The sequence below is a fragment of the Schistocerca cancellata genome, chromosome 2 (genome assembly GCF_023864275.1).
Source record: "Schistocerca cancellata isolate TAMUIC-IGC-003103 chromosome 2, iqSchCanc2.1, whole genome shotgun sequence".
NCBI lineage: Eukaryota > Metazoa > Arthropoda > Insecta > Orthoptera > Acrididae > Schistocerca > Schistocerca cancellata.
Window position 1 is genome coordinate 847,567,246 of NC_064627.1, and position 860,591 is coordinate 848,427,836.

General features: G+C 44.0%; 1 protein-coding gene and 2 non-coding genes across 5 annotated transcripts; all 3 read right to left on the reverse strand.

The window, feature by feature from the left end:
- Positions 1-124,740: 124,740 nt before the first annotated feature.
- Positions 124,741-124,815, reverse strand: Trnap-cgg (transfer RNA proline (anticodon CGG)). The gene has a single exon. It is a non-coding gene; the product is annotated as a tRNA-Pro (tRNA).
- A 9,335-nt stretch (positions 124,816-134,150) lies between these two features.
- LOC126162769 (uncharacterized) lies at positions 134,151-627,324 on the reverse strand. Of its 3 annotated transcripts, none has more exons than XM_049919464.1 (2): positions 625,793-627,324; positions 134,151-134,315 (listed from the first exon to the last, which is right to left on the reverse strand). In XM_049919464.1, the coding sequence occupies exons 1-2, from the start codon at positions 626,114-626,116 to the stop codon at positions 134,289-134,291; spliced, it is 351 nt and encodes a 116-aa protein (XP_049775421.1). In that variant the 5' UTR covers positions 626,117-627,324; the 3' UTR covers positions 134,151-134,288. The 3 variants fall into 3 exon arrangements, with proteins under 3 accessions (XP_049775421.1, XP_049775419.1, XP_049775420.1); XM_049919462.1 differs by lacking the exon at positions 134,151-134,315 and adding an exon at positions 257,999-258,065; XM_049919463.1 differs by lacking the exon at positions 134,151-134,315 and adding an exon at positions 337,259-337,373.
- Trnas-uga (transfer RNA serine (anticodon UGA)) lies at positions 527,526-527,600 on the reverse strand. Its single transcript has one exon. It is a non-coding gene; the product is annotated as a tRNA-Ser (tRNA).
- Positions 627,325-860,591: the final 233,267 nt, after the last annotated feature.

An 860,591-nucleotide genomic window follows, 5' to 3' on the forward strand; every position in this document is an offset into this window, starting at 1 on the left:
TGCTTTGAAACGAGCTTCCAGCTTTATTGGAAGAGATCCCTTTGGCTACAAGAATGAGTACATTCTTTCAGCAGGTTCTAGTCGTCAGGTGACGCATCGACTAATCCTAACATTCCTTGAACGATGGATTAACAAAAGTAGTCGCATATCTTATCCATCAAGGTCCCATGGCCTTGCCAAAGTGGTGCTTGTACATATGGGGAACGTGGATCCCCAGAACATACACTTTTGCACTGTTACCAATACAGAACACACCAGACATCAATGCAGTACAAAAATGACCTGATACGGGCAATAAGAAGGTTCAAATGGCTCTGAGCACTATGGGACTTAACTTCTGAGGTCATCAGTCCCCTAGACTTAGAACTACTTAAACCTAACTAACCTAAGGACATCACACACATCCATGCCCGAGGCAGCATTCGAACCTGCGACCGTAGCAGTCTGGGGCCCATTAACAATGACTCGTATTGGAAGGGCAAGCTTCCATCTTCATATTCACAATATCGCAATAATAAGAACATCTCAACGAATAAAACTATACGTCAGTTCGTTAAAAATAGAAAAAAATATTTCAGACTAAATTTAGTAATTATTACCAACTCATTTGTGTTTTTATTCGTTGTAATTGTAGGTGGGTGGGTGGGTGGGCGGGCGGGCGAGTGGGTAGGTGGTGGTGGTGGTGGTGGTGGTGGTGACGTCTATGAATTACTAACTAACGTCTGTATATCTTTCTTTTCTTAATAAAAATGTTTAGTATGTAACCATATGAACAAATTAACTTGCGACGTGAGTGTAAAATGACTCGTTCCGCATCACTACGATGTATCGTGCAAAATTAACAATGGAACACGAAACTAACTAACTAGTGATGGCGTGAGTCTGAATATTTGAGCTTTTTCTCCAAAAAGGCGTTAGTTTTAATGTGATCAAGTATTATAAATGCGATGAGTCGAACTATTACGAGTGAAGTATTTCATGTAAAGAAAAACTACCTTTTTCGGAGTAGGTACGCTTCCCCGCAGAGGCTTGGTGGTCAGTAAGGACAGAGTTGGGGGACATTTTTCTTTTCTTTTTTTCTTTTTTCTTTTTGAGCGCCTTGTGAATGTAATCTGTCGTGTCGCTAAGTACCGCAGTGGCCATGTGGACCGTAATTACGGGACGGGCGGAGCGTTCCTCATCGCACAAGGTGATTAACAGCACGAAGCTTGTGTATGACTTCCTTTGCAGACAGCCGCACATTTGGCATTTCTCAGAAGTCTCCTGCGATCATTACTTGCAGAACGACAGGGTGAAACAAATGACACTAATTAGAACTGTCTAATGAAAAGTATACGCTGCTTCTAATACAAAAGAAAAATAAACAAAAAGAAAAATGTTGCATTAATCTGACCGAAGGTGCTTACTACAGATGGTCGAAGAGTTACGTCATTCGTTTTCGCCCGACATGTGAAACGTCTCCCAAACGCAGCATCTCTCACGAAGGCGGCTACTGTTCAGCACAGAATAAAAGGCACTGTGGAATTTGGCATTGTTCACAGTCAACTTGAGTCAGAATTATTTTTGCTGGTGACAGAAGATTAGTGTAAGGACACCAGCCACATGTTTGTATTGCTCTCGGGTGCAGTAGCTTACGAAATGTGATATGTTAACAGTACGTCCTGCCGTCATCTTCAGGTGATATCTGTAGACGTCTACAGATATCACCTGTAGATGGCAAGGTACGCTGTCGAAATACCGTGTTTCGTAAACACTTTGCAGACAACCAAGTGAGTTCAGCTGGAATAGAGGATAATCAGCATTCTGTGACGCAGGCTGTACAAGCTTGTGACAGCGACAAATGAGTTTTAAATTAAATGTCCCCAAATCAAAAATGACGGTACGTTATAGCCTGCTTGCTCATTCAGTAGTTCTGTAACAACAGATGGACAGAAACTGTCATTGTTTGAAATACGGAGATCAAATGGAATCACAAGTACATCCTGAACGGCTGCAGAATAAACAGACACTCAGCTCCTTCACGTTGCGAGAACTGACTGATGGCCCAATCGATTTTTGTTTTACTTCACGATAAACTGATTTTCCAATAATTTGCATTAGTGTTCTATGATTGTGAACGTACTGTTTTGTATCTTTAGAACTGGCTGTAAGAATTTGACAATTATAAACTTTTTGCTTCCTTTATGTTCGTACCAGCACTCAGAACACCATCCATACCATTAAAGCAATAGGTCAATAACCGAAAACCAAGATCGAAAGAGTAAATAATTAGTTAATCGAGTGGTAGGAAGTATGATCCTTTCTCTGTAGCCGTCTTTCACCTATTACCTACATGCAATACGAACGAATCTTTACTTGGTACGAATTCCGCTCGAAACGATCATCCTCATACAACATAAAATTTGTAACAACAGGATATATTTGCTGCCTCTCAAGAGACCAACCCCTCGTCCAAGTCGTGAGAGACGAGTAACGCTGCAGAGTTGCGGATGGCCTACAACGGTGAAGTACAGAGAGGACTTAAAAGAGTGCCCCAGGACTGATAGGGTAGCTATGAAGGCCCTGAAGGAACTCCGAAAACTGGTGGCTGACGGGGCTCTGGTGAAGCTCCGATAATCCAAGCTAGCCAACAGTGGATCAACAACCAGCTTCCAACAAGGGACCTAGGAAAGAACTGAAAGGAAGCAATGTACAGAATTTACTACATCCCAATATTGACCTATGCATTTAAAACATGGCTAATGAAGCAAATAGATGAAAGTATATTACCGGCATGTGAAATAGTTCCTTAGGATATGAGTAACATGGAGAGATAGGATGAGGAATGAAAGGGTAAGGATAATAGTGAAATATAAACCACTGCAGAGCAGGACAGAAACATCAATGCTAAGAAGGTGCCGGCACTCAAAGAGAATGGAAAACAAGAAGAGTCGCAAGAAGGTACATGAAATGGATACGCGAAGAAACGACCAAGTGGAAGACCAAGGGATAGAAAGCCGAAAGGTCTGGAGGATTGTGGTGAAAGAAGAGGCAAAGACTGGACCAGAGTGAACACAGAAAGGTGGTGTGAAAACAGGACTAACTCGTGAGGCTTACGTTCCAAATAGACCCAGCCTGGGCTGAAAACTGTTCGAGGTGATGATTATGAAGAAGAAGAAGAAGAGGATGATGATGATGATGATGATGAGCCTATGTTTGCTGCAGCGTCCATAAAAGTAAAATTATGGCTAGTGACCCTGGATCACTGTCGTCATGGCTAAAATCATTTATGCAATTGAGTAATCTCAGAGCACCTATGTTCGCTGCTGCTATGTGGAGTACGGAATTTTGTGCTACAAACTGCTATTTCGCATTTACCCTAATTGCTGAGTGAATGACAGACAGATGTGCTTACGGTCTGCGCGAATAACTACACTTTTCTTGATCTCAAAAAAATGGTTCAAATGGCTCTGAGCACTATGGGACTTAACTGCTGAGGTCATCAGTCCCATAGAACTTAGAACTACTTAAACCTAACTAATCTAACATCACACACATCCATGCCCGAGGCAGGATTCGAATCTGCGACCGTAGCGGTCGCGCAGTTGCAGACTGGAGCGCCTAGAACCGCTCGGCCACTGCGGCCGGCTTGATCTCAAAAGTCGATCATCTTGTGTATTTATTTCACTTGTATTTGGTTTGAAAGTAATAGATCTCCATTATTGTGAGACAAAGACCAAGCAAAGAAGTTCATGCTTATAAAGTCTAGAACATTCATTGAACCAGGGACTGTGATGTATTTGTACTAACTTCTGTCACGCGCTCGAAAGAATTCTGGCGCTATTTACAAAGAAAACTTAGTGAGATAAATCATTAGTTAAATTCTTAGGTCTCTATCGCTCTGTTGCCGCTCGGAAAATGCACTACAACCTACGATGGTTGCAATAATTTCGATTTCTATAATTCACTTAGCGACTGATACAACTAATATATTGTAGTTATGCAGAAGGGCAGCAACACAGCACCGTCACTGCACCAATGTTCACACACCTACTTCAGCAGCCACCTAGAATCTGGACTGTCACCACGTTCACGCTGTTACCTGCTGAAAGTACACACCACCGCGTTCTCCTGTCGTCGTCTTCGTCACAAACACCACCTACGTCACCAATAATTCTTTTCCCAAAGACGAAATAATATTTTTGAACTTTCAGTAAATCCTAGTAAAGTAAATCAAAGTCACGTTATCTTCCTTTTGTAAATGGCCAGGGTCGCAAACGAATATTAATGTGACACCTGTATTAGTCGTCAACCGAAACAAATTTGCTTTCGTAAAATTCGTCGTCGTTAGGTTATGCGCCAGTCTCCTGTGACAAATTCCAAACACCTGCAGGTGTCTCATAGAGAAATCACGTGGCACTGTAGGTTTTCATCACTACCAGGGCAACAACATAAAACACGACACTACAGTCTACACTCACTCGATACTAAATATATTAGCCACACGCAAGACGCAATGTGCATAGTGGGGGGTCAGCCAATGAAGGTGTACACTAGGCTATGAACCACACGAAATATATCTTCTTCCCTTGCTTTGATTCTCTTCCTTTTCTTCCTCTCCTTTTCTCCTTCTCCCTCAGTTTTCCCCTCACCTGCCACTCCTGTCCTCGCTCACCTGCGTCTACTTTTCTGTCTCATCTTTCTTTTCTCCCCTCAACTACTACTATTTGCATTCAGGTTCTCTTCCTCCTAACCTTGTACTCCTTTTCCTCCTCACCTAATACTTGTATTGTTCCTTAATTTCTAATCTTCTTCCTCATCTGCTCCTTTTATCCCTTATCTTTCTTGCTTTCCTTTCTTCTTAGTCTTTTTTTCTTGATGGGCTAAGGCATAATGCCTGTTCCAGTTTGTGACGTTCCTGTTACCGAACACTCCATCATTTCCCGAGGCTTCCCAGGTCTCTCTTCCCAGCATTTGCTTAGTGAATCTCAGAGGAATGTTTCCGTTTATATCTGTGCTACAAGCTCTCGTCTGCTACGTCGAACATCCTGCAAACTGACGCATTCTACACAAATACTGCGTACATACTAACGATCTATAGAATGTAAAATTTGTCAGCGGCAACAGATGGTACAGAAGCGACAAAGCAGCGGAAATACCAACTACTGTTGTTATTTATCAGTACAAGCACCGAAAGAGCCAGTGGACGCAGTTTCTCCCACACAGCAAGCCTGTATTCACACAGACTGGGGAGGGATGCCGCCGTGCGTTTCCCGCCAGTCTTCACGTGTGTCCACACGGAGAGCGGAGGAACCGGGTTGGTTCGCGGTCGGCCGCAGATGCAGCAGACGGCCCGGGGCGCTGCGACCGCAGCGTGCGGCCACGTGCTTGGTGCGTGTGCGTGTGCCCGCAGGAATGCGTGCCCGGCGGCTGCCCTCTGGGAAGCGTTGACGGCCACTGGAGCTGGAAGCTGGAGCTGGATGAGATGGGCATGGCTCCAGGCGAGGCGACGCCTATAAATAGATCGCATCTCGCCCGCTCTGCGCCTGCGCCGTGCCGCGTCGAGCAAACCAAGGACAGCGCCAGACGTGCCCCGAAAGCGAAAGCCGGCGGCCGCCATTAAGCTGTCGCCGCCCCCTCCCATATATACGTGGCCGAATTCCCTCTCCCGCACACGTAGGCGGGCATCACCCCTGGTATCTTTTATGAGCGCACCTCGGCGGAAAGGTGATGCGCTACGGGACGAACAATGACCAATGCGAGCGCTCGCTCCTATCTTACTGGAGAATGTTTCAATCCTTCAAAGGTGAGACGTGCGCAGCGTGCACCTACCGCGTGATAACTTTACGACGTGAGAAGATACACTGATAACGCATCTCAAGCAATTGTGCCCTTTCCTCCGAGGACAATCCTACCCATCACGTATCACGTCTCGAGGAATGATTGCCGTGCATTGGAAAAAGAATTGAGAAATTATAAACGGCAAGTGAAAGTGCAACTGAATTAGCACAACGTTGAGGCAGAGGAGGAGGCAGTAGGAAGGAGGGATTGAGGGAGGGAGGGAGAGAGAGAGAGAGAGAGAGAGAGAGAGAGAGAGAGAGAGAATTAGTTAGCGACAGAGAGGTAACGAAAGAGACAGAAGACAGAGGAGAGCGATAGATAAAGAGCAAGAGACACAAAAATAGAGAAAGAGAGGGAGCCGAGCTAAGCACGCTCAGAGAGAAAGGATGAGAAACAGGATGTTAGAAAAGATGGGGACTGGTGTGAAAGAGGATCTTCGAAAGACGTAACAAAACTATGATTGTTTTTTCTGGTTTGTTGACAAAACCTTTCTTATATGCGGGCAAGTGCTCTACCGACTGAGCTACCCAAGCACGACTCATGACCCATCCTCACAGCTTCAGCTCTGCCAGTACCTCGTCTCCCACCTTCCCCTTTCAAAGGCTGGTTGCTCTCTATCTCTCTCTCTCTCTCTCTCTCTCTCTCTCTCTCTCTCTCTCTCTCTCTCTCTCTCTCTCTCAAAAAAAAAAAAAAAAAAAAAAAACTGAGTGAAGAAGGAAGGGATCAACGGTGAGACGTCCCCCATGACTAATAAATCTCCCGCGAAAGGTAAAGGTTCCGATTTCGACTCTCGGCCTGGCACACAGTTTTATCTGTTAGGGTGTTTCATATCCGCGCACACTCCGCTCCAAAGTGAAAATTTCATTCTGGAAAATCTCAATTAATTTCAGTATTTCAAATTAGCTTATTTGTTTTTCAAGAGCTACACTAGTATTGATTTTAAATTTGAATAAACGTTTACTACTGCGATATCGACTTCCATTTATGAACCCTACTTCCTACAACTTCCCCCATGATTTGGCGACACTTATTTAACAAATATAATCAAGAATACCCTAAGGTGTTGTTCCAATGCGACAATGTTTCCGTTATGAACTCGGTCAAGTTATTACTGGAATGCTGCGTAACATGCAGAGCTGTTTACTGTGATGACAAGTAGGCAGCGTTCGATGGTTTTCATTGAGTGGGAGCTCTGAGCACTATGGGACGTAACATCTGAGGTAATCAGTCCCCTAGAACCTAGAACTACTTAAACTTAACTAACCTAAGGACATTACACACATCCATGCCCGAGGCAGGATTGGAACCTGCGACCGTAGCGGTTGCGCGGTTCCAGCCTGAAGCTCCTAAAACCGCTCGGCCACATCGGATGGCTGAGTGGGAGCATAAGTTCGTAGCGTTATTCTGTAGGTTTAATAAACACAACAGATACACAGTACAGAGACTTTAGTCATTCTCCTTCACTATTAACAACAGTCTGTCAACGCTGGGGAAACTTTTCGATTCCGCGACTTAGAAATCACGTGGTTCTGAGGCGAAGAAGTCGTCGATCCATGTTCAGGGCGATTTTCATCCGGAAACCTAATTCTTCGATAGCTACTCGATAGAGAGAGGAGCAGGTGAAAAGCTGACGACACAAGATCAGGTGAATAGGGTGGGTGCGGAATGACTTCCCAACCCATCTCCCGTACAGTGTTGGTTGTCAGTCTAGCAGAATGCTGGTCCGCGTTATCGTGGAGTAGTGTCACTTCAAGCAGTCTTCCTGGTCGGTGTTCTATGCGTCTCCTATCGTCTCAGTTGTTAACAATAATGTCAGCAGTGATGGTTACACCTTGAGGATGGAATTCGCAGTACGCCACACAGCCGCTGGTCCACCAGATGCATAACATTATCTTCTGTGGACGCGCAGAGGGCTTTGAACGGGGAGTGGGTGCTCCGTTTGGGTTCCACTATTCCTTTCTTTTCCTTATGTTTGCATAAAGACACCATTTCTCGTCACCAGAAACGATACAGGATAAGACAGGTCAGAACTGTTCCCGAACGAATGTATGACGAACAAGCAAAGATGCACATATGGCCACGCACTGATTATTATGATTTTCGCTTAGTGCATGCGGTACCCATACACCAGATTTGTTAACCTCGGCCGGAGTGGCCGAGCGGCTCTAGGCGCTTCAGTTTGGAACCGCGCGACCGCCACGGTCGCAGGTTCGAATCCTGCCTCGGGCATGGATGTATGTGATGTCCTTAGGTTAGTTAGGTTTAAGTAGTTCTAAGCTCTAGGGGAGTGATGACCTCAGATGTTAAGTCCCACAGTGCTCAGAGCCATTTGAACCATTTTTTTAACCTTCCCCATTGCACGCAGAAGTAGCACGATGGTGGAATGATCACAGCGCATCACATTTGCCAGTTTTAGATGCCACTTACGTGCATCATAGTGGATTAATGCGTTAGAACGACCTTCTTCAAACCCTGAAGATCTTCCTGAATGTGGAGAGCCACTAATGTCAAAACTATCCTCCTTAAAACAGAAAGCCATTTTCTTGCTGTGCAATGGCATTAAACCCATGTTTTTGTTGTTGCTGTGGTCTTCAGTCCTGGGACTGGTTTGATGCAGCTCTCCATGCTACTCTATCCTGTGCAAGCTGCTTCATCTCCCAGTACTTACTGCAACCTACATCCTTCTGAATCTGCTTAGTGTATTCATCTCTTGACCTCCCTCTAAGATTTTTACCCTCCACCCTGCCCTCCAATGCTAAACTTGTGATCCCTTGGTGCCTCAGAACATGTCCTACCAACCGGTCCCTTCTTCTTGTCAAGTTGTGCCACAAACTCCTCTTCTCCCCAATTCTATTCAATACCTCCTTATCAGTTATGTGATCTACCCATCTAATCTTCAGCATTCTTCTGTAGCACCACATTTCGAAAGCTTCCTCTTCTTGTCCAAACTATTTATCGTCCATGTTTCACTTCCATACATGGCTACACTCCATACAAATACTTTCAGAAACGACTTCCTGACACTTAGATCTATACTCGATGTTAACAAATTTCTCTTCTTCCGAAACGCTTTCCTTGCCATTGCCAGTCTACATTTTATATCCTCTCTACTTCGACCATCCTCAGCTATTTTAATCCCCAAATAGCAAAACTCCTTTACTGCTTTAAGCGTCTCATTTCCTGATCTCCAATCACTGTCTCCAAATGACAATGTGTAAACTCAAATAGTAACAGTGAACTACAAATAAAAAATGACAATTGATAAATGTACCGCCGGCCGGAGTGGCCATGCGGTTCTGCGCTCTACAGTCTGGAGCCGAGCGACCGCTACGGTCTCAGGTTCGAATCCTGCCTCGGGCATGGATGTGTGTGATGTCCTTAGGTTAGTTAGGTTTAATTAGTTCTAAGTTCTAGGCGACTGATGACCTCAGAAGTTAAGTCGCATAGTTCTCAGAGCCATTTCATAATTGTTCCCTTAGCAACCGGAAAGCTAACACGCAAAACAAAAACGTTACGAACTTATGCATCAAGCCAATAACTCGAAGCTCAAACCCTTACTAATGCAGATTAGTTTCGCTATTCTGCTCCACAGGCACTTTAACGTCGTCTACGATCTTCCTTCCATCCTTTTTAATTCTCCTCCTTAAACCTATCCACGTTCTAACTTTGCCAGAGATGTTCAGATTACTGTCTCAAAATTGAATGCCAAAGTCCTTTTGCTTTTCGGAAAACAACTTTGATTTGGTGATCAGCATAGCGCGTAAGTTCTGTCACACTGTGCTCCGCTCCGTTCACTTTTAAGAGACCTTCCGCATTGTACTGAGCCACCGGGCTATTTAGACTAACACAGTGATCACCGGGCGACGGGGAGCAGCAATTAACGCCGATCACCACAAAGCCCACTTACTACCAGTCCGGGGCGGTGGACAGAACACCGGCCGCAGACAGAACACAATTACCCGCGCATTTGTACCGACCATAAATTACCGTAGGAAAGAGCGGGGTTTAACAATTTTCTCGTTAGCTGGTGGAAAAAGAGGCCGAGAGGGAGAAAAAGCGCCTCTCGGCTCGGGCTAATAACTCCTGCCGCCCCGACATGAATCACGCGCATGCGGCGCGGTGGGCAGAGGCTGGTGTGTCCGGAGCAGCGCTAACGAACGCCACAATTAGTCTCCAGGGGAGCGGTATTAACGGCACGCACTCCAGTGACGGCGATCCACCCAAGTCCGGAAATCGGCGACAGGTAGGAGAGCCGACTGACGTCAAAGTTAGGAGTCCAGTTCTATCAAAATTTAACTCAATAACCTTGATACTGATGCCAACAGCCTCAGAGGAAGCAACAGTCTCTATCTAAAACTCTCACTAGAGGAGACCTACCACATAATAAAGCCGTGATACAAGGAAAGAAAATCTTTAATAAAAATACGACACAGTGGAACAAAACCCTGTTTTGAGCATCTAATGAATAACACAAAGATATTTCCCCATATAAAGCACAGGGTTCAAACATCCTCAAATACTCTGATGCTTAAGACGAAGAGTTGCCTCCAAACTTTTCAGTGATTTAACGAACGCAGGCATCACTTGCTGCGGACGTAGTAACCAATAGAAATTAATGCAAAGACAGATCGTCGCAGTTAATGTATTAATTGCTTTTTTATTACTAGTTTTGCTCTGCCAACAACAGAAACTTCAGATATTCGTCTCCTGATGGATGGACGTCAAATGTTTCGAACCATCCAGTAGTGAAGGTCTGACAATGCGTTTGAACATCCTGTTGAAGTTTTTTCTGTGTTCACAATTTTTTAAACTCCGATTTAAGCAAATCATAATGTTTTTCTTTTTTATTTACCCAGACACATCTTGTATGGGTGTCGATTTATTTCTGTAAAGTATTACAGAAAGCCGGCCGCTGTGACCGAGCGGTTCTATGCGTTTCAGCCTGGAACCGCGCGACCGCTACGGTCGCAGGCTCGAATCCTGCCTCGGGCATGGATATGTGTGATGTCCTTAGGTTAGTTAGGTTTAAGTAGTTCTAAGTTCTAGGGGACTGATGACCTCAGAAGTTAAGTCCCATAGTGCTCAGAGCCATGTGAACCATTTTTGAACCTTTCTCTACTAGAGTGGTCAGCATGTTCTCCAGACATGAACCCTATCGATCATGCCTCGGATGTATTGAAAAGGGCTGTTTATGGACGACGTGACCCACCAACCACTCTGAAGGATCTATGCCGAATCATCGTTGAGGAGTGGGATAATCTGCACCAACAGTGCCTTGATGAACTTGTGGATAGTATGCCATGACGAATACAGGCATGCATAAATGCAAGAGGACGTGCTACTGGGTATTAGAGGTACCGGTGTGTACATCAATCTGGACCACCACCTCTGAAGGTCTCGCTGTATGGTAGTACAACATGAAATGTGTGGTTTTTATGAGCAATACAAAGGGCGGAAATGATGTTGATCTCTATTCAGATTTTCTGTACAGGTTTCGGAACTCTCGGAACCGAGGTGATGCAAAACATTTTTTGACGTGTGTATTAACAACATGCAGGTGTGTACCCAAGTGGCCACGAGAGCAGGGAACATACAAGCCTTTGTCTACGATTAAACAGGAGGAAATACTGCACCCTGGCATCTGAAATCGTCCCTTGGATCATATGGGGTCGAAAACTTGTTCTCGCGTCAGTCACGGAGCTACAGCAGCAATACTTTTGCATGCTTCCAAAGCATTCAGCCGTTCTCAATGGGGAACCGCTAAATCACACAACGCCGACGTTTAAATATCAACTTCTTCTGGCTATGATTCACAGTCAGATGTAACAAGTTAATACAAAGAATGCACTGTGTTATTCAGCTGAACATCACCAACCGCCAACATTACTTCGTTATGTAAAATCGATGCCCAATAAGGGTCCTATAACCTCACAAAGATTAACAGGGAAGCTGCCAGACGAAACATTTCGCTTAAAGTATACTGGCATGTGGCAGAAAAAGCAGCTGGCTTTTAAGACTCCTTAAACAAAGATGGTGAGGTAATGAACAATGATGGCGATGTAATAAACAATCATCTATTAGAACTGAGGAGTAGGAAGACGGTACTGTACGAGGGGTAGCTGTAAGATTTTAATCATACCGAAAAAAAAATTATGTAATTTTTTCTGTATATAGGTGCACATCAGCAGTCGTAGTAGTCACTGAAATCCCCGACTGCTACAGCTGAGTCGATGTAAATTGGTTCCTGGGCGTGGCAGCTTTGAGCGCCTTTGTGGAAACGTCCCAATGTTGTCACAGCTCTATAGATTGCTACAGTATTCGACTGCAGGCGATAGCGCTTGGTAGTTGAAATATGGCAACGAAGCTGTGATCTGTCAGGATTCTTCTTACGCCATCTCGACTACGGTACCGTAACACGCAGCTAGAGGCGCTAAAACAAAATGGCGGTGGCCATCTCCTCTTTATGAATGAGCTGTGCCATTTTTGTCTTGGCTGCCCTATCGGCGTGCTACGATACTATGAATTTCAATGTGTGCCTGCTCAGTTGGCGGTACTTTCAATAACGAAAATTAATCGTGCAACTATATATATATATATATATATATATATATATATATATATATATATTTGAGGCAATAATGGTGTCTATACCTCTTAGGACTAATTGATGCTGCTACTTACCCAAAAGTTCCCTTCAAATTTCATGACCCGTTTTTCCGGTTCCACTCCAACCATTTCATGCAGACGGATGTACACACACACACACACACACACACACACACACACACACTTTTCGCTACCATACTTGTGGTTAAGTTAGGGCTCTTTTGAGGCGTTCTTAGCGCCGGTGTTTATTTTTTTTGTCGCACACATACGTAGCAATTAGCGCAGAGCACACTCGTGCTCACACTTGCAGCCTGCACATTACGAGCACGCCTAAGTATTCTGCCTGTACAAAGCAGTACACCCGAGAATATTCGCAAAGCACTGCAGTTAGTTGGCTTTAACGACCTGTCGGCCCTGAAACTTCTAGCCGCGGGGCATGCTTCTTAGTACACAGTCTTCTAACAGCATTTCTTTACTAATGCAGAAGAGAGGCTTGCAATGCGTATAAGGTATACTTAAAAAAGCTGAAATATGTAGCTTGGCAAGGAAATTTCGCAGAAAACTACAAAGACCTTCAGCAAAAATGCATAAGCACAATTAAATAGGAAAATCCTCGTAGATAAAAACTGTCTGCTGGGTCGGGACTCGAACCCGAAACCTTTTGCCTTCGCGAGCCATCCGTGCACGATCCGCCCTCACAGCTCCACTTCCGCCGGTAGTTCTCACCTACGTTGCAAACTTAAAAAGTTCTCCTGCATATCTTGCAGAATTACCACTCTTGGATGAAAGGTAAGATCTCCGTCCTCTCCCCTCTCCCTAAACAGAGCTAGGTAAGAGACGGAAAGCTTCCTGTGAACACCCTTCCCCCCCCCCCCTCCCTCCAATCCGGTATCTGTTTCTTTGAGTATTTAATGAAAATATTCAATCAAAATTACGGCAATCGGACGAGTGAAAGGGATTCGTTACATCGGATACGTTGGTGGGAACTGATTTGAACCGTGTGCCTAGATGACCCTGCACACTGCATCCTATACGCATTGTAGGATTCTGGAATGTATACTGTATTTGAACATTATGAACTACTCTAAGCAAAAGCTCCCGTAACCGTTGTCGCAGTCAGCATCACTTACGAACAACTTAAAACTGGAAAGGCGAACCAAAGACTGCGTTTTATTCACAGAACATTACGAGATGCAATACGAAATGCGACAAATCAACTAAAGAGGCCAAGTTTGCCTGCCTGCTGCAAGCACCACATCTCAAATGCTTCGATTGTCTTCTGTTCCGATTTTCTCACAGTCCATTTCTCACTACCACTACTGCTCCAGACGTACATCCTCAGAAATTTACCCCTCAAATTAAGGCCTATGTTTGATACTATCAGACTTCTCTTGACCAGGAATGCCTTTTTTTCCAGTGCTAGTCTGCTTTTGATGTCGTCCTTGCTCCGTCAGTGATTGGTTATTTTGCTGCCTAGGTAGCAGAATTCCTTACCTTCACGTACTTCGTGACCATAAATCCTGATGATAAGTTTCACGCTGTTCTCATTTCTGCTACTTCTCATTAGTTTCGTATTTCTTCGATTTATTCCCAGTCCATATTCTGTACTCATTAGACTGTTCATTCCACTCAGAAATCATGTAGTTCTTCACTTTCACTGAGAATAGCAATGTCATCGGCGAATCGTATCATTGATATCCTTTCACCTGGAATTTTAATCCCACTTCTGAACCTTTCTTTTATTTCCATCATTGCTTCATCGATGTTCGGACTGAACAGTAGGGGGGAAAGACTACATCCCTGTCTTACACCCTTTTTAGTCCGAGCGCTTCGTTCTCGGTCGTCCACTCTTCTTATTCCCTCTTGGCTCTTGCACACATTGTATATTATCCGTATCTCACTATAGCTTACCACTATTTTTCTCAGAATTTCGAACATCTTGCAGCATTTTACATTGTCGAAGGCTTTTTACAGACAGACAAACCCTACGAACGTGTCTTGATTTTTCTTTAGTCTTGCTTCCATTATCAACCGCAACGTCAGAATTGCCTCTCTCGCGCCTTTACCTTTCCTAAAGTCAAGCTGATCGTCATCTAACACATCCTCGATTTTTTCCGTTCTTATGTGTATTATTCTTGTCAGTAAACTGGACGCATGAACCGTTAAGCTGACTGTACGATAATCTTCTCACTTGCCAACTCTTGCAGTCTTCGGAAATGTGTGGATAATATTTTTCCGAAAGTCAGATGGTATGTCGTCAGGCTCATACGTTCTAAATACCAACGTGAAAAGTCGTTTTGTTGCCACGTCCCCCAATGCTTTTAGAAACTCTGATGAAATGTTGTCTATCTCTTCTGCCTTATTTGATCTTTAGTCCTCCAAAGCTCTCTTAAATTCTGATTGTAATACTGGATCCTCTTCTAAGTCGACTCATGTTTCTTCTTCTTCTAGCACCGGAAATAAGATGCCAATATCTATTTTTAGGAAGGATAACGATGATGGAATCTGTGGTGTCACCGCCAGACACCACACTTGCTAGGTGGTAGCTTTAAATCGGCCGCGGTCCATTAGTACAAGTCGGACCCGCGTGTCGCCACTGTCACTAATTGCAGACCGAGCGCCACCACACGGCAGGTCTTGAGAGACGTACTAGCACTCGTCCCATTTCTACGACGACTTTGCTAGCGACTACACTGACGAAGCCTTTCTCTCATTAGCCGAGAGATAGTTAGAATAGCCTTCAGCTAAGTCCATGGCTACGACCTAGCAAGGCGCCATTAACCATTTCAAAAGAGAGTCTCACTTGTGTCATCCAGAATGCTGTATACAAATGATGGATTAAAGTTAAGTATTCCAGCAGCTACGTACTTTTCTTTATAGCATTCATTACGTATCCTGTTTCAGACCTAGCGCCACCGGCGTGAATTAAACGCGTGCATTTCGGCCTCCTCTAACTACAAGGTGTTGGCACATCTGCCAACACATCAGAATCCTTACAACAGCTGATTCCTTTCCCCATCCCTCTGCATTTCTAGTAACTTCGTCGTCGATGGAACGTTAAACACAAATGCTCTTCGCCCACACCCTCTCCCTCCCCTCTCCTCGCAGCCTCTCCTCTCCCCCCCTGCACTCTCGTCGCCCTCCTCCCCCCCCCCCCCCCGCCTTCCTCTTCCGCCGCTAAGGAAATAGGTGAATACAGTCCAGAGAAAAGTGGAGGTGTAGTAACGGCGTGCAGTAATAGGAAAATATCTGCAGCAGTAGTTTACTCAGCGGCCAGACAGCAGACATCTCCCCTCTGATTTATGCCTTTAGTGTGGGAGGAACCCATTTCCCTTCCCGATAGTTGCTCTCCCTAGAGTGAATTAATAGCCGCAGGGCGTTTGCTTACCGGAGGAGAACCACACTGGACCCAGGATTTAATCGTTCTGTCGCGTTGATATTCAAAGCTGTCGGCCAGCGCGGGCTTTTCTGTAGCATTACAAAGGCGGGCAGAGTTGAGGCCCGTGGACTCCGTTCGCCGGGACCAGGTAGCAGTAATTCTCCGGGCCTTTGAAGCGTGCTAGCCTCCGGCGCCGTATCAACAGCCGCTTAACAATTCCCGTCCCACTCGCGCGCGCAACCGTTCAGTGGCGCGCTCTTCGCAGCATATAAATAAAAACGAGAAATTCGTTCCAGATGCCGCGCGCTGCGGTGTGGGGCGGCGTTGTTACATGGGTGCGCGCGCGGTGTGTGTGTGTGTGTGTGTGTGTGTGTGTGTGTGTGTGTGTGTGTGGAACGAGTTTCACCGGGGTAGGCGTAGCTGCGTGCGGCTGAGGACGCGTGCAGACGTACAAGTGGTCCCGAGATTACGCCGCACGGGAGGTCTGCACGCACCCTGGGCGTGGCGGCGACGTACGCACACGCGTGTAAACAGCGATCGCCCGGTCCGGCGCATACATTATCAGGGAGCGGTCGCGTTCTGTGCCGGAGCCGCGCCGGGATACCCTCGTCCGTTGTGTGGAAGCGCGCACTACCGCTGGTGCGGTAATAAGTCTGGAGATTAGCAGGTGTGCTGCCTGCGTTACGTCACGCCTCGCCTTTCCAACAGCTTAGCGGGCACACCTACCGGGCCTAGCCTGATGGAGGGGCCGCCGAGCGGCGCTCTGGGCGCGCCGCACGTGTGTACACACACACACACACACACACACACACACACACCTTAGTTTGTAGTCTTGTGGCTATTAGCAGAAGACTGCTCCTGGAAATCACGACACTGAACACAGCCCAATATCTTTAGACGTCGAAAGTCTATTTCCTCGTCGGTCGAAATTTCTCGAAGGGTCTAACAACCCTACCACAACAAAGGTCAAAATTTAATAATAATTGTGGTGTTGCTCACGCTGCTAAATACTGCATTTTCGGGCAACAACAAAGTTATTATGTGGCAGGTGTCATTAGAGCCTTTCTGGAGTTATAGCTCACCATGAACTGCATACAGAGCATAATAGAGGTAGGATTCGTTGTCATCTATACACAAGGACGTAGCACCTAATACAATATATACTATCCCGATCATGTCATACTACACTCATATTCGTCACTGTGTGTGAGACCTGGTGTACACACGATAAGCCTGCCGAAGTGGCCGAGCGGTTAAAGGCGCTACAGTCTGGAACCGCGCGACCGCTACAGTCGCAGGTTCGAATCCTGCCTCGGGCATGGATGTGTGTGATGTCCTTAGGTTAGCTAGGTTTAAGTAGTTCTAAGTTCTAGGGGACTGATGACCTCAGAAGTTAAGTCCCACAGTGCTCAGAGCCATTTGAACCACAGCTAATAAAAGTCATTTTACGTAATAATGAAAAAAACTAGGCACTCATCTTTTCGTGTTTCCCACGCTGGTCTCGTTGTAAAATCATGCCTCAATCGTCGAAAATCTAGGTGGTGATGATTCCAAGCTCGGATGCAAAGAGGCCTAGGTTTCATTCCGCTATATTCAAAAGTTTTATAGATGTGTTTCACAAACCATTCTTGAAGATTAAAACTTTCAAAGTTAGCACAATGGTGATGTAAAAAATAATCAGCACTCCGAATTTAAGTTACACTTCCTTTTTATTGCTTTTGTTGCAATATCACATAACACACAAAACATCACTTCACAATACAAAACGTACTTGAAAACATCTTCCTCACATTTTATAAGCTAACTATAATATGCGTCTTTCCAACATGACGTCCAAGACTTGACTTTTTCAAGGTCCGACTCTCTAGCAGCTAATTAATAATCGCTTACGCGCCCAAAAATCAGAGTTACAAGTACGTCAAAGATCATAGTGACAAAAGAAAGAATACACATAAGAATAATATCAATGCAACATTAACATATCGATGTATCAAAGTACCTCTACATTAATGAAATCAAATCTGAATGTTGCCTCAGAAACATGTTAACTACTTTACAGAAACACAGTAGAATATTACTGGTATCGAGAGGTTGAGTTGAGGTGCCGTAATGGTTACGTAATTCAAGTACCATTACAAGGGCCACCAGATTTAAATACCTATAACTACGAGATAATGCGTAAACAATGGTTGAGCCCACAACTAATAGGTCATGACTGTACGTGCTCGTCGAGCATTATTTATTCCTGTGATGTCGTAGTACCCGTGCAGGCGCATTCGCGTCATAGCTTTGTGTAAGACTATAAATGTCGGTAGCCTGAAAACGCGAGTACGCAGAACGTCGATTTGGGTGTCATTGTGAAGAACTTACGCAACACTGCTAGGACCCAAAGCGAAACAATAAAAATATTCACCCAAATTTAAGTCAAATCGGTATTAAATTAAAAATAACAAAATAAACATGTCGTCTCATATGAGGTGTAACAGTGCTCAGAATTACAGAAAACTTAAGTCAGAGGAAAGCTCGCATCGAAAGGAAGCCGAAAGCTGCAAAGTTCAGTGCCAAAAGAGTAAGACAGCTGCGGCAGAATCGAAAAAAAAAGAAAACAAAAAACGACGGCGCCAGCTGTTACGTAGCTGGCCCATCGGACATACCGCAGCTAGCGACTTCCCAAACTTGTGATTTATCTATCCTGTAACCACTATACTATTATAGTATACTGCGTAACCATTGCGTTAAAGAGTTTGATTATTAAATTACATATTAATAAGAAATGCTTGTTACGACTTTATCCCCACGTTTTCACGAAAAAAAAAAAACCAACGACACGGGCGCGAAATGTGCACACAGCAATTCTTGGCGTAGATTGAGCGTTAAATGAAATTATTCCTTGATGAAAGTACTCGGCTAGCATTAAAGATAGGCCGGTAGTGACACATGCCATTCCTTGAATGCATCGTGGTCATCAGCACCCGTACAAGTTCCAATATTTCCATTGTCTCCGCTACCCGAATGATGACGAGGACAACACAAATCCATAGTCCGCGGGCGGAGAAAATCCCCGACCTGGCCGGGAGTCGAACCCGGGACCCCGCGATCCAGAGGCAACTAAGCTAGCCACTAGACCACGAGCTGCGGACCTTCCTTGAACGAGAGGTGTCATGTCCTGAAATACATATGTCAGAAAAAATGATGTTCGTGACAGACTAGTCGGTAAGTGGTGAGCACCACACTGATGGAAGGTGTTTAAAGTCGTAGGTGCTGATACCACAGCTAACGAACCAGTGACTGTACGGTAGTGGGTAGCAGTCAGACAATCCCGCCTGCTGAGGTGAAGACAGGAGTTCCATTAAGCGGCCCGTGTGGGAGGAAGAGCTCCATGAAATCTAAGAAAGCGAAATGTCATAGATAATAAGTGTATTGTAATTATTAATTATCAAACTGAATATCAGATGTGTTGTGTACGTGGTACTGAGAAGCAGTATACGAGTATGTAGCTGTCCTCATCTATCATGTACTGAGTTGTAATTTTGAAGATAATATAAGAAGGTGAATTGAATCTCACTTCCTAAATGGTTCAAATGGCTCTGAGCACTATGGGACTTAACTTCTGAGGTCATCAGTCCCCTAGAACTTAGAACTACTTAAACCTAACTAACCTAAGGACATCACACACATCCATGCCCGAGACAGGATTAGAATCTGCTACCGTAGCAGCAGCGTTGGTTCCGGACTGAAGCACCGAAAACCACTCGGCTACAGCGGCCGGCATCACTTCCTATTTATGTGATGGAGTGAATGAGAAGGACAAATTAATCTTCAGCCACTTTATCTGCAGCCTGTAAGGAGGCGAAGTATAAGCCAAGTTGGAGGCAAAAGAAAAAAAAAATTTGGAAATTTGTGGTAAGATCTTATGGGACCAAACTGCTGAGGTTATCGGTCCCTAAGCTTACACATCACTTAATCTAACTTAAACTAACTTACGCTAAGGACAACACACATACCCATATCCGAGGCAGGACTCGAGCCTCCGTCGTGGGGAGCCACGCGAACCGTGACAGGACGCCTAAGACCGCGTGGCTACCCGTGCGGCGGAATAAGAAGGCACACCGAGTCGTAACTGGACATGACTAATAATACTTAACGGTGACCGAATATTCAGTAAGCAACATTCATTGTACATAAAAGGATTGTTCAGGTAGCAACTTATTTAAGCGATTGGTGCAGGAGGTGAAGCATAACAAACCACCAAGCAGCTCAAGCCAACCTGAAACACTTCAGGCGTGACGTTAAGAAATTTCGGAGAATGTATCTGCAGTATTACAAGATTTTGGAGGACCTGGAATGAAAAAGAGGTGTTCGAGATTGAACCGTTGCGTGACCGATGGCTCACGCCAGCTTTCCTGGTACACAGCCTTTGGCGGGAAGGGGGCGTGGCACGTTCGCCGCGAGTGTCTTGGAGGCGGGGATTCCGGGAGAGACGGTGTGCGAAGCAGCACGGACAGTGCAGGTCTGCTGGGCAAAGAGCCGGCTGTTTGTTCTACCGCCCGTGTCAATACCAAGTTGGTCTGGCTAAGCACCTTCCGGACACGTCGGAGCTGCACTGGAAACAACACTATAGACATTGAAACTTCCTGGCAGATTAAAACTGTGTGCCGGACCGAGACTCGAACTCGGGACCTTTGCCTTTTGCGGGCAAGTGCTCTGCCAACTGAGCTACCCAAGCACGACTCACGCCCCGTCCTCACAGCTTTACTTCTGCCAGTACCTCGTCTCCTACCTTCCAAACTTTACAGAAGCTCTCCTGCGAACCTTGCGGAACTAGCACTCCTGAAAGTCGAAACAAGTCCCCGGGAGTAGACAACAATCCATTAGAACTACTGACGGCCTTTGGAGAGCCAGTCCTGACAAAACTCTACCATCTGTGAGCAAGATGTATGAGACAGGCGAAATACCCTCAGACTTCAAGAAGAATATAATAATTCCAATCCCAAAGAAAGCAGGTGTTGACAGATGTGAAAATTACCGAACTATCAGTTTAATAAGCCACGGCTGCAAAATACTAACACGAATTCTTTACAGACGAATGAAAAAACTGGTAGAAGCCGACCTCGGGGAAGATCAGTTTGGATTCCGTAGAAATATTGGAACACGTGAGGCAATACAGACCTTACGACTTATCTTAGAAGGAAGATTAAGGAAAGGCAAACCTAAGTTTCTAGCATTTGTAGACTTCGAGAAAGCTTTTGACAATGTTGACTGGAATACTCTCTTTCAAATTCTAAAGGTGGCAGGGGTAAAATACAGGGAGCGAAAGGTTATTTACAATTTGTACAGAAACCAGATGGCAGTTATAAGAGTCGAGGGACATGAAAGGGAAGCAGTGGTTGGGAAGGGAGTAAGACAGGGTTGTAGCCTCTCCCCAATGTTATTCAATCTGTATATTGAGCAAGCACTAAAGGAAACAAAAGAAAAATTCGGAATAGGTATTAAAATCCATGGAGAAGAAATAAAATCTTTGAGGTTCGCCGATGACATTGTAATTCTGTCAGAGACAGCAAAGGACGTGGAAGAGCAGTTGAACGGAATGGACAGTGTCTTGAAAGGAGGATATAAGATGAACATCAACAAAAGCAAAACGAGGATAATGGAATGCAGTCGAATTAAATCGGGTGATGCTGAGGGAATTAGATTAGGAAATGAGACACTTAAAGTAGTAAAGGAGTGTTGCTATTTGGGGAGCAAAATAACTGATGATGGTCGAAGTAGAGAAGATATAAAATGTAGACTGGCAATGGCAAGGAAAGCGTTTCTGAAGAAGAGAAATTTGTTAACATCGAGTATAGATTTAAATGTCAGGAAGTCGTTTCTGAAAGTATTCGTATGGAGTGTAGCCTTGTATGGAAGTGAAACATAGACTATAAATCGTTTGGACAGGAAGAGAATAGAAGCTTTTGAAATGTGGTGCTACAGAAGAATGCTGAAGATTAGATGGGTAGATCACATAACTAATGAGGAGGTATTGAATAGAATTGGGGAGGAGTTTGTGGCACAGCTTGACCAGAAGAAGGGGCCGGTTGGTAGGACATGTTCTGAGACATCGAGGGATCACAAATTTAGTATTGGAGGGCAGCGTGGAGGGTAAAAATCGTAGAGGGAGACCAAGAGATGTATACAATAAGCAGATTCAGAAGGATGTAGGTTGCAGTAGGTACTGGGAGATGATGAAACTTGCACAGGATAGTGTAGCATGGAGAGCTGCATCAAACCAGTCTCAGGACTGAAGACCACAACAACAACAACAACGTATTTTTGGATAGGGTCCCAATTGTTGCACTGCCCGCCATGTTTGTTTTTACAGCTGATAAAGCAGTGAAACAGTTACAGTGACAGTGGCAACTCAATATATAGTGTTTGACACTGATGAAGATGATTAAGAGTAAAATGTAAGTGAAACATTATGTAAATAGGCACACGCTTGGAATTAAATAATTTCGGGCATAGAAATAACAAGTTTTCAAATCGTAATTTTGGCTTAAACAATTTGTCTACTTTAAGGTGTAAGTGGTTGCAGATGACAAACTGTGCAACAAACTGTCACTGTAGAAACACAACACATCGGAAAAAAGCTCACCATGTGGTAAAAAGGTATGAATTCGTAATTTGTGTGTTTTTTCAAATATCCGTAACAACGATTTAAAAATTAATAGCTACATGTATACAAACAACAAAGAACACTCTTTATCTTTAACAGATGGAAAATAAAAGCCCACTGAAGATGCCGCAACTACAGTGAAACATGATTGGGTTAAAAAACAAAATTGTGTTTTGCTAAAGGCGGACCCTATTCAAAAACATACGTGTTGTGCAAAGTCGCTGCGTCAGGGCGTTAGTGCATCTGTGGGGTTGGGGTTGGGTTGTTTGGGGGAGGAGACCAGATAGCGAGGTCATCGGTCTCATTGGATTAGGGAAGGACTGGGAAGGAAGTCGGCCGTGCCCTTTCAAAGGAACCATCCCGACATTTGGCTGGAGGGATTTAGGGAAATCACGGAAAACCCAAATCAGGATGGCCGGACACGGGATTGAACCGTCGTCCTCCCGAATGCGAGTCCAGTGTGTTAGCCACTGCGCCACCTCGCTCGGTTTAGTGCATCTGTCTAGTGAGCAACCCCGGGTGTGAACAAATTTGATTCGTCACTTCAGTCTACACGTAGATATGAAGCATTGGTTTTAATCTCGCTACTAGACCCCTGGTGCTACGCTTGTTTGCCTAGTGACGTCTACGGCCAAACCCACCGACAGACCGACCCCCCCCCCCCACACACACAGGCAAGTAATTTATTGCAAGTTAGTTAGCTGTTAATCACCACGCTTTCATGCTTCCCCAGACGAGGCTGTTATGATTAACATCGTCTCGACGTGAGAAGGTGTATCGACGCATGACGATGTTATGAACGGTAAGACGCCGGTAGCAGTTGGTGACCAGTGGAGCGGTGTGCCACGCCGACCCAATTTCCGGAGTGTGTGAGTAACGCCCCGTGATTGGGGACGACGAATGCGGCTGTCAGAGCGGGCTTCCCTTCCACCTGTTACAGCCGGCACGGCGCGCCACACGTGGCCCGTTTCTCCGGCGGCCGTCCTTGCCGCTGCTATCTACGGCCGGCATCTGGCTCTGGGATTTCAATAACGCGTCTCCAGCCCCGGGCGGCCGGCGGCGGGCCTCCGCTCGATTGTTCACGAGCCGAGGACGCGTCGCGCGACTTTCACTCCTTATATGTAATTAATCTCAGATTTAAAATTTAAAAAATAAAAGGGTCACCTGTGGACGTGTGCTCGCAGCGATCGGGTTAATTACAGGCTCTGTGAGCAGCACAGCACGGGCAACACAGACACACACACACACACACACACACACACACACACACACACACGAAGTCCAGCACATTCTGGTGGCGTAAAATCCAGCACGTGATAATTCACGACCTCCTCAGGCGACGAGCGACCGCAACAAATACGACCGATGCAGCTTCAGAGCGAGGTATCTACAGTAGTGGCCATTAAAATTGCTACACCACGAAGATGACGTGCTACAGACGCGAAATTTAACCGGCAGGAAGATGATGCTGTGATATGCAAATGATAACCTTTTCAGAGCATTCACATCACGTTGGCGCCGGCGGCGACACCTACAACGTGCTGACATGAAGAAAGTTTCCAACCGGTTTCACATACACAAACGAAATGCGTACCATCACGTTTCCGACTATGAGAAAGGTCGGATTGTAGCCTATCGCGATTGCGCTTGATCGAATCGCGACATTGTTGCTCGCTTTGGTCGATATCCACTTACTGTTGGCAGAATATGGAATCGGTGGGTTCAGGAGGGTAATACGGAACGCCGTGCTGGATCCCAACGGCCTCGTATCACTAGCAGTCGAGATGACAGGCATCTTATCCGCATGGTTGAGGCATCTTATTCGCATGGCTGTAACGGATCGTGCAGCCACGTCTCGAACCCTGAGTCAACAGATGGGGACGTTTGCAAGACGACAACCATCTGCACGAACAGTTCGACGACGTTTGCAGCGGCATGCACTATCAGCTCGGAGACCGTGGCTGCGGTTACCCTTGACGCTGCATCACACACAGGAGCGCCTGCGATGGTGTACTCAACGACGAAACTGGGTGCACGAATGGCAAAACGTAATTTTTTCCGATGAATCCAGGTTCTGTTTACAGCATCATGATGGTCGCATCCGTGTTTGGCGACATCGCGGAGAACGCACATTGGAAGCGTGTATTCGTCATTGCCATACTGGCGTATCACCCGGCGTGGATGGTATGGGGTGCCATTGGTTTCACGTCTCGGTCACCTCTTGCTCGCATTGACGGCATTTTGAACAGTGGACGTTACATTTCAGATGTGTTACGACCCGTAGCTCTACCCTTCATTCGATCCCTGCGAAACCCTACATTTCAACAAGATAATGCACGACCGCATGTTGCAGGTCCTGTACGGGCCTTTCTGGATACAGAAAATGTTCGACTGCTGCCCTGGCCAGCACATTCTCCAGATCTCTCACCACCTGAAAACGTCTGGTCAATGGTGGCCCAGCAACTGGCTCGTCACAATACGCCAGTCACTACTCTTGATGACCTGTGGTATCGCGTTGAAGCTGCATGGGCAGCTGTACCTGTACACGCCATCCAAGCTCTGTTTGACTCAATGCCCAAGCGTATCAATGCCGTCATTACGGCCAGAGGTGGTTGTTCTGGGTACTGATTTCTCAGTTTCTATGCTGCCAAATTGCGTGAAAATGAAATCACATGTCCGTTCTAGTATAATATATTTGTCCAATGAATACCACTTTATCATCTGCATTTCAGCTTTGTGTAGCAATTCTAATGGCCAGTAGTGTACAACGTCCCCTGTACACACTAGGTGATTACTTACCAGGAAGCGAAGATACACAAAACCGCTCAGTATACATACCAAAACCGTACACTGTATCTACAGGGTGTCCGAGAAATGATGCGAAAAACTTCAAGGGGTTGTAGAGGGTGTCTTTTGGAACAAATTGAGGACAGGAAGTCTTGTCCAGAAACGTCATCCAACGACACTATAGAGCGTCGAAGTTGTAGACATAACTGAATGCCACTAGGCCACCCCCTCGGCAGTAGACGCTGATATTGTACGCCGACGGAAAGTAGGAGAAACTTATCACAACGTTGTTTGTAATTCAGTGATCGTGATCGCCAGTCGAGAAGACTGACCTAGCAGCAAAAAAGAAAGGCCTGGTTTTTCTCTTGGAACCCTCTAAAACCTCCAATGTTTTTCGGTATACAGGAGAAAAATACCTTGCAAATGGAAACCTGTGTCCGAAACAGTCATCCTCTGGGACAACACGGCATAGAATTTATAACAGAGAAGGCCATCTACGCAGCAGATGGTTCCACCTTCTCCACTGGCGATCGTGGCAGTCAGTAGCGATCACTGAATAACAAACAGTGGGAGACGTTCCGCCTATGGTCCGTCAGCGTACAGAGTCACGTTTGCTGCGTAAGGGGTGGCCTAGTCCTAGGCGCCGGTGTCTGGAACTTCGACACACTGTAGCGTCTTTGTATGATCTTTCCGGACACGGGCTCCTGGCCTCGTTTTGTTCCTCAAGCCGCCCTCTACAGCCCCTAGAAGTTAGTCGAAACATTTCTAGGACACCCTAAATATTAACTTACAATTCGTAATTAAATTGGCCTTTTCTCGCACTGCACCTCTATAAAACTGGCAGTTTTTTTCAGATGCTTTAGATGTGAAATGTGTAAGAGCAAAATCAACATGATTCAAATGGCTTTGAGCACTATGGGACTTCACATCTGAGGTCATCAGTCCCTTAGAACTACTTAAACCTAACTAACCTAAGGACAGCCGGCCGGAGTGGCCGTGCGGTTCTGCACTCTACAGTCTGGAGCCGAGCGACCGCTATGGTCGCAGGTTCGAATCCTGCCTCGTGCATGGATGTGTGTGTTGTCCTTAGGTTAGTTAGGTTTAATTAGTTCTAAGTTCTAGGTGACTGATGACCTCAGAAGTTAAGTCGCATAGTGCTCAGAGCCACTTGAACCACTTAACCTAAGGACATCACACACATCCATGCCCAAGGCAGGATTCGAACCTGCGACCGTAGCAGTCGCGCGGCTACAGATTGAAGCGCCTAGAACCGCTCGGCCACATCGGCCGGCTGTGAGAGGAAAATGTATTCCAAAATTGGAAGTCATTCAGAACTCTTAGGTGAATTCAACTTAGAGCCACCGAAACATGTTGCTACAGCTTGTGAAACTTGATTTTAAGGATCCGGTGTCGAAACTAAGGCTCAGTTTATATCTGTATACATATTCCATAAGACACCACACGGTGCAAGGCGGAGGGTACATTGTACCACTGGTAGTCATTGCCTCTCCTGTTCCACTCGCAAATGGAGCCCTGATGCCTGTTGTCGTCTCGGTCGTTAGGGAGATGTGTGACTGTGGCAGTAGAATCTTTTTCCTGTCTGTCGCAAATACCGGTTCTCTACACTCTGTCAACAGTAGTTTGCTAAAAGGTGGTCTTATCCTCTCCAGGAATCCCATTTGAGTTGATGGGGAATTTTCAAAACACTCGCCTATTGACTGAACCTACCAGTAACAAATCTAGCAGCACACCTCTGAACTGCTTCGATTACTTCCTTTAATCCGACCTAGTGGGAGTCCCAGCCACTCAACCAATAGTCAAGAATAGGTCGCATAGGTGTTCTGTTACACGGCCTCCTTTATAGACAAACTACACTTTTGTAGAATTCTTCAAATAACCCGAAGTAGACCATTCGCTTTCCCTGCAACCGATCTAAGGAGCTAGTTCTATTTCATATCTCTTTGCAATGTTATGCCTAGATACGTAATAGATGTGACTGTGTCAAGCAACACACAACCAATGTTGTATTCGAATGTCATAAGATTGTTTTTCCTACTCGTCTGCATTAACCTGAATTCTTCCACTTAGCTGTCATTCATCACACCAAACAGATTTCTGTCCAAGTCATCTGGTTTTCTCCCACAGTCACTCAATGACATTTTTCCGCGTACTACATCCGTCAGATCGTTTATGTATATACAGAACAGTGCGGTCGTATCACACTTCACGGGGACACTTCTGATGATACCTTTGTCTCTCGTGAACATTCGCCGTCCAAGGCAACGTACTGGGTTGTATTTCTTAAAAAAGTCATCGACTAACATTTCTGAGTACTCGGACCTTCCTTAATATTATGCTGTGTGGAACTGTGTCAAACGCCTTTGGGAAATCCGGGAATAGCGAATCCGCCTGTTGCCTTTCATCCACGAGTCGCAAAATATCGTTTAAGAAAGGGAGAGCTGCTTTTCGCACGAGCGATGCTTTCTAAATCCGTGCTGATTTGTGGACAGAAGCTGTTCTCTCTGAAGGAATTTTATTATATTCCATCTTGATATATGCCCAAGAAATTTTGCGGCGAACCGACGTTAAGGTTATTGGTCTGTAATTTTGCGAGTCGCTGTTTTGCCCTTTTTATATACGGGAGATACCCGCATTTTTTTTTTCTCCAGCCGATTGGCGAGACATTCGCGATAAATGCGAGCTAAGGAAGGGTCAATGCCGAATTGGAATTCCACCTGGATCAACATTCATTATATTGAACAAAATAAAGCTCTGTCGGTGTTACAACTACTGACACAATCTTTCAGTTCTCCGAATAGTGAACAAGCGCTCAAGGCCAGCAGTTCTGAGACATACGTTCAAACAGCCTTGTAACTCTGCATTAGTCGCATAAACGTAATTTAAGCACATGTGAAAATTTAACTAGAGTCAAATAGTCTCGGGAGAAAAACTAGATCTCTTGATTTTTTATATGACTATTCCAACAAGTTCAGAAATCCCAAGAATGATAGTTTCGGTTTGCATCTGACATATAAACTGCCAACACCAGTTTCTAAATCCGACATAAATATCGGGGGATAGTTGCGCTGTATGCGGTGACTGTTGGACTAATGGAACCTGTCCTCGCAGACGGCACTAGCGATCACAACTTCTGCGTAGACGTTAACTCGTTTACGACGACAGGGCCGGTAGTGAATGGATCGTGGGACAATGGTGACCAGTTTTCTGGCCACATTAATCACGCTTCCTTTTGCTTCGCGGTATTGGTGGTCTTTTCGGGGCCACCTCGTGGTGGAACCTCCGTGATAATTCTTCTTGTTATCAAAGAAGCACCTTTCCAGTATGTCGGTCGTACAGCTACTCCGTTAAATCGAAAAACATGTACCACAGACAACTGCTACGAACTTACTTTGTATTTATCTTATAATTAAAGTTTCCCTGAAGTATTTAATTATTTATTATTTTGTATTCGTTTCAGTTATGGACCACAATATTTTACATCAGATATTTTAATTTTCGTCTGTGATGATCATCTTCAAGATCCGTACGATATTATAGTGCCTTTCGGTTCAGAAGTACGATGCAAACTTCTTTCGGATATGAATGCATGTTCGAAGGAACATTGCATGGTTCTTATTAACAACACAGGCACCTCAATGCCGTATTTATTCACCGACACCGGGCAAGCGATTTTCAATTAAAATGACTCCCCTGTGCGGGAATATACATGATGGATGTACGAGTACAGATGGTAGACACATGCTTGATGGCATATGGAAGTTTGCGTTTCGCCATGCTTTGATAGCCAAATGGTAAGGCGACAGCTCGCTTTAAGCGGAAATCCAGGTTCGAGTAGCGGTCCAGCACAAATTTTCATCGTCATCATTCAGTTATACAGCTGACATTATCCAGCAGATGAGAATACATTTCATGTATCTTCATGATCTGCGTACAATGAATATTTCAGTACATCGAACCAATATGTGTAAATATTATGCAATCGGACAGTTATAAGCGATAAAGGCTTTCTGGTTTTATGTAAAAATGTAAGTGGCACATACAGACTATTCGAACAGCATGGGCAGGCTTGTTGATTGTGTGCAACACCTTAACGGAGTACTAAGAAGTAAAGAGTTTACGGGAGTGAGCTGGTTTCCAACCAGAATGTAAGCAGAAACTTCCACGCCTGGTAAAACAACAGAAAGACAGAGTGAATGGAACGTCACCCGATGGTAATTAATATTCACTATCAGTAATTTCTGACGTTGGTCTTTTTGGTCTTGTGGCGTCAATTGGGATAGTGTGCCGGTCGCGGTGGCCATGCGGTTCTAGGCGCCGTAGTCCGGAACTGCGCGACTGCTACGGTCGCAGGTTCGAATCATGCCTCGGGCATGGATGTGTGTGATGTCCTCAGGTTAGTTAGGTTTAAGTAGTTCTAGGGGACTGATGACCTCAGATGTTAAGTCCCATAGTGCTCAGAGCCATTTGAACCATTTTTGGGATGTGTGTTTGTTTGTTTCGGGATCCCGAGGATTTAAATTTCCTTGCACAGCGCTTCATTTGTGCCCTGGAAATAACGAGGTGTGCACCTGTCAAAATATCGGCGGCAGTTGTCGAAGACGTCACCTGCCTACGTTCCCATAAGCCTTTTCAACATAAAATACGGCGGAAAAAACCCAAGTCTCAGATTGCTAAGAACTTGTATAAAACCACCCTATCTATTGGAATAGTTTATATCTGGTACTTCCAATTTTGCACTAAACTACGAAGCTTTTTTGGCTTTTTATTTTCTGACTGTACCATAGTTAAATACGCTGGATCGATGTGTGTGAAAAATTGTATTCAGGTTTTGAAGACGGTCATCATACCGAAAGTAATTATCTGGTGTAAAATATTGTGGTCCATAACTGAAATAAAAAAAAAAAATTAACTGAATCACTGATAAAAGCCTTTATTTTGGTACCAGTTTCCATTGTAGCTTATCACCACCACCACCACCACCACCACTACCAGACACAAGATGATTTTTAGATGTCTGGTTCAGACGTCTAACAATGACATTGTGCCAAAACTTTACAAGTTTCTGGAGGTCTGACGCGGTTTACTGTCATCTCCTTGGCAATATGGATATTCGAAAAACGTTTGAATGATACAGAGAGGTGACAAAAGTCATAGGATAGAGATATGTACATAAACAGATGTCGGTAGTATCGCGTACAGAAGGTATAAAAGGGCAGTGCAGTGGAGGAGCTGTGTGTTATACTCAGTTGATTACTGTGAAAAGGATTTCGACGTGATGATGTCCGCACTGCGGGAATTAGCAGACTCTGGACATGGGATGGTAGATGGAGCTAGACGCATGGGAAATGCCATTTCGGAAACCGTCAGGGAAATCAGTATTCAGAGATTCACAGTTTCAAGAGTGAGCCGAGAATACAATATTTCAGGCATTACCTCTCACCACGGACAACGGAGTGGGCGACAGCTTTCACTTAACGACCGAGAGCAGCAGCGTAGAATTGTCAAAACTAACAGGCAGGCAACGCTATGTGAAGAAACCGCAGATATCAATGCGGGACGTACGATGAACCTATCCGTTAGGACACTGCGGCGAAATTTGGCGTTAATGGTTCAAATGCCTCTGAGCACTATGGGACTTAACATCTGAGGTCATCAGTCCCTTAGAACTCAGAACTTCTTAAACATAACTAACCTAAGGACATCACACACATCCATGCCCGAGGCAGGATTCGAACCTGCGACCGAAGCGGTCGCGCGGTTCCAGACTGAAGCGCCTAGAACCGCTCAGTCACACCGGCCGGCTGGTGTTAATGGGCTATGCCAGCAGATGACCGACACTGGGCTTGTGACTACATTGGTTGAGGTCCCTGACCACTGGAAAACCGTGGACTCACCAAATGAGTCCCGATTTCAGTTGTTAAGAGCTGATGGTAGTGTTCGAGTGTGGCTCAGATCCCACGACGCCAGGGATACAAATTTTGAACAAAGCAGTGTGCAAGCTGGTGAGGGTTCCATAATGGTGTGGGCTGTGCCCAAGCAGAATGGACGGTTTCTCTGCTCCAAGTGGTCCGGTTATTGACTGGAAACGATTATGTTCAGCTACATGGAGGTTCAAATGGCTCTGAGCACTACGGGACTTGACTTCTGAGGTCATCAGACCCCCAGAACAGAGAACTACTTAAACCAAACTAACCTAAGGACATCACACACATCCATGCCCGAGGCAGGATTCGAACCTGCGACCGCAGCGGTTGCGAGTTTCCAGATTGTAGTGCCTAGAACCGCTCGGCCACTCCGGCTGGCTCAGCTACATGGAGACCATTTGCAGCCAATCATGGGTTTCGTTTTTTCGATGACAGTGCGCCAGTCACTGGTCCATAACTGTTTGCTATTGTTTTGAAAAACCTTTTGGACAATTCCAGCGAATGATCTGGCCACGCATATTGGCCGACATGAAACCCTTCGAACTTTCATGGGACATAATCAGAGGTCAGTTCGCACGCAAAATTGTGCATCCGCAATGCTTTCGCAATTATGGACAGCTATAGAGACAACATGGCCCAGTATTTCTGCAGGGGGTTCACAACGAGTTGTTGAGCACATTCCATGTTGAGCTGCAGCATTACGCCGATCAAAATTATGTCCGACACGATATTAGGAACATCCGATGACTTTCGTCACCTCATTGAATATGGATTGAGGTCTGTCATCCACTTCGTGATTTTGGTTTTATGTACAGTGGAAATGAACTCCATTTAAGAAAAACAAGGCAGTTATTTACGTCAGAATGCAGCGTAAGGCGTAAAGCAAAGTGCACCGAGATTATGCAGACTGCAACTTGCAGCCTATTTGCATTCACGTGAGTTGTGTGCAGCTGTTGTTGTCCCGTAAGGTAGTGTGGGTGATCTTCGGCAAATTCCACCAAGCTTTGCGAAGTGTATTCGTCCTGTCCCGCACACTGCAGCAGAGCAAACACACTTGGATCAGGAACGCGTCGTCGGTGCTCTAATCCACACAATATGTAACTGATACGTTGTGTGCTTATGATGATCAGTGACAATTAAATCTGGTAAAAATTTAAGTATTCATAGCAGCTGAAATTAGTACACCCTTTTTTATATTTGCAATCTGTGAGACGCGAACTATTGCAAATAATTGCATATTTTTGTTTGCTGATGGCACCCTCATTGGCATTGTATTGCCAGCTGCTCAAATGCTGATGTCACCAAGGCAGATTCCCCCCCCCTCACCCCCCGCATTGTCAACAGACTTAATATGGTGAACCTGAAATGACTATCTACTACCCGAATGCTGCTAGCATCAATGAAATTGAACATACTTTCGATGTTATGAAGTGCAATCTCACAATTCTGTAGCAACCAGCTGTTTAACTATAGGTATTACATGAGCTGTCCTTTGGTCACACAGGGAGGATTAGCCGACTCCATGCCAAAGCTAACTGCTCGGGAGATGCGCGGTCAGCGCAGCCAATTTTGGAAGGGGCCCGGGTTCAATTCACGGACAGGTCGGAGATTTTCTCCGCTTGGGGACTGGGTGTTATGCTGTCCTTACATTAATATCTTCGTAACTGACATGCCACTACTCAGATGGTGGTATCGGAACGTCCCAACAAAAAGTAAATGAAAAAAAGGCTAATTGCTGGCGATTGGCGTACCCATTGTGGAAGCTGGTCGTAATATACACGCCGACCACGGTTTCGCTGACACTACATCATCTGAAGATGCCGATTGTTTTAAACGTAGAAACCTTTTTCGTAAGTGCAGACAGCAGTTCGTGTGTATTCATTAAACTTTGTATTTTCCAATGAATAACCTCGCGTCAACAGTTATATAAATGAATATCGATGCGAAAATACTCACGAAAGACTGATCTCGTAATGAAAACAGCATCTCCGACAACTTACCTGCAAAACAAGAGAACAACTGTTAGTTATCAAAATAGTTTACATAATATAAATCAAGTTATTAGCTAAATATAAACATTACATGTCTCTCTCCAGTCAAATTATACCTCACTTTCAAAGAGATTCTCACTGATAAGTGCAACAAATGGAACAATGCTGAAAGACAGAAACATATTTGAAAAGAACGTAGAAACGTTCTGTGTGTGTGTGTGTGTGTGTGTGTGTGTGTGTGTGTGTGTGTGTGTGTCTGTGTGTGTGTGAGTGAGTGAGAGAGAGAGAGAGAGAAAATGACAGAACTAGAGATAAAATTTTGAGTAAATTGCTAATGTTTGCTTACATAATTTTGTTAACGCCAAGTTATGATGCCAGTGTAAAGCATTACTGTAAACACCCGGCACAATTAGAGGGAAGAATGAAGATAGGCCAGAATTAGATATATAAAGTTGGTGCATAAGTTTGCAGCGTTTTTGTTCTGCGTTTTAAAGAAGCTCGAAATTTGGGAAGGACTTCAGTGCGAGATGCTTATAACAGTTTCCACAGCGAAACTTTGTCTCGAAACCTGGCAGAAAATCCAAAGAGATTCTCGTCGTATGTGACGTATGTTAGCGGCAAAAAACAATCAATGCCCCCTCGGGCATGGGTGTATGTGTGTGTTGTCCTTAGCGTAAGTTAGTTTATGTTAGATTAAGTAGTATGTAAGCCTAGGGACCGATGACCTCAGCAGTTTGGTCCCATAGGATGTTACCACCAATTTCCAATTACAATCAGTGCCCTCTCTGCGTGATAGCAATGGAGATACTTCGGAAGACAGTGCTGCCAAAGCGGAGCTACTAAACACAGCCTTCCGAAATGCCTTCACAAAAAAGACGAAGTAAATATTCTAGGATTCGAATCAAGAACAGCTGTCAACATGAGTAACCTAGAAGTAAATATCCTCGGAGTAGTGAAGCAACTTAAATCACTTAATAAAATCAAGTCTTCTCACGAAATTCCAATCACCAACTTTCTCCTCCGAATGCGAAAATATTTTGTCGACGACACCGACCTAAATAGGGAGAAACGATCACCACGCTAAAATAATGGAAATCAGAGCTCGTACGGAAAGATATAGGTGTTCCTTCTTTCCACGCGCTGTACGAGATTGAAATAATAGCGAATTGTGAAGGTGATTCGATGAACGCCCTACCAGGCACTTAAATGTGTTTTGCAGAGCATCCACGTAGATGTAGATGAACATTCAAAGGCGCATCAAATGTTTCTCTAACGTAGTGTATTTCCTACTTTTAGGTAAATCACATCACAAAATATTTGACCGATTTTTCCAAAGATCTTTGTTGCATTCCAAGTTTTATTCCGAAAGCATGATCTTATTGATATCTCATTCGCTTTCCTAGCATTTTCTGTTCTCTAAATGTCCTGAATTTAGTACTAGATTCGAAAAAAGAAACCATTTTGATACTTAAATATCATATCAATCTAACTTTTATAAGCATAATAGCTAGGCCTTAAAGAGAGAGTTTTTGACACAGCATTTGCATAGCTAACAGCAGCTGTTCGTGAAATATTTCAATTTACTCTCAAGCCACTAACGAAGTTTTTTGGTGAGTACCGTGATAAGTTTCAAGGATTGCTTTTTGCCTTTTTTTTGTTGCAAAACTTAACCTCACGCTGATCAGCTTTATACCATATTTGTCCGTTTTCCCCCCTCTTTGTTTAGGTTTTAAAATTTGGAGAAAAACCCATTCTGTAATTTAAAGGGAGTGGTTGTTTTCGCTTCCCTCAAACATTTGAATAATAAGAACAAGTTGACAATGAAAAAATGGTTCAAATGGCTCTGAGCACTACGGGACTTAACTTCTGAGCTCATCAGTCCACTAGAACTGAGAACTACTTAAACCTAACTAACCTAAGGACATCACACACATCCATGCCCGAGGCAGGATTCGAACCTGCGACCGTAGCGGTCGGGCGGTTCCAGACTGTAGCGTCTAGAACCGTTCGGCCACCCCGGCCGGCAGTTGACAATGAGTTCAATACAATCAATGCAGGTCTAGACCAAGTGAAAAAAAATGGAGGACAACAGGTGGCCGAAGTCCTCTGGGAGGACGGCGCAACGGAACGTTTCAAGCTTCCTCAATCAGTTTATACACCACTGAAAACCAAGTGATGTAGTTGGCAGCAGAACGCAGATTATGGGCATCGTATCAGGAGTATCGGTAAGTTAGTGAAGCTGGTTCTCTGTCTCTCTCTCTCTCTCTCTCTCTCTCTCTCTCTCTCTCTCTTAGCTGTATATCGTCTTTATGGGCTGAACGATACAAAGCAAAAGGAAAGCAGAACTCGGCAGGGCGCGATAAGATCCCTCGCGAGCGGACAGACCACCCATAGCGCGTGCGCCGAGTCGCTGGCCGCGCACGTGTGGTGGCCCGTGTCCACGTGCGCCGGCGACCTCTCGGCGTCGCCGATTCACAGATGGCCGCAAATCCCGCGCGGAAGTGACGCGGCGTCATTGTCGTGCTGGAAGGACGTTACGGAACGCTGCCCACCGACGAGGGACGCGTCACATTGCTACGACCGCTTCCTGGAGCCGGCACACGCTTAACGATTCTGTTGCGACGACGTGACGCGTGAAATGGTAATGCGACGACAGCTATTTCTCAGTGCGACGAAGGCGACTCACCGGTGCTATGACGTCTGTCTCTGACTGCTGATGCGTATCGGAAGACATACTGAGGAATCGGCAGGTGATGGCTATGGTTGGAGAATGGCGCTTCAAATCCCCCTGCGGCTATATAAATTTAATTTTCAACTGTTTCTGTAAAACTAGTTTTGGCAAGTGGACTTCCTTATGGGCCTAAACCCCCCCCCCTCCCCGCTCCTCCTTCCCCCTCACCCCGAGACTATGCTCGATCTGTAGTGACCTCATAGTCGGAGCGACGTTAAACTTAATATTCCTTTCTATTGGAAGAAAAGGATGCTTTGTTTATTTGTCATTTCATAAAAGCCCTCTCTTATTGGAAATTAGGTAGGTCACCTAAAATTGTGCGACTATATGACCTCCGAAGACAGATGCTGCCAGTGCTGATCAGTGCTCATTTTCCACTACTGTTGTAGACACACACTCTCTCACTCTCTCTCTCTCTCTCTCTCTCTCTCTCTCTCTCTCTCTCTCTCTCTCTCTCCAACCCCTCCCCTCTCCACACACACACACACACACACACACACACACACACACACACACACACACGGGGAGGGGGGAGAGAGAGAGAGAGAGAGAGAGAGAGAGAGAGAGAGAGAGAGAGAGAGAGAGAGAGAGAGAGTGTGTGTGGTACCATATTTATTCTTCTTCTTCTTCTTCTTCTTCTTCTTCTTCTTCTTCTTCTAGGATGGATCACTTACGACCACACATAATCAATTGGCTTTCCTTTTCGCCCAGTATTCCTTCATACGCAACGAATGCGCTAGTTTTCGTTGCGCAGACCACGTACGTCGGTTAGTTTTTCTCTCTTGTTCCTCAAAACCCCGTGTGTTTGTGATTTTTCTGATTTCATTTCTGTCATGCAGATTTGCAGACAATGATTCTCTCAGGTATTTTTCCGTCTGTTTGTACGAGATCGGTCATGTAGTTTTGTTCTTTAAAAATGTATGGATTTTGTGTGTTAACCTGTTTCAGTCCATTCTTTCTAAATTCCCCATGAATTGGATTCTTCTCATGCGGACTGTGTCTTATTTTCGTGATATTTTTATATATTTCTGCATTTTGTTTTGGATAATGCACACCAGCTTTAGCTCTTGGTCCTAGGACTTTCCTCATTATTTTACGTTCTTTCACTTCTAATTCCCCTTTTAGTGTTCTGTGTTGAAGATTTTGTGCCTCAGATGTGTTGAGAGCTTCCGGTTTAATTACTGCTGTTTAGTGTCGTATTTTGCAGTTCCACGAGAGGCTCTTTCTGTTGCAAATGTTTTTTGTTATCTGAAACGCCGTCTCCATTTCCTGGACTCTTGATCTGACAGATTTCTTTTCATTACAATTTTCTGCAATCCATTCCCCTAAACATTTAAATTCTTTTACTCGAGAGATGTAGCTATTACCAATTTAGAGATCAGAAGGTGCATCTTTGATGTCAATCACAAATTTTGTTTTTTCAAATGAAATTTCTAATCCTATTTTTGCTGCCTGCTCTTGTAATAGTTCTAGCTGTTTCTGTGCATGTCTTGGGCGATCAGTGCCATATCGTCAGCAAATACGTTAGAAATCGCAAAAAATTATATACTCTTATTTTTTTCTCTCTCTCTTTTACTCCTGGTGACGGGCAGACTTCGCAGATACCGCTTAACGTTTCGCGACTGTCCAAACGAAAATAAAGTAGTAATAGTTCAGCCAAGATTTAGCTTTTCCATCTAACTAGTCATTGTCACAAGTTTCATAAAAATGACTCTGAGCACTATGGGACTTAACTTCTCAGGTCATCAGTCCCCTACTACTTAGAACTACTTAAACCTAAACCGAGCGAGGTGGCGCAGTGGTAGCACACTGGACTCGCACTCGGGAGGACGAAGGTTCAATCCCGCGTCCGGTCATCCTGATTTAGGTTTTCCGTGATTTCCCTAAATCGCTCCAGGCAAATGCCGGGATGGTTCCTTCGAAAGGGCACGGCCGACTTCCTTCCCCATCCTTCCCTAATCCGATGAGACCGATGACCTCGTTGTTTGGTCTCTTCCCCCAAACAACCCAACCAAACTACTTAAACGTAACTAACCTAAGGACATCACACACATCCATGCCAGAGGCAGGATTCGAGCCTGCGAGCGTAGCGGTCGCGCCGGCCGCGGTGGTCTCGCGGTACTAGGCGCACAATCCGGAAACGCGCGACTGCTACGGTCGCAGGTTCGAATCCTGCCTCGGGTATGGATGTGTGTGATGTCCTTAGGTTAGTTAGGTTTAAGTAGTTCTAAGTTCTAGGGGACTGATGACCACAGCTGTTAAGTCCCATAGTGCTCGGAGCCATTTTCGTAGCGTTCGCGCGGTTCCAGACTGAAGCGCCTAGAACCGATCGGTCACACCGGCCGGCACAAGTCTCGTAGATTTAGTTGCAGAGTTGACAAAAACTTGCAATACGTTTGAATTTATCAGTGAACATTGGCACACTTTGTGATGGTAAGCGAACACCCTCTGCGGTACCTTTGAAATTTCACACTGCCACTTACAACTGAAAGTGGCCACCATCATAGGCGACAACAGCGCAGACAATGGCGGTGAGCTGCCTGTCTTCCTCCGAGGGCAATAAAAGCGAACACATCAGACAACACAAAGCGGGACAAAGCCCCAACGGTACAAGGAGACGGACACCCTGTTTACTCAAACACTGGCCCACATCTGAATGCCTGCGTTTAGCCGAGTGTCTGGCGCTCTGGGAGACGTCTTCGCACCACGTACCGTAAATTCTCTAGCGACGAAACTTACTGCGTACGAAACACAAAGGTGTATGTGAAACACGACTTGTATCTGCTACAAGGCATCCTTATCATATACCAGAGTACACTAGGTTGTACATCGTAAAGATGGCGTGTAAAATTTCTTGTGCACTTTGATTTCCAATCGTGTTTTGCTGCTATTACTGCCGTCGGCGTTGTTGTCTTTAAACTGATGATTCCTTGATGCCTCAAGACCTCTCCTATCAAATGATCTCGTATTTTACTCAAGTTGCGAGATTAATTTATTTTTTGTTCACACTGATTCTTTATCGCCTAAGGAGTTACTCGATATGTCCATATAATCATCAGCATTATTCTGTAGTGTCATGTTTCGAAAGTTATTCTGTTCTTGTCTGAAATGTTTAGCGTCCGCGGTACACTTTCTTACATGACAAAATCCTTCAGAAAATTTATATTGATATTAATAAATTTCTCTTATCCAGAAACGATCTTCTTGGTACTGCCAATCTGCATGTTCAACCTCTCTACTTCAGTCACTGTCATTTATTTTGCTACTCAAATAGCAGAACTATCATCTACTACTTTTAGTGTCTCGTTTGCTGATCTAATTCCCTTAGTGTCGCCTGATTTAGCTCGACTACATCGCTTTACACTTGTTTTACTTTTGTTGTCATATATCTTACAGACCCGCATTCCAATATTTTTTACTATACTATATTGTCACGTATGCCTTAATAATGTTTAACAGATCTTTCAAATTTTGAACATTTTCACGTCCATTATAGTTGCACAGTCCTATATGTTGTGAGCAATCTCCATGAGCCATTAGTCAGTAGACAGCAAAAAATATATTAGACTAATAATTCAGCTGTCGCAAATTTATCTCCACTTGACATAACGTCAAGCTTTCTTTCCAAGACGTTACCTACTCCGTCCAAATGATCTTCTATGTCCTTTGCCGTCTTGATAGAATTACAACCTTAAAGGTTTTATTTCTTTTCCCTGACCTTTCCTTCCATTTTCAAATGCATCCTTGGCTTCCTTCACAACTTGCTCATTTTACAGAATGAGTTACAACAAACCACAAACCTGTCGCACTCCCTTCCCAAGTACTGCTCCCCTTTCTTGTGTTCCGACACACATAAAGAGTCAGGTTTTCGTACATGTTAGAAATAATGTCTTGCTCCCTGTATTTTATCTAATCACTGCGCTCTTTTTATTGAACAAACAAGTTATAAAATACCATTAAGAAACCCATACAATTACAAGTACATCACGTTTTCATGTGATACAAATTTTGGAAGAAAAGAAAAACATATTTGTGAAACTCGTCTTCGCTCTCATGTCTATATGTTAAGCCCGAATCAATGTTCAAATAACAGTTTTACCGTGCGTCAGATTTTTTTTTACGAATGGCGTCGCTTAATTAGCTTTTTCTATTTCATCAGCACTATCATGTGAGGCTACCAATGTTTTCAATTTCCTTACGTGTGTATTAGTCAACTCAAGAAGGGATTTAAAAATCTTAACCATGTCATTTGATTTTCTGCACCCCTCTAGCTCACATGCATTCTGGGAAAGAGTGTAAGTGACAGTACATTTAGCACTATAATGGTTCGGAGAATTAGAATGGGTGCAAGCACTTCGAATCAGTACATATTCATTCTTTTTCCTGTGCACAGAATTTTAAAATGTTATGTCACTAAGTACTGACTGTTTATGAGTGGCTAGGTCACTGAAAGAAGTCCGCATACTGTAGTAGCTACAGGATAATAATAACTTCTGAACAGTCTACGTTAGGACGCTCAAACTGCACGGTTGACCGCAGGGCATGACAGGAATTAGTATTCGCATGCGTAGTTTGGTTTAGCGTCGAAGCCCACTTTCATTTGGATGGGTTCGTCAATAAGCAAAATTGGCGCATTCAGGGGATTGAGAACCCGCATTTCGCGATCGAGAAGTCTTTCCAATTCAAATGGTTCAAATAGCTCTGAGCACCATGGGACTTAACATCTATGGTCATCAGTCCCGAAGTCTTTTCACCCTCGACGGGTTACTGTGTGGTGTGCAATGCCCAGTCACGTAATAATCGGTGCGATATTCCTTGATGGCAGTGTGACTACCGAACGGTACCTGAAGTTTCGGAAGATGATTTCTTCGCCATTAACCAAAGTGATCCTGATTCCGACAAGAAATGGTTCGTATAACACGAAGCTCGACACCATAGAAGCTGGAGAGTGTTTGATGTCCTGAAGGAGCACTCTGGGGACAGCATTCTGGCTCTGGGGTATCCAGAGGCCTCTGGCACGGGTCTCGATTGGCCGCCATTTTCTCCAAGTAACTTTTTGTGGGGCTATATTAAAGGAAAGTTGTACAGCAATAACCCCAAAACCATTGCTGAGCACGAAACTGCCAGTCAGGTGGTCATCGACACAAACGATGTTCCGACACTTCAGTGGGTGATGCAGAATTTCAACATGTTCGCCAAAGTTGGCAGGCATATCGAACATGTTATAACCTAAAACCAAATATCTGCGGTGAGGTTTACATGTTGAATAAAGTGTGTCCACGCCGCAGTTTGTAACTAATTCACATTTTTTTCATGTATTTCAATAACTGTTACCCTATATGCCGGATGTAGGGTTGTTGCAAGGCAGTTCGATTTATGCTAACTCAGCGAATATATCGACATTTATGTCTTTCTTTTCATTTATTACGGATAACATGTGTTTCTCGTCATTAAACGAAGGGAATGAGTAACTTCCTACGCAGTCTATTTCTTCTTTCCTCTCGTTCCCCATTAAATAACACCTGTACTAACTTACAGCGTACGTCTTAGAAAACAAGTTCGGTAACGATCTGACAATCCTGTCGCGCGGCAAACGCGGTGGAATGTTTCCTTATAGCCAATACTGTGGGAGACGAAATCTAGCAGAACGGATACCGAAATGTCTGCATGGATAACTAGAATCGGTTTCTAAAAACAAATCTACCGGAATACGGATTTCAAAGTGTGTGCGAACGCAGTAATAGAAGTGGCGAGCCGCGGTGTTGTAATAGAGATTTCGACTGCCAGCCATTCCATCTACGGCGGCAGATCGACGTCATTTCCCAGACTGCGTGATGATTCATCGGAAAACACAATAGCACACCATTCCTGTGGTGTATTACAACGTCCGGTGTTCCACTGCGAGGGGTCCGCGGCATGGCTCTAAGTTAAAGGTGGGCGGCGTAGGTACAAGTTGTACACTATCTGTGGTGTAAGAAAGGAAATTTACAACTTATCTTTGAAAACGACGCCGTTGTTCAGCTTTCAATTGTAAGTTGCTTGGATGTCATTCTCCTCGGGAGCTGGCCCCGTTCGAACCCTGGGTCGTAATTTTGTGTTTTTTAATTTATATGACGGACTACACACTCCTATCCTTGTTCAACTGTGAAAATTGCACTGATTTTAACTTGGTACTGTTTTAACTAATGGTGGCTGTATGGTGTTCGTCTGTTCCTGTTTTTATTTTACATCAAGTACTTATATTTGTACATGGAACTCTTTTTACACTTCCACAGGGGAAATTACAGTTATGTCACTATGACACTTTTTAACTACCCTTGGCTATCTACATCTACATTGTAGATGCACACTTAAGTGCCTGGCAGAGGGTTCATCGAACCATTTTCATACTACCTCTCTACCATTGCACTCTCGAATGGTGCGTGGGAAAAGGAACAGCTAAATCTTTCCGTTCGAGCTCTGATTTCTCTTATTTTATTATGATGGTCATTTCTCCCTACGTAGGTGGGTGTCAACAGAATATTTTCGCATTCGGAAGAGAAAGTTGGTGATTGAAATTTCTTAAATAGATCTCGCCACCAAGAAAACCGCCTCTGTTTCAGTGACTGCCACCCCAATTCACGTATCATATCAGTGACACTCTCACCCCTATTGCGCGATAACACTAAGCGAGCTGCCCTTCTTTGCACTTTTTCGATGTCCTCCGTCAATCCTACCTGATAAGGATCCCACACCGCGCAGCAGTATTCCAGCAGAGGACGGACAAGTGTAATGTAGGCTGTCTCTTTAGTGGGTTTGGCGCATCTTCTAAGTGTTCTGCCAACAAAGTGCAGTCTTTGTTTCGCCTTCCCCACAATATTGTCTATGTGGTATTTCCAATTTAAGTTGCTCGTAATTGTAATTCGTAGATATTTAGTCGAACTGACAGCCCTTAGATTTGTGCGATTTATCTTATATGCAAAATTTATCGGATTTCTTTTAGCACCCATGTGGATGACCTCGAACTTTTCTTTGTTTTTAGTGCCAATTGCCACTTTTCGCACATACAGAAATTCTCTCCAGATCATTTTGTAATTGGAATTGATCGTCTGATGATTTTACTAGACGGTAATTTACAGCGTCATCTGCAAACAATCTGAGGGGGCTGCTCAGATTATCACCTAGATCATTTATGTAAATCAGGAACAGCAGAGGGCCTATGACACTACCTTGTGTCCTACTCGATGATTTACCGTCTATCACTACGAACTGTGACCTCTCTGAGAGGAAATCACGAATCCAGGCACACAACTGAAACGATAATCCATATGCACGCAATTTGATTAATAGTCGCTTGTGAGGAACGGTATTTTTGCCTTCTGGAAATCGACAGCACTCATTTCTTCATGGGAATAAAGAGATAGCTGTGTTGCACAAGAACGATATTTTCTGAATCCGTGTTGGTTATGTATCAATAAGTCATTTTCTTCAAGGTGATTCATAATGTTCGAGTACAGTATATGCTCAAAAATCCTACTGTAATGTCTTTGGTAGGCAAAGCCGAAATGTATAAATAAAAATAAATAAATGAGAACGGAAAATAACTCTAAACATACCGCGTAGCACAATGAAATACCTTCTGCCTAACACTCTGTCTTGATTTAGCACGGTACAGATGCGGAGCACTCTAGTTTAGCATTGTATTATTTCATACGTCTCCATGTTCACCGGTAGTCCCAATACCATCGGGTGACGCAATTTTTTCATGTGCTTTCGCCCTCGCGGTCTGCAGCTACACATTTATATTTAAAGTGAGCCTATCAGCGACATGTTATACAGTTCCTCTACGAAAAACTTTAATTATGTCAGTAGCGCAGTCGACGGGTCTGCGTAAACAAATGGACAACCACACAATAAATCGATTAGGTAAGTCGATTAAAATTTTAAAAGCGTAACAGAAATGATTACTATGGCAACAAGTGTCTCTTAGACTCACACACTGTTGCTGGTCCCGGTCCACGGTGTCTACAGAGTCCTCAGCTCACGGGAAATCTTCCTTGTTCGCTACTTAATTCGTCCTAAGCATTTCTTACGCGATCGACTCCGTAATTAATTGAAGTAGGTTTTGCTTGTGTGACAAACGATCTCTGTTCGGTTTTCTGCTGTGTCACTTCCCGTTAATTCAATGGTAGCTAAGAGCTTAATATCCGGCGAGCTGTTTTTACAATTCGTTGACTTTGTGGTAAGACACTCTAAAAGCGTGAACGAGGCCCGTAAAAAAGCACAACATACTTATTTGTGTAAAATGCAGTTGAAAATGAAAAAAAAAGAAAATTTGTGTCTACATTTAAGCTAAGCCAGTAATTTTTACTTTCGAATAGAAGATTGTGAATGGTATTCCCACAGGCATTGTTCAGGATGTTTTTAAGAAACAAAAAGGACTTGTAGCATCTATTTAGATTATTCGTGCGTCGTTGTAGTCTCTCTCTCTTTTATATATTGGTGTTTGTGTGTGTGTGTGTGTGTGTGTGTGTGTGTGTGTGTGTGTGTACGAGGTGTGATCAAAGAAAAAAAATAGTGGTCTTTATACATCCGAGTTTCAAAATTTTTTAGCTTGGTGATACACATGTTCCTGATGTATGTTCGCATTTTCGTCTGTTTCGAATACCTTGTTTATTCTTGACAGTCGAAAAGGTTACACGTGTTTTTGAGTGTTCGGCGAAGTTTTACTTTCGGAAAATATGGGTCAAAGAATTTGCATTCAATTTTGTTTGAAAAATGGTGTAAAGTGCAGCACCGCATTCGAAGTGTTGACTGTAGCTTTTGGCGAATCTTCTATGAGTAAGACGTGAGTTTACGAGTGGTATAAACGTTTCAAAGAGGGTCGACAAGAGGTTGTAGACGACGTCAGTCCTGGACGCCCTAGCACATCAATTCATGGCGACAATGGGGAAGAAGTAAACAAAATGGTACTGGAAAACCGCATAATCACCATCAGAGAGGTTGCTGATGATGTCGGCATATCCTATGACTCATGCCAAGCAATTTTTTCGGAGGTTTTGGATTCAAAGCCTGCAGCAGAAAAGTTGTTTCCGAAACTGCTGAATTTCGAGCATAAACGACGTCCCGTACACATTGCACAGGAATTGCTGAATAAAGTTGACAAAGGTCCAGATATTCTAAAGAACGTTATACCAAGTGACGAAACATGGGTATACGGGTATGGCGCCGAAACCAAGGCCCAATCGTCCTAATGGAAACTGCCTGAAGAGCTAAGACCGAAAGAAATTCGACAGGTTCGATCACATGTGAAAGTTCTTCTCGTCGTTTTCTTCGATTATAATGGGACAGTGCGTCACGAGTTCCTGCCATATGGTTGTACGGTCAACGTATTCGCGAGACATGGCTCCTTGCGACTTCTTTCTGTTCCCGAGGCTGAAGGACGTCGTCTTGGCACCATTCCTGGGATAAAAACAGAATCGTTGAAGGAGCAGAGCACCGTAACGAAAAGTGAGTTCCAGAAGTGTTTCCAGGATAAGAGCGCTGGCTCGAGTGCGTTAAATCTGAGGGGATTACTTGACAAGGACAAAGTTGATGACAGTGAATGAAAACAAAAGTTACTTTTTTTTATTACACCGTGTATTTTAGATGTCATTCTCAAATGTTTCAAACACCGTTTGTTACATAGGTTGTGTTTCTGCTTACTTGATGGTGATGGCATTTCAGATCGTCTACTAGTACTTCTCTGGTGAGTTAGGCTACATAACCTGCTCGAATGAACACAGTTCCCTTGCTGTTGCCCGCCTCTCGTGCCGGTAGGTCGATATCTCCAAGCTTTCTCAGGGGGCCGGCTTGGTAACATACGGGCTAGATGCTCACACCATCACTTTCTGTACCCGCTCACTCCATCCGTTATCCTTAATCACGGGACCCATCTTTGGTCGCCCGTCCTCGTTAGTTTCTGGTCCTAGACTTCGGGTGAACATTACACGTACTCGCATGTTTTACTTTTAGCGCTCAGTTTTACTCACAGTATGCTAAGGGAAAATACTAGCTCGACAAAGAAACACCTCACCTATTAATGAAGAGCTCATTAGGGGGCGGGAAACATTTTCTTGAAAGGCGAAAGGATTATGAGAAACATCCGTGATGAAAGAAAAGTGGCGTCTAAGAGCGCTGGCAGGAAGACAATCTTCTAACACCACTTCTGTCTACAGCCCTAAATAGCGAATGGACTGAAAATGTAACAGAATGAGACGACATGTAATGCAGAGAGTGATACCTGACCAATCAGGAGAACCTGGTACTAGTTGCCATGTAGGTAAACACAATGAGCACATACTGTAACCATGCTAAGTGGCTGATTCAATTTTGTTTGCGTACTTTGAACGCAATAATGAAGATTTGCAATTTAAATGTAACGAAATATACGTTTTATCCAAAAATACATTCAACGGACATATATACTGAAACATACATTTATGAAGTTACTGCAGTAAAACCTATTAGTTATTTCCATTTAACGAAAAGACGCAGGAAACGTGTTAACAACAAAATCCAACCTGTAATTAAAACGTTATTTGATCTCTTAAATAATGTAATATTGTGAAACCACATTTCCTGTGTTTTGGCTATGCGAGCTGTTTTATTTCAAACTATTGGTTATCCCGTTTTCTTAATGTAAATTCTGTAATTTATTCATACAAATTCTGTAACTTTTAACTGAACTCACTGAAATTAACTTCTCAAACTTTTTTTGACTATGTGAGCTGTTTTATTTCAAACTATTGGTTATCCCGTTTTCTTAATGTAAATTCTGTAATTTATTTATACAAATTCTGTAACTTTTAACTAAACTCATTGAAATTAACTTTTCAAACAATGTTAACAACTAAATTCTGAATGTTAAAAGCTATACAAGGGGAGACTGCCAAAGACAAAAGTCGTCAGTGGTATGTTCAATTTCTATAACCTCAGTGTATTTGATAAACTTTTAAGTGGTATGAAATTGGCAAAAGAAAATGCAACATCATGGTTTAATGCAAATGGTCTACTATTAAATGAGGAAAAGACCCAGAATATGTGGTTCAGTCTATCAAAGATTACAAAAAATGAAAAACAAAAGGGAAAGTTTTTAGGTACTTGACAACAGTCTTACATGGAACTCTCATGTTGATCACAATCTGTTTTAAGGTATGGATTAATACTCAGGGGAAACAGCAGAAAAATAAGTGAAATTATAGTGATCCAGAAGAAAGCAATCAGAGTAATGGCTAAGGTAGATAATAGAACACATTGTAAACCATTGTTCATTAAATATAGAATTTTAACAGTTATTAATTTATATATTCTTGACAGTGTTAACTACATACTTGCTGAACTACATAATTTACGTGTAAAAAATCAAAGGCATGAATACTATACAACAACCTGTACTTCTCTGCTGTTGCCACAAAATAGATTAGCTAAAACTAACAATAGTCTTAAGTATATGGCAATTAAAATATGTAACAAATTGTCTAAGAATACGTCAATCAAGCCTGGCAAATTATATAAAGAAAATTTACGTAACTTCTTGTTAACTAATCCATTACATTCATTAGAAGAGTTTTTACAAATGCCCAATATCAGCTTAAATATGTAAAAATTTATTTTGTAAAATTAATAGGTTGAGTGAACTGACGAAGTCTATTGCATGTAATAATGCTGAATGACCAATAAAGAATCTGAATATGACTTCATTTGAGATGCAAATAAACACCTTTATTAGAAAATATAACGTTTCGGCTACAACATTTTTGTACAAGTTGACTAAGCACGGAAGAGAGAGCCTGAATATTACGGCAAGCCCAGGACCACATTTACAGGCGGAGCAGACTGCAACGACGAGATACTCACACATTTTCAACATCGAGAACTAAAAGCTAAGTATCATTTTATGTGACCCGTTTAAGTGGTTACGTTTTAGACTCATGTAGGGTTTCCCAAAACTTTGAAGGCAAAGTAAAGGGTCTTAACTGAGTGTTTTGAGCGAAAACCATTCAATGGAAAAAATTTTCACACTGCAGTGGAGTGTGCTCTGATGTGAAACTATTTGGCGGATGGAAGTCGAGTTTCGGACTGGATTCGAACCTTGGACATTCGTCTTTCGCGTGCAAGGTTCTACCGGCTGAGCTATCCAAACACGACACACTACACGTTCCCATAGATTCACTTCCGCCAGTAGCTCTCTCCTGCCTCCCGAACTCAACAGGAAGTTCTCCTGCTACGCCTTGGGAGACTGGCACTCCTGGAAGGTTTCCAACAGAAATTCTGTGAAGTCTGTAAGGCACTGGCGGAAATGAAGTTGTGGGACCGCGTCGGGAGTCGTGCTTGGGTAGTTAAGTCGATAGACACTTGCCCGCAAAAGATTTAAGTCCCAGTTTCAACTCTTGGCCAGACACAAAATTTCGATCTACCAAGAAGTTTCAAATAAGCAGTCATTGGCGGAAATGAATGTTCCACGTGCTCCTGATCTTGAATGAATAACGGTTTGTTACATTAACGGTGGTGGAGCTACCTTAGAACACAATGCCCAAGCGTGTGTGATGTGTGTATGAGTTTACCACTGATTACAAGTCTTGTCAGATTGTCGGTAAAGGAGCACTTAGAGGTTTCGAGCACTTGCAGGTATGCATAGGAAACAAATGCGGAAGGTTTGTCATCCTAATCACAGTACATATATCGCGTGTCAAGCAAAGAATAGGATACCCCAACTTTTATGCAACATGTTGAGCATGGTGGTCCAGGGTGCGCAATTTTAGTAACTACATGGGACAAATAACAGCACTAATTCCAATTTTATTTTCGTACAGCAGGACTGATTTTTCGAGTTGTTATGAACCACCACGACTGTCTGTGTAGTTTTACGACGATAGGCTCATAACCATTTGTAAAACCGGTCATGTTCTTGGGAAATAAAATTGCAGCTGGTGCTGTTATTTGTTTCCAAGGAATATGATACCACTGTTTCAGTCATACACAGGCACTTATCAAATTTTAAAGTCGACAATATGAAGTCTATGAACATAACTGAAAGAACCTGAGGATGTTGAGAGTTTTAAAGAGGGCGTTAGGTAACTGGCGATTGAAATACAGGTGAGGAACACAGTAGAAGTCTTGATAGATGAAATAGTAAAGGTAGCAAAGCGTCAAACAGACAGAGAGACAGGGAGCAGTGTCAATAGTGGACAACGTACGAGATATTCAATCTAATTGACGAAGGGAGAAAATCTTTTAAATTTCTCTTTGCTGTAGATGCACTGTGTATGACTGTACAGTTCACAAAAACTCATAGTGAAGACAATGGGCAAGAGGCACTACATTTGTAGTGTGTGGGCAAGTTCAGAATTTGGGTCTGACGGGAGACGTGATGGACTAGTTCCTGCAGCTGCATTGACCACTGTGTGCGGAAGGCTTAGGGTGAAGGCATCTGTCTAGTAAGCAGGAGACCAGGTTTCGAATCCCGGTCCGGCATCGCTTCCCAAGCCCGGGTTCCCGGGTTCGATTCCCGGCGGGGTCAGGGATTTTCTCTGTCTCGTGATGACTGGGTGTTGTGTGATGTCCTTAGGTTAGTTAGGTTTAAGTAGTTCTAAGTTCTAGGGGACTGAGTACCATAGCTGTTAAGTCCCATAGTGCTCAGAGCCATTTGAACCATTTTTGAACCGGTCCGGCACAAATTGTCAACTTTGCCCATTGATTTCAATCAATGCCCGCTCGCAGTCAAGGCCTGTAATTCCTCTGTATAGTAATTCATATAGGCTGCTGGATCAAAAATGGTATCTGTTCTTTCGGAAATGAATCCTTCATGTATGCTTCCATTTTTATAAATATTTTTGTTTTTGTTTCAAGCACCAAATAATTAATGGGGTGCAGCGTAGAAATTTTAAGAGCCATCTGGCGAAGAATTTTTATAACTCCGAAACCGGTAATGGTCAAATGCGAATAACTTTTTTGCCATATTTATTACTGGTTGATGTATGTAAGTTGTCATCCACGGGACACCGTGTAGCACCGTATGAGGTCGGGTTAGGTGCTGACCAGTTATGCTGACAGGTGGAGAAGCTAGCAGAGTGAGGGTAGGAGAAACGGTGTGGCGCCTACCAGGAATAGGTCCAGGTAGACAATGGAACGGCTGGTGGCAGCAAACTGGCCACTTCTGAATAAAGGGAAGTGTGCCGCCTGTGGCGATGGCGCCAGAGATAAGCGGTCTGGCGAGGGGCGAGGGAAGGGGAGGGACCCCTCAACCGTCTGCTGAGGTGCGGAGAGCCAAATATGAGACCGGGGCTTCATTCTCTGCAGGTGTGCACGGCCGCTCTTCGTTAAACATACCACACGTTTCCCTTTTATTCGCAAAATGTGGTATCATTGGGGGACTGCTATCTGTAGTTGTAGGATGGATAAATGTCAGGACTGAATTCTGGGTTAAAAACAGGGATCCTGTTGAAATTTATTTGGGATAAAGTATGGAGGGTTTTAGGTTCTAATTGGTATGTGGGAAAAGGGGTGGGTCGGAACCACGGGGGGGGGGGGGGGGGGGGGAGGTGGGAAGGGGAGGGGAGGGGAGGGGGCTGAGTGTTGGTATATGACATGCCAAGATAACAATACCTGCTTACGAACATCTGGGTACATAGCGGATCGCACAGATTAATTATTAATAGATCTGTGTTCGGTGTAGCCCATGATCTGGAATCGTACACTGGTACTAACCACACTCAAGTTGGCCGGCCGCGGTGGTCTACCGGTTCTAGGCGCTCACTCCGGAGCCGCGCGACTGCTACGGTCGCAGGTTCGAATCCTGCCTCGGGCATGGATGTGTGTGATGTCCTTAGGTTAGTTAGGTTTAAGTAGTTCTAAGTTCTATGGGACTGAAGACCATAGATGTTAAGTCCCATAGTGCTCAGAGCCATTTGAACCATTTGAACACTCAAGTTGTCATCATGTATACTGCCTAGCAGTTGTCTGCGTTACTTTTCCAGCGAAAGAAACTTGAGAAATAAACCTATGTAAATATCTTCATGACAACGTAATTAACATAATTTGTTAAAATCGTGCAATAGGACCAACTGATGCTACCGAGAGCTATTTAACCTGGTGATTATTGTAGTGAGTACATTCTCCCCCCCCCCCCCCCCGATAAATCGCAATCGAATGTGAAGCTTTTTTGCAAACGCCTAAATAACGATGAAATGAAAAAACTTGTGGTTGACAAAAGTATTTTACAGCAGTTACTTGCGAAACAGTAAAGTGCGTCAGTCTTGACTCAATCACATTACCGTGTCACGACTTACGAGCTGTTACGAAAATTAATTGGTCACAGCTATAAGAAAGGGGGGGGGGACATTACGGTGCAGTTTATATACCGTTACAACTGTCACGAGTCATTTTATCAGTAAAATGTCTACTACGAAAAAGAAGTAAGACATGTTGCTATAGAGAAAAAAAAGCCACGAAAATTACTTTCCATATTTCCTTACAAAGAGTAAACCAGTTATTAAAATCAAAACTCCAGAGATCTGTGTAAGGTACTCGTACTTACATTAATTTTTTTTTTATAAAAAGTTAGAACAGTTAGTTTGCTGCCGCAAGGGAACGTCAAAACAGATTTCCACAGTCTGACTTAAGTTATTTGGCCAAGTGCACCATTGTTGTGATAGATGCTAGAAAAAATAGTTTGTCTCCGACTTACGTCAAAGATTGGCTGACTTTTAAAGCGCGAAAACGAAACCGCAGCCTTAGGAAAGCAGTGTAATATGGTCCGGTTTACTGCAGAACGTAGGTTCCTTCCTTGAATAACCTACATATATCTCTTAACTACATTTACCTACAACCTCCACAAACGAGTTGACTGTGTGTCGTGGCGGTTGCTTCTTCTACCACGGTCTGATCTTTCCTTACCCGTTCCATTCGCGAATGGCGGCTGGGAAGAATGTATGTCAATAACCATCATATTAGCTCTAATTTCTCGGATGCTTTCCTTGTGATTATTTCGTGAAAAGAATGTCGCAGTAACATGTTGCCCGAATCTTTCAATAACGTACTTTCTCGGAACTTGAATAGTAAACCTCTATGTGACAAACAACACCTCTCCTGTACCGTCTGTCTATAAGTTATTATCTTGGCAACGCTCCCGCGCAGACTGAACGATCCCGTGACGAAATGCGGAGCACTTCGTTGGATACTGTCTTTCTGTTATGTTAATACAACCTTATAAGTGTCCCGGACTGATCAAGTAATACTCAAGAAATGGTCCAACATGTATTTTGTAAGCCACTTTCCTCATGGGCGAATTACGTTTCCTTAAAATTCTTCCTATCAGTTTCAGTCTGGCATCTGCTTTTCTTAAGGCCGGTATTACACTATCAAATTTCTTTGTCAAAGATTTGATCAAAGATGTGATCAAATATTCCATCAAATATATTTGACAAACATCTTTGACGTAGCGTTAGAAGGGGTACTACACTGTCATCAAATTTTTCGTCAAAGTTCAAGATGGCTGACAACAACTTGTTATTAACTGCAGCAGTTGTACGTACCCCAGTTGCATTGTGTGCACATGCGGAAAAGAAGTAGGGGAAAAAATGGAACCATACATACGACGTTGACAGTCTTAAAAGTCCTGGGATTACAACTTGATAATAAATTCAGTTGGGAGGAGCACATCCCAGAACTGCAGAAACGCCTTAACAAATCTGTTTGCAATTCGAGTGTTAGCAGACATAGGCAACATAAAAATGAAAAAGCTTGCATACTTTCATTCCATAATGTCATATAGTATAATATTTTGGGGTAAATCTTCAAGTCAAACAAAAGTTTTCAGAGTCCAAAAGTGTGTAATACGTATTATTTGTATTTTGGACAAAGATATTTGACAAAGAAATTTGAAAGTGTAATACCGGCCTAAGGCGTTTCTGCAGTTCTGGGATGTGCTCCTCCCAACTGAATTTATTATCAAGTTGTAATCCCAGGACTTTTAAGACTGTCAACCTCGTATGTATGGTTCTATTTTTTCCCCACTTCTTTTCCGCATGTGCACACAATGCAATTGGGGTACGTACAACTGCTGCGGTTAATAACAAGTTGTTGTCAGCCATCTTGAACTTTGACGAAAAATTTGATGACAGTGTAATACCCATTCTAACGCTACGTCAAAGATCTTTGTCAAATATATTTGACGGAATATTTGATCACATCTTTGATCAAATATTTGACAAAGAAATTTGATAGTGTAATACAGGCCTAATATATGTTTTACGTGGTTATGTTTCTTCAAGTCGTTCCTGACGATTTCGCTTAGAGTGTTTTATGGTAATTACTATTTATAGCGTTTTGCCATGAATAGTGCAATTGTAATTCGTCTGTTAAGCGCAATATGTTACGTTTAGTTACTGTAAAGATCAACCGCCATTCAATTCATGATTCATCATGCCTCCACCCCAACTAAACGCAGTCGTTTGTTTCTGTGATTTGAACGCTTACGATGAGTTATATGCGCAATGTCCTTGGGTTGTGGTGATTTACCCAATACATAGGGACTCGCCGGCCAGGGTGGCCGAGCGATTCTAGGCGCTACAGTCTGGAACCGCGCAACCGCTACGGTCGCTGGTTCGAATCTTGCCTCGGGCATGGATGTGTGTGATGTCCTAAGGTTAGTTAGGTTTAAGTAGTTCTAAGTTCTAGGGGACTGATGACCTGAGAAGTTAAGTCCCATAGTGCTCAGAGCCATTTGAACCATACGGACTCACATCGTCGTTTGTTACGTTTGAAGCGACTTCCCAGTCGCCCCATTAACCACCCGACTTCAGCAAATAGTCCGGAATACCGTAACAGTTCTCACGTGAGGCCATCTCTACACTTGTCAGTATGGTCCACGATCAAATTTCGAGAGTTGATGACAGCCAGTAAATCATTTTTGCATATCGTAGAAGTAGGGCACGATCATTCTTCCTACAGACGAACCCTGTGTTATGTTTGCACTTATTATTATTATTATAAATATTTTTCATCCAGTAGTAACTTTAATGTGATAACTAGAAAAAAATGTAAATCATTTAATTTGTAATCTAGGTGTCTGGAATACGAGGTGGTCAAAGGAACCGGGAAGGAAAGTACTGTGGTACAAAGTGAGGGAACGAGTCGATATTAAAGTTTATTCCATATTCAGACATAAACACAGGGTTAGGCGGCCCACTTACAGGTCTATTACGGTACACTCCAAAATCAGGTCACCCCTCCTTCTTCGATACAGAACACGACACTGCACTTAAGATGAACTCCTTATTTACAGTTACCTAGGGAACAGTTACAGCCCTCGCATATCATACACAGCTCGGACGTGCGAGATGGCAATCACCTGCATATGTATTCAGTTCGGGTTGACTGTACGGGACGACAGCTTTCACAATCTGGCGTAAGAGGACACTCCATTTAAATAATTTCTCCCTCTTTTTAGCTTTTTTTATAACCTGGTGTACCAACTTTGACTGGCGACTATCATGTGTACAGATAGACAGGACAGATTAACATTTTTTTTTTTTTTTTTTTTTTTAGGGTAGTGGTCATCAGTCTTCTGACTGGTTTGTTTGGCCGGCGACGAATTCCTCTCCAATGACAACTACTACATCTTACAAAAGCACATGCGTCAATCGTCCTCCATTATTTATTGGATATGTACCATGGAAGAGGTTTTTTTGGTGTCCTATTTCACCCTGTCCCTACTTCTCAATGTTTTCCACATGTTCCTCTCCTCCCCTATTCTGCACAGAACCTCATCATTACATATCTTCTCAGTCGACCTAATTTTAAATAGGATTCAGTCGCAGTGGGAACAGCTCGGCATAGGGTCCTCGTGCTGATCTTCCGGTGCTTACAGTCCGCACACTGACCACTGTTCTTCAGTTAACTTACCCCTGCTGCTGTGTATCACTGCCAGCACACAACTAACAAGGGACAGAGCCGGCCAGTACTGAAAGCAACATTGAGGACGAAATGTAAAGGGGGGCACCACTGTCGTCAAAAGCAAGAACCGTCAGCCAAACAAATGGTTTCCAAACAAGGCTCGCAGCGCACACCGCCGATAGCCACCCCACTGTGCAGATATTCTCGCAGTAACAATGATAATACAAAGGCAAACGGGGGCAGAAATCAAACGAAATGGAAATACTCATTAACAAATCACAAGAGTAAATGCGTCCCTTGACACAAAAATACTCAGAAAATATCCACAAAAAACCACCGAAATTTCATTTATGGAGTTCAGGTTCACCTTGTTCTTCCCCTTTTCCTTCTTATGTACATGAAGTATAAGACTTTTATCCGCTACGGTACCAATTGTTCCACGTCCTACCCATATTTTCTCGGCCTATCGGATTATAATTTCTGACTTCATAAGTTAAGCAAAATAAGGATAATGGAATGTAGTATAATTAAACCAAAAAGTGCTGAGGGAATTAGACTAGGAAACGAAGCAAAGTAGTAGACGAGTTTTGCTATTTGGGCAGCAAAATAGCTGTGTTGGCGTAAGTAGAGAGGATATAAAATGTAGATTGGCAATGGCAAGAAAAGCGTCTCTGAAAAAGAGAAATTTGTTAACATCGAATACAGATTTAAGGTTTGGGACGTATTTTCTGAAGGTATTTGTCATGAATGTGGCCTTGTATGGATGTGAAACATGGTCGATGAACAGTTCAGACAAGAAGAGAATAGAGGCTTTTGAAATGTTGAAGATTAGATGGGTAGCTCACGCAACTAATCAGGAGGTACTGAATAGAACTGGGGAGAAAAGGAATTTGTGACATAACCTAAATAGAAGAAGGGATCGGTTGGTACGACACATTCTTAGGCATAAAGGGCTCACCAATTTAGCACTGGAGGGAAGCGTGGGAGGTAAAAATCGTAGAGGGAGACCAAGAGATGAATACAGAAAACGGATTCAGGAAGGTGTAGGTTGCAGTAGTTACTCTGAGATGAAGACGCTTGCACAGGACGGAGTCGCACGGACAGAGCACAACGTACTTTCTCGCTATATTCGCTCCATTTTTTTCTGTTGTCTTCAATTTGTATATAAATATGTTTAGTTCCTTCGTAGTGTCACAGTTTCTTCACGTGTTTACTGTGGTACCGCCTTTCAAAAAAATGGCTCTAAGCACTATGGGACTTAGCATCTGAGGTCATCAGTCCCCTAGACTTAGAACTACTTAAACCTAACTAACCTAAGGACATCACACACGTCCATTCCCGAGGCAGGATTCGAACCTGGGACCGCAGCAGCAGCGCGGTTCCAGACTGAAGTGCCTAGAACCGCAGCGCGGTTCCGGACTGAAACGTCTAGAACCGCTCGTCCACAGTTCCATGTAAACGCATTTCAGCCGTCTAGATCTTACTTTCTTGTCGTTTGTAAATGACCCAGTTCTCACTTCTATAGTGTAGTTTGGTAACGGCCATTACATTATAAAACATCAATCATTTTATTTTTTGTGTCTTGTTTCTAAGGTAGCTGATTATTGTTCCAGACATGTTTCCAAATTTTGTGAGAGAAGAATGTAGGAAAGCACAGTACAGAATTTTCTGCAGTTCCGGAGAAATAAAGAGACACCCAAGGGATGGCGACAAACAGTGATACGTCCAGCATACAAGAAAGGAGAAACAAACAAATGTGAGAACTATAAGACTGTATCATTATTATGTAGCGCATATAAGGTCTTTGCTCACATTCTCTTAGTAAGGCTGTTATCATAACATACAGAGGAAACCCTGAAGAGCGCTAGGCTGGATTTCGGAAAGGCATGTCAATGGCGGACCAAATATTCATTCTCAGGTAAATAACGGAAAAATTTGCGAATGTCATAAGAAGGTATACTGGATATTTTTGGGCTTCAAGAGAGCTTAGTGATAGTGTGAACAGAGAAAGCATGTGGAAGATAATGGAAGAATTAGGGTACCTTAGAAACTGTTCAGGCTAATCAGAATGACACAGAGAAATCTGAACTGAGAGTTGAAGGCAGGGGGTGAGATGTTTTGCAGTCGACACAGGTGCCAAACAAGGAGACTACGTCTCCCGCATTGCGAATGACTCCAAAACGAGCGTCATCGACTAGAAGAAGTGTAAATGTTGGTGGCGAAGTGAAACTGTTAGCGGTTGCCGATTATAGTATCGTTCTAGCGGAGGAGGAAGATGAACCAATGAGAACAGCTGAAGCGCTAGTAGACGAGGCATAAAAAAAGGGGGTAAACAAAACAGAGTGAATGATTGTAACAAGAAACAATTAAGAGAAAACAAAGCGATCAACGACAACAGAAGACATCGAAATTAATACTAGATCTTTCAGATATCTAGTAAGTACTGTCAATGCGAACAATTTGGATGAGGAGAGAGGTGCCTACCCTCAATGGGCAAACTATTTAGCAGCGAACTACTAACAAGAATAATAAAAATTCCTCAATTACAAGACAATGTTCGACCGTTATTAATGTATAGGGCTGAAACATGAACACTACGCAGAGAGAAAAATTTTGGCATACGAAAACAAGGTGTTAAAAATAAATCTTTTGACCTGTGTCAGAAAACGGAATATTTAGAAGGAAAAATACAGAACTCCAAAAGCTGTTTTATGAACCAAATGTGACTGCTGTAATAAAAAGCAGAACAACTGAATGGCTGGGACATGTACTGAGAAGACAAGAAAGGATGGTCAAGGCAATATTAGTACGGAAGGCGGATGGGACGAGACTGATTGGTAGACTTGAACTGAGGTGACTGGATGGATAGATGGAGTTAAGAAAGAGCTAGAACCCTAAGAGCCCACGTGTGCGTGGTCAGCGACAGAGACAAAAGGAAGACGTAGTAACATGAAACACCTGCTGCCGTCGTTTTGATGTTATTTTATTATATTGCATACAATTACGGTGACGCAGTACACCATCTGCAGGCCTTAACTGACGCTGAGGAGGAGAACTCCAATCGTATACAGCCCCTCAGCGTCAATTAAATGGCTCAAATGGCTCTGAGCACCACGGGACTCAACATCTTAGGTCATAAGCCCCCTAGAACTTAGAACTACTTAAACCTAACTAACCTAAGGACTTCACACACACCCATGCCCGAGGCAGGATTCGGACCTGCGACCGTAGCAGTCGCGCGGTTCCGGACTGCAGCGCCAGAACCGCTAGACCACCGCGGCCGGCAGCGTCAATTAAAGCCTGCAGATGGTGTATTGCGTCACCCAAATTGTTTGCAATATAATAAAATAACATCAAAACGACGGCGGCAGGTGTTTCATTTTACGCAAGTGAACGGCCGAAGTTCCGCAGGCCGTCAATGACGAGGATGGATGTACAAAAACGCAAGGAAAAAGCTAAAAAGTGAGGAAATTAACCGATTTCGGTTCGTGTGGCCAACTTGGTAAGTAAGCACCTTTGCCTCACTCGTATGTGCTGTCACATCCCACGTAATTAAAATGACTGATCTACTGTTCACCCCGTAGACTGGTTAATTAGAGACCCTACTAAGCTTCTTAGGAGCACGATCGATGTTACTTTCTTTTCTGTTGAACATTGTCTTACTAAAAAATGGAAAGAGATGTATCCTTAAAACATGAGACACTTCTGTTAGCTTCCGGCCTCCTGACAGTGATTTCTGAAAGACATAGAGAGTGAGTCACGTATAACGTGAGCGTCGAGGGGCACGTACGTTTTTCTTTGGTTAATTTTTTTAACGTTGGTATCAACTGAGATAAGGAAGTACGTACGTTTTTTCTTAATGGAACCGTATACTTACTATAACTGCATTCAATAGCTCTTGAGAAGGCAGTTACAGTGGTGTAGCGTTTGTTAATGTTGACGTTGAAACCTGTGGTAAAAAAAATCGAGTAATGTTCTAGAATGTGAGAGCACGGTGGCCGGATGCGGCATTTGCGGTACAAACACTGCCAAGCAGGCGTATCGGACCAGGCTGCGTAGCTGTATACCGTAACGTGGGCCTTCGCTGCGAGAATAAAGCTTTATTTCCCCTTGAACCAACCTACGAGCTGGATGCAGGCTCACCTACGAGTGTTATACATCGAAATACGAGATAGGCTACAATCTAGTGCATCAAATAGAGCTTAGGAAAACTATTTCACATCTGTGTATCCTCCCAGATTTATGGGAGCTGGAACAGAGAAATCAACTGAGGTCTTGTGCGTTGCAAAAAGCAACTACTGTATTAAATATCTAAATTTTAGAAGGGAGATTTGACTTATCTTTTCTTCTGCGTGGCTGTGTGCTTCTTAGAGGTAAAATACAAGCTGTCGGACAACCGTCTCTGTCTACACTGCTCTAAATTATATTATATAGTATACATTCGTTGAACTGAACGTTTTATTAAAAATACTTTGGTAACCACCTGTTCACCGCAAAATAAATATTCTTCTTAGCAAAACGTCGTTTCATGCTGAACGTAAACGCGTAATGGCAGTTTTACCACCTACGTGCAATACACGCTGTCGACTTATTCTAGATTGCAGTGCACTTTCGTATACACGCAAATGAAACAAACAATTCAGTACCTATGATTTGGTAACCATCCAAATCACATAAATTTTGTCATCCAAAAAGGTAATTTAATCCTTTATTTAAGCATGTGTTCGAAAGAACGACGAACAGATGTAATTACACTGCATGATATGGTGGAGCATTCAGTGGCGATTCGACGACACACATCGTCTGGCGTAGTTGGGGTTTCGCCGTAGACTATATTTCTGAGTGCTCCCTAAAGAATGAATTCAAGAGGGGTCAAATAGGGGGACCTTGCAGGTCATTTGACAACAGTATTTCGTCCAGAAAAGTTCTCACTCAATATTTGCGTTGCAACAACGGACGGGTGTGCTGCCAAACCGTTATGTCTTCTAGAAGAACCGGCAGAATGTTTTTCACAACGTGTGCGTACGAATGTCCAATCAGAACGTCTGAAATGAAGTAAGGTGCCACAATGTAATTTCCTAGGAAGCCGTACCATACATTTACGCTCCACGGCCATTGATGTTCCACCTGACGAAGCCAGTGTGGATTTTCGGCTTCCCGGTGGTGCACGTTACGCAAATTTACATTAGCGTGGTTAGTAAACGTTGCTTCGTCGGTAAAGAGCACTCGCTGGAAAACCGTAGGGTCGTGCCTCAGCTGCTGAAGGGCAAACCGACGAAAAACTGTACGATAGTCGAAATCACGGTCGTCGAGTGCCTGATGTAGTGACAGATGATAGGGATGGAAATTCTGTCGATGCAGGATGCTAATGACATTCCTGGTTGGTTCCAAGTTCCTTGGCAATATGTCTCGTACCACTGTGTCAATTCATTAGAGTCGTGGCCAGATCATCATCGTCGTGTTCTGTCAGTTGCAGTCTTCTTTCTTGTACTCTTTCTGACGTTCAAGCAGCCTGTCCGCACTTGCGTCTTTATAATTCCTGCAATTGCCTGGCGCGTCCGACATTGGCGATCTGGACAGATAGCCATATACCGCTGTACTGTTTTGACGGCATTTTATTTACATTCATCATATAATATTAGGATATCCAACTTCTTCTCACTGGTGTACATGTCTGCGCGCAATGCATGTTGAAGCAGAAATGAATGCCTGCAGTGCAGATAAGTAAACAGGCAAATATGTTGACGTTCTGACGCAGCGTAGCACGAGAGCTCTGCTTGGCGGCTACCCCGCACGGCAATAAATACAGAGTTTTTCCGTAGGAACGTGCAAAAATTGACACGACGTAGACGATGCTTCACTGAACAATTTCAGGTAGGGAACCTGGGGAGGTAGAATCCAGCTTAAGGAAATAATAGGGATAAAATCATATTACTGTGCACTTTATTATTTACGTTAGTTAAATTTAACTGGAAATATCATCACACAATGAACGTACCATTTGTACTGTATCCTCCAAAGCGTGCTGAAACTGACGGCCATCAACCTCAATGCAAGCATGACATTCCAAGCAAGATTCTGACGCACCCTGACAAATATTCCTGGTGTGTTTCGAACCACATCACAGGCAGCTACAATTCTGGGAACTAATGCCATCTTCGTATCCACTGCGGTCTCATACACAAGTGACTTCAGATATCCTCAAAAGAAACAATCAAGGGGGTTCAGGCCAGGTGAGCTCGCAGGCCATGGAACAGGACCTCCCACTCCAATCCAGCGACCAGGAAATACAGCATTGAGATAGTTGCGGACTGAACTGAGGCGGTGCACCGTCATTTTGTTGATTCACAACGCGCTCTGTCATGGGACATTGTAAATATGACACAACAGAGCCACCTTCTGCAGAAGTAAAGTAAACAACCTTGTAGGAAATGAAGAATATACATGTAACTAAATAGTACAGTACGTGTGAACTTGTACGCATGTTATTTAAGCTGGAAAACAGTAATACTAGACAAAGCGGTAGACAAGTTTACTTCTATATCTCCTTAAGGTGGTTCCTCCGACCCCTGGTTCCCTGCCTCGGTAATTTCCAAGAATGATTGCCAATCGAAGTCGCGTGGTCCAAACGATACATATCGAACGTGCGATCGAATTCGATCATGCGACCCCGGTGGTGGGCGTTGTGATCGTCATTTTTATCTGTTTTCCGTCGTTCCCTTACTTGCTCTAATTACATACCTCCGCGAATTATTCGTTAGTTGCTAGGGAAACCCAGACGATTTATGTCTTCAGTGAGTGGGATGTCTGGTGTTCTTGACGTTTCTTCGGCAGATTCTCTCACATGGAAGAATCTAATTCCATGTTTATGCAGTGTGGAAAATTGTTCGACTTTTTGTAGCAAATATGGAGTACTACTGGATGAAGAAAGAAGGAACTGCGTAGACTGTGGTGATGCGAAATACGTAAAATTTTGTAAGAACAGTTTCGACGCTGAAATACCGTTACAATTTCATTGCGAACAGTGAGAAAAACGAACGAGTATCAGGAAGAATACATGGTTCGTCTCTTCCAAATTATCCATTCACACCATCGTAATGGACTTTCACATGACGACCACACCGACGACGAGTAAGGCAAGTCGTCTCCTTTGCAATTACAAGTATTTTTGTAACGCTCTTCTTTTGTCGTTGCTCTAGTGACCAACGTAAACATACTCATAACACCAGCCAGAGTCGCATGATCGATTTACGATCGCACGTTCGATACGTTTCGTTTGGACACCGCGACTTCGATAGTCAATCATTCTTGGAAATTACCCCTGCCTCAAATGGTTGAGTGAAGCATCGTCTACGTCGTGTTAATTTTTCACGTTCCTACGGAAACAGTCTGTATTTGTTGCCGCGCGGGGTAGCCGCACGGTCTCAGGCGCCTTGTCACGGTGCGTGCGGCTGCCCCCGTCGGAAGTTGGAGTCCTCCGTCGGGCATGGGTGTGTGTGTTTGTTGTCCATATCGTACCTTAGTTTAAATTAGATTAAGTAGTGTGTGGGCTTAGGGACCAATGACCTCAGTAGCTTGGTGGAGGATTCTCAATGTCCTGTTATATTTTTCCACGCTCTTACGGAAACACTTTGTATATTGATTCCTCATACGTATTCCTCTCGAAAAGACCATTAAGACAAAATCAGAGAGATTCGAGTCCACACGGACGCAATCGTTCTAATAGCGAACTATTAGAGACTGGAATGGGAAAGGGGAGAAGTGACATCGTAAGGTAGCTAGTGCAGCATCGATGTGGAAGACCTGGCCTTATGACATAAGGCAGCTACTGATATCGAATCTAGCAGTCCATTTTGCTTATCTTGACGTCCACGAGGGAGAGTGATGGTCCGTGTACGGAGGAGTAGCCTTTGATTGTTGCGTTGCCTAGAGGCGGAAATGACGGCCGGAAGCGGGCCTAAGGCGGGAACCTTGTCGGACGGGGCATCGGCCCAAAAAGCGTCCCCCGGCAGACGGTATTGTGTTCTACCTGCGGGGGCGGCGACGGTGCGTCCAGCCGCGAGCCGTGGCGGCGGACAGTCGGGCGCCGTCTGCAGAGGCGCCGGCCCTGCAGGGAGTGAGAGAGGGACGTCCTAAGGGCTCCGCTACGCTTCCCGGAAGGCGGCCATTGTCTCCGCTTCGCTTGCTATCACGCCCACGGAAGTGCGCCCGTGGGCAGCTGCACAGTCCAACGTCTCGCAGTCGCCAAGGTCACAGCGCGAGGGGACTCACTGCACCTCGCGGCGAACCGCTAAAGGGGCCCTCACACGTTCAAAAACATCCGTAAAGCGTCAATATGTTGACCGTAATCCACTAAATTACAGACCCATATCGTTAACGTCGATATGCAGCAGGATTTTAGAACATATAATGTGTTCGAACATTATGAATTACCATGAAGAAAACAGTTTATTGACACACAGTCAACATGGGTTTAGAAAACATCGTTCTTGTGAAACACAACTAGCTCTTTATTCGCATGAAGTGTTGAGTGCTATTGACAATGGATTTCAGATCGATTCCCTATTTCTGGGTTTCCGGAAGGCTTTTGACACTGTACCACACAAGCGTCTCGTAGTGAAATTTTGTGCTTATGGAATATCGTCTCAGTTATGTGACTGGTGATTTATGGTGTTCCACAAGGTAGTGTTGTAGGCCCTTTGCTGTTCCTTATCTATATAAACGATTTGGGAGACAATCTGAACAGCCGTCTTAGGTTGTTTGCAGATGATGGTATCGTTTATCGACTAATAAAGTCATCAGAAGATCAAAACAAATTGCAAAACGATTTAGAAAAGATATCTGAATGGCGCGAAAATTGGCAGTTGACCCTAAATAACAAAAAGTGTGAGGTCATCCACATGAGTGCTAAAAGGAATTTATTAAACTTCTGTTACACGATAAATCAGTCAAATGTAAAGGCCGTAAATTCAACTAAATACCTAGGAATTATGATTACGAACAACTTAAATTGGATGGAACAGATAGAAAATGTGGGGAAGGCTAACCAAAGACTACGTTCCATCGGTTGTTGTTGTTGTACTGATGATCCCAAAAACATTCTCTATACTGTCAATATGTACTGAGCGTTGTGGTAGAGTAGTGACAGTTTGTCAGTATTCTCTATTCATACGCTGACACAGCTTCATGAACCAGCGACTTTCGTGTGAACATTGATCTACTCCTGAGCGCGCGCGCACACACACACACACACACACACACACACACACTGCGAGAGAGAGAGAGAGAGAGAGAGAGAGAGAGAGAGAGAGAGATCAATGGAAATGTCAAGACTGCATCCATTAGAAGGGGAGTGAGACAAGGTGGCACATTATAACCGTACCTGTTCAATATGTTCAATATATTCATTGAGGAAGTCATAACTTAATTTGCGTAAAAGACTAAAGGCATATAGGCATGAGGTTTGCGTATGATACTGCATTGATTGCAAGAGGAACTCAGTGAATTCTGCGAGTTTTATATCCAACATTAAAGAAAGCAAAATTGAAACTGAACACATCAAAAACCAAAGTAATAATTTCTAAAATTTGTAGTCTGCGACGAAGAGACATAAACAAACATCCACATACGTGATCCTATACAACAATGGATTCAGCTTCTTAGGAATCACTGTCACTCAAGACAATATGTGCACCACGGAAGTCAGAAGAATTGTCCTCGCTGAACAGGCCTTCAGTAAGAAGAAAAAGCTTCTGACAAACAGGCACGTAAGCATTAAATCCAGAAAAGAATTCATCATCACATTTGTCTGGAGTGTTTACTTATATGGCTATGGAACACAGGTCTCAATGAAACAATCTACACACCTGGAAATGGAAAAAATAACACATTGACACCGGTGTGTCAGACCCACCATACTTGCTCCGGACACTGCGAGAGGGCTGTACAAGCAATGATCACACGCACGGCACAGCGGACACACCAGGAACCGCGGTGTTGGCCGTCGAATGGCGCAAGCTGCGCAGCATTTGTGCACCGCCGCCGTCAGTGTCAGCCAGTTTGCCGTGGCATACGGACCTCCATCGCAGTCTTTAACACTGGTAGCATGCCGCGACAGCGTGGACGTGAACCGTATGTGCAGTTGACGGACTTTGAGCGAGGGCGTATAGTGGGCATGCGGGAGGCCGGGTGGACGTACCGCCGAATTGCTCAACACGTGGGGCGTGAGGTCTCCACAGTACATCGATGTTGTCGTCAGTGGTCGGCGGAAGGTGCACGTGCCCGTCGACCTGGGACCGGACCGCAGCGACGCACGGATGGACGCCAAGACCGTAGGATCCTACGCAGTGCCGCACCGCCACTTCCCAGCAAATTAGGGACACTGTTGCTCCTGGGGTATCGGCGAGGACCATTCGCAACCGTCTCCATGAAGCTGGGCTACGGTCCCGCACACCGTTAGGCCGTCTTCCGCTCACGCCCCAACATCGTGCAGCCCGCCTCCAGTGGTGTCGCGACAGGCGTGAATGGAGGGACGAATGGAGACGTGTCGTCTTCAGCGATGAGAGTCGCTTCTGCCTTGGTGCCAATGATGGTCGTATGCGTATTTGGCGCCGTGCAGGTGAGCGCCACCATCAGGACTGCATACGACCGAGGCACACAGGGCCAACACCCGGCATCCTGGTGTGGGGAGCGATCTCCTACACTGGCCGTACACCACTGGTGATCGTCGAGGGGACACTGAATAGTGCACGGTACATCCAAACCGTCATCGAACCCATCGTTCTACCATTCCTAGACCGGCAAGGGAACGTGCTGTTCCAACAGGACAATGCACGTCCGCATGTATCCAGTGCCACCCAACGTGCTCTAGAAGGTGTAAGTCAACTACCCTGGCCAGCAAGATCTCCGGATCTGTCACCCATTGAGCATGTTTGGGAGTGGATGAAGCGTCGTCTCACGCGGTCTGCACGTCCAGCACGAACGCTGGTCCAACTGAGGCGCCAGGTGGAAATGGCGTGGCAAGCCGTTCTACAGGACTACATCCAGCATCTCTACGATCGTCTCCTTGGGAGAATAGCAGCCTGCATTGCTGCGAAAGGTGGATATACACTCTACTAGTGCCGACATTGTGCATGCTCTGTTGCCTGTGTCTATGTGCCTGTGGTTCTGTCAGTGTGATCATGTGATGTATCTGACCCCAGGAATGTGTCAATAAAGTTTCCCCTTCCTGGGACAATGAATTCACGGTGTTCTTATTTCAATTTCCAGGAGTGTATATACACAACGCCTGGAAACTATGGAAAAGTGGATATGGGGAATAATTTTGTAAAAGAGCTGGAGAGAGAAAAAGGGGAACAAGGTTGTGCTCAAGTAAGTGGACCAAACAAGGGAACTGATCACGACCATAGAAAAGAGTAAAACAAAATTCATTGGCCAAACGATACGTCACAACGACCTTTTGACCATCATATTGGCAGGCAAAGTTTCGGGGGAAAAAGGAAGATGAAGACCACAGAAGAATCATTTAGATTTCGTAATGGGTGGACTTAAATTCAAACAGTACCCTGAATGGAAGGCTCAGCAGAGGGAGAGAAGTATGGTTGTGTCGACAAGTCGTATGCTTTAGAAAATGGTGATGATGATTTTGCATATTATATCTAGATTCAATGTTCAAGTAGCCTTGTAGCAAAAACAATTTGAATAGGTCTATGCAATGGTGGTGTCTGTGTTTACAATTTTAGTGTGGTGTGAAAGGACGATTCAGTACATCATTGCTTTCTTTAATAGTCTGAAAACATTGCATGAGGCTGTTGAATTAAACGGCAGTGAGGAAAATGCTTCTACTTCGAAAAGTGCATCATATACAGCGTGTTCCAGGGGGAATGGTCAGTATTTGGGGATATGACAAGAACGATCATTCGAAGCAAGAAGTCTAGTAAACATTGGCTCTAATCCCTCCCCCTCCTACACACACACACACACACACACACACACACACACACACACACACAGACATTAGCCCACTCTCTCCGCTTTAGATCAAAAACGTCATGTAGGAATCAAAATGGATTCCGCACAGTGATCGTGTACAGTTGACCTTGTTCGTCCAAGAGACTCAGAAGGCATTAGATACTGGTGGTCAAGATGCTGTCGTCTTCCTTGAATTTCGGAAAGCGTTTGATATTATTTTCGGCCAATGAACAAAATGTAAGCGTTTGCGGAATATCATATTAACTGTGTGATTGGACGGAGGAGTTCCCAAGTGTGGCTGTCGTCCTTAACGGAGAGAAATCTCGCTTTTAGTGTGTCCTCCAAATGACTGTTATAGGATCAATAACGGTTCACAGTATACGTAAATGACCTAATCGATAACGTCGAAAGCTCCATGAGGCTTTTCGCCGATGATACTGTTGAATAAAGAGAAGTCGCGGGAGAAAACTGTAGCGAAATGCAGGAATACCTGCGAAGGATCGACGCGTCGTGTAGGAATTGACAGGTGACATGCAAGCAAATGTGTAGGGTCGGTCAGATGAAAATGAGACAGATGGAAAAAATGCAAGAAAACTGTTGTAATTCAAAAGGAATCGCCATAATTGTTAATACATTTATCACCCAGTGCCTTCGTGGAAAAGTGTTTGCGGTTGCCTATGGAACCATGAACGTGCCCAGGTGTGCACCTCTTCGCCCGCCCAAGTATGAACAAGGTTCCGTAGGGAATCGCAAACATTTTCATTGTTACCATTCCGAGAGCGAACGTTCCTAGAAGAGTCAACCAGCATATCACTTCGTCCCACACATGAAGAGTGGAAGCGGAAAACGTTCTAAGTGCCATTTTTTATCACAAAGCGCGTTTTCAGTGCTGTTGTGTTCTCACTACTCCGTTGCATGTACCTGCACTTGATACGGATCCCAAACCATGGGGCAAGTCTTTCACCCGTGCATTAGTAGATGGCGCTAGTCTTTGTGCCAGGCTCTGTACCGTCTGGAGTTCCAAACCATAAAAGATATGAGAAGTGGTTTTTGTTGAGTGAAGTCGCATCAGTTAAAAACTTAGCAGACGCTTTATATCTGTACCTGTTTTATTACACATAAGACGTAGTGCGTCCGTATTAATGGAACTTGTAAAAAAATACTCTCCTCCTGCAATTCTGCCGAAAACTAACATTTTTGAGACCGTGAATATGTACAAAATACATACTGATTCGTTCAAAGAAATCACAACCAGTAGAGGTTAATAATGCTGTTTATTTGCACAAATAGTGCCGTTGCCGGTTTCGAACAGACGTGTTATCTTCAGACTGCTGTTCACGTTTGTATTACGTTTTTTGTCTTTTATATAGTTGTTGGGAAAACCAGCCAACTAATGTAATGTAAACGTGAACAGCCGTCTGAATATAAACCTGTCGGTTCGAAACCGGTAACAGTGCTGTCTGTGTGAATAAATAGCATTATTGACTCTGGGTGGTTGCTGTTTTCTTCTTTGCAAGAATCACCTGGTAAAAGCTTTCTTATTGGCACTTTGAATGTTCCTATTAAAATATTTATTTTATAATTTGTCTCACTAGTTTTCATTGTGATGCGGTGAGTAGCATAATTCTATAATATCAGAACACCACCTCAATTTTTTGTATACTAATCAGTTAGGTACAAACAGAAATAATTACTTCCATTCTAACTGCTGTGAAATTTGGCACTTCGAAACTTTTCACTTTCCATGCTTTATATATCCTTCGAAGAGACCACTAAAATGAGATTCCGGCTCCTATAACGGTCTACCAACAGCCGTTATTCCGGACCAAATTTCACAAATGGAACTTGAAAGAAGGGAAGAGACAGTGAAAGATGAATTAATTTCCATCACACAACTTGCAGTGAAATGGAAGAAACATATGAGCAGAAAATGGCAAACGTATCTGAGAGGTTGGAAGTGGTTTTAACCTGTTAAACACTATGGACTTTCGCGTTACGTCAAAACGTGGTTTGATAAGAAAGGTGTTGTATAACTGGAAGAAGGCGCAGTTCTGGGAGATTTTCCAAACAGCAGCAGTCTTTGAGAAGAGTTTCCCTCTCTTTAGCAGGCGGGTTGGCTGCTTTCTGCTCGGAGAATGACGGGTAAGACGCTCCCTTGGCGGTCGCCGTCTGTTTACAGCTGCCGTTGTGAAAACAAGCACAGCGAGGCGCAGCTCGTCCCAGTCAGCTGCTGTGCGCTTTCTCCTCGCGCTTCTACGGAAACTTGACGTCTCGTCCCGTCGATAAAGTGCAGCTACTTAGGGCTTACACGGTACTACCGCACAAAAACACACGCCGGCCACGCGCCACTTTCGCTCCGCTGCGCCTTTAAAAATGGATACTTGAACCCTTCCGCAAAGCTACTCTCACAGTACAAGTAACAGTTCTTCCCTCCATTAACGTTGTATAGTAAAGATCCTATGCTCGTATGCGACACGACGGCGGTTACCAAATCCCGTCTGCTATTCACATTCAGGCGCTCTGTGATTTCCCTATACCGCTTACGTCGAATACCGGAATGGTTCCTTTCAAAGAGCACAGCCGACTTCTTCACCCATCTTGCCCCATCCAAAGTTGTGCTGAGTCAACGGGACGTTAAGTCCTAATCTTTCTTCCTTCAATCACACATTTGATACTGAGTGAAATTGTGCAGACGTGATTCTCGCCTTTGTTTCTACAGGCGAGAATTACTCGTCTTAGCCACATTAGGAGGACGTCAGCTCTGATCAACTTCTTTTCTTACGGCCTTTCATTCTTATACTTTGCCCTCTTCTTCGCTGTACTGTCCATGGTACTTTTTTGCGCTTTTTCTAACTCACACGTGTACAGTACATGAAATAAAAATGTAATTCATTTCTCTCATCGATGTTATTGTTTTCGTATCTGTCCATCAAATAGTTAGTTGTAACGTGTTGTCTGGCATTTTTAAATAACTGAATTATGCGTTTTTACCGACGACAGTTATTTTATTAATTTCCTGGCACGTTCGAGCCACTGCCCATCTTCAAAAGTCCTACGCAAAGAAAACAAAGTTTGTGTGTATAAACAGATTAGTTTCAAAGTGGCATGAGCAAAATCCATCAATATATCTTCTCGCATTTGCTAATAAAAGCCGGCCGCTGTGGCCGAGCGGTTCTAGACGCTGCAGTCTGGAACCACGCTGCTGCGACGGTCGCAGGTTCGAATCCTGCCTCGGGCATGGATGTGTGTGATGTCCTTATGTTAGTTAGGTTTAAGTAGTTCTAGGTCTAAGGGACTGATGACCTTAGATGTTAAGTCCCGTAGAGCTTAGAGCCATCTGAACCATTTTTGCTAATAAAACAGTAATGTAAACTGAAAGATGTATGGGGGAAGCGGCCATGGACTATTTTCGAGGGCTGTGTAAACGAGAGTAAAATAAAAAAATCCAGTTAATGTGTAGATAACGGTAACGTTACAAGATCTGACGCATAATGAAACAGATTGATACAATGTGTCTCATCAGTCTTGTTGTTACAAACCATAAGCACAAACCAGCGTAATAATGAATTAAAACAAGTTTTTAATTCATTATTACGCTAGTTTGTGCCAAGTTTTTAGGATAAGAGCGAAATTTTTTATTACTTATATTGAAAATCTTGCGTCAATTTATTAAAAAAATGATGTAATTGAAAACTAACACAGCTCTTATCCTAACAGCATGTTTCTTATGTCCAATTACTTTAAAGATACAGTTCCAACAAAGTAGCCCTTTTTCTTTTAATTTTAAATTTGAAGATGATAAACTTATCGTTTCGAAACCGATAACGGTGCTATTTGTTCTTAATACTCGTAAATAGCTTTATTAACATTGGCTGGTTACAGTTTTTACTTTATTGCCAGAATTCACCTCTAGAAGGAAGACTATTTTAAGAGGAATGCAGACGTCAAATATTTATTCATAGTACTAGTTTGTCAGACTTCCATTATATTGAAGCAGTCCCCACACGATCAGTAATACTGTCATTAGTAACGGGACTTTACTTACAAGGTTAAGATTTTGAACACCTACAAGAAAGTGAGTGTCGCGATTATATTAGTCACAGCTGGCAGAAAACAACAAAAAAGAGGATGTGGTTCCCAGAATGGCTGAAAAAAAGGGTACGGCTTACCGCATATCAAATGGCTCTGAGCACTATGGAACTTAACTTCTGAGGTCATCAGTCCCGTAGAACTTAGAACTACTTAAACCTAACTAACCTAAGGACATCACACACACCCATGCCCGAGGCAGGATTCGAACCTACGACCGTAGCGGTCGCGTGGTTCCAGACTGTATATCGCATATGATTTTACTGATTTACATCAGAACAATGAACCCGAAAGAGTGTACAGACTATTTCCGGATGAATCCTGTATCTACTACAAATTATTAATGTTGATACGACATAAAATAGAGTAGTAAATCGCCGGCCGCGGTGGCCGTGCGGTTCTGGCGCTGCAGTCCGGAACCGCGGGACTGCTAGGTCGCAGGTTCGAATCCTGCCTCGGGCATGGGTGTGTGTGATGTCCTTAGGTTAGTTAGGTTTAAGTAGTTCTAAGTTCTAGGGGACTTATGACCTAAGATGTTGAGTCCCATAGTGCTCAGAGCCATTTGAACCAAGTGTAGTAAATCAAAATACGTTAATGAGTCAGTAATCACAGTCGACAAGAGCGTAGGAATAGCTTCGTCTGGCCATTCGAAAGCTTGAAGTTCAGTGGTAACATCAGAAAACACAATTAGCAGAATGTTTATGGATCCTGTGACGCAATTACGAGTGCAGGGATATGCCACACCCAGGCAATTAACGTGAAAACTTTTTTTAGGTTCACTGATAAATTGGTGAGACTGATCATTTCGCAGACATCGTATTAGTAATTGCAGGCGCACCCTTTGTACGGTCAGTATTCGGGGATCCGACAGGCGCGATCATTCGAAGCAAAAACGTCCAGTAAACATGGTGTCTAGAATCCATACCTTAACACCTATGTGCGCTTGTTCATCTTTGCTGCTCTGAAACACTTCTACACAACAAATGCTCATAGATCATAAGGTAAGCACTCTAGCCCATGTTTAGTAGACATTTTTTGATGTCTTGGTTCATACTACCACCTCTCAAAATACAGAAACCAAAGAGCTTGCAGGAGAAAAGGCTTATTTCATAGTGGGGGAGTGTTCGTCGCTCTTTAGATGCATGTTATGTCAAAGAATGAAAGCAGTATTAACACCGACGGACACTGTTAAAGTGAATTAAGAAGCTGGAGTGAACCATGTATGTGACCCAGCCTCGTACAGTACCTCGTGGGAGCCTGTTCGGTTACTGTGGCGTGATGCTCGCGTTACCAACGCGCGCTGTCGTAACGTGTCAGTCAGGCAATTGCTAGGGGGGGCGATGATGATCCTGCATTCACAGTCGGAACGTGCTGCGCTTCGCGAATTCTTAGGTCGATGTCTGAGAAAATAAGAACAGAGCACTGTCAAGCTCCATGTTGTAACCCAGCTGTGGGATGCAAAGCAAATCAAACACTGCAGTGACGAAAAAAAAAGCCAAAACAGTGAAGTAGGTTGTTATGTAGTCATTCGCAATGTAGGTCACGCTTTACCACTTCCATCCACAGAAAATATGCATTTATTTTCTATTAAGAAAGTGTTCTGGTTCACGTTGAAACTTTATGTTTCAAGGAAGTTGCCGAAATTCTTTCGCTATATAAATTATAACACAATACAAATGTGGTCTCATTGTATGTGTCGCTAGATTTTTATTTGAAGACGGAAGAAATTCTGCATTTTTAAGGAAAGTATATTAAAATTCAGCATTCTGTCAGCGGCGAGAAAATTCCAAACTGAACACAACCTCGAAAAGATCAAGATTGTGGAAGGAGATCAACCTCACCTTTATTAAAGAAACTTAAGTGGATTCACTTTAATTAATTTACTGAAAGCAAAATCTGGATAGGTCCCACGTTCGAGTCCCGGGCCAGGACACAATTTTAATCTGCCAGGAATTTTTGAAGTTTTAAATAAGGTTAGCCGACCGGAGTGGCCGTGCGGTTCTAGGCGCTACAGTCTGGAGCCGAGCGACCGCTACGGTCGCAGGTTCGAATCCTGCCTCGGGCATGGATGTGTGTGATGTCCTTAGGTTAGTTAGGTTTAATTAGTTCTAAGTTCTAGGCGACTGATAACCTCAGAAGTTAAGTCGCATAGTGCTCAGAGCCATTTGAACCATTAAATATGGTTAGTCGGATGTTCCTAAACTTTAAATCCTGGTATCACTCAACAAATAAGGGTTGCGTAAAAGGAATGAATAAATGAAAGAATGAATAAATAGCATTTTTCTCTTGTAAAATTACTTCGTTATTTGCATGGGGAACCTGGAGATAGTCGAAAGATGATGCGAGTAAACACTCTAAGACCAAGATATTTTACTATTAGATGTTTTCCGACTCAGCGACGTACACTTCTTTCCAGTATACTGCCCTAAAAGATTTATTTTTTTTTACAGTCACCCTAGCTGCGCAGTTTCGGTTTTACTATGACTGAATTGCATCCGGTTTATTTCCCTGACAGCTATGTTCTTAACTGATGCCTTTGGCAAATGTGAGTTACCTACGATTTAGGCAATGTATTCTTGGGAATACTGACAAGTATCTGCCATTTCGGAATACTTAAAAAATTAGGTATAAATTCAGTTTTGTTTCAAATGAAATGGGAAATATCTATTTCATAAAAAGGTGATTACTGAAATAAAGTTTCGATAGGAACAAGCTATTTCATTTATGTAAGTCTGCAGGCTTTCGTGGCGGTTTTCACTGAAGTTAAAATCTTCTGAGTTGTTAGGCCGCGTCATATTTCTTCAAACAATCGATGTTTCGATCCCTCTGCTGTGATTGTCTTCAGGATCTTGCGGTGTCCCACGTCACTGACTCAAGGATTTCGATGTCACGAGTCCCTAAAGCAACAAAATACATTTTTTCAAAAGGGATCAGTTTTCGAATCCGATTTAATAACAGGTGCTCCCTAGAACACACTTTATTCTACATAAACTTACATATTGCACATGCCATAGTTAATTGTCACTCCATTAAAATGACACATGTATAGGAGAACTCGGTATCATAGTTGTTCATTCACGCGCCGCGGTGTTATATCAAGTACGTGCTACATCGACTGTCTCAGAAGATGAGAGCCGGCCGTGGTGGCCGAGTGGTTCTAGGCGCTTCAGTCCGGAACCGCGCGACTGCTACCGACTGCTACGGTCGCTGGTTCGAATCCTGCCTCGGGCATGGATGTGTGTGATGTCCTTATGTTAGTTATGTTTAAGTAGTTCTAAGCTCTAGGGGACTGATGGCCTCAGTCCGATAGTGCTCAGAGCCATTTGAACCATGTTTAGAAGATGAGAACCACTGATACCAGTTCATGGCTGTAGGGTAGGAGGCACAGTATCTCCTTAGCATTTGACGTCCACTGTAAGTGTGATGCAAAGAAACTTTTCTGAGAAGAAATAGGAAAAAGTGTTGGATGTGCCTTCAACTTTAAATCCAGAGCTTCTGGTTTCGATCCGTGGTCGATACACAGTTCATTTGTAGCTTTTCAGACAATACTGCTATTCGTGCATTTTCAACTTCTCGCGGCGTAAGGAATAGTCTATTAAATTTCGCGCGTGCAGCCGCGAAAAAAAAAGCTATCTTCAGTCTTTATCTTCCATTCGGCATTCTGCTTCGCTATTTTTTGTGAACAGGTTTAATACGTCTGTGCATACGGTTCAATATGAGTGTGTAGGTAGAAACGTTACGGGTATTAAACGCACGGAAATTTACTTTAAGTCTCACCTGCTAACAGTTGTGGAAAGCGAGTGAGTAGCTACGATAGCGATTCAGTTCTCTAAAATCACTTAAGACTAATGACGAGGAGTTTCCTGCAACCACGCCACACAGATTTACTCCACCATCCTGCGCGATTAGCTGATGCTACGTCTATAATTACTTCGCTGTAGACGGGTCGTTGGACTCTAACGTTCTCCGAATGAATATGACACTCGGCAACAGCCTACGGCGTGTTGTGAAAATTCATGATAGGTTAGAATTGTGTACCAGTACGGAAGTTGTGTACACGAGTGTTTCAGCGGCGTCTGTTAACTAGGAGAAGGTGCTATTTTGATAAGGAGAAGATTAGCAAAGAATACACTGAAGAGCAAATAGAACTGACGGACAAAATAGAAAAAAAGGCACGCGGCTCGACATGTAGAAGAACTGTAGCTCTACGCTGCAAAAAGAACGGAGTCAGACAGCTGTTAAATGAGCAAAATGAATTTGCTCTGTCTCCTACTTTAAGATGTGCAATGATCATTTTGGCTGAACCGGGTGCTGCTGTTTGCAGGTGGAGTTGGCTGGTGCCCGCGGTGAGGTGCTGAAATCCATCAACGCGGCCGTGCAAATGACCAGCAACGGAGACGTACTGCTGCCGGAATAAGTGCAAGCGCGCCATTGATGGACGACATAACGTTCTGCAACATGCTCTATTATATATTCATATTGCCCTTGTTCTCGTTGCTCCAACTTTTAAATCGTGTTTTTCCTGCTTTTATCCTCTGTCCTAATATGAAAAATAGTGTTTTACATTGTCACACGTTTTTTCCTTGTTATTAAAGTAATCTTACTGAAAACACACTTTTATGATGTCCAGTAACGTCCACTTCGCAATATCGACAGTGATTTGCAGAACTGTTTTTACAAAGACAGTTGTTGTCATGTCACATACAGAGGACGCGCCCTTCTAGCGGTAGGAGTGGGACGAGAAGATACGTACAGCTGGTCACCTATGCCAGTGCATTATACTGTGCTGCTGCTGCTGCTGCTGATGATGATATTTGGTTTGTGGGGCGCTCAACTGCGCGGTTATTAACGCCCGTACAAATTTTTGCTCAGTCCAGACTCGCCGCTTTCAAGAATGATGATGAAATGATGAGGACAACACAGACACCCAGTCATCTCGGGGCAGGAGAAAAATCCCTGACCCCGCCGGGAATCGAACCCGGGACCCCGGGCTCGGGGCGCGAGAACGCGACCGCGAGACCACGAGCTGAGGACTGCATAGTACTGACACGGTTAGCATGGTGAAACACCTTATTTACATTACACATACAACTGCTGATTCACGGGAATGGATCACATTTTATCTCATTTTTATATTAATATATGCTTTATCAAGTAATACGCTCGTCCATAAATCCGTAGCGTTTTTGTTTTGCATATCGGTATGGTTTTTTTTATCGATTATCAATCTTATTTGTAGTACACCGTCGTTATTTGGGTTTGCCTACTACCATTGTGTCATTTGGAGATAGTGAGTGGAGCTGTGAACAGTAGACAATGGAGTGTCAACTGGAGAAATCCGAACATTTCCGACATATTCTTGTGTTTGAGTTCAGTAGAGAGGTGACATCAGCAGAGGCAACCAGAATCATTTGCAACGTATATGGAGATAATGCCAGTGGATATGGTTTTCTCGTTTTAAGGAGGATCGTTTTGACTTTAGCGACTCCCCAAATTTGGGAAGATCTTGAGAGTTTGATGAAGATCGTTTAAACGCATTATCCACGATGATCCATTTTAGTGTACTCAAGAATTGGCAGATAAGATGAACTGCGATCATTCCGCGATTGTGCAACAATCGCATGCTGTCGGGAAGGTTAAAAGAATCTAATGTATAGGTAAAGCATACTATAAACCAAAATTTTAAAAAAATCAGCAGGTGGTCATATCTCCGTCTATGCTTGCTCGTCATCAATTCGTTCGTGAACAACACCTACCATACCTAGCCTGTATCGTTTCTGGTGACGAGAACTGGTGGCTTTATGCCAACATAAGGAAAAGAAAGGAATGGTTGAACTCAAACAAAGCGGCCACTACCGGTAGAAAGCCCTCTGCGCGTCCATAAAAGATAATGTTACTCATCTGCTGGAGCAGCGACTGTGTGGCGTACTGCGAATTCCTTCCCCACAATGTAACCATCACTGCTGACACTATTGTCAAAAACTGAGAAGTCTTGCAGATGCAATGCAAGAACACCGTCCAGGAAGAGATAGTATTCCACGATAACGCGGACCAGCATTCTACTAGACTGACAACAAACACTGCAAGGGAGGTGGATTGGGAAGTCATTCCGCACCCACCCTATTCACCTGATCTCGCGCTCCCACATTATCACCTTTCCCACTCTCTGGCGAACAGCCTTCGAGGAACTTCCTTTCAGGATGAAAATGTACTCCGAACGTGGCTCGACAAGTTCTTCGAATTTCTACAATCGCGGAATCGTAAACTTACCCCGGCGTTGGCAGGCAGCTGTAAACAATGAAGGAGAAAAAGCTATGCACTAACCCAATAGAAAAGATACGATTTTTAAATTTTGTGTTTGTAAATTGGTTTTTATATTTTGCAGTCAGTTTTAGCAGTTTTTTTTTATTACGTAAGGAAATAAACTATGATCACTCTCGATTGGAAGGAAGTTTGACGTTACAGTTCTTGTTGGAACACCTCAAATCTTATTCAGCGGCAGTTACCAAAAACCAACACTCTAACAAAGAGGCCACGGCTCTTCTACATGCTGGTATGTAACGGTGTTGGGACGGGCAGAGTAGTGGACCTTTGCTCAACCATTTCTGGGCACAAATTTCACTGGGAATATACACTCATGCTCCTAAATTAAGGATAATCCTGATACATGGTGAAACAACGCTCTGGTGGGCTGTTTGCGGGTTTAAATCACTTCGGGGTATGACCATGTTGTGCATTTGACCTGCGGTCGTCGGACGGTGGCGCTGACAGCAGTCGACATACGCAGAGGTGTGTTGGTGCATGTCAGAGCACAGTGTAGCGAGTAAGTGTGCAGACGTGCTAATGGTGACTGTTTTGAAAATGGCTCAAAGAACACATATTCATGACGTTATGATGGGTAGAATACTAGGGCGACTGGAGGCTGGTCAAACACAGCAGGTCGTACCAAGGGCCCTCCGTGTGCCACAAAGTGTGATCTCATCATTATGGCACCGATTCCAGCAGACAGTAAACGTGTCCAGGCGCTACAGTATGGGACGGGCAGTGTACAACACCACAAGAAGACCGATATCTCACCATCAGTACCCGCAGACGGCCACGGAGCACTGCAGGTAGCCTTGCTCGGGACCTTACCACAACGACTGGAACAGTTGTCTCCAGACACACAGCCTACAGACGACTGAACAGACATGGTTTATTCGCCCAGAGACCTGCAAGATGCATTCCACTGAGCCCTGGTCACAGGAGAGCCCATAAAGCCTGGTGTGAAGAACACAGTACATGGTCATTGGAACAGTTGTCCCAGGTTATGTTCACGGACCAGTCCAGGTATAATCTGAACAGTGATTCTCGCCGGGTTTTCATCTGGCGTGAACCAGGAACCAGATACCAACAACTTAATGTCCTTGAAAGAGACCTGTATGGAGGTCGTGTTTTCATGGCGTGGGGTGGGATTATGATTGGTGCACGTGCAGCCCTGCATGTCTTTGACAGAGGAACTGTAACAGGTCAGGTATATCGGGACGTCACTTTGCACCAGTATGTCCGGCTTTTCAGAGGTGCAGTGGGTCCCACCTTCCTCCTGGTGGATGATAACGCACGGCCCCACCGAGCTGCCATCGTGGTGGAGTACCTTGCAACAGAAGGAATCAGGCGAATGGAGTCGCCAGCCTGTTCTCCAGACGTAAACCCCATCGAGGACGTCAGGGATGCTCTCGGTCGACGTATCGCTGCACGTCTTCAAATCCCTACGACACTCCAAGAGCTCATACAGGCACTGGTGCAAGAATGGGAGGCTATACCCCAGCAGCTGCTCGACCACCTGATCCAGAGCATGCCAACCCGTTGTGCGGCCTGTGTACGTGTGCATGGTGATCATATCCCACATTGATGTCGGGGTACATGCGCAGGAAACAGTGGCGTTTTATAGCACATGTGTTTCGGGACGGTTTTCTCAACTTATCACCAATACCGTGGACTTACAGATATGTGTCGTGTGTGTTCCCTATGTGCCTATGCTATTAGCGCCAGTTTTGTCTAGTGCCACGTTGGGTGGCACCACATTCTGCAATTATCCTTAATTTATGAGCATGAGTGTACTTAACAGGGCGCATATTTCACTAGTCGCAGTTTACAGGACACTGGCGTGAAGCACGTCTTGAATCGTTCCTGCTTTCACGGAAAGCAGGGCCTTGGGTTTGAGTGCTGGACTGACAATTTCCGCCGAAATTTTCCTCGTTTCACATATTTGAAACGTTATTTCACTATCTTGCATCCTGTACTACTAGACACTACACGTGTTCAGGACGGCTGGAGGAACAGCCGCGATTGCGAAATGTGTGTCGCCGCAATGTTTGAGTTTATAAAAACCTTAGCGGCTCGTGAGATGTGAGAGAGATGGGCAGCGTCGGGAGCAGCGATAGGACAGACAGACAGACAGGCGGCCGCCTTGTCAGCGGCGCGGCAGTTCGAGTAGGCGACGTTGGCCAGACTGCTTGCCGCCAGCCACAACGAGCGCAGTCATTAGCCTAACAGAGCGTCACTGTGGCAGGGGGAGCCGAGGTGGCTGGCTGAACTGACTCACAGAGCCACAGGGCAGCCAGACTTCAAGCGACCGACTACATTCCTTCTACCTCATAACATCAGTTCAGGGTTTGTTTTGGAAGGAGGGAAAGTTTTTGGTGACTGTCGAGAAATCACTTCGTCCCTCCAGGTTCAATTTGGGGTCCATACATATTTCTCACATATGTAAATGACGCTCCAGTTAACATTCTGGATTAGCTTGATACAGTTCCAACATTTCTGCTGCTGTCGAAACCGAATTATGGCACGATACTCCATTTTACCAATGGGCAGTAACGTTTTGTTTTGTGTTCTCCAGCAGTATGCTGCGGTACCGTGGTACGGGCATTTCACTGTCCACTGACACCACAGACATGTACCCCCCAAAAAATGGCATTGAGCACTATGGGACTTAACTTCTTTGGTCATCAGTCCCCTAGAACTTAGAACTACTTAATCCTAACTAAGCTAAGGACATAACACACAGCCATGCCCGAGGCAGTATTCGAACCTGCGACCGTAGCGGTCGCACGGTTCCAGACTGTAGCGCCTAGAACCGCCGGCCACCCAGGCCGGCCATGTACTCCCAAACGAACAAAAAATTACGTGACTTTATCACTACGCTCTTCTAATTACGGTTGCCCTTGTTCAAAATCAGGGCCGTACCGAAGTGGTGGCGAGATAGACACTCCATGGCGAATTAGACGCTTGCCAAGGAAATTTTCCTATAGCTAACGTTTCTACCTGGTGTCAGAGAGGCTGAGAGAGACCTTCCTCTCGATCCGTGACTGCAACCGCAAGCTGTTGCTGCAGTGTCATTACTGCAGTGTTATTCAAATGGTTCAAATGGCTCTGAGCACTATGGGACTTAACTGCTGTGGTCATCAGTCCCCTAGAACTTAGAACTACTTAAACCTAACTAACCTATGGACATCACACACATCCATGCCCGAGGCAGGATTCGAACCTGCGACCGTAGCGGTCGCGCGGTTCCAGACTGTAGCGCCTAGAACCGCTCGGCCACACCGGCCGGCTGCAGTGTTATTACTGCAGTGTTATTTCGTCCAAATAGCATCATAATGCAACGACTAACATAGTACATGTGATAACAGTGCTCTTAGTTCACAGTTACCGCCAACACCAGGTCCTATTTAACAGTGGAGTTACTGCTGCTGCTTCGCTACGGTACTGTAAAATCTCAACCGGTCGACAACGAACTACTATTGAAAATACGTTATTTTTTGAAGAAAGGATTAAGATATACTTACGTAAATTTATGACAATCCCAATAACTGCAGCATCTTGTGAACACAGTTTCAGAAAGCGAAATATGTTAGAAAACTGTTTGAGGTCACGTTTGCGTGGAAACAGATTGTCAAAATTAGCCATCTTGCCGAAAGAAAACGCCGCAGCTGTTCGACTTCAGGTACATAACCACCGAGTTGGCTTACTCATGGCATATGATCCTGTTACAGACGTTAAATTTCTATGGAATATGTAGTTCAGCAGAAAGTATGGTTTAGTTCTTATTTAAGAAACAGAACGAAGAAGTTATCCTTGGCTATTCGAGTAATACAACGAGATACGTCACATTATCTGCAAATGGGAGAAATCAGAATGCAATTCCCACGGGTTTCCATGATTGACCCCTACTGTTCTTGGTCATGTTAATGATCTGTCATTTTATTTGAGTCAGGACGCTAAGTTAACCGTGTTTGTGGATAATACAAGCATTTCTGCGACAAGCATCAACGGAGAAAATAGTGAATGATGTTTTTGTGGAAGTTACTGAGGGGTTCTACACAAATGTGCTAGGTTTAAACTTTGGAAAAATGCAGTTCATCTAGTTTTGTAGTATCAAAATATCCCGCTCCAATTAACCTAGTGTACCGACAAAAACAATAAATAACGTAGAAAATTTTAAGTTCTTAGGTCTGCATATTGGTGATAAACTGGAAAAATCATGCAGAAGACTTGCTAAAACGTTTAGTTTCGGCTGCTTTTACCATAAGAACAACTGCGAACTTGTATTTTCATTCACTAATGTCTTACAGGATAATATTCTGGGGTAACTCCTCGCTTAGGCAAAACGCATTCATTGCACTTAAGAAAGTAATTAGAATTGTGTGTGGAGATCACACCCATGCATCTTAAGGTACCTCTTTAAGCAGCTGGGAATGTTAACCACAGACCTACAGTGTATTTATTCACTTATGAAATTTATTTTCCACATTCCATCTAAGCGTGAGAGTAACTACACAACAAGGAAAAATGATATGCATTACCCTTTAATGTATCTAGCTTTGGCACAGAAAACGTTCAAATATGCAGCTATAAAACCCTTAGACAATGTACCCACGGAAATAAAATGTCTGACAGATAACAGAAGAAATCTTTAGTGACTGTAATTAGTCATGTAAAAAAAAGATAAACCTGTAAATGGGCAGAATGCTATCATATAAATACTATTTTTATTTGGTTACATAAAAGTGTTTTATGTTTGTTCTGTTGATACGTTAGGCATCATAAGGTTTATCGTGAATTTGATCTGTGGAACAAATCACTCGGCATGTGAGCTCCCCTGACGTTACTCCTCTTGACAATTTCCTGTGGGTTTAACGTCCCTTGTGTATTCAACACCAGCGGCAACAACACCTGAACTTTTTGAACGCATCTGTACAGCGTTCGATACAATCAGAGGGGAGCGCGGAATCTTACAATCACACAAAAGATGATTCTATGAATGCGTAGCGTCTGTTCTTTCGTATAATCCATTCGCCTCGATGGGCAATGAATCTACAGCATTGAATGCGGATATATATCTACATTCGACTTCCGGCAAGCATCTAAAATTAGCAAACGTGGAGGAGACGGACAGGGACTGGGGATAGGTGGTGCTGGGTGTGAATGTCAGTCGGCTGGGGGGCGTACGACACAGTCAGCGCATTTGCGATAAACACTGTGGCTAACGCAGGAGGTTCGAGTCACGGTCCAGCAATATTTTCACTCTTTGCCGCTGACTCCGCATAAAGTCTCCACGCTGTTGATATCATTTGTTCCATCCCTTTCCCTTCTCCGCCCACCCCCTTCACCTTCAGTTTACGTAAAAGGTGATTGGTTGTTGCACATCACGTGACGAATTTGGTGGTTGTCACATTGAACATTTACAGTAGTGAAGCCGCAGATTCGATTTAAAGTATTTGATTGTGCTCTGCTGTCAATAAACGTTTTCCAAACAGTAGTATTCTGGTCTTTCATTTAGTCTACTTAGTGCGGAGAAAGAGAATAGCTGTATGTTCCGTATTTCACCCTCTATAGTCTCCCAAATTTTTGCCGGCCGCAGTGGTCTCGCGGTTCTAGGCGCTCAGTCCGGAACCGCGCGACTGCTACGGTCGCAGGTTCGAATCCTGCCTCGGGCATGGATGTGGGTGATGTCCTTAGGTTAGTTAGGTTTAAGTAGTTCTAAGTTCTAGGGGACTGATGACCACAGATGTTAAGTCCCATAGTGCTCAGAGCCATTTGAACCATTTCTCCCAAATTTTTAAAACGTCATTCTGTTACACACTGTAGATTTCCTTTTACTCATTTCCAGAATGGTGTGCATCAATAGGCAGGAACTTATTACGGTTCGATGAATACGTCTGAGTTGCACAGTATTTTTTTTTATTTATTTAAATGGCGACCACTTCCGGACCTTATCAAGCCATCCACGTAAGTGCTGCCTTACACTGGCGATATTGCTTGTGTTTGTGGTTAAGTGCAAGAGACTATTTGCATACGACAGCCCAGAGCTGCATGCCACTCGCACCAGCAATGTGGCCAGCGTACAGACGTTATGGTACCACTTATGTGGATGGCTTGATAAATGACTAAGGTCGGGAATTGGCCACCATTTGCGTAAAAAAAAAAAAAAACTTTTGTGCAACTTGACCGTTTCGTATTTTCATTGTGTTTCGTTTTACATTTAATGTCTCACAGAGTTTAAATAATTAGAATTTATGTGCTATGATGATACATTTAATTTGTTGCATGCCATATTTTCCCATCATCGTAATTCAATTAAGTGATGAAACTTCCTGGCAGATTAAAACTGTGTGCCGGACCGAGATTCGAAGTCGGGACCTCTACCCAAGCACGACTCACGTCCCGTCCTCTCAGCTTTACTTCTGCCAGCACCTCGTCTCCTACCTTCCAAACTTTACAGAAGCTCTCCTGCGAACCTTGCGGAACTAGAGCTCCTGAAAGAAAGGATATTGCGGAGACATGGCTTAGCCACAGCGTGGGGGATGTTTCCAGAATGAGATTTTCACTCTACAGCGGAGTGTGCGCTGATAGGTCCCGAGTTCGAATCTCGGTCCGGCACACTGTTTTAATCTGCCAGGAAGTTTCATATCAGCGGACACCCCGCTGCAGAGTGAAAATCTCATTCATTTAAGCGATATTTTTCAAAAATACTTCATTTTTATTCCACCTTCCTACAAAATTCGTTAAATCTGCTAAGAAAAAAGCGTAGAAGGTTGCTTTACGGGGAGGAGGGGAAGGAAGATCGCACTTGATTGCGGTTTGATCGAGATGAGTACCCTGAGGTTTTGACGTCACGAATTCAGCTTCAAAAGCGGTGCCCGCAGATTTGGCTGTTCAGTGCGTGTTCGGCGGCAAGCAGCTGACCGCAGCGTCAGAGACCGGTTAGCGCTGCGGCGACAGTAATCGGCACGCAAGCTCCAGAGGCGGCGCACACACGCAACGCACGCACACACACGCACACCTGAGTGCGTGTGGCAATCGGCGATACGCATACCTGCAGCGGCGGTGCGTTGACCGGCGCGCAGCTGAGCCGGCGGCCGCATTGCTGCGTCCGTGATCTTTGCGCTGCGTGCCGGTGCGGTGGTCGGCTTCGCAATCGCACGCTGCTACCGCGGAATCCAGATCGGGCATAAATCTGAGCGCGGCCGTCAATGTCGTTCCACTGATCTTTGTCCCGCGGTCAGTAAAAGTCGCAGATCTGTAAAAGCGGTCACTCTTGCGCCACAGCTAGGAAATTAACTTCACTGTCGAATGGGGGACGTTTATTTGCAACAGTCGGAAAACAAACATTCTCACGACAGAATGATCAATTCAAAGTGTTTAAATGTCATTCTTGAAGTTTTCTCGGTATGATGAATATTCCATGAGGTATCAGCGTAGCAGCCGGGTGACGTCCAGGTAGTGTTACGATATATTTCAGGCGACAGTTAGCCGATTCCTTCAACAGTTGAGTTATTACACTGGAGACTGCTGGAGTTCAGTTTATACAAAAAATCTGGCCAGGTGCGACTAGGACTCGAGCTCTGAGTGTTCCATACAAATTTCATTATGTATGTAGACATTTTTGGAATGCCGGCCGGAGTGGCCGATCGGTTCTAGGCGCTACTGTCTGGAACTGCGCGACCGCTACGGTCGCAGGTTCGAATCCTGCATCGGGCATGGATGTGTGTGATGTCCTTAGGTTAGTTAGGTTTAAGTAGTTCTAAATTCTGGGGGACTGATGACCTCAGATGTTAAGCCCCATAGTGCTCAGAGGCAAATTGAACCATTTTGAACCTTATTACGTGAGAAAAATTTCAACTTTACACGTCTATCCATGCCCGATAAAAAGGGGTCTTAACAGTCGGAGGGACGGACTGATGCTCGGATAACAAATGCCAAAAATATACTTTTGTGTGATACAGTTACAAATTAACAATTTTCGGATTTATTTTTGTAGTAGTAGCACTGTGAGACCTTGCCTCTTGTGAAATTTCATGATTCTGGTTTCAACAGTAAGTTCGTTATAGATTATGATGACAGAGTTTGAGTTTGCGATTACCAAAATGTGACATAAATGGCCGTATCTTCTGACTGCATGCATTGACTTAGAAGCTTCAATTTTTTACATCGCCAAGCGACCGTAGATGCTGATAGGTGACTTGACTTTCAACATGATTTGTCTAATCGTTTCTGAGGAAAAGGGTTTTCAATAGCCGGACAGGCAGACGACCAACGAAGTGATCCTGTAAGGAGGGGGAGGGGGTTGCGGAACGCCAAAAAGAAAAGTTGCAGTATTTGTAAACAATCGAAAAGATGCTACTCATCTAGACTGAGGTATGAGCACAAAGTAAATGTCTTTTTTCTTTACAGTGCAGTGGCATGCATGAAAAGGCAAAAAAGACTAGTTAACAAACATAAAGGGAGCAAACCTGGAAGCAATTGGTTAGCTACAATCCGCTCCTAATTGACGGCATCTTGCATAGGAAAGAAAAAAAACGAAAATTATGTCTTCTTCTTCTTCTTCAGTCCGAAGACTGGTTTGATGCAGTTATCCATACTACTGTATCCTGTGCAGGCCTCTTCATCTTCGCGTGACTACTGTGACATCCATCCATCTGTATTCGTCTTTTGTCCCCCTTTACTACTTTTAACCCCCCCCCCCCCCCTTTCGCACTCCCACCCACCGTGCGCGCGCATCGTGATCCCTCGATGTTTCACTGTGTGTCCTATCAACAGATCCCTTCTTGTTATCGGGTTGTGCCACAAATTTCTTTGCTCTGCCATTCTAATCAGTACCTCCTCGTTAACTCCGTGATCTTCCCATCTAATTTTCAGCATTCTTCTGTAGCATCAAATTTCAAAATCTTCTATTCTCATTTTGTCTAAACTGTTTTTCCTCCATGTTTCACTTCCACACATGGCTACACTCCATACAAATACTTTCAGACAAGACTTCGTGACACTTAAATCTAATGCTCGATATTAACAAATTTCTCTTCTTCAGAAAAGCTTTTCTTCCCATTGCCAGTCCACATTTTATATCCTCAGTAATTCGGCCATCATCAGTTATTTTGCTGGCCAAATAGCAAAACTCATCTACCACTTTAAGTGTCTCATTTGTTAGTCTAATTCCCTCAACATCATCTGAGTTAATTCGACTACATTCCATTACCGTCGTTTTGCTTGTGTTTACGTTCATCGCGTATCCTCCTTTCAAGACACGATCTATTCCGTGCTCTTCCAGGCCCTTTGCTGTCTGACAGAATTACAATGTCATAAGCAACGTCAAAATTTTTGTTTATTCTCCCTGGACTTTAATTCCATCACCAAATTTTTCTTTTGTTTCTGTGCGCTCTGCTGTTGCTTCCACTGCCTACAGTAAGTGTTGTACAATCACACACATAGGATGGGTATCACAGATAGTAGGAGAAACAGTAAATTCCTGCAACTATAGTACTTACTCTGTTTCTGTATTACTTTCGAAATGCAATACTTCTTCAGCAATTATTTAGTTCTCTTGTTAATTATAACTTTTATTTTAATATGACGATGATTATAGTAGTTTAATTTAAATTATTTAACAAAGGCACTGTAGTTTCGTGTTTAGTGTTAATTTTTTCCCGATTCGATTACTTATTTATTTACTGTTCAACTTTTTAACTTTTAACTTTTTACCTGCCTACGACTGCACCAAACAGAGACGATACTTACTCTGTGTTCGTGCCTTGGTCTATTTAAGTAACATCTTTCTCAATGTTGTTTGCAAATATTTCATGCTCTCTGACGACGACAATCAGTTAAACTCTGATGATAGACTTGTAAGATGGAAACCAAATGGTTCAAATGGCTCTGAGCACTATGCGACTTAACTGCTGAGGTCATCAGTCGCCTAGAACTTAGAACTAAGTAAACCTAACTAACCTAAGGACATCACACACATCCATGCCCGAGGCAAGATTCGAACCTGCGACCGTAGCGGTCACGCGGTTCCAAACTGAAGCGCTAGAACCGCAAGGCCACACCGGCCGGCAGATGGAAACCGTTTAAGTAAACGAATTAATCGTGTAAAACATTTATGTCTTTTATTCTGAAAAAAGAAGGGAAAGGGAGGGTCGGAGGGATGGAGAGAGAGAGAGAGAGAGAGAGAGAGAGAGAGAGAGAGAAGGCAGTGGGCTAGCATGCAGCCAGGTGCGGAGTGGCATCGAGGGGAGGAAGAAGCACGACTCATCCTTTGCCGCCCCCCCTCCCCAAAACAAAAGCCTTGTACTAATCACATACATCAACAAATTATTATATTAAAATATTTTGTATACTTCATGTTTATTATTATTGAAAGCATAGGCATGTGTGCTATGTTCAGCATAGCCATGTTATGGGGGGACGACGTTCATGAAAGTGGCTGAAAATGTCAATTTTCAATTTAATTTTTGTTTATTAGTAGAACTCCCAAAGTTCTATGATGAAATCGCATTCGAAGTGCCTGAAAAATAATTAAATGTGTGACGCGACCTTCCCAACACTTCAATATCTACAGGCCCAGAGGGGTAACAACCCCTGCATTCACAAGGAGAGGCTTCCAAAATGTATCCTCAGTGTTATCAAGCCCACTTAAAGGTTTCTGGCCGATCCTCAACTTCTAAAAAAGTGCGTTCTCTAAATTCACTCACATGGAAACGATGCTCTAAAACTACATTTTCTGGTACAGTTGTCACTTCTTGTATTTAAGAAAAAAGTGTTGGCTAGAACTTTAAACTGCGTTTCCCGAAAATTTTGTTTTTTAAAGTTTATATACCTTTTTCTCAGAATCTATGAAGGCTGGGGTTATGAAATTTTGTACACATATTTGTGTGAAGCCGATAAATGCTGTTTCAAGAGTAAATTTTGAAATTCTGAGTGTAGTGTGAGATATGGAGCGAAGTACTTGGAATACTGCAAAAATCTTACACTTACAAAATTATGATTGAAATATCAAAATTCTCTTTTTTCCATATATTCAAAAAAGCTCAGGAGTGAAGTTTACTATGCTCAAAGAGGAAATTTTGTAGAAACTCCTTTACTAGTTTCTGAGAAAGATTATTTCTTGAAATTTTTTTTTAAATTCCATAAAAAAGTTAAACAGCTTTAATCCATGGAAGTTAACAATAGACATGTTAATTTCACAATGTAATAATGTCGTGTGACTAGGTCCTCCCGTCGGGTAGACCGTTCACCGGGTGCAAGTCTTTCGAGTTGACGCCACTTCGACGACTTGCGCGTCGATGGGGATCAAATGATGATAATTAGAACAACACAACACCCGGTTCCTGAGCGGAGAAAATCTCCGACCCAGCCGGGAATCGAGCCCGGGTCTTTAGGATTGACATTCTGTCGTGCTGACCACTCAGCTACCGGGGGCGGACGTTAATTTCATGAAAAGCACGGTGCCAAATAAAATTTCATTGCCTTACCTTCAGAATTGTGGATTTGGTAAACCTTTTAAATAGTGTGTGTTTTCCATGAACGTCACCCCCCCCCCCCCCCAACTTGAGTGTGGGAGTGACGATATGTTATATTTTAAGAGGGGCAGATGGTTGTGGGTGAGAGTAAAGGGGTTTATTGGAAGAGGATTACTCAAGAAAGGAAGAGAACTGCGTCAGGTTCCCCATCCACTGCAGACTTTTTAACTCGTGTGGTAGATCAGCAACTGTGAACGCGCAACAAGTGCCTCCTGCCGAGCCGCCCAGTCTCTCGATTAAGCATCACGCATCGCACCTACAGACCACTGGGAGCTGTACCTGTCGCCGAGGCGGCCGCCTATTTTCGCCGGTTGACGCGGCAGCTCTCAGCAGCTGTGGAGGCGCGCCCCGGCGCTATAACGTGCGCAGAGCGTTCTCGGTGTCCGCCCACGGTGAAGAAGACGCGGCCGAGACAATGCGGCGCGCTCGCCCACGGCCGCTAATCGCCGGCCCGTCTGAATTACAAATCAGCCGCGGCCCCGCGTGCCGTGGGGCGTCGCTGCGCCAAACCCAGACCTAAAGCCGAAGCCAGAGCCGGACACAATGGCCGCGTCCTTCTCACGCAGCGCACCTCTCAATTACGCCGACGGGGGCTCAGCGAGAACAAACAGCCCGCCTCTGGCAGCCATCCGTCTTCCCTGAAGCAGCCGCCGAATGCAGATTAACTTCTGAAAATTTGTGCTCCCTGCAGGGTTCCGTCTAAAGGATTCACAACCAGTCACGATATTTGAAGATCATGTCACGTTAATTTCCTGGTGATCTGTTTCGACCCAGCTGCGCTGATCTTTGGGGATCAAGGCATAAAAACCCTTTGAATATGGCAATATTTATTCTCCTAATTCTGTTAGCTAGATTAGCGCAAGTTTGTTGACTTGGTAGGGTCTTCATGAGCACCGGTTAAAAATCACTAGGGGACAACATCTGAGGTCATCAGTCCCCTAGAACTTTAGAACCACCTAAACCTGACATCAACACATCTATGCCCGAGGCTGGATTCGAACCTGCGACCGAAGCGGTCGCGCGGTTCCATACTGTAGCGCCTAGAACCGCTCGGCCACTCCGGCTTCCTACACATAAAAATGTTGTTGCATAGCTTGCCAGAAACACCTTCTGCTACGTAAATGTTTTTCTGTGACACCATGCTGGTGCTTGTACATCGTATGTCTCGTAAGTACTAAGACACTGAAGCAGTTTAGATTAGATTTGCTTTCATTCCAATCGATCCGTAGTGAGGAGGTCCTCCACGATCTAGAACATGTCAGAAAGACCAATAATACATGACAAATACTTACAAATGAAACAAATAAGCAAATGTACCTTCCACAAAAATTAAACTGAAAATTGGAACACGTGAGGCAATACTGACCCTACGACTTATCTTAGAAGAAAGATTAAGGAAAGGCAAACCTACGTTTCTAGCATTTGTAGACTTAGAGAAAGCTTTTGACAATTGGAATACTCTCTTTCAAATTCTGAAGGTGGCAGGGGTAAAATACAGGGAGCGAAAGGCTATTTACAATTTGCACAGAAACCAGATGGCAGTTATAAGAGTCGATGGGCATGAAAGGGAAGCAGTGGTTGGGAGGGGAGTGAGACAGGGTTGTAGCCTCTCCCCGATGCTATTAAATCTGTATATTGAGCAAGCAGTAAAGGAAACAAAAGAAAAATTCGGATTAGGTACTGAAATCCACGGAGAAGAAGTAAAAACTTTGAGGTTCACCGATGACATTGTAATTCTGTCAAAGACAGCAAAGGACTTGGAAGAGCAGTTGAACGGAATGGACAGTGTCTTGAAAGGAGGGTATAAGACGAACATCAACAAAAGCAAAACAAGGATAATGGAATGTAGTCGAATTAAGTCGGGTGATGCTGAGGGAATTAGATTAGGAAATGAGATACTCGAAGTAGTAAAGGAGTTTTGCTATTTGGGGAGAAAAATAACTGATGATGGTCGAAGTAGAGAGGATATAAAATGTTGACTGCCAATGGCAAGGAAAGCGTTTCGGAAGAAGAGAAATTTGTTAACATCGAGTATCGATTTAAATGTCAGGAAGTCGTTTCTGAAAGTATTTGTATGGAGTGTAGCCATGTATGGAAGTGAAACATGAAAGATAAATAGTTTGGACAGGAAGAGAATAAAAGCTTTCGAAATGTGGTGATACAGAAGAATGCTGAAGACTAGATGGGTAGATCACATAACTAATGAGGAGGTATTGAATAGAATTGGGGAGAAGAGGAGCTTGTGGCACAACTTGACTAGAAGAAGGGATCGGTTGGTAGGACATGTTGTGAGACATCGAGGGATCACCAGTTTAGTACTGGAGGTCAGCGTGGAGGGTAAAAATTGCAGAGGGAGACCAAGCAGTGAATACATTAAGCAGATTCAGAAGGATGTAGGCTGCAGTAGGTACTGGGAGATGAAAAAGCTTGCACAGGATAGAGTAGCATGGAGAGCTGCATCAAACCAGTCTCAGGACTGAAGACAACAACAACAACAACAAATTCTGTTAGCTACATTAGCGCAAGTTTGTTGACTTGGCAGGGTCTTCATGAGGACCAGTTAAAAATCAAATGGCTCTGACCACTATGGGACTTAACATCTGAGGTCATCAGTCCCCTAGAACTTAGAACTACTTAAACCTAACTAACCTAAGGACGTCACACACATCCATGCCCGAGGTAGGATGCGAACCTGCGACCGAAGCTGTCGTGCGGTTCCAGACTGTAGCGTCTAGAACCGCTCGGCCACTAAGGCCGGCAGGACCAGTTAGTTCATATGCTTCCCTGCACAGAAATAAAATTGTAAAAAATGTTGTTGCATAGCTTGCCAGAAACAGCTTCTTCTGACACATAAATGTTTTTCTGTGAGACCATGCTTGTGCATCTACATCGTCTGTCTTATAAGTGCTAAGACACTGAACCAGTTTAGATTACATTAAATTTACTTTCATTCCAACTGATTCGTAGTGAGGAAGTCCTCCTTGATCTAGAACATGTCAGAAAAACAATAATACATGTCAAATATTTACAACTGAAACAGATAAGGAAATGTACCTCCCGCAAGTCCCAATTGGAATGATTTTTTTTTAATTAACACTATATGAAAGAATCATTTTACAAACACTAATGCACTGAATTTAAAATATTTTTATTTATTTATAAGGTAATAAACATGTAATAGAAATACTATAATACTTATTTACAATGAACACATTACTGCACTGAAATTGTGCAGAAGTTAGAGGCTAGATCGTTGCCGGCATGTTCGAAAAACACGTGTCACAGAGATGCTTCAGAAACTCAAATGGAGTCCCTGGAGGGAAGAAGACAGTCTTTTCGAGAAGCACTATCAAGAAAATTTAGAGAGCATTTGAAGCTGAGTGCAGAACGATTCTGCTGCATCCAACACACATTTCGTGTAAGGACCACGTAAGTAGGATATAAGAAATTAGGGCTCACACAGAGGCATATAGATAGTCATTTTTCGCGTCGCTCTATTTGCGAGTGGAACAGGACAGGACAAGACGAGTACCTGTAAATGGCACCCACCGACATGCAACGGACGGTGGCTTGCGGAGTATCTGTGTAGCTACAGATGTAGACTGATTTTATTCCTGGCGTATAAGCGACGTCTGTGCAGTTACTAAAATGGCAGCTTGAACTGATATGAAATGATCGTATAGCATTATTGGCCGGGAGACCCAGTCTGGGGTTGTTAAGGCGCTTAGAGCAAGCTTTTTTTCCCGCCACTTCAGAGAAGAGACAAGGATGCGCAACGTTTGCCCGGCACATGCTGATTCTCGATCAAAAACAACAATACGTAGACCACTGCCATGACTTGGTGCAAAACGCGGACCTTTATTTTCTGGATATCACCCCCAAGAGTGAGGAGACTTGGTGTTATCAAGATGAACCTACCACAAAACAACAAAGTGTGTCTGCATTTCTCATTCAGACACAAACAATGCATGTAGGGAATACTATTGTTCCAAATGTTCTCTGTTTTATGTTTTTGCATGAACAGGCCACTGCTTTCTTGGTATACGAAACATTCTCTTTTGTAGCTACGACGTTTTCCGCGACGAAATCCTTGGATAAAAAGTTATCGGTTTAGTTTCAGCGTCAAACTGGATAAAATCCCAAGCTTTCGACGATGATGGAAACAACCATCGAAACCTTGGGAGTTTATCCAAATTTGACGCGGCAAATATACCGAGAACATTTTATGCTCTCTCTTTTGTAGCCTATGCAACTCGAGAAGACTCTTTTCAACAGCTGCATATTTCATTGATTGTCCTTCGTTAATTGGAACACAGCTGCGTAAGGAGTCGGGCAAGCCACAACACTCTGAAGAAAATATCCAACTACAAGGCGAATAAAATTCGTAATTTGCCAACTAAATCCGCTGTCCCACGATGCCTGAAGACGGAACACGCACATTAATAGGGAAAAATGTGACGAGAAAATATCATCCTACACAGCAACGTAATTTGTGTAGGTTCCACACCTATTCTTACTCCAATATTCGTTCATTCTAGGAGGCTACGAAATAAATATATTTATAGCTGCGTAACACAGTCTCTAATGAAGGAAAATAGATGATATGTGACCTGCTCCGTCTAAAAGATGTTATTACCAGTGAACAGATGTACATGGCAGAAATGTATGGCAATTAATAATTCCACTTAGAGCACTCTGCAATATGGGGGGGAGTTTATGAGCTGACTGACAACTTTTTCTCTCTCCTCGTCTTCAGATGCAGGCATGAAGAACACTGAATGGGAGAGCGTTCTGCTATAGCTTTTAAGAGCTCCTGCCATGAAAATTCATATACATTACGGAATACAATATTTCTGCGGTTAAATAAAAAAAAAATCGTGTCTCGATGAGCAAAATCGATTCTTAAAAGAAAAATGAGTACGGGTATTTACGATTTTCCTCCTCCTTCGCTGCGTACATTTGGTTTTTAGAGAAAAAGAACTTTGTCCATGTCGGAACGAAATCTGCAATAAAGCTGTGAGTGCCGCCTTGTGAGAGACCGATAAGGCAGTCTCAAACTCGCGCGTCTGGTTCTGCGTGGCGTTTAATGCATTTCGGGGCCGTTAATGTTTCGTCGTTCGAACTGATCTCCTCGCGGCGTACAACGTTTATTGCTGGCCAGAGGTGGAAGAAATACGACGTATTAGCATAAACCTGCGAGCCCACTTCTGCCCGGAGCTGTTAATGAGATGGGGCCCTAGGATGCGGGTGCAACCCCTGCAGAGTGGCCTCGGGGGTGTCTCCTACCCACTGCTCCCACCAAAGAGCCACCCCATTCTTCCCCTAACTTAAAATACGAAACCGAGGCCATTTTTAACGAAATGTGTCGGTTTCAATCTCTGTAGACACGCCTGTGGCGCGAGATATGGTCCGTCTACGAGACCCACCGCATTGTGTTCCGTACCGAAAATAAAGTCTGCTGGCTGCGGTGCCTGGGGTCACATCACAGATATACGACCTAGCTTTTTCAAATGAGGAAAGCAGTTAGTTTCTTCGAAGGGACCATTCGGTCTGAGAGTGACCGTGTAATAAAGATATTTTCAGAATATTCGATACGAAAGCGGCAAAGTTACTGCTGAAGACGTATTTTCACGGGAACATTATTGCTAAGGATACCGTTTCACGAGCATCTTACCCATTGTACACCTTGGGAAATTATGCGGTTTGCCCCAACAGGAACGCGGACAGAACTGGCACAAAACGCCTTTTTGAAGCAAACCATTATTTCTCAACCTCAAAATTGTACGTTTTATTTGGAACACACCGATTGTAAAGTCAGTCTGAGCTGTGACGATTTTAAAATTCAAACGGAGAAAACTTTTATAGACAGTCCTTAGGAACAAAGCGGTAAAAATTAGACTTTGTGAGAACTCAAAAATATAAGCACTCAAAAAAGTCTAAGTACAGAGTGAATGGAGAAAATGTATCCGAAGACTACGTAGGACTTTTAACTTCTTCAGGAATAGGTCCAAAATCTCTTTAAAATTTAAACTGTTGAGAAGCCATCATATCCGCTTAAGGGATGTCATATTATTATTATTATTATTATTATTTCGAAAGAAAAACAGTCTTGGTTGGAGGGGAAACAATACTTTTACCGACATGTTTCGCCCTTCTGGAGCTTCATAAGAAAATTTTAATATAATGTAAAATTTGCATTCGTCACATCTGTGTGGAGCGTTGTGTCTTAAACAAACTGGTGTCAGTAGCAACACCAGTGTTGGCAGAGGACCACACTTACAAGTTTTCAAATCACGTGTTACAATCTGTGCACTAAGTAATACCTCGTTCCATTCAGACTTACAAGTTCGCATGCGAAGAGCAGATCTACAGTTTTGGGTAATATTCTTGAAGAAGAGCTGGCGGGCTTCCTCATATTGACTTTTGAAGGATGGTCGTACAATTGGCAGAGAGAAGTACCATTGAACACCCATTCAGAGACGAAATTTCTGGGAAAAATGAGTTACGTCTTTTCCTTGAGCGCCACATATAAAACTGTCAGAAATAAATTCTATAGGAACATACTATAACAGGGCCCTTAGGTTCAGCGAAGAAAACAAAAAAAATTCTACAATCTTCTGAAAGATGGTATGTTGTACCCACTGGATTATTTTTAAAAGAGGTCCGGTGGGGCAAATATTTTCGATCCCTCTAAGCGTACCGTTTTTGAAAAAAATTTTCATTATAACTTTTCATTATATTTACTATGTGTAAAATGAAAATGGTACATAACATTAGGAAGTAAATAGTACACTCAGGCGACAAAAGTCATGGGTTACCTCCTAACTTCCTTTTGCTCACCGTAGTGCAGCAACTCGACATGGCATGCACTCAAGAAGTCGTTACAAGTCCCCTGCACAAAAAACTGAGCCACGGAACCTCTATAGGCGTCCATAATTGCGAAAGTGTTGCCGGGTGCAGGTGTCTGTGCACAAACCGACTTCTTCTAGATTATGTCACATAAATGTTCGATTGGATTCACGTCGGGCGATCTGCGTTGCCAAATCATTTGCTCAAACTGTCCAGAATGTTCTTCAAACTAATCGCGAACAACAGTGGCCGAATGACATGGCGTATTGTCAGCCATTAAAAATTCCATCGTCGTTTGGGAACATGAAGTCAATGAATGGCTGCAAATGGTCTCCAAGTAGGCGAACATAATCGTTTCCAGCCAATGACCGGTTCTTTTGGACCAGAGGACCCATTCCATTCCATGTAAACACAGTCCACAAGGTGGTTGGCTGGTTGATTTGCGGTAGGGGACCAAACAGCGAGGTCATCGGGTCCATCGGATTAGGGAAGTATGGGGAATGACGACAGCCGCGCCCTTTCAAAGGAACCAGCCTGGCATTTGCCTGAAGCGATTTAGGGAAATCACAGTATGTCCGGATACGAGTTTCAACCATCCCGAAATTGTTCAAATGGCTCTAGGCACTATGGGACTTAATATCTGAGGTCATCAGTCTCCTAGACGTAGAACTACTTAAACCTAACTGACCTGAAGACTTCACACACATCCATGCCCGCGGTTCCAGACTGAAGCGCCTAGAACCGCTGGCCACAGCGGCCGGCCCGTCCTCCCGAATGCGAGTTCAGTGTACTAACCACTGCGCCACCTCGCTCAGTCCACAGCACACACCATTATCGAGGCACCACCAGCTTGCGAGCACATTGTTGACAACTTAGGTCCATGGCTTCGTGGGGTCTGCGCCACACTCAAACCCTGTATCAGCTCTTACCAACTGAAATCAGGAATAATCTGACCAGGGCACGGTTTTCCAGTCGTCTAGGGTCCAGCCGGTATGGATATGAGCCCAGGAGAGGCGCTGCAGACGACGTCATGCTGTCAGCAAATGCAGTCGCGTCGGTTGTATGCTACCATAACCCAATAACGCCAAACTTCGCCACACTGTCCTAATGGATACGTTCGTCGTGCGTTTCACACTGATTTCTGAGCTTATTTCACGCAATGTTGCTTGTCTGTCAGCACTGACAACACTACGCAAACGCTATTGCTCTCGGTCGTTAAGTGAAGGCCGTCGACCATTGCGTTGTCCGTGGTGAGAAGTAACGCATAAAATTTGGTATCCTCGGCACTCTAGTGAACTGTTGGTCTCAGAATATCCAATTCCCTAACGATTTCCGAACTGGGACGTCTCATGCGCTTAGCTCCATCTGCTTTCAAAGTCTGTTAATTCCCGTCATTCCTCCATAGTCACGTCGGAAACCTTTTCACATGAAGTACCTACAAATGACGCCCGCCCGGTCAGCCGTGCGATCTAACGCACGGCTTTCCGGATTGGGAAGGAGCGCCTGGTCTCCGTCATGAATCCACCAGGCGGATCGAAGTCCGGTGAGCCGGCCAGTCTGTGGATGGTGTTTAGGCGGTTTCCCATCTGCCTCGGCGAATGCCGTCTGGTTCCCCTTATTCCGCCTCAGCTACACTATGTTGGCGATTGCTGCGCAAACAAGTTCTCCACGTACGAGTACACCACGATTACTCTACCAGGGGCCGAACAACACAATAAGAATGGTTCGGTGTGGGGCGGTGAAGGGGTGAAGTGGACTGCGGTAGTCGTCGTGGAGTTGCGGACCACTGCGGCAGCGGCGGGGACGGAGCCTCTCCGTCGTTTCTAGGCCCCCGGTTAACATACAATACCTACAAGTGACTGTTCCCCCAAAGCACTACACTTTTATACTTTGTGTACGCGATATTACCGCCAACTGTACACGTGCATATCGCTGTCCTTTATTTACTATGTTACATATTCTTGAAACAAAAGAAAAAATACAAAGGGGGGTTACCGCTTTTTGCGCTTTCCTCTACTCACCTTCGTCGATAACGCACAGGTGGAAACGGGGAAGCAGTATTAAGCCTAAGCAAAAGATCATCCCACAGCTAAGCGTGTTGCAGTAGAGTTTCCTATTAGCACATGCGATGTGGTTCTCGGCCAAGTACCAGCGCGAGGGCGTATACATAGCGGCAGGTGAGCAAGTGCACAGCCGGCACGTCTGTCGTGAGCGGCGCCCCTGCACTATGTCGAGGGTCTTGTCTACAGCGCAGGTCACGATCGCACCGACTGTACCGTCTCTGGCGAGCAGAACAGCGGGACTACGCCGCTTATCTGATCTCTCTGTGTACAGTCGGCGGCTGACTGCATTGTCTCACGTCTCGCGCAATGATGCTCGTAGTTGGGTAGCGGTCAATGCTGCTATTTGAATCCAGGAAGTAGACGTGGCATTGATTATGAACAACGGGGAAATATGGTATGGGGAGCTATAGGACATGAAAACAGGACTGATCTGATAATCGCTGAAGGGCGGCCAAGTGTTCGCCATTAGGTAGCAAGAACAGTAAACTCCGTTGTCATGACAAACTTCAGCAGGATAATGCAAGACCCAAGTTGCATCTCACACTATAAAACACTGACCTAACTGATCCCCTGATTTTCAAATGCCTGGGATGCGGTGGGATGTGTGTTTTCATGTCTTCCTCCATATGCTAGTCTCCATGAAATGACACAGCATGTACACCGACGGAAAAAAGATCGCAACACCAAGGAGTTGTGCGACATAAACAAAGGTTACTAGGCACGTTTCTACATCTGAAATACGGTGTCTATTAAAATTTCGCACCATTCGCATAACAATACCGCCAGTAGCGCCACTATGACCAAGCAAATCAGGTTTGCCTTAAAAACACGCTGCAAAGGTCGTAAGCCTTAGCGAACTTTGAAATTGGGCGTGTTGATGTTGGTCAAGAATGCATTTAAGACAACGAAGACCCCATTATCAGCACCTCAGTATCCCAATGAATTTTAAATAGGTGGTATATCAGGGCTACGAGAAGCTGTTACTTCACAACAACTTGGCAGGAATGTGGCCGGAGTACACGAGAGCGGTTGTGACGAGAATGTACGTCGCAAGAAGACCGGGCTTCTGAAGACCATGTGGCACTATCGAGGGGGAAGACCACTGCGTTCGACGTTTGGCTCTGGCGCACCGTACTGCATCTGCAGCAGCAATCTGAGCAGCAGTTGGCAGCACAGTGACACAACCAAGTGTAAAGTCGGTTACTTCAGGGCAGCCTTGCAGCTTGCATTCCACTGATGCCAGACCACTGCCATTCCCGACCTTAGTGATGTCAAGCGAAAGCTCATTGGAGGGAATGATGGATGGTTTCAATATGCTCTGTGTGTTTATGAAACAAGGGACCGATGACCTTTGCAGTTTGGTCCCTTTAATCTTTAAACCAACCATGCAAATGGGCAACCACATAAGCACCAGAAAAATAAACCAGTAAAGAAGTAAAAATAGAGAATATAAACATTAGTTTTAATAGTAAAAGGAACACCTGTCTTCCAAACCGGAAATAAGTCTAGCCCCAACTTTTAGAACTTCCCGTTTTCCATCCTCGATCCCAAAAACCGATATTTTATGCAGCTAACCCTTGAAATGATTAAAACAAAAGTTGTTGTATTATCAAACGTAATAAATATTAATTTTATTAAACTAAGACATCCAATATCAATAACACTTTTTATTATTTTACAAACATTTCTCATTGGTTTGTAATAGACAGTTATTATCATATATATTTTATTTTTAACATTTTTGGTGGTATATTAGTTTTATTTATTTATATTACAAGGATTACATCATATGAAATATACCAACCGAAATCAGTTACCAAAATCTTTACTTTAATACTATAAGTCATCGTTATATTTACACTAACCACTATAGACATATTCATAATTTCTTTAAAAACACTCATCTGTAAACATTAATAACTCAATCAATTATCAAGAAATAATATCTTTAGAAAAACTATATAATAATCCAACATTTATTAATACAATAACAATAATAATTTATCTATTTCTAGAACAGTTAACAGTAGTCAAAATCATTACTATTAATCAAGGACCTATTCATAAAATAAGATAATTTTACTAATGAATAAAGCCTTACAACTAAGACATTATTTAATTAAAATTATTAATAGCTCCTTAACTGATATACCAACAATTATTTCATTTTGATGAAACTTTTGGATCTCTATTAGGGTTATGTTTAGTAATTCAAGTTGTAACTGGACTATTTTTAGGAATACATTATACCTCAAATATCGAAACAGCATTTAGTAGTGTACTTCATATCTGTTGAGATGTAAACAGTTGTTGAATTATTCCAACATTACACGGAAATGGAGCATCTGTATTTTTATTATTTGCATTTATCTACATGTGGGACGAGGACTTTATTACGGATCTTGTATGTACATATGTACCTAATTAATTGGGACATTAATTTTATTTTTAGTTATGGCGACTCCCTTTATAGGATATGTTTTACCTTGAAGTCAAATATCAGTCTGAGGTGCAACAGCAATTAGAAACCTGTTATGAGCAGTTCCATATTTAGGATATGTCCATCACTGCGTCGTACACAAAATACTTCACTTCCTTGTAGAAAAAGAAATCCATAGGTCAGTTACGTCAATAGAACAATATTCATCATGCGGCAATTTCAACACCGTCTCCGTCCACCAATAGAGTAAAACTTTCATAGAACAATAGTGAGGAAACGGTTCATCAGTGACATTATTGTCAAATAAAAATCATGTTTCTTTTAATCTTCTCCAAATACTCTAAAATTTTGTAGACGCGTTTTTTTTTACGTTTTACGTATGCCTGTTATTTAAGCGGACAATTACGACAGATTTAGAAATTAATACGGCATTCCTGAACGTTATTGCTGAAACATATTTTGTAATGATACTAACTGTATAATGAAAAAAGTAAAAAAAAATTAAAGAATTAGGTGCGAAATAAAATCTTACCAAAGCACCTGAAACATCATTTCGTGCAATTTCGTCAACATAGTCTTGCGTTTGACGCATTAGTGACGAAAGCGAAGGGACCTGAGTACTTTTAAATTGATGAACTTAATGGGCATCAATAAAGTCGTGACTAGCGATAGTATTCAGAGGGGAATACTCATGGGACAATGCCCTCGCAGCGTTATGTTGTTCAAGGCGAATGTATTCGATATGCAGTCTGCACAGACAAAAATTTTCCGAGGCCGTCGGCCTATCGCAGGCGACCAGGAAAAACGGAAATTACGTCGCCATTGGAAGCGAAGGTGATTTACAAACCGTTCGCTGGGACCTTGAACTCTTTTAATCATCGGTCAGTATATATTTGGCTCTCTTACGATGCGACAGAGTCGTCTCCGCCAGATAACTCTTAACGACAAGTTGCCTCACAACCGCTGATTTATCAGGGCTATTAGTGAATGAGTCAAAAACACATTTCACATCCGATTTCGAACGGGTGAAGGGGAATTTTTGGGAAAATAGAAAACGTCACATAACAGTGTGTGTGTGTGATATAAAACGTAGTGTTTGCTCATTAAATGAGCTGACAGTTATTACATCAGTCAGGCGAAAGATAAGACCCTTCACAGCAGATAATATATGCGAGAATAGAGTTCCGCGGATACTGTCATCTTCAATAAAACTTTTACGGGATCTTATCGTGTCTTTACGTAGTCTAACGTTTCGGGCACTGTTTAGAGTGGCTGTCATCAGGTTAGCATTTACACAATCCCGATGAAGCTCATTTACAATAGCAGCTAAAACACTGTTCTAAAAAAATTATGAGGACACGATTACATATTCCGAAAACCTTTAATGCACGCTAAATAATACCTTGGCCAATTATGTACTTTCTTGAAAAATGCTTCCGCATCTGTGCAAGTCGTGTTACAAACCGTAAAAGCCACGTCAATGGAAATCTATACCACTGAACGTCTTCCAGGGCAAAGAAAATAGGATTTTCAATATTTTCATTATTACAGACAGAATTTTAAATGCTATCATAATCTACTTGTTAGAAAGTATGATCTTATTTAAAGATTTAGTATAATAAGACAAGCATTATAGTTAGTAACTACGTGCACGTCCTGGAACAACTTAACTTTTGTATAAATTCCCCGGACTACATTCATCCAGTATTTGAGAATGAGAGTACTTTACGGCTTCCCAAAAAACTTTACATATTATTTCAAACCTTTTCGAGACTTTTTATGGCTGGCACACCCACGCCCCCCCCCCCCCACACACACACATAAAAAAATAACGGAAGGGAACAAGTTTGTTTTGTGCATAAAAAAACTTTCTCTTTCTGCACTCTATTTTATTTCTCCTAGACGCGTTTCGCCTTTTTCACTTTAAGGCGTCATCAGCAGGATTTAGAACGGTACAGTTTTGTTTTGATATGTGTTGTTTGTAGATTATAAAACAGTTCACGTCTGGTTTTTTTCCATTTAAATAAGTATTTGTTACAGTTCTTTGCCTTTTTTAGTTGCCATCTACGTTTCCTCACATCCGGTTACATCCTGGGGGTCGCACTACAGCTCTATTTACGAAACAGAAGCATGTTTTTACGTTCCGAACTTTTTTCTTCTCACTTTCCATCTTGTTTGCCCTTATTGTTGTGATGAACTATTAGTCGTCTATCACTAGTTACAGATAGTCGATCGAAAACTGTGATTTCAAGATGTAACTACTTTGAGTTCACTATGTGTCTAATCTTGTTTGGTTTGCTTACGTACATATTGCCACCGTAACGAAGCGTATGTTCAGAACTAACGTGTACTCATTTTTGTTATGTTTACAACTCTCTCTCTCTCTCTCTCTCTCTCTCTCTCTGTGTGTGTGTGTGTGTGTGTGTGTGTGTGAGAGAGAGAGAGAGAGAGAGAGAGAGAGAGAGAGAGAGAGAGAGAAAGAGAGAGCAGTGCGGCAAGAGCAGGCGGTTTTTTTATTTACAAAACAAATATATCTGTGCTTGCTGCGAAGGATGGCCACGCAAACAAACTCGTGAAACAAGTTTATTGCTCACTACATTTCTGCGCTGTTCATGTAGCAGAACTCCCGCATTAGCCATGACGTTGTAATTTATTACTTCTTTACTACTTTCGCAACACATTTCGCACACAGCATCCTTATATAGCACCGAATATACCAGCAAGATTGAATTCCTGTTCGGCACATAGCTCAGGAGATTGGCGTCATAAACATTTAGATGCGTGAGAAGGTAGCTTTTGCTTAGAACGGAGCGCAAATTACCCTGTGTTTGATAAATAGAGCACTTAGCGACCTGCAACAAAACTCTAAACATAAAATTCAGTCCTCTTCTAAACCGGTTCTCGCTCACTTGCGTAACATCAAATGTTTTAACACATTAACTCATTTTTAAAGTAAACAGACGTTTGAAGCTGTTCGTTTCTGTAAGGAATCGGAGGTTTACAGTTGAACTGCTGGTGTTTAGCAGCAGTCTCTTTTGTTACGATGTTGGACGTAGTATGGTGTGTTAAGGTGGCGCCAGCCGAAGTGGTAGAACGGTTCTAGGCGCTTCAGTCTGTAACCGCGCGGCCGCTGCGGTCGCAGGTTCTAAGCCTGCCTCGGGCATGGATATGTGTGATGTCCTTAGGTTAGTTAGGTTTCTGTAGTTCTAAGTGTAGGGGAATGATGACCTCAGATGTTACGTCCCATAGTGTTCAGAGCCATTTGTTAAGGTGGAAAATTTGCAGAGTAGGATAAGGTAAATAACTTTGAAAAAACTGCAAAATAGAAACCAGTTCCGCAACTGGTCCAAGACGAAAATCAGAGTGACTTGCATCTTTGACCAGTTGCTTAGCGGTCTTCGATTGATGAACGAAGGGATCGCGTTATTGAAACGAAAAGTCTGTGGATACCATTTACTTAAGTCTACCAAAAACAGGAAGTTCTGGTTTAACCCATTACCGTCGCACCAGAAAGTCCTCTCGAAGATTGGCGGTCGCCCTCGACATCAGCGAGTGAAAACTCATGTTGTGGCAACGTATCCGTTGACCACTGATGCACGTCTTCTCGCAACTGTGTGTGAATGACTGTTGAGGGTATGGAATCGGTAAAAGGGAAGAAGGGTGGTTTGTTAGCTGGTAGCCCTAGTCCACGGGTGCTCAATGTACAGACTAGAGATGGGGGATCCGCTCCTGAACTGATTCATATAGAGTTGAATCTTTCAAAGGAGTGAACAATCAGTGATTCAGAAAAAAAAAGAACAGCAGCTCCAAACTTTTCCCACAACAGAGAGAGAGAGAGAGAGAGAGAGAGAGAGAGAGTCGGAGCAGATCAGCGGGGCCTCTGCTGGTCAGAGCACACTGCACACCACACAACACAGCCAGCGCCGGCCTCTGCCTTGACTGCCTGCATTGTGCACAGCCCCATTGGATTTTGTGTTTCACATATGCCGTGCCATCTCTGTGCTTCCTCTGCCGCATGCAGTGTCTGGCGCACCTTAACTTAGTATCGCACTCTGGGCAGTTGATGCGAGCAACAGGACAGAGAGCCTCCTAGCGGAGAACATAAGAACTACTTGCAACAACCTGCTCGCAAGTGAACCGACGATTTGTTTCGGAGCAGGTGACTGGTGGCCGTTCACCACTCCCCCCACGCTCGGAACTCGCCCGCTCAACGCTCACCCCACCGTTCTTGACTCTAGCCAGAGCGTTGAGCAAAGCAACTCAGGTGTCACTCTGGTCTCACGCAGTAATACAGCTCGCGGCTCGACCTGCTTGACTCAGTGCCTCTGCATCGGAGTTCGTCTCTACTGGATATTGTTCTTCGTAGTAATACCGGTATGTATATTACATAATTATGTTATGTATACATCATTTGTTTTTATTTTATTTTTATTTGTTTAAACTGATCACATTAGGTTCCTGACGACTCCTCTTACTATAGAATTTTTTATTATGGACACTCGAATTTACGCTTTAATTACGAGCGAACTGATAAACGTATCACAAAATGTGATACACCAATATTTTTCTGGTTTTATTCTGCGTAAGGCTATATGCAACAGTTTGGTCTTACAGTCAAATTTATATATTTTTTTCTTATTGTAGTACCGATTTTGTGATTTTAGGTGTCTTCGGAAGGAAGGTTCAAAAATCAAGGATTTGCTGATGAGTTGACATTCCATGACTGCTACAAGAGTGTCATAGCAAAAATGAAATCACTGCTAGCTCAACAAGAAGAAACACATCAACGATCTGAACCAGTTACCACCGTAACAGGCGAGAGCTCTTCAATTTGGGAGGACTTCGATGAAACAATAAATCAGCTCCAAGGAAGTCATGACCCGGGATGTGCAGCAATTGTCAAACTAGACAAATATTTGGCTGAGGCATATTAGTGCAGAAACAGCGATCCCTTAAACTGGTGGGGCACTAGAAGGTTGCTGTACCCAACACTGTATGAACTAGTCCTGCAAATGTTATGCATCCCAGCTACATCACTTCCCTGTGAGTGTATCTTCTCAAAACCAGGACAAATATGCAACAACAGAAGGAACAGACTCACTTGGAGTAAAATTGAACAAATTTTATTTATAAACCAGAACATTGATTAGTTTTTCCTATAACATATACTCATTGTGTGTGTCGACTGTGCATACTAAAATATGTTTCTTGTATGTTACTTTTTATGCAATTAAAGTTTGTTTACATAATATTAATCAGTCTTATTTTCAAAATTTCCCTACCTGATAAAAATACTTAGAATTTTATTGTAATATTTTTATTTTTTCCACCAGATGAAATCTATAACTTTTCTATCTCAAAGTGACTCAGGATGTAATATAAACTGATCAGTGATTTTTCCTTCATTGCGGACTGCAGTCATACTGTACTTTATGAATGAAAATGCAACCATTTGATTAAGTTTCATTATTACTTCATTTCACACTATCACTATTTAGATGTGGAGGTTTGTTTGGCGGGGCACTCAAAAGTGTCATTATCAGCATGCTATTTTAGCTCTGTAGCCACTATCACGTGCAAAGGTGAAATATTTATTACATATCTGACATGTCTGAATGATTGTTGTCACAATATTACAATCATTCAGACATGTCAAATATTTTATGACTATTTCACCTTTGACCATGATAATGGCTACAAAGCCAAAACCACGATAGTGCAAAATAAACCAATAATCAAAAACTTTGTCATATCGTGGAAATTTCAATAAACAATACAAAATTCTTACTTATTATCTGAGTTACTTCAAAATAGGATCAAATTAGATCAAAATACAGGTATAGAAATGGAATAAACCAAGTTTACAGGGCAATGTGCCTTGCATTTATTTTCTATTGTGAATGAGTGGTGAGTCATGAAAAAGAGCTAGTTCATTTCAGGTAGTGAACAGTTCTGATCCGATCTCTGAAAAGAACAGTTTTGCTCATCTCTAGTACAGACTGAATAACACTGGAGGATAAGTTTCACGACCTTCTTAACTATTGCTTCCCTTTCATTTGCTCTGACACTCGTAATAGTTTTGTTTAGAACTCGTAGATCGACTTTCATTCATTCTATTCAATCCCTGCTGTCTTCAGAATTTCGAAGAATACATTCCAACGAACATTGGCAAAAACTAAATGCTATGGTTCGAGTTTCCCTTTCTTTAGCCTGTCTTCTAAGTCGCATATCTCCGAAACCAAAACTGTTCCCTGAGGTCAATTTCTACCAGCCATAGTATATCTGTGAATCTTGTCATATACAAAAAAAATCAACAATATTTGCAGGTATAGTACAAGTTTTAACAAAAATGTGCACATATTTTTCTTCAGTTACGTACATATTCGACCACAACTACTTAAACTGCAGTTAAGGACGCGCTGTAGCTCAGACAGGTAGTACATGTTGACGCCGCAGTGAAACTGCATAACTGAAGTCCTGATAATAAATCTCTGACTTCGAAATGTACAGTGGCACAGCATAAGCGCCATTACCAAAACAGTTGATGGATGTCATCATGAAATTTTCTTTTCATAAAAAAAAAAAATTCTTCATGCTTGGAAATTCTTCTTCATAATAGTTGGTTGGTTGGAACAAAAGAGGGGGGGGGGGGGGGGAAGGGACCAAACCACGAGGTCATCAGTCCCTTGTTCCGAATACAACAATGCCCCAAGTGTGATAATAAAACAAACGACACTGACAACTCAAAACGCAATGAAAGGGAAAATCACATGAACGATGAAGGGGAACAAACATGTAAATGGATAAAAGGGGACAATAAAACCACAGAAACGCCAGAAACGGAATGAAGAGGTTAAAACAACATAGCAGATTACCATGACTGGCTGACCATGAGAATAAAAAGGAGAAGCCAGCCGCTCTGCAACACATTAAAAAAATGGCTCTGAGCACTGTGGGACTTAACATCCGAGGTCATCAGTCCCTTATAACTTAGAACTATTTAAACCTAACTAACCTAAGGACATCACACGCACCCATGCCCGAGGCAGGATTCAAACCTGCGATCGTAGCGGTCGCGCGGTTCCAGACTGTAGCGCCTAGAACCGCTCGGCCACTCTGGTCGGCCAACACATTAAAACCTCCATCCTAGAAGAACTAGGGTGGAGGACACAGAGGGACAAAAGACATGCGCTAAAATTTAGATCAAATGATAAAACCCACCCTCACGAATAAAATGTAAAAGTAAATCAGACGATGAGACGTAGTCAGATAAAATTAGCGGCAGCGAGTCCGGTAACGGAAGATTTCGTCGCTGGGCAGTCGAAGTTGGAGAGCGTACCAGAATATGGGCCACTGTCAACCTGGCGCAGCACCGACAATCACGCGGGTCTTCACGGCGCAGGAGGTAACCATGGGTCGCCCAACCGTGGCCAATGCGAAGCCGGCAGAGGACAACTGATTCCCTGCGAGAGGCCCGCATGGAAGACTGCCACACATTCGTAGTCTCCTTAATGACACGCAGTTTGTTGTGTGTACTTTTAAGCCATTCCGTCTCCCAAAGCCGGAAAACCCTAGGCGTAAGTCAGAGCGCAGATGAGGTTCAGAGATGCCAATCTCCAGAAGCGGTTCCGCGTAGCCTGTTTGGTCAGCCTGTCGGCAAGTTCGTTGCCTGGGATGCCGACGTGTCCTGGGGTCCACACAAACACCACTGAACGACGGGACCGGTCCGGGGCATAGATGGACTCCTGGATGGTTCAAAATGGTTCAAAGGGCTCTGAGCACTATGAGACTTAACTTCTGAGGTCATCAGTCCCCTATAACTTAGAACTACTTAAACCTAACAAACCTAAGGACATCACACACACCCGTGCGCGAGGCAGGGTTCGAACCTGCGACTTTAGAGGTCGCACGGTTCCAGACTGTAGCGCCTAGAACCGCTCGGCCACTCCGGCCGGCAATTATCGTATATTTGATAAGTTCTATATTTAAAAGATGTACATGTTCGAAGTGAATAGAGAAGAAGGAAAGAAAAAAATGACTGAAACGGGACACGCAACACCGATTACCAGACTCTATCGCTACTGACAGACGAAATTACCCTACCTTTACTGAATTAAAGTCACTCGCAGAATTTTAAAGTCGATTTTGTCGAGAATTTTTGAGGGTATCAAGAAGAACTGCTTTGGGTGGGTGAAGAGGAAGAGAGATAGAGAGAGAGAGAGAGAGAGAGAGAGAGAGAGAGAGAGAGAGAGATAGAGATAGAGAGAGAGAGAGAGAGAGGGGGGGGAGGGGATTATGACTGCAATGACCATCTCATTTCCTCCTGCAGTCCACGGAAGTATGACCTAAGAGACTGACTGTCGCCACGCCACTTTCTCGGAAACAGCGTGAAGTGTCACCGCGCGCCGTGCGGAGATAATTGAGTGGGGAGTTATCTTGCAGCGAGAGGCCTTCGGCGTCATACGGTCAGCCGGCCGGTTACGGTGGCACGTAGTCCTCACCGGATAGCGAGCGACTTCCTCCAGATAAGCCGACGAGGATGGCCGGCGCTGAGGAGACTCGGCAGAGGCGATAGCGTGCGCGCGGGCACGCAGACTCGCTAATGGAGGCCCGGCGCGGGCCGGCCCGCCGCCTTGCCCCACTGAGATACCGGCGCCGCCAAACATGGGACGCACCGGCTTGGCGCCGCGGCAGGGTCACGCAGATAGCCGACCGCGTCTCCAGGAGGCTGTCGTTAGGAAACCGTGCGGACGATACAGCCGGAACCTAAGTGTCGAGGAGATCAAAACAATGCACCGGACCAGGGTTCAAACCCGGTACCTCGACCTCCTCGCGGGTGCCGGCTGAAGCATCCAGGCACACCTCACCCACCCTCACAAGAGGAGGAGGAGGAGGAGGAGGACGAGGAGATTCGTGTTTAAACGTCCCGTCGACAACGAGGTCATTAGAGACGGAGCACATATACTGTATAAATGACCTAGTAGATAGTGTCGGAAGTTCCATGCGGCTTTTCGCGGATGATGCTATAGCATACAGAGAAGTTGCAGCATCAGAAAATTGAAGCGAAATGAAGGAGGTTCTGCAGCGGATAGGCACTTGGTGCAGGGAGTGGCAACTGACCCTTAACATAGACAAATGTAATGTATTGCGAATACATAGAAAGAAGCATCCTTTATTGTATGATTATATGATAGCGGAACAAACACTGCGAGCAGTTACTTCTGTAAAATATCTGGGAGTATGCGTACGGAACGATTTGAAGTGGAATGATCATATAAAATTAATTGTTGGTAAGGCGGGTGCCAGGGTGAGATTCATTGGGAGAGTCCTTAGAAAACGTAGTCCATCAACAAAGGAGGTGGCTTCCAAAACGCTCGTTCGGCCTATACTTGAGTATTGCTCATCAGTGTGGGATCTGTACCAGGTCGGGTTGACAGAGGAGATAGAGAAGATCCAAAGAAGAGCGGTGCGTTTCGTCACAGCGTTATTTGGTAAGCGTGATAGCGTTACAGAGATGTTTAGCAAACTCAAGTGGCACACTCTTCAAGAGAGGCGCTCTGCATCGCGGTGTAGCTTGCTGTCCAGGTTTCGAGAGGGTGCGTTTCTGGATGAGGTATCGAATATATTGCTTCCCCCTACTTATACCTCCCGAGGAGATCACGAATGTAAAATTAGAGAGATTCGAGCGCGCACGGAGGCTTTCCGGCAGTCGTTCTTCCCGCGAACCATACGCGAGTGGAACAGGAAAGGGAGGTAATGACAGTGACACGTTACTGCCACACACTGTTGGGTGGCATGCGGAGTATAAATGTAGATGTAGATTAGGAAACGAAGGGGAAGGAGAGCAGCCGAGCCCTTTCTAAGGAACCATCCCGGCATTTGGCTTAAGTGGTTAAAGGAAATCACGGAAAACCTTAGTCAGGGTGGCCGTACATGTGTCTGAACCGTAGTCCTCCCGAATGCGAGTCCAGTGTGCTAAATACTGCGGTACCCATCACAGGATCTACGTGTACATCCGTTGCACACCACTGTGAAACGCATAGCACTGACTGATTGTACTACTAATTAAGGTTTCCTTACATTCCATTAACTTATGGAGGAGGGAAAATTGCTTACTTAAATATGTCTGAGCGTTCTGAAATTAGACTATTCTTAACTTCTAGGTCTTTACGGCTGTATTATATTCCTTGCGTTCTCACTTTTGCTAGTTTTTAAAATTTTGTACGTGGGGAGACTTGACGGCTGTCTTCAAGCGCCTGCCTGTTCAGATTTTCCAGTGTCATCCTCTCTCTCAGGGATGAAACCAACTTGTGACCACTCTTTGCAAAGCGTTATTCCGTGACGATGTTGCGAACTGTCAGGGATGATGGAGGAGGGCAAATGTACGTTGTACAAATTCTAAAATCTCGTATCAGGCTGAGGTAATGGATCGTGGTCCGGAAACGACCGTGTCTAACGTTGTAAGCGAAAATCATTATGATGCCTCTGACAGTGGAAGTAGCGTTGTTGGTAACATTGTAGAGTAGACAATTTTCAGAAGTGTCAGAATGGACCAAAACTAGAAGAAAGGCCTAGTAAACATGGGCTCTAAAATGCGTACCCTAAGAGCTATGAGCTACTGTGAAACACGGTCCCCAGTGCTGGCTCTATGGTTTCCATATTTTTGGACATTTAAGAGCCACAAGCACTTGTTCATGGATGCTGCTGTGAAACACCTCTACTGTATGAGTGCCTACAGCTCTTAAGGTACGAATCTTTGAGCCCATATTTCTTAGACTTTTTTGGTCCATACTGTCTCCTTCAAAAATATGCAAACCAAAGAGCTTGCAACGACAGAGACAGCATCCCTCTTTCTATTTAAAATTAGTTTTACTCCATAAAGGCATTCAGGTTTGGTTACAGTGCTGTAATGCCTAAAGCACATGTAACTACACATTTGTTTCTTGTTTCTGAGAATGTACGTTTGGATCACAGCATCGTATGGTAGAGTATCATGAATTGCGGGCGAATATGAGATTTAGCAGTTACAATCCTTCACTTTCCACTTTTCGCATGGAAAACTTTGACAAGAAGACGGGACGGGATGTGTTAAGACATATGGAAATAACTTCCGTAGTACTAGAGGGAGGTATAGAGATAAAAAAAATGGGGAGGACTGGGATAGGAATACATTTAGCAAATAATGGAGGACGTAGGTTGCAAGTGCTACTCTGAGTTAAAGGGATTGCCGCAAGAGAAGAATTCGTGGTGGACCACATCGAACCAGTCACAATACTAAAAAAAAAAAAAAAAGAAAAAAATCTACTGCTAGTAATATTTCGTAGGGGTGTCTTGTATTTGGTCAGTCTTCTAGGACGGGTTGCACGGGTGCTTTATAAGGAATCTCGTTTTTAGTATGACTAAATTTTCCGATTATGCTGTAAGTGAACCGAAGTCTACCACCTGCTTACATGCGCCTGGAATGTGTATCCGTTAGATGTCATATCGGTATAAATCGTTACATCCGAGACACACGACCGTATATGACGTCCAGTTTAATAAACACGCTAATGTTTCCTCAGTGAATATGGAGCTGAAAACTTCAGTAGTGGAGTTTACCTTTTTATCTATGATTCAATTGTTCATCTTATTTAGGGAGAATCAACACGTCACTTAATCTGGACGGTACATGCCATCGTGCTTCTCATCGAGTATTTGCGACGTGGAGGACTTCATGGTGTCTGTAAAACACTAACAAGAAGAAGAGACATAATGATAGGGCATGTGTTAAGACCTAAATAATTTTCATCATGATACTAGAGCAGTGGATCCCAATCTTTCTTGGACCATTACCCGTGAATGCAATCAGGTATTAGCTAGTACCGTCTGTTGCCATCCTCCCCCGCTCCCCGCCCCTTCCACCATATCATCACCAACTTAGCACCTAACTTAACAGTATTGTATTGTATTGCATTGTAAACCGGGGACCTAGAAACGACGGAGAGGCTCCGTCCCCGCCGCAGCCGCAATGGTCCACAACCCCACGACGACTACCGCAGTCCACTTCACCCCGCCGCCGCCCCACACCGAACCCAGGGTCATTGTGCGTTTCGGCCCCCGGTGGACGACTCCCCCCCCCCCCCCCCCCAGGGTACGAATCACACCAGACCAGTGTAACCACTATGTTTGCGTGGTAGAGTAATGGTGGCGTACGCATATGTGGAGAACTTTTTTTGCGCAGCAATCGCCGACATAGTAACTTAAAAGTAGAATGGAAGACTTTTCTTGGAACACTTTTAATTTTTAAGATGATGAAAGATGAATGATATTTAGTTTGTTATTGTACGTGTGTGTGTGGGGGTGGGGGGGAAGAAGGGTGTTAGAACGAATGACAAAGGAAATCGTGGAGCATCGCAAGTACTAGCTCCAAGTCCTTTCAGATAAGAAAGCTAAATATCCAAAGTGAGGGTAGACACTTGTCATAAAACATACTCCCCCTGCATTACTCCTCTCCATTGCAGCACTTGACCTGCACACAGCCACCCCATTTAAAATCGACCAAGTTAAAATGTGTGCACTATACTTACTGTTCGCACTCCGTGCTTCTCAACAGGTAGAAATTTGAAGACTTCAAGCTGATAATGCTTTGTGACTGACCTCAGTCGTAATAATACTGTGTACAGCACAACAGTAGCCCTTACATATTTACTTGTGTGTTGCGCTGCGAAGTAATTCATTTATCTCTTTTGAAGCAACTAATAAAGCAATTTCTGGACTACTGCAAGTAGTATCTACAACTCGGAGAAGACATTTTCTTGTGATACTTAGCATTTGTTACGTATACGTCTCACTTTTACCATCAGCGATGTACGGGACAAGGCACAAAGTATGTATATAGTGGGTGGACTAAGTGGGATGGCCGAGCGGTTCTAGGCGCTACAGTCTGGAAACACGCGACCGCTACGGTCGCAGGTTCGAATCCTGCCTCGGGCGTGGATGTGTGTGATGTCCTTAGGTTAGTTAGGCTTAAGTGGTTCTAAATTCTAGGGGACTGATGACCTCAGAAGTTAAGTCCCATAGTGCTCAGAGCCATTTGAACCAATGCTACTAATTGCGAAAAAGTAATTATTGGTAACTTATATAATCAATATTAGTCTCTCACATAATTGTGATAATAGTAATGATCTTTCGAAAATAATTTAGTTTTGTGACTGAAACGAAATCGAACGGTTTAGTTTTACCCTTCAGAAAGTTTCATTTTACCTCTCACGGAATAACAAGCCCCAGCTTGGGAACCACTGTACTAGAAGAAGAAAAAAATGTTCAGATGTGTGTGAAATCTTATGGGACTTAACTGCTAAGGTCATCAGTCCCTAAGCTTACACACTACTTAACCTAAATTATCCTAGGGACAAACACACACACACACACACACACACACACACACACACACACACACATGCCCGAGGGAGGACTCGAACCTCCGCCGGGACCAGTCGCACAGTCCATGACGGCAGCGCCTCAGACCGCTTAGCTAATCACGCAAGGCACTAGAAGAAGAAGCAGATGATAAAATCTGTGGGGGAATTCAGACGTTGTAATGCACCCGACAGATAAATAAGGACATAAGCTGCAAGCGCTACTCTGACAGGAGGGAGTTGGCACAAGAGAGGAATTCATAGCTGCCAACGGCGAACCAGTGAGAAGACTGAAAGCTTAAAAAAAAAGTGTTAATTAATATGAAAGTCGCATCGCTAGTCTAGTTTAAAATGTAGCCTATCTTTCAACCCGCTGGCTATGTTAGTTGATAAGTCCGAGAAAAGCAAGGACCTGCGTCCAAGCCGAACGAAGTAGTGTGACGTTCAAACCAGCCTTCGGACTCCGATAAGAGTTTTACAATTCAATAACGTAGTACATGCGCTGAAGACCCCAACGTGAAACCCACTCTACCTGTTGATTGTCATCGTTACCACTGTAGCGACTCGTTTCCAGCCTTCCGAGTCTCCGACGCCGTGTTGCACGCCTCGCCATAAGCGCGCGCGGCTCCGCGGAAGTGGATGGCCGCAGCCGCCGCTGCCGGTGACGCTGGGAGGAGCTAAGAGCGCAGGCACCCGCGTGACCATTGTTGTCGCCATTGTCAGCGGCGGCCGGCCGTAATGCCTGTGAAATTGCTGCTCACTGCAGGGGCCACGCCTGCTGAATGCGGCTGCGGGCACTGACTCCGCCATCAGGTGCCGGTGAACGCTCCGTCACGGGCCCGCAGCGGTTGATTGATATCGCAAAGCGGTCCCCAAACGACATCGTGAATGCGGTAACTGTCTCATCTCGGCTGAGTCTCGTCATAACCTTCTCCGTATCCGTTATACAACAGTTTGGGCTGCTGTTCAACTGTCTGGAATAATTTCTTTAAATTGCTGCCTCCGGACATTATCCACTGAGTCAGCTTCTCGTTCGACAGGTTCTACAAATTATATGGGCTGACTTCCCTTAGTAATGTTTCTTGTTAATGGGCTCTGAAAAGAACAGTTTCTGCTATTTAGTTGATATGTCATTGCCAGGAGATCCTATGGATAGTCTGGATGCCTGTAATCACTGTTGGCCGGCCGGGGTGGCCGAGCGGTTCTACGCGCTACAGTCTGGAACCGCGCGACCGCTACGGTCGCAGGTTCCAATCCTGCCTCGGGCATGGATGTATGTGCTGTCCTTAGGTTAGTTAGGTTTAAGTAGTTCTAAGTTCTAGGGGACTGATGACCTCAGAAGTTAAGTCCCATAGTGCTCAGAGCCATTTTTGTAATCACTGCTGCTCAATTAACACCACCACTTGTAGGGTGCCTCATCTACCTGACACTTCGTCCAGAAAATACTGCTATGCCGATGACCTGGCTCTAGCCGTACATCTACATCTACATTTATACTCCACAAGCCACCCAACGATGTGTGGCGGAGGGCACTTTACGTGCCACTGTCATTACTTCCCTTTCCTGTTCCAGTCGAGTGTGGTTCGCGGGAAGAACGACTGCCGGAAAGCCTCAGTGCGCGCTCGAATATCTCTAATTTTACATTCGTGATCTCCTCGTGAGGTATAAGTAGGAGGAAGCAATATATTCGTTACCTCATCCAGAAACGAACCTTCTCGAAACCTGGAAAGCAAGCTACACTGTGATGCAGAGCGCCTCTCTTGCAGAGTCTGCCACTTGAGTTTGATAAACATCTCCGTAACGCTATCACGCTATCACGCTGTGACGAAACGCGCCGCTCTTCTTTGGATCTTCTCTATCTCCTCTGTCAACCCGACCTGGTACGGATCCCACACTGATGAGCAATACTCAAGTTTAGGCCGAACGAGTGTTTTGTAAGCCACCTCCTTTGTTGATGGACTACATTTTCTAAGGACTCTTCCAATGAATCTCAACCTGGTACCCGCCTTACCAACAATTAATTTGTTATTATCATTCCACTTCAAATCGTTCCGTACACATACTCCCTGATATTATACAGAAGTAACTGCTACCAGTGTTTGTTCCGCTATCGTGTAATCATACAATAAAGGATCCTTCTTTCTATGTATTCGCAATACATTCCATTTGTCTATGTTAAGGGTCAGTTGCCACTCCCTGCATCAAGTGCCTATCCGCTGCAGATCTTCCTGCAATTTGCTGCAATTTTCTAATGCTGCAACTTCTCTGTATACTACAGCATCATCCGCGAAAAGCCGCATGGAACTTCCGACACCAGGAAATGAAGAAAACAGAAGAGATTCTATAGAATGGCCTGTCTACACTATATAATTACTTCAAAATTTGGAGACTCCAACCCAGTGTGAGTAAAACAGAAGCGTGTTGCTTCCATTTAAATATTCGGTTGGCGAACGTAAAACTGGAAGTAAGCTTCAGAGTCAGAATTCTTCGTCATAATTGGAACCCAAAATATCTTGGTGTCATCCTGGGCCGTACACTATGCCTCAGACAACACCTTCTTAACTTAGCTCAAAAGTTGAGGACTCGAAACAACATCCGCCATATGCTATCGAAACTACCTGGGAATCCTCAGGAACCACCATGCGATCTTCAGCTCTGGGCTCATGTACCCAAGTGCTGAGTATTGTGCACCTGTTTGGATGAAGAGTCATCACACAGGGCTTGTTGACACCCAGCTGAATACGACAATGCGCGTAATATCTGGAGCGTAACATCGAGCATAATATCGAGCGTGGTCGGCACTTGGATGGGTGACCATCCAGGCCGCCATGCGCCATTTCCCTTTTTCGGGGTGCACTCAGCCTCGTGATGCCAATTGAGGAGCTACTCGACCGAATAGTAGCGGCTTCGGTCATGAATACCATCATAACGACCAGGAGAGCGGTGTGCTGACCCCACGCCCCTTCTATCCGCATCCTCCTGTAAGGATGACACGGCGGTCGGATGGTCCCGGTAGGCCACTCGTGGCCTGAAGACGGAGCGCTTTATATGGGATACGAGTAAGGTTCGTAGTGGCGACATAACTTACCGTGGATGGCAGCTGACACTTCCATATTAAACCCGTAAGCATAATCACACAAGGCATACGAACTGAGCACAACGAAAGTTAAAAATAGTGATAAAGTAAACTGGTCAAACGTAAGTCCTTTGGGGTAGACAAGGACTCTCGGAGAGTAAGTCGGCTGTGATTTTGTGAGCAGGTAGGATCATTGGCCATATCTCAAAATACGAAATCTAAAAATTGGTTCAAATGGCTCTAAACACTATGGGACTTAACATCCGAGGTCATCAGTCCCCTAGAACTTAGAACTACTTAAACCTAACTAACCTAAGGACATTACACACATCCTGCGACCGTAGCAGCAGCGCGGTTCCGGACTAAAGCGCGTAGAACCGCTCTGCCACAACGTCCGGCATACGAAATCTAACGCAATTAATGAAGACTGGGGAATAAAGTCCAATCGACGTTATCGGGGTAGAAATACAACCTCGCACATGTGCGCCGCCACGTAACATGCCCTTAAATGTTGTGTGTTTGTGTTGATAAGCTGGCAGGACCTGCTAGGACAGCTAGCAGTTTACGCAGCTATGATTAGACGGCCCCGTCTATTTCGGCAGCTGTCTGCTGACGCAGTGGTTACGTGTGACGCGGCACGCCCGCTGTGGACGGCGCCGACCACGGGGGCAGAGCCGGCGCCATCCAGTAACGGGAAGTGGCGGTGTCTGTCTGCGGCTGTCCGCCGGCCGCATGCTGCCCGCCAAAGATGGTGAACCAGCGCGGACACAGCATGCATGCGCGGCAGAAATACGCCACAGGCAAAACTTCAGGTCAGAGTTCAACGTGTCGGCTCCGCTGGAGATAAGAATAAGCTAGTTAAGGGGGGCAGGCAAGGGCTAACGTCACAGCCGCGGATTTACCGTACGAACGATGCAGGTGACAGCCAGAATTTATTTACGAAAACCATCCTCGTGAAAAATAGGCAAGAGCTTGAGCTGCGCTCCTCAATTCGAAAGGGGGAAAAAAAATCTACACAACAGTATTTGTTATGAGACTGCAGTCCCACAGATTTTTTAAAAAAATGACAAGGTGTTCGCCAACAATTGCACTATTAATTATAATGTACACAACTACATTTCAACATTAAATCAGTTTCAAGTCTTTAATTACGAAACAGCTAAACCCGGCATCTAATTCCCGTTTGCCGGCCGGTGTGGCGGTGCGGTTCTAGGCGCTTCAGTCTGGAATCGCGTGACCACTACGGTCGCAGGTTCGAATCCTGCCTCGGGCATGGATGTGTGTGATGTCCTTAGGTTAGTTAGGTTTAAGTAGTTCTACGTTCTAGGGGACTGATGCCCACCGATGTTAAGTCATATACTAGTGCTCAGAGCCATTTGAACCTTTTTTTTTAATTCCCGTTGCAGGTTGCCTGTGCAACTGCCTCCAGGAGCAACAAAAATTTGATTTTCTGTATTTCATAATTATAGACCGAATTTAAAAAATTAATACACGACTGGCCATTAAAATTGCTACACCACGACGATGAATTGATACATACGCGAAATTTAACCGACAGGAAGAAGATGCTGTGACATGCAAATGATTAGCTTTACAGAGCATTTACACAAGGTTGGCGCCGGTGGCGACACCTACACCGTGCTGACAAGAGGAAATTTTCCAACCGATTTCTCATACACAAACAGCAGCTGACCGGCGTTGCCTGATGGAACGTTGTTGTGATGCCTCGTGTAAGGAGGAGAAATGCGTACCTTCACGTTTCTGACTGATACAGGTCGGATTGTAGACTATCGCGGTTGCGGTTTATCGTATCGCGACATTACTGCTCGCGTTGGTCGAGATCCAATGACTGACTGTTGGCAGAATATGGAATCGGTGGGTTCAGGAGGGTAATACGGAACGCCGTGCTGGATCCCAATGGCCTCGTTATCGCTAGCAGTCGAGATGACAGGCATCTTATCCGCATGGCTGTAACGGACCGTGCAGCCACGTCGCGATCCCTGAGTCAACAGATGGGGACAACAACCATCTGCACGAACAGTTCGACGACGTTTGCAGCAGCATGGACTAGCAGCTCGGAGACCGTGGCTGCGGTTATCCTCCACGATGCATCACAGACAGGAGCGCCTGCGATGGTGTACTCAACGACGAACCTGGGTGCACGAATGGCAAAACGTCATTTCTTCGGATGAATCCAGGTGCTGTTTACAGCATCATGATGGTCGCATCCGTGTTTGACGACATCGCGGTGAACGCACATTGGAAGCGTGTATTCGTCATCGCCATACTGGCGTATCACCCGGCGCGATGGTATGGGGTGCCATTGGTGCCGGCCGCGGTGGTCTAGCGGTTATAGGCGCTCAATCCGGAACCGCGCGACTACTACGGTCGCAGGTTCGAATCCTGCCTGGGGCATGGATGTGTGTGATGTCCTTAGGTTAGTTAGGTTTAAGTAGTTCTAGGGGACTGATGACCTCAGTTGGTAAGTCTCATAGTGCTCAGAGCCATTTGAACCATTTTTAGGACGCCTTCCGGGTAACTGCACAACTGATAAGCGTGTGATACTTTATCATGAAATAGTTCTCAATATTTAGGCCTATTCCAATTAATCGATTGAATCACGATAATGTCGTATTGGAGCCTAGGTAAATCTAGCGCAGAAGCTAGCTATCGTAGAAGCTATCACAGAAGTGAGTCTGTCGAAAAAGTAGGCTTCATAAAATGTCGGTTACGCCTTTTATACTTTCTACTAGGGAGAAGAACGAAAATGACTACGGCTTAGGTTTGAACTATGCGCGCAATTGTCTCTGAATCTAAATCGACAACAATGGTACTGCATAAAAATTACTCTAAGTAAAATTAGATGTTATGCAGTGTAGCCCATGACGCGTAAATTAGCCAGACTACATTCACCGATTGTTTGAGAATGACAGCACTTTGCGACTTCCTACAATCTATACACACAAAATCAAACCTTTGGAAACTTTTTCTCGCCAACATTCCACGTAAAATATAAAAGAAAACAGTTTATCAAGGCGTTTTTAATCTTCATGCATAATACTTCAGCTCTGATTGAATGTACTTACAAAATCATATCATTCGCAAGGTTAAGAGAAGCCACAATCTACACAAAATCAAATGAACGAACAAAAAAAATGGCTCTGAGCACTATGGGACTTAACTTCTGAAGTCATCAGTCCCCTAGAACTTAGAACTACTTAAACCTAACTAACCTAAGGACATCACACACATCCATGCCCGAGGCAGGAGTCGAACCTGCGACCGTAGCGGTCGCGCGGTTCCAGACTGTAGCGCCTACCACCGCTCGCCCAAACGAATAAAACAGAGTGCAGAGTGCGAAACAGGTGAAACTAAGAAATACAGCTAGGAAGACTATTTTGGGGAAGTTTTGCATAAGTGGCGGCAAGTGTAGAAAAAGCAGACGCAGTGAAACAAAACGTAGGTTCTTAAAAGACAAATAAATGCGAAGGGTAAACGGCAAACAAGTTTCTTCGAAACTTCTATAGCGCATGGAAACTGTGTCCCGGACCGGTACTCGAACGTGGAACGTTTGTCTTCTGCGGAGAAGTGCTCTACTGACTGAGGTACCCAAGAATCAGTCTCGACCCGTCCTCACAGCTTTACTTCCGCCTGTTCCTCATCTCCTATCTTCGAAATTCACAGAAGTTTCCGTGCGGAACTTACGGGACTAGCATTCGCAGAAGAAAGGACATTGCGCAGATGTGACTTAGCCACAGCCTGAGCTTTTTTTCCGAATGTAGCCTCGCTAACAACTGTGTGAAAAAACTGTTGCGTTCGAAACATGAAGAAAGAGGAATAAAAGCTGTAAGTGAATTTTGCGTCCAATTTTTAAAAAAATAGGTAAACGTGTAAAACCTAATATGTGTACTATGTTTAAGGAAAGACCTGTAGATACGACTTGTAAACAAATTCGATATGCGTTTGAGGAAAAAGCCACTTAAAATGCAGTAAGTTTAAGACGTAAAAAGAAAATAATAATTGATTAAGAAATGGAGAGTTGTGAGTACGGGATAGGTGATGGAGTGAAGTTAATCCCGGACGGCGATTACCCTATTACGCCGCTGGATGGCAAACGTCAGCGATGCTTGACGTACTCAGTATGAGCTGGCACGTGCAGAGCGCCTGTGGACCGGCAACCCGCCGGACGCCTGTGCGGCGTGACCTTGGCAGGAGTTCGCCTCTACGTTCGCCTGGCCCGGCTACACGCTCCAGCGGCCAGGACTCGTGTTCTGTCACTCTACCACGACCGGCATGCGTCTGCCACGGGCTTAGCAGCCGGCCGGCACTGATTAGTGGCGTACAAGGCCGCTCCCACCGATCGATCGTACAAGGCGCTAACGCTATGCACGACGGGAACATGGAAGAGTGGCGCCATCTGTCTTCATTCCGACATTCTGTCGAAATAGCTACACATTTTATCACTCTAAGATCGATTGCGACCTCTTGACCTGCAGGTAATCGATTGCTTCAGATGAAAACTATTTTGAATATAATAATCTAAAATTTAACTATTTCAAGTCTGAATTTTTTTAGAGGAAAGAAAATGTTTATTTATGTTGTAATGCTCTCAGATGATTTTTTATGATTTTAGATGCAAGATTTACACAAAAATATGTACCGGTTTTCATAACATACTTCGTTAACTTTGCTTCATTTTATGGATTAAAAATGATCATTCAATAATTACCACGCAAAATAACAATAGCAATATTAAATGTAGCGAACCAACCACATCCGTGTATTCTGGCGATGGGAAAAAATACTGCTGTTGCAGCTAAGATACAGTAAAACTTACTGTATACAATTTTAGTCAGACGGTCTGTAAGGGTTAAAGTAAAAAAAACTGGTTCTGGTGAAACATACGAGACTTTTGACCACTAAATCAAACTCTCCTCTTCATATCGATTGTTTTACTTGTGTCTATCAGCTTACTTCATCTGGTTGAAGTCTTCGCATTTGGTGTCTGTTTTAAAAATTATGTCAATCTTCACTAATACACTGAAGAGCCAAATTGTTTTGGGGGATCGCCGAATGACTGTTGAACAGATCGCCTCCAGAGTTGGCATTTCTGCGGGTTCTGTGCACACAATCCTGCATGACGACCTGAAAATGCGAAAAGTGTCATCCAGGCCAGGTGGGTGCCACGAATTCTGACGGACGACCACATGGCTGCCCGTGTGGCATGTTGCCAAGCAATGTTGACGCGCAACGACAGCATGAATGGTACTTTCTTTTCGTCGGTTGTGACAATGGATGAGACGTAGATGCCATTTTTCAATCCAGAAACAAAGCGCCAGTCAGCTCAATGGAAGCTCACAGATTCACCGCCACCAAAAAAATTCCGGGTAACCGCCAGTGCTGAAAAAATGATGGTGTCCATGTTCTGGGACAGCGAGGGCGTAATCCTTACCCATTGCGTTCCAAAGGGCATTACGGTAACAGGTGCATCTTACGAAAATGTTTTGAAGAACAAATTCCTTCCTGCACTGCAACAAAAACGTCCGGGAAGGACTGCGCCTGTGCTGTTTCACCGAGACAACGCACCCGCACATCGAGCTAACGTTACGCAACCGTTTCTTCGTAATAACTACTTTTGAAGTGATTCCTCATGCTCCCTACTCATCTGACCAGGCTCCTAGTGACTTTTGGCTTTTTCCAACAATGAAAGACACTCTCCGTGGCCGCACATTCACCAGCCGTGCTGCTATTGCCTCAGCGATTTTCCAGTGGTCAAAACAGACTCCTAAAGAAGCCTTCGCCGCTGCCATGGAATCATGGCGTCAGCGTTGTGAAAAATGTGTACGTCTGAAGGGCGATTACGTCGAGAAGTAACGCCAGTTTCATCGATTTCGGGTGAGTAGTTAATTAGAAAAAAAAATCGGAGGCCTTAGAACTTGAATGCACCTCGTACTATGAACTCTGGAGGATATATGCAAGTCGTCCTGTGCAATGCAAGCCAAGTGGCGTTGCTGGATACGCGGCTGACTCACCTTGCTTCTCTCTCAGAGTATTATAGTTTGAATCAAGCGTCCACGGAAACATAACACGCAAAGTAATATTAAGAACATATTCATCACACACGCGAGTCCTCAACTGATACCATGGACGAGTACTCCTCTTTATCCTTTGTCTCATACACAGATTGAGACTCACACAGTACTCACCACGTGGAAGTACTCGTCTCTAATTGCAAGTCCTGCACACGCCATTTCTTAAATATTTCCAACTTATAGTAGACACGCTAGTAATTCAGCTTAACTTAAGCACTCGGAAGTATTTCAACTTATTGCTACACGTGGTTTCATTGTGACCGTTGGTCACTTCCGAACATTACTACAATCCCTTTAATATTACCTGCCTGACATTTAATTCTCCCCACAAAAGTTCCTGAAATAGAGAAATTATTATTCCAAACTACTCTTAAGTATTTCACATGCATACCATGTCTCCACTCTTTTGTCTTTATGGAGCACACCTAAGACAGGTCTTACCAACACTAGATCCAGCGGCAGAGTGCTGAAACATGGCCATTCTTCAGGTCCTCTCGCACCTCTGCCGAAGTGGGGGAGCACTTTGCTACCGTATTGGTCAGCCACATTTCAGGCGCTCAAAGCTCCGGTAAATTTCATCTCTTTGGTTCCACCAAAGGTGGCCAAAGAATCGTCTCAAAGATGATCATATATTCACATTCACTATCTGTGGTTAGCAGACGACCATACATTCATTCATTTCACAGATCTCACCAAACTGGATGTAGGGATTTATTTTGTGGGAGTGCACATGTGATCAATTAAATAAATAAATTGTCATTCTTTCCCACACTGGTATCCGGCTTCGCTGTATTAATTGAAATTGAGTTATTATTAGAAAAAAATATGTTGTACTGACAAGAATAACGAAGAATGTTGTACCTATTTTCAATGTCGGGCGGTACTGTACCCTTTCAAAGGTACCGACAAGTGAGGATCTTCACTGCCAATGTCCTTGGAATTAATGAAGCTATTCAATATGCAGCGTATCAGTTGAACGACGATCTTACTGTTACGGATTCATGGAGTACATTGGTGGAAAACCTGGAAAAGTGAATAACAGGGCGCCAACACTAACCGCCATGTACTCTATGTAATTAAGTTACTCTATCTGTGTGAAACTCAACATAAACGTGTCCAGTTCTTATGGATCAAGGGACACAATGGTATCTCATGTAACGAAATGGCGGGCCACCTGACAAAACAAAGCGTGAGTGGAGGCCAACCTTACTGTATCTGCCTTCCACCTACAGATTTATGAAGAACAAGGTTCATCAAGAATGGTCACATATGTGGGATATATCACAACAGTCCTAAAGAAATCATGTCGCAATACAGCCGAATATTCCTCGAAAATATTCCGGAACCATATATTATTCACAGAAAAAAGTTTTTTTAAGGCTCTGCATCTTAATTTTAAGTCGTTTTTAATTTTTATTTTTAGAAAAGCCTTTTGAAACAATTGAGATATTTCAGTAGTCGAAGCACGAGAAGAAAACACCACATCACCAGCCTAGAGGGAGCCGTACGGAGTAAATTTGCAGGGAGGAAGAAAGATTAAAATACCCTCAGAAAATGATTCTGGATGTTGGGTATACATGCTACCCTGAGATGAAGAGACTTAAAAAGGAGAGGAAGCTGTTGCTGATCGCCCTTTTCCACGACAAGAAGGTTGTCAGAATGTTTGATCTGTTACTGAACTTTACTTTAACAGACGTTTCCAATTATGAGCAGTTGCCTGTTCTCTGGCGCCAGTCTTCTTCCAACACACCCCTCGTTTCCATGGCTTTGGCTATAGCTGCATTCACTATTCCTCGGCTCCTCTCCATGGCGGGAACCAGCTGAGCACACACTGGAGCCATCGTTGTTCCTCAATCTGTCTGACATGTTAGTACCATCTCAGTGCTCGAGTATCAATCTTATCAGTGATTGGCTCCATCGCATCCATCTCCATTCTTCCTTGTTCATTCCTCGGCCGATCGTGGCGGGTCGCTCTCACGTTTCGTCGTAAAACGTCCTTTTCGACAGCCTCAATTTCCCCCCACCCCCTTTGTCTTTCATCCACTGTCCAACACTGTAAGCCGTATGAAACTTCCTGGCAGATTAAAACTGTGTGCCGGACCGAGACTCGAACTCGGGACCTTTGCCTTCCGCGGGCAAGTGCTCTACCAACTGAGCTACCCAAGCACGACTCACGCCCCGTCCTCACAGCTTTACTTCTGCCAGTACCTCGTCTCCTACTTTCCAAACTTAACAGAAGCTCTCCTGCGAACCTTGCAGAACTAGCACTCCTGAAAGAAAGGATATTGCGGAGACATGGCTTAGCCACAGCCTGGGGGATGTTTCCAAAATGAGATTTTCACTCTGCAGCGGAGTGTGCGCTGATATGAAACTTCCTGGCAGATTAAAAGGTCCTGAGTTCGAGTCTCGGTCCGGCACACAGTTTTAATCTGCCAGGAAGTATCATATCAGCGCACACTCCGCTGCAGAGTGAAAATCTCATTCTGTAAGCCGTATGTCAGAATACTTTCAACCGCGGCACGTAGCAGTACTTTATTTGTCCGTCTGGATATGTGCCGACTTCAAAAGACGCTTTTTAATGGTACAGTGGCTGTGGGAAGGTGACAGTCCTACCAGATGGGGGAGCCGCAACGTGCAGAACGTTAATTAGGCTCGAGCAGTGCGCTGGTAATATGTGACTGCCGCACAGCGCGGTAATGGGCCAGGTGCAGAGGCTGCCGGGGAGACGAGCGCGCCATCAGTACGGCAGGCGCGGATAGGCGGAGCGCCGGCCTCCATACAGATGGGACCGGCATCGGGCTGGGATGGGACGCCACGGGACGGGGTAGGCGTGCATCACGCCGCAGGAATGTCGAGGACGCCGCCGCCTCTGGCGTCCACCGCTCAGCAGCGCAAACACACGGCCCCAATACTATACTCCGTCACCACTGGACTAGCAGCGCCTCCTAACACTTATGTCCTCATGTTGCTGTTCACTTTTCATGGAAAGACCATACGAGCAGTTCACAGGGAAGACGGCCAAAAATAATTTAATGGGACAACATTCATCTTCATCTCGTTTTTTCTGGTAAAACTATTTAACAATTTTACAGGACTAAGGGGGGCGGGGACCGAGAGAATATTTTACTACTTTCTCAGCTAACATTCGGATAATTCTCCAAAGTGGCGAGCAATTCTGGAAAACTGCAGTCTACACCTTCAACAGCGTTCCAAAGAGATTAGTGTACTTCTTCAATGGGCTGACTAATATGTTATAAGGTGAGCTTTTCATTTGCGATATATACAGGGTGCTCCGAGGATCGTGACCGGGCCAAATATCTCACGAAATAAGAATCAACCGAAAAAACTGCAAAGAAGGGAACTTGTGTAGCTTGAAGGGGGAAACCAGATGGCGCTATGGTTGGCCCGCTAGATGGCGCTGTCATAGGTCAAACGGATATAAACCGCGTATTTTAAAAAGGAACCTCCACTTTTTATTATATATTCGTGTAGTACATAAAGAAATATGAATGTTTTAGTTGCACCACTTTTTTCGCTTTGTGATAGATGGCGCTGTAATAGTCACAAACATATGGCTCACAGTTTCAAGCGAACAGTTGGTAACAGGTACGTTTTTTAAATTAAAATACAGAGCGTAGTTACGTTTGAGCATTTTATTTCGGTTGTTCCAATGTGATACATGTACCTTTGTAACAGCACGGGTAATGTATCACGAAGCAAATACCGTCCGCACTGGCGGAATGTTACATGACACCACGTACTTATACGTTTGTGACTATTACAGCGCCATCTATCACAGAGCGAAGAAAGTGGTCCAACTAAAACATTCATATTTCTTTACGTACTACACGAATATGTAATAAAAAATGGGGGTTCTTATTTTAAAAAAGGCAGTTGATATCCGTTTGACCTATGGCAGCGCCATCTAGCGGGGCAACCATAGCGCCATCTGGTTTCCCCCTTCAAGCTACACGAGTTTCGTTCTTTGTATTTTTTTTCGGTTGTGCCTTATTTCGTGAATATTTGGCCCGGTCACTTTCAATGGACCACCCTGTATACAGTCATTGGGCGAAAACGGGAAAACACCGCGAGAAATGATGATGCTAACCAAGCCTGCAGCTTGCATTGCTGTATTTGACCACGAATGGCACCAGTGCCATGTCCTCAACACGTTGCAAGCGTAAGTCGTGATGACAACAGTGTTCTGTGTAGTTAGTGCATTCATATGAGCTAAGTGAATTCGAACGTTGGCAAATTGTTGTGCTCTTCGGGTGGGTGCTTCCGTAACCAAGGGATGTGAAGTGTTTCGTGTTTCGAGAGAATCCGTATCGAAGGTTTGAACATAATACAGGGAACGCGGAAAAACATCAGCCCGCTATGTCACAAGGTCACATTGCGGGCGGAAGTGTATGTCGAGTGATCGTGGCGGACGGTCATTGAAGAGGATTGTGATAAGAAAAAGGACAACACCAAACCTAACACGAAGGAAGCTCCAGAGGCTGGGTATTTCACAGTGAGCTGGAATTACAAAAACAGACGTCAATTATGCAAGTACTCGTCACAGGAAAACTTGACGCCGAAGCCATAAAACCTGGACTATGGACCCATGGAAGAAAATCATTTGGTCGTATGAGTCTAGTTTCACAGCATTTCACCACACGGTTTCGACGCGCAAGTCGCCGAAGTGGCGTCAAATCGAAAGACTTGCACCTGGCGAGCGGTCTACCCGACGGGAGGCCCTAGTCACACGACATTTACCGCACAGTTCGCGCGGCTCCCCCCGTCTGAGGTTCGAATCCTCTGAGGTCATCAGTCCACTAGATCTTAGACCTACTTAAACCTAACTAACCTATGGACAGCACACACATCCATGGCCGAGGCAGGATTCCAACCTGCGACGTAGCGGTCGCGCGGTTCCAGACTGAAACGCCTAGAACCGCTCGGCCACTGCGGCCGGCTGTTCGTAATCTCTGTTGGTTCATTACAAGATGATAAATCCGACCTTTACGGATTCGACTGTCGCTGACTCCTAAAATTGCCAAACTGGAATGTAATTCGCAAAGCAAACCTCACCTACCTTTAGACTCCACGTCTCGAACGAACGCACATGTTACTAAAAAAAAAAAAAAACTGGAAAAATTGGAAATGTGCTCAAAGTGCTATGTGGATGTAAGGACAATTACCCTTTTAGTCCTAAATGAGGACATTGTATTCTGTTTGAAACATGTTAAAAGTAAATTGTTACGGCAGCGCCTTTCCTGTTTAATTAGCGTTTCTCGTAGCGTGCTGATGTCATGATAATGTGGTGAACACAAACAAGCCTCTCTGGTTTGGCATGTGTGTCATGGCGTGCGCCGAGACGCATTCGTATTGTCTGCTCGGAGGAGACTGTTGCGCAGGACATCCGTCCGTGCGCGTCAAGGCCAGTAATCTGAATTCCGATGGCAGAGTGCAAATAAGGACGTGCGGCTGCTTCACTAGGTAGCACTGTCAATCGTGTCCTGTGTGAGCAATCCTCAAGTCTGCAGCCACTCGAGAGAGTTGGGGAGGGAGGTTCTCTACCTGCATCTACCGATCACACCACACTCTGCACTCCAACAGGGAACTTGTTACTCTACTGACGAGGGGTAGGACAATCGTGTGAATACAATATCCGTAGCATACTGTGCCAATCAGTATAATAACATTTTTACTGAAAACTTACGAGATGCAACATATACCTACGCTACGCTTGTCCCTCCTTTTCTGGAGTACTGCTGCGCAGTAAGAAATACTTAATAAATAAGACACTCCTTTTTGTGTTATCGCTAAATAGGAAAGAGGTTTCCATGGGTATGATAACCGATTTGGGGTGTCATTCTTTAAAATAAAAACTTTTTGCGGTGAGACCTTTTTACGAAATTTCAATCAGCAGCTTTCTCCTTCGAATTGCTAAATATCACTTTGGACTTCCACCTTCGTAAGGGAAAATGACCATCGTGATGAAATAAAAGAATCTATAGCTCACACAGAAAGCTTCGGCTGCTCATTTTTTCCAAGCGCTGTTCGAGAATGGAACGGTAGAGAAACAGTCTGAAAGTGTTTCTATCAACCCTCTAACATATACTTAAACGCAGAGTAATAATGTTAATGTAGAAAATTTTTGTGTTCAGGTGCTCATTCCTTATCAGTCCACGTAATTTTCAGCTTCCTTCCGAAGCACCACATATCCAATGTTTCAGTTCCATTCCCATCCGGTTTTCCTAAAGTCCATGATTCTCCAACAAACAATGCTATGCTCCAGAAGTACCTTCTTAGAAATTTCTTCCTCAGATTAAGGTCAATGTTTGATGTAAGCAGACCTCTTTTGGCCAGAACTGTTCTCTTTCTCTGCAGTAGTCTGCTTTTCTATGCCCTTCTTGCTTCGTCCGTCACGTGTTACTTTGCTTCCAATCCAGCTGTACTCCTTCGCTCAATCTATTTTGTGGTCACCAAGTTTGATGTTAAGTTTATCACTAATCGGATTTCTGCAACCATTACTCTAGTGTTTCTTCAGTTGATCCTCTACCCAAATTCTGCATTCATTTAGACTAATTTCATTCAACAGGCCGTGTAATAATTCATAACTTTCAGTGAGGATAGAAATTTCATCAGCTGATCTGATCAGTGATATCATTCCACCTTGGATTTTAATCCCACTCTTGAACCTTTCTTTTATTTCCGTCGTTGCTTCTTGTATGTATAGACTGAGCAGAAGGGGCGAAAGACTGCATTCCGAACACTTCGCTCTTGGTCTTCATCTTATTGGTCCATCTTTGTTCTTGTACGTATTGCATAATACTTTACTACAGCTTAAACCCATTTTTATCTGGGAATTTTGTACATCTTGCACCATTTTTCACTGTCGAATCCTGTTTCTAGATCGATAAGATCTACGAACGCATCTTTATTTTTCTTAGGTTTTCCTTCCATTATATACAACTTCAGAACTGCCTGTTTGGTGCCTTTACTTTTCCGAAGTCAAGCTGATCGTCATGAAACAGATTCTCACGAAAGTATAAACTTTTCGTTTAGCGCAATTGTCAAGGTGCTACAGGAGCTGTGTTAAAATACCCGACCAGCTACACTTATTTAAATGGTCCACAGTTCACCTCCATCACGTTAGCCGAACGCCAGGATTGTTCCTCGAACAAATTCTAACGCTTTCAAATTCAGTCATAAGCGGTGATGGCCGAGTTGTTACATGATGCTGAGCTAATCCGTTATTTAAAGAGAAAATTGTCATGGATTGTTCAGATGTCAAATGGTAAAGGAATTTTTCTAGTTAAAAGAAGTGCAATAGATTTGGTTTTCAAGCTAACACACGGAGTAAATTTTACGGCTTCGTTTAGCGGTTGAGTAGCCACCGCCTGCGCGGCCCTCTCGATACTACACCGCAACACATCAACAGACGCCAACAAGACGCAATAGACGACGAAGCTCCGTATACCCAAGGCAAATTCACAAGGAGAAAGCAAAATTCGGAACTAACTACAACAATAAAACACAGTTTAACAATAGACATGAAGTTTAGAAGAATTAGATTTTCACTCTGCGGCGGAGTGTGCGCTGATATGAAACTTTCTGGCAGATTAAAACTGTGTGCCGGACCGAGACTCGAACTCGGGAGTGGTAGAGCACTTGCCCGCGAAAGGCAAGGGTTCCGAGTTGGAGTCTCGGTCCGGTACACAGTTTTAATCTGCCAGGAAGTTTTAGACATGTATTTTCCTTACATTTGTGAGAACAACAATCAATCAGTAGTGAATACCTAAACTTCACCGTGTTGTGAAACCGTTTTCATGGAACATCAAATGGTTCAAATGACTAAGCACTATGGGACTTAACATCTGAGGTCATCAGTCCCCTAGACTTAGAACTTCTTAAACCTAATTAACCTAAGGACATCACACACATCCATGCCCGATGCAGGATTCGAACCTACGACTGTAGCAGCAGCGCGGTTCCGGACTGAAGCGCCTATAACCGCTCGGCCACAGCGGCCGGCTTTTCATGGAGCTTCTGACATTTAATCCATGGCGCACAGAGGAGAGACAAAATGCTTCCAACGAATTTCCAGAAACTCAACTGACCTCACACACTTGTAACTAGTCAGAACATACTTTACTGCCGAGAGGAAAGTCGAAGAACTCTATGGCTGTTATTTTTCGCGCGAATAGCACGTGCTCATTTACTTCACAATTTAAGATTTTTTCTTGCCATTCTAGGGTCACCTTTTCAGTTATTAAAGTGAACAAGTCAGGTGACAGACCATTCCTTGTCTAGTACCTGTTCATACATCGAAAGATTCACATATCTCTCCTAAAAATTAACTTTAGATTTTTGTGGCTAGGTGAACTTTACCGGCATAGTATTTGATGATATTCATATCGGATCTCAAGCGTTGTGCAACACGTGAGATGTGACTGCACTGTAGGTCGCGCGGTGACTGCTGCGGTGGCACTGCCCTTTGCCATCGGGACTCAACAGATGGCGGCGGCACTTTTCCGACATTCCGGCTTCCCTCATCATCCCATTCCAGCGTCCGGTAAGTGATGGAGACAGGGTAATTACTGGCAGCACGCGGAACGCGGAAAGTGGGCAGTTCTCGGCCTGGCGTCGCCTGGAAAAACATTAGGCGCCTCTTCCTGGAACACCAAACTCCTGGAAAACTGTCAGCTCAAAGCGCCGTTTCTCGAGCCTGGAGACAAGTGCCACGCTCCAGCTGCAAGACAGTAGTGATGTGGAATGAAGTGACTATTGTAATTCGTGCCCCAGTAACTGGCAAGTTAAGCTACGGTAATATATGCTTAGCTCATTCCGAACGAATGATCCCTGCCTTCGCTGGAATATCACTTAGTTGAGGTAAGAAAATAATGGATAAATTACGTGATGTGTAGCTGACAAGACAATAGTTATACGGGTCCAGATACGATGCATTTCTCTTCTTCCAGAACGCTTTCCATACATTCCACACTTTCGCATAGTGTACAAAATACGAGCTTACGGAATTTCTGACTGTCCTACGTCATTCACGCGATCGGAAGACAAGTCCCTACGAGTTCTGATACCGTTTGCAACATCCTGCTTATTTGAGTTAACTTTTGCAGTACTGGAAACCTACAACACGAAATATAGAACGTGAATGAATATGGAGAAAGATGTGGGTCGCAGTTTTCAGTCTTATGTCGAGATTTGAAGAAGTGATGATGAAGAAGCAACAAGCTCATTCTTCCTACTGATTTTGTTGCAAGACTAAGATGTAATATCGTTAAAAGTTGCTTAAAATATGTTGTGTCAAAAATTAATAAAGATAAGTTTCCTTTAATTTACGTCTATGATCACAAACTTTCTGTTAACAGATTACCGGTTTCGGTCTTTAATGAGCATCATCAGATCTGTTTCATAAAAACAAAGTCCTAATGTACTGCAGCCACAGTGGCATCGGCTGCAGTACATTAGGACTTTGTTTTTATGAAACAGATCTGATGATGCTCATTAAAGACCGAAACCGGTAATCCGTTAACAGAAAGTTTGTGACCATAGACGTAAATTAAAGGAAACTTATTACATATGCGGGTCACTGTTTTTTCCGACGATGTCGCAGCTAGTGAAAATAATAAAGAAATCACCACTTATTTTCTTGTTTTCTCTATTTTTAACTTCAGTTTATTTACCCCATTTTTAGAGTCGGATGTCATACGCGAAAGGAGCCGGGATAGTTTATATTCAGGCAAAGGCAGTCGTTGACCTAAGACGTTTGATAACTACTTTTAGGTTAGGTTTAAAATTTTCTTTGTTACCTGTCAGACAATTTAGGTTATTGGCAAAACGATCCAAAAACGTTAATGATACATATTGAACTCCTTTTTGGGCAACTGAGAGCTTTAATAAAGGTCATTAAAGGTCATTTTTTCTTCTAGTATCGCAGGTAGTCGAATTAAATTGGGTGATACTGAGGGAATTAGATTAGGAAATGAGACGCTTAAAGTAGAAAATGAGTTTTGCTATTTACGGAGCAAAATTACTGATGATAGGTCGAAGTAGAGAGCATATAAAATGTCGACTGGCAATGGCAAGGAAAGCGTTACGGAAGAAGAGAAATTTGTTAACATCGAGTATAGATTTAAGTGTCAGGAAGTCGTTTCTGAAAGTATTTGTATGGAGTGTAGTCATGTATGGAAGTGAAACGTGGACGATAAATAGTTTATACAAGAAGAGAATAGAAGCTTTTGAAATGTGGTGCTACAGAAGAATGCTGAAGGTTAGATGGGTAGGTCACATAACTAATGAGGAGGTACTGAATAGAATTGGGGAGAAGAGAAATTTGTGACACAACTTGACTAGAAGAAGGGATTGGTTGGTAGGACATATTCTGAGGCATGAAGGGATCGCCAATTTAGTATTGGAGGGCGGCGTGGAGGTAAAAATTGTAGAGGGAGACCAAGAGATGAATACACTAAGCAGACTAAGAAGGATGTAGGTTGCAGTAGGTTCTGGGAGATGAAGAAGCCTGCACAGGATAGAGTAGCATGGAGAGCTGTATCAAACCAGTCTCTGGACTGAAGACCATAACAACAACAACAACAACAACAACAACAACAACATCGCAGGTATGCACACAACTGTTCTTCTCAAATTCTTGAATATTAGTGTACTCTTTCCTCCCGAATTCAGTGTTTAATAATCTTATCCCTGTTCATCGGAAAAAGTTAAACGTGCTAAATATTTCAATTAATTACTCAAATCTGGGCTCCTCCCATTGTTATCACTGTGGTAACGCTTTCCTTTCTTGTTGACTTGTATCCCCAAGATAAGCTATGATAAACCGATGTTCAAATTGACTGTATGAGTGACAGCCATAAGCAGGATCGACTCACGTGCTTCCGAAGCCTCACGGTAAGGCGTCACCTCCTTTGGTTTCCACTTGTTAGAGGAAGTGGTGAAGAGGCGAGATGTATCACCACAAGCGCTACCATAAATACCGTCCACCATGTACCGTAAGGTAACTTGCAGGGTATGGACGAACAAAAACAGTGCAAAAATAAAAGTCACCAAGCGGAGTTGGAGACCGGGGGTTTCTAAAGAAATCCATTGGAAGATGAAGTGACAAATGATGGCAGCGCTCGATTAAACCACCTAGAGCCGGCCGAAGTGGCCGTGCGGTTCTAGGCGCTGCAGTCTGGAACCGCGAGACCGCTACGGTCGCAGGTTCGAATCCTGCCTTGGGCATGGATGTTTGTGATGTCCTTAGCCTAGTTAGGTTTACCTAGTTCTAAGTTCTAGGGAACTAATGACCTCAGAAGTTGAGTCCCATAGTGCTCAGAGCCATTTGAACCATTTAAACCACCTAGACGCCACCTATGTAGTACTACCTGAGAGGAAGAGTTGGGTAGCACAGATCCCATTGGCCGCGCGCGGCTGGCATCTTAATGCCGTGGCCCCCGAGGTAATCCAGCAGACACAAGCCAGCAGGCTACGTACCATGTACTGGGCCAGGGCTCGCGTGGAATGTGACGCAGCGCGGTGTGAGGCGAGGAGGGCTATCAGCGGCCCGGCAGGGCACAGCAGGACAGATAAGGGCGGGAGACCCTTTGAGCCCGTCCTGTAATCCTCTGCCGTCTCTCAGAGGATTAGCGCGCGGCGACTTACCTGTGAACAAAAAGAGACACGGGAAATCACTCACTGCAAGTGGGGCCGGAGGTGGCGCAGCTGCGCCCAACTACCGATAACTATCGCGTTACGGTAAGTGCTACTTGCCCGTAATGCCACTTGGGAACAGGAATAAGAACTGTGCTTACAACCTATGTAATTTTTTAAATCAGTGGTCCAGACATAGTACTGCGCTCTTGAGATAATTCACTTCCAGGACAGTCCATAGGAGTACTGCCTGTTCTCACAAGGGAAACTCCCCATCACAACCCCCCCCCCCCCCCCCTCAGATTTAGTGGTGAAATGGCCCAGCGGATAGCCCGTCAAAACCTGAACACAGATCAAGCATGAAAACAGGACGAAGGTGCACTGAAGTGTGTAAGAAGCAGCAAAGTAGAAGCAGTGAATGCTCCAAGCTCAAGATGTTTAACGTCGAGTGCATTGCGAGAACCATAGCGTAGTGGTTGTGTGGTCACGGTGTTAGACTGCAAAGCGGGAGATCCGTATTCAAATGTGTGGTGTCACCGCCAGACACCACACTTGCTGAGTGGTAGCCTTTAAATCGGCCGCGGTCCTTTAGTATACGTCGGACCCGCGTGTCGCCACTATCAGTGATTGCAGACCGAGCGCCGCCACACGGCAGGTCTAGTCTAGAGACACTCCCTAGCACTCGCCCAGTTGTACAGCCGACTTTGCTAGCGATGGTTCACTGCCTACATACGCTCTCATTTGCAGAGACGACAGTTTAGCATAGCCTTCAGCTACGTCATTTACTACGACCTATCAAGGCGCCATATTCAGTTACTATTCTGAACAGATAATATTGTGAATCATGTACCGTCAAGAGCGACGTTCATCATTAATGGATTGAAGTTAAGTATCAAAGTAATTACGTCCGCTTCCTGAATTCTAATTCCTTGTCATGTTCCAGACCTCACGTCAGTATAGTCCTTCCCTTCTCACGCCAGCCTGCGTGCGCTAAAACGCGTGCATTTCGGCCTCCTCTAGTAACAAGGTGTTGACTCTTCAGCCAACACAACAAAATCTCCCTCACGCGTCTCTCTTCTCCCCCTCCCCCCCCCCCTCCCAGAATTACTAACTTTCCGTCCCGTCTCTGAAGTCTCTCTTCTCCTTCTGTAATCTTGGCAGTTGTCATACTATACATTGGTTACAGATCGTGAGTCATGTTGGAAGAATATATTACCGTTACAAGTAAATGTGATGAATAGTGAGAGCAAGCGGCATGCCCGGCTGTGAACGATGTTTCAATAAAGGAAGTCAAGAGTGAAAACTTCCAATATGGAACGCAAGAGTTATAACATCAGGTACTTGCGTAGAACAAATAGAACGTACGTATGTTTGGATGGCCCCTCCTCCCACCTCGCTGTTGGTAACGGACGTTACACAACGACACATAAACAATTTTGCGAAGAAAAAATGTGGGGCACGAGGGAGATTCGATCACGGATCTCTCCATTCGTAATCCAACATGTTAACACATAACCACGAAACCATGGCTGTCCACATTCGCTCCATGTTGCACGTCTTGAGCTTGGACAGTTCACTGTTTCTACTTTCCTTCTTTTTTCACAGTTCAGTATACGTTCTTCCTGTGTTCAAGCTTTGTCTGTGTTCAGTTTTTGACAGGATATCCATTGGGTCATCTTACCACTAAATCTGTGGAGGGTGAGATGGCGAGTTTCCCAATCAGTGTCCACCGGGCACAACATTTCGGTGAGAAAACGTGTTCCCTTCATCAGGTTTGTTCACCATATATTCACCTGATTGCCCTGCTAAATATTGTGTTGACACAGAGAATAACCGGTACTGCCTTAGACTAACAAATACGCCGGGAGAAGGTGAATAATCATAAGTCACTTCATACTCTCTCTTTCGGGCCAGAAAGATGATGGACTATTCGACTCGTCGCGTAAACTATGGGAAATACACTTCCACTTTTTTTTTTTTTTTTTTTTTAATACAGGGGTAAAACCTTCAACAGCCAAGATCGCTTATTATAATTTTACTTATGATGACCGGTTCCGGTAAATCTAAGTTGACATCATCAGATCTGTAAAGCACGTAGATCGAAAAATTACAACAATTAGTTCTGGGAACCGGGGTGATGCAAAACTTTTTTTGATATGGGTAGCTGAAATTGGGCACAGCTACTAAACTGTACTGACATCAAATAATACTAACTCTGTTTACTGAAACTGGTCATCGTAAATATAGGTTTTACAAATGCGATCCTGGCTTCGAAGTTCTCTTTCTTCAAGTTGAATAGTTAATGAATTTCTATACTTCTGGAGCAGAAAAACTCACTCTCACAGAAGTAAAGAGGATATAATCTGGGAGCTTCAAATGACGAGAAATGCGTTTATTCATAAGAGAAATATGTTAAGATCTAGGAAGTACTAAGTGTTGTGTATAGTGTAGCCTTGTACGGATGTGAAACGTGGACTACAAAAAAATACATTTATAAACAGATGCTTTCGAAATTTGGTGTGAAGGAGGAATGCTGACTTACAGATAGCTAGGTCGAGAGGCACTGAATACAATCCGGATCTGAGGCGCTACATTCTTAAAAGAAAGTATTAGCTTAATAGGACACACTCCGAGACATTGACGATTCTTCGATTTGGTTATGGAGGGAACTATGATGGTTGAAAGTGTTAGAGCGGGACCAAAGCTCAACCACAATAAGCAGGTTAAATGTGGGCTGCAGTTGTTGAACGGAGCAGAAGAGTCTTGCAGCATCAAACCAGTCTTCGTATTGAAGGCCGTAACAACAGAAACAGAAGGAAGGAAAGAAAGGAAGCTGGAATGTTAGTGTTTTAATACCCCGTCGAAGAAGAAGTCTTTGGAGGACTAGCTCGGGGTAGGTATACGAGGTAATCGGTCGTGTCGTTTTCACAGGAATCATCCCTATATTTGCCTTGAACGGCTTACAGAAACAAAGGGAAATCTGAGCTGGATGCGCATAGGAAGATCTGGACCTCGTGTTTGAAGTGTGCAAGTTCAGGACTCTCACTTCTGCACCACTCGTTTGGTTTTACGCGCCTAACTCGGTGCTGGAAATGTTATTACAATTCAGTCTCACTGTATTCTAAAGGAATTCCGGTCTTCGACCTGTCAACCCAACTACGGCTTTTCCGCGGTTTCCCTAAATAGCTTGTCGATTGCTGGACTGATTGCTTTTAGAAAATCACTGATTTATCGATCTGCTTCTGAGCTTCTCTAATGACATTCACCTCAACGACTCGTCCTTCATATTTGTATCAAATAACTCGGCACGTGGTCTATTTTCATGCTTGAACAGAAAATGTCAGCCATCCTTTGCACTAAATACTCATGGGTTTTTCGAAACACATTACAAATGGATATTGTTTGCCATTGCTCGCAGTTACGTCAGACACGCCAGATATTTCATCAGCCACTCAGTTAACGACAGCGAAAGGGACGTGAAAAATTCCCTAGTTTAGAGGAATGAAACTCGTAAAACTGAACGCCACGTCGAACGAAATCAAGGATATTGACTGAGCTATAGCGAAAATATGAGATGCACTGTGATTTGCTACGGGGAAGTCTGGCCCACATATTGTGGAAACAGGTGATAGTTGTAACACTCTTCCAGTTATGCTTTGTCAACGAAACATTTCGAACTCGTTTAAATCGCATCAGCCTTATCGCCTCACTAAAATAGGAGTATCGTTCCACGAAACGCCAGAGAGACTTAAATACAAAATAAAGATATGCAACATTCCAACACAGTTATGTAAGAATGTGTGTCGTTTCGTGCAATGAATCGTATTGTCCAATTGCATACATAAAAGCTATGTCAGAGAAGTTTGTTAAATGTGTACACGCACGCACGCACGCACGCACACGGAAAGCAATCTCACAGTCGATTGATACGAGACTGCTAATAATGTGTAAAAATTTACGTTAGAGAGATTGAACTGCTGAAGCAATTATATATAAACATTGTTTATCACTATATTCCGAAAGACACTGCACAGTTGGTGACGCACAATACGTTATTTGCATGAAAAACAGACGAGCGATGTAATCTCGCATTTATTACGCTTACGCGTATTATACGAAAGAGGTAACAGACTAGAATATTTGTGTATGTGGCATTCTGGTTTTCTACTTTTAATTACTAGATTTTCTGGGGTAGAGACTCGTTTTTCTCCTAACGAATCTATTTTAATGTCTGATCTGAGTACGCCGCCAAGTTTTTGCGTAGCATCCAGAGTTAGAGAGATGGAGAGGAGGGGGGAGAGAGGGAGAGAGAGGGGAGAGAGGGGGAAAGAGAGGGGAGAGGGGAGAGAGAGAGAGAGAGAGAGAGAGAGAGAGAGAGAGAGAGAGAGAGAGAGAGAGAGAGGGGGGGGGAGTTTTGACGCATTCGACATTCTTTTCTGTTGTGCGCTGTGAGAAATACCACAATTACAAATAGACTGCGCATACCGCAGGTGTGTGTGTGTGTGTGTGTGTGTGTGTGTGTGTGTGTTTTGGGATGCGGTGGTTACACCGATGAGGTAATTGTAGAAAATTTTAGTATTTGAAACAGGTATTTAGTATTTCGTATGTGAACATTTTCGACTTTCCTTGGTTCTGGATAATATTACATAAGTAGTTATCACACCAAACACAGAAGGTCTATGAAATTAGATTACTGAAAACTAAAATATGTGTTTTCCACGAGATCGGTATTTTGCTTGAAAATGACTACAGAGCCGAAGCGCCATTGTAGGCAAAATAAAAATAAAATTGATATAAACAACAGTCAGCGTAGGAAACTAACGTCTTTCAGGAAGTTTGATATTGGTTTAGGCGCTGCTGCTATTAAAAAATGTGTATTGTAAGGTAAACTCAGTCGCTGACAAGGTTTTCAGTTATTATTTTGTAAGTCAGAAAGAAACGCCCAACTTACTACACAACCTTTCCTAGCGTTCATACCGTCGTAGTGTCCGCTGATACCGTGACTTGGAAGTTTAACTTCCTGGCTGCAAAGCCTTCAAGTCGCCACTTAATATATGGGGTGTCTTGTGCGCCCTCTGTTTGAGAGTCGTGTAAAATTTGTTCTGTGCATTATTGTATTCGTGTATCGTAATTTCTGAGGCGGATACTGGGGACCACCTCAGCATTCGGGTAAATGAACATGGAAAGCCGCCTAAGAACAAGTACTGTCATGCTGGCTGGTGTACCAGACTAACGGCAGCTAATCCGCTACGTGGATTTTATCCGGAGATGGCTCACCTTCCTGTCTCGCAAGTCAGGGATTGTGGTTATCGCTGAAACTACCACTTTTCGGTTACACGGTTCTTTTCGTCTCCAACTTAACCCGTGTGTTAAAACAGCTCGAAATAACTATTTCACTTTCAGTGAAGGAGCAGATCATGATCATGGTTGAGGATGCGGCAGAATTCAGTCTCGCTGCCTCAACCAAAGTATACGGAATTGAAAGTGCTGGGCGTGGCGACAGGGGAAAGGGGGGGGGGGGGGAGGGGGGAGGATGTGAAAGGTCACAAGTTGATGACTTCGCTGCATTGCCACTTTTTCGCGATGAGGCAACCACAAAATTAAGGGGTCAGTTAGTAGCCCAAGTTTATAGCACTTCAATAAAATTAATCAAATTTACCTTCTCCTCCAAGGAACATTGTAGATGTTTTGTCCTGATATGACGTCGCTATTTTATTGTACCTTGTTTAGTTTTTATTCTTTTAAAGAAACTGGTGCATTTACTTCACTGCTACCCCATTTCGTAAAATAACCAAACTAGAGATGGCGCCATTCTGCTATCTAAGAGGACGACAGCCAGAAACTACTTTGCAAACCAGATGGAGGTAAGTTTTACACATTGCATGTGCAGACGTACCGTTTAATAGACCACCCTAACGGCAGCAGATTATTGTCTCTACAATACTGTACCGATTCTTGTCACGTGTTTGATGCTAGCTTATCTGCAGAGATAATTATTAAAACAGTGCACATCATTTTACCCAGTTTCTATAATATCCGAATCCTGTAACGCAATGGAAATTTTACGAATAAACATGATTGGTTTTTTTGCACTGCAGCTATGGACAATTGATATGCCTTTTTTATCCTGGTTATTAATAAAAATTGAACCTCCTGTATTGTATCCTGTCGCTCTAGTGGAACCAAACGATTACGTATGTGTAATGTCAGGAATAGCGCGGTATGACCTGAAAGTTTATTACAAGCAGAACTGTCCATGACAGATATTTTTCTTCTGTATTCCAGAATGTACACTGCAGTCGTACAAAATGGTTCAACTGGCCATAATCATTATGGGACTTAACATCTGAGGTCATCAGAACTTAGAACTACTTAAACCTAACTAACGTAAGGACAGCACACACATCCATGAAAGAAGCAGGATTCGAACCTGCGACCGTAGGAGCAGCAGCGCGGTTCCGGACTGAAGCGTCTAGAACCGCTCGGCCACAGCGGCCGGCTACTGCAGTCGTAAATATCTCGTAAGTAGCTGCGTCTCTCGCAGAAATTCATAGGTTACAAGCAGTACCAGGCCGTTAAATGGAATATTTTTAATACTAGTGGCTGTTTCGTTGCTCGTCGATATTTCTCGGTCCCGTGATGGATAGCCGCGGCTGGAGAAGGGGCTTACAAGGCCTGCTCCCGTGTACGTATTAATAGCGGGCTATCTGTTACAGGCAGGTGGTCCTACCTGTGATACGCGGCCGAGACCTTGAACAATTGCTGGCGTATGCGTGCTGCGTGCCGGAATTAATGGCGGCCTACGCGAGCCTTCAGTCTCCGTCAGCAGCGGCGATTACTCTGTGTGCGCCTGGCTGTGTTATCGGCGTGGTGGCCGCAGAGCGGCTACATCACAGGCGCGGCTTCCGGACTTATCGGCCACGCCCCGCTAGCCACCGTCACATGCGCACACGCCGGCCGGCCACAGATAACTGTCCAGGGTGCCGTGGCCTTTCATTTGCCCGCCTTGCGGCTCCTGCTGGCTTCTGAAGGCCCACATACTGACCAAGGCTCTTATTTGCGGGGTGTGGATGTCTCTTTGCGGGCCACCGCCTGTAGCATGGGCTTGTAGCAAGTAAGGAACAGGGAAAGATCGGTACCGTTAGTGGAGACTGGATGTAGCCCTGATATACTGTGCTACCCAGCCACGAATACGTGGAGGCAAAAGTAGCAGCTAGTCCAGCCCACTGGCAAAGGGAGAGTGTTGGAATAAAATTTGAAATGTTCATGTTGTTGTTGTTGTTGTGGTCTTCAGTCCTGAGACTGGTTTGATGCAGCTATCCATGCTACTCTATCCTGTGCAAGCTTCTTTATTTCCCAGTACCTACTGCAACCTACATCCTTCTGAATCTGCTTAGTGTATTCATCTCTTGGTCTCCCCCTACGATTTTTACCCTCCACGCTGCCCTCCAATACTAAATTGGTGATCCCTTGATGCCTCAGAACATGTCCTACCAACCGATCCCTTCTTCTGGTCAAGTTGTGCCACAAACTTCTCTTCTCCCCAATCCTATTCAATACTTCCTCATTAGTTACGTGATCTACCCATCTAATCTTCAGCATTCTTCTGTAGCACCACATTTTGAAAGCTTCTATTCTATTCTTGTCCAAATTATTTACCGTCCATGTTTCGCTTCCATACATGGCTACACTCCATACAAATACTTTCAGAAATGACTTCCTAACACTTAAATCTATACTCGATGTTAACAAATTTCTCTTCTTCAGAAACGCTTTCCTTGCCATTCCCAGTCTACATTTTATATCCTCTCTACTTCGACCATCAACAGTTATTTTGCTCCCCAAATAGCAAAACTCCTTTACTACTTTAAGTGTCTCATTTCCTAATCTAATACCCTCAACATCACCCAACTTAATTCGACTACATTCCATTATCCTCGTTTTGCTTTTGTTGATGTTCATCTTATATCCTCCCTTCAAGACACCATCCATTCCGTTCAACTGCTCTTCCAAGTCCTTTGCTGTCTCTGACAGAATTACAATGTCATCGGCGAACCTCAAAGTTTTTATTTCTTCTCCATGGATTTTAATACCTACTCCGAATTTTTCTTTTGTTTCCTTTACTGCTTGCTCAATATACAGATTGAATAACATCGGGGACAGGCTACACCCCTGTCTTACTCCCTTCCCAACCACTGCTTCCCTTTCATGCCCCTCGATTCTTATAATTGCCATCTGGTTTCTGTACAAATTGTAAATAGCCTTTCGCGCCCTGTATTTTTCCTCTGCCACCTTTAGAATTTGAAAGAGAGTATTCCAGCCAACATTGTCAAAAGCTTTCTCTAAGTCTACAAATGCTAGAAACGTAGGTTTGCCTTTCCTTAATCTTTCTTCTAAGATAAGTCGTAAGGTCAGTATTGCCTCACGTGTTCCAGTATTTCTACGGAATTCAAACTGATCTTCCCCGAGGTCGGCTTCTACTAGTTTTTCCATTCGTCTGTAAAGAATTCGTGTTAGTATTTTGCAGCTGTGGCTTATTAAACTGATTGTTCGGTAATTTTCACATCTGTCAACGCCTGCTTTCTTTGGGATTGGAATTATTATATTCTTCTTGAAGTCTGAGGGTATTCGCCTGTTTCATACATCTTGCTCACCAGATGGTAGAGTTTTGTCAGGACTGGCTCTCCCAAGGCCGTCAGTAGTTCCAATGGAAGAAATGTTCATATGTGTGTGAAATCTTATGGGACTTAACTGCTAAGGTCATCAGTCCCTAAGCTTACACACTACTTAACCTAAATTATCCTATGAACAAAAACTCACACCCATGCCCGAGGGAGGTCTCGAACCTCCGCCGGGACGAGCCGCACAGACCTCAATAAAATTTAATTAATACCTTTTATAGCAGATTTAGCTTCGTCTTTAGATTACGAGTCTACTTGTATAAACTGAAGCGCCAAAGAAACTGGTATAGGCATGTAATTCAAATACAGAGACACGTAAACAGGCAGAATACGGCGCTGCGGTCGGCAACGCCTATCTAGGACAACAAATGTCTGGAGCATCTGTTAGATCGATTACTGCTGCTACGAGGGAAAGTTATCAAGATTTAAGTGAGTTTGAACGTCGCGTTATAATTGGTGCACGAGCGATGGGACACAGCATCTCCGAGGTAGCGATGAAGTGGGGATTTTCCCGTAAGACCATTTCATGAGTTTACCGTGAATATCAGGAATCCGGTAAAACATCAAATCTCCCACATCCGTGCGGCCGGAAAAAGAACTTGCAAGAACGGGACCAGCGACGACTGAAGAGAATCGTTCAATGCGACGGAAGTGTAACCCTTCCTCAAATTGCTGCAGATTTCAATGCTGGGCAGTCAATAAGTGTCAGCGTGTAAGTAATTCAACGGAACATCAACAGTATGGGCTTTCGGAGCCGAAGGCCCACTCGTCTACCCTTGCTCAACACAAAACTTTACGTCTCGCCTGGGCTCATTAACGCCGACATTGGACTGTTGATGACTGGTAACATGTTGCCTGTTCGGACGAGTCCCGTTTCAAATTGTATGGAGCGGATGGGCGTGTACGGGTATGGAGACAACTTCATGACTCCATGGACCCCGCATGTCTGCAGGGGACTGTTCAAACTGGTGGAGGCTCTGCAAAAGTGTGGGCCGTGTGCAGTTGGAATTATATGGGACCCCTGATACGTCTAGATACGACTCTTAACAGGTGACGCGTACGTAAGCATCCTGTCTGATCACCTGCCTCCATCCATGCCCATTGTGCATTTCGACTGACTTGGCCAATTCTAGCATGACAGTGGACACCACACACGTCCAGAACTGATATAGAGTGGCTCCGGAAACATTATTCTGAGTTTAAACATTTCAGCTGGCCATAAAATTCCCCAGACATGAGCAGTATTGAGGATATCTGGGATGCTTTGCAACTAGCTGCTCAGAAGAGATCTCAATCTCCCACCCCCTCGTACTGTTACGGATTTATGGAGAGCCCTACAGGATTCATGGTATCAGTTCCCTCCAGCACAACTTTAGAGACTAGTCAAGTCCATGCCACATCCATTTGTGGCACTTCTACGTGCTCGTGGGGGCCCTACATATATTAGTCAGGTGTACCAGTTTCTCTGGCTCTTTAGTGTAAGTCAAGGGCTGGTCTGCCCAGTAGTTCTCACGTCGAGCTCATTAACTGCCGATAAACCATATCAAATTAATTTTCCCTGGGAATTAGGAATCCCCGTAGGCTTCCCTAACAACATGTCTACCGGTTCGTGAAGAGGCTATTTTTCTGTCGCCTGATGTAGTTAATATACACTCCTGGAAATGGAAAAAAGAACACATTGACACCGGTGTGTCAGACCCACCATACTTGCTCCGGACACTGCGAGAGGGCTGTACAAGCAATGATCACACGCACGGCACAGCGGACACACCAGGAACCGCGGTGCTGGCCGTCGAATGGCGCTAGCTGCGCAGCATTTGTGCGCCGCCGCCGTCAGTGTCAGCCAGTTTTCCGTGGCATACGGAGCTCCATCGCAGTCTTTAACACTGGTAGCATGCCGCGACAGCGTGGACGTGAACCGTATGTCCAGTTGACGGACTTTGAGCGAGGGCGTATAGTGGGCATGCGGGAGGCCGGGTGGACGTACCGCCGAATTGCTCAACACGTGGGGCGTGAGGTCTCCACAGTACATCGATGTTGTCGCCAGTGGTCGGCGGAAGGTGCACGTGCCCGTCGACCTGGGACTGGACCGCAGCGACGCACGGATGCACGCCAAGACCGTAGGATCCTACGCAGTGCCGTAGGGGACCGCACCGCCACTTCCCAGCAAATTAGGGACACTGTTGCTTCTGGGGTATCGGCGAGGACCATTCGCAACCGTCTCCATGAAGCTGGGCTACGGTCCCGCACACCGTTAGGCCGTCTTCCGCTCACGCCCCAACATCGTGCAGCCCGCCTCCAGTGGTGTCGCGACAGGCGTGAATGGAGGGACGAATGGAGACGTGACGTCTTCAGCGATGAGAGTCGCTTCTGCCTTGGTGCCAATGATGGTCGTATGCGTGTTTGGCGCCGTGCAGGTGAGCGCCACAATCAGGACTGCATACGACCGAGGCACACAGGGCCAACACCCGGCATCATGGTGTGGGGAGCGATCTCCTACACTGGCCGTACACCACTGGTGATCGTCGAGGGGACACTGAATAGTGCACGGTACATCCAAATCGTCATCGAACCCATCGTTCTACCATTCCTAGACCGGCAAGGGAACTTGCTGTTCCAACAGGACAATGCACGTCCGCATGTATCCCGTGCCACCCAACGTGCTCTAGAAGGTGTATGTCAACTACCCTGGCCAGCAAGATCTCCGGATCTGTCCCCCATTGAGCATGTTTGGGACTGGATGAAGCGTCGTCTCACGCGGTCTGCACGTCCAGCACGAACGCTGGTCCAACTGAGGCGCCAGGTGGAAATGGCATGGCAAGCCGTTCCACAGGACTACATCCAGCATCTCTACGATCGTCTCCATGGGAGAATAGCAGCCTGCATTGCTACGAAAGGTGGATATACACTGTACTAGTGCCGACATTGTGCATGCTCTGTTGCCTGAGTCTATGTGCCTGTGGTTCTGTCAGTGTGATCATGTGATGTATCTGACCCCAGGAATGTGTCAATAAAGTTTCCCCTTCCTGGGACAATGAATTCACGGTGTTCTTATTTCAATTTCCAGGAGTGTAGAATTGGTGCAATGTGGCGTATTGCTAGAAGGCCAAAGTAGCCTTTAGTTTAAATTTCAGTTCTTCTTTGTCGGCGGCGGAGAAGGGACACACGCCCCACCCACCGTTTTCGAGGAAGACCCGCTTTTCCAGGCGTCCCACCTGCGATGCTGCTATCTCTGCCGTCAAGGGCCGGAGCGGACGTGCGAGAGGCGCACCTACTAGGCTGATCACACACCTCTTTCTCCTGTCGGCGATGGTAGACAGTGTCTTAGAACTGGCGGCGCCCTCGACACCCCATTAGAAGCCACTGCTTTGTAGGTGGAGGTTCGTGAGCACGTCCGCGAGTGACTCGCCACCATTATGCACATATGTGCATGCCGCTTACAGCGATAGCAGCCTTTGATGAGCGACGCAACACAGTGTGGTCAGTAATCAGTTTAGGTGCGCTAATCGGTAGTAATTCCGATGCGACGCGATAATGTGTACGCTTACCGAAATCGATAGTGTGAGGACAAACAATTGTGTGATCGTAGTCTGAAATAAAAGAAACGTATTCTATACATCCTGGCTCACAGTTTTCATTCGCGACTATGCTGCAGTTTGTATTTCGTCTGTCTCGATACAGCTGTTTACCCTGTGAGCTATCAGACGCTAGGCGGATGGTCTCGGATGTTGGACGTGCCGGTGGCAGTGTGCTAGACGAGACACGGCGGCCTCGCCGGCACGTGGGGCTGTCTCTACTGCTACTGCTACCTGCTGCCACGGCGCTCAGCTATGCTACTGCGCAGCAGCCAGAGCTCGTCCTTGCCTGGGCGCCGGGCTGGAACGTCGCCTGCCGCGCCGCACCCCGCGTTACGCAATGCGTAACCTGCCGGCGCATCCTGCGGTCACGCACGGGATGATGTCCGCAGTGCGTGAGAGCGATCTGCTGCAGCTGCTGTAAGGGCGTGCGATAGTCGTTTCTATTCCTCGAGATACTAGCGTACCACTCTGTTTACACATCTACATCGATACTATGCAAATCACATTTAAGTGCCTGGCAGAGGTATCATTGAACCACCTTCACAATTCTCTATTATTCCAATCCCGTATAGCGCGCGGAAAGAATGAACACCTATATCTTTCCGTACGAGCTCTGATTTCCCTTATTTCCCTTATTTTATCAGTCCTATCCGGTAAGGATCCCACACCGCGCAGCAGCATTCTAAAAAAGGACAGACAAGCGTAGTGTAGGCAGTCTCCTTAATAGGTCTGCTACATTTTCTAAGTGCCCTGGCAATAAAACGCAGTCTTTGGTTAGCCTTCCCCACAACATTTTCTGTGTGAACCTTCCAATTGAAGTTGTTCGTAATTGTAATACCTAGTTATTTAGGTGAATTCACAGCTTTTAAGTTAGACTGATTTGTCGTGTAACCGAAGTTTTAAGAGTTCCTTTTAGAACTCATGTCGATGACCTCACACTTTCCGTTATTTAGAGTCAACTGCCACTTTACGCACCATTCAGATATTTTTTCTAACTCGTTTTGCAGTTCGTTTTGATCTTCTGATGACTTTATTAGTCGATAAACGACAGCGCCATCTGCAAACATCCGGAGACGGCTGCTCAGATTGTCTTCCAAATCGTTTACAGAGATAAGGAACAGCAAAGTGCCTATAACACTACCTTGGCGAACGCCAGAAATAGCTTCCGTTTTACTCGATGACTTTCCGTCAATTACTACCAACTGTGACCCCTCTGACAGGAAATCACAAATCGAGTCACATAACTGAGACGATATTCCATAAGCACGCAATTTCACTACGAGCCGCTTGTGTGGTACAGTGTCAAAAGCCTTCTGGAAATCCATAAATACGGAATCGATCTGAAATCCCTTGTCAATAGCACTCAACACTTCATGTGAATAAAGAGCTAGTTGTGTTTCACAGGAACGATGTTTCCTAAAAGCGTGTTGACTCTGTGTCAATAGGCCGTTTTCTTCGAGGTAATTCATAATGTTAGAACACAACATGTGTTCCAAAATCCTGCTGGATATCGACGTTAACGATATTGGAGCTGATGCATCAGCATACTCCAAAAAGAATGTGCCATCTCAGAAACTTCAGTACTGACCAGAACAACAGACTACGATGACGTCCACTGATGTTTCTCTACACCCCAACTATCCTGCACGAGGAACTGTTCGCCTCGAATTGCACATTTTACTTTCTGATTACCTCTTTAAAAGTATTTTTATTTAAAAATCAAATTATGAAGACACGCAGGCATTCTTGACAACAGCCTCCAACATCTCGATCATTGTATAATGACCGGATATTTTTGACTTACAGTAAGGTACTGTTTTGTATCTACTCACATGTTGGTTCAAAACGCTTAACAATTGTGTTTATGCTGCAGAAACATTTGAAAATGCCTAAAAAAAACAGCTGTGTTCCATTAGGTTCAGATACGACGCAAGTGATGGCAAAGATATTAACCTGAGTTGACTAACATGTTCCGCTAAAGACTCCATTATGCTTCTGGCCTTGTGACAGAGACAGTTATCCGCCTGGAAGATGCCATCACCGCCGGCCAGTGTGGCCGTTCGGTTCTAGGCGCTTCAGTCCGGAACCGAGCGACGGCTACGGTCGCAGCTTCGAATCCTGCCTCGGGCATGGATGTGTGTGATGTCCTCAGGTTAGTTAGGTTTAAGTAGTTCTAAGTTCTAGGGGACTGATGACCTCAGATGTTAAGTCCCATTGCGCTTAGAGTCATTTGAACCATTTTTTTGATGCCATCACGGTCGAGGTAGACGGAATGAATGCAACTGGTCCGCAATATTGTCCGCTTAGTGCACAACTGTAATGGTGCCTTCGATTACTACAACAGGTCCCATGGAAGCCCAGCTATTGTTTCCCGTAACGTAATAATTCGTACTACTCCCACCAGACTGCTTGCGTCGCAGGTGTATATATCAAGCGATCCTTCGCCTGAATGACAGCGTATACGGACAAGATCATCGACCTGGTGTTACAAGAAACGTAATTCATCTGGCCACCCAACACGTTTCCGTCAGTACCTGGTCCAATTTCAATCATTACGTGAACACTGTAATAGTAATTTACAATGTCATTGGTTCAGCTTGGAAATACGATGCAGTCACCTGCTGAAGGTCCCTATCTTGACCAAAGTGTGCTAAACGGTGTTGTCCGTAACACTTGCGCCTGCATCAGCACTGAATTTTGACGTTATATGTGGCAAACATCCTCGCCTATACCGCTTTACAGGGCTGAACATCCAACACCTTGTCGCCAGCTCGTGATTTCACCATCCTCCAAACTGTTTCCGTAGTTGGTCATGACAGTAGCACGCGAACAGGTCACTTGCTTCGCCGGTTCCAAATACTCCTTCGCAGTCTCTGGAACGTAACAGTCTGCCATGTTGCTCATGTAGTACTGTTAATGGGCAAGGCGTGGTACATTGCCACGTTATGTTGTGGCCGAGTGAGAAGGTTCTTCTTGCCGCCTCTTTACTTCTGGTGCGTGTCTTGCAGTCCCGTCCTGGCTGTTATCTTGATGAGGCGCCTTGAGAAGAGAGTTAATCTGAGTGGATTAACTTTGGCACACGACGTAGAAGGCTGTGAATACATTAATGTTAAATTTGTTGCTATCATCGCTTCGGATGTCACCCAAAATTAACACTGAACATTTTACTTTCCTGTTTGCAATGTTTAATATTTTACTGATGTGTTTATCAATATCATTTCATAGTATGAGCTAGGGCAGTTACCGATGTTTGCAGTTTACGCCTTATTTTCCTCTGGGTCGGTTGATATCTACGGTGTCCCGTATTTAATACGAGGGTGAGTCAAATGAAAACCTTAAATAATTTTTTCAATATTATTTATTGTGCAGAAGTGGTACGAAGCTGTATCACTTTTCAACATAATCTCCTCCACGCTCAATGCAAGTCCTCCAGTGCTTACAAAGTATATAAATTCCTTTAGAAAAAAATTCTTTTAGTAGTCCGCGCATCCAATCATGCACCGCGTGGCGTATCTCTTCATCAGAACGGAACTTCTTTCCTCTCATTGCGTCTTTGATTGGTCCAAACATATGGAAATCACTTGGTTATGAGGAATGGCGCCATTCCTTGCTCGCTCTCTTCGTTTCCGGCTGGTGGAAGTGAACCCAGGTTTCGTTCCCAGTAACGATTCTTGCAAGGAAGTCATCCATCACCTTCTCGTTCAAAGCACCGAAGAAATTCTTCACAAGCATCAACACGTCGTTCTCTCATTTCAGGAGTCAGCTGCCGTGGCACCCATCTTGCAGACACTTTGTGGAACTGGAGCACATCATGCACAATGTGGTGTGCTGACCCATGACTAATCTGTAAATTGGCTGCAGTGTCATTCAGTGTCACTCGGCGGTTTTCCTTCACTATGGCTTCGACTGCTGCAATGTTCTGTGGAGTCACAACTCGTTGTGCCTGACCTGGACGAGGAACATCTTCCACAGAAGTCACACCATTTGCGAACTTCCTACTCCATTCGTAGACTTCCTTCTGTGACAAACATACATCAACGTACTGAACCTTCATTCGTTGATGAATTTCAATAGGTTTCACACCTTCACTACGCAAAAACCGAATAACAGAACGCTGTTCTTCCCTGGTGCAAGTCGCAAGTGGGGCGGCCATCTTTATACTGATACTGCGACGGTATGTGTGCATCTGCTCTATGCTGCCACCTACAGACCATTCTGCACGCTGTTTGTAGCACGCTTACCAACTTACAGGATAACGGCGCGAAATTTCGATTTGTTATTACAAATTTAAGGTTATCATTTGACTCACCCTCGTATATTACTTCAGCGGGGGGCCTTTAATGGCTACTGTAATAATTAACAGAGTGACAAAGCAGAACATAGTTTTAGCAGCACCTAATTACAACTACCTTTTATTTATGTTTGCTGTAACGTTTTAAATGTTTTCAGTGCATATCTGCTTTCTGTTATTTAATAAAGCAAATTGGCACCTCACGTTTTTTATAGCCAAACCTTACTAGTTGTTTGTGCAAATTGTGCTTATTCATTATCTTGAACCTTACCACTTAGACCCACCAGCCTGCTACCTGTCAGTTTCCTCATTTCCGCTCAATATAGTCGCTAGAATGATTCCCCATTCTTCGCTGCATCGTTTACATAATTTCCTTGCCGCGTCACGTGACTGTAGCGGGCCCAAGTGACAAGTTCAAATGCGAGTGAAATCTTATGGGACTGCTGAGGTTATCAGTCCCTAAGCTTACACACTACTTAACCTGGACAAACACACACACCCCTGCCCGAGGGAGGACTCGAACCTCCGTCGGGACCAGCCGCACAGTCCATGACTGCAGCGCCTTAGACCGCTCGGACAATCAAGTTCACGGTGGACAATGGACATCTTGGCTCATCAGCCTAATATCGAGTTCTGGTAGTGGGCGAGTATCATAGCGATCGTACTCCGGTGTACTGTATAGGGCGTTACACAATGTGACGGAAGGACTGGACCGTACGAAGCGACAGAAACCACTCCAGACTGACTGCGGGCAGACAGTATACAGACCACGTGCAGGTCACGCTCGTGGCAGACACGACGTCATCAATACTGACCGACGCATGCCTATCCTGGGAGGTTGTTGACCGCGATATCTGCGGTACGCATCTGCGTGACGAATGGAAATCCCGCCCTCGCTATTAATAAGGCAGCGCGACAGCAGATGTGCCAGATTACAATTACGCCGACATTTGCATCGCCGTTTGGCGGCTGCGCGCTATTGTCCTCGGTAGGCGCGCGCCATTTTTCTCGTCGCGGTCTGCGATAGGCGATTGTTCTCGCAGCCGACGAGGTGTCTGGAGTAATGTCACACTCGGCGCGTAGCCATCAACTCGACACGCCGGCGTCTGCACGCGCCGCTGCCCGGAATAGCAACGCGGAGACAGCACGCCGACTTGGCGGATAATAAACAGGAAGCGAAGACGAGAGCTCGACGTGTATTCATCTGTCCGTAACCGGTCTAAAGCTTACGGCCATCTTCAGACGACAATGGAAGATGGAAGGAATATTAGGGTTTAAAGTCACGTCATCAGAGGCTAAGTACAAGCTTGGAAAGTTCTTATAAGGAGCAGTGCCCTTTCCAAAAGAAACATCCTGGCGTTGGCCTGGAGCGATTTACGGAAATCACGGATTTGAAACGGCGTTCCCCCTAATGCGAGCCCAGATGTAGCGTAACCAAATATGCAGACCCTGTCTCCTACCGTTCACTTTGCAGGTAATCATACGTTCATATGTTATATGTACTGTATGAGCACAACGTTAGATATTGAGTAAAATTATTGTCAGTGTTATTTGTAAACCTGGAATTGATTATTTAAATGGTGTCTTTGTATCCGTTTCATGTTGTGCGCAGTAACACGACAGTGGCATAATCTTCGGCGCAGCCGTCAAGCGTTTTCCACTGGCAGAACGCCATCGCGCTGTAGAAGATCCTGTCGGCGTGTGTTGTCGCTTAAACAAAAAAATGGAAGAGCAATGTTGTAAAGAAAATTTTATGGTAGGTAGTTCAGTTCTTATCTTGACTGCTTATGAGTCGTTCAAATAAACACATCGTTGAAAGTGGGGATGTGACTTATTTGTCAGTCTAGAAATCTGAAACGAATATTTGTCTGGAAGAAATCTGAGTTTCTTATAAGAAGACAGACTTTCCTTCCTGACTGAGTATTGCTAAAATGAATGCAATTATTGAATTCCGAAGCGAATCAGAAATCGATATTTAAAGGCAACAGCAAAGATAATATTCCTGTTGTCAACTTTTGAGAAGGCACAGAACTTTTATGAAACTAAAGTTACGCAAATGATCGAATTTTTGTCTCTCTCTACTTCCGAGCTTGAAGAAAGTTAACTAATTCAACGAAGCAATTCAAATTCGTTGTCGTTCCTAATATCCTATTCTTCAGTTGACCTTCAGAGCTGAACTCAAGTACGGGATACAAATTTTTTTATGTCGGTCTTTTGGCCTTCGATTGTACTAATATCAACTAAAAATATCGTTGTAGTACTAGTGTTAGTGGAAGTGAAACAAAACGACAACAGTAAAATTTGTATTCCGTACTGCAGTTGACGAACACTGCTTCGGTCTTCCAAATTCATACGGAACAGATAGTGCCATACCTATAAACGAAAATTAAAAAGTAAAAATTGTGCACAACGACAAAGAATTCTTCCAAAATATCTCAAACTTTCTAAGCATAAAAATAAGTACCGTATGAATTGGAACGAACAAATGATTTAAATTAATATAAGCGACAAAAATCGTACATGATGTCTAGACCTGTCTTTTAAAAACACATCCATTTATTTCAGTTTACAATTACGACGCTTCGCCACAGGAGATAACCGATTTATTATCTATGGCTCGAAAATAAAAATATTAATACTTATGAGCAAACTATGACGTCATTGGTCAAATCCGACGGGTTGTATAAACGTCGAAGTGCAGAAACTTACATAAAGGATCAACGCTTTGACGACATAACCGACAGTCAAGCTAATGTGATGAGCCAGTTGAAAACATCCCAAAGAAGTACTTGTCTGACAGATTCACCTGGTTGTATGAACGTTCTGTGCGTTGTCCTCAAGTGAGGGGAAGACTAGGTAGCACACTTGAAGCCCTGAAAGCACCGTCTTAACTGTAGTCTATTTTTTATTAAGCAGTCTCGAAACTTTTTGTAGTGGCGTAGTGTGTCGAAGGTTAGATCCCGCATGAACTTACGGCAACGAATTGTTGATCGTACCGGTTCAACGCAACAGAACACCCTAGAATAAATTAAGAGATGGACCAACAACGAGCAGGTGAAGTTTCTGCGACAAGTCTACGTGGGTTCCTCGTCGTCCAGGAACTGCTGCTGACCCAGTGTTAGCTGCGACGTAACTTACCAGGCACTCCGCGGCGATCGCAGAGCGCCTGACGAGAGAAGACAGTTTTCTGCAGCCCTGGCGTAAGCCGCCGGGTTCCGACACCGACGTAAACTGTACGGAAAGCCAGAGTCCGGGAGCGAACGCTAAAGTAGCCACTTTATTCGGCGGAGACCTGCTGTTCCCTTGCAACCCCACTGCGGCGCTATTTTTGGCCGAGTGGGGAACACGGCTTCTGTCAGCGCTCACGCCCGAAGACTGCGCTTTCGGCGGAAACAAATATACGGAAGGCGGCCCACAAAGCCCCAAAGTTGTTTGCTCCTGTCACCCTTACGACAGAAATATTAAATTATTTGCGCACCACTGCCCTCTGATTATTAACTCGCGGCCGAAAGTAGATATCTTTGATCCTCAGCCGATTGTATTCGGCGTGTCTTCCATTTCATTCATTTCCTTAGTAAATCAACTGCACAGTTGCAACGAGGAATTGTCTTGTACTCTCCGTCCTCCGAGGCGCGTGTTGGTGGCAGTAGAATCGTCCTGCAGTCTCTAGCAAATGTCAGTTCTCTAAACTTTCTGAATATGCTTCGCCAAAAGAACGGTATCTTACCTCCTGGGATTCCCATTTGAGTTGACGGAGCATTTCCCTAATTAAAATTGATCGAACCTACCGGAAATAAATGCAGAAGAACGGCCGGCCGCTGTGGCCGGGCGGTTCTAGGCGCTTCAGTCAGGAACTGCGCTGCTGCTACGGTCGCAGGGTCGAATCCTGCCTCGGGCATGGATGTGTGTGATGTCCCTAGGTTATTTAGGTTTAAGCAGATCTAAGTTCTAGGGGACTGATGACCTCAGATGTTAAGTCCCACAGTGCTTAGAGCCATTTGAACCAGAAGAACGTCTTTGAATTGCTTCCACGTCTTACTTTAATCTGCCGTAATGTGGGGTTCCAAATACTGCAACAGTGCTGAAGAATGAGTCGCAAGAGTGTTCTGTATGCACTCTCCTTTACATAGGGCGGGGCAAATAAAAGTGGCCCAAAGAACAGAGTTCCAGGTTGCAAAGACACACAGCAGAGGAAAGGAAATAAAGTACTAATCTGCCAATAACAGATGATGAAAGTGGCCATCATTCATCTTTTGGCACTTTTGGGCCCTGATCAGCAAGTTGCTGAAGGCGAATCGAAGCTGGACTGCTGGAATTGCTACTATATCATCCACTCATTTGCCCTTACCCTGTAGATGGGCTACACTGTACTAGATTTCTTCCAATAAATCGAAGGCGACCATCCGTCATCCCTACTACAAACCTTAAGTGCTCATTCCATGCCGATTTGCGACGTTACGCCTAGAAAATTAATCGATATGACTACATCAAGCAGCACACCACTATTACTGCAGCCCAACATCATAGGATAGTTATTCCTACTCATCACTGTTAACTTATATTTTTCCACTTTCAGAACAAACTTCCATTCAACATATCAAATAGAAACCCTGTCCAGGTCCTACACTCACGCAACGATGGAACTTTCCAGTGCACTATAGCTTCATCAACAAGCAATCGCAGATTGCTGCTCACCCTATTCGAGACGTAATGCATACAGAGAACAAAAGCGGGGCCGACCAGAGTGGCCGAGTGGTTCTAGGCGCTACAGTCTGGAACCGCGCGACTGCTACGGTCGCAGGTTCGAATCCTGCCTCGGGCATGGATGTGTGTGATGTCCTTAGGTTAGTTAGGTTTAAGTAGTTCTAAGTTCTAGGGGACTGATGACCTCAGATGTTAAGTCCCATAGTGCTCAGAGCCATTTGAACCATTTTTGAACAAAAGCGGACCCATCATAGTTTCCTGGGGCACTCCGACATTTCGATGGCTTGTATTGGAGAAGCATAAAGCAGAAAATCATTGGAAGCCTTTTCAAAAGCAACATTTCGGCATTCTCCTTCGATAGTTTAAGCAAGCCACTACGAGCTAAAGCTGGATGGCGAAAAAGAGAGATGAAATTTATTGTTCTTGGATGCCAGACTTGTGACTAAATCATAGCGCTACCTCGTTCGATGAAGAGTTTCGCTTTCTTGCTAGGACTGTTTGAGCAATGTTTCATCTGCAGAGTCTGTGTATGAAGTATAAGGGAATATTAACAAGTATCGACTGCTACCTCAGGCTCGACTGACAGGGAATATCCAATACATTCAAAAGGTCGCTTACGGTTCGTCAAGGGTTTGTTCATCTCAGGGAAGTAAGGTAAAGAATTAGTAGAAGCTTGGGGAGGAAGTACAAAATACTTGGAAGATCCAGTTACCAGTAAAAAAAAATCCAACGTAACAGTAAGGATCCCTTCTCTCATGACATATTCCCTTACTGTGATGTATCTGAAGATCAATTTCACTTGCCCGCATGAAACTTAACGCGTACTTTTCCCACTGTTCGACCCATGAACGAAATGAAGGCAACATCTGTAATTTCAGGGTTTTATTTTGTCGTAAATATACTGTGTTGGTACTCTATCTTAATATCGCCTAAATCGCACTTTTAACTTATGTAATTGCCTTTATTTGCTCGGTATACACTTATCAGGTACGAAGAAGATAATGTTCAGTACGTAGTCTAAAAAAAAAATAAATAAATAAATAAATAAATAAAAATAAAATTAAGAAAAAAAAGAAAGAGTTCAAATGTGTGTGAAATCTTACGGGACTTAACTGCTAAGGTCATCAGTCCCTAAGCTTACACACTACTTAACCTAAATTATGCTAAGGACAAACACACACACCAATGCCCGAGGGAGGATTAGAACCTCCGCCGGGACACAGTCTCAAGTCAAGACAGCACTATCTGTGACGTAAAAGAGCGTTTTCACATGAGACTACATATTGAACATTTCCATTGATTTGTGTCAAATGAGTGCTGTGTAACTGCAATTAAATAAGTTAAAGGTGCGGTGTATAAGGAAACTGAGAAATAGTTTAACATGTTTTAAGATGCATATGCGGGAGTTATTTCATTTGTTAACACTATACAGGTGGTGCTTAGAAGTTGCACGATTGTTCTCTCGATTGAGGCATCTACTGCATACTGTCATGGCACCCTTTATGTACGAGCGAGCCGGCCAGTGTGGCCACGCGGTTAAAGGCGCTTCAGTCTGGAACCGCGCGACCGCTACGGTCGCAGGTTCGAATCCTGCCTCGGGCATGGATGTGTGTGATGTCCTTAGGTTAGTTAGGTTTAAGTAGTTCTAAGTTATAGGGGACTGATGACCTCAGATGTTAAGTCCCATAGTGCTCAGAGTCATTCGAACCATTGTACGAGCGAGTGCACCTTACTGCTGGTCGTTTATTCGCTGTGGAGACACAATATATGCTAAGAGAACTTATTTCGTTGAAACGACAGTTTCCTCGTATTGGTTATTGACACACATACGCACCGGTAACGCACTGCCGCAACGGTGACGCAATATACAAACTATCACTTACAGCAGTATGTAAACAAAATTCGCTTTTCTGTATTCTCTTATCTTCTACTTCATCTTCCCCGTCAGTAATGGTCACGGCTGTTTCTCTAGCGCTACACACTAGAATCAATGAATTCTTCCTAAACCAATAATAAGTGCGCGCGTACACACACATACACACACACACACACACAGAATCACTTATCATTGGCCTATTTACTTCAGTTACGTCGTCACATTCTCACAAACGCAGCTGTTGACGGAAAGTGCGCGACACCGTACCAAGTTCAAAGGAAACTAACTGGCACGGTTCGAAGAAATGGGACCCTAGTAATCAGTTAGCGTCATAGGGAAACCACGGAAGCACGGTTGCTTCAGGAGAACTGCGCATAATAGGGATTTGAAGCTTCGTGCAAAGGCGTACCCAGCACAGTTTTATGCCCGCATCTCGGTAGCGTTCTCGCTTCCCACGCCCGGGTTCCCGGGTTCGATTCCCGGCGGGGTCAGGGATTTTCTCTGCCTCGTGATGGCTGGGTGTTGTGTGCTCTCCTTAGGTTAGTTAGGTTTAAATAGTTCTAAGTTCTAGGGGACTGATGACCATAGATGTTAAGTCCCATAGTGCTCAGAGCCATTTGAACCATTCCAGCACAGTTTTTCACAAACGTGCCTTTGTACCTCAAAGCGTTCTGATTGGTGTTATAGCACACTGACAAATTCTGCAGAGCTTCACAGTAAAACTGCTGTCAGTCCAATGATTGATTTGAACATCACAGTTTGATGGTGGTACGCCGTGACCTTTCTACGAACTTTGAACTTTGAAGTGACTTAACCAGCCAGTTGGAAGGGGACCTACTGTTTAGCGTTAATTCCAGACCACGGTAGAACTTCAGAAAAAAGTTATTCCTGAACGAATACGCGATGGACTTTCGTCGCGAGGTGTTTTCCGCATTGCAACCCAAAGCAGTAAAGACTTAAAGCTCCATTCGCTTTTAATATCCGATCCTGTTGACATCTAAGGCGTTGTGTTATTATCCCATTAAGAAAGGCAGCTATGGAAGGACTACGCAAAACCGTGGTGTGCTGATTATAGCCAGAGCCCTTAACGCTGTTGTCCTAGGATGGAAGAGGACATCTGTCGGGATTTCCAAAGGAACCATCCCAACGTTTGCATGAAGTCATCCAGATATTTCAGAAAATTTAAATTCACATGACCAAGGATTTGAAACCTGCTCTCTCAGCATACATGTACAGCACCAATTTGTTCGGTTCGGCTAATAGATAAGGAACAGCAGCGAGAGGAAAATATTTTGATCTGCTATTAGAAACTGTACTGCTGTGTCTTAGCTTTGTGGTAATCAGATCCCTACCTAGCGGTGAAAAAGACTGTTTCCACGACTGGTCGGATGAGGTCATTTTTGCTTTTTGAGAAATACGTGTGAAAGTTAATGAAATCAACTACATTTCGTGATTCTTTTATTGCTGAAACAGATGCATACGATGTAAGCATGGGTCGACGCCACTTACTGCTGTCACATCGTGCTTTTCCGCCTCTCTCTTGCACGATACCGTCTCATTACTTACACACGAGTCTACTTTAAACGTGGCAATAGTACGAGTTACAAGTGCAGTTTAACTTAGTTGTTTCAGATTTTTTTGTTGGGGGGGGGGGGGGTGGCAGTTTACCAGAGTCACCTGATTGGTTTAATGCTGCCCGCCACAAATTCATTTCCAGTGCCACCCTCTTCATGTAAGAGCAGGAACTACCCCAAACATTTACAATTATTTTTTGGAAATATTCGAGTCTCTGTCTTCCCCGAAAGTTCTCAACCTCGCAGTTCCTTTAAGTACCATGGAAGTTATCCCTGATGTCTGAAGACGTGGCCCATCCTACAGTCCATTCTTATTATCAAGGTTTTCCCATACGTTCCTTTATCTGTCCATTCTGCGGAGAACCACTTCGTTCTTATCTTAGCAGGCCGCTTAGCGCTTAACGCCCGTCTGTAACACATCTCAAACTCTTGATTTTATTACCGAATGAAGTGGCGCAATGGTTACCATACTGGACTGGTATTCGAGGGGGAGGGTGGGGGGTACGATAGTTAAAATCCGTATCCCCCGTCCGGCCATCCACATTTAATTTAGGTTTTGCGCTTCCGGTTCATGACGGGATGGTTCCTTTGAACGGACACGGCAGATTTCCTTCCCCATCCTTGCAACATTCCGAGTGGGTGCACAGTCTCTAATGACCTCGATCTCGATGGGACGTTAAACTCCAGCGTTCCCTTCCTTCCTTCCTTCCTTCCTTCCTTCCTTCCTTCCTTCCCTCGATTCTCTTCTTTTCCGTTTCTGAATGCTCATAGTTCATCTTTTCAATATAAATATTTTTAACGTTCACTGGACAAATTTGGGTCAATATTCTGTTCATGTGTCTTGTAACTCCCTGCCACACACCTGCATCGGACACGTAAACCGACGTCTAGAACAGTTGTGTGACGTTCAGATCGTGTAGTCAGCGTTGTTGTGCACGGTCAGATTGCTCCATGTCGGCGGCCGCTCGGCTAAGCGTGTGCAAACAGTCGGCCGTGCAGCCCCGAGAAGCCACTAAACTGGAACGCTGCAGCCCCTTACGTAACGTATAAACACAGCGCAGGCCACCCAACGGACAACGTCGGCCTGACGTCACGGTGATTCAGAAGGCAACACTCGTCCATCACACTTACTTGCCAAGCGGGCAAACGTTACTAATGCTACATGAAAGCCGTTCTTCCGATATGTACATATTACTTAATTAGTCCCCTGCCCCGTTTTCCTGGCTGGAAGTGAAGGTTAATCTCAGAAACTCCTCTAAGCGTTTTAATACGGTTTTCATCAATAGAATGACTCATGGGGAGGGTTTATACATGTAAATTATTAACGCTACGCCAGAGAAGTCATCCGACTGTAGATACTTAGTGCTACCCTTAGGAAGCCGGGGCATGTTGCTAGTGTTAAACAAATGAGTGGGTGTATCACGAAACATGAGTGCAATCAGTGTTGAAAACCCTCGATGACGTTACTAATGAAGATCCAGACACATTGTCCGTTAGCTTAGCTTCTTTTTTTTATTAGGAGGAGGTAAGTTTTTCCCAACGTTAAGTTGTAACACATACAAAGATCCGACGATAGACATGGCTTAATAATAGACGTCCGACTGTGAAGCTGAATAAAAATATGAAGTCGTCCTCAATCCAGTAGAGTTTTGTATGCGTAGGCCAAGTTCTTCCTCTGACCGACCCAGCAACTTATAGAGGATTCCGAACCGTGGTCTAACTTGACATTATTCACATTAACAAATGATTGCCGGAATAAGGAAGCAAACTTACAACATTCGGTGTGCAGATTATATGCAGTAGGCAGTCAATTTGAAAATATCCACCACTAGAAGTGAAGTTATGGCACACCATGGGGAAACATCCAGTCGGATCAAAAATTGTTGCTGGAGGCAAGTCATTGGAACGGGTCTTCACTTTCACATAACGTGTGAAACTATAAGTAAAACATTAAGAAGCAGACTAGGAGAGATACAAAATTACAGTTTTAGAAAACAACGGCTGTGCCTGTCTTGCTCTATTGAAGTGTACCTTGGATTGAAAAAAGAAAGGGGTAAATGGTTCATACAATCAGCTGAAATGAGATTTTTGAGATTTTTTAAGACATTTCAGGAGTTGCTCTCGGAGGATCTTACAATAAATAATGTACGAGAAGATTTAGGGAAACTGGAAGAAATAGGAAGAAATTGAGGTAACATCTTAAAAGTATGAAAGAAGACAGAATTCCAGTTATTGTAAACAAATAAAAGACGTCAAGAAAAAGAGACGTTGGAAGACGGAGAAAAAGATGGTCTTAAAATATGAGGTCGGATCAGACATGATGCCTAAAAGATGACGTGGAGAATAAGAAAAACAAGACGACAAAGAATATGACTGTCAGAGGCGAAAGCAGTAACACCTGGCAGAACATACCTTTAGATGGTATATATACTATATTAAACTGAGAGACCTTGAGGTACGAAACAGATATATGATAACTACAATTGTCATTAATACTCCTGTAGTCAAAAGATTCAAGCGATTGATGAGCTCAGACATTGCCTCCATTGTCTGTAACACGTACTGTATTTTCAAAAAAATCCTTATGCGTTACGAATAATGTGGTGCTGAATTGGTAACCTTCATATCAACAATAATTCTGCACTGACGGATCAGTGCGGTTTCCGGTGAGTATCACATACCGCCACTAGGTAAGACCACAATATTTCAGGTAATATACTTTATTACAATCAAAATGCGCGTAGATATCTAGCTAAAACGGTTTCGAGAGGATAATTCCTTTAAATAGTATGACTCTTGACACCATATTGGGTCGAGCGTCATCGTACATAGTAGGGCGCAAACAAAACACAATAGGCACTACAAAAGACTGTCCAGTCGTAACTACGATAGCCAAAATTACGCTAAAGTGTCTTTTTATTGCAAAATAAAGTGTACTCTTTGCCTAACATGGCAAACGAACAAAATATTTCTAAGCAGATCGTGCCTTTCACTAACTTATGCACACTGAAATATAAATATGTATTACACAATATTCATAGTAGCGACATCCGGAACGACAGAGCGAAAGAGTATTCATTTTTCAAGATTCTACTGCAAGAAAAATTATCTGCATGTAGAAGTACTATCTGACGTTCAGAGTATCACAAATAAGTGAAAGGCCGACGACATCGCATGATTCCTTGTTGTAAAATATCTGCCGATTTGGTGCAGTAGTCGTTATACGGTGCAGGCACATCCTAAGAAATCTTAAAGCTGTAAGTCCAAGTTACAGTAAGTTTTTAATGATTTGTTACCTGTCCAACGACTTTTGTAGGCAAACTTCAATCTTTATAAGAATCGTAATGTCATTCGATGGAGGCAATCTGATTTGAATTGAAGGTTCTATTTATCAAGTGAGAAATGCAAAAGTATTTCAGAGTTAGTTTGAAATCAGTAAGAAATGAACTAGCATGAGATTATTATTGTTTTTCGTGACCTTTTGCTTGTGCTATGTTTTATCTGAGGAAAGGCACAATATTTCGAAAATGGGCAGGTTAATCATCTGCGGCTCTGATAGTAGCACTGTCGGTAGTAACAAGAAACACTGCGATTGCATGTAATTTCAGGAAATAGAAACATATTTGCACCTCCTGTTACTCGCAACATCCCTGAAGCCTCAAATATGCATAGATCATTGTTAAAAAAAATGGTTCAAATGGCTCTGAGCACTATGGGACTTAACATCTATGGTCATCAGTCCCCTAGAACTTAGAACTACTTAAACCTAACTAACCTAAGGACAGCACACAACACCCAGCCATCACGAGACAGAGAAAATCCCTGACCCCGCCGGGAATCGAACCCGGGAACCCGGGCGTGGGAAGCGAGAACGCTACCGCACGACCACTAGATGCGGGCATAGATCATTGTCTCTGCTATATAAGTACCGCGAAGCGGGAGATTTGAAAGTGATCTGATCTTCAAATTTATTTTGCATCCAAATGATACATTTTCGGTTCTCAGTCAAACCTTATCAACTACGTCTCCTACACAACCCCTGGAAGCCTGTAGTAGGAATTGTGATCACCCAGTAATCTGTAAACAGCGAGTATTGTGTACTGCACCTCTTCCTTCGATTTTCCCCCTGAATTATTTGCTTCTGGGAGAATTTATCGTTTTAATAATGACATGTTTGCTTATAGAAGCTTCGCTAGCTTTGCATGTTGTTTAAAGTACAATATACACAACGTCCCTCTTTGCCTTACCGCGACAGATATTAGATTTACTGCTGTTGAAACAAGGCTTCCTTTCGCATGCTCTGATAAGCTTGCACAGCAATTTGCTACTGATTTTCTGCATGTCGTTTAACGTAAGACTGTTATGAAGACTGCCCCCACAACTGAAGTTCATTTGTACAGTCCTGCACAGTGTCGGTATGCACTTTGGTATGAATCAACAAGCTTGCAAGATTTAAAATCGACCAAGCTTCATACAGCCTGCACAGTCCTAATGCTTGAGCAACATTCAACTACAGACGGTCAAGCATGCTTGCACGAAGTGCCTTCTCCAGCATGCTTGCTAATCTTGGAGTTACGCGTGTGACTGCTTTTAATAAACAACGAAATATCCTATAAGATCCCCATCTCTATGCAAACCTTTGATATGACCTCCCATTTCACTCACTCACAAACTTTGTTTATGGTAAGTAACATGCTTATAAATCTTAAACTCAAACCCCAGGGCATGTAGCAGCCTGACTAGAAGGAAACACCACTCAGAAAACGAAATTATTAGAAGTATATTACGTTCATCATTAAATCATGTGAAGATGTGTACTGTAGTGAGTGGAAATCATTCACGCATGACTTAGGGATGCTACCCACCGGCGTCAGCCGAGAAGATATACCCCTGGAGAGTGACATCAAACAGGGCAGTTAGGGGACGAGAAGAAGCTGGGACCGCTGGCAAATGAGGTGAGGAAATAGTGAGATAATTAACAGCTTTGAGACAGAGTACTGAATACAACAAGTTTATTCAACTACAATATAGTGAAAACAAGTCGTGCAATATATAATGACAGTGTATGATTATGGCAACAATTGGTATCATACTACAATAGTGAAAATAATAAATGTTAATGGTTCAAATGGCTCTGAGCACTATGCGACTTAACTTCTGAGGTCATCAGTCCCCTAGAACTTATAAGTACTTAAACCTAACTAACCTAAGGACATCACACACATCCATGACCGAGGCAGGATTCGAACCTGCGACCGTAAATTAGTTTACTATGCCTACTTTCATTCACTGCTTTCGTATGGCATCATATTCTGGGGTAATTCATCGTTGAGTAGAAAAGTATTCATTGCTCAAAAACGTGTAACCAGAATAATTGCTGGAGCCCACCCACGGTCATCCTGCAGACATCTATTTAAGGATCTACGGATGCTTACAGTAACCTCACAGTATATATATTCACTTATGAAATTTGTTGTTAATAACCCAACCCAGTTCAAAAGTAATAGCAGTGTGCATAGCTATAACACCAGGAGAAAGGGTGATCTTCACTATGCAGGGTTAAATCCGACTTTGGCACAGAAAGGGGTAAATTATGCTGCCACAAAAGTCTTTGGTCACCTACCAAACAGCATCAAGAGCCTGACAGATAGCCAACCAACATTTAAAAATAAATTAAAAGAATTTCTAGATGACCACTCCTTCTACTCATTGGCTGAATTTTTAGATTTAAATTAGGGGAAAAAAACCAAGTTAAACATTAGTGTCATGCAATATTTTGTGTAATGTAATATCTTGTACAGACATCTTTTATTAACCTGACACGTTCCACATCATTACGAAGTGTCATATTCATGATCTATGGAACAAGTATTAACCTAATCTAATCTAATCTAGCGGTCGCGCGGTTCCCGACTGTAGCGCCTAGAGCCGCACGCCCACCCCGGCTGGCGTTAATTTACCTCAAGAAGGAAACGACACACTACGTTGAAGCTCAGCCGTATTAAGGTATGAAAGAACTGATTTTTGATGCAGGAATTGCACCATAATTCTTCTAACGGAGACGACGACCTGGAAACGTCAGAGTTGTTTGCATGTTGCAGACAATCTACGTTAACTTACCTTCCAGTCAGATTTCATTCATAAATGCATTCACATTTATTAACTGAGTATTAACGTTAACATTTAACATACAATTCGATCCGTGACAGGACATGAAAGCTTACGTTATATAGCCATCCCGTCGCCTTGTTTACGGGCAATTCTGACGCAATAGCAGTAAGCGGCCGGTTCGCTTGCTGATTGGTCGCTCTGGCGGCAGTAGCAGCAACAGGTGAGCGGGCGGGATTCTCTCGGGCGTCTTCACGGAAAGAGAGAGCGGGGTCACGGCCTCTGCACAAAAGCTCGTGATTACGCTTTAATTGCCACACAAAATATACGCTGACAACGGCTGTCTCCTCCCGCCCATTATGGATTCCGTCTTCGTCCTTCTCCGGCACTTATCGCCGCCTAGCCATTAAGATTCCGCAGCAGTTTGCTAGAATTAGAAGCCCGTAATTATGGCTGCCTCACCGGTCAAATTAACCAAGGAGAAAAAACTGAAGAAAATACCACACACAGACTAGCTGATAATAAGAAACTTCCAGTTAAATGAGGATTATTGATTTGCGGCCACTTCTCAAACATAACTACGTATCATTTCTTTGAGAAATTAGTTTACTATTATAAACAAAGTCACCGAGCGTGGTGCCACAGTGGTTATCACACTGGACTCACATTTGGGAGAACGGCACTTCAAATCCTCGTCCAGCTACCCAAAAGAGATTCTTTGGTTTCGCTAATTCGTTTAAGTCAAGTTAAAGGATTTCATCCTCCTCCATATATATCGAGCTAGTGTTGTGCTCCATCTCTCTCATGATCTCGTCGTCGACGGGACGTTAAACTTTAATCTTTCTTTTTCATTAACACGTACAAAGATTCTGTTCTGTTGCAGTTGTAACGTATCTGTGTTAATACGTGACGTGGAGAACATATGGCATCTGCACAGAAGGTTTTGATGTAAATTTTCTTGGCCAAGCCAACTTTTAACTAGGAAACGACGTTTTACATGTGAACCTATCCTACAAAGATGTTTTCGTTTCTTCAAATGTATTACAGCCGTGGACTGGCATTTAATTCAAAACACATCAGCAGTAGCTCTTTACACTACCAAAAAAGGACTTTTTCAAGTACTTCTTCTCGGCGGGGCAACATCTGCACAAAATCATTATTGTTTAAGCCACATGCTATGGTAAGTACTCTATCAATTCCTCTCAACGGACCTAAGACGCCCTTACACCACCCCAGAAGGGCTATGTCGTTTGCGACCTCTTCATTGCTATCTTCTCCCCTTGCATTTTCATTCGTCTTCCGGAAGTTTCTTTCACTTGGCGCATCACCTCTCGTACTTACAAGGTGAATAACAGTGTGATACCTACTTCCTGCCTTACACACATAGTATATAGTAATTATAATACCATGAAACATTAAAAAAACCGGTGTAAGTAAATGGCTAAACACTACGCAACAAATCATACAGTACGTGAATGACAATGTCTAAATATTTGCTGTGAACGTCGTTCCAACAAGTTTAGTTTGGAAAACCGCCGACAGGGGCGCCAACGACTCTAGTTGCTGAAAACGGCGGAGAACCAAGTAGAACAACCATTTATTGATTAGATTAAAGATTACTTTATCCTTTGCAACTGGTCGGCTGTTTTTAATCTAATTACGTGGAACCGTTGCTGTTACGCAGCTATGTTTAAAATAACCATTTATTGCGCTAGAATTTGCCCTCTGCCAATAGGTAGAGAGCGTGCAAAGAGCTTTCCGTGGCTATTCCAAGCGACACCACCAGTTTACAGGAGTATAGTGAAGTGGTAGCCGGCTGGGGTGGCCGAGCTGTTCTAGGCGCTACAGTCTGGAACCGCGCGACCGCTACGGTCGCAGGTTCGAATCCTGCCTCGGGCATGGGTGTATGTGATGTCCTTAGGTTAGTTAGGCTTAAGTAGTTCTAAGTTCTAGGGGACTGATGACCTCAGAAGTTAAGTCCCATAGTTCTCAGAGCCATTTGAACTATCTGATTTTGAAGTGGTACAAGAAATTCGAGGATTATGTTTGTGTGAAGCAAAACATTGGGCCCGAGAGGGCGTGGCAGAACAAGCAGTAGATCGTGAGAGGGACGTGATATCGTGAACTGCCACAAAGTCTACCTATCTATTTACTGTACTGCAGAACTGAACATCCCGCGCCGTGCGGTTCTAGGCGCTCTGGTCCGGAGCCGCGCTGTTGCTACGGTCGCAGGTTCGAATCCTGCCTCCGGCATGGGTGTATGTGATGTTCTTAGGTTAGTTAGGTTTAAGTAGTTCTAAGTTCTAGGGGACTCATGACCACAGCAGTTGAGTCCCATAGTGCTCAGAGCCATTTGAACATCCCGCAGTCAGTAGTGTGGAAAATAATTCGTGAGCGATTAAGAGTGAAACTATGTAAATTGCAGCTCATGCAATGACGACAAATGGACTTTATCACGTACATAACAAATGTCTCTTAGGAGGGACAAGTATATGACAGACAGGGGACAGCGAGAAAGTAGAATGGGAGTAAGGAAGGATGACATTGAAACTAAAATTTCGAGTGTCTTCGCTGCATTCTGATTGCATCATGACACTGCGCGCAACTGACCGCTGAAAGCGGCGCTCGCCTTTCCATTTCATTTCAGAGACAACGAACTCGGCTTGTTGACAGCAGATAGAGAGCAGCGTTGACCAAAGAGCGCCATCTGCAAACACTGAAGAGAGTACAGTTTACTCGGCCTGCATACCAGATAGCTGTAGGCACGTCCACCGACACTGCACGCAGTCTAATCCTTACTCTTAGCAAGGATATTATTATTTGGAATGTAGATTGTGGTGAGATGCTGATCTGTAGCGTACCCCGAGGCGCAGGTTAGGGCAAAGGTGGCAGTTCAGTTGTGTTGGCGACTCGGTTTCGCAGGCTTCAGTTAAACCACAGGAACATACTGTACTGAGAGAAAATCTAATGAACAAATACTAATAAATTAAAGTTAAGAAGACATTGATCAACATGCTAAAAGGATCAAAAACTAAAACACTGGATACCTAATTCGACGTAAATGAGTGACAAAGAAACATCTTAGAAAGAAAAGTTCTGGGAAAAAGATAAAGAGGCATGGAGTTACCAGTGAAATGGATTGAAGCACTGTAACCAAATGTTACAGATGGCGAGGATTACAGAGGGACGGCCACGTCAACGAGATATTACCTTTAGTGTTTGATTATGATGATGATTACGATGAGGAAGATTCACTTCCAAAGAGAACAGGGGCTTTTGCCTGTCGATCACCGGCCACGGGAGAACTGTTGCTCTTCGTTTTTCGCACTAACTGCGAACCTTTGTAATGTTTAATGTATCGCCAAATCCTGTTTCAGGTAATTCAGTATTTGGAAGACATGGAATAGGAAAGTTTCAAAAACGGTAATCGACAGCGGAAGAAATTCGTCACGTCACAAGTCAACCTATACATCAGCAACAGTTCAATGCGTGCAGTGGAACTATAAGTGGGTACAGGCAAAAAAGAGGCAATAGTATATCGTTAATGCATAATGGGGCGCCAATACATTTCAGTCACACAGCACGAAACGCCCCGGAAGATATTTACCGTAATTGTATATTACACCACAAGAGGATGCATGTGTGGAAGCAAACGAAGGGCATTCGCTACATTTTCGATTATGGAACTTTCTAAAATGTTCGTTCGCGAGTCAAAAGGGAGGGATTTTGTGACAATCATTTACATCAACTTTTTTCTTTGTTTTGGTGTGAGGAATCCACCCACTGTATCTGCAAAATTATTTCTGATCTACCAAGTGTGGATCTCCCACACATCACCAGGATACCAGTAAAGACATTAAAAAAGTTCCATGAGCACTCTCTTTCGTAGACATTAAACTAGAACTTTATTTTACTAATGAACGGAACCATCATATTCGCTTTACCTTAGTCTATGTCATAGTCTCATTTTATGTTCCACTGTACTGTCACTTTAAAGTATTAGTGTTGCTATGACAGGTTATGATCTACGAATCTAGGACTATTGTGTTTTTAAGTGTATTGATGGGCGAAGACAAATAGTACAGGATGATCGCATCATACACATCTAGGTAGCTTTCCAGGGTTGAGTAGAAATTCACTTCATTACCGGTCCTAATTGGCATCAAAAAGAGAGTTATTTCTCAAGGTAAATGATTCAGCAAGCACTATACTATCTTTAAAGGATCCAGTCTTGTACTAGGGATGAGCTAGGAGTTTCAGAGATTCATCCCCTTCTCAGATGATATAGCGGACTTAAATGAACTGTTTGTGCTATTTATCTAGTACTTATTTATTTTTGCATGTATTTCGCGTAACAAGAATAGAGCCTTTCAACCTCCTATACCCTTATTTGTCTGCTTGAGTGTCCTCTACTCGTTCCTTTAGTTTGTACCTGTAATAATGTATATTTTATTGGAGTTTGGCATTAACCAATAAGGCACAGAAATGAAAACTACAGATATGGTATATTTTTTGTCACATATACAGCATACACATTAGAAATTACGTTTATTCCAGGTAAACTTCACGGTACAGCCTGTACACTCACGCACTCAGCACATTTCATATATCGCAACTTCCTACGTTGGTACCTTTGAGTCTGGCTTATAACTGGACATCCGTTTCTTGCAGAAACTGGGCAACACTGACATAGTCCGTTGTGGTCAGCTGTCGAAAAAGGTTCGTCAGGGATGTAGGTTGAGGAATTACTGCTCTGATGAAGGCCTTAAGAAACTTGCGGCGTTGTCTCTCATAGCGTCAGCATCCTAGTATCACATGGCTGAGATCTGCAGTTTCAGTTGGTTTGACTTCGCAATATGGAGATGGCTGGACTTTCATCCTAGAAAGATGTGAAGCGTAACAGCCGTGACCCAGCCGGATGTGCGTTACGGTAGTTGTAGGACTTCTAGATGGCTTGATTTGGGAGAACCAAGTTTTTCGCTGAATATTCGGTTGTATTGCGACATGATGTCTTCTTTTGGACTGATGTGAGATCTCTCACGTAAGTGACCATTCTCGATGAACCTTTTTCTTCACGCCAGTAACAAACCTGTCTGTGGAAGGCAGGTACAGCAAGGCTGGTCACCAGTCACGCTTTACTTTGTAACGTGGTCCGCCATCTTGTTACATGAGATACCGGAGTCTCCCTCGATCCATAATAACTGGACAAGTTTAAATTGAGTTTTACACTGATAGAGTAACTTAATTACATCGAGTACATGGCGGTTAGTGTGGGAGCCCTATTTCTGCTTTTCCAGTGCACTCCTCGAATCCGTAACATTAAGGATTTCCCTGAACTGATCTGCCGCATATGGAAGGGGTTCTTTCATTGCAAAGACTTCTGCAGTGAAGATGCTTGCTTCCGTCGGTAGCTCCAACACAGCTCAAGATAGTGGATCTCCGCAGAAGCTGTAACAGTGTATGTAGTATGTTACTGTTTACGGATTTCACTCTTCGAGTTCATATTCCAGTGGTTCTACCACCCTCAATGTCCCTCGTTTCTTTTGAAAGCGTGCCCTGCACGAGCTCCACGCAGCTCATTTGAAGCTGCCTAGTCATAGCGTCCGCCTTCCCTCGTAATCACCAGTTTACACAGATAAGGGGGTGAAACATAGCCTGTAGAGGAATTAAATGGAGGGTGGAAGCCACACCCAATCCGGTAGACAATGTAAGAGTTACGCCCCGCGCTATCGCGCCGACTGACAGTGTTTCTGTTTGTGGAGGACTGCCGGGCAGGTACGTCCGCGGGCGTGGTAGTGAGTGGCGGAGGGTGGGAGGCGACGGCGGCGCTCCGATATCGCTATCGGCGCAGAGTGCCGGGTTTTAGGGGCCTCTCGTCTCTCTCCCCCCCCCCCCTCTCCCGCCCCCCCCCCCTTTCTCTCGCCTGGTGACCCGCGCCGGCTGTGGTATGCGCTCGCCGGCACGTACGCCACCACGGCCTTCAGGGGTCACGGCGCCGCCGATGTCGCCGCCGTAATAACCACACATCACTCCAAAGCCTCTTACCGGCCGACCGGCCGCCTTAATAAACCCATCCCCAGGCCTTTCGCCGTCCTTGCAGCCGAAAACACTTTTCCATCGCGCAATTGAACATCGGGATGTCGTAGTATCAACGCTCAGCTTCTTTCCGAAGAGGGGATCTTTAAGTCACGTAAGAATTACAGGGTGGACCACAAGAAACAACACACTTTCAGTTGGCCACCTTACTAAGATGTAGAGTAAGGTGAGGTAATTTTATAGGATTTTGTTACAAGACTACTGCGATAAACCATCCAATGCGCTGTTTCCTCTTTTCGGCAACAGATGTCACGGTAATGCCTTCTCGAGTTACGCTATACTTGCTCTCTTCCGCAGTCAGTGAAATGTATTGCCAAAACAGGCTAGTGTTCTGTGATGCACGTCATGGAAGCAGGGCTGTTTGTTCCTTTGTTGGCCGGCCGGGGTGGCCGAGCGGTTCTAGGCGCTACAGTGTGGAACCGCGCGACCGCTACGGTCGCAGGTTCGAATCCTGCCTCGGGCATGGATGTGTGTGATGTCCTTAGGTTAGTTAGGTTTAAGTAGTTCTCAGTTCTAGGGGACTGATGACCTCAGCAGTTAAGTCCCAAAGTGCTCAGAGCCATTTGAACCATTTTTTTTTTTTGTTCCTTTGTTGTTGTGGTCTTCAGTCCAGAGACTGGTTTGATGCAGCTCTCCATGCTACTCTCTCCCGAGCAAGCCTCTTCATCCCCCAGTACCTACTGCAACCTACATCCTTCTGAATCTGTTAAGTGTATTCATCTCTTGGTCTCCCTCTTCGATTTTTACCCTCCACGATGCCCTCCAGTACTAAATTAGTGATTCCTTGAGGCCTCAGAATATGTCCTACCAACCGATCCTCTTCTTCTAATCAAGTTGTGCCACAAATTTCTCTTCTCCCCAATTCTATTCAATACCTCCTCATTGGTTATGTGATCTACCCATCTAATCTTCAGCATTCTTCTGTAGTTTGTTCCTTAGTAGTTGTAAATCCATTGTACAGCTGCAAGAGGCAAGTGATATGCACTTCATTCATACGCAACAGTTATTACGATATCTATAGCAATATGTAAATAATTTAGTTTCATTACTTTGTGAAATATGTGACGATAGGACCTTAGAAGTCAATAATTGGGTTTACGATAGTCGGACCCATCTTGGGTCACTCAATTGGACGACTGTTGACGTTGCTCTTACATCAGTTCTACGCATATCCACAAGGCGTCTATTGTGAACATTACGGGAGGTTAGTGTTTCAGACACAGATCTACAAACAAATTTGAATTTCAGACTATTGGAGAATATTTAACGTAATGTTGTATGTTGTTTCTACAGTACCTCCCGCAACAAGAGGAGAACTATTTATTAAACGCACGTCCATTTAAAATGTAGTTTAAGGAGTTTTGCTGATGTATTATGTTTCCAACTTCTCAGGATTCAAACATAGCGCCATCTTGCAATATTAGGGAGTGCGAGGCTGCCGCTTGTAGCTGAATTGTAAAAATAATATGCCCACAAACGTCATTTTTATAGTTTTATATTTAGGCTAACAGTTTCGACGTCTCAAACTTCTTCAGTCTTCAGGCCCTGCCGCACAAACGGCAAAAAAGTATCCGGTCGTACATTTATTGTAACAGTGAAATAATATTTGCTCCTCGTTTCCGTAGAAAACTTTACGAGCTATGTGTGCTCTTCACACATGTGACGTCTTCTACGGAGACAAGGCGCTAATATTGGTTCCTGTTATAATAAATGTACTACCAGATGCTTTTTGTCGTTTACGCTTCAATTCCTGAAGATTCTACTGAGGAATCGAAACTGTTACCCTAAATAAAATGCTATAGAAAGAACGGCTATTGGGATATTATTTTTACAGTTATCAGGATTTGGTACAGCATGGTCCCCAAGAAGAAAGCTACAAATATGAAAATGTGACTATATGTAAAGCATCAAAACTGTGTCGTCTCTCCTACAATACCAACAAAAAGCTTTTGTAGGACAATGAAGATACTGAACACAAATGCAGATACGGGACGGGAGATAGGCATTACTAGCTGAAACAGAAATGGCTCTGAGAACTATGGGACTTAACATCTATCGTCATCAGTCCCCTAGAACTTAGAACTACTTAAACCTAACTAACCTAAGGACGTCATACAACACCCAGTCATCACGAGGCGAGAAAGCTGAAACAGAACATCGTGTTCTCAAGCACGTTGTTAAGATGTTGGAGACCACTGGATTCTGTATTAATCGTTTACAAGTCAGAAAACAAAACTTGCATACGATTTAGCTGCAACCCAAGGAAGAGACCACACATTTAGTGCAGCAAAACAGATGGCTAGTAACTGATTGTGGTCAAAATTAAAATTTCGCTTTCCAGATAAACTAACCGCGTATCAACAGCCAATAAGTATGTGATCAGGATCTATTTCACGAAGCAAAACAATAGGAGGAAAAATGATTCATTAGCCAAACGCCTGAACGTTGAAGAAAGCAACCGTGGTTCCAGTCCATCAACATCCAGTTCCACAGTTCCAGACGATGCCCCGAAATTTGCAACCAGTTCATCCAAACACAAACGTTCAGGGAACAGGAAAGGTGACGTTTGGAGCTGTTGTGTCTATTTGCAGATTTACTCACCAGATGTGAAGGTAAAACCGAAGCATAATGGACACGATGCTCCTTTGGTTTAACACCCTATCGTGACAGCTGCCAAAAACAACTGTGAAAGTTGTCCACGTGTGTGATAACTGTTATGAAAATTCCACTTCCAAAGATGAGAACTGATGTAGTAGAATGAATGAATTTCTGTACTGCGAAGTTACCTTCCCTGTACTACATAGTTACGTTAGCTACAGCAAAATTACTTTAATAGGTATGCTTAAGGTTTATCTATAATTATTAACACTAGCAACAAAAAGAAGAAAGTTCGTAAAATGTGGCTCACATATGTAGTCACTTAACAAAATTAGTTGCAACAATTGTTGCTGCTTCGCTGTAATAAAGCAATACTTCTTGTTGAAAATACTATCAGGTTATCTTACCTTACCGTAGATGTGTTCGCGACTCCTACTGGACCTAATCAGTCCCACATAATATGCAACTCAGTTCAATACGGAACGTTAGCTAGAGTAGGTTCGTCTTTATCAAGTGGATGAATTCTGACGTGTGCAAAGCGTTGCGACTGTCCAACGCGCAATGCGCCGGGAAGGAGACTACCACTTCCGTGTTCCAGACAGCATGGCAATAACCAACTGGATAAAATAATGGCATGATACGGGTTTTGTAACCAATGTGAAACGTAAGGGAACTAGAATGAAAGTTCTAACGCTAGAAAACGCCATTCTGTCCGTCTTTTGTCCCTCCGTCAGGTGACAAGGTACCTACGATGTGCGCCCTTGCGGAAATCTCCTCTGACAATCGTGCACTCACGTCAGGGACTTGCACTGTTCATCGTAAAAAGTCATAACCGAACAACAGCGTGCACCTGTGATGTGGCGCTATGCAGTTTCCCTACCACAGCGGTGACAGTATCGAAACGTAACGACATTGAGGTCACCTGTCACGCGGACTGTGTATTATGAAGGGTGTTCAGTTGTCATTTGACTGCCCGTTACAGGTTTACTTATGTTACTACAAATTTATTTAATATGTAGTAGCAATAGCGTGGGAATTGAAGATTCAAATGGCTCTGAGCACTATGGGACTTAATATCTGAGGTCATCAGTCACCTAGAACTTAGAACTACTTAAACCTAACTAACCGAAGGACATCACACACACCCATGCCCGAGGCAGGATTCGAACCTGCGAGCGTAGTGGTCGCGCGGTTCCAGACTGAAGCGCCTAGAACCGCTCGGCAACACCGGCCGGCAATTGAAGATTCAAATGGAGAGTAAGTGGAGGGGAGAACGTGGGGTGAATATGAGTCGAGTCAGTCAGGAGAATGTGGGGGAGACTATAGTGGGGAGAGCGAGAGAGGGAGAGGGGGAGAGAGGGAGAGGGGAGAGAGAGAGAGAGAGAGAGAGAGAGAGAGAGAGAGAGAGAGAGGGGGGGGGGGGCGGGGAGAGATGAATTGTTTTTTTCGATTTTTATTTTATGTGACGTGTTTAGTGGTTTTGCACAGTGTATGGTTTCCATTAGTTAGCTGGTCACAGAGTAGCTGTTTATTATAACTGGTTATTCAATATGTCATCATATAAGAGAGGACTACAGTGACTCATTAAGTAGTGATAATGATTGTAAAACTTCTCATTTTTTAACGACAGTTATTGTTAGAACTACGACACCTTTAACAAAGAATCGTAATTTTAATCGGCAGAAGAAATAAATAATGTCAAAAATTGCAAGGGAAAAACGCGACGGAAACTCAATAACTCACGATTTTGAACATTATGGAAAAGGTGCAGCAGAAGCGTCGAACAGGATTGTCACCATACCTAAACAAGACTGCGAAAAAATTTCTGTCTGGCCTAATGAATTGATAAATGCAAGAAAGCAATTAGTGGGTTCTCAAGCCCCCATGGCAGTGTGATAATCTACTGGATAATCTCGGAAGCTCCACGACGCTATTTTATATGAAGCCTGCAACGACAGAAGGCCATAGCAAAATTGTGGAATACTTGCGTAGGATCGGCAGTTGGTCTAAAGACTATCTAGCAATTGACTCAGATACGTACATACATGAAGTGAATTGCACAGCAGTAGGTAAAGATATCCATTACTGTTCGATTACGTTACTGGCGAAAAGTCACTGCAAACATCACCTACCCTAAAATATCTAGGAGTGACTGCCCTCAGCGACCTAAAGTGCAAGGAGCAGATAAAACAAGTAGTATGAAAAACAGCTACAAGATTGAGAATCTTAAGATGATGCAATTGAGTCACGAAGTAGTACAGAACAGTTGTTCGACCGGTTCGTGAGTATTACTCATCAGTCTGGGCTACGTTCCAGATAAGGTTAAAAGAAGAGCTAGACAAGAACCAGTGAAGAGTGGCACGCTTTGTCGCAGCTTCGTCTAGTAAACGCGAAAGCGTTACAGGCATTCAAAACAAACTCCAGCCGCAGACGCTACAGGAGAGCTGTGTAGAAAACAGATTCGTTGGAAGGACTTCGCGACTGCGCTTTGCGACTGCGCAGGGCAACTGCCAGAATAGTAAAAAGATGCCGGTCCGATGAATTCTACTCCGGCTGGAGTCCTTATCTAGTAGGCATGACAACAAAGAACGATCTAGATCTTAAGACATCATGTTAGCTACGTTTACCGAACTTTTATTCGAGGACGGATCATAAGAATAACATAAGAGAGATTAAGGAGAGTACAGACGCATGCAGATGTCAATACGCGAATGGAATATCACGGGGAGTGGCGCGCAGATGATGATGATGATGATATTTGGTTTGTGGGGCGCTCAGTTGCGTACATATTCCCAATCTTGTCACCGTCCAGTCTTGCCACTTTCCCGAATGATGATGAAACGATGAGGACAACACAAACATCCAGTACCCGGACGGAGAAAATCCCCGACCCGGCGGGGAATCGAAAATGGGAAAGAGTGATCCTGAGATAGCAACGTTAACCACTAGACCACGAGCTGCGGACGTGGTTTGCAGAGTATGAACTAGTATGTAGATGTGGATGTCTAAGACAGATACTGCATTATAGCGAACTTGTCAAATGCCGTGCTAACATTCGCCTCGAATCTTCACCTACGCAGAAAAAATGGAAGATACGCTTCCGCGTTGTGGATCAGTTTACAGTTTCACCATCTAACATGCTCTTTGTCATCGACGGACTATGAGGTAACACAGCCGCAGCTGATACCGCCCTGTGGGCGGCACCCGTTCCACTCATTACCTCCAGCACGAGGTCCTTCGCATTCCTCGCCTCTCCAGTTTTTACTGCGGTTTTATGCCGTCCAGGGCGACAGTGCGTTCCATTACTTGACCACGCACGCACTTGACCTCAGTGACCCCCACTGGCCAAGTGGCAGCTCGAGAGAGGGCAAGATTTAGGAACAGAAATTTCCTGCGTTCCCTTTAATTGCTCGAACGCTGTTCATTTCAAACTGTACGCTGCGTGTCGACCAGTACAGCCCCTACATTTCTTCACTATTTATTTATACTCGGCGTAATAGAAAGATCTCTAAAGTCTCTCTTCCGCATTACTCAGACGAGACAGGCAGTCCGTCTGTTAAATCACAGCACTCCTATTGCCACGGAGATCAGTTCAGATCCCCATGTGGCCAGCCCGATTTCTTCATCTACGTCTATATTCTGCAAGTCATCTTACAGTGTGAGGCGGATTGTACTTCGTGTACAACTGTTACCCCGACTTCTCCAAATGGTTCAAATGGCTCTGAGCACGATGGGACTCATCATCTGAAGTCATCAGTCCCCTAGAACTTAGAACTAATTAAACCTAACTAACCTAATGACATCACACACATCCATGCCCGAGGCAGAATTCGAACCTGCGACCGTAGCGGGCGCTCGGTTCCAGACAGTAGCGCCTAGAACCGCTCGGCCACTCCAGCCGGCCCGACTTCTCCATTTTCCTATTCCCGTCGTGACTTGTGTATCAGGAGGAGAGTTGTTGGTAGGATCCCGTGTTAGCTCAGATTTATCTAATTTTTACCTTCATGGTCTTTTCGCGAGACGTGAGATTCGAAGGAGAGAAGCAGTCGTTGAATAGAGAGTGAGACAGTGTTGCGGCCCCTCCTCGATGTTATTCAACCTGAACAATGAGCAGATTTTAAAGGAAAGAATTGAGAAATTTCGGAGGTGAATTCAAGTCCACGGCGAAGAAAATACAAACTTTGAAGTTTGCAGATGACATTGTAATTCTGTCGGAGACAGTAAAGACCTTGGAAGAGCTGCTGAATGGTACGAGTTGTATCTTTAAAAGAGGCTATAAAACTAACATAAACAAAAGCAAAACAAGCGTGATGTGGTGTTGTCGAATGAAATCAGGAAATGCCGAGGAAATTATTTAGTAGATTAGAAAATGGTTCAAATGGCTCTGAGCACTATGGGACTTAACATCTGAGGTCATCAGTCCCCTAGAACTTAGAACTACTTAAACCTAAATAACCTAAGGACATCACACAACACCCAGTCATCACGAGGCAGAGAAAATCCCTGACCCCGCCGGGAATCGAACCCGGGAACCCGTGCGCGGGAAGCGAGAACGCTACCGCACGACCACGAGTAGTAGATTAGAAAATGAGACACTAAACATGGTAGATGAGTTTTGTTATATGGCAGCAAAATAACTGATAATGGCTGAAGTAGAGACGACGTAGAGACAGACTGGCGATCGCAAGAAAAGCATTCCTAAAAAAGAGATAGTAGATACCACTGAATAGCTTATACAACTGAATGTAAGGAAGTCTCTCTCCGAAAATACTTATCTGGAGTGTACCCTTTCACAGAAGTAGAGCATGGACAACAAACAGTTCGGCTGAGACAAGAACAGAACAGAACAGAAACTTCTGCAATATGGCGCGACAAAATAATGTTGAAGACAATATAGGTAAATCAAATGAGGGAGTACTGAGCAGAATTTGGGAAAAATAAATTAATGGCATACCCTGAGTGATAGGACACTTCCCGACAAGTAATCTTCAGTTTGATAATGGTGGAAAGTGTGGGGAGAGGGGGGCGGGGCACAGTAACTGGAAATTAAAGGTTCGCATAAAGTAAGCAGCTCCAGGCGGTCGTAATTATGTAGACATGAAAAGACTTCGACAGGATATGTTAGCCTGGATAGAGCTGCATGAAACCAGTCTCCGGTCTGAAGATAATAGCACCACCACCACACATCGGAGGAAGCAACATAATGCTTGCCCCTTCTATGAACGTACGCTCCTGGAACTTCAGCAGTAAACCACATCGTGACGAATATCGACTCTTCTGTAACGTCTGCCACCAGAGTATGATGACCATTTAGGGGACCCTTTTGCTCTCAGTGACGACACGCATCTTTTCTTTGTAACTTCTATTTTTCATCTATCAGCTCCACCTGACAACCAGACTGTAAGTATCCGTAGTATGAGTGCTTTGTAAGCTACCGCCTTCGGGGATGGTGCTGCATGTTCGGTGCCCATCCTTTAAGAAATTTAAGTGCTGCATGATAGGACATCGCCTTTAATAAGACCGAAACCGACCTCCATCAAGTCGTCCTCTGATGACCTGGACGTCAACGGGGTGTTAAAGTATAATCCTTTATCCTTTTTATTGCTCAGTATGGTGCTTACATCCTCTACCGGTTAACGACACACGAATACCGTCCAATCTTGAGAAGATTTAAGCGGTCGTGCAAAGGTTAGAGAATAAGCATAATTTTAAATTTAACTTATCTGTTCCTGACACAGATTACTGAGACTGTGATTACATGGTGGATGATTTGTGTGAAAACTACGGCCAGTCACTTCATGTTTCAAAACCTCCCCTTGACCCATTATCATGCGTTCTTCGCCTTCGTCTTCATTTCGCATTTTCTCTCTTCTTAATGCTTTGTATTCCTCTACAAAAAATTTAAACGATTCCATCTCTCTTCGTCATGGTTTATTTTTGACTTCCATTTGATGCCGAGACAGAGCTATATGCTTTTTTCCCTTGAGTATTTTCTACTCAATGTGTATTTCGAACAATTCAAAGAGACCAATCGCGGTGTAGTAGACAGTCATCGGCCAGTCAGCGGTAGATAACGGTTGTGTCAACTGAAGCTTCTGGAATGCAGCATTTACTCAAGCAACTGAGAAGTATAGCAAATGAAAGGTCAGAAATGCATACGCCATTGACAATATTGCTGACGAAGGTTTGAAACACCGATGTGAGGCGCCGGTTAATTAAAAAATAACAAACATTTCTCTTGCTCGCTCTGCAATTCTGAATGTTGCTGCCAGTCATTTCGAGCTATTTGGGGGAAATGATGGTCTCCTTCGGCACAACACAGACACTTCCTATCTGCTTCCTCATACATAGCCGGCCTAATTATAGCACAAGAATCTGGGATCGGTAAATACAAACTGTTGTTCTCAGCGATAAAGGTGGGACTACAAAGTCTGTCATTGCGTGGAAACAGACTGGCTGGGAACCTCAGTGCTCCAACACATTCCTATTGGCGCCTATCAAGGCCGTGACATAGCTGTGCTGTGACTTTCAAAAACTCTGCAGATAACACCTTTGACTTTTCGTGCTACCTTAAGCCTCGCCGTTTATTAGCAGTCTGGCCGCGGTAAGAATGCAGCCTGCTCAGAATACGATATTACTGTACTCGATATTGCTTTATCCTTCATTTTTGCTCATCAGTATGTCTACTGGTTTCACAGAATTCTATAGCCCTTATCTATTTACATGTAACGGCCGATGCTTTTAACAGCTACAAGTTCCGCTCACTGTAATTTTCTGCTCTTTCACATCTACCCTCACCGTTCATTAGGAAACTGATCAGACCTATCAAGCAACTAAAATTATCTGTCTACTTTGTAACCATTTTCTTTAGGCTTGCTACCTCACAGACTCAACTGTCGCACCTTGTCCATCGGTAAAACTCTGTTTGTTGCAAAATTCAAGACACACAAGATTCGAGAAGGATCCTACGGATTGGTTCGATTTTCTGCGATTATAGTATGTCAGGCAAAATTTATTTTCAAACGCTACAGACCATGTTATTGTGCACCCACACCATCATTAATCTTCAGTTATCATTACCAGAACCACTTCGTATCACACATCCTGAATATCATAAAATTCCAGTGATAGGCTCTATATAAGAGGGACTGTACATCAGGGAAAGGTCTGCTGTTAAAATTTACAATTCCAAGACCATACGTTCCAAGAAGAATCAGGCAACATATTACTGCCTCGCACATGCGTCTCAGGAAACGTTCAGCAGAAAATCAGAGAAATTAGAGCTCATACGGAGGCTTCCCTAAAGTCGTTCTGTGCACTCAAGTTTCACTAACGGGACAGACGGCAGGAATACTTACAAGTACTGCCGGAAGTGACCCCCGACACACATCGCAAAGTGGCTTTCAGGGCATAGGTATAAACAAAAAATTTTAAAAACGTAAATTTATGAACAGGTCAATGTTTTATGAGTATCACCATTAAGCTGAGTGAATCTTTATTACTCTGCAACCAGCTTCGAGAATAGGAAATCTTATGGGACTTAACTGCTAAGGTCATCAGTCCCTAAGCTTACACACTACTTAACCTAAATTATCCTAAGGACAAACACACACACCCATGCCCAAGGGAGGACTCGAACCTCCGCCGGGAACAGCCGCACAGTCCATCACTGCAGCGCCTGAGACCGCTCGGCTAATCCCGCGCGGCGCTTCGAGAATAGCATCAACTGCAGGACTATAAGAAGTTTACAAGATCTGGAACTTAAATAGTGGCAACTACTTATTTACAACTTACACAAAATAAACTCATCTTCGAAGTAGTCACCATTATTGGGTGCAGCCACTTGCCAGTGTTGTGAAAGCAGTGCCACTTGTGTTGACAGAACGAGTGGAGCGGTCTGTTGCCCGACATATCTCCGTATCTCCCGAACAATTCTGAAGCGAATGCCATGAAGCGCTTCTTTCATCTTAGGAATCAAGCTGAAGTCACAACGGCTTCAGTCCAGGAATTGTGGTGAGTGATACAGCAGTTCAAAGCCCTATCGATCGAACAATTCAGTCACAACTTGCACCATTTCCGCCAGAGCATAGTCTTGCAAAGTGATGGACAGGTCCTGTAGAAAGGGTCTTTCTCTAAGGTGTTCACAACCTATGCTCGAAAAACCAACAGCTTAAACAAAGAAGCAATGATTCTTTCTGCAGGACCCCCAACCATTTTGCAGACAATCTGCCAGATGCTGATATACCGTACATTAGCAAATCTAGTTCCAGCATAATAAAGGATTTTAGCAGCTTATCTGCGGTGCACAAAATAAAAAAAAGCATCTTTCATCGAAGTTGTGGAGGATTTTATAGACAAGTGTTCTTCACCAGCGCAACGTTTGCTGCAAATTCGTTGAAAAGAAGATCACTGCGAATATTCGCAGCTCAGAAAAAGGTGGTCAGGCAGATGCGGAGTGCCTAGTTTGTGAACCTTGTATAGAGAGATGTTTGGGTATCTCTGAGCCATCCCTATACATATACTCCATCTTGATATTCGGCTGTCGACAATATTGGCTCCTTCACAAGGAAGGGCAACATTCGTTCTGTGAAGATTATATGGGAAAAAATTGTACACTTGGATAACATTTCGTTAAGCACTGTCCAGAAAGGTGTGCACTAAGCAGTAGATTTCATTTTCAGTTGGATTGCAGCAGAGCAGAAGAAACTGAGTAAATAGATCACATGTGTTCAAATCTAAGTTGAAAGGTTTTCTTGTTTTACACTCCTATTCTGTACACGAGTGTCTCGCAGTAGCTGAGAACTTTACTCTGTAATGTGTTACTTACTAGTACATGCTTTCAGAACTGTTTCTGATTTTTCAATTAGTTATTTGTTTTGATTATAAATTTTCCTATCAGAATGGAATGACAAAGGAAAATGAAGGTTTAGCATCCCATTGAGGTCAACATTATTAGAGACAGAACGTTGTGGTCAGACTGTTACAATGATGGAGAAGGAAATCCGCTGTGTGCTTTCAGAGGAACCATCCTGGTAATTGCCTGGAGCGATTTAGGGATTTCAGAGGATACCTAAATCTGAATGGCCAGGTATGGATTTGAAACTTTGTCCTCCTGAAAGTGAGTCCAATTTGATCATCACTGTGCTGCCTCATTTGGTTTTCTAATCAGCATTTCGTAATCCATATACTGACTCCTTCCATGATCAAATAGCTTTGTCTCACATGGTCCTACAGAATACGATAAAGAAGTCATAGACATATATAAAATGAATGTATTTACATCTTTGTTTATGTCCCACATCTCAACAAACATATTTGGTGCTCATACCACTTATCGTATGGGAGGATGTACTGTGACAGTAAGAATTACCTAGCTCCCACAGAGGTGGGGTTGGATGTGAAAAGTTTTGGTAGCCCCTAGCATCTAGGCTGCCCTGCACAACAGGTGTATCAGAATGCGTTCGGTTGCGGTAAACATGCGGATGGGCACGGCTGAGTAGTGATTTTTTTTGGGGGGGGGGGGAGGACATGGACAGAGAAAAGTCGGAGATGGACAGATAGAGAGGGAGGAGGAAATGGACGGAAAGACAGAGGGAAGAAGGAGATGGAAATAGAGAGGGAGTTGGTAGAGATGGACAGAGAGATGGAGGAGGAGGCGGCGTCAGAAATGCAAGTTCCGTACGTGTACGCTGGCGAAACAGCAGGTAAAAGGCTGATAGATAAATAAAATAAGTAGCATATCTAAGATGGTGCCGTGGCACAATAGGAGCTGTTGAAGTAGTCGCTTGCAGGAATCTCCACGCTCGTGGTGGACTGCCCTCCACACGAAGGAACGCAGACACGCGGCGCGCCGTTCTAGGCTTTACAACGCTTTTCTGTTGGCCAGAGCAGCCGTTAATTGACGGCCTGGCGCCATTCTCCGGCACACAGAGCCGTCTGCTATGCTCGGCTAACGATTCCGGTTAATTATGCGCCGCGCTGCCAGGACCTCATGTCGTCTCATAAAGACCATAATGAAGTATTCACCATCAAAGCCTGCTCCCGAGACATTAGAAAAAAAAGATGAAATACATTCTGATAGCAGTCTGGTATTAGTCTCGTTACGAAATAATTACGTACTTATTACATAAGAGCAATAGAAAAAAAAGGCGAAACAACCGAACAACGCAGATTTTTTTTTAATAGCTCGCCGCTATCTGCAGGGGAACTGAAGTTCATTCCACATTTCTACATATCCAAAAGGCTTCTGACTCCGTTCTTCAAAAGCGGCTTCTAATCAAATTGCGTGCCTGTAAATTATCGTCTCTGTTCTCAAGGTAGTGTTACAGGCCCTCTACTGTTCCTTACCTCCATAAACCATTTCGGAGACAATCTGAACTACCGTCTTAGGTTGTTTGCAGATGAAGCTGTTGTTTATCATCTAGTAAAGTCACCAGAAGATTAAAACCAATTTCAAATCGATGTAGGTAAGACCTGTACGTTGCGAAAATTGGCAATTGACCCTAAATAATGAAAAGTGTGAGGTTATCCATATGCGTTCCAGAAGGGGCAGCACGTTTTGTATTATCCAGAAATGGGGGGAAGGAGGGGGAGAGGGGGAAGAGAGAGAGAGACAGAGAGAGAGAGAGAGAGAGAGAGAGAGAGAGAGAGAGAGATTGTCGCTGACATGATACAGGTTCAAATGGCTCTGAGCGCTATGGAACTTAACTTCCGAGGTCATCGGTCCCCTAGAACTTAGAACTACTTAAACCTAACTAACCTAAGGACATCACACACATCCATGCCCGATGCAGCATTCGAACCTGCGACCGTAGCGGCCGCGCGGTTCCAGACTGTAGCGCCTAGAACCGCTCGGCCACTCTGACCGGCCATGATACAGGGTCTGGGGTGGAACTCATTAAAACATAAGCGTTTTTTGTTGCGGCGGAACCTTCTCACGAAATTTCAGTCACCAACTTTCTCCTGCGAAAGCGAAAATATTTTGTTGACACCGACCTACATAGGGAGAAACAAGCGTCGTAATAAAATATAGGAAATCGAGCTCGCACGGAAAGATATATGTCTTCTTTTTCTCCGTGCGCTGTTGGAGAGGGGAATAACAGAAGTAGTGTGAAGGTGGTTCGATGAACCCTCTGCCAGGCACTTAAATATGATTTGCAGAGCATCCACGTAGATGTAGATTTAACTCCCCAAGTTGATTCGTGATTTCGTGTGACAAAAGTTACGGGAATTGACGGGGTTGTCATCTTGTGAAACCAGAGTGATATCTGGGGTCCCGAAGGAACATCTAAGTACCTCTACTTGTCTTAATCTATACAAACGTTTAAGGACACAAGCAGAGCAGCCCTCTTAGATTCTTTGCAGATGATTCTGTCTTTTACCGTGTAGTAAAGCCGTTGGAAGATCAAAAGAACTGCAAAATGATTCAGGCAAGATATCTGCATGATGCTAAAAGTGTCTGTTGACCCTAAGAGTAAATAAGTGAGAAGTCCTCGACGTGAGTACTAAAAGGTGCGGTAAATTACACGATAAATTATAATAACTTAAATACGCTTATGCATTACGTACGTTTATTTAACCTGTGACTGACCATTCAGTATAAATACAGAAAACTGCAAACAGTCATATTTTTGAAATCGTTATTTATTACATAAACCTGTTTTAGAACCTTTCCAGGCCTATCTTCAGTTGCAACCTCCTGTGCATCACCTACCGATGAGACTGAAAATGTTCTAAAACCAGTTTTAGGAAAAATGGCTCTTTCAAAAATGTGACTGGTTGCAGTTTTCTGTATTTATATTACAGAAATTTTTTAGTTGTCGAATATTCAGCTAAGTACCCAGGTATTAAAATTACGAACAACGTAAATTGGAACCAGCACACTGAAAAATATTGTGAGGTGGACAAACCAGACACGGCGTTTTATCGCCAGGTAACAAATCTGCTTAAGAGGTTCCCTACACTACGTTTGTCCGTCCTCTTCTGGAGCACTGCTACGAGATATGGGATTCTTATTAGATAGCATTGAGGGAGGGCATCGAAAACGTTCAAATAAGAACGCTCGTTTTGTACTTTTAGTGGAACAGCGAAGAGAGTGTAACAGATATGGTAAGTGAGTTGGGAAGGCAATCATTGAGACGAAGGCGTTTCACATTGCGGCGAGATCTTTTCGTGAAATTTCACTTGTAGCTTTCTTAATTCAACTGATCGGCTAACATTAAAAATGGTCCACTCCCCACCATTCGAAGGTCCCGGAACACATCAGTGGGTCCATATGGCTGAGGGAAATTGATATTAATGTACACAATTGCCAGTTTAGTTTACCGGCATGTCAATTAACCATACAATAGATCCGAGATTACTATCTCTGTACAGTACTAATCCTTAACTGGAAACATGTTTATTACGGAATGAAAATCTACTTCTTTGTGAGGGACTGGATTGCTCAGCTACTGAGGCTGTGACACCTTACACTACGATTACAATAACAATGAGTTGCAGTGGGTACCAGTCAACTCATGTAATTGTCACAGTTTGTTCAGGTATGAGATGGATTTGAGATGTGACAGTTTATTTACGTGTATAAATATGGCGCGATCACATGTCGGGTAACGTCACTTAACGAACTATTTTGTTTTTCCCTCTTACATCAATTTTCTCTTACAACGCAGTTTTAGAATCTAGGACTTATTCCGGGCACGCTTGCCAATTGTTTCACAAAGCATGTATTCCTTTAAAAAAAGCGTGTGTGCGCGCCATATAGTGTTCGCAGACACTCGGACAGGCTCCCCCTTGAAAGAGTCAAAGCGGTTCGTTTCAAGGCGAGCGTATTTATAGAGCAGCCGTAGCCTTAATTACCCGCTTTGTGCCCCGCATTTCAATGGAAGCGCCGGCTAACGACGAGATCCGCTGTTCGCAACAGTTAAGAGCGACCCAGTTTCTTTTTGCTCCCCTTCCCCCCTCGTTAAGCATTCGCTTCACATTTGACGGCTGGAACAATACCGCGGCGGTGACTTTGTCGCCGCAGCCTACCTTCGCATTTCTTGTCGCCAAGCTTTCAGCGCCTTTATGCAGCCTCGCGTCTGCCTAAAGTTTATTACCGTCCTTTACGTGTGAGTGCCGTAATACGATACCACTCTGCAGCACGTACCCCAATTATTCACTGTTTGCCTTCTCAAGGCCTCTCTATCAGCGACCCTTGTACAATTTGAAACTAAATGAAATTTACGCGACCAGTCCACACCTGGACTTCCTCCTATCATCGTAAAGTCAGGGAGAAGAATGAGAACAGGAACATGAGGAAGCGCTGCATCAAAAGAATGAAGGATAAAAGTAGGAAGAAAAATGGGGAAAGGAGTAGGACAAGAGGAGAGAAATGAAAAGGAGAAGGCGAGGAGGAAGAGCAAGGATAGGCGAAAGGATAGAGAGAGATGCAAAGAGGGATGAGAAAGGAGATGGAAAAGCTGAAGCATGAAGAGGAGTTGTGAGAGGAGAAAGAGAGGAGTGATAGGGGCAGGATGAGAGAAATGAAAGGGATAAGACGAGGAAGAAGAGAAAGCAAAGGCAAAGGCAGAGGAGTTGTGAGAGGAGAAAGAGAGGAGTGATAGGGGCAGGATGAGAGAAATGAAAGGGATAAGACGAGGAAGAAGAGAAAGCAAAGGCAAAGGCACAGAGGAGCAAAAGCACATGGGAGGCAAAAAAACTGGATGGCAGTCAAGGGGAGGGAAATGGATAGCAGGGGGGAATGGGAGGCAAACAGACACAGTGGCTGAAGTTACTGATTGCCAAAGAGAGGAAGGGGGAAGGAGTAAGAGGGAGAGGCAGAGGCAGAGAAAGGGAGGGTGAGGGCAAGAGAGGGTGAGGGCAAGAGAGTGTGAGGGGAAGGGAGGGTGAGGGGAAGAGAGGGTGAGGGGAAGAGAGGGTGAGGGGAAGAGAGGGTGAGGGGAAGAGAGGGTGAGGGGAAGAGAGGGTGAGGGGAAGAGAGGGTGAGGGGAAGAGAGGGTGAGGGCAAGAGAGGGTGAGGGGAAGAGAGGGTGAGGGGAAGAGAGGGTGAGGGGAAGAGAGGGTGAGGGGAAGAGAGGGTGAGGGGAAGAGAGGGTGAGGGGAAGAGAGGGTGAGGGGAAGAGAGGGTGAGGGGAAGAGAGGGTGAGGGGAAGGGAAAGAGAGAGAGTTTTTTGGAACATTGTTTAGGAAATTTCAGCGGTCATAAAACATTATTAAAAATTTAATAGGAACAGTCCAGACAGCATGAAAAGTTTTATTTTAAAAAACAGTGACAAATTTCGATAAATGGCTGATCATCCTTAGACTGTTACATACTGCAGGCCAGGAGCTCCACCAGTTAGCACACGTCCGCCGCTCGTGGTCTCGCGGTAGCGTTCTCGCTTCCCGAGCACGGGGTCCCGGGTTCGATTCCCGGCGGGGTCAGGGATTTTCACCTGCCCCGAGATGACTGGGTGTTTGTGTTGTCCTCATCATTTCATCATCATCCAGGAAAGTGGCGAAATTGGACTGAGCAAAGATTGGATAATTGTACGGGCGCTGATAACCACGCAGTTGAGCGCCCCACAAACCAAACATCATCATCATCATCATCACCAGTTAGCACGGAGTAAGTAGTGGTCTCAGAATGATCAGCCACTGATCGAAAACAGTCACCATTTTTTTAAAATAAAATATTTTAGAAAAAGACTGCCTTATTATGTTTTAAGAGGGAAACAGCATTCGCACTGTGTATTATTGCATTGTCCAGAATGAAATGGCGATAGGTCTTTTCGTTATTCGTTAGTTCTCTGAAGACAGGTCGCAGTATTTTATTCACAATCATCTTAGTAGCTAGGGTCTTGTGGGAAAAGACAGGTCCAATAACTGAAACTGCACACCAAGCTCCTGTTTTCACATCATGCATGGTATGTTGGTATAACTGATTACGATTTTCAAAATGCCAGCGTCGACTGTTTCGCGAGTTACTTATCTTGATAAATGTAGATACACTTCATCAGAAATAAAGAGCATTTCAGGTCCAGTTTCTTCATTGTAGAAGACAGCAATAGTGCAGTTCTTGTACTGATATCGAGCAACAGAATCTGAATTGGTGAGACGATGGCATACCGTATATCGTATCAGTTTGGGCAGCTGCGTGGCAGATTAAAGCTGTATGCCAGACTTTGTTTCGAATCGGGACCCTCAGGTTTCAGGTGTACTGCGTTTACCGACTATACTACGCAGCCACGATAAATCCTCCCCCCGCTCCCCCCTCCCCCTTTTCAGCTTTACTTTTGCCAGTACTTAGTTCCTACTTCCGAAGCCTCATAGAAAGAAACAAGTACTTGCAAGGTCGGCTGGTGCACTGCCCGCGAAAGTCACGGATCCCAGTTCGGGTTCATCCGGTAAACAGTCTCGGTCTGGCAGGAAGTACATGAGTGCTCTCTCAGTTGCAGAGTGAAACATTCATCCTGGGTTGAGTTTGGACACAGGTCAGTCAGCTGATGCTCCAAACACACGTAACATGCAGTGCCTAATCGCTCCTTTTCGAGGCCACTTTTAACATGCCTAGTGCCACAATCCACAATCCGAGAAACAGGCAGGAGGGTATCGTCGATCGCAGCCAGAGTCCATTGCCGGACATAGTGCTTGCATCTTTCGTGAAACACTCTGTACTCACTCGTGGTAATCAGAAAGTAAAAGGAAAGCGTCGCGGCAAGTGCCGTGGAGGTAAGTGCCAGTGGCGGAAGGACAAAGCGCGAAGGCGCCACACACACAGTAGCCCACAGCGCGGCCGTCCTTGCGCAAACCGCCACTGAGATGCAATACGGCGATAGCGCCTGGTCCCGCGTGCGCGCAACAGTTAATCTCTCTGGCTGTGCTCTCCAGGGAGACTGCAGGCAAGGCGCTTGCGAAACGCGCCCACCCAGACTGCAGGTATCGGTTTCACATTCCAGACGCGCTGCGTAACCATTTCCCTAACGAGTCTAGCGCTTCCGACTGCTGTCGGCAGTTCTAGAACAAGGGTCACGCGTCACGCACTCAGTCGCGTGCGTTACCTGCCGCCTGCACATGACAGATGCACGACGGTGCGCTTTGCCTGGACACGGGGCTGCTGAGGCAATGCGAGAATTACGGCTGTAAAACGTTCCTTCGTATCGTCCTCGAAGATGCTATGGTGTCACGCCCACTCCCGACTGCGGTTGGAATCCACGCGCTCTCGGCATGCGAGATTGGCCGAACGACATATTGCATTCACCAGTGGACCGCTTTTACAAGGATACTGGCATTGCGATGATATTAAAGCTTTAAAAAACATCAGATACAGGGCTATTCTTATTAACGTTTAAAAGCCTCCGAAGCGACAAAGACGACAACGAGACAAGTAATATAATGTAAGACACATAGGGTCGTAAATGTCGGAAAGTATCCCAAAAGTGGATGACAAATGTAGAACACGTAACGTTACCAGATGACGTACGTCACAGCACATGCCAGTGAACGAGCCTATCAGTATGTCGCATCTGATCATCCCAACCCAAATCGAGTACTCGCGTCAGTGTGGCTCTGAACGAACGTGCACTGCAGTACTTCTTTCCATTGCGTTAGACAGCTGTGTGTTCACATTGAGGTACGATTCATTATCTGTTATTTAACAGTCTCCCGTCTCTGCTGGTTTATTGTAAAGCACAATGCAACAAAAGCATACCGTATTGCGTCACAAGTAGAGGAGTATAAGCTTCCGAATTCCGTCGTTACCAGTAAATGATCTAAGCTTTTCTTACTAAATAACGACTGTAAGCAGAAAAAGAAGGTATAAAGGAAAGAAACAACAAAATAAGAACAGCTTTTACTGGTTACAACGAGAACAATAATTTAGTAACATCTACGCTTGCAACAGATCACATTTTCAAAAGGTGTTCGAAACTGGCACCGTTTGTTAGACACTAGAAATCTACTCTGTAGGAATCAGCATGCGTTTCTAAAAAGACGATTGTGTGAAACTCAGCTTGCGCTATTCGTCCACGAGAATCAGAGGGCCATAGACACGAGTTCCCAGGTAGATGCCGCGTTTCTTGACTTCCGCAAAGCGTTCGATACACTTCCCCACAGTCGTTTAATGAACAAAGTAAGAGCATATGGACTATCAGTCCAATTGTGTGATTGGATTGAAGAGTTCCTAGATAACAGAACGCAGCATGTCATTGTCAATGGAGAGAAGTCTTCCGAAGTAAGAGTGATTTCAGGTGTGCCGCAGGGGAGTGTCGTAGGACCGTTACTATTCACAATATATGTAAATGACCTTGTGGATAACATCGGAAGTTCACTCAGGTTTTTTCCGGATGATGCTGTAGTATATCGAAAGGTTGTAACAATGGAAAATTGTACTGAAATGCAGGAGGATCTACGAATTGACGCATGGTGCAGGGAATGGCAATTAAATCACAATGTAGACAAGTGGGTAATGTGCTGCGAATACATAGAAACAAAGACCCTTTATCATTTAGCTACAATATAGCAGGTCAGCAGCTGGAAGCAGTGATTTAAAATGGAATGATCATATAAAGATGATCGTCGGTAAAGCAGATGCCAGACAGATTCATTGGAAGAATCCTAAGGAAATGCAATCCGAAAACAAAGGAAGTAGGTTACAGTACGCTTGTTCGCCCACTGCTTGAATACTGCTCAGCAGTGTGGGATCCGTACCAGATAGGGTTGATAAAAGAGAGATAGAAGATCCAACGGAGAGCAGCGCGCTTCGTTACAGGATCATTTAGTAATCGTGAAAGCGTTACAGAGATGATAGATAAACTCCAGTGGGAGACTCTGCAGGAAAGACGCTCAGTAGCTCGGTACGGGCTTTTGTTGAAATTTCGAGAACATACCTTCACCGAAGAGTCAAGCAGTATATTGCTCGCTCCTACGTATATCTCGCGAAGAGACCATGAGGATAAAATCAGATAGATTAGAGCCCACACAGAGGCATACCGACAATCTTTCTTTCCACGAACAATACTAGACTGGAATAGAAGGGAGAACCGATAGAGATACTCAAAGTACCCTCCGCCACACACCGTCAGGTGGGTTGCGGAGTATGGATGTAGATGTAGAATGCAAGTATTGCATCGTCCAGCTATCTCTTCACGCCCTATCCCGACCGCTGCACGTTCGGCGAGGTACGTCATCTGGTGACGACACACGTTCAATATTGCTCATTCATTTTTGGGGTATTTTCGAACATTTGAGACCCCATGCGTCTTATATTAAATTACTTGTTTCAGCGTCATCCACATCGCTTTAGGCTTTTTTAAACGTCAGTAACAATCACCCTGTATACAAGGATTTACGTACTACAGTCACATTAACACCGCCTATGTTCGACGTACGTCAATGTATAATAACCGATCACAGGCGGCAGGTGGCACCACTAGCAATGGAGGGAATTTAAATCGTGTCGGTGTCGGTGGGACGCAGGAAACAGTGCATTGATTTTGTAATGCGGAAACGGAGCGATTTATCTGACGTCTTAAAAGGCATGATTATAATTGTTTCCTGTTATTATTGATAAGCACGAAAGTTGTTTATGAATGATGATAATACGTTTTATATAATCTCGAGGATGTATTGAAGCGATGTGGGGAAATTTGTGGTAAGGTCTTATGGGACCAAACTGCTGAGGTCATCGGTCCCTAAGCTTACACTCTATTTAATTTAACTTAAAATAAATTACGCTAAGGACGACACACACACACACACACACACACACACACACACACACACACACACACACCCACACACACCCATGCCCGAGGGGGGACTCGAACCTCCGACGGGGGGAGCCGCGCGGACCGTGACAAGGCGCCTGAGACCGCACGGCTAGCGATATGTGATATGTTTTTGTATAGTCTAAAACGTTTTTCTTTCATTTTACCCCATTTTGAGGAAACTGCATTTCGCAGCGCTATATGGTAAGTTTCTCTTTTTTGTATTTCTGTTACAAGATTCCTCTGTTTTACATTACAAATCAACAACTTTCGAGTGAGACCTGACTTAAACACTGACAGTTTCAATTTTTCCCACAAATGCTGTTTATTTTTAAGTAACAGACCGGAGGACAACTGAGTAGAACAAAAAAAATTCTGAAACTTCCTGGCAGATTAAAACTGTGTGCCCGACCGAGACTCGAACTCGGGACCTTTACCTTTCGCAGGCAAGTGCTCTACCATCTGAGCTACCGAAGCACGACTCACGCCCGGTACTCACATCTTTACTTCTGCCAATACCTCGCCTCCTGCCTTCCAAACTTTACAGAAGCTCTTCTGCGAACCTTGCAGAACTAGCACTCCTGAAAGAAAGGATATTGCGGAGACATGGCTTAGCCACAGCCTGGGGGATGTTTCCAGAATGAGATTTTCACTCTGCAGCGGAGTGTGCGCTGATATGAAACTTCCTGGCAGATTAAAACTGACTCGAACTCGGGACCTTTGCCTTTCGCGGGCAAGTGCTCTACCATCTGCAAGGTTTGCAGGAGAGCTTCTGTAAAGTTTGGAAGGCAGGAGACGAGGTACCGGCAAAAGTAAAGCTGTGAGTACCGGCCGTGAGTCGTGCTTCGGTAGCTCAGATGGTAGAGCACTTGCCCGCGAAAGGCAAAGGTCCCGAGTTCGAGTCTCGGTCGGGCACACAGTTTTAATCTGCCAGGAAGTTTCACATCAGCGCACACTCCGCTGCAGAGTGAGAATATCATTCTGGAAAAAAAAATCTGTAGGTTATGCGGCTCTTTGTATACCTTCACTCAGGTTCTAGGTGGTTCACCGCCTCCCGTTTTCAGGGGAATCTGATAAGACACTGATCGCATATGCAAACAAAGGGATCGAAATGAGGCAACGCCTGATATGTATGCAACACACCTATCGTACAGGTAATGCAGTTACAATCTTAACTGCGAAGCTACTACAGTAATCTAAGCTTGCTTACGATAGTCGACACTAGCCTACGGTAGTTTCACAACTCTAGCTGTAGGACACATTGACTGCCTTTCCTGTCCACCTCATCACAGTTCTCAGCTGCCCTCAACAAACGGTGTACGTGCTTTTCTTCGTCTTCATCTTCTCTGTCTCGTGAGAGAGCATCACACAAGTGGCAGTGATAAGACACGCCATCGCCACAGCCAGTCTCCAGCAGAGTAAACAGCTGGACATGCGCTGTGGGACAGTGGGACAGAGTGCGGGGGCGGCAGGTTGTGCTGCGGCGGGTCCACACCAAACGGCCGTCCCCACGTCACGGCTCGAATCGGACCGGGGACACAGTCAGTATCTTGGCCGGCGCGGCGCGGTCCGGAGCCGTGGGAAAGTGGACGCCGCGGCCGATCCGTCAATATTTGGTCCTGTCAGCGATATCGCAGCGCCCTGCGCCTCCTCTGAGCTGGCAAGCTGGCTTCTCCCCCGCGGCTGTGAGCGACTGTCACACCACCTACACAGGGAGCGTCCGAAACAGTCCTAAAACCACACTCACACCTATATTTGTACACCTTGAGGCTACCTGTCCGTAATTGGAGGGGAGCGAGCGGGTACTACTACTCTCAGCGGCCCCCATCCCCGGGAATATACAGTACATAGTTTTCATTTACTGATTGGCGACTCCATGGAGTGTTCTGTGCACCACGACCAAATAGTGGATATAATTGAAAGGAGAATCAGCATTGGTCATATTTTTTTGTTTTATTATCCGCAAAATCGATTTTCAGTCACTTAGTGACCATCCTCAGTGCTAGAAGTTAAAAATTTTACATAACTATCAGAGAGTATAAAACAGAAAATCATACGCAGGTGTAGTTGTGATTTTCTGTTTTATACTCTCTGATCGTCATGTAAAATTTTTAACTTCTAGCACTGAGGATGGTCACTAAGTGACCGAAAATCGATTTTGCGGATAATAAAACAAAAAAATACGACCAATGCTGATTCTCGTTCCAATTAGTTTTCATTTATTGCACAATCTGCCAATAGCTCATATTGTCTGGATAACCACCCATTCTCTGAGATGTAATAAGTTTTTTGTGTCATCCCTAAAATTTAGTTCTTCTGACAGAATACGTCTCAAAACTCACCAACTCATTTATATCGAAAATGGTAATTTTAGAGTATATTTTTGAGTCACCCATAAAATTTAGTTCTTCTGGCAGAACCCGGCTCAAAACTAACCAACTCATTCATATCGAAAATGGTAATTTTAGAGCACTGTAAAAGAATCTGGGGACGGCTATGGAGGCAACCGTATCAGTCTCATTTTGCTCCCTCCAGTCCCATAAAAAAACGACCTCCCGATTGTATTCTACCGTTGTATTTTTATTGTCTTTGTGGGCATTTGGCCACTGCGATACAGCGGTCCAGCAAACATTGTATTCTTCAGTGGCCCTCAATCGAAGAGTACACGGTGCTGGAATATTACACGTCTGTAGACTCAAAAACCAACAAGTGCGAATATTATCACACAATCAGCTTAACAGCTCATGCATCCAAGTTGATGATGAGCAATAAAAGAAAGGTTCAAAGGTGGGGGGTAAAATTCAAGGTGAAAGGATACCGATGTTAAGATTTGCTGATGACATTATTGTCCTCAGTAAAAGTGAAGAAGAATTTCAAGACCTCTTGAATGGAATGAACAAGTCTAATGAGTACAAAATATGGTTTGAAAGTAAATCGAAGGAAGATGAAAGTAATGAGAAGCAGCAGGGAAGAGAACAGCAAGAAACGTATTATGACTGATGAGCACGAAGAGGATGAAGTTGAGGAATTCTCCTACTTAGGCAGCAAAGTATCCCGTCACGAACGGAGAAAGGACATAAGAAGTAGACTAGGACTGGCAAAAAGCGCATTCCGCGCCGAATCAGTCAGAAGAAGAAAAAAAATTAAGAACAGTCCCAGACGCACAGTCACTCTTTTCTTACATCACATTCTGTAAGCCATGGACCAGGTATTTCCGAGAAACATTTGACTGGGTACTACACCTACGCTGGATATTAAAAGTTGGAACGTTAAGGGTATCAAGCAAAATTTGTGATCAGGTTGACGATTTACTGGTAGTCGGGATGCAGCGTGGTATTCTGGGTGCAAAGTCGTCGATAGAAGTTCAAGAACTCCAGAGGTACAGAGGTACCCCGGGAACTGTGTTGCCACCTTTGTTGTTCGTGTTATATATTAATGAGCTGGGAGACAATCTGAACAACAAGCACGTACTTTTGGTAGATAGTGCAGTTATCTGTAGTGGAGTAGTGTGAGAAACAACCTACACAAATATTCAGTCGTATACTGATAAGATTTCGAAGAGGTGCAAAGACTGGAAACTTGCTTTAAATAAATTTTCACTAATGTAAAATTGTGCATTTCAGATAACGAAGAAACGTGTTATCCTATGAGCAAAGTTTCGATGAGTCGCAATACTGCTAGCAGCCAACTCATATAAAAACAGAGGTGTAACAATTTGTGGGGATATGAATTGAAACTATTAAATACACTCATTCGTAGGAAAAACAGTTGGCAGACAAGGTTCATTGGTAGAATACTAGGGAAATGCAATCAGTCTTCAAAGGAGCTTGCTTACAAAACACTCGTACGACCTATCTACCAGATAGGACTAACAGCGGGTATTGGATGCATACTGAGAAGAGCAAGCACAAATGGAGTATATAAACATAGGTTCTAAAACGCATACCTTAATAGCTATGAACACTTCTTCCCCTTCAATACAATGAAACAAATCTCTTCTACTGCAAGCTTCTTGCTTTCCACAATTTTAGAAGAGCTGGTTTGGAACAAAACAAAGAAAATCATCTAGTAAACATGGACTTTAAATGCATATTTTAGGAGCTATGTATGAACACTTGTTTAGTAGAAGGGATGTGTTTCACAGTAGCGAAGATGAACAAATGCTCATAGCTCTTACGGTATACGCCTTAGACCCATGTTTAATGGACTTTTTTTCTTGTTTTGGTCCATACTACCACCTCTCAAAACACGGAAAGCAAAGAAGTCGCAGTAGAAGAGATTTGTTTCATAGTACGTGATCACAGCTCTTATGATATGCATTTTAGGGCCCATATTTACTAGACTTCTATGCTTCGAATGGTCGTTCCTGTCATATCCCTGAATACTGCCCATTCTTCCTAGATTCCTCGTAGGACACCTTGCATAGGAGATTGCTTGCAAAACATCCTCGTAACCCGTCGTGGAATACTGCTCAAGTGTGTCGGACCCGTACGAAAATAGGCTACCTGGAGATATTGAATATTTATAGAGGACAAGCACAAATGGTGACAGGTTTCTCTGACGCATCTGAGAGTGTCACAGAGATGGCGAAGAAATTTAACTGGTAGTCACTTGAAGACAGAGTAAAGTATGTAGAGAAAGACTAGTTTAACAGTTTCAGTCACCAGCCTTAAATGGTGAATGTAGAAATATAGTACAACACCATTCGTACAGGATTACACTAATTACAGCGTGCACGGAGGAGTTCAAACAGCTATTCTTCCCGCGGTATATGGATGAATGAAACGGGAAGAATCCCTAATAACTGGTACAATGGAAAGTAGCCTCTGCCATACGCTACACAGTTGTTTGCAGATTGTGGATAAAGATACAAAATAAAACAAAGCAGTAACAGATTAAGATTCATTTCCGATAGAGAGACTACTGCTAATCATGTGGTGGAGTGCGTTACCCCTCTCAAGCGCTACGCCTGGTCGAAGTACCGCCTCATGCGTTTGCCCTAGTTCGCAGCTGCACCCTTACACGTGTCAGGTGTTTACCCTGGTAAGCGGAAGAGGAGACCAGACTCACGCATCGACCGTTTAATCTGGATTCAGCGCCGTGGGCCACCGCGAAACCTGACAAGTTCGCTGGAAACAGGATTTTACTTTACTCGTACGTTACCGCTGGGCCACGCTCTTTATGACCTAACTCTGTTACATTCTACGCTGAATCATAACCTTCAGCTGAATACTGTTTCTGAATATTCAAAAATCTGTCATCTAAATTGAAATGAACAATGTCATGAGACGACGCCAAACCTCTGCGTTTTGATATGAAATCCGTAACACCTCGCTCTTACCACAGTCTAGATTATCTGCACAAACACATTTCTATGATTTCACGCCGGTGAGTTAAACATAGGTCCTTCTAGTTGCTGTGTATCTATATAAATTGCCAGGAACAGACTCTGTACGTGTTTCCACAGCATCACGTTAGCTAGTGTACAGAGCTAAACATAGTCTGAAAGGTCTCTGTTAGATTCCTTTCATGTTAATTTCTTAAATCTGTTGTCATTTACGGCATAAATTCCTCTTCTAAATTTACTGTGGCGTTTCTGACTATCTGGGAGGAGACTGAGTAGTGGAACGTGTTACTTTTACACATAAACAAGAACGATCTGTCACACTACTACATTTTAAAACACAGTTTATATGTAATTCATGTCACACAGTCTCATACGGAACCTACATCCGCTTTCTTTTATATACTGTATATGATAAGATACTGTCAACCCCCTTCCCTTCTGTGTGAGAGGATGAATGAGCAAATGTATTTCTAGTTGCATGCCTCAGGGTAGCAGACAAGCCTGTCTGCTAGAGAACAGTAGGACCAACGTCGGAACAGGTAGCTACGCTTTCTAAAAGCAAAGAGGTTTCTATCCTTAGTATGGTCCTGTCCGTCGCTTGTCATGTTGGTATAGGAAGCTGCCCCTCTGGCCACTTCCGTTTGTATTTGTGAGCCCCCCTCAGGAAGGGACCAGGTCAGCCTGTCCGTGGCGAGCGTCTGAAGTGGTAAGATCTCCGGCTAAGCGCGTGTCTGCTAAGTCCGTAGGACAATGGATTTCTTAAGTTCAGCCTAACTGAAAATTTAATCACCTTTATTTCAGGTTTAGCTCTAAAATATCTAATGTTATCTTAAATTGCAGCGCAGTGTAATTCTCGTGTGAAGTTCAGAATATATTCCGGTAGTTGCTTTGTTACTACTTTGTGAGTAAAGTGGAACCACGTGTTGAAGATCCGTAACTCTAAGTTCATCAATGTTAAATGCGAATGTGCGTGAGATTATAACGTCTCGTCTTGACAATGATTTTCAATATAGCAACTTTTCTTTATGTTCAACCCACGTGGGGTGTACTTTGTGAAACCAGTACCACGTGCTTATACAATTGTTTGACCCATCAGGTTAATAGTAAGACGATAGTAACCAGTTCGAGGTTTTTCTTTTGTAAATTGCTTTTCGATCTAATTTATTTTAATTATCAAAATTATTGTGGAGTTACACGCTTTGTGTAAACCAAGTTGACCACGGGAAGCATGTGGTGTAATCAACAAAGTAGCCCTCAGCTATTCTTTTCGGGAATATTTCACAAAGAGTTAATATGAATTTAGTATACCAGTGTGTGGTAATTACATGACGGACAGGATTGTGCTACGAACGTAACTTCTTTGGGTGAAAATTGAATCGGTTGGTAGTGGTTAATTTCCTCTTGCATATGTTTCAACGTTCTTTGTGTGTTGTTTTATGAATGCAGTGTTGTATGCAGTCTCCCAATCTTGGCTCCATATTTGATGTGTTCCGTAAGATTACAAACTCACATTTTCACAGTCCTAAATAAGGCACCAGCTTAGTTATGACTCACGTTTAATATGCTGAAATTTCAATGATCAATGTTAAAATAAATTTACAAACATAAACTGATTTATTTCTTTTTATTTAAATTCTCTTATATATATATATATATATATATATATATATATATATATATATATATATATAATCACCGGTTGTCGTATGACCATTAAAAGATTATAATTAATGTTCGTCTGGTTGGGAATTTGGTAAGCTACACAGGATACCTGGTGAAACAGTTGCTCAGTAATGCAAGGTTAACTTCCCCAGACAGCTCATAGCTTTTAACCCGCTTTTATTGGCTATCAGTTCAGCTTACATAGCAAATTAAAGCAACAACGTTACAAGTCATCATGCTACAAAGTACAGTACATAGACAGGAACACGCATCAAGCCACGTTCCTGGCTCCATGAATGCGCGGGAGAAGTAATCAGGGCCAGAATCAACAACGAGACAAAGCAAGAATATGTTTTATGCCAATTAAAAACATTACACTACAGTAACGATTGTGAACGAATAAAATATTCAGCTACGAAAGTGCGCACACAAACGAAGTACGTGGACAACATTATTTGCACTGGTAGCAACAAACGCCATCATAAACAAATCATTTACAATTCCATATTAATATACACATGTTTTCTGGTTGATTTCTCTAAGCAGTGCCTCAAGATGAACTCCTAGAGATCGGCAGCCATGCCAAATGAATAAATTTAACAGAGGTTTTTTGTTATTGGTAGCGTGAAGATTGGTTAAAATATATTGAACTATTGACGCGTCTGCACGATAGAGTAGAGAACCAATGCTGTATTTGAAACGTACGAAAGTTGGTCTAAGTCACCGACACCTCACACTATAGGACCTGAGCACTCGGACACAGTTGCTAAACGTCATTCATGTACACTATGCTTTGTCACTGCCTCTGCTCTGTTGCCTATAGCATTACTTAAATAACCGCAGTAAATTTGTTATTCAAAACATTAAGAGCAGCCCAACGAAATCCTCACTTACGTGTCTAAAAATACATCACTCTTTTATATTAAGTCAAAAGGAAGTCTCTTCACAAAACACTATCACAAACCCACTTCTCATCTGGCGGTAATCTATGCCATGGAAACGATTGATGATGGGAGGAAATGCGGTGTGTTACACAAACTTTAAGTCATGCACCATGTTTTCTATGTTACTTAGCGTTATCGGATGGATTGGTGATATAACAAAAATTGGCCAGGTGTGAGTTGGACTGAAACTCCGAAGATTCTGGAAAACTAAATTATTTATACAGACATTTCTTGTATTCCAGGAACCGACAACTTCGACGTTTTTTTCTCTCTTATCCACATTCATAATGGCAAGATATCGGTCCCGTGAACAACGAATCAAGACAAAAATGGTTTAGGCCCAACAGAAACATTATATTACAGCAATGGTTGTGAACAGAATACAACATTCAGCTACGTGGGTGCGCACGTAAGACTTTGGAGAATATTTTAATGTTAAGTTTGAAGTCGGCTAACAAATGACAATAAAAATTTACTGTGATATGATTAAGAATCGCACTTTTTGGATTTTTTTAGTTTACTTGTGCTGTGAAACCTTGCTTACCACCGAATTAGGTCAACGCGAAGTATACTAAAGTTTTGATGAGTAAGTTCGCGGGTATCAAAATATGTGACATAAATAACCGTACCTTCTCACTGCATTTTTCTTAGAATCTTCAATGTTTTACACCGACAAGAGGCCGTAGACGTTAGGATGTGACATACTTTCTACTTCCTACGACTACCCGTTCCTGAGAAAAAGTATTTCTTAACTGCCGGACAGACAGCAAAGTGGTCCTGTAAGGGTTCTGTTCTTACCTATCGAGGTATAGAACCCTACAAATTAAAAAATTTGCTCGTCATGTCAAGAAACCTCGTTTGTAAATTCGACATCACATATATATGCATGTACAGGTAATTTCTCAGTGAAATATATGTAAATTTGAACAACAATAACGTACTTAAACATCGATACTTCTGTGTATCTAAGTAAAAATAACTTCAATATTTATAATAAAGTTGAACTACAAAGCCAACCTTCAAACTGAAAATTTATTAATGCGCTACTGTACATATGAAATTATAATGCTATTGGCGCTCGAACACTTTTGAAGATACTAATTTACGTTAATACATAGAGGAACATGTGCGATGGTTTGTTGGTATTTAAACTGTTCGGCGTCAGCGCCTTACAAATAGTATCACTTATTTTGTACACAACGTTTAGAGCGTCATGCCTCATTCATGATGACAAACGCGTTGAAATTGGGTAATAGCAACAAGTTTTGCATAAAATTGCAGCCATAAGCGAAAAAAAATCACAAGAAATTTCAAAGCTATGCTGGGTACACGTCGCTATTACACTACAGAAAAGGAGGTGAAGGTCAATAAAGAGCCGTAGAGCTTTGGATCGAAAAGCACAACGATCGCCAGAAACCTGAAATGCTACCTAGATGAGACCGCTTACCATCGGTATTCTGTGGCCTCGGCACGCGCGGTAGCACCTTGGATATTCTCTAAGATACGCCACGTACACCGTTAACACTATTAAGAAGTTTCCAAGTTTCGTAGGACACCATCGAGGACTAGGAGCAACTAACTACTTCGTCCTCAGAGGCAGCCTACAGCTGCTTAGGTACCGTCCGGCATCGCACTTTAATGTCCTCGGCGGTGACCTTGGAGAAGGGGGCGGCGGGTACCTGTTGCTGGGGGCGAGGCCGGCGCAGGGGCCTGCGCTGCTGGGGGCGGCGGTCCGACATGCACGGGGCTGCGACACACCGCCCTCGACGTCGCCCACTGGACGCACTACGGAGCAGCCGCGCGAAGCCCCGGCGCTGCGCTAAGGCAATAAGCCAAGCCGCCGCCAGCTGCACAAAGTACCACCGCCCCTAACCCGCTCGTCTCCTGCACGCGCTGTGTGCATCGAGGGTGGAGATTTCCACTCCCCGTCCTCACTACAGAGAGGGAGGTGGGAGAGGGCGCTACAACAATAAATGAGCAGGATGTATGAAACAGGCGAAATACCCTCAGACTTCACGAAGAATATAATAATTCCAATCCCAAAGAAAGCAGGTGTTGACAGATGTGAAAATGACCGAACTATCAGTTTAATAAGCCACAGCTGCAAAATACTAACACGAATTCTTTACAGACGAATGGAAAAACTAGTAGAAGCCGACCTTGGGGAAGATCAGTTTGGATTCCGTAGAAATACTGGAACACGTGAGGCAATTCTGACCTTACGACTTATCTTAGAAGAAAGATTAAGGAAAGGCAAACCTACGTTTCTAGCATTTGTAGACTTAGAGAAAGCTTTTGACAATGTTGACTGGAATACCTTCCTTAAAATTCTAAAGGTGGCAGGGGTAAAATACAGGGAGCGAAAGGCTATTTATAATTTGTACAGAAACCAGATGGCAGTTATAAGAGTCGAGGGACATGAAAGGGAAGCAGTTGTTGGGAAGGGAGTAAGACAGGGTTGTAGCCTCTCCCCGATGTTATTCAATCTGTATATTGAGCAAGCAGTAAAGGAAACAAAAGAAAAATTCGGAGTAGGTATTAAAATCCATGGAGAAGAAATAAACACTTTGAGGTTCGCCGATGACATTGTAATTCTGTCAGAGACAAAAAAATGGTTCAAATGGCTCTGAGCACTATGGGACTCAACTGCTGTGGTCATAAGTCCCCTAGAACTTAGAACTACTTAAACCTAACTAACCTAAGGACAGCACACAACACCCAGCCATCACGAGGCAGAGAAAATCCCTGACCCCGCCGGGAATCGAACCCGGGAACCCGGGCGTGGGAAGCGAGAACGCTACCGCACGACCACGAGATGCGGGCTGTCAGAGACAGCAAAGGACTTGGAAGAGCAGTTGAATGGAATGGATAGCATCTTGAAAGGAGGATAGAAGATGAAAATCAACAAAAGCAAAACGAGGATAATGGAATGTAGTAGAATTAAGTCGGGTGATGCTGAGGGAATTAGATTAGGAAATGAGACACTTAAAGTAGTAAAGGAGTTTTGCTATTTGGGGAGCAAAATAACTGATGATGGTCGAAGTAGAGAGGATATAAAATGTAGACTGGCAATGGCAAGGAAAGCGTTTCTGAAGAAGAGATATTTGTTAACATCGAGTAATGATTTAAGTGTCAGGAAGTCGTTTCTGAAAGTATTTATATGGAGTGTAGCCATGTATGGAAGTGAAACGTGGACGATAAATAGTTCGGACAAGAAGAGAATAGAAGCTTTCGAAATGTGGTGCTACAGAAGAATGCTGAAGATTAGATGGGTAGATCACATAACTAATGAGGAAGTACTGAATAGGATTGGGGAGAAGAGAAGTTTGTAGCACAACTTGACCAGAAGAAGGGATCGGTTGGTAGGACATGTTCTGAGGCATCAAGGGATCACCAATTTAGTATGGGAGGGCAGCGTGGAGGGTAAAAATCGTAGGGGGAGACCAAGAGATGAATACACTAAGGAGATTCAGAAGGATGTAGGTTGCAGTAGGTACTGGGAGATGAAGAAGCTTGCACAGGATAGAGTAGCATGGAGAGCTGCATCAAACCAGTCTCAGGACTGAAGACCACAACAACAACAACATGGAGCACTTACTTCGATATTTCTAAGGATGTTCAACATCGAAACCAGAAAATTAGAAAACTGATGTGTGCATCTGAGGCGTGGTATCACTACAGTACGCTGAAAGTGAAGCCCGTCTCACACAGAGCAAGATTCGCTGTTAAGTTCCCTTGGTGGCTCGCGCGACGGCTACCTTGCGGGCTCCGTCGTCTGCTAGTGGGCTACCTTGCTGGGAACCTTGTAAGATTTCCAGGATAGGACCGGTGCTATTTTTCTTGTAAGGTTCCCTGCGTGCTACCTGCGTTGGCCAATCGTGAGACGTTTCGTTTTTGTGACGTCAGACGCGGAAAGCTTGGGCGGGAAGCCTTTGTTGATAGTCGCTTTCCTGCTGTTGTGAGGTGCGGTAGGAAGTTCTTATAATTATTAAATAATGGCACCGCAGGGGTCCAAGGAAGCGATTGAATCATTGATATGTACTTATAGGGAAGAACAGTGTGTGTATGTCGTGAAAAGCGCAAACTATTATAATAATCACTTGCGGGCAGAAGCACTCGAAAGAGTTGCAAGTGCCGTGTGTCTTGTTCGACCATACACGACGAGCAAGGAGTGCTATAGCAAAATGCACAATTTACGTACTCAATTTAAAGTGGAGTACGCCGTAAGTGCCTGATGCATCACCGTGTCTTTCTTCTGAATCAGAGGCGAAACCATACAAAGCAGTTCTTCAAATACCAATACATCCATTCGTATAAAATTTGCAAAGCATGTACGATCTTCCATCCTATAAAATAAAGTCGTATATAAGAGTCATTATTGGTATATTTATAAAGTCAAACAGTAATGAAAAGGTGATGCTTTTCAAACAAATGTAGGTGTTATGCGAACTAACCTCAGCTCTTTATGGAGCATGGAGAGCACACCTTTTCCAGCGTTTCTCCTCTCAATCCAAGTTCTTCGTCCATTCTTTCTTTCTTCTTCTCTCATTAGCATGCATTTCTGCATCGTTTAGCACCAAAACAGCTAAAAACGCCAGTTTGCTCTGAACATCTGTACCTGAAACAGCCATCTTCGTTCGATACAACATGCAGCGCCGGCCGGAGTGGCCGTGCGGTTCTAGGCGCTACAGTCTGGAGCCGCGTGACCGCTACGGTCGCAGGTTCGAATCCTGCCTCGGGCATGGCTATGTGTGCTTTCCTTAGGTTAGTTAGGTTTAAGTAGTTCTAAGTTCTAGGGGACTGATGACCACAGCAGTTAAGTCCCATAGTGTTCAGAGCCATTTGAACCATTTTGAACAACACGCAGCCAATCACAACACAACCAGCTAAGATAGCCTGCTCCTTTCCCTGCAAGCCGGCAGGCATGCACGACATCTCGCAAACTTGCAGCGAACCTTGCTCCGTGTGAGACGGGCTTAATGGAGGAAAATAAATAAGGAAGTTCTTCGCAGAAGCCTTGCACTGAGTTGACAAAAATCATAGGACACCTCCTAATAACATGTCCAACTTTCTTTTGTCCAGCGTACTGCAGCATCTCGGCGTGCCATTGTCTCAAGCTGTTGGAAGTCCCCTGCAGAAACACTGAGCCATGCTGCCCCTGTGAAGGTGCTGCCGGTGTAGGATATTGTGCAGGAACTGACCTCTCGATTATGCCCCATAAATGTTCGATGGGATTCAAGTCGGACGATCTGGGTGGCCATACGATTCGTCGAACTGTCCAGAATGTTCTTCAAACCGATTGCTGCCCAGTGACATGGAGCATTGTGTGATGTCCCCTCTCCCCTTTTGTTGTCGCTGTTGATGTTGAGACGCTACTGCTACAGCTAGGCCGGTGGAACGGAGACGCGACGCGCAGTGATGGTTGTCTGTCCCCGTCGGATAACGTTGAACAGCACCTGAAAACCTCTAAAGAAATTTGTTCCTCGCGTAATGTATGAAAGTCCGTTTGCGAGTCCGCACAGTCTTCTCAGCGATGCGAACTGTTGATTTTAATTGTCTGTTATGGTTTTATAACGATTTGCTATGGCCGGTTAGTTAGTTATTGCAGTATTGAGTGAATCATTCATCACCGGCGTCGTTTCACACCACTGAAGCGAGGAAAAATTCATTTGCGGTTAAGTATCAGTAGTTGCTGGTACATTGCTAGGCAGAATTGTTCACTACGGCACGACGCAAATCCAGAGGTAATCTACAATGCTATTTTGCTTTCGTGCGTCGTAATATTATTCCGGCAAAACACTCCTTTCAATGCTCAATGTCTATCAAGTCACTCTTTCAATTAAAATGTTCACAGTTAATTTTGATAATCAACTACCACACAGTTCAATTAATAATAGAAAGAACACGTGAGATTTCCATCACTGACGAACAATTTTATTGTTCCTTCTTAGTAGCTGGCTTATAATCATCACACCACACGCACAGCGATGGATCAGATCAATTACGATTCTTTTCAATTCTGTGATCGTGACAATTACGACAACTTTGTATTATTTTCGTATGGTCGTATTAACGTTTCCTACTCAAGGCTAATCAGGTATTGTAGTCTTCGATACTATGTCCATTCTTCGTTGTAACTGTTCACTTTGATGAAGGTTGAGTCCAACAATAATATCTCCAATAATTAGAGTTAATTAACTCGTCGTACACTACCAGAATATCACTTCAAGTTCTCAAGTCAGAATAACTGAGAACGAAGTCCGCGCACCTCTATCACACAATATTACTTTTTTATTTTTATTTTTTGAAAAAGAAACAATCTCGTAGCGTTCCGTTTGTAGTACGATAACAAACGGTGCTCTTTTTCGACTTAATAGTAAGCAAGCTAGCAAGCGACTAACTTTTCCATGATCGAGCATTGTAGACGCATTGAATTTCCTTTTCGCCGCGTTTACAACTCTCTTTCACAATAAATGTTGTCTCTGACCGACATATTACTTTGGACTTAACTTTCGTCGTACTAATTTGCAGTTTTTACTGAGATTTTTGATAGCTAATTAAAAATAACCTTACTTTCTTTTCAGCTTTATATCACGACATACTCAATAATTATTGAAACTGGTGTTCATCAAAACTTTAAGGTGTTATATTATTGTAAAAGTTGTCGTACCTGTCAGGATAACACTGTTCCCTACTTTAATTTATCAAACATTCTCACTTGGGTTTTCGGGTTTCTTGGGGTGTTACAATTGCCATCCATAAAAATTCAATCGTTGTCTGGGAGCATACAGTCCATGAATGGCTACAAATGGTCTTCAGGCAGCCGAACATAACAATTTCCCGTCAATGATCGGTTCATTTGGATCAGACGACCCGGTCCAATCCATGTAAACACAGCCCACATCATTGTGGGGCCATCACCAGATTGCACAGTGTCTCGTTGACAACATGGCTCCATGGCTTCGTGGTGTCTGCGCCACACTCGAACGCTACCATCAGCTCTTATAAACTGCCGGCCGAAGTGGCCGTGCGGTTAAAGGCGCTGCAGTCTGGAACCGCAAGACCGCTACGGTCGCAGGTTCGAATCCTGCCTCGGGCATGGATGTTTGTGATGTCCTTTAGGTTTACCTAGTTCTAAGTTCTAGGGGACTAATGACCTCAGCAGTTGAGTCCCATAGTGCTCAGAGCCATCCAGCTCTTATAAACTGAAATCGAGACTCATCTGACCAGGTCACGGTTTTCCAGTCGTCTAGAGTCCAACCGATTTCGTCACGAGCCCAGAAGAAGCGTTGCAGGCAATGTCGTGCTGCTAGCAAAGGCACTCGCGTCGGTAGTCTGCCGTCATAGCCCATTAACGCCACATTTCACCGCACTGTCTTAACGGATATGGGTTGGGTTGTTTGGGGGAAGAGACCAAACAGCGAGGTCATCGGTCTCATCGGATCAGGGAAGGACGGGGAAGGAAGTCGGCCGTGCCCTTTGAAAGGAACCATCCCGGCATTTGCCTGGAGCGATTTAGGAAAATCACGGAAAACCTAAATCAGGATGGCCGGACGCGGGATTGAACCGTCGCCTTCCCGAATGCGAGTCCACCGTGCCAACCACTGCGCCACCTCGCTCGGTCTTAACGGATAAGTTCGTCAAACTTCTCACATTGATTTGTGCTGTTATTTCACGCAGCGTTACTTGTCTGTTAGCATTGTCAACTTTACGCAAACAATATTGCTCTCTGCCGTTAAGTGAAGGTTCAAATGGCTCTGAGCACTATGGGACTTAACTTCTGAAGTCATCAGTCCCCTAGAACTTAGAACTACTTAAACCTAACCAACCTAAGGACATCACACACATCCATGCCCGAGACAGGATCCGAACCTGCGACCGTAGCGGTTGCGCGGTTCCAGCCTGTAGCGCCTAGAACCGCTCGGCCACTCCGGCCGGCCGTTAAGTGAAGGCCGTCGGTTACTGCATTGTCCATGGTGAGAAGTAATGCATGTAATTTGGTATTCTCGGCACACTCTCCAAGCTAAGGATGGCGGAACGTTTAATTCCCTAAGGTTTTCCGATATGAAATGCCCCATGTGTCTGGCTCGAAATACCATCTCGCGTTAAAGTCTTAATTCCCGTCGTATGGCATAATCAGGTCGCAAATATTTCCCCATGAATCACCTGCGTACGAATGACAGTTTCGCCAATTCACTGCGCTTTGATATCTCTACCCCATGACTCACTGTAAGTAGTCAATGTTGAACTGTGGTCTGGAAACTGTGACTGTTTTTGACACAAAATATAAACTGAAACAATTACCTGTGTCAGCGATTTTTAATTTTCACTCACGACACGTTTCGAAGGCTTACCGCCTGAGCTCCATGTGCATCAGATTTTTGTTTGGATGCAGTCGGCTGTTTCGGTTTTGTCTCTACCACTAGGGCGTAATCAGCACTTGTTAAAAGTAATATGAAGAATTTTAAACAATAATAAAGCTACTTCAATGTGTCACCCTAGTGCCATATTACGTTAAGAAGTGAGGAGTGTCCCCGGAGCTAGAGCGTTACGGATATGCTTAACAAAAACCAGTAGCAGACACTACAAGAGAGGCGTTGTGCATCACGGAGCTTTTTTACGACTGAAATTTAGAGAGAGTACGCTCAGGGAAGGGCTGGTTAACACACTACTTTCTCCCTCATGAGTGTCGCAAAATAAAGTTTAGCAAAATACATTCTCGTCACGCGCCAATCGCAAATGGTACTAGGAAGGGGTTAAAATGATAGTGGTACCAGACGTGCCCTCTGCCACACACTGTAAGGTAGCTCACTGATTACATATGTAGAACAAAGGACTATCTGGAAAGCTAAATAGGGGAACCGACACAATGAAATCTGTTATCATGAAGTAACTTCCTTTGCTGTAGAGGCAGCCGTACAAGAGAAACGTTGTAGTGGAAGGCAGATTTGAAAATGAAAGTTTTATCCATTGTGGATGTGGAACATTACGACTAAGATTAATGAAGGTTCCCCGAAATAACTGCAACCTGTCACCATTTGCGATTCTTAAATTTTTATGTATCAGTGACCGGTTTCGAACCGCCTAGCGATTCGCCGACAGGTGGTACATATTTACGGAATGTTTGGAGCATTGTGGGGCAAGATATAAAAACGAAGCGTGTAAGCACTGAATGTGGCGGGAATCATTTACAGCATGAGATCTTGTTTAGTTAGAGGCATTGCTTACCGTTAGCTGCATTCGGTGGTTTATTCCTGGCGCACACACTGTTCTTCGCGTTAAATTTATTGCCAAAGAGCGTGACTATAGCTATGATCACAGAATTTACATTGTGGCAAAGACTTCGTTTGTTCAGCACACACATTGCATATTGTTGATAATAAGTGCATATATCGATTTATATTACATTCATTATTACGAACGCAACATGAATACAAATTGCAAAATTCATATGTGCAGTTTACAAAGGCTATCAGTCTAACAGTTTAGAATGATTTTTCGTCTACAGTTTTAATACTTTAGTACTGAAATTACATTTGACATGTTTCTTTTTGCTTGTTAAATATTGATTATTGCTTATGAATTAAACATCGGAGCTTAGCACGTGGGTTCATTTAACGAAATTTTAAGTTTTGTGGGAATTCCGGATAATAGTATACGGTGTGTGTGTGTGTGTGTGTGTGTGTGTGTGTGTGTGTGTAGTATTTGCTGGCGCCACAACAATGCGTGCACCAGGAATAAATTATCGGATGCTACTAACCGTAAGTAATGCCTTTAAATGGAATTCTCGCCACATTCAGTGCTTATTTGTTTCGTTCTTATATCTTTCCACAGCTACATAACCCCTTCAATACTCCAAATGTGTACCATCTGATGATGAATATCTAAGCGATTCGAAACTGGTGATCGTCAATACAAACTGAAGATTCGCGAAAGGCAAGTGGATGTAGTTATTTCTGGAAACCTACACCAATAAAAATGAATACCTAACTGAAGACGTTGGACGTTAGTGCTACTCTGAAATGATGTTAAAATAAGAGAGAAGATCGTTGCAGGCAGCAATGAACCAGGCATAAAAATAACAAAACTGCACACGATGGCCAAAAATATTTATGTAGTTTGCAATACAGATTCGAGCTTTCTGGAACATCTTTTAGCAGAAAAGCACCGATACGATGCGGACTGCGGCGTCTGATATACTGTTAACAAACCTTAAAGAGGGCATTACTGCAAATACCTGAAATCAACAAAGGTATCACACAGAATGACAGGTTAGTTTTAAGTGACGGAACACATATTTCTATCTCCCCCTCAAACTAAGGATTAATTAGACAAACATTAGATTACAATTATAAATTCAACTTTATTGTTCATCGTTTGCCACATGTAGTGAGTTCCATACAACTTAAAAAAACATATTTTTCAATTTTTTTATATTTAACGATCTTCATGTAACGTAAAAAATAATACTTCCCCTTCGTAAACACACTGTATCCCATAATTTTTAGTGCTTTTTTTACAGTAACGTCTTTGTAAGTTGCACATGATGTTACGCAGTTTTTTTTGTGACAACTGTCACCTGAGGATCGACCCGAAATGCCATTAGTGATCGTATAATATTTTGCAGAATGTCAAGAGAGTGTTTCCTATTTAATTTTTTTGCACAGTTCTGTGATTTAACGACGGAAAATTAAGTTAATAATAAGTAATACTGAATTCTTTTCTAGAGGCGTGGTTCAAAGTTATCCAAAACACTGATGCCACGTGACCATGCAACACATACGGACATCCCGCCGTTAACTAACAGTTTAGTAATGCACAAGTTTTGTGAAACTGGCAGAACATTAGTGTAGGGTTCGTAACTGACAGTTCAGGGCCGCTTTTGCCGACCGAACTATTCCTAATTCAAATACTATGTCTAGAGCAGGACAGACTAAGTGCACAGAACATCGAGCTACACCATGGAGAGAGAGAGAGAGAGAGAGAGAGAGAGAGAGAGAGAGAGAGAGAGAGACATGGGATGGGTTCAGAGTAGTGTTTGTGTGTGGAGCGGCCAGCTGTCCCGGCTGAGGGAAACCCACCGGCCCTCTAGAGGACTTCCCCAATCCTCCCTCGACTAATCCCGGCCTTGGGAAACACCGTTTCCTGCAGACACCCTGCCGCCGTCCGTACCTTAGCTTAGCTTAGCTCAGCTAACGGGCCCCGTAAGCCGCTTCAGCGATCCCACCTCAGCCAATTCCCACACGGTTACTTCTGAGCATTTTCCACCGAGCACAAGCGCATGCGTAGGGCTAAGTCGCGTATGAGCAGCGCCTTCTGCAGCTTCTGGCTACTTGTAGTGCGGCTTTTGGCTGTAGGAGATGTGTCAGCAAGTAGCCAGATGCTAAGCGGAAAAAATTTTCTGGCGCGCCTGAGCTACCAGTTTCGCGCATGCTCCGAGCAGTGTGAGTTATACAGGGTGATTCAAAAAGGATACCACGACTTTAAAAATGTGTATTTAATGAAAGAAACATAATATAACCTTCTGTTATACATCATTACAAAGAGTATTTAAAAAGGTTTTTTTCGCTCAAAAACAAGTTCAGAGATGTTCAATATGGCCCCCTCCAGACACTCGAGCAATATCAACCCGATACTCCAACTCGTTCCACACTCTCTGTAGCATATCAGGCGTAACAGTTTGGATAGCTGCTGTTATTTCTCGTTTCAAATCATCAATGGTGGCTGGGAGAGGTGGCCGAAACACCATATCCTTAACATACCCCCATAAGGAAAAATCGCAGGGGGTAAGATCAGGGCTTCTTGGAGGCCAGTGATGAAGTGCTCTGTCACGGGCTGCCTGGCGGCCGATCCATCGCCTCGGGTAGTTGACGTTCAGGTAGTTACGGACAGATAAGTGCCAATGTTGTGGCGCTCCATCCTGCTGAAATATGAATTGTTGTGCTTCTTGTTCGAGCTGAGGGAACAGCCAATTCTCTGACATCTCCAGATTCTGTAGTCCAGTTACAGTAGCACCTTTGAAGAAAAAGGGACCAAAAACTTTATTGGCTGAAATGGCACAGAAAACTTTCACCTTAGGCGAGTCACGTTCATACTGAGTTGTTTCCCGCGGATTCTCAGTGCCCCATATACAGACATTGTGACGGTTGACTTTCCCGTTAGTGTGGAAAGTTGCTTCATCACTAAACACAATCTTTGAAACGAAAGATTCTTCTGTTTCCATTTGAGCAAGGATAAAATCACAGAAATCGATTCTTTTAATCTTATCAGCTGCAGACAGTGATTGAACCAATTTCAGACGATAAGGTTTCATAACTAACCTTTTTCGTAGGACTCTCCATACAGTTGACTTTGGAATTTGCAGCTCTCTGCTAGCTCTGCGAGTCGATTTTCCTGGGCTGCGAACAAATGCTTGCTGGATGCGTGCTACGTTTTCATCACTCGTTCTCGGCCGTCCAGAACTTTTCCCTTTGCACAAACACCCATTCTCTGTAAACTGTTTATACCAACGTTTAATACACCACCTATCAGGAGGTTTAACACCATACTTCGTTCGAAATGCACGCTGAACAACTGTCGTCGATTCACTTCTGCCGTACTCAATAACACCAAAAGCTTTCTGTTGAGCGGTCGCCATCTTAGCATCAACTGACGCTGACGCCTAGTCAACAGCACCTCAAGCGAACAAATGTACAACTAAATGAAACTTTATAGCTCCCTTAATTCGCCGACAGATAGTGCTTAGCTCTGTCTTTTGTCGTTGCAGAGTTTTAAATTCCTAAAGTTGTGTATTCTTTTTGAATCACCCTGTACAATGGGAGTAGTAGCGACACCCCCGGGATAACAAGGCCGCCCAGCAGTGTTAGTGACGTCATACTAAGCGGCCCATAGCCGACGCAGCAGTCCACGGACACCTCCGTACAGACGCACCTGATGCTAACGATCTTCTGTCCGTCATACAGAAAGGAGCGAACTATAATTCGAACCAAAGACCAAATTATATATATTCTTGTAAACAGCATAAAGGTCCGTGGACTGCTGCGTCGGCTATGGGCCGCTTAGTGTGACGTCACTAACACTGCTGGGCGGCCTTGTTATCCCGGAGGTGTCGGTAGTAGTCTCCATGTGACCCGTATTTATGTTCTCTCTCTCTGTTAACAGCTCTCAATTCAACTGTAAATAAAGCACATTTATGTGGCTGCAAGCGATCAAGTGAATTAAAACATTCACATAAAGGGAGATTAAAATATGTTATTAGTTTAAGTTTTCTGATCTTATTTTCTGTCCAAGTTTTTAGCAATAAAGCATTAAACGTCTTGCAGAACAGTGCAGTTATTTTTGTCGGTCGTTAAAGATATTTTGCTTTTATTAATCTTTTCCGCAGAGGCAGTCAATTTATTTTAAACGAAGGGTTTCATCCCACGCTATTGCCTAGTTTCAACTGTTCGCTCAATTTCAAGTGCACAGTTTCATTTTCTGCCACTTACGGCATTATACCGTAATAAAAAACCAAATATGAGATAATAAAGTACTGGTACTCTAAGAAAAGTGACATTGCGAAAACCAAACTGAAAACATTAATACCAGGTTACTCGTTGTGAATCTGGAATGAGTACGTTACGACGAATTATGCATTGCAGTATAGTTTAAAAAATTCCGCTGCTCTTGGAATAGTCTATGATGTCCTGTCTCTTTTATGACACCATGTAAGCTCTGTTAACGCTATAAGCCTATATAATGTTCACGTGAAGATGACTAAGCAGGCAAATTTGCTCAGTAATATGGAATAAAATATTTTGTTTCAAATATATTTCCAACATTAGCAGAATTTTATTAATCTGCCTTCCGTGAAACACAATGGTTTCGATCACAAGAGATATTTCAACTGTTGTCTGGTGCCTCCTGTAGGCTTGACGATATTTCGTAAAATGTGTTGTTTGTGTCTTAAATTTACTGACTGCCACTCTTCGGTAAATTAAAGAGTGGCAGCATACTGTGTTTTATAATCTTAACTCCCCACATGAGTTTATTTTTATTCATAGAATATAAATTGCTAGTCGTACAGTTTCTTGACTTCACACATAACCTTGTTAATATTTTATACAATTTGCAGTTATTGTTTTAGAGGAATTTCTATTCCTTCTTATTAACTTTTTGCAGTGCTACGTAGAAACCGATTGGAAATGCTACATAACAGTATTGCAGAGTCCGTATAATAACAATGATAATAATAACAAAATATATATGTTGAAATGACCACATAGCAAAATATTAGGGTACTTTAAGCTGTAGACTCTAGTTCTGAAATGAATATAATGCCAAGAACTGCTTCCTTCTATTGCGTTTATTATCTGGACAGGATATGATAAAATAATTGCCCTGCACACAACTCCGAGTGTCCCCTCTGAACAACACGCCGCCGTGTTGCACATGGTCACAGGATGCTCCAATACCCACGAAATTCCAAACAGAAATGCAACGAAAAGATACGAGCTGGGCCTCCATACGTCATCGTTGCTGAACACGTGCAGTGAGGTCTGTTTTCTGACGCTCTCTGGCAACTGTTCAAACGAACCTTTTGATTCGTGACACCCAGACGTGCCGCAATCAAAAGAACAAATCACGCATGATGTATAATGTGGTAATCACGTCATCGATAGGTCGGGCACAATAAGACGAAGAAAAATAAAAGTTTGTTAATAGTGAATTGCACTTAACATTATTTTCGACATACATTATACACGGCCAGAAAAAAGTGCGACACTCTGGATACAAACATGCCCCACCGACTTACGTTGAAACAACTTCAGTCGTTTGAACGGTTTCGCTCTGCGAGTCTGCGGGGAGCTGGCTGCACTTATCCACAGAATGTTGTACATGTTGGGCACAATACATCAGTAACGTGTCGAAGGTTTCAGCAGCGGTCTGTGGAACGTTCCACACCTGTAGATCAGGTTCTGGAGTTCTGCGTAATACGAGCAGAAGCGGCCGACCGAACGCTATCCAGGGACGAAATTGTGGCACATGTTTTATCTGCCTTTTGAAGCTGTCTGCTTTGCAACAGAATTAACATCTCATGTGCCTCTGACCAGGCTAGCACTAACGTTACCACAGCGTCACACTAATCTAGTGTCGTGAAAGGGTTGACTGAACAATGAAATGGTGCTCTTTTGTCTTCAGTGACGATACCTAACTCCTGTCTATATGCGAGTGACGGACGTACGTGTGTATGGCGTAAACCTGGTGAACTGTGAACTATTTCACACAGATCTAGTCCAGACACACAGGTCCCATCGAAGGCTTCACTGTGTTGGGGACCATCAGTTACAGTTCGCTGTCAAATCAGGTGTTTCTGCAGGGTAAAGTAAGCAGTGACTGCTACAATGCACAGTCTGTTATCCTTGTACTACCGTCATTTCTTCGACGAGATGCTGATGTTACTTTTCATCAGGACAATAAACGTACACATACGGCTGCCCTTGTCAACAAGATCACCAGTTCTCTCGCCAATTGATTACGCATGGGGCACGATGAAGAAGGACCTTCATCGTCCTCCAGGGCCTGCAAGGACCATAGCAGAATTGCACCAAATAAAGCAAAACGCTTGAGACAGTCTGTAAAAAATTCCTTTCGGCACCGTTATGGTCGTTTGCATGGGAGAACAAATACCTTCATAGCCACCAGAGGGTTTGCGGGGAGAGGGATATTGATGTGACAATTTGGTCACCCTTTACTGTGACATGTGTGTTTCATTTGTTCTGAATTTGCGATCATACACTTCCCTGACTTCACTTGTCAATAAAATGAACTTGTACTTGGAGCTGCGGCCGGCCGATGTGGCCGAGCGGTTCTAGGCGCTTCAGTCTGGAACCTAGCAGGTTCGAATCCTGCCTCGAGCGTGGATGTGTGTGATGTCCTTAGGTTAGTAAGGTTTAAGTAGTTCTAAGTTATAGGTGGCTGATGACCCATAGTGCTCAGAGCCATTTGAACTTGGGGCTGCTGTAATCTCTTTTTCCGGTAGTCTACATTCAAGGTTTACACCCAGAATTTCTATCGATGAAGCTCAATTTGTCATGGATGAAATCTTCAATTTCAATGACATTTATCGTTGGACTGAAGATAAGAAAAGTACGAGTAAGCTGTAGGAAAAGACGGATAATATGCAGCATGCATGTGAACCCAGAGGGAACAATAAGAATGGAAGACCAAGAACGAAGTGCTCGGATCTAAAACGGTATATGACAGAGACGCAGTCTTTCCATACCATTCAATCTGTACATAGAAGAAGCAATGGAAGAAATATAGTAAAATGTTCAAGAACGGCATTAAAACTCAATGATACGATTCCCTGATGACATTGCTATCCTCACTGAAAGTGGACAGAATTACATTATGTGTTGTATGGCTCAAATGGCTCTGAGCACTATGGGACTCAACTGCTGTGGTCATAAGTCCCCTAGAACTTAGAACTACTTAAACCTGACCAACCTAAGGACACACACACATCCATGCCCGAGGCAGGATTCGAACCTGCTACCGTAGCGGTCGTGCGATTCCACACGTAGCGCCTTTAACCGCTCGGCCACTCGGACCGGCTGTTGTATGGAATGAGCAGTCTAAGGAGTACAGAATGTAAATTAATAGTAAACTGAAGAAAGACGAAAGTAATGAGAAGCAACAGAAATGGGATTAGCGACAAATTTAACATCACACTTTGGAGGAGGAGGAAGATATTAGTGTTTAACGTCCCGTCGACAACGAGGTCGTTAGAGACGGAGCGCAAGCTCGGGTGATGGAAGGATGGGGAAGGAAATCGGCCGTGCCCTTTCAAAGGAACCATCCCGGCATTTGCCTGAAGCGATTTAGGGAAATCACGGAAAACCTAAATCAGGATGGCCGGAGACGGGATTGAACCGTCTTCCTCCCGAATGAGAGTCCAGTGTGCTAACCACTGCGCCACCTCGCTCGGTCATCACACTTTGGGGACCAGGAAGTAGACGAAGGAATTGTGTACCTTGGAATCAAAATGACACATGGCGGGCGAAACAAGGTGGACATAGAAAGGTTAGTACGGGCAAAGAGGCGTTCCTGGCGGAGAGTAATCTTCTAGTATCAAACATCGTCCTTAATCTGAGAAAGGAATTTCTGAAAATGTAACTTTGACGCATAACATTTAGTGAATCATGGGCTATGAGAAAATGTGCACGCGCAACTCTGTAATAAAGAGGTTGACACAGGAGAGGCTTTCGTGGCTGGCCGTGTCGAACCAGTCATAAGACTGACGAATAAAAAAATAAATAAAAATAAATAATGAGGAGCTAGATCCTACATTTGAAACCTAACACCAGTAGCTTACACTAACTATTTATCCAGTTTAATGAAAGGCATGTTTGTACACACCATAAGCTGCGGTATAAACTTTATTGAAATGTGCTACCAATTTCTGTCTCTGTGGATATCTTCAGGCACTGGACAAAAAGTAGTTGCATCTTGCTTTCTGATACATCAGTCATATTTACTTTAATGTTGGCTTAAATGAGATAACATCTGAGTGCTATTCGTTTACGTTAACAGCAGTTTTACGCTTATAACTTAAGCTATCGCCAGCTCGGTTCGGACTGTGCTTCACGAGAGCAGAACAGAAGCGAGCGCTGCCGGTTTAAAACTTCGGCCGCTGGCATACCATCACGATACCGGGTGAGAGGCTTTTTCAATTTTGTCAACAGCGGCTTGCGAATTTTTCCGTAGAAAATATTTGGGCGGAAAGTAAAAATTAATTAGCAGCCGCGACTCTATTAAGCGTAGCGCGCTTTATCACGGCGGCCATCGAGCTCGTGCTTAATTGACAAACCGCCGCAGCATAAAAGCCGAGTCGGCAATCCACCTTTATGACTGCCGTTTAATCACCGGTGTTGGTGCGACCTTGCCGACGTTACGTGACACAACGTAACGGTCCCACGGGCGCGCGTCAAACCAGACGAGCGGAATCACGGTCGTCATCTTCTCTGCAGGGATGTCCTAGACTGTGATTTTCCGAAAACACTGATTCCTGTGAATGCTAATTTTCGGTAACGACGATCTGTAATTGCATTTCGTTACATTTTAGAATCGCAATTTGCGAATTGACAACATGTTTTCCTTCTCAACGTTATGATGTGATTTCTGCGATTTGTCGCAGTAGATGTTACACTATAATTAATGGAAAGTAGCGACTAACAGGCAGTGGCCAGATGAATGTCAAAGCAACGACGTGGTATGACCATTTCAACAGCATGTCACTGAAGTCATTATGCGATTTGAAAGGGACGATATGTAAATGTGAAATATACCGTGAGTAGTACTGAAAATTCCACTCTCCTTTGTGTGAAAGCCATCGCACACTCCTACATTTTGTGCCAAGTACTTACTGATACAGACCTTTTTTTTAAGGCTGATGATATGCAAGTGAAAAGATTGCGAAGTACAGATCTTCCAGTTAAAAATTGACATCGGTAATAAAAAGTTACGTCGTTGTGGACGCCTGTCGCATTTTTTGTGAACTTAGCACAAAAACACTCGTCGGAGCCTTGTCCATTATCTAAATTTTCTGAATTTATCTTTTAGTTTTATTTTTTTTGTGGTGGAAAGAGGATTAAATGTGTTTATGGCGCGAATATCAACATTTGGCTGCACGATAGGTCAATGTGTTCCCACAAACTTTATTTGGCATTGGGTTTGTTAACTTCAGCGACTCTGAATAGAATTGTCACCCTTCAACCTAACTTCAGACTTCGGGCTATGCTACACAACCAACATTTCAGGAGGGAGGGAGTAACCTACCTTACAGTCTAGCCAAAATCTCGGCCAGGACTATTCGTGCAGAAACGAGTGGCGACTGTGTTCTGGGATTAAGACGGGATGCTGCTGGAGGATTTGCTTCCTCAACAGTGATCGGTAGTGTAGTTCAAGGCACCAACTCCAGTGACACCGTCAACAATGTCGCCACGGATGGCGTTATGTTCCAACACGGCAATGCGCGACCGCACGATAGTCACCCGACCATTGCCACTGCGCGTGAACTAGGGTTTACTGTGCTGCCACATTCTCAATATTGGCCGAGTCTGCCTTCTACTGATTATATAAGGGGCAGAAAGTTCACCTCCAATGACAAACTTCATTTAGTTGTCTATGACAGGCGCTCTGATACTCCCCGAAGAGTGGTTTTCTGCGCAAATAAGGAAGCTGCCAGAACGATGGCAAAAGCGAATAGACATTGGCCAAGAATATCGGTAATGTAATACGTATCCGTTTGTTCAGTAAATGGTTCCTGTGGACACAAAAATTTGCAATGCTAATTAATTCTGAACGCCCTAAATAGAGCGAAGCACGAAAACCAATAGATGGCACAACTCGTTGAATGTTAAATGCTACATTTAGTTGCTAATTGCGACTTCTAGTTGAGATTTCCTTCTAGTGCGTGTATAAAATATGACGACATGGAAATAGGAAAAGCTGAGAGTGTAAAATTCTTGGGATTACAGCTTGATAATAAATTCAGTTGGGAGCGACATACTAACGAACTGCTAAAGCGCCTAAACAAGTCTTGTGTTTGCAATGGGAATGATGTCACACATAGGAGATGTAAATATAAAAAACTGGCATATTTTGTTTATTATCACTCCATTGTGTCATATGGTATCGTATTCTGAGGTAACTCCACAAACCGAGATAAAATTTTTAGAATACAGAAGCGTATAATAAGAGTAATGTGTAGTGTAAATCCAAGAACATCATGTCGAAACCTATTCAAAGAACTGGGCATACAAACCACAGCTTCTCAGTATATTTATTCCTTAATGAAGTTTGTTGTAAATAATACATATCTTTTTGAAACTAACTGATTAGTATACAGTATAAACACTAGGAATAAGAACAATATAAATAAAGATTTAAAATCACTTACTCTTGCACAGAAAGGAGTAGAGTTTTCAGCAACGCATATTTTCAATAAGTTACCAGCAACCATTAAGAGTTTAGTTTCAGACAAGACACAGTTCAAACATAATTTAAAAAACAATTTTGGTGGCCAACTCCTATTCCATCCATGAATTTCTCAACAAGTGCAGTAGACCATGTTAATGAAAATTTATTATACTTTAATTTTTGACAATATTTGGTTGTGACAGCTAAGTAACTACCTACTCTGTGAATGATGGATGTATGGAAAGCAGACGTAAGTCTTAAGTCCGTAAACAGTGGAAGTTTAGTTTTAAATCTTGTACATAATTTGACTGTTCTTAATTGAGGATCATTTAAATGAATAATTTGCTTTAATTTTTTACAATTCTTGGTTGTAATAGCCAATTAACTAGCTACTGTGTGAATGATGGATTTAATGAAAACAGATGTAAGTATTAAACCTGCAAATACTAGAAGTTTAATATTAAATCTTGTACATAATTTTACTGTTTATTGACTGAGGATAATTAAAATGCATGAAAGTCAAGATTTTCTAATTTCATTTTTTTAATGTGTTTGTCTGACATGTTCCACACCCAGGAGGATCCCCTCTTTTGTGAGTCCATGCAATGAATAATTAATCAAATCTAACCTCAAAACTGATATCGCAACCAGATTCTGTAAAGCTGTTATCGCGAAAATTGGCTTCGTAATCTGTGATTTGTAATAAATACGTGGTTTTTTGCCCCCCCCCCCCCCACTTACTCTGCAGATGCCGAAACGGTGGCCGTCTCCTGCTATCATTACGATCTCTGACGAGGGGCTCTCGATTAGTAGTAATGCCTGTATTAACTGTCAAAATCTTCGAAATGTCTTCCGTAAAAAAGTTACGACCGGACTCGGAAGTGGGAAACGGAAGAAATTATTCGCTTCTTGGCCACCTATGTTATACGTAAGTGTTTGTGAAATTTCAACGATGTTGACTAAGAAAGCCAGCAACATCGTGTTGCTGCACTTGAGACAGCTGAGGTCGCCTCAACATGATGGACTGACGATAACTGGGCTGAAGAATATAATTCATTCCATTAGAAAAATATCAAATACGAAAAATACCGGAAAGTATAACATTTGGCTGTGGAACATAGATCAACGGTAGAGACGAATACGAATCCTCACCTGCCGAAAAAACTCAATGTGATTTGTAATTTCAGACCTGGCGACAATGCTTCCCGTATTATATAGTACGTTTCTCCCTTGTCGCGACATTAACTCTATTAAGGTTGCAGGTGATGTCTGAAGTGATCGCTGTCTCCAAAATCTACGGATATCAGCCACGGAATGCTGGTTCCTATTTTGACTGTACCAAAGGTGGGGAGCTTCCTACACGTCGACGTATTGAATGAGTTTATAAGTGGCAGGAAGTTCAAGTGGCAGGAAGTTCACCCCAATGACGAACTTCATGCTTGAAGATGTGGTAATATATCTTTGAAACTGGTAGCCCAATAAAATAATTTACAAATTTTGACCGTTGAAAGGTGTTTGAGTTGACATTTTGTTCTCATGTGCTGTGTACTTGTATTTCTTTTCATCATATGATAACAAATAAGGACGTTCAAAAAGACATTAATTACTGTGGAGAAAGTTTAAAACGCAGGGGTTTAGAGAAGCTGCAGGTGATAATAGTACACTATTCTGGAATCTTGTGCGTTTTGAACTACGCCACCTTGATCAGACCTGTTAAAGGAGCACTGAAACTGAATACCATATCAACTTCGCAATTAGTAGAAAGAATATGTTAAAATATGAGCGGGTGGCTACGTCACGTTAAATATATGCAGCATTTAAACAAAACGTATGAATAGTGGAATGTGTTAATACATCAACAGAAACTCACTATTGAGTCATATTATTGGCCTTGTAGTGCCACAGAAAAACTTAGGCAACTGAAGACACACTTCACTCTTGGGAACGTGTAAAATAACCGTATAGCTAACAGATTATTCAGTAGCCTTGGAAACCGGTTGATCAACTACCTAGTGAAATTTTCATAACTGTAAGACGTTATTCGTTTTGAAATTAATAGTCTGTAAGACCTCCAACGCAGTAGGCGTGGTGACTAATAAATCGAATGATGTATACATCTAGTGTCTGTGTAGTTAATGAAAACAATCCTCGTTTAAAAAAAGGGGGGGCATTAATCCGGTTACTTAGCGGGCGATGTACGCTGTATTATGCTTGCTGATTGGCAGTGAGATTTCAAGTTACAATTCAAGTTAATGCGGACGCCAAGGATGTTCTGTTTGGTTACCGGAGCTCCGCAGCTTTAGCGGCAAATAATGACAATTGCCGCAGTTTGGTCCCGCGGGCGTGCGCCACGCGCAGCGCTGGCTGAATTCCTGTACAGAGGAATTTCGTGGCCAAGGTCTGGGCACGCCAGATACCCACCAGAGGCCACGCCGGTCACGACTTCTACAGCTGCCTCGCTCGGCGGCCGCCAGATGGCAGCACAAGACGTGCTGCCGGGGATCGTTACCCAGCGCGAGGACAGATGGCGTGGTCAGTGTCTACGTCTTCACGAAGCTTGCCGGGAAACTGGCGGCGGGAGAGGGGCATTCGAATTAATTGTTTACGGTCGTTCGTCAGAACAAAAGCAGCGATCTGGGTAATTGCCCTGCATGTCCCCAAGTACTAAATCAAAATAAAATCCAATTACGTGTAGATAAACTGATTGTTCACATCTACGGAAACCGAAAATAATATGAAGAAACAAAAATTTTCCACCGAACACATCACAGGTAGGCACACTCCACATTTCGATCAAGTCATGGATTTTACCATGCATATTCATTCATAAATATATTTTCACCCACACCATGAGCTCAGTTCTTGTATAGGACACCGTCGCAAAATTAAGACAGAGATACTATCAACCCATGCTTTCTGGCAAACACGCCTTGTATTTGATCGAAAAAAAAGACTACAATAGGTCATTCGTTACTGGACCACACGATTCTACTTAAATGTACCGTACACATAAACTCCCTTCCCATAGGTTAAAAAAAATCTTCTGCGAGACACAACAACATAAGAGGGCGTGCTGTTAAGTAATGCCTCCCAATTTTTTATGTTTTACTCTCAAGCTCTTTAAACAAAACAAACTTTATTAACAGTCTACGTATTTATTTTTCATGTCTACATATTTATTTCTCAAAGTAGTCACCCCAACGAGAGACCAGTTTGTTGGTATCGCCATTATAGAACGTTTGACTTTGTTGACGAAGGCACGATCTGAGCTCCGCTTGCACTGCTGCATCTCTATTAAAGTGAAGTCCTGGAAGGTGTTCTTTCAGTTTTGGAAACAGATGAAAATCAAACGGGGGCCAAGTCGGGACTGTATGGAGGATAATCGATGACAATGAACCCAAAGCGTAGGATTGTTGCCGATGTCGCAGCGCTCGTGTGTGGCGTTGCATTGTCGTGTTGAAGGAGAGGGTGTTCCATGTGTGGATGACCTCTTTGAATTTGTGCGTTCAGTTTTCTGAGGGGTCTCGTAATACCTTACAGAGTTTATAGTGGTGACTATAGGCATGAATTCCAATTGCAGCACACTTTGAACATCCCAGAACACTGTGAGGATGACTTTGCCTACTGATGGCATGATCAACCTTTTTGCCGTCGGTGATTCTCTGTGGCGGAATTCTTCTGATGCCCTCTTGTCTGAGGGGGTCAACACGGTGGACCAAGGTTTCAACTGTCACAATGTTGTTAAGTAACCCATCACACTTACGCTGAAAACGCAAAAGAGACGTCCAATTTCCTCGTTCAATGTCAAGAGTGAGCATTCGCGGCACCACCGTGCACACAGGACGCATTTTCGCGCACAGAGATACTTGCGTTACAACGCGCCATGTTACCCGCTACATTTCAGAGCCCTCTAGCGGCAGAGGGTTGGAACTTGCTTCAGCGAAGCGGGAAAGTCGATCGAATAATATGAATAACCTAACCGATAATGAGGCATTACTTTTTAGCACATTCTCGTTTGTACAAGAAAAGTCTATAATAAATTATATGGAAGCGATATCCACTTTATGGAGTTAGAGACAACAGAAGAAATGACTGTGCAACGTCCTAATAAAATAACTTAGATGATGTATTTGCAGATGATAATATAACACTATAGATATTGAAATGACACAATTTCAGATATTTAACTACTCACATACAGATATGATTTTCTGCATACAGACTTCATCACCGAGTTCGTGTGTGAGGGGGGAATTAAAAGTAGACTGGGACGGCAGTGAAAATTTGGATCGAGGAGGGAGGAGTGCCAGGATAATGTTGCAGTTGTGTGAACGGTTGTACCAAGATGGCTTAGTGGTTGCCGGCACGATAGCTCAGTGTGTTCGGTCAGAGCGTTAGCTGCCCTCTGTAATAAAAAACTGAGTTAATCGATCAACCACGAACTTGAACGGGTGTCTTACGACGTCCGCCCCGAGCAGATGCAACGAACAAAAGCGAACAAAACGAGATAAAAAAAAGTGGCTAACGCGCCTGCCTACGAAGCAGGAGACCCGGGTTCGATTCCCGGCCTTGGTACAAATTTTTACTTGCCACTTCATATGTACACAAAAACTATAGATAGTGATTAAAATAGAACTCGGCGGAAAAATATTTGTGAGACCGACGCGAAACTGACCATTGTTAACGAACAAATTTACTGTTTTGTACGAGTTATAGCGTCCAGACGCAGAAATTTTATTACAGGCGCTAAAAATCTTGCTGTCCTGCACCCACTACTCATAATCATCATCGTCATCATCATCATCATCATCATCAAGATTTGTGTTTGGTGCACTACATTTGGTGTCCGTATCGCAAGAAACTGCTAACGTTAACAAGAGAGTCCAGAAACTGTCTAATACGAACTGGATGAACTCACAGAAGACGAATGACTGTATGGATGTTTTCAGCAGGACGAAGCGACAGCACACACCACCTTGACCACCTTGTCACGAATGCGTGAGGTGTTCGGTGTGAAAGGCAGTGCAATCTCTCGGCCACCCCGATAATCTGATATCTCTCCCTCTGATTTTTACCTGTGGGACTGTGCCGCTACACGTGTCTCACAATGTGGTAAATGGAACACAGCTCTGAACGAACGTCACGTTTGTAGTACCGTGTATGATGTCCATTAACAAGCGGCAGTCCCGTGTCAGTATCTCTGTAAATATTTTCGGGGCCAAGTTATTTTGGACACACTGTACTAGCACGTAAGTCACTAACTGTAAATTATATTCTATAAAAGAGCATTCCGTAGAACACAAAAATGTTTTCAATAGCTAGAAGAAGATTCTGACAAAATTTGACGTGTCTCCTGGCACTGAAAATCGTGCTATTTCATGCTTAGTATAATGGGACAGTAAAATCCTATTGGTTACTAGTAAGAAATTTACTTCTGCCATTAGAAGCATGGAACAGTGAAGTGCACGTGAAGTTACTGATTTCGTAATAGATGAAAATCCTTAATAGGCGAGAATCTTTACCGAAGGTCTGACTTCGTACAGGTGAAGGTGCGAACGAAATTGATGTGCTTGCCTTTATAGCCGACTGTACTAACACACGGTTTTTTGTCTGAACGTTGCCTGTTACAATCCTGTTGGCAGAACTGGCCGCCAAGGCAGAAAGGTGGTGGTGTTAGGTTTCCAGGTCATTTTTCTTTTGGCTGTCATACTGATCCTCTTTCTAACTGTGTGGCAAAACGTGGATCTAGCATACCGATTAAATGTTGTTGTTGTTGTTGTTGTTGTTGTTGTTGTTGTTGTGGTCTTCAGTCCTGCGACTGGTTTGATGCAGCTACTCTATACTGTGCAAGCTTCTTCATCGCCCAGTACCTACTGCAGCCTACATCCTTCTGAATCTGCTTAGTGTATTCATCTCTTGGTCTCCCTCTACGATTTTTACTAAATTGGTGATCCCTTGATGCATCAGAACATGTCCTACCAACCGATCCCTTCTTCTAGTCAAGTTGTGCCACAAACTCCTCTTCTCCCCAATTCTATTCAATATCTCCTCATTAGTTACGTGATCTACCCATCTAATCTTCAGCATTCTTCTGTAGCACCACATTTCGAAAGCTTCTATTCTCGTCTTGTCCAAACTATTTTTCGTCCATGTTTCACTTCCATACATGGCTACACTCCATTCCAATACTTTCAGAAAAGACTTCCTGACAAATCAATATTCGATGTTAACAAATTTATGGAAATGGAAGAGGATGTAGATGAAGATGAAATGGGAGATACGATACTGCGTGAAGAGTTTGACAGAGCACTGAAAGACCTGAGTCGAAACAAGGCCCCCAGAGTAGACAACATTCCATTGGAACTACTGACGGCCTTGGGAGAGCCAGTCCTGACAAAACTCTACCATCTGGTGAGCAAGATGTATGAGACAGGTGAAATACCCTCGGACTTCAAGAAGAATATAATAATTCCAATCCCAAAGAAAGCAGGTGTTGACAGATGTGAAAATTACCGAACAATCAGTCTAATAAGCCACAACTGCAAAGTACTAACACGAATTCTTTACAGACGAATGGAAAAACTAGTAGAAGCCGACCTCGGGGAAGATCAGTTTGGATTCCGTAGAAATACTGGAACACGTGAGGCAATACTGACCTTACGACTTATCTTAGAAGAAAGATTAAGGAAAGGCAAACCTACGTTTCTAGCATTTGTAGACTTAGAGAAAGCTTTTGACAATGTTGACTGGAATACTCTCTTTCAAATTCTAAAGGTGGAAGGGGTAAAATACAGGGAGCGAAAGGCTATTTACAACTTGTACAGAATCCAGATGGCAGTTATAAGAGTTGAGGGACATGAAAGGGAAGCAGTGGTTGCGAAGGGAGTGAGACAGGGTTGTAGCCTCTCCCCTATGATATTCAGTCTCTATATTGAGCAAGCAGTAAAGGAAACAAAAGAAAAATTTGGAGTAGGTATTAAAATCCATGGAGAAGAAATAAAAACTTTGAGGTTCGCCGATGACATTGTAATTCTGTCAGAGACAGCAAAGGACTTGGAAGAGCAGTTGAACGGAATGGATGGTGTCTTGAAGGGAGGATATAAGATGAACATCAACAAAAGGAAAACGAGGATAATGGAATGTAGTGGAATTAAGTCTGGTGATGTTGAGGGTATTAGATTAAGAAATGAGACAAAGTAGTAAAGGAGTTTTGCTATTTGGGGAGCAAAATAGCTGATGATGGACGAAGTAGAGAGGATATAAAATGTGGACTGGCAATGGCAAGGTAAGCGTTTCTGAAGAAGAGAAGTTTGTTAACATCGAATATAGATTTAAGTGTCAGGAAGTCATTTCTGAAAGTATTTGTATGGAGTGTAGCCATGTATGGAAGTGAAACATGGACGGTAAACAGTTTGGACAAGAAGAGAATAGAAGCTTTTGAAATGTGGTGCTACAGAAGAATGCTGAAGATTAGATGGGTAGATCACATAACTAATGAGGAAGTATTGAATAGGATTGGGGAGAAGAGGAGTTTGTGGCACAACTTGACCAGAAGAAGGGATCGGTTGGTAGAACATGTTCTGAGGCATCAAGGGATCACCAATTTAGTATTGGAGGGCAGCGTGGAGGGTAAAAATCATAGGGGGAGACCAAGAGATGAATACACTAAGCAGATTCAGAAGGATGTAGGTTGCAGTAGGTACTGGGAGATGAAGAAGCTTGCACAGGATAGAGTAGCATGGAGAGCTGCATCAAACCAGTCTCAGGACTGAAGACCACAAAAACAACAACAACAACAACAACAACAAATTTCTCTTCTTCAGAAACGCTTTCGTTGCCGTTGACAGTCCACATTTTATATCCTCTCTACTTCTACCATCATCAGTTATTTTGATCCCGAAATAGCAAAACTCCTTTACTACTTTAAGTGTCTCATTTCCTAATCTAATTGCCTCAGCATCACCCGACTTAATGCGACTACATTCCATTATCCACGTTTTGTTTTTGTTGGTGTTCATCTTATACCCTCCTTTCAAGACACTGTCCATTCCGTTCAACTGCTCTTCCAAGTCCTTTGCCTTTAAATATGGCCACTTTAAAATAGGCCTAATCACATTTTATGATTCAGTACATGTCTGTAACATTACTTCCGATCATACAGAACATTCATATTACAACTCATCACTTAATACAGCGGGGTTCAGAAAAATATAGACACTCTTTGGTAGACAATGTTAGTGGAGCAAAATGACAAAATGTCACATTTCTTGCACGAGAGGGAAGGTTATTTTGTGTGTTCAAAGTGAACCCCACTAGGAGGTGAACTGTTGACAGAACTACTTCTGTCAGTGTTGCCGGTGTGGTAGCCGCACAGGACGCCTCGATGTTTTCTCGTGGCTCATTCATTGTAGCTGGCTTCTGTAAATAAACGTTTTTCAAGGTCCTCCATAGGTAGAAGAACTGTAAGGTCTGCAGACCATGGGGGGTACTCAACACTTCCACTTCAACCTAGGCACCTTGCACGTAGATTTTCATCCACGTAGGCTCTGGAACCTCTGTGGTAGTGAGGTGGAACGCCATCTTATTTTAGGTGAAATCTTTCATTCCCAAACACCTCTCGGATGGCAGGTAAAATCTATGTTTGCAGCATATGAAGATACACCTCAACAGTTACGGTACCTTGAAAGAAGAATGGGCCAGTCAAACTACGCGATAACAGACCACACCACACATCAACACCCAGTATATTAACGTGTTTGTCCACGTGAACATGAGAATTTTCAGGAGCCCAGTACACGCAACTATAGCTGTTTAGTACCTTTAATTTTGAACTGCGCCTCATCATACCAGATAACCTTTGAAACGTCTCCTTAGAAAAATTATTGAATTACTGTGCTGGTAAACCCCTTACGTTATTTGATTTTCAAACAGCTGTGCAAAACTGAATGTGCTCAATATTTTTGGTTATCATTTAATATAATCCATTATGGAGTCGAGGTAGCAGTTGTCGTTATACTGGTTATCACTGTTAGCATGCAACCGCGATTCTTATACATGTATTTTAACAACGCGTTTCAAGAGACAATGCTCCCATCATCAGGTTGTAAAATCTATGTCATGAAATTAAACGGACTAAAAAGACAAAATACCATCACAAATAGTTGGGAAGTCCATAGAGTAAAATAGAATTAAAAGTATATTGGACTGTGGGTCCTCGTCTTCCATTGAAGTTGTTGACACAAGCCGATGGCCGTCCCATAGCTACCAAATATGCTGTCGCACTGTGCCGGCTCGGGAGCTGTTGTGGACTGACGTGCCTAGGTGTTGTGGCGTGGTTACAGCCGTGTGCTTGGCGGTAACGCTATGCTATTGGGCGCCTGATTTCCTTATTGCATTGGTCTGCCATCGTTAGTCTCTCGTAGCTCCGTCAGTGACATGCTACAAGTTTAAAGTCGAATACCTACCCTAAAATAATTCTAAAAACCCGCTAAAAAATCTCATTTCTTTAAAATTATCTTGTGCATTTCGAATATTGCTTTGTTTCTTTTCATGGATAGCTATCTCGAATTCCTCTAGTAAATCAAGTTTCCTCCCTTTCTTTTCTACATGCAATATTTCTACGTTGTCTTCTATGCTATTAAGGGGATGGCCTGTTTCATATATATGGTTCGCAACAGCTGATTTGTCAATATTTTTAGCGCAACGCAATCTGACTTTTAATAATCCCTACAAAAGAATGACCCTGACTAACAATAACCTATACCTTTCATGAGTAACTTACCTCACAAAAATCTTCATTACTCGAACTACTGCAATACAGCGAGCGCCAATACTGCCAGCTAAATAAAAGATTCTAACTACTGAAGTCACTAACTACTGATAGGCATAGTTAGCAAATGAAAGATTTTGATGAAGAACAAACAATGTATTCACCTTAATAGTGTTCAAAAGTCATAATATATATATATCAGTTCATGACATCCAGTCTTACAAATTTACTGTCTCTGATGGACACACGTCCAGATCATCCGCTCTCAAAACTCCGCCATCTCTCCCCCACACCCACCACTGCTGGCGGCTCACCTCCAACTGCGCAACGCTACGCGCTGTTAACAGCCAACTGCCCGACACTACAATAGCAACTATTTCAACAATGCCCAACAGCCACGGACTGCACACAGCACAGCCAGTGATTTTCATACAGAGCGCTAGGTGACGTTACCAACATAAAAACCTAAACAGCCTACTTACACCTTCCCTGCAAACCGTTCATCCTCGCAAAGCGTGCCTTCTCTCGCGAAGCATGCCTTCAAACCACTCGCAGTACTCCATCCGTCGATCAAGGTCGTCCTCGTTCACAGCGTGCAGTGATCTTGGGATGCACACTTTCCACACATTTGCAGCCTTCAGATCGTGCGCTAGATCAGCCTACCCCGTTTTCAGGTGCACCCTGGTTCACAGGTTTTTGGAGTGACCTGGTAAAATGTTGCAACACAGCAACACTGGAAGCTGGACTTATTGATGATATCGGCCGTCGGCTTGTCGGCTTCAAATTTCAAATTTATCCCGAGTACAATAAATTATTGTATGTGTTGTTGGCTGTGTTCCGTACACATTACGCCACTGCCGTTCTACCTCAACTACGTTTCCGTACTTGCAGTACAACTTCAATACGGCCTCGCGTTGCTCAGACGAGTCTTACTTCATTCCTGGCTGCGCTGCCATCTGCTAGAAAACGCGAGAAAGGATCTGTTGAGAAAACGATGGACTGTGCTATCGCGCAAAACTGCAACGGTATACCATTTTGTTCCAAAGATTATCAAAGAGTGTCTACATTTTCCTGGACCGCTCTGTATACGTATAAGTGCATCCGAATTCTAGAACCTTGTGAGTTGATTGGAGGGCCGATGTGTATTTCGGAAACCCATAGAGATAAGATGCAACATTCACTTGTGTCTGTTCTAGGATGGTAATAGATGTGGCGCAGGATAAGTGGTTAAGAAATATGTCTCCGTCGGCCCTTCTATACTATGTTCCTTGGAGGCTTTAACTGCTAGCGACGTATTTACACTGATGAGCCAAAACATTACGACCATTATGTGGAACGCAATAAAGCAACGATCCTGGGTGGCATGGATTCGACAGGTTCTTGAGAGGTTCACGTAGGTAACTTGCAACAGAGGTTTAAGGGCGGGTGACGCGATCCCAGATTATGGCAGTGGCTGGTAACAGTCAAACGTTTTACGATCAAGTATTGCGTCAGAAAAGCTCAGTACTCGATTTTCTGATGCGCTAAATATTGAACGTGTAGAAAACATTGCGCAATATTATTGAGCGTGTAGGGATGAGATTGAGAGATTGCGCAGTAACACTGAGATCATCAAAACCTTTTGAAATACACTACGTTGCCCAGAAGTGTTGTGCTGCCTGTGGGCAGTATTGACAACGGCCTTGTCACATCCTTACGTGTTACACAGACCAAAGATGTCAGATTAGGTGGTTGTTGTTGTTGTTGCTGCTACAGTATTGAAAATGAGTTCTCGCACGCACGCGGTGACCTGCGGAGTAAGGATGTAGATTTAGAGGACGAGACAGAAAAGCATTATTAGTAGAGTGTCTAGAAATGTATAAATCATTGCTAGTATTGTGGGACGTCAGGGCAGATGAGTACAAAAATAGAGTGTTAATAATGATGAATCGTATGATTTGTCGCTTAGTAAATACAGAAAACAGCCACGAAGGAAGACTGCTATAAATATTAATTAATGCAAAGTAACGAATAAATGCACATATAGATGTTTGTCTATATGCATACATTACTTACTCGAAAATAATCCTTCATGTATTATTGCATGATACGTTTCCATAACTATGTCTCAAATACTATAAGGGGAAACTGCACTTGTAAATTCACATCTTAAGACGAACAGTCAGCGGTACCATAGCAGATAAGCACTGACTTTATGTAATTGGCTCTGAGCACTATGGGACTCAACAGCTTAGGTCATAAGTCCCCTAGAACTTAGAACTACTTAAACCTAACTAACCTAAGGACTACACACACACACCCATGCCCGAGGCAGGATTCGAACCTGCGACCGTAGCAGTCCCGCGGTTCCGGACTGCAGCGCCAGAACCGCTAGACCACCGCGGCCGGCTTTATGTAATTACGTTTCTCACTGTATTATTTTGTTTTTTGATCAATGGTATATGAAAGTATGCAGAAATATGTCCGAATGACTATGTATGAGGATTCCAATGAAAGAGGTGAAGCATTTCCTGTAGTGTACCAAATACTGGACCACAAAAAACAATTACGATAATCTAATTTTTCATTCAACCTCATTTCTCTCAACAAAGTTTCGCGAGTCATCTTTGACGCTTTTTGAACCAATTTTTCATCTACCTTTCTTTACTCCTTGCAACAGAGTAGATTAATTATCACAGCAGCGTCTTCATCGTCAAAAACTCCGAACCACAGTAATAAAAAAAATGGTTCAAATGGCACTGAGCACTATGGGACTTAACATCTGTGGTCATCAGTCCCCTAGAACTTAGAACTACTTAAACCTAACTAACCTAAGGACATCACACACATCCATGCCCGAGGTAGGATTCGAACCTGCGACCGTAGCAGTCGCGCGGTTCCGGACTGAGCGACTAGAACCGCTAGACCACCGCGGCCGGCAAACCAACCACAGTAATATTGCACCATATTACTGACAATATTAATGAGCACTGTAGGGAGAATGTCAACAACATTTCACAACATTTTTCTGCAGTAGTACTGAGCGTCTAGGGGCCGCTTCACAATCGGTAAGTATATCTTCTGATCTGAAAATAACTGCTAGCACCATAGAAATCGGTCGTATCATTTTATAAAAGCTCGCAGTATAGGCGAACAAAGTTTATATTAACTCTCTTCTTTCAAATTTCCTCCTTCAGTGCAATGAGAAATCAACGAAGATCGTCCACACATTTCATCTAAATCTACATTTATACTCCGAAAGCCACCCATCGGTGTGTGGCGGAGGGCACTTTACGTGCCACTGACATTACCCCCCTTTCCTGTTCCAGTCGCGTATGGTTCGCGGGAAGAACGACTGCTGGAAAGCCTCCGTGCGCGCTCGAATCTCTCTAACTTTACATTCGTGATCTCCTCGGGAGGTATAAGTAGGGGGAAGCAATATATTCGATACCTCATCCAGAAACGCACCCTCTCGAAACCTGGACAGCAAGCTACAACGCGATGCAGAGCGCCTCTCTTTCAGAGTCTGCCACTTGAGTTTGCTAAACGTCTCCGTGACGCTATCACGCTTACCAAATAACCCTGTGACGAAACGCGCCGCTCTTCTTTGGATTTTCTCTATCTCCTCTGTCTCCTCTGTCAACCCGACCTGGTACGGATCCCACACTGATGAGCAATACTCAAGTATAGGTCGAACGAGTGTTTTGTAAGCCACCTCATTTGTTGATGGACTACATTTTCTAAGGACTCTCCCAATGAATCTCAACCTGGCACCCGTCTTACCAACAATTAATTTTATATGAGCATTCCACTTCAAATCACTCATACTCTAAGATATTTTACAGAAGTAACTGCTACCAGTGTTTGTTCAACTAAGATATAATCATACAATAAAGGATCCTTCTTTCTATGTATTCGCAAAACATTATATTTGTTTATGTTAAAGGTCAGTTGCCACTCCCTGCACCAAGTGCCTATCCGCTGCAGGTCTTCCTGCATTTCGCTGCAATTTTATAATGCTGCACCTTGTATGTATACTACTTCATCATCAGCGAAAAGCCGCATGGAACTTCCAACACTATCTACTAGGTTATATATATATATATATAACATATATATACATATATAATGAAAAGCAATGGTCCCGTAACACTCCCCTGTGGCACGTCAGAGGTTACTTTAACGTCTGTAGACGTCTCTCCATTGAGAAAAACATGCTGTGTTCTGTTTGCTAAAAACTCTTCAGTCCAACCACACAGCTGGTCTGATATTCCGTAGGCTCTTACTTTATCAGGCGACAGTGTGGAACTGTATCGAACGCCTTCCGGAAGTCAAGGAAAATGGCATCTACCTGCGAGCCTGTATCTATTATTTTCTGTCTCTCATGAACAAATAAAGCGAGTTGGGTCTCACACGATCGCTGTTTCCATAATCCATGTTGATTGCTGCAGAGTAGATTTTGGGTTTCCAGAAATGACATGATACGCGAGCAAAAAACATGTTCTAAAATTCTACAACAGATCGATGTTAGATATCTAGGTCTATAGTTTTGCGCCTCTGCTCGACGACCCTTCTTGAAAACTGGAACTAACTATGCTCTTTTCCAATCATTTGGAACCTTCCGTCCCTCTAGAGACTTGCGGTACACGGCTGTTAGAAGGGGGGGGGGGGCAAGTTCTTTCACGTTTACGTACAAATCGAGACACTAAAATACTTCGTTACCTGCGACATTTTGCCTGCTTCGTCAAAAACAGCGCGCTGGCGATACAAAATAGTTCTCTGCAAATATCGTAGTTCTGCATAGTGACTTTGACTATAGTATCCAGAGCGATCAAACAAAACAGTAACGAATCGTTGTTAAGCTATATTCGTTACCCCGTGTTCTCTTCCTTTCCCTACAGGTTAAACGTTTGTTCGGATACAAACGAATTGTAGTGAACACTGGCGAATTGTCCGTGAATGCACATTCGCTCGTGTTCGCCTGCATTCGCACCCGTGTAAAGGATGCTTGAGACGCATCTCCCGCGCAGCGGCTTGTCTGTGGTAATGTCTGGCCGTGTTCCAGGAAGCACCCAGCCTGGTCCGCCACAATGGCGATGGAAGTTCGCCGATAGCCACCCCTGCGCCAGCGCCCGCCGAATCGCGCCGCATCGTCCGCGGCTGCGGCGGTATTGTTCAGCTGGCTGCGGGCGCGGGTTCGTGACCGGGCGGCGGTGGCCTTGGGGCTGCCGCTCTGCCGCTGACAACTCTCCTCTCTGCCCGAGCTCGCGGTTGTGGTGCCGGCCGAGATCTTAATCGAGACTGCACGCAGTTCATGATTTTGTTGTATTTAGTCCAGGGGCGCCCAACCTTTTAGCTTATCTAGGCCACATTGGAAGAAGGCGAGTACTTTTGGTTCAAAAGGCTCTGAGCACTACGGGACTTAACTTCTGAGGTCATCAGTCCCCTAGAACTTAGAACTACTTAAACCTAACTAACCTAAGAACATCACACACATCCATGCCCGAGGCAGGATTCGAACCTGCGACCGTAGCGGTCGCGCGGTTCCAGACTGTAGTGCCTAGAACCGCTCTGCCACTCAGGCCGGCCGAGTACTTCTGGGCAGCACATAATATACACAACTTCAGATTAACGGAATTTAATGGGTCTCTTTTCATCTGTCGTGTGAAAGATGCTTATCACATTACTACTTGTTTCGGGCCGCTTGAGGCCTGCAGGCTGGACACCCATGATTTGGCCTTGAGACGCGTAATCCAGCCGCATCATGCAGAGACAATTGGGGCAGACTGGGATGAAGTGGCAACGCTAAGAGAAATTTAATTTTCACCATCCGCGGTTTTTGGTAAAAGCTTACCGCTCACGTATTGCGAATCTATGCCCCTGGAAATGTCTTACAAATCAGAACCTGGTTTCTAAATCTGTCTTACTATTATATAATCTATCTGAAACCTGTCAGTATCACCAGGCTTCTTCCACGTATACAACCTTCTTTTATGATTCTTGCTATTTGGAGTTTTGCTACTGGGGAGAAAAATAACTGATGATGGTCGAAGAAGAGAGAATATAAAATGTAGACTGGCAGTGGTAAGGAAAGCTTTTCTGAAGAAGAGATATTTGTTAACATCGAGTATAGATTTAAGTGTCAGGAAGTCATTTCTGAAAGTATTTGTATGGAGTGTAGCCATGTATGGAAGTGAAACGTGGACGATAAATAGTTTAGACAAAAAGAGAATAGAAGCTTTCGAAATTTGGTGTTACAGAAGAATGCTGAAGATGAGATGGGTAGATCACATAACTGATGAGGAGGTATTGAATAGAATTGGTGAAAAGAGGAGTTTGTGGCACAACTTGACTAGAAGAAGGGACCGGTTGGTAGGACATGTTCTGAGGCATCAAGGGATCACAAATTTAGCATTGGAGGGCAGCGTGGAGGGTAAAAATTGTAGAGGGAGACCAAGAGATGAATACACTAAGCACATTCAGAAGGATGTAGGTTCCAGTATGTACTGGGAGATGAAGAAGCTTGCACAGGATAGGGTAGCATGGGGAGCTGCATCAAACCAGTCTCTGGACTGAAGACCACAACAACAACATATTATAAGGTATTACACTGTATAAATAAAAAAGAGATGCTGAACTGGACCTATAACCATTTTCATGAAGCTTTACATAACAGCCACTTTTTCTAACCTAACGGAGCAAAGTGGCCAGTGTAGTGATATTCTGAAACAGGACGGCAAGCCTCTTTTGGCTGAAGTAACGCCTCCGCCTTGGCGTATTTCTTTAAGCGCAAACACTTTACTGTTCTTGGACTGAACTGTCAATCATCTCAGTCACATTAATAATGTGATGAGATGGATGAAATTGTTTTTCTTGCACTATGCTAAGAGTATCAAAAAACCTGTCTGTGGTGAAGTAGTTAAGGGGTAGACCGATTGTCATCGAGGTAGGCTTCCTAAGACTGCGTCCTTGCCTGCTATTTCCGATGCGGTAAATCTACATCTGCATACAAACTCTGCAAGCCATCGTTCGGTGTATGGGAGAAGGTAACCTGTAACACTACTAGTCATTGCTTTTGCTGTTATACTCGCGAATAGTGCGAGGGAAAAACGACAATCTATGTGTCAACGTACGAGTCCTAATTTCTCTTCGTGTTTTCGTGCGAAATGTACGTTGGCGAAAGTAGAATCTTCCTGCAGTCAGCTCAAATGTTGGTTCTCCAAATTTCCTCAATAGTGTTCCTCGAACAGAACGTCTCCTTCCCTCCAATGAGTGCCGTTTGAGTTCCCCAAGCATCTGCGTGATAGTTGCCTTTTGTTCGAACCTACCGATAATAAGTCTTAACAACCCGCCTCTGAACTGCTTCAACGTCTTCCTTTAATCCGACCTGGTGCGAAACCCAAACACTGGAGTATTACTCAAGAATAGGTCGCGATAGTGTCCTACTTGCCGTCTCCTTTACAGATGAACCACACACTTTCCCAAAATTCTCTCAATAATCCAAAGTCGGCCGTTCGCCTTCCCTACCACAATCAACTCTTGCTCGTTCGATTTTATATCACTCTGCAACGTTACGCACAGATATTTAATATTTAAATGACGTGACCGTGTCGGGACACTACTGATGCCGTATCCGAACAGTACGCGTTTGTTTTTCCTACTCAGCAGCACCGACTTACATTTTTTCTACATTAAGAGCCAGCTGCCATTCATCACACCAACTAGAAATTCTTTCTAGGTTATGTTGTATCATCCTACAGTCGCTCAACTTTGACGCCTTCCTGTACACCACAACATCATCAGCGAACAACTGCAGATTGCTGCCCACCCTGTCTGCCAGATCATTTACGTATACAGAAAATAGCAACCGTCCTAGCACACTTCCCTGCGGTACGCCTGATGTTACCCCCGTCGAGGACAACATATTGGATTCTATTCCTTAAAAAGTCTTCGAGCCAGTCACGTATCTGGGAACCCATTCCGTGTGCACGTATCTTCGTTGACAGTCTGCTATGGTGCACTGTGTCAAACGCTTTTCGGAAATACAGAAATGTGGAATTCTCCTGTTACTGGTTCGTTGGATGTATGAAAAAAAAAAAAAAAAAAAAAAGCAAGCTGAGTTTAGGACCCTCGATGCTTTCTAAGATTTTGCTGATTCGTGGACAGAAGCTTTCCTCTCTCTTAGGGACGCTCTATCAGCCGGAATGCTAATCTCCGTAGATCCTTCACTGTAAATCTGGGGCCGATCCTGGCGGAGGTTCGAGTCCTCCCGCGGCTATGGGTGTGTGTGTTTGTCCTTAGGATAATTTAGGTTAAGTAGTGTGTAACCTTAGGGACTGATGACCTTAGCAGTTAAGTCCCATAAGATTTCACACACACTTGAACATCTCTTTTTGTAAATCTGGAAAATCGACTTTCCATTTCGAAAACATTGTCAATGACTTCTTCTTCTTCTTCTTCTTCTTCTTCTTCTTCTGTAATGAACTCACGCCATAAGCTTCCCATAATATTTTTGCCACTTATTACACCTCTTTTTCCCGTAGAACTCTTCTTTAATACATTATTTAAATATCGTCACAAAGTGATGAATAACAGAGGATACCTTCGTATGTAAAAATATACAGTAGTAAATCTGTAGCACAGTATGCGATATATAGAAGTTACTAACTACTATTTGGGCAGTTTCCCGATGAGCAATGTGGCCACTTCTCACGATCGGACGCCATGACGGCGTTAGTGGTCCATAAATGAAATCATCAAACCGAAAGAAATAACTAGGTACTACTATTTGTAGGCCAAAAGACTTTGGTTAAATATTTCTATTGTAAAATTACATTGCTTTACCTTTGCGACGAAACAAGAATAACACACTGTCGAATGTTATTAATTTGACCATCTCTCAGAAGCCTGAATAACTACCCTTTGCAGCGAGGTTCTGGAAGGGATGTGGAGCCATGCCGACTCCAGCCGCACTAGTGTTCTCGGTTGAGGATCCATGGCACGGACAGCCCGATCGAGACGGTCCCGCGGAGTACCGATGGGAAATGGCAAATAGCCAAGTCCTTCATTTTGTGAGAATGGATTTTGAAGTTATATTATTGTTTTATTGTTCGCTGAATGTGCTGTAGCGTAACAATTATATTATGAACAGGGTGTGGGCCAAAACATCGAAGCACCAAAAACAACACGTTACCCTGCCTGATAAGGTGTAGGAAAACCGGTGGCATTTAAAACAGCTTCCATTCGTCTCGGAATGTATGTATAAGGGTTCTGTGCGGTTTCTTAAGGAATCTTATGCCATTATTCCTGCAAAGTGACTGTTTCGCATTTCACTTGTGAGAGTCAGTTGCACGGAATACGTTACCGTTGTCACTTTGGGTGAGGCAGGATGAGAGGGCATTGTTTTAAGTAATGATTCCATTAAGATGTAAACCGCACTTAGAAATGAGGACGCATACCAGACAAAAGGTAGGGAAGAACGTTTGTTTCATGTTTACCTCCGTTTCGCAAACATCTGAGTGCTGCGCCCGAAGGAGTCTGGTGAATTTGCCATCCGACTTTAGAAAAAATACGCTTATTTTCAGGAGTTTTGATAGATATGCTATAATTCTACAGTTCCTTCTACATAATTTGAATTGTTCTGCAGAATTTCGCGAGAAAAAAATATGCTCGTAATTCTGATTGGTTCCCTAAGAGTTTTACAGCAAACCCTAATAATATTTTTATGCAGATAATAGTTCACGAGATGATTGCAATAAAGAGGGACCCATTTTCACTATATAAAATGTACAAATTCGCTGTAGAGGTGTGATGATACATCTGATGACAGTTATGAACAGCACCTCAAGAGCTCTACCAAAAACCTTAGTGTAATTTTTTTGTGAAGTTGATTGTTTATGAGATAATTGCAATTATGTGGGACACATTTCACTAACATTATTGGAGTTATCTGAGAAACTATTATCTGTGCAAAAGATGTCATTAGGGATTCCTGCAGAAATCTGACAGCTATTCAGAATTGCGTTCGTCATTCTTTTCTTGAAATTCTTCAGAACTATTCAAATTTTGTACACACATCTCTACAACTATAGCATGTCTACTTATTGGTTATAATTAAAGTGCAGCTACTCAATGTGGGCTGTAATTATCGCTTTGTAGCGAAACTTTGTAGATATGCTAGTGCGCTACTGGGGAACCGATTTACGCTGGGAAACGAATTAGTTGCAACTGTGGCCACCAGGTGAAAATGGGGCTCGGTGTACTGTTTGTGTGGCGGTGTGGCATGCATATTGTCATTTGACACGCCATAACGTAAATGAACAGGATGGCTATCGAGAAGAGAGAGCGTGCGCTGGTAGTGAAAATCGCCGACTGAAAGGTCTGAGGAGAGACCCGATGTCATGAAATGATTTAAAGATGACAGAAGTGAAATACGAAAACACAAGTCAGCTTGGTGTGGAACCTGGAAGAGGTAGGCGTACTATTCCGGTGGAGGTTGTTGACAAGGTTGCTATTCCAGTCTGAGATTTTCACTCTGCAGCGGAGTGTGCGCTGATATGAAACTTCCTGGCAGATTAAAACTCTGTGCCGGGCCGAGACTCGAACCCGGGAACTTTGCCTTTCGCGGGCAAGTGCTCTACCATCTGAGCTACCCAAGCACGACTCACGCCCCGTCCTCACAGCTTTACTTCTCGTGCTTGGGTAGCACTTGCCCGCGAAAGGCAAAGGTCGCGAGTTCGAGTCTCGCCCTGGCACACAGTTTTAATCTGCCAGGAAGTTTCAGGGTTGCTATTGCTGTAACTGACCAAGCAGCAAGCGTCCCGGATAGTGCTAGTGGTTGTGCAGCGTCACGAGAATTTTCCATTCTATTGTCAACAGTACGGGAAGTTTTGAGGTCTATTCTACGCTGGCACACCCACAAGATCCGGACGGAGCAGCAAATGAAACCTCATGATCCGCTGCGAAATTCTGAACTTGTTCTTCCGCTTCTGTCACGGATGGAAGTCGCTGAAATGCTGCCAGGCAGTATTTCGTGGAGTGACGAGGCACATTTTACTCTACAGGATGCAGTGAATACAAAGAACTGCCTTATTTGGGGAACTGTTAAACGAATACCCATTGCTCTCGCTGTAAATGACTGCGTGGTGTGGATCCGCAAGCACTTCTATTCTCGGTATGTTCCTCTTTGACGGGAATACACCCAGAGAGACTGTCAGGTCTACAGTGACGTCTGCGCGTTATCGAGACCTCCTTGTACAACTTGTGATCGTTGCTTTGGAAGAACACAGCTGTGTGGAAATGCCGACCTTTGTGGACGAGCGGTTCTAGGCGCTTCAGTCCAGAACCGCGCTGCTGCGTGGAATCCTGCTTCGGGCATGGATGTGTGTGATGCTCTTAGGGTTAGTTAGGTTTAGGTAGTTCTAAGTCTAGGGGACTGGTGACCTCAGATGTTAAGTCCAATAGTGCTTAGAGCCATTTGAACCTTTTTTTTGGGTGTGGAAATCACTGTTTCCATGCGAGATGGGGTAATACCTCATATAGCTCGCCCAGTGAAAGATGTGTTTAGTGCAACCTTCCACGAACGTGTTATCGTCAAGGTTTTCCAGATGCATGGCCTGCAATATCAGCTGATCTGAACAGATGTAACTTTTGGATGTTGGGATATTTAAAAGAACTCGTTTGCCAGGGAGTTTCGTCGTCTGTCTGACCTGAATGCCAATTTACGGAAACACGTTGTTCAGATTCGAATGGAACTGATGAGAGCATGTGTGTGCCACGTCGTTTTACAGATGCAGCAACTCGTCGACGTCTCCAGTGGTCACATTAAACAAAACTGTGTGAAGTTAATAATAAAATAAACATTACGCCTTTCTCACTCGTTTGACCTTTTCCACCCATGTCCCGTTCGAATTCCGTTACATACGGAAAAGTTTCTATACGTCTTTTTTGCGTTCACAGCGCCAGATTTGCACCTGGTGGCCACAATTGGAACTAATTTTTTCCTGCTTCAAGGGCTCCGGAACGCCCTATACTTGCAATGTTAAAATAACGCTTATAAATTACATCTTTCCTCACAAAGTATTTGAGGTAGGAAGTTGAACTTTTTACAGATTATTTATTGGAATATGGGCTACAACTTAACACAGGGATTTTACAAAATTTTAGTTCAGTTATTAAAGATGATTTTTTTTCAATTGTAATGAAAATTCACAACATTTGCTTGCAATTTTTTATTTATATATATAAAAATATACAGTTTTTTGGAAAAAGGCTGTGTAAAATTATGCAGAAGGTACTGTGTAACATTTACTGAAAAGTTTGAAACAAATATGTTTGGAAGATCCTTAGAAAACATGTAATTAGTATGAGAAAATAAAAGTTTGGGAATCGAGCGACAAAGATTGGATTAACTTTTCAGTGCATTCCAGGCCCATAGGATCGATTATCTTCATCCTCTGCAAACTCCTCCTCCAGCTTCCTCTTGTTCCTCCTCCTGTTTACTCTTGCTTGTATTTCTAGACTCTTTACAGCCCTGTCTGCAGCCCGAAGGCGTTCCTTGTCTAAAGCAAGCATCGCTCGTACCATGTTAGAATGTTATTATTTACAGTAATAACACATACCTTTGGCTTTCCAACATTTCTCCTTTTCCTAAAAGCCTTCAGAGGATTTCTAATAACTTTACTTTTACTCATTATTAGACTTCAACAAAACAGAACTCAAGAAACAGAATTAATTACGAATATTTTCGAGTAACGACAGAGTAAATAAACATGAAACAATCGACAATCACACCAGCGATATATATTGAACCATCACAGGTTAGCCACAACACATACTTTATCTCACATCACTAAAATGTACCTGATGAACACGGACGTTAATAATAACACCATTTGACAGCAGTTTAACAGAACCACAGTGGGTCACGCCCATGTAGAACACATTTCAAAAAAAATTTAAAAATAGTTGTAGTCTTCGGAATTGAATAAATTATATATCTATTAAAAGGTAATAGTCTGCAGATCCAGAAAACGCAAAAAAGTAAAAATTGAACTTTTCATGATTTTGAGCCTTTCCGGAGCCCCTTAAATCAGTTCCGCATTAACACATTAGCCTATCTAAAAGATTTCGCTGCCATACGATAATTACGGCCCACACTGACCTCTGCGAGTAGCTGCACTTTAATTATAACCACCCGGTATCGAGAACTCTGGGAAAAATTTTTTTTGGTCGAAAGTGAGGTGCCAACTTCACGTGAAAGCTGTAATGAAATACGGCGCTGCTGTGTCACGGATGAACCAGTGCTGTGGATGGGCGGATGGCTGGCTGGCTGGCTGTGAGGCGGCCAGATGGCGCCTCACGGAGCGTCCTTGGCACGGCGCGTCGGCAAGGACAGCCGGGGTAACGGAGCGCCGGCCGCCAGCTCGCCAGACCAGAGGTCGCGACCCGCCGCTGGCGCGCTCCGCTTCCGGGCAGGTGGCGAGCAGACGAGGCCGGGTCGCTACCTTCGACAGCGCGTGCGCGGAGAAACTGTAGCAGGTGCGATACTGGGGTAATGAGGAGAGAGGCATTTAAATCCTTCCGTGTGAGCTCCGATTTCTTTTATTTTATTATGACGATTATTTCTTCCTATGTAGATGGGCGCTAGCAAAATACACTACTGCCCATTAAAATTGCTACACCACGAACATGACGTGCTACAGACGTGAAATTTAACCGACAGCAAGAAGATGCTGTGATACGCAAATGATTAGCTTTTCAGAGCACTCAGACAAGGTTGGCGCCGGTGGCGACACCTACAACGTGCTGACACGAGGAAAGTTTCCTTTTTTTCTCATACACAAACAGCAGTTGACCGGCGTTGCCTGGTGATACGTTGTTGTGATGCCTCGTGTAAGGAGGAGAAATGCGTACCATCACGTTTCCGACTTTGATAAAGGTCGGGTTGTAGCCTATCGCGACATTGCTGCTCGCGCTGGTCGAGATTCAATGACTGTTAGCAGAATATGGAATCGGTGGGTTCAGGAGGGTAATCCGGAACGCCGTGCTGGATCCCAACGGCTCCGTATCACTAGCAGTCGAGATGACAGGCATCATATCCGCATGGCTGTAGCGGATCATGCAGCCATGTCTCGATCCCTGAGTCCACAGATGGGGACGTTTGCAAGACAACAACCATCTGCACGAACAATTCGACGACGTTTGCAGCAGCGCTAGACTATCAGCTCGGAGACCGTGGCTGCGGTTTCCCTTGATGCTGCATCACAGACAGGAGCGCCTGCGATGGTGTACTCGACGACGAAATTGGGTGCACGAATGGCAAAACGTCATTTTTTCGGATGAATCCAGGTTCTGTTTACAGCATCATGATGGTCGCATCCGTGTTTGGCTACATCGCGGTGAACGCACATTGGAAACGTGTATTCGTCATCGCCATACTGGCGTATCACCCGGCGTGATGGTATGGGGTGCCATTGGTTACACGTCTCGGTCACCTCTTGTTCGCATTGACGGGACTTTGAACAGTGGACGTTACATTTCAGATGTGTTACGACCCGTGGCTCTACCCTTCATTCGATCCCTGAGACACCCTACATTTCAGCACGATAATGCACGACCGCAAGTTTCAGGTCCTGTACGGGTTTTTCTGGATACAGAAAATGTTCGACTGCTGCCTTGGCAAGCACATCCTCCAGATCTCTCACCAACTGAAAACGTCTGGCCAATGGTGGCCAAGCAACTGGCTCGTCACAACACGCCAGTCACTACTCTTGATGAACTGCGGTATCGTGTTGAAGCTGGATGGGCAGCTGTACCTGTACACGCTATCCAAGCTCTGTTTGACTCAATGCCCAGGCGCATCAAGGCCGTTATTACGGCCAGAGGTGGTTGTTCTGGGTACTGATTTCTCAGGATCTATGCAACCAAATTGCGTGAAAATGTAATCACATGTCAGTTCTAGTATATTATATTTGTCCAATGAATACCCGGTTATCATTTGCATTTCTTCTTGGTGTAGCAATTTTAATGGCCAGTAGTGTATTTTCGCAGCATTCGGAGGAGTAATCACTTGGAAGTGCAGGGAGGCTAAAGCAAAATAGCTGCTGCAAAAATGTGAAGAAATCTAAAAAGAAACGGTCGTAGGACGGACTGAATCAGCAAGCAGAAAAGTCAAAGTCAAATGCAAAACAAAGGCCTCAACATTAACATTGCAATAGGAATTCCAATATTAAATACCAAGAGGAGATCGGATAGGTTCGTAGAGTATATTGAAAGCTTCTACGAGGGGAGGAAACTATCTCATACCTTGAAAAAAAAAATACATCTACATCGATACTCTGTAAATCCCATTTAGGTGCCTGGCATAGGGTTCATCGAACCACCTTCACAATTCTCTATTATTCCACTCTCGCATAGCGCGCGGAAAGAATGAACACCTATATCTTTCCGTACTCGGTCTGATTTCCCTTATTTTATCGTGGTGATCGTTCCTCCCTATGAAGGTAGGTGTCAACAAAATATTTTCGCATTCGGAACAGAAAGTTGGTGATTGGAATTTCGTGAGAAGATTCCGTCGCAACGAAAAACGCCTTTCTTTGAATGATTTCCAGCCCAAATCCTGTATCATTTCTGTGACTTTTTCGATGTACTCCGTTAGTCCTACCTGGTAATGATCCCACACCGAGCAGCAGTATTCTAAAAGAGGACGGACAAGCGTAGTGTAGCCAGTCTCCTTAGTAGGTCTGTTACATTTTCTAAGTGTCCTGCCAATAAAACGCAGACTTTGGTTAGCCTTCCCCACAACATTTTCTATGTGTTCTTTCCAACTGAAGTTGTACGTAATTGTAATACCTAGGTATTTAGTTGAATTTACGGTTTTTAGATTAGACTTATTTATCGTGTAACCTAAGTTTAACGAGTTCCTTTTAGTACTTATATGGATGACCTCACACTTTTCGTTATTCAGGGTCAACTGCCACTTTTCGCACCATTCAGATAATTTTTCTAAATAGTTTTGCAGTTTGTTTTGATCTTCTGATGACTTTATTAGTCGATAGACGACAGCGTCATCCGCAAACAACGGAAGACGGCTGCTCATATTGTCTCCCAAATCGTTTATATAGATAAGGAACTACCTTGGGGAACACCTGAAATCAATTCTGTTTTACTCTATGACTCGAATTAAAAAAAATTAATAAAATAAAATAAAAGAGAGATATGGAAAACAGAGTATCCAGTACTGGAGGCAGAATTTAAAAGAGCTTCAGAAGACTTGCGATCAAACAAGGCGAAAGGCGTAGCTGTAATTCTGTCAGAATCTCTACAATACTGGAGGAAATGACAAGCAAACAACTGTTCAAGTTGGTTTTTACACCGACTAGACATACCATCAGACTTTCGGGACAATATCATCCACACAATCGCGAAGACGGAAATGTTGGATAGTTAGAAAAACTGTGGTACACTCATTTGAACGGCTCAGGTATGAAAATAGCTGACAAGTACTGAGGATCTGTTAGATGATCAGTTTGGCTTCAGGAAAGGTACAGGCACCAGAGTAATAGTTCAGACGTTCCGGTTGGTAATGGAAGACAGACTTGAGAAAGAATCAAGAAATTCTCAAACGATTTTCGACCTAGATTAAGCGTTAGACGACGTACAAGGACGCATCATGTTCGGATTCTCAGGAAGTAACTATAAGCTATAGTGAAATGCGGGCAATATACGAGTACCAACGAAGAGGGAATAAGATGTGCCGAACACCAGATACGAGATGCTCGGATTAAAAAGGCTGTCCGGTACGAATGCAGACTCATATTATTAAATCCGTACAACGAAGAAGCGTCTATTTTTCGCCTCCTACATTGACGTAAGACACTGCGAAGCGCCTATCCATTAGCTGATCGCTACCACTTACCCCGTCCTCTTACGCAACGTCATTTAATCACAGATAATGCCGTTAAGATCGCTTAGCTATTACTTTTATTTACTAAATTATGCTATTTATCAAATTTCAGCTACAGCCATCATCAGACCCGAGCTTACACCTTACAAAGTAAAGTTCATTGTCAAGGCAGAGGTACTTCAGACTTAACGTATTGGCATTTTTTTCTTCAAAACGCTGAGTCCGATTTTCATTCGGATAAAATGTATTGCAGATACGTACTTGAAGACCGGAAAACCCGCGTCATTGTACATACATGCAACTATTTGCTTTCACCCACTCGCGTTTTATGTGCATAGAGACAACACAACGCGACCTGTCGAATGGTTCAAATGGTTCTAAGCACTATGGGACGTAACATCTGAGGTCATCAGTCACCTAGAACTTAGAACTACTTAAACCTAACTAACCTAAGGACATCACACACATCCATGCCCGAGCCAGGATTAGAACCTGTGATCGAAGCAGCAGCGCGGTTCCGGACTGAAGCGCCTAGAACCGCTCGGCCATAGCGGCCGGCGACATGTCGAGAATAGTAGATGTTCCCGATGAGGGATGGACGTCCCGTGCTGTAAGACATATTGCTTCCTCGTGGTACCGAGAGCAGAAACCATGACCTGAATAGGGCGAAGTTTCTATGCTCCCGAGTCTCTGACGTCTGAGTAACAGTATTTTGTTTCTGAATGACGACACCCTGCCGTAAGGGCTGTTGATAACTGGATGAAAATATTATTTTACTTTGGATTCTGCACTATTCCACATGTTGGCTGCGTAGCAGTTTGCAGAGTGCAGAATAACACGTCAAACGTACATATAAAGATTACAGTCGAAAGTTACGTCCAGTCGCACGTCGTTAACACCTAACGAGCCTGCCATATTATAGGGTTTTAAGGTTATCGATGTGACACCAAGTATACGAAAACTTCGACTGAAATCCAATTATGTCCATTTGGCGGATTTTGCACCTGAAAATGGGTTCACAGAACACACTGTGGAATGGTGGAGAATCTGAAGTAAAAGTATACTGTTAATCCAACTGATGATAGACAGTGAGGCAGACTGTGATCATTCAGAATTATTTTTTATTTATTTTTTTTTTTTTTTTGGCTACGGACCGAACAGCAATTAAAATATTGGGTATCAACAGTTCTCGCGGTGATCCTGTGTGGCTACCTTTCTGCGCAGTCCCTGTGAAAGAACTGCTGCCTACACTGCCGTATCCTTCTGGAAGGCTCCGACTACATACTTGCGCAGTTGTTTATTTCTCTCCGTTCCCTCCCCGCGCCCCGCCACGCCGCACAGAGCGGGTAACGGGGACCCGTGGTTGCGCAAACCGCTGGCGGCCGTCCAGGTCGAGCGAGGGTCTGCTACGATCGTGTCGTCACGACAAGGCGCGACCTCGCCGCAGTCGACAGGTGGCGCGTCCAGTCGAGCGTCGCGCAATGATAAGATTCGATTGTCGATTGCACCGCCGCGGTTCATCGATAGGTTGCAGCCAAATCTCTGGTGGCGCCGTTTCCGGGGCCGTGTCTGTAACGAGGCGCCAGCTAGTCATGAAGCGAGACGTTAAACAGCATAAAGAGGGTTCTCCAGTGCCGAGAATGAAATGCTATAACGATGCAGGTCCTCTGAGTTGAACAAGAAACAGCCTAACAACATTTATACAGGAAAGGGACAAAGAATCAATCTGACATTTGGCAGGAGAACCTTTTAGTTCTGGAAGTCGGTGTGCTGATGATAACTGACAAGGAACAGAAATACATCCACGGAATACTTTCGTTTAGGTTGTACAACAGCAAATCTCTAAACGACGCTACAGTAATTTTGTACTCACTAACGACAAACTAGACTGCTGTTGGAAAGGATGATGCACAGCGTGTTCTTTCGAATAAAACCATTTTGAAACTCAGGGAAATTAGTGTACCTAATACGAGTATGAGCGTCTTGATCGAACCGGTTGACATGAATGATATTTGTATCGATTTCTCATAAAACCAGCAGGCGGTAGTTCTATATATATTTCCACTCCTTCCCCAAAAAAGCTGTTTTTTTTCACATATAATTGCAGCTCATCAACCATATTTGAAAATGATCCCATAGATATCAGCACATTTGGATTGAATTTCTGCAAGAAACTGTCTGTAGAATTTAACGCCCGTTGTGTCAATGAACGCTATGTAATAAATATATGCGCTTAACTAACTTGCACGCTACAAATCCAAAGGGTCTGGGATTCAGTTCTCAGTCATCCATAGGATTTTTCCTTGAGTTATTGCTTCACCTCTCGCAGTAATTTGCTTATGTGAACAAAGCCATGTTGCACCGCTGTCCGGAGTCTACTTTAAAATGGGTAAGCCAGCTAAAGTAAGTACTGTGATGTAAAAATACACAGGTGGACTTGAACCAAAAGTTCGTAAACCCTGAACCTGAAACTTGCACTTCCACAATGGCTCAGATTAATAAGACATTAGGACTTAGTCTGACAGAGAAAACTTCAAAGAAGATCTGATCTAAAACTAAGAACAGACCCAAAAATCTAATTAGGTATCTACTATTTTTCATTGACAAAAATGTATACGAAATTTACGCAAATCATGCCCGTAACCCCATTTACCGAAGTTACTTTTTGTACTGTGCTCTCGTTATAAATCATGTCTGATGAGGGAAAACTACGCCAAAGGAAGGATACAAATAAATGGTAAAGGAATGAATGGGAAGAGATAGTAAAGAAAGAATGCAAGCGAAAAACTGCGGAGGGAAGTGAATGAATAAGGAAAACGAGGGGAAAGGAAAGGAATCGAATGAATGGGAAGGGAAATGAATGAATGAATAGGAAAGAACTGGAATGAATGAATAGGGAAACGAAACGAAGTGAAATGGAAAGGGAAGAACAGGAAAGAACAAGAAGGAAAATGAAGAAAATGGGTAGCAGGAAAATGATTGAGAAGAGAAATGAGGGGAAAGGAAGAGATTGGAATGAATGGGAAGGGAAATGAGAGGAAGGGAAAGGATTGGAATGAACGAGAAGGGAAATGAGGGGAAAGGAAAGGTTGGGAATAAACGAGAAGGGAAGAGAGACTCGACACGCGGAACGCAGCGGCAGCCAGCCGCGGGTGATTAGGCCCGGTGGCGGTTCGCACAACTGCGAGGCCACACCCAGGCCGCAGGCGCCCGTTACAGTCTGCGGTCAGCCACTAACGCTGCCGTCTGTCTGACCGCCGCCCTAATCCAGACGTTCGCTCCTGCCTTTAAACTCGCCACATTCACTGGTGCAGCGCGCTCTTAGGTGGACCTGGACTTCTCACTCTACAGAAAGCTAGTTACGTGAAGCAGTGCCTTTCCTGGATAGTAGCTGGACCGTTCTGCGTATACAGGGTGTTACAAAAAGGTACGGCCAAACTTTCAGGAAACATTCCTCACACACAAATAAAGAAAAGATACCATGTGGACATGTGTCCGGAAACGCTTAATTTCCATGTTAGAGCTCATTTTAGTTTGTTCTTCCACTTACGCTCAATGGAGCACGTTATCATGATTTCATACGGGATACTCTACCTGTGCTGCTAGAACATGTGCCTTTACAAGTACGACACAACATGTGGTTCATGCACGATGGAGCTCCTGCACATTTCAGTCGAAGTGTTCGTACGCTTCTCAACAACAGATTCGGTGACCGATGGATTGGTAGAGGCGGACCAATTCCATGGGCTCCACGCTCTCCAGACCTCAACCCACTTGACTTTCATTTATGGGGCCATTTGAAAGCTCTTGTCTACGCAACCCCGGTACCAAATGTAGAGACTCTTCGTGCTCGTATTGTGGACGGCTGTGATACAATACGCCATTCTCCAGGGCTGCATCAGCGCATCAGGGATTTCATGCGACGGAGTGTGGATGCATGTATCCTCGCTAACGGAGAACATTTTAACATTTCCTGTAACAAAGTGTTTGAAGTCTCGCTGGTACGTTCTATTGCTGTGTGTTTCCATTCCGTGATTAATGTGATTTGAAGAGAAGTAATAAAATGAGCTCTAACATGGAAAGTAAGCGTTTCCGGACACATGTCCACATAACATATTTTCTTCCTTTGTGTGTGAAGAATGTTTCCTGAAAGTTTGGCCGTACCTTTTTGTAACACCCTGTATAGGCATCATGGAAAACTCGTTTGTAGGAGGGCTATTCGGAAAGTAAGGTCCGATGGGTCGCGAAGTGGAAACCGCAGTAAAAATCAAAGGTTTTTTTTTTATTCGGAACAGTTAGCCACACCTTCCAGCTACCCCTCTAACCAGTCGCCGCTCCGTCTTACACACCTGTCGTAGCATTGTACAAACTTTCAATTACCCTCGCTACAGAAAGCAGCCGCCTGTGCTTTCCGCCAATTCTCTACGCTGGTCTGCCTTTCGCTGTTTGTGCCAAAGTTGCCTTCGTAGCCAGCGGTTCGAGTGAGCAGAGATGAACATCGGAGGGAGCCTATTAGGGGTTGTACTGTGGGTGATCCAACACCTCCCATCGGAAACGCTGCAGGTGCGCCTTCATTGACCCTACAGAATGCGGCTGAAAACTGTCTTGAAGAAATAAACACATGACATTTGTGTTATGTGCGCTGCATAGCTTCAGGCGAAATCTCTCTCCAGATCCACATACTTGGCGGGAGACACTTTTGTTTTAGGCATTTCTACGTGATCACTTCGCGCCCTGAACTGAAAAGAGCGACATGAAGCGATCGACAGGCACGCTGAAGACACTGCCCAACACATCTCTGCAAAGTTCCATCGGATTTTCACAGTTGCTTCCATTTTGCGCCAAATCGGACCTTACTTTCCGAACACGCCCCATATCTAAAAGTGTTAAAAAAATGGCTCAGAAAAACGAAAAAAATTACTTTAGTGCACGAGTTAAAGCGCTCAGACGAACTTCCGCGTTTTGAGTGGAATGGTGACTTTTGAATCCTCAGTTTTTCATTTTTCGGATGAGGGCTCAGTATGTCATAGTAAGTAAACTCCCAGAACATGTGTCATTAAGCTTAAGAAAATCCCGTCAGAACTTTGAAGAGCCGTTGCATAATCCTAAGATTGCTGTTCGCAAAATGACTAGTGTCCACATCGTAATACCAATCTTCCCACCAAACTGTTAATGCTAACCAGTATACCCCGAAAAAGTTTATTCTATATGTGGATCACCTCAAGGAAGAAGATCGACTGTATGGATATTTTCAGCAAGATGGAGCAACTGCACACACCACCTTGACGACCTTGTCACGAGTACACGAGGTGTTCGATGGGAAGGCCGGCCGGAGTGGCCGAGCGGTTCTAGGCGCTACAGTCTGGAACCGCGCGGCCGCTACGGTCGCAGGTTCGAATCCTGCCTCGGGCATGGATGATGTGTGATGTCCTTAGGTTAGTTAGGTTTAAGTAGTTCTAAGTCCTAGGGAACTGATGGCCTCAGAAGTTAAGTCCCATAGTGCTCAGAGCCATTTGAACCATTTGGATGAGAGGTGGGAGAGAACAGTAAGCATTGGCAGTGCAATATCATGGCAGCGTCGATCACTTGATCTCTCTCTCTCCTTGTGATTTTTACCTGTGGGGCAGCTTGAAGGATCAGCTGTGCTCAAATAATCCTCACACACTGTAAAGGCTAAAGGAGGGCAATGAAAACGCTGTTGTTGCTATCCCTCAGGCAGTGCGGCGTCTCACAGTTCGATAAGCACTGCATCGGCATCAGTGGTGGCCTTTTCTAGCATCTTCCGTGATGTTCATTAACACAGGTCAATCCCACGTAAGGCTTACTGTAAATGTTTTCTCGTATCAGTTTTATTTGGGAGCCTCTTAGTGTATAATTCCGTCGAACTTATCGGCATCGCCAGTTAAAAGTTTTGTTTGATGATAATCATCCTTAATGAATTTGGCACAGCAGTTACCCTATACAGTAGTTTTGCTATGAGGTATGTATCTGCAGCCAAGACGCGCAGGGACCAGAGAGAAAAGAGAGAGAGAATTGAGATGCTATCGACCAAACTAGTATCACAAGTACAGGGTATTCCGAAATTCCAGTTACAAATTTCTAGGGCTTTTAAAGGGGAGTGAGTGCATTGTACGTTGAATAGGGAACCCCATTCCGGAAACGTTCCGTTTCCGTCCTACGACGGTTTCAATTCAGATGTGTAACGCTAAAGGAAAGAGAAAAGTCTCAGAGTTGCTCGTCCTGATATGCACTAGTCACACTGGATAACGTGTACGTCAGACGGTCATCTGCTGTCATTTAACGTATTCAAAGTTTAATTTACGAGACTCCTGTAGAAAATGGTTCAAATCAGTCCCCTAGAACTTAGAACTACTTAAGGACCCCACACACATCTATGCCCGAGGCAAGATTCGAACCTGTGACCGTAGCGGTCGCGCGGTTCCAGACTGTAGCATCTAGAACCGCTCGGCCACTCCTCCTCAGACAGAGGAAGACTTAGTGGTACGAGTTCTGGCCGCTGCACTAGAAATTGAGAAGACACCAAACGGGTGTACCAGAACATGCCTCGTAAGTACAATGTCTGTAACAACGGTGGTGGCCGCCACATCGAGCCGTTGTTGTCACGCATCAGTACTGTTCCGTGCGTACAGTGTGCTGGGTTCTTATGTGTGTGTAATGCATCACGTAATGCTTTCAGTGTTAATACAAACAAATGTGCTTAAATGATAAGCGGATGTTTTGTTATGTTTCCTTTCGAATTGTTACTTAATAACAGAACTGCGTCACGCCTAATTCCGTTCCTCAAGCATAAGTGGATGAATTAAACATCTGAACTGAAACCATCATGGAACGGAAACGGTAGTTTCCGGATATGGATTCCTATTCAAAGTATTAGGCATTAAATAGCGTCTACAACTCCTAGAAGTTTGTAACGGAAATTTCCGAACACACTATACATCATAAATAACACAATCTCGCATGTGACTGCGGGACATGGACATTCTACAAACTGTCTGCAGCTTCCTTTTGTTTATAAAATTATTTGTTGTTTTTAGAAGACTTCGGACATGAGTGATATGTGCCTTCGTTCACGCCAAGCGACGTCGTATGTCTGAACTCTTGACTTACGTTCGGTCTCGGAAGAACAATTCAGTATACGATTATCACCAAATCACGTGATTAATGTATATTTCTGACGCGAAAACGCCTATTCTCACGTCGATGAAACTTTCTAGTACGTCAAAGAATGGTCAAATTTGAATGATCAGTAACTACGAGATTAAAAATGCATGAAGAATGGTTGAACCCAAAAAGAACAGATCATGGATGTAAACCTTTGTCACATAGTACTTGTTTCATAACAGTGTAGGTGCGAGTTTGTTACCAATCAGCTTTTTGTAAAGTTATAAATTAGTGCAACGTGGAAACAAATTTAGCTAGGAAATTGATTAGAGGGCCATAGTGAAGAGCTCGCGGAACACTGCTAGGACCAAGAGTGAAACAATAAAAATATTTGCCGGAATATTTGTGAAAATCGGTATTAAATTCAAACTTTAAAAAATAATGACAGACGTCTCATATGACTCGTAAATATGTTCGGAATTATAAAACACCCAAAACTCGCGGCGAAAGGAATTGAAAAAGTCTAAAAAGTCCTGTGCCGAGCGAACCTACGGCAGCGTCGAAAAGTACGAGGGCAGTTCAATAAGTAATGCAACACTTTTTTTTTCTATAACAGGGGTCGTTTTATTCAGCATTGAAATACACCAGGTTATTCCCCGATCTTTTAGCTACACAACACTATTTTTCAACGTAATCTCCATTCAATGCTACGGCCTTACGCCACCTTGAAATGAGGGCATGTATGCCTGCACGGTACCATTCCACTGGTCGATGTCGGAGCCAACGTCGTACTGCATCAATAACTTCTTCATCATCCGCGTAGTGCCTCCCACGGATTGCGTCCTTCATTGGGCCAAACATATGGAAATCCGACGGTGCGAGATCGGGGCTGTAGGGTGCATGAGGAAGAACAGCCCACTGAAGTTTTGTGAGCTCCTCTCGCGTGCGAAGACTTGTGTGAGGTCTTGCGTTGTCATGAAGAAGGAGAAGTTCGTTCAGATTTTTGTGCCTACGAACACGCTGAAGTCGTTTCTTCAATTTCTGAAGAGTAGCACAATACACTTCAGAGTTGATCGTTTGACCGTGGGGAAGGACATCGAACAGAATAACCCCTTCAGCGTCCCAGAAGACTGTAACCGTGACTTTACCGGCTGAGGGTATGGCTTTAAACTTTTTCTTGGTAGGGGAGTGGGTGTGGCGCCACTCCATTGCTTGCCGTTCTGTTTCAGGTTCGAAGTGATGAACCCATGTTTCATCGCCTGTAACAATCTTTGACAAGAAATGGTCACCCTCAGCCACATGACGAGCAAGCAATTCCGCACAGATGGTTCTCCTTTGCTCTTTATGGTGTTCGGTTAGACAACGAGGGACCCAGCGGGAACAAACCTTTGAATATCCCAACTGGTGAACAATTGTGACTGCACTACCAACAGAGATGTCAAGTTGAGCACTGAGTTGTTTGATGGTGATCCGTCGATCATCTCGAACGAGTGTGTTCGCACGCTCCGCCATTGCAGGAGTCACAGCTGTGCACGGCCGGCCCGCACGCGGGAGATCAGACAGTCTTGCTTGACCTTGCGGCGATGATGACACACGCTTTGCCCAACGACTCACCGTGCTTTTGTCCACTGCCAGATCACCGTAGACATTCTGCAAGCGCCTATGAATATCTGAGATGCCCTGGTTTTCCGCCAAAAGAAACTCGATCACTGCCCGTTGTTTGCAACGCACATCCGTTACAGACGCCATTTTAACAGCTCCGTACAGCGCTGCCACCTGTCGGAAGTCAATGAAACTATACGAGACGAAGCGGGAATGTTTGAAAATATTCCACAAGAAATTTCCGGTTTTTTCAACCAAAATTGGCCGAGAAAAAAAATGTGTTGCATTACTTATTGAACTGCCCTCGTAACTAAAGAAACGGAGCAAGGCGAGTACGTAGCTGGTCCGTCGGTCATACAGCTATTAGCTAAGTCCAAACTGCTGTAAACATTTTGCTACTCTGTGTAACCACTGTACTAAAGATATAGTTAATTAAATTACATATTAATACGAAACACTTGATATGATTTCATCGCGACGTTTTCAACGAGAAATCTGCGCCGCGGACCCGAAATGTGCACTTAGAAATTTTGTAGCATATTATTCAGCCTCAGGAACTACACTCCTGGAAATTGAAATAAGAACACCGTGAATTCATTGTCCCAGGAAGGGGAAACTTTATTGACACATTCCTGGGGTCAGATACATCACATGATCACACTGACAGAACCACAGGCACATAACACGGGCAACAGAGCATGCACAATGTCGGCACTAGTACAGTGTATATTCACCTTTCGCAGCAATGCAGGCTGCTATTCTCCCATGGAGACGATCGTAGAGATGCTGGATGTAGTCCTGTGAAACGGCTTGCCATGCCATTTCCACCTGGCGCCTCAGTTGGACCAGCGTTCGTGCTGGACGTGCAGACCGCGTGAGACGACGCTTCATCCAGTCCCAAACATGCTCAATGGGGGACAGATCCGGAGATCTTGCTGGCCAGGGTAGTTGACTTACACCTTCTAGAGCACGTTGGGTGGCACGGGATACATGCGGACGTGCATTGTCCTGTTGGAACAGCAAGTTCCCTTGCCGGTCTAGGAATGGTAGAACGATGGGTTCGATGACGGTCTGGATGTACCGTGCACTATTCAGTGTCCCCTCGACGATCACCAGTGGTGTACGGCCAGTGTAGGAGATCGCTCCCCACACCATGATGCCGGGTGTTGGCTCTGTGTGCCTCGGTCGTATGCAGTCCTGATTGTGGCGCTCGCCTGCACGGCGCCAAACACGCATACGACCATCATTGGCACCAAGGCAGAAGCGACTCTCATCGCTGAAGACGACACGTCTCCATTCGTCCCTCCATTCACGCCTGTCGCGACACCACTGGAGGCGGGCTGCACGATGTTGGGGCGTGAGCGGAAGACGGCCTAACGATGTGCGGGACCGTAGCCCAGCTTCATGGAGACGGTTGCGAATGGTCCTCGCCGATACCCCAGGAGCAACAGTGTCCCTAATTTGCTGGGAAGTGGCGGTGCGGTCCCCTACGGCACTGCGTAGGATCCTACGGTCTTGGCGTGCATCCGTGCGTCGCTGCGGTCCGGTCCCAGGTCGACGGGCACGTGCACCTTCCGCCGACCACTGGCGACAACATCGATGTACTGTGGAGACCTCACGCCCCACGTGTTGAGCAATTCGGTGGTACGTCCACCCGGCCTCCGGCATGCCCACTATACGCCCTCGCTCAAAGTCCGTCAACTGCACATACGGTTCACGTCCACGCTGTCGCGGCATGCTACCAGTGTTAAAGACTGCGATGGAGCTCCGTATGCCACGGCAAACTGGCTGACACTGACGGCGGCAGTGCACAAATGCTGCGCAGCTAGCGCCATTCGACGGCCAACACCGCGGTTCCTGGTGTGTCCGCTGTGCCGTACGTGTGATCATTGCTTGTACAGCCCTCTCGCAGTGTCCGGAGCAAGTATGGTGGGTCTGACACACCGGTGTCAATGTGTTCTTTTTTCCATTTCCAGGAGTGTATTTAACGTACGATGTATTTTGAAGCTGTGGCACCGATAAACAAAAACTGATCTATCAAAGTTCGTTCTTAATGTCACACTCTTCTCAGCAGCTCGTGAAACAAACTCACTTGGAAAGAGCTGTCGCAAACTGTGTCAATTTATTTCGTGAAAAATCTTTTACGGCCGCACTTTACCTTTCTTTTGTTGTCCTGTACGACCCATGCATGTGCTCAGGGCAGTTTGCTCTTACCTGAAACAGAAGAAACGCATTCCGTTAGCTTTATTACGAATTCCTATAACAGTCTCTCTTTTTATTATTGTACATAGCTGGTATGACTTGGTCAGTTATCTGTGAAGTGTCTAATCCAATATTCATTACAAGTATTGGGTTATACAACAGTTACAAACATTTTAATACCATTTTAGACGTGTGTGTTTGATAATTAATTCTAGTCAAAAACTGGTCTGCTGTTTAGTAAAATAATGACAAGTCATTGGATTTGTAACATATTTGTGTTTAATCACTCTTTCTCTCTTTCTAGGCAAGAGTACAAAATCGGTCACTCTTCTATTATATTTGTAAGTACTTTTATTATTCTCAACCTACAGCAGATTCTTGATCAATTTCAACGCAGAATAAATATGATGTAAAGATGGCGTTAACATTCTATCTTGTTTAAAAAACTTGTCTGTGAAGTATGCTCAGTGACGGTAAGTATAATTTACTTATTTTAACTTTAGAAACAAATACTTCTGAGCTCATCATATACATATTGAATAAGATAAACAGAAGAGTGCATTATATGCAGCTTAACTCTTTAACTGTCAAAACGTCGTTGCCAGCAGAAAAATGGAATACATGTCAGTATGCACTCTTTGGAAACAGTAAGCAGTAAAATTGATCAATTTATTATGTATTTCCAAATCTATCATGAATTATGGGGTGGAAAATATTCAGACCAATAAATTATGTGCATCAGATCATATTGGTAACTTGAAAAAAATCTACCGGAAATTATCAGTGTCAACGACTAGCAATGAACATATGACCTCAGGAGGAAGATATTTCCCAAAGGACTGGCGTTTACAAGAAACTTCAAACACGCACATGCAGCACATTTACAGCCAATTCAGTATCAGAGTCAGTTTCACGACTTTCATAAAATGCTTCTTCAATAATAAGCAAACAGTCTACGCTACCTACTGAATCTGTACTAGAAATTTCACCCACTGCTCCAATTGACACTGTGTTATTCTGATACCATCAGTTACAGTGTTTGAAACGAGGCGTAACACAGACATAACTCGCAGGTAAGTGTGGCGTATCGCGAGATGGTGTAGAGGCCATCGTTGCAGAAGTAGATATAAATACAGAATGAAAACGAGAAGGATCAGAAAATGGGGAGATTGGAAGGGCGCAGGGGAAGGAAGGAAAACTCTTCATCTTTTGTATTTGCAGTTCTTGAATTTTTTCGTGCTCTAAGTTAAACTTATTGAATATATGTTCTGCCTTTTATGGCAAAAACTGTTTTTTCTCGTTACTCAAACGCATCAGCAGTGGGTTTGGTTTATTGAACAATGGGAAAAACGAACATATTTTAGGTTGTAACTAATCTACTAAAATGAGGCCTGAAGGCATTTTTGTTCGTTTTCGTTCTTACCTTGATTTTACATTATATGGTTTCGCAGGAGCATATGTATGGTGTCCAACATTGATAGCTTGTTGTCTGCAAAGCAAACGATATAAATATGAATTTTATAAGCGAGTTAACCCATTCTTTGACTTTTAAAAACGTGATTTTTGTGTGGCAAAATGTTCTGCGGGACGCTAAAACACAGTTATTCAAGAATGCACTCTATAAAACGTCGGTAATAACAAAATATACACGAAAAGCATTTTGCCACACCAAAATCACATTTTTAAAAATCAATGGATGGGTTAAATCGTTGATAAAATTAAAATTTAAATTGCTTGGTTTGCAGATGACGAACTAATAACAGAGGACACCATAGAGACTGCAACTTCCTGGCTATTTAAAACTGTGAACCGGACCGAGACTCGAACTCGGCACCGTAGAGATTGTCCTCGAAACCTATATAATGCAAAATCAAGGTACGAACAAAAATTGTCTTTAGGCCTCATTTTGTTATATCAGTTACAAACTAAAATATGTTCACTTTTTACTGTTGTTCAATGAACAAAACCCACTTATGATGGAACAGAGGTGCCGAAACATGTTTGGGTAGCAAGAAAAAACAGTGTGTTGCGTAAAAGGCGGAATGTATATCCAATAACTAAAATTATGTTTGGATCTAGCGTCACGCCGACAGTGAAACGGACCTCAATCTGGGAAAAGATATCGGCTGTGCCTTGTTCACAGTAACTATTCCAGCACTTATCTGACCCGAATTATGGAGATCGTGGAAAACCATACTTTGGACAGACGCGGTTTTGAACTCCAGAGCACAGAGGTCGTAAGGATGACGGGAGTTTCCTTTGTCGCTGCGTCAGCTAAGAATGCCGCACGTACCGGATGTTGCATAATAGTGGATCGGCCAGAGCACCCGAGTATTGGTGTCTTTTTGTGGCGCTCTGGCGGGACGCAATTACGGACACGGAGGAAGGTGTGCTGAGTCAGGCGCGGCACGCACGTGCAGCGCGCGTTATTTAATGCGGCGGCTGGCCGGCGCTGCATATTCATACGAGGCGCAGCCGCTGCCGCTGGCTCTCGGACACCCCATCTGCTGGGAGAAACGCATCGCTCATTGCCGGCCGTCCCACGGGACACTGGCTGCGCTAGCCCAGCTAAGCTCAGCACGTGACTGGAATCTGCGGCCCGTCGCGTGCAAGATTACAAACGGCTGCCGCGTCAGTTCGGATTACCGTGAGCCGCGTCCGCGGGAGCGAAGAGGAAAACACGGTGTTCGTGGCGTGAGAGAGCCGCTACCTGTTACCTACTGTCTGCCAGCCTCAGCGCCTTATTTACTAGCTATGTTCCTGGCGTCGCAATGCGGACGTCATGTCCCAACAGTCACCTCTGCCTTACCGGCCTATACTACAGGTCTTCTAGTCATATCTAGCATCCTCAACACTTATAAGTATCATTGTCCGGTTGGATCGACCGCGCATTGCTGATTCTCGCTGCATACGAATACATGTACGGTTGCGTTTCTAGAGGTGCCCCCGTTCGAAAAAATAGAGTTTCCGTTCTATGGATAAGGGCACCAAAGAGGCAGTTTTGCGCTGCGTTTGGTAACTTAAGCCTCTGAGTCCCAACAATATATATATATATATATATATATATATATATATATATATATATATATATATATATATATTTAAATATTGTTCACGGATTTAGCCATTATCACCATAGTAAGCAACGAATACAAGAAAGAATTGCCAAAATGTAAACAATAAGTTATTTTAAAGTTGTAGTTCCACTTTGGAACCACTTGGAGACACATTTCTCAACCACACATCACTTTACGAAATACCGGGTGATCAAAATGTAAGTATAAATTTGAAAACTGAATAAATCACGGAATAATGCAGATAGAAAGGTACAAATTGACACACATGCTTGGAATGACATGGGGTTTTATTAGAACCAAAAAAATACAAAAGTTCAAAAAATGTCCGACAAATGGCGCTTCATCTGATCAGAATAGCAATAATTAGCATAACAAAGTAAGACAAAGCAAAGATGATCTTCTTTACAGGAAATGCTCAATATGTCCACCATCATTCCTCAACAATAGCTGTAGTCGAGGAATAATGTTGTGAACAGCACTGTAAAGCATGTCCGGAGTTATGGTGAGGCATTGGCGTCGGATGTTGTCTTTCAGCGTCCTTAGAGATGTCGGTCGATCACGATACACTTGCGACTTCAGGTGACCCCAAAGCCAATAATCGCACGGACTGAGGTCTGGGGACCTGGGATGCCAAGCTCCTTTTATACTCGACGTTTTGCTGTCCAGCGCCATCTGTCGGACATTTTTTGAACTTTCTTTTCTAATAAAACCCCATGTCATTCCAAGCATGTGTGTCAATTTTTACCTCCCTATCTACATTATACCGTGGTTTATTAAGTTTTCAAATTTATACTGACTTTTTGATCACCCGGTATATCCGAAGCAGTTTCACAGTTTTCCTAGACTCAGTCCCGCATCTCAAAACTTCAACAACACATCATGCCTACAACTCATACTCCTAAATAACAAGCTAAAATGGGGATAAAATTAGATAAATTTTGATCAGAAGTACATTCTTTTCAATTCCAAGCCACCCATAACATCAGTAGTACAGACTCAAATTTATCTTACAAGTACAGATATACTTACTTTCACTGTCGACGATTTCTTCAGTATGATTTCTATTAAAAATACGTGTCACAGTCTACTGCAATAACCCACCTCAATCTGTGCGTCGATTGTTGGTTTGAGCGCTATGGCTCCTACAACGCACTACATTCGTAGAAGCACCTCAGAATACCACTAGATGTTTTTGTCTTGTACGAGCATCAGAAGTCTCATGTGAAGGGCACTGGTATTTAGAAAAGAATGAATAAAGTGGTGATTTCAGGCAGAAACCACAAGTATTCAATATGCTTGGAAAATCACTGCATGTTCACAGGATTTGCCGAGCTGGATAGAAGGTTCGACAATGTAAAGTGAGACAAGAAGTTCGAAATTCTGAAAACATATGAGTAACTCATAGGGAAAGGAGAGTAATACGCAATAAGGCAGGTCATAACGACACTCAAGTGGCAATCCGAAAAGTGAGTCGTCAATGAAACGCAAGCTTGTTTATTAATAAACCAACGTACAGACACAACAGAACAGAACAGAACAGAAATGCTCTCCTGGACGCAGAGCGCAGCTATTTATGCATAAACCGAATATTTCAGAAAGCTAGTATTTATTCAGCCATCGAACATTCTAGATACATGAACATTACTAATATGCGAACATTACTAATGGGGGAAAAGGACCTGATTGAAAGAATGGAAGTGGCACTGGACAAGATGAAAGGGGGAAAGGCACCAGGTAGGGACGAAGTAAGTGTCGAAATGGTGAAGGCAGAAAGGGAGATTGGGAAACAGTAGCTGTATCGTGCGATGAGGGTGCCGGAGGATGAGAAGAAGACTCCAGAAGATTGCAGGGGGCACTAATTGTCCCTACATTTAACAAAACGAGCAGGGAGGATTGTAGAAGCTACAGAGGAGTCACATTGATACCACACTGTGCTAAGGTATGTGAAAAGATCCTGGAGAGCAGAATGCGAGCAAGTGTCGAGAATAAATTGAGAAAGGAACAGAATTGCTTCGGATCTGGGAGATCACTGTTAACCTCAAATTTGGAATGAGGCAGCTTCAGCAGCACCACTACGAAGACCTCGTGATGGTCTTTCTCGATACAGAAAAGGCATCTGATGGCGTCCGTACAAGAAAGGTGGGGAATCATTAGAAAAGAAGGGATTAGAGGGGATGTGCTGCGGGAACTTGAGTGTGTGAAAGTGGGAAATGAAAAACGGAATTGATTCCAGCAAACAAATGATGTGAAACAGAGCAGTGCATTCTCATCTCTTTCTTCATTGTCGACTTGGATCAGATAATAACTAAGGTGGCAGAAAAAACTGGAGAAGACGAGACAAAAGTAGTGGTGTTTACAGATGACATGACGATCTGGGAAACAGGAAGGAGCAGATCCAGAAACAGCTGGATGCTTCGGAAGAAACTGTGAGACAGTATGGAATGGAATTTAAAGTAAACAAATGTGAAATCCTTGTTAGAACATCAGACCATCTGGTGGAATAAGGTTGGTTGGTTGGTTGGGGAAGGAGACCAGATAGCGTGGTCACCGGTCTCATCGGATTAGGGAAGGAAGTCGGCCGTGCCCTTTCAGAGGAACCATCCCGGCATTTGCCTGGAATGATTTAGGGAAATCACGGAAAACCTAAATCAGGATGGCCGGACGCGGGAGGTGGAATAAGGACTGGAGGTGAACAATTGAAGGAGGTGCAAAGTGTGAAGTACTTGGGAAGTGTGACAGAGGAAAATGGAAGAAATGAAAAAGGTGTGAACGTGGCAGACAGGCAGAAGAATAACTGCGAAGTGTTGGGAGCCTGGTTTGGAACAAAGACGTCCCACAAAAAAGCAAAGAAGTAATATATAGAAGTTGCTACATACCGACACTAACCTATGCTCTTGAAACGTGGCTAATGAAGAAAAGAGATGTAAGCACATTACAGACCTGTGAAATGAAGTTCCGCATAAGTCGGTTAGGAGAAAAAAGTGGAGATATGATGAAGCTGAAAGATTAAGAGAAATAGTGAAAGAGGGACCCTTTGGGCTCTTAAAGAGAAAGGAAAAGAAGAGGATTCCCGAGAAAATGCATGAAATTGGAATGGGAAGGTAACGACCAAGAGGAGGACCAAGGGTCAGATGGCTGAAAGGTATGGAGGGGTGTGCTGAAAAAGAGAGGCGAGGACTGGACCATAGTCAACACAGAACTACATAGAGAGGCTTATGTTGCAAAACGACCCAGCGTGGAGCTGGAGTCTGTTCAACGTGATGACGATGAATAACATAAGATAATTCAAAAACGTTTTCGGGAGTGATAAATACCAAATAAGAAATAATTGCAGGTTGTCAGTTTGAACAGGTAATACGCAACACAAGAGCCAGATCAATGGCACATAACTCGCGGTAATAAGGACAAAAACCAAGAGCGAACAGTAAAAACAGAAAATCAAGAATGAAGTTCTCGCATTAAGAAGGGTGAGACAGGGATACAGTCTTTCACCCGCAATATTTCCTAGTCAAAAGAAGTCTACTAGTATCAAAGATAGGCAGAGCATTGTATTGTAGTGAATCATGGTCTGTGGGAAAACCGGAAAATAATACACTCGAAACGTCTGACACACAGTGTTGAAAGATAGGTGCACTGATAACGGCTAGAGAGAGGAACGTTTGGTAAACACTGACAAGAACGAGGAGTAGGATGATAAGACATCTGTTAAGACATCAGGTAATAACTTAAATGGCACTTCCTGGAGAATTAAAACTGTGTACCGGACCGAGACTCGAACTCGGGACCTTTGCCTTTCGCGGGCAAGTGCTCTACCAACTGAGCTACCCAAGCACGACTCACGCCCGCTCCTCACAGCTTTAATTCCGCCAGTACCTCGTCTCCTACCTTCCAAACTTCACAGAAGCTCTTCTGCGAACCATGCAGGACTAGCACTCCTGTAAGAAAGGATATTGCGGAGACATGGCTCAGCCACAGCCTGAGGGATGTTACTAGAATGAAATTTTCACTCTGCAGCGGAGTTTGCGCTGATATGAAACTTCCTGGCAGATTAGAGCACTTGCCCGCGAAAGGCAAAGGTCCCGAGTTCGAGTCTCGGTCCGGCACACAGTTTTAATCTGCCAGGAAGTTTCATTTCAGCGCACAATCCGCTGTAGAGTGAAAATTTCATTGTAGAAACTTATATGGCTCTTCAGCCAGCTGGAGAGGATAGAAACTGTAGAAGAAGACAGAGATTGGGATACATTCAACAAATAGCTGAGTGCTACTCAGAGATGAAGAGGTTGGCACAGGAGAGGTTTTCGTCGCGGGCCGCACCCAACCAATGAGTAGACATATAAGTACATCGTAAGCATCAGATTAGCAACTAACAGATTGGAGATTCGATCTCATGATTACATTAGAAGATCTGTCATTAAATCCTTATTTACCTATGCCGGCCAGTGTGGCCGAGCGGTTCTAGGCGTTTCCGTCCGGAACCACGCTGCTGCTACGGTCGCAGGTTCGAATCCTGCCTCGGGCATGGATGTGTGTGATGTCCTTAGGTTAGTTAGGTTTAAGTAGTTCTAAGTCTAGGGGACTGATGACCTCAGATGTTGAGTCCCATAGTGCTTAGAGCCATTTGAACGATTTTTTTTTAACAAACTACGGTTTAAGTCGAATCAATGGAGAAGTCGATATATCTACGTCAAGATTTACAATGTGCAAATCATTTTTGGTGCGCAACGGAAGACTCTTAGAACGAATATTTGTAATTTTCTGTCTTGCTTCATTCGCGTATTCGCCTGTGTAAGCACCCTAATCTCAGTCTCATGATCGTACGACGAGGCCGAGCGCAAATTCTGAATAGACTGCGATAGGGGAGGAAATCTGTCGTGTCCCTTTCAAAGTAATAATCTCGGTATTTAACGTAAGTGGGAAAACTCTACTTCGGGATGGACAGACAGAGATACGAACTTCTCGTTGGAATACTTGTGCCTTAGCCACAGCGCTTGTTAATACGTGGCGGAACATGTTTACCAAACAATATTTGACACAAAGATGCAGTGAGGCTTTGATTACAAACGTAGTTTCCGAGACGGGTAGGAGTGGCTGCAAGGAGTAGCTAACAAGAGAGATGAACATCTTTATCTTCGAGTATTGAGAATATTTTTTTTGCCATTGATTGTATGCGAAACGTTAACTGTGTGAAGTACGAAAACGAGTCCTGACAGACTCAGGCGAACTGTGCATTCAGCTGAATGTCAGCAGGTGAGTCACAGGTTACTCGGCACGAGAAGGTCTGTCTGGACATTTGCCGGTGGTTCAGTTTGCCTCGCTTCCATACCGAGGCAGACCAGCAATTGGGGTGTAATTATTTGGGACTGCGGCAGCGACGCGTTCTGAGAAGGCGGCGGACTCTGCGGCACGCAAGTCCAGGGGGACAGCTCTGACACGCTAGCCAAGGACCACGGCACCCTGCGGCGCTTTCCATGGCGGATTACCGCTCCAGTAGAGAGAATTCCGCTGAGATATCGGAGATAGTATTAAGGAGGCTTGACAGTGGGGTTCTTCCTTTCAAGACTAACGCAAAACAGATATACCGGCTTCACGTGATATACTTGCTATTAATGAATTCATCCTTTCCGGGAAATTCCCAGGCTTCTCTTACCGACAGTCTTGTACAGCAGTTCTTGCTTCTAATACCTCACATCATCAGTCAACGTGGAGTTTCCAGTTCTCCTCAGCTTCGAGATATTTTTACTGGGAAAGACATTCACGATGAAGTGTGACAAGGTCGCACTGAAGGATACAGCGATGCAGTGTTTGAGCTTTTGGGACCAGTATCAGTCATCGCAAGTGGTTTTTTTTTGTCAGTTACGGTACTGGCCATTACAATTACTACACCAAGAAGATGACGTGCTACAGACGTGAAATTTAACCGACAGGAAGAAGATGCTGTGATATGCAAATGATTAGCTTTTCAGAGCATTCATACAAGGTTGGCGCCGGTGGGACACCTACAACGTGCTGACATGAGGAAAGTTTCCAACCGGTTTCTCATACACAAACAGCAGTTGACCGGCGTTGCCTGGTGAAACGTTGTTGTGATGCCTCGTGTAAGGAGGAGAACTGCGAACCATCACGTTTCCGACTTTGATAAAGGTCGGATTGTAGCCTATCGCGATTGCCGTTTATCGTATCGCGACATTGCTGTTCGCGTTGGTCGAGATCAAATGACTGTTAGCAGAATATGGAATCGGTGGGTTGAGAATGGTAATACGGAACGCCGTGCTGGATCCCAACGGCCTCGTATCACTAGCAGTCGAGATGACAGGCATCTAATCCGCGTGGCTGTAACAGATCGTGCAACCATGTCTCGATCCCTGATTCAACAGATGGGGACGTTTGCAAGACAATAACCATCTGCACGAACAGTTCGACGACCTATGCAGCAGCGTGGACCATCAGCTCGGAGACCATGGCTGCGGTTACACTAGACGCTGCACCACAGACAGGAGCGCCTGCGATGGTGTACTCAACAACGAACCTGGGTGCACGAATGGCAAAACGTCTTTTTTTTTCGGATGAAACCAGGTTCTGTTTACAGCATCATGATGGTCGCACCCGTGTTTGGCTACATCGCGGTGAATGCACATTTGAAGCGCGTATTCGTCATCGCCATACTGACGTATCACCCGGCGTGATGGTATGGGGTGCCATTGATTACACGTCTCGGTCACCTCTTGTTCGCATTGACGGCACTTTGAACAGTGGACGTTACATTTCAGATGTGTTACGACCCGTTGCTCTACCCTTCATTCGATCCCTGCGAAACCCTACATTTCTGCAGGATAATGCACGACCGCATGTTGCAGGTCCTGTACGGGCCTTTCTGGATACAGAAAATGTTCGACTGCTGCCCTGGCCAGCACATTCTCCAGATCTCTCACCAATTGAAAACGTCTGGTCAATGGTGGCCGAGCAACTGGCTCGTCACAATACGTGTTGAAACTCCAGGGGCAGCTGCACCTGTACACGCCATCCAAGCTCTGTTTGTCAATGCCCAGACGTATCAAGGCCGTTATTACGGTCAGAGGTGGTTGGTTTGGGTACTGATTTCTCAGGATCTATGCACCCAAATTGCGTGAAAATGTAATCACATGTCAGTTGTAGTACAATATATTTGTCCAATGAATACCCGTTTATCATCTGCATTTCTTCTGGTGTAGCAATTTTAATGGCCAGTAGTGTATGATCTTCGACAGATGGGTCTGTGTTTACAAACTGGCAAAACAGTAAAATGACGAGAGAAAACGTTAAACATTTTCTGATTCAGCCATTTTTGGCTAAAAATTGTGTTTTTTATTTTATTTTATGAACACTAATCTGAAGATAACCATAATGTGCGACAACAGCAATGAAATAAAATATAGAACATTCTTGCAATCAGAGGGTGATACAAATTCTTTAAGGCTCTCGCCGAATATCTTCGTTGCTGACAGTATCCAATTTGGACACCTCTAAAAGCACTTAGAGCAGTTTCAGCCAGACAGTCTGCGGCGCTATAGCGACTAATGTAAAATTCCTAATAGTAGACACTTCAGGCACAAATGAGACCCTTAGAGTTTCTGCCATTTTTAAAGTCTGTGAATTACATTTGTTTCCGGATGACGCATGTGTGTTTCGACGAATCAAGACAATTTTACCGAATTGTACAGTCTCAAGAGTCGATAATGTAATATGACTATTTTAAATTTAAGACTGCTGAGTGGAAACGTATACAGTGCACGATTAAAGAAGCGTAACTGAAATACCCATTATTTATTTTAAGAATGAACATTAAACCGCAAGAAATTTTTTTTATCAGATTACGGGTTTCGGTCTGTTTTCGACCATCTTTATTTAGACCTCTCACCCCCGATGGTAGACCTCACGGTGAGAGGTCTGAAGATGGTCGGAAATAGACCGAAACCGGTAACCTCATAAAAAGAAGAAGTTTCAAGCGGTTGTGATTGTTCATGCTCATTTTAAGTAATTAAAAAACCGCTTTACACCAAGATAAATGTTCTGAAAAATTACATTATATAACTGCCAAGATGGAGCTCAAAAGAGTATTTTTTAAGAATCTCATCTCGGATGACTAGGTCCTTGAACCGTTTCAGCTCCAGATACCGTTGAATGGGGCAAAAACTGCCATTATGTTGTAAAATTTAATCCTGGTCTCTCTGCGTGTTGGCTGTTTTCAAATTACTATAGATTCGGCCAGGTGTGCTGGAACGTTAAAGTTTTTGGTTTTTCTTCTAGTTCATGTTGGTAGCTGACATTATATCCAACGTACTTCAGCGGATAGCGCGAATTAAATGTCAGAAAATATTTAATGACTGTCACATAATGTGCGTTATGAGGCACAAATAGAAAAAAAATTCTGTGGGAGACTTCATTTTCGCCACTCATTGTATGTTCTTAAAACCCAGTGAATTTTTTAGTAAACATTCAGCCAATGGTGAAGATAAAGTTTTTCAAAGATTTTACGAGACTGTGAACTCACAGGAAGCACAACTGGGTGAAAAAAAAGAGTTACACCGACACGAATTATTTATTTATGGTATTTCTGTATTCAGTGACATGACAAATATTATTAACTATAAAAATGTGTATTGGTACATCCGCCTCTCCAGTTTTTGAAAAACAGACCACTTCTATTTTGCAACGGCGTTCAGTGACCCAGTACAGAACTCCAGATTTTTACGTAGAAAGCCTGCCCGCTGCAGGTAAGTAGCTTCCCGCTGACAAAAGAAAGCAGGAAACGAGACTATTCTGCTTGCAGCGTCGGCCGTGGTTTCCGCCGGTGGCAGAGTTTTTGCGACCGGCGCTCTGGAAACCATGGCAATTGATTCGATATCGATTTTCGCAAACTCTTCCTGATCTCTATTTGAATAGCTGCAGCTCCAAGCCCTGTGACAGCTAATATCTCACTGACTTACTTTTCCGTTTCGAAACGAAAAACGTTCACAGTTATCCAGTTGGCTTTAAGAAGTTGGAGAAGATCTTTAGCCGAAAATTAGGTTTATACGGACAAACAAATCTGAATATCTAACGAAAAAAAGGGTAGTAGTTTTACGGAACATTTATTTTCTAAATACTGGTGAATTTGTAAGAAATTTCTTTCTTATTAAAGCACATATCTGTAAGCCCATATTGTATTTATATAACGAAAAGTTGCCTCATCGATTTCTCGGATATTCATTTCCACATGGGTACAAAGCACAATTTTGTTGTTATGCATTTCTCAGTTGTTATACAGGGTTGCCAACATAATTTAGCACCTACATCATGTGCGTAGTAGTATAACTTCGTAAATAAATGTCATGTGACTAGGGTCTCCCTTCTGGTAGACCGTTAGCCGGGTGCAAGGCTTTCGTTTGACGTCACTTCGGTGACTTCTGCGTCGATGGGGATGAAATGATGATGATTAGGACAACGCAACACCCAGTTTCTGAGCGGAGAAAATATTCGACCCAGCCCGGAATCGAACCCGGCCCCATAGGATTGACATTCTGTCGCACAGACCACACAGCTACCGGGGGCGGACTATAACTTCGTAATCGGAGGTGTGTCGGCAGTTTTAACCGAACTTCAAGTCACAGAATGTGCTTACCGAAAATTATGATAATCATCACAGCGAAGAGTTAAGTCATAATTGTGTATATGGTGCGTTCAGTATCTGTTCTCCATTTTCTCATTCTAGCTTCACATTAATTACAAACTTTAGAACTGTCAAAACACGCTAGTGTCAGTCGTTTACATACGGAAATTTTGTGAATTAACATTTATAATAAATATAATCCTAAATATTAATTAATATTTCATAACAAAGTAGGTACATTACTTTTATAGAAAATATAGGATATTGAAGCTTAGTTGAAAACCAATCTATGAGATTGGTGGTTTGTCTTGTTTGTGTGCTTTGGGCTCTTGTGGTTCTCAGTGCCTCATATGTAAAGGCGTCCAGAGTGTTTCGATTCATCTGCTGATGTGTCGATGCTAATGTCATGAATCACTTGCGATCACATCTGCACACCCTGCTGTCGCATCCCTGATGTTGGTCGACGAAATGCAGCTCACAATCAAAAAGACTGTGACAATTTGATGTCAAAAATAACAGTACAATAATTATTTTGAAGAACGACAAACATATTGCTATTGGAACCCAAATACATGTGCATTCTTTATTATTACGTATTTTATATGTTAACAGTATTGGCGTTGGTCAGGAATGAGTCGTTTCTGAAATATGTAATTTCGTTTAGGACCTCATTTCCCACCTTCTGGCCATAGACAGGTATTTCCATTTCCAGCTCCTCTCTGAAGTATAAAGTTCTTCAATATCGTTGTCTATTGGAATACTGTAACCTGTTTCGTCTACACTCCTGGAAATGGAAAAAAGAACACATTGACACCGGTGTGTCAGACCCACCATACTTGCTCCGGACACTGCGAGAGGGCTGTACAAGCAATGATCACACGCACGGCACAGCGGACACACCAGGAACCGCGGTGTTGGCCGTCGAATGGCGCTAGCTGCGCAGCATTTGTGCACCGCCGCCGTCAGTGTCAGCCAGTTTGCCGTGGCATACGGAGCTCCATCGCAGTCTTTAACACTGGTAGCATGCCGCGACAGCGTGGACGTGAACCGTATGTGCAGCTGACGGACTTTGAGCGAGGGCGTATAGTGGGCATGCGGGAGGCCGGGTGGACGTACCGCCGAATTGCTCAACACGTGGGGCTTGAGGTCTCCACAGTACATCGATGTTGTCGCCAGTGGTCGGCGGAAGGTGCACGTGCCCGTCGACCTGGGACCGGACCGCAGCGACGCACGGATGCACGCCAAGACCGTAGGATCCTACGCAGTGCCGTAGGGGACCGCACCGCCACTTCCCAGCAAATTAGGGACACTGTTGCTCCTGGGGTATCGGCGAGGACCATTCGCAACCGTCTCCATGAAGCTGGGCTACGGTCCCGCACACCGTTAGGCCGTCTTCCGCTCACGCCCCAACATCGTGCAGCCCGCCTCCAATGGTGTCGCGACAGGCGTGAATGGAGGGACGAATGGAGCCGTGTCGTCTTCAGCGATGAGAGTCGCTTCTGCCTTGGTGCCAATGATGGTCGTATGCGTGTTTGGCGCCGTGCAGGTGAGCGCCACAATCAGGACTGCATACGACCGAGGCACACAGGGCCAACACCCGGCATCATGTTGTGGGGAGCGATCTCCTACAATGGCCGTACACCACTGGTGATCGTCGAGGGGACACTGAATAGTGCACGGTACATCCAAACCGTCATCGAACCCATCGTTCTACCATTCCTAGACCGGCAAGGGAACTTGCTGTTCCAACAGGACAATGCACGTCCGCATGTATCCCGTGCCACCCAACGTGCTCTAGAAGGTGTAAGTCAACTATCCTGGCCAGCAAGATCTCCGGATCTGTCCCCCATTGAGCATGTTTGGGACTGGATGAAGCGTCGTCTCACGCGGTCTGCACGTCCAGCACGAACGCTTGTCCAACTGAGGCGCCAGGTGGAAATGGCATGGCAAGCCGTTCCACAGGACTACATCCAGCATCTCTACGATCGTCTCCATGGGAGAATAGCAGCCTACATTGCTGCGAAAGGTGGATATACACTGTACTAGTGCCGACATTGTGCATGCTCTGTTGCCTGTGTCTATGTGCCTGTGGTTCTGTCAGTGTGATCATGTGATGTATCTGACCCCAGGAATGTGTCAATAAAGTTTCCCCTTCCTGGGACAATGAATTCACGGTGTTCTTATTTCAATTTCCAGGAGTGTATATGCTTCGCTGTGGCTGACTTGTTAGCTTTGTCTTACTTCAGGAAGATGTGGAAAATGGGCAGAACAACCTGAATACATATGTATACTTTTGCTAAATGCTTTTATATTGCTATTGCATCCCAAATATGTGTATACCTCGAAACATTTTGCTCCATTAAGTAATTTACCCAAGTCAAAAAACTTTTGAGATTGGTAGCGGTCTCTCAAAAAACATTTTCACATTTTTGGAACAGTCACAGTCCACTAGAATAAGAATGGCCTTAAATATGGTCAATTTGGAGAGTGTGTTCCGGTTATCATACGAATGATCAAGTTAATGTGAATGCTGATAACATTACTTAGGAGTATACCAACTTCTCTGTTCGAGCTGTGAACGAGTTGGGTAATAATTGTTGCCTGTAGCATACTGAACGATGGCCTGACTGCAGGTGATGCGTTGATGTAAGTGGAAACCGTCCAAAAACTCCTCTCTGGATGAGCTGTAGTTCTCGTACTGAGGTCACAGAGCGGCTTAAGACTCCTATAACCAGAGCTGAACGCCATATGTTCCCCACAGTAGAGGATATTCACAGTTGTTTACATGCGAGCCACGATGTGAGCGGAGCTTTCTGATTAAATGTATTGAAGAATTCGTCATAAACGTGGGTGGCTGCTCAACTGTGAACTGCACAAACCACTGCAGAAACGTTTTCGTTTGTTTAGATTTCCAAGTGACTCCAAATCAAGGGAAAAAAGGCCCATAAACTGCCGCAAAGACAACTGGGGACCAGGACCTGACGCTCAATTGTGTATTTTGAGTGTATGTTATAAAAGTAGCTATGAACATGAAACCAACTGTATACAATTGCGTTTCTTTTCCCATTCGAAAACTATACTGAAGCAGTTCATCTCAAAATTTTTCGATTCTCGCAATTGGCAAGGTGGAGAGGAATACTTACTGTGACGCATTTATACGTCGTTATCATGAACATATACACAAAGTGAATAATATGGTTCAAATGGCTCTGAGCACTATGGGACTTAACATCTGAGGTCATCAGTCCCCTAGACTTACAACTACGTAAATCTAACTAACGTAAGGACACCACACACATCCGTCTACATCTACATACATACTCCGGAATCCACCATATGGTGCGTGGCGGAGGGTAAATCGTACCACAACTAGCATCTTCTCTCCCTGTTTCACTCTCAAACAGAACGAGGGAAAAATGACTGCCTATATGCTTCTCTACGAGCCCTAATCTCTCTTATCTTTGTGGTCTATCCGCGAAATGTAAGTTGGCGGCAGTAAAATTGTGCTGCAGTCAGCCTCAAATGCTGGTTCTCTAAATTTCCTCAGTAGCGATTCACAAAAAGAACGCCTCCTTTCCTCTAGAGACTCCCACCCGAGTTCCTGAAGCATTTCCGTAACACTCGCGTGATGATCAAACCAACCAGTAACAAATCTAGCAGCGCGCCTCTGAATTACTTCCATGTCCTCCCTCAATCCGACCTGATAGGTATCCCAAACGCTCGAGCAGTACTCAAGAATAGGTTGTATTAGTGTTTTATAAGCCGCTCTCCTTCACAGATGAACCACATCTTCCCAAAATTCTACCAATGAACCGAAGACAACTAACCGCCATCCCCACAACTGCCATTACATGCTTGTCCCACTTCATATCGCTCTGTAATGTTAGCTGCCATTCTTTACACCAATCACAAATCCTGTCCAAGTCATCTTGTATCCTCCTACAGTCACTCAACGACGACACCTTCCCGTACACCACAGCATCATCAGCAAACAGCTGCACATTGCTATTCATCCTATCCAAAAGATCATTTAGTAGATAGAAAACTACAGCGGACCTACCACACTTCCCTGGGGCACTCCAGATGATACCCGCACCTCCGATGAACACTCACCATCGAGGACAACGTACTGGGTTCTGTTACTTAAGAAGTCTTCGAGCCACTCACATATTTGGGAACCAATGCCATATTCTCGTACCTTAGTAAGGAGTCTGCAGTGGGGCACCGAGTCAAACGCTTTCCGAAGTCAAGGAATATGGCATCCGCCTCATACCCTTCATCCATGGTTCGCAAGATATCATGTGAAAAAAGGGCGAGTTGCGCTTCGCAGGAGCGATGTTTCGTGCCCGAGGCAGGATTCGAACCTGCGACCGTAGCAGCGGCGCGATTCAAGACTGAAGCACCAAGTACCGCACGGCCACAACGGCCGGCAGTGAATAATATTTAACCCCATTTCTTATATAAGTGCTATAGGGGGAGTGATAAGAAATAAACAATTTTTGCAAGTCCCTTTATACGGAAAAAAAATTAATGAGCACAACAAGTTATTGCACTATAACAACGTGTTTGAAGGCATTAGCATGGTACCGAGTTCTTAACTCATTACATTTAGTATTTACAAACTACTACGCAAGTTCTACATTTCTATAGTGGCGTAATATTACATTTCAATTTTTCTGTCAGATAAAAAAGGGCATTCTACATATCTTTATACACAACTGTTACTGTTTGGTAAACTTACATGCGCAATATCAAATATTTTATAAGAAAAATACTGTAAAAAGTTGCATGAATAGGTTTAACCACAGAGAAGGTGAACATTGCCGAATCCACAGAGTCGTGGAAAACATAGCGGGCGATCCAGGGTATTATACAGGAGGTCTAGAGCGGCTGACGGAAGCCACGAGAGCGGGCGACGACTTCCTGTCAGCCGGGCGCCCATATGGCGACCTTGTGTGGCCTCGCCCCGCACTGGTCTTCTGTGCTGAGCGCGAAGTTCCGGTATCAGCGCCGTTGCAGCTGCCCGCTCAACTCCACCCTCATAAACTCAGTAACGCAGAGCACAAGCCTAGATTTCAAAATGACGAGGAAGGGAGGCAAGTGTGCAGTTCTGTGAATCCCAAGATTTGTTGGTCTCACTAAAATCACTAGCCCAAAACATTGGGAATCCGTACCAACTCTTATCCTAAATGGAACAAATATTAACTTCTCTCTCTCAGCAAAGAGTTTGGGAGTAATAACAGATGAAAATCTAAATTGGACAGAGCACGTAACTACAGTGTGGAAAAAAAAAAACATCAGCAGCCCTTCAAAAAAAAAAAAAACCAGCAGCCCTTCGTGCCCTACAAAAATGTAAAAAACTCTTCCCTTTCGATCTGAAAAAGAAAGTAGTACAAACGCTTCTACTCCCAATCATTGACTACAGCGATATTATCCTACAAGGCTTCTCTCAGGAAAATTCGCGACGTCTGGAACTGGTTATGAATGCCTGCGTCCGATATATCTGTGACGTTCGACTTTTTGATCACATTTCACCAGCATATGCCAAATTGTCCTGGCTGCTTGCAGACAAACGCAGAGATTTTCATACACACTGTCTCATCTACTGCCTTATAAATGTACATTGTCCCTCATATCCCTCCTCGTCCTTAACGCTTATGTCGAAACAACATGACAGAGACACAAGTTCCCATCATAATAAAATCCTCTCCGTTCCACTATAATGCTCAGTCACCTTCTCCAACTCCTTTACAGTAGCGAGAACCAGACTATGGAATAACCTCCCTCGTTATGTTAGAGAACCTAAAAACATGCCCGGCTTCAAAAAACAGTTAATGACGTATCTACTTAAGCAACAGTAATGCCTTCCTCTGTACATGAATGCACTTCACCTCATTACTTTCCTCTTCCCCTGCTTAAATCTCCCTTCCCCAAAACTCGCTATACTAGTAAACATCTACTTTAAACACCAAGATGTTAATGTACATCTACACAAATCTTCATTAGTACTGCCAATTTTTCTCATGTTTATCATTATTATTTTATTTATTTTTTACTGTTATTATTACTGCTTTTATCATAATTTGCATGTATAGCACCTGTTGTCAAAATACTGTCAGCATTTACTTTATTAGATCTTAGTCATTACTCTTTATTCATATTATCATTAGTGTAATCTAATTTTCTTATTTAAACTATTGTCATGATGTAACTCTGATGTGTGAAATGCTGCATGTGTGGAACACTGGTCCGATGTAAGAGAGGGCCTAATGGCCCTAATCTGATCAGGTTAAATAAATAAATAAATTATACACACTTGACGCAGATGTGACGGACCTACTGGAACCACAAATCACCAGATTACGGATCCCACCTCACAAGTCGTCTTACGAATTGGTTCAAATGGCTCTGAGCACTATGCGACTTAACTTCTGAGGTCATCAGTCGCCTAGAACTTAGAACTAATTAAACCTAACTAACCTAAGGACACCACACACATCCATGCCCGAGGCAGGATTCGAACCTGCGACCGTAGCGGTCGCTCGGTTCTAGACTGTAGCGCCTAGAACCGCACGGCCTCTTACGAATTCACGTCGCTCAGTCTTCTTAAGCAGATGTAATCTAGTTACATAAATACTGAGGTGCCAAAGTCGTGGGATAGGGATATGAACACACAAAGATGGCGGTTGTCATTTGTACTCAGGTGATACATGTGAAGAGGTTTCCGATTTGATGACCCGCAGTGTCAAGAGTGTGCCAAAAATATCAAATTTCAGGAATTACTTCTCACCACAAGCAACGCAGGGGCTAACGGCCTTCACTTTAAGACCAAGGGCAGCGACGCTTGCGTAGAGTTGTCAGTGCTAACAGACCTGCAACGCTGCGAGAAATAACCGCAGAAATCAATGTACGAAGTATGACGAACGTATCCATTAAGACACTGCGGCGAAATTTGACGCCAATGGGCTATGGTAGCAGACGGCCGACGCGAGTGCCTTTGCTAACATCACGACATCGCCTGCAGCGCCTCTCGTGGACTCGTGACCATATCGGTTGAACCCTAGACGACTAGGAAACCGTGGCCTGGTCAGATGATCCCCAATTTCAGTTGGAAAGGGTGATGGTGGGGTTCGAGTGTGGCGCAGACCCCACGAAGCCATGGACCCAAGCTGTTAAATAGGCTCTGTGAAAGCTGGTCGTGGTTCCACGATGGTGTGGATCCTCTGGTCCAGCTGAATCTGTCATTGAGTCGAACTGGTTATGTTCGGCTACTTGGAGCCCATCTGGAGCCATTCATGGAGTTCATGTTCCCAAACAACAATGGAATTTTTATGGATGATAATGCGCCATGTCACACAATTGTTCCCTATTGGTTCGAAGAACATTCTGGACAATCAAAGTGAACGATTTGATCACCCAGATCCCCTGACATGAATCCCGTCTAACATTTACGGGACATAATGGAGAGGGAAATTCGAGCACAAACTCAGAACACTTCTGCATTTATAGAGGCAGCATGGCTCAATATTTATGCAGGGAACTTCCAACGAATCTCGAGTCCATGCCACGTCGGGTTACTGCATTACGCCGAGCAAAAGGAGGTTCTAACAATACCACCACTTGCAAAATAGGTTAGAAATCAGATTAATAATGTTGCTCACGCAGCATATGTTCGCTTTGTCGGGCAACAACAAAGTTATTGACTGTGGATGGTATCGTCAGAATGGAAATAATGAGGTCACTGTAAAAATAGTCATTAATTTGGCACTTATCTTGAATGGATTCCCACGTAGATTTCGTCGAAGTTGTTATGGCTCTAGGGTGATTCTACTTTGACTGCTAGAAGGTCCAGATATGTATTTTAGCAATATTTGAAGACCTAACAAATGCATTTTTCAGGAAATTCTTAATGATCAAACAATCCCAGATCAGAACAATGGTATGGTAGAAATAATTTTTGACTTGGTGTTCACGATCCACATTTTTATTAAACTTCTTGTAAATTCACATATACTACTTCTTAATTGTCACATCATCAAGAAAACAGTTTTGTATCAATCTTCATATCTTTAATTTCCACTTTAACCAAACACAAGACTTGACTGTTCATTTACAAAGCGAAATAACAACTTAACTTCTGCCAAAGTGCAACAAAGACTGCTCTGCGCGCATTCGCGCCAAAACGGTTACAAGTAAGTCAAAGAGTATGAGAGTCTCACAGAAATAAATACACACAAGAACCATATCACTGTAATATATCGATACATCGGAGTACCTATACATTAATAAAACTAAATGTGAATATTGTCACAAAAATGTTACTTCGCAGAAAAGTAGTACGATATTACTGGTATCGAGAACTGGGGTTGGAGTGCCGCAATGGTCACGTAAATAGAGAACCATTACAAGGTCTAACACAATATGATGAGCTATCTCAAGATTCTTGTGACCTCAGTGTATGCATATAATTATTACTTCTTTTTCTATGTCGGAAGCACATCGCACAATGCTTGGCTTGCGTCATTCCATTAATAGGCGTGGGGGTACAGACAGTGTCTAGGAGTGCTGGTTAAATCTGGCGATTATAGACGCCAGTTCATACCGGAATAGTTGTTATACTCCTGGCGTCTTCTAATCTCCAGCATCACCCAGCGACGTTTTTCTCGATCTAATCATCTACAGCTACTCCAGTAATGCATCGACATCACAAAGCAACGTATTTTTGTCACGCAATGCACTTCTTAGAACAGCAATAATAGCTATCATTTAGCAGGGCCACAATTTTCGCAGATCAAACGTTTCGCCATTACTGACGCAGAACATCGTTAACTGAGTGTATTATTAGTTCTTGTCCCCTTCCGACGCGCGCACATGAGTGACCACAAGTTTGTAAAGTTTTATGGTTCATAATACGACGATGCAGACTTGTTCTACAGTTGAACATAGCCCTGAGAAGAACCTCAGCAATCCTTACCAAAAGAAAGCAGTTTAAATAATCTTGCTTCCCCGAAAATTTATTCGAAATCTAAATGCTCAAAATTTTAGAGTTGTAACGAAGAGCTTCGATTGCGTTCCACGTATGTTTATATGTATCTTGAGATCTTGTAATAAACGTTAATCGCGGGGGGGGGGGGGGGAGAGAGAGAGAGAGAGAGAGAGAGAGAGAGAGAGAGAGAGAGAGAAGCGTTTTTATTCATTTGTACCTGTCCTCGACATGACAATTTTTTTAAGGAATACAAATATCAATGTTTTACTATAGCGCAACAAAATTCATTTAAAAAGCAGCGCTTTATTATTTAACTACTATGACTAAAAATGAAAAACTCCTTCGAGGTACCAGATAATGCGTGCTTCATGCTAAGTGGTGTGTTTTCGTGGCTGCCTGCGCCTGAAAACTACCTTTGTCCACCACAAGGCGCAGCTTTCCCACCCAGCGTGCGCATTCAAACAGATGGCTTTCCACGAAGAGCCCGTCGCAAAGGCTCCTTAATTAAGCCACAGCCGGAACCAAAGAGGACGGAGGCTTTGTTCACATGCAAAGCGAAGTCAGTCGTTGGGCGCGCCATATGTTAGCCTGTAATGAATTCGGAGTACTGCCAAACATCGAGCGGAACTCTTATACTTTTTCTAAAGGAGTCTGTGAGTATAATTTTTGCGTTTCTAGAGAAAGGAGCTCTGAAAATTAATGTAGCAGACATCGCAATATAGACTTAACTCTTACGCAAGAACAATAAATAGGAAACATCAACAGTTCGATATGAGGTGGGTTGTCTCGACAATCGCAGTGCTTTCCTAGGTGTGTTTCTAACAGAACCACCCTCCGACTTAAGGATGGATCAGGACTCCTAGCTCCAATCACATACGCGGAGGGATCGAAGGAGACATACAGTCAAGCATGGATTTCCAAACTCGCTGTTATTTTCGACATCACGAACGGAACAGCTTAATTTTCAACTGACCGGAATACCGCAGTGAAACAGATGACTGCTTCTTCAACTACTTCTCGCCCTCAAATTTCTCGTATCATTCGAACCATCCAAGATCAGAGTGAATGATAAATCGGGTACAGAAAGATATGGATTTAGTTTTACACAGATTTCATAGCTTTCTAGAAGATTCTTGTTTTTTTGGAAGGGGGGGGGGGGTTATAAGTAGTCAGACTGAAACTTCCTGGCAGATTAAAATGTGTGCCCGACCGAGACTCGAACTCGGGACCTTTGCCTTTCGTGGGCAAACGCTCTACCATCTGAGCTACCGAAGCACCACTCACGCCCGGTACTCACAGCTTTACTTCTGCCAGTACCTCGTCTCCTACCTTCCAAACTTTACAGAAGGTCCCGAGTTCGAGTCTCGGTCGGGCACACAGTTTTAATCTGCCAGGAAGTTTCATATCAGCGCACATTCCGCTGTAGAGTGAAAATCTCATTCTGGAAACATCCCCCAGGCTGTGGCTAAGCCATGTCTCCGCAATATCCTTTCTTTCAGGAGTGCTAGTTATGCAGGTTCGCAGGAGAGCTTTCGTAAAGTTTGGAAGGTAGGAGACGAGGTACTGGCAGAAGTAAAGCTGTGAGTACCGGGCGTGAGTCGTGCTTCGGTAGCTCAGATGGTAGAGCGCTTGCCCGCGAAAGGCAAAGGTCCCGACTTCGAGTCTCGGTCGGGCACACAGTTTTAATCTGCCAGGAAGTTTCATATCAGCGCACACTCCGCTGCAGAGTGAAAATCTCATTCTGGAGTATTCAGACTGGTTTTATGCAGCCCGGCACGACTTCCTATCTTCCACCAACCTCCTTGTTTCACAATAGCACTTGCATCCAGTCTCCTCAGTTATCTGCTGAAAACGATTCAATTTCTGTCTTCCACTACTGTTTTTACACTCTACAACTTCATCTAGTGCAATGAACGTTATTTTCTGATGTCTTAACACACATCCTACCATCATGTCCCTTCTTCTTGTCAGTATTTTCCGTAAGTTACTTTCCTCACCAGTTTTGCGTAGAACCTCCTGATTCCTTGCCTTATCAGTCCACCTGATTGTCAACGTTTAGCTGTAGCATGACATCTCGAACATTCCGATTCTCTTCTGTTACAGCTTTCCCAATGTCCATGAATCACTAACATGCAATGCCGTGCTCCAATAGTACAGTCCCAGAAATCATTTCATTAAGTTAAGGCCGACGTTTGATACTAGCAGAGTTCTATCGGTCAGAAATGTTTTCTTTGCCTGTGTCACTGCTTTTTATGAGCTCCTTGCTTCGTCCATCGTGTGTTATTTTGCTTCCAATAATAAGAAATCCACCTAAATGGCGTATAAGGTACAAGGTATTAGGTATAAGGTACATTACACGCCGTTTAAGATGGATTTTCTATGATCTGAATATGTTCAGCTCATGTAAACAGATGTGCTACCGTGTACTTTGCTTTTGTGATAACAATCATCTGTGAGCAGTATATATATATATATATATATATATGGACACGGTCACTGGCACAACGTGCTTTATGCTTTTAAATATTTCAATGATGACAAACCTTTTAAAATGTACTGTTTTTTTTTATCTACATGACAACTTGGCGTGAGGTCCAACTTAAAATGAACATGTTTCAAAACAGAATTTTTAAGAGCTGAAGCAGACAGCAAAGTCAGTCGAAACCGGTTGTTTTAAATAAAGAAATATTTTGAAATTTTAAATATTTCATTGGCTGTGATCCAGCAACCGTAGGTTATTTAATTACAGAACGTATATGGAGCCATTTCGGGTGCAAAAAATTTTTTCAATTGACCACGGTCGATTGCACTAGGGCCTCTCCATCAGAATAAAAAGTTACATTGGATACACGTTATCACACCATGACGAGCGCACTTTTGCTCAGATGTTTTAAACCATGGTGTGATTACATATACTACTGGCCATTAAAATTGCTACACCAAGAAGAAATGCAGATGATAAACGGGTATTCATTGGACAAATATATTATACCAGAACTGACACGTGATTACATTTTCACGCAATTTGGGTGCACAGATCCTGAGAAACCAGTACCCAGAACAACCACCTCTGGCCGTAATAATGGCCTTGATACGCCTGGGCATTGAGTCAAACAGAGCTTGGATGGGGTGTACAGGTACAGCTGCCCATGGAGCTTCCACACGATACCACAGTTCATCGAGAGTAGTGACTGGCGTATTGTGACGAGCCAGTTGCTCGGCCACCATTGACCAGACGTTTTAAATTTGTGAGAGATCTGGAGAATGTGCTGGCCAGGGCAACAGTCGAGCATTTTCTGTATCCAGAAAGACCCGTACAAGACCTGCAACATTCGGTCGTGCATTATCCTGTTGAAATGTAGGGTTTCGCAGGGATCGAATGAAGGGTAGAGCCACGGGTCGTAACACATCTGAAATGTAACGTCCACTGTTCAAAGTGCCGTCAATGCGAACAAGAGGTGACCGAGAAGTGCAACCAATGGCACCCCATACCATCACGGCATTGATACGCCAGTATGGCGATGACGAATACACGCTTCCAATGTGCGTTCACCGCGATGTCGCCAAACACGGTTGCTACCATCACGATGCTGTAAACAGAACCTAGATTCATCCGAAAAAATGACGTTTGGCCATTCATGCACCGAGGTTCGTCGTTGAGTACACCATCACAAGCGGTCCTGTCTGTGATGCAGCGTCAAGGGTAACCGCAGCCACGGTCTCAGAGTTGATAGTCCATGCTGCTGGAAGCGTCGTCGAACTGTTCGTGTAGATGGTTGTTGTGTTGCAAACGTCCCCATCTGTTGACTCAGGCATCGAGACGTGGCTGCACGATCCGCTACAGCGATGCGGATAAGATGCCTGACATCTCGACTGCTAGTGATGCGAGATCGTTGTGATCCAGCACGGCGTTCCGTATTACCCACCTGAACCCTCCGATTGCATATTCTGCTAACAGTCATTATATCTCGACCAACGCGAGCAGCAGTGGCACAATGCGTTGAACCGCAATCGCGATAGGCTACAATCCGACCTTTATCAAAGTCGGAAACGTGATGGTACGCATTTCTCCTCCTTCCACGAGGCATCACAACAACGTTCCACCAGGCAAAGCCGGTCAACTGCTGTTTGTGTATGAGAAATCGATTGGAAACTTTCCTCATGTCAGCACGTGGTAGGTGTCGCCACCGGCGCCAGCCCTGTGTGAATGCTCTGAAAAGCTGATCATTTGCATATCACAGCATCTCCTTCCTGTCGGTTAAATTTCGCGTCTGTAGCAAGTCATCTTCGTGGTGTAGCAATTTTAATGGCCAGTAGTGCTTATTCCCTGTAACTTTTTATTCTGATGAGGATTGCCCTAGTGCAATCGATACAGTGTTCAATTGACAAAATTTCGTGCAACCAAAGTGGCTGTACACACGTTCTGTAATTTAATAAATATTTATTCGATCATGGCTTTTGAATGTTTTTCGCAAGTAAGAGATACGCATTGCGAATTTTCTACTAGCAGGCGTGGGTGGGTGGGTGGGGATATCGGTTACAAGTCACATACGCCGTGTGGTGAAAGTGCGCCCAGATACCCGATTCCGCAGTGTGTCCTCCGCCCAGCTCCGGTGCCACCACAAAGCGAGACGGAGGAGCCGCGGCCAGAATGAGTTGCCCGCCAGCGAGTCAAGTGGTGTCGCGGGCCGGGGTCACGTGGGGCCACAGCCGGAGACGAGACGAGACGGCACGCACTGCGAGCCGGACCAGTTCTGGGACTGCCCGGGGGAGGGGGGAGGGAGGGAGGGAGGGGGGAGAGACGCGCCCATTAGCATAATAATAGCCGCGGGTGGCGGAGTCCCCCGCCTCATCAGCATAGTAATACCTGTGGCGTGATGCAACGCGCCGGGCGTAATTTGACACAGTGCTCCAGTGATGGCGCGGCCGGCCGCTTACAAATGTACACGTTGCATAAATTAATTAGCTTATGCAGTTTGCTGGCAGCCCTCGCGACTGCCCGCCTGTCGTCGCGGCTGCGCCGTCTCCACGCGTCGCGCCGTCTTTTGTTTACTCCTCGCAACGAAGCGGCGGTTACGCGGCTCTGCACTGTATTTCTTATTCCTAGATTTATCTGACATAGCCAGAAAAGAAGAAATATGCCCCAAAATTTTTTAGAAAACAGTGTGACACAAATATCTTCTTCTGTAAGCTCTTTGCTGATTTTGGGAGGAGGTAGTATGCACCAAATCCAAGAAAAAATGGCTGCCGGCCTGTGTGGCCGAGCGCTTCTAGGCGCTTCAGTTGGGAGCCACGCCACCGCTACGGTCGCAGCTTCGAATCCTGCCTCGGGCATGGATGTGTGTGATGTCCATAAGTTAGTTAGGTTTAAGTAGTTCTAAGTTCTAGGGGACTGATGAACTCAGAAGTTAAGTCCCATAGTGCTCAGAGCCATTTGAAAAAATGTCTAGTAAACATATGCTCGAAAATGCATGCCTTTAGAGCAATGAGCACTTCTTCAGTAGATGTCTTTCACAGTAGCGAAGGTGAACAAGTGCTCAGAGCTCTCCAAATATGCACATTAGAGACAATGTTTACCAAACTTTCTCGATTCATATAGTTGTACTTGTCACACAAGGACGGCCATATCTGGGGACAAGGGGGACCGCTGCCCCCGCTGCCCCCTCTCCCACGCAAAAGGAAAAAATGTAGCATAGACAGGTGATTTTCTTTCAAGAAAGTTATTTACAAGTCGCATGTCAGGTCAGAACTAGAACTTTTTGTAGCTACTTGTGAAACGTCCTCCTAGAAAATTTAATGAATTACTGTGCTGGAAAACCTCTACGTTATTTGATTTTCTAACAGCTGAGCAATACTGAACGTATTCAGACAGTTCACTCTTTACTTATTCTGATCAACACTAAACTGACACACAATATTTTTAGCACAACGCATCTGACTTTCAAAAATCCCTACAAAAGAATGGCCCTGACTAACAATGACCTATACCTTTCATGAATCACTTACTTCACAAAAATCTTCGTTACTCGAACTACTGCAATACAGCGAGCGCCAATACTGCCAGCTTAATAAAAGTTTGTAACTACTGAAGTCATTAACTACTGATAGGCATAGTTAGCAAATGAAAGATGTTGGCCGGCCGGAGTGGCCGAGCGGTTAAAGGCGCTACAGTCTGGAACCGGACGACCGCTACGGTCGCAGGTTCGAATCCTGCCTCGGGCATGGATGTGTGTGATGTCCTTAGGTTAGTTAGGCTTAAGTAGTTCTAAGTTCTAGGGTACTTATGACCACAGCAGTTGAGTCCCATAGTGCTCAGCGCCATTTGAACCATTTGAAAGATGTTGATAGAGAACAAACAATGTATTTACCTTAATAGTGTTCAAAATTCATCATATATATATATATATATATATATATATATATATATATATATATATATATATATATATATATACTCCTGGAAATGGAAAAAAGAACACATTGACACCGGTGTGTCAGACCCACCATACTTGCTCCGGACACTGCGAGAGGGCTGTACAAGCAATGATCACACGCACGGCACAGCGGACACACCAGGAACCGCGGTGTTGGCCGTCGAATGGCGCTAGCTGCGCAGAATTTGTGCACCGCCGCCGTCAGTGTCAGCCAGTTTACCGTGGCATACGGAGCTCCATCGCAGTCTTTAACACTGGTAGCATGCCGCGACAGCGTGGACGTGAACCGTATGTGCAGTTGACGGACTTTGAGCGAGGGCGTATAGTGGGCGTGCGGGAGGCCGGGTGGACGTACCGCCGAATTGCTCAACACGTGGGGCGTGAGGTCTCCACAGTACATCGATGTTGTCGCCAGTGGTCGGCGGAAGGTGCACGTGCCCGTCGACCTGGGACCGGACCGCAGCGACGCACGGATGCACGCCAAGACCGTAGGATCCTACGCAGTGCCGTAGGGGACCGCACCGCCACTTCCCAGCAAATTAGGGACACTGTTGCTCTTGGGGTATCGGCGAGGACCATTCGCAACCGTCTCCATGAAGCTGAGCTACGGTCCCGCACACCGTTAGGCCGTCTTCCGCTCACGCCTCAACATCGTGCAGCCCGCCTCCAGTGGTGTCGCGACAGGCGTGAATGGAGGGACGAATGGAGACGTGTCGTCTTCAGCGAGGAGAGTCGCTTCTGCCTTGGTGCCAATGATGGTCGTATGCGTGTTTGGCGCCGTGCAGGTGAGCGCCACAATCAGGACTGCATACGACCGAGGCACACAGGGCCAACACCCGGCATCATGGTGTGGGGAGCGATCTCCTACACTGGCCGTACACCACTGGTGATCGTCGAGGGGACACTGAATAGTGCACGGTACATCCAAACCGTCATCGAACCCATCGTTCTACCATTCCTAGACCGGCAAGGGAACTTGCTGTTCCAACAGGACAATGCACGTCCGCATGTATCCCGTGCCACCCAACGTGCTCTAGAAGGTGTAAGTCAACTACCCTGGCCAGAAAGATCTCCGGATCTGTCCCCCATTGAGCATGTTTGGGACTGGATGAAGCGTCGTCTCACGCGGTCTGCACGTCCAGCACGAACGCTGGTCCAACTGAGGCGCCAGGTGGAAATGGCATGGCAAGCCGTTCCACAGGACTACATCCAGCATCTCTACGATCGTCTCCATGGGAGAATAGCAGCCTGCATTGCTGCGAAAGGTGGATATACACTGTACTAGGGCCGACATTGTGCATGCTCTGTTGCCTGTGTCTATGTGCCTGTGGTTCTGTCAGTGTGATCATGTGATGTATCTGACCCCAGGAATGTGCCAATAAAGTTTCCCCTTCCTGGGACAATGAATTCACGGTGTTCTTATTTCAATTTCCAGGAGTGTATATATATATCAGTTCATGAAATCCAATATTACAAATTTACTCTTTCTGATGGGCACACGCCCAGATCGTCCGCTCTCAAAATTCTGCCATCTCTCTCCCCACATCCACCACTGCTGGCGGCTCACCTCCTACTGCGCAGCGCTACGCTCTGTTCACACCCAACTGCCCAACACTACAATAGCGAATATTTCAACAATGCCAACCAGCCACAGACTGCACACAGCACAGCCAGTGATTTTCATACTGAGTGCTACGTGACGTTACCAACATAAAAACCTAAACAGCCTACTTACACTTTTAAGTCGCCATTCGTTTTCAGGCATGTTAAAAATAGTCCTCCCCACCTACATGAGCGCCCTTGCTGTTATATCCCTGAATAATGACCATTCCTTCTGGGACACCCTGTACATGAGCATGTCAACCTGTAGCGTAGTGAAACGCCTGCATTGTCTGTATAGCTGCTAGCATGTCCATATGAGTAACGTTTCGATAAAAAATTTGAATAAACCGCCAAGGTAAGATCAGCTAGGTCAAAACAATACTTAATGAGGCTTTAGTCAATTATAAAACGTATAAACAAGATCGTTTCATCGGGTAACCTGTCAAAGCTAAATAGATCTACTGAACTCTCAAACATTTCTCAGCCTGTTGTAGCAGTAGCAACCCAACTCCTTCCTCAAATGTGTACTGCCGAGTACGCCTTCCGCTGAAGGGCAATTCTCCCTTTGCCATCACTGCAGAGGGGGCAGGAGGGGTCCTTAGTCACTAATCTCGGCGCTTGGATTAAAGTCTAAGCCCCTCTGCAGTGTCATAATAGCTTCAAAGGTTCACGGGCGTTGCATCGGATAGTTCCGTCTAAATTGTACAATATTTCCAGTATACAGCTGCTCACCGATCTTCAGGTGCATCTGTCGCTACCTTTCGTGTCTCGCAATTTATGCACTTATTCTCTAGAACAGCGCAAACGCCAAGGGGCTCTAACATCATCTTAAAGAAAAGTAAAGTCAAACGGCATCAATGGCTGGAAGACCTCAAAGGACAGTTTCACCCTCCGGAACTTGAAAGTCGTTTTCTATCCTTTTCACCCGCAGGCACCATCCTTCGCGAAGTGTGAGCGCTGTGTGTTGTTGAGGTGTATCTGTTAAGTGTAGGTAACGCGTGCGTATGTATAGTGCGGTGTCATGTAAGTATTGCAAGATGATGATGATGATGATGATGACAGAAGGAAGAGGGTGGAACCAGGTGCCGGCACACAGTCCGTTCCCTTCGAACAACTTCGAGTGGTCCGCCGAGTTTAACGTAGCCATCCGACGGACGGATCACAATAAACAGGGTCACATGCCCTCACTTCACGAGACACTGCAGAGGGGCTTAGACTTTAATCCAAGCGCCGAGATTAGTGACTAAGGACCCCTCCTGCCCCCTCTGCAGTGATGGCAAAGGGAGAATTGCCCTTCAGCGGAAGGCGTACTCGGCAGTACATCGAACAGATTCTGTTGCTCCACGCTGTGGCTGCTGCATATGGAGTGGCCGTGAATTCCTTCTAACGCCAGGGTCCATGTGGTGGGCGTCAGCAGGGATGTCTTGCGAAGCCTGGACATCGAAGTAATGGAATGGCCGACGGTGAATCTCGAACTAAATCCCATCATGCATATATGGAACATGTTTCACAGATGTGAGCGTGGTCGTCCTATTCCACCACAGACTCCCACTGAAGAATGGGAATCTATACCACACGGTGACCTCCATAGACTTGTCCGGAGCTCGCCACGTAGGCGTCAGACAGCGATGAACGCTTGCGTATGGTCTACATATCATTTTAATGAACCTCTCAAAGTGCAATGGAAAGTACGTTGAATGTCGGGATGGATGATTTTCTCCACTTTGTTTTCGACATCTGTCGGACATTTCAGTTCTTTTTATGCAAACGACCGAGACTATAATGATGTTTTGTCGTGTACTTAAGATGAAGGTATAATTTGGTCACATACACAGACTCAGATTATTGTTCAATGGAGACGCACAGTCACGTTCCCCTAATTCTTTTGAGCAGTGTATGTTCCTTGGCTCCTTAGACGCAGGTTGTCTCGAAAGGAATCCAGCATCGTTTACACTACGACGGTACTGGGCACTACGCAGTGTAGATTGAATAGTTAGCTCGAGCACCCACGCACTATGACACGAAAAGATACATATTTGTTTCGCTCAACATTCAGCTTAATTGAGCGGCCCAGAGATGTGGCTGGTCTCAATGTTTGGCCGCGTTTTCGCCATGGGGTGCCACCCCAGCTCGCACCTGTCGTAAACTCATTTTCAAGCTGAAACAAAATATACAAAAAAATACAGGCAGGTATTGCGGTGAAATTTAAAATGTAAGTCACTCACGTTGACTTATAATTTGAACACGTAGTTTATTTCCATTTTTCCACGAGTACACTTCAATATATTGACTAAACACTTAAAATGCAGTCCGAGGGGCTTTTAGGTCAGCATGGCCAATAATAACTGATGCTATAACACTTCACTGTGAAATTCCTGTGTCGCGATCACGGCACTCGACTGTCTGCTCACCCAAAATACACTGCTGTCTGCTGCCCTAAACCACTATATTGCGCTCAACTTGATCTTTTTCGAACGTCGCTACATATATACTTGTCTCCGACTGTGGCTACCAACCCAATCCTACTCCCAGACAAGCGGCACGTTCGGCTCGTAGAGTCCCTCAAACTCCACCCCTCAAAGATGGCTGCCCTATGCACCCTCTAAACGAGTGTCTAACTAAAAACAATTTTTAACAAAAAAATTACAAATATTTTAAAACTAAACGCAAAGACATGGAAATTTTTCGGGCAATAACATGCTGAAGTCCAATTTTGTTTATATGCTATTTTTTTTACAAATAATGTTCTTGTAGCGTGGTTTTGCTTTTCCCGGATTTTTTATACTAAACATAAATAAAAATACACACTTAATTACTCATCTGCCTCTTTAAATTTTGGAATGATGCCACTAGTTTCGTGTCGTAAATTTATTTATTACCAAAAACACAGTTTCTCTCAGTCGAATCCCTTATTCCGACCTCTCATTCAAAAATGGTATATATTCTGCTAAATCGGCTGTGATTGCTCGATGCAGCTCTACTAGCCGCATCCTTAAACCCTTTGTTCATATTAATCAGCCAAAGCATTGCCGAGATATTAGCTTTTGAACTGTCATAAATTTACAAATTTTAAGACAACAATAACTTTTAAACTATTATATATTTTTGTGGCGTGTCTAGATAATTTACCTATACATATATTTCTGTCCATGACTGCCAACTCGCACCTTCATGTCACTCTTAGTTCTGTTTTTATCAATTTTTCTGCCGCGTATAAATTCCTCCAAGCGCGAAAACACGGCCATACGCAGCCCAGCCAAGCTTCCGCTCGGGTTTTTCCAAGGCCGCATAAACGCTAGTCACTCGCCACGGCCTGTAGCAACCGCCAGCCACGTGCTCTGCGGCGGAAAACTGCCGATCTAATCTCCCCCCCCCCCCCCCCCCACAGCTTGTACGCTCACAACAGACGCATCGGAGGACACATTTTATGCAATGTTTATTGAATACCCTCCCGATCTTAAAGGGAACACCATCGACATTAGCTTGAAGAGTCGACCTCGTGAAGTTCCTTGTGCGTTTCAGCCGCTCTTGGGTTTTGGTGCATGTTGGTCAAAACCCATTGCGAAACTAGCTATCGGAAGAACCAGTTCTGGAAAACACAGAGTGGATGTGATTAAGCTGTTCTTGTGAAGTCTGTGAATCTGAGATAGCTCTAGCCCAATCTTTAATACACCGCTGCATTGGGATGGGTGACGACAGCTCGCAGACACAGGTCGGTGCGTGTGACGCAGGGAGCCGTCTTTTTTCCTAGGATCCCTTATCTGGAGGCTTCCGTTTTACTCCACTTGCGTTGTGAAACAGATGCTCGGATGGAGAGAGTTAACATGTTACAAAAATGAAGGAAGCCTTGCTGGCCCATGTTGCCATACCACAAAATGATCGTCTACATACCTCCAAAAAGATTTAGGTCTCGAAATATCAGATTGTAGTCCTTTGTCCTCGAAGCCTCCCAGGAAAAAGTTATTCGTATCAACACTGTCAATTTGCTCAAAATATTAAATTTAGTAGGTAGAGGTAAGCACGTACTTGAATAGATGTAAGATATCCTCTTTCAGATTAGCTGCTATGCATTGCAGTGAAGTTACGAATGGCACTCATGTGAACAAAGAGACATCGAAACACTGTAATTCGTCGCTCGGTACGAGGCGCAGGTTCTTCAGTCGGCGTATAAACTCTGAATTCCCAAATATGTTGTTCACATTTCCCTAGTAAAAGACTCAAAAGGGAAGTCAAATGTTTTGCACGATAGTATGTTGGCGCTGCTACTTTGGTCTTCATGGCATGCCATAAAGTCTTGGTGGAAATGGCACTCGTATTCAAGCTCTTTTCATAGGGTCAGCAAACTGGTTGCATTTGTGGCGTGTAGATGTTTACCGTGGTACTGCATCTGTAGAATCCTTCTGGAGACGAATATACGCAGGGTCCTGCCAACGATCCATAACCTTGCCAAAATAAGATATTGGAGACAGCAGAGCAGTGGCATTTCTCTCATCAGGATGTGAATTTACTATTTTTGTGTCATTTCTTTTAAAGATGGGAAAGCGTTTCTTTAGTTATAATATAAAACCCATCATATATGTGCTTCAATTGCAAACGACGCCGGCCGGAGTGGCCGAGCGGTTCTAGGCGCTACAGTCTGGAACCGCGCTGCTGCTACGATCGCAGGTTCGAATCCTGCCTCGGGCATGGATGTGTGTGACGTCCTTAGTTTAGTTAGGTTTAAGTAGTTCTAAGTTCTAGGGGACTGATGACATCAGATGTTAAGTCCCATAGTGCTCAGAGCCATTTGAGCCATTTTTGCAAACGACGAAATCTAGTATGGCGTCTCTAAATTTCTTCTTGGGAAGAATGCGGTCTTCCACCTTCTCCGCGAAACAAAAATCAGCTTAGTGTTATTTAGTCTCGCATGCTACAGAATGCTGTTTCCTTGACGATCGCTTTCTCGTCGCGTGAGGACGGGTTTAGTTGGTGAAGATGCTGAGAGCTGCCGCGAACGGGACTTCGCTCGACAACACGGACGAAAGGTTCGTTTCAAGCGTCCGAGAAAGTGTCGATCATAAACACCGCTTATGACACTGCACGAACGAAGGGTAGAGTCACGCACATCAATTGGCTAAGAAATTTCCGTCGGCTGTTGTACTTTAATGATACGTAGTGTTGCAGACGGGAAGCAGATCGAATAGTTTCCTACTTTTTTGTTTCTACTAGTTTTCCTTCCCGGTAGCTCCTCTCTCCAGCTAACAGGATGAACACCGGCCCATAAGGAAGCCAAGCGGCCAGTCACGTCAGGAAATCATTTAGGCGGCAACAGCGCGTCCGCCGGGGCTGTGTAATGCGCCACGCACGGCGATTGGCGAGCCGGTAATTGGCCGAAAGCGCAAAAGCTGGCACCGCTTTATGACCGTGCCCCCATGTCCGGCCCCTCTGACACTCTCTTGCACCAGTCAACCGGCAATCACTGAGTCTTCCAGCCATTACAACAACAGTACGGTTCCTGGTGACGGCAGTGCGGCGCTGGAGAAACTGGAACGTAGAGACTCGACTGAACTCTGTCTCAAGCTAGGAAGGCGTATTACAGGGCAGTAACTCCTTTGAGGAATAAAGTCACTCAAGTCGTACTCACACAGAAAGTGAGCCCAAGTGGACGGAGAACAGGGTGAGTTTTATGACATCATTACAAGGAATTTTACTCGACGGAGCATTTCCAAGTGCTAGCGGCACAATGAGACGGCTTTTTCTTAACGTACTGTAAAATGCGATATGTTACAAACCAAGCAGCAGCAAAGGAAAAGGACGTCATATTAACAGATCATAGGTTCAGCTGTGAACTTCAGCAGTATATAGCATCGTATACATATTTAAGGGTGGTACTGGAAAGGGCAAAGGGAGTGTTTCAAAAATCAAATCGCTCTGAGCACTGTGGGACTTAACATCTGAGGTCACCAGTCCCCTAGAACTTAGAACTACTTAAACCTAACTAACCTAAGGACATCACACACATCCATGCCCGAGATTCGAACCTGCGACGGTAGCGGTCGCGCCGTTCCAGACTGTAGTGCCTAGAACCACCCGGCCGGCCAAAGGAAGTGTTTCTGCCAAAAGAAATCTACTACTGTTAAACAATAGTCTTAGTTTGAGGAAGAAATTTCTGAACGGTACATCTGGAGCAGTGCACTGTATGGAATATAATCATGGATTGATTGGGGTACCGGAAAGTAAGAGAAGCATTTGAGATGTATTGTTATACAATGTGTCGCAGGAGGAATGGCCAATGTTCAGGTATGCGACAGGAACGATCATTTGACGCAGGACACTTCATATGCAGGTATGTCCTGTTCCGAATGGTTTGAGAGACAGAACATATTTAATGCACGATACTGCAGTGTCTGCGTTATTCAGAAGTACCAAGCAAAGTTTCCACAGACTGCATGCGTGACCGAAGGAATAGGCGCTGCTGTGACAACAGCCGTTATGAAATATATGAAATGTATTCGCGTTTGCGAAAGTATGGACAACCATTAACTGTGTGATGGAATGAAGACAATGAAAATTCGTGTCAGAGCGGGTCTCGAACCTGGATTTCCCACTTACCGCGAGCAGTCGCCTTACCATTAGGCTATCCGAATATGACCCACGACCAGAACCGAACTTCCGTATGTCGTCAGCCATGTGTCTACAATCTGCACCCGTACATTAATTATGTATATTCCCGCGCACAGTAGATATTTTAACTGAAAGTCGCTTGCCTGGTGTCGACGGATAAATGCGGTATTTCAGTGCCTGTGTTCCTCCCGACACGCAAGCATATACAAGAATATACGTAATGGATGTACGAGTGCAGGTTCTAGACATATGGTCCATGACTTATGGAAGTTTGTGTCTGGCAGTGATTCGTGCTCGGATAGCCTAATGCTAAGGCGAACGCTAGCGATAAGCAGGCAGTCCGGGTTCGAGACCCGCTCCGGCACGAATTTTCATTGTCTTCATTCAATCGCACAGCTGATGGTTGCCCATATTCGTAAATGCGAATACTTTTCATGTACATCAAATGGACATTGTTATTTATTTTCTATATTATTCAAAACATTCATACGTGGAACAGTTAGTAAACACTAAAACATGTGTTTTAAAAAGTATCAGTTGAAAAATATGTATTTTTAACTCATTCACCTCTATTATCGTACAATTTACAATAAATGCCGGCTGGAGTGGCTGAGCGGTTCTAGGCGCTACAGTATGGAACCGCGCGATCGCTACGGTCGCAGGTTCGAATCCTGCCTCGGGCATGGATGTGTGTGATGTCCTTGGGTTAGTTAGGTTTAAGTAGTTCTAAGCTCTAGGCGACTGATGACCTCAGAAGTTAAGTCCGATAGTACTCAGAGCCATTTGAACCACAATAAATGTTTTAAAATCCCACCGTCAACTACAAGGCATTTTTGCGCTCTTGGGAGAACATGTGTTGCTTATCTGATTGCTCTGCACGTTTCCTAATGAGGACAGCAGCGTCCATGATGCGACCAAGCGTTTCATCCAGTGTTTTCAACTTTTGCTTGTACTCCTCAGACTTCGTACGTGCGCGCCGCTAGCCCAGAAACAACTGTACATTAAAAGTGTTCTATCTCGGAAACCACTCGGAATAAGGAATATATCTCCATGAAATTCTTTTTGCTTCAAATGAGCGATCCTGTCACATCGCGGGAGCTACGTGTAGAAGGACGCTGAAACTTAGGTGAAATGATAAGGTAAAAAAGAGGTGGGAAAAATCAGATGGGCTGGTGAGGTAAGAAATGAGATAGTTCTCTCTGGAATCGTCAAGGAAAGAAATACATGTAAAACACTTACAAACAGCAGTGACTGAACGATGTTCATGTTTAGGGAGTAACTTACATAGTTCTAGAGGGAGCTGTAGAAAAGGGCAACTGCAGAGAAAAACAGAGACTGGAATCTATCTTTCAAATAAGAAGTAAGTAGGATGAAAGTTCTATTCTAAGATGAAAAGGTTTGCACAGTAGAGGAATTCGTGGAGAGTTCCATCAAAGCAGTCAGCGGACTAATGAATCAATTAGGAGAAGAAGAAGAAGAAAACTGATTCAATATGGTCATAAATGAGGTGTTATTTGGTCTAATGCTAAACATCTGCTGGAAAAAATATGAGGTGTTATTTGCCGTGAAGCTAAACATCAGCTCGAGAACAGTATGTGAACACACACAGTACATCCAAAATAAAAGGTTCTCTTTCTTCTCTCATCTTCCGCTACATATTGAAAAAGTGTCCGTAGCGGAACATTTTTTTCGAGGCAGAAACCACGAAGTTAAGTAGAATCATACTAATGTTTCTGTTATGACCTGACGAAGCTACAATCGTCCGATATAACTGTTGGTTCTTTGATTGCTCTGGTAGATGGTGGTTTGGAACTGCAAGATATGAAATACACTGACGCGCCAAACGAACTGGTATAGGCATACGTACTCAAACACAGATATATGTGAACAGGCAAAATACGGCGCTGCGGTAGGGAACGCCTACATAAAACAACAATTATCAGGCGCAGTGGTTAGGTCGGTTACTGCTGCTACAATGGCACGTTATCAAGATTTAAGTGAGTTTGAACGTGGTGTTATGTCGGCGCATGAGCGGTGGGACATAGCATCTCCGAGGTAGCGATGAAGTGGGGATTTTCCCGTACGACCATTTCACGACTGAACAGTGAATATCAGGAATCTGGTAAAACATCAATTCTGCGACATCGCTGCGGCCGGAAAAAGATCCTGCAAGAAAGGGACCAACGACGACTGAAGAAAATCGCTCAGCCTGACAGAAGTGCAATCCTTCGGCAAATTCGTGCAGAATTCAATGCTCGGCCATCGCGAAGTGTCAGCGTGCGAACCATTCAACGAAACATAATCGTAATGGGCTTTCGGAGCGGCAGGCCAACTCGTGCACCCTTGATGACAGCCCGACACAAAGTTTTACTCCACGCCTGCGCCCGTCAATACCGACATTGGACTGTTGATGAGTGGGAACATGTTGCCTGGTCGAACAAGTCTCGTTTCAAATTGTATCAAGCGGATGGACGTGTACGGGTTTGGAGACAATCTCATGAATCCATGGACCCTGCATGTCAGCAGGGGACTGTTCAAGCTGGTGGAGGCTCTGTAATGGTGTGGGACGTGTGCAGATGTAGTGATATGGGGCCCATGATACCTCTAGATACGACTCTGACATGTGACTCGTACGTAAGCATCCTGTCTGATCACCTGAATCCATTCATGTCCGTTGTGCATTCCCACGGCTGGGGCAATTCCAGCAGGACAATGCGGCACCCCACAGGTCCAGAATTGCTACAGAGTGGCTCCAGGAACACTTCCGCTGGCCACCAAACACCCCCTACATTAACATTATTGAGCATATCTAGAATGCCTTGCAACGTGCTGTTCACAAGAGACCTACACCCCTTTCTACTCTTACGGATTTGTGGACAGCCCTGGTGTCAATTCCCTGCAGCACTACTTTAGACATTAGTCGAGTCCATTCCACGTCGTGTTGCGGCACTTGTTGAGTGCTCGCGGAGGCCCTACACGATATTAGGCAGGTGTATCTGTTTCTTTCTCTCTTCAGTGTGTTAGTTCCCATGAATGGTGAAGAGATTTACTTTATCATTCGACTGCGACTGGAATGTGTCGAACATTGACAGCTTTCTTTAAATACTTAAGCATCACTTGGTGAACATATTTACTATTGTCTTGAAACACAGATTTCACTAAATTCAGTATGACAGTTCAATTAAAAACTTGAATAACACGCGTGTCCTAACTAGACCATGTTGTCTGCTTGATCGAACGTCGCGAACTCGGCTGCGCCTGCCTCTGCTCGGCTGTATCTCGGCCTCTGTGTGGTGGCGCTGCGTAGCTGTGAGGGAGGTTGTGGCTTCGTCAGCGCCACGTATTCGTCGTTGCTACGGCACCGCGATCTTTGGATGACACCACAGTTTTAGGGCAGATGTGCTCTCTTTTAGACACACCATCGAGATTTGTTATCACCATGACAATTTTTACAGAAAAGAAATGGAAATTAAAAAAAAATGTGGAAGCTGACTTTTCTGCAAAGGGATTATTTTTAATCGCGAACGATGACGCCAACTAGAAATAATCCACTCAATCGACATTAAGTGACGTTTGGCGCTGTCATCTACTGTGTAGAATCTACACACTTCTATTAACTCTGGGTCCCCTCGAACGCGTGTTGCTGCTATCGTTTTACCTCCCGCAGTCAGACACGAAACCCCAGGAAATCACAGCCTCTCAGCGCGGAAGTCGCTGAAGTAAACACCGGTCTTTAAAGCCTACACGGTATAAGTTGTTGTGAAACTCCTTTGGTTAATTTTTCAGCCAATATTAAAGTATTCGGAGACGGCCAGCACCCCCGGGTTTAACAAGATGTGGGAGGACGGGTAATCGGTCTTAGTTGTGTATCATCACGTCGTCCGCATAAAGTGGTGTAGGGGAACTTAAATTAGTATGACTATACCAGGATTCGGTATCGGCTGCTCTACTATAACCATTCGTTGTCCACCCTACACGCCAATAGGAGGCAGAAGAAACGGTCGTTCCCCTGTCCCACGCACGCAACGCCGTCTGCGAGCGGACGAAACCGGCCTGCGAATTAGCAGCCAAGCGCACACGGACAGCTTAACGCACGCACAATCTGAATTTTAATTAAGACGCCTAACTTATGCGAGTGTTCGGCGGACCGCAAAATCCGCTGCGCATAATTGCAGCCGTTTTTACATCGCATATGGAGGAGAAAAGTACTTGGCAATGATGATACCTCGGATGAGGCTGTTTAATTGCAGTGAGAAGAAGCAATCTCCAAGGAGAGACTTCCTTATTTCTCTTCTGCGAGTTTCAGCGAGCATTCGTAACTGACATAGGCGATAAGGTGCTATCGCATCGAAGAATGCCTCCACTGTATAATGACCATCACCATTCCGTTTGCGTGTAAGGCTCGAACATTATGAGATTTTTAAATATGACGGAAATGAGAAACAGTGCTGATGAAACGGAAAACACATCAACAAGAAAAGTTGCCCCAGCGGCAATTACGTCTCAGCACATAGCCCATCTTATTGGATGCGTGCTGCAACGAGACGCATTTACCTCTTAAGTGCTACAAAAACTTTGGAAATACGTAATGGCGAGTAGTATACTAAAGCGACAATAAAAGCCATCTGAAGAGCAATAATACTATTCTTTTCAAAATGGAATTTCGGAATATTACGTTGACCTACGAGTTATAGTCCGCTGTGTTCTCTATCAAAATTACAACTGGGAGCATCGCCTTTCTAAATGTGGCATACTGTGACATGTCTTTAAAAAGCTGATACTTATTGCATACCGTTTATAAAGACCAGGTGGTGTTTGTATGCGAGAAGTTCATGTTATGCTTTGTGTAATAATGGGAAACGTCGAAAACGGAACCCTTCAAGTAGGTTTACGATAGGGGAGAATGTAATAAATTAATGTTGAACATCAACAACACAGCGTGCACTTAAGCTTAAAGAGAGGAAACAACCCAGACACGTTAAGCATAGATGATAAATCCACAGATTGTGTAACAAAAAAAAAAAACTTCAGTGATGAACATTCATTGTCACCTCACATGGAAGCAACACACAAAGATGCTCGCAAAAAAGAATTCCATCAGCATGTCAGCGTCAGTTTATAACAAGCAATTTCTTGTGGCGACATGCTATGTCTACGTACGTACACACAGTTCTTCGCCGTGGGATTCTTTTCGGAGATCGAAGGCACAAAACATGTTCAGGAAAGGGGTGTAATAATAATAACAATAATAATAACAGTAAGTAGTACCGTGGTCACTGTAAAGAGCTATTTATAGAACTGGGCATCCTTATTGCACTGAGTTCATCACCCACGGAAAACAGTATTAAACAATTTACTAATAGCTACGTATATAACCATGGAACAAGAAACAGTTTGGAATTGTATTCACCCACGAAAGACAAAAACAAAACAGTATTTCATACCAGGAAATAGAATCCATAAACATATTGTTTACATCTGAGGTCATCAGTCCCCTAGACTTAGAACTACTTAGACCTAACTAACGTAAGGGCATCACATACATCCATGCCCGAGGCAGGATTCGAACCTGCGACCGTAGCAGCAGCGCAGTTCTGGGCTGAAGCGCATAGAACCGCTCGGCCACAACGGCGCGCGCGCGCGTGTGTGTGTGTGTGTGTGTGTGTGTGTGTGTGTGTGTGTGTGAGATCTCTGTCTAAACCACAAAACAGATTTCAACCAAACTTTCTCTATCTCCCCCCCCCCCCCCCTCCACTGTCTGGCAATAATCGCTGTGGGGGTGAGAACCACCTACCTATCATGGTCCAGGAGAAACGACGACATAAAAACTGAAATGCATGAAAAACTGCCGCATCATGCATAAAATTTAGTAGCTTTACTCTTTACTGCTAAGACACTTCTACAGTCCAATCAGCTTAAGGAAATCCTTGACACTTGACAGAACTTTTGATAGCTTTCGAAGCGAAGCTTCGACGGCTTTTGGCGTAAACAGTAGCTCTCTACAGCGCTATGAAGAGACGTTGCTATAGAGAAGTTTACAAAATCGCGTTGCACACACGTGAAGCAGCTGCGCCCAGCGTGCAGAAATACTAAGTTTCTTAATTTGGTTGCTCGACTTACACATTTTTACATTAAGCATATTTCTTTGTACAACTGTCTCATAATTTCGAAAGTATCGTCACGAATAAATGGCAATGAAATTTTTTTAATGACGCTACAAACATGTTTTTTTTTGTTTTCGTGTCTAATATAAAATTGGCAAAATGAATACCCGAGTAACTCTTGGTCTGTCAGCTAGATGTTTAATAAATTGCCAGAGGAAATTGTAAAAGTTAATTTCTTTTACGAAAACCGATGGATAAGCGTTCCCGCTCATTGAGTCTAGCGCGCCGCTCGAGGAATGCACACGGCGGCCGCAAATGCTGGGAGGGCGCTTCGCGTACTGGAGAACCAGCCCCGTACCCCCGTGGGCCAAGAAGATTCCTGTGGAGCGATCCACCTGGTCAGGTCGCTCGAACGAGGACAACGGTTTTGGCATACCCGGACTGTGCGTCGCGTTCCGATAGCATGGAGGCTCGTGAATTCAGTCCAAAGTGGACTTGTTATTGAGAAGCAACTGTACTGTGAATCAGGAGGAAGTTGGTCTTACATGGCTGGAAAGAAGTTCTACTGCACCGTTATACACTAAAGAAACTGGTACGCCTGCCTAATATCGTGTAGGGCCGTAGCGAGCAAGAAGTGCTGCAACACGACGTGGCATGGACTTCACTAACGTCTGAAGTAGTGCTAGAGTAAATTGACGCCAGGAATCCTGCAGGGCTGTCCATAAATCCATAAGAGTACGAGGGGATTGGAGATCTCTTCTGAACAGCAAGTTGCAAGATATCCCAGATATGCTCAATAATGTTCATATCTGCGGAGTTTGGTGGCCGGCGGAACTGTTTACACTCAGAAGAATTTTCCTGGAGTCACTCTGTAGCAGTTGCGACGGTGTGGGATGTCGCATTTTCCTGCTGGAATTGCCCAAGTCCGTAGGAATACATAATGGACATGAATGGATGCAGATGATCAAACAGGATGCTTCCGTACGTGTCACCAGTCAGAGTATCTGGGCCTATCAGGGGTCCCATATCAGGGGTCCCATATCACTCCAGCTGCACACGCCCCGCAACCATTACAGAGCCTCCACCAGCTTGAACAGTCCTCTTCTCACTTGCAGGGTCCATGGACTCATGAGGTTGTCTCCATACCCGTACACGTCCATCCACTTGATACTATTTGAAACGGGACTCGTTCGACCAGGCAACATGTTCCCACTCATCAACAGCCCAATGTCGGTGTTGACGTGCCCAGGCGAGTCGTAAAACTTTGTGTCGGGCTGTCATCAAGGTTACACGACGGCTCCGAAAACCCATGTCGATGATGTTTCGTTGAATGGCTCGCACGCTGACACTTCGTCATGGCCCAGCATTGAATTCTGCATGAATTTGCGGAAGGATTGCACTTCTGTCGCGTTGAATGATTTTCTTCAGTCGTCGTTCGTCCCATTCTTCCAGGATCCTTTTCCGGCCACAGAGATGTCGGAGATTTGATGTTTAACCGGATTCCTGATATTCACGGTTCACTCGTGAAATGGTCGTACGGGAAAATCCCCACTTCATTGCTACCTCGGAGATGCTGTGCGCCGACTACGACACCAGGTTAAAACTCACTTAAATCATGATAAACTGAAATTGCAGCAGCAGTAACCGATCTAACATCTGTACCAGATACATGTTGTCTTATATAGGCGTTGCCTACCGCAGCACCATATTCTGCCTGTTTACATATCTCTGTATTTGAATATGCCTGCCTATACCAGATTCTTTGGCGCTTCAGCTCAAGTCACAGACGTTGTACTAAATCAGAAGGTGACTGTACCATTTTCTATGTTTTGTGATTTATGAACATGTGAAGTCAGAAAATTTTGTATCCCAACTGGCGAGGCCGGTGTTAGTGTCCGATGGTTAACGTTTGGTTTCGGAGAGATTTATCTGTTGTTTAAAGGATCTCTTCGTGATTTAGTGTATCATCTACTCTCTCAACTGCTGAGGGACATTGCTTCCTGATTTCATTTCTTGTTCGGCTGTGTTCAGTCAATATTCCACAGGCACAGTACTGGCTAAACGTTATTTATTTTCTAACAAGATTTATTGGTGTGAAATTATTCTATTCTTTTCTCTAAAGTTAAAAAAATTAAGCTTTAAAGAGAATTCCTTGATACTATTGTAATAGCTGCGGTTCGTTGGTTTCTTAATTCATAATAAAGTACATAGCTACTTTGGGGGCCGCCCACTCTTCACTCTTCAAGAGAACTTGTGTTTAAGATCTTTTCAGAAATAAAGAAATGTTAAATGATGATAGAAGTGTTACGCCTCTAGGCTCCAGTACCACTACGCCTAAAATCTTTACAGAAATGAAAATAATTACTAAAGTATGTGTGTTTAAAGAGACAGCTAAAACGTTATTCACACAAAGATTACTTAGAGGACTTTGTGCAAAGGGTAGTAATGAAAGGTGATAACTACGACACATTGTCCCTTCTCAATACATGATCATGGTTTGTAGCTTTCACAACGAAATCGTTTATCAAGATGTAAAATACGTGATGGTAATGTATGTTGACAGTTTTTCAGGTTGACTCAGGAGCATAGTTGAATATGGCGGCAACGGAGTCTGGAATTGGTGGAAGTGCACAGCACCGTCTTTACAGTCCAGGAGCCATCTGCGTCTGTCCTTAGTCTATGCGGCATTGAAGAGCGGAATTACATTTTATGTCACTAGTTACCTGGAATAAATCTGTGTAACTCAAGGAACATTATACAATGCGATCTACCGCATAAGGAAGTTCAGCTGTTAAGACACTGACCTCATAATCGGAAGGGTGAGCTGCTCTTTCCACCCTTCCTGACTTGCGTTTTCCGTCATTCCTCCAGGTCAGTAAGGCAAATGCCGGGATTGGTCCTTAATCGAGACCACGGCCGACCACCTGTTCCATCCTCATTGACTACCTATCCTACCTTCATAAAGCATGTTATGAATGATATTTGAGTAAACCACTAGGTGGCAATCTAGAATTCCTACAGCTGTCAGATACTAAAAGACATGTTATAATATACGTGCAACAGCACGTTGCTGAAATTAAAATCACAAACAACTACAGAAATCAATTATGGTTTACTCAAGTTGACATATGTCCAAATACAACGTCAGAACATATACTGACGAAGCCAATAATGCCGAAATATGCTTATATACCAAAATAAAATATTAACGGTTTTCCTGTTCTCTGCATATAGTCACAAACTGAAGAATATCCGGGAAAGACAACTATTAAGAGTGAGGGACAGGAAGGAAAGACAGTCACCTAAGTTCAATTTGAAAAGATGCCCAGGAGGTTAATGTTACTTTTGCAGCCAGCGCTGTATACTGAATTTCATCCCTGTCTACCTCCTAATAACCTAAAAACTTAATCGTATACATACGATCTGTCTGCTACATAGTGCTCAGCGTGTTTCCTACCCGGAAAACTGCACACGATGCAGCAATAACATCTCACATATTGAAACAAATTTTAAAAAAAATACTTGGCGCTTACCTGAGCGACCAGTGTGAAAGCGGTACGAATTTTATTCCACACACAAATCATAACGAGTGAGAGAAAAAAAAATGCTGGAAGCTTGCTGACGCTGTTCACTTGAAACCCGTTCCGTTCTCTTCTGGCGAACACTTGTAAACGTGACTTGCGTGCGCTCCCACTATTGCAGAACCGTAATACATCACCGCGGCGACTCAACACACAAGACAAATTCAGCCCCATAACAAGACAGGCAGGACAAGACACTCCATTTTTCACCTCCACTTTCGGCAGCTACTGGTCCGCCGGCAGCCAGCTTGCAGGTGGGTTGCAAGGGAGCGTAATTGCGAAGGAAGAGCTGCCGTTGTGTTTGTAAAATGACCTACGGAACTGTTGACGCTGCTGTCCACCGTAGGTAACGTCGAAGCTTGAGACATGATTACAGCACATCACACCAACTGGCAAATCACACTCGATTAAGAGCATTGTGAGCTGCTGGTTGCATACTCAGTGTCTTGGAGGTGCACAACACTGGTGCAGGGTATCTAATCGCAAGAACATTAGCGCACGGAACCATTTAATTACTAACAGACGATAGTACATCTTGCAGTACATGATTTTTCACACATTTCTAACAGCCTTGTGCCGTATTCGATGGCGTCTTTCTGGAATACTGTTTTGTTCTACGCCTTTACCTGAAAGAAAGGTCGCACACTCTAGGAACTACAGGCGATAACGAACTGCGTAAAAATCCTCCTGTTCTACATTTCTTTTAACGGCGGAATACGAGGCCACTTTCAGTACTGGCGACACTCTTCTTCCCGCACTTTATGAATGTACAAATCGAGCAGATTTAAACATGAATGAATACGACCGATGCCAAATTTAAACGAATTCTGTCAGCAGCCGACAAAAAAGCATCAGTCACTTCCACCAATAAATGGATTCTGTGAAGTGTAAACGTTAAAGGCTTGAGAAAAAAAAGGTCCGTTAGTGTCCAGTGCATCAACTAGCAAGTGGATAAATGTAAGCCACTGAAGTGTAACGCTCGTAAGCTTACCAAAATCGCTGTAGAGTTCCACTGCATCATCAACCCAAGCAAGAGCGCTAAGATACGCTGGCTTTTGCACTGACGTCAACATAAGATGGAACGACTGCATAAATCTCAGAAAGAGATAGGAAATTGCCAGTCAGTGGCTCATTCAGAGCATTCTGCGGAGATGTAGTTACTTCTGCAAAACGAGTGGCACACAAGACATTAGTGTGTTTCAACTGTGATTACTATTCGCCAGTTTAGGATGCTTATCAAATTAGCATGTCTGAAGAAACTGAAAAAGTCGAAAGGAAAGCGGGGATAGAATCCATGCTAATGCAGAGCACACGAAAAGCTGATTTTAAATTTCTAGAACTGTCTTCGTAAGTAATACTAGGAACATACTGTTCGCCCCAACAGTACGAAATGAGTTCAAAAAACGCAAGAATTTTTGTTTATTGGAAAGAATTTCATTTATTCTTCTACATCAAAATAGCCTCAATTAGATATTACACATTATAGTTCTTTTTTACAAACCCCGAAACGCTTCTGGAACACCGTCTTCGGGACGGCTTTTTTTTTTGTTCTCTTAGAGGCGTGTTTTTAATTTCATCTATGCTTGTAAAACGATAGCTTTTTAAGGATTTTTTTATTTTTGGCACCAGAGAAAGTCAATCGAGTCCGTTTCTGGCGAATATGGAGCGTGGGGCATCATTGCAGTACTGTTTTATGCCCAAAAATTCACGAACAAGCACTGAAGCGTGAGTCGATGAATTATGATGGTGCAAACGCTATGAATTGTTTCGCCGCACATTCGGACGTCTTGCTTCGGATTGTTTCAGGCAAAGGGCATTTAACTACCATGCAGTAACCCCTAATTGATCGTTCGACCACTTCACAAGAACTGATGGTGCACTATGGGCTCAAAATAGAAAAACACGGTGAGTATAATGTTTACATTTGAACGCCCTTGCCGAGCCCTTTTTTCCGGGAGATGGCGCTCCAGAATATTTCCACTGGGATTGGACACGTATTTTATCATCTGGTACGATAGCTTCGGTAGTTCTGTCTCGTCGTTAACTTCATTTAGTGACTTCAGAGCAATTTGCATTCGTTGCTGTTTTTGTCCGAATTTCAACAGTTTTAGAACAAAATTTTGCTTCATACGTTCCATACCCGAAACATCCGAAAAAACTTCATGGTATAAGCCAATATCATATATGCCAATATCATCAGCGACTTCTGTGATTCGACGATCGTTCATAATTATTTCTTTCACCTTTTTCATGATTTTTGCTGTTGACTGTGTACAGTGACGTCCACGGCTTCTACGTCACCTTCATAGACTTCTTCGAAACACTTCTACCACTCGTAAAGCTTTTTTTTACTCCTAGCAGACTAAAAAAACCCAAACTGTAGTACTAATTTTCTGATCCGTTTTCAGTTAAAATAAATAATAACAACCGGATATTTACCTTACCTTTCCTTTATGCGATCTGGCCCAGGTGCAATTGTGAAGCACTTTTTAATGACAATCGGCACGATATGTTGTGATTTTATTATTATTGGGGTTGAAATTTATTTTTATTTGTGTCTTATGGCTACATTTTAGCAAACCTGTACAACATAATGTGAACAATAACCGATTCTTTTGAAGACGACTTTTTTAAAGATGTCGAAGCCTACGTCAAGAGGTTCTAATAAATCTCTTTACTACTGCAACCGATCTGGCTGTTTTTCTTATTTTCCTCACCAAGATTGCGTTCTACAGTTGCTGCCTCCAGCCATGTTCAAGATTTTAAAACTAGGATATAAAAAGACCCGTAGAAGCAGCCGTTTTATTCGCGCTGCATCCGTAGATGGAAGAGGAAGGAACACGCGAAGCCATGATCACGTAACCTCACCTCTCACTGCACGGTCTCTTGAGGATTATATGTAGCATGGAAACGACTAAGTAGGAAACTTAATCATGAGTCAATCTGTACAAAAAATAGCAGTTCAGAGGTGCCTCTTGATTGTACCTAATGACTTGGAGATAAAGTTGGGATTTAGCGAGGTGGTATTTCAACCGGTTCGAGGTCTAAAATGCTTCAACAAGCGTCACGTAGACCAAAAGGCACAAGAGAGACTATTAACCTTCACGCAGAACAGGCTGTTATTAGCAATCAGTGGGCTAAGTACTGTAAGAACCTTATACGGACATCACGTCTACGCCAGCCCTGTATTATAATACTCAATCACGAAGAGCGTTATTTTCTAAAAAATCACCGCATCTCCAGACCATAGAGACGCCATGTTCGGAACTACCTGAAAAAAAGCTCCATATAAGGACGACTAAATGAGATGTAATGTAGTTGGTTCTAAGCGACGTATTCCAAGGAATGATTTTCCTAGTATTCCCATTAGTGGTGGACTCGCAGAACATTTGCAAGTTAGAAGTGAATGTTGCCGTAAAGTCTCTTCTCTCTCTCTCTCTCTCTCCCCCCCCCCCCCCCCCCCTCCCCGCACACATACCTATAATAATTTCTGATTTAATCAAATTAATTCATGCAACTGATACGATGAATCGTTGCGATCATAAACCATCATCCCCACGCACAGAAACCGCCACCTTAGCACCCCTAAGCTTAAACAGTCAAGACGTCGGAAATTACTAGTCTGTGTCGAATTACTTCCAATAATGTCAAATATGCTTCAAAATAGTACTATCGACTGTAGTATCTGTAACCAAATACATATACAAATTACGTTATTGATGTCCTTAATTCACGCTCCGCTATAAAAGACAAGATTCTTAACATCATCGACAAGTAATACTTCTCGTCGAAATGCAAGATGACATTGTATCAAAGTACAGCCACGAGTATTTGTTAAGTACTTCGCTTAAATTTATTCGATAATGCTACAATTCCACACACCTCTATTCCTAAAACACCATTAATTAAGATTTATCGAGTGTGTTTTCAATACCAAGAATGACACATGAAGCAGAAATGTGTGCATTAAAAAAAGGGCTGCACACTCTCGATGAATGACAAGCACAAAGAGAACATATGACAGCGTTCTGAAGTTAAAACCACCTGAGACTGTAAACTACTACCGGCCGGTGAGGCCGAGCGGTTCTAGGCGTTTCAGTCTGGAACCGCAGGGCCGCTACGGTCGCAGGTTCGAATCCTGCCTCGGGTATGGTGTGTGTGATGTCCCTAGGTTAGTTAGGTTTAAATAGTTCTAACAAGGGAACCTCCCCATCGCACCCCCCTCAGATTTAGTTATAAGTTGGCACAGTGGATAGGCCATGAAAAACTGAACACAGATCAATCGAGAAAACAGGAAGAAGTTGTGTGGAACCATGAAAAAATAAGCAAAGTATACAAACTGAGTAGTCCATGCGCAAGATAGGCAAGGGCAATGTAAGCCAAGGAGCTCCGTGGTCCCGTGGTTAGCGTGAGCAGCTGCGGAATGAGAAGTCCTTGGTTCAAGTCTTCCCTCGAGTGAAAAGTTTACTATCTTTATTTTCGCAAAGTTATGATCTGTCTGTTCGTTCATTGACGTCTCTGTTCACTGTAATAAGTTTAGTGTTTGTGTTTTGCGACCGCACCGCAAAACCGTGCGATTAGTAGACGAAAGGACGTGCCTGCCCAATGGGAATCGAAAACATTTGATCGCAAGGTCATAGATCAACCGATTCCTCCACAGGAAAACACGTCTGATATATTCTATACGACACTGGTGACGGCATGTGCGTCACATGACAGGAATATGTTGTCGACCCACCTAACTTGTACACTTGGCGAATGGGTAAAAAGATTCTTCTACCTTGCCCGATTTAGGTTTTCTTATGGATGTGATAATCACTCCCAAAAACGTGATGAAAACATAGGAGTTTGACACATAAACTGAAAATAAAAAATTAAACTTTTCACCCGAGGGAAGACTTGAACCAAGGACCTCTCGTTCCGCAGCTGCTCAAGCTAACCACGGGACCACGGCGCTTCTGAGTTCACCCTATCCTTGTTGTTGCCTGTCTTGTACATGGACTACTCATTATCTATATTTTGCTTAGTTTTTCATAGTTCCACACAACTTCTTCCTGTTTTCTCGGTTGACTTGTGTTCAGTTTTTCAAGGCCTACCCAGTGTGCCAACTTATAACTAAATCTGAGGGGGGTGCGATGGGTAGGTTCCCTTGTAAATTCAAGGGGACTGTTGACCTCAGATGTTAAGTCCCATAGTGAGCAGAGCCATTTGAACTTTTTTTTTTTTTTTTTTTTTTTTTGGAATCTACTGTGCCGCCCCTGGTGAACATACGCTGTTCGCTCACTACGATGTGAAACAGAGCGGACAGAATTGTTAAATGAACATCGCAGTGTTTTAAGAAGAAAAAAACGCAATATGAATATGCCATATTGTGTCGGACAGCATCACCTGGACGAACAGGAGGAGAACATCTGAGAAGCTAGTGAATCATGTTTCTTTGTTTCACACACGTCCGGTATAGCTTCGATCTGAGTTTAAAAGCCCAGAATGTATGATAAATACACTCTTCGCAGAACTTGCCGAAACGTATAACGACGGGATTTCTCCACGCAAGGCGACATTAGACCATGCAAGGTGAGGGCCATGACACCGTCCCTTACCTACAACCAGACATCGTTAGAGATAGTCCTTAATACTTACACTCTGCAATAATAATAACAATAATAACAATAATAATAAGACTATTAATAAGTGAACGACCTCAGCCAAGACTGATTCTATTTGCAAGTACTGAACAACTGGACGAGGCTCATAGTTTCGAAAGCATAAACGGGAAGGATTTCTGCAATACGAGATCAGGTTCCTACGATAAGGAGCTAGCTGAAGTGACGTGGGGCTACCAGAAGTAAATCTTGAAATAGCAGATGGCAGTTGTAGGGAACGTGGGGATCAAAAGGGGACCACGTCACGCATTACATCTGGATGTGAATGAGCCGTGCTGCGGCTGGCGTTGGTGCTATTTGTAGGTTTCTGTCCTCTGTTGGAGGCCAGACCGTATCGTTTAGTTGACGTGGTTGCGGTTGTTTGCCTTCTTCTCGTGTTGACTGGCGCCACTTGGTTTCGCAAGCGTTGCCTGTCCGCTAGAGGCAGCAGCGGTGGTTATCGATATGTAGTAACTGTGGCCCTATCTTTGGTTCTTCCGGGTCGTGAGTTGGGGACTCAGGAGCAGCCAGGTCCGCGCAGTGCGCGAAAACGGCGGGACCACTGACGGCGCGCATGGACTGCCGGATCTAAGGCCTGTGGTCACGAGGGTGCACGACCTCATCGTAAACCGGATCCTGCCAGCTTTGAGTGCATTTGGACTCAAGTAGAGAAACCTCCACCATTGTGAGATCTTGCGATTCTCCAGTGACTTGGGATCGTGTTGTTGCTCGTAGTGTTGCCGAGGAGCGAATGGAGCGCTTGGGGAAGGTGGATCTGATTAGCTTTCCTGGACCTCTAATTACTATTTATTGCGTTCAGTTTGTTACTATTTGTTAAGTTCAACCAGCGGTATGTTTCCTGCCTCGTGGCCGCTAACGCGGCAGTTACCTGTCCTGGGAGTTAGTGTAGGTAACGGCAGTGTACGGTTCCTCGCCTTGCCGCTGCTGTCCGGTGAGGCGTGTAGTTTTGTCAGCTTTCTTGACTGTAGGTTGGTTGGCGATTCTTCTACTCTGGTGGTAGTGATTATTTTCTCGTTCCTGGTGCTCTAAGCACAGTATTTTGAGGGCAGAGTCCAGACCGCCGGTTCCGGCTTTGGCGTATTTTTGCATCTTTGCAAATGGCTCTGAGCACTATGGGACTTAACTGCTGTGGTCATCAGTCCCCTAGAACTTAGAACTACTTAAACCTAACTAACCTAAGGACATCACACACATCCATGCCCGAGGCAGGATTCGAACCTGCGACCGTAGCGGTGGCGCGGTTCCAGACTGTAGCGCCTAGAACCGCTCGGCCACTCCGGCCGGCGCATCTTTGCATTTGGTTTATTGGACGTCAGGTAGCATCAGCAAGATTACATTAATCATTCGTTAGACTGCCACTAGTCTGAGTTACCATCTTGTGAAGCGATTGCAACTTTTGGCTGCCTATCTCATCGTTTGTGAAAGTGTTTTTTGCCGGACCTACTCAGAGGTCGATTCCTGGTGCACTGTCTGTGATTGGCCCTTGTGTTTTATTATTGTATATGCTGTTTTATTGTATGTTTCTAAAATTTTTTATATAATTGACATTCTTGGCGTTACATCAGGTTTAAATGGTTGTGGTATCAAGTTTATCATTATTTTGTCTCAACAGTTTGGTGATCAGTTGCGTGTCTTTAAATTAACCTTTGCTTTTGCATTGCTATTTTGCAGTATGTTTGTTAAATTTGTTTTAATAATTGTCGTTCTTGGCGTTAAAGGCCTTCAGCCGTGACTGTGGTTACCTGCCTTAAAATTCTAATTGGGATCACAATGGCTTGTTTTAAGACATTATTTGCTGTGTCTGTACTTTATGCTCATTTGGTAAATTGTAACGCACTGAAAGCACTATTAATTACACAGTTGTTTATTCTTTCATTAATAACGTGTGATATCTTTGTTTATTGCTGAGTTTGGAATTATCGTTTTAAAATAAATGTAGGTAATTACAAAAGGGAACCAATAGTAACTGATTACGACCCCGTCCGCAATCGTAACCGAATCCTGCCTCCTCGACTACCAGGTTTCAGTGAAGCCTTGCCACTCACGAAACATTTCAGAAAGCTTGAGATGGTCTCTAAAACAAAGCACCAGAAGTTGAGGATACAGTATAAGTTAATGAAAGACGTTTCCCATGCTCTCACTGTTGTAAAAAATGAAAAAATTCAAAACTGACTGCAACCGCAGCGTAATCACCAATCATTTAATCCATTGCAAACGACCCAACATTAAAGTGATCACTACTCCTTAGCAAGCCACCTACCTCATAAGCATCACTGTACCCAACATCCATAATTTGCAAATTACCTACAATGAGGACTGTCGAACACGGGGAACTGGCAGATACAACTTAAAAAAAATAAAAGAAAAGCACACGTAATATCAACGCACATGATCCTGTGGTTATATCGGATAACGGCTATATACCAAAATGGACTGCAGAAGGCAGTTATATCCAACATCCACAGAAAAGATACTCGAGTTCTTGGAGAACCTAGTTAATCAGAATTGAAAAGATGGCGCCTCAAGGAACAGCGACTACTTAGATCTCGGGTGAAGATAGACACCCTGTGGGTCCCTTCGTAAAACTATTAGTTTTAGTTGTTTACTCTGATGACAAGTTGCGAAAAAAAGGAAGAGTAGATGTGGCACTGCTCATTGGTAGTATCGCAAGTAAAAACCAATTATCTTAATTAAACATATGAACTTGCCTAGATGGTGTCTTTTTCATTGAAGAGCATAGACAAATTAATGATAACACTGTTTAAACAGTTACGATTACACATATATTCTGTAAAAATGAACGAACAAATTCGGGCAACAATACAGTAATAATAATAATAATAATAATAATAATAATAACAATAATATCAAACACGCACTCCACCGTCGCACTGACGTCGACCGGCTGTTGGAGAAACATGCGGCACAGGACTCTTGCAACTGAGACAGATACCGGAAGAAGACAGCCGTGCATGACAGATTACATGAAAGCTAGCCAAGAATCAGCTCTTAGGTCAACAGTACAAAGCTTCTCACAGCACAGCGATGCAGGAACCAGTATCAGAAATCTGCACTCCAGTGTCTAACTAATAGCCTGCGTAATAAAGCACTGCAAGGGTAGGCTTTGAAGAAAGAAAAGCATAAAACGAAAACACCGATTCTTGGCTGACCAACAGAACACTAAGATAGGAAAATGAAGAACTCACTTTTACTATACAGGAACAAGGCATCAGAACCAACGCCATCACAGTTAGAAACGAGAAAGCAGCAGAATACCTTAAGTGTCGTCTCTACAAAGGAACTGAGGAAATACTTGATCAGATCTTGAGTTGTTGCAAAAAGATCGCTCAGACTGACTGTCAACACAGGTAAAATGCTATTGTACGAATTATCTGACAGAATGTATGTCGAAATTACTCCGTGCCGGTGGCAAGGAACTGGTGTGAGCACAAGTCAGAACACGTTGGCGAAAACGAACATGCCACTTAGAGTAGGACTTCCGACACATTGAATGTTGGAAGAAAATACACCAGAAAAGGAAAGTATGGATCATTGGTATTACCATATCAGGTGACAGCAGAATTCAGATAAACAATTGCCAAAACTTACCAAAGACAAACAGTTGAATATCTAACTACAACGATTTGCGCAAAAATCTGTGGATTGGTTCTCGATATGCTGGGAATAGTGCCAACAGATCTTAGTGGGCGCTTGAAAACCGTTGGCACCGATAAAATATGCATTCACCAACTACAAAATACCACTTTACTGGGATCTGAATGAATTATTCGTCGATATACACCGATGACTACCAGCTGAATAGCTTGTTTGTCCGTTTTTGGAACGAAGTACTTCACTGATTCTGTGTATGAGGAATTCGACAGTCTGCTGGTAGGTTTGTGGAGGTATCGGGCATTAGATGCCTACGCACTGGTCATGAAATTCACGTAAATAACGGGCCGCTGATTTGCGTACTGGCACTGGCGCCAAATAGCGATCGAGATGGGTTCCATAGGATTTACATCAGGCGAATTTGGTCGCCGAGACATCAACGCGAGTTCCCTATAAGGTTTCTCAAACCACTGTAGCACTGTGCTGTCTCCGAGACACGGACACTTATGCTGCTGAAAGATAACATTGGCATCGGGGAAGACATCAAGCCCAAGGAAAGCAGGCGGTTCGCAGCTGTCAGCGTGTCTTCGATTACTACCACAGGTCCCACGCAAGTGCAGCAGAATGTCTCCCACAGCACACTACTGCTCCCACCAGCCTGCGTCCGTGGCGCGCTACACGTTTCGAGCCGCCGTTCACCTCGATGAGGGCGTTTGAGGAGATGACCGTCAACCTAGTGTAGCAAAAACATGATTCTCCCGAAGAACCGACACGTTTCATTGATCGACGGTCAATGTAATCCTAACTGACGATGTAATTGGGTCAAAATGTGAACATAGTGGTGGTCTTCTGAAGAGCTCTATGTTCGAGAATGCACGATGAACAGTGTGCCCCGAAACACTTGTGCGTATACCAGTGCTGCGCTCTTTCGGCAGAGATGCCACAGATCACCATCTATCCTACTTTACAGAGCAGACAAGCCTCCGAACCCCATGTTCTGAGTAGAATCGTGGACTTCCAAACATTTAGCGCCTAGTGGTAGTTTCACTGTCCTTCAACATCTTTCCGTAGATGCTCACGGCTGTAGCACGTGAACATTCGACCAGCTTCGCCGTTTTTGAGATACTCGTTCACAGGCTCTACATAATAATAATCTGACCTTGGTCGAAGTCGCTATCTCAATGGATTTCCCCATTTGCAGCCCATATCTTCTCCAGGGTGATCCCCGTCCGTGTCTGCTCCGCTTGCATACGTTTGTTACCGCGTCACGCGGCCGCAACGCCATCAGGCAGCACCCAACGTCGCACTGTGCAGTGGTCTAAATGTTGTGGCTTATCATTGTATCACGCAGCTATAGCCACTTGGGAAGTGCACGACTAGTGATGAAATACAAAATCCAGCATTTTGGTGTCAGTTGCTGTTTATTGTTCTTATAATAATACACTACTGGCCATTAAAATTGCTACGCCAAAAAGAAATACAGATGATAAGCGGGTATTCATTGGACAAATATATTATACTAGAACTGACATGTGATTACATTTTCACGCAGTTTCGGTGCATAGATCCTGAGAAACCAGTACCCAGAACAACCACCTCTGGCCGTCATAACGGCCTTGATATGCTTGGGCATTGAGTCAAACAGAGCTTGGATGGCGTGTACAAGTACAGCTGCCCATGCAGCTTCAACACGATACCAAAGTTCATCAAGAGTAGTGACTGGCGTATTGTGACGAGCCAGTTGCTCTGCCACCATTGACCACACGTTTTCAGTTGGTGAGAGATCTGGAGAATGTGCTGGCCAGGGCAGCAGTCGAACATTTTCTGTATCCAGAAAGGCCCGTACATGACCCGAAACATGCGGTCGTGCATTATCCTGCTGAAATGTAGGGTTTCGCAGGGATCGAATGAATGGTAGAGCCACGGGTCGTAACACATCGGAAATGTAACGTCCACTGTTCAAAGTGCCGTCAATGCGAACAAGAGGTGGCCGAGACGTGTAACAATGGCACCCCCTACAATCACGCCGGGTTATACGCCACTATGGCGATGACGAATACACGCTTCCAATGTGCATTCACCGCGATGTCGCCAAACACGGATGCGACATCGTGATGCTGTAAACAGAACCTGGATTCATCCGTAAAAATGAAGTTTTGCCATTTCGTGTACCCAGGTTCGTCGTTGAGTACATCATCGCAGGCGCCCCTGCCTGTGATGCAGCGTCAAGGGTAACCGCAGCCATGGTCTCCGAGCTGATAGTCCACGCTGCTGCAAACGTCGTCGAACTGTCATACTGTTGTTGTGTTGCAAACGTCCCCATCTGTTGACTCAGGGATCGAGACCTGGCTGCACGATCCGTTACAGCCATGCGGATAAGATGCCTGTCATCTCGACTGCTAGTGATACGAGGCCATTGGGATCCAGCATGACGTTCCGTATTACCCTCCTGAACCCACCGATTCCATATTCTGCTAACAGTCATTGGATCTCGACCAACGCGAGAAGCAATGTCGCGATACGATAAACCGCAATCGCGATAGGCTATAATCCGACCTTTATCAAAGTCGGAAACATGATGGTACGCATTTCTCCTCCTTACACGAAGCATCACAACAACGTCTCACCAGGCAACGCCAGTCAACTGCTGTTTGTGTATGAGAAGTCGGTTGGAAACTTTCCTCATGTCAGCACGTTGTAGGTGTCCCAACCGGCGCCAACCTTGTGTGAATGCTCTGAAAAGCTAATCTTTTGCTTATCACAGCATCTACTTCATGTCGGTTAAATTTCGCGTCTGTAGCACGTCATCTTCGTGGTGTAGCAATTTTAATAGCCAGTAGCGTAATAACATAACTACTATAATTATTGCAATAATTTTAATTCTATTGCTTTTCAAAATATGTTAAGGAAGTTACAACTCTTAGAACATAACGTTAAGGACAAATGAGACTAGTGATGTATCATGTATCTCCGAATCCAAGACGAGGTTTTTCTCGAAGTTTCCTGCCCAGATGTAGGAGATCGTCTTGCACTTGCCACATATGATTTAGAGTTTCTCGTTTCTTTAATGAACAGAACCTTGAGCATCCATGAAGTTGTAACCTCTACTCTCCGCTTCGCCTACCGTTTCAACCTTGAACGTACGCATGCGTTATACGATAGGAGGATTTGTTTGTTGTGGAATTATTTTTTATTAACAGGTTTAGGCTTAGAAGATCCCACCACTAAATTGTGTAGTAAAATGCGTGATGGACTGCGGTGTGAAACAACAGGATGCAGGCATCGCTAGGACGCAAATCGCAAAATCGTAGTTGTTCGGAATACAGAAGCAACAAACAACGACACTGCTTCGAGGAAGTATGGAGTCACAGAAGACAACGTTCGGAGGTGGTGAAAGGACAAAGGAAGACTGAAGAACGCGAAGTGGACTAGGAAAGTTTTCAGTGTCCTCAGAGTAGACGTTTCGAAAATATTGAAATGGAAGTGGAGGCATTTGAGCGTGGCAAACATGAGGAAGGAATTGCAGTTTCCCGCTATGTCATAGGAAATAAAGCACGTGAGTTGGCAAGGGACACGCTGTCCAGTTTAAAGCCAGCTCTGGGTGGCGTACAAGGATGATGCGATGCAGTGGACTTGGGCTGGGTCGTCGAACTTCCCTTGCTCGGCGTCTTCCAACATCGTACATGGAGAACTTGATCTAGTATCAAAAACACGTAATAAGACTGAGAACGGAACACGCTTGCCTCTTCTGGCAAACGAGAAACGCTGACGAGACTCCTGTTTACTTCGATATGCCGAACTGTATACCAATCGAAGAGAGAGGCGCCAAAAGTATATTTGTTCGCACTACGGGCAATGACAACTCGCGAATTGTTCCCAATGGAACAAAGAAGCGACTCTTATTTTATCTTCAGTCGTGAAACTATGCCAAAGGAAAAGCTGCCGCCTGGTGGCATATGTCGTTGCAACGGGAAAGCATAGATATGCAGTGAGTTGGTTATAGATTGGTTCCGCACTGTCTGGAGCAGGAGAACAGGTTCCCTTCTAAAGAATCATGGATGTTGAACGTTGATGCTTTCAATGGGTCTTTGACACCGGCAGTGTAGGTAGAAATCCTGAAATTAAACACAAACTTTTCGTCATCCCAGAAGGCTTGATGTAGTGGTGAATACGCCGTTTAAAGACCATCCAAAGCGAGCTGTACAGCAAAATTATTTGAGGTGATCAAGCCCTGACCTGTTCCGGGAAGTTTATGGAGCTTTCAGTAACTGTAATGTCGGAATGGATCCAGGCTGCTTGGACACGCGTACCCAGTATATCAGTTGTTAACGGGTAACAAATGCATTAGACGGGAATGAAGATGATCAACTACGGGAAAAATGCACGATAACAAAAATGCACAATAACAGTGACACTGCAGATTCTGTGAACCATTCCAGTGAGAATAACTGGCATCTGTATTCGAGGAAGGAAGGTCTTTATTGATTTCATTTTCTATGTATCAGTACCTGGCTCCTTCATTTACCTGTAATAAGTTATCAAAATAAACCTAGTGCGTGCATACATGGTTTCCTGTAATCCCTTGTTGAACAATTGGGGGGGGGGGGGGGTCATCTTGCTTTACGGGTTGTCTAGGATTCGGGGATATACGATACTTAACAAGGCATGGCAACAGTAGCTAAATATTCACAAGTTTACACGAAGGTGCCGCGCGGGATAGCCGCGCGGTCTGCTGCGTCTTGTCACGGTACGTACAGCTTCCCATGTCGGAGGTTCGAATCCTCCCTCGGGCATGGGTATGTGTGTTGTCCATAGCGTAAGTTAGATTAAGTAGAGTGTAGGTTTAGGGACCGATGACCTCGGCAGTTTGGTCCCATAAATGCTTACCACAAATTTCCAAATCTACACGAAGGTATTTGGTCCGTGGAAGAGCAAGACATAATAGGAAAACGTTAGAAGAAAAAATGGAAGGAAAGAAAAGAAGAAATGAACAAAAGAACAAATGAAAAATGGATAAGTGTTGATAGAGATACCAGAAGGCCAACGTTATCAGAAGGTAACAGTTTGGTTATGGTCATTGGAAACATTTTCTAATTTGGCTGAAAAGTTCAAAACCGGTAGGGGTTACGCTATAACTACCAATGCAGAGACTTCATCATGTTGGTATGACTGTTACGCATACACCATTAATGACGAAATTCTGGAACACGGCGAGACAGGTAGCGGGTGGGTAGGGCACCGCGAACGGTCGCGAACTCCGGCGGCAATGAGCAGGTGTCACGTATCGACGAGACGAGGTGGCTTCCTTTTATTGGCCGGCGAGGCGGCGCGTTGATTGGCGGAGGCGCCAACACGTTCGCATGCGGTCTGCCCCGCCCTGGCTCGTTACTGCCCTCAGGTCTGCCAACCTGCAGTCACATGAACGCTGAAAACAATGCAGAAAAGCCAGCCCTGTGCCATGAAAGAAGTAATGCCATCATCACGTCACCTGAAACGTTTGTAACAGTACTGGCGGAGTAATTCGTTTCTTAAATCTTTCTTTCCGCGAGATAAGAGTACTCGCGTGACACTGTTTCGCTAGAGTGACATAGGGAGCGGAAGTGTAGCGCTGTGTTTGGTGGCAAGACACTGACTAGCTAGCACGTGCTTCAGGACAGAAGCAGGTTGATTGATGACATTGGATTTCACTATGCCGTGCATCGCATTTCCAGTTTCGTACACAAAAACAAAACTAAGTACTGCATTTAAACATGTACTCATCTACAGTCATGCTTACTGAACATCCGCACCTTTAACTTTGAATACTGTTAACAATATCCGGATTTTAAAAAAAATTGTTTAAGTGTGACCATTAGCTGGTCACATAGCCATCTTCAGCGGCACACTGAGAAGCTTGTCATGTTGCTAACACGGTCCTTCAAGGTACTCTCTTGGTGGTAATATCTGGCAGACCTCTGTTACTCCGCAGACGTTCGTGCAGTTGGCCACCGGTCGTTTTTAACAACTGTGATATATAAGTTTCCTTCGCCTCAAGATGCCGGGTCGGAAGCTCGTCAAAACGTTGCAACAATATGCCACGACGTGGCTGAAGACCGTAGAGGATTTTTATCAATTAAATTCTTCGAAGAAGCCTACACTCCCATATATCAGTTTTTGGTCGCGTCCGTTGGCTTACGTGGTCGCTGATGTGAACAACAGGTCCGGTTTTTCGGTTTCCGGGGTAAAGTGACTATTTTCCCGCCTCCATCGACAGCTCGGTCATTACAGACGGTTCAAATGGCTCTGAGCACTATGGGACTTAACATCTGAGATCATCAGTCCCCTAGAACTAAGAACTACTTAAACCTAACTAACCTAAGGACATCACACACATCCACGTCCGAGGCAGGATTCGAAACTGCGACCGTAGCGGTCGCGCGGTTCCAGACTGAAGCGCCTAGAACCGCTCGGCCACACAGGCCGGCCATTACAGACGGAAGACAAGCTCGGGTTTCTTTAGGGATGGAGACGGAAATCGACCGTGCCGTTTAAAAAAAAAAAAATCATCCCAGGATTTGCTTTTAGCGATTTAGGGAAATAGCGGAAAATCGAAATCTGGATGAGAAACGGGATTTTGGAACCGTCGTCCTCTCGAATGCGGGTCCAGTGTGATAACAACTGCGCTACCTCGCCCGCTCCTAGTCTGGAGGTAATGAGTCGGGGTTTTCTTAGCCCAACTAAAGGAAGGTTGTCTGGAACTAATCGACTGTTTTCAAAAGCGAGTGGTTTCTATGCGATGGCCGGTGCTTCCCTTTCGTAAAGAAACTCATCACAAGCTTGGCTCGTTACAGCAAGTACTACCCTAACCAGTCACATTAATTTGAGCACCCGACGAAAGCCCGAATAGTCGCCTTTTGAAGCGAGGGACGAGCAAGAAGAGAGTCAGTCAGGTTCTGAAGATACCGACAGGGCTGTAGAGCCACGCTGACGCTGGTGGCGTGACCAGCTGCGCTAACCACTCGAATGAGACTTCCTGGCAGATTAATACTGTGTGCCGGACCGAGACTCGAACTCGGGACCTTTGCCTTTCGCGGGCAAAGGTCCCGAGTTCGAGTCTCGGTCCGGCACACAGTTTTAATCTGCCAGGAAGTTTCATATCGGCGCCCACTCCGCTGCAGAGTGAAAATCTCATTCTGGAAACATCCCGTAGGCTGTGGCTAAGCCATGTCTTCGCATTATCCTTTCTTTCAGGAGTGCTAGTTCTGCAAGGTTCGCAGGAGAGCTTCTGTAAAGTTTGGAAGGTAGGAGGCGAGGTACTGGCAGAAGTAAAGCTGTGAGGACGGGGCGTGAGTCGTGCCTGGGTAGCTCAGTTAGTAGAGCCCTTGCCCGCGAAAGGCAAAGGTTCCGAGTTCAGGTCTGGGTCCAGCACACAGTTTTAATCTGCCAGGAAGTTTCATATCAGGGCACACTCCGCTTCAGAGTGAAAATCTCATTCTGGATACTCGAATGAGGATCCATGACACAGACACTCCGATCGAGGTGGTACTAAAGATTCTCCATTGGATTTAAATCCGTTGAGTTTGGTGGCCAGAGGTGCTCTTCCAACGACGCACGTGCACTGACAGCTGTGTGACGCGTTGCACTGCACTGCACTGACTGATTGGCGAGAGGTCTACTTGTTAAAATAACTTTGCGCAGCGATTTTTGAGTTCGCGAACTCAGGAGCCATCCCGCAGCTCTCGTGAGAGTAGGTCGTGAATAGTGCGTCCTGCAGAGTGGCGCTGAATTTTAAGCGCCACCGTGTCAAGGATAAAAGAACTACGTGCAGAGGTGGGCATGGTCATCAAGGATAGATGCATACTTATGTTGATACATTGTGCCTACCAGAATGACGAGATCATCCACGGAATGCCACAAAAACATTCCCCACACCATAAAGCTCCATCCTGGCAGTGCGATATTTGCTCTCAAACGTTTCACGCCGTACACGCCAGCGGCGATCTTTCCGATGGAGCATAAAACGTGATTCATCTGAAATGGCCACCTGTCGCCAGTCAGTGGACGTCCATTTGCGATACTGCCCTACAAATCCCAGCCTTCGCGGCCGATGAACAGTCAGCGTCGGTGCATGTTAAAGACGCCTGCTACAGAGTCCCATACGCAGCAACGTTTGCTTAAAGGTCGTTCAGGAGACACTGTTGGTAATCCCTTGGTTCATCTGGGCCGTCAGCTGCTCTGCATTGCACGTCTATTCGCCATTACACTTTTTCAAATGGTTCAAATGGCTCTGAACACTGTGGGACTTAACATATGAGGTCATCAGTGCCCTAGAACTTAGAACTACTTAAACCTAACTAACCTAAAAACATCACACACATCCATTCCAGAGGCAGGATTCTAACCCTCGACTGTAGCATTCGCGTGGTTCCGGACTGAAGCGCCTAGAACCGCTCGGCCACCACGGCCGGCTGTAGATTTTTCGGCAGCCGTCTACCACTCCTGTCATCTACGGCCCGTGTTGTAAAACAGTAGCCTCGGCAGCCGGTTTTGGATAGCGCCATGCACGGTATACTTGAAACACGGCAGCACGCAAACAGTTTACAGACTTAGCCATTTAGGAAATGCTTTTAAATCTCTCCTTTCCGCATTACGACGACTGAGCTGTTTTCCATGTCCCCCTGACTCGCTGTAAATACCCTCCGCCGCTAGTGCTGTCACCTGCGGCCTGTGTGAGATTAGTGCACGCTGACGTCTAACATGGGCGATGAGACTGGCCCGTGTATTAGCGTTACCGGGAAACGGCCAATTGAAGTGCCAACTTTCTGCCCTGGAGACTGATTGGCGAGAGGTCTACTTGTTAAAATAACTTTGCGCAGCGATTTTTGAGTTCGCGAACTCAGGAGCCAGCCCGCAGCTCTCGTGAGAGTAGGTCGAGAATAGTGCGTCCTGCAGAGTGGCGCTGAATTTTAAGTGTTGCGCGTATGAAATCGGCACTGAATGAACTTCAGTGACCAAGAAAGTTGTTTTCTGGCTTTTGTGAGAAAGGGAGCGACTTGACGTGGAGACAGCAGCTAGCCGCACGATAACAGCGAGGCCGACTTGGCGAGGTCTTAACGATAATAATCAATTCCATTAGTTCCAGCGTAAACTTGTGTTATTTCCCTTTTAGTTTTATGTTTTTTCCGTTTTTTTTATGGAGGAGATACTATCAACCGTTTGGAGCCAGTGTGACGTCTGTGTGTAGCGCTCAGTTTCTATTTCTACATCTACACTGGTACTCCGCTATCCACCGCACGACGCTTGGCGGAGTGTACCCCGTAACACTACTAGTCATTTTCTTTCCTGTTCCAGTCGCAAACAGAAAGAGCGAAAGACGATTGGCTTTACGCCTGGGTAAGAGCCCGAATTTCTGGTAACTTATCTTTGTGGTCTTACGCGCAATGTACGTTGGAGGAAGCAGAAGAGTTCTGCAGGCACCTTCAAATGCCGCTTCTATAAATTTTCTCAATAGTGTTCCTCTAAAAGAATATCGTCTTCGTTCCACGGATTCCATTTGAGTTCCCGATGCATCTACGTAACACCTGCGTGATGTTCGAATCTACCAGTAAGAAATCTACCAGCATGACTCCTAATGCCTTCGATGTCTTCCTTTAATCCGACCTGGTACGGATCCCTATACTGCGTTTTAAGACAAGAAGTCTTCGAGCCACTCACATATCTGTGAACCTACTACATACGCTCGTACCTTCTTTAACAGCCTGCAGTGGGGATCCATGTCAAACGCTTTCCGGAAACCTAGAAAGATGGAATCTGACTGTTGCGCTTCATCCGTAGTTCGCAGTATATCATGTGAGAAAGGGAAAGCTGAACTTGGCACGAGCGATGCTTTCTAAAACCATGCTGATTCGTGGACATAAGCTTCTCAGCCTCAAGAAAATTTATTATAGTCGACCTGAAAATATGTTCAACGATTCTACAGTAAACCGATGTTACGGTTACTGGTCTGTAATTTTTCAGGTCCATTCTTTTGTCCTTCTTATACGCAAGAGTCATCTGCGCTTTTTTCCAGTCGCTTGGAACTTCGTGTTGGGCGAGAGATTCGCGATAAATGCAAATCAGGTACGAGGCCATTGCAGTAGAGTACTCTTTGAAAAATCGAATTGGAATTTTCAACTCCTTCAGTTGTTTCTCTACACCAGTGGTTGGATATGGAAATTTTTCTGGAGGTAGGTGGATTGCTCCAAGGCTTCGATTATTAACATTTGTCACGTATGGGAGACACTGACAAGTAAAAGACGATAGGACCTGTTAAGATATCGGGGAATAACTTCCATGGTACTAGGGGGAACTCTAAAGGGAAAAAGTGTGTCGGAAGGCAGATATTGGATCTGAGGTGAAGAGGTTGACAGAAGAGGAGAGTTTGTGGCTGGCCGCACAGACAGAGAGAGAGAGAGAGAGAGAGAGAGAGAGAGAGAGAGAGGGAGTTCTCACTCGGTTTCATTGCTACAGACGGCTGTATGGGTAGTCACTTGACAAGGAATGATAGTAATAACATTCTGAAGATGCGTGGCATCCATACTAGTATACAAAAGAGAAAGGTTCTTAGCTTGTAAAAGTATCTCCACACAAAGGAAATATGGGTGCTGCTGAGAACTGCTGAACTGACAATGTGTACATGCAGTCTCTTCCTCCTTTGGTTTGGCTGTTATAATATTAGCGTTCCTTGATTCGCCAGTCACGGAAAAACAGCTGCAACAGCAGCGCGCAGGTGGAGCTATAGATCACACACAATGAGACGTTGCTCCTGCCCGCAACGGCAGGTGGTGAGCGGCTTAGAGACAGGTGGGAGGGACGTGCTGCGGCATGCTGGTGGGCCTCGCAGCTGACGGTCCCGGGTTCTGACCCTGTCGTAATGAAGCGGAACGCGCGCGCCAGGCGCCGGCTTGGCGGCTGGTTCACCTGTGTGCAACAGGTCGTTACCCTGGCTGCGGTGATGGATTCTCTCCCCGTATTGGGTCGGCACTGACCTGTGACCAGAGCCTCGGCACGGGCGATCGTATCTCTGTGGGGGCGACAAGGCGGTAATCTTCGTTACTGTCTACTCTCTCCCCCCCCCCCCCCCCCACATACTGGGTGTAACGGGTATAAGTGCAGATACTTTTATATGTACACCCATCAGTGTGTTGGTGGTTTTTCTCCACGTCAGTCTTCCCACAAACTTTACGATTTGATGTTTTCTGCGCTGTCGCACTGCACCACTAACAAAAGTAACTCCCCACCACACCGCCTTCAGATTTAATGGTAAGAGGGCCCAATGGACAGCCTGGCAAAAACTGAATACATATCTAGCATGAAAACAGGAAGGAGGTGTACTTGACTGTGAAAAAAAAAGGAAAAAAAAAGAAAATTAGGAACAATCTACGGCCCAAGGAGAAGAAGTGCAATATAGAGCAGTCTGCAAAAGCAATGGCGTCGTGCTTTAGTGGTTACGGTGTTGGACTACCAAGCGGGCGAGCCGTGTTCAAACCTTTCTCGTGGCAAACTTTCTTTTTTTCGAAACTTCCTGGCAGATTAAAACTGTGTGCCAGACCGAGACTCGAACTCGGAACCTTTGCCTTTCGCGGGCGTGTGCTCTACCAACTGAGGACGGGGCGTGAGTCATGCTTGGATACCTCAGTTGGTAGAGCACTTGCCCGCGAAAGACAAAGGTCCCGAGGTCGAGTCTCGGTCCGGCACACAGTTTTAATCTGCCAGGAAGTTTCATTTCAACGCACACTCCGCTTCAAAGTGAAAATCTCATTCTGGCTTTCTTTTTTTCGCTTTATTCAAATTTGGGTCTGTGTCGTGGTGTTTACAACAGCGAGGTGTATGGAAGGGACTTATACTGACAGTTGATTCTGCGCAATTACTCTATAAGCAGCCGAAAGGAAGTGGTTTTCGAATGGGAACCACAAACGTTTGATGACACGGCGGCAAGTTACCCGAATCCTCCACCGGAAATCACGTCCGGTGTGTCATACACGGCATTAGTGACAGTACGTGTGTTATATGATAGGAATCTCTTGTCGACGCACCTAGTTTGTACGACTGATGAGTAAGTGAGACATCCTCCTTGTCCGATACTGGAGTTCGGAACAATGTGAATGTGATCACTACCAAGGAAATGATGAAAACAAAATAGTTTGTCACATAAACTGCAACAAATGAATGCAACAGTTTCACAGCCACACAGTTCCCCAGTGCTCTGTCAAATGGTTCAAACGACTAAACACTATGGGACAACTTCTGGGGTCATCAGTCCCCTAGACTTAGAACTACTTAAATCTAACTAACCTAAGTACATCACACACATCCAAGCCCGATGCAGGATTCGAACCTGCGACCGTAGCAGGACTGAAGCGCCTAGAACCGCTCGGCCACAACGGCCGGCTCTGATCTGTCAAAAGATGTGTTTTTAAAGTTTTTGAAGTTGCGTTCCGTTTCGGAAGTTTTGACTCTTTAATTCCTACGCTGTAACATAGTTCGCAACCGTTTATCTGTTGTTTTCATTTCTATGAGACGTCTGTGAGGTCTCCCGCCTGCGCTCACTAGTCATCAAGTTTACTTGCGACGGAACGTATTCTTACCACATGACTCGCATTTTATAACCAATGTATAGTATGACCCTACCAAGACTACGGAAAGAAAACAAACGGTACAATGGTGCGACAGATAGTTCAAAATGTTGCGAAAAGAATAATAAAATAAAAGTAAATGTCACGAAGGGAACTTTTAACACGACTAGTCCGCCTCACAGTCCAACACCATGACCACTTAACCGCGACGCCGCGGTAGTCTATCTTTGCTCAGTATTAAACTTATTACGCTTCGGCCGTTCTGGATTTTTTTTTTTTTTTTTTTTGACAGCTCAGTACACATTCCTGTTTTCACCCTTCTTCTGTGTTCAGTTTCTGAGCCATCTTACCACTAAATTTAACGGGGGTGCGACAGGAAGTTTCCCTTGTAAGTGGACTAAGCCTGTCAGGATAGATCAACCGTGCTGCGATCACGTGTCCACAGTTCCACACCTGACATGCTGCCAGGGGCAAATAAGTGTTAATGGCTTGCTCGTGCCCACTTATTTGGAGGTATTAACCAACTTAAAAACATACGACACGTAATGGCTAAAATTATTAGTCTGCAAATGTCGCAAATACTGATGTAAGATTTTTCAGTATACTGTCCTCAGTCACCAATAGAAATACCTGTACTAATCCTATTACACCCGGCATATTCCTACAAGAGGTAGTATTGGTCGAAACTAGGAGAAAAGCTACTATAATGCGATGTCCTGAAACTAATGCCTTTTGAGATAGGGACCAATCTGTCCACTCATTCTCATCCTCTGTTACGTAGAAGTAACTAAAGGCAGTGGTGCATGTGGTTAACACGCATTTTGACACATCCTTCAGCCATTCTTCGCAGTGAACCACGCACTTTTTAAAGGAAATGTTCAATAAATCAGAGTCAGCTATAGTCTCTCTCACCGTTTCCCTATTAGGAGCAAAGCAATTCTCACCAGCCTATCTTCTGTTCGCTGACGGTGGAGACATCAGACAAATTCCCTTAACGCAAGTGTTTCAATTGCCAGAATTAATAACACGAGGAATGAAGGGGACAGGGAGAAAACTATACACCCATCACAGACAGCAATTTTAAATAGATCAAAGTGTATTCTTCGCCTAAAACAGAATAAATACGAGTTAGTCTTGTTATAGAATTGGAACGAAACCAGCCCACAATTCTGTATTACCTGTGATGCAGCAATTTTGCTGTTGGGGAATAAAAATACACAGGTAAACTGTAACACAGAAATGGTAACTCGGCCAATCCGAAGAGACTTGTTTTTGGAAAACTGAAACGAACTCTTGGCGGTAAATAATGAGAACGAAATGTGGTTAGCCATGAAAATTTATGGAAACGAACACAAAAGCAGAGGCAGCGCGACAATGCTTACCACGGCAGCATTGATGAGATGTGGTATCAGCTGCAAGCGACGTAATCGCGTAATAAAAACGATCGAAACAGCCACGAACTGCTCAGCTGCTGAGGCTTCTCCACGTAAGTTACACCTCTCAGAAACGTTTCAGGGTTATAACCTAACTTCATTCGGTTTGCTTCACATGCGGCGGTCTGCACCACCTAACATCATACATTACTTGTCACAAGTAAGACGGTCGATATCTCAACAGCTATTCTATTCTGCCCGTATAATTATAGGAACTTTTTTTCTGGTTTTGGCCAAAACTACCTTCTGTAGGAGTATGTGACACTAATTTTTAAATGACTTTGTATAAGTTGTCACACATACTATTAGCGAACAACAGATACCTACGATAGTTGCTGGCCGGGGCGGCCGAGCGGTTCTAGGCGCTTCAGTCTGGAACCGCGCGACCACTGCGGTCGCAGGTTCGAATCCTGCCTCGTGCATGGATGTGTGTGATGTCCTTAGGTTGGTTAGGTTTAAGTAGTTCTAAGTTCTAGGGGACTGATGACCTCAAAAGTTAAGTCCCATAGTGCTCAGAGCCATTTGAATCATTTGAACCTACGATAGTTAACAATTATGACAATAAAATATATTAAATGCTTTAGTACAATAATAATTTCCTTACATTAGCGTTTAGTACATCACTTCAGCATAATGTCAAAGCAAATGTAATTCAAAGAAATACAGCATTGGCGAGGCCTTCTTCTGAAAATCTGAAAACTATTCCTGTTATTTAGTTGACTGTGACAGAAGAAAGTGAAAATTAAAGTGAACCACTGCAACATCGTTCACGAGAAAGATTAAATAAACGGATGTTAGGCGGGGTCGCAACGAATCTGTTTCTTTCCAATTTTTTATTTGCTGTTATTTAGACGTGAGCTGCCACTTACTGGCTAAGACAAATGGTATTTTTGAAGTATTTTATTGCACATGACCGCCCTGCTTGAAATGGAGCTAATCTGGTTTCTTGATGTTTTACCAAAATTGCAGCTTTATATAAGCTGCAGAAGTACTTTCGGCTTTTTCAGCCCTGATCAGATATTAGCTATAAAAGGTATCCTATGTGTAAAAATGATAACGTATTCTCATTGTGCCTTCCTATGAATTCGGTTTACAGATTCAACTGCGTTGATGGTTTGACAGATAGTGCACTGGGTTAAATTAACAAGATTCAAAACAGTGTTTTGACAATAAAAATCCAGACGCAAGAGGCTGTGTGTAGTTGCGCGAACGCACACGCACACATATTCGATGAACAATCTGAACTATTCCCTTAACGAAACGATGCGGAACGAGTCAATTTACAGAATAAGTATTCAATATTAGTGTTAACATTAATGAAAACATTTTTTAGTCCTGCTCATATAAATGCACTTAAAAACTAGGGTTTTTCACAGCCTACCACTCTTTACACAAAAATTCGTCCATGAAATAGAGTTGTCCAACAGAAAGGGTTTTAGATTAGAATTTTAACTTGCTTCGCTATCTGTTACAGATTTTATGTTATTTGTCAAATGATGAAAACTTGTTTTCTTGCTGAATATTTAGCTCCTTTCTAAGTCAATGACAGCTTCAATAATGGGTAACATACGTCATCTTTCCTCTAGTGTTGTAGATGTGCACACCACTATTCTTCTCAAACTGCGATGGATTATTTATGATGAATTTCATTAGCGAATATATGGATTTTGACGGTGCAGTTAAAAATTCGCAACTCTTTGATGAAATACTCTTAAGATGAGTGTGAGTGAACACCACATATTATTCTTATTGCAGTTGATACTTTCTTTCTAAATGGTGAGTTATCCTAGAAAATCTTTCTTCTTCTGCACTCCCACACCTCTTCTTCCTGAGGGTTCGTACTTCTTTGCAACGAATGGAATTCTGTCTTCATCCATTCACCTAAGGTTTTGTTTCCCATCTTCCACGTAGCCTTCAATCTTCTCTTTTAAATCATAAATTCCGAGACCTGCCCGGACATCATTTTTTATGTGATCTCTCCTAACCAACGTTTGACAGTTCTTAAATATCTCATTACTTTGTAAGACGTTATTAAATTGAAACACGCAGAATATGCTTTTCCAAAATTTCGAGCATTCTACGCTGTTTAGTGACTTCTGTCCATTGTTGGTATCAATATTTTCTGTACAGAACTGAATATAACCTGTTTTCTCAAAACTTAAGGTGAGTCCATTTTCAAATAACCACTTGATACCCCTTTGGAGAACATCATTCTCTCCTGCTGTCACTCCAGTGAGATTTGTTATGACACTAGTATAGTCTGCAAAAAAGTATCAGTATGGTAAATGGTAGATCAGTCACACACATACAGAGTACGACTGGACGTAAAATTGAACCTTATGGGACTCCCTTCATGATTTCTCCGCAAACACTAAAATTTTCTCCTTCCATCATAGTTTGCATTATTCAGCACACTTCTTTGTAATCTGTTTCTTAAATACGATTTAAACCAGTGACGCCGAGCCATCAGTTCCATAAAAGTTTTTCGACTCTCTCGCGACCGAGACCCTGGCCCCGCATTCTACTTGCGCGGACGGCTGGCTGCCCCGGCGGTTTCGCAAGCTGCAGGTGTCCGCGGACGCATAAAGCAGCGGGCTTTACGGTGTTTGCCGAGCGGAGCGGCAGCGCCGCCCACGCAGGGGCCTGCCCAACGCCGCCCCCGCCGTTGCCTGCCTGGCCTATATACGCGCGCAGCAGGCTGACTGCTCCTGTCTCTGACCCCTGCTGCAAACTGTCCAGTCCCGTGCGGCTTTCGTTTCTCGTGGATGTCCGAGTGCGTTGCCTGGTTTAAATCGTATTTAAAGAACTTATCACAAAAAATTTGCTTAAAAATGTAAGCTATGTTAGAAAAAGAAAATTTTAGTGACTGGGAAGAAATTACGAAGAGTTCCATAAGGTTCAATTTTAGGTCCAGTCTTATTCCTTATATATTGCGTTGCACTAGTCGAGTGCGAGAAATCTGTGCCAAAATGATTTAGCTGTGAGAGAAGCCGTAGGGAAAGTCGGCTAACATGGAGTTTTAGCTTAACGCCGTTGCTTCGTTAGCGTTTCAATAGTACTTACAACAGAAATAATTTTATAAACAACTATTAGGTCTATTGAAAAATTATTGTATTAAAAAAGTCGTTTCTTTTTCTATGCATTTCTAACAAAGCAGGTTTCTTGTGGTGACTGTCTAATAGATTTATTTGATTTAGTCCACAAACTGCAACACTTTCTAAATTTTTCATGATAATTAAGGTAAGCATGGTATTTTCCGAATGTACTTCTGAGATAAAAGCGATTCCCGTAGCTGAAGTCGGAGGTTTCTGTTAAGCCTGCCTTTTGAGTTACTGAGGCGATGTTTAGAACGAAATTTTCATCCCCTAAGAATTGTTTCTTTAACTCTAACCGCGAAGTCGGATACAAGTTTTGATAGGTTTAACTTCAAAAATGTTTTAATATAACGAACTATTTCCATAAAAGTTTTTATTGCCTATTTCACCCTGTTATGGGTGGAATTTCCAAAAATCCCTTCTTAAACTATGCCAACAGGGTAAAAATCAACGTCCTCTACAAATTTCAAGTTTCTATCCTTAGCGGTTTGGGCTGGGCGATGAGAGTCAGTCAGTCACGACATTTCCTTTTAGACATACATTATGTACAACAACAAAAGGGGAAAATTTAGAATCGAAGAACAAGAACGAAGCGCTCGGATTACAAGGGGGATGACACACGGATGTGGTGTGTCGCCCCTGCTGTTCCATCTATACACTGAAGAGGCAATGACAGAAATGAAAGAAAGATTGAAATTCTAGTGGAAACGATACCAATGAGGAGCTCTTCAGTGACAATTCTATCGTCAGTGGAACTGAAGAATAACTACAGGACCTGCTGAATGGTAGGAACATTCTCAGAGCACATACTAATGATTTAAAGAAAACCCAACGAAGGCAACAGCAATGAGGCCTTACGTTTAGGAAGAAATGTCAAATAACGTTCGTTTGGAGCAGCGTATTGTATGGAAGCGAGTAATGCACTGTGGAAAACCACAAACGAAAAGAATCGAAGCGTTTGAGACCTGGTCCTCTAGAAATTGAAAATTAAGTTGACTAATAACAAATGAGATCGTGTTCCGCCGGATCGGCGAGGAAAGATATAGCGTATACTGACACGAAAAATGAAAAGGATTACAGTGCGGTACCGAAAGTCATGGGATATCACCTAACTCGTGTCGGACTTCCTTTTGCAGCATCTGGACGTGGCATGGACTCAACAAACCGTTGGTAGTCCTCTGCAGAACTACTGAGCCAAGCTGCCTCAGGAGCCACCCATAACTATTAAAGTGTTGCCGGTGCAGAATTTTGTACACTAACTGACCTGTCGGTTATGTCCTATAAACGTTCGACGGGATTCATGTCGGGCATTCTGGGTGGCCAAATCATTCGCTCGAACTGTCCAGAATGTTCTTTACAAAGGAATCGCAAAGAACTTCACATGGCGCAATGTTGTCCATCAAAATTCCAGTGTTGTTTGGGAACATTAAGTCCATGAATGGCAGCAAATGGTCTCCAAGTGGCCGAATATAACAATTTCCAGTCAATGTTACGTTCAGTTGGACCAGAGGACTCTGTTCATTCCTTGTAAACAGAGCCCGCGCCATCATGGAGCCACCACAACCTTGTAGAGCACCTTCTTGGCAACTTGGTTCCATGGCGTCTGCGCCACACTCGAACCCTACCATGTGTTATTGCAAACTGAAATCGCGACTCTTCTGACCAGACCACGGTTTTCCAGTCGTCTAGGGTCCAATCAATAAGGTCACGAACCCAGAGAAGGCGCTGCAGGCGATGTCGTGCTGTTAGCAGAAGCACTTCCATCATCTCCTACCACAATCCATTAACTTCAAGTTTCAATGTACTCTCCTAACAGATACGTTCGTCGTACGGCCCACAGATTTCTGTGGTTATTTCACGCGGTGGTGCTTGTCTGTTAGCACTGACAATGTTACGCAAACGCAGCTGATCTCTGTCGTTAAATGAATTCTACATTGTACGAGATAATTCCTGGAATTTGATATTCTCGGCACACTCGTGACACTATGGACCTCGCAGTACTGAATTCCCTAACAGTTTCGCGAAACGGAATGTCCGATGCCTCTAGCTCCAGCTATTACTCCGTGCTGAAAGTCTGTTAATTCCCTTTCGTGCGGCCATAATCACATGAGAAACATTATCACATGAATCACCTGAGTACAAATGGCAGCCCTGCCAATTTACTGCTCTTTTATACATCTTGTACGCGAAACTACCGCCGCCATCTATATGTGTACACATCGCTATCCCATGACTTTTGTCACCTCAGTATTTAAGACTCGTTTTCAGAGACCACAGGGTAACTTCCGTATGCGTGAGGGAACCGTAGACGGCCAAAACTATGAGGGTAGTGAGAGATTTCAATACACCCAAAAAATAATTGAGGATATAGGTTGCATATGCTGAACATAAGTTGTTTACACAGCAATGTGCTGTTTTGTTTTCTTATTTGTGTACTATGAATTCAGGAAAGTTGTGTTTCTTGCTTACCGTTTTATAATCGTAATATTTCTATAGAAACTAAATTTGCAATTACACGAGACAACGCTTGAAGTCAAAGAGGGTGAGGAGGCTGGGGAAATGGTAGGAGGGGTGGGAGAAAATGAAGGTATAGAGAGGAAAGGGGAGGCGTTGGACAGCAGGGGTGGAGGAGGAGATGGACAGAGATAGAAACTGAGAAGGAGATTATGATGTATAATTTCATTACATATTAGAAATAGGTGCTTTCTCTTTTCTTTCTTTTCCATTTAACCAGACTGAGTCGTAGTAACGTGTGACCAGATACAGCTAGTCAAAAATCAAGCGTTTCTGTACACGGTACAGTGTGCGAAATGTTTTCGGGACACAGGATCCAGTTACCCGAGAAAGACTTCAGTGCAATGGATAGTGGAGACGACGTTTACTCGGTGTTTACAGACTTCCACAAGGCTTTTGACCGAGTAGCACGTCGATGAATTTTACATAAAATGCGTTCCTACGCGAAATCTAATCAGGTTTGAGACGGGATAAAAAGTTTTTCGGGAGGCACAAGGTAACACATCTAGGATAGAGAATCATCAACTGAAGTTTACATCTGTATCTGCATTATTACTTTGCAATTCACACCTATATGTTTGGCAGAGATTTCACACAACCACTTTCAGACTGTTTCTCGGCCGCTCCTCTCTCAAACAGCACATGGGGGAAAATGAACACCTAAATCTTTCCGGGCGAGCTTTGATTTCCCTTATTTTATAGCTATGGTCATTTCTCCTTATGTAGGCAGAAGTCAAGAAATATTTAGGCGTAAGCGAATCGCATTAGTTGCAATCTCAGGGTTTTCCCGAATGAAGTAAACGCGTATAAGAAAATTCTATCCGGTAAAACTTCAGTAATAATCAGCTGAACATCCACAAAACATCCTTGTAGGAAAACTTTCGTCTACCTCTCTTTAAAAACAGAGAAACGAAATGCATAGTATTCTGTGACTAACAGATTAATGAGTCACACATATCTGGGAATAGAAATGTGTTGCGACATGACGTGGAACGACTACATCCGCTAGATAGTTCATAAAGCAAATAGCCAGCTACGATTCATTGATTGGATACTAGGAAATTGCAGCTTTCCTAGAAAAGAGATCGCGTAAGGTAAACGGCTTGTACGCCCTATACCTCCATACCAAACAAGTGTACAGGAGTATTATCAGGTATGATTAACAGGAGACATGAAGAGAGCACAAAGGAAGGAGATGCAAATAGTTACATGCTTGTCAAAGAGGCGAAAGAATTAATGGAAGAGTTGAAAAATTTAAACAAGCTGACACTTCAGCCGTGATAGCGAACATATTGCTAGAAGCTTTGTGTGTGTGCCAAGTCACAAACAGCGCCTATGCTTCTTCCCGCTGTTGTTGTTGTTGTTGTTGTTGTTATCTTCAGTCCACAGACTCGTTTGATGCAGCTCTCCATTCTACTTTATCCTGTGCAAGCCTCTTCATCTCCGACTAATTCCTGTAACCTACATCCTTCTGAATCTGTTTAGCGTATTCATCTCTTGGTCTCCCTCTGCGATTTTTACCCTCCACGTTTCCCTCCAGTACCAAATTGGCGATCCCTTGATGCCTCAGAATGTCTTCTACCAACTGATCCCTTCTATTCAGGTTGTACCACAAATTTCTGTTCTCCCCAGTTCTGTTCAGTACCACCTCACTAGCTGTGTGATCTAGCCATCTAATTTTCAGCATTCTTCTGTAACACCACATTTCCAAAGCTTCTATTCTCTTCTTGTATCAAGTGCTTATAGTCAATATTTCACTCCCATACATGGCTACACCCTGTACAACTACCTTCAGAAAGGACTTCCTGACACTTAAATCTATACTCGACGTAACAAGTTTCTGTTCTTCAGAAACGCTTTTCTTGCCATTGCCAATCTACATGTTATGTCCTCCCGACTTCGACCATCATCGGTTAGTTTGCTTCCCAAATAGCACACCTCATCGACTACTTTCAGTGTCTCATTTCCTAATCTAATTCCCTCAGCATCACCTGATTTAATTCGACTATATTCCATTATGCTCGTTTTGTTTTTGTTGATGTTCATCTTATATCGTCCTTTCAAGACACCGTCCATTCCATTCAATGGCTCTTCCAAGTCCATTGCTGTATCTGACAGAATTACAATGTCGTCGGCAAACCTCAAAGTTTCCTGCTCCAACTTTTTCTTTTGTTTCCTCTACTGCTTGCTCAATATACAGATTGAATAACATCGGGGATAGGCTACAAACCTGTCTCACTCCCTTCTCAACCACTGCTTCCTTTTTACGCCCCTCGACTCTTGCAACTGCCATTCCGTGTCTGTACAAATTGTAAATAGCCTTTCGCTTCCTCTATTTTATCCCTGCCACCTTTAAAATTTGAAAGAGAATGTATTACGTATCTCGTAGAGGTTATGTAGATAAAATTACGGAAACAACATCTCTCACAGAGGTATTTCATAAATCACATACTTACATTCTTCATCTGTGAATAAAATGGGAAAAACGTTAAAATAAGGCACAGCAAAAAATATCTCCTGCTACGCATTTTTACGGTGATCAGAACTGTGCGTCGAAGATCAGCGCCAGTCTGTTAACGACAGGCAGTAACCTGGACATAACTCATCGATACCAAAATTCGTCAAAGTCATAACTACAACACTAGTAGAAAAAAATGTCAACTATTACTCATTATTAATGCTGCCAAGGACTCAGAAAAGGAGTTCAATATGCGTCAACAGACATTTTTGTTCATTTGCTCAAAACATTAAACATCTGACAGACAGTAAAGCACGCTTCAGATCGAATCCAAAATCATTTCTTCTGGACAGCACCAGTTTCAGAGACGAGTTTTTACTTAAAAATGACTGAAAAAATAAACCTAGTTTTACGAGTAGTTGCGAGGGTAGGACTCATTTCATTAATGAAGAAATCCCTGTTACCACTATTCACTGCTTTTAGTGAATAGTGCATCACTGAGTACTAGTTTCGACAGCAAGTATAATTTTCAAATTGATGTGAAAAATAGATTTTTTTAAAAAATCTTGGAACGATATGTTAACATGTAAACCGTAAACTTGTGTCACCGAGACAAGTGTTAACATGAACATGTCTTTGTATGCGTTAACCTGTCCTACCAATATTATTTTACTATCACGTACGAGGGCTATTCGGGAAGTAAGGTCCGACAGGTTGCGAAATGGAAACCACTCTGAAAACCAAAAATGTTTCATTTGGAACATTGAGTTGCACCTTCCTACTTCTCTACATAGTCGTCGCTCCGACTAAGGCATTTGTTGTAGCGTGGAACTAACTTTCCAGTACCCTCGTTATAGAAAGCAGCCATCTGTGCTTTCTTCCAGATCTCTACGCTGGTATACAGACTGTTGTCTGTGCCAAAAGGTTGTCTTCATAGTCGTAGTCATAGTTCGTATGAGCAGGGATGAAACTCAGAGGCACCCAATTAAGAGCGTATTTTGGGTGATCAAACACTGCCCATGGAAAACGCTGTAGGAATATCTTCATTGTCCCTGCACAGTGTGGCCGAGAACTGTTGAGAGGAAGAAAACGCATGACAGTTCTGTAGTGTGGGCCACGTGACAGGCGAAATCGCTCACCAGGCCCTCGTACTTGGCGGGAGACGCTATGTATCTAGGCATTTTTAGGTGCCCATTGCGCGCTCAGAACTGAAATGAGCGACCTGAAGCGATCGACAGGCATACCAGAGTCACTGCCCAACACATCGTGCAAAGATTCATCGGATTGTCAGTGTGGTTTCTCTTTCGCACCCGATCGGACCTCACTTTCCGAAGAACCCTCGTGTAACACTTCTTATGGCACCTAATCGTCAATAAAATTTGTGTGCTCATGCATTATAGCGGGGGAGTAGGGGAAGGGAGAATAGGTAGGAGAACTGTGACAACGGCAGGAGAGGGAGGGAGGGGGAGGTTGAGAGAGAGAGAGAGAGTGAGAGAGAGAGAGAGAGAGAGAGAGAGAGAGAGAGAGAGAGAAATTGGAAGTTGTTAAGTTTCGAGATGTTTTAAAAATGAAGCAAACCTAAATGAAAACTGATCACCAAAGCATGTTCTTATACAGGTCCTCACAGTAAGGTAGCGTAAGGCCGTGGCATTGAACGGAGATTATGTTGAAAACAACGGTTTTGTAGAAAAAAGGGTGGGGAATAAAACGGTGTATTGGGATCCTGAATGAAGTCAATCTGCTTTCAGACAAAAAATGTGTTTTATTACTCATTGAACGTCACTCGTACTTCCTACTGGTATGGGAATTTGCATGCGTTTCTCTGGGCTGAAGGAAACAAATATCAATTTGTTTCCCAACAAATATTTTGTGGCAGTACTTTACCTTTCCTCTGTCGCCTTGTAGCACCCATCAAAGTACTGAGCGCAATTCAGTCTTACCTGAAACAGAACAAACAGGCATCGTTAGCTGAACTCCGAAGCCATATATCCGTTTCTAGTTTTCAAACAGACTACAACAGGGGATCGGTAGGAGGAGGAAGGCAGACGGTGTGGCAGAGATTTTCCTCTCTCATGCAGTGTGTCAGTGCTGTCTATGCAGCTGCCGAAGCTCTGCGGTGATAGCCGGACATGCAGAGTGCGAGCGCGTCGATTAGTCCCTAGATAACAAACAAGGGCCTCTCTCAAGAGGAGGCCAAGGACTGCAGCGACAGGGACAAAAAACAGGCCGAGAAAACACATACACACATACACACACACACACACACACACACACACACACACACACACACACACACACACACACAGGCGCTCGCGTGACGTAGGCCAGCTCCGCCGGTCGCCTCCGCCTCTCCCATTCATCGCCCAGACCGGACCACACCAACCACCCCAACCAGACAGCCGCGAGGCACTGTTTTCTTTTTACTTCTATTTATTTATTCATTTTGGCTTCAGGCAGCACTACCAAACAGCCAGCAACAATTAAAAGTGCGCACAGTTAACATAAAATTTGGAATTAATGTCAGAAGAGAAACGTTTGTGGATAGAAGAATGCAGGGTGAGTCAGGAGGAAAGATACATGCTTTGAGGGGTGATAGTTACAGTGACTTTGAACTGAAACACTTCATCAGGAAATACGTCTTATTCTGAATGGTTTCCAGGATATAACATATTTAATATCACTTTTATATGTTTTTCTTGAATAACTCGAAAACCGCACTTTCTAGCGGAAACGTGTATCAGTATAAAACTAAATTACATTGAAGTTTTTCTCTAGGACTAATAGTTTGTGCAAAGAGAGGGTGAGAATACTGAAAATTACGCGCGACGCGCATGCGGTGTAGCTTAGGTAAATCAATTTGACGTAATTTCCCGACATGGCAGACCCTAAGTGTCTTGAATCAAATGGTTCAAAAAATGGCTCTGGGAACTATGGAACTTAACATCTGAGGTCATCAGTCCCCTAGACTTAGAACTACTTCAACCTAACTAACCTAAGGACATCAGACACATTCATATCCGAGGCAGGATTCGAACCTACGACAGTAGCAAATGGCTCTGAGCACTATGGGACTTAACATCTATGGTCATCAGTCCCCTAGAACTTAGAACTACTTAAACCTAACTAACCTAAGGACAGCACACAACACCCAGCCATCACGAGGCAGAGATAATCCCTGACCCCGCCGGGAATCGAACCCGGGAACCCGGGCGTGGGAAGCGAGAACGCTACCGCACGACCACGAGATGCGGGCTCGCGACCGTAGCACCAGCGCGGTTCCGGACTGAAGCGCCTAGAACCGCTCGGCCACAGTGGCCGGCTGTTCATTAAGATGAAAAGTGTTACAGCCTTTACTGGGCCTGCATCCATCGCCTGAAATCTACCAGATCTCGAATCTCTGTTCTGTAAACAATATCCTTGATAAACCCCTCATGCATTTAAGTCCACTTGAGTCAGACCGGGAGACGGAGGGGACCAGGCAATGTGAGCACTATTCGATCCAACGCTCAGGAAACGTCCCGTAGAAAAATGTGGTAAGATCCCCATGACAATTTGGGGGCATCCATCTTGCTGGAAAATGAGGTTGGAAGGCGTCTGTGGAACTGCATAGGTCGCCAACATGTCGAGATAGGCGTGCATTGTCCCTGGGACGCATGTGCCACACGAGTCAGAGCTGTTCGTGAAACGGTGAGGACCTGAATATATCTCTAGCCCGGACACCCTGTGTTATTTTTGAAATTTACAAGCTTCAGAGCACCACATAAAAATGGTACTCACAGACGCGCGGGATTAGCCGAGCGGTTCGGTAGCTCAGCGTGTTCGGTCAGAGGGCTGTGTGCTCTCTGTAACAAAAAAACTGAGTCAAGTAATCAACGATCAACTTGAACGAATGTTTTGTGACGTCCGTCCAGACCAAACGTGACGAACTATATCGAAAAAAAGGCTGTCTAAGGCGTTGCATGGACTGTGCGTCTGGTCCCGGCGGAGGTTCGAGTCCTCCCTCGGGGATGGGTGTCTGTGTTTGTCCTTGGATAATTTAGGTTAAGTAGTGTGTAAGCTTAGGGACTGATGACCTTAGCAGTTAAGTCCCATAAGATTTCACACACATTTGTACATGTTTTTACTCACATTGAGCACATTCTGCAATGTCAACAAAGAGATGGCTATCGTACGATTGAACGGCAGGCATTAGTTTGTAGTTTCTTTTTAGTCCACCAAAAATTTCTCGTGGAAGAAAGTGGAGGCTTTTTTTTGTTTTGACACCCTCCCTATCTCCTCTATATGTATTACAACCGACTAGGAATATACTTCACGACTTCTTATTGATTACGGACTTATTTACACTTGCGTACTAACAGTAGTGCGAAAATAATCTCTGGATGTATAAACTGATGGCATCGCAGTAGCATGGCGGAGCTGTGGATGACAATATTACATTTAATTACACATCCCACAGAGATATGCAATATAGGCAATCAGGTTTTCTCCGCGATAACATGGAATCTGCAAAAGTGGAAAGTGACACTTCCTAAATACTATGGAATGTTGGCGTAGCGCCCACAATGTCCGAAGACTATCTGTGCTGGTGATTCGCCATTTTGTGGAACACATTAATTAAAAACACTTGTCGATGATTCCCTGCGCATACTAGACGGCGCCAGAGCAACATAAAGCACCGTTACGTACTTGCGTAAACACCTACTTGCGCCATGCTGTAGAAAATTCGAATGAAAGCGGATCGGCACTGAGACTGCCTCGTACGTCTGCGGCCGGAATGTAGGGGACTGCTCAGCGCTTCTCAAGAATTTGTCGTCAACGCCGGACAAAACGAAGAGCGCCTGCTAATCCGACGTATGACTGACCCCAAAGCCTTTATCAGTTGACTTCGATTTATGGCACCGTGAATTCCGAGAACTGGCCAGCAGTCAAATTTAGTATGCAGATGAGACATCTAAATACTTAACGACGCCGTCTTCCAGTAAGGAGAAAAGGGGATGATCAGATACAATTGGAACACGGGTCAGATGCGTATCACACCACCAAACGAAGGCAAGGCGCCGCCTCGTGGGACCTCCCAGTACGTCGGCAAGAATCAAAGGCAGCGGGGGTGGTCTGCGACCCTTTCTCCACCCACGCTTCCCGCCTCTACCCCAAGCTCCCCCCCTCTCCCCCCCCCAAACACCCACTTCAATCTGTGTACCGGCGATTATAAAGTTATTATGTTGTTCTCCTTTTTGAGGGCTATTTTAGATTATAAAGAGGGTTTCTACAAGAATGGTGTTTTCTGTCAGATTATGGCTTTATGCAGCTCTACGAGCTACTCTAGCCTGTGCAAGCCTCTTCGACTCCGAATAAGTCGCGAAACTCACATCCATTTGAATCTGATGCTCTTGTCTCCCTCTGCAATTTTTACCTCCCCCTCCCCCTTCCCCTTCCCCCTCCCGCTCACACACACTTTCCTCCAATACTAAATTGGCGATTGCTTGTTGCTTCATGCCTTTTGTCAGCTCAGTGTATAAACAAGTAGCAAATAGCATTTTTTATGTTTGATAGGAAGAAAACAAAAGCCCACTGATGATGCTGGAACTTCAGCGAAACATGCCTGTGAAATGGAAGAAAAGATAAAATTTTTTTTTGCTCGTGGCGGATCCCCTTCGAAAACAGATCTATTTGTACACAAACACGGACAGAAGAGCTCCAACCTCAAGATGATTGCAACTACTGCGATAACTTAACTCGGTTTTTAACCGTTCGAGCTGTCGTACTTCTCCTGTAAGATATGTGGACGGCGCCTTTTAGCTATAGTGCCAAGTTGACATTCTTGTTGCAGTACGATACTGAGCCAACAGTGGGGCGTAGCGCCTCACATCATCCCTATTCATATTGGATATTACGTAGTGAACAGACGTGCCGTATGAGTCACGCGCAAGACAGGTGGCGTCAGATGACTGTCGTGTGTGCAGTTTCTGAGCGATATGATAGAGGTCACTAGCTGACGTATACCGTTTGAGCTGCAGTCAATTTTATTTCCGCTTTTGTTTAATTTTCTAATTGTTTATTAATTACTACTATAATTGTGTGTGGTTATGAGAGTGAAAGAAGGTGCGAATGTGAAATACTGTTTTTGTAAAGTTTTTATACTATATAGTGAAGTAATTGGCTACATGACGAATGTTCGAGAATGACGTTTGTATCAGTCATTCGTACCGGGGAACTTATTATAAACTATTTCCATCGTTTATGGTAGCGGGGAAAAAAAGATGTTCAAATGTGTGTGAAACCTTATGGGACTTAAATGCTAAGGTCATCGTCCCTAAGCTTACATTCTAATTAACCTAAATTATCCTAAGGACAAACACACACACCCATGACCGAGGGAGGACTCGAAACTCCGCCGGGACCAGCCACACAGTCCAAGACTGCAGCGCCCCAGACCGCTCGGCTAATCCCGCGCGGCCCGGGGAAATCAGATTATGAATTCGGAAAAAAAGTTTTGTCAAGACAAAATTAATTTTATGTTTGTAGCTTTTCTTAATTTATTTAGGGCAATTTACTGTTCTGATTCAGAGACGAATTTTGTTTGGTTCTGTATACATGTCCGGGATTGAACGGGTTGGATACTGTTTTCCGATTGGGCGTGATGTCTCTCTGCCAATCAGAAATTACCATATTCGCGCGTATTTTGGGAACTAGAAGCTTCTTTCGTGAAGAGAGAAGAATAGAGTCGGGGCATGGATCTCATGGTGATCAGACCTACTGATGTGTGCTCTTCTGAAAATCATTAATACTGTGCTATTTCGGTACCAAAATGTTTGATAAGCGCCGTGAAGTGTGAAAGAGAGCTCGAGTTAATGCACGAGGTGAAATTCAGAACTTTTGGTGACGTTTAAAACAACTAAATTCCGCGTGGCGTGTTGATTACTTGCGATCGTTAACATTTTGTTACGTGAGATGAGTGTAGCACCATTTGAGCCAGCAATTCTAAAAGAAAAATCCGTTTGTAAACTTTCGGTGAAGAATAATTCAGAAACTACCATAAACTGGCTACCGCTATGAATAATGTGTGCTCGTGGACTTCTCAGTTGGTTCAGATGGGTAGAAGCACTATGGGACTTAACATCTGAGGTCATCAGTCCCCTAGACTTAGAACTACTTAAACCTAACTAACCTAAGAACATCACACACATCCATGCCGGAGGCAGGATTCGAACCTGCGACCGCAGCAGCAGCGCGGTTCCGGACTGAAGCGACTAGATCCGCTCAGTCACAACGGCCGGCGTGGACTTCTCAGATTAAGGCAGGGTAATTATGGGTGTATGCATCTGAATTGTGCGAAAAGTGGCAGTTGACCCTAAATAACGAAAAGTGTGAGGTCATCCACATGAGTGCTAAAAGGAACTCGTTGAACTTCTGTTACACGATAAATCAGTCTAATCTAAAAGCCGCAAATTCAACTTAATACCTAGGTGTTACAATTAGGAACAATTTAAATTGGAAGAAACACACAGAAAATGTTGTGGGGAAGGCTAACCAAAGCCTGCGTTTTATTGGCAGGACACTTGAAAATGTAACATACCTACTAAGGAGACACTCTACACTACGCTTGTCCGTCCTCTTTTGGAATACTGCTGCGCGGTGTGGGATCCTTCCCAGGTAGGACGGACGGAGTACATCGAAAAAGTTCAAAGGAAGGCAGCACGTTTTGTATTATCGCGAAATATGGGGGAAGAGTGTCACAGAAATGATACAGGATTTGGGCTGGAAATCACTAAAAGAAAGGCGTTTTTCGTTGCGACGGAATCTTCCACGAAATTCCAGTCACCAACTTTCACCTCCGAATGCGAAAATATTTTGTTGACACCGACCTACACAGGGCCGAACGATCACCACGATAAAATTAGGGAAATCAGAACTCGTACGGAAAGATATATGTGTTCATTCATTCCGCGCGCTATAGGAGATTGGAATAATAGAGAATTGTGAAGGTGGTTCCATGAACCCTCTGCCAGGCACTTGAGTGTGATTTGCAGAATGTAGATGTAGATGCAAGTTTACCGTAATAGAGTGAAATATTACACTGATAAATACTTTTAACTGTTCCTTGCAGAGACAAAATTTTAGTGCGACGATGTGAACAGGTGTTTTTTCTATAGCTTTTTACAGCTGAGAACTGCATGTGAGTAACTTCAAGGAGGTGTGCGTGTTAGAAGAGATTCACGGCGAGGGGAGTCGAGATGCAATGCACCGCGCCGCTGCAAATGCTACCACTTCGACTGTCCACCGCGCGCTGCCATTAGCAGAAGGGCAGCTTTGAGGTGCGGAGACTGGTCTTGGCTTCGCCCCGTGCAGCACGAGAGGCTAGACTGCGCCCAGAGTGGCGTCTTCGTTTCGTCATCAAGGTCGCGTGGAGCGGACGCCACTGAGGAGCATGACGGTGTGGGCGGGTGCTGCACCGCCGTGGTGCCGCCTGGGCAGCCGGCGAGAGGAGGTGCGTGCTGGGCGCTAATTATTGCCGACCCCGGCGGACCCGGCGCCTACAACAAACACGCGCCCCGCCGAGGCAAAAACACCGGCGGCGGCGGGCAGCTGCTCGCCGCTTCCCCACAGCCCGCGGGCCCGGTCGGTGTTATTACAGCAGCGGCTGCCGGGAGAAGGTACACTCGCGGCCGCTCGCCAGGGACCTGCCGCGCGTAGAAACGCCCGCCACGAGGCCGCGTTTCGCCAAGAAGCACCACTAAGGCGTGAAGCGAACTCTGCCGGCGGACAGGCACCGAGCATGAAGCGCGCCCTCTAAGGAGGTGGTGCTGTGAACACGCTGGAGTGGCAGTACGGGTGATCAGCACCCGCGTTCAGTAATACTAATTCACAATATTTAAAACGTGACCAATGACCAGATTTCTACATCTACATCTACATCAATACTCCGCAAGCCACCCGACGGTGTGTGGCGGAGGGTACCTTGGGCACCTCTATCGGTTCTCCCTTCTATTCCAGCCTCGTATTGTTCGTGGAAAGGATTGTCGGTATGCCTCTGCGTTGGCTATAATCTCTCTGATTTTATCCTCATGGTCTCTTCGCGAGATATACGTAGGAGGGAGCAATTTACTGCTTGACTCCTCGGTGAAGGTGTGTTCTCGAAACTTCAACAAAAGCCCGTACCGAGCTACTGAGCGTCTCTCCTGCAGAATCTTCCACTGGAGTTTATCTATCATCTCCGTAACGCTTTCTCGATTACTAAATAATCCTGTAACGAAGAGCGCTGCTCTCCCTATCTGGTACGGATTCCACACTGCTGGGCAGTATTCAAGCAGTGGGCGAACAAGCGTACTGTAACCTACTTCCTTTGTTTTCGTATTGCATTTCCTTAGGATTCTTCCAATGAATCTCAGTCTGGCATCCGCTTTACCGACGATCAACTTTATATGATCAACCCATTTTAAATCACTCCTAACGCCTACTCCCAGATAATTTATGGAATTAACTGATTCCAGTTGCTGACCTGCTATACTGTAGCTAAATGATAAGGGATCTTTCTTTCTATGCATTCGCAGCACATTACACTTGTCTACATTGAGATTCAATTACCATTCCCTGCACCATGCGTCAATTCGCTGCAGATCCTCCTGCATTTCAGTACAATTTTCCATTGTTACAACCTCTCGATATGCCACAGCATCATCCGCAAAAGCCTCATTGAACTTCCGATGTCATCCACACGGTCATTTATGTATATTCTGAATAGCAACGGTCCTACGACACTCCCCTGCGGCACACCTGAAATCACTCTTACTTCGGAAGACTTCTCTCCATTGACAATGACATGCTGCGTTCTGTTATCTAGGAGCTCTTCAATCCAATGACACAATTGGTCTGATAGTCCATATGCTCTTACTTTGTTCATTAAACGGCTGTGGGGAACTGTATTCTCTTTCTTTTGTATTCACGACTCTTTCGGACACTTTGCTGTCACATCAGGTGACAGTACCGGTGCTTAGCTGAAGTGCACTGCTCCCGGTAAACCAATCATGTCGAAGTATACACATTGTTGTAAGTTTATTGTTGTAAGTTTATTATTTTACCTGAAGAACGCTTTTCGTTGATTAGTAAGGAGAAATATTTTGGACCTCATGTTTCTTGTTAGTAATCCATCAAAAGCGTTCTGTATCCAAAAGCGATAAATCATTCTAGATCCACCAACTGCGACATAGTCGTGTATACAAACAGTGATCCAATACTGTCAAACGTTTTTTATTCCAGTCTTTGATCACAATATCAATTCTTTGGACAATGACCGGTTTCAGTCCGTAATGACCATCCTCAGATCTACAATACACAAATATATACACCTAGTGAGCAGTGTGTCTTTCAACATAACACAGTGTATTACGTATATTAACTGTTGACCGTAAATTCACCATAAAAAGGGGCGGACCTATTCTCTTCATATATTTCCTTTTAATAATTTTATATGGGTGACGTATTCGTCTTTTAATGTATCACAATTGGTTTCTATGATAGTTATCAATTTTAAAAGTCTGCTACAAGTATTTTACCTAATGTGTTTTTATCAGATTATGTTTTTGAGTAAATGATGACTGCATCTAAGCCGACAGTAGCGACATCTAGGGAGGATGTAGGCAAACAGATTTCTGGTAGCTACCGTATTTCATTAGCCAGTTGCATTAATCACTGTGTGGACGATGTGGCTTATTCCAAACCTTATTTTAGATCTTTGTGACGACGCTGTGCTGATTATATTTATATGTTTTGACGATGCCATTATGGCCTTATCACTTTAGGACATGGTGTAAAAAAGGTACGTTTTACCGTATTTTTTCTGTACATTTCCCTGGTTGTATGATAGTATATTGTGATACGTATTGCTGTATTATGTTGAAAGACACACTGCTCACTAGGTTATATATTTGTATATTGTAGATCTGAGGATAGTCATTACGGACTGAAACCGTTCATCGTCTAAAGAATTGATATTGTGATCAAATACTTTAATAAAAACATTTGACATTCTAGATCTTCAGGCATCGTTGTTGTGTCGGAACCCACCTGAGCTAGACACCGAAACTGTCAATAGACGATGGAGCAAACCCTCCGAATCGTGAATAAGAAACAGAAGTGTCTTTGCTATTAAGAAGTACGACCCCATGTTTCTTCGGACGTGCAGGTATGGCGCTAATATTTCTTATTTATTCGCTAAACCAAGCCCTCGGCTTAAATATGTCCTTTCTGTACGGGAATGTACCTAACGTACGAGCGCAGGTTATGAGATGAGGAAGACGACATATGGAAGTCTGGGCCTGGCCATGATTCTTGCACGGATAGCCGAAGTGGTTAAGGCGACCGCTAGCATAAAAAGCGGGAGATCCGGGTCAGAGCCCCAGCCCGGCACAAATTTTAACTATCGTCGTTCCAATATACAGGCGATGCCGGTTCATATTCGAATTGCGAATACATTTACTGTAAATAAATAAAACTTGGAAGTTCTTACAGGATACGTTGTGTTTTTATTTACATCCAGAAAAGACGGTCACGGGTTAGTCTACCATACATACGTATGTGAAAAGCCTAATTTCGGTTTTTCTAGGTTTCCAAGCTTGGGCTATTGCCAAATTTTCCCTCTTCTAGAAACATAAAATTATCTCGAAATCGGTGTTACGCTGAACCCACTATTACTTGTCAGCTGCACACTCGATAAAAACCTCCCGTGAAATTTTGAAAATTTCCGAGCGATTCGAACTATCTACTTTACAACTATAATCATATCAACCTTGACATTCACGTACCAGTAAATTCGTTGATCAGCCAAAAATATTATGTACTTAATAGTTCTCGGACATCTTATAAGCTTCAAAGGTGATTTTTTCGAGTTTTTTTTTCAGAGCTGTATCGAACTGCATTTAGAAATTAATGCCGGTTAGTAACCTCCAATTCCCGTAATTATGAAGAAAATCGAATTTCTTGAGGCCTGTTTGCGACTGCGAGTCCGCAGTCGGCCCAGGGTTTGCAAAGACCTGCACGAAATTTCATCAGTGTGGCGGGAATTTGAGTATTTTAAATCGCATTGAGAGTAATATCCAGAAAAATGAATTTAGAAGGTACGTAAGGCGTTATTCATTTCACGAGCTACTGAAAAAGAGTATCGAGCCAGAACCGATGTAGATAATACTGAATCATGAGATTCTCGACCAATTAACTGTAATTTTCAGTATTATACTGAAGAAAATAAATGAAAACACGACGAAGACTGCGAATTCTACAGTTTATTTAGATAAAGGTCACTAATCTACTCCAAGGCTCAAAGCGTTCTCATTTTTTTTAATGTCGAATATTTCCAGAGGACACTAATTTCCTATCATTTGATTTAACCAGAATCTACCATCTTACTTTATTAATCGGTCATCAAATCTATGAACAGCTGAAGTGCTCGTAATTTAAAAAGGTGAAAGAGTGCTACCGTATGTCGAGTTGCGTTACACTGAATGATTCACCAGATAAACTGCTTCGTTAATTTAAACATTGAAAGTAGCACGTATTACAAATTCTACGTAGTAACATGTGCCAAAAAATCCACCCGCTTCCATAAGTCGACAACATCTAATCAAACATTTTAATTGCATTTTTGACGATTCATTATAACTGAAGACATGTTTGTTAACATAACACCGTTTGGGTAAAAGTCAACTTGAAATAATTTCTAGAAAATGGTGTTTCGTGATTAAATTGCATTCATGTTACCGACCGGGTGGAGATTTCCTGCGCTGGGGAATTGGCTGTTGTTTCGTCCTTACGTTCACACCGTCTGCAGTACGCTGTCGTATCGTGTTCCCATTGCTGAGACAGCTGAATGATCACGACCCGAAAGCCAATAAACTGAAATAAAAAACTGCTTACATTATTTTGTTGCGATAACTTTCCTATTAAAACAATTCGAAGACAGTTATAGTACCAAAACATAAACAAAGAACATGAATCCCGATAGATGCGGCACCTTGCTCGGTAAGAATCTGAAAAGAGGGAGAGAGAGAGAGAGAGAGAGAGAGAGAGAGAGAGTGTGTCGTTGAGATTGGCATTAAAGACTGCATGTAACGAAGAAGTACATGAAAAGGTCTCGGTAAACTTGCGGCGTTTAATTCGCATAAAATGCCAAGATAGAAGCCCCTGCAACCATCACTGAGGCAGTCAACGAAAGCTTGGGGTTTACACTAATTTTATGTGGCAAGTTTACAGAGAACTTTGGCGAAGGCGTACTGCAGCGGACACTGACAAGATACCACAGCTGAATTCGCACACACGCGCAACTTAGAACGAACGAGGCGCTTGATCTCTCGGTCAATGTGTGTCAACGCAGACTGTAGCTGCAGACTGGAGACTTCAACGCAGGGGTGAGACAGCAACCCAGAGCCGGAGGCTCACACCCGTTTTACAGCTCGCGCACGCTCCTCTCATTTCATATCAACACTGCTGCCCGAGGCGAGCATCGCATTGCATCCTGCAGTTGCGGATTGTGCAAGCAGTCCATACTGATCTCGCCAATTCAACTGTGTGCAGCACCGATTGTAAAATACATATGAAACGCTACATAGACTAAAAGGTTGTCTGTCACCTTGAATTCACCTGCAAAACACTGGTTCGGTGCTGCATACTTTTCGGTTATTTTCTGAAAGGAAGTCGTAGCATTAACATTATTTGGCTCCGTAGATGCAGGACTGTAAGTTGTTGCAATCCACAAACTTCAGCCGATTTTGAAATCTGTTTTATCAAACATGTTAAACGGTTTGAGAATGGCCAAAGCATATCAATTAGTATCTACAGGCATCGGAAGTATCTCTTTCAACCGTGAGAGATTTACATCAACAGTAGAGCGCACATTCCGATCGCCAGCGCGCGCAAGTACTGCAATAGTCGCGGGTGTTTCAGCGTCATGCTTCGACCAAACTTTGGATCGTTTTGAAAGAAACGTTGAACAGTAAAACAGAATATAATTTACAAAAATTAAATACTATAGAAGATTTATCTCCACCAACAAGTGTGATATTATTCTATAACTATTTCTTCATGATAGCATTAAAACGCTGTCGTCTAGGTAGTTGGAAATTTTGAGAGAATAGGTACTCTTTTCCTCTGGAGTATTCTGGTTATTTGAGGGACCTGAGCAATCACACAGCAGTTTGCCATGTTGATGGAGATGATCTTCTTTAACGGAATCATTAAGAGTCGAAACAGCTTTAAACTTTAATACCCCAGGAAAGCAATAAGATTAGAAATGGAACTCAACTCCCACAGATAAGGAATAGCCAAATTTTATTACTGACAAACAGCCAGCAAATTTCGTCTTCGAGCATTTCACCGTGTAAAAATGAATTGAGCTGACGGAAGTTCGAGTCAAAATCTTCCCCAATAGAGGATGAGCTTACATTCGTAGATACGAACTTTTTTTGGACGTAGAGACACGCAAAGTTAGTAGTAACATTCTCGTAAGGAGGGATGAGTAGGTGGATCTGGGGAGGAGCAGGATTGTTATTTGGATTGTGCACGGAAATGCAAGAGGTATATACCACTACAGGGTACATGCGCGGCTCAAAAGCTCCCCAGCCTGCCCTATAAATAGTTCAAGTATACTGAGAAGATCAGATGTCCTATTAAGCTTCCTTGAAGGACACTCGGGGTTACTGTCTTTTCTCCGTAACACTCGTCATCCAATGGAACTTACTGGGTTCTATTAGTGAAATATTCCTGAAACCAAGCATAAACACAGTACAGTCACATTAATATAGGAAATAGGAAAAATAATCCTGTAATGTTTGAATACTCCATTAGTAGTGTAGCGCTTGACACAGTCACGTCGATTAAATATTTGGGCGTAACATTGCAGAGCGATATGAAGTGGGACAATCATGTAATGGCAGTTGTGGGGAAGGCGGATAGTCGTCTTCGGTTCATTGGTAGAATTTTAGGAAGATGTGGTTCATCTGTAAAGGAGACCGCTTATAAAACACTAATACGACCTATTCTTGAGTACTGCTCGAGCGTTTGGGATCCCTATCCGGTCGGATTGAGGGAGGACATAGAAGCAATTCAGAGGCGGGCTGCTAGATTTGTTACTGGTAGGTTTGATCATCACGCGAGTGTTATCGCTACTGAGGAAATTTAGAGAACCAGCATTTGAGGCTGACTGCTGCGCAATTTTACTGCCGCCAACTTACATTTCCCGGGAAGACCACAAAGATAAGATAAGAGAGATTAGGGCTCGTACAGAGGCATATAGGCAGTCATTTTTCCCTCTTTCTGTTTGGGAGTGGAACAGGGAGAGAAGATGCTAGTTGTGGTACGAGGTACCCTCCGCCACGCACCGTATGGTGGATTACGGAGTATGTATGCAGGTGTAGACTATGACGAGATCGCTCAGAGAATGCCACGAAAAGATTTCCCAGACGGTAGCTCACCCTCCTCCGGCCTGAGCCCTCCCGACGATTGTTGCAGGGTGATTGCTTTCAGACGTATCCATCGCGTACGCGAAGGCTCATCTGTACGAAGGAGCATAAAACGTGATTCATACGGAAAGGCCAGCTGTCGCCGTCCACTTGAGTCTAGTTCGGGCACTGGTGCGAAAACTCCAGCCTTCATCGTCGGTGAACGGCAGTCAGCACGGTGCACGAACCAGGTGTCTTCTGTTAATATGCAGCGACGTTCGCTGAACGGTCGTTGAGGGACGCTGTTGGTACTTCTTGGTTCATTAGGGCGGTCGGCTGCTCAGCAGTTCACTATTCGCCTGTACGCATCTCCATAGTTGCCGTTCACCCCTCTCGTCCATGGCCCACGGTGCATCACAATTATCTCGGCGCCGACTTTGGGATGCGCCGTTTTGCCATTCACGGTATACTTTAACCACGGCGTCATGCGAACGGTTTACAAACTTAGTCGTTTCGAAATTGCTTCCATCCGCAGCCGAAAGCCAACGATCGTGTAATTTTGGACGTTAGATGAATCGCTGAGTTTCCACTTTAGGAGAGCGGCTGCGCTGTTTTCTGTGTCCCACCGACACACTTTACATACCCTCCACTACTAGTGCTGCCACGTACTGTATTTGAGTAGTTATTGCACGTCGACGTTGAACGTAAGGGGGGTTGTCATACTGATGTAACTGGACCATGTAACAGTCTTTTAATTTTCCGTAGCCTGTTAATAAGGCCGTAAAGTTCTGCGATAATGGTAGCTTAACCCTTTAGGGACGGAGCGCGTTTCCCCAAAGCGGAGCAATTCGGTGGCGCTGTGCGGGTTCCATATCCCTTAGGTTTCTTTCATCGCTCATGAAATCTACAGTTTTTGACTTATCGGTGTAAATTTTTTTTGTAAATGAAGCTTAAAATACGCTCTTTACTGGAATACTATTTTCATTATTCCAGATCGCGCATTTTTTGACTTGGCGGTGGTGTTAAAACATAAAAAAATGAAAAATTTGATGTTTTGTTACTTTTTTTAGTTGAGAGGTGAAGCACTGAATTAGACATATTAAAATTAGTTGTATCTTATTCTTTAAAGCTTTAGCTTTAAAACTAGATGTTAAATACAATTTTATCTCTAATGAGACGTCTGTAGGAAGAAAAATAAAAAGTCCATTTTCAGGGGTGAAAAATTTAATTTATGTCAATAAACTACAAAAATCTCAAGAAATTTGCTTAAAACAAACTTTACAACTTTGACATATCGATTTTTCGATAGGCAACCATATTTTACAAGTCCTTTCGGTACTTTATTACTTTGTGATACCTGTTGAAGCACTCAGGCAAATGAAAAGGGTTGGACGGACAAGTTTCGTAAAAAAAGGGTGACCGTTTTCGCCCTCCTGGCTTGGAGTGATCACTGCAAACGACACAGTCACCCTGTTTTCCGGTGTCTGTTCTAGCGATAGCATGGTACAGGCCGTCCATCCTGTGTAGGTTACCATGCTCAAAGCGTGGCCTCTTCCCCGGTGGGTTGGTCGAGCCCTGACGTCGCCCACAAGCTCCTTGACGAGACTCTTCCGAAACTGCAAATGACTCTTTGGTGTCTCTCGTCTTTTCTTTGCTATGATGAGATATAGCAAGAAAGCGCTGACGATCCCCAACTGAAATTAGGCAGAACAATTACCCTTTTGTCAGGATGTGCCTCGTCCCGTGTCGATAGTCCAAGCCAGTCCCTAGATACAGCGCTGGGTGTGTGACGCGACAATCGAGCCACGTATCCGGGCCTCGCGTCCCATAGCGACTGTCGCATCTGGCCATGTATACAGGCCTCGCGTCCCGGAAGGGTTAATCCTTAGACGTCCGCGGATTGTAAGAAAACGGCCTGTCTTCCGAAAATGGTTCAAATGGCTCTAAGCACTATGGGACTTGACATCTGAGTTCATCAGTCCCCTAGACTTAGAACTACTTAAACCTAACCAACCTACGGACATCATACACATTAACATCTGAGGCAGGATTCGAACCTGCGACCGTAGCAGCAACGCGGTTCCAGACTGAAGCGCTTAGAACCGCTCGGCCAAAACGGCCGGCCACGTGTCTTCCGTCTTTAGTTCATTGCCAGTCTCCCGTTTGTTTCTAAAAGACTTTTCATTATTATAGATATTTTGCTGTAGCTTTCTGTTGACTTTGGAGCTGCCAGTGTATTTTCTGCTGTTCGTACTTCTAATGCTAGTAACTGTTCCCTGTGCACAAGCGTGGACGCGATTAAACTGGTGTGCGTCCGGAGGTCCTACTGCGAGTTGAGGACGCAGCGCCCACGCACATGCTGTATACAGGATGTTACAAAAAGGTACGGCCAAACTTTCAGGAAACATTCCTCACACACACATAAAGAAACGATGTTATGCGGGCATGTGTCCGGAAACGATTAATTTCCATGGTAGAGCTCATTTTACTTTCGTCAGTATGTACTGTACTTCCTCGATTCACCGCCATGATTTCATACGGGATACTCTACCTGTGCTGCTAGAACATGTGCCTTTACAAGTACGACACAACATGTGGTTCATGCACGATGGAGCTCCTGCACATTTCAGTCGAAGTGTTCGTACACTTCTCAACAACAGATTCGGTGACCGATGGATTGGTAGAGGCGGACCAGTTCCATGGCCTCCACGCTCTCCTGCCCTCAACCCTCTTGACTTTCATTTATGGGCGCATTTGAAAGCTCTTGTCTACTCAACCCCGGTACCAAATGTAGAGACTCTTCGTGCTCGTATTGTGGACGGCTGTGATACAATACGCCATTCTCCAGGGCTGTATCAGCGCATCAGGGATTCCATGCGACGGAGGGTGGATGCATGTATCCTCGCTAACGGAGGACATTTTGAACATTTCCTGTAACAAAGTGTTTGAAGTCACGGTGGTACGTTCTGTTGCTGTGCGTTTCCAATCCATGATTAATGTGATTCGAAGAGAAGTAATAAAATGAGCTCTAACATGGAAAGTAAGCGTTTCCGGACACATGTCCACATAACATATTTTCTTCCTTTGTGTGTGAGGAATGTTTCCTGAAAGTTTGACCGTACCTTTTTGTAACACCCTGTATACTTCCCACTGCTACTGCTGCCACCTGCCGTTAATGAGTGGTTATCGCACACTGACGTCGAATACAGGTGGTGGTCGCATTAATGTGACTGAACCGTGTGTTTGCTACAAGATATTCCCTATGGCTGCATCTCTGTTAGTTGCAGGTACCAACGAGGGAGAACGCTCCTTACGAGCGATCTCGCGCCTGATGGTGGCGCTACGGGCGGAAGCAGCGCAGCGCCCTGCTGAATGAGATGCCGGCAGCGCCGTAATGAGGCCGGCCGATTCCCGGCCGCCGTGACTTGCAGACCGCGCGGGCTCTTTCAGCCGCGGCCACCGCACGAAATCGCGACTCCTATTCCCGCCGCTGACGTACGAATAAGGAAGCTCCGTTTCGTCCAGGCCTGCTGTAAGAAACGTCCCCTCGCTCGCGGTTAACGGTAAAATCTCACCGTAAAAGGAGCGAGCAATGCACCCCAGCAGTGGCGAAGGATGACTGCGAAAGGAATTGTCCAATTATGAAATCCTAGAAGTTGCGGCCAACCTCTGTGAATTTCGTGCCAGTCCAGCCCTGTTCTGTTCTGTTGTGCTCCGGATAAAGCTTTTTTGTGGAGTCTCGAACACAGAGCAGGCAATGCAGCTTCAGCCTCTTATGAGATGCATAGTTCCGTTTCTTCCACGACTGCCAAATAACCTCTGCTAAGCGGTTTCGACGTTCTTAAAGTACGATTCTTTTTCAGCACAGTCCAGCCGTGTTGACTTTTTATTTCTGGTAACCAACAGAGAAACTTCTTCCTCTAAACTGTAATTTATGTTAACGATTCAAATAATAAAACTGTCAAATTTTTTTCTCTCCAAAGACAGTTCATTACATTTTTCTATTTGCATTATAATTTTCGCTGATAGCCGCTGTTATTATCAATAAAGACTACTTTATACAATTTATATAAGATACATTCACATGAATGCATGTGAATCTATTCATATAACTGATTGGCCTCGATGGAATATTAATCCACCAGATTCAGTGTGAATGCACAATCACGTTCGACCTCCTCCGGGAATCTCAAGTAGCGAGCAAGGGTAACACGGACGGCGGCTGCGGGTAGGTGGCGCTAGATGGCAATGTGGGTCGGCCGGCGGGCTTACCGAGCTAGTCCACACAACAGTAATAAACAGTGTGATCCGATGGGGCCGTTGCCTAGAAAGCAGAAGATCCAGGGTTCGAATGCCGGTCCAGCACACATATTCACTTGTCGCTGCTGATTCTGCATAATGTCCCGATGCACCTCACATGACGTATTCCTCCCCTTTCCTTTCCTTTCCTTTCCTTTCCTTTCCTTTCCTTTCCTTTCCTTTCCTTTCTCCTCCTCCCCCCGTCCCCAACCTCCCCCGCCCCCAACCTTCAATTTACATCAAAAAGCACTCCGTCTTAAGGCCACGAGTGGCCTACCGGGACCATCCGACCGCCGTGTCATCCTTGTATTTATATGTATGTGGGCACTTATCACGGAGTAATTATATATATTTTTTTATACACTCCTGGAAATGGAAAAAAGAACACATTGACACCGGTGTGTCAGACCCACCATACTTGCTCCGGACACTGCGAGAGGGCTGTACAAGCAATGATCACACGCACGGCACAGCGGACACACCAGGAACCGCGGTGTTGGCCGTCGAATGGCGCTAGCTGCGCAGCATTTGTGCACCGCCGCCGTCAGTGTCAGCCAGTTTGCCGTGGCATACGGAGCTCCATCGCAGTCTTTAACACTGGTAGCATGCCGCGACAGCGTGGACGTGAACCGTATGTGCAGTTGACGGACTTTGAGCGAGGGCGTATAGTGGGCATGCGGGAGGCCGGGTGGACGTACCGCCGAATTGCTCAACACGTGGGGCGTGAGGTCTCCACAGTACATCGATGTTGTCGCCAGTGGTCGGCGGAAGGTGCACGTGCCCGTCGACCTGGGACCGGACCGCAGCGACGCACGGATGCACGCCAAGACCGTAGGATCCTACGCAGTGCCGTAGGGGACCGCACCGCCACTTCCCAGCAAATTAGGGACACTGTTGCTCCTGGGGTATCGGCGAGGACCATTCGCAACCGTCTCCATGAAGCTGGGCTACGGTCCCGCACACCGTTAGGCCGTCTTGCGCTCACGCCCCAACATCGTGCAGCCCGCCTCCAGTGGTGTCGCGACAGGCGTGAATGGAGGGACGAATGGAGACGTGTCGTCTTCAGCGGTGAGAGTCGCTTCTGCCTTGGTGCCAATGATGGTCGTATGCGTGTTTGGCGCCGTGCAGGTGAGCGCCACAATCAGGACTGCATACGACCGAGGCACACAGGGCCAACACCCGGCATCATGGTGTGGGGAGCGATCTCCTACACTGGCCGTACACCACTGGTGATCGTCGAGGGGACACTGAATAGTGCACGGTACATCCAAACCGTCATCGAACCCATCGTTCTACCATTCCTAGACCGGCAAGGGAACTTGCTGTTCCAACAGGACAATGCACGTCCGCATGTATCCCGTGCCACCCAACGTGCTCTAGAAGGTGTAAGTCAACTACCCTGGCCAGCAAGATCTCCGGATCTGTCCCCCATTGAGCATGTTTGGGACTGGATGAAGCGTCGTCTCACGCGGTCTGCACGTCCAGCACGAACGCTGGTCCAACTGAGGCGCCAGGTGGAAATGGCATGGCAAGCCGTTCCACAGGACTACATCCAGCATCTCTACGATCGTCTCCATGGGAGAATAGCAGCCTGCATTGCTGCGAAAGGTGGATATACACTGTACTAGTGCCGACATTGTGCATGCTCTGTTGCCTGTGTCTATGTGCCTGTGGTTCTGTCAGTGTGATCATGTGATGTATCTGACCCCAGGAATGTGTCAATAAAGTTTCCCCTTCCTGGGACAATGAATTCACGGTGTTCTTATTTCAATTTCCAGGAGTGTACTTTGATGCATAAACAGATAGAACGTTATAATATCGATTCAGGCATGTAACGGGTTTGCTTCCCACAAAAATCTGCACAGTAGCTTGGTGTTGGTCCACTTTATCTGTATTAACATGGAGGGCTAATGCTACATCACAACGAAAAAACAGTTTTTATAACAAACAAATATTTTAAAAGTTCAGCAAACGAATGACGGCTGGAAATGCAGACTGCTCTCCAACACATAACCATACAAGAGACTAAGCGGCTGTTTTTGGTTACAACTGATCACTTTAGGGCAGGAATGGAATGGAGACAGGAGCAGTATCCGTTTTCAATAGATACGATAATGGTGTTAGAACACCCCTGTGGAACTCTAGGACAGTCTTTGTTCCGTAATTTTATCCGTATTGTGCTCTAGAGACCCATAGCTGTGATATGCGATACGAGCGTACATACCACGTTCGTCACTAACCGCCGTGAGCAGCATATGAGCTTTTTAGCCAATCAGCCTACGTAGGCCGAGAAACTCTAGAATGAATGGGGTGGTGAACACCTAGATACAGACCCGCTGCTTTCTATTCTGCTATGAATTGTAACGTGAATTTAGCTTACAAACTATGCTTGTGTGAGTGAGTGACAGGGAATTTATATTTGTAACTTTATTTTGAAGCACTATGATAGGATCGTTCACTGACACGAAACGAACAGCCTATCCTATCTCAGTAGTCAGGTATAAAAATATATGCGCTTCACTTTTCGTGAAGATTGTCATCTAATTTAGCACATGCGTGAATAATCTATAGAGAGATAAAGGGATTGCAGAAGGCGAGGTCAGGCTTTCTTATCTCCTAAGGAGGAGGAGATTAGTGTTTAACGTCCCGTCGACAACGAGGTCATTAGAGACGGAGCGCAAGCTCGGGTGAGGGAAGGATGGGGAAGGAAATCGGCCGTGCCCTTTCAAAGGAACCATCCCAGCATTTGCCTGAAGCGATTTAGGGAAATCACGGAAAACCTAAATCAGGATGGCCGGAGACGGGATTGAACCGCCGTCCTCCCGAATGCGAGTCCAGTGTGCTAACCACTGCGCCACCTCGCTCGGTCTTATCTCCTAAGTTTAACTCTCATTGCGCTGTTTGTTTACCGAGCGCTAAGGGAATATTTACTGTTTCCTTGTGCCGTCTACCCGTACTTGCGTCTTACTTTAAAAGGTTGAAAAAATGACTAATAAACTAAGTTCCCTAAATGAATCTGCGGTCATTGTGGATTTTTGAGAATGAAACCATCTAGATCGCTAAACACGTAATTTATTACAAAGTGTCAGCTACTGCCGTCTCAGATTCTTGGTTTAGATTAAAGCAACATAAGAAAGAGAGGTGACTGTTCTTTACTAGGCGATAAAAGATTAAAAAAATTAGTAATTCACGAAGCAAAATTTACAACTAGTAAAACGAATGTTAGTGTCAGTTACACTTAGACTTACGTTTTGCGAGGCCTCAACTGTCAGCTGGACTCAAAAGATTATCGAAATACAAGCGCTAAGGCCACCGTTTCACGTATTGGCCATGATCACAGCAAAAAGTAGTAGTAGTTGTTGTTGTTGTTGCTGCTGCTGTCGTCGTCTTCATTCCCAAGATTAGTCTGACGCAGCTCTCTATGCTATCCTATCCTAAGGTAGCCTCTTCCTCACTGCGTAACTACTGCAACTCATATCCGCCTGAACCTGCTTACTGTACTTAATCATTCGCTTACCTCTACAATTTCTATCCCTCGCTTCCCCCCCCCCCCCCCCCCACTCCCCCTGCCCACACACTCACATTCACTCATTACGAAAATGACAATTACTTGATGCCTCAGGATGGATAGGAATCAACCGATCTCTTCTTCTGGACAAGGTGTGCTACAAATTTCTATTCTCTTCAGTTGTATACAGTACCTCATCAATTAGTTACTCGATATAGCCACCCACCAAATCTTCCGCATTCTTCTGCAGCACCCCATTTCAAAAGTGTCCGTTCTCTTTTCTGAAGTGCTTGTCTTTCACGTTTGACTACAGTACACTGCTACACTCCAGACAAACACCTTCAGAAAAGACTTCCTAACACTAAAATTTATATTAGACGTTAAGCAACACGGTAAGGCAATATATATTTTAAAATTCAGTTTAGCGGAACTAACGTATATTTGAGCCCAAAGCAGATATAATGAGTACTTTTCGTGACGTTTGGGTGTACTCCCACAGGTACATACTACTGCCGTATGAACCGTTAATTTTGACATTCTGAGATTGTTTCCACTTATACCATCCTTATAATTTAACTTAGAGTATTTGGCAGTTTAAAAACTTTCATTTCATATGGACATGAAAGAATGAAAGCAACATATTCCCCATTAGCACCAACTCATGTCTAGCAGTTGTAAACAGGAAGTAGACATCTGTGCAGGGTTGGGAGCTGATGCTCCGTTTAGGAATAGGTTTTACTGGAAGTGGCACCGAACGTTGCTTTACGAGTTCTATGCTTTGGTGGCTGAATTTCAATTTTTGCCGCGTTGTAACATGTCTAACACCCGTGATCTTAAACATTACATTAATCTTGATCACCGATCTGATGATGCCAACACCCAATTGTATTAGTAAATGGTTCAAATGGCTCTGAGCACTATGGGACTTAAAATCTGAGGTCATCAGTCCCCTAAAACTTAGAACTACTTAAATCTAACTAACCTAAGGACACCACACACATCCATGCCCGAGGCAGGATTCGAACCTGCGACCGTAGCGGTCGCGCGGTTCCAGACTTAGCGCCTAGAACTGTTCGGTCACACAGGCCGGCAAGTGTATTAATAAATAACAATAAAAGGTAACTATGTTAAGTAAAATGTTTTATTCGCAGAAATCCACAGTGATGACAGACGCATTTAGGGAAGTTATTTCCTGTATAAATCAATTTTTATGCGTGTTAATGGAGGTCGTAAATACGGCGAGGTGCCAAACGATTGTTGAAAGGCATAAACCTTCCCGTAATGCAGCGAACACAATGGGGAGTAAACTTAGGAACCTGGGACAGAATGTAACCCCCACCACACATTACTGGCAGAGTATAAATCTCGTAGTGGAAAAGCACGCAGGGCTACCAGGGAGATACGACGACGTGTTCCACGTTTCGTGTGGGGGCAGAGATATGGTATGCTGGAGTCTCAAACCTGGCCACCGTGTGCCCGAGATTTTCGAGGTGAAACGGCGCCTCGAGATCGTCCGGGGCCAGTCCCTCGTCGTCTGCTCGTAAAAGCGACGCTGAGAAGCCGACAGCGCCGAAGAGGAGTCGCACTTGCTCTCAGCTGGCAGTTCCGAGAAGCAAGAATGGCCTCGCTCTGCGACCGGGCCCGGAGTGAAAACTGCTGTCCAGGCGGCGAGTGGGCAAGGGCTGGTGCCTCCGAACAATGGCGTCCGCGCCGTGCACGGCCGTAAAACGCGCTGCCGGCGAGCAATTACTCGCCCCGCCGGCAAGAAGCTCGGGATTAAGAGAGCGAGGGCGCACGCGCAGGCGCCCCGCCGCTGCGGAGGCCGCGGTTCTCGGAAGCGGCCCTCCACACCGGAATGACAGCTGCAGCTCTCTCCGCCAGACACGGGTCCAGGGTTAGGGTCCACGGCTGGGGGAGGGCTACAGTTTATCACTTCATTCCCCTCCCTACTACCCCTCGATTTGCTGACTCTCGTGCCTTCAACGAACCGCAGGTTGCAATAACATACGATAACTGAGAGATTTATACCAAATAAATTAACAAACGACGGAGCTGATCCTCCTTGGTAGACAAAACAGGTTAGAACACTGTTGCAGAAACAACGAAACAAATATGCCAAATTTAAACAGACGCAAAATCCCCTAGACTGGCGATCCTTTACAGAAGCTCGAAATTTAGCGCGGACTTCAATGCGAGATGCTTATAACAGTTTCCAAAACGAAACTTTGTCTTGAAACCTGGCAGAAAATCCAGAGAGATACTGGTCGTATGTGAAGCACGTTAGCGGCAAGAAACAATCAATGCCTTCTCGGCGCGATAGCAATGGAGATACTATCGAAGGCAGCGCTGCCAAAGCAGAATTACTAAACACAGCCTTCCGAAATGCCTTCACAAAAGAAGCGAAGTAAATATTCCGGAATTCGAATCGAGAACAGCTGCCAACATGAGTAACGTAGAAGTAAATATCCTCGGAGTAGTACAGCAACTTAAATCACTTAATAAAAGCAAGTCTTCTCGACTAGACTGTATACCAATTAGGTTCTTTTCGGAGTATGCTGATGCATTAGCTTCATACTTATCATATACTTATCGACCAAAGATCCGTACCCAAAGACTCGAAAGTTGTACAGGTGACACCAATATTCAAGAAAGGTAGTACGAGTAATCTACTACATTACAGGCCCACATCGTTGACGTGGATATGCATCAGGATTCTGGAACATATATTGTGTTTGAACATTAAAATTACCTCGAAGAAAACGGTCTATTGACACACAGTACATGGGTTTAGAAAACATCGCTCCTGTGAAACACAACTAGCTCATTATGCACATGAAGTGTTGAGTGCTATTGATAAGGGATTTCAGATCGATTCCGTATTTCCGGAAGGCTTTTGACACTGCACCACACAAGCGGCTTGTACTGAAATTACGTGCTTACGGAATATCGTCTCAGTTATGTGGCTAGATTTGTGATTTCCTGTCAGAGAGGTCACAGTTAGTGGTAACTGACGGAAAGTCATCGAGTAAAACAGAAGTGATTTCTGGCGTTCCCCAAGGTAGTGTTACAGGCACTTTGCTGTTCTTTATCTATATAAACGATTTGGGAGACTGATCAGCAGCCGTCTTCGGTTGTTTGCACATGACGCTGTCGTTTATCGACTAATAAAGTCATTAGAAGATCAAAACAAACTGCAAAACGATTTAGAAAAAATATCTGAATGGTGCGAAAAGTGGCAGTTGACCCTAAATAACGAAAAGTGTGAGGTCATCCGCATGAGTGCTAAAAGGAACGGTAAATCAGTCTAATCTACAAGCCTTAAATTCAAATAATACGGGATTTGGGCTGGAAATCATTAAAAGAAAGGCGTTTTTCGTTGCGACGGAATCTTCTCACGAAATTCCAATCACCAACTTTCTGTTCCGAATTCGAAAATATTTTGTTGACACCGACCTACATAGGGAGGAACGATCACCACGATAAAATAAGGGAAATCAGACCGCGTACGGAAAGATATAGGTGTTCATTCTTTCCGTGCGCTATGCGAGAGTGGAATAATAGAGAATTGTGACGGTGGTTCGATGAACCCTCTGACAGACACTTAAATGTGGTTTGCAGAATATCCATGTAGATGTAGAAAATGTCTTTTTATTCCCGTTTGGGCCATGCCTTTTTTTTTTTCTTTCATTCTCTCGGAATGGGCTTCCTACGGTGCATTAGACCAGGCTGTTCCTGTCGTCTTAAAATTTTGCTGCCCGGCCAACTCTCCTGTCGTCCTATAATTTTTTCTATTGTGTCTTCATGCTCGTCGTCAAATATTACGTCCAGCCTTTTCGTCAAATATGGGGTCTGAAAAACCTGCTTATTCGGATCGCTAGACAACATTCAACCAAATCGTATTAATTTTATTACAAAATGAAAAGAGACAATACTTTACTTTGCTCTTAGACAGACGTGTCGCAAGCAAAGAGCGACATACGAAATAAGAAATGCTCTTCAGTATGAACAATTCCAAGTGTATGCTACATAGAGAGTACAAACAAAGTAACTAGAGTTCGGGCTGCTGTACAAGTGCCTAATCTTGAAGCTCCTACTCAACTGGGCGTCGCCAGTCGGTCGCGGTGCTTATGTCGTCTCCACATAAAAATGATATAAAAGTTTTCGACAAATTATCAGAGGAAATAAAATGTCTGACAGACAGCAGTAATAGCTTCAAAAATAAATTGAAATCATATCTCCTTGACAACTCCTTCAATACCATAGATGTATTCTTGTATAGGAATAAATAAATCTATAAATACGGTATATGCATTTTGTGCAGTTTAAGGAAATGGGGTAAATAAAATAAATATTAATCTTTAACTCTGTATTAAAAATCTTGTTTCATACGTGCATTGCTTGTGCACTTGAAACGTTCCACATCATAACGGCTGCCGTACCATGCGATTGATCAATGGAACACGCAATCAACTAACTAACTAACTAACATAGGAGCCGCTGCTGTCGCGTTGTCCTGGAGAGGGATCGGTCAGCGTGCGATTGACTGACGTCATAGCTATCTCTTCTCTATCGTTCCCAACTGGCGTGCCGGCGCACGAGTTTACGCCGTAAAATTTTCTGTCTGCCATACCAATTTATATTATTCCTGCTTCCATCAGCTCCTCTTTAACTGCGCCGATCCAGTATTCAATTTTAGCTTTACTGTTGGTTTCTTAGAATTCAACGAGTTGTCTAGTTAATCTCGTTCGTTCCATTCTTTTCATATGCTCACGGCACTTTAGTCTGCGTTTACTCATATCTTAATAAATGTTGATACACTTTCAAATTTATTTATTTGCTCTTAGCCCGTACATTCCTTCTTTAATTTGGACCTGAAACGTTCCTGAGCAACTCTCGTTCTCTCTTTTAGACTTCCTCAATACCCCTACTTATGATTAAAATTAATGTTTCAGCTAAATAACAATACTCTCTTTGGGTTATTGTGTTTTAGTGGACATTGAGATGCACATTTTTGTTGTAAATGTCGTTTTGTATGCCTGAAAGCTGTTTCCATATTGTCTCAACATATTTCGTAGTCAATCTTTTCCATGCGAATTTCTCTAATGGTTTCGCTTAACTATCTGAAGTGAGGGGGGAAAAAAAAGGTTCAAATGGCTCTGAGCACTATCGGACTTAACATCTGAGGTCATCAATCCCCTAGAACTTAGAACTACTTAAACCTAACTAAACTAAGGACATCACACACATCATGCCCGAGGCAGGATTCGAACATCCGACCGTAGCGGTCGCGCGGTTCAAGTTTGAAGCGCCTAGAACCGCTCGGCCACAGCCGCCGGCCACCAATTTCGTGTTCAGCACAAACTGGTGTTACGCAATAGTTACAAAATTTCGTCGGCATTCTTCGTTTGCTCGAAGGACAAAACGAGCATACTCCCTTGAAGTAGTTGTGTGCTGCTGCTGCTGCTCAATTGAAGCTCGCAGAGTCTCGCAAGCAAATCGCCAAATATATTACTGTCATAATGAAACTCAGCACCAACCTTGTTGTACCAATTTCAGGAGCAAAAGACGAGATTAGCCCTGAAGATGACCAATGGTATGTAAACTAACACTCTTCTTCCTGTGACTCCCTGATATTTGTCCTTAAGATGCCACAATAAGATAAATTCTAAATGACAAAACAAATGCCGACTATTAGAAGAAAGGCACACCATTACCAAACGTTCGTAATACTTACGAAAATAGCACCAGTGTTAGCAAACCGCTGGAGTTCAGCCACTGTCAACAATAAAAGGTACACAAGACTACGTGTCGCTCATGTGCCAGATTGGCGGGAACCGCGAGGAGATACCAAAAGCTATCGTAAATTTTACGAAGGTTTAGTAATCTAGGATTATGTGTTATACGCACTGTCTCCTGCAGCTGACCCGATACGTGTCACTCACCTGATGTGACGGAACGTCACATAAATGGACATTTGGAGAAAGGGAAAGGAAGTTTCTGCTGTGCGACTTGTGAATTATAAATTATTTCAAGACCGTATATGTGTGTGCGCGATGTATAAGAAAGATTAGAAAAGTTTAAATAATACCATCAAAAATCACAAACAGCGATGTGATATAAAAGTAAAAGAATATCTTTTTATGTGTGTAATGAAAATGAACATGACCAGAGACTGTGACTTTATTGAAAGCTCTGATGTTTTGTTTCGTCTAGAGGTAGGCCGCCATTGTAGCGCTGGATAATATTTAACGTAAGTTTGGTTATAATTTAGTAAAATATAGTTATAATTGTTATTAGAAAGGGTGCAGTATTGACTTAGTTGTCACCTCTCATGATCGCAACCTTATAATTAACAAAATTTTTACAGAACTTCGTAATGCAGGGAGCTCATCTCTCCTAACAGGATTTAGTCGGCCATTACGCTGATTGTATTATTTAATTAAAATTTCATATCATAATGTCAAATGAAATGCGAGAGACTTCTGAGTTTTGATCTTTCATTAATATCAAAGTTAAAGACAGTAGTGATAAATCTCATTTACTAAAATCCACAGCACTGAATGAGTTCAGTGTGTTTCATTTTGGCCGCCTAACGGCAAACGAGATTCTCTCCAGTTTTGCTTAGCAAATAATCAACAAGAAATATTGAAAAGCATTACATTCCGCAATATCTCAGTTAATCTTTGTGTAGTTTGGTACATAAATAACCAGTAACCAGTAGCCCCTGAGACCCATATTAATAATTACAGTTTGCGTAATATAACGGTGCTTTGCGAGCAGGCGTGTCAGTGAGCATCATATTAATTAAACTGGGGGATAAATAGACTTTATTTTGGAAGAATTAAGATAGGGGAAGTATTACGAAACTTTAATAACTGCACAGTATTACAAGGAAGCAATATAATGAAAAGTAATAAAAAGCAAAGTGGCAAAGAACAAGCGGGACAGAAAGATATAGGGGCGCGTTTGTTTTTTGATACATATAAAAGAACATGTAACACATTATTGAACTCTCAACCTTCAGTTATCGTGATTGGGCTAGTGGATGAAAAAGTGGTACGCCACTGCGAAATTTGTTAAGGAGACTATTTAAAGATTCTTCAAGCACGTTTACAATACATTACGTGTGACGAAGTCATCAGAGACGTTTATTGTCGGGTGAAGTGAAAATGAATCCGACTACATAATTCGAACTTTGTGTTAGCTGGGAAAAATATTCTTGGGAATCTATTATGGTTGTGGAAACCACGAAAGTTGTGCGCAACGGAAAGCTATAGTTTGCGTAATTCTGCATTTTATATAATGGTGAAACGCGTGTGCGCGGAACATTAATAGAATCTTATCCTTAGACGGTTGCGGGGGTAACTGATACAAACAACGCGCCAGCTTAAAAAATAGTTCGCTTATTAACTACTAGATATTAAATAACGGGGACCTAAAATACTAAAAAAGTAGGATAGGATCATAACCTCCAATCCCAATTCATATTTCGTATTTAATTAGTGAAAAGAGAAGTGTTAATAAACAAACTACATTTCATTTTTATCCACGATTTTGCCTTCATTACGTAGTCTTGACTACATGGTAAACAATATCTGTTGTATGCAACGTATCGTCATAATATTTAGCCAACCAATTCTGTGGGACACCAAAAATGTAAATGCATCAAATTGTTCTTACAGCGGATGTATAATGTGTGGGTGCGACGAACTATATTGAGAAACTGAACATTCATTACGTACTTGCATGTTTATCTGCGAAAATGGTCCTTGTCGGTACATCAGCATAGAGTTCGAATAGAATTGCTGGAATATTGAAAAAAAAAATTCAGATTAATCGAACATCTAAATACGCATAATGCTGGTACCACCAGGATGTGTCCTTTCTACTCACGCCCGTGGCAGTAATTGAATTAAGAGTCAGCCGGGAACTACATTTAAATCAATTGAGCCGGCCGCGGTGGCCGTGCGGTTCTGGCGCTGCAGTCCGGAACCGCGGGACTGCTACGGTCGCAGGCTCGAATCCCGCCTCGGGCATGGGTGTGTGTGATGTCCTTAGGTTAGTTACGTTTAAGTAGTTCTAAGTTCTAGGGGACTTATGACCTAAGATGTTGAGTCCCATAGTGCTCAGAGCCATTTGAACTTTTTTTTTAAAAATCAATTGACGACCATTGAGCTAGCGTCACGAATTTTCAAACGTCGACTGCCATGTATGAAGGCGAGTGACACCACGTGTGTTAACGTCGATCGAGGGATGTCGTCGTGATCGTATTGAATGACATTGAGCGGTTACAGTAAGAATACGCATATTTTCTTTTCTAAATAACAGCGCTCACGCAAACTATTTATTAGAAAGCAGTGAGTCGCGCGTTGTGTTTAAAAAATATTATATAGTACGCACTTCGGGGCAGCCGATGTCCGTACGAGTGTTGTCGCGGTATAAGTTAATTAAAAGTCTCATGCTAATCCACGATATTTAAAGCCACCCCAACCAGAATGATAAAAAATGTAATTACACTCCTGGAAATTGAAATAAGAACACCGTGAATTCATTGTCCCAGGAAGGGGAAACTTTATTGAGACATTCCTGGGGTCAGATGCATCACATGATCACACTGACAGAGCCACAGGCACATAGACATAGGCAACAGAGCATGCACAACGTCGGCACTAGTACAGTGCATATCCACCTTTCGCAGCAATGCAGGCTGCTATTCTCCCATGGAGACGATCGTAGAGATGCTGGATGTAGTCCTGTGGAACGGCTTGTCATGCCATTTCCACCTGGCGCCTCAGTTGGACCAGTGTTCGTGCTGGACGTGCAGACCGCGTGAGACGACGCTTCATCCAGTCCCAAACATGCTCAATGGGGGACAGATCCGGAGATCTTGCTGGCCAGGGTAGTTGACTTACACCTTCTAGAGCACGTTGGGTGGCACGGGATACATGCGGACGTGCATTGTCCTGTTGGAACAGCAAGTTCCCTTGCCGGTCTAGGAATGGTAGAACGATGGGTTCGATGACGGTTTGGATGTACCGTGCACTATTCAGTGTCCCCTCGACGATCACCAGTGGTGTACGGCCAGTGTAGGAGATCGCTCCCCACACCATGATGCCGGGTGTTGGCCCTGTGTGCCTCGGTCGTATGCAGTCCTGATTGTGGCGCTCACCTGCACGGCGCCAAACACGCATACGACCATCATTGGCACCAAGGCAGAAGCGACTCTCACCGCTGAAGACGACACGTCTCCATTCGTCCCTCCATTCACGCCTGTCGCGACACCACTGGAGGCGGGCTGCACGATGTTGGGGCGTGAGCGGAAGACGGCCTAACGGTGTGCGGGACCGTAGCCCAGCTTCATGGAGACGGTTGCGAATGGTCCTCGCCGATACCCCAGGAGCAACAGTGTCCCTAATTTGCTGGGAAGTGGCGGTGCGGTCCCCTACGGCACTGCGTAGGATCCTACGGTCTTGGCGTGCATCCGTGCGTCGCTGCGGTCCGGTCCCAGGTCGACGGGCACGTGCACCTTCCGCCGACCACTGGCGACAACATCGATGTACTGTGGAGACCTCACGCCCCACGTGTTGAGCAATTCGGCGGTACGTCCACCCGGCCTCCCGCATGCCCACTATACGCCCTCGCTCAAAGTCCGTCAACTGCACATACGGTTCACGTCCACGCTGTCGCGGCATGCTACCAGTGTTAAAGACTGCGATGGAGCTCCGTATGCCACGGCAAACTGGCTGACACTGACGGCGGCGGTGCACAAATGCTGCGCAGCTAGCGCCATTCGACGGCCAACACCGCGGTTCCTGGTGTGTCCGCTGTGCCGTGCGTGTGATCATTGCTTGTACAGCCCTCTCGCAGTGTCCGGAGCAAGTATGGTGGGTCTGACACACCGGTGTCAATGTGTTCTTTTTTCCATTTCCAGGAGTGTATAAAAAAATATATATAATTACTCCGTGATAAGTGCCCACATACATATAAATACAAACTTATACAGTGATACTGATCGGCAGCGTACGCCTAGTATTCAGCGGAAAGCAAGCGGCGGCTGCAGAAGCAACTGTCTGCCGCGAATACGAGGTGCATTCAAGTTCTAAGGCCTCCGATTTTTTTTCTAATTAACTACTCACCCGAAATCGATGAAACTGGCGTTACTTCTCGACGTAATCGCCCTGCAGACGTACACATTTTTTACAACGCTGACGCCATGATTCCATGGCAGCGGCGAAGGCTTCTTTAGGAGTCTGTTTTGACCACTGGAAAATCGCTGAGGCAATAGCAGCACGGCTGGTGAATGTGCGGCCACGGAGAGTGTCTTTCATTGTTGGAAAAAGCCAAAAGTCACTAGGAGCCAGGTCAGGTGAGTATGGAGCATGAGGAATCACTTCAAAGTTGTTATCACGAAGAAACTATTGCGTAACGTTAGCTCGATGTGCGGGTGCGTTGTCTTGGTGAAACAGCACACGCGCAGCCCTTCCCGGACGTTTTTGTTGCAGTGCAGGAAGGAATTTGCTCTTCAAAACATTTCCGTAGGATGCACCTGTTACTGTAGTGCCCTTTGGAACGCAATGGGTAAGGATTACGCCCTCGCTGTCCCTGAACATGGACACCCTCATTTTTTCAGCACTGGCGGTTACCCGAAATTTGTTTGGTGGCGGTGAATCTGTGTGCTTCCATTGAGCTGAGCTGACTGGCGCTTTGTTTCTGGATTGAAAAATGGCATCCACGTCTCATCCATTGTCACAACCGACGAAAAGAAAGTCCCATTCATGCTGTCGTTGCACGTCGACATTGCTTGGCAACATGCCACACGGGTAGCCGTGTGGTCGTCCGTCAGCATTTGTGGCACCCATCTGGATGACACTTTTCGCATTTTCAGGTCGTCATGCAGGATTGCGTGCACAGAACCCACAGAAATGCCAACTCTGGAGGCGATCTGTTGCATGGGGGCTTAATAAAATGAAATGCAAATATCTTTGGTAGCTGTATGTCCGATTACGCAAGTCTCGTAAACGGCTGGCCCTGACTAGTATTATTACGCTATCTGACTGCATAGAACCACAACAAAGAATGAAATGAAACTTTTCATTAACACAATTAATTAAATAAGTCCCCAGCAACTATAAAACCTAGGAAACCAAAGCACAAGTATAACTGTTCTGTGTGTGGGAGTGTGACTCAACGCACATCTGGCACGGTTCTTCTTCAACAAGACAAGAATTTTTAAATAGCATTTATACTGACGTGATAAAGGAAAATTAGAAATACTATAATTGTACAAGAAAACCAAAATTACACTCTAATACGAGAACACACGCCAGATGCTTTGTTGACTGAACCTGTAATGAAGCATTATTCAGGACACACAATAATAAGAAAATAAGAACAGTAGTTAGTTACCTTAATTTATATTGACGAAAAGCACTCAGATCATTACAATATCTCCATTGAATCAACATCTGCTATCTCTCCCATCAAACCACTGCATAAAACATGGAACAACACTCTGCACTACCACATCTCATCTCAACTTCCGCTACAAGCAGTGTCCACCACAACTGCTCGGCAAGAACTCTCGGCAAGAACTGTCTGCCGCTACCTCTCAACACGCACTGCCAGTGGAGGCGGCGGAACAATACACTCTCTGGCGCGATTTTTGGCGCTGTGGCTCAGTGTAGCCACCTTTCATATGCCCTTCCTCCACGGGCTAGAATTTGATGGTATTTTTGCCAGCATTGGTGGTGAAAATACCACCAAATTCGTCAAAAAAAAAATACAGACAAAAATAAATACAGACAAAAATAAAAGATAATATTAATACGTAAATATCATATAACTAGATAAAATTTTGGCTTTGCACTGACCTTTCAATAGCCTAATGTATAAAATACACTAAGCAATACAAATTCTTTCATACATGTGACTTTACATAATAGTTTACAGAAATATCATGTGGTTAAACAATTCAATCGATAACGTCAGCAATGACGAATATGAGCAGGTAAGAGTCTTAGAATTTTTTACAAACAGTAATACACAAAAAATCAGTTAATACAAATATTCACAACAAGTAGTTCACAGTTCCAGCAGTAGCACCCAGCACTGTTGAATAGGTGCTGACAGCAACAAGTGACATCATCTCAGTAGAAGCAGTCCATCAGTGGCACCCAGCATTGTGGAACAGGTGCAGACTCCAACAGGTGACATCATTTCAGTAGAAGCAGTTCATCAGTGGCACCAGCATTGTGGAGTAGGTTCAGACTCCAACAGGTGACATCATATCAGTAGAAGCAGTCCATCAATGGCACCCAGCAATGTTGAGTAGGTGCAGACACCATCAAGTGACATTATGTCAGTAGAAGCAGTTCCATCAGTGGCACCCAGCATTGTGGAACAGGTGCAGACTCCAACAGGTGACATTATTTCAATAGATGCAGTCCATCAGTGGCACCCTGCATTGTGGAACAGGTGCAAACAGCAACAGGTGACATCATCTCAGTAGAATCAGTCCATCAGTGGCACCCAGCATTGTGGAGCAGGTGCAGACTCCAACAGGAGACGTCATTTCAGTAGAAGCAGTTCATCAGTGGCACCCAGCATTGTGGAGTAGGTTCAGACTCCAACAGGTGACACCATTTTAGTAGAAGCAGTCCATCAATGGCACCCAGCAATGTTGAACAGGTGCTACAGCAACAGGTGACTTCATCTCAGTAGAATCAGTTCATCAGTGGCACCCAGCATTGTGGAACAGGTGCAAACAGCAACAAGTGACATCATCTCAGTAGAAGCAGTTCATCAGTGGCACCCAGGAATGTTGAGTAGGTGCAGACACCATCAAGTGACATTATGTCAGTAGAAGCAGTTCCATCAGTGGCACCCAGCATTGTGGAGTAGATGCAGACCCCAACAAATGACATTAAACAACTATCACTGATTACACTGTTCCTCAGCACAAATTAAACATGTCCTAGTGGCACCAATCATGTAGAAACAGTACAAGTAACAGTCCATAATTTCATCCCTACTCAGACAGTTCAAGCATGAACAATAGTTTGAATACACTTACAAATGCTTTTACACTAAACATACAAATCATAACAAACACACAAATGATATCAGATAATTGTTATATTACTATTACAAATACACAAACATCAGTTAATATTTTTGGGTGTCAGTGCAAGCCACTACAAACAAATAAAATAATATTTAGGAGATAGGTGGGTAGGATTAGTAAAGGAAAACACACAAAACACATTCACTCATCTTTCATCCACATTAAGTACTACTGTGTAATTGTATAGTGTTAACTGTCTGAATCCACTTCTGTCGAATTTCATGTTCATCATGTGTATCAAGTAGTAGTGACAGCAATGTATAACAGTCAATAATTGTTAAGTCAACGTCATAGTCATCATGTCAAGACCAATGTTTGCCAAGCCAGATCAAAATGTATGGTTGTTGAACAACTGTCAGTGTGCCAAGATATGCAATGCTTCCTCTCTCCAAAAAATAGTACATACTGCTTGCTTCCTCTCTCCAAAAAATAGTACATACTGCTTAGTGATTTAACAAAGTGTGTGTAGACAATCTCCCTTCCATTTTAGTGTTCTAGTCTGCTATCTTCATCCTCCTTGTTCCATATAGACCAACAACAACAAAAAAATATGCACCTCACTTACTTTACTTCTTATCCATCAAAGCTTCCAATCAACTTCATATAATCTCAATACCTCAATAACACCTCTTCAATACGTCGACATATAAACCTTAGCACCAATATCATTTCATTTCCATAACAACTCTTTCCTCAAGTCAGTCTCCTCGAATAAGTACAGATAAAATCCTAATGCAAACCTCCTCATCCCATACAATCCGAAGACACACAGTCAACACACAACCTCTGTGTAATCCATCTGACTAAAATCTTCTACTCATTATGAATTATAAACAAAGAATGCATACATGACATCTAACAGACTTAGTTCGAATAACTCTCAGTAATTAAGTACGATTACGGAGTGTGAATGATCATAATATTTCACAGTGTGTACACCACTTCAAGAATTATGGCAAACAGAAGCAAACATGTGGAGTATTTCTTGTGTCAAGTGTCACTTCCTATTTCAATTGCTCACGAAAAATGCAGTGTAATAACTGTGTTGGTATGTCATGTCGTTAGCTTCCTTCCTATTGGCATACATTTATACAGCTTTCCTCAAACCTCCAGCTCATGTGACTTCTATTAAGTTTCTTGTACTAATGTCGTTCGTCGAATTATAGCAGTTCATTTTCTTATCTTAAAATATAAAGCACTGAGCGTAAGCAAAACAAGCAATAGCGAGTAAATATACCAGTAGTGAACAGAATGGCAACAAGTGGATGCAGCACAATTTCTATAACGAGGCTTCGCCAAGCGAACAATCTGTAACTAGTACCATAGTGTAACCTAAACTCTATGTTCATACACAGTACAACAGCATTTCAATATACAAAATTAAAGTATAGTTATGACAACAAGCAGAAATGTGTAAATGTGCAATCCATACGCATAGCAGTAAACATATATCTTACGTACTAAACAGGTCATCAGCATCGTATCTTAATAAGTAAACATGAAGGCGCAAGCAGATCACAAAGTATAACTTACATACCTAACCACATCAGCACAATTAATCAGGTGACAATTATAATTTAAATAAATAGGCACAGCAGGCACATAATTAAAAATATGACATCAGTGAAAAAGCAGTGCAGCCAAGCGATGCATAATATACACAAGTTACAACTCAATTCATGGATAATCATTGTCAAAATCAGTTAACGTACGCAAGCACGTCGCTTCACCAGCAAATTCATAGAACATGTAATTAGCACAAAGTATGAATCACGTAATCGCGAGCAGCAAATTACGTCTAAAGTACGTACCTAAGTGGAAATATGTTACCTGAAAAATAAACTCAATAATTACCTTTTTAGTTTTATTACTTTCTTCTTCGAAATGACATTTTTCCTGAAATTTTCTCGATAGCAAGTCGTCTTAACGTCGGACACGCACAGAATTTACCTGAAGTTCTTAAATACCTTATAGAACCGTATCCTGAAAAATACTGAATGTTAATAACAGAATTCAACAAGTCACTATAGCTTTATACTGAATTTAGTCGGAGAAATTAGACTGTATTTATTTACGGCTGTCAGTGCATTCGCACTGAGCGCTCGATCAGCTGTAGGCGCGTGACGTAGGAAGTGATTGTTTGCGGTCAACGACTGCCTTTAGCGGCGCGCAGACTTGACTGTTGCTTTGAGTATGTGCCGCCGCCAAAACACAGCGCGGTGTCCTTGTACTCTCCGCATGTTTACATGTAGCTGTTAGTTTCTCACCCCGCATGTTTACATGTAGCTGTTAGTTTCTCAAAAGTATGTCATTCTACAAAAAATTTTTCAAAAGTCTATCATTCCACAAAAATTTTAACGTTAGATATATGATGTATTCCCTTAGAGCGTCGTGATTTAAGAGTTTCTACTTCCACAGTGTTATCATGAATAATTTTGCGAATTCTATATGGACCGTTATAAAGCAGAAAAAATTTGCGACACAAGCCCTTTCCTTTGTGAGACAGACGGTGAGACCTAATTAACACCTTCTGACCAACTGACAAGATTTTTAAACGACCAGGACGCTTTGCTGATTTCACTCTTCTAGCAGCCGCAGATGCAATATTTTGTAGAGCCAGGTTGACAACTTCAGAATGCCGCAGTTTCCGTGTAGGCGGAAAAGGAACGATTTCAGAAATGCGATTTGTTGGTGCTTTGTTTTTTAATATCAGTATAGGCGGTAAAGAAGTTGAGTCGTTGGGAAGTTCATTCAGAATGTTTTGAAAAATATGAAGATACTGATCCCAAGTTCTGTGATTCTGATGACAATAAAGACGACACAATTTATTGATTTCCTTCATCCATCTCTCTGAAGCGTTAGATTGGGGGTGAAAAAGTGAAATGAAAATTGGTTTAATTTTACGACGCCGTAGAGTACGAAGCCAAATTTTAGAACGAAACTGTGATCCATTATCTGATATAACCTTATCAACATGACCCACATCTTTAAGAAAATGGTTAATGAAAGCATTAGATACTGAACGAGCTGTTGCTTTGCGTAACGGTGTAAAACACACATATTTTGATGTCAACTCCACTGCTACGAAAATGTACGCAAAACCATTAGTAGATCGAACCACTGGACCGAACAAATCAACTGCAGCCATGTCCTTTAATTTTGCTGGAATGATAGGAAACAACGGTGCTCTGTGAGAAACTGTCGGCGGTTTAGCCTTTTGACATAATTTGCATTTGGCAAGAACAAATCGAATACGTTTTTCCATATTATTGAAGTAGCAATTTTCTCGTAATTTATGAAAGCATTTTCTGGGACCAAAGTGCGCATAACTAAAATGCGTATACCAAATCAGCTTATTAACCCACTCATCAGGAATACAAACTAACCAAACAGAGTTGTCGACCGATTTTCGTTTGAAAAGAATGTCATTGCGAACTAAATAATGCTGTCTAATCGCTACGCTTTCCTTTCTCCTCCACTTCTCCTTAATGTCCTTCCAGATTGGATCCTTATTTTGCTCCTTAGCGATGTCCTGGAGCGAAGACGAAATAAAGTTCTCAAACGCAACACCTTGAATATACATCAAACAATAATTGTTTTCCTTGCAGTCCTCTTCAGCACTTTGTTTCAAACCCATAGGTGCACGTGATAAAGCATCGGCAACAATATTTGAAGAACCCTGTATGTAAACAATACTAAAATCAAATTCCTGTAGGTACAACGCCCATCGTGACAATCTGCCATGAGTTAATTTTGTTGACATAAGAAATTCCAGAGCTCGATGATCGGTGTAAACCTTAGTATGTCTGCCAAACAAGAATGTGCGAAATTTTGTAAAAGCCCAAACAACAGCCAAAGCTTCAAGTTCCGTAATCGAATAATTCTTTTCTGATTTAGAAAGAACACGACTTCCAAATGCAATAGTCCTTTGTACTACAACGCCGTTTTCTTCTATCTCTTGAAATAAATGTGCACCTAGCCCTTTGTATGATGAGTCCGTTGCCAAACAAAAATCTTTAGATAAATCCGGGTGTGAAAGAAGTGGAGCAGCAACTAAAGCATCACGAAGTTGTTCAAATTCTGACTGAGCTTCCTCATCCCAACACCAATTAGATTTCTTTCCAGATAGTTCACATAAACGAGGTGTGGCCAAATCGTCCAATCTAACAAAGCGTCTAAGAAAATTACAGACACCAAGGAAACTACGAACATCACGTTTTGTGGTAGGAACAGCATAATTACGAATAGCGTCTAATTTTTCTGATCAGGAAGAATACCTTCTGTAGAAATAATGTGACCGAGAAATCTCACCTGAGAACGACCAAATTCAGATTTTTCCAAGTTCACTGTAATGCCAACTCGTGCAAAAATACGTAATAATGAATCCAAAATTTTGTTATGCTCACTCCAAGAATGTTTAGCAATAAGAATGTCGTCGACATAAGAAGTAATATTGTCACGAAGATAAACAGGTAAAATTTCATTTAAACTACGAATGAATGCTGCTGAAAATACAGTAAGTCCAAACGGTAAATTCCAAAGTCACTTTTGGGTAAAGCAGTCAAATCCGGTTATTGTTTACTTACTCACTAGTTAGATTGATAGTTGAAGAGTTGTTTTGACAGATGCAAAGAATAGTAAAAGAGTAGGCAGCGGTACAGAAAACTAAAAGAGAAATAGCACCACTACAGCTCGGGGCCCTATGCTCGCTACGGCACATATTCATTAAAGCATAATGAATCCCCTGAGGTCTTTAATAGCTGCACATTAATTTCAGTTTGTGACTTCGTGGCAAATTTGGCGGAAGTGCGTACGTAAACTGATCTAACCATGAACATGGATGTATGTCATTCTTAGAATTGCGGAAGATCTTAAATTTCCGAACAGTCAAAAAGTGTTTATAGTCAAAGTTTTCGCCTCGTGGCGACAAAGACCTACCGCGTCTGTCCCAGTCCCAAGGTCGATTATTGTCAAGTTCGCGCGCCTGGCGATCTCTTGTTGCATCCCGTAAATGAAACAAATTATTTTCTTCAAACCCCTCTGCTATCTGTGATTCTAAATTTCTTCTACTGTCTTTACCTACAATTTCGCCTTCAATTTGTTTCACTTGCTTTCGTAATGCCTCAGATTCCTTTTTAACGCGTTCATTAAATTTTCCGTAATTTCCAACACGCTTATTTATGTTCTGGTACTCTTCGGTTTCTGCAAATGGTAATAGAGCTGTATCATCCGAATCTCTGTCCCCATGTGAACTAAGATTTGTCAGTTTATCTGAAATCTCCTCCACTCTTTCCGATAAGTTTCCGTTTTCCGTAAGTGTCGCGACTCGGGTTTCGGTATTGTCACATTTAGTAGTTAACTGTTCACACTGTTGCGTTAAGTTATTTATTCTGTCATTTGGTACGGATTCCTCGATTCTTTCAAGTATTTCTTCCTTATCGATTGCACATTTTGAATTTAACTCTGAAAATTTTTGTACTATCACGCGATCTTCTTCTTCCTGTTCCCTGCCCTGTTCCTCTTGTCCGACTTCTGTTGAAATTAAACTATTACTGTGAGCCTTCAAAATCGGTTGTACTTCTTCTCTAATTTCTTTCTTTGATTCGTCTTTCATGTTTTTAAAACATGTCCCTATTCGTGAGCCAAACCTTCTTATCAAAGTTTCCATATCAGTTTTAATTTCAGATCGTAAATTCAATATTGCACTCATCAACCGCTGCATATCTTCTGTAGTTAATCTCGTATTCTGAGAATTTTTCGATTGTGAAAAATTTTGAACTGTTTCCGGACTATTTTCCCGACTGATTAAATTGTTTTCCACTCCATTATTCATCATACTGTTCTCCTGTGTTGGCGAGTTCGCCATGTCAACAATTTCGTTATTCTCACTATTCATCATTTTCGCCTTTTTCATCGATCGCGTAATCATTTACAAAACATACAAAACTCGTCACTGTACGAAAATTACACACAATGACTCTTTACCTCCAACAATACCATTTACATGAAATATTTCCCTCAAACACGATTAATCGAACAATTGAAATAATTGCACCAAATCGTCAAACGCGTAAACAAGACAATAAAATTTAAATTTTGAAAAATACCATTAGAAGAATGCCAATTACCAAATCTACACATGCAAAATGGACTACAATTACCAAACTACAAATTACTGCAACAATACTACTGTCTACTATTTTTGCAATCAGAAGAATTCCAAGGGACGATCCGAAGCAGCGGTCGCCACGTGCATGGGGGCTTAATAAAATGAAATGCAAATATCTTTGGTAGCTGTATGTCCGATTACGCAAGTCTCGTAAACGGCTGGCCCTGACTAGTATTATTACGCTATCTGACTGCATAGAACCACAACAAAGAATGAAATGAAACTTTTCATTAACACAATTAATTAAATAAGTCCCCAGCAACTATAAAACCTAGGAAACCAAAGCACAAGTATAACTGTTCTGTGTGTGGGAGTGTGACTCAACGCACATCTGGCACGGTTCTTCTTCAACAAGACAAGAATTTTTAAATAGCATTTATACTGACGTGATAAAGGAAAATTAGAAATACTATAATTGTACAAGAAAACCAAAATTACACTCTAATACGAGAACACACGCCAGATGCTTTGTTGACTGAACCTGTAATGAAGCATTATTCAGGACACACAATAATAAGAAAATAAGAACAGTAGTTAGTTACCTTAATTTATATTGACGAAAAGCACTCAGATCATTACAATATCTCCATTGAATCAACATCTGCTATCTCTCCCATCAAACCACTGCATAAAACATGGAACAACACTCTGCACTACCACATCTCATCTCAACTTCCGCTACAAGCAGTGTCCACCACAACTGCTCGGCAAGAACTCTCGGCAAGAACTGTCTGCCGCTACCTCTCAACACGCACTGCCAGTGGAGGCGGCGGAACAATACACTCTCTGGCGCGATTTTTGGCGCTGTGGCTCAGTGTAGCCACCTTTCACTGTTCAACAGTCATTCGGCGATCCCCCAAAACAATTCTCTCCACTTTCTCGATCATGTCGTTAGACCGGCTTGTGCGAGCCTGAGGTTGTTTCGGTTTGTTGTCACACGATGTTCTGCCTTCATTAAACTGTCGCACCCACGAACGCACTTTCAACACATTCGTAACTTCATCACCACATGTCTCCTTCAACTGTCGATGAATTTCAATTGGTTTCACACCACGCAAATTCAGAAAACGAATGATTGCACGCTGTTCAAGTAAGGAATACGTCGCAATTTTAAGTATTTAAAACAGTTCTCATTCTCGCCGCCGGCGGTAAAATTCCATCTGCCGTACGCAGCTGCTATCTCTGGGACGTATTGACAATGACCGCGGCCTCATTTAAAAACAATGCGCATGTTTCTATCTCTTTCGAGTCCGGAGAAAAAAAATCGGAGGCTTAGAACTTGAATGCACCTAGTACAAAGCCTCCCGCAACTAACCTATAATTGAATTTACCGCAAATGTGGGGGTTGGCGGGGAGGGGAATAGAAGCGCGGTCGCCACATATGGCGGGCCCGCTGTCTGGCGAGACAGCTAAGCTCCGCACCGTGTGACGTCAGCAAAGCCAAGGTCGCACGGCGTCCTGCTGTGCCGTGGCACCTCTACCTCTGGCGGAACCGACAGCTCCGGAAACCACATGCACAAATATTGAAAGTAGCAGCGATAAAATGTAAGGAGCGGAACTCTCTTTACGACTAGTACAGTAACCAGATTGCAGTAACAAGTGTCGAAGGGCATGAAACGGGAAGCAGTGGTTGAAGAGTGAGACAAGGTTGAAGCCTATTCCGGACTCCATTCAGTCTGTATACTCAGCAAGCAGTAGAGGAAACCAAGGAGAAATTTCGAGAGGGAATTAAAGTTCAGGGGGAAGAATCTGAAACTCTGATATTTGTTGATGGCATTTTTATTCTGTCAGAGACAGCAAAGGCCTTGGAAGAGCAGCTGAATGGAACAAAATTGGTCAAATGGCTCTGAGTCATCAGTCCCCTAGACTTAGAACTACTTAAACCTAACTAACGTAAGGACAAAAAATGGTTCAAATGGCTCTGAGCACTATGCGACTTAACTTCTGAGGTCTAGAACTTGGAACTACTTAAACCTAACTAGCCTAAGGACATCACACACATCCATGCCCGAGGCAGGATGCGAACCGGCTACCGTAACAGCCGCGTGGTTCCGGACTGAAGTGTCTAGAACCGCTCGGCTACCGCGGCCGGCTGAATGGAACAGAAACTGTGTTGGAGCAGATAATGTGTTGAAAAAAAGGGTGTAAGATGAACATCGAGGAAAGTAGAACGTCACTAATGAAATGCCTTCGAATTAAACCGGGTACGCCGAAGCAATTATATTCGAAAATGAGAAAGTGGCAGACGGGCAGAGAACTAAATGACGACGGCCGAAGTACAGAAGATACAGGGCGGTGCAAAATAAGTGTTAGAACGCGTTTGTGTACTATTGTTTAAACGCATGCCACAAATGAGTCTTTGTGATATGACTGTATTGTAGGTCTGAAAATTCAATAGCTCACTCAACAATGACTGTTCGTTTTTTAGAATGGCTGCGCTAATATTGGAATAGCGTTTGTTTATCGTCAAGACTTTGATTTTATACATACTGGATGAGAGGTCGTGGTTGTGAATGTCAATGTTAAAACATATATCGGCTCAACCACTTGCTTATACTGTAAAACACTAAGATTGACGCGTTTCGGAAGTCAAGCTTCCATTATCAGAATAATAAAAGTAAAAGAACCTGTTAAAACTCGCTAAAATGGAACATGCATCAGGCACAATAAAACATAATAAAAATTAAGTAGCCACGATGTTTTAATTTTATTATCAGTTTTATTGTGCCTGGCGCATGTTCCATTTTAGCGAATTTTAACAGGTTCTGTTACTTTTTATTATTCTGATGATGGAAGCTTGACTTCCGAAACACGTAAATCTTAGTGTTTTACACAATAAACAAGTGGTTGAGCCGATATATTTTTTAACATTAACATCGTCAAGAAATTTTACACAAATGCTGGACGTATTGTTATTGTGAGACGCGAGTTCAACGGCATATTTGAGCCAAGAACAGCACCGACCACTTCACCCTGAACCGGCCCTTGTGGCCGAGCGGTTCTAGGCGCTTCAGTCTGGAACGGCGCGACCGCTACGGTCGCAGGTTCGAATCCTGCCTCGGGCATGGATGTGTGTGATGTCTTTAGGTTAGTTAGGTTTAAGTAGTTCTAAGTTCTAGGGGACTGATGACCTCAGATGTTAAGTCCCATAGTGCTCAGAGCCATTTTGAACTTCACCCTGAGATTACAGTACTGAAAGGAATGCCAACTGCGATAACAAAATATAGGCGTCCTCTGATAAGCATTTTGTACATTGTTTCCCCTGTTTTAACAGGTTGATTAAACGTTTTAAGACTGGTTCGCTACATGTAGCACCGAAGAGCCAGTCCGGATGATCAGGCTCGGCAGAAACTTTGAATAACGTGGAAATAAAGAGGACGCTATTCAGCGATGAGCCCACTACAACAAAAAGACATTCAGCACCGCAACTCTGCATTCCACGACAGAATCGCTTGAGGATAATGAAACAAAAACTTTACCTTTTCCCATACAAAACTAAACTATGCCAATCTCTGAAGAATTTTGATGTGAAACAGCGATATTCTTTTGCAAATGAGATGATTGACGCCTTTGAAAATGGAACAATCGTTAAGGATCAGGCTTAGTGATGGGACACACTCCATCTCCATGGGGACGCCAATAAGCGCAATTGTATCCACGGGGTTACTGTGAATCCACACGTTCAAGCTGCCGGACATGGTGTGGAATGGCACCCTGCTGGTTCCTATCTCAACCTATGGTTTTTTTTTGGCGGTGGAGGAGGGGGTGCGGGGGGGGGGAGGAGTGCGGGGGATTACCCTAAGACGAGATCTTTGAAGATGCACCTCAAGCACTTCAGGACCTTGGTATTGCAATTACCGGAAAAATTCGGCAATCGAAAATTGTTATCTTCAGTAATTTATCACGGAATTCATTTCAAAAGTCTGCAAACTCGTTGCTGCACTAGGAAAGCACTTTCAAAACCTTTTCTGTTGAATTTCAGGTTGTCTGCTATTGCATAAAGATGACAATAAGAATCGATCACCCGATATTATGTCGTAGCAGACAAAAACTTTTTAACACCTATTCTGCGCCATCCTCTACGGCAGAATGGCTATTGCACGAAAAGCATTTCTGAAAAACAGCTTTGTTAGCATTTAATAGATATCTAAGTGTCAGGAAGTCTTTTCTGAAGGCATCTGTATGTAGTGTGAACTTCCGCTAAGTTCTGTTTTCAGAAGTGATTTCTGAATTCTTAGCACTGAGGGTTGACGCTACTTCTGCGGCAGGTCCAACAAAAATCTAACGCGTTGCACATCAGTGGGTCGGCACAGTTTTTTAGTCCTGCGGTGTCAACCAAAAATAAAAGCTCACAGACCTTCGGGAGCCCTCGAAAAATAATAACAGTCTAGCGAGTCACTGCGTGGAGTCCTCAATAACTAATTACTATTCAGAGGTGATTACCTATACAAAGAGCCAATGAAATTTCCGAGCCTATTGTTTGGTGCCATAAAATTAGCATTTTTCTGCCGTGAATACACTCGAGTGAAAGTAGGCACGGTCCCCAAAGTGTGTGCTGCAAGGTGATGTCAATGGGGCACGACGGCCATGATGAATCACTGTCTCAGCATGTCGGGACAGGCAGTACCTCCGGAACCACGCTGACGCACGGAAGAGAAGCCGTCAGCAAGAGGCTACGGCCATTACCGGTATGAAAGAAGGTGGATCCGCAATAAACAATTGAAAATAACAAATTATGAAAAGAAGCAAGCAAGAATGCAACAAATGTATGGACGTTAACAGATTCCAAACATTTTTTTAAACAGCTGTATGTCACTTCGCTATAACTACCAATATCGGTCAAACAACAGACCACCCTCAGGCACAAAAAATGACATTAATTACAGTAGGCTACATGTGTCCAATCGTGATCATATCTATCAAGATCAATGTTATACCGTGAAGTGGGGTGACTTCGAATATTTTAAAATCAGTTTTGTTCGTCAAACAAAAACTTCTCAAGGTACGGACAAGAAACTTTTTGGGAAGTTGCAAAAGGTGTTGCTGAATGTGACAAAGCAGATTATGTGTGTTTTATCCCCCGCACTCTATTTTTTAAAAAGTTTTCACTGTCCAAATTCACCCCATGGGTAGGGGTCATTTTGAACATGGAAACATTCGCCTATTCTGTGGGAGTAGTGCCATTTATTGTTCAACGACACTACTATCATACTAAAGAGCATGGTATTTTGTATATAAATGTAATTTTGATAGAAACTCATTAAGAAAAAACCTGAGCATTGTTTACGAGTTTTCTTTAGTCACCTGAAACTTTTCATTTGATTATGCCTTAATTCTGCTAATAATGGAAATGGGTGCTAAGTTACTTATGAAAAATAATATTATTTAATAACAGGCCTTTTCAAAACAATCTGTATGACTTTAATCAAGGTAATCCAAAAACAGGTGTCATATTTTAACGAAATGCTTTTGTAATCATCCCACAGCAAAGGAAGTCACCGGGAAAGAATGTCCCTTCTAAGAGATGCCTTAGGCATCAAATTTAAACCCAGGATGAAGCCTTCCACTTCTACCTACCTTAGGATCAGATAGAGTCCTACAAATATCATCTTTTTCAAAACCTGAAACGTCAGAAACATTAGGCCCCACAACAAAACGTACATCGGATTCCACCTTCGAGTACCATGTCCTCAGAAATGTAATTCCGTCATCACTGATAAGTTGTCTAATACTTTACACCATTAGCCAGCACTGATCAGCTGATCTGTCAGTATCAAACAATATGGAAGACACTGTTAAAAGCCGCCCCTCGAAAGACAAGCCTTGACATTTTATTTTTCTGCGACACCAAATATAACATGTTAAGCTTTCAGTGAATGTTCAGTCAAGTGCTAACCTTGCCCATAAAAACTCGTTTCAAATTCCAAAACCTAAAGTGCTTCTAATAATAGGCAAATGTATTCGCGGTTATGAAAGAACTTGCATTTGCAGAGAACGTTATTTTCTAAAGTTAGTAAACAACTTGCCTCAGAAGAGCATGCTACGGTTTATGACACTCTTCCCAGTTGGATCAGTGCATGCATCCAGTCCAGAGGGGGAGGGTGGGGGCGGGGGTGTCAACTTTATACTGGTAAGTGACTCATGCTGTCAAGTTGTCTACAAATTTGACTCTACTTTGCAGTCACTGCGACAACATTACGCAATATTTTGGGCTTCGAAGTTTCATTTCGTTTCCTACTATCCTTCAGGGAGCTCCACTCATTACGTCAGGCAGTGTGTTTTGTTGGAGTATAAGCCGAAAGGATGCTGAAATGTACAAAAATCTCAGCAGATGGGAGGACAATTTCTCTTGTGGAATGAAGTGGCCTGCACACCTAAACCTTAAATGATAATGGCGATGGTGACGATACTGATCCAAGAAACAAAATAGCTCGCACTGAGCCCAAAAAAATATTAATACAAATAATTTTACAAATTTGGTTGAAATTGCTCGATGTTTTCCTAAAATATGCCTCTATGTCACTCCCCTTTTTCATCTCTACCGCTGTGTCTATGAGAGGAAGTTGGTTCTTACCCTCACAGTGCTCATTTTCAGGGAGTACATGATATGCGTACCAAGTTCAGTTGAAATATGGCTTAGGAGACGTGAAAGAAATATGTAGATAGATATATAAATACATATATATTTTTGTAAATATACGCCGGACGGTGTGGCCGAGCGGCTTTAGGCGGTTCAGTCTGGATCCGCGCGACCGCTACGGTCGCGGGTTCGAATCCTGCCTCGGGCATGGATGTGTTAGGTTAGTAAGGTTAGGTTAGGTTAGTAAGGTTTAAGTAGTTCTAAGTTCTAGGGGACTGATGACCTCAGATGTTAAGTCCCATAGTGCTCAGAGCCATTTGAACCATTTGATACAGTTTCACTAGACCCTTTAAGAAAAATGTACAAAAGACATCTTCAAACACCTTTGCCTTGAGTAACTCTAAAACTGTGCCCTAAACCGAAAACTAATTCCAGTACAAAATGTAAATACGTTAAATTTCCTAAGCACTCCGTCTTCAGCCCACGAGTGGCCTACCGGGACCATCCGACCGCCGTGTCATCCTCAAGGGAAGACGCGGTTAGGAGGGGCGTGGGGTCAGCACACCGCTCTCCCGGTCGTTATGATGGTATTCTTAACCTAAGCCGCTACTATTCGGTCGAGTAGCTCCTCAATTGGCATCACGAGGCTGAGTGCACCCCGAAAAATGGCGAAAGCCCATGGCGACCCGGATGGTCACCCATCCAAGTGCCGACCACGCCCGACAGCGCGTAACTTCGGTGATCTCACGGGAACCGGTGTATCCACTGCGGCAAGGCCGTTGCCCTAAATTTTCTAAGGAAAGGTCTTTTTCATTTTTTTTCTGCAGGACTAATAGATTGCACGTTACGAGCGATAGAATACGAAAATCTCGCACGTTGTTTGCATAAAACCCATCCACAGGAGCTGCTGAATCAATCTGTATAGATAACCTCCGAAATTTCGTTCGTAGAGTTTCGTTCACCTTGTACGAGGTGCATTCAAGTTCTAAGGCCTCCGATTTTTTTTCTCCAGACTGGAAAGAGATAGAAACATGCGCATTGTTTTTAAATGAGGTTGCGTTCATTGTCAATACGTCCCAGAGATGGCAGCACTGTACGGCAGATAGAATTTTACCGCCAGCGGCGAGAATGAGAACTGTTTTAAATACTTAAAATGGCGACGTTTTCCTTACTTGAACAGCGTGCAATCATTCGTTTTCTGAATTTGCGTGGTGTGAAACCAATTGAAATTCATCGACAGTTGAAGGAGACATGTGGTGATGGAGTTACGAATGTGTTGAAAGTGCGTTCGTGGGTGCGACAGTTTAATGAAGGCAGAACATCGTGTGACAACAAACCGAAACAACCTCAGGCTCGCACAAGCCGGTCTGACGACATGACCGAGAAAGTAGAGAGAATTGTTTTTGGGGATCGCCGAATGACTGTTGAACAGATCGCCTCCAGAGTTGGCATTTCTGTGGGTTCTGTGCACACAATCCTGCATGACGACCTGAAAATGCGAAAAGTGTCATCCAGGTGGGTGCCACAAATGCTGACGGACGACCACACGGCTGCCCGTGTGGCATGTTGCCAAGCAATGTCGACGTGCAACGACAGCATGAATGGGACTTTCTTTTCGTCGGTTGTGACAATGGATGAGACGTGGATGCCATTTTTCAATCCAGAAACAAAGCGCCAGTCAGCTCAGCTCAATGGAAGCACACAGATTCACCGCCACCAAACAAATTTCGGGTAACCGCCAGTGCTGAAAAAATGAGGGTGTCCATGTTCAGGGACAGCGAGGGCGTAATCCTTACCCATTGCGTTCCAAAGGGCACTACAGTAACAGGTGCATCCTACGGAAATGTTTTGAAGATCAAATTCCTTCCTGCACTGCACAAAAACGTCCGGGACGGGCTGCGCGTGTGCTGTTTCACCAAGACAACGCACCCGCACATCGAGCTAACGTTACGCAATAGTTTCTTCGTGATAACAACTTTGAAGTGATTCCTCATGCTCCATACTCACCTGACCTGGCTCCTAGTGACTTTTGGCTTTTTCCAACAATGAAAGACACTCTCCGTGGCCGCACATTCACCAGCCGTGCTGCTATTGCCTCAGCGATTTTCCAGTGGTCAAAACAGACTCCTAAAGAAGCCTTCGCCGCTGCCATGGAATCATGGCGTCAACGTTGTGAAAAATGTGTACGTCTGCAGGGCGATTACGTCGAGAAGTAACGCCAGTTTCATCGATTTCGGGTGAGTAGTTAATTAGAAAAAAAAAAAAATCGGAGGCCTTAGAACTTGAATGCACCGCGTACAGTGAAATTATGAGCGGCAGACACAGGTGTGCAGACAGCTGGAGATCTCTCACGGATTGGATGTACATGTCAGGGGCACCTGCGGCTTGATGGAGAGCTCTGCGGGGAAAGCGGCGGGGTCGTCAGCCCGCGCCGTGGAGGAGCATCGCTGGGCTGTTGCGACACGGCACGGCGGGCTGCCTCGTCCCGGCTGTTCCCACTCGCGCTGCGCTCCATCAGAGAAAGCTCCTTACGCAAGCGGCAGGTGTTACCAGGTACGCACTCTGTGAGACGCGGAGAGCTCTCCCGTATCGCGGTAAGAATCTCGAAATTACCAGTGTTTTGCTGTGAGAATCTGAGAGAAAGTTTCGTATTAACACACAGTCCATACCACGACATAGCAAAAATATCTCTCAATGTTGGTACGAAAGCTGTGGAAATATGGTGCTACAGAATACTGAAGATTATGCGGGTAGATCAGATAACTAATGAGACAGAAAAATTTACGGTTCAATTCCACTAAAGTTAGGAATCGGTCGATAGGACACATTCTGAGATGTCAGTTAACAGTTAATTCGTTAATAAAAGTAGGTGTGAGGGGAAAGTTGTAAAGGGAAACTAATGTTTGACAACAATGAGCAGCTTCAAGTCGAAGTATGTTGCAATGATGTCCTTTTTACAATACTAGCAGAAAAAAATGCCCTTTATTACGTAATGTTAAAACTGTCAGTGTCCCTACTGGCAATACAGTTCTACACGCATGGTTTTATACTAACGCAGGGGCGGGCAAACGTTGCACGCAGCTCGTGAGCGCATAGCGCTGCACGTGTGCTGCTCGCGTGCAATCGCCGAATGGGGCAGTGGCGACAGCCGGCAGGTTGCAGCAGTGTAGTACAAGGCTAAGCCGCGGACGTTGATGCGAAGCGACCACTACGCAGTGAACGTTGTATTTCAAGAACCGGAAAATGCAGAGTGAATCAAGGAAACGGAGACGTGGAGATTTGCTATCTTTTAAAAAGTAATGGGAGAATCATTTTTTCTTTGTGCAAAGACGTGAAAATTCGAAACGTTTAATATGTGGCAGTATTCTCGCTGGTCAGCGGAAGTTTAGAATTGAAGGCCATTATAATAAATTTCACAAGGACGAGTACAATTTATTGTCGGATTCTGAGCGGATGGGGAAATTGACTGAGCTTAAGAAGAGCGACCTGACGATATTAGATGCATCTGTCCTAGTTACCGTTGTCACGAGAGATCTGCGACTTTCTCTCGTCATGTCTGTCATCTAACTGATTTAACATTTTATGGAGCACTGTTTTCAGTTTTTCAGGACGACAACAATAGTAGCCCAGCGGTACGTGTAAGCTATAACATTGCGCTTAATACAATGAGAGCTGGAAAACCATTTGCTGAATTAATAAGCCTCGGTTAAGAGCAAACATAAGTGATGAAAATTTACGTAACTGTGTGATGTCTGTATGCAGAAATTTTGTTCCAGATATTAAACGTATCGTAGTTAATAGGTACTCTTTCGAACCATGATTTATTTCAAGCACTCCTGCTAACCTTATTCCATCATTCAATAAAACAAGCTAGAAAAACAAAACGCATTACAGAGGAAGGAGCGGACAGAAGGTATAGTGGGGAGGAGAGGTAAGCGGGTGGCCAGCTTGCCCCTGTGTGCACGCAGAACACCTGTTAACTGCACGCGTGCAAGTGCTCCGCACACGTGTAGGATTCCTGCCCGCCCCTGTACTAACGGGTCCTCCTCTCCATCTAGTGGTCAATACCACTTTACATATGGGGTGTCCGGATATTTTTGATCAGGTAGCGCATGTGGGGGATTCCGAGGCAGGGTCATTGTGCCGAATGCGCGCCAGCTGTGCGCCGTTCGGCCGTCACTTGGGCGACGCGAGGGCGCGGCCAAGCGGGGGCGGCAAGGCCAGGCCAGGCGGGCGACGCCCACGCACGGTCACGCCAGCAGCGGCAGCTACCTGCTACCTGCTACCTGCCGGCCCGTTACTCCTCCACCTGCGGACACTGCTCCCGGCCCGGGTAGCCTCTGTAGCGGACTTTGTATCTCGGATACAGTACACCGCGTAGGAGTACTGGACGTGTTTATCATCGCTGAGCACGCCAGGAGTGATTTAGATCGCGACTGGTGCACGCTTAGAAACCAACTGGTGGATCTCACGGAACGTGCTCATCATCGAGATTCGCTACTGCAGCGCTCTCCAGCGGCAGTTGTCGGCTATATCCGACTATTCGTTTACGAAAAATATTGCCACATTAGCTCAACTGAAATGCATTTTTCGTCCCTTGTCCATATGCTAGTCATGTGCTCTGTCTAAAGCGTATCGATTACTCAAAATGAGAGTCACACTTGCAAGTGATTGTGAAAAATTTTTTTATAGAGCAGAAATGAAATGACCATGTGGCATTATCAGCTGGGTGATCTCACTCGTAATTTTCGTCCGCCTGGCGCATGTATTTTTACTCGCTGCGTCTTCGTCGACTTGTAAGACGATGATATGATGATGGGAACAAAACACACACACACACACACACACACACACACACACACACACACACACACACACACATAGTCCCGAGCTGCGTAAATCACCAACCCAGCCGGGAATCGAACCGGGGTCCCTTGATCGAGAGCCAGCAACTCTAATCACAAGGCAACAAACTGCAGTAGCTGGCGTTCGCGGAACAAAATCACCTACTCCGTTCGCCGCCACCGCCTACCATCTGATATAAATGGGCTGAAGATCGTCAATCCTGGCCGAAACCGTTTACCGTTACAAACAAATATTTTAAAAATAATTTTAGCTAGACCACTGATTTTCTCCAAGTGAATGTTCTCAAAATAACTGCTGAAGATGAGTTATTTGATTATATGTATGGAAACAGCGTATCAAGAAGTTTTTTTCTCCCTCTTTCCTTTTCTTGTAATGTCCAGCAACATGACTTCCAGACCAACGGAGAAGGCATTTTCCGTGACTCAGTTCTGTGAAAGTCACTCCGCAACCTCAACACATCGACAGTTTCGGTCGATATTTAACAAGACTCTACCTACCAGACAATCCATTTACGATTTGGTCAAGAAGTATAAGGAAACACGAAGTCTTTGTAATGGCAAATGCAGTGGGAGGGCATCAGTCTCTTAGGAACAGGTTGAACGGATCAGGGAAACAAAACTCTTAAGGCTTTCGTGGCCATGTGTTGACATATTGCCTGTTGGCTTCTGCCTCAGGATCTTGGGCCGACGTTCGTCTGATGACCACTCTGACGTTCCGTCAGCACGAGTGGCTGGCACTGTCGAAGTTTCACGCTCCATTGCTGGTGGTAGACTGGAGTCAAACTCGTGGCCGCAGATACCAGACAAACACGCCTGTGAGGTTAAACGGACGCAATGATACACGTATCTAAAGATAACATCAATGATAGAACAATATACATCTAATAACTGTTATACCAATTACGCAGATGCCTAACTGAAATGGTTTTTGGACTCGATAATGGTCTGATGCTAGACCGAAATCCATCGTCTCTAATAAAATATAGTTACACCTGTGTACTGTATAATGCAATTCGTTACATAAACTTCAGTGTTACGAAATTTTTTCTGAACATTTTGTCTGGAGTATAAATGCGTACAAAATTGGAACGTGGGCGATAAACAATACGTACAAGAAAGAAACAGAAGCTTTTGAAATGTTGCACCGCAGGAAAATGCTGAATATTAAATGTGTACATACGAAGACATGACAACGTAATTCTCTTAGAGACAGCGAAGGACTTGGAAGAGCAGTTGAACGGAATGGGCAGTGTATTGAAAGGAAGATATAAAATGAACATAAAAGAAACAAGGATAATTGAACATAGTCGAGTTAATTCAGGTGATACTGAGGGAATTAGAGACAAAGCAGTAGAAGAGTTTTGCTATTTGGGTAGCAAAATAATTGATGATGGTAGAAGTAGAGAGGATACAAAATGAAGACTGACAATGGCAAGAAATGCGTTTCTGAAGAAGAGAAATTTGTTAACATCGAGTATAGATTTAAGTTACAGGCAGTCTTGTGAAAGCATTTGTATGTAGTGTTGCCATGTACTGGAATGAAACATGGACAGTAAACAGGTTACACAAGAAGAAAATAGAAGCTTTCGAAATAAGAATGCTGAACTTAAGATGGGTAAATCGCGTGAGTAGATCGCGTAACTATTGAGGAGGTACTGAATAGAATTTGAGAGAAAACTTATTTGGGGCACAACTCACCTAGAAGAAGGGATCGGTTGGTAGGACACATTCTTAGACGTCAAGGGATCACCAACTTAGTACTGGAGGGAAACGTGGGGGCGTAAAAATCGTAGGAGACCAAGAGATGAATACAGTAGACAGATTCAGAAGGATGTAGGTCGCAGTAGTTACTCGGAGATGAAGAGGCTTGTACAGGATAGAATAGAACGGAGAGCTGCATCAAACCATGCCTTGGAATGGAGACCACAATAACAACACATCCGAAGAGGTACTGAATCGATGAATGTTTAGCTAAGCAGGTTCCAAGGAATGTAAGCAGCAGTAGTTATGCAGAAGTTAACATATTTGCACATGTTTGGCTATCGTGGAGAGCTGTATCAAACGAGAACTAGAAACAACACCGGAAACAGTTTTATCCGAAATTACTCACGTATGATACAATTATAAGACAAAATGGAAATACCTGTACTGGAAACAAAAAGAAACTGCGTTTTCTTAACTAATAGTTAGACATAAGAAGTTGCATTAATCGTTGACATCCAAAATCTTCAAGAGCAGGGCATTTCACAAATCTGTCTGCCAATTTCTTTTGATTTAGGGTTCGATTAGTAAAATCGCGACACTTATAGAATCGAACGCCCATATAACAAACTGCTTCGAACATCTGATTACCTTACAATGAGATAATGTGTTACATATTTGATTTTAAGAGAGTGAGCGAGAAAAGGTTTGAGAAACATTAAAAATTATGCTTAAAGGCCGACAAGTGCTCTCAGTATTAGGTCTATGTGGATAATGTGTGCAAAAAGTGTTGTGAATACAATTAGGAGAAAAGGGAAATTAAAAGTCATGTCAAATGTGGAAGTTTTACTGCATCAAAAGCGATATGCCTTTTCCTTTCATTATTTTGTGGGGAGTGTCAGCTACAAAAAGTTTTGAAAAGGTTTTAAATTGTGTGTAAAATTTGTTGCAAGTCGCTAAGTGCTATCATTAATAATGGATGAATATAGTCTGGGTAATTTCCACGTCGTAAGTTGCAGAGCCTCAAGATGCAAACTCAGTTTCTAACTTTAATAATTCCTCACTTATTGTATTAAACCTTTAAGGTGAGAGTATACCTCTGAATTAGAAGATTATGACAGCATTTTGCATTTTTAAATTCAGTCAACAAATACGCGAAATATTGAAAACTGAATTTTTGATTCCCCTACGCTGCAACTGCTGACTGGTTCCGGGTTAACGTCTTGCTAATGTAGACGTTTACCATTTCCCTCAAACGTCGACAAGTTAACTGTTTCGCAGTTGTAGCACTTCTGATAGAGAGGTTGGTGCAGTTAAACTTCTCTCATGTTCCAATAGCTTACATTCTTCAAATTCGACATTTTAAACGTCGCTTTAGACAATTTCTCAGAATTGCTGCCCGCATAGAAATGCCAACTAGATACTTGACAGAGCTGCAGAAGAAGTTAGTGCTGTGCACCAGTGCGCACTTTACGCCAGTAAATGCGGCGCTGTGTCTCAGCAGGCGACTTATCGCGATCCGTGGTCAGCAGAGCCACTGGGAGGGAAGCTGACAACCACACAGCGTGAGCTATCAGGTGCTCCGCAGTGCCATTACGGGGACGTGGTCTGGCTTTCAGACAACTGGAGGAAACCGAGGAAGATCCGCGTAAGGCTTCGAAGCGGCACACAAAGTGAAACGGAGTTTAGATGTCTGGCGAGCGGCAATTTGTGTCGAAGCTGACAACCAACACGCTGGCGTCTGTAAAGACCAATACGCGCGAAATAACCGCACATTTGTGCGTGGAACATCTTGGTATCGCTGTTGCGAACTAAAGGTGCGCGCAGACATACGAATCTAACGCATCAATCGAAGTGAGTGTACGGCTGCTTGCAGTCGTAGCGACGACATCAAGCGAGCTTTTTCTGCCTCTGAATCTTTTTTTCGTAGCCGATTTTTTCGCATCAGGAACTTTTCGTTTGTTTCCTTCTTCAGGAGTATTATAAAAATCTTCAAAGCCAGTATAGTTAAAATGCGGAAATATTGCAACACGTACATAAATGCTCTCTAACCTCTCATACACTGCTGCAATAAACTACGACAAAACTCTGCACATTCATTTTTCAGTGAATCTGAAAACGTTGTGCATAGAAGCGGTAAATCTTCTGACACTTTCAGAAAGATGTAGTAGTAGTAGTAGTAGTAGTAGCAGCAGCAGCAGCAGCAGCAGCAATTGCTGTTGTTATGGTTGTTGCGCCGGCGGTGGTGGTGGAGGACTTATTTGATAGCCGCAATTTACGCTCATATATCTAATGCGAACCATCTCTACATACCTACTACAACCCAAATCCAACAGAGCGAGGTGGCGCAGTGGTTAGCACACTGGACTCGCATTCGGGAGGATGACGGTTCAATCCCGTCTCCGGCCATCCTGATTTAGGTTTTCCGTGATTTCCCTAAATCGTTTCAGGCAAATGCCGGGATGGTTCCTTTGAAAGGGCACGGCCGATTTCCTTCCCAATCCTTCCCTAACCCGAGCTTGCGCTCCGTCTCTAATGACCTCGTTGTCGACGGGACGTTAAACATTAACCACCACCACCACCCAAATCCATCTGAGCCTGCTTACCCCTTTCGGACTCAAAATTTTGAAAATTAGATTTTTGAATTTTCTTTTATTGAATTAGTAGATATAAATTGAGACAGATCAATGTTAAAAACAAGTGTTATGTACATTATTGAACACACACAGGATGGTTTACAATGGAGCCACTGCACATGAAACGTCGTTACTTTTTGTGGTAACGTAAATGCCGTTCCGTTCTGCAGATAGGCATAGGGCTACTTGACAGAGAGCACACTTCCACCAGATTCTGTGAAGGTCCTTCTTCGTGCCACGGTGTACAAAGTGCCTTGAGGGGCGATATATTGGTAGATTCTTTGCTTCTGGGATATATTTGTCAACTGGAATAACAGTTTTACATTTTTTCGAAAATAGTTGTCATGATGTGGTTTCTGATTAGTCTGAAAAACTAGTTGTCACAGCATGCTATCCCAGAATCGAGATCACTGTCTTCAGCTACCACATTATCTCCATTTCCACTGCTACTGTCAGTCTCCGAGTCGGCATCAGAAGAAATCCCTTCCGAAACGCACGACATAATGTTTTCTTCCTTTATTCTGCCAGAGTACACCGTGGAAACTCGAAATACAGCCTGCCACAGTTAGTCATGTTGCCATTAGCGCTGCAGTGGTTTCAAATGGAGCCACCACAATAACTACGAAAATAAATACATAAATTTAATTGTTATCGCAATACAAAGAGCACAAATTTGAACAGGACAGTTTTCTGTACCTACGCCATGAGCAAAAAATGCCTTATAGACAAAAACTCAGTCCAGTTTGAAAACACAAACAAACCTGCAATGCATACAAAAATGGCTATTATGCCTGCTCGTCTAACTGCTAAGATTTGATAAATATGAAGTAGTTCAAGCTGCAGCTGCTAGAGGGCAGCACCTGCTGGCGACCTAAAGGGTGGCGACAGCACTTGTTGCTACTGTGCGTGTGCCACGAAATGAAAAAATCCTAGGTGGCTTAAAACGGAATCACATCGTCTGAAAGGGTTACTAGTCTAGCCTTGGTCTCCCTCTACAACTTTCACCCTCTACATTTATCTCAAATGAATGCTTGAAGCCTAAAGGTGTTTCTCATCAACCGATACAATCCTTTAGTCAAGTTGCGACACAAATTTCTTTTTTCTTCAATTGATTTCAGTACGTACTCTTTAGTTATCAGAGCCGGCCGCGGTGGTCTAGCGGTTCTGGCGCTGCCGTCCGGAACCGCGTGACTGCTACGGTCGCAGGTTCGAATGCTGCCTCGGGCATGGGTGTGTGTGATGTCCTTAGGTTAGTTAGGTTTAAGTAGTTCTAAGTTCTAGGGGACTTATGACCTGAGATGTTGAGTCCCATAGTGCTCGGAACCATTTTAGCCACTTATCAGATCTCGCCAACGCATCTTCAGGATTCTTCTGTAGTATCACATTTCATTTCACAAGCTTGTTTTCCCTTCTAAACTGTTTATCGTCCATACTTCACTTCCGCATGACGGTACACACTCGATAAATAACTTCACGAAAGATTTCCTAACACTTAAAGATATATTAGAAAATTTCTGTTTCTCTGAAACACTTTCTGGCTATTGCCGGTCTGTAATTTAATCCTATCTGCTTTAGCCACCGTCAGTTATTTTACAGTCCAAATAACTAACTGGCCTACTACTTCTGTCTCTCATTTCCCAGTCTAATTCTGTCCGCATCGCCTGATTTAATTCTACTACATCCGCTATCCTTGTTAATACCGATCGTGTGGCCTCTTTTCAAAACGTCATCTATTTCGTTCAGCTGATCTAAGCTGCTTGCTGTACCTGGCAGAACTGCAGAAATAAAACTGACATGCATTTTTGTGTTTGTCATTAGCAGGAGAGAACTTCCATTTTTCCTGCACTTTACTTACGTGAAAGTAAGTCTTGACGACAATTTCTGGCGAAAACGTCTCAAAATAATTCGTCATCCTCAAAGTTCGTTAGTGCGTCACTGAACTCCGCTGTGCTACCAACATTGCTGAGAACATATTCGGTTGACTCGAGAAGCTATATTTTTCGAACAGAAAAAAACGGATATGTTTCAACGTTCCTAGAAAGCCACTTCCATAAGCACGCCGTTAAACGGACTTCGTTAGTATGGCAGTGACAGACAACACTACCGTCCATACATCGCCGGCGCATAAGCACCCGAAACACATTTTCCTCGTAGCATTCTCTCGCCTCGTCTCCCAAGGAGCTCACTCGGTTCGGCTCTAATGCACTTTACACGGAGCAAGCTAAAATATGGCCCACACAGGTGTTAAAAGCCGAGCCAACAATGTCCCTGGAGAGCGTAAATTATAATTATGGACGGTAAAACTTGTGGGTCGAATTGTTTAGGGGACAATTTGAAAGCTCGTATTTAAGTTCAATCCCCTCCACCGTAGGGCGGTGCCGCGTACCGAAGCGTAAAAATTCCGAACTCGCGGACTTCTTTTTAGGGTGGAGGGTGGAGAAGCGGAATGTTAATGCGAGAGCTCGAAAAGGGTGCTTGTCTGACTCTTCCTCTCCAAAGATTAACAGAAAACACACTTTGGCGAGGCAGTGTATTTACGAGGGTAAAATACAGGTTGTTTCAGCGTACAGAACAAGGCTACAGTCTCGAAAAGAGATAAAGGCAAGAACGAATGGGCCACAGGACTCCTTGACGCAGAAGTAAATGCATACTCAAGAGGTCGAGCTGATGTAATTGAATTCGTCCAAAACAGCGTTCCAGTATCCTCCAAATGTGTAGTGTTGTTCCGTTTCCGTACGATAGGGCTTCATAGCTTCCTGCAGATGACAACATACAGGGTGAACCCGAACTCAGCTGACTACATTTCGGATGTTCTTCAGGGACTATTTTTTGTGAGTTGTTTGGTATAAGGGACCCACGGTTTCTAGCAGCTCTTTACAGAAGACGAATGGAATATTCCAGAATTTGAAACACGAACAGCTGCTAGCATGAGTTTCTTAGAAGTAGATACCTTAAGCGTTGCGAAGCAACTCAAATCGCTTGATACGGGCAAGTCTTCAGGCCCAGATTGTATACCGATTAGGTTTCTTTCAGATTACGCTTATACAATAGCTCCCTACTTAGCAATCGTATACAACCGCTCTCTCACCGATAGATCTGTACCTACAGATTGGAAAATTGCGCAGGTCGCACCAGTGTTTAAGAAGGGTAGTAGGAGTAATCCATCGAACTACATACCTATATCATTGACGTCGGTTTGCAGTAGGGTTTTGGAGCATATATTGTATTCAAACATTATGAATCACCTCTAAGGGAACGATCTATTGATACGTAATCAGCATGGTTTCAGAAAACATCGTTCTTGCGCATCACAACTAGCTCTTTATTCGCACGAAGTAATGGCCGCTATCGACAGGGGATCTCAAGTTGATTCCGTATTTCTAGATTTCCGGAAAGCTTTTGAGACCGTTCCTCACAAGCGACTTCTAATCAAGCTGCGGGCCTATAGGGTATCGTCTCAGTTGTGCGACTGGATTCGTGATTTCCTGTCAGGAAGGTCGCAGTTCGTAGTAATAGACGGCAAATCATCGAGTAAAACTGAAGTGATATCAGGTGTTCCCCAGGGAAGCGTCCTGGGACCTCTGCTGTTCCTGATCTATATAAATGACCTGGGTGACAATCTCAGCAGTTCTCTTAGGTTGTTCGCAGATGACGCTGTAATTTACCATCTAGTAAGATCATCCGAAGACCAGTATCAGTTGCAAAGCGATTTAGAAAATATTTCTGTATGGTGTGGCAGGTGGCAGTTGACGCTAAATAACGAAAAGTGTGAGGTGATCCACATGAGTTCCAAAAGAAATCCGTTGGAATTCGATTACTCGATAAATAGTACAATTCTCAAAGCTGTCAATTCAACTTAGTACCTGGGTGTTAAAATTACGAACAACTTCAGTTGGAAAGACAACGTAGATAATATTGTGGGGAAGGCGAGCCAAAGGTTGCGTTTCATTGGCAGGACACTTAGAAGATGCAACAAGTCCACTAAAGAGACAGCTTACACTACACTCGTTCGTCCTCTGTTAGAATATTGCTGCGCGGTGTGGGATCCTTACCAGGTGGGATTGACGGAGGACATCGAAAGGGTGCAAAAAAGGGCAGCTCGTTTTGTATTATCACGTAATAGGGGAGAGAGTGTGGCAGTACGCGAGTTGGGATGGAAGTCATTGAAGCAAAGACGTTTTTCGTCGCGGCGAGATCTATTTACGAAATTTCAGTCACCAACTTTCTCTTCCGAATGCGAAAATATTTTGTTGAGCCCAACCTACATAGGTAGGAATGATCATCAAAATAAAATAAGAGAAATCAGAGCTCGAACAGAAAGGTTTAGGTGTTCGTTTTTCCCGCGCGCTGTTCGGGAGTGGAATGGTAGAGAGAGAGATAGTATGATTGTGGTTCGATGAACCCTCTGCCTAGCACTTAAATGTGAATTGCAGAGTAATCACGTAGAAATAACTGCACTTCATTTGTTTTTTATCCATACTGCACTGAAAATACCTGTGCAACACCTGAAATGTCTATGGTATGCTCTTTGTGTCTTGCATGGATGAAAAGTTGTTTCATTCACTGACATTAGGTGCTTTATTGTTTCCCCTCAAGATTGCATTCTGTTCTGCTCAACTTTATCTCGGATTTTTGCAGCCATGTTGGCCGCAATTCAGGTTTTCCATTGTGTTAATTGTATATTTCAGGCTTTTTCACTGTTGTGAAGATAATTGTTGTAAAAAGTCACAGTAAAACACAATTACATTACAACCGCATCGTCTGTGAAAAGTCTGAGACTGATGTTAATACTGTCTGCAAAGTCATTAATATTAAACATGAACACCAAAGGTGCCGACAACTTTCCCTGGTGCACACCTAAAGTTACTTCTATACCTGTCGATGACTCTTCATCCAATACAACACGCTGCCTTCTCCCTACCAACAAATCCTCAATTTCGCTTCATATCCCGTACGATCGCTCTTTCAATAACTAGCGTGACTGTGGCACTGAGTCAAAAACTTTTAGGGAGGAAATGTGCACCTTCCTGACTGCCTTGATCCATGGGTTTCCAAGATGTCATGTGAGAAAAGCGAGAGTTTGGTTTCGCATGATCGATGTTTTCGGAATCCGCGCTGATTAATATGGAGATCATCCTGCTGGAGGGACCTGATTACGTTTGAGCTCAGAATCTAAACGGTTAAACCTTGCACTCAATTCGAGTTGGGGATTGAGTATCTAACGGTTTCCAGGGGCAACAACTTTGTGTTTTCAGTATTTCATATATTTGTAAACCGAATTTTAAAGTTAAAGTGCTGTCGTAATCTACTCATTAACTAGTATTTTCTTATGTTGCAGGTTTAACACAATAAAACAAGCAGTAAAGTTAGAAAGAGTGTGTATACCTTGGTGCTGTGTAACCCACATTTCACGCTTTCAGTATTTAGGAATGAGAGCACTTAGTAAGTGCCAACAAACTTTACACCGAATTTAAAGCATTTTAGGAACATTCTTTTCGTCACGCCCCCCATAAAATAACGAAAGGAAGAAAGTTTATCGCTCTTCATGTGGTAAAACTTCCGCATCAGGCATTACATTTTAATTGTGCTAGTATAGCCTGTGGTCGAAATTCAGCCTGTTGAGTCAGTGGACCTAATCTGTGAGTAATACACTCCACGTAAAACTGTGTCTGAAATTTTAGCCGTAGGACTGACCCATAAGAAATACTGCATTTTAACTATGAGTATGCTTGAATTAATTGTGGGATCTCTCTTTAATTCTTCGATTATTTTAAGAGAGTGCTTGACACAGTGCATTGAAAAATTAATATGACAACTTAATGTGAAAGTCGTCGTATTGCATAAAGTAATCTCAGATGCGAAATGATTTGCAGTAACAAAATCTGTACTGTAAATTCGTCAAACCGCAATTATAACTCTCAAAATTATTTGGAATATGTTCAGCGCACATCTGAAAACAACTATATCCACATTTTTCCCATTACTTCGCACAAAAATTGTCGCCCTCTACCTCCTTGTCTTTCGTCCGACCCGTTAGCGCAGAAAAGTAAGCTAAATAACGAAGCTAATGTACGTTATTTGCAGACTCAGTTACTACGATATTTTCATTTCCGCCGCTGAAGTTATCATCGATCTAGCGTTTGTCGCATTGCAGCTGCAGGTATACGTGTGAACCATGTAAGCATGAACACTTAAGAATGTCGTATAATGAAACACTGTTACTTTGTTGTGTCATTCTTCCCATAGCACTTGATCGGTACGCAGCGTAGCACTTCAGTTTTCAATATTCGCGAACTGGAGATTTCAACGTGTGATAGAGAAGGTATCATGAGAGTTACGAATATGAAAGCATCTACTTCCTTTTACTACTTTTAACGACTCCGTACATACGTGATTTTTTAATTCATATCTATGGTAAAGAACCTTTCTAAAAATGGTTCAAATGGATCTGAGTACTAAGGGACTGAACTTCTGCGGTTGTCAGTCCCCTAGAACTTAGAACTACTTAAACCTAATTAACCTAAGGACATCACACACATCCATGCCCGAGGCAGGATTCGAACCTGCGACCGTAGCGGTCGCGCGGTTCCAAACTGTAGCGCCTAGAACCGCTCGGCCACTCCGGCCGGTGAACCTTTCTGATTATAGAAGTTTCATTGCCCTCTTGTATAATTAATACTAAAAATCGGTACATCAATTTTCGTGTTCACGTATTAATATTATGATGATGTGACGATCAGCATCTCTATGAAATCTTTTCCAAATAATTCGCTGAATGCGATTTTCATGACATTCGCATTTCGCTAATAATTTGGAATAAAATGACGTCTTAAATTTATCACTTCTTCACTACTATCTGTATTCGCAACACATTTTGCAGATAATATAGGCATATACCACTATATAGACCCTACTTGCAAAATTCTATCGTTGCACAAGATGTATGATCTCATAAAGATTGAGATGAACGCACGTTTTATGCATGGAAGTTAAATTCTTTGAAAAATGCGACGTGGGGGCCGGGGAGAGGGGGGTGTTCTTGTATATTCTAAGACTCCACAACGAATGGATGTCAATGATATTGGTCAGTAATTTCGTGGATCAGTTCTGTTACCTTCCTTGTACACGGATATGACCTGCTCCTTCTTGCAACAACTTGGCACGGTTTTATGTTCGAGGGTTCTACGTAAATTATGGGTAAAAGGCGCGCAAACTTTGCCGCAAATTCGGTGCAGAATCTGATAGGGATTCCGTCGGCCGTGGAGCTTATTCAGTTTCAGCGATTTCAACTATTTTCAACGCCATTGAGCTTAATATATCACTCATCACGGCGGTGTTTCGAAACTTAATTTGGGGCAATACTCTCAGCTTTACTTTTGTAAAGAAACATTTGAAAAGAGTTCAGCATTCCTGCCTCTCCTTTGCTGTCTTCAGTTTCTGTTTCTGCCTCGGCCCGTAGTGTCTAGAAACTAATTTTGGTACCAATAACACCCTTAACGTATAACGAAATTCTGTTTTGGGTTTTACGAGAGCTCTCCAACATTTCCCATCCAGTATTCTTACGTTTACACCGCTACCACGAATGGCCTTATGTTAATGTCCGTAAGGCCATGTGCGATGCATATTTACTTTTCAAATCCCACATACCGGTGCTATGTTATATTGAAGATCTTCTAGCCTCACCTATTCGCAAGGGATCCTTGTAGGTGTCTAGAAGGTATTACCTATTGTAACGGAGGGGAAAATTCCGCAGCAGGAGGCAAGTGCCCCCGCTTGGGTCAACCACTTGGCAGTCTGTGATGTCGCCGCATACGCTGTGGGTACAGTGCGTTCCTCCGCGTACGGCAATGGCACATTCTGCTGTCAGCGCGGCTATGAATCAGCGGCCCCACTGCTCAAGACAGCCCACCTATGACCTCAGTCCCACAAATACAGGCAGTCGTTTCGCGCAACCAGCACCCGTTCTTGGTAGTCTCCTCCAGTTTACTGCTGGATCCTAAACTGAACATGATCGATGCCTGCGTGAAAAGAGTACATCGCATCAACGCAGTGGCGTCTTCAGGATTCTGCTGAGCAGACCGAAGACTATTTCCGGCACGGATATTTTACCACAGGAAATTGCACATTCGGCGTTCGTCTTTAAGAAAAATAGATACTCCGAGATGCAGATTAGTAGGGCTTTGAAATCTGGATCATCTCCGGAAGTGCATAAAGAGGAGCAATATACCTGTGACATTAATTCCATAAGACTGGAACAATTGTAAGGAGGTTTGACGTTTAGAGCGTATTCCTTCCTCCAGCAAATATTAGGGCACTACTATGCTCTTTCAAGGATAGAAGCCTGGCATATAGAAAACCCCGCGTCAGAGTGCGAGACTAACATCGGCCGGTTGATTTGCACATTTCGGGAGAGGTGCGTGGGACCTTACCGTTACACGACACAACAGCAACCTGAAAAATCGGTGGTAGGCGATGGAATTTGTGGAGACCCGGCTAGTTGAAGGAGACAACTGAAATTAGGATGGAGTACACTCTGATTAATACAGAGAAGGATTTTTCTCTAATTAGGACTTGAAACTCCCCATTATCACGTATTAAAACACAACGATCTTTGGTGCGGCCGTTCCGAGTGTTTGGAATACCCTTTGAATGCGATACGCCGTTGATGCCATTTTCCACCCTAGGCATCAGTTCCCAGGGGGCCTCAGCAGCAGTAGTCTCTCTCCTGAAGATAGCGGACAGATAGCCGAAATATCTAATCATTTCGTTTTTAGGAGCCAGCAGCAAACCCAAGATGATCACCAAAAATTACTATGCCGGGAAACCTTATGAAGTCAGCACCTGTTCTTTCAGGTACGTGGAGCCCCAAGGAGAAAGACACCTTGCATACCTCAGCAAATCAGGAATATCAAAACAGTACGTAATATTTTAAACGGAACCAGAATCACATCCTGGTCCCGTTCCTAGCAGCACCAGAAACGGAAGCGTTTAGAATTGTACAGACGAGAATCTATAAAATGTATGTTACGTTTGACACTATCAGTACAAATTAATTGGTAGTTGAGTCAGAACAACGGAAACACTTAGGAAAGCGCACCAGGTACTTAAAGATATTTTGTGCACTTGGTGCCCCACGGTTGTTAAGTATCTGAAAAATAAAAAAGTCTTGGATCTAAACGGCTAAGAACTTACTAACTGGTACGATTCGGACGAGAAGTTTTCCCGTACTATAGAAATCGATAGTAAAATTTGTCTACAGAAATCACAGAAAACAGTCTGTAGGATCTGACGGCGATTTGAGTCGTGTCCTAACCCCAGCAGTCCTTGGGATCTGCCAGAAGGTAACGAATGCTCCTGCGGTTCTTCACAGACAGCAACACACTAAAAAGTTTCGAACAACGTGAGGAACTAACGCAAACGAATGTGGACTTATATCGGCGTTGTTTGTAACAGGACCACCATCAGTTGAACATAAATGGCGATTTTTAATTTCATTGCATCCATGGGATTGGATAACGGAGATTTCAGCTGTGAAATATTTTCTTTTGGAGCCCACCGGCTATTTTCGACTCCAATGTGTTTGTGGTTTACTTTGCTTACAATGGTTTCAACTTTAGGCACTTCTAAAGCAGCGTCTTCTTTTCTGTTCCATCATCAGTCCTCTGACTGGTTTGATGCACCCGCCACGATTTCCTACCCTGTGCCAACTCTCTTCTTCTCAGGGCTGTGTTTTCAGATCAATTTTTTTTCCTCGTCGATTCTGGGGTTAGTTTGCTCATCTATATTATTATTATTTCACTCAATTTTTAACATTACTATACAGTACCAGACGTCAAACGCTTCGATTATCTTCTTTCCCGGTTTTCCACATGTAACGCCGGAAATGCATATCCTCCTATTTCCATCTATTGTACTATAATTTATTTCCTTGTTTTGTTACCTCAAGATATGACATTTATGTCTCTTTATATATTGTAATTGTTTTACTGTTTGTATATATATATATTTATGCATTTATGTCGGTGTATAATTGGTTGTTTTGTAAATATTATTTGTATTTTTACGCTGGGTCTTGCCTAGGGAAAACTATGCTATCGAACGAATACGTCGATAGGTCGTGTGGAGAACCAGAGTGTTTAGGATCTTTGGTAGTGAACTCTGTCGCGTGGAGCGCGGGCAGAGAGGGTCTGGCTGGAGTAGCGAGTGGAGCAGGTGTGTTGTGTGAAGCTCCCGCGAGTTGCCGCGCTTTCGGGGTTTGGCAGAATGTAATTGCGCTCGACTTGCGATGATAGTTTCTGACATGGTGTCGCGGACGGGAAGCATTAGCTGGCGCACATCAAGAGCCCGTTTCGCCGGGTGACCGTGTCGAGAAGAAGGCGCGCCAACATCCAGCTTCTGTAACAGCGACGGCCGACAATGAGTGACTGTCGCCACCTCCTCGATCGACGGCTTCAAACCTTCAATCAACCAACGAGGAAGACTGGAAACACGTAAAGTTTTAGAACTGTGTGGCCGACCTCAGCTTTTCAAACTTTTAAAATTGTTGCATCACAAGATTACAGCAACTTAGCATGAACGTTTGTTGCTCATTGTCAAAATGGTTCAAATGGCTCTGAGCACTATGGGACTCAACTGCTGAGGTCATTAGTCCCCTAGAACTTAGAACTAGTTAAACCTAACTAACCTAAGAACATCACAAACATCCATGCCCGAGGCAGGATTCGAACCTGCGACCGTAGCGGTCTTGCGGTTCCAGACTGCAGCGCCTTTAACCGCACGGCCACTTCGGCCGGCTGCTCATTGTCCCAATTGCATTAACAAGCAGGGTCCCTTCCTTTTCCGGAATGAACCCGAGTGTCGTTGAAATTCAAACGCCAGCATCATTCGATTTCAATGCTTTAATTTCAAAGTTCAGTTAAAGTATTCATAGCTGGCTACAATATTCAGATTACACAAGCACAAATTAAGAGTGCGAGTTTTGTTACCATATTTTAGCTTACCTGTGACTACAGCTCAGCTTGGTACGTACTAAATTTTACTGTTGTTAATTGTTCAGAATCATTTAATTCAAGTTCAAAGTTAAATCTCTTATTTCTAAATCGCGTAGATTCAAGTAGCTTTTGAAATGATTGTTGAGGTAGTCCAAGACTAACCGTATTTTACTGAATTTCGATGTGCTTCAGAAAGAAAGCTCACTATTAACTTCAGTCACTAAATTAACTTTCGATTTTCCGGTTTTATTAATTCTTCTGCTAAATTAAGTCAGAGTGTAGCGAAATTTATTACTTCTGACAAACTTTCAGTTTTCACACTACACGTGTCAACCTTCAGTTTCCACGCTTCTAGTGCTAATTGTATGTGTAATAACCTTTCTTTTTCAGTGACTATAGTAATAGTCCTTAGAACTGGCGACCGTAATTTCCCCCAAATCTCAAATATCTAATTACCGCTAGTTGATTGTTAACGTAACGGCCGCACATTTACTTTCTTTATTAACTTTACCCCTTTTCCAAATTAATTTCCACCAGTTTCATTTGCATTTTTCCTTTCATTAAGATGTAACCATTTCCTCCCTCTTTACCGACAGATTAACTTCGGTGACGATTGTTTTTTCCAAATTTCCATTAGGTACACGCGGTTTAATTTTTCACTGTCATTAAGGTCGATAAGTGAGGGGGAGGTTACACACACAGCCCGTGATTCACTACCATAGAAACGGTTATCGAAACAAAATAACCACCAAGTGTATCTGTTGCTGTACCACAGCATCCTCTACCGCAATAGACGTATGTGCCCCAGAAAAAGGCGAAACTTTCTAAAGGAGTGTAAGAAGTGGTCTATTCGCTGGCTGATACTGAGATGACCGCTGCTGACACTGCTTGTAACAGCATAAGCATATAGTCTTAGATCGAAGAAACAGTCATGGGACAACACGTTGTTCAGTAATGGTAGCATATTTTCCGGTGCGGTATGCGTAACAGAAAAATTCTTAGTAAAATTTGGGGCGTATAGTTAAAATAGGACGGCTGTTGATAAATTAAAACTACGAGTGGCTATCAAAAAACAAAAACTAGATTAATAAATTTTACTACACAATCTCTAATCAGGTTACATGTTGGCATTACTTCTCGGCATGGTCGCCACCAAAATTCAAACATCCCTCGTAGCGTGACACAAGCTTCTCTATCGCTTCGCCAAAGAATGGTGCAACCAGATGCTTCGGCGACTTGTTGACAGTAATCCGAGTTCAGGCCTATTGCAGTGCTCAGTAACCAGCCAGGGCTTCGTCTTGGGGAAGAGAGAGTAGTTGTTTGGTGCGAAGTCAGAACTACAGGGAGGATGCTGAAAATCTCCCTAAAGATCTATTTTCCCTTCGTTAAATTCGTAGAATGGGATTACCCGTTATGAAAGAGAATGATTCCTTCGATAATCATCCCACGCCGTTCGTGTAGGTTAGACCTTCAGAGTTTCGTAAGTCTATCACGATAAACCTGTGACGTCACAGTGTTCTCAAGCGCTGCTCTTGAAACCTGTTGTCAAAATTCGTTTACGTACCTACTCCTTGGTGTTACTGTCCACGGCAATCGTATCTCAATCTCTACGATGTTCAGCTCGTTCCCTGCATACGCTTACTTCCACAGTCATTCTGCAGATGATCCAGCCATCGCTTGCAGAACCAATCTTTGCACCTTCTGATACCTGTATTTCCTCTGTAGACCTTCTTGACATATCTGTCCTTTGACATTATACATCCCAGTCATTTTAACCTGTTGCTCTTAATTTCTGAAACTATGTCACTGTGACCGTATAGTTCTTCCAATTCCTTGTCTTTCCGCATTCTCCACTGCCGTGCCTTACTCATCACTCCAAAAGTGTTTCTTCGCTTCAAAATTCGTCAGCGATCCCAAAAATTGTAATCATCATTTTGCGCTCGCTTAAATTTTTTGGGTCTCTTGGAAGAACGAGTGTGCATCCAATGATTGGATTATTCATTAGTTTGAGAGTTCGCATATTGCACCATTCTCTCGTCCCCTGTCACGGTCCCGTTCAAAAATTTCTCCCATTCCTCACAGTAGCTCTAAAGTCAGTCAACACCGGACCCATTCTTTCAGTTTTGTGAACATCAGCTGGACGCTTTGGTACGAACCTCTCTGTGGCAGTATTAAAGAGGGTTATTCCAACCATATCTTCAGGAAGTTCGGAAATTGTGAAACGACGTCTCGCACGCACAATTTCATCAACATATTGTACTACTTCATCAGTCACATTTGAATGTGTTTCTCGACCATATTTTATCACGCAAATCTGTGCAACCAGCCTTGAATTTTGTGCACCACTCCCTCACAATACCATCACTCACCATTCCATCCGCGTACACACGACACTATCGATAATGAATGTCGGCATCATTGACTCCTCCTGCTTGCAAGAAGCGAATAACAAAGTATCTCACAGCTGGCGGGAGAGACAGTAACGCCGTCCATTTTAGTCGCTTGTTGCTTCCACACTGACGAACACAACAGAGCTGACTGACAGGACGTGATGTTCAGAGTCTCCTTTTCCAACTACGCAAGCACCATGAAGCTACAAACATTTGAGTATTTTTAACAGCCAATAGCAGGTTGATTGATTGACAGCTCTCATTCGTTCTATCGTTTGCGTCTCCGACTGGCAGCCACCACGTGCACACTCTCGAGAAGATTAGGACAACCAGACATCAGAATGCAGTATTTTGCAGGGGTAACAACTGGAGACGTTCAGTTACGTGCTGGCGATTGCAGTGGGCTGTGTCACTCGTTAGTGGTCTAGCTGGAACTGCGTCCCTTTCAGAGGTGATGGTGGTGGTGGTGGTGACTGTTCGCGGTGACCCAGCAAGGCTTAACAGAAGAGAGCTGTGTCTGCGGCTTAGCCGCCGTAAGTTAACATTTACACGGCCTAAAGGCGGACCACCCAGGCGCCCGCTAAGCAGACGCACACACACACACACACACACACACACACACACACATGTGATGCCGGGGTCTTGTTCCGCAGAGCGTCCCCTGTAAGACCCGTGTTATCTGCCTTAATCTCTCACAGAACACGTGGCCAGCTACACGTGAGCTAAATACATCATCTCGTAATGCGCAGCGGGGCACAACACAACCTAATGACAGCGGCTTCCTGTTCACCCCCCCCCCCCCCGCCCCACTGTGGAACACTAGTGCGTAACTCCTCGCTCTGGTCACTACCATTGTGTGAGTTACGAAACAGACTTCTGCATCACTCCAAACCTTTTTTTGTTCGCCATTGTCTTACACAGTCCGTACTTTCAGGACACACTCCCCACATATTTCCGTGTAACAACACATTTTCTAAAATGTTTTAGATTTCTGCCTTATTCCCTGCTCCTATTTAGTGTGATCTTCGTACGTGACCTAATGTCTCTTATCTTATGATTTAAATAATAAAACATGCACCAGTTACTTATATTTTGATGCGTAGCACAACGAGTTTCGGGAATTTATTCTCCTTTTCAAGTGCATTAATACAATGACTACCAAACACCACGAAGCGACGTACATGACGCTGACGTAAGTAATTTAATGTAAGGCACGTGCGGCAGAAAATGTCGGGAAATACTCCAATAGTGGATATCCTGTATTGAACACATGACGTCGCTAGATGACATACATCGCCACACATGCAGTTGTTGAACGTATCGGTTCTGTCGGAAGTCGTATTCACTTCGGTGTAGCTCCGAGCCTATGTGAGCGACTTAGCGCGTGGGGCTGAGGGTTCGAGTCTTGCATCTGGCAGGCAGTATTTTTTTTATTGCGTTACACGTGTTTACACTGAAATAAGATTTATTATTTACCGGTCTCGCGGTCTCCGTAGGTATATTGCAAAGTACAGTACAACACAAATCTACCGCATTAAAGGAAAGGAAGATTGGGTTTAAAGTCCCGTCGACATCGAGGTCATTAGGGGTTAGCGCAAGCTCAGATGGTATCATAGTTGGAGAAGGAAATCGGTCGTGCCCTTTAAAAGGAACATTCCCAGAATTTACGTGGATCGACTTGGCGAAATCACGGAAAACTAAATCTGGAAGGCCGGAACCCTTTGGATGGGTTTGACCCGTCGTCCTCCCGAATGCAAGTCCAGTGTGCTAACCACAGCGTCACTCGGTCGGTAGCTACCGTATTGCGTAACAAGTCACTAAGCTTCCGAATTTCATCGTTACCAATAAATGAGCTGGCCGGAGTGGTCGTGCGGTTCTAGCAACACCGACTCAAAGGAAGGCCTCGGCGCTTGTTCGTGACGTCACGTCAGCTAGGCACGGCGAACGCCAGGTCTGTTGCAGGCATACTCATAATGGTGGTGTCTAACTCCCTGACACAGGAAAATGTGAAACTATTGGCGGTAATTGACCAACACACATTGTTCTGAGAGATTTCTGCAATCAATTAATTGTGCAATTCATTACACTTCTTAACAAATACTGTACTCCTGAATTAAAATTTCCACCTATTTTAAGGATTGACACACACAAACAACTTCATGGTCCAGCAGCAACTAAATTCGTGCTTCTTTACCTTGTTTGTAAATCTCAGGAAGTTACGTTTGTACTGGGATGATTTACAAGAAATTGTGAACATATTGGTGCTCTTTTTTAGGTATCTTGGTTGGCTATGGGATGAGGAGCACTGAATGTTAATGAAATATCTTGAGATTGTACACGTTGGGGGGAGGGGGTGGGGGACAGAAGAAGAGGCAAAAAGAGATACTTGTTTTATCAAATAAATTTTTTTTATCTTATAAAGTTTCTCCTTTCAGTTGCAAGAGGGGAATATTTATCTTTTCTAATGTGCATGTTTAAAAAAGTTTAAGCTCAGCAGTATTTTCGATGATTGAAGCTATTTTGTTTCCTGTTTAGAATTCCTTTCGTTGAAAACGACTGTAATGTAATGACTGGCAACAGTCGGACATTTACACATGTAAATTAGTCCACATTTCCAGTGACGATGTCAAACGAAAATAAAAATAAATTTAAAAAAAACGAGTTCATTGTAATGGGGTTGGGGTAAGTTTCGATAACAAAATGGATCAAGAAAATATAGTTACTTGGATGTAAAATTTCCGAAGCTTTCAATGGGGCAAAGCATCTTCTCATATTGATCTACGTTTGTTTCGACAGGATTCAGTAATACAGAACTATGATCATTTGTAGCTTTACGACAGTAAGCAAATCTTTCATTTAAATAAAACTGCAGAATCCAAAACAATACCAAACATTTTGTCCAAAAATAAGAGATTTATAGTGATAAGAACGCCCAGACGTTTCTGCCTACAACAGACCTGGCGTTCGCCGTGCCTAGCTGACGTGACGTCACCAACAAGCGCCGAGGCTTTCCTTTGAGTCGGCGTTGGTTCCAGGCGCTACAGTTTGGAGCCGAGCGACCGCTACGGTCGCAGGTTCGAATCCTGCCTCGGGCATGGATGTGTGTGATGTCCTTAGGTTAGTTCGGTTTAATTAGTTCTAAGTTCTAGGCGACTGATGACCTCAGAAGTTAAGTCGCATAGTGCTCAGAGCCATTTGAACCAATAAATGACCTTCATTTTTTTATCAAATAAAGTCCGTAAACAAAAAGGTGGTTCAAAAGGAAAGAAACACGAAATAAGGACTGCCTTTGCTTGGTTACAGCGAGGAAAGTAATTGTGTTACTTCTCCGTTTACAACATGTCACATTAGCAAGGTCCCTACAGGCGAGTGTAGAATCGACAAGCCCAACAGCTGCACATGTGGCGAGGTACTTAATATGGTGACTTCGCATGTTCAACGATTGTCATCGAAATATAGGGTATTTCCCGACATTTGTAACCCCATGTTTCTTATACTAAATTACCCGTCGCAGCTGCGTCTACGTCGCTTTGGGTGTTCCTAAATGTTAATATGAATCAACCAGTATAGCATGGAAAATCAGGTCTTCGTCAAACGAAATGGTTCAAATGGCTCTGAGCACTATGCGACTTAACTTCTGAGGTCATCAGTCCCCTAGAACTTAGAACTACTTAAACCTAACTAACCTAAGGACATCACACACATCCATGCCAGAGGCAGGATTCGAACCTGCGACCGTAGCTGTCGCGCGGTTCCAGACTGTAATGCCTAGAACCGCTCGGCCACCCCGGCCGGCCTTCATCAAACGCCCATAGAAACAATGGAGTCCACGATGCTCAGTTGGTAATAAACTGAACAGGATACTGCGATTCAATCAGTATACTTCAAACAATGCTATTCAACGTTGCGCATGACCCGGGCGATAATAGTGGAGACATATATAACACTGTCTCCAGAGGTCTTGCGACAGCGCAGCCGGCCGGTAGCGGTGGCTAGCGAGCTAGCGGCAGGCAAGGCCAGCCCCAGACGGCGATCGCAGTCCGCATTCCCACTGGGAGTTTTTCCCGAGCGCGAGACAGCCAGCGGCAACAAAAAAGCCCCCGTGTGCGCCACGTCGCGGCGCTTTCACTGCGGCCTGCGTATTCTATGCAGATTCCGAGCTGCTGTCGCCGGCGGCGAGCCAGCACACATCGCGTTCTATTACCCCCCCCCCCCCCTTACTACTAGCAGCGTTTAGCTCGCACGTTGTCCGGGAGCCAGGGCGGTGCAGTGAACCGACTGTGTCGTTACTAAAACAGCCGGCTCTTCGCGGGAAACTCCCACCGCCGGGGAGAAGCGAATATTTTGTACGATGTCGTGAGTAACTCGTTTAGACTTCAGACAACGCTCGTCGTACAAACAAAAAACCCCGTGTCTTAGTTGAAAACCAACAATCCCCCTACCCCTCATCGCCGATTCTATGGCACCAAAACGAGGAAACAAAGAAAATACCAAAATATTTAACCAATTAGTTTCACGCATCATTTTGTACGACGCAATGTAATGATGTAATTTAACATTCAAATCGCAAATTAGTTTGTAAAAACGGCTACATGCTGAATATTTATGAATTTTCTTTTTTTTCAGTTTTTCATTTCTAAATATACATAAGTGAGTTAATAATTCCTGAGTTCCACCTTTTACATATTACAATAATACTGGTAGATTTCCTTCTATGCAACAGAAGGAGTTACCAAGTAGAAACATTTTTAGTTTGTTTTTAAATTGTAAAAAATGGTTCAGATGGCTCTGAGCACTATGCGACTTAACTTCTGAGGTCATCAGTCGCCTAGAATTGGTTCAAATGGCTCTGAGCACTATGGGACTTAACATCTGAGGTCAACAGTACCCTAGAACTTACAACTACTTAAACCTAACCAACCTAAGGACATCACCCACATCCATGCCCGAGGCACGATTCGAACCTGCGATTGTAGCGGTCGCTCGGTTACAGAATGTAGCGCCTAGAACTTCACGTCCACTCCGGCCGGCTTTAAATTTTACTTTGCCATTTGTCAGAAATCGTATATCCCTGCATAAATAATCAAAAATTCTTGTTGCAACATTGTTCACCCGATTTCGTGCTGAGGCAACCTTAATGTGGAGTAATGAATGTCACTTTTCCTTCTGGTATTGTAATTATACACACATCAAAAAAAGTTTAGCATCACCTCGGGTTCCGAGAGTTCCGGAACCTGTACAAAAAAATTGGAATAGAAACCAACATAAACATCATTTCCGTCGTTTTTATTGTTCATGAAAACCACACATTGCATTTTGTACCGCCATACAGCTCGACCTTCAGAGGTGGTGGTCCAGATTGCTGTACACACCGGTACCTCTAACACCCAGTAGCACGTCCTCTTGCATTGATGCACGCGTGTATTCGTCGTGGAATACTATCCACAAGTTCATCAAGGAACTGTTGGTCCAGATTGTCCCACTCCTCAACGGCGATTCGGTGTAGATCCCTCGGAGTGGTTGGTGGCTCACGTCGTCCACAAACAGCCCTTTTCAATCCATCCCAGGCATGTTCGATAGGATTAATGTCTGAAGAACATGCTGGCCACTCTTGAAGGAAGTCATTCACAAAATGTCCGCGATGGGGCGCGAATTGTCGTCCATGAAGACGAATGCCTCGCCAATATGCTGCCGATATCGTTGCACTATCGGTCGGACAATGGCATTCACGTATCGTGCAGCTGGTACGGCGCCTTCTATGACCACCAGTTGTGTACGTCTGCCCCACATAATGCCACCCCAGAACAGCAGGGAACGTCCACCTTGCTGCACTCGCTGGACGGTGTGTCTAAGGTGTTTCTGCCTATCCCGGTTGGCTCCAAACACGTCTCCGACGATTGTCTGGTTGAAGGCATACGCGACTCTCATCGGTGAACAGAACATAATGCCAATCTTAAGCGGTCCATACGACATGTTGTTGGGTCCATCTGTACCGCGCTGCATGGTGTCGTGGCTACAAAAATGGACGTCGGGAGTGAAATCGAGCATCATGAAGTCGTAACACGACGTCCTGTGGCTGCACGAAAAGCATTGTTCAACACGGTGGCGTTGCTGTCAGAATTCCTCCGATCCATAATGCGTAGGTAGCGGTCAGCCGCTGCAGTAGTAGCCCTTGGGCGGCCTGGGCGAGGCCGGTCATCGACAGTTCCTGTCTCTCTGTATCTCCTCCATGTCCGAACAACATCGCTTTGGTTTACTCAGAAACCCCTGGACACTTCCCTTTTTGAGAGCCCTTCCTGGCACAAAGAGCAATGCGGACGCGATCGAACCGCGGTATTGGCCGTGTAGGCATGGTTGAACTACAGACAACACTAGCCGTGTACCTCCTTCCAGGTGGAATGATTAGAACTGATCGACTGTCGGACCCCCTCCGTCTAATAGGCGCTGCTCATGCACGGTTGTTTACATCTTTGGGTGGGTTTCAAATGGTTCAAATGGCTCTAAGCACTACGGGACTTAACACCTGAGGTCATCAGTCCCCTAGACTTAGAAATTACTTAAACCTATCATCAGTCCCCTAGACTTAGAAACTACTTAAAGCTAACTAACCAAAGGACATCACACACATCCATGCCCGAGGCAGGATTCGAACCTGCGACCGCAGCAGCAGCGCGTTTAGTGACATCTCTGAACAGTCAAAGGGACAGTGTCTGGATACAATATCCACAGTCAACGTTTTATCCTGTTTCGATTACTGCGCGCGGTTAGTTTTTCAGAGGAATCGTAGAGCTACATTAATCTCCCGACCGCATTTTATGTAACTATTTCAGGTTGCCGCACATGCGCAATGGATCTCATCGGTAACTAAAAACTCTCAAACGGAGACTGTGGGGGAAAAAAACTGACGCTCGGACAACGTAATTTTATGTGAGTGGTAAAATCGAAACAAGTGTAATCGGTACACGCGATAAACGTTTACCGAAATTCGGTTTCCGTGTCCATGAAGTTGTGTTTCAGGATGGGCCTGCTGAGTCTGGGCAGCAAAGCTACGTGAGGGCGTCTTCGGTCAGTCTGGAAGACAGTTTTCGCTGACTGATACGCCGTCCCCGCCGCGACAGCGTGTAATTTCCCCGAGGCGCTGGACGCAGTAATTCAGGGCTCATCTGGCGTTACGAGCGACCGGGGACGCCAGCAGCCGCGGGTTAGCCTGCGAGACGGCGTCGGCGGCTGCGGTCGTCTCGCAAATTACGAGACGGCCGCCATTATTATTCCACATCGTAATGTGAACGCCACAGTAGACGATCATCGCAGTGCGCAAATTAAAAGGGAGAAAATGGGAGAAGAAACCGTTCAATTTCGCCCGAAGTAGAGCAATCAAATGTAATTTCCCTATTTTATGGGAACTCTATCACTGATTTGAGGGACATTTGGTTGCAAACGATTCGCGGCGTGTCTTTTCTGACCTTCATAGTGTGACTGCACAGGACAGCACTTTTATTTCGTGTTGTGGAAGGTCATAAAACTGTATGTTAAAGAGGCAGTTTCCGTGTGACTATACGTATTCTCGTATTCTCACGGCGCATTACTTGAACCATAAAATACAGCTGTAAGCTAACTTTGTCTGATACAAATATTTTGTCCGTAAGCTTTTGAGCCATTTTCGAAGTCAGTTGAACAGACTGACGGTACAGCGCTCCCCTCTACCTCACACAAGGTGTTTCGCAATTCCCGTTACAGGCTTCAAGGGGTTATGTCCAGAAATTCACCGTCTGGACCGAAGATTGTTTGCAAATTTATAACTTTCAAATCTGCCGTTGACCAGTTTGCACACAGCAGAGAACGAGCTATGACCCGCGTGCTCTACAGGAGTATTTGTCTTCGGGTTCTCTTCTACGTGACGTCCTCTCTGCACGTCCGTGGAGCACCCTCCTACTTCCGAACGTACCAGTGTCTCGCAGCAGTTGCAACAGTCGACGAAAATTTTGTGTGTTGCCATAATTACGATTCTACATTTGTCGGGATTATAACCACGACCGCCACTAATTAAGTCATTCATCAAAAGTATATTTTAAGCTTCTTTGAGTATTGAATCCTGGCAGTAAAAAATGCTAGAATTTTCCTAAATCGTGCTTCTCCACGGCAGATTTATCTTGTAGTTGTAGGTGGGGTTAGTGTCCTTCTTCTGCCGAATGTTTTCAAACAGTACGTCAAGTACGACCGATACAGGACGAACCACACAGACAGTGAATCTTACACACGTAGAACGACGACGTTCTCTACAGAATTAATGAATGTGGCTATCTTTGGTACTGGCAGAAAAATAATCTTGACTTCGAATAACGGACGATACGACCTATTTCATAAGAAACATTCCGTACGAAACGACTCTTAACTTTCCTCTTAAGCTTCTTGAAGTGTGACATAATCTTCAACTACTTTTTGTAGCGTTTTTCTACCTGTAGATGGTCCATATCTGCAGTCTTGTGTGCCCTGTGTTCAAGCATATTTAGGAGCGGCTGATCTGCTTAAGACGATGACAGCAAAATTAACACTCGTAGACAGCGGTCCTGTACCCATGTCGACCAGAATTCGTGAACAACATGCTTCACAATGGTGTGGCAATAACATATATCTTTGCCGCCCGTGTGGTATTTCTTCCCCTACGATTTCTCGTGTACTCATGCGCAGTTGTCTCGCTTTTCCGTTAGATAAGGTGGACACCAATGATTAGCCGTCAGTCTTACCGGCTCGTTCCTAAGATGGCTGAACGGCTTACAGACGAAATGTCGACCTTCGGTTACTGCTGGATCCCCGAAACTTTATGGATCAGATAGTTCCAGTATTCCTTTATACCTTAATAGAAGCTCTTACTGTGCGCACTTGTTTTAAAACAGATGAGGTGTATCATCAACTTATCACGAATGTCAAACGTTTTGCATTTTTAATCCACATAGTCGTTATCTCCAGCGTAGTTCTGATAAAGTTAAACAAGAGCGGTTAACTCTTCTACACAGAATTCAGTCATCTGCAACTTCGGCAAACTGTAACTGAAAGCAGTTTACCACCTTCACAACTTTAAGAAACAAACAAGATGTAGGCAGCTGTTACAGTTATGAAATGATAGGTCAGGGCTGCAAAAAAAAGGGGGTTCAAAAACTTTCCAATAACATTCCCGTTTATCTGTATAGTGCCAGTGACTGAGCATGGGCAGAGTATGTCAATCTAAATTTCCGTTTGATCAGTTCTTTACGGACGTCTCTGTTTTGAAAGAACTTTACAGTATATCGAAGATGTTAATGACATTCTGCGCTCCATGAAATACACCAGGTCCACAACTCTCTTGTCCAAAACCAGAGCACCCACTATCTTTCGTGCAACTTGTACGTGTTCAAATATTTCCGAACCGAGTAATTTGAATGACAATGTTGTTGTTTGAATTATCGTCTAAACCTCGTATGACGGGAAGAAATCTGTACTCCTTCAGATACAATTTCAGAAAATGCGGTCTAAAACTTCATTTCTGGATCGGCTAAAATCGTTGGTGGCTGAATTCTGTTGTGAGGGCTTAAAATTTGATTTTTTAAATACGTATGTCCAGTGTTTTTTTCTATCTAACCAATGGACACCTTCTAAATTTATCTCGTAATCTTCCCCAAAAAGAGTATCTATCCTCGTTGACTACTTCGAATTAAAAAAAGCCGCTGCGTTATTCAACAATGGCGATGTGTAAGGGAATAGCTCGTTTTTCTCTCGCCTCTGTAAAACCTTGTACACTGCATGCCCGCGGGTTTAGAGTTCCCTCACACAAGAGAGAACACTACCGGACGATTTATACCCCGCGTCGCACTTTCGCTCGCGAATAGTCGACTGGGCAGACGGCTCTACAGCAGTGCATAATAACGCCAGAGAGCGCTCTCTTGCAGAGGCGTTTGGCCGTCTCTGACGCTTTTGCTCGGGCCACCAGGCGCTCGCTTGGACTCGCAGACCAGGATTAGGGCTGGGCCACAGTCCACGCTCGACGGCGTCAGGTAAGTGGAGGGAAACCCAGCGCTCACTCCGGGGCGCCAGATGTGGTCCTAAAAGAGAACCACAAACTGGTACACCCGAACCCGCTGTCGGGCGCCTCGTTTGGGAACACGATCACATGCTTCCAATTCATCTGCTACTTGTATAAAGGGTGCAGAAACACAGCGCATAGAAAATTTTAGAGAGTTTTGAGAAAATAAAGGAAACATTTTTTATGTGACAGAAATGTCACAGGTGTGGCGTTTCCCTGTTAAGGGTTCAAATGGCTCTAAGCACTAAGTCCCAGACTTAACATCTGAGGTCATCAGTCCCCTAGACTTACCTAAACCTAAGGATATGACATACATCCATGCCCGAGGCAGGATTCGAACCTGCGACCGTAGCAGCAGCAGCGCGGTTCGAAACTGCAGCGCCTAGAACCGCTCGGCCACAGCGGCCGGCCCTGTTAAGGGACCGTGAAGCATTCGGCACTACTAATGTTGACAGACTGAGTTTCAAACTGCCGTGTAATGAATATTGTTTGAGAAATGTGGCTGGAAACGTCGTCCAATTATGTTAGTGCACAATCGGTATCTGCGTGCTAATGATTGTCTAATACTCTCAAAATAACTCTCTCTTTCACGAATAATGGTTGCAGCTTCATCCAAATGGGCACCAGGTCTTCTGCACAGTCAGTCTGCATCTCTACACCAACCGCTCCATCTTGCTCCCACAGAGCGAGGTGGTGCAGTGGTTAGCAAACTCGACTCGCATTCAAGAGGACGTCGGTTCAAACCCGTGTCCGGCCATCCTGATTTAGGTTTTCCGTCATTTGCCAAAAGCGCATCAGCAAATGCCGGGATGGTTCCTTTGAAAGGGAACGGCCGAATTCCCTCCCCGTCCTTCCCTAATCAGAGCTTGTGCTCCGTCTCTAATGACCTCGTTGTCGACAAGACGTTGAACACTAATCTCCTCCTCTTTCTCCTCCTCATCTTTCCCCACTAAAAGAGATCCATAGAAAGTCAGCAACATCTCTAAACATTCGTCACACAGCAGTCTGAACACCTTCTCTGAACATTACATCTGAACATCTAGATGTAGATTACTATCGTTAAAAGCTTCTTGAAACCTAGAGATACGGGGGGGGGGGGGGTGAGGGTAAAAAAGACACACACACACACACACACACACACACACACACACACACACACACACACACACACACTTGACAGCGAACGCACTGGTCAGCTCTCACCAGCAAAACACCGATGGAAACCCGACGCACTCGGCTCCTTGTGTGTTGCCACTTCGGCTGCTGAAGCGTTTTGGCTGCCAGTTCTCAATTAAATAACTCATCAGATGGCAAAATTTCTTGTTTATTGAAAAAATTAATTCCGCCCCAATGAAAATTAAGAACAGAATTGTTACATTATTAGAGACATTGTACAGATCTATGCCATACGTCGATTTCAGGATTGTACGTGATTTTTTGTAGGAGATAGAGATGTTGAACTTAGTTCGTGTTTAGAGTTAAATATTAACGGAAAATTTACATAGACAACATAATGCAATAAGAAACTTTGGAAACATCCATTGAGGAGATAAATATTTTGGTAAGCACCAGAAAAAAAGTTTGTGCGTATGTGAAATTTTGCGCAATGAATGAGGCGAAACCATGAATAGACATCTGCAGTACAAGTGAAGCAAATCACCACACGAGCAGACATCACCTAGAATATCAGTATAAATAGCTTCACTGAGGAGCAGGAGGAGGGAGGAGAGGGAGGAGGAGATTAGTTTTTAACGTCCCGTCGACAACGAGGTCATTAGAGACGGAGCGCAAGCTCGGAGTAGGGAAGGATGGAGAAGGAAATCGGTGGTGCCCTTTCAAAGGAACCACCCAGGTATTTGCCTGAAGCGATTTAGGGAAACCACGGAAAACGTAAATCAGGATAGCCGGACGCGGGTTTGAACCATCGTCCTTCCTTTGCGAGTCCAGTGGGCCAACCACTGCGGCACGTCACTCGTTAGTTGCACTTATAAATGGGAGTTAATTTCTGAAACGCGTCGTGATGTTCATGAGAAACGTAATTTGTGTCGTGTTTTATTATTTAAATCATTACTGAGACAGTTGGAGGCTTTCAAAAAAACTTCGATTATGATGAGCGAAATTTTAAAAAAGAAGGTATTTCAACGGTTTTGCAGATAAGAGATGACTAGTATAAGATCGTTGGTTTGCGGGAATACTTCGCCCACTTGACAAAATCTGACCAACTCCGACAGTTATAGTAATAAGGATCAGATTCTTGACAAGCTCAGAGACACTACGGAGATTTCTATCATACATGTACGAAACGTATTTACAGTTACGAATAGAGACAACTATCAGCTGCATAATGGGATGACACGACCCCGGATATCACGCTTATCCCGAGCGGCCGTCTTCCCATTATGGTATACGGGCACGATACGCGGCCAGAGTCACGTCCACATGCCGTCAATACCGTGTCTACAACCTGTACCCTTACATCCATTATGTATATTCCCGTACAGGGGAGACATTTCAATTGGAAGTCACATGCCCGGTGTCGGCGGATCACTATGATGCACCGGTTGTAGACACATGGTTGACGACACTTGGAAGTTTGGATGTGGTTGTTTGTCGTGCTCGGCTAGTCTAATGGTAAGACGACTGCTTGCGGTGTGCGAGAAATCCGGATTCGAGCCCCGGTCCTGCACAGATTTTCAGTTTCCTCATTCCATCATACACCTGATGGTTATCGATGTTTACAACACCCAATACCCTTCATGTGTTTCCTAACGACTTTAGTCGCCGCAGTGCCTGTTCCTTCGGACATGTATCCGAATCCGAAGGAACACTGTATCGTTCGTCTTATCACAAGCACTGCAATATCGTACCACGAGTTAGTTTCAGATTTTGTACGTTTTCTTTCTTTTTAGGAAACAGTGAATGTAAAGCGATTTTCTGTCTGGCAGGGAGCGGACGTTGTGGCAGTACTTGCCGCAACAGCGAGCAACTTTCGGCCTTTATAAGTCACATGCCACATAATTTAAACGGTAATATAGAGACAAAGATAAATGGTAATAAACTGCGAGCGCGAATTGTCATTTAACCAAGTAAGTAGCATTGGGAGAGGACGATCCGCAGTTGGCAGAGCGGCAGATGCGCCCAGGCGCCGAGTCGAGACAAAGCGGCTGACGTCACGCCACGTCACGGCTACCGGATTCCTGGCGCTTTTTGTGCGCCCCTGGCTGATAGCGATCCCTGGAAGCCGCCCCCCCCCCCCCCCCCATAAATCCTGCAGGGAGGGCCCTCGTCGCTTTTTGCCTCCGAATGTCAATGGACCCTCCGTGGGGATTTACGGTATCAATAAAACTGACCGACTTAAACAACGCCGGTAATAAAAGTCGGTTCTAATAAGCGGTAGTCCCGGAGTACCCACAGTGGTGGAAACGTATTGAAAAAATGCCCAGCAGCCGCCATCCGGTTCGGATGCCTTTTGTGGCAGCGAAAGATCGTACTGTAATCGTTAGTCAACGCACAGCATTCGGGACAGTGACCCTTGTGAAGCTCGTCAGACAAACCTTTGTGGTCTTTATTAGACTCTGCTGTGATAGTCCTAACATCAAGACGATGACTGCGCTAGTTCAGGCACCGTGCGAACGTATCTTCTACGGCACAACACATGCTGGAGTTTCTCCTTGCTATTTCACCCGAAAGATATAACGGAAAATGTCAGTCCTCTTCCGTTTACCGCAGTTGGCATTGACGTCGCTGTGGATGGTAGTATATAGCCACAGGGCAGTCCAGGGTCATTGCGTGATAATGTTACAAACTTTCAGGGATGATGGAGAAGGGTAAATGTATCACTCTGAGGTAAAGGACCCTGGTACGGAAACGACAGAATCCAAATTAATAAGCGAATACAGATCTGATACCCCCGACGTTGGATCTTTAGTACTGCAAGTTCCTGGCTTTCCATATTTTGGGAGGAGGTATTATAGACCAAAACAAGAAAAAAAGCGCAGTAAATGTGGGCTCTAAAGTGCGTAGCTTAAGAGTTATGAACATTTCTTCATCTTTGCTACTGTGAAACATATCTCTTGTAATGAACAAGACTAATGGCTCCAACGATTTTCGCTTATAGCTTTCGACTCTATCGTTTCTGGAACAGGGTCCCTTCCCTCAGACTAACACATTAACCCGTCTCCAACATCCCTGAAATTCTGTAACATCAACACCAACTCGCCCTGTATATTATATTTCAGTTTCAGATCACACAAACGGTATTCGGCCGGGTTGGGGATTTTCAATGCCCGGGGACTGGGTGTCTGTGTTGTCCCAATCATCATCCGTGACAGTGGCTAGATTGGATTGTGTAAAAAAATGGGACTGTGTAAACCTTGGGAGTTTGTACGGACGCTGATAACCGCGCAGTTGAGTGTCCCACAAACCAAACCTCATCAAACGGAAACGGTATCATTAGCACTTTCCTTCTCTTAGCAAGTCATATGACAATCTGTATGCAGAGAAGCAAAGAAGCTGCTTTCTATTCAAGCACATCATCTGATGATGACTAGCTAAAAAGCTGAAACCAGTAATGATGCCGTTTGTCTAACCTGAGAAAGAATTATATAACAGAAAATTTCGTTTATTATGCCCTCCTCGTCAGCATACCTTGCATATGTTAGTTCTCAGATTTGAAAGAATGAAGCTGTTCGTGAACGCCTTCGTCTCTGACACGCGTTTCATGGGCATACCAGTTTTTCTTTTTAACCTTCTCGCCAAGTTGAAGTGTTATCAAAATCAGAGTGAATATATCTGCACTTTTTTTCTCAGACGATACATGTTCACATGAAATATTTCCAGAGCCGTTTAAAGACACTGAAATTCAGTTTCCACGCAGGATAAATTGAGCGGAAGTTATCACTAAACGACATTTAGTCTCTTTTACAGCTGTATCAACTATACCGATTACGATATAAGCTTCGATTTTTCAAATGGAAACACAGTGATTTCTGCTATCAGTATAGTAGTCCAAAAGAGGCGAATTCAACGGCGTTTTGCTCTTGAAAATTCGATATCTATTTTCGAAGTAATAACAGCATTTAAAAGTCTTTGACTTGAAGTTTGATTTCAAGACTCTTGAAGAAATACGAGCAGAACTGTTACTGTATTTAACTGCTGAATCATGATTCGACAGCGCGTCCTTAGCCTTCCAATTGGTGTGTCGGTCCAGCCACATGTAGCTAAGCAGGATTAGTTTCAGTTTTTAAACTAAACTTTTCTCTATTATTCCGCTTTTGTAAGTAAACACTCACAACTGCTTCAAGCTGCAGATCACCATCAGCCTGAAGCAACGGTTCTGTATAATAACGTGAAGCTCCGCGTAAAACAGAAATTGGTATCACTTTCAAAATACTATAATTTCTCATTTTGTAAATATAAGACAGCTGTAGCTGTAAGTTCTTTATTTATATAGACAGGACTGGTTTCGCAGCATTTTAGCTGCTTCATTAGGTGCAACCTGTACAAACTGATAATAGACAAAGACTCGTGTACGGTAAGAAAACATAACTAAAGTGGTAAGTGTATACGGGATGAACATACTTACAAAATCAAGTTATGTTCCGATCGACAAAAGCCCAGCGTTCACAGTCAGCAATTTTTTCGCGATGTAGCAGAAGTCAAAGTAACATAGACCGCAGCCAGCCCGGTTAGCCGTGCGATCTAACACACCTCTTTCCGTGCGGGAAGGCGTGCCGGTCCCTGGCACGAATCCGTCCAGCGGATTAGTGTCGAGTTCCGGTGTGCCGGCCAGGCTGTGGGTGGTTTTTAAGGCGGTTTTCCATCTGCCTCAGCGAATGCGGGCTGGTTCCCCTTATTCCGCCTCAGTTACACTATGACGGTGATTGCTGCGCAAACACTTTCTCCACGTACGCGTACACCATAATTCACTCTACCACGCAAACATAGGGGGTTACACTCGTCTGTTGTGAGACGAAGCGGGAGTCCACTGGGGTCCGAACCGTACAATAACCCTGGGTTCAGTGTTGGGCGGCGGTGGGGTGAGTCGACTGCTGTAGCCTGTTGGGTTTTGTACCACTGCGGCCTAGAGCGGGGACGAAGCCTCTCCGTCGTTTCTAGGTCCCCAGTTCCATAAATAAAATACAATACAACGTGGACCGCTCCCGTGATACCTAGAAAGGTTGAAAACTAATATAAAGTAATTCCTAATAAGAGACCATCATGTGTATAAAATGATACTAAATTCCAGTCACCATGAGTAACAGTACCCAGTGCGCCAGTGGGGTATCCACAAAACAAAATAGTGGTCACAGTACAGACCGTATATCGTCATCTACGGAATAATGTGAAATTTAAGCAACTAGCGATCTCTCGTTTGCCTTAAACGGTTTGAAAAACATACTGGTAAAGACCCAGTTACTCAGTCTTACACGTAGTTTACCCCCAGAAAAAGCCAGTATAAAACTATTTTGAAGTTTAGCACGAAACTGACATGAAGTGAAATGGGGTTGCATGTCGTGTCGTGCCTAAACAGCTTATACGTAGAAAATGGTTCAAATGGTTCTGAGCACTATGGGACTCAACTCCTTAGGTCATTAGTCCCCTAGAACCTAGAACTAGTTAAACCTAACTAACCTAAGGACATCACAAACATCCATGCCCGAGGCAGGATTCGAACCTGCGACCGTAGCGGTCTTGCGGTTCCAGACTTCAGCGCCTTTAACCGCACGGCCACTTCGGCATGCCTTATACGTAGAAAGCAGCGCATAACGAACCAGATGACAAGAGGCTGAAAGTCTGCTGCGTACTGCAATTTCTCCGAAGCTACTAATTAGAGTTAGAAAAATGCCATCTAACTCGTCATTTGAAAACTGTAGTACTAGAGGCAGGAACTAGTTACATTTGAAAAATCGAAATTGTTACCGATATCTCCGTAACTGATATATAGCTACGGAAAAAGTGGACTTCTTAATTAATTTGTATGAAAACAGGGTCGCGGTATCAAAGTGCTCGGAGGAGATTAGTATTTAACTTCCTGTCGACAACGAGATCATTAGAGACTGAGCACGAGCTCGGATTAGGGAAGAATGGAGAAGGAAAGCGGTCAAGCCCTTTCGAACAACCATCCTGGCATTTGCGTTAAGCGAGTTAGGGAAATCACGAAAACCTAAATCAGGATGGGCGAATGCGGGTTTGAACCGCCGACCACCCGAATGCGAGTCCAGTGTGCTACTCCACTCGGTTTAAATTGTTGGGGGATATTTGAGATGACCAATTTAACTGACAAGGGGAGACCACGACGTTTGAAACGCAGATTTACTGCAAACTTCGTAACTCGTAGTACTCCATGAGGACAACAAAAAAAAAAATGGTTCAAATGGCTCTGAGCACTATGGGACTTAACATCTGAGGTCATCAGTCCCCTAGAACTTACAACTACTTAAACCTAACTAACCTAAGGACATCACACACATCCATGCGCGAGGCAGGATTCGAACCTGCGACCGTAGCAGCAGCGCGGTCCCGGACTGAAGCGCCTAGAACCGCTCGACCACTCCGGCCGGCTGAGGACAACAAAATGTGTAAACAATAGCGCGTACTTCTCAACAGTTATTGAGAAAATCGCAAGATAATTTCGGTCATCAAATATAAACCTGTGCATGGCCATTTTTACCATGAAGCGGCGGCAGCCGAGTGGTTAGCGTTCATGCCCTGTAATCGCTGGATCGTTGGATCGAGTCCCATTCGTCAGTTTTTTTTATTTTCAACACAGTCATTTTCTTTACTATTTGTATTGCAATTGATAAAATGGGAAAAATACCTGTAATCGGAGGAACTTTTATTAAATTTGCAATGTTATTTGGCAGTCTACAAATTTTTATCATCACAAAAAATATAATATTCGTAACTATCGACTAGTAAACGACCAAACGCATAAAGTGATACTGAAAATGTATGCTTGTCCGTGATTTGAGAAATCCCTTATACCTGGAAGGAGCCCGAAACTACTTGTTACCTGCAAGTTTTGACCGGCACAGACGGCTTTCGAGAGCTGTACAATTAATCGTCGCTTTCGACATTACAAGTTGGAGGATGGTATTTTTCGTAAAAACATGGAAAACAAAGTCAAAAGGCACCAGCTGCATTGAATAAATGCTATGTTTCCGTGTACGCAAGGTCTTTTGAGGTTTTCCGTGGAAAAACAAACTTGTTAACATTTTCAAAGACCTCTCTTTGAGCCGATAATTTGGAAGCAAACCATGCAGAACGCAGCATTTCCTTAAATATCGGCGCTGATGATTGGTCATGCAGTATCGAGTGTATTTTAATAGCGTCTTCACGAGAAGCAATTTCTCATTCTCTTTTGATTAAATACGAACAATTTTGAAGACACGGACAAGCATACATTTTCAGTATCACTTTATGCGTTTGGTCGTTTACTAGTCGATTGTTATGAATATTATGTTACTTGTGATAATAAAAATTTGTAGACTGCCAAGTAACATTGTAAATTAAATAAAAGTTTATCCGATTACACTTATTTTTCCCATTATATCAACTGTAAAATAAATAGTAAAGAAAATGACTCTGTTGAAAATAAAAAAACTGACGAACGGGACTCGATCCAACGATCCAGCGATTACGGGGCTTGAACGCTAACCACTCGGCTGCCGCCGCTTCGTGGTTAAAATGGTCACGTACAGGTTTATATTTGACGACCGAAATTATCTTGCGATTTTCTCTATAACGCTTGAGAAGTGCGCGCTACTGCTTACACATTTTGTTATCCTCGTGGAGTACTACGAGTGTACGAAGTTTGCAGTAAAGCCGCGTTCCAAACGTCGTCGCCTCCCCTTGTGAGTCATCCTGTATACAGGGTGTCCAGCGAGGAATGGTGAATGTCCAAGAATATGACACCAACATTTTCCGAAAATAAAAAAAAGTCTAGTGCACAAGTGCTCTAAAATGCATAGCTTAAGAGCTACTTCTTCTGATGTTCTGTGAAACATCTCTTGTACTGGACACGTACTCGTAGCTCTTAAGGTATGCATTCTAGAGTCCATGTTGACCTGTCTTTGTCTGGAATGATCTTTTCTGTCACATCTCTTTCCTCCTGGGCAACCCTGTACAACTGTCATCTGTGAAGTGGAAGTCAAGTAAATATCACAGCGATCCGTCGAGGTGAGCAACACAGTTTTCTAGCATAACACGGATAAGCGGAGCCCACCGACTTACATGGTCTGTTCTTCCATCGACCCTGCCCAAGTTGATCAACATTCCAGAAATGCACCGCTCAGCGTCTAAGCGCATGAAGTATTTCTTTTCTGTAACACAATCTTAGGGGCGGTGGAAGACAAGGCGGACGCCATCTTCCTCCGGCATGTGCAGCCCTGACGTAATGAATACACTTGTTGGCCGCAGGGTGCCGCGCGCCGATAGCATCTCCCCCTTCCGTCCGCCTCTGGGGCCTGGCCGGTATGCTGGATGACCGAGCCGCAAGTCCGTCACGGCGGAAGAAGTCTGCTGTCACCAGCAACTCCGTCCCAGCGTCTGCCGTCTACGTGCATCTCCTCCGACACAGCATCGCTCACCGCAGGCCGAACAGCGGGCGAGTTCTGTCAATGACGTAGCTGTCTGTCTTCCTCGTCATACAAAACACTCTACGGCCTAACCGTTACAGCCAAAGTGACTCCGGCAGAAGATGACGAACGGGAAATGTTTCAAGACGCTGCAGCGAGTCGAAGTACTACGCTCTAAACATAGGTAGAGAGAAAGACCGATTATATATTATTGTAATTTATTAGGTTGATATTCCAGTTACTACGGGTTTATTTATCGACCTTGCCGCAGTAGATACACCGGTTCCCGTGAGATCACCGAAGTTAAGCGCTGTCGGGCATGGTCGGCACTTGGATGGGTGACATCCAGGCCGCCATGCGCTGTTGCCATTTTTCGGGGTGCACTCAGCCTCGTGATGCCAATTGAGGAGTTACTCGACCGAATAGTAGCGGCTTCGGTCAAGAATACCATCATCACGACCGGGAAGGCGGTGTGCTGACCCCACGCCCCTCCTACCCGCATCCTCCACTGATGATGACACGGCGGTCGGATGGTCCCGATGGGCCACTTGTGGCCTGTAGACGGAGTGGTTTTATATTCGTAGTTCACGGTTGCTGGTTGTGTTTACATATTGTCTTTTGTTATTTGGAGATAATTAATGGAGCTGGGGACGCTAGAGAATTAATTGCCGTGTGGAGAAATCGGAACTTTTCCGGCATATGCTTCTGTTTGAGTTCAGTTGAGGGGTGACATCTGCAGAGGCAGCCAGAAACAATTGCGCCCTCTATGGGGATAATGCCATTGGAAGGAGCACGGCAAGAAGACGGTTCTTTTTCCTTTTAAGGAGGATCACTTTGACATAAATCACTCTTCAAGTTTAGCAAGATCTTCGGGGTTTGTGAAGATTGTTTAAGCGCATTAATCCACCATGACCAATGCCAGTGTGTCCGACCTCGGTAGCTGAGTGGTCAGCGCTCCAGAATGTCAATCCTAAGGGCACGGGTTCGATTCCCGGCTGGATCGGAGATTATCTCCGGTCAGGGACTGTGTGTTGTGCTGTCCTAATCATCATCATTTCATCCCCATCGACCCGCAGGACGCCGAAGTGGCGTCAAATCGAAAGACTTGCACCCGGCGAACGGTCTACCCGACGGGAGGCCCTAGTCACACGACATTTACTTTTAATGTCAGTGTACGCGAGAACTGGCAAATGTGATGAACTGTGGTCAGTCCATCATTGTGCGACGTTTGCATGCAATGGGGAAGGTCCCAAAATCAGGTGTGTGGATACCGCATGTCCCAAGCCCAAATCACAAATATCATCAAGTGATTATGTGCGCATCTCTGCTTGCTCGTATCAATTACCTTGTGAGCAACACCGACCATTCCTGTTGCATATCGTTACTGGTGACAAGAAATGGTGTCTTTATGCTAACATACAGGGAAGAAGGGAAATGTTGGGCCCAAACAAATCAGAAACTCCACGTAGAAAGATCTGCGCGCATCCAGAAAAAATAATGTTATGCATCCGGTGGAAAAGCGAGGGTGTGGTATACTACGAATTCCTTCCCCGACGTGTTATCCCAACTGCTAAAATTTATTGTCAACAACCGAGACGTCTCGCAGACGCAGTCCAAGAACAACGAACAAATGGTTCAAATGGCTCTAAGCACTGTGGGACTAAACATCGGAGGTCATCACTTCCTAGACTTAGAACTACTTAAACCTAACTAACTTAATGACATCACACACATCCAAGCCCGAGGCAGGATTCGAACCTGCGACCGTAGCAACAGCGCGGTTCCGCGCTGAAGCGCCTAGAACCGCTCGGCCACCGCGGCCGGAAACAACGAACAGGAAGACTGCGTGAAGTGATGGTATTCAACGACAACGCCCGTCCGCATTCTGGTAGACTGGCAGAAAATGCTATACCAGAGCTGTGTTGGGAAGTCATTCCGCAATCCACTCTCTACGTCCTACAAGGAACTTCTTTTCCGGATGAAATGCTCTCCGAACAAAGCTCGACGAGTTCTTCCTCTTTAAAGCACTTGGTTCGAAAACTTATCCCAGTGCTGGCAGACTGTTGTAAATAGTGACGGAGAATATATTATTGATGACTAAAGTCTCTGTTATGCGCATCTATTGTGTCTATTAGTTCACTTATGGAAAAAACGCTACGAGCTTATGCACCAATACAACACAATACACGTGTATTGTCAAGAGATTGCACTGGCAGTACAATACGAAGCAGGCACACAGTCACTCCATAAAACAGAGCATGCAATATGTCACAATATGATTCACCGAACAAAATCCTAATCTTACATGCAATTAGTAAAGCCGGTACAGCTTAAAGTACATGTAGTTTTGATGTGTAAATACATTACATATATCGTTGAAGTCATAAGAAGAATTCTGAGAACACATTGTCCGAGTTAATTTTACATACAGCCCACAAGTGTTCCCAGCATGAGAATGAAACACTGTTTACGCATTCTTCCTCTGCCTGCACCTGAGTGTTTATTTTTGCATTTGGCAGTCAGTTTACTTTGGAGGTGCCGGGGAGGGTAACGCGCAGATGACTCGCCTTTCACGTATTTCGGCCCAGTCACCTAAAGCGACTGTTTGGGGAGAGGTGAAGGCGTGGGCTCTGTTGAAACAGTGTTAGGGACTTTCCGTTTCTACGGCGAGGATGTGTGCTGGCTTACTACTGAGCGAGGGCGGAACAGCACTTCACTCATTCAAGACTGTCGGTTAACGTGGCGGAAAGACAAACCAGCCACAGGCATTTGCTTCATAGGGTGTTAGAAACGGAGCGCTATTTCCGGCTGCCGAAGGAGAGAGAACGAATATGACAGTGTCTTTTTGAAAGGATTTATCCCAGCATTCGGCTGAAGCTAGACATTGCGTCCTCCTCCTTAACAAAACAGGCACTGCAATCCGCCGATATCAGGCAACGATTTCAACAAAAAAAAAAAAAAAAAGCCTCCCCTGTACAGAAACTACACAACGGTGCACGAGTGCAGATTGTGACGCAGGAACTACAACGTACGGAAGCTTGGGTCTGGCCGTGAGTTCTGCATGGATAGCCGAAGCGCTTAAGTCGCCCGCAAGTAAAGCGGGAAATCCGGGTTCGGCTCCCGGCCCGTTGCAGATTTTCACCGTTATCATTCGCTTATAAAGCTGATGGTTTTTTGTATTCGCAACTATGAATACATTTCATGTATACGGATCTTGTTAGGTTCGTAAGGCACACGAGTCCAATCTCGACGATTTTAAAAATCACAATGTAAAATCAAAACACCTTCAGTCATCTAAATTTCCGGTTTTATTTTATTTTTGTTACATTGCGCCATCGTAAGGCCCCCTCGACCGACGTGTAGCAAGAATTCCACCTCTTCTACAGTCGAAATAGGAGCCAGCATTCAGTTACTTGTTTCCGTAGATATCTTCCTAACACTGTGATCCCTTCGATCATCACTTATCGACCAATAACTGAAAGCTGGGCTCTATTTCGACTGCTTAAACGTGGAATTCGTCCTACGTGTCGATCAGGGGGCCTTAAGATGGCGTAATATAACACTCCAAAGGGTTGCAAAAGAAAGAAAATAAAAAGGGAAATTTAGACAGTTGAAGGTGCTTTGATTTGACTTTTACATTGAACAGCCGAGTCCCGCAACCATATTGTATAAAGATGGGCTTACAGAGATTTTAACAAAAAAAAAAAAAAAGGCTCTGAGCACTATGGGACTCAACATCTTAGGTCATAAGTCCCCTAGAACTTAGAACTACTTAAACCTAACGAACCTAAGGACATCACACACACCCATGCCCGAGGCAGGATTCGAACCTGCGACCGTAGCAGTCCCGCGGTTCCGGACTGAAGCGCCAGAACCGCTAGACCACCGTGGCCGGCAGATTTTAACAATCGACCAACTCAAAATTATTTTTGGTAGTGGAGGTGTATTACTGATCATACCAGATGACTGTTTTTGACATTTTACTTTCTAAATATAGGTAAAATAATTTTTAACTACGCAAAGGTCGAAGCGCGGTCCTTCCGAAAACGAGGCAATGCCCTGCTACTGCGTCACCTTGCTCGATGTCCGACAGTCTTCTTGAAATCGATTATACGTGAGCTGAACATATAAAATAACTGTGTGGTACATCTGTACGGCAAAGTATCACTGTCACCGGGATTAACCGAACAATGGTGGAATGAAGCTCATACGGATATCTACCAGAATTAAACTTCGTGAAATTAAAATGCCGCTGATACAATCTGTGCCGGCCGTAGTGGCCGAGCGGTTCTAGGCGCTTCAGTCTGGAACCGCACGGCCGCTACGGTCGCAGGTTCGAATCCTGCCTCGGGCATGGATGTGCGTGATGTCCTTAGTTTAGTTAGGTTTAAGCAGTTCTAAGTTCTAGGGAACTGATGACCTCAGAAGTTAAGTCCCATAGTGCTCAGAGCCATTTGAACCATTTCTGATACAATCTGTAAACAATTGCTGACCTGCGACGCAAAAACTGTAGAATTAGTGAGGTTAGTCCCTGCGAAACTTTGCCGCAGCATGGGTTGGACCGAATATGGGAATGTCATAACTGATATTCACCGAATACAGAAGTATTGCACATTTGGTTAATTCTTAGCAGAAACCAGAAAAAAAGTTACATTTTAGTGTACAGTCCGAATAGTGACGCTAGGTGTCATTTACTCGCGCCGATGATGTGGCGTTTCACGTCAGAAGCGCGCAAAAAGGAAAAGAACACTGACAATATTTATTTTGCGTCTCTATTAGTTCTTACAGAGTAGGTCGCGGTGTTGTCACCAGGCCGTAACTCGAGGTCTGGGTTGTGATGGAAGGTGATAGTTCGGTTGAGAAACTTCCTGACAGATTAAAACTGTGTGCCGGACGGACACTCGAACTCGGAACCTTTGCCTTTGCGGGCAAGTGATCTACCGGCTGAGCTATCCGAGCACGATTCACTACTCGTCCTCACAGCTCCAATTTTGCCAGTACCTCGTCTCCTACCCTCTAAACGTCACAGAAGCTCTCCTGCGAACCTTGTAGAAATAGTACTCCTGAAAGAAAGGCGAAAGGCAGAGGTCCCGAATTTGAGTCTCGGTCCGGCTCACACATTTAATCTGTCAGGAAGTTTCATATCAGCGCACACTCCGCTGCAGAGCGAAAATTTCATTCTGGAGTTCGGTAGAGATGGCGAAGCAAATTAATGTGAACACGGAATCTTTTATGTCGTTTATTATTTATTTATTTATTTATTTATTTATTTATTGTTCCGTGGGACCAAATTAAGGAGAAGTCTCCATGGTCATGGAACGAGTCAACACATGAAATTATGACACGATAGTAGAAACAGATAAAATGAAATACAAGAAAAATATTCAGGCGACAAGTCGTAAGTTTAAAGAAAGAAAATCAACAATGTAACACTGGAATTTGCTTAATTTTTCAGCTCTTCCAGGAGCTTTTCGACAGGATGGAAGGAGTGAGCCATGAGGAAATTCTTCAGTTTAGACTTAAAAGTGTTTGGGCTACTGCTAAGATTTTTGAGTTCTTGTGGTAGCTTATCGAAAATGGATGCAGCAGAATAGTGCACTACTTTCTGCACAAGCGTCAAGGAAGTGCATTCCACATGCAGATTTGGTTTCTGCATAGTATTAACTGAGTGAAAGCTGCTAACTCTTGGGAATAAGCTAATATTGCTAACAACAAACGACATTAAAGAAAATATATACTGTGAGGGCAATGTCAGAATTCCCAGACTATTGAATAGGGGTCGACAAGAGGTTCTCGAACTTACACCACATATAGCTCGAACAGCCCGTTTTTCAGCCAAAAATACCCTTTTTGAATCAGAAGAATTATCCCAAAAAATAATATCATACGACATAAGGGTATGAAAATATGCGAAGTAGACTACTTTTCGTGTTGAACTGTCACTTATTTGAGATACTGTTCTAATGGTAAATAAAGCAGCATTTGGTTTCTGAACAAGATCCTGAAATGGTAGCATGATCTCTAGCTTATCTCGAGATCTAGGATATGTTGAAAAGTGACAGTTTGGCTGTGACTTGGCGAGACGGTATCGAACGCTTCAGCTATTCCAACAAATTCCGAGGAGTTGCATATGGTGCCTTTGGGAACAAATTGAGGACAAGGTTACCTGCTAGGAGCCGCCCCCACCCCTCCCGCCACCCCACCATCTCCCCAACTCCCTCCCACTCACTTTTCGGCAGCGAACGTGGGATGTAACGCAGAGGACGCGAAATGCCGGCAAAGGACTTGACAGTGTTCGGGATATTGGATGAATTACTGCGTTCACATCTGCTCTAACTCTGCAGAGCCTGCTAAGCAAGTGACGGCAGAGACGATTGTGTTGACTTCGACACAGCGTTGCGTCGTTCGATGATATTTCCTGACTAGTGTTCGTATCCTCAATTCACCACAGCCTCTCCCAGTATGTATCATTTTATCTCTGAACAACGGGCTGAGCTACGAGGCCGCAGCTTACAACAGCTGAGAGAGAGAGCTCAGAAGCGAGCAGTTGAGGCAGGCTTGGCAGGGGACTGCATTTCGTGGCGGGTGTATTAGGTGCGGAGCGGCTGTGAAACACTAGCCTGTCACGGGAGACGGGTCTCGCCTTTCGCCGCGGCAGCGGACCAGCATACTGCGCTCCGCACGCCAGCGTGCTGGCGCCGTCCCGCTAGGTACAGTGTCCGCCAAGTCGTTACGTCACCGGCAGTCTCTACGCTACTGGTACCCTGTCTACAGATGCTCTCAGAATATACTGCAAGTGCGGTATCCTGTTTCTACACTAGGTACCGTATACAGCTATCAATGATTCCATCATCATACACTGTCGTGTCAATCATTGGGCAGCTATATGCACATATACAGTCGTTGATGGTATCGCCTACGCAAGGTATAAAAGGGCACTACATTGGCCGAGCTGCCATCTGTACTAGGGTGACTCATTTGAAAAGGTTTCCGATGTGATTATGACCATACGGCGGGAATTGAAAGACTTTGAACGCGGAATGCTAGTTGCAGCTAGACGCATGGGGCATTCCATTTCGAAAATCCTTAGAGAACTCAATATTCCAAGATGCACAGTGTCAAGAATGGGCTGAGAATCCCAAATTTCGAGCATTACCTCTCACCACGGAAAGCATAGTTGCCGACAGCCTTCACTTAACGGCCGAATGCAGCTGCGTTTGCGTGTTGTCAGTGCTAACAGACAAGCAACACTGACTGAAATAACCGCAGAAATTAATGTGGGACTTACGACGAACGTATCCGTTAGAACAATGCGGAGAAATTTGGCGTTAATCAGTTATGGCGGCAGATGACCGATGTGAGTACCTTTGCTAACAGCACGACACTGCCTGCAGCGTCTCTCCTGGGTTCATGACCACATCGGTTGGACCCTATACCATTGCTGAAACTCATAGGCGATGGTGGGCGAAGCGACTTCGTGCAACGAAGTTAAATGCCTTTTTACTTTCGTATCTTGCGAGTAAATTAGCACGGCAGTATGCAAGTACATTACTTCCCCATGTCAGTTACGCAGTTGGTGTGGAACTCTAAATGCGTTCGTTTCTCATGTATGAGGTGTAACTAACTGATGCCTAGGGAGACTCGTCTTTCATCACCAATACTCCGTCTTTCATATTTGAAAATTTGTGACCCATCACACAATCCTCTTAACAACCTGTGTCCATTTTTCCCGGTCTGTAGCATCTCGGAGCAGCCCCATGTCTGGTTTGTCTTCTCATTTGTCCCATCCATCGTCTCGGTGATCTTCCTTGCAATCTCTTCCCTTCGACTTTACCCTGGATCATTATATTTTCCAAGTTATTCTCCTGCTCTCGAACTATGCTCTCGAAGACGTGCAGGATTCGCTGGGAACAAATACCGGAAAACCTCCACCCTGGGTACTAAAGGACTGGTTTGTTGGTCCGTTTGTCATCCATAATATTCTCAACAACTTCCTGTATGTCCGCCGGCCAGGGTGGCCGAGCGCTTCTAGACGCTACAGTCTGGAACCCCGCGACCGCTGCGGTCGCAGGTTCGAATCTTGCCTCGGGCATGGATGTGTGTGATGTCCTTAGGTTAGTCAGGTTTAAGTAGTTCTAAGTTCTAGGGGACTGATGACCTCAGAAGTTAAGTCGCATAGTGCTCAGAGCCATTTGAACCTCCTGTATGTCCACATCTGAAAAGCATCAATTCTTTTGTGGTCCACTTCAGCGCCATAAAGGAAAACTGGAAAAACCTGAGGCTTCAGCACTCTGAATAATGTAAGTCTGGCTAGGGCTCTGTCTTCCCAAATCACAGTCGGCTTTGACGCAGCATCCCCACCCACAGCAATACTACCCCCTGTTTCTTGTGAAGTGCCGCCCGCCCTTTTCTCAGTTACTCAGTCTAGTAAGACAATGTGACCAACTATTTATGTTCTGGTAGCATATCAGTAGCAGGCACTGACACACCTCTGTCAGTTATTACGATTTGGTCTGTTTCTTATTAACTGACAATACAAGTCTCTCATTTTGTCTCTTAACTCTGTAAGACGTGTATATTTCTATAGTCTATTCTCAAATCACAATTTATGAAAGATGTTTATATTTTATTAATAGGATTAAGTAGGAACAATTAATATTTGTCATGTTGGAAATAATTGTGGTAGCAGGGAATGTCGGCACCAAAGTATTACTGACAAGAGAGACCGCAAATTGATATAATTTTAAAAAGGGCGGGAGAGACCGCGTATGGATACATTTTAAGAACAGAGCGGGAAAGACCGCGCATTGATACATTTTGTATTGGTAGCAGGGATTGTCTGCACCAGAAAGCATTATTGGCGGGAGAGACCGCACTTTAGCATTCGTAGGAAGTCAGTAGTAACCGAGATGTGAAGCGAGTCGGTAGCAGGTCTGAAGCGAAAGGTTGAGAGGAGCGGTGTGCCTGCCAGCCACTAGCTATGATTTACAAGAGATTATAAACGGATGTACAGAGACATCAACTAACTATTATAATAAGAGGAACTAATATTATTGAATTAATTTTTTGAGAAACTCAAGACTACTGAAGGTATGTTTGCGCATTGCTAGTTGTGAGATTATTGTAAAAAGCAAGTCCCATTTGAACGTTTCTAAAATCATTTCATTCAGAATATAATTAACTTTTGTCAGCAATATTGCATTTCTAATTAGAACCCATCCCAAAAACCATCAATGTAAAACTTTGCAAAATTTTATTGTTGTCAAGAAAAAGTTTAACTATGAATTACGTAACTCCAGTCAAATTAATTAAAGAATAACGTCAGCTTTGGTAATAAATACAGCCACTTATTATGAAAGCCCACCAGCAGCTAATATAGTAAAACAGAGTAAGTATATTTATGTCGCAGTTCGATGTAGCAGTCAGATGGCGATCCAGTAACAGTAAAAACAGGTAAGGAACAGTTTTGGGTTATTGCAAATAACGACTGAGGCTCAAAATGGCTCTGAGCACTATGGGACTCAACATCTTAGGTCATAAGTCCCCTAGAACTCAGAACTACTTAAACCTAACTAACCTAAGGACATCACACACACCCATGCCCGAGGCAGGATTCGAACCTGCGACCGTAGCAGTCCCGCGGTTCCGGACTGCAGCGCCAGAACCGCTAGACCACCGCAGCCGGCAACGACTGAGGGCCACGACGACGACACATTCTAGGTTTCGTCGAAATAATCAGAAAATCTCTTTTAATAAGCAGCAATTAAATTTGTATGCGAAGATTGAGAAAGAGAAATTTCAAAGGGAAGATTTCATTTGTTATTATTAAGCAAGAGAGAGAAATCCTAAGGGAAGGTTACATAGGTTATGGTAAAAGGGAAGGTTGCGTAACAACACAAAAGAGGTATAGAGGAGACAGGAATGTTTCAACTCTGTCTAGTAGTTCGTTATTTTCCACTTGTTATCCTGGACAAAGTGTGGTGTCACCAACAAATCTTAAATTATTGATGATTCGTCCTCCTATAAGGACTGCACGAGTCGAGCCATGGAGAGACTTTCTCGTTTACGATAAAGAGTGAGGTTAGCGGTGGTTACAGTAGCAGACTGGTGTGGACCACTGTGCGACCGCGGCGCGCCTCGTCACCCCACGTGTTGAACGTCTCTCTGAGGCTCGCCGGAAGTGCTTATGGCCTCCACTCCACTCGGGCGGAGTGGTCTGACGAGTGACGGAAGGCAGAGCCGGGCGAGGCAGGGGTGGCGCGACGCCAGGCCGTCTGCAGGCGCGGCCTTTGTCGAGCTGGCGCACCCGCGTGAGCGCGCATCCGACTGCAGACCGAGACCCACCCCCCGCCGCTTCCAAACGGCCTACTTCACAGGCGCTGCGGGAGACGCCGACTCACATGTCACGGACTCTTGTAAACCAGCACCAGTCCTTAAAGGCACACGGTATGGCACCTCAGCTACCTTAGGGCGAGATTACTCACACCACCGTCCCACGCATGGGCAGTCCCTGGGGACTTTATGCTACACGAAGGCGCGTACTCATTAGGCCAACGAACTAAAATCGACCGCTTCGTTGGTCGGGATTTCTCAGTGTATACGAGCGGCAAACAGGAGCCAACGAAGCGGTTGGCCTTGGTTGCGGTTTGGTCTGCTGATGGTAGGTTCGTTTGAGCAGTTACTAGACAGCGAAAGGCAACAGGCTGTATTGCGCATGCGCAGCTACGATGACGTAGGCAGCCCGTGCTTGGTGCTTGCTCTGCTCATACGCTTTTCGTCGCATTTCTGGTGGAATTTCGTGGTGGGGCATCACGTGACCATGTGCAGCCCTGCGGCATGTTGTGGAGAGGACATACAGAGTTGTACTTAGAGCAATTGTTTTATCATAACCCACCCAGATAAAGGATGCAAATAAGGAAGCAGTTCTTGGCAAAATATCATTTCAAAATTAGACTCCACAGCTCGAAGTACCTTAACATTTTGCTATGGGGTGAATTTGACAGAGTATTATTCTTGCAAAAAAACCGAACAGTTTCGGAATAAAGGACAACAAATTTCATGACTATTTCAAAATGTGCAAAAAATTAACAAGGTTGTCTGTGAGGCAAAGAAACTGTACAACTGACAGTTCATATTCTACTCTAGGATTAAATATGAAGCCATGTGCGGAGTTAAAACGATAAAACACGGTATGCTGCCAGTCTACAATTTACCATAGAATGGCATTCTATAAATTTAAGACGTAAACACAAATAAAGAAATAACTTCAGGCCTAGAGGAAGTACTAGGCAAGTGCCTCGTGATCGAAACACACTTTCACAGAAGGCAGATTCGTAAAATTCTGCTACAGCTGTCATATTTGAAACAAAATATTTAGTTAAAAACTACTGACCAAATTGGTCTACTTAGTCAGCTTCATGTCAATGTGTACGCATGTTAGTACGTATATAGCATTACGAGATCTTACAGTGTCATAAAAGGAACAGGACATCAAAGACTACTCCAGCCAGCATCGGAATTTCATAAACCACAGTAAATTGATTCATTCTGCTCTAATTGCAGATTTCTATGTCCACATGCACTCTGAAGTACCTGTTATTCAGCTTTTCATGTGGTTTTCGTGATACCAATTTCCTCGGAGGTCCAGTACTTTATTCTCATGTTTGGTTCTTTATTATGGTATAATGTCATTCGTCCCAGATAATGAAAATTGCACTTCAAATAGAACGAAGTTGAAAGTGGCCAATAGTGCGAAATGAAACACTTCGTTTCAAATAAACTAACTGCCTCAGCAGAAAAAATTAATAGAAGCAAATTTCTCTATAAAACAGACAGAAATAGCTTCATTAAGACATTAATGGTTGATTGCTAATAATGTGGAAATAATATAAAATCAGAAAATTGAAACTACAAACTTATTTTGGTCTTTCATGGTTAGGAGAATGTATATTAATTCACAGAAATCTATTTTGATTTCATTTGTCGTGGAGCTGAAAACGAAGAGACCAGCAATATGACGAAGACACGGAACACACACACACATACTGGTCACGTGGGGAAGGATCCCTCCCCCCCCCCCACTGTAACCCACTGTGAAGTATAGTACCTGGCTGTTAAATAGCGAAACCAGGCAACAAAATATAATGACTTGTGGCTGTTCCTGAAAAAATTCCAACAGTTGCTGTTTCTCCAGCAGGCAATGCCCTGGCTAGGGATGTGTACTTATTGCGTTTAAATATACTGGCGTATAGAGTTGAATATGGAGAGAGCATTTAAGCTGATAGAGTTTTATCGTGGCCGGCCGGAGTGGCCGAGCGGTTCTAGGCGCTACAGTCTGACACCGCGCGACCGCTACGGTCACAGGTTCGAATCGTGCCTCGGGCATGGATGTGTGTGATGTCCTTAGGTTAGTTAGGTTTAAGTAGTTCTAAGTTCTAGGGGACTGATGACCTCAGAAGTTAAATCCCACAGTGTTCAGAGCCATTTGAACCATTTTTTAGTTTTATCGTGAACGGTTATGTTTATGAGCTCCTACGAAATGCGATTATAAAAACAAACTGAAAAGACTAGACGCTTCAAGGGAAATAACTCTGCTATTACACTGTGATACGCACGACTTGAAAAAGAGAATAGTGTCTTTACCGACATCTTTTCGCCGTGAACGAAATAAAAAAAACAACTACGACTATTAACTTTCTGCTGCAAGAGATGTTATCTTTGGATATTTTAGGGCCTACACAATTCAATACCAATTCGAAATCTGTAACATACATTACGGAAAAAGTTGTGAAAGAGACTATATTCCGATTCAGTTTTAGACATAATTTTGTCACATCACACTGTTCCATACTTACACAGTCCATGACTGCAGCGCTCTAGACCGCTCGGCTAATCCCGCGGGGCACTTTTAAAAGAGAGAGCTGGTGATCAGCTTCTTGTAGTAAAATAAATGCTGCATTTGCGACGACTGCTAAAACATCTAATTCTCTAAAAATTTCGGCCGGTGAAATTGTAATTGAAAAGCTACTTAATAACAGTAACAAAACCGGAGCAACGTCGGCAAGATACCAGAGCCAACTGGTGTTCCACACGGCCGAATCCCTTGGCCCCAGGCCCTTCGTTTGGTGTGGATGAGGAGCCGAACGCCAATGCATTGGCGATCAACGTTTGGGCGAAGCCAGAAATGAATGGTATACAAAAAGACGCAAGAAATCGCATGTCATACATAACTGTCAGTTCAGTAGTCCTCGAAAGAAAAAGATCAAAAACGCTGAATGTATTATGAGAGTAAGAGAGTTTCTAGAACACTGTGTACTATCACAAAATGAATAAACGCTTGTAGACGGACAACAGCTGTCCAGTATAGAGATCTTTGTGAAAAGTAAGATAATATCATACAGAAACTCTCTGCTATTTCTTGTGTGCAGAATAAACCACAGCAAGACTTTTTTTCAGCAAGAAGTATCCCTAGAGGTAAAAAGACATAAGCGATACAGCTATCAATTCTCTGAGAATATTTGTGAAGTTCTGTTCCTTATGAGTGTGAAGTAAGGACACGTGCCAATTCTTGTATCAATATTATTGGATGTTTCAAATACCACGAACAGCCAACGTTACTAACGACAACAGATGGCACGCAATGTTTCCGTGTCCGCAACTCGTGGTCGTGCGGTAGCGTTCTCGCTTCCCGCGCCCAGTTTCCCGGGTTCGATTCCCGGCGGGGTCAGGGATTTTCTCTTCCTCGTGATGACTGGGTGTTGTGTGATGTCCTTAGGTTAGTTAGGTTTAAGTAGTTCTAAGTTCTAGGGGACTGATGACCATAGATGTTAAGTCCCATAGTGCTCAGAACCATCTGAATGTTTGCGGAACAACAGCAAGACACAACGTAATTCCTGAGTGAATGGTTTATTTTCGCATTAGTGTCTGTTAAAGTTGTGCTGTAAACACAACTTTACAACATGGGCAGGCACAGCCGTTGAAATTCGTGGTAAACTGAACATGAATGAAAGCGCAAACAGCTGCTAAGTGATGATTTAATCACGACCGGTTTCGCTGCGTTAAAGCAGCGTTCTCAGGAGCCACCAACTACACGTGCCCATGTGCTGTTCGCCCCAATGCTCTGCCGGGTATTATTTGTTGACTACTCACTCTCTCCATGGGTTTGGATTCTGTCGCTACGAACGTTGTGTGCGTCTCCGTGTGCTAATCTATGTAACACTACTGTAAGTGCTTTTATTTATACTTTCTATTATTGGCTGTCCTTCATTAATTTTTAAATATATTACAAGGCTGATTTCCTTTCAGTATATAACCATCTGAAGACGCTGTTTTAACGCAGCGAAATCGACCTTGATTAAATCATCACTTAACAGCTGTTTGTGGTTTTATTGAAGTTCGGCTTGCCTACTGCGAACGTCTGTAGGTGTCAGAACGCAAAAAGAAGACCTACTGTAAAGTATATCGACCAAATTAAAAGACAAGAAAATCGAATCTACTGACGTTATACCGACTTGATAATAATTTTACAGAGTATTACTGGTTGAACCAAAGACCACAGATCGTAAGACACCTGTCTAAGTGCAGTGAATTTACCCAGCACCTCTCTGCCACGGCCAGAACGTTCCCTGACCACATGAGCCGCTGTACAGCAGTCCAGAATTGTGTTATTATTGCAGGATGAGTATTATAACAATATTCCAAGTATGTACCATTGCGTAACGTTTGGCGATCTTCGAGAGGAAACAACAGAAATATCTCAAAATGTTCTTTAAATGAATCACATGCATCCTAGGCCATTTAACGGATCACTCGCGCGGAAAATAGCGTTCATGGAGTACATATAACTATGACTATACACACTCAACTGGCAATCAAGCACATCACAAGCCAAGAATCATTCGGTGTCAGCAACTTGTCTTCGTAATACCACGGAAATGAGCACCATACCAAACCCAAGCCAATATATCATATAGTATTCATGGCATCTGGGTTGGTGGTATCGTGTCATCTCTTTTACATTAAAATGCTGCCATTTATTGCCATATTTACTAATCAAATAACGCTGTGTTTTCCTTGAATCACTTCAAGTTCGTGGTGGGATGATTCCTTTGAAAAGGCTACAACCAGTTTCTTGCCTCTTCCTGGTCGTTAGAGATGTGGCGCAGACTAAGACTGGACATCGTAGGCGGAACGTTGAAATCTCTCTGCTCTTCCTGTCTTCGTTTCCTGTAGGATGGAAGGAACATCTTCACGAGTCTAGAAAAAGTACTTTTTTCGATTACAATAGCTGTATCTCATTAACGTAAAATTCTCTACTTCCCCTAAGAGCTCTAATTTAATATGAATGATATTTGTCACTGCCTTACTAGTCTATAAGGACTAACTATACTATTTAGGAGTCATGTAATACACTTAGGGTACAGCTCGGTCCACTGTGACACCTTCAAGCATATATACTTACTTTAATCGTAACTCAGACTTGTGGAGTGTAGGGAAATCTCGAGGCTCCCGTCTTTAATTATTGTCCAGCTATGGAACGAATTCTCATTAGATAGGAGACACAACGTTACTTCGATTGCAAAACTTTATTCAACATAAATCGAGTACAAATGACACTTTTTCCAAAAGCAAAACTTTCATGATATGTTGTCACCTTTTACTATTTACATAATGCCATCTCTCGTTCACGAGTTCGCCGTTTCCACAACTGACGCGAGTTTGGTAAATTAACACGAACTCCCCCATACAGATAATCCACGCGGTACGACTGCCTGACGAGGTCTGTACTGCTTAACGAGTGAAAAGCGAAACGCTAACCGCAACGTTTTTCGCGGCCGCCATAGTTTCACGCTCTCTGGCGACTCAATTATTTAAAGTGGCAACCTTGTCTTTACGGCGATTTCCATCCCGACACACTTTCCTAACTGTGTGGGAAAAAAAGAGCATAAAATACACTGGCAAAGTGTTACAACATGAAACATCAGTCCGTTATTTATAAACTTTATGGGTATTTAATTATTAAGTTTACATTCCGTTCGGAACTGATGTCCTCCATCAACCGAAGTATGAAGTGTCATCCCCACGGGCACGATTATTCTCATGTACTCGTTCTGGAATGGAAGTAGAAAGCCTCCGAATGCAGTCTAGTGGAAATTCTTACCATGTCTGAAACACGTGCTGTGTCCGTTCCTGAATACTCCTGACAGGAGACTGAGATGAAAGTATACGTATTCCCACAGCATCCCAGGGAAAACAGGGGAGTGGGCAGGCCGGTTAACAACACGTACGAGGGGCGTTCAATAAGCGACGCAACACTATATATCTCGTCCAATTTCGGTTTGAAAAAAATGAGGAATTTGTTGTGGGACATCGTGGAACGTTCCCATTTCAGCCGCTGTAGTTCTATGAAGTTCCAATACGAGGCGGCGCCTTCAAAATGGCGTCTGTATCAGAGGTGCGTTCCAAGCAAAGAGCCATCATTGGGTTTCTTTTGGCGAAAAACCACAGCTTCGAAGATATTCGTTGGCGAATGCAGAATGCCTACTGAGACCAGGCAGTGAACAAAAGCACGGCGAGTCATTGGGCGAGGTCACGCAAACCTGTATGACTTCTGCCATTTGCGGACACACTGATTCGAAGTGATCGTTGTATCACAATGGAAGACCTCACTGCACACCTGGATCTCTCTGTTGGTAGTGCTGACACACTCGTCCACCAGTTGGGGTACTCACAGGTGTTTGCCCACTGGGTTTCTCCCTGCCTAACAGGAGACCATAAAGAGTATCGAAGGACCATCTGTGCGGGATTGCTTACGCGTTATGGGGTTGATCGTGACAACTTTTTGTCGAACATAGTCACAGGCGATAAAACATGGATTCACCACTTCGAACCGGAAAGGAATGGCATCCACGGAGCGGAGCCGTACCACCTATATCCTCTGAAGAAAAATTGCAAAGTCGCACTTTCAGCTGGTAAAATCACGATGACGGTCTTGAAGGACTCTGAAAGGGTCATTCTATTAGATGTCCCCCCTCACGGTGCAACAATCAACTCTGAAGGATATTGTGCTACCCTCATCAATTTCCTGAAACGACTTCAGCATGTTCGTCGCCACAAAAAATGCAAACTAATTTCTCCATGACAACGCAAGGCCTCGCAGAAGATCGAGGGCGGTGACGCAGTGGTTAGCACACTGGACTCGCATTCGGGAGGACGACGTTTCAAAGCCTGGTTCAATCCGGATTCAGATTTTCCGTGATTTCCCTAAATCGCGTCAGGCAAATGTCGCTATGGTTCCCCTGAAACGACATGGCCGACTTCCTTCCCCATCTTTCCCTAACACGATGGGACTGATGACTTCGCTGTTTGGTCCCCTCTCCCGAATCAACCAAACCATCTCACACGATAGGAGCTGACGAAACTCCATTGGATTCCTCTTCCTCATCCACCCTACCGTCCGGATCTAGCATCCTCCGACTTCCATCTGTTTTGCCCAAAGAAGGAAGCACTCCGTGGAGAGTAGTACGTGGATTACATGGAGGTTATCGATGCAGAGAAACGTTGACTCCGACGTCGACCAGTAGAGTGGTACCATGTGGGCATACTGGTCCTCCCAGTAAGGTGGCGTCAGGCTGTCGCATTCAACGGAGATTATGTAGAAAAGTAGGCGTTTTGTTGCCGAAAGGGTCGGGAATAATATGGTGCATCGGAAAAATGAATTAAAGCAAAAAAATGGTTCAAATTGCTCTGAGCACTATGGGACTTAACATCTGACGTCATCAGTCCGCTAGAAGTTCGAACTACTTAAACCTAACACCTAACGACATCACACACATCCGTGCCCGAGGCAGGATTCGAACCTGCAACCGTAGCGGTCGAGCGGTTCCAAACTGAAGCGCCTAGAACCGCTCGGCCACATCAGCCGGCGAATTAAAGCAACCTGCTTGCAGAAAAAAGTATGGTGCATTACTTGTATCGTATTGTATAGAACTGGGGACTAAGAAACGACGGAGAGGCTTCGTCCCCGCTCTAGCCTTCAGTGGTACACAACCCCACAACGGACTACAGCAGTCCACTCACCGCACCGCCGCCCCAAACTGAATCCAGGGTTATTGTGTGGTTAGGCCCCAGTGGACCCCCCTCCCCCTCCCGGGAACGTCTCACACCATAATTTACTCTACCAGGCCAACATTGGGGTTACACTCGTCTGGTGTGAGACGTTCTCTGGGGGGGGGGGGGGGTCCACCGGGGGCCGAACAGCACAATAACCCTGGGTCCGGTGTGGGGCGGTGATAACACGAGGTCTCAATCCAAATTTCACCTTTGCACCCTCAATTCGGAATTATCTTCCACAACCTCTGCCCCGAAGAAAAACGTGTAAGGAGATGTACTAAGACTCGCAAAGCGCCTGCGAACTATTTCCTTAGTTTGAGAGAAGTTGGACGTTAGACGCGCGCTTCCACGAATAACGAGCTGCTGCCTCTACGCGTGGACAGCACCTGAGATCAGATTGATCAGCGCATGACGCAAGCGCAGGTGCGGGAGACTGGCAACAGGTGTGGCAGGCCGGCTTTCCCACACCCCGCAGGAAGCCGAGTCGCCAGACGGCTGGGGGCCGGCGGCGTGGGCGCGTCGAGCGGGCACTCGTTTTGGCGGCGCGGCGCTCCCACGCAGCGGCCAGTCCGCCCTGCCGTTACGCTAATCAACTAGCTACGCTTCCCGAAACACTGGATGCGGCACTGTTCTTCGATAAGAAGAAAAATGTCATAAAAAGACACGCGTACAACATTTTTACAGAGCGGCATTTCAAATTAAAGTTTTACACTAATCTCTATACTTCCCAAGCCCGTACACACTTCATCACTACTATATCGTGATCTGAGTGTATTCTGCTCCTGGGTACACCCTACAATCCAGTATCTTATTTCGGAATCTCTGTCTGACCACGATGTAACATTTTGTTACTGATGTATTTAGTAATATGAGGGTGCAATGGTTCTTTATTTACGTGACCATTACGGCACTCCAACCCCAGTCCTCGATACCAGTAATATCGTACTACTTATCTGCGAAGTAACAGACATATTTTTGTGACAATATTCACATCTGGTTTTATTAATGTATAGGTACTCCGATGTATCGATATATTACAGTGATATGGTTCTTGTGTGTATTCATTTCTGTGAGACTGTCATAATCTTTGACTTACTTGAAACCGTTTTGGCGCGAATGCGGACAGAGCAGTCTTTGTTTCACTTTGCAGAAGTTAAGTTGTTATTACGCTTTGTAAAAGAACAGTCAAGTCTTACGTTTGCTTGAAGTGGAAATTAAATATATGAAGATTTATACAAAACTGTTTTCTTGATGATGTGAGAATTAAGAAGAAGTATATGTGAATTTACAAGAAGTTTAATAAAAATGTGGATCGTGAACACAAAGTCAAAAATTATTTCTAGCATACCATTGTTCTGATCTGGGATTGTTTGATCATTAAGAATTTCCTGAAAAACCCATTCGTTAGGTCTTCAAATATTGCTAAAATACAGGTGTGGACCTTCTAGCAGACAAAGTGGAATCACCCTAGAATCAACCAGATGAGCCATAATAACTTTGACGAAATCTACATGGGAATCCATTCAAGATAAGTGCCAAAATTAATGACTTTTTTACAGTGACTTCATTATTTCCATTCTGACGATACCATCCACAGTCAATAACTTCGTTGTTGCCCGATAAAGCGAACATATGATGCGTGAGCAACATTATTAATCTGATTTCTAACCTACTTTGCAAGTGGTGGTATTGTTGGAAGGGGAAGAACATTCGTAAGCCTGTAGTAAGTACTATGCCTTCCTGGTAGAGCCCCTGCGCATTAGCGGCAGAAAATGGCAGTCGCGAATTGTGATGCTACTCTTGGGAACCTCTCAGTTTGTCTACTTTGCCGATGTTACTGCGAGCACTGTCACGTCGCTACGCACGAGTAGTACTTGTGGGGAGGGTACTGGGTGATCCACCTGGGCGCAGCGGAGTCCCTGCGAGGGCACGCATTGCGTAAGCAGCCGGCCTGCCCACAGCAACCTGCTGCAGGCCGGCGGCCGCTTTCTGACGCAACCCGGGTCGCCACTCCGTGTAAACCACACCGGCCCGCCGTACCGCTCAGGTGCACAACCAGATCAGATCAAGGAGCGCCCCAGCCGACCGGCACCTCCTCTGCCTGTCTCGTGGTCGCGCTCTCGCTTTCCGAGCACGGGGTCCCGGGTTCGATTCCCTGCGGGGTCAGGGATTTTGACCTATCTCGATATCACTGGGGGTTTGTGTTGTCCTCATCATTTCATCATCATTCACGAAAGTGGCGAGTTTGGACTGAGCAAAGGTTGCGAATTTGTACGGGCGCTGATAACCGCGCAGTTGAGGGCCCCACAAACCAATCATCATCATCATCATCATCATCATCATCATCATCACCACCATCACCATCACCATCACCACCTGCCTGTCCCCGTACCCGCTAAAACTCTCGTCTGCCACGGCACCGGCCGCTTCATCAAGAAATTTACCTCGTTCAACCTTAACTGTATCAGGAGAGCTGTTCCAACTGCTTCAAATGGAATTTACACTCGAGAAGTCGATGGGCTCAGTTTTGAAGCTTTTGTATCCAATATCAATATATGCGCATAATTTTGCGTGTGCATATAGTTATGAATGAAGCTGACGATACGTCCAAAACTAGCCACAGCCAACCACTGCTTTTTGTGTCTTGTGCTATTCTTGATTCCCCAATGTGTAATATAGTCATTTGTAATACAGTCATTATGCCATGGTAGCTGTCGTGGTTGTGGATCGTGAGTGTCTGAAGCCGTCAACGCCACATCCTGGTGGTAATTAGGACACCTGTCTTTCACATCAATGCATTTTCAAGGCGAAAAAAATTAGTATCTATTCTACAACGTTCTAGAGTTCTCATGAATATTCTCGAATGTTCTAGGATACAACTTGGAAATGGCACGTATTGCGTTGATCAGCTCTCCTGCAAAATCGTCTAAAGGATGAGTTTTGGGATTTATTAATGATAGAGGAATAACTCATCGAAAAAGTGTATCCCGCTTATAGAGAGAAACTACGTAAGCAAGGAATGGTTCTTCGAGACAAACATTGTACCAACAAAAAATGATATAATCCAACAAACAAGTCAGCGAATGAGGACTGTACGAGGGCGGAAAAAAATATTTGAATCCACTGACGACAAAAACGAATGCGTAAATTTTCCAACATAAATCCTGAATTCGCTCGGTGCTCCCGGTTCCTCGCAAAAAAAAAGTTTCTAAATGTTAATCAGAAAATAAAAAGCAAGACAGTATTAACATCGTGAATTCGTCTAATTTCAGCTGATTTTAAAACGTTATAATTTACGGTAGACGATGAAATTTCCAATGTTGCGGAGTGAATTTAGAACAAACGTTTTTCTTGCACAAACAGCTACACTTAGCGTGCTCACGTGTTGGACACCCATGGAACTTACTTCCCTTTTACACCTAGAACCAAAACACCAAATGGTGTTCATTACAACACACTTTCAATGCCGTAGATGCTTTACAAATGAGACGATTAACTGCACAGTTTATTCCAATCCAGAATACAAATGCTAGGAAAAAAATGATCTAGTGAAGCAGGTCCTTTTCAGGAAGCAACAAAACATAAATTCTCCAACAAATTTCTTCCTTGTAATAACCGACTCGTTCGTTCACAGACCAACGTTCCGGCTGCTGCTACTGTGCATGCGCCACTGCGATCACGAGCACTCGCAACAGCGGACGGCAAGTTTTATTGAAGGTCGTCACGGCCGCGGAAGCCCATACTCGCAAATAGATAAATTCGTAAAAACATATATTACTTTGATGCTAGCTAGAAGAAACAGGATTTACTCGCAGTGTAAAACCAAGAACCAAGCCTTCTGGAAACGTGCCATCTGCTATAAATATGTATCATTCATAATGTGTAAAACACTATTAAATATTCAACATGTGTTGGAGTGATATATCCAAGACTGCTTTTGCGTCTGTACTTCTATCTTGAGTACAATTTTTAGTTTACGTAGCTGCTATACTTCTGCCAATTTAACAGCGACAACTAAAATCGTAATAAATTAAAAGTGCAAGTTTGTTTTTGTTCTACAGTATTAATTTATTGTGTTAAACGGCTTTCGGCTTGCAAGGCCATTATCATCAGACATTTACTGACTATTGTCGCCAAAGAGACATTCGAAAAGAAACTACACATTTAGATCGAAATACAAACGCACAGTAAACGACATCTTTGCAGTGTGGTGATAAGGCAATATAAAAAGTATATTGTTCAATTTTTTCCTTTTGAAAATGCAATACCACCACATTCTCAAAGATGGCATTTACTGTATGTTCCCTCATATTCCTCCACTTACCTGAATTTATTTATGTCTGTTTATCTCAATGATATTGCTGAAGTACTTCATACAATCTGTAGTTACAATTGATAATTCTTTCTTTGGTGGTTTATACTTCAAGTATTAATTTGATTTTATTAGTTTTATTTATTAATATCAAATGTTATGTAGGTATGATTTTCCAGTTTTGTGTTAAAGTGTTTTCCTGTTTATTCCATTTATGTTGAATAATAAATAAACTTTTCACTTTTGACACTGCATTGCCACCACACTATCAGAGATGTCATTTACTGTGCGTTTGTGCTTCGGTCTAGATGTGTAACTTCTTTTCCAATGTCGTTTACAAATATTGTAACTTCTTTCGCGACAATAGTCAGTAAATGTCTGATGTCGGGTCTTGTAAGCCGAAAGCCGGTTAACACAATAAATCATACTGTACAAAAAAAGCAAACTGGCACTTTTCATTTATTATAATGTGGTTCTATCAAGAACGGGCAGAAAATACAATTAAGTAAAACTGTATTTCTAGAACTCCGTTGAAAACATTACTCATATTCTAGCAACGTATCTAAAACATTGAAATGTCATCGTCGTGTACAGAACAACTTAGCACAGGTTATTTATTAACTGTTCACAAAAATATTGTTTACATACTACGAAAAAAGTTTGCGTTAATAGTTGCACTGAACAAAAATAAATAAAATCAATTATATTTTCAGTATGCTGCACTTAACCCGAAGCAGTGACAATAGGCTCACCGAAAACTACTTACGTAACGTCAGTATGAAAATCGTACATTACTGGTTTGAAGCGTAAGTTAGTCAAGCTGATCACTGTAAGATTAGTGAACGCATCACAGTTTACCGAGAAAGACTTCCAATGAACATTTATAGAATCTGGTGGCAATGGTCATCTAACTCCCCTGTCAGTAACTTATGTCCCAGTTGTAAGCAATCACTTTTTAGTACGCAAAGTAAAACATAAAATTCTGTAAGAGGTCAGGTGTTTACGGCAACGCATTACGACGAAAAGAATACAGCCTACAACGGAGCATGCTTTCAATTGTAAAAATAATGATCCAGTGTCTTAACCATAACACCACCTTGCTCGTGACCTGGTAACAGATGGGTGCCATACAGAATATTACATTACAGTTTAATAAAAAAATTTCGTTTTTTTCGGCATCCTGCGGTTCGAAACCTGGTCCCTCCTAGGAGTTTTATGTCACTCATTTTCTCCATCTCTAGCAGTTTGTTAATGCGAAAAATGCCGAGAAGCACCATGGTTAGGAGTTCAAGTTAAAATGGATAGGACTGTTCAGACGTCGGAGTAATGCATGGGCTTACATCAATAGGACTACGCGTTGTAAAAGCAGTGTGGTGTTCAAATCAACCATAGAAATAAGCAAACCTTTCTGATGGAGGAAAGCTTGGTTCTGAGCACTATGGGACTTAACATTTGAGGTCATCAGCCCCCTAGAACTTAGAACTACTTAAACGTAACTAACCTAAGGACATCACACACATCCATGCCCGAGGCAGGATTCGAATCTGCGACCGTAGCGAGGCAAGCTTGGTTTTCAATCATGCCTACGATGCGAGTCTGTGATGCAAAAATGATGTATCAAAGTGCTGTTCACTTTACAGGACGATAGAGAACATCCTACAGACCGCAACAGTGTAGGTATCTGTGTTACTCTTCAACTTACCACAGAGCGAGCTGGTGCACAGGTTAGCACACCGGGCTCGCATTCGGGAGGACGATGGTTCAGATCCGTGAGTGGTCATCCTGATTCAGGTTTTCCGTGATTTCCCAAAATCGCTCCAGGCCGTGTCCTTCAAAAAGGTCACGGCCGTTTTCCTTCCCCTTCCTCGACACAATCAGAAAACGTGCTCCATCTCTAATGAGGGGACGCTAAACCCTAAACTTATTTCCTTCAACTTAACCAGTCACGAACTGGAGCCAGATGTCAGTGGCCCAAAATTTAATGATTCTTTGGAATACTCTCGAGCCTGAGAAGAACGGTAAGCATCAGACTAGAAATGACTCAAGAACTCTGACGAGCCACATGTAGATTCTTTAGCAGCGACAGCGCATCGTCTACATTTGCTAGTAGAACAGTAGACTTCCATCATAAGCTTTGGTTTCCGTCGTTTTCTGAACTGAAGCTCACGTTTCTGCTGGTGCAACGAACGGTTAGATCCTTGGAGATGACGCGGAAGACAAGCAAAGCCACAGGTACCTACACTTGCTGACTCGCTCCTTTCCACAGCAGATAGCTGGGAAAACTGTGTTCTTGGTTCTCAGCACCAAGTTGGTATTTATAGGCAATGTGGCTTACGCGACATGCACGATAATCAGATGCGTGCAAGACGCTTCGAGGTTGTGTCAACTTCGCCGTTTCTTTATGGATTTCTTGTACAGTCCGCTGTGTGGGCACGCGTATTGTATGCAGTACGCTTGTGTGACGCCAACGCACTTCTCGACAAAGTGGGTAGTCTGCAGATGGACTTATCAGCCAGTAAGAACCACGACGCTAGTGTAATCGATAGTGAAGGCTGGCACGCAGTGAATACCTTCCCACACGTGCACTCGGCAGGTATTAACACAGCTATAATGCACACGACGGCTGTTTTGCAGCGACCCCAGCACCACTTCGTGGCATTGTGGGTCAAGAACAGGGCGCGGTCATAATAACAGTGCCTCCTGCGTGGCCCTTGACCCCTATTCCAGCTGCAAACATGCCGTATTCGTCTAGTACTAATAATCTGTCCCTGTTCTGTTTCTAATTACCATATGTAATGACCGGGGCTCCCGTCGCGGAGGTTCTACAGATGTCCTGCAGTCATTAGAGACTTCACGCTGTTGCACGTACGCCCCAACTGCTCTATTCCCCGTCCCGCGGGAGCCGATGTTCTCGTTGTGATCGCCGCGTACCAACACCGACTCAAAGGAAGGCCTCGGCGCTTGTTGGTGACGTCAAGTCAGCTACGCGCGGCGAACGCCAGGTCTGTTGCAGGCAGAAACGCCCGGGCGTGTTTATCACTATAAATCTCTTATTTTTGGACAAAATGTTTGGTATTGTTTTGGATTCTGCAGTTTTATTTAGATGAAAGATTTTCTTAATCGTAAAGCTACAAATGAAGATCATAGTTCTGTATTACTGAATCCTGTCGAAAGAAACGTAGATCAATATGAGAAGATGCTTTGCCCCACTGCAAGCTTCGGAAATTTTACAGTCAACTAACTATATTTACTTGATCCATTTTGTTATCGAAACTTACCCCAACCCCCTCACAATTAACTCGTTCCTTTTATTTATTTATTTATGTTCGTTTGACATCGTCACTGGAAATGTGAACTAATTTACATGTGCAAATGTCCAACTGTTCCCAGTCATTAGATTACAGTCGCTTTCAGCGAAAGGAATTCTAAACAGGAAACAAAATAGCTTCATTCATCGAAAATACTGCTGAGCTTAAACTTTTTTAAACATGCACATTAGAAAAGATAAATATTCCCCTCTTGCAACTGAAAGGAGAAACTTTATAAGATAAAAAAAAATTATTTGATAAAACAAGTATCTCTTTTTGCCTCTTCTTCTGTCCCCCACCCCCTCCCCTCAACGTGTACAATCGCAAGATATTTCATTAACATTCAGTGCTCCTCACCCCATAGCCAACCAAGATACCTAAAAAAGAGCACCAATATGTTCACAATTTCTTGTAAAAGCAACCCAGTACAAACGTAACTTCCTCAGATTTACAAGTAAGGTAAAGAAGCACGAATTCTGTTGCTGCTGGACCGTGAAGTTGTTTGTGTGTGTCAATCCTTAAAACAGGTGGAAATTTAAGTTCAGGAGTACACTATTTGTTAAGAAGTGTAATGAATTTCACAATTAATTGATTGCAGAAATCTCTCAGAACAATGTGTGTTGGGCAACTACCGCCAATAGTTTCACATTTTCCTGTGTCAGAGAGGCAGACACCACCACTATGAGTATGCTTGCAACAGACCTGGCGTTCGCCGTGCCTAGCTGACGTGACGTCACGAACAAGCGCCGAGGCCTTCCTTTGAGTTGGTGTTGCGCGTACACCCTATTGGTCAAAAGTATCCGGACACCTGTTAGTGCACGTTAATATGGGGTATGATCTCACTTCGCCTTAATGGCGGCTTGAATTCTGCTGGTGACATTTTCAACCATTTGTCTGAATACCTATTGAGGGATGGCAACCTATTCTCCTTCAAGAGCCGAAACCTGAGAAGGGAATGACGTAGGACGCTGGTGTTGACATTTAAGTCATGCTAAGGCTGTTTCATTGGATTCAAGCCGGGTTTCTGGGCAGGATAATCCATTTCAAGAACGATATTGTTCATACACCATTGTCTCACAGCCTGTACTTTCATATTGCTACAATCATCTTCTCCGAACTGTTCCTTTACTGTATGCAGTACAGTAAACTGTGTCCATACCCTTGCGCAACTTTTTCTTAAGCGCAATGAGGCGCTCACACACTAGCCAGATTATTACGAGTAATAGTAAGCGTAGCTTGCCATGCAGCCGGGAGGAGAGCAGGTTTACGTTCTCGAGCTGACGCCGACTATTGGGCCGAGCGAGCTGTGTACTTCCCTAACTCCGCGTGCAATACGTTACATATACATTCCATGAATCTGAAGAAGTACTATTTAATATTAATCAGTCTTTTTCATACTTAGTGTAGCATATTTTATGGCTAACACAACCACACTGTTGAAATTTGAAATCAATAACTTCAGTACTTTCGGAGATATAAATTTTTACCTAAGACACATAATAACCGTGGTGGCATTGTGAAACAGAGTTCGGTACGTAATGTATTCATTTATAGTGTCAACTGAAACTACAACCTAGAGCACGCTTTCGTAAAACTTACTTCTCTGAAATTGTCTTTATTTTAACCACTAAAGATATCTGTGTTAATTAAAAAGCAGATTTCTGACGTAATTAAAAACACTTTGGAAAATCATTATTTCATAGTGTTTTGGAGAGACAGAGTGTGAATGGAGGACATGCGTAAAGTGAGAATGTGATATTTCATTAAAATTATGTAAATGTATGCGTGAGAATGTTGTTGAGGAATAAGAGAATTTGTGACTTACGTCCGAGTGAGCTTGATTCTGTAGAAGGCAGCCACAAGGGGCGAGGAGTATTAAATGTATTAGTAATTTATTTTGTGGAAAGGAATTTTATTTTGTTGTCATTAAATTTTATTTAGTTTTGGAATTACTAGATTTGTAGTCTAAATTACTTGTGGTAATCTGATTGCGTGACATTAGAGATACTGCGAATTTAGAAGTGCTCGAGATGATCTGATCGGCTGCTTAATGTACTACCCAATAGGAAGTCAGCATTTCTCAAGCGTCCGATTAGGGCCTTGTGCCTCAGTTCTACGAGTCGAGATAGTCGCTCGAGGCCCGTCTTCTGGTAAACACCTATTGTAAGTAGGCTGTTTAGGTTTTTGATGTTGGTAACGCAACGTAGTGCTCTGTATGAAAATCGCTGACTGCGCTGTGTTCAGTCTGTGGCTGGTTGGACTCATTGTTGGAATATTCGCTAGTGTAGTGTTGGGCAGTTGGATGTGAACAACGCGCCGAACGGTCTAGGGCGCTGCAGTCATGGACTGTGCGGCTGGTCCCGGAGGAGGTTCGAGTCCTCCATCGGGCATGTATGTGTGTGTTGTCCTTAGGATAATTTAGGTTAAGTAGTGTGTAAGCTTAGGGATTGATGACCTTAGCAGTTAAGTCCCATAAGATTTCACACGCATTTGAACATTTTTTTGAACAGCGCGTAGCGTTGCGTAGTTGGAGGTGAGCCGCCGGTAGTGGTGGATGTGGAGAGAGAGAGAGATGCCAGAGTTTTGAGAGGTTACAATAAGCGGACGATCTGGACGTGTGTCCGCCAGAAAAAGGAAATTAGTACCGATAGATGTCATGAGATATATATATATATATATATATATATATATATATATATATATGACTTGTGAACACTATTAAGGTAAATACATTGTTTGTTATCTGTCAAAAACGTTCACTTGCTAACTATGGCTATCAGTAGTTCGTGCCTTCAGTAGTTAGAATCTTTTATTTAACTGGCAGTATTGGCGCTCAGTGTATTGCAGTAGTTCGAGTAACGAAGACTTTTGTGAGATAAGTGATTCATGAAAGGTATAGGTTATTGTTATTCAGGGCCATTCTTTTGTAGGGATTAATGAAAGTCAGATTGCGTTGCGCTGAAATATTGTGTGTCAGTTTAGCGATGATCAGAATAAGTAAAGAGAAAACTGAGTACGTTGAGTCTTACTCAGCTGTTTCTGTATCAAATAACGTAGAAGTTTTCCAGCACAGTCATTCTTAATTTTTCAAAGGGGACGTTTCACTATGTTAAACCGCGCTGATCAAATTTGTACCAAAATGAAGATAGCGTTTGATCGGTTCTCTTATCGTTGAAGGGAAACGACTACAGCATCCAGTATTTTGAGAAAGTATGAGCTTTGTGAGTGATTTATTTTAGGAGAGATTCGCGTGCTAACATTTCATGTCGTATATAAACAACGCGTGGCGTGTTTCGTGCAGATAACGACATGGCGAGCACTTCTTTACAAGAAACCTACTGAACGACCGTCTGTGTTAACTCGAAAGTAGTCGTGAGTCCGTGACTTTTTAGGACGAGTAAAATATCGGGTCGGACTATATATCTCCCGGCTGCTTTCGCGTGTGAAAGTCTAACAGAGACAGTCAGTAACATTGCACAATTGATGTCTGGCTATTAAATACGGACTTGATAGCCGTTTTCCAAGTTTTAAAGACAATAAACTAACTTAGAGGAAATTGACATTTTTTTCGAACGACTCAGTCAAGAATCCCGCACGCTCCATAGTTTTTCTAACTTTAAGATCCTGGAGGTACGTGGCCTTTCCGTGGTAGGTATTTAGCCGAATTTTTGCCAAGGCTGCTTTTGTCGGATAAACCATTATGTACCATCGCTAAGTGAAGGTGCAGACAACCTAAAAGCTATCCAGGTAAGTGGACATTGTTTACCGGATACTGAGAGACCAACCCGACCCCACCGAAACCCTCATGCCGTAGTAACAGTACCTCCTCCATACTGCATTGTTGGCACTTGACATGGTGGAGGGTAAAGTTCTCCTGTCACTCGCCACACCCACACGCTTCCATCGGATTTGCACAGGGTGTATTGTGATTCATTACTTGGAACAAATCCAACGACGTCGCCTTTTACGTCACATGAAGTGCCATTTGGCTTTGACTATAGAAATGGGTGACTGATTAGGAGCCGCTCGACAACTCTGTCCCCTTCTTTTTAGCTCCCTACGCTCAGCCATTGTGCCAGATGGACTAGTGGGAGCATTTTGGAACCCACGAGTGATTCCTTCCGCTGATTTCAAGCTTGCTGTTGTTTAGTTGTGGTTGTTCCTTCACGTTTCCACTTCAAAATCATTTCACAAATAGTCAACTCGGGCACCTTCAGAAGCGTCAGGTGACATCTGGCGACTAGTCCACTTTCTAAGTCACTGAGCCGACCGCTGTGGCCGAGCGGTTCTAGGTGTTTCAGTCCGGAAGCGGTCTGCTGCTCCGGTCGCAGGTTCGAATCCTGCCTCGAGCATGGATGTGTGTGATGTCCTTAGCTCAGTTAGGTTTAAGTAGTTCTAAGTCTAGAGGACTGATGACCTCAGATGTTAAGTCCCATAGTGCTTAGAGCCATTCTGAACCATTTTCTCCCCTCACCGACCTACTCTACTATTACCGCTTCTCTACTTACAACACAACACTCCTTTCCCTATACTGGTGTGCCCCTCTATCGTGACACCCAATGGTCAACTGCGCATTACATACGGGTGTCCCATTGCTTTGACATTGTGGCACGTGATCTATTTGTTGATTGTCTTGAAATGAGGCAGTCTCGGTTGCAATTTTTTTTTATTTACAGGAAATGACATGTTTCGCCTTTTTTGGTTATCATCAGATTGGCCTAGGGGTGAAAAATGGCAATAGTGAGGCATATGCAAACTAAAATGGGAAAATGGAGTAAATATAAAAAACACAAAATACGCAAAGTTCCAGGTTCTGCAGCCGTCTCTACAATTAACCATAATATAAACTTACGTGTAAATTAATGTTGAAAACCAGTGCCCACATATGGTATTTAGATAAAATTTTATAAGGAACCATCGTCTTGCGACGTACCTTGTTCTCGACCGCAGCATGTACTACTTGTCAGTTGTGCGCAACGGTGCATGCTGTGTACGGCAGAACGCGGATGGCTCCGTAACGTTAAGTAAGATTTGTTAATTTTTCTTGGTTTGTCGTAGTTTTCCTGCCAAGCAGACACTGCAGTTATACTTGGCATTCTATTCCCGGTTCCATGTTCCGTAATGCTTTTATGCATCCCATGATGATAGGACGATGGTTCCTCATAAAATTTTATCTTCATACCGTATGTGGGCATGCTGGATCGCACGAAGCGTCGTCTGCGATTTTTTTTTTATCTCCTCTATCGCAAATCTTCCTCCTTTCAATGGGATTTTCAACGCTGCAAATAAAAAGAAGCCCGCAGGGGCGAGTCTGAAGTGTGCGGAGAATGAGGCAGCACAGTGATTTCGTTTCTTGTACAATAATGACGCACCAACTGGGATGAATGTGTGGGTTCGTTATCGTGTTACAGGAGCCGTGAATTGCCTCGCCACACTTCAGGTCGTTTCGTTCTCACATTTTCTCGCTGGCGTCGCAACACGTCCCGATAGTACCATCGATTAACAGTTTGTCCCTGTGGCACGAATTCATGAAGTAATCCTCCCTCAGAGTCAACGAAAACTATGAGTATGGCTTTGAGATTTGACCTGACCTAACGAGCTTTTTTTGGTCCTGGAGATTCTATCCCGACGTTGATTCATCATAACCGTAAACCCCCGTTTCGTCACCAGTTTCATTTGTGCGATCCAAAAGCTCTTCACAGATTGCGAGGAGGTATTTATGGTTGGACGAACTTGTTGCCATCATGAATGCATTCCTGGATGCTGTGTCAGGATTGTAATATTTCTGGCTTAGTCAACCATAATATTAGGCCCCAAGAAGCTGTTCCAGATCAGGGAGGTGCAAGAAGTATATAGATGACGACATGTCGTGTGAGGTACCTGTGACAGATGTTAGATTAGGCACCATTCCCGTAAGAAACACCGCCTGCATAATGCTACTGCTCTGTGATTGGCTGCTGTGTTCGGAGCAAGCGCGAAAACGTTGAAGTATAGTTATTATTATTAGTTAAACTACTCATTGGAATGACTTCACTTTTTAATATAAATATCTCTCAACATCTGACTATCAGTCAGTCATTTTAGAATTATTACAAACAATTTAAATCAAAAACAAAAGACAGACTAAATTGCAGACGGAGAAATTCGGAAGAGTTCGGGTCACGCCTTTTCTGGTATGGCGCGCGAAGTGTTTCGGGCTGTTCGTCACTCTGGATTAGGCAGTCGAGAAGAACAGACATGTCGTCTGTCGTAGGATGTGTTTGCCAGTATTCAGTATTAAAAGGTTCACTCCGGTAGTCATGAGGCACAGACACATGCCACAAATAGTGTAAAGATACATTTTCGTAAACATTGTGTCTGATTATGTACTTTGCTATATCAGAAGGTGTTGTGTTAAGATCAGGTAGTCTTCTCGTGTGGCTATATTTAAATACGCAAGTGGCATCCCAAAGAAGTGATACATTATTTCAGAACAGAACCTCGCTAAAAGTCAGTTTCAGCCTCAAGATACAGAACCTACGACCTGCGTGCTGTTTTCTGCGCTGGGGACATCAACATGAAGACAGCAGGTTAGTGAACTATAACAGAACCTTCGTATTCCACACACTGCAGTGGAAACAACTAGGCGCCTCACGTGTACTGCATGCACGGAACAAATGTGCTCAGTGACACGCCATCTGCAGTAATGCAGAGGAGGTAAAGGAGGATGATCGTTATTAAGACCAGCAATCAATTCATTCTTCCTTTCTTGCCGTAGGATTTCATGACATTAACCAACTGAAATGTTACATTCTTCTGCAATATTTCGGACAGTCAGTCTTCGATTGACACGCACAGTTTCAATTACGTTCCTAGCACGAATGTCGTCGATAGACATCGAAAGGCATCTTGAACGAGGGTCATGTTTAACTTCCAACCGGCCATTTTTAAACCGTGTGAACCGATCTTACCTCTGAGTACGGCTTACGTAATCAGCACCGCAGGCTTCCTGCATCGTTTAGTGTGTTTCTGTAAAGGTTTTCTTGAGTTTCGCGCAAGGTTTAGTGCAGACGCGTTGCTATTCTAACTGTGCCATCTGTAAATCTGTAAACTGTGCGACACAACGTTCTACTCAATACAGCACTGAACAAGAACAGACATACAACACTGAAACTTCCGGCAATACCACATTAAACATAGGAGGGTGCAACGATGCCAACAGCATTTCGCTGCAACAAAGCACTGACGCGAAATTACGGATGTTCCGGAATTTTTTGAACAGACCTCGTATAGTCGAGCTTCAGTGGTTACTGCTGGTTCGTCCACGAGAATCTACATCTGCATCCATACTCCGCAAGCCATGCAACGGTGCGTGGTGGAGGGCACTTTACGTGCCACTGTCAATACGTCCCTTTCCTGTTCCAGTCGCGTATGGTTCGCGGGAAGATCGACTGCCGGAAAGCCTTCGTGCGCGCTCGAATCTCCCTAATTTTACATTCGTGATCTCCTCGGGAGGTATAAGTAGGGGAAGCAATATATTCGATACCTCATCCAGAAACGCACCCTCTCGAAACCTGGACAGCAAGCTACACCGCGAAGCGGACCGCCTCCCTTGCAGAGTCTGCCACTTGAGTTTGCTAAACATCTCCGTAACGCTATCACGCTTACCAAATAACCCTGTGACGAAACGCGCCGTTCTTTGGATCTTCTCTATCTCCTCTGTCAACCCGACCTGGTACGGATCCCACACTGATGAGCAATATTCAAGTATAGCTCGAACGAGTGTTTTGTAAGCCACCTCTTTTGTTGATGGACTACATTTTCTAAGGACTCTCCCAATGAATCTCAACCTGGTACCCGCCTTACCGCCAATTAATTTTATATGATCATTCCACTTCAAATCGTTCCGCACTTATACTCCCAGATATTTTACAGAAGTAACTGCTACCAGTGTTCGTCCCGCTATCATATAATCATACAATAAAGGATCCTTCTTTCTATGTATTCGCAAAGCATTACATTTCTCTATGTTAAGGGTCAGTTGCCACTCCCTCCATCAAGTGCCTATCAGCTGCAGATCTTTCTGCATTTCACTGCAATTTTCTAATGCAGCAACTTCTCTGTATACTACAGCATCATGCGCGAAAAGCCCCATGGAACTACCGACACTATATACTAGGTCATTTATATATATTGTGAAAAGCAATGGTCCCGTAACACTCCCCTGTGGCACGCCAGACGTTACTTTAACGTCTGTAGACGTCTCTCCATTGAGAACAACATGCTGTGTTCTGTTTGCTAAAAGCTCTTCAATCCAGCCGCACAGCTGGTCCGATATTCCGTAGGCTCTTACTCTATCAGGCGACAGTGCGGAACTGTATCGAACGCCTTCCGAAAGTCAAGGAAAATGGCGTCTACCTAGGAGCCTGTATCTAATATTTTCTGGGTCTCATGAACAAATAAAGCGAGTTGGGTCTCACACGATCGCTGTTTCCGGAATCCACGTTGATTCCTACAGAGTAGATTCTGGGTTTCCAGAAATGACATGATACGCGAGCGACAAAAGCAGACTATCCGCCTGTCTGTTTATTGCCGTGCCATTATGTGGCAACAGAAAGCGGTTCGTGGCGCCGAAATTTCCAGCGTGGCGTGGCCGGAAGAGCCGCGGCATCAGAGCGGACGGATGGAGCGCCAGTGAGCGCGTGCGGCACCGGGGCGCACCGCTGGACAATGGGCGAGGCGGCTCTGCAGTCGAGCGGTCGCGCCCTGCGCCCTGCCCCTTCCTGCCGCGTTGCGACACTCCGGGGGGGCTGGAAACACGGGGGACAGCTCAAGGACGCTCCACTAGTGACAGCCGGGGGCAGTGCCACCTCGCCACGTACCGTGTTATGTCGAGAAAGTCGTTTTACCTACACTACTGGCCATTAAAATTGCTACACCACTAAGATGACGTGCTACAGACGCGAAATTTAGCCGACAAGACGAAGATGCTGTGATACGCAAATGATAGCTTTTCAGAGCATTCACACAAGGTTGGCGCCGGTGGCGACACCTACAACGTGCTGACATGAGCAAAGTTTGCAACCGATTTCTCATACACAAACAGCAGTTGACCGGCGTTGCCTGGTGAAACGTTGTTGTGACGCCTTGTGTAAGGAGGAGAAATGCGTACCACCACGTTTCCGACTTTGATAAAGGTCGTATTTTAGCCTATCGCGATTGCAGGTTATCGTATCGCGACATTGCTGCTCGCGCTGGTCGAGATTCAATGACTGTTAGCAGAATATGGAATCGGTGGGTTCAGGAGGGTAATACGGAACGCCGTGCTGGATCCCAACGGCCTCGTATCACTAGCAGTCGAGATGACAGGCATCTTATCCGCATGGCAGTAACAGATCGTGAAGCCACGTCTCTATCCCTGAGTCAACAGATGGGGATGTTTGCTAGACGACAACCATCTGCACGAACAGTTCGACGACGTTTGCAGCAGCATGAACTATCAGCTCGGAGACCGTGGCTGCGGTTACCCTTGACGCTGCATCACAGACAGGAGCGCCTGCGATGGTGTACTGAACGACGAACCTGGGTACAGGAATTGCAGAACGTCATTTTTTCGGATGAATCCAGGTTATGTTTACTGTATCATGATGGTCGCATTCGTGTTTGGCGACATCGCGGTGAACACACATTGGAAGCGTGTATTAGTCATCGCCATACTGGCGTATCACCCGGCGTGATGGTACAGGGTGCCATTGGTCACACGTCGCGGTCACCTGTTGTTCGCATTGACGGCACTTTGAACAGTGGACGTTACATTACAGATGTGTTACGACCGGTGGCTCTGCCCTGCATTCGATCCCTGAGACACCCTACATTTCAGCAGAATAATGCACGACCGCAAGTTTCAGGTCCTGTACGGGCCTTTCTGGATACAGAACATGTTCGACTCCTGCCCTGGCCAGCACATTCTCCAGATTCACCAATTGAATACGTCTGGTCAATGGAGCCCGAGCAACTGGCTCGTCACAATATGCCAATCACTACTCTTGATGAACTGTGGTATCGCTTGAAGCTGCATGGGCAGCTGTAGCTGTACACGCCATCCAAGCTCTGTTTGACCCAATGCCCAGGCGTATGAAGGCCGTTATTACGGCCAGAGGTGGTTGTTCTGGGAACTGATTTCTCAGCTTCTATGCGCCCAAATTGCGTGAACATGTAATCACATGTGAGTTCTAGTATAATATATTTGTCCAATGAATACCCGTATATCATCTGCATTTCTTCTTGGTGTAGCAATTTCAATGGCCAGTAGTGCAACTTGTTTGTTTTGAAGCGTTCCTTTCGTCTGTGTGAGACGGTCCCTAAGCCGTTGGCTTACGGACCGTGCGGCAAGACATTGAGCGTGCCAAATTTCTGACGTCAAAGCGTGGTATAGCACGTTGGAGCTCTTACCGAACAAGCAGTGAAACGTCCAGCATACAAGATATTCTGAACGTGCGTTTGAACGTTGACAAATGAGATGGCAGAATGCTACCTAAAACAGATGCACGCAATTTCCCTTCGATGTAAAGTTGTGAGGCGACATACTGGTTTTCTTCAATGCCAATAAAATTCACCAACAGCGGTATACTTTAAGATATTTTATTTCATTCTGAAGGCAACCAGTTTCGGCATTTCATTTTGCCATCTTCAGGCCCCATACGCTTCTATGCTGACAGCATGCTGTCACGTCGTCTTATCAAGCCATGTATAAGGATTGGAATTCACAATATCCAGTGACAAGGCGCTATACAAGTTCGTTTATTTGGATAGAAGCATATGGGGCCTGAAGATGGCAAAATGAAGTGCCGAAACCGGTTGCTTTCAGAATAAAATAAAATATCTTAAAGTATACGGCTGTTGGTGAATTTTATTGACATTGAACATTACTCACTAGCCGATGTACCCTGGCCATGATGGACCAACAGAGACATGGGTTTTCAGCTGAAGCCCGTATGTGTCTATGACGTTTCTGAGTACCAGCAAATTGAGCAGCTATCGAAATCCCGCTGTTAAATCTAAGATTCGTTGAAATAAAATGACGAGAAAAGTCATATTCATGGTAAAAGGATTATTGTAACCTGCGTATTATTAAGAGAATGCCATTCGAAGGCAACGGCATGTAGAGGACCCATTAAAAACTTATTGTTCCTGGAACAGTGTCAAATCAAATGGCTCCGAGCACTATGGGACTTAACTTCTAAGGTCATCAATCCCCTAGAACTTAGAACTACTCAAACCTAACTAACCTAAGGACATCCATGCCCGAAGCAGGAGTCGAACCTACAACCGTAGCGGTCGCGCGCTTCCAGACTGTAGCGCCTAGAACCGCTCGGCCACTCCGGCCGGCTCCTGGTACAGTTAAATTTCAGTTATTAACGTAGGTACGATTAAAGATTTCAGGACATGGTAAAAGTTTATATAAGATCATCCATTATAAGATCATCCATTTAGCGCAATGGATAGCGTGAGAGGTCGCATAGGTTGGTTCATGTCCCACCACATCCATTTCTTTCCCTAACCTTCGCATTTTTAATAGGTCTGATACTTTCTTCTTAGTTTAGTATAAGAATATACTACAATATTCGATGTTATGTAGCTGGTCCAGGCCGAGGTTCGAGTCCTCCCTCGGACATGGGTGTGTGTGTTTGTCCTTAGGGACTGATGACCTTAGCAGTTAAGTCCTATAAGATTTCACACACATTTGAACATTTTTTATGTTATGTAAATGTAAGTGCGCTCTTTGTGATGAGTGAATTTACTCGATTGGCTTAATCTATAGGAGACCTTGCACTACTTGCAGTAAGATATTTTGTCATTTTTTTCCTTTACATTTTGTAATTCACGTGTTTGAGAGATTCTGCTACTGAGTAGGAACAGTGAGCAAGTAAGAATGACTTTAGGGTTTCACTAGAAAGTGAGAATGATGAAATGATTTTTATCTGATTTGGAGAACTATTGTACATTCGTAACCCACTATTTGTAATGTGACTTTTATAGAGCGACGTCCTTATTAACTGGGCATGGTGCGTCCCTTTTCACATTATAATATTTTCTCGGATATTTTCATTTGTGTGTACTACAGGCAGAACAACCTGACTAGTATACGGACAATGGAGGAAAGTACTTTTTAATGGAGCTAATGTAGGAATTTTAACGCCCGTCCATATCGGAAAGTGTGATTTACGAGCAAGATACAGCCGAGAACTGTCACTTGTGTGCGTTGAGATCGTGTGTACCACGTTGGGGCGCACGTACCGCATGCACAAGTCGCATCGCTTATGAGCGTTCAGCAGCACGTCGAACTCGACACATTGAACGTTGAGGTTCGATAGCACGGTCGATGTGCCGACGGCTTCTGTCGATTGTAGAGCGCTCTGCTACCGGTCCGCGAGGTGTCGCTCACCGGGAGTGTGCAAGCGTGCACCGCCGAAGCTTAAAGCAGGGAAACGCGAGCAGATGGAGACACCTGTGGACGGGCAAGTAAATGTGGTGACTTACCACCAAGCGTATTGCAGTGCTGAGTTTACGGCAGGCACGAGGTGGTGTGGAGGCTAAGTACGGTTTAAGACTTACAGTAGATAGCAGTGGAAGCCGAGCAACGTTGTTACGTGTTATTATGCCGTCGTGTACGGACTTACATGGAGATACGGCGCTCGGCGTGAACGAACTTCCTGGTTGCAGTGGGTCGAACTGGCCGTTGTAACAGCACTGGGCGGTGGCACTTCTGTGACTCGCTAAAATGGAATACGACAAATGCTAAAGCGCCTTCAGTTGGTGTCACATTGGGAAGGCGTTGTGCGCAGAAGGGAAGTTATTCCATTGATTGGACAGAATTCAGCTGCCGGCCGCCGTGGTCTAGCGGTTCTAAGCGCTCAGTCCGGAGCCGCGCGACTGCTACGGTCGCAGGTTCGAATCCTGCCTCGGGCATGGATGTGTGTTATGTCCTTAGGTTAGTTAGGTTTAAGTAGGGGACTGATGACCATAGATGTTAAGTCCCATAGTGCTCAGAGCCATTTGAACCATTAGAATTCAGCTGTTTTTCGGCACGGTATGAGGGCGCATCTGTAAGTCCGCACAACTTCGTTCATTGCCCGTGCTTTAGCTGTATACCGTGTTTTGCCCTGCTCCTTAAAGCACTGAGCATTGTTAGCCTTATGTCAGTTACGCATTGTACTGTGCCCGTAGCTTTTCAAAAAGTGTTTTATTTTCATGTGTGTGCAAATTTGCTTTTAAAGCTTTTGTGAGGTTTCCTTTTATATAGTCAACTTAAGCGGGCCGGGTTTACCGAACACAAACGCGCGCACACACACACTTGCTTAGTAACCTTCAATTTACAATACTTAGCCCATTACCTTTTCACAGAGAACTGTCACTAATTGTTTTCTGCTGGACGGTTATTGCTAGAGTGTGTGTTACCTTTTAAGTAAGGTGACTGCTGGGTAGTTTTGCGGTGTTATTAGCTCACGCAGTATATATTTTATTTAAAGTTTGGTTTTAAAGTTTTCTTATTTGTGAAAATATCTTGTTAATTATAGATATTGCCATTACGTTAAAATTCCGAGCTAGGTGCGGGTTGAGGGCTTGTGAGATTATTGTGTGTATTGTTACATATACACTCATCAGCCAGAACATTACCACCACTGACCTACTATACATATAAACCCGTGCAGACGATAGCAGCGTCACCTAGCGAGGAATGACAGCTAGTCAGACACACGCACGATGAAATAGTCACAGTGAGAGTGCTGTCTGTGTGTAGAACGGGCAAGGTGCGCGATCTATCTGAGTTTGACACAGGGCAGATTGTGATGGACCGGAGGCTCGATACGAGCATTTCGGACGACTTGTGGGCTGTGGTGTCTTCAGCTCGTGGCGAAACGAAGCTGAAACCACGTCAAAACGTCGTGGGGTTGGACGTCGAAGGCTGGGTAGATTGGTAAAACAGGACAGGCGGCAATCACTAGCTTCAGACTTTACTGCTGGGCGGAGTACTAGTGTGTCTGAACATACAGTGCAGCGAACAGTCCTAACGATGGGCTTCCGCAGCGACGACCCATGCATGTGCCAATGTTAACACCACGGCATCGGCAACTACGACTGAAATGGGCACGTGACCAGCGGCATTGGACGTTGACGCAGTGGCAGAGCGTTGCATAGTCTGATGGTTTCCGATACCTTCTTGATCATGCCGATGAGAACACGCGAATCCGTGGTCTTCCAGGGGTACAGCTCCTTAATACCTGTACTGCCGGACGGAGACAAGCTGGCGAAGGCCCTGGGGAACATCGAAGTGAGCATCCATTGCTCCACAGCAGCTCGTGCAAGGCACGGTGACGGTCAAGGAGTGACGTACGTCGCGCGTACTGCTTCATGACGATCCGTTTCCCGACGGCAGTGGCATTTTTCACCAAGAAAATACGCCATATCGCAAGGCCAGGACTGTGATGGAGTGGCTCGAGGAACACAGTGGCGAGTTCATTATTGATGTGCTGCTGCCCAACTTGCCACATCTGAACCCGATGGAAAACAAACCTCATCCCCCCCCCCCCCCGTAATTTACGGCAATTAGGTGACGTGTATGTGCCTATGTGGTACCAACTCAAAAATTCAAATGGCTCTGAGCACTATGGGACTTAATTTCTAAGGTCATCAGTCCCCTAGAACTTAGAACTACTTAAACCTAACTAACCTAAGGACATCACACACATACATGCCCGAGGCACGATTCGAACCTGCGACCGTAGCGGTCGCGCGGTTCCAGACTGTAGCGCCTAGAACCGCTCGGCCATCGCGGCCGGCGGTGTCAACTCGCTCCACCGCCTTACCACGGCCTCACTGCTTGCTTCCCTGCCACGACGAGTTGCTACTGATATCCAACCCAGAGGTCGACATACTGGCATAATGTTGGCCCTGGGAGGGTGTTGTGACCGTTTGTAACAGCCTTTTTAATTAACAATGTTTTTTGATCACAGCCATTTATTTGATGTAAAATACTGTAATGAAGTGTTGTGGATTTAAAATTGTTGCGTCTTGGTAATGTTTCTAAGCAATCCCGAATTTGAACCTAATTTTCTCCTCTCTCTTGCATTCATGATTCTTCTTGGGCTGTACTTAATTTTTTTGTATTTTAATTCTATATACATGTTAGTCTCAAGAAAATTTCACATTTTCATGTGCTATTTAGTTTATGAAAAAAGAGAGGGGTGGTCATGTGCTTCGGAGCTTGCGATGCGTCGCCCGTGGTACACACACTAAGCGATTAGTGCGCGGGACGGACTACGCGACGCATTGCTCCGTAAGCGTTTATTGGCGGACACGGGACGAGATTAATTCCCTGCTCTGCTGGTCAATCCCTCATCCTCACTCGCCAACTCCAAAGACAATAACTAAAAGCTCCGTAGGTATGGAACTGCTTTCAGGAAATATTCCGAGAAGTGACTACTGGAGTGGAATAGGCTCTCCGCCAACAGTTCTATACACCGCCTCCATCTCACAGACCAACGAAACAGGAATACAGTTCAACGTCAATAGAGGGCGACTCAAACTAAACAATCTGTTCAGATCTGCATAGAAGCGAATGAAATTTTTTAACATGAATTAGCCAAACAATCCCACTGGAATATCCGCAACTGAGCATCGCAGTGGACATGTAATCACCATTTCAGTTTTAAAGCTTTTGTTTTTAAGTTCACGACCTGCTTCGGGCTAGTAAATGCCCACCATCAGGTGAAATTAGCCGTGTGCTGCGGCCCCGAGTTCCGTGACATTTTGTAGAATGGAGGCGACCACTGCAAGCGAGCGCAAAGCACTCTATGACGGAGCGGGACTCGAACCCGGCACCCGAACCCGATACCACGTAGCGACTTCGAATTAAAATTGAGTGACTGTAGGAAGATACAAGACGACTTAGACAAAATATCTAGTTGGTGTGATGAATGGCAGCTAACTCTAAACGTAAGAAGAAAGTAAGTCTATGTGATTGCCGTAAGCTTAGTGACAACAGTGCATCCTAATTTAAGTTATACAATATAGCACTGAAGATGGTCACTCAGTGACAGAAAATCGATTTTGCGATAGTAAAAAATATACGACCAATGCTGTCTCTTTTTTCAAGTATACCTGTTATCTGGTCGTAGTGCACAAGACATGGAGTCGCCAATCAAAAAAAAAAGAAGAAAGTAAGTTAATGCCGATGAGTAGCAGAAGCAAACCAGTAACGTTCGCATGGAGTGTTACTAGTGTCCTGTTTGACTAAATCAATTTGTTTAAATATCTGGGCGTAACGATCCAAAGCGATATGAAATGGACGAGCATGTGAGAACTGTGGTAGGGAAGGCATATGATCGACTTCGGTTTATTGGGAGTATTTTAGGGAAGAATGGTTCACCTGTAAAGAAGACAGCATAGAGTACGCTAGTGCCACCTACTCTTGGGTACTGTTCGAATGATTGGGATCCGTACCGGGTCGGATTGTAGGAAGACATCGAAGCAGTTCATAGGCGGAATGGTAGATTTGTTACCGGTAGGTTGGAACGACGCGTAAGTATTACGCAGATGTTTCGCGAATTGAAAAACGAATCCATGGAGGGAAAGACACGTTCTTTTCGAGGAATACTACTGAGAAAATTTAGAGGACAGTCAATTTCGCTGAGTACCGAACGATCTACTGCCGCTAACGAACATTGCGCGTAAGGACCATGAAGATAAAATTCCAGAAATTAGGATTAATACGGAGGCATATAGACAGTTGTTTACGAGTGCAGCAGGAAAGTAATTGAGTAGTAGTGGTACAGGGTACTCTAGGCCACGCACCATATGTGGCTTGCGGAATCTGTATGTGGATGTCGACTAAAATAGCCTCCCCTGCACGGGAATTACATAATGTGTGTACGAGTCCAACTTGTGACGAAGGAAAAAGGACATACGGAAGTTTCTGTGCGTCCGTGAGTCGTACACGGATAGCCAAGGTGGTTAAGCAGACCGCTCGCGTAAAGTTTTATATCCGGGTTCGAATCCCGGCCTGACACAAATTTTCATAGTCGTCATTCCCTTATACAGATTGATTGTTCGTATTCGCAACTGCGGATATATTTCATGTAAACCGTGAGGGTTTTGACTGATAACATTAAAGATGGCGACGATTATTTAAGCAATACTTCATGTGTTTACCGTTTTATTTTTACCTACAGTAGCAAAACAGTGGCATTCTGGAAAGTAAAAAGTTTTCTATAGCCATCATCGGATAAATTCTTTGTTTTTGACAACCGGCTGCGACAGCTGTAACTGTCATCTTCCAGTCTTGAATACATTTTTGTGACCAAACATGTAACAAAAATTTTTTGAAAACACCAGATAACCGCATCTGTCGAAGTCGGTTGAGAAAAATAAAGAATTCTTACGATCTTGGCTATATAAAGTTTTCAACCATGTGAAACAGATCGCTCCTTCCAGTTTCTCAACATGAGAAAATTCAATGAAATTTTGAAACTTAATAATTCGATAGCGATTTCTTACGAATTGTCCTTTTTATGAAAGCAGTGAGCTTACTTTTCTGCGTAAGCCGTCATATATCAGTTCCTCTTTTTTGCTGTTTACTGCAGCAGCAGGATAGCTTCCACCCGAATGTGACACTAAGTGGTTAAGCTCTGGTGGACGTCCAAGCGGAGACAAGTCGTCGAGAAGAAGGGAGGCGAGGCGGTATGCGAGCATTTCTGTCGGGGTCCGGCCGGCGCGGCGGCTAAAGTACTCTGCTAGCCGCACGGCGGCGGCGTATCGCGGCATTTGCCGGACTGCGGAATGTGAAAGTGCCGCCGCGTGACGTCACACGCCGTGTTCTTCAAACATGCAGTCCGTCTCCGCAGCGGGGCCGCGGGACAAGCTCCGGCTGACACTGTTCATTCATTGCTGCGGTAGCCGCCTGTCCCACAGTTTGCGACAATACGAGTCACAGCCTCAATTTTAATGTAGTAAGTAGTTGCAGATATGGTCACATACATATTTAACTTTGCAGTAGGTTACTGAACGCACCCGTTAGAGTTGGCGGATGCGACGTCAGTGAATGCGAAGGGCTCTGGACAGCAGTAGCATTCGCTTCTGTTTTTGGCAGCCATGGGGATAACATTTACTGTACAGAAGTGTAACGAACCTTTTCAGTAGACTAGGACTTTTGCTTAACCTACACCAATTTTTCTGCCAAGGTCGAACTTTATTATTTTTGATTACGCGGTTTGTCATTCCCAATCTAAGATCAAAAAACATATAAATAATCGATACAACGGTTTATGCCAAGCGGTACATGCTTGTACCAAGCACGCGCTTGTACAGGCTTCCTATAAATGATAATGATTGAAGCGATATCACAGATTTGCTGCCGATATGTTATTTGACATATTGTTACATGCCTTCACGCAAACACACACAGAAAAAACTCAATTTTTTAAATACTCATTACAAGCGCCCCCCCCCCCCCCCCCCCCCCCCCCCCCCCCGATTCTGCAGCATCAAGTCGATAGTCAAGTTCTTCCCATGTTCGGCGCACTATGTGCCTACCAATATGTTTAGAAGCACTGTCGATGCGAGATCGCAGTTCTGGTAGGTTTGCTCTCAGATGTGGCGTGAACATTGAATCTTTCACATGACGATATACAAAAAGTCGCTAGTGGTTAGGTCGAGAGAGCGTGCAGGCTGTGACACGAATCGCTGACGATCCATCGCTTTCTCTATTTCCTGTTTAAGAATTAACGAATATCATGGTGGAGCACTAAGCTGTTCGTTGATGAGTCCATCTTGTCAGTCAGCAGTTTCATAAGTTAATTTTTTATCGTGTCCAACCGTTTCTTCACTCGCCCTTTGATGTAGTGGCTTCATGAAGTTGTAACCTACACCGATTGGAGTGGACACTTGATGGATCTTCGTTGACCTTTTGTTCTGAACTGTCGTTGCACTAACAGACTGATGCGAATGGATTTGAAAGCACAACATACGCTTTCTCAGCACCTGTCGCCATCTTGCATAACTGTTCAATGCACTGATTGATGCAGAAACCGGAATGTGGCTGCAACAGTACCAAACTTTGAATTTTTCTATAGGAAAGTTGAGTTTTGTAACAATATGTCAATTAATGTAGCTACATTGAATTTATGAAATAGCTTCAGTCACTTAAAATGATCTTGTACTTGACGTAACACGTTGCATAGATTATTCTTTTTTTTTTATCTGATGATGAATGAGTGCCGAAACACGTAATCGAGTGCGACCTTGATACAAAAATTGGTGTGCCAATGCGCAAACATGATAGCTAATCTCTACAAAAAGTCGTCTCATTATCAAGTTTGAAATTGCTTGCCATTATTATTTTGAAACTCAGCAAAACTTTGTAAGTGGGAACGTGCTGTTTCCACAGCAGAAAGATATATTTCTTGAGAAATATAAAAGTTGAGGTGAATACGACAGGGCACCCCTCGTTCATGCATAACAAGTAAATATATCGACAACTTACAGAAGACAATGTGGCGAATTTTCTGCCGTACTCCAGTAATATTTAACCTTTACATATGCTGAATTACGATACTAACCTTTTTTTAATGGACCTATGTGCTTTTTCTGTGATACTAGAAAGAACCTCAGACGACGACTTCGATGTAACCTATGTGGAACTTCCACAATGAATTTTTACTCTGCAGCGGAGTTTTCGCTTATTTGAAACGTCTTGGCAGATTAAAACTGTGCGACGGACCTGTATTCGAAAGTTGGGACCCTTGCCTTTCGCAGGCAAGTGATTCACCGACTGGGATATCCAAGCACGACTCACGATCCTCTCGCAAAGCTTATTTGGGAAGATACGATACGAAGTGCCGGCGGAAGTAAAGCTGAGAGACGGAGCTGAGCCGGTAGACCACGAAAGTCAAGGGTCACAGGTTCGAGTTCCGGTCCGGCTCACAGTTTTAATCTGCCAGGAAGTTTCACAGTAACTAGATGACAGCGTCACAAGCCCCTGTCCTTCGTCACAAGAGGGGTCCCTGAAACGTCTGCAATACTGTATAAAATGAGAGTAAATACGTAACTTAGGGACAGTTCTTGTATTTATTATTATCACTTTTACACCAAGTGCACAAAATGTTGACTTCGAGCACTATTACATATTGTAAAGTGATTCCGGACAAACAATACCGCACTTCTCATCTGCACTTATCGCAATACAGGCCTGTCGTCAGTGTTTACTTATAAATCTCTTGCCTGCCGACAAATATTTCAAAGTTGTTACGTCTGGTAACTGTGCAGTCCATTTTGCATCTCTCTAAGATTTGTAGTTATCTATGCAGAATGGCGGGGAAATGCGTCAAGTTAGTAGCACAAATGTGAAACGCCCTCCAATAACTGCTGCAGCGTCTATCTCGGAAACCATAGGATTTTGCAGATATTTAGAGTCCAGCCAATACAACAGCCCTCACCAACGTTCACAGACCAAGGTGGTTCTTTTTCTATCGGTGTACATTTGAGTCAGTGTGTTCTATTCTAAACGATACTGCACAGTACACAAAATTCCTGTACAGAAACACCTTATCACTTTGAAGCTTTCGTAGATACCATTCGGAGGACTGTAGAGATTCCGAAAGCCATTGCCATGAAGCTGTCAGTGGAGTGAAATGTGGAAAGGATGAAATGCGTTGGAAAGCAGTATTCGCAAATCTCTCTTCTATCTGAGTCCACTGCACATTTAAGCTGCTCCGTAGTGACAAATGAATGGTGCGTTACCGTTTCTAAAACGTTTGTTGCATTGCTCTCAGTAGTTGCTGTTCTTTTCCGTTGGCATATTTTATTCTTCACACTACCTGTTTCTAAAATGTCTTTAGAACGTTCGCGAAGACAGATGGTGAGTGCTTCGTATGATGCGTCTTCAGTGTACAACCGCACCTCTGCTACAACGCTTTGGCGATATTCGCCACTAATAGAAATCACGCCTACTTTTTCGATTGTCGTATGTAATTTGGAAGTCTGAATATCTTCACGAGCGGGTTGTGTGGTCGTTACAGCGGCGGAGCACAGGCGGATTGGCTTCAGGTGAACAGGTGAACACACGAACCGTACCTAAGTCATGAGTTGGATCACAGTAGGGGGCACAGTTATCGGTCCTCTTACCCAGATTGCACGACACTGGTCAGCGGTGCTGTTATCTTTGTCCTCGTGGGAAGCTCTTTCCAATGTTACAGAAGAAAGTATGTGGTTCCTCTTTCCAAAACCATGTTCTTGTAACATTTGAAGGTGTAAATGTTAGACATTATTTGCGTGCGCCAAAAAGTTCACCACAATTTCTTCTTTAACTTAGCGGAAAACACATTTTGACTTACTCACTCGTTCTGATTACATTTAATGTGGAATGTCTTAGCGGCCTCATCCTGTAGAAGAGTTTTGTGGTTCGCCGAGATTGTCAATGTGAAACAGCTTTAACTGCTGCTTTCTCAGACGCATTACTTCTGTGAGCAGGCTGTCGAAAAGATGCATGTAAGTTGATGTCACACCAAAGTTTCGTTCATTGGATCACTATTTGTGCATTTTTATTGATTTCTATTTGCTTGATCGACAGTCACACAACATTTTAGGAAGGACATAAAATAGAATATAAAAGTGACAGTCTAAAAGAAAAATTTAAATTGTAATTAATTAACGTAACGTAGAATAAGGAAATTAAAGAGAAATATACCTCTGATGCAACAGACACGATCTTTGGTAGTAGCACTATGCGCGATTGTAGAATGTCAGATGTTGCACCTTATGGACGCACTACGGATATAATGTAATTCTTAAACATGGATGACACGAAGACAGTGTCCTCTTAGAAGGAACTATGCACTGACATAATTCATTGTCGGGAAAGCAGTGCTATATTTTCTTTAAAAATGTTTAACAATTTCCAGTGAATACAAAGTACGACTTGTGGCTATGACGTCACTTCTGCATGTTTGAACATATGTCTTCCGGAAGATCGTACTACATAACAAAAAGAGCACTTCCTGTAAGAAACGCTAAAAGAAATCTGAAGAATTTCAGTAACTTAAAACACATTTTATGTTGATACTCTAACACTACTCGACGAATGGAGAAGCGAGGACGGACAACTTCTAGGTCAAGAACTAACTGCAAATTAAAAAAAAAAATTAAAAGCTGCACTTACGTTTCCTTGAACCGAAATTGCGAGTGGCGTACTTGCATGGTGTCCAACAAGACCAAAACTCCAACCGCTGCAGCGCACACACTTACCTGAAACAACAAAACGTCTTCATTAGTGAAGTTTCAATAATTCATGTTTGCTAGAAGGTCGATGAGACTAGAAATTCCATAGGCACAAAAAATACAGGTAAGTCTGTAAGTAAGAGCAACGGTTCACAACGTCCTCTCTGTGCAACTCGGTTCCCGATTTATGTAACTGTCATGCCATTAAATTTCATTAGAAGCAGAAATAAATTGTAACTCTTGAAAAGCTTGTGCCAGGAAGTAACCGCTTTATTATATATATATATATATATATATATATATATATATATATATATATATATAAATCAGGCATTTTTATGTGCCAGTTACAGTGTTTCACAACGCGACAGAACCATGTTGACGCCCAGAAAACTTTTTCTTATTTCCTGACTAGACCCAGGACCAAGTGTCGTGATTGGCGATCAATGATGTGGCATTTTAAGATATATTTATACTAGTGATTAGAAATAAGTGACGCAACAGTGAATAGTGAAGAGTTAGTAGAAAATCTCGTGAGAAACTTTGAAAATGACAATTCTGTTGTGGCGCTTCATGAGCAATATAATATATACGGACCACTTGGCGCTGCATGTACACAATGACTGCTTAAAAAAAAAAAAAAAAAAAAAAAAAATGCGAACACAGTGCGTCATCGGAAGATCGTACCGCAACTGAATTACTTTCCGCACGACAAATACTAAACCATACCATTCTGCTGAAACACTGTAATTCCAAATACACTCGAGAGCTTTTCCGCGTAACAAAGGCCTGTAAAGGAGAACAAGCATGGAATATAGGAACTTTGAGTACCACGTACAGGATAACTACAAGCAACTTCACATTGAAATTGTTACAATCAGATTTCAAGAATTGAAACTATCCACGAAACTTCGCTACGTTTCGAAGAAATTTGTGATACTTCGGCTTTTAAAATCATCTGCAACTTCTTACAGCACAACAGCGGAACGTATTAGTACCGTACTGTCCTAAATAGCCCTTTCTCGGCGTATTTCACTCATACAATATTCAGCTCAGGATGCTCATTAGTAAGCTTGTCGAATCGCTGCTTCGTGACGACGTTGTTACTACTCTAAAGAAACCGAGAATATTCCGTGGGATCTACCTCATGTGACTAAATCTCTATCTTTACTTATAGTTTTTAAAGTACTTCCAGTTTAGTATTTTACACTATTTGAAGTATTCAGTTCGCTGTTAATTGCAAACAAAACCAGTGTCTTTACTTGATCCTGGGTTATAAGAATATATGGAATCATTTGTTTTATTTGAAGTTGGCAATACAAATTTTTAAACAGTCTTTTCTTCCCTCTTGTTTTATGGGAATCGGATAGTAGGAAGTGTGTGTCGGGGGGGGGGGGGGGGGGAGGGGGGCGGTGCACGTTCACAGATAATGAGTACCAAACCATTATGATAGGCTATCTCCAAAAGCGTTGATGGAATAAAGCTTTGGTGTGAGATGTTCATGCTGTACGCGTAGGGTGAACACACTTTACTCACAGACTATTGCTTAGAAACGAGAATGGTGACATGTAAGAGGTTACGCTGCTTTTCCCCTCTTTGCTGCCTGCGGCGACAGTAAACGCGGGCGATACTAACGTTGTACCTTCTGCTACGGCATAGGCGGTGCCGGGTGGCACTGAAGATACGTCATTAGACACTCCAGCATTAGGCAAATGGACCTTGTCATTAGCTACAGGAAAGCTGCCGTCGTACGGCTAATACTGTCCTCAATAGCCCTCACACTACCGGAGACTGTATGGCAAAGAAGAACGTCGTATTAGCTGCGAACTAAGTACACTCATGTTCAGAAAAAAAAACAACTTGAACGACTAGAGACAGGACCTTCGTATTTACAGGACATGTATACTGGTATGTTTTGTAGAAATGATTAGCATTTGAATCACGTTGGACCGCGGGTTCTAGGTCAAAATCTGTATCGCGACGCAACTCCACCTACCTGTAAAATGTGTCTGTGGCTCTCGTTGTCGTTATGAACCGAACGTATTGAATCAGTGTGATTTGAGCAGACGCGCAGGAGGCGTCGCAGACGTATGCGCAAACCGTACCGTCATATCAGTGAGTTTGAAAGAGGGAGCATTACTGGCATGAGAGAATCTAAGGCATCCATCCGAGGAAATGCTGCTCGTGTGGGACGAAGTGTTTCGGGTATGTGCAGAACGGTTCACGGAAGGCCGTAGAACACGAAGAGATGGGTCAGGCCGCACCACCCTTCGAGAAGACCGACATCTCAACCGAATGGCATTGCAGGACAGATTTGCATCCTGGCGTAACAGTGTTAACACATTATACACTGTCAGGGGTGACAGTCCGTTGCCGTTTATTATGGCATGGGTTACATGCGCGTTGTCCACTTCTCCGCTTGACGAATGTGCAGATACATGCTAGTCGGCAATGGTGTATAGAAGGATGTCATTGGTGACGGGAACGGCATCAGACTTGCAGCGAAATGCAGGAAGATCTGCAGCGGATAGGCACTTGGTGCAGGGAGTGGCAGTTGTGGGGAAGGCGCATAGTCGTCTTCGGTTCATTGGTAGAATTTAGGGAAGATGTGATTCATCTGTAAAGGAGACTGCTTATAAAACACTAATACGACCTATTCATGAGAACTGCTCCAGCGTTTGGGCGCCGGCCGCGGTGGTCTAGCGGTTCAGGCGCTCAGTCCGGAACCGCGCGACTACTACGGTCGCAGGTTCGAATCCTGCCTCGGGCATGGATGTGTGTGATGTCCTTAGGTTAGTTAGGTTTAAGTAGTTCTACGTTCTAGGGGACTGATGACCACAGATGTTAAGTCCCATAGTGCTCAGAGCCATTTGAACCATTTGAACCAGCGTTTGGGATCCCTATCAGGTCGGATTGGAGGAGGACATAGAAGCAATTCAGAGGCGGGCTGCTAGATTTGTTACTGGTAGGTTTGATCATCACGCGAGTGTTACGGAAATGCTTCAGGAACTCGGGTGGGAGTCTCTAGAGGAAAGGAGGCGTTCTTTTCGTGAATCGCTACTAAGGAAATTTAGAGAACCAGCATTTGAGGCTGACTGCAGTACAATTTTACTGCCGCCAACTTACATTTCGCGTAAAGACCACAAAGATAAGATAAGAGAGATTAGGGCCCGTACAAAGGCATATAGGCAGTCATTTTTGCCTTGTTATGTTAGAGAGTGGAACAGGGAGAGAAGATGCTAGTTGTGCTACGATGTACCCTCCGCCACGCACTGTATGGTGGATTGCGGAGCATGTATGTAGATGCAGATGAACTGACCCTTAACATAGACGAATATAATGTATTGCGAATACATAAAAAGAAGGATCCTTTATTGTATGATTATATGATAGCGGAACAAACACTGGTAGCAGTTACTTCTGTAAAATATCTGGGAGTATGCGTACGGAACGGATTGAAGTGGAATGATACTATAAAATTAATTGTTGGTAAGGCGGCTGACAGGTTGAGATTCATTGGGAGAGTCCTTAGAAATGCAGTCCATCAACAAAGGAGGTGGCTTACAAAACACTCGTTCGACCTATACTTGAGTATTGCTCATCAGTGTGGGATCCGTACCATGTCGGTTTGACGGAGGAGATAGAGAAGATCCAAAGAAGAGCGGCGCGTTTCGTCACAGGGTTATTTGGTAAGCGTGATAGCGTTACGGAGATGTTTAGCAAACTCAAGTGGCAGACTCTGCAAGAGAGGCGCTCTGCATCGCGGTGTAGCTTGCTGTCCAGGTTTCGAGAGGGTGCGTTTCTGGATGAGGTATCGAATATATTGCTTCCCCCTACTTATACCTCCCGAGGAGATCACGAACGTAAAATTAGAGAGATTCGAGCGCTCACGGAGGCTTTCCGGCAGTCGTTCTTCCCGCGAACCATACACGACTGGAACACGAAGGGGAGGTAATGACAGTGGCACTGAAGTGCCCTCCGGCACACACCGTTGCGTGGCTTGCGGAGTGTAAATGTAGATGTAGATGTAGATGTGGAAAGTATTTTCGGACGAATCCAGGTTCTGTTTGCTTGAATATGATGGCCACATTTTGGTTCATCGCAGTCAGGCGGAGAGGCATCACAGTGATTGCATTCGCACAAGACATATAGCGCCAACTCCAGGCATTATAGTGTGGGGTGGTATTGGGTACAACCAGAAATCAGTTGGTACGTGTCCAGAGCACTGTGACCAGTGCGACCTACGTGCATGACATCCTGCGACCTGTAGCGCTACGCTTTCTACACAACACCCCAGACGACCACATTTTGCAGCACTGCCTTCTTGGTGTCACAGGATGTCTGCCTTTTGCCTTTGGCGCCAGTTCACCGGACCTACCGCCAGTCAAAAATGCGTGGGGTATGGTGAAACAACAGGTGCTTCACTGTGACACAATGCCAACCACCACAGATGAACTTCGTAACCAGGTGAATGAAGCATGGATGGCTATAACACAGAACGCCATTCGGGCCTTATCAGCGTCGATGCCATCACAAATGGAACAAGCTATCAGGGCCCAGGCGGACACTGTGCCTACTAGGCAACAGGACACATGTTGAATCGAGGTGACTGAAATGCTAGTCATTTCTGCAGAACATACTAACGTACACGTACTGTGAATGTGAATGTCATGGCTCTAGTCGTTCAAGGTGTTCTTCGTTTTCTGAATATGAGTGTACTTTCACCGGAAAGAATTTCACAGCTCAGGTAATTACAGCGTTTCTTTTGTCGTTCAACATCTCTTGCAGAGGGATATGAGGTCAGTCGTATGAGCTGTTCTCCTTGGGTTCTGTACAGGGACAGGAGTGCAAAACCTGTAAGTACAGCGCATTCTAAGCTTGAATATTATGTAGGACGTATAGAATATCCTAAGTTTAAACATTATGTAGTAATCTGAGCTTCCCTCAAAACAATCAGCATTATTTCTGGAGGAGTACTCAGGTAAAACAAAATATCTCTACTGACACACGATATTTTGCAAACAGTAGATGCACATCAACAGTTACGTCTTCCTAAATTTACGAAAGTCATTCTACACTGTACTAATTGTAGACTGATAACCAAGATGTCGTACTGAGTATCTTCACAACTGTTCTAGTATGACTCAAATAGCAAAATCGAGAACCTGTTTAGCTGAAATTGCTGATACCGATAGTTTTCTAAGAGCACTGTATGAGCCACCTTTATTCAAGACTACTATCGCCTTCTGATGGGACTGGTACTGCCACCAAATAGTGTTGGGCTTATGATAATTTAATACATAATTTGGTGACGTCCACTTACATTTGACTCTAGAGTTCTTATTGATATCAATCCTGTCACTAATATATATGCATTAAAGGTCTTTAATAGTAGCATTTTATCCGTCTTCAGCAAATGAATTTTTATTTGTTGAAATAATCGACAACCAGTTGCAAAAAAAGAAATTTTATTCATTTACCCGTTTCAGGTACCTATTCCTCTTCTTCAGAAGATTATAACTACCGCATTATTAACGACCGTAGAAAATAAGCTGGCGTATAAATCATGTTACTGGCACTATGATGTACATGACTGCGGTAACACCTGTTAGTTTTGACGCTCACTAATAATGCAATAGTTATAATTTTCTCTAGGAGTTCAATACAATTTGTTTTGTGCAACTAGTTGTTGGTTATTTCAACAAACAAGTGTCTTCACAGAAATCACGACTTCTGTTGGTAAAATACGAATTAGTTGATCTCGGTTATAGAGTGGCAGTATGTGAAGAGTTCACAGTAACGTAATGTTATTCATGTTGCTTGGGCAAGCAGATTCTCAGTTGTATGTTTTAAAGAACTTGCAGGACATAAATCGAGGTCCGATCAGAGATCAATATTAATAATTCACCGATATTTCTGTCAACATTTACGTTATTAATACTGTTTTGCATGTTTCACATTAAGTACAATTAAAGACACAATTACATGTGATACAATTCTATGATGTAAGCTATCTCTTTAGATTTAAGAATTGTTGATTGGCGGAAATAAAACTGTTTCATTGGACACTGAATCTTCAACAGAAACGTAAGGAGCATCAGGTCTAATGAAAAGAGGCGTCTTCACTGCCCCTGCAGAGTGCGGCTGAGAATTGCCGTGAAGAAGGAAGTGCGTGGCAGTTGTGTTAGATGGGCTGCATTCATTAAGGCGAAGCCTCTCAGCGGGTCCTCCCGCAGGCACCTTTAGTCGCTCACATTACGCTCACAACTGAAAAGAGCGTCTTGATTTCGATCGATAGGCACACTAGAGGCATTACCCAACACATCTGTGCAAAGCTTCATCGGGTTTTCACTGTGGTATCCATTTCGCGACCGATCGGAACTTACTTTCTGGATAACCCTCTTATATTATCTTCATGTGTGGCTAGTGTAATGTGTAATCTATAGATAACTGTACGAATCAGCACGATACTGACAGTAGAAACATGGAAAACAGTAATTATTGCGACATGCAGCACTTTTAATGAACACCAAATACTTGCATGCGCATTTTTCTTATTCAACTTACCTGGCGCAAAACAAACGTGCGTTACATTCGTAAGCGGTGCTTAGTTATCACACAATTTAGCAGCGTACCACGCAAATCTGCCATCAGATTTACATGGGAATGAAATAAAAAAATAATACCAGAAGCGAGATTCGATCCGCAGACCTCGTGCTTACGAAACTGCTTACAGGCTTGGCTGCAGAATCCTTGATTACTAGTGACTATACGAAGTATGTAAGCAAGCGAAAAATGTTGAAAGTCGACTTTTTCGAAAACGGTTGAGAGTTCCGTCGTCTTATTTACATTTGTTGAAATGCTAATCACAGCTCGAACAGCCTGTCAGTATGAATCAGAACGATGACAGGAAGTTCGTACTTTCCTCTTGTCAATACTACTTCATTAGTTACTCGATCTACTCAGCCAGTCTTCAACATTCTTCTGTAGTACCACGTTTCACCTCCCGCCGGAGGTCCGAGTCCTCCCACGGGCGTGGGTGTGTGTGTTGTTCTTAGTATAAGTTAGTTTAAGTAGTGTGTAAGTCTAGGGAACGATGATCTAAGCCGTTTGGTCCCTTAGGAATTCACACACATTTGAACATTTTTGGACCACGTTTCAAAAGCCTCTCTTCTTGTGTATATTGCTTACCGCTCCCGTCTTATTTCCGCACAAGACTATATTCCAGACAAATAATTGAAAAAACTTCGCAACACATTTATATTCGATATTAATTCCTATTTTTCAGAAACGTCTTTTTTTGTTATTGCCAGTCTCCGTTTTACAGCCTTTGTTATTTTTCTGTTTCATGTCCTTGGTGTAATTCATTCAGCATCGCCGAAATTTAATTTTACTATGTTCAACTGAAACAACAATTTTAATGTTTTCACAGTTTACTTTATCTCTATTACGCGTTTAAGAGTTTTAAACCTCCATCGTCAAGCCTATTTATGTGAATCAACACGACATAGCCTTGGTGTCTGTACAATTCGCGGGTAGCCTGTGGCACTGTGTAGTAGGAGAAAATAGAAACTAAAGCTATTTTAGTGCTCGCTCAAATTTTTGTGTAGGTCTTTGGTTGCAAAGATGAACGGTCCTTAACTATATTTTATGACTTAGGCACTGTGTTTTGTTTTTGCTGCTGTTGGGGCCATTATGAATTTGTGTTTTTTGCTTTTATTACTTGTACATGCACTCTTTCCTGTAGTATTTAAAAGGTTCATGTGATGCAAATACGACAGAAAAAGGAGCCTGCAGCTACTGGAGGTATTTTTACATTTATCACAGACCTCCGTAAATCTTTGAGCCATCCACTACAACAGTGTATTGTTTTGTTCTTCTGATAGTAGATAGTGACATGGCTTACCCCAAATTCGAACACACAACACATACGTGGTATTTATTCTGATAAATCGTCCTGATGATAAATGTCTCAACCTCTGAAACTCTTAGTGGAAATAAACTGTGACTGGTTCCAGTAAACCTACATTTTGAACTGATATCAGTAACAGTCACGTTAAAGCAAAACTTGAAACGTTCTGTTGCATTCCATTACTCTTTTTCTGCTTCTTTTGGCATTTATCTTATAATGACTTTTTGGAGACAGTATCCATTCCATACTGCTGCGAAGTGATATGAAATGGGATAATCGTGAGAAACCAGTAGTAGGCAAGCAAATGGAAGGATCCGAGAAACTGCAATGTAACATTTTATCGGATGCGGTTTGCGTTCCTACGATCTGCCAGATGCGCATTTGTGTTGTATTACAATAGATGTGAACGAAATGGAACGAACAGATGATGAAACCAGGTGTTGACATACAGCTCACTCCTTTCGAACGATTTGCTGGTGGAGATTCGAAATTGGTGTGTAAATAACTAAATTCTGGGTTCACCCTATATGTGTGACGCGAGACTTGTACTGGGTGGTTTTAACTAAAGTGCAACGTTACTCACAGATGTCCAGAGTGGTCTGCAGTTACCGCATGGCAGCGAAACTTGGTAGATATCCTAATACGTTAATGCAGAACCAATTTATGCTGAAAAAAAATCAAATTTTGGCCACCAGGTGCAAGAAAGATATATAGAATTGTTTCCATGTGTAATGGATTAGGAACGCTACATGGGCAGAGGAGGACAAACAAGTGAGTAAGGCATAATATTTATTTCATTATTAAGTGCTGCTTTCACAATTTGCTCAACATCAGCACCGGAGATGTCGCTGAGATGCTGTACAGCGCCAGATTTGCACCTGGTGGCTAAAATTGGAACTAATTTTTTTCCAGCGTAAATTAGTTCCGCATTAATGCCTGTCTAGCAATTTTCGCTGCCATACGATAATTACAGCCCACACCGGACCTCTGCGAGTAGCTGCACTTTAATTACAACAAACCCGGTACAACGGACTGTATTTTTAATGTATAGAAGTACCCGAAATGCTAATGAAACGGAGAAGCATTGTGGGAGACGGACGGAAATCCAGTGTTGGAGTTGCAGAAATGCGTCGCCCGCGGCTGTCCCTAGGCGGCTGCCGAGCGGAAACAGGAGGCACACGTTCGGGCGCGCATGCGCAATGCGCGGCATCGGCAGCTCCGAGGGCGCGCCGTAACGGGCGGCACAGATTTCAGGGGCCAGGCCAGAGAGACCCCTGGATGCGGCTGCGCTTGTGGCAGGCACCTGCTGCTAGCTGCGTGGTGGCGCCACACTAGCACACGCTCACCGCTTGCTACGTCTCTCACACCCGAACCTCCACGTGTCACACATTCAAATCGGTACCAACCGTCATGCACAGCCCGAGTATCAAACCAGAACTCAAGAAGAGTAAACACCCACTTGACTGTGCATTACTATATTTACCTTCTGTACTATTTATATTTCGGTTCTCATGCCGTTATCAAGTGCAGCGCTAAAAACTGTTAGGTCATTATTATGTCGTATCTGTTACGGCAGTTCAAATCAGGTAAACAAGACTAGCAGATGTCTTTAAGACGTAACTGTCAACAGTGGCAGTCTTGTTTACCTGATTTGGACTGTCTTAACACACAGAAATCATTAACAGTACGTAGTTCAAATGAAAAAGTACGAAACGTCGTAAGAACCATACAGCTTGAAATCTGCATATGCCCATTTGGGATGACGTAGCGAGACATCTGTGGTCAGCCTGCTGTGATATCATGCCTCGTCAGCTCCTCCTAAAAATTTCGAATCTGTTCCTCAGCTGGCAAGGTAATGCTCAACGTCTTTTTCGACGTCCGAGGTCCGATGCTCATCAATTTCCTCGAGCACAGAATAACCACTACCAGTGACGTGTTCTGTGATACACTCCGTAGTCTATCAAAAGCAAACGGCCTGGGCTGCTACCGAAGGGACTAATTCTCTGTTCCACGATAACGTGCGGCCACACGTCTCCACGATCACACAAAGTGTAAAGACTAAAAACTTCAAACAGGAGCAGCTTGAGCAACCGCCCTACGGAAAAAAGGAAAAATCTCATTTGGAAGCGCTTCAGCTCTGGCAACATACTGAAGAACAAAATAGGACGACTGGGTACTGTCACAGCTACACGAATTCTGTGAACAAGGAATCCTTCGGCTCGTGAAACAGTGGGATAGTTGTGAATCAGACCACTGGTGATTACTTTTGAATGAAGACTTCGGTTATACCCACAGTGTTGCTTCGTACCTTTTCTTTTGAACACCTCTCACAGTAAGAATGTACAGTGGTTTGCAATAGGCACTCCGTATGATGTGTGTTCTACAAATCGCCCAATTTTCGTCACAAAGAGAGAAAAAAAGTTTGTTATCTTAATTATCAGCAACTTTTTTTCCCTTCGCTGACCCGTCGGGGCCAGAACACCGAGGTCTGCTTTGGTTTGTTTTGCTTGTTGTAACTAGCGGACACCGGCAAAGCGATACAATAAACAGCTACGATAAATATACCAAGAATAATGGCTCTTGTAGTAGCACCGTAGATAGAGCAGAGAAGGTCTATGTGGGAAGGAATATCAGTCATATCCCTGTAGGAACCAGTGCTGCAGCTGCAGTAATAGATTTAATAAATTATGCCTTCGAAAGGAAGTGGAAGATTTGCCTACTCCTAGTAGGCTATCACTAACCAGAAGGTGGAATTAATTTACGAGTATGTTAAGTAAATAGCGGGATGTGTAGGTCGTTTTTCAACCGCCTTGTTAATGTAGCAATCCTTCTCTTCGCTCGCCATCTGTTCACTCCTGTCCGACTGCTGCAGTTCGTATCACTGACTGCACTTACAGGATGGATGTGGGAAATCAGCTTCTTTAACTTCTTCCCACGTGCCCTATATTAAACTGTTACACCGAATTACTGGCCCGATTCATTGTTTCCGTTCTGTCTGGAATCAATGCAGTTTCTTTTAATTTTTGTGACAGACCTACTTTCATCCAAGTGTGTGTGTGTGTGTGTGTGTGTGTGTGTGTGTGTGTGTGTTTCTTTTCCATATAAGCACTTCTATTGCTTCTAATTTCTGTCCTAACCACCTTCACATACATTATTCATACGCAGTACTTAAAACACCTTAAGACTTCGGTTACTCTATAAATCAGTCAAATCTAAAGGCTGTAAATTCAACTAAATACCTAGAAACTGCAATTACGAACTTAAATTGGAAGGAACACACAGAAAATGTTGTGTGAAAGATGAATCAATGACTGCATTTTATTGGAATAACACTTAGAAGATGCAACACATCTACTAGAGAGACTGCCTACACTACGTTTGTCCGTCCTTTTTTGGAGTACTGCTGCGCGTTGTAGGATCCTTACCAGGTAGGGGTAACGGAGTGCATCGACAAATTTCAAAGAAGCACGACCAAAGAAGCACGTTTTGCATTATCAGAAGTAGGAGAGAGTGTGTCACGGACATGATACAGGATTTCGGGTGGAAATCATTCAAACAAAGGCGTTTCTCGTTGCAGCGGGAGCTTCTCACGAAGTCTGAATCACCAACTTTCTCGTCCGAATAGGAAAATATTTTTTGACGCCGATCTACATAGGGAGAAACGATCAGCATAACAAAATAATTGAAATCAGAGCGCGCACGGAAAGACATAGGTGTTAGTTTTCTTCGTGCGTAGTTCGAGAGTGGAACAACAGAAAATTATTGTGGAGGCGGCTCGATGAACCCTCTGCCAGGCACTTAAGTGTGATTTCCAGAGTAGCCAAGTAGACGTAGATGAATAAATGTCTCTATGGATTTTTCTTTATTTCAAATTTAACATGATAGTTTTTCAACAAATACTTGTTTTGATATCGCGATTTTTTGCCTAATACCCATTAGCTTTCTGTTATCAGTAACTGAAGTTCCCAGGCATCAGACCTCATATACGAGTTTGAAAGTTACATTCTCTATTTCAGTGTGTATCACTAGCCTGTCCTATTTATCAATGGCCATTCTAGGTATTTTTTTAAATATTGCATGAGCTCATGGTTGGCCAATAAGTCAGAATTATAAACACAAAATTAATGTCAATTACAAATTAATTAGCAACTTTACACCGAAATATGCACCTTTCCGACGATAGTAATTCTAATCCATGTGATTATCTCTTCTTAGGTAGGGTTCAGAATCACGTAACACTTTTGAAAGGCTTCGCTGTTGCCTTCAACTGCAAACTTCAATTTATAAAAATTTCCACAGCTGCAATTTCGGCCATCACCTGTTTTGACGCAATTTTTCGCAGTGCTCTGGTGCGAAAAATGGGGGCAAAGGCCAAAATTACGTTCGTGGACTTTGTGATTTCTTGAAAATAAATACTCCACGCGTACAACTCACATGTTTGAGACTTGTCACCGAGTTCAACACCATCCGGGCCGTGATGGCCCAAGGGCTGTCGACCGGCCGCCGTGTCAACCTTTGCCTTGCAGAGTCTGGCGGATGCTGTGTGGAGGACCTTTTGCAGACTTGCGAGACCTTGGTGCTGTTACTTCTCATTGAAGTAACACCTCAGTTGGCGCCACGAAGCTGGTGCACCCGTAGCAGTCCATCCACCAAGGAAAAATCCTTGGCTGTTTCGAGAATCGAACCCAGCTCCCGGCATTGTAGACATCCACGCTGACCACTCCGCTACGGAGGCGGACCACATATATAAAATGACAAGAATCCTATCGTTCCCGTCCAGGTATTCAGGACGTTTTCCTCGGCTAGAAGAGCAAATTCTGGAACTGGAAATCCCCTACGGAACATTCAGAGCTGGGAATATCTCTGCCCACTTGCTCACTGTCACTGGACTGGTGAGCTGTGCAGTAGGGTCACAAACAGCCTGCCCTACTCTGCAGGCCGTTTTAAACTCGAAACCAATTTCTGGCTCTCTGTACCACTACCAGTGGGGCATATAAAAGGTGTTTCACACTTCTAGAGGTCGTAGATAGGACTTAGTAGAGCAAGTTTTACGTAGGAACCCATGACACTACAGAGCGTCAAAGTTACAGACGCTGGCGCCTGTAAATGTCTGTTTATGCAGGGTCATTCCGTGATGATATTACAGACTTAAGAGGATGAAGGAGATGGATAAATGTACCAATTTGAGATGAGAATCCCCGCACCAGAAACGAAAGAGTAGAAAGTTATAAGCGAAAACCGTTCTGATATCTCTGATCCGTAGTGTTGTTTGTAAGATGATACGGTAGACAACTTTCAGAGATGGTAGTGTGGATCAAGACGAAACAAAATGTACGGTAAGCATGGTCTCTAAAACGCGTACCTGAGGAACCACGGGCACTTGACATCTTCGCTAGTATGAAATATATCTCCTATATTGGACAAGTTCTCGTAGCTCTTAAGGTGTGCATTTTAGACCCCACGTCTACTAGACATTTTTTCTTGTTTAGGTCCATACTATCACATCTGAAAGTTGCCTACCCAACAGTGTTAGCAACAACAGTATTGGTCAGAGGCATCAGAACGGTTTTTACTTATAACTTCCGACTTATGTTTCCGGTATAGGGACCCTTACGTCTGATTGGACGTTTGAAACGCCATCACAGAACCACCTTGCTTATGCACATATTTACAGGCCCCGCGCCTATAACTTTGACGCTCTGTTGTGTCGTTGGTTGAGGCTTTCGGACACGAGTTCCCATGTAAAAATTGATCTACTAAGACCCCTCTACAACCTCTAGAAGTGTGCGACATCCATTGAGAAACAATCTGTAAATAACTATAAAGTATAAATGTGACTTCACAATGATTATCGTACTACCCTTTGTATTTCTGGTGTTGCTTTAAAATTTGTCTGTATTGCACTATCTGATTTTAAATAATAGCAATTTTAAATCTTAATCGCCTTTTTCAAATTGTCGGTACCAACCCAATTCATCCTGGGCAAGTACTTCGGCTGCTGTATCAACAGAGAAACCACGTACTTACGACATCGAAGCTAAATAGCATCGTTTTTGTTGTTGTGGTCTTCGGTCCAGAGGCTGGTTTGATGCAGCTCTCCATGCTAATCTATCCTGTGCAAGCTTCATCTCCCAGTACCTACTGCAACCTACATCCTTCTGAATCTGCTTAGTGTATTCATCTCTTGGTCTCCCTCTGCGATTTTTACCCTCCACGCTGCCCTCCAATACTAAATTGGTGATCCCTTGATGCCTCAGAACACGTCCTACCAAACGATCCCTCCTCCTAGTCAAGTTGTGCCACAAACTTCTCTTCTCCCCAATTCTATTCAATACCTCCTCATTAGTTATGAGATCTATCCATCTAATCTTCAGCATTCTTCTGTAGCACCAAATTTCGAAAGCTATTCTCTTCTTGTCCAAACTATTTATCGTACATGTTTCGCTTCCATACATGGCTACACTCCACACAAATAATTTCAGAAACGACTTCCTAACACTTAAATCTATACTCTATGTTAACAAATTTCTCTTCTTTAGAAACGCTTTCCTTGCTATTGGCAGTCTACATTTTATATCCTCTCTACTTCGACCATCATCAATTATTTTGGTCCCCAAATTGCAAAACTCCTTTACTACTTTAAGTGTCTCATTTCCTAATCTAATTCCCGCAGCATCACCCGACTTAATTCGACTACATTCCATTATCCTCGTTTTTCTGTTGTTGATGTTCATCTTATATCCTCCTTTCAAGACACTGTCCATTCCGTTCAACTGCTCTTCCAAGTCCTTTGCTGTCTCTGACGGAATTACAATGTCATTGGCGAACCTCAAAGTTTTTATATCTTCTCCATGGATTTTAATACCTGCTCCGAATTTTTCTTTTGTTTCCTTTACTGCTTGCTCAATATACAGATTGAATAACATCGGGGAGAGGCTACAACCCTGTCTCACTTACTCCCCAACCACTGCTTCCCTTTCATGTGCCTCGACTCTTCTAACTGGCTTCTGGTTTCTGTACAAATTGTAAATAGCCTTCGCTCCCTGTATTTTACCCCTGCCACCTTCATAATTTGAAAGAGAGTACTCCAGCCAACATTGTCAAAAGCTTTCTCTAAGTCTACAAATGCTAGAAACATAGGTAGCATCATCGGAGTGAATTTTTCCCTAGTGCGAATTTGACTTTTCCGAAACAGCAACCAAATATTATGCAACTTTACGACAAACAGCTCTTTGCTTTGCCCCGTTTCGAAGCCTCCATTAATTTTCCAGTTTTTGCAAAGGAATTAACAACGGGGGAAATTGCAGGTCAGTGTCGGCAAAATACGTTCTGAGTCTGCATGTGGAAATTCAATTACCTCACAACCTATTGCAGAGGGTTTGTGCCGAGAACCGTGATAACGGAATCAGCTGCGCATGTCAATTACTGGGCAAGGGAAAAGCGTCTCGCTTTAATCACTGAACGTGCCGACCAAGTCGGAGATTACACTCCCTGCCGTCGCTTTTAATGTCGCGTGTAATTAGCTGTCCGTAATTGATCGCTAATGACGAAGACGTGCCTCTTCTCTTTCCTGATCTCGCACAGAAAGCAGCGCCAAAGACGTGGAAACGAGTTCCCTTTACTACCAAATTACACAGACAGGCGAGAAATGCGTTGCTGGTGAGAGTATTAACAGCCCACCTAAGTCAAAGCAATGTACTATTCCGTTTATTACTTCCCGTAGAAGGGCGACAGAAATGCATAAACTACCAAACAGCGAATCTCAGTAAATGTAATCTTGAGGAGTATTTGTGGCGTGATGTACGACAGAGCCGCACTGCTGTCAAAAAACCGAACTTACTGTAGGATATTAAAAGCTCTTTGAAAACTTTAAAGTCGACTTTCTCAAGTGTTCTTGAGAGGAATACAGAACCTCTTACGAGGATTGATATTTAATGTCTGAACTTCACCTAGCATAAATATAAGAAAAATTACAAAAATCCGATTGCCATATGGTCTCTTTGTCAGATAAATTTATCTTGATATCGAATACCAGTGATAAGATTCGCTGATGACATTGCTACATTAAATAAAACTGAAGAAGAATTACAGAACCTGTTAAACGCAATTAACAGTCTAATGAGTGCAGGATTTGGACTGATAGTCAATGGAAGAAAGACGAAAGTAATGAGAAGCAGATAAATGAGAACAGCGAGAAACTTTACACCATGATTGATGGTCACGAAGTATATGAAGTTAAGAAATTCTACAAACAATCCTGTTGGAGAACATCCGCAACTAAGCATTATAGGAGAGGTTGAAAATACCGCTTCAGTTGTAAATTATTTTCCACGGCGGGTTTCGGACTTTGGAAGCCCATCCTCAGGTGTCGTACTGAAGATAGCAATAGACGGGAGATAATTTTCACACGCCGTAACACAAAAAAACTGAAAACAATTTTTTTTTCTAATAAGTTTTAAAACTTTTACAAAGCATTTCGAAACCGCCGGTCGGGCTAGGTGCTGTGAAACCTATGTAAATGCGCAAGTGGCACCAGACAGTACTACGGAATTCTACTACCTACGTAGCAAAATAATGCATATCGGTCGGAGAACAGAGAACACAAAAAGCAGACTAGCACTGGCAAAAAAGGAATTCCTGGCCCAGATAAGGCCACTAGTATCAAACATGGGCACTAATTTGAGGAAGAAATTTCTAAGAATATTCGTTTGGACCACAGCATTGTAAGGTAGTGAAAAATGGGATGCGGAAAGGCCGGAACAGATGAGAATCGAAGCATTTGAGAGGTGGTGCTACAGAAGAATTTTGAAAATTAGGTGGACTGATGAGGTAGGGAATGATGAGGTTCTCCGCAGAATTGCCGAGGGACGTAATATACGGAAGGCATCGATAAGAAGGGACAGGATGATACGACACCTGTTAGGACGTCAGGCAATAACTTGCATGGTACTTGAGGGAGCTGGCGAAGGTAAAAACTGTAGGGGAAGAAAGACACTGGAATATATCCTGCAAATAACTGAGGATGTAGTTTTACTATGAGATGGAAAGGTTGGTGCAGGAGAGGAAATCGTGGTAGGTCGCATCAACCAGTCAGAAAACTGATGACTAAAAAAAAGAACAAAAATGAAGAAATAAATAAATAAATATTTTTTTGATCCCCTCTCCGGAATCAACCAATCAACGAACCGAGGAGCTTCACTGACAGACAACATTGGCCAGCAGCGCGTAACCCTTCCAGACTGCAGAGAAACCAGCAGCTGCAGTGTTTCCCGTGTGTGTGTGTGTGTGTGTGTGTGTGTGTGTGTGTGTGTGTGTGTTCCCGTGCACCGTGGGAAGACGCTCGCGGCCCAGCTCAGCTCAGCTCCCGTTTGCAGCGCTGGGTGGAGCCTCTGCCTCCGCCCCCACCTCCACCACCGCCCGCGACAAGTGGAGCGGAAACCGCGCACTGCTGTTGCTCGCGCCGCCTCCTTGACCGCTCGCACCCCGCTAGACCGCTCAAGATTGATGATTATACCTCTGTGCCGTTTGCTTAATGTTCCGCGGAAATATATTATAACTAGGGACTTGCGAACTTCGCATTTTGTGACAAATGCGAATATACGAGACGAATGAGAAAAGTAATAAAATTGGTTTTTATCGACCCAAGTTTTTAGAATGAGATTTTCACTCTGCAGCGGAGTGTGCGCTGATATGAAACTTCCTGGCAGATTCAAACTGTGTGCCGGACCGAGACTCCAACTCGGGACCAATGCCTTTCGCGGGCAAGTGCTCTACCAACTGAGCTACCCAAGCACGACTCAAGCCCCGTCCTCACAGCTTTATTTCTGCCAGTACCGAGTTCGAGTCTCGGTCCGGCATACAGTTTTAATCTGTCAGGAAGTTTCATACCCAAGTTTTTATTATTTTTTTTTCAAACAAGAAAGTAGTTCCTTTCGGAAAGTATACGTCAGCGGAGTCATAGTTAGCAGTCTTCGTAGCAGCGCCGAAATGCTTCGACTAGTCAGGCCTTTAACATGTCGCTCACATTCTTCTGAATTTAGTCCAGAGTCCCAAAATAACGACCTTTTAAGAAATTTTCCAATTTCAGAAAATGAAGTCACAAGGACTCAGAACAGGTGAATAGGGGGTCTGTGGAACAACAGGAATGCCTTTTGACGTCAAAAATTCTGTTAGGGAAATGACCGTGTGACATGATGCAGTATCCACTTGTCTGGAATTTCCTGTCTCACTCGATTCACCCCTTTCCTGAGCCTTTCAAGGACATCTTTGCAAGACACTTGACTGAAAATTTGTCCTAGAGGAACAAATTTTTTTACGGGCTATACCACTACTGTGAAAATCAGCATTGTTTCGATCTGTGATTTATTCATTCGAGCTTTTCTTCAGTTGAGGAGATGTCTCAGTGTGCTGTTCCTCACTTTGCCGCTTTGTTTCAGGACCGTACTCAAAAATACGTGATTCATCACCTATGGTCACTCACGCGACTGAACCATTCGTGGTCATTCGCAGTCCTCTCAGGAACAACGCACACGTTTCTTAGACTGTCAAAAGAATGGTTCAAATGGCTCTGAGCACTGTGCGACTTCTGAGGTCATCAGTCGCCTAGAACTTAGAACTAATTAAACCTAACTAACCTAAGGACAACACACACATCCATGCCCGAGGCAGGATTCGAACCTGCGTCCGTAGCGGTACTACAGCCATTGGAAAAGAAAACCCGTGCAAATGAACTAATTTCCTTCTCGGTTCTATCTGTAGTATTGGGAGGGTGGTTATGAACGCCAATGGAAGGTCGAAATGAATAATCTGCCGATTATGTAATGGTTGAATTAGGCGGGGAAAGAAAAGTGACGCTGAGAAACAGAGGATAACTCTAACCCAAACTCTTCGCCATTGATACAGCAATTGTGGTAATGTTAAAGAGAGAATTCGGTCATGGTTGTAATAAAAATGGATTTATTAGTTATTCATTTGCGACGCATTTCGCCTGTATTGAAAGGTATTTTCAGAGAATCTAGGAGAATTACAAAACCCAGGACAAAGATAATGGCCATACACGAAAGTTCTGAAACAACAAAACCACACAAAAAATTCCTTAATCCTTCAACATAAAAGCTGCAGGTAGTAAACTGCGTTTGGGGTACGGGGAGGGGGGGAGGCGATAATCTGTAGGTAAATAATCATGAAATGAGGAGTCAAAGGCGTAAAATTACACCCAGGAAAAAATGGGCCAAATGCATATTCCCAGTTCTCTTTTATGGTTATTGCTAATAACCTCGTATACGACCTAATATCGTTCTTGTTTTACGTACAAGTTGCGACCATCTACGCTGTTCCGTGTTTTAGCGTTGTACATGCAACTGACCCATTCTTTCCTGGGTGTGATTATATGCGTTCGAAACCTCATTTCATGATACGGTTATTGCCCATAATTCGGTATGAGTTAAATTTTATATTTCATACCATTGGAGCTAGTACATTCTTTAGTTACCACTCCACCCTCAACCCCCCGCCCCCAAAAGAAATTTAGGGTCTGTAACTTATGTAGGGTTGAAGAATTTTTACGTGGTTTTATTGTTTTAGAATTTTTGTATATGGCCACTATATTTGTGCTGGGTTTTCTAAATTTCCTAGATTGTCTGAAGATGTCTTTGAATACAGCAAAGCTTGTCGCAAATTAAGAACTAATAAATCCAATTTTTATTGCAACCACGACTGAATTTTATGAGTAGAACTCTGTCAACCAGCGGGAAAATGTTTCTGTTCCGAAAAAAATATTGTTAGAAGCTTAAACGGAGCAAAAAAAAAAAAAAAAAAAAGCGAAGACAATACTGAAAAAAACCTGTTGAAGCTTTTGCAACAAGCGTCCTTTTTTCCACCAGTCAGTTTCAAAACATTTGGCTTTAGGCACGTAGCGTGACAAACTTTTAAATTTCTGCGTCTAATCATTTAGACGCACACACACACACACACACACACACACACACACACACACACACACACACACAAAGTATACACGCCCGCGTGAATTTCTCCAAAAATGGATGCAAATTTCGCCAGAAATAACGGTGAGTTTTCAGGTCCCTAACTTATAACTTTGAGCTGACTCGCGAGGAGGATTCAAAGTTTCTCGGAAGCCCACAGCCGCACTTCAAAACATTCATTTAGTTTTGCCCTCAGAACTTCCGTTGCGTCGCGCGAAGTTCCAGTCACGCTGCAAAAGTATGATCCTACTGCTGCGGCTGCGGTGGCACAAGCGGTGCGGCAGCAGCCTTACGCCCGTCCACTGGCCCTCCTTTAATGTGACTGAATGCAGCACTTTCCAATGGCGCGTCCGTAGTCGCGCACAGCGGAGGCACCAAAGCGGCACGCGACTTGCTGCTCTTTATAGTTGGTGAATATACCGCTGTATGGCATCCCCCCTTTTCTGTCTACTTAAAACTTTTAACGCTACTTCGCATTTTCGGTACGAAGAAGTGACGTACGATCCACTTCACGCTTGTAAGGGACGAAAAAAATGGCTCTGAGCGCTATGGGACTTAACATCTATGGTCATCAGTCCCCTAGAACTTCGAACTACTTAAACCTAACTAACCTAAGGACAGCACACAACACCCAGTCATCACGAGGCAGAGAAAATCCCTCGTAAGGGACGAAACAAATAAAGAAACACGGTTTTCCTTTTAATGTTACCAGAAAACGTCAGCAAGAGTAATAACAAAGGAGAGCAGATTATTCTTATCATAAAGACTTCGATTGTGCAGCAGAGACACTATTTGCTAAGTTATTATTTCCAAAGTTCTGTTTGAAACCTGAAAGTAATCTTTCGTGAAATAGCACCCTCTGGTCACCCAAGCAAACCTAACATAATTTGTGATATTTGCAGCAGCCAGTCAGCGACAAATACATCAAGTGGATTTCACACGCAATTCTTTTGATAAACAAGAAGTAGCAATGTGTGTGTGTGAAATCTTATGGAACTTAACTGTTAAGGTCATCAGTCCCTAAGCTTACACGCTACTTAACTTGAAGTATCCTAAGGACAAACACACGCACCCATGCCCGAGGGAGGATTCGAACCTCCGCCGGGATCAACCGAGTAGCAATGAAACTAGTCTTCAAGTTAAATACTATGAAACTTTCTGAAAAATATAATCCATGCAATCCCAAAAACAGAAAGGCCAGATAAGTGCGAGAACTATCATATAATCTGCTTAACCTCTCATGCATCCAAGGTATTGACAAGAATAATATACAGAATAATAGAAAAGTTAAGCTTTAGGAAAGATAAAGACACCGCAGGGGCAGCTCTGACGTTGCATTTGATAATGGACGCGAGACTGACGAAAAATCAAGCCACGTCCATGGGATTTAACCACCTACATAAAGAACATGGCAATACAAAATGGAGTAGGAAAATCAGCGTAAGCTATATGGAAAGCCGGGTAATACACAGTATGTACAATAACCATGTGGGAACAGTAAGAGTAGAAGACCAAGAATCATGTGCTCGGATTAGAACCGGTGCAAGCTAAGGTTGTAGTCTCCCGCACCCACTGCTAAGTTTGAAAATCGCAGAAGCAATTCTGTAAATAAAAGAAAGGTTCAGGAGTGGAATAAAAATGAAATGTGAAAACGTATCAGTAGTAAGATTCTTGGCCCGCCGATGTGGCCGAGCGGTTATAGGCGCTTCAGTCTGGAACCGCGCGACCGCTCCTGTCGCAGGTTCGAATCCTGCCTCGGGCATGGATTTGTGTGATGTCCTGAGGTTAGTTAGGTTTAAGTAGTTCTAAGTTCTAGGGGACTGATGACCTCAGATGTTAAGTCCCATAGTGCTCAGAGCCATTTGAACCATTTGAAGTAAGATTCTTGTCATGTAGCCTCATTGGAAGCGAGGAAGAATTAGAGGGGAGAAGAGGAGAGTAGTGTTTAACACCCTGTCGACATCGACGTCATCAAAGACGGAACACAAGCTCGTATTAGGGAAGGATGGAGAAGGAAAATCACTGAAAACCTAAACGAGTATGGCATGACGCGACTTTGAAACGTCGTCCTCCCGAATACGAGTGTGCTAACTATTGCGCTATCCCGCTCGGTAAGAATTACAGAATCTGTTGAATGGAATGAAAAGTCTAATATGGACTCGAGGGTAAATCAAAGCTAGACGAAGGTCACTGCGAGTAGCAGAAATGAGCCGCGTGAAATTGGGGATCACGAAGTAGAAGTAGTGAAGGAATTGTGCTACACCGGAAGTAAAATAAATTATGACGATGCAAGGAGGACGTAAAGATGAGACTAGCTCAGGCGAAGAGGGCACTCCGGGCGAATAGAATACTTGTCTTAAACATTATATCCGATATAAGATATATAAATTTTTCTCGCTTCCCGAGCACGGGGTCCCGGGTTCGATTCCCGTCGGAGTGAGGGATTTTCACCTGCTCCGAGATGACTGGGTGGTGGTGTGTCGTCTTCATCATCATTCATCCCTATTACGGTCGAAGGAAGGCAACGGCAAACCACCTCCATTAGGACCTTGCCTAGTACGGTGGTGCGGGTTTTCCACATCGTTCCCCTACGGTCTGTCAAGCTATTATTTCGATATATGTCGGAAGCGCAGCATTGTATGGAAGTTAAACATGGACAGTGGAAAAAAAAACAGAACAGAAGACAATCGAATTGTCTAAGATGTGGAGCTACAGAAGGTAAGATCGAAGAGAGAAACATGCGGAAAACATTGACAAAAAGGCTACAGCAGGTGTGTTAGGGCGTCAGGGAATAACTTCCAGGATAACTGAGGAGGCTCGGTGCAAGTGCTGTTACTATAAGAATAGTCTGGCAGAGTAAAGGAATTTTTGGCGCGCCAAATTAAACCTTTCAGGGGTCATATGACCCAATAACAAATAATAAAAATAAAAACAAAAGTAAAACACTACACCACAGTGGTACGACCAGAATGTTTATATGGATCTGAATGCCGAACGATGAACTATAAGATGGACAAACTAGAGGTACTGGAAAGAAGGATTATTAGAAAAATAATGGGTGCAATGAAAGCTGCAGATGGTTGGAAAATAAGAAGTAATGAGGAGATCTACAAAAATATAGAGAAAATATCAGAAGTAATGGCCAAACGAAGATTAACCTTTTTTGGACATCTCTGCCGAATGGATGGAAATAAACTAACAAAACAAATAAAAGAATCAACATCAAGGAATCAGAAATAGCAGAAAGAAACGGTTTTAAAAACAATGTACTAAATTTGGAAGGCTTTCAAAGCAGAAGAAATAAAAAATCGGGAACATGGACAGAAGAAAGGAAGAGACTTCATGGGGAGAAAATGGAATACTGGAAAAATAGGAAACAACAACAAAGGAAGAAGAGGAACTGAAGTCGTTAACGTGATCCTAGTTGGTCAATACGATTGTAAAAAAAAATGTGAAATATTCGCGGCAAGGACCTGCTTGGACAACAAAAGCTCATAGCAATACGGCTGTCGTGGTTATGCCGTAACTGGCCTACGCGACGCCGTTGTTACGACAGGGGTCAGGGGAGTGCAGCAGACGAGCTGGCGTGCGGTCGGGCGCCAGTTTTTTGGCGCCAGCACTCGAGCTGCCAGTCACGGCGGCGGTGGTCCCGCTTCCGGGACCGGCCGACACAGCCCGGCCGGCCGGCGCGTCCCGTTCACCTCTCGTGTCGCCAAAGCAGCGCGGGGTGCTGCGCTCTTCTCACCAGTCGACAGTGGATCATTCAACCCAACACTTACCAACCAGTACCGATAACCAGTGACGAACGCCGTTGTTCCTTCGATGGAAATGAACAGGCATCTCTGTCTTCACCACGGGGAAATATTCCAGGTATGTATATGTGGAATGGTAACATATTCAATGGTACATCGTAATACTGCTAGTAACGTGGTGATCACGTTCAGTATACGAGGAAAAGAAGAAGAAGAAAAGCATAATGTACATAGATTTTTTGTATCCCCTAACTTGATTTATAATGAAGATCACCAGGTTTCCGCATGATCAACTGATGTCATAGAGGGGCGTGGACGTGAAGACAGCGTAATGAAACACCGAAGTCGATTTCAAATAAGACCGCTAAATAAGCTGAAGGTGTCACCCCTGGTACATAAGAAAAAATGGTTCAAATGGCTCTGAGCACTATGCTACTTAACTTCTGAGGTCATCAGTCGCCTAGAACTTAGAACTAATTAAACCTAACTAACCTAAGGACATCACACACATCCATGCCCGAGGCAGGATTCGAACCTGCGACCGCAGCGGTCACGCGGTTCCAGACTGAAGCGCCTTTAACCGCACGGCCACACCGGCCGGCTGGTACATAAGAAACATCTAGATTGTAGTCGTGCATGTGCATTTGACAACCACGTTCATTTTTTACTTGTCATATATAGCCAGCCATTATTTTCCTCTCCTGTGAATACTTCTCCATTTCAGACCAACACTTATACCCAAAGACTTCGAATGTTTTTTTTGGATATATTCTAATTTCTGCCGTCCCCTCTAAAGTTCCCGAAACTACGGCGACAGTTACTCCCTTATATCTTAAGACATGTCATGCCACCCTGTCGCTTCTTGTTTTCCAAGAGTTGCTGTTCTCATCCATTCTGCGGTGGGGGTCTACATTTCTTACCTTATCAATCCACCTAATTTTTACACACTTCTCCAGCACCGCATCCCAAACGCTTCGATTCTCTTACTTTCCCACAGTCCACGGTTCACATCCGTACAACGGTGTGCTGCGAAGCCTCATAAATTTCTTTCTCGACTTAAGTGTCATGTTTGATACAATTAAACTACCTTTGGCTACGAATGCTCCCTCTGCCTGTGCTAATATGGTGTATGTCCTTTCTCCCTCCGTCGTGTGTTGTTTTGCTTCCAAGATAGCGGAATTCTTTAACTTCGTCTATTTCATTGTCCACAAGTGTATTGCTAATGCCATTTCTACCACTCCTTATTACTTTCCAATTCAGCTCGGTCTCCTCTCAATTCACTGTCACAATTCCGGTCCCTTATGCCTTTCTCAGTCCGTCTCTATAGCCATATGGTCGACAGTAGGGGACCCCCGTTCGATTCCCGGCACAGCTAGGGATTTTTCCTTAGCGGGAGAACTTGGATTGGAATGTGATTACAATTACGAAACTGCGTGATTGAGAGGTAGCGGATCCAAGGTCTAATTGTCGACACTGGCAGGAATGCGACATGCTGCACCCATGCCCCTCCATACCGCATCTGATGATGAAACCATTGGCTGAGGACGACACGGCGGGGCGGCCGACAATATCTTGGTCTACAGGGTATCATTTAGTTTTTTTATGCCAATCTCAAGTGAAATTAGTCAATGTATATCGCTAGTCTGAAGGATGCACTGTCCTCGTGTAACATATTCCTTGTGTAAAACGTATTTTTATAAGTGACGAAGGCTCTTGTCCCACACGTGAAGTATAGTTTACATGAAGACAGTGTCCCCTTAAACCATGCTTTGATGCCTTTCATATTGAGCTATCCCTTGAGAATGGTGTAATAGGCCGAAGTCGTGATCGCGGTAAATAAACACACTAAATAACAGGAAAATATTGTCCTTTCTAAATCCACGGTAACGTTATGGCTTAGACCACGACGACTCTTGACTACTGACTACCTGCGCGTCTATTTTGCCTTGCGTTAATGGGATAGACCAGGGTAGAATTTTATTTTTCACTGACTTTTTAATGGCTCAAAATGTTCATTCGTATAAAGTGTGTCATAAATGTTAAAATATGTTAAAGCCGCCACTTACTTCAAGGAGATCTGGCACATCCGAGCGCTCGAATGCTACAGATGTCATATTATTATAATTACCTGTTAGTTTCGGATAGTATAAACAAAAAATTGTTCAAATGGCTCTGACCACTATGGGACTTAACATCGGAGGTCATCAGTCTCCTAGAACTTAGAACTACTTAAACCTAACTAACCTAAGGACATCACACACACCCATGCCCGAGGCAGGATTCGAACCTGTGACCGTAGCGGTCGCGCGGTTCCAGACTGAAGCGCCTAGGACCGCTCGACCACTCCGGCCGGCTCGGATAGTATCACAGATGGCATTAGTATTAACTGAAATCCTATTCTCAACAAGATTTCTCTTCATAACATGACTCATTTGTGGTAAACTGTCTAAAAACATGTGTATATCTCGCTTCTTCTTAACTTGTCAGTGAGTGCTTGACGATGACAAACAAACGTATTTATGTGAATAGAGAAGGTCGGAAAAGCAATCCCGATCGTGCAAAAAACGCTTCGATTAGTAAGCAGAAGGCATTTTATCGACATAAATTCTTCGAAGTTGGAGGATTTCGGCATCGGCGGAAAAAAGCCAACTACACGGCGTTGGCAATGCCGAACGAATGTTTGTTTGATTTTAGTATTAAACAACACAAGTTGAAACTTCAAACGCTTCTTTTTCAAAACAAAACTTTGCTAGTGTGCGCGAGCTGTAACTCGCGAAATATACATGCAGTTACATTACACCTTTTTGTAACCTGTGAGTCGGCGTTTTTTTTTAGTGTAGTAGTAGAACTTTTACGATGTATTTTAATTTCCAGAATGAGATTTTCACTCTGCAGCGGAGTGTGCGCTGATATGAAACTTCCTGGCAGATTAAAACTGTGTGCCGGACCGAGACTCGAACTCGGGACCTTTACTTTTCGCGGGCAAGCGCTCTACCAACTGAGCTACCCAAGCACGACTCACGCCCCGTCCTCACAGCTTTATCTCTGCCAGTACCTCGTCACCTATCTTCCAAACTTTACAGAAGCTCTCCTGCGAAACTTGCAGAACTAGCACTCCTGAAAGAAAGGATAATGCGGAGACATGGCTTAGCCACAGCCTGGGGGATGTTTCCAGAATGAGATTTTCACTCTGCAGCGGAGTGTGCGCTGATATGAAACTTCAATTTCGATTTTTGGTGTACGTTTTTAGTAATGACTTTCTTGTGGAAAACAGTTTTATTTCAAAGTGCTGCCATTTTGTTAAAAACCATCTACCTTCCTACTACGTTACATAATATCGATTTCAAAGAAGTTTTTAAAATTTTGTCCTAGGTTGAAAACTGTAGCAATGAGAGCTCCCACCAACCGCCCTGGTACTCCGCGAAGACGTTTCGTCGTTACCGTGTAGTGACCTCTAAGTGCAAGTTTTTTACGTAAAAAAAACACGTAATACAATGTTAAGGGTATACAGTGAAGGTCTAAAATCAGTTTTGTAATGAACGCCGGTCGTTAGAGCTGAGGTTAGCTTCAGTCTGTGTGATCAATTTGTTTTGTGGCGTTAGCAGCAGCAGCAGCAAAGCTTAGGAGGCGGGCCGCGTGACGAAGGCGTGACGGAAAGCGGCGGGCACGATAGGGACGCTGCAGGCCAGGTCGGCATAGCGAGACACTTGGGGCGACGCCGAGTGGACCACGGGCTTGTGGGTTACTGGGCCGGCAGTGGCGGCGGGGGCGGCCTATGTCCTGCACTAAGTCCTGCCACCGGACTACTCTGCATGGGACCCGTGCCAGGCGAGAGGAATACGTGACATTTCCGGCACATTTCCCTGGAAGTATTCCCATTCCCCACCACCTATCACTCCACTCAAACAGCATCGTTACTTACGTGAGGCACCATTCAGGTTCCTCCCCGTTGTAACAGGTTTAAGAGGATCGCGTAAATTACTGAAGAGTGTATCTTCTGACGATATACTGCGATGCAAAATTCTACTAAACTCGCCGGTCTTTACATAAATCCGAGATCCATTGCGGTCTCGCAGTCTGCACCAAATCGATTACTTCAGTTGGATACTGCTTTGTTCGTCGTACTGTGAACTTCATGTACGAGGGGATGATGATGATGATGATGATGATGATGATGATGGATGATGATGATTCGTTTGTGGGACGCTCGACTGCGCGGTTATCAGGGCCCGTATGAAGTACCGATATTTACAGAGTCCAATTTCGCCACGTCCATGAGTGATGATGAAATAAGGACAACACAAATACCCAGTCGTGCGCAGAGATAATCCCAAACCCGGCCGCGAATCGAACCCAGTACCCCGTGATAATGGAATATAGTCGAATTAAGTCGGGTGATGCTGAGGGAATTAGATTGGGAAATGAGACACTTAAAGTAGTAAAGGAGTTTTGCTATTTGGGGAGTAAAATAACTGATGATGGTCGAAGTAGAGAAGATATAAAATGTAGACTGGCAATGGCAAGGAAAGCGTTTCTGAAGTAGAGAAATTTGTTAACATCGAGTATAGATTTAAGTGTCAGGAATTCGTTTTTGAAAGTATTTGTATGGAGTGTAGCCATGTATGGAAGTGAAACATGGACGATAAATAGTTTGGACAAGAAGAGAATAGAAGCATACGAAATGTGGTGCTACAGAAGAATGCTGAAGATTAGATGGGTAGATCACATAACTAATGATGAAGTATTGAATAGAATTGGGGGGAAGAGGATTTTGTGGCACAACTTCACAAAAAGAAGGGACCGGTTAGTAGGACATGTTCTCAGGCATCAAGGGATCACAAATTTAGCATTGGAGGGCAGCGTGGAGGGTAAAAATCATAGAGGGAGACCAGGAGATGAATACACTAAGCAGATTCAGAAGGATGTAGGTTGCAGTAAGTACTGGGAGATGAAGAAGCTTGCACAGGATACGGTAGCATGGAGAGCTGCATCAAATCAGTCTCAGGACTGAAGACCACCAAGACCACCACCACCACCACCACCACCACCACCACCAACAACAACAACAACCACCCCGTGATGCGGTACAGTTAACAGGTGCATCATTGTGCAGGAGTACTCCAAGCCAGAAGTACGCGGTACAGTGCTATTCTTGTGGACAAAACGTCTAAATTGCACACAGATTCACCGTGACATTCTGCCGGTACATGTACCAAATGTAATGTCGCGTCCAACCGCAGTGAAACGATGCCAACAATTCCACCAAGGCAGGAGAGACGAGCTTGATACTGATCGGAAAGGAAGGCCATCAACATGAACCACAGACGACAATGTACATACAGTCGAGGAACTGAGTAAAGCACTTGCCCGCGATAATTAGCTCTCGCTTTCAAGTCCCTATCCAGCACACAGTTTTTTTGTTTTTTTTTCTGCCAGAATTCTTGCGGCCCGCCATTCTCGTACGTATTTTACAATAATATGTAGCTTGCAGCTATCAGCCGAATCAAAAAACTTCAGTTGAAGTTGAGAGATTCGTAAGAGTAATTTTCATGCTGCGTAACGAGCAAAAAGACCTACTAAGACAGCAATATTTTAAGATGTGCTTACTTTTAACAGAAGCTGGTTAAATGTTCTTTCAGCTGAGTACAGTTGGGGAAGAGGCGTTAGGAGCACGGTCACCGCTAGGGTTAGAGGACGCGACAGGGGGAATATTTTTTGCTTGTTTTCCACGGACTTGCGCGAACTTACTAGTCAGAGGTTGTGATAAAAATTTTGACACGGAAGCAGCACGGATTCTTAAATGTGAATTAGAGTGACGATAATCTTTAAATGCACTACTGCATTCGTATTTGTAGAAGCAATGTGGAATCAAATTAAGGCTGCTGAAATATAACGCAAGAAGTAGAAGAAAAATGACATTCAACACATTTACTAAATATGTGTGATGGTGCCTCTTATTGCACGATGGGTTTAAATACAGTACTGTTACTGACATCAGTCAATCATCCGCTCACATAGACAACACAACAACACTTAGTCAGTCGATTCAGTATCACAACCTCGGGGCTGTTGAAGGTGGCAGCAGTCTGAAAGAGAGAACAGTCGACACGAAGAGTTCCGATCTGAGGGCTGGAGGCCAACTTACCGTGCCCTTATAACAGTTACTCTACTGGGAGCTTGTAACATACTGCCGATTAGTAATAAGATCAGTACATATGCGGCCTGAGGTGCGGGCCCACAGTGTCAGTATTGGCTCTTGAGCGACAAAGTTTAACGACAACTGCTCCTATTCATAATATTTGATTTCCGTGTTGTACAGAGCAGAAATTAAAAGTACTGGTCCGTCTTCAAACATGATTTTTTTGATTCGAGGCAACACAGAAACTCCTCGGATAGCGGGTCAGTAAATTCAAATAATTATTACGCTTGTTTGATCTTAACCGCGCGAGGAAGGGGGAGAAAGGATGCAGGGCATGTTAAAGAGAAAAGAGAAAGGCCTGCGTGCTCTGGAGGGCCTACCGTAATAACGCGCAGGCCACGGCGGCCGTCCACTTTCGCTGTCCACCAGCCCACCACCACACGACACGGCTCCTCTCTGTTTAATGGCACCTCCGTGTAATAGCGCTTTCAGTGTGTCGCGCTATGGATTGCCAACTAAGCAAGAGTACTCTAAGATGCTGACAAACTTCTGGAAGGAGATTACCTTGACTCAGATATTCTACGATGGTGATTTATAAGCATCTTCGAAAGTAAAGTCATGAAAGACGGATGGTCTGGCTAGTTAGGCAGCGGCGGATGTAAAAAATCTTGATATTTGCCTCAACTTATTTGGTGGGAGAGCAAATATCGAGATGAAAAAAAAAATGTCTCTGAGCACTATGGGACTTAACTTCTGAGATCATCAGTCCCCTAGAACTTAGAACTACTTAAACCTAACTACCTAAGGACATCACACACATCCATTCCAGAGGCAGGATTCTAACCCTCGACTGTAGCAGTCGCGTGGTTCCGGACTGAAGCGCCTAGAACCGCTCGGCCACCACGGCCGGCGCAGTGAATAATTCAGTTTCGTAACAGTACTGCATTATCTTGTTACATAGTTGTTTTGATTAGTATATGAACAGTGTTATGATGTGAAATGTGAACGTATGGTGGGGTGAATGATTATTGTCGCTGCCGGACGGGGTGGCGAGCGGTTCTAGGCGCTACAGTCTGTTCAAAAATGTTCAAATGTGTGTGAAATCTTATGGGACTTAACTGCTAAGGTCATCAGTCCCTAAGCTTACACATAACTTAATCTAAATTATCCTAAGAACAAACACACACACACACACACACACACACACACACACACACACACACACACACACACACACACACACGCCCGAGGGAGGGCTCGAGCCTCCGCCGGGACCAGCCTCACAGTCCATGACTGCAACGCCAAAGACCGCTCGGCCAATCCCGCGCGGCGCTACAGTCTGGAACCGCGCGACCGCTACGGTCGCATGTTCGAATACTGCTTCGGGCATGGATGTGTGTGATGTCCTTAGGTTAGTTGGGTTTAAGTACTTCTAAGTTGTAGGGGACTGATGACCTTAGAAGTTAAGTCCCATAATGCTCAGAGCCATTTGCACCAGTATTGTCGCCATTATGCTACTAAATCGTTAAGTGATTCAGAGATGCAACTTAACCACTCGTTAAATGCTCCACGTCGACCTCCTAATTGTTGCAGCTTTTTCTTTCATTCTAATTACTAGTCGTCAATACGTGTACATAAAAGCACGATAATCTTATAACGCGTACTGAAATTTACTTGTAGTTCGGCGTCGGGTAGTCCAATGTCTTCACGGTTACATTTTCAATGAATTAAGATCTTCTGTAGTAAAATTCCACCGGCCGCGTCACAAACTCCCAATCTTCTTGATGTGGTACCCGCGTCCTGCGCTTTCGTTGCCATCCTCTTGGGAAATCTGTGATCCTTGCATTAAAAAATTTGTAATATATCACAGTGTTTTAAGAAATAGTGAGTTTCATTGCTTTTTTGTATTTTGAGTTTTAGAGACGCTCTCTTGGAGCCCAGAACACAGTGTAACACATTCTGTCTTCTTCAAAACAACACTTGGTTCACCAGGAGTAGGTAATCAGTATTTGAGATACTATCGCCAACACAGACGTGTCGAAATCGTGTGCTCATTATACATGCATGCATGTTGTGACGTACGATCGCCGCAGCGCATGTTCTGCAATATTTTGCCAATGGGGGGGGGGGATCATCATTATACTTTTTTAGTTACAGGTCACATGTCCTGTGGCTATACGTCGCGTGTCTTTAATGCAGTTGTTTCGATTGCCTTCTGCACCCTCATGCCGCTGATATTTGCCGCTTCTTCCGGCTTTAGGGGCAGTGCTATCCTCCAGCAGTCACCAATGACTATGAGCAAGTTTTCAGGTAGAGACACGTGTTCCCGGAGACTGAGTGCCAGTACGTCGGCCGTGCAGCAGGTGTGTGCGCTGTGCAGAGCGGCCCGCAGCTCCCACTCGCCGCGCCCAGCCCTGCTCTGGCCTGGCCTGGGCCCCCTCTCGTAACGGTATTGCCACACGCGGCCGGTGTGCTCCGCACTCCAGCCCGGCAAAAACTAATTAGGTTTCCGGGAGCGCCGTAATTCCACTGTACCGTAACTCACTCGCCTCCGCCATTCAGAGCTACCTGCGATTTCGGGAACCACCCCGATAGCTCGTTCCAGCACACTCCAGTGCGGGAAACTCCACCATTGCAGTACTACGTACGTTCTGGGTGGCTGCGCTTCTTCCAAGAATAATGGTTAATCCCGCAAGTTATTAAACTTTCAACGCAAACTCTTCCTCTGTTGTGAGCGTTACGCAGGGCTGGGTTACAAAATATCCATCTTTTGATTTGTAGTTCCTTGTATTGGCCGTGTTTGCAGTTAAATATTTTGTGATTTGAGGTCCGCCAGTTACGCAAGACACCGTTTTTCTCAGTACCCAAACATGTTTCGGCACCACAATTCCATCATCTGTGGGTTTTCGTTTTTATTTATTCTGCAATGTGAACATTTTTGTTACATGATTATAAAATTATGTGCATTTTTAGTTCAAACAATGGATCGTTTCTTTCTGTAAATACCTTTACATTTGGTGAGCATGAATTTTCTGTATAATTTTTGTGTTAATTATAAACATATAAAATGCAAATAAAATTCAAATTTGGCGCCGAACTCTCTGGTGAACAAATGAACACTGACTGGGGTGCGACACATAACAAAGCACAATCACACTGTGTTCTGGTGTAGTGAATAGCGTTTTACTACGTTATTTGTGGAAAATACTTGTTATAGCTACGTATGCATCACAACGTCTCAGCATGATGCGGAGAATGGAAGTGCTTTCCACACGAAAACGTAAGCAAATACGAAAATAGACACGAGAAACTAAATTACACTCTAGAAGATAGGTTAACTCTCAGAAAAAACCAACTTTCTCACCAACATCGTTTGGTTGCAGATGATAAGCTAACTGTAATAATTAACACAAAAGCACAAAAGTGGTCCAGAAAATTCATGCTCACCAAATGTAAAGGTATTTACAAAAAGAAACGATCTGTTGTTTGAACTAAAAATGCACAAAATTTTATAATAACGAAAACCCACTGATGATGCACAGTGGTGCCGAAACATGTTTGGGTACTGAAAAAAACGGTGTTTTGCGTAATTTGCGGACCTCAAATTCCCCCCCTCCCCCCTTAAAAGAAAGGTTACAGAAGTTTAATACAACAAAATGTAAATAAAATTTTGCACCGAACTTGTCCAAAATCTGTTGGGAAGCGGGCGGTGGAGAAATTTACATTAATTGAGAATAGCCATTACAGTTTGAAACAGGCTTGATTCCGATTATCTGCGTATGTGTGCATCCACATGACATCGTTCTCGTTCGTTGAACTTGCGTTGCTAGTAGAATTTGAATTTGGGTTCAAATGGCTCTGAGCACTATGGGACTTAACATTTGAGGTCATCAGTCCCCTATACTTAGAACTACTTAAACCTAACTAACCTAAGGACATCACACACATCAATGCCCGAGGCACAATCCGAACCTGCGACCGGAGCGGTCACGCGGTTCCAGACTGAAGCACCTAGAACCGCACGGCCACACCGGCCGGCAGAATTTGAATATTGCGTAGGTTAGGTCGATCCGGTGCCCCTCCTGGATCGCATTAAGAGGAGTCAGTTAATTAAGATTGGACACTAGCTCACGTATCTGCGTATCGTTTCATTGTGTTTTGTACAGCTATCACTTAGCACGGAGAAAAAGAAAATAAACTGAAACTGCTTCCTAAAATGTATGTAAGATGAGCTTCAAAATGCGTCTTAAAATATGTCAGTATGATCGTGATTTTTTTTAATTATTGCGTCATCAGTCTTCTGATTGGTTTGATGCGGCCCGCCACGAATCCCTCTGCTGTCCCAACCTCTTCATCTCAGAGTACCACATGCAACGTATGTTCTCAATTATATGCTGGATGTATTCCAATCTCTATCTTTACAGTTTTTTACCCTCTCTGGCTCCCTCTAGTACCATGGAAGTTATTCCCTGATGTCATTAAAGATGTCCTATCATCCTGTTCCTTCGTCTTGTAGATGTTTTCTAGATCTTCCTGTCTTCGTCGATTCTGCGGAGAACCATCTCATTCTTTACCTTATCGGTCCACCTGCATCTCGAATGTTTAGTTTATTTTCTGTTCCAGTTATCTCACTGTCGACACTCCTAACGTACATTCTCGGAAATTTGTTCCTCTAATTGAGCCCTACGTTTGACACTAGTAGACTCCTCTTGGCCAAGAATACCTCTTTGCATGTGCTAGTCTACTGTTTATGTCGTCTCTGCTTCGTCCGTCATGGGTAATTTTGCTTCCAATGTATCAGAGTTCCTGAACTTCGTCTACTTTGTGGTGACCAATTATGATGTTAAGTTTCTAGCCATTTTTATTCCTGCTACCTCTCATTATTTTATTCTTTTCCAGGTTAACTGTCAGTCCATATTCTGCATTCATGACTGTGCTAATTCTTTCTACATATCCTGTAATTCTCCTACGGTCGCATGTTCGAATCCTGCCTCGGGCATAGATGTGTGTGATGTCCTTAGGTTAGTTAGGTTTAAGTATTTCTAACTCTAGAGGACTGATGACCTCAGCTGTTAAGTCCTTTAGTGCACAGAGCCGTTTGAACCTTATCTTGTAATTCTTCTTCATTTCCACTCAGAAAAGCAATGTCATCAACGAATCTTATCACTGATATCCTTTCACCATGAATTTTAATCCTACACTTGAACCTTTCTTTTATTTTCATTGTTTTTTTTATGTATAGACCGAACACTAGGGCCGAGAGACTGCATCCCTGTCTACAACATTTTTAATCTGAGGACTTCGCTCATGGTTTTCCATTCTTGTTGTTCCCTTTCCGTTCTCATATATACTGTACATCGTCCATCTTTCTCTACAGTTAATCCGCATTTTTGTGTGGATTTTAAACGTATCGTGCCATTCTACGTTACCGAAGAGTTTTCGCACGTCGACCAAATCCCATGAACATGTTGTGAATTATGAAATATTAAACTAGATTAATGTAAGTAGCATTCGTTCCGGAGTGGCGTTCACAGTATTTTATATCTGCTACTATTAAGTACTAGCATTCGTCTTTACTACTGTTGCTGCTGCTGCTGCAATCCCACCTGGTGGTGGTGGTGGTGGTGGTGGTGGTGGTGGTGGTGGTGGTGGTGGGGGTAGGAGGGGTAGGGCGAGAGGGGGCGGGGGACTGGTGCTAAGTTTTGTCACCTCTGTGTATCGCGTAAATGAACTTCAAAATGGTCATTTATTAGTAGTACATCGAAATATTTGGGCTGGAAACGTCTGTTTCACAAGACTAGAGCTCTGCCCTTTTTTTCGAACTTCGAGGGAACATAGAAAAGAACGTCGAACGAATTCAGGAATACGCTGTTAGAATCGCAGTAGGTTGATGTAGTTCATACGGAAATGAAAAAAATTCTCGGAGAACTCCTTGGAAAATAGTTTTAGTTCTAGCGAAACCCATATGCATAAATTTAATGAACCGTTATTCGAGAAAGACTGTGTGACAATTCTGCTGCGTCCATAACGGATGGGACAGAAATTCACTATCACTGCAACAAAATACGCTCCATCATGCTCTGTGTAGTCGCTTGCAAAATGGGGGAAGGGGTATTATAATTATAGCTGTCCCACTGTCCTCACTGAACTGTCTCTCCAAGGAAAAACGCTTATCAGCGGTGCTGTTTTTTTTTTTCTTTTTTTCTTTTCGTCACTCTTCTGACTGGTTGGTGTGGCCCACGACGATTTCATCTCTAGTGTTAACCGTTTAATCTCAGATCAGCAAATACAACTATAGTCCTGAATTCTTAGTTGAATATGTTCTAACCTCTGCCTTCCCCTGCGACTTTACCATTGTACGGCTCCCTCTAGTACCATCAATTTATTTCCTGCTGTCTCAACACATGTCCTATCATCTTAACCCTAACAATAGTTTATCAGTACAGGGAATCAAACCCAGCTCCTCTGGGTGGCAGTCAGATACGTTGGCTGCTCTGTCACAAAATGTGTGGTGACTAAAAGTGCTATGACAATACCAGTGTTAATCGCTTAAAGTGAGGTTAAATTCTAACAACAGGGAACAAACGGAAAACAATAATTCGTGTGCAAGTAGTCGAATGTGAAGTCTGAAGGTGAGGATCTCAACAATACTTTGAGCCCCTCACCCTCACAGCGTGTGGTCATACAACTATTTTAAATGATCAACGGGGACAGTTGAAAATGTGTGCCCCGACCGGGACTCGAACCCGGGATCTCGCTTACATGGCAGACGCTCTATCCATCTAAGCGACCGAGGACACAGAAGATAGTTCGACTGCAGGGATTTATCCCTTGCACGCTCCCCGTGAGATCCACATTCCCAACGTAACGTCCACACACTACATTCATAGTGGCCCTGCCCATTACACACATTACTCGCGGCAGACAATCTCGCCGAGTCCCGTAAGAGTTTGGGCAATATGTGTGCATCCGCACAGAAGGAGGTCAATGGCCGGTTAGCCTTAACTATATGAAGATGGTATCTGTTCTTCCGAACACGTCCGGAAGAACAGATCCATCGGTGACCATGCAGCGCTCTAGAATGAAATGATAATTAACTCTAGACCCTACGCTGCCGACAGGCGTTGATTTACATCAACGGGGACAGTTGAAAATGTGTGCCCCGACTGGGACTCGAACCCGGGATCTCCTGCTCACATGGCAGACGCTCTATCCATCTGAGCCACCGAGGACACAGAGGATATAGCGACTACGGGGACTTATCCCTTTCATTCGAGAGCGCTGCATGGTCACCAATGGTATCTGTTCTTCCGCATATGTCCGAAAGAACAGATACCATCTTCATACAGCTATTTTAGTTTTTTATTTCTTCCATCTGCTCTATGGGGGGAGGGGGGTGCTGTACATTATACATTATTTATATTTTTGTCGCAGAAAGGAATCTAGAGCAACTTTCGAAGATTGTCAGGCTGAGTGTTGCTACCGATTCTGTAAGACTGGGCGGCTACGGGGAATTGCAGTAACCGTCGCAAGCGACAAAGGCGCTGACGCAGCGTGTTATGTGATGTGGAAGCTCCGCTCGGCCAGGAGATAGGCGAACGTGGCCAGTGCTGCCCGCTGGCGCAGTCTTATCTTATCGGAAGACGAACCCCGCCATTGTGAAGAGCACGGACTGTTACCGCTATCGCCGACACTCGGCACTTACATTAAAAGCACCTGCGAGCGCGCCACGAAGCAAGTCGCCGGTAGCGGAAGTGCCTGGGAGAGCTGTGTATGTATAGCTCCGAAACTTATCTTTGGACGCTTGTCGGAGATGACTCAGACGAAGTGCGGAGACCAAAAATACTGTGCATGCCGCTGGCTTAGCTGTGTCGAAGATAATAACTGCCGACTTGCAACCGACTGAAGCTACACCAGACAGAGTGGTATCGTCAGGAATGCCCGAGATAAGCGTAGCAGAATCATTCTTGTTCCCTATATACAGGGTGGGTGAAATAACAGTGGCCCAGAAAATGTTTCATTCGCCTTAAATAGGAAACCCTACTTACATAAACAGCTAGGGGCATATGACGTTAAGTTGGGCTGCCTATCTTACGGAGCTTGGAATATTTTCCAAGCCACTTTTATTTTGCCAGTCCTGTATAAAAAGCCGTATGGCGGAGAGTGTGAGCAGTAACGTGCGTCTGTCTGCTGATGACACTGTAGTGTATGGGAAAGTGTCGTAGAATGACTGTAGGAGGGTACAAGACGAAGGCAGGAAGATTAGGGTCTTAACGTCCCTTCGGTAACCATATCATTAGGTACTGTATACAAGCTCGGATTATTTTCGTTAAGGTTGTAGAAGGAAATTGGGCGTGCCTTTTCAAAGGAACAATCCAGGCATTAGCGGCGATTTAGGAAGATCACAGAAAACCTAAACCTCGAAGATCGGAGGTGGATTTGAAGCGCCGCCTACACGAATTCGAGTCTAGTGTGCTAATCACTACGTTACTACTGTCACTGTCGCGTAGCCCGAAGTTTAGGATTGGTAGGAACCCAACAGTTTGCTTGTGGATTAGTGAAGTCACCGAATGTACCTCGATGTCTGGGTTAGGCTGAAAAAGTGAAAATTTACTTGCAGTTGGCGGAGTCGTAAGAGTAACTGTATTACGTCCATTATTCAGATGGTGAAAGATCCGTCTTTTTTAACTGAGTGTTTTATGTGTATATGTTCCACTATTCAAGCTGGGCATCATCAGTGTATAACGAAAATTACTTAGTCATACATATTTTGTTTGGAGATCTGTAGTGTTTCTTAATGGCTCCCTGAAACTGTCAAGAATTACTGCAAATATCCTAACAAAATACACACACGGCGAGCCAAAAGGGATTATAAATGTGACTTTTTTTAATTGTTATTAGTTTCCATTGATGTTTCACAATCAGTTCAGTTTTAATAACAAGCCAACAGTATCCTCTAAAACAAAAGGAAAGAGAGAAGAATAAACAAATAAATAATTTTCACTTATAACACCTTCACCACGTAAAATTATATAGTTTTCTTTATATTATAGAACACTGATGATACCTAGCCTGAATAGGAGAAGCATATTTGGTTAGGCACAAATAACACGTTCAGTTGCAGAAGACGAATTTTTTTTCTAACTAATAAAAATGACTGAAGCAGCAATGTAGTACGATGGCTACAAATATTAACGGAGCTTTTATTCTTGTTATGGTGCAAATTTTAATCATATCTGATTTCTCTGAGCAGTTTACGTCTGCTTTTTTTGTCGTCATGGGTCAATAGCAAAACGAATGCTATCTAGGTTCACTATTTCAGAACAGATACTGTAGTACCGGCCGTGGCCACGGGTCATTTTTCGACGTTGTCCTCATGACATATAACGGACGCATTCCGCTGTTTACGAAGTGCGCGGATACTTCATGGGTTGTGAATGCAGCCATTCTTGCATTGGGGCAACCACATCTTTATCGTTTTCTGAAATTCCTGCCTGCCGGAGCTTCTTTGAGCCCTCCGAGCACTTGAAAACCACTAGAGGCGAGGTCTGACGAGTAAGAGATTTGTTCTACACATGCAAATTTTTACATCTGTATTGTGGCTACTGCTGAACGTGCAGTACGTTGACAAACATTGCAGGTTTGGAGGAAAACATCTCCAGACAGGAGTGTTCGTCATTTACGGGGTGAAGATGATTTTGTAGCAGCTCTGATTATCAATTACTGGTCACTGTCAATCCCATTTTCATGACTGCTCCAAAATTGCTCCTTCTGCAACCCAAAAGAGAATGATTTTTTCTGCCGATGACACCCACCTTCCGGACATATTATTGAATCGCGGAAAATCATGGAGAACATGGTGTGCTGGATCGACAATAGTTCTAAATAGTGACTATCTGGTTCATGCGTGATCTCCTTCACAAGTTCTTCCACTGCGGCAACTTTTTCGTTCGTCGCAACGCCGGGTGCCTCGTCCAAGCGCAGAGCTTTTTTCCACAGAATATTTTGAACATTCTGCACCACTTGTAGATGTACTTGCTGCAGGGACACACACGAATCACCACAGTGCTTTCTTCCTGCAAGGCATTTCTACAAGTTTCAAATCTTCCGTACTCATCTCCGTTCTTGTTTTTCCTGATTGTGACTGCTCCGATACTTTACTTTTTCGACACTGAACTTTATGCGATCTTACGGGCACTGGAGCAGTGGAAGTGTGTTTCGAGAGCTTAATTCCTTGTCCCGATTCTTTGAGTGCCGTTCACTCTCTACAACGCTTGTACGCGGTTTATAAGGTAGTCCAGAACATCCAGGACGCCCTCCTCCAATTAAAAAGGCTGGGGAATGAGGTGTCTTTCTGCTGGAAACCAGGGCACACGAGTACTTCGAGGAAGGGCGGATGTAGCAGCCGAGAACACGTGTAGCGATCCTCAGTTAATTCAGTGTGCTAATCCCACTGCATGCTGTCACCTCGCTTTTGATATACAGTGATGCCTCGATGCGCGAACGAGTGCTGGAAGTGAGTGATAACAAGCTGCACCTAGTGAGTCCCACTACGCGGCCGTGGCGTACCCCCTTTCAACCACGAAAACGGAATAGGGTCCTGGTTGCTCCTCTTCCCACAGATCACAGTTCTATTACACACGGCTACTTGCTCCGGGAGGGAGGGGGGCCCTCCGATGTGTGGTGCCTGTGGCGTACACGTCACTGTGCACCACACTTTACTAGACACTTTCTTATTTGCACACCAGAGGGCTGTGGCGTCGAAACGAATTTTCACGGTTTTCTAATCTGTCCACTCTTTTTCCAAAAATTTTAGGGGGATGCTCTTTGTGTGTTAAAAGGGTGAAAGAGCAACATCCAGTCACGTATCCCTGTGCCATTGTTTTAGCCCTTGCGTCATTTTACTTCCGTTTTCAACCCAGGTGTAGCGCTTTGAATCTTCCTCCTTTGTTTTACAGTGTGTGGTGTGGAGTGATTATATTGGTCCTCACGGGTGAGTCAGTTAGTGATGAGTGAGTGAGGTGTGACAATGTTTTTAGCCTTTTTACCCACATTCGTTTCTTTTAATATTTGTAAGGAAAGTTCAAGAGTGGAATTAAAGTTTGAGGTGAACAGATATCAATGATACGATTCGCTGATGACGTTGTTATCATGACTGAAAGTGAAGAAGAATTACATGATCTCTTGAATGGAATGGACAGTCTAAAACTCTAAAGAGTGCAGAATATGGATTGAGAGTAAATCGAAGGAAGATGAAAGTAATGAGAAGTAGCAGAAATGAGAACAGCGAGGAATTTAACATCAGGATTGATGGTCAAGAAGAAGACGAAGTTAAGGAATTCTGCTACCTAGGCAGCAAAATAACCAATGACGGACGGTGCAAGGAGGACATCAATAGTAGACCAGCACTGGGAAAAAAAGCATTCCTGGCCAACAGATGTCTGTTATTATCAAATATAGGCCTTAATTTGAGGAAAAAATTTCTGAGAATGTACGTTTGGAGCACAGCGTTGTATGGTAGTGAAATATGGACTGTGGGAAAACCAGAAGAGAAGAGATAACATGTAAGCTTTCACGGCCGGCGTCTTCATTAATTAAAACTTCCGGGCTGAATTACCGTGGTCCATATAGAAAACTGCTTCTCCTTCCTGGCGTTTCGTTGCCTACTGCGGGCAACATCTTCTGAGGTGAGTCGCCGACTCACTAGAGAGAGCTGTAGAAAGCAAAACTCTAGAGGAAGACAGAGACTGGAACACATCCAGCAAATAATTGAAGATGTAGGTTGCAAGTGCTACTCTGAAAAAAATGGCTCTGAGCACTAGGGGACTTAACTTGTGAGGTCATCAGTCCCCTAACGTAACCTAAGGACATCACACACATCCATGCCCGACGCAGGATTCGAACGTGCGATCGTAGCGGTCGCGCGGTTCCACACTGTAGCGCCTAGAACCGCTCGGCCACTCCGGCCGGCTGCTCCTCTGAGATGAAAAGATTGGCACAGGAGAGGAATTAGTGGCGGGCCTCATCAAACCAGTCAGAAGACTGATGACACAAAAAAGGCGGTTATAACCTCGTAGCTGAGCGCCTGTGCATGCCCCCAAAACAACAACATCAAACACAGAGGGAGTCGATAATGGGGTGGCCATTTTTGCACCACCGAGAGAATTGGCGCAGTGGTCAGCACACTGGACTTGCATACGGTAGGACGACGGTTCGACCCCGCGTCCAGCCATCCTGATTTAGGATTCCCGTTATTTCCCTAATCACTTAAGGCAAATGCCGTGATGGTGAAAGGGCACGGCCGACTTCCTTCCCCATCCTTCCCTAATCTGGTGGGACTGATGATCTCTCTGTTTGGTCCCCTCCTCCGAATCAACCAACCAACCAACCAACCAACCAACCAACCAACCAACCAACCAACCACCCATCTTATTCCGGTATTACCCTATCAAATTTCTTTGTCAAAGATTTGATCAAAGATGTGATCAAATATTCCGTCAAATATATTTGACAAAGATCTTTGACGTAGCGCTAGAAGGGGTATTATACTGTCATCATATTTTTCGTCGAAGTTCAAGAGGACTGACAACAACAACAACTTGTTATTAACCGCAGCAGTTGCATGTACCACAATTGCACTGTGTGCATATGCGGAAGAGAAGCGGGGGGAAGGAAACATACCTGGGTGAAGCCGTGGGTTTTACGACGACACGATAAAAGCATTCAACAAAACTTGTTACATGAGCTTATAGTGAAGGACGTCAAGTCCTACATCAGTTACTTAAGAATGGATGACCATACGCTTCTGTATGTGCTCAATGAAGTGTATCCTCATATCACAAAGCACAATATTCACTTAAGAACTGCTACATCTGCGGAAGACAGACTCACTGTAACACTCAGATTCCTTGCTACAGGAGAGAGTTGGGTTAGGTCAGGTCAGGTCCCAATCTCCTTAATCTATTTTTGTATTCAGCGTGCCTCGTGCTGTAAAGCGCCTCATCAGCTTCATACATCTCTATTAATTTTGTAGTTGTCGGCATACACCAATTGTATTTACCCGCAATGTTTATAAAATCATTACAGACGACAGAATGCAGCGATGCTAGCGCTCCATGTGGTAACATGTCACATTGCAGTGAACAGAAGACAAGCGACTTCTTTGATCAAATCTACAGCGTGGTCCTAGATTTGATCAAATATTGGACGACATTTGACAAAGTTCCCTATTACACCATCAAATATCTTTCACAAAGATATTGGACAAAGATATTTGACAAAGAAATTTGATTGTGTAATACCGGCCTTAGCACCCACACGACTTTCTTTCCTGTGATCCAACAACAGACTGCCAGCTGCCAGACTGGATCACCCTGGCAATGTCTGCACTGTACGAGGTGCATTCAAGTTCTAAGGCCTCCGACTTTTTTTTCTCCGGACTGGAAAGATATAGAAACATGCGCATTGTTTTAAAATGAGGCCGCGTTCATTGTCAATACGTCCCAGAAATGGCAGCACCATACGGCACATGGAATTTTACCGCCAGCGGCGAGAATGAGAACGGTTTTAAATACTTAAAATGGCGACGTTTTCCTTACTTGAACAGCGTGCAATCATTCGTTTTCTGAATATGCGTGGTGTGAAACCAATTGAAATTCATCGATAGTTGAAGGAGACATGTGGTGATGGAGTTATGGATGTGTCGAAAGTGCGTTCGTGGGTGCGACAGTTTAATGAAGGCAGAACATCGTGTGACAACAAACCGAAACAACCTCGGGCTCGCACAAGCCGGTCTGACGACACGATCGAGAAAGTGGAGAGAATTGTTTTGGGGGATCGCCGAATGACTGTTGAACAGATCGCCTCCAGAGTTGGCATTTCTGTGGATTCTGCGCACACAATCCTGCATGACGACCTGAAAATGCGAAAAGTGTCATCCAGGTGGGTGCCACGAATGCTGACGTACGACCACACGGCCGCCCGTGTGGCATGTTGCCAAGCAATGTTGACGCGCAACGACAGCACGAATGGGACTTTCTTTTCGTCGGTTGTGACAATGGATGAGACGTGGATGCCATTTTTCAATCCAGAAACAAAGCACCAGTCAGCTCAATGGAAGCACACAGATTCACCGCCACCAAAAAAACTTCGGGTAACCGCCAGCGCTGAAAAAATGATGGTGTCCATGTTCTGGGACAGCGAGGGCGTAATCCTTACCCATTGTGTTCCAATGGGCACTACGGTAACAGGTGCATCCTACAAAAATGTTTTGAAGAACAAATTCCTTCCTGCACTGCAACAAAAACGTCCGGGAAGGGCTGCGTGTGTGCTGTTTCACCAAGACAACGCACCCGCACATCGAGCTAACGTTACGAAACAGTTTCTTCGTGATAACAACTTTGAAGTGACTCCTCATGCTCCCTACTCACCTGACCTGGCTCCTAGTGACTTTTGGCTTTTTCCAACAATGAAAGACACTCTCCGTGGCCGCACATTCACAAGCCGTGCTGCTATTGCCTCAGCGATTTTCCAGTGGTCAAAACAGACTCCTAAAGAAGCCTTCGCCGCTGCCATGGAATCATCGCGTCAGCGTTGTGAAAAATGTGTACGTCTGCAGGGCGATTACGTCGAGAAGTAACGCCAGTTTCATCGATTTAGGGTGAGTAGTTAATTAGAAAAAAAAAATCGGAGGCGTTAGAACTTGAATGCACCTCGTACAGAGACAGAGACAGAGCACGGAGTCCAGATGCAGCGGGGCCCCGCGAAGCTGAGGCGGTGGTGCGCCCCGCGCTGCGCGACCCGTTCGCCCGGTGACCCACACACGGCGCGGCGCGGCGCTCCTCCGCAACGGTTCTCTCCTCTCCACTCCGCTCCACTCCTGTGGCCAGCCGGACAGCCCAGCGACCGACCTTGCCCCGCCGTGGCGTAGCAGCGCCTGCTCGGTGCTTGCCCAACGCAGCCAGCGTGCAGGTCACCTGTAGGCGGCCGGTGCCGTCAGCCGCACGCTCCTACGTCACATCCCGTCTTCAGCCCGAAAGGGACAACTCTCTGTAGAACTACACTGATAGACACGGCTCGCGACTAAATGCTTCTCAATCTCGTAGTCTGCGATCAATATGCATGAGTGGAGGATGACATTTTCTTTCGCGAAAAAAAATAAAAAAACACCTACAACCGTCCTGATGATTTTACTTTGTCGCTACCAGTTTCAACGCTTCATTGTGTCATCTTCAGGCTCTTTTTGATGCGGTACAGGCTGACATGATCCCCATGCATAACCCATCAGTAGCCAGCACTACTGGATACGCAAATAATGTGTCAGCTTGGAGCGCTGAAACATAATCTGCGTATCCAGTAATGATGGGTTATGCATGGGGGTCATATCAAAATGTACCGCATCAAAAAGAGCCTGAAGATGACGCAATGAAGCGTTGAAACTGGCAGCGACAAAATAAAATAAAATCGTAAGGACGGCTGTAGGTGTTCTTATTTTTTGTCACGTGTCTCGTGATGCCAATTCAGGAGCTACTCGACCGAATAGTAGCGGCTCCGGTGAAAGAAAACCATCATAACGACCGGGAGAGCGGTGTCCTGACCACACGCCACTCCTATCCGCATCCTCAACAGAGGATGACACGGCGGTCGATTGGTCCCGATGGGCCACTTGTGACCTGAAGACGGAGTGCTATATGCTATATTTATCCCATCAATGCTATATTACCCAACTTACACAATGACGGAAGAAAATTGGAGCACCAAAAAATTATTAATGTAGAATAATGGGATTTCGAAAACACATTTGTCTAGGTAACATAAACTGAAGAGCCAAACAAACAGGTACACGTCCCTAACATCGTTTAGGGCCCCTGTGTGCACGCAGAAGTCCCGCAGCACGGTGTGGCATGGACTCGACTAGTGTCTGACGTAGTGAATCTTGCAGGGCTGTCCATAAATCCGTAAGAGTACGAGGGGGTGGAAATCTCTTCTGAACAGCATGATACAAGGCATCCCAGATATGCTCAATAACATTCATGTCTTGGGAGTTTTGTGGCTAGCGGAAGTGTTTAAGCTCAGAAGAGTGTTCCTGGAGCCACTCTGTAGCAATTCTGGACTTGTGGGGTGTCGCTTTGTCCTGCTGGAATTGCCTAAGTCCGTCGGAATAGACACGGATGGATACAGGTGATCAGAGAGGACGCTTGCGTACGCGTCATCTGTCAGAGTCGTATCTACGCGCATCAGGGTCTCTTATCATTGCAACTGCATACGCCTCACACCATTAGAGAGCCTCCACGAGCTCGAACAGTCCCCTGATGACATGCAGGGTCCATTGATTCGTGAGGTGGTCTCCGTACCCGTACACGTCCATCCGCTCGATACAATATGAAACGAGACTCGTCCGACCAGGGAACACGTTTCCAGTCGTCGCCAGTTCAATGTCGGATTTGACAGGCCCAGGCGAGGCGTGTAGTCATCAGGGTTACACGAGTAGGCCTTCGACTCCGAAAGCCCATAGTAACATTTCGTTCAATGGTTCGCACGTTGACACTTTTTGATGGCCCAGCAGAGAAATCTGCAGCAATTTGCGGTAGGGTTGCACATCTGTCACGAACGATTCTCTTCAGTCGTCGTTGGTCCCGTTCTTGCAGGATCTTTTTCCGACAGCAGCGATGTCGGAGATTTGATATTTTACCGGATTCCTGACATTCACGGTACTCTCGTGAAATAGTCGTACGGGAAAACCCCCACTTCAACGCTACCTCGGAGATGCTGAGTCCCATCGCTCGTCCGCTGACTACAACACCACGTTCAAATTCACCTAAATCTTCGTAACCTGCCATTGTAGCAACAGTAACCGATCTAACAACTGCGCTAGCCACTTTCCGATCGCAGCGCCGTATTCTGCTTATTTACATATCTCTATATTTGATCGTGAACGCCTACACCAGGTCTCTTTGGCGCTTTACTGTATTTCATTTATGCCATTTATGCTGTATGACCACCCTATACACTAACGGAAAAAACTGCGGCACCAAAAAGAAGTAACGTTGAGTAATGAAATTTCGAGAACGCATTTGTCTAGGTAACATATTTAAATGATTAACATTGCAAGACCATAGGTTAATCTAAGCACAAGCCACTGCCGATATGAAATGCTGCTACCTTAATAAACGGTGTAATCGCCAGGAAGTTGAAAGCAAGCATGCAAACATGCATGCATTGTGTTGGTGCCGGATGTCAGTTTGTGGATGGAGTTCAATGGCTGTTGCACTTGGCCGGCCAACACAGGAACGGTTAACGCTGGTTATGGCCGACACGAGTTGTCGTCCGATGACGTCCCATATGTGCTCGATTGGAGATAGACCTGTCACAAGTTTATATCCAGTACGCCCTTTCAAAAAACATTCAAATGTGTGTGAATTCCTAAGGGACCAAACTGCTGAGGTCATCGGGCCTAAGAGTTTCTACTTAAAGTAACGTATGCTAAGGACAACACACACACACACACACACACACACACACACACACACACACACACACACATCACCGAGGGAGGACTCGAACCTCTGGCGGGAGGGGCCGCACAATCCGTGACATGGCGCCTCTAACCGCGCGGCCACTCCGCGCGGCGTACGTCCTTTCAACATGTGACATGTATTACAGGATGTGGTGACTCACGCTGCTTCTACACGTTACATGTGCTGGCGACCGGAATTTCTAATTACATCATCTGTCTATCTTCACTCTAGCCACACATTACTTATGTGCAGTGAATCTGAGGTGCATGATCGTCTAGAATCACAAGCCTTACCGAATCATTTGCTTGGAAAGTTTCCTTCCGGACGTGATGATGTCGTTGGAGCCGTAAATGAGGGCGGGACACTGATAGGGGGAAAAAAAGTATTGAGTTTCAGTTTGGGTGGGGGGGGGGAGGGGATATCGAGGAGGGAGAGAGAGAAAAAGGAGTGCGGAAAGAGGTGCGAGCAAGAGAGGAAGACGAGTTGCGTCTCTCTTACTAAAAAGCGGCAACAGTTATTAGGAGAGAGAAGACACAAATTAACTGAATATTCAATACGTCGGCTCATAAAGAGTGACGGCCGGTTGGACCGCCAGTCCAGCGGGCTGACGTGGGAGAACCTGCTCTGTGCCTCTCCATCCTAGCCTCGTCTTCTTACTTCTTGAGCACAAGTTGGCTACGAGCGAACATGACGTATCGCCCACCCCGCAAGGATCATTTCCATATTTATTGAACGGCCACCAACAGAATGTTTAATGCAAAACTGCCCAAAAAGTTGCTTTCCCTCCTCAGTAGGACACTGCGGCATCGCTGACGTTCACGATATGAATAAGCAGACTCCGTGAAGATGTAGAAGGGAGAAGTATCAATTTGGGTTAAGAAACCTTGCTCTGGTAACTATCACGAGGAAAGTTACGCGCGCACAGAATAAGTATCGGTGTTTTCCACTGAAACTAGGTCTAGCGCGCGCGCTAGTGTATATATGTGTGTGTGCGTGTGTGTGTGTGTGAGAGAGAGAGAGAGAGAGAGAGGAAGGGGGGGGGCAACGTCCGAATACGTTTACCGCAGTGAAACTGCTTTGATGCACACCGGACGTCAGACGTATTGCCATTTGGAAATATGCGACCTTTGTAATGCTTGTATTGTAATTTATTGCCGCGCGGGATTAGCCGAGCGGTCTGAGGCGCTGCAGTCATGGACTGTGCGGCTGGTCCCGGCGGAGGTTCGAGTCCTCCCTCGGGCATGGGTGTCTGTGTTTGTCCTTGGATAATTTAGGTTAAGTAGTGTATAAGCTTAGGGACTGATGACCTTAGCAGTTAAGTCCCACAAGATTTCACACACATTTGAACATTTTTTTGTAATTTATTACGTCAACGAGCGCTTAGATAAGTAAAAAATGTAGTCACTTTAGAAGTTTCGGCAAATTGCCCTTTCCAGATGTGTTTAACCCACAAAAAGCTTCGTAGAGACAAACACATATAATTACGCACTATAAACATCATAGTCATTTAACGTTTCAATGGCTGTACATGTCGCCCCAACTGGAGCCTGTGCTTCCCCTTTAATGATTTTATTGTGAAGGCTATGTTAATCCCTAATCGCCCTTCTCTAAATGCGACGATATAAGCTGCAACATAGCCGTGGATAGAGCCAGTGATACCGTATGTACAGAATTTCTTTGCTTAATTCGTGTCAAAGATTCCATACAATTGCCGCCGTCGGACTATCGATTCCGGTCCACAATGTTATCTTCATATCTGATTAAAACAGAAGAAGCCTTATATTATACTAATGTGAATAAGCCATACTAGCATCGTTACTGTTTTGATCTTACAACGATGCCACTTTGGCTTAATCATATTAGGATAACGTGAGGCTGCCTTCAATTTAAATCAGATCTGAGAATGCTTATATTATCGATCGAAATCGATAGTCTGATGACAATTTGTTTGTAATCATTGGTTCGAAATAAATAAAGAAATTCTGCAAATGTGGTGATGCTGGTAGCAGAAATTCAAATTTCTGTAGTGGGGTTTGTGGTAAGAGTAATTCTAACAGTTAAAGCAAATTATTATGAGCAATAACTAACAGTAAGAAGGAAATAAGTCTAGAAATTAAGAAGTAATGGTGAAAGTATTCGAAATACAGAAAAAAGAATAAAGGAAAGATCCCATTTTTTTGGACCTGTATACACAATTTTGTCACTAATACAACAAAAGCCTCAAGAATCAGAAGAAACAAAAAGAAAATAACTTAGATGGCTTCCTAGGCAGAAGCAGTAAGAGAACAGGTACGAAGTAGTCTGAAGGAGAACAGAGGCACGGTAAAAATTTGAGAGCATACTGGAGGCAAATAACAGGCCAACATGAGAAGGGACTGAAATTATACGTGGTCCCTAGATGGCCAAAATGGAAGAGAAAAAATGTTACGGGAGTTGCTATGACTGTAAGAAAAAAACTATAAATATCGCAAAATCGACCTAAATTATTGAAGCTCCAGTTTTATGATCAAATTCTTGTGTCCTGTGTCAGAAAACAAGTTACCTGAAACCGATGTAGCCATCAAACGAATTACGTGAGCATTGACTTAAATTAACTACGCAGCTAAAAAAGCACAGATACAAGGCTTCCCACACCAAAGCCATTTTAGTGCCAAAACCTACACTGGAGCGAACACTAGTCAACGAGAATTGTCTCTACATCTTCATCTACACATACTCTGAAAACTACCGTGATGTGCATTGCAGAGGGTACGCCCAATTATATCAGTTATCACCGTTTCTTCTCGTGCCATTCATGTATGGACTGCTGGAGGAGTGAATGACTGAATGCCTCTGTGAGTGCAGTGATGTTTCTAGCCTTATCCTCACAATTCCTATGTGAGCGATACGTATGGGATTGTAGTGTATTCCTAGAATCATTAAAAGCCGGTTCTTGAAACTCTGCAAACAGACTTTCTGGGAATAGTTTACGTCTATCTTATATAGTATTTCAGTTCAGTTCCTCCAGTATCTCTGTGACCCTCCCTCACGGATCAAAGAAACCTGTGATCATTCGTGGCGCCCTTCTCTGTACATGTTCAATATCCCTTGTTAGTCCAAACTGGTACGGGTCCCACACACTTGAGCAATATTCTAGGATGGGTCGCACGAGTGATTTGTATGCAATCTCTTTTGTTAACTGATTGCACCTCCCCAGTATTCTACCAGCAAACCGAAGTCTACCACCTGCTATACACACGACTGAACCGATGTGATCATTTCTTTTCATATCCCTACAAAGTGTTACAACCACGTATCTGAGTGAGTTGGCTGATTCCAACAGCCATAGTATACTACGGTTTTTCTTTTCGTGAAGCACACAATTTTACATTTCTGAACATTTAAAGCAAGATACCAATCTTTGCACTACTTTAAAACCTTATTGAAATCTGACTGAATATAATCCACTCACAAATTTCACTTGACATGCCGCGTGACGACAATTTGACGACGAGCATAGATGTCAACGGTAGGCAAGCGCGAGCAAAAGCCATTGGATCGTGTTCAATTAGCATTCGCTAGCCTGGGTTCGTGTTCCACACTATCGGCGGGCGTAAACGACGCGCTGAATGACGTGGCCCAGAAGCAGAAAGAGGTCCCGATTGTCAGAGCCATCTGGAGGTTGTCGCACAGACCTGAGAGGTCTCACCTCATATATAACAAGAAAGCAGGAGTAATAATAATATTATTATTATTTATTACATCATATGAGCCACTGGTCTGCTACATGTCTTTCAACTGGACGCCACTTCGGCAATTTAATTGACCCTGAGCCAAACAAGTGCCAATATATATATATATATATATAATGCTGATAGATATTAAAAATATTCGAAAGTAATTTATCTTTATCGTTGTTTAAAATCATGCTACTTTAATTAGCTGGCAGGTGCATAATTTACGTTAGGAATTTTTGATGATAAAAAAAAATGGTTTACCCTGTTTCACGTTACCTTCCATGTGACAAAACACATACCGATTTCATCAAGCAGCCTACGTGACAATTCGTATGTGTATTTCACGTTTAGCTGACGATATTGTTTTTACATGATCTTCCTTAGAAAAGCATTGATAAAAGTTCTTTAAATACTTCGCCTATGTTACAGGATACATCACATCCTATTTGAGATAAACGAGCTACTGCAATTCGAAACCATCACCGACGTAAATGTCTCCAATTGCTAATAACCAAAATGTAAATGGTCGCCTTCCTTTAAGTTATGATGGTCGTCGGTAATCAGTGCTGTGCTTTTAAACTTCCTCCTCAGCTGTAGTGAGAAGCCTGAGAAAAGCGTCAATCGGCTTACGTACAAAGTTTCGGATTAATGCTAAGAATATCTGAAGTTGCAATTCAAGGTTACATGCATTACATCCACGCATTTCATGTTTAAGAACGAAGTGAGACACCAAAATTCTTCCTTTCCTACGACATTTAGCTTACTTAGTCAAAAACACTATGCTCACCATGCAGAAAGCTCTCCACCGTTGGTCTGACTACATGCCGTGTTGCATCCAGTGTGACGACTATCAGCGCCAAGAAACAATAACGCAGCGTTCGTAGCCTATGTCCGTTACCCCGAGTTCTCTGCCGTTTCCTCTAGCGCAAACTTTTGTTCACACAAACAAGCCCAAAGAGTCCCAAAGAGTCATTGGGGGTTGGTTGTTTGGGGGAAGAGACCAAACAGCGAGGTCATCGGTCTCATCGGATTAGGGGAGGACGGGGAAGGAAGTCGGCCGTGCCCTTTCAAAGGAACCATCCCGGCATTTGCCTGGAGCGATTTAGGGAAATCACGGAAAACCTAAATCAGGATGGCCAGACGCGGGATTCAACCGTCGTCCTCCCGAACAGAAACAAGCCAACAACAGTAAACTACGGCGAATTTATCTCGAATGCCCGTTCGGTTCCATTTGCTCCGGTGTAAACAAAGTTTAACACAGTAAGAAAAACCCTCGATCGCTCTAGTGGTGCAGAACGCTGCAGCGCATGCGTGTGCGCGAGCTGCAGCAGGCGTCATCGAGTCCGCCGCTACACCGGCGCAGAGCCGGCCTTGGCCCGCAGGAATGCGCACCTCTGCCCGTGGCTGGCTGCTGGCTGCTGGCTGCTGGCCCATCAGCCGGGCACATCCTGTTCGTTTGCCTACAGCCGCGCGCGCACTATGCAGGCGCCCGTCTTCTGGCCGAAGACTCCGCTAGCCCCGACCTCACGGTATGCAGGCACCGGAACAAAGATTTCGTAAAAATGACTAGACTCTTCGACGAGGCTGCAGGCCGGGATATTTGGAACCGTCGGCTGGACACATTTGTGGTGGTAGGAGTCATATACGTTGAAGCGTATTGTAGCTTCTAAGGAAACTGATCGAACATTGTGCAAGGTCCAGAATGAGATTTTCACTCTGCAGCGGAATGTACGCTGGTATGAAACTTTCTGGCAGATTAAAACTGTGTGCCGGACCGAGACTCGAACTCGGGACCTTTGCCTTTCACGGGCAAGTGCTCTACCAACTGAGCTACCCAAGCACGACTCACGCCCCGTCCTCACAGCTTTATTTCCGCCAGTACCTCGTCTCCTACTTTCCAAACTTCACAGAAGTTCTGCGCAGGAGAACTTCTGTGAAGTTTGGAAAGTAGGATACGAGGTACTGGCGGAAATAAAGCTGTGAGGACGGGGCGTGAGTCGTGCTTGGGTAGCTCAGTTGGTAGAGCACTTGCCCGCGAAAGGCAAAGGTCCCGAGTTCGAGTCTCGGTCCGGCACACAGTTTTAATCTGCCAAGAAATTTAATTGTGCAAGGTGTTTGTTTTAAGTTGTGACAACTAAATATCTAGAAAATAGTTCAAATGGCTCTAAGCACTATGGGACTTAACATCCGCAGTCATCAGTCCCCTAGACTCAGAACTACTTAAACGTAACCAACCAAAGGACATCACATACATCCATGACCGAAGAAGGATTCGAACCTGCGATCGTAGCAGAATAAATATCTAGAAAACGAGACATCGTACGAAAAAAAAAGTTCTACGTGGAAAGTTAATACTAGTAAAGTGGACATCTGTTTGTGGTACAACTGGCTACCTCCAAGCAACCCCTCCTGTATTTTCAAATGGCAACCCTCCACTCCATTTTTATTGCATATTCGGATTCTACCAAAAAAAGCACACGTACGGTTAACTCAAAACAATTGTTTCCCATTCGTTGTAGATGGAGCTGTGCAACATCCCCTTAGAAAAATTATGAATGACAGTACAGATAAACCTCTACGTTATTTGATTTTGAAACAGCTGAGCAAAACTGAACGTACTCAGACATTTCTCTCTTTACTTATTCTAATCAACAGTAAACTAACACACAATATTGGCGCTCGCTGTATTGCAGTAGTTCGAGTAATGAAGGTTTTTGTGAGATAAGTGATTCATAAAGGGTATAGGTTATTGTTAGTCAGGGCCATTCTTTTGTAGGGATTATTGAAAGTCAGACTGCGTTGCGCTAAAAAATATTGTGTGTTAGTTTAGTGATGATCAGAATAAGTAAAGAGAGAACTGTCTGAGTACATTCAGTTTTGCTCAGCTGCCTGAAAATCAAATAACTTAAGAGTTTTTCCAGCTATCTCATTTACAATTTTACTAAGGGGATGTTACAAGACCTAATGCTTGAAATTTGGTATTCTCGCCAAGCCTTTGACACTGTCGATCTGGGAATATTGAATTCCCTAGCGATTTCCGAAATGGAATGTCCCATGCATTAAATGACGAGCTGCAGACGGAAAAGGAAAAAAAGAAAACAAAATGCACGGCAGTGTAAAAAGTATGGTGCTACTCTACATTTATAAGACTCACTAGCTGGTACGTAAAACTGTTACACTAGCGGATATATTTTAATTTCGATTTCACAGCAACCGGAATGGTATTTAAATACGATGTCATTGGGTTATTTATAACATACATTATTCCATCGATGAACATTTTTCTCCTTGAAGATGATTGTAACAATCGAAACCGGTAGAGAATAAACATAAAAGAGCACAGCTGATGACACAAATGCGCTTTTTCCACATTGTTTAACACCTGTAGACAGTCACATACGAAAAGCTCTAAATAAAAATTCTTACGGACAGCGATGCGTTTTTGATAAATCTTACCTGGAAACTGTATGCTTTTCTGAGTTAACAATACGGTACGATAAGCACCCAATAAATTCAAATGGTTCAAATGGCTCTGAGCACTATGGAACGTAACTGCTAAGGTCATCAGTCCTCTAGAACTTAGAACTACTTAAACCTAACCAACCTAAGGACATCACACACATCCACGCCCGAGGCAGGATTCGAACCTGCGACCGTAGCGGTCGCGCGGGTCCAGACTGTAGCGCCTAGAACCGCTCGGCCACTCCGGCCGGCGCACCCAATAAATAATGAAGTGTGAAGTTATCCACATGAGTACTAAAAGGATTCCACTAAAATTACAGTTACGATCATACAAATCTAAACGCTGTGAAGTCGACTAAATACTTAGGGATTCTGATTACGAACAACATAAATTGGAACTATCATGTAGATAATTTTGTGGTGAAAGTGAACCTAATATTGCGGTTTATTGGCGGAACACGTATAAGATGCAACAAATCCAGCAAAGAGACTGCCTACAGTACTGTTGTCAGTCATCGTCTTGAGTACTGTTGCGCTATATGGTATCCATATCAGATAGGACTGACGGAGAACATCGAAAAAGTTCAAAAGAAGGCAGCTGATTTTGCATAGTCACGAAACAGGAGCAAGAGAGTCATGGATGTGACACCCGAGTTAGCATGGAAAAGATTAAAACGAAAGTATTTTTCGTTGCGACGAGATCTACTCACGAAATTGTTATCACCAAGTTTATCCTCAGAATACGAAAATATTTTGCTGTCGCTTATCTCTGTGGGGAAAAATTACAATCGTAAAAAAATAAATGAAATCACAGCTTGAGCGGAAAGATTTAAGTGTTCGATTTTCCCGCGCCCTATTCGACATTGGAACGGCAGAGAAATAAGTTGAATGTGGTTCTGCCAGGCATTTAATTGTAAATTTCTGTTTAGTTGTGTAGAGGCAGACGAAGTACGAAAATTTTTTAATCACAAAATGTCGTTTCCCATAATTTTACACATCGAATCAAAAACAAGTTTTCGAGAGATCCTCAGTGTGCGGGTGGTTTAGAACAGCACACCAAAGTTGTAACATGAAATTCGTCAAATTGGGACCATGGACGTAAATCAATATAACGTCTTATAAGTTCTGTATGTGCCGTAGGTAGCTACCTTGGATCTCATTGGCCACGTTTCTCTCCACGAAACAAAAAAAATTGACTTGTCGGATTCAGTTTTTCACTGTTGGGAATGCTCTGGAAAGTGAAATTCCACGCTGCGACGTCACGAAGCTTCACTAGCTCCACGTCCGCGGGCGCCTTCACGTCGCATGTGAGGACGGCTTCAGGCGCCGTGAACGGCCTTCGTGAGCGACTCGGTACGAAACAGGGGACTCGTTGAGACCAGCCTTGACACAGTGGCGGCCACGCGCAGAATTCGGTCACCAGCAGAGCACGACCGCCGAGGCGCAGCACTCGCCAGCGCCATCCACCTGCCGCCAGAACGACTTAACGTATTTGTAGAAATCTTAAAGGCCGTCTTTTCACTCTGCAGCGGAGTGTGCTCTGATATGAAACTTTCTGGCAGATTAAAACTGTGTGTCGAACCGAGATTCGAACTCGGGTCCTTTGCCTTCCGCGGGCAAGTGCTCTATCGACTGAGCTACTCAAGCAATACTCACGACATGTCCTCACGGTTTTACTTCCTCCAGTACCTATGAGGAGAGCTTATGAGTAGTGCTTGGTTAGCTAAGTCGATAGAGCATTTTCCTGCGAAATGCGAAGGCCTCAAGTTCGAGTCCTGGTCTGGCGAACAGTTTTAATCTTCCAGGAAGTTTCATGTCAGCGCACACTCCGCTGCAGAGTGAAAATTTCACCCTGGAAACATCCGCCAGGCTGTGGCTAAGCCATTTCTCCTCAATATCCCCCATGTCGTCTCAATATCCTTTCTTCTAGGATTGCTAGTTCTGCAAAATCTGCAGGACGACTTCTGTGAAGTTTGGGAGGTTGGAGATGAGGTACTGGCGGAAGCAAAACTGTGAGGACGCGTCGTGGGTCGTGCTTGGTTAGTACAGTCAGCACCTGCCTGTGAAATGCAGAGGTCTCGAGTTCGACTCTTGGTCTGGCACAAAGTTTTACTCTGCCAAAAAGTTTCAGACTTTTTGTTGTCAATGCAAAGATTGGATTCATGCTATTCTGCATTCCTGTCGCTCGCCAGCTAACCCCGGCATTTCAATATAGCTATTGCAGCCCACAATATCAAAGACTTTTACATTTTCAGAATGGCCTTCTTCACGCCAAACCAGCATGGCTTCCGAAACATCGATCAAGCGGAACCGAAATCTCACTTTTCTCACGTGACATCCCGAACGCCATGGATCAAGGCAATCAGGCAGATGCAGTATTTCGTAAATTCCGAAAAGCATTTTACTTAGTACCACACGTATGCTTCTGCCGGGGATGTAGAGAGATTTTAGACTGGACTGATGATTTTTGGCAAGGAAGATACGACACGTTTTCTTATATAGTGTGTCATCGAAAGATGTGGAAGTAACTTCTGGTGTGCCCTGGGGAAATGTGTCTGACACTTTCTGTTCATGTTGTATATTAATGACCTAGCAGAAAGTATTGATGACAACCTCAGACTTTCCTCAGGTGATGGAGCGATCTTTAATGAAGTACTGTCTGATAAAAGTTTTGCAGATATTTAGGAAAATCTTGATAAGGTTTCGAAGCGCAGCACATATAAGCAACTTACTTTAAATGTTCAAAACTGAAAAATTTTGCAATTCATAAAATGGATGCAACGTAGTTTCCTGTGACTATAATATCAGTGAGCCACAGTTGGAATCCGTCCACTCATTAAACTACCTGGGTCTAATACTTTATAGGGTCATGGAAGGGAACGATGACATAGGTTCAGTCGAAGGTGAACACGATATCTTTATGGTGCGAAAACTGATGATTTCCACATGAGAAAAAAAAATACGTCAAATTTCTGTTACACGATGTATCACACAAATTCAAAGGCTGTCAATTCTACTAAATACAAAGAATAAGAATTAAGAACAACTTAAGCAGGAACGATCGCATAGATAAATATGTGGGGAAGGCAAACTAAAAAACTACATTTTACTGGTAGAACATTTAGAAGGTACAACAAGTCTGCTACAGAGACTGCCTACACTATCCTTGTTCGTCTTCTGCTAGAGTACTGCAATGGTGTGTGGGATTCTTACTAGATACGATTGGCTGAGGACACCGAAAAAGTTCAAAGAAGGGCGGCACGTTTTGTACTGTCGCTAACAAGGTGACACCGGTATGATTAACGGGTTGGGATGGCAATCATTAAAACAAAATGCGTTTTTAGCTTCGGCGAAATCTTTTCACGAAATTTCTATCGCCAACTTTCTCCTATGAATGTGAAAATATTATTTTGTCCAAACCAGCATACGGAAAACTGATCATAAAAATAAGAGAAATCAGAGCTTGTGCAGAAGGATTGAAGTATTCGTCTTTCCTCGCTGTTAGAAAGTGGATCAGTAGACAAATGGTCTGACAGTGGTTCGAAGAACCCTGTCCCACGCACTTAACTGTGAATTGCAGAGCAGTCATGTAGCTGTAGGAGCAGGTAGCAGATTATGGTTTACTGGTACACTACAACGAAATGCAATGTCTATAAAGTAAATTGCCTAAAAACACTCTTACGACCCACCCTGAAATATTGTTCTACTGTATGAGACCTATACCAAATAGGACTAGCAAGGGGATATTAAACACGTACAAATAGAGGTGTCACGGATGGTCACAGGTTTAGGACTATTTGACCCAAGGGACTGCGTCATGGAGACGCTGAAGAAACTGAACTGGGAGATTGTTAAATACAGACGCAAACTATCATGTGAAAGCCTACAAACGAAGTTTGAAGAACCAGCTTTAAACGACGAATCACAGAATGTCAGTTTTTACAACCTTCGTACTGATTCCGGACTGAGCGCGAAGACGAGGTTTTTTGATGACAGGGCGCAAACAGCCTTTTGAGCAGCCATTTTTCCAGCGACCCATACGCGAATGGAACAGCAAGAAACTCCAATATATGACACAACGCAGCCCCTGCCATAAACTACACAGCGATTTGCAGATTATGCAGATGTCAATCTATTTCTTAGGTTTACTATGTTTTTTATTAGGCTGATTTCTGTCAGTGACTCATTGCATGACGTCTTCAGTCCTTATTTCGATAAATCTACCAGACTCTTGCAACGCTACAGTTTTCCTCTTCCTTCGGCCTCTACCGGATTCGTTTAACCTTAGACGCTTCAGTAAACGTTCCAACAAAAATTTCTACCATTTTCCACAGTCTTTTTTCTTGGCACGTTCTATCTAATTTGCTAAATTCTTGCTCGTGCAATACGTGTTGTAGGAGTCAGGAACATACTTCAGAGACGTAGAATCTTCCACAGAATATCGTTGAAGTAACGAGTACTCGTTTGCGAAAGTAAAGATTAGCTAGATGTGATCTTTTTCGGTACTGGTATAGAGGCCTTTCATGCCACCGAATTACCTATTATGGACTGGTACGAGCAGTTGGTCATGAAGCGCCGTAGAAGGCTGTTTGGGAAGACTAATGTCGGCTTCATTGCAACTGTAAGTCAGGCGCGATCAGCGCTGGAAACTTTGCACTTTGCCATTCGCTACGCCAGTCATTCTGTTCGATACGCCATTGCTCCTCTCTATTAGTCTACCTTTCTGCAAGGCAACTGTAGAAGAAATTGGCGACTGCATCACAGAAAACGTTGTGGAGAGAAACCAGTGTCGGCAGGAAGAACCTTCTCCCCCCAAGTTAAACTCCCATCATGTGAACTGTAAAGGCGCAACCTGTGGTACGCCCGCTCTCGAGCAGCTTGGGCTTTGCACCGCAATGCCGGCCGCGGTGGTCTAGCGGTTCCAGGCGCTCAAAAATGGTTCAAATGGCTCTGAGCACTATGCGACTTAACTTCTGAGGTCATCAGTCGCCTAGAACTTAGAACTAATTAAACCTAACTAACCTAAGGACATCACACACATCCATGCCCGAGGCAGGATTCGAACCCGCGACCGTAGCAGTCCCGCGGTTCCGGACTGAGCGCCTAGAACCGCTAGACCAGCGCGGCCGGCTCTAGGCGCTCAGTCCGGAGCCGCGCGGCTGCTACGGTCGCAGGTTCGAATCCTGCCTCGGGCATGGATGTGTGTGATGTCGTTAGGTTAGTTAGGTTTAAGTAGTTCTAAGTTCTAGGGGACTGATGACGATAGATGTTAAGTCCCATAGTGCTCAGAGCCATTTTTTTGCACCGCAGTAAATGAACGGTGTTCATCCACTGAACACTGTGTTGGCGCCAAGTGCAGGAAAACAGCGAAAGAAGCGATATATGCTTACGGCTATCAGAGAAGCACTACAACATCGCTGTTCAGGAAATAAAGGTAGATTCTACTCTCCCTGTTATACGACGCAGGTACACCATTTTCACTGTTTTTATCCCTTCTTTTAACATGTTTCCTAATTTCCAGTGAACATTGCATTCAGGAACAACAACAGACTTCATTGTTGCTTGTTAGGATATATTACTAGCTGTCTTTTGTAGCTGGCGATTTTACCCAGCTGCATCCCTGCATCTATTCTTACCGACTGCGTTATGATCACAGCTGTTTTCTCCCTTTTAGCCCACAAACACTACTGTCAAATAACGCCTTTCCATGAAAGAGTCACCACCTGCACTTACGAGTGGCATTCAAGTAAAGGTACAACACTTTCTTTTCTCGTCCAGTTTCGGTAAAAGAAAAGGCAGAATTTGGTTTGGGGAATATTCCTACTTCAGCACCTATAGCTTCATGAAGTTAGGATACCTGTCAGCGCTATAGTAGCCTTCAAAATGGCGTCTGAAACTCAGATACGTTCCAGCAGAGAACGTCATTGGGCGTCTTCTGGCGGAAAACCAGAGCATCGCAGATATTCATGGACCCTTGCAGAATGTCTACAGAGACCTGGCAGTGAACAAAAGCAGGGCGAGTCGTTGGGCGAGACATCTGTAATTGTCGCAAGGTCGAGCACACCTGCCCGATTTCGCTCGTGCCGGCCAGCCGCTAAAAGTTGTGACTCCTGTAGTGTTGAAACGTGCGGAGTCTCTTATTACAGGTGATCAACGGATCCACAATCAAACACCTCGCTGCTTAACTGGCACCTCTTTTGGTAGTGCTGACACACCCGTCGACCAGTTGGGGACTCAAAGATATGCGCCCGTTGTGTTTCTCCCCGCCTAACAGAAGGCCATAGAGAGCAACGAAGGACCAACTGTGTTGAATTGCTTGCGCGTTACGAGGCTGCCCATGGCAATTTTTTGTGGAACATCGTCACAGGCGCTACAAGACGGACTCATTACTTCGAACCGGAAACAAAACAGCATTCCATGGTGAGGCGCCACACCACCTCTCGTCCGAAGGGAAAGTTCACAGTCGCACCCTCTGCCGCTAATGTCATGACGGCGGTCTTCTGGTACTGTGAAAGGGCTTTTCTGTTTGATGTCTTCCCTCATGTCGCAACGACCAACTCTGAAGTGCATTGTGCTACCCTCAGGAAATTGAAGGAACGGTTTCAGCGTGTTTGTCGACCCAAAAATGCAAATGAACGTCTCCTTCTCCATGAGAAAGTAAGATCTCACACAAGCCTGTGCACCAGAGAGGATTCTTCCTCAACCGCTGTACAGCCCGACTTCTATCTATTTAAACCAACCAAAGATGCACTCCCTCGGGAGCAATACTTGGATGTTAGGGAGGTATCTATGCAGCAAGAAGTTGGTTTCGACTTCGACCAGTAGAGCGGTCCCATGCAGGCATACAAGCCCTGCCAGTAAGGTGGTGTAAGACCGTCGCACTGAACAGAGGTTATCTTGAAAAATAAGATTTTGTAGCCAAAAGAGTGGCGAATAATATGGTGTACTGGAATCCTGCATTCAGAAAAAAAAGTCCGTTACCTTTTGAACGGTCCTCGTATTTTGAAGTGAGTAAACAACACGACAAGTATGTTATTTCATGACGCAATTCTTCCTACTTGACAATATTTATCGGTTGATATTTCATTTTCAGTAGTTCTCACTCTTGCTCTTTCCGCCCGCTTTGTATGTACTTCTCGGAAGCCATGTAATTTTAACATACTAAGCGGTCACTAGTGGCTCAGTGATGAAATGCCAGATTAAAGCTCCAAAGGTCTCGTATTTGATCATCGTTCAGTCAGGGGACTTTTACGCATAACTTTTCACTTATTTCTGTTCTGGCAATATTACTTAATGTGAACTAATGCTGTGTTGCACCGTGGTTCTGGGGCCATGTTAAAACGTAGTTCGCCCTATAAATGGTCGAGTTAGTCAGTTTATAGGTCGGGGGAATGCAAAGGATATTCCACCTCCAATAGGACAGCGTCTAGTAAAGCATCGCGTTGTTCAAACAGCCTTCGGGATGAGAGTAGTTTTGCCTTATTGACAGGTGAAAACTCCACGTTTTGTGAAAATAAATCCGTCATGTAGACCCAGATAGTATGCAGACATTAGAGAGGGAAGGAAAGTGAACGTGTGGCTGGAACAGAACACGGCGATGCGCCGCCACGGTCGCACAAAGGCATTTCCGGGGCAAGCTGCCGGCCTCGGGTCCGCACGTGTGTGTGTGTGTGTGTGTGTGTGTGTGTGTGTGTGTGTGTGTCGGTCGCTGGCCCTGCGTTTGAATGGAATGTCAAGACTGGTTACTCAGAGAAAGTGCCGAGTGGGCTCTGTAAAACGCAGTCCGCTAAAAATGGGCAATGGTGGTTAGGGGCAAATGAATTGGTGTACAACGAAGTGGAATTCATTACAGATAATATACGGAAAAAAAGGATCGTTTTTTGGTCGTATTATGATACCAGAAAGCTGATTATCGATAAAAAAAACTTTCGAACATGTAGCAACAAGTAGGATGGATAAAGGAAATCAGGGAGGATATGAAAGAGCTGGAATTTACCCTTAGTGATCTGCAAAACAAAACAGAAAATTTAAAGAAACTGGAAAACATAAAAATAAGACCTAATCCAAACATAGAAAAACGGTAAACAATAAAAAGGGTATTCACAGATGGGGAACGACAAAAAAGGTCACAACGAATGAAAAGATACTGGGCAATTCGGAAAGAGAGCCTACGACAATCAGAAAATGGACTGCAGTGGTACAATGAGCAGATAAAGACGTAGAAGAATAAGAAGAATGGCCGAGAGGTTACTTGATAAGTAGATGGAGTTTTAACAGTTACGCTTCCGATGTCATTTCACCGAAATTCTTCTGAGTGTGTAATTGCGTCATACGCGATGAAACTACTGGCTATTCGACTGCTATTGCGGGCACTTTTCATCTGGGTATACTGCAGAAAAACTTTACAGACACGGACACCGGTCACAAAAGGCATGGCACGTAGTTTTTCACATGGAAACCATTCAAAAGCTGAGGATAGCTAAGCGAGCAACCGAGGGATGCGTGCTGGGAATTTTTAAGAGAGATACGGAAACTAACAATCTGATCAGGTAACAGAATGTAATGGAAGATCTGATTGTGGAAGTAAAGAAAGTTACACGTAGTTGTATGGGACATATAGACAAGAGAATGGATAGGAAGCCACGGAAGTGCTTTATTGCATTACAGCATAAAAAGATCAGAAGTCGGCCTGTGGGAAGTGGACTGACAGTATTACATGCTTGGTATAATCCAGTCAGCTGTCTTTATTTTTGATCGTTATACTGAGTGTTTGACAATTCCTATTACGGGCTCCTAAGGGTTGCAGAGAAACTTAGTTTCCGGAAATTTGCCATTTGGATATAGGCCGGCAGCACACTAACATTAAGACTGCAAAAAGAAATGAAGGAAAAGGAATTGAACAATAAAAACTGCTGGAAACCCATACAGATGGGCCGAGTCAAGGATGACATACAAATTTCATGTGTAGCCTTTGCTGACGACTTAGCCTTACTAGCGGGTGATACAACAGCAATCGAACAGGTCGAAACCATTAAAGAATAGCAGAGAAAGCTGGTCTGCAAATTTCTTTCCTAAGTCTGTGTTCATCGTCACAAAACCTGACACCCAAAACTTGACTACAAAATTCGGTCATATCAATAGTGTCCCTTATTTTAAATAGTTAAGTAAAGTCCTTGAACCTATGGGGCGAGAGAAAATAGCACAAAAGATTCGCCTCCCAAAACTAAAGAGAGCCTACTGAAGAACCTACAAGGTGTACAATAAAAGATCCTTGTCCAAAAAACTAAAATTAGGCAATATAATACAGTATTAAAACCTGACGTCCGGTATGCCACTGAAACCCTGACAGTCCACATAAAAGATGGCCTAGAGAACTTATTAAAATAACGTAAAATCATCAGGAAGGTACTAGGGCCAAAGAAAACAGAAGAGAGCTATAGACTACAATCTCGCCAAACAACTGAGAAATTGCCCAACACTGCAGCAGACATTACAAGAAGGCGATTAAAATTTTATGGACACGTCTCTAGGCTCCCCAAAACAAGACTTATGCACAAATTCTTAAATACATATGACTTAAAACTATACCCTGGATACAAGAGGTCGAAAATGACGTAAAAAAAGCTCGGATAAATTATTCAGATATTTTGGACAGAAAGGTATTTAAGCAGAAAGTTAACAGATGGAAAGTCAAGTCAGGGATCAAAGTTCCGAAGAAAGCAGGAACAAAATGGACAGAGGGAAGGAAGAGAGCCTATACAGAAAAAGTGAGAGCAGTGTGTAAAAAAGGGAAGAAGAATCAAGAAGCTTTGCGTGATCCAACAGGGTCTAATCACACATAATAATAAAATAATAATCACACGCAAATGATAATTGATGAGGTGATTACCCGCAGAATAAGGAGGAGAGGAAAATGAGAAAAACACTGACAAGAAGTAGAGGCAGGATGACAGGACATGCTGTTGAGACAGCGAGGAACAACTTCTGTGATGTTCAACCGGGCTATAGAACATAAAACTGTGGAGTAAGACAGATTGGAACATTTCCAACAAATGAAGACTTTAAGTGTGACCACGACTCTGAGATGAAGAGTTTGGTAAAAGAGAGTAAGTCGTGGTAGGTCGAATCTAACCAGTCTGAAGACTAATGAAGAAACTGTTAGTTGACTGGATAATCACATGGATGTCTGACGATGGAACGTTATTACCGTGAAATAGATAACATACTTTACGTGGAAGCAGCAAAAATAAAGACAGCAGATTGACTTGTGTGGAACACATAATGTTTATAAATACTGGGCAACGCCCAAGAAATCCATTTGAAGGAAACAGATCACACAAAAATAAAGATGGGTACACATCATTAAAAACACACGGGATCAATATATCGACGACCATAACGCGTGTAAAAATCTAGAGGTAACCTTCATACAGCAGCGATCTGAAAAGCCTTCCTAACAGAACGTTCTAATCTGAAAGCAGTAAAAATTACTAAGAAGAGCATTTCTTTAAAGTATATGTTACACTGTCGTCTATACGCTCAACTGTGCAGTGTTTTATTTCTTGATCTTGTTATTGTATGTAGATGCAGTACGTCAGGGCGAGCAGAGGATGCTAGAAAATCGTCGGCATTAGAAGCAGCTCGCCAGTAAGCTGTTTGATATTCAGTTTGAGCAAAGCGTAGCCTTGCGGCTTTCCGTGTCACCAGTTGCCAGGCTTCACATGATTAACGAGATCAGACCTGTTCAGTTAGAGAGCACGGACAACTTGCGAGTAAGGCTTCCAGTTGCAACAGCGGCAGGAGAACTGCAAATCAGATGTTCCGGCTGTCCGAGGTACTGAAGAACTATCCTGCACTTAATTTCAGTCTAACCAATACATTTTCCAAAATGATGTCAATTAAAATTCTAAAAGTGAAGTATTTATACCCATGGTATTCGACCTGTAAATCTGCGGAAAAACACAAAAATGTGTGTGTAACTGTGTTGTTCATAGTTTCTATACTATGTTGCAGCTTTTAGTTTGCTGTTTTCGAGATTGGAACCACTTCATTTACCCAAAGGATGATTTGTATAAAAGAAACAGAAATGGTATGGGCAAGGAAGAGAAACATCACTGCACAGTGAACGAATGAAATAAATTGTCGGAACTGGTTACAGTATAATTAAGATTTTAATCAGCTTTGTGATGGTACGCACAAAAGAGCTATGAAGCACAACCTGAAGAATAACAAGGCAATTCAAAGCCTACTGAAGTCTCTCGAAACGGTGTTAGTGCCTGAATATTGTAGCACATCCTAGTTCCTCATTTGCATTTTAGAAACGTCCCTGTTTTTGTTAATCACGAGGTGTAATGTTTGTTACACGGCCTCTCAGTTAATTTTCTAGCAGAAACGCGTGCAGTCGCATGTTGAAGACATGAAATTATGTTGACAGCTAAACCTCAAACGAATAAAGGAAATATTATTAGAGACAGAAAGAAAATTCGTTAAAAATGAAAATCACAGAAACTGAAAACACACCAAAAAAATTCTTTCTTCGCCTGTTTTTATGACTAGATTCCAGTGAACGAAGTTATGCATCATTATCGTTATAATATCTCGTACAATGCAGTCTGTTAACGGGAGTGGGATTTAACAACGCAGTGAACTATTACGGATGTAGGAATATTAATGTCCATCTGTAATCAATGAGAGGGAGTACTTTTAACTTCTATTTCTTGGCTTCCAGTTCTTAAGTCGTATTTCTTTTTGTTAGTCGTAAAAGTCGCCGGAGTACGAACGCCCAAGAAAAACACCGAAAGTGAACCAACTCCTTCGCTTATGAGTGTAGTACATTTTGATGCTAGCACTCTATACGTCAGATTAAAATTGTAGGCCGAACGTTCTCGTATCTGCGGCAATGCTATTTTTATTTGAAGCACTCCACTACGACTTATTGGTCGAGTTTAAGCATCTGCATATTTGCCTGTCACTTCTTATCTTTCGTTATATGTACACTATCGGAACAGATGGAAGAAAATAATAGGTTTATTGCAACTTAAAGAGCTATATTTTAGTCAATATACTTATGAATTTTTAACAGAAAATCTGTAAAGATTTCCACATTTAGACTACAGTGAAAGCTGTATTTTTTTCTTTCCTTTATAGGTGCGTGACCCGAAGAAGGAGAAAGTTTTTGTTGCTATACAGTGTCACTGGTCATTTCCAAGGTCATTTCCCCTTCGTAATACGCAAATTAAACCAGATTTTTACGATAATTAACACATTTTATTAGTTTCTCCATGTTTGGAGGGATCCGTTGCTCAGGAACTGTGTATTGAATTGTTCAATAACCGCTTCTTTTTCCATAAACTTCTGTATTATACTTCATGACGGGTTTGGGCATTTATGACACATTGCCTCTTGGCTCCTATCTCGGGTTCTTTGTCCCACGTTTGTTTGGCGATTTTTCTGATGTTTCGTTAGTACGAGTGATTGGTTCTGTCAAAGCTTCGCCCTCCACTGTTGATGGCGGACCAGCAACGGGGGGTGAAGGTTTGACAATGCCAGCCAGTCGTGCTGGCGAAACATCATACGTACTCTAACAAAGATAAAAACACATCGCCTTTACATTTATTTATTAGAATTACTGCACCTTGCAGAATCACTTGTCGACTACCTTACAGCAGTGCTGTTCATCGCTGTAGTTGCAATGCAGTCAAACTCTCTCCAATAAACTCTCCCCAGGAAAACCACGACTGTTTGCTTATCTTTAGCTGTTAAGATTAAACACCTTGAGCTAATTTAAACGCGCACACCTTTTATGGCCGTAGTCCCACCAGAAGATGCTTTTACGACCTATGGTTACCTCGAAAATTTTGTTCGTTTTTGCGTTCTGAAAACCTGAGACTTTTCCTCGATTTTTCACACATACAAGTGAAGATGTCTCAGCGGCCGCTTCGTGCAGCTTTTACAAAAAACCACATCAAACATTCATACAAGAGAGGATATTACAAAGCCGATGACTTCAATCACGTCCCGCATCTCGTGGTCGTGCGGTAGCGTTCTCGCTTCCCACGCCCGGGTTCCCGGGTTCGATTCCCGGCGGGGTCAGGGATTTTCTCTGCCTCGTGATGGCTGGGTGTTGTGTGCTGTCCTTAGGTTAGTTAGGTTTAAGTAGTTCTAAGTTCTAGGGGACTGATGACCATAGACGTTAAGTCCCATAGTGCTCAGAGCCATTTGAACCATTTGACTTCAATCACGGACCAATTGCGTTCATATTTAATGTCGGAAAAGTTAATATGCAAATTTTTCCTGCAGTATCAGTTTTGCTCGGTATTCTGCAACCACCGTTGTGTTGCTACGATAACGGACCATTACGGCGACGCAAAATAATATTAACAGCGGCCAGGCATATTATTCAGAAAAGTCCCAAGATGGCGTAAATCACTGAAGGAAAGAGTCGTTTTATTCACAACAGCTTCGCAGCCACAATGGTACAGAGGACGCGTGGGTGCTGGGAGTGTCGCCACTTCAGAATGGCCAGCCTGAGACCCAGGGATCGCCCCTGCTGCACTGCCTCAAGATCGCATGTGGCGTCAGAACGGACTCCCCAGTACAGTTGGCTGCAGGAATTATTGTTTTACTGGTGGAAACACTACACCGAGGCAATAAAACTAACGGAGGAACGCTATCCAGCCCCACACTGATGCAGGTTCTCATCGCCGCAATCCTTTTTTAAGAACTAGCGCGAAAGTTGTCTCCAGCTTTGCTTAACACACAAGGTGATCAGAAACAGTTTCAAAAGCATACGAGGGGCGTTTGAAAAGTCCGTGCAAAAATAAAAACTACTTGCTTGTTTGTGGTAAACCTTTTTTTATACTTCGACATAGTCTCTTTTTAGACTTATACACTTCGTCCAACCCTGTTCTAATTTGTTTATCCCTTCCGAATAATAGGAATTGTCCAAGTCTGCAAAATAGCTATTAGTTGTTGCAATCACCTCCTCGTTCGAATAAAATCTTTTTCCCGCCAGCCATTTCTTCAAATTGGGGAACATATCGCAGTCCGAGGGAGCCAAGTCTGGAGAACGTGGGGGATGTGAAACGAGTTGGAATCCTATTTCCAATAATTTTGCGACCACAACTGCTGAGGTGTGTGCTGGTGCATTGTCGTGAAGGAAAAGGACCTTTTTGGGGTCCAATCGCCAGCGTTTTACTTGCAGCTCGGTTTTCAAACGGTCCAATAACGATGAATAATATGCACCTGTAATAATTTTACTCTTTTCCAGATAACCGATGAGGATTACCCCATGCGAATCCCAAAAGACAGTCGCCATAACCTTTCTTGCCGAAGGTGCAGATTCCCCCTTGGTAACCCATTATTTAGATTGTTGTTTGTTCTCAGGAGTATAGTGATGTATCCACGTTTCATCTACAGTGACGAAACGAAGCTTAAAGTCCTGCGGATTCTTCCTGAACAGCTGCAAACCATCCTTGCAACACTTCACGCGATTCCGTTTTTGGTCAAGCGTGAGCAATCGCGGAACCCATCTTGCGGATAGCCTTCTCATGTCCAAATGTTTGTGCAAAATATTATGTACCCATTCATTCGAGATGCCCACAGCACTATCAATCTCACGCACCTCAACTCTTCTGTTATCCATCACCATATCATGAATTTTATCAATGATTTCTGGAGTCGTAACCTCCACAGGGCGTCCAGAACGTTCAGCAACACTTGTGCCCATATGGCCACTCCCAAAATTTTGAAACCACTTTTAAAACTAATCGAAGGTGCAGAGTTACCGTAATGTTTATCAAGCTTCTCTTTAGTCTCCTGAGGCGTTTTGCCTTTCATAAAGTAATGTTTAATCACCAACGAAATTATTTTCCGTCCATTTTTTGACAATCACTCGACGTCCTTAATTCACATGAATGCCAAACACAAAGAAATATACCAATATGGCTGAAACTTCGTGTGCGTTCTTTCCAAAGATGCTACTAACTAAACATGACCTCGCCGGTGGTGCCATCTCTGGGACCTTGCACGGATTTTTCAAACGCCCCTCGTACAAGGGTGTTGCGGGGTAGATTGAGCTAAGAAATAATTGTTAAGAAATAAATGCCGTACGTAGCGCAGTTTCCGACTCAATTAGCACTGAAGTTAGCCAATCATGCCGTTGCGCGTGCTAACTCAAGCGGTCTGCCAGATACGCCGAGTGTGTTCTTCATCTGATTTCTTAAAATCAAGAGAGCGCTGCAAAAAATTGATATGGGACAGTAGTAAGGACTGAACGCGAGCCGAAGGCTGAGCAGTCTTGTGCGATATCATCTACGCTATGAGAACAACTGACACCAATTGTATCTGGCGGGCCGATTGAGTTGCCCGAGCAACGGCCTGATTGGTTACCTTCAATGCTAATTACCTCTGAACAGCGCAACGTATAGAATTTTTTCTTAACAAATATTTCTCAGCACAATCCTACCCTGCAATAGCCTTACAAACTTTTCAGGCTATCTCCGACACCCCTGTAAACTGGTCTCCATTACCCTAGCGTCAGTTGTGTTTGAAGCCGAGTCGGTAAGAATCTGGTCGTGCTTCCCCGACGCCCAAATTAAGAACGCACGCTCTCTGTTCTGCGATGTGACTGCACACCACACATGTACGGTACTTTAGGTAACAGTTGCCGCATATGCCGCTCTTTGTTTTCGAATCTCGTTTCTCTCACGGTCAACAATATCTATCTCCTTCATCTCGAGACACTTTTCCTGTGACCCTTGTTGTTACTATTTACGTCCGCCTACGGAGTAGAAAAACATTTTATTCGTCTTTCGTGTTCTGTTGGGTGTTTGTGACCATTCCCCATTTCCTAATTCTACAAGATTATCTGACAAACACCTGCTGTATGTTCAATCTGCGAGGCTGCTACGGCAAAGGAGACAGGAGATGTCCAATTAAATTATCATTTATCTCGAAATAGAAGAAAAAGTAGCAGTTAGCACAGTTCACCAGAAATATTAATTCGCTATTTACTCTGGTTAGCTCTTTCAAGACATTCTAGTGAAAATCATTACTCTTTATGTATACGGGCTGATCCACCTGCCCATACCGAAGTCGTTTCACGCAACCCGCATAAGTATCTCGTCTTCAAAAACAATGCACGAGATTTGTATATTCTCTCACTCGCTAACGCAAACTATTAGTCCCTTAGAAAGAATGAACAGGACCTTTTTGTCGGAAAATAATTTCGTTCTGGGGTACGTTTTCGCTAGAGGCCGTAGTTTACAAGTTAATCAAGAAGAACGTACAAAAGTGACCTTCAAACGCACCTCCACTCCCACACTCAACTCCCACAGGTCAGGGCGTCTAGTATGTTGTTCACTGCACTCCTTCCTAAACACTGTACAGAAGTCAGCGACAGTACTAATTATTTCCCCACATCCGACCTTTACGGCCGGCCTGGCTGGCCGAGCGGTTCTAGGCGCTACAGTCTGGAACCGTGAGACCGCTACGGTCGCAGGTTCGAATCCTGCCTCGGGCATAGATGTGTGTGATGTCCTTAGCTTAGTTAGGTTGAAGTAGTTGTAAGTTCTAGTGGACTGTTGACCTTAGAAGTTAAGTCCGATAGTGCTCAGAGCCATTTTTGAACCGACCTTTTCTTGTCTCCATTGACTGGCCTAATTATGCCACCAGCTTAGTCGAACACTTACAAGTCGTAAAATTGAAATTTGTGTAATATTTAGGTAGCAGTTTTCTGAACTTTAACATCATAAAAAAAAACAATTACATAGTTGTATTTGTCAGCTCTTCTAAGTACGAAACTACTGTGGTTGTAAGGTTTAAGTTTGACCTGAATGGTCAACGTACTTAGTTTCAGCATAACGTATACTAAAGTCGTTTTTCATTACCCTCACAGCCACGTTTAAATTAATAATGGTAACGAAATAGCTGACTATGTTGACAGCTTAACAGCCCAATTAACAGACCAGAAATGTAGAATATCGGGAATTTTTCGTGTAGTCTGAAATTTTTTTGTAGTGGTCGGAGGGACTGTTACGAACAACGTCCTAGAAATCCCGACGGGTGAGGGATGAATGTGTGGGTGAAGTTGCGTTTCAAGGTCAATTTTGCACATTTTTCTCGAATAACTCGAAAACTATTGCCTCTAGCGAGAACGTATGCCAGTATATGATTTAACTACATTAAATTTTCTACAAAGTTGTCCTGTTCATTTCTTTCTGTAGTACATATGGAGCGGGAAAATATGACATCTTTTATGTACTTCTCGAAGGTGTTGCGGCTTGCAGGTACGGGCACTGAAACGCCCTGTATAGGTCACATAAACGGTTGTGGAATGTGAGTGTTACAGTTTCCCACCCTACCATCTCCTCTCGATGAATCCTGCTACTGGAACACAGTGTACTAGAGTATTCTACAACAACACAGGTTTTCCACGTAAGTACTTAACGTTATTTTTTACGAAATTACGAACCGTGGCAGAACTTGAATAAATGGATTCACGTTCCTCTGTTCCTGACACGATTTGGTACAGAACTAGAAGTACGGACGAACACGCTCAGGCAACATGCGCGTCTCAAAATACGCCCACGGTCACGATTTACGATAGGTGGAGCAATGTATTTACATAGGGGAACGTGTTTTCCACACTGGGATCTGCAATAACATTGTTTAAAGAGGAGAAAGTCCTGGGACGCAAAGGAAAGTTATTAGAGCGTCGTGCCCGTCCTTGAGTGGCCGGCATTTTAATGCGGGCAGCGACAATGGGCGGCGGGAACACGTGCTCGCGCCTATCGCGCTGGGAGATCGGCTGCCGGCGCGGCGCGGCGCGGCGCGTCGCCCTGGACGTGTATATTAAACGCCGGCGATGAGATGCGATGCGATGCGACGCTGTAGTGCACTCACGGCGGGCGTTACACACGAGAACTGACACGTGTGGGCGGCAAAGGCTCGCACGTGCAACGTCGTACCACCACCACCACCACCACCACCACCACAAGGCCCCTTTGTGCGCCACGTCACTTTGTTCGCCTCCTCCGGTTTTGCGAGAAAAGCGCGTACACCCCACACTGGGACTAGCTAGCTTGCTTTACACATGCTCGCACTCTCATACGCCTTTTGTTAAAACTACCACATTCAGTCGTTAAAATGGACGGCTTGGCTCTAATATTAACGTGCTAATTTACACTACTGGCCATTAAAATTGCTACACCAAGAAGAAATGCAGATGATATACGGGTATTCATTGGACAAATATATTTTACTAGAACTGACATGTGATTACATTTTCACGCAATTTGGGTGCATACATCCTGAGAAATCAGTACCCAGAACAACCACCTCTGGCCGTAATAACGGCCTTGATACGCCTGGGCATTGAGTCAAACACAGTTTGGTTGGGGTGTACAGGTACAGCTGCCCATGCAGCCTCAACACGATACCACAGTTCATCAAGAGCAGTGACTGGCGTATTGTGACGAGCCAGTTGCTCGGCCACCATTAACCAATTTGTGACTGATCTGGAGAATGTACTGGCCAGGGCAGCAGTCGAACATTTTCTGTATCCAGAAAGGCCCATACACGACCTGAACATGCGGTCGTGCATTATCCTGCTGAAATGTTGGGTTTCGCAGGAATCGAATGAAGGGTACAGCCACGGGTCGTAACACATCTGAAATGTGACGTCCACTGTTCAAAGTGCCGTCAATGCGAACAAGAGGTGACCGAGACGTGTAACCAATGGCACACCATACCATCACGCCAAGTGATACGCCAGTATGGCGATGACGAATACATGCTTCCAATGTGCGTTCACCGCGAAGTCGCCAACCACGGATGCGAGCGTCATGATGCTGTAAACAGAACCTGGATTCATCCGAAAAAAATACGTTTTGACATTCGTGTACCCAGGTTCGTCGTTGAGTACACCATCGCAGGCGCTCCTGTCTGTGCTGCAGCGTCAAGCGTAACCGCAGCCATTGTCTCCGAGCTGATAGTCCATGCTGCTCCAAACGTCGTCGAACTGTTCGTGCAGATGGTTGTTGTCTTGCAAACGTCCCCATCTGTTAACTCAGGGATCGAGACGTGGCTGCACGATCCGTTACAGCCATGCGGATAAGATGCCTGTCATCTCGAGTGCTAGTGATACGAGGCCGTTGGGAACCAGCACGGCGTTCCGTATTACCCTCCTGAACCCACCGATTCCATATTCTGCTAACAGTCATTGGATCTCGACCAACCCGAGCAGCAATGTCGCGATACGATAAACCGCAATCGCGATAGGCTACAATCCGACCTTTATTAAAGTCGGAAACGTGATGGTACGCATTTCTCCTCCTTACACGAGGCATCACAACAACGTTTCACCAGGCAACGCCGGTCAACTGCTGTTTGTGTATGAGAAATCGGTTGGAAACTTTCCTCATGTCAGCACGTTGTAGGTGTCACCACCGGCGCCAACGTTGTGTGAATGCTCTGAAAAGCTAATCATTTGCATATCACAGCATCTTCTTCCTGCCGGTTAAATTTCGCGTCTGTAGCACGTCATCTTCGTGGTGTAGCAAGGTAGTGTATATCTACGCGGCGTTTCATAAATCGTGTTACGCACTTCTACAGGTTGTTGGGGAGACTTAGTAGATCAAGTTTTACGTAGGAACCCATGTCCGGGAACATTATCCAATGACACTACAGAGCGTCAAGTTATAGGCGCTAGCGCCTGTAAATGTACGTACGGGGTGATACTCCTACGTGGCGCCTCTCAGATGGCGTATACGGAGCGAGGGAGGGGGCGTGCTAACTGGCTTACCGGCGGACTTGAGTGAAATAAAACAGCTCTCGCGGACCAAACTCACCCTCTGCCGTCAAAAACCATAGTTTTAAATCGGAGCTTACTCCAGCTAAGGTTAATTACCTTTAAAGTCAGATATGGAAATGTCTTTCAGGTAAAAAAATACTATCGTCCTACTCAGTAAGGCATGTGAAGGCTACATCGGATTCGGTTGGTTGCCAATTAGAAGGCAGCAATGAATCGGGGCGTCTGGAATCACCCAGATGTGCACTGACATACAAAAAGAAGATTCATCATGAGCAAATAAATTATATAGCGACACACAACTTGAAATCACTACTTAAGATCAGAAAACTCAGCACTCTCACAAATGAATTAACTAAACAAATAATTTTAATAGCGGGGCTGCAGGGAATGAAAAACACGATAGAGGACCCGTTCGAATCACAATAATACAGAATTTACAATGGGGAGCCACGACAATGGAGAGAAGTCTTCCGAAGTAAGAGTGATTTCAGGTGTGCCGCAGGGAATTGTCGTAGGTCCGTTGCTATTCCCAATATACAGAACTGACCTTGTGGATGACATCAGAAGTTCACTGAGGCTTTTTGCGGATGATGCTGTGGTGTATCGAGAGGTTGTAACAATGGAAAATTGTACTGAAATGCAGGAGGATCTGCAGCGAATTGACGCATGGTGCAGGGAATGGCAATTGAATTTCAATGTAGACAAGTGTAATGTGCTGCGAATACACAGAAAGATAGATCCCTTATCATTTAGCTACAAAATAGCAGGTCAGCAACTGGAAGCAGTTAATTGGCTCTGAGCACTATGCGACTTAACTTCTGAGGTCATCAGTCGCCTAGAGCTTAGAACTAATTAAACCTAACTAACCAAAGGACATCACACACATCCATGCCCGAGGCAGGATTCGAACCCGCGACCGTAGCGGACGCTCGGTTCCAGACTGTAGCGCCTAGAACCGCACGGCCACTCCTGCCGGTAGCAGTTATTCCATAAATTATCTGTGAGTACGCATTAGTAGTGATTTAAAATGGAATGATCATATAAAGTTAATTGTCGGTAAAGCAGATTCTAGACTGAGATTCATTGGAAGAATCCTAAGGAAATGCAATCCGAAAACAAAGGAAGTAGGTTACAGTACGCTTGTTCGCCCACTGCTTGAATACTGCTCAGCAGTGTGGGATCCGTACCAGATAGGGTTGATAGAAGAGAGAGAGAGAAGATCCAACGGAGAGCAGCGCGCTTCGTTACAGGATCATTTAGTAATCGCGAAAGCGTTACGGAAATGATGAACTCCGGTGGAAGACAGCAGGAGAGACGCTCAGTAGCTCGGTACGGGCTTTTGTTGAAGTTCCGAGAACATACCTTCACCGAAGAGTCAAGCAGTATATTGCTCCCTCCTACGTATATCTCGCGAAGAGACCATGAGGATAAAATCAGAGAGATTAGAGCCCACACAGAAGCATACCGACAATCCTTCTTTCCACGAACAATACGAGACTGGAATAGAAGGGAGAACCGACAGAGGTACTCAAGGTACCCTCCGCCACACACCATCGGGTGGCTTGCGGAGTATGGATGTAGATGTAGACAGAGGTTTATGAAGCAATGTCCCCAATTTGGAACAGGATTTATAGTGAATATAAAAATAATACATTTAATAACTGATTTTCAAGCAATATCACCAATAATTGCAACTGTGAATTTTAAAATTACGAATAAAACCTACACAATTACAAATGTTTATGCTCCTACAAACGAAAAAATTTTCGAACAAAAACAAAGGAAGAGGAAGGTAAATTTTGGGGCCTTCTACAACAAACTGTGAACAGAATAAATACAAGGAATGTAAAAATCTTATTGGGAGACTTCATCGCCCAGCTGGGAAAAGAAAAGAAATATAAAAGATATAATTGGAAAATGGAGTCCACATAACTTTACAAACAAGAATGTTCAAAGACTTGTAGAAACCTGCAGAGAACACGACCTTGTATCTAAATCAACATACTTCAAGAGGAAGACAAATACACTTAAAGTATGGAAACATCCAGATTGGAGGAAAGGGCAGTGGTAGCTAGATCACTTCTGTATGGACAAAATTTTTCGTAGGGAGATCTACAATGTTAAAGTATCGAGAGGAGTAAACACAGGCTTAGAGCACAGAGTAGTTAAAATTAGACTCACACCATTAAAGAAAAAAAAATGATTAACGAGGAGGAGATGCGACCAACATCAGATAATCAAAAGTGACAAATACCAACAAATAACACAAACCATTAAAGTAATAGATGATCTAGAAGAACTGGTACCAAGTCTCAAGAAACAAGCCGAGAGTAAAGCTCCCTTGAACCCACGAAGAAAAAATGCACAGTGGACTCCAGAATGTGACAAATTCAATGAGCAAAGACACCAAGCATTGTTAGAGTACTGCTCTGCTGTAGTGTCAGAGCACCAATAAGACAAAGGTCCCAAATCATGAAATAAGTTTCGAAATCATTCAAAGAGACCGTGGAAGTGCGAGAAAATTACCACATATTCAACCGGAACAGAAGTTTTCAAATTATTTCCACTCCTAGACGCGGCGTAGGCAGCGGCAGAACAGACAGACAACAGCAGGACGTGCGGATCGCTTCAACACACTCGCTCCCTTAACACATTCTTCTCTTTCGGAGGCACTCGACTGGCCCGCCCGACAGTCCATCGGCAGAGAGGATGCAGTCATTCCATCATCATACCACACGAACTGGACACTTCGCATGAAGAAGGCGAGTTGCACAAACGTGCAATCGCACCAAAAAGTATTGGCACACTTGCATATTTATCGTTGCTGGTTACAAACGCAGCACCTTCCGGTACACAGCACATGTACGTGCTACCTCATATTCCAGACATTACAACTCTGCCCACAGTGCCTACCATTAACAAATAAATGCAGTGTTAAGGGAAAGCATGTATCTCCTCTGCACACAAAAAATATTGGCACAGACCGTGGCTTCTCGGTATATTGCTGGGTTTTCAGGTACCGGAACGCCATCTGCTGACGCAATAGACATTGCGTGTTGTTGACGGCCCAATCGCTAGTATGTTGCTGTATTGCGCGATAGTGGTCAGCCTGGGGCCGAAGTAGGAACATCAGAGGCGCTGCTTGAGAGAGTGGTATCGCTCCATTCATAAGGGAGAAACTGTCGACAAATCGGAGCAGAGGTGTCTGTTAGCTACACCACGGTACGAGCCATCATTCATAAATATAAAGAGACTGGAACAGCAGTAGGTAAGTGTCGCCCTGGACGTCCAAACGTGTTTACAACCAGAGAGCGTCGCCGTATCACCGCATTTCCTCGGAAGGAACCTGCTACAAGTGCAGCAGCTATTGCTGAGGTTGTTTAGACAACGGCCGACAAGACAGTGTTCAAACTGTACGAAATGTGTTGAATGAGGCTGACATGCATGGACGTTCTCCCAGGAAAAAGCCATACATATCGGAAATTAACTGGCAGAAACGCCTGCAGTTTGCCAAGGACTACATCAGCAAGCAGATGGAGTTTTGGAGCACTGTGATATTTAGCGACGAATCGAAGTTCAATGTGTTCGGATTTGATGTAAGAAAGTAAGTTTGGCGCAAGCAGAATACGCACCTCGACATCAAACACATGCATTCCACAGTCAAAGACGGTGGGAGCGGTATCATGGTATGGGGATGTATGGCGGCGTCCGGCGTTGGAAATCTAGCTATAATCCACGGTACAGTGGATCATATGAGATACATCGACGTGTTGCGAGGTAATTTACACGCTAGTGCACAAACATTGGGCCTTACTGGGGTGTTTCATTTCCAGCAAGACAACGACCCAAAACCTACCGCCATGAAAACCCGGGAGTGGTTACTGTAGAATGCCCCCAGAAGGGTTCTACCACCACCTCAGAGCCCTGATACGAACCCCATTGAGAACCTGTGGGCTCATCTTGACACCCAAATCAGAAAGAGGCGTCCGTCCGGTAAAAACGACTTTGAGAAAGTGTTCCTGGAGGAATGGTCGAAAATTACTCCTGATATCACCCGGAATTTAATACAAAGCATTCCTAGGCGTTTACGTGCTGTTACAGATACTGAAGGGATGCACACTAGCTATTAGAAGGTGAACATCAATAAAGAATACGAACACACTGTCCGATTCATACGCGTGTGCCAATACTTTTTTGGATGCAGAAGAGCGATGTTTATTTTCATAACACTGTGTGTTACTTTACGGACAGGTGATTTGGACATATTTGTAACATATGTAATGTAAGGTGGCACGTGTCTGGGTACTGTTCTGAAATATTTGTTTCGTTTAACCTACAACCACTAAAATGTAACTGTGCCAGTACTTTTTGGTGCGATTGTAGAAACGTTGCCTCAAGACGTCGCTGTCATTCTGCTGATAGTCCTAGAAGGTTCTCAGCAGGTTGGCTCACATTCTTCTTCATTTTATATAACGTCAATATGCTGGTACATTTTCTGATTAATTCTTTGTCTGTCTGTCTAAACATCGAAATGCTGCCTGGCCGAGTTAACTGTAGCGATCGGAGCGGCGGCCCGGAGTTGGCGGCCTGTGACGAAACAGCGGGCATTAGCGGCCGGACTGCTTTCACTGCACCTGCCAGCGCCGACCAGCCAAGCCCCATTACGCCTGGCGCCCAAAACCGTGTCCACGGCGCGATCTGCGCCTTGCCGGATGGCTGCCTGGCTGGCAATGTCGACGCCACGTCGCCCATCTGGAACTGCCGCATACCAAACGCCTCTGCAAGTACACTGACGGGACAGAAGGCATGGGCCACTCCTAATATCGTGACGAACGTCCACTTTTCTCGGCGTAGTGGAACAACTCCACATAGCATGGACTCGACAAGTCGCTTGAAGTCCCCTGCAGAAATAGTGAGCAATGTCGTCTCTGTAGCCCTCCACAACTGCGAAAGCGTTGCCGGTGCACGATTTTGTGCACGAATTGACCTCTCGATTACCTCTCACAAATGTTCGATAGCATTCATGTCGGGCGATATGGGTGGCCAAATCATTCGCCCGAATTGTACAAAATGTCCAAATGGCTCTAAGCACTATGGGACTTAACATCCGCAAGCCGCGGTGGCCGAGCGGTTCTAGTCTGGAACTGCGGGACCACTACGGTCGCAGGTTCGAATCCTGCATCGGGCATGGATGTGTGTGATGTCTTTAGGTTTAAGTAGTTCTAAGTGGCTGATGACCTCAGAACTTAAGTCTCATAGTACTCAGAGCCATTTGAACCATTTGAACTTAACATCTAAGGTTATCAGGCCCCTATACTTAGAACTACTTAAATCTAACTAACCTAAGGACGTCACACACACATCCATGCACGATGCAGGATCGGTGACATTACAGCATTGTTAGGCAACATGAAGTCCTTGAATGGTTGCAAACGGTAGCCAAACATAACCATTTCCAGTAAATTATATGTTCACTTTGACTAGAGAACATAGTCCATTCCATGTAAACGACCCTACGCTAGTAAGGAGCCATCACAAGTTTTCAAAGTGCCTTGTTGACAACTCTGTCCCATAGTTTCATCTACATCTACATGGATACTCTGCAAATCACATTTAAGTGACTGGCAGAGGGTTCATCGAACGACCTTCACAATTCTCTATTATTCCAATCGCGTGTAGCGCGCGGAAAGAATGAACACCTATATCTTTCCCTACGAGCTCTGATTTCCCTTATTTTATCTTGGTGATCGTTCCTCCCTATGTAGGTCAGTGTCAACAAAATATTTTCGCATTCGGAGGAGAAAGATGGTGATTGGAATTTCGTGAGAAGATCCCGTCGCAACGAAAAACGCCTTTCTTTTAATGATATACATCCCAAATCCTGTATCATTTCTGTGTTACTCTCTCCCATATTTCGCGATAATACAAAACGTGCTGCCTTTCTTTGAACTTTTTCGATGTACTCCATCAGTCTTATCTGGTAAGAATCCCATACCGCGCAGCAGTGTTCTTAAAGAGGACGGACAAGAGTAGTGTAGGCAGGCTCCTTAGTAGCCCTGTTACATTTTGTAAGTGTCCTCCCAATAAAACGGAGTCTATGGTTAGCTTTCCCCACAACATTTTCTATGTGTTCCTTCCGATTTAAGTTGTTCTTAATTGTAATACCTAGGTATTTAGTTGAATTTACGGCTTTTAGATTAGACTTATTTATCGTGTATCCGAAGTCTGAGTTCATTTTAGCACTCATGTGGATGGCTTCACACTTTTCGTTATTTAGGGTCAACTGCCACTTTTCGCACCCTTTCGTGGGGTCTGTGCCACACCAGTATTCTATGCAAAGAAAAGGCCAACGTTTAACGTCACGTTTCGCAAATTAGTCACATGAATGACGACACTGGGCAGTCGAAACAGAGAGATAGGTGGAAAGTAACGTATCAAAATTGAAACGTGGATCCTCTTGTTAGCTATCAATTCGTTAAATCAGTGTCTACTTAGGATAGGTTGGATCCCCCTGATAAGGCTGCAACTGCACTTGATACGCCAATACTAGAGAGACATGTTGCAACCGTCTGTTAACTGTTAGTAGCATGCCACAAACCTCTAGATGCAGCAAACCACGTAGTACCCAAACTGTGTGAGAAGTCATCGAGCGAACCCTCAGCCCTGGTGAATATATAGCGCAAGCTGCAGACGTGGTCGGCCTGATATTCTGTACTGATCCTTCTCTGTGAGCAGCTACTGAACGGCAATGGATCATTGCGACACAAGTGCACTTCTGGTTCCTCGTAGAGGCCTTCCCAAAACGAGATGTTGCTGTCGTCCGCGCCTAAGTGGAAATTCACAACGCTAGATACATTCATCCCACTTACTTGCTCGCTGGTGTAAACGATGGCTGAATTGCCTTTTTCTAAGTTATCAACAGTGAAAACATTGCTTCAGATTATCTAGAAACCACAAAGGTTGATAGAAGTAAAGAATTTGCCAGAACGAAGCCACAAACCAGGAAACCTACCTCTGCAGCCGCTCAGTGAAATTTACTGCAATCTCCCGCAAATGCAGAAAACTGTCGTAAATCACTAAGCTGTAACCCTTTCAGATGTTAACGAGACAGTCACGGTTTCTGTACCGACCACGAGATACTATTACCTAACGAAACGATCTAAGCACCAGCTTAAGATTTCTCTGGACAGGTTGCTTGGGCTCTCAACCGCACTTCGGTATAAACATTTCACAAGAGGCAGAGTAAAGGTTGGTGTGAACTCAACAACGCTCTAGATGTTATGGTTCCGAAGAAGGTAGTTTGACTTGACCTTCCTGTGATCGGATCTGTTAACTAGTTCATCTACACAGTTAAGGAAGAAGGAACGGCAAATCTAGCACTGGCGTGATAGACTCTTCTGCCAGTGCTAGGTGACAACATTTCAAAGGCGTCATTGGAACTGATCTAGAAGATTTAGACAAGATATTTGTACCGTTCGAAAAGTGGCAACTGACTTTAAATAATGAAAAGTGTGAAGTTTTCCACGTGAGTACTAAAATGAATCCGCTGAATGACGGTTACAGGATAAATCACACACATCTGAAGGCTGTAAATAGTAAGTACTTAGGAATTACTATTACGAACACATTATACTGGAAAAATCACATGGAAATACCGTGTTGAAATCAAACTAAAGATTGCCATTTATTGGGAGAGCACTTAGGAAATGCAAGAGGTCTACTAAGAGAATGCTTACACTACGCCTGTCCACCCTCTTCTGGAGTACTGCTGTGCGATGTGGGATCTGCATCAGATACGACTGACAGAGGGCATCGAAAAAGTTCAAAGAAGGGCAGTTCGTCTGGTGCTATCGTGAAATAAGGGATTTGATACGCGAACTGAGATGCCAGTCATTAAAACAAATTCGTATTTTTGTTGTGGCAGGGTTTTCTCATGAAATTTCGATCACCAACTTTGTCCTCAGAGTGTGGAAATATTTTTTTGGCGCCCACCTATGTACGGAGGAATAATTATCATAATACAATAAGAGGAATCAGAGCTCTCATGGTTAAATGTTCGTTTTTCCCGGGGGCTGTTCGAGAGTGTAACGGTAGAGAAGTAGTTTGAAAGTGGTTCGATGAATCCTCTGCCAGGCACTTAATCGTGAATTACGGAGTAATCATGTAGATGTAGAGGTAGAGGTAGAGAGTACTGTGAAACATTAACAGGTGTCTCTTCATTGATAAATATGATATTTTGCACTTAAGAAAAGCATTCGGCAAAGCGAAGAATCATTTGCGACGGAAAAAATACCTCTTACGACGACCAGGATTCAAAATACGAACCCTCGGATTTTCTCCCTTATGTTTCGGACTTTCGTGCAACGAGTTTTGAACAAAGCTTGTGGGATATCAATTTACAAGCACAAAGACGCCACGGACCGCATCAACAGCGTCAAAATTGTTGGAGACAGAATTGCCAATAACACGACGAACAAATCAATTAACGGCAACTTTTGGTAATCATAGGAATAACATCGGTTTCGTCAATCGAAATATATGTTTAGTGTTGGAAAGATGATGTTGACTTTACATAGTATACCCTCGGTACGCATTTAACTCCCTTACCATATGAGCAATACGAAAAGGGAAGGGGGGCAGATTGGAGTTTAACGTTCAGTCGACCGTGCACCTTTCAAGGGAACCATCCCGCCATTTGCCTTCATCGGAAAACCTAAATCAGGATAATTTTAACTAACATCCTTTTTAACTGACAGCCACTCAAATCCGAATCCAATGTGCTAACCGCTGCGCCACCTCGTTCGACGAGTAATAAGAAGCAGGTCAGCACAGGCAAAAGTGGCCATTAATCGCTGAGTGGCCAAATCATTCGCACGACTTGTGGCCCAGTGGCACTACGCGTCATTCTCAATAAAATTTCTGGGTGGCATGTTTGGGAATATGAAATCCATCAATGGCTGAATATGGTCTCCAAGTAGCAGGTCATAACCATTTCTAGTCAATGATATGTTCCATGTAAACACAGCCCACACCATTATGGAGCCACCACCAGCTTGCACAGTGCGTTGTTGATAACTTAGGTGCGTGACCTCGTGGGGTCTGCGCCACGCTCGACCCCTACCATCAGCTCTTACCAACTGAAATCGGGTCTCATCTGACCAGGCCACGGTTTTCCAGTCGTCTGGGGTCCAACCGATACCGTCACGAGCCCAGAAGAGGCGCTGCACGTGATGTGATATGCTGTTAGCAAAGGCACTTGGTTCGGTCGTCTGCTGCCATACCCCATTAACGCCAAATTTCCCAGCAATGTCCTAACGGATACGCTTGTCGTACGTCCCACACTGATATTTACGGTTACTTCATGAAGTATTTGTCTGTTAGCACAGACAACGCCATGCAAACTCAGCCTCTCTCGGTCGTTAAGAGAAGTGCGTCAGCCACTGCAGTGTCCGTGGTGAAAGGCGATGCCTGAAATCGCACACTTTTGACACTGTAGCTCTCGGAATATTAAATTCACTAACGGTTTCTGAAATGGAAATTCCCATGCGTCTAGATCCAACTACCATTCTGCTTTGGAAGTCTTAATTCGTGGCATACGGTGATCATCAACGTCGGAAACCTTTCCACATGCGTCAACGGAGCACATATGACGTCTCCGCCAACGCAGTGCGCTTTTACGCCTTGTGTACGCAATACTATTGCCACGCACTGATAGGTGGATTGCGGAGTACCGATGTAGATGTGGATCTGTATATGTGTGTATCGCTATCCCGTGACTTGTAGCCTTAGTATAAATTAGTTGTATCCAACAAACAACTGATAATTTATGTGAGTGCTGCACTTATTGGCACAGAAAAAGAAATCGTGGTAGCCCTCATCGAAAGAGTCAGAAGACTGGTGGAAAAATATGTCCATACACTGAACATTTCACATAATAGTAAGCGCACCACTTGGTGGGAATATCTGAGTAGTCTAGGCAGCAAGGGTTCCACTATTTCTAACCCCAAAACATAAGTTAATACCAATGAAGAATGGTCAGTGGCTGCAGTGATTTGATGAGAGAGAGGGTTCTCCCAGCCTCAGAACTTGTGCGAGAAGCTGTATTGGGAAATGGGGTCATTTCACGATGAAATCACATTACAGGAGCCCTATAATAAGGAAGGAGGTAAGATTACGATTTAACGATCCGTTAATGGTGCAGTTATCAGGAACCTACTGTGGAAGGAACCTGGCCATCCTTTCAAAAGGAACTGCCGTGGCATCTGCCTCACTCAATTTGGGAAAACTAGAAATCTAAATATGGATAACTCGACGTTGATTTGAACCGCCTCCCTCCGAAATGCGAAGATTCCCTAAAGCAGCATATTTGTTTACATTCTCTGTTTCACTTTTAGGGCTTCAGCGTCACCTGTGATAACTTTTTCATGATACCTTGGATCTGAGTCTCGACACCGGAGACATGCGGTAACAGTGTTCTAATTAGCTCGTTCAGACTCGGTATCTAAGGTTACTCCATATTAGGTATATCCCCGTAAGATTACAAAATTAAATGGTGTAAGTGAGGAGAGTAATTCGGCATAAAACGCATTAACAGGAAATAAGACAGTCACGACAGGAAGTAGTGGCAAGGAGGGCGTCGGAAGCTACGAGACGACGGCGCGGTGACTCTGTTCTCGGTCTGTTGAGCAGTTCCCTCCCTCATTAAGACGGCCGGCAGGCAGGTTCCGCTGCTGGGGCCCTGCCTGTAACGGAACCGGGTCACGGCTTTTGCTTTTACTGGCCGCGCACCGCCCAGCCGGCTTCTGTTCGCCCGCAACGATATTCGCCCAACAGCTTTCGCCACAGATGTCAACCGCTCAAGACCTGCCTGTCAGCGCCACCTGCAGTGCTCGCGTCGTACACTTCGCTGTTGGGGCTTCCGTAAAATAAGGAATTCACTTACGTCCAGAGAAACAGTTGACTGACTCCCGCCACAACGTGCTTTCACTTCATTCTCAGCTCAAATATAACAAATTTCTATCTTATACTCAAACTAATTTTAGCTTTTTTTTCTTCGAGGTAATCAGACGACCATTTCAGAATGGCGTAACTGGTTTCTAAGTGGTTGTACCTATATTCAGAGGCAAAGCCTTTTGTATGAAAGTGACCAGTGGTTGAGGATGATGATGATGATGAGTTTGTGGGGCGCTCAACTGCATGGTCATCAGCGCCCGTACGAAGTCCCAATTTTTACACAGCTCAATTTTTGTACGTAGTTCAGTCTAGCCACTGTCACAATGATGAAATGAGGACAACACAGACACCCAGTCCCCAGGCAGAGAAAATCCCCAAGCCAGCCGGGAATCGAACCCAGTATCCCGTGATCCAGAGGCAGCAACGCTAGCCACTAGACCACGAGCTGCGGACAGTTGGGGATCATAGCAACTTACTATCAGAATGGGAGAGGGGAGAGAGGGAGGGAGGGAGGGAGGGAGAGAGGGAGGGAGGGAGGGAGGGAGGGAGAGAGGGAGTGTGTGTGTGTGTGTGTGTGTGTGTGTGTGTGTGTGTGTGTGTGTGTGAGAGAGAGAGAGAGAGAGAGAGAGAGAGAGACGAACTGTGACCCCCACCAGACCGAACTCTGGATACGCGCCTGATCCAAGCCGTGACATCGCCTGAGACTTGCTGCTATACTATTGCATATCCAAGCACCAAGTCTGTGACAGTTTTTATGTACGAGGGCGTTCAGTAAGCACTGCAACACATTTTTTTCTCGGACAGTTTAGGTTGAAAGTATGCGGAATTTGTTGTGGGACATAGTAGAATATTCCCGCTTCAGTCCCTGTAGTTTTACGAAGTTCCAATAGATAGTGGCTCTGTATGTAGCCTTCAAAATGGCGTCTGTAACGGTGGTGTGTTCCAGTCAGAGGTGTAGTTGAGATTCTTTTGACGGAAAACCAGAGCATTATAGATAATCGTAGGCACTTGCAGAATGTCTACTGAGACCTGACCGTGAACAAAGGCCGGTTAGTCGTTGGCCGAGGCGTCTCGCAAACCAGTCCGACCTCCCGCACCCAGCTGCGACTCCTGTAATGTTGGAACGTGCAGACACTGTCATTCGAGATGATCGAAGGATCACAATCAACCTCGCTGCTCAACTGGGCGACTCTGTTGGTAGTGTCGACATACTCGTCCACTGTGTGGAGGTATTCTACGGGGTGTGTCCGCTGGGTTCCTGGCCGCCTAATAGAACAGCGCAAAGAGCAGCGAAAGAACATCTGTGAGGAACTGCTAGCCTGTTACAAGGCTGATTTTGTCGGACATCGTCACAGACGATGAAACACGGGTTTATCACTTCCAACCGGAAACAAAACAGCAATTCAAAGACGCACCCCAGTCAGTGAAGTCATGGCGACGCTGCTTCCTTCAGCTCTAACCGACCGTTTTATTGTTTCAATTTTAGCTCTGCTGAAGAATTCCCCAATGGGGCTAGTTAAACTGATTGGTTCCATTATTTTAATATGCACATGGAATTTTAGACTGCTTTTTTTCACATTTTTTCTTAGTTTATAGCTCCTTATTCAGTACGATTTGGACCTACAATTTTCCTGATAACTTTCTGTTCTCTCTATACATCTCTTAAGCTCCTGCTTTCTGTTTAAAGTGAGTGTTTCTGCTTCTAAGACACTGTGTTTTAATGACTCTGCTGTTGTGTTTCAGTTTGGTATACTCTGAGATGAATTTTTTTCGTTACACACATCTTTTATAAGACTGAATGCTTCTCCATTTTGTGACAACGAATTTTCTAAATGATCTTTTCCATTCAAGTTTTTTTTCAGTGGTTTAGCCTAAAATTTGAATCAAGAAACCCTCTCGACTTTTCCGTATTTAGATTTTAGAATTTTGGATGTCAGGTGGTTGGTAGGCACGCATTTTTTCCATATTATATGTGGAGACGTACTATTTCCACTGTTTAGTAATTTATATTTATGTAAGGTCTTTGTTGACAACATGGGTCCCTCACCTCATGGGGTCTGTGCCACACTCGAACCGTAACATCAGCTTTTGCAAACTGAAATCGGGACTGAAGTGACAATACCACGGTTTTTAAGTCGTCTAAGTTCCAAAGGATGAGGTCACGAGCCCAGGAGAGGCGCTGCAGGCGACGTCACACTGTTAGTAAAGGCAACTGCGTCGGTCAACTGCTGCCATAGCCCGTGGACGTCAAATTTCACAGCACTGTCGTAACGCATACGTTCGTTGTACGTCCCAAATTGATTTCTGCAGTTCTTTCAGGCAGTGTTGCTTGTCTGTTACCGCGGACGATCTATACAAATGCCGAAGCTCTCGGTAGTTAAGTGATGGTTGTCGGCCACTGTGATATCCATTGTGGGAGGTAATGCCTGAAATTTGGTACTCTCGCCACGCTCCTAACACTGCGGAATATCGAATTCCCTAACGGTTTCCTGAATGGAAAGTCACATGCGTCTAGCCCCAACTACCATTCCGCGCCCAAAGTCTTAATTTTCGTCGTGCGGCCGCAGTCATGCTGTAAACCTTTTCACATGAATCACGTGAATACTAATGACAGCCCGTTGAAGCACTGTCCTTTTATACTTTGTGTACGCGGTACAGCCGCCGTCCGTGCATGTGCATATCGCTACCCCATTTCTTTTGTCATCCCAGCGTATTGTATTGCACACACACTACCTGTTTTCTTCTGCCTGCGTCCGTACTCGTAGCTTTTTAGTCTACTGGTGCTGCGATGTTGTTGTTGCAATGTCATCGTGTATGTACTGAAACGATTTCTGTCTCCGTAAGCGCACGCGGATGTTACTCGCTGGAGTGCATCGAGCCTCACGCGTAACAGGGTGACGATGATGATTATGATGATGATGATGATGATGATGTCCCATACTCCGGGGAGCGTAGAGGACGATGCGGGAGACCCGCACCGCCGTACTAGGCAAGGTCCTTGTGGAGGTGGTTTGCCATTGCCTTCTTCCGACCGTAATGGGTATGAATGATGATGATGATGAAGACGACACAACAACACCCAATCATCTCGAGGCAGGGAAAATCCCTAACCTCGCCGGGGATCGAACCCGGGACCACGTGCGCGGGAAGCGAGAACGCTACCGCAAAACCACGAGCTGCGGACAAACAGGGTGATACGACCGCATTAATCGAGAAACGCAACTGGTTATATGCGGTACATGATCTGTCCCCTGCACAGAAACAAGACTGCAAGAACGGAGTCCAGCGGGGTTTCAGAGTTAGCGCTCGAACTGAGAGAGCACGTGGAGGAGACTGGATGGACTTGAGCTGCGCGCTCGTGGGACGGAGCCACCTGCGTGGGGCTTGTCTGAAATCAGATCTGTGGACACCGCTCAGCTCCTCAAAGGCTGGCTCCTTAGCAATTTAAATCCGGCTCGATAGCGCTGCGTCGCCGTGGCCGCGGCCAGCTGATTATCATATTCACGGGGCGGCAGGCGGAGTTAAATAAAGGCGACCGGCCGATCCATTCACAGCGCGCCGGCACAAAGACCCGGCCAAGCAGACAGCTGTGCGCCGGGATTCGCTCGCCTCGCATAGCACAGCACAGCACAGCAAAGCGATTTACACTGGATCTTGGGATTGCGCTATGCACATATACAGATGACGGTAGCATCGTCTACACAAGGTATGAAACGGAAATGCACTAGCAGTGCTGTCATTTGTACGCAACTGATTGCTGTTAAAAGGTCTACGACGTGGTTCTGGACGCACGCCGGGAATTATCAGGCTTTAAACGCGGATCTCTGTTATTGAAATCATTAGGGAGTTTAATATTCCGAGATCCATGATGTCAAGAGTGTGCCGAGAATACCAGATTTCAGGCACTACCTCTCACTACGGACAGCGCGGTGGCCGACGCACTTCACTTAACGACCGAGAGCAGCGGCATTTCCACAGAGTTTTCAGAGCCAACAGTCAAGCAACACAGCGTGAAATAATCGCAGAAATCAATGTGGGACGTACGACGAACGGATCCGTTAAGACAGTGCGACGAAATACGGCGTTAACGGTCTACGGCAGCGAAAGATCGACGCGAGTGCCAGATATCGCCAGCAGCGCCTCTTCTGGGCTCGTGACGATACAGATTGGACTCTAGACGACTGAAAACCGTGGCCTTGTCAGGTGAGTTCCGCTTTCGGTTAGTAAGACCTGATGGTAGGGTCCTAATGTGGCGCAGACCCCCCGAAGCCATAGACGCCAGTTCAAAATGTTCAAATGTGTGTGAAATCTTACGGGACTTAACTGTTAAGGTCATCAGTCCCTAAGCTTACAATTGTTCGCGACTGGTTTGAAGAACGTTCTGCACGGTTAGAGAGAATGATTTAGCCACCCATATTGCCCGACATGAATCTCATCGAACATTTATGGGACGTAACCGAGAGGTCGGTTCGTGCACAAACTACCGCACCGGCAGCAGTTTCGTAATTATGGACGACTATGTAAGTAGGCTGTTTATGTTTTCTTATTGGCAACGTTACCTAGCGCTCTGTATGAATATCACTGGCTGTGCTGTGTGCAGTCTGTGGCTAGTTTGCATTGTTGTCTGCCATTGTAGTGTTGGGCAGCGGCAGCTGGATGTGAACAGCGCGTAGCGTTGCGCAGTTGGAGGTGAGCCGCCAGCAGTGGTGGATGTGGGGAGAGAAATGGCGCAGATTTGAAATTTGTAAGAATGGATGTTATGAACTCCTATATATATTATGACTTTTGATGATATTAAGGTAAATACATTGTTTGTTCTCTATTAAAATCTTTCATTTGCTAACTATGCCTACTAGTAGTTAGTGCCTTCCGTAGTTTGAATCTCTTATTTAGCTGGCAGTAGTGGCGCTCGCTGTATCGCAGTAGTTCGAGTAATGAAGATTTTTGTGAGGTAAGTGATTTGTGAAAGGTATAGGTTAATGTTAGTCAGGGCCATTCTTTTGTAGGGATTTTTGAAAGTCAGATTGCGTTGCGCAAAAATATTGTGTGTCAGTTTAAGCACAGTCTTGTATAATTGTTGAAAGGGGACGTTTCAACTATAGAGGCAGCATGGCTCGATATCTCTGCAGGGGCTTCCAACGACTTGAGTCCATGCCACGTCGAGTTGCTGCACCGCGCCGGACAAAAAGTGGTCCGACACAATATTTGAGGTATCCTATGACTTTTGTTCCCTCAGTGCACATAATCGATCCGGCGGATAAGCTGAGTAGCAATCGGGTACTGTATCTTACCGTATGTTTCGCGTTCCCAGACCAGTATGTCGTGAGCGGTTCGCGACACGATTGCTACGAGCTCCGCGACATAGGCGTCCGGTGAAGTTGAACAATATCGCCTAACTTCTGTAACAGCCACGGGTTTGTGTCGGCAAACGACAAGAGATTTGAGACATTTCTGGATAGAACTCGTCAACGTATATACCTAGTTGGCAAGTTACGGTTGTGCAAGTTCGCCCGGCATAGTGAGTATTCCATGCAGTTCCGGGCACAATCCTAGAAAAAAACATTTTGTTAAATTACTCTGCCGACCAACTACAAAAAAGTTTATTCTTGGATCGGTGAAGGTTGATCTAGGATTGCGGCACGCTGCTGCTACTGTCGCAGGATCGAATCCTGTCCCGGGCATGAATGTGTGTGATGTCCTTAGGTTAGTTAGGTTTAAGTAGTTCTAAGTTCTAGGGGACTGATGACCTCAGATGTTAAGTCCCATAGTGCTCAGAGCCATTTGAACCACTTAGGATTGCGGAAGGCTGAAGCCTACAGAACACCATGAAACGTCCCCTTTGAACAATTATACAAGACTGTGCTTAAAGTGACACACAATGTTTTTAGCGCAACGCAATCTGACTATCAAAGATCCCTGCATAAGAATGGCCCTGAGTAACATTAAACTATACCTTTCAGAAATCACTTACCTCACAAAAATCTTCATTACTCGAACTACTGCAATACAGCGAGCGCCACTACTGCCAGCTAAATAAAAGATTCAAACTACGGAAGGCACTAACTACTGATAGGGATAGTTAGCAAATGAAAGATATCAATAGAGAACAAACAATGTATTTACCTTAGTAGTGTTCAAAAGTCATAATATATATAGCAGTTCATGACAAATTACAAAACTCCGCCATCTCTCTCCCCACATCCACCACTGCTGGCGGCTCACCTCCAACTGCGCAACGCTACGCGCTGTTCACATCCAGCTGCCGCTGCCGCTGCCCAACACTACAATGGCAGACAACAATGCAAACTAGCCACAGACTGCACACAGCACAGCCAGTGATTTTCATATAGAGCGCTACGTAACGTTGCCAATAAGAAAACATAAACAGCCTACTTACAACCATCAAAAGTAAACCTTTGCTGAGTATTAGATTTCCACACGATATTCTATGGATTATTCCACCACGAAAGTCTTGGGGACAATGAGGTCCTTCTGGGACTCGATTAATAAGGACTCTCTGGAAATATTTTTGCCGAAGATGTTATTAGTTGGCTGTTGTCAACTGAATAAGACGTGGGGCCAGATGATTTCTTTAATAACGTCGGAAACAAACATTTTATGTCTAGTCACTGTTACTTTGTTTGAAATGTGAATTTTACCTTCGCAAGTCCGCGTTCTGTCAGACAACGTGCTTGCAGCATCACCCTTACGCATACACCTGCGTGCCCTTAGATGGAGCAATATTCAAAGAGGGCACTTATGCAGCGGTAACCAAGCCGCATGTACCTTTGCCCCAATTTTTGGTATAAATTTAAAGACGTGCGTACTGTAAAACTATCACCTGAAGATGACTGAATGGTTGACAGGCAAAATGTTGTGGCAAGACGTCACCTGGGTGTGGTCCCGAAACTTCATGAAATAACCGGCGAGTTAGTCGGAGTCTCCAGGCATCGCTCCACCATATGTTCAACCCTGGCCTATCGTAGGAAGTGACGATCAAATGACTACAAGTTGGCCCAATTTTAGCAAATTCGACGAAGCATCCTTCGCGGCAGTTTGTGGCCACTCCACTTCTTAAGATGAGGAGGAATTCATGTAAAATTTATTGAGTAGCCTTCAATCCCGAGCGCAAAAGTACAACAAAAATGTAAGTTTGTCCTAGTTTTTTCGCTCGGGCGAATCTCCGCGCTAAAGTACCTAATTAAAGTCCTCTCTGAAGTTTACTTTTAACTGTATGAATGCCTAACTAGGTATTATGTAAATCGATGTTGGAGAGGGGGAAAGGAAAGGAATAATTAATGTCAGTTAGATCAGGACTTCATGCGGAATGAGCGGCGGCGAGTGAAAGTGAGTGCCAGACTGGGATGCGAACCATGACCTCCTGTTTATTAGGAAGTTGCGTTAACCACTGCGCCATCTGGACACAGTGTTTATCGCAACTGCGCGGACTACCGCGGCACGCCTCCCGGCCCACCCACATTCCCACCAAGCTCCACCTATCCGCGGTTCCCGTGCATGTCGTCCATGTTCGCTAATTTGAGGTTGCCGCTGGTGGTCGAACATACTTCCGCACTGAAGGTGGTATATTCATTGCTTATAGAGTTGAATCAGTCATTCTCTTTATGACTATGTCCAAAAGTACAGACACCACGCATTCATATCAGGGCCCTAGATTAGCATCTAATTGCAACATAAATCTTCCTCCACTCCAACGCCAACAGCTAAACCATGAAAACGTTAATCCAATGAGTAAATGATTTTCGTAGCTTTATGCGGCGATTTAAAAACTGCACGTTGCGCAGACTGTCCGAAAATAAAATGAACACCTTTTCCCATTAGTTCATTCTTTAAAATGAACCACTTATCACTCAATTAAGACATTGTATTTACTATCAAAAACAGTCTTGATCACAAATTATTTATTCCGGTGACCGGTTTCGTCCCCAACTGTGGTCATCTTCAGACGAATGAGTAAGAACCTCCTCATTTACCACCAGAAGGAGGTTCTTACTCACTGGTCTAAAAATGACCATAGTTGTGGTCGACACCGGTCACCGGAATAAATAATTTTTGATCAAGACCAATGAGTAGGAACCACCTCATTTACCACCACCAGGAGGTTCTTACTCATTGGTCTGAAGATAAGCACAGTTGTGGTCGAAACCGGTCACCGGAATAAATAATTTGTGATCAAGACTGTTTTTGATCGTAAATATTTGTAATAACATTGATCACTGCATACTCCCACAATGTATTCATGAATAATTACGACATTGTACTCTTCCACTGATATACAGGCGCTGAACCTCTCTTCTGGAATGTTTTTATCAGTAATAACTGCAGTAGCAGTAATACGAGTAAAAGTCTCAGAATTTCAATCTAAGGTAAGAAGCGAAGACTGACTATCAGAACTTAATTGCTTTTGGTTAAAAAATTTCTGTTGTGGTTTATGTAGAGTCTCTTTAATTGGTAAAGTTCCAAAGTATGCAAGTAGCCTTCCAAGATGGCGTTATTCCAATACACGCAGCTTGCTCGTCCCAACGTTGTCTGGCAAAGGTACTGCTGAAGTTTGATACCGTCCCTGGTGTACTGCACAATCAAAACATGAGCACTGTCGAGCTCAAAATGGTTGACATGGCTCTGAGCACTATGGGACTTAACATCTGAGGTCATCAGTCCCCTAGAACTTAGAACTACTTAAACCCAACTATCCTAAGGACATCACACGCATCCATGCCCGCGGCAGCATTCGAACCTGCGGCCGTAGCGGTCGCGCGGTTCCAGACTGTAGCGCCTAGAACCGGTCGGCCACACAGGCCGGTCACTGTCGAGCCTCTGGCAGATTTTATACCATAGAATACCCTGCTTGACCCACATAGTGCATTGTACGACGAATGGCGCAGAGTGTCATCTAGAACATCGTACGAGCTGTACTAGGCCGTTTCGCGACTTATCGATCAGTCATTCAGCGTAGCTCTGCTTACAGCAAGAATCCTAACGGCTGGCAGCAGGGGAGACGGGGTGTGCACTACGCGACCAGCTGCCGCCCCCGCTGCAGATGTCTTCAATGGAGCCGCGTGGTGGGGGCGGAGCCCGGCGGCTGGTGGCTACCAGTCACGGAGAAAGTGGTCCACGCGCGCCGGCAGACTTTCCTCACGCTGGCCCAGTTATCAGCCGGCATCGCCAAACAACTGCTAGCACACACGGCGCAGCCTCCACTAAGCGGGACACGGGCCTACTTCAGAAGCGGCTACGCGAGCATCCGTAATCAGTTTAGGTTGTGCTGAAGCACTGCAGGAACAGAACCTCCTCTCGTACGCTGCCAGGGAACAGGGTACTAACTGGCTCTATATATCTGTCTTAAATCATTTGGACGGGCCAAGGCCTCTATCTGCCCCAGAAAGATCACGCATATCGTTGCGTATCCTACTTCAGTCTCAGCCGCCTCAGATCGTAAAACTGAAGAAGCAGTACCAGGACCGTGTTTAGGCCGATCCTATGATGCAGGCCCCGATAACTAACACGCACAAATAACAATTCAGATCAATTTTCTAATTACATGACTGTAAGGCAGAATTTATGTTTCGTATTTAACTGTATAAAAAAGCTGATGGCGTTATGAATTCGTGAGATTAAAAGATGGGGGAATTGAAACCGTTACGGTATCGACGGGGCTTCTTAACATCGCTCTGAAAAGCTATAGTGCCTGACAAAAAAAGTGAAGCACCTCAAAGATGTGGTCGGATGTCAATGTAACTTTGCGCACACACGCACCATTGGCAGGTATGTAAATGATTACAACTGCAATTCTATGTGATTGGTGGAACAGCCATCAAAGTGCACAAGCGGCCGTCAGAGGGCATTCATATTGTGTGTATTCAGTGTTGTTAGTCGGCCTGGTATTGTATTTTATTTATTTAACCTAACCTGGTAAGGCATGTATAAGAGTGAACAGCGTCAGATGTTGATTAACCCATGTGAAGCACACTTAGAAGTTGCGTGCTCGTGTGAGATAGCGTTATCGGAATCTGATAATTTGAAAGGCCTCACTGCCGATCTCTATTCGGTCGGCTGGTCGAATCACGCAATATTCAGATTTGTGGGGTATTCGGAGGTGACAGTGAACTGATGTTCGATTGCATGGGAACATGAGGTCAGGCATAGTCGTTGTCAAGCTTCCGGTCGACCACGTCTCCATCACAGCACGCGGGGCATCGTCGTATCGTCGTATCGCCGTATCGAGCAGCAAGCACATCGTAAACCTTTCACATCTGCGCCTGCCATCCCAAAACAAGTAACGCTCCCTGCAACACACCAAGTCATCTCGTACCGTTGGTTGGACACCAGCAGCAACAGCCGTACTACAGAATTACCATTCCGTGTGTAGACCGCTACTCAGACCACAACACTAACGCCTGTGCTTTCAATGACTCGTGGACTGCTGAGATGAATGGTGCCACATTATGTACAGCACTGAATCGTGGTTCTGTACTGTGCCAGATGACATCGCCAGTGAGTGTGGCAGTGACCTGGTCAGAGGTCAGAACTTTCCGTGCGTTGGAGACGCATAGAGGTGTTACTCCTATCATTACCACCACTGATAATGGTTTTTACACACACACACACACACACACACACACACACACACACACACACACACAAAACCCTGCATAAATTTCATCTGTATTTGGCACAGGAACAGCAGGCCTCAAGCCCATCAGCACTGTGGAATTTACAACATCCTAACTCCAATAGGAGCAGAGATAAGGGCAAGATTGTGTTTTCCGAACCCCTGCGTTATAGGCTGCCCTAAATGACAGTCACGTTATGTGGGAAAAGTACCGGCCTGCCAAATCAACCTGCTTTGCAGAGCAGCTGCCAGGGGCTAGAAGAAGAAGAAGATTATGATGATGATGACGATGATATTTGATGACAATTGCTTTGTGGTGCACTCAAATGCGCGGTTACCAGTGCCCCTACAAATTCGTAATCTTTTCACGTCCAGTCTCGCCACTTTCCCGAATGATAACCAAATGATGAGGACAACACAAACATCCAGTCCCCGGGTGGAGAAAATCCCCGACACAGCCGACAGTCGAATCCAGGACCTCGTGATCCAGTGGCAGAAGCATTAGTCACTAGACCACGAGCTGCGAACAGCGGCTGCAAACGGTTTTCCAGACCCCGAGAGGTGTGTTGTGGGAGTAGTATTAGCCTGTTTTATTGAACTATATCCCAGGGACTACACGAGCTGTTGAGCATGGCTGGGGACAGGATGAGAGACGAACAGAGGAGTGGACGGTGAAAGCAAGGAGGAGGAGGAGGAAATGGAAAAAAGAGAGGAGAGGAAAGGAAGGTACATGAGGCAAGTGGAAGGTGCAGAGAGATCGTGGACAGCTGGAAGAGGGGGAGGTGGCAGTGAAAGAGAGAGGGGAAGGTGGATAGAGTCAGGGAGAGGTGGAGGAAGGCATAATCAGAGAGAGGTGGTGAAGGAAATGGACAAAGAAAGGGGGGGGGGGAGAGATCAAGAGAGAGAGGGAGGGTGAGGGGGAGTGAGAGAGAGATAGAGATAGAGATAGAGAGAGAGAGAGAGAGAGAGAGAGAGAGAGAGAGAGGGGGGGGGGGTGGACGAGGTGGACAGATGGAGGGAGGAGTACATGTGTTCAATGTCTGTGTGAAACACATATGCATAGGCGTATTTTAACAAAAAAAAATTGTTTAGCGACAAAAACACACAATTTCTTGTAGTTGCAAAGATGGGTTTAAAATATCTTCACTGATTTTAAATAAAAATACCAGAGACTTGGCAGAGTCCGTGTCGCCCTAGCAACCAGCGGAGCAGTGCGTTAACCCAGCGGATTGGCGCGCAGGCCGCGACCGGCACAGACAAACCAGCCCGGCTCAACCCAGCTCGGGAAGGTCACGGCCGGACCGCCATGGACCTTCACAAGGGCTCAAGCTAAGGCTTCGACTGGCTGTGCTATGACCTCCTGATGCGTATGTAGCGTAGGACAAAGACGACAGAGGTGGCACAGGTTTTCTTAATCTAAGGCTAGGAACAGTGAGTGGTTAATAGCATACCAATTATAGTAGTCACAATGAAATAATAAAATATGCAATATTCCGCATCTACATATTACAACCATATAATCTTACGATTAAGCGATTTGCGTAATCAAATGTGCTGCAGTTTTCTGTGTGACCATGAAAACAAAGGCGAGGTCTAATGTACTGCAGGACGTCGTAGCAGAGATGAAAAAAAAAAATTGTCGAGAAATTTATTATTTCGCAACACTTTCTGTTCTTTTACAAATGAATTCGCAAATTGCGATTATGACTCCGCACCAGCTGTAGAGTATTTCTGGTCAAATGAAAATTTGTACCGGACCGGGACTAGAACGCGTATTTCCCGCTTGTCACGAGCGGTCGCCTTAACCACTTCGAATATCCGAGAACGCTTCCAGGAGCGATAAAAACTTCAATTTGGTTAAGGCGTCCGGGTTCAAGTTTCGGTCCGGCACCAATTTTATATGTTCTGGTATATTCTACAGCTGATGCGAAACCATGATCGCAATTTGCGAGTTAATTTTTAATTGAATGCGGTTGTTGATCGTCAAAACAGTGTCACCCACTGCACTGTAGCCTTTCTGCTCCATCTGACTGGACTCTAAGATAGTCTGCAATCAAGTCTTCGAAGGAAGCACTTGCAATATGGTTTAGAATTCACGACATCCATAAACATATGGCCCAGTATGCCAATATCGTTTATTTTTGAGATATTCATATGGGGCTTGAAGATGGGATAATGGAATGCTGAAGTTGGCAGTAAAAATAAAATACCATTTCAACTGCACGGCTGTTGGCGAATTTCATTGTTAAATAAGGACTCTAAGGTTCATTTCTCCCAATATGTCCGTTAATTTAGCCTTAAAATATCTGAAAACTACGTATCTAGCGTAACTCTTATTCTGTTTAGTCATTCTTTTAACGTTAAATCAGAGAACCACGTATTTAAGATCAACATCTGCATGCCAACTCTTCATTCGACAATTAAGTGTATGACACTAGTTTTATAAAGACCCGTTTAATCGGATTCTGGAAAAGAGCGTAAGGCCAGAATTTTACAGTAGTATGAAAATATAATAGAAATTATCAGTTACACATATTATGAAATGATTAAAAAAGCTTGAGGTAGCCTTAATCCATAACGTAAAGGAGAAGCTAGTATGAATAATTTCGGTTTTACTAGTAACTAAATTGACCGTAACGAGTGATAACAGAAGTGCTAAACCACGTTCGAGGTGCCAAAAAATCTCCTGGCACGAACGGACACACTAAAACTGTTCAAAATCTTGCAAGAGGTGTGGAAGCAAACAGTTGCAGACATCTGACCCTCTGTCGAAAGCCTTGTACAATGGAAAATGACTGACGGCACTGAAAGATGGAATGCGCGACCTACTAGTACATTACCTGTCCACACACTCAGCTTCCAGTTGTTACCTGGTGATTAATAAATGGGGTTTCAAAATTCCTATTACAGGCTTCTAGAGGTTGTAGAGGGAACTTTGTAGAAGTAGAATGAGATTTTCACTCTGCAGCGGAGTGTGCGCTGATATGAAACTTCCTGGCAGATTAAAACTGTGTGCCCGACCGAGACTCGAACTCGGGACCTTTGCCTTTCGCGGGCAAGTGCTCTACCAACTGAGCTACCGAAGCACGACTCACGCCCGGTACTCACAGTTTTACTTCTGACAGTACCTCGTCTCCTACCTCGCAGGAGAGCTTCTGTAAAGTTTGGAAGGTAGGAGACGAGGTACTGGCAGAAGTAAAACTGTGAGTACCGGGCGTGAGTCGTGCTTCGGTAGCTCAGTTGGTAGAGCACTTGCCCGCGAAAGGCAAAGGTCCCGAGTTCGAGTCTCGGTCGGGCACACAGTTTTAATCTGCCAGGAAGTTTCATATCAGCGCACACTCCGCTGCAGAGTGAAAATCTCATTCTGGAAACATCCCCCAGGCTGTGGCTAAGCCATGTCTCCGCAATATCCTTTCTTTCAGGAATGCTAGTTCTGCAGGTTCGCAGGAGAGCTTCTGTAAAGTTTGGAAGGTAGGAGACGAGGTACTGGCAGAAGTAAAACTGTGAGTACCGGGCGTGAGTCGTGCTTCGGTAGCTCAGTTGGTAGAGCACTTGCCCGCGAAAGGCAAAGGTCCCGAGTTCGAGTCTCGGTCGGGCACACAGTTTTAATCTGCCAGGAAGTTTCATATCAGCGCACACTCCGCTGCAGAGTGAAAATCTCATTCTGGAAACATCCCCCAGGCTGTGGCTAAGCCATATCTCCGCAATATCCTTTCTTTCAGGAGTGCTAGTTCTGCAGGTTCGCAGGAGAGCTTCTGTAAAGTTTGGAAGGTAGGAGACGAGGTACTGGCAGAAGTAAAACTGTGAGTACCGGGCGTGAGTCGTGCTTCGGTAGCTCAGTTGGTAGAGCACTTGCCCGCGAAAGGCAAAGGTCCCGAGTTCGACTCTCGGTCGGGCACACAGTTTTAACCTGCCAGGAAGTTTGTAGAAGTAGTTTGGATAACGAATCCATGTCTGGCAATGTACCGTTGGATCGTAAAGTAGGTTTGAAGATCGGATCACCTTCATGTATTGCGCTTCTAGGTACGGTACGTTAGAACGTCGTGAAGTACGGAGCGACACAGTTTTGCGGTTGGTGTCAGTCCACCGCCGAACATTTTCGTCTGGCTACAATAATGGCTGCGAGGAACTGGTGCGTTTGCATCTAGGAAGCTTGACTGTGGTACTCCTCGTACTCCTCGAAGGGTTTGTTGACAGCGTGTAATCACAGAATACGTCGCAGATACAAGCTGTACAACGAACAGCAGAGTCGTTACGAGGAGCAGCGGCTGTGGAGAGCAGAGGTCATTGTCTCTGCCGTGTGCGTACCGTGAAGCAAGCGATTTGAAAGTGATTCGACTTCACGTTTATTTTACAAACCGACCTGATTTCCTCGTCAAAATTGTATCCCCTCTACAACCCCCTAGAAACCTGTAATCGGAGTTCTGAGACACCCTGTATATTTTAATGAGACGAGGAAACGCGCCCTATTCGCAGAGCAAACACAGCCTGACTGCGTAAGAGAAGCACAGTCTCGCTCCAGCAGGTTCCGGCGCATGCAGCGACGCCTGCGCGCTGTACATGGCAGGCGCGTGACTAGCCATGGCGACTGTCGCAACGGCTCGAGGTTCGCCGAGAACACGAGGTCAAGGCCGTTCAGACCGGGCGCGCGGACGTGAAAATGGAACAGCAGCGGCTGTCTCAGGTGCTCCGATTTTCACGTGAAAGTGGACAACGCACTGCACGAAATGCCGTGCCGTACGTACGGAACCTACAGGACGCAAGCCTTTGCCAAGGTCGCGACGCCGCCGCGTTGGCACGAAGCGATAGGTCGCGGGGTCACCGTGTGGGCAACTGGTGGCCCCACCTCTCGCAGCGGGCAGATGACACCGCGCCGAGGGAACGGCGTTGGCACCGCCTTTTCCTACAGTGACGGCGAAGTCGTGGGCAGTGCAAAAACTATTAGCGAAGAATCTGAATTCGAAGCAAAGAGAAAGAGAGAGAGAATGAATTCATGAGTTCTGTTGCAATGAGACGGAGTTTTGCAAGTGCGTGCAATACCCCACTACTTGTATGTTTATTCCAGTAAAGTCAGTGCGCGAGCGCGCGCAGGTGTGTGTGTGTGTGTGTGTGTGTGTGTGTGTGTGGACAAACGTGAACACAAGGAAAATACCGCTCATTCATTCAACCGTCTTCAGTTGAAGGTTGGTTTGACTACAACGGATGATAAAGTTAGCCTGGCACCTCCACCTTGTGTTGGTACGGGAGAGGCAGTTATTTCTGCTTTATGTTCTTAATAACATCATGGTTACGCTGATATTCCATTCCATTCAGGTAATACTGGCGCTCCATTGCTGGATCCGCTCTATTTTGAAGAGATCTTTAGGAGAGGAAGGGTCCTATTAAAAAGAAAGTGGTAAAATGTAAAAACGAACAGCTACAAGGCACCCACAGCGATCCAGACATAGAGTAGTAAGTAAAATGTATACCATCTGATGATGAATCCCTAGGCGATTCGAAACAGGTCATGGTAAATAAAAATTGAAGTGGGAAGCAATAAGGTGCTTAAAACATCAATGTAGGCCTGTGCTGTGATAGTGCCACGTAAAACAACAAGCCCGCCACGAATTCCTCTACTGCTGTGGTATTACCACGCAAAACAATAAGGAGTGCAAGCCCACACAGTAACACCACCGCCTCCGAATTTTACTGTTGGCACTACACACGCTGACAGATGACGTTCACTGGGCATTCGCCATATCCACACCCCGCCATCGAATCGCCACACTGTGTACCGTGATTCGTCACATCACACAACGTTGTCCACTGTTCAATCGTCCAATGCTTACGCTCCTTACACCAAGCGAGGCGTCGCCTGGCACTTACCGGCGTGATGTGTGGTCTGTGAGCAGCCGCTCGACCATGAAATCCAAGTTTTCTCACCTCCCGTCTAACTGTCATAGTACTTGCAGTGGGTTCTGATGCAGTTTGGAATTCCTGTGTGATGGTCTGGATAGATGACTGCCTATTACACATTACGACCCTCTTCAACTGTCGGCGGTCTCTGTCAGTCAACAGACGAGGTTGGCCTGTATGCTTTGTGCTGTACGTGTCCGTACACTTTTCCATTTCACTATCACATCTGAAACACTGGACCTAGGGGTGTTCAGGAGTGTGGAAATCTCGCGTACAGACGTATGACACAATTGACACCCAATCACCTAACCACCTTCGAAGTCCGGGAGTTCCGCGTAACGCTCCATTCCGCTCTCTCACTATATCTAATGACTAGTGAGGTCTCTGATATGGAGTACCTGGCAGCACAATGCACCTAATATGAAAAACGTATGTTTTTCGGGGTGTCCGGATAGTTTTCATCACATAGTGTATGATGCAAAGTGATGCAAGACCACTAGCTCATTTTTGGTGGTCGATTAGAGTGATGTGACTTCTCTTTTTCATTCGATGAGTCATATTTCAAACGCTGGATATTTTTCAGACAGATGTCCTTAATAATTGATATCTTTAGTTGTCAATAGTTTGTCGTTGCCACTGTAGCATCGCGTATAATTAAGTGACAGAGTCTGGCGTCGGTTACTGCTGAGTGGTTCGGGAAAATAACTAGAAGGATAAGGACATGCAGACGCAGACGATGTTGGTTTCTGGAGATATTGTTTTGTAAAGATTAATTTTAGAAAAGCAGATATTCAGGTAATACTGGCGCTCCGTTGCTGGATCGCGCGTAATTTATGTGCTGTTTGAAAAAGGCAAAATTTCGGTAAGATTTTTCATTATTGATTCGGATTGATTAGTTTGATTGTAGAGATGATGACAGGAAGCTAAATTATCTGGTCACATGGCTTGGACTTGAAGTTATAGATTCACCATTCCTTTACTATTTAATAACGAGATACACGTTACAGTTTTTTTTATAGGAAGTGGATTTTTAAAGGTGGTTGTAATTGTTGAAAGTAGCTTTCATCGTACAGTTTTTTTAATTCTATTATCTTGTATTTCATTCAGTTAGGTTCAGTTTCTTTCGCAGTCTCCTTCATAAAGTTTTATTTTTTAATCGAGTGTTACCGTATTATTCTTTGCGGAACACGTTTACTTACAAGTTGAAGTATGAAGTGCTTAGCGTAGTTGCTTTTCCTTGCATTGTGCTTGGGCAAGGTTTTCTTTAGGGGTGGTTTGCTGCTGCGCCGAATTCTAACATTCACTCCTTCAGGACAATGGCGAGTTTCCGTTGCCACAAGGTAAGTCACGAAAGTTTGTTAGAGCCAGTTTAGCATCATTGTTAGGACACAGATGAGTTACTGTCAAGCACTGTAATACAAATTATCGTCAAGGGCAGTAAGTTATGTTTAGGTCAGATTTCATTTATTTTGTCAAACATTCTTACTGTTACTCTTACAGAGCTGTGTAACATGGTCGCGTAATTCGTTTGTTTGGGTACGTAAATTCGCAGGGCATTTTAAAATAAGCATTTTGGACATTTATTCATTCAAAGTTCAGTTTGCAATTTTATCCAGGATCTTTGTTCTGTTACTTTTGTGTGTTAGAATTTCAAGATATGTACTGTCATGTCACGCATTGTAGGAATGTTCACTGCAATGCATTGTAGGAATGTTCACTGCAATGCATGCACACGATAGCTTCTTTAGTATACACTTTCAGTTTTTTAAATTATTTTTAGTAAAAGTTAACTGAAATACAGTTATACGCAATTTCAGATGGGTTTGACGACTACTTTCATCGGATAGCGTTTACCTCACTCGCACTGGTCCATTGAGTGAACGTTCACATTACAATACATACACACATGAAAATTAGAATAACAGACCTTTACACAAAACAAATTAAAAAAAAAAAACGTGTGCCAATTTTTACCTCTCTGCATACATTAATCCGTGAATTGGAGCATTTTCAAATGTTAACAGACTTCTGGGTCACAGTGCAGTTTCGCAATGTCTTACTTAACATCACACCGAGACACTATTATTGTCGCGAACGCACGCCACTTTTACGACGGTAGGTAATCGCTGGCCTTCGTTTCAGCTGTATGGGACTAGTTGTCCGACGCCGCCCTGCGATGCAGTAGAGCAGGAACAGCACGGCGGATCTGGAGAGGGGGTAAGTCTGCCTTTATTTGCTTTTCGCCATTCCCGCGGAGAACGCCAGCACTCGCGAAGAAGGGAGCCGGCGCACAAAGGCGACAAAGGAGCGCGGACAACCGTGGCTGGCAGACAGACAGAGGCGAGCTAATTAGTGAGCGGAGGCACGACACGCTGGCCAGGAGACGCGGCCTCTCCACCACTCCACGGCGACCGTGGCCGTCCGTGTAGAGACCGCTGCGTTGATTTCACCCTGTTGTTTCCTCCTGGTAGGTCTGCCGTCGATCAAATTGCTGTTCCCGAACAAAGAGGCTCGAACCCAAGATATCTGCATCTACATCTACATTTCTACTCCGCAAGCCACCCAACGGTGTGTGGCGGAGGGCACTTTGCGTGCCACTGTCATTACCTCCCTTTCCTGTTCCAGTCGCGTATGGTTCGCGGGAAGAACGACTGTCTGAAAGCCTCCGTGCGCGCTCTAATCTCTCTAATTTTACATTCGTGATATCCTCGGGAGGTATAAGTAGGGGGAAGCAATATATTCGATACCTCATCCAGAAACGCACCCTCTCGAAACCTGGCGAGCAAGCTACAACGCGATGCAGAGCGCCTCTCTTTCAGAGTCTGCCACTTGAGTTTGTTAAACATCTCCGTAACGCTATCACGGTTACCAAATAACCCTGTGACGAAACGCGCCGCTCTTCTTTGGATCTTCTCTATCTCCTCCGTCAACCCGATCTGGTACGGATCCCACACTGATGAGCAATACTCAAGTATAGGTCGAACGAGTGTTTTGTAAGCCACCTCCTTTGTTGATGGACTACATTTTCTAAGGACTCTCCCAATGAATCTCAACCTGGTACCCGCCTTACCAACAATTAATTTTATATGATCATTCCACTTCAAATCGTTCCGCACGCATACTCCCAGATGTTGTTGTTGTTGTGGTCTTCAGTCCTGAGACTGGTTTGATGCAGCTCTCCATGCTACTCTATCCTGTGCAAGTTTCTTCATCTCCCAGTATCTACTGCAACCTACATCCTTCTGAATCTGCTTAGTGTATTCATCTCTTGGTCTCCCTCTACGATTTTTACCCTCCACACTGCCCTCCAATGCTAAATTTGTGATCCCTTGATGCCTCAAAACATGTCCTACCAACCGATCCCTTCTTCTAGTCAAGTTGTGCCACAAACTTCTCTTCTCCCCAATCCTATTCAACACCTCCTCATTAGTTACGTGATCTACCCACCTGATCTTCAGCATTCTTCTGTAGCACCACATTTCGAAAGCTTCTATTCTCTTCTTGTCCAAACTAGTTATCGTCCATGTTTCACTTCCATACATGGCTACACTCCATACAAATACTTTCAGAAACGACTTCCTGACACTTAAATCTATACTCGATGTTAACAAATTCCTCTTCTTGAGAAACGCTTTCCTTGCCATTGCCAGTCTACATTTTATATCCTCTCTACTTCGACCATCATCGGTTATTTTACTCCCTAAATAGCAAAACTCCTTTACTACTTTAAGTGTCTCATTTCCTAATCTAATTCCCTCAGCATCACCCGACTTAATTTGACTACATTCCATTATCCTCGTTTTGCTTTTGTTGATGTTCATCTTATATCCTCCTTGCAAGACACTGTCCATTCCGTTCAACTGCTCTTCCAAGTCCTTTGCTGTCTCTGACAGAATTACAATGTCATCGGCGAACCTCAAAGTTTTTACTTCTTCTCCATGAATTTTAATACCTACTCCGAATTTTTCTTTTGTTTCCTTTACTGCTTGCTCAATATACAGATTGAATAACATCGGGGAGAGGCTACAACCCTGTCTTACTCCTTTCCCAACCACTGCTTCCCTTTCATGCCCCTCGACTCTTATAACTGCCATCTGGTTTCTGTACAAATTGTAAATAGCCTTTCGCTCCCTGTATTTTACCCCTGCCACCTTCAGAATTTGAAAGAGAGTATTCCAGTTAACATTGTCAAAAGCTTTCTCTAAGTCTACAAATGCTAGAAACGTAGGTTTGCCTTTTCTTAATCTTTCTTCCAAGATAAGTCGTAAGGTCAGTATTGCCTCACGTGTTCCAACATTTCTACGGAATCCGAACTGATCTTCCCCGAGGTCAGCTTCTACCAGTTTTTCCATTCGTCTGTAAAGAATTCGCGTTAGTATTTTGCAGCTGTGACTTATTAAACTGATGGTTCGGTAATTTTCACATCTGTCAACACCTGCTTTCTTTGGGATTGGAATTATTATATTCTTCTTGAAGTCTGAGGGTATTTCGCCTGTCTCATACATCGTGCTCACCAGATGGTAGAGTTTTGTCATGACTGGCTCTCCCGAGGCCATCAGTAGTTCAAATGGAATGTTGTCTACTCCCGGGGCCTTGTTTCGACTCAGGTCTTTCAGTGCTCCGTCAAACTCTTCACGCAGTATCTTATCTCCCATTTCGTCTTCATCTACATCCTCTTCCATTTCCATAATATTGTCCTCAAGTATATCGCCCTTGTATAAACCCTCTATATACTCCTTCCACCTTTCTGCCTTCCCTTCTTTGCTTAGAACTGGGTTGCCATCTGAGCTCTTGATATTCATACAAGTGGTTCTCTTCTCTCCAAAGGTCTCTCTAATTTTCCTGTAGGCAGTATCTATCTTACCCCTAGTGAGACAAGCCTCTACATCCTTACATTTATCCTCTAGCCATCCCTGCTTAGCCATTTTGCACTTCCTGTCGATATCATTTTTGAGACGTCTGTATTCCTTTTTGCCTGCTTCATTTACTGCATTTTTGTATTTTCTCCTTTCATCAATTAAATTCAATATTTCTTCTGTTACCCAAGGATTTCTATTAGCCCTCGTCTTTTTACCTACTTGATCCTCTGCTGCCTTCACTACTTCATCTCTCAGAGCTACCCATTCTTCTTCTACTGTATTTCTTTCCCCCATTCCTGTCAATTGTTCCCTTATGCTCTCCCTGAAACTCTCTACAACCTCTGGTTTTTTCAGTTTATCCAGGTCCCATCTCCTTAAATTCCCACCTTTTTGCAGTTTCTTCAGTTTCAATCTGCAGTTCATAACCAACAGATTGTGGTCAGAATCCACATCTGCCCCAGGAAATGTCTTACAATTTAAAACCTGGTTCCTAAATCTCTGTCTTACCATTATATAATCTATCTGATACCTACTAGTATCTCCAGGATTCTTCCATGTATACAACCTTCTTTTATGATTCTTGAACCAAGTGTTGGCTATGATTAAGTTATGCTCTGTGCAAAATTCTACAAGGCGGCTTCCTCTTTCATTCCTTCCCCCCAATCCATATTCACCTACTATGTTTCCTTCTCTCCCTTTTCCTACTGACGAATTCCAGTCACCCATGACTATTAAATTTTCGTCTCCTTTCACTACCTGAATAATTTCTTTTATCTCGTCATACATTTCATCTATTTCTTCATCATCTGCAGAGGTAGTTGGCATATAAACTTGTACTACTGTAGTAGGCATGGGCTTTGTGTCTATCTTGGCCACAATAATGCGTTCACTATGCTGTTTGTAGTAGCTAACCCGCACTCCTATTTTTTTATTCATTATTAAACCTACTCCTGCATTACCCCTATTTGATTTTGTATTTATAACCCTGTAATCACCTGACCAAAAGTCTTGTTCCTCCTGCCACCGAACTTCACTAATTCCCACTATATCTAACTTTAACCTATCCATTTCCCTTTTTAAATTTTCTAACCTACCTGCCCGATTAAGGGATCTGACATTCCACGCTCCGATCCGTAGAACGCCAGTTTTCTTTCTCCTGATAACGACGTCCTCCTGAGTAGTCCCCGCCCGGAGATCCGAATGGGGGACTATTTTACCTCCGGAATATTTTACCCAAGAGGACGCCATCATCATTTAGTCATACAGTAGAGCTGCATGTCCTCGGGAAAAATTACGGCTGTAGTTTCCCCTTGCTTTCAGCCGTTCGCAGTACCAGCACAGCAAGGCCGTTTTGGTTAATGTTACAAGGCCAGATCAGTCAATCATCCAGACTGTTGCCCCTGCAACTACTGAGAAGGCTGCTGCCCCTCTTCAGGAACCACATGTTTGTCTGGCCTCTCAACAGATACCCCTCCGTTGTGGTTGCATCTACGGTACGGCCATCTGTATCGCTGAGGCACGCAAGCCACCCCACCAGCGGCAAGGTCCATGGTTCATGGGGGGTACTCCCAGATATTTTACAGAAATAACTGGTACCTGTGTTTCTCCCGCTATCATATAATCATACAATAAAGGATCCTTCTTTCTACGTATTCGCAATACATTACATTTGTCTATGTTAAGGGTCAGTTGCCACTCCCTGCACCAAGTGCCTATCCGCTGCAGATCTGCCTGTATTTCGCTACAATTTTCTAATGCTGCAACTTCTCTGTATACTACAGCATCATCCGCGAAAAGCCGCATGGAACTTCCGACACTATCTACTAGGTCATTTATATATATTGTGAAAAGCAATGGTCCCATAACACACCCCTGTGGCACGCCAGAGGTTACTTTAACGTCTGTAGACGTCTCTCCGTTCATAACAACATGCTGTCTTCTGTTTGCTAAAAACTCTTCAATCCAGCCACACAGCTGGTCTGATATTCCGTAGGCTCTTACTTTGTTTATCAGGCGACAGTGCGGAACTGTATCGCACGCCTTCCGGAAGTCAAGAAAAATAGCATCTACCTGGGAGCCTGTATCTAATATTTTCTGGGTCTCATGAAAAAATAAAGCGAGTTGGGTCTCACACGATCGCTGTTTCCGGAATCCATGTTGATTCCTACATAGTAGATTCTGAGTTTCCAAAAACGACATGATACTCGAGCAAAAAACATGTTCTAAAATTCTACAACAGATCGACGTCAGACATATAGGTCTCTAGTTTTGTGCATCTGCTCGACGACCCTTCTTGAAGACTGGGACTACCTGTGCTCTTTTCCAATCATTTGGAACCTTCCGTTGCTCTAGAGACTTGCGGTACACGGCTGTTAGAAGGGGGGGCAAGTTCTTTCGCGTACTCTGTGTAGAATCGAATTGGTATCCCGTCAGGTCCAGTGGACTTTCCTCTGTTGAGCGATTCCAGTTGCTTTTGTATTCCTTGGACACTTATTTCGATGTCAGCCATTTTTTCGTTTCTGCGAGGATTTAGAGAAGGAACTGCAGTGTGGTCTTCCTCTGTGAAACAGCTTTGGAAAAAGGTGTTTAGTATTTCAGCTTTACGCGTGTCGTCCTCTGTTTCAGTGCCATCATCGTCCCAGAGTGTCTGGATATGCTGTTTCGATCCACTTACTGATTTAACGTAAGACCAGAACTTCCTAGGGTTTTCTGTCAAGTCGGTACATAGAATATCTGCGTCAAATCTAATTATTTTTCTGCACACTTTAGGGTGTAGATGATAAGCTGGTTTTTAATGTAAGACAAAAGATGCTACCGGCACTACAGTCCTCGTTTAGTAAATTTTAAGTAAAATTTTATGAGTATCCATTTACTTTCAATCAATCGAATTTCTTCAGATACAAAAAAAAAATCCATTGCTCCTCTGAAAGTTTATGTATTCTACTCGGCCGTCTTACGCATCTATCATGCTCGTGGATATTTATGATGTTACTTACGCAACTTGCATTACGTCGTCCTGTCTGTTTTTTTCTAATGTCTTGGGATGCGTCAGTATGCTTCATTGGTTCTTGGTTCATCTTCCATTCATGTTCACCCCATCCCCATTTCAGTGCCGTTGCAGCGATTACATTCGCACATACCTCTCAATGTTGAATTTTTTGGAGTGGTTTAACGATTTTCTTTGTTGGACATCCGCATTGTACCAAGGGCATCTCCTTTCGCTGCATCAATTTTATATGGTCCCTCCACTTCAGGTTCCTCTAGACGTATATTCCTAGATACGGTACCTCTGTCGCGGTTTCCAGTGTTTCATCGCCAGTAGTCTGCTCAAACAGTAATGGGTCTTGCCACTTATTTATCTTCTTCTTCTAGCATTGGACCACTTGGTGTACTGTCATTTCTTGATCCATTCGTCCTCTCTTGGGTCTAGCAATGTTCCTTCTTTCTACATGCTCTTTCCATTTTTTGTCTTTTCTTTGATATTTTCGCTTAACTTACAAATGACTATATTCTCCTGAACAGTTTTTTTCTGTCTCTTCTTATTAGTCCCTGAACTGTTCTCAAGAATCTCATCACGGCTATGCATTTTGTAAATATACAGGCTGCCCCAGGAGGAAATATCAGTTTGTAAAGATGGGACAGCAACGATCAATCGAAGCAAAAACGTACAGTAAACGTGGGCTCAAATGTGCATAGCTTAAGAGCTATGAGAACTTGCTCTTTGTCGCTACTGTGAAACACATCTCTTGTACTGAACAAATTCTAATAGCTTTTAAGGTATAAGTTTTAGATGTCATGATTGCTGGACAATTTTTTTCTTCTTGTTTCGGTCCATATTACCTCCTCCGAAAATATGGAAAATATGTCGTATCCATGACTTGACTGTTTGTCTTCAGACACCTTGTATTTACTTTTAACGTTCACTGCCAACATTTTCACGAAACTTGGATCCTCGACAGGTATCTTCTCTGCATTTCGCAACAGTTTTCTCGTGTTGCAAGTTACCTAACACAACAGCATCATCAGTAAACAGCTTCATCGAGCCGTAAACAGGCTTAAGGATCTTCCAAAATCACCCATCATATCATTTACACTACTGGCCATTGGAATTGCTACACCAAGAAGAAATGCAGATGATAAACGGGTATTCATTGGACGAATATATTATACTAGAACTGACATGTGATTATATTTTCACGCAATTTGGGTGCATAGATCCTGAGAAATCGGTACCCAGAACAACCACCTCAGGCCGAAATAACGGCCTTGATACGCCTCGGCATTGAGTCAAACAGAGCTTGCATGGCGTGTACAGGTACAGCTGCCTATGCAGCTTAAACACGATAACACAGTTCATCAAGAGTAGTGACTGGCGTATTGTGACGGGCCAGATGCTCGGCCACCATTGACCAGACGTTTTCAATTGGTGAGAGATCTGGACAATGTGCTGGCCAGGGCAGCAGTCGAACATTTTCTGTATCCACAAAGGCCCGTACAGGACCTAGAACGTGCGGTCGTGCATTATCCTGCTGAAATGTAGCGTTTCGTAGGGATCGTAACACATCTGAAATGTAACGTCCACTGTTCAAAGTGCCGTCAATGCGAACAAAAGGTGACCGAGACGTGTAACCAATGGCACACCATACCATCACGCCTGGTGATACGCCAGCATGGTGATGACGAATACATGCTTCCAATGTGTGTTCACCGCGATGTCGCCAAACACGGATGCGACCATCATGATGCTGTAAACAGAACATGGATTCATCCGAAAAAATGACGTGTTGCCATTCGTGCACCCAGGTTCGTCGTTGAGTACACCATCGCAGGCGCTCCTGTCTGTGATGCAGCGTCAAGCGTAACCGCAGCCGCTGATAGTCCATGCTGCTGCAAACGTCGTCGAACTGTTCGTACAGATGGTGGTTGTCATGCAAACGTTCCCGTCTGTTGACTCAGGGATCGAGACGTGGCTGCACGATCCGTTACAGCCATGCAGATGAGATTCCTGTCATGTCGACTGCTAGTGATACGAGGCTGTTGGGATCCAGCACGGCGTTCCGTATTACCCTCCTGAACCCACTGATTCCATATACTGCTGACAGTCAGTCATTGAATCTCGACCAACGCGAGCAGCAATGTCGCGATACGATAAACCGCAATCGCGATAGGCTACAATCCGACCTTTATCAAAGTCTGAAACGTGATGGTACGCATTATTCCTCCTTACACGAGGCATCACAACGACGTTTCACCAGGCAACGTCGGTCAACTGCTGTTTGTGTATGAGAAATCGGTTGGAAACTTTCCTCATGTCAGCAAGTTGTAGGTATCGCCACCGGCGCCAACCTTGTGTGAATGCTCTGAAAAGCTAATCATTTGCATATCACAGCATCTTCTTCCTGTCGGTTAAATTTCGCGTGTGTAGCACGTCATCTTCGTGGTGTAGCAATTTTAATGGCCAGTAGTGTATATTGCGAACAGTAACGGTCCTGTAAGACTCCCCTCTGTACTCGTGAAATTAATTTTAATTTGGCGATTTCAGTCTGTGGAGAATGTCTTTCTGAGTTCTGCCTGCCAGGAAGTTCTAAAACCAATCAAAAACTCTGTCGACATTCCGTAATCTCTTTATTTTGGTCGGTACGCGATAGTGCGGAACTGTATCGAAAGGCATCCTGCAATCAAGTAATATGACACCAAGTCACAGGGCGTCGTTTACGGCTGTATGTATACAATGGACGAACAGGGCGAGCCGAGTTTCACAAGATAGATTCCACGTTTCTTCCCGTAGACGAAGTTTTTTTTTGAAATACCGTAGAACGCCAGTATAGACAGTATTCCATGATGTTGTATCGCATTCGCGTCGGTGATATAATCCTATAATTTTGCGCATCCGAGTGACGACGCCTCGTCATGTTACTAATAACATGTTGACACATACATTGTACGACTGTTCTGGCAGTACACGAGGCGGAGCTTATAGCCGTGTGACGGAAGCGGTGGCAGGAGGTGGGCGACCGTAGCATTCCCGCTGTGTCGCAACAAGTGGCAAGTGCCGACAAGTGCCGATCGGCGCCGCCCACTCCACCCCGGCGTGCGCTGACTCACAGCGGGCGCCCGCGCACCGTTACACGTCTACAGTTTGCGGCACCGCACCGTGGAACAGCTCCGCTCTTACACGCTGTCAGCAAACTGAAGAGCAAGTAGGTCTCCCCTCCTCCCCCTCCCCTCCTCTGTCCTGCCCCATCTACGTCACAAGGGGTTCCGACACCATGTCGTCCAAACCACAATCCTGACCATTGAAATGGCAGTGCCGACAAGGAAAGCAAATAATGAAATTTGACTTCTTATTAAGTACACAGGGTGATTTAGGTGCCCCTACCGATGTCGTTTCATGCAACCAGTAATTTTATATCTGGCATTCAAAGACCACTTACGAGATTCTTATATTCTCTCTCTCGTTACACGAAAATTGTTAGTCCTACAGATAAAATGAACAAGACCATTATGTTGTTGTTGTGGTCTTGAGTCCAGAGACTGGTTTGATGCAGCTTTCTACGCTACTCTTTCCTGTGCAAGCTTTTTCATCTCCCAGTACCGACTGCAACCTACATCCTTCTGAATATGCTTAGAATATTCATCTCTTGGTCTCCCTCTACGATTTTTATCCTCCACGCTGCCCTCCCATATTAAATTGGTGATCCCTTGATGCCTCAGAACATGTCCTACCACCCGATCACTTGTTCTAGCCAACTTGGGCCACAAATTTCTCTTCTCCCCAATTCTATTCAATACATCCTCATTAGTTATGTGATCTGCCCATCTAATCTTCAGCATTCTTCTGTAGCACCACATTTCGAACGCTTCTATTCTCTTCTTGTCCAAACTATTTCATTTCCATAGATGCCTACACTCCATACAAATACTGTCAGAAACTACTTCCTGACACTTAAATCTATACTCGATGTTAACAAATTTCTCTTCTTCAGAAACGCTTTCCTTGCCATTGCCAGTCTACATTTTATATCCTCTTTACTTCGACCATCATCGATTATTTTACTCCCTAAATAGCAAAACTCCTTTACTACTTTAAGTGTCTCATTTCCTAATCTAATACCCTCAGCATCACCCGACTTAATTCGACTACATTCCATTATCCTCGTTTTGCTTTTGTTGATGTTCATCTTATATCCTCCTTTTAAGACACTGTCCGTTCCGTTTAACTGCTCTTCCAAGTCCTTTGATGTCTCTGACAGAATTACAATGTCATCGGTGAACCTCAAAGTTTTTATTTCTTCTCCATGGATTTTAATTCCTACTCCGAATTTTTCTTTTGTTTCCTTTACTGCTTGCTCAGTAAACAGATTGAATAGCATCGGGGAGAGGCTACAGCCCTGTCTCACTCCCTTCCCAACCACTGCTTCCCTTTCATGTCCCTCGACTCTTATAATTGCCATCTGGTCTCTGTACAAATTGTAAATAGCCTTTCGCTCCCTGTATTTTGCCCCTGCCACCTTCAGAATTTGAAACAGAATATTCCAGTCAACATTGTCAAATGCTTTCTCTAAGTCTACAAATGCTAGAAATGTAGGTAGGAAATTTAATGTAGATGAATTTTGTACTGGGATATGTTTTTGCTAGAGGCCATAGTTTTCGAGATAGTCAAGAAAAACGTGCGTAAGTCACCTTCAAATGCACCGCCACTCTCACACACAGCCTCTAGTATGTTGTTCGTGGCATTCTCTCTTACAACTGTACAAAAATTTGCAACTGCACGAATTATTTCCCACATTAGACCTTTTTTTGTTCTTCATTGACGGGCCTTTTTGCGCCACCGTCGTAATCGAGTACTTGCAAATTGTAAAACTGACGTTTATGTGACCTTGCCTAACAATTTTGTAGTTTTCAGCAACATGGAATAAAGGAATCAGTGGAGACCAAAGGATATTTCGTATAGTAGGAGGTAGTGCCACGAACAGCATATTGGAAATCCTGACTGGTGAGGGATGAGTGTGGGGTTGGAGGTGCGTTTGAAGGTCACTCTTGTACTTTTATCTTGAATGAGTCGAAAACAGTGATCTCCAATGAAAACGTATTCCAATACAAAGTTTAACCACATTAAATTTCGTACAGAAAAGTTATTTTCCTTTTTTTTCTGTGGGAATAGTACTTTGCACGCAATGAACGAGAGAACATGAAAATCTCAAGCGTTCTTTTTGAACGCCGTATATTAAATTGTGGGCTGCATAAAACTACTTCGGTAGGGCCGGCTGAATCACCTTGTAAAGTACAGTTTCAGGACATATGGAAGTATCAGGGTGCAAAAGGTAATAGGCATGGTTGCCACCTTCTGCTGGTCATTCAGCAGAAATGAGTCCAGCCGATGTTAATCCATACTGCTTGAGCTCTATGCCAGAATTCGTCAGCTGAAGTGGCTGGACTGGGCAGGGCAATGGCTGGGCAGGGCAGGGCAACAGTCGAACGCCCTTTGTATCTAGGGAGATCAGGACTACACAGACAGTATGTGGTTTTGTGGTATATTGTTGACATACACTCTAAGACAAAGAAACAAAGCAACTCGAGGGAATTGTCTGAATGGGGCGGTAACCGGCAGATGTGACTTACATGTACGGACAAACAAATCACTACAATTTCAGAAAAACTGTTATTTATTCAAGAGAAAGAGCTACGCAATCTGAGCAAGTCAGTAGCGTGTTTGTCCACATCTGCGCCTTCTGCAAGCTGTTATTCGCCTTGGCATTGATTGACAGAGTTGTTGGATGTCATCCTGAGGAATATCGTGCCAGATTCTGTCCAATTGGCGCTTAGATGATGAAAATCCCGAGCCGTTTGGAGGGCCCTGCCCGTAATGCTCCAAACGCTGTGCTTTAAGGCTGCCGCGGATGACAACCAAAAGTACCCTGCTACGAAATGAAATGGCGCTCCAGACCACACTCGCGGCTGTCTCCCCGCCTCAGTTTACATCATTTCAGTTTAATTAATTTTAATTTGCATGATCGTGAAAGCATTCCCTTGTAAGCCTTTTGTAAAGAGAGTTAAGTTCTGGTTTCCTGCGAGTTTTATATTCTTGTGAAATAAGAGTTTAAAATGCAGCATTATCTTTATAATGAACGGATTAATATTTTCGTTTCAAGTAAGATTTTTTTCCTAGTACGAGTAAATCATACTATTTTTTCTCCCGTTAGTTTAGTTTTACTTTAGCATGTTTTAGGTGGCGCTATTTCTTCATGCTGTGTTGTTGCTGCTGATTATGTTGCAATTTTGCGGGTGAGATTCTTTTCATATTTTTTTTTTTTTTTTTTTGTTCTTTCGTTTCTCATTTCATGTTTCCACTCCTCAAATTCTAAGTATTTTCTTTGTAATTCAGGTTTTTAATGGGCCAGTGAACAGTGTGTGTTTCATTGTTTTGCTACGTAATTTCAGTGTTTCAATTTTTTTGGGCAGTGCAAAAAATGGCTCTGAGCACTACGCGACTTAACGTCTGAGGTCATCAGTCGCCTAGAACTTACAACTAATTAAACCTAACTAACCTAAGGACATCACACACATCCATGCCCGAGGCAGGATTCGAACCTGCGACCGTAGCGGTCGCTCGGCTCCAGACTGTAGCGTTTGGGCAGTGCACAGTTTGATTTTAGTACTGGTTTTTGAGTAGCACTTCTGATATCATTTCCTGCACAGCGAATGCCAGTCACTTTTGTCTTTATGTAAATGTGTGCACTCAAACACGCTGTTAGCTATAGTAATTTCAGTTCAACCGTTTCATAACGGAGGACAATACATTCAGTTTTGAGTAAAAAGCAGGCAAACATTGTTATGCTCATGAACGAACGAACGGTCGAGTCAGGGCAAGTAACTTCCAAACTTACTGTGAACATCGTAATTAGTACGGGTGCTAGAACACACTGAAGCTGTAGCGTAGCTTTTGAGACACATTGTATTTCGTGTTTGTACCCTGAACCGTCTTGCAACTCAGGAACCGATACGTGGTCACAACGATAGTGTCATATCCTGCAAATACAATCGCACCGATGCCATCATCAGATACAGAACATTTCTATTCCAATTATTAATGTGCGCGGTTATGCTTTCAAAGCAATCGCTGAGTAACGTTGATCTGGTTACCGTATTTCATTTAGTTACTTCAGCTAGCCACGATCACAGTTGGTCGAGGCAATCAAAGAGCCGTGGGTAATGATTAATCTTGGAAGACCGTCAAGGGTGTACTACTACAAGCTGAAGGTTATTTTCGAAGGTACACAATATTCTTAAATAATAACTTTATAGTGTAACTCGGTATGTTATGTATACACGTGTACCGTAAAATAACTGCGGTCGGATTTGAATCTATCGAAATGTGGCTGAAAAATTTTCGTTCTCAACACACAAACATTGTTGCCGAAGTGTGGACCTGCAGAGAAACGCGTATGCCAAAGAAAAGAGTGCGCCTAGAAAGTATTAGAAATACAGGGCAAGCCAAAAACGACTTTAAAAATTTGGAGTGACACAGAAACTTGTTGAGATAACTTAGAGAACCGGTAGACGTGTCTTTTTGTAACAAACAACCGTAAGTTTCACATAAAAGTGTCAAGTGTCATTTTGGTTCGATGTGACTGCCATTTGTGATCCGTCAAACATCCCACCGGTAATCAATGGCTTCCCACACTTTCTGCAACAAATCGGGCGTAACTTGTACAACTGCAGCGTAAATTCGATTGTTTGGTAAGGGAGGAACATACACACGGTCTTCAGTGACAGCCCAGACAGAATAAATCCAGTTGTGTCAAATGTGGGGGGAGAGATAAGCTGGCCATGTGACTGGCCCTTCACGGTTAGTCCACCGATCTGGAATGTTTGCCGCTTCATAAATGATAGTCACACTGAACCAAAATAATACTTGACACTTTTATGGAAAACTTGAGATTGTTTCCTACAAAATGACACATCTAACCGTTGTGTAAGCTATCTCAGCTAATTTCTATGTCATTCTAAAGTTGTAAAGTCGTTTCAGACTAACCCTGTAGTTATTGTAAGAAGATCTCCGACAAACAGCACGCCAAGATTTAAATCTCTTTTGTTATAAATCGATATGAGAGAGTAAGAAAGTGGTAGCAAACAATGCTCTCAGGGCAGACAGAAGAGAACGATACAGTCATTCCAGAACTTAATTGATGATGAGATTCATAAATGTGAGACTGTGGCTGGTTGATTGCTGTGGTAGGAGCGGTTAAAACAGGATTGGTCACCGCACATTAGCTGCAGACAGTTAAAACTAACGAGCGTGCAGTTCGCCTTGGGCTGGAAGAATAGTGTCTAAATCACAAAATGACAGGGGACACAATAGCGACATTAAGTACTGATCTATGCTGTGTACCCACGGACTCATCAGTTTCTTCTGCGTAAACGAGCTACGGCCTTGCGCACCGGTGTTACGACGAGAAGTTTCGTAACACAATCTTCCCTTTCATCGTAGACGTCGAAGTTGCAACACAGTTCACCGCCGCATCGCAGTCGGTGCTTTGGTACGTTTTACAACGCAGCGGTTGCAGCTGTAATGAAGTTTCAGTCTAGGCGAATAATCAGAAGTTGCCGCTAAGGCGGAACGCAATCGAGCAAATCGACTTTGACAGGAAAGTTATGAAATTTTCCGCAGAACTAGGTACTTTTGTTTTACCTTACAACCTTAGCAGCGTTTGCTTCTCAGAATAATAGCACGTTGGACTACTTATCCGTCTGATGCAGTGAACTTTACATAGCGAATTTGAAGCTCTCCATATTTGGTAGTACGAGTTACAATAAACTCTTATCTTTGTTCACAGTTCTGATCAGTTAAATATGGATTTACAGAATTCAGTAGTACGGTATTGACAATAACAATGACTGAACGAACATTGAAGTAAAGTCATGCACGTGAGTGGAATATGAGTTGCAACATAATGGGTGAATAATTGAATTTCAGTTCATCATTCAGCAACAAATGTGGGGGATACACTCATCAGTTTCTTAATTTATAATATTTCTGAGTAATCTTTGCAGCCAATCTTCTAATAGCAGCACTTCCATATCTGTTATGTATTTGTGCTTTTCATTTATACACTGTTTGGCCAAGGATGAATCTGTCGTCTTTAATCTTCAACTTCTGCGGTGTTCCCAGAGTTTAACCGAGCGAGGTGGCGCAGGGGTTAGCACACTGGACTCGCATTTGAGAGGACGATGGTTCAAACCCCCGTCCGGCCATCCTCATCAATGTTTTCCGTGAGTTCCCTAAATCGCTTCAGGCCAATTCCCGTACGGTGCCTTTGAAAAGGCACAATCGATTTTCTTCCCCATCCTTCTCTAATCCGATGGGACCGATGACTCAGCTTTTTGGTCCCCCTCTTCATAAATAAACCAATCTATCGTAAAGGGAGACCAAGAGATGAATACAGTAAGCAGATTCAGAAGGATGTAGGTTGCAGTAGTTACTCGAAGATGAGGAGGCTTACAAAGGGTAGAGTAGCATGGAGAGCTGCATCAGACCAGTGTTTAGACTGAAGAGCACAACAACGACGACGTTTAATTTGTTTATTTTGAGGGTCATTTGCCTGTCCCTGCACAGAGAGTTGATCCGCTGGAGGTTTTCTTGCATTTCGCTACGATTCTCTAGCGTTGTGACTAATCTGTACAGGCCTATAACAGCGTCACCTGCGAGAAACCACACGGAACTTCCGACGTTATCCACTAGATCATTAATATACAGGCGGTCCCAGGAAGAATGATCAGTATTCAGGGATTTGACAAGAACGCTAATCTGAAGCAAAAAAAGAAAGTATGAACATATGCCCTATTCCGAATGCTTTCCAAAACAGAACAGATTTTATTTTTAAATTACTGGCGCGGACGTATCTCTCACCCACCCAGCCTCTTCGACGTTTTATTCTAGCCCAATGTACCTCGTTGCTTTCAACCTCTTTGCTCGGGATGTCCTCCTGGCATTAAATGAGCCCGTTGGACGCGCTGTTCTTCATGGTGTGTTGCATGTGAAGTAATGCGAGAGATTGAGTGTGTATAGAGAGAAGCGTCGGTTAGAGGTGGTAAAAGAAAATATGTATTTTTCAACTGATACGTAGTAAAACGCATGACAGTATCAACAAAACTGGTCTCCCGTTGGAGAATATGTTCGTCGTCAGAGTGGCTATGTTGTGAAATAAATATGTAGACATGAAGAATAAAGATGAAGAAGGGTAATAATTATTTTTATTTAAAAATCTCTAAGAGTTCTCACATAAATTCGGAGGTATTACTTTTCAGCACGCCCTCGTTTAAGAATTAATTTCAACTTGTTGCCTGCTAACTATACAATTATTAAAAATTTTAACTTATTGTTGAAAATTTGAACATGTATTGTGCTCAACAGGATAAGAATATCACGGAGCTGTATTTTATTAATGTGTTTGTATGTTGTAACTAAGAAGCTAAATCTAAGCTCTAGAGTGTCGCACTGAACTACTTATCTGAAGTATCGCTTTGCCTAAATGTTTTTCAGACTTTGATCAGTTTCTAATTTAGAAATTTTGCTGCTTCAGATACGTCACTGTTGCAACTTAACTACTCACTGAAGGAAACTTAATTTGACATCCGGAGACTACTAAGCACCAACACTGACGAACTGCTCTGTAACTATGGTGGCTCTAGGGATGGGCTGTTGATACATTGGTCATGTTTATTAAAAAAAAACGTCTCCCAGACAGCTAAAACAATCTATTACAGTTTAATGAATCTATATCGAAGAGTGGTCGAAAGTAAAAATATAAAAACTTCCACAATAAAAGTAAATATTATGGTTTCTGGTATTTTATCGCCTTAATTGATTTATGGTATGTTTTAGAAGTTTAAGTATCTTTGATTGGATCTCACCTTTGGGAATAGAAAAGGGCTAAGTCGTACAGTAAGTACATAAAACTTCCTGGCAGATTAAAACTGTGTGCCGGGCCGAGACTCGAACTCGGGACCTTTGCCTTTCGCGGGCAAGTGTTCTACCAACTGAGCTACCCAAGCACGACTGACGCCCCGTCCTCACAGCTTTACTTCTGCCAGTACCTCGTGTCCTATCTCGCGGGAGAGCTTCTGCAAAGTTTGGAAGGTAGGCACACAGTTTTAACCTGCCAGGAAGTTTCATATCAGCGCACACTCCGCTGCAGAGTGAATATCTCATTCAATAATTATATAGTTTGTGAAACAAGACTAAAAAGTATTTCGTTTCGTTAATAAAATAAAATCTATTGTACTTATGACATTAGCGGGTCAGGTGACATTTGGCTCCAGCACACAATACTACCACACAAACGTGAAAACATGTACTTTTAATAGCGAACGGTGGGCAGTTTAACAGTTCGTACCAAGTCTCATAAGGCACCTTCGATGTATGACACAGCTTTCTCCTCTGTGTAAAGTGTGGCTAACTACAGCAACACGTTAACAACGGCGGGCAATCGACGGCAGACGAACAGTAGTTTCGCATCGAAGCATCCGGCGGATTTTTGAGGCAGCGCTGTCCGACTCGCTTGAAGGAGCCAGAGCATCGTTACACGCGGTTGTGACGCAACCCTTCCCCGGGCAAGAGTATCTCTGCCGTTTTCCCGGAGTTTCACAACGCGGCGCCAGGCGGTAATCGTCATTACGTGGGCTGCAGCGGCACGAGCCATCCTCCCAGGCGCAGCGTTGGGCAAACCCCTTCCGGAAGTAGCAGCGGCTCCAAGGCGACCAGTCGGCAAGGACGCGCAGTTGTCCGTGTCTGTTAGCCTGCCACGCCGGCGGCTTAGGACAAAAAAGCGACTGACAGGTGGTTGTTTACACGCTAGCTGCCTTAGCAACAACCAATGGCGGACGGTTACCACTCTCTAATGTGCTACATGCACAGTGTAAACATCGCACTAAAATTATGCCGTTTTTTTCGAGAGCGACCCGGAAATCTAAAATTACGCTTCTCTTTTTTTTTTTCTTCTTCGAGTGCGTGCTGGTATACGAACAAAACGGACGAAAACACGCTCTGTGGCGCCCCCTCCTTGATTATTAGAAACCGCAGCGTCGAGTGCTGAAGTGGCTTCGGACGCGCCAGGATCCACTGAGAACAGAGATACAGCTGTGTTCGACTGCGCCTGCTTTGATGTGACATCATCCCTATAGGCACTCAAAAATGTTCAAATGTGTGTGAAATCTTATGGGACCTAACTACTAAGGTCATCAGTCCTTAAGCTTACACACTACTTAACCTAAATTATCCTAAGGACAAACACACGCACCCATGCCCGAGGGATCAGCCGCACAGTCCATGACTGCAGCGCCATAGACCGCTCGACTAATCCCGCGCGGCCCTGTAGGCACTAACTTTGTTACTAGAAACGTGTACTTCATGAAAGAACTTGTTCAAATGAACTATTCCGGGAAAGGAACCGTTCGAAGCAGTTTTTTTTTTATTGAACTATCGTCTTTTACTCGTCGCTTCCCCTACCTAGTGGAAGTAGGAATGCACATACACGCATTTGCCCTCTATTTATACTGAGTACTCCCCACTCAGAGGACTTAGGCCTAAGCATCCGTAGTTCTGAACTTTTAACGGTGAACCGTGCACGATAGAAAGACCGAAATCATTCCGTTAGGTTTGAGTCATCGGTTACGAATTGCGTCTGATGGAAGACCGAAACAGTTCCCTTCATTTTAGGTTCTTCCCCTCCCTTGACCCTTGTTTACATTTTCTACATAGTTTTTATTACGCCTTATTTACTCTGTATGTATCTTTCTCATCTTAAGAATTAATTTTTATGAACTTTTAAAAAAGAATGATGTTTTTTTTCTTTTTTCCAGACGCTATCAGATCAAAGAAAGCAGATAAAAACTCTTTGTGACAGTGAGAATAATTCTATCGGTAGTGGTTCCCACTACCCAGATTTGCAAGTAAAGGCTTGAGTTAAAACTGAAAACGCTCAGCCCATCCGAGCAAACGAGACTGCATGTGCAAGAACAAGTTTTTCGAAATATGCAGGCCAACGGCCTTGCAGTAGTGGTAATATCAGCTCTTTCTGTCATCTATGCCTGCTTCCACAGTCAAAGAGAAAGACTGGAAGTGATGAAATCTCAAAAAGTAGCAAGACATCTTCACACAGTGAAAGTAAAATTATGTTCTACTACAATTTCAAAAGAACAACTTCAAATATTTATCGAAAACTGCCGCAAAATTGTAACATAAAATAAAAATATCGGCATTACGTATTGCGATTTCGATATGACATATCGGTGAGAAATATATCACCGATAAATATCGATACTTTTTGGAACAAATATAGATACGTCGACATTGTGTCAACAGCCCTAGGACTTATTCGTTAACTCAGCTGAATGTTATCCAATTTGCGGTTTTAAACTGAATATAATAATAGTGTCTATTGCCAGTTTGCGCTTGCATGTTATCCATATTCTCAATGCTGCATTGCTACCATCATCGCATTGGTATGAAGAACGAGATTTGTTTCGTAATTTGTTTTGAACGGAAGGGCTAATACATTATTTATAAGAAATAACATCATTACTTCAGGTAACACTTCTATTAATGTAATAACAAAGATCCAGAATCTTTTAGAAAACAAAATGTTTCAAAAATGGTTCAAATGGCTCTGAGCACTATGGGACTTAACTTCTGTGGTCATCAGTCCCCTAGAACTTAGAACTAATTAAACCTAACTAACCTAAGGACATCACACACATCCATGCCCGAGGCAGGATTCCAACCTGCGACCGTAGCAGTCACGCGGTTCCGGACTGCGCGCCTAGAACCACTAGACCACCGCGGCCGGCAACAAAATGTTTAAAACAAATTGGAAGGAGATACATAGCACAGGACGCTATCGACTTGGCTAGGACTCCAATACTGCAAATGGGCCTCCGTATATGGTATTAAATTACCTACGAATGTCATGTTACATGATACGTAACTGTGACAAACTATATCGAAACGCTTTTGATAGGTCATCATTATGCCGTAACACTGAAACGGCGTATTTTCGTAGCAAAAAGTCGTAACAGGGGTAACATTAAATACACGAAGAACTGATCTACCGATATGTAGTTTCCTATCATTTTATTATAACAAATCGTAAGTAGAAGCACGCTTGCTCAAAAGGTCGTAAATTTGCTGACGGTTTGAAACAACACATATTCACACAACGTACTCTACGATGATAAAAATAGTAAAAAATACCCATCAAATGCGTAGTTTCACCCAATGCAGCATGGCGGCTCGTAAGTACTTAAGTGTCATTTCTTTTGGAAATAACAGTATACAGGGTGAGCCAGAAATCCACAAGCAAACCTTAGGAGATGGTTGTATCGACCTAAACAAGAAAAAAATATGTAGTAAACATGGACTCTAAAATGCACACCCGAAAAACTAATATCACTCGTTCTGTAGAAGACATGTGCTCCACCGTAGCGAAGACGAACAAGTGCTCGAAGCTCTTACCGTATTCATTTTAGAGTCCCACGTTTACTTGAGATCTTTTCTTCTAATTTTGGTCCATAGTACCACTTCTGAAACTTTTCCGGTGGTGTTCCAGTTTTCCCCTTATATGTAGGAGTAGTTAGGAGTATAATCAGCCGACGCAACACCTGTCCGGAAGACAGCGGCACGCCGCCAGAAAGGAGGTTTACGGCGGGAGATGCCTTCCAGGAAGCGTTGCCGCTAATTGTCGGCGGAGCGCTCCTGTCGCGGCAGCTTTCCACGCGTGGCCAGCCGGCGCTGTCCACGGATTTCTCCCGCTCGCAGCGGGGAAAACGCGAATACGCACCGAGCGCCGGCCGCTCGGGAAATGGTTCAGTGGGACGGAGCCGCGGCGCGGCGGCTGCGCTCAGCTCGGCAGCAGCACGTTTCTGCGCCCGCGGCCGCAGCTGGTCCGGTCTGGCCGCGACACTCTCCTCTCACAGCGTGGTCCGCAGTCTGACGTCTGCTGTGGGTGTGAATGCGCTGGGCAGGTACACTGCAAACGTTTCGGTATTCCTCGACTGCCACGATCGCAATGAACGATTTACAATAATTTTAGATTCCGTGTTGAACTGTTATTTCAGCTCTCTACACTTCGAAATAGCGGAAATCCGTAGATGTGACATACATTTACAGACAAACAATTACAACTTCAGAAAAACAGAATGATTTATTCGAGAGTAACAGCGCCATGAATGAGCAAGCCAGTAACGCGTTGGTCCACTTCTGGCCCTTATGCAAGCCGTTATTCGGCTTGGCATTGACTGATGGAGTTGCTGGATGTCCTCTTGAGGGATATCGTGCCAAACTCTGTCCAACTGCCGCGTTAGATGGTCAAAATTCCGAAATGGTTTGAGGGCCCTGCCTACAATGCTGCAAACGTTTTCAACTGGTAAGAGATCCGGCGATCTTGTTGGACAAGGTAGGTTTTGGCAAGCGTGAAGACTAGTGACAGAAACACTGGCCGTGAGCGGACAGGCATTGCTGAAATGTAAGCCCTGGATGGATCGCCAAGAAGGGCAACAAAACATGGCGTTGGATACCGTTGGCGTACTACTGTGCTGTAAGATTGCCCCGCGAATACAACCAAAGGTGTCCTGCAATGAAAAGACCATCATTTCTGGTTGTCGAGCAGTATGACGGGGGCGACAGTGAACCTAGTATCCCACTGCTGTCTGAGGCTTCTCCAGATACGTTTCCGGATGTAATCTTAACGACTGGTATAGAACTGTCTTCGGTGACGAGTCCCGCTTCGAACTGAGCCCAGAAGCCTAGAGAAGACCTCTCTGCAGACGCCCTATATAGCGGTGCGCTACCCACCTGTAGCCCGCCATACGGCCCTACAACTAGGTTGGGGTTGTTTTGGGGAAGACCAGACAGCGAGGTCATCGGTCTCATCGGACTAGGGAAGGACGGGGAAGGAAGTCGGCCGTGCCCTTTGAAAGGAACCATCCCGGCATTTTCCTGGAGCGATTTAGGGAAATCACGGAAAACCTAAACCAGGATGGCCGGACGCGGGATTGAACCGTCGTCCTCCCGAATGCGAGTCCAGTGTCTAACCACTGCGCCACCTCGCTAGGGATGATAGTCTGGGGTACCATTCTTTTTCATAGCAGCACCCTTTTGGTTGTCACCAGCGGCATGCTTACAGCACAGAGGTACGTCGACGATATTCTACACCCCGTTTTATTGCCATTCACGGCTTACATTTCAGCAAGATAATGCCCGCCTGCCCACGGCGAGACTTTCTACTGCTTGTCTTCGTGCTTGCTACAGCCTTCCTCCGCCAAAAAGGCCGCTGGATCTTTCTCCAATTGAGAACGTTTGGAACCTTATGGGTTGGGCCCTCCAACTACCTCGGGATTCTGACGATCTAACGCATTAATTGGGCAGAATCTGGCAAAATATGCCACAGGAGGACAATCAACTATTGTGTCAATGCCAAATCGAATAACTGCTTGCGTAAATGCCAGAGGTGAACCAAAGCATTATTGACTTGCTCCGTTTGTTAAGCTCTGTCTGTTGAACAAATCATCCTATTCTTCTGAAATTTCAATCAGTTATTTGTCTGTGCATGCACATCATATCTACTGATTTCCGTCTCATTCGGGTAATCCCTTCTTGGTGCGTTATTTTTATCTTTGAGTATATATCTCTAGCTACATGTACATCTGTATCTGTACTTCACAAGGCATCTTACGGTGTGTGGTGGAGGGTGCTTCTAGTACAACTATCTGTTCCAATACGACTGTCTGATCCGTCCTTCCGTGATGCATTCGCGAATGGCGCGAGGGAAGAATGATCGTCGATAAAGCCCGGTATCAGATATAATTTTCTCGTTGCGGTCATTTCGCGTGAGGTGTGTGGGAAGAAGTCCGCGGCTGAATGGTCAGCCTGGGTGACTGAAATGCTGAGGATCCGGGTTCGATTCCCAGTAATGCGATGGATTTTTCCTTGGTAGAAGGGCTAGACTGGGGTGCACTCAGCATCGTGATGCCAATGGAAGAGCTACCTCACTGAATACCAATGGCTGCATGTTTTGGCAAGTCTTCAAAACGGTCGGGAGAGCAGCATACTGGCCGCATGCCGCTCCATACCGCCTCCGTATGACGCAGCGATGCAGAGGAGGACACGGCGGCCGGTTGACATCCGTTGGGCCTTCACAGCTGAATGTGAGAGGAAGTGATTGTCGCCCGACTCGTCCCGAAAAGTACTCCCTCGAAATTCCTGTAGTAAACCTCTGAGTGATACACAATGCCTCTCTTGTAGCGTCATTACACACTGCATATGTCGAGAAACTCCTCGAATTTACTCCTTGTCCCCCCCCCCCCCCCGCCCGAAACACACACACTTTCCGAAACGACAAACGTATTTGTCACTGTCGCCTTGAATTGCTTGAATTGTGATTTACCTCTTGGTATTACGGCTTAACGAGCTTACTGTAACTGAAAAAGTTCGCAGAGTTAAAGTTCTTGGTTGTACGACCATAGTGACAGTCCCTGACCTCTGCCCGAAGCACAAGCTGGAGCAAACATTTCGAATCCAAAACACACTTTCGGACATACTGTCGCAGTGAGTACAAAACTAAATTTTGCATTAGTATCGACAGATAAACAGCCACGGCGATACATTAAAGTCTGTTCTGTCTTCTTGTCACAAAGCCAGCACCCAGCATTATGCTAGAAATAATAATGTAACATCCAGAAAACCATCTGAAGATGAACCTGAAAAGGTTCGAAAACCGGTTCATGGAATTATAAACAATATCCAAAAAAGTGAGTAGTTGCAGTTTTACGTACTTACATTCAATTAACAGTCATGGGTTCTATAATATCCGTAATGGATAAACTTAATTTATTCTCATAATCGTTTGGCAGGACATAACTTAGGAGAAAGCATACTCTATGAATAGAGAGAAAAATATTTCATTCAGTGTCGGAACAGGTAGCATATTGCACGTAAGTCTTTTGACTTTAAACGCCACTTACATGAAAACACATCTTAGCCTCTTCCGTCATCAACTTCAAGACCACCTCGCTGAAAATAGAGAAGCGACATTACCTCAGAGCTGACTAGAGCTTAGGAAGAGAGAATATTCAATAGCTGACACTTCTCTCTGGTGTAGCCACTGCGAGAACGACGTCTGTATGTGGCGAATTGTCACTTTAAAAATACTCAAGGCCTTGTTAGGAAGGTTGAAGGCAGATACCAAACGGCAGGCTGAGCAAATGTTTGTCACCTTTCAAGTGTTTAAGGACACAGTGTCAGGAAGTGGTTCCAAGAATCATCATTCATTTGTTTAGAGATGAGCCTATAAATCAACATACGGACTAAAAGTAAGCAATATTTCTGAGTACGTGTTCAGCATATTTCTGAACATTAATTTGTACGCAGTAATGGTTCTGAAATTGCCTCTTGTTTTCATTCGTTATCTCCTACCCCCCCCCCCCTTTCTTTCCGCTCTCTCTCTCTCTCTCTCTCTCTCTTACAAACAACGTGCCAGATAGACCAGTATTTTCTTTGATACTGCTATTGCGTTTGTGATAATGAAATATGTTTAAAAGGAGGCACAGTGGGTAAGACTTCATAAGGCCTGGAGATTCTCTCACCTACTGTTTCTTGCCTGTATGACCGCGATTTAGGAATGTGCAAAATGTCAAACTGCACGTTCAACAAGTGCACTTCAAACTGGGTCAGTTGTAAGGTCGTAAGAAGGAACGACATTGCTAACGCAACTGCGCAATGCCTGAAAAAGCCATTCATCAGTATTTAGATAGTTTCACTTTTTTTGTCTTACGTCACGTATACTAAATGCTTTAAGTTGAGAAAAAGTAAAAAGTTTTCTTGTGTGTAACTGAGAATTATTTATGTCACTACAAGTTTAACCCCGATAAAATGATTTCTTTTAATGTAATTGGCCAATTGGCCAGATACAATATTTTTCACGTTACCTAGGAGCCCACGTAGTTCCGTGATCTTAAATTTTGTTTCCACGTCACAGTGAACAATATACCTGTTACTTTTAGGCTTCAAACCTTTCTATAACGTTCTAGAAGTATCATTCACTTAGGAAACAAAATCCTATAACCTACTAAACAGAAAATCATCTTTAAATACATTTCAAAATTTTGAATTTGGATGTTTCATTCCTATGTATTAATGAGAAACAGTAGATTTTAAACAAATTTCTCGTTCACTACATTTTCACCCCATTGAAGCACAACAATCACATCTGTATCTAAATGTGTAAAAAAATTCTGTCGAAAACAGTTAGCTCGAGCTCCTGAGTTTCAGGAATTCCTTGCGAAACGGCGCAAAATCTCCAGCTAACAAAATGGTAAGAATCAAAATACATTTTAAAAACTTCCCTCCTGTAATATTCAAAGAAACAATTCATTTTACAAGAATTCTCGCAGGCGAAAGTATTTGAACAGTTATTATATTTACTAAAAACTTCTTCATCATCATATTTGGGAACACAATTACGCTTGGCCTTTACTGTACTCTACAATATGTTGTCGGTGGTGCTCCCTTTGCATTCAACTCGCTTCTCATTTTGTACATTTGCAACTGATAACCGCCCGCTCAACCCCCACTGCCCAACATCGTGCTTTAAGTCAAGTTTTACAATGTCCTTCACTTAAAATGCTAAGTTAACGTTGTAGGGTTTAAAAATATTTATCCATTTCTGAGAGATTTTTCCACGATACAGCACGGTACAGCGTACACCCGCTCGTATCGTATGGAGATTCCTGAAGGGGTCAGAGGTTTCTTCAGACGGCGCGGTCGCTCTACATGGGGTCAACGGTCGGCTGGCTCCGCGCAGGGGACAAAGGCGAGACCTGCGTGTCGCGCTGGCGCTACGACGCCCTCGCATACGCGAGTAGCTCTGCATCTCCAGCCAGCGGAGTACAGTTCTACATCTGCTTCCGCAACTAAACGAGTACTTCGCAGCCCATTGTGAAACAACACGGGAATGTGAGGAAAGTTTGTGTCCTCCCGTGAGCACACGAGATGTGGTCGCAAGCGAGCGAGCGTGGACGTTGTATCTACGTTTACAAATGTATTCCGCAAGCCATCCCATCATGTGTAGCGGAAGGTACTTTCCTCACTACTTTTACCTACCCCCCCCCCTCCCCGCACCACACCCCTCCCTCCCTGTTCCATGCCGGGTGGTGCGCAAGAGCAACGATTTTTGGCAGACCTTTTCTTATTATACTGAATCTCTTAATTTTATCTTCATGGCCCTTTTACCCGAGATATTGCTGGGAGGGAAAAATATGTTGAAACTTCCAAGAAGATTAAAGCTGTGTGTGAGACCGGAACTAGAATCTAGGACCATTGCATTCCGTGGGGAATTGCTCCTTTGTTCAAACCCTTTCATGACAGATACACCACTGGCCTTTAAAATTGCTACGCCAGGAAGATGAAGTGCTACAAACGCGAAATTTAACCGACGGGCAGAAGATGCTGTGATACGCAAATGATTAGCTTTTCAGAGCATTCGCACAAGGTTGGCGCCGGAGGCGACACCTACAACGTGCTAACATGAGGAAAGTTTCCAACCGATTTCTCATACAAAAACAGCAGTTGACCGGCGTTGCCTGCTGAAACGTTGTTGTGATGCCTCGTGTAAGGAGGAGAAATGCGTACCATCACGTTTCCGACTTTGATAAAGCTCGGATTTTAGCCTATCGCGATTGCGGTTTATCGTATAGCGACATAACTACTCGGGTTGGTCGAGATCCAATGACTGTTAGCAGAATATGGAATCGGTGGGTTCAGGAGGGTAATACGGAACGCCGTGCTGGATCCGAACGGCCTCGTGTCATTAGTAGTTGAGATGACCGGCATCTTATCCGCATGGCTGTAACGGATCGTGCAGCCACGTCTCGATCCCTGAGTCAACAGATGGGGACGTTTGCAAGACAACAACCATCTGCAGGAACAGTTCGACGACGTTTGCAGCAGCACGGACTATCAGCTCGGAGACCATGGCTGCGGTTACACTTGACGCTGCATCATAGACAGGAGGCCTGCGATTGTGTACTCAACGACGAACCTGGGCGCACGAATGGCAAAACTTCATTTTTTCGGGTGAATCCAGGTTCTGTTTACAGCATCATGATGGTCGTATCCTTGTTTGGCGGCATCGCGGTGAACGCACATTGGAAGCGTGTATTCGTCATCGCCATACTGGCGTATCACCCGGCGTGATGGTATCGGGTGCCACGTTACATTTCAGATGTGTTACGACCCGTGGCTCTACCCTTCATTCGATCCCTGCGAAACCCTACATTTCAGCAGAACAATGCACGACCGCATGTTGCAGGTCCTGTACGGACCTTTCTTGATACAGAAAATGTTCGACTGCTGCTCTGGCCAGCACATTCTCCAGATCTCTCACCAACTGAAAACGTCTGGTCAATGGTGGCCGAGCAACTGGCTCGTCACAATACGCTAGTCACTACTCTTGATGAACTGTGGTATCGTGTTGAAGCTGCATGGGCAGCTGTACCCGTACACGCCATCAAAGCTCTGTTTGACCCAATGCCCAGGCGTATCAAGGCCGTTATTACGGCTAGAGGTGGTTGTTCTGAGTACTGATTTCTCAGGATCAATGAACCCAAATTGCGTGAAAATGTAATCACATGTCAGTTCTAGTATGATATAATTGTCCAATGAATACCCGTTTATCATCTGCATTTCTTCTTGGTGTATCAATTTTAATGGCCAGTAGTGTATATGCATTTCACCTTATTCAGGACCAAAAATAAATCATGTATTAAGACAAGTTACACCACAGGGTCCGCAAAGTATCGTGTACTTAATATAACAAGAAAATTTGTGACAAGGTTTTTTTTTTATATATACTTCCAGTGGGTTCGCACGGAAACATACCGCACGGAAACATACAGATAGTCGCTTTTCCTCTCCCTGCATTTGCGATTGGAACAGGAAATGAAATGGCCATGAATGGTACCAGGTACCCTCCGCCGTGTACAGTGGCTTGCGGAGACTATGTGGAGATAGAAATCGTCGGACGGTCACTGCGAGCCGCCATCCTTGAGAGATGGGATCTGGATTACAGGGGTTGGACTGACATGTGTACCACACAGCGTACATCCAGGTTATTACACGCACGCTTTGCTGTGCTGTGCTGCCCGTCTCGGTACAGAGGCGGAATAAATGGTAGGGAGGCGACAGGTGTGCTCGCGTGCCTCGTCCACGCCAAGGCCGGCCAGACCCTGCACCGTCACCTCACGTAACGTCACGTCACGGCCTCACGGAAGAGAGCTGGTAACGGCTTTACCAGCGGAGGACGGTGCGCTAGCCGAGCGATACCGCCGATATGTATAGATATATTTGGAGAAAATATCGTTGTATCGATATTTCATCAACAGCACTACTGTCATCATGATGGACAGCGATGGAGGACGTGGTTTTGTGGGAGGAGAGTATCAGTACTGAGGGTCGGATCTTCACAGGCAACTCGTGGCAGTGTATGGAGAGTGTGCACCATCACGAATATTGCTCCTTCAACGTGACAACGCTCGTCCCAAAAAGGAGGAGGAAAATCACAGTAGCCATCGCTAAATTGGAGTCCAGGTGCTGCCACACCCATCGTATTCTCCTGAATTACTTTCTTCTGATTACCACTTACTGAGCGCCACGAAGAATCCTCTCCGCGGACATCGTCCCTACGAAGAAACCTCTCCGCGAACACCGTTCCAAGAACTGCTAGCAGCTGTCCTGTGGGGAAGGGGGGGGGGGGGGTACGATAGACTCTAAAAAAGTAGTTCGAGGTGGGTCTACAGAAGTTAAAGTGGCCGAATGAGAAGAATACGGTGGGTGTTGTACCTGGCGGCACCTTTTCAGGGTTAGCAGTCGTCATTTTCCGACTCGTATGAAGAACGAGCGTTGTGGTGTTGAAAGAAGGGTAGAGCCACGGGTCGTAACACATCTGAAATGTAACGTCCACTGTTCAAAGTGCCGTCAATGCGAATAAGAGGTGACCGAGACGTGTAACCAATGGCACCCCATACCATCATGCCGGGTGATACGCCAGTATGACAATGACGAATAAACGCTTCCAATGTGCGTTCACCACCATGTCGCCAAACACGGATGCGACCATCCTGATGCTCTAAACAGAACCTGGATTCATCCGAAAAATGACGTTTTGCCATTCGTGCACCCAGGTTCGTCGTTGAGTACACCATCGCAGGCGCTCCTGTCTGTGATGCAGCGTCAAGGGTAACCGCAGCCATAGTCTCCGAGCTGGTAGTCCATGCTGCTGCAAATGTCGTCGAACTGTTCGTGCAGATGGTTGTCTTGCAAACGTCCCCATCTATTGACTCAGGGATCGAGACCTGGCTGCACGATCCGATACAGCCATGCGGATAAGATGCCTGTCATCTCGACTGCTAGTGATACGAGGCCGTTGGGACCCAGCACGGGCTTCCGTATTAACCTTCTGAACCCACCGATTCCATATTCTGCTAACAGTCATTGGATCTCGACCAACGCGAGCAGCAATGTCGCGATACGATAAACCGCAATCGCGATAGGCTACAATCCGACCTTTATCAAAGTAGGAAACGTGACGGTACGCATTTCTCCTCCTTACACGAGGCATCACAACAACGTTTCACCAGGCAACGCCGGTCAACTGCTGTTTGTGTATGAGAAATCGGTGGGAAACTTTCCTCATGTCGGCACGTTGTAGGTGTCGCCACCGGCGCCAACCTTGTGTGAATGCTCTGAAAAGCTAATCATTTGCGTATCACAGCATCTTCGTCTTGTCGGTTAAATTTCGCGTCTGTAGCACGTCATCTTCGTGGTGTAGCAATTTTAATGGCCAGTAGTGTAGATTGAATGAAGAGTCACGGGTTCTTAAACATTCCTAATGATGAGCTCAATCAATCATTTACAGCCTGCAGTCGTACATCCATTATGTATATTCCCGTACAGGTGACACACTTCAATTGTAAGTCGCTTGCCCGGTGTCGTTCGATAAATACGATATTGGAGTGCTTCTGTTCTTCAGAAGTACGATACACTGTTCCTTCGCACATGCGGGAAATATCCTGTCTCTCATTTTTAGAGGAACACACATTTCATACTAGTACGAGGGTTGTTCAAAAGTTAATGCTCCACATTTTTTAAAAAAAGCCATTAATATGAATAGACAAACGTCCTTGTTGGTGATTCACATTTGGTGTTTGTTCTGTGCGTCGGTGAAGTTTCGAACAGTTCAGGCAGATGGCACAACTGTAGTACAGAGTCAAAATGGCGTCTACATACGACTCACGTTACAAGCAGCAGGATGTTATTGATTCTTGTGCGCAGAAAGAGAGACCGTGGTGAGCATCCATAAACGTTTGTGTGCAGCGTATGGCGATGCTGCAGTTGACAGTACAGTTGGGAGATGGGCAAAGAAAGTTACAGCCTCAGGAAATGCAGAAACAGAGCTCCATGATCAGCCACGCTCGGGACGTCCTGTCACAGCCACTGCTCCAGACATGCTGAGTCGCCGGATGCCATTATTCGTGCCGACCGGCGCATCACAACTCGACGATTTCTACACTTGTCCGTCAGTATTGGAAGTGCGTCTGCAATGATCGAGACTCTCGGATATTCCAGCGGTCCACAAGATTCAAAGAAAGGCCATTTAATATGAATTGTTGGAGCATGCTGAGACCGACGGAGAGGCCTTTCTGTCGCGGATCGTTACGTTGGACGAAAGCTGGGTGCACAACTTTGCGCCGGAAACGAAAAGGTAGACCATGGAGTGGCATCAACCTTATTCACCACAAAAGAATAAATTCAAGACAACGACCTCTGCCGAAATAGTCATGGCGACAGTCTTCTGGAACTGTGATGGCGTCGCCGCGCGGCCTAGGGCGCCTTGTCAGGGACCGGGCGGCTGCCCCCCTCGAAGGTTCGAGTCGTCCCCCGGGCGTGTGTGTGTGTGTGTGTGTGTGTGTGTGTGTGTGTGTGTGTGTGTGTGTGTGTGTGTGTGTGTGGCCCTTAGCTTAAGTAAGTTAGATGAAGTAGTGAGTAAGCTATGACCTCAGCAGTTTGGTCCCATAAGACCTTACCACAAATGTCCAATGTGATGGCGTCATTCTCGTGGATGTGATGACAAGAGGATCAACCATCAACTCAAAGGCATACGTGAAGACCCTGAATAAACTCAAGAACCGTTTCCGATGTGTTCGATTGGACAAGAATCCAACAGAAATCTTGCTCCAACACGATAATGCACGCCCACACGCAAGTCTGAGGACACGTCACCAAATTGGTTTGGACATCATGGCCTCATCTACCCTACAGTGCAGACCTGGCACGCTCTGGCTTCCATCTCTTCGCGTCGCTTAAAGCTTCTCTACGGGGAACACACTTTGAAGTGGTCTAGAGTATCAGTCATGCAGTGAAAACATGACTACGCCTACAGGACAAGAGCTTTTACCAGCAGGGAATTCATGATCTTCCACTACGTAGGGGTACGGCCATAGAACGTTACGGAGACTACGTAGAAAAAGAGGACATGGAAAGACATGTTGATGTATACTGCCACCAAATTCTGATTCAACAATAAATATGTTCTGAGAAAAATAATGTAGGGCATTACTTTTTGAACAACTCTCGTAGATAAAAAAAAGAAAATAAAAGCAGAACTTTGCATTTATATCAAATACTCCGACGGCCAAACGCTTTAAGGGTGACGTAAATCTTCGGGGCAAAGGATCAACGTCCTCAAAAGCCATCTCGCGGAGACTCCATTGATGGAGCTGGAGGAAAGAAAAAACGAAACTGACAGGCAGCTCTCGGGTGTTGGGTACCTGCGGCGGGCCGTAGAGCACGTAAGATACGAGCTGACAGCGGGGTGGATCCGGGCGCCTCCGAGCTTGGCCGCTCTGTCGGCTGTCTCGCAGGGGATGATTTGAGGGTCGGGGGTGGGGGTGGGGGTGGTAACCGGAGAGGCCCTAACAGAGGGCGTGGGTGGATTTACGTCGCCCGTTCCGCACAGCCCGCGGCGACGACTGGGCAGGCGTGCAGACAAACAGCCGCGGCCGCCTCCACGTAATACGGGCTGAGTGAGGGGTCCGGCAGAGAGATAGCATCTGCAGCTGCAGCTGCCTCCCGAGGCAGAGGAACGTGGCATCATGTGCGAAACGCAACCGCATTGTGTTCCGTGAAGCGGGACAAGAGCCCTGCCTAAGACGGGGCGACCGGGTCTGTTGTCGTCGTCTGACGTTTATCTCTACCCTGTGGACTGCCGCAGGGTTTGAGAAGCACACTTCCAGACGTAAAAGTGGAAGTTTGGAAGTTAACTGTACTGCGGATCCTCTGATGGCCGCCTCTCTCGCTTATCCCCCATACAGCACGTTTACGTAATCTCAAACCACTTGTGCCCCACTCCCACCCTCTTTCTTTCTTCCTTCACAAATAGGAGGTGGACGTACAACGACCATCTGCGTTAAGGCAATGTAATTAGTAGGGAAAAAAAAAGCGGTAGCGTTCTCGCTTTCCGCGCACGGGATCCCGGGTTCGATTCCCGGCAGGGTCAGGGATTTTCTCTGCCTCGAGATGACTGGGTGTTGTGTGTCATTCATCATCATATCATCATCATCATCATCATCGACTCGCAAGTCACCGAAGTGGCTTCAACTAAAAAGAACTTGTAATAAGGCGGCCGAACTGCCCCGTATGGGGCCTCCCGGCCAACAATGCCATATGATCATTTCATTTCATTTCAGTAGGAGCTAAACTAAATTCAGATGAAAAACGAATACGATGCACGCTCAATGATTAGAAGGTCAAGGGACCTTAGGAAAGTTCGCCGGCTGCTGTGGTCGAGTGGTTCTAGGCGCTTTAGTCCGGAACCACGTGGCTGCTACGGTCCTTAGGTTGGTTAGGTGTAAGTAGTTCCAAGTCTAGGGGACTGATGACCTCAGATGTTAAGTCCCATAGTGCTTAGAGCCATTTGAACCATTTTTACAAAAGTTCAAATAATTGACGATCTGATTTAACGAAAGTTCGACAGGTAAAGGAAGAGAAATGAAAAAGCCGAAAAGGGCATTCCCTACAAAATTTGTGCTGTAGCTCCAACATTTGTAACATATGTATTTCATTACACAGAGAAAAAGAAAGTAAATTTAGAACTTGAGCTTTATTTAATGTGTACAGCTTTCGAGTGTCGGCCCGGATCACGTCGCTCGTTTTCCACGATATTACGTCAGACAGACTCGTTGCCATCTTCAGGTGGTTCCTGACGACTGCTGCTGTGCTCGTGTCGGTTTCCTATGCAGCGTGTCGCAGGAGGAATGGTCAATACTCAGGGGTATAAGAGAAACGGGAGCTGGAGGGGGGGGGGGGGGGAAGGAATCAGCTGGACGCGAGGCCTATTCTCAATATTTCCCGAGACAGAACACCGGTTGCCCCTGGTTGTGACCAGCCCTACTTGCATGTACTTATTATCAGGATTACACACATACAAGAAAGATGGAGTACAAGGCACGTGGGAGATACACGTTACACCACCTTCAAAACTGTCATCCCTACCTCCTTGTAACAGCGACACAAGGAGTCCCTCAAGGCTCTATTCTCAGTCCTATTTTCTGTTGTTCTATAATTATTTGCTCACCGGTATCACCAATCCATCAGTTCTTTTTTGCAGATGATGCATCTGTATTATTGGGTGGGAAAGATACATACGTGGACGCCACTGGCTCAAAAACAAATGTGCATTAAATGTGTTGTATTTCGCTAACCATTCTCAATAGGGCATATGTCCTTACGAGGCTTTTTTGCTTCAAATAGTATTCCCGCAATATCGCTTATTACTATCCATTCCTCCCGGGATACCCTGTATATGTTGGCCGTTAGCCCTCCACCACACTGGTCGCGTCACTATTGAACAGTCACCGTGGTGATGGTTGGTGGTGGAGGGGACGTCGACGCCGGCTGAGAACTGTGGTCTCCTGTGTACTGCCGCTATTGTCATCGGACGCGGACCTCACAGTACGGAAAAACTTTTCTTTTTCTCGCCTCAGTACAGGGTCCATGCCTGACTCAGTTGTAGGCTGCTATCTTTGTTAATTAGACAGTCTTGAACACTAACTTCAGAGGCTTCTAATCGCAGAAAGAATAATATTGCCCTGGTTTCATGGGTGTGTTGTACACTATGGAGCGGCAGCCCTTTGTATTATGGACGATCACAGCAGATTTGGTGGTTTGACGCAATTCAGTATGATCTCTAAGTTCACTGCATTTGTGTTCTACCACATACACCTATAGTGAGCACCATTTTGTGTTGCATTCAACTGGTCACTAAATACTGCTTCTCCTCTCACTCTTCCAAATTTTATGTCACAGCGGGGTACTCGGCAGAAATCATATGGAAGATGCGCATGCGCGTACATTTGACAGAAACAAATTGTTGCATCGAAACCAGTATTTTCAGGGACGGGCAGGTCTCCTGTTCGTTAACAAGTGCCATTTCCAGTGTTATAAATGTTTTCCGGGTCAGTTTTTTTTGCAACTCCGTCTGCAAGCGGAGCAGAGACGGTTGGGAAATCATTATAGTGACGATTTGCGTCTCAATTGCGAAGATCCACTGACATAAGCGACATCCACGAGGGACGCTAGTTATGGTGCGGCGCCCAGGAACGAGCGAGCACCTGTGAAACGGCGATGCTAGTCGGTTGTCTGTGCCCTGCTGTCATGAGCATCTGGGGTAAATGGATGGAGGACCGTGGAACAAGAGTCGGTGGCAACGTGTTGGAATCCACGCCTCATTACAGAACTTGGAGGTCTGAGGCTTGCCCGCACTGTTAAGGCCAGGTTCTCACTGAAAATGGTCGAAAATTCGTTTTTTGAAAGGTATATGAGTCTAGAATTTTGGGACGAAAAGATTTTTGATGCGTGCCCTACAAAAGTTTCTACAGCCCATTGTTCGAAGCAGTGTCACGGCCGCCGTGCGACGCTCTCAGCCGGAGACGCCCGGCTCAGGTGGAAAACTTGCCGTGCCGTGACGCACGTCCACAAGATGATTTATATTGTACGAGGTGCATTCAAGTTCTAAGGCCTCCGATTTTTTTCTAATTAACTACTCACCCAAAATCGATGAAACTGGCGTTACTTCTCGACGTAATCGCCCTGCAGACGTACACATTTTTCACAACGCTGACGCCATGATTCCATGGCAGCGGCGAAGGCTTCTTTAGGAGTCTGTTTTGACCACTGGAAAATCGCTGAGGCAATAGCAGCACGGCTGGTGAATGTGCGGCCACGGAGAGTGTCTTTCATTGTTGGAAAAAGCCAAAAGTCACGAGGACCAGGTCAGGTGAGTAGGGAGCATGAGGAATCACTTCAAAGTTGTTATCACGAAGAAACTGTTGCGTAACGTTAGCTCGATGTGCGGCTGCGTTGTCTTGGTGGAACAGCACACGCGCAGCCCCTCCCGGACGTTTTTTTTTGCAGTGCAGGAAGGAATTTGTTCTTCAAAACATTTTCGTAGGATGCATTTCCGTAGTGCCCTTTGGAACGCAATGGGTAAGGATTACGCCCTCGCTGTCCCAGAACATGGACACCATCATTTTTTCAGCACTGGCGGTTACCCGAAATTTTTTTGGTGGCGGTGAATCTGTGTGCTTCCATTGAGCTGACTGGCACTTTGTTTCTGGATTGAAAAATGTCACAACCGACGAAAAGAAAGTCCCATTCATGTTGTCGTTGCGCGTCAACATTGCTCGGCAACATGCCACACGGGCAGCCATGTGGTCGTCCGTCAGCATTCGTGGCACCCACCTGGATGACACTTTTCGCATTGTCAGGTCGTCATGCAGGATTGTGTGCACAGAACCCACAGAAATGCCAAATCTGGAGGCGATCTGTTCAACAGTCATTCGGCGATCCCCCCAAAACAATTCTCTCCACTTTCTCGGTTGTGTCGTCAGACCGGCTTGTGCGAGCCCGAGGTTGTTTCGGTTTGTTGTCACAGGATGTTCTGTCTTCATTAAACTGTCGCACCCACGAACGCACTTTCAACACTTCCATAACTCCATCACCACATGTCTCCTTCAACTGCCTGTGAATTTCAATTGGTTTCACACCACGCAAATTCAGAAAACTAATGATTGAACACTGTTCAAGTAAGGAAAACGTCGCCATTTTAAATATTTAAAACAGTTCTCATTCTCGCCGCTGGCGGTAAAATTCCATCTGTCGTACGGTGCTGCCATCTCTAGGACGTATTGACAATGAACGTGGCCTCATTTTAAAACAATGCGCATGTTTCTCTCTCTTTCCAGTCCGGAGAAAAAAAATCGGAGACCTTAGAACTTGAATGCACCTCGTATTATGCACGAAAACATATTAGCCGAAAAGCTGGCGAACGACGTGTGCAGGCTGCCTAACGCAACGTATCCCAGCTCAGCCAGTTCGGCTTCTCTCGCTCGCGAGGGAATTGCTCTCCAGGAGCAATTCGAGTTAGAGGAAGCGTCGATATACGGGTCTCGAATTGCAGACTGCACATAAGTAACAAAAATATTTTCTTTGGTCAGATTTTGGTCAACGTAGGTCAAAACAATTTTTTGTCCGCATTGTTAGATAAGCCATTATGAAATTTAAAAATCTAACTTCAGATTTGTGTTTAGCGAAAATTTATAACAACAAGTAATTTTTACGCAAATTGAACTGAAGCGATTTTTTAAAACTGCGTGCAGCATAAAATAAAAACGATTCAACCTATTAAATTCTATCTTTGACACCCGAAAATTAAACACTTTTATAATCTAATATATGAAATTTATTAATATTAGCCGCGCGGAATGAGCCGAGCGGTCTAGGGCGCTGCAGTCATGGACTGTGCGGCTGATCCCGGCGGAGGTTCGAGTCCTCCCTCCGGCATGTGTGTGTGTGTGTGTGTGTGTGTGTGTGTGTGTGTGTGTGTGTGTGTTTGTCCTTAGCATAATTTAGGTTAAGTAGTGTGTAAGCTTCGGGACTGATGACCTTAGCAGTCCCATAAGATTTCACACACATTTGAACATTTGTTAATATTAATTATTTTGTGTAAAGCCATAATGAGTGAAAAAAGACCCAAAATCGAACTCAAAGTTCGGGTAAGAGCCATATCGTTAAATTTAATGTTATTTCATTCTGGTTAGGTGTAAGCTCCCATAAATTTAATGTAGTATCGACTGATGTTACCCATTTTTTATTATTATTATCATTTCAGGTAACTCCCGAGGGGCTACACTGCACGCAGTCTGCGTACTTCAAACTAGCAGGCCCTTGATCAAACCATAATAACGGGTGCCATTTTATTTTTTTGCACTGAATATCTAAAATAAAGATAAAGGTATGGTCAATCATAATCCTCAAACAGATCCTTCGTAAGTATTTTCATTACCTCACAAATAATTTCGAAACTTTGTCTATGTTCTGTTCATTCGAAAGAGAACCTGGCCTTAGCTAGACAGGCGGCGATTTGTGCCTTATCGGACGACAAAGTACAGTTCTGATGAAGCCACGTGTTTATCCGAACGCACACTTCGGCGCTCATTGTTAAGCACAGGCCTCCGCAGTAGGCTGGGTGGTTTGGGGGAAGAGACCACAGCGAGGTCATCGGTCACATCGGGATATGGAAGGATGGGGAAGGAAGTCGGTCGTACCCCTTTCAAAGGAACCATCCCGGCATTTGCCTGGAGCGATTGAGGGAAATCACTGAAAACCTAAATCAGGATGGCCGGACGCGGGATTGAACCGTCGTCCTCCCGAATGCGAGTCCAGTGTGCTAACCACTGCGCCACTTCGCTGGGTCGCTGCGCAGTAGACGATGCCTACGAGTTCCCAAGCTGACCCAACGACATCATGAATTGAGATTGCAGTGAACACTGGCTGGGGTCGTAGATCTGTAGTACCATGTTGGCTGGTCGGATAAATCACATTTCTACTTACACCACGTCGATGATCACACCGCCAGAATCTTCTTCGCGATTTTCTCCGCACTTCTTCAACAGTCGCTAACAAACTCAGCTGTTTTACGGACATGCAATGTCGTAAAGGAACAGTGTGTCGTACCAACATCGACTCAAAGGAAGGACTCGGCGCTTGTTGGTGACGTCACGTCAGCTAGGCACGGCGAACGCCAGGTCTGTTGCAGGCAGAAACGCCTGGGCGTGCTTATCGCTATAAATCTCTTATTTTTGGACAAAATGTTTGGTATTGTTTTGGATTCTGCTGTTTTATTTAGATGAAAGATTTTCTTACTATCGTAAAGCTACAAATGAAGATCTTAGTTCTGCATTACTGAATCCTGTCGAAACAAACGTAGATCAATATGAGAAGATGCTTTGCCCCATTGCAAGCTTCGGAAATTTTACAGTCAACTAACTATATTTACTTGATCCATTTTGCTGTCGAAACTCACCCCAACCCCCTTACAATTACTCGTTTCTTTTATTTATTTATTTATTTATTTTCGTTTGACATCGTCACTGGAAATGTGAACTAATTCACATGTGCAAATGTCCAACTGTTCCCAGTCATTAGATTACAGTCGTTTTCAACGAAAGGAATTTTAAACAGGAAACAAAATAGCTTCATTCATCGAAAATACTGCTGAGCTTAAACTTTTTTAAACATGCACATTAGAAAAGATAAATATTCCCCTCTTGCCACTGAAAGGAGAAACGTAATAAGATAAAAAAATTTATTTGATAAAACAAGTATCTCTCTTTTGGCTCTTCTTCTGTCCCCCACCCCCTCCCCCAACGTGTACAATCGCAAGATATTTTATTAACATTCAGTGCTCCTCACCCCATAGTCAACCAAGATACCTAAAGAAGAGCACCAACATGTTCACAGTTTCTTGTAAAAGCAACCCAGTACAAGCGTAACTTCCTCAGGTTTACAAATAAGGTAAAGAAGCACGAATTCTGTTGCTGCTGGACCATGAAGTTGTTTTTGTATGTCAATCCTTAAAACAGGTGGAAATTTAAGTTCAGGAGTAAACATTTGTGAAGAAGTGTAATGAATTGCACAATTAATTGATTGCAGAAATCTTTCAGAAGAATGCGTGTTGGTCAATTACGGCCAATAGTTTCACATTTTCCTGTATCAGAGAGGGAGACACCACCATTTATGAGTATGCCTGCAATAGACCTGGCGTTCGCCGTGCCTAGCTGAAGTGACGTCACGAACAAGCGTCGAGGCCTTCCTTTGAGTCGGTGTTGGTCGTACTAGCCAAATAAAGCCGACAACTGCCGCTAGAGAGCGCTGAGAGCGCAAATCAAGTCTTGCATCCCGACGACGTTGCCCTCTCGCGAGATCGGATATCCTGTCCGCACCACGTCGAAGTTAGCTGCCTCGATCTGAAGATGTTTACTAGCAACCGGCACAGGTTGTTATCTAATCGTTACTGCACTATATCGCGATCATGACCATTAAAATGTTTAAGTTCGTCGTACTGGCAAGACAGCCGCTTGTTGCGCGTACCCTCGTCTCACGTAACAAGTGCGAACTGCAGCTCGGTTGGCCGCTTGGCGCCTGCGGTGCGTCGCCCCCTCGTTGGGAGTCTGGCAGCAAAAGTGAAACCGAGCGGCGCGAACCGCCGCCGGCCGCCGGCTGCCAAGGCACGCAGGCCGGCCAACCTCCCACACCACGGCACGACGCTTCCCGGAACCTCCGTGACTGCCATACCCGCGCCCCGCTTTGGATGCAGCCACCGGCCGCGCCCGCTTAGCAGGCAGTGCACCCGCACCACCCACGCCTGGTGAACATTCCGTGGCCGCGCCGAACTTCGAAGAAGAATGTAGTTTCACTGTGCGATGCCACACGTGTAAATCCTACAAACACCCTTCTTATCCGACCGCTGGTCGCTTCCTGCAGAGCTACCTTTGCTCGGCCTGCGTTACTTGTAGACGGAAACAACTCCTTCACTGACAAGGAAAACTTCCGATCGCACCCCCTCAGATTTAGTGGTAAGATGGCGCAGTGGATAGCCCGTCAGAAGCTGAACACAGGTGAAGCACGAAAACAGGCATGTGTACTGAACTGTGAAGAACGAAGCAAAATAGAAACAGTGAACGGTCCAAGCTTAACAAGCTTAACGCTTAAAGCGTAGTAGTTGTGTGGTGACCGTGTTCCGCCCCGAAGAGGGAGATTCGTGTTCAAATTTCCCTACTGCTTTTCTCTTTTTTTTCACTAAATTATGAAATTTCCCTCCAGCACTGACGTGTTGTTCATCGTGTTCAAATCTGTCTGTGTCGTCGTGTAACGTCCATTTGCAACAGAGATTGTAAGTAGGCTGTTTATGTTTTCTTATTGGCAACGTTACGTAGCGCTCTATATGAAAATCACTGGCTGTGCTGTGTGCAGCCTGTGGCTAGTTTGCATTGTTGTCTGCCATTATAGTGTTGGGCAGCGGCAGCTGGATGTGAACAGCGCGTAGCGTTGCGCAGCTGGAGGTGAGCCGCCAGCAGTGGTGGATGTGAGGAGAGAGATGGCGGAGTTTTGTAATTTGTCATGAACTGCTATATATATTATGACTATTAAGGTAAATACATTGTTTGTTCTCTATTAATATCTTTCATTTGCTAACTATCCCTATCAGTAGTTAGTGCCTTCTGTAGTTTGAGTCTTTTATTTAGCTGGCAATAGTGGCGCTCGCTGTATTGCAGTAGTTCGAGTAACGAAGATTTTTGTGAGGTAAGTGATTTGTGAAAGGTATAGGTTAAAGTTACTCAGGGCCATTCTTTTGCAGGGATCTTTGATAGTCAGATTGCGTTGCGCTAAATAATATTGTGTGTCAGTTAAGCACAGTCTTGTATAATTTGTTCTAAGGGGACGTTTCAAGATGTACGGAAGGGGCCTCCAAAAATACATACTTTCAATTTGTTTTACACAAGTACCACCTGTTATGACTCTAGCGTTCCGCTTTGGAAGTTTTGAATCTTGAATTTCTTTGTCGTAACATAGTTCACACCCGTTTAGTTGTTGTTTTCATTTCTGTGAGCTGCGCTGAGTGGCCGCGTTTTTAGAGGCGCCATGTCACTGACTTCGCGGCCCTTCCCGGCGGAGGTTCGAGTCCTCCCTCGAGCATGGGTGTGTGTGTGTGTGTGTGTGTGTGTGTGTGTGTGTGTGTGTGTGTGTGTGTGTGTGTTGTTGTTGTTGTTGTTGTTGTTGTTAGCATTAAGTTAGTTCAAGTAGTGTGTAAGTCTAGGGACCGATGACCTCAGCAGTTTGGTCCCTTAGAAATTCACAAGAGGGAGATTTGGACGCGGATTTCCCGCTTTGCGGTTGAAGCCTGTGACCAGGCAACCACGACAGCGCAGTTCTTACGACTCGCTCGATTTTGCGTATCCTGAAATTGGAGCGCGTACTGTTTCTATTTTGCTTCTTTTTTTCACAGTTCAGTACACATTCTCCATTTTAGTGCTTTCTCTGTGTTCAGTTATTGACAGGCTATCTACTTGGCCACTTTACCAATAATCTAAAGGAGATGGTTCAAATGGCTCTGAGCACTGTGGGACTGAACATCTGAGGTCATGTCCTCTAGAACTTAGAACTACTTAAACCTAACTAACCTAAGGAGATCACACACATCCATGCCCGAGGCAGGATTCGAACCTGCGACCCTATCGGTCGTGCGGTTCCAGGCAAGCGCCTAGAACCGCTCAGCCACCTCGGCCGGACACGAAAATGTCTTTTTATAGTTGTTGATGGTTCTTACAATGAACTAGAAATCGCCCCATCAATCACTTTGCAACAGATAAACGAACAAATTCACGGCACAGCACAACAGTAACTACGTGACGGCTACTACGTTGCTGTAGGACCAACATTTTATTATTATTTTTTTTTATTATCGGCAGTGGTGAGGCACAAAGTAATGACAACTTGAAGTTTCCAATTTCTGCCACTTCAAGAGTAAGCAGTCCAGCAATCAAGTGATTTAAAACCATTAGGTCTGTACACATTTAAACGTCGTTGATTATAAATGGGAGTGGAGGGTGTGTGGGTTAAGTAAGTGTCGCTAGGGAAATCAGTGGGGTAGATGGATCATGTCTTGTAACAAGTGTCTGCGCTCAATGTAGATAGATACTTTCTTTTATGAGAAGGAGTTTTAGGTAATACTCTCGATTCACAGGGAACTGCACCATAATTCTATTAATGATCTTAGAAATACGCAGTAGCCATCTTCTCACTGACTCACTAGTTCGTGGTCTGATAAAAAACCTATAAAACCTGAATATATTTCTCTCTCATCATTTTAAAAATAAAAGTGTTAAAAAAATTCTGTTTCATGCTGCAGTGAAGGTAACTGCTATATAGTGCAGGTCTGAGATCGAGATATATCTTTATCGACTTTTTTGCACCGCAAACTGCCATACGCCTATATGCGTTCAAGAATGGAGCGCTGGAAGCGGTTTGTAAGTCTACTTTCAACTTGTCTTTATTTCTTTAACGACGCAACGTGTCTGAAGTCGAAAAATATGTTTCCTGTAACCTGGCTTTCTTTAAGTACTGGGCGGTTCTTGCGAGCCACACAGTCACACAAGTAGAAAGGCCTTCATCCACTAACGGTGGCCTTCGTTGTAAACGGCTCCTGCCCTTATTAATCATACCCGATATAAACTTAAAAAAAACTAGTACTACTCGAAAACTGAAATCTTTGCGAGAAAGGTAACCCTTCTCCCCAAGCCCTGTCGAGTAAAATTGGAGAAGCTTCTATTCAAAGAAGACCATGTCACAATTTTGCTACCACTATGGTATTTTTCGAGTGGGTATCACGAGAAAGAGAGAGATTAAGGGAGGCACACTTTTCTCTCGCTGCATACACTAATGGGACACGACTGATAATATCAAATATTGGTATGAATTATCCACCGATGCACATTGTGCAGTGGCTATATGTAGATGTAGAATATTGAGCAAATCTCAGTTTCCCATTATCTTCCCTCTGAAATGCAACCCCGGCATTTGCCTGCCTTTCAGTTGAGCCTGTACGACACTTTCCTTCATACTCCCACACATTGTTACTTCCAAGCATTTCTATTGTCTGAAGACTCAAGGTGACTCACGTCTATTGCAGTCAAATAATCCATATTCACTGTTTATAACACGGGAACATCATCCTACTTTCCCCCCATCATCTGTTTTTAGACGGTCTTTATATCAAGCAGGAATTCTGTCACGGTCTTACTCGATTTTGAATCTGTGGAAAAGTCTGAGAACGCGGTTGATGGTATCGGATACATTATCAACGCGACCTGAACATTTGCAACTTTATCAAACGTTCCTTGAACGCATCGGAAATTAGCTTGTTCCGATATGGATGACTTTCCGTTCTGCCTCAGTGCAGTCGTAGAACACATATCAGCAAATATTGGAGCGGCACTAATTGAATGCTTTACGGAATTCTGAAAACGCCGAATACGTATTCTTTTCTGTATCCATGGTTATGATGAAGTTTTGTGCGAAAAACTTTAATGTGGTTGTTGGGTGATTTGTAATTTACCTTGGCTGCCACGAAGTGGTTTTTTTTTCTTTTTTTCAGCCAGAAAGTTATGTCTGAACTCAAATGTACGCAAGAATTGTGGCACAAATAGTGAAGTCTGTAATATAACTGTAGGCATATGAATCAGTTCAGATGCTGTTTTTGTTGAAGGATATGACGTATGCTCCTTTGAAAATAGTGGCAATTTCTCTCTGCTCTACGTGGAGTCCCCCCTACCCCATGTATACCCCATTTAGAATGCAAAATAATTTGGGCGTCGTTTCTCTTGCAATTAGAAACTTCTGGGGCTTCAGATATTGCAGCGATTCAATTTATGTTGCCCAGAGTGTCCCCATACCTCAGTCTTAGGTATTATCCGTAACAGATACAATGGATAGAAGAAACATCTTTCTCATCTTAAATTCTTAGAGAGGTACAGTTAATGTATGAATTAAATAAACCTCGACTTTAATTGTAATTTGCTAGATTTCATATATGAAAACGTTTCTTGTCGGTAATCCTGATCACGTAAAACTTATTAGATTACGTTTGGTACAGAAAATCTATCGTTATCGTACTCTTTTAAAGTAACAGGTATAGTGGCCTATTTTGCTGCTTACTTCGATCGTTTATTGTATGGCCGAATCAATGGTCTGGGTATGCGATTTGTATTTTGTCATCGTAGTCTAAAATGTTATATTCTTCTATCCCGATTAAGTCATTTTACAAACTTTTACTTTTACGTCATATATTAAAGGTGTTAGCTTAGTCACTTTGGCTTTGGTTTCAGTGTTTTTACGTCTGGAAACCTATATTGAGAAGTTGCCATCAGCAATTGCAAGGTCTTTTAAAAGTTGCCTTACTTCAATTCGAGTCGTCCATGCTTCACTTCCCATTATACTTGGTTGATGATCCTGACTGTGATGTTTCACTGTTTTATTTTATATGATATCCTTGCATCATCTCTCTAAGATAGTGTCTTGTCTAGGTGCCGGCAATTGGTGGCCGAGCGGTTCTAGGCGCTTCAGTCTGGAACCGCGCGAGCTACGGTCGCAGGTTCGAATCCTGCCTCGGGCATGGGTGTGTGTGATGTCTTTAGGTTAGTTAGGTTTAAGTAGTTCTAAGTCCTATGGGACTGATGACCTCAGAAGTTAAGTCCCATAGTGCTCAGAGCCATATGAACCATTTTTGAACTTTTCTAGGTATACAATAGAAGTGATTTGCTCCAGTGCTAATTTTTTCCCCTTTGCTGCTGAAATTACAACGTTATGCATATTATTTGCTGTTTTGTATATTTGGTGCATAGACTTTCGCATTTCAGCGTTAGCAACAGCGAAAAAAACTTGTGCGTCCCCATATATTAGAGGTAACGCTAACCCATATTACGATATGTCTAAAAACGAAAAGGTGACGGCCACAGCTGTAGACTTGTTATTCGTCGGCTAGAAGCTAGGTAGTAGGACATCTGTACTGTTTTCAGTCCGTCAGAAACATAAAATTTACAGCTGGGCACAGGAAATATTCGCGATTTGTAATGCTTTAGAAAACAGCCAGTTCACTTGCAACTCTGAGTATAACGCTTTGTGAAGCAGACGAATTAGTATTCTTGGTGATCTTATATGAGCATTAGCCGTGCGTCGAAGCATGTTTGTGTGCCTAACGTTGGATCTTCTACGGATCTATGTATTCTGAGCTCAAAGACAGTGAAGCATAACCACCTAGACACCAACCAGCACAGATTCCGGAAAGAACTATCACTTGAAATCCAACTCGCACTTTAGTCACGTGACATCCTGAAAGCAGCGGTTCAAGGCAGTCGGGTAGATGTATTATTTCTTGACTTCCGTAAACCATTTGACTCAGTACTATATATGCACGCTTCCTATCGAAAGTACGATCGTATGGGTAATCAACCGAAATCTGTGCCTGGACTGTGGATTTCTTGGTAAGGAGGACACGTATGTTATTATGAATTAAAAGTCATCGTGGAAGTAAACCTGAGTACCTCAGGGAAGTGTGATGAGGCCCTTTCTTTTCATGTTATGACCGTGCAGACAATATCAATTACAACCCTAGACTTCTTGCAGATGATGCCGTTATCTATAATGAAGTAATGTCTGAAAAAAGCACCACAAGTCACACCTTGGTAAGATTTCAGAGTGGTGCAGAGATTGGCAACTTGCTTTAAATGATCGGAAATGTAAAACTATGCGCTTGAGAAATGCAAAAAAAGACATTGTATCCTATGACGATAGTTTCAAAGAATTGAAATCGGTCAACTCTTACAAATACCTGCGTGTAACACTTAGTAGAGATGTGAAATGGACCGATTTGTATGTAAAGCAGGTGTCAGACTTAGCTTTATTGGTAGAATACTGGAGAAAGGCAAACAGTCTACAATGAACATTGCTTACGAATCATTCGTGAACACATCCTACAACACTGCTCAAGTGTGTTGGATCCCTAACAAATAGGATTAATAGGGGCTACTGAATATATACAGAGAAGGGCAGCACGAATGATCACAGGTTTGTTTGGCCCGTGAGAAGTGCCTCACGGAGATGCTGAAGAAACTTAACTGCCAAAGGCCTGAAGATAGTTGCCTGCTTAAAAGTTTCAAGAACCAATTATAAGTGAGATTCTAGAAATACACTAGAATCCTCTATGTATTGTTCACGTAAGGATAGCGAGAAGAAGATCAGACTAATTACACAGTACACAGAGGCCTTCCAACAATCATTCTTCCCGCGCTCCATACGTGAATGGAACGGGAAGAAGCCCTAATAATTGCTAGAACGGGTAGTACCCTCAGCCATGCACTTCACAGTGGTCTGCAGGGTATGGAGGCAGATGTAGATCCTTGGAGGATATAATGACTTTGTTATTTTTTTCAAACTTTGCTCCACAGCACTGGGCGGTGTTTGGTAATATACGAATGACATCACATAACCGCTGCGTGGAGGCGTGTCAACAGATCGGGTTGCTGAACTTGGTTAATTTCGAAGATGGGCCAAGGGGCGAGCAGGTCTCGCGCACTGAGGTTTCCGTATAAACTTAATTATGTATGTAGGTAGTTCATAGATTCTGGGAATCGACAATCTGAACGATTTTTGTCTATTCCCGACAGCGATACTTGCAAGGTATTGATCCTGGGAATTCGAAGATTGGATCAAAATTTCTACAGTATTTCCTCAGATTAGCTCGGACATACAAAAAGACGCGAGCAGGGACTAGTGTTCGACTATTACGCTTTTTACGGATGTTGAGTGAATGTATGTTCAAGTGGCAAAAAAAGTGTGATATAATTACAATTCAACAAGTTTTAAATTTTTTACTTTACTTGTTCCGCGAAACGTTGCTTCTTGCCGAATTTCATATTATACGTCACCGCGAAGTAACCTGTAACTTTTGATGAGAGAGTTTGCGGGTATCAAAGTATGTGACATAAATGACCGAATCTTTTGCCTGTATAGACTTTATAAAAGCTACAATTCTTTACACCGCCAAGGGACGGTAGATCTCAGTTTGCGAAACAAATTTTTAACTCAATATGTCTACCCATACCCAAGGAAAAGGATTCTCAACGGTCTAAAACAAACACAAACACACAAACACACACACACACCCACACACACACACACACAAACAAACAAAGCGATCCTATAAGCGTGCCGTTTTTACTGATGGAGGCTACGAATTAACTAGAATGCGCGTTTATAGCCTCTGTAAAGGTCTCTTGCATCACGGTACGACGTGTTATTGTTCCTAGATGTTGAAGAACGAAATACCGATCGTAAATGCCGGCATTGTACGCTGAGCGGAACTATGGACACCTGCAAGAACCGACGCTATTTGGGCACAGCTGAGTGACGCCGCTTACCTCTTTGAGTCCGTCCAGCCGGCCGAGGCTCTTGGAGCCTTGCAGGACGCCGAGCCCTGCGGAGGCGGCGTCGCGACGCCTCGCCGCCCCCGCCTTGTTGCGGCGCGAGTCGGGCAGCAGCTGGACGCCGCCCCCCGCTCCCGCCCCCGACGTCTTCTTGTCGTCGTCCGCCTCCGGCTCCGACTGCACCTCTCGCCGGTACTCCTCTGCGCTGTGCCGCCCCGGCCGACGCCGGCGTCGCGACGCCTTCGGAGAGCTCAGCGGGGAAGTCGTCGGCGACAGCGACTGCAGCCGCTGCACCAGGCTGCCCAGCATAGCCGCCATCTCTCTCTCTCACACACTGCCTGTCTGCTGTCACTCTCTGGCTAGACCAGCTCTCGCAAAAACTATCACTCTGCACTTCTTACTCATCTGCGACTGCCTCGTCTTCAATTTATCCAGTTTCGAACAACTCCCTTACCTCAAAGCAATCCACCCTCCATCGACGTAACGTTACTGCCAAAAATACACAACTGGGCCTCGTGCTTAATATCGTTAGATTACAACTCAGTTACTACTTTTCTTTTCTCACACTTGCATTCCTCAAAACACAATGCACAAACTAACGCACCTCTGTATAGAAGCTAGTGTACAGTAAAGTTTCATTGGTGTGGTAGGTTTATTCGATGACAACAGCGTAAAAATTGCCACTGCAAACTTTCAGACAGCACTTCTTGTACTTCACGTCATTAGCCCTAATTTCCCTCCACAATTCAACACCTGAACAATTTCTTAAATACACCACAACACGTCCGTCACTGGCCACTTGTCACAAGGCAGAGCTTAGAACGTCTAATGTCACACACAGAATTCCCTTTTCTCGAGAAGTGTTAAGGACAGCGAAGGCGAATCCGGCGGTAATCTCGATTCCTGCGGCGTTGCCGTGCCTGAGGAATTCCACCTTCGTTTAGTCGCCGTTTTTTGTCGCCACTCGACGCTCAAGGTCAAGGGTGCGCACCGACACAAAATCACCTGGTCAGCCTGAGGTCACCGCGGCGGGTAACACTGCCCGAAATGGAAAATACCTACGTGTGTTAATTGACTGGCTGTTTCACTATTGGTCTGCAACACCAGCTACACGTTACAGGATGTATGAAGTTTGCATTGGCGCACAGGTGAGAAATATTCTAGTACACTGCAAGTAAACATTGTCACAGACGACGGATTGTATGCCCTCAAATCTTCCGAGTATCTTCACAGCACACACCGACGCCACGGTAGCACGACGGTCACAAACAAAAGCGAGTATGCAAATGCCAGCACTCCAGAACAATAAACGCGAAACCCGCTGCTGCTGTGTTGAGACAACTGAATGTGCCGGTGACGTCACGAGGACGCCGCGTGCCGTCGGAACACAATGGCTGACACTAGCGAGCGGTTGCACAGATTCACAGGGGCGACGCACCGGAACACACGGCCGCCGAGGGAGCACGTGCGTCGCGGCGACGCAGGCGCGTGTGTCACACGCACGGTGTGTGTGGTCGGCTGGCGGCCGTTCGCGAACTGCAGCCGCGGCCGCGCGCTGGGCGACAGCTGAAGCGAGGCGGCGCGACTGCGCAGGCGCGGGCGGGCAGGCCACGCTGTAACCCACTGTGCGCGGCGCGCCAACCCGCCAGACGAGTTTGGAGCCTCGTCGCTCGGCCGGCTCCACAACAACCAGCCGCTCGCCAGTACCCCACCACGCCGGCCACCGCACTCGGCCGTCTCCGGCGCCGCTCGGCAGTACTCGGCGGGTAAGAGGAAGAGGTGGGGCAGGGTTCCTTCTGGCACGCCAGCAATGTCCGCTGCCAGGTGGAAGAGAATGCACCGAGGACGCTGTGAGATTACGCTGGTTTGCCTCGCGGTAGGGTGACTCGTACGGAAGGCATTTAACTCCGATACCTAACGATGTATACCGGAAGATTCGCATTATCGTAAATAAAACCTACAATCGGTGCAGATGACGGTGAGATAAGTAATTTAATGTAAGACACATTGGGCGACAAATGTCTGTAATTACCCCATAAGTGCATGACGAATATGTGACGTCACCAGATGACGTAGCTCATCGCATATGCAGCGGCTGCGCTTGTCGATCCTACCCTTTCCTGTAGGGGGTCGTGCTATATATGTCTCAGCTAGATTCTTCCATTAACGGCCTTGCCGCAGTGGATACACCGGTTCCCGTGAGATCACCGAAGTTAAGCACTGTCGGGCGTGGACGGCACTTGGATGGGTGACCATCCAGGCCGACATGCGCTGTTGCCATTTTCCGGGGTGCACTTAGCCTCGTGATGCCAAATTGAGGAGCTACTCGACCGAATAGTAGCGGCTTCGGTCAAGAATACCATCATAACGGCCGGGAGAGCGGGGTGCTGACTCCACGCCCCTCCTATCCGCGTCCTCCACTGAGAATGACTCGGCGGTCGGATGGTCCCGGTACGGCACTCGTGGCCTGAAGACGGAGTGCTTTTTTTAGGTTCTTGCTTTATCCGATGTGGTACGGCAGTGCTAGCCGGTAGTGATAATACAAGACTATGATGACTGTGTGTACATTTACGAAAACATAATAGCCGAGCGAAGCGATGTGTAGTATTGTCCTATACCAGCGAGGTTAGGACTGAGGAGTCCAACAACTAAACGAGCGGCAAGGTACGTCATCTGGTGACTCACGTGTTTAACATTTGCCATCCACTTTTGGTGTATTTCCCGACATTTGCGGCCCCATCTGTCTTGTATTAAACCACTTGTCTCAGCTTCACTTCGTCACTTCGAGGATGTAAAAGCGTTGGTCAGAATCACCCTCTATACTCAGGCCAATTGTGGCCAGTTACGATTTCCATCTTACCCTTGGACTAACATAAACCATTGCGGTATGCTGGACGGCGGATGTTCCACAACCGCGAGAGCATGGTTGGGTGCACCCCAAGGGAGCATAACAGGACCTACAATATTTTCAGTATATGTATACGATTTACCAAATAGGATTAGCAGCGGCGCGGCTGCTAGGGTCGCAGGTTCGAATCCTGCCTCGGGCATGGATGTGTGTGATGTCCTTAGGCTAGTTAGGTTTAAGTAGTTGTAAGTCTAGGGGACTGATGATCTCAGATGTTAAGTCCCACAGTGCTTAGAGCGATCTGAACCATTTTGATTATCAGCGGTATGAGATTATCCGTTGCAAAGTTGTGCACAGGAAAGCAGCGTGGGATCATAAAGAACAGTAGTCAGACGTGGAGACACCTCTATTTGGCGTGATGAATATCATAAAGAAACAAAGTTCCGCGTTCTGGTCCTGTGGATGGGTCGGGACCGACCGACCGCCGTGTCTTCCTCTGCCAACGGCTGCGGTATGGAGGGGTGTGGGATGGACACAATGCTCTCCCAGCCGTTGTTGGCTTTGTTAACCTTGGTGCCGCTACTTATCATTCAAGCAGCTGTACAATGTGCCTCACGACGCTGACTGCACCCTTTTACATGTCCTTCCTCCGAGAAAAGATCTGTCAGTGCCAGAAATCGGACTCAGATCCTCCGTATAACAGCCACGCAAGCTGATCGTTGAACGCCGGAGGCCGGCGTGATGAACACACAAACAACATCACAGATAAATTTAGAAGAAGACGCCGACAGTTCTGTGAACATCAACGTAGGAGGGATGAAAAAAAAAGTTTTCATCGTCCTATACAGCTGTGCATAGAAATGTAGGCGTCTTCTCCTAAATTTATCTGTGGTGATGTATGTGTGTTCGTAGAGTTCTTCTGTAGGTCATCTGATCCAAGCTCCGTCTCTGACACCCAGACATCCAGATGGCAAACACTCAGATCGGTACCAGACGTTGTGTGTCGATTATCAACCAAAACTTCTATTCAGTTCGTGCTGCCGTCCAGTAAACACGTGTAAATGGCAATTAAAAGCAACATCATAACTACGGTGTGTAGCAAAAGCGCGTCTGTGAGGTGTGAATGTCAAGATCTCTGGTGGATGAGTTGGCATACTAAAGGTGTCCCCCCCCCCAAAAAAAAAAGGTCGAAACCCACTGACGGCGATTTTTTTTAACAGCTTACACGTGACACTTATGTGGAAGAACATTTTTCTAAATATACAAGGATTTTTCGGAGTTTGTAGCAATAGTATTTTGGCAGTCTGCTTTCGCTTTGTTAGAGTAAATGAGTAAACCGATCGACTAAATTTGTATAGATAGGTGTGGTGTTACCTATACAAATGATGATGAGGTTCCATACTCCGAGGAACCGTAGGGGACGATGCGGGAAACCCGCACCGTTGTACTAGGCAAGGTCCTAGTGGAGGTGGTTTGCCGTTGCCTTCCTCCGACCGTAATGGGGGTGGTGGTGATGATGATGATGATGATGATGATGAAGACGACACAACAACACCCAGTCATCTCGAGGCAGGAAAAATCCCTCACCCCACCGGGAATCGAACCCGGGACCCCAAGCGCGGGAAGCTAGAACGCTACCGCAAGACCACGAGATGCGGACTACCAATACCAATATACGCTGTATGTTTGCTACTTTCAACTAACGAAGCGAAAGCAGACTGGCAAAATAATATTGCTACGAACTCCGAAACGTCCTTTTACATGTCAGAAAAATATTCTCCCATATAACAGTTTCACGCAAAGGGTTTCGAATTTGGGACCTTTAGTATGCCGATCTGACACACCACCAACTCACCTACGTGAGATCTTGACATTCACACCTCACTTATATGCTTTTGCTACATTCCGTAGTTCTGGTGTTACTTTTAATTAACATTTACGCATGTTCTACTGGACGAGAGCGCACAGCACGAACCAAATCAGAATTTTGGTTGATACTCTCTCGACACACAACGTTTGGTCCCGATTCGAGTGTCTGACGTCTGGAGGTTTGGGTGTGAGAATAGCGCCGTAGATTTTCCTTAGGTCTTACAAGTTATATCATCCCTCTAGTAACTGTGGTTACTGCCGCGTTCAAAGCTTATGGTAAAACAACCAAGTTGTTGTGCCGTAGTTTTGCAATACGAGTTTGTACTCTTTTATTGTAATAATCCCACGTCAGTTTGTACGCCTTTTACAGTTTGAATAATCTTCCTGTGTTGAAGATCGTCTTCAGTCCTGTGGGTTGGATGGTTTCTCCTAAGTATCTCAAATGAATGACGCGTGAAATTCTTCAGTGGAACTTTTCCAGTTGATATGGTGTTTTCTTCATGGAGATTTTCTTACAGGAGATTTCTTGTAGTTTACCCAGCGCTAGTGAAGCTTCATCTTTGTTGTTTGTTAATATAGCCAGGTCGTCAGCAAGGGCCAGACATTTAACAGTGACTCTTTTTCCTTTTTGTTTTCCACTTAAGAAACATTTGAGATGCTTTTCCTATTCTGTGATTATTTTCCACAATACGCTGTTGAACAAGAATAGCTCTGGTGTTTCTATCGACTCTTAATTCTTCTAGGCTATTTAAAAGCGTTTACCTGCTAACAGCATCGTAATCTTTTTTGGAATTCACAACTGTGGCTGTACTGTTCCGGCCTCGTCTGACTTTTAGTATGGTTTTGACGTCCAAGATCTCTTCAGTACAAGGTCTCCCTTTCCTGAATCCCGCCTTACACTCGCCAGTCTTTGGGTGCACTTGCGGCTCATGTCGGTTCAGCAAAGCTTTGGACAGGATCTTCTAAGTTACTGGAAAAAGTGAGAGTCCTCTACAATTGTTCGGATTTGTTTTGTCTCCTTTCTTATGGAGTGGGTATATCAAAGTGCTCTTCCATTATTTCGGGATTTTCTCTGTTTTTCTGACTTCTGACAATATGCTCTAAATTTCTGGTGTTATGTTTTTGTTGTCTCCAATTTCCATAATTCTGCAATAATTCGATATTCGCTATGTGCTCTGTTGCCTTTTAATTATGTGATTACTTTCACTGTTCCTTCATGTTAAGGCGGAAACGATTCAGTATATGGTTCTGGTTATCAGCGCCTTGTATATGTATGTCGCCCAGTTAAGAACGGCATGTTGAGATCTGTCTCTTAGGCAGTTGGGATGTTTCTGGCTGTACAGCCATCATATTCAGGTACTAGAAGCTCTTGTTAGAACAGCTGAGAAGGCAGCAGTGGGATGATGACGTAATGTGCTGTGAGGTACCGCTGACAGATGGTTCGTTCGGCAAAGGTATCGTGAGAAAGAGCGCCTAAACTGAGGTCCTTCTCCGCGATTGGCTGCTGCATTGGGAAGTTGCCCACGAAAATGATAATTTTCTGTTATTAATATTTGAAAAACTAAACAGCATATTTACTTGCATTTCATATCAAAGCATCTCTCAATAGCGCGCTTTGATTCCATTATTTCTCAAGTATTAATAACCAGCAGAATAATAAACAACTGCTACACGAAAAGGCGGAAGAACAACTTCTTAGATCTTCGGATTACTCCTAACTTGGATGGCGGGTGAAGTGGTTCGGCTGTAAGATATAGCTAGTTCGGCAGTATCGGATGACAGACATGTTGTCTGCCGCAGTCGGTGTGAGTTAAGGCTTTATGAGCAAACTCTGGTTATCAGGGCATGGAGTACAGAGAGGTGTGATAACATTTACGGAAATACGCAATTAATTATTTTGTTGAAGATTGGAATGTTCTGCTAGTAAAAAGTGAGTGACATCCCGTACAAACAAAAATAATTGAAAATTTAATTATTCACATAACATCAGTTCCTCGCTAAGAGTTTGTTACAGCCTCAAGATAACGGATGCACGACCTACGTGCTGTTCTTTGCGCAGGGGACAACAACGATAAAAGTCTGCAGGTTGCTGAACTTTTATTAGAACTTATGAATTCCGCTCAGGGCGGTGGAAGCAAATAGGTACCTCGCGTGTACTGCAGTCTTAATACAAATGAGATCAGTGACACTTCATCTGTGGTAACACAAAGGAGGTTTGAAGAATAGAAGTTTTCGAAGGAAGGGGTTTATCATACTCACGTATATACACGTCGCCCTCTCTATCCATCTCTTTTTCAACTTGCCGTTGAAATGAGTCTACTGCGGCACAGTTGTATGTGGCACCGGAATATGATAAGAATATTAATATGAATTAAAATGAAACTAGTATCCTATAAACAATGTATGTCTCTGATAGGCTTTACAATGCGGATCGCTGACTGTGCACGACCGCAGAGCCAAAGTTACTGCCTCTGGTCTAAGATTGTACTGTTGGAGTAATAGAGCGCTTGGCGCACAGTCGTGGGTAGCTGTCTGTGAGGGGAAGAGGGTGGAGTAGGCAGTTTCTGTGGTGTATTGTGTGAAGCCACCAAGAGTTAGGTTAATGTAGGTATGTTAATATTGTAGAACTTGCAGACAGAAGTCTTCATGCAAGCAAGGTAAAGATGTTAAATAATTATGATTTTTGTTTGGCCAGCGCGTTAATATAGATGAGTTGGCTGATAATTTGTAATTGTTGAATAACCCGAGAGTGTACGTAAACTGATTTGATAAAAAGGCTAATTAGACATTTCACTACTTCAATGTTTCTAAGATGCGTTAACGGAGCTATGTGTAATTTGAGGATTTGCATTTATGCTGCTTTGTGAAGTTAGATAATACTTGCTGTATAAATCTCTTTGCTCGTGAATTGAAAAGACGAACTTAACTTGCAATATACTTTTTTCTTAAAAAAAAAAAAGAAACTCAGTGTTAGTAATTCACCACAATCAGTACCGCCTCCCTGTCCAGGTCATATGGATTTTTCGTAAATGTTTTCATTTATCATCATCATCATCATCATCATCATCATTTAAGACTGATTATGCCTTTCAGCGTTCAGTCTGGAGCATAGCCCCCTTATACAGTTTCTCCATGATCCCCTATTCAGTGCTAACATTGGTGCCTCTTCTGATGTTAAACCTATTACTTCAAAATCATTCTTAACCGAATCCAGGTACCTTCTCCTCGGTCTGCCCCGACTCCTCCTACCCTCTACTGCTGAATCCATGAGTCTCTTGGGTAACCTTGCTTCTCCCATGCGTGTAACATGACCCCACCATCTAAGCCTGTTCGCCCTGACTGCTACATCTATAGAGTTCATTCCCAGTTTTTCTTTGATTTCCTCATTGTGGACACCCTCCTGCCATTGTTCCCATCTACTAGTACCTGCAATCATCCTAGCTACTTTCATATCCGTAACCTCAACCTTGTTGATAAGTAACCTGAATCCACCCAGCTTTCGCTCCCATACAACAAAGTTGGTCGAAAGATTGAACGGTGCACAGATAGTCTTGGTACTGACTTCCTTCTTGCAGAAGAGAGTAGATCGTAGCTGAGCGCTCACTGCATTAGCTTTGCTACACCTCGCTTCCAGTTCTTTCACTATGTTGCCATCCTGTGAGAATATGCATCCTAAGTACTTGAAACCGTCCACCTGTTCTAACTTTGTTCCTCCTATTTGGCACTCAATCCGTTTATATTTCTTTCCCACTGACATTACTTTCGTTTTGGAGATGCTAATCTTCATACCATAGTCCTTACATTTCTGATCTAGCTCTGAAATATTACTTTGCAAACATTCAATCGAATCTGCCATCACAACTAAGTCATCCGCATATGCAAGACTGCTTATTTTGTGTTCACATATCTTAATCTCACCCAGCCAGTGTATTGTTTTCAACATATGATCCATAAATAATATGAACAACAGTGGAGACAGGTTGCAGCCTTGTCTTACCCCTGAAACTACTCTGAACCATGAACTCAATTTACCGTCAACTCTAACTGCTGCCTGACTATCCATGTAAAGACCTTTAATTGCTTACAAAAGTTTGCCTCCTATTCCATAATCTTGTAGAACAGACAATAACTTCCTCCTAGGAACCCGGTCATATGCCTTTTCTAGATCTATAAAGCATAGATACAATTCCCTGTTCCACTCATAACACTTCTCCATTATTTGCCGTTAGCTAAAGATCTGGTCCTGACAACCTCTAAGAGGTCTAAACCCACACTGATTGTCATCCAGTTGGTCCTCAACTAATACTCGCACTTTCCTTTCAACAATACCTGAGAAGATTTTACCTACAACGCTGATTAAAGAGATACCTCTGTAGTTGTTACAATCTTTTCTGTTTCATTTATCAGCCAAAAGATTTTCATGTACATTTCAAAGTATTGGCGCCAGCATTGCACACTGCTGAACCTATAGCTAGCATATTATTATTTTTTTTTTTTTTCGTGGGAGACCAGAATATACTGCGTTCCACCGTTGCTACTTTAGAGGTAAGACAATTCAGTTTATTTGTTATGTGTGCAGAGGCCTAAGTTATCACTTTTGAACATGGCCAGATGTTTCAGTGCCTAAAGGGCTGAACGTATTTTTCAGTTACTGTGTTTCTTTATCGGTATTGGAAGTAGCATTGACCAATCAATGCGTTTAAAGTTTTTGCTAACTATAACAAAATGGTTCAAATGGATCTGAGCACTAAGGGACTTAACATCTGAGGTCATCAGTCCCCTACAACTTAGAACTACTTAAACCTAACAAACCTAAGGACACCACACACATCCATGGCCGAGGCAGGATTCGAACCTGCGACCGTAGCGGTCGCGCGGTTCCAGACTGAAACTCCTAGAACCGCTCGGCCACTTCGGCCGGCCTAACTATAACACAGAGTAAGCACACCACTTGCAGTTACAACACGCTACACGATAATTCGAGTTTTGTATCCATTCCACAGTTCAGATGTACGTTCAACGTAATTCAGAAAAAAGCAGAAGAATTTTAGTAAGTATCCAAAAGATTTTATTTATTTATTTTTTAAAGAACGTTACATCGTACAGTGCTTAACCTACACTTGAAGCTCGTAGCTCGTCGTTAACAATACGCAAATATTATCCTTATCTAACAGATTGTGAAGTACAATTTACAGTAAACGCCGATGAAATTTTTTATGAGAAGTCGTCACGGTAGTTGATTACTGAAATTTTGACATGTGCTGAAACGAAATTTTCATAGTCTTTCACCTGAAAATGGCTAAATATTGATAATTTCGCGGATTCCGTAAATAAACAATTTTAAGAATCAAATTTATGTAAAAAGTTTTGTATCACTGAGAACTTCAACAAAGATAAAGTATGCAATGAAACGATCTTTTCCATGTAGGGAAGCGCTTCGTCGTGCTTTTTTATAGATCAACGTTTCAGTAACAGTAGCAAACAGCTTTCATCAGGGTTTGTGTAGCCCACGCCGGCATAATTCAGATTAAGCTTTTTGTGTAAAGGAAAACGTCACTGACATGAAATAGTGCCGCAAAGCTAAAGTGTGTTCATTTTTTTTTTTTTTTTTTTTCTCGGTGGAACAAGTTTCCATGTGGGACTGGGCTTTGTAGCTCTGGATAGGGTTCTTTTCCTCCCAGCATTCATCATTCACTTTATTGGACTGAATTGCCTGACAAGTTCTCTACATTAACAAGCGTGCCCTCCTGTACGTTTCTCGTTGTGGGACAGAGGTGACGGTGGGCGCCAACATTTCGGCAGTAGCTGCCAGCAGCCCATAAATCGGGCAGCGCTTACCCTCTTCTTCCCTCCCCCTACGACCTCACCGCCTGGAGAGGTCAGGTCGGGCCTACCTGGGCAACCGCGCATTCCAGCACCGGCCCAGGGCTTTCGTCTCCCCCTCCGTTTCCAAGCTTCCCTCAGCAATAGTCTGCGCAATGCGCTGCCAAGTCATTTCAGTTCTCATGTTGTTGTTGTTGTGGTCTTCAGTCCTGAGACTGGTTTGATGCACCTCTCCATGCTACTCTATCCTGTGCAAGCTTCTTCATCTCCCAGTACTTACTGCAACCTACATCCTTCTGAATCTGCTTAGTGTATTCATCTCTTTGTCTCTCTCTACGATGTTTACCCTCCACGCTGCCCTCCAATGCTAAATTTGTGATCTCTTGATGCCTCAGAACATGTCCTACCAACCGGTCCCTTCTTCTTTTCAAGTTGCCACAAACTCCTCTTCTCCCCAATTCTATTCAATACCTCCTCATTAGTTATGTGATCTACCCATCTAATCTTCAGCATTCTTCTGTAGCACTACATTTCGAAAGCTTCTATTCTCTTCTTGCCCAAACTATTTATCGTCCATGTTTCACTTCCATAGATGGCTACACTCCATACAAACACTTTCAGAAACGACTTCCTGACACTTAAATCTATACTCGGTGTTAACAAATTTCTCTTCTTCAGAAACGCTTTCCTTGCCATTGCCAGTCTACATTTTATATCCTCTCTACTTCGACCGTCATCAGTTATTTTGCTCTCCAAATAGCAAAACTCCTTTACTACTTTAAGTGTCTCATTTCCTAATCTAATTCACTCAGCATCACCCGACTTAATTCGTCTACATTCCATTACCCTCGTTTTGCTTTTGTTGATGTTCATCTTATATCCTCCTTCCAAGACACTATCGATCCGGTTCAACCGCTCTTCCAAGTCCTTTGCTGTCTCTGACAGAATTACAATGTCATCGGCGAACCTCAAAGTTTTTATTTCTTCTCCATGGATTTTAATACCTACTCCGAATTTTTCTTTTGTTTCATTCACTGCTTGCTCAATATACAGATTGAATAACATTTGGGAGAGGCTACAACCCTGTCTCACTCCCTTCCGAACCACTGCTTCCCTTTCATGCCCCTCGACTCTTATAACTGCCATCTGGTTTCTGTACAAATTGTAAATAGCTTTTTTCTCCCTGTATTTTACCCCTGCCACCTTTAGAATTTGAAAGAGAGAATTCCCGTCAACATTGTCAAAAGCTTTCTCTAAGTCTACAAATGCTAGAAACGTAGGTTTGCCTTTCCTTAATCTTTCTTCTAAGATAAGTCGTAAGGTCAGTATTGTCTCACGTGTTCCAATATTTCTACGGAATCCAAACTGATATTCCCCAAGGTCGGCTTCTACTAGTTTTCCATTCGTCTGTAAAGAATTCGTGTTAGTATTTTGCAGCTGTGGCTTATTAAACTGATTGTTCGGTAATTTTCACATCTGTCAACACCTGCTTTCTTTGGGTTTGGAATCATTATGTTCTTCTAGAGATACGAAAAGGAGTCGTCCTTCACGTCTCTTGTAGGGTGTTCGAAAATTCCCGTTGCAAACTTGTAGGACTTGCCAGGGGATTTAATATATAATATTTTGAACAGCAACCCGTGCCCGGAAGAACGGTTTCACTTCAGATGTTAAACTCATGCACTTGTGCTAGAGGAACTGAATTAGGCGTGACGCAGTACTATTAGCAGACTATCAGTTCGAAATGAATCATAACGAAACAACCATTTATAACTTAAGCAGATCTGTCTGTTATTTATTTATTTCTAACTTCTGCTGGCAGTCACCTTTTTATTTTTTGTTTAATCTAACATAATACATCGCGTTTCGAACATGTTCTGTTTATCTTCAGGCGTTTATACATACATACATATTCTACCATATCTTCCTTCGTCGTCGGCGTTGTTGTTGCCGTGAGGCACCGTTATACCAAGTGGAAAGGCGCGTCGATCTTAGAGCGTGAGATATGGTAACCTAAAGTCATTGACAACACACAGCGGTCACGGTAGCATCTGATTCCAGAATAGCTGCAGTAGTTAAGATCTACGAACTACCCCGTCTTGACCAGGTCCCCAAAACTTAACTCGTAACGAGATCCCCTCGAAGCAAATTGTCATAAAGATTATCTATAAAGGCTTCGTACAACGATAAGTAATGTTACAGTTTATGGAATAATAACAGATACGACCAAACTGTCTTGTTTCTTCTGTTTTATTTAGCGTAACTTTGTTCACAGTTTTATTTCGCATTCACCACTCATTCACACTCTGATGTGGAGTATATGCGAGTGTCTGAACCTTAACTCCCAAGGTCGAAACCCTTTGATGAACAGTTTTGGTTGCTCGACACCAACAGTTAATGGTAATGATGCAGTAATTTGTTATTGACTCTTCTAGTTTAGCCACCGCCCTCCACGAATGTTTGCTAGGCGTAAAACAATTACACACTTTTCTCTCCGATCCGCTATTATTAGGAGTTCGCCTAAAAGTTAACGTTTTTCTCCTTTTCATAAATTGGAGCCCGCTCTCCGCGATATAATTATATATATATATATATATATATATATATATATATATATATATATATATATATATATATATATATATATAAAAGGTCTCAATACCGCGTCCCTCGTGAGATGCGTATAGTTTTATCCCGGAATTGACCGCCCTGTAAGTGTACTCAATTTTCAATTTAATGACCACACTTCGCTATCCGCGATTTCGTGTAACTAAATGTCCTTTTGTTACTCTGATCGTATACCGTAGTTCTTTAAAACTCGTCCCTATATTTTTTCACAACGCACAATTAGCACTTCTTTACTTGTTTATTTCTAAGAGTAAACGAAAAAATGACGCCGTATCATCGGCTTCGTCGATATAAAGCAAAACACCTCAATATGCCCAATTTTACCTCTTCTTATGGGATCGGCTACCTTACTTATTAATTTACTACATATTATTTCCAATAACAGGAAACAGGTGTCGCCGTTATATTTTAAATGTATTAAAAAGCATGTAATAATTATTATGACCGACGAAATCGAAACAAATCGCGCGGCGTGCGTTTTTAACGATAGCTTTACACTCCTCCAGCCTTTATTCATGCAATAATATATATAAATATACAGACAGGGCCGAAAGATCGATCTCTCTACCGTAACCAATAGAGGCAAATACGCTATCCAAGTACCGTTACATCTGTCTTGACTCGTATTGTTACAATATATACAGAGAAATGATACCTAAAAATAAACAGTCTTAAACTAGATTAATCTAGAACTCTTTGTCCACTGTTTGCTACTGTAGCGGCTGGTGTGGCATTTGCGAGGGGGGGGGGGGAGTGGATGGCTAGAAATCGAAAGCAGTGATGTCTTCTGCTGGTTTTCTTCCTTGTGGTTGACTATGTATGATATCACAGCCTGTATAGGATGCAGACAGATTTGCATCAGTTACGAAAATAGTGTGAAAGGCTTTTGTATGACAGTTGATCACTTACGATTTCATCATCTTGCTGCTTCAGTTGCATCACTGGTGTAATGGCGGAGCTGTTGATTAACATTACACTATTGCACGTTGTATTTTGTCACTGATTGCCAACGTAATTCACTGCAAAAATTGCTTCGACATACATGTAAACATTATGAACACAACACAAGATGGCGGACTGTAGCATGTGAGTATTATCGAGGTTTTGTATCGATATTTTTGGTACTGACAGATTTGCAGTCAATTATTTACATTGACACATCTTGAATCTAAGGAGTTAGAACTGGCTTAAGACTGTTGAATTTTGAGTTTTTGAATTCGGTTATCTCATTAAGAAAGTTGTCTCCATGCTTTGTATTATGTATGAAAATTTCCATTTCTTCCGTGATATCCATTCTTTTACTTTCTCCTATTTTGTGTAAAATTGCGAGGTTGTCTTCGATTTTCAAAGGGTGGCCTGTGTCTTTAATGTGCGTTGATACTACTGATTTGTTACATTTATCAAGCCTGTAGCAGTCTAAATGTTCTTTGAATCGGGTTCTGAAATTTCTGCCTGTTTGGCCGATATAATGTTTATTACACTGGCTGCAGGTAATTTTGTAAATGCCAGATGCATCTTGTATCTGGTAGTTTTATATTGTGAATAAGCTTCCTACTTAGGTTGTTGTTGATGCTGAAGCTGATTTTTACTCTTGTGTTTTTGAACAGTCTTGCTAATTTGTCAGATACTATTTCAAGATATGGCATATTTACATATTTGACTGCTGGGGCACTGTCAGTTGTGAGTGTAGTTTGATGTATGTATGTATAAACGTCTGAAGATGAACACTATATAACCGGAAATGCGTTGTATTATGTTAAACATAAAATAAAAAAGTGACTGGTAGCAGAAATTAGAAATAAATAACTATGCCACACAGCCACGGTTCACAAACATAGCCATTATGGCCGAGAATAGATTTGTCTGTATTGTATGGTAGTGAAAGAAGAACTGTGGGAAAACCGAAGCAGAACAGAATCGAAGCATTTGATATGTGGTGCTACAAACGAATGATGATAATTACATGGACTGATAAGGTAAGGAATGAGAAGGTACTGCGCAGAATCGGGGAGGAATATGTGAAAAACACTGGCAAGGAGAAGGGATAGGATGATTGGACACCTGCTATGACATCAGAGACTGGCTTAAATGGTACTAGAGGGAGCTGTAGAGGGCAAAAACCATAGAAGAAGACAGATTGGAATACATCCAGCAAATAATTGAGGACATAGGTTGCAAGTGGTACTCTTAGATGAGATGGTTGGCACAGAAGAGAGATTCGTGGAGGGCCGCATCAAACTAGTCAGAAGTCTGATGACCAAAAAAAAGAAACTTAATCATAACGTATTTACATTATTCCAAAACAGAAAACATCCCATCATATCGAACGTACAGAATACTACTGATGCATTACAACAACAGCTCGATGTGGCGACCACCAACGCTGTTACCGACATTGTACCTACGAAGCTTCTTCTGGTACGCACTCTCTACCCAACCTGGCGTCTCTTCAGTTTCCAGTGCAGCGGCCACAACTTGTGCCAGCAGATCTTCCACTATCTCTACAGGACTCTCGTAAATTAAACTTTGCATACCCGCCCACAACCAGAAGTACGCGTCATCCTGCCTACCCAACTGTATACCAGGACAAGCGACTCTGAGACTTTTCTCTTTCCCTCAGCAGACGTGGACACTTTACACATCTGAACTGAAATCGTCCTAGAACGGAAACTGTACGTTCCGGGACATGAGTACCTATTCAAAATATTAGGTAGGTACTTGCTCGCTTCTGTAATTCCTAGAAGTGAACACCCTGTTTAAATTTATTTGCACCACATGTCCTTAGAATTGCGAAACTTAGTGAACGATCGAATAAGAAAAGGTTCTCTATTCAGGAACGTGGTAGCACTATTAAAGAATGAAGGACCAAAGGATAGGCCGGCCGTCGTGGCCGAGCGGTTCTAGGGGCTTCAGTGTGGAACCGTGCTGCTGCTACGGTCGCAGGTTCGAATCCTGCCTCGGACATGGATGTGTGTGATGTCTTTAGGTTAGTCAGGTTTAAGTATTTCTAAGTCTAGGGGACTGATGACCTCAGCTGTTAAGTCCCATAGTGCTTGGAGCCATTTGAACCAAAGGATAGAGATAGGCGTAGGAACATTCGTACATCACTCGATGAAATTATGTGAAAGGAATTACTGGGGATATCAAATCAATGATTTCTCTTCCGAAAAACAAAGTTAAAAGTGACACTGGCAGATGGAGGATGAGAATAAAACCAGCAACCCCGATTCTTTAACGAATCTACCTCACATGAATAAATCAGCTGTCACTACCAAACACTGGACAAGTATAGACTGGGTAATTTGCGATCCGTTTTAAGGAAAGATAGTTTTTCGAGTATCTCAATATTTCTGACATCATGTCATCTGAACTTGTGTGTCGTACAATGATATAATTTTGCAAGCACATTCGATAAGGTATATGAATACTGTCTGAAAAATATGTTGCGAATAGATTTGCAGTACAGAAGTAAGGAATTAAAACGTCACGCCTGATGCCGAAGTTTTACACCATGAGCAACGAAAATCTAGTAAACGATAAAGTTTTTTCCTTTCACTATTTTGTAGCAGATTGAAAGTGGCTACTTAGTTTTACTGTTTTGTAATGTATAGTTATACTTATTGGTACTTTGTCTGTGTGGTAATGTGCAGTTGAACTTGTGATTTAGAGATATAGGTAAGAACGTATTTAGGTTCGTAAGAAATCTCGTAATCCTTGAAAACTGATTAGCAACGCTACAGTTAATCAGAAATGAAACATTAACCTGTGTACTGAAACACTAACGGCGGGACTACAGTCTGTTCCGTTCTGTCCTATTAGCAATAAATAATACAAGCAATTTGAAAGCGAGAAAAATATGAAATATAAATAACTACAAGAAATGTCCCTCCTGAAAAGTACATCACTGTTGGAATGTTAATTGAGTCACACGTAAATTATAAATGACCTACCCGTTTCCGCAATGAATCAATGTTGTGGAGGTTGCGTTGTTTGGGTGAAGAGACCAAACGGGTAGGTCATCAGTGTCATTGGATTAGGGAAGGTCGGGGAAGGAAGTCGGCCTTGCCCTTTCAAAGGAACCATCCCGGAATTCGCCTGAAGAGATTTAGGGAAATCACGGAAAACCTAAATCAGAATGGCCGGACGCGGGATTGAACCGTCGTCCTCCCGAATGCGAGTCCAGTGTGCTAACCATTGCGCCACCTCGTTCCGTAATAAATGCTGTACTGCTATTATATCCGAACTACTACGGCTGCTGCTCCTATGCTAGTTAAAAAATAAAATTTCCAGCTACTACTAAGGTAATGTGCAATGCGTGCTTTAAACTGCAGACACAAAAAAAAAAAAGAAAATCAGTAAATCACGCATTGTTACGTTATCATAAAAGTCTCTAACTCTTCATCCCTAACCAAAGTAATTACTACGCTTGGATTCTCTGCAAATACGCTATTACAGTAACTTTTGAAGCCTTCTGAATGAATTTACAAAATGTCTCCCCATAAATGAAAAATATGAAAAATTATTGCCGGCACAGAGCACAACCTAAACACTTCTTATTCCATCACAAGATACAACCCGACACTCACTCACTCACTCACTCTCGCTCTCTCTCTGTCTCCCTCTCCCTCCCCCTCCCCCCCCCCCTCTCTCTCTCTGTCCCTCTGCCTCTCCACCTCTTTGGCAGAGATGTTTCCCGCTATTACTCAGATGCTAATGAAGCTTTACATTTCCGCGTGACATCCAAAATATTACCAAAAATCACAATTTTCTGTTTGAAACAAAACCCTTACTAGTGTCGAAAATATTTGAAATTATGTTTAAAGGACGTTGGAAGTCTTTAAGTGATCTCATTCTCAAATACTGGATGAATATAATACACTCACGTGAGAAAAGTCATGGGATACCTCTTAATATCGTCTAGGATCTCCATTTGCCTGGTGTCAGGCAGCAACTCGACGTGGCCTGGACTCAAGTGCCGAGATGGGTGGCACTGTCGCTGGTACGCATGCGCCATGCGGTTCACCACTGTTGATGGAATGATGAGGATCACATCTTGGAGGGTGTCTCTATCGATTGTCTGTTTACCCAACAACATAAATTGTCGAATTATTTAGTTATAAGCATTTGTTTGTGTATACCCCTAGCCCGAGCATCCTGATTAATTGATTGATTGACGGGGGGGGGGGGGGGAGGGGGGTTATGGAACCAAACGGCAAAGTCATCAGTCCCACGATTCAAACGTTACTTGCGTAAGGTAGAGGGTCCGCTAGAAGTGGGCGGATCCAGTCAGAGGGGGTGAAACCATAAAGCGAGGAAGTTAAAGCATACAAACTAGAAGGCATAAAAGGATAAGCCTAATCTAAATACTGGAAAAACAGAGGGATAGAAGAGTGGTCTTTGTATGGCGGAGTGGCCATAAGTTCCCGATCTAGATAACACGAAGAGAGGCCCCAACTACAATCACCCTGCCCCTGCTCCAGGACCAAAGCAAAACCTGGTGACTGAAAAATAAAAATCACTTTGACGTAGGAAACTGACGACCAGTTCAACCATCCGTGTATCATCTGCTAATATTTAAAACAAAGAATCTGAAAGGTTCTACTTAGTATAAAGGACCAAAAGAACAGCACATTCCACTAATATATGGGATACCGTCGGTATGGCTCCACAGCCACACTGTGGTGTTGGCTCGATATACAAGAAGAAACAATGGGTGGGCCTAGTAAGACCGTTGTGTAGACGGCAGAAGCCAGTGGATCCTACCGAGGGCAGCTGAAAGAAGAGCGCTTAACTGCAGTAGTCGTTGAGTGTGTTGAGTTTTTTAATGAGAGCAGTAACGCACCATATGTCATTCCACTTTTGGGCGAAGAGATATTTGATGTGTACCCGCTTATCTGCACTTGGAATCGTGAAAGGGGATGAGGGTTAAGTATCTGCTTCTCTAGCCAAACGGTCAGCCAATTCATTCCGTGGAATGCCACCATGACTTGAACCAGAGGAAGAGAGAACGGAGTACGCGGCTCGGTCAACGGTAGATAGATGGGCATGGATAGCAATGACCAAAGGGTGACGAGAGTAGCTTCGGTCTACAGCCTGCAAGCTACTCATTGAGGTGTTACATATTAAAACGCTGTGGAGGGAGGCCTGAGTAGCAAAATGGAGGGCCCTGTTAATGGCTCGCAGCTCTGCTGTGGACACACTACATGATCGCCGCAGTTCTACATCTACATCCATACTCCGCAAGCCAAATGACAGCGTGTGGCGGAGGGTACATTGAGTACCTCTCTCGTTTCTCCCTTCTATTCCAGACTCGTATTGTTCGTGGAAATAAAAATTGGCGGTATGCCTCTGTGTGGGCTCTAATCTCTCTGATTTTATCCTCATGGTCTCTTCGCGAGATATACGTAGGAGGGAGCAATATACTGCTTGACTGTTCGGTGAAGGTATGTTCTCGAAACTTCAACAAAAGCCCGTACCGAGCTACTGAGCGTCTCTCTTGCAGAGTATTCCATTGGAGTTTATCTAGCATCTCCGTAACGCTTTCACGATTACTAAATGATCCTGTAACGGAGCGTGCTGCTCTCCGTTGAATCTTCTCTCTCTCTTCTATCAACCCTATCTGGTACGGATCCCACACCGGTGAGCAGTATTCAAGCAGTGGGCGAAGAAGTGTACTGTAACCTACTTCCTTTGTTTTCGGACTGCATTTCCTTAGGATTCTTCCTATGAATCTCAGTCTGGCATCTGCTTTACCGACGATTAATGTTATATGGTCATTCCATTTTAAATCACTCCTAATGCCTACTCCCAAATAATTTATGGAATTAACTGTTTCCAGTTGCTGACCTGCTAAATTGTGGCTAAATATTGAAGGATCTTTTTTCCTATGTATTCGCAGCACATTACACTTGTCTACATTGAGATTCAATTGACATTTCCTGCACCATGCGTCAATTCGTTCCAGATCCTCCTGCATTTCAGTACAATTTTCCATTGTTACAACCTCTCGATATACTACAGCATCATCCGTAAAAAGCCTCACTGAACTTGCGATGTTATCCACTAGGCCATTTGCCGGCCGCGGTGGCCGTGCGGATCTAGGCGCTCCAGTCCTTAGGTTAGTTAGGTTTAAGTAGTTCTAAGTTCTAGGGGACTAATGACCACAGCAGTTGAGTCCCATAGTGCTCAGAGCCAAACCACTAGGCCATTTATAGATATTGTGAATAGCAACGGTCGTACTACACTCCCCTGCGGCACACCTGAAATCACACTTACTGCGGAAGACTTCTCTCCAATGAGAATGACATGATGCGTTCTGTTATCTAATTTTCTCTTCAATCCAATCACAAAATTGGTCTGATAGTCCATACGCTCTTACTTTGTTCATTAAACGACTGTGGGGAAGTGTATCAAACGCCTTGTGGGAGTCAAGAAACTCGGCATCTACCTTGTAACCCGTGTCTATGGCCCTCTGAGTCTCGTGGACGAATAGCGCGAGCTTCGTTTCACACGATCGTCTTTTTCGAAACCCATGCTGATTCCTACAGAGTAGGTTTCTAGTCTCCAGAAAAGTCATTATACTCGAACATTCTACAACTGATGGACGTTAGAGATATAGTCTATATATCTGCACATCTGTTCGACGTCCCTTCTTGAAAACGGGGATGACCTGTGCCCTTTTCCAATCTTTTGGAACGCTACGCTCTTCTAGAGACCTACGGTACACCACTGCAAGAAGGGGGGCGAGTTCCTTTGTGTACTCTGTGTAAAATCGAACTGGTATCCCATCAGGTCCAGTGGCGTTAATGGTGTTCCATCCCAGTAGGAGACGCAAAAGCATATCCCACCTTATCTACTGTTTTAGAACCATCCGTGTAAAAGATCATAGCACACCCTGTAAGTCTTCAAGGATGGAACGTGCAAGACGCCCAGTATCACAGGGGAGACAGAGACCTTAAAACTCTGTAACAGGTCGGTCCTAATCCGTGGTCGAGGCACCATCCAGGGAGAAGTGGTGAGAGGGGGATACACACAGGGCACTCTGTGTAGAAGAGTGTGCTCGGCGAGAATAGTTTGACTTGTGGTGTTAGCAGATAACGTCACAGTCCACCGTTTCTGCGCATGCACAATCTGCACTGTACTGAAGATTTTACAACTCCACACTCGGCACAGTAAATTGACTGTCGACGTCACGGGAGCACTCACGATGTGGTTGGAAGTCACTTCACATGCAAGCACTCGCGAGTAGTCGTGTAGAACGGGCTTCATCTACATCTACATGGATACTCCGCAAATCACATTTAAGTGCCTGGCAGAGGGTTCATCGAACCACCTTCACAATTCTCTATTATTCTAATCTCGTATAGCGCGCGGAAAGAATCAACACCTAGATCTTTCCGTACGAGCTCTGATTTCCCTTATTTTATCGTGGTAATCGTTCCGCCCTATGTAAGTCGGTGTCAACAAAATATTTTCGCATTCGGAGGAGAAAGTTGGTGATTGGAATTTCGTGAGAAGATTCTGTCGCAACGAAAAACGACTTTCTTTTAATGATGTCCATCCCAAATCCTGTTTCATTTCTGTGACACTCTATCCCATATTTCGCGATAATACAAAACGTGCTGCCTTTCTTTCAACTTTTTCATTGTACTCCGTCAGTCCTATCTGGTAAGGATCCCACACCGCGCAGCATTATTCTAAAAGAGAACGGACAAGCCTAGTGTAAGCAATCTCCCAATAAAACGCAGCCTTTGGTTAGCCTTCCTCACAACATTTTCTATGTGTTCTTTCCAATTTAAGTTGTTCTTAATTGTAATACCTAGGTATTTAGTTGAATTTACGGCTTTTAGATTAGACTGATTTATCGTGTAACCGAAGTTAACGAGTTCCTTTTAGCACTCATGTGGATGACTTCACACTTTTCGTTATTTAGGGTCAACTGCCACTTTTCGCACCATTCAGGTATTTTTTCTAAATCGTTTTGCAGTTTTTTTATCTTCTAATGACTTTATTAGTCGATAAACGACAGCGTCATGTGCAAACAACCGAAGACGGCTGCTCAGATTGTCTCCCAAATCGTTTATATACATAAGGAACATCAAAGGGCCTATAACACTACCTTGGGGAACGCCAGAAATCATTTCTGTTTTACTTGATGACTTTCGGTCAATTACTACTAACTGTGACCTCTGTGACAGGAAATCACAGATCTTTTGACACTGTACCGACCAAGCGGCTCGTAGTGAAATTGCGTGCTTTTGGAATGTCGTCTCAGTTACGTGTAACTGAGACGATATTCCAAAAGCACGCAATTTCACTACAGTTACGTGTAACTGAGACGATATTCCAAAAGCACGCAATTTCACTACAAGCCGCTTGTGTGGTACAGTGTCAAAAGCCTTCCGGAAATCCAGAAATACGGAATCGATCTGAAATCCCTTATCAATAGCACTCAGCACTTCATGTGAATAAAGAGCTAGTTGTGTTTCACATGAACGATGTTTTCTAAACCCATGTTGACTGTGTGTCAATAGACCGTTTTCTTCGAGGTAATTCATTATGTTCGAACACAATGTATGTTCTAAAATCCTGCTGCATATCGACGTTAACGATATGGGCCTGTAATGTGGTGGATTACTGCTACTACCTTTCTTGAATATTGGTGTGACCTGTGCAACTTTCCAGTCTTTGGGTACGGATCTTTCGTCGAGCGAACGGTTGTATATGATTGTTAAGTATGGAGCTAATGCAACAGCATACTTCGAAAGGAACCTAACTGGTATACAGTCAGGAGCACAAGATTTGCTTTTATTAAGTGATTTAAGTTACTTCACTACTGCGAGGATATTTACTTCTACGTTGCTCATGTTGGCAGGTGTTCTCGATTCGAATTCTGGAATATTTACTTCGTCTTCTTTTGTGAAGGCATTTCGGAAGGCTGTGTTTAGTAACTCTGCTTTGACAGCACTGTCTTCGATAGTATCTCCATTGCAATCGTGCAGAGAAGGCATTGATTGTTTCTCGCTCCTAACATACTTCACAAACGACCAGAATCTCTTTGGATTTTCTGCCAGGTTTCGAGACAACGTTTCGTTGTGGAAACTGTTGTAGGAGACTTGCATTAAAGTCCGCGCTAAATTTCGAGCTTTTGTAAAAGATCGCCAATTTTGGGGATTTTGGTCTGTTTAAATTTGGCATGTTTGTTTCGTTGTTTCTGCAACAGTGTTCTTACCCGTTTTGCGTACCAAGGAGGATCAGCTCCTTCGTTTGTTAATTTATTTGGTATGAATCTCTCAATTGCTGCCGATACTATTTCCCTGAATTTAAGCCACACCTGGTCTACACTTATATTATTAATTAATGGATCATTCATTGCGCCACGAGAACACGAAGCCTCACAACTTACTATTTCTTTCCTACAGGACGTGTCGATGTACTCTAGCGCAGGTGTTGTAAACAGGAGCGCCAGCGGCCGTCGGCATTCACCCGGCCTGGTTAGCAATCCGCCGGCGTCCCGGCGCTGCGGCTGCGTGGCGGGCCGCGATGGCGCGCCCAGCCAACACCCTTTGTCCCGCAGGGGGCTGAAGTGACCGCCGCCGCCGCCGCCGCCGATACATTGTTCCTACAAGGCGCCTGTCGCCCCCGCACTCAGCCCTCATTAGGTTGTTTGTCCGTGACGTCGGCCACTGTTATCAGGCCTCTCCGCTTTATAACACGCCCACTGCTGAATATTCAACGCGTCGGCGGGATGATGCATGCAGGAATTTTACTTCAGTTCCCCCGTCGTTGTTTGTGTAACGTGACAGTTATTAATCGGCTTTCACGGTCCGAGAAAGCGCGTCTCCTGCAGCAACGGGGAGGCAGCGGCGAGGATAATGTCTACAAACCGTTCGGTCCGTGAGAACGGCGGACCACGCCGTTCAGGCGACGCGTGACGGGGGGGAGAAAGTTCTGACACTGCTCACGGCAGTGCTCGGTAGCAGCACTTGGAAGGCAAAAGGCGCCCAGGCTCTCTTACCGACACGAGTAACGCCGAAAACGCAGATAAAATACCTTCTGTACCATCCAAAAATTTTCGCCGTTTAATATTACTTGTACTGTACTTCTAATTCTGAATCTGAAATAGTCATTATAGAAACTATAGTTAATATGTAATGGGTGTAATAGCGTATTTATTTCTGACTATACGTAAGTTAACGTAACTGATTGTAACTGTATTGTAAATATTGTGAATTGCTGGGTAAGAGCCAAGGGAACTTTATTTTAATGAACCGATAGCAATGGCAGTAGCTGTGTCGTTGTTTATCTCCGCTTATGGAGAGTCCCTGATGATGTTTGGTTTGTGGGGCGCTCAACTGCGTGGTTATCAGCGCCCGTACAATTACCCAATCTTTGCTCAGTCCAATTTCGCCACTTTCCTGGATGATGATGAAATGATGAGGACAACACAAACACCCAGTCATCTCGAGGCAGGTGAAAATCCCTGACCCCGCCGGGAATCGAACCCGGGACCCCGTGCTCGGGAAGCGAGAACGCTACCGCGAGACCACGAGCGGCGGACATGGAGAGTTCCTGTCGCGCTGGGAGCAGAGAGGAGGCAGAGCAGTTTCAGTCATGAAAGAGTGGGGAAGTGCTTGCTGAGCGCTGCCGCACACGCGATGTGCAGCTATGATCGTGCCAGTGTAGGCGCGCCTAATTTCTTAGCCCGCTAGTATTGAACAGGCGGAGGAAGCTGCAATTCTACCCACTGCCTATCCCATAATTATCCGTGGCTCTGGAAACGACTCGTGGTTCTCAACCAGCACCAGCTCACCATTATCGTCGGCTACATTCTTCGTCGTCCGCACAGCTACAACATGGTAACTCTGTTTTAACTGACAGACTATGACTAACATTCACAGGCATTACGCGGCGGCATTTCCTCCACAACGTTTGACTAACTTCCTTGAATAATAACGTGCAATAGTTAAAACTTATAGGCTACCTATTCTGACATTGTCCTCAGACATTATTACCAAGCAGGGTCCCTTTCAGAATGAAATTTTCACTGTGTGCGCTGATATGAAACTTCCTGGCAGATTGAAACCGTCTACCGGACCGAGACTCGAACTCGGGACCTTTGCCTTTCGCGGGAAAGTGCTCTACCGACTGAGCTAACCAAGCACGACTCACGACCCTTCATCATACCTTTAAGTCCGCCAGTATCCCGTCTCCTACCTTCCAAACCTCAGGCTGTGGCTAAACCATGTCTCCGCAATATATTTTCTTCCACGAGTGCTAGTTCTGCAAGATTCGCAGGAGAGCGTCTGTGACATTTTCCAGGTAGGAGATGAGATACTGGCAGAACTGAGGCTATGAGGATGACTCGTGAGTCGTAGTAGTTAGGTAGCTCAGTCGATAGAGAACTTGCCTGCGAAAGGCAAAGGTCCCGAGTTCGAGTCTCGGTCCGACACTCGGTTTTAATCTGCCAGGAAGTTTCATATCAGCGCACACTCCGCTGCAGAGTGAAAATTCATTATGGATACGCGAAATGTGTCAGGAATTTGATTAAAAAAAATGGCTCCGAGCACTATGGGACTCAACATCTTAGGTCATAAGTCCCCTAGAACTTAAACCTAACTAACCTAAGGACATCACACACACCCATGCCCGAGGCAGGATTCGAACCTGCGACCGTAGCAGTCCCGCGGTTCCGGACTGCAGCGCCAGAACCGCACGGCCACCGCGGCCGGCGAATTTGATTCGTTTGTTTACAAGACCAGCAATTGTACGAAGATCAAAAGTAGCCAATCTTAAATGTTTGAGGAACTCTGTAATGTGTTTCTTCAGTATGTTAGATCTACAAAATTTGAAAACCCTACCATTTTTACTGACTCCTGCTAATGCGTTAAATCAATTAATGGTACGGCTGTATACTGTGTAGAAATGAATATAGTGCGTTCTCTCAAAAGTTAGGGTGAGTCCATTTTCAGCGACGCACTTAATTATTTGAAAAAAAAAAATCAATAAGAACTTCTTCCTTTGCTTTCTCTGACGGGATTCATTGAAACACTAATGGCTCCAGTAAATACCAATTGTGCTCGATGATTAGCTAACTATTAGAAATGGTAAAATTTTATTGCAACAGATGGTGGTAGAGCATGATTTTCGATAAATTTTTGGAAAATAGTGGGGCAAAAACAGTTGAAAATATTTCGTTGTATCGAAATGTCAAACCATTCCCGCGAAGTTCCGTCACGAAGGCAGCACGTGTCTATGCTGTTAACCGATAACATGTTGCAGCGGCACAGCCTCTAGCATAATCACCGAACCGACGCTTGAAGGCAATAGAATCAGGGAACATGTGGGCAAAGGCGATAACGTCATAGTCCGATATCCGCCATTGAAACAAGATGTGACGTTCGTAGTTTAACTGCCCGCGCCGCTATGTAACGGTATGCGAATAACGTTTATTACGCTTCGCAGAAAATGTGAAGTGCGTGAAATGGAACGCAAAAGCGGCCTCCAGCAGTACAAATGCGCAGTCAGACGTTGTTCCGGCCGGGCGGACGCTAGCTGTGTGCCGTGACTAGGCGAAGAGCGAAGAATAGCTGATCACAATTCCGCCCGTTTCCGCGGACAATACAAGGTTCGCGCTGAAGGGGGGCCGTGTCGTGACCGCGGCGGCTGCTGCTGCTGCAAGAACCGACAACTGTCCACTGACACAGTTCCCCGCTCTCGCCGGCCGCATAGACACGCCGGACGCCGTCACAGGATATTCGCCCCGGGCTCCAATCGCCAAAGTGGGTCACTAGAGTCCGGAAGGCTGCAGAGCGTAGGTTCTGCCTCGGGTCATTAGCCACCGCGGCGCCCCGATACGAGAGCAGAAATCCGCGAAATATGCGCTCCGGCGCCGAGATACGTTCCCCGCGATTCTGTCGAGTTATGAGTGACGCCCGGGAAACGCCAGCGGCCGCCGCAATCGATTTCTGCCAGCGAAATCGGAATCGGACACGGCGATTGGTCACATCCCGGCTGGCGAACGTGATCCGCCGGGATGTGGGGCAGTGGAACCACGTCGGAGCGGGGGAGCGACTCGTAAATGCTGAGCGCCGATCTCTTCCTCCCCTGACCTCCGACCCCAGCCGCCTCTTAATGTCATTACACGCGAAAGCGTGGCCCGAGCGCCGCTTTACGTCGCACACGGCCTGGCCCCCGTAAACGTTCCGTTCTGAGCGGCTGAGTCACGGCTCGAAAGAATCCAGAACTCTCCGCTTCCCTCTCTTAACTTAACGGGCGTCTCGCTCCCCGGTTTTTATGGCTCGTGTTCTGCGCCAGAAATACGGCGATACGGTTCGCTAACAATAGTCTTGTGCCGATAGCGTCGTGTTCCTGGGGAAACAAATCGGAATGTCCGGTGGCCCACATTTCGAAGCATGAAAAATTTTCGCGCTCGCCGTTGTTCCGTTTAGCGGAGTTGTAAAGTGAGATTATAACCATAAAAAAATAAACACTGACGTACTCGAGAGTTCCGTACAAGCCTGATTATTTATACGGTCAGTTCATCCATCCCGGTAATCTAGAATATTGACCATTTTTACCTGTTATCGATATTAATACTGCAAGATATCGAATAAATTTCCTTTACTTCAGGTCTATGGTCACAATTTTTTTTGTCATCAGACCAGTGGTTTCGGTCTATAATGACCACCTTCACGCAGCTGCTACGGTCGCAGGTTCGAATCCCGCCTCGGGCATGGATGTGTGTGATGTCCTTAGGTTAGTTAGGTTTAAGTAGTTTCTAAGTGTAGGGGACTGATGACCTCAGATGTTGAGTCCTATAGTGCTTAGAGCCATTTGAACCTTTTTTTTTTTTTACCACCTTCAGAACAGTTTAATAAAACATGTCCTAATATACTGGAGCCATAGTGGCATCGTCAAATGCTAAACAGTATGGCTTCTGTATATTAGGACATGTTCTTATAAAATACATCTGAAGATGGTCATTATGGACCGAAACCGGTAGTTTGATAAACAAAAAATTTGTAATCACAGTCGTGAAGTAAAGGAAATTTATTCTATATTCGTGTCACTGTTCAGTCCGCTACCATGTCGCAGCTTGTGGAAGATATCGGATGCAGGGACTCGAAGATTTCCGATAATGTTTTAAACTCAATAATATAAGTGAGTCAAAGTTACGCGGGAGGCAGGCGACCATTATTATAAAAATCAGCACTTCTCCATTTGGGCTGACTGGGTCGCAGTATCAAAAGTCAAACATCAGGCATGGAATAGTTTTATTGATCTCATGACGCGTTTCGGAATTTATCCGTCATGAGATATCCAGGAGCGATTACTGCACGTAGATATGGCGTCTCAAGTTGTATATGAAACAATATTGCCAGACTAGTCGGTGAATTTCAAATTGATTTGTCTACCCGTTCTTGTGAAAAAGGTGTTAACAGACGAACAGACATAGATAAGAAATGACAAACTATTTTTTTCATGTGATAAATTACAGATTTACAGTTTTTGTATTTTCCTTCGGGTGTACTGTGAAACCTTCCTTTTTGCAAAATTTCTTTATTCTAAGCCAACGGGAAGTATTCTATAGGGCTTATTGAGTGAGTACCCTATATGGTTTGATGAGTGAGTTTGTATTAAAACATGTGACACAAATTGCCGTATCTTTTGACTCATTGATGATGATGATGATGATGATGATGACGATGATGATTACTGGTTTGTGCGGCGCTGAACTGCGCGGTCATCGGCGACCATACAAAGTTCCAATTTTTTTAACACTCCAATTTTTTTACACATTCCAATGTAGCCCCTATCCCGAATGATGATGATGATGAAATAATGAGGACAACACAAACACCCAGTCTCCGGGCAGAGAAAATCCTCAACCCGGCCGAGAATAAAACCGGGACCCCGTGATCCAGGGACAGCAATGCTAGCTACTAGACCACGAGCTGCGGACTTGATTCATTGATTCAGAAGCTTCAAATTTTTACATCGCCAAAGGTCCACATACACTCCTGGAAATGGAAAAAAGAACACATTGACATCGGTGTGTCAGACCCACCATACTTGCTCCGGACACTGCGAGAGGGCTGTACAAGCAATGATCACACGCACGGCACAGCGGACACACCAGGAACCGCGGTGTTGGCCGTCGAATGGCGCTAGCTGCGCAGCATTTGTGCACCGCCGCCGTCAGTGTCAGCCAGTTTGCCGTGGCATACGGAGCTCCATCGCAGTCTTTAACACTGGTAGCATGCCGCGACAGCGTGGACGTGAACCGTATGTGCAGTTGACGGACTTTGAGCGAGGGCGTATAGTGGGCATGCGGGAGGCCGGGTGGACGTACCGCCGAATTGCTCAACACGTGGGGCGTGAGGTCTCCACAGTACATCGATGTTGTCGCCAGTGGTCGGCGGAAGGTGCACGTGCCCGTCGACCTGGGACCGGACCGCAGCGACGCACGGATGCACGCCAAGACCGTAGGATCCTACGCAGTGCCGTAGGGGACCGCACCGCCACTTCCCAGCAAATTAGGGACACTGTTGCTCCTCGGATATCGGCGAGGACCATTCGCAACCGTCTCCATGAAGCTGGGCTACTGTCCCGCACACCGTTAGGCCGTCTTCCGCTCACGCCCCAACATCGTGCAGCCCGCCTCCAGTGGTGTCGCGACAGGCGTGAATGGAGGGACGAATGGAGACGTGTCGTCTTCAGCGATGAGAGTCGCTTCTGCCTTGGTGCCAATGATGGTCGTATGCGTGTTTGGCGCCGTGCAGGTGAGCGCCACAATCAGGACTGCATACGACCGAGGCACACAGGGCCAACACCAGGCATCATGGTGTGGGGAGCGATCTCCTACACTGACCGTACACCACTGGTGATCGTCGAGGGGACACTGAATAGTGCACGGTACATCCAAACCGTCATCGAACCCATCGTTCTACCATTCCTAGACCGGCAAGGGAACTTGCTGTTCCAACAGGACAATGCACGTCCGCATGTATCCCGTGCCACCCAACGTGCTCTAGAAGGTGTAAGTCAACTACCCTGGCCAGCAAGATCTCCGGATCTGTCCCCCATTGAGCATGTTTGGGACTAGATGAAGCGTCGTCTCACGCGGTCTGCACGTCCAGCACGAACGCTGGTCCAACTGAGGCGCCAGGTGGAAATGGCATGGCAAGCCGTTCCACAGGACTACATCCAGCATCTCTACGATCGTCTCCATGGGAGAATAGCAGCCTGCATTGCTGCGAAAGGTGGATATACTGTACTAGTGCCGACATTGTGCATGCTCTGTTGCCTGTGTCTATGTGCCTGTGGTTCTGTCAGTGTGATCATGTGATGTATCTGACCCCAGGAATGTGTCAATAAAGTTTCCCCTTCCTGGGACAATGAATTCACGGTGTTCTTATTTCAATTTCCAGGAGTGTATGTTTCAACTTGATACGTCTAACCATTCCTAAGAAAATGGTTTTTAACAGTTGGTCAGACAGACAAGACAGACAACAAAGTGGTCCTAGAAAGGATTCCGGTTTTACTGACAGACACGGAACCCTAGAAAACAGTATTAAAACCGCCTTTCTCGTTATTTGTCCAATATCATCAAACTCAGCTCTCTCTCTCTCTCTCTCTCTCTCTCTCTCTCTCTCTCTGTCTCTCTCCCAAACACAATGAAGAATCGAACTCTCATATACAAAACGCTAAAATACACTTGGGCTGAATTAGTCACCATGAAACGTCCCCTTTGAAAAATTATACATGACTATGCTTAAACTGACACACAATATTTTTTAGCGCAACGCAATCTGACTTTCAGAAATCCCTACAAAAGAATGGCCCTGACTAACATTAACCTGTACCTTTCACAAATCACTTACCTCACCAAAAATCTTCGTTACTCGAACTACTGCAATACAGCGAGCGCCACTACTGCCAGCTAAATAAAAGATTGAAACTATTGAAGGGACTAACTACTGATAGGCATAGTTAGCAAATGAAAGACTTTAATAGAGAACAAACAATGTATTTACCTTAATATTCATAATTGACATCCAGTCTTACAAATTTCAAAACTCCGCCATCTCTCTCCCCACATCCACCACTGCTGGCGGCTCACCTCCAACTGCGCAACGCTACGCGCTGTTCACATCCAGCTGCCCAACACGACAATGGCAGACAACAATGCAAACTAGCCACAGACTGCACACAGCACAGCCAGTGATTTTCATACAGAGCGCTACGTAACGTTGCCAATAAGAAAACATAAACAGCCTACTTACAACCAGTACTAACAATTATGTTAGAAACTATTTAAATTCGTGGTGAATCATATTTCTGTACGAAGTATTATGTCAACTATAACAGTCATTTTTACTTTTTAATTCGGTAATCGTAGACCATATGTGGCACAGTCATGAGAGTTACCTTCCAACAAAGATTTTTTTAATTCTATTTATTTCTTCTAAACTGTGTGTCGTAAAATGGTGTAGTTTTCGAGGTATCCTTAGTAGTACATGCGGATATTGTCTGCAAAATGTGCACTCAATAGTGTTAGCACTGAAGAAGTGATGAACGAGATGGTTGATGCTTAAAGTTTACTGCGTGAGGAACGAAAATTCAGTAAGCAATAACTGTTATCCTTTCATTAACATGTGGGGCTACAAACGAGAAACAGTTAAGAAAAGTTTGAAGTTATGTATAAGGTTCGTTGGATGTCGCTAAGTGTTCTCATTCTCGAATATTGGATGAATGAACTGTTGCACCTCTTAATGAGTAGATTATGACAACATTTTGAACTTTTGAATTCGGTCAGTACTCATATGAAATACTGCAAAATTTTTGTTGCCCCTGGAAGCCGTTCGGTACGTATCCTGCAAATCGGATGGTGAGACCTTTTTAGGTGCTTAGTAATACAGATAAGCAGATGCTGTTAATGTCATCATCATCATCATCATCATCATCATCATCCACTAGTGTGGTTCCATATGTAAGGTAACAAGTTCTCTGTGAGTTATATGTAATAAATCGTTCAAATTCGATGCCTTCTCATGATTTCATAGGCTTTAAGACTACACACTGATACTCGGTGACAGATATGAGCGGACTGCTTTTGTCTAAGTCTCTTATTCTCTCACAATATTTTCAGTTCAATAAAACGTGGCTCTAGTTGTGTAACGTGTACACCGTGTAGTCTGGTCTCTTAGTAGTGCACACTAGTAAAGAGTGTGTCTATCGTTTCCTGTATGATGGCTTGAACCCTACTGTGGACACTTTCAATGAGATGTCTCAGTGAAACTTACTCGTGGGTCAAAACTGTGTGCCGGACCGAGACTCAGACTCGGGACCTTTGCCTGTTTCGCAGGAGAGCTTCTGTGAAGTTCGGAAGGTAGGCATGCTTGGGTAGCTCAGTCGGTTCGCCGGCACGGTAGCTCAACGTGCTCGGTCAGAGGCTTCGCTGCCCTCTGTAATAAAGAAACGAGTGAGCTAATCAACGATGAACTTTAGCAGGTGTCATAGGTCATCCGCCCCTAACATATGAAGCGAACAATTACGAACAAAATAAGATCAGCAAAGTCGGTAGAGCATTTGTCTGGAATGACAAAGGTCCCGTGTTCGAGTCTCGGTCCAGCACACAGTTTTGATCTGCCAGGGAGTTTCAGATTATCGTACACTCCGCTGCAAATTGAAAGTTTCATTCTGGAGATATCTCAGTGTCGGTGGAGAAATGGCATCCCATTATTCCTCACGAGGCGAAAGCAGAGAAGGCAGTGATAGTGGACGATAGGGGCCTGGAGATAAGTCAACGTTCTAACTCATCTCAAAAGTGTTCCACTTGGTTCAGGTGGATTCTGTGCGTAGGCGAGTCCATTTCAGACACCTTATAGTCCACAGATCATAGTCTCACAGATGATACTTTCCGACAGCGTGCATTGTCATGCTGACGCAATCCTCTCCTGAATGAGGTACATAATGCAGCAAAATGTGAATCTTCCCCATCTAGCATTTCGTTTAGCACAATAAGGGAACCAAATCCCAACTGTAAAGAAATATCACAGTACCGTAACGCCACTTCCTCCGTACTTTACTGTTGGCACTGAACACAAGGGCAGGTAACGTTCTCTAGAATCCTTCCTTCGGATCGCCATAGGCTATAACACGATTCATCACTCGAAATCGCTGGTTTCCAGTCACCCACAGTCCACTGGCGTCGCTTTCTACACCACCTCAAGTGTCGTTCAGCACTGACTACAGGAACTTGTGGCGTATGAGGAGTTGCTCAACCTGTGTACGGTATTCTTTTTAACTCACATGCACATTGTGGAAGCTGGACCATTGGTATCACTTTGGGACATGAATGATTGTTTCCGCTGTTTTACGCAATTTTTACAACCGCAGTTAGTATTTCTCGACTCTCTTTGTCCGGCAGTACCTGAAGTCTCTGCGTGATCTTGGTTTAACTATGGTTGTTCTTCTCGTTTCCACTTGACAATCGCATCACCATCAGTCCACCTGGACAGTTTTATACAGGAGAAGTGTCACTGATGGATTTGTTAGTCATGTGACTTCGAGTGACTAGTCCACGACCGAAGTCTCACAGCTCTCCTCAGTGACCCATTCTGCTGTCACTCTCTAGTGTCAAAAATTTTTTCTCCGCGTCTTTTTATATTGGTAGGACCGCCTCTTGCGACATATAGTAATCAATTCCACTTTACTTAGGGGTTTCCGGATACTTTTGGCTAGACAGTGTAAGCAGACGTATAAAGTAACTGTTGAAGATTGGAGAATGATACGATCCAACTTCAATCACGAACTTCGCTTCTAGGCTCGTTTTGCTCATTGAGTACTGCTACACAATCCTGAAGACTGCAAGGGCCAATAAGTGCGAAAATTGTCGCACAATAAGCTGAACAGCTCATGTATCCAAGTTGGTGACAAAAATAATATACAAAGGAATGGAAAAGAAATCTGAGGATGTGTTAGGTCACGATCAGTTTGGTTTCAGGAAAGGTAAAGGCACCAAAGACACAGTTAAGGTGTTACAGTTGATAATGGAAGCAAGACTAAAGGAAAATCAGGAGACGTTCATAGGATTTGTTGACCTGGAAAAAGCGTTCGACAATCTAAAATGGTGTAAGATGTTCGAAATTCTGAGAAAAATTGGGGTAAGCTATAGGGAAAGACAGGTAATAAACAACGTGTACAAGAACCAAGAGGGAAGGTCAAGGACAAAGTGCACGGATTAAAAAGGGTGTAAGACAGAGATTTAGTTTTTTGCCCCTTCTGTTAAGTCTATACATCGAAGACGCAAAGACGGAAATAAAAGAATGGTTCAAGAGTGGAGTTAAAATTCAAGGTGAAAGGATATCAATGATGCGATTCGCTGACGATATTCCAATCCTCGGTGAAAGCGAAGAAGAATTACATGACTTTCTGAATGAAATGAACAGTCTTGTGAGTAGAGAATACGGATTGAGAGTAAATCGAAGAAAGACGAAAGAAATGAGAAGTATCAGAAATGAGAACAGCGAGAGTCTTAACATAAGGTCTCTTGATCACTAAGCAGACAGAGCTACGGAATTCCACCATCTAGGCAGCAAAATAACCCATGACGGTCGGAGCAAGGAGGACTTCAAAGCAGATAACCCTGGAGAAAGGCCATTCCTGGCCAAGCGAAGTCTACTACTACCAAACATAGGCCTTAATTTGAGGAAGAAATGCCTGAGAATGTACGTTTGGAGCACAACATTGTGTAGTAGTGATACATAGACTGTGGCAAAAGAGTAACAGAAGGGAATCAAAGCATTTGAGATGTGATGCTACAGACGAATGTTAACAAATAGGTGGACTGAGGAGGTAAGGAATGAGGAGGTTCCGAGAATCGCCGACGAAAGGAATATATGGATATTACTGACTAGAAGAAGGGACAAGATGATAGGTCATCTGTTAAGACATTACGGGATAACTTCCATAATAGTAGAGGGGGTTGTAGAGGGTAAAAACTATAGAGGAAGACAGAGATTGGAATAAATCCAACAAATAACTGAGGACATAGCTTGCAAGTGCTACTCTGAGATGAAGTGGTTGGCACGGGAGACGGACTCGAGGCGGGGCGAACGAACCAGTCAGAAGACTGATGGAAAAAAAACCTAGTAAAATTAAGATTTTTGTAAATAAAAGAGGTAATTGAAGCCTGAAAACAGTGGCAACAATATCCAGGTTGTCTTGCTTAGACTTATCTTTTCGCTCTTCCACGAGGACAATGATCCTACACTAGACTTGGACAGTGAACGAGGACAGTACCGCCAGTAACTCGCGCCTAATGACAGTCGCCGCGTCATCTCTCAGGCCTTTCCGCAGCACCACACCACCACACACCATACAGATGACAAACATCCGGCTACGGTGTCCTCGTGGCCCGCGCACATTAATGCAGTGCTCCGGAAATTCGTCACCAAGTGGGCTGCAAGAACATTGACAACACTGCATAATTAAGCACGTAAGGCGTACGAAGAATGAAGCCACACAACCTTGAAGTCTTGTCTACCAATGAAGATGCCATACAGGAAGTAACACAACTGGAGTTAGTTGTCAGCAGCGTGTTTTAATTCTGAACAAGTGCAGAACTTTCATCATCCGGGATCTAATACTAGTAGTACTCCATGGGAAGTGAAATATTACTGCACATCTTAAACTGTAATATGTGTTTCTACACTTTTAAAAAGTTATTGGCCTTTACAACTTTAAACTGATAGATCAAACTGCCAAAATTCAAGATCAGGAGCAGATCAATCGTAGCCAGGCGGAAGCGGCTCAGAATGTTTGAATACATTGTCTATGGGGAAGCTCAAGATGATAATGGTACCTACGGTCGCAGGTTCGAATCCTGCCTCGGGGATGGATGTGTGTGATGTCCTTAGGTTAGTTAGGTTTAAGTAGTTCTAAGTTCTAGGGGACTGATGACCTCAGAAGTTGAGTCCCATAGTGCTCAGAGCCATTTGAACCATTTGATAAGGTACACGGAGATGTAGAACAAAATGCTGATTTGAACACCTTAAAGATGTGATATTGTAAGATTAATAAAAATGGAATAAAGCCTCTCTTTGACATGTTCTTAGTAGGGCTGCTGAACAATGACAAAAAATGTACAGAGGATAAATGTTAGGAAAGAGAGAGGCAGACCAAGAAATTGGTGGATAAACAATGTGGAAGAAGACAGAAAAGCTCTTAGATGGTGGAGAACCACAGTGAACGGGATAGACGACTCGAGGATTGCTGAAGAAAGAGAGAGACTATGCTATGGGGCGAAGAAGAAGAATAAGAAGAAGGAAAGGCATTAAGAAATTTAAATATAAGATGACCTCAATAGTGCAACGTATTCTAGCATAGCACGTGAGGAATAAACTTTGAGCTCACAGAACCAGATTCGCTTCGTGTGGTGAATGGATATATTTTTGCCCGAAATATCTGTACCGAGGGACACAACGGAACAAACCGCGTGATCTATCAAGACAGGGGAGAATACTCCGGCAAGCTATCTGCGTGGGCCGTAAATGGTAACTGGCCCTAAATATTAAAAAGAGGGAAGTCCTCCAAATGAGCTGTATACTGAAATTTTCCTTTAATTTTTGTTACACGACAAACCACACGAATTTAAAGGTGTTGAATCACCAAAATCCCAGGGATTACGATTATGGATGGAAAATTTGAGGAAGGCGAACCGAAGACTGCTTTTTATTGGCAAAACGCTTAGGAGATGCAACAAATTACTGAAGAGACTGCCTACATTGCGCTTGTCCATCCTCTTCTGGAGTACTGCTGAGCGGTATGGAATCGTTACCTGATAACATTGAAGGAAGAGCATCTTTTTTTTTTACCTGAATTATTGCAAAATAATGAAAAGTGTGTGATGCATTTGATAAACGAATTGGCATGGCAATCAGTAAACCAAAGGCCTTTTTCGTTGGTGCAAAATTTCAGTCACAAACGTTCTCCTCTTAACGCGAAAATATTTTGACGACTCCCATCTAGCCATATAGGGAGAAATCACCATCGTAACAATGTGGACAACCCAGAGTAAAAGACTGGTATACACTTGGAGTGACACACCCTCAAATGATTATGATATTAGTTTAGAATGAATTAGACTAAAGAAAATGAAGCACTTTACGCTAAAAATTACTTGAGAAAATGCAGTAACTGATGAGGCGGGAGACTAGCATATCAGTTTAATTTGTGATCTGAGATGGTTCAAATGGCTCTGAGCACTATGGGACTTAACAGCTGAGGTCATCAGTCCCCTAGGCCTTAGAACTACTTAAACCTAACTAAACTAAGGACATCACACACATCCATGCCCGAGGCAGGATTCGAACCTGCGACCGTAGTAGCAGAGCGGTTACGGACTGTAGCGCCTAGAACCGCTCGGTCACAGTGGCCGGCTTTGATTGCATGTAGATGTAGATACAGATCCTAATAGAATGCTGTTAAGGAAAATAAATCCCACCACATGTAAACAGTGGACGGTTCAAATGTTCAAATCTGTGTGAAATCATATGACTTAACTGCTAAGGTCATCAGTCCCTACGCTTACACACTACTTAACCTAAATTATCCTAAGGACAAACACACACACCCATGCCAGAGGGAGGACTCGAACCTCTGCCGGGACCAGCCGCACAGTCCACAGTGGACGGTACTTTAAAGTGAAAGTTGTCATCTCTATTACGATTACTTCCGTATCACTACTACATAAATCCAATTTAACTGATTTCGAAAGCAGTTAAATAAAAAATTATCAGCAAGAAATATTGACAATCTTTCATTGAAAACTTTAAGGGACTGTACAAAGCTGTATGAAAGTCGTGGCCGCAAATAATTGGGCGAAACCGAGCGCACACGTTAAAAATGTGAAAAGCGGCATTGGCGTAGTGATGTTTCGACGTATCGGGGATTGACAATATTGCCACAGAGTTTGGACACGCTTGCATTGATGGAGAGAGTGATCAGCTGCTACCTGGATTGTCAGAAACACTGTATGGGAATTGCACTAGTCGGCGGGGGAGCAGACAGCACATTTTCTCGCCATGAAAAGATGGAACATCGTTAACGTGGGCCGTTGCGGTGTAAGGAAAGTAGTGTTGCTGGCGGCGCAACATGACTTTCTCTTGCCGTGATGTTTCAGGAAGTAAAGGAAGGGTAGGGATACCGTAGCGTAGACAACTTCATTATGCTCTGTGTAATATTTAAGACAAGCCGGAAAACAACCCGGGGTTGCAAAATGAATCTTTCATATCTTAGTGAAATGGTCGCTCCTACAATTTCCTTCCATAAATGTAAATGGTATGCCGAATCGGAAATCGAAAACTGAATCTTGTCTTTCCGGGTCAGTACACCTAGTGAGCTATTATATCATTAACGGGAGTATCGTCGACGTGAATGAGGGATATTGTCTTTTTGGGTGGCACTATCATCATGACGATGTGATAAGTGGAGTGGAAACTTCAAAATTTTGAACTCCTACATGAAGTTCAGCCACATTTGCTCTTCCAATCATTGCAAATTCTAGGGAGAGACAGATCTGTAATTTAACAGTTTTTGCGTTTTTTTGATTCAATAATGTAGTCAGGAATACTTTGGTGACTCATCTTTAAGAAAGGAAGTTCTCATTAAAAAATTAAATCTGCGGTATTCATGTTCCATAATAATATTTTATAGTTCCTTATGAAATGGCTTTCGGCTTCCTAGGACATTATCAGACAACTTAAGATTAACCGCGTAGTCCAAACAATGTTAGCGAGAGTGTATAGACAGAGCGAGGTGGCGCCACTGGACTCGTATTCGGGAGGACGACGGTTCAATCCCGTCTCCGGCCATCCTGATTATGTTTTCCGTGATTTCCCTAAATCGCTTCAGGCAAATGCCGGGATGGTTCCTTTGAAAGGGCACGGCCGATTTCCTTCCCCATCCTTCCCTCACCCGAGCTTGCGCTCCGTCTCTAATGACCTCGTTGTCGACGGGACGTTAAACACTAATCTCCTCCTCCTTCTCCGAGAGTGTATAGCTATGCAAAGATTGTTTTTCCGTGGATATGAGACCTTTTACAGCTATTCAGAAAGACAACCAAAAGGACATAGCTACGTTTTGTAAAAACAACCTTTTTGCAGCTATAGACTCTCTCTGCTGATGTGAGGGCTATTTGTTTATTCCTAAATTGTATGAGGACGGCCTTGGAAGCAGAAAGCCATTTCATAACGAACTATAAATTAAATAGTATTATGGAACATCTATGCTGTATATTTAAGTTTCCAATATCTGTATGTCTACGATCCTCAATATATATATATATATATATATATATATATATATATATATATATATATATATATATATATATATATAGAGGAACGTAGACATACAGATATTGGAAACTTAAATATACAGCATAGATGTTCCATAATATATATATATATATATCTATATACGATCAGAAACAACAGGTCTCATCCGTATCACAACTGTGAGCTCATACCTCTCCCACAGGAGCAGACATATTGGCAGAAACATTTTCTTTTGCGCCTCTTTTTTTTTTTTTTTGTGGTTTTAGGGCGCACAACTTCAATGGTCATTAGCGCCCTGACTACTCTAAAAATGCACCGCGAGCCACAAGTTGACAAAAACAACTAAAAGGAAAAACACAATAAAAGACAGACTGACAGGCATAGGATTAAAAAACTTCATCAAATGTCCTTAGCGAGGTGTGTCAAATTGATAAAACAAAGAACACGAGCAGCTGCTCGTGGGTCATCCGCTAAAATGTCATCGAAAGTATTAGGCAGGTTAAGATCGAGGCGCAGTTGGTTAAGATCGGGACAGGACATTAAAATGTGTCTAACCGTCAGCAAATGCCCACATGGGCAGAACGGCGCCGGCGCAGCCGTCAGCAGATGGCGATGGCTGAACCGGCAGTGTCCAATCCTTAACCTTGCTAAAACGACCTCCTCCCGCCGAGAAGGGCGTGAGGAGGACGTCCAAGCCACGGGAAGAGGTTTTAAGGCCCGAAGCTTGTTGTCGGTAAGTGCAGCCCAATCGGCATGCCACAGCGACACAACGCGCCGACAAATGACCCTGCTAAAATCGGACGAAGGGACACAACAAGAAGCTGTCCGAGGCTGGAGGACCGCAGCCTTGGCCGCGGCATCTGCAGCTTCGTTCCCAGGGATACCGACATGGCCAGGAACCCACATAAAGCTAACCGGCGGACCGACGTCCACCAGCCGCTGAAGAGAGCGTTGGATCCGGTGTACGAAAGGGTGAACCGGGTACGGATCACTGAGGCTCTGGATGGCGCTCAGGGAATCTGAGCAGATGACATAAGCAGAATGTCGGTGGCGGCAGATGTAAAGAACAGCCTGGTAGAGGGCAAAGAGCTCAGCTGTGAAGACCGAACAATGGTCATGGAGCCGGTATTGGAAACTTTGTGCCCCGACTATAAAGGAACACCCGACCCCGTCATTGGTCCTAGAGCCATCTGTATAAATGAAAGTCATGGTGATGAACTTCGAACGAAGTTCCAAAAAACGGGAGTGGTAGACCGAACTGGGGGTGACCTCTTTTGGGAGCGAGCTGAGGTCAAGGTGAACGCGGACCTGAGCCTGGAGCCAAGGTGGCGTGTGGCTCTCGCCCACTCGAAAGGTTGCAGGGAGTGAAAAATTAAGGTGTTGAAGGAGGCGACGAAAGCGAACTCCAGGGGGTAGCAGGGCAGAGACATACAACCTATATTGACGGTCAAGAGAGTCGTCAAAAAAGGAACGATAAGACGGATGGTCGGGCATTGACAGTAGCCGACAGGCATACCGACAAAGCAGTATATCGCGCCGGTAAGTGAGTGGCAATTCGCCAGCGTCAGCATGAAGACTCTCTACGGGACTGGTATAAAATGCTCCGATCGCAAGTCGTAAACCCCGATGTTGTATGGAGTTGAGGCGGCGTAAGATGGATGGCCGTGCAGAGGAGTATACGAAGCTCCCATAATCCAGCTTGGAGCGGACGATCGACCGATATAGACGAAGTAGGACGGTTCGATCCGCTCCCCACGACATACCACTGAGAACACGGAGGACATTTAAAGAACGGGTACAACGGGCGGCCAAATATGACACATGTGGAGACCAGCTAAGTTTCCTGTCAAAGGTAAGGCCTAAAAATTTGGTTGTCTCCACGATTGGGAGAGCAACGGGACCAAGTCGTAAGGACGGTGGGAGAAACTCTTTGTAGCACCAGAAGTTAATACAGACCGTCTTCTCGGCAGAAAAACGGAAGCCATTGGCGACACTCCAGGAGTAAAGACGGTCAAGAGAACGCTGAAGACAGCGCTCCAGGACACGTGTACGCTGCGCGCTGCAATAGATGGTAAAATCGTCCACAAAAAGAGAGCCTGATACATCAGCTGGGAGGCAATCCATTATTGGATTGATCGCGATGGCGAACAGAGCGACGCTCAAAACTGAGCCCTGTGGCACCCCATTCTCCTGGCGAAAGGTGTCGGACAGGACAGAACCCACACGTACCCTGAACTGTCGATCCATTAAAAAGGAACGAATAAAAAGAGGGAGGCGACCGCGAAGGCCCCATGTATGCATGGTGCGGAGAATGCCCGCCCTCCAACAGGTGTCGTAAGCCTTCTCTAAATCAAAGAACACAGCCGCGGTCGGGCGCTTCCGCAAGAAGTTATTCATAATGAAGGTCGACAAGGTAACCAGATGGTCAACAGCAGAGCGGCGCCTACGAAATCCACATTGGACATTGGTAAGTAGGCGTCGAGACTCAAGCAGCCAAACCAATCGAGGGTTAACCATTCGCTCCATCACTTTACAGACACAGCTGGTAAGTGAGATAGGTCGATAACTGGAAGGCAAGTGCTTGTCCTTCCCCGGCTTAGGAATCGGGACAACAATAGACTCGCGCCAGCATGCGGGAACATGTCCCTCAATCCAGATGCGATTGTATGTACGAAGAAGAAAACCTTTACCCGCAGGAGAAAGGTTCTTCAGCATCTGAATATGAATAGAATCAGGCCCTGGAGCGGAGGACCGTGATCGGCCAAGTGCGGTTTCGAGTTCCCGCATGGTGAATGGGGCATTATAACTTTCACAATTCGAGGAGCAAAAGTCAGGTGGCCTAGCCTCCTCTGCCTGTTTGCGGGGGAGGAAGGCAGGGTGGTAATGAGCGGAGCTCGAAACCTCGGCGAAAAAGCGGCCGAAGGCATTGGAGACAGCCTCAGGGGCCACAAGGACTTCATTCGCGACCTTCAAGCCAGAAACTGGGGAGTGGACCTTAGTGCCAGATAGCCGGCGCAGGCTACCCCAGACAACAGAAGAAGGAGTAAAACTGTTGAAGGTGCTTGTGAAAGCAGCCCAGCTGGCTTTCTTGCTTTCGTTAATAATACGACGACACTGAGCACGTAATCGTTTATAATTAATACAATTCGCCACTGTAGGGTGGCGTTTAAAGGTGCGTAAAGCACGTCGACGAGCACGTAAAGCGTCTCTACATGCTGCGGTCCACCAGGGGACCGGTACGCGACGTGGAGAAGAAGTAGGGTGAGGGATGGAATATTCAGCAGCAGCGAGAATGACTTCCGTGAGGTGTGCGACCTGACGATCGCAGCTTGTGAAGGTTTGATCCTGAAAGGTCGCCCTGGAAGAAAAGAGCCCCCAGTCTGCCTTGGAGATGGTCCAACTAGAGGAGCACGGAGAGGGAGTATGCTGCAGGAGATGGATAACACACGGGAAGTGGTCGCTCGAATAAGTATCAGCAAGTGCATACCACTCAAACCGGCGTGCAAGTTGGGGAGTACATATAGAGAGGTCTAAATGGGAATAGGTATGAGATGTGTCCGAAAGAAAAGTAGGGGCGCCAGTATTAAGGCAGACAAGATTGAGCTGGTTGAAAAGGTCTGCTAACAAGGAGCCCCTCGGGCAGGAGGCTGGAGAACCCCAAAGGGGATGGTGGGCATTGAAGTCTCCAGTTAACAAAAACGGTGCAGGTAGCTGAGCAATAAGTTGCATCATGTCTGCCCTGGTAACGGCAGATGACGAGGGAGTGTAAACGGTACAAAAGGAAAACGTAAAAGTGGGGAGAGTAATGCGGATGGCGACTGCCTGCAGGCCGGTGTGCAACGTGATGGGATCGTAGTAAATATCATCCCGGACCAGCAACATAACCCCTCCATGAGCTGGGATTCCTACCATAGGGGGTAGGTCAAAACGCACAGAGGTGTAGTGTGCCAAGGCAATGTGATCGCATGGGCGTAGCTTCGTTTCCTGGAGGGCTACGACGAGCGGACGATGCAAGCGGAGCAGCAACTTCAAGTCCTCTCGGTTGGAGCGAATGCTGCGAATATTCCAGTGAATAAGTGCCATCGTAAGAAAAGGAAGATGAGAGAAGGGGTCACCTCGAAGGCCGCTTAGGGCCTGGCTTCGAGCGAGCACTGCCGCCGCTATCAGTAGGCGGACAGTCATCGTCCATTGGGTCTATAGGGTCATCGGCCATCTCGGGAGGATGGCCGGGAGGGGGAGCTTCCTCCGCCGGTGAACGGCCAGATGTACGGCTACCGGCGATGCGGCCAGGCGAAACGGATGACGGCCTGGGGCGGCAACCGCTGGGTGGCGCAGGAGAAGAGATGCGCCGTGGCGGAGAAGGAGAACTGTGCTTCCTATGCGCCTTTTTGGAAGGACGTTTGGTGGAAGTACCGGTCGAAGGCTGGGAGGTCGAGGGACGGAGGAAGTCTGCACGGGATGGTTCCTTCTTGAAGGACCGTGCATCTGACTTCGGGGTCTTCGACTTAGCAGAAGCTGAGGAAGTGGCTGGTGTCTGTGGGGTGATGGGAGGAAGAGGAGACGTCGACCGCGCGATCTTAGCACTGGCCGAACGGACGACCGTGGTGCTGAAGGTCAGATCGCATGTCTGGGTTGCGACCTCCCGGGTAGTCCGAGGAGAGGCGAGGACAGTACTATATTTCCCCGCTGGGAGCAGCGTGGGCTTCCTACTAGCCAATAGCTTGCGAGCAGCCGAGGTGGACACTTTCTCTTTGACACGAATTTCTTGGATGCAACGTTCGTCCTTATAGACAGGACAGTCGCGGGAGGATGCGGCATGGTCACCCTGACAGTTCACACAATGAGGAGACGGAGGTGGGCAGTCACCCTCATGGGCATCCCTGCCACAAGTGACACATTTAGCCGCATTGGAACAAGACTGTCGAGTGTGATTGAAACGCTGACACTGGTAGCAGCGCGTAGGTGTCGGGACATAGGGGCGAACAGAAATAACCTCGTAGCCCGCCTTGATGCGCGATGGCAGCTTAACACTATCGAAGGTCAAGAAGAGTGTCCGGGTCGGTACAAGGTCGTTGTTGACCTTTTTCATGACCCGATGGACAGCCGTCACGCCCTGCTCAGCGAGGAAAGATTGAAGCTCCTCGTCAGTCAATCCGTCGAGGGAGCTAGTATACACTACACCACGAGACGAATTCACCCGGACAGGGAACGTGTACAGGAGGGTGGCCCGAAGCAGTTTTTGTGCCTGAAAGGCACTCTCAGTTTCGAGTAATAAGGTGCCGTTACGCAACCTGGTACAAGATTTGACAGATCCGGCTATGGCATCAACGCCCTTCTGAATAACAAAAGGGTTGACAGAGGAAAAATCCTTTCCGTCCTCAGTGCGAGAAACTACGAGGAACTGTGGGGCAGGCGGTAGTACTTTTGTCACTGTTGGCTGGTCACGTTTCCGTTTTTGGGTCGAAGTCGAAAGCGATGGAGTAGAATCCATTGCGGAGGAATCCCCCATGATTGCCAGCGTCTCCGATGGCGCGCTCCTTCCTTGTGGGGACCCTCTCAGAGGGCACTCCCGCCTTAGGTGAATGTTTACACCTCAGGTCACACCAATCGAGAAACAGACGGAGGGACCAATCGGCATGGTCAGAAGGTATCAGCTCAGGCAATCACCCCTCCCCGGGCCTGGCCTTTACCAGGGGGTACGCGCGTGCCTTACATGTCTACCCAGGGCGGGGACTTACGCGTTACCCCGTCACCGGCTACGCGTGCGAACGCGTGGGTCGGCCTTCAGACACGCACAGGGAGGAAGGAAGAAGAGGAAAAAGAAGAGAGAGAGGGAGAAAGAGGACAGACTGTCTCAAACGCCGAGGCGGAGACCAGAGAAGGCAAGGAGAAGAAGGCAATGAGAAGGCAAGGAGAAAAAGGCAATGAGAAGGCAAGGAGAAAAAGGCAATGAGAAGGCAAGGAGAAAAAGGCAATGAGAAGGCAAGGAGAAAAAGGCAATGAGAAGGCAAGGAGAAAAAGGCAATGAGAAGGCAAGGAGAAAAAGGCAATGAGAAGGCAAGGAGAAAAAGGCAATGAGAAGGCAAGGAGAAAAAGGCAATGAGAAGGCAAGGAGAAGTCAAGGGAAAGAGTAAGGAAGACAGTGAGGTGGAGAAGAGCAAAGAAAGGGACCAACAAAAGGAAGGAAGAAACGAGAAGTGAAAAACCAAAAAGACCACGATTATAGGTCGTGAAACCGTCCGTCTCCGGACGCAGGCGCTAACTACCCCCGTGAGGGGGATGGACTCCTTTTAGTCGCCTCTTACGACAGGCAGGAATACCTCGGGCCTATTCTAATCCCCGGACCCGCAGGGGGGTTTTGCGCCTCTGCATGACAGTCGTATTTAAGGGAACAGTATCGGCCTGCCTTGTCAACATGCTTTGCAGGACAGCTTAAAGGTCGCAGGTAAGAAACAGTTTTCCAGCTCCCCACAAAGTAGGCTACTCTGTACGACAGGTGTGCTGTGGGAGTTTTCGTAGTACTGGCATGCTTCAGTAATCAGATAGTCACCCATGCAGATGGGCAACGCTGGAGTGGACATTATGACCACCTGCTTAATACCTTGTTTGTCCGACTTTGGAACTAACTGCGTCACTGGTTCTGCTTAACATGGAACAGTTTCTTAGTAGTTCTATGGAGCTATGTGGCACAACTCACGCTATTCACGTAAATAACGGGCCGCTAATCTGCGTGCGCGGTGATGGCGCCGACAGCGATCCAGACAGGATTTACATCTGGCGAAACTGGTCGCCAAGACATAAACGCGAGTTCACTATATTGATTCTGCAGCACAGTTCTGCCTCTGAGACACGGACAACTATACTGCCGCAAGACATCGTAGTCGGTGAAGATATCAAGCCTGAAGCGATGCAAGTGGTTGGCAGCTTGTTAGCGAGTCTTGAATTACTGCAATAGGTCCCACGTGAGTGTAGGAGAATGTCTCCCACAGCATAATACTGCTCCCACCAGCCTGCATCCGTGACGAACTGCACGTTTCGAGAAGTCGTTCATCTAAATGTCGGGGTTTGTGGAGACGAGCATCGATCTACTGTAGCAAAAGTGTGATTCACCAGAAGAGCCGACACGTTTCCATTGATCGAGGGTCTAATCCCGGTGGCCTCGTGCCCACTGCAGTCGGTAGTGACGATGTCGTTGGGTCAACATGTGATCACGTAGGGGTGGTCTGCTGCGGAGTTCCATTGTCAACAATGTACGGAAAGGTGTGCACCGAAACACTTGTGCATGCGCCAGCATTGTGCTCTTCCGGCAGAGATGCCACAGACCACCACCATCTATTCTTCACAAAGCAGGCAAGGCTCCGAACCCCACGTTCTGTGAAGAATCTTTGACGTGCAACCATTTAGCGCCTAGTGGTAGTTTCACTATCCTTCTATCTCTGCCCGTAGGTGCTCACGACAGTAGCACGTGAACATTCTACCAGCTTCGCCTTTTCGAGATACTCGTTCACAGGTTCTGCGTAATAATAATCTGTCCTTTGCCGAAGTCACTTATCTCAATGGATTTCCCAATTTGCAACTCATATTTTCGCTAGAATGTTCCCCCCTCCACGCCTGCTCCGCTTACATACTTTTCTTACTGCTTAACGTGCCCGGAACGCCACCAGGCAGCATCCAACGTCACGGTGGGCAGTGGTCATAATGTTTTGGCTTACCGTTATATGTGACGATGTCTCATGCGGGCAAAGCTGCCGGGGAAAGGCTAGGATTCCGTAACAGTTTTCAGTGCTCAAAAACGTGCTGGAAAAATAGTCTTTAGTGCTCACGCGTCATCGTCTTTCTGATACCTATTCAAGGAAATAGGCATTTTGACCAATGCTTCGCTGTATATTTATTTCCTCATGCATTTTGTAAGAGGCAGATAACGGATCGTGCAGTCAGTTCCAAAGCTACAGTAAAGTATGCCAATTTAGTAGGCGGCTAATCTTACTGTCTGCCACTGCAGGACAGAACACGTATAATCTCTGATTTTCATTTACTAATATTTTTCAAAAAATAGCTCCGATTTAACTGTTTATCATGCTAATTACCCTCTTAGTACTATACTGTTATTCACTTATTTCATCATCATTTTTATAACAACTTTCAGTAACAATAGACTACTGTTATTCAGCCGAATCACTTCGTTGTGTCATCGGCTCCCGCCAAAAGTGCGAAACGAGTGAAGTGTTCCGTGCGGATTACTTGGGTTCGGTATGAGTAGCGACACGGTACAGTATGTATGGGCCGTCCGGTTAAAGTACGTGCTGCATGCCGTATAGAATGATCTTAATGTATTTGTGTTTCTGCGTGCAATGCAGAGAAGATCAGAGTAGACAACGAGTAATTTCTAGAATGTATTCAATGTGCCAGAATTGTAAGTGTTCTATACAGGAATTGGGATAGCTTAACTCTGTAGGCGTATGTTTGTGTAGTCTTTTGTTTTCAATTTGTGACTTTGGCTTTGACAGTTACGCGATTCGTGTGGTAATTAAAGCAGGACCTCTGACATCCCTAATCGAAATTTGATTATTTCGTTGCGTTGAAAGCCAAAGTCATCTGCTGGTAAATTCTGCAGCCTCACCCCCAGAACACCATGGTCATGATCTGAGTGCTGCTCCCGTACAGGGATATCTTTAGGAGACATCGGGAGTAGGGGGACAAGGCCGTTTGTGGTGCAATTTGTTAGTGAGGATTGCCTACATCAAGGGCAGGTATGCACTCAGAGGCAATAATATTGTTCTCTTCTGACAGGTACTGAACGTATTGTCCTGTTAAGTGGCTTTCAAAGTCACTGCACTTAACCTATTGTTCCCCCCCCCCCCTCCAACTTCCCTCCCCCCTCACTGCTACAGGTACACTTTCAGGTCTGAGTTATTGGAATAGCCCCTCTCACTCTTATCTATTTGACTGACTACTACATTAAGTAGTAAGTTAGGAGGGTGTGGGGGACAATAGGTTAAGTGCAGTGATATGGAAAAGCACTTAGCAGAACAATAGGTTAAGTACCTGTCAATCAAAGGAGAACAATGGGTTGACATGGAAAAGCACTTAACAGAACAATAGGTCTTCCCCTGAGTGCATACCTGCCCCTGATGTAGGCAACCCACACCGACAAAATGCACCATAAACGGTCTTGTCCCCCTACTATCGGGTGGGTGGGCACTTGCAGTGTATCAGTGTTCTGCCTTGATGTGGAGAATAAGCAGGACCCTCGATTGTCCTGCATTTCGTGTACAAATGGGAACAGTTAAATTTGTATGTCTTAACACAGAGGACAGACAGAACGATCGAGTGTTCGGAGGACAGTTGCACTGGACAGTGACTGCAGTTGTTGCATTCGGCTGCGACATGTATTTGGTTCTTTCTGCGATCGCCTTGATTTTCTCTGTATCGCCATAGTAATCACAATATCGTAGTAAACTGTGACGATCATTACTCCACATTAAAGTTCTCTTTAGCAAAAAAAGAAGTGTACACAACGCTGCCAACAAAGTTTTTGATTATCTATCCAGTCAAACAAAATGTCTGACAAACAGCAAAGTTGAACTTGAAAAGAAGCTGAAGGAGTTCCTCCTTGATAGTTCCTTCTATTTCGTGGAATAATTTCTGTTTATGTCATACATATTCTAAGGCCCACTCCACGTTATTACTATTAATCGTATACATGATCCATGAAATATTCAAGGTGCCTCAGGGGGAATGGTTTATATTCAGGGACATGACAGAAATGATCATTTGAAGCGAAAGTGCTGAAAACGTAGGCTCTAAAATGCATACCTTAAGAGGTATGAGCACGTGTTCATCTCTGCTAATGCGAAACGTATCTCTTCTGTTGGAGAAGTGGTCATGGCTCTTAAGATATGCATTTTAGAGCCAATGTTTACCAAACAATTTTTTGTGGTTTTGGGCCGTATTACCCGCTCCCAAAATACAGAAAGAAAAGAGCTTGCATCAGAAAAGATTTGGTTCATGCTATCGAAGATGAAAACGCTCACAGCTGCTAACGTATGCAATTTAGAGCTCAGGTCTACTTGACTTTTTTGCTTCAATAATCGTCTCTGTCATATTCCTGAATATTGACAAATCGTCCTCGGACACCCTGTAAAAGTAACTAATACGCGAACACACCATTTCGTGGAGGAGTAGTTGCTCCAATTAATATCATCATAAACGAGCACTAAATGGGCACTGGGGATACATGGTAAAGAAGTCAATAGCGCTCGTTATGAAGAAGCTATCACAGCGCACATTTGAAGTAATTCATGGAAGGCGCGAACAGTGTAAATCAGGATACGAAACGCGCTTCTGCCGGACATTAGTCTACTGTCCCCTTGTACTCTAGGTTCTACACATTAATCTGGGGAATCTGCGCGATTAAGGCGCCTGTCCGGGACAACGCGTAACGGCGAAGAAAGGCTATATGTCTGAGAAATGGCTTCTCAGTCAGAGTGCGAGGCAGCTAGCTGTGTGGAAATTCCAGACTGGCTGCAGTAATGGCCGTGAACCCTGAGTTGGAATGATCCTGCGGTGGACAGCAGTTATAGAATCGGCTGCAGCCATCAGCTTTGCTTTGCTCAATACAACTACTCACTTCCAGTACATTCTATGCATATCTCCTGTTATGCCACAGGGCATTCACTAAAAATAGCGAGCATTAAGTAAAGCAAATTAACTATGCAAATACTGGCGCAATAAGCAGTGGAACTATCTGCAGAACTGACTATGCGTCACATCCAGTCAGTGGTACTGAACGAAGGCTTCACTACACAGTAACAACGTGAAATAAAATCTCGACGATAACAGTGGAAATTTATCGAAATACTGATGAAGCTCCCGGCCTGGAGCAGCTACAATCAGTAATTACTTAAACTATAACTCAAGGTTTCGTACGCATCTTTTTATTTACCAATTCAAGCCTACTCTAGCTACTACGCAGAAACAGCGTCTTTCATAAAGAGGAGAGGCCGGCCGGTGTGGCCGTGCGGTTAAAGGCGCTTCAGTCTGGAACCACGTGACCGCTACGGTCGCAGGTTCGAATCCTGCCTCGGGCATGGATGTGTGTGATGTCCTTAGATTAGTTAGGTTTAAGTAGTTCTAAGTTCTAGGGGACTGATGACCACAGATGTTAAGTCCCATAGTGCTCAGAGCCATTTGAACCATTTTGAAAGAGGAGAGGTTGGCAGCAGAATAACACAAATAGATAAGAAAATATATATCCACAGTTAAATAAATAAATGAGTCCGCTATCCTATGGACGAATGGCACTGCAAGAGGAAAGTGGACTGCGCTCGTGCGCAATACGAGTAGCAAACCCTGCGGCTAAACATCAGCAGTCTCATAGTTAGTGTGGTAGGAGGGCAATGTCGGTAGTTCAGGCTGTAGCGTCAGCGCCAGAGAAAAATTCCTGCCAGATTAACGCTGCGTGCCCGTCTCACAGTAAAGCCATACATGGGCTGTCTTTTAAATTCTTCGTCTACGTAAAATATAATTTAAGAAATGGTTCAAATGGCTCTGAGCACTATAGGACCTAACATCTGAGGTCATCATTCCCCTAGAACTTAGAATTACTTAAACAACCTGAGGACATCACACACATCCATGCCGGAGGCAGGATTCGAACCTGCGACCGTAGCGGTCGCGCTGTTACAGACTGAAGCGCCTAGAACCGCTCGGCCACACCGGCTGGCATCTAATTTAGAGTAGTAAAGAAATGCCACTACTGTTAAATGCCGAATCATTCCAATTTTCTGTTGTGCGCCTTGGTAGCTGCGCGGTCAGTGCGGCGGATTGCTAAGCGAAGGGGCCCAGGTTCGATTGCCGACACCGGATCGGAGATTTTCTCCGCTCAGGAACTACGTGTTGTGTTGTCCTTACTTTAGTGTCGTAACTGATGTTACTATTGAGATGGCTGAATAGGCAGGGACTGAAAGCCAATAAACTGAAAAAATTTGTTCAATTACTATATTGTGTGTTGTACAAGAACGATGAAAATTAGGTGGACTAGCAAAGTAAGGAATGAGGGGGTTCTGCGCAGAATCGGCCAGGGAAGGAATATATGGAAAACACTGACAAGGAGAAGGGACAGAACATCTGTTAAGACGTCAAGGAATGACTGCCACTATATCGTACTAGAGGGAACTATAGAGGGTAAGACAGAGATTGTAATACATCCAGCAAATAACTGAGGATGTAGGTTTTTAACTGCTACTGTGAGATGAAAAGGTTGGCACAGGAGAGGAATTAATAGTGGGCTGCATCCCAGCAGAAGGATGATGGCTCAAAAAACTGTGGTCAAATCAAAGTCAACAAGAACTACACCGACAAACTTTCGGCAGTGGACTAAAAAAAAGACGGAAAAGGGAAAAAAGACGGAAAAGGCAAAAAAGACGGAAAAGGGAAAAAAAGACGGAAATGGGAAAAAAAGACGGAAATGGGAAAAAAAGACGGAAATGGGAAAAAAAGACGGAAATGGGAAAAAAAGACGGAAATGGGAAAAAAAGACGGAAAAGGGAAAAAAAGACAGAAATGGGAAAAAAAGACGGAAATGGGAAAAAAAGACGGAAATGGGAAAAAAAGACGGAAATGGGAAAAAAAGACGGAAATGGGAAAAAAAGACGGAAATGGGAAAAAAAGACGGAAATGGGAAAAAAAGACGGAATGGGAAAAAAAGACGGAATGGGAAAAAAAGACGGAATGGGAAAAAAAGACGGAATGGGAAAAAAAGACGGAATGGGAAAAAAAGACGGAATGGGAAAAAAAGACGGAATGGGAAAAAAAGACGGAATGGGAAAAAAAGACGGAATGGGAAAAAAAGACGGATATGGGAAAAAAAGACGGAAATGGGAAAAAAAGACGGAAATGGGAAAAAAGACAGAAATGGGAAAAAAGACGGAAAAGGGGAAAAAAGACAGAAAAGGGGAAAAACGGAAATGGGGAAAAAAAGACGGAAATTGGAAAAAAGACGGAAATTGGAAAAAAAGACGGAAATGGGAAAAACAGACGGAAATGGGAAAGGTAAAAAAAGACGGAAAAGGTAAAAAAAGACGGAAAAGGTAAAAAAGACGGAAAAGGTAAAAAAAGACGGAAAAGGTAAAAAAAAGACGGAAAAGGTAACAAAAAGACGGAAATGGGAAAAAAACTAAAAAGAAAAAAAGACTAAAAAGAAAAAAGACTAAAAAAAGACAAAAGAAAAGGGTCCAGTAAACATGGTCTCGGAAACAGATACCGTAACAGCTATGAGCATCTGTTCTGTTGAAGAGATGTGTTTCAAAGTAGCGAAGATGAACAACCGCCCATGCGTGACGTATGCATTTCAGAGTCCACATTTACTACTTTTTTTTCCTTGCTTTGGTCCATACTAGCACCTCTAAAAGTTTGCCTATGGTTTTCTAGTTCACACTGTACATGTAGAAACTTTGTCAAATGTACTGGCTTAAATACAGTTGTAAGGTAGGCATTATCATTGCAAAAGTGCGTCATTGATTCGAAAAAGCGAGTTGTATGCGGCACGGTGCTTAACACGGTCCTCACACATCTCTGCAACTGAAGAGACGTGCTACAACGTGCCGGAAGCTATGTCATGTTCAACGGCGCGAAGAGGCCTCGACCAGAAAGACTTGCACCAGGCGACGCAACAACCACATACACGGTCTGCCGGCCAGTAATGTCGTACCAACGTTTAATTTCATTTCCAAAAACAGAAAAACTTTTTCATTAAGGAGATGACGAGCACGAACGGAAATGGTGCAAATAACATAAATGAGCGTTTGTTCGCGAAAGAGGAAAGATGACCACTGCAACTCATTCATCACGTATGGTAACACGTATATTTTACTGCTAGTACCTCTAGGGCACCGTCCCCAACTGCAAAATAGAGGAAACACGTAAATTATATCTTGAAAGGGCATTGTAAGTAAGTTTCCAGCATCACTGCTTAAAACATTTATTGATTATTACGACAGTTGTTTCGGAAGATTTCCATTTTATTTCGAATTTAGAAATAATATATTTATAATGACTGCCCGGCACAAATTGTGTTTACTATTTTCATATTAAGTCCCGATTCACAATCCCTGTTGTTCTGCACTAATGTGAAATTTCAGTTATAAAGTTTACGACATATTAATTTTGAGCCCTGAAAAATTATTTTAGTATGTTTCAGAAATAAACCGCTTTAAGTTGTGTATGAACTTTTCTTTTTATTTACAGGAGCACGACCGGTTTCGTGATATGTAATCATATCTTCAGGTATACGTAGCCCCCTTCCTTCCCTTGGATGTACATGCGTACACCTGAAGATCTGATTTGGTATCACGAAACCGGTAGCGTTCCTGAAAATAAAAAGAAAAGTCATCTACAGTTGAGAGCGGTTTATTTCTGAAACTGGATTAGTTCAGCTGCGGTTGTCCTCAACAATGAATTTTAAAACACCAATTTAAAATCAATAAACTGTTGAGCACTAAACTGGGCGGAGCATTTTTGGGTGTTCGTGTGAAAACGACATTGCACTATTACAGGCAGTGATTCATTTCTCTGTGTAATAATGATTCATGTGGACGAATAGATAGCTGAGAACGTGCACAGCGACAGGGCTGCGTGAGTGATTGTGCTGAATTTGACATTACTGACTCCAGCTGTACTACATATAAGGTGTTAAGGTAAGACAACATTGTGACTTTTGAACAATTTTTACTGCCTGTGTGTGCGTTTTACAAACGTTACGTAAATTAGTACCTGTCTTGAAGCAAAAATTCAACTGTATCACGATAGCATTATGAACATTATGACGCCCAGTTGTTCAAATGTGTGATTTATTTAATTTAAAAGATTTAGAGTCGACCTCTGCATCGTTGATTGGCGCTGAGGTACACATCTTCATGACAGTCTTTAGATTTGTGCGATTTATCATGTAACCAAAATTTGAGGGATTTCTTTTAGTGCTCACGAGGCCGACCTCATACATTTCTTTATTCAGAGTCAACTGGCACTTTTCGTACCGTACAGATAGTGTGTGTAAGTCGTTTTTCAATCGCTTTTGATCTTCTGATGACTTTGCTAGATGGTAAATGACAGCATCATCTGCGAACAATCTAAGGGGGATGCTCAGTTTGTCTCCTAAATCAGTTATTTTGATTAGGAACAGCAGAGGGCTTGTGAACCTTCCCTGGGGAACACCAGGTATCACTTTTGTTTTACTCTATGACTAAGAACTGTGACCTTTCTGATAGGAAATCACGAGCTGAGTCGTACAATTGCAACGATATTCCGTAGACATATAATTATGTTATAAGTAACATGTGGGGAACGGCGACAAAAGCCTTCTGGAAATTAAAAACATGAAATCAATTTGAGATGTCCTGACGATAGCATTAATCACTTCGTGAAAATAAAGAACTAGTTGTGTTTCACAAGAACGATACTTTTTGAATCCGTGACGACTGTGTGTCAATAGACCGTTGCCCTCGAGGTAATACACGATGTTCGAACGCGTGAATGTGTCCCAAATTCCTACTGCAGATGGACCTTAGTGAGATGAGTCTGTAATTCAGCGAATTACTCCTTTCAAGGGGATTGGTGTAACTTGTGCAAGTTTCCGATCTTTTGGTACGAACCTTTCATGGAGTGAGGTGTAGTATATGATCGCTAAGTACGGGACTACTTTGTCAGCATACTCTGAAAGGAAACTAAATGGTATACGATCTCGAGCGGAAGACATGTTTTAATGTTTTTAGCTGCTTCTCTAGACACTACTTAATTAGTTGCTTATGTTTGCAGCTGTTCTTGATTCGAATTCTGAAATATTTACTAGTGCAACGTATCACAATCTTCCGCAGGCGAAAAGAAGGTAGCTATTGTTAGTGAACTGAATGTGTCACGTACCAACAATAATTACAACCTCTTCAAAGTACTAGGGATTTTAAGTACACCAATCAGTTACAGTAACATTTATAATTACTGCACAAGCAGTCCTGTACATTGCCGTGGAACAAGATCTAAAATGGTCATATATTTGACAAGAAAGAATAAACATCTAGCTCGAAACAGAGTTTTCTATCAAGGTATAAAACTTTAAAATAAATATCCATGGTGATTAGAGAGGACACTAAAACTAATTTACTTAAAAAGGCGCTTCAGAAGTACCCGTTAAACAACATTCTGTACAGTGGATTATTACGTACTTCCATAACACAGAGTAAGGGTTTAGTACAACTTGAATACAAACAACAAAAACAATAATAAAACATCTGTCATTTCACATAACACTTCTACATTATGTTTTTCTTCTTTTTTTCTTTTCTAGAAAAAACTTACGCAGTGCATGATACATCTTATCTTTCTATGCTAAGCGTATCGCGTGTGTTTAGTGTTACATTGCGAAATTGTGTGTATGTAGTGTGTGCAGTGACTGTGAGTAAGAAATTAATAAACAGCGTAGCACTGGCCCTTTAAATTTTTACACTAGAGATAAACCGAATGAGGTAGCACTGTTTTAAGCAGAGTGGCCTCGTATTTGGCAGGATGGAGGTTCCAATGTTCATTCGGCAATCCTGATTTAGGTTTTCCGCGATTTTCCTGAATTGCATCAGGTAAATACCAGGATGGTTCCTGGCCTTATAGGCCACCGCCGACTACCTGTCCTATTCTTTTCAAACTAGACCTCTAAGTATGTAAATGCATGCATGTACGGACTTACCATACATGTCCAGTATCAATGTAAAAGTGATCCAAGGGTGAACAGAATTACATGGAAAACGGAGAGGGTTATGTATTTGACGATGCATTTTTGCAGTTTGCACAATTTTAACGACACCTAATGGTATAATATTTTTAAGATACATAATATTACATGGACAACCATCCATTACATGTAAGTTACACTGAAGCATCAAAGAAACTGGTATATGCATGCCTAATCAAACAGAGAGATATTTAAACAGGTAATACGATGCTCCGGCCCGCAAACCCTATATAAGACGACAATCTTCTGGCGCAGTTGTTAGATGTTGTGTCCCATCGCTCGTGCGCCGACTGTAACACCTCGTTCAAACTCAATTAAATCGTGATTCCCTGAATGAAATTTTCACTCTGCAGCGGAGTGTGCGCTGATATGAAACTTCCTGGCAGATTAGAACTGTGTGCCGGACCGAGACTCGAACTCGGGACGTCTGCTTTTGGTAGAGCACTTGCCCGCGAAAGGCAAAGGTCGTGAGTTAGAGTCTCGGACGAGGCAATTCTTCGTGCAGTTGACGATAACCCTAATGTCAGCGTCAGAGAAGTTGCTGCTGTACAAGGTAACGTTGACCACGTCACTGTATGGAGAGTGCTACGGGAGAACCAGTTGTTTCCGTACCATGTACAGCGTGTGCAGGCAGTATCAGCAGGTGATTGGCCTTCACGGGTACACTTCTGTGATGGGTCATCCAACAATGTGTCAATCCTCATTTCAGTGCAAATGTTCTCTTTACGGATGAGGCTTCATTCCAACGTGATCAAATTGTGAATTTTCACAATCAACATGTGTGGGCTGACGAGAATCCGCACGCAATTGTGCAATCACGTCATCAACACAGATTTTCTGTGAACGTTGGGCAGGCATTGTTGGTGATGTCTTGATTGGGCCCCATGTTCTTATACCTACGCTCAATGGAGCACGTTATCATGATTTCATACGGTATACACCACCTGTGCTGCTAGAACATGTGCATTTACAAGTACGACACAACAAGTGGTTCATGCACGATGGAGCTCCTGCACATTTCAGTCGAAGTGTTCGTACGCTTCTCAACAACAGATTAGGTGACCGATGGATTGGTAGAGGAGGACCAATTCCATGGCCTCCACGCTCTCCTGACCTCAACCCTCTTGACTTTCATTTATGGAGGCATTTGAAAGGTCTTGTCTACGCAACCCTGGTACCAAATGCTCGTATTGTGGGCGACTGTGATACAATACGCCATTCTCCATGACTGCATCAACGCATCAGGGATTCCATGCGACGGAGGGTGGATGCCGGCCGCGGTGGTCTAGCGGTTCTAGGCGCTCAGTCCGTAACCGCGCGACAGCTACGGTCGCAGGTTCGAATTCTGCCACGGGCATGGATGTGTGTGATGTCCTTAGGTTAGTTAGGTTTAAGTAGTTCTGAGTTCTAGGGGACTGATGACCACAGATGTTAAGTCCCATAGTGCTCAGAGCCACTTGAACCATTTTTGGAGGGTGGATGCATGTATCCTCGCTAACGGAGGACATTTTGAACATTTCCTGTAACAAAGTGTTTGAAGTCACGCTGGTACGTTCTGTTGCTGTGTGTTTCCATTCCATGATTAATGTGATTTGAAGAGAAGCAATAAAATGAGCTCTAACATGGAAAGTAAGCGTTTCCGGACACATGTCCACATAACATATTTTCTTTCTTTGTGTGTGAGGAATGTTTCCTGAAAGTTTGGCCGTACCTTTTTGTAACACCCTGTATAGTGTAGTTGTGTAGCATACTTTATCGCTGGTGTGTGACTGATTTAAGAACTTGTTAAGTCAAGTCATAATCGTCATAACACCCTGTATAGTGTAGTTGTGTAGCATACTTCATCGCTGGTGTGTGACTGATTTAAGAACTTGTTAAGTCAAGTCATAATCGTGAGAGAAAAACTTCCTAGACAACTGCAGTGTCCATATTTAAGTCGCCGCATTTCCATGCTGCGAGTGCGAATGAATTGCATTAGCAGTGTCCCGAGCGCGCCAGAAGTAGCCGAGGTCGGCGAGGTGTCGGGTTCCGCACAAATCTCTGTCCCGGCTGCAGATCCGGCGCATGAATTAAGCGGCCCGCTCCGCTGCCACGCGCCGGCGGTTCTGCTCACCGCGTTCGACTGACTGCGACCGACCTCTGCGGCCAGTAGTCAGCGGCGGCAGCAGGAGACGGCTTTACGGTACGGTCAGAGGCCGCAGCACACCTCTCGCAACCACCGCGTCTCCCGAGAACCGTGGCTACACCCCACCCCGCCCCACCCCACCTGCGCAACTGGTGCAGGCTGAGCAGGTAACGTGCGTGGTAGAAGTGCTGGTACTAATTTCTGTAGCAGCAGATCAAGGAGGGTGCGACAGATTACATGTAGTATTTAACTATTCATGTTCTTGAAAAAGAAGTGTCTCAGAATGTACTTGTGCAGTACAGCAGTGTGTGGAGGTGAATCATGAACTGCGAGAAAAACGGAAAATGTCCGCTAACATTTCCAAATTCAATACTCTGCTGGCGCAAGCTGGCGCCAGCACATCGGTCGGCAAAGAGAATGCAAGAAGATCGATAATAGGCGCTGAATCAAGTGCGCCTATCAGGAGAGAGGCCAAAGACAGACTCGCAAGCAACGAGCCGCCAACGCCCTGTCGACAGCCATTATTTAGAACGCCGCCGCGGACCAGAGGCCCAGTCACTCAGAGACAGTCAGCCCAGTCGCAGATAGAGTCAGTTGCAATCGCAGTCAGCTCAGTTGCTATTCTAATTGGCGTCTGTCCGTTCACGTCACCGGCTATGGGAGTGCGGTGTTTATAGTGGGACTTTTATTTCACCTGCAGTGAGGCTAATATGGACTAGTAACGAAGAGCTTGTACCACAATAACTTGCTTACAGGTAAGTAGCTTCTTGTTCTTATGAATAAAGAACCCTGTTAATACATGTTTACAGCTTTGTTGTGGAAAGAGGATAACAATTGCTCTGAGCATTATGGGACTTAACATTTGTGGTCATCAGTCCCCTAGAACTTAGAACTACTTCAATCTAACTAACCTAAGGACATCACACACATCTATGCCCCAGGCAGGATTCGAACCTGCGATTGTAGCGGTCGCGCGGTTCAAGACTGAAGCTCCTAGAACCGCTCGTCCACACGGGCCGCGGAAAGAGGATACTAGCCACCAAACAACATCCTCTCTTTGCTTCCCATGGTGCAAGATTCTACAGTGTCAACGACGACACAAAAATTACTTCACGGAATAACGTGGATATAGAGGTAAAAATTGACACACGCAAGCTGTAAGTGACATGAGGTTTTACCGGAAAAAAATAATACATAAAAAACTGAAACAAAGGTGTACAAAATGACCAACAAATTGCGCTTCATTTGATACAAAAGCAATATCAGTAACAAACATAACAATAGAATTGTATCAGACATGATGATATTCATAAAACTGCTCAACATGTCGTCTAAACAATCAATTGCTTGAACTAAGTGATCATTTTAGTGACAGCGGCTATAGCCATAGGACCTTTCATCATTCAGCTCCATATAACCAGTCTTCGGATTGAACACCAGACAATAATAATAATAATAATAATAATAATAATTAATATTAATAAAACCCGTGGAGGGCCGGGAAAAGAATAGGCCTCCGGCATGTTCAGCCAGTCGTAAAAGGCGACGAAAAGAACAAACCACTAATAGGGCTAACCCCCCTTTTAGTGTGATTAGTTGGTTCAGGACAGAACTAATGAAGCCTCGGACAAGCGCTGTCATGGTCGAGGACGACGCTTGAACCCTATGCCCGTCCACAGTGGTAACGACACTGCTAGCCACACGGAAAATGATTTAAATCAAAATAGAGGTATTTTTGAGGATATGCTTCCTCCAACCACTCTAGAAGGAAAACAAAGACAGAGGATGAGATGGTCAGATGAAGTTAACCGACACCTCATGTTCAGTTATTACCAAGCAACAAACCTAGGAACCAACACAACTGGATACAGATCACAAGTATACACAACATTTATTACCAGATACCCAGAATTAAAATTTTTAACAGAACAACGACTAGCTGATCAGATCCGTGTAATAATCAAAGATAACAGGATACCCCAGTCAGAATTAGAAAACATCAAACAACAAGTACAACAAATAATGGAACAAAATAATGTGCAGTCAGAAGAAGAAGAAGAGGAAGAAAATACAGTAACGGACCCGAACATCCCAGAGCAAACAAACAAAGAACACCATGCATCAATTAAACAATCAGAGGAAAACGAAATCTTAAGACAGCCACCAGAACAAGCACAAATAGAACATGAAGGACACACATGTTAGATATTGAAGAAAAATTTCAGCTAACATATATAGAATACAAAGACATAAATACAGACATTAGACCATTCTTGCATAGACCTCCAAATAACCCACAAGTCGAAACAACGATAACAACTATCAACACAATCATACACAACAAAATAAATGAAAATAAAACTATGGAAGAGTTACAACTACTGGTTTATATAGGAGCACTCACTACACTATATATACACATTAGGCAGAGATCAGAACAAACCAACACACAGAAGAAACCCACAAAACCAGTATGGCAACACAGGCTACAGCTCAGAATAGAAAAACTGAGAAAAGACATCGGACAGCTAACACAATTTATAAGAAATGAAATATCAGACAAAAAACGAAAAAGGTTAGGTAAAATATCACAACAAGAAGCGATAGAGCAATTAGATGAAAAGAAGCAGAAATTACAAGCATTGGCCAAACGACTTAGAAGATACCAAAAAAGTGAAAATAAAAGGAAACAAAACCAAAAATTCAACACAAACCAAAAGGAATTTTATCAGACAATAGATAACACACACATTAAAATAGACAACCCACCAAACATACAGACATGGAACACTTCTGGAGCAACATATGCTCAAACCCAGCACAACATAACAGGCATGCACGGTGGATACAAGCAGAAACAGACACATACAACAAGATGATACCACAAATGCCTTAAGTGATAATTTTGCAACGTGAAGTCACCCAAGGAATTGATTCTATGCACAATTGGAAAGCCCCTGGAAAAGATAAAATACCAAATTTCTGGCTAAAGAAATTCACCTCAACACATTCACATCTAACTAAATTATTTAACATCTACATTGGAGACCCATACACATTCCCTGATACACTTACACATGGAATAACTTATCTGAAACCTAAAGAGCAAGCAGACACAGCAAACCCAGCAAAATATCGCCCCATAACGTGCCTACCAACAATATACAAAATATTAACTTCAGTCATTACACAGAAATTAATGACACATACAGCATAGAACAAAATTATAAATGAAGAACAAAAAGGCTGTTGCAAAGGAGCACGAGGATGTAAAGAGCAACTGATAATAGATGCAGAGGTGACATATCAAGCTAAAACTAAACGAAGGTCGCTACACTACGCATACATTGATTACCAAAAAGCTTTTGATAGTGTACCCCACTCATGGTTACTACAAATATTGGAAATATACAAAGTAGATCCTAAATTGATACAGTTCCTAAACATAGTAATGAAAAATTGGAAAACCACACTTAATATCCAAACAAATTCAAATAATATCACATCACAGCCAATACAGATTAAGAGTGGAATATACCAAGGAGACTCATTAAGTCCTTTCTGGTTCTGCCTTGCTCCGAACCCACTATCATGCTAAATAATACAAATTATGGATACAATACTACTGGAACATGCCAACACAAAATCACACATTTGCTATACATGGATGATCTAAAACTATTGGCAGCAACAAATTAACAACTCAACCAATTACTAAAGATAACAGAAGTATTGAGCAATGATATAACAGACAAATGTAAGAAAAATAGCATAGTCAAGGGAAAACACACTAAACAAGAAGATTACTTATTGGATAACCACAGCGACTGCATAGAAGCGATGGAAAAAACAGATGCCTATAAATATCTAGGATACACACAAAAAATGGGAATAGATAATACAAATATTAAAGAAGAACTAAAAGAAAAATATAGAAAAAGACTAACAAAAATACTGAAAACAGAATTGACAGTAAGAAACAAGACAAAAGCTATAAATACTTATGCTATACCAATATTGACCTACTCATTTGGAGTAGTGAAATGGAATAACACAGACCTAGAAGCACTCAATACACTTACACGATCACAACGCCACAGATATAGGATACATCACATACATTCAGCAACAGAAAGATTCACATTAAGCAGAAAGGAAGGAGGAAGGTGATTTATAGATATAAAAGACCTTCATTATGGACAGGTATACAATTTAAGAAAATTCTTTATAGAACGAGCAGAAACTAGGAAAATACACAAAGCAATCACTCATATAAATACATCGGCTACACCACTGCAATTTCATAACCACTTCTACAACCCTTTTGATCACATAACATCAACAGATACAAAGAAAGTAAATTGGAAAAAGAAAACACTACATGGTAAGCACCCGTATCATCTAACACAGCCACACATCGATCAAGACGCATCCAACACATGGCTAAGAAAAGGCAATATATACAGTGAGGCGGAAGGATTCATGATTGCAATACAGGATCAATCAATAAACACCAGATATTACAGCAAGCATATTATTAAAGATCCCAATACCACAACAGATAAATGCAGACTTTGCAAACAACAAATAGAAACAGTAGATCACATCACAAGCGGATGTACAATAATAGCAAATACAGAATACCCCAGAAGACTTGACAATGTAGCAAAAATAATACATCAACAACTTGCCATACAACATAAACTAATAAAACAACACGTTCCCACATACAAGTATGCACCACAAAATGTACTGGAGAACGATGATTACAAATTATACTGGAACAGAACCATTATAACAGATAAAACACCACCACATAACAAACCTGACCTCATACTCGCCAATAAAAAGAAAAAATTAACACAACTAATCGAAATATCCATACCCAATACAACAAGTATACAGAAGAAAACAGGATAAAAAATTGAAAAATACATCCAACTGGCTGAGGAAGTCAAAGACATTTGGAATCGGGATAAAGTTGACATCATACCAATTATACTATCAACTACAGGAGTCATACCACACAATATCCACCAGTATATCAACGCAATACAGCTACATCCAAACGTATATATACAACTACAGAAATCTGTAATTATTGATATATGTTCAATTACCCGAAAGTTCCTAAATGCAATGTAACATATACCGTACAGTTAAAAGGAAGTCACGCTTGATCAAGGTCCGCGTCACTTTCCATTTTTAACCAGACATAATGTCTGAGACAGGAAAGAGAAATAATAATAATAATAATAATAATAACAGAATACTGCGTATTTTCGTTTTCCAATTCCTGAACATTTAAATTGCGTTTCCAGTCTCTTCGCCACTTTGAAATTTTATCGAGATTCTAGTGAGTATTTGTGTAGCTCTTTTTGAGTCAATATTTCGTAACAGTAACCACAGCATCGCGAAAATTTAGAGGGTACTGTTTATACTGCGTGGGAGGTCATAAATATACAACATAAACCCCAAGGGCCATCACATTTCGGTCTGACACAGATGATGTCACTTCTACATTTGTTGATAACTCTCTCTGTCTAAGACGTGTTACAAAAAGATACTGAAAACAAAGTGGACCAAAATCATGAAGTCCTCTGCACTGGCAAGTAAAAAGATGTAAGTAAAAGACTAATAGAAGGAGGGATATGGTGGTATTGATATGTGTTAAGACATCTGGAAATAACTTCCTCGGTGCCAAAGAGTGCTGGAGAAGGCAAAAAATGTTGAGGAAGACAAAGACTACAACAGTTACATAAATGATTGAGGACGTATGGCATAGACAGTAGATGCTACTATGAGGTGGGAGATTAGCCTAGGACAGGAAGTTTTTTCGGGTTATGTAACACCAGATGTCTAATTACAAAAGAAACAAAAAGTCAAGGTTCTACACTATGTGGGAATAGAAGGTTCCAGAGATTCTTCAGTGAGCAACTGTCATTACGGTTTCTTAACAAGCTAGTACCTCATTACGAACCACAAACACGTATGAACGAGCTGCAATCTCCAGGAACAGGTTAGAATGTTTCCCCCGGCGTTGCTACACCTGTTCACATAAAACACGCTTAAAGGTCACACAGCGACTGATACAGATGACTTCTATGAATGTAAGTGACTTTTATTTGCTGTATCATAAACTGTTAACAGGAGTTCCAATTTTATGAGGCATGAATGTGCAGATACCAACGTCATTACTTTTTCATTGCTTTGGTTCATCACACTGTTAATAGCGACGACATAAGCGACGCGTCGTAGCTTAAGCTGACTGTGGAGCATCTCAGAATGGAACAAATGACAGTATATGCTTTTGAACATTTTCCGTAAACAACATATCTCCTGTAGCCAGATAAAAAAAGGACTTCAAAGGTGCTTTGGAAGGAACTGACAGCATATTCAGCACAGAATGTGGCTTAAGGATAAACGAAGACGAGGGTGGTGGATTGTAAACCTCACCGTCACTGAGAGTTACACAACATCCACATTTATATACTGATTACCCCTGTAATGTAATTAGATAATAGCAGTAACGTTAAAGGCTAACTTCTTTAGCCATGTTCTGAGAAACTACTATGTCACTGATATTGGGCATGTGTGCCTGATACTAGGCTGGCAATAAATAAATAAACGAGTTTTTCGGTGGGTAGCTTACGGTATTTGTATATGAGTCTTTCAAACTGGGAATCACACAGCACTGATAACAAGGGTTCTTCTGTCTGGGTAGCAAGATTACACAGGACGGTCGAAGGAAAGAAGATATCAGGAGCAGATTGGCAGTGGCAAAGACAGCTTTCTTCAACATAGGAGCTTTAGTGGTATCATATGAAATGGAAAGGAAGTCCCATGCTTCTTTCCAGAGCGTAGGGGAACGATGCGGGAGACCCGCACCGCCTTACTAGGCAAGGTCCTAGTGGAGGTGGTTTGCCATTGGCTTCCTCCGACCGTAAAGGGGATGAATGATGACGATGAAGGCGACACAACAACACCCAGTCATCTCGAGGCAGGGAAATCCCCGACCCCGCCAGGAATCGAACCCGGGATCCTGTGCTCAGGAAGCGAGAACGCTACCGCGAGACCACGAGCAGCAGACACTGGTATCATATACTGTCATGAAATTGAGGAAAAAGTACACGACGGCGTATGGCAGGAGCATGTCATTGAAACGAGAACCTCCAGAAATCCGGAAAAGAGATAATTGGACTTATCGAAGAAAGTGAAATATTTCAGTCAACTTAAAGTATGACAGGAAGTAGTAATGAAAAGAGATGGTGAGGAGAGAATTCTATGAAAGGCTTACCACAAGGAACATATTGTTGGGCCATGTGCTAAAGAATGTAGGATCTGACATGGAAAGCAGTAGTCGTGTGACATGTTTGTTTGGGTGGGAGACCCGAAGAGCAGGTTCAGCCACCTGATCTGAAATGGCATTTTCTATCCCATGCACCCGCAGGCACCTTTCCTTCGCAAAGTTTTTTACAATGTAATTGTTACGTGTATGTCACTGTATTTGTGTGTGTGTGTGCGTGTGCGTGTGCGTGTGTGTGTGTGTGTGTGTCATGTAGGTGTTAGATGACGTGGTGGTGGTGGTGGTGTGATGGTGGTGGTGATGATGATGATGATCATCATCATCATCATGATAGAAGGGAGAGGATGAAACGCGGTCCCGGCACATAGCCTACTAGCCTAAGAGCACCAACGCTACTGCCGAGCTTTATGTCCCCATCCGTTAGACCCAACTGCGTCAACTCTTTATGAGATACTGGGATGAGACTTGGAATTTAATCCAGGACATTGGAGCTAAGACAACTGATGATGGACTTTATACCACCACCCTCCTGTCCCTTCTGCAGTGAAGGCAAACGGAGAACTGTCACCAGCGCGCGGCGTACCCGAACAATCATCCAGCCAAGCACGGGCCACTCCCGACGGTGGTGAACTCCGGTGATCTGGAGGGAACCGGCGTATCCATCGCGGCACAGACATTGACAGTAGAATTTAGAAGGGACGTGCAAAGAGTAGAACACGCATAATAGGGACGTTGGGCGTAGTAGTTAAATACAGATTGAAAGTTTAGAACAAGATAGGGAAAGATGGAGGCCGTGGTGGAGCGGGGGTTGGAGGGAGGGGACGGGGCGCAGGATCAAACGTTTAGCAAGGAAGTTCATTCAAGGAAAAGTACAAGTTGCGTGGATCGGTAAGTCGAGTGTCGCTTAAGATGACTCACTGCAAGCTTCGAAGCTCGATAGTTTCACTCTTGCGCTGTGGTGATATGTTCCGCACATAAGATTTGCTAAACAGTATCATCTTTGGTTACCATATTTTAAATTCAGAATCTGTGGAACCAAACTAATGTGTAGCAGTACTGCAAGAAACGGAAAGAACCAGTGGAACACAATAGTGTACAAGTAATACAACAGCGAACCATCAACAAATATAATACTCAATTTGCAGTGATATGGCGCATATATCTGAAAAGATGTAGCGGTAACGATATCCTTAAAGAAAACTACCACGCACGACATTTGCAACTGAAGGCAGATTAACAAAAGCATGTGTCATACACTGTGATGTTTTCGTAAGATTTTGTGAGGCGTACTATAAAAGTAACTCCCTTTTTGTATCCATAGCTAAACATAAAACATGAAAAATACCACTACTTTACGGACATAACGGGTGAGGAAGTAGCTGTCGAAAACGTAATCTTCTGACTTCCTCAAATAGTTCACCTACTAAATATAATATTTCTAAAGAAACTGTCTTACCTCACTCTGAGTAAAAGGTACTTCTCATTGTCAAAATCTGTTTGTAATGCTAGGCAGATTTTATGAAAAAGGAAAAAAAAACCGAATCGATCAGAGGTGGTAAATACAAATAAAAGGCTGGTATGAAGAGAAACAGGAAATTTCAAGCAATCTTACGTTTTAGTCGAAGGTTTATATTAAGTGACGTCAAAACAATCGTTCAGTCTGGCACAATTTAAGTAAGACAACCAAAGAACTTTCAGTCAGAAGCGACTGCGTTTGGGCCGAGTGGTATCTACAGATTTTTTTACGTGTGCAGAGAGATGATTTCACGAGAATTACATCACACACTCTTTTGATTACCAACCATAAAGCGTTCTGCTGTGGTAAGGCTTCTCATGACAAAATGGTTTCAGACAGACCATAGCGTGACGGCGATAGCCTCTTGTTGAACGACTCTGCATATTTTCCTCCAGCTCCTACCTTATTCCACAAAGATTCCACCGACGTGAAATCACACTCTGAGGCTTGCCACGAGCGTTGAAGTCTTCTGCGATGATTCATCTGCTTTTGTCCTTCCAACACTTCGCCACGCACTAGATTCTAAGAAACGATTCTCCGCCCTGTCACCAAGTGCACGCTTTTAACATGAATGACTTGTTGACGCACAATACTCTCAGTATTGTCGCCCTCCGAAGTGACTGCAAGTATGACGACTTCGTGAAAGAATAAAATAAGCGTGTCGCCCCAGTCTCTCCCAGCAGTAATACTCTTCTGTGCATTGGCTGATTATTCCTAAGTAATTTGCATTCTTTCTTCCTACACCCCATTCTGCATCTTCAACTCTTCCTCGCCCGCCCCATACGCAACACAGTTTCTCCAAACAAATGCACGACAAAAATTCAGAGAAAACTTCCAGAATTAGCGCCACACTGGCCGTACACAGTGTATGTAATTAGAACCAACAAGGAATCACACCCAAGATGTACAATACGACGGAAAACTCAAGCACAGGACTAGACAAATACTACCCTCGGTTGGTTGCTTGATTTGGAGGAGGGGACCATACAGCGAGGTCATCGCCCCCAGGGAACGATGGGGGAAGGAAGTCGGCCGTGCCCTTTCAAATGAACCATACCGCCATTTGCCTGAAACGATTTAGGGAAATCACGTTGAACCTAAATCTGGATGGCCGGACGCAAATTTGAGCAGTCATCTTCCGAATGAGAGTGTAGTGTGCTAACCACTGCGCCATCTCGCTCGGTACAACCTTCGGAAGAAGTAATCTTTAAGCAAATTTAAGCGACGAAGAGGGATTAAAGCAATTCAGTCTGTGCGAGTCCATCTTCACACGGAATTTAGTTTCAGGTGGGGAATCAGAACTTAGTAAAAACGCATATGTTACAGTTGAGCTTTGTATAATAGTTTTACAGAACTAAATCGAGACCGACTGAAGGTGACAAAAAGGTGTTGACACATGTTTGGGTAAATACACTCCTGGAAATTGAAATAAGAACACCGTGAATTCATTGTCCCAGGAAGGGGAAACTTTATTGACACATTCCTGGGGTCAGATACATCACATGATCACACTGATAGAACCACAGGCACATAGACACAGGCAACAGAGCATGCACAATGTCGGCACTAGTACAGTGTATATCCACCTTTCGCAGCAATGCAGGCTGCTATTCTCCCATGGAGACGATCGTAGAGATGCTGGATGTAGTCCTGTGGAACGGCTTGCCATGCCATTTCCACCTGGCGCCTCAGTTGGACCAGCGTTCGTGCTGGACGTGCAGACCGCGTGAGACGACGCTTCATCCAGTCACAAACATGCTCAATGGGGGACAGATCCGGAGATCTTGCTGGCCAGGGTAGTTGACTTACACCTTCTAGAGCACGTTGGGTGGCACGGGATACATGTGGACGTGCATTGTCCTGTTGGAACAGCAAGTTCCCTTGCCGGTCTAGGAATGGTAGAACGATGGGTTCGATGACGATTTGGATGTACTGTGCACTATTCAGTGTCCCCTCGACGATCACCAGTGGTGTACGGCCAGTGTAGGAGATCGCTCCCCACACCATGATGCCGGGTGTTGGCCCTGTGTGCCTCGGTCGTATGCAGTCCTGATTGTGGCGCTCACGTGCACGGGGCCAAACACGCATACGACCATCATTGGCACCAAGGCAGAAGCGACTCTCATCGCTGAAGACGACACGTCTCCATTCGTCCCTCCATTCACGCCTGTCGCGACACCACTGGAGGCGGGCTGCACGAAGTTGGGGCGTGAGCGGAAGACGGCCTAACGGTGTGCGGGACCGTAGCCCAGCTTCATGGAGACGGTTGCGAATGGTCCTCGCCGATACCCCAGGAGCAACAGTGTCCCTAATTTGCTGGGAAGTGGCGGTGCGGTCCCCTACGGCACTGCGTAGGATCCTACGGTCTTGGCGTGCATCCATGCGTCGCTGCGGTCCGGTCCCAGGTCGACGGGCACGTGCACCTTCCGCCGACCACTGGCGACAACATCGATGTACTGTGGAGACCTCACGCCCCACGTGTTGAGCAATTCGGCGGTACGTCCACCCGGCCTCCCGCATGCCCACTATACGCCCTCGCTCAAAGTCCGTCAACTGCACATACGGTTCACGTCCACGCTGTCGCGGCATGCTACCAGTGTTAAAGACTGCGATGGAGCTCCGTATGCCACGGCAAACTGGCTGACACTGACGGCTGCGGTGCACAAATGCTGCGCAGCTAGCGGCATTCGACGGCCAACACCGCGGTTCCTGGTGTGTCCGCTGTGCCGTGCGTGTGATCATTGCTTGTACAGCCCTCTCGCAGTGTCCGCAGCAAGTATGGCGGGTCTGACACACCGGTGTCAATGTGTTCTTTTTTCCGTTTCCAGGAGTGTATAAAAAAGAACCACGTTGTTTTACAGAAGGCGGATTTGTAAAACCCAAATGTAGTCCGCAAACAGGGACAGCAAAACTTAAACAGGAGGTTTAGGTCACAGCAAGAAGTAGTTCATACTCCATTACCTTAAAAAAGTTAAAAATCACATTACTTTAATACTCGAGTAGACAATTTATCTCGCCTCCTTGTATGCTTCATTGTGAAGCGTGAGGTACAACGTTTTCAACCAGTCTCCAAGCAAGCTAATTGACGACAGCGAGCTGCCCAAGTAAGACATGTAAAACAATACTTCCTGTTTCTGAATTAGTTTAACGCCCAATGAAATATCTCAAAGAACAGTGAATATGACCCTGGGATTTGATCATCTGTATGTGTTGTGGAATGTTGCAGTGAATTCAGTTTCCAACAGCATTCAGTAAGATGAGACCTTTTTGAACTATACGGAAAGACATAGAAAATATGGATAATCTTTCGACAATCTTGTTCAAGTACGTCTTGAGTGAACACCCACTCTTTTACTTGCCACTCTGAAGATGACAATAAATTGGCCTCAACCGAAAGATCGTTTTGGATCCCATACTACTTTACATCTACCGGAGATGATATGCTGTTGTCCTCTTTCTGCACAAGCAGCTGTTCACCCAGCCAGGTAGGAAGTTTCACAGTTCACTCATTACAGTACTCGTGGACTTTAATTTGAAAATAAAGATAGAAAAACGAACGACATAGTACGACCAAGAAATCTCGAAGCTGTATCACGAACGACAAAAACTCTGAGAATATAGGTTACAAGTGAATCCTCCGATTAGATTGCGTAAGAAATATTTAAAACCTCCAGTGTCGAATGTAATTCCATTTCTCTACGTTTCAAGAATGGGTACGGAAGGGGTAGTTAATACAGTTAAATCTAAATATCGCAGCAGGAAGCGAGGTTTGCGTACTCTTCAGTACATAGGAAAAATGCGCATTAGATACTTTAAATGTTCTTGAAAGCTTTGTACAACCTTTGAAACTGTAATTTAACGACGGTTACGACAAGAAGCATTAGTTCCAAAAATGGTGTGATGGATACGAAAAACCGATCGTTCGGCGAAGGAGAAGATAAAATTCATATCCTATATGAATATCAACGGCAATCAGTTCATTCATTACGGTATTCGTGGACTTTAATTGCGAATTGCTGTCTTGCCTGAGGACTATTTTCAGAGATTGAGAAATTGACAAAGCTATATACAATCCTCTAAAACACAAAGAGTTATTGAATGATTGAGAATATTCTGTATTGTACCTGATGAATGAGCGTAATATGAGTGAAATCTACAACAAAATAATTTACGGTCTACTGCAAGATGTAGTTTGACGTCAACTAGCTTGTCTATGATGCTTCTTTTGAAGATTTTAGTCATTGCCGTTCCAATTCTTTTCCTACGCTAACGTTCTTGTTTTCATCACGAATTTAATAGTTTCTGATTTGTATAGAATTTTATGCAGTGTTTGATGCGAACTTTTTTTCTTTTATTTTATGGGCGGTTATAATCTATACGAAAATAATAAGATATGTCTTTCGCGGGCCTTATCATGAGCCTATAATGTTGCTGATTTTCATGTAGATCGAACTGGTAATAAATTAAAAGAAAATAATTGCAATCTGAGACTTTTAAAATTCTTCAAATTTTTTACATTGGCTAGCTGTGTCCTCCCCTATGATTATGTCACATTACTATTTTTTTCTGTTCCCTTTTCAAATCCTGAACCTTCGGATTTGTAATTTGACGATCAGCGAGCTACCACGCCAGAATAAAACACTTGGCGTTATCCTGCACTGCATGTTCCGAACCTGCTAAGTCTTGTTCTTGCATTCGGAAGCCCTTCCCTGAGCGACGTCACCATCTAAGGTCTGGCATGCGATGCAAGAAACCTGTCTACAAATATCATGGAGGACCGTTTCTGCACTTGCCTAAAAACCATCACGCGGCTACTCGATATTGCAAACCAAATGGTGAGTAGTGAACCGTGACGCTGTATCTACGGTTTGCCGCTCATTTTTCTGTCCCTGTAGTCGGCATTCTATGCGCTCCACTGTCTGAGCACGTAACGTTTCCCGGCTGTGTGTAAATACAGCACTCTCTGTCTGTGACTATAAGGTGTTCCTTGTCATGCGTGACCTTGAAATTCTGTTTGCTTCTCGCGCCAGGTTTCTGGGAGAGGCAGAATGTGTCGGCTGAGATTGGCGAAGGCAAATGGAAGGAGTTTCAAAACTGAATAACTTAAATTATTGTAAAAAGAAATCAATCCTCCGATTAGATTGTGTAAGTAATATTTAAAACCGCCAGTGTCGAATGCAATTCCATTTCTGTACAAGAATGGATACAGAAGGGGGTAGTTAATACAGTTAAATCTAAATATCGCAGCAGGAAAAGAGGTTAGCGTACTCTTCAGTTCAGCACGCCATACCAATAAAACTGTGGTCCTGCCGGAAGTAACTTACATGGAGAAAAGTTACATGACTTACCCGATCAAGGCGTATACATGTTTTTATGATCTATAGGACTCTTCCACATGCTGTGAACACTACGGGACAAAGATCAGAAACACTTCTTTATTACAATGTACACTCTAAGATGAAAAGAATGACACACTACGAAGGAATTATCCGAAGGGGAAATCGGTAGGTGTGATGTACGTATACACACAACCACTTCATTATAATTTCAGAAAAAACTGGATGATTTATCGAAGAGAAAGAGCTTCACAAATTGACCCTTATGCAAGCAGTTACTCAGCTTGGCACTGATTGATACAGTTGTTGGACGTCCTCCTAAGGTATATCGTCCCAAATTCTGTCTAACTGGCGTGTTAGATCGTCAAAATCCCGAGCTGGCCAGGTTAGGGTTTTCCAAACACGAAGACAAGCAATAGGAATTCTCGCCATTTGCGGGCCGACATTATCTTGCTGAAACTGAAGTCCAGGATGGCTTGCCATGAAAAGCAAGAAAACGGCACGTAGAATATCGCCCACGTAACACTGTGCATAAGGGTGGCGCGGATGCCAACCAAAGCGGTCCTGCTGTGAAAACAAATGACACCGCGGACCATGACTCCTGGTTGTCGGTCTGTATGGCGGACAATCATCAGGTTGACAACCCACCGCTGTCTGGGCCTTTCGCCTGGAATCTCATTGAATTGTCTTCAGTGGTGAGTACCGTTTCCAACCGAGCTCCGATGACGAGCGACGATATCCCTGAGGAGGACGTTCAACAACTACGTCAGTCAATCCCAAGCCGAATAACTGCTTGCGTAAAGGCCAGAGGTGGACCAATGCGTTATTGATTTGCGGTGGACCAATTGATTTGTCCAATGTGTAAAGCTCTTTCTCTGTAATAAATCATCCAATTTTTCTGAAATTCTGATCATTTGTTTGTCTGTACATGTGCTTCACATCTACCGATTTCTGTCCCATTCGGATAATTACTTCTTGGTGCATCGTTTGTTTTTTTTCCTTAGATTGTATTAAAATATACTCCACACTGACAAGATATCGAAAAAGGGATGTTCTACTGGCGACAAACACTGGAACATTAATGAGTCAGAAAAGTTGAAATTATCAATACAGTAGCATGTTACAGACCAGAAGCAGTCATCAAACATTAATTTTTGTAAATTCATATACGTGAAAGTTAGTGTGTTCTTTAGATTTAACTGTATTAACTAACTTTATGAAGCAGTTGTCAATGGCAATATTATTTTCAGCGAAACATGAACAAACATAAGACTATGTTTGCTATGTGATAGCTACATTTCATTTATGGACAAAACGATTATTTAACCTCTGTTGCTTGAATAATCTGCATGGATTTAATTAGAACGTGAACAGTTCGCATTACCATTTATGACATTGACTATTATTTTGTTTCAGTTTAGGGGTAATGACATGTGTTATTGTAGTCGTCTTCAGTCCAGAGACTAGTTTGATGCAGCTCTCCATGCAACTCTATCCTGTACAAGCTTCTTCATCTCCCAGTACCTACTGCAACCTACATCCTTCTGAATCTGCTTAGTGTATTCATCTCTTGGTCTCCCTCTACGATTTTTACCCTCCACGCTGTCCTCCAATACTAAATTGACGATCCTTTGATGCCTCAGAACATTTCCTACCAACCGATCCCTTCTTCTAGTCAAGTTGTGCCACAAACCCCTCTTCTCCCCAATTCTATTCAATACCTCCTCATTAGTTATGTGATCTACCCATCTAATCTTCAGCATTCTTCTGTAGCACCACATTTTGAAGCTTCTATTCTCTTCTTATCCAAACTATTTATCGTCCATGTTTCACTTCCATACATGGAATGTAATACAGTTGAATTATGCTGAGGAAATGAGATTAGTAAATGAGACACTAAAACTAGTTGGTATGTTGTTGGGCAACAAAAAACTGATGCAAGCCGAAGTAGAGAGGATATAAAATGAAGACTGACAACAGCAAGAAAAGTGGATATAAAGAAAGAGAAATTGTTAGAATGTAAATTTCAGTGTTAGAAAGACTCTGATAGTATTTGTGTGGAGTAAGGTCTGGTACGGAAGTGAATCATGGATCATAAGCAGTTCAGACACTGAAGCTTTAGAAATGCTGTGCTACAGAAAAATGCTGAAGATTAAATGGATAGATCAAGTATCTAATTAAGAGATGCTCAATAGAATCGGATAAAAAAGAGATGTATGGCGTGACTAGAGCTGCGTCAACCTGCTGAACAGCACAACTGTGATTGCTTCAAATGTTACTTATGGCTGCAACTAAATTTGCGAGGATAATAATTGCATTTCCACTGACGAAAGATGCTGCAGTCTGTGTAGGTCGAGAATCATTTCTTGATGTCGGTAATGCTATCGTATTTCATTGTGTACTGTAACTGCGTATTCCTGTTCGAATTATCTAGTTTCTGGCGATACTCAAAGTGAAGCAATGTGTAGTGTTTACGATAAATAGGTAACGCTGAGTGACACCAGGCAAGTATAAATAGTTGTTATAATGTTGTGTTATAGATTTTGTATGAGTTGATGCAGTAAAAAAATTTTGTTTGTTATTTCTTTCACGACCTATAGTCGAGTCCAGAAAAGATGTTCCAGTGCTATTGTGACAACGCGGCAGCGGGCATGCCGAACGCTGAGTCCACCCATCGGTTAGCGGGCGGGCGACGACTTGGAAGATATTGTAGAGACTAAATTTTTATTATTAAAACTGTATTTCTAAAATATGAAATGTACTCACTGCTGTATCTGATGTCCGACTGTAAACATCAAGAGTTGTGGTCTATCAGACGTGTGTCTGTTGGTGATTCATTGTACGTAAAAAGTACGCAGAAGATATACTAAGAAATCACAGCTAGAAGAAATGCTTAAATATTTAATTTTGAGGGTTTAGAGTTACAGGAAGATGTGCTGAGCAACTTTAACGGGAATTTTCGTAGCTCAGAGTAAGATAAGAAAAGTTTAAACTGAAGTTTAAAGAGCAGTAAATGTTCTTACGATAGTCTATTATCGGAAGTATAACAGTATCTCTGACGGTTAATAATGAGAAGAATTTACTTATTTTTCACTTCATTATTCAGGCACATACTGAATTCTGACGGAGCCTTAAGAACTGTTAGTGATCGTTTAACCAGCATAAATATTGATTTAATAGTCAAATGGGAATCAACAAGCTATACCACGAGAGTTGCGAATTCAGTGCAAGTGGGCTAGGCAAAATGAGTTAAATAGATCTGTTAACATCATTTACGCATTGTTTAAGCACTTACACGATCGCTGTGTTATATATTTACTTATATTTTACAAACCAACTATAAGGAATATCAGTGTGATATTTTGGTCACGCCATATTCCGATTCTTGGTGAGAGTGATATCTCTGACTGTTGATTAATAGCGGACTTGAACATTGACACTTACGCTACATTAACGAAGTGCAGCTAGTGATATCAATTAAGGCAGCTATTCAAAAGCTTAAGAACTCGACAATGGCATATCGTAAGATACTTTTACTACAAAGGCATATGAAAGAAGACACAGACATCAGAGATTATCGAACTGTTGGAACATCGATTGATTCCTACTTCATTTGTTTAGCTAGATAGCAACTTTTTCCCATGAACGGAATTCAACATTCTACACCCAAATTATCTCTGGGTCTCTTTCCTGATGGCGAAAAGGATCTGCTACTGAAGGATAGTATTTAACAGAAGAAGATTATAATCGGATGAAGATTGATATATGTTTCTCTCCTTCCGATTTGCACCTGCGGCGTGGTACCACACGGTCACAACAGCAACCATACGAGAAATGTAAAGACCTTTTCCATTAATTGATTCGTCACAGGCAGTCTACAGCTGACATCATGAGAGGCGGACCAGCATAAATTCTACACTACAGATGCTGTGAACTTCATACAGACAAAATAGCTGAAATTGTGTCGTCGTTGTAATAAAACATAACTTGCTCCTGACCTCAGTAGTGAGCATTCATCGGATTCAAAGTAGTAATTTCCACTCTGATAGAAATTTATTTTAACACTGAAGAAATACGTACCGTCTGGAGTCCAAAAGTGAACGTAACCCACAAACACCATTTTTAACACTGTTCATTAATTATCACAGAAAGCAGAGCGGCCTGTTCGGAGTTCTCACCCACTGCAGAGACGGGATCACGCCAGCCAGTTACCAGGTTAACTGGGAATGGGGCAGACAGAGTCCTAATTGAGCAGGCATGGGTGGAAGAGGGGGAGGGGGGGAAGATTTGTAGTCCCAGCGCTTGCCGTAAAACCAAGTAAAAGTTCCCGATAATCATAGTTAGAAATTACAGTGTCTCCCACGTAGAACATGAAATGTACGAAGATGGTATCTGTTCCCGGAAGAACAGATACCTTTGATGACCGTGCAGCTTCTATAGAATTAAATGATAATTAAATCGAAACCCTTAGCTGCCGACAGGTGTTGTTGATATGCATCAGTGGGGATAGCTGAAAATGTGTGCCCCGACCGGGACTCGAACTCGCGATCTCCTGCTTACATGGCAGACGCTCTATCCATCTGAGCCACCGAGGGCACAGAGGATAGTGCGACACTTATCCCTTGCACGCTTACCGTGAGATCCACATTCCCAACTGACCACAACCTACATTCGTAGTGTTCGTAATAGATATTTGCCCATTCACTCGTTACTCGCGCCAGACTAAGCTGACGAGTCCCGTAAGAGTTCGGGCGAAGTGTGCGCATTCGCACAGAATAAGGTCAATGGCCGGGAAGCCTTTCACTATATGAAGCGTGCAAGGGGTAAGTCCATGCAGTCGCACTATCCTCTGTGCCCTCGGTGGCTCGGATGAATAGAGCGTCTGCCATGTAAAAGGGAAATCCTGAGTTCGAGTCCCGGTCGGGGCACACATTTTCAGCTGTCCCCATTGATGTATATCAACAACACCTGTCGGTAGCTAAGGGTTTCGATTTAATTATCATTTAATTCTAGAGAAGCTGCACGGTCATCAATGGTATCTGTTCTTTCGGGAACACATACCATCTTCATATAGTTAAAGGCTACCCGGCCATTGACCTCCTCCTGTGCGAATGTGCACACTTTGCCCGAACTCTTACGGGACTCATCAGCTTAGTCTGGCGCGAGTAATGAGTGAATGGGCAAATATCTATTAGGAACACTACGAATGTAGGTTATGGACAGTTGGGAATGTGGGTCTCACTGGAAGTGTGCAAGGGATAAGTCCCTGCAGTCGCATTATCCTTTGTGCCCTCGGTGGCTCAAATGGATAGAGCGTCTGCCATGTAAGAAGGAAAACCCGGGTTCGAGTCCCGATCGAGGCACACATTTTCAGCTGTCCCCATTGATGTATATCAACAACACCTGTTGGCAGCTAAAGGTTTCGATTTAATTATTATTATGACAATATGAAAGCCTGGGGTATGAGTAAGGGTACATGGTTGTCCAGTTGTGAGCGCATTTTGTCGGAGCTAAGTTAATTCGAACGTGGGCAAATTGCTGATGCTCGCATAGTGCGTGACTCCATAACCAAGGCAGCAGAAATGTTTGGTGCTTTAAGAGACACCATATCGAACATTTATACCGCATAGAGGTAAATCGGAAAAACATCATTCGCTACGTCACAACGCGGACGAAAGCGTGTGCTGAGTGATCGTGACAGACGGCCATTCAAGAGAATTGTGACGAAACATTAGAGGGCGACAGCTGCAAAAGTGACTGCAGAACTGAATGCCACATTGGCGAAGCGTGTCGGCACCACGACAACGCAAAGGGAGCTCCACAAACAGGGAATTACAGGGCCAACTGGAATTCGAAAACCTCTCATCAATTATGCAAATGCCCGTAAGATGAAAACGTGATGCCGAAGCCACAAGACCTGGACTATTGAGCAATGGAAGAAAGTACTGTAGATGGATGAGTCTTGTTTCATACTGTTTCCGACGTCTGGCCGAATTTACGTCACAGGAGTGAAACACGCCAGGGTTCAGTGGTGATCTGTGCACCAACATCGGGGTATTACATCGGCCCCATGGGCGCTATGCAAGGTTCCAACATTGCCAGGGATTATGTAACGATTTTTGCTGATCAGGTCCCTCCAGTCATGCAGTATTTGTTCCCAAACGTTGAAGCTATCTAGCTATGTCCAAGACGACTGAGCCCCTGTTCCCACAGCTAGCATACGTCCAGGGCTGGTTTTACGAGCAAGAGGATGCACTGTCTCATCTCTACTGATCGCCACAGTCTCCAGATCTCTGTATTATTGAGCCTTTGTGGTCTGCTTTTGAGAGAAGGGTACCTGATCGCTATCCACCTCCATCGTCGTTATCTAAACTTGCCATTATTTTGCAGGAAGAATGGTGTAATATTACCTTAAAAACCATACAGAACCTGTGCATTTATCCAAGACGACTGGAAGCTGTTTTGAGTCCCGACTGTTCTCCTACACCAAGTTAGGCGCGGTACTGGGTTTGTGGTGTTTTATTATTTCGTCAACCATCTGTCTATGATATTCGGAATTCTAGAAGCAATGTCCCCATCAATAATGTTTTGGCTGATCCCAATGCAGCAGCAAATGATGGAATGATGTTGTTCGCTATGGAAAATATCTTTCACCACGAGAATAGTCCACGGATATGAGGAGCCATGTACAACATCCGTGTACAACTACTTTCACTTCTACACAGATAAGGAAAAATACTGCAACTTTGGTACCTCTACCGAAATTATATCCCTCTGTACAGGCGCGTACGAAGGTAGGAGTGCAATAATTAGCATAACAGCTTCTAGCGGCTTGTACACACATTTAGGGGAGTAAAACGTGTTGGGGCGCATCAAGCTAAAACAGATGTCATATGTTTGGAGTGCGCACCAGGTTACGCTCTGCGTGGCGTTCAGACTAATGCTGTAACGCGAGGTGCCTAACATGAGACGGCTCGGGTAGCTGTATATAATCACAGACCTGGAAACGACTCTTCATGGAACGGACGGGAAAACTTGCAACTGCAGACGCCGCAGATGTACGGTACGACCTGCAGTTGCAGTGCTAGATTGTGGGTACGTCGGCAAGACGATGTCTTTGCGCGGATTATGGGGTGCTGGAGCTGGAGAACAAGGCTACCTGCAGATGTAATAATTATCGAAACCGGTTGTACTAGTTGGCTCGGTGGTCTAAAAATTATGTCAGTCGTCACTTGTGCTCCTAACCTACGGTGTGTCGCTGTGGAAATAAAGTTTTGCAGCTAGGTCGTTTTTTTGTAGCCGACACTTTCACGTTCAGCGATGAGGGATAACTGTCTTCGTGTTTGTCTCAATTCTGGACTCTCCAGTGAGGCATAGCCTGCAGACGTATCAGGGTTACTGCCTTGGCTATGCGTTTCTGTATCTACGTAAATAAACTGCAGATATTATGCAGTACATGGCTGAGAGTACATCTTACCACTTTTTTTTATTACTTTCGCATATTGATCCTGGGGAAAATGACTGTCTTATACGTCTCTATATGGGCCCTAACCTCTCCTCTCTTTATCTGATGCTGAAGATGACGGCATAGAGGTCTTACAGTAGCCTTCGAATACTGGTTCTCTATATTTATCCCACAAGGTATCATGAGAACTAAGTCTTCTTCCAAGGATTCCCATTTAAGTTCTCTGAACAGTTGTGTTACACTTTGGTATGGGCTATACCCAACTGTTACGATATTGGCAGCGCTTGTCTGAATTGTTACCATGTATGTTGTCATGCCTTCGTGATAAGGAGTCCTAATCGCTTAAGCATATTGTATGCGATTTCCTTTACAAATGCACATCACTTTTCCAGAATCCTTCCAGCAAATCAGATCATCAATTTAGTTTCCCTACTACTGATTTTACCTAATCGTCCCATGTCGTATCGCTTGCTACAAGGAAGCGCCGCCCACTTGACCTCGTGTTTTAAGGAGAAAAAGATACATTTGCAAGTTATCAGCCCCAGCAATGGACCCGCGCAGAAATTTGGACCGTATCTCGGAGGAGTCAATGAGATTCCAGGCGAAAGGCCCAGACAGCGGTGGGTTGTCAACCTGACGGTCGCCCGCCATACAGGCCGACAACCAAGAGTCGCTTTGGTTGGCATCCCTTACACACAGTGGTACGTCGGCGATATTCTACGTGCCGTTTTCTTGCTCTTCATGGCAAGCCATCCTGGACTTAAATTTCAGCAAGATAATGCCAGCCCGCAAGTGGCGAGAGTTCCTATTGCTTGTCTTCGTGTTTGCCAAACCCTAACCTGGCCAGCTAGGGATTTTGACGATCTAACACGCCAGTTGGACAGAATTTGGCACATTATCCCTTAGGAGGACGTCTAACAACTGTAGGTTTGCCTTTACTTAACCTACCTTCTATTAAAAGTAATAGGGACAGTGTTGCGTGAAATTTTCCAACAAATTAGTGTTAGTATTTTGCAGCCGTCACTTATTAAACTGATAGTTCGGTAATTTTCACGCCTGTCAGCACCTGCTTATTTTGAATTATCATGTCCTTCTTGAAGTCTGAGGGTATATCGCCTACCTAATACATCATGGCCACCAGATGGAAGAGTTTCTCTCCCAAGGGTATCAGTAGTTCTAACGGAATACTGTCTACTCCCGGGGCCTTGTTTCGACTTAGATCTTTCAGTGCTCTGTCACATTCTTCACAGAGTATCGTATCTCCCATCTCATTTTAATCAATGTCCATTTCCATAATATTGCCCTCATCTACCTTCGAATCGACTCAGTTCTGACTCGTTTATATTGTAGTTAGACGCAGTATCCTATGACTGCAGTATGAACGAATCAGAATTAGTAGTTATTGCATATGTCAGACAGGTAGAGAGTTTTATCGGCTAGATACAAAGAGCATTTATCCACAAAACGTGGAGATGGCACCCGTGGCTCGACGTTTGCAGAACATCTAATCCAAATGGCCCATGCCCCTAACCCACTTACAAACACAGAGCTCTTAAACAAAGAAGCTAAAGGACGCAGGCTAGATACACTAGAAGAAATGCAAATTTTGAAACACCTCCTTTACGATAAAGACAACTTGCTTAATGATCAATCGCAGTTGCCGGCCGCGGTGGTCTAGCGGTTCTAGGCGCTCAGTCCGGAACCGCGCGACTGCTACGGTCGCAGGTTCGAATCCTGCCTCGGGCATGGATGTGTGTGATGTCCTTGGGTTAGTTAAGTTTAAGTAGTTCTATGTTCTAGGGGACTGATGACCACAGATGTTAAGTCCCATAGTGCTCAGAGCCATCAATCGCAGTTGAAAAACAAGAACTTCTTCGAAGGATTTCAGTCTTTTCTTCGTCTACCATGACGATGCGGGACTTTCTATGTCGTCAGATGCCGTCTCTTTATGTTTACATACGCATTTCACGTAATCGTCATTTTCTATAAGTTTAAGGCTGTTCCACTGTCTATATTGTTTTCATAACGTTTTGTCGCGTTGCACGCACCTATTATCCGATAAATTCCTTATTTTGTATGTCTTCTATCTATGTCAATAGCTGTCTATGACATACAGTCTACTGTACATCTAACCGTTAACGTTTATGAGACAATTGTCCTTATTATCATTCCCAGGCGTTATTTCTTACCCAAGTGCCGCATCAGGTGGGTCTGACGGATGACATTGAAAAAGTACAAAGAAGGGCAGCTCGTTTTTGTATAATCGCGAAATAGGGGAGATAGTGTCTCAGACACGATACGTGAATTGGAGTGGCAATCATTAAAACAAAGGCGCTTTCGTTGCAACGGGATCTTCTCATGTAATTTCAATCACTAGTTTTCTCCTCCGATTGCGAAAACTTTCTGTTGGCACCCACCTACATAGGGATAAATGATCATCACGATAAAATAAGAGAAATCAGGGGTCACAAAGAAAAATTTAAGTGCTAGTTTCTCCCGCGAGCCGTTCGAGAGTGGAACGGTAGAGAGACAGCTTGAAGGTGGTTCATTGAACCCTCTACCAGGCACTTTATTGTAAATAGCAGAGCAATCACGTCGATGTAGATATTTCAGACACTGTTAACCTTTACTTATGGCCTTTTTATTAAAAGGATCCTTAGTGCTATATAATGTCAATGCCTCTCATAGAACTGTAATTTCAGTTATTATGGTTTATTTGCCAGTAACATTTTTAGCTGTTGTAACAACTAAAGTTATCAATTAATGTTTATTCATACTTATGTACAGTACACTTTTATGTCTTTTGCCTTTTATGGTACGGTAATTTCAGTTAATTAATTGTTTTAATGCCATTAATAGTCCGGACTATTGTAATAAACTATTTTCCATGTTAATCTCAGTTAACATTTTCTGGTTTTAAGTCAGTATTACTCCGCACGCGCATGCGCGCGACCACCAGCTGAGCTCGCTTTGTCGCTGCCCGAAGCGCCCAGATACGACTCAGCGCTCGCCTGTCTGGCCCGTTGGTGTGGCCTATCGACAAATCATCAATAGAAGTGACGCAGTCGTATGACTATGTACTGTAGCACCAACATTTTAAGTTTGACAAAGCCAATATCGGACATGTTTTAATTTTAATTTTATATTGTGATATTTCTGAAGAAGGCTACATTATTATAGCCGCAACCTAGATAAAGTTTATTTGCTTATGCAACTGGAGGCTGAAATTTAATAAAATTACATTTTAAAGTTGCTGATTCTGCTGCACCATGCTAAAAATATTCAGATCTCAATAACTTGCAGGCGTCACGGCACAGGCTCTCTCTTCAAAGAAGACGAGTCCAAGAATAATGGTGCTTATGAAACCACACCACACTGCCACTTACGACTATTGCAGTGGCTCTTGGTGCACAAAACGCTGTTTAACAGTACACCAAATTAGGCAATTCTCTGGATTCGCTGCATCCTGTAGTATAAAATGTGCCTCGTCATTTCATAACATATTTGATCGGCTATATGGCATCAACTTCGATCTTTGGCAGAAACCGAAGACCAAATTAAGAATGTTGCAGCGGGCAATGAGGTTTCAGTCGCTCACCATCTGGATCTTGCACGGGTACAACTGTAAAATGGGCCGCAAAACTCCGTACTGTTGACCACGGTAGGGACAATTCTCGTGACACTGCACGAAGACTAGCAGTACCCGGGGAACGTGCTTTGTGGTCAGTTTCAGCAACACCAAACTCATCAGTAACTTGAACTGGAATATGACGCCTTCCTGTTCCACGTGCCACATTAAACTCATCTCTGTTTTAGGATGTCACTACAGTCAGCGTTAAATCATTTACCAGGTGTACCGGTATGAAATGAACGTTAAGATACAAATGCGTCGATACGGAACGTTTTTTGTGAACGAGCCTTAATTTCTTTTGCTTGGGTGGTATGACATCTGTCAAAGACATTTAGTATACATCAAGTCATGGAACAACAATATCATATGTTTTCATAGTGTTAACAATGTCGAATTTTGTACCAGAAAGTGACGATGTGCGGAAAGCATTAATTTTTTGTTTTCATTTGAAAAAAAGTGCTGCAGAGTCGCATCGAATGCTTGTCGAGGCATATGGTGATCATTCTCTATCAGAAGCAACATGCAAAAGATGGTTTCAACGGTTCAGAAATAATGATTTTGATGTAAGAAATGAGGAACGTGGAAGACCACCAAGAAAGTTCGAAGATGCCGAATTGCAAGCAATATTGGATGAAGATGATACTTCGAGTCAGAATCAAATGGTAGCAATGCTAGATGTTGCACAACAAACAATTTCTGACCGTTTTAAAGCTATGGGAATGATCCAAAAGTGTGGAAAATGGGTGCCACATGAATTGAATGAAAGACAGGTGGAAAACCGAAAAACCATTTGTCAAATTTTGCTTCGAAGACATGAAAGAAAATCAATTTTGCATCGAATTGTTACTGGCGATGAAAAATGGATTTATTTTAAGAATTCTAAACGGGAAAAATCATGGGTTAATCCGGGACAACTTTCAACATGGACTGCAAAACCAGATCGATTCGGCAAGAAGACAATGCTGTATGTTTGGTGGGATCAGAAAGGTGTGGTGTATCATGAGCTTCTAAAACCCGGTGAAACTGTGAATACTAATCGCTACAGACAACAAATGATCAATTTGAACTATGCACTGATCGAAAAAACACCAGAATGGGCCAGAAGACATGGCAAAGTAATTTTTTTACACGACAATGCACCTGCACACAAAGCAAAACTGGTTCAGGATACAATCAAAAAACTTGGCTGGTAGCTGCTACCCCACCCGCCGTATACACCAGACTTCGCCCCTACCGACTAACGTTTGTTTTCATCAATGGGACATGCATTGGCTGAGGAACACTTCGATTCCTACGAAGAAGTCGAAAATGGGGTGTCTGATTGGTTTGCTTCAAAAGACGAACATTTCTATTGGCGTGTGTCCACAAATTGCCAGAAAGGTGGTCAAAATGTATAGAAAGCAATGGTCAGTACTTTGAATAAAATTTTTTACTTTTCAATTCAAAAGTAGTGTTTTATTTTCACAAAAAACGCTCATTTCATACCAGTACACCTGGTAATGACATCGGGCCTTCCCTCTGACCTTTCAATCTGCGATACACACTTCGTGCAGCACTGTAATTGCTACCGATCACATAAAACAATTTCAATACAGCACACTGTCTGTTTTCTGTAGCTGTACTGTTCCCTCGCGTTATGGCTTGTCAAATCACAGCGCAGATGTCATACAGTCTTACATTGTACATGGTCAGGTTTGCTTTGCACCTGTTGGCCGTCATTACGACTAATTGCCGGCCGCGGTGGCCGTGCGGTTCTAGGCGCTCCAGTCCGGGACTGCGCTACTGCTACGGTCGCAGGTTCGAATCCTGCCTCGGGCATGGATGTGGGTGATGTCCTTAGGTTTAAGTAGTTCTAAGTCTAGGGGACGTATGACCTCAGATGTTGAGTCCCATAGTGCTCAGAGCCATTTGAACCATTTTTACGACTAATTTGTTTTGCAGCGTAAATCGGTTCCGCATTAACGCATTAGCATATCTACCAGGTTTCGCTGCCATACCGTAATTACAGTCCACACTGCACCTCCGAGGGAGGCTGCACTTCAATTATAACACCCGCTACCTCTCTCTAGGTTCCAAACTCGAACAGCTCATTTCTTGCGGGACCTCCACTCCTAGAAGAATGTCTGTTGTGGAGAAATGGCTTACCCACAGCCTACGGGATTATTTCCAGTATGATTTTTCACTCTGACTCGTCCCAAATCTTTGATAGCTCACATAAGTAATGGGATTTACCGAACACTATGTGTGGATGAAGGTACGAAAATGGATAAGTAGTGCATAGCGATAAATATCGGCTCTGAGGACAACAACTTCCGCCATTTTACACAAAAGAGCACAGGCCATCGCCCTGGACTCGGCTCCGACAACCGCGTGGGCAGATGTGGTCCGCTGCGTAGCGAACGCAGTGATTAATATCGCCGCTTTTCTTGCGGGTCCCACTGGACTGGATAGGTAACGGTGTGTGTTTGTGCCGGCCTAGCGCCTTTATACACAGCTATCAGTGCAGAACGTTTGTTTGGCGCCCGCCCGCCGCGCTGCCCCTTGCTCCCTGGTCCACGGTCCCGTTGTCGCCATACAAGAAGAGCGACGCGCTGTTTTTCGGCTGCTGCTGCTGCTGCTGCGGCTGGCTGCTGCTGCCTTCGCAGAACGGACCGCGCGGGCGTGTAGCCTGCCCCGCGTGGGTCGACCATCTACTAACGGGAACGCACCGGACACCCGCCGAGGTGGCAACATTCACGCACGTCTCCCCTGCTACACAACCGGTTTCCTGTTACGTCACCACTGCGATATGTAAGGATGCAGAGTTTTGCGGGTGGTAACATTGAACTGAATGTTCTCGTGCTTCCGGTCACTGGTTAAAATGCCACGAGCTTTCGACCAGGTACTCCCTGGTCACTATTAGGTTGAATGACTAGTGACGGGTTGCTGGTAAACACGGTGTTCCCTTTAACTTGAGGTAACTAAATATTTCGAGGCATCGTACGAAAAAAATGTTCTAGGTGAAAAGGTGGTATTACTAAAGAGGGAATCTGTGTGTGGTACAACTGGCCACCTCCTAACCCGCCTCCTGCGTGGGCGGGGTCAACATTGTATTTTGAAATAGGAACACCCCCTCCTCTTTTTACTGCATATTCAGATTCTACGCAAACCATTGTTTTCCATTCGAGATATGTTGCGCTGTAATCGACAAATATCAAAATTCCTGGCAGATTAAAACTCTGACCCAGACAGACTCCAACTCGGGGCCTTTGCCTTTCGCGGACAAGTGCTCTACCGACTGAGCCACCCAAACACGACTCACAGCTATACTTCCGCCAGTTCCTCGTCTCCTACCTTCCAAACTTCACAGAAGTTGAAACTTCCTGACAGATTAAAACTGTGTGCCGGACCGAGACTCGAACTCGGGACCTTTGCCTTTCGCGGGCAAGTGCTCTACAAACTGAACTACCCAAGCACGACTCACGCCCCGTCCTCACAGCTTTACTTCTGCCAGTACCTCGTCTCCTACCTTCCAAACTTTACAGAAGCTCTTCTGCGAACCTTGCAGAACCAGCACTCCTGAAAGAAAGGATATTGCGGAGACATGGCTTTGCCACAGGTAATTGCCCGCGAAAGGCAACCGAGTTCGAGTCTCGGTGCGGCACACAGTTTTAATCTGTCAGGAAGTTTCATATCAGCGCACCCTCCGCTGCAGAGTGAAAATCTCATTCTGGTTCACAGAAATTCTCCTACTAAACATCCCCCAGGCTGTGGCTAAGCGACGTCTCCGCGATATCCTTTTTCCTCAAGGAGTGCAAGTCTTGCAAGGTTCGCAGGAGAACTTCTGTGAAGATACGATGGTCGGAGACGAAGTACTGGCGGCGGCAGTAAAGCTCTGACGACGGGTCGTGAGTCATGTTTGGGGGGGGGGGGTGGGGCTTAGTCAACTGCACTTGCCCGCCAAAAGCAAAGGCCCTGAGTTCGAGTCTCGGTCAGGCACACAGTTTTAATCTGCCAGGAAGTTTCGTATCAGCGTACACTCCACTGCAGAGTGAATTTCATTCTGAACGAATATCAAGTTTGCCTGTTTTTGCAATTAAGAACCGACGCATCTGATTCTACATTTCATTTACGATGTAAATGTAAACGTTTGTATTCCAACGGTTGACATTTACGTTCGAAATTTACTTTAGTGTTGCAAATTTGGTTGCACAGTACACTAGGTTAGCTGTTTCAATGTCTGGTTAGAAACCACGTAACTTGATCTAGACACAAGGACGTCAATGTAACAGTTTTGTGTTCCCATCGGAATTCTTGAAATCGGTGAGTCCTCTTGCCTCTCACCGTTGGGGTCTGATTTCGGTCAGTATCCATGGTAGGTGCGCCTGTCACTATCACTTAATGGACATTATACCTTAATAAAGTGGTTGTGGCTGATACCATAGACTAGCCCCCAGCGCGAGAGTTATGGCGGTTGTATGGAACGTACATCGAAATCAGTCACCCTGATGGCAGCGCCGGCCGAGGTGGCCGTGCGTTTCTAGGCGCTACAGTCTGGAACGGCGCGACCGCTATGGTCGCAGGTTCGAATCCTGCCTCGCGCATGTTGTGTGTGACGTCCTTAGGTTAGTTAGGTTTAAGTAGTTCTAAGTTCTAGGGGACTGATGACCTGAGAAGTTAAGTCCCATAGTGCTCAGAGCCATCTTGATGGCAGCGTTCCTGGGCTGTCACCGAAATCTTTCCGATGGTTTGGTGATTCACCACTATCAGTCACGTAGGGAACAGAAAACTACGTTAAGACACAGGTAGCTTATCTGCCAGAAATGTCAATGTCTAGCCATATTATAAGTACTGTACAATGAAATTTGCGACACACATGTAACGTTTGAACACAAATATCAACCGTTGGAACACAAAGGTTTACATCTCCTAATGTAGAATCAAACGCGTTGGTTCCTCTTTGCAAAAAGAGGCACCCAAGATATTCGTCGTTTACAGCACCATCTACCACGAATGGAAAACAATGGTTTGAGTAAACTGTACTATTTTGGTGTAGAAACCGAATAAGAAGTAAAAATGGTGGGTTCCCATATGAAAATACAAAACTGATCCCGCTCACGAAGCAGGAGTGGTTTGGAGGTGGTCAGTCAGACAGATGTCCCCTTTACTAATTTTAACCTTTCATCTAGAATATTTTTTTGGTGCGATGGACGTTTTCGAGATTTTTAGCTGCCTCAAGTTAAACGAAACACTCCAGCTACTGTGATATCTTTGGTCAACACGGTTCGCCTTATATGGCCGTAAGTTGACTCCGCTTTCCACTCGTCCGCTTCAACGCCACGATCGCTGGCTGCATCCCACGCCGCGCTGATGTGTAGGCTGCCGCCTTTATTAAGGCTATTTGACTCGTTCCGTGCTTGCCATGCGGGATTTTCAGAGCGGTGTAGGGCGCTGCAGTCATGGACTGTGCGGCTGCTCCCGGCGGAGGTTCATGTCCTCCCTCGGGCATGGGTGTGTGTGTTTGTCCTTAGGATAATTTAGGACTGATGACCTTAGCAGTTAAGTCCCATAAGATTTCACACACTCGTTCCGTGATTCAATACGTACTCGAAACCGTGGTATAATCTCTTTGCCTGTGAAGGTAAGCAGCCATCTCATTCGCGTCCCGCTAGGAGGCACGCACGCTCTGCACTTAAGGCGTTACGCACGTGCTCGTCCTAAGTTATTTACCATCGACCAGTGCAGAACGCCATCCAAGGACAGGTACTGTCACTCATGTGTGGCACGTGGGTACCTTGAGCCTTTGCTGAAGTTGGATATGACTTTAGGCCCGTGTTTGATGATCTGGTCTCCCAGCTTACATGCCCGAGAAGCGTGCCGCACAGATTTGTTTGACGACAACCTTAGAACTTTGTCTGCTATTTGTAGCTTCAGAATCCACAGGCAAAGTAGGGTTGGTGAACACTTTATTGTGTATACCGTAGTAGCACATATTCCGAGCTACCTGCTGAGCCGTAGGGTTCTCTGAACTGTGAGTTGTATTTAAGGAGGTTACCGTGTAACTTTTCTGAATAAAAATTATTTGTTATGAACTAAACCTGGACTAGACCGGTTTCCTATCTTATGACTCCGCGAGTCTGTGTTGTAAGCATTAACATTGCAAGCACTGTAATTACGGAAACGCTATCTTATTAGACCAGTCGCCAAAATTATCTGAACTTCCATAGGTGTAGTTGACTAAACTTTTACCAAAATGTAAAATTGTATAATAAAAAAGGCTGACCTATGAAATTTTATATTGTGCAGCACAGTGGACAATGCTACAATGCGTGACATCACCCTTCGTGATTTGCACTGTCAGCACGCAAGACTAACATAATAGAAATGCTACATTAAATTACGAAACTAATTTAGAAGGAATAAATAACCGAAAATGTCCTGTAATATTACGAACGCCAAATGACTAGACAAATTTCCAAGCTGCATGATACACACATAAATGTAACTCTGCACTGTGAAAATAAAACTGTCTGCATAAGAAATGATATCGGGAATGAACTTTACTTAATCTGACGGTGATAGTAATTTTGAAATGCACCACTTAACTATGAATGATTCTACTGTTTCCTAACCGGCCCTAATAAATTTTCATGGCTTATCTGTGGCAATGGAAACTCAATAATGCTCAAAGTTATGAACATGAACATGTAGCGCTGCAACAGATCGGCTAAATAAAAACAATGCCTTGGGCAGTGCAATGCAAGGACATGTAATATGCCAAGTAGATCATACTTCTATTCTGGGCAACTGGGTTCCACTCAGTACAATGCGGCGTCACAAACAACCACAAAAATAAAATTTCGTAAGGAGAGGGTGGTGGAATTTGAGTCTGCTGAATAACAAAAAGGAGGCAAACCTTTTTTTAAATACTATATGGTAAATAATGTAGCTCATTCTTTAGCTATTACAATCATCTTTACAAAAATTACGTCTTATTAAAAAATATAACTGTCGTAAAATTAATTATTGTAGTTGTTCAAAAGGGTTCAAATGGCTCTGAGCACTATGGGACTTAACATCTGTGGTCATCAGTCCCCTAGAACTTACAACTACTTAAACCTAACTAACCTAAGGACATCACACACATCCATGCCCGAAGCAGGATTCGAACCTGCGACCGTAGCAGTCGTGCGGTTCCGGACTGAGCGCCTAGAACCGCTAGATATTTTAATTGCAAAGAAGCTATGAATCTGTAACTTCTGAGCGCAAGTCAATTGAACTAGTAAGCCAAAACAAGTAAGCCAAACCAATAAAGAAAAATCCTACCAAGACTTTCCATTTTCCAAACACTTCAAGAGGTTACGTACACGCAAGCAGTGTAGCAACAACAACACCTGCAAATCTTCACGTATGAAATTAATCTCTACCAAACCATATTTCCAAAATTCAACATCCTCTGTATCTTTATCTCTGTGCTCTGCAGCGTATCTCCAAACCGTTTAGTAGCGTGACGAACTCCCAACTCACTCACTAGCTTCTCTTAGAATGCTCCAGCAACGACAATGCTACTCGCAACCGAAGATATCATTATTTGCACTCTGAACATCTGTGGCGTAACGTATCTGCCACTGAAAACCTTTGTTTGAAAAATATCCAGTAATCAGATATAAAAACTATGACACATCGAATCAGAACAGAGCTCACATCGCTTTCCTTGGACAACCCTACCGAAATTAAGCTAGAAACCTTACAACCGGCTCAAACTTGGCTAAGTTACATTCCAAACATTGTTTACGCCACCGTGTTCAAAATGGTTCACATGGCTCTGAGCACTATGTGACTTAACTTCTGAGGTCATCAGTCCTCTAGAACTTAGAACTACTTAAACCTAACTAACCTAAGGACATCACACACATCCATGCCCGAGGCAGGATTCGAACCTGCGACCGTAGCAGCAGCGCGGTTCCGGACTGAAGAGCCTAGAACCGCTCGGCCACAGCGGCCGGCGTTTCGGGGCAGGTTGGCTAGTTCCTGTATATTGAGTTTGAGTCCTGTTGGTAATTTTTGGATACTGTGTGTGCCGGTTACATGTAATTTGTTCGGTACTCAGAATTTATGCAGGTTCAGTTTTACTATCTGCTGTTTTAGCATGAACCATGTGGGCGTCATTAAATCTGATGTATGCAGTCTTGTATAAAATTAGCTTGACTTGTCACAAACCGAAACAAGCTGCGTACGATGGTTCTTTCTCCCTTGGCTGAGATTTGCTTTATACCTAATTTTAGTTTTAGCTACTTGTTCCTGATCTCGGGCACTTTAATGAGACAGACTCTACCTGTTTATGAGAGAACGAATAGTCTTCCTGTGATTTATGTAAGGTCTGAATTTCAAACGCACAGCAATCATCTGCTTTAATGTTTCAGCCGGCCGCGGTGGCCGAGCGGTTCTAGGTGTTTCAGTTCGGAAACGCGCGACTGCTACGGTCGCAGGCATGGATGAATGTGATGTCGTTAGGTTAGTTAGGTTTAACTAGTTCTAAGTTCTAGGGGACTGTCCGCAGCTCGTGGTCGTGCGGTAGCGTTCTCGCTTCCCACGCCCGGGTTCCCGGGTTCGATTCCCGGCGGGGTCAGGGATTTTCTCTGCCTCGTGATGACTGGGTGTTGTGTGATGTCGTTAGGTTAGTTAGGTTTAAGTGGTTCTAAGTTCTAGGGGACTGATGACCATAGATGTTAAGTCCCATAGTGGTCAGAGCCATTTGAACCATTTTTTCTAGGGGACTGATGACCTCAGATGTTATGTCTCATAGTGCTCAGAGCCATTTGAACCATTTAATGTTTCAAATTGTCGCTGAAGGATAGCTGTTCTCTGAAACGCTTATGTAAGCAGCACAAATCACAGAAATTTAAGCAGTTTCTGCGAATGACTGACTCGCTTCTGTAGCGCAAGTACTTCTACCTTCTGACAGAATCGTTTCAGCATGTCACATTTTGGCAAAAATTTTCACGAAACTTTCGTAAGAAACAATCGCTCTGTACGTACAATTTAAAAAAATGTGCAGAGTTCTGTGCAGTGATGTGTCTTTTGCTTACTATTTTTCCCTCCTCAATGTTTGTTTCAATTTCTCATATGACATAGAAGCGATATTTTCCACATTGTATAACAATAGCTCTATAATGAAGCAAGTCATTACCTTGAAGATATGTTGTTTTTAACGTAAAATTGCTAAAAGATGTATGTCGTTTGTTCTGCACCTTGTCAGTTACTCTGCAACGTAGTGTAATTTAATCTGCGTGAAGTGCTTAGTGCGTAACGGTTTGTGAATTTGCGCCAATATTTCATAATGGAAGTCTCACTGTGAGTTACTAGCTCTGTCCCGTCAGTGCCCCGCCGAAACACTTGCACTGTCAAGTCACTAGAAACAGTCCGGGGCCCAAGAGAAATACCCCCCCCCCCCAACCCCCCGCGCAACGAACTTGTGACATCATAGTAGTCGTCTTCTCCGCCACATTTCGCGAACGCTCGGCTGCGTGCAGGGCCTACGGGAAATGAATTTGTAATTGAAATGGTACCCACTATAGGTCTTAACTTTGTCGAATGCTATATCGACGTTTTGACCCCTCTACTGGGATATTCTTCAGGATCTACCGGTGTCCTCTATTGCTAGAGTGTTCTAGATCCTGAAGAAGATCCCAGCAAAGGGCTCGTAACCTCGACTACGACGCGGCCTAACACCCCCAAAGATTTTAATTTTAAGAGTTACTATACTCGCCTGAAATAGTTACTCACTCGCCGCCGGAAACGGCTGCTGGCAACCTTAAGACCTGCAGTGTCACGTGGGCTTCACATAGGCCTAGTTGCCGTCCCGTTCTTCGCGTCACCTGTCCAGACGACTTTTGGACCCGGGGGATAGCAGGTAGGCCCGCCCGGTGTCGTGTCACGGCGTGTCGTGTCCACGGACACACGCGCCGACATTACTGGCCATAATTGCCGGCTCGGCCGCCATTACAGCCCTGCTTTTGTCTAGATTACCGCCGCGCTCGACAAACGACTTCTCGGAGGACGCTCAAAAAAAGCTGTCATTTCACTCCTGCCGACTCCTTCCGCTCCACACCACACACACACACACACACACATAGACACAGACAGACACACCTACTCGTTATGAAACATCTTCAAGGTTAAGCTATTGTTGTAAGCTTATTTACGTGACGAAGTTGCGCTACACCTTCTCCCGCCATTTCCGCCATCATGTTGCGACACTTATGGTTATCACACAGGATACTCAAGGTGGAGTAAAATAATTTCTTTTCAATCCATTTGATATATATATATATATATATATATATATATATATATATATATATATATATATATATATATATATATACACAACAGTCAACAGCACACTTACGTGCGTTGGAGAGGGTATTTTAATACGTTTATTACCATCTCAATTAATTTATCTCTGTATTTTTGGTTCTTCAGTCTTCTGACTGGTTTAGTATGGCCTGCCACCAATTTCTCTCCTGTGCCAAGCTCTTGGCCTCAGAACGGCATTTTCACTTAACGTCCTCAATTATTTACTGGATATATTGTAACCTCTGTCTTCCCGCACAAGTTTTACCCTATACATCTCTGTCATGTACCATGGAAGATACTCCTTAAGGTCGTAACACATGTCCCATCATCCCGCCCACCCTGTCAATATTTTTCAAATGTTCCTCTTCCAGCCGATTCTAAGGAGACCCGTAATCCTCATTTCTTATCAGTGCACCTAATTTTCAGCATACCTCCACGGTAGTAGATCTTAAGGGCTTAGATTCTCTTGTTTCCTAGATTTCCAACAGTTCACGATTCAATTTTCTCATTGTGAGAAGACCGAAAGAGCGATCTGTTTTACTTGCAAAAACATTCAACAGCGAAGATCGCATAAATATTTCCTTATTTAAATCAACCGACTTCGACACACTTTGCGAAAGATTATTTAAGACCTGAAGATGGCAGCAATGTCTGCCGAAACCAGTTGTCTTACATAAAGAAATAGTTAAGCGATCTTCGCTGTTGAATGTTTCTAGCAAGTCCATGATTCACTTTCAAACAACACCACGCCCTAAACGTACATTCTCAGAAATTTCTTGTTCAAATTAAGTCCTGTGTTTAGAACTAGTAGCCTTCTTCTTGCCAGGAGTGCCCTCATTGCATATGGTAGTCTCCTTCATATATCCTCTTTGCTACTTCCGTCAGGCGAAATTTTACTTCCAAGGTTGCAGGATCCCTTCACTTCCTCTACTTGCTAGTCCGGTAACTGAAAATGTGACAAGGATTCGCCGCATGAAATACGTGCAATGACCCATTACAACAGTAGCGTAGCTGTCACTGCGGGAACAGGTGAAGCCGCCACAGTTGTCTTTTACGCAGCCCTCTTGGCGACACCGCTACGTATGTTATGGGAGAGGGATTCTATAAGCAGCACTGCTTTGTGAGTAACATTGTGATACACATTCCTAAGCCAAAACATTATGACCACTGCCCACCTCGACGTTGGATGCCGTCTGGTGGCGTTGCAGGCACGTGAGGCCGTAACTAAAATGCGAGGTGCCGGGGTGGAGAAGAGTTTGTACCTCCTTAATTCTGGCGAATTTTGCATGAGAACTGAGCATGCATTTGACCCCATCCTTACCTACCACCTAACTGATTACGTGAACAACGGTAATGAAAATAACTGATGGTGGACCCTGCTAGTTGGTGAAATGAGTGCACACTCACAATAATTTAATAAAATTAAAGAGAAAGGGAATTTTATTATAGAAAAGGGAGGAAATGGGATTCTACATCTATCTATGAAATGATATGCGAATTAAAAATTACAAAGTGATTTATTATAAATCAGGGCCGGCCGCGGTGGCCGTGCGGTTCTAGGCGCTGGAGTCCGGAACCGCGGGACTGCTACGGTCGCAGGTTCGAATCCTGCCTCGGGCATGGATGTGTGTGATGTCTTTAGGTTATTTAGGTTTAAGTAGTTCTAAGTTCTAGGAGAGTAATGACCTAAGATGTTAAGTCCCTTAGTGCTCAGAGCCATTTAAATCAGAACACAAAGGTACTTGATTGTCAATACAAATTGTAGGCTAAAGGGTAGGTCATTCTCAACTATAATGAGAATAAGAGTTGTGATGCAACAGACTGGCAATAATGACCGGAGGTCCAAATGAATCAAATATTACTCCCCGACTATAATGCAGTATTGCAATTAGCAGTGAGAGCTCAAATAGGTTCACATGGAGAAACAAGCAAGGTGGACTTGTGTTAAAGCGAGCACGCGACTTCAGTATCAAAATGATGGAAGTGAAACATGGACGATAACTAGTTTGGACAAGAAGAGAATAGAAGCTTTCGAAATGTGGTGCTACAGAAGAATGCTGAAGATTAGATGGGTAGATCACGTAACTTATGAGGAGGTACTGAATAGGATTGGGGAGAAGAGGAGTTTGTGGCACAACTTGACAAGAAGAAGGGATCGGTTGGTAGGACATGTTCTGAGGCATCAAGGGATCACAAATTTAGTACTGGAGGGCAGCGTGGAGGGTAAAAATCGTAGAGGGAGACCAAGAGATGAATACACTAAACAGATTCAGAAGGATGTAGGTTGCAGTAAGTACTTGGAGATGAAGAAGCTTGCACAGGATAGAGTAGCGTGGAGAGCTGCATCAAACCAGTCTCAGGACTGAAGACCACAACAACAACAACAACAACAACAGGTCCTACAATACCAGAGTCGCAAAATACTTTACCAGTCCTGAAACCTGCAACACGTCGTCGGTAGGCAGCGTTCTGATGATGTAGGTGCCGACTCCTGCTGTGTAGCAACTCTGTTTCAACCCCTGGCCTAGAAGGCTGACCGAGAATTCTTAGTTCTGCCGAAAAAGGGCGACTAAGTCGCAAGACCGTAGGACTCCAACGAAGATCAGAACGCGAATGTCCTGCGCCCGTGCAACACAAGAGTGAAGCCAACGTTACTCAACTCCCCACTATGATTCCAAAATTCCCCCACACTATCTCACAACTTCATTCGTGCCAATACCGACCATTCCCTCCAGTTTCGAGCAGGGCTTTATGATGTCAACTGCCCTCAGTTTAAGTTAGCCAATCATGCCTCTGCTATTTAGCTCGGGCATTAAACTTGCCGTTTGACCGGCTACGAAAACAACATGCCTAGACTACCGGCCTTCCGGCCCAGACAGTCGCGCCCAGCAAGGCACGGTCCACAAGTATTCTCAGAATCATGAGGACAATGCAGTCAGTCGGCTCCAGCAGTCTTCGTTCCAGACGCGCCAGAACGGTAAACACACAAACTGCGGCGACACTCAGATGGCTCGCATGTCGTTTCGCCCTGCCTACAATAGGCGAAACTCGACCGAGGTCAGTCGTCCCACAAGTCGCTCAAGCCCACTGATGTACGACCCCTCAGTATGCACGGAAGTGCAGTCCCTCACCGGAAACGCAGTGTGCTGCGTCCTCCGGTGCTCGCCTTGCACAGGCCACCCAGGGAAGTAACAGAGGAAACTAAAAGCAAGACCACATACAGTTTCTAACATGCATAGCAATCATGCGAAAAGTATTTTGGGCTCTCAGTACAAATACTCTCATTAAAATAACCTTACTCGGCTTGTTACCACCGTGCAATGACAAAAAACATTAATAAAATTGATGAAAATGGGAGGCGACATGCAAAAGAGGGCATGGAACCTCTTAAAAGTACGCCGCAGAGCAGACATGGACGGGCGATTACCCTAGCGAAGAAATGGGCTCCAAATAGGGATATCCATCGAGATAAACGACTTTGACAAAAGGAAGATTATTATTATGTAGAACCCGTGAACGTGTTACTGACGTGAGGATCTACAGAAAGACATAGGACAGTGAAACTACCACTAAATGGTTGCACGTCTACGCTCTTCACAGAACGTGGGGTTCGGAGGCTCTTCTTCTCTGTAAAGTACTACAGATGGTGATCTGTGGCATCTGTACTGAAAGAGAAGAATGCTGGTGCATGCCCAAATGTTTCGGAGCCCACCCTCATCGTAGATTGTTAAACATGGAGCTCCGCAGCAAACCAGCCCTTCTTGTTCACCTGTTGACCCAAGAACATCGTCAATTACGAATGCAGAGGACACGGGACTATCGCGATTCGAACGTCGGGACTATCGCGATTCGTCCGTCGATCAATGGAAACTTGTCGGCTCTTCCGGTGAACACATTTTTGCTGCAGTACGCCGCTGGTCGTCTCCACAAACGTCGTCATCGAGGTGAACGGCGGCTCGAAACGTGCGGCGTGCCACAGACGCAGGCTGGTGGGAGCAATATTGTGCTAGAGGAGGCATCCTCCTCCACTTGCATGAGACCTGTGGTATTAATCGAAGACACGCTGATAGCTGCGAACCACCTGCATCCCTTCATGCTCGATGTCATCTTTCAGCATATACTTGTCTGTGTCTTCAGTGGTCTGAGGATGACTCGGCGACCAAATTCGCCTGACATGAATCCTACGGAACCCATCTCGATCGCTATCGGGCGCCATCATCACGTACGCAAATCAGCGGCCAGTTATTTATGCAATTACATGACCAGTGCGTAGACGTCTAATGACACATAGCTCAACAAACCTACAAACAAACCGTCGGATGCGTGATACGTAGAATTAGTGATGTATTTGTTCCAAAGACGGACAAACAGGTGGTGATAATGTTTTGGCTCGTCAGTGTTGATAACCCTAAGAAACTTTTGTTGCGATAATGCAGTTATTAAGTTTAACATTACTCCCACGAGCACAATACGATGTATGCGGGATGTTTCCTCTGTTGGCTTTGCCGTTTGCCATCGAGCTGTCGGAATGCTGTCCAACGGAATCAGTTTGTTCCACAATAAAAACCCTTCCCCCCCCCCCCCACTTCCTCCACAGCGTCCCTCCCCCCACCCCACTGTCAATATGACGAAGGCTAAACTTTAGGGGATTGGTTGGGAAACACTGCAACATCCTCCTTACAGCCTGGATCTTTCACCGTTTGATTTTCACATCTTTGGCGACCTGAAAAAAGGGGGCAAGCAACGATGTCGGTTTCACTCGGACGAGGAAGTACAAGAGAGGGTGCGGTTGTGGGTCCGTCAGAGGCCAACCGCGTTCTACGAAGGAGGGACTGATCGTTTCTTCTCCGAGAAGGATAAAAGTCTTAAAACGTGTGATCACTTTTGAATTGAATCATTTCATAGTCATATTCTGACGGGTGTTCGGTTTTCATTTGAATGCCTGTCATACATAGTCAATGTGTGTTAACCAATCGTGTTCAGACTACGATCTTACCTGAAAACTTTAGTGACACTGTGGTATTTCACCATTATTTCTGCCACATCTGTAGTCTCCGATTCCATTTATTCGTCGAAAAGAACTCCCTTACCCACCAGCAGATGACCCGGAGAAGTGTGCGACCCAGCCTTAACAAAAATGCTTCGTATTGTAATTGTGAAAGCGGGTCGCACGCTCTTACTCTAAGCCCTACTAAATTTGCTTAAAGCCAGAAATTTCTTCAGAGAAAATTTATGAATTTAATAATGAGTTTTCGTTAAAAAATGCGACAATGATTCATTGAACGAAATGTAATCTGGAATTTAACAGCGCTTACCGTTTATTCAGTAAACAAGGGGATTAACCAACGGCGCCCAGAAAAAGTTTTCAAGTTTGCATGAAATGGTCCGACACTTTTAGAACTCAACTGGCCTTCGGAAAAGTTTGAATCTGCGGAACACGTGCAGAACCTCTAAACTTCATCGTGTGAACTACGAGTAAATATCAAGTCGTGATGTGCTCAACATGCTCGTTAGTAAATGGTGTCCTGGTATGACATAATCGAATGAAAGAAAAGTTCAGGTTCCGCTAGTTCCCTGGTATTTTATCTTACACAACCTTACCCAAGAGTATGGTCAGTATTCTGGGAATCCAAAATCAGGTAGCCTCAGAACACATTTAATATACATTATTATTTATTATCATAACTAACAATGTACATTAAGTGTTTTATAACTCGCAAACCATTCGAATTGCTTCAACTTATAGTTTCTGTCATACCCTTAAATACTGGCCATTCCTGCCAGGACACCTTGTATAAGGGTTGCTCATAGTAATCGTACTTCAACGTCCAATATGCTTCGCAATATATTAAAGGGAGTTGTTACGTATTATCCAACTTCGACCATAAAACAGCGAATTCGATACGGAATCTAACTTACAATACTTGTTTCTCTAAGTGTTGTACGTATTGTGGCGTGCTTCCGATTCCAAAACCATGTAGCCTCAAGGACAGTTCGCAAACATTTAGCGGTATTAAGGATCGCAATATTTAGTGCGTTGGATGACATACTTCGCTTCATATAGAAATGAAATCGACAAATGAACTTCTTCGAAGATATTTTAAACTCAGGTAACTTAATTATTCCTACAGAGATGATATTCCTTTGGCGGATTCCCTTGAAATGTTTATAACAAAGTGTCTGATTATATATCCCTTTGCCGGCCGGGGTGGCCGAGCGGTTCTAGGCGCTACAGTCTGGAACCGTGCGACCGCTACGGTCGCAGGTTCGAATCCTGTCTCGGGCATGGATATGTGTGATATCCTTAGGTTAGTTAGGTTTAAGTAGTTCTAAGTTCTAGGGGACTGATGACCACAGATGTTGAGTCCCATAGTGCTCAGAGCCATTTTTCCCTTTTCTAATCAGACTGCGTAAGTATTTCCGTACTTCTTAACGATATAGTTTTGCTTATCATCTCATGGTGAAGCCGTTTTCGAAAGGCTACCTATGACATTAGTTTTATTATGAAAACGACAACTTATTAATTCAGGAGAATGCCAAACGTTGGATGGGTAGACAAAAAATGAAGAAATGCTTACTCGAAGTGGAAAAAAATGACAACTTGGCTTAAAGAAGGGATCAGTTAAGAGGAAACGTCACGAGACATAAAGAACTCGTCAGTCTGGAAATGAGGGAACTGTTGGTGAGGGAGGGGGTGGGGGTGGGAAGTATAAATAGGAGGGATGTATCAAGCCTTGACGATAGTGAGCAGGTTCTAATGAATGTGGGCTGCCTTAGGTATGCAGAAATGAAGAGGCTTGCGCAGGATACAATGGCGTTGGAGAGCTGTATCAATCCAGTCCACCACCACCACCACATTACCGTGTACATTTGCTTCCTATGAATTACGTGGTCGGTTATATCCACTAGGCGCGAGGGACTTCCGTATGGGCTAAGGTACCTAGAAACCACGCAACACGCTGAACACTTTCGTCACGCGGGTTGTCGCTACAAGCGCCTCACTGAATGGAGTAATATTGCTGGTTGGTTCTCTTTTTTGAATAGGAAGAAAGATTTGTGTATGCATCCTACACCATCTTCATTTGTGCAACAGCTACGCGCATTCCGCCAAATGAATACTTCGGCTACTTATTTCTGTTTAAGCATTTATCTGTGCAACAGAAGCACTTGTCGGAAATAATAAGCTTTAATCTCTGCTACCATAAGTTTCTGCTGCCATACAAACTATGGTAATTGTTGAATCAGTTAAGACTTCTATATTTGTGCATTTTAATTCTCCAAAGCAAAATTCAGCTTGGCTAGCAGTATATATAATCTTTCCCCTTCTGTTATATTTTTTAAAAAAATGGTTCAAATGGCTCTGAGCACTATGGGACTTAATATCTATGGTCATCAGTCCCCTAGAACTTAGAACTACTTAAACCTAACTAACCGAAGGACATCACACAACACCCAGTCATCACGAGGCAGAGAAAATCCCTGACCCCGCCGGGAATCGAACCCGGGAACCCGGGCGTGGGAAGCGAGAACGCTACCGCACGACCACGAGCTGTGGACTGTTACATTTTTAGAAGTAGTTGTTAGTGTCAAACAGTAACAGATGTTATTCCTCTCGCTGCTTAAACAAATAAGTAGATCATGTACGTTTGATTACTTTCTACCGTTAAAAACTCAGTCTTTTAATTTACATTAAGAAATACAGTACAGGATATGCTACGAGGGCTATTCGGAAAGTAAAGAACGATAGGTCGCGAAATGGAAACCACGGTGAAAATCAAAACTGTTTTATTTGCAACAGTTAGCTACAACTTCCAGCTACTTATTTGCATAGTTATCGATCTGACTTAGACGTTTGTCGTAGCGTTGTACGAACTTTCCAATACTCTCGTTATAGAAAGCAGCCGCCAGTGCTTTCCGACAGTTCTCTACGCTCGCCTACAGCTCGTTGTCTGTGCCAAAATGTTGTATTCATAGCCAGCGGTTTATGTGAACAGAGATGAAACTCAGAGAGAGACCATTACGGGCTGTATTGTGGGTAATCAAACACTTCCAATTGAAAACGGTGCAGGAGCATCTTCATTGCCCCTGCAGAATGCGGCTGAAATTGTCTTGAAGAAGAAAACGCACGATCGTTATGTAACGTTGGCTGCATAGCTTCAGCGAAATTCCTCGGCAGGCCCTCGTACTTGACGGGAAACTATTGTTCTCCCTGTGTGCTCAGAACTAAAACGAACGACGTAACGCGATCGACGGGCATACTAGAGACACTGCACAACACACCTGTGAGAAACTTCATCGGGTTTTCACTGTGGTTTCCATTTCGCGACCGATCGTTCCTTACTTTCGGAATAACCTTCGTACAATATGACGTCGTCGTCGTCGTATGATGAAGGTCTTGTCCATTATAAATATGTGCAACAGCTTTTATTGTTTCAGTGCAAATACAGGGTTATTACAAATGATTGAAGCGATTTCATAAATTCACTGTAGCTCCATTCATTGACGTATGGTCACGACACACTACAGATACGTAGAAAAACTCATGAAGTTTTGTTCGGCTGAAGCCGCACTTCAGGTTTCTGCCGCCAGAGCGCTCGAGAGCGCAGTGAGACAAAATGGAGACAGGAGCCGAGAAAGCGTATGTCGTGCTTGAAATGCACTCACATCAGTCAGTCATAACAGTGCAACGACACTTCAGGACGAAGTTCAACAAAGATCCACCAACTGCTAACTCCATTCGGCGATTGTACGCGCAGTTTAAAGCTTCTGGATGCCTCTGTAAGGGGAAATCAACGGGTCGGCCTGCAGTGAGCGAAGAAACGGTTGAACACGTGTATCTGGACATGCTGGAAAATTGGCTCATGCCACAACTGGAGACCGACAGCACCGACTTCAGCTTTCAACAGGATGGTGCTCCACCGCACTTCCATCATGATGTTCAGCATTTCTTAAACAGGAGATTGGAAAACCGATGGATCGGTCGTGGTGGAGATCATGATCAGCAATTCATCTCATGGCCTCCACGCTCTCCCAACTTAACCCCATGCGATTTCTTTCTGTGGGGTTATGTGAAAGATTCAGTGTTTAAACCTCCTCTACCAAGAAACGTGCCAGAACTGCGAGCTCGCATCAACGATGCTTTCGAACTCATTGATGGGGACATGCTGCGCCGAGTGTGGGAGGAATTTGATTATCGGCTTGATGTCTGCCGAATCACTAAAGGGGCACATATCGAACATTTGTGAATGCCTAAAAAAACTTTTTGAGTTTTTGTATGTGTGTGCAAAGCATTGTAAAAATATCTCAAATAATAAAGTTATTGTAGAGCTGTGAAATCGCTTCAATCATTTGTAATAACCCTGTATATACAAATCCTAAATTGTAGCATAAATATAAATGAGCCCAATATAATGTAATATATAAATATATGTTATGTTATTTTCATGTACATTCAGATATAATTTCTATGTAATACTAACGTAGTGGGAAGTGCTATGGCCTAACAGATAAAAAAATCACCCCTGTAATTTCATCGTGGAGGACCGGAATCTCAAGTGGAGAGGCGGACAGAGAAGAGATGGCAGTTTTGTTGGCGGAGAAATGAGTGTAATTTCATGAAAGGTAAGTTGTTTCTTATGTGGTAATGTTTTGATAGCAAAGTGCCGAGTGGAGGGTCGAAGTGTAGAGAGAGTGGAAAGCAATTTTCGAAATTAAGCTAAGAACGGAATGAAGATGTTGCCAGAATGGATGATTACGTCATTGTTCTAATGAGTCATTGAATTTTACGTCAAAATATCGAGTCCTGCGTTTCAACGGGGAAATGGTGGAGATGAGGAGAGCGGAAGATTTTCAAGATAATCGAGGCGGAATGTCATTGAGAAGGCAGAAATCAAGGTAACGAAAAAAGAAGTGAATTGTGTGGAGTTTCGTCACAGAAGTGCTAATATACGGAGCACGGAGAAGATAACTATTTACTAAAACAGAGACAAAAGTGAACTGCGTAATCAAAAAGTGACTGCTACAGGAAACCTCTTGTAGTGGGAAACATACATTGGGAACAGTGCACAGAAGTCAAAATTATTTATTGTGAGGTTGAAGCACCGATTAGCTGGACAGTGAAGTTTGAATAAACTGACGCCACGCCACTTGAATATGTTACTGAGAGTCCTTGTTGAAATAAAAAAAAAAGTCTTTATATTCGCAATATGACACAGAGAATTTTCAGATCTATACCTCATCTGAAGTGATTTCGCACTTTCATGTTACAGATTTATTGTTTTGAAGGGGCTATTTTGCAGGAGAGTTCCGCCTAGTGTCAGTTGCCTTGAAACTGCCTCCACTAGTAAAAAGCCCCGATAAAGGAAGGGGGTTTGGCAATGGGCTGAAGACCCAGACCCGCAAAAAGATATTTGTTACGAAACGCAAAGCTGCCTCGGGCATGGGTGTACAAAGGGCGTTCAAAAATTTTGCACAGTCATCTCTAATTTTTTATTTTTTGCAGGAGGTGAATGAAATTTTTTGTGAACATACTTTGAACATTTAGCTATAAATTGATATATACAGGTATTCACAGGAAGTTGCTCCCTCTTTATGGGGAGGACACAGTGTATCGCAGCAGTATCCACCGGTGGTTGCAGAGGGTTCAAGAAAATGATTTCTCACTACTAGACAGTACATGATGCGGTAGACCTTCGACGTAGTGAGTGATGAGAATATGGAGACCATTGATCAAATCATCCAAAATAACAGATGTGTGAACATACGACAGTCTGCTGAAATGACTCGTTTATGATTGGGTAGTGTGGTATCATTGGTAGAGTCACTAGGGTACAGAAAAATCTGTGCACGTTGGGTGACTAGATTATTGACAAGAGAAATGAAAGCGACGAGGAAGAATGTGTGCGAGGGTCTCGGGAAAACCTTTACTGAAGAGTGGAAACAGTGTTTTGACGGCGTCATTACGCAGGATGAAACATGAAGAAGAAACCAAGATTTTCACTAACAGCAGGCTGAAAGGTGGTGGTCTCCTCCTTTTGGAATCAGTGTGGTGTCATTTTCATTGACTTTCTGCAACCTGGCTCCACAGTTAACCGGGACCGTTACTGTTTGTCATTGGACAAGCTGCGACTTGCCATCAAGACCCACAGACCACAGCTTCAGGGTCAGCTCATTAGATTACACCACGACAATGCCAAATCCCAAACAGCCCTTACGTCGCAGAAAAAAATCAGGAAAGTGGGTTGGAAAATTATTCCTCATCCTCCCTACAGTCCTGACTTGGCTCCGTCTGGTTTTTACCTCTTTTGTCTCCCGAAGGCCCACCTGCGCGGTAAAACATTTGATAGTGAGAAAGACTATTTCCTGTGTCAGGCGGTGGTGTAGAAGTCAATCCTCAGAATTTTACCAAAGTGAATTTACATCATGGTAAGAATGTTGGGCCAGATGCGTCACAGCTGATGGAGCTACATTGAGTAGGCTCAATGTATAGCTAAATATTCCAAGTATGTTTACAAAAAATTTCATTCTCCTCCTGCAAGAAATAAAAAAATTAGAGGTGACTGTGCAAAACTTTTTAACGCCCTTTGTATATAATGGAATAGGACAAGTACAAAGGAAAAACGGTCTACGACTTGGAAATTTTAATTTTGTACCTTGAAATGCTAAAAGTCTATATAGATCAGGAAACACGCAGACTATGGTCTCAGAAATTAAGCGATATGAACTGGACCTTGTGACAGTATAAGAGCCAAGATGGTTGGATACTTACTGTTTTATAATTTTATGACTTCGGCACTGGTTTTGTAATACAAGACAGAACAGCAAATTCGGTTAAACAATTCAAAGCTGTTAACAAAAGAGTATCCTACATACCACTAGGAAACCAAATGTTAGGTATCACGCCGCGACAGAGGGTAAAACAGATGAGGAAACGTAAGAGTTCTGTGACCAACTAGAACAAACATCTGAAAGCACACTAACCAGAAATATCGATATAGTTCTGGGAGATTTTAATGGAAAAGCAAGAAAAGAAGAATTCTATATACGGCTGTAGGACGGCACGGTCTGCAGGACGAGACCAATGAGATTAGTCAGAAAATGATCAGCTTAGCTGTCTCAAAGGACCAGGTGAGTAAGTTCGACACAGAATACACAAGGGAACCTGGCATTGCCGGATGGAACAACTATGAACCAGATAGATTACATTTTGGGGGGCTGTGCTATACCCATCAAGTCATGGACACCAAGTCGTATACAGGAGCCGACTGCGCAGCTGACCACTTCATCGTTGTGTATGGACTTGAAGATCACTTAGATGCACAAGACTATGAAGGAAACACTAGAAACTGCTTTGAATATGATGAAACTGCGAGGAAGTGTAACTAAAGGAAATATGGTACTGAAATCAATAACTGTTTTGAAACCCTGGATGTAAAAGAGAACGCGGCGGAAAAGTGGAAATAAATTAAGCCCACGGCACGAAGTGTAGCGGAGAATACATTGAGAAGAAAAAAAAAAGAATGAAGAAGACAAAAGAGTTCAACGAGACATACCAGAAGGCTACAGAAAAGAGAAGGAAAGTGAGGGAGAAGTGGATACACATGGCGCAATACTGCGATTAACTTGTATAAATTCCAGTAATCGTGCGTATGTTCGAACAGGTTAACCCGTAACGATCCTTAAATGCAGCCGAAGTAATTGAAAGTCCGAAGGTGCACGTCGTCGGACACTCGAGAATAGTTGAAAATCTATCCTAGATAAAGTGTTTGTGCTTCCTCCGCCGCTCCCGCTCCCCCTCCCACCCCCCTCCACCCCCACCAATGGCGCTGAGGACCACAGTGACAGCAGCTGATATGGATCACGTTACCTCTAAATTTTATCGCCTTCCATAAAAGGTTTCAATGACCATGCTTTGATACCTGGAAGATTCGGCATTTTGGCAGAGAGGGTTGAGCTTGAGACCTTCAGCAGTTGGGATCGTCTCGCTGCTCCTGTATTATCCCAGCTAAAGAGCGCGCAGCACGCTTGCTGAGGCCGGCAGCGTGGTCCCGGAGGAGTGGACCTCCCCGGATAGGTAGGTGCGTACCCAGTGACCCGGTTGCTTACTATGGTAATGAGGTCCGGACAGGGGCAGCCTTTTACAAATGATGGCCTGTCCAGTCTCGGCGGGACGCCGTCCTTCTGGCCTGCGGGACACGTGGCTTGTGGGGGGGCACGTGTCATCTAAGCCCCCCCTCCTCATTCCTACCCACCCTCTCTCTCTCTCTCTCTCTCTCTCTCTCTCTGAACGCAAACACACACACACACACACACACACACACACACACACACACACACACACACATATGTGACTAAAAATGAAAATGCCGGAAACTTCTGTGAAAAATGGGCATCGGAGCAGGTACACTAGATAGGGTGGTGACAATTTTGATATGTACGTCCATAGTGTTTCACATGAATGCCGACTGAGCGCAAGAAAGGTGCCGAATGCCTTGGTGTGTCTTTCCTAGACATAACAGTTATTTCACAGGAGCAATTCCAGACAAAGTTTTCTCTTGTCACATCCGACCCCATGCTCGGGCCACTTATGACAGAGGATGGGGTTGGTAGAGACAAATATAAAGAATGCTCAAATATAGATCTGAGTGCTATATTTATTTCGATTGCTAAGGCATGCCGGCCGGAGTTGCCGTGCGGTTCTAGGCGCTACAGTCTGGAACCGAGCGACCGCTACGGTTGCAGGTTCGAATCCTGCCTCGGGCGTGGATGTGTGTGATGTCCTTAAGTTAGTTAGGTTTAATTAGTTCTAAGTTATAGGCGACTGATGACCTCAGAAGTTAAGTCTCTTAGTTCTCAGAGCCGTTTGAACCATTTTTTGCTAAGGCATTTTGGCAACAGATTTTAAATTACGACACAAAGGAATTTAGTGCATTTAGCTGCTAATGTGAATTGATTTACGTGAGTGGGAAGGTTGAAAATTTGTGACAGACGAGAATTCGAACCCACCAGCAACTAAATGTCAAATTCCTTTATGTCGTGATCAAAATGGTGTCCATTACATATTTTTAACTCTCAAAAAATACAAATTGTCCATAATCAGTCAGAATTAGAAACTAAACAAAATAATCAAATTATTAAAACTAGTTGAAGATCAAATATGACCTCATTATGAATGTGAATCAATAACACATGTAAATTATGTTTTCGTACAAAATAGGAATTTAGCAAAAAATGGAAAGGTCAGTTCTCCTCCTTCACGAACTCAAAATAAACAAACAATTACATGTGATCAAGTCGCTCTTCAGTCTCATAGCAGTTATATCAAATACTGTAGCGACCGACATCCGTGCAGTGTAAGTGAGACCAGAGTACACACTTTCCGTCGCATTTCTCCCGGCCTGCTTTCAGTGTATTGTGTAAGACAAACAAGACAGAAAACTTCCTCATTTTCTGATGATGGTGGGGGTGTCTTCCTTTTCTTTCTTTTTCCTTTGCCTTCTTTGTTGAGAGAGAACTTTGATGAATTTTTTTTATTCGTATGCTTTGCCTTCTCGCGTTGTTGTTTGGCTTCGAATTCTTGCCTGTTAACTTCCTTTCAACGCATGTCTGTGTAAGGTGTGTTTTTTTTAGTTTTGTAACTTCGAGTTCTCATTTTTTCTCTGAGAAGCCTTTGGGTGAGTCCGCAGGAGTTGTCACAGGATCGCCCAGCAAAAATGAGAGAGAGAGAGAGAGAGAGAGAGAGGGGGGGGGGGGGGTGGAAGGTATGTTTCTTAATCATTCTTCATGCCTTGAGTAGCTCTGTTGTTGGGTGTCTGCACTGAACGCTCATAAGGAAAGACATCATTTTGCTGTCGACATTTGCTGAACTGCAAAGGGCGCAGTTTGCGTTGCTCCTGCGTAAAAATTAACGTTAGTGGGGAGGGAGAGTGGGTGATTTCACGAGTTTCAAAGCAAAATATTTCAGAATTAAGTTATTTATTTATTATTCTGTAATATGCGCGTAGTATGACGTGAAATTAAATGAAGAGAAGACAATATATAAAATATGTTGTTCATCCAATTGGGACTGAAGGGAAAAAAGTAACGGAGTAGATGTATTGCGTTAGTGAGTGAGGAAGTTCTTTATCTACAGCAGCTCGCTTTACCACAACGTCGAAGAAAGAGAAAAAGAAGTGTGAACTCGCTTATTGCGTCGAAATGAATAAACATGAGGACAGCATAATTAGTGAGTCCCTGGGCGCTCTTGCAACCCACGAACGTATCGCCATTTTGTGCGACCATGAATACAAATTTTTTGCATGAAAATTCACTCAACGGAGGAGGAAATTATCTCCACTAACTTAACTAAATTTTTCGGTCGAAAATACAGGCTTATTCATTAAGCTGTAGCACTTATACAGGGAGACACTCAGCTAAATACATTTACTTAATATTTATCGTCTAGGTCATACTAACATTTCACACTAATAATATATGACAAACAAACGAAAATAAGAACATCACTTTTCCACATTCTTAATTCTCTTAACTTTTACCTGTGTTACTTATTGAATAGGTTCCTTATGACTTTTTGGCGCTGTTCAATAGATTACTTGTGAGTCATTTGTCGCTTTTAATGATTTCATTTTTTTAAAATTTGAAAACGGCCATTGATGTTTTATCTCTTATTATCAGTCTTGTATCTGCCTCGATTAACACAAGTAAAATTTTAAGGCCACATGTGCCCCTTTTGTACTTCGCGTGAGCACAGCCCTAAATTAATTACGATATTGCAGTGTCTGTGTTACTCTGATTACGATGCAGAGTTCCTTTGGACACACATGCATGCACGTCGAAAGGAACCTTGCATCGTGAGCAGAATAAAACAGGCACTGAAAAATTGTATTTATTTGCCGATGCCGGGCAAGCGACTTTCAAGTACAACGTCTGACCTGTACGGGAATATACACTACTGGCCATTAAAATTGCTACACCACGAAGATGACGTGGTACAGACGCGAAATTTAACCGACAGGAAGAAGATACTGTGATATGCTAATGATTAGCTTCTCAGAGGATTCACACAAGGTTGGCGCCGGTGGCGGCACCTACAACGTGCTGACATGAGGAAAGTTTCCAACGGATTTCTCATACACAAGCAGCAGCTGACCGGCTTTGCCTGGTGAAACGTTGTTGTGATGCCTCGTGTAAGGAGGAGAAATGCGTACCATTACAATTCCGACGTTGACAAAGGTCGGATTGTAGCCTATCGCGACTGCTGTTTATCGTATCGCGACATTGCTGGTTGCATTGGTCGAGATCCAATGACTGTTAGCAGAATATGGCATCGGTGGGTTCAGGAGGGTAATACGGAACGCCATGCTGGATCCATACGGCCTCGTATCACTAGCAGTCGAAATGACAGGCATCTGATCCGCATGGCTGTAACGGATCGGGCAGCCACGTCTCGGTACCTGAGTCAACAGATGGGGACGTTTGCAAGACAACAACCATCTGCACGAACAGTCCGACGACGTTTGGAGCAGCATGGATTATCAGCTCAGAGACCATGGCTGCGGTTACCCTTGACGCTGCATCACAGACAGGAGCGCCTTCGATGGTGTACTCAAAGACGAACCTGGGTGCACGAAGGGCAAAACGTCATTTTTGTCGGATGAATCCAGATTCTGTTTACAGCATCATGATGGTCGCATCCGTGTTTGGCGACATCTCGGTGAACGCACACTGCAAGCGTGTATTCGTCATCGCCATACTGGCGTATTACCCGGGGTGATGGTATGGGGTGCCACTGGTTACACGTCTCGGTCACCTCTTGTTCGCATTGACGGAACTTTGAACAGTGGACGTTACATTTCAGATGTGTTACGACCCGTGGCTCTACCCTTCATTCTATCCCTGCTAAACTCTGCATTTCATCAGGATAATGCACGACCGCATGTTTCAGGTCCTTAACGTGCCTTTCTGGATACAGAAAATGTTCGACTGCTGCCCTGGCCAGCACATTCTCCAGATCTCTCACCAACTGAAAACGTCTGGTCAATGGTGGCCGAGGAACTGGCTTGTCACAATACGCCAGTCACTACTCTTGATGAACTGTGGTATCGTGTTGAAGCTGCATGGGCAACTGTACCCGTACAAGCTATCCAAGCTCTGTTTGACTCAATGCCCAAGCGTATCAAGGCCGTTATTACGGCCAGAGGTGGGTGTTCTGGGTACTGATTGCTCAGGATCTAAGCACCCAAATTGCGTGAAAATGTACATGTCAGATTTAGTATGTTATATTTGTCCAATGAATACCCGTTTATGATCTGCATTTCTTCTTGGTGTACCAATATTAATGACCAGTAGTGTACATAATGGATGAACGAGTACAGGTCGCAGACGCATGGTTGACGACATATGGAAGTTTGGATATGGCCGTTAGTTGTGCACGGATAGCCAAATGGTAACGCGACGGCTCGCGATAAGCGGGAAATCCGGGTTCGAGTCCCGGTGCGGCAGAAATTTTCGTTGTTATTTCATTCTACAGCTGATGGTAGTCCTCATTTGGAACTGCGAATTCATTTAATGTATTGAATTAATGAAGCGAACCGAGGCGTTGTAGCTTGTCGGAATCGCCGAGCGGTTCTAGGCTCTTCAGTCTGGAACCGCGTGACCGCCACGGTCGCAGGTTCGAATCCTGCATCGGGCATGGATGTGTGTGATGTCCTTAGGTTAGTTAGGTTTAAGTAGTTCTAAGTTGTAGGGGACTGATGACCTCAGATGTTAAGTCCAATAGTGCTCAGAGCCATCTTTGAGGCGCTGTAAATGGAATTACGGAAACAAATTTTGGTATCTGCTCGCTGGCAAAAGAATGAACTCGAGAGACTCATCTTGTATAAATATTTAGAGGTAATAGTGAGAAATGATATGAGAGGGATCATTTAAAATCGGCACCAAAGGGAGAGAATGAAAGGGTTCTGAGAAGGTGCAGTGCATATCGAGTACAAGGCGCCAGTGTGACTAGTTGTGTTACTCCAGCGTTTGGAGTCCTCACAAAGGAGGCACGGCAACAGACAACGAACGAATTCAGAGGCGCGCTGGTAGGATCAGAAGAAGTCAGTTTAAACTACCACGTCCGTCCAAACAGTTTCTACACAGGGCAAAGAAAAAAAAATAGAGAAAACTTAAAATGTTGAGTTCAATGATCCAAGGGTTCTACATAGTCTCTCGCCCCCTCCCTCCCTCCCCCCCCCCACCCACCATCCCCGGACTTCTTGAGTAAAACGCACAATGCTTCATACGATCATGTTTAACTGTCAGGAAAGTCCTCCTTTGGAATGATGATGATCAACTCGGATTGAGTGACGGCTATGTCGCCAGATCGTCGACCCTTCCTGTGGATTTCTGTACTTAGTCGTTCCGTCACAGGTTCGTATTGGTAACACCAAGCCATGGCGTTCGGATGTCTAGGTGTGCGAGTCAAACTTCGTACACACTTTTCTCTAATTCGGAAGATTGCGGAGAAAGTCTTGAATACTTGATTCAGAGATTTAGTTCTATTGTGATTTGTGACACAATAACTTCGGCGCAATACGGCGGCGTATCTACTGGTTAACACTTTCTACTCACAACTGAATGGTCGAATGAACAGTAGTTGTTTACAGTTGTTGTTTCAAGCTGCCACCGTGATTACTGCCCTGGCGTCGCCTAGACGTCAGGAATAACATTAATCTCGGAACTTTCTGGACAGGCGGTGTATACGAATGTGTAAAGGAAGTGCTGTGGCATTCCTTGGAAAAATCACTACTTAGTTCTCGCGACATCCAGCCCGATAAGTGTCGGTAGCCTCTGTGTTATACCTCGCGTGGGATCGTGAATTTAAGAGAGATCAGAGCGCATGCAGAGGTATATAAGGCAGTCCCACTCTCGGAGTACGGCTGTAGTAGGCAAAATACAAATACCAGTACGAGGTCCCCACCGTCATGTATTGTACAATGTGTTGCGGCGTATATGGAATAAACCCGAACGCCGTCAAAATTTAGGGTTTGTTCAGGAATATTTTCTGAATACTTTGGTACAACGGAGCCGTGGTGTCCTGCGGTTCCTTACAGATTTGTTGCATTTCGTTAGATTTTTTTGCATTATTTATCTTTCGACCTTTTTCGCAATGAAAGTACCTGCACGTTCCAGAAATCGCACAAACATACCGTCATTTGCCCATCGGGGAGACTCTTGTATGGACGACGTATAATATGCATCACTGGCATAGACAAACCAATGAAAGATTTGACAGCAAATAAGTGACCAGGAACGGATTAAGTCCCAATTCGGCGTTACGAAGAGTACTCCTTGGCATCAACTCCTTACCTAGCCTGTATTTATCGTTAATGTCTCGCCCAGCACAAAGTCCCAACCGACTGGAAAAAAGGGCAGGTGACTCCGGTATGTAAGAAGGATAGAAGAACGGACCTGCAGAATTGCAGATCAATATCCCTAACTTCTGTTTGCTGCACAATCCTTGGACACATTCTCAGTTCGAATATAATAAACTTTTTTGAGACTGAGAAGCTTATATACACGAATCAGCATTGTTGTACAAAGCACTGCTCGCGTGAAACTCAGCTTGCCATTTTCTCACATGATATTTAGCGAACTATGGATGAAGGGCAAAAGGCAGAGTCCACATTTCTACATTCACGGAAAGCATTTGACACGGTGCTCACTGCAGGCTGTTAACGAAGGTACGAGCATACGGAATAACTTCGGAGGTATATGAGTGGTTCGAAGACTTCTTAAGAAATAGGAGCCAGTATGTTGTACTCGACGGCGATTGTTCATCAGAGACAAGGGTACTATCAGGAGTGCCCCAGGGAAGTGTGATAAGACATCTGTTGTCCTCTATGTACATAAATGATTTGGTGGACAGGTTGGGCAGCAATCTGCTGTGGTGTACGATAAGATACCCAAATTGAGTGACTGGAAAGATACAAGGCGACTTAGACCAAATTTCTAGCTGGTGTGATGAATGGTATTTAGCTCTAAATGCGCAAAAATGTACGTTAATGAGGATGAGTAGGAAGAACAAACATGTAATTGTTTGCCTTCTCGAGGTTCAGGGCAGGTGGGTGGGGAATTCCTGTTCGCGCAAAAATAAACAAATTTATAACAAATAAATAAATAAACGAAGTGCCCCACCCGCCCGCCCTAAACCACAAGAAGGCAATTTCAGACGCACATGCTGGTGCTGCTGCTGCTGCTGCTGCTGCTGCTGCTGCTGCACGCACGGTGTACGCGAAATGCCTTCTGATGTTCCTTGCAGGATATATGTACCAAAGGCTGAAATGTTTTTAATTTTTGACTTGAGCATGTCTGCTCTGAACCTTTACTACAGCCTTCTCGCAGTGTAACTTTACGACTTTTAAATTTTCATTCTGATAAAGACAACCTTGGAGCTGTCGAAATCTAAGCAAATGTATTAAACAATTATTTGTAACCAGTTTGTTGCGTTATTTCTCCGTTGAAACATATCCATTGCTAAAAAATAATTTGTTATACTAATTACTGCTTGTGTTTACTGTGAAGAGCCACCTGTTGGTCATTTTGTGCACTTTCTTGTTTTCAATAAAACTCCATGTCAGTTCAAATGTTTGTGTCAAGTTTTACCTCTCTACCTACATTATTCCGTGAAGTAACGAATTTTCAAATGTTAACGGCCATTCGGGTCACCCTATATTTTCACAGAAACAAAAGCAATTGGACGTTAATTGATCTAATAAATGATAATTACATTGTTAATCTGTAAAGAGTGAATCACAAACTGTGGGAAAATCGAAAAGGTGGGAATTTGAACTTTTGAGATATGGTTCTACAAAATAACATTGAAAATTAGATGAACTATTAATGAATGAGGTTCTACGCAGAATCGGCGAGGAGAGGAATACGTTGAAAACTTTGAAAAGGGGAAGGGAGATGATGTGATGGTTCAAATGGCTCTGAGCACTATGGGACTTAACATCAGTCCCCTAGAACTTAGAACTACTGAAACCTAACTAACCTAAGGACAGCACACAACACCCAGCCATCACGAGGCAGAGAAAATCCCTGACCCCGCCGGGAATCGAACCCGGGAACCCGGGCGTGGGAAGCGAGAACGCTACCGTACGACCACGAGATGCCTGCGAGATGACGTGATGATAGGACATGTGTTAAGATATTGGGGCATAAATTTCGCAGTACCTGAGGGGGCTGTAAACGGTAAAAGATGCAGTGGAAGACAGAGACTGGAACGTAACAAGTTTTTCAGTTAATGACAAGAGAGAAGGGAAGAGAATAAAATGGAATGATCATGTTGATAGAATGATAGACTGCCAGAAAAGATAATGAATTATCAGCCGACTGGAAAGGAAAAAACTAGGTGTTCTTCGTTAGAGATGGGTAGGTGGATGGGTGGATAGATGACAAAGATCGGAACAGTGACAACAACATCTAATCCTTGAAACGACATGAGATGACGATAGCTAAAGACGATGGACTCAAGTGCTTTTCTGAGATAAGGAGGTTATTGGTATAGGCGGGAAATTCGTGGCGTGTCACATTAAAGCAGTCGGAAGACTTATGAAGGAAGAAAAAGTGCCCCTGGATTTTGTAGTGTAGTATTGGTTATTCGTGAGAATATCGTCTGTTCGACCGACGACGCTCACGTTGGTGAAAGATGGTCGTGCCTTTTATAAACATTTTATATACTGGAAAAATCCACTGTGCTTTCCCCGATCCGTGATCCGTGCAGATGGTGCGTATGCAGTGGCGGAACACAGCAGCGGCAAGGCGTAGCATGGTGAACGCAGCAGCAGTTGCTGGACGTGGACATACATGCCTTGGTGATGCCGCTTGAAGATGTCATGAACTCCCTAGAGAAAACAGACATACTAAAGTGTAAAGACAAATAAAGACTGTAAATATTAGATTTTAAGTTGATTTCGGTATGGTCAGACATATGGAATGATGTTTATTAGGTTAGGAGTTACTGATAATTGAACCGATCTTCACAATTGATGTAAACAGTTGAAACCATACAGCATATTATCGTTGAAGACTGTTCCGGCACTCAGTAGTTACAAGTAGTGGGACACACTCTTATAGCGTCACCTCGCCTGGAGACGCAATCGAGAAGAATAAGTTCGGGCACGGTCGTGGTAGTGAGAAGCCGGACCACGTGAACAAAACAAAGAGGGGACCGTATTGGAATAATAACTGTAAAACTTCACTTAGAGCGCATCAAAGTGACAGGTCCGCCACGCAGTGTTCCCTATTGATGGTGTTACAGTCAAGTCGCCACACACACACACACACACACACACACACACACACACACACACATACACGGAAATGTCGCAATACCACCACCGGGTGTCACACACACACACACACACACACACACACACACACACACACACACCAGCGCGTGCGATCGAAGGGGGACGTCACGATATTACGGGTGTCTCGTAGCAATATCATCAGATAATGTTCCCAAACAACCTCAGAAATTTTGTCGCTGGAGTTGCGGTTCACCCTGTAATTGTAGTATTCACACCTCAACTTTGGAATATTATAGAGTTTACTACAATGCCTTCCCATAGAACACACTCTGAGGTTTGTACAATACCTTATCAACAGCATAAACGTAATTCCTTGCTCAAACAAGAACGATCTTGATTAGTTACAAAAAAATTATTACAACAAAGCAGGCTCTCTCTGTTTTCATGACAAGGAAACAGACACTTAGCGCGCCATCAGTAAATGCCATGCAGCAGGTAAGCTTGAGAGATTGCAGGACACTCTCACTTCTGATTAGGTGTTATGCCGCTTCATGTTCTTAGGGAATATGATCTTTATTGCAGTTTGACTTCATACAGCATGATGAAATGGTGGGCAGTAGTTAATGCTCTTGCTTGCATGCTCTAGGAAAGGAATAATGGTAAGCTTTACCAGCGTTCAAAGGAATAAGGCGCCGATTTAAACGACTGCAGTAAAAGCACGGCGACGGTGGGCCGAGGGAAGCTCGTTTTTCCTGCGGAACCTGGGTGGAAACATTTCTGGACGGCCGAGTTCCTTGGTCTCATTGTGCAGACACGTTGGTTGGCGCCAGTCAGCCAGCATCCATGTCCAGGTACACTGAATAGAGCCGAGAAGTCACTGCCGCAATGGCCAGCGCATTGTAGACCGGCAATAAAGCAGAGGATGGGGCCATGTTAGGCATGAAACCAATGGGACATCTGTGTGCTTTCTGCTAATTTCCGTGGGACAGGTCACTGGCGCCCAGACGTCCAGACTCTGTTACAAAACATATTTGTGAAAGCACGAGGCTTTTAGGGAGTTTATGGCCGTTCTTTGGAAACTTCGAAATGGACGAAACAGAAGAGTCAACAAGCTTTTTATGGAGGGCTGTGGTTCCATCCTGGCCATGTTGCTAGCAAAAGGCACGGCGTAAATGAGTGGGAAAGAGGTCACCAACCTGAATCTCTTTTCCTTTTCTCCCAATTAACTTTAAAGTCTCTGATTGGTCAAATCGGTGAATGCAGAGCAAAGGGCGCTCTCCCAGATTCGAAAGACGCGCTTCAGCCCGTGATTGGCTTGTGCTAAAGTGGCGGAAGTCTAAGATGTAAATGTGCTTTGCTACCGAGCTGAGGAGGAAGCTGACAGAAAGAGAAGAGATCTCTCTTGCACTGGCGCTTCACTAGTAAAAAACTGCAGGTCTCTACCCTAAACGATGAGACTTGTGTCCTTTGCTAGTGTGTCACTTAGAGTCTGTGCAAGTAACATTCTGAGACTTCATAGGTACTGCTTCTAGCATCACGCACACGAGTGATGCGTGGGTGTACTTATTTGTCCCGAGTCGGCCGTCTAAACATTTCACATATTACGTCACACATAGTCGTGGGACGGAGTCAGATTGGTTTGGCAGACCAGGAAACGGCTCCATCTGCACGTTGGAATCCACCGGGGTTTCAGAGGCTCATAGGAAAGGACTTGCGTTCCGAATTAACCGAACGAGCGACCGCGTGCTTGCATTTTTCGGGCGCGCGCCATTAACAACAGATTGCGGCCGTCTACTACTTCAGTCGCCGGACGCATCGTGGTTTGCCGCCCTGTCTAGGAGAAGGGTAAAGTATTCGCTGCTACAGCGTAGGACTCCAATGTATGTTTCTCAGCACCCTGTTCTTTCGAACCATATTTTTCTTTTTGGAATGGTAGAGTATAGATGATTGTGAGGTAGTTTTTGTGCCATAACCCGTGTATGAAGTCAGATAATGCGATTAGTGATCTGGTTAGTGTCGTGTGTTGATTCCCAGCTGTTCACTTAGTCCACCATAGGCCCCATGTTAGTGAAAGCGTTTGTCAAATGAAAATGTTTGTGTGACAGCTCTTTAGTATTTGTTTTTGTCTTGTGATGTTAAGAATGAATAAATCTATTGTCATTTAGATTACAACTTACCCCTGTGTCCTGATTAACAGTACCTTGCCATTTTATTGAAGTCTATATTTTAAAGGAGAGTAGCAAGCTGTAACTGGATAATGCAGAGGTCAGAGGAACCTCTAGTATTGTAGATTTTACCCATAGTATTCCAAACTTTTGTTAAACAGTGTAGATCCACCTTATATCCTACATATCCTGTTCCCTGCCCTTCCATCAATTACGTTCCTCTTTCCACCTCTACCTTATCGTGCCACTGCCTTCTGGTTAGTGTTGGGAGAGATGATGATTAAGGGAGAAAACCCTAAAAGAGAATCTGGAGTGGGGCTCCAATGGCAGGTGTAAGGTGTAGTGTGTCCTCAGCCGACAGCTCCTGCAACCGAAGTTATACCCTATGTATTGGCTTGCCTTTCCTCTGGGCACTATCATTTAGGTCGAGTGGGGTGACCGTCGTGCTGGGGTGATTCACGTGTCTTTGTAATTATCGTTCAAGCGTGTAGCACTTCAGCGAAATCCGGGGACTTCAGCGCAACAGGGCAAGAGGCAGTTGTTATCGGTTATAAGCTCTCTCTGATAGGCGTGACACTCGAGCCAGATGTAGATACGGATGTGGAGGTGGGTTTGACGTTTTTCTTGGAACGGAGCCACACACGACGCACTCTGGAAGGAAGGAGGGGCAGGAAGCACGCCGCCGTTGACGTGTGACGCCGCCACACGTCAAGTCACGTCACGTCACGCCGGGTCAGAATGTGTGTCACGGGCGCGTGCTGGCTGGAGAACGACCTGGGCAGACGCGGCAGTGAGTCGCTGCGCCCTGTAATCCCGCCGCTCTCAACTACACCTGCCGCCATTGTTCGCCTAACGCATGTAATTTAGTCAAAGTATTGTTTCTCTCACATGTATCTCGCGGCGGGCGGCTGCCATTACCTCCCGACAATCCCACACCACCCGTACAGCCAGCAAGTAAATAATAACAGGCCCGTTCCTGCTCAACGACTTTCTAACTTGTTAGAGCGGCGGCGGCGGCCACAAAGAAACCGCTGGAAGACGCATTCCCAGCTAATCTCGCGCCGCGTGCGCGCCTCCAACTCCCTTTCTCTCACGTACGTACGCACGCTCGCTAGCGGCGCCGCCAGCATACTAAAACAGAATTTCCTCTTCTTCGATTTAATAGATCTGGCTGCGAGATGTAAGTAGGAAGAAATTTCTACTACGGCCTATCGTGTATACCACGAAAACAATTTCAATCGCTCGCGTGTTCATTGTATAGCAACCAAATACGTTGAAAACTACTACGAACAACGGATATACACTCCTGGAAATGGAAAAAAAAACACATTGACACCGGTGTGTCAGACCCACCATACTTGCTCCGGACACTGCACGGCACGGCACGCACGGCACAGCGGACACACCAGGAACCGCGGTGTTGGCCGTCGAATGGCGCTAGCTGCGCAGCATTTGTGCACCGCCGCCGTCAGTGTCAGCCAGTTTGCCGTGGCATACGGAGCTCCATCGCAGTCTTTAACACTGGTAGCATGCCGCGACAGCGTGGACGTGAACCGTATGTGCAGTTGACGGACTTTGAGCGAGGGCGTATAGTGGGCATGCGGGAGGCCGGGTGGACGTACCGCCGAATTGCTCAACACGTGGGGCGTGAGGTCTCCACAGTACATCGATGTTGTCGCCAGTGGTCGGCGGAAGGTGCACGTGCCCGTCGACCTGGAACCGGACCGCAGCGACGCACGGATGCACGCCAAGACCGTAGGATCCTACGCAGTGCCGTAGGGGACCGCACCGCCACTTCCCAGCAAATTAGGGACACTGTTGCTCCTGGGGTATCGGCGAGGACCATTCGCAACCGTCTCCATGAAGCTGGGCTACGGTCCCGCACACCGTTAGGCCGTCTTCCGCTCACGCCCCAACTTCGTGCAGCCCGCCTCCAGTGGTGTCGCGACAGGCGTGAATGGAGGGACGAATGGAGACGTGTCGTCTTCAGCGATGAGAGTCGCTTCTGCCTTGGTGCCAATGATGGTCGTATGCGTGTTTGGCGCCGTGCAGGTGAGCGCCACAATCAGGACTGAATACGACCGAGGCACACAGGGCCAACACCCGGCATCATGGTGTGGGGAACGATCTCCTACACTGGCCGTACACCACTGGTGATCGTCGAGGGGACACTGAATAGTGCACGGTACATCCAAACCGTCATCGAACCCATCGTTCTACCATTCCTAGACCGGCAAGGGAACTTGCTATTCCAACAGGACAATGCACGTCCGCATGTATCCCGTGCCACCCAACGTGCTCTAGAAGGTGTAAGTCAACTACCCTGGCCAGCAAGATCTCCGGATCTGTCACCCATTGAGCATGTTTGGGACTGGATGAAGCGTCGTCTCACGCGGTCTGCACGTCCAGCACGAACGCTGGCCCAACTGAGGCGCCAGGTGGAAATGGCATGGCAAGCCGTTCCAGAGGACTACATCCAGCATCTCTACGATCGTCTCCATGGGAGAATAGCAGCCTGCATTGCTGCGAAAGGTGGATATACACTGTACTAGTGCCGACATTGTGCATGCACTGTTGCCTGTGTCTATGTGCCTGTGGTTCTGTCAGTGTGATCATGTGATGTATCTGACCCCAGGAATGTGTCAATAAAGTTTCCCCTTCCTGGGACAATGAATTCACGGTGTTCTTATTTCAATTTCCAGGAGTGTATTATGGTACGCAGCGCCAGAGTTACCCCTTATCACTTGCGGGACGTTGAGGATCATTGATGTTGTAAACATGAATTACAGCACTCCTCGCATGAAACGCAAGTTACTCTGTTCGTTCATGAAATCAAGATCGCTTGAGATGGCGATGGTCGAGTGGCGTCGGTGTTAGCTTTTCAGTTCCAGTGTTTGTACATATTAAAAGTTAATGTCACTTCTTTTCGCCAAGAAATGCGCTCAGAGCATTCAGAACAGACACCATATCCATGTAAGTATATAGTTCTAACAATACCGGCCATGACCTCCTTCTGTGCGGATGCTCACATATTACCCGAACTCTTACGGGAATTGGTAAGTATGTCTTCCACGAATGTGTTGGGTAGGGACACTACGAACGTAGTGTGTGGACATATAAGGTGGGAATGTGGGTCTCGCGGGAGGCGTGCGCGAGATAGTCCCTGCAGTCGCACTACCCTCTGTGCCCTCGGTGGTTCAGATGGATAGAGCGTTCGCCATGTAAGCAGGAGACCCCGGGTTCAAGTCCCGGTCGGGGCCCACATTTTCACCTGTGCCCATTGGTCTAGATCAACGCCCGTCAGCAGCTGAAGATATTAATATATAATTCTAATTTCATTCAGGGAATGTCTGTCTGATCATGTTCGAACATAAAAACCATAGCTGTAAATAAACGATACTAGCTTAGCACAACAGTGCCTATTTCTTTAAAGTTAAACAGATTTCAGCTACAGATTGTGGCTCGATATGCACTTCTCTAACTATTAGCAAGAGCCTCCATGTCGCCTGCGCTCTAAGAACCTGACCCAGCTGGGACTAGCCGCAGTCCCAGAGTTTTGAAGACAGATTTTGAGTCAGGACAACGTTGGCCCCGTATTCGGTCTTTCCTGAGCCCAAAGAGATGTAAGTCTTAAGGTGCAGAATTTGAACCACAGTTGCGCGCTACCAAAACTATGGTTCGGTAGTTTTTGTACACTACATTAGTGACGTAGTAATGGTAGTGCTGGTTAGCTCTGGTAGGGAAAGAAACCTAAATGAATGTAAAAAGTTTCCAATGGTGCTGAGCCACATGTATACGGTATTTTTCGAAAGAAAATGCTGCCATTTGACTGTATATTACTGTATTTTTCTAATGTAAAATTCAGAATTCGGCTTTTTCGCCATTATCTAGTACAATGCTGGAAGTTCTTAGACTAATAACATGCTATACGCGGTAAAGCCCAAAGCAGTCTTGTTTACCTGCTCTGGGCTGAGTTTACCGCGTATGACGTGTTAATGGTCTAAGAAATTTTAGCATTGTACTCGATAATGGCGTAAAAGCCGACACCTAGGCTGTACAGAAAAAAAATTCAGTAATATGTAGTCAAATACTGGTGCGTTCTTTCAAAAAAGAAAAAAAATGAATGTGTGTGAGAAACTGGGAGCTGACTTCTTCTCTTTCTTTTTTGTGTTTTTATTTGTTTTGCATATACTTAAAATCGCACATCGTTCAGTGTTAGTCCATCGCGTATTTTAATAAAAATCAGTTGATCGCGTAACTTCTGCCATTTTATGTAACCAAAGCAATTACTTTTGATGCAAGTAGACTTTACAGGAGCAAACCTAAAAAACATCTACGAAATAATTGTTGTTATCTACTGAACAGTGTGTTCCTCGTCATGATCAAAGGCAAGATTTTCCTGTTATTACTGACAACTGCAAAAACTGTTTATGAATAGCAGAAACATGTTTTCTAGAAGCTCCATGAAGTACTGAAGAGACGTTTGATACTTTGTGCTTTTTTTTTTACTTTACCTTCTTTGAGAAAATTGCGTTTTCTAGCTGCGTGATATATATATATATATATATATATATATATATATATATATATATATATATATATATATATATATATTACAACATCCCTCTGTTTGACGTTACAGATCGACAATTTCCGGATAAAACCTGGATTAAACACTGACAATTTCATTTTGCTATAAATACTGTTTATTTTAAGTAACAGTGAGGTGGATAACTATGAAGAACAAAAACATTCCGAAGGTTATGCGGCACTTTATAAACCCTCACTCAGTTTCCAGACAGTTCAACGCTTCCGGTTACTAGTGGAATCTAGTGAGACGTTGATCCCATATGCAGACAATGCGATCGCAATGAGATAACGCCCAATAGGTATGCAACACACCTAACAAACAGGTAACGCGGGTGCAGCTGTAACTGACCAAAGCCACCGGGAAAACTCCCGCAGTCTACATTTACCTCTGGTAGCCTACAGTAGCTTTACAATAATACGGACTGTTCACTGCATGTAAGGCAGTCCACCCAAATCTGACGAAGAATTTCACAGTAACAAAACTCTTGTGGGGCCTGGAGTTGTTATGCTGTAAGCGGAAGTTAGAACCCTTCTACGGCCTGACTGGAAATTCGGGTTTCCAGCCTAGTGAGTATTGCCTTGCAGCGTTTTGAATTGAGAGTTGCCTTAGGCTCCAAGACATCCAAAAGAACCATACCTTGCCTGTTTCGGGAGTGTGTCCGTATCACCTTCCCTACGGATGGCTGTCTCGAATTAGTTCTTTTAGAAGAATTTTCATGTCGCCAATCTTTTCATTATCCTTTGGATTCCAACTTGTAGTGCCATACTGATTATGGCAAGTCTCATCTCCAGCGGTTGTAAAGTGTACTGCTATCTTGGACGTTATAACGTAGCGATTTGTACTTACTTATTACCGGCTTGTGGATTTTTCGAAGCTGAGTGCGCCTTTTCTCTGGCGGAATTGACTTGCTGTATAACGCAAGGATCGCGCGCAGCCGCGTTGCGAACAAAAAGTATGAAGCCTTTGCTAGAGAGTGTAACTGAAAGTGGGAAGTATTGAGTCGGTTTGTAGGGAAAAATGTGTTTCAGTAATTCAATTACTTCGCGGAAAGGCACGCGGATTGAATTATGAGATTTTATGATTGAAACACTACTGTGTTTGTGTGAAAAGGTTTTCAAATTCCTCTACCAGTCACAACATTTGTTGGTAACTAAATAATTTATTTAGCGACATGTTTCGATGCGGTACCTCACATCAGGTTATATTGGCTTCACGAAAACACTCAACACTTTTTTTTAACAAATATTAAAGCTTCTTTACATGACTGCTGTGATCATCATGTGGAGGGGAGAGGAGGATAGCCTAGTAAGAGGCGATGTCACTTTATGTACTGCTCTTCCGTTCACATGAAAATTTTGTAAAACAGTCAGTCACTTGATTCTTGTGGCGTGGCAGTTTTCTTGTGATGAGGTAAGCCATCGCTATTTCCAAGGCTCTTTTTGGACTTTTTGACCGTTGCTCACAGAATCCACAACGGTGTCTTTAAAACACGATACACAAAAGCAATGCAGAACTCAAGCTGGCGGTCAAACCAAGGCTAGTTTCGATTTGACTGTCAACAGCTGTCAACAAATTTTGTGACAGCTGTTTCCCTGTCAGGGAAACCTTTTCATATTTTTGAAACAGTCACGGTCGATTAATAGTCAATACGACTTCAAAATATTCTGTTTCTGAATCAGTAATTTTCAAGGAGCAACATACTGACAGCAGAATGTAAAATGAAGTGATCAGTGATTACTTGTTTACTGAATGTGGTAACGCAACGTAGCAGTACTTACTTTAGTATGAATGTGAAACGGGCATAACTTTTTTACACAAGAGTTTAGGTATTGTTAGGGAAACGTGTTACATGCTTAACGGGCAATAAACTAAGTCACTTGACCTTTACTGTTATTTTCCAGTTTTCAATTGAGCTTTAATATTTGGAAAGCACGTAAGGCGCTTATTCGTATTTGGCACATCGTCAGGATTATTTTGTAACGGAACGCGCTCTCTTCGTAGGGGTCCGATAGCTGCAACGTTAATTAAAATAACCGGAAGGAGAAGTTTTACATCTGTCGCCCTGTCAGGGATACAGGTACTACATGGTGATACCTCGTACTCATCCAGCAACTCCCAACAACTTTTCATTTGATGATTTTTTGGCCTTGTGTAAGCATCCATAGCAACCATCTCCCACCCACTTTGTGATAACCAAATATGCCTAACGTCTTGTCTAAGGCACTGCAGCTGACGTTCAACTGTACAAACAATTTCTTGGACGTAATCCACCTGCTCATTATGAGGGATGACAGCAAAGCAGGGTCGACCGAAGTGTGGCTTGTACTGAAACGATGTACCCAGCGCTTCACATTACTCGTATTTATTGAATCGTCTCCAAGCACCTTTAGCAACGGTAGGTGAATTCCGCTTGGCTCGTTTATTCAGCGTGACATTTCTTTTCTATGCCCATATCTACCTCTGCCTCAACATCAACACTTCTTGCAGCATGCCATGTGTAACAGATGATACGTTTTGCACCACTGTCAGTTACCCACCTTAGCAGCCACTGAGCCACACGAAATTATCACTACACGGCAGAGTACATCCTGCTACACAACGCCTCTCGAGTAGCGTACCGAGCGAGGCAGCGCAGTTGTTAGCACAATGGACTCGCATTTGGGAGGATGGTGGTTCACACCCACGTCCGGCCATCCAGCTTAAGGTTTTCCGTGATTTTCCTAAATCGCTCAAGGCAAATGTCGGGATGGTTTCTTTGAAAAGGCACGGCCGATTTTCTTCTCCATCCTTGACACAATCCGAGCTTTCCCTCCGTCTCTAAGACCCGACGTCGACGGGGCATTAAACCTAATCTTCTTTCCTTCCTTCCTTCGTGTAGTGTCCGCCAGTGGAACTAGCTGAAGATCTCTCTGACACTTTCACGCTTGCTAAATGTGACGAAACAGTTTTTGATGTTGCTGAGCAACAGTCATAAAATTTTTTTGAAGGAAGTAAGTACAACCCAGGTTTCGGCGCTTTATGCCAGTTCCAAGTACTTGATTTTATGTCTTTAACTTATATTGCAGGACAGTTAACACGTTGTCAAGCTCAGCTATTAATCTTGAGATCACGGTTTCCTCTGCTATTCCTTTCTGGTATAGGTCCCAGACTGAAGTGAAATATGTGCATGTAAATGCAATTAATTATTACCGTGTCGTAGATTTGGGATTCTGAGTCTCTGACATCAAGTAACGTGTGCCGCCGTAGTCCATCAACAGCGGCTATTATCTGCGGGATTTAGGGGAAGGGGGGTATTCAGAGGGAATTCTGTGCGTCATGATCAAGGTTCGCAAGTTGGTGTCCTTACTTTGAGCACTGTGCGAGGCTAAAGCAAAACTTCGACTCGGTAAACCAGGGCCGATCGGGATGGCCGAGTGGTTCTAGGCGCTACAGTCTGCAACCGCGCGACCGCTACGGTCGCATGTTCGAGTCCTGCCTCAGGCATGGATGTGTGTGATGTCGTTAGGTTAGTTAGGTTTAAGTAGTTCTAAGTTCTAGGGGGGAGGGGGTGGGACTAATGACCTCAGAAGTTAAGTCCCATAGTGCTCAGAGCCATTTGAACCTTTTTTTTTTTTGTTTTAGACTAGGGTTGCTTACCTCAATTTGGTGGATTTATCCTTCTCTATCATCCCCGAAAGTTTGCAACATCAGCTCGGTATCACCCTGTATGTTCCGAAATGTGGTAGTCTTTGATATCACACACCATTTGGGAACTATCACATGCCAATGATATCCGTTGCAAGGTAATGAAACTAACATAATCGGGAAGATTAAAAATAGTCTTGCTTGAATCCTCAAACAATATGAAAAGAAAACGAGGCAATTTCCGAAAGATCCCCGTAGATGTGAAGCAAGTTGTAGTGCATAGTGGTGATGAGAGTAGTGGTCGCCAAGGTGTTACCTCTCGGAACCCCTTCCCCCAGCAAACACGCCACACTCGGTTACGCAGCCACCACCCCTGGAATGCGGGTTTTCACTTAGGGGCGGCGCGCTGCCCGCTCCCCGCGGTGCTCACAAATCTACCCCGGCAGGGCCACCGGGTCAATTATGGCTCCTAATTTACTGGCAGGCCGCGCCGGACGGCGCTAATGGAATTAATACGGCCGTTCATCACGAGCGCCGTAATTGCGTTTCTCCCGGCCTCCCACGCACCTGCGGCCGAAACAAAAGACTGGCGACAGTGCTGTTCCCGCCTCGCCAAACGCTTTCCCCAGTGGTAGCAGGCCGGTGGCTGTGGTCTGGCGTATTTATCGCTGCCCCGTTCTGCCGCGACAGCTCCGAAGAAGTGAGCAGGTGCGAACAATCTGTAAGGCAGCTTTCTAAACGTCCCTGCGAGGAGGCATCTGCCTCCGGTTTCCACACTGATTCAGTGACGTAAAAAGTATCTTAAGGCGCGATTCACACTGGCAAGGGGAACACGGCAAGTGCAATAACCCGATTTCCCAGAAACTTCGCTCAGATGAAGGGGGACCAAAATAAGCGGCCGCTGCCATTGCTATATCGTGTCTAGGCTTATCCGTGGATACTCGACCGTTTATCAGACAACGATAGTCAAAGTAATGTAGATGCCTTTCAGCGCCTGCTAAGCTCTTCCCGACTGGCGGCATAGTGGTTGGCGTTGCGGCCTCTCACTTTTGCGTCTCGTGTTCGAAACCCGATTACCGATTTTATTTATTTTATTTTATTTTTATTTTTATTTTGTTATTTATCTTCCTGTGTCCATAGAAGGCTACTACACGAATGTTTCTTATCAAGTTAGAGGATAAAAGGGCTTTATATGAATTGGGTTTCACAGTAAATGTCATACATTTATTATATAATACATGTGTGTATGGAAGGGGTTACAAGCTTTTCAAACTGTAATTATTTATATTTCATTCTTATGTCAGTTGATAATTCTTAGATTTTATTCTTGTGGTTATTCTTTAGGAAGATTTGGTGCATTCCTTTCTTCGATGATAACGACCGTAGAATCCTTCGAAACTAAGTAATTCCGAACATCACGAGCATCGCACGAAGGTATGTTTGCCACAGTGATATTTCTTCGTACGAATTTCATGCAGGGAAAGAAACATCGTCAACATCGCCGAAAATTTCACGTGTTGGCAATAAATTAGCCGCAAACCACACATAACGGATCACTTTTCCGAAAACTGGCGCTTACAGTGAATTGTGAATCAAGGTACACTACAGGAATTTTACCGAAAACAATTCCGAGTACTTTTTCCAATATTTGACTTTTTTTAACTTTTTAAAAATTCACTCGCCAGACACACAACTAGTAGACGAATCAGGAAAAAGTTATTTTAGTATACATGTTAAAACATTCGCGTAGTAGTAGATAAATGAAAAACAAAAGTAAAAATAAAAATACTAGTCAGTTTTCGAACACGGAGCGAGAAATCAATGACTAGTGATGAGTTGATGTGGATTGTGAACTCTGCGTGGGGGTGAAGAAATGGGAAAGTCGATGATGATAACAAAAACCCCAAATTTTTCCCTTCAGCTTCGTCCGGCTACTCACTCAGAAGTAACGGGAAGTTAGCTTTCAGATCCCTTTTAAGCCAGTCGCGAAGTTTTCTGAAATCAGCGACCATGGTGAAGAAGTGGGATCTAGAGAAGATAAGATCCAACAAAATCACAGAAATGCTGTCCCTTGGGTTTCTAAACACATTACGAGAAAAAGAACCACCTGATAATGTCAACGAGTACTGGAGTATGCTGAAGGGCGGAATCGTTAAAGCAGGACAGCAAAATGTAGGATATGCAATAGGGAAAAGGGCAAAAAAACCATGGGTCACACAAGAAATGATTTCCAAGATGGAGGAAAGAAGAAAATTTAAAAACAAACACACTGAAAATGCAAGAAAGACGTACCGAAGGTTAAATAATGAACTGCGAAGAGAAACCGAGTAGGCTACGAAAAAACGGCTTAAAGCGGAATGTGATGCAATTAAAGAACTAGACAGTAATGGAAGATACGATTTACTATACAAAAGAGTAAACACTATGACATGGGATCAAAACAGAGCAGGAAGTGCTACTACGGAAATTTTGAGTAAAGACCTAGAGGTAGTGTACAAAGGTCGTGACGATGTCCTCCAGAGGTGGGAAGAATATCTAAAAGAGCTATGTGACACAGATCGCAAACTAGAAACTCTGCAACTTGAATCATTCAACAGTGTAAGTGATGACAAGAAAGGACCAACCATCATAATGGAATAAGTAAAGTCTGCCATAGCTGCAATAAAAAATGGCGAAGCAGTAGGTGCAAATACGATACCGGGAGAAATGTTAAAATGCTTGAAGCGAGATGTAATAAGAGAAATATTGAGGTAATGTAATAAAATATATGACATTGGTGAATGGCCTGAGGACTTTCTGACAACAGTAATTATTCTATTACCGAAAAAACAAGTAACCAAGAAATGCAGTGAGCACAGGACAATCAGCCTCATTTCACATGCAGCCAAAGTGATGTTAAGAATAATTAATAAGAGACTTGAAAAAGTAATGGAGGAGAATCTTGGCGAGGAGCAATTTGGCTTTAGACGGAATACGGGCACAAGAGATGCAATAGGGTTCCCACGAATCTTGGGAGAAAGGTTTATTGAAAAAGGAAGAGACCTCTATATGTGCTTCATTGATCTAGAAAAGGCATTTGATAATGTGGCTTAGGACAAGCTGGCGACTATAATGAAGGAAATGAGAGTGGACTGGAAAACCAGAAGACTTGTAAACTCATTATATCTGAATGAAAAAGCCTCAGTTTAAGTGAGAGGAGAAAATGCAAAGTGGATCGGACGACGAAAAGGAGTAAGACAAGGCTGCTGTCTATCACATACCCTTTTCAAACTCTACTTGGAAAACATGATTGACCAATGCCCATTAGATGACAAAGGAGTAGAAATTGGAGGAAGAAGAGGGGTGTTTGAGGTTTACTGATGACATGGTCCTTCTAGCCACAGGGGAAAAAGAATTACAGGATTTAGTGGACACCATAGAAGCTGACGGAAAAAAATTATGGAATGAAGATTAACACAATGAAAAATAAAGTATTGGTACTGGAAGGAAATAAAGAAACAAAAATTATGCTGAATGGAGAAACATTGGAACAGGTGCAAAACGTTAAATATCTTGGAAGCAGGATAGACACCGAGTGGAAGTGCAGCACAGAAATTAAAACAAGGATAGCAATGGCAAAAGAGGCATTTTATAGAAAAGGAGAATTTTCTGCAGCAGTCTGGACAGAGAACTGAGGAAAAGATTCATAAAATGTTTTATTTAGAGTGTTCTTATGTATGGCGCTGAAACATGGACTTTGAGGAAGAAAGACAGAGAAAGGCTGGAGGCTTTTGAGATGTGAATATCGCGGAGCATGGAAAGAATAAGTTTGGTGGACAGAGTAAAAAATGAAGAGGTACTGAGAAGAGTGGGAGAGAAAAGATAGTTAGTAGACGTAATGAAAAGAAGAAAAAGAAATTGGATTGGTCATATATTAAGAACGAATGACGTACTGATAAAAACAGTTTTAGGAGGTTATGTACAAGGGTAAAGGAAGCGAGGAAGGAAGAGATTTCAGGCACTGGATGACGGTACAACAGCGTTAAGAAGGAAGCATGGATCGCATAAAATGGACATGTAAGGAACCTGCTAATATAGCAGAAAACTGATGATGATATATAAAATTATGTTTGTTATTTTGTACTCATTAGAACGCTCATTTCTTCACTACGATCAAAGCAAGAGATTCCTCTTACTATTGATAAATACGAAAGTTGTTATCAACAACAGGAACGTGATTTATTTAAGTCCGATGAAGTACTGAAACGGTGTCCGATATATTTTTGTTTCCCCCCTTTTTTTACTCTTATTTTACGGTTTTGTTGGCGAAATTGCGTTTTCCAACGCTGTATGGTAAATCTGTATCGTTTTCTTTATTTTTGGCACAGTATTCCTCCGTTTCAAGTTACAAAATCTGTATCGTTTATTTTTGAATAGAACCTGATTTTCTTTTTTATTTTTGCTATAAATACTATTATTTTTACGTAAAAGACATGAGGATAACAATCCAGGACAAAAATGTTATGTATGTTACAGACCTTTATATATCTCCACTCAGTTTCTAGAAGTTTCGCCGCTTCCGGGTTTTAGGGGCTCTAGTAAGACACTGATCGCATACGTAAAGAAACCGATCGTCATGAGGTAACGCCCGACAGGTATGCCGCACTCCTAACATACAGGTATCGCACATGACCGTAAGTAGCCAAAGCTACTAGCGAAAGTACTGCTACGGTTACTTATGATGGTCTACTGTAGCCTACGACAGTTTTACAACTCCACCTGCGTCCCTTCATTTTTTTAATGTACCGGTGTCTTTAGAGTGAAATCACCGATCCTCTTGCACGATGGAGACTTCCAGTGCTACACTGAGATACTTCTACGATTACAGTGCGTTGTTGCTGTCACTTACACCTCTCAAATCAACAGTCGGCCCGCAGATTGCGCTAAGTAATTGTAGGAGATCGTGACATACTTTTTTATGTTGGCCATATTGAAGACACCATTGACAGTGAACGTAAGTATATTTTCAAGTATTGTAATGTAAATTTTAGTATGTACTACTGCTTTCATGTATAGTTTAGAAATGTAACCACTGGGGCAATATGCAGTTATGATACAAAATTTATTAAATTTTACGCTCATTTTTGCTTGGTATTTAGAACTATAATTTCTTTTAGGCATTACAAGTTCATCGAAGTTTTGAGATCTGATATTGCGTCTAAAAAAATGCGAATTTGCTTTCAGATATTTCAGATGAAATGCTGGATGTTTGTAAACTGTATGTCCTGTTGTTGTTGTTGTTGTTGTTGTGATCTTCAGTCCTAAGACTGGTTTGATGCAGCTCTCCATGCTACTCTATCCTGTGCAAGCTTCTTCATCTCCCAGTACCTACTGCAACCTACATCCTTCTGAATCTGCTTAGTGTATTCATCTCTTGGTCTCCCCCTACGATTTTTACCCTCCACGCTGCCCTCCAATACTAAATTGGTGATCCCTTGATACCTCAGAACATGTCCTACCAACCTATCCCTTCTTCTAGTCACGTTGTGCCACAAACTTCTCTTCTCCCCAATCCTATTCAATACTTACTTATTAGTTACGTGATCTACCCATCTAATCTTCAGCATTCTTCTGTAGCACCACATTTCGAAAGCTTCTATTCTCTTCTTGTCCAAACTATTTACCGTCCATGTTTCACTTCCATACATGGCTACACTCCATACAAATACTTTCAGAAATGACTTCCTGACACTTAAATCTATACTCGATGTTAACAAATTTCTCTTCTTCAGAAACGCTTTCCTTGCCATTGCCAGTCTACATTTTATATCCTCTCTACTTCAACCTTCATCAGTTATTTTGCTCCCCAAATAGCAAAACTCCTTTACTACTTTAAGTGTCTCATTTCCTAATCTAATACCCTCAACATCATCCGACTTAATTCGTTACATTCCATTATCCTCGTTTTGCTTTTGTTGATGTTCATCTTATATCCTCCCTTCAAGACGCCATCCATTCCGTTCAACTGCTCTTCCATTCCTTTGCTGTCTCTGACAGAATTACAATGTCATCGGCGAACCTCAAAGTTTTTATTTCTTCTCCATGGATTTTAATACCGACTCAGAATTTTTCTTTTGTTTCCTTTACTGCTTGCTCAATATACAGATTGATTAACTCCGGGAGAGGCTACAACCCTGTCTTACTCCCTTCCGAACCACTGCTTCCCTTTCATGCCCCTCGACTCTTATAACTGCCATCTGGTTTCTGTACAAATTGTAAATAGCCTTTTGCTCCCTGTATTTTACCCCTGCCACCTTTAGAATTTGAAAGAGAGTATTCCAGTCAACATTGTCAAAAGCTTTCTCTAAGTCTACAAATGCTAGAAACGTAGGTTTGCCTTTCCTTTAATCTTTCGTCTAAGATAAGTCGTAAGGTCAGTATTGCCTCACGTGTTCCAGCCTTTCTACGGAATCCAAACTGATCTTCCCCGAAGTCGGCTTCTACTAGTTCTTCCATTCGTCTGTAAAGAATTCGTGTTAGTATTTTGCAGCTGTGGCTTATTAAACTGATTGTTCGGTAATTTTCACATCTGTCAACACCTGTTTTCTTTGGGATTGGAATTATTATATTCTTCGTGAATTCTGAGGGTATTTAGCCTGTTTCATACATCTTACTCACCAGATGGTAGAGTTTTGTCAGGACTGGCTCTCCCAGGGCCTTCAGTAGTTCCAATGGAATGTTATCTATTCCGGGGCCTTGTTTCGACTCAGGTCTTTCAGTGCTCTGTCAAACTTTTCACGCAGTATCGTATCTCCCATTTCATCTTCATCTACATCCTCTTCCATTTCCATAATATTGTCCTCAGGTACATCGCCCTTGTATAGACCCTCTATATACTCCTTCCACCTTTCTGCTTTCCCTTCTTTGCTTAGAACTGGGTTTCCATCTGAGCTCTTGATGTTCATAAAAGTGGTTCTCTTATCTCCAAAGGTCTCTTTAATTTTCCTGTAGGCAGTATCTATCTTACCCCTAGTCAGATAAGCCTCTACATCCTTACATTTGTCCTCTAGCCATCCCTGCTTAGCCATTTTGCACTTCCTTTCGATCTCATTTTTGAGACGTTTGTATTCCTTTTTGCCTGCTTCATTTACTGCATTTTTATATTTTCTCTTTTCATCAATTAAATTCAATATTTCTTCTGTTACCCAAGGATTTGTACTAGCCCTCGTCTTTTTATCTACTTGATCCTCTGCTGCCTTCACTACTTCATCCCTCAAAGCTACCCATTCTTCTTCTACTGTATTTCCTTCCCCCATTCCTGTCAAATGTTCCCTTATGCTCTCCCTGAAACCCCATACAACCTCTGCTTCTTTCAGTTTATCCAGGTCCCATCTCCTTAAATTCCGACCTTTTTGCAGTTTCTTCAGTTTTAATCTACAGTTCTTAACCAACAGATTGTGGTCAGAGTCCACATCCGCCCCTGGAAATGTCTAACAATTTAAAACTTGGTTCCTAAATCTCTGTCTTACCATTCTATAATCTATCTGATACCTTTTAGTATCTCCAGGGTTCTTCCACGTATAAAACCTTCTATCATGATTCTTAAACCAAGTGTTAGCTATGATTAAGTTGTGCTCTGTGCAAAATTCTGCCAGGCGGCTTCCTCTTTCATTTCTTAGCCCCAATCCATGTTCACCTACTACGTTTCCTTCTCTCCCTTTTCCTACACTCGAATTCCAGTCACCCATGACTAATTTTTGTCTCCCTTCACAGTCTGAATAATTTCTTTTATTTCATCATACATTTCTTCAATTTCTTCGTCATCTGCAGAGCTAGTTGGCATATAAACTTGTACTATACTGTAGTAGGTGTGGGCTTCGTATCTATCTTGGCCACAATAATGCGTTCACTATGCTGTTAGTAGTAGTTTACCCGCATTCCTATTTTCGTATTCATTATTAAAACTAATCCTGCATTACCCCTATTTGACTTTGTGTTTATAACCCTGTAGTTACCTGACCAGAAGTCTTGTACCTCCTGCCACCGAACTTCACTAATTCCTACTATATCTAACTTTAACCTATCCATTTCCCTTTTTAAATTTTCTAACCTACCTGCCCGATTAAGGGATCTGACATTCCACACTCCGATCCGTAGAACGCCAGTTTTCTTTCTCCCGATAACGACATCCTCTTGAGTAGTCCCCGCCCAGAGATCCAAATGGGGGACTATTTTACCTCCGGAATATTTTACCCAAGAGGACGCCATCATCATTTAATCATACAGTAAAGCTGCATGTCCTCGGAAAAAATTACGGCCGTAGTTTCCCCTTGCTTTCAGCCGTTCGCAGTACCACCACAGCAAGGCTGTTTTGGTTATTGTTACAAGGCCAGATCAGTCAATCATCCAGACTGTTGCCCTTGCAACTACTGAAGAGGCTGCTGCCCCTCTTCAGGAACCACACGTTTGTCTGTTTTCTCTTTGAAAACTACTACTTATATTCGTTGCTTACTATCTACATTTACATCGATACTCTGCAAATCACATTTAAGTGCCTGGCAGACGGTTCATCGAACCACCTCCACAGTTCTCTATTATTCCACAGCGCGCGGAAAGAATGAACACCTATATCTTTCCGTAAGAGCTCTTATTTCCCTTATTTTATCGTGGTGATCGTTCCTCCCTATGTAGGTAGGCGCCAACAAAATATTTTCGCATTCGGAGGAGAAAGTTAGTCATTGGAATTTCATGAGAAAAACGCCTTTCTTTTAACGATTTCCAGATCAAATCCTGTATCATTTCTGTGACACTCTCTCCCATATTTCGCGATATTCCAAAACGTGCTGACTTTCTTTGAACTTTTTCGATATACTCCGTCAGTCCCATCCGGTAAGGATCCCACACCACGCTGCAGTATTCTAAAAGAGGACGGACAAGCGTGAGAGGTCGCATGAGCCCCCTCTCATATTTCTATCTTACGATTCTCCTCTCTAATTGCATGCGGTGGAAAGTTGCTATTCCTTCACACGCGGACTTCCCACGCAGCGTCTCTCGTCACCCGGGTGGTCCGGTGACAGGCGGGCTCTGATGACTTTGAAAGGGTAAGCCGACAGGTGTGAGGCAGTCGAGTGAATGCTTTCCAGACGCTGACATTGTCAAGAGGCACGCCCGCAGGGGCCTGAAGTAGCGGCTGGCCTAGAGGTTCCGTTACTTCGCTGAAACTTAGCGAAAACACTTTCTGGCGGGCTACCAGCGAGGCGTGGGAATGACTTGTGTACCCAGGCAGTAGTGGCGGGCAAATTCCCGCGCTTTCTGCAAAATCGTAACTGTGATTGACTTACTCAGGGCATAGCTCCGTGACGTAGCAAAATCGGCGCAGAAATTGGCGCCAAGAATCTCCATTGGTGGAATGGTAGTGTTCCGGCAATAGAGTGGAATTTTCCGCCGGTTTTCGAGTTGCTGATTGGAAGGGTTAACCACGGCCACTGTCGTGGGGGCGGGAATGTTCTGTGTTCGGTTTTGTACGGGCGCTCTTGTGCGTAGTCGGCTCTCGCCTTTCGGTCGAGGACGTCGAAGCAACCAGCCATCGCCTCCGGTACGCCAGATCGTCTTCTGGCAGTTAAGAAGACAGTTTGGTAAGGTATGTCCGCAGCATCGGCAGACAGGGATTTTCCTAGGTGATAATCAGAGCTCAGCAGAGCGCGCCTGTTCGTCTTTTTCTAACTTTGTTCTGTCTTGGGTAGCAGCAATTAATGTTGGGTTGGCTATGAGTTTTCTCTAAGATTTGAGTTGCAAGGAATTGGCTGCACATACCACTTCGTCATAATCCTCACAATCTAGTTTAGGGACAACTTCACATTCACAGCGTTTGTTTGAGTATCCATTTTGAGCCAATTTGATGTATTGTAAATGTTTCATGTGTTTTTGTTTATTATTTTGTGGTTAGTCTTAATAAATCATATTGTTATTTTGGACAGAACTTTCATTCTGTTAATCGGTAGAGCAACCCTATCATTCCTCACTATGTTAATGAAACCTTCGTTTATTTAACTTATTTATCAAATTAAATTATTGCAGGTGCCAAACTCTCTTCTACTCCACTGGCAGGGTTGATTAGAGTCATTCGCGTATTTCTTTTAATCCTTGTGTAACAGCAAAAGTCGGAGTTAGAATAGGGGGGCTTAGAGCATCATTTACATATGTAGATTCTAGAAGAATTTAGTGTTAAATACACTGCTTGCCCCGGCACCTCGCAAGCGTAGTGTAGGCTGTGTCCTTAGTAGGTGTGTTACACTTTCTACGAGTCCTGCCAATAAAACACAGTCTTTGGTTAACCTTCCCCACAACATTTTCTGTCTGTACCTTCCAATTTACGTTGTTCGTAATTGTAATACGTAGGTAGTTAGTTGAATTTACGAGATTAGACTGATTTATCGTGTAACCGAAGTTTAACGCTTTCCTTTTAGCACTCATATGGATGGCCTCACACTTTTCGTTATTTAAGGTCAACTGCCACTTTTCGCACCATTCAGATATTTTTCCTAAATCGTTTTTCAATTTGTTTTGGTCTTCTGATGACTTTAATAGTCGATAAACGACAGCGTCATCTGGAAACAACCGAAGACGGCTGCTCAGATTGTCTCCCAAATCGTTTATATAGATAAGGAACATCAAAGGGCCTATAACACTACCTTGGGGAACGCCAGAAATCAGTTCTGTTTTATACGATGACTTTCCATCAATTACTACGAACTGTGACCTCACTGACAGGAAATCACAAATCCAGTCACATAACTGAGACGCTATTCCATAAGCAAGCAATTTCAATACGAGCCGCTTGTGTGGTACAGTGTCAAAAGCCTTCCGGAAATCCAGAAATACGAAATCGATCTGAAATCCCTTGTCAATAGCACTCAACACTTCATGTGAAGAAAGAGCTAGTTGTGTTTCACAGGAACGATGTTTTCTAAACCCATGTTGACTGTGTGTCAATAGACAGTTTCCTTCGAGATAATTCATAATGTTAGAACACTATATATGTTCCAATATCCTGCTACGTTAACAATATGGGCCTGCAATTTAGTGGATTACTCATACTACCTTTCTTGAATATGATCATAAAGGTTACTTTTGTGGAAAATCTTAAAATTGTATTTATTTTTGTACTGTGTTAAGGAGCAAGATAGTTAACCCACGTTGATGTCTCAGCCATTAAACTCGCTTCATCTGAGCCTGACGGAACCCATCTGGGATGGTACTGGACACCAGCTCCGCGCCTCAAACTACTGGCCCTAATGAAGAGGAATTGCGTGACCTGTGCCACGTACCTACGGAAACCTAGCAAGGACTTGTCGAATCGATGCCAACCAGAAATGCTGCAGTCTTATGCCACAAAGTATGAAGTAGTTGGTCATGATGTTTGGATTCATCAGTGTGCACTGTAGCGGCTTACAATAGATGCAGCGCAGGCTGAAAGTGGTAAATCTAAGGTACACGACAAAATGAAAACCACCTCATCGACAACGAAGCCATTTCATTACTACAGTGAGCAGTGGCTATAGTATGCTGTAATGTTGACGCATTAATTTGTTCTGAAAGCGGTGCTGATATTCAAAACAATAAAAGTGGGTTAAAGCTGTGAGCTATCTGGGGAAGTTAACCTTGCATTACTGAGCAACTGTTTCACCAGGTATCCAGTCTAGCTTACCAAATTCCCAACCAGACTAACATTAATTATAATCTTTTAATAGTCATCTTACGACAACCGGTGATATATATGTATATATATAAAAAGAGAATTTAAATAAAAAGAAATAAATCAGTTTATATTTGGACATTTATTTTAACATTGATAATTGTTCCGTTAAAATTTCAGCATATTAAACTTGATTCATAACTAAACTGGTGCCTTATTTAGGACTGTGAAAATGTGAGTTTGTAATCTTACTTAACACATCAAATATGGAGCCAAGAATGGGAGACTACATACAACACTGCATTCATAAAATAACACACGAAGAACGTTGAAACATATGCAAGAGGAAATTAATCACAACCAACCGATTCAATTTTCACCCAAAGAAGTTACGTTCGTAGCGCACTCCTGTCCGTCTTGAAATTACCACACACTGGTATACTAAATTCATACTAACTCTCTGTGAAATCTTCCCGAAAAGAATAGCTGAGGGCTATTTGATGCTTACACCACATGCTTCACGTGGTCAACTAGGTTTACACAAAGAGTGTAACTCCACAATAATTTTGATAATTAAAATAAATTACACCTAAACGCAATTCACAAAAGAAAAACCTCGAGCTGGTTACTATCGTCTTACTATTAACCTGATGGGTCAAACAATTGTATAAGCACGTTGTACTGGTCTCACAAAGAACACCCCACGTGGGTTGAACATAAAGAAAAGTTGCTATATTGAAAAATATTGTCAAGACAAGACGTTATAATCTCACGCACATTCGCACTGAAGATTGATGATGCTAGTTAGAGTTGCTGATCAACACGTGGTTCCAGTTTACTCACAAAGTAGTGACAAAGCAACTACTGGAAGATATACTGAACTTCACACTCGAATTACACTGTGTTGCAATTTAAGATAACATTAGATATTTTAGATCTAAACCTCAAAATAAAGGTGATTAAATTTTCAGTTAGGCTGAACTTAAGAAATCCATTGTCCTACGGACTAAGCAGAGACGCGCTTAGCCGGAGATCTTACCACTTCAGACTATCGCTGCGGACCGACTGCCGTGGGCCCCTACCGTGGTTGCTTCCAGCTACAAAACGGAAGTGACCAGAGAGGCAGCTTCCTATACCAACATGACAAGGGACGGACAGGACCATACTAAGAATAGAAACCTCTTTGCTTTTAGAAAGCGTAGCTACCTGTTTCGACGTTGATCCTACTGTTCTCTAGCAGACAGGCTTGTCTGCTACCATGAATCATGCAACTAGAAATACATTTGCTCATTCATCCTCTCACACAGAAGGAAAGGGGGATGACAGTATCTTATCATATACAGTTTATAAAAGAAAGCGGATGTAGGTTCCGTATGAGTCTGTGTGACATGAATTACATATAAACTGTGTTTTAAAGTGTAGTAGTGTGTCGGATCGTTCTTGATTATGTGTGAAAGTAACACGTTCCACTTCTCAGTCTCCTCCCAGATAGTCAGAAACACCACAGTAAATTTATAAGTGGAATGTATGCCGTAAATGACAACAGTTTTAAAAAATTAACATGAAAGGAATCCAACAGAGACCTTTCAATGCACGGTAGCGCCGCAACAACATGGGGCCATTACCTGGTAAGATCACCGCAAGCCGAGGCGGCGGTGACTCACGGGCGGCCTCGGACGCGGAAGCTGCGGCCGTAAGCGACTCCGCAGCTGAGAGCGGCTCGCACCCGTGGTCACCGGGGCACGCAGCTGTTAGGTGGGGGCGTAACCCGAGGCGTCTGGCCGTACTGCCTCTGACCACAGGACAGCCGTCGTACGCTCCAAGAGCGGTCAACAGTGCCGCGTCAAGGCCAGAGACTAAAGAATGTCTAATTATCTGAATAACATTCTCCGAACAATAATATTTACTATATTTTCGATAACCGGTTTCAGCCACTATAGACGAACTTCACGTCTATGAATGAACGTTAAAAAATTAAAATTAGCTGCACATGGTAAATCGGCTGCCCTACCGGTGGCGTTTTATACAACCCACAATGTCATACTTCCCTTCTTAAACCACACGCGACGTCTTCACATTCTATCGTTCGCTACACGCATCCCCCTAGTCCTACAGAAAAAAAATGAACTGGAACTTTTTGTAGTAAATTTAAACGTAGTTACATTTTTTTACAAGGATATATTTTCGCTAGAGGCTGTTTAGCTCGAGTGACAGAAGCGAATACTTCATTCCATGCTGCATTAACTCTGTGCCAGGCTTCCTCAACTGTACACCACTGGGGATTAAAATTGCTACATCACGAAGATGACGTGATACAGACGCGAAATTTAACCGACAGGAAGAAGATGCTGTGATACGCAAATTATTAGCTTCTCAGAGCATTCACACAAGGTTGGCGCCGGTGGCGACACCTACAACTTGCTGACATGAGGAAAGTTTCCAACGGATTTCTCCTACACAAACAACAGTTGAACGGCGTTGCCTGGTGAAACGTTGTTGTGATGTCTCGTGTAAGGAGGAGAAATGCGTACCATCACGTTTCCGACTTTGATAAAGGTCGGATTGTAACCTATCGCGATTGCGGTTTATCGTATCGCGACGTTGCTGCTAGCGTTGGTCGAATTCCAATGGCTGTTAGCAGAATATGGAATCGGTGGGTTCAGGAGGGTAATAATACGGAACGCCGTGCTGGATCCCAACGGCCTCGTATCACTAGCAGTCGAGAAGGCAGGCATCTTATCCGCATGGCTGACACGGATCGTGCAGCGACTTCTCGATCCCTGAGTCAACAGATGGGGACGTTTGCAAGACAACAACCATCTGCACGAACAGTTCGACGACGTTTGCAGCAGTATGGACTATCAGCTCGGAGACCATGGCTGCTGTTACCCTTGACGCTGCATCAGACAGGAGCGCCTGCGATGGTGTACTCAACGACGAACCCGGGTGCACGAATGGCAAAACGTCATTTTTGTCGGATGAATCCAGGTTCTGTTTACAGCATCGTGATGGTCGCATCCGTGTTTGGCGACATCGCGGTGAACGCACATTGGAAGCGTGTATTTGTCATCGCCATACTGGCGGATCACCCGGTGTGATGGTATGGTGTGCCATTGGTCACACGTCTCGGTCACCTCTTGTTCGCATTGACGGCACTTTGAACAGAGCACGTTACATTTCAGATGTGTTACGACCTGTGGCTCTACCCTTCATTCGATCCCTGCGAAACCCTACATTTCAGCAGGATAATGCTCGACCGCATGTCGCAGGACCTGTACGGGCCTTTTTGGATACAGAAAATGTTCGACTGCTGCCCTGGCCAGCACATTCTCCAGATCTCTCACCAACTGAAAACGTCTGGTCAATGGTGGACGAGCAACTCGCTCGTCACAATACGCCAGTCACTACTCTTGATGAACTGTGGTATCGTGTTGAAGCTGCATGGTCAGCCGTACCTGTACACGCCATCCAAGCTCTGTTTGACTCAATGCCCAGGCGTATCAAGGCCATTATTACGGCCAGAGGTGGTTGTTCTGGGTACTGGTTTCTCAGGATCTATGCACCCAAATTGCGTGAAAATGTAATTACATGTCAGTTCTAGTATAATATATCTGTCCAATGAATACCCGTTTATCATCTGCATTTCTTCTTGCTGTAGGAATTTTAATGGCCAGTAGTCTAGTTGGAGGGGAGTGCAATCAACGCGTGGCCTGGGTGTCAGATCTGGAGAAGCTGCTGGCCTGTAAATGCGTCAAGCATCCTCGTACCGACTGGGTGACCAACTCTCCCTTATATCCAGCAAGTTCCCTTATCGTAGCCACTTGTTTCAACCCTGACGGGTCCCTTATTGACCGTCTGTTTCTGCCGGATATTTCATCACTGATGAAGTCATAAATATCAATCCCACGAAGTACTAACGAAAGTTCAAATTCCCTGACTGACAAATCGCGACACGTCTTCGTATAATAACCGGTACCATTGTCGACATACAGCGTGATTCAGCTGCCGCTATCGCTGCGTTTTGAGCAAGCTGCAAAGGGTTCAAATACCATGTGCAGTATTTTCATACTCTCTCACTCACTACGAGCAAACTAAAGTCGTACAAAAAAAATAATCATGAGTTTTTTCTAGAGAATTTTGTACTGGGACACGTTTCCGCTAAGGGCCACAGTTTTTGAGGTATTAGAGAGAAACGAACTTGAAGGCCACTTTCGTACGTTTTTCTTTACTAATTCGAAAACTGTGGTCTCTAGAAAAAACGCATCTCAGTACAATACTTAACTACTATAAATTTCGTACAAAAGGGTTCTGTTCACTGTTTCTGTAGTAATAATAGTTTGTGCGTAGCGAGTGAGAGAATACGAAAATATAACATGTGGCACTTACAGGTTTTGCAGGTTGCATAAAACCCAGCGGTAGGGAGAGCTGAATCGCCCTGATAGTGTATGTGCTGTTCGAGTATCTGCAGAAAGAAGACGATTTGGCTCATGTGAAAGCGAGGAACGGAGGAATAACTACATAGCCAACGAATCTAGAGGAGTGGCAATCATGGGAGGGGGGATGTTTACTTGCTTCTCGGTCAGTACTAGTGACCCTCGGATGCTTTCATCTCAAACCGATCACCAGTTGTAGTATAAATTACACACAGAAATAACATGGACTCTCGAAATCATGTTATACTCGTTACATTCTTTCTCCATTGACTCTCATAACAAAACATTTCCCAACGATTCTAAAGAGCCAGTACTGACCGACTTCTGAAGTTGGCAGCAATCTAAAATCGAAGACGGTCAACATGAAATTTTCCAATGTGTGTGATCTTCCCATAATCGAACCTGTTATCTTGTTCAGCGTCCATATGTGTGTTCATTTGCTTCTAAAATGAATCAATGTTTGTCATGTTTTCTCACTGTGAAATTAAACAAACCCAAAACATGATACCGTATGACATAACAGAGTAAAACTAAACAAAGTACCCGAGTTTTTTATATGTATTTGTACATCCATTTTCAGCCGTTCCAGGAGAATGCGATGTAATTGTCAAGTTGAAAATTATTGCGACTGAATCTTCCTTACGCTTCCCTTTAAACCATGGTGAAGTATCAGGCACCCTACTATCGACATGGGTTAGAAACATGGGCAGTACGCGGTCTGTCATTATACTGTTGAAAGATAATACAATGGGGACTTAGAAGGTAGGACACAGGCATGTCTTCAGGGCTTGTAAACGTAACGCCTTCTGTGCGACTTACGGGCCATGCGAACCAAGGGTGATCCCGTCGCATACCCAATGGCACCCCGTATCACCACACCAACTGCTACGTCAGTATGACAATGACGAATGCAATATGGTAACGTTCCTTGTTCTCAGAACCAGAATACAGGCTACTTCCATGGCTATGCTGTACACAACAACAGGACTCGTCTCAGAAAACGATGTCGTGCAACTCCTCTGTCGAGTGTGTGTATCCGGACGTACTGGTGCACTTGTTTCGCTGTTGAGGAGAAAACGATAAGTTCGAACACCCGTTTTCCCAAAAACTTTCTCGGTGTAAGAGGAGTCAAAATAAGCTAACACGTGTCTTAGCTTATCGGTAGATATTCGACCGTTTCTGAGAAAACAAAGGTCAATGTTGTGGCTCGATAATCTCAGTCGAAATGGTGTACAAGTGCCTTGCATCGCGTGCTGTCTCTCTTGCGCCCCATGTTCGAAACCCAATTACTGTTTTTAATAATTAATTTTTTTTATTTATCTACTCATATCCGTAGAAGGCTACTACATGAATATATCTTACCAAGTTATGGAATACAAGGATGTTATATTAACCGTAAAATTACAACTGAGTCTCAAAATAAGTGCTTATACATATACATGTGTGTGTGAACGCGATATTTTAACGGGTTGCAACAATTTTAAATTCTCATATTATTATATTTCATTCTTATACTTATTCTTATATTTTATTCTTATATTTTATTTTTATGTTTATTCTTCAGCAAGATCTGGTTCATTTCCTCGGATGATACCGATCGCAGAAACATTCGAAACATGTAAATTCCTAACACCACGGGCATCGCGCGAGGTCACGTTTGTCATAGTGACATTTCTTGTATGAATCTCACTCGGGAAAGAAACGTCGGTAATATTGCTGAAGATTTCGCGCCTTGGCAATAATTTCACGAGAAACAGCGCGTAACGAATCACTTTACCGAAAAATGGTACTTGAAATTGATTATGACTCAAGATACAATACAAATTTCACTGAAAACAATTTGAAATATTTTTCTCATTCATTTATTGCTTTTTTAATTATTTCATCAGACACACAATTAGCAGACGAACAAGAACAACGTTATTTCAATATACATTGGATAACATTCCTGTAGTAATCTTCTGTGAAGAGGGGTGGATGAATGTAAAAACAAAAATAAAAATAATAATCGGGTTTCGAACACAGGACGCGAAAGTATGAAGTCGCTACGCTGGCCGCTGTGTCACGTCTTCGGTTGAACTTTTTCAAATGGTTCAAATGGCTCTGAGCAATATGGGGCTTAACTTCTGAGGTCATCAGTCCCCTAGAACTTAGAACTACTTAAACCTAACTAACCTAAAGACAGCGCACATATCCATGCCCGAGGCAGGATTCGAACCTGCGATCGTAGCAATCTCGCAGTTCTGGGCTGAAGCGCTTAGAACCGCTCGGCCACAGCGGCCGGCGGTTGAAACTTTTTTTATTCTTTTATATTTATACACGCAGTACCTAAAAACTTCTGGCCGTCATTTTCTCACAAATGGCCGAGTATCTACGGATAAGCCGAGGCAGGCGTTGTCTGATTTTGACCCGTCTTCCATTGAGCGACATATCTGGCAAATCTGGTTATGGCGTGTTCTCCACGTCAATAACGGTTGCCGTTCCGACAGTCCATGTTGATCCAGCAATCGTCGCACTGTCCGTATGGATACTTGTCTTGCTGCCGCTGCTGTGTGTGTGTGTGTGTGTGTGTGTGTGTGTGTGTGTGTGTGTGTGTGTGTCGCACAGGGGTGGGGGTGGGGTTAGAGAGAGAGTGTGTTCCCGGGAAAACAAGAAATTCCTAAACAGTTGGGGATAGGTCAGACAAGGACTAGCCCATGTAAAAACGCTCAAGACTGAAGACGAAATGAAACGAACGTTAACATACGGTACGCGGAGGCTTTTATTTAAACTCGTCTTTCTGGAAGCGAAGGGCGTGACTGTCCAATATTCTAACGATACTTGAAGGGCCTTCTACCCTGGTCGTCTTCCTGTATGGAATGGCAGTTTAACTGGGTGCTGTATACGGTAATGAGCTCTTCGCTCAATTCCCGAGCCCTCGTAAAAAAGGAATTCAGTGTTGGAGAGTAGAATGGGAAATTAAATCTCAGTGTTTATGACTGTGCTTCCAGGGAGCGTGTGACTTACAAATCGGTGTAGAGAGAAAAAAAAAGGGGTGGGCTAGAGTTTAACTTCTCGTCGAATACGAAGTCATTAGGAAGGAACACAAACTCGAAAACGGGAGGAATCGGCCGAGTCCTTGTTGAAGAAAGCGTCCCGGCATTCGCCTTAACGAATTTTGGAGAAAAATATCTTTATGGTCGGAATGGAGTTTGAATAGCGCTCTATCCGAACGTGTGCCCATTGTGTTAACCATCGAGCCACCTTATTAGCAGTACCTTCAATTATTTCGTCCTTAAAGGGTGTATATCTGCGCAGTAATTTTGAGCTATTTCCAGTTCATGCATTTCTAAGCCTCTTTTTTAAGAGAGAGTCCTATATTTGTCCAGGTAGTACTTTTTCGTTTAGCAATATGCTGAATCGTGGGAAGGGTCAGATACCTCTTGAATGCAGTGTGTATGTTTGTATGAATTACCAGCAATAGCACACACTGGATAACCTGTGATAGATGTGAGGACCAGACTGCAACCATTTTATTTTCCTTCTGTCGTATCACGGAGGCGGTGTGCTTGTGTACTCACCTGCATACACAGGTAAGTTTATCTATCCTTGTCCTCTGTCTAGTGGACGAATGTTGATACACATGAAGGACTTTGGAGCCAGGGACTCATACGTCAATGTCGGCTAGCAGGCGATGATGGGAGTGGGTCATTTCCCCTAAATATGACCGGGATATTAGTATAAGGTCTGGAGGTAGAGCGCTTCTTTGGAACTGCGAGGTCTAGTGCGCCTTGCCACGGTTCGCGCGGCTCCCCCCAGTGGAGGTTGGAGTCCTCCCTCGGGCATGGGTGAGAGCGTTGTCCTTAGCGTAAGTAAGTTTTAGTTAGATTAATTAGTGCGTAATCCTAGGAACCGATGACCTCAGCAGTGTGGTCCCATAGGAAGTTACCACAAATTTCCAAATTTTTGCTTACTCGGAATTCTAGGGTCAGTTCAGAGGGATATTAAGTATGTTTTACAATACATAATATTTACCGAACAGAAAATATCACAGAGCTGGACAGACGTCCACCTCTTCCCTCTGTTCTAACCGGCAGAGAGAAATGCACCGAGTTGCGGTTTGTTCTGGCTACTGCACGAAATAATAAGGGAGTCACTATTTACAATACAACATCCTACAACACATAGCATAGAAAATTAGGCAATACCTAGTCAGCATTCATCAACATCTCCCGCTTCTTATGATGCCCATCGGTGGATGACGGTTTACCGTGACTGTCGTGGCTGTGTATAGAACAGACTGACGTTTGTACGTGCTCTGTCGATAGGCTATAATCTCCCCCAGCCGGAACTCGAACGTCTCATACTACTAACGACTACAATCTGAGCGATTTTAATCAATACTGCGCCCATCCTCTCTCTTTTAATTCGGGATAGGCTCCCCTGTACGTCTCGGATGTCGGATGATGTGGGAACATGGGACTGCCACCCCCCCCCCCCCCCCCCCGCTCCTCGCCGCCCGGAGTGGCCGAGCAGTTCTATGAGCTACAGTCTGGAACCGCGCGACCGCTACGGTCGCAGGTTCGAATCCTGCCTCGGGCATGGATGTGTGTTAGTTAAGTTTAAGTATTTCTAAGTTCTAGGGGACTGATGACCTCAGAAGTTAAGCCCCATATTGCTCAGAGCCATTTGAAACATTTTGAACTCCCCCCCCCCCCCCTCCTATCCCTGTCGGAAGTGTGATGTGAACGTTCTAAAGGCTTGCTAAGACCCGCAGAATTCCTTACTCGTCCGTCTTGTAAGCGATTCTCTGTGTGGTCTATGCCTATGGCTGGTGGTTACGTGGCTATCCCCCCATCGCACTGTCTGTTATATGCTAGCTTTCATTCAACAACCCGCTTATTCTTTTCCACACACTTCTACTCTTCATCGTTTGCTAGAAGACTGTTATAGACCGGTCAGGAGCAATAGCGATGGCTACTAGGTACAAAAATTCCTGTCAGACACTTGGCACGGCAAAGTCCGGCAGCAGCCTTCATGCAAGCAATAGCTGCAGTAGTTAACATTCCTGCAATTTTATATTTGGGTATAACATGTCCTATAACAAACACACAGAACGATTAACTATTGCAGTTGTGGAATGCACGGTATGAATTTGAACGAAGTCGTTAGTCGAAGTAAAAGGAAGTACAAGTTCCATATAACGGGCTGCAATTCTAAAATTTTTTAAAGCTGTCAGACATCGCATGCACAAAATACAATATTGAATAAATCTTTTTCCTACGTGTTCTTGACACAATTTCAGTACATAGATTACTTTCTTAACATGGAAGTAACTGAACTGCCTACTTCATCCCACATAGTTCACAAAGAAACGGCTTCGTTGTCCCTCCGAAGACTACTTATACTTTCGGGGTGGGCTGTGCCCCCTAAGTTTCCTTAGAAGCCTCCTTTCCAGGACGTCTAGCTTTTCCACCTTAATCAGTCTTTCATTAACGAACAACCATTTTCGTTCCTACCATGTTCATGTAACGCTTTATTTTGGCGTCAACAAATTAATTTCTTGCTAAAGGTGTTCTTTGTCAGCATACATAATCACGATAGATGAAAGGAAAGAAACGATAGTTTCAACGAAACAAGTAGTTGCTGCTACATGGCGACACATACATCAGCTGCAAAACTCTGGCACCACAAGTAAACAGTTGTTTAAGAAACAGGAAAGAGCAATTTGTACTTACCCCCTTACCGAAATGTGCGAGAGAAACAGGAAACTTACCTGAAAAATAAAAGACAAAATCAGTATGAAGCCTGTTTATCTAGGCATGCAAAGTAGGGTAATACACGAAACAAAAAAAGGTACCTTTGGTTACAGGATTAATGAGTCACAGAGAGACCCAGCCACATCATAAAAGTATGCGGAACAAACAACGCGTAGAGAAATGGAGTCACCACATGGGTTCAGTTGTAGAAAAGGAGAAAAATTTGGGTTTAACGTCCAGTTGACGATCAGTCGTCAGAGATGGGGCACAAATACAGTATGCGTTTCAATAGAACGATACCGGCATATGCCATAAGAGATTTTGGAAAACCACTGCAAACCTAAATCTAGATGGCTGTCCCCCAGAAACCATTTCCAGCGTCTTACATCAGTGCCATCTCATACGATGCTCTGTTGTAGGTAAGACAAATCGCAGGGAGGAGACTGGAAAACTGCAGTTTATATAGAAATTAGAATGCATATGTATACTTTTAGGGATCATACTTCAGCGATACTCAAGTGCGCGGGCCCTACAGTGTCTGCAGAGATACAGTAGTTCATTTTATTGATTATCTGTCTCTTCAAACTGTCCACGTGAAGCTTTGTCCATCGGTACATTTTGTCATTTTCGTACATAAAGTTCTGTTGAATCAATCTAGATTTCCTTTTAATGTTTCTGTAAATAACGCCTGGGCATGTGGTCCTATCACATCCATTTCCAGCAAATAATATTTTTTAAAAAATTATTCTAATCACAATATAAAATTAACATGTTCGAAATAATTATTTCCTCTCGAAAAAGTAGTTTGTATACATTAGAATTACTCTGAGAAGTACACTCAAAATCATTATTTTATGTCAATTCAGTATACCGTTGTAATTCTCTATTTTTGTATGTTTGTTATATCTCTGAAGAGCTTCGAGTCGAGAGTGTTAGTAGCCTTTACAGGAGTACAGATGTTATGTGACCACGAACAGGGTGCCGCAAATAAACTAAAGTTTTTAATGAAAATAGGTATTTAAATTAACTGATAAAGAATAACACAGGTACTAATTCCACTTACAGCACACAAAAGTCAAGTTTCCAGGAATGCACGCAATGAATTTTCGACAAGATTTTCAGTACAAAAGGTAAGTAACATTACGTTGCATTTCCTGTCCATAAATATATTTTGAAACGTTGCCGTGCTCCAATATATTGGTGTAAATTACAATTACCATTTAAATATGAATCTATTTAATACTGAAGCAGAGAAGCATTTCAGACAGCATACCAAGTAAGATTAACGAGAAACATCGTGTATGTACCAAGAAAGTCGTAAAATAATCAACGGAAGAAAGTAGCGACTACAACCTTCCTTAGATTAAGTTAGCCTTAGCTTACGATAAAACATATCACGGAATAAACAGTTAAAAATAATAGAAAACAATGCAACAGTAAGTCATTCCATGAAGGGTAATAAATCACAGTTAATAAAATATTCCGGGCTCGAAACTAATCGAAACTAATAGAAATTCGTTTGTCAAGAAAAATTATAAGCCCTTTGGAATATTGTTATCACCTCAGAGTGAAGTGGTAATAAACATGCCTCTGAGGTGAACGGACGTATTTTTGTATTTTTGGCGTACAATGTTATTTCTGCTTTCTTAATGTGAAAATTTAAAAGACTGTATGATATATTAAAATATGTTGTTGTGGTCTTCAGTCCTGAGACTGGTTTGATGCAGCTCTCCATGCTACTTCATCCTGTGCAAGCTTCTTCATCTCCCAGTACCTACTGCAACCTACATCCTTCTGAATCTGCTTAGTGTATTCATCTCTTGGTCTCCCTCTACGATTTTTACCCTCCACGCTGCCCTCCAATACTAAATTGGTAATCCCTTGATGCCTCAGAACATGTCCTACCATGTCCTACCTACCCTTCTTCTGGTCAAGTTGTGCCACAAACTTCTCTTCTCCCCAATCCTATTCAATACTTCCTCATTAGTTATGTGATCTATCCATCTAATCTTCAGCATTCTTCTGTAGCACCACATTTCGAAAGCTTCTATTCTCTTCTTGTCCAAACTATTTACCGCCCATGTTTCACTTCCATACATGGCTACACTCCATACAAATACTTTCAGAAATGACTTCCTGACACTTAAATCTATACTCGATGTTAACAAATTTCTCGTCTTCAGAAACGCTTTCCTTGCCATTGCCAGTCTACATTTTATATCCTCTCTACTTCGACCATCATCAGTTATTTTGCTCCCCAAATATCAAAACTCCTTTACTACTTTAAGTGTCTCATTTCCTAATCTAATCCCCGCAGCATCACCCGACGTAATTTGACTACATTCCATTATCCTAGTTTTGCTTTTGTTTATGTTCATATTATATCCTCCTTTCAAAACACTGTCCATTCCGTTCAACTGCTCTTCCAGGTCCTTTGCTGTCTCTGACAAAATTACAATGTCATCGGCAAACCTCAAAGTTTTTATTTCTTCTCCATGGATTTTAATACCTACTCCGAATTTTTCTTTTGTTTCCTTTACTGCTTGCTCAATATACAGATTGAATAACATCGGGGAGAGGCTACAACCCTGTCTTACTCCCTTCCCAACCTCTGCTTCCCTTTCATGTCCCTCGACTCTTTATAACTACCATCTGGTTTCTGTACAAATTGTAAATAGCCTTTCGCTCCGTGTAATTTACCCCTGCCACCTTTAGAATTTGAAAGAGAGTATTCCAGTCAACATTGTCAAAAGCTTTCTCTAAGTCTACAAATGCTAGAAATGTAGGTTTGCCTTTCCTTAATCTTTCTTCTAAGGTAAGTCGTAAGGTCAGTATTGCCTCACGTGTTCCAGTATTTCTACGGAATCCAAACTGATCTTCCCCGAGGTCGGCATCTACTAGTTTTTCCATTCGTCTGTAAAGAATTCGGGTTAGTATTTTGCAGCTGTGGCTTATTAAACTGATAGTTCGGTAATTTTCACATCTGTCGACACCTGCTTTCTTTGGGATTGCAATTATTATATTCTCCTTGAAGTCTGAGGGCATTTCGCCTGTCTCATACATCTTGCTCACCAGATGGTAGAGTTTTGTCAGGACTGGCTCTCCCAAGGCTGTCAGTAGTTCTAATGGAATGTTGTCTACTCCCGGGGCCTTGTTTCGACTCAGGTCTTTCAGTGCTCTGTTAAACTCTTCACGCAGTATCGTATCTCCCATTTCATCTTCATCTACATCCTCTTCCATTTCCATAATATTGTCCTCAAGTACATCGCCCTTGTATAGACCCTCTATATACTCCTTCCACCTTTCTGCTTTCCCTTCTTTGCTTAGAATTGGGTTTCCATCTGAGCTCTTGATGTTCATACAAGTGGTTCTCTTATCTCCAAAGGTCTCTTTAATTTTCGTGTTGGCAGTATCTATCTTACCCCTAGTGAGATAAGCCTCTACATCCTTACATTTGTCCTCTAGCCATCCCTGCTTAGCCATTTTGCACTTCCTGTCGATCTCATTTTTGAGACATTTGTATTCCTTTTTGCCTGCTTCATTAACTGCATTTTTATATTTTCTCCTTTCATCAATTAAATTCAATATTTCTTCTGTTACCCAAGGATTTCTGCTAGCCCTCGTATTTTTACCTACTAGATCCTCTGCTGCCTTCACTACTTCATCCCTCAAAGCTACCCATTCTTCTTCTACTGTATTTCTTTCCCCCATTTGTGACAATTGTTCCCTTATGCTCTCCCTGAAACTCTGTACAACCTCTGGTTCTTTCAGTTTATCCCGGTCCCATCTCCTTAAATTCCCACCTTTTTGCAGTTTCTTCAGTTTTAATCTACAGGTCATAACCAATAGATTGTGGTCAGAGTCCACATCTGCCCCTGGAAATGTCTTACAATTTAAAACCTGGTTCCTAAATCTGTCTTACCATTATATAAACTATCTCATACCTTCAAAATATGACAAAATATATTAACGTAGCAACAAAAATTCTGCAACAACAATCTTCAAATTTATTTAGATCAATTCAACCATGAGGACCTAAAATGTAACAAGTTCAGCTTCAAGAATCACACCCCTAGACAAGAAGAACTGGAGCCAACTCTAAACGAAAAGCTAAGTAAACTAAAAAGTTTATTGCAATATTCGCTCCTCTCAAATTATTCATACAAGACTTTGCTTATTGTGCACAATAGCTGGAATTAGGAAAGGGGAGGAGATTGCCACTTCATTCCTCTCCTGTAATTTAATTCAACTCCTTATTCCTGATATGGCAAATAAATGTAGTTCCATGAAAACTTTTGACGATAGTTCCTCCACTGAATACACAGTCAGCCTATCAGAATGAAGAAAACCTAGCTGCTAGCCATTACTTCAACTTCACTTCGACGTAGCACAAAAACAGAAAACAAAAATCCCACCCAAAACGACACCGGCTATAAAAGGCATATTCCCACACAGGAGTGGAGGCAGTGAACACAGCACTATATTGCCACATTGTAGCTGTAATTCTTCATGAGGAAAATGTCGTCGACTCTGGTTTCAACGCTTTGTGTCCATTCAATGCCATGTTTCTAGTTGTTATCCAATTCAGAATATTTTACGCACTGTAACGCGGATACTAAAACGCGCTCACACGAACATTCGATGGCCTGTTCTCTAGATCGAATAACGCTTCAATCACCAGAGATAAAAACGGCAACAGTGAGTATACGAGTATATATTAGAAAAGCGAGCGCGTAATTCTTTCTTCGCCGACTGAGAATGCGTTATCTTGAGGAATGAAGTGCCCGCGGACGCGCCGCTTCGCAGGAACCTGCCGGCCGTCGCTGCAACGTCCCTCCGTGTGCCGCATCTCAATGAGGCCCAAGCAGACGAAACGAACATTGCGTACGTGGCCGCGTCGGCAGAGGGATGGCGCTGGGGGCCAAAGAGAACGCTCAAGTCGGATAAATGGCCTCAGAACCAGGCCGAAGGGTCTGCCGCTAGTCGGCTTGACGAATAAGGTTTCGGAGACAATGTTTTAGGAGGCTTATTTTCCTCACATGAACTACTAACTGGAGATCTTTATCGTCTCGTTGTCGTTCATGCGAGAAGTATCACCTCCAGGGCCGTGACGAGACAGGCGCCAGTCAAGGGTGAATGGACGTAGGGAGGGCGCAGAAACTGACCATGAAGAAAAACAAATAATAATAAAAAAACTGAGAGGACGAGTGTATTTGTTGAGACCCAGGTTGTTAAGACTCGGTTAAGCCGCTCAATTTGAAGGTTCTTTTAGAACATTTCTAACATTCAGCTCGCCGAAAGCTGGCTCATGGTTTAATTTTACACGGACAAACCAAAAAAGAGTAGCTTTCGAGACACATTTTGTTGAACTTTGATGATGACAGTCGACGTTAGAAGAAATAGAAGTCATAAAAATAATGAAACAGAACCAGTAGCACGACAGTATGTGAAGTTTGTCAAAAAAAAGTTCCAAAGCTGAATGAGCATTAGTTTTATAAATTTATTCCTTGAATGAGATTTTCACTCTGCAGCGGAGTGTGCGCTGATATGAAACTTCCAGGCAGATTTAAACTGTGTGCCGGACCGAGACTCGAACTCGGAACCTTTGCCTTTCGCGGGCAAGTGCTCTACCAACTGAACTACCCAAGCACGACTCACGCCCCGTCCTCACAACTTTACTTCTGCCAGTATCTCGTCTCCTACCTTCCAAACTTTACAGAAGCTCTCCTGCGAACCATGCAGAACTAGCACTCCTAAAAGAAAGGATATTGCGGACACATGGCTTAGCCACAGCCTTGGGGATGTTTTCATTCTGTCATTTGATGTTTCCATTCTGTCATTTGACGAGAGCTCTGTTGCTGAAAATCTTGAAGTTGTTATGTGATTTCATGTAACTTTTATCATTCTGATGAAGATAGTCTTAGAACTATCAAAACCTGGTTAATGAGTTTTTTTAAGTTGTTTGTAACCGGTTGACTGATAGTTACATTTTATATAATTGCATACACGGTTACTGAGTTCGCAGTCAAAAAAAGTTTAAAATATCATTTGATGTGGACTAGAACACCTTTTTGTTTTGTCTTTTTCAGTCCTGTATTAGACTATATGCAGCCATTTCCAAGTATATGGCGTAAACCAAAAGACTAACATATATTTCGGCTACAGTTAATTAAAAAAAGGTTTCTTGGACCTACCAACAATGTGAAGTGGTTAAATACCCATGGTATTCATGGTATTTCTGATGAGTGCAACTCGGCCCTTGTCAAGTGGTTGCTATGTGACAGTGGCCGAGGACCATTCGCCCGAAAGCTATTGAATGCTTAACCACTTTATCAGATTATTATGTTATTGCGAAATCATGCACTCCTATATACAAAATACGTTCGTCTGACGGGTTAAAGCACAGCTACACTTTAACAATCAATGACTGTAAGCCATTTACGTTCATTTGACGACTTATTCTATGCACTTGAAAATAGCTACACAACAGAAACCAATCAACGAAATGAATACCCCTAGCTGCATACAGGCGTTGATATAAGTCAACGGGGACAGTTGAAAATGTGTGCCCCGACCGGGACTCGAACCTAGGATCTCCTGCTTACATGGCAGATACTATCCGTCTGAGCCACCGACGACACAGAAGATAACGCGACTGCAGGAACTTATCTCTGGCACGTCTCCCGTGAGACCCACATTCGCAACTTATTGTCCCGCACTATGTTCTTCATAGTGTCCCTGCCCATTATACTCATTACTCGCGGCTTTACCGCCGATTCCCGTAAGAGTTCGGGCACTGTTTGTGCATCTGCACACAAGAAGATGGTCAAATGGCCGGTGAGCCTCAACTGTATATAAAGATGGTATCTGTTAACCATTCAGTCACGAAAACAAAAGATATTCTAATCCAAGTTACAACAGCTAGTGTGTCAGATTGTTGTATTTAAATAAAAGTGACAATTTCCCTGTGTAGAAGACGGAGCTAGTACTCGTGTGAATGTCGAGGCCAGCGAGGTATACGGGCCCTGCAACGAACCTGTGACGTCACACTAGTGGGCTTGTCCGCCACACTTCGCGAACATTCAGCCACGCGCAGGCCAATATCTAATTGGAAAGGTGCACACTAAAGGTCTCAATTTTGTCCTATGGTATCGAGAAGTTGCATGCGCTTACTCACAGTCAAAGATGATTCATCTCCTCTGAATTAGTTACTCGCTCCTCGTGGTTGCTGGCACTCGTTTAAAACCTGCAGTGCCACTTGCTGTGACGTACGCGCCACGGCTTGTCTTTCTCGTGGGCTTCGTGCGAGTGTTTGGTGACGGCATCAGACAGAAAGGTATCCCCGATACGTGTACATGTGTACGTGAGCTGGGAGCGCCAAGCTCGCTTCCTGCCGACGCGGCTGGCGCATGCCTGACACGGCATGGCTCTGGAATGCGTCCTCATCTGAGGCGGTTCCCCGTCCACTGGATAAACACCCGATCATATACATAAGTCTCTAGGCACGATTGGCAGTTCTTTGTCAGCTTAGTCTATTCCCTCGCGAATAACGTACGCTTAGTCTATACATGGTCAAAGCCTACTTCTTGTAAGAAATGGAAAGTGGTTGCAGCATGAAGCACCAATTCGATCTCTCCCAGATTTTGTGGGTGACGTTCATCGGAAACTTTCATTCAATTCGGAAATGATGTCCACCATCAGCAACATCAGTATGAGGTGTGGCCTCCACAGGTAGGAATACACCCATGTATTCTATGCGGCTTAGAAGCAAAAATCCTCCGAGTCCCATCTGTTGACATACTTGAAACGCATGCTGTGCTGGTTAGTTTGTGGCGGACAAGCCCACTAGTGTGACGTCACAGGTTCGTTGCAGGGCCCGTAATACCTCGTTGGCCTCGACACTCCCACGAGTACTGCTGATTAGAGGCTCATGTGAGAGTATACACACTTCTCATCGCAGCCCAGACATTACGGGGGGCGAATCAGTGGAACGGGTAGGCCAGTCAAGGACCCGCACATTCCTCACGGCGTATCAGTGCATTGCTTACGGCGTTTGTGTTATGCACTGCAGTGAAGGGGTCTGTATCATTCTTGTGGGAGAATCTGTCGGTACCCTGGGCGTGAAACGTAAGACAACAAGTTTTACCACTCTTCCATATACTGGCAAGCATTCAGCCTTCCTTCAACAATTGCTATTTTTTTGTGGATTCAGCTACGTAGCGAATATCCACAGGATTTTCAACTGAGCTGTATTTTTTTATTTCATCTTGATGTCTGTCTCACATACGTACGATCGATTACAAGACAAGGTTGTCTTCAAATACCTGTTATGCGTGCGACATGAATTGAATGTCGTTACATCTGTAATGTTTTCAGATGTTGTCTGCCACGCAAATAATTCACCTTTACTGTACTGGTAAAAATACGCATGAGCGCGCTGCACGAGTGGGGGTAAGATCCTTGAATCTGTATTTAATGTAATATGTGGTCTACTTGGTCACCTGGCAGTTATGGAGAGCTGGGGAATTCTTATTGGAGGCACCTCAAGGGAGACAAAATAGAGAACCGCTGAGTATTTAGAGGAGATGACTTGATATTTATTGAATCTGGGAGAAATTATCTGGAATACTTTATTGTGGAAGTGAAAACTTGTTTGTAAACGTATGCTATTGATGGAGAAGATTTTTTGGAGAAATTTTTCAAGGTAACTAATGTATGCACAAGAATGAAATGTTTGTTTCTCAGAACCATTAATTGATGGAAATCTTTGTCCCTTAGATAACTAATAATGTTCATGATTAGTATTAATTTCCTCTCTTTGTTTTCATTGCGTTACAAATTACACACTTGTTTGAAGTGTCTGTAACTGAAATGTCTGTAACTGAAGTGTCTGTAACTGAAGTGTCTGTAACTGAAGTGTCTGTAACTGAAGTGTCTGTAACTGAAGTGTCTGTAACTGAAGTGTCTGTAACTGAAGTGTCTGTAACTGAAGTGTCTGTAACTGAAGTGTCTGTAACTGAAGTGTCTGTAACTGAAGTGTCTGTAACTGAAGTGTCTGTAACTGAAGTGTCTGTAACTGAAGTGTCTGTAATTTTCGTAATGACGGAATTTCGTTATTGTAAGATTCGTACTATGCTGCAGACTCTTTTTGACAATAATAGGACTCTAATTGTTTAAGAACGATTTTCCTTATGTAAGACACTGCTCCATCGTTCTTATTTTTTGTGCGTTGCATCTTACGCCACATACAGCCACAAATCTTCTCTAGCAAGCAAAGAAAAATTTAGAAGAAGATTACTTTTCTTTAGCTGCATTTACTGATTTAAATTTTCTTTTGAGAACGTCAGTACAGCCCTGATATATAGTTTATGTCTCCTCGTTAGTTTATGCCACTTTTAGCTAAAACGCTGAAAGATGACGATTTAGAACAGGCGCCTTCCCTGTATCGCAGGACCATCCCACGTTCGATCTAACTCGTTTCAATCACACTAGAACTACAACAGGTGTCTTTGCCAAATCGAGGAAGTGCAGGTGTGTCTCAACGCGAGGTAAGGACTTGACAACGTTGGTCGGCAGTTTTCGTTTTTGTTTGCGCCATGCTTCGTGAGACAACGTTTATTTCCTCCTGGTTCGTCGTGGGGGCAGTACGCTGTATCAAACAGTTTTCCTGTCTAGCGTGAATATGAACCCACGTGACCAGCAAACATCGGTATAATGGCAAGATCGCAGCATACAATCGCTTTCAGTTAACCGGGATCTATGTTAAAAGTAAAATCGTGTCGCTTCCACGTGTGTGTGTGTGTGTGTGTGTGTGTGTGTGTGTGTGTGTGTGTGTGTGTGTGTGTGCAACCTCGCATCCAGAACATCGTGTCTTTCACGTATTACTTGTTTCAGAACACTGTGATCTGAATCCATTTCCGAATTTGTAAATTCAAGTACAAGTAGCCTTTTACTCTTCCAAACCAGCTGTCAGGGTTTCTTTTATGATCTCGTGATCATGTAATAAACTTTCAGAGATTATGGAGAAGGTAAAGCGTATCAGTCTAAGGGAAGGGACACTGGCCTGGAAAAATCCGAATCGAAAGTTATAAGCGAAAATCGTTCTGGTACCTGTGTTGCAAAGATTGTAGCGTAGGCACCTTCCATAGATGGTAGTGTGGACCAAAACAAGAAATAAATGTCCATTAGATACGGGCTCAGAAACGCACACGTTAAGAGCTACGAGCACTTGTTCAGCAGAAGAGATGTGTTTGAAGATTAACTGATGCACACAGATCTTAAGGTATGCATTTCAGAGCTCATACCTATTGGACTTTTACTTGTATTGGTCCATATTATGTCTTCCAAAAATATGGAAACAAGAGGTTCACAGTAACGAAGATGAACAAATGCTCATAGTTCTAAGGTACGTATTCTAGAGGCCATGTTTACTACACATACTTTCTGGTTTTAGTCCATGCTATCACTTCTGAAAGTTGCTGCCCTAGTCTCAGTGAACCATGTTAGATGGTTCGAGATTTTCGCTGGGATAGATTGACTGGTTTGTCTTCATAGAATGTCTTTGGTGGTATGGATGAAGCGTGCGAGACCAGCAAGAGAGAGGGCGCGCGGGCAAGGACGAGACGTTACTCTGCACGCGCAAGAAGTGTATGCGAGCGTAACTACTAACGAGTTGACGGCTTTGTTGGGGCTGCTGGGAACAGAGGAGCGTGCGTTTGTGAAAGAAGGCACATGTTCAGACTTTCGCTAGTTCGGAGGAGAATACGGCACGCCATGGTAGCGATCTTGTGTAGAATGCAGGCCGAAGCGGCCGAGCGGTTAAAGGCGCTACAGTCTGGAACCGCACGACCGCTACGGTCGCAGGTTCGAATCCTGCCTCGGGCATGGATGTGTGTGATGTCCTTAGGTTAGTTAGGTTTAAGTAGTTCTAAGTTCTAGGGGACTTATGACCACAGCAGTTGAGTCCCATAGTGCTCAGAGCCATTTGAATCATCTTGTGTAGAATGATGGTTGTCACTTTTGGTCACTGAAACAAGGGGACTGGTTTAGATTCCTCCCGATGAAGTGATCTTGTTCTAGAACCTCACAAAACTGTATTGTGAAGCTGATCTTCTAAGAGGGGGAAAAATATTGACAGTGTCGGTAACAAATAAGTTCATTTGGTTGGGAAGAACGAAGGCACGAACTGTAATCTGCTGTACTGGTCGAAAAGGACCTGTTGTTCTGATGGTCCGGCCTGAGAAGTGTTGTAATAGTAGTACGAAGGCACGACCGGTCCAGAGGGTGAGTAGATGTTAAGTAATTTTAAGTAAGGTCAGTTAATACATGGCGCTTTAATAAAATGTTGTCTTCTCTGTTAGTGTAACATCTCAGTGTATACAGTTATAGAGTTGTTTCAAAAAGGACTTTTCAACTTTAAAAATTTACATAAATTTATTGAAAGAAGATATACAGTTGGGTTTAGTGTTATTTTGTAGGGAAACACATCAAGTTCTTTTTACCTTCAACTAAAGGTGTTGTATGTAGCTTCCGTTGTTTATCGTGCACACATACCATCGGAAGTCAGTTTCTTCTCAAACACGCTGTAGCATTGCAGGTGTAACTCGCTCAGTGGCGGCGTAAATTCTTGCTCTAAGTTCAGGTAGAGAAGCCGGCACAGGAGGTACAAACAGGACATCCTTGATGAATCCCCATAAAAAAATCGAGTGGCGTCAGTTCTGGGAAACGTGGGGGCATGCAATGGGCGCATCACGACCAATCCATTGACCTGGAAGGTAGTCACTGAGAAAATCCCGGACGTCAGACATGTAGTGGGGTGGTGCACCATCTTGCATGAAGTAAACATTTCGTTCTTGGTCATCCTCATCGATCTGTGGTATCAAAATAGTTGTAACATCCAGGTACACTATCCCTTGATGGTTCTGTCACGGAAAAAAAGAGGGCGGTACACTTTGTTCTTGCTCAATGCAAAAAAAAAATATTCAGTTTAGGGCAATGTTGCAATGTGGATTTTCATTGACCCTTCCGTTGTGTGTGTTTACCTTGCCACTTAAATGAAAAGTCGACTGGTCACAAAGAACGATTTTGTTCAAGAAACGTTCATCCTCACGTTATCATTTTAACATATCCACAGAGATGTTCTTGAGAGCAATTTTTTCGATGTTTTTTATTGCTTGTACGATCGTCAATCTGTACGGTTCCAAATGCAAACGGTTTCTCAACACACACGCTAATCAGTCGTATGTAGGATTTGCAGTTCGCGAGATGCACGCCGGGTCGATTTCGCAGCGCTGTTGACGGAACTTTGTCTCTCTCGCTCAACGATGTTGTCAGATGAGCTTGGACGACCTGGTGATTTCCCATGTCTTACCGAGCACCTTGTTTCTACAAAACATTTATGCCACTCATAAACTGTCGGCCTAACTGGAGGATCTTTAGCGTACTTGGTACGGAAATTACTCTGAACTGTTGTCGCCGACTTCGATTCTTCAAACCAAAACAGGCTCGTGTCCAGTGAAGGCAGTCATATTTAACGCAATTACCGCTAGCGCTCCTTAAGGTGCAATTCGGCACTAGCAAACTACGCGAGACAAAACTTGACGTATTTCCCTAAAAATTGACACTACAATAACCTCTGTAAGTACTATGAATTAATTCATATGAATTTTCAGTGTTTTAAAGTCATTTCTGAAACACCCTGATACTCTGGAATTTTTCTTGTTTGAGGATTGGGTGTATTAGCACAGTGTAGTAGTTAATAGTTAAAAAATTTGATCTTAAAGGATTGAAATGCAGCTTTGTTCAGTGGAGGTTGTTTCCAAAAACTGTTTTAATATTGTTGTTTAAATTCTTTTGGATACTGTCTCTGCGTAACCTTTTGTTAGCGAATGTTAGAAAACAAAACAAAAGGATTTCTGTGTTAGATGTAACGATTAAGTAATGCTTTTTGGATCTTAAATAAAGGAAACGACTAACACTTCCCGTTAGCAAAATAAATGTAATCTTAGGTCACGGTGTTGAGTGTTCAATCGATGTATAAAACGGGTTGTTGGTCTACTGAAAATTAACAAACGTTTGTGATAAGGTGTGGTCGAATTTCGGTGTACAACCAGTCCTCTCCATTTTCTCCTAAATCCGTACCTCTGCCGGTACGTACAGGGTGACAGTTACTGAACTATATGGAATAAGATCATCGTAACTTCTGAACAGTTTGCGTTAGGATGTTCAAATTGCACGTTTGGTCGCACGGCATGATGGGAATTAGTATGCGCAGTATGGTTTGGTTTAGCGATGAAGCTCACTTCCATTTGGATAGGTTCGTCAATAAGAAAAACTGGCGCATTTGGGGCACTGGGAATTCACGTTTCACGATCGAAAAGTCTCTTCAGCCTCAACGGGCGAGTGTGTGGTGCGCAACGTTCAATCATAGAATAATCGGTGCGATACTCCTGGATGGCACGGCGAATACCGAACGCTACATGAAGGTTTTGGAAATGATTTCATCCCCATTGCCTACAGTGACCCTGATGTCGACAAGATTCAAGACGGATCTCGATCCCATCGAAGCAGGAGAGTGTTTGGTGCCCTGGAGGAGCACTTTATGGAGCGCATTCTGGCTCTGGGGTACGCAGAGGTCACTGGCAGGGGCATCGATTGGCTGCCATATTCTCCGTATCTGAACCCACGAGACTCCTTTTTGTGGGCCTATATCAAAGACAAGGTGTATAGCAAGAACAGCAAAACCATTGCTGAGCTGGAAACAGCCATTCAACCTCGATGTTCCGACACTTCGGCGGGTCATGCAGTATTGCGCTATTCGTCTGCGCCACACCACTAACAATGATGGCAGGAATATCGAACATGTCACAATCAAAATCCGAGTATCTGTAGTGACGTTTACATGCTGAATAAAGTTTGTAACTAATTTTAGTTTTTTTCATATAGTTCAAAACTGTCACCTTGTATATTTGACTGTCAGAGGTATCAGAACGATTTTCGATTACAGCTTTCGACTCCGTCGTTTCCGCAACAGGGTCCCTTACCTCAAACTGATACATTTTTCCTTTTCGACCCACCCTGAAAATTGGTATCACCACCACCCCGTCACCCTGTATGACTGATCTATTCCACTTATATTTCGTGGATTCGTTAATTTGCACAATTTCCTGGTAACGCCAGTTTCAGCGACTTGTGCTAGCATCCATACTGGAGTTTTCATGTACTTTCATGTGGCGACCTACTTCTTACTTACACTTTAACTTATATTCAGGGCTCCACTGCTCTTGTATTCCCAGTGAAGCTTTTGTGTGACGAATAATTTGGGCATATTTGAAATAGATGCAGTCACTCCGAGATCTACACCCGTTGGGATTACGTGATTTGTGTACCACTGCATTCACCACACAGACTAAATGTTACAGACCGTTAGGCAAAGTAGGTAACACACGACGAAGACACCTGACCTTGCACAGACCATACCTATAAGATGCGACTTCCAAGATTTCGAGCTTGTATGTGTTTTACAGTTTTATGCAAGTGCTCAATATTACGTTAGTTCCAAATAAGCTTCCCTCTTTTTGTTGAGCTTTTCGTTAGCTCGTCTTCTCCCATCGTTAATAAAAATGGTCAGACTCATGGGTCACATTCACTTTCTGGGGATAAATATCAGGGCATATAATGTATCTATCGTTTTGTATGAAAACTTGTAATTCGTCAAGACAGGAGCGCGGCATACAATAGGAAAATGATGACTGTGAAATATCCAAATGAATACAGGAATGCAGTACGGCACCTTCGCGTTACGATTCTTGCAATGCTTGTGCGCATTTACGTTCGCCTAGTGTCATTCCTGGCTGTCCGGTTCACGAGTTACTATGAAAAGTATTCAGATTTTTTGATGACGACTTGCTAAAAACTCTACACGCTAAATATGTCATTTGTGTTACCCGAGCCTGACTTTTACCGTACAAGTATTTCATTAATAGGTCCTCCTCACCGTTACTACTTGCTGGAGACTTCTGAACTCACTGTCCGCGTAATTTTTTAATAATCTCGAAGTAAAGTAAAGGAATTTGTTAGTATCAAACATAAGCCTTAATCTTGAGAAGAAATTTCTGAGAACGTACGTCTGGAGCACAGCATTGCATGGTCTACATCTACATCTACATGGATACTCTGCAAATCACATTTAAGTGCCTGGCAGAGGGTTCGTCGAACCACCTTCACAATTCTCTATTATTCCAATCTCGTATAGCGCGTGGGAAGAATCCGTACGAGCTCTAATTTCCCTTATTTTATCTTGGTCATCGTTCTTCCTATATAAGTCGGCGTCAACAAAATATTTTCGCATTCGGAGGAGAAAGTTGGTGATTGGAATTTCGTGAGAAGATTCCGCCGCAACGAAAAACGCCTTTCTTTTAATGATGTCCATCCCAAATCCTGTATCATTTCTGTGACACTCTCTCCCATATTTCGCGCTAACATAAAACGTGCTGCCTTTCTTTGAACTTTTTCGATGTACTCTGTCAGTCCTATCTGGTAAGGATCCCACGCGCAACAGTATCTCAAAAGTGTCCTGCCAATAAAACTCAGTCTTTGGTTAACCTTCCCCACAATATTTTCTGTGTGTTTCTTCCAATTTAAATTGTTAGTAATTGTAATACCTACGTATTTAGTTAAATTTACTGCTTTTAGATTAGACTGATTTATTGTGTAACCGAAGTTTGACGACTTACTTTCAGCACTCAATTGAATGACCTCACACTTTTCGTTATTTAAGGTCAACTGCCACTTTTTGCAATATTCCGATATTTCTTCTAAATCGTTTTGCAGTTTTTTTGATCTTCTGATGACTTTATTAGTCGATAAACAACAGCGTCATCTGCAAACAACCGAATACAGCTGCTCAGATTGTCTCCTAAATCGTTTATATAGGTAAGGAACAGCAAATGGCGTATAACACTACCACACTTCATGTGAGTAAATAGTTAGTTGTCTTTCACAGGCACGATGTTTCCTAAACCCATGTTGACTGTGTGTCAATAGACCGTTTTCTTCCAGGTAATTCATTATGTTCGAACACAATATATGTTCCAAAATCCTACCGCATATCGACGTTAACGATATGGGCCTGTAATTTAGTGGATTACTCCTACTACCTTTCTTGAATATTTGTGTGACCTGTGCAACTTTCCAGTCTTTGGTTACGGATCTTTCGTCGAGCGAACGGTTGTATATGATTGTTAAGTATGGAGCTAATGGTAGTGAAACATGGACTGTAGGGAAACCAGAACAGAAGAGAAGAGAATCCAAGCGTTTGAGGTATGGTGCTACAGGAAAATGCTGAAAATTAGATTGATTGATATGGTAAGGAATATGTGAAAAACACTGACAAGAAGAAGGGACAGGATGATAGGACATTTGTTAAGACTGCAGGGAATAATTTCCATAGCACTAGAGGGACGCCGGCCAAAGTGACCGAGAGGTTCTAGGCGCTACAGTGTGCAACCGCGCGACCGCTACGGTTGCAGGTTCGAATCCTGCCTCGGGCATGGATGTGTGTGATGTCCTTAGCTTAGTTAGGTTTAAGTAGTTATAAGTTCTAGGGGACTGATGACCTCAGAAGTTAAGTCCCATAGTGCTCAGGGCCTTTGAACCATTTTTGAACTAGAGGGAAGAGTAGAGGCTAAAAACTGTAGAGGCAAACAGAGATTGTAACACATCCAGTAAGTAACTGAGTACGTAGGTTGCAAGTGAAGTGCTGCTCTGAGAAGAAAAGGTTGGTACAGGAGAGGAATTAGTGGTGGGCCGAATCAAACCAGCCAGAAGACTGATGACTCAAAAATAAATAAGCAAGTGACATAGCTTTACAACTGCCATCAATACCAGTAAATATGGGATTTTTGAGGTCAACTGAAAGCCGTTAGATTTATCAAGTGTGTATCGATTTAGCTTGCCACATACCAGTACCTCGAGACCTTGGACGGTGACTTTGAGCGCTCGCATTGACCGCTGACTCACCGCTGTGCCAGTCCAACCGTGTGCGTGCATCTACAGAAGGCCTCATCTTTTTTAATGACAGTTCATCGTGAGACTCAACGAGTATCCTGGCACGCCTGAAGACTTTAATACACGGCCTACACGGCTGCATCATGGGCCCTTTCTGCGCTATAGGTCAGCGGAACGACAGGTACTGCACAAATATTCCACGTACTCTACTCTTAAGCAAATACAAAAAACTCATCATGAGGAAGAATGATTTTCCAGACGTTCACGTCATTTTCGGCAAACTGACGACACAACTCATGACCCGAAAAAATAATGTGGAATTTGCTCTTTCGACAGGCCAGGTAACTTCCAGAATCGATATAGAGAAAACTTTGACTGTGGTGATTACTAAAATGCACTTGTGTTATTGAGCAAAATTTTGTATTTATGAACACTTCATAATCACCGCATCTAGAAATGCATTTCCAAAACCAAGCGAAAACCAAAAAAGTGGAAAATATGTTCTAGCTGAGTTAGAAAAAAATGGATTTTGACTGTGGCGTAGGAGAAGCTGTCATCAGTCCGAAATACATCCAGCAATACAGTGCTCCGTTAGGCACGTCCTGTTGGGTGGCGATCTACCCTTGCCTTCATCTGCCCTTTGAAGTGGCATGTAAAGCCAATTCTAGTGGGACCTACATTCAAATAATAAAATATCCGTAGTTAGTTTTTTTTATCTGTCCAATGCAGATCATTGCGTAGATCACGTTGCTCTCTTATAAATACTTTAATATAACTGATGGCGTAACTAATAACTGGTTTGAATCCCAGTAAACAAACTGAATGTGAAAGGTTGTACAGAATAATTCAAACAAAAAAAAGCAGAGAAATAATTAGTATGACTGTGGGAGAAACCAGAGTTCCATAGGGATCGATTTAGGATCCACTCCTATTCCCTACATGTGTTAATGAACTTCCACGTAACATTCATCAAATAGAAACTGTACGTTTTGAAGACAATTCTAGTTTTGTAATAAATCCCGTTAGAGAGAAACAAAAAAGAAGAAACTGTTAATGATATTGTACAAAGAATTATGAAGTGGTTCTCTGAAACGAAGGCTCACTTAAGTGTGAGAAAACACAATATATTGAGTTCTATACAAGTCATATCAAAAATGGGTGGAACACAGAAAAGGTAGAATTCTGTTAGTAATACTTTTTGGTATAACTGGTGTATTAAGTTGCTGTTTTTGTGGAGGGGTCTACATTTATCTTGATTAATTTTTCCCATTCCACTTATAATTGCTTTAACTTATTATCATTTACATTCACGTTTTTGGGTGTACGTATTGAGGAAAAGTCAACAGGGAAAAACGTATTACTGAGCTACTCGAATAGTTACGTGTAACTAAGTATGAGTTCATAATTGCTATACTATGAAAAAAACAGCCTCCTGATGTTTAGCATATTTCTACTCAATAATGTTTTGAGGAAGAAATTTCTGGGGTTCGTTATCGCTTTGAAAAGAAATACTAATTGCACAAAAGCACGCAGTAAGAATAATATCTAGTGTTTACTTGCAATCATCTTGTAGATACCTATACAAGGATTTCAACTGGTGTGTGTGTGTGTGTGTGTGTGTGTGTGTGTGTGTGTGTGTTCTCACAAATAATCCATCATGATTTGAGAACAGAACATCGACAGCCAAACCTACAATACTAAAGATGAATGACCTGTAGTACTCATTATCAGAGTTGTCTGTGGCGCAGAAAGTAGTTCATTACAAATCAAAAAACTTTTGGTCCTTTACCCAAAATCATAAAAACTCTGCCTGGTAGACTGACATAAAATCGTTCTTTAGGACAACTTTTCCTGTTCCATAGGTGAATTTTTGCTTAAAAACTGGTAGCCTATGAAAGAAGCCGTTCTACAGCACATTTACAAAGGTGACAGAAATATCGATCCTATATAAAGTTCATAACAAAATTAATATTTGAGTAAGATTTTTTACTCATCTGTAGCACAGTTCCAGATGTAAGTCTCGTTTTTTCGTTGTCTGGTAATGTAAATGAGCTCCAGTTTTTTCTAATTCGTAGTGAAGCAGCTTTTCTTCGATCAAAATATTTACTAGTTTATTTCACATTTCAGATTCTTGTCAGCATATCAACACTCCACAAAGAAAATTGTCTTACTAAAGAGAAACACAGTTCACCAACGCAAACATAAACATATAGACAAAAGCCGCAGTATTGTCACATCCATGTAGCTCAAATTGTTACAGACAAAGAAACAGTGCTTCGCACACAACTTACATAGTAGATAACATTGTACACATCGACTGCTGAATGTGGAGCGCTTATCGTTCTGTATGTTAGGACAATATTTTCTAGAATATTCCAGAAACGGTTGTTGTTGTTGTTGTCGTCTTCAGTCCTGAGACTGGTTTGATGCAGCTCTCCATGCTACTCTATCCCGTGCAAGCTTCTTCATCTCCCAGTACCTACTGCAGCCTACATCCTTCTGAATCTGCTTAGTGTATTCGTCTCTTGGTCTCCCTCTACGATTTTTACCCTCCACGCTGCCCTCCAATACTAAATTGGTGATCCCTCGATGTCTCAGAACATGTCCTACCAACCGATTCCTTCTTCTAGTCAAGTTGTGCCACAAGCTCCTCTTCTCCCCTATTCTATTCAATACCTCCTCATTAGTTATGTGATCTACCCATCTAATCTTCAGCATTCTTCTGTAGCACCACATTTCGAACGCTTCTATTCTCTTCTTGTCTAAGCTATTTATCGTCCACGTTTCACTTCCATACATGACTACACTCCATACAAATACTTTCAGAAACGACTTCCTGACTCGATGTTAACAAATTTTTCTTCTTCAGAAACGCTTTCCTTCCCATTGCCAGTCTACATTTTATATCCTCTCTACTTCGACCATCATCAGTTATTTTGCTCCTCAAATAGCAAAACTCCTTTACTACTTTAAGTGTCTCATTTCCTAATCTAATTCCCTCAGCATCACCCGAATAATTCGATTACATTCCATTATCCTCGTTTTGCTTTTGTTGATGATCATCTTATACCCTCTTTTACTCGATGTTAACAAATTTTTCTTCTTCAGAAACGCTTTCCTTCCCATTGCCAGTCTACATTTTATATCCTCTCTACTTCGACCATCATCAGTTATTTTGCTCCTCAAATAGCAAAACTCCTTTACTACTTTAAGTGTCTCATTTCCTAATCTAATTCCCTCAGCATCACCCGAATAATTCGATTACATTCCATTATCCTCGTTTTGCTTTTGTTGATGATCATCTTATACCCTCTTTTTCAAGACACTGTCCATTCCGTTCAACTGCTCTTCCAAGTCCTTTGCTCTTTCTGACAGAATTACAATGTCATCGGCGAACCTCAAAGTTTTTATTTCTTCTCCATGGATTTTAATACCTACTCCGAACTTTTCTTTTGTTTCCTTTATTGCTTGCTCAATATACAGATTGAATAACATCGGGGACAGGCTACAACCCTGTCTCACTCCCTTCCCAACGACTGCTTCCCTTTCATACCCCACGAACGACTGCTTCCCTTTCATACCCCTCGACTCTTATAACTGCCATCTGGTTTCTGTACAAATTGTAACTAGCCTTTCGCTCCCTGTATTTTACGCCTGCCACCTTCAGAATTGGAAAGAGAGTATTCCAATCAACGTTGTCAAAAGCTTTCTCTAAGTCTACAAATGCTAGAAATGTAAGTTTATCTTTCCTTAATCTTTCTTCTAAGATAAGTCGTAAGGTCAGTATTCCCTCACGTGTTCCAACATTTCTACGGAATCCAAATTGATCTTCCCCGATGTTGGCTTCTACTAGTTTTTCCATTCGTCTGTAAAGAATTCGCGTTAGTATTTTGCAGCTGTGACTTATTAAACTGATAGTTCGGTAATTTTCACATCTGTCAACACCTGCTTTCTTTGGGATTGGAATTATTATATTCTTCTTGAAGTCAGGGTATTTCGCCTGTCTCGTACATCTTGCTCACCAGATGGTAGAGTTTTGTCAGGACTGGCTCTCCCAAGGCTATTAGTAGTTCTAATGGAATGTTGTCAACTCCGGGGGCCTTGTTTTGACTCAGGTCTTTCAGTGCTCTGTCAAACTCTTCACGCAGTATCATATCTCCCATTTCATCTTCATCTACATCCTCTTTCATTTCCATAATATTGTCCTCAAGTACATCGCCCTTGTATAGACGCTCTATATACAGGAACGGTAATGATTCCAATTACAGTTTTATATTCATTTCATCTTTATCAGTGGTTAATAATTTTAACTAAGCTATATTTTTTAATTTAATGAAAATTTAAGGATGAAGTGGCATAGGTTGCTTTAAACAACTGACAAATAAAATTTTTAAGATTTATAAATTTGTCACGTGCTTATGTTACAATATTTCGTTTTTTCTACTGTGTGATTGTCATAATGAAGTCTGTTTTTGATAAACAATAATAATTTCACATTTACTGAATAAATAAGTTTCTTGAGTAAGAGATCTGTTGATAATTATCTAAAAGAAGTGACTTGCTTGGAACTCATGTAAAGCAGAATATGTAGGATAACAGATTTTCTTAGCACATGATTAATTCACAGATATAGGGTGACAACTATTGAACTACATGAAAGAAAAACGTAAATTAGTTTCAAACAATGGTGTGCACGCAATTTATTCAACTAACGTCACTACAGATATTCGGATTTGGTTATGATATGTTCGATATGCCTGCCATCATTGGCGATGATGTAGCGCGTACGAGTAGCGAAATTCTTCATGGTTCGCTGACGTCTCGGAACATCGATACTGTCGATGACCTCCTGAATGGCTGTTTTCTGCTCAGCAATGGTTTTCGGGTCATTTCTGTACACCTTGCCTTTAATATAGACCCAAAAAAAGGAGTCACATGTGTTCAGATCCAGAGAATATGGCAGCCAATCGAGGCCCATGCCAGTGGCCTCTGGGTACCCCAGAGCCAGAATGCTGTCCCCAAAGTGCTCCTCCTGGAAATCAAACACTCTCCTCGGGCTCTGTCTTGCATGAACCACATCAGGGTCGCTTTGGATAATGATAATGAAATCATCTTACAAAACCTTCACGTACCTTTGGATAGTCACCGTGCCATCAAGGTATATCGCACCGATTATTCCGTGAGTGAACGTTGCACACCACACACTCACCCGCTGAAGGTTAAGAGACTTCTAGAGAGTGAAATGCGGATTGTCAGTCAACCAAATGCGCCAGTTTTGCTTATCGACGAACCCATCAAAATAAAGTTGGGCTTCGTCGCTAAACCAAACCATACTGACCATAATAATTCCCATCGTGCTCCGCGACCAACGGTGCAGTTTGAACGTCCTAACGTAAACCGTTCAGCAGTAATGACTATTTTATTTCATATAGTTCAATAATTGCCACCCTGTATATGAAAACTTATTGTGTTGTGTACAGATTTCGAACATTTTTGCAAATGCAACAATATGAAACGTAAAGATCTGGAAAACATGAATCATGTAATTGGTAGTTGCAATTTAATTAGAACATTACTCAAAAAAGTGGTATCGCAAATTTAAGGATTTTCAGGCATTGCCATTAATCTCGGTTCATCAGGAACTTTCAAGAGGTCAGCACGTTACTATCCGATGGAACAATTCAGGTATACTTATTCTTAAACTGATCAGTTTCATATGATTTCGATAAAAAGAAAATTATCTATGGAACATTAAGTAACTAAAATGGACTCCCAACTAAGGCAAAACTGCACTCTTCACATTAACAAATATTGCCAGATATGAAAAAAGTGGTATATGGCAGGAAGCAGTCTACGGTTGATCTGGGCTGGAAACCTAGATCTTTAGACTGAATAATGAAGACCAGGTTTCTAAAACTGGAACAATGCTATGATTTCTGTTTTTACACGAGAAGATACGGAACAGATGTAAAAAAACTGAAGACCGATCAGTGACATCACGATACTGTACAAGGTACTAATTAAAATTATCACTATCTACATACGAAACGCAAGAAATTTTAAGCAAGGAAGTGGAGCAGATGATAACTAATTTTCAGCATTAGATGACAAACAACTCTGGAGAATCAAAGTATCGGTTAAAACTATGTTAGAGTACCGAAGAACACAAACTTACAATGCTAAAGCTTCCAATATACTTAACATGGATAGAGAGAAATTCAGAATAGACAGTACGCTAGGCAGGAGATTCTATGTCATTAAATTATCATCAGTCGTCCTACAGGAAGTTTTCAGATTCTTAACGTGCAAAAACGAGTGGAGTCCGTCCGCTCTACTTGTGGGTAATTTATCCGGCTGACTTTCGACGTCTATGTTCAGCTGCTGGTGGATACAACTTTATTACCCACTGAAGGCCCTTTACTACACGAGTTTTTTCTTTCTTGATTCTTGATTTCAGGACTTCGCTGCAAGTGTTACGCTCTAGCAGATAGCCTTGAATCAGCGTGTTAGTATGGATAACAGCCAGAGAAGTGAAGTGCTTGTTCTGGAGGAGCGACCGTGCCAGCCGATCACAGTCACCATCTCTTAGAGTATTAATTTTGTGAGCCTCTTGACTGGCAGATATGCGTAGTTTCTTTTATGCACACACTTAAAAAAAACACGCCACATGGAAATTATCCGAACTGGATAGTGGTAAATGTGATGTACATGTACTGACGAAAAATTTATTGTAACTTCAGAAAAATTGCATCTTTTATTAAAGAGGAACAGCTTCACAAATTGAGAATGTTAGTAACGCGTTGCGCCACCTCTGGAGCTTCTCCAGTCTGCTATTCGGCTTGGCATTGATTGACAGAATTGTTGGATCTCCTCCTGGGGAATACAATACCACATTCTGTCTACTTGGCGCATTATATCTTTCAAACCCCGAGCTGGTTGGAGGGCCCTGCTCGTAAGGCTCCAATCGGTCTTAATTGCAGAGAGATACGGTTCGTTGCTGGTTAAGATTGGGTTTGGCAAGCATGAAAACAAGCAGCAGAAACTCTCGCCGCGTGCGGACGCGCATTATCTTGCTGAAATGTAAATCCAGGGTGGGTTGCCACGAACGGCATCAAAACCGGGTGTAGAATATCGTCGACGTAGTGCTATGCTGTGAGGGGTCCCGAGGATGGCAACCAAAGGGGTCATGCTATAAAAAGAAATGGAATCCTGGACCATCATTTCTGGTTGTCGGGCCATATGGCGAGCAACACTCAGGTTGGTATGCCACCACTGTCCGTGGCGTCTCCAGACACGTCTTCGACCTGGAATCTCATTGACTGGAGTAGAATTGTCTTCAGTGAAGAGTCCCACTTCGAAATGAGACCTGACAACCAGTTGCTGCAAATTTAACAGATTGCCGTGAAACATTTCTTCAACCGTTTCGCCTTTGGCGTTCAAGCTGCAATGAGAACCACCTGGATTTTCCCACTGTTGCAAAATTATTGTTTTAGGAAAATCTCTTTCACTGTTAATTACGGCAAGAAAGGAAGAATGAATTGATTGTTGGTGTTAATAACGATAATCCTCCTCTACCTCCTCTGCATTACTGCAGATGGCGTGTCACTGAGCACATTTGTTCTGTGCATGCAGTACACGTAAGGCGCCTAATTGTTTCCACTGCACTGTGTGGAATACGAAGGTTCTGTTACAGTTCACTAACCTGCCGTCTTCAAGTTGATGTCACCAGCGCAGAAAACAGCACGCAGGTCGTAGGTTCTGTATCTTGAGGCTGAAACTGACTTTTAGCGAGGTTCTGTTCTGAAATAATGTATAACTTCTTTGCGATGCCACTAGCGTATTTTAATATAGCCACACGAGAAGACTACATGATCTTAGTACAACACCTTCTGATACAGCAAAGTGCATGATCAAACACAATGTTTACGAAAATGTATCTTCACACTATTTGTGGCACGTGTCTGTGCCTCATGACTACCGGAGCGAATCTTTTAATACTGAATACTGGCAAACACATCCTGCCACAAACATGACTGTACATCTCGACTGCCTAATCCAGAGTGACGAACAGGAACTTAAATAAAAATTGGAAACACACCTCCGACAGACAGCATGTCTGTACTTCTCGATTGCCTAATCCAGAGTGACTAACAGCACAAAACACTTCGCGCGCCATACCAGAAAAGTAGTGACCCGAACGCTTCCGAAGTGCTTCGTCTGCAATTTAGTCAGTTTTTTGTTTTTGATTTAAATTGTTTTTAATAATTCTAAATTGACTGCTTGATAGTCAGCTATTGAGAGATATTTATATTAAAAAGTGAAGTCATTGCAGTAAGTTGTTTAACTAATAATAATAACTATACTTTAACGTTTTGGCGCCCTTGCTCCGAACACAGCAGCCAATCACAGAGCAGTAGCATTATGCAGGCGGTCTTTCTCACGGGAATGGTACCGAGTCTAACATCTGTCACAGGTACCTCACACCACATTTCGTCAACTATATAGTTCTTGCATCTCCACTGCTCTGGGAACAGCTCCTTGGAGCCTAATATGATGGCTGACTAAGCCAGAAATATTACATAATGAAGCAGCAAATACAGCAATATGTTTACAGCGTTCCGACAGGCCTGCCTTACGCTCACATTCACTTTTGACCACTTTCTGTCACAGCCCCTATGAAAAACAATGAGGTACTGTACATTTCGCTTATTAATGTTACATGTATTAATTTCTCATATTACACAATTACAATAAACATATACACGCGACGTACTTCGATTTTAAACCCATAAGGCTTCTGATTAACGTTTCTCTTAAACACTTGCTGGACGCTTCCTCCTCCCAACATTTCCTGAACTTCAAAACCATGGTTACTGTTTTGTGTCTATATAGTGGATGACGCGAAATACGATGAGTCTCATATTACATTCTGAAAGCCAGTATAAATTAGGCTTGTAGTAACTTAAGGTGTAGACTGCAGAAAAAGTCTTCCAATCCATATGTGGCATACAGCAAATCAGTGCTTAACAGTATTGATTAAAAACAGTTTTGGTTGCAATTTCGGTTTTTTATTTTTCAACTTCGCGTTTCGCCTTATTTAGGGATCTTCAGGTTATCTTAATTTGGTATTTCTTAGAAGGATCCTTTAGTCAGTGTAGCCAAAGGGCATCGTCGAATATATCAAGCTAACATCGCATTCGTTAAACTCAGTAAAAACGTTTCTAGATGGACGCGAGTGACAGCAAGATCTGCATAACGCGTTCCCGTTCACAGGAGCGAGTAACAGAATAAGGTAGGCTCACTACCTGAGCCCCCATCTTATTCTGTTACTCGCTCCTGAACGGAAACACGTTATGAATATCTTGGTGTCACTCGCGTCCATCTAGAAAAGTTTTTACTAAGTTTAACGAAGGCGACGTGAGCCTGATATATTCTACCAATCCCTTTGGCTAGACTGACTAAAGGATCCTTCTAAGAAATACCAAATTAAGATAACCTGAAGATGCCTAAATAAGGCGAAACAGTTGAAAAATAAAAAACTAAAATTGCAACCAACACTGTTTTTAACCAATATTGCAGGAAAAGTATCATACTGATCTGTAACAATAACAAAATGCAGTCGCAGCGGAATCCTCCGGTGCTCTCGATCAGAGTCTTATGCGGGAATTCCGGAATTTCCGTGGCTGGGAGCGCCCCGGCCACGAAGTGATGTGATCTGAGGCAGGTGGCCGCAGAGCGCGCGCCGCGGCTCCGGGTCGGCCTTTGTTCGCGCCAGCAGCAGCTGCTACTGGAATGTCAGCTGCCCCGCCCGCCTCAATAGTGCTGCCTGTCGGGTGTCGGGACTTGCACTTTCCGAGGACTGGATTTACGATTACGCCGCATTCTGGTTGGGTAAGTTGCTATACTGCACTGTAACACTGCTCTTCGTAATTGGTACCTTTATGCTGATGGCAAAAACTGTATTGATCTTGTGTGCAGTAAGCGTGTGTCATGACGTGTTAGCTTTATATGCTACTACAGTACGAAAACTCATAACATGAGCTGCGGTAAAACGTGTGCGCTACTATAGGAATAAGAGAAGAGGAATAAGAGGTATGGGAGGAGGCGGGGTTGGCGAGAAGCAGGGGTACTGGAATACCGGGTGAGAGACAGGAATGTGTAAGAGGGACAATCGAGAGAGAAGGAGCAGGAGCAAATCGACAGAAAGTAGAATTCAAGTGTAAGAGGGAATCACGGAATGGAATGAGATAAACAGGATTTGGAGTGAGAGACACATAAGCAGAATGAGGGATAAAGAATCAGAATGAGGGATACAGAACCGAAGTGAGGGATAGAGGGGGTAGAGAGGTGGAGGGACGGATAGAGATGTGGAGGGACGGATAGAGAGCGATAGGAAGAGGGTTGGAATTAGAGCGAAGTGAGTGAGGGAGGAAGGTGGAGGGCAAGAGGACGGAATGAAGGTGAGCGGGAAGGATGAGGTGGAGAATAAGGAAGAGGAGGAGAATGGAGGCGACTGGAAGGGGGGAGGAGGGAAATAACGATGAGAGGTAATGAGGGATGAAGGGAGGGAGGGAAATTGTAACTTATTTGGGACTGCAACATTTTCTCTGGGAGGAGAACGATGGAAGACACTGGTACATGAAATTAGTCGTCACAGACCATCTCTCTTTTACAGCTATGTAGAGCCAATCTTTCTCCGACACATCAGAATCCTCGTTCAGAGCAATATTTGTTGTTTTGGTTGGTTGGTTGGTTGGTTCGGGGAAGGGGACGAAACAGCGAGGTCATAGGTCCCGTCAGATTAGGGAAAGATGGGGAAGGAACGTGGCCGAGCCCTTTCAAAGGAACCTTCCCGGCATTTGCCTAAAGCGATTTGGAGATATCGCGGGAAACCTAAATCAAGGTAGTCGAACGCGGGTATGAACCGTCGTTCTCCCGTATGCGAGTCCAGTGTGCTAACCACTGTGCCACTTCGCTCCGTTGATGTTTTGGTAAAATGAATGTGGCTGAGTAGAAGTTAGGCAGATCCAGTTGAAGATTGATGTGGAATGCAAAAATCATTAAATTGTGGAAAGAGCAGCGTGTAAGAGTAATTCTTTTTGCCAGAGACATAATTCGATATTTAAAGGTTCAAATGGTTCAAATGGCTCTGAGCACTATGGGACTTAACATCTGAGGTCATCAGTCCCCTAGACTTAGAACTATTTAAACTAGAATGAGATTTTCACTCGGCAGCGGAGTGTGTGCTGATATGAAACTTCCTGGTAGATTAAAACTGTGTGCCGGACCGAGACTCCAACTCGGGACCTTTGCCTTTCGCGGGCAAGTGCTCTACTAACTGAGCTACCCAAGCACGACTCACGCCCCGTCCTCACAGCTTTACTTCTGCCAGTACCTCGTTTCCTACCTTCCAAACTTCACACAAGCTCTCCTGTCTCCGCAACATCCTTTCTTTCAGGAGTGCTAGTTCTGCAAGGTTCGCAGGAGAGCTTCTGTAAAATTTGGAAGGTAGGAGACGAGGTATTGGCAGAAGTAAGACTGTGAGGACGGGGCGTGAGTCGTGCTTGGGTAGCTCAGTTGGTAGAGCACTTGCCCGCGAAAGACACAGGTCCTGAGTTCGAGTCTCGGTCCGGCACACAGTTTTAATCTGCCAGGAAGTTCCATATCAGCGCACACTCCGCTACAGAGTGAAAATCTCATTCTGGAAACATTCCCTAGGATGTGGCTAAGCCATGTCTCCGCAATATCCTTTCTTTCAGGAGTGCTAGTTCTGCAAAGTTCGCAGAAGAGCTTCTGTAAAGTTTGGAAGGTAGGAGACGAGGTACTGGCAGAAGTAAAGCTGTGAGTACCGGGCGTGAGTCGTGCTTCGGTAGCTCAGTTGGTAGAGCACTTGGCCGCGAAAGGCAAAGGTCCCGAGTTCGAGTCTCGGTCCGGCACACAGTTTTAATCTGCCAGGATGTTATTTAAACCTAACTAACCCAAAGACATCACACACATCCATGCCCAAGGCAGGATTCGAACCTGCGACCGTAGCGGTCGCGCGGTTCCAGAGTGAAGCGCCTAGAACTGCTCGGGAACACCGGCCGGTGATATTTAAAGGAAAGGAAAGGAAAGGAAAGGAAAGGAAAGCAAGCTAAATTACGTTCAAACATTCCCTCGAGACTAAGCGCACAGTCCATTAGGACAAAGATGCAGGAGAAAGTTACCAGGCTCCTTTCTAGTATGAGCATCTCAAAATTTACTTCAAGTGATTTAGGGGTACCAAGGAAGACTGCAGGACAAGGCCGCAGAAACGTGAATTGTATGTTATTTGCTGACTGTAAGATATCAATTGATGAGGCTACAATGAAGAGTTTATTGGCGGGATTCAAAAGCTCTGATCGATATTCTACAAATTTTTATAAAGAAGAAGGCAACTGAAAATAAAACGGTAAAAAGAGTTATATTTAAGCAGGACCGAAGCTTCATTGTTTGTGAAGCACCATTAGTATTCTTAGGAGGTGCGATGTAAAAATAAGACAACACTATCAATGGGGAACGTCTTCTTTGGTGGTAGTGGTGGTGGGGGGGAGGGGGGGTAACGGAGTGCGAGGAGGGATGGTGTGATAGGGCCGCCCGGCGCGTAAGGCGAGCACTTGCGCAACCATCTTTGGGCACAGAGTCCGGCGACTCGTTGAAGGGCATATTTGTGGGCCGATTTGAATTCGTGGCTGACTTCGAGTGCCGTCTTCGTGCGTAGCCTGGCCAGCCAGTTAGCCAGCTGTGGGACGTGGCACGCCGATAAGAGAGTTGATGCCAGTTTCGCTGTGCTGAATTCTGGGCCGCCTTTGGAGCCGGCAGCTTCAGTTAAGTATTGGATTTTGAGGTCTTAGCTGTTATTATTGAAGGGCTGCCTGTTTTCTGTTTGGTAATTTTACTTAACTGAAGGTCCGTAGCTCGTGGTCTTGCGGTAGCGTTCTCGCTTCCCGCGCACGGGGTCCCGGGTTCGATTCCCGGCGGGGTCAGGGATTTTCTCTGCCTCGAGATGACTGGGTGTTGTGCGCCTTTCATCATCATTGACTCGCAAGTCGCCGAAGTGGCGTCAGCTAAAAAGGACTTGCAATTTCGGCGGCCGAATACCCCACATGGGGTCTCCCAGCCAACAATGCCGTACGATCATTTCACTTAACTGAAGCTGTTATTAAAGAAAGCCTGCCTGCTTTATATTTGGCGTTTTCACTTAACTGAAGCTGTAACAATGGAGCCCCCCTGTTCTCTGTTTAGTAATATTACCCGTACTTAACTGAAGCTGCTGTTATTGAAGTCCTGTCTATTGCTATTTGGTAATTTTACTTAACTGAAGCTGTTATTGAAGGCTTGCCTGTTGGTATTTGGTAATTTTACGTAACTGATGCTGTTATTACTGAAGGCCTGCCTGTTTTCTACTTGGCAATTCTACTAACTGAAGCTGTTACCATTGACGGCCCGCTGTTTTCTGTATGGTAATTCTGCTGAACTGAAGCTGTTATTATTGAAGGCCTACCTGTACCCTTTTAATTAAACTAAGAGTTATTTCATAATTTGGGTTAGCTGTAACTCTCCAAGGCCTACCTGTTTTTAGTGCCCTATTATTGACATCTGGTTTCTTCCTCCATCTGTGTTGTAATTAACTGAAATTGTGGTTGCCGAAGGACCGCCTGTTTCAGACGTATTGATGTCAATAAGGTAATAACAGGAAACGACACATGATGGCACATGGGCCCTAACTTTTCGCTCTACATTCCTTTATCCATTGTGTTATGTGAGTAGTTTCATAATATCTTATTCACTTTCAAAAAATGATCAAATGTGTGTGAATTCCTAAGGGACCAAACTGCTGAGATCATCGGTCCCTAGACTTACACACTACTTAAACTAACTTATACTAAGAACAACACACACACCCATACCCGAGGGAGGACTCTAACTCCGGCGTGAGTGACCGCATAATCAGTGAGATGACGCCGCTAACCGCGCTGCCACTCCGCGCGGCTATTCCCTTTAAGTCACAGTACGGTTTTACATTTGTTGCCATTATTTCCAGCATATTTTGTCCTTTTTTTACGCTTTCTTCGGCCTAGCATGTCATCTGCAACTATATGAATAAAAACTACCATATCTTTAATGTCCAAAAACGTATGAGGCAGTTTATACCGAAAACTAACAACAGAAGAAAATTATTAAGCACAAAAGTCTGTAGTGGAAGGGGAAAACGTAACAAACTTCGCAACACCGCTGTAAGATAACTGACACAGGACATGAACAATCTCTCTCTCTCTCTCTCGCACGCGCGCACACACACACACACACACACACACACACACACACACACACACATATATATATATATATATATATATATATATATATATATATATATCTCATCATCTCGCAAAATGCGATACATTCTAGAGACAAGCGCGAACAAGAAGATGGAGTGATGTTTTAGATTGCAACTAAGGTGTAACAGTTATGTTTCTCTATGTATAAAAGCAACTGCAAGCCGTCCGACGAACATGAATGCATGACGAACTGCGTAACAAATCACTGAACATCAAAACTGAGTCCACAAACCTCTTGCAGTCCCAACACTATACCGCTGACGTACTTAAGTTCACTTTTTCGTACTTGTTTACTAACGGCAACTCTTAAAGTTGCAGAGGACATGCGGTATACCGAAGAAACGGCAACAAAAACAGAGAAAATATGCTGGAAATGACGGCAACAAATGTAAGAACCATGCTGTGACTTAAAGTAAATGCCGGCCGGTGTGGACGAGCGGTTCTAGGCGCTTCAGTCTGGAACCGCGACATCGCTAGAGTCGCAGGTTCGAATCCTACCTCGGGCATGGATGTGTGTGATGTTCTAAGTTTAGTTAGGTTTAAGTAGTTCTAAGTTCTAGGGGACTGATGACCATAGATATTAAGTCCCTAGTGCTCAGAGCCATTTGAACTTAAAGTAAATGAAGTGTTATGAAACCATTCTCAGAACACAGTACTTGGAATGTTTATAACTATGCTATTTTTTGGCATGTTTTACGAAAAGAGCCCACTGATGACGGCGATATTGTCGCTGAAAGTAGTTTAGGAATAAATAAAAAAACAAGTGTTTTTCATCGAGGCGGACGCACAATGCCACACTGGATTCTACATCTACATCCACATGGATACTCTGCAAATCACATTTAAGTGCCTGGCAGAGGGTTCATCGAACCACCTTCACAATTCTCTATTATTCCAATCTTGTATAGTGCTCGGAAAGAATGAACACCTGTATCTTTCCGTACGAGCTCTGATTTCCCTTATTTTATCTTGGTGATCGTTCCTCTCTATGTAGAGTCGGTGTTAACAAAATATTTTCGCATTCGGAGAAGAAAGTTGGTGATTGGAATTTCGTGAGAAGATTCCGTCGCAACGAAAAACGCCTTTATTTTAATGATATCCATCGTAAATCCTGTATGCTTTCTGTGACACTCTCTCCCATATTTCGCGATAGCACAAAACGAGCTACGTTTCTTTGAACTTTTTCGATGTACTCAGTCCTATCTGAAAAGGATCCCACACCGCACAACAGTATTCTAAAAGACGACGGACAAGCGTAGTGTAGACAGTCTCCTTAGTAGATCTGTTTCATTTTCTAAGTGTTCTGCCAATAAAACGCAGTCTTCGGTTAGCCTTCCCCAGAACATTTTCTATGTGTTCCTTCCAATTTAAATTGTTCGTAAGTGTAATACCTAGGTATTTAGTTGAATTTACGGCTTTTAGATTAGACTGATTTATCGTGTAACTGAAGTTTAACGCGTTCCTTTTAGCACTCATGTGGATGATCTCACACTTTTCGTTATTTGAGGTCAACTGCCACTTTTCGCACCATTCCGATATTTCTTCTGAATCGTTTTTCAGTTTGTTTTGATCTTCTAATGACTTTATTAGTCGATATACGACAGCGTCATCTGCAAACAACCGAATACGGCTGCTCAGATTGTCCCCTAAATCGTTTATATAGGTAAGGAACAGCAAAGGGCGTATAACACTACCCTGGGGAAGGCTAGAAATCCTTTCTGTTTTACTCGATGACTTCCCGTCAATTACAACGAACTGTGACCTCTCTGCCAGGAAATCACAGATCCAGTCACGATATTCCATAGGCACGCAATTTCACTACGAGCCGCTTGTGTGGTACAGTGTCAAAAGCCTTCCGGAAATCCAGAAATACGGCATCGATCTGAAAAGCCTTGTCAATAGCACTCAGCACTTCATGTGAATAAAGAGCTAGTTGTGTTTCACATGAACGATGTTTTCTAAACCCATGTTGACTGTGTGTCAATAGACCGCTCTTGAGTTTTGTAATTCAAGGTCAAAATTACACAAAATATAACTCCGAGAACTGTTTTCTTCCCAAGGGGAGCAAAACTGCATCGCCGCCTTTCGCACTTTTTATCCGAGCACTTCTCTCTTTGTCTCCATTCCACTGCAGTTACGTGTCCGTTTTGATTTTATGTTGCCCCTCAGAACTGCCACTAGCGCAGCCCGACCAGCGGCGCCTTTCTGAGCTGAGGAGCGCGCCTCGCGGCCGGTCGCAGATTCCGCGCTGACTTACGAGTCTTCCCGTGTCCCGCCTCACATTGGCTTGCCGCGTCTGTTCACAGAACTCAGGAGTAACGGCAGTCTCTACCCGCTCCCCTCTGCATACGCCCGAATGGAAATTTATTGGTCGACCTGTCTGCAAAAAAAATTCTTAGAAGCTAACAGCCTTCCCCACTCTGCACGCGACAGGGCAGAAACAGCGAACCCGTAAGGGGAGCCGCACTGGCAGCAAACTCTGTTTACAGCTCCTATCGTGTAAGGAAAGTAGCGAGAAGTGGGTAGGAGGCGTGCAGAGTGCCTTTGCAATGAAGTTGATCATAATTTCTTGCTCTGGGTGAAGAATAATACCAGGTTCCGTTTGCTCTTCTGAAAGGCTTCGTCAGCAATATTTGGAGATTACGTACATCTTCACAAGAAGTGGCAATAAATATTAAGTTGGTTAGCTGGTCTGAGGTACAAGGGGACCAAACTACAGGGGTCATCAGTACCTTTTTCCTGACGGAGACTCAAGGTACAAAAACACGGAACACCCCACCTAAAAAGAGAACGAACGGAATGAACAGAAAACGGGAATAACAGACACCATAAGGAAAAGTACACGAGAGTATTAAAACCATAGAGCAGATGGTCTAGGCTGGTTGATCACAATAATAAACGAGGATGAGCCAGCCACTCTGCAGCTTATTAAAATGTCCACCCCAAAAAGACAAGACGAGATGAACACATGTAGGGATAAGAGGACCATCAAGACGAAAAAATGCAAAGAAAGTGCAACAGAGTTAAAATGGAGGTAGGGTGGCGACCTCAGACAGATGGTTAAATGCTCACCCTTAGATGGTACGATAAGAAACCCCCTCATAAATAAAACGTAAAGCTAAATCTGCTGTTGACACATTGTCGCCCAACTTCGAAGGTAGGGTGCTGGGAAGGTTTAAAGTCCGCCGCAAAGCGGCTAAAAGGGCAGTCCAGCAAGAACGCCGTCTAATCCCGAATGTGAGTCCAGTGTACAAAACACTACGGCACTGCGCTCGGGCCGGCTGCGGTGGTCTAGCGGTTCTAGGCGCTCAGTCCCGAACCACGGGGCTGCTACGGTCGCAGGTTCGAATCCTGCCTCGGGCATGGATGTGTGTGATGTCCTTGGATAGTTAGGTTTAAGTAGTTCTAAGTTCTAGGGGACTGATGACCACAGATGTTAAGTCCCATAGTGCTCAGAGCCATTTGAACCATTTTGAACTTCGCTCGGTTGCCGACTAAGGTCGAAGTTCTCTTTATCATTATCAGATCTATTGTTTCAATTCTACAAAATCGCAGCAGCACGTCGTCTACGCAGAGAATGAAGATTCCTGATCTTAGGACTTGAGGCGGTGTGTAATTGTAAACCGGCGCACTTACTGATAAGGTCCTCAGTTGTATTTTCACTGATAACGATGAAGTACCAAACGTTTGATGTTTTCATTGACTTGCAGTCCACGAATGACAAGCGCAAATTCGTTTGTTCTTTAAGTAGTTTTTATTGCTGCAGCCTGTCGGTTACATTAAGAGAACAGGTATTCGATACAGATTGTGCAACTCTGCAACCATTACTGTACATATAGCTGAAGGACGTAAATAAGGGATGTGTGCGCGAACATTACCACATAGATGATTTATCTTCACAAAACACGCAAACAGGATAGATCGGAAATACGTAAAGATACGCTGAGGTGACAAAAGTCATGGGATAGTGATATGCACACATACAGACTGAGCAGTGCGCGGCTCGTGTTCATGGCGTTTATTGTTTGTCGTCTTCCTCTTATGATATTGCTGCCTCGTTTTCTTATTTCATTAACTGGCGTCACTAAGTTCCTGTCTTACCTGCCCGTGAGTGGCAGCAGCAGCGCTGATCGATAAGAGCACTGTCGTATTATCTTTGAAGCGACCGCTAGTATTTCCGGCTCGTCGTGTGTCGGGAGGTCAGTCGGGGAACGGAACGCCAGTGGGGTGCGGACAGCCAGTACTCGCCGACCGTTGGCGACACTCGTGTACTGTCCGACAGAAGGAGACTGGTGCGAGAACGACCGTTGGTTGGTCGTTCAGTCTGTCGTCTCATCGGGCGACGCGCGTTTTGTCTTTTGTCCGTTTCTCGGCCTCGTCAGTTGGTCATCTTGCCGGACGTGGGTCGGTTCCTTCCTTGTACACAGACGTGGGGTGCCCAATGGGCAGGTGCTACCTGTGCATGGTTGGGTCCAGCCAGTGTGCCCGGGTCGCCGTGTCTCCGAATTCCGAGCGGACATGGAGTCGAGTCGGGTTGGAGGTGCAGTGAGGTCCGGACAGCCACGACTAGCCCGACCGTTGCCGACACACACAACTTGAGTGTGGACGACCTCGGTTGGTCGTTCGGTCGGTCTACACATCGGACGACGTGCATTTGGTCGCCGACCGCTTATGGAAACTGTGTGTGTGACGACTTGTGATTTCTCCTTGTTGTTCCACAGTTATTGGTTTTAGGATTGTCGGAGTTCTTGGAGCAAGTGTTTACGTGGAACTGTGTGTGGCCTCTGTGACTTCCACTGAGCAGTTATGAATGCTGTCTGCGTTCTCGAGTAGGCAGTCGGTGGGTTGGGACAGAGCAGCGAGTGTGTGTTTCCTCGCCGTGTTGATGCTGTCCGGGATGGTGTGTAGTTCGACAACTTTCGTGTTAGTTTATATTTTTGAGTGGTTATTGTGCCTTGGCTGTATTTAAACGCCAGTTTTGAAGACGTAGTGCTGCTGGTATCTTCGTCCTCGCTGATGTTTTCCGTTGTGATACCGTTGGTCGGGCGGAAAGGGATTCATTACGTTGTTGGTCGGTCCTTCACCCGTCCGTAGGTTGTGCTGCCACCCGATTATTTAGTGTTACGCTTGCCTGCCTGTCTCACCTAAACTGTTGTTAGAGTCTCCTCCCCAGGCCGAGCCTTGGAACACTTCTCAGCACAATTGTTCTGTTGTTGAGATTGTGATTTTCTTTAGTCTCAAGTACTGTGCGAGACCTTCAGCCGGGTATTAATTTTGTCTGTTTTAATGTTCAGTATATGGTCTTGAGCCGAACCTTGTGTGAAGTATTTTAAGATTAGGCCTTCAGTCGTGTTTTTTTTTTTTTTTAAATTCTTGGTTGCTCTGTATTTAGGCTTTCAGCCGCGTTTGTTTTAAAATTGTGGCTTTCAGCCGTAATGTGTAAATTCTTGTCTGTAAGGTTTCTCTTTAATTATCTTGAATTCTTAAAATGGCCTTCAGCCGCACTGTGCAAATGCTTATCTTAAGAGTGAAAATCTCGTTCTGGAAACATCCCCCAGGCTGTGGCTAAGCCATGTCTCCGCAGTATCCTTTCTTTCAGAAGTGCTAGTTCTGAAAGTTTCGCAGGAGAGCTTCTGTCAAGTTTGCAAGGTAGGAGACGAGATACTGGCAGAAGTAAAGCTGTGAGTACCGGGTGTGAGTCGTGCTTCGGTAGCTCAGATGGTAGAGCACTTGCCCGCGAAAGGCAAAGGTCCCGAGTTCGAGTCTCGGTCGGGCACACAGTTTTAATCTGCCAGGAAGTTTCATATCAGCGCACACTCCGCTGCAGAGTGAAAATCTCATTCTGATTTGGCAGTTGCTAGGAGTTATCTTCGTTTTTCGACAACTGACCAAGATGGCCGCCCTTGTTTCCCTGACGAAGGTGATGGTCGCAATCGTCGAAACCTCGAAGTATTACCCAGAATTGAGGCGACAAGTAGTCCTATAATGTTTTATTCAAGAACGTGCTCGCGAGAAACTTGGGTCTCATAACTGTAAGATCTATTGTATAAAGATAATGTGCCGCGTTTAATTCTGAAGAAGCAGTGTTGCAAGCTGGCAGCGACTTAACTACCGCGGAATTGGCGACATCACGAGCCGACTCCGGCTAGGCCGGAGTACAATGGCCACCTCAGCACCATTACGTGCCTCCTCGCGCACAGACGCGTTCGCGCTGGAGGCACGTGGGAATTAATCCGGAGCGGTCCTGAGTTATAACGCGTTTCTCCGCGCCTTGCCCACCGCGCAATTTACGGCCTCCTTATGTAAATGCTGTTCGGCGGCCGGACCAGGTGCTGGCCGGCAGTACACCGACGTGGAGTCTGCCGCATCGGCCACGCTCCAGACACAAAGCGGCCGGCCTCCCACGCGCCAGAGGCCAGCCGGCCAGCAACGCCGCGCCCCTTCATACTGGCCGAAAGCACCCACCCACCCACTGCGCGAGTGCGGCGTGCGAGTGTCAACCTCACGCGTCGCTGGCCAAAGAGTATTCTCCGCTCTGTGTGGGTGCGCGCGAGATACGATGCAAAATTAATGTGGCATTACTCTGTCGCGTCCCGGCGCAGGTCAAATCTACCGGTATGGACTGGATGTGGGCTATGTAGTTTAATCAGAAACTTGACATTTTTGTCCCATGTATTGTCCTCTAATTAAGGTTTACGACAGAGTCGAGAGGCAGAAACCCTCCTTGGTTTTTTTAGGTTTTGTGCTGAAGAACGGAGGAGCATCTTTGACAGGGATGTTGATGTGTGAAAGCAGCCAGATGACAGTCTACATATTTATATGCGAGGTATCTGACCAACTACCTCACACCGCCAGAAAAAACATAGTATGCCATTTCAGAGGTTACCTCTTCACTTAAGATGTATTGTTGCAGCAGTTCATGTGGAGTGAATGAAATGATTACATTTACAGATCAGTAGCGAAAGAGGTTCTGAGGTACCAGGTATCGAACCATGCTGAAACATCCATATTAGTGTGTGGTGTAGCCTCCAGGGGCGGCAGTGCAGACGCTGACTCCGGCATCCAGTCGACCTTACCGATGGAGAATACGGTCCTGTAGCCACCTTTCATTAGTCCGGTAGCCCATTTTTACTAGCATTTATCTTTCTTTTCCTTGTTTCTCTTTTCTCATAACTCTCATAGTGGTGTGGGTCAATGAATGTGGTTGTGTGTCACGCTGATAGACGGTGGCGTAGTCTGCTGCAGAAGGTCTGCGATAGTGATACAGATTCAGCAGCAATTGTACAGAATAGCCAACTCTCGCAGTGGTCAAGTAGGCAAAGAGGTTTGCGCTACTTGTGAGAAATCCACCTGCGTTAGGTTGGTGGCGGAAATGGCATCTTTGCGTTTTCCGGGCCACGCGGAGCGTGGAGGAGGCTGGAGATGAAAAAGGGAGGCAGTCTGCCGCCGGTACGGGAAGCGTCCACAGCTGGGCTCCAGTCGAAGAAGGGTGAGTTAGACTGACCGCGTGGCGCGTTGTTACATGGCGAGGGGAGAGATGTTAGCTTTTGGTCTCGCTTTTCAACTCTGAAAGATTGCTTTGCCTTGTCGCAGCAAGGAATGCAAAACTTTGGCAGATTTTTCTTTTAATAAATTTCTATAGCAGACTTGGATCCACCGGAAGAGCGCCACACAAAGGTGTCGATAAGAAGTGAGCACTCGCTTCTGTATGAATGTCTGTTTGCCTTCAGCTGTGCCTTTATAAGCTTTCATTTTTCTAAATATTAATAGCTTTGCCTTCTCGGAAATTTTCCTTGCCTTATGTATCTTTCGTCCGTGGGAAGCCGACCACGTGGTTGAACATTAGAGTTTGTTGGGCTACCGTCAACACTAACCGTCCGGTCTCATGTTTGTTTTAAAGAATGTTAACTTTTCATGATTGTGTGATGCGATATTGCTGCGATTTGGTCACGATACCTAGAAATTGCGTCTCCACAAACCACGTGGGCACGCGGGTGTACTGCGAAACGTGTACCGTTTCACGAGTTATTGCGATCAGTTATCAGGCAACAGAAGTTGTATGAATGATTCACACCCATGATTTTAGGTGTAGATTATAACGGTGTACGTATCGTTGCTTTTCTTTAATGTTTTAGGAATTGTGTACATGGCGCACATCCATATCTTAGGAATAAATGATTTTATACACAATTTTGTTTTGCATTCCGACGTTACGTTTTTGCACCTAAGCCACTCACCTCGTAGCTTTCCTGTTAGCACATCCAACGCGTTTCCTTACGCACAGGTCCAGTGATTAGTTTCCCCTTTTATTTTAAAACAAATGCTTTAGACTAAGTCTTATTTTCAGGTGTGTTGCTGGGAGCTGATCTTCTGCACAGTGTTCATGCATGTACTATTTTATTTTAAATGGTTGACTCTCGTAGACAGTATACGGCAAATACTACTAATTACATCGCATCCCCTATGAGCGATATCACGACGTACGTATTTTTACGAGTTTTTGGTCTGTGATCAAATTAATTTATTTTCCGACTCGGCCAAACCTTTGATTAGTTGTATGGCTAGAATCGGTGGCGACCCTAATCTTCTCACGTTAATTTCACAATCAATAAGCATTTCCATTCCCACTCTTAACGTAATAACCTGTAGAAACAGGTTAGTTACAACGTTATGCCACGACATGTTGACGTAGATGTGAAAGAGTTGTTGACTGACGAGTCACACGAGTCACTTCCGTCCCGTCGTATGCCACACGTGCTCGTCCGGAGGTGCTCCCCAGGAACGTCGCTGAACGTCTTGCAGGGCGCGTTGAGTTTCAACGGCAGTGTGTAAGCGAGCAGTATCCTGTTGGAACAACACATCGCCTTCCTCTTGGAAGAACTGCAAAAGGACATATCTAACAACATTCTGCAAGTACCGTGCGTTGTTTAGCGTCACCTCTACAAACATCGGAGCAGAACGTAGCTGCAGGAATGTTTCAAAATGGCGTCTTTAGGTGATGTATGTTACAAGCAACATGCTGTCATTGAATTCCTCACTGCAGAGAAAGAAACTGTGGGTAATATTTACAAACGCTTGTGCAAAGTCTATGGAGGATCTGCTGTCGACAGAAGTGCTGTTGGTCGCTGGGCACGGAGGGTGAGGTCATCAGAAGGCGGTTCGGCGGAGCTCCACGATTTGCAGCGGTCGGGGAGACCATCCACGGCTGTCACACCTGACACGCTGCAGCGAGCTGATGTTCTCATTAACGAAGACAGACGCATTATGACTCGGCAGTTGGCGCTGCAGCTGGAGGTGATTCATATAGTGAAGCACTGGCTCCGCCACCAGGACAAGGATACCGACAGGTCATACACGCCCTTGTTTCGCGCTGGAGGAAGGCCATAGAACGGGATGGAGATTAAGTTGAAAAATAGAGTGTGTAGATGAAACACCATTCTGTCGTGTGTGTAATTCTCATTATGTCCAATAAAGAAAGTTTGAACAAAAAAAATGCGGTGCATTACTTTCTGGGCAACCCTCGTACACTAAGTGAAATGGCAGTGTGTCATGGCTGACACTGGTCCAGCATATGAACCAAGTTTGCAATGTTTCCACCGTCTGCAATTTACGAGATCGCTACCAGAAAGTGTGTTTATTGTTTACAGCATTTTCTAATGCTAGTTGCACGTTTTGAACGATAATTTTCCTTATTACTCTGTAACAATCCCTAAGCAAATTCATTCCCTATAAATGCGTAAAAATGTGCCGAGCACAACCATACAATCAAGAGTTTCCTATGGTACTTATGGCTGTAGGTGTGTACTGCATAGTTTCCAGTTTAATCTTTTACGACTAAACCGCACTTGTGGCCTGTCTTAACTAAAGCATGTTGTTCTCATGGACATTGTTGTTCATATGGCACAATTAAATATTATTTGTCGGATCATTAATAACAAAAGCATTAACTCCTCCTTCACATAAGAAATTACGACTTGCGTTAAGTACCAGCCTCTCTCTTTTCTAATACCGTGCTCTTGGAATTGACTATCACTGTCAAACCTATTTAAATAACATTTTGGCTAAGGCTGTCGTGATGAGAGGTTATTCGCTGAACTGTTTTCTATAGTGACTGGTGTAAATGAACGCTCAAGCAATATTAGCTTGTTCTTCCATTCATATTTCTTTGAGCTGTGAATCCGTGTAAACTGGCTTTGGTATGGTGAAGTGGATTAATGTTAAATTTAATAAAATTTCATTAAAAGTTTTATGTAAAATGTGTGCCGGCCGCGGTGGCCGACCGCTGCTAGGCGCTTCACTCCGAAACCGCGCTGCTGCTACGGCAGCAGGTTCGAATCCTGCCTAGGGAATGGGTGTGTGTGTGTTGTCGTTAGGTTTAAGTCGTTCTAAGTCTAGGGGACTGATGACCTCAGACGTAAAGTCCCATAGTGCTTAGAGCCATTTGAGCCCTCTAAAGAGACAGCATTTCAGAAAAAGGTATTTTAATTTGAGTTTGTTAGGGGCAAGTGAGAGTTCAATAATCATTTCTGTACAAATATTTCATTATGTCTACCAATATTTTCTTGTTGGTTATCAGGGAGAACTATCAATCATGTGTTCAGTACTTTAAACAGCCTTCGCTCGTTTACATTAATTAAATATTATTACATTAGGAACCCAAGGAAAAAAAAATTCTAAGAGAAATATTTTGTGGAATCCGGAATTGTGGGGTATGACAATGCGAAGGAAGACAATGGTGATTGTTCATATTAGTTTGAGTTTACTTTTGTGTCATTAAAAGGACTGAATATAATTTCGAAGCACTTCCCTTTGTCATTTATAAATATTTCACGAAACATATCCTCATTGTTGAAAGAAAAATATATTTAGTAACATTTGCAATGTGACGTCTTGCACTTTGGCGCGAACAGTAATTAATATTATTGAAAAGAACATAAAACCTAATTTGCTAAAACAGCAATTTAAATGGAAAAGAACACGGAGGCAAACTACCGCGCAGTGATTCACGCCAGGTTATCATTTTTTTATTTTTTTATTTTTTCAGAACAACCAGAGCAGAGTTAAGTTATTCGTTGCAAGGGAAGAATTTTTTACAGGGCCTAATGAACCTTTTGATACAATATTAGGGTTTTAAATGAAAGAAAATTCACTTAAATTCAACAGATACTTTTTGTGTAATAGGGTACATTTAAATTACGTCAAGTGACGTTAAGTTCTGCATACTCTTGTGACTCATTCTCTTTTATGCAATGTAATTTACACAGTCAGATCCATTGCAGATTGACTAAAATCACATTCCTAAAATGTAATATGCATAATAAGTTCATGTTCAAAAGTTGGGTAGCTACGCTGGTTCTAGTTCAGAATCTGTAACTGGAATTTAGAAATCAGACAGTTTTCAGATGGTTAGCGAGAAATTCAGTTACACACGATTTCAGTACACAACTTTTAGACTTACATAAAACTTTCATCCTAATCTCATGGGCAAGACGGCATACCATAAGCAGTGATTTCGCACAGTACTCCGTTGATGACTTGATATAGTTGAGGCTAATGGGTGGAATGTGTGCTATGGTCCGAAATGCGAAAGACAAGGAAAGCGAGAAAAAGGCAAATTCCTAATGCTGTACATCAACACAATTATAGCCGACGAAGTACTATTCATTCTTCTAGTGAAAGCAGAAAATATCTCAAATACCGGTCCTCGGTGTACCACGATACTGAGTTACAAGATCATACTTTGCCGCAGTGTGTGACGCCGAAGTCCGACAAACCCTCGAATCAAAAAACTGAGGAAAAAATATGCTACACTTGACGAAACCATATTCTATGACACGTAAAACAAGCTCGTCTTCCGATTTCTCGAGATTGGTACAAAGTAGCAGTAATTGCATAATTACGCATTGTATTTTAACTAGCTACATACCACCGTGACAATTACTTGTGTTAAGCATTTCATCTACCCTTTTTTCTGTTTTAAATTACAACATTGTTGGGGAACATGATTTGCTGGATTGTTGTCTTTCAACTGCACGAAAAATAATCCACTCGATTGGGATTCGTTGCCTATTGCGTCCAATATCTTGTTTTTCTGACGTGTTCTACATCCTAGACGATCTCCTGACTATGGACCTATTGGAACTAAAACTACATCTAATCTTCAACACTATTATTTGTAATTAACCTCTGTATGCCTACAGGCCAAGATGAATAGAAACAGAAGGCTGCTTTGATTAGATGGTTCAGAGATCTGAATAAATTAGGTATGTATTATGCCCAATAACGTGATTTCTTCTGAAACTTCAGTTTTTAGATGTATAACTTACGGCAGAGTGCTCTCTATAACGTAAATAAGCAAAAGCACAGAAGTCTTTACGAAGAAATGCAGTTGACAGTGCAATACGAGGTAAGTAATGAATTAATCACACAAACAGTAATATCAAAAATAGAAAAAATAAGAAGAAAAATGTGACAAAGTAGAGCGAAAATGACCAGTGCAGAAGGAATTGATTATGAAAGATCCGGATGCAGAGTGGAAAGAAGATAGAGGGTAATTAACTAGGAACAGCAGCAACCATTAACAGAAATTGGAAAAACTGGTGGTGAGAAGGCAACATGTTCTTGTACCTGCATCAGGTACTGGGATACTGAGCAATTCTGTTAAGGCCATTACGAAGCGTCAGTTTTTTTATTAAAGGCCACTCAGTCTCCCGTACATGTGACGGAGCGAACAAACCAAAATTCTAGCCAAGACAGTACTCACAGCAATATACTTGTATTTCTTAAACATGACTTCTCACTTGTATAAATTGTGTTCACGAGGACTATCAGTCTCCTGTACGCGCACATGTTTCCTTAATCGTGGAAAACGATACGAAAAACTTGAGTAGCCGCTTCCTGTACTTACATGCGTGTTTTCCAGCATCGCGGTAGTTGCAGTCCTCCGGCGCCATTTATTTCAGTGCTGCAGGTTCGTTGAGCCTACAACGTAAGCAAAAAGGTCTGGCTGCAGGGGCTCGGATGAGTCGTTGCGCATGTTCGCAGTATTTTCTCGGAGCCGCGGGTTCACGCTAGCGCAGAAGCCGCCGCTTCTGCAGAACGAGTCGCCGCCACAGGTCGCATTACATCGCAGTGCATGTCTGGCGAGAGAGAACGTTAACAGCACTTCATCTCCCCAGAGGGAGACCGGGGTTCGCACTCTAGTATGTGTGGAAGTCGTCTATTACCAATACGAAGGCAGGACATCGACAGAAAAAAAAAAACTATACGGAGCCAATAGCAACCACGCGGTGCACTCACTTCGCAAGCTTGCATTCACGTAATTTTAAACAGTGGAAACACGGTGGTATAAAAAAAAGAGGTTTTGAAATGTACACATATCAGCTACAACCATAAACTTTTAATGATCACCTCCACGAATAAAGCTACGAAATGAGTTTATTGTTTCTTCTATCACAAAATCGTATCCTATGCCAACTACTTCATCTCACTCTTGCGTACTATGTCTTCAATTATTTGCTGGATGTATTTCAATCTCAGACATCCTCTACAACTTTTGACATTTAAAACTTCTCCTAGTACCATGGAAGTTGTTCCCTGATATCACAACACATGCCCTATCATCTTACCCCTTCTTCTTGTAAGTGTTTTCTTTGCATTCGGCTCTACTCCGATTCTGGCGAAATCCTTGTTCCTTATCAGTCCACTTAATTTTCAACATCCTTTTGTAGGACCACATCTGAAGCGCTTCTTCTTATCGGATTTCCCAATAGTCCACGATTCACTACAATGCAATTTTGTGCTCCAACGTACGTTCTCAGAAATTTCTTGGAAGAAAGTCTACATTTTATACTAGTTGACTTCGTGTGGACAGCGATACCTTCTTTGAGAGTGCTATTCTGTTACCTCCTCCTTGCTTTTTCCAAGACAGCAGATTTCCTTAACTTCTTCCAATTCGTGGTCACCTGTTCTAACCTTCACTTTATCCCTAACTTCATTTCCGCTTCTCCTTGTTATTTTCGTCCTTCTTCGGCTTATTGCCGTTCTGTACTCCGTACTCATTCCATTCAATACCTCCTGTGATTGTTCCTCAGTTACACTGGGGATAACAATACCATCAGCTAATCTTACCACTGATAACCTTTCACTCTGAACTTTAATGCATGTCTTGAGCGTTTCTATATTTGCGTCATTGCTTCTGCGAGATATAAATTGAACAGTAGAGGCGAAAGACAGCATACTTATTTTACAACATTTTTATTCCGAGATCTTCGTTCTTACTCTCTCTGTCGTATTGTTCCCCCTCATTCTTGTACATATAGCCGATCACCCGTCTTTCCGTCTAGCTTACTCCTAATTTTCCTCAGAATTTCCATCATCTTGCCCCATTTTACATTTTTCGAACGCTTTTTCTCGTTCGACGAATCCTTTGAACGAATCTTGATTTTTACTTAAGTATCTCTTTCATTATCAAGCGCAACGTCAGAATTGCCTCTGGTGCCTTCGCCTTTCCGAATGCTGAACTCATCATCTAACAGATCCTCAGGTTTTTTTTCCGAACTTCTGTGTATTATTCCAGTCAGTAACTTGGATGCATGATATGTTAATCTGATTTTGCGAGAATTCACACACTTTTCTGCACTTGCTGTCTTCGGGTTTGCGTGGATATTTTTCAGAAAATCAAAGTATTTCTCCAGACTTCCACATGCAGACTTGACTGATCGTTTGGTTATAATGCGTATCAGTGTGATTTTAACTACGAAATGCGTCATTTGTGTAGATACTATCAGTTCTAAAATTCACCATCGCTCCCTTCTTGGAGATTTACTTCAGTAGAAATTACGTATACTGTTGTCCTCCGTAGCCGGCGATGCCAACTCCGCCACCTAGCGCCGAAATCCAGGCAACCTGCGCATCGGATACGTCGTGCAGTCTGCCTAATTCAACTGCCTGGCTACACCTCTCTCTCGAGCTCTACTCGTGTAACACAAAGGTTAGGATTTAATTCCCCGTAGACGATGACATGATCACGGAGACCAATTAGAATGGGGCAACGTTATGGAAGGATAGCATCCATGTCGTCCTCAAAGGGTAGGGGAACCGGCAGCGTCTGTCGTCTGGTTATTGGTTTTGCCCTCATACTTAGGAGGGTAAGTCAATTATTATCCGCAATTTTGTTATCTATTTGTTTATTTTGGTAGTACTGTCGTTTTACGTTGATGACGCATGATTTATTTATTTGTTGTTTGCCGTGCTGTTAATCATGGCTGCTCCGCTGTCTATTTTCACCAAAGAAGAGCAACGTTCAGTGATCCGTTTTTTGCTGTCGGAAGGCGTATTAGGGGCCGAAATTCATCGAAGACTTTCTGTACAGTATGTGAACACTGCTTTGCCACAGCGGAGTGTCTACGAATGGATTGAAAAATTCCGAAATGGTCGCGCAAGTGTTACGCACGATGAAGGAGCCCGACGACTGTTTACCGCCACAAATGAAGAAACCATAGAGCGTCGCGTGAAATGATTCTCTTAGACAGACGATTAACTATTGACGAAGTGGCACATTGTTTGCAAATTAGTCACGGTTCTGCCTACAAAATCATCCACAACAGACTTGGGTTTCATAAAGTTTTTGCAAGATGGGTCCCAAAACAACTCACACAGTTACATAAACAAACACGCCTGGACATCTGCGAAAAACATTTGGATCGCTATGGTAAGGAGGGGGACAACTTCTTAGACAGTATCATTTCTGGTGACAAAACATGAATTCATCATTACGATCCGGAGAGTAAATGGCAGAGTATGGAATGGAAACATCCGAATCCGCCGTGCAAGAAAAATTTCAAGACCTAACCGTCTGCAGGAAAACTGATGCTTACGGTTTTCTGGGACGCACAAGGTCCAGTACTGGAACATTATGGGGAAAGGGGCACAACAATAAACAGTGTACGTTACAGTGAGATGCTTACTGCCGGGATAAGGCCTGCAATTCGAAGCAAACGCCGAGGATTGCTGTCAAAAGGTGTTGTGTTGTTGCACGACACTGCCCGTCCGCTTACTGCCGCCCACACTGCTGAAACTCTCCAGAAACTAAAATTTGAAGTATTGAATCATCCTCCATATAGTCCCGATCTTGCCCCTTCTGACTATCACTTGTTTGGTGCACTCAAAAAAGCCTTAAGGGGCTGTCGATTTGCCTCGGATGAAGCAGTAAAAGCAGCGGTGAATTCCTGGCTCGCAGCTCAACCGAGAACCTTCTTTTATGAGCGCATCAGAAAGCTTGTACAACGATGGACCAAGTGTGTTGAAACGTAAGGAGACTACGTCGAAAAATGATGTTCTTGTAAGTTTCCTATTTGATTACAATAAAATTTTATAACTACTTTGCAGATAATAATTGACTTATCCTCGTACATACATCACAGAGGCGGTTCCGTGAATGTTCTCAGTGACGCAGTTCCAGCTACCTACCGTTCCTGTTCGCCATTCAGCGCGCTTTGCTGCAAACATCCTCAAGCACTCACTTTGAAATAGTACGAATTTTGGACTCGCCATTGAAAGGTTAAAGTCACCATCCAGTTGTATCATTCTATATTCTATTACACACAAACTAAGCCTAGCACAAATTTTCATGCCTTTAGTACCATGGTTCTCTTTTTCTCGAATACTAAGTAAAGCATTCATCAATACGAAGACTGTTTTGAACACCACAGATATAGTTCCGTTGCAGGTGGTAGGCCGTTGCCTTCACAAGGCCTCTGGACTGACTGACAAAGCCAGTTATAGAGGATCTGTACTTTAATGACGGCAATTTTCATATCAAACAACATTGCTAGAGGTGAAAGATGTGATTAATGATGGACTGGGGTTGAACCCGAATGCTGTGCAAATGAAAAATATCTCTTCATGGGTCATAGATATCAAACCTACCCGCCTGCTTTGACGTAGATCTCGGGCAACGGATCGGTACGTCGCCATAAATTTCATTCCAGAAACTAATATAGACAAAATAAAGGTGTTCTATTTCTGGTTGTGCACGTATGACCAAGGCACCAAATCACTATTACTTCACAGGCTAAAGCCGATGTCCAGTATCGGTAGCTTCATTCAGCCATGAGAGTTTGTCAACGAGACGTTGTTTCTCTGTGTGTTCATTTATGGTAGCATATGTAAGAACCACGAAGCAATTCCTTGTTATACTGCTAAAACACGGCACTTTAGGACTTCTTACACACTTCACGCTTGTTTTCTAAAACTAGTATTACATTAAGAAAACCAGTTAAACATGAAACTACGTACGCAGAATGTAATACTTAGCTGTAGACCATCTGCAGCTTTGTGATACCGTATTGTAACAATTATTCAGTGCCTAAGGTTTGAGTAAGTTGCTGTGAACGCTTATCACACCATAAAACAAGTATCAGGAAAGGCAGCTGCCAGGCTGATATTTACAGGAAGAATCTCAAGGAACTGTAACTCATCCTTGACAAAAGTGGCTAACATGGCGCTTATTCGACCGATTCTGGGATACTTACAAGCAGGCTTGAAGGAAGAGATAAAGAAGTTCCAACGCAGAGCGGCGCGTTTCGTCACGGGATCATTTAGTTCGTGTGAGAGGGTTACAGAGATGCTCAACAAAGTCCAGACGCTACAAGAGAGGCGTTGTGCATCACGTTGAGGTTTACTATTGAAATTCCAAGAACGTACGTTCCGAGAAGAGAAGAACAACATATTACTTCCTCCCATGTACGTCACGCGAAATGACCACCACGAGAAAATCCGAGAACTTAGAGCTAGAGGTTTACCGAAAATCATTCCTCCCATGCGTCATTCGCGGAAGGAACAGGGAAGTGGCCATAAGATAGTAGTCCCAGAAGCACCCTCGGCCACACACCATAAGGTGACTTACGAAGTATAGATACGAATATAAGAATGTGATTGTGAAGCGCGAGCTCGCGAAATATCTTTCATTCAATTTAAATTAGGATGACAGACACATTCAATGCCAGCAAGGGGTTAGCTGCAGTCAAGTCTTCGAAGGAAGCACTTGAGAATTCGTGACATGCAAAAACAGATGGTTCCACAATGCCAATATCGATAATTTTTTAGAGGTGCATATGGACCTGAAGATGGCATATTGAACCGCCGAAACTGACAGCGAAAATAAAATAACTTCTCAATTTGCACGGCTGTTTCGCGATTTTTTTGTTAAATACTTTGAATGTGTTCACTTGAAGTTCAGATACACAAAAAAAGCGTCAACATGTTGGCTGAAGAAAGAATAACATGATCAAATGCAGAGTTTAATAGGAATGCGGACCACAAGCAAGCAGCAAATTCGTAAGTCCTCCACTTGTAGCACAAACGATGGAATGCTGCTCATACAGCGAGGCGCACATATGGTATTATCCAAAATACAAAACAATATAGGAAATGAAGCACCTGATCCTTAAATAGGGCTGACACACTTGTTGACGGACCACAGGTCTTACACCAATTACTGGCATTGAATGTGTGTGTCGTGAAGAAGGCACGCCAGAAGATACGATCTTGTGATGTTCGCTGTGCGCTGATGATCTTCATTTTGAACGATAGAGAATGAACCAGAGCGGAACAGTCGATGTCAACCAGATACTGCGTTGCGAAACAGATTGATTGGTTGTTTGGTTGATTTTTGGGGAGGGTACCAAACAGGGAGGTCATCGGCCCCATCGGATTAGGGAAGGATGGGAAAGAAAGTCGGCTATGCCCTTTCAGAAGAACCATCCCGGCATTTGCCTGAAGCGATTTAGGGAAACCATGAAAGACCTAAATCAGGATGGCCGGACGCGGGCGCGAGACAGAATGGCAAATGCTGGACAAAACTGCCGACACTATTTCAAGAAAAGATTGGGTAGAGCACTACTTTACCGATCAAGCCCTGTCTGCTGCACTACAGAATGCGAAACAAAATGGAGAAGCAACGCGGCGAAGAGTTACGGCAGAGGAACAGTCAATCGCGCAGGCACGAAGAGCCTAACAGCAATACCAGAATGGAAACATAAGCGTTTGCCGTGAATGGCTCTGAGCACTATGGGACTTAACATCTATGGTCATCAGTCCCCTAGAACTTAGAACTACTTAAACCTAACTAACCTAAGGACAGCATACAACACCCAGCCATTACGAGGCAGAGAAAATCCCTGACCCCGCCGGGAATCGAACCCGGGAACCCGGGCGTGGGAATCGAGAACGCTACCGCACGACCACGAGATGCGGGCAAGCGTTTGCCGTGTCTCGCCAGTTTAGGAACTGGAAACAGGGTGACGTTGGTCTAAATGTGGTTACGCTTCTCCCTGGCAGCAACTGTTCTCCCTCGACCAGGGGAGTTTCCTCTGCAACCAGGGAACCGATAAATAATAGAAGAGGCAGCTGCAATCACAATACCGACAGCAGTGCCTAAGGAACCGGCGGGACATGCCTACGGACCGGTGAGTGATGGAATGTGGCAGATAATTTTTTGTTTCGGTTTGTCTTAGGGTGCAGAAACATCTGAGGCCATAAGAGCGCCTGTCATAACCTGAGAGCAATAATACGAAAAAGGAGTTGAAAGCCACTATACGTTAAAGGAAGGAAAGAGAGCTAAGAACAAGTAGTTCCTCTTCGAGAAAGGTCCACAAAATACACCTTAGAGACAGCGAAGGTCCGGAACTAACGATGAATTATCCCTTGCCATATTTCTGCGACGGATAAAAAGTAGAAAGCGGTTTACAGCCCGCGAGTCGTTCGCGAAAACGGCCAGTTACTCAGACGGCAAAAGGACACTAGAACGTAAGTGGATAAAGAAAAGATATTCGATCAGGAAACAACAAACCGACGTGGCCGCAGGGCAGGTGGGACTTTTGATGTGAATATTGTTTGGTTTCACGACGACGCCCGCTTTCATTTGGGTGGGTTCGTCAGTATGCAAAATTGGCGCATTTGGGGTACTGAGAATCGGCATTTGGTGATCGAGAAGACTCTTCACCCTCAACTGGTGACTGTGTGGTGTGCAATGTCCACTCACGAAATAAACGGTGCGATTTCCTTTATGTCATGGTGACTACCGAACGGTACGTGAAGGTTTTGGAAGTTGATTTCGTCCCCATTATCCAAAGTGACCATTTCGAGAAGATGTTCATGCATGACGGAGCTCGACCCCATCGAAGGAGGAGAGTGTTTGATGTCCTGGAGGAGCACTAATGTGGTTCTGGGTCACCCAGAGGCCACTGGCATGGGCCTCGATTGGCTGCCACATTCTCCGGATATGAAGACATGCGACTCCTTTTTGTGGGGTTATATTAAAACAAGGTGTACAGCAGTAACCCCAAAACCGTTGCTGAGCTGAAAACAGCCATTCATAAGGCCATCGACAGCATCGATGTTGCGACACTTCAGCGGGTCATACAGAATTTCGCTATTTCATCTGCACCACATCATCGTCAATGATGACAGGCATATCGAAAATGTCATGACCTAAATCCGAATATCTGTAGTGGCGTTTATATGTTGAATGAAGTGTGCGCACGCCGTAGTTCGTAGCTAATTTACGTTTATTTTTTCGTATAGTTCAACGATTGTCACCTTGTATGTGCATATCGCTACTTCATGACTTTTGTCACCACACTGTGTATCTGAGAGGGAGCGTGGTTCCCAGGCTATCAACCATGCCGACCGGGGTGGCCGAGCGGTTCTAGGTGCTAAAGTCTGGAGCCGCGCGACCGCTACGGTCGCAGGTTCGAATCCTGCCTCGGACATGGATGTCTGTGATGTCCTTAGGCTAGTTAGGTTTAAGTAGTTCTAAGTTCTAGGGGACTGATGACGTCAGAAGTTAAGCCCCATAGTGCTCAGAGCCATTTGAACCATTTTTGAACCATCAACCGTGCGATATATTGCGACCCGGACAACGCCGGGTATTGCAGGTAGTACAATAAATAAATAAAAATGATAATGTTGTACGGACCTGAAAAATGAACGATAAATGGTACAGCCAAGAACAGAACAGATACTTTCGAAATAGACTGCACTAGAAGAATGCTGAAGGTTGGGAGGGTACGTCGGTTAACTAATGAACAGGTGTTGAATCGAACGGGGGAGAAAAACTTATGATATTACATGATTACAACAAGGGAGCGGTTGAAATTATACGTCCTGAGGCAAAGAGGAATAGTTTTGTTACGGAAGTAAGGGAAGAGCATAAAGGTCGTAGAGGTAGACCAATGCATGTCTGCAGCAAGCAGGTTCAGGTGGCTGTAGCTGGAGTAGTTATTCCGAGTCGAGTGGTTTGCACAGCTTAGACTAGCGCGGGGAACTGCCACCAAGCAGTCTTCTGACTGGAGACCGCAGCAAAAATACTGATGGCATTGGAGAACGCTGGAAGTACGTACTCCTCAACGAAACGACGAGCTCTCCTATTGAGCAGACGCGCGAGGCAGCAAGTTATAGCTGTGTGAAGGACGGTCGTTATTCAGGCGGGGGTGAACTGCCAGGCAGATGCGAAGTGTGAGGGGGCGGCGATGATGGGCTATCGCCGGCCTCAGTGACGGCCGCCGGCAGTAAATCACCGCCGCGACGCGACGCGCCTTAAATCAACCTCTCGCCCATTGTCGGCGCGGTAATGGCGTCGGCCAGACAATACACGTCAGCTGCCCTCACGCACCCGCGGTACCCGCTTCGTTCCCTGGCGCGGGGCCTGGCGAGAGTGTGTGAGAGCCGCTCCTGCAACCGTGCCCTCACGCGTTAAACGCATCTCGGGCGCTCACAATACATTCCCGACTAAAGCTGGTCCTACGCTTACTCGCGCGGCTGCTGCACTCCGAAGCGCGGAAGGTAAAAGCTGCTCGAGTTACAGACTGCGTATTTTCTGCAGGAATGAAGAGCTGCCCTGGAAGCACCTTGTCTAAAGACGCGTACGCGCTAGGCCAACAGAGACAAAAACTGAACTCGGCCGAACGTTGGTCGCCAATGTACTGGCGTCCGACTTCTCATCCAAGGGCTTGGGGCCAAGTGATTCGGCCATGTGGAATCGTTGCCTCTGGTAACTTGCAGACGTTCCTCGCATTTTGTTGTTGTTATAAAGCAGCATTTTAATTGCAATTTCAGTGACCGATATTACAAGGGGAGAAGAGGATTTAGCAGTCGTCGCATACACTGCATTTATTTTTCCTACAAGAAGCTGTTCAGAATGAGAAGAAGAAGAAGAAGAAGAAGAAGAAGAAGAAGGAAAAGAAGGAAAAGAAGGAAAAGAAGAAAAAGAAGAAAAAGAAGAAGAAGAAAAAGAAGAAAAAGAAGAAAAAGAAGAAAAAGAAGAAAAAGAAGAAAAAGAAGAAAAAGAAGAAAAAGAAGAAAAAGAAGAAAAAGAAGATACAACGCTGGTGGGCGACCTCTCTTTTAAAATTGTCAATTCCAATAAAATTCACCAACAGCAGTGTACTTCAAGATTTTTTTCATTCTGAAAGCAACCAGTTTCGGCACTTCATTACGCTATCTTCAGTATACATGTAGTATATAAGGGTGTAGAAAGCAAGCTTACAGAAAATGACGGGTAATCATAATACCGCTTAAGCTTAAAAATGAAAGTAGTGGCGTTAAATCGGTTCTTTGTGTAAATCCAGCACAATAGACTAAAAATATGTACATATTTGTTGGTCATGCACTAGACAGTATACAATCAAGAGTTCCGTTCGAATAAAGCTTGTATATAATGCATATTTACAGAGTAGGCACTATCACGGAGGATGATACAATTAGTTGTCACAGCATCAAAAATAATATGACGCAAAACCCAACGGCAGTCGACATATTAAGAGAAACGGCATGCAAAGCGAACGCTAAGAATGTTCACAATTACCTCGTGGCCTAGGTTATAAGCAAATTGAAATACAAAGATATGATTTGGTTTCCTTTATATCAAATAAGAGGTCGGCGTTACCACAGTAGAACAAACCAACAAGGACTTCAAATCCTTCTTAAGCAAGGCGAGTCCTCTAAGTTCTCAGCTGACAACGTCATACAATTTCACTGAGAGTATAAAGTACTACCTTAACGAACTATCTGTAGATGGCAAACCATCTAAATAATAGAGACACAACAAGTTGTGTCACGATAGGGAACGGGTACGGAAAAATAAAAGGTGTGTGTGAAGACCGACAGATCATCAAAGTTGAAGCCCATAAAGCGAGTATCATCATATAACTCCATGAACACGGAAACTTGTCTCTAATAAGAACAGCACAGCATTGCCCCTAAGGTGTATGAGGAAGTAAGGACAACACTGACACCCTGATAAAGTAAACTGGTCCTAATCATACTCTTAAGGTACAGTCAAGACCTACCGACTTCTAACAAGTGAACTGGGGAATGTGTCAATTTGGATCTAAAACTGCAACTGACTAAAACGTGGTAGCTATTTACATTAGTAAGGAACAATGTGGTAGGGCAAAATTAATGTCTGAGCTTAAAGCTGATTTCGAATATGGGCTATTTTAAACATTTTTTTTCTAATGAAAACTAAATATTTCAAATTGTTACCGAACTGTGTAAGTATTAAAATATCCGAAGGTAACTCCCTCTTTTAGCAGAGAGAAGCTATTAGTCGCACCTAGTTTTGGTTTCTTGTCTCTGTCGTTCAAGGCGAAAAGGTGTTTTTCACATTATGCATATCAATTTGTAATAGCTGAGTGATTTCCCTCCAAGCGTCTAGTCTTTTCAGTTTGTTTTCGTAATCGTATTTTGTAGGGGCCCATAAACACTCCCGCCGTTCATGATAGAACTGTGTCAGCTTTAATGCTCTGCCCATATTTCTCTCTAAACTCCAGTATTTTTAAACACAATAAATATACACCATTAGCGAGAGCAGGCATTGCCTGCAGGGAGTAACGTCTCTTAGCAAAACACATATTACATGTGGTAAAAAAAAAAAAAAAAAAAAAAAAAGGAGAAAAGAATAACTGAACTGGATGATTGTAATTGCGTGGACAACGATTGTGTGAACTTTATGTAATAAAGAGAAAGCATTATGTGTCATGTTTTGTTCTTGTATAGAATTATGTACTGATTTTTTAAAATAATATCTGTGTCGGCGAGTACTGAAACCGCCACAGACGATACTTATTAAATATCAAACAAAGATGAGAATAGGTGACTAGTACAAATAGTAAAAAACGAACATTAATTTCTCTGTCGTCTTCTTGTAGTTACGTGACTAGGAAAAGCCTGTGACGTTATATTGTACTCTTTTGTCAAGACTGAGACAGGGACGCCATTAGACATAGATTTGGAAAGGTGTGTAATAACTTAATCTGTTTAAATGTTTTGAATAGAGTTACTTAGTGAAAACTTACATTATGATTTGTAATAAGCTTGCCTGGTATTTTATCCCATCCCTTTAAGACATTTTCAGTTATTTAAATATTATTCGTGGTGCAGAGCTGCGCTACGAACGAACGAGCCGCTGCCGCGGCGCATTCAAACTGCATTAAATGAAACCAATCATACCGCAAAGAAGCGGGCAGGTAATAGTGAACTAAAATTATTTCTTTCAGCTTCCGGAATTGCAGAGCAGAGCAGCAGATTTTATGATGTGTTTTACAGGTTGACGCGGGCTGCTGATAATATATTATTAACAGTGCAAAAAGATAATGTACCTCCATAACATAAAAGAAATCTTGCTGTGCGTAGTTCTGGTCTGGCAAACCTTATAGTAAAAACATCTTTTTCTCTGATAATAGTCTCATGTTCTCGTGTTAGTCGTGGTACTTGTTGGTGTTTCACTGTTAACAAAAATCCACTGCAAAATTTTGATGTTGAACAAATATTGCGTACTGTAACATCAATACTGATAACGAAATAATTTTCAGTTCCCTTCTCAATAACTGTAAAGTCAGGAAGATATGTTGGACTTTATGGCGAGTTAAAGTAATGAAAAAATGTTCCTTTAATAGGAAGCCAGATCCAGAACAATAAGAACATAATCTATTTTGTTTTGTTGAAAATTAATGATCCAAAGAAAGTCACAGCACAGTATCACTGAAAGGTATTTCGGGGCCCTTTTCGTAGCAACATATTTTATCTCATATATTAGTTGTTACGCGAGTAATAATAAAACAAAGCAAATAGTAGAGCCAGCGAAAAGCGTAAACGGCGACTGTTGAAATTAAGTTTTTCAGGACAGCCGCAAGTCGCTCTCAGTATGTTTTATTGACTGACACCCCAGCTGTAGTGTACGTACAAGTTTCCAGTGTGGAAAGGTACGATCTCCCGGTGTGAAGACACTCTGGACGCAGCGATGCGGCTGATAAGGTGGACGGTGCGCAGTTTCCGGGAGCGCGTGCTTAGCGCTCTGGCGGGGGGAAAACGCGCTCATGCATTAATGCATGCCGGCCGGGAGAGCCACGTAATTACGGCCCGTGCTGCGCCTAGGCGGGAGCACGTGCGCGGGTCGCGGCGCATTCCACAGCCTAATCACTGTTTACCTGCCGCGCCGCCCACTGCCGCCGTTTCGCTTGCGCTGGCTCACACTCTGTGACGTGTAAACGCGGAGGGGTGGGGTGGGGGGGGGAGGGGGAATTGGTTGGACGGCACCTGCCGACATTGGCCCAAACCACGTGCCGTTTTCTTAGGTTTTTTCTTAGGGCGCAAAAACATCTGAGGTCATAAGCGCCCATGTCATTGCCATAGAACACTAATAAGTAAAAGAGTTAAGAAGTGACTACGCGTTAAGCACTATCAATAGAGGGTTCACAAAAATGGTTCAAAATGGCTCTGAGCACTATGGGACTTAACTGCTGAGGTCATCAGTCCCCCAGAACTTAGAACTACTTAAACCCAACTAACCAAAGGACATCACACACATCCATTCCCGAGGCAGGATTCGAACCTGCGACAGTAGCGGTCGCGCGGTTCCAGACCGTAGCGCCTAGAACCGCTCGGCCACCCAGGCCGGACTGTGAATAGAGGGAAAGAGAACTAAAAGCAAGGACTTCCTCTTGGAGAAAGGTCCATAAAATACGCCTTAGAGATTGTGGAGGTCCCCGAACCAAAATCAACTGTCCCTCGCTATCTGCTACGCCGGACAGCCGGCCGTTGTGGCCGAGCGGTTCTAGGCGCTACAGTCTGGAACCGCGCGACCGCTACGGTCGCAGGTTCGAGTCCTGCCTCGGACATGGATGTGTGTGATGTCCTTAGGTTAGTTAGGTTTAAGTAGTTCTAAGTTCTAGGGGACTGATGACCACAAATGTTAAGTCCCATAATGCTCAGAGCCATTTGAACCATTTTTTACGACGGACAAAAAGTAAAAAGCGATCGACAGGCCTTACGTCGTTCGGTAAAACGGCCGGTAACTCATCCGGCAAACATACTCTGGAACGTAAATGCTAAAAAATGGGAGCGGGGGGCTTTCGGTTAGGAGATGGCGAAATGTCAAAGGTTGATGACAATGAGCACAAAGTGGTGCCGGATCCCCGCTTAACAAATGGCGACGGCTAAAATGACAGTGCCTAATACGCAGCCTAGCTAAAAAGATCTCCTAGCGACGAGAGGGCCGAGAGGGGGTCGGCCAAGGCGTTGAGAGAGGTAAAATCCCCGAAGCTTGTTCCCGTGAAGAGAAGAGAGCAGTGGTCATGCCAAAGTGACACCATCTGCCGACAGATAGCAACACGGAAATCATGAAATCATTCGAAGGGAAGGAATGGAAGAGCTAGAGGACCGAGATAGGACTGCAGCCTTGGCAGCAGCGTCAGCTGCCTCGTTTCTCGTCAGGCTCACGCGACTCCGACCCACGTGACCATGAAACCATATGAACAACACGGTGGCTCCCTAGGCAACGACCAAGTGGAAGCTTTCGTGTATCTGTTGAATTAGGGGGTGGACTGTGTACACAACTTGTGGAAATGGCATAGTGCGGGAAAATGTATAAAAAAATGTTCAAATGTTTGTGAATTCTTACGGGACTTAACTGCTAAGGTCATCAGTCCCTAAGCTTACGCACTATTTAACCTAAATTATCCTAAGGACAAACACACACACCCATGCCCGAGGGAGGACTCGAACCTCCGCCGGCACCAGCTGCACAGTCCATGACTGCAGCGCCCTAGACCGAACGGCTAATGCCGCGCGGCGGAAATGTATCCGACGTCACGAAGCATCATGTTCGCCAACAACGTCGGCCTCAGATATGTCTGCGACAATACATTTCTTCTTCTTCTTCTTCATCTTCTTCTTCTTCTTATACACTTAAGCACTTGCACCTATTCCGTCTTTGCTTTTCACTGCCATCTCATCCCATTCTGGGTCTTCCTGCGTCCCTTCTCCCTCTTGGCTTGTGCAGCATGGCCATTCTTTGTACGTGATGTTTCCACTACATTTTATTTTGTTCAGTCTTTTCGTTAATATTATGAATATCTAGTTCGTCAGAATATATTACCAAACGAGGTGGCGCCGTGGTCAGTACATTGGGCTCGCATTCGGGAAGCCGACGATTCAAACCCGCGTCCGGCCGCCCTACTTTAGGTTTCCCGTGACTTCCCCAAATCGTTTCAGACAAATGCCGGGACGGTTCCTTTAAAAGGCACGACCGATATCCTTCCTCATCCTTCCCTAATCCGATGGGACCGACGACCTCGGTGTTTGGTTCCCTCCCCCAAGTCAACCAACCAACCAAATATCTTCATTTCTTTAACGGTCTTCCCTGGTATCACCTCTCTCTTTCCTAAAAAATCTCAGGTTTATAAAATTTTGTTTCCTACCATATTTTGTTAATCTTATTCTCCATGTCCTTGTCTATGTTATAGCTTAAGTCGCATCCCAAAAAATTTGTTCATGTGGTATATAGTCTATTACTGTTTTTGAGTGCGTCTTATGTTTCCCATGATGAGTCATGATTTTAGTTTCCTTTGTTGATATTCGAAGGCTTTATTCTGTTTTCCCTAATTGATGTAGCCTATAGATTGCTTTTTGTAGCTCGTCATCACTTTCTTCTAACAGGTTATCATCATCTGTGTACATGAAGATATTAACAAATTTAGCCGGCCGCGGTGGCCGAGCGCTTCTAGGCGCTTCAGGCCGGAACCACACGACTGCTGCTGTCGCAGGTTCGAATCCTGCCTCGGGCATAGATGTGTGTGATGTCCTTAGGTTAGTTAGGATACGTAGTTCTAAATTCTAGGGGACTGATGACCTGAGGAGTTAAGTCCCATACTGCTCAGAGCCATTTGAACCATCTGAATGCCACCCCGAATAAATGCTTGCACAATGGCCAGAGGCGGAACAAAGCGATGTTGACTTTCTCAATTTGTGAAGCTCTTTCTCATGAATGACTGTTCCAAGTTTTCTTAAATTTTAATAATTTGGCGGTCTCTACATGTACATCACATCTCTCGATTTCCGTCCCATTCGAGTAATTTCTTCGTAGTGCGTCGTTTTCATTTATTTATTCACTTTTTTCTGTTTTAGAGTATATCTGATAATACCCTGATACACCGGTCAGAGTGCTGATGAAAATTTCTTTTATTATATGGTTTCTGCTCACAGACCATTATCAGATGTCTTAAAATATTTGCAGCAGATTAATGAGCGATATAAAATCATCGGAGTCTAATAATCACTGTGTACGAATTATTTGACTGCACTGATTTTGTACCACCTTGTTTTCTGTTGTAAATACAGGGTGTTTATAAATTTATATCGGGGTTTTAACGGTTTACAATATTTATTGTATTAAACTTACAGTTATAAATGATACGTCAAATGAAAGAGCAACTCAGTTTTGCCAAGAACTTTATAAATGTTCAATGTGAGCACTATTTGTCACACGGCACACATCAAGTCTATAGCCGAGTTCTTCCCAAACGTTGAGAAGTGCGTCTTCAGTGATTGTAGCAACAGCTGCTTCAGTCCGGTTTCTTAATTCAGGGAGGTCTGCCGGTGGCGGAGGCACGTACACACGATCCTTGATGAAGCCCCAAAGGAAAAAATCGCATGGCGTTAGGTCGGGTGAACGTGGAGGCCATGCAAAGCTAGCCCTGTCATTGGGCCCCTTGCGGCCTGTCCACCGCTTGGGTACAGTGAAGTTCAACCATCGTATACTTCGCTACGCCAGTGATGTGGCGCACCATCTTGCTGGAAAATGAAGTTCTCTGGCTCATCTCTTTCCAACTGAGGCAAGAGCCATTGATCTAGTGTATCAAGGTACGAAGTGCCAGTTACAGTATGTTCACCAAAAAAGAAAGGCCCATAAACTTTCCGCCAGGATACGGCATTAAAAGTCACTTTAGGAGAATCTCGTTGCATTTGTACCACCTCGTGAGGATGTTCTGAGCCCCAGATGCGCACATTGTGAGTGTTAACTTGTCCACTAAGGTGAAAGGTCGATTCATCACTGAAGACAACATGATCCAGAAAGTCTTCATCGTCATGAAACAGCCGGCCAGTGTGGCCACGCGGTTAAAGGCGCTTCAGTCTGGAACCGCGCGACCGCTACGGTCGCAGGTTCGAATCCTGCCCCGGGCACGGATGTGTGTGATATCCTTAGGTTAGTTAGGTTTAAGTAGTTCTAAGTTCTAGGGGACTGATGACCTCAGATGTTAAGTCCCATAGTGCTCAGAGCCATTTGAACCATTTTTTGTCATGAAACAACATTTCGTTTGCGACGTTGGCACGTAATCCATGGACTGCCGGCTTTAGAGCCTGTAATAACCATAAACAGTAAGGACGTAGTAGTAGTACGCATTTTTTAAAAACTTTCCAAACAGTCGACACAGGAACTTGTAATTCACCATTAGCCTTCCAGACTGGTTTCTTTTTGCTGCGAGTAAACGACTCTCTCACTCGCTCAACAGTCTCTTCACTAACTCTTGGTCGTCCTGTGCTCTTCCGTTTACAAAGGCAACCTATACCTTCGAATTGCTGATACCATCTACGAATGTTATTATCACTTGGAGGATCACAACTGAACTTCAGCCGGAACGCACGTTGCACAGTAACTACAGATTCGGTCTTTGCAAACTGCAAAACACAGAGCACTTTCTGTTCACTAGTCGCCATCTTCGCTACTACCACTGTCTAGCGGAATGCGGCGGAAACATTGAACTCTGCGCGTGCGTACTGTTGCCAAACACAACTGTGTGAGTTGCTCTTTCATATGACGTATCATTTATAACTGTAAGTTTAATGTAAGCGTTAAAACCCCGATATTAATTTATAAACACCCTGTATTTTGTGTTCAAAATGGTTCAAATGGCTCTGAGCACTATGGGACTTAACTTCTGAGGTCATCAGTCCCCTAGAACATAGAACTACTTAAACCTAACTGACCGAAGGACATCACACACATCCATGCCCGAGGCAGGATTCGAACCTGCGATCGTAGCGGTCACGCGGCTCCAGACTGTAGCGCTTAGATCCGCTCGGCCACCCCTGCGGGCTGTATTTTGTGTTCCTGATGATGGTCTATAGACCGAAACTGGTCGTACAGCAAAGAAATTTTCATCACCAGCAGTTAGCGTTGAATCAGACTTTTTTTTTTTTTTTTTTTTTTTTTTAAGTGTCTGTTGGAACACACATTCTGCTGTTTGCTGCACCACAGATAACCAGAGACCACTGCCGGCTGCCGCACAGCGCGGACGGCTGCCAGTGTGTGGAGAGGCCGACGCCCTCTCACGGCCTGGGAGACACACTCGCGCAGAAGCTGACTCAGGCCACACACAATGTTGCACGGTCGCTCCCCCTGCAGGGTGTCAGCCGCCGCTCGCCAATTGGAAATCCCACCTACGCGATCGCCAACCAAGCGCGAGGCGCAACTGCTCAATTCCGCGCCGGCAATGGAGCGGCGTCGCAGGACGATCTCTGTGAAGTGGTTTATATTCCGGCAGCCGCCTCACACGTGTGCTGGCTTGCGCACAAAGGCGGAGAGTCTACGTAAAGCCGGCAGCGGGGGTGGAAGCGGCACAATGGGCGCTGCCGGGACGGGTGAACGGCCGGTGGCGGGCCACAGCGCAGCACGGCTGCGACACCGACACTCGCTAGACGTCTCCCAGCGCAGTACAGCAGCGGCTGCGAACCACAGCTCCAGCCTACGGCGGCCGCATAAGAGCGAGACATGTTTTCTGCAATTCGACAACAATATGAACAGAAGAACGTAAAGTACACTATCGGCCATTAAAATTGCTGCACCACGAAGACGACGTGCTACAGACGCGAAATTTAACCGACAGGAAGAAGATGCTGTGATATGCAAATGATTAGCTTTTCAGAGCATTCACACAACGTTGGCGTCGGTGGCGACACCTACAACGTGCTGACATGAGGAAAGTATCCAACCGATTTCTCATACACAAACAGCAGTTGACCGGCGATGGCTGGTGAAACGTTGTTGTAATGCCTCGCGTAAGGAGCAGAAATCCGTACCATCACGTTTCCGGCTTTTATAAAGGTCGGGTTGCAGTCTATCGCGATTGCGGTTTATCGTATCGCAACACTGCTGCTCGCGTTGGTCGAGATCCAATGACTGTTAGCAGAATATGGAATCGGTGGGTTCAGGAGGGTAATACGGAACGCCGTGCTGGATCCCAACGGCGTCGTGTCACTAGCAGTCGAGATGACAGGCATCTTATCCGCATGGCTGTAACGCATCGTGCAACAACGTCTCGATGCCTGAGTCAACAGTTGGGGACGTTTGCAAGAGAACAACCATCTGCACGAACAGTTCGACGACATTTGCAGGAGCATGGACAATCAGCTCGGAGACCATGCCTGCAGTTACCCTTGACGCTCCATCACAGACAGGAGCGCCTGCGATGGTGTACTCGACGACGAACCTGGGTGGACGAATGGCAAAACGTCATTTTTTCGGATGAATCCAGGTTCAGTTTACAGCATCATGATGGTCGCATCCGTGTTTGGCGACTTCGCGGTGAACGCACATTGGAAGCGTGTATAAGTCATCGCCATACTGGCGTATCACCCGGCGTGATGGTATGAGGTGCCATTGGTTACACGTCTCTGTCACCTCTTGTTCACATTGACGGCACTTTCTTTGAACAGTGGACGTTACGTTTCAGATGTGTTACGAGCCATGGCTCTGCCCTTCATTCGAGCCCTGCGAAACCCTACGTTTCAGCAGGATAATGCACGACCGCATGTTGCAGGTCCTGTACAGGCATTTCTGGATACAAAAAATGTTCGACTGCTGCTCTGGCCAGCACATTCTCCAGATCTCTCACCAATTGAAAACGTCTGGCCAATGGTGGCCGAGCAACTGGCTCGTCACAATACCCCAGTCACTACTCTTGATGTACTGTGGTATCGCGTTGAAGCTGCATGGGCAGCTGTAGCTGTACACACCATCCAAGCTCTGTTTGACTCAATGCCCAGGCGTATCCAAAGGCAGTTATTACGGCCAGAAGTGGTTGTTCTGGGCACTGATTTCTCAGGATCTATGCACCCAAATGGCGTGAAAATGTAATCACATGTAGCAATTTTAATGGCCAGTAGCGTAAAATTAAGTATCTGCTACATGATTACTTTGGCTTTGAAAGGTAAATGCACCAGAGTGGCAGATCTGACATTGCACATGATTATGGAAGCGAGACCAGAACAATCAAGACACATTCATAGGATTGGCTGATGAAACAGCGTTAGACAATATAAAATTGTGCAAGATGTTCGAATTTCTGAGAAAAATAGGTTTAAGCTACGGGGAAAGGTGGATAATATACAGTACGTACAAGAACGATGAGGGAACAATAGGACTGGAAGATTAATAACGATGTGTGTGGGTTAAAGCGAGTGTAAGGCATCGAAGAAGCGATGAAGGAAATCAAAGAATCAACAGTGGGATTAAAATTCAGGATGAAAGGATATCGGTGATAAGGTTCACTGAAACTGAGGAATTACAGGACCTGTTGAGTGGAGTGAGCAATCTCATGAGTACAGAGTATGGACTGGGGATAAATTGAAGAGAGACTAAACTAATAAGGAGCAGCAGAAATGAGATTATCAATAAAAGCGATATCACGATTGGGGGACGACGAATTAATCGAAGATAAGGAATTCTGCTTCCTTGAAAACAGCAAAACACGGACGAAGCAAGGGCGCCACAAAAAGTAGGAGTACAGGCAAAGAGGGGATTTGCAGTCAAAAGAAAATATACCGATATCAAACATAGACCCTAATCTGAGGTAGAAATTGAGTGGTTATGGAACACCGACTGTGGAAAAACCGAAAATGAACAGAACCAGAAAGTTCCAGATATGGAGGGTAGGATGTTGAAAATTATGTGGATTCCCAAGATAAGGTATGAAGAGGTTCTCTGCACAACCGACGAAGAAAGGAATATGTGATGAACACTGTCAATAAGAAGGGACAGGACGACAGAACAAATGTTAAGCCACCCGAAAATATCTTCTGTGGTATTAGAGGGAGCTGTAGAGAAGAAAAAAACTGCAGAGGAACACATACAACAAATAACTGAAGACATAGGGTGCACGTGCAACCGTGAGACGAAAATTTGGCACAGGTGTGCGACAGCGCGGAAGCCTAATGATCAAATGATTCAAGAACACTCCAGAAATAGTTATAATGATGCCGACATATATACGCCTGTGCAACAAGCCTTCCTTTAGACAGGCATGTATATATACAGAACATATTATATGTGCATACTTCCAGATTCCCAGAAGGCTTTCGACACTGTCTTCTTAAACGGCTTCTAATAATATTGCGTACCTACAGATTATTAGAATAGTATTCTCACGTGCAGTTCCGATAGAGATACGACGGGTTGCCTACGCCACTATACAGATTTGATGATCTAGCGATATCTAAACTGGTCTTACCGTATACAAAATGTGCACCAGGGACTGAAAAATAAACGCTATGTTGAACTATTTTAAGTATCAATACCGTTGCTGATTTCTCTCGTAACGAATATGTCTGTGAAATGTATAAAAACACTATAGCAACATATATATCTATACAGGGTGTTCATTTTAACTGAAGACACTGTAATACCTAGAAAACTACACATCGGATCAAAAAATTATAATTTCAATTTGCTTTTCTCGGAGGGGAACATTCAACGACACCACACTTGGCCCGCCTTCACAACCCGTGTGTTGGTCGCAGGGCTAACTCTGAAATCTTCAGTGGGAACCTGCGTATTTTATTAGATCATGATTCTATGGCAGAATCCACATACACTTTGTCTAAAGCGTTTTCTTCGTTTCGCCACAGATGTCGCTGTAATCGGAGGAATAGAAATGGATACAAAATAGTAATTTGCGACGTGCTACTCAATGGCCCTTGAATATCCAAAGGCACGTGGTATCCCACACATCCATGGTCCGAGGGTAGGTCGGGCCAGTATTTCATAACTTCTGATTGGAAGCCCCATTTGCAACGTTCTATTCCTCCGACATATCGAACAGGAGACTACCTACTTCACGAGCCACCGTGGCCGTGTAGCGAACTACACTGCTACAGGACGATCTACGTATCATATCCGTGGCGCTCTCTCCGCTATTTTGCTATAGTGCAAAACGAGCTGCCCTCCTTTGAACTTTTTCGATGTCCTCCGTCGATCCTACCTCATGTGGACACCACACCGCACAGCAGTATTCCAGAAGAACGCACAAGGGTAGTGTACGCAATCTCTTTATTAGAGCTGTTGCGTTTTCCCATTGTGCAGCCAATATATCGTAGTCTTTGGTTTGCTTTACCCACAACATTATCTACGTGATCGTTGAAACTAAAGTTATTGTAATTATAACCCCTAAGTATTTAGTTTAATTTACAGCCTTTAGATCTGTGGTGGCCGGCAGAGGTGGCCGAGCGGTTCTAGGCACTACAGTCTGGAAGAGCGCGACCGCTACGGTCGCAGGTTCGAATCTTGCCTCGGGCATGGGTGTGTGTGATGTCCTTAGGTTAGTTAGGTTTAAGTATTTCTAAGTTCTACGGGACTGGTGACCTCAGAAATTAAGTCCCATAGTGCTCAGAGCGATTTTGAACCTTTTTTTTTTTTTTTGGACATCTGTGGTATTTATCGCGTAACCGAAATTTAGCGGATTCCTTCTGGTATTCACGTGGATGACTTCATACTTTTTTTGCTTTTCGCACCATACAGATATCGTGTCTAGATCGTTGTGCAGAAGGTTTTGACAATCTGATGACTTTCTACGACGGTAAACGACATCATTTGCAAACACTCTAAGGATGCTACTCAGATTGCCTTCTAAATCGTTTATGTAGATCAGGAACCAAAGAGAGCCTATACTCGATGACTTTCCGTTAGATACTACGAGTCGTGACCTTTCTGGCAAGGAATCATGAAACCAGTCGCACAGCTGAGATGATAGTCCATAGGCACACAGTTTGATTAGCAGTCGCTTGTGAGGTACAGTGTTAAACGCCTTCTGGAAAGCCAAAAATATGGAATCAGTTTGACATCGTCTGGCAGTAGCGCCCATATCTTCGTTAGGATAATGAGCTAGTTGTGTTTCACAAGAGCGATATTTTCTGAATTTGTGTTGGCTGCTTCTCAATAAATCGTTTTCTGCGTGGTAACTCATAATGTTCGAACAAAGTGTATGTTCCAAAATCGTACTGCAAATCGACGTTAGCAATGAGTCTTTAACTCACAGGGATTAATCCTGTTTCCTTTATTGGATACAGGTGTGACTTTGCACCTTTGCTGTGTTTAGGTATGGACCTTTCAACTAGCGATATGTTGTATATGACTGCTAAATGTAGAGCTATTGTACCAGCATACTCTGAGAGGAACCTGACTAGTACACCGTTCTTACTGTACGGTACTTCAAACACGTAATAAGAATCTAATACATGAATGCAAACATTTTGTATGTGCTAAATGTTGGATGTAACAGTAGAACTTCTAGCACTGGTTACTGGCAAAATCTTTCTGTATGATTTCAATGTTACACTCTCTTGCCTCCAAAGATGTTTAATTATTTTGCGAGGTCACAGAATACGCCTTCTAGAGCAGATCTTTTTTGCCCAGAGCCTGCGCGCATACCTCACAATGACCACGGCCGACGGTGAAAGGCGCCAGACTTTCAGCTCCGCGTAGAAGGCGCGTGTGTTCCGAAGGAGTCCACTCGGCTTTGTGTGGGCAGAAGAAGTCGCCTATTGTCGAGGTTAAGAGCAGCAGTTTGCGTTCGCGCAGATTGCAACGGCAGCGCCAACGGCGTGTTGCGATGATGGACAATGGACGAGGAGCAGCCTGTCTGCAGCGGCTCCCACCAGTGCACACGAAATGGCTCGCGTACCGTGACTGCTTTATGACGGTACTTAAAAATCTAGTGTGTGAGTGTGTGTGTGTGTGTGTGTGTGTGTGTGTGTGTGTGTGTGTGGTGTTCACACGCGAGCGCACTTGATAACCAAGGGAGCTCTCTAGTTTCTCAGGAAACGTGGGCGATGTCTTGAGTATTGATGTTCAGACATCATGAGCCATGACCGAGAGAGCGAACTGTCAGTTGTAAACGCAGCAGGTGGTCCTGTCGGCATCTGGTGATCTGCTTACATTGAGTGCCGACACTAGAGCTACTGCTGTTGGGGCCCGTATGATATGTTGAACTCAACGGTCATTTGTCTTAATAAGAAACTGATAATTAGAATAATTGAACAGGGATATAAATCTGTTTCTGGAACTGTTTATTCAATGTTTCATTCGCCTGTACCGAATGAAACCTCCCCTTAGAAAAATTAATGAATTACTTTGCTGATAAACCTCTTACGTTATTTGATTTTCAAACAGCTGAACAGAACTGAACCTACTCAGACATTTCTCTCTTTACTTATTCTGATCAACACTAAAATGACACACAATATTTTTAGCGCAACGCAATCTGACTTTCAATAATCCTTACAAAAGAATGGCCCTGACTAAAATAACCTATACCTTTCATGAATCACTTACCTCACAAAAATCTTCGTTACTCGAACTACTGCAATAAAGCGAGCACCAATACTGCCAGCTAAATAAAAGATTCTAACTACTGAAGACCCTAACTACTAATAGGCTTAGTTAGCAAAAGAAAGATTTTGATAAAGAACAAACAATGTATTTACCTTAATAGTGTTCAAAAGTCGTAATATATATATAGCGCAACGCAATATATATATATATATATATATATATATATATATATATATATATATATATATATATATATATATAATCAGTTCATGACATCCAGTATCACAAATTTACTCTCTCTGATGGACACACGTCCAGATCATCCACTCTCAAAACTCCGCCATATCTCTCCCCACAACCAACACTGCTGGCGGCGCACTTCCAACTGCGCAACGCTAGGCGCTGTTCACATCCAACTGCCCAACACTACAATAGCGAACATTCCAACAATGCCAACCAGCCACAAACTTCACACAGCACAGTCAGTGATTTTCATATAGAGCGCTACGTGACGTTACCAACATAAAAACCTAAACAGTCTACTTACACGACTTTCCGCTATAGTGTGCGTTCTGTTAACATTGTCACGGAAGAAATTCATCCGTTTCTTCCTCAACATACCATATATTAGATAAGTTGACAAAAAAGGAAACTATGAAGTGGCATTTAAATAAATATACAGCTTTCATGTGACTTTCATCTCTTGGAAGTGTTCATAAAGAGCAGAACCACGAGTAACAGAATTAAACGGAGTGTTTCTAAGGCATTCATCCCATTTTATTAGATTATCATATACATCAGGCATGGACAACCTTTTGTGAACCGTGGACCGCCTCGTAAAGTAATGCAACATCAACGCTCCTAGCGCATAAATCCAAAACTGTAGCGTCCGTGACAATTTTTAGGGGGTAACGCGCCAATATGAGTGGAAACCCCTTCCCCGACACTCCACACCAGCAAATGATGTCTCAAAACATGTGTTTTTTCAGGCTACATTCTCTTTATATTCACCCCATCTTCGAACGTTTACATGTGTTTACGCTTCGTGAATACTGTGTCTTTGGTTACGATGTTTTACAATAGCCGTCTTAAAAACTTCCTTAGCAAAATTCTGCAACGCTATTAGTAAATAAACAATGTTCATGACAAATAAACGCAAACACCAAAGATGGAATGGCAGTCTTCTTGAAATGTCATAATGGAAAAATAACCGCATATAACAGCAAATGGTTGCAGTTGATTCATCATACATTAGCTTGCAGTTGATTCATTATAAATTAGCTTCACTTTCAACAGTTGCAGGGTTGTAATATGTACACAACGGAGACGAATCCTTCAGTAATGTTAATATGAGAAAGAAAAGAAAACATAAAACAATGAGACAGGCAATCCAAGTCGACAAGCAACAGTAACTTTGCGATTTTTTGGTCACAGGCAGGTCATGTGTTAGTTTTCATAAACACTACGAGTAAGCCTTTTTAAAAAATTTTGTTCAGAAATACTTTTGATAGTTGGTCGCAGGAATAACTGAAAATGCGTCCCGAATTGAGTACACTGTAAGCAACTCACTCTCCCACGAATTTCTTCAGCGGGTTGCCGGTTGCCCACCAGTGTTTTACATGAATGAAGATGGGCGTTTGGTGTGATTTTAAACGTACAAAAAGTCTATCTTGACACCATCTGTGAGCTTTCATTTCCCTTGGTTGCTGGTAGTGGTCACCCTAGCTCGCTAGTTCATCAATTCATTTCTCATCTCGCATCGAGACGAAATAGCGGTTACACAACTACATAATGCGTTTCTGGTTCTTCGTTTCAACTACCACATTTCAATAACAAATGTGGGGCCTAATTTTTGTAGTGTAGGGTTCTACATCTTCCACAGCGTAAGAGACGTACCGGTGTGGCGTTGAACCACTGACCTCCAAGATCGCCTGATTTCGCCGAACGTGACTTCTGTTTTAGCGTGGTAGGAGGCAAAGGGAGTGAACAAAAGTAACTCCAAACGTGTTCGCAAAAGTATGGGAAGTCTTTGACCACCGCCTGGATTTTTATTGTCCGTCCAGTTGAAGACAGAATGAACTTTGCGGAGGGGAAATGAAACATTTGGGTGCGGCTGGTCCCGGAGGAGGTTCGAGTCCTTCCTCGGGCATGGGTGTGTGTTTGTCCTTAGGATAATTTAGGTTAAGTAGTGTGTAAGCTTAGGGACTGATGACCTTAGCAGTTAAGTCCCATAATATTTCACACACATTTGAACTTTTTTTTTTTTTTTTTTTTTTTTTTTTAAAGTTTGGTCCCGAAGGTAAATGTAAAATGTGGCCCAGAGCTGTACCTGCACGCATGTGAAAGACATACTCATGTAAAATACAATGGTTCTTTTTCCAAGCTTTGTAGTGCTATGGCTAAGTTACTAACAAGAAATAGGTCGCAAAAAAGGATAAATCTTTTTGGTATTTTATTTTCACATCTGTTTATTCAATTTTATTTCAAAAAAATGGTTCAAATGGCTCTGAGCACTATGGGACTTAACATCTATGGTCATCAGTCCCCTAGAACTTAGAACTACTTAAACCTAACTAACCTAAGGACATCACACACATCCATGCCCGAGGCAGGATTCGAACCTGCGACCGTAGCAGTCGCGCTGTTCCGGACTGAGCGCCTAGAACCTTGCGCTGGCCCTTCAAGTTTATTACCTAGTAAATTCTACTGGATGATCCCAGTTTTATTCATTTAACTGTAATGCTGTACTAGGATTTCAATAAGAACAACATTTAAGCAAAACACTTTAGATCATCTCTTTGCAGCTGTACTTTGGTGAAACGTTAACTATTCTTTTATGAAAAAAAAGGTTTAGTACTTCAAACACACTGCTCTCTGGATAATTATGAAACTTAGTACTCCACAAAGGTTATTAAATTTTGTTGTAGAAAATAATTACTTTTTAGTTCTATAACATATGATACTCTGGAACAATGCAGCGCTTGGAATAGGACCCTGCCCAGGTAAATTACTAAGGATAAAATTTGAGTCTCCAACACTAAGTTTAAATAAAATAACATTATTATTTTATAAGAAAGCAAATAACTGGCCCATCCAATTTTACAGTACTCAGCTGGATATCTGAGATTAAGGTGGTGGCTGTGGTGATCTCCTGTCGCTATTACAAAAAGCGGTAAAAGTACCCACGACTCTCGCTGTACAACAGCCTCTAGAAGTTCTCTCCTTAGCGTCGAATTTTCCTGAGCAATATATGCCATTGGTAATAAGCCAAATTTCTTACACATCCAAGGTTATATTAAATAATCTTGTCTACTTTTCTTGTCCCGTTCAGCACATAAGATGAGAACACTTTACATACTAATCACCGCTAACTGCTACAGAACACCACTCTCAAATTTGTATACACAGCTTCATTACAATGACGTAAATAATGAACGAAACATTTACATAGATGTTACAGCAAGCAACATGGTTGTACAGAACACAAGCACCCAAAAATTTATATAGGTAATATCGGTATTAGTGTAACAAAAATACTTCACGGTACCGCTATATATTCCCACCTCCCCTGCTTCTTTCACTAATGGCGCGTGCGAAGAAAAGTTTTCGGTAAAGCTCCGCACAAACTCAAATTTCTCACATTTTCTCGTTGCGGCCGTTTCGTGAGACATGTGTGGTGTTAAGTAATACGTAGCTCTATTCTTCCCGGAACGTACACTACCCTCCATAAGTAGGGAAACACCTAGTAATTATAGACAATGGAAAGGAAATACAGTATAAAAATGCATTTTGTTGTTTTCCAAATGTTTATTAAGCTCAGATAACACACAGGAAGATGCAACAATTAAATTTTAGATTCCTCAAAATAGCCAGCGTTTGCTTTCATCACTGTCTTTCCCACACTCGGCATGCGCTGCGTCAATTTTGTCAAGGTTTCAGTTGGAATTAATCTCGATTCTTGCTTAAGGACCTCCCACAATTGTGACCTACTCATTATCACCCGTTTTCGGATCCTCCTGTCCAATTCATCCCATAGCAGCTCGATTGGGTTACAATCAGGGGATTGGGGCGGCCATTCCATGTTTTTCAGTATTTTACGAACCTCTAGAGACTTCACATAGTCCTGACACAGACGAGACGTATGTTTTGGGTCGTTGTCTTGCTGCAAGACAAACCCTTTCCCAATCAGGCGCAAACCAGATGTCTTAGCATGTCGCTGGAGAATGGCATGATAATCCTTTTGGTTCATTTTCCATCTATTGGAAATGCCGTGTGGCTAGGGCCTCCCGTCGGGTAGACCGTTCGCCTGGTGCAAGTCTTTCGAGTTGACGCCACTTCGGCGACTTGCGTGTCGATGGGGATGAAATGATGATGAAAGACACACAACGCCCAGTCATCACGAGGCAGAGAAAATCCCTGGCCCCGCCGGGAATCGAACCCGGGACCCCGTGCGCAGGAAGCGAGAACGCTACCGCAAGACCACGAGCTGCATCTATTTTCACCAAATCTCCGATTTTTTCCCCTCCAAAGGATCCCCATACCATCACAGAACCCCCTCCATGCTTTACAGTTGGAATTACGCACTGAGGATTCAAGCGTTCACGGGGTAAACGGCGTACAAATTGACGGCGTTTACTTCCAAATATTTCGAACGTGTAGTCATCAGTGAATAAGACGTATTCCCAATCCCCCGCTGTCAAATGTTGGTGTGTCTTAGCCTACTGATGCCTTTTCTTCTTGGTAACAGAGCCCAACAATGTCTGCCAGGCGTCACCGATGTATCCCTCGTTGCGTTTAGTTAGCAGTCAATTCACGGACAGTTTTTAATCTGTTACGTTTACTGGTCACTACCAGATACTTTTCCTGGCGTTCTGGTATTTTCCTGGGTGCTCCTGAGCGAGGACGATCTCCATAGGAGCCTGTTTCTCGACGCCGATGTATGGTTTTGACGCTCTTCAGTTTCTTTGCTATTTGTCGGACACTATTGCCTTCTTGGTGCAAATTGGTTATCATTACCCGTGATTCATTAGGAATCTGGCACTTTGGGGTCATTTTCAATTACTTTCGCTGCGTGTTATACCTTTATGCGAACGCAACTACAACTGAAAAGAAATGTAAACAAGGTACCTCTATATAGCCATGCGGTCTGCTCGCGCCACCTGGAGTGTTTAGTAAAACTGCTTGGACAGGTAACGCCGATTCACATTAAACGGAGCAATACTAGTATGTTACAATATGTATGTATATGTACAATAATTAACTGTACAATACTGTACTTGTCATTATTAACAGTTATTTGAGCTTCCTATTCCGTTTCCTAACCAATAACTCACATAGATCACTTCCATCTTGCTCTGTTGTAATACGCAGCGTGGTGTTTCCAAACTTATGGAGGGCAGTGTACTCTATCGAAATTCCAATACTTCACCTCTCCATTACGCTTTCTCATAGCGTATGCCGCTGGAATTTGTTGAACACCCCCGAAGTGCTCCCGCACCGACTAAATGATCCCGTAACGAAACGCGCCGCTCTTCTGTTAACACAACGTGGTAAGGGCTCCAGACGGGGGAGCAACAGTCAAGAATCGCTAGAACAGGTCATAGGACCGTTGCTATTCACAATATGCATAAATGACCTTGTGGATGACATCGGAAGTTCACTGAGGCTTTTAGCAGATGAGGCTGTGGTGTATCGAGAGGTTGTAACAATGGAAAATTGTACTGAAATGCAGGAGGATCTGCAGCGAATTGACGCATGGTGCAGGGAATGGCAATTGAATCTCAATGTAGACAAGTGTAATGTGCTGCGAATACACAGAAAGATAGATCCCTTATCATTTAGCTACAAAATAACAGGTCAGCAACTGGAAGCAGTTAATACCATAAATTATCTGGGAGTACGCATTAGGAGTGACTTAAAATGGAATGATCATCTAAATTTGATCGTTTGTAAAGCAGATACCAGGCTGAGATTCATTGGAAGAATCCTAAGGAAATGCGATCCGAAAACAAAGGAAGTAGGTTACAGTACGCTTGTTCGCTCACTGCTTGAATACTGCTCAGCAGTGTAGGATCCGTACCAGATAGGGTTGATAGAAGAGATAGAGAAGATCCAATGCAGAGCAGCGCGCTTCTTTACAGGATCATTTAGTAATCGCGAAAGCGTTACGGAGATGATAGATGAACTCCAGTGGAGGACTCTGCAGGAGAGACGCTCAGTAGCTCGGTACGGGCTTTTTTTTAAAGTTTCGAGAACGTAACTTCACCGAAGAGTCAAGCAGTATATTGCTCCCTCCTACGTATATCTCGCGAAGAGACCATGAGGATAAAATCAGAGCGATTAGAGCCCACACAGAGGCATACCGACAATCCTCCTTTCCTCGAACTATACGAGACTGGAATAGAAGGGAGAACCGACAGAGGTACTCAATGTACTCTCCGCCACACACCGTCAGGTGGCTTGCGGAGTAGGGATGTAGATGTAGATGCAGACCAAGTGTTCTGCACGATAGTTCTTTCGTGGATGAATTACATTTTCTTATAAGATTCTTCCAATGAATCTCAGCCTGCGATACCTACAATTTGCTTCATATGACCACTTCGTTTTAGATCGCGACGGATAGTTGCTCCTAGGCACAGTGTGACCCAAGAGTCACTTCACGAAATTACACTACTGGCCATTAAAATTGCTACAGCATGAAGATGACGTGCTACAGACGCGAAATTTAACCGACAGGGAGAAGATGCTGTGATATGCAAATGATTAGCTTTTAGGAGCATTCACACAAGGTTGGCACCGGTGGAGACGCCTAAAACGTGCTGACATGAGGAAAGTTTCCAACCGATTTCTCATACACAAACAGCAGTTGACCGGCGTTGCTTGGTGAAACGTTGTTGTGATGCCTCGTGTAAGGAGGAGAAATGCGTACCATCACGTTTCCGACTTTGATAAAGGTCGGATTGTAGCCTATCGCGATTGCGGTTTATGGTATCGCGACATTGCTGCTCGCGTTGGTCGAGACCCAATGACTGTTAGCAGAATATTGAATCGGTGGGTTCAGGAGGGTAATACGGAACGCCGTGCTGGTTCCCAACGGCCTCTTATCACTAGCAGTCGAGTTGAGAGCATCTTATCTGCCTGGCTGTAACGGATCGTGCAGCCACGTCTTGATCCCAAAGTCAACAGATGGGGACGTCTGCAAGAGAACAAGCATCTGCACGAACAGTTCGACGACGTTTGCAGCAGCATGGACTATCGGTTCGGATACCATGACTGCCGTTACCCTTGACGCTGCATCACAGACAGGAGCGCCTGCGATGGTGTACTCAACGACGAACCTGGGTGCACGAATGGCAAAATGTCATTTTTTTCGGATGAATCCAAGTTCTGTTTACAGCATCATGAGGGTCGCATCCGTTTTTGGCGGCATCGCGGTGAACGCAAGTTGGAAGCATGTATTCGTCATCGCCATACTGGGCGTATCACCCGGGGTGATGGTATGGGGAGCCATTGGTTACACGTCTCGGTCACCTCTTGTTCGCATTGACGGCACTTTGCAAAGTGGACGTTACACTTCAGATGTGTTACGACCTGTGGCTCTACCCTTCATTCGATCCCTGCGAAACCCTACATTTCAGCAGGACCGCATGTTGCAGGTCCTGTACGGGCCTTTCTGGATACAAAAAAATGTTCGACTGCTGCCCTGGCCAGCACATTCTCCAGATCTCTCACCGATAGAAAACGAGTGGTCAGTGGTGGCCAAGCAATTGGGTTTTCGCAATACGCCAGTCACTACTCTTGATGAACTTTGGTATCGTGTTGAAGCTGCATGGGCAGCTGTACCTGTACACGCCATCCAAGCTCTGTTTGACTCAATGCCCAGGCGTATCAAGGCCGTTATTGCGGCCAGAGGCGGTTGTTCTGGGTACTGATTTCTCAGGATCTATGCACCCAAATTGCGTGAAAATGTAATCACATGTCAGTTCTAGTATAATATATTTGTCCAATGAATACCCATTTATCATCTGCATTTCTTCTTGGTGTAGCAATTTTAATGGCCAGTAGTGTATGTAGGCAGCGAGTTAAAAATTGACACACCTGCATGAAATATCATGGGATTCTATTGAAACCAAAGAAGTGCAGAAAATGACCAAGAGATGATGCTTAGTGTGATACAAAAGCAAAATTAACATACTGTTTGATTTTTCGCAAAGGCGATGTTCTTTATAATGAATTTTCAACATTTCAGCCGTTACTCATCAGCAATACCTGTTGTGAACAGCACTGTACAGCATGTCGGTAGATACGACGAGAAATTTTCGTCGGAAGTTTTCTAATGGAGAGCGGAGACGATCGCAGTAGACCAGCGACTTCAGGTGACACCACAACCAATCATCACACGGATTGGAGTCTGGGGACCTGGGAGGCCAAGCATTGACGGACGTGGCGGCTCAGCATGCGATCACCACTAAACGGAGTTCGCTAAGATATCTTTCACACGTGTAGCAATATGGGTTGGAGCGCCATCCTGCATAAATGTCGTACCTTCCAGCAGGTGTTTATCAGCCAGACTATGCATGATATAATGGTGTAACTCGCACTCGTCACAGTGGCAGTTTGAAAAGCAGCACCCCGCATTTCCTCGGAGGAAAATGCTTCGATCATGGTAAATCCACACCACACCGTGAGTTCCCGTCATGCAATGGGGTTTCCACGACAGTTCTAGGATTCTCGGTGGGTCAAATTCAGCAGGTTTGGGTGTTGGCAGACCCTTGTAGTGTGAAATGGGCTTCGTCGTTCTTGCCCCATATGTTGGCCGCTCCTTACAAACGGTTTTGGTTTCAATAAAAAGCCGTGGTATATCAAGTACGTGTGCGAATTTTTATCTCTCTGTCTACGTTATTCCGTGAATTAGTGCATTTTCAGGGAGCTTTTGGACCTGCCTGTATTTCGCGGTAGTTACACCAGCGCCTGGGTTTGATGTCTGGTTGCCGATTCGCGCAGACTACTGCCGTACTCGGTACACGCGAGAACAAAGAGAAACGCGCCTTGCCCCAGCTGGCAGCGCGCTGGAGCTGCTGGCGCGCCGTCACATCACGACCAGCTCACTTGGCCCCGCCACAGGGGTCGTCGCGCGTCCTGCCAGCTGCGTGCGTCCTCCAAGGACTCGATCGCAACCGGCCACTGCGGCCGAGCTCACGTCTAGCCGCGGAGACTTCTCTCAGCCAGCGCACGGACGCCGAACTGGCATTTACTGACATCAGTCATCACTAAAATCTCTCGAAAGAAGGCATCTGGACAGGATGAGATCCCTGGGATTCTACAGAGATTGTGCGAAGAACGTGCTCTCCTTCTGAAAGCTTATCTTAGGTCGCTGGAAAAAACAAAGGATACCGAGCGACAGAAAACAAAAGAAAACATTGTTGTCGTTGTTGTCTTCAGGCCACAGCCTGGTTTGATGCAGCTCTCCATGCTACTCTATCCAGTGCATCTCTATCCATCTCCGAGTAACTACTGCAACCTAAATCCTTCTGTATTTGCCGAGTGTATTTACCCTTGGTCTTTCTCTACGATTTTTACCCTCCACGCTTCCCTCCAGTACTAAATTGGTGATCCCTTGATGCCTCAGAACATGTCCTACCAACCGATCCCTTCTTCTAGTCAAGTTGTGCCACAAATTGTTTTTCTCCCAATTTTATTAGTACCTCCTCATTAGTTACGTGATCTACCCATCTAATTTTCAGCATTCTTCTGTAGCACCACATTTCGTATGCTTCTATTCTCTTCTTGTCTAAACTAGTTATCGTCCATGTTTCACTTCCATACATGGCTACACTCCATACAAATACTTTTAGAAAAGACTTCCTGACACTTAAATCTATACCCGATGTTAATAAATTTCACTTCTTCAGAAACACTTTCTTTACCATAACCAGTCTACGTATTATATTACTCTCGACTTCGACCACCATCAGTTATTTTTCTCCCCAAACAGCAAAACTCCTTTACTTCTTTAAGTGTCTCATTTCCTAATCTAATTCCGTCAGTATCACCCGATTTAATTTGACTACATTCCATTATCCTCGTTTTGCTTTTGTTTTTGTTCATCTTATATCCTCCTTTCAAGACACTGTCCATTCCGTTCAACTGCTCTTCCAGGTCCTTTGCTGTCTCTGACAGAATAGTCCGAGTATTTCTTTTGTTTCCTTTACTGCTTGCTCAGTATACAGATTGAATAACATCGGGGAGAGGCTACAATCCTGTCTCACTCCCTTCACAACCACTGCTTCCCTTTCATGTCCCTCGACTTTTATAACTGCCATCTCGTTTCTGTACAAATTGTAAATAGCCTTTCGCTAGCTGTATTTTACCCCTGCCACCTTCAGAATTTGAAAGAGAGTATTCCAGTCAACGTTGTCAAAAGCTTTCTGTAAGTCTACAAATGCTAGAAACGTAGGTTTGCCTTTCCTTAAACTATTTTCTAAGACAAGTCGTAGGGTCAATATTGTCTAAAGTGCTCCAACATTTCTACGGAATCCAAATTGATCTTCCCAGAGGTCGGCTTCTACCAGTTTTTCCACTCGTCTGTAAAGAATTCGAGTTAGTATTTTTCAGCCGTGGCTTATTAAACTGACAGTTCGGCAATTTTCACATCTGTCAACACCTGCTTTCTTTGGGATTGGAATTATTATATTCTTCTTGAAGTCTGAAGGTATTTCGTCTGTCTCATACATGTTACTCACCAGATGGTAGAGTTTTGTGAGGGCTGGCTTTCCCAAAGGTATCAGTATTTGTAATGGAATGTTGTCTACTCCCGGGGCCTTGTTTCGACTCAGGTCTTTCAGTGCTCTGTCAAACTCTTCACGCAGTATCATATCCCCTATTTAATCTTGACCTACATCTACAAATGTTCAAATGTGTGTGTGAAATGTTATGGGACTTAACTGGTAAGGTCATCAGTCCCTAAGCTTACACACAACTTAACCTAAATTATCCTAAGGACAAACACACACACCCATGCCCGAAGGAGGACTCGAACCTCCCCCGGTATCAGCCGTACAGTCCATGACTGCAGCGCCTAAGACCGCTCGGCTAATCCCGCGCGGCTCTACATCTACATTCTCTTCTATTTCCATAATATTGTGCTCAAGAACAAATCCCTAGTATAGACAATCTATGTACTCCTTTCACCTTTCTGCTTTCCCTTCTTTCCTTAGAACTGGGTTTCCATCTGAGCCCTTGATATTCATGCAAGTCGTTTTGTTTTCTCCAAACTCAAAAACGTATGAATCATTAATGTTTTCCAGAATTACCGTAGAACTAATGCACGTACACTGGTGTTCAATATATAAAGACAAAAGAAGCTTTCGCATGATGTGTCTTTGTCAAGTGACGTAACTCGATTTACCTTTTATGATAGATAGAACGATATTCTACAGTACAGTACTGAAGGTAATTGAAACAAATTGCGCAATGAGAGGAACAGAAATGATGTTTAAATTTCAGTTAAGTAACCACCATTAACAATGCTTTCCTGGGCATTACAAAGAGTGTGACATTGGTCTTAATAGGGTCTGCGACCACGACAGCTATAATGTATTCCCAGCAAGGCATTCTCACGCTGGTTCCGAGGTTGGTAAGCAGTTATCGTGGTAGAACGTCCCATTCCTTCACTAGCGCGGTTTTGACAGCTGCTGTACAGTCTATAGTGCATGTCAACGTGCTGCAATTCAGTTCCCCGACTCATGCCGCGCGTAGTCGATGGGCGGTGGGATTTATCTCATGCAGGAGGGGGGGGGGGGGGAGGAGGAGGAGGAGGGGGTTCAGGCTACTACATTCACCGAATATCCTCTCACTCCAAGACCACCTACAGCTGTGTCGTTCGAGGTGGTCGCGCAGCTATCCATAAAAATGAAGTCAGGGGCGAATGTACCCCTGAAAAGAGGCTCATGGGAAGGAACACAGTGTTGCCATAACCTCTAACGTGGAGTACACTCCTTCCCCAAGCCAATATTCTCAGTGGGCATTCAGCGGCTTCGAACTGCGCAGCTCTGGCAGCGACAAGATATTGGCCGGATGGACTGTCCTGCCCATTCCGTCCCTTAAATCCCATCAAGCTCGAGAGGGACTCATTGGAGACAGATATTGCAGCAGGTCCGCATGCATCACCGACCATCCAGTAGTCGGGGAATGCAACGCCCTGCGACAAGAATTCCTTACCAAACTTGTGCCGAGCATCGGACCATGTTGCGGAGCAAGCTTTGCCGTCAGCGGTAATCACACAATCTATTAGAAACCATTTCTCGCCTTTTGTAATGTCCAGGGGAGCATCATGAATTACGGTGACTTCATTTAAATTATCATCTTTGAATAAACTATCATTTCGGTTCATCTCATTGCGTATTTCTCTCAGTTACCTTCTGTATTACGCTACAACAGTTCTTTATACATTGAAGCGAAGAAGAAACTGGTGTATGTATGCGCATCCAAATACAGAGATATGTAAACAGGCAGAATACGGCGCTGCTGTAGGCAACGCCTATATACGACAACATGTGTCTGACTCAGTTGTTAAATCCGTTATTGCTGCTACAGTTGCAGGTTATCAAGATTTAAGGGAGTTTGAACGTAGTCTTATAGTCGGCACACGAGCTATGGAGACAGCACCTCCGAGGTAGCGATGAAGTGGGGATTTTTCCGCACAACGATTTCATGAGTGTATCGTGAATATCAGCAATCCGGTAAAACATCAAATCTCCGACATCGCAGCGGCCGGAAAAAGATCCTGCAAGAACGGGACCAACGACGACTGAAGACAATCGTTCAGCGTGACAGTAGTGCAACACTTCCGCGAACTGCTTCAGATTTCATTGCTGGGCTATCAACAAGTGTCAGCGTGCGAACCAGTCAACTACACATCACGATATGGGCTTTCGGAGCCGGAGGTCCACTCGTCTACTCCTGATGACTGCACGACTCAAAGGTTTACGCCTCGCCTGGGCCAGTCAACACTAACATTAGACTGTTGATGACTGGAAACATGTTGCCTGGTTGGACGAGTCTCGTTTCAAATTGTGTCGAGTGGATGGACGTGTACGGGTATGGAGACAACCGCATGAATCCATGGACCCTGCATGTCACCAGGGGAGTGTTAAAGCTGGTAGAGACTGTGTAATGATGTGGGGCGAGTGCAGTTGGAGTGATATAGGACCCCTGATACTTGTAGATACGACTCTGACAGGTGACACATACGTAGGCTTCCTGTCTGATCACCTGCATCCATTCATGTCTACTGTGCATTCCGACGGGCTTGGGAAATTCCAGCAGACAATGCGACACCCCATATTCCATAACTGATACAGAGTGGCTCCAGGAACATACTTCTGAGCTTAAACACTTCCGCTGGCCACCAAACTCACCAGACATGAACGTTATTAAGCATGTCTAGGATACGTTGCAACGTGCTGTTCAAGAAAGGTCTCCACTCTCTTGTACTCTTACGGATTTATGGACAGCCCTGCAGGATACATGGTGTCAATTCCCTCCAGCACTACTTCAGACATTAGTCGAGTCCATGGCACGTCGTGCTGCGGAACTTATGCGTGTTCGCGGGGGCTCTACACGATATTAGGCAGGTGTACCAGTTTCTTTGGCTCTTCAGTGTATGTCATTTGATACATATAATGCGAAGGTTACTTTCGTCCTTAAGTTTTGCGGATCAATGATTATTGATCTACATCGCTGAAATCTGTTTGCTGCAGAGTTATAGAACATATTCTATGGCCTCGCCTTATGAACTTTCTGGGGAACTATGATACGCTCTATAGGAACCAACATACATTACTTCAACAGAGATCTTGCGAAGGAAACCAACTTCAGCAAGGCATTCGGCAATGTTTCGCACTGCCTTCTAGGAGGAAAGTACTTGCTTACCCTCTTTCAGATCCGATTGTGTCTGGATTCAGGATTTCCTTGCATACAGCACATCGCACTTAACGGAACGAAATCGACAAATGTAAAGGTACCTGGAGTAAAATATTTTAAAGCCATACTGACTGTTAATCGACCGTGACTGATTCCGAAACATGAAAAGCTTTTAGAATTACTGATACGAGTCACAAAATCTGCTGAATACTTAAATTATTTAACTGTCAACCTGTTAAAGGTTAGATATCATCAGGCTGCTAAGATCATTGCACAAGCGTGGCCGGTTGCCAGAACAGAGTACGTGTTCTGGTTTCCTGCAGACGCAGTTCCGTTGTGGTCCGCATAACAGGTGCATCAAATAGTGGGAGTGAAATGGCGCAGCAAATGGGAACTTACTACAAAGTTGAAGTACCGGGAAGAAAGATTCTTGCGGGTAAAACGTCTAAATTGCACACATAGACTTGCCGTGAGACTCTGGTGGTACATTTATCATACGCACTGTCGCGTCCAGTCTTAGTGAAAAACTGCTAACAATTTTTACCGGTATTTTATTAGCGTTAACATTGTCTAGAACTACCAATTAAGCCTGATTCCTGCCTGCATGAAGCAACACTTAGTGCGAAAAGCATCATAAAGCCAAGGAATTCGTCTTAGTTACAATGCAAGCTTAAAACTTACAGTTGTGCGGACTGGACGAATCTATTGTGGGACGATGGGTTGCTTCAGAAGGAAAAGACAGTTTCAACGAGAAAATCACTCAGGGGACTGAAGTAAAGCAAATATCCCGAACTTTGAGCTTTGTTTCTTTCCTATGTGTAAGAGGATAGGCGTGATGTCCAACTCACGATAAATAATTCAGCTGAAGGCCTTGGAAAATGGAAGAGTCTTAAACATGCCAAAAGGAGAATTCCGTGAGAGTATTGGTTGGTGCCGTCGGTTTATGGGAAGAAATAGCCCTGCTCTCCGACACAGAGAAAAGAAACTGATTACCTTCTAGCGGTATGTCATCCAGTTCCGAAAGTGTCACTCATACCATTTTGCATCAGATTGGCAATGCTGAGGAAACGCCAGTATTTTTTGACATCCCGAGCAATATGACAGTAGACAGGTAAAGGCAGATACCTCATTAAGATAAACCGGAAACGAAAAATAGTAGAATAATTGTGATCTCTGCTGTTACACCCAATTAAGGAACGTTTCGCCATTATTTCCTTCTAAAGAGGAAAAACTATGCCCAAAGAAAACTTTATGACAAATGCAATTGAATGTTGGCTGTCTGTCTACTGTTTGGAATCGCAGATCTTGCTAAGAGAGCCACGATGTTTTTGGATGCTTTTAAGGGACATCTAACAAAGTAAAAGATAAACTTGCCGCACAAAAGACAAACCTTGTCGAAGTACCTCGTGGAGTGACTTCATAACTACTAGTGCTAGACATGGCCACAAACAAGCCGTTGAGGGACCAGGATAACATTCGGTACAACGTATTCAGTTTGGCTCGTGGAAGAAGACCATGCTCTTACAGCGTCTGGTAAGATGAAAAAGTCATTAGTCACCCTTCTATACGTGTAGATTTTTGCTTCATAGTCCTCCATATGATCTGAGTCAGTCATCAAGGGGTTGAAGAAATGCAGCATACCGACTGCGCTGGATGGCACTGAGTACTGTGGGAAGACAATGAAGAAAGCGATGGGAGCGAGACACAGCGATGACGTGAATACTGACTATGATAGTGATGATAGTGGATAACACGAAATATGGTACAGGTATATTAGATGCCAGTGTGATGTATAATATGTTAGAACATATGTTTACAGCGCGTACGTACGTCTTACATGTAAGTACAGGTAAATTTCTGACAAGTTTTCTTCCCTTAATGTACAGCTTATTTTCGCGCAATTTTTTTTTAATTCTTCCTCGAAATTTGCGGGTGCGGCTTATTTGCGGTGGTGGTTTATTATCGGGCCAATACAGTATTAGCTATGGGGAGCAGAACATTTTGTAAAAATATTTCTACTTGCCTGGCTGTCTTCCCTATAGCAAGACTGTAATCCCATTAGGTCCCGCAACTAATTTATTTGAGACGCTTATTTGCCAGGTCAGAGACTTAGATTAGTTATGATTTTTACATTAATACTGGCGGCGTCATCATGAACTGAATTAGCAATTCTAATTCACGTAATCCCTGCCGGCTGCCAGCCCGTCCGAGGTCTTGTACTACGGAGCAATAATTTATTACCCGCTTCAGCAGGTAGCCACTGCCGCGGGTAATAAAAAGGACATGCAGCAATTAAAAGGGCATCAATATGGAATGATTTAGTACATGTTAATGGTCGCCGGTAAGAAACTTCTGATGAACGCGAACGGCTTCCATAAATCATCATTCGTGCAGTGTATTGCAACTGTGTCTCTTTCTAAGATAAATTTTGCTAGTACTTCAACACACGCGTACTTGTGTTTATAAGAGTTATCAAGTTTTTAGGGACTTGTCTTTATTAATGTACTGCAGCGACAGTCTTCCGTAATCGTATCAGATGTTACTTAATGTTAGATCCTTCTTGAGTGTCCTGAAGACTGCTTACTTTAACAACACTATTTACAAACCAGAAGATGGTGACGAAAATGCAGGATAATAAATTTGCCCTAACAGTACTCGTTCGTATGCGAATTATTCGGCTAATTCATCAACATTCATTCCTTTTTTTCGGGAAAGAAGATGTATAAATTGTCTGATGTGTAAGTGGCAGTCAAATGGAAACGAGACAACTGGAAAAAAGTAATTATTTCAAAAAGGATCGCTGTAAATGTTAACACGTTTATTCCACTGTGAGACAAGACGGTCACTGCCTTCACGGAAAAATGTTTGCGGTTGTCTGCGGAACCATGATTGAATCTTCGACCGAAGCAAATCGACGGCCATGAAAAATATAGAAATCGCATGGGGAGAGAAGGGGACTCTATGGAGGATGTGTGGGCCCCGCTCAGTACAAACATTTCAGTATCAGACGAGTTGAGATGGCTAATGATATTGTAACGTTCTTTTAAAAATATTTGTGTTTTTGTTTGCCAATGAATATGAAATGTGTAATGTTAGTGTTATGCAGATTTAAGGTGTGATTTGTTGAGGAAATGACTTAATCTGCAAAACCAATATGCAATTTTCATAATGATATCAGTCCCTCTGAAATTTACCCAGTCTCGTGAACACCGGGTTCTACGGCCGTTTGCAATAAACTGATAAAATTTCCTATGCAAATAAACAATGAAGTAAATCTTCCTTGGCTCCGGAGTCGCAGCGGATGTGATTTTGGTATTATGTTCTCTCCACAGCAGGCATAGAAAATATTCAATCTTGGCACAGCGAAGTGCAATGCCGGCAATAAAATAGCTTCATACAAATAATATCCGTAGATTGGTTGATAAATGAATAATGTTCTGTGAAAATACTGATGTTGGCTAAGAGCGGTGCGATGCTGCCGGCAATGAAGCTGTTACAAACATTAACCCTTTTCTGATTCTGACACATTAATATTTTTCTGAATATGATTGAAAAATGATTTCTTTAAGAAAAATATTCATTGGGTTCAAATAAACACGACAATGAAGAAGATGAGGTACTGGTAAGGGGATGTCCTAAGACCAAATGCTTCAGTTTGAAAATTGTATTCAAAATAAAGTTTCTCCATCACAAAATCTGAGATGATACGTTTTATATTAACTTCAATATCAGTGAACTTCTCAACTGTTTTACAGTTCTCACTTACTGTCGTCATTAAAAATGCTTGGATTGTTACATGAGAAAAAGTCTGACATCATTTGACAAAATAGACTCCAAAATTTAACTTCTCTGTATCAGGATTATAAAACACAAAATATTACAAATCGGGTTTACCCAACCAACCTATCCATTAAATCTGAAGGAAAACACTTGGTTCCTACATTCAAGGATCAGCACTGTAAAAATTAGCGAAAGCCACATTGCGTTGCCGCATACTTAAAACTAAATATTCAAAAATTTCGTTACTTTACAA

Bases quoted from the DNA above. Each gene is read 5' to 3' on its own strand.
- LOC126162769 (XM_049919462.1), bottom strand. From the start codon at position 626,116: ATGGCGGCTATGCTGGGCAGCCTGGTGCAGCGGCTGCAGTCGCTGTCG. The intron at 258,066-625,792 runs GTAAGCGGCGTC...CTTCTGTTTCAG, and splicing joins GGCTGGACGGACTCAAAGAG to GTAAGAGCAAACTGCCCTGA.